At 48.8% G+C, this 1,153,433-nt stretch overlaps 6 protein-coding genes and 1 long non-coding RNA gene across 8 annotated transcripts; 3 read left to right on the top strand and 4 right to left on the bottom strand.

Moving 5' to 3' along the window:
- Window positions 1-163,262: 163,262 nt before the first annotated feature.
- LOC137373272 (mediator of DNA damage checkpoint protein 1-like) lies at window positions 163,263-166,436 on the bottom strand. Its single transcript, XM_068038122.1, has 3 exons — window positions 165,659-166,436; window positions 164,361-164,542; window positions 163,263-163,817 (listed from the first exon to the last, which is right to left on the bottom strand). Exons 1-3 carry the CDS (start codon window positions 166,434-166,436, stop codon window positions 163,263-163,265), a joined length of 1,515 nt encoding a protein of 504 aa, XP_067894223.1.
- Window positions 166,437-174,194: 7,758 nt separating this feature from the next.
- On the bottom strand, window positions 174,195-176,600 carry LOC137373271 (mediator of DNA damage checkpoint protein 1-like). The gene is made up of 3 exons (XM_068038121.1): window positions 176,198-176,600; window positions 175,242-176,060; window positions 174,195-175,066 (listed from the first exon to the last, which is right to left on the bottom strand). The coding sequence occupies exons 1-3, from the start codon at window positions 176,598-176,600 to the stop codon at window positions 174,195-174,197; spliced, it is 2,094 nt and encodes a 697-aa protein (XP_067894222.1).
- A 492-nt stretch (window positions 176,601-177,092) lies between these two features.
- LOC137373270 (mediator of DNA damage checkpoint protein 1-like) lies at window positions 177,093-179,003 on the bottom strand. The gene has a single exon (XM_068038120.1). The coding sequence runs from the start codon at window positions 179,001-179,003 to the stop codon at window positions 177,093-177,095; it is 1,911 nt and encodes a 636-aa protein (XP_067894221.1).
- Window positions 179,004-197,635: 18,632 nt separating this feature from the next.
- tnr (tenascin R (restrictin, janusin)) lies at window positions 197,636-727,911 on the top strand. Its single transcript, XM_068038005.1, has 21 exons — window positions 197,636-198,098; window positions 225,232-225,526; window positions 225,620-225,708; window positions 285,628-285,743; window positions 286,679-286,829; window positions 374,866-375,135; window positions 388,337-388,522; window positions 397,081-397,170; window positions 561,115-561,378; window positions 580,120-580,386; window positions 580,484-580,612; window positions 619,639-619,782; window positions 624,155-624,274; window positions 624,652-624,813; window positions 666,929-667,059; window positions 680,707-680,839; window positions 707,806-707,957; window positions 716,155-716,251; window positions 723,024-723,185; window positions 725,376-725,539; window positions 727,759-727,911. The coding sequence occupies exons 1-21, from the start codon at window positions 197,636-197,638 to the stop codon at window positions 727,876-727,878; spliced, it is 3,705 nt and encodes a 1,234-aa protein (XP_067894106.1). The 3' UTR covers window positions 727,879-727,911.
- Window positions 727,912-965,114: 237,203 nt separating this feature from the next.
- On the top strand, window positions 965,115-1,082,710 carry LOC137373148 (uncharacterized protein KIAA0040 homolog). Of its 2 annotated transcripts, XM_068038004.1 has the most exons (4): window positions 965,115-965,195; window positions 988,352-988,477; window positions 989,039-989,194; window positions 1,080,464-1,082,710. In XM_068038004.1, exon 4 carries the CDS (start codon window positions 1,080,893-1,080,895, stop codon window positions 1,081,181-1,081,183), a length of 291 nt encoding a protein of 96 aa, XP_067894105.1. In that variant the 5' UTR covers window positions 965,115-965,195; window positions 988,352-988,477; window positions 989,039-989,194; window positions 1,080,464-1,080,892; the 3' UTR covers window positions 1,081,184-1,082,710. The 2 variants fall into 2 exon arrangements, with proteins under 2 accessions (XP_067894105.1, XP_067894104.1); XM_068038003.1 differs by lacking the exons at window positions 965,115-965,195; window positions 988,352-988,477; window positions 989,039-989,194 and adding an exon at window positions 1,069,130-1,069,429.
- Window positions 1,045,766-1,068,914, bottom strand: LOC137372608 (uncharacterized). The gene is made up of 3 exons (XR_010975462.1): window positions 1,068,829-1,068,914; window positions 1,047,449-1,047,509; window positions 1,045,766-1,045,985 (listed from the first exon to the last, which is right to left on the bottom strand). It is a non-coding gene; the product is annotated as an uncharacterized lncRNA (long non-coding RNA).
- Window positions 1,082,711-1,086,395: 3,685 nt separating the features above from the next.
- On the top strand, window positions 1,086,396-1,094,195 carry abt1 (activator of basal transcription 1). The gene is made up of 3 exons (XM_068038002.1): window positions 1,086,396-1,086,665; window positions 1,087,411-1,087,586; window positions 1,093,374-1,094,195. The coding sequence occupies exons 1-3, from the start codon at window positions 1,086,422-1,086,424 to the stop codon at window positions 1,093,734-1,093,736; spliced, it is 783 nt and encodes a 260-aa protein (XP_067894103.1). The 5' UTR covers window positions 1,086,396-1,086,421; the 3' UTR covers window positions 1,093,737-1,094,195.
- The last annotated feature ends 59,238 nt before the right edge of the window (window positions 1,094,196-1,153,433 follow it).

Below are 1,153,433 nucleotides of genomic sequence, written 5' to 3'. Positions count from 1 at the left end.
GGTGTATTTGAATTTTCAGAAGGCTTTTGATAAGGTCCCACACAGGAGGTTAGTAAACAAAATTAGAGCACATGGGATTGGGGGTAATATACTAATATGGATTGAGAATTGGTGAACAGACAAAACAGAGAGTTGGAATAAACAGGTCATTCTCAGGATGGCTGGCTGTTACTATGGGGTACTGCAAGGATCAGTGCTGGCGCCCCAGCGCTTCACAATCTAGATCAATGATTTGGATGTGGGGACCAAATGTAATATTTCTAAATTTGCTGATGACACAAAACTAGGTGGAAATGGAAGTTGTGAGGAAGATGCAATGAGGCTTCAAGGGACTTGAACAGGCTAAGTGAATCTGCAAGAACATGGCAGATGTGTGAATAAGTGTGAAGTGATCCACTTTGGTAGAAGTAACAGAAAGACAGAGTATTTCTTAAATGGTGAGAGGTTGGGAAGTGTTGATGTCCAAAGGGATCTGGATGTCCTTGTTCACGAGTGACTAAAAGTTAGCATGTAGGTACAACAAGCAATTCGGAAGGTAAGTGGTATGTTAGCCTTCATTGCAATGGAATTTGAGTACAGGAGTAAAGACGTCTTTCTGCAATTGTATAGAGCCTTGGTGAGACTGCAACTGAAGTATTGTGTACAGTTTTAGGCTCCCTATCTAAGGAAGGATACACTTGCCATGGAGGAAGTGCATTAGAATTTCACCAGACTAATCCCTGGGATGGTAGGATTGTCTTATGAGGAGAGATTGAGGAAACTGGGCCTGTATTAAAAGAACAAAGAACAAAGAACAGTACAGCACAGGAACAGACCATTCGGCCCTCCAAGCCTGCGCCGATCTTGATGCCTGTCTAAACTAAAACCTTCCGCACTTCCGGAGTCCGTATCCCTCTATTCCCATCCTATTCATGTATTTGCCAAGATGCCTCTCAAACGTCACTATCGCACCTGCTTCCACCACCTCCCCCAGCAGCAAGTTCCAGGCACTCACCACCCTCTGTGTAAAAAAACTTGCCTCGCACATCCCCTCTAAACTTTGCCCCTCGCACCTTAAACCTATGTCCCCTAGTAACTGACTCTTCCACCCTGGCAAAAAGCTTCTGACTATCCACTCTGTCCATGCCACTCATAACTTTGTAAACCTCTATCATGTCACCCCTCCACCTCCGTGGTCCCAGTGAAAACAATCCGAGTTTATCCAACCTCTCCTCATAGCTAATGCCCTCCAGACCAGGCAACATCCTGGTAAACCTCTTCTGTACCCTCTCCAAAGCCTCCACGTCCTTCTGGTACAGCTGCAGCATGACTTGCCAATTTTTATACTCTGTGCCCCGACCGATGAAGGCAAGCATGCCGTATGCCTTCTTGACTACCTTATCCATCTGCGTTGCCACTTTCAGTGACCTGTACGCCCAGATCTCTCTGCCTGTCAATACTCCTAAGGGTTCTGCCATTTACTGTATACTTCCCACCTATATTAGACCTTCCAAAATGCATTACCTCACATTTGTCCGGGTTAAACTCCATCTGCCATTTCTCCGCCCAAGTCTCCAACCGATCTATATCCTGCTGTATCCTCTGACAATCCTCATCACTATCCGCAACTCCACCAACCTTTGTGTCGTCCGCAAACTTGCTAATCAGACCAGCTACATTTTCCTCCAAATCATTTATATTAAATACAAACAGCAAAGACCCAGCACTGATCCCTGCGGAACACCACTAGTCACAGCCCTCCATTCAGAAAAGCACCCTTCCACTGCTACCCTCTGTCTTCTATGACTGAGCCAGTTCTGTATCCATCTTGCCAGCTCCCCTCTGATCCCGTGTGACTTCATCTTTTGCACCAGTCTGCCATGAGGGACCTTGTCAAAGCCTTTACTGAAGTCCATATAGACAACATCCACTGTCCTTCCTTCATCAATCATCTTCGTCACTTCCTCAAAAAACTCAATCAAGTTAGTGAGACACGACCTCCCCTTCACAAAACCATGCTGCCTCTCGCTAATAAGTCCATTTGTTTCCATTTTATTCTCTAGAGTGTAGAAGAATGAGAGGTGATCTCATTGAAACTTACAAAATTCTTCCAGGATGTGACAGGGTGGATGTAGATAGGATGTTTCCCCTGGCTGTTGAGTGTAGATCCAAGGGACAAAGTCTCAGAATAAGGGTTGGGCCATTTAAGACTGAGGTGAGGAGGAATTTCTTCACTCAGAGGGTGGAGCTCGCTACCCCAGATGGCTGTGGAAGCTCAATCACTGAGCTTATTCAAGACAGAAATCAAAAGATTTCTGGATACTAATAACATCAAGGGATATGGGGATAATGTGGGAAAGTGATGTTGAGGTAGATGATCAGCCATGATCTGTTTGAATGGTGGAGCAGGCTCAATGGGCCAAATTCCTGCTCCCATTTCCTGTGAGCCTACGATCCGATGAAAGCAACATACTGCAGTCCCAAACAAGAATCTTAAACGTAACAAAGTCAATTACATAGGCATGAGGGGAGATCTGGCTAAGACTGATTGCGTAAATAGACAAAAAGTTATGGTGGTAAATAAACAGTGAGAAACAATTCAAAATGTTCAACAAAAATACATTCCAATAAAAAACAAAAACTCAGCATCAGAGATCTATCCGCCATTCACTAGGGAAGTTAAGGATAGTATTAGGTTAAGAAAACGAGGCATATAATGTTGCAAAGATTATTCGTAAGCCTGAGGATTGGGAGTGTTCTCGAAACCAATAAAGGGAGACTAAAAAGTTGATAAAAAGGGAAAAGGAATATGAGCGTGAACTAGCCAGGAATACAAAAATATATTGTAAGAGCTTTTATAAGTTTTGTTTTATTCGTTCATGGGATGTGGGTGTCACTGGCCAGGCCAGCATTTATTGCCCATCCCTAATTGCCCTTGAGAAGTTGGTGGTGAGCTGCCTTCTTGAACCGCTGCAGTCCATGTGGGGTAGGTACACCCACAGTGCTGTTAGGAAGAGAGTTCCAGGATTTTGATCCAGCGACAGTGAAGGAATGGCGATATAGTTCCAAGTCAGGATGGTGTGTGACTTGGAGGGGAACTTGCAGGTGGTGGTGTTCCCATGTATTTGCTGCCCTTGTCCTTCTGGTTGGTAGAGATCACGGTTTTGGAAGGTGCTGTCTAAGGAGCCTTGGTGCGTTGCTGCAGTGCATCTTGTGGATGGTACACACTGCTGCCATTATGCGTCGGTGGTGGAGGGAGTGAATGTTTGTAGATGGGGTGCCAATCAAGTGGGCTGCTTTGTCCTGGATGGTGTCGAGCTTCTTGAGTGTTGTTGGAGCTGCACCCATCCAGGCACGTGGAGAGTATTCCATCACACTCCTGACTTGTGCCTTGTAGATGGTGGACAGGCTTTGGGGAGTCAGGTGGTGAGTTACTCGTCCCAGAATTCCTAGCCTCTGACCTGCTCTTGTAGCCACAATATTTATGTGGTTGGTTCAGTTCAGTTTCTGGTCAATGGTAGCTCCTAGGATGTTGATAGTGGGGGATTCAGCGATGGTAATGCCATTGAACATCTAGGGGAGATGGTTAGATTATCCCTTGTTGGAGATGGTCATTGCCTGCCACTTGCATGATGCCAATGTTACTTGCCAAAAATCAGCCCAAGCCTGGATATTGTCCAGGTCTTGCTACATTTCTACACGGACTGCTTCAGTATCTGAGGAGTCACGAATGGTGCTGAACATTGTGCAATCATCAGCGAACATCCCCACTTCTGACCTTATGATTGAAGGAAGGTTATTGATGGAGTAGTTGAAGATGGTTGGACATAGGACACTACCCTGAGGAACTCTGCTATTCACAAAAGGAAGGAGAGAGAAAACAGGGAACAATAAGTCAGTTAGCCTGACATCAGTCGTCAGGAAAGTACTGAAATCTATTATTAAGGAAGGCTTAACAATGCACTTAGAAAATCATACTCCGCTCAGACAAAGTCAACATAGATTTACAAAAGGAAAATTGCGTTTGACAAATTTATTAGACTTTTTTGAGGATGTAGCTAGTAGGGTAGATAAAGGGGAACTTTATCTGTAGTAAGATGTAGTATACTTGGAAAGGGATCGAAGGATATGGGGGAAAAGCGGGAACAGGTTACTGAGTTGGGCGATCAGCCATGATCATAATCAATGGCGGAGCAGGCTCGAAGAGCCGAATGGCCTACTGCTGCTCCTATTTTCTATGTTTCTATGATAAGGTGTCACACAAAAAGTTAATGCGTAGGTTAAGGGCTCATGGAGTTGGGGGCAAAGGGAGTTCTAATTGTTGTAATGAAAGACAAAGCATTCGTCTGGAGAGAGTGTTAATGGCAGAATAATGAACAGCTCTGTCCAAAAACACAAACATGGAAAAGCAAGTTTAAAACAGACACACATGTGCACACACTGGACTAATGCTTTGTCTTTCACCACAACTATTAGCACTCCGTTTGCCTTTGTTCTGTGACATCTTTGTCATTTAATCTCTCCTCCCCTGTGCCCTATCACACACCTTCCTTTCTGTTCTCCTTCACACCACTGCACTGCACTTGGCTCAAAACCTATTACATTTCTAACCTTTGCTAGTTCTGATGAAAGGTCACTGACCTGACACGTTAACTCTGCTTCTCTCTCCACAGATGCTGCCAGACCTGCTGAGTGTTTCCACCATTTCTTGTTTTTATTTCAGATTTCCTGCAACTGCAGTATTTTGCTTTTAATACAGAAAGTTAGCTTATAAGTACAGCAAGCAATTCGGAAGGCGAAAACCAGGTTGGCCTTGATTACAAGGGGATTGGAGTACAAGAATAAGGAAGTCTTGTTACAATTGTACAAGGTTTTGGTGAGATTGCACCTGGAGTACAGTGTGCAGTTTTGGACTCCACATTTAAGGAAGGATATACTTGCATAAGAGGGGATACAGCAAAGGTTCACTAGATTGGTTCCTGGGATGAGAGGATTGTCCTATGATGAGGGGCTGAATAAATTGGACCTGTATTCTCTGGAGTTTAGAAGAATGAGGGGTGATCTCATTGGAAGATTCTGAAGGGGCTGGATAGAGGAGACACAGAGATTGTTTCCGCTGGTCGGGGAATCTAAAACACGGGGACACAGTCTCAGGATAAAAAGCCAATCATTTAAGACTGAGATGAGGAGAAATTACTTCACTCAAAGGCTTGTGAATCTTTGGAATTTTCTACCCCAGAGGGTTGTGGCTGCTCCATCGTTGAGTATATTTAAGGCTGGGATAGACAGATTTTTAATTTCCCAGGGAATCAAGGGTTATGGGGAGCAGGAGGGAAATGGAGTTAAGACAGATGATCAGACATGATCATATTGGATGGTCAAACAGGCTCAAGGGCCGATTGGTCTACTCCTGCTCCTATTTCTTATGTTCTTAAACTCCCCAACCCATATTCACAGCCACCCCGTTGACTTTGCAACCTCACATGGTCTTGCTACTCCTATCGTATCAATTACAGAGAAGGCCATCTCTGATCACTTCCTTGTATCGCTCTCCACCCACATCTCCCTTCCACACCCTAACCCTATGTCCTTCTGTAACTGCCCCAGGGGAAAAAAAACTATCTCCAATTCACTTACAACGACACCTTTACAATTCCAACTCTCTAGCCTCTGGCCCTCCATTCACCATGACATTTTTGCAGCTACCGCTTTGCTCAATCACACCCTCACCTCCACATCTGACGTCCTAGTCCCCAATAAAAGCATTACTCCCTCTCACCTTGGCCGTTCCCCCAATACACACACATACACACACACACACACGCACTGTCTCCCGAAACACACACACACACACACACACATTCCCTCAAAATACACAGACCCTCCCCTGAAATAGACACAAAAGAAAGAACAAAGAACAGTACAACACAGGAACAGGCCATTCGGCCCTCCAAGCCTGTGCCGATCTTGATGCCTGTCTAAACTAAAACCTTCTGCACTTCTGGGGTCCGTATCCCTCGATTCCCATCCTATTCATGTATTTGTCAAGATGCCTCTTAAACGTCTCTATGGTACCTGCTTCCACCACCTCCCCAGGCAACGAGTTCCAGGCACTCACCGCCCTCTGTGTAAAGAACTTGCCTCGCACATCCCCTCTAAACTTTGCCCCTCTCACCTTAAACCTATGTCCCCTAGCAACTGACTCTTCCACCCTGGGAAAAAGCTTCTGACTATTCACTCTGTCCATGCCGCTTATAACTTTGTAAACCTCTATCATGTCGCCCCTCCACCTCCGTCATTCCAGTGAAAACAATCCGAGTTTATCCAACCTCTCATAGAACATAGAACAGTACAGCACAGTACAGGCCCTTCGGCCCACGATGTTGTGCCGAACCTTTAACCTACTCTAAGATCAAACTAACTACCTACCCTTCATTCTACTATCATCCATGTACCTATCCAAGAGTCGCTTAAATGCCCCTAATCTACCTGCTTCTACTACCATCGCTGGCAGCGCATTCCACGCACCCACCACTCTCTGTGTAAAGAACCTACCTCTGACATCTCCCCGAAACCTTCCTCCAATCACCTTAAAATTATGCCCCCTGGTGATAGCCCTTTCCACCCTGGGAAAAAGTCTCTGACTATCCACTCTATCTATGCCTCTCATCATCTTGTACCTCTCTATCAAGTCACCTCTCATGCTTCTTCGCTCCAATGAGAAAAGCCCTAGCTCCCTCAATCTTTCTTCGTAGGACATGCCCTCCAGTCCAGGCAGCATCCTGGTAAATCTCCTCTGCACCCTCTCTAAAGCTTCCACATGCTTCCTATAATGAGGCGACCGGAACTGAACACAATATTCCAAATGTGGTCGAACCAGGGCCTTATAGAGCTGCAGCATAACCTCGCGGCTCTTAGCTAATACCTTCCAGACCAGACAACATCCTGGTAAACCTCTTCTGTACCCTCTCCAAAGCCTCCACATCCTTCTGGTAGTGTGGCGACCAGAATTGCACGCAATATTCTAAGTGTGGCCTAACTAAAGTTCTGTACAGCTGTAGCATGACTTGCCAATTTTTATACTCTATGCCCGACCGATGAAGGCAAGCATGCCATATGCCTTCTTGACTACCTTATCCACCTGCGTTGCCACTTTCAGTGACCTGTGGACCTGTACGCCCAGATCTCTCTGCCTGTCAATACTCCGAAGGGTTCTGCCATTTACTGTATACCTCCCACCTGTATTCGACCTTCCAAAATGCATTACCTCACATTTGTCCGGATTAAACTCCATCTGCCATTTCTCCGCCCAAGTCTCCAACCGATCTATATCCTGCTGTATCCTCTGACAATCCTCATCACTGTCCGCAGCTCCATCACTTACACACTGTTGTAATGTTGCTTTAATTGTTTTAATACCGATTAACATACTACTGAATATGTCAATAATTAATTATATATCATCACAGGAAATGATGCAAGTTAACATGTGATACAGTAGTTGGAGCAGTGTTAGTCAGCAGGTAGCACCTATAAGAGCTCTCCTCGAATCCTGTCATTCTTCAATAAAGAACCGTTCATTTACTTTATCAATTATTGTTATAGTGTTTGGTACGTTTGTGTTAAAGAGCCAATAACACAATATGGTGGCAGCGATGCAGCTGTACACAAAGTGTTAGCTGCGATGTTCAACATAGTGACAACGATCATGTGTGTGACATCGTGGAGAATGAGAGAAGCCATAAAAACCTGGGACAACACTCAGAACAGCTGGAAGAAGAAGCAGCGGAGAGAGATTTAGGAGCGGATTCGAAAATCACCCTTGAGAATTGGTACTCTGAGAGAGTGAGTAATTGAAAGGGGAATTTTTATCGTTTTGGCAGTCAACCAGGAAGACAATGTTCTGACGGAATCGGCCACGGAAAAAAAGTCGACCCGAATGGGGGCTGCGAGACTGCAGTGCCATCAGGTCACGTGAGCTTTTCCACAGAAAAGAGCTCTGTTGGTGGAGTCTCCTTGTGCAGACGCTGAAAGCCTGCACCACAGCCATAGAGCTCAGGCTGTGGCAGGGGTCCAGTGCTGTAGATGCAGCTCTCCTGAAGTGCTTTTCCTCAAAGAAAAGCCACTAAAGGAAAAATAGTTTAAGGGGAAAGCCCCGGCAAAAACAATTCTTGTGAAGCAAGAAATTTTGACGCCATGACAACAACATATCCAGCTATTAATTGAAAGGTTCCAGTCATCCTTCATGAATTCCAACTATTTTGACAGCGCATGGAGTTATATTTTTTAGATCTTGCAGTTGCAGAACCCAACAAACAAACAATAGAAATAAAGATAGTGATTGGCAATGAAAGTCTCCATCGTATCAACACTTCAGGACTGTCAGTAGCAGAACCGAAAGAACCATCGAAACTCTGGACAACACTGGAGGATCAGTTTAGAGTCAAGGTCAATTTCAGAATCCATCAACTTGAACTGATGACTGATAGAAAACAGCTCAATGAAACTATTAACCAGTTCATGTCGAGAAAAAGGCAAAGAATGCGGTTTCTCAGACGTAGACCTCTCCGAGGGAATATTGGAGCTGGTAAATGCATCGACTCCAATGGAGGCATTTCAAAAGGATCTGCTTAATAAGGAAAAAGGATATGACATCAACAGCCTCCTCAAAGATGGCACAAAATACGAAGCATAGCTGTGAGCAGACAAGTGCTTGGAACAGCGACAGCCATAGGTGAGGTAGCCAAGGCACCATGACAGGACAAGACTTGTGACAAATATCCACTGGAATTTAGAAGAGTAAGAGGCGACTTGATTGAAACATATAACATCCTGAGGGGTCTTGACAGGGTGGATGTTGGAAGGATGTTTCCCCTTTGTGAGAGAATCTCGAACTAGAGGTCACTGTTTAAAAATAAGGGGTCGTCCATTCAAGACAAAGATGTAGAGAAATTTTTTCTCTCAGAGGGTCGTGAGTCTTTGGAATTCTCTTCCTCAAATGGCAGTGGAAGCAGAGTTGCGCTGGGAGTCCTCAACATCGACTCCAGACCCCATGAAGTCTCATGGCATCAGGACAAACATGGGCAAGGAAACCTCCTGCTGATTACCACCTACCGCCCACCTTAAGCTGATGAATCAGTGCTTCTCCATGTTGAACACCACTTGGAAAAAGCATTGGGGGTAGCATGAGCACAGAATGTAATATGGGTGGGGCCTTCAATGGCCATTACCAAAAGTGGATCAGTAACAGCACTACCTGCTGAGTCCTGAAGAACATATCTGCCAGACTGGGCGTGTGGCAGGTGGTGAGGGAACCAACAAGAGGGAGAAATCTACTTGACCTCATCCTCACCAATCTACCTGGTGCCGATGCATCTGTCCATGACAGTATTGGTAGTAGTGACCACCGCACTTGTGGAGGCGAAGTCCCATCTTCACATGCAGGATACCCTTCATTGTGTTGTGTGGCGCTACCATCATGCTAAATGGGATAGATTCAGAACAGATTAAAACTGGGAATCATGAGGCACCATGGTTCATCAGCAACAGCAGAATTGTGTTCAGCCACAACCTGCAACCTCATGGCTCGGTATATCCTCAATCTACCATTACCATCAAGTGATGGAATCAACCCTGGTTCAACGAAGAGTGTAGGAGAGCATGCCAGCAGCAGCACCAGGCATATCTCAAAATGAGGAACCAACCTGGTGAAGCTACAAAACTGGACTACATGCATGTTAAACAGCGGAAGCAGCATGCTACAGACAGAGCAAAACTATCCCACAGCCAATGGATCAGATCAAAGTTCTGCAGGCCTTGTGCATCCAATCATAAATGACAGTGGACAGTTAAACAAACAGGAGGTGGAGGCTCTGTGAACATCTCCATCCTCAGTCAGTGCAAAAGACAAAGCTGAAACATTTGCAACCATTTTCAGACAGAAGTGCCGAGTGGATAATCCCTCTCGGCCTCCTCCTGAGGTCCCCAGCACTAGAGATGCTAGTCTTCAGCCAATTCGATTCACTCCACATGATATCAAGAATTGGCTAAAGGCACTGGATACTGCAAAGGCTATAGGCTCTGACAACATTGCTCCTGTTTGTTTAACTGGCTGAAGACTAGCATCTGTAGTGCTGGGGACCTCAGGAGGAGGCCGAGAGGGGTCATTCACTCGGCACTTCTGTCTGAAAATGGTTGCAAATATTGCAGCTTTATCTTTTGCACTGACTGAGGATGGAGATGTTCACAGAGCCTCCACCTCCTGTTTGTTTAACCGGCAATAGTACTGAAGACTTGTGCTCCAGAACTAGCCACATCCCTAGCCAAGCTGTTCCAGTACAGCTTCTTCTTCTTCTTAGGCAATCCCTCGGGAATGAGGATGACTTTTTTCCACTCTAGGGTTGTGGATCCTCAGGTGACTGAATAGTTCAATTCTGGATCCGCACACCCTGCCACAGATGGGGCAGGTGGTGTTTGGTGAGGCGAATGAACGGGAAGCTCGAAATTCCAAATGCTCCTTCTGCTGTTTGCACTTGGTCGCTGTCTGGGCATGTCGATGTTGTTTGAACTGGCTGGCACCTTCGTGGGTGCTTCTCCTCCATTTTGGGCGGTCTCAAGCAAGAGATTCCTATGAATCGGTGGAGATGCCACATTTTTTCAGGGAGGCTTTATGGACATCCTTGTAGCTTTTCCTCTGACCTCCTGGTAGCCTCTTGCCGTGAAGGAGCTCGGAGTAGAAAGCTTGTTTTGGGAGTCTTGTGTCAGGCATGCGGACCATGTGGCCCACCCAGTGTAACTGACTAGCCATGAGCAGTGTCTCAAGACTGGGAATGTTGGTCTGAGAGAGGACACTGATATTGGAGTGCCTGTCCTGCCACTGAATTTACAGGATCTTGCAGAGGCACCGCTGGTGATATCTCTCCAGGGCTTTGAGATGTCTGCTGTACAGTGTCCATGTTTCCAACACATACAGGAGGGCAGGTAACACTGTGGCCCTGTAGACCATGAGCTTAGTGCCAGGTTTGAGGTCTTTGTTGTCAAACACTCTTTTCTTCAGATGACCGAAGGCTGTGCTGACACACTGGAGGCGATGTTGAGTTTCATCGTCGATGTCTGCCCTTGCTGAGAGGAGGCTCCCAAGGTATGAGAAGTGGTCCACATTGTCCAGTGGTTTGCCGTGGATCTTGATAGTCGAGGGACAGTGTTGCACTGCAGGAGCAGGTGGTAGAGGAGCTTTGTCTTCTGGATGTTTAGCTTAAAGCCCATTCTTTCATAAGCCTCCATGAATGCATTGGCGAGGGTTTGAAGGCTCGGCCTCTGAGTGTGCACATACGCAAACATCATCAGCATACTGCAGCTCAATGACAGAGATTGGAGTGGCCTTGGTTCTGGACTGGAGCCGACGCAGGTTAAATAGTTTTCTGCTCGTCCTGTAAAGTAGATCTACTCCGGCAGGGAGCTTCAAGGAAATGAGGTGGAGTGTTGTGGCGAAGAAGATGGAAAAGGATATTGGTGCGATGACACAGCCTCACTTGACCCCAGTTTGCACTCGGATTGGGTCAGTGGTAAGGATTACAGCTTGCATGTTGTCGTGCAGCAGGTAGAGGACATCGATGACATCAATGGCCCAGTGGTAGCAGGCCTACCAGCATGCAGAGAACCCGGGATCGTCACCATTCACAAGATCAGTAAAGTGCTGATACTAGATAGTGAAGGCAAGCGTGACCCCATTGAGACTATTCAAGATCTGAAACTGAAATGCCTGGCTAGTTTTGACATCATGGGCAGTTTTATAGGAGACACCAGGCTTCACCTGAAAGATGGTGCAGCTCCCTCCTTACATCCACCACAGAGCTGCAGTGTGCACATAAAGAACAAGCTAAAGACTGAACTAAAAACAAGAAATGCTGGAAATACTCAGCAGGTCTGGCAGCATCTGTGGAGAAAGCAGCAGAGTTAACGTTTCAGGTCAGTGACCCTTCTTCAGAACTGGTAAATATTAGAAATGTGAAAGGTTATAAGCAATAAAGCGGGGGTGGGGCAAGAGATAACAAAGGAGAAGGTGTAGATAGGACAAGGCCAAAGAACAGCTGATCAGAAGGTCGTGGAGCAAAGGCAAACAATATGTTAATGGTGTGTTAGAAAGGCAAAGCATTAGTACAGATAGGGTGTTAACGGACTGAAAATTGAACAGCCGCAAGTACAAACATGAAAAATAAACAGTGGGTAAGCAAACTGAACAAACTAAAATAAAATAAATACAAAAAAAAGGAAAAAGAAAAAAATAATTAGAAATGAAAGTAAAGTTGGGGTCCATCATGCTCCGAAATGATTGAACACAATGTTCAGTCCGGCAGGCTGTAGTGTGCCTAATCGGTAGATGAGATGCTGTTCCTCGAGCTTGCGTTGATGTTCACTGGAACACTGCAGCAATCCCAGGACAGAGCTGTGAGCATGAGAGCAGGGGGGAGTGTTGAAATGGACAGCAACCGGAAGCTCGGGGTCCTGCTTGCGGACTGAGCGGAGGTGTTCAGCAAAGCGGTCACCCAGTCTGCGTTTGGTCTCCCCAACGTAGAGGAGACCACACTGTGAGCAGCGAATACAGTATACTACATTGAAAGAAGTACAAGTAAATCGCTGCTTCACCTGAAAGGAGTGTTTGGGGCCTGGGATAGTGAGGAGAGAGGAGGTAAATGGGCAGGTATTACACCTCCTGCGATTGCAGGGGAAGGCGCCCTGGGACGGGGACGAGGCAGTGGGGGTAATGGAGGAGTGGAACAGGGTGTCACGGAGGGAACGATCCCTTCGGAATGCTGACAGGGGAAGGGAGGGGAAGATGCATTTGGTAGTGGCATCACGCTGGAGGTGGCGGAAATGGCGGAGGATGATCCTTTGCATATGAAGGCTGAAGGGGTGGAAAGTGAGGACAAGGGGAACCCTGTCACAATTCTAGGAGGAAGCTAAAGAGTGAGCTTGACATGACAAGGCACCATCGGGAATGCCTGCTGTGGGGGAGATGGGGAGAGAGAGGCCAAGGGGAGAGCAGGAAGCAGGCCAGCACACAGCCAGAAGTACAAGGCTGAGCGGAGCTGTTGGAGCACAGAGAGAGAGTTCGACAGCTCTTTAAACCAACACCGGCCTGGGGAACAGAGATAGAGACACACACAGAGGGGAAGAGAGAGAGGGATACAGAGGGGGAGGGATAGAGTGGAGAAAGAGAGAGGGGTGAGAGAGACACACAGTGGCGCAATGGTTAGCACCGCAGCCTCACAGCTCCAGCTACCCGGGTTCAATTCTGGGTACTGCCTGTGTGGAGTTTGCAAGTTCTCCCTGTGTCTGCGTGGGTTTCCTCTGGGTGCTCCGGTTTCCTCCCACAGCCAAAAGACTTGCAGGTTGATAGGTAAATTGGCCGCTATAAATTGCCCCTAGTATAGGTCGGTGGTAGGGGAATTGTGGGGATGTGGTAGGAATATGGGATTAATGTTGGATTAGTATAAATGGGTGGTTGATGGTCAGCACAGACTCAGTGGGCCAAAGGGCCTGTTTCAGTGCTGTATCTCTCAAAAATAAATAAAGTGGGAGACAGAAAGGGGAGAGAGAGAGAGAGAGATGGGGGAGAGAGACACACAGAGCAAGGGGGAGAGAGAGGGATACAGAGCAGGAGAGAGAGACACACACAAGAGTGGGGAGAGAGGGACACAGAGAGGATGAGATAGGGGAGAGAGGGGGGAGAGAGAGAAAGAGACACAGAGGGGAGAGAGAAAGAGACACAGAGGGGGGAGAGAGAAAGAGACACAGAGGGGAGAGAGAAAGAGACACAGAGGGGGGAGAGAAAGAGACACAGAGGGGGGAGAGAGAGACACATGGAGGGGAGAGAGAAACAGACACAGAGTGGGACATAGGGGGGGAGCGAGACACAGAGCTGGGGGAGGGGGGAGAGAGACACAAGGGGTGGGAGAGAGGGGTGAAGCTAGACACGGAGAGGGATGGAGGGAGAGAAAGAGATCAAAATGACACCTGACAGTGGGTTCTATCTGGATTTTCCACTATGCTACATCAAGTGCGTGTGCAGTCATTGGCTACTTGTGCAAGCAAAAACAATGCTAGGTATAAATAGGGAGAGATGGGTTTTAAATTGGACTGTGTTTTGATGGCATTCGGTTGGCTATCCACTTTATATATAGATTCATCGCCCCATGTCTGTGGCTGAGTCAATAATTTTGTCAAATGTTTGTGGTGCAACATATTGGTGCCTATCACACACTCCCCCAAACGCACTCACACTGTCCCCCAAATTCACAGACATACTGTCTCCTGAAGATGCTGCCTGGTGTTCAGTGTTACATCCCCCCGGTCCAATTTCCACTGCAGGTCCCAGTCTGTGCAACGCAGGGAGCAGTGAACCTAACCTGGTCTCAGTGTCTCCGTAACACACTGTCAGTGAGAGAGACTTAGACACTGGGGGCTGCTGCACACTTTGCAGCTGGTTGCGCTGATCTGTTCCGCTTCAAGAGGTTTATGGATTCTGCAGCCTGGCTGTTGGTAGAATATGCAGCGAGATGTAATGTAAGTAGATTCTTGGAACTGGCTGCGTGTCGTTTGGCTCCTGCACTGCCACACATGCTTTCCATTACAAAACAGTCAGTAAATTAACTTCCAGAATCAATGTTTCATCCTGTGCATTGTTGAGTTATATTTGAACAATGCACAGTGTCTGTGATATTTCACCATCAATAGGTTAATGATCTGCTGCTAAATTAGCACTGGATCCATGGTGATTAGATTGCAGTCAATATCTTCCCATATATAAACCAATCATCCACACAAGCCTGAACTACACAGCGGGTGGAATGATCGCCAGCCTCCTGGGTCTGCTTGTTTAAAACTGAACCCTGACAAGATGCTGGAGCGATGTGCGGAGGCTAGACTACCAGCAGATCACTGAAGGTGCGATCGATTGTGTGAGCTCAGGCGACTGACAGGTAACATTACAGTAGCATTGATTAATATTATATACTGTAGATGCTGGAGACCTCAAATAAAAACAGAAAGTGCTGGAAATACTCTGCAGGTCAGGCAGCATCTGTGGAGAGAGAAACAGAGTTAACATTTCAGCTCTGTGACCTTTCATCAGAACTTGGAAACGTTAGAAATATAACAGGTTTCAAGCAGGTACAAATGCAGGAAAAGGGGAAAGAAAGAAGAACTAAAGGGAAGCTCTGTGATAGGGTGGACAAAATCAATTTGGTGAGAGGTAAGAAACAATAAAGGTACCATTACACTACTAGGTGTACTCGATAGGCCACCAAAAATGCAGGGGTCAGCAACATTTTTTTTTTAACTGAAAAGCCTTTTTAAAAATTGCTGAAAATAAAAACTATTGGGAGCCACAAGATTAAATTTCAGCATTTCTAAACCAAATACTTGGCAAATTGCTGATTGCTGATCGCAGATAGTGTTTTGTTAAAAATGGTGTGTTAGTCCCTGAGTGTTTTTAGGGTCAAATAAACAGACAAATGACAGGTTTTATCATGGGTTAAAAAAAAGATAACTATTTATTTTTAAACAATTCCTGAAATGGTTGCAACCTCACCCACACGTGTTCATACACACATGCACCCACAGGAATAGATAGAGAGAAAAGGGTAGGATGCAATTAAAGTCCAAATTACTACGTGAGTTCCATTGTTTGAAAAAACGTTCAGAGTTCCTTTCAGGAGGAAATTTTATAATGGTGTTGCAGGCCTGAATGCTCCTTGTCTTGGAGTTGCTGAAGTGTTGTGGACTGTGTTGCACAGCCGCTGGCTGGAACTGGCTTTCCGTGGTCTTTGGTTGATCTCCCCTCTCTCTCTAGAGAGCTACCTTTTAAGGTAAAAATCTATCACATTTGAGTCTCTTTCAGGTGATAAAGGGCCCTCTGCCCTACTGTGACCACACATTGGTCCAGGATATGGAAACGATTGCTATCTGTTGGCAAGTGGTTGGGGACCATTCTGTTACAATGGTGGTACCTCATACCTATTCATCTTGGTTTGGGCTGTGGAGTCCATCTGTCTACAGAACATTTGTTAGTTCTTTCCTGTAGATATAAGTCATCAATATGTTATGGGTTTCTTTCAATTTTAGTCGTGTTACAGCCAGATGAGGAGGGGGTCACAGTCGCCCCTTGTGCCCTTCTCTTATTTGACCGCAACAGGGTTTATTTCTTGTCTAAACGGTGGCTGTACTTACCACCTCAGTGAGTGTTTTACCTTTTACCTTTGATGTGATCGTGAAAGAACCAATCGAACAGGTTTTCTTGAATTTAATCAACAATCTAAACCCAATTTAAAAATAATAAAAAATACGCTACACATTCACGCACTCATTCATATGAGAATCACACACACACAAATAGATTACAGAGTGGAAAGTAAGTTTGATGGTTGGATTAGAAAAAATGAAACTTAAATACACAGTCTGTGAGCTTAGATGATTGGGTAGTCTTCCAGATGAAGTTGTATTCTTGAGGTTTTGGCTGGCACTTTGTGGATGGCTCGCTTGGCTCAGGGTTTTCTGGGAGGCAGACCTGCAGGTGGCTTGCTTCCCCTGGTTTCTGGCTGTTGCAGTCTGTAGGCTTGGAGGGTCCACAGTTGCAGACGGTTTTCAAACTTGATGTTTTCTGGTGAGAGAGAGAGAGAGAGAGGGAGGCACACAGCCTTCTCTGCTGCTGCAGTCTCAGTTACTGCTTGTCTCTTAGTGTGTAACAAAACTCCCAGTTTTACACAGCCTGGGGAGACAGTCACATGGTTCTCTCAATCCCCTTTGTTTTTAATGAGGTCTAAACCCAAAAACTCTCTCAGGTAGGGTTTTCAGTGTTTACCCCCTGGAGGGACATCTTCACTCATGAATGCCTTGAGATGGCTTTGAATGTCCAACTGACAAAGGCTATCTGCATAATCTACTTCATTAATCTGGCTGGGCTTCTTGTTAGACCTGTGTCTCCAATTCGATCTCCTTGTATTTCAGATGTAAATTGCGGTGGCTATCTTGGTTGTCAGTTTGTTTTTAAGTTAACTGGAGGATTTTTTTCTGTTAAAAATTGAATGTAAGTTTCCAGCCAATGAATGAACATTTCTCTTTTGGCAGATCGTGTTTTCTTGACAAAGGGATCCCCCCAGAGCTATTTCAGAGGTTAATGAGTTTCATTCTCAACAGACAGATGTGTTTTTTGACAGTAAGGAGGTGTCATGTGACCTTCACTCCATTTTGCCTGTGATCCAAATTTTCCGATTTTCTTGTGATTCAGTTCATCAGTTGACTTTTGCTCATAATTCCTGCAGTTTATCACGACTGCTTCTGAGAATGATAAGATGATAAATAAAATACATGTATTAAATTTATGCTTATCAATAGAAAAAAAATTAAAATTGGAATAACCCTAACCCTGAATTATCACATTTTTTGACTTTTTTTAACCATAATTTTATAAGTAAAGTCATCTTTAAAACAAACTATAACTTAAGATGTGTAGAAGGAAGACAATTTTTTTGGCTATTGATTCTTGTGATTAAAAAATAGCTTATTTAACAGAATAATTTATCGTTTCATTCGAAACAACAATAGTTGTAACTATGATCTCTGTTCCTCGGCCACAGGCATTATCTACACCCATGGTGTAGCTAAACCACTCCAACAGGTTTATTTAGAGCACAATGATGTTTTTTTGCTAAAATAATCATGTGAAACTGTAAAGTGCAGCATAGTGATTAGTTTTTTATCTCCACAATAAAACACAGCTCTTACTTTTCTTCACTTCATTTTTTATTAGGCTTTTTCAGGTCAATGTGATCCAACTGGAAAAGGCGGGGAGCTTCAAATGAGATGTTACAGAGTCACACGTGGCTCGGGAGCCGCAGGTTGCTGACCTTTGACCTAGTGGGAAAGATATAAAGCTGAATTTAGCTCCCTCTCAGGCGTCGGGGTCTGTGGCCAGGGGGTAGGGGGTGGCGGCCTGAAGATCTCTCCGGATGAGGCCTGCCGTCAACCCTGACTCCATGAGGCCTGGCCCATTCCTTACGGAGGTGGGGAGGCCTCGTGGTGGCAAACCAGCTGCATGGTGATGGGCCCTCTATTTAAATGTGGAAATAACTTTACACACCTGCGGTGTTGGTAATTACACCGCCGCCTTCTGTCCCGGTACGATCTTCGTGCCGCTGGCCGGCACTCCTGTGCCTTCGGATCCTCGACCGGGAAAACGAGGCACCACACTGGTTGGGAGGGGGGAGCCGGTAATTTTTCAATATACCGGAAGAGCTCAATGTCCTTTAAAAATGGTGTCAGCACCTGCGCACACACGACTGATGCCATTACCGGGGATGGACGGGCCGCCCCCTCTGCCTGATCGTGGGGCAGGTCACCCCGTCCATTCAAATGAGCCGCCGCACAGAACAGTGTGGCGGCTCTTTGACATGCGGCTGGCGCAAGCCGGGTACCACTTCCTTCGCCCGCCACTGACCTCGATGGCGGCAGAAGAAGATTCCAGTCATAGGGAGCAAATTTGCAAGGAAATTACAGAGAGGTGCAAGAACTATAGAGTAGTGATAATGGGGGACTTTAATGATCCAAATATGGATTGGGATCGTAATAATGTAAAGGGTGGAAGGATAAACCCAGCAACTGAGTTTAACCTCAGCTGTCGGAAAGATGTTCGAAACAATAATCAGGATAAAATTAAGAGTCACTAGGACAAATGTGGATTAATGAAGGAAAGCCAGTGTGGATTAGTTAAAGGCAAATTGCGTTTAACTAATTTGATTGAGTTTTTTGATGAGTGAAACAGAGAGGGTTGTTGAGGGTAATGCGGTTGATGTGATTTAAATGGACTTCCAAAAAGCTTTTGATAAAGTGCCACGAAAGATACTTGTCAGCAAAGTGAAAGCCCATGGAATAAAAGGGACAGGAGCAGCATGGATATGAAATTGGCTGAGTGACAGAAACAGAGAGTAGTGGTGAACGGTTGTTTTTTGGACTGGAGGAAAGTTAATAGTGGTGTTCTGCAGGGATCAGTGCTGGGACCTTTGCTGTTTGTAGTATATATAAATGATTTGGAGGAAAATGTAGCTGGTCTGATTAGTAAGTTTGCGGACGACACAAAGGTTGGTGGAGTTGCAGACAGTGATGAGGATTGTCAGAGGATACAGCAGGATATAGATCGGTTGGAGACTTGGGCGGAGAAATGGCAGATGGAGTTTAATCCGGACAAATGTGAGGTAATACATTTTGGAAGGTCTAATGCAGGTGGGAGGTATACAGTAAATGGCAGAACCCTTAGGAGTATTGACGGGCAGAGAGATTTGGGCGTACAGGTCCACAGGTCACTGAAAGTGGCAACGCAGGTGGATAAGGTAGTCAAGAAGGCATACGGCATGCTTGCCTTCATCGGTCGGGGCATAGAGTATAAAAATTGGCAAGTCATGCTGCAGCTGTACAGAACTTTAGTTAGGCCACACTTAGAATATTGCCTGCAATTCTGGTCGCCACACTACCAGAAGGACGTGGAGGCTTTGGAGAGGGTACAAAAGAGGTTTACCAGGATGTTGCCTGGTCTGGAGGGCATTAGCTATGAGGAGAGGTTGGATAAACTCAGATTGTTTTCACTGGAACGACGGAGGTGGAGGGGCGACATGATAGAGGTTTACAAAGTTATGAGCGGCATGGACAGAGTGGATAGTCAGAAGCTTTTTCCCAGGGTGGAAGAGTCAGTTACTAGGGGACATAGGTTTAAGGTGAGAGGGGCAAAGTTTAGAGGGGATGTGCGAGGCAAGTTCTTTACACAGAGGGTGGTGAGTGCCTGGAACTTGTTGCCGGGGGAAGTGGTGGAAGCAGGTACCATCGAGACGTTTAAGAGGCATCTTGACAAATACATGAATAGGATGGGAATAGAGGGATACGGACCCCGGAAGTGCAGAAGGTTTTAGTTTAGGCAGGCATCAAGATCAGCACAGGCTTGGAGGGCCGAATGGCCTGTTCCTGTGCTGTACTGTTCTTTGATCTTTGGTTGGAATCTTACCTAGTGCAAAGGAAGGAGGAATGGGAAGAGGCAATTGAAAATAAAGGGTACAATTTGAAAGGGGGTGCAGGAGCAGAGGCACCTGGGGGTGTATGTGAACAAATCATTGAAGGTGACAGGGCAGGTTGAGAAAGCAGTTAATAAAGCATATGGAATCCTGGGCTTTATAAATAAGCATTGAGTAGGGGCACCATACTTGAGGAAGGATGTGAAGGTTCTAGAAATGGTGCAAATTAGATTTATAAGAATGGTTCCAGAGATGAGGAACATCAGTTACATTGATAGATTGGAGAAGCTGGGCCTATTCTCCTTAGGGAAGAGAAAATTAAGAGGAGATTTGACAGAGTTTTCAAAATCATGAGGGGTCTGGACAGCATAGATAGGGAGAAACTGTTCCCATTGGCTGAAGGATCTAGAACCAGAGGACAACGATTTAAGGCGACAGGCAAAAGAATCAAAGGCGAATTGAGGAAACAATTTTTACATAGCAAGTGTTAGGATCTGGAATGCACAGCCTGGTAGTGTGGGGGAGGGAGATTTAATTGGGGCTTTCAAAAGGGAATTGGATAATTATCTGAAGAGAAAAAATTTGCAGGGCTACTGGGAAAAGGCAGGGGAATGGGACAAGGTGAGTAGTTCTTATGGAGAGCAGGCATGGACACGATGGGCCGAAAGGCCTCCATTCTATAATTCCATGAAGGGCAGGTGAGATGAATTGACAAAAAGGGCGATGGTGGAAGTCATGAGAGTGCTGCACTGTCAGAGGAAGTAATGAGGGAATGTTATACTATTGAAGAGACAACACTGAGACAGTGATATCGAGAGAGATATTATGGCACTTAAAGAGACCATTCGGCCCATCGAATTGGGCATTATTGAGGGAATGCTCCACTGTCAGCGGTTCAGTACTGAGGGAATGTTGCGCTGCCAGAGGGTCAGTACTGGGGGAGTGCCGCACTGTCAGAGGGTCAGTACTGAGGGAGTGCCGCACTGTCATAGGGTCAGTACTGAGTGAGTGCCGCACTGTCTGAGGGTCAGTACTGAGGGAGTGCCGCACTGTCATAGGGTCAGTACTGAGGGAGTGCCGCACTGTCTGAGGGTCAGTACTGAGGGAGTGCCGCACTGTCATAGGGTCAGTACTGAGGGAGTGCCGCACTGTCTGAGGGTCAGTACTGAGGGAGTGCCGCACTGTCAGAGGGTCAGTACTGAGGGAGTGCCGCACTGTCATAGGGTCAGTACTGAGGGAGTGCCGCACTGTCTGAGGGTCAGTACTGAGGGAGTGCCGCACTGTCAGAGGGTCAGTACTGAGGGTTTGCCCCACTGTCATAGGGTCAGTACTGAGGGAGTGCCGCACTGTCTGAGGGTCAGTACTGGGGGAGTGCCGCACTGTCAGAGGGTCAGTACTGAGGGAGTGCCGCACTGTCATAGGGTCAGTACTGAGGGAGTGCCGCACTGTCTGAGGGTCAGTACTGAGGGAGTGCCGCACTGACAGAGGGTCAGCGCTGAGAGAGTGCCGCACTGTCTGAGGGTCAGTACTGAGGGAGTGCCGCACTGTCAGAGGGTCAGCACTGAGGGAGTGCCGCACTGTCAGAGGGTCAGCACTGAGAGAGTGCCGCACTGTCAGAGGGTCAGCACTGAGGGAGTGCCGCACTGTCAGAGGGTCAGCACTGAGAGAGTGCCGCACTGTCAGAGGGTCAGCACTGAGAGAGTGCCGCACTGACAGAGGGTCAGCACTGAGGGAGTGCCGCACTGTCAGAGGGTCAGCACTGAGAGAGTGCCGCACTGTCAGAGGGTCAGTACTGAGGGAGTGCTGCACTGTCAGAGGGTCAGTACTGAGGGAATGCTGCACTGTCAGAGGGTCAGTACTGAGGGAGTCACACATACTGAGGGACTGGATCACAGAGTCACACACACTGAGGGACTGGGACAGAGACCCAGACAAACGGAGGGACTGGGACACAGACTAACACACACTGAGGGATAGGGACACAAATGCACACACACAAAGGTATTGGGACACAGACCCACACACACTGAGGGACTGGGACACAGAGTCACACACACTTTGAGGGCCTGGGACATATCCCTCACACACTGAGAGACTGGGGCACAGAGTCACATACACTGAGGGACTTGGACAGAGACCCCCACACACTGAGGGACTGGGTCACAGACCCAAACACAGTGTGGGAGTGGGACACAGAACCCCACACTCTGAGGGACTGGGACACAGAGTCACACACACTTTGAGGGCCTGGGACATATCCCTCACACACTGAGAGACTGGGGCACAGAGTCACATACACTGAGGGACTGGGTCACAGACCCAAACACAGTGTGGGAGTGGGACACAGAACCCCACACTCTGAGGGACTGGGACACAGAGTCACACACACTTTGAGGGCCTGGGACATATCCCTCACACACTGAGAGACTGGGGCACAGAGTCACATACACTGAGGGACTTGGACAGAGACCCCCACACTCTGAGGGACTGAGTTACAGACCCAAACACACTGAGGGATAGGGACACAAATGCACACACACAAAGGTATTGGGACACAGACCCACACAAACTGAGGGACTGGGACACAGACCCACACACACTGAGAGACACTGACAAAGACCAACACACTCAGAGGGATTGGGACACAGTGTTACACTCACTGAGGGACTGGGACACAGAGTCACACACACTGAGGGCCTGGGACACAGACCCACACACACTGAGAGACACTGACAAAGACCAACACACTCGGAGGGATTGGGACACAGTGTTACACTCACTGAGGGACTGACAGAAGAGTCACACAAACTCAGGGAATGGGACACAGACGCACAAAGACTGAGGGACTGGGACAGGAACCCATACACACAGAGAAACTGGGACATACACCAAAACACAGTGAGGGACTCGGACACAGACGCACACACACTGAGGGACTGGGACACAGACGCACAAAGACGGAGGGAATGGGACAGAGACACACACACACAGAGGGACGGGGACATAGACCAAAACACAATGAGGGACTGGGACACAGACGCACACACATTGAGGGACTAGGACACAGAGTAACAAACACTGAGGAACTGGGATATAGAGTCAACACACCGAGTGACTGGGACACAGATCCACACACACTGAGGGACTGGGACACAGACTAACAAGCACTGAGGGACTGGGACGCAGACGCACACACACTAAGGGATCGGGGCACAGACCCACATGTGCTGAGGGACTGGGACACAGACCCAAAAACACTGAGCGACTGGGACACAGACTCACACAGACTGAGGGACCAGGACACAGACCCACACACACTGAGGGACTGGGACACAGACTAACAAGCACTGAGGGACTGGGACGCAGACGCACACACACTAAGGGATCGGGGCACAGACCCACATGTGCTGAGGGACTGGGACACAGACCCAAAAACACTGAGCGACTGGGACACAGACTCACACAGACTGAGGGACCAGGACACAGACCCACACACACTGAGGGACAAGGACAGAGAGCCACACTAACTGATGGACTGGGACATAGAGTCACACGCACTGAGGGACTGGGACACAGACCAACAATCACTGAGGGACTGGGACACAGAGTCACACACACTGAGGGACTGGGACACAGACGCACACACACTGAGGGATTGGGACACAGACCCACACACACTGAGATACTGAGACACAGAACCACAGACACTGAGGGACTGGGACAAAGAACTACACACACACTGAGGGACTGGGAAACAGACCCACACACACTGAGGGACTGGGACACAGAGTGACACACACTTTGAGGGCCTGGGACACAGACCCACAAAGACTGAGGGACTGGGACACAGCCACAAACACACTGAGGGACTGGGACACAGACACACACACACTGAGGGACTGGGACACAGAGTGACACACACTTTGAGGGCCTGGGACACAGACCCACAAAGACTGAGGGACTGGGACACAGCCACAAACACACTGAGGGACTGGGACACAGACACACACACACTGAGGGACTGGGACAAAGACCCCCACACACTGAAAGGACGAGGACGGAGACCCACACAAACTGAGGGACTGGGACACAGACCCAGACACACTGAGGGACTGGGACAGAAAGTCACACACACTGAGGGACTGGGACACAGAGTCACACACATTTTGAGGGCCTGGGACATATCACTCACACACTGAGGGACTGGGACACAGAGTGACACACACTTTGAGGGCCTGGGACATATCCCTCACACACTGAGAGACTGGGGCACAGAGTCACATACACTGAGGGACTTGGACAGAGACCCCCACACACTGAGGGACTGGGTCACAGACCCAAACACAGTGAGGGAGTGGGACACAGAACCCCACACTCTGAGGGACTGAGTTACAGACCCAAACACACTGAGGGACTGGGACATAGACCCACACACACTGAGGGACTGGGACACAGACCCAAACACACTGAGGGACTGGGACACAGACCCCCACACACTGAGGGACTGGGACACAGAGTGACACACACTTTGAGGGCCTGGGACATATCCCTCAGACACTGAGGAACTGGGACACAGAGTGACACCAACTTTGAGGGCCTGGGACCTATCCCTCACACACTGAGAGACTGGGGCACAGAGTCACATACACTGAGGGACTGGGACAGAGACCCCCACACACTGAGGGACTGGGACACAGACCCATACACACTGCGGGACTGGGACACAGACCCACACACACTGAGATACTGAGATACAGAACCACACACACTGAGAGACTGGGGCACTGACTAAAACCAACTGGGGGAATGGGACACAGACGCACACACACTGAGGACTGGGACACAGATCAACACAACTGATGGAAAGGGACACAGACCCACACACACTGAGGGACTGGGACACAGACCCACACACATTGAGGGACTGGGACACAGGCGCACACACACTGAGGGACAGGGACACAGAGTCACACACACTGAGATACTGAGATACAGAACCACACACACTGAGAGACTGGGACACAGAGTCACACACACTGAGATACTGGGACATAGAGTCACACAGACGCAGGGACTGGGACAAAGACCTACACACACGCTGAGGGCCTGGGAGACAGAACCACACACACTGAGAGACTGGGGCACTGACTAAAACCAACTGGGGGAATGAGACAGAGACGCACACAGACTGAGGGACAGGGACACAGAGTCGCACAGACTGAGGGACTGGGACACAGACCAACACACACTGAGGGATTGGGACACAGACCAACACACACTGAGGGACTGGGACACAGACCAACACACACTGAGGGATTGGGACACAGACCAACACACACTGAGGGACTGGGACACAGACCAACACACACTGAGGGATTGGGACACAGTCACACACACTGAGATACTGGGACATAGAGTCACACAGACGCAGGGACTGGGACACAGAGACACACACTCTGAGGGACTGGGACACAGACCCACACTGACTGTGAAACTGGGACAGAGACCCACACACAGACGAACTGGGACAGAGTCCCACACAGACTGAGATACTGGGACACAGACCCACACACACTGAGGGACTGGGACACAGAACTACAAACACTGGGCGACTGGGACGCAGACGCACACACACTAAGGGATTTGGGCACAGACCCACATGTGCTGAGGGACTGGGACACAGACCCACATACACTGAGCGACTGGGACACAGACCCACTCACACTGAGCGACTGGGACACAGACCCACTCACACTGAGGGACAGGGACAAAGAGTCACACAGACAGAGGGACTGGGACACAGACCCACTCACACTGAGGGACAGGGACACAGATCAACACAACTGAGGGACTGGGACACAGACCAATACACACTGAGGGACTGGGACACAGATCAACACAACTGAGGGACTGGGACACAGACCCACTCACACTGAGGGACAGGGACAAAGATCAACACAACTGAGGGACTGGGACACAGACCCACTCACACTGAGGGACTGGGACACAGATCAACACAACTGAGGGACTGGGACACAGACCAATACACACTGAGGGACTGGGACACAGATCAACACAACTGAGGGACTGGGACACAGACCCACTCACACTGAGGGACAGGGACAAAGATCAACACAACTGAGGGACTGGGACACAGACCCACTCACACTGAGGGACAGGGACACAGACCAATACACACTGAGGGACTGGGACACAGACCAATACACACTGAGGGACTGGGACAAAGATCAACACAACTGAGGGACTGGGACACAGACCCACTCACACTGAGGGACAGGGACACAGACCAATACACACTGAGGGACTGGGACACAGACCAATACACACTGAGGGACTGGGACACAGATCAACACAACTGAGGGACTGGGACACAGACCAATACACACTGAGGGACTGGGACACAGACCCACTCACACTGAGGGACAGGGACACAGACCAATACACACTGAGGGACAGGGACACAGACCAATACACACTGAGGGACTGGGACACAGACCAATACACACTGAGGGACAGGGACACAGATCAACACAACTGAGGGACTGGGACACAGACCCACTCACACTGAGGGACAGGGACAAAGATCAACACAACTGAGGGACTGGGACACAGACCAATACACACTGAGGGACTGGGACACAGATCAACACAACTGAGGGACTGGGACACAGACCAATACACACTGAGGGACTGGGACAAAGATCAACACAACTGAGGGACTGGGACACAGACCCACTCACACTGAGGGACAGGGACAAAGAGTCACACAGACAGAGGGACTGGGACACAGACCCACTCACACTGAGGGACAGGGACACAGATCAACACAACTGAGGGACTGGGACACAGACCCACTCACACTGAGGGACTGGGACACAGATCAACACAACTGAGGGACTGGGACACAGACCAATACACACTGAGGGACTGGGACACAGATCAACACAACTGAGGGACTGGGACACAGACCCACTCACACTGAGGGACTGGGACACAGACCAATACACACTGAGGGACTGGGACACAGATCAACACAACTGAGGGACTGGGACACAGACCAATACACACTGAGGGACTGGGACACAGATCAACACAACTGAGGGACTGGGACACAGACCCACTCACACTGAGGGACTGGGACACAGATCAACACAACTGAGGGACTGGGACACAGACCCACTCACACTGAGGGACAGGGACAAAGAGTCACACAGACAGAGGGACTGGGACACAGACCCACTCACACTGAGGGACAGGGACACAGATCAACACAACTGAGGGACTGGGACACAGACCCACTCACACTGAGGGACAGGGACAAAGAGTCACACAGACAGAGGGACTGGGACACAGACCCACTCACACTGAGGGACAGGGACAAAGATCAACACAACAGAGGGACTGGGACACAGACCAATACACACTGAGGGACTGGGACACAGATCAACACAACTGAGGGACTGGGACACAGACCAACACAACTGAGGGACTGGGACACAGACCAATACACACTGAGGGACTGGGACACAGACCAATACACACTGAGGGACTGGGACACAGATCAACACAACTGAGGGACTGGGACACAGACCCACTCACACTGAGGGACTGGGACACAGATCAACACAACTGAGGGACTGGGACACAGATCAACACAACTGAGGGACTGGGACACAGACCCACTCACACTGAGGGACAGGGACAAAGAGTCACACAGACAGAGGGACTGGGACACAGACCCACACACACTGAGGGACAAGGACAGAGAGCCACACTAACCGATGGACTGGGACATAGAGTCACACGCACTGAGGGACTGGGACACGGACCCACACGCACTGAGGGATTGGGACACAGACCCACACACACTGAGGGACTGGGACAAAGACCTACACACATTGAGAGACTGGGGCACAGACTAAAACAAACTGGGGAAATGCGATACAGACGCACACACACTGAGGGACTGGGACACAGACCCACTCACACTGAGGGACAGGGATCAAAGAGTCACACAGACAGAGGGACTGGGACACAGACCAACACACACTGAGGGACTGGGACACAGAGTCACACAAACTCAGGGAATGGGACACAGACCAACAAAAACTGAGTGACTCCGACACAGACCCACACACACTGAGATACTGGGACAGAGAGTCACAGACATTGAGGGACTGGGACTCAGACCCACAAAGACTGAGGGACTGGGACACAGACACACACACACTGAGGGACTGGGATACAGAGTCACACACACTGAGGGACTGGGATACAGAGTCACACACACTGAGATACTGGGACATAGAGACACACAAACTCAGGGAATGGGACACCGATGCACAAAGACTGAGGGACTGGGACAGAGGCCCACACACACTGAGGGACTGGGACACAGAGTCACACACACTGAGAGACAGGGACACAGAGTCACACACACTGAGAGACAGGGACACAGAGTCACACACACTGAGGGAATGTTACACAGACTAACAAACACTGAGAGACTGGCACACAGAGTCAGACACAGTGAGGGACAGGGACACAGACTGACAAACACTGAGGGACTGGCACACAGGTCACACACAGTGAGGGACTGGCACACAGACTAACAAACTCTGAGGGACTGGCACACAGAACAACATACAGTGAGGGACTGTTACACAGACTAACAAACACTGATAGACTGGCACACAGAGTCACACACAATGAGGGACTGGCACACAGACTAACAAACTCTGAGGGACTGGCACACAGAACAACATACAGTGAGGGACTGTTACACAGACTAACAAACACTGAGGGACTGGTACACCGACTAAAACACACTGAGGGACTGGTACACAGACTAACAAAAACTGAGGGACTGGTACACAGACTAACAAATACTGAGAGACTGGCACACAGGGTCACTCTCACTGAGGGACAGGTATACAGACTAAAAAACACTGAGGGACTGGTACACAGACTAACAAACACTGAGGGACTGGCACACAGAGTCACACACAGTGAGGGACTGGTACACAGACTAACAAACACTGAGGGACTGGTACACAGACTAACAAACACTGAGGGACTGGCAGACAGAGTCCCACACAATGAGGGACAGGTACACAGACTAACAAACACTGAGGGACTGGCAGACAGAGTCCCACACAATGAGGGACAGGTACACGGACAAAAAAATGCTGAGGGACTGGTACACAGACCACAAACACAGAGGGACTGGTACACAGACTAACACACACTCAGAGACTGGCACACAGAGTCACACAGAGTGAGGGACTGGTATACAGACTAACAAACACTGAGGGACTGGGACACAGAGTCAAGCACAGTGAGGGACTGGGACAAAACTATAAAACACTGAGGGACTGGCACACAGTGTCACACACACTGAGGGACTGGGACACAGGGTCACGCACAGTGAGGGACTGAGACAAGACTAACAAACACTGAGGGACTGGTACACAGACTAACAAACACTGAGGGACTGGGACACAGGGTCACGCACAGTGAGGGACTGGCACACAGAGTCACGCACAGTGAGGCACTCGGACAAGACTAACAAACACTGAGGGACTGGTACACAGACCAACAAACACTGAGAGACTGGTACACAGACGAACATACACTGAGGGACTGGCACAGAGAGTCACACACAGTGAGTGACTGGTACACAGAGTCACACACAGTGAGTGACTGGGACACAGAGTCAGACACAGTGAGGGACTGGTACACAGACTAACAAACACTGAGAGACTGGCACACAGTGTCACACACAATGAGGGACTGGTACACAGTCTAACAAACACTGAGGGGCTGGTACACAGACTAACAAACACTGAGGGACTTGTACACAAACCCACACACACTGAGGGAATGGTACACAGACTAACAAATACTGAGAGACTGGTACACAGACTAACAAACACTGAGGGACTGGCACACAGAGTCACACACAATGAGGGACTGGTACACAGACTAACAAACACTGAGGGACTGGCAGACAGTGTCCCACACAATGAGGGACAGGTACACGGACAAAGAAACGCTGATCGACTGGTACACAGTCCAAAAACACTGAGGGACTGGAACACAGAGTAAAAAACACTGAGGGACTGGGACACAGACTAACAAACACTGAGGGACTGGCACACAGAGTCACACACAGTGAGGGACTGGTACACAGACTAACAAACACTGAGGGACTGGGACACAGACTAACAAACACTCAGAGACTGGGACACAGAGTCACACACAATGAGGGACTGGTATACAGACTAACAAACACTGAGGGACTGGGACACAGACTAACAAACACTGAGGGACTGGGACACAGAGTCACGCACAGTGAGGGACTGGTACATAGACTAACAAACACTGAGGGACTGGTGGACAGACTAACAAACACTGAGGGACTGGGACACAGAGTAACACACAGTGTGTGACTGGTACATAGACTAACAACCACTGAGGGACTGGCACACAGAGTTACACACACTGAGGGACTGGGACACTGACTAACAAACACTGAGGGACTGGGACACAGAGTCACGCTCAGTGAGGGAATGGGACAAGACTAACAAACACTCAGAGACTGGTACAGAGAGTTACACAGACTGAGGATCCGGTACACAGACTAACAAACACTGAGGGACAGCCACAAAGAGTCACACACAGTGAGGGACTGGTACACGGACTAACAAACACTGAGGGACTTGTACACAGACCCACACACACTGAGGGACTGATACACAGACTAACAAACACTGAGGGACTGGTACACAGACTAACAAACACTGAGGGATTCTCACACAGATTAACAAATACTGAGAGACTGGCACACAGAGGCACACACAATGAGGGACTGGGACACAGAGTCACGCACAATGAGGGACTGGAACACAGACTAACAAACATTGAGGGACTGGCACACAGAGGCACACACAATGAGGGACTGGTACACAGACTAACAAACACTGAGGGACGGGCACATAGAGTCACACACAGTGAGGGACTGGTACACGGACTAAAAAACACTGAGGGACTGGCACACAGAGTCACACACAATGAGGGACTGGGACACAGAGTCACGCACAATGAGGGACTGGCACACAGACGAACAAACACTGATAGACTGGCACACAGTGTCACACACAGTGAGGGACTGGTACACAGTCTAACAAACACTGAGGGACTGGCACACAGAGTCACACACAATGAGGGACTGGTACACAGAGTAAAAAACACTGAGGGACTGGTACACAAACTAACAAACACTGAGTGACTGGCACACAGAGTCACACACAATGAGGGACGGGTACACAGACTAACAAACACTGTGGGACTTGTACACAGACCCAAACACACTGAGGGACTGGGACACAAACTAACAAACACTGAGTGACTGGCACACAGAGTCACACACACTGAGGGACTGGTACACAGTCTAACAAACACTGAGGGACTGGCACACAGGGTCACACACACTGAGGGACTGGAACACAGACTTACAAACACTGAGGGACTGGTACACAGACACACACACAGTGAGGGACTGTTACACAAACTAACAAACACTGAGTGACTGGCACACAGAGTCAAACACAATGAGGGACTGGTACACAGACTAACAAACACTGTGGGACTTGTACACAGACCCAAACACACTGAGGGACTGGCACACAGGGTCACACACACTGAGGGACTGGAACACAGACTAACAAACACTGAGGGACTGGTACACAGACACACACACAGTGAGGGACTGTTACACAAACTAACAAACACTGAGTGACTGGCACACAGAGTCACACACAGTGAGGGACTGGTACACAGACTAACAAACACTGAGGGACTGGCACACAGAGTCACACACAGTGAGGGACTGGTACACAGACTAACAAACACTGAGGGACTGGCACACAGAGTCACACACAGTGAGGGACTGGTACACAGACTAACAAACAGTGAGGGACTGGCACACAGAGTCACACACAATGAGGGACTGGTACACAGACTAAAAAACACTGAGGGACTGGTACACAGACTAACAAACACTGAGGGACTGGTCCACAGACTAACAAACTCTGAGGGACTGGCACACAGTGTTACACACTCTGAGGGACTGGCACACAGACTAACAAACACTGAGCGACTTGCACACAGGGTCACTCTCACTGAGGGACTGTTAAACAGAATAAAAACACTGAGAGACTGGGACACAGACTAACAAACACTCAGAGACTGGCACACAGAGTCACGCACAGTGAGGGACTAGTATACAGACTAACAAATACTGAGGGACTGGCACACAGGGTTACACACACTGAGGGACTGGCACACAGAGTTACACACACTGAGGGACTGGTACAGAGACTAACAAACACTGAGGGACTGGTACAGAGACTAACAAACACTGAGGGACTGGTACACAGAGTCACACACACTCAGAGACTGGCACACAGAGTCACACACAGTGAGGGACTGGTATACAGACTAACAAATACTGAGGGACTGGCACACAGAGTCACACACAATGAGGGACTGGTACACCGACTAAAAAACGCTGAGGGACTGGCACACAGACTAACAAACACTTAGGGACTGGCACACAGAGTCACACACAATGAGGGACTGGTACACGGACTAAAAAACGCAGAGGGACTGGTACACAGACCACACACACTGAGGGACTGGTACACAGACTAACAAACACTCAGAGACTGGCACACAGTGTCACACACAGTGAGGGAGGAAGCAGACTAACAAATACTGAGGGACTGGCACACAGGGTTACACACACTGAGGGATTGGCACACAGAGTTACACACACTGAGGGACTGGTACACAGACTAACAAACATTGAGGGACTGGCACTCAGTGTCACACACATTGAGGGACTGGTACACAGTCTAACAAGCACTGAGGGACTGGCACACAGGGTTACACACACTGAGGGACTGGAACACAGAGTAAAAAACACTGAGGGACTGATACACAGACTAACAAACATTGAGGGACTGGCACTCAGTGTCACACACATTGAGGGACTGGTACACAGTCTAACAAGCACTGAGGGACTGGCACACAGGGTTACACACACTGAGGGACGGGAACACAGAGTAAAAAACACTGAGGGACAGGCACACAGACTAACAAACACTGAGGGACTGCCACAAAGGGTCACACACAGTGAGGGACTGGTACACAGACTAACAAACACTGAGGGACTGGTACACAGACTAACAAACATTGAGGGACTGGCACAAAGGGTCACACACAGTGAGGGACTGGTACACAGACTAACAAACACTGAGGGACTTGTACACAGACTAACAAACACTCAGAGACTGGCACACAGAGTCACACACAGTGAGGGACTTGTACACAGACTAACAAACACTCAGAGACTGGCACACAGAGTTACACACACTGAGGGACTGGTACACAGACTAACAAACACTCAGAGACTGGCACACAGAGTCACACACAGTGAGGGACTGGTATACAGACTAACAAATACTGAGGGACTGGCACACAGAGTTACACACAATGAGGGACTGGTACACAGACTAACAAACACCGAGGGACTGGTACACAGACTAACAAACACCGAGGGACTGGCACACAGAGTCACACACAGTGAGGGACTGGTATACAGACTAACAAACACTGAGGGACTGGCACACAGAGTTACACACACTGAGGGACGGGTACATAGACTAACAAACACAGAGGGACTGGTACACAGAGTCACGCACAGTGAGGGACTGGGACAAGACTAACAAACACTGAGGGACTGGTACAGAGAGTTACACACACTGAGGATCTGGTACACAGACTAACCATCACTGAGGGACTGGGACACAGAGTCACGCGCAGTGAGGGACTCGGACAAGACTAACAAACAATGAGGGACAGGTACACAGACTAAGAAACACTGAGGGACTTGTACACATACTAACAAACACTGTGGGACTGGCACACAGAGTCACACACAATGAGGGACTGGTACACAGACTAACAAACACTGAGGGACTGGTACACAGACTAACAAACACTGAGGGAATGGCAGACAGAGTCCCACACAATGAGGGACTGTTACACGGACTAAAAAACGCTGAGGGACTGGTACACAGACTAACAAACACTCAGAGACTGGAACACAGAGTCACACAATTGGAGGAACTGGGACACTGACTAACAAACACTGAGCGACTGGCACACAGGGTCACACACAATGAGGGACAGGTACACAGACTAACAAACACTGAGGGACTGGCACACAGAGTCCCACAGAATGAGGGACTGGTACACAGACTAACAAACACTGAGGGACTGGGACACAGAGTCACGCACAGTGAGGGACTGGGACAAGACTAACAAACACTGAGAGACTGGTACACAGACTAACAAACACTGAGGGACTGGCACACAGAGTCACACACAATGAGGGACTGGTACACAGACTAACAAACACTGAGGGACTGGGACACAGAGTCACGCACAGTGAGGGACTGGGACAAGACTAACAAACACTGAGAGACTGGTACACAGACTAACATACACTGAGGGACTGGGACACAGACTAACAAACACTGAGGGACTGGCACAGAGTGTCACACACAGTGAGGGACTGGTACACAGAATAACAAACACTGAGGGACTGATACGAAGATCCACATACAGTGAGGGACTTGTACACAGACTAAGAAACACTGAGAAATTGGGACACAGACTAACAAGCACTGAGTGACTGTTACACAGACCCACACACACTGAGGGACTGTTACTCAAACTAACAAACACTGAGTGACTGGCACTCAGAGTCACACACAATGAGGGACTGGTACACAGACTAACAAATACTGAAGGACTTGTACACAGACCCACACACACTGAGGGACTGGTACACAGACTAACAAATACTGAGTGACTGGCACAAAGGGTCACTCTCACTGAGGGACTGGTACACAGACTAAAAAACACTGAGGGACTGGTACACAGACTAACAAATACTGAGGGACTGGCACACAGAGTCACACACAGTGAGGGACTGGTACACAGACTAACAAACACTGAGGGACTGGCAGACAGTGTCCCACACAATGAGGGACAGGGACACGGACTAAAAAACACTCAGAGACTGGCACACAGAGTCACACACAGTGAGGGACTGGTATACAGACTAACAAATACTGAGGGACTGGCACACAGGGTTACACACACTGAGGGACTGGCACACAGAGTCACACAGACTTAGGGACTGTTACACAGACTAACAAACACTCAGAGACTGGCACACAGAGTCACACACAGTGAGGGACTGGTATACAGACTAACAAATACTGAGGGACTGGCACACAGGGTTACACACACTGAGGGACTGGCACACAGAGTTACTCACAATGTGGGACTTGTACACAGACTAACAAACACCGAGGGACTGGTACAAGGACTAACAAACACTGAGGGACTGGGACTCAGAATCACGCACAGTGAGGGACTGGTACACAGACTAAGAAACACTGAGGGACTGGCACACAGAGTTACACACACTGAGGGACGGGTACATAGACTAACAAACACTGAGGGACTGGTACACAGACTAACAAACACTGAGGGACTGGGACACAGAGTCACACACACTGAGGGACTGGTACACAGACGAACAAACACTGAGGGACTGGCACACAGAGTCACACACAGTGAGGGACTGGTACACAGACTAACAAACACTGAGGGACTGGCACACAGAGTCACACACAATGAGGGACTGGTACACAGACGAACAAACACTGAGGGACTGGCACACAGAGTCACACACAGTGAGGGACTGGTACACAGACTAACAAACACTGAGGGACTGGTACAGAGAGTCACACACAATGAGGGACTGGTACACAGACGAACAAACACTGAGGGACTGGCACACAGAGTCACACACAGTGAGGGACTGGTACACAGACTAACAAACACTGAGGGACTGGCAGACAGAGTCCCACATAATGAGGGACTGGGACACGGACTAAAAAACGCTGAGGGACTGATACACAGACCACAAACACTGAGGGACTGGTACACAGACTAACAAACACTCAGAGACTGGCACACAGAGTCACACACACTGAGAGATTGGGACAAAGACGAACAAACACTGAGAGACTGGCACACAGAGTCACACACAGTGAGGGACTTGTACACAGTCTAACAATCACTGAGGGAATGGCACACAGGGTCACACACACTGAGGGACTGGTACACTGACTAAAAAACACTGAGGGAATGGTACACAGACTAACACACACTGAGAGATTGGGACAAAGACGAACAAACACTGAGAGACTGGCACACAGAGTCAGACAAAGTGAGGGACTGGTACACAGACTAACAAACACTGAGGGACTGGGACACAGAGTAACACACTGTGTGTGACTGGTACATAGACTAACAAACACTGAGGGACTGGGACACAGAGTTACATCGACTGAGGGACTGGTACATAGACTAACAAACACTGAGGGACTGGTACACAGACTTACAAACACTGAGGGACTGGGACACAGTGTCACGCACAGTGTGGGACTGGGACAAGACTAACAAACACTGAGGGACTGGTACAGAGAGTTACACACACTGAGGATCTGGTACACAGACTATCAAACACTGAGGGACTGGGACTCAGAGTCAGACAAAGTGAGGGACTGGTATACAGACGAACAAACACTGAGGGACTGGCACACAGAGTCACACACAATGAGGGACTGGCAGACAGAGTTACACACACTGAGGGACGGGTACATAGACTAACAAACACTGAGGGACTGGGACACAGGGTCACGCACAGTGAGGGACTCGGACAAGACTAACAAACACCGCGGGACTGGTACACAGACTAACAAACACTGAGAGACTGGTACACAGACTAACAAACACTGAGAGACTGGTACACAGACTAACATACACTGAGGGACTGGTACACAGACTTACAAACACTGAGGGACGGGTACATAGACTAACAAACACTGAGGGACTGGTACATAGACTAACAAACACTGAGGGACTGGGACACAGACTAAAAAAAACTGAGGGACAAGGACACAGGAACACACACATACTACGGGATTGGGACACAGACCCACATGTACTGAGAGACTGGGACACAGACCACACACACTGAGAGACTGGCACACAGAGTCACACACAGTGAGGGACTGGTACACAGACTAACAAACACTGAGGGACTGGCACACAGAGTCACACACAGTGAGGGACTGGTACACAGACTAACAAACACCGAGGGACTGGCAGACAGAGTCCCACACAATGAGGGGCTGGTACACGGACTAAAAAATGCTGAGGGACTTGGACACAGGCCACTCACACTGAGGGACTGGTACACCGACTGACAAACACTGAGATACTGGCACACAGAGTCAAACACAGTGAGGGACTGATACACAGACTAACAAACACTGAGGGACTGGCACACAGACTAAGAAACACTGAGGGACTGGCACACAGACTAAGAAACACTGAGAGATTGGGACACAGACGAACAAGCACTGAGTGAATGTTACACTGACCCACACACACTGAGGGAATGTTACACAGACTAACAAACACTGAGGGACTGGGACACAGACTAAAAAAAACTGTGGGACTGGGACACAGGAACACACACATACGACGGGATTGGGACACAGACCCACATGTACTGAGAGACTGGGACACAGACCACACACACTGAGGTGCTGGGACACAGAATAACAAACACTGAGAGAGTGGCACACAGAGTCCCACACAATGAGGGGCTGGTACACAGACTAACAAACACTGAGGGACTGGCAGACAGAGTCCCACACAATGAGGGGCTGGTACACGGACTAAAAAACGCTGAGGGACTTGGACACAGGCCACTCACACTGAGGGACTGGTACACCGACTGACAAACACTGAGAAACTGGCACACAGAGTCAAACACAGTGAGGGACTGGTACACAGACTAACAAAAACTGAGGGACTGGCACACAGACTAAGAAACACTGAGAGATTGGGACACAGACGAACAAGCACTGAGTGAATGTTACACAGACCCACACACACTGAGGGACTGTTACACAGACTAACAAACACTGAGAGACTGGCACACAGAGTCAGACAAAGTGAGGGACTGGTACACAGACGAACAAACACTGAGGGACTGGCACACAGAGTCACACACAGTGAGGGACTTGTACACAGTCTAACAAACACTGAGGGACTGGCACACAGAGTCACACACAGTGAGGGACTGGTACACAGACTAACAAACACTGAGGGACTGGCACACAGACTAAGAAACACTGAGAGATTGGGACACAGACGAACAAGCACTGAGTGAATGTTACACAGACCCACACACACTGAGGGACTGTTACACAGACTAACAAACACTCAGAGACTGGCACACAGAGTCAGACAAAGTGAGGGACTGGCACACAGAGTCACACACAGTGAGGGACTTGTGCACAGTCTAACAAACACTGAGGGACTGGTACACAGAGTCACACACAGTGAGGGACTCGGACAAGACTAACAAACACCGCGGGACTGGTACACAGACTAACAAACACTGAGAGACTGGTACACAGACTAACATACACTGAGGGACTGGCACAGAGAGCCAGACAAAGTGAGGGACTGGTACACAGACTAACAAACACTGAGAGACTGGTACACAGACTAACAAACACTGAGGGACTGGCACACAGAGTCACACACAGTGAGGGACTTGTACACAGTCTAACAAACACTGAGGGACTGGCACACAGAGTCACACACAGTGAGGGACTGGTACACAGACTAACAAACACTGAGGGACTGGCAGACAGAGTCCCACACAATGAGGGACTGGTACACAGACTAACAAACACTGAGGGACTGGGACACAGAGTAACACACACTGAGGGACGGGTACACAGAGTTACACACACTGAGGGACGGGTACACAGACTAACAAACACTGAGGGACTGGGACACAGTGTCACACACACTGAGGGACTGGTACAGAGAGTTACACACACTGAGGATCTGGTACACACACTAACAAACACTGAGGCACTGGGACACAGAGTCACGCACAGTGAGGGACTCGGACAAGACTAACAAACACTGAGGGACTGGCTAACAGAGTCACACACAGTGAGGGACTGGTACACAGAATAACAAACACTGAGAGACAGGCACACAGAGTCAGACACAGTGAGGGACTGGTACACAGACTAACAAACACTGAGAGATTGGGACACAGACTAACAAGCACTGAGTGACTGTTACACAGACCCACACACACTGAGGGACTGTTACACAGACGAACAAACACTGAGAGACTGGCCCACAGAGTCAGACACAGTGAGGGACTGGTACACAGACTAAGAAACACTGAGAGATTGGGACACAGACTAACAAGCACTGAGTGACTGTTACACAGACCCACACACACTGAGGGACTGTTACACAGACGAACAAACACTGAGAGACTGGCACACAGAGTCAGACAAAGTGAGGGAATGGTACACAGACTAACAAGCACTGAGGGACTGGCACACAGAGTCACACACAGTGAGGGACTGGTACACAGACTAACAAACACTGAGGGACTGGTACGATGACACACATACAGTGAGGGACTGGTGCACAGACTATCAAACAGTGATTGACTGGCACACAGAGTCACACACACTGAGGGACTGGTACACAAACTAACAAACACTGAGGGACTGTCACACAGAATCACACACACATGAGGGACTGGTACACAGACGAACAAACACTGAGGGACTGGGACACGGACTAAAAAACACTGAGGGATTGGTACACTGAAGAAAACACACTGAGGGACTAGGACACAGGAACACACACACTAAGGGATTGGGACACAGACCCACATGTACTGAGAGACTGGGACACAGACCACACACACTGAGGTGCTGGGACACGACTAACAAACACTGAGAGACTGGCACACAGAGTCACACAAAGTGAGGGACTTGTACACAGACTGACAAACACTGAGAGACTGGCACACAGGGTCACACACACTGAGGGACTTGTACACAGACTAACAAACACTGAGGGACTGGTACACAGACTAACAAACACTGAGGGACTGGCACACAGAGTCACACAAAGTGAGGGACTTGTACACAGACTAACAAACACTGAGGGACTGGCACACAGAGTCACACAAAGTGAGGGACTTGTACACAGACTAACAAACACTGAGGGACTTGTACATAGACTAACAAACACTGAGGGACTGGTACACAGACTAACAAACACTGAGGGACTGGGACACAGAGTCACACATAGTGAGGGACTGGTACACAGACTAACAAACACTGAAGGACTGGCACACAGAGTCGCACAAAGTGAGGGACTTGTACAGAGACTAACAAACACTGAGGGACTGGCACACAGAGTCACACAAAGTGAGGGAATTGTACACAGACTGACAAACACTGAGAGACTGGCAGACAGGGTCACACACACTGAGGGACTGGTACACAGACTAACAAACACTGAGGGACTGGCACACAGAGTCGCACAAAGTGAGGGACTTGTACAGAGACTAACAAACACTGAGGGACTTGTACACAGACTAACAAACACGGAGGGACTGGTACACAGCGTCACAAACACTGAGGGACTGTGACACAGAGTCACTCACAGTGAGGGACTTGTACACAGACTAACAAACACTGAGGGACTGGTACACAGACTAACAAACACTGAGGGACTGGTACACAGACTAACAAACACTGAGGGACTGGCACACAGAGTCGCACAAAGTGAGGGACTTGTACAGAGACTAACAAACACTGAGGGACTTGTACACAGACTAACAAACACGGAGGGACTGGTACACAGCGTCACAAACACTGAGGGACTGTGACACAGAATCACTCACAGTGAGGGACTGGGACAAGACTAACAAACACTGAGGAACTGGTACACAGACGAACACACAGAGAGGGACTGGTACACAGACTAACAAAATCTGAGTGACTGGCACACAGAGTCACACACAATGAGGGACTGGTACACAGACTTACAAACACTGAGGGACTTGTACACAGACCAACAGACACTGAGGGACTGTTACACAGACTAACAAACACTGAGGGACTGGCAGACAGAGTCCCACACAATGAGGGGCTGGTACACGGACTAAAAAGCGCTGAGGGACTTGGACACAGGCCACTCACACTGAGGGACTGGTACACCGACTGACAAACACTCAGAGACTGGCACACAGATTCACACACAGTGAGGGACTGGTATACAGACTAACAAATACTGAGGGACTGGGACACAGACTAACAAACACTAAGGGACTGGTACACAGAGACACACACACTGAGGGACTGGTACACAGACTAACAAAAACTGAGGGACTGGCACACAGGGTTACACACACTGAGGGACTGGTAAACTGACTAACAAACACTGAGGGACTGGTACACAGACTAACAAACACTGAGGGACAGGGACAGCGAGTCACGCACAGTGAGGGACTGGGACAAGACTAGCAAACACTGAGGGACTGGCATACAGTGTCACACACACTGAGTGACTGGCACACGGAGTTACACACACTGAGGGACTGGTACACAGACTAACAATCACTGAGGGACTGGTAAACAGACGAACAAACACTGAGGGACTGGGACACAGAGTCACGCACAGTGAGGGACTCGGACAAGACTAACAAACACCGAGGGACTGGTACACAGACTAACAAACACTGAGAGACTGGTACACAGACTAACATACACTGAGGGACTGGCACAGAGAGTCAGACAAAGTGAGGGACTGGTACACAGACTAACAAACACTGAGAGACTGTTACACAGACTAACAAACACTGAGGGACTGACACACAGAGTCACACACAGTGAGGGACTTGTACACAGTCTAACAAACACTGAGGGACTGGCACACAGAGTCACACACAGTGAGGGACTGGTACACAGACTAACAAACACTGAGGGACTGGCAGACAGAGTCCCACACAATGAGGGACTGGTACACAGACTAACAAACACTGAGGGACTGGGACACAGAGTAACACACACTGAGGGACGGGTACACAGAGTTACACACACTGAGGGACGGGTACACAGACTAACAAACACTGAGGGACTGGGACACAGTGTCACACACACTGAGGGACTGGTACAGAGAGTTACACACACTGAGGATCTGGTACACACACTAACAAACACTGAGGCACTGGGACACAGAGTCACGCACAGTGAGGGACTCGGACAAGACTAACAAACACTGAGGGAATGGCAAACAGAGTCACACACAGTGAGGGACTGTTACACAGAATAACAAACACTGAGAGACAGGCACACAGAGTCAGACACAGTGAGGGACTGGTACACAGACTAAGAAACACTGAGAGATTGGGACACAGACTAACAAGCACTGAGTGACTGTTACACAGACCCACACACACTGAGGGACTGTTACACAGACGAACAAACACTGAGAGACTGGCACACAGAGTCAGACACAGTGAGGGACTGGTACACAGACTAAGAAACACTGAGAGATTGGGACACAGACTAACAAGCACTGAGTGACTGTTACACAGACCCACACACACTGAGGGACTGTTACACAGACGAACAAACATTGAGAGACTGGCACACAGAGTCAGACAAAGTGAGGGACTGGTACACAGACTAACAAGCACTGAGGGACTGGCACACAGAGTCACACACAGTGAGGGACTGGTACACAGACTAACAAACACTGAGGGACTGGTACGATGACACACATACAGTGAGGGACTGGTACACAGACTATCAAACAGTGATTGACTGGCACACAGAGTCACACACACTGAGGGACTGGTACACAAACTAACAAACACTGAGGGACTGTCACACAGAATCACACACACATGAGGGACTGGTACACAGACGAACAAACACTGAGGGACTGGGACACGGACTAAAAAACACTGAGGGATTGGTACACTGAAGAAAACACACTGAGGGACTAGGACACAGGAACACATACACTAAGGGATTGGGACACAGACCCACATGTACTGAGAGACTGGGACACAGACCACACACACTGAGGTGCTGGGACACGACTAACAAACACTGAGAGACTGGCACACAGAGTCACACAAAGCGAGGGACTTGTACACAGACTGACAAACACTGAGAGACTGGCACACAGGGTCACACACACTGAGGGACTTGTACACAGACTAACAAACACTGAGGGACTGGTACACAGACTAACAAACACTGAGGGACTGGCACACAGAGTCACACAAAGTGAGGGACTTGTACACAGACTAACAAACAGTGAGGGACTGGCACACAGAGTCACACAAAGTGAGGGACTTGTACACAGACTAACAAACACTGAGGGACTTGTACATAGACTAACAAACACTGAGGGACTGGTACACAGACTAACAAACACTGAGGGACTGGGACACAGAGTCACACACAGTGAGGGACTGGTACACAGACTAACAAACACTGAAGGACTGGCACACAGAGTCGCACAAAGTGAGGGACTTGTACAGAGACTAACAAACACTGAGGGACTGGCACACAGAGTCACACAAAGTGAGGGACTTTTACACAGACTGACAAACACTGAGAGACTGGCAGACAGGGTCACACACACTGAGGGACTTGTACACAGACTAACAAACACTGAGGGACTGGTACACAGACTAACAAACACTGAGGGACTGGCACACAGAGTCGCACAAAGTGAGGGACTTGTACAGAGACTAACAAACACTGAGGGGGACTGGTACACAGACTAACAAACACGGAGGGACTGGTACACAGCGTCACAAACACTGAGGGACTGTGACACAGAGTCACTCAAAGTGAGGGACTTGTACACAGACTAACAAACACTGAGGGACTGGTACACAGACTAACAAACACTGAGGGACTGGCACACAGAGTCGCACAAAGTGAGGGACTTGTACAGAGACTAACAAACACTGAGGGACTTGTACACAGACTAACAAAAACTGAGGGACTGGCACACAGGGTTACACACACTGAGGGACTGGTAAACTGACTAACAAACACTGAGGGACTTGTACACAGACTAACAAACACTGAGGGACTGGTACACAGACTAACAAACACTGAGGGACAGGGACAGCGAGTCACGCACAGTGAGGGACTGGGACAAGACTAGCAAACACTGAGGGACTGGCATACAGTGTCACACACACTGAGTGACTGGCACACGGAGTTACACACACTGAGGGACTGGTACACAGACTAACAATCACTGAGGGACTGGTAAACAGACGAACAAACACTGAGGGACTGGGACACAGAGTCACGCACAGTGAGGGACTCGGACAAGACTAACAAACACCGAGGGACTGGTACACAGACTAACAAACACTGAGAGACTGGTACACAGACTAACATACACTGAGGGACTGGCACAGAGAGTCAGACAAAGTGAGGGACTGGTACACAGACTAACAAACACTGAGAGACTGGTACACAGACTAACAAACACTGAGGGACTGGCACACAGAGTCACACACAGTGAGGGACTTGTACACAGTCTAACAAACACTGAGGGACTGGCACACAGAGTCACACACAGTGAGGGACTGGTACACAGACTAACAAACACTGAGGGACTGGCAGACAGAGTCCCACACAATGAGGGACTGGTACACAGACTAACAAACACTGAGGGACTGGGACACAGAGTAACACACACTGAGGGACGGGTACACAGAGTTACACACACTGAGGGACGGGTACACAGACTAACAAACACTGAGGGACTGGGACACAGTGTCACACACACTGAGGGACTGGTACAGAGAGTTACACACACTGAGGATCTGGTACACACACTAACAAACACTGAGGCACTGGGACACAGAGTCACGCACAGTGAGGGACTCGGACAAGACTAACAAACACTGAGGGACTGGCAAACAGAGTCAGACACAGTGAGGGACTGGTACACAGACTAAGAAACACTGAGAGATTGGGACACAGACTAACAAGCACTGAGTGACTGTTACACAGACCCACACACACTGAGGGACTGTTACACAGACGAACAAACACTGAGAGACTGGCACACAGAGTCAGACACAGTGAGGGACTGGTACACAGACTAAGAAACACTGAGAGATTGGGACACAGACTAACAAGCACTGAGTGACTGTTACACAGACCCACACACACTGAGGGACTGTTACACAGACGAACAAACACTGAGAGACTGGCACACAGAGTCAGACAAAGTGAGGGACTGGTACACAGACTAACAAGCACTGAGGGACTGGCACACAGAGTCACACACAGTGAGGGACTGGTACACAGACTAACAAGCACTGAGGGACTGGCACACAGAGTCACACACAGTGAGGGACTGGTACACAGACTAACAAACACTGAGGGACTGGTACGATGACACACATACAGTGAGGGATTGGTACACAGACTATCAAACAGTGATTGACTGGCACACAGAGTCACACACACTGAGGGACTGGTACACAAACTAACAAACACTGAGGGACTGTCACACAGAATCACACACACATGAGGGACTGGTACACAGACGAACAAACAGTGAGGGACTGGGACACGGACTAAAAAACACTGAGGGATTGGTACACTGAAGAAAACACACTGAGGGACTAGGACACAGGAACACACACACTAAGGGATTGGGACACAGACCCACATGTACTGAGAGACTGGGACACAGACCACACACACTGAGGTGCTGGGACACGACTAACAAACACTGAGAGACTGGCACACAGAGTCACACAAAGTGAGGGACTTGTACACAGACTGACAAACACTGAGAGACTGGCACACAGGGTCACACACACTGAGGGACTTGTACACAGACTAACAAACACTGAGGGACTGGTACACAGACTAACAAACACTGAGAGACTGGCACACAGAGTCACACAAAGTGAGGGACTTGTACACAGACTAACAAACACTGAGGGACTGGCACACAGAGTCACACAAAGTGAGGGACTTGTACACAGACTAACAAACACTGAGGGACTTGTACATAGACTAACAAACACTGAGGGACTGGTACACAGACTAACAAACACTGAGGGACTGGGACACAGAGTCACACACAGTGAGGGACTGGGACAAGACTAACAAACACTGAGGGACTGGTACACAGACGAACACACAGTGAGGGACTGGTACACAGACTAACAAACACTGAAGGACTGGCACACAGAGTCGCACAAAGTGAGGGACTTGTACAGAGACTAACAAACACTGAGGGACTGGCACACAGAGTCACACAAAGTGAGGGACTTGTACACAGACTGACAAACACTGAGAGACTGGCAGACAGGGTCACACACACTGAGGGACTTGTACACAGACTAACAAACACTGAGGGACTGGTACACAGACTAACAAACACTGAGGGACTGGCACACAGAGTCGCACAAAGTGAGGGACTTGTACAGAGACTAACAAACACTGAGGGACTTGTACACAGACTAACAAACACGGAGGGACTGGTACACAGCGTCACAAACACTGAGGGACTGTGACACAGAGTCACTCACAGTGAGGGACTTGTACACAGACTAACAAACACTGAGGGACTGGTACACAGACTAACAAACACTGAGGGACTGGCACACAGAGTCGCACAAAGTGAGGGACTTGTACAGAGACTAACAAACACTGAGGGACTTGTACACAGACTAACAAACACGGAGGGACTGGTACACAGCGTCACAAACACTGAGGGACTGTGACACAGAATCACTCACAGTGAGGGACTGGGACAAGACTAACAAACACTGAGGAACTGGTACACAGACTAACACACAGAGAGGGACTGGTACACAGACTAACAAACACTGAGGGACTGGTACACAGACCCACGCACAGTGAGGGACTGTTACACAAACTAACAAAATCTGAGTGACTGGCACACAGAGTCACACACAATGAGGGACTGGTACACAGACTAACAAACACTGAGGGACTTGTACACAGACCAACAGACACTGAGGGACTGTTACACAGACTAACAAACACTGAGGGACTGGCAGACAGAGTCCCACACAATGAGGGGCTGGTACACGGACTAAAAAGCGCTGAGGGACTTGGACACAGGCCACTCACACTGAGGGACTGGTACACCGACTGACAAACACTCAGAGACTGGCACACAGATTCACACACAGTGAGGGACTGGTATACAGACTAACAAATACTGAGGGACTGGGACACAGACTAACAAACACTAAGGGACTGGTACACAGAGACACACACACTGAGGGATTGGTACACAGACTAACAAAAACTGAGGGACTGGCACACAGGGTTACACACACTGAGGGACTGGTAAACAGACTAACAAACACTGAGGGACTGGTACACAGACTAACAAACACTGAGGGACAGGGACAGCGAGTCACGCACAGTGAGGGACTGGGACAAGACTAGCAAACACTGAGGGACTGGCATACAGTGTCACACACACTGAGTGACTGGCACACGGAGTTACACACACTGAGGGACTGGTACACAGACTAACAATCACTGAGGGACTGGTAAACAGACGAACAAACACTGAGGGACTCGTACACAGAGTCACGCACAGTGAGGGACTCGGACAAGACTAACAAACACCGAGGGACTGGTACACAGACTAATAAACACTGAGAGACTGGTACACAGACTAACATACACTGAGGGACTGGCACAGAGAGTCAGACAAAGTGAGGGACTGGTACACAGACTAACAAACACTGAGAGACTGGTACACAGACTAACAAACACTGAGGGACTGGTACACAGACTAACAAACACTGATAGACTGGTACACAGACTAACAAACACTGAGGGACTGGTACACAGACTAACAAACACTGAGGGACTGGTACACAGACTAACAAACACTGATAGACTGGCACACAGAGGCACACACAATGAGGGACTGGTACACAGACTAACAAACACTGATAGACTGGCACACAGAGGCACACACAATGAGGGACTGGTACACAGACTAACAAACACTGAGGGACTGGCACACAGAGACACACGCAGTGAGGGACTGGTATACAGATTCAAAAACACTGAGGGACTGGAACACAGAGTCACACACACTGAGGGAGTGGTACACCGACGAACAAACACTGAGGGACTGGGACACAGACTAAGAAACACTGAGGGACTGGCACACAGAGTCACACACACTGAGGGACTGGTACACAGACTAACAAACACTGAGCGTCTGGCACACAGGATCACACACACTGAGGGACTGGTACACAGAGTCAAAAACACTGAGGGACTGGCACACAGAGTCACACACACTGAGGGACTGGCACACAGACTAAGAAACACTGAGGGACTGGCACACAGAGTCACACACACTGAGGGACTGGCACACAGACTAAGAAACACTGAGGGACTGGCACACAGACGAAGACACACTGAGGGACTGGCACACAGAGTCACACACACTGAGGGACTGGTACACAGACTAAGAAACACTGAGGGACTGGCACACAGAGTCACACACAATGAGGGACTGGTACACAGACTAAGAAACACTGAGGGACTGGCACACAGAGTCACACACACTGAGGGACTGGTACACAGACTAACAAACACTGAGGGACTGGCACACAGAGTCACACACACTGAGGGACTGGTACACAGACTAAGAAACACTGAGGGACTGGCACACAGAGTCACACACACTGAGGGACTGGTACACAGACTAAGAAACACTGAGGGACTGGCACACAGACTAACAAACACTGAGGGACTGGCACACAGAGTCACACACACTGAGGGACTGGTACACAGACTAAGAAACACTGAGGGACTGGCACACAGAGTCACACACAATGAGGGACTGGTACACAGACTAACAAACACTGAGGGACTGGCACACAGAGTCACACACACTGAGGGACTGGTACACAGACTAAGAAACACTGAGGGACTGGCACACAGAGTCACACACAATGAGGGACTGGTACACAGACTAAGAAACACTGAGGGACTGGCACACAGAGTCACACACACTGAGGGAGTGGTACACAGACTAAGAAACACTGAGGGACTGGCACACAGAGTCACACACACTGAGGGAGTGGTACACCGACGAACAAACACTGAGGGACTGGGACACAGACTAACAAACACTGAGGGACTAGGACAAAGAGTCACACACACAGAGTGATTGGGACAAAGACCAACACACACACTGAGAGACTGGTACACAGACTAACAAACACTGAGCGTCTGGCACACAGGATCACACACACTGAGGGACTGGTACACAGAGTCAAAAACACTGAGGGACTGGCACACAGAGTCACACACACTGAGGGACTGGCACACAGACTAAGAAACACTGAGGGACTGGCACACAGAGTCACACACACTGAGGGACTGGCACACAGACTAAGAAACACTGAGGGACTGGCACACAGACTAACAAACACTGAGGGACTGGCACACAGAGTCACACACACTGAGGGACTGGCACACAGACTAAGAAACACTGAGGGACTGGCACACAGAGTCACACACACTGAGGGACCGGTACACAGACGAACAAACACTGAGCGTCTGGCACACAGGATCACACACACTGAGGGACTGGTACACAGAGTCAAAAACACTGAGGGACTGGCACACAGAGTCACACACACTGAGGGACTGGCACACAGACTAAGAAACACTGAGGGACTGGCACACAGAGTCACACACACTGAGGGACTGGTACACAGACTAAGAAACACTGAGGGACTGGCACACAGAGTCACACACAATGAGGGACTGGTACACAGACTAAGAAACACTGAGGGACTGGCACACAGAGTCACACACACTGAGGGACTGGTACACAGACTAACAAACACTGAGGGACTGGCACACAGAGTCACACACACTGAGGGACTGGTACACAGACTAAGAAACACTGAGGGACTGGCACACAGAGTCACACACACTGAGGGACTGGTACACAGACTAAGAAACACTGAGGGACTGGCACACAGACTAACAAACACTGAGGGACTGGCACACAGAGTCACACACACTGAGGGACTGGTACACAGACTAAGAAACACTGAGGGACTGGCACACAGACGAAGACACACTGAGGGACTGGCACACAGAGTCACACACACTGAGGGACTGGTACACAGACTAAGAAACACTGAGGGACTGGCACACAGAGTCACACACAATGAGGGACTGGTACACAGACTAAGAAACACTGAGGGACTGGCACACAGAGTCACACACACTGAGGGACTGGTACACAGACTAACAAACACTGAGGGACTGGCACACAGAGTCACACACACTGAGGGACTGGTACACAGACTAAGAAACACTGAGGGACTGGCACACAGAGTCACACACACTGAGGGACTGGTACACAGACTAAGAAACACTGAGGGACTGGCACACAGACTAACAAACACTGAGGGACTGGCACACAGAGTCACACACACTGAGGGACTGGTACACAGACTAAGAAACACTGAGGGACTGGCACACAGCGTCACACACAATGAGGGACTGGTACACAGACTAACAAACACTGAGGGACTGGCACACAGAGTCACACACACTGAGGGACTGGTACACAGACTAAGAAACACTGAGGGACTGGCACACAGAGTCACACACAATGAGGGACTGGTACACAGACTAAGAAACACTGAGGGACTGGCACACAGAGTCACACACACTGAGGGAGTGGTACACAGACTAAGAAACACTGAGGGACTGGCACACAGAGTCACACACACTGAGGGAGTGGTACACCGACGAACAAACACTGAGGGACTGGGACACAGACTAACAAACACTGAGGGACTAGGACAAAGAGTCACACACACAGAGTGATTGGGACAAAGACCAACACACACACTGAGAGACTGGTACACAGACTAACAAACACTGAGCGTCTGGCACACAGGATCACACACACTGAGGGACTGGTACACAGAGTCAAAAACACTGAGGGACTGGCACACAGAGTCACACACACTGAGGGACTGGCACACAGACTAAGAAACACTGAGGGACTGGCACACAGAGTCACACACACTGAGGGACTGGCACACAGACTAAGAAACACTGAGGGACTGGCACACAGACTAACAAACACTGAGGGACTGGCACACAGAGTCACACACACTGAGGGACTGGCACACAGACTAAGAAACACTGAGGGACTGGCACACAGAGTCACACACACTGAGGGACCGGTACACAGACGAACAAACACTGAGCGTCTGGCACACAGGATCACACACACTGAGGGACTGGTACACAGAGTCAAAAACACTGAGGGACTGGCACACAGAGTCACACACACTGAGGGACTGGCACACAGACTAAGAAACACTGAGGGACTGGCACACAGACTAACAAACACTGAGCGTCTGGCACACAGGATCACACACACTGAGGGACTGGTACACAGAGTCAAAAACACTGAGGGACTGGCACACTGAGTCACACACACTGAGGGACTGGCACACAGACTAAGAAACACTGAGGGACTGGCACACAGAGTCACACACACTGAGGGACTGGTACACAGACTAACAAACACTGAGGGACTGGCACACAGAGTCACACACACTGAGGGACTGGTACACAGACTAACAAACACTGAGGGACTGGCACACAGAGTCACACTCACTGAGGGAGTGGTACACAGACTAACAAACACTGAGGGACTAGGACAAAGAGTCACACACACTGAGGGACTTAGACACAGACCCACAAACAATGAGATACTGGGACATAGAGTCACACACACAGAGTGATTGGGACAAAGACCAACACACACACTGAGAGACTGGTACACAGACTAAAAAACAGTGAGGGACTGGTACACAGCGTCACACACACTGAGGGACTGGTACACAGACGGACACACACTGGGGGACTGGGACACAGACCCACACACAGTGGGGGACTGGGACACAGACCCACACACACTGGGGGACTGGGACACATAACCAAACCCAGTGAGGGATTGGAGCACAGACACACAAACAATGCGATACTGGGACACAGAGTCACAAACACTGAGGGACTGGGACACAGACGCACACACACTGAGGGACTGGGACAAAGACACACACACACTGAAGGACAAGGACAGAGGGTCACACAAACTGAGGGACTGGAAAACAGACCCACTCACACTGAGGGTCTGGGACATAGACCAACAAACACTGAGGGACTGGCACACAGATTCACACACAGTGAGGGACTGGTACACAGAAAAACAAACACTGAGGGACTGGGACACAGAGTCACACACAGTGAGGGACTGGTACACAGACTAACAAACACTGAGGGACTGGCACACAGAGTCACACACAGTGAGGGACTGTTACACAGACTAACAAACACTGAGGGACTGGTACACAGACTAACAAACACTGAGGGACTGGCATACAGAGTCACACACATTGAGGGACTGTTACACAGACTAACAAACACTGAGGAACTGGGACACAGACTAACAAACACTGAGGGACTGGCACACAGAGTCACACACTCTGAGGGACTGGTACACAAACTAACAAACACTGAGGGACTGGGACACAGACCCACACATTCTGAGGGACTGGTATACAGACATACAAACACTGAGGGACTGGGACACAGACCCACACACACTGAGGGACTGGGAAACAGAGTCACAAACACTGAGAGATTGGGACACAGACGAACAAACTCTGAGAGACTGGCACACAGAGTCACACACAGTGAGGGACTGGTACACAGACTAACAAACACTGAGGGACAGGCACACAGAGTCACACACAGTGAGGGACTGGTACACAGACTAACAAACACTGAGGGACTTGCACACAGAGTCACACACAGTGAGGGACTGGTACACAGACTAACAAACACTGAGGGACTGGCACACAGAGTCACACACAGTGAGGGAATGGTACACAGAGCAACAAACACTGAGGGACTTGCACACAGAGTCACACACACTGAGAGACTGGTACACAGACCAACAAAGACTGAGGGACTGGTACACAGAGTCACACACACTGAGGGACTGGGACACAGAAACAAACCCAGTGAGGGATTGGAGCACAGTGTCACAAACACTGAGGGACTGAGACACAGACCCACACACACTGAGATACTGGGACACAGAGTCACACACACTGAGTGATTGGGACAAAGACCAAAACACACACTGAGAGACTGGGTCAAAGACTAACACACACTGGGTAAATGTGACACAGACGCACACACACTGAGGGATTGGGAAACACAGTCACAAACACTGAGGGACTGGGAACAGACTAACAAACACTGAGGGACTGGTACATAGACTAAAAAACAGTGAGGGACTGGTACACGGACCCACACACACTGAGGGACTGGCACACAGCGTCACACACACTGAGGGACTGGTACACAGACTAACAAACACTGAGGGGCTGGCACACAGAGCAACACACAGTGAGGGACTGGTACACCGTCTAACAAACACTGAGGGACTGGCACACAGAGTCACACACACTGAGGGACTGGTACACAGACGAACAAACACTGAGCGACTAGTACACAGATTAACGCACACTGGGGGAGTGGGACACAGAACCAAACCCAGTGAGGGACTGGAGCACAGAGTCACAAACACTGAGGGACTGAGACACAGACCCACAAACAATGAGATACTGGGACACAGAGTCACACACACTGAGGGTCTGGGACAAAGACAGAAATGCAATGAGGGACAGGGACTCAGACGCACACACACTGAGGGACTGGCACACAGAATCACACAGTGTGAGGGACTGCTACACAGACTAACAAACACTGAGGGACTGGCACACAGAGTCGCACACACTGAGGGACTGGGACAAAGACAGAAATGCAATGAGGGACTGGGACTCAGACGCACACACACTGAGGGACTGGGACAAAGACACACACACACTGAGGGACTGGCACACAGAGTCACACACACTGAGGGACTGGTACACAGACTAACAAACACTGAGGGACTGGTACACAGAGTCCCACATAATGAGGGACTGGTACACAGACTAACAAACACTGAGGGACTGGCACACAGTCACACACACTGAGGGACTGGTACACAGACTAACAAACACTGAGGGACTGGCACACAGAGTCACACACACTGAGGGACTGGTACACAGACTAACAAACACTGAGGGACTGGCACACAGTCACACACACTGAGGGACTGGTACACAGACTAACAAACACTGAGGGACTGGCACACAGAGTCACACACAGTGAGGGAGTGTTACACAGACTAACAAACACTGAGGGACTGGCACACAGCGTCACACACACTGAGGGACTGGTACACAGACGAACAAACACCGAGAGACTGGCACACAGAGTCACACACAGTGAGGGACTGGTACACAGACTAACAAACACTGAGGGACTGGCACACAGAGTCACACACACTGAGGGACTGGTACACAGACTAACAAACACTGAGGGACTGGCACACAGAGTCACTCACACTGAGGGACTGGTACACAGACTAATAATCTCTGAGGGACTGGCACACAGACTAACAAACGCTGAGGGACTGGGACACAGACCCACACACACTGAGGGACTGGTACACAGACTAAAAATCTCTGAGAGACTGGGACACAGACGAACAAACACTGAGGGACTAGGACAAAGAGTCACACACATTGAGGGATTGGAGCACAGAGTCACAAACACTGAGGTACTGAGACACAGACCCACAAACAATGAGATACTGGGACACAGATTCACACACACTGAGGGACAGGGGCACAGACCCACACACACTGAGGGACCGGGACACAGAGTCACACACACTGAGGGACAGGGGCACAGACCCACACACACTGAGGGACCGGGACACAGAGTCACACACACTGAGGGTCTGGGACAAAGACAGAAATACAATGAGGGACTGGGACTCAGACGCACACACACTGTGGGACTGGGACAAAGACACACACACACTGAAGGACAAGGACAGAGGGTCACGCAAACTGAGAGACTGGGAAACAGACCCACACAAACTGAGGGACTGGGACATCGACCAACAAACACTGAGGGACTGGCACACAGAGTCACACACAGTGAGGGACTTGCACACAGACTAAAAAACACTGAGGTACCAGTACACAGACTAACAAACACTGAGGGACAGGCACACAGAGTCACACACACTGAGGGACTGGTGGACAGACTAACAAACACTGAGGGACTGGCACACAGAGTCACACACACTGAGAGACTGGTACACAGACTAACGAACACTGAGAGACTGGTACACAGACTAAAAAACACGGAGGGACTGGGACACAGACTAAAAAACACTGAGGGACTGGTACACAGACTAACACACACTGAGGGACTGGCACACAGAGTCACACACACTGAGAGACTGGTACACAGACTAAAAAACACGGAGGGACTGGGACACAGACTAAAAAACACTGAGGGACTGGTACACAGACTAACACAAACTGAGGGACTAGGACACAGGTAAACACACACTAAGGGATTGGGACACAGACCCACACACACTGAGATACTGGGACACAGAGTCACAGACACTGATTGATTGGGACAAAGACCAAAACACACACTGAGAGACTTGTTCAAAGACTAACACACACTGAGGGAATGGGAAACACAGTCACAAGCACTGAGGGACTGGGAAACAGACTAACACACACTGAGAGACTGGTACAACGAGTAAAAAACAGTGAGGGACTTGTAAACAGACTAACAAACACTGAGGGACTGGCACATAGAGTCACAAATACTGAGGGACTGGGACACAGACTAACAAATACTGAGGGACTGGGACACAGACTAACACACACTGAGAGACTGGTACAACGAGTAAAAAACAGTGAGGGACTTGTAAACAGACTAACAAACACTGAGGGACTGGCACATAGAGTCACACACACTGAGGGACTGGGACACAGACGAACAAGTACTGAGGGACTGGCACACAGAGTCACACACACTGAGGGACTGGTACACAGACTAAAACACACTGAGGGACTTGTAAACAGACTAACAAACACTGAGGGACTGGCACACAGAGTCACACACAGTGAGGGACTTGTAAACAGACTAACAAACACTGAGGGACTAGGACAAAGAGTCACACACACTGCGGGACTGGTACACAGACTAACAAACACTGAGGGACTGGCACACAGAGTCACACACACTGAGGGACTGGTACAAAGACGGACAAACACTGAGGGACTGGGACACAGAGTCACACACACTGAGGGACTGGAACACGGACTAAAAAACACTGAGGGACTTGTAAACAGACTAACAAACACTGAGGGGCTGGCACACAGAGTCACACACAGTGAGGGACTGATACACAGACTAACAAACACTGAGGGACTGGGACTCAGAGTCACACACACTGAGGGACTGGTACACGGACTAAAAAACACTGAGGGACTGGCACACAGAGTCATACACACTGAGGGACTGGTACAAAGACGGACAAACACTGAGGGACTGGGACTCAGAGTCACACACACTGAGGGACTGGTACACGGACTAACAAACACTGAGGGGCTGGCACACAGAGTCACACACACTGAGGGACTGGTACAAAGACGGACAAACACTGAGGGACTGGGACTCAGAGTCACACACACTGAGGGACTGGTACACGGACTAAAAAACACTGAGGGACTGGCACACAGAGTCATACACACTGTGAGGGACTGGTACACAGATGAACAAACACTGAGGGACTGGGACACAGAGTCTCACACAGTGAGGGACTGGTACACAGACTAACAAACACTGAGGGGCTGGCACACAGAGTCACACACACTGAGGGACTGGTACAAAGACGGACAAACACTGAGGGACTGGGACTCAGAGTCACACACACTGAGGGACTGGTACACGGACTAAAAAACACTGAGGGACTGGCACACAGAGTCATACACACTGTGAGGGACTGGTACACAGATGAACAAACACTGAGGGACTGGGACACAGAGTCTCACACAGTGAGGGACTGGTACACAGACTAACAAACACTGAGGGACTTGCACACAGAGTCACACACAGTGAGGGACTGGTACACAGACTAACAAACACTGAGGGACTGGCACACAGAGTCACACACAGTGAGGGAATGGTACACAGAGCAACAAAGACTGAGGGACTTGCACACAGAGTCACACACACTGAGGGACTGGGACACAGAAACAAACCCAGTGAGGGATTGGAGCACAGTGTCACAAACACTGAGGGACTGAGACACAGACCCACACACACTGAGATACTGGGACACAGAGTCACACACACTGAGTGATTGGGACAAAGACCAAAACACACACTGAGAGACTGGGTCAAAGACTAACACACACTGGGTAAATGTGACACAGACGCACACACACTGAGGGATTGGGAAACACAGTCACAAACACTGAGGGACTGGGAACAGACTAACAAACACTGAGGGACTGGTACATAGACTAAAAAACAGTGAGGGACTGGTACACGGACCCACACACACTGAGGGACTGGCACACAGCGTCACACACACTGAGGGACTGGTACACAGACTAACAAACACTGAGGGGCTGGCACACAGAGCAACACACAGTGAGGGACTGGTACACCGTCTAACAAACACTGAGGGACTGGCACACAGAGTCACACACACTGAGGGACTGGTACACAGACGAACAAACACTGAGCGACTAGTACACAGATTAACACACACTGGGGGAGTGGGACACAGAACCAAACCCAGTGAGGGATTGGAGCACAGAGTCACAAACACTGAGGGACTGAGACACAGACCCACAAACAATGAGATACTGGGACACAGAGTCACACACACTGAGGGTCTGGGACAAAGACAGAAATGCAATGAGGGACAGGGACTCAGACGCACACACACTGAGGGACTGGCACACAGAATCACACAGTGTGAGGGACTGCTACACAGACTAACAAACACTGAGGGACTGGCACACAGAGTCGCACACACTGAGGGACTGGGACAAAGACAGAAATGCAATGAGGGACTGGGACTCAGACGCACACACACTGAGGGACTGGGACAAAGACACACACACACTGAGGGACTGGCACACAGAGTCACACACAATTAGGGACTGGTACACAGACTAACAAACACTGAGGGACTGGGACACAGAGTCACACACACTGAGGGACTGGTACACAGACTAACAAACACTGAGGGACTGGCACACAGAGTCACACACACTGAGGGACTGGTACACAGACTAACAAACACTGAGGGACTGGCACACAGAGTCACACACAGTGAGGGAGTGTTACACAGACTAACAAACACTGAGGGACTGGCACACAGCGTCACACACACTGAGGGACTGGTACACAGACGAACAAACACCGAGAGACTGGCACACAGAGTCACACACAGTGAGGGACTGGTACACAGACTAACAAACACTGAGGGACTGGCACACAGAGTCACACACACTGAGGGACTGGTACACAGACTAACAAACACTGAGGGACTGGCACACAGAGTCACTCACACTGAGGGACTGGTACACAGACTAAAAATCTCTGAGGGACTGGCACACAGACTAACAAACGCTGAGGGACTGGGACACAGACCCACACACACTGAGGGACTGGCACACAGACTAAAAATCTCTGAGAGACTGGGACACAGACGAACAAACACTGAGGGACTAGGACAAAGAGTCACACACATTGAGGGATTGGAGCACAGAGTCACAAACACTGAGGGACTGAGACACGGACCCACAAACAATGAGATACTGGGACACAGATTCACACACACTGAGGGACAGGGGCACAGACCCACACACACTGAGGGACCGGGACACAGAGTCACACACACTGAGGGACAGGGGCACAGACCCACACACACTGAGGGACCGGGACACAGAGTCACACACACTGAGGGTCTGGGACAAAGACAGAAATACAATGAGGGACTGGGACTCAGACGCACACACACTGTGGGACTGGGACAAAGACACACACACACTGAAGGACAAGGACAGAGGGTCACGCAAACTGAGAGACTGGGAAACAGACCCACACAAACTGAGGGACTGGTACACAGACTAACAAACACTGAGCGTCTGGCACACAGGATCACACACACTGAGGGACTGGTACACAGAGTCAAAAACACTGAGGGACTGGCACACAGAGTCACACACAGTGAGGGACTTGCACACAGACTAAAAAACACTGAGGTACCAGTACATAGACTAACAAACACTGAGGGACTGGCACACAGAGTCACACACACTGAGGGAATGGTACACAGAGTCACAAACACTGAGGGACCTGCACACAGAGTCACACACACTGAGAGACTGGTACACAGACTAACGAACACTGAGGGACTGGGACACAGACTAAAAAACACGGAGGGACTGGGACACAGACTAAAAAACACTGAGGGACTGGTACACAGACTAACACACACTGAGGGACCTGCACACAGAGTCACACACACTGAGAGACTGGTACACAGACTAACGAACACTGAGGGACTGGTACACAGACTAACACACACTGAGGGACTGGCACACAGAGTCACACACACTGAGGGACCTGCACACAGAGTCACACACACTGAGAGACTGGTACACAGACTAAAAAACACGGAGGGACTGGGACACAGACTAAAAAACACTGAGGGACTGGGACACAGGTAAACACACACTAAGGGATTGGGACACAGACCCACACACACTGAGATACTGGGACACAGAGTCACAGACACTGATTGATTGGGACAAAGACCAAAACACACACTGAGAGACTTGTTCAAAGACTAACACACACTGAGGGAATGGGAAACACAGTCACAAGCACTGAGGGACTGGGAAACAGACTAACAAATACTGAGGGACTGGGACACAGACTAACACACACTGAGAGACTGGTACAACGAGTAAAAAACAGTGAGGGACTTGTAAACAGACTAACAAACACTGAGGGACTGGCACATAGAGTCACACACACTGAGGGACTGGGACACAGACGAACAAACATTGAGGGACTGGGACACAAACTAACAAGTACTGAGGGACTGGCACACAGAGTCACACACACTGAGGGACTGGTACAGAGACTAAAACACACTGAGGGACTTGTAAACAGACTAACAAACACTGAGGGACTGGCACACAGAGTCACACACACTGAGGGACTGGTACACAGACTAAAACACACTGAGGGACTTGTAAACAGACTAACAAACACTGAGGGACTGGCACACAGAGTCACACACACTGAGGGACTGGTACACAGACTAAAACACACTGAGGGACTTGTAAACAGACTAACAAACACTGAGGGACTGGCACACAGAGTCACACACACTGAGGGACTGGTACACAGACTAAAACACACTGAGGGACTTGTAAACAGACTAACAAACACTGAGGGACTGGCACACAGAGTCACACACAGTGAGGGACTGGTACACAGACTAACAAACACTGAGGGACTGGCACACAGAGTCACACACAGTGAGGGACTTGTAAACAGACTAACAAACACTGAGGGACTGGGACAAAGAGTCACACACACTGAGGGACTGGTACAAAGACGGACAAACACTGAGGGACTGGGACACAGACTAACAAACACTGAGGGACTGGGACAAAGAGTCACACACACTGAGGGACTGGTACACAGACGGACAAACACTGAGGGACTGGGACACAGAGTCACACACACTGAGGGACTGGAACACGGACTAAAAAACACTGAGGGACTTGTAAACAGACTAACAAACACTGAGGGGCTGGCACACAGAGTCACACACACTGAGGGACTGGTACAAAGACGGACAAACACTGAGGGACTGGGACTCAGAGTCTCACACAGTGAGGGACAGGTGCACAGAATAACAAGCACTGAGGGACTGGGACACAGACCTGCACACACTGGGGGACTGGGACACAGAACCAAACCCAGTGAGGGATTGGAGCACAGAGTCACACACACTGGGGGACTAGGTCACAGACCCACAAACACTGAGGAACTGAGACACAGACCCACAAACAATGAGATACTGGGACACCGAGTCACACACACTGAGGCTCTGGGACAAAGAGAGAAATGCAATGAGGGACTGGGACTCAGACGCACACACACTGAGGGACTGGGACAAAGACACACACACACTGAAGGACAAGGACAGAGGGTCACACAAACTGAGGGACTGGGAAACAGACCCACACCCACTGAGGGACTGGGACATAGACCAACAAACACTGAGGGACTGGCACACAGAGTCACACACAGTGAGGGACAGGTGCACAGAATAACAAGCACTGAGGGGCTGGCACACAGAGTCACACACAGACAGGGTGAGGTTACCCTGTTGGGAGTCTTTTATTGACCTCCGAATAGTTCCAGAGATGTAGAGGAAAGGATAGCGAAGACGATTCTCAACAGGGGCGAGAGTAACAGGGTAGTTGTTATGGGGGACTTTAACTTTCCAAATATCGACTGGAAATACTATAGTTCGAGTACTTTAGATGGGTCAGTTTTTGTCCAGTGTGTGCAGGAGGGTTTTTTGACACAGTATGTAGACAGGCCAACCAGGGGCGATGCCACATTGGATTTGGTACTGGGTAATGAACCCGGCCAGGTGTTAGATTTAGATGTAGGTGAGCACTTTGGTGATAGTGACCACAATTCGGTTAGGTTTACCTTAGCGATGGGCAGGGACAGGTATATACCGCAGGGCAAGAATTATAGCTGGGGGAAAGGAAATTATGATGCGATTAGGCAAGATTTAGGATGCGGAGGATGGGGAAGGAAACTGCAGGGGATGGGCACAATCGAAATGTGGAGCTTATTCAAGGAGCAGCTACTGCGTGTCCTTGATAAGTATGTACCTGTAAGGCAGGGAGGAAGTTGTCGAGCGAGGGAGCCGTGGTTTACTAAAGAAGTTGAAGCGCTTGTCAAGAGGAAGAAGAAGGCTTATGTTAGGATGAGACGTGAAGGCTCAGTTAGGGCGCTTGAGAGCTACAAGCTAGCCAGGAAGGATCTAAAGAGAGAGCTAAGAAGAGCAAGGAGAGGACACGAGAAGTCATTGGTGGATAGGATCAGGGAAAACCCTAAGGCTTTCTATAGGTATATCAGGAATAAAAGAATGACTAGAGTTAGATTAGGGCCAATCAAGGATAGTAGTGGGAAGTTGTGTGTGGAATCAGAGGAGATAGGGGAAGTGTTAAATGAAAATTTTGCGTCAATATTTACAGTAGAGAAAGAAAATGTTGTAGAGAATACTGAGATACAGACTACTAGGCTAGATGGGATTGAGGTTCACAAGGAGGAGGTGTTATCAATTTTGGAAAGTGTGAAAATAGATAAGTCCCCTGGGCCAGATGGGATTTATCCTAGGATTCTCTGGGAAGCTAGGGAGGAGATTGCAGAGCCTTTGTCCTTGATCTTTATATCGTCATTGTCGACAGGAATAGTGCCGGAAGACTGGAGGATAGCAAATGTTGTCCCCTTGTTCAAGAAGGGGAGTAGAGACAGCCCTGGTAATTATAGACCTGTGAGCCTTACTTCGGTTGTGGGTAAAATGTTGGAAAGGGTTATAAGAGACAGGATTTATAATCATCTTGAAAAGAATAAGTTCATTAGAGATAGTCAGCACGGTTTTGTGACGGGTAGGTCGTGCCTCACAAACCTTATTGAATTTTTCGAGAAGATGACCAAACAGGTGGATGAGGGTAAAGCAGTGGATGTGGTGTATATGGATTTCAGTAAGGCGTTTGATAAGGTTCCCCACGTTAGGCTATTGCAGAAAATATGGAAGTATGGGGTTGAAGGTGATTTAGAGCTTTGGATCAGAAATTGGCTCGCTGAAAGAAGACAGAGGGTGGTGGTTGATGGCAAATGTTCATCCTGGAGTTTAGTTACTAGTGGTGTACCGCAAGGATCTTTTTTGGGGCCACTGCTGTTTGTCATTTTTATAAATGACCTGGAAGAGGGTGTAGAAGGGTGGGTTAGTAAATTTGCAGATGACACTAAGGTCGGTGGAGTTGTGGATAGTGCCGAAGGATGTTGTAGGGTGCAGAGGGACATAGATAGGCTGCAGAGCTGGGCTGAGAGATGGCAAATGGAGTTTAATGCGGAAAAGTGTGAGGTGATTCACTTTGGAAGGAGTAACAGGAATGCAGAGTACTGGGCTAATGGTAAGATTCTTGGTAGTGTAGATGAACAGAGAGATCTTGGTGTCCAGGTGCATAAATCCCTGAAAGTTGCTACCCAGGTTAATAGGGCTGTTAAGAAGGCATATGGTGTGTTAGCTTTTATTAGTAGGGGGTTCGAGTTTCGGAGCCACGATGTCATGCTGCAGCTGTACAAAACTCTGGTGAGACCGCACCTGGAGTATTGCGTGCAGTTCTGGTCACCGCATTATAGGAAGGATGTGGAAGCTATGGAAAGGGTGCAGAGGAGATTTACAAGGATGTTGCCTGGTATGGAGGGAAGGTCTTACGAGGAAAGGCTGAGGGACTTGAGGTTGTTTTCGTTGGAGAGAAGGAGGAGGAGAGGTGACTTAATAGAGACATATAAGATAATCAGAGGGTTAGATAGGGTGGATAGTGAGAGTCTTTTTCCTCGGATGGTGATGGCAAACACGAGGGGACATAGCTTTAAGTTGAGGGGTGATAGATATAGGACAGATGTCAGAGGTAGTTTCTTTACTCAGAGAGTAGGAGGGGCGTGGAACGCCCTGCCTGCAACAGTAGTAGACTCGCTAACTTTAACTGCATTTAAGTGGTCATTGGATAGACACATGGATGAAAATGGAATAGTGTAGGTCAGATGGTTTCACAGGTCGGCGCAACATCGAGGGCTGAAGGGCCTGTACTGCGCTGTAATGTACTAATTCTACAAAAAAACACAGTGAGGGACTGGTACACAGAGTCACACACACTGAGGGACTGGTACACAAACTAACAAACACTGACGGACTGGGACACAGACCCACACACTCTGAGGGACTGGTACACAAACTAACAAACACTGACGGACTGGGACACAGACCCACACACTCTGAGGGACTGGTACACAAACTAACAAATCCTGCGGGACAGGGACACAGACGCACACACACTGAGGGACTGTGAAAAAGAGTCACAAACACTGAGAGACTGGGACACAGACTAACAAACACTGAGAGACTGGCATACAGAGTCACACACCGTGAGGGACTGGTACACAGAGTCACACACACTGAGGGACTGGTACACAGACTAAAAAACACTGAGGGACTAGGACAAAGAATCACACACACTGAGGGACTGGTACACAGACTAAAAAACACTGAGGGACTTGTAAACAGACTAACAAACACTGAGGGACTGGTACACAGAGTCACACACACTGGGGGACTGGGACACAGAACCAAACCCAGTGAGGGATTGGAGCACAGAGTCACAAACACTGAGGGACTGGGACATAGACCCACAAACAATGAGATACTGGGACACAGAGTTACACACACTGAGGGACTGGGACAAAGACAGAAATGCAATAAGGGACTAGGACTCAGACGCACACACACTGAGGGACTGGGACAAAGATACACACACACTGAAGGACAAGGACAGAGGGTCACACAAACTGAGGGACTGGGAAACAGACCCACACAAACTGAGGGACTGGGACATAGACCCACAAACACTGAGGGACTGGCACACAGAGACACACACAGTGAGGGACTGGTACACAGACGAACAAACACTGAGGGACTGGCACACAGAGACACACACACTGAGGGACTGGTACACAGACGAACAAACACTGAGGGACTGGCACACAGAGTCACAAACACTGAGAGACTGGGACACAGACTAACAAACACTGAGAGACTGGCACACAGAGTCACACACACTGAGGGACTAGGACAAAGAATCACACACACTGAGGGACTGGTACACAGACTAAAAAACACTGAGGGACTGGCACACAAAGTCACACACACTGAGGGACTGGTACACAGACGAACAAACACTGAGGGACTTGTAAACAGACGAACAAAAACTGAGGGACTGGCACACAGACTAAATAACACTGAGAGATTGGGACACAGACCCACATGGACTGAGCGACTGGAACATAGACTGATACAGACTGAGCGACTGGGACACAGACCAACACACTCTGAGGGACTGGTACACAAACTAACAAACCCTGAGGGACTGGGACACAGACCCACACACTCTGAGGGACTGGTACACAGAGTCACAAACACTGAGGGACTGGCACACAGACTAAAAAACACTGAGGGACTTGTAAACAGACTAACAAACACTGAGGGACTGGCACACAGAGTCACACACAGTGAGGGACTGGTACACAGACTAGAAAACACTGAGGGACTGGGACACAGAGTCACACACAGTGAGGGACTGGTACACAGACTAAAAAACACGGAGGGACTGGTAAACAGACTAACAAACACTGAGGGACTGGCACACAGAGTCACACACAGTGAGGGACTGGTACACAGACTAGAAAACACTGAGGGACTGGGACACAGAGTCACACACAGTGAGGGACTGGTACACAGACTAAAAAACACGGAGGGACTGGTAAACAGACTAACAAACACTGAGGGACTGGCACACAGAGTCACACACAGTGAGGGACTGGTACACAGACTAAAAAACACGGAGGGACTGGTAAACAGACTAACAAACATTGAGGGACTGGCACACAGAGTCACACACAGGGAGGGACTGGGACACAGACTAACAAACACTGAGGGACTGTTACACAGAGTCACACACACTGGGGGACTGGGACACAGAACCAAACCCAGTGAGGGATTGGAGCACAGAGTCACAAACACTGAGGGACTGGGACATAGACCCACAAACAATGAGATACTGGGACACAGAATTACACACACTGAGGGTCTGGGACAAAGACAGAAATGCAATAAGGGACTGGGACTCAGACGCACACACACTGAGGGACTGGGACAAAGATACACACACACTGAAGGACAAGGACAGAGGGTCACACAAACTGAGGGACTGGGAAACAAACCCACACACACTGAGGGACTGGTACACAGACTAAAAAACACTGAGGGACTGGCACACAGAGTCACACACAGTGAGGGACTGGGACACAGACTAACAAACACTCAGAGACTAGGACAAAGAGTCACACACACTGAGGGACTGGGATAAAGACTAAAAAACAATGAGGGACTGGTAAACAGACTAACAGACACTGAGGGACTGGGACACAGAACCAAACCCAGTGAGGGATTGGAGCACAGAGTCACAAACACTGAGGGACTGGGACAAAGACCCACAAACAATGAGATACTGGGACACAGAGTTACACACACTGAGGGACTGGGACAAAGACAGAAATGCAATAAGGGACTGGGACTCAGACGCACACACACTGAGGGACTGGGACAAAGACACACACACACTGAAGGACAAGGACAGAATGTCACACAAACTGAGGGACTGGTACACAGACTAACAAACACTGAGGGACTGGCACACAGAGTCACACACAGTGAGGGACTGGGAAACAGACCCATACAAACTGAGGGACTGGGAAACAGACCCACACACACTGAGGGACTGGTACATAGACCAACAAACACTGAGGGAATGGCACACAGAGTCGGACACAGTGAGGGACTGGTACACAGACGAACAAACACTGAGGGACTAGCACACAAAGTCACACACACTAAGGGACTGGTACACAGACGAACAAACACTGAGGGACTTGTAAACAGACTAACAAAAACTGAGGGACTGGCACACAGACTAACAAACACTGAGAGACTGGGACACAGACCCACATGGACTGAGCGACTGGAACATAGACTCATACAGACTGAGCGACTGGGACACAGACCAACACACTTTGAGGGACTGGGACACAGACCCACACACTCTGAGGGACTGGTACACAAACTAACAAACCCTGAGGGACTGGGACACAGACCCACACACTCTGAGGGACTGGTACACAAACTAACAAACCCCGAGGGACTGGTACACAGACCCACACACACTGAGGGACTGGCACACAGACTAAAAAACACTGAGGGACTTGTAAACAGACTAACAAACACTGAGGGACTGGCACACAGAGTCACACACAGTGAGGGACTGATACACAGACGAACAAGCACTGAGGGACTGGCACACAGAGTCACACACACTGAGGGACTGGTACACAGACTAAAAAACACTGAGGGACAGGCACACAGAGTCACACACAGTGAGGGACTGATAAACAGACAAACAAACACTGAGGATCTGGGACACCGACGCACATACACTGAGGGACTGGCAAACACAGTCACAAATACTGAGTGACTGGGAAACAGACTAACAAACACTGTGGGACTGGCACACAGAGTCACACACAGTGAGGGACTGGTACACAGACTAAAAAACACGGAGGGACTGGTAAACAGACTAACAAACACTGAGGGACTGGCACACAGAGTCACACACAGTGAGGGACTGGTACACAGACTAGAAAACACTGAGGGACTGGTAAACAGACTAACAAACACTGAGAGACTGGGACACAGACCCACATGGACTGAGCGACTGGAACATAGACTCATACAGACTGAGCGACTGGGACACAGACCAACACACTTTGAGGGACTGGGACACAGACCCACACACTCTGAGGGACTGGTACACAAACTAACAAACACTGACGGACTGGGACACAGACCCACACACTCTGAGGGACTGGTACACAAACTAACAAATCCTGAGGGACAGGGACACAGACCCACACACTCTGAGGGACTGGGATACAGACCAACAGAAACTGAGGGACTGGCACACAGAGTCGGACACAGTGAGGGACTGGTACACAGACGAACAAACACTGAGGGACTAGCACACAAAGTCACACACAGTGAGGGACTGGTACACAGACGAACAAACACTGAGGGACTTGTAAACAGACTAACAAAAACTGAGGGACTGGCACACAGACTAACAAACACTGAGAGACTGGGACACAGACCCACATGGACTGAGCGACTGGAACATAGACTCATACAGACTGAGCGACTGGGACACAGACCAACACACTTTGAAGGACTGGGACACAGACCCACACACTCTGAGGGACTGGTACACAAACTAACAAACCCTGAGGCACTGGGACACAGACCCACACACTCTGAGGGACTGGGATACAGACCAACAAACACTGAGGGACTGGGACACAGACCCACACACTCTGAGGGACTGGGACACAGACTAACAAACACTGAGAGACTGGGACACAGACCCACATGGACTGAGCGACTGGAACATAGACTCATACAGACTGAGCGACTGGGACACAGACCAACACACTTTGAGGGACTGGGACACAGACCCACACACTCTGAGGGACTGGTACACAAACTAACAAACCCTGAGGGACTGGGACACAGACCCACACACTCTGAGAGACTGGGATACAGACCAACAAACACTGAGGGACTGGGACACAGACTAACAAACACTGAGAGACTGGGACACAGACCCACATGGACTGAGCGACTGGAACATAGACTCATACAGACTGAGCGACTGGGACACAGACCAACACACTTTGAGGGACTGGGACACAGACCCACACACTCTGAGGGACTGGTACACAGACCAACAAACACTGAGGGACTGGGATGCAGACTAAAAAACACTGAGGGACTTGTAAACAGACTAACAAACACTGAGGGACTGGCACACAGAGTCACACACAGTGAGGGACTGATACACAGACGAACAAGCACTGAGGGACTGGCACACAGAGTCACACACACTGAGGGACTGGTACACAGACTAAAAAACACTGAGGGACAGGCACACAGAGTCACACACAGTGAGGGACTGATAAACAGACAAACAAACACTGAGGATCTGGGACACCGACGCACATACACTGAGGGACTGGCAAACACAGTCACAAATACTGAGTGACTGGGAAACAGACTAACAAACACTGTGGGACTGGCACACAGAGTCACACACAGTGAGGGACTGGTACACAGACTAAAAAACACGGAGGGACTGGTAAACAGACTAACAAACACTGAGGGACTGGCACACAGAGTCACACACAGTGAGGGACTGGTACACAGACTAGAAAACACTGAGGGACTGGTACACAGACTAACAAACACTGAGGGACTGGCACACAGAGTCACACACAGTGAGGGACTGGTACACAGACTAACAAACATTGAGGGACTGGCACACAGAGTCACACACAGTGAGGGACTGGGACACAGACTAACAAACACTGAGGGACTGGTACACAGAGTCACACACACTGGGGGACTGGGACACAGAACCAAACCCAGTGAGGGATTGGAGCACAGAGTCACAAACACTGAGGGACTGGGACATAGACCCACAAACAATGAGATACTGGGACACAGAGTTACACACACTGAGGGTCTGGGACAAAGACAGAAATGCAATGAGGGACAGGGACTCAGACGCACACACACTGAGGGACTGGGACAAAGATACACACACACTGAAGGACAAGGACAGAGGGTCACACAAACTGAGGGACTGGGACATAGACCCACAAACACTGAGGGACTGGCACACAGAGACACACACAGTGAGGATCTGGGACACAGACGCACATACAGTGAGGTACTGGGAAACACAGTCACAAACACTGAGTGACTCGGAAACAGACTAACAAACACTGAGGGACTGGGTCACAGACTAACAAACACTGAGGGACTGGCACACAGAGTCACACACAGTGAGGGACTGGGACACAGACTAACAAACACTGAGGGACTGGGTCACAGACTAACAAACACTGAGGGACTGGCACACAGAGTCACACACAGTGAGGGACTGGGACACAGACTAACAAACACTGAGAGACGAGGACAAAGAGTCACACACACTGAGGGACTGGGATAAAGACTAAAAAACAATGAGGGACTGGTAAACAGACTAACAAACACTGAGGGACTGGGACACAGACCCACACACACTGGGGTACTGGGACACAGAACCAAACCCAGTGAGGGATTGGAGCACAGAGTCACAAACACTGAGGGACTGGGACATAGACCCACAAACAATGAGAGACTGGGACACAGAGTTACACACACTGAGGGTCTGGGACAAAGACAGAAATGCAATAAGGGACTGGGACTCAGACGCACACACACTGAGGGACTGGGACAAAGACACACACACTGAAGGACAAGGACAGAATGTCACACAAACTGAGGGACTGGGAAACAGACCCACACACACTGAGGGACTGGGACACAGACCAACAAACACTGAGGGACTGGCACACAGAGGCACACACAGTGAGGGACTGGTGCACAGACTAACAAACACTGAGGGACTGGCACTCAGAGTCACACACAGTGAGGGACTGGTACACAGACTAACAAACGCTGAGGGACTGGGACACAGACTAACAAACACTGAGGGACTGGCACACAGAGTCACACACACTGAGGGACTGGGACACAGACTCACACAGACTGAGGGACTGGGACCTAGAGACACACACACTGAGGGACTGGGACACAGAGTCACACACACTGAGGGACTGGGGCACAGACCAACAATCACTGAGGGACTGGGACACAGACCACACACACTGAGGGACTGGGACGCAGAGTCACACACACTGAGGGACTGGGGCACAGACCAACAATCACTGAGGGACTGGGACACAGAGTCACACTGAGGGAGTGGGATACAGAGTTACACACACTGAGGGACTGGGACACAGACCAATACACTCACTGAGATATTGGGGCACAGAATAACACACACGAAGGGCTGGGACACAGAGCAATAAGTTCTGAGGGACTGGGAAAGTCACACACACTGAGGGCCTGAGGCACAGGTGCTCACACTGAGGGACTGGGGCATAGCGTCACACACACTGAGGGACCGTGACAGTGACCAAGGCACACTGTCGGACTGGGAGACAGACCAACATTCACTGAGGGACTGGGACACAGAGTGACACACACTGAGGGACTGGGACCTAGAGACACACACACTGAGGGACTGGGACACAGACCCACACACACTAAGGGACTGGGACACAGACCCACACACACTGCGTGACTGGGAGACAGAGTCACACACACTGAGGGACTGGGACACAGACCCACACACACTGAGGGACTGGGACACAGATCCACACACACTGAGGGACTGGGACACAGACCCACACACACTGAGGGACTGGGACACAGACCCACACACACTGCGTGACTGGGAGACAGAGTCACACACACTGAGGGACTGGGACACAGACCCACACACACTGAGTGACTGGGACACAGCTTCACAGACACTGATGGACTGGGGCACAGACCCACACACACTGAGGGACTGGGACACAGATCCACACACACTGAGTGACTGGGACACAGCTTCACAGACACTGACGGACTGGGGCACAGACCCACACACACTGAGTGACTGGGACACCGACCCACTCACTCTGCGTGACTGGGACACAGCTTCACAGACACTGATGGACTGGGGCACAGACCCACACACACTGAGGGACTGGGACACAGACCCACACACACTGAGGGACTGGGACACAGATCCACACACACTGAGTGACTGGGACACAGCTTCACAGACACTGATGGACTGGGGCACAGACCCACACACACTGAGGGACTGGGACACAGATCCACACACACTGAGTGACTGGGACACAGCTTCACAGACACTGACGGACTGGGGCACAGACCCACACACACTGAGTGACTGGGACACCGACCCACTCACTCTGCGTGACTGGGACACAGCTTCACAGACACTGATGGACTGGGGCACAGACCAACATTCACTGAGGGACTGGGACACAGAGTGACACACACTGAGGGACTGGGACCGAGAGACACACACACTGAGGGACTGGGACACAGACCCACACACACTGAGGGACTGGGACACAGACCCACACACACTGCGTGACTGGGAGACAGAGTCACACACACTGAGGGACTGGGACACAGACCCACACACACTGAGGGACTGGGACACAGATCCACACACACTGAGTGACTGGGACACAGCTTCACAGACACTGACGGACTGGGGCACAGACCCACACACACTGAGTGACTGGGACACCGACCCACTCACTCTGCATGACTGGGACACAGCTTCACAGACACTGACGGACTGGGGCACAGACCCACACACACTGAGTGACTGGGACACCGACCCACTCACTCTGCGTGACTGGGACACAGCTTCACAGACACTGATGGACTGGGGCACAGACCAACATTCACTGAGGGACTGGGACACAGAGTGACACACACTGAGGGACTGGGACCGAGAGACACACACACTGAGGGACTGGGACACAGACCCACAAACACTGCGTGACTGGGAGACAGAGTCACACACACTGAGGGACTGGGACACAGACCCACACACACTGAGGGACTGGGACACAGACCGACACACACAGAGGGACTGGGGCAAACTGTCACACACACAGAGGGACTGGGACACAGACCCACACATTCTGAGGGACTGGTACACAGACTAACAAACACTGAGCGACTGGTACGCAGAGACACACACAGTGAGGGACTGGTACACAGACTAACAAACACTGAGGGACTTGTAAACAGACTAACAAACACTGAGGGACTGGCACACAGAGTCACACACAGTGAGGGACTGGTACACAGTCTATAAAACACTGAGGGACTTGTAAACAGACTAACAAACACTGAGGGACTGGCACACAGAGTCACACACAGTGAGGGACTGGTACACAGACTAAAAAACACTGAGGGACTTGTAAACAGACTAACAAACACTGAGGGACTGGCACACAGAGTCACACACAGTGAGGGACTGGTACACAGACTAAAAAACACTGAGGGACTTGTAAACAGACTAACAAACACTGAGGGACTGGCACACAGAGTCACACACAGTGAGGGACTGGTACACAGACAAACAAGCACTGAGGGACTTGTAAACAGACTAACAAACACTGAGGGACTGGCACACAGAGTCACACACAGTGAGGGACTGGTACACAGACAAACAAGCACTGAGGGACTGGCACACAGAGTCACACACAGTGAGGGACTGGTACACAGACTAAAAAACACTGAGGGACTGGCACACAGAGTCACACACAGTGAGGGAGTGGTACACAGTCGAACAAACACTGAGTGACTGGGACACAGACTAACAAACACTGAGGGACTAGGACAAAGAGTCACTCACACTGAGGATCTGGGACACAGACGCACATACAGTGAGGTACTGGGAAACACAGTCACAAACACTGAGTGACTGGGAAACAGACTAACAAACACTGAGGGACTGGGTCACAGACTAACAAACACTGAGGGACTGGCACACAGAGTCACACACAGTGAGGGACTTGGACACAGACTAACAAACACTGAGAGACGAGGACAAAGAGTCACACACACTGAGGGACTGGGATAAAGACTAAAAAACAATGAGGGACTGGTAAACAGACTAACAGACACTGAGGGACTGGGACACAGACCCACACACACTGGGGGACTGGGACACAGAACCAAACCCAGTGAGGGATTGGAGCACAGAGTCACAAACACTGAGGGACTGGGACATAGACCCACAAACAATGAGATACTGGGACACAGAGTTACACACACTGAGGGTCTGGGACAAAGACAGAAATGCAATAAGGGACTGGGACTCAGACGCACACACACTGAGGGACTGGGACAAAGACACACACACACTGAAGGACAAGGACAGAATGTCACACAAACTGAGGGACTGGGAAACAGACGCACACACACTGAGGGACTGGGACAAAGACACACACACACTGAAGGACAAGGACAGAATGTCACACAAACTGAGGGACTGGGAAACAGACGCACACACACTGAGGGACTGGGACAAAGACACACACACACTGAAGGACAAGGACAGAATGTCACACAAACTGAGGGACTGGGAAACAGACCCACACACACTGAGGGACTGGGACATAGACCAACAAACACTGAGGGACTGGCACACAGAGGCACACACAGTGAGGGACTGGTACACAGACTAACAAACACTGAGGGACTGGCACTCAGAGTCACACACAGTGAGGGACTGGTACACAGACTAACAAACACTGAGGGACTGGTACACAGACGAACAAACACTGAGGGACTGGCACACAGAGTCACACACACTGAGGGACTGGCACACAGACGAACAAACACTGAGGGACTGGGACACAGACTAACAAACACTGAGGGACAGGTACACAGAATAACACACACTGAGGGACTGGCACAAAGACACACACACACTGAAGGACAAGGACGGAGGGTCACACAAACTGAGGGACTGGGAAACAGACCCATACAAACTGAGGGACTGGGAAACAGACCCACACACACTGAGGGACTGGTACATAGACCAACAAACACTGAGGGACTGGCACACAAAGTCACACACACTGAGGGACTGGTACACAGACGAACAAACACTGAGGGACTTGTAAACAGACTAACAAAAACTGAGGGACTGGCACACAGACTAACAAACACTGAGGCACTGGGACACAGACCCACACACTCTGAGGGACTGGGATACAGACCAACAAACACTGAGGGACTGGGACACAGACCCACACACACTGAGGGACTGGTACACAGAGTCACAAACACTGAGGGACTGGTACACAGACTAAAAAACACTGAGGGACAGGCACACAGAGTCACACACAGTGAGGGACTGATAAACAGACAAACAAACACTGAGGATCTGGGACACAGACGCACATACACTGAGGGACTGGCAAACACAGTCACAAATACTGAGTGACTGGGAAAAAGACTAACAAACACTGAGGGACTGGCACACAGAGTCACACACAGTGAGGGACTGGTACACAGACTAAAAAACACGGAGGGACTGGTAAACAGACTAACAAACACTGAGGGACTGGCACACAGAGTCACACACAGTGAGGGACTGGTACACAGACTAGAAAACACTGAGGGACTGGTAAACAGACTAACAAACACTGAGGGACTGGCACACAGAGTCACACACAGTGAGGGACTGGTACACAGACTAACAAACATTGAGGGACTGGCACACAGAGTCACACACAGTGAGGGACTGGGACACAGACTAACAAACACTGAGGGACTGGTACACAGAGTCACACACACTGGGGGGACTGGGACACAGAACCAAACCCAGTGAGGGATTGGAGCACAGAGTCACAAACACTGAGGGACTGGGACATAGACCCACAAACAATGAGATACTGGGACACAGAGTTACACACACTGAGGGACTGGGACAAAGACAGAAATGCAATAAGGGACTAGGACTCAGACGCACACACACTGAGGGACTGGGACAAAGATACACACACACTGAAGGACAAGGACAGAGGGTCACACAAACTGAGGGACTGGGAAACAGACCCACACAAACTGAGGGACTGGGACATAGACCCACAAACACTGAGGGACTGGCACACAGAGACACAAACAGTGAGGGACTGGTACACAGACTAACAAACACTGAGGGACTTGTAAACAGACTAACAAACACTGAGGGACTGGCACACAGAGTCACACACAGTGAGGGACTGGTACACAGACTAAAAAACACTGAGGGACTTGTAAACAGACTAACAAACACTGAGGGACTGGCACACAGAGTCACACACAGTGAGGGACTGGTACACAGACGAACAAGCACTGAGGGACTGGTACACAGACGAACACACAGAGAGGGACTGGTACACAGACTACAAACACTGAGGGACTGGTACACAGACCCACACACAGTGAGGGACTGGTACACAGACTAAAAAACACTGAGGGACTGGCACACAGAGTCACACACAGTGAGGGAGTGGTACACAGTCGAACAAACACTGAGTGACTGGGACACAGACTAACAAACACTGAGGGACTAGGACAAAGAGTCACTCACACTGAGGATCTGGGACACAGACGCACATACAGTGAGGTACTGGGAAACACAGTCACAAACACTGAGTGACTGGGAAACAGACTAACAAACACTGAGGGACTGGGTCACAGACTAACAAACACTGAGGGACTGGCACACAGAGTCACACACAGTGAGGGACTGGGACACAGACTAACAAACACTGAGAGACTAGGACAAAGAGTCACACACACTGAGGGACTGGGATAAAGACTAAAAAACAATGAGGGACTGGTAAACAGACTAACAAACACTGAGGGACTGGGACACAGACCCACACACACTGGGGTACTGGGACACAGAACCAAACCCAGTGAGGGATTGGAGCACAGAGTCACAAACACTGAGGGACTGGGACATAGACCCACAAACAATGAGATACTGGGACACAGAGTTACACACACTGAGGGTCTGGGACAAAGACAGAAATGCAATAAGGGACTGGGACTCAGACGCACACACACTGAGGGACTGGGACAAAGACACACACACACTGAGGGACTGGGACACAGACCAACAAACACTGAGGGACTGGCACACAGAGGCACACACAGTGAGGGACTGGTGCACAGACTAACAAACACTGAGGGACTGGCACTCAGAGTCACACACAGTGAGGGACTGGTACACAGACTAACAAACACTGAGCAACTGGGACACAGACTAACAAACACTGAGGGACTGGCACACAGAGTCACACACACTGAGGGACTGGGACACAGACTCACACAGACTGAGGGACTGGGGCCTAGAGACACACACACTGAGGGACTGGGACACAGAGTCACACACACTGAGGGACTGGAGCACAGACCAACAATCACTGAGGGACTGGGACACAGACCACACACACTGAGGGACTGGGACGCAGAGTCACACACACTGAGGGACTGGGGCACAGACCAACAATCACTGAGGGACTGGGACACAGAGTCACACACACTGAGGGAGTGGGATACAGAGTTACACACACTGAGGGACTGGGACACAGACCAATACACTCACTGAGATATTGGGGCACAGAATAACACACACGAAGGGCTGGGACACAGAGCAATAAGTTCTGAGGGACTGGGAAAGTCACACACACTGAGGGCCTGAGGCACAGGTGCTCACACTGAGGGACTGGGGCATAGTGTCACACACACTGAGGGACCGTGACAGTGACCAAGGCACACTGTCGGACTGGGAGACAGACCAACATTCACTGAGGGACTGGGACACAGAGTGACACACACTGAGGGACTGGGACCTAGAGACACACACACTGAGGGACTGGGACACAGACCCACACACACTGCGTGACTGGGAGACAGAGTCACACACACTGCGTGACTGGGAGACAGAGTCACACACACTGAGGGACTGGGACACAGACCCACACACACTGAGGGACTGGGACACAGATCCACACACACTGAGTGACTGGGACACAGCTTCACAGACACTGAGGGACTGGGACACAGACCCACACACACTGAGGGACTGGGACACAGATCCACACACACTGAGTGACTGGGACACAGCTTCACAGACACTGACGGACTGGGGCACAGACCCACACACACTGAGTGACTGGGACACAGCTTCACAGAAACTGACGGACTGGGGCACAGACCCACACACACTGACTGGGACACCGACCCACTCACTCTGCGTGACTGGGACACAGCTTCACAGACACTGATGGACTGGGGCACAGACCCACACACACTGAGGGACTGGGACACCGACCCACTCACACTGAGTGACTGGGACACCGACCCACACACACTGCGTGACTGGGACACAGCTTCACAGACACTGATGGACTGGGACACAGACCCACACACACTGAGTGACTGGGACACCGACCCACACACACTGAGTGACTGGGACACAGACCCACACACACTGAGGGACTGGGACACAGATCCACACACACTGAGTGACTGGGACACAGCTTCACAGACACTGATGGACTGGGGCACAGACCCACACACACTGAGTGACTGGGACACCGACCCACTCACTCTGCGTGACTGGGACACAGCTTCACAGACACTGATGGACTGGGACACCGACCCACACACACTGAGTGACTGGGACACCGACCCACACACACTGCGTGACTGGGACACAGCTTCACAGACACTGATGGACTGGGGCACAGACCCACACACCCTGAGGTACTGGGACACCGACCCACATACACTGAGTGACTGGGACACTGACCCACACACACTGAGGGACTGGGACACCGACCCACACACACTGAGTGACTGGGACACCGACCCACACACACTGAGTGACTGGGACACAGACCCACTCACACTGAGTGACTGGGACACAGATCCACACAAACTGAGGGAATGGGTAACAGACCCACATGCACTGAGCTCCTGAGACACAGACCAACACACACTAAGGGATTGGGACACACCCGCACACACAGAGGGACTGGGGCAAACTGTCACACACATTGAGGGACTGGGACAAACTGTCACGCACATTGAGGGACTGGGACACAGACCCACACACACAGAGGGACTGGGGCAAACTGTTACGCACATTGAGGGACTGGGACACAGACCCACACACACAGAGGGACTGGGGCAAACTGTTACGCACATTGAGGGACTGGGACACAGACCCACACACACAGAGGGACTGGGGCAAACTGTCACACACACAGAGGGACTGGGACACAGACCGACACACACAGAGGGACTGGGGCAAACTGTCACACACACAGAGGGACTGGGACACAGACCGACACACACAGAGGGACTGGGACACAGACCCACACATTCTGAGGGACTGGTACACAGACTAACAAACACTGAGCGACTGGTACGCAGATCACACACACTGAGGGACTGGGATGCAGAGTAACAAACACTGGGGAAATGGGAGACAGACGCACACACACTGAGGGACTGGGAAACAGAGTCACAAACACTGAGGGACTGGAACACAGACCAACATGTTCTGAGGGACTGGCACACAGAGTCACACACACTGAGGGACTGGGACACAGACTCACACAGACTGAGGGACTGGGACCTAGAGACACACACACTGAGGGACTGGGACACAGAGTCACACACACTGAGGGACTGGGGCACAGACCAACAATCACTGAGGGACTGGGACACAGACCACACACACTGAGGGACTGGGACGCAGTCACACACACTGAGGGACTGGGGCACAGACCAACAATCACTGAGGGACTGGGACACAGAGTCACACACACTGAGGGAGTGGGATACAGAGTTACACACACTGAGGGACTGGGACACAGACCAATACACTCACTGAGATATTGGGGCACAGACCAACAATCACTGAGGGACTGGGAAAGTCACACACACTGAGGGCCTGAGGCACAGGTGCACACACTGAGGGACTGGGGCATAGTGTCACACACACTGAGGGACCGTGACAGTGACCAAGACACACTGTCGGTTTGGGAGACAGACCAACATTCACTGAGGGACTGGGACACAGAGTGACACACACTGAGGGACTGGGACCTAGAGACACACACACTGAGGGACTGAGAGACAGAGTCACACACACTGAGGGACTGGGACACAGACCCACACACACTGAGGGACTGGGACACAGATCCACACACACTGAGTGACTGGGACACAGCTTCACAGACACTGACGGACTGGGGCACAGACCCACACACACTGAGTGACTGGGACAGCGACCCACTCACTCTGCGTGACTGGGACACAGCTTCACAGACACTGATGGACTGGGGCACAGACTCACACACACTGAGGGACTGGGACACCGACCCACACACACTGCGTGACTGGGACACAGACCCACTCACACTGAGTGACTGGGACACCGACCCACACACACTGAGTGACTGGGACACAGACCCACTCACACTGAGTGACTGGGACACAGACCCACTCACACTGAGTGACTGGGACACCGACCCACACACACTGCGTGACTGGGACACAGACCCACTCACACTGAGTGACTGGGACACCGACCCACACACACTGAGTGACTGGTACACAGACCCACTCACACTGAGTGACTGGGACACAGATCCACACAAACTGAGGGAATGGGAAACAGACCCACACACACTGCGTGACTGGGACACAGACCCACTCACACTGAGTGACTGGGACACCGACCCACACACACTGAGTGACTGGTACACAGACCCACTCACACTGAGCTCCTGAGACACAGACACACACACACTAAGGGATTGGGACACGCCCGCACACACAGAGGGACTGGGGCAAACTGTCACACACACTGAGGGACTGGGACACAGACCCACACACACAGAGGGACTGGGGCAAACTGTCACACATACAGAGGGACTGGGGCAAACTGTCACACACACTGAGGGACTGGGACAGAGACTCATACAGTCTGAGGGACTGGAACACAGACCCACACACACTGAGGTACTGGGACACAGTGTCACTCACACTGAGGGACTGGGACACAGTGCCACACAAACTGAGGGACTTGGACACAGAGTCACACACACTGAGGGCCTTAGACACAGAGTCACACGCACTGGTGGACTGGGACACAGACCCACTCACACTGAGGGACTGTGACACAGTGTCACACACACTGAGGTACTGGGACACAGAGCCACACACACTGAGTGACTTGGACACAGAATCACACACACTGCATGACTGGGACACAGCTTCACAGACACTGATGGACTGGGACACAGTCTCACTCACACTGAGTGACTGGGACACCGACCCACACACACTGAGGTACTGGGACACCGACCCACACACACTGAGTGACTGGGACACCGACCCACACACACTGAGTGACTGGGACACCGACCCACACACACTGCGTGACTGGGACACAGCTTCACAGACACTGATGGACTGGGGCACAGACCCACACACACTGAGTGACTGGGACACAGACTCACTCACACTGAGTGACTGGGACACCGACCCACACACCCTGAGGTACTGGGACACCGACCCACACACACTGAGTGACTGGGACACCGACCCACACACACTGCGTGACTGGGAGACAGAGTCACACACACTGAGGGACTGGGACACAGACCCACTCACACTGAGTGACTGGGACACCGACCCACACACACTGCGTGACTGGGAGACAGAGTCACACACACTGAGGGACTGGGACACAGACCCACTCACACTGAGTGACTGGGACACCGACCCACACACACTGCGTGACTGGGACACAGCTTCACAGACACTGATGGACTGGGACACAGACCCACACACACTGAGTGACTGGGACACCGACCCACACACACTGAGTGACTGGGACACAGACCCACACACACTGAGGGACTGGGACACAGATCCACACACACTGAGTGACTGGGACACAGCTTCACAGACACTGATGGACTGGGGCACAGACCCACACACACTGAGTGACTGGGACACCGACCCACTCACTCTGCGTGACTGGGACACAGCTTCACAGACACTGATGGACTGGGACACCGACCCACACACACTGAGTGACTGGGACACCGACCCACACACACTGCGTGACTGGGACACAGCTTCACAGACACTGATGGACTGGGGCACAGACCCACACACCCTGAGGTACTGGGACACCGACCTACATACACTGAGTGACTGGGACACAGACCCACACACACTGAGGGACTGGGACACCGACCCACTCACACTGAGTGACTGGGACACAGACCCACTCACACTGAGGGACTGGGACACCGACCCACACACACTGAGTGACTGGGACACAGACCCACTCACACTGAGGGACTGGGACACAGACCCACACACACTGAGGGACTGGGACACCGACCCACACACACTGAGGGACTGGGACACCGACCCACTCACACTGAGTGACTGGGACACCGACCCACTCACACTGAGTGACTGGGACACCGACCCACACACACTGAGTGACTGGGACACAGACCCACTCACACTGAGGGACTGGGACACCGACCCACACACACTGAGTGACTGGGACACCGACCCACTCACACTGAGTGACTGGGACACAGACCCACTCACACTGAGTGACTGGGACACAGATCCACACAAACTCAGGGAATGGGAAACAGACCCACATGCACTGAGCTCCTGAGACACAGACCAACACACACTAAGGGATTGGGACACACCCGCACACACAGAGGGACTGGGGCAAACTGTCACACACATTGAGGGACTGGGACAAACTGTCACGCACATTGAGGGACTGGGACACAGACCCACACACACAGAGGGACTGGGGCAAACTGTCACACACACAGAGGGACTGGGACACAGACCGACACACACAGAGGGACTGGGGCAAACTGTCACACACACTGAGGGACTGGGACACAGACCCACACACACAGAGGGACTGGGGCAAACTGTCACACACACAGAGCGACTGGTACGCAGACCCACACATTCTGAGGGACTGGTACACAGACTAACACACACTGAGGGACTGGGAAACAGAGTCACAAACACTGAGGGACTGGGACACAGACCAACATGTTCTGAGGGACTGGCACACAGAGTCACACACACTGAGGGACTGGGACACAGACTCACACAGACTGAGGGACTGGGACCTAGAGACACACACACTGAGGGACTGGGACACAGAGTCACACACACTGAGGGACTGGGGCACAGACCAACAATCACTGAGGGACTGGGACACAGACCACACACACTGAGGGACTGGGACGCAGAGTCACACACACTGAGGGACTGGGGCACAGACCAACAATCACTGAGGGACTGGGACACAGAGTCACACACACTGAGGGAGTGGGATACAGAGTTACACACACTGAGGGACTGGGACACAGACCAATACACTCACTGAGATATTGGGGCACAGAATAACACACACGAAGGGCTGGGACACAGAGCAATAAGTTCTGAGGGACTGGGAAAGTCACACACACTGAGGGCCTGAGGCACAGGTGCACACACTGAGGGACTGGGGCATTGTGTCACACACACTGAGGGACCGTGACAGTGACCAAGACACACTGTCGGACTGGGAGACAGACCAACATTCACTGAGGGACTGGGACACAGAATGACACACACTGAGGGACTGGGACCTAGAGACACACACACTGAGGGACTGAGAGACAGAGTCACACACACTGAGGGACTGGGACACAGACCCACACACACTGAGGGACTGGGACACAGATCCACACACACTGAGTGACTGGGACACAGCTTCACAGACACTGACGGACTGGGGCACAGACCCACACACACTGAGTGACTGGGACACCGACCCACTCACTCTGCGTGACTGGGACACAGCTTCACAGACACTGATGGACTGGGGCACAGACCCACACACACTGAGGGACTGGGACACCGACCCACACACACTGAGTGACTGGGACACCGACCCACACACACTGCGTGACTGGGACACAGACCCACTCACACTGAGTGACTGGGACACCGACCCACACACACTGAGTGACTGGTACACAGACCCACTCAAACTGAGTGACTGGGACACAGACCCACTCACACTGAGTGACTGGGACAGCGACCCACACACACTGCATGACTGGGAGACAGACCCACTCACACTGAGTGACTGGGACACCGACCCACACACATTGAGTGACTGGTACACAGACCCACTCACACTGAGTGACTGGGACACAGATCCACACAAACTGAGGGAATGGGAAACAGACCCACATGCACTGAGCTCCTGAGACACAGACCCACACACACTAAGGGATTGGGACACACCCGCACACACAGAGGGACTGGGGCAAACTGTCACACACACTGAGGGACTGGGACACAGACCCACACACACAGAGGGACTGGGGCAAACTGTCACACATACAGAGGGACTGGGGCAAACTGTCACACACACTGAGGGACTAGGACAGAGACTCATACAGTCTGAGGGACTGGAACACAGACCCACACACACTGAGGTACTGGACACAGACCCACACACACTGAGGGACTGGGACACAGACCAATAATCACTGAGGGATTGGGACAAAAACGCACACGCACGGCGTGACTGGGACACAGTGTCACTCACACTGAGGGACTGGGACACAGTGCCACACAAACTGAGGGACTTGGACACAGAGTCACACACACTGAGGGCCTTAGACACAGAGTCACACGCACTGGTGGACTGGGACACAGACCCACTCACACTGAGTGACTGGGACACAGATCCACACAAAGTGAGGGAATGGGAAACAGACCCACATGCACTGAGCTCCTGAGACAGAGACCAACACATACTGAGGGACTGGGACACAGATCCACACACACTGAGTGACTGGGACACAGCTTCACAGACACTGACGGACTGGGACACAGACTCACTCACACTGAGTGACTGGGACACAGATCCACACAAAGTGAGGGAATGGGAAACAGACCCACATGCACTGAGCTCCTGAGACAGAGACCAACACATACTGAGGGACTGGGACACAGATCCACACACACTGAGTGACTGGGACACAGCTTCACAGACACTGACGGACTGGGGCACAGACCCACACACACTGAGTGACTGGGACAGCGACCCACTCACTCTGCGTGACTGGGACACAGCTTCACAGACACTGATGGACTGGGGCACAGACCCACACACACTGAGGGACTGGGACACCGACCCACACACACTGAGTGACTGGGACACCGACCCACACACACTGCGTGACTGGGACACAGACCCACTCACACTGAGTGACTGGGACACCGACCCACACACACTGAGTGACTGGTACACAGACCCACTCACACTGAGTGACTGGGACACAGACCCACTCACACTGAGTGACTGGGACAGCGACCCACACACACTGCGTGACTGGGACACAGACCCACTCACACTGAGTGACTGGGACACCGACCCACACACACTGAGTGACTGGTACACAGACCCACTCACACTGAGTGACTGGGACACAGATCCACACAAACCGAGGGAATGGGAAACAGACCCACATGCACTGAGCTCCTGAGACACAGACCCACACACACTAAGGGATTGGGACACACCCGCACACACAGAGGGACTGGGGCAAACTGTCACACACACTGAGGGACTGGGACACAGACCCACACACACAGAGGGACTGGGGCAAACTGTCACACATACAGAGGGACTGGGGCAAACTGTCACACACACTGAGGGACTGGGACAGAGACTCATACAGTCTGAGGGACTGGAACACAGACCCACACACACTGAGGTACTGGGACACAGACCCACACACACTGAGGGACTGGGACACAGACCAATAATCACTGAGGGATTGGGACAAAAACGCACACGCACGGCGTGACTGGGACACAGTGTCACTCACACTGAGGGACTGGGACACAGTGCCACACAAACTGAGGGACTTGGACACAGAGTCACACACACTGAGGGCCTTAGACACAGAGTCACATGCACTGGTGGACTGGGACACAGACCCACTCACACTGAGGGACTGTGACACAGTGTCACACACACTGAGGTACTGGGACACAGAGCCACACACACTGAGTGACTTGGACACAGAATCACACACACTGCATGACTGGGACACAGCTTCACAGACACTGATGGACTGGGACACAGTCTCACTCACACTGAGTGACTGGGACACAGATCCACACAAAGTGAGGGAATGGGAAACAGACCCACATGCACTGAGCTCCTGAGACAGAGACCAACACATACTGAGGGACTGGGACTCAGACCAATAATCACTGAGGGATTGGGACAAAGACGCACATGCACGGCGTGACTGGGACACAGCGTCACTCACACTGAGGGACTGGGACACAGAGCCACACAAACTGACGGACTTGGACACAGAGTCACACACACTGAGGGCCCTAGACACAGAGTCACACGCACTGGTGGTTTGGGACACAGACCCACTCACACTGAGGGACTGTGACACAGTGTCACGCACACTGACAGGCCTGGACACAGACCCTGACACACACTGAGCGACTGGGACAATGACCCAAATACAATGAGAGACTGGGATATAGATTCACGCACAGGGAGAGACTGGGATACAGCCACACACACACTGAGGGACTGCGACACAGAGCCAGACACACTGAGGGACTGGGTTACAGACCAAAGAACACTGAGGGACCGGGACACAGACCCACACACACTGAGTGACTGGGACAGACCCACACACACTGAGGGACTGGGACTCTGACGTACACACACTGAGATAGTGGGACACAGACCAAAACACACTGAGGAACTGGGACACAGAGTCACACACACTGAGGGACTGGGACTCTGACGTACACACACTGAGATAGTGGGACACAGACCAAAACACACAGTGAGGGACTGGGACACAGAGTCACACACACTGAGGGACTAGTTCACATTGTCACACACACACTGAGGGACCGGGACACAGACACACACACACTGAGTGACTGGGACAGACCCACACACACTGAGGGACTGGGACTCTGACGTACACACACTGAGATAGTGGGACACAGACCAAAACACACTGAGGAACTGGGACACAGAGTCACACACACTGAGGGACTAGTGCACATTGTCACACACACAGTGAGGGACTGGGACACAGACCAACACACAGTGAGATACTGAGACGCAGAGTCACAGACACTGAGGGACTGGGACACAGACCAACACACACTGAGGGATTGGGACACAGATCCACATATCCTGAGGGACTGGGACACAGACCAACAATCACTGAGAGACTTGGAAACAGACACACACACAGTGAGGGACTGGGACACAGACCCACACACTCTGAGGAACTGGAAGACAGACCCATTCACTCTGATCGACTGGGACACTGAGTTACACACACTGAGAGTCTGGGACACAGACCCATACACACTGAGGGACTCTAACTGATGTCCTAATGACCCTTTTTCAACACTGTTCGCCTGCTGCGGTGAGATGTGAGTCAGAACTCCATTTCAAATACTAAATCAATGCACAAGAATGCCTTTAACTGCTGGAGATCAGTGAGTTCCTGTCACTGAGGTGTTGAGCTCTGATGCCCAACATTAATCTCATCTCTTGTCCATGTATTGAAATGTATCATTGCGATCTGATGGGGAATTGCTGTGGAGACTCTACAGCTTGTGGAGCAGAGGGTTTGTGAGCATTGCAGGTACAGGGCTGTGTTTGAATAGATCTATCGCAGGAGGCTGTGCAAGTGGAGTCAGAATTCTCGCTCCAAGCAGCTCTGTGTGCTTTTCCTCTTGGTTATGTAAGGACAGTGCTGGCAGCTGTGGGGAGAGCAAAGGGAAACGGAGGTGAAATCTGCACCAGTATTTACTCCGGAGCTGTCCCACTCAGTGGGTATCAGCTTCTGAATAAGGTAAGCATGTCGAGCTCTCTTCAGTCAGTCAGTGTGAGGCTGTGTGTTTCAACTGTGACTGACTAATCTCAGCAGGCCCTGTCTCTCTCTATCCTGCAGTCTGCACAAGCTGCTGACATTCTGTGTTATTCTGTGTACATTCCTCAGTTAAAGCAATGGATTTGTATTTAATCTGTCCAAGGGAAGCCCTCTCTGTGCATGTAAGATATATTCTCAATCCTTCATATTCTTCTCCCTCTCTCTTGGTTGATCTCTCTCTCTCTCTCTCCTTCTCTCATCTCCTCTCTCTCCCGTTTCTCCCACCCTTCCCCTTCTTCCATCCCTCTTCCTGCCACATCTCTACCCTCTCCACTCCTCCTTTCACCTCTCTCCCTCTCTCTCATTCCCTCTGAACTCCTGCCCCTTTTCCCTCACTCCCCTTTTACTCTGGGCTCCTCTGTCCCTTTCTACCTCTTCCTCACCCTCCTGCCTCTGCCCCTCTCTCTGGGCTCCTCTGTAAATTAAAATGGGTGGGCAGGTCTGAAGGGTCGGATGTGATAAATTTGTAAAAGTGTAGTTGCAGTAATTGTGGGGCAGATTAATGCCCAAAAGCAAGATCTTCTTGTAGAGGTCATGGCTGAGTTGCTCAGTGACTACTTTGCATCTGTCTTCACTAAAGGGAATGCTGCCAATGTCACAGTAAAGGAAGAGGTAGTAGCAATATTGGATAGGATAAAAATAGACAAAGCAGAGGTACTTAAAAGGTTGGCAGTGCACAAGGTAGAAAAGTTACTCCTGCTGGATGGGATAGATCCTAGGTTACTGAGGGAAGCAAGGATGGAAATTGCAGAGGCTCTGGTCACAATCTTCAGCTTCTTATTAGATATGGAAATGGTGCCAGAGGACTGGAGAATTGTAAATATTACACCCCTGTTTAAAAATGGGGACAGGTATAAACCCGGTCACTGCATGCATGTCAGCCTGACATTGGTGGTAGAATAACCTTTTAGAGACAAGAGTCTGGGACAGATTAATTTTCACAGATTTGTGAAAGGCAAATTGTATGTGGCAAACTTAATTTGAGTTCTTTGATGAAGTCACAGAGAGGGTTGATGAGGGTAGTGTGATTGATGTGTCTATGGACTTTCAAAAAGCATTTGACAAAGTACCAAATGATAGACTTGTTAGCAAAATTAAAGCCCATGGGCTTTAGAGGGACACGGCTGCATGGATACAAAACGGGCTAAGAGACAGAAAGCAGCGAGCAGTGGTTAGCGGCTGTTCACAGACTGAAGTGAAGCGTACAGTGGTATTCCCTAAGCGTCAGTGTTAAGAGCATTGCTCATTTTGAGATAGAGTAAAGACCTGTTCTTGGGTATCCAGGACATAATTTCACAGCTTGCAGATGAAGCAAAACTGGGAAATGTGGTAAACAATGAGGAGAATAGTAACAGACTTCAGGAGGATATAGACAAACTGATGAGACAGGCAGACAGGTGGCAGATGAAACTTAATGCAGAGAAAGTGTGAAGTGACTCATTTTGGAAGGAAGAATAGGGTGAGGCAATATAAAATAAAGAGTAAAATTCTAAAGCGAGTGCAGGAACAGGGAATCCTGAGGGTATATATATACAAGTCTTTGAAGGTAGTAGGGCAGGTTGAGAAGGCTTTTAAAAAACATACACTATGCTTGGGTTTATAAAAAAAGATATAAGGCTAAAAATTGGTCTGCACCCATTTTTGGGTGTGGAGATTGCGATTTGTGATCCTCCCACACCAGATCCTGTTGAGACAGACAGTACTCAAACTTTGTGCTGTCTCCTCATTTTCCAGATTATAGTGTGCAGCCGAGCAGGACCTGTACTGCTGGCTGGCTACATTCTCAATAGGGGATCTAACAGCATACAAAGCTAGCATGTCTTCCTGCTAGCCTTCAGCTTTTAAAGGCAGTCTGTCCATTACAAGGAAGCTGCCGCTGAGTGCTAGTGCTGCAATTAGAAACAAAATAAATGGAGTGCCTGGACAGAACGAGGACCCAAATTCATGGATGTGAAGCTTTTGTCATGAGGTCAACAGGAGGAGAGAAGCCATGTTTCTATTGGGGGGGGGTGGGGTGGGAATCAAGGTGCCATCAAGGAACACCTTCTGAAGGAAATGGGAGCAAGTGGTCAGGGAGGTGAATGCCTGGAGCCTGGCCCTGAGGACCTGACAGCAGTGCCAGAAGAAGTTCAATGACCTTGCACAGGTGGTCAAGGTCAGTGAATGCATCTTCACAGGAATTCTCCCACCCACTGCAGCACCAACCTCTCACACTGCTCAAAGCATCACATGCCCATCACTCACTCAGCACCAGTCTCTGACACTCAGGACTCGCGTATAACATTCAGGTACTTCACCTCACCCTCATACACCTTCCAATGGTGCCAGCTTCATGCCCACCCCTCGCTGCTTCCACATAGGTCCAGCTATTCAGCTGTGGCAGGCAGATCACTCAAAGACAGTGCAACACAATCACTGACTCTCTCTTGCAGGACAAGGTTGCCCATAACCACAGGGAGCAGAGCAGAGCTGGAGGGAGACAGGGGCACCTGCATCTCCTGAGCCCCATGGAGGAGATGGTGCTGTGCATCATGGGGTTGCTGTGACAGACCCTGTCACATCCGCTGTGAGTGACAGCATTCATCCTGCAAGGCCGTCTGCAGTCTCCCCCAGTGAACACCAGCAATGCTGCAGCCACTGGGGTAGCACTGTATAGGAGCACGAGGGCAGGCAAAGACACCCACAAAATAGGCACAAAGACAATGCACAGGGGTGAACAGTTCAGTTTTGATGTATGAGTGGATGATTTTTTTTGTAGATAAAGATATAATGGTAAGGTTATTGTTGATGGCTTTTGCTTGAGGATTGTGGCCAAGGGGACACTGTGAGGGATGTCCCAGAAGGATGGTAAGGCAGGGAATGGTGAAGCCATGATGTGATGCAGAGTCTGACCAGCGGTTGTCGGGCGGTCCGCCTGGAGTGAAGGTGTCCCTAATGCATCCTCCCTGCCTCCTCCTCCTGAGGTGGCCTCTGGATTCCTGGTGGCAATGACTGCCTCCTCATGATGTCGATGTTGTGAGGACACAGCAGGCCACCATGACCATGGAGGCGGGCTCCGGCGTGTAGTGGAGGCTCCCCCTGAGTGATCCAGATAGCGGGAAACACTGCTCCAGGACATTAATGGTCTGCTGCACAATGTTCCTGCTGACTCCATGGCTCTCATTCTATGCCTGGTGTCTTCACGTGGCTGGGTGGCAGAGTGGGAGTGATCATCAGCCATGTGTACAGGGGGTATCCCATGTCTCTAAGCTGCTACCATCTGATTCTTCTTGGAGGCCTGAAGACAGTGGGAACAGCAGACTGCCTCGTGATGAAGGCATTGTGGGTGCTTTCAGGATAGCGGACATTTACCAGCGTGATGCTCAGTCCATTGTTGCACATTAACTGGACATCAATGCAATGGTAGCCCTTGTGGTTCCTGTACTTCTGCCCATTAACACTGAGGTTTCTCTGTAGAGCCATGTGTATGCAGTCATTTGCAATTCTGCTATCCTGGCAACTCGACATGTCCTCTCCACCTGCTTCCACCTGCTGAGAGACAAAATGGTGCACTCATCTCTCCTGACATTGATGGTCTGTGTCAGCTCCCAGGGGCACTGGGAAATGTTGGATATGTCGCCTGATCCGGTCGTGTAGAAGCTCAGCCTCGGTGACCTTTACGGCCACTGACGGCACCGTCCTCACCCTGGTGCCAGGCTGTAGGTCAAACTGAAGGAGATGGTACAGTTGAGTCACCTCCTCCTTGCTCAGGTTGCCTCAGCTATCACTGAGGCTGAGGTGGAGGTAGGAGAAGTTCCCCCCAAATACGCGTGGAGGGTAGGACCTTCTGTGGAGAGCCCTCCTCCTCCTCGCCCTCCCTCTGTGCAGAGTTTCCACTCCCTGCAGCCTCTGCTTCATTTGTCAGTCATGTTGCAGACCCAGGGCCCTGCAATGACAGCCCCCCAGACCTCGTGCAGTGCGAGGTGACCAGATCCTCTGGCCTCCCTGAATGGATGCACCAGCTCACTAACAGACCTTCAAAACTATGTCACAGCACTTCTACAAAACTTAACCACAGCAGAAGTATGCCAAAAATACCTGCCCTGCAAGTTGGACAGCTGGCCCTTTAAAGATCACGGGTAGTGGGGGTGGGGTGGGGTCCCTGTGCAACTGAATGCATGTTCAGCTGTGAGTGATTAGCATGGTCCAAGTTTGAACGATGTGCATCAATTCAGTAGGAATGACTGACTGACATCACGATCTGACCACTCCTGATGCTACCAGTGCATGCACGGCCACTGGGAGCCATGGATTACCACGCAGGTTATACTGGAAAAGACCAGTAGTGTGGCCCTTGTGGGAATGACTGGATTGCTCTACAGAGAGCCAGCATTGACTCGATGGCCTGAATCGCCTCATTCTGTGTCCTCATGACTCTCTGACTCTTTGATTGTGTGAACAAAGAACAAAGAACAGTACAGCACAGGAAAAGGCCATTCGGCCCTCCAAGCCTGCGCCGATCTTGATGCCTGCCTAAACTAACACCTTCTGCACTTCCGGGGTCCGTATCCCTCTATTCCCTTCCTATTCATGTATTTGTCAAGATGCCTCTTAAACGTCTCTATCGTATCTGCTTCCACCACCTCCCCTGGCAGCAAGTTCCAGGCACTCACCACCCTCTGTGTAAAGAACTTGCCTCGCACATCCCCTCTAAACTTTGCCCCTCTCACCTTAAACCTATGTCCCCTAGTAACTGACTCTTCCACCCTGGGAAAAAGCTTCTGACTATCCACTCTGTCCATGCCACTCATAACTTTGTAAACCTCTATCATGTCGCCCCTCCACCTCCGTCGTTCCAGTGAAAACAATCCAAGTTTATCCAACCTCTCCTCATAGCTAATACCCTCCAAACCAGGCAACATCCTGGTAAACCTCTTCTGTACCCTCTCCAAAGCCTCCACGTCCTTCTGGTTGTGTGGTGACCAGAATTACACGCAATATTGTAATTGTGGCCTAACTAAAGTTCTGTACAGCTGCAGCATGACTTGCCAATTTTTATACTCTATGCCCCGACCGATGAAGGCAAGCATGCCATTTGCCTTCTTGACTACCTTATCCACCTGCGTTGCCACTTTCAGTGATCTGTGGACCTGTACGCCCAGATCTCTCTGCCTGTCAATACTCCTAAGGGTTCTGCCATTTACTTCCCACCTGCATTAGACCTTCCAAAATGCATTACCTCACATTTGTCCAGATTAAACTCCATCTGCCATTTCTCCGCCCAAGTCTCCAACCGATCTGTATCCTGCTGTATCCTCTGACAATCCTCATCATTATCCGCAACTCCACCAACCTTTGTGTCGTCCGCAAACTTACTAATCAGACCAGCTACAATTTCCTCCGAATTATTTATATATACTACAAACAGCAAAGGTCCCAGCACTGATACCTGCGGAACACCACTAGTCACAGCCCTCCATTCATAAAAGCACCCTTCCACTGCTACCCTCTGTCTTCTATGACTGAGCCAGTTCTGTATCCAACTTGCCAGCTCACCTCTGATCCCGTGTGACTTCACCTTTTGTACCAGTCTGCCATGAGGGACCTTGTCAAAGGCTTTACTCAAGTCCATATAGATAACATCCACTGCCCTTCCTTCATCAATCATCTTTGTCACTTCCTCAAAAAACTCAATCAAATTAGTGAGACACGACCTCCCCTTTACAAAATCATGCTGCCTCTCGCTAATAAGTTTGTTTGTTTCCAAATGGGAGTAAATCCTGTCCCGAAGAATCCTCTCTAATAGTTTCCCTACCACTGACGTAAGGCTCACCGGCCTATAATTTCCTGGATTATCCTTGCTACCGTTCTTAAACAAAGGAACAACATTGGCTATTCTCCAGTCCTCTGGGACCTCACCTGTAGCCAATGAGGGTGCAAAGATTTCTGTCAAGGCCCCAGCAATTTCTTCCCTTGCCTCCCTCAGTATTCTGGGGTAGATCCCATCAGGCCCTGGGGACTTATCTACCTTAATGTTTTGCATGACACTCAACACCTCCTCCTTTTTGATAATGAGATGACTGAGACTATCTACACTCCCTTCCCTAGGCTCATCATCCACCAAGTCCTTCTCTTTGGTGAATACTGATGCAAAGTATTCATTTAGTACCTCACCCATTTCCTCTAGCTCCACACATAGATTCCCTTCTCTGTCCTTGAGTGGGCCAACCCTTTCCCGAGTTACCCTCTTGCTCTTTATATATGTATAAAAAGCCTTGGGATTTTCCTTAATCCTGTTTGCCAATGACTTTTCATGACCCCTTTTCACCCTCCTGACTCCTTGCTTAAGTTCCTTCCTACTTTCTTTATATTCCTCAAGGGATTCGTCTGTTCCCAGCCTTCCAGCCCTTATGAATGCTTCCTTTTTCTTTTTGACTCGGCTCACAATATCCCGCGTTATCCAAAGTTCCCGAAACTTGCCAAACTTATCCTTCTTCCTCACAGGAACATGCTGGTCCTGGATTCTAATCAACTGACGTTTGAAAGACTCCCACATGTCAGATGTTGATTTACCCTCAAACAGCCGCCCCCAATCTAAATTCTTCAGTTCCTGCCTAATATTGTTATAATTAGCCTTCCCCCAATTTAGCACCTTCACCCGAGGACTACTCTTATCCTTACCCACAAGTACTTTAAAACTTTATTCTCTGATAGTCTGTAAGTGGCTGAGCAGAGTGGAGGAAGGTGGGATCTGGGTACAAACATACAGAAACATTTCAAAGTGGCAGGAATGGTGAAAAGAAATTCATTGTGATGTGATCAGGAAGTTTAGGGTTTATGTCGATAGGCACTAAAGATAAAAGTTAAAAGATTGTGATGACTGTAAAATGTAATGGTCTGACCAGATGTGGAATGCTGGGTGCTGTTTCGCTTCATACTATAGGAGAGATTGAATCGGTTATTTGTTAACAGACAGTGGGTATTGCTCATGCGGTGTTGTGATGTGAAGGTGCGAGCCTTCCTCTTGAACAGCTTGTGGAGATTTGATGACAATGAGTGGCTTGCAGTTAAGAAGCGATCACATCTGTGTTATATATAGGCCCAGACTGGGAAAGGACGGCAGCTTTCTTTCCCTTAAGGACATTAGGGAACCAGTTGTGTTTTTAACAACGTTCTAACATGGTCACTTTTCCTGATCCTAACTATTTAATTTCTGATTTCTTTAAACAGACTTCATCTTTCAATTGGTCAGATTTGAACTCAGGTTCATTTAATCCATGTCTCTGGATTACTTATCCAGTAATGTAATGATTACAAGGAGTGTATTCATTCAAGCAGGAGGTGGTTGGTGGGGAGGTGAGGTGGTGAGGTGGTGGGGGTGGGGTGGAGGGAGGTGGGGAGCGAGGGGTGGGGTGGTGGGGGGTGGGAGGTGGTGGGGGGTGGGAAGTGGGAGGTGGGGGGTGGGGGTAGGGTGGGGAGGTGGGGGTGGGGTGGTGGGAGGTGGGGGTCGAGGGGTGGGGTGGTGAGGTGGTGGGGGAGTGGGAGGTGGGAAGTGGGAAGTGGGAGGTGGGGGTTGGGGTGGTGGGGGGTGAGAAGTGGGAGGTGGGGGGGTGGGGTTTAGTGTGGGGGTGGGAGGTGAGGGTAGGGTGGGGGGGGTTTAGTGTGGGGGGGTGGGGTTTAGTGTGGGGGGGTTTAGTGTGGGGGGGTTTAGCGTGGGGGGTGGGCTGGTGCACCAGATTCAGGGGGTTTGAAAAAGGTGATGGGAATCATCACCAGAATAGAGAAAATAAAACATTTACACTGGAAGGTGGATCATGACAAGAGGCCAAAATCCTGGGACGTGAAGGTGACGCAAAGGGTTGACACAAAGTTTGTGGGATACAAAATCCTTTGGCACAAGTGCTGATGGATGGCAAAACGAAGAGAGTGGTCATAAACGTGCAGGGTCATGACTTTAACAGGAGTAGAAATGATTCTGCAAAGCAGGCAAGAGAAGGAACCTGTGTGAGAGGGCAAATTCAGTGCAGGCCTGCGTCAAAATACTTCTGTTTAAATGGAGCTCTTATTGTCTTCTTGCTTTGTGTGATTTACCCTCCGAGGCCAGAACTAGGACAGTGACAGCTGAGAAGTGTATCTCCCGTGAAATCACCCTGGATACACCGGTCTACAAATAGCAGCAGTGCTCAGCTGGGACCTGGGATGAATAAATGTGGCTCTGAGCAACTCATCGAAAGTGAGAAATTGACAGTAAAGGATATTAAGTTAGAAAAAAACAATTTAACAGCCCTAGCCTTCAATTCCCCTGCCTCTGAATATCCTGCATACACACCCCCTCATCATATCCCCCTTCCCCATCCCCTCATCATTAATCCGATCCCCACCCCCTCACCATATTCCCCTTCACCACCCCCTCATCATATTCCCCATCCTCACCCCCTCCTCATTAACCCCATCCTACAGCTACAACACTGGCATCTACTCGGCAATTAGAAAATTGCCCAGGTATGATCTGTACACAAAAATCAGGACAAATCCAACCCGGCCAAATAACGGCCTATCAGTCCACTCCCGATCATCAGTAAAGTGATGGAAGGTGTCATTGACAGCGCTATCAAGTGGCACTTGCTCAGTAATAACCTGCTCAGTGACACTCAGTCTGCGTTCCGCCAGGGCCACTCAGCTCCTGACCTCATTACAGCCTTGGGTCAAAAATGAACAAAAGAGCTGAACTCAAGAGATGAGGTGAGAGTGACTGCCCTTGACATCAAGGCATCATTTGACCGAGTATGGCATCAAGGAGCCCGAGCAAAACTGAGGTCAATGGGAATCAGTGGGAAAACTTTTCTGAATGGAGGGATGTGACTAGTGGTGTTCCGCAGAGATCAGTGCTGGGACCTTTGCTGTTTGTAGTATATATAAATGATTTGGAGGAAAATGTAGCTGGTCTGATTAGTAAGTTTGCGGACGACACAAAGGTTGGTGGAGTTGCGGATAGTGATGAGGATTGTCAGAGGATACAGCAGGATGTAGATCGTTTGGAGACTTGGGCGGAGAAATGGCAGATGGAGTTTAATCCGGACAAATGTGAGATAATGCATTTTGGAATACAGGTGGGAGGTATACAGTAAATGGCAAAACCCTTAGGAGTATTGACAGGCAGAGAGATCCAGAGGCGTACAGGTCCACAGATCACTGAAAGTGGCAACGCAGGTGGATAAGGTAGTCAAGAAGGCATACGGCATGCTTGCCTTCATTGGTCGGGGCACAGAGTTTAAAATTGGCAAGTCATGCTGTAGCTGAACAGAACCTTAGTTAGGCCACACTTAGAATATTGCGTACAATTCTGGTCGCCACACTACCAGAAGGACGTGGAGGCTTTGGAGAGGGTACAGAAGAGGTTTACCAGGATGTTGCCTGGTCTGGAGGGTATTCGCTATGAGGAGAGGTTGGATAAACTCGGATTGTTTTCACTAGAACGACGGAGGTGGAGGGGTGACATGATCGAGGTTTACAAAGTTATGAGTGGCATGGACAGAGTGGATAGTCAGAAGCGTTTTCTCAGGGTGTAAGAGTCAGTTACTCGGAGACATAGGTTTAAGGTGCAAGGGGCAAAGTTTACAGGGGATGTGCGAGGCAAGTTCTTTACACAGAGGGTGCTGAGTGTCTGGAACTTGCTGTCAGGGGAAGTGGTGGAAGCAGGTACAATAGTGACGTTTAAGAGGCATCTTGACAAATACATGAATAGGATGGGAAAAGCGGGATACGGACCCCAGAAGTGCAGAAGGTGTTAGTTTAGACAGGCATCAAGATCGGCGCAGGCTTGGATGGCCGAATGGCCTGTTCCTGTGCTGTACTGTTCTTTGTTCTTTGGTTGGAGTCTTACCTAGTGCAAAGGAAGATGGTTGTGGTTGTTGGAGGTCAATTATCTCAGTTCCAGGACATCACTGCAGGAGTTCCTCAGGGTAGTGTCCTCAGCCCAACCATCTTCAGCTGCTTCATCAATGACCTTCCCTCCATCATAAGGTCAGAAGTGGGGATATTCGCTGATGTTTGCACAATGTTCAGCACCATTCGTGACTCCTCAGATACTGAAGCAGCAGAAATGCAGCAAGACCTGGACAACATCCAGGCTTGGGCTGATAAGTGGCAAGTAACATTCATGCCACACAAGTGCCAGGCAAGGACCATTTCAAACAAAGGAGAAACTAACCATTTCCCCTTGACGTTTCATGGCATTACCATCGCTGAATCCCCCACTATCAACATCCTAGGGGCTACCATTGATCAGAAACTGAACTGGAGTAGCCACATAAATGCTTGGCTACAAGAGCAGGTCAGAGGCTAGGAATCCTGCAGTGAGTAACTCACCTCCTGACTCCCCAAAGCCTGTCCACCATCTACAAGGCACAAGTCAGGAGTGTGATGGAATACTCTCCACTTGCCCGGATGGGTGCAGCTCCAACAACAGACAAGAGGCTCGACACCATCCAGGACAAAGCAGCCCGCTTGATTGGCCCACCATCCTTCGCCTTCAACATTCATTCCCTCCACCGCCTACACACAGTAGCAGCAGTGTGTACCATCTACAAGATGCACAGCAGTAATGCACCAAGGCTCCTTCGACAGCACCTTTCAAACCCGCGACCTCTACCACCTAGAGGACAAGGGCAGCAAATGCATGGTAGCACCACCACCTGCATGTTCCCCTCCAAGTCACACACCATCCTGACTTGGAACTATATCGCCATTCCTTCACTGTCGCTGGGCCAAAATCCTGGAACTCCCGAACAGCACTGTGGGTGTACCTACCTCACATGGACTGCAGCAGTTCAAGAAGGCAGCTCACCAGCACTTTCTCAAGGGCAATTAGGGATGAGCAATAAATGTTGGCATAGCCAGCAACGCCCACATCCCATGAATCAATTTAAAAAATCATCATATCCCCATCCCCACATAGAAACAGAAAAAATAGGAGCAGGAGTAGGCCATTCGGCCCTGCAAGCCTGCTCCGCCATTCATTATGATCATGGCTGATCATCCAACTCTGTTCCAGCTTTCGCCCCATACCCTTTGATCCCTTTGGACCCAAGAACTATATCTAACTCCTTTTTGAAAACATACAATATTTTGGCCTCAACTGCTTTCTGTGGTAGCGAATTCCATAGGCTCTGGGTGAAGAAATTTCTCCTCATCTCAGTCCTGAAAGGTTTACCCCGTATCCTTAGACTATGACCCCTGGTTCTGGACTCCCCCACCATCGGGAACATCCTTCCTGCATCTACCCTGTCAAGTCCTGTTAGAATTTTAGAGGTTTCTATGAGATTCCCCCCCCTCACTCTTCTGAACTCCAGCAAATATAATTCTAACTGGGGAAGGTGGGACCTGTACAAGCGGGACGGTCTACATCTGAACCGGAGGGGGACTAACATCCTTGCTGGTGGGTTTGCTAGTGATGTTGGGAGGAGTTTAAACTAATTTGGCAGGGGGAGGGGACGTAGACTCCTAGCAGAATAGGGACACAGCTATACACAGGAAAGCAAATAAGTCAGAAGTAAGTTTCAAGGCAGTAAGAACAGGATGGAAGGCCTCCACTTTAATGCCAGGAGTATTACAGCTAAAACGGATGAGTTAAGGGCGAGGATTGACACATGGAATTGTAATATAGTAGCCATCACGGAGACATGGTTGACGGAGGGGCAGGATTGGCAGCTCAGTATCCCGGGATATAGAATATTCAGGCGAGACAGAGGAGAGGGTAAAAGAGGAGGGGGCATTGCAATATTAGTCAAGGAGTCAGTTACTGCAGTAAGGAGAGATGATTTCTTGGAGGGGGCATCAAATAAAGCTTTATGGGTAGAGTTTAGGAATAAAAAAGGGACAGCCACATTGCTAGGTGTTTATTATAGACCCCCAGATAGTCAGTGGGAAATTGAGGAACAAATATGTGCTCAATTCGCAGAGGTGTGTAAAAATAATAGGGTAATTATATTAGGTGATTTCAACTTTCCCAACATTAATTGGGATAGTTATCGTGTTAAGGGCTTAGATGGAGTGGAGTTCTTAAAGTGTACAGGAGAACTTTTTAGCTCAATATGTAGGGGATCCAACCAGGGAGGGTGCAGTGCTGAACCTAATTCTGGGGAATGAAGCCGGACAGGTGGTTGATGTGTTGGTGGGGGATCATTTTGGTGATAGCGACCACAACATGGTACAATTTAAGCTTGTTATGGAGAAAGAAATAGACAAGTTGCAAAAAAAGGTTTTGGATTGGGGGAGAACGAATTTTACTAAAATAAGGCAGGATCTGGCCAAGGTAGACTGGAAAGAGTTACTTGTCGGGAAATCTACAGTAGAGCAGTGGGGGGCATTCAAAAAGGAAATGGGGAGGGTACAGGACCAACATGTGCCCTCTAGGGTAATAGGGAGGAGCAACAAGCCCAGAGAACCATGGATGACCAGAAACATTCAGGGTATGATGAGAAGGAAAAGAGAGGCTTTTAGCAAATACAAGGAGAGCAAATCAATGGAAGCATTAGTGGAATACAGAAAGTGTAGGAAAGAGCTTAAGAAAGCAATTAGGAGAGCAAAGAGGGGATATGAGAAAGCTCTGGCTGGTAAAAGTAGAGAAAATCCCAAGATATTCTATAAGTATATCAATGGGAAGAGGATAACCAGGGAAAGAGTAGGACTGATTAGGGACCAAGGGGGAAATTTGTGGGTGGAGCCAGAGGACATTGGTAGGGTGTTGAACGAATACTTCACATCTGTCTTCACCCAAGAGAATGAGGATGTAGATACGGAACTCAGAGAGAGAGATTGTGAGGCTCTTGAGCAAATTGTCATAGGGAGTGACAAGGTATTTATTTAGAATTTATTTATTTATTTAGAGATACAGCACTGAAACAGGCCCTTCAGCCCACTGAGTCTGTGCCGACCAACAACCACCCATTTATACTAACCTTACAGTAATCCCATATTCCCTACCACCTACCTACACTAGGGGCAATTTACAATGGCCAATTTACCTATCAACCTGCAAGTCTGTTTGGCTGTGGGAGGAAACCGGGCCACCCAGCGAAAACCCAAGCGGTCACAGGGAGAACTTGCAAACTCCGCACAGGCAGTACCCAGAATCGAGCCTGGGTCCCTGGAGCTGTGAGGCTGCGGTGCTAACCACTGTGCCACTGTGCCGCCCACTATTGGAGGTTTCGGCAGGCTTATAAGTGGACAAATCTCCAGGTCCGGACGATTTGTGTCCCAGGATGCTGTGGGAAGTGAGGGTGGAGATTGCAGGGGCTCTGACCCAAATTTTTAATTCCTTTCTGGCCACGGGGGAGGTGCCAGAGGACTGGAGAACAGCTAATGTGGTCCTACTATTTAAGAAAGGTTGTAGAGATAAGCCAGGGAACTACAGACCAGTGAGTCTCACGTCAGTGGTAGGGAAACTATTGGAGAAAATTATGAAGGAGAGAATCTATCTCCACTTGGAGAGGCAAAATTTGATTAGGAATAGTCAGCATGGCTTTGTCAGAGGGAGGTCATGCCGAACAAATTTGATTGAATTTTTTGAGCATGTGACCAGGTGTGTAGATGAGGGTTGTGCAGTTGATGTCGTTTACATGGATTTCAGCAAAATCTTTGACAAGGTCCCACATGGGAGACTTATCAAGAAAGCAAATGCACATGGGATACAAGGTAACTTGATAAGGTGGATTCAAAATTAGCTTAGCTGTAGGAGACAGAGAGTGATGACAGACAGTTGTTTTAGTGACTGGAAGCCAATGTCCAGTGGCGTACCACAAGGATCTGTGCTGGGTCCCCTATTGTTTGTCATTTATATAAACGACATAGATGACTATGTGGGGGGTAGGATCAGTAAGTTTGTGGATGACACAAAGATTGGCCGAGTGGTTAACAGTGAGGTTGAGTGTCTTGGGTTACAGGAAGATATAGACGGGATGGTCAAATGGGCAGAAAATTGGCAGATGGAATTTAACCCTGAAAAGTGTGAGGTGATACACTTTGGAAGGAGTAATGTGACACGGGAGTATTCAATGAATGGCCTGACACTGGGAAGTTCCGAGGAACAAAGGGACCTTGGCGTGTTTGTCCATCGATCTCTGAAGGCAGAAGGGCAGGTTAATAGGGTGGTGAAAAAGGCATATGGGACACTTGCCTTTATCAATCGAGGCATCGATTACAAAAGCAGGGAGGTCATGTTGGAGTTGTATAGAACTTTGGTAAGGCCACAGCTGGAGTACTGTGTGCAATCTGGTCGCCATATTATCGCAAGGATGTGATTGCATTGGAGGGGGTGCAGAGACGATTCACCAGGATGTTGCCTGGGATGGAACATTTAAGCTATGAAGAGAGGTTGGATAGGCTTGGGTTGTTTTCGCTGGAGCAGAGAAGACTGAGAGGTGACCTGATCGAGGTGTACAAGATTATGAGGGGCATGGACAGGGTGGATAGGGAGCAGCTGTTTCACTTAGTTACTAGGGGTCACAAGTTTAAGGTGAGGGGCAGGAGGTTTAAGGGGGATTTGAGGAAGAACTTTTTTACCCAGAGGGTGGTGACGGTCTGGAATGCACTGTCTGGGAGGGTGGTAGAGGCAGGTTGCCTCACATCCTTTAATAAGTACCTGGATGAGCACTTGGCACGTCATAACATTCAAGGCTAAGGGCCAAGTGCTGGCAAATGGGATTAGGTAGACAGGTCAGGTGTCTTTAATGTATCGGTGCAGACTCGATGGGCTGAAGGGCCTCTTCTGCACTGTATTATTCTGTGATTTTGTGACTCAATCTCTCCTCATACGTCAGTCCCGCCATCCCAGGAATCAGTCTGGTAAATCTTCGCTGCACTCCCTCTACAGCAAGAACATCCTTCCTCAGATAAGGAGACCAAAACTGCACACAATATTCCAGGTGTGGCCTCACCAAGGCCTTGTATAATTGCAGCAAGACATCCTTGCTCCTGTACTCGAATCCTCTCGCTATGAAGGCCAACATACCATTTGCCTTTTTTATTGCCTGTTGCACCTGCATGCTTACCTTCAGTGACTCGTGTATGAGAACACCCAGGTCTCGTTGCATATTCCCCTCTCTCAGTTTATAGTCGCTCAGATAATAATTTGCCTTCCTGTTTTTGCTACCATAGTGGATAACCTCACATTTATCCACATTATACTGCATCTGCCATGCATTTTCCCACTCAATCAACCTGTCCAAATCACCCTGAAGCCTCTCTGCATCCTCCTCACAACTCACCCTCCCACCCAGTTTTGTGTCATCTGCAAATTTGGAGATATTACATTTAGTTCCCTCATCTAAATTATTAATGTATATTATGAATAGCTGGGGTCCTAGCACTGATCCCTGTGGTACCCCACTAGTCACTTCCTGCCATTCAGAAAAAGACCCATTTATCCCTACTCTTTGTTTCCTGTCTGCCAACCAATTTTCTATCCATCGCAATACACTACCCCCAATCCCATGCGCTTTAATTTTACACGCTAATCTCTTATGTGGGACTTTGTCAAAAGCCTTCTGAAAGTCCTGATAAACCCCCTCATCAACTCTACTAGTTACATCCTTGAAGAATTTTAGTAGATTTGTCAAGCATGATTTCCCTTTCGTAAATCCATACTGACTCTGCCCGACTCTACCAATGTTCTCTAAATGCTCTGCTATAAAATCTTTGATAATGGACTCCAGAATTTTCTCCACTACCGACGTCACGCTGACTGGTCTATAATTCCCTGCTTTCTCTCTGTCTCCCTTTTTAAATAGTGGGGTTACATTAGCTACCCTCCAATCTGTAAGAACTGTTCCAGAGTCTATAGAATCTTGGAAGATGACCACCAATGCATCCACTATTTCTAGGGCCACTTCCTTAAATATTCTGGGATGCATACCATCAGGCCCTGGGGATTTATCGGCTTTCAATCCCATCAATTTCCCCAACACCATTCTCGACTAATACTGATTTCTTTCAGTTCCTCTCTCTCACTAAGCCCTGTGTTCCCCAACATTTCTGGTATGATATTTGTGTCCTCCTTTGTGAAGACAGGACTAAAGTATGCATTTAGTTGGTCAGCCATTTCTTTGTTCCCTATAATAAATTCCCCTGTTTCTGACTGTAAGGGACCTACATTTGTCTTCAATCTTTTTCTCATTCCATACCTATAGAAACTTTTACAGTCAGTTTTTATGTTCCCCACAAGTTTGCTCTCGTACTCTATTTTCCCCTTCTTAATCAATCCCTTGGTCCTCCTTTGCTGAATTCTAAACTGCTCCCAATCCTCAGGTCTGTTGTTTTTTCTGGCACTTTATATGCCTCTTCCTTGGATCTAATGTTATCTCTAATTTCCCTTGTAAGCCATAGATTTGGCTACCTTTCCCGTTTTACTTTTGCACCAGACAGGGATAAACAATTGTTGCAGTTCATCCATGCACTCTTTAAATGTTTGCCATTGCCTATCCACCGTCATCCCTTTTAATTAACGTTTCCCAATCCATCATAACCAACTCGCGCCTCATACCTTCGTAGTTTCCGTTACTAAGATTCAGGATGCTTGTCTCAGAATCAACTACGTCACTCTCCAGCTTGATTAAGAATTCTATCATATTATGGTCGCTCATCCCCAAGGGGTCTCGCACAACTATATTGTCAATTATTCCTCTCTCATTACACAATACCCAGTCTAGGATGGCCTTTTCTCTAGTTGGTTCCTCAGCGTATTGGACCAGAAAACCAGCCCGTATACACTCCAAGAATTCCTCCTCTACAGTATTGTGACTAATTTGATTTGCCCAATCTATATGCAGATTAATGTCACCCATAATTACAGATCTTCCTTTATCGCATGCATCTCTAATTTCCTGTTTAATGCCATTCCTGACATCACCACTGCAGTTTGGAGGTCTATATACAACCCCCACTACCATTTTCTGCCCCTTAGTGTCTCTCAGCTCTACCCATACAGATTCCACATTGTCAGAGCTAATATCCTTCCTCACTATTGCATTAATTTCCTCTTTAACCAGCAATGCAACTCCACCACCTTTTGCTTTTTGTTGTCCTTCCTAAATACTGAATATCCCTGGATGTTTATTTCCCATCCCTGGTCACCTTGCAGCCATGTCTCCGTAATCCCGACTATATCATACCCATTTACATCTATTTGGGCGATTAATTCATCCACTTTATTGTGAATGCACCGCGCGTTAAGGCACAAAGCCTTATCTTTTTAACATTACTTGTCCTCTTCCCACTATTTTTCACTGTGGCCCTGTTTGATTCTGGCTCTTGATTTCTCTGCCTATCACTTTTCTTATTCCCCTTACTGTCTTTTGTTCTTGTCTTTGATCCCCCCTCCTCTGACTCCTTGCAAAGGTTCCCATCCCATCCCCACTCATCATATCCCCATCCCCATCCCCTCATCATATCCCCCATCCCCTCATCATATCCCCATCCCCACCCGCTCATCATATCCCCCATCCCCTCATCATATCCCCCATCCCCACCCTTCATCCTATTCCCAATCCCCACCCCCTCAGCATAAACCCCATCTCCACCGTGTCCGAATATCCCTTCTGCCCACACTTTCATCATAATCCACCTATCCTACATCTCATCATATCTGGCCTGCCCACCCTCTCATCATATCCCACATCCCCATCCACTCACCTCGTCACATTATCCCTCGCTCCACCATTTTCCTACCATACTGATCAAAACCACCTTGTCATCAAATCCCTCAACCCCACCTAACATTTCATCAGCATCACTCTAAACCCTTCATCCCCCCAGTTCCCTCAATCCTACTCCATGAACTTCTCCCCATATCCCTCAACCCCACCCCTCATATTGCAGAGCTCTGAGATGCAGAGGGATCTGGGTGTCCTAGTGCATGAATTGCAAAAGGTTAGTATGCAGGGACAGCATGTAATTAGGAAAGCTAATAGAATGTTATTGTTTATCACGAGGGGAACTGAATACAAAAGTAGGGAGGTTATGCTTCAGCTATACAGGGCATTGGTGAGACCATATCTGGAGTACTGTGTACAGTATTGGTCTCCTTGTTTAAGGAAGGATGTAAATTCGTTGGAGGCAATACAGAGAAGGTTTACTAGACTAATACCTGGAGTGGGTTGTCTTATGAGGAAAGATTTGACAGGCTAAGCTTGTATCTGTTATATCTCTTACTCAGGAGGTGACTTGATTGAAACAAAATCCTGAGGGGTTTTGACAGGGCGGATGTGGAAAGGATGTTTCCCCTTGTGGGAGAATCTCGGACTAGGGGTCACTGTTTAAAAATAAGGGGTCGCCCATTTAAGGTAGAGATGAGGAGAATTTTTTTTTTCTCAGAGGGTCGTGAGTCTTTGGAATTCTCTTCCTCAAAAGGCAGTGGAAGCAGAGTCTTTGAATATTTTTAAGACAGAGGTAGATAGATTCTTGATAAGCAAGGGGGTGGAAGGTTATCGGGAGTAGGCGGGAATGTGGATTCGAGGTTACAATCAGATCGGCCATGATCTTATTGAGTGACGGAGCAGACGTGAGGGGCCAAGTGGCCTACTCTGCTCCTAATCTGCGTATGTATGTATGTATGTACCTACCCACCTTTTCCCCATATCCCTCAACTCCACATACCCACCTTCTCTCACATTCACTCATCCCCACCTGCCCACCTTCTTCCTATATCCCTCAATCCCACCCAACTGCATTTTCACGATATCCTTAAATCCCATTTACCCAGTTCCTTACTGAATTCCTGAATGCCATCTTTCCACCATGTTGGTCAGGCTCAAATTCTCACCATATCCCTCAATTAAACCTACCCTTCTGCTCAACCTGTCTTTCAATCACACCTTTCCCGCATATCCTGAACTGCACCTACTCACATGCTTACCAAATCCATCAACATTGATTTGTGATCCACATTGTGATTATGTTACTAGACTAGTAATCCAGGGGCCTGGACTAATGATCCAGAGATATGGGTTCAAATCCCAGATGGGGATTTGGAAAATATGAATATTGTAGCAATGCACACAGCAGCAGAAAGTCCTTTCAGTGATGGGGTTTGTGAGAGAAATCATACCGTGATTGACGAAATGTTCCTAAAAGTTTTAGCAGACCAGTGTGGGCAGTTCATGCGAAAAACACACTTCAAATGGTTGGGGGCTACAGCCCATGTCAATTAGTTTATGGCAGGAATCCGACAATACCTTCAGGAATGTGGGATCATCCTCCAGCTTTAGAGGGGATTACAATTAGTTCAATTTTTGTGGAACATTTGAATGCTATGCAGGTAGGGAGAAGAACATTTATTAAGACGAGGGTTTCAAAAAAAAATCAGGAGAGCTTTGAGATATCGAATCAGGCCATCAGAAAAGAATTTTAATACTGGGGATATGGTGTATTACAAAAGAGAAGGGCAGAAAGAATGGAGAGGCCCAGGAAAAGTTATAGGCACTGATGGCAAAACGATGATTTTGCAACATGGCAACCAAACCGTTCGAGTACCTTCCCTGCGGCTTATTGGCATTGATTATACATTGACAGAATCTGAACAAATGATGGACACTAATGATACACCATGTACTTCGCATGTACATATGTCGGATCTTTACAAGCAACAGATTGTGGCAGATAATGGGCTGACTGAGAGTGGGCCAAGTGATAGAGAAGATCCAGATAAGGCCATTTATCCCAAAGGTCAACTACTGAAAGTTGAGACTGGAGTGACATATAAGCCAGAAGGGACTAGTGAATGGAGGGAAGCCACCATTACAGGAAGGGCAAGAAAGGCCACAGGGAAATACAGACATTGGCTGAATGAGCAAGACAAGGGACAGGATATCAGACCTATAGATAGACAGAAGCAAGTGAAAATGTGGAAGGTCAGAAAACGGTGTATAAGTTCAGACAGTAGGACTGAAGATGATCATAGTCCAAGGAAAAGGTCACAAACTTGTAAAAGGAAGTCTGGTTGTGGGAGGGACAGGTCGAATAGTAGTAATCCAGAAAGGGAGAGGAACTCTAGCATGGGATGTGGTTTCACTAGAGCAAGGACCAGAGAGCAGGTGCAGGGTGCCACAAGATGTAGGAGCCTTTATGGTAGAGAAGCTCTAGTGGCTACTAACAAGTTGGATGGTAAATTAATAAAAGATGCCAAGCAAAAAGAGCTTGACAGTTGGAGAGAGTTTGGTGTATACAGGGAGGTGCCGAATAGAGGACAACCTGCATTGTCCCGTAAATGGATCTGTAAGGAGAAAGTACTTCCCAATGCTACGTAGCTCGGGGATTTGAGGAATGACTAGGCAACCAGGAAGTTAGAGTGGATTCCCCAACAGCAGGAAAAGTGAGTTTGAGGATTTTCCTAGCCCTTTTAGCGACACTCCTGGGAATGTAAGTCCATTGACACCAAAGCAGCATTTTTCCAAGGGGAGAAAGTGGAAAGGGAAGTATTTTTAAAACCACCAAAAGAAGCTGGAGATATAGAGAGGAAATTATGGAAGCCTAAACAAGTGTGTTAATGGACTAAATGATGCAGCTGGGATGTGGTATTTTTCAGTTTGGTCTGTCCTACTAAAAGCTGGTTGTATTTAACGAAAGGTGAATTTGGCAGTGTTTTATTGGTACTAACAGGTGGTTTCTTGATGCACGTGGACGATTTTCTGTGAGGAGGATCTGAGGCATTTGATAAATTTGTGGTAGATAAAGTTCTGTCGGAATTTAAAATTGAAAGTCAGGCTTCCAGAGCTTTTAAATATATTGGGTTGAATATTAGGCAGACTAAGTTGGGAGTGACCCTAAATCAACAGTCTCATCTAGAGAATGTTAATAGGATCCCAATAAATCAGGCCAGATCCTCACAAAATGAAGACTCTGTAACCAAGGAAGAAGTAGACCAGTTAAGCAGCTTTTTGGGGCAGGTGAACTAGTTGTATACACAAACTCAGACGGATGCTTGCTATAATGTATTAGAATTGAGCTCCATGCTGAAACATGCTGCTGTTGGAGAAGTGCTGAAAGCAAATAAAACATTGAAGAAATTGAGATTAGATAAATGTACACAAGTTTCCAGTATTGGGTGACCCAGAAGAGAAGAAATTGGTCATTTTTAATGAAACCTCACACACTAATCTTCCCGATGGCTATTCAAGTGCAGCAGGGTTCATTATATTTTTGGTGGGAAGAAATGATAAATGTTGTCCATTAGCCTGGGAATTGAAGACAATAAAGAGGATAGTTAAAAGCACCTTAGCTGCTGAGACACTTGCACTGATAGAAGTGATAGATATGGGTATGTATTTCTTGAGTCATAGAGTTGTATAGCATAGAAACAGGCCCTTCGGCCCACCGCGTCCATGCCGACCATAATGCGTATCTATACTAATCCCACCTGCCTGCATGAATTCCATATCCCTCTATGCCCTTCTCATTCAAGTACCTGTCCAGATGCCTCTTAAATGTTGCTACTGTTCCTGCCTCCACCACCTTCTCAGGCAGCTCGTTCCAGATACCCACTATTCTTTGTGTGAAAAATTTACCCCTTTGATCCCCTTTAAACCTCCTCAGTCTCACCTTAAATCTATGCCTGCTAGTTTTTCTTCATAACACCAATAAAAAAAAACGAGTATTTTAAAGGAACTCTTGTATAAGGGGCAATCGGAGAGGAGTTTTCCTATAGAATGCTACATAGATAACCATTCTCTCTGGGACAATGTCCATTCAACAAAAGGTGTCACTGAAAAGAGGTTGAGGATTGATCTCGCAAGTACAAAAGAAATGTTGGAAAGAAAAGATATCTCTTTTTATATACAAATGCATTTAATTTTTATTATTTAGAGATACAGCACTGAAACAGGCCCTTCGGCCCACTGAGTCTGTGCCAACCATCAACCACCCATTTATACTAAACCTACATTAATCCCTTATTCCTACCACATACCTACACTGGGGGCAACTTAAAATGACCAATTTACCTATCAACCTATCACAGTCTTTGGCTGTGGGAGGAAACCAGAGCACCCGGCAGAAACCCACAATGTCACAGGGAGAACTTGCAAAATCTGTGGGATGTGACTAGTGGTGTTCCGCAGGAATCAGTGCTGGGACCTTTGCTGTTTGTAGTATATATAAATGATTTGGAGGAAAATGTAGCTGGTCTGATTAGTAAGTTTGCGGACGACACAAAGGTTGGTGGAGTTGTGGATAATGATGAGGATTGTCAGAGGATACAGCAGGATATAGATTGGTTGGAGACTTGGGCGGAGAAATGGCAGATGGAGTTTAATCCGGACAAATGTGAAGTAATGCATTTTGGAAGGTCTAATGCAGGTGGGAAGCCACGGCATGCGGTAAGTCCATTGAGGTGAAGAAGGAGCTGCGGGACCCGAGAGAAGTCCTGTGAAAAGGTGCCCCGAACACCCAAAACATCCACGAACGGCCCCCCCGGCCGCAACTTCAAAGCGCCCGCGGGAGATGGCTCGGAGAGCATCTGCAGCGCACTGTCGGCAATGCTGCATGCCTTTATTTAAACCACTGCAGAAAAAAAACCCTTAGCAAATGTAATCACCTCTAAGTCTGCCAAATGATGCTTCACCTCCCGAAGGACGTGGATGAGCTTTCCGGACGTCGATGGTGGGCACTGAGGAAATGGCTTATTACCTGCACCAGATTCCACCCCCCCTCCCCCCCCTTTACCCCCCTTCCACCCCCCCCCCCACCCCCGTCCCCTTCCCTGCTCCACCCTCTCAGCTCACCCCCTCACAACCCCGTCCCAGCCCGCCCCCCCCCTCGCACCATCTTCACCCCGCACCCCCTTCCCCTGCACACCCCCCCCACCCCCTCCCTCTACCCCTCCCCCTTGCATCCCCTCCTCCCACTGGCACCATCCTACACCTGTGTAGGGGCCCCAACAACCCCACTGCCTTGTGGGCGTCTCGGGAGAGACCAAGGCTAAGGGAGTAAACCCTAACAGAAAATCCGGAGCGGAACCCCGTAGGCGGTCATGTGTCACCTTTGGCATGTTTCCGGCAGTTCCTGCAGCCATACTGGTGCCAAACGTCGTGTCCTGCACTCCTTTGGAGCCCACCAGAAAGGCCGAGAGGGGGGTTTTGACGACTGGGCAACTCTCAACCTCCATAAATTTGCCCAGGCATGCGCCATGGAGAGGTCACTCCATAGTTGCCTCACAGCGACTAAAACACCACTGACCACCTCCAGGCGCGTATCCATTGTCTCTCGAGATAAGGAGGCCCAAAAGAAAAAAAGAAAGAAAAAGAAATGCAGGTGGGAGGTATACAGTAAATGGCAGAACCCTTAGGAGTATTGACAGGCAGAGAGATCTGGGCGTACAGGTCCACAGGTCACCGAAAGTGGCAACGCAGGTGGATAAGGCAGTCAAGAAGGCATACGGCATGCTTGCCTTCATCGGTCGGGGCATAGAGTATAAAAATTGGCAAGTCATGTTGCAGCTGTACAGAACCTTAGTTAGGCCACACTTAGAATATTGCGTGCAATTCTGGTCGCCACACTACCAGAAGGACGTGGAGGCTTTGGAGAGGGTACAGAGGAGGTTTTCTAGGATGTTGCCTCGTCTGGAGGGTATTAGCTATGAGGAGAGGTTGGATAAACTCGGATTGTTTTCACTGGAATGACGGAGGTGGAGGGGTGACATGATAGAGGTTTACAAAGTTATGAGCGGCATGGACAGAGTGGATAGTCAGAAGCTTTTTCCCAGGGTGGAAGAGTCAGTTACTAGGGGACATAGGTTTAAGGTGAGAGGGGCAAAGTTTAGAGGGGATGTGCGAGGCAAGTTTTTTACACAGAGGGTGGTGAGTGCCTGGAACTTGATGCCAGGGGAGGTGGTGGAAGCAGATACGATAGCGACGTTTAAGAGACATCTTGACAAATATATGAATAGGAAGGGAATAGGGGGATACGGACCCCGGAAGTGCAGAAGGTGTTAGTTTCGGCAGGCATCAAGATCGGCGCAGGCTTGGATGGCCGAATGGCCTGTTCCTGTGCTGTACTGTTCTTTCTTCTTTGTTCTGCACAGGCAGTACCCAGAATCGAACCGGGTCGCTGGAGCTGTGAGGCTGCGGTGCTAACCACTGCGCCACCCTCCACTTATTTATAATTTAGAAAAGAGGGGAATCTGTTAGTGTCTAAGTTCTGTTCATGGATGTTAAATACCTAATAGTTGAAGGTAATAGGATGAACAGGTCTTCGGTGTTTGATTAATTGTACCCAGATGTACATAGAAAGAAGAGCCAGCCAACACTGGCTGGGTGTTAGGAGTGGAGAAATAAGCTCTGTGACAAGCAGTAAACAGTCTCCACCAAAGCATCCTAGTCTCAGTGTCTGCTTCACAAACAGGCTTGGAGGTTTTTCTAACATGTCAGCTCTGACCCTCCGACAGTGCAGTGCTCCCTCAGTATCGGGGGGAAAAGGGAATTGGTGGGAGGGTGGAGAAAACTCTCTGCTGATTGGAGTCATACCTAGCACAAAAGAAGATGGTTGTGGTTGTTGGAGGTCAATCATCTCAGTCCCAGGACATCACTACAGGAGTTCCTCAGGGTAGTGTCCTCAGCCCAACTATCTTCAGTCACTTCATCAATGACCTTCCTTCAATCATAAGGTCAGAAGTGGGGATGTTCACTGATGATTGCACAATGTTCAGCACCATTTGCGACTCCTCAGATACTGAAGCAGTCCATGTCCATATGCAGCAAGACATGGACAACATCCAGGCTTGGGCTGATAAGTGGCAAGTAACATTGGCACCACACAAGTGCCAGGCAATGACCATCTGCAACAAGAGAGAATCTAACCATCTCCCCTTGATGTTCAATGGCATTACCATCGCTGAATCCCCCACTATCAACATTCTGGGGGTCACCATTGACCAGAAACTGAGCTGGAGTAGCCATATAAAAACCGTGGCTACAAGAACAGGTCAGAGGCTAGCAATCCTGCAGTGAGCAACTCACTTCCTGTCTCCCCAAAGCCTGTCCACAAGGCACAAGTCAGGAATACTCTCCTGGATGGGTGCAGCTCCAACAACACTCAAGAGGCTCGACACCATCCAGGACAAAGCAGATGGCTTAATTGACACTCAATGAAGAGAGGTTGAGTAGATTAGGATTATTTTCATTAGAAAGACGGAGGTTGAGGGGGGACCTGATTGAGGTGTACAAATTCATGAGAGGTATAGACAGGGTGGATAGCAAGAAGCTTTTTCCCAGAGTGGGGGATTCAATTACTAGGGGTCACGAGTTCAAAGTGAGAGGGGAAAAGTTTAGGGGGGATATGCGTGGAAAGTTCTTTACGCAGAGGGTGGTGGGTGCCTGGAACGCGTTGCCAGCGGATGTGGTAGACGCGGGCATGATAGCGTCTTTTAAGATGTATCTAGACAGATACATGAATGGGCAGGAAGCAAAGAGATACAGACCCTTAGAAAATAGGCGACATGTTTAGATAGAGGATCTGGATCGGCGCAGGCTTGGAGGGCCGAAGGGCCTGTTCCTGTGCTGTAATTTTCTTTGTTCTTTGTTCTTTGTTAAATCTACCACCTTAAACATTCAATCCCTCCACCACCGATGCATGCACAGTGGCAGCAGTGTGTACCATCTACATGATGCACTGCAGCTACTCACCAAGGCTCCCTCGGCAGCACCTTCCAAACCCACAGCCTTTACCACCTGGAAGGACAAGGGCAGCAGTTGCATGTGAACACCACCACCTGCAAGTTCCTCTCCAAGTCACCCACCATCCTGACTTGGGACTATATCGCCATTCCTTCACTGTTGCTGGGTCAAAATCCTGGAACTTCCTTCCCAACAGCACCTATACCCCAAGGATGGCAGTGGTTCAAGAAGGCAGCTTCTCAAGGGCAATTAGGGATGGGCAATAACTGCTGGCGTAGCCAGCGACACCTACGTCCCATGACTGAATAAAACAAAAAATCCCTCAGTACTGCCCCTGGTTATCTTCCAAAATTCTATAGATTCTGGAAGACTAGAAAGTAGCAAATGCAACCTCATTATTTAAGGACGGAGTGAGAGAGAAAGCAGAGAGTTACAGACCTGCAAGCTTGACATCAGTAGTAGGGAAATCATTAGAATCTATTATAATGGATGAGATAACTAGACACTTGGAAATAATATGATTGGGCAGAGTTAACATGGATTTGTGAAATGAAATCATGTTTGACAAACCTGTTGGAGTTTTTTGAGGATGTTACTTGTAGCATAGATAAAGGAGAACCAGTGGATGTGGTGTATTTGGATTTTCAGAAGTCTTTTGATAAGGTCCCACACAGGAGGTTAGTAAACAAAATTAACACATGGGATTGGGGGTAATGTACTGGTATGGATTGAGAATTGGTTAACAGACAGAAAGCAGAGAGTAGGAATAAACAGGTCATTCTCAGGATGGCAGGCTGTTACTAGTGGGGTATTGCAAAGATCAGTGCTGGGGCCCCAGCGATTCACAATCTATGTCAATGATTTGGATATGGGGACCAAATATAATATTTCCAAATTTGCTGATGACACAAAACTAGGTGGAAATGTAAGTTGTGAGGAAGATGCAATGAGGCTTCAGGGGACTTGAACAGGCTAAGTGAATGGGCAAGAGCATGGCAGATGGAATATAATGTGAATAAGTGTGAAGTGATCCACTTGAAAAAACAGAAAGGCAGAGCATTTCTTAAATGGTGAGAGGTTGGGAAGTGTTGATGCCCAAAGGGACCTGGGTGTCCTTGTTCATGAATCACTAAAAGCTAGTATGCAGATGCAGCGAGTAATTAGCAAGGCAAATGGTATGTTGGCCTTCATTGCAAGGGGATTTGAGTACAGGAGTAAAGATGTCTTGTTGCAATTGTGTACAGTCTTGGTGAGACTGCACCTGGAGCATTGTGTACAGTCTTGGTGAGACTGCACCTGGAGCATTGTGTACAGTTTTGGTTTTGTTATGAAAGTGCTTCCTTTTTTTTATATTTTATTTTTTTGAGGACTTGTGTTAAAACTGAAAAGATGCGATGGATGTGTTTTATTTAACCAAGTTCACTGAACGGACCCTTGAGATGTTGTTTGAAAAACCACCTGTGCTGGAAGTTGTATGATTTGGGCTCAATAAACAACAGACCCCTTGGTGATCTGGGGGAAAATGGTTACAGAGAAGCCACATGTCTAGGTTTACGGAGGTCAGGAGCTTGACGCTTTGTTTGTTGTGAACTGTTTGAAGACATTTGGTGCTTTTCCTGCCAAGGAAAAAGAAACCACCAGCTCACCTCCTTTGCTACCTCTTTGAAGAAATCCTGCAAAGATCCAGTGTGCGAGAGCTAAAATCCCTGGTGCTGCATAGCTCCTGAGAAGCAGGAAAATATCCTACGATTCAAGTGTGTGCTGCTGGAAAACCATGATGTCACATTTTCCTAGGAAGCCTTCTAGAATAATTCTCGACATCTCCAGAACGGACCGCTACTGAAACGATCGCAGTGACCAATCTCCGTATACCCGTATACCAGACCAAAAAAAGGGACAACTGACATCCTTCAATACCTTTTTTTCCGTCAAGCATTAGCACATATTTGGCCAAAGTAGTCTTTCTTTGTCTTTTTTTTTTGTAACAGACTTCTGCAGAGAGAACATCTGTATTTTTTTTCATCTGTGTGTGTGTCTGTGTGTGTGGGTGTGTGGCCTGAATTTTACGCTGATTGTGGTACTTTGAAGATGGCTGCTCGCCCGTCCTGGAGCCCCCGTGGGGGGGGGGGAGGGGCAGAACGGCGGCCCCTGATGATATTGAGGGGGCGGTCACTCCGTCCCTGGCAATGGCGTCCAGCGGCACCGCACAGTCGCCGGCTGCATTTTTAAAAGGCTTCGAGCCTTTACTGTCAGTTAAATTTTTAATGGGCAAATTTCTTTACTCAGAGGGTGGTGAATCTGTGGAATTCTCTACCCCAGAGGGCTGTGGAAGCTCAATCATTGAGCATGTTCAAAACAGAAATTGACAGATATCTGGATACTAATGACATTTGTGGGCAAATTAAAATGTAAAAATTTGTTAACAGTTTGAGGCCTCTCTCCCACCCACAAAGGCCATTTAATATTATTTACACACCGGAAAACCTCTTCTTCCTAATCATCAACCTTGCGCCCCGAACTTTGTAACTTTACTCTTCAACCCTCCCCACCAGCCCCTCAGCCAATGGAAGTACCTTTCCCGGCTCCCATCCCCCTCTCCCCCACAATGTGTCGCCTTGGATCTCTGAACAGCGATCCGAAGGCACGGGACTGCCGGCCACTGGTCGGAATATCGGCATGGGACAGCCATCGGTGCAAGGTAAGTTTATTTGCATGAGTTGTAATTAATTTCAATATTGAAATGAAGATGATATTAGACTGAAGAAAATGCACCAAGTCCTCTCCACCGCCGGTAAAATGCGGCGGGGCCTTCGGGACGTTGGGGGCCGTGGCGGGCTTCTCCCGGAAGAATTTTCCCGGCCCCCCTCCCCCCCCCCACCCCCCGCCATGACCCCTGACGTCAGAGGGCTGGTAAAATTCAGCCGTGTGTGTGTGTGTGTGTGTGTGTAATTGGGGAATTTAAAAAGGGAACTTTCATATTTCAATCTGTGTGTTAATACTTTGGTTTGTGACTGGTTAAGTCTTGTTTTATAATAAACTGATGATTTTGTTGTTTATTAAAGGTTGGTGTATTTTATTCAGGGATAAAACATAGTCTATGATTGACTGCACCAGTAACTGGGTAAACATTTAAATATATGTTGTGACCTGTGGCGAAGTGGAACTAGAAAAGACAGTGCAGTCCTCCTGTCTCAGTCGTAACTGTCTCCTGATCTAAAAAAGGAGACACGTGCAATAGAGGGAGTGCAAAGGAGGGTCACCAAACTAATCCCTGGGTGGTGGGATTGTCTTCTGAGGAGAGATTGAGGAAACTAGGCCTGTATTCTCTAGCGTTTTGAAGAATGAGAGGTGATCCCATTGAAACTTACAAAATTCTTACAGGGTGCGACAGGGGTAGGATGTTTCCCCTGGCTGATGAGTCCCTCAGTACTGACCCTCTGACTGTGCAGCACTCCCTCAGTACTGACCCTCTGACTGTGCAGTGCTCCCTCAGGACCGACCCTCTGACTGTGCAGCACTCCCTCAGTATTGACCCTCTGACTGTGCAGTGCTCCCTCAGGACCGACCCTCTGACTGTGCAGCACTCCCTCAGTATTGACCCTCTGACTGCGCAGCGCTCCCTCAGGACCGACCCTCTGACTGTGCAGCACTCCCTCAGTATTGACCCTCTGACTGTGCAGCACTCCCTCAGTACTGACAATCTGACTGTGCAGCACTCCCTCAGTACTGACCCTCTGACTGTGCAGCACTCCCTCAGTACTGAACCTCTGACTGTGCAGCGCTCCCTCAGGACCGACCCTCTGACTGTGCAGCACTCCCTCAGTATTGACCCTCTGACTGTGCAGCACTCCCTCAGTACTGACCCTCTGACTGTGCAGCACTCCCTCAATACTGACCCTCTGACTGTGCAGTGCTCCCTCAGGACCGACCCTCTGACTGTGCAGCACTCCCTCAGTATTGACCCTCTGACTGTGCAGCGCTCCCTCAGGACCGAACCTCTGACTGTGCAGCACTCCCTCAGTACTGACCCTCTGACTGTGCAGCACTCCCTCAGTACTGACAATCTGACTGTGCAGCACTCCCTCAGTACTGACCCTCTGACTGTGCAGCACTCCCTCAGTACTGACCCTCTGACTGTGCAGCATTCCCTCAGTACTGACAATCTGACTGTGCAGCACTCCCTCAGTATTGATCCTCTGACTGTGCAGCACTCCCTCAGGACCGACCCTCTGACTGTGCAGCACTCCCTCAGTGCTGACCCTCTGATTGTGCAGCACACCCTCAGTACTGACCCTCTGACTGTGCAGCGCTCCCTCAGTACTGACCCTCTGACTGAGCAGCACTCCCTCAGTACTGACCCTCTGACTGTGCAGCGCTCCCTCAGTACTGACCCTCTGACTGTGCAGCGCTCCCTCAGTACTGACCCTCTGACTGTGCAGCGCTCCTCAAGACCGACCCTCTGACTGTGCAGCACTCCCTCAGTATTGACCCGCTGACAGTGCAGCGCTCCCTCAGGACCAAGCCTCCGACTGTGCAGCACTCCCTCAGTACTGACCCACTGACTGTGCAGCGCTCCCTCAGGACCGACCCTCTGACTGTGCAGCACTCCCTCAGTATTGACCATCTGACTGTGCAGCGTTCCCTCAGTATTGACCCTCTGACTGTGCAGCACTCCCTCAGGACCGACCCTCTGACTGTGCAGCACTCCCTCAGTATTGACCCTCTGACTGTGCAGCGCTCCCTCAGGACCGACCCTCTGACTGTGCAGCACTCCCTCAGTACTGACCCTCTGACTGTGCAGCACTCCCTCAGTACTGACCCTCAGACTGTGCGCACTCCCTCAGTACTGACCCTCTGACTGTGCAGCGCTCCCTCAGTACTGACCCTCTGACAGTGCAGCACTCCCTCAGTACTGACCCTCTGATTGTGCAGCACTCCCTCAGTACTGACAATCTGACTGTGCAGCACTCCCTCAGTACTGACCCTCTGACTGTGCAGCACTCCCTCAGTACTGACCCTCTGACGGTGCAGCACTCCCTCAGTACTGACAATCTGACTGTGCAGCACTCCCTCAGTACTGACTCTCTAACTGTGCAGCACTCCCTCAGTACTGACCCACTGACTGTGCAGCACACCCTCAGTATTGAACCTCTGACTGTGCAGCACTCCCTCAGTACTGACCCTCTGACTGTGCAGCGCTCCCTCAGGACCGACCCTCTGACTGTGCAGCACTCCCTCAGTATTGACCCTCTGACAGTGCAGCGCTCCCTCAGGACCAAGCCTCTGACTGTGCAGCACTCCCTCAGTCCTGACCCACTGACTGTGCAGCGCTCCCTCAGGACCGACCCTCTGACTGTGCAGCACTCCCTCAGTATTGACCCTCTGACTGTGCAGCGTTCCCTCAGTATTGACCCTCTGACTGTGCAGCACTCCATCAGGACCGATCCTCTGACTGTGCAGCACTCCCTCAGTATTGACCCTCTGACTGTGCAGCACTCCCTCAGTACTGACCCTCTGACTGTGCAGCACTCCCTCAGTATTGACCCTCTGACTGTGCAGCACTCCCTCAGTACTGACCCTCTGACTGTGCAGCGCTCCCTCAGTATTGATCCTCTGACTGTGCAGCACTCCCTCAGGACCAATCCTCTGACTGTGCAGCGTTCTCTCAGTATTTATCCTCTGACTGTGCAGCACTCCCTCAGTACTGACCCTCTGACTGTGCAGCGCTCCCTCAGTACTGACCCTCTGACTGTGCAGCGCTCCTCAAGACCGACCCTCTGACTGTGCAGCACTCCCTCAGTATTGACCCTCTGACAGTGCAGCGCTCCCTCAGGACCAAGCCTCTGACTGTGCAGCACTCCCTCAGTACTGACCCACTGACTGTGCAGCGCTCCCTCAGGACCGACCCTCTGACTGTGCAGCACTCCCTCAGTATTGACCCTCTGACTGTGCAGCGTTCCCTCAGTATTGACCCTCTGACTGTGCAGCACTCCCTCAGGACCGACCCTCTGACTGTGCAGCACTCCCTCAGTATTGACCCTCTGACTGTGCAGCGCTCCCTCAGGACCGACCCTCTGACTGTGCAGCACTCCCTCAGTACTGACCCTCTGACTGTGCAGCACTCCCTCAGTACTGACCTCTGACTGTGCGCACTCCCTCAGTACTGACCCTCTGACTGTGCAGCACTCCCTCAGTATTGACCCTCTGACTGTGCAGCACTCCCTCAGTACTGACCCTCTGACTGTGCAGCGCTCCCTCAGTATTGATCCTCTGACTGTGCAGCACTCCCTCATGGACCGACCCTCTGACTGTGCAGCACTCCCTCAGTGCTGACCCTCTGATTGTGCAGCACTCCCTCAGTACTGACCCTCTGACTGTGCAGCGCTCCCTCAGTACTGACCCTCTGACTGAGCAGCACTCCCTCAGTACTGACCCTCTGACTGTGCAGCGCTCCCTCAGTACTGACCCTCTGACTGTGCAGCGCTCCCTCAGTACTGAACCTCTGACTGTTCAGCGCTCCTCAGGACCGACCCTCTGACTGTGCAGCACTCCCTCAGTACTGACCCTCTGACTGTGCAGCACTCCCTCAGTACTGACCCTCTGACTGTGCAGCGTTCTCTCAGTATTTATCCTCTGACTGTGCAGCACTCCCTCAGTACTGACCCTCTGACTGTGCAGCGCTCCCTCAGTACTGACCCTCTGACTGTGCAGCGCTCCTCAAGACCGACCCTCTGACTGTGCAGCACTCCCTCAGTATTGACCCTCTGACAGTGCAGCGCTCCCTCAGGACCAAGCCTCTGACTGTGCAGCACTCCCTCAGTCCTGACCCACTGACTGTGCAGCGCTCCCTCAGGACCGACCCTCTGACTGTGCAGCACTCCCTCAGTATTGACCCTCTGACTGTGCAGCGTTCCCTCAGTATTGACCCTCTGACTGTGCAGCACTCCATCAGGACCGATCCTCTGACTGTGCAGCACTCCCTCAGTATTGACCCTCTGACTGTGCAGCACTCCCTCAGTACTGACCCTCTGACTGTGCAGCACTCCCTCAGTATTGACCCTCTGACTGTGCAGCACTCCCTCAGTACTGACCCTCTGACTGTGCAGCGCTCCCTCAGTATTGATCCTCTGACTGTGCAGCACTCCCTCAGGACCGATCCTCTGACTGTGCAGCGTTCTCTCAGTATTTATCCTCTGACTGTGCAGCACTCCCTCAGTACTGACCCTCTGACTGTGCAGCGCTCCCTCAGTACTGACCCTCTGACTGTGCAGCGCTCCTCAAGACCGACCCTCTGACTGTGCAGCACTCCCTCAGTATTGACCCTCTGACAGTGCAGCGCTCCCTCAGGACCAAGCCTCTGACTGTGCAGCACTCCCTCAGTACTGACCCACTGACTGTGCAGCGCTCCCTCAGGACCGACCCTCTGACTGTGCAGCACTCCCTCAGTATTGACCCTCTGACTGTGCAGCGTTCCCTCAGTATTGACCCTCTGACTGTGCAGCACTCCCTCAGGACCGACCCTCTGACTGTGCAGCACTCCCTCAGTATTGACCCTCTGACTGTGCAGCGCTCCCTCAGGACCGACCCTCTGACTGTGCAGCACTCCCTCAGTACTGACCCTCTGACTGTGCAGCACTCCCTCAGTACTGACCCTCTGACTGTGCGCACTCCCTCAGTACTGACCCTCTGACTGTGCAGCACTCCCTCAGTATTGACCCTCTGACTGTGCAGCACTCCCTCAGTACTGACCCTCTGACTGTGCAGCGCTCCCTCAGTATTGATCCTCTGACTGTGCAGCACTCCCTCATGGACCGACCCTCTGACTGTGCAGCACTCCCTCAGTGCTGACCCTCTGATTGTGCAGCACTCCCTCAGTACTGACCCTCTGACTGTGCAGCGCTCCCTCAGTACTGACCCTCTGACTGAGCAGCACTCCCTCAGTACTGACCCTCTGACTGTGCAGCGCTCCCTCAGTACTGACCCTCTGACTGTGCAGCGCTCCCTCAGTACAGAACCTCTGACTGTTCAGCGCTCCTCAGGACCGACCCTCTGACTGTGCAGCACTCCCTCAATACTGACCCTCAGACTGTGCAGTGCTCCCTCAGGACCGACCCTCTGACTGTGCAGCACTCCCTCAGTATTGACCCTCTGACTGTGCAGCACTCCCTCAGGACCGAACCTCTGACTGTGCAGCACTCCCTCAGTACTGACCCTCTGACTGTGCAGCACTCCCTCAGTACTGACAATCTGACTGTGCAGCACTCCCTCAGTACTGACCCTCTGACTGTGCAGCACTCCCTCAGTACTGACCCTCTGACGGTGCAGCACTCCCTCAGTACTGACAATCTGACTGTGCAGCACTCCCTCAGTACTGACTCTCTAACTGTGCAGCACTCCCTCAGTACTGACCCACTGACTGTGCAGCACACCCTCAGTATTGACCCTCTGACTGTGCAGCACTCCCTCAGTACTGACCCTCTGACTGTGCAGCGCTCCCTCAGGACCGACCCTCTGACTGTGCAGCACTCCCTCAGTATTGACCCTCTGACTGTGCAGCACTCCCTCAGTACTGACCCTCTGACTGTGCAGCACTCCCTCAATACTGACCCTCTGACTGTGCAGCGCTCCCTCAGGACCGACCCTCTGCCTGTGCAGCACTCCCTCAGTATTGACCCTCTGACTGTGCAGCGCTCCCTCAGGACTGACCCTCTGACTGTGCAGCACTCCCTCAGTATTGACACTCTGACTGTGCAGCACTCCCTCAGTACCGACCCTCTGACTGTGCAGCACTCCCTCAATACTGACCCTCTGACTGTGCAGCACTCCCTCAGTACTGACCCTCTGACTGTGCAGCACTCCCTCAGTACTGACCCTCTGACTGTGCAGCGTTCTCTCAGTATTTATCCTCTGACTGTGCAGCACTCCCTCAGTACTGACCCTCTGACTGTGCAGCGCTCCCTCAGTACTGACCCTCTGACTGTGCAGCGCTCCTCAAGACCGACCCTCTGACTGTGCAGCACTCCCTCAGTATTGACCCTCTGACAGTGCAGCGCTCCCTCAGGACCAAGCCTCTGACTGTGCAGCACTCCCTCAGTCCTGACCCACTGACTGTGCAGCGCTCCCTCAGGACCGACCCTCTGACTGTGCAGCACTCCCTCAGTATTGACCCTCTGACTGTGCAGCGTTCCCTCAGTATTGACCCTCTGACTGTGCAGCACTCCATCAGGACCGACCCTCTGACTGTGCAGCACTCCCTCAGTATTGACCCTCTGACTGTGCAGCACTCCCTCAGTACTGACCCTCTGACTGTGCGCACTCCCTCAGTACTGACCCTCTGACTGTGCAGCACTCCCTCAGTATTGACCCTCTGACTGTGCAGCACTCCCTCAGTACTGACCCTCTGACTGTGCAGCGCTCCCTCAGTATTGATCCTCTGACTGTGCAGCACTCCCTCAGGACCGAACCTCTGACTGTGCAGCACTCCCTCAGTGCTGACCCTCTGATTGTGCAGCACTCCCTCAGTACTGACCCTCTGACTGTGCAGCGCTCCCTCAGTACTGACCCTCTGACTGAGCAGCACTCCCTCAGTACTGACCCTCTGACTGTGCAGCGCTCCCTCAGTACTGACCCTCTGACTGTGCAGCGCTCCCTCAGTACTGACCCTCTGACTGTTCAGCGCTCCTCAGGACCGACCCTCTGACTGTGCAGCACTCCCTCAGTACCGACCCTCTGACTGTGCAGCACTCCCTCAATACTGACCCTCTGACTGTGCAGCACTCCCTCAGTACTGACCCTCTGACTGTGCAGCACTCCCTCAGTACTGACCCTCTGACTGTGCAGCGTTCTCTCAGTATTGATCCTCTGACTGTGCAGCACTCCCACAGTACTGACCCTCTGACTGTGCAGCGCTCCCTCAGTACTGACCCTCTGACTGTGCAGCGCTCCTCAAGACCGACCCTCTGACTGTGCAGCACTCCCTCAGTATTGACCCTCTGACAGTGCAGCGCTCCCTCAGGACCAAGCCTCTGACTGTGCAGCACTCCCTCAGTACTGACCCACTGACTGTGCAGCGCTCTCTCAGGACCGACCCTCTGACTGTGCAGCACTCCCTCAGTATTGACCCTCTGACTGTGCAGCGTTCCCTCAGTATTGACCCTCTGACTGTGCAGCACTCCCTCAGGACCGACCCTCTGACTGTGCAGCACTCCCTCAGTATTGACCCTCTGACTGTGCAGCGCTCCCTCAGGACCGACCCTCTGACTGTGCAGCACTCCCTCAGTACTGACCCTCTGATTGTGCAGCACTCCCTCAGTACTGACCCTCTGACTGTGCAGCGCTCCCTCAGTACTGACCCTCTGACTGAGCAGCACTCCCTCAGTACTGACCCTCTGACTGTGCAGCGCTCCCTCAGTACTGACCCTCTGACTGTGCAGCGCTCCCTCAGTACTGACCCTCTGACTGTTCAGCGCTCCTCAGGACCGACCCTCTGACTGTGCAGCACTCCCTCAATACTGACCCTCTGACTGTGCAGTGCTCCCTCAGGACCGACACCTCTGACTGTGCAGCACTCCCTCAGTATTGACCCTCTGACTGTGCAGCGCTCCCTCAGGACCGAACCTCTGACTGTGCAGCACTCCCTCAGTACTGACCCTCTGACTGTGCAGCACTCCCTCAGTATTGACAATCTGACTGTGCAGCACTCCCTCAGTACTGACCCTCTGACTGTGCAGCACTCCCTCAGAACTGACCCTCTGACGGTGCAGCACTCCCTCAGTACTGACAATCTGACTGTGCAGCACTCCCTCAGTACTGACTCTCTAACTGTGCAGCACTCCCTCAGTACTGACCCACTGACTGTGCAGCGCTCCCTCAGGACCGACCCTCTGACTGTGCAGCACTCCCTCAGTATTGACCCTCTGACTGTGCAGCGTTCCCTCAGTATTGACCCTCTGACTGTGCAGCACTCCCTCAGGACCGACCCTCTGACTGTGCAGCACTCCCTCAGTATTGACCCTCTGACTGTGCAGCGCTCCCTCAGGACCGACCCTCTGACTGTGCAGCACTCCCTCAGTACTGACCCTCTGACTGTGCAGCACTCCCTCAGTACTGACCTCTGACTGTGCGCACTCCCTCAGTACTGACCCTCTGACTGTGCAGCACTCCCTCAGTATTGACCCTCTGACTGTGCAGCACTCCCTCAGTACTGACCCTCTGACTGTGCAGCGCTCCCTCAGTATTGATCCTCTGACTGTGCAGCACTCCCTCATGGACCGACCCTCTGACTGTGCAGCACTCCCTCAGTGCTGACCCTCTGATTGTGCAGCACTCCCTCAGTACTGACCCTCTGACTGTGCAGCGCTCCCTCAGTACTGACCCTCTGACTGAGCAGCACTCCCTCAGTACTGACCCTCTGACTGTGCAGCGCTCCCTCAGTACTGACCCTCTGACTGTGCAGCGCTCCCTCAGTACTGAACCTCTGACTGTTCAGCGCTCCTCAGGACCGACCCTCTGACTGTGCAGCACTCCCTCAGTGCTGACCCTCTGACTGTGCAGCACTCCCTCAGTACTGACCCTCTGACTGTGCAGCGCTCCCTCAGTACTGACCCTCTGACTGTGCAGCGCTCCTCAAGACCGACCCTCTGACTGTGCAGCACTCCCTCAGTATTGACCCTCTGACAGTGCAGCGCTCCCTCAGGACCAAGCCTCTGACTGTGCAGCACTCCCTCAGTCCTGACCCACTGACTGTGCAGCGCTCCCTCAGGACCGACCCTCTGACTGTGCAGCACTCCCTCAGTATTGACCCTCTGACTGTGCAGCGTTCCCTCAGTATTGACCCTCTGACTGTGCAGCACTCCATCAGGACCGATCCTCTGACTGTGCAGCACTCCCTCAGTATTGACCCTCTGACTGTGCAGCACTCCCTCAGTACTGACCCTCTGACTGTGCAGCACTCCCTCAGTATTGACCCTCTGACTGTGCAGCACTCCCTCAGTACTGACCCTCTGACTGTGCAGCGCTCCCTCAGTATTGATCCTCTGACTGTGCAGCACTCCCTCAGGACCGATCCTCTGACTGTGCAGCGTTCTCTCAGTATTTATCCTCTGACTGTGCAGCACTCCCTCAGTACTGACCCTCTGACTGTGCAGCGCTCCCTCAGTACTGACCCTCTGACTGTGCAGCGCTCCTCAAGACCGACCCTCTGACTGTGCAGCACTCCCTCAGTATTGACCCTCTGACAGTGCAGCGCTCCCTCAGGACCAAGCCTCTGACTGTGCAGCACTCCCTCAGTACTGACCCACTGACTGTGCAGCGCTCCCTCAGGACCGACCCTCTGACTGTGCAGCACTCCCTCAGTATTGACCCTCTGACTGTGCAGCGTTCCCTCAGTATTGACCCTCTGACTGTGCAGCACTCCCTCAGGACCGACCCTCTGACTGTGCAGCACTCCCTCAGTATTGACCCTCTGACTGTGCAGCGCTCCCTCAGGACCGACCCTCTGACTGTGCAGCACTCCCTCAGTACTGACCCTCTGACTGTGCAGCACTCCCTCAGTACTGACCCTCTGACTGTGCGCACTCCCTCAGTACTGACCCTCTGACTGTGCAGCACTCCCTCAGTATTGACCCTCTGACTGTGCAGCACTCCCTCAGTACTGACCCTCTGACTGTGCAGCGCTCCCTCAGTATTGATCCTCTGACTGTGCAGCACTCCCTCATGGACCGACCCTCTGACTGTGCAGCACTCCCTCAGTGCTGACCCTCTGATTGTGCAGCACTCCCTCAGTACTGACCCTCTGACTGTGCAGCGCTCCCTCAGTACTGACCCTCTGACTGAGCAGCACTCCCTCAGTACTGACCCTCTGACTGTGCAGCGCTCCCTCAGTACTGACCCTCTGACTGTGCAGCGCTCCCTCAGTACAGAACCTCTGACTGTTCAGCGCTCCTCAGGACCGACCCTCTGACTGTGCAGCACTCCCTCAATACTGACCCTCAGACTGTGCAGTGCTCCCTCAGGACCGACCCTCTGACTGTGCAGCACTCCCTCAGTATTGACCCTCTGACTGTGCAGCACTCCCTCAGGACCGAACCTCTGACTGTGCAGCACTCCCTCAGTACTGACCCTCTGACTGTGCAGCACTCCCTCAGTACTGACAATCTGACTGTGCAGCACTCCCTCAGTACTGACCCTCTGACTGTGCAGCACTCCCTCAGTACTGACCCTCTGACGGTGCAGCACTCCCTCAGTACTGACAATCTGACTGTGCAGCACTCCCTCAGTACTGACTCTCTAACTGTGCAGCACTCCCTCAGTACTGACCCACTGACTGTGCAGCACACCCTCAGTATTGACCCTCTGACTGTGCAGCACTCCCTCAGTACTGACCCTCTGACTGTGCAGCGCTCCCTCAGGACCGACCCTCTGACTGTGCAGCACTCCCTCAGTATTGACCCTCTGACTGTGCAGCACTCCCTCAGTACTGACCCTCTGACTGTGCAGCACTCCCTCAATACTGACCCTCTGACTGTGCAGCGCTCCCTCAGGACCGACCCTCTGCCTGTGCAGCACTCCCTCAGTATTGACCCTCTGACTGTGCAGCGCTCCCTCAGGACTGACCCTCTGACTGTGCAGCACTCCCTCAGTATTGACACTCTGACTGTGCAGCACTCCCTCAGTACCGACCCTCTGACTGTGCAGCACTCCCTCAATACTGACCCTCTGACTGTGCAGCACTCCCTCAGTACTGACCCTCTGACTGTGCAGCACTCCCTCAGTACTGACCCTCTGACTGTGCAGCGTTCTCTCAGTATTTATCCTCTGACTGTGCAGCACTCCCTCAGTACTGACCCTCTGACTGTGCAGCGCTCCCTCAGTACTGACCCTCTGACTGTGCAGCGCTCCTCAAGACCGACCCTCTGACTGTGCAGCACTCCCTCAGTATTGACCCTCTGACAGTGCAGCGCTCCCTCAGGACCAAGCCTCTGACTGTGCAGCACTCCCTCAGTCCTGACCCACTGACTGTGCAGCGCTCCCTCAGGACCGACCCTCTGACTGTGCAGCACTCCCTCAGTATTGACCCTCTGACTGTGCAGCGTTCCCTCAGTATTGACCCTCTGACTGTGCAGCACTCCATCAGGACCGACCCTCTGACTGTGCAGCACTCCCTCAGTATTGACCCTCTGACTGTGCAGCACTCCCTCAGTACTGACCCTCTGACTGTGCGCACTCCCTCAGTACTGACCCTCTGACTGTGCAGCACTCCCTCAGTATTGACCCTCTGACTGTGCAGCACTCCCTCAGTACTGACCCTCTGACTGTGCAGCGCTCCCTCAGTATTGATCCTCTGACTGTGCAGCACTCCCTCAGGACCGAACCTCTGACTGTGCAGCACTCCCTCAGTGCTGACCCTCTGATTGTGCAGCACTCCCTCAGTACTGACCCTCTGACTGTGCAGCGCTCCCTCAGTACTGACCCTCTGACTGAGCAGCACTCCCTCAGTACTGACCCTCTGACTGTGCAGCGCTCCCTCAGTACTGACCCTCTGACTGTGCAGCGCTCCCTCAGTACTGACCCTCTGACTGTTCAGCGCTCCTCAGGACCGACCCTCTGACTGTGCAGCACTCCCTCAGTACCGACCCTCTGACTGTGCAGCACTCCCTCAATACTGACCCTCTGACTGTGCAGCACTCCCTCAGTACTGACCCTCTGACTGTGCAGCACTCCCTCAGTACTGACCCTCTGACTGTGCAGCGTTCTCTCAGTATTGATCCTCTGACTGTGCAGCACTCCCACAGTACTGACCCTCTGACTGTGCAGCGCTCCCTCAGTACTGACCCTCTGACTGTGCAGCGCTCCTCAAGACCGACCCTCTGACTGTGCAGCACTCCCTCAGTATTGACCCTCTGACAGTGCAGCGCTCCCTCAGGACCAAGCCTCTGACTGTGCAGCACTCCCTCAGTACTGACCCACTGACTGTGCAGCGCTCTCTCAGGACCGACCCTCTGACTGTGCAGCACTCCCTCAGTATTGACCCTCTGACTGTGCAGCGTTCCCTCAGTATTGACCCTCTGACTGTGCAGCACTCCCTCAGGACCGACCCTCTGACTGTGCAGCACTCCCTCAGTATTGACCCTCTGACTGTGCAGCGCTCCCTCAGGACCGACCCTCTGACTGTGCAGCACTCCCTCAGTACTGACCCTCTGATTGTGCAGCACTCCCTCAGTACTGACCCTCTGACTGTGCAGCGCTCCCTCAGTACTGACCCTCTGACTGAGCAGCACTCCCTCAGTACTGACCCTCTGACTGTGCAGCGCTCCCTCAGTACTGACCCTCTGACTGTGCAGCGCTCCCTCAGTACTGACCCTCTGACTGTTCAGCGCTCCTCAGGACCGACCCTCTGACTGTGCAGCACTCCCTCAATACTGACCCTCTGACTGTGCAGTGCTCCCTCAGGACCGACACCTCTGACTGTGCAGCACTCCCTCAGTATTGACCCTCTGACTGTGCAGCGCTCCCTCAGGACCGAACCTCTGACTGTGCAGCACTCCCTCAGTACTGACCCTCTGACTGTGCAGCACTCCCTCAGTATTGACAATCTGACTGTGCAGCACTCCCTCAGTACTGACCCTCTGACTGTGCAGCACTCCCTCAGAACTGACCCTCTGACGGTGCAGCACTCCCTCAGTACTGACAATCTGACTGTGCAGCACTCCCTCAGTACTGACTCTCTAACTGTGCAGCACTCCCTCAGTACTGACCCACTGACTGTGCAGCACACCCTCAGTATTGACCCTCTGACTGTGCAGTGCTCCCTCAGTATTGACCCTCTGACTGTGCAGCACTCCCTCAGTACTGACCCTCTGACTGTGCAGCGCTCCCTCAGGACCGACCCTCTGACTGTGTAGCACTCCCTCAGTATTGACCCTCTGACTGTGCAGCACTCCCTCAGTACTGACCCTCTGACTGTGCAGCACTCCCTCAGTACTGACCCTCTGACTGTGCAGCGCTCCCTCAGGACCGACCCTCTGACTGTGCAGCACTCCCTCAGTATTGACCCTCTGACTGTGCAACGCTCCCTCAGGACTGACCCTCTGACTGTGCAGCACTCCCTCAGTATTGACCCTCTGACTGTGCAGCACTCCCTCTGTACCGACCATCTGACTGTGCAGCACTCCCTCAATACTGACCCTCTGACTGTGCAGCACTCCCTCAGTACTGACCCTCTGACTGTGCAGCACTCCCTCAGTACTGACCCTCTGACTGTGCAGCGTTCTCTCAGTATTTATCCTCTGACTGTGCAGCACTCCCTCAGTACTGACCCTCTGACTGTGCAGCGCTCCCTCAGTACTGACCCTCTGACTGTGCAGCGCTCCTCAAGACCGACCCTCTGACTGTGCAGCACTCCCTCAGTATTGACCCTCTGACAGTGCAGCGCTCCCTCAGGACCAAGCCTCTGACTGTGCAGCACTCCCTCAGTCCTGACCCACTGACTGTGCAGCGCTCCCTCAGGACCGACCCTCTGACTGTGCAGCACTCCCTCAGTATTGACCCTCTGACTGTGCAGCGTTCCCTCAGTATTGACCCTCTGACTGTGCAGCACTCCCTCAGGACCGACCCTCTGACTGTGCAGCACTCCCTCAGTATTGACCCTCTGACTGTGCAGCGCTCCCTCAGGACCGACCCTCTGACTGTGCAGCACTCCCTCAGTACTGACCCTCTGACTGTGCGCACTCCCTCAGTACTGACCCTCTGACGGTGCAGCACTCCCTCAGTATTGACCCTCTGACTGTGCAGCACTCCCTCAGTACTGACCCTCTGACTGTGCAGCGCTCCCTCAGTATTGATCCTCTGTCTGTGCAGCACTCCTTCAGGACCGATCCTCTGACTGTGCAGCACTCCCTCAGTGCTGACCCTCTGATTGTGCAGCACTCCCTCAGTACTGACCATCTGACTGTGCAAAGCTCCCTCAGTACTGACCCTCTGACTGAGCAGCACTCCCTCAGTACTGACCCTCTGACTGTGCAGCGCTCCCTCATACTGACCCTCTGACTGTGCAGCGCTCCCTCAGTACTGACCCTCTGACTGATCAGCGCTCCTCAGGACCGACCCTCTGACTGTGCAGCACTCCCTCAGTACCGACCCTCTGACTGTGCAGCACTCCCTCAATACTGACCCTCTGACTGTGCAACACTCCCTCAGTACTGACCCTCTGACTGTGCAGCACTCCCTCAGTACTGACCCTCTGACTGTGCAGCGTTCTCTTAGTATTGATCCTCTGACTGTGCAGCACTCCCTCAGTACTGACCCTCTGACTGTGCAGCGATCCCTCAGTACTGACCCTCTGACTGTGCAGCGCTCCTCAAGACCGACCCTCTGACTGTGCAGCACTCCCTCAGTATTGACCCTCTGACAGTGCAGCGCTCCCTCAGGACCAAGCCTCTGACTGTGCAGCACTCCCTCAGTACTGACCCACTGACTGTGCAGCGCTCCCTCAGGACCGACCCTCTGACTGTGCAGCACTCCCTCAGTATTGACCCTCTGACTGTGCAGCGTTCCCTCAGTATTGACCCTCTGACTGTGCAGCACTCCCTCAGGACCGACCCTCTGACTGTGCAGCACTCCCTCAGTATTGACCCTCTGACTGTGCAGCGCTCCCTCAGGACCGACCCTCTGACTGTGCAGCACTCCCTCAGTACTGACCCTCTGACTGTGCAGCACTCCCTCAGTACTGACCCTCAGACTGTGCGCACTCCGTCAGTACTGACCCTCTGACTGTGCAGCGCTCCCTCAGTACTGACCCTCTGACAGTGCAGCACTCCCTCAGTACTGACCCTCTGATTGTGCAGCACTCCCTCAGTACTGACCCTCTGACTGTGCAGCGCTCCCTCAGTATTGATCCTCTGACTGTGCAGCACTCCCTCAGGACCGAACCTCTGACTGTGCAGCACTCCCTCAGTGCTGACCCTCTGACTGTGCAGCACTCCCTCAGTACTGACCCTCTGACTGTGCAGCGCTCCCTCAGTACTGACCCTCTGACTGTGCAGCGCTCCTCAAGACCGACCCTCTGACTGTGCAGCACTCCCTCAGTATTGACCCTCTGACAGTGCAGCGCTCCCTCAGGACCAAGCCTCTGACTGTGCAGCACTCCCTCAGTACTGACCCACTGACTGTGCAGCGCTCCCTCAGGACCGACCCTCTGACTGTGCAGCACTCCCTCAGTATTGACCCTCTGACTGTGCAGCGTTCCCTCAGTATTGACCCTCTGACTGTGCAGCACTCCCTCAGGACCGACCCTCTGACTGTGCAGCACTCCCTCAGTACTGACCCTCTGACTGTGCAGCACTCCCTCAGTACTGACCCTCTGACTGTGCGCACTCCCTCAGTACTGACCCTCTGACTGTGCAGCACTCCCTCAGTACTGACCCTCTGACTGTGCAGCACTCCCTCAGTTCTGACCCTCTGACTGTGCAGCGCTCCCTCAGTATTGATCCTCTGACTGTGCAGCACTCCCTCAATACTGACCCTCTGAGTGTGCAGCACTCCCTCAGTACTGACCCTCTGACTGTGCAGCACTCCCTCAGTACTGACCCTCTGACTGTGCAGCGTTCTCTCAGTATTTATCCTCTGACTGTGCAGCACTCCCTCAGTACTGACCCTCTGACTGTGCAGCGCTCCCTCATTACTGACCCTTGGACAGTGCAGCACTCCCTCAGTATTGACCCTCTGACAGTGCAGCGCTCCCTCAGGACCAAGTCTCTGACTGTGCAGCACTCCCTCAGTACTGACCCACTGACTGTGCAGCGCTCCCTCAGGACCGACCCTCTGACTGTGCTGCACTCCCTCAGTATTGACCCTCTGACTGTGCAGCGTTCCCTCAGTATTGACCCTCTGACTGTGCAGCACTCCCTCAGGACCGACCCTCTGACTGTGCAGCACTCCCTCAGTATTGACCCTCTGACTGTGCAGCGCTCCCTCAGTATTGATCCTCTGACTGTGCAGCACTCCCTCAATACTGACCCTCTGACTGTGCAGCACTCCCTCAGTACTGACCCTCTGACTGTGCAGCACTCCCTCAGTACTGACCCTCTGACTGTGCAGCGTTCTCTCAGTATTTATCCTCTGACTGTGCAGCACTCCCTCAGTACTGACCCTCTGACTGTGCATCGCTCCCTCAGTACTGACCCTCTGACTGTGCAGCGCTCCTCAAGACCGACCCTCTGACTGTGTAGCACTCCCTCAGTATTGACCCTCTGACAGTGCAGCGCTCCCTCAGGACCAAGCCTCTGACTGTGCAGCACTCCCTCTGTACTGACCCACTGACTGTGCAGCGCTCCCTCAGGACCGACCATCTGACTGTGCAGCACTCCCTCAGTATTGACCCTCTGACTGTGCAGCGTTCCCTCAGGACCGACCCTCTGACTGTGCAGCACTCCCTCAGTACTGACCCTCTGACTGTGCAGCACTCCCTCAGTACTGACCCTCTGACTGTGCAGCGCTCCCTCAGTATTGATCCTCTGACTGTGCAGCACTCCCTCAGGACCGACCCTCTGACTGTGCAGCACTCCCTCAGTGCTGACCCTCTAATTGTGCAGCACTCCCTCAGTACTGACCCTCTGTCTGTGCAGCGCTCCCTCAGTACTGACCCTCTGACTGAGCAGCACTCCCTCAGTACTGACCCTCTGACTGTGCAGCGCTCCCTCAGTACTGACCCTCTGACTGTGCAGCGCTCCCTCAGTACTGACCCTCTGACTGTTCAGCGCTCCTCAGGACCGACCCTCTGACTGTGCAGCACTCCCTCAGTACCGACCCTCTGACTGTGCAGCACTCCCTCAATACTGACCCTCTGACTGTGCAGCACTCCCTCAGTACTGACCCTCTGACTGTGCAGCACTCCCTCAGTACTGACCCTCTGACTGTGCAGCGTTCTCTCAGTATTGATCCTCTGACTGTGCAGCACTCCCTCAGTACTGACCCTCTGACTGTGCAGCGCTCCCTCAGTACTGACCCTCTGACTGTGCAGCACTCCCTCAGTATTGACCCTCTGACTGTGCAGCGCTCCCTCAGGACCGACCCTCTGACTGTGCAGCACTCCCTCAGTACTGACCCTGTGACAGTGCAGCGCTCCCTCAGGACCAAGCCTCTGACTGTGCAGCACTCCCTCAGTACTGACCCACTGACTGTGCAGCGCTCCCTCAGGACCGACCCTCTGACTGTGCAGCACTCCCTCAGTACTGACCCTCTGACTGTGCAGCGTTCTCTCAGTATTTATCCTCTGACTGTGCAGCACTCCCTCAGTACTGACCCTCTGACTGTGCATCGCTCCCTCAGTACTGACCCTCTGACTGTGCAGCGCTCCTCAAGACCGACCCTCTGACTGTGTAGCACTCCCTCAGTATTGACCCTCTGACAGTGCAGCGCTCCCTCAGGACCAAGCCTCTGACTGTGCAGCACTCCCTCTGTACTGACCCACTGACTGTGCAGCGCTCCCTCAGGACCGACCATCTGACTGTGCAGCACTCCCTCAGTATTGACCCTCTGACTGTGCAGCGTTCCCTCAGGACCGACCCTCTGACTGTGCAGCACTCCCTCAGTACTGACCCTCTGACTGTGCAGCACTCCCTCAGTACTGACCCTCTGACTGTGCAGCGCTCCCTCAGTATTGATCCTCTGACTGTGCAGCACTCCCTCAGGACCGACCCTCTGACTGTGCAGCACTCCCTCAGTGCTGACCCTCTAATTGTGCAGCACTCCCTCAGTACTGACCCTCTGTCTGTGCAGCGCTCCCTCAGTACTGACCCTCTGACTGAGCAGCACTCCCTCAGTACTGACCCTCTGACTGTGCAGCGCTCCCTCAGTACTGACCCTCTGACTGTGCAGCGCTCCCTCAGTACTGACCCTCTGACTGTTCAGCGCTCCTCAGGACCGACCCTCTGACTGTGCAGCACTCCCTCAGTACCGACCCTCTGACTGTGCAGCACTCCCTCAATACTGACCCTCTGACTGTGCAGCACTCCCTCAGTACTGACCCTCTGACTGTGCAGCACTCCCTCAGTACTGACCCTCTGACTGTGCAGCGTTCTCTCAGTATTGATCCTCTGACTGTGCAGCACTCCCTCAGTACTGACCCTCTGACTGTGCAGCGCTCCCTCAGTACTGACCCTCTGACTGTGCAGCACTCCCTCAGTATTGACCCTCTGACTGTGCAGCGCTCCCTCAGGACCGACCCTCTGACTGTGCAGCACTCCCTCAGTACTGACCCTGTGACAGTGCAGCGCTCCCTCAGGACCAAGCCTCTGACTGTGCAGCACTCCCTCAGTACTGACCCACTGACTGTGCAGCGCTCCCTCAGGACCGACCCTCTGACTGTGCAGCACTCCCTCAGTATTGACCCTCTGACTGTGCAGCGTTCCCTCAGTATTGACCCTCTGACTGTGCAGCACTCCCTCAGGACCGACCCTCTGACTGTGCAGCACTCCCTCAGTATTGACCCTCTGACTGTGCAGCGCTCCCTCAGGACCGACCCTCTGACTGTGCAGCACTCCCTCAGTACTGACCCTCTGACTGTGCAGCACTCCCTCAGTACTGACCCTCAGACTGTGCGCACTCCCTCAGTACTGACCCTCTGACTGTGCAGCACTCCCTCAGTATTGACCCTCTGACTGTGCAGCACTCCCTCAGTTCTGACCCTCTGACTGTGCAGCGCTCCCTCAGTATTGATCCTCTGACTGTGCAGCACTCCCTCAGGACCGACCCTCTGACTGTGCAGCACTCCCTCAGTGCTGACCCTCTGACTGTGCAGCACTCCCTCAGTACTGACCCTCTGACTGTGCAGCGCTCCCTCAGTACTGACCCTCTGACAGTGCAGCACTCCCTCAGTACTGACCCACTAATTGTGCAGCACTTCCTCAGTACTGACCCTCTGACTGTGCAGCGCTCCCTCAGTATTGATCCTCTGACTGTGCAGCACTCCCTCAGGACCGACCCTCTGACTGTGCAGCACTCCCTCAGTGCTGACCCTCTGACTGTGCATCGCTCCCTCAGTACTGACCCTCTGACTGTGCAGCGCTCCTCAAGACCGACCCTCTGACTGTGTAGCACTCCCTCAGTATTGACCCTCTGACAGTGCAGCGCTCCCTCAGGACCAAGCCTCTGACTGTGCAGCACTCCCTCTGTACTGACCCACTGACTGTGCAGCGCTCCCTCAGGACCGACCATCTGACTGTGCAGCACTCCCTCAGTATTGACCCTCTGACTGTGCAGCGTTCCCTCAGGACCGACCCTCTGACTGTGCAGCACTCCCTCAGTACTGACCCTCTGACTGTGCAGCACTCCCTCAGTACTGACCCTCTGACTGTGCAGCGCTCCCTCAGTATTGATCCTCTGACTGTGCAGCACTCCCTCAGGACCGACCCTCTGACTGTGCAGCACTCCCTCAGTGCTGACCCTCTAATTGTGCAGCACTCCCTCAGTACTGACCCTCTGTCTGTGCAGCGCTCCCTCAGTACTGACCCTCTGACTGAGCAGCACTCCCTCAGTACTGACCCTCTGACTGTGCAGCGCTCCCTCAGTACTGACCCTCTGACTGTGCAGCGCTCCCTCAGTACTGACCCTCTGACTGTTCAGCGCTCCTCAGGACCGACCCTCTGACTGTGCAGCACTCCCTCAGTACCGACCCTCTGACTGTGCAGCACTCCCTCAATACTGACCCTCTGACTGTGCAGCACTCCCTCAGTACTGACCCTCTGACTGTGCAGCACTCCCTCAGTACTGACCCTCTGACTGTGCAGCGTTCTCTCAGTATTGATCCTCTGACTGTGCAGCACTCCCTCAGTACTGACCCTCTGACTGTGCAGCGCTCCCTCAGTACTGACCCTCTGACTGTGCAGCACTCCCTCAGTATTGACCCTCTGACTGTGCAGCGCTCCCTCAGGACCGACCCTCTGACTGTGCAGCACTCCCTCAGTACTGACCCTGTGACAGTGCAGCGCTCCCTCAGGACCAAGCCTCTGACTGTGCAGCACTCCCTCAGTACTGACCCACTGACTGTGCAGCGCTCCCTCAGGACCGACCCTCTGACTGTGCAGCACTCCCTCAGTATTGACCCTCTGACTGTGCAGCGTTCCCTCAGTATTGACCCTCTGACTGTGCAGCACTCCCTCAGGACCGACCCTCTGACTGTGCAGCACTCCCTCAGTATTGACCCTCTGACTGTGCAGCGCTCCCTCAGGACCGACCCTCTGACTGTGCAGCACTCCCTCAGTACTGACCCTCTGACTGTGCAGCACTCCCTCAGTACTGACCCTCAGACTGTGCGCACTCCCTCAGTACTGACCCTCTGACTGTGCAGCACTCCCTCAGTATTGACCCTCTGACTGTGCAGCACTCCCTCAGTTCTGACCCTCTGACTGTGCAGCGCTCCCTCAGTATTGATCCTCTGACTGTGCAGCACTCCCTCAGGACCGACCCTCTGACTGTGCAGCACTCCCTCAGTGCTGACCCTCTGACTGTGCAGCACTCCCTCAGTACTGACCCTCTGACTGTGCAGCGCTCCCTCAGTACTGACCCTCTGACAGTGCAGCACTCCCTCAGTACTGACCCACTAATTGTGCAGCACTTCCTCAGTACTGACCCTCTGACTGTGCAGCGCTCCCTCAGTATTGATCCTCTGACTGTGCAGCACTCCCTCAGGACCGACCCTCTGACTGTGCAGCACTCCCTCAGTGCTGACCCTCTGACTGTGCAGCACTCCCTCAGTACTGACCCTCTGACTGTGCAGCGCTCCCTCAGTACTGACCCTCTGACTGTGCAGCGCTCCTCAAGACCGACCCTCTGACTGTGCAGCACTCCCTCAGTATTGACCCTCTGACAGTGCAGCGCTCCCTCAGGACCAAGCCTCTGACTGTGCAGCACTCCCTCAGTACTGACCCACTGACTGTGCAGCGCTCCCTCAGGACCGACCCTCTGACTGTGCAGCACTCCCTCAGTATTGACCCTCTGACTGTGCAGCGTTCCCTCAGTATTGACCCTCTGACTGTGCAGCACTCCCTCAGGACCGACCCTCTGACTGTGCAGCACTCCCTCAGTATTGACCCTCTGACTGTGCAGCGCTCCCTCAGGACCGACCCTCTGACTGTGCAGCACTCCCTCAGTACTGACCCTCTGACTGTGCAGCACTCCCTCAGTACTGACCCTCTGACTGTGCGCACTCCCTCAGTACTGACCCTCTGACTGTGCAGCACTCCCTCAGTATTGACCCTCTGACTGTGCAGCACTCCCTCAGTTCTGACCCTCTGACTGTGCAGCGCTCCCTCAGTATTGATCCTCTGACTGTGCAGCACTCCCTCAGGACCGACCCTCTGACTGTGCAGCACTCCCTCAGTGCTGACCCTCTGACTGTGCAGCACTCCCTCAGTACTGACCCTCAGACTGTGCGCGCTCCCTCAGTACTGACCCTCTGACAGTGCAGCACTCCCTCAGTACTGACCCTCTGAGTGTGCAGCACTCCCTCAGTACTGACCCTCTGACTGTGCAGCGCTCCCTCAGTATTGATCCTCTGACTGTGCAGCACTCCCTCAGGACCGACCCTCTGACTGTGCAGCACTCCCTCAGTGCTGACCCTCTGACTGTGCAGCACTCCCTCAGTACTGACCCTCTGACTGTGCAGCACTCCCTCAGTACTGACCCTCTGACTGTGCAGCACTCCCTCAGTACTGACCCTCTGACTGTGCGCACTCCCTCAGTACTGACCCTCTGACTGTGCAGCACTCCCTCAGTACTGACCCTCTGACTGTGCAGCACTCCCTCAGTTCTGACCCTCTGACTGTGCACCGCTCCCTCAGTATTGATCCTCTGACTGTGCAGCACTCCCTCAATACTGACCCTCTGAGTGTGCAGCACTCCCTCAGTACTGACCCTCTGACTGTGCAGCACTCCCTCAGTACTGACCCTCTGACTGTGCAGCGTTCTCTCAGTATTTATCCTCTGACTGTGCAGCACTCCCTCAGTACTGACCCTCTGACTGTGCAGCGCTCCCTTATTACTGACCCTTGGACAGTGCAGCACTCCCTCAGTATTGACCCTCTGACAGTGCAGCGCTCCCTCAGGACCAAGTCTCTGACTGTGCAGCACTCCCTCAGTACTGACCCACTGACTGTGCAGCGCTCCCTCAGGACCGACCCTCTGACTGTGCTGCACTCCCTCAGTATTGACCCTCTGACTGTGCAGCGTTCCCTCAGTATTGACCCTCTGACTGTGCAGCACTCCCTCAGGACCGACCCTCTGACTGTGCAGCACTCCCTCAGTATTGACCCTCTGACTGTGCAGCGCTCCCTCAGTATTGATCCTCTGACTGTGCAGCACTCCCTCAATACTGACCCTCTGACTGTGCAGCACTCCCTCAGTACTGACCCTCTGACTGTGCAGCACTCCCTCAGTACTGACCCTCTGACTGTGCAGCGTTCTCTCAGTATTTATCCTCTGACTGTGCAGCACTCCCTCAGTACTGACCCTCTGACTGTGCATCGCTCCCTCAGTACTGACCCTCTGACTGTGCAGCGCTCCTCAAGACCGACCCTCTGACTGTGTAGCACTCCCTCAGTATTGACCCTCTGACAGTGCAGCGCTCCCTCAGGACCAAGCCTCTGACTGTGCAGCACTCCCTCTGTACTGACCCACTGACTGTGCAGCGCTCCCTCAGGACCGACCCTCTGACTGTGCAGCACTCCCTCAGTATTGACCCTCTGACTGTGCAGCGTTCCCTCAGGACCGACCCTCTGACTGTGCAGCACTCCCTCAGTACTGACCCTCTGACTGTGCAGCACTCCCTCAGTACTGACCCTCTGACTGTGCAGCGCTCCCTCAGTATTGATCCTCTGACTGTGCAGCACTCCCTCAGGACCGACCCTCTGACTGTGCAGCACTCCCTCAGTGCTGACCCTCTAATTGTGCAGCACTCCCTCAGTACTGACCCTCTGTCTGTGCAGCGCTCCCTCAGTACTGACCCTCTGACTGAGCAGCACTCCCTCAGTACTGACCCTCTGACTGTGCAGCGCTCCCTCAGTACTGACCCTCTGACTGTGCAGCGCTCCCTCAGTACTGACCCTCTGACTGTTCAGCGCTCCTCAGGACCGACCCTCTGACTGTGCAGCACTCCCTCAGTACCGACCCTCTGACTGTGCAGCACTCCCTCAATACTGACCCTCTGACTGTGCAGCACTCCCTCAGTACTGACCCTCTGACTGTGCAGCACTCCCTCAGTACTGACCCTCTGACTGTGCAGCGTTCTCTCAGTATTGATCCTCTGACTGTGCAGCACTCCCTCAGTACTGACCCTCTGACTGTGCAGCGCTCCCTCAGTACTGACCCTCTGACTGTGCAGCACTCCCTCAGTATTGACCCTCTGACTGTGCAGCGCTCCCTCAGGACCGACCCTCTGACTGTGCAGCACTCCCTCAGTACTGACCCTGTGACAGTGCAGCGCTCCCTCAGGACCAAGCCTCTGACTGTGCAGCACTCCCTCAGTACTGACCCACTGACTGTGCAGCGCTCCCTCAGGACCGACCCTCTGACTGTGCAGCACTCCCTCAGTATTGACCCTCTGACTGTGCAGCGTTCCCTCAGTATTGACCCTCTGACTGTGCAGCACTCCCTCAGGACCGACCCTCTGACTGTGCAGCACTCCCTCAGTATTGACCCTCTGACTGTGCAGCGCTCCCTCAGGACCGACCCTCTGACTGTGCAGCACTCCCTCAGTACTGACCCTCTGACTGTGCAGCACTCCCTCAGTACTGACCCTCAGACTGTGCGCACTCCCTCAGTACTGACCCTCTGACTGTGCAGCACTCCCTCAGTATTGACCCTCTGACTGTGCAGCACTCCCTCAGTTCTGACCCTCTGACTGTGCAGCGCTCCCTCAGTATTGATCCTCTGACTGTGCAGCACTCCCTCAGGACCGACCCTCTGACTGTGCAGCACTCCCTCAGTGCTGACCCTCTGACTGTGCAGCACTCCCTCAGTACTGACCCTCTGACTGTGCAGCGCTCCCTCAGTACTGACCCTCTGACAGTGCAGCACTCCCTCAGTACTGACCCACTGAGTGTGCAGCACTTCCTCAGTACTGACCCTCTGACTGTGCAGCGCTCCCTCAGTATTGATCCTCTGACTGTGCAGCACTCCCTCAGGACCGACCCTCTGACTGTGCAGCACTCCCTCAGTGCTGACCCTCTGACTGTGCAGCACTCCCTCAGTACTGACCCTCTGACTGTGCAGCGCTCCCTCAGTACTGACCCTCTGACTGTGCAGCGCTCCTCAAGACCGACCCTCTGACTGTGCAGCACTCCCTCAGTATTGACCCTCTGACAGTGCAGCGCTCCCTCAGGACCAAGCCTCTGACTGTGCAGCACTCCCTCAGTACTGACCCACTGACTGTGCAGCGCTCCCTCAGGACCGACCCTCTGACTGTGCAGCACTCCCTCAGTATTGACCCTCTGACTGTGCAGCGTTCCCTCAGTATTGACCCTCTGACTGTGCAGCACTCCCTCAGGACCGACCCTCTGACTGTGCAGCACTCCCTCAGTATTGACCCTCTGACTGTGCAGCGCTCCCTCAGGACCGACCCTCTGACTGTGCAGCACTCCCTCAGTACTGACCCTCTGACTGTGCAGCACTCCCTCAGTACTGACCCTCTGACTGTGCGCACTCCCTCAGTACTGACCCTCTGACTGTGCAGCACTCCCTCAGTATTGACCCTCTGACTGTGCAGCACTCCCTCAGTTCTGACCCTCTGACTGTGCAGCGCTCCCTCAGTATTGATCCTCTGACTGTGCAGCACTCCCTCAGGACCGACCCTCTGACTGTGCAGCACTCCCTCAGTGCTGACCCTCTGACTGTGCAGCACTCCCTCAGTACTGACCCTCAGACTGTGCGCGCTCCCTCAGTACTGACCCTCTGACAGTGCAGCACTCCCTCAGTACTGACCCTCTGAGTGTGCAGCACTCCCTCAGTACTGACCCTCTGACTGTGCAGCGCTCCCTCAGTATTGATCCTCTGACTGTGCAGCACTCCCTCAGGACCGACCCTCTGACTGTGCAGCACTCCCTCAGTGCTGACCCTCTGACTGTGCAGCACTCCCTCAGTACTGACCCTCTGACTGTGCAGCACTCCCTCAGTACTGACCCTCTGACTGTGCAGCGCTCCCTCAGTATTGATCCTCTGACTGTGCAGCACTCCCTCAGGACCGACCCTCTGACTGTGCAGCACTCCCTCAGTGCTGACCCTCTGACTGTGCAGCACTCCCTCAGTGCTGACCCTCTGACTGTGCAGCACTCCCTCAGTACTGACCCTCTGACTGTTCAGCGCTCCTCAGGACCGACCCTCTGACTGTGCAGCACTCCCTCAGTATTGACCCTCTGACAGTGCAGCGCTCCCTCAAGACCGAGCCTCTGACAGTGCAGCACTCCCTCAGTACTGACCCTCTGACTGTGCAGCGCTCCCTCAGGACCGACCCTCTGACAGTGCAGCACTCCCTCAGTACTGACCCTCTGACTGTGCAGCACTCCCTCAGTACTGACCCTCTGACAGTGCAGCACTCCCTCAGTACTGACCCTCTGACTGTGCAGCACTCCCTCAGTATTGACCCTCTGACTCTGCAGCACTCCCTCAGGACCGACCCTCTGACTGTGCAGCGCTCCCTCAGGACCGACCCTCTGACTGTGCAGCACTCCCTCAGTACTGACCCTGTGACAGTGCAGCGCTCCCTCAGGACCAAGCCTCTGACTGTGCAGCACTCCCTCAGTACTGACCCACTGACTGTGCAGCGCTCCCTCAGGACCGACCCTCTGACTGTGCAGCACTCCCTCAGTATTGACCCTCTGACTGTGCAGCGTTCCCTCAGTATTGACCCTCTGACTGTGCAGCACTCCCTCAGGACCGACCCTCTGACTGTGCAGCACTCCCTCAGTATTGACCCTCTGACTGTGCAGCGCTCCCTCAGGACCGACCCTCTGACTGTGCAGCACTCCATCAGTACTGACCCTCTGACTGTGCAGCACTCCCTCAGTACTGACCCTCAGACTGTGCGCACTCCCTCAGTACTGACCCTCTGACTGTGCAGCACTCCCTCAGTATTGACCCTCTGACTGTGCAGCACTCCCTCAGTTCTGACCCTCTGACTGTGCAGCGCTCCCTCAGTATTGATCCTCTGACTGTGCAGCACTCCCTCAGGACCGACCCTCTGACTGTGCAGCACTCCCTCAGTGCTGACCCTCTGACTGTGCAGCACTCCCTCAGTACCGACCCTCTGACTGTGCAGCGCTCCCTCAGTACTGACCCTCTGACAGTGCAGCACTCCCTCAGTACTGACCCTCTGAGTGTGCAGCACTTCCTCAGTACTGACCCTCTGACTGTGCAGCGCTCCCTCAGTATTGATCCTCTGACTGTGCAGCACTCCCTCAGGACCGACCCTCTGACTGTGCAGCACTCCCTCAGTACTGACCCTCTGACTGTGCAGCACTCCCTCAGTATTGACCCTCTGACTGTGCAGCACTCCCTCATTTCTGACCCTCTGACTGTGCCGCGCTCCCTCAGTATTGATCCTCTGACTGTGCAGCACTCCCTCAGGACCGACCCTCTGACTGTGCAGCACTCCCTCAGTGCTGACCCTCTGACTGTGCAGCACTCCCTCAGTACTGACCCTCTGACTGTGCAGCGCTCCCTCAGTACTGACCCTCTGACAGTGCAGCACTCCCTCAGTACTGACCCTCTGAGTGTGCAGCACTTCCTCAGTACTGACCCTCTGACTGTGCAGCGCTCCCTCAGTATTGATCCTCTGACTGTGCAGCACTCCCTCAGGACCGACCCTCTGACTGTGCAGCACTCCCTCAGTGCTGACCCTCTGACTGTGCAGCACTCCCTCAGTACTGACCCTCTGACTGTGCAGCGCTCCCTCAGTACTGACCCTCTGACTGTGCAGCGCTCCTCAAGACCGACCCTCTGACTGTGCAGCACTCCCTCAGTATTGACCCTCTGACAGTGCAGCGCTCCCTCAGGACCAAGCCTCTGACTGTGCAGCACTCCCTCAGTACTGACCCACTGACTGTGCAGCGCTCCCTCAGGACCGACCCTCTGACTGTGCAGCACTCCCTCAGTATTGACCCTCTGACTGTGCAGCGTTCCCTCAGTATTGACCCTCTGACTGTGCAGCACTCCCTCAGGACCGACCCTCTGACTGTGCAGCACTCCCTCAGTATTGACCCTCTGACTGTGCAGCGCTCCCTCAGGACCGACCCTCTGACTGTGCAGCACTCCCTCAGTACTGACCCTCTGACTGTGCAGCACTCCCTCAGTACTGACCCTCTGACTGTGCGCTCTCCCTCAGTACTGACCCTCTGACTGTGCAGCACTCCCTCAGTATTGACCCTCTGACTGTGCAGCACTCCCTCAGTTCTGACCCTCTGACTGTGCAGCGCTCCCTCAGTATTGATCCTCTGACTGTGCAGCACTCCCTCAGGACCGACCCTCTGACTGTGCAGCACTCCCTCAGTGCTGACCCTCTGACTGTGCAGCACTCCCTCAGTACTGACCCTCTGACTGTGCAGCGCTCCCTCAGTACTGACCCTCTGACAGTGCAGCACTCCCTCAGTACTGACCCTCTGAGTGTGCAGCACTCCCTCAGTACTGACCCTCTGACTGTGCAGCGCTCCCTCAGTATTGATCCTCTGACTGTGCAGCACTCCCTCAGGACCGACCCTCTGACTGTGCAGCACTCCCTCAGTGCTGACCCTCTGACTGTGCAGCACTCCCTCAGTACTGACCCTCTGACTGTGCAGCACTCCCTCAGTACTGACCCTCTGACTGTGCAGCGCTCCCTCAGTATTGATCCTCTGACTGTGCAGCACTCCCTCAGGACCGACCCTCTGACTGTGCAGCACTCCCTCAGTGCTGACCCTCTGACTGTGCAGCACTCCCTCAGTGCTGACCCTCTGACTGTGCAGCACTCCCTCAGTACTGACCCTCTGACTGTTCAGCGCTCCTCAGGACCGACCCTCTGACTGTGCAGCACTCCCTCAGTATTGACCCTCTGACAGTGCAGCGCTCCCTCAAGACCGAGCCTCTGACAGTGCAGCACTCCCTCAGTACTGACCCTCTGACTGTGCAGCGCTCCCTCAGGACCGACCCTCTGACAGTGCAGCACTCCCTCAGTACTGACCCTCTGACTGTGCAGCACTCCCTCAGTACTGACCCTCTGACAGTGCAGCACTCCCTCAGTACTGACCCTCTGACTGTGCAGCACTCCCTCAGTATTGACCCTCTGACTCTGCAGCACTCCCTCAGGACCGACCCTCTGACTGTGCAGCGCTCCCTCAGGACCGACCCTCTGACTGTGCAGCACTCCCTCAGTACTGACCCTGTGACAGTGCAGCGCTCCCTCAGGACCAAGCCTCTGACTGTGCAGCACTCCCTCAGTACTGACCCACTGACTGTGCAGCGCTCCCTCAGGACCGACCCTCTGACTGTGCAGCACTCCCTCAGTATTGACCCTCTGACTGTGCAGCGTTCCCTCAGTATTGACCCTCTGACTGTGCAGCACTCCCTCAGGACCGACCCTCTGACTGTGCAGCACTCCCTCAGTATTGACCCTCTGACTGTGCAGCGCTCCCTCAGGACCGACCCTCTGACTGTGCAGCACTCCCTCAGTACTGACCCTCTGACTGTGCAGCACTCCCTCAGTACTGACCCTCAGACTGTGCGCACTCCCTCAGTACTGACCCTCTGACTGTGCAGCACTCCCTCAGTATTGACCCTCTGACTGTGCAGCACTCCCTCAGTTCTGACCCTCTGACTGTGCAGCGCTCCCTCAGTATTGATCCTCTGACTGTGCAGCACTCCCTCAGGACCGACCCTCTGACTGTGCAGCACTCCCTCAGTGCTGACCCTCTGACTGTGCAGCACTCCCTCAGTACTGACCCTCTGACTGTGCAGCGCTCCCTCAGTACTGACCCTCTGACAGTGCAGCACTCCCTCAGTACTGACCCTCTGAGTGTGCAGCACTTCCTCAGTACTGACCCTCTGACTGTGCAGCGCTCCCTCAGTATTGATCCTCTGACTGTGCAGCACTCCCTCAGGACCGACCCTCTGACTGTGCAGCACTCCCTCAGTGCTGACCCTCTGACTGTGCAGCACTCCCTCAGTACTGACCCTCTGACTGTGCAGCGCTCCCTCAGTACTGACCCTCTGACTGTGCAGCGCTCCTCAAGACCGACCCTCTGACTGTGCAGCACTCCCTCAGTATTGACCCTCTGACAGTGCAGCGCTCCCTCAGGACCAAGCCTCTGACTGTGCAGCACTCCCTCAGTACTGACCCACTGACTGTGCAGCGCTCCCTCAGGACCGACCCTCTGACTGTGCAGCACTCCCTCAGTATTGACCCTCTGACTGTGCAGCGTTCCCTCAGTATTGACCCTCTGACTGTGCAGCACTCCCTCAGGACCGACCCTCTGACTGTGCAGCACTCCCTCAGTATTGACCCTCTGACTGTGCAGCGCTGCCTCAGGACCGACCCTCTGACTGTGCAGCACTCCCTCAGTACTGACCCTCTGACTGTGCAGCACTCCCTCAGTACTGACCCTCTGACTGTGCGCACTCCCTCAGTACTGACCCTCTGACTGTGCAGCACTCCCTCAGTATTGACCCTCTGACTGTGCAGCACTCCCTCAGTTCTGACCCTCTGACTGTGCAGCGCTCCCTCAGTATTGATCCTCTGACTGTGCAGCACTCCCTCAGGACCGACCCTCTGACTGTGCAGCACTCCCTCAGTGCTGACCCTCTGACTGTGCAGCACTCCCTCAGTACTGACCCTCTGACTGTGCAGCGCTCCCTCAGTACTGACCCTCTGACAGTGCAGCACTCCCTCAGTACTGACCCTCTGAGTGTGCAGCACTCCCTCAGTACTGACCCTCTGACTGTGCAGCGCTCCCTCAGTATTGATCCTCTGACTGTGCAGCACTCCCTCAGGACCGACCCTCTGACTGTGCAGCACTCCCTCAGTGCTGACCCTCTGACTGTGCAGCACTCCCTCAGTGCTGACCCTCTGACTGTGCAGCACTCCCTCAGTACTGACCCTCTGACTGTGCAGCGCTCCCTCAGTACTGACCCTCTGACAGTGCAGCACTCCCTCAGTACTGACCCTCTGAGTGTGCAGCACTCCCTCAGTACTGACCCTCTGACTGTGCAGCGCTCCCTCAGTATTGATCCTCTGACTGTGCAGCACTCCCTCAGGACCGACCCTCTGACTGTGCAGCACTCCCTCAGTGCTGACCCTCTGACTGTGCAGCACTCCCTCAGTGCTGACCCTCTGACTGTGCAGCACTCCCTCAGTACTGACCCTCTGACTGTTCAGCGCTCCTCAGGACCGACCCTCTGACTGTGCAGCACTCCCTCAGTATTGACCCTCTGACAGTGCAGCGCTCCCTCAAGACCGAGCCTCTGACAGTGCAGCACTCCCTCAGTACTGACCCTCTGACTGTGCAGCGCTCCCTCAGGACCGACCCTCTGACAGTGCAGCACTCCCTCAGTACTGACCCTCTGACTGTGCAGCACTCCCTCAGTACTGACCCTCTGACAGTGCAGCACTCCCTCAGTACTGACCCTCTGACTGTGCAGCACTCCCTCAGTATTGCCCCTCTGACTGTGCAGCACTCCCTCAGGACCGACCCTCTGACTGTGCAGCGCTCCCTCAGGACCAACCCTCTGACTGTGCAGCGCTCCCTCAGTATTGACCCTCTGACTGTGCAGCACTCCCTCAGTACTGACCCTCTGACAGTGCAGCACTCCCTCAGTACTGACCCTCTGACAGTGCAGCACTCCCTCAGTACTGACCCTCTGACTGTGCAGCACTCCCTCAGTACTGCACTGGCATTATCTGTGGAGTGGGATTTGAACCCCTGACCTTACGACTTGGAGGCGAGATTGCTATCGCTGAAGCACAGTTGACACCAGGAGAGTCCTTCCATTCTCCTTCATCTCATTGCTATTTGTGGGACCTTGTTGTGCACAGTCTGGACCTGCTTTAGTTTTGGTATGAACGGATTAATTCTGCTTCACATTGATTTAATTGTCCTGCATTTAATTGACTGAACTTCTCTTTGCTATTGTTCTCATTTATCACAACCGTGTGCCTATAGTCCCCTGAAGTGACTGTAATGAATTTCCACTCTGTCATGAATGACAAGTGGTGTTCAGTGGAGAATCGGTACACACTTGCTGATGTGTTAACCTTTGCAGCTTACTCGGCACACACTCAGTAGGCTGATGACATCCACTTCACACACAAAACCCTCATTGATTGTTATAATAAAGGCCGTGCTGTGTTGGCCAATTTCTCTGATTAAACATTTTGCACGGATCTGATGGTTATAGATCAAACTGGTGTCATTGATCAGTAACTGGCCTGTGTCCAGTACAGCTGAATCTCCCAGGATATGCCATGAGAGCATCAGATTAAGGCTGAGGAGATCTATCATTTACTTCTGCAACTAGGAGTTTAATAGCATCTGAGCGAAGACTGTGAGCTGTATACGTACAGGATGGGCTGTATACGTACATGATGGACTGTATATGTACAGGATGGGCTGTATATGTACAGGATGGGCTGTATACGTACATGATGGGCTGTATATGTACCAGATGGACTGTGAGCTGTATATGAACAGTATGGGCTGCATATGTACAGGATGGACTGTGGGCTGTATATGTACATGATGGACTGTATATGTACAGGATGGGCTGTATATGTACCAGATGGACTATGAGCTGCATCTGAACAGGATGGATTGTATACATACAGGATGGACTGTATACATACAGGATGGGCTGTATACGTACATGATGGGCTGTATATGTACCAGATGGACTGTGAGCTGTATATGAACAGGATGGGCTGTATATGTACAGGATGGACTGTGGGTTGTATACGTACAGGATGGGCTGTATGTGTACAGGATGGACTGTGGGCTTATACATACAGGATGGGCTGTATATGTACAGGATGGACTGTGAGCTGTATATGAACAGGATGGACTGTGGGCTGTATATGTACAGGATGGACTGTATATGTCCAGGATGGACTGTGGGTTGTATACGTACAGGATGGGCTGTATATGTACATGATGGGCTGTATATGTACCAAATGGACTGTGAGCTGTATGTGAACAGGATGGGCTGTGGGCTGCATACATATATGACGGACTGTGGGCTGTATATGAACAGGATGGGCTGTATATGCACAGGATGGACTGTGAACTGTATATGAACAGGATGAACTGTGGGATGTATATGTACAGGATGGACTGTGGGATGTTTAGTTTAGTTTAGAGATACAGCACTGAAACAGGCCCTTCGGCCCACTGAGTCTCTGCCGACCATCAACCACCCATTTATACTAATCCTGCACTAATCCCATATTCCTACCACATCCCCACCTGTCCCTATATTTCCCTACCACCTACCTATACTAGGGGCAATTTATAATGGTCAATTAACCTATCAACCTGCAAGTCTTTGGCATGTGGGAGGAAACCGGAGCACCCGGAGGAAACCCAAGCAGACACAGGGAGAACTTGCAAACTCCACACAGGCAATACCCGGAATCGAACCCGGGTCACTGGAGCTGTGAGGCTGCGGTGCTAACCACTGCGCCACTGTGCCACTGTGTATGTACAGGATGGACTGTGAACTGTATATGTACAGGATGGACTGTGAACTGTATATGAACAGGATGAACTGTGGGATGTATATGTACAGGATGGACTGTGAACTGTATATGAACAGGATGAACTGTGGGATGTATATGTACAGGATGGACTGTGAACTGTATATGAACAGGATGAACTGTGGGATGTATATGTACAGGATGGACTGTGAACTGTATATGAACAGGATGAACTGTGGGATGTATATGTACAGGATGGACTGTGGGATGTATATGTACAGAAAGGACTGTGAACTGTATATGAACAGGATGAACTGTGAACTGTATATGAACAGGATGAACTGTGGGATGTATATGTACAGGATGGACTGTGGGATGTATATGTACAGGATGGGCTGTATATGTACAAGATGGACTGTGAGTTGTATACGTACAGGATGGGCTGTGGTCTGTATACAAACAGAATGGGCTGTATACATACAGGATGGGCTGCATATGTACAGGATGGGCTGTATATGTACAAGATGGACTGTGAGTTGTATACGTACAGGATGGGCTGTGGTCTGTCTACAAACAGAATGGGCTGTATACATACAGGATGGGCTGTGGGCTGCATACATACATGTCAGACTGTGAGCTGTATATGTACAGGATGGACTGTGGGCTGCACAAAAACAGGATGGGCTGTGGGCTGTATATGTACAGGATGGGGTGTTGGCTTTATAAGTACAGGACAGGCTGTGGGTGGTATATGTACAGGACAGGCTGTGAACTGTATATCTACAGGATGGACTGTGGGCTGTATATGTACAGGAGGAGCTGTGAATGGTATATGTACAGGACAGGCCGTGATCTAGATATGTACAGGATGGATTGTGGTCTGTATATGTACAGGATGGACTGTAGGCTGTATATGTACCAGATTGACGTGGGCTGTATATGTACAGGATGGACTGTGGGCTGCACAAAAACAGGATGGGCTGTGGGCTGTATATGTACAGAATGGGGTGTTGGCTTTATAAGTACAGGACAGGCTGTGGGTGGTATATGTACAGGACAGGCTGTGAACTGTATATCTACAGGATGGACTGTGGGCTGTATATGTACAGGAGGAGCTGTGAATGGTATATGTACAGGACAGGCCGTGATCTGGATATGTACAGGATGGATTGTGGGCTGTATATGTACAGGATGGACTGGAGGCTGCATATGTACCAGACTGACGTGGGCTGTATATGTACAGGATGGACTGTGGGCTGTATATGTACAGGATTGACTTTGAGCTGTATATGTACAGGATGGACTGTGAGCTGTATATGCACAGGATTGACTGTGAGCTGTATATGTACAGGATGGACTGTGAACTGTATATGAACAGGATGAACTGTGGGATGTATATGTACAGGATGGACTGTGAACTGTATATGAACAGGATGAACTGTGGGATGTATATGTACAGGATGGACTGTGGGATGTATATGTACAGAAAGGACTGTGAACTGTATATGAACAGGATGAACTGTGAACTGTATATGAACAGGATGAACTGTGGGATGTATATGTACAGGATGGACTGTGGGATGTATATGTACAGGATGGGCTGTATATGTACAAGATGGACTGTGAGTTGTATACGTACAGGATGGGCTGTGGTCTGTATACAAACAGAATGGGCTGTATACATACAGGATGGGCTGCATATGTACAGGATGGGCTGTATATGTACAAGATGGACTGTGAGTTGTATACGTACAGGATGGGCTGTGGTCTGTCTACAAACAGAATGGGCTGTATACATACAGGATGGGCTGTATATGTACAGGATGGGCTGTGGGCTGCATACATACATGTCAGACTGTGAGCTGTATATGTACAGGATGGACTGTGGGCTGCACAAAAACAGGATGGGCTGTGGGCTGTATATGTACAGGATGGGGTGTTGGCTTTATAAGTACAGGACAGGCTGTGGGTGGTATATGTACAGGACAGGCTGTGAACTGTATATCTACAGGATGGACTGTGGGCTGTATATGTACAGGAGGAGCTGTGAATGGTATATGTACAGGACAGGCCGTGATCTAGATATGTACAGGATGGATTGTGGTCTGTATATGTACAGGATGGACTGTAGGCTGTATATGTACCAGATTGACGTGGGCTGTATATGTACAGGATGGACTGTGGGCTGCACAAAAACAGGATGGGCTGTGGGCTGTATATGTACAGAATGGGGTGTTGGCTTTATAAGTACAGGACAGGCTGTGGGTGGTATATGTACAGGACAGGCTGTGAACTGTATATCTACAGGATGGACTGTGGGCTGTATATGTACAGGAGGAGCTGTGAATGGTATATGTACAGGACAGGCCGTGATCTGGATATGTACAGGATGGATTGTGGGCTGTATATGTACAGGATGGACTGGAGGCTGCATATGTACCAGACTGACATGGGCTGTATATGTACAGGATGGACTGTGGGCTGTATATGTACAGGATTGACTTTGAGCTGTATATGTACAGGATGGACTGTGAGCTGTATATGCACAGGATTGACTGTGAGCTGTATATGTACAGGATGGACTGTGAACTGTATATGAACAGGATGAACTGTGGGATGTATATGTACAGGATGGACTGTGAACTGTATATGAACAGGATGAACTGTGGGATGTATATGTACAGGATGGACTGTGGGATGTATATGTACAGAAAGGACTGTGAACTGTATATGAACAGGATGAACTGTGAACTGTATATGAACAGGATGAACTGTGGGATGTATGTGTACAGGATGGACTGTGGGATGTATATGTACAGGATGGGCTGTATATGTACAAGATGGACTGTGAGTTGTATACGTACAGGATGGGCTGTGGTCTGTATACAAACAGAATGGGCTGTATACATACAGGATGGGCTGCATATGTACAGGATGGGCTGTATATGTACAAGATGGACTGTGAGTTGTATACGTACAGGATGGGCTGTGGTCTGTCTACAAACAGAATGGGCTGTATACATACAGGATGGGCTGTATATGTACAGGATGGGCTGTGGGCTGCATACATACATGTCAGACTGTGAGCTGTATATGTACAGGATGGACTGTGGGCTGCACAAAAACAGGATGGGCTGTGGGCTGCATATGTACAGGATGGGGTGTTGGCTTTATAAGTACAGGACAGGCTGTGGGTGGTATATGTACAGGACAGGCTGTGAACTGTATATCTACAGGATGGACTGTGGGCTGTATATGTACAGGAGGAGCTGTGAATGGTATATGTACAGGACAGGCCGTGATCTAGATATGTACAGGATGGATTGTGGTCTGTATATGTACAGGATGGACTGTAGGCTGTATATGTACCAGATTGACGTGGGCTGTATATGTACAGGATGGACTGTGGGCTGCACAAAAACAGGATGGGCTGTGGGCTGTATATGTACAGAATGGGGTGTTGGCTTTATAAGTACAGGACAGGCTGTGGGTGGTATATGTACAGGACAGGCTGTGAACTGTATATCTACAGGATGGACTGTGGGCTGTATATGTACAGGAGGAGCTGTGAATGGTATATGTACAGGACAGGCCGTGATCTGGATATGTACAGGATGGATTGTGGGCTGTATATGTACAGGATGGACTGGAGGCTGCATATGTACCAGACTGACGTGGGCTGTATATGTACAGGATGGACTTTGAGCTGTATATGTACAGGATGGACTGTGAGCTGTATATGCACAGGATTGACTGTGAGCTGTATATGTACAGGATGGACTGTGGGCTGTATATGTACAGGATGGACCCTGTACATATACAGCCGACAGTCAATCCAGTACAGATACAGCCCACAGTCAATCTGGTACATATACAGCCCACAGTCAATCTGGTACATATACACCCCACAGCCCATCCTGTACATATACAGCCCACAGTCAATCCTGTACATATACAGCTCACAGTCAATCTGGTACATATACAGCCCACAGTCAATCTGGTACATATACACCCCACAGTCAATCCTGTACATACACAGCCTACAGTCAATCCGGTACATTTAGAGTCCGCAGTCAATCCTGTACATATACAGCCCACAGTCAATCCTGTACATATACACCCCATGGTACATCCTGTACATATACAGCCCACAGTCAATCTGGTACATATACACCCCACAGTACATCCTGTACATATACAGCCCACAGTCAATCCTGTACATATACAGCCCACAGTCAATCTGGTACATATACACCCCACAGCCCATCCTGTACATATACAGCCCACAGTCAATCCTGTACATATACAGCTCACAGTCAATCTGGTACATATACAGCCCACAGTCAATCTGGTACATATACACCCCACAGTCAATCCTGTACATATACAGCCGACAGTCAATCCGGTACATTTAGAGTCCGCAGTCAATCCTGTACATATACAGCACACAGTCAATCCTGTACATATACACCCCATGGTACATCCTGTACATATACAGCCAACAGTCAATCTGGTACATATACACCCCACAGTACATCCTGTACATATACAGCCCACAGTCAATCCTGTACATATACAGCCCACAGTCAATCTGGTACATATACACCCCACAGCCCATCCTGTACATATACAGCCCACAGTCAATCTGGTACATATACACCCCACAGTACATCCTGTACATATACAGCCCACAGTGAATCCTGTACATTTAGAGCCCACAGTCAATCCTGTACATATTCAGCCCACAGTCAATCTGGTACATTTAGAGCCCACAGTCAATCCTGTACATATACAGCCCACAGTCAATCCGGTACATTTAGAGCCCACAGTCAAGCCGGTACATTTAGAGCCCACAGTCAATCCGGTACATTTAGAGCCCACAGTCAATCCTGTACATATACAGCCCACAGTCAATCCGGTACATTTAGAGCCCACAGTCAATCCGGTACATTTAGAGCCCACAGTCAATCCTGTACATATACAGCCCACAGGAAATCCGGTACATTTAGAGCCCGCAGTCAATCCTGTACATATACAGCCCACAGTACATCTTGTACATAGACAGCCCACAGTCAATCCGGTACATTTAGAGCCCACAGTCAAACCGGTACATTTAAAGCCCACAGTCAATTCGGTACATTTAGAGCCCACAGTCAATCTGGTACATTTAGAGCCCACAGTCAATCCTGCACATATACAGCCCACAGTACATCTTGTACATAGACAGCCCACAGTCAATCCGGTACATTTAGAGCCCACAGTCAATCCGGTACATTTAGAGCCCACAGTCAATCCGGTACATTTAAAGCCCACAGTCAATCCGGTACATTTAGAGCCCACAGTCAATCCTGTACATATACAGCCCACAGTAAATCCGGTACATTTAGAGCCCACAGTCAATCCTGTACATATACAGCCCACAGTCAATCCGGTACATTTAGAGCCCACAGTCAAACCTGTACATATACAGCCCACAGTCAATCCGGTACATTTAGAGCCCACAGTCAATCCTGTACATATACAGCCCACAGTCAACCCGGTACATTTAGAGCCCACAGTCAATCCTGTACATATACAGCCCACAGTCAACCCGGTACATTTAGAGCCCACAGTCAATCCGGTACATTTAGAGCCCACAGTCAATCCTGTACATATACAGCCCACAGTAAATCCGGTACATTTAGAGCCCACAGTCAATCCGGTACATTTAGAGCCCACAGTCAATCCTGTACATATACAGCCCACAGTAAATCCGGTACATTTAGAGCCCACAGTCAATCCGGTACATATACAGCCCACAGTACATCTTGTACATATACAGCCCACAGTCAATCCGGTACATTGAGAGCCCACAGTCCATCCGGTACATTTAGAGCCCACAGTCAACCCGGTACATTTAGAGCCCACAGTAAATCCGGTACATTTAGAGCCCACAGTCAATCCGGTACATTTAGAGCCCACAGTCAATCCGGTACATTTAGAGCCCACAGTCAATCCGGTACATTTAGAGCCCACAGTCAATCCGGTACATTTAGAGCCCACAGTAAATCCGGTACATTTAGAGCCCACAGTCAATCCGGTACATTTAGAGCCCACAGTCAATCTGGTACATTTAGAGCCCACAGTCAATCCGGTACATTTAGAGCCCACAGTCAATCCGGTACATTTAAAGCCCACAGTCAATCCGGTACATTTAGAGCCCACAGTCAATCCGGTACATTTAGAGCCCACAGTCAATCCGGTACATTTAGAGCCCACAGTCAATCCGGTATATTTAGAGCCCACAGTCAATCCGGTACATTTAGAGCCCACAGTACATCCTGTACATAGAATGCTGTCTAATGTAGGTGTAGGATTCTACAGCAGGACACCTGCCTTCTGACCTGCTGGAAAACAAGCAGCTGGATGTTGTTTGTCTCTGTGTCGCTGGCTTTAGGCTTCAGGTGAGTGCACAATGGCCCAGGATGTAGCTACTTCACATGTTCTTTGTTTCTGAAGGCCTTCAAATCTGGAATGTTTTAGCATGGGTGTAATTGACACCTCCTACCTTTGAAGATTTGTTCTTTGTCTTTGTCAGACAGTTTGCATACACAAAGAGCAATCACTGTCCTTTAGTCATTTTGGACCATTGCTCACTTTTTAAAATAAAGGTTCAATTTTTAAAAGACCAGTTCAGTTTTTGATAACTCCTCACAGTTAATGGATGATTGCTATCATTGCAATTCTGGTGTGTGTGACAATATCTACAGGATGGACTGTGGGCTATATCTGTACAGGATGGGACGTGGGCTGTATATTTACATGAGGAGTGTGGGCTGCATATATACAGGAGCTGACACTGACATATGGGGCTGAATTTAGTGAGGCCGTTTGGAGTGGGATTGGAGGTGGAGGATAGGCCGGAGAATTGCGGCACACAAGTCCTCCCAGAAATCTGCGTCATGACGGCGGTTCTGGATTTAGTCAGTGGGGGAAAAATACCAAGGTTGTCTCAAAGCCCCAAAACAATGTGAGTGTAATTTAACTTGTATAACAGGTAGTTTTAAAGTACGTGCATGGAATTGTCAGTGATTCAATGGGGAAGAGGGGCTGGGGATGGGTGTTGGGATCAAGTGGATGATGGCGTCCCTCATGTGCCTTCAGAATCCCTGCCATTGAAATCTGACGGCACTACGTCAAGGCGTCTGTGCCATGATGGGTAGGCAACCATGATCAGCAGTGCATAGGGGTGGAGGGGAGAGTGGAGGCCATTGTCGTGCTGCAGTGCTGTACACTTGGCACAGGTGAGCAGGGTTTCGGGTGTCAGTATTGGATCGGCAGGGTCTCGGGTGCCAGTACTGGGTGAGCTGGGTCTTGGGTTCCATTACTGGGTGAGCTGGGTCTTGGGTTCCATTAATGGGTGAGCTGGGTCTCGGGTGCCAGTACCGAGTGAGCTGGGTCTCGGGTTCCAGTACCGGGTGAGCTGGGTCTCGGGTGCCAGTACCGGGTGAGCTGGGTCACGGGTTCCAGTACCGAGTGGGCTGGATCTCGGGTGCCAGTACTGGGTGAGCTGGGTCTTGGGTTCCAGTACCGAGTGGGCTGGGTCTTGGGTGCCAGTACTGGGAGAGCTGGTTCTCGGGTGCCAGTATTGGGTGAGCTGGGTCTTGGATGCCAGTACTGGGTGAGCTGGTTCTTGGGTTCCAGAACCGAGTGGGCTGGATCTCGAGTGTCTGTACTGGGTGAGCTGGGTCTTGGGTGCCAGTACTGGATGAGCTGGGTCTCGGGTTCCATTACTTGTTGAGCTGGGTCTCGGGTGCCAGTACTGGGTGAGCTGGGTTTGGGTGCCAGTACTGGGTGAGCTGGGCCTTGGGTTCCAGTACCGGGTGAGCTGGGTCTTGGATGCCAGTACTGTGTGAGCTGGGTCTTGGGTTCCAGTATCGAGTGGGCTGTATCTCGAGTGCCAGTACAGGGTGAGCTGGGTCTTGGGTTCCAGTACCGAGTGGGCTGGGTCTTGGGTGCCAGTACCAAGTGAGGTGGGGTTTGGGTGCCAGTACTGGGTGAGCTGGGCCTCGGGTGCCAGTACCGGGTGAGCTGGGGTTTGGGTGCCAGTACTGGGTGAGCTGGGTCTTGGGCGCCAGTACTTGGTGAGCTGGGTCTCGGGTTCCAGTACTGGGTGAGCTGGGGTTTGGGTGCCAGTACTGGGTGAGCTGGGTTTCGGGTGCCAGTACTGGGTGAGCTGGTTCTCGGGTTCCAGTACTGGGTGAGCTGGGGTTTGGGTGCCAGTACTGGTTGAGCTGGGTCTTGGGTGCCAGTACTGGGTGAGCTGGGTCTCAGGTTCCAGTACCAGGTGAGCTGGGTCTCGGGTGCCAGTGCCGTGTCAGCTGGGTCTCGGGTGCCAGTACCGTGTGAGCTGCGTCTCGGGTGCCAGTACTGGGTGAGCTGTGTCTCGGATGCCAGTACTGGGTGACCTGGGTCTTGGGTGCCAGTTCTGGGTGAGCTGGGTCTCGGGTGCCAGTACCGAGTGAGCTGGGTCTCGGGTTCCAGTGCTGGGTGAGCTGGGTCTCGGGTTCCAGTACCGAGTGAGCTGGGTCTCGGGTTCCAGTACCGAGTGAGCTGGGTCTCGGGTTCCAGTATTGGGTGAGCTGGGTCTTGGGTTCCAGTACCGAGTGAGCTGGGTCTCGGGTTCCAGTACCGAGTGACCTGGGTCACGGGTTCCAGTACCGAGTGGGCTGGATCTCGGGTGCCAGTACTGGGTGAGCTGGGTCTTGGGTTCCAGTACCGAGTGGGCTGGGTCTTGGGTGCCAGTACCGAGTGAGGTGGGTCTCAGGTGGCAGTACTGGGTGAGATGGGTCTTGGGTGCCAGTACTGGGTGAGCTGGGTCTCGGATTCCAGTACTGGGTGAGATGGGTCTCGGGTGGCAGTACTGGGTGAGATGGGTCTTGGGTGCCAGTACCGAGTGAAGTGGGTCTCGGGTGCCAGCACCGGGTGAGCTGGGGTTTGTGTGCCAGTACTGGATGAGCTGGGTCTTGGGTGCCAGTACTGGGTGAGCTGGGTCTCGGGTGCCAGTACCGAGTGAGGTGGGTCTCCGGTGCCTGTACCGGTTGAGCTGGGGTCTGGGTGCCAGTATTGGGTGAACTGGGTCTCGGGTGCCAGTACCGAGTGAGGTGGGCCTCGGATGCCAGTACCGGGTGAGCTGGGGTTTAGGTGCCAGTGCTGGGTGAGGTGCGTTTTGGGTGCCAGTACTGGGTGAGCTGTGTCTTGGGTGCCAGTACTGGGTGATCTGGGGTTTGGGTGCCAGTACTGGGTGAGCTGGGTCTTGGGTTCCACTACTGGGTGAGCTGGCGTTTGTGTGCCAGTACTGGGTGAGCTGTGTCTCGGGTTCCAGTACGGGGTGAGCTGGGGTTTGGGTGCCAGTAGTGGGTGAGCTGCGGTTTGCCTGCCAGTACTGGGTGAACTGGGGATTGGGTGCCAGTACCGAGTGAACTGGGTCTCGGGTTCCTGTACCGCGTGAGCTGGGGTTTGGGTGCCAGTACTGGGTGAGCTGGGGTTTGGGTGCCAGTACTGGGCGAGCAGAGGTTTGGGTGCCAGTACTGGGTGAGCTGGGTTTGGTGCCAGTGCTGGGTGAGCTGGGGTTTGGGTGCCAGTACCGGGTGTGCTGGGTCTCGAGTTCCAGTACTGGGTGAGCTGGGTCTCGGGTGCCAGTACCGGGTGAGCTGGGTATCGGGTGCCAGTACTGGGTGAGCTGGGTCGCGGCTGCCAGTACTGTTTCATTCAGGGTCGCGGGTTCCAGTACCGGGTGAAAAGGGTCTCGGGTGCCTGTACCGAGTGAGCTGGGACTCGGGTGCCAGTTCCGGGTGAGCTGCGTCTCGCGTGACAGTACTGGGTGAGCTGGGTCTCGGGTGCCAGTACTGGGTGAGCTGGGTCTCGGGTGCCAGTACTGGGTGAGCTGGGTCTTGGGTGCCAATACTGGGTGAGTTGGGTCTTGGGTGCCAGTACTGCATGAGCTGGGTCTTGGGTTCCATTACTGGTTGAGCTGGGTCTCGGGTGCCAGTACTGGATGAGCTGGGTTTGGGTGCCAGTGCTGGGTGAGCTGTGCCTCGGGTTCCAGTACCGGGTGAGCTGGGTCTTGGATGCCAGTACTGGGTGAGCTGGGTCTTGGGTTCCAGTACCGAGTGGGCTGTATCTCGAGTGCCAGTACTGGGTGAGCTGGGTCTTGGGTTCCAATACCGAGTGGGCTGGGTCTCGGGTGCCAGTACCGAGTGAGGTGTGGTTTGGGTGCCAGTACTGGGTGAGCTGGGTCTCGGGTTCCAGTACTGGGTGAGCTGGGGTTTGGGTGCCAGTACTGGGTGAGCTGGGTCTCGGGTGCCAGTACTGGGTGAGCTGGTTCTCGGGTTCCAGTACTGGGTGAGCTGGGGTTTGGGTGCCAGTACTGTTTGAGCTGGGTCTTGGGTGCCAGTACAGGGTGAGCTGGGTCTCAGGTTCCAGTACCGGGTGAGCTGGGTCTCGGGTGCCAGTACCGAGTCAGCAGGGTCTCGGGTGCCAGTACCGGGTGAGCTGGGTCTTGGGTGCCCGTACTGGGTGAGCTGGGTCTCGGATGCCAGTACTGGGTGAGCTGGGTCTCGGGTTCCAGTACTGTGTGAACTGGGGTTTGCGTGCCAGTAATGGGTGAGCTGGGTCTCGGGTGCCAGTACTGGGTGAGGTGGGTCTCGGGTTCCAGTACTGGGTGAGCTGGGGTTTGGGTGCCAGTACTGGGTGAGCTGGGGTTTGGGTGCCAGTACTGGGTGAGCTGGGTCTCGGGTTCCAGTACTGGGTGAGCTGGGGTTTGGGTGCCAGTACTGGGTGAGCTGGGGTTTGGGTTCCATTACCGGGTGAGCCAGGGTTTGGGTGCCTGTACTGGGAGAGCTAGGTCTCGGGTGCCAGCACTGGGTGAGCTGGGTCTCAGGTTCCAGTACCGGGTGAGCTGGGTCTCGGGTGCCAGTACCGAGTGAGGTGGGTCTCGGGTGCCAGTACCGGGTGAGGTGGGTCTCGGATGCCAGTACCGGGTGAGCTAGGGTTTAGGTGCCAGTGCTGGGTGAGGTGAGTTTTGGGTGCCAGTACTGGGTGAGCTGGGTCTCGGGTTCCAGTACTGGGTGAGCTGCGGTTTGGGTGCCAATGCTGGGTGCGCTGGGGTTTGGGTGCCAGTACTGGATGAGCTGCGGTTTGGGTGCCAGTACTTTTTTTTTATTCCTTCATGGGATGTGGGCATCGCAGGCCAGGCCAGCATTTATTGCCCATCCCTAATTGCCCATGAACTGAATGGCTTGCTAGGCCATTTCGAGGGCATGTAAGAGTCGACCACATTGCAGTGGATCTTGAGTCACATGTAGGCCAGACCAGGTAAGGACAGCAGATTTCCTTCCCTGAAGGACATTAGATGAGTTGGGGTTTGGGTGCCAGTACTGGGTGAGCTGGGGCTTGTGTGCCAGCACTGGATGAGCTGGGTTTGGGTGCCAGTACTGGGTGAGCTGGGTTCTGGGTGCCAGTTCTGGGTCAGCTGGGGTTTAGGTTCCAGTACTGGGTGAGCTGGGGTTTCGGTGCCAGTACTGGGTGAGCTGGGTCGCGGGTACCAGTACTGGGTGAGCTGGGGTTTGGGTGCCAGTACTGGGTGAGCTGGCTCTCGGGTTCCAGTACTGGGTGAGCTGGGGTTTGGGTGCCAATACTGGGTGAGCTGGGGTTTGGGTGCCAGTACCGAGTGAGCTGGGTCTCGGGTTCTAGTACTGGGTGAGCTGGCTCTCGGGTTCCAGTACTGGGTGAGCTGGGGTTTGGGTGCCAGGACTGGGTGAACTGGGGTTTGGGTGCCAATACTGGGTGAGCTGAGGTTTGGGTGCCAGTACTGGGTGAGCTGGGGTTTGGGTGCCAGTACTGGGTTAGTTGGGTCTCGCGTTCCAGTACTGGGTGAGCTGGGGTTTGGGTGCCAGTACTGGGTGAGCTGGGTCTCGGGTGCCAGTACTGGGTGAGCTGGGATTTCTGTGCCAGTAGTGGGTTAGCTGGGGTTTGGGTGCCATTACCTGGTGAGCTGGGGTTTGGGTGCCAGCACTGGGTGAGCTGTGGTTTGGGTGCCAGTACTGGGTGAGCTGGGGTTTGGGTGCCAGTACTGGGTGAGCTGGGGATTGGCTGCCAGTACCGAGTGAGCTGGGTCTCGGGTTCCAGTACTGGGTGAGCTCGGGTTTGGGTGCCAGTACCGGGTGAGCTGGGGTTTGGGTGCCAGTACTGGGTGAGCTGGGGTTTGGGTGCCAGTACTGGGTGAGCTGGGGTTTGGGTGCCATTGCTGGGTGAGCTGGGGATTGGCTGTCAGTACTGGGTGAGCTGGGTCTCGGGTGCCAGTACTGGGTGAGCTGGGTCTCGGGTGCCAGTACTGGGTGAGCTGGGTTAGGGTGCCAGTACTGTGTGAGCTGGGCCTTGGGTTCCAGTACCGGGTGAGCTGGGTCTTGGATGCCTGTACTGGGTGAGCTGGGTCTTGGGTTCCAGTACTGAGTGGGCTGGATCTCGGGTCCCAGTCCTGGGTGAGCTGGGTCTTGGGTTCCAGTACCGAGTGAGCTGGTTCTTGAGTCCCAGTACCGAGTGAGTTTGAGTTTGGGTGCCAGTACTGGGTGAGCTGGGGTTTGGGTGCCAGTACTGGGTGAGCTGAGGTTTGGGTTCCAGTACCGGGTGAAATGGGTCTCGGGTGCCTGTACCGAATGAGCTGGGTCTCGGGTGCCAGTTCCGGGTGAGCTGCTTCTCGAGTGCCAGTAGTGGGTGAGCTGGGTCTCGGGTGCCAGTACTGGGTGAGCTGGGTCTCGGGTGCCAGTACTGGGTGAGCTGGGTCTCGGGTGCCAGTACTGGGTGAGCTGGGTCTTGGGTGCCAATACTGGGTGAGTGGGTCTTGGGTGCCAGTACTGGATGAGCTGGGTCTCGGGTTCCATTACTGGTTGAGCTGGGTCTCGGGTGCCAGTTCTGGGTGAGCTGGGTTTGGGTGCCAGTGCTGGGTGAGCTGTGCCTCGGGTTCCAGTACCGGGTGAGCTGGGTCTTGGATGCCAGTACTGGGTGAGCTGGGTCTTGGGTTCCAGTACCGAGTGGGCTGTATCTCGAGTGCCAGTACTGGGTGAGCTGGGTCTTGGGTTCCAGTACCGAGTGGGCTGGGTCTCGGGTGCCAGTACCGAGTGAGGTGGGGTTTGGGTGCCAGTACTGGGTGAGCTGGGTCTCGGGTGCCAGTACCGGGTGAGCTGGGGTTTGGGTTCCAGTACCGAGTGGGCTGGGTCTTGGGTGCCAGTACCGAGTGAGGTGGGTCTCAGGTGGCAGTACTGGGTGAGATGGGTCTTGGGTGCCAGTACTGGGTGAGCTGGGTCTCGGATTCCAGTACTGGGTGAGATGGGTCTCGGGTGGCAGTACTGGGTGAGATGGGTCTCGGGTGCCAGCACCGGGTGAGCTGGGGTTTGTGTGCCAGTACTGGATGAGCTGGGTCTTGGGTGCCAGTACTGGGTGAGCTGGGTCTCGGGTGCCAGTACCGAGTGAGGTGGGTCTCCGGTGCCTGTACCGGTTGAGCTGGGGTCTGGGTGCCAGTATTGGGTGAACTGGGTCTCGGGTGCCAGTACCGAGTGAGGTGGGCCTCGGATGCCAGTACCGGGTGAGCTGGGGTTTAGGTGCCAGTGCTGGGTGAGGTGCGTTTTGGGTGCCAGTACTGGGTGAGCTGTGTCTTGGGTGCCAGTACTGGGTGATCTGGGGTTTGGGTGCCAGTACTGGGTGAGCTGGGTCTTGGGTTCCACTACTGGGTGAGCTGGCGTTTGTGTGCCAGTACTGGGTGAGCTGTGTCTCGGGTTCCAGTACGGGGTGAGCTGGGGTTTGGGTGCCAGTAGTGGGTGAGCTGCGGTTTGCCTGCCAGTACTGGGTGAACTGGGGATTGGGTGCCAGTACCGAGTGAACTGGGTCTCGGGTTCCTGTACCGCGTGAGCTGGGGTTTGGGTGCCAGTACTGGGTGAGCTGGGGTTTGGGTGCCAGTACTGGGCGAGCAGAGGTTTGGGTGCCAGTACTGGGTGAGCTGGGTTTGGTGCCAGTGCTGGGTGAGCTGGGGTTTGGGTGCCAGTACCGGGTGTGCTGGGTCTCGAGTTCCAGTACTGGGTGAGCTGGGTCTCGGGTGCCAGTACCGGGTGAGCTGGGTATCGGGTGCCAGTACTGGGTGAGCTGGGTCGCGGCTGCCAGTACTGTTTCATTCAGGGTCGCGGGTTCCAGTACCGGGTGAAAAGGGTCTCGGGTGCCTGTACCGAGTGAGCTGGGACTCGGGTGCCAGTTCCGGGTGAGCTGCGTCTCGCGTGACAGTACTGGGTGAGCTGGGTCTCGGGTGCCAGTACTGGGTGAGCTGGGTCTCGGGTGCCAGTACTGGGTGAGCTGGGTCTTGGGTGCCAATACTGGGTGAGTTGGGTCTTGGGTGCCAGTACTGCATGAGCTGGGTCTTGGGTTCCATTACTGGTTGAGCTGGGTCTCGGGTGCCAGTACTGGATGAGCTGGGTTTGGGTGCCAGTGCTGGGTGAGCTGTGCCTCGGGTTCCAGTACCGGGTGAGCTGGGTCTTGGATGCCAGTACTGGGTGAGCTGGGTCTTGGGTTCCAGTACCGAGTGGGCTGTATCTCGAGTGCCAGTACTGGGTGAGCTGGGTCTTGGGTTCCAATACCGAGTGGGCTGGGTCTCGGGTGCCAGTACCGAGTGAGGTGTGGTTTGGGTGCCAGTACTGGGTGAGCTGGGTCTCGGGTTCCAGTACTGGGTGAGCTGGGGTTTGGGTGCCAGTACTGGGTGAGCTGGGTCTCGGGTGCCAGTACTGGGTGAGCTGGTTCTCGGGTTCCAGTACTGGGTGAGCTGGGGTTTGGGTGCCAGTACTGTTTGAGCTGGGTCTTGGGTGCCAGTACAGGGTGAGCTGGGTCTCAGGTTCCAGTACCGGGTGAGCTGGGTCTCGGGTGCCAGTACCGAGTCAGCAGGGTCTCGGGTGCCAGTACCGGGTGAGCTGGGTCTTGGGTGCCCGTACTGGGTGAGCTGGGTCTCGGATGCCAGTACTGGGTGAGCTGGGTCTCGGGTTCCAGTACTGTGTGAACTGGGGTTTGCGTGCCAGTAATGGGTGAGCTGGGTCTCGGGTGCCAGTACTGGGTGAGGTGGGTCTCGGGTTCCAGTACTGGGTGAGCTGGGGTTTGGGTGCCAGTACTGGGTGAGCTGGGGTTTGGGTGCCAGTACTGGGTGAGCTGGGTCTCGGGTTCCAGTACTGGGTGAGCTGGGGTTTGGGTGCCAGTACTGGGTGAGCTGGGGTTTGGGTTCCATTACCGGGTGAGCCAGGGTTTGGGTGCCTGTACTGGGAGAGCTAGGTCTCGGGTGCCAGCACTGGGTGAGCTGGGTCTCAGGTTCCAGTACCGGGTGAGCTGGGTCTCGGGTGCCAGTACCGAGTGAGGTGGGTCTCGGGTGCCAGTACCGGGTGAGGTGGGTCTCGGATGCCAGTACCGGGTGAGCTAGGGTTTAGGTGCCAGTGCTGGGTGAGGTGAGTTTTGGGTGCCAGTACTGGGTGAGCTGGGTCTCGGGTTCCAGTACTGGGTGAGCTGCGGTTTGGGTGCCAATGCTGGGTGCGCTGGGGTTTGGGTGCCAGTACTGGATGAGCTGCGGTTTGGGTGCCAGTACTTTTTTTTTATTCCTTCATGGGATGTGGGCATCGCAGGCCAGGCCAGCATTTATTGCCCATCCCTAATTGCCCATGAACTGAATGGCTTGCTAGGCCATTTCGAGGGCATGTAAGAGTCGACCACATTGCAGTGGATCTTGAGTCACATGTAGGCCAGACCAGGTAAGGACAGCAGATTTCCTTCCCTGAAGGACATTAGATGAGTTGGGGTTTGGGTGCCAGTACTGGGTGAGCTGGGGCTTGTGTGCCAGCACTGGATGAGCTGGGTTTGGGTGCCAGTACTGGGTGAGCTGGGTTCTGGGTGCCAGTTCTGGGTCAGCTGGGGTTTAGGTTCCAGTACTGGGTGAGCTGGGGTTTCGGTGCCAGTACTGGGTGAGCTGGGTCGCGGGTACCAGTACTGGGTGAGCTGGGGTTTGGGTGCCAGTACTGGGTGAGCTGGCTCTCGGGTTCCAGTACTGGGTGAGCTGGGGTTTGGGTGCCAATACTGGGTGAGCTGGGGTTTGGGTGCCAGTACCGAGTGAGCTGGGTCTCGGGTTCTAGTACTGGGTGAGCTGGCTCTCGGGTTCCAGTACTGGGTGAGCTGGGGTTTGGGTGCCAGGACTGGGTGAACTGGGGTTTGGGTGCCAATACTGGGTGAGCTGAGGTTTGGGTGCCAGTACTGGGTGAGCTGGGGTTTGGGTGCCAGTACTGGGTTAGTTGGGTCTCGCGTTCCAGTACTGGGTGAGCTGGGGTTTGGGTGCCAGTACTGGGTGAGCTGGGTCTCGGGTGCCAGTACTGGGTGAGCTGGGATTTCTGTGCCAGTAGTGGGTTAGCTGGGGTTTGGGTGCCATTACCTGGTGAGCTGGGGTTTGGGTGCCAGCACTGGGTGAGCTGTGGTTTGGGTGCCAGTACTGGGTGAGCTGGGGTTTGGGTGCCAGTACTGGGTGAGCTGGGGATTGGCTGCCAGTACCGAGTGAGCTGGGTCTCGGGTTCCAGTACTGGGTGAGCTCGGGTTTGGGTGCCAGTACCGGGTGAGCTGGGGTTTGGGTGCCAGTACTGGGTGAGCTGGGGTTTGGGTGCCAGTACTGGGTGAGCTGGGGTTTGGGTGCCATTGCTGGGTGAGCTGGGGATTGGCTGTCAGTACTGGGTGAGCTGGGTCTCGGGTGCCAGTACTGGATGAGCTGGGTCTCGGGTGCCAGTACTGGGTGAGCTGGGTTAGGGTGCCAGTACTGTGTGAGCTGGGCCTTGGGTTCCAGTACCGGGTGAGCTGGGTCTTGGATGCCTGTACTGGGTGAGCTGGGTCTTGGGTTCCAGTACTGAGTGGGCTGGATCTCGGGTCCCAGTCCTGGGTGAGCTGGGTCTTGGGTTCCAGTACCGAGTGAGCTGGTTCTTGAGTCCCAGTACCGAGTGAGTTTGAGTTTGGGTGCCAGTACTGGGTGAGCTGGGGTTTGGGTGCCAGTACTGGGTGAGCTGAGGTTTGGGTTCCAGTACCGGGTGAAATGGGTCTCGGGTGCCTGTACCGAATGAGCTGGGTCTCGGGTGCCAGTTCCGGGTGAGCTGCTTCTCGAGTGCCAGTAGTGGGTGAGCTGGGTCTCGGGTGCCAGTACTGGGTGAGCTGGGTCTCGGGTGCCAGTACTGGGTGAGCTGGGTCTCGGGTGCCAGTACTGGGTGAGCTGGGTCTTGGGTGCCAATACTGGGTGAGTGGGTCTTGGGTGCCAGTACTGGATGAGCTGGGTCTCGGGTTCCATTACTGGTTGAGCTGGGTCTCGGGTGCCAGTTCTGGGTGAGCTGGGTTTGGGTGCCAGTGCTGGGTGAGCTGTGCCTCGGGTTCCAGTACCGGGTGAGCTGGGTCTTGGATGCCAGTACTGGGTGAGCTGGGTCTTGGGTTCCAGTACCGAGTGGGCTGTATCTCGAGTGCCAGTACTGGGTGAGCTGGGTCTTGGGTTCCAGTACCGAGTGGGCTGGGTCTCGGGTGCCAGTACCGAGTGAGGTGGGGTTTGGGTGCCAGTACTGGGTGAGCTGGGTCTCGGGTGCCAGTACCGGGTGAGCTGGGGTTTGGGTGCCAGTACTGAGTGAGCTGGCTCTCGGGTTCCAGTACTGGGTGAGCTGGTGTTTGAGTGCCAATACTGGGTGAGCTGGGGTTTGGGTGCCAGTACCGAGTGAGCTGGGTCTCGGGTTCTAGTACTGGGTGAGCTGGGGTTTGGGTGCCAGGACTGGGTGAACTGGGGTTTGGGTGCCAGTACTGGGTGAGCTGAGGTTTGGGTGCCAGTACTGGGTGAGCTGGGGTTTGGGTGCCAGTACTGGGTTAGTTGGGTCTCGCGTTCCAGTACTGGGTGAGCTGGGCCTTGGGTTCCAGTACCGGGTGAGCTGGGTCTTGGATGCCTGTACTGGGTGAGCTGGGTCTTGGGTTCCAGTTACGAGTGAGCTGGGTCTTGGGTCCCAGTACCGAGTGAGTTTGAGTTTGGGTGCCAGTACTGGGTGAGCTGGGGTTTGGGTGCCAGTACGGGGTGAGCTGAGGTTTGGGTGCCAGTACTGGGTGAACAGGGTCGCGGGTTCCAGTACCGGGTGAAATGGGTCTCGGGTGCCTGTACCGAGTGAGCTGGGTCTCGGTTGCCAGTTCCGGGTGAGCTGCGTCTCGAGTGCCAGTACTGGGTGAGCTGGGTCTCGCGTGCCAGTACTGGGTGAGCTGGGTCTTGGGTGCCAATACTGGGTGAGTGGGTCTTGGGTGCCAGTACTGGATGAGCTGGGTCTTGGGTTCCATTACTGGTTGAGCTGGGTCTCGGGTGCCAGTACTGGGTGAGCTGGGTTTGGGTGCCAGTGCTGGGTGAGCTGTGCCTCGGGTTCCAGTACCGGGTGAGCTGGGTCTTGGATGCCAGTACTGGGTGAGCTGGGTCTTGGGTTCCAGTACCGAGTGGGCTGTATCTCGAGTGCCAGTACTGGGTGAGCTGGGTCTTGGGTTCCAGTACCGAGTGGGCTGGGTCTCGGGTGCCAGTACCGAGTGAGGTGGGTTTTGGGTGCCAGTACTGGGTGAGCTGGGTCTCGGGTGCCAGTACTGGGTGAGCTGGTTGTCGGGTTCCAGTGCTGGGTGAGCTGGGGTTTGGGTGCCAGTACTGGTTGAGCTGGGTCTTGGGTGGCAGTACTGGGTGAGCTGGGTCTCGGGTTCCAGTACCGAGTGGGCTGGGTCTTGGGTGCCATTACCGCGTGAGGTGGGTCTCGGGTGCCAGTACCGGGTGCGCTGGGGTTTGTGTGCCAGTACTGGATGAGCTGGGTCTTGGGTGCCAGTACTGGGTGAGTTGGGTCTTGGGTGCCAGTACCGAGTGAGGTGGGTCTCGGGTGCCAGTACCGAATGAGGTGGGTCTCGGATGCCAGTACCGGGTGAGCTGGGGTTTAGGTGCCAGTGCTGGGTGAGGTGAGTTTTGGGTGCCAGTACTGGGTTAGCTGGGTCTCGGGTTCCAGTACTGCGTGAGCTGCGGTTTGGGTGCCAATACTGGGTGCGCTGGGGTTTGGGTGCCAGTACTGGATGAACTGCGGTTTGGGTGCCAGTACTTTTTTTTTATTCCTTCATGGGATGTGGGCATCGCAGGCCAGGCCAGCATTTATTGCCCCTCCCTAATTGCCCATGAACTGAATGGCTTGCTAGGCCATTTCGAGGGCATGTAAGAGTCGACCACATTGCAGTGGATCTTGAGTCACATGTAGGCCAGACCAGGTAAGGACAGCAGATTTCCTTCCCTGAAGGACTTTAGATGAGTTGGCGTTTGGGTGCCAGTACTGGGTGAGCTGGGGCTTGTGTGCCAGCACTGGATGAGCTGGGTTTGGGTGCCAGTACTGGGTGAGCTGGGTTTTGGGTGCCAGTTCTGGGTGAGCTCTGGTTTAGGTTCCAGTACTGGGTGAGCTGGGGTTTCGGTGCCAGTACTGGGTGAGCTGGGTCGCGGGTACCAGTACTGGGTGAGCTGGTGTTTGGGTGCCAATACTGGGTGAGCTGGGGTTTGGGTGCCAGTACCGAGTGAGCTGGGTCTCGGGTTCTAGTACCGGGTGAGCTGGGGTTTGGGTGCCAGGACTGGGTGAACTGGGGTTTGGGTGCCAGTACTGGGTGAGCTGAGGTTTGGGTGCCAGTACTGGGTGAGCTGGGGTTTGGGTGCCAGTACTGGGTGAGCTGGGTCTCGGGTGCCAGTACTGGATGAGCTGGGATTTCTGTGCCAGTAGTGGGTTAGCTGGGGTTTGGGTGCCATTACCTGGTGAGCTGGGGTTTGGCTGCCAGCACTGGGTGAGCTGCGGTTTGGGTGCCAGTACTGGGTGAGCTGGGGTTTGGGTGCCAGTACTGGGTGAGCTGGGGATTGGCTGCCAGTACCGAGTGAGCTGGGTCTCGGGTTCCAGTACTGGGTGAGCTGGGGTTTGGCTGCCAGCACTGGGTGAGCTGGGGTTTGGGTGCCAGTACTGGGTGAGCTGGGGTTTGGGTGCCAGTACTGGGTGAGCTGGGGATTGGCTGTCAGTACTGGGTGAGCTGGGTCTCCGGTGCCAGTACTGGGTGAGCTGGGTCTCGGGTGCCAGTACTGGGTGAGCTGGGTTTGGGTGCCAGTACTGGGTGAGCTGGGTCTTGGATGCCTGTACTGGGTGAGCTGGGTCTTGGGTTCCAGTTACGAGTGAGCTGGGTCTTGGGTCCCAGTACCGAGTGAGTTTGAGTTTGGGTGCCAGTACTGGGTGAGCTGGGGTTTGGGTGCCAGTACGGGGTGAGCTGAGGTTTGGGTGCCAGTACTGGGTGAACAGGGTCGCGGGTTCCAGTACCGGGTGAAATGGGTCTCGGGTGCCTGTACCGAGTGAGCTGGGTCTCGGGTGCCAGTTCCGGGTGAGCTGCGTCTCGAGTGCCAGTACTGGGTGAGCTGCGTCTCGGGTGCTGGTACTGGGTGAGCTGGGTCTCGGGTGCCAGTACTGGGTGAGCTGGATCTTGGGTGCCAATACTGGGTGAGTGGGTCTTGGGTGCCAGTTCTGGATGAGCTGGGTCTCGGGTTCCATTACTGATTGTGCTGGGTCTCGGGTGCCAGTACTGGGTGAGCTGGGTTTGGGTGCCAGTGCTGGGTGAGCTGTGCCTCGGGTTCCAGTACCGGATGAGCTGGGTCTTGGATGCCAGTACTGGGTGAGCTGGGTCTTGGGTTCCAGTACCGAGTGGGCTGTATCTCGAGTGCCAGTACTGGGTGAGCTGGGTCTTGGGTTCCAGTACCGAGTGGGCTGGGTCTCGGGTGCCAGTACCGAGTGTGGTGGGGTTTGGGTGCCAGTACTGGGTGAGCTTGGTCTCGGGTGCCAGTACCGGGTGAGCTGGGGTTTGGGTGCCAGTACTGGGTGAGCTGGGTCTTGGGCGGCAGTACTTGGTGAGCTGGGTCTCGGGTTCCAGTACTGGGTGAGCTGGGGTTTGGGTGCCAGTACTGGGTGAGCTGGGTCTCGGGTGCCAGTACTGGGTGAGCTGGTTCTCGGGTTCCAGTACTGGGTGAGCTGGGGTTTGGGTGCCAGTACTGGTTGAGCTGGGTCTTGGGTGCCAGTACTGGGTGAGCTGGGTCTCAGGTTCCAGTACCGGGTGAGCTGGGTCTCGGGTGCCAGTACCGAGTCAGCAGGGTCTCGGGTGCCAGTACCGGGTGTGCTGCGTCTCGGGTGCCAGTACTGGGTGAGCTGGGTCTTGAATGCCAGTACTGGGTGAGCTGGGTCTTGGGTGCCAGTACTGGGTGAGCTGGGTCTCGGATGCCAGTACTGGGTGAGCTGGGTCTCGGGTTCCAGTACTGGGTGAGCTGGGATTTGCGTGCCAGTACTGGGTGAGCTGGGTCTCGGGTGCCAGTACTGGGTGAGGTGGGTCTCGGGTTCCAGTACTGGGTGAGCTGGGGTTTGGGTGCCAGTACTGGGTGTGCTGGGTCTCGGGTGCCAGTACTGGGTGAGCTGGGTCTCGGGTTCCAGTACTGGGTGAGCTGGGGTTTGGGTGCCAGTACTGGGTGAGCTGGGGTTTGGGTTCCATTACTGGGTGAGCCAGGGTTTGGGTGCCTGTACTGGGAGAGCTGGGTCTCGGGTGCCAGCACTGCGTGAGCTGGGGTTTGGGTTCCATTACCGAGTGCGCCAGGGTTTGGGTGCCAGTACTGGGAGAGCTGGTTCTCGGGTGCCAGTACTGGGAGATCTGGGTCTCGGGTGCCATTACTGGGTGAGCTGGGTCTCGGGTTCCAGTCCTGGGTGAGCTGGGTCTCGGGTGCCAGTACCGAGTGAGCTGGGTCTCGGGTGCAAGTACTGGGTGAGCTGGGTCTCTGGTGCCAGTACTGGGTGAGCTGGGTCTAGGGTGCCAGTACCGGGTGAGCTGGATCTCTGGTGCCAGTACTGGGTGAGCTGGGTCTCGGGTGCCAGTAATGGGTGAGCTGGGTGTCAGGTTCCAGTACCGGGTGAGCTGGGACTCGGGTGCCAGTACCGAGTGAGCTGGGTCTCGGGTGCCAGTACCAGGTGAGCTGGATCTTGGGTTCCAGTACCGAGTGAGGAGCGTCTCGGGTGCCAGCATTGGGTGAGCTGGGTCTCGGGTGCAAGTACTGGGTGAGCTGGGTCTCGGGTGCCAATACTGGGTGAGCTGTGTCTTGGGTGCCAGTACTGGGTGAGTTGGTTCTTGGGTGCAAGAACTGGATGAGCTGGGTCTCGGGGTCCATTACTGGGTGAGCTGGGTCTCGGGTGCCAGTACTGGGTGAGCTGGGCCTCGGATTCCAGTACCGGGAGAGCTGGGTCTTGGATGCCAGTACTGGGTGAGCTGGTTCTTGGGTTCCAGTACCGAGTGGGCTGTATCTCGAGTGCCAGTACTGGGTGAGCTGGGTCTTGGGTTCCAGTACCGAGTGGGCTGGGTCTCGGGTGCCAGTACCGAGTGAGGTGGGGTTTGGGTGCCAGTACTGGGTGAGCTGGGTCTCGGGTGCCAGTACCGGGTGAGCTGGGGTTTGGGTGCCAGTACTGGGTGAGCTGGGTCTTGGGCGGCAGTACTTGGTGAGCTGGGTCTCGGGTTCCAGTACTGGGTGAGCTGGGGTTTGGGTGCCAGTACTGGGTGAGCTGGGTCTCGGGTGCCAGTACTGGGTGAGCTGGTTCTCGGGTTCCAGTACTGGGTGAGCTGGGGTTTGGGTGCCAGTACTGGTTGAGCTGGGTCTTGGGTGCCAGTACTGGGTGAGCTGGGTCTCAGGTTCCAGTACCGGGTGCGCTGGGTCTCGGGTGCCAGTACCGAGTCAGCAGGGTCTCGGGTGCCAGTACCGGGTGTGCTGCGTCTCGGGTGCCAGTACTGGGTGAGCTGGGTCTTGAATGCCAGTACTGGGTGAGCTGGGTCTTGGGTGCCAGTACTGGGTGAGCTGGGTCTCGGATGCCAGTACTGGGTGAGCTGGGTCTCGGGTTCCAGTACTGGGTGAGCTGGGATTTGCGTGCCAGTACTGGGTGAGCTGGGTCTCGGGTGCCAGTACTGGGTGAGGTGGGTCTCGGGTTCCAGTACTGGGTGAGCTGGGGTTTGGGTGCCAGTACTGGGTGTGCTGGGTCTCGGGTGCCAGTACTGGGTGAGCTGGGTCTTGGGTTCCAGTACTGGGTGAGCTGGGGTTTGGGTGCCAGTACTGGGTGAGCTGGGGTTTGGGTTCCATTACTGGGTGAGCCAGGGTTTGGGTGCCTGTACTGGGAGAGCTGGGTCTCGGGTGCCAGCACTGCGTGAGCTGGGGTTTGGGTTCCATTACCGAGTGCGCCAGGGTTTGGGTGCCAGTACTGGGAGAGCTGGTTCTCGGGTGCCAGTACTGGGAGATCTGGGTCTCGGGTGCCATTACTGGGTGAGCTGGGTCTCGGGTTCCAGTCCTGGGTGAGCTGGGTCTCGGGTGCCAGTACCGAGTGAGCTGGGTCTCGGGTGCAAGTACTGGGTGAGCTGGGTCTCTGGTGCCAGTACTGGGTGAGCTGGGTCTAGGGTGCCAGTACCGGGTGAGCTGGATCTCTGGTGCCAGTACTGGGTGAGCTGGGTCTCGGGTGCCAGTAATGGGTGAGCTGGGTGTCAGGTTCCAGTACCGGGTGAGCTGGGACTCGGGTGCCAGTACCGAGTGAGCTGGGTCTCGGGTGCCAGTACCAGGTGAGCTGGATCTTGGGTTCCAGTACCGAGTGAGGAGCGTCTCGGGTGCCAGCATTGGGTGAGCTGGGTCTCGGGTGCAAGTACTGGGTGAGCTGGGTCTCGGGTGCCAATACTGGGTGAGCTGTGTCTTGGGTGCCAGTACTGGGTGAGTTGGTTCTTGGGTGCAAGAACTGGATGAGCTGGGTCTCGGGGTCCATTACTGGGTGAGCTGGGTCTCGGGTGCCAGTACTGGGTGAGCTGGGCCTCGGATTCCAGTACCGGGAGAGCTGGGTCTTGGATGCCAGTACTGGGTGAGCTGGTTCTTGGGTTCCAGTACCGAGTGGGCTGTATCTCGAGTGCCAGTACTGGGTGAGCTGGGTCTTGGGTTCCAGTACCGAGTGGGCTGGGTCTCGAGTGCCAGTACTGGGTGAGCTGGGTCTTGGGTTCCAGTACCGAGTGGGCTGGGTCTTGGGTGCCAGTACCGAGTGAGGTGGGGTTTGGGTGCCAGTACTGGGTGAGCTGGGTCTCGGGTGCCAGTACCGGGTGAGCTGGGGTTTGGGTGCCAGTACTGGGTGAGCTGGGTCTTGGGCGCCAGTACTTGGTGAGCTGGGTCTCGGGTTCCAGTACTGGGTGAGCTGGGGTTTGGGTGCCAGTACTGGGTGAGCTGGGTCTCGGGTGCCAGTACTGGGTGAGCTGAGTCTCGTGTTCCAGTACTGGGTGAGCTGGGGTTTGGGTGCCAGTACTGGGTGAGCTGGGGTTTGGGTTCCATTACCGGGTGAGCCAGGGTTTGGGTGCCTGTACTGGGAGAGCTGGGTCTCGGGTGCCAGCACTGCGTGAGCTGGGGTTTGGGTTCCATTACCGAATGCGCCAGGGTTTGGGTGCCAGTACTGGGAGAGCTGGTTCTCGGGTGCCAGTACTGGGAGATCTGGGTCTCGGGTGCCATTACTGGGTGAGCTGGGTCTCGGGTTCCAGTCCTGGGTGAGCTGGGTCTCGGGTGCCAGTACCGAGTGAGCTGGGTCTCGGGTGCCAGTACTGGGTGAGCTGGGTCTCTGGTGCTAGTACTGGGTGAGCTGGGTCTAGGGTGCCAGTACCGGGTGAGCTGGATATCTGGTGCCAGTACTGGGTGAGCTGGGTCTCGGGTGCCAGTAATGGGTGAGCTGGGTGTCAGGTTCCAGTACCGGGTGAGCTGGGACTCGGGTGCCAGTACCGAGTGAGCTGGGTCTCGGGTGCCAGTACCAGGTGAGCTGGATCTTGGGTTCCAGTACCGAGTGAGGAGCGTGTCGGGTGCCAGCATTGGGTGAGCTGGGTCTCGGGTGCAAGTACTGGGTGAGCTGGGTCTCGGGTGCCAATACTGGGTGAGCTGTGTCTTGGGTGCCAGTACTGGGTGAGTTGGTTCTTGGGTGCAAGAACTGGATGAGCTGGGTCTCGGGGTCCATTACTGGGTGAGCTGGGTCTCGGGTGCCAGTACTGGGTGAGCTGGGCCTCGGATTCCAGTACCGGGAGAGCTGGGTCTTGGATGCCAGTACTGGGTGAGCTGGTTCTTGGGTTCCAGAACAGAGTGGGCTGGATCTCGAGTGTCAGTACTGGGTGAGCTGGGTCTTGTGTGCCAGTACTGGATGAGCTGGGTCTCGGGTTCCATTACTGGTTGAGCTGGGTCTCGGGTGCCAGTACTGGGTGAGCTGGGTTTGGGTGCCAGTACTGGGTGAGCTGGGCCTCGGGTTCCAGTACCGGGTGAGCTGGATCTTGGATGCCAGTACTGTGAGAGCTGGGTCTTGGGTTCCAGTACCGAGTGGGCTGTATCTCGAGTGCCAGTACTGGGTGAGCTGGGTCTTGGGTTCCAGTACCGAGTGGGCTGGGTCTTGGGTGCCAGTACCGAGTGAGGTGGGGTTTGGGTGCCAGTACTGGGTGAGCTGGGTCTCGGGTGCCAGTACCGGGTGAGCTGGGGATTGGGTGCCGGTACTGGGTGAGCTGGGTCTTGGGCGCCAATACTTGGTGAGCTGGGTCTCGGGTTCCAGTACTGGGTGAGCTGGGGTTTGGGTGCCAGTACTGGGTGAGCTGGGTCTCGGGTGCCAGTACTGGGTGAGCTGGTTCTCGGGTTCCAGTACTGGTTGAGCTGGGTCTTGGGTGCCAGTATTGGGTGAGCTGGGTCTCGGGTGCCAGTACTGGGTGATCTGCGTCTCGGGTGCCAGTAATGGGTGAGCTGGGTCTCGGATGCCAGTACTGGGTGAACTTGGTCTTGGGTGCCAGTACTGGGTGAGCTGGGTCTCGGGTTCCAGTACTGTGTGAGCTGGGGTTTGCGTGCCAGTACTGGGTGAGATGGGTCTCGGGTGCCAGTACTGGGTGAGGTGGGTCTCGGGTTCCAGTACTGGGTGAGCTGGGGTTTGGGTAACAGTACTGGGTGAGCTGGGTCTCGGGTTCCAGTACTGTGTGAGCTGGGGTTTGGGTGCCAGTACTGGGTGAGCTGTGGTTTGGGTTCCATTACCGGGTGAGCCAGGGTTTGGGTGCCAGTACTGGGAGAGCTGGGTCTCGGGCGCCAGCACTGGGTGAGCTGGGGTTTGGGTTCCATTACCGAGTGAGCCAGGGTTTGGGTGCCAGTACTGGGAGAGCTGGGTCTCGGGTGCCAGTATTGGGTGAGCTGGGTCTCGGGTGCAAGTACTGTGTGAGCTGGGTCTCGGGTGCCAATACTGGGTGAGCTGGTTCTTGGGTGCCAGTACTGGGTGAGTTGGTTCTTGGGTGCAAGAACTGGATGAGCTGGGTCTCGGGGTCCATTGCTGGTTGGGCTGGGTCTCGGGTGCCAGTATTGGGTGAGCTGGGTCTTGGATGCCAGTACTGTGTGAGCTGGGTCTTGGGTTCCAGTACCGAGTGGGCTGTATCTCGAGTGCCAGTACTGGGTGAGCTGGGTCTTGGGTTCCAGTACCGAGTGGGCTGGGTCTTGGATGCCAGTGCCGAGTGAGGTGGGGTTTGGGTGCCAGTACTGGGTGAGCTGGGTCTCGGGTGCCAGTACCGGGTGAGCTGGGGTTTGGGTGCCAGTACTGGGCGAGCTGGTTCTTGGGTTCCAGAACCGAGTGGGCTGGATCTCGAGTGTCAGTACTGGGTGAGCTGGGTCTTGTGTGCCAGTACTGGATGAGCTGGGTCTCGGGTTCCATTACTGGTTGAGCTGGGTCTCGGGTGCCAGTACTGGGTGAGCTGGGTTTGGGTGCCAGTACTGGGTGAGCTGGGCCTCGGGTTCCAGTACCGGGTGAGCTGGATCTTGGATGCAAGTACTGTGAGAGCTGGGTCTTGGGTTCCAGTACCGAGTGGGCTGTATCTCGAGTGCCAGTACTGGGTGAGCTGGGTCTTGGGTTCCAGTACCGAGTGGGCTGGGTCTTGGGTGCCAGTACCGAGTGAGGTGGGGTTTGGGTGCCAGTACTGGGTGAGCTGGGTCTCGGGTGCCAGTACCGAGTGAGCTGGGGTTTGGGTGCCAGTACTGGGTGAGCTGGGTCTTGGGCGCCAGTACTTGGTGAGCTGGGTCTCGGGTTCCAGTACTGGGTGAGCTGGGGTTTGGGTGCCAGTACTGGGTGAGCTGGGTCTCGGGTGCCAGTACTGGGTGAGCTGGGTCTCGTGTTCCAGTATTGGGTGAGCTGGGGTTTGGGTGCCAGTACTGGGTGAGCTGGGGTTTGGGTTCCATTACCGGGTGAGCCAGGGTTTGGGTGCCTGTACTGGGAGAGCTGGGTCTCGGGTGCCAGCACTGCGTGAGCTGGGGTTTGGGTTCCATTACCGAGTGCGCCAGGGTTTGGGTGCCAGTACTGGGAGAGCTGGTTCTCGGGTGCCAGTACTGGGAGATCTGGGTCTCGGGTGCCATTACTGGGTGAGCTGGGTCTCGGGTTCCAGTCCTGGGTGAGCTGGGTCTCGGGTGCCAGTACCGAGTGAGCTGGGTCTCGGGTGCAAGTACTGGGTGAGCTGGGTCTCTGGTGCCAGTACTGGGTGAGCTGGGTCTAGGGTGCCAGTACCGGGTGAGCTGGATCTCTGGTGCCAGTACTGGGTGAGCTGGGTCTCGGGTGCCAGTAATGGGTGAGCTGGGTGTCAGGTTCCAGTACCGGGTGAGCTGGGACTCGGGTGCCAGTACCGAGTGAGCTGTGTCTCGGGTGCCAGTACCAGGTGAGCTGGATCTTGGGTTCCAGTACCGAGTGAGGAGCGTCTCGGGTGCCAGCATTGGGTGAGCTGGGTCTCGGGTGAAAGTACTGGGTGAGCTGGGTCTCGGGTGCCAATACTGGGTGAGCTGTGTCTTGGGTGCCAGTACTGGGTGAGTTGGTTCTTGGGTGCAAGAACTGGATGAGCTGGGTCTCGGGGTCCATTACTGGGTGAGCTGGGTCTCGGGTGCCAGTACTGGGTGAGCTGGGCCTCGGATTCCAGTACCGGGAGAGCTGGGTCTTGGATGCCAGTACTGGGTGAGCTGGTTCTTGGGTTCCAGAACCGAGTGGGCTGGATCTCGAGTGTCAGTACTGGGTGAGCTGGGTCTTGTGTGCCAGTACTGGATGAGCTGGGTCTCGGGTTCCATTACTGGTTGAGCTGGGTCTCGGGTGCCAGTACTGGGTGAGCTGGGTTTGGGTGCCAGTACTGGGTGAGCTGGGCCTCGGGTTCCAGTACCGGGTGAGCTGGATCTTGGATGCCAGTACTGTGAGAGCTGGGTCTTGGGTTCCAGTACCGAGTGGGCTGTATCTCGAGTGCCAGTACTGGGTGAGCTGGGTCTTGGGTTCCAGTACCGAGTGGGCTGTATCTCGAGTGCCAGTACTGGGTGAGCTGGGTCTTGGGTTCCAGTACCGAGTGGGCTGGGTCTTGGGTGCCAGTACCGAGTGAGGTGGGGTTTGGGTGCCAGTACTGGGTGAGTTGGTTCTTGGGTGCAAGAACTGGATGAGCTGGGTCTCGGGGTCCATTGCTGGTTGGGCTGGGTCTCGGGTGCCAGTACTGGGTGAGCTGGGTTTGGGTGCCAGTACTGGGTGAGCTGGGTCTCGGATTCCAGTACCGGGTGAGCTGGGTCTTGGATGCCAGTACTGGGTGAGCTGGGTCTTGGGCGCCAGTACTTGGTGAGCTGGGTCTCGGGTTCCAGTACTGGGTGAGCTGGGGTTTGGGTGCCAGTACTGGGTGAGCTGGGTCTCGGGTGCCAGTACTGGGTGAGCTGGTTCTCGGGTTCCAGTACTGGTTGAGCTGGGTCTTGGGTGCCAGTATTGGGTGAGCTGGGTCTCAGGTGCCAGTACCGGGTGAGCTGCGTCTCGGGTGCCAGTAATGGGTGAGCTGGGTCTCGGATGCCAGTACTGGGTGAGCTTGGTCTTGGGTGCCAGTACTGGGTGAGCTGGGTCTCGGGTTCCAGTACTGTGTGAGCTGGGGTTTGCGTGCCAGTACTGGGTGAGATGGGTCTCGGGTGCCAGTACTGGGTGAGGTGGGTCTCGGGTTCCAGTACTGGGTGAGCAGGGGTTTGGGTGACAGTACTGGGTGAGCTGGGTCTCGGGTTCCAGTACTGTGTGAGCTGGGGTTTGGGTGCCAGTACTGGGTGAGCTGTGGTTTGGGTTCCATTACCGGGTGAGCCAGGGTTTGGGTGCCAGTACTGGGAGAGCTGGGTCTCGGGCGCCAGCACTGGGTGAGCTGGGGTTTGGGTTCCATTACCGAGTGAGCCAGGGTTTGGGTGCCAGTACTGGGAGAGCTGGGTCTCGGGTGCCAGTATTGGGTGAGCTGGGTCTCGGGTGCAAGTACTGTGTGAGCTGGGTCTCGGGTGCCAATACTGGGTGAGCTGGTTCTTGGGTGCCAGTACTGGGTGAGTTGGTTCTTGGGTGCAAGAACTGGATGAGCTGGGTCTCGGGGTCCATTGCTGGTTGAGCTGGGTCTCGGGTGCCGGTACTGGGTGAGCTGGGTTTGGGTGCCAGTACTGGGTGAGCTGGGTCTCGGATTCCAGTACCGGGTGAGCTGGGTCTTGGATGCCAGTACTGGGTGAGCTGGTTCTTGGGTGCAAGAACTGGATGAGCTGGGTCTCGGGGTCCATTGCTGGTTGGGCTGGGTCTCGGGTGCCAGTACTGGGTGAGCTGGGTTTGGGTGCCAGTACTGGGTGAGCTGGGTCTCGGATTCCAGTACCGGGTGAGCTGGGTCTTGGATGCCAGTACTGGGTGAGCTGGTTCTTGGGTTCCAGAACCGATTGGGCTGGATCTCGAGTGTCAGTACTGGATGAGCTGGGTCTTGGGTGCCAGTACTGGATGAGCTGGGTCTCGGGTTCCATTACTGGTTGAGCTGGGTCTCGGGTTCCAGTACCGGGTGAGCTGGGTCTTGGATGCCAGTACTGTGTGAGCTGGGTCTTGGGTTCCAGTACCGAGTGGGCTGTATCTCGAGTGCCAGTACTGGGTGAGCTGGGTCTTGGGTTCCAGTACCGAGTGGGCTGGGTCTTGGATGCCAGTGCCGAGTGAGGTGGGGTTTGGGTGCCAGTACTGGGTGAGCTGGGTCTCGGGTGCCAGTACCGGGTGAGCTGGGGTTTGGGTGCCAGTACTGGGCGAGCTGGGTCTTGGGCGCCAGCACTTGGTGAGCTGGGTCTCGGGTTCCATTACTGGGTGAGCTGGGGTTTGGGTGCCAGTACTGGGTGAGCTGGGTCTCGGGTGCCAGTACTGGGTGAGCTGGTTCTCGGGTTCCAGTACTGGGTGAGCTGGGGTTTGGGTGCCAGTACTGGTTGAGCTGGGTCTTGGGTGCCAGTACTGGGTGATCTGGGTCTCGGGTTCCAGTACCGAGTGGGCTGGGTCTTGGGTGCCATTACCGAGTGAGGTCGGTCTCGGGTGCCAGTACCGGGTGCGCTGGGGTTTGTGTGCCAGTACTGGATGAGCTGGGTCTTGGGTGCCAGTACTGGGTGAGCTGGGTCTCGGGTGCCAGTACCGAGAGAGGTGGGTCTCGGGTGCCTGTACCGGTTGAGCTGGGGTCTGGGAGCCACTACTGGGTGAGCTAGGTCTCGGGTGCCAGTACCGAGTGAGGTGGGTCTCGGATGCCAGTACCGGGTGAGCTGGGGTTTAGGTGCCAGTGCTGGGTGAGGTGAGTTTTGGGTGCCAGTACTGGGTGAGCTGGGTCTCGGGATCCAGTACTGGGTGAGCTGCGGTTTGGGTGCCAATACTGGGTGAGCTGGGGTTTGGGTGCCAGTACTGGATGAGCTGCGGTTTGGGTGCCAGTACTTTTTTTTTATTCCTTCATGGGATCTGGGCATCGCAGGCCAGGCCAGCATTTATTGCCCATCCCTAATTGCCCATGAACTGAATGGATTGCTAGGCCATTTCGAGGGCATGTAAGAGTCGACCACATTGCAGTGGATCTCGAGTCACATGTCGGCCAGACCAGGTAAGGACAGCAGATTTCCTTCCCTGAAGGACATTAGATGAGTTGGGGTTTGGGTGCCAGTACTGGGTGAGCTGGGGCTTGTGTGCCAGCACTGGATGAGCTGGGTTTGGGTGCCAGTACTGGGTGAGCTAGGGTTTAGGTTCCAGTACTGGGTGAGCTGGGGTTTCGGTGCCAGTACTGGGTGAGCTGGGTCGCGGGTTCCAGTACTGGGTGAGCTGGGGTTTTGGTGCCAATACTGGGTGAGCTCGGGTTTGGGTGCCAGTACCGAGTGAGCTGGGTCTCGGGTTCTAGTACCGGGTGAGCTGGGGTTTGGGTGCCAGGACTGGGTGAACTGGGGTTTGGGTGCCAATACTGGGTGAGCTGAAGTTTGGGTGCCAGTACTGGGTAAGCTGGGGTTTGGGTGCCAGTACTGGGTTAGTTGGGTCTCGCGTTCCAGTACTGGGTGAGCTGGGGTTTGGGTGCCAGTACTGGGTGAGCTGGGTCTCGGGTGCCAGTACTGGGTGAGCTGGGATTTGGGTGCCAGTAGTGGGTGAGCTGGGGTTTGGGTGCCAGTACTGGGTGAGCTGGGGTTTGGGTGCCATTACCTGGTGAGTTGGGGTTTGGGTGCCAGTACTGGGTGAGCTGCGGTTTGGGTGCCAGTACTGGGTGAGCTGGGGTTTGGGTGCCAGTACTGGGTGAGCTGGGGATTGGCTGCCAGTACCGAGTGAGCTGGGTCTCGGGTTCCAGTACTGGGTGAGCTGGGGTTTGGGTGCCAGTACCGGGTGAGCTGGGGTTTGGGTGCCAGTAGTGGGTGAGCTGGGGTTTGGGTGCCATTACCTGGTGAGTTGGGGTTTGGGTGCCAGTACTGGGTGTGCTGCGGTTTGGGTGCCAGTACTGGGTGAGCTGCGGTTTGGGTGCCAGTACTGGGTGAGCTGGGGTTTGGGTGCCAGTACTGGGTGAGCTGGGGATTGGCTGTCAGTACTGGGTGAGCTGGGTCTCGGGTGCCAGTACTGGGTGAGCTGGGTCTCGGGTGCCAGTACTGGGTGAGCTGGATTTCGGTGCCAGTACTGGGTGAGCTGGGCCTTGGGTTCCAGTACCGTGTGAGCTGGGTCTTGGATGCCTGTACTGGGTGAGCTGGGTCTTGGGTTCCAGTACTGAGTGGGCTGGATCTCGGGTGCCAGTACTGGGTGAGCTGGGTCTTGGGTTCCAGTACCGAGTGGGCTGGGTCTTGGGTCCCAGTACCGAGTGAGTTTGAGTTTGGGTTCCAGTACTGGGTGAGCTGAGGTTTGGGTGCCAGTACTGGGTGAAATGGGGTTTGGGTGCCAGTACTGGGTGAGCTGGGTCTCGCATTCCAGTACTGGGTGAGCTGGGTCTCGGGAGCCAGTCCTGGGTCAGCTGGGTCTCGGGTGCCAGTACCGAGTGAGTTGGGCCTCGGGTGCCAGTACTGGGTGAACTCGGTCTCGGGTGCCAGTACTGGGTGAGCTGGGTCTCGGGGGCCAGTACTGGGTGAGCTGGGCCTCAGGTACCAGTACCGGGTGAGCTGGGTCTCGGGAGCCAGTACCGAGTCAGCTGGGTGTCGGGTGTCAGTACTGGGTGAGCTGGGTGTTGGGTGCCAGTCCTGGGTGAGCTGGGTCTCGGGTTCCAGTACCGAGTGGGCTGGGTTTGGGTGCCAGTACTGGGTGAGCTGAGTCTTAGGTGCCAGTACTGGGTGAGCTGGGTCTCGGGAGCCAGTCCTGGGTCAGCTGGGTCTCCGGTGCCAGTACCGAGTGAGTTGGGCCTCGGGTGCCAGTACTGGGTGAACTGGGTCTCGGGTGCCAGTACTGGGTGAGCTGGGTTTCGGGGGCCTGTACTGGGTTAGCTGGGTCTCAGGTACCAGTACCGGGTGAGCTGGGTCTCGGGAGCCAGTACCGAGTCAGCTGGGTCTCGGGTGCCAGTACTGGGTGAGCTGGGTGTTGGGTGCCAGTACTGGGTGAGCTGGGTCTCGGGTTCCAGTACCGAGTGGGCTGGGTTTGGGTGCCAGTACTGGGTGAGCTGAGTTTTAGGTGCCAGTACTGGGTGAGCTGGGTCTCGGGTTCCAGTACTGGGTGAGCTGGGTCTCGGATGCCAGTACAGGGTGAGCTGGGTCTTGGGTGCCAGTACTGGGTGAGCTGGGTCTCGGGTGCCAGTACTGGGTGAGCTGTATCTTGGGTGGCAGTACTGGGTGAGCTGGGTCTTGGGTGCCAGTACTGGGTGAGCTGGGTCTCGGGTTCCAGTACCGAGTGGGCTGGGTCTTGGGTGCCAGTACCGGGTGAGCTGGGGTTTGTGTGCCAGTACTGGATGAGCTGGGTCTTGGGTGCCAGTACTGGGTGAGCTGGGTCTCGGGTGCCAGTACCGAGTGAAGTGGGTCTCGGGTGCCTGCACCGGTTGAGCTGGGGTCTGGGTGCCAGTACTGGGTGAGCTGGGTCTCGGGTGCCAGTACCGAGTGAGGTGGGTCTCGGATGCCAGTACCGGGTGAGCTGGGGTTTAGGTGCCAGTGCTGGTTGAGGTGAGTTTTGGGTGCCAGTACTGGGTGAGCTGGGTCTCGGGTTCCAGTACTGGGTGAGCTGCGGTTTGGGTGCCAATACTGAGTGAGCTGGGGTTTGGGTGCCTGTACTGGATGAGCTGGGGTTTGGGTGCCAGTACTTTTTTTTTATTCCTTCATGGGATGTGGGCATCGCAGGCCAGGCCAGCATTTATTGCCCATCCCTAATTGCCCATGAACTGAGTGGCTTGCTAGGCCATTTCGAGGGCATGTAAGAGTCGACCACATTGCAGTGGATCTCGAGTCACATGTAGGCCAGACCAGGTAAGGACAGCAGATTTCCTTCCCTAAAGGACATTAGGTGAGTTGGTGTTTGGGTGACAGTACTGGGTGAGCTGGGGCTTGTGTGCCAGCACTGGATGAGCTGGGTTTGGGTGCCAGTACTGGGTGAGCTGGGTTTTGGGTGCCAGTACTGGGTGAGCTGGGGTTTGGGTTCCAGTACTGGGTGAGCTGGGGTTTCGGTGCCAGTACTGGGTGAGCTGGGTCGCGGGTTCCAGTACTGGGTGAGCTGGGGTTTGGGTACCAGTACTGGGTGAGCTGGCTCTCGGGTTCCAGTACTGGGTGAGCTGGGGTTTGGGTGCCAGTACTGGGTGAGCTGGGGTTTGGGTGCCAGTACAGAGTGAGCTGGGTCTCGGGTTCTAGTGCCGGGTGAGCTGGGGTTTGGGTGCCAGTACTGGGTGAACTGGGTCTCGGGTGCCAGTACTGGGTGAGCTGGGATTTGGGTGCCATGAGTGGGTGAGCTCTGGTTTGGGTGCCATTACCGGGTGGGCTGGGGTTTGGGTGCCAGTACTGGGTGAGCTGAGGTTTGGGTGCCAGTACTGGGTGAGCTGGGGTTTGGGTGCCAGTACCGGGTGAGCTGGGTCTCGGGTGCCAGTACCGGGTGAGCTGGGTTTGGGTGCCAGTACTGGGTGAGCTGGGCCTTGGGTTCCAGTACCGGGTGAGCTGGGTCTTGGATGCCAGTACTGGGTGAGCTGGGTCTTGGGTTCCAGTGCTGAGTGGGCTGGGTCTCGGGTGCCAGTACTGGGTGAGCTGGGTCTTGGGTTCCAGTACCGAGTGGGCTGTGTCTTGGGTCCCAGTACCGAGTGAGGTTGGGTTTGGGTGCCAGTCCTGGGAGAGCTGGGGTTTGGGTTCCAGTACTGGGTGAGCTGGGGTTTGGTTGCCAGTACCGGGTGAGCTGGGGTTTGGGTGCCAGTACTGGGTGAGCTGGGGTTTGGGTGCCAGTACTGGTTGAGCTGGGGTTTGGGTGCCAGTACTGGGTGAGCTGGGGATTGGCTGTCAGTACTGGGTGAGCTGGGTTTGGGTGCCAGTACTGGGTGAGCTGGGTCTCGGGTGCCAGTACTGGGTGAGCTGGGGTTTGGGTGCCAGTACTGGTTGAGCTGGGGTTTGGGTGCCAGTACTGGGTGAGCTGGGGATTGGCTGTCAGTACTGGGTGAGCTGGGTCTCGGGTGCCAGTACTGGGTGAGCTGGGTCTCGGGTGCCAGTACTGGGTGAGCTGGGTTTGGGTTCCAGTACTGAGTGGGCTGGATCTCGGGTGCCAGTACTGGGTGAGCTGGGCCTTGGGTTCCAGTACCGGGTGAGCTGGGTCTTGGATGCCTGTACTGGGTGAGCTGGTTCTTGGGTTCCAGTACTGAGTGGGCTGGATCTCGGGTGCCAGTACTGGGTGAGCTGGGGTTTGGGTGCCAGTACTGGGTGAGCTGAGGTTTGGGTGCCAGTACTGGGTGAACTGGGGTTTGGGTGCCAGTACTGGGTGAGCTGAGGTCTGGGTGCCAGTACTGGGTGAACTGGGGTCTGGGTGCCAGTACTGGGTGAGCTGTGTCTCGCGTTCCAGCACTGGGTGAGCTGGGTCTCGGGAGCCAGTCCTGGGTCAGCTGGGTCTCAGGTGCCAGTACCGAGTGAGTTGGGCCTCGTGTGCCAGTACTGGGTGAACTGGGTCTCGGGTGCCAGTACTGGGTGAGCTGGGTCTCGGGGGCCAGTACTGGGTGAGCTGGGTCTCGGGTTCCAGTACCGAGTGGGCTGGGTTTGGGTGCCAGTACTGGGTGAGCTGAGTCTTAGGTGCCAGTACTGGGTGAGCTGGGGTTTGGGTGCCAGTACTGGGTGAGCTGAGTCTTAGGTGCCAGTACTGGGTGAGCTGAGTCTTAGGTGCCAGTACTGGGTGAGCTGGGTCTCGGGTTCCAGTACTGGGTGAGCTGGGGTTTTGTTGCCAGTACTGGGTGAGCTGGGTCTCGGGTTCCAGTACTGTGTGAGCTGGGGTTTGGGTTCCAGTACCGAGTGAGCTGGGTCTCGGGTTCCAGTACCGAGTGAGCTGGGTCTCGGGTTCCAGTACTGTGTGAGCTGGGGTTTGGGTTCCAGTACCGAGTGAGCTGGGTCTCGGGTTCCAGTACCGAGTGAGTTGGGCCTCGTGTGCCAGTACTGGGTGAACTGGGTCTCGGGTGCCAGTACTGGGTGAGCTGGGTCTCGGGGGCCAGTACTAGGTGAGCTGGGTCTCAGGTACCAGTACCGGGTGAGCTGGGTCTCGGGTGCCAGTACTGGGTGAGCTGGGTGTTGGGTGCCAGTACTGGGTGAGCTGGGTCTCGGGTTCCAGTACCGAGTGGGCTGGGTTTGGGTGCCAGTACTGGGTGAGCTGAGTCTTAGGTGCCAGTACTGGGTGAGCTGGGGTTTGGGTGCCAGTACTGGGTGAGCTGAGTCTTAGGTGCCAGTACTGGGTGAGCTGGGTCTCGGGTTCCAGTACTGGGTGAGCTGGGGTTTTGTTGCCAGTACTGGGTGAGCTGGGTCTCGGGTTCCAGTACTGTGTGAGCTGGGGTTTGGGTTCCAGTACCGAGTGAGCTGGGTCTCGGGTTCCAGTACCGAGTGAGCTGGGTCTCGGGTTCCAGTACCGAGTGGGCTGGGTTTCTTGCTCTGGGGTCACCTGATAATCATGCTGGGGTGGCCTCCCATGTGATTAATGGGAATGTGCCCATTTCAGAGCCCACTCATTAAATTCAGCCCATGGGATGTCCAGTTCCAGGCAGCATTAAATCATTCCCTTTACCCACTGTATACTGTACATGTACAGGAGCTGACACTGAGACACACGGGTCCTGACAGTACAACAATAACAATTACAACAACTTATATTTATGTAGTGTCTTTAACACAGTAAAATGTCCCAAGTCAGGACATAGAAGTATTATGAAGTAAAATTTGAAACAAGTCACATAAGGCAATATTAGGGCAGATGGCCAAAACTGCTTTAGCCCAGAAAGCTAATTGGAGCCAGACTTTACACACTTTTATCGGCATTTATTTACAGAGTTACTGATTACAAGCAAGCACCTCCGAACCCAACAATGACAGCTTCAGGCATAAGTGAATCCCTAGTTAATGTGCACCACCTTTCTTCTTTGGCCTCCTTATCTCGAGAGACAATGGGTAAGCTCCTGGAGGTGGTCAGTGGTGTGTGGAGTAGCGCCTGGAGTGGCTATAAAGGCCAATTCTAGAGTGACAGGCTCTTCCGCAGGTGCTGCAGAAAAATTTGTTTGTCGGGGCTGTTGCACAGTTGGCTCTCCCCTTGCGCTTCTCTCTTTTTTCCTGCCAACTGCTAAGTCTTTTCGATTCGCCACACTTTAGCCCCGTCTTTATGGCTGCCCACCAGCTCTGGCGAACGCTGGCAACTGACTCCCACGACTTGTGATCAATGTCACAGGATTTCATGTCGCGTTTGCAGACGTCTTTAAAGCGGAGACATGGACGGCCGATGGGTCTGATGCCAGTGGCGAGCTCGCTGTACAATGTGTCTTTGGGGATCCCGCCATCTTCCATGCGGCTCACATGGCCAAGCCATCTCAAGCGCCGCTGACTCAGTAGTGTGCATAAGCTGGGGATGTTGGCCGCCTCGAGGACTTCTGTGTTGGAGATACGGTCCTGCCACCTGATGCCAAGTATTCTCCGGAGGCAGCGAAGATGGAATGAATTAAGACGTCGCTCTTGGCTGACATACGTTGTCCAGGCCTCACTGCCATAGAGCAAGGTACTGAGGACACAGGCTTGATACACTCGGACTTTTGTGTTCCGTGTCAGTGCGCCATTTTCCCACACTCTCTTGGCCAGTCTGGACATAGCAGTGGAAGCCTTTCCCATGCGCTTGTTGATTTCTGCATCCAGAGACAGGTTACTGGTGATAGTTGAGCCTCGGTAGGTGAACTCTTGAACCACTTCCAGAGCGTGGTCGCCAATATTGATGGATGGAGCATTTCTGACGTCCTGCCCCATGATGTTCGTTTTCTTGAGGCTGATGGTTAGGCCAAATTCATTGCAGGCAGCCGCAAACTTGTTGATGAGACTCTGCAGGCACTCTTCAGTGTGAGATGTTAAAGCAGCATCGTCAGCAAAGAGGAGTTCCCTGATGAGGACTTTCCCTACTTTGGACTTCGCTCTTAGACGGGCAAGATTGAACAACCTGCCCCCTGATCTTGTGTGGAGGAAAATTCCTTCTTCCGAGGACTTGAACGCATGTGAAAGCAGCAGGGAGAAGAAAATCCCAAAAAGTGTTTGTGCGAGAACACAGCCCTGTTTCACGCCACTCATGATAGGAAAGGGGTCTGTTGAGGAGCCACCATGTTGAATTGTGCCTTTCATATTGTCATGGAATGAGGTGATGATACTTAGTAGCTTTGGTGGACATCCAATCTTTTCTAGTAGTCTGAAGAGACCACATCTGCTGACGAGGTCAAAGGCTTTGGTGAGATCAATGAAAGCAATGTAGAGGGGCATCTGTTGTTCACGGCATTTCTCCTGTATCTGACGAAGGGAGAACAGCATGTCAACGGTCGATCTCTCTGCACGAAAGCCACACTGTGCCTCAGGGTAGATGTGCTCGGTCAGCTTCTGGAGCCTGTTTAGAGCGACTTGAGCAAAGACTTTCCCCACTATGCTGAGCAGGGAGATTCCACGGTAGTGGTTGCAGTCACCACGGTCACCTTTGTTTTTATAGAGGGTGATGATATTGGCATCGCGCAGGTGCTGAGGTACTGTTCCCTCGTCCCAGCACAGGCATAGCAGTTCATGTAGTGCTGAGAGTATAGCAGGCTTGGCACTCTTGATTATTTCAGGGGTAATGCTGTCCTTCCCAGGGGTTTTTCCGCTGGCTAGAGAATCAATGGCATCATTGAGTTCCGATTTGGTTGGCTGTATGTCCAGCTCATCCATGACTGGTAGAGGCTGGGCTGCATTGAGGGCAGTCTCAGTGACAACATTCTCCCTGGAGTACAGTTCTAGGTAGTGCTCAACCCAGCGGTCCATCTGTTTGCGTTGGTCAGTGATTATGTCCCCTGATTTAGATTTGAGGGGGGCGATCTTCTTGATGGTTGGCCCAAGAGCTCTCTTAATGCCATCATCCATTCCTCTGATGTTTCCGGTGTCTGAGGCCAGCTGAATATGACTGCATAGGTGTTGCCAGTAGTCGTTTGCGCAGCGCCTGGCTGTTCTTTGTGCAGTGCTTCTGGCTGCTTTAAGTGCTACGGATGTTAACTCGCTGGGGGCTTTCTTGTAGTTCAACAGTGCAATGCGCTTAGCGGCTATGACAGGTTCCAGCTCTTCATTATGAGATTGAAACCAGTCTGCATTTCTCCTCGCACTTTTGCCATAGGTGGTCAAAGCTGACTCATAGATGGCGTCTCTGATGTGGGCCCGCTTGGTCTCAGCATCCCCTGTGGGAGTGTTTTGAAGGGCTGACACAAGTGAATTTAGAAATTTTTGTAACAGCTGTGGGTGAGAAATTCTGCTCGTGTTGATGCGCGGGTGGCCCTTCTGCTTGGAATGATGCAACTTCTTTGGTCTGAGTCTAACCTTGCTGCACACCAGGGAGTGGTCATTGTTGCAGTCCGCACTGTGGAAGCTGCGTGTGATTTGAACACTGTTTAAGGCGGCTCGCCTTGTGACAATGAGGTCTAGCTGGTGCCAACGACGCGATCTTGGGTGCCTCCATGAAACCTGGTGACAGGGTTTAGTGTGAAAGAACGAGTTGGTGATGCAGAGGTTATGATAGGGACACAACTCAAGCAGTCTCTGCCCGTTCTCATTCATCCTTCCAACGCCATAGCGCCCAAGGCAGGAGGGCCATGAGTCATGGTCGGCCCCAACCCTGGCATTAAAGTCCCCCAGCAGGAATAGGTGTTCGGTGTTGGGGATGCTGCTAATGATGTTATGGAGTTGTTCATAGAACTGGTCTTTAGCTTCAGGTGGGGAGCAGAGTGTTGGAGCATAGATGCTGAGTAGGTGTACTGGACCAGAGGTGGTGAGCAGTCGGATGGACAGTATGCGTTCCGAGCCATTTGAGGGAGGCTCTATCATGCTGAGCAAGGAGTTTCTGATGGCGAAGCCCACTCCATGCTGTCTTGGTTCTTCAGGATCCCTGCCCTGCCAGAAGAAGGTGTAATCTTGCTCTGCTAGTGATCCACTCGCGGGGAGGCGTGTCTCCTGAAGTGCTGCAATGTCTACATTGAGTCTACTGAGCTCGTTGTTAATGATGGCGGTCTTCCGAGAATCGTGTAAGGTCTTCTGACAGGCCAGGACACATAGTTCTGACGTTCCAGCTTGCAAAGCGAAGGGCTGGTACCTTCTTTCCTTTTTTCGTGTTGTTTGGTGCGGTGTTTCAGTCCACCTTTCGGGCAATGACCCATAAGTGAATCCCTAGTTAATGTGCACCACCAGCCTACAATTAAACACAATTAATATACAGTTCACAGATTCACTTCTCTCTTTTTAAATAAAAATTAGAGTTTACATGTACAACCAAAATTTGAAAAACAAATTAAATCAATACCTCCATATTCTGTACAAAGCATTACATTACGAGACACCCCTCCTCTCGGACCCCGAACAATTTCTTCATTCATACATTTTGTAAAACTATCCAACATTCACTCCTGTTAATTTGAGAGATTTCCTTTCTCTCCAGCATTTGTTTCAATCCATAACCTTTTCTCACTCATACTTTTCCTAGAGTTTACATTATCCCACTATGAATGATTATCTACATAACATTCAATGGGTTTACTATCTTACTTAAAATATTTGACAAATAGAACCCCATATCCACTGCCTCCATAAGAGCCAGTAACCAGAATTTTATGGCAGCCAGATGCGAGCCATCCACCGACTGAAAAGTCAGTAGCGATCCCGCCTTCAGCAGGCCTGGGGACCCATACCGCATTTTACAGTCCCCAGGCCCTTAATTGGTCTTGGGCGGGACCTCTACCTAATTCAGGCAGGACCTCCCACAGAATGGAGTTGCCGGCCAATCAGCGGGCCGGCAGCTCATAGTCCCAGCAGCGCTACCAGGAGCGGTGGCCACTGCTGGGACTGCAATCCAGCTGAAGAAGGAACATGTCAGGGAGCCCTGGAGATCGGGTAGGTTTTGGGGCTTAGCCGGGGGCGATCGGTCGGTCTTTGGCAAGGCAAGGTGGGTCGATTGGGTGTTGGGGGGCGTTTTAGGCATTGGGGGCACTTGGGGCATCAGGGATGGCCTTCCGCCAGGCACAGGGTGCCCGATCAGGAGGCTCCTCCCCAACCCCCCCCCCCCAGTCACTCAGAAGGCTGCCTACTTTTATAAAGTGACTTTTCTGAGGCATCAGCTGCCCACCTGCCAACCGTAAAATCGCCCAATTTGAGGGCGAGAAGCTAGAGTCCACACGAGCATTCTAGAGTTAAACAAAGGTAATTATATAGGCATGAGGACAGATTTGGCTCTCATGGACTGGGCAGAAAGACTACCAGGTAGGACAGTTGACGAGCAGTGAACAAAGAACAAAGAACAGTACAGCACAGGAACAGGCCATTCGGCCCTCCAAGCCTGCGCCGATCTTGATGCCTGTCTAAAATAAAACCTTCTGCACTTCCGGGGCCCATCTCCCTCTATTCCCTTCCTATTCATAAAATTGTCAAGATGTCAAGTGGCAGATGTTTAAGGAGATATTCAATTTATTCCAACTAAAATATATTCCAGAGAGGAAGAAAGATTCCAGGAGGGTGAAAAATGGCTAAGCAAGGAAGTTAAGGATAACTAGGGTTTTAAAGGAAGTGGCAGTAGAGATCGTGGATCCATTGGTTATAATATTCCAAAATTGCCTGGATGCGGGAAAGGTTCCAGTGGATTGGAAAAAAGTTAATATAGCACCCTTATTCAAAAAGGGAGGGAGGCAGAAAGTAGGAAACTATAGACCAGTTCGTTTAACATCTGTCGTTGGGACATTGTAAAGACAAAACACAATCCAGCGGAGTCAGCATGGTTTTATGAAGGGTAAATCATGTTTGACTAATTTGCTAGAGTTCTTTGAAGCTGTAACAAGTAAAGTGGATAATGGGGATCCTGTAGATGTCGTATATCTGCACTTCCAGAAGGCATTTGATAAGGTGCCGCACAAAAGGTTAATACACGAGGTAAGTTCACATGGGATTAGGGACAAATTATTAGCTTGGATAGAGGATTGGCTAACCAACAGAAAACAGAGAGTCGGGATAAATGGGTCTTTTTCTGGTTGGCAGGATGTAACTAGTGGGGTGCCACATGGTTCAGTCCTCAGGCCCCAAATATTTACAATGGGTGGCACAGTGGTGCAGTGGTTAGCACCGCAGCCTCACAGCTCCAGCGACCTGAGTTTGATTCCGGGTACTGCCTGTGTGGAGTTTGCAAGTTCTCCCTGTGACCGCGTGGGTTTCCTCCGGGTGCTCTGGTTTCCTCCCACAGCCAAAGACTTGCAGGTTGATAGGTAAATTGGTCATTGTAAATTGCCCATTGTAAATTGCCCCTCGTATAGGTAGGTGGTAGGAGAATTGTGGGGATGTGGTAGGAATATGGGATTAATGTAGGATTAGTATAAATGGGTGGTTGATGGTGGGCCGACGGGCCTGTTTTAGTGCTGTATCTCTAAAAAAAAACTTCAGAGTGCTTCGGTGCAGAGGGATCTGGGTGTCCTTGTGCGTGAATCGCAGAATACTAGTTTGTAGGTACAGCAGGTGATAAGGAAGGCAAATGGAATTTTGCCATTTATTGCTCAAGGATAGAATATAAAAGTGTTGCTGCAACTATACAAGGCATTGGTGAGACCGCACCTAGAATATTGTGTACAGTTTTGGTCCCCTCACTTGAGGAGGGATGTAGTTGCATTGGAGGCAGTTCAGAGGAGGTTCACTAGATTGATTCCAGAGATGAGGGATTTGTCTTATGAAGAGAGATTGAGCAGTTTCGGTCTTTACTCTCTAGGATTTAGAAGAATGAGAGGAGATCTAATTGAGGTATAAAAGATGATTAAGGGGATTGACAAAGTAGACGTAGAGAGGATGTTTCCTCTGGTGGGGCAATCTAGAATGAGAGGTTATAGTTTTAGGAAAAGGAAAAGATTTAAAACAGAGATGAGGAGAAATCACTTCTCTCAAAGGATTGTGAATCTTTACAATTCACTACCCCAGAGTGTGGTGGATGCCGGGACTTTCGGTAAATTTAAGGAGGAGATAGACAGATTTTTAACTAGAAATGGGTTGAAGGGTTATAGAGAATGGGCAGGAAAGTGGAGTTGAGGCCGAGATGAGATCAGCCATGATCATATTGAATGGCGGAGCAGGCTCGATGGGCTGAATTGCCTACTCCTGCTCTTAGTTCTTATGTTCTTATGTGATCGTGGGTGGAGGCCCTTAAGTGGCCGTTAATTGGCCACTTAAGGGCCTTGATTGGCCTGGGGGTGGGCTGTTTCCCCTTGCCGCTGTACCACGTAAAATGGTGGTGGAGGCGTGAGAAGGTCGGGAATGCACCCCAAGCCTCCCACTCCATTATGCCCCCCTCCCTGCCACCAGCCTGCTCTTTGGGGGGGGAGGGGGTAAAATTCCAGCCAATGTTTCAGCACCCAAAGTACTTTTAACAATCCTATTTATTTTCTTAGCTTCCCAATGTAAAGGACAGCATCTCCCATTTTCACCCAGCAGAAGTATTGTGAAACCCGTTGCACTGGAATGCCCATCAGGAAGGTTAGCATGTGAAGCATTGTTAAAAATGACTAGTTTCATGTTCTTTGGGTCACCTAAGGATGGGATTTTAAGTATGTATTTCTCCAGGTTTCATTTTTTATTCACCCTTATAACATTCTCAACTTTGGGATGTTTCCTTAACTCCAACACATTAAAGCTGGTATCTGGTCTCGTCTGAGTGCCCAACCAGTTCAACTGACCAATCAAGTTTCACAATTGCTCTGTCGCATCTTTAGATATAACATCATCTTTCTATGATGACCTAGTTTGATCAACCAAATAAGGTTGTTGATTTAAAAGATATTCCAGAGAGGTGGGGAGCAGTTGGGCAATGTTAGGGAGGTGTAAATAGTCGGTCTTAGTGATAGCATGGGTAAAGGTTAGAAACTCATCTCAGGGTCACATATGACAGCAGGATTTTGATCAGTTTGGTTCAGCCTCAGACAGTTAGCAGGGAGAGGGATAGAGTCAGTTACTAGGGAATGAAGTTTGGAGTGGGTCTGAAGACAATGGCTTCAGTGTTTCTAAAATTTAATTAGAGGGAATTCCTGCTCATCCGGTACTGGATGTCAGATAAGCAGTCTGATAATTGAGACAGTAAAGGTGGTGGTGAGATAGAGCTGGGTGTCATCAGTGTACATGTGAAAACTAACACTGTGCTTTCAGATGATGTCGCTGAGGGGCAGTATGTAGATGAGAAATGGGAGAGGCCGAGGATAGATTCTTGGGGGACACCAGGGGTAACGGTGCGGGAGCAGGAAGAGAAATCATTGCAGGCAATTATTTTTTGACTACAATTAGATAGATAAGAATGAACCAGGTGAGAGCAGTTCCACCCAGCTGGACGACAGTGGAGAGGGGTTGGAGAAGGATGGTGTAGTCAACCGTGTCAAAGGCTGCAGACAGGACGAGGAGGACGAGGAGGGAGCGTTTACCTTGGTCACAGTCACTTAGGATGCATTTGTGACTTTGATAAGAGCTGTTTCATTAACGTTGCAAGGACGGAAACCAGATTGGAGGGATTCAATCATGGAATTCTGGGAAAGATGGGAACGGATCTGGGAGGCGACAACACGTTCAAGGACTTTGGAGAGGAAAGGGAGATTGGAGATGGGACAGTAGTTTGTAAGGATAGTGGGGCTCACAGGTTGTTTATTTGAGGAGAGGGGTGATGACGGCAGATTTAAAGGAGAGGGGGACAGCACCTGAAGAGAAAGAACCATTTACAACATCAACGAACATGGGGACCAGGAGGGGATGTTGAGTGATCTGCAGTTTACTGGCAATAGGATCGAGGGAGCAGGAGGTGGGTCTTATGGGCAAGATGAGCTCAGAGAGGGTATAAGGGGAAATAAGAGAGAAATTAGAGAAAGATGTAAGTTCAGGGCTAAGGCGGGGGGATCTCTAGAGGTAGTTTAGCCTGATAGACTAGTGGAAGGGAGGGTTGCGGCAGAGGCAGCTGATCAGATGGTCTCAATCTTAGCGATAAAGAAATCCATGAGCTCCTCACACTTATTATTGGAGGTAAGAGTGAAGGAGTGGGGTTTAAGACGATGCTTTGCAGTAGAGAAAAGAAGTCGGAGGTTATCTTTGCATCCCAGGATGATCCTGGAATAGTGAGCAGTTTTAGCAGACGAGAACAGGACCCGATGGTGCTTTATGTGGTCCAGTCAGATCGAGCGGTGGATGGTTAAACCAGTTGCCCACCATATCCTTTCAAATCTGCGTCCCTTAGACTTGAGGGAGCAGAGATGAGGGCCATACCGGGGAAATGGCCAGGGTGAGAGAGAGTAATGGTTTTATTGTGGACAAGGGCAAAGATGGTGAGGATACAGTTGAGCAAACCAGTAGCTGCAGTAACGCTGTGGTAAACGGAGAGCCAAAGGCTGGACAATGGAGATTTTGAAAGTGCAGTTGTAGGTGAACTGGGGGATATTTTATTACCTGGGGAGGATACAGAAGGAGGTAAGGTTGGGTGTGGAAGGGAGAAGTGGATGGAGAGCGATACAAGGAAGTATCTTATCTGTAATTGACAAGATGGGAGTAGAAAGACCATGTGAGGTAGCAAGGCCAATGGAGTTGGGGAGTTTATATGGAGGGAGAGATTTAGAGAGGATAAAAGGGCAGTGAACTCAGAGGAGAGAGAACATGATGAGTGGAGATGGAGGTTGGAATCACTGAGGATGAGAAGTCGCTCAGTGCAGAGGCTGAGAGAGGAAAGCAGTGAAGGTATCTTTGTTTGGCGATATCATACTGGAGTGAATCATTCCCTTTCACCCACTGTACTTGTACAGGAGATGAGACTGAGACACGAGCTGTAGAGCAGCAGACAGGAGTGAATTGTTGATATAAGAACAAAGTACTGCGGGTGCTGGAAATCTGAAATAAAAACAGAAAATGCTGGAAATACTCAGCAGGCCTGACAGCATCTATGGAATGTGCCAGATGAGGTGAAGGACATGGCACTGAGACACACGCGGGCCGTACTGTACTAGACAGGAGTGAATCATTCCCTTTTACCCACTGTGTACTGTACATATACAGGAGCTGACACTGAGACACACGCGGGCCGTACTGTACCGGGCATGAGTGAATCATTCCCATTTATCCGCTGTGTCCTGTACATGTACAGGAGCTGACACTGAGACACACACGGGCCGTACTGTACCAGGCAGGAGTGAATCATTTAGAGATACAGCACTGAAACGGGCCCTTCGGCCCACCGAGTCTGTGCAGACCATCAACCTCCCATTTATACTAATCCTACACTAATCCCATAGTCCTACCACATTCCCACCTGTCCCTATATTCCCCTACCACCTACCTATATTAGGGGCAATTTATAATGGCCAATTAACCTATCAACCTGCAAGTCTTTTGGTGGTGGGAGGAAACCGGAGTACCCGGCGAAAACCCATGCAGACACAGGGAGAACTTGCAAACTCCACACAGGCAGCACCCAGAATTGAACCCGGACCCAGAATTGAACCCGGGTCGCTGGAGCTGTGAGGCTGCGGTGCTAACCACTGCGCCACTGTGCCGCCCGCTGTGTACTGTACATGTACAAGAGCTGACACTGAGACACACGCGGGCAGTACTGTACCGGACAGGAGTGAATCATTCCCTTTTACCCGCTGTGTACTGTACATGTACAGGAGCTGACACTGAGACACACGCGGGCCGTACTGTACCGGACAGGAGTGACTCATTCCCTTTTACCCGTTGTGTACTGTACATGTACAGGAGCAGACACTGAGACACACATGAGCCGTACTGTACCGGACAGGAGTTAATCATTCCCTTTTACCCGTTGTGTACTGTACATGTACAGGAGCTGACACTGAGACACACATGAGCCGTACTGTACCGGACAGGAGTGAATCATTCCCTTTTACCCGCTGTGTACTGTACATGTACAGGAGCTGACACTGAGACACACACGAGCCGTACTGTATCGGACAGGAGTGAATCATTCCCTTTTACCCACTGTGTACTGTACTTGTACAGGAGCTGACACTGAGACACACACGAGCCGTACTGTACCGGACAGGAGCGAATCATTCCCTTTTACCTGCTATGTACTGTACATGTACAGGAGCTGACACTGAGACACACACTCTTGCCTCCATTTCCTTTTTTCTCATATCATTCTCGTTCCAGTTATCATGCTGTTAATACAGGAAAGTTTCTCAGAAAGGCTGTTTTCTCAGTATCTGACCTATATTGATTTGATTGATTGACTCCCTGGAGTTGCCTAGGCCATGACATTGGAACAGATCTGAGCTGCGAGTGTGAGGTGAAAGTGTGGGTCTGATTTGTTGGTAATTTAAGTGCCAGGGCCCTGATAGAACTAGTCCAGAATTGGACACAGTAGCCAGCAGCCTTCCAGTCACAGCAGATGCGAGAGGCTGAAGCAGGCAGGAATCCAACTGCTGATGTCCCGAGGTTAGTGTCTCCATCCAGCATTAACCCGGTGATTTTCTGCTCATCCTCTCTCTCTCTCTCTCCCTCCAGTTTCGAGAATATGTTTGATTCTGTTACTGTTTTGTGCTGCAGCAATGCCTGGCAACATTTCCTGAGGGGGTTTTAGTAAACTCTTCCCTCTGGTTGTGCCAAGAGTGGAACAGAGGAACTGCAAGTTCGAGGAGCATGGATCATGGTTTGAATTTGTTCTCAGAAGGGATGCTTTCAGAAAATTGCTAATAAGTTGGATGCTGATGTTACTGAGCTTGTCTCCATCAGTCTCAATGGGCTGTCTCAGTGACATCATGTTGCAATATAAACTCTGGCTGCCGCCTGCAGTTTCAGAGAGAAGAGGAGCTGTCTCATTATCATTTCGAGTCTCTGCTTTCTCACCATCAACAAGAACTTGTGTTTGAATAGTCCTTTTAACATATTCCAAAGGCATTTCACAGGAGTGTTATCAAACAAAACTTTACACTGAGCCACATAAGGAGATATCAGCAAAGGTGAGCCAAGGATTGTACATCGAGGCATGTTTTAAGGAGAGTGTTGAAGGAGGAGAGTGAGGTAGTAGAGGTGAAGAGGTGTATGGAGGGAATTCCAGAGCTTTAGGGCCTCAGCAGCTGAAGGCATGGCCACCAAGAGCCCAGAATTAGATGAGCCCAGAGGTCTCGGAGGTCTGTGGGGCTGGAGGATATTACAGAGATGAGGCCTTGGAGGGATTTGAAAACAAGGATGAGAATTTTAAAATTGAGGCGTTGCTTGACTAGGAGCTAGTATAGGTCAGTGAGCACAGCAGCAGTAGTGGAATGACACTTATTGGTGTTAGGATACGGAGAGCAGAGTTTTGGATGAGATGTAGTTTACAGAGGGGTAAGGTGGGAGACCAGCCAGGAGAGCACAGGATTGAGAATTCAGCAGGAGACTGGCTTCTGGCTTGAATCTTTGAATGCTTGCTTTGTTTTACAGCACCTGGTTCTGGACTCGTGTTCATCCTTAGGTCTGGGAGATCCCTCACTCCAAGGGAGCTGTAAGGTGAGATGTTGATGATGCTGCTCGCTGTCCTGGCAGTTTGCCTCAGCACTCTCCTGGACCCGGCTGTGTGCCAGCTGCTGGACAGCGCTTACCGGCGGAAGTACAATGAAGCCTCGGCCAGAGGTCACCACATTAACCACACGGTACCAGTTAAGCAGCAGTCAATTGTCTTTAACCACGTCTATAACATCAACGTGCCTCTGGATTCCCTGTGCTCGGTGAGAATGGAGAGCTCCTCAGAACAGACTGAGTCTTCACAGGGTGTGTACACCACTCAGAACACACAAGAAAACCTGGACAGTCAGGTAGCCTTCACCCATAACATCAACATCCCTAAACAGGCCTGTGACTGCCCAAACACCCCCATGCTGCAGAACATCATCAACCGGCTGAAACTGCTCGAGAGAGAGCTCTCCATACTCCGACAACAGTGTACGACCGGCTGCTCGGGAGAGAGATCAGCCTCAGGTAGGACACTCTACTCCCCACTCAGAACCACTCCTCAACCAGGGAGGCCCCATCCCCCAGGACTCCCTGTCCGCAGGATACCCTTCCTAAAAGCCTTGGGATCCCTTTCCCCACCATTCCTCCCCATTCACAGAGGGGCAGACCAAGATGCCCAGAATTGTACACAATACTCCAGCTAAGGCCTAACAGGTGACTTCCTTGTTTATGCAATCAATGTCCTATTTACAAAGCCATCTATCCCATTAGCTTTCTTAACCACCTTATCAACTTGTCCTGTCACCTCCAAAGATTTGGGAATCCCCACCCCAGGCTCCTCCGCTTTTTTCATTCATTCATGGGATGTGGGTGTCGCTGGCCAGGCCAGCATTTATTTTCCATCCCTAATTGCCCTTGAGAAGGTGGTGGTGAGCTGCCTTCTTGAACCACTGCAGTCCATGTGGGGTAGGTCCATCAACAGTGCTGTTAAGTAGGCAGTTCCAGGACTTTGGCCCAGCAACAGTGAAGGAACGGGGTGATATATTTCCAGGTGATGATGGTGTGTGGCTTTGGAGGGGAACTTGCAGGTGGTGGTGTTCCCATGCATCTGCTGCCCTTGTCCATCTAGTTGGTAGAGGTCGTGGGTTTGGAAGGTGCTGTCTAAGGAGCCTTGGTACGTTGCTACAGTGCATCTTGTAGATGGTACACACTGCTGCCACTGTGCGTCGGTGGTGGAGGGAGTGAATGTTTGTGGATGGGGTGCCTATCAATCAGGTTGCTTTGTCCTGGATGGTGTCGAGCTTCTTGAGTGTTGTTGGAGCTGCACCCATCCAGACAAGTGGAGAGTATTCCATCACATTTCTGACTTGTGCCTTGTAGATGGTGGACAGGCTTTGGGGAGTCAGGAGGTGAGTTACTCACTGCAGGATTCCTAGCCTCTGACCTGCTGTTGTAGCCACAGTATTTATATGGCTACTCCAGTTCAGTTTCTGGTCAATGGTAGCCCTAGGATGTTGATAGTGGGGGATTCAGTGATGGTAATACTGTTGGATGTCAAAGGTTAGATCCTCTCTTGTTGGGATGGCCATTACCCGACACTGTGCGGCGTGAATGTTATTTGCATCCTGTCCAAAGAGATACCATTTTGATTATATCGCAAATCCCAAAGTGCATCAGTTCACACTTCTCCACATTAAATTGCGACTGCTGTTTCACCAGTCTGTCTGTCCTCCTGAAGTCTGTTACTATTCTACTCACTATTTACTATATTGGCAAGTTTCATATCATCTGCAAACTTCAAAATTGTACTCCCTATACCTGAGTCCAGATCATTTAAATATAACAAGAAAAACATATTCCTAATACAGACCCCTGGGGATCTCACTGCAGTCAGAGCAGCTTTCACCATAACTGTCTGCCTCCTCTTTCTCTAATACCATCTGTGCCTTCTTTTCTGAATAAGTCTGTTATGTGGTTCTTTATCAAACGCCTTTTGAAAGTCTCTATCTACATCTGATGCATTACCGTCATCAACCCACTGTTACTTCATCAAAGAACTTATTCAGGTTAACAAATTCCTGCTGGCTGTCCCTTATTAACCCATGCTTCTCCAAGTAAGGATTCATTTTGTTCTTAACAATGGTGCCTAGTAGTTTGATGAGCACTGACGTTTGACTGATTGGCCTGCAGTTATCAAGTTTATTCCTCTGTCCATTTTTGAACAGGGTGTAACATTGACATCCTCCAGTTCTCTGGCACGACTGTGATATCTGGGGAGGACTGAAAGATTGTGCTTGGAGCTTCTCCTATCTCCACCTTAGCTTCCCTCAGCAACCGAGGCTGCATCCCATCTGCACCAGCTGACTTGTTAACTTGTAGTGATGCCAATCTATTTCGCAGCTCCTTTTGATCTATTTCATCCATTCAGGCACCTCTGCTCGCCTTTGCCTCAGCTGCTGCCGACACTCACACCTTGTTTAAACCTGCCAATCTGCTTCTCACGATATGCCCTGCTTGTGGGCATGGGCAGAATCTCTGAGCTAGAGGGCATTGGAGGGGAGGAGGTGGGTGTGGAAGAGCAGGGGATTTCGGAGAGTGGGGGCATTGGAGGGGAGGAGGTGGGTGTGGAAGAGCAGTGGGTATAGGAGAGTGGGGGCATTGGCGAGAAGGAGGTGGGTATGGAAGAGCAGGGGTATCGGAGAGCAGGGGTGGGGCATTGGAGAGCAGGAGGTGGGTATGGAAGAGCAGGGATATCGGAGAGCGGGGGTGGGGCATTGGAGAGCAGGAGGTGAGTATGGAAGAGCAGAGGTATCGGAGAGCGGGGGTGGGGCATTGGAGAGCAGGAGGTGGGTTTGGAAGAGCAGGGGTATCGGAGAGCAGGGGGGGGCATTGGAGAGCAGGAGGTGGGTATGGAAGAGCAGGGGTATCGGAGAGCGGGGGGGGCATTGGAGAGCAGGATGTGGGTATGGAAGAGCAGGGGTATCGGAGAGCGGGTGGGGGCATTGGAGAGCAGGAGGTGGGTATGGAAGAGCAGGGGTATCGGAGAGCAGGTGGGGGCATTGGCGAGCAGGAGCTGGGTGTGGAAGAGCAGAGGTATCGGAGAGCGGGGGTGGGGCATTGGAGAGCAGGAGGTGGGTGTGGAAGAGCAGGGGTATCGGAGAGCGGGGGTGGGGCATTGGAGAGCAGGAGGTGGGTATGGAAGAGCAGGGGTATCGGAGAGCAAGGGGGGTCATTGGAGAGCAGGAGGTGGGTGTGGAAGAGCATGGGTATCGGAGAGCATGGGGGACTGTTATCACAGATTGGGGGGTGTTGGAGAGTTGGGGTATTGGAGTAGTTTGGGGGATGGGAGTGGGGGGAGTCTATAGGAAATTGGGAGGGTATGGAAGGGTGGGGGTATTGGCGAGTGGGGGGTATGGGAAAGCTGATGGGTGTGGGAGAGCGGGGATGAGGGGTGAGATGTATGGTATCAGAAATCGGGTCGGCTCTAGGAGAGTGGGTGGGAGTAAGGCAGAGTGGGGGGGGTGGGAATCGGAGAGTGGTGGGGGGGTGATTGGAGTGGGGGTATGGGATAGCGGGGCAATCAGAGAGTGGGGGTATGGGATAGCGGGGAGGTATTGGAGAGCACGGGGGCAGTATCGGAGAGCTGAGGTATCAGAGTGGGGGAGGTGGGTGCAGTGGTACCGCAGAGTGAATGGCCCTGTTTAATTTCTCTCTTGCTGGCTAGCTATCTCTCAGTTTAAAGTGAAGGTTTTGTAATTGTTGCCTGAGCATTGACTGTGAAATCCTTGCTGTGAGCAGCGTCATTTTCACACAACACAGCCCATTGTCCTCCTGACACAGCCAGGACTCCCTACGTGTGGTGACGTGGTTTTTGTGGCTGTAGCCCTTGTCCCTGTCCCCGCTGTCCCCACAGCTGGGGTTGTTAAATGGACAGTAAACGTTCCCTTGATTGGCATTCTATTCTGGAGTTACGAGGAGGCCACTGGATCAGCACGGCAGTGCGGAGAGAGAGCAGGAGCCCCTTGGATTCTGCTCCAATTAAACTACATAGAAACTGACAGTACGGGGATGTTGGGAACAGAGTGCAGTCTCTCCATGACATATTTGTTTTTCAGATTAAAGGATAGTAGATAGTGATGTTCCCCAACTCGAAGGTCTTGCAGACAGTCAGGATGATGCAAATCGATTGCAACAGCACATAGATAGGCTAGCAGAATGGGCAGAGAGGCGGCAGATGGAATTTAATACAGAGAAGTGTGAGGTGTCGCATTTTGGTAGAAGAGACAGGGTGAGACAATATAAAATTAATGGCACAATTCTAAAGAGTGTGCAACGACAGAGGGACCTGGGGGTTCATGTGAATCGAGCTTTGAGGTGGCTGGACATATTGAGAGAGTAGTTAGCAAAGCATAATGCGATCTGGGGCTTCATAAATAGAGGCAAAGAGTACAAAAGCAGGGAAGTTATGCTGGACCTTTATAAAGCTCTGGTTAGGCCCCAACTAGAGTATTACATCCAGTTCTGGTTACCACACTTCAGGAAGGATTTGAATGTCCTTGAGAGTGTACAGAGGAGATTTACCAGAATGGTTCCTGAGATGAGGGATTTTAGCTACAAGGTTAGTTTGGAGAAACTGGGGTTGTTCTCCTTGGAGCACAGGAGATTGAGGGGAGATCTGACAGAGCTGTCCAAGATTAAGACAGATTTAGATAAAGTAGCCAAAGTAAAACTGTTCCCATTAGCAGATGGTACAAAGACTGGGGCACACAGATTTAAGATTTTGGGCAAGAGATGCAGGGGGATTGCGAGGAAGAACATTTTTACACAGTGAGAGGTAATGACCTGGATCTTGCTGCCTGCAAGGGTAGTGGAAGCAGAAGCAATGAATGATTTCAAAAGAAAATTGGATAGACACTTGCGGGAAATAAACTTGCAGGGCTACGGGGATAGAGCAGGATAATGGAACAGAAAGCCGGCACAGAATCAGTGGGCTGAATGGTCTCCTTCTGTGCCGCAGTGACACGATGTTCTGTTATCAAAGCTGCCCATCATTACTGTATATCACAAAAGAATGCCTCATCAGTATAATATATCCATCAGTGCCATATACTCTCAGTACCATAGATGCCTCAGTACCATATATCGCTCAGTATCATATGTCCCTCAGTACCATATGTTCCTCAGTGCCATATATCCTTCAGTACCATATATCCCTCAGTACCATTTATCCCTCAGTGCCATATATCCTTCAGTACCATATATCCCTCAGTGCCATATATCTCTCAGTACTGTATATCCCTGAGTGCCACATATCCCTCAGTACAATATGTCACTCAGTACCATATAACCCTCAGTGACATAAGTCCCACAGTACCATATATCCCTCAGAGTCAAATGTCCCTCAGTACCATATATCCCTCAGTACCACTTATCTCTCAGTGCCATATATTCCTCAGTGCCATATATTCCTCAGTGCCATATATCCCTCAGTGCCACATGTCCCTCAGTACCATATGACACTCAGCACCATATATACTCAGTGCCATATATCCCTCAGTACCGTATAGCCTTCAGTACCATATATCCCTCAGTAGCATATTTCCCTCAGTAGCATAGATCCCGCTGTATGATATATCCCCTTGTGCCATATATTCCTTAGAGCCATATATTCTTCAGTGACATTTATCCCTCAGTGCCATTTATCCCTCAGTGCCATATATCCCTCAGTGCCATATAATCCTCACTACCATATATCCCACAGGGCCATATATCTCTCAGTGCCATATGCCCCTCAGTACCATATGTCCCTCAGTACCATATATCCCACAGTGCCATTGGTCCCTCAGTACCATATGCCCATCAGTACCATCTATCCCTCAGTAGCATTGATCCCTCAGTGCCTTATGTCCCTCAGTGCCATATATCCCTCAGTGACATATTTCCCTCAGTACCAAATATCCTTCAGTGCCATATAATCCTCACTACCAGATATACTTCAGAGACATATATCCCCCTCAGTGCCATAAGTCCCTCAGTGCCACATGTCCCTCAGTACCATATATCCCTCAGTCCCAAACATCCTTCAGAACCATGTATCTCTCAGAAACATAGGTCCCTCGGTGCCATAGGTCCCTCAGTAATATATGTCACTCAGTACCATATATTCCACAGTACCATATATCCCTCAGTACCACATATCCCTCATTCCCATATGTACCTCCATGCCATATGACCCTCAGTACCATATGTCCCTCTGTACCATATATCCCACAGAGCCATATATTCCTCAGTGTCAAATGTCCCTCACTATGTCCCACAGTGCCATATGTCCCTCAGTACCATATGTCCCGCCATACCATATATCCCTCAGAGGTATATATCCCTCTGTACCATATATTCCTCAGTGCCATATGTCCCTCAGTACCATAAGTCCCTCAGTACCATATATCCCTCAGTGCCATATATCCCTCAGTGCCATATGTCAATCAGTACAATATAGCCCACAGAGCCATATATTTTTCAGTACCCTATATCCCCCCATACCATATATCCCATTGTACCATATAGACCCTCAGTACCATATATTGCTCAGAGCCATATATTCCTAAGTACCACATATCCCCTGGTATCTTATTTTGCTCAGTACCATATATCCTTCAGAACCATATATCCCTTAGTGCATATTTCCCTCAGTGCCATATGTCCCTCAGTGCCATATGTCCCTCAGTGGCATATGTCCCTCAGTATCATATATACCACAGTGACATATATCCCTCAGAAGCATATATCCTTCAGTGCCATATATCCCTCAGTGCCATATTTCCCTCAGTGCCATATGTCCTTCAGTACCATATATCCATCAGTACCATCTTACCTTCAGTATCGTATATCCCTCAGTGCCATATGTCAATCAGTACAATATAGCCCACAGAGCCATATATTCTTCAGTACCATATATCACTCCATACCATATATCCCTCAGTGCCATAGGTCCCTCTGTAACATATGTCCCTCAGTACTATATATCCCTCAGTGCCATAAATTCTTCGTGGCAATATATCCCTCAGTACCATATATCCCTCAGTGCCATTAACCCTCAGTACCATAAATCCCTCAGTCTCATATGTCCCTTAGTACCATGTGTCCCTCAGTACCATATACTCCACAGAGCCATATATTCCTCAGTATCACATGTCGCTCAGTACCATATATCCCACAGAACCACATATCCCTCAGTACCATGTCTCCCACAGTGCCATATGTCTCTCAGTACCATATATCCTCCAGTGCCATATGTGCCTCACTACCATATATGCCTATGTGCCATATATCCCACAGTATCATATATCCCTCAGGGCCATATGACCCTCAGTGCCAAATATCCCTCAGTGCCATATATCCCTCAGTGTCATATACCCCTCAGAACCATATGTCCCTCAGGACCATATGTCCTTCAGTACCATATGTCCCACTGTACCATATATCCCCCAGTACCTTATGCTGCTCAGTACCATATATCTGCTAGTTCCATATGTCTAATAGTAGCATATATCCCTTACTGCCATATATTCTTTCGTGCCATATATCCCTCAGTGACATATGCCCCTCAGTACCATATTCCCTCACTAGCAAATATCCCTGAATGCCATATATCCCTCAGTACCGTTTATCACTCAGTGCCATATATCCTTCAGTGCCATATACCCCTCAGTGCCATATGCCCTTCAGTGCCATATGTCCCTCAGTATCATATATACCACAGTGACATATATCCCTCAGAACCATATATCCCTCAGTGCCATATATCCCTCAGTGCCATATATTCTTCAGTACCATATGTCCCTCGGTACCATATATCCCTCAGTACCATATATCCCTCAGTGCCATATATCCCTCAGTACCATATGTCCCTCAGTACCGTACATCCATCAGTACCATATATCCGTCAGTGCCATATATCCCTCAGTACCATATGTCCCTCAGTACCGTACATCCATCAGTACCATATATCCGTCAGTGCCATATGTCCCTCAGTGCCATAAGACCCTCAGTGCCATATGTCTCTCAGTACCATTTATCGCTCCGTGCTGTAGATCCCTCAGTACAATATATACCTCAGTGCCATGTATGGCTCTGTGCCATATGCCCCTCAGTACCATATATCCCTCAGTGCCACATGTCCCTTGGTGCCATATTTCCTCAGTGCCATATATTCCTCAGTACCAATTATTGTTCACGACCATATATCCCTCAGTAGCATATATCCCTCAGTATCATATGTCCCACAAGAGCATATATACCTCAGTACCTTATATAGCTCAGATCCATATGTCCCTCACTGCCATATGTCCCTCAGTACCATATGTCCCTCAGTACCATACATCCCGCAGAGCCATATATTCCTCAGTACCATATGTCACTCAGAACCAAATGTCCTGCAGTACTACATATCTTTCAGTGCCATATATCCCTCAGTGCCATATGTCCTTCAGTACCATATGTCCCACTGTACCATATATCACTTAGTGCAATATGTCGCCCAGTACCATCTGTCCCTCAGTACAACTTATGCCTCAGGACCATATATCCCTCAGAGCCATATATTCCTCAGTACCATATATCCCCCAGTACCTTATACTGCTCAGTATCATATGTCTGCCAGTTCCATATGTCTATTAGTAGCATATATCCCTTACTGCCATATATTCCTTAGTGCCATATATCCCTCAGTGACATATGCCCGTCAGTACCATATTCCCTCACTAGCAAATATCCCTGAATGCCATATATCCCTCAGTACCGTTTATCACTCAGTGCCATATATCCTTCAGTGCCATATACCCCTCAGTGCCATATGTCCCTCAGTATCATATATACCACAGTGACATAAATCCCTCAGAACCATATATCCCTCAGAGCCATATATCCCTCAGTGCCATATGTCCCTCACTACCATATGTCCCTCAGTAGCAAATGTCCCACAGTACCATATATCCATCAGTACCATCTTACCTTCAGTATCGTATATCCCTCAGTGCCATATGTCAATCAGTACAATATAGCCCACAGAGCCATATATTCTTCAGTACCATATATCACTCCATACCATATATCGCTCAGTGACATATGCCCCTCAGTACCATATTCCCTCACTAGCAAATATCCCTGAATGCCATATATCCCTCAGTACCGTTTATCACTCAGTGCCATATATCCTTCAGTGCCATATACCCCTCAGTGCCATATGTCACTCAGTACCAATTATCCCTCAGTACCATATATCTCTCAGTACCACATATACCTTAGTGCCATATATCCCTCAGTGCATTATGTCCCTCAGTACCCTATATCCCAAGTGCTAGATATCCCTCTGTGCCATATATCACTCAGTACCATATATCAATCAGTATCATATATCACTCAGTTCCATATGTCCCTCAGTATCCTATATCCCTCAGTACCATATATCCCTCAGTACCATCTTTCCCTCAGAACCATATCTTTCTCAGTACCATATATCCCTTAAAACCATATATTCTTCTGGACCATATATCCCTGAGTGCCATATATTCATCAGAGCTATATATCCCTCAGTGCCATATATCCTTCAGTGCCATATATCCCTCAGTGCCATATATCCCTCAGTGCCATACATCATTGAGTGCCATATATCATTCAGTGCCATATATCCCTCAGTGCCATATATTCTTCAGTGCCATATATTCTTCAGTGCCATATATCATGCAGTGCCATATATCCCTCAGTGCCTTATATTCTTCAGTGCCATATATCATTCAAAGAACAAAGAACAGTACAGCAAGTTCCAGGCACTCACCACCCTCTGTGTAAAGAACTTGCCTCGCACATCCCCTCTAAACTTTGCCCCTCGCACCTTAAACCTATGTCCCCAAGTAACTGACTCTTCCACCCTGGGAAAAAGCTTCTGACTATCCACTCTGTCCATGCCGCTCATAACTTTGTAAACCTCTATCATGTCACCCCTCCACCTCCGTCGTTCCAGTGAAAACAATCCAAGTTTATCCAACCTCTCCTCATAGCTAATGCCCTCCAGACCAGGCAACATCCTGGTAAACCTCTTCTGTACCCTCTCCAAAGCCTCCACGTACTTCTGGTAGTGTGGCGACCAGAATTGCACGCAATATTCTAAGTGTGGCCAAACTAAACGTCCCTCAGTAAGATATATCAATTAGTGTCATATATCCCTCAGTGCCATATATCATTGAGTGCCATATATCCCTCAGTGCCATATATCCCTCAGTGCCATATATCCATCAGTGCCATATATCCCTCAGAGCCATATATCATTCAGTGCCATATATCCCTCAGTGCTATATATCCCTCAGTGCCATATATCCCTCAGAGCCATATATCATTGAGTGCCATATATCATTGAGTGCCATATATCCCTCAGTGCCATATATCCCTCAGTGCCATATATTCTTCAGTGCCATATATCATTCAGTGCCATATATCATTCAGTGCCATATATCATTCGGTGTCATATATTCCTCAGTGACATATATCCCTCAGTGCTATATATCCTTCAGTGCCATATACCCCTCAGTGCCATATGTCACTCAGTACCAATTATCCCTCAGTATCATATATCTCTTTGTGCCATAGTCCCTCAGTGCCATATGTCCCTCAGTACCATATGTCTCTCAGTACCACATATACCTTAGTGCCATATATCCCTCAGTGCATTATGTCCCTCAGTACCCTATATCCCAAGTGCCAGATATCCCTCTGTGTCATATATCACTCAGTACCATATATCAATCAGTATCATATATCCCTCAGTTCCATATGTCCCTCAGTATCCTATATCCCTCAGTACCATATATCCCTCAGTACCATATGTCCCTCAGATCCATATCTTTCTCAGTACCATATATCCCTTAATACCATATATTCTTCTGTACCATATATCCCTGAGTGCCATATATTCATCAGAGCTATATATTCCTCAGTACCATATATCCCTCAGTGCCATATATCATTGAGTGCCATATATCATTCAGTGCCATATATCCCTCAGTGCCATATATCATTCAGTGCCATATATTCCTCTGTAGCATACATCCCTCAGTAGCATACACCCCTCAGTGTCATATGTCCCTCAGTGCCATATATCCCTCAGTGCCATATATCATTCAGTGCCATATATCCCTCAGTGCTATATATCCCTCAGTGTCATGTATGCCTCAGTGCCATATATCCCTCAGTGCCATATATCATTCGGTGTCATATATCCCTCAGTGCCATATATCATTCAGTGCCATATATCATTCGGCGCCATATATCCTTCAGTGCCATCTATTCCTCTGTAGCAAACATCCCTCAGTGCCATATATCCCGCAGTGACATATATCCCTCAGTACCATAGTTCCCTAGGTAGCATACATCCCTCAGTAGCATACATCTCTCAGTGACATATATCCCTCTGTGCCATGTGTCCCTCAGTGCCATATAGACAGTGTGGAGTTTGCAAGTTCTCCCTGTGTCTGCGTGGGTTTCCTCCGGGTGCTCCGGTTTCCTCCCACAGCCAAAGACTTGCAGGTTGATAGGTAAATTGGCCATTACCAATTGCCCCTGGTGTAGGTAGGTGGTAGGGAAATATAGGGACAGGTGGGGATGTGGTAGGAATATGGAATTAGTGTAGGATTAGTATAAATGGGTGGTTGATAGTCGGCACAGACTCGGTGGGCCGAAGGGCCTGTTTCAGTGCTGTATCTCTAAAACTAAAACTAAAACTAAAAAAACTAAATATCCCTCAGTGCCATATATCATTCAGTGCCATATATCCCTCAGTGCCATATATCCCTCAGTGCCATATATTCTTCAGTGCCATATATCCCTCAGTGCCATATATCCCTCAGTGCCATATATCCCTCAGTGCCATATATTCTTCAGTGCCATATATCATTCGGTGCCATATATCATTCGGTGTCATATATCCCTCAGTGCCATATATCATTCAGTGCCATATATTCTCAGTGCCATATATCATTCAGTGCCATATATCATTCAGTACCATATATCATTTGGTGCCATATATCCCTCAGTGCCATATATCATTCAGTGCCATATATCCCTCAGTGCCATATATCATTCGGTGTCATATATCCCTCAGTGCCATATATTCTTCAGTGCCATATATCATTCGGTGTCATATATCCCTCAGTGCCATATATCCCTCAGTGCCATATATCATTTGGTGCCATATATCCCTCAGTGCCATATATTCTTCAGTGCCATATATCATTCAGTGCCATATATCATTCGGTGCCATATATCCCTCAGTGCCATATATCATTTGGTGCCATATATCCCTCAGTGCCATATATTCTTCAGTGCCATATTTCATTCAGTGCCATATATCATTCAGTGCCATATATCATTCGGTGCCATATATCCCTCAGTGCCATATATCCCTCAGTGCCATATATTCTTCAGTGCCATATATCATTCAGTGCCATATATCCCTCAGTGCCATATATCCCTCAGTGCCATATATCATTCAGTGCCATATATCATTCGTTGCCATATATCCCTCAGTGCCATATATCCCTCAGTGCCATATATTCTTCAGTGCCATATATCATTCAGTGCCATATATCCCTCAGTGCCATATATCCCTCAGTGCCATATATCATTCAGTGCCATATATCATTCGGTGCCATATATCCCTCAGTGCCATATATCCCTCAGTGCCATATATTCTTCAGTGCCATATATCATTCAGTGCCATATATATGATTCATTGCCATATATCCTTCAGTGCTATATATCCCTCAGTGCCATATATTCTTCAGTGCCATATATCATTCAGTGCCATATATCATTCGTTGCCATATATCCCTCAGTGCCATATATTCTTCAGTGCCATATATCATTCGGTGCCATATATCCCTCAGTGCCATATATCCCTCAGTGCCATATATTCTTCAGTGCCATATATCATTCAGTGCCATATATCATTCGTTGCCATATATCCCTCAGTGCCATATATTCTTCAGTGCCATATATCATTCAGTGCCATATATCCCTCAGTGCCATATATCATTCAGTGCCATATATTTTTCAGTGCCATATATCATTCGGTGCCATATATCCCTCAGTGCCATATATTCTTCAGTGCCATATATCATTCAGTGCCATATATTCTTCAGTGCCATATATCATTCGGTGCCATATATCCCTCAGTGCCATATTTCATTCAGTGTCATATATTCTTCAGTGCCATATATCATTCGGTGCCATATATTCTTCAGTGCCATATATCATTCGGTGCCATATATCCCTCAGTGCCATATATCATTCAGTGCCATATATTCTTCAGTGCCATATATCATTCGGTGCCATATATCCCTCAGTGACATATATCCCTCAGTACCATGTATCTCTCATCCTCTGGATATAAAGGCCAGAATTCCATTAGCCTTTTTGATTATTTTCTGTAACTATTTATGACATTTTAATGATCTATGTACCTGGACCTGCAAGTCTCTTTGGACCTCCACTATTTCTAACTTTTCACCATTTAGAAAGTACCCTGTTCTATCCTGTTTAGGTCCAAAGTTGATGACCTCAAATTTGCCTACATTGAAATCCATTATGTCACAATTTGTCCATTCACTTAATCTATCAAAATCTCTTTGTAATTTCACTCTTCTATCGAACACAGTTTACAATGCTGTCTATCTTAGTATCATTGGCAAATTTGGATATGTGGCTTTCTATCCCAGCATCTAAGCTGTTAATAAATATGGTGAATAGTTGAGGCCTCAACACTGATCATTGAGGGACACAACTAGTCACATCTGCCAATGAGAGTATCTGCCCATTACCCCTACTCTCTGTCTTCTGCTGGTCAGCTAATTTCCTAACCAAGTCAATAATTTGGCCTCAATTCCATGAGCTCCTGTATGAGGGACGTTATCAAATGCCTTCTGGAAGTCCATATAAATCACATCCATAGACATTCCCCTCTTCATACCTTAGTCATATCTTCAAAAGATCCAATCAGGTTCATTTGGCATGACCTACCCATATAAATCCATGCTGGCTCTCTCTGATTAGCTGAAAACTTTCAAGGTGTTCTTTCACCTTGCACCATTCCACTATAATGTTCCCATCTGTACTGTATATTCCTCAGTACCCTATATCGCTGCTCTATACAGTCTTTATGAGTACTGTAGATCCCTTAATAAGGTTCCCATTAGTACCATATCTCCCTTTATAAGGTTCCCACGAATGAATTAAAAAAATATATCCCACCGTAACATCCTATCAATACCTTGATAATTTTTTTTTTCGTTCTTGGCGTATAAGCATTGCTGACAAGCCCATCCCTAATTGTCCACGAGAAGGTGGTGGTGAGCTGCCTTCTTGAACTGCTGCAGTTCATGTGAGGTAGGCACACCCACAGTGCTAATAGGAAGGGAGTTCCTGGAATTTGACCCATTGACAGTGAAGGAAAGGCGATATAGTCCCATTACTTTGCTGATGATTGTGAGTAGACTGATGGGATGGTAATTGGCCAGATTGGATTTAGAGTCATAGAGTCATAGAGTTATACAGCACAGAAACAGGCCCTTCGGTCCATCGTGTCTGTGCCGGCCATCAAGCACCTAACTATTCTAATCCCATTTTCCAGCACCTGGACCGTAGCCTTGTATGCTATGGCATTTCAAGTGCTCATCTAAATACTTCATAAATGTTGTGAGGGTTCCTGCCTCTATCACCCCTTCAGGCAGTGTGTTCCAGATTCCAACCACCCTCTGGTGAAAATTTTTTTCCTCAAATCCACTCTAAACTTCCTGCCCCTTCCCTTAAATCTATGCCCCCTAAATATTGACCCCTCTGCTAAGGGAAAACGTTTTGTCCTATTTAACCTATCAATGCCCCTCATAATTTCTTATACTTCAATCATATCTCCCCTCAGCTTTCCCTGCTCCAGGGAAAACAACCCTAGCCTTTACAGCCTCTCTTCATAGCTGAAATGCTCCAGCCCAGGCAACATCCTGGTGAATATCCTCTGCACCCTCTCCAGTCCAATCACATCCTTCCTATAGTGTGGTGACCAGAACTGGACACAGTACTCCAGCTGTGGCCTAACTAGCGTTTTATACAGCTCAAACATAACCTCCCTGCTCTTATATTCTATGCCTCGGCTAGTAAAGGCAAGTATCCCATATGCCTTCCTAACCACCTTATCTACCTTTGCTGCTGCCTTCAGTGATCTATGGACAAGTACACCAAGGTCCCTCTGACCCTCTGTACTTCCTCAGGTCCTACCATCCATTGTATATTCCCTTGCCTTGTTAGTCCTCCCAAAATGCATCACCTCACACTTCTCAGGATTAAATTCCATTTGCCACTGCTCTGCCCATCTTACCAGCCCATCTATATCGTCCTGTAATCTAAAGCTTTCCTCCTACTATTTACGACACCACCAACTTTCGTGTCATCTGCGAACTTACTGATCATACCTCCTATATTCACGTCCAGTTTTTTGTGTACAGGACATACTTGGGCAATTTTCCACATTGCCTGGTAGCTGTACTGGAACAGATTGGCTCGGGTCACGGCAAGTTCTGGAGCACAGATCTTCCTGGACCTGAGAAAAGTTTCAAATAGTTTGCTTGAAAGTGACTGTTTGACTCTGGCTTTTTGACTTCATTGACCTTTTTGATCAGATGTAAGTCTATGCACACTATCCTGCTTAACAGGGAAAATTTTTGGTTTTTCAAATGTATAGGGTTTCCATAATTTGTCTCCCTCTATACTGGAGAGTTACTTGAAGCTTACCCTTCACTTTCAGTTGGGTCCCACCTGGACCATGCAACTGTGTGTCCGTTGGTTGTAAGCAATATCGCATCAACTGTGGCTCTTGGCCCAACAGAACTGTCACACTGGCACCTGTGTCCAATTTGAGATTCATTCGATGCAATTTTGAGTGAAGAGGTCTTGCTCTAGCACATTTTTCCATAATGCTCTGTCCTTTTACAATTGAAACATTCCGCTTTACCAGCAGGACACTGATCCCATCTGTGGGTCTTCCTGGCTCCACAGCGCTGGCGCTGTTTCCAGATGTCATGCACCTTCTCACCTGTGTGTGTCGTCTTCTCTATAAATTGCCTTTCCGCCTTTAGCTTCAAGAACTGTGCTGTCATTTGATTTCTTCTAATCCAAGGCTTCTCTTCAGCCCACAGAATGGCTGTACTTTGTCTTTGGACATCTGCCTGTCCTACGATCTGAATCACCTTCTCGGGTGTGAGGTCGTCTTTTGACTGTTAGAGATTTGATAAAGATTCGTCAGCTATTCCAACAACTATTCGGTCCCTTATCAGCTCCGACTTCAAATTCTCCATACTGAAATCCTTCAGCCAATCTGTATCGACCATTTATGAAAGCATCTATGGAGCTGCCTATCTTCTGGATGCTCTTATTAAACTTTGCTCTTTCCAGAATTTTGTTACTCCCAAAATTGAAATATTTGTCAAAGGCTTGACACTCATCATCAAACTTGTCTGAAGTCTTGTTCATCATTACAGTCTATCCCACTGTACAGTCCCATCATTACAGTCTATCCCACTGTACAGTCCCATCATTACAGTATATCCCACTGTACAGTCCCATCATTACAGTCTATCCCACTGTACAGTCCCATCATTACAGTCTATCCCTCTGTACAGTCCCATCATTACAGTATATCCCTCTATGGTCCCTGTTAAATGTATCACCTCAAGGCTGCAGCTACCCAGTTATTCTTTGGAGTATGGTCCGGGTGAATGCAGTGTCGACCTGCTTGGCCGAATGCCACACTCATCCGGGGAACTGGAGGTCCTAATGCCCTCTGTGTGATTACTCTCAGTCAGACCTGTAGGCACTGACCATTTCTAATTCCCCCCTGCCCCCTCTATCTCTCCCTCTATCTCTTGATGACTGCCCTTGGTTAGAGCTGTGGGCACTGACCATTTCTAATCCTCTCTCTCTCTATCTCTCGGTGATTGCTTTCGGACAGAGCTGTGTGCACTAGGCCTTTCTAATCCCCCTCTCTCTCTCTCTCTTGGTGATTGCTGTTGGTCAGAGCTGTGTGCACTGGCCCTTTCTAATCCCCCCCTCTCTCTCTCTCTCTTGGTGATTGCTGTTGGTCAGAGCTGTGTGCACTAGGCCTTTCCAATCCCCCTCTCTCTCTCTCTTGGTGATTGTTGGTCAGAGCTGTGTGCACTAGGCCTTTCTAATCCCCCCCTCTCTCTCTCTCTCTCTTGGTGATTGCTGTTGGTCAGAGCTGTGTGCACTAGGCCTTTCTAATCCCCCTCTCTCTCTCTCTCTTGGTGATTGTTGGTCAGAGCTGTGTGCACTAGGCCTTTCTAATCCCCCTCTCTCTCTCTTGGTGACTGCCCTTGGTCAGAGCTGTGTGCACTAGGCCTTTCTAATCCCCCCCTCTCTCTCTCTTGGTGATTGCTGTTGGTCAGAGCTGTGTGCACGAGGCCTTTCTAATCCCCCTCTCTCTCTCTCTTGGTGATTGTTGGTCAGAGCTGTGTGCACTAGGCCTTTCTAATCCCCCTCTCTCTCTCTCTCGGTGATTGTTGGTCAGAGCTGTGTGCACTAGGCCTTTCTAATCCCCCTCTCTCTCTCTCTTGGTGATTGCTGTTGGTCAGAGCTGTGTGCACTAGGCCTTTCTAATCCCCCTCTCTCTCTCTCGGTGATTGCTGTTGGTCAGAGCTGTGTGCACTAGGCCTTTCTAATCCCCCCCTCTCTCTCTCTCTCTTGGTTATTGCTGTTGGTCAGAGCTGTGTGCACTAGGCCTTTCTAATCCCCCTCTCTCTCTCTTTTGGTGATTGCTGTTGGTCAGAGCTGTGTGCACTAGGCCTTTCTAATCCCCCTCTCTCTCTCTTTTGGTGATTGCTGTTGGTCAGAGCTGTGTGCACTAGGCCTTTCTAATCCCCCTCTCTCTCTCTTGGTGATTGCTGTTGGTCAGAGCTGTGTGCACTAGGCCTTTCTAATCCCCCCCTCTCTCTCTCTCGGTGATTGCTGTTGGTCAGAGCTGTGTGCACTAGGCCTTTCTAATCCCCCACTCTCTCTCTCTCTCTTGGTGATTGGTGCTGGTCAGAGCTGTGTGCACTAGGCCTTTCTAATCCCCCCCTCTCTCTCTCGGTGATTGCTGTTGGTCAGAGCTGTGTGCACTAGGCCTTTCTAATCCCCCCCTCTCTCTCTCTCTCTTGGTGATTGCTGTTGGTCAGAGCTGTGTGCACTGGCCCTTTCTAATCCCCCCCTCTCTCTCTCTCTTGGTGATTGCTGTTGGTCAGAGCTGTGTGCACTAGGCCTTTCTAATCCCCCTCTCTCTCTCTCGGTGATTGCTGTTGGTCAGAGCTGTGTGCACTAGGCCTTTCTAATCCCCCTCTCTCTCTCTCTCGGTGATTGTTGGTCAGAGCTGTGTGCACTGGCCCTTTCTAATCCCCCTCTCTCTCTCTCTCTCTTGGTGATTGCTGTTGGTCAGAGCTGTGTGCACTAGGCCTTTCTAATCCCCCTCTCTCTCTCTCTCTTGGTGATTGCTGTTGGTCAGAGCTGTGTGCACTAGGCCTTTCTAATCCCCCCCTCTCTCTCTCGGTGATTGCTGTTGGTCAGAGCTGTGTGCACTAGGCCTTTCTAATCCCCCTCTCTCTCTCTCTCTCTTGGTGATTGCTGTTGGTCAGAGCTGTGTGCACTAGGCCTTTCTAATCCCCCCCTCTCTCTCTCTCTCTTGGTGATTGCTGTTGGTCAGAGCTGTGTGCACTGGCCCTTTCTAATCCCCCCCTCTCTCTCTCTCTTGGTGATTGCTGTTGGTCAGAGCTGTGTGCACTAGGCCTTTCTAATCCCCCTCTCTCTCTCTCTCTCTCTCGGTGATTGCTGTTGGTCAGAGCTGTGTGCACTAGGCCTTTCTAATCCCCCTCTCTCTCTCTCTCTCTTGGTGATTGCTGTTGGTCAGAGCTGTGTGCACTAGGCCTTTCTAATCCCCCTCTCTCTCTCTCTCTCTTGGTGATTGGTGTTGGTCAGAGCTGTGTGCACTAGGCCTTTCTAATCCCCCTCTCTCTCTCTCTCTCTTGGTGATTGCTGTTGGTCAGAGCTGTGTGCACTAGGCCTTTCTAATCCCCCTCTCTCTCTCTCTCTCTTGGTGATTGCTGTTGGTCAGAGCTGTGTGCACTAGGCCTTTCTAATCCCCCTCTCTCTCTCTCGGTGATTGTTGGTCAGAGCTGTGTGCACTAGGCCTTTCTAATCCCCCTCTCTCTCTCTCTCTTGGTGATTGCTGTTGGTCAGAGCTGTGTGCACTAGGCCTTTCTAATCCCCCTCTCTCTCTCTCTCTTGGTGATTGTTGTTGGTCAGAGCTGTGTGCACTAGGCCTTTCTAATCCCCCTCTCTCTCTCTCTCTCTTGGTGATTGCTGTTGGTCAGAGCTGTGTGCACTAGGCCTTTCTAATCCCCCTCTCTCTCTCTCTCTTGGTGATTGCTGTTGGTCAGAGCTGTGTGCACTAGGCCTTTCTAATCCCCCTCTCTCTCTCTCTTGGTGATTGCTGTTGGTCAGAGCTGTGTGCACTAGGCCTTTCTAATCCCCCTCTCTCTCTCTCTTGGTGATTGCTGTTGGTCAGAGCTGTGTGCACTAGGCCTTTCTAATCCCCCCCTCTCTCTCTCTCTTGGTGATTGCTGTTGGTCAGAGCTGTGTGCACTAGGCCTTTCTAATCCCCCCCTCTCTCTCTCTCTTGGTGATTGCTGTTGGTCAGAGCTGTGTGCACTAGGCCTTTCTAATCCCCCTCTCTCTCTCTCTCTTGGTGATTGCTGTTGGTCAGAGCTGTGTGCACTAGGCCTTTCTAATCCCTCTCTCTCTCTCTCTTGGTGATTGCTGTTGGTCAGAGCTGTGTGCACTAGGCCTTTCTAATCCCCTCTCTCTCTCTCTTGGTGATTGCTGTTGGTCAGAGCTGTGTGCACTAGGCCTTTCTAATCCCCCCCTCTCTCTCTCTCTTGGTGATTGCTGTTGGTCAGAGCTGTGTGCACTAGGCCTTTCTAATCCCCCTCTCTCTCTCTCTTGGTGATTGCTGTTGGTCAGAGCTGTGTGCACTAGGCCTTTCTAATCCCCCTCTCTCTCTCTCTCTCTCTCTTGGTGATTGCTGTTGGTCAGAGCTGTGTGCACTAGGCCTTTCTAATCCCCCTCTCTCTCTCTCTCTTGGTGATTGCTGTTGGTCAGAGCTGTGTGCACTAGGCCTTTCTAATCCCCCTCTCTCTCTCTCTCTTGGTGATTGTTGTTGGTCAGAGCTGTGTGCACTAGGCCTTTCTAATCCCCCTCTCTCTCTCTCTCTCTTGGTGATTGCTGTTGGTCAGAGCTGTGTGCACTAGGCCTTTCTAATCCCCCTCTCTCTCTCTCTCTTGGTGATTGCTGTTGGTCAGAGCTGTGTGCACTAGGCCTTTCTAATCCCCCTCTCTCTCTCTCTTGGTGATTGCTGTTGGTCAGAGCTGTGTGCACTAGGCCTTTCTAATCCCCCTCTCTCTCTCTCTTGGTGATTGCTGTTGGTCAGAGCTGTGTGCACTAGGCCTTTCTAATCCCCCTCTCTCTCTCTCTCTTGGTGATTGTTGGTCAGAGCTGTGTGCACTAGGCCTTTCTAATCCCCCTCTCTCTCTCTTGGTGACTGCCCTTGGTCAGAGCTGTGTGCACTAGGCCTTTCTAATCCCCCCCTCTCTCTCTCTTGGTGATTGCTGTTGGTCAGAGCTGTGTGCACGAGGCCTTTCTAATCCCCCTCTCTCTCTCTCTTGGTGATTGTTGGTCAGAGCTGTGTGCACTAGGCCTTTCTAATCCCCCTCTCTCTCTCTCTCGGTGATTGTTGGTCAGAGCTGTGTGCACTAGGCCTTTCTAATCCCCCTCTCTCTCTCTCTTGGTGATTGCTGTTGGTCAGAGCTGTGTGCACTAGGCCTTTCTAATCCCCCTCTCTCTCTCTCGGTGATTGCTGTTGGTCAGAGCTGTGTGCACTAGGCCTTTCTAATCCCCCCCTCTCTCTCTCTCTCTTGGTTATTGCTGTTGGTCAGAGCTGTGTGCACTAGGCCTTTCTAATCCCCCTCTCTCTCTCTTTTGGTGATTGCTGTTGGTCAGAGCTGTGTGCACTAGGCCTTTCTAATCCCCCTCTCTCTCTCTTTTGGTGATTGCTGTTGGTCAGAGCTGTGTGCACTAGGCCTTTCTAATCCCCCTCTCTCTCTCTTGGTGATTGCTGTTGGTCAGAGCTGTGTGCACTAGGCCTTTCTAATCCCCCCCTCTCTCTCTCTCGGTGATTGCTGTTGGTCAGAGCTGTGTGCACTAGGCCTTTCTAATCCCCCACTCTCTCTCTCTCTCTTGGTGATTGGTGCTGGTCAGAGCTGTGTGCACTAGGCCTTTCTAATCCCCCCCTCTCTCTCTCGGTGATTGCTGTTGGTCAGAGCTGTGTGCACTAGGCCTTTCTAATCCCCCCCTCTCTCTCTCTCTCTTGGTGATTGCTGTTGGTCAGAGCTGTGTGCACTGGCCCTTTCTAATCCCCCCCTCTCTCTCTCTCTTGGTGATTGCTGTTGGTCAGAGCTGTGTGCACTAGGCCTTTCTAATCCCCCTCTCTCTCTCTCGGTGATTGCTGTTGGTCAGAGCTGTGTGCACTAGGCCTTTCTAATCCCCCTCTCTCTCTCTCTCGGTGATTGTTGGTCAGAGCTGTGTGCACTGGCCCTTTCTAATCCCCCTCTCTCTCTCTCTCTCTTGGTGATTGCTGTTGGTCAGAGCTGTGTGCACTAGGCCTTTCTAATCCCCCTCTCTCTCTCTCTCTTGGTGATTGCTGTTGGTCAGAGCTGTGTGCACTAGGCCTTTCTAATCCCCCCCTCTCTCTCTCGGTGATTGCTGTTGGTCAGAGCTGTGTGCACTAGGCCTTTCTAATCCCCCTCTCTCTCTCTCTCTCTTGGTGATTGCTGTTGGTCAGAGCTGTGTGCACTAGGCCTTTCTAATCCCCCCCTCTCTCTCTCTCTCTTGGTGATTGCTGTTGGTCAGAGCTGTGTGCACTGGCCCTTTCTAATCCCCCCCTCTCTCTCTCTCTTGGTGATTGCTGTTGGTCAGAGCTGTGTGCACTAGGCCTTTCTAATCCCCCTCTCTCTCTCTCTCTCTCTCGGTGATTGCTGTTGGTCAGAGCTGTGTGCACTAGGCCTTTCTAATCCCCCTCTCTCTCTCTCTCTCTTGGTGATTGCTGTTGGTCAGAGCTGTGTGCACTAGGCCTTTCTAATCCCCCTCTCTCTCTCTCTCTCTTGGTGATTGGTGTTGGTCAGAGCTGTGTGCACTAGGCCTTTCTAATCCCCCTCTCTCTCTCTCTCTCTTGGTGATTGCTGTTGGTCAGAGCTGTGTGCACTAGGCCTTTCTAATCCCCCTCTCTCTCTCTCTCTCTTGGTGATTGCTGTTGGTCAGAGCTGTGTGCACTAGGCCTTTCTAATCCCCCTCTCTCTCTCTCGGTGATTGTTGGTCAGAGCTGTGTGCACTAGGCCTTTCTAATCCCCCTCTCTCTCTCTCTCTTGGTGATTGCTGTTGGTCAGAGCTGTGTGCACTAGGCCTTTCTAATCCCCCTCTCTCTCTCTCTCTTGGTGATTGTTGTTGGTCAGAGCTGTGTGCACTAGGCCTTTCTAATCCCCCTCTCTCTCTCTCTCTCTTGGTGATTGCTGTTGGTCAGAGCTGTGTGCACTAGGCCTTTCTAATCCCCCTCTCTCTCTCTCTCTTGGTGATTGCTGTTGGTCAGAGCTGTGTGCACTAGGCCTTTCTAATCCCCCTCTCTCTCTCTCTTGGTGATTGCTGTTGGTCAGAGCTGTGTGCACTAGGCCTTTCTAATCCCCCTCTCTCTCTCTCTTGGTGATTGCTGTTGGTCAGAGCTGTGTGCACTAGGCCTTTCTAATCCCCCCCTCTCTCTCTCTCTTGGTGATTGCTGTTGGTCAGAGCTGTGTGCACTAGGCCTTTCTAATCCCCCCCTCTCTCTCTCTCTTGGTGATTGCTGTTGGTCAGAGCTGTGTGCACTAGGCCTTTCTAATCCCCCTCTCTCTCTCTCTCTTGGTGATTGCTGTTGGTCAGAGCTGTGTGCACTAGGCCTTTCTAATCCCTCTCTCTCTCTCTCTTGGTGATTGCTGTTGGTCAGAGCTGTGTGCACTAGGCCTTTCTAATCCCCTCTCTCTCTCTCTTGGTGATTGCTGTTGGTCAGAGCTGTGTGCACCAGGCCTTTCTAATCCCCCCCTCTCTCTCTCTCTTGGTGATTGCTGTTGGTCAGAGCTGTGTGCACTAGGCCTTTCTAATCCCCCTCTCTCTCTCTCTTGGTGATTGCTGTTGGTCAGAGCTGTGTGCACTAGGCCTTTCTAATCCCCCACTCTCTCTCTCTCTCTCTCTTGGTGATTGCTGTTGGTCAGAGCTGTGTGCACTAGGCCTTTCTAATCCCCCTCTCTCTCTCTCGGTGATTGTTGGTCAGAGCTGTGTGCACTAGGCCTTTCTAATCCCCTCTCTCTCTCTCTTGGTGATTGCTGTTGGTCAGAGCTGTGTGCACTAGGCCTTTCTAATCCCCCCCTCTCTCTCTCTCTTGGTGATTGCTGTTGGTCAGAGCTGTGTGCACTAGGCCTTTCTAATCCCCCCCTCTCTCTCTTGGTGATTGCTGTTGGTCAGAGCTGTGTGCGCTAGGCCTTTCTAATCCCCCTCTCTCTCTCTCTCTTGGTGATTGCTGTTGGTCAGAGCTGTGTGCACTAGGCCTTTCTAATCCCCCTCTCTCTCTCTTGGTGATTGCTGTTGGTCAGAGCTGTGTGCACTAGGCCTTTCTAATCCCCCCCTCTCTCTCTCTCTCTTGGTGATTGCTGTTGGTCAGAGCTGTGTGCACTAGGCCTTTCTAATCTCCCCCTCTCTCTCTCGGTGATTGCTGTTGGTCAGAGCTGTGTGCACTAGGCCTTTCTAATCCCCCTCTCTCTCTCTCTCTCTTGGTGATTGCTGTTGGTCAGAGCTGTGTGCACTAGGCCTTTCTAATCCCCCCCTCTCTCTCTCTCTCTTGGTGATTGCTGTTGGTCAGAGCTGTGTGCACTAGGCCTTTCTAATCCCTCTCTCTCTCTCTCTCTCTTGGTGATTGCTGTTGGTCAGAGCTGTGTGCACTAGGCCTTTCTAATCCCCCTCTCTCTCTCTCGGTGATTGTTGGTCAGAGCTGTGTGCACTAGGCCTTTCTAATCCCCCTCTCTCTCTCTCTCTTGGTGATTGCTGTTGGTCAGAGCTGTGTGCACTAGGCCTTTCTAATCCCCCTCTCTCTCTCTCTCTCTCTTGGTGATTATTGTTGGTCAGAGCTGTGTGCACTAGGCCTTTCTAATCCCCCTCTCTCTCTCTCTCTTGGTGATTGCTGTTGGTCAGAGCTGTGTGCACTAGGCCTTTCTAATCCCCCTCTCTCTCTCTCTCTTGGTGATTGCTGTTGGTCAGAGCTGTGTGCACTAGGCCTTTCTAATCCCCCTCTCTCTCTCTCTTGGTGATTGCTGTTGGTCAGAGCTGTGTGCACTAGGCCTTTCTAATCCCCCTCTCTCTCTCTCTTGGTGATTGCTGTTGGTCAGAGCTGTGTGCACTAGGCCTTTCTAATCCCCCCCTCTCTCTCTCTCTTGGTGATTGCTGTTGGTCAGAGCTGTGTGCACTAGGCCTTTCTAATCCCTCTCTCTCTCTCTTGGTGATTGCTGTTGGTCAGAGCTGTGTGCACTAGGGTTTCTAATCCCCTCTCTCTCTCTCTTGGTGATTGCTGTTGGTCAGAGCTGTGTGCACTAGGCCTTTCTAATCCCCCCCTCTCTCTCTCTCTTGGTGATTGCTGTTGGTCAGAGCTGTGTGCACTAGGCCTTTCTAATCCCCCTCTCTCTCTCTCTTGGTGATTGCTGTTGGTCAGAGCTGTGTGCACTAGGCCTTTCTAATCCCCCTCTCTCTCTCTCTCTCTCTTGGTGATTGCTGTTGGTCAGAGCTGTGTGCACTAGGCCTTTCTAATCCCCCTCTCTCTCTCTCGGTGATTGTTGGTCAGAGCTGTGTGCACTAGGCCTTTCTAATCCCCTCTCTCTCTCTCTTGGTGATTGCTGTTGGTCAGAGCTGTGTGCACTAGGCCTTTCTAATCCCCCCCTCTCTCTCTCTCTTGGTGATTGCTGTTGGTCAGAGCTGTGTGCACTAGGCCTTTCTCATCCCCCCCTCTCTCTCTTGGTGATTGCTGTTGGTCAGAGCTGTGTGCACTAGGCCTTTCTAATCCCCCCCTCTCTCTCTCGGTGATTGCTGTTGGTCAGAGCTGTGTGCACTAGGCCTTTCTAATCCCCCTCTCTCTCTCTCTCTCTTGGTGATTGCTGTTGGTCAGAGCTGTGTGCACCAGGCCTTTCTAATCCCCCTCTCTCTCTCTCGGTGATTGCTGTTGGTCAGAGCTGTGTGCACTAGGCCTTTCTAATCCCCCTCTCTCTCTCTCTCTCTCTCGGTGATTGTTGGTCAGAGCTGTGTGCACTAGGCCTTTCTAATCCCCCCCTCTCTCTCTCTCTTGGTGATTGCTGTTGGTCAGAGCTGTGTGCACTAGGCCTTTCTAATCTCCCTCTCTCTCTCTCTTGGTGATTGCTGTTGGTCAGAGCTGTGTGCACTAGGCCTTTCTAATCCCCCCCTCTCTCTCTCTCTCTCGGTGATTGCTGTTGGTCAGAGCTGTGTGCACTAGGCCTTTCTAATCCCTCTCTCTCTCTCTCTCTCTTGGTGATTGCTGTTGGTCAGAGCTGTGTGCACTAGGCCTTTCTAATCCCCCCCTCTCTCTCTCTTGGTGATTGCTGTTGGTCAGAGCTGTGTGCACTAGGCCTTTCTAATCCCCCCCTCTCTCTCTCTCTCTCGGTGATTGCTGTTGGTCAGAGCTGTGTGCACTAGGCCTTTCTAATCCCTCTCTCTCTCTCTCTCTCTTGGTGATTGCTGTTGGTCAGAGCTGTGTGCACTAGGCCTTTCTAATCCCCCCCTCTCTCTCTCTTGGTGATTGCTGTTGGTCAGAGCTGTGTGCACTAGGCCTTTCTAATCCCCCCCTCTCTCTCTCTCTCTCGGTGATTGCTGTTGGTCAGAGCTGTGTGCACTAGGCCTTTCTAATCCCCCTCTCTCTCTCTCTCTTGGTGATTGCTGTTGGTCAGAGCTGTGTGCACTAGGCCTTTCTAATCCCCCTCTCTCTCTCTCTCTCTTGGTGATTGGTGTTGGTCAGAGCTGTGTGCACTAGGCCTTTCTAATCCCCCCCTCTCTCTCTCTCTCTTGGTGATTGCTGTTGGTCAGAGCTGTGTGCACTAGGCCTTTCTCATCCCCCTCTCTCTCTCTCTCGGTGATTGCTGTTGGTCAGAGCTGTGTGCACTAGGCCTTTCTAATCCCCCTCTCTCTCTCTCTCTTGGTGATTGCTGTTGGTCAGAGCTGTGTGCACTAGGCCTTTCTAATCCCCCCCTCTCTCTCTCTCTCTTGGTGATTGCTGTTGGTCAGAGCTGTGTGCACTAGGCCTTTCTAATCCCCCTCTCTCTCTCTCTCTCGGTGATTGCTGTTGGTCAGAGCTGTGTGCACTAGGCCTTTCTAATCCCCCTCTCTCTCTCTCTTGGTGATTGCTGTTGGTCAGAGCTGTGTGCACTAGGCCTTTCTAATCCCCCTCTCTCTCTCTCTCTCGGTGATTGCTGTTGGTCAGAGCTGTGTGCACTAGGCCTTTCTAATCCCCCCCTCTCTCTCTCTTGGTGATTGCTGTTGGTCAGAGCTGTGTGCACTAGGCCTTTCTAATCCCCCCCTCTCTCTCTCTTGGTGATTGCTGTTGGTCAGAGCTGTGTGCACTAGGCCTTTCTAATCCCCCCTCTCTCTCTCTCTCTCTTGGTGATTGCTGTTGGTCAGAGCTGTGTGCACTAGGCCTTTCTAATCCCCCTCTCTCTCTCTCTCTCGGTGATTGCTGTTGGTCAGAGCTGTGTGCACTAGGCCTTTCTAATCCCCCTCTCTCTCTCTCTCGGTGATTGTTGGTCAGAGCTGTGTGCACTAGGCCTTTCTAATCCCCCTCTCTCTCTCTCTCTCGGTGATTGTTGGTCAGAGCTGTGTGCACTAGGCCTTTCTAATCCCCCCTCTCTCTCTCTTGGTGATTGCTGTTGGTCAGAGCTGTGTGCACTAGGCCTTTCTAATCCCCCTCTCTCTCTCTCTCTCTCTCGGTGATTGTTGGTCAGAGCTGTGTGCACTAGGCCTTTCTAATCCCCCTCTCTCTCTCTCTCGGTGATTGTTGGTCAGAGCTGTGTGCACTAGGCCTTTCTAATCCCCCTCTCTCTCTCTCTCTCGGTGATTGTTGGTCAGAGCTGTGTGCACTAGGCCTTTCTAATCCCCCCTCTCTCTCTCTCGGTGATTGCTGTTGGTCAGAGCTGTGTGCACTAGGCCTTTCTAATCCCCCTCTCTCTCTCTCTCTCTCTTGGTGATTGCTGTTGGTCAGAGCTGTGTGCACTAGGCCTTTCTAATCCCCCTCTCTCTCTCTCTCTCTCTCGGTGATTGTTGGTCAGAGCTGTGTGCACTAGGCCTTTCTAATCCCCCTCTCTCTCTCTCTCTCTCGGTGATTGCTGTTGGTCAGAGCTGTGTGCACTAGGCCTTTCTAATCCCCCTCTCTCTCTCTCTCTAGGTCGAATTGACTATGCTCCTATGTGCAATGGGCATGGAAACTTCAGCTTGGAGACATGTGACTGTAACTGTGAGTTTGGCTGGACAGGTAAGGGCTGCTTGGTGCCGTGCTGCCTGTCCAACTGCTCTGGGCACGGGATGTGTGTCGATGGACAGTGTCTCTGTGACCGAGGGTACACAGGGCAGGACTGCGGTGACCTGAGATGTCCCGGGGACTGCAATGGGCACGGCCTGTGTGTGGATGCAGTGTGTGTCTGTGAGGAACCCTACAAAGGTGAGGACTGCGGGGAGCTGAAGTGCCCCAGTAACTGCTCAGGACGTGGGCAGTGTGTTAATGACTCCTGCCTGTGCTATGAGGCCTACACTGGAGAGGATTGCAACCAGCTGAGGTGCTTGAATGATTGCAACTACAAGGGGCTATGCAACCATGGTGTGTGCTCCTGTCAGGACGGCTACACGGGAGAGGATTGTGGAGCAGGTAAGGCTTCTGACTTTGAAGTGCCAGTGTGTTGTGGTGGCAGTGCAAGGTAAGTGGTGAGTGAGGGATGGGGGCAAGGGATTGGGATTTGAGACGCTGGCCTTTGCTCAAGCGCGATTGATTAACTATCAAGTGGAAAACTCGCCATTTGCCACTGAGAGCTTATTTGAGCCACTGCAGTTCGTCAAAAGTAAAATGGTGTAGGATGTAAAAGAGTCGGTCAATCCCACCACATCAGACGGGTTTATTAAAATGGACCCATTCACACCAGCCTTCCCACCCTACAGAAAAACCATAGAGTGTGGATTACAAAGCAGGAATGTTGAGAAAATTCACTGGACTGGACAGAGCCAGAGTTGGACCCACAGAATCCTGGTGAAGATACACTTTCCTGGAGGGTCTTGCTGATCTTCACAGCCATGTGATGTGAAATGTTATGTAGGGGAAGTGAAGATCAGCACATTGGATCTCTCCACATATTACAGCAGATTCAAGATCGCCATTCCTTACACTTAAATACCAGATGTTTCAGGTTTATATGAACAGAGGAACAGGAGGAGACCATTCATAGATACAGGCCTCTCTGTAATATAGTTTATCTGTAATATATATGCACGTTTATCTGTAATATAGATACAGGTTTATCTGTAATATATATACACGTTTATCTGTAATATAGATACAGGTTTATCTGTAATATATATACACGTTTATCTGTAATAGAGATACATGTTTATTTGTAATAGAGATACAGGTTTATCTGTAATATAGATACATGTTTATCTGTAATAGAGATACAGGTTTATCTGTAATAGAGATACAGGTTTATCTGTAATAGAGATACAGGTTTATCTGTAATAGAGATACATGTTTACCTGTAATATAGATACAGGTTTATCTGTAATAGAGATACAGGTTTATCTGTAATATATATACAGGTTTATCTGTAATAGAGATACATGTTTACCTGTAATATAGATACAGGTTTATCTGTAATATATATACAGGTTTATCTGTAATATATATACACGTTTACCTGTAATATAGATACAGGTTTATCTGTAATGTATATACACGTTTATCTGTAATATATATACAGGTTTATCTGTAATAGAGATACATGTTTACCTGTAATATAGATACAGGTTTATCTGTAATATATATACACGTTTACCTGTAATATAGATACAGGTTTATCTGTAATATATATACACGTTTACCTGTAATATAGATACAGGTTTATCTGTAATATAGATACAGGTTTATCTGTAATATATATACACATTTACCTGTAATATAGATACAGGTTTATCTGTAATATATATACACGTTTATCTGTAATATAGATACAGGTGTATCTGTAATATAGATACATGTTTATCTGTAATATAGATACAGGTTTATCTGTAATATATATACACATTTACCTGTAATATAGATACAGGTTTATCTGTAATATATATACACGTTTACCTGTAATATAGATACAGGTTTATCTGTAATATATATACACGTTTACCTGTAATATAGATACAGGTTTATCTGTAATATATATACACGTTTACCTGTAATATAGATACAGGTTTATCTGTAATATAGATACAGGTTTATCTGTAATATATATACACGTTTACCTGTAATATAGATACAGGTTTATCTGTAATATATATACACGTTTATCTGTAATATAGATACAGGTGTATCTGTAATATAGATACATGTTTATCTGTAATATAGATACAGGTTTATCTGTAATATATATACACATTTACCTGTAATATAGATACAGGTTTATCTGTAATATATATACACGTTTATCTGTAATATAGATACAGGTTTATCTGTAATAGAGATACAGGTTTATCTGTAATATAGATACATGTTTACCTGTAATATAGATACAGGTTTATCTGTAATATAGATACAGGTTAATGTGCTATATAGGTACATGTCGCTCTGTGCTATAGATATGCATCTCTCTGTAATATAGGTACATGTCTCTCTATAATACAGATACACAGCTCTCTGTAATATAGGTACAGATTTCCCTCTAATATGGATGAATATTTCCCTGTAAGATCGATGCACATCTTCCCATAATATGGTTGCACATCTCTCTGTAATATAGATACACGTTTCTCAGTTAGACAGATACACTTCTCTCTATTAAATAGAAACATGTCTCTCTGTAATATAAATACATGACTCTCTGTAATATTGAAACTCATCACTCTGTAATATAGATACACATCTCTCTTTGTAATATAGATAGACATCTATATTTCGAACACATGGGATCCATGGTGAGCTAGCCAATTGGATATAACATTGGCTTGGTGATAGGAGGCAGAGGTGGTAGTGGAGGGTTGTTTTTCAGATTGGAGGTCGGTGACCAGTGGTGTGCCGCAGGGATCGGTGCTGGGCCCTCTGTTGTTTGTCATATATATTAATGACTTGGATGTGAATGTAGGGGGCATGATTAATAAGTTTGCAGATGACACCAAAATTGGTGGTATAGTGGACAGTGAAGAAGGTTGTCTCAGGTTACAACAGGGTAGAGATAAACTGGACAAGTGGGCAAGGGATTGGCAAATGGAATTTAACGCAGACAAGTGAAAAGTGATGCATTTTGGGAAGTTAAACCAGGGCAGGACATATACAGTGAATGGTAGGGCTCTGGGGAGTGTTGTTGAGCAGAGAGACCTTGGGGTGCAAGTACAATATTCCCTGAAAGTGGCAACACAGGTAGACAGGGTGGTGAAGAAGGCATATGGCATGCTTGCCTTCATCGGCCGAGGCACTGAGTACAAGAGTTGGGACGTCATGTTACAGTTGTACATAAGGTTGGTTAGGCCGCATTTGGAGTACTGTGTGCAGTTCTGGTCGCTGCACTACAGGAAAGATGTGATTAAGCTAGAGAGGGTGCAGAAAAGATTCACAAGGATGTTGCTTGGTTTGGAGGGCTTGAGTTATAAAGAGACATTGGATAGACTAGGTCTGTTTTCCCTGGAGCGAAGGAGGCTGAGAGGGGACATGATTGTGAGATTCCACACATGCCTCCTGATGAAGCTATGAAGGAGCCTGGTGCATAGACGTTCAGAGCGACTGTGACCTGTAGAGCCACCGGCATTGGATGGCCACCCACGCAGTTGGAAGTGACCTCCAATGCCAGCATCTCACACAGAGATGTGACAATCTCTGGGGACAGGCACAGTCTTCTACAGCACTGATGCTCTGACATCTGCAGAAAACTCAACTGCAGACGGTAGACCCCGCCTACTGGGAAAACTCATCTCCTCATAGGTGGTTGCTCCCAGCGCACTCTGTGGCCTCCCCCATTACCAGGCTGCACTTGGCCGGCAGGTCACTGATTTCCCTGGTCATTTGTCCTCCTGTCCATCCTCGTGGTATAGTCTTCCTCAGTAGATGAGCCAACTCTAGAGTGAACCATTCACATGGCTGCAGTGTCCCAGAGATGTTATGAGGACAGGTATTTGCAACATGCTGCTGCGACAGGCACTCACAACCTCCTCTCCCCGACACAGAATAAATCAGTGCTGCTATGGCCCTATCAGGAGTTTCACTCACTCAGGTGAACCTTGGTGAACCAGCAAAAACTGCTGCAACCTTGCAAACAATGCACAAATCTTTCAGAGAGTAATGAAAACTCCAGTACCTCCAACTCCTTCACAGATACACTGGTTGCCTCTCCTTAAAAGCTGCCGGGTTCCCGACTCCCTTTTCGACTCGTTTGCTAGACATAAAATGCGACAGCTGATGTAAAATGGCTGTCAGTTGGATTGTAGACTACCTCAATTGGCCCTTAATTGCTGCAAAGTGGACGGCGAATGGCTCCTTGATCTCACCCACCGTCTACATTATGGTATGTTCCTCCGTAGGGGAAAAGTATGGCAAATAAATCCAGAGCTCCCTGGTTAACAAAAGAGGTACAGATTAAGAAAAAGTGTGCATATGACAGATGCCAGGTAGAAAATACTATTGAGAACCAGGCTGAATATAGAAGATCCAGAGGGGAAGTGAAAAAGCAAATAAGAGAAGCAAAGAGAAAGCATGAAAAGAGACTGGCAGCGAGCATTAAAGGCAATCCCAAAGTTTTCTATAGGCACATAAATAGAAACAAGGTGGTAAAAGGAGGAGTGGGGCCGATTAGTGACCAGAAAGGGGATTTACACATGGAGGCAGAGGGCGTAGCTGAGGTATTAAATGAATACTTTGCATCTGTCTTTACCAAGGAAGAAGATGCAACCCAGGTAATGTTGAAAGAGGAGGTAAGTCAGACACTGGAGGGGTTTAAAATTGATAAAAAGGAAGTATTGGATAGGCTGTCTGTACTTAAATGGATAAAGCACCAGAAACAAATGAGATGCACCCAAGGATACTGAGGGAAGTAAGGGTGGAAATCGCAGAGGCACTGGCCATAATTTTTCAGTCTTCCTTCGACTCGAGGTTGTGCCAGAGGATTGGAGAATTGCAAACGTTTATACCCTTGTTCAAAAAAGATAAGCCCAGCAACTACAGATGAGTCAGTTTAACTTCGGTGGTACGATAACTTCTAGAAAAAATAATTCGGGACAAAATTAATAGTCACATGGACAAATGTGAGTTAATTAAGGAAAGCTAGCACGGATTTCTTAAGGTAAAGTCATGTTTAACTAACTTGCTTGAGTTTTTTGAGGAAGTAAGAGAGAGGGTTGATGAGGGCAATGTTGTTGATGTAGTGTACATGGACTTTGAAAAGGCATTTGGTACAGTGCCACACTTGTGAGCAAAGTTATAGTTCATGGAATAAAAGGGACAGTAGCAACATGGATACAAAATTGACTGAGTGACAGGAAACAATGAATAGTGGTTAATGGATTTTTCTGGCTGGAGGAAGGTTTGTAGTGGAGTTTCTCAGGGGTCAGTGTTGGGACCCTTGATTTTCCTGATATATGTTAATGACCTAGCCTTGGTGTACAGGGCACAATTTCAAAGTTTTCAAATGATACAAAGCTTGGAAGCATTGTGAACCGTGAGGAGGATAGTGTAAAAGGTCATAGACAAGTTGGTGGAATGGGCAGACAGGTGGCAGATGAAGTTCAATGCAGAGAAATGTGAAGTGATTCATTTTGGTAGGAAGAACATGGAAAGACAATTTAAAATAAAGAGTACAATTCTAAAGGGGTTGCAGGAGCAGAGGGACCTAGGTGTATACGTGCACAAGTCACTGAAGGTGGCAGGGCAGGTTGAGAGAGTGGTTAATAAAGCATACAGTATCCTGGGGTCCTGGGCTTTATCAATAGGGGAATAGAGTACAAGAGCAAGGAAGTTATGTTGAACTTGTATAAAACACTAGTTTGGTCTCAGCTGGAGTATTGTGTCCAGTTCTGGGTGCCGCAATTTAGGAAAGATGTGAGGGCATTGGAGAGAATACAGAAAAGATTCACGAGAACGGTTCCAGGAATGTGGAACTTCAGTTATGAAGATAGATTGGAGAAGTTAGGACTGTTTTCCTTGGAGAAGAGAAGGCTGAGAGGTGATTTGATAGAGGTATTCAAAATCATGAGGGGTCTGGACAGAGTAGATAGAGAGAAACTGTTCCCACCCGTGAAAGGATCAAGAACGAGAGGGCACAGATTGAAAGTATTTGGGAAGAGAAGTAAAAGCGACATGAGGAAAAACATTTTCACGCAGCAAGTGGTTAAGGTCTGGAATGCTCTGCCTGAGAACGTGGTGGAGGCAGGTTCAATTGAAGGATTCAAAAGGGAATTAGACAGTTATATGAAAAGGAAGAATGTGCAGGGTTATGTGGAAAAGGCGGGAATGGAACTCAGGGCTGGATTTTAAGCAGCCGGAACCATGGCGGGGCGGGATGGGGGTAGGGGCCTGAAGACGGCCCTAGATGAGACCCACCACAGACCTGGATGCCAACAGGGCCTGGCCCGATCCTCCCAGTGGCAGCGAGACACCGTGGCAGCCACCCCACCGCTGGGTGACAGGACCATAATTTGAATATTTAAATCAATTAAAATAATGAATTTATAATGAAATAACCTTACGTCACCTCCTCATGTCCCGCTGTAATCTTTGGCCCAGTGGCTGGCACTCCTGTGCCTTTGGATTGCCGTCTGGGGAAACAAGATGAAACACTGGTGGGGAGGGGGGAGGAGGTATGTTTGTCAGTGTGGGAGGGGGAGAGGACAGGGTCAAATTAATGTAATGGTTGTAGGCAATGGTGGGAAGAGTTGTAGTTTAAAGTTCATGCAGTTTGCGAAGGGGAAAGGGTTAGATGGTAAAGGTAAGTGTTTTGTAGGGAAAGAGGGCAAATAATTAATTGAATTGTTATTGGAGATGGGAGAGGGAGAAAAGAGACATATTTGTTTAATTTCAGGTGTTTGGGGGTGGCGGGGGGGGGGAGGGGTGGGGCGGTGGGCAGTCTGCCCCTGGCTATTTAAATGAACCACCGGGCTTGCAATCACGGTGGCTCTTTGGTGTGTGGCCCACCATTTTTGTCACCTACATATAAACTTAAGCCCACATTCTCTCTGCTATTTTGATACATGACTCTGTTGAATATGGATACACATCACTGTGTAATATAGATACACGTCTCTCTTAAATGTAGATACATTTTTCTCTGTAATATAGATACACATCTCTCTGTAATATAGATACATGACTCTCTGTAATATAGATACACATCTCTCTGTAATATAGATACACATCTCTCTGTAATATAGATACATGACTCTCTGTAATATAGATACACATCTCTCTGTAATATAGATACACGTCTCTCTTAAATGTAGATACATTTTTCTCTGTAATATAGATACACATCACTCTGTAATATAGATACATGACTCTCTGTAATATAGATACACATCTCTCTGTAATATAGATACATGACTCTCTGTAATATAGATACACATCTCTCTGTAATATAGATACATGACTCTCTGTAATATAGATACACATCTCTCTGTAATATAGATACATGACTCTCTGTAATACAGATACACATCTCTCTGTAATATAGATACATGACTCTCTGTAATATAGATACACATCTCTCTGTAATATAGATACACATCTCTCTGTAATATAGATACATGACTCTCTGTAATATAGATACACATCTCTCTGTAATATAGATACACATCTCTCTGTAATATAGATACACATCTCTCTGTAATATAGATACATGACTCTGTAATATAGATACACATCTCTCTGTAATATAGATACACATCACTGTGTAATATAGATACACGTCTCTCTTAAATGTAGATACATTTTTCTCTGTAATCTAGATACACATCTCTCTGTAATATAGATACATGACTCTCTGTAATATAGATACACATCTCTCTGTAATATAGATACACATCTCTCTGTAATATAGATACATGACTCTCTGTAATATAGATACACATATCTCTGTAATATAGATACACATCTCTCTGTAATATAGATACATGACTCTCTGTAATATAGATACACATCTCTCTGTAATATAGATACATGACTCTCTGTAATATAGATACACATCTCTCTGTAATATAGATACATGACTCTCTGTAATATAGATACACATCTCTCTGTAATATAGATACATGACTCTCTGTAATATAGATACACATCTCTCTGTAATATAGATACACATCTCTCTGTAATATAGATGCACATCACTGTGTAATATAGATACACATCTCTCTGTAATATAGATACACATCACTGTGTAATATAGATACATGACTCTCTGTAATATAGATACACATCTCTCTGTAATATAGATACACATCACTGTGTAATATAGATACACATCTCTCTGTAATATAGATACACATCTCTCTGTAATATAGATACACATCTCTCTGTAATATAGATACACATCACTGTGTAATATAGATACACATCTCTCTGTAATATAGATACACATCACTGTGTTAAATAGATACACGTCTCTCTTAAATGTAGATACATTTTTCTCTGTAATATAGATACACATCTCCCTGTAATATAGATACACATCACTGTGTAATATAGATACACATCACTGTGTAATATAGATACACGTCTCTCTTAAATGTAGATACATTTTTCTCTGTAATATAGATACACATCTCTCTGTAATATAGATACATGACTGTAATATAGATACACATCTCTCTGTAATATAGATACATGACTCTCTGTAATATAGATACACATCTCTCTGTGATATAGATACATGACTCTCTGTAATATAGATACACATCTCTCTGTAATATAGATACACGACTCTCTGTAATATAGATATACATCTCTCTGTAATATAGATACATGATTGTAATATAGATACACATCTCTCTGTAATATAGATACATGACTCTCTGTAATATAGATACACATCTCTCTGTAATATAGATACATGACTCTCTGTAATATAGATACACATCTCTCTGTAATATAGATACACATCACTGTGTAATATAGATACACGTCTCTCTTAAATGTAGATACATTTTTCTCTGTAATATAGATACACATCTCTCTGTAATATAGATACATGACTCTCTGTAATATAGATACACATCTCTCTGTAATATAGATACATGACTCTCTGTAATATAGATACACATCTCTCTGTAATATAGATACATGACTCTCTGTAATATAGATACACATCTCTCTGTAATATAGATACATGACTCTCTGTAATATAGATACACATCTCTCTGTAATATAGATACATGACTCTCTGTAATATAGATACACATCTCTCTGTAATATAGATACACATCTCTCTGTAATATAGATACATGACTCTCTGTAATATAGATACACATCTCTCTGTAATATAGATACACATCTCTCTGTAATATAGATACATGACTCTCTGTAATATAGATACACATCTCTCTGTAATATAGATACATGACTCTCTGTAATATAGATACACATCTCTCTGTAATATAGATACATGACTCTCTGTAATATAGATACACATCTCTCTGTAATATAGATACACATCTCTCTGTAATATAGATACACATCACTGTGTAATATAGATACACGTCTCTCTTAAATGTAGATACATGACTCTCTGTAATATAGATACACATCTCTCTGTAATATAGACACTGGTATCTCTCTAATATAGATACACATCTCTCTATAATATAGATACACATCTCTCTGTAATATAGATACACATCTCTCTGTAATATAGACACTGGTATCTCTCTAATATAGATACAAGTTTCTCTGCAATATAGATACACATTTCTCTCTTATATAGATACATGTCACTCTGTAATATAGCTACACGTCTCACTTTAATATCGAAACACATCTTTATAATATAGATATACATCTCTCTGTAGTATAGATACAGGCATCTCTTTAATATAGATACAGGTTTCGCTGCAATATATATATACATTTCTCTGTTATATGGATACATGTCTCTCTAATATTAAATACATGACTGTGTAATGTAAATACACATCTCTCTGTAGTATAGGTACAGGCTTCTCTATTATAGATACAAGCTTCTAAGCAATATAGATACACATGTCTCGGTAATATGGATACACGTCTCTGTGGTATAGCTACATGTTTCTCTGGGAAATCCCTCCTCATCTCAGTCCTAAATGGCTTACCCCTTATCCTTAGACTGTGACCCGTGGTCCTGGACTCCCTCACCATCGGGAACATCCTTCCTACATCTAGTCTGTCCAGACCTGTTTAGAAGTTTGTAGGTTTCTATGAGATCCCCTCTCATTCTTCTAAACTCTAGTGAATACAAGCCTAATCGACCCAATCTCTCTTCATACGTCCGTCCTGCCATCCCAGGAATCAGTCTGGTGAACCTTTGCTGCACTCCCTCCATAGCAAGAACATCTCTCTTACAGATACAGAGAGATGTGTATCAATATTACAGAGAGATGTGTATCAATATTACAGAGAAACGAGTATTTATATTACAGAGAAATTTGTATCTTTGTTTTGGAGAAATGTGTATATATATATTACAAAGAAGCGTCTATCTAAATTTTGGCGTGATGTGTATCTATATTGGAGAGAGATGTGTATTTATATTACAGAGACATTTAAATATATTACAGAGGAACATATATTTATATTTCAAAGATATGTATATGTATATTACAGAGATGTTTATATATATTACTGAAAGTCATGTATCTATATTTCAGAGAGGTGGCGTGTATCTCTGTGACAGAGAAATGTGTATCTGTATTGCAGAAAACATGTATCTATATTTTGGAGCGATTTGTGTCTAAATAACAGAGAGATTGCATCCATATTACAGAGAGATGTTTAAATATTACAGGGAAAGGTGTATCTATATTACAGAGAGACCTGTATGAATATTTCAGAGAGATGTGTATCAGTATTACAGAGGAATGTGTATCTATATTACAAAGAGACATTTACCTATATTACAAAGGAACGGGCATCTATACTTCAGGGAGATATGTATCTATATTACAAAGTCATGTTTATCTATATTACCGAGAGACATATATCTATATTTCAGAGAAACATGTATCTATATTGTGGAAAATGTGTATCTATATTACAGAGAAACATGAATCTATATGACAGAGAGATGTGTATCTATATTTTGGAGAGATTTGTGTCTAAATAACAGAGAGATCCATATTACAGAGAGATGTCTAAATATTGCAGGGAAAGGTGTATCTATATTATAGAGAAATGTGCATCTATAATTCAGAGAGATGCATTTCCATATTAGGTAGAACCGTGTATCTATATTACAGAGAAATGTATCTGTATTACAGTGAAGCACCCTGACCCTAACCTTAACCCTACTGTATCTATATTACAGAAAATGTGTATCTAAATTACAGAGATACATGAATCGATATGACAGAGAGACATATAACTATATTTTGGCAAGATGGGTATCTATATTACGGAAAAAGGTGCATCCCAATTACAGAAAATCATGTATCTATATTACAGAGAAACATGAATCAATATTGTGGAAAATGTGTATCTATATTACAGAGAAACATGAATCAATTTCACAGAGAGATGTGCATCTGTATTTGGGAGAAGTTTGTGTCTATATAACAGAAAGGGTGAATCTACATTACACAGAGATGTCTATATATATTACGAGGAAAGGTGTATCTATATTACAGAGATACCTATATCAATATTTCAGAGAGATGTGTATCTATATTTTGGAGACATGTGTTTCTATATTACAAAGAGGCGTGTTTATTTATTGAAGAGAGATGTGTATCTATGTTACAGAGAAATGGGTATCTATAGAACAGAGAGACCTGTATGAATATTTCAGTAAGGTGTGTCTCACTATTACAGAGGAATGTGTATCTATATTACAAAGAGACATTTATCTAAATTACCGAGAGACATTTATCTATAATTTTAGAGAGATGTGTATCTATATTACAGATATGTGTAACATCTTTCTGTAATATAGATACTCATCTCTTTGTAATATAGATACATGTTTCTCTGTTATATAGATACATATTCCTCTATAATAGTTACACATTTCCCTGTAATATAGAGACACATCTCTCTGAAATATAGATGCACATCTCTCTGAAATGTAGATACGCGTTTCTCTCTCATTATCAGTTTGAGAGGATACATTTCAACTGCATTTCAGTGCAGAGAGTGTAATGCTTGTACTGATTCTGAGCAGCTTGGAGGAAGATAGCATGCCTTAGTAGGGCATAGATTAGATCAGGAAGGGAGTGCAGGACAAAAGGATATTGATGTGTGTAGTTTGTATGTTTGCTTTCACCATTGGCTGAATTCCTTGGTGTTTGGCTCTCTCAGTGTCTCCACCTGAAGACCTCCGAGTGACTGGTGTCACCGATCGCACCATTGACCTGGAGTGGGAAGGGCCTATGATAATTACTGAGTATCTCATCAGCTACACTCCCATCGTCCCTGATGGGTTGCAGTTGGAGCTGCGTGTCCCAGGGGACTGGACTGCTGCCACCATCACAGGACTGGAGCCTGGCATTGAATACAACATTAATGTCTATGCTGTGCTGAATAGCAAGATGAGTGTTCCCATCAACTCACGGCTCACCACTCGTAAGTACCACTGCACACTGACACATGCTTCCACTGTATGCTCTGGCACATTTGTATGACAACACTCTCCTTTATGTTTGTATGTCATATGACTGCACTTTCCCACACATTTGCATGTTACATGACTGCACTCTCCTGTATAAACTCCTGTAAGTTTTGTGACTGCATTATACCACACATTTGTATGTTGTATGACTGCACTTTCCCACACATTTGCATGTTATATGACTGCACTCTCCTGTATGTTTGTACATTTAATGACTGCACTATCCCATATGTTTGCATGCTAGGAACATAGGATCGCAGGAAATAGGAGGAGGAGTAGGCTATTCAGCCCCTCAAACCTGCTCTGCCATTCAATAAGATCATGGCTGATCTTCTATGTCAATGCCATTTTCCTGCACTATCCCCATATCTCTGGATATATGTAATATATAGAAATCTATCAAACTCTGTCTTGAATAGACTCAATAACTGAGCTTCCACAGTCCTCTGAGGTAGAGAATTTCAAAGATTCACCACCCTCTGAGTGAAGAAATTCCTCTTCATTTCAGTCCTAAATGACTTGGCCCTTATTCTGAGACTGTGTCCCCTGGTTCAAGAACCGCCGAGCCGAGGAAACATCCTTCCTGCATCTACCCTGTCAAGCCCTGTAAGAATTTTGTAAGCTTCAATGAGATTACTTCACATTCTTCAAAACTTCAGAGAATATAGGCCCAGTCGCCTCAATTTCCTCATAGGACAATCCCGTCATTCCAGGGATCAGTCTAGTGAATCTCTGTTGTACTCCCTGTTTGGCAAGTTTATCCTTCCTTAGGTAAGCAGACCAAAACTGTTCACAATACTCCAGGTGCGGTCTCACCAAGACTCTATACAATTGCAGCGAGACCTCTTTACTCCTGTACTCAAATCTTCTTGCAATAAAGACCAACATACCATTTGCCTTGCACATTGCTTGCTGCACTTGCATGCTAGCCTTTCAGTGACTTATGAACAAAGACACCCAGGTCCCGTTGGACATCAATACTTCACAATCTCTCACCATTTAAGAAATACTCTGCATTTCTGTTTCTCCTACCAAGGAGGATGGCTGTAATTTTATGGTGGGTAGACGGGAGCCGGACTCCGACGTGAAAATCAGTGGTGAACCCGCTTCCACCTAGCCCAGGAATCCATCCCGTATTTTACAGGTCCCCAGGCTTAAATTGTCCTGAGGCAGGACTTCCACCCACTTGAGGGAGGAGGTCCCGCCTCAGTGAGCTGCCGGCCAATCAGGCAGCCATGCCCCCCTCCCCACTGGGAGTGGTGGCCACTGCTGGGACTACAGCCCAGCTGAAGCAATGGATTGAGGAGAGAAGATAAGTAGGGGCATGCATCACCAGGGGGATAGGTCCTTCCCTGGTGAGGCTGGAGTGGCCGTTTGGGGGGAGGGGGGTGTCTTGGGTCCCGGAGGTGGCCCTCAATTAGGCACTCTGTGCACCGACTGCCATGCCCCCCTCCCCACCAGGACGCAGAAAGGCTGGCAGCTATCATTGGGCGGCCTTTCACATCCCCAGCACGCCCGCTTGCCATGGGTAAAATATCTGTGGCGCCAGGCGAGGGTCCTTAAGTGGCTGTTAAGTGGCCACTTAAGGGCCTTGATTGGCCTCGGGTGGGTGGGCGGGCCGTTTTCCACCCCCCACCTGATGCCGTAAACTTGTCTGGAGGCGGGGTGGGTAGGCTTCCCAGAGCCTGACGCTCAATTTTATGCTGCCCTCACGCCACCATCTGACCAGCTGGGGCGGCGTAAAATTCCAGCCGATAACTTCACATTTCTCCACATTATTTTACACCTGTCATGTTCTTGTCCACTCACTTAGCCTGGATAAATCCGATTGAAGCCTCTTTGCATCCTCTTCACAACTCACATTCCCACTTAGTTACTTGTCATCAGCAAACTTTGAAATATAACATTTAGTCCCCACATCCAAATCATTGATATAGATTGTGAACAGCTGGGGCCCAAGCATTGATCCTACGGTACCCCACTAGTCACAGCCCGTCAACCTGAGAATGACCTGTTTATTCTGACTCTCCATTTACCGTCCGTTAACCAATTCTCAATCCAGTACATTACCCCCAATCCCATGTGCTCTAATTTTGTTTACTAACCTCCTGTGTGGGACCTTATCGAAAGCCTTCTAAACATCTAAATACACTAAATCCAACTGGCTCTCCCTTATCTACTCTGCAGGTAAAAACTCCAACAGGTTTGTCAAACATGATTTCCCTTTCATAAATCCATGTTGGCTCTGCCCAATCAAGCCATTATTTCCTCAGTGTTCAGTTATCACATCCTTTATAATATACTCTAGCATTTTCCCTACTACTGATGTCAGGCTAACATGCCTGTAGTTCCCCGTTTTCTTTCTCCCTCCTTTCTTAAATAGAGGGGTCACATTTGCTACCTTCCAGTCTCAGTAACTGCTCCAGAATCTATAGAATTTTGGAAGATAATCACCAATGCATCCACTATCTCTACAGCCACCTCTTTCAACACTCTGGGATGTAGATCACCAGGACCAGGGGACCAGGGCGGCACAGTGGCGCAGTGGTTAGCACTGCAGCCTCACAGCTCCAGGGACCCGGGTTCGATTCTGGGCACTGCCTGTGTGGAGTTTGCAAGTTCTCCCTGTGTCTGCGTGGGTTTTATCTGGGTGCTCCGGTTTCCTCCCACAAGCCAAAAGACTTGCAGGTTGGTAGGTAAATTGGCCATTATAAATTGTCACCAGTATAGGTAGGTGGTAGGGAAATATAGGGACAGATGGGGATGTTTGGTAGGAATATGGGATTAGTGTAGGATTAGTATAAATGGGTGGTTGATGGTCGGCACAGACTCGGTGGGCGGAAGGGCCTGTTTCAGTGCTGGATCTCTAATCTAAAAAAATTAACTTTCAGTCCCATTAATTTCTCCGGTGCTACTTTTTTACTAATACTAATTTCTTTCTGTTCCTCACTTTCACTAGTCCCTTCGATCTTTAATCGTTCTGGGAGGTGTTTTGCATCTTCCTCGGTGAAGGCAGACACTAAGGATTTGTTTAGTTCTGTGCCATTTCCTTATTCCCCATTATAACTTCCCCTACCTCTGCCTGTAATGGGACCACATTTGCATTTGCTAATCTTTTCCATTTTACATACCTATAGAAGCTTTTACAGTCCGTTTTTATGTTTCTTGCTAGTTTACTTTCATATTCTATTTTCTCTTTCTTTATAAGTTTCTTGGTCCTCATTTAGGAACAGGCCGAAGGGCCTGTTTCTGTACTGTATAACTCTATGATTCTATTTGTTGAATTCTAAAATTCTCCCAATCCTCAGGCTTACTACTTTTTTGGCAACTTTATAAACCTCTTCCTTTGATCTAATAGAATCTTTAACCTGTCTTGTTAACCTTGGTTGGATTACCTTTCCTATTGGGATTTTGTACCTCAAAGGAATGTAAATTTGTTATAAACCATGTATTAATTCTTTAAATGCTAGCCATTGCCTGTCTACTGTTATATCTTTTAATGCAGTTTCCCAATCTACCACAGCCAACTTGCCCCTCATATCTTCATATTTTCCTTTTTATTTTATTTATTTTTTTATTTAGAGATACAGCACTGAAACAGGCCCTTCGGCCCACCGAGTCTGTGCCGACCAACAACCACCCATTTATACTAATCCTACAGTAATCCCATATTCCCTACCACCTACCTACACAGTGGCACAGTGGTTAGCACCACAGCCTCACAGCTCCAGGGACTCGGTTCAATTCTGGGTACTGCCTGTGTGGAGTTTGCAAGTTCTCCCTGTGTCTGCGTGGGTTTCTTCCGGGTGCTCCGGTTTCCTCCCACATGCCAAAGACTTGCAGGTTGATAGGTTAATTGGCCATTATAAATTGCCCCTAGTATAGGTTGGTGGTAGGGAAATATATAGGGACAGGTGGGGATGTGGTAGGAATATGGGATTAGTGTAGGATTAGTATAAATGGGTGGTTGATGGTCGGCACAGACTCGGTGGGCCGAAGGGCCTGTTTCAGTGCTGTATCTCTAAACATAAACATAAACACTAGGGGCAATTTACAACAGCCAATTTACCTATCACCTGCAGGTCTTTGGCTGTGGGAGGAAACCGGATCACCCGTCGAAAACCAACGCGGTCACAGGGAGAACTTGCAAACTTCGCACAGGCAGTACCCAGAATCGAACCCGGGTCCCTGGAGCTGTGAGGCTGCGGTGCTAACCACTGCGCCACTGTGCCGCCCCCTTTGTTTCGATTTAAGACCCTAGTTTCAGATTGAACTACATCACTTTCAAACTTAAAGTAAAATTCTACCATATATGTTCACTCTTCCCTAGAGGCTCCTTTACAACAAGATTGTTAATTAGCCATTTCTCATTGCACAATACTAGATCTAAAATAGTTCATTTTCGAGTTGGTTCGTCAACATACTGTTCGAGAAAACCATCTCATATACATTCCAGGAATTCGTCCTCTACAGGATTAGTGCTAATTAGGTTTACCCAAATATGTGGATTGAAGTCACCCATGGTTACTGTATTACCCTTGTTACATGTACCTCTAACTTCTTGATTTATACCATGCCCTACATTACCACTACTGTTTGGTGCTCTATAAACAACTCCTACCAATGTTTGCTGCCCCTTGCTGTTTCTTAGCTCCACCCAAACTGATTCTACATCTTGATCTACTATCTAAGATCCTCTCTCACTAATGTACTGATTGCATTTTCCTGTATGCTTTTATGTTTTTTGTCTGCACTCTCCGATATATTTGTATGACCGCACTCTGCCATGTTTGCACATTGCATGACTGCATTGCCCCACATGTTTGCATGTAGTATGATGGCACTCTCTTTTATATTTTCATGTGCTATGACTGCACACCCCGATATGTTAATATGTAATAAGACATCAATCTGCCATTTCTTTGCACAACGTATAACTGTATTGTCGCACGTATTTGCATGTTATAAGCCTGCACTCTCTCGTATGTTTGTATGTTGTGTGACTGCACTCTCTTGTATGTTTGTATGTTGTATGACTGTACTCCCCTGCATGTTTGCACATTGTATGACTGCACTCTCCCATATATTTGTACATTTTATAACTGCACTCTCCTATATGTTTGTAAGTTGTATGACTAAACTCTCCTATATGTTTATATCTTGCATGACTGAACTCTCTCCCATGTTAGTATGTTTTATGACTGCACTCTTCTAAACATTTGTATGTTGTCTGGCTGCACTGTTCCAGATTTTATAAAAATGCTTGAGAAGTCTGCATGTTCTATGACAGCACTCTCCTGTATATTTAATGATGTATGACTGCACTCTCCTGTATAATTAATGTTCTATGACTGCACTCTCCTGTTTATTTAGCGTTGCTTGACTGCACCCTCCTGTATGAGGTCGTGGATAGCACCTTTAGTGAATTGGTTACACCGCAGATTAGGATTGCTGAGGGAGAAAGGGAATGGGTGACCAAAAGGCAGAGAAAGAGTAGGAAGGCAGCGCAGGTGTCCCCTGCGGTCATCTCCCTCCACAACAGGTATACCGTTTTGGATACTGTTGAGGGAGATGGCTCACCAGGGGAAGGCAGCAGTAGCCAGGTTCATGGCACCGTGGCTGGCTCTGCTGTCAGAAGGGCAGCAAAAGAGTGGAAGGGCTATAGTCATAGGGGATTCGATTGTAAGGGGAGTAGATAGGCGGTTCTGTGGTGGAAAACGAGACTCCCGAATGGTATGCTGCCTCCCAGGTGCACGGGTCAGGGATGTCTCAGATCGGCTGCAGAACATTCTGAAGGGGGAGGGTGAACAGCCAGTTGTTGTTGTGCACATAGGCACCAATGATATAGGTAAAAAACGGGATGACGTCCGACAAGCAGAATTTAGAAAGTTAGGAGCCAAGTTAAAAAGTAGGACCTCAAAGGTAGTAATCTCAGGATTGCCACCAGTGCCACGTGAGAGTCAGAGTAGAAATGAAAGAATAGTCAGGATGAATGCGTGGCTTGAGAGATGGTGCAGGAAGGAGGGGTTCAGATTTTTGGGACATTGGGACCGATTCTGGGGGAGGTGGGACAATTACAAATTGGACGGTCTACACCTGGGCCGGACTGGAACCAATGTCCTTGGGGGTGCTTTTGCTAACGTTGTTGGGGAGGGTTTAAACTAATGTGGCAGGGGGTTGGGAACCAAATGAGGAGGTCAGTGGACAGTAAGGAGGGTGTAACTAAAGCCTGTAAGGAACTAGATAATGAAGTCAGCGTGACTAAGGGAAAGAATAGGCACGGAGCAGATGATGAAAGCAAAGGGACTGGTGGTCTGAGGTGCATTTGTTTTAATGCAAGAAGTGTAGTAGGTAAGGCAGATGAACTTAGGGCTTGGATTAGTACCTGGGAGTATGATGTTATTGCTATGACTGAGACTTGGTTAAGGGAAGGGCATGATTGGCAACTAAATATCCCAGGATATCGATGCTTCAGGCGGGATAGAGAGGGATGTAAAAGGGGTGGAGGAGTTGCATTACTGGTCAAAGAGGATATCACAGCTGTGCTGAAGGAAGGCACTATGGAGGACTCGAGCAGTGCGGCAATATGGGCAGAACTCAGAAATAGGAAGGGTGCGGTTCTATGACTGCACTCTCCTGTATATTTGTGTGTTTGATGACTGCACTCTCTTGTATATTTAATGTTGGCTGACTGCTCTCTCCGGTTTGTTTGTGTGTTCTATGACTGCACTCTCTTGTATATTTAATGTTGTATGACATCAGTCTCCTGTATATTTAATGTTTTATGACTGCCCTCTCCTCTATGTTTTTGTGTTCTCTGACTGCACTCTCTTGTATATTTAATGTTTTATGACTGCACTCTCCTGTGTGTTTGTGTGATCTGTGACTGCTCTCTCCTCTATGTTTGTGTGTTCTCTGACTGCACTCTCTTGTATATATAATGTTGTATGACTGCAGTCTCCTGTATATTTAATGTTTTATGACTGCACTCTCCTGTATGTTTGTGTCTTCTATGACTGCACTCTCCTGTACATTTAATGTTGTATGACTGCACCCTCCTGTATATTTGTGTGTTCCATGACTGCACTCTCCTTTAAATTTAATGTTGTATGACTGCACTCTCCTGTATATTTAATGTTGTATGACTGCACTCTCCTGTATGTTTGTGTGTTCTGTGACTGCACTCTCCTGTCTGTTTGTGTGTTCTGTGACTGCACTCTCCTGTCTGTTTGTGTGTTCTGTGACTGCACTCTCCTGTCTGTTTGTGTGTTCTGTGACTGCACTCTCCTGTCTGTTTGTGTGTTCTGTGACTGCACTCTCCTGTCTGTTTGTGTGTTCTGTGACTGCACTCTCCTGTCTGTTTGTGTGTTGTGTGAATGCATTCTCCTGTCTGTTTGTGTGTTCTACGACTGCACTCTCCTGTCTGTTTGTGTGTTCTGTGACTGCACTCTCCTGTCTGTTTGTGTGTTCTGTGACTGCACTCTCCTGTCTGTTTGTGTGTTCTGTGACTGCACTCTCCTGTCTGTTTGTGTGTTCTGTGACTGCACTCTCCTGTCTGTTTGTGTGTTCTGTGACTGCACTCTCCTGTCTGTTTGTGTGTTGTGTGAATGCATTCTCCTGTCTGTTTGTGTGTTCTACGACTGCACTCTCCTGTATATTTAATGTTGTATGACTGCACTCTCTTGTATGTTTGTGATTTCTATGACTGCACTCTCCTGTCTGTTTGTGTGTTCTATGACTGCACTCTCCTGTATATTTAATGTTGTATGACTGCACTCTCTTGTATGTTTGTGATTTCTATGACTGCACTCTCCTGTCTGTTTGTGTGTTCTATGACTGCACTCTCCTGTATATTTAATGTTGTATGACTGCACTCTCTTGTATGTTTGTGATTTCTATGACTGCACTCTCCTGTACATTTAATGTTGTATGACTGCACTTTCCTGTCTGTTTGTGTGTTCTTCGACTGCACTCTCCTGTATGTTTGTGTGTTCTATGACTGCACTCTCCTGTACATTTAATGTTGTATGACTGCACTTTCCTGTATGTTTGTGTGTTCTATGACTGCACTCTCCTGTACATTTAATGTTGTATGACTGCACTTTCCTGTATGTTTGTGTGTTCTGCGACTGCACTCTCCTGTATGGTTTTGTGTTCAATGACTGCACTCTCCTGTATATTTAATGTTGTATGACTGCACTCTCTTGTATGTTTGATGTTGCATGACTGCACTCTCCTGTATGTTTGATGTGATCTATGACTGCACTCTCCTGTATATTTATTGTTCTATGACTGCACTCTCCTATATGTTTGTCTGTTTTATGACTGCACTCTCCTGCATGTTTGATGTTGTATGACTGCACTCTCCTGTATGTTTGTGTCTTCTATGACTGCAGTCTCCTGTATGTTTGATGTTGCATGACTGCACTCTCCTGTATGTTTGATGTTCTATGACTGCACTCTCCTATATGTTTGTCTGTTTTATGACTGCAGTCTCCTGCATGTTTGATGTTGTATGACTGCACTCTCCTGTATATTTGTGTGTTCTATGACTGCAGTCTCCTGTATGTTTGATGTTGCATGACTGCACTCTCCTGTAAGTTTGATGTTGTATGACTGCACTCTCCTGTATATTTGTGTGTTCTATGACTGCAGTCTCCTGTATGTTTGATGTTGCATGACTGCACTCTCCTGTAAGTTTGATGTTGTATGACTGCACTCTCCTGTATGTTTGTCTGTTTTATGACTGCAGTCTCCTGCATGTTTGATGTTGTATGACTGCACTCTCCTGTATGTTTGTGTGTTCTATGACTGCAGTCTCCTGTATGTTTGATGTTGTATGACTGCACTCTCCTGTCAGCTTGATGTTGTATGACTGCACTCTCCTGTATGTTTGATGTTGTATGACTGCACTCTCCTGTATGTTTGTGTGTTCTATGACTGCACCCTCCTGTATATTTAATGTTGCATGACTGCACTCTCCTGTATGTTTGATGTTGTATGACTGCACTCTCCTGTATGTTTGATGTTGTATGACGGCACTCTCCTGTATGTTTGTGTGTTCTATGACTGCACTCTCCTGTATGTTTGATGTTGTATGACTGCACTCTCCTGTATGTTTGTGTGTTCTATGACTGCACTCTCCTGTATGTTTGATGTTGTATGACTGCACTCTCCTGTATGTTTGATGTTGTATGACTGCACTGTCCTGTATGTTTGTGCGTTCTATGACTGCACTATCCTGTAAATTTAATGTTGTAGGACTGCACACTCCTGTATGTTTGTCTGTTTTATGACTGCACTCTCCTGTATATTTAATATTCTATGACTGCACTCTCCTATCTGTTTGTGTGTTCTATGACCTCACTCTGCTGTATGTTTGCGTGTTCTATGACTGCACTCTCCGGTACATTTATTGTTGTATGACTGCACTCTCCTGTATGTTTGTGTGTTCTATGACCTCACTCTGCTGTATGTTTGTGTGTTCTATGACTGCACTCTCCTGTATATTTAATGTTGTATGAATGCACTCTCCTGTATGTTTGTGTATTCTCTGACAGCACTCTGCAGTATGCTTGTCTGTTCTATGACTTCACTGTCTTGTTTCTTTAATGTTGTATGACATCAGTCTCCTGTATATTTAATGATTTATGACTGCCCTCTCCTCTATGTTTTTGTGTTCTCTGACTGCACTCTCTTGTATATTTAATGATGTATGACTGCACTCTCTTGTATGTTTGATTTTGTATGACTGCACTCTCCTGTATGTTTGTGTGTTCTATGACTGCACTCTCCTGTATATTTAATGTTGCATGACTGCACTCTCCTGTATATTTGTGTGTTCTATGACTGCAGTCTCCTGCATGTTTGATGTTGTATCACTGCACTCTCCTGTCTGTTTGATCTGGTAGGACTGCACTCTCCTGTATGTTTGTGTGATCTATGACTGCACTCTCCTGAATATTTATTGTTCTATGTCTGCACTCTCCTATATGTTTGTCTATTTTATGACTGCACTCTCCTGTATGTTTGTGTGTTCTATGACTGCACTCTCCTGTATATTTAATGTTGCATGACTGCACTCTCCTGTATATTTGTGTGTTCTATGACTGCAGTCTACTGTATGTTTGATGTTGTATGACTGCAATCTCCTGTATGTTTGTGTGTTCTATGACTGCGCTCTCTTGTATGTTTGTTTGTTCTATGACTGCACTCTCCTGTACATTTAATGTTGCATGACTGCACTCTCCTGTATATTTGTGTGTTCTATGACTGCACTCTCCTGTATATTTGTGTGTTCTATGACTGCAGTCTCCTGTATGTTTGATGTTGTATGACTGCACTCTCTTGTATGTTTGTGTGTTCTATGACTGTGCTCTCTTGTATGTTTGTGTGATCTATGACTGCACTCTCCTGTATATTTAATGTTGCATGACTGCACTCTCCTGTATATTTGTGTGTTCTATGACTGCACTGTCCTGTATGTTTGATGTTGTATGACTGCACTCTCTTGTATGTTTGTGTGTTCTATGACTGCACTCTCTTGTATATTTAATGATGTATGACTGCACTCTCTTGTATGTTTGATTTTGTATGACTGCACTCTCCTGTATGTTTGTGTGTTCTATGACTGCACTCTCCTGTATATTTAATGTTGCATGACTGCACTCTCCTGTATATTTGTGTGTTCTATGACTGCAGTCTCCTGCATGTTTGATGTTGTATCACTGCACTCTCCTGTCTGTTTGATCTGGTAGGACTGCACTCTCCTGTATGTTTGTGTGATCTATGACTGCACTCTCCTGAATATTTATTGTTCTATGTCTGCACTCTCCTATATGTTTGTCTATTTTATGACTGCACTCTCCTGTATGTTTGTGTGTTCTATGACTGCACTCTCCTGTATATTTAATGTTGCATGACTGCACTCTCCTGTATATTTGTGTGTTCTATGACTGCAGTCTACTGTATGTTTGATGTTGTATGACTGCAATCTCCTGTATGTTTGTGTGTTCTATGACTGCGCTCTCTTGTATGTTTGTTTGTTCTATGACTGCACTCTCCTGTACATTTAATGTTGCATGACTGCACTCTCCTGTATATTTGTGTGTTCTATGACTGCACTCTCCTGTATATTTGTGTGTTCTATGACTGCAGTCTCCTGTATGTTTGATGTTGTATGACTGCACTCTCTTGTATGTTTGTGTGTTCTATGACTGTGCTCTCTTGTATGTTTGTGTGATCTATGACTGCACTCTCCTGTATATTTAATGTTGCATGACTGCACTCTCCTGTATATTTGTGTGTTCTATGACTGCACTGTCCTGTATGTTTGATGTTGTATGACTGCACTCTCTTGTATGTTTGTGTGTTCTATGACTGCGCTCTCTTGTATGTTTGTGTGATCTATGACTGCACTCTCCTGTATATTTAATGTTGCATGACTGCACTCTCCTGTATATTTGTGTGTTCTATGACTGCACTCTCCTGTATGTTTGATGTTCTATGACTGCACTTTCCTGTATGTTTGTGTGTTCTATGACTGCAGTCTCCTGTATGTTTGATGTTGTATGACTGCACTCTCCTGTATGTTTGATGTTCTATGACTGCACTCTCCTATATGTTTGTCTGTTTTATGACTGCAGTCTCCTGCATGTTTGATGTTGTATGACTGCACTCTCCTGTATATTTGTGTGTTCTATGACTGCAGTCTCCTGTATGTTTGATGTTGCATGACTGCACTCTCCTGTAAGTTTGATGTTGTATGACTGCACTCTCCTGTATATTTGTGTGTTCTATGACTGCAGTCTCCTGTATGTTTGATGTTGCATGACTGCACTCTCCTGTAAGTTTGATGTTGTATGACTGCACTCTCCTGTATGTTTGTCTGTTTTATGACTGCAGTCTCCTGCATGTTTGATGTTGTATGACTGCACCCTCCTGTATATTTGTGTGTTCTATGACTGCAGTCTCCTGTATGTTTGATGTTGTATGACTGCACTCTCCTGTCAGCTTGATGTTGTATGACTGCACTCTCCTGTATGTTTGATGTTGTATGACTGCACTCTCCTGTATGTTTGTGTGTTCTATGACTGCACCCTCCTGTATATTTAATGTTGCATGACTGCACTCTCCTGTATGTTTGATGTTGTATGACTGCACTCTCCTGTATGTTTGATGTTGTATGACGGCACTCTCCTGTATGTTTGTGTGTTCTATGACTGCACTCTCCTGTATGTTTGATGTTGTATGACTGCACTCTCCTGTATGTTTGTGTGTTCTATGACTGCACTCTCCTGTATGTTTGATGTTGTATGACTGCACTCTCCTGTATGTTTGATGTTGTATGACTGCACTGTCCTGTATGTTTGTGCGTTCTATGACTGCACTATCCTGTAAATTTAATGTTGTAGGACTGCACACTCCTGTATGTTTGTCTGTTTTATGACTGCACTCTCCTGTATATTTAATATTCTATGACTGCACTCTCCTATCTGTTTGTGTGTTCTATGACCTCACTCTGCTGTATGTTTGCGTGTTCTATGACTGCACTCTCCGGTACATTTATTGTTGTATGACTGCACTCTCCTGTATGTTTGTGTGTTCTATGACCTCACTCTGCTGTATGTTTGTGTGTTCTATGACTGCACTCTCCTGTATATTTAATGTTGTATGAATGCACTCTCCTGTATGTTTGTGTATTCTCTGACAGCACTCTGCAGTATGCTTGTCTGTTCTATGACTTCACTGTCTTGTTTCTTTAATGTTGTATGACATCAGTCTCCTGTATATTTAATGATTTATGACTGCCCTCTCCTCTATGTTTTTGTGTTCTCTGACTGCACTCTCTTGTATATTTAATGATGTATGACTGCACTCTCTTGTATGTTTGATTTTGTATGACTGCACTCTCCTGTATGTTTGTGTGTTCTATGACTGCACTCTCCTGTATATTTAATGTTGCATGACTGCACTCTCCTGTATATTTGTGTGTTCTATGACTGCAGTCTCCTGCATGTTTGATGTTGTATCACTGCACTCTCCTGTCTGTTTGATCTGGTAGGACTGCACTCTCCTGTATGTTTGTGTGATCTATGACTGCACTCTCCTGAATATTTATTGTTCTATGTCTGCACTCTCCTATATGTTTGTCTATTTTATGACTGCACTCTCCTGTATGTTTGTGTGTTCTATGACTGCACTCTCCTGTATATTTAATGTTGCATGACTGCACTCTCCTGTATATTTGTGTGTTCTATGACTGCAGTCTACTGTATGTTTGATGTTGTATGACTGCAATCTCCTGTATGTTTGTGTGTTCTATGACTGCGCTCTCTTGTATGTTTGTTTGTTCTATGACTGCACTCTCCTGTACATTTAATGTTGCATGACTGCACTCTCCTGTATATTTGTGTGTTCTATGACTGCACTCTCCTGTATATTTGTGTGTTCTATGACTGCAGTCTCCTGTATGTTTGATGTTGTATGACTGCACTCTCTTGTATGTTTGTGTGTTCTATGACTGTGCTCTCTTGTATGTTTGTGTGATCTATGACTGCACTCTCCTGTATATTTAATGTTGCATGACTGCACTCTCCTGTATATTTGTGTGTTCTATGACTGCACTGTCCTGTATGTTTGATGTTGTATGACTGCACTCTCTTGTATGTTTGTGTGTTCTATGACTGCGCTCTCTTGTATGTTTGTGTGATCTATGACTGCACTCTCCTGTATATTTAATGTTGCATGACTGCACTCTCCTGTATATTTGTGTGTTCTATGACTGCACTCTCCTGTATGTTTGATGTTCTATGACTGCACTTTCCTGTATGTTTGTGTGTTCTATGACTGCAGTCTCCTGTATGTTTGATGTTGTATGACTGCACTCTCCTGTATGTTTGATGTTCTATGACTGCACTCTCCTATATGTTTGTCTGTTTTATGACTGCAGTCTCCTGCATGTTTGATGTTGTATGACTGCACTCTCCTGTATATTTGTGTGTTCTATGACTGCAGTCTCCTGTATGTTTGATGTTGCATGACTGCACTCTCCTGTAAGTTTGATGTTGTATGACTGCACTCTCCTGTATATTTGTGTGTTCTATGACTGCAGTCTCCTGTATGTTTGATGTTGCATGACTGCACTCTCCTGTAAGTTTGATGTTGTATGACTGCACTCTCCTGTATGTTTGTCTGTTTTATGACTGCAGTCTCCTGCATGTTTGATGTTGTATGACTGCACCCTCCTGTATATTTGTGTGTTCTATGACTGCAGTCTCCTGTATGTTTGATGTTGTATGACTGCACTCTCCTGTCAGCTTGATGTTGTATGACTGCACTCTCCTGTATGTTTGATGTTGTATGACTGCACTCTCCTGTATGTTTGTGTGTTCTATGACTGCACCCTCCTGTATATTTAATGTTGCATGACTGCACTCTCCTGTATGTTTGATGTTGTATGACTGCACTCTCCTGTATGTTTGATGTTGTATGACGGCACTCTCCTGTATGTTTGTGTGTTCTATGACTGCACTCTCCTGTATGTTTGATGTTGTATGACTGCACTCTCCTGTATGTTTGTGTGTTCTATGACTGCACTCTCCTGTATGTTTGATGTTGTATGACTGCACTCTCCTGTATGTTTGATGTTGTATGACTGCACTGTCCTGTATGTTTGTGCGTTCTATGACTGCACTATCCTGTAAATTTAATGTTGTAGGACTGCACACTCCTGTATGTTTGTCTGTTTTATGACTGCACTCTCCTGTATATTTAATATTCTATGACTGCACTCTCCTATCTGTTTGTGTGTTCTATGACCTCACTCTGCTGTATGTTTGCGTGTTCTATGACTGCACTCTCCGGTACATTTATTGTTGTATGACTGCACTCTCCTGTATGTTTGTGTGTTCTATGACCTCACTCTGCTGTATGTTTGTGTGTTCTATGACTGCACTCTCCTGTATATTTAATGTTGTATGAATGCACTCTCCTGTATGTTTGTGTATTCTCTGACAGCACTCTGCAGTATGCTTGTCTGTTCTATGACTTCACTGTCTTGTTTATTTAATGTTGTATGACATCAGTCTCCTGTATATTTAATGATTTATGACTGCCCTCTCCTCTATGTTTTTGTGTTCTCTGACTGCACTCTCTTGTATATTTAATGATGTATGACTGCACTCTCTTGTATGTTTGATTTTGTATGACTGCACTCTCCTGTATGTTTGTGTGTTCTATGACTGCACTCTCCTGTATATTTAATGTTGCATGACTGCACTCTCCTGTATATTTGTGTGTTCTATGACTGCAGTCTCCTGCATGTTTGATGTTGTATCACTGCACTCTCCTGTCTGTTTGATCTGGTAGGACTGCACTCTCCTGTATGTTTGTGTGATCTATGACTGCACTCTCCTGAATATTTATTGTTCTATGTCTGCACTCTCCTATATGTTTGTCTATTTTATGACTGCACTCTCCTGTATGTTTGTGTGTTCTATGACTGCACTCTCCTGTATATTTAATGTTGCATGACTGCACTCTCCTGTATATTTGTGTGTTCTATGACTGCAGTCTACTGTATGTTTGATGTTGTATGACTGCAATCTCCTGTATGTTTGTGTGTTCTATGACTGCGCTCTCTTGTATGTTGGTTTGTTCTATGACTGCACTCTCCTGTACATTTAATGTTGCATGACTGCACTCTCCTGTATATTTGTGTGTTCTATGACTGCACTCTCCTGTATATTTGTGTGTTCTATGACTGCAGTCTCCTGTATGTTTGATGTTGTATGACTGCACTCTCTTGTATGTTTGTGTGTTCTATGACTGTGCTCTCTTGTATGTTTGTGTGATCTATGACTGCACTCTCCTGTATATTTAATGTTGCATGACTGCACTCTCCTGTATATTTGTGTGTTCTATGACTGCACTCTCCTGTATGTTTGATGTTGTATGACTGCACTCTCTTGTATGTTTGTGTGTTCTATGACTGCGCTCTCTTGTATGTTTGTGTGATCTATGACTGCACTCTCCTGTATATTTAATGTTGCATGACTGCACTCTCCTGTATATTTGTGTGTTCTATGACTGCACTCTCCTGTATGTTTGATGTTCTATGACTGCACTTTCCTGTATGTTTGTGTGTTCTATGACTGCAGTCTCCTGTATGTTTGATGTTGTATGACTGCACTCTCTTGTATGTTTGTGTGTTCTATGACTGCGCTCTCTTGTATGTTTGTGTGATCTATGACTGCACTCTCCTGTATATTTGATGTTGCATGACTGCACTCTCCTGTATGTTTGTGTGATCTATGACTGCACTCTCCTCTATATTTAATTTTGTATGACTGCACTCTCCTGTATGTTTGTGTGTTCTATGATTGCACTCTCCTCTTTATTTAATGATGTATGACTGCACTCTCCTGTATGTTTGTGTGTTCTATGACTGCACTCTCTTGTATATTTATTATTCTATGACTGCACTCTCCTGTATGTTTGTCTGTTCTATGACTGCACTCTCCTGTATATTTAATGTTCTATGACTGCACTCTCCTGTCTGTTTGTGTGTTCTATGACTGCACTCTCCTGTATATTTAATGTTTTATGACTTCATTCTCCGGTTTGTTTGTGTGTTCGATGACTGCACTCTCCTGTATATTTAATGTTGGATGACATCAGTCTCCTGTGTATTTAATGTTTATGACTGCACTCTCCTCGATGTTTTTGTGTTCTCTGACTGCACTCTCTTGTATATTTAATGTTGTATGACTGCTCTCTCCTCTATGTTTGTGTGTTCTCTGACTGCACTCTCTTGTATATTTAATGTTTTATGACTGCACTCTCCTGTATATTTGTGTGTTCTATGACTGCACTCTCCTGTACATTTAATGTTGTATGACTGCACTCTCCTGTATATTTAATGTTGTATGACTGCACTCTCCTGCATGTTTGTGTGTTCTGTGACTGCACTCCCCTGTACATTTAATGTTGTAAGACTGCACTCTCCTGCATGTTTGTGTGTTCTGTGACTGCACTCTCCTGTCTGTTTGTGTGTTCTGTGACTGCATTCTCCTGTCTGTTTGTGTGTTCTGTGACTGCACTCTCCTGTATGTTTTTGTGTTCTATGACTATACTCTCCTGTACATTTAATGTTGTATGACTGCACTCTCCTTTCTGTTTGTGTGTTCTGTGACTGCATTCTCCTGTCTGTTTGTGTGTTGTGTGACTGCACTCTCCTGTCTTTTTGTGTGTTCTGTGACAGCACTCTCTTGTATGTTTGTGATTTCTATGACTGCACTCTCCTGTATATTTAATGTTGTATGACTGCACTCTCCTGTATGTTTGATGTTGTATGACTGCACTCTCCTGTATGTTTGATGTTGTATGACTGCACTCTCCTGGATGTTTGTGTGTTCGATGACTGCACTCTCCTGTATATTTAATTTTCTATGACTCCACTCTCCTGTACATTTGTGTGTTTGATGACTGAACTCTCTTGGATATTTAATGCTTTTTTGCAGCAATCTCCTGTCTGTTTGTGTGTTCTATGACTGCACTCTCCTGTATATTTAATGTTCTATGACTGCACTCTCCTGTCTGTTTGTGTGTTGTATGACTGCACTCTCCTGTACATTTAATGTTGTATGACTGCACTCTCCTGTCTGTTTGTGTGTTCTGTGACTGCACTCTCCTGTCTGTTTGTGTGTTGTGTGACTGCACTCTCCTGTATGTTTGTGTCTTCTCTGACTGCTCTCTCCTGTATATTTAATGTTCGATGACTGCACTCTCCTGTCTGTTTGTGTGTTCTGTGACTGCACTCTCCTGTATGTTTGTGTGTTCTACGACTGCACTCTCTTGTATGTTTTTGTGTTCTATGACTATACTCTCCTGTATATTTAATGTTGTATGACTGCACTCTGTTGTATGTTTGTGATTTCTATGACTGCACTCTCCTGTATGTTTGTGTGTTCTATCACCTCACTCTGCTGTATGTTTGTGTGTTCTATGACTGCACTCTCCTGTACATTTACTGTTGTATGACTGCACTTTCCTGTATGTTTGTGTGTTCTGCGACTGCACTCTCCTGTATGTTTTTGTGTTCTATGACTATACTCTCCTGTATATTTAATGTTGTATGACTGCACTCTCTTGTATGTGTGTGATTTCTATGACTGCACTCTCCTGTATGGTTGTGTGTTCTGTGACCTCACTCTACTGTATATTTGTGTGTTTGATGACTGCACTCTCTTGTATATTTAATGTTGTATGACTGCTCTCTCCGTTTTGTTTGTGTGATCTGTGACTGCACTCACCTCTATGTTTGTGTGTTCTCTGACTGCGCTCTCTTGTATATTTAATGTTTTATGACTGCACTCTCCTCTATGTTTTTGTGTTCTCTGACTGCACTCTCTTGTATATTTAATGTTTTATGACTGCACTCTCCTGTGTGTTTGTGTGATCTGTGACTGCACTCTCCTCTATGTTTGTGTGTTCTGTGACTGCACTCTCCTGTCTGTTTGTGTGTTGTGTGACTGCACTCTCCTGTATGTTTGTGTCTTCTATGACTGCACTCTCCTGTATGTTTGTGATTTCTATGACTGCACTCTCCTGTATGTTTGTGATTTCTATGACTGCACTCTCCTGTATGTTTGTGTGTTCTATGACCTCACTCTGCTGTATGTTTGTGTGTTCTATGACTGCACTCTCCAGTACATTTAATGTTGTATGACTACACTCTCCTGTATATTTATTGTTCTATGACTGCACTCTCCTATATGTTTGTCTGTTTTATGACTGCAGTCTCCTGCATGTTTGATGTTGTATGACTACACTCTCCTGTATGTTTGTGTGTTCTATGACTGCAGTCTCCTGAATGTTTGATGTTGTATGACTGCACTCTCCTGTATGTTTGATGTTGTATGACTACACTCTCCTGTATGTTTGTGTGTTCTATGACTGCACTCTCCTGTATGTTTGATGTTGTGTGACTGCACTCTCCTGAATATTTGTTTGTTCTATGACTGCAGTCTCCTGTATACTTAATGTTGCATGACTGCACTCTCCTATATGTTTGTCTGTTTTATGACTGCAGTCTCCTGCATGTTTGATGTTGCATGACTGCACTCTCCTATATATTTGTGTGTTCTACGACTGCACTCTCTTGTATATTTAATGTTGTATAACTGCACTCTCCTGTATATTTAATGATTTATGACTGCCCTCTCCTCTATGTTTGTGTGTTCTCTGACTGCACTCTCTTGTATATTTAATGTTGTATGACTGCTCTCTCCGGTTTGTTTGTGTGTTCTCTGACTGCACTCTCTTGTATATTTAATGTTGTATGACATCAGTCTCCTGTATATTTAATGTTTTATGACTGCACTCTCCTGTATATTTAATGTTGTTTGACTGAACTCTGCTGTATGTTTGTCTGTTCTACGATTGCGTTCTCCTCTTTATTTAATGATGTATGACTGCACTCTCCTGTCTGTTTGTGTGTTCTGTGACTGCACTCTCCTGTCTGATTGTGTGTTCTGTGACTGCATTCTCCTGTCTGTTTGTGTGTTGTGTGACTGCACTCTCCTGTATGTTTGTGTGTTCTGTGACAGCACTCTCTTGTATGTTTGTGATTTCTATGACTGCACTCTCCTGTATATTTAATGTTGTATGAATGCACTCTCCTGTATGTTTGATGTTGTATGACTGCACTCTCCTGTATGTTTGTGTGTTCTATGACTGCACTCTCCTGTATATTTAATTTTCTATGACTCCACTCTCCTGTACATTTGTGTGTTTGATGACTGAACTCTCTTGGATATTTAATGCTTTTTTGCAGCAATCTCCTGTCTGTTTGTGTGTTCTATGACTGCACTCTCCTTAATATTTAATGTTCTATGACTGCACTCTCCTGTCTGTTTGTGTGTTGTATGACTGCACTCTCCTGTACATTTAATGTTTTTTGACTGCACTGTCCTGTCTGATTGTGTGTTCTGTGACTGCACTCTCCTGTCTGTTTGTGTGTTGTATGACTGCACTCTCCTGTACATTTAATGTTTTTTGACTGCACTCTCCTGTCTGATTGTGTGTTCTGTGACTGCACTCTCCTGTATGTTTGTGTGTTGTGTGAATGCACTCTCCTGTATGTTTGTGTCTTCTCTGACTGCTCTCTCATGTATATTTAATGTTCGATGACTGCACTCTCCTGTCTGTTTGTGTGTTGTGTGAATGCACTCTCCTGTATGTTTGTGTCTTCTCTGACTGCTCTCTCATGTATATTTAATGTTCGATGACTGCACTCTCCTGTCTGTTTGTGTGTTCTGTGACTGCACTCTCCTGTATGTTTGTGTGTTCTACGACTGCACTCTCTTGTATGTTTTTGTGTTCTATCACCTCACTCTGCTGTATGTTTGTGTGTTCTATGACTGCACTCTCCTGTACATTTACTGTTGTATGACTGCACTTTCCTGTATGTTTGTGTGTTCTGCGACTGCACTCTCCTGTCTGATTGTGTGTTCTGTGACTGCACTCTCCTGTATGTTTGTGTGTTCTACGACTGCACTCTCTTGTATGTTTTTGTGTTCTATGACTATACTCTCCTGTATATTTAATGTTGTATGACTGCACTCTGTTGTATGTTTGTGATTTCTATGACTGCACTCTCCTGTATGTTTGTGTGTTCTATCACCTCACTCTGCTGTATGTTTGTGTGTTCTATGACTGCACTCTCCTGTACATTTACTGTTGTATGACTGCACTTTCCTGTATGTTTGTGTGTTCTACGACTGCACTCTCCTGTATGTTTTTGTGTTCTATGACTATACTCTCCTGTATATTTAATGTTGTATGACGGCACTCTCTTGTATGTGTGTGATTTCTATGACTGCACTCTCCTGTATGGTTGTGTGTTCTGTGACCTCACTCTACTGTATATTTGTGTGTTTGATGACTGCACTCTCTTGTATATTTAATGTTGTATGACTGCTCTCTCCGTTTTGTTTGTGTGATCTGTGACTGCACTCACCTCTATGTTTGTGTGTTCTCTGACTGCGCTCTCTTGTATATTTAATGTTTTATGACTGCACTCTCCTCTATGTTTTTGTCTTCTCTGACTGCACTCTCTTGTATATTTAATGTTTTATGACTGCACTCTCCTGTGTGTTTGTGTAATCTGTGACTGCACTCTCCTCTATGTTTGTGTGTTCTGTGACTGCACTCTCCTGTCTGTTTGTGTGTTGTGTGACTGCACTCTCCTGTATGTTTGTGATTTCTATGACTGCACTCTCCTGTATGTTTGTGTCTTCTATGACTGCACTCTCCTGTATGTTTGTGATTTCTATGACTGCACTCTCCTGTATGTTTGTGATTTCTATGACTGCACTCTCCTGTATGTTTGTGTGTTCTATGACCTCACTCTGCTGTATGTTTGTGTGTTCTATGACTGCACTCTCCGGTACATTTAATGTTGTATGACTGCACTCTCCTGCATATTTGTGTGATCTATGACTACACTCTCTTGTCTATTTATTGTTCTATGACTGCACTCTCCTATATGCTTGTCTGTTTTATGACTGCAGTCTCCTGCATGTTTGATGTTGTATGATTACACTCTCCTGTATGTTTGTGTGTTCTATGACTGCACTCTCCTGTATGTTTGATGTTGTATGACTGCACTCTCCTGTATGTTTGATGTTGTATGACTGCACTCTCCTGTATGTTTGATGTTGTATGACTACACTCTCCTGTATGTTTGTGTGTTCTATGACTGCACTCTCCTGAATGTTTGATGTTGTATGACTGCACTCTCCTGTATGTTTGATGTTGTATGACTACACTCTCCTGTATGTTTGTGTGTTCTATGACTGCACTCTCCTGAATGTTTGATGTTGTATGACTGCACTCTCCTGTATGTTTGATGTTGTATGACTACACTCTCCTGTATGTTTGTGTGTTCTATGACTGCACTCTCCTGTATGTTTGTTGGTTCTATGACTGCACTCTCCTGTATGTTTGATGTTGTATGACTGCACTCTCCTGTATGTTTGATGTTGTATGACTACACTCTCCTGTATGTTTGTGTGTTCTATGACTGCACTCTCCTGTATGTTTGATGTTGTATGACTGCACTCTCCTGTATGTTTGTGTGTTCTATGACTGCACTCTCCTGTATATTTAATGTTGCATGACTGCACTCTCCTGTATGTTTGATGTTGTATGACTGCACTCTCCTGTATATTTGTGTGTTCTATGACTGCACTCTCCTGTATATTTATTGTTCTATGACTGCACTCTCCTGTATATTTAATGTTGCATGACTGCACTCTCCTGTATGTTTGATGTTGTATGACTGCACTCTCCTGTATATTTGTGTGTTCTATGACTGCACTCTCCTGTATATTTATTGTTCTATGACTGCACTCTCCTGTATATTTGTGTGTTCTATGACTGCACTCTCCTGTATATTTATTGTTCTATGACTGCACTCTCCTGTATATTTGTGTGTTCTATGACTGCACTCTCCTGTATATTTATTGTTCTCTGACTGCTCTCTCCTGTATATTTAATGTTCTATGACTGCACTCTCCTGTCTTTTTGTGTGTTCTGTGACAGCACTCTCTTGTATGTTTGTGATTTCTATGACTGCACTCTCCTGTATATTTAATGTTGTATGAATGCACTCTCCTGTATGTTTGTCTATTCTCTGACAGCACTCTGCAGTATGCTTGTCTGTTGCATGACTGCACTCTCCTGTATGTTTGATGTTGTATGACTGCACTCTCCTGTATGTTTGATGTTGTATGACTGCACTCTCCTGTATGTTTGTGTGTTCTATGACTGCACTCTCCTGTATATTTAATTTTCTATGACTCCACTCTCCTGTACATTTGTGTGTTTGATGACTGAACTCTCTTGGATATTTAATGCTTTTTTGCAGCAATCTCCTGTCTGTTTGTGTGTTCTATGACTGCACTCTCCTTAATATTTAATGTTCTATGACTGCACTCTCCTGTCTGTTTGTGTGTTGTATGACTGCACTCTCCTGTACATTTAATGTTTTTTGACTGCACTGTCCTGTCTGATTGTGTGTTCTGTGACTGCACTCTCCTGTCTGTTTGTGTGTTGTATGACTGCACTCTCCTGTACATTTAATGTTTTTTGACTGCACTCTCCTGTCTGATTGTGTGTTCTGTGACTGCACTCTCCTGTCTGTTTGTGTGTTCTGTGACTGCATTCTCCTGTCTGTTTGTGTGTTCTGTGACTGCACTCTCCTGTATGTTTTTGTGTTCTATGACTATACTCTCCTGTACATTTAATGTTGTATGACTGCACTCTCCTTTCTGTTTGTGTGTTCTGTGACTGCATTCTCCTGTCTGTTTGTGTGTTGTGTGACTGCACTCTCCTGTCTTTTTGTGTGTTCTGTGACAGCACTCTCTTGTATGTTTGTGATTTCTATGACTGCACTCTCCTGTATATTTAATGTTGTATGACTGCACTCTCCTGTATGTTTGATGTTGTATGACTGCACTCTCCTGTATGTTTGATGTTGTATGACTGCACTCTCCTGTATGTTTGATGTTGTATGACTGCACTCTCCTGGATGTTTGTGTGTTCGATGACTGCACTCTCCTGTATATTTAATTTTCTATGACTCCACTCTCCTGTACATTTGTGTGTTTGATGACTGAACTCTCTTGGATATTTAATGCTTTTTTGCAGCAATCTCCTGTCTGTTTGTGTGTTCTATGACTGCACTCTCCTGTATATTTAATGTTCTATGACTGCACTCTCCTGTCTGTTTGTGTGTTGTATGACTGCACTCTCCTGTACATTTAATGTTGTATGACTGCACTCTCCTGTCTGTTTGTGTGTTCTGTGACTGCACTCTCCTGTCTGTTTGTGTGTTGTGTGACTGCACTCTCCTGTATGTTTGTGTCTTCTCTGACTGCTCTCTCCTGTATATTTAATGTTCGATGACTGCACTCTCCTGTCTGTTTGTGTGTTCTGTGACTGCACTCTCCTGTATGTTTGTGTGTTCTACGACTGCACTCTCTTGTATGTTTTTGTGTTCTATGACTATACTCTCCTGTATATTTAATGTTGTATGACTGCACTCTGTTGTATGTTTGTGATTTCTATGACTGCACTCTCCTGTATGTTTGTGTGTTCTATCACCTCACTCTGCTGTATGTTTGTGTGTTCTATGACTGCACTCTCCTGTACATTTACTGTTGTATGACTGCACTTTCCTGTATGTTTGTGTGTTCTGCGACTGCACTCTCCTGTATGTTTTTGTGTTCTATGACTATACTCTCCTGTATATTTAATGTTGTATGACTGCACTCTCTTGTATGTGTGTGATTTCTATGACTGCACTCTCCTGTATGGTTGTGTGTTCTGTGACCTCACTCTACTGTATATTTGTGTGTTTGATGACTGCACTCTCTTGTATATTTAATGTTGTATGACTGCTCTCTCCGTTTTGTTTGTGTGATCTGTGACTGCACTCACCTCTATGTTTGTGTGTTCTCTGACTGCGCTCTCTTGTATATTTAATGTTTTATGACTGCACTCTCCTCTATGTTTTTGTGTTCTCTGACTGCACTCTCTTGTATATTTAATGTTTTATGACTGCACTCTCCTGTGTGTTTGTGTGATCTGTGACTGCACTCTCCTCTATGTTTGTGTGTTCTGTGACTGCACTCTCCTGTCTGTTTGTGTGTTGTGTGACTGCACTCTCCTGTATGTTTGTGTCTTCTATGACTGCACTCTCCTGTATGTTTGTGATTTCTATGACTGCACTCTCCTGTATGTTTGTGATTTCTATGACTGCACTCTCCTGTATGTTTGTGTGTTCTATGACCTCACTCTGCTGTATGTTTGTGTGTTCTATGACTGCACTCTCCAGTACATTTAATGTTGTATGACTACACTCTCCTGTATATTTATTGTTCTATGACTGCACTCTCCTATATGTTTGTCTGTTTTATGACTGCAGTCTCCTGCATGTTTGATGTTGTATGACTACACTCTCCTGTATGTTTGTGTGTTCTATGACTGCAGTCTCCTGAATGTTTGATGTTGTATGACTGCACTCTCCTGTATGTTTGATGTTGTATGACTACACTCTCCTGTATGTTTGTGTGTTCTATGACTGCACTCTCCTGTATGTTTGATGTTGTGTGACTGCACTCTCCTGAATATTTGTTTGTTCTATGACTGCAGTCTCCTGTATACTTAATGTTGCATGACTGCACTCTCCTATATGTTTGTCTGTTTTATGACTGCAGTCTCCTGCATGTTTGATGTTGCATGACTGCACTCTCCTATATATTTGTGTGTTCTACGACTGCACTCTCTTGTATATTTAATGTTGTATAACTGCACTCTCCTGTATATTTAATGATTTATGACTGCCCTCTCCTCTATGTTTGTGTGTTCTCTGACTGCACTCTCTTGTATATTTAATGTTGTATGACTGCTCTCTCCGGTTTGTTTGTGTGTTCTCTGACTGCACTCTCTTGTATATTTAATGTTGTATGACATCAGTCTCCTGTATATTTAATGTTTTATGACTGCACTCTCCTGTATATTTAATGTTGTTTGACTGAACTCTGCTGTATGTTTGTCTGTTCTACGATTGCGTTCTCCTCTTTATTTAATGATGTATGACTGCACTCTCCTGTCTGTTTGTGTGTTCTGTGACTGCACTCTCCTGTCTGATTGTGTGTTCTGTGACTGCATTCTCCTGTCTGTTTGTGTGTTGTGTGACTGCACTCTCCTGTATGTTTGTGTGTTCTGTGACAGCACTCTCTTGTATGTTTGTGATTTCTATGACTGCACTCTCCTGTATATTTAATGTTGTATGAATGCACTCTCCTGTATGTTTGTCTATTCTCTGACAGCACTCTGCAGTATGCTTGTCTGTTGCATGACTGCACTCTCCTGTATGTTTGATGTTGTATGACTGCACTCTCCTGTATGTTTGATGTTGTATGACTGCACTCTCCTGTATGTTTGTGTGTTCTATGACTGCACTCTCCTGTATATTTAATTTTCTATGACTCCACTCTCCTGTACATTTGTGTGTTTGATGACTGAACTCTCTTGGATATTTAATGCTTTTTTGCAGCAATCTCCTGTCTGTTTGTGTGTTCTATGACTGCACTCTCCTTAATATTTAATGTTCTATGACTGCACTCTCCTGTCTGTTTGTGTGTTGTATGACTGCACTCTCCTGTACATTTAATGTTTTTTGACTGCACTGTCCTGTCTGATTGTGTGTTCTGTGACTGCACTCTCCTGTCTGTTTGTGTGTTGTATGACTGCACTCTCCTGTACATTTAATGTTTTTTGACTGCACTCTCCTGTCTGATTGTGTGTTCTGTGACTGCACTCTCCTGTATGTTTGTGTGTTGTGTGAATGCACTCTCCTGTATGTTTGTGTCTTCTCTGACTGCTCTCTCATGTATATTTAATGTTCGATGACTGCACTCTCCTGTCTGTTTGTGTGTTGTGTGAATGCACTCTCCTGTATGTTTGTGTCTTCTCTGACTGCTCTCTCATGTATATTTAATGTTCGATGACTGCACTCTCCTGTCTGTTTGTGTGTTCTGTGACTGCACTCTCCTGTATGTTTGTGTGTTCTACGACTGCACTCTCTTGTATGTTTTTGTGTTCTATCACCTCACTCTGCTGTATGTTTGTGTGTTCTATGACTGCACTCTCCTGTACATTTACTGTTGTATGACTGCACTTTCCTGTATGTTTGTGTGTTCTGCGACTGCACTCTCCTGTCTGATTGTGTGTTCTGTGACTGCACTCTCCTGTATGTTTGTGTGTTCTACGACTGCACTCTCTTGTATGTTTTTGTGTTCTATGACTATACTCTCCTGTATATTTAATGTTGTATGACTGCACTCTGTTGTATGTTTGTGATTTCTATGACTGCACTCTCCTGTATGTTTGTGTGTTCTATCACCTCACTCTGCTGTATGTTTGTGTGTTCTATGACTGCACTCTCCTGTACATTTACTGTTGTATGACTGCACTTTCCTGTATGTTTGTGTGTTCTACGACTGCACTCTCCTGTATGTTTTTGTGTTCTATGACTATACTCTCCTGTATATTTAATGTTGTATGACGGCACTCTCTTGTATGTGTGTGATTTCTATGACTGCACTCTCCTGTATGGTTGTGTGTTCTGTGACCTCACTCTACTGTATATTTGTGTGTTTGATGACTGCACTCTCTTGTATATTTAATGTTGTATGACTGCTCTCTCCGTTTTGTTTGTGTGATCTGTGACTGCACTCACCTCTATGTTTGTGTGTTCTCTGACTGCGCTCTCTTGTATATTTAATGTTTTATGACTGCACTCTCCTCTATGTTTTTGTCTTCTCTGACTGCACTCTCTTGTATATTTAATGTTTTATGACTGCACTCTCCTGTGTGTTTGTGTAATCTGTGACTGCACTCTCCTCTATGTTTGTGTGTTCTGTGACTGCACTCTCCTGTCTGTTTGTGTGTTGTGTGACTGCACTCTCCTGTATGTTTGTGATTTCTATGACTGCACTCTCCTGTATGTTTGTGTCTTCTATGACTGCACTCTCCTGTATGTTTGTGATTTCTATGACTGCACTCTCCTGTATGTTTGTGATTTCTATGACTGCACTCTCCTGTATGTTTGTGTGTTCTATGACCTCACTCTGCTGTATGTTTGTGTGTTCTATGACTGCACTCTCCGGTACATTTAATGTTGTATGACTGCACTCTCCTGCATATTTGTGTGATCTATGACTACACTCTCTTGTCTATTTATTGTTCTATGACTGCACTCTCCTATATGCTTGTCTGTTTTATGACTGCAGTCTCCTGCATGTTTGATGTTGTATGACTACACTCTCCTGTATGTTTGTGTGTTCTATGACTGCACTCTCCTGTATGTTTGATGTTGTATGACTGCACTCTCCTGTATGTTTGATGTTGTATGACTGCACTCTCCTGTATGTTTGATGTTGTATGACTACACTCTCCTGTATGTTTGTGTGTTCTATGACTGCACTCTCCTGAATGTTTGATGTTGTATGACTGCACTCTCCTGTATGTTTGATGTTGTATGACTACACTCTCCTGTATGTTTGTGTGTTCTATGACTGCACTCTCCTGAATGTTTGATGTTGTATGACTGCACTCTCCTGTATGTTTGATGTTGTATGATTACACTCTCCTGTATGTTTGTGTGTTCTATGACTGCACTCTCCTGTATGTTTGTTGGTTCTATGACTGCACTCTCCTGTATGTTTGATGTTGTATGACTGCACTCTCCTGTATGTTTGATGTTGTATGACTACACTCTCCTGTATGTTTGTGTGTTCTATGACTGCACTCTCCTGTATGTTTGATGTTGTATGACTGCACTCTCCTGTATGTTTGTGTGTTCTATGACTGCACTCTCCTGTATATTTAATGTTGCATGACTGCACTCTCCTGTATGTTTGATGTTGTATGACTGCACTCTCCTGTATATTTGTGTGTTCTATGACTGCACTCTCCTGTATATTTATTGTTCTATGACTGCACTCTCCTGTATATTTAATGTTGCATGACTGCACTCTCCTGTATGTTTGATGTTGTATGACTGCACTCTCCTGTATATTTGTGTGTTCTATGACTGCACTCTCCTGTATATTTATTGTTCTATGACTGCACTCTCCTGTATATTTGTGTGTTCTATGACTGCACTCTCCTGTATATTTATTGTTCTATGACTGCACTCTCCTGTATATTTGTGTGTTCTATGACTGCACTCTCCTGTATATTTATTGTTCTCTGACTGCTCTCTCCTGTATATTTAATGTTCTATGACTGCACTCTCCTGTCTTTTTGTGTGTTCTGTGACAGCACTCTCTTGTATGTTTGTGATTTCTATGACTGCACTCTCCTGTATATTTAATGTTGTATGAATGCACTCTCCTGTATGTTTGTCTATTCTCTGACAGCACTCTGCAGTATGCTTGTCTGTTGCATGACTGCACTCTCCTGTATGTTTGATGTTGTATGACTGCACTCTCCTGTATGTTTGATGTTGTATGACTGCACTCTCCTGTATGTTTGTGTGTTCTATGACTGCACTCTCCTGTATATTTAATTTTCTATGACTCCACTCTCCTGTACATTTGTGTGTTTGATGACTGAACTCTCTTGGATATTTAATGCTTTTTTGCAGCAATCTCCTGTCTGTTTGTGTGTTCTATGACTGCACTCTCCTTAATATTTAATGTTCTATGACTGCACTCTCCTGTCTGTTTGTGTGTTGTATGACTGCACTCTCCTGTACATTTAATGTTTTTTGACTGCACTGTCCTGTCTGATTGTGTGTTCTGTGACTGCACTCTCCTGTCTGTTTGTGTGTTGTATGACTGCACTCTCATGTACATTTAATGTTTTTTGACTGCACTCTCCTGTCTGATTGTGTGTTCTGTGACTGCACTCTCCTGTATGTTTGTGTGTTGTGTGAATGCACTCTCCTGTATGTTTGTGTCTTCTCTGACTGCTCTCTCATGTATATTTAATGTTCGATGACTGCACTCTCCTGTCTGTTTGTGTGTTGTGTGAATGCACTCTCCTGTATGTTTGTGTCTTCTCTGACTGCTCTCTCATGTATATTTAATGTTCGATGACTGCACTCTCCTGTCTGTTTGTGTGTTCTGTGACTGCACTCTCCTGTATGTTTGTGTGTTCTACGACTGCACTCTCTTGTATGTTTTTGTGTTCTATCACCTCACTCTGCTGTATGTTTGTGTGTTCTATGACTGCACTCTCCTGTACATTTACTGTTGTATGACTGCACTTTCCTGTATGTTTGTGTGTTCTGCGACTGCACTCTCCTGTCTGATTGTGTGTTCTGTGACTGCACTCTCCTGTATGTTTGTGTGTTCTACGACTGCACTCTCTTGTATGTTTTTGTGTTCTATGACTATACTCTCCTGTATATTTAATGTTGTATGACTGCACTCTGTTGTATGTTTGTGATTTCTATGACTGCACTCTCCTGTATGTTTGTGTGTTCTATCACCTCACTCTGCTGTATGTTTGTGTGTTCTATGACTGCACTCTCCTGTACATTTACTGTTGTATGACTGCACTTTCCTGTATGTTTGTGTGTTCTACGACTGCACTCTCCTGTATGTTTTTGTGTTCTATGACTATACTCTCCTGTATATTTAATGTTGTATGACGGCACTCTCTTGTATGTGTGTGATTTCTATGACTGCACTCTCCTGTATGGTTGTGTGTTCTGTGACCTCACTCTACTGTATATTTGTGTGTTTGATGACTGCACTCTCTTGTATATTTAATGTTGTATGACTGCTCTCTCCGTTTTGTTTGTGTGATCTGTGACTGCACTCACCTCTATGTTTGTGTGTTCTCTGACTGCGCTCTCTTGTATATTTAATGTTTTATGACTGCACTCTCCTCTATGTTTTTGTCTTCTCTGACTGCACTCTCTTGTATATTTAATGTTTTATGACTGCACTCTCCTGTGTGTTTGTGTAATCTGTGACTGCACTCTCCTCTATGTTTGTGTGTTCTGTGACTGCACTCTCCTGTCTGTTTGTGTGTTGTGTGACTGCACTCTCCTGTATGTTTGTGATTTCTATGACTGCACTCTCCTGTATGTTTGTGTCTTCTATGACTGCACTCTCCTGTATGTTTGTGATTTCTATGACTGCACTCTCCTGTATGTTTGTGATTTCTATGACTGCACTCTCCTGTATGTTTGTGTGTTCTATGACCTCACTCTGCTGTATGTTTGTGTGTTCTATGACTGCACTCTCCGGTACATTTAATGTTGTATGACTGCACTCTCCTGCATATTTGTGTGATCTATGACTACACTCTCTTGTCTATTTATTGTTCTATGACTGCACTCTCCTATATGCTTGTCTGTTTTATGACTGCAGTCTCCTGCATGTTTGATGTTGTATGACTACACTCTCCTGTACATTTGTGTGTTTGATGACTGAACTCTCTTGGATATTTAATGCTTTTTTGCAGCAATCTCCTGTCTGTTTGTGTGTTCTATGACTGCACTCTCCTTAATATTTAATGTTCTATGACTGCACTCTCCTGTCTGTTTGTGTGTTGTATGACTGCACTCTCCTGTACATTTAATGTTTTTTGACTGCACTGTCCTGTCTGATTGTGTGTTCTGTGACTGCACTCTCCTGTCTGTTTGTGTGTTGTATGACTGCACTCTCCTGTACATTTAATGTTTTTTGACTGCACTCTCCTGTCTGATTGTGTGTTCTGTGACTGCACTCTCCTGTATGTTTGTGTGTTGTGTGAATGCACTCTCCTGTATGTTTGTGTCTTCTCTGACTGCTCTCTCATGTATATTTAATGTTCGATGACTGCACTCTCCTGTCTGTTTGTGTGTTGTGTGAATGCACTCTCCTGTATGTTTGTGTCTTCTCTGACTGCTCTCTCATGTATATTTAATGTTCGATGACTGCACTCTCCTGTCTGTTTGTGTGTTCTGTGACTGCACTCTCCTGTATGTTTGTGTGTTCTACGACTGCACTCTCTTGTATGTTTTTGTGTTCTATCACCTCACTCTGCTGTATGTTTGTGTGTTCTATGACTGCACTCTCCTGTACATTTACTGTTGTATGACTGCACTTTCCTGTATGTTTGTGTGTTCTGCGACTGCACTCTCCTGTCTGATTGTGTGTTCTGTGACTGCACTCTCCTGTATGTTTGTGTGTTCTACGACTGCACTCTCTTGTATGTTTTTGTGTTCTATGACTATACTCTCCTGTATATTTAATGTTGTATGACTGCACTCTGTTGTATGTTTGTGATTTCTATGACTGCACTCTCCTGTATGTTTGTGTGTTCTATCACCTCACTCTGCTGTATGTTTGTGTGTTCTATGACTGCACTCTCCTGTACATTTACTGTTGTATGACTGCACTTTCCTGTATGTTTGTGTGTTCTACGACTGCACTCTCCTGTATGTTTTTGTGTTCTATGACTATACTCTCCTGTATATTTAATGTTGTATGACGGCACTCTCTTGTATGTGTGTGATTTCTATGACTGCACTCTCCTGTATGGTTGTGTGTTCTGTGACCTCACTCTACTGTATATTTGTGTGTTTGATGACTGCACTCTCTTGTCTTTTTAATGTTGTATGACTGCTCTCTCCGTTTTGTTTGTGTGATCTGTGACTGCACTCACCTCTATGTTTGTGTGTTCTCTGACTGCGCTCTCTTGTATATTTAATGTTTTATGACTGCACTCTCCTCTATGTTTTTGTCTTCTCTGACTGCACTCTCTTGTATATTTAATGTTTTATGACTGCACTCTCCTGTGTGTTTGTGTAATCTGTGACTGCACTCTCCTCTATGTTTGTGTGTTCTGTGACTGCACTCTCCTGTCTGTTTGTGTGTTGTGTGACTGCACTCTCCTGTATGTTTGTGATTTCTATGACTGCACTCTCCTGTATGTTTGTGTCTTCTATGACTGCACTCTCCTGTATGTTTGTGATTTCTATGACTGCACTCTCCTGTATGTTTGTAATTTCTATGACTGCACTCTCCTGTATGTTTGTGTGTTCTATGACCTCACTCTGCTGTATGTTTGTGTGTTCTATGACTGCACTCTCCGGTACATTTAATGTTGTATGACTGCACTCTCCTGCATATTTGTGTGATCTATGACTACACTCTCTTGTCTATTTATTGTTCTATGACTGCACTCTCCTATATGCTTGTCTGTTTTATGACTGCAGTCTCCTGCATGTTTGATGTTGTATGACTACACTCTCCTGTACATTTGTGTGTTTGATGACTGAACTCTCTTGGATATTTAATGCTTTTTTGCAGCAATCTCCTGTCTGTTTGTGTGTTCTATGACTGCACTCTCCTTAATATTTAATGTTCTATGACTGCACTCTCCTGTCTGTTTGTGTGTTGTATGACTGCACTCTCCTGTACATTTAATGTTTTTTGACTGCACTCTCCTGTCTGATTGTGTGTTCTGTGACTGCACTCTCCTGTCTGTTTGTGTGTTGTATGACTGCACTCTCCTGTACATTTAATGTTTTTTGACTGCACTCTCCTGTCTGATTGTGTGTTCTGTGACTGCACTCTCCTGTATGTTTGTGTGTTGTGTGAATGCACTCTCCTGTATGTTTGTGTCTTCTCTGACTGCTCTCTCATGTATATTTAATGTTCGATGACTGCACTCTCCTGTCTGTTTGTGTGTTGTGTGAATGCACTCTCCTGTATGTTTGTGTCTTCTCTGACTGCTCTCTCATGTATATTTAATGTTCGATGACTGCACTCTCCTGTCTGTTTGTGTGTTCTGTGACTGCACTCTCCTGTATGTTTGTGTGTTCTACGACTGCACTCTCTTGTATGTTTTTGTGTTCTATCACCTCACTCTGCTGTATGTTTGTGTGTTCTATGACTGCACTCTCCTGTACATTTACTGTTGTATGACTGCACTTTCCTGTATGTTTGTGTGTTCTGCGACTGCACTCTCCTGTCTGATTGTGTGTTCTGTGACTGCACTCTCCTGTATGTTTGTGTGTTCTACGACTGCACTCTCCTGTATGTTTTTGTGTTCTATGACTATACTCTCCTGTATATTTAATGTTGTATGACTGCACTCTGTTGTATGTTTGTGATTTCTATGACTGCACTCTCCTGTATGTTTGTGTGTTCTATCACCTCACTCTGCTGTATGTTTGTGTGTTCTATGACTGCACTCTCCTGTACATTTACTGTTGTATGACTGCACTTTCCTGTATGTTTGTGTGTTCTACGACTGCACTCTCCTGTATGTTTTTGTGTTCTATGACTATACTCTCCTGTATATTTAATGTTGTATGACGGCACTCTCTTGTATGTGTGTGATTTCTATGACTGCACTCTCCTGTATGGTTGTGTGTTCTGTGACCTCACTCTACTGTATATTTGTGTGTTTGATGACTGCACTCTCTTGTATATTTAATGTTGTATGACTGCTCTCTCCGTTTTGTTTGTGTGATCTGTGACTGCACTCACCTCTATGTTTGTGTGTTCTCTGACTGCGCTCTCTTGTATATTTAATGTTTTATGACTGCACTCTCCTCTATGTTTTTGTCTTCTCTGACTGCACTCTCTTGTATATTTAATGTTTTATGACTGCACTCTCCTGTGTGTTTGTGTAATCTGTGACTGCACTCTCCTCTATGTTTGTGTGTTCTGTGACTGCACTCTCCTGTCTGTTTGTGTGTTGTGTGACTGCACTCTCCTGTATGTTTGTGATTTCTATGACTGCACTCTCCTGTATGTTTGTGTCTTCTATGACTGCACTCTCCTGTATGTTTGTGATTTCTATGACTGCACTCTCCTGTATGTTTGTGATTTCTATGACTGCACTCTCCTGTATGTTTGTGTGTTCTATGACCTCACTCTGCTGTATGTTTGTGTGTTCTATGACTGCACTCTCCGGTACATTTAATGTTGTATGACTGCACTCTCCTGCATATTTGTGTGATCTATGACTACACTCTCTTGTCTATTTATTGTTCTATGACTGCACTCTCCTATATGCTTGTCTGTTTTATGACTGCAGTCTCCTGCATGTTTGATGTTGTATGACTACACTCTCCTGTATGTTTGTGTGTTCTATGACTGCACTCTCCTGTATGTTTGATGTTGTATGACTGCACTCTCCTGTATGTTTGATGTTGTATGACTGCACTCTCCTGTATGTTTGATGTTGTATGACTACACTCTCCTGTATGTTTGTGTGTTCTATGACTGCACTCTCCTGAATGTTTGATGTTGTATGACTGCACTCTCCTGTATGTTTGATGTTGTATGACTACACTCTCCTGTATGTTTGTGTGTTCTATGACTGCACTCTCCTGAATGTTTGATGTTGTATGACTGCACTCTCCTGTATGTTTGATGTTGTATGACTACACTCTCCTGTATGTTTGTGTGTTCTATGACTGCACTCTCCTGTATGTTTGTTGGTTCTATGACTGCACTCTCCTGTATGTTTGATGTTGTATGACTGCACTCTCCTGTATGTTTGATGTTGTATGACTACACTCTCCTGTATGTTTGTGTGTTCTATGACTGCACTCTCCTGAATGTTTGATGTTGTATGACTGCACTCTCCTGTATGTTTGATGTTGTATGACTACACTCTCCTGTATGTTTGTGTGTTCTATGACTGCACTCTCCTGAATGTTTGATGTTGTATGACTGCACTCTCCTGTATGTTTGATGTTGTATGACTACACTCTCCTGTATGTTTGTGTGTTCTATGACTGCACTCTCCTGTATGTTTGTTGGTTCTATGACTGCACTCTCCTGTATGTTTGTGTGTTCTATGACTACACTCTCCTGAATGTTTGATGTTGTATGACTGCACTCTCCTGTATGTTTGATGTTGTATGACTACACTCTCCTGTATGTTTGTGTGTTCTATGACTGCACTCTCCTGAATGTTTGATGTTGTATGACTGCACTCTCCTGTATGTTTGATGTTGTATGACTACACTCTCCTGTATGTTTGTGTGTTCTATGACTGCACTCTCCTGTATGTTTGATGTTGTGTGACTGCACTTTCCTGCATATTTGTTTGTTCTATGACTGCAGTCTCCTGTATACTTAATGTTGCATGACTGCACTCTCCTATATGTTTGTCTGTTTTATGACTGCAGTCTCCTGTATACTTAATGTTGCATGACTGCACTCTCCTATATATTTGTGTGTTCTACGACTGCACTCTCTTGTATATTTAATGTTGTATAACTGCAGTCTCCTGTATATTTAATGATTTATGACTGCCCTCTCCTCTATGTTTTTGTGTTCTCTGACTGCACTCTCTTGTATATTTAATGATTTATGACTGCACTCTCCTGTATATTTGTGTGTTCTATGACTGCACTCTCCTGTACATTTAATGTTGTAGGAATGCACTCTCCTGTATATTTGATGTTGTATGACTGCACTCTCCTGTATGTTTGTGTGTTCTATGACTGCTGTCTCCTGTATGTTTGCGTGTTCTATTACTGCACTCTCCTGTATATTTAATGTTGCATGACGGCACTTTCCTGTATGTTTTTGTGTTCTATGAATGCACTCTCCTGTATGTTTCTGTATTCTCTGACAGCACTCTGCAATATGTTTGTCTGTTGCATGACTTCACTCTCCTGTATATTTAATGTTCTATGACTGCACATCTCCTGTATATTTGTGTGTTCTACAATTGCGCTCTCCTCTTTATTTAATGATGCATGACTGCACTCTCCTGTATATTTGTGTGTTCTATGACTGCACTCTCCTGTATATTTATTGTTCTATGACTGCACTTTCCTATATGTTTGTGTGTTCTATGACTATACTTTCCTGTGTATTTAATGTTGTATGACTGCACTCTCTTGTATGTTTGTGTGTTCTGTGACTGCATTCTCCTGTGTTTTTGTGTGTTCTATGACTGCACTCTCCTGTGTATTTAATGTTGTATGACTGCACTCTCTTGTATGTTTGTGTGTTCTGTGACTGCATTCCCCTGTGTTTTTGTGTGTTCTGTGACCTCACTCTGTTGTCTGTTTGTGTGTTCTATGACTGCACTCTCCTGTTTATTTAATGTTGTATGACTGCACTCTACTGTATGTTTCTGTATTCTATGATTGCAGTCTCCTGTATGTTTGTGTGTTCTATGACTGCACTATCCTGTATGTTTGATGTTGTTTGACTGCACTCTCCTGTATGTTTGTGTGTTCTATGACTGCACTCTCCTGCATGTTTGATGTTGTATGACTGCACTCTCCTGTATGCTTGTGTGTTCTATGACTGCAGTCTCCTGCATGTTTGATGTTGTATGACTGCACTCTCCTGTACATTTAATGTTGTATGACTGCACCCTCCTGCATGTTTGTGTGTTCTATGACTGCACCCTCCTGTATGTTTGTGTGTTCTATGACTGCACCCTCCTGTATGTTTGTGTGTTCTGTGACTGCACTCTCCTCTTTATTTAATGATTTATGACTGCACTTTCCTGTATGTTTGTGTGTTCTATGACTGCGCTCTTCTGTATGTTTGTGTGATCTATGACTGCACTCTCCTGTATATTTAATGTTGTATGACTGCAGTCTCCTATATGTTTGTCTGTTTTATGACTGCACCCTTCTGTATGTTTAATGTTGTAGGAGTGCACGATCCTGTATGTTTGTGTGTTCTATGACTGCGCTCTTCTGTATGTTTGTGTGATCTATGACTGCACTCTCCTGTATATTTAATGTTGCATGACTACACTCTCCTGTATATTTGCGTGTTCTGTGCTGCAGTCTCCTGCATATTTGATGTTGTATGACTGCACTCTCCTGTATATTTATTGTTCTATGACTGCACTCTCCTGTATATTTATTGTTCTATGACTGCACTCTCCTGTATATTTAATGTTGCATGACTGCACTCTCCTGTATGTTTGATGTTGTATGACTGCACTCTCCTGTATATTTGTGTGTTCTATGACTGCACTCTCCTGTATGTTTGATGTTGTATGACTGCACTCTCCTGTATGTTTGTGTGTTCTATGACTGCACTCTCCTGTACATTTAATGTTGTATGACTGCTCTCTCCGGTTTGTTTGTGTGTTCTCTGACTGCACTCTCCTGTATATTTAATGTTGCATGACTGCACTCTCCTGTATATTTGTGTGTTCTATGACTGCATTCTCCTGCATGTTTGATGTTGTATGACTGCACTCTCCTGTATGTTTGATGTTGTATGACTGCACTCTCCTGTATATTTGTGTGTTCTATGACTGCAGTCTCCTGTATGTTTGATGTTGTATGACTGCACTCTCCTGTATGTTTGTGTGTTCTATGACTGCACTCTCCTGTATATTTAATGTTGCATGACTGCACTCTCCTGTATATTTGTGTGTTCTATGACTGCACCCTCCTGTATATTTATTGTTCTATGACTGCACTCTCCTGTCTGTTTGTGTGTTCTATGACTGCACTCTCCTGTATATTTAATGTTGCATGACTGCACTCTCCTGTATATTTGTGTGTTCTATGACTGCACCCTCCTGTATATTTATTGTTCTATGACTGCACTCTCCTGTATATTTAATGTTGCATGACTGCACTCTCCTGTATATTTGTGTGTTCTATGACTGCAGTCTCCTGCATGTTTGATGTTGTATGACTGCACTCTCCTGTATGTTTGATGTTGTATGACTGCACTCTCCTGTATGTTTGTGTGTTCTATGACTGCACTCTCCTGTATATTTAATGTTGCATGACTGCACTCTCCTGTATGTTTGATGTTGTATGACTGCACTCTCCTGTATATTTGTGTGTTCTATGACTGCACTCTCCTGTATATTTATTGTTCTATGACTGCACTCTCCTGTATATTTAATGTTGCATGACTGCACTCTCCTGTATGTTTGATGTTGTATGACTGCACTCTCCTGTATATTTGTGTGTTCTATGACTGCACTCTCCTGTATATTTATTGTTCTATGACTGCACTCTCCTGTATATTTGTGTGTTCTATGACTGCACTCTCCTGTATATTTATTGTTCTATGACTGCACTCTCCTGTATATTTAATGTTGCATGACTGCACTCTCCTGTATGTTTGATGTTGTATGACTGCACTCTCCTGTATATTTGTGTGTTCTATGACTGCACCCTCCTGTATATTTATTGTTCTATGACTGCATTCTCCTGTATGTTTTTATGTTCTATGACTGCACTTTCCTGTGTATTTAATGTTGTATGACTGCACTCTCCTGTATGTTTGTGTGATCTGTGACTGCATTCTCCTGTGTTTTTGTGTGTTCTATGACCTCACTCTGTTGTATGTTTGTGTGTTCTATGACTGCACTCTCCTGCATGTTTGATGTTGTATGACTGCACTCTCCTGTACATTTAATGTTGTATGACTGCACCCTCCTGTATGTTTGTGTGTTCTATGACTGCACCCTCCTGTATGTTTGTGTGTTCTTTGACTGCACTCTCCTGTATATTTAATGTTGTATGACTGCTCTCGCCTCCATGTTTGTGTCTTCACTGACTGCACTCTCCTGTATATTTAATGTTCTCTGACTGCACTCTCCCGAATGTTTGTGTGTTCTATGACTGCACTCTCCTGTATATCTAATATGGTATGACTGCTCTCTCCTCTAAGTTTTTGTGTTCTATGACTGCACCCTCCTGTATGTTTAATGTTGTATGACTGCTCTCTCCTCTACATTTTTGTGTTCTGTGACTGCACTCTCCTTTACATTTGTGTGTTTGATGACTGCACTCTCCTTTATATTTTATGTTGTATGACTGCACTCTGCTGTCTGTTTGTGTGTTCTGTGACTGCACTCTCCTCTTTATTTAATGATTTATGACTGCACTCTCCTGTATGTTTGTGTGTTCTATGACTGCGCTCTTCTGTATGTTTGTGTGATCTATGACTGCACTCTCCTGTATATTTATTGTTCCATGACTGCACTCTCCTGTATATTTATTGTTCTATGACTGCACTCTTCTGTATGTTTGTGTGATCTATGACTGCACTCTTCAGTAGGTTTGTGTGTTCTATGACTGCACTCTCCTGTATATTTAATGTTGTATGACTGCAGTCTCCTATATGTTTGTCTGTTTTATGACTGCACCCTTCTGTATGTTTAATGTTGTAGGAGTGCACGATCCTGTATGTTTGTGTGTTCTATGACTACACTCTCCTGTATATTTGCGTGTTCTGTGCTGCAGTCTCCTGCATATTTGATGTTGTATGACTGCACTCTCCTGTATGTTTGATGTTGTATGACTGCACTCTCCTGTATGTTTGATGTTGTATGATTGCACTCTCCTGTATGTTTGTGTGTTCTATGACTGCACTCTCCTGTACATTTAATGTTGTATGACTGCACTCTCCTGTATATTTAATTTTCGGTGACTGCACTTTCCGATATGTTTGCGTGTTCTATGACTGCTCTCTCCTGTATATTTATTTTTCTATGACTGCACTATCCTGTATGTTTGTGTGTTCTATGACCGCAGTCTCCTGTATGTTTAATGTTGTCTGACTGCACTCTCCTGCATATTTAATATTGCATGACTGCACTCTCCTGTATATTTCAGTGTTCTATGACTGTACTCTCCTGTATATTTAATGTTGTATGACTGCTCTCTCCTGTATGTTTGTGTGTTCTATGACTGCACTCTCCTGTATATTTAATGTTCTATGACTTCACTCTCCTGTATGTTTGAATTTGTTTGACTGCACTCTCCTGTATGTTTGTGTCTTCTATGACTGCACTCTCCTGTATATTTAATGTTCTATGACTTCACACTCCTGTATGTTTGATTTTGTATGACTGCACTCTCCTGTATATTTAATGTACTATGACTGCGCTCTCCTGTATATTTGATGTTGGATGACTGCACTCTCCTGTATGTTTGTGTGTTCTATTAATGCACTCTCCTGTATATTTAATGTTCTATGACTGCACTCTCCTGTATGTTTGTGTGTTCTGTGACTGCACTCCCCTGTATGTTTGATGTTGTGTGACTGCACTCTCCTGTATGTTTGTGTGTTCTATGATTGCACTCTCCTGTATGTTTGATGTTGTATGACTGTACTCTCCTGTATGTTTGATGTTAGTTTTTAGTTTTATGTTTTTTTAGTTTTAGAGATACTGTACTGAAACAGACCCTTCGGCCCACCGAGTCTGTGCCGACCATCAACAACCCATATTATACTAATCCTACACTAATTCCATATTCCTACCACATCCCCACCTGTCCCTATATTTCCTTACCACCTACCTATACTAGGGGCAATTTATAATGGCCAATTAACCTATCAACCAGCAAATCATTGGCATGTCGGAGGAAACCGGAGCACCCGGAAGAAACCCACGCAGACACAGGGAGAACTTGCAAACTCCACGCAGGCAGTACCCGGAATTGAACCCGGGTCGCTGGAGGTGTGAAGCTGCGGTGCTAACCATAGTGCCACTGTGCCGCCCACAGTGTTGTATGACTGCACTCTCCTGTATGTTTGTGTGTTCTATGACTGCACTCTCCTGTATGTTTGATGTTGTATGACTGCACTCTCCTGTATGTTTGATGTTGTATGACTGCACTCTCCTGTATGTTTGCTGTTGTATGACTGCACTCTCCTGTATGTTTGATGTTGTATGACTGCACTCTCCTGTATGTTTGATGTTGTATGACTGTACTCTCCTGTATGTTTGATGTTGCATGACTGCACTCTCCTGTATGTTTGATGTTGTATGACTGCACTCTCCTGTATATTTGTGTGTTCTATGACTGCAGTCTTCTGTATGTTTGATGTTGTATGACTGCACTCTCCTGTATGTTTGATGTTGTATGACTGCACTCTCCTGTATGTTTGATGTTGTATGACTGCATTCTCCTGTATGTTTGATGTTGTGTGACTGCACTCTCCTGTATATTTGTGTGTTCTATGACTGCAGTCTCCTGTATGTTTGATGTTGTATGACTGTACTCTCCTGTATGTTTAATGTTGTATGACTGCACTCTCCTGTATGTTTGATGTTGTATGACTGCACTCTCCTGTATATTTGTGTGTTCTATGACTGCAGTCTCCTGTATGTTTGATGTTGTATGACTGCACTCTCCTGTATGTTTGATGTTGTATGACTGCACTCTCCTGTATGTTTGATGTTGTATGACTGCACTCTCCTGTATGTTTGATGTTGTATGACTGTACTCTCCTGTCTGTTTGATGTTGTATGACTGCACTCTCCTGTATGTTTGATGTTGTATGACTGCACTCTCCTGTATGTTTCATGTTGTATGACTGCACTCTCCTGTATGTTTGCTGTTGTATGACTGCACTCTCCTGTATGTTTGATGTTGTATGACTGCACTCTCCTGTATGTTTGATGTTGTATGACTGTACTCTCCTGTATGTTTGATGTTGCATGACTGCACTCTCCTGTATGTTTGATGTTGTATGACTGCACTCTCCTGTATGTTTGTGTGTTCTATGACTGCACTCTCCTGTATGTTTGATGTTGTATGACTGCACTCTCCTGTATGTTTGATGTTGTATGACTGCACTCTCCTGTATGTTTGTGTGTTCTATGACTGCACTCTCCTGTATGTTTGATGTTGTATGACTGCACTCTCCTGTATGTTTGATGTTGTATGACTGCACTCTCCTGTATGTTTGCTGTTGTATGACTGCACTCTCCTGTATGTTTGATGTTGTATGACTGCACTCTCCTGTATGTTTGATGTTGTATGACTGTACTCTCCTGTATGTTTGATGTTGCATGACTGCACTCTCCTGTATGTTTGATGTTGTATGACTGCACTCTCCTGTATATTTGTGTGTTCTATGACTGCAGTCTCCTGTATGTTTGATGTTGTATGACTGCACTCTCCTGTATGTTTGATGTTGTATGACTGCACTCTCCTGTATGTTTGATGTTGTATGACTGCATTCTCCTGTATGTTTGATGTTGTGTGACTGCACTCTCCTGTATATTTGTGTGTTCTATGACTGCAGTCTCCTGTATGTTTGATGTTGTATGACTGTACTCTCCTGTATGTTTAATGTTGTATGACTGCACTCTCCTGTATGTTTGATGTTGTATGACTGCACTCTCCTGTATATTTGTGTGTTCTATGACTGCAGTCTCCTGTATGTTTGATGTTGTATGACTGCACTCTCCTGTATGTTTGATGTTGTATGACTGCACTCTCCTGTATGTTTGATGTTGTATGACTGCACTCTCCTGTATGTTTGATGTTGTATGACTGCACTCTCCTGTATGTTTGATGTTGTATGACTGCACTCTCCTGTATGTTTGATGTTGTATGACTGCACTCTCCTGTATGTTTCATGTTGTATGACTGCACTCTCCTGTATGTTTGATGTTGTATGACTGCATTCTCCTGTATGTTTGATGTTGTGTGACTGCACTCTCCTGTATATTTGTGTGTTCTATGACTGCAGTCTCCTGTATGTTTGATGTTGTATGACTGCACTCTCCTGTATGTTTGATGTTGTATGACTGCACTCTCCTGTATGTTTGATGTTGTATGACTGCACTCTCCTGTATGTTTGATGTTGTATGACTGCACTCTCCTGTATGTTTGATGTTGTATGACTGCACTCTCCTGTATATTTGTGTGTTTGATGACTGCACTCTCCTGTATGTTTGATGTTGTATGACTGTACTCTCTTGTATGTTTGATATTGTATGACTGTACTCTCCTGTATGTTTGATGTCGTATGACTGCACTCTCCTGTATATTTGTGTGTTTGATGACTGCACTCTCCTGTAAGTTTGATGTTGTATGACTGTACTCTCCTGTATGTTTGATGTTGTATGACTGTACTCTCCTGTATGTTTGATGTTGTATGACTGCACTCTCCTGTATATTTGTGTGTTTGATGACTGCACTCTCCTGTATGTTTGATGTTGTATGACTGCACTCTCCTGTATGTTTGATGTTGTATGACTGCACTGTCCTCAGTGTTTCTGTGTTCTCTGACTGCTCTCTCCTGTATTTTTGTATGATCTATGACTACACTCTTCCAAATGTTTGTATGTTTATTCATTTGCAATCTTCCATGTGATTGCCCGAATGCCTGATTTTGCGCAACTGTACTTCCTGACTTTCATTGGTTTCCAGTCAAGCAATACCTTGATTTTCAATTTCTCACCCTTGTTTTCAATTCATTGTCTGGCCTGGTCCCTCACTATCTCTGTATCTCCTCCAGCCCCATATACCTCTGAGATCCCTGCACTCTTGAGCATCCCCGATTTTAGTTGCTCTCCTATTGGTTGCTATGTCTTCTGCTGTCTTTTTCTATTTTTTCATGGGATGTGAGTGTTGCTGGCAGCATTTGTTTCCCATCCCGAATTGCCTGGACAACTGAGTGGCCTCCTCGGTCATTTCAGAGGGCAGTTAAAAGTCAACCACTTTGCTGTGGGTCTGGAGTCAGGTAAGGACAGCAGATTTCCTTCCCTAAAGGACATTAGTGAACCAGATGGGTTTTTAAGACAATTGATAGTTTCTTGGCACCATTACTGAGACTAGCTTTCAATTCTAGATTTTTATTTGTTAAATTTCACCTGCTGCCATGGTGGGATTTGAACCCAGGTCTCCAAGGAATTAGGCTGGGCCTCTAGATTAGTAATTCAGCAACATTACCACTATACCACCATCTCTTCTAGGCCTTAAGCTCTGCAATTCCCTCCCTGCACCTCTCTGCCTCTCTTCCTCTCTCCTCCCTTTAGACTTCCCCTTAAAATTTGCCTCTTTGACCAAGCGTTTGTTTATTGGCCCTAATATCCCCTTAAATTTCTTGGTGTTAAATTGTGTTTGAATATGCTTCTGTGAAGTATCTTGAGACATTTTACTGCCTTGAACATACTGTAGATATGCAAGTTGTTGTTGTGTTTGTGTTTGTTTTTGTTGCTGAAACATGACAGTTTTAAACAAAATCACATTTCCGTTATGATTAGGAGATTTATGATTTCTTTGTCATGTAAACGGAGAATAATGGAGCCTTGGGAAATCCTTGTTTGACACAGAATTCCATTCATGGTTTTCAGTCCCATGGGATCCAACCAGGGCCTAGAATTTCCTCTCAGTTTGCACCTGGAAAATGGTGCAGTTGTGGCTCAATACCAGCTTCAGGTGCAACATTCGAATGCTACCAACAACTTTGGTTTTCTCTGACTGAATGTTAGGAAGACTGAAGTCATTGTCTTGTTTCCACCACAAACTCCATTCCCTAACTACCAACTCCATCCCTCTCCCAGGCAGCACTCTGAGGCTGAACCAGATTCTTCTCAATCTCTGTCTCACATATAAGCTTCTGACTACAGATCTGCTTCATTACTAAGACCACTTCCATGACATCACCCAACTGTGCCTCTTCCATAAGAACATAAGAAATAGGAGCAGGAGTAGGCCATTCGGCCCCTCAAGCCTGCCCCGCCATTCAATAAGATCATGGCTGATCTGCCCCAGACCTCAACTCCTCTTTCGTGCCAGCTCCTCATAGCCCTCACCTCCCCGATATTTCAAAAATCTATCTACCTCCTCTTTAAATACGTTCAGTGATCTAGCCTCCACAACTCTGAGGTAGAGAATTCCAGACATTCACTACCCTGTGAGAGAAGAAATTCCTTCGCATCTCAGTTTTAAATGAGTGTCCCCATATTCTGTAACTATGTCCCCTAGTTCAAGATTCCCCCACTAGTGGAAACATCTTCTCAACCCTGTCAAGTCCCCTCAGAATCTTGTACATTTCAATAAGGTCACCCCTCATTCTTCTAAACTCGAATGAATAAAGGCCTAACCTGTTTAGCCGTTATTGATAAGTCAACCCCTTCATCCCAGGAATCAGCCTAGTGAATCTCTTTTGAACTGCCTCCAATGTCAGTATATCCTTTCTTAGATACGTGGTCCAAAACTGTACACAGTACTCCAGATGCGGCCTTACCAACACCCTGTACAGTTGTAACAGGACTTCCCTATTTTTAAACTCCAACCCCGTAGCAATAAAGGCCAAAATTCCATTTGCCTTATTAATTACTTGCTGCACCTGCATGCTAACTTTGTGTTTCATGTGCAAGAACACCCAGATCCCTCTGTGCTGCACTTTTTTGGAGTCTCTCTCCATTTAAATAATAGTCTGCCTTTTGATTCTTCTACCAAAGTGCATGACCTCACACTTTCCTACATTAAACTCCATCTGCCAAGTTTTTGCCCATTCACTCAACCTATCTATATCCCCTTGTGAATTCCTTATGTCCTCATCACAACATGCCCTCCCACCTATTTTTATATCATCAGCAAATTTGGATATATTACACTCTGCCCCCTCCTCCAAGTCATTAATATACATCGTAAATAATTGAGGCCCTAGGACTGATCCTTGTGCCACTCCACTAGTTACGTCTTTCCAACCTGAAAAAGGCCCATTAATCCCGACTGTGTCTTCTGTGAGTTAACCAATCCTCAATCCATCCCAATACATTACCCCAAATACCGTGAGCTCCTATTTTGTGCAATAATCTTTTATGTGGCACCTTATCGAATGCCTTCTGGAAATCCAAATACACTGCATCTACCGGTTCCTCTTTATCCACTCTGCTTGTTATATCCTCAAAGAACTCTAGCAAATTTATCAAACATGATTTCCCTTTTACAAAATCATGTTGACTCTGTTTGATTACGTTAAGCTTTTCTAAATGTCCTGCTATTTCTTCCTTCATAATGGACTGTAGCATTTTCCCAACGACCGATGTTAGGCTGACTGGCCTATAGTTTCCTGCTTTTTGTCTCCCTCCCTTCTTGAACAGGGGCGACACATTAGTGATTTTCCAATCCACTGGGACCCTCCCAGAATCCAGTGAGTTCTAGAATATTTCGACCAATACCTCCGCTATCTCAATTAAAAGCAAAATACAGCAGATGCTGGAAATCTGAAATAAAAACAAGAAATGCTAGAAATACTCAGCAGATCTGGCAGCATCTGTGGAGAGAGAAGCAGAGTTAACGTTTCAGATTAGTTCTGATGAAGGGTCACTGACCTGAAACGTTAACTCTGCTTCTCTCTCCACAGATGCTGCCTGACCTGCTGAGTATTTCCAGCATTTCCTGATTTTATGCCTCCACTGTCTCTGCAGCCACTTCCTTTCAAACCCTGTGGTGTAGGCCATCAGGTCCTGGTGACTTGTCTGCCTTTAGTTTGTTTTATACTTTGTCCTTTGTGATGGAGACTGTTGTTACAAGATCTTTCCTCCCAGTAGCTCCTTGCTTATCTGATATCTGTGGGATATTTATAGTGTCCTCCAACTTGAAGACCGATACAAAATATTGGTTTAAATTATCTGCCATTTCCCTGTTCCCAGTTATCAATTCTCCTGTTGCATCTCCAAGGGTTCCACGCTCACTTTAGCTACTCTCTTTTTATATACCTGGAGAAGCTCTTGCTGTTTGTTTGTATATTTCTTGCCAATTTACTTACATAATCAATTTTCTCCCTCAGTACTGACCCTCCGATGGTGCAGCACTCCCTCAGTACTGACCCTCCGATGATGCAGCACTCCCTCAGTGCTGACCCTCCGATGATGCAGCACTCCCTCAGTACTGACCCTCCGATGATGCAGCACTCCCTCAGTGCTGACCCTCCGATGGTGCAGCACTCCCTCAGTGCTGACCCTCCGATGGTGCAGCACTCCCTCAGTGCTGACCCTCCGATGATGCAGCACTCCCTCAGTACTGACCCTCCGATGGTGCTGCTCTCCCTCAATGCTGACCCTCCAATGGTGCTGCACTCCTTCAGTACTGACCCACTGACAGTGCAGCACTCCCTCAGTACTGACTCTCCGATGGTGCAGCACTCCCTGAGCAACATCAAAATATGTCAACAAAAAATAGGTCAATGTCTAATTGCTGTTGGTGGGGTCTTGCTGTGCCGAAGTTCCTGCTGCATTTACTTCATTGCAGTAATGATTACATTACCAAGTTACCTCAGTGACTGTGAAGCACTTTGGGACATCCTCAGGTGATGAATGGTTCTGTAGAAATGCTCACCTTTTCTTTGGAGCAGTCACAATGGTTAATATCCATGAATGGTTTGAACAAGAGCTGCGTGCTGGAAATTCCAAAGGTCCATCTTCTCGGCTGGCCGTCACTAACTCGGGCCATCTCTCCACAGATCTGTCCACCCCTGAAGGCCTTCACTTCAAATCCAAATCTGAGACAGCAGTTGAGGTGCAGTGGGAACCATTCCACTTCCTGTTTGATGGCTGGGAGATCAGTTTCATTGCACAGGTAAGCCCCCAATACGCACACCCTCGCAGCTCAGTATCATTAGGCTCAGGCCCATCAGACTACTCCATTACTTAGCCCACCTACCACTACTACTACACTGGGTGCAGAGCACCCAATTTAAACCCACCATCCTTTTGCCTCAACATGCTATCATGAGCCAGAAGACTCTGCATGTATACCGATTGAACGGGCTGGGGCGAGAAAATAGAAGGCTGAGTGGCTGCCTGAGAGAAATATCTTTAAACTGCTTAATAGCATAGACTTAGAGAAGATGTTTCCACTTGTTTGGGAGTATAAAACTGGTGGCCATCATTATAAAGTACTCATTGATGATTCCAAACTCTCTCACCATCTCTCCCTCTCTCAATCTCTCTGACTTTCTCTCTTCCCTCTCTCCATCTCTGTCTTTGTCCCCTCTTTCCCTTCTCTCTCTCCCTTTCCCTGCACTCCCTCTCCTTTCTCTTCCCACTTTCTCTCTGTATCTCTGCTTTTCCCCTCTCTCTTGCCTCTCTACGCTCACTCACTCGCTCTTTCTAGCCCCTCTCTCTCCACTCTCCTTTTCTATCGCCCCTCTCTAATCTCTCTGTCTCCCTCTCTCCTCTCTCTCTGTCTATCTGTCTCTCTTTCTCCCTTATTCTTGCTTCATTCTATCACTGCCCTCTCTCTCTCTCTCCCTTCTCTCTCTCCTCTCCCTATATTCCCTCCCCTCTCTCTGCTCTCCTCCACACTTGCCCTGCCCTCCCCCCTCAGATCTCCCCCTTCCGATCTCTCATGCTTTCATTCAAATCCCAGCCCTGCCTTCTGCCCCCTCCCACCACTTTCCCCCATCTGCAACTCCCCTCTCTCCCTCTGCAATCCCCTCCACTGTCTCTCCTCCCTCAATTCCTGAACATTCTCTCTGACCCTGTGTAATGTGATTGCTGTCTGTGTTTCAGAGCAATGAAGGAGGGACGATAGTGCAACTTCCCAGTGCTGTCACATCTTTTAACCAGTCAGACTTGAGGCCTGGTGAGAATTACACAGTGAACTTGGTTGCACTCAAAGAGCAGAGCAGGAGCTCACCAGCAACAGCAACTGTATCAACCTGTGAGTTCAAGCATCATTATTACATTGATTCATTCATCAAGGGATGAGGACAGCAAAAGCATCGACTCTCATTGGAGTACAGATCCACACACTGACTCTCACTGGGATACAGATCCACACACTGACTCTCACTGGGATACAGATCCACACACTGACTCTCACTGGGATACAGATCCACACACACTGACTCTCACTGGGATCCAGTTCCACACACACTGACTCTCACTGGGATACAGATCCACACACTGACTCTCACTGGGATCCAGTTCCACACACTGACTCTCACTGGGATACAGATCCACACACACTGACACTCACTGGGATCCAGTTCCACACACTGACTCTCACTGGGATCCAGTTCCACACACTGACTCTCACTGGGATACAGAGCCACACACACTGACTCTCACTGGGATCCAGTTCCACACACTGACTCTCACTGGGATACAGATCCACACACTGACTCTCACTGGGATACAGATCGACACACACTGACTCTCACTGGGATACAGATCCACACACTGACTCTCACTGGGATCCAGTTCCACACACTGACTCTCACTGGGATACAGATCCACACACTGACTCTCACTGGGATCCAGTTCCACACACTGACTCTCACTCAGATACAGATCCACACACTGACTCTCACTGGGATACAGATCCACACACACTGACCCTCACTGGGATCCAGTTCCACACACTGACTCTCACTGGGATCCAGTTCCACACACACTGACTCTCACTGGGATACAGATCCACACACTGACTCTCTCTGGGATACAGATCCACACACACTGACTCTCACTGGGATCCAGATCCACACACACTGACTCTCACTGGGATCCAGTTCCACACACACTGACTCTCACTGGGATACAGATCCACACACTGACTCTCTCTGGGATACAGATCCACACACACTGACTCTCACTGGGATCCAGATCCACACACACTGACTCTCACTGGGATCCAATTCCACACACACTGACTCTCACTGGGATCCAGTTCCACACACACTGACTCTCACTGGGATACAGATCCACACACTGACTCTCACTGGGATCCAGATACACACACACACTGACTCTCACTGGGATCCAGTTCCACACACACTGACTCTCACTGGGATCCAGTTCCACATACACTAACTCTCACTGGGATACAGTTCCACACACTGACCCTCACTGGGATACAGATCCACACACACTGACCCTCACTGGGATCCAGTTCCACACACTGACTCTCACTGGGATCCAGTTCCACACACGCTGACTCTCACTGGGATCCAGTTCCACACACTGACTCTCACTGGGATACAGATCCACACACTGACTCTCACTGGGATACAGATCGACACACACTGACTCTCACTGGGATACAGATCCACACACTGACTCTCACTGGGATCCAGTTCCACACACTGACTCTCACTGGGATACAGATCCACACACTGACTCTCACTGGGATCCAGTTCCACACACTGACTCTCACTCAGATACAGATCCACACACTGACTCTCACTGGGATACAGATCCACACACACTGACTCTCACTGGGATCCAGTTCCACACACACTGACTCTCACTGGGATACAGATCCACACACTGACTCTCACTGGGATACAGATCCACACACACTGACTCTCACTGGGATCCAGTTCCACACACACTGACCCTCACTGGGATCCAGTTCCACACACACTGACTCTCACTGGGATACAGATCCACACACTGACTCTCACTGGGATCAAGATCCACACACACTGACTCTCACTGGGATCCAGTTCCACACACACTGACTCTCACTGGGATCCAGTTCCACACACACTGACTCTCACTGGGATCCAGTTCCACACACACTGACTCTCACTGGGATGCAGATCCACACACTGACTCTCACTGGGATCCAGATCCACACACACTGACTCTCACTGGGATCCAGTTCCACACACACTGACTCTCACTGGGATCCAGTTCCACACACACTGACTCTCACTGGGGTACAGATCGACACACACTGACTCTCACTGGGATCCAGTTCCACACACACTGACTCTCACTGGGATACAGATCCACACACACTGACTCTCACTGGGGTACAGATCGACACACACTGACTCTCACTGGGATCCAGATCCACACACACTGACTCTCACTGGGATCCAGTTCCACGCACACTGACCCTCACTGGGATACAGATCCACACACTGACTCTCACTGGGATCCAGTTCCACACACTGACTCTCACTGGGATCCAGTTCCACACACAGTGACTCTCACTGGGATACAGATCCACACACTGACTCTCACTGGGATCCAGTTCCACACACACTGACTCTCACTGGGATCCAGTTCCACACACACTGACTCTCACTGGGATCCAGTTCCACACACACTGACTCTCACTGGGATACAGAACCACACACTGACTCTCACTGGGATCCAGATCCACACACACTGACTCTCACTGGGATCCAGTTCCACACACACTTGTCTCACTGGGATCCAGTTCCACACACACTAACTCTCACTGGGATACAGATCCACACACACTGACTCTCACTGGGGTACAGATCGACACACACTGACTCTCACTGGGATCCAGTTCCACACACTGACTCTCACTGGGATACAGATCGACACACACTGACTCTCACTGGGATACAGATCCACACACTGACTCTCACTGGGATCCAGTTCCACATACTGACTCTCACTGGGATACAGATCCACACACTGACTCTCACTGGGATCCAGTTCCACACACTGACTCTCACTGGGATACAGATCCACACACACTGACTCTCACTGGGATATAGATCCACACACTGACTCTCACTGGGATACAGATCCAGACACTGACTCTCACTGGGATACAGATCCACACACTGACTCTCACTGGGATACAGATCTACACACTGACTCTCACTGGGATACAGATCCAGACACTGACTCTCACTGGGATACAGATCCACACACTGACTCTCACTGGGATACAGATCTACACACTGACTCTCACTGGGATACAGATCCAGACACTGACTCTCACTGGGATACAGATCCACACACTGACTCTCACTGGGATCCAGTTCCACACACTGACACTCACTGGGATACAGATCCACACACACTGACTCTCACTGGGATATAGATCCACACACTGACTCTCACTGGGATCCAGTTCCACACACTGACTCTCACTGGGATACAGATCCAAACACTGACTCTCACTGGGATACAGATCCACACACTGACTCTCACTGGGATCCAGTTCCACACACTGACTCTCACTGGGATACAGATCCACACACTGACTCTCACTGGGATCCAGTTCCACACACTGACTCTCACTGGGATACAGATCCAGACACTGACTCTCACTGGGATACAGATCCACACACTGACTCTCACTGGGATCCAGTTCCACACACTGACACTCACTGGGATACAGATCCACACACACTGACTCTCACTGGGATCCAGTTCCACACACTGACTCTCACTGGGATCCAGTTCCACACACTGACTCTCACTGGGATACAGATCCACACACTGACTCTCACTGGGATACAGATCCACACACTGACTCTCACTGGCATATAGTTCCACACACTGACACTCACTGGGATACAGATCCACACACAGACTCTCACTGGGATACAGTTCCACACACTGACCCTCATTGGGATACAGATCCACACACACTGACCCTCACTGGGATCCAGTTCCACACACACTGACTCTCACTGGGATACAGATCCACACACTGACTCTCACTGGGATCCAGATCCACACACACTGACTCTCACTGGGATCCAGTTCCACACACACTGACTCTCACAGGGATACAGATCCACACACTGACTCTCACTGGGATCCAGTTCCACACACACTGACTCTCACTGGGGTACAGATCGACACACACTGACTCTCACTGGGATCCAGTTCCACACACACTGACTCTCACTGGGATACAGATCCAAACACACTGAATCTCACTGGGGTACAGATCGAAACACACTGACTCTCACTGGGATCCAGATCCACACACACTGACTCTCACTGGGATCCAGTTCCACACACACTGACCCTCACTGGGATACTGATCCACACACTGACTCTCACTGGGATCCAGATCCACACACACTGACTCTCACTGGGATCCAGTTCCACACACACTGACCCTCACTGGGATACTGATCCACACACTGACTCTCACTGGGATACAGTTCCACACACTGACCCTCCCTGGGATACAGATCCACACACACTGACCCTCACTGGGATCCAGTTCGACACACTCACTCTCACTGGGATCCAGTTCCACACACACTGACTCTCACTGGGATCCAGTTCCACACACTGACTCTCACTGGGATACAGATCCACACACTGACTCTCACTGGGATCCAGTTCCACACACTGACTCTCACTGGGATCCAGTTCCACACACTGACTCTCACTGGGATACAGATCCACACACTGAATCTCACTGGGATACAGATCGACACACACTGACTCTCACTGGGATACAGATCCACACACTGACTCTCACTGGGTTCCAGTTCCACACACTGACTCTCACTGGGATACAGATCCACACACTCACTCTCACTGGGATCCAGTTCCACACACTGACTCTCACTGGGATCCAGATCCACACACACTGACTCTCACTGGGATCCAGTTCCACACACACTGACTCTCACTGGGATACAGATCCACACACTGACTCTCACTCAGATACAGATCCACACACTGACTCTCACTGGGATACAGATCCACACACACTGACTCTCACTGGGATCCAGTTCCACACACACTGACTCTCACTGGGATACAGATCCACACACTGACTCTCACTGGGATCCAGATCCACACACACTGACTCTCACTGGGATCCAGTTCCACACACACTGACTCTCACAGGGATACAGATCCACACACTGACTCTCACTGGGATCCAGTTCCACACACACTGACTCTCACTGGGGTACAGATCGACACACACTGACTCTCACTGGGATCCAGTTCCACACACACTGACTCTCACTGGGATACAGATCCAAACACACTGAATCTCACTGGGGTACAGATCGAAACACACTGACTCTCACTGGGATCCAGATCCACACACACTGACTCTCACTGGGATCCAGTTCCACACACACTGACCCTCACTGGGATACTGATCCACACACTGACTCTCACTGGGATCCAGATCCACACACACTGACTCTCACTGGGATCCAGTTCCACACACACTGACCCTCACTGGGATACTGATCCACACACTGACTCTCACTGGGATACAGTTCCACACACTGACCCTCCCTGGGATACAGATCCACACACACTGACCCTCACTGGGATCCAGTTCGACACACTCACTCTCACTGGGATCCAGTTCCACACACACTGACTCTCACTGGGATCCAGTTCCACACACTGACTCTCACTGGGATACAGATCCACACACTGACTCTCACTGGGATACAGATCCACACACTGACTCTCACTGGGATCCAGTTCCACACACTGACTCTCACTGGGATCCAGTTCCACACACTGACTCTCACTGGGATACAGATCCACACACTGAATCTCACTGGGATACAGATCGACACACACTGACTCTCACTGGGATACAGATCCACACACTGACTCTCACTGGGTTCCAGTTCCACACACTGACTCTCACTGGGATACAGATCCACACACTCACTCTCACTGGGATCCAGTTCCACACACTGACTCTCACTGGGATCCAGATCCACACACACTGACTCTCACTGGGATCCAGTTCCACACACACTGACTCTCACTGGGATACAGATCCACACACTGACTCTCACTCAGATACAGATCCACACACTGACTCTCACTGGGATACAGATCCACACACACTGACTCTCACTGGGATCCAGTTCCACACACACTGACCCTCACTGGGATCCAGTTCCACACACACTGACTCTCACTGGGATACAGATCCACACACTGACTCTCACTGGGATCCAGATCCACACACACTGACTCTCACTGGGGTACAGATCCACACACTGACTCTCACTGGGATACAGATCCACACACTGACTCTCACTGGGATCCAGTTCCACACACACTGACTCTCACTGGGATGCAGATCCACACACTGACTCTCACTGGGATCCAGATCCACACACACTGACTCTCACTGGGATCCAGTTCCACACACACTGACTCTCACTGGGATCCAGTTCCACATACACTAACTCTCACTGGGATACAGATCCACACACACTGACTCTCACTGGGGTACAGATCGACACACACTGACTCTCACTGGGATCCAGTTCCACACACTGACTCTCACTGGGATACAGATCCACACACTGACTCTCACTGGGATCCAGTTCCACACACTGACTCTCACTGGGATCCAGATCCACACACACTGACTCTCACTGGGATCCAGTTCCACACACACTGACTCTCACTGGGATACAGATCCACACACTGACTCTCACTCAGATACAGATCCACACACTGACTCTCACTGGGATACAGATCCACACACACTGACTCTCACTGGGATCCAGTTCCACACACACTGACCCTCACTGGGATCCAGTTCCACACACACTGACTCTCACTGGGATACAGATCCACACACTGACTCTCACTGGGATCCAGATCCACACACACTGACTCTCACTGGGATACAGATCCACACACTGACTCTCACTGGGATACAGATCCACACACTGACTCTCACTGGGATCCAGTTCCACACACACTGACTCTCACTGGGATGCAGATCCACACACTGACTCTCACTGGGATCCAGATCCACACACACTGACTCTCACTGGGATCCAGTTCCACACACACTGACTCTCACTGGGATCCAGTTCCACATACACTAACTCTCACTGGGATACAGATCCACACACACTGACTCTCACTGGGGAACAGATCGACACACACTGACTCTCACTGGTATCCAGTTCCACACACACTGACTCTCACTGGGATACAGATCCACACACACTGACTCTCACTGGGATCCAGATCCACACACACTGACTCTCACTGGGATCCAGTTCCACACACACTGACTCTCACTGGGATACAGATCCACACACTGACTCTCACTGGGATCCAGTTCCACACACTGACTCTCACTGGGATCCAGTTCCACACACACTGACTCTCACTGGGATACAGATCCACACACTGACTCTCACTGGGATACAGATCCACACACTGACTCTCACTGGGATCCAGTTCCACACACACTGACTCTCACTGGGATCCAGTTCCACACACACTGACTCTCACTGGGATCCAGTTCCACACACACTGACTCTCACTGGGATACAGATCCACACACTGACTCTCACTGGGATCCAGATCCACACACACTGACTCTCACTGGGATCCAGTTCCACACACACTTGTCTCACTGGGATCCAGTTCCACACACACTGACTCTCACTGGGATCCAGTTCCACACACACTGACTCTCACTGGGATCCAGTTCCACACACACTGACTCTCACTGGGATACAGATCCACACACTGACTCTCACTGGGATACAGATCCACACACACTGACTCTCACTGGGGTACAGATCGACACACACTGACTCTCACTGGGATCCAGTTCCACACACTGACTCTCACTGGGATACAGATCCACACACTGACTCTCACTGGGATACAGATCGACACACACTGACTGTCACTGGGATACAGATCCACACACTGACTCTCACTGGGATCCAGTTCCACATACTGACTCTCACTGGGATACAGATCCACACACTGACTCTCACTGGGATCCAGTTCCACACACTGACTCTCACTCAGATAAAGATCCACACACTGACTCTCACTGGGATACAGATCGAAACACTGACTCACACTGGGATCCAGTTCCACACACTGACTCTCACTGGGATACAGATCCAGACACTGACTCTCACTGGGATACAGATCCACACACTGACTCTCACTGGGATCCAGTTCCACACACTGACACTCACTGGGATACAGATCCACACACACTGACTCTCACTGGGATATAGATCCACACACTGACTCTCACTGGGATCCAGTTCCACACACTGACTCTCACTGGGATACAGATCCACACACTGACTCTCACTGGGATATAGATCCACACACTGACTCTCACTGGGATCCAGTTCCACACACTGACTCTCACTGGGATACAGATCCACACACTGACTCTCACTGGGATCCAGTTCCACACACTGACTCTCACTGGGATACAGATCCAGACACTGACTCTCACTGGGATACAGATCCACACACTGACTCTCACTGGGATCCAGTTCCACACACTGACACTCACTGGGATACAGATCCACACACACTGAATCTCACTGGGATCCAGTTCCACACACTGACTCTCACTAGGATCCAGTTCCACACACTGACTCTCACTGGGATCCAGTTCCACACACTGACTCTCACTGGGATACAGATCCACACACTGACTCTCACTGGGATACAGATCCACACACTGACTCTCACTGGCATATAGTTCCACACACTGACACTCACTGGGATACAGATCCACACACAGACTCTCACTGGGATACAGTTCCACACACTGACCCTCATTGGGATACAGATCCACACACACTGACCCTCACTGGGATCCAGTTCCACACACACTGACTCTCACTGGGATACAGATCCACACACTGACTCTCACTGGGATCCAGATCCACACACACTGACTCTCACTGGGATCCAGTTCCACACACACTGACTCTCACTGGGATACAGATCCACACACTGACTCTCACTGGGATCCAGTTCCACACACACTGACTCTCACTGGGATCCAGTTCCACACACACTGACTCTCACTGGGATCCAGTTCCACACACACTGACTCTCACTGGGATCCAGTTCCACATACACTAACTCTCACTGGGATACAGATCGACACACACACTGACTCTCACTGGGGTACAGATCGACACACACTGACTCTCACTGGGATCCAGTTCCACACACACTGACTCTCACTGGGATACAGATCCACACACACTGAATCTCACTGGGGGACAGATCGAAACACACTGACTCTCACTACTATCCAGTTCCACACACACTGACTCTCACTGGGATACAGATCCACACACACTGACTCTCACTGGGATCCAGTTCCACACATACTGACCCTCACTGGGATACTGATCCACACACTGACTCTCACTGGGATACAGATCCACACACTGACCCTCACTGGGATACAGATCCACACACACTGACCCTCACTGGGATCCAGTTCGACACACTCACTCTCACTGGGATCCAGTTCCACACACACTGACTCTCACTGGGATCCAGTTCCACACACTGACTCTCACTGGGATCCAGTTCCACACACTGACTCTCACTGGGATCCAGTTCCACACACTGACTCTCACTGGGATACAGATCCAGACACTGACTCTCACTGGGATACAGATCCACACACTGACTCTCACTGGGATCCAGTTCCACACACTGACACTCACTGGGATACAGATCCACACACACTGACTCTCACTGGGATCCAGTTCCACACACTGACTCTCACTGGGATACAGATCCACACACTGACTCTCACTGGGATCCAGTTCCACAAACTGACTCTCACTGGGATACAGATCCACACACTGACTCTCACTGGGATACAGATCCACACACTGACTCTCACTGGCATATAGTTCCACACACTGACACTCACTGGGATACAGATCCACACACAGACTCTCACTGGGATCCAGTTCCACACACTGACCCTCATTGGGATACAGATCCACACACACTGCCCCTCACTGGGATCCAGTTCCACACACACTGACTCTCACTGGGGTATAGATCGACACACACTGACTCTCACTGGGATCCAGTTCCACACACACTGAATCTCACTGGGGTACAGATCGAAACACACTGACTCTCACTGGTATCCAGTTCCACACACACTGACTCTCACTGGGATACAGATCGACACACACTGACTCTCACTGGGATCCAGTTCCACACACACTGACTCTCACTGGGATCCAGATCCACACACACTGACTCTCACTGGGAACCAGTTCCACACACACTGACCCTCACTGGGATACTGATCCACACACTGACTCTCACTGGGATACAGTTCCACACACTGACCCTCACTGGGATACAGATCCACACACACTGACCCTCACTGGGATCCAGTTCGACACACTCACTCTCACTGGGATCCAGTTCCACACACACTGACTCTCACTGGGATCCAGTTCCACACACTGACTCTCACTGGGATACAGATCGAAACACACTGACTCTCACTGGGATACAGATCCACACACTGACTCTCACTGGGATCCAGTTCCACACACTGACTCTCACTGGGATACAGATCCACACACTGACTCTCACTGGGATACAGATCCACACACTGACTCTCACTGGGATCCAGTTCCACACACTGACACTCACTGGGATACAGATCCACACACACTGACTTTCACTGGGATCCAGTTCCACACACTGACTCTCACTGGGATACAGATCCACACACTGACTCTCACTGGGATCCAGTTCCACACACTGACTCTCACTGGGATACAGATCCACACACTGACTCTCAGTGGGATCCAGTTCCACACATTGACTCTCACTGGGGTACAGATCCACAAACTGACTCTCACTGGGATCCAGTTCCACACACTGACTCTCACTGGGATACAGATCCACACACTAACTCTCACTGGGATACAGTTCCACACACTGACTCTCACTGGGATACAGTTCCACACACTGACACTCACTGGGATACAGATCCACACACTGACTCTCACCGGGATACAGTTCCACACACTGACCCTCACTGGGATACAGATCCACACACACTGACCCTCACTGGGATCCAGTTCCACAAACACTGACTCTCACTGGGATCCAGCTCCACACACACTGACTCTCACTGGGATCCAGATCCACACACACTGAGTCTCACTGGGATCCAGTTCCACACACACTGACTCTCACTGGGATCCAGTTCCACACACACTGACTCTCACTGGGATCCAGTTCCACACACACTGACTCTCACTGGGATACAGATCCACACACACTGACTCTCACTGGGATCCAGTTCCACACACACTGACTCTCACTGGGATACAGATCGACACACACTGACTCTCACTGGGATCCAGTTCCACTCACACTGACTCTCACTGGGATACAGATCCGCAAACACTGACTCTCCCTGGGATACAGTTCCAAACACACTGACCCTCACTGGGGTACAGCTCCACACACACTGACCCTTACTGGGTACAGATCCGCATACACTGACTCTCACTGGGATCCAGTTCCACTCACACTGACTCTCACTGGGATGCAGATCCACACACACTGACTCTCACTGGGGTATAGATCGACACACACTGACTCTCACTGGGATCCAGAACCACACACATTGACTCTCACTGGGATACAGTTCCACACACACCGACCCTCACGGGGTACAGATCCACACACACTGACTGTCACTGGGATACAGTTCCACACACACCGACCCTCACTGGGGTACAGATCCACTCACACTAACTCTCACTGGGGTACATCTCCACATACACTGACTCTCAGTGGGATACAGTTCCAAACACACTGACTGTCACTGGGAGACAGATCTACACACACTCACTCTCAGTGGGATACAGATCTGCACACACTGACTCTCCCTGGGTACAGATCCACACACACTGACCCTGTTTGGGGTATAGTTCCAAACACACTGATTCTCACTGGGGTACAGATCCGCAAACACTGACTCTCCCTGGGATACAGTTCCAAACACACTGACCCTCACTGGGGTACAGCTCCACACACACTGACCCTCACTGGGTACAGATCCACATACACTGACTCTCACTGGGGTACAGATCCGCAGACACTGACTCTCACTGTATACAGATCCACACACACCGAACCTCACTGGGTACAGATCCACATACACTGACTCTCACTGGGGTACAGATCCGCAGACACTGACCCTCACTGTTTACAGATCCACACACACCGAACCTCACTGGGTACAGATCCACACACACTGTCTCTCACTGGGGTACAGATCAACACACACTGACTGTCACTGGGATACAGTTCCACACACACCGACCCTCACTGGGTACAGATCCACACACACTGACTGTCACTGGGATACAGTTCCACACACACCGACCCTCACTGGGGTACAGTTCCAAACACACTGACTCTCACTGGTGTACAGTTCAACACACACTGACCCTCTTTGGGGTACAGTTCCAAACACACTGACTCTCACTTGGGTACAGGTTCCACACACACTGACACTTACTGTGCTATGTGTTCCACAGACACTGACTCTCACTGGGGTACAGGTTCCACAGTCGTTGACTCTCACAAGGGTACGGGTTCCACTGACACTGCATCTCACTGGGGTACGGGTTCCACACATACTGACTCTCACTGGGGTACGGGTTCCACAGACACTGACTCTCACTGGGGTACAGTTCCACACACACTGACTCGCACTGGGATACAAATCCAAACACTGACTCTCACTGGGATACAGATCCACACACTGACTTTCACTGGGGTACAGTTCAACAGACACTGACCCTCACTGAGGTACAATTCCACAGACACTGACACTCACTGGGGTACAGTTCCACACATACTGACTCTCAGTGGGGTTCAGATCCACACACATTGAATCTCACTAAGGATCAATTCCACACACACTGACACTCAATGGGGTAGAGTTTCACACACATTGACACTCACTGGGGTACAGTTCCACACACATTGAATCTCACTGGGGTACAGTTCCACAGACACTGACCCTCACTGAGGTACAATTCCACACACACTGACACTCACTGGGGTGCAGTTCCACACACACTGGCCCTCACTGGGGTACAGCTCCACAAACACTGACCCACACTGTGGTACAGATCCACACACACTGACCCTGTTTGGGGTATAATTCCAAACACACTGATTCTCACTGGGGTACAGATCCGCAAACACTGACTCTCACTGGGATACAGTTCCAAACACACTGACTGTCACTGGGAGACAGATCTACACACACTCACTCTCAGTGGGATACAGATCCGCAAAAACTGACTCTCACTGGGGTACAGATCCGCAAACACTGACCCTCACTGTTTACAGATCCACACACACCGAACCTCACTGGGTACAGATCCACACACACTGTCTCTCACTGGGGTACAGATCAACACACACTGACTGTCACTGGGATACAGTTCCACACTCACCGACCCTCACTGGGTACAGATCCACAGACACTGACTCTCACTGGGGTAGAGCACCACACACTCTGGCTCTCAGTGGGGAACAGATCGACACACACTGACTGTCACTGGGATACAGTTCCACACACACTGACTGTCACTGGGATCCAGTTCCACACACTGACCCTCACTGGGATACAGATCCACACACACTGACTGTCACTGGGATCCAGTTCCACACACTGACCCTCACTGGGATACAGATCGACACACACTGAGTCTCACTGGGATACAGTTCCACACACTGACCCCCACTGGGATCCAGTTCCACACACTGACTCTCACTGGGATACAGATCCACACATTTACTCTCACTGGGATACAGATCTACACACACTGACTCTCACTGGGATACAGTTCCACACACTGACCCTTACTGGGATCCAGTTCCACACACACTGATTCTCACTGGGATACAGTTCCACACACTGACCCTCACTGGGATGCAGTTCCACACACTGAACCTCACTGGGATCCAGTTCCACACAAACTGACTCTCACTGGGATACAGATCCACACACTGACCCTCACTGGGATCCAGTTCCACACACACTGACCCTCACTGGGATCCAGTTCCACACACACTGACTCTCACTGGGATACAGTTCCACACACTGACCCTCAGTGGGATCCAGTTCCACACACACTGACCCTCACTGGGATCCAGTTCCACACACACTGACTCTCAATGGGATACAGATCCACACACACTGACTCTCACTGGGATACAGATCTACACACACTGACCCTCACTGGGATCCAGTTCCACACACTGTCCCTCACTGGGATCCAGTTCCACACACACTGACTCTCACTGAGATACAGATCCACACACTGACTCTCACTGCGATACAGATCCAAACACTGACTCTCACTGGGGTACAGTTCCACACACACTGACACTCACTGGGGTACAGATCTACATACACTGACACTCATTGGGGTTCAGTTCCACACACACTGACTTTCACTGGGATCCAGTTCCACACACTGACCCTAACTGGGATCCAAGTCCACACACACTGACTCTCACTGCGATACAGATCCACACACTGACTCTCAGTGGGATACAGTTCCACACACACTGACTCTCACTGGGGTACAGATCGACACACACTGACTCTCACTGGGGTACAGATCGACACACACTGACTCTCACTGGGGTACAGATCGACACACACTGACTCTCACTGGGGTACAGATCCACACACACTGACTCTCACTGGGGTAGAGCTCCACACACTCTGGCTCTCACTGGGGAACAGATCGACACACACTGACTGTCACTGGGATACAGTTCCACACACACCGACCCTCGCTGGGATACAGATCCACACACACTGACTCTCACTGGGATAAAGATCTACACAAACTGCCTCTCACTGGGATACAGATCCACACACTGACTCTCACTGGGCTACGGTTCCACACACACTGACACTCACTGAGATACAGATCTACACACACTGAGCCTCACTGGGATACAGATCCACACACTGACTCTCATTGGGGGACAGCTCCACACACTCTGAAACTCACTGGGGTACAGATCTACACACACTGACTCTCACTGGGATACAGATCCACACACTGACACTCACTGGGATACAGATCCACACAGAATGACTGTCACTGGGGTACAAATCCACACACACTGACTCTCACTTGGGTACAGGTTCCACACACACTGACACTCACTGTGCTATGTGTTCCACAGACACTGACTCTCACTGGGGTACAGGTTCCACAGTCGTTGACTCTCACAAGGGTACGGGTTCCACTGACACTGCATCTCACTGGGGTACGGGTTCCACACATACTGACTCTCACTGGGGTACAGGTTCCACACACACTGAGCCTCACTGGGATACGGGTTCCACACACACTGATCCTCACTGGGGTACAGTTCCACACACACTGACTCGCTCTGGGATACAAATCCAACACTGACTCTCACTGGGATACAGATCCACACACTGACTTTCATTGGGGTAAAGTTCCACACACACTGACTCTCACTGGGGTACAGTTCAACAGACACTGACCCTCACTGAGGTACAATTCCACAGACACTGACACTCACTGGGGTACAGTTCCACACATACTGACTCTCAGTGGGGTTCAGATCCACACACATTGAATCTCACTAAGGATCAATTCCACACACACTGACACTCAATGGGGTAGAGTTTCACACACATTGACACTCACTGGGGTACAGTTCCACACACATTGAATCTCACTGGGGTACAATTCCACAGACACTGACCCTCACTGAGGTACAATTCCACACACACTGACCCTCACTGGGATACAGATCCACACACACTGACTGTCACTGGTATCCAGTTCCACACACTGACCCTCACTGGGATACAGATCTACACACACTGAGTCTCACTGGGATACAGTTCCACACACTGACCCCCACTGGGATCCAGTTCCACACAATGACTCTCACTGGGATACAGATCCACACATTGACTCTCACTGGGATACAGATCTACACACACTGACTCTCTCTGGGATACAGTTCCACACACTGACCCTTATTGGGATGCAGTTCCACACACTGAACCTCACTGGGATCCAGTTCCACACAAACTGACTCTCACTGGGATACAGATCCACACACTGACCCTCACTGGGATCCAGTTCCACACACACTGACCCTCACTGGGATCCAGTTCCACTCACACTGACTCTCACTGGGATACAGTTCCACACACTGACCCTCAGTGGGATCCAGTTCCACACACTGACCCTCACTGGCATCCAGTTCCACACACACTGACTCTCACTGGGATACAGATCCACACACTGACTCTCACTGGGATACAGATCCACACACTGACTCTCACTGGGATACAGATCTACACACACTGACCCTCACTGGGATCCAGTTCCACACACTGTCCCTCACTGGGATCCAGTTCCACACACACTGACTCTCACTGAGATACAGATCCACACACTGACTCTCACTGCGATACAGATCCAAACACTGACTCTCACTGGGGTACAGTTCCACACACACTGACACTCACTGGGGTACAGATCTACACATACTGACTCTCACTGGTATACAGATCTACATACACTGACACTCATTGGGGTTCAGTTCCACACACACTGACTTTCACTGGGATCCAGTTCCACACACTGACCCTAACTGGGATCCAAGTCCACACACACTGACTCTCACTGCGATACAGATCCACACACTGACTCTCAGTGGGATACAGTTCCACACACACTGACACTCACTGGGGTACAGATCGACACACACTGACTGTCTCTGGGATACAGTTCCACACACACCGACCCTCACTGGGTACAGATCCACACACACTGACTGTCACTGGGATACAGTTCCACACACACCGACCCTCACTGGGATACAGATCCACACACTGACTCTCACTGGGATACAGATCTACACACACTGACTCTCACTGGGATAAAGATCTACACAAACTGACTCTCATTGGGATACAGGTCTACACACTGACTCTCACTGGGATACAGATCCACACACTGACTCTCACTGGGATACAGATCCACAAACTGACTCTCACTGGGATACAGATCCACACACTGACACTCACTGGGATACAGGTCTACACACTGACTCTCACTGGGATACAGATCCACACACTGACTGTCACTGGGATACAGATCCACACAGAATGACTGTCACTGGGATACAGTTCCACACACACTGACTCTCACTGGGGTACAGTTCCAAACACACTGACTCTCACTGGGGTACAGTTCCACACTCACTGACTCTCACTGGGGTACTGTTCCACTGACACTGACCCTCACTGAGATACAATTCCAAACACACTGACACTCACTGGTGTACAGTTCAACACACACTGACCCTCTTTGGGGTACAGTTCCAAACACACTGACTCTCACTGGGGTACAAATCCACACACACTGACTCTCACTTGGGTACAGGTTCCACACACACTGACACTCACTGTGCTATGTGTTCCACAGACACTGACTCTCACTGGAACAGGTTCCACAGTCGTTGACTCTCACAAGGGTACGGGTTCCACTGACACTGCATCTCACTGGGGTACGGGTTCCACACATACTGACTCTCACTGGGGTACGGGTTCCACACACACTGACTCTCACTGGGGTACAGTTCCACACACACTGACTCTCACTGGGATACAAATCCAAACACTGACTCTCACTGGGATACAGATCCACACACTGACTCTCACTGGGGTACAGTTCAACAGACACTGACCCTCACTGAGATACAATTCCACAGACACTGACACTCACTGGGGTACAGTTCAACAGACACTGACCCTCACTGAGGTACAATTCCACAGACACTGACACTCACTGGGGTACAGTTCCACACATACTGACTCTCAGTGGGGTTCAGATCCACACACATTGAATCTCACTAAGGATCAATTCCACACACACTGACACTCAATGGGGTAGAGTTTCACACACATTGACACTCACTGGGATACAGTTCCACACACATTGAATCTCACTGGGGGACAATTCCACACACACTGACACTCACTGGGGTGCAGTTCCACACACACTGGCCCTCACTGGGGTACAGCTCCACAAACACTGACCCACACTGTGGTACAGATCCACACACACTGACCCTCTTTGGGGTACAGTTCCAAACACACTGACTCTCACAGAGGTACAGTTCCACACACACTGACTCTCACTGGGGTACAGTTCCACACAAAATGACTCTCACTGGGGTACATTTCCATACACACCGACTCTCACTGGGATACAGATCCACACACTTTGACTCTCACTGGGGTACATCTCCACACACACTGACTCCCACTGGGGTACAGATCCACTCACACTAACTCTCACTGGGGTACATCTCCACATACACTGACTCTCAGTGGGATACAGTTCCAAACACACTGACTGTCACTGGGAGACAGATCTACACACACTCACTCTCAGTGGGATACAGATCTGCACACACTGACTCTCCCTGGGTACAGATCCACACACACTGACCCTGTTTGGGGTATAGTTCCAAACACACTGATTCTCACTGGGGTACAGATCCGCAAACACTGACTCTCACTGGGATACAGTTCCAAACACACTGACCCTCACTGGGGTACAGCTCCACACACACTGACCCTTACCTGGTACAGATCCACATGCACTGACTCTCACTGGGGTACAGATCCGCAGACACTGACTCTCACTGTTTACAGATCCACACACACCGAACCTCACTGGGTACAGATCCACATACACTGACTCTCACTGGGGTACAGATCCGCAGACACTGACTCTCACTGTTTACAGATCCACACACACCGAACCTCACTGGGTACAGATCCACATACACTGACTCTCACTGGGGTACAGATCCGCAGACACTGACTCTCACTGTTTACAGATCCACACACACCGAACCTCACTGGGTACAGATCCGCAAACACTGACCCTCACTGTTTACAGATCCACACACACCGAACCTCACTGGGTACAGATCCACACACACTGTCTCTCACTGGGGTACAGATCAACACACACTGACTGTCACTGGGATACAGTTCCACACTCACCGACCCTCACTGGGTACAGATCCACAGACACTGACTGTCACTGGGATACAGTTCCACACACTGACACTCACTGGGATACAGATCCACACACACTGTCTCTCACTGGGATACAGATCTACACACTGACTCTCACTGGGATACAGATCCACACACACTGTCTCTCACTGGGATACAGATCTACACACTGACTCTCACTGGGATACAGTTCCACACACACTGACTCTCACTGGGGTACCGTTCCACACTCACTGACTCTCACTGGGGTACTGTTCCAGTGACACTGACCCTCACTGAGATACAATTCCAAACACACTGACTCTCACTGGGGTACAGTTCCACACACACTGGCCCTCACTGGTGTACAGCTCCACAGACATTGACCCACACTGTGGTACAGATCCACACACACTGACCCTCTTTGGGGTACAGTTCCAAACACACTGACTCTCACAGAGGTACAGTTCCACACAAACTGACTCTCACTGGGGTACATTTCCACACACACTGACTCTCACTGGGATACAGATCCACACACTTTGACTCTCACTGGGGTACAGATCCACTCACACTAACTCTCACTGGGGTACATCTCCACATACACTGACTCTCACTGGGGTAGAGATCCACACACACTGACTCTCACTGGGATTCAGATCCACACACACTGACTCGCACTGGGATACAAATCCAAACACTGACTCTCACTGGGATACAGATCCACACACTGACTTTCATTGGGGTAAAGTTCCACACACACTGACTCTCACTGGGATACAGATCTACACACACTGACTCTCACTGGGATAGAGTTCCACAAACTGACCGTCACTGGGATCCATTTCCACACACAATGATTCTCACTGGGATACAGTTCCACACACTGACCCTCACTGGGATCCAGTTCCACACACACTGACTCTCACTGGGATCCAGTTCCACACACACTGACTCTCACTGGGATACAGATCCACACACTGACTCTCACTGGGATCCAGTTCCACACACACTGACCCTCACTGGGATCCAGTTCCACACACACTGACTCTCACTGGGATACAGATCCACACACACTGACTCTCACTGGGGTACAGATCTACACACACTGACTCTCACTGGGATACAGATCTGCACACACTGATTCTCACTGGGATACAGATCTACACACACTGACCCTCACTGGGATACAGATCCTCGCACTGACTCTCACTGGGATACAGATCCACACACTGACTCTCACTGGGATACAGTTCCACACACACTGACCCTCACTGGGATACAGATCCTCGCACTGACTCTCACTGGGATACAGATCTATACACACTGACCCTGACTGGGATACAGATACACACACACTGACTCTCACTGGGATACAGTTCCAAACACACTGACTCTCACTGGGAGACAGATCTACACACACTGACTCTCACTGGGATACAGATCTGCACACACTGACTGTCCCTGGGTACAGATCCACACACACGGACCCTTTTTGGGGTACAGTTCCAAACACACTGATTCTCACTGGGGTACAGATCCGCAAACACTGACTCTCACTGGGATACAGTTCCAAACACACTGACCCTCACTGGGGTACAGCTCCACACACACTGACCCTCACTGTGTACAGATCCACGTACACTGACTCTCACTGGGGTACAGATCCGCAAACAGTGACCCTCACTGGGTACAGATCCACACACACGGACCCTCACTGGGTACAGATCCACACACACCGACCATCAATGGGGTACAAATCCATACACACTGACTCTCACTAGGATACAAATCCATACACACTGACTCTCACTGGGATACAGATCCACACACTGACTCTCATTGGGGTACAGCTCCACACACTCTGAAACTCACTGGGGTACAGATCTACACACACTGACTCTCACTGGGTACAGATCCACACACACTGACACTCACTGGGGTACACATCCATACACACTGACTCTCACTGGGATACAGATCCACACACTGACTCTCATTGGGGTACAGCTCCACACACTCTGAAACTCACTGGGGTACAGATCTACACACACTGACTCTCACTGTGATACAGATCGACACAAACTGACTCTCACTGGGATACAGATCCACACACTGACACTCACTGGGATACAGGTCTACACACTGACTCTCACTGGGATACAGATCCACACACTGACTCTCACTGGGATACAGATCCACACAGAATGACTGTCACTGGGATACAGTTCCACACACACTGACTCTCACTGGGATACAGTTCCACACTCACTGACTGTCACTGGGGTACTGTTCCACTGACACTGACCCTCACTGAGATACAATTCCAAACACACTGACACTCACTGGTGTACAGTTCAACACACACTGACCCTCTTTGGGGTACAGTTCCAAACACACTGACTCTCACTGGGGTACAAATCCACACACACTGACTCTCACTTGGGTACAGGTTCCACACACACTGACACTCACTGGGGTACAGGTTCCACAGTCGTTGACTCTCACAAGGGTACGGGTTCCACACACAGGGAGTCTCATTGGGATACGGGTTCCACTGACACTGCATCTCACTGGGGTACGGGTTCCACACATACTGACTCTCACTGGGGTACGGGTTCCACACACACTGACTCGCACTGGGATACAAATCCAAACACTGACTCTCACTGGGATACAGATCCACACACTGACTTTCATTGGGGTAAAGTTCCACACACACTGACTCTCACTGGGGTACAGTTCAACAGACACTGACCCTCACTGAGATACAATTCCACAGACACTGACACTCACTGTGGTACAGTTCAACAGACACTGACCCTCACTGAGGTACAATTCCACAGACACTGACACTCACTGGGGTACAGTTCCACACATACTGACTCTCAGTGGGGTTCAGATCCACACACATTGAATCTCACTAAGGATCAATTCCACACACACTGACACTCAATGGGGTAGAGTTCCACACACATTGAATCTCACTGGGGTACAGTTCCACAGACACTGACCCTCACTGAGGTACAATTCCACACACACTGACACTCACTGGGGTGCAGTTCCACACACACTGGCCCTCACTGGGGTACAGCTCCACAAACACTGACCCACACTGTGGTACAGATCCACACACACTGACCCTCTTTGGGGTACAGTTCCAAACACACTGACTCTCACTGGGGTACAGATCCACACACACTGACTCTCACTGGGGTACAGTTCCACACAAAATGACTCTCACTGGGGTACATTTCCACACACACCGACTCTCACTGGGATACAGATCCACACACTTTGACTCTCACTGGGGTACATCTCCACACACACTGACTCCCACTGGGGTACAGATCCACACACACTGACTCTCACAGAGGTACAGTTCCACACACACTGACTCTCACTGGGGTACAGTTCCACACAAAATGACACTCACTGGGGTACATTTCCACACACACCGACTCTCACTGGGATACAGATCCACACACTTTGACTCTCACTGGGGTACATCTCCACACACACTGACTCCCACTGGGGTACAGATCCACTCACACTAACTCTCACTGGGGTACATCTCCACATACACTGACTCTCAGTGGGATACAGTTCCAAACACACTGACTGTCACTGGGAGACAGATCTACACACACTCACTCTCAGTGGGATACAGATCTGCACACACTGACTCTCCCTGGGTACAGATCCACACACACTGACCCTGTTTGGGGTATAGTTCCAAACACACTGATTCTCACTGGGGTACAGATCCGCAAACACTGACTCTCACTGGGATACAGTTCCAAACACACTGACTCTCACTGGGATACAGTTCCACATACACTGACTCTCACTGGGGTACAGATCCGCAGACACTGACTCTCACTGTTTACAGATCCACACACACCGAACCTCACTGGGTACAGATCCACATACACTGACTCTCACTGGGGTACAGATCCGCAAACACTGACCCTCACTGTTTACAGATCCACACACACCGAACCTCACTGGGTACAGATCCACACACACTGTCTCTCACTGGGGTACAGATCCACACACACTGTCTCGCACTGGGGTACAGATCAACACACACTGACTGTCACTGGGATACAGTTCCACACACACCGACCCTCACTGGGTACAGATCCACAGACACTGACTGTCACTGGGATACAGTTCCACACACACCGACCCTCACTGGGTACAGATCCACACACACTGACTCTCACTGGGGTAGAGCACCACACACTCTGGCTCTCACTGGGGAACAGATCGACACACACTGACTGTCACTGGGATACAGTTCCACACACACCGACCCTCACTGGGATACAGATCCACACACACTGACACTCACTGGTGTACAGTTCAACACACACTGACCCTCTTTGGGGTACAGTTCCAAACTCACTGACTCTCACTGGGATACAGATCCACACAGAATGACTGTCACTGGGATACAGTTCCACACACACTGACTCTCACTGGGGTACAGTTCCACACTCACTGACTCTCACTGGGGTACTGTTCCACTGACACTGACCCTCACTGAGATACAATTCCAAACACACTGACACTCACTGGTGTACAGTTCAACACACACTGACCCTCTTTGGGGTACAGTTCCAAACACACTGACTCTCACTGGGGTACAGTTCCACACTCACTGACTCTCACTGGGTACAGGTTCCACACACACTGACACTCACTGTGCTATGGGTTCCACAGACACTGACTCTCACTGGGGTACAGGTTCCACAGTCGTTGACTCTCACAAGGGTACGGGTTCCACTGACACTGCATCTCACTGGGGTACGGGTTCCACACATACTGACTCTCACTGGGGTACGGGTTCCACACACACTGACTCTCACTGGGGTACGGGTTCCACACATACTGACTCTCACTGGGGTACGGGTTCCACAGACACTGACTCTCACTGGGGTACAGTTCCACACACACTGACTCGCACTGGGATACAAATCCAAACACTGACTCTCACTGGGATACAGATCCACACACTGACTTTCATTGGGGTAAAGTTCCACACACACTGACTCTCACTGGGGTACAGTTCAACAGACACTGACCCTCACTGAGGTACAATTCCACAGACACTGACACTCACTGGGGTACAGTTCCACACATACTGACTCTCAGTGGGGTTCAGATCCACACACATTGAATCTCACTAAGGATCAATTCCACACACACTGACACTCAATGGGGTAGAGTTTCACACACATTGACACTCACTGGGGTACAGTTCCACACACATTGAATCTCACTGGGGTACAGTTCCACAGACACTGACCCTCACTGAGGTACAATTCCACACTCACTGGGGTGCAGTTCCACACACACTGGCCCTCACTGGGGTACAGCTCCACAAACACTGACCCACACTGTGGTACAGATCCACACACACTGACCCTCTTTGGGGTACAGTTCCAAACACACTGACTCTCACTGGGGTACAGATCCACACACACTGACTCTCACTGGGGTACAGTTCCACACAAAATGACTCTCACTGGGGTACATTTCCACACACACCGACTCTCACTGGGATACAGATCCACACACTTTGACTCTCACTGGGGTACATCTCCACACACACTGACTCCCACTGGGGTACAGATCCACTCACACTAACTCTCACTGGGGTACATCTCCACATACACTGACTCTCAGTGGGATACAGTTCCAAACACACTGACTGTCACTGGGAGACAGATCTACACACACTCACTCTCACTGGGATACAGATCTGCACACACTGACTCTCCCTGGGTTCAGATCCACACACACTGACCCTGTTTGGGGTATAGTTCCAAACACACTGATTCTCACTGGGGTACAGATCCGCAAACACTGACTCTCACTGGGATACAGTTCCAAACACACTGACCCTCACTGGGGTACAGCTCCACACACACTGACCCTTACTGGGTACAGATCCACATACACTGACTCTCACTGGGGTACAGATCCGCAGACACTGACCCTCACTGTATACAGATCCACACACACCAAACCTCACTGGGTACAGATCCACATACACTGACTCTCACTGGGGTACAGATCCGCAAACACTGACCCTCACTGTTTACAGATCCACACACTGACTTTCGCTGGGATACAGTTCGACACACACTGACTCTCACTGGGATACAGATCCTCGCACTGACTCTTACTGGGATACAGATCTACACACACTGACCCTCACTGGGATACAGATCCTCGCACTGACTCTCACTGGGATACAGATCTACACACACTGACCCTCACTGGGATACAGATCCTCGCACTGACTCTTACTGGGATACAGTTCCAAACACACTGACTCTCACTGGGATACAGATCTGCACACACTGACTCTCCCTGGGTACAGATCCACACACACTGACCCTGTTTGGGGTACAGTTCCAAACACACTGATTCTCACTGGGGTACAGATCCGCAAACACTGACTCTCACTGGGATACAGTTCCAAACACACTGACCCTCACTGGGGTACAGCTCCACACACACTGACCCTTACTGGGTACAGATCCACATACACTGACTCTCACTGTGGTACAGATCCGCAGACACTGACCCTCACTGTATACAGATCCACACACACCAAACCTCACTGGGTACAGATCCACATACACTGACTCTCACTGGGTACAGATCCACATACACTGACTCTCACTGGGGTACAGCTCCACACACACTGACCCTCACTGGGTACAGATCCACATACACTGACTCTCACTGGGGTACAGATCCGCAGACACTGACCCTCACTGTATACAGATCCACACACACCGAACCTCACTGGGTACAGATCCACAAACACTGACCCACACTGTGGTACAGATCCACACACACTGACCCTCTTTGGGGTACAGTTCCAAACACACTGACTCTCACTGGGGTACAGTTCCACACACACTGACTCTCACTGGGGTACAGTTCCACACAAAATGACTCTCACTGGGGTACATTTCTACACACACCGACTCTCACTGGGATACAGATCCACACACTTTGACTCTCACTGGGGTACATCTCCACACACACTGACTCCCACTGGGGTACAGATCCACTCACACTAACTCTCACTGGGGTACATCTCCACATGCACTGACTCTCAGTGGGATACAGTTCCAAACACACTGACTGTCACTGGGAGACAGATCTACACACACTCACTCTCAGTGGGATACAGATCTGCACACACTGACTCTCCCTGGGTACAGATCCACACACACTGACCCTGTTTGGGGTACAGTTCCAAACACACTGATTCTCACTGGGGTACAGATCCGCAAACACTGACTCTCACTGGGATACAGCTCCACACACACTGACCCTCACTGGGGTACAGCTCCACACACACTGACCCTCACTGGGTACAGATCCACATACACTGACTCTCACTGGGGTACAGATCCGCAGACACTGACTCTCACTGTTTACAGATCCACACACACCGAACCTCACTGGGTACAGATCCTCGCACTGACTCTTACTGGGATACAGATCGACACACACTGACTCTCACTGGGATACAGATCCTCGCACTGACTCTTACTGGGATACAGATCGACACACACTGACTCTCACTGGGATACAGATCCTCGCACTGACTCTTACTGGGATACAGATCGACACACACTGACCCTCACTGGGATACAGATACACACACACTGACTCTCACTGGGATACAGTTCCAAACACACTGACTCTCACTGGGAGACAGATCTGCACACACTGACTCTCCCTGGGTACAGATCCACACACACTGACCCTGTTTGGGGTACAGTTCCAAACACACTGATTCTCACTGGGGTACAGATCCGCAAACACTGACTCTCACTGGGATACAGTTCCAAACACACTGACCCTCACTGGGGTACAGCTCCACACACACTGACCCTCACTGGGTACAGATCCACATACACTGACTCTCACTGGGGTACAGATCCGCAGACACTGACTCTCACTGTATACAGATCCACACACACCGAACCTCACTGGGTACAGATCCACATACACTGACTCTCACTGGGGTACAGATCCGCACACACTGATCCTGACTGGGTACAGATCCATACACACTGACACTCACTGGGATTCAGATCTACACACTGACTCTCACTGGGTACAGATCCACACTCACTGTCTCTCACTGGGATACAGATCTACACACTGACTCTCACTGGGATACAGATCCACACACACTGACTGTCACTGGGATACAGTTCCACACACACCGACCCTCACTGGGGTACAAATCTACACACACTGACTCTCACTGGGGTACAGATCCACACACACTGACTCTCACTGCGGTACAGCTCCACACACACTGACTCTCACTGGGGTACAGATCAACACACACTGACTGTCACTGGGATACAGTTCCACACACACTGACCCTCACTGAGGTACAGATCCACACACACTGACTGTCACTGGGATACAGTTCCACACACACCGACCCTCACTGGGTACAGATCCACACACACTGTCTCTCACTCGGGTAGAGCTCCACACTCTCTGGCTCTCACTGGGGAACAGATCGACACACACTGACTGTCACTGGGATGCAGTTCCACACACACCGACCCTCACTGGGATACAGATCCACACACACTGACTGTCACTGGGATACAGTTCCACACACACCGACCCTCACTGGGATACAGATCCACACACTGACTCTCACTGGGATACAGTTACACACACAGACCCCCACTGGGATCCAGTTCCACACACTGACTCTCACTGGGATACAGATCCACACATTGACTCTCACTGGGATCCAGTCCCACACACACTGACTCTCTCTGGGATACAGTTCCACACACTGACCCTTACTGGGATCCAGTTCCACACACTGATTCTCACTGGGATAAAGTTCCACACACTGACCCTCACTGGGATGCAGTTCCACACACTGAACCTCACTGGGGTCCAGTTCCACACAAACTGACTCTCACTGGGATACAGATCCACACACTGACCCTCACTGGGATCCAGTTCCACACACACTGACCCTCACTGGGATCCAGTTCCACACACACTGTCTCTCACTGGGATCCAGTTCCACACACTGACCCTCACTGGCATCCAGTTCCACACACTGACTCTCACTGGGATACAGATCTACACACACTGACCCTCACTGGGATCCAGTTCCACACACACTGACCCTCACTGGGATACAGTTCCACACACTGACCCTCACTGGGTCCAGTTCCACACACACACTGACTCTCACTGGGATCCAGTTCCACTCACTGTCCCTCACTGGGATCCAGTTCCACACACACTGACTCTCACTGAGATACAGATCCACACACTGACTCTCACTGCGATACAGATCCACACACTGACTCTCACTGGGGTACAGTTCCACACACACTGACACTCAGTGGGGTACAGATCTACATACACTGAACCTCATTGGGGTTCAGTTCCACACACACTGACTTTCACTGGGATCCAGTTCCACACACTGACCCTAACTGGGATCCAAGTCCACACACACTGACTCTCACTGCGATACAGATCCACACACTGACTCTCAGTGGGATACATTTCCACACACACTGACACTCACTGGGGTACAGATCTACACACAATGACTCTCACTGGGGTACAGGTCCACACACACTGACTCTCACTGGGGTACAGATCAACACACACTGACTCTCACTCGGGTAGAGCTCCACACACTCTGGCTCTCACTGGGGAACAGATCGACACACACCGACCCTCACTGGGATACAGTTCCACACACACCGACCCTCACTGGGATACAGATCCACACACACTGACTGTCACTGGGATACAGTTCCACACACACCGACCCTCACTGGGATACAGTTCCACACACACCGACCCTCACTGGGATACAGATCCACACACACTGACTGTCACTGGGATACAGTTCCACACACACCGACCCTCACTGGGATACAGATCCACACACTGACTCTCACTGGGATACAGATCTACACACACTGACTCTTTCTGGGATACAGTTCCACACACTGACCCTTACTGGGATCCAGTTCCACACACACTGATTCTCACTGGGATACAGTTCCACACACTGACCCTCACTGGGATGCAGTTCCACACACACACTGACTCTCACTGGGATCCAGTTCCACACACTGTCCCTCACTGGTATCCAGTTCCACACACACTGACTCTCACTGAGATACAGATCCACACACTGACACTCACTGGGATACAGATCCACACACTGACTCTCACTGCGATACAGATCCACACACTGACTCTCACTGGGGTACAGTTCCACACACACTGACACTCACTGGGGTACAGATCTACACATACTGACTCTCACTGGTATACAGATCTACATACACTGACACTCATTGGGGTTCAGTTCCACACACACTGACTTTCACTGGGATCCAGTTCCACACAATGTCCCGAACTGGGATCCAAGTCCACACACACTGACTCTCACTGCGATACAGATCCACACACTGACTCTCAGTGGGATACAGTTCCACACACACTGACACTCACTGGGGTACAGATCTACACACACTGACTCTCACTGGGGTACAGATCCACACACACTGACTCTCACTGGGGTACAGCTCCACACACACTGACTCTCAATAGGGTACATATCGACACACACTGACTGTCTCTGGGATACAGTTCCACACACACCGACCCTCACTGGGTCCAGATCCACACACTGACTCTAACTGGGATACAGATCTACACAGACTGACTGTCACTGGGATAAAGATCTACACAAACTGACTCTCACTGGGATACAGATCCACACACTGACTCTCACTGGGCTACGGTCCCACACACACTGACACTCACTGAGATACAGATCTACACACACTGACCCTCACTGGGGTACAGATCCGCAAACACTGACTCTCACTGGGATACAGTTCCAAACACACTGACCCTCACTGGGGTACAGCTCCACACACACTGACCCTCACTGGGTACAGATCCACACACACTGACTCTCACTGTGGTACAGATCCGCAGACACTGACCCTCACTGTATACAGATCCACACACACCAAACCTCACTGGGTACAGATACACATACACTGACTCTCACTGGGGTACAGATCCGCAAACACTGACCCTCACTGTATACAGATCCACACACACTGACACTCACTGGGATTCAGATCCACACACTGACCCTGACTGGGTACAGATCCACACACACTGACACTCACTGGGATTCAGATCCACACACTGACTCTCACTGGGTACAGATCCACACACACTGTCTCTCACTGGGATACAGATCTACACACTGACTCTCACTGGGATACAGATCCACACACTGACTCTCACTGGGTACAGATCCACACACACTGTCTCTCACTGGGATACAGATCGACACACTGACTCTCACTGGGATACAGATCCACACACACTGACTGTCACTGGGATACAGTTCCACACACACCGACCCTCACTGGGATACAGATCCACACACACTGACTGTCACTGGGATACAGTTCCGCACACACCGACCCTCACTGGGATACAGATGCACACACTGACTCTCACTGGGCTACGGTTCCACACACACTGACACTCACTGAGATACAGATCTACACACACTGACCCTCACTGGGATACAGATCCACACACTGACTCTCACTGGGATACAGTTCCACACACACTGACCCTCACTGGGATACAGATCCTCGCACTGACCCTCACTGGGATACAGATACACACACACTGACTCTCACTGGGATACAGTTCCAAACACACTGACTGTCACTGGGAGACAGATCTACACACACTCACTCTCAGTGGGATACAGATCTGCACACATTGACTCTCCCTGGGTACAGATCCACACACACTGACCCTGTTTGGGGTATAGTTCCAAACACACTGATTCTCACTGGGGTACAGATCCGCAAACACTGACTCTCACTGGGATACAGTTCCAAACACACTGACCCTCACTGGGGTACAGCTCCACACACACTGACCCTCACTGGGTACAGATCCACATACACTGACTCTCACTGGGATACAGATCCGCAAACACTGACCCTCACTGTATACAGATCCACACACACCGAACCTCACTGGGTACAGATCCACATACACTGACTCTCACTGGGGTACAGATCCACACACACTGACACTCACTGGGGTACAGATCCATACACACTGACACTCACTGGGATTCAGATCTACACACTGACTCTCACTGGGTACAGATCCACACACACTGACACTCACTGGGATACAGATCTACACACACTGACTGTCACTGGGATACAGTTCCACACACACCGACCCTCACTGGGATACAGATCCACACACTGACTCTCACTGGGATACAGATCTACACACACTGACTCTCACTGGGATCCAGTTCCACACACACTGACTCTCACTGGGGTACAGTTCCACACACACTGACTCTCACTGGGGTACAGTTCCACACAAACTGACTCTCACTGGGGTACATTTCCACACACACTGACTCTCACTGGGATACAGATCCACACACTTTGACTCTCACTGGGGTACAGATCCACTCACACTGACTCTCACTGGGGTACATCTCCACACACACTGACTCTCACTGGGGTACAGATCCATTCACACTGACTCTCACTGGGATACATCTCCACATACACTGACTCTCACTGGGATTCAGATCCACACACACTGACTCTCACTGGGGTACAGATCCACTCACACTAACTCTCACTGGGGTACATCTCCACATACACTGACTCTCACTGGGATACAGATCCTCGCACTGAATCTCACTGGGATACAGATCTACACACATTGACTCTCACTGGGATACAGTTCCAAACACACTGTCACTGGGAGACAGATCTACACACACTCACTCTCAGTGGGATACAGATCTGCACACACTGACTCTCCCTGGGTACAGATCCACACACACTGACCCTGTTTGCGGTACAGTTCCAAACACACTGATTCTCACTGGGGTACAGATCCGCAACACTGACTCTCACTGGGATACAGTTCCAAACACACTGACCCTCACTGGGGTACAGCTCCACACACACTGACCCTCACTGGGTACAGATCCACATACACTGACCCTCACTGGGGTACAGCTCCACACACACTGACCCTCACTGGGTACAGATCCACACACACTGACTGTCACTGGGATACAGTTCCACACACACCGACCCTCACTGGGATACAGATCCACACACGCTGACTATCACTGGGATACAGTTCCACACACACCGACCCTCACTGGGATACAGATCCACACACTGACTCTCACTGGGATACAGATCTACACACACTGACTGTCACTGGGATACAGTTCCACACACACCGACCCTCACTGGGATACAGATCCACACACTGACTCTCACTGGGATACAGATCTACACACACTGACTCTCACTGGGATACAGTTCCACACACTGACCCCCACTGGGATCCAGTTCCACACACTGACTCTCACTGGGATACAGATCCACACATTGACTCTCACTGGGATACAGATCTACACACACTGACTCTCTCTGGGATCCAGTTCCACACACACTGATTCTCACTGGGATACAGTTCCACACACTGACCCTCACTGGGATGCAGTTCCACACACTGAACCTCACTGGGATCCAGTTCCACACAAACTGACTCTCACTGGGATACAGATCCACACACTGACCCTCACTGGGATCCAGTTCCACACACACTGACCCTCACTGGGTACAGATCAACACACACAGACACTCACTGGGGTACAGATCCACACACACCGACCATCAATGGGTACAGATCCACATACACTGACTCTCACTCGGGTACAGATCCACACACACTTACCCTCACTGGGTACAGATCCACACACACTGACACTCACTGGGGTACAGATCCATACACACTGACTCTCACTGGGATACAGATCCACACACTGACTCTCATTGGGGTGCAGCTCCACACACTCTGAAACTCACTGGGGTACAGATCTACACACACTGACTCTCACTGGGATACAGATCGACACAAACTGACTCTCACTGGGATACAGATCCACACACTGACACTCACTGGGATACAGATCTACACACTGACTCTCACTGGGATACAGATCCACACACACTGTCTCACACTGGGATGCAGATCTACACACTGACTCTCACTGGGATACAGATCCACACAGAATGACTGTCACTGGGATACAGTTCCACACACACTGACTCTCACTGGGGTACTGTTCCACTGACACTGACCCTCACTGAGATACAATTCCAAACACACTGACACTCACTGGTGTACAGTTCAACACACACTGACCCTCTTTGGGGTACAGTTCCAAACACACTGACTCTCACTGGGGTACAGTTCCACACTCACTGACTCTCACTGGGGTACTGTTCCACTGACACTGACCCTCACTGAGATACAATTCCAAACACACTGACACTCACTGGTGTACAGTTCAACACACACTGACTCTCACTTGGGTACAGGTTCCACACACACTGACACTCACTGGGGTACAGGTTCCACAGTCGTTGACTCTCACAAGGGTACGGGTTCCACTGACACTGCATCTCACTGGGGTACGGGTTCCACACATACTGACTCTCACTGGGGTACGGGTTCCACAGACACTGACTCTCACTGGGGTACAGGTTCCACAGTCGTTGATTCTCACAAGGGTACGGGTTCCACTGACACTGCATCTCACTGCGGTACAGTTCCACACACACTGACTCGCACTGGGATACAAATCCAAACACTGACTCTCACTGGGATACAGATCCACACACTGACTTTCATTGGGGTAAAGTTCCACACACACTGACTCTCACTGGGGTACAGTTCAACAGACACTGACCCTCACTGAGGTACAATTCCACAGACACTGACACTCACTGGGGTACAGTTCCACACATACTGACTCTCAGTGGGGTTCAGATCCACACACATTGAATCTCACTAAGGATCAATTCCACACACACTGACACTCAATGGGGTAGAGTTTCACACACATTGACACTCACTGGGGTACAGTTCCACACACATTGAATCTCACTGGGGTACAGTTCCACAGACACATTGACACTCACTGGTGTACAGTTCCACACACATTGAATCTCACTGGGGTACAGTTCCACAGACACTGACCCTCACTGAGGTACAATTCCACACACACTGACACTCAATGGGGTACAGTTCCAGACACATTGACACTCACTGGTGTACAGTTCCACACACATTGAATCTCACTGGGGTACAGTTCCACAGACACTGACCCTCACTGAGGTACAATTCCACACACACTGACACTCACTGGGGTACAGTTCCACACACACTGGCCCTCACTGGGGTACAGCTCCACAAACACTGACCCACACTGTGGTACAGATCCACAGACACTGACCCTCTTTGGGGTACAGTTCCAAACACACTGACTCTCACAGAGGTACAGTTCCACACACACTGACTCTGACTGGGGTACATTTCCACACACATTGACTCTCACTGGGATACAGTTCCACACACACCGACCCTCACTGGGTACAGATCCACACACACTGTCTCTCACTCGGGTAGAGCTCCACACTCTCTGGCTCTCACTGGGGAACAGATCGACACACACTGACTGTCACTGGGATGCAGTTCCACACACACCGACCCTCACTGGGATACAGATCCACACACACTGACTGTCACTGGGATACAGTTCCACACACACCGACCCTCACTGGGATACAGATCCACACACTGACTCTCACTGGGATACAGATCTACACACACTGACTCTCACTGGGATACAGTTCCACACACTGACCCCCACTGGGATCCAGTTCCACACACTGACTCTCACTGGGATACAGATCCACACATTGACTCTCACTGGGATCCAGTCCCACACACAGTGACTCTCTCTGGGATACAGTTCCACACACTGACCCTTACTGGGTTCCAGTTCCACACACACTGATTCTCACTGGGATACAGTTCCACACACACTGACTCTCTCTGGGATACAGATCCACACACTGACCCTCACTGGGATGCAGTTCCACACACTGAACCTCACTGGGGTCCAGTTCCACACAAACTGACTCTCACTGGGATACAGATCCACACACTGACCCTCACTGGGATCCAGTTCCACACACACTGACCCTCACTGGGATCCAGTTCCACACACACTGTCTCTCACTGGGATCCAGTTCCACACACTGACCCTAACTGGGATCCAGGTCCACACACACTGACTCTCACTGCGATACAGATCCACACACTGACTCTCAGTGGGATACATTTCCACACACACTGACACTCACTGGGGTACAGATCTACACACAATGACTCTCACTGGGGTACAGGTCCACACACACTGACTCTCACTGGGGTACAGCTCCACACACACTGACTCTCACTGGGGTACAGATCAACACACACTGACTCTCACTCGGGTAGAGCTCCACACACTCTGGCTCTCACTGGGGAACAGATCGACACACACCGACCCTCACTGGGATACAGTTCCACACACACTGACCCTCACTGGGATACAGATCCACACACACTGACTGTCACTGGGATACAGTTCCACACACACCGACCCTCACTGGGATACAGATCCACACACTGACTCTCACTGGGATACAGATCTACACACACTGACTCTCACTGGGATACAGTTCCACACACTGACCCCCACTGGGATCCAGTTCCACACACTGACTCTCACTGGGATACAGATCCACACACTGACACTCACTGGGGTACAGATCTACACATACTGACTCTCACTGGTATACAGATCTACATACACTGACACTCATTGGGGTTCAGTTCCACACACACTGACTTTCACTGGGATCCAGTTCCACACACTGTCCCTAACTGGGATCCAAGTCTTCACACACTGACTGTCTCTGGGATACAGTTCCACACACACCGACCCTCACTGGGTACAGATCCACAGACACTGACCCTCACTGAGGTACAATTCCACACACACTGACACTCACTGGGGTACAGTTCCACACACACTGGCCCTCACTGGGGTACAGCTCCACAAACACTGACCCACACTGTGGTACAGATCCACAGACACTGACCCTCTTTGGGGTACAGTTCCAAACACACTGACTCTCACAGAGGTACAGTTCCACACACACTGACTCTGACTGGGGTACATTTCCACACACATTGACTCTCACTGGGATACAGTTCCACACACACCGACCCTCACTGGGTACAGATCCACACACACTGTCTCTCACTCGGGTAGAGCTCCACACTCTCTGGCTCTCACTGGGGAACAGATCGACACACACTGACTGTCACTGGGATGCAGTTCCACACACACCGACCCTCACTGGGATACAGATCCACACACACTGACTGTCACTGGGATACAGTTCCACACACACCGACCCTCACTGGGATACAGATCCACACACTGACTCTCACTGGGATACAGATCTACACACACTGACTCTCACTGGGATACAGTTCCACACACTGACCCCCACTGGGATCCAGTTCCACACACTGACTCTCACTGGGATACAGATCCACACATTGACTCTCACTGGGATCCAGTCCCACACACAGTGACTCTCTCTGGGATACAGTTCCACACACTGACCCTTACTGGGATCCAGTTCCACACACACTGATTCTCACTGGGATACAGTTCCACACACACTGACTCTCTCTGGGATACAGATCCACACACTGACCCTCACTGGGATGCAGTTCCACACACTGAACCTCACTGGGGTCCAGTTCCACACAAACTGACTCTCACTGGGATACAGATCCACACACTGACCCTCACTGGGATCCAGTTCCACACACACTGACCCTCACTGGGATCCAGTTCCACACACACTGTCTCTCACTGGGATCCAGTTCCACACACTGACCCTAACTGGGATCCAGGTCCACACACACTGACTCTCACTGCGATACAGATCCACACACTGACTCTCAGTGGGATACATTTCCACACACACTGACACTCACTGGGGTACAGATCTACACACAATGACTCTCACTGGGGTACAGGTCCACACACACTGACTCTCACTGGGGTACAGCTCCACACACACTGACTCTCACTGGGGAACAGATCGACACACACCGACCCTCACTGGGATACAGTTCCACACACACTGACCCTCACTGGGATACAGATCCACACACACTGACTGTCACTGGGATACAGTTCCACACACACCGACCCTCACTGGGATACAGATCCACACACTGACTCTCACTGGGATACAGATCTACACACACTGACTCTCACTGGGATACAGTTCCACACACTGACCCCCACTGGGATCCAGTTCCACACACTGACTCTCACTGGGATACAGATCCACACACTGACACTCACTGGGGTACAGATCTACACATACTGACTCTCACTGGTATACAGATCTACATACACTGACACTCATTGGGGTTCAGTTCCACACACACTGACTTTCACTGGGATCCAGTTCCACACACTGTCCCTAACTGGGATCCAAGTCTTCACACACTGACTGTCTCTGGGATACAGTTCCACACACACCGACCCTCACTGGGTACAGATCCACACAGACTGACTGTCACTGGGATAAAGATCTACACAAACTGACTCTCACTGGGATACAGATCCACACACTGACTCTCACTGGGCTACGGTCCCACACACACTGACACTCACTGAGATACAGATCTACACACACTGACCCTCACTGGGATACAGATCCACTCACACTAACTCTCACTGGGGTACATCTCCACATACACTGACTCTCACTGGAATACAGATCCACACACTGACTCTCACTGGGCTACGGTCCCACACACACTGACACTCACTGAGATACAGATCTACACACACTGACTCTCACTGGGGTACAGATCCACTCACACTAACTCTCACTGGGGTACATCTCCACATACACTGACTCTCACTGGGATACAGATCTACACACACTGACCCTCACTGGGATACAGATACACACACACTGACTCTCACTGGGATTCAGTTCCAAACACAGTGACTGTCACTGGGAGACAGATCTACACACACTCACTCTCAGTGGGATACAGATCTGCACACACTGACTCTCCCTGGGTACAGATCCACACACACTGACCCTGTTTGGGGTACAGTTCCAAACACACTGATTCTCACTGGGGTACAGATCCGCAAACACTGACTCTCACTGGGATACAGTTCCAAACACACTGACCCTCACTGGGGTACAGCTCCACACACACTGACCCTCACTGGGTACAGATCCACATACACTGACTCTCACTGTGGTACAGATCCGCAGACACTGACCCTCACTGTATACAGATCCACACACACCAAACCTCACTGGGTACAGATCCACATACACTGACTCTCACTGGGGTACAGATCCGCACACACTGACCCTGACTGGGTACAGATCCACACACACTGACACTCACTGGGATTCAGATCCACACACTGACTCTCACTGGGTACAGATCCACACACACTGTCTCTCACTGGGATACAGATCTACACACTGACTCTCACTGGGATACAGATCCACACACTAACTCTCACTGGGTACAGATCCACACACACTGTCTCTCACTGGGATACAGATCGACACACTGACTCTCACTGGGATACAGATCCACACACACTGACTGTCACTGGGATACAGTTCCACACACACCGACCCTCACTGGGATACAGATCCACACACACTGACTGTCACTGGGATACAGTTCCGCACACACCGACCCTCACTGGGATACAGATCCACACACTGACTCTCACTGGGATACAGATCGACACACACTGACTCTCACTGGGATAAAGATCTACACAAACTGACTCTCACTGGGATACAGATGCACACACTGACTCTCACTGGGCTACGGTTCCACACACACTGACACTCACTGAGATACAGATCTACACACACTGACCCTCACTGGGATACAGATCCACACACTGACTCTCACTGGGATACAGTTCCACACACACTGACCCTCACTGGGATACAGATCCTCGCACTGACCCTCACTGGGATACAGATACACACACACTGACTCTCACTGGGATACAGTTCCAAACACACTGACTGTCACTGGGAGACAGATCTACACACACTCACTCTCAGTGGGATACAGATCTGCACACATTGACTCTCCCTGGGTACAGATCCACACACACTGACCCTGTTTGGGGTACTGTTCCAAACACACTGATTCTCACTGGGGTACAGATCCGCAAACACTGACTCTCACTGGGATACAGTTCCAAACACACTGACCCTCACTGGGGTACAGCTCCACACACACTGACCCTCACTGGGTACAGATCCACATACACTGACTCTCACTGGGGTACAGATCCGCAAACACTGACCCTCACTGTATACAGATCCACACACACCGAACCTCACTGGGTACAGATCCACATACACTGACTCTCACTGGGGTACAGATCCGCACACACTGACCCTGACTGGGTACAGATCCACACACACTGACACTCACTGGGGTACAGATCCATACACACTGACACTCACTGGGATTCAGATCTACACACTGACTCTCACTGGGTACAGATCCACACACACTGACACTCACTGGGATACAGATCTACACACACTGACTGTCACTGGGATACAGTTCCACACACACCGACCCTCACTGGGATACAGATCCACACACTGACTCTCACTGGGATACAGATCTACACACACTGACTCTCACTGGGATCCAGTTCCACACACACTGACTCTCACTGGGGTACAGATCCATACACACTGACACTCACTGGGATTCAGATCTACACACTGACTCTCACTGGGTACAGATCCACACACACTGACACTCACTGGGATACAGATCTACACACACTGACTGTCACTGGGATACAGTTCCACACACACCGACCCTCACTGGGATACAGATCCACACACTGACTCTCACTGGGATACAGATCTACACACACTGACTCTCACTGGGATCCAGTTCCACACACACTGACTCTCACTGGGGTACATTTCCACACACACTGACTCTCACTGGGATACAGATCCACACACTTTGACTCTCACTGGGGTACAGATCCACTCACACTGACTCTCACTGGGGTACATCTCCACACACACTGACTCTCACTGGGGTACAGATCCATTCACACTGACTCTCACTGGGATACATCTCCACATACACTGACTCTCACTGGGATTCAGATCCACACACACTGACTCTCACTGGGGTACAGATCCACTCACACTAACTCTCACTGGGGTACATCTCCACATACACTGACTCTCACTGGGATACAGATCCTCGCACTGAATCTCACTGGGATACAGATCTACACACATTGACTCTCACTGGGATACAGTTCCAAACACACTGTCACTGGGAGACAGATCTACACACACTCACTCTCAGTGGGATACAGATCTGCACACACTGACTCTCCCTGGGTACAGATCCACACACACTGACCCTGTTTGCGGTACAGTTCCAAACACACTGATTCTCACTGGGGTACAGATCCGCAACACTGACTCTCACTGGGATACAGTTCCAAACACACTGACCCTCACTGGGGTACAGCTCCACACACACTGACCCTCACTGGGTACAGATCCACATACACTGACCCTCACTGGGGTACAGCTCCACACACACTGACCCTCACTGGGTACAGATCCACACACACTGACTGTCACTGGGATACAGTTCCACACACACCGACCCTCACTGGGATACAGATCCACACACGCTGACTATCACTGGGATACAGTTCCACACACACCGACCCTCACTGGGATACAGATCCACACACTGACTCTCACTGGGATACAGATCTACACACACTGACTCTCACTGGGATCTAGTTCCACACACTGACTCTCACTGGGATACAGATCCACACATTGACTCTCACTGGGATACAGATCTACACACACTGACTCTCACTGGGATCCAGTTCCACACAAACTGACTCTCACTGGGATACAGATCCACACACTGACCCTCACTGGGATCCAGTTCCACACACACTGACCCTCACTGGGTACAGATCAACACACACAGACACTCACTGGGGTACAGATCCACACACACCGACCATCAATGGGTACAGATCCACATACACTGACTCTCACTCGGGTACAGATCCACACACACTTACCCTCACTGGGTACAGATCCACACACACTGACACTCACTGGGGTACAGATCCATACACACTGACTCTCACTGGGATACAGATCCACACACTGACTCTCACTGGGGTACATTTCCACACACTCTGAAACTCACTGGGGTACAGATCTACACACACTGACTCTCACTGGGATACAGATCTACACAAACTGACTCTCACTGGGATACAGATCCACACACTGACACTCACTGGGATACAGATCTACACACTGACTCTCACTGGGATACAGATCCACACACACTGTCTCTCACTGGGATACAGATCTACACACTGACTCTCACTGGGATACAGATCCACACAGAATGACTGTCACTGGGATACAGTTCCACACACACTGACTCTCACTGGGGAACTGTTCCACTGACACTGACCCTCACTGAGATACAATTCCAAACACACTGACACTCACTGGTGTACAGTTCAACACACAAAGACCCTCTTTGGGGTACAGTTCCAAACACACTGACTCTCACTGGGGTACAGTTCAACACACACTGACTCTCACTGGGGTCCGGGTTCCACAGACACTGACTCTCACTGGGGTACGGGTTCCACAGACACTGACTCTCACTGGGGTACAGGTTCCACACACACTAACTCTCACTGGGGTATGGGTTCCACACTCACTGACTCTCACTGGGGAACAGGTTCCACACACACTGACTCTCACTGGAGTATGGGTTCCACTCACACTGACTCTCACTGGGGTACCGTTCCACACACACTGACCCTCACTGGGGTACAGTTCCACACACACAATCTCTCACTGGGGTACGGGTTCCACACACACTGACTTTCACAGGGGTACGGGTTCCACACACACTGACACTCACTCGGGTGCGGGTTCCGCAGACACTGACCCTCACTGGGGTACGGGATCCACAGACACTGGCTCTCACTGGGATACGGGTTCCATACACACTGACTCTCACTGGGGTACAGTTCCACACATACTGACCCTCACTGGGATACAGATACACACACACTGACTCTCACTGGGATACAGTTCCAAACACGCTGACTCTCACTGGGAGACAGATCTACACACACTGACTCTCACTGGGTACAGATCCACACACACTGACCCTCTTTGGGGTACAGTTCCAAACACACTGATTCTCACTGGGGTACAGATCCGCAAACACTGACTCTCACAGGGGTACAGTTCCAAACACACTGACCCTCACTGGGGTATGGGTTCCACACACACTGAGCCTCACTGGGGTACGGGTTCCACACACACTGACTCTGAATGGGGTACAGTTCCACACACACTGACTCTCACTGGGGTACGGGTTCCACGCACACTGACTCTCACTGGGGTACGGGTTCCATACACACTGACTCTCACTGGAATACGGGTTCCACACACATTGACTCTCACTGGGTTACGGGTTCCACAGACACTGACTCTCACTGGGGTACAGATCCACACACACTGACTCTCACTGGGATTCAGATCCACACACATTGACTCTCACTGGGGTACAGATCCACACACACTGACCCTCACTTGGGTACAGCTCCACTCACACTGACCCTCACTGGGTACAGATCCACACACACTGACTGTCACTGGGATACAGTTCCACACACAACGACCCTCACTGGGTACAGATCCACACTCACAGACCCTCACTGGGTAGAGATCGATACACGCTGACTCTCACTGGGTTACAGCTCCAGCCACACTGACTCTCACTGGGGTACAGATCCACACACACTGACTCTCACTGGGGTACAGCTCCACACACACTGACTCTCACTGGGGTACAGATCCACACACACTGACTCTCACTGGGATACAGTTCCACACACACCGACCCTCACTGGGTACAGATCCACACACACTGACTGTCACTGGGATACAGTTCCACACACACCGACCCTCACTGGGTACAGATCCACACACACTGACTCTCACTGGGATCCAGTTCCACACACACTGACTCTCACTGGGATCCACTTCCACACACACTGACTCTCACTGGGATACAGATCCACACACTGACCCTCACTGGGATCCAGTTCCACACACACTGACACTCACTGGGATCCAGTTCCACACACACTGACTCTCAATGGGATACAGTTCCACACACTGACCCTCACTGGGATCCAGTTCCACACACTGACCCTCACTGGGATCCAGTTCCACACACACCCTGACTCTCACTGGGATCCAGTTCCGCACACTGACCCTCACTGGGATCCAGTCCCACACACACTGACTCTCACTACGATACAGATCCACTCACTGACTCTCACTGGGGTACAGTTCCACACACACTGACACTCATTGGGATACAGATCTACACAAACTGACTCTCACTGGGATACAGTTCCACACACACTGACTCTCACTGGGATAAAGATCTACACAAACTGACTCTCACTGGGATACAGATCCACACACTGACTCTCGCTGGGATACAGTTCGACACACACTGACTCTCACTGGGATAAAGATCTACACAAACTGACTCTCACTGGGAGACAGATCCTCGCACTGACTCTCACTGGGATACAGATCTACACAAACTGACTCTCACTGGGATACAGTTCCACACACACCGACCCTCACTGGGATACGGGTTCCACACACACTAACTCTCACTGGGGTATGGGTTCCACACTCACTGACTCTCACTGGGGAACAGGTTCCACACACACTGACTCTCACTGGAGTATGGGTTCCACTCACACTGACTCTCACTGGGGTAACGTTCCACACACACTGACCCTCACTGGGGTACAGTTCCACACACACAATCTCTCACTGGGGAACAGGTTCCACACACACTGACTCTCACTGAGATATGGGTTCCACACACACTGACTCTCACAGGGGTACGGGTTCCACACACACTGACACTCACTCGGGTACGGGTTCCGCAGACACTGACTCTCACTGGGGTACGGGTTCCATACACAATGACTCTCACTGGGGTACAGTTCCACACACACTGACTCTCACTGGGGTATGGGTTCCACACACACTGAGCCTCACTGGGGTACGGGTTCCACACACACTGACTCTGAATGGGGTACAGTTCCACACACACTGACTCTCACTGGGGTACAGTACCACACACACTGACTCTCACTGGGGTACGGGTTCCACAGACACTGACTCTCACTGGGGTACAGGTTCCACACACACTGACTCTCACTGGGGTACGGGTTCCACACACACTGGCTCTCACTGGGATACGGGTTCCACACACACTGATCCTCACTGGGGTACAGTTCCACACACATAGTCTCTCACTGGGGAACAGGTTCCACACACACTAACTCTCACTGGGGTATGGGTTCCACACTCACTGACTCTCACTGGGGAACAGGTTCCACACACACTGACTCTCACTGGGGTATGGGTTCCACTCACACTGACTCTCACTGGGGTACCGTTCCACACACACTGACCCTCACTGGGGTACAGTTCCACACACACAATCTCTCACTGGGGAACAGGTTCCACACACACTGACTCTCACTGAGGTATGGGTTCCACACACACTGACTCTCACTGGGGTACGGGTTCCATACACACTGACTCTCACTGGGGTACAGTTCCACACACACTGACTCTCACTGGGGTATGGGTTCCACACACACTGAGCCTCACTGGGGTACGGGTTCCACACACACTGACTCTGAATGGGGTACAGTTCCACACACACTGACTCTCACTGGGGTACGGGTTCCACAGACACTGACTCTCACTGGGGTACAGGTTCCACACACACTGACTCTCACTGGGGTTCCCCACGGTAGGCTATTGCAGAAAATACGCAAGTATGGGGTTGAAGGTGATTTAGAGCTTAGGATCAGAAATTGGCTAGCTGAAAGAAGACAGAGGGTGGTGGTTGATGGCAAATGTTCATCCTGGAGTTTAGTTACTAGTGGTGTACCGCAAGGTTCTGTTTTGGGGCCACTGCTGTTTGTCATTTTTATAAACGACCTGGATGAGGGTGTAGAAGGGTGGGTTAGTAAATTTGCGGATGACACGAAGGTCGGTGGAGTTGTGGATAGTGTCGAAGGGTGTTGTAGGGTACAGAGGGACATAGATAGGCTGCAGAGCTGGGCTGTGAGATGGCAAATGGAATTTAATGCGGAGAAGTGTGAGGTGATTCACTTTGGAAGGAGTAACAGCAATGCAGAGTACTGGGCTAATGGGAAGATTCTTGGTAGTGTAGATGAGCAGAGAGATCTTGGTATCCAGGTACATAAATCCCTGAAAGTTGCTACCCAGGTTAATAGGGCTGTTAAGAAGGCATATGGTGTGTTAGCCTTTATTAGTAGGGGGATCGAGTTTCAGAGCCACGGGGTCATGATGCAGCTGTACAAAACTCTGGTGAGGCCGCACCTGGAGTATTGCGTGCAGTTCTGGTCACCGCATTATAGGAAGGATGTCGAAGCTTTGGAAAGGGTGCAGAGGAGATTTACTAGGATGTTGCCTGGTATGGAAGGAAGGTCTTACGAGGAAAGGCTGAGGGACTTGGGGTTGTTTTCGTTAGAGAGAAGGAGGAGGAGAGGTGACTTAATAGAGACATACAAGATAATCAGAGGGTTAGATAGGGTGGATAGTGAGAGTCTTTTTCCTCGGATGAGGATGGCAAACACGAGGGGACATAGCTTTAAGTTGAGGGGTGAAAGATATAGGACAGATGTCAGAGGTAGTTTCTTTACGCAGAGAGTAGTAGGGGCGTGGAACGCCCTGCCTGCAACAGTAGTAGACTCGCCAACTTTAAGGGCATTTAAGTGGTCATTGGATAGACATATGGATGTAAATGGAATAGTGTAGGTCAGATGATCGGCGCAACATCGAGGGCCGAAGGGCCTGTACTGCACTGTAATATTCTAATTCTAATTCTAAAAAAAACATACTGACCCTCACTGGGGTATAGTTCCACACACACTGACTGTCACTGGGGAACTGGTTCCACACACACTGACTCTCACTGGGGTACAGTTCCACTCACACAGACTCTCACTGGGGAACAGGTTCCACACACACTGAGTCTCACTGGGGTATGGGTTCCACACACACTGACTCTCACTGGGGTATGGGTTCCACACACACTGAGCCTCACTGGGGTACAGGTTCCACACACACTGAGCCTCACTGGGGTACAGGTTCCACACACACTGACTCTGACTGGGGTACAGTTCCACACACACTGATTCTCACTGGGGTACGGGTTCCGCACACACTGACATCACTAGGGTACGGGTTCCACATACACTGACTCTCACTGGGGTACAGGTTCCACTGACACTGACTCTCACTGGGGTACGGGTTCCACATACACTGACTCTCACTGGGGTACAGGTTCCACACACACTGATTCTCACTGGGGTACGGGTTCCGCACACACTGACTCTCACTGGGGTACGGGTTCCACACACACTGACATCACTAGGGTACGGGTTCCACATACACTGACTCTCACTGGGGTACAGGTTCCACACACACTGACTCTCACTGGGGTACGGGTTCCACACACACTGACTATCACTGGGGTACGGGTACCACACACACTGACCCTCACTAGGGTACGGGTTCCACAGACACTGACTCTCACTGGGGTACGGGTTCCACACACACTGACCCTCACTAGGGTACGGGTTCCACAGACACTGACTCTCACTGGGGTACGGGTTCCACACGCACTGACTCTCACTGGGATACGGGTTCCACACACACTGACTGTGACTGGGGTACAGTTCCACACACACTGATTCTCACTGGGGTACGGGTTCCAGACACACTGACTCTCACTGGGATACGGGTTCCACTCACACTGTGACTGTCACTGGGATACAGTTCCTCACACACCGACCCTCACTGGGTACAGATCCACACACACTGACTCTCACTGGGGTAGAGCTCCACACACACTGGCTCTCACTGGGGAACAGATCGACACACACTGACTGTCACTGGGATACAGTTCCACACATACCGACCCTCACTGGGATACAGATCCACACAGTGACTCTCACTGGGATACAGATCTATACACACTGACTCTCACTGGGATACAGTTCCACACTCTGACCCTCACTGGGATCCACTTCCACACACACTGACTCTCACTGGGGTACGGGTTCCACACACACTGACTCTCACAGGGGTACGGGTTCCACACACACTGACACTCACTCGGGTACGGGTTCCACAGACACTGACCCTCACTGGGGTACGGGATCCACAGACACTGGCTCTCACTGGGATACGGGTTCCATACACACTGACTCTCACTGGGGTATAGTTCCACACACACTGACTGTCACTGGGGAACTGGTTGCACACACACTGACTCTCACTGGGGTACAGTTCCACTCACACAGACTCTCACTGGGGAACAGGTTCCACACACACTGAGTCTCACTGGGGTATGGGTTCCACACACACTGACTCTCACTGGGGTATGGGTTCCACACACACTGAGCCTCACTGGGGTACAGGTTCCACACACACTGACTCTGACTGGGGTACAGTTCCACACACACTGATTCTCACTGGGGTACGGGTTTCGCACACACTGACTCTCACTGGGGTACGGGTTCCACACACACTGACATCACTAGGGTACGGGTTCCACATACACTGACTCTCACTGGGGTACAGGTTCCACACACACTGACTCTCACTGGGGTATGGGTTCCACACACACTGACTCTCACTGGGGTACGGGTTCCACACACACTGACCCTCACTAGGGTACGGGTTCCACAGACACTGACTCTCACTGGGGTACAGGTTCCACACACACTGACTCTCACTGGGGTACGGGTTCCACACACACTGACTCTCACTGGGATACGGGTTCCACACACACTGAGCCTCACTGGGGTACAGGTTCCACACACACTGACTGTGACTGGGGTACAGTTCCACACACACTGATTCTCACTGGGGTACGGGTTCCGCACACACTGACTCTCACTGGGGTACGGGTTCCACACACACTGACTCTCACTGGGATACGGGTTCCACTCACACTGTGACTGTCACTGGGATACAGTTCCTCACACACCGACCCTCACTGGGTACAGATCCACACACACTGACTCTCACTGGGGTAGAGCTCCACACACACTGGCTCTCACTGGGGAACAGATCGACACACACTGACTGTCACTGGGATACAGTTCCACACATACCGACCCTCACTGGGATACAGATCCACACACTCACTCTCACTGGGATACAGATCTACACACACTGACTCTCACTGGGATACAGTTCCACACTCTGACCCTCACTGGGATCCAGTTCCACACACACTGACTCTCACTGGGATCCACTTCCACACACACTGACTCTCACTGGGATACAGATCCACACACACTGACTCTCACTGGGGAACAGGTTCCACACACACTGAGTCTCACTGGGGTACAGGTTCCACACACACTGACTCTGACTGGGGTACAGTTCCACACACACTGATTCTCACTGGGGTACGGGTTCCGCACACACTGACTCTCACTGGGGTACGGGTTCCACACACACTGACTCTCACTGGGGATACGGGTTCCACAGACACTGACTCTCACTGGGGTACAGGTTCCACACACACTGACTCTCACTGGGGTACGGGTTCCACACACACTGACACTCACTGGGGATACGGGTTCCACAGACACTGACTCTCACTGGGGTACAGGTTCCACACACACTGACTCTCACTGGGGTACGGGTTCCACACACACTGACTCTCACTGGGGTACGGGTTCCACACACACTGACTCTCACTGGGGTACGGGTACCACACACACTGAACCTCACTAGGGTACGGGTTCCACAGACACTGACTCTCACTGGGGTACAGGTTCCACACACACTGTATCTCACTGGGGTACGGGTTCCACCCACACTGACTCTAACTGGGATACGGGTTCCACACACACTGACTCTCACTGGGGTACGGGTTCCACACACACTTACCCTCACTAGGGTTGAGGTTCCACAGACACTGACTCTCACTGGGGTACAGGTTCCACACACACTGACTCTCACTGGGGAACGGGTTCCACACACACTGACTCTCACTGGGGTAGGGGTTCCACACACACTGACTCTCACTGGGGTACAGGTTGCACACACACTGAGCCTCACTGGGGTATGGGTTCCACACACACTGAGCCTCACTGGGGTACAGGTTCCACACACACTGACTCTGACTGGGGTACAGTTCCACACACACTGATTCTCACTGGGGAACGGGTTCCACACACACTGACTCTCACTGGGATACGGGTTCCACACACACTGACTCTCACTGGGGTACGGGATCCACACACACTGACTCTCACTGGGATACGGGTTCCACACACACTGACTCTCACTGGGATACGGGTTCCACACACACTGACTCTCACTGGGGTACGGGATCCACACACACTGACCCTCACTGGGGTACGGGATCCACAGACACTGGCTCTCACTGGGATACGGGTTCCATACACACTGACTCTCTCTGGGGTACAGTTCCACACATACTGCCACTCACTGGAGTACGGGTTCCACACACACTTACCCTCACTAGGGTAAGGGTTCCACAGACACTGACTCTCACTGTGGTACAGGTTCCACACACACTGACTCTCACTGGGGTACGGGTTCCACACACACTGACTCTCACTGGGGTACAGGTTCCACACACACTGACTCTCACTTGGGTCCGGGTTCCACACACACTGACTCTCACTGGGGTATGGGTTCCACACACACTGACTCTCACTGGGGTACAGGTTCCACACACACTGACGCTCACTGGGGTACGGTTTCCACACACACTGACTCTCACTGGGGTACAGGTTCCACACACACTGAGCCTCACTGGGATACAGGTTCCACGCACACTGACTCTCACTGGGGTACAGGTTCCACACACACTAACTCTCACTGGGGTACAGGTTCCACACACATAGTCTCTCACTGGGGAACAGGTTCCACACACACTAACTCTCACTGGGGTACAGGTTCCACACACACTGACTCTCACTGGGGTATGGGATCCTCTCACACTGACTCTCACTGGGGTACCGTTCCACACACACTGACCCTCACTGGCGTACAGTTCCACACACACAGTCTCTCACTGGGGAACAGGTTCCACACACATTGATTCTCACTGAGGTATGGGTTCCACACACACTGACTCTCACAGGGGTACGGGTTCCACACACACTGACACTCACTCGGGTACGGGTTCCACAGACACTGACCCTCACTGGGGTACGGGATCCACAGACACTGGCTCTCACTGGGATACGGGTTCCATACACACTGACTCTCTCTGGGGTACAGTTCCACACATACTGACCCTCACTGGGGTATGGGTTCCACACACACTGACTGTCACTGGGGAACTGGTTCCACACACACTGACTCTCACTGGGGTACAGTTCCACTCACACAGACTCTCACTGGGGAACAGGTTCCACACACACTGAGTCTCACTGGGGTATGTGTTCCACACACACTGACTCTCACTGGGGTATGGGTTCCACACACACTGAGCCTCACTGGGGTACAGGTTCCACACACACTGACTCTGACTGGGGTACGGGTTCCGCACACACTGATTCTCACTGGGGTACGGGTTCCACACACACTGACTCTGACTGGGGTACAGTTCCACACACACTGACTCTCACTGGGGTACGGGTTCCACACACACTGACTCTGACTGGGGTACAGTTCCACACACACTGACTCTCACTGGGGTACGGGTTCCACACACACTGACTCTGACTGGGGTACAGTTCCACACACACTGACTCTCACTCGGGTACGGGTTCCACACACACTGACTCTCACTGGGATACGGGTTCCACACACACTGACTCTCACTAGTGTACGGGTTCAACAGACACTGACTCTCACTGGGGTACAGGTTCCACACACACTGACTCTCACTGGCGTACGGGTTCCACACACACTGAGCCTCACTGGGATACGGGTTCCACACACACTGATCCTCACTGGGGTACAGTTCCACACACATAGTCTCTCACTGGGGAACAGGTTCCACACACACTAACTCTCACTGGGGTATGGGTTCCACACTCACTGACTCTCACTGGGGTACAGGTTCCACACACACTGACTCTCACTGGGGTATGGGTTCCACTCACACTGACTCTCACTGGGGTATGGGTTCCACACACACTGACTCTCACAGGGGTACGGGTTCCACACACACTGACACTCACTGGGGTACAGTTCCACACACACAGTCTCTCACTGGGGAACAGGTTCCACACACACTGACTCTCACTGAGGTATGGGTTCCACACACACTGACTCTCACAGGGGTACGGGTTCCACACACACTGACACTCACTCGGGTACGGGTTCCACAGACACTGACCCTCACTGGGGTACGGGGTCCACAGACACTGGCTCTCACTGGGATACGGGTTCCACACACACTGAGCCTCACTGGGGTACAGGTTCCACACACACTGACTCTCACTGAGGTATGGGTTCCACACACACTGACTCTCACAGGGGTACGGGTTCCACACACACTGACACTCACTCGGGTACGGGTTCCACAGACACTGACCCTCACTGGGGTACGGGGTCCACACACACTGACTCTCTCTGGGGGACAGTTCCACACATACTGCCCCTCACTGGGGTATAGTTCCACACACACTGACTCTCACTGGGGTACGGGTTCCACACACACTGACTCTCACTGAGGTATGGGTTCCACACACACTGAGCCTCACTGGGGTACAGGTTCCACACACACTGAATCTCACAGGGGTACGGGTTCCGCATACACTGACTCTCACTGGGCTACGGGTTCCACACACTTTGACTCTCACTGGGATACGGGTTCCACACACACTGACTCTCACTGGGGTATGCGTACCACAGATTCTGACTCTCACTGTGACACAGTTCCACACACACTAACTCTCACTGGGGTACGGGTTCCACACACACTGACTCTCACTGGGATACGTGTTCCACACACACTGACTCTGACTGGGGTATGGGTTTCACACACACTGACTCTCACTAGGGTACGGGTTCCACAGACACTGACTCTCACTGGGGTACAGGTTCCACACACACTGCCTCTCACTCGGGTACGGGTTCCACACACACTGAGTCTCATTGGGATACGGGTTCCACACACACTGACTCTCACTGGGGGACGGGTTCCACACACACTGACGCTCACTAGGGTACGGGTTCCACAGACACTGACTCTCACTGGGGTACAGGTTCCACACACACTGACTCTCACTTGGTTACGGGTTCCACACACACTGACTCTCACTGGGGTACGGTTTCCACACACACTGACTCTCACTGGCGTACGGGTTCCACACACACTGACTCTCACTGGGGTACAGGTTCCACACACACTGACCCTCACTGGGGTACAGTTCCACACACACAGTCTCTCACTGGGGAACAGGTTCCACACACACTGACTCTCACTGAGGTATGGGTTCCACACACACTGACTCTCACAGGGGTACGGGTTCCACACACACTGACACTCACTCGGGTACGGGTTCCACAGACACTGACCCTCACTGGGGTACGGGATCCACAGACACTGGCTCTCACTGGGATACGGGTTCCATACACACTGACTCTCTCTGGGGGACAGTTCCACACATACTGCCCCTCACTGGGGTATAGTTCCACACACACTGACTCTCACTGGGGTACGGGTTCCACACACACTTACCCTCACTAGGGTACGGGTTCCACAGACACTGACTCTCACTGGGGTACAGGTTCCACACACACTGACTCTCACTGGGGTACGGGTTCCACACACACTGACTCTCACTGGGGTACAGGTTCCACACACACTGACTCTCAGTGGGGTACGGGTTCCACACACACTGAGCCTCACTGGGGTATGGTTTCCACACACACTGACTCTCACTGGGGTATGGGTTCCACACACACTGAGCCTCACTGGGGTACAGGTTCCACACACACTGACTCTGACTGGGGTACAGTTCCACACACACTGATTCTCACTGGGGTACGGGTTCCGCACACACTGACTCTCACTGGGGTATGGGTTCCACAGACACTGACTCTCACTGTGACACAGTTCCACACACACTAACTCTCACTGGGGTACGGGTTCCACACACACTGAGTCTCATTGGGGTATAGGTTCCACAGACACTGACTCTCACTGTGACACAGTTCCACACACACTAACTCTCACTGGGGTACGGGTTCCACACACACTGACTCTCACTGGGATACGTGTTCCACACACACTGACCCTCACTAGGGTACGGGTTCCACAGACACTGACTCTCACTGGGGTACGGGTTCCACACACACTGACCCTCACTAGGGTACGGGTTCCACAGACACTGACTCTCACTGGGGACCAGGTTCCACACACACTGACTCTCACTGGGGTACGGGTTCCACACATACTGACTCTCACTGGGATACGGGTTCCACACACACTGACTCTCACTGGGGTACAGGTTCCACACACACTGACTCTCACTTGGGTACGGGTTCCACACACAGTGACTCTCACTGGGGTACAGGTTCCACACACACTGACGCTCACTGGGGTACGGTTTCCACACACACTGACTCTCACTGGGGTACGGGTTCCACACACACTGACTCTCACTGGGGTACAGTTCCACACACATAGTCTCTCACTGGGGAAGAGGTTCCACACACACTAACTCTCACTGGGGTACGGTTTCCACACACACTGACTCTCACTGGGGTACGGGTTCCACACACACTGACTCTCACTGGGGTACGGTTTCCACACATACTGACTCTCACTGGGATACGGGTTCCACACACACTGACTCTCACTGGGGTATGGGTTCCACACACACTGACTCTCACTGGCGTACGGGTTCCACACACACTGACTCTCACTGGGGTACAGGTTCCACACACACTGAGCCTCACTTGGATACGGGTTCCACACACACTGATCCTCACTGGGGTACAGTTCCACACACATAGTCTCTCACTGGGGTACGGGTTCCACACACACTGACACTCACTCGGGTACGGGTTCCATACACACTGACTCTCTCTGGGGGACAGTTCCACACATACTGACTCTCACTGGCGTACAGTTCCACTCACACAGTCTCTCACTGGGGAACAGGTTCCACACACACTGAGTCTCACTGGGGTGTGGGTTCCACACACACTGAGCCTCACTGGGGTACAGGTTCCACACACACTGACTCTCACTGGGGTATAGGTTCCACACACACTGACGCTCACTGGGGTACGGTTTCCACACACACTGACTCTCACTGGGGTACGGGTTCCACACACACTGACTCTCACTGGGGTACAGGTTCCACACACACTGAGCCTCACTGGGATACGGGTTCCACACACACTGATCCTCGCTGGGGTACAGTTCCACACACATAGTCTCTCACTGGGGAACAGGTTCCACACACACTGACTCTCACTGGGGAACAGGTTCCACACACACTGACTCTCACTGGGGTATGGGATCCTCTCACACTGACTCTCACTGGGGTACCGTTCCACACACACTGACCCTCACTGGGGTACAGTTCCACACACACAGTCTCTCACTGGGGAACAGGTTCCACACACACTGATTCTCACTGAGGTATGGGTTCCACACACACTGACACTCACTCGGGTACGGGTTCCATACACACTGACTCTCTCTGGGGTACGGGTTCCACACATACTGACCCTCACTGGGGTATGGGTTCCACACACACTGACTGTCACTGGGGAACTGGTTCCACACACACTGACTCTCACTGGGGTACAGTTCCACTCACACAGACTCTCACTGGGAACAGGTCCCACACACACTGAGTCTCACTGGGGTATGGGTTCCACACACACTGACTCTCACTGGGGTATGGGTTCCACACACACTGAGCCTCACTGGGGTACAGGTTCCACACACACTGACTCTGACTGGGGTACAGTTCCACACACACTGATTCTCACTGGGGTACGGGTTCCGCACACACTGACTCTCACTGGGGTACGGGTTCCACACACACTGACTCTCACTTGGGTACAGGTTCCACACACACTGACTCTCACTGGGGTACGGGTTCCACACACACTGACTCTCACTGGGATACAGGTTCCACACACACTGACTCTCACTGGGGTACGGGTTCCACACACACTGACTCTCACTGGGGTACGGGTTCCACACACACTGACTCTCACTGCGGTACAGGTTGCACACACACTGACTCTGACTGGGGTACAGTTCCACACACACTGATTCTCACAGGGGTACGGGTTCCGCACACACTGACTCTCACTGGGCTACGGGTTCCACACACTTTGACTCTCACTGGGGTATGGGTTCCACAGACACTGACTCTCACTGTGACACAGTTCCACACACACTAACTCTCACTGGGGTACGGGTTCCACACACACTGATTCTCACTGGGATACGTGTTCCACACACACTGACTCTGATTGGGGTATGGGTTCCACACACACTGACTCTCACAGGGGTACGGATTCCACACACGCTGACCCTCACTAGGGTACGGGTTCCACAGACACTGACTCTCACTGGGGTACAGGTTGACACACACTGCCTCTCACTCGGGTACGGGTTCCACACACACTGATTCTCATTGGGATACGGGTTCCACACACACTGACTCTCACTGGGGTACGGGTTCCACACACACTGACGCTCACTAGGGTACGGGTTCCACAGACACTGACTCTCACTGGGTTACAGGTTCCACACACACTGACACTCACTGGGGTACGGGTTCCACACACACTGACTCTCACTGGGATACGGGTTCCACACACACTGACTCTCACTAGGGTACGGGTTCCACAGACACTGACTCTCACTGGGTTACAGGTTCCACACACACTGACACTCACTGGGGTACGGGTTCCACACACACTGACTCTCACTGGGATACGGGTCCCACACACACTGACTCTCACTTGGGTACGGGTTCCACACACACTGACTCTCACTGGGATACTGGTTCCACACACACTGACTCTCACTAGTGTACGGGTTCCACAGACACTGACTCTCACTGGGGTACAGGTTCCACACACACTGATGCTCACTGGGGTACGGTTTCCACACACACTGACTCTCACTGGCGTACGGGTTCCACACACACTGACTCTCACTGGGGTACAGGTTCCACACACACTGACCCTCACTGGGGTACAGTTCCACACACACAGTCTCTCACTGGGGAACAGGTTCCACACACACTGACTCTCACTGAGGTATGGGTTCCACACACACTGACTCTCACAGGGGTACGGGTTCCACACACACTGACACTCACTCGGGTACGGGTTCCACAGACACTGACCCTCACTGGGGTACGGGATCCACAGACACTGGCTCTCACTGGGATACGGGTTCCATACACACTGACGGTCACTAGGGTACGGGTTCCACAGACACTGACTCTCACTGGGTTACAGGTTCCACACACACTGACTCTCACTTGGGTACGGGTTCCACACACACTGACTCTCACTGGGGTACAGGTTCCACACACACTGACTCTCACTAGTGTACGGGTTCCACAGACACTGACTCTCACTGGGGTACAGGTTCCACACACACTGACGCTCACTGGGGTACGGTTTCCACACACACTGACTCTCACTGGCGTACGGGTTCCACACACACTGACTCTCACTGGGGTACAGGTTCCACACACACTGAGCCTCACTGGGATACGGGTTCCACACACACTGATCCTCACTGGGGTACAGTTCCACACACATAGTCTCTCACTGGGGAACAGGTTCCACACACACTAACTCTCACTGGGGTATGGGTTCCACAGTCACTGACTCTCACAGGGGTACGGGTTCCACACACACTGACACTCACTCGGGTACGGGTTCCACACACACTGACTCTCACTGGGGAACAGGTTCCACACACACAGACTCTCACTGGGGTATGGGTTCCACTCACACTGACTCTCACTGGGGTTCCGTTCCACACACACTGACCCTCACTGGGGTATGGGTTCCACTCACACTGACTCTCACTGGGGTTCCGTTCCACACACACAGACCCTCACTTTGGTACAGTTCCACACACACTGACTCTCACTGGGGTATGGGTTCCACTCACACTGACTCTCACTGGGGTTCCGTTCCACACACACTGACCCTCACTGGGGTACAGTTCCACACACACAGTCTCTCACTGGGGAACAGGTTCCACACACACTGACTCTCACTGAGGTATGGGTTCCACACACACTGACTCTCACAGGGGTACGGGTTCCACACACACTGACACTCACTCGGGTACGGGTTCCACAGACACTGACCCTCACTGGGGTACGGGATCCACAGACACTGGCTCTCACTGGGATACGGGTTCCATACATACTGACTCTCTCTGGGGTACAGTTTCACACATACTGCCCCTCACTGGGGTATAGTTCCACACACACTGACTCTCACTGGGGTACGGGTTCCACACACACTGACTCTCACTTTGGTACAGGTTCCACACACACTGACTCTCACTGGGGTACGGGTTCCACACACACTGAGCCTCACTGGGGTATGGTTTCCACACAGACTGACTCTCACTGGGGTATGGGTTCCACACACACTGAGCCTCACTGGGGTACAGGTTCCACACACACTGACTCTGACTGGGGTACAGTTCCACACACACTGATTCTCACTGGGGTACGGGTTCCACACACACTGACTCTCACTGGGGTACGGGTTCCACACACACTGACTCTCACTGGGGTACGGGTTCCACACACGCTGACCCTCACTAGGGTACGGGTTCCACACACACTGACTCTCAATGGGATACGGGTTCCACACACACTGACTCTCACTGGGGTATGGGTTCCACAGACAATGTCTCTCACTGTGACACAGTTCCACACTCACTAACTCTCTCTGGGGTACGGGTTCCACACACACTGACTCTCACTGGGATACGTGTTCCACACACACTGACCCTCACTAGGGTACGGGTTCCACAGACACTGACTCTCACTGGGGTACGGGTTCCACACACACTGACCCTCACTAGGGTACGGGTTCCACAGACACTGACTCTCACTGGGGTACGGGTTCCACACACACTGACTCTCACTGGGATACGGGTTCCACACACACTGACTCTCACTGGGGTATGGGTTCCACACACACTCACTCTCACTGGGATACGGGTTCCACACACACTGACTCTCACTGGGGTATGGGTTCCACACACACTGACTCTCACTGGGGTACGGGTTCCACACACACTGACCCTCACTAGGGTACGGGTTCCACTGACACTGACTCTCACTGGGGTACAGGTTCCACACACACTGACTCTCACTCGGGTACGGGTTCCACACACACTGACTCTCACTGGGGTACGGGTTCCACACACACTGACTCTCACTGGGGTACGGGTTCCACACACACTGACTCTCACTGGGGTACAGGTTCCACACACACTGACTCTCACTGGGGTACGGGTTCCACACACACTGACCCTCACTGGGGTGCGGGTTCCACTGACACTGACTCTCACTGGGGTACAGGTTCCACACACACTGACTCTCACTCGGGTACGGGTTCCACACATACTGAGTCTCATTGGGATACGGGTTCCACACACACTGACTCTCACTGGGGTACGGGTTCCACACACACTGACTCTCACTGGGGTATGGGATCCTCTCACACTGACTCTCACTGGGGTACCGTTCCACACACACTGACCCTCACTGGGGTACAGTTCCACACACACAGTCTCTCACTGGGGAACAGGTTCCACACACACTGACACTCACTCGGGTACGGGTTCCATACACACTGACCCTCTCTGGGGTACGGGTTCCACACATACTGCCCCTCACTGGGATACGGGTTCCATACACACTGACTCTCTCTGGGGTACAGTTCCACACATACTGAGCCTCACTGGGGTACAGGTTCCACACACACTGACTCTGACTGGGGTACAGTTCCACACACACTGATTCTCACTGGGGTACGGGTTCCACACACACTGACTCTCACTGGGGTACGGGTTCCACACACACTGACTCTCACTGGGGTACGGGTTCCACACACGCTGACCCTCACTAGGGTACGGGTTCCACACACACTGACTCTCAATGGGATACGGGTTCCACACACACTGACTCTCACTGGGGTATGGGTTCCACAGACAATGTCTCTCACTGTGACACAGTTCCACACACACTAACTCTCTCTGGGGTACGGGTTCCACACACACTGACTCTCACTGGGATACGTGTTCCACACACACTGACCCTCACTAGGGTACGGGTTCCACAGACACTGACTCTCACTGGGGTACGGGTTCCACACACACTGACCCTCACTAGGGTACGGGTTCCACAGACACTGACTCTCACTGGGGTACGGGTTCCACACACACTGACTCTCACTGGGATACGGGTTCCACACACACTGACTCTCACTGGGGTATGGGTTCCACACACACTGACTCTCACTGGGATACGGGTTCCACACACACTGACTCTCACTGGGGTATGGGTTCCACACACACTGACTCTCACTGGGGTACGGGTTCCACACACACTGACCCTCACTAGGGTACGGGTTCCACTGACACTGACTCTCACTGGGGTACAGGTTCCACACACACTGACTCTCACTCGGGTACGGGTTCCACACACACTGACTCTCACTGGGGTACGGGTTCCACACACACTGACTCTCACTGGGGTACGGGTTCCACACACACTGACTCTCACTGGGGTACAGGTTCCACACACACTGACTCTCACTGGGGTACGGGTTCCACACACACTGACCCTCACTGGGGTGCGGGTTCCACTGACACTGACTCTCACTGGGGTACAGGTTCCACACACACTGACTCTCACTCGGGTACGGGTTCCACACATACTGAGTCTCATTGGGATACGGGTTCCACACACACTGACTCTCACTGGGGTACGGGTTCCACACACACTGACTCTCACTGGGGTATGGGATCCTCTCACACTGACTCTCACTGGGGTACCGTTCCACACACACTGACCCTCACTGGGGTACAGTTCCACACACACAGTCTCTCACTGGGGAACAGGTTCCACACACACTGACACTCACTCGGGTACGGGTTCCATACACACTGACCCTCTCTGGGGTACGGGTTCCACACATACTGCCCCTCACTGGGATACGGGTTCCATACACACTGACTCTCTCTGGGGTACAGTTCCACACATACTGACCCTCACTGGGGAACTGGTTCCACACACACTGACTCTCACTGGGGTACAGTTCCACTCACACAGACTCTCACTGGGGTACAGGTTCCACACACACTGACTCTGACTGGGGTACAGTTCCACACACACTGATTTTCAATGGGGTACGGGTTCCGCACACACTGACTCTCACTGGGGTACGGGTTCCACACACACTGACTCTCACTGGGGATACGGGTTCCACAGACACTGACTCTCACTGGGGTACAGGTTCCACACACACTGACTCTCACTGGGGTACAGGTTCCACACACACTGACTCTCACTGGGGTACGGGTTCCACACACACTGACTCTCACTGGGGTACGGGTTCCACACACGCTGAGCCTCACTGGTGTACAGGTTCCACACACACTGACTCTGACTGGGGTACAGTTCCACACACACTGATTCTCACAGGGGTACGGGTTCCGCACACACTGACTCTCACTGGGCTACGGGTTCCACACACTTTGACTCTCACTGGGATACGGGTTCCACACACACTGACTCTCACTGGGGTATGGGTTCCACAGACACCGACTCTCACTGTGACACAGTTCCACACACACTAACTCTCACTGGGGTACGGGTTCCACACACACTGAGTCTCATTGGGATACGGGTTCCACACACACTGACCCTCACTGGGGTGCGGGTTCCACTGACACTGACTCTCACTGGGGTACAGGTTCCACACACACTGACTCTCACTCGGGTACGGGTTCCACACACACTGAGTCTCACTGGGGTGCGGGTTCCACACACACTGACTCTCACTGGGATACGGGTTCCACACACACTGACTCTCACTTGGGTACGGGTTCCACACACAATGACTCTCACTGGGATACGGGTTCCACACACACTGACTCTCACTAGGGTACGGGTTCCACAGACACTGACTCTCACTGGGGTACAGGTTCCACACACACTGACTCTCACTGGGGTACAGGTTCCACACACACTGACTCTCACTTGGGTACGGGTTCCACACACAATGACTCTCACTGGGATACGGGTTCCACACACACTGACTCTCACTAGGGTACGGGTTCCACAGACACTGACTCTCACTGGGGTACAGGTTCCACACACACTGACTCTCACTGGGGTATGGGATCCTCTCACACTGACTCTCACTGGGGTACCGTTCCACACACACTGACCCTCACTGAGGTACGGGTTCCACACACACATTCTCTCACTGGGGAACAGGTTCCACACACACTGACACTCACTCGGGTACGGGTTCCATACACACTGACCCTCTCTGGGGTACGGGTTCCACACATACTGCCCCTCACTGGGATACGGGTTCCATACACACTGACTCTCTCTGGGGTACAGTTCCACACATACTGACCCTCACTGGGGTATAGTTCCACACACACTGACTCTCACTGGGGTACGGGTTCCACACACACTTACCCTCACTAGGGTACGGGTTCCACAGACACTGACTCTCACTGTGGTACAGGTTCCACACACACTGACTCTCACTGGGGTACGGGTTCCACAGACACTGATTTTCAATGGGGTATGGGTTCCGCACACACTGACTCTCACTGGGGATACGGGTTCCACAGACACTGACTCTCACTGGGGTACAGGTTCCACACACACTGACTCTCTCTGGGGTACAGTTCCACACATACTGCCCCTCACTGGGGTATAGTTCCACACACACTGACTCTCACTGGGGTACGGGTTCCACACACACTGAGCCTCACTGGGGTATGGTTTCCACACACACTGACTCTCACTGTGGTATGGTTTCCACACACACTGACTCTCACTGGGGTACGGGTTCCACACACACTGAGCCTCACTGGGGTATGGTTTCCACACACACTGACTCTCACTGGGGTATGGTTTCCACACACACTGACTCTCACTGGGGTATGGGTTCCACACACACTGAGCCTCACTGTGGTACAGGTTCCACACACACTGACTCTGACTGGGGTACAGTTCCGCACACACTGACTCTCACTGGGGTACGGGTTCCACACACACTGACTCTCACTGGGATACGGGTTCCACACACACTGACTCTCACTGGGGTATGGGTTCCACAGACAATGTCTCTCACTGTGACACAGTTCCACACACACTAACTCTCACTGGGGTACGGGTTCCACACACACTGACCCTCACTAGGGTACGGGTTCCACAGACACTGACTCTCACTGGGGTACAGGTTCCACACACACTGACTCTCACTGGGGTACGGGTTCCACACACACTGACTCTCACTGGGATACGGGTTCCACACACACTGACTCTCACTGGGGTATGGGTTCCACACACACTGACTCTCACTGGGGTATGGGTTCCACACACACTGACCCTCACTAGGGTACGGGTTCCACTGACACTGACTCTCACTGGGGTACAGGTTCCACACACACTGCCTCTCACTCGGGTACGGGTTCCACACACACTGAGTCTCATTGGGATACGGGTTCCACACACACTGACGCTCACTAGGGTACGGGTTCCACAGACACTGACTCTCACTGGGGTATGGGTTCCACACACACTGACTCTCACTGGGGTACGGGTTCCACACACACTGACCCTCACTAGGGTATGGGTTCCACAGACACTGACTCTCACTGTGACACAGTTCCACACACACTAACTCTCACTGGGGTACGGGTTCCACACACACTGACTCTGACTGGGGTATGGGTTCCACACACGCTGACCCTCACTCGGGTACGGGTTCCACAGACACTGACTCTCACTGGGGTACAGGTTCCACACACACTGCCTCTCACTCGGGTACGGGTTCCACACACACTGAGTCTCATTGGGATACGGGTTCCACACACACTGACGCTCACTAGGGTACGGGTTCCACAGACACTGACTCTCACTGGGGTACAGGTTCCACACACACTGACTCTCACTGGCGTACAGTTCCACACAGACTGACTCTCACTGGGGTACGGGTTCCACACACACTGACTCTCACTGGGGTACAGGTTCCACACACACTGACTCTCACTCGGGTACGGGTTCCACAGACACTGACTCTCACTTGGTTACGGGTTCCACACACACTGACTCTCACTGGGGTACGGTTTCCACACACACTGACTCTCACTGGCGTACGGGTTCCACACACACTGACTCTCACTGGGGTACAGGTTCCACACACACTGACTCTCACTGGGATACGGGTTCCACACACACTGATCCTCACTGGGGTACAGTTCCACACACATCGTCTCTCACTGGGGAACAGGTTCCACACACACTAACTCTCACTGGGGTATGGGTTCCACACACACTGACTCTCACTGGGGAACAGGTTCCACACACACTGACTCTCACTGGGGTATGGGTTCCACTCACACTGACTCTCACTGGGGTACCGTTCCACACACACTGACCCTCACTGGGGTACAGTTCCACACACACAGTCTCTCACTGGGGAACAGGTTCCACACACACTGACTCTCACTGAGGTATGGGTTCCACACACACTGACTCTCACTGGGGTACGGGTTCCACACACACTGACACTCACTCGGGTACGGGTTCCACAGACACTGACCCTCACTGGGGTACGGGATCCACAGACACTGGCTCTCACTGGGATACGGGTTCCATACACACTGACTCTCTCTGGGGGACAGTTCCACACATACTGCCCCTCACTGGGGTATAGTTCCACACACACTGACTCTCACTGGGGTACGGGTTCCACACACACTTACCCTCACTAGGGTACGGGTTCCACAGACACTGACTCTCACTGGGGTACCGGTTCCACACACACTGACTCTCACTGGGGTACGGGTTCCACACAGACTGACTCTCACTGGGGTATGGGTTCCACACACACTGAGCCTCACTGGGGTATGGTTTCCACACACACTGACTCTCACTGGGGTATGGGTTCCACACACACTGAGCCTCACTGGGGTACAGGTTCCACACACACTGACTCTCACTGGGGTACGGGTTCCACACACACTGACTCTCACTGGGATACGGGTTCCACACACACTGACTCTCACTGGGGTATGGGTTCCACAGACACTGACTCTCACTGTGACACAGTTCCACACACACTAACTCTCACTGGGGTACGGGTTCCACACACACTGACTCTCAATGGGATACGTGTTCCACACACACTGACCCTCACTAGGGTACGGGTTCCACAGACACTGACTCTCACTGGGGACCAGGTTCCACACACACTGACTCTCACTGGGGTACGGGTTCCACACATACTGACTCTCACTGGGATACGGGTTCCACACACACTGACTCTCACTGGGGTATGGGTTCCACACACACTGACTCTCACTGGGGTACGGGTTCCACACACACTGACTCTCACTGGGGTACGGGTTCCACACACACTGACGCTCACTAGGGTACGGGTTCCACAGACACTGACTCTCACTGGGGTACAGGTTCCACACACACTGACTCTCACTTGGGTACGGGTTCCACACACACTGACGCTCACTAGGGTACGGGTTCCACAGACACTGACTCTCACTGGGGTACGGGTTCCACACACACTGACTCTTACTGGGGTACAGGTTCCACACACACTGAGCCTCACTGGGATACGGGTTCCACACACACTGATCCTCACTGGGGTACAGTTCCACACACATAGTCTCTCACTGGGGAACAGGTTCCACACACACTGACTCTCACTGGGGTATGGGTTCCACACACACTGACTCTCACTGGGGAACTGGTTCCACACACACTGACTCTCACTGGGGTATGGCATCCTCTCACACTGACTCTCACTGGGGTACCGTTCCACACACACTGACCCTCACTGGGGTACAGTTCCACACACACAGTCTCTCACTGGGGAACAGGTTCCACACACACTGATTCTCACTGAGGTATGGGTTCCACACACACTGACTCTCACTGGGATACGGGTTCCATACACACTGACTCTCTCTGGGGTACAGTTCCACACATACTGACCCTCACTGGGGTATGGGTTCCACACATACTGACTGTCACTGAGGAACTGGTTCCACACACACTGACTCTCACTGGCGTACAGTTCCACTCACACAGACTCTCACTGGGGAACAGGTTCCACACACACTGAGTCTCACTGGGGTATGGGTTCCACACACACTGACTCTCACTGGGGTATGGGTTCCACACACACTGAGCCTCACTGGGGTACAGGTTCCACACACACTGACTCTCACTGGGGTATAGGTTCCACACACACTGACGCTCACTGGGGTACGGTTTCCACACACACTGACTCTCACTGGGGTACGGGTTCCACACACACTGACTCTCACTGGGGTACAGGTTCCACACACATAGTCTCTCACTGGGGAACAGGTTCCACACACACTAGCTCTCACTGGGGTATGGGTTCCACACTCGCTGACTCTCACTGGGGAACAGGTTCCACACACACTGACTCTCACTGGGGTATGGGATCCTCTCACACTGACTCTCACTGGGGTACCGTTCCACACACACTGACCCTCACTGGGGTACAGTTCCACACACACAGTCTCTCACTGGGGAACAGGTTCCACACACACTGACTCTCACAGGGGTACGGGTTCCACACACACTGACACTCACTCGGGTACGGGTTCCATACACACTGACTCTCTCTGGGGTACGGGTTCCACACATACTGACCCTCACTGGGGTATGGGTTCCACACACACTGACTGTCACTGGGGAACTGGTTCCACACACACTGACTCTCACTGGGGTACAGTTCCACTCACACAGACTCTCACTGGGAACAGGTTCCACACACACTGAGTCTCACTGGGGTATGGGTTCCACACACACTGACTCTCACTGGGGTATGGGTTCCACACACACTGAGCCTCACTGGGGTACAGGTTCCACACACACTGACTCTGACTGGGGTACAGTTCCACACACACTGACTCTCATTGGGGTACGGGTTCCACACACACTGACTCTCACTGGGGTACGGGTTCCACAGACACTGACTCTCACTGGGGTATGGGTTCCCACACACTGACTCTCACTGGGGTACGGGTTCCGCACACACTGACTCTCACTGGGGTACGGGTTCCACACACACTGACTCTCACTGGGATACAGGTTCCACACACACTGACTCTGACTGGGGTACAGTTCCACAGACACTGACTCTCACTTGGGTACAGGTTCCACACACACTGACTCTCACTGGGGTACGGGTTCCACACACACTGACTCTCACTGGGATACAGGTTCCACACACACTGACTCTCACTGGGGTACGGGTTCCACACACACTGACTCTCACTGGGGTACGGGTTCCACACACACTGACTCTCACTGCGGTACAGATTGCACACACACTGAGCCTCACTGGGGTACAGGTTCCACACACACTGACTCTGACTGGGGTACAGTTCCACACACACTGATTCTCACAGGGGTACGGGTTCCGCACACACTGACTCTCACTGGGCTACGGGTTCCACACACTTTGACTCTCACTGGGGTATGGGTTCCACAGACACTGACTCTCACTGTGACACAGTTCCACACACACTGACTCTCACTGGGATACGTGTTCCACACACACTAACTCTCACTGGGGTATGGGTTCCACACACACTGACTCTCACAGGGGTACGGATTCCACACACGCTGACCCTCACTGGGGTACGGGTTCCACAGACACTGACTCTCACTGGGGTACAGGTTCCACACACACTGCCTCTCACTCGGGTACGGGTTCCACACACACTGAGTCTCACTGGGGTACGGGTTCCACACACACTGACGCTCACTAGGGTACAGGTTCCACAGACACTGACTCTCACTGGGTTACAGGTTCCACACACACTGACTCTCACTTGGGTACGGGTTCCACACACACTGACTCTCACTGGGGTACAGGTTCCACAGACACTGACTCTCACTGGGTTACAGGTTCCACACACACTGACTCTCACTAGTGTACGGGTTCCACAGACACTGACTCTCACTGGGGTACAGGTTCCACACACACTGACGCTCACTGGGGTACGGTTTCCACACACACTGACTCTCAGTGGCGTACGGGTTCCACACACACTGACACTCACTGGGGTACAGGTTCCACACACACTGAGCCTCACTGGGGTACGGGTTCCACACACACTGACTCTCACTGGGGTATGGGTTCCACACCCACTAACTCTCACTGGGGTACAGGTTCCACACACACTGAGTCTCATTGGGGTACGGGTTCCACACACACTGACTCTCACTGGGGTACGGGTTCCACACACACTGACTCTCACTGGGGTACGGGTTCCACACACACTGACTCTCACTGGGGTATGGGTTCCACACCCACTAACTCTCACTAGGGTACGGGTTCCACACACACTGACTCTCACTGGGGTACGGGTTCCACACACACTGACTCTCACTGGGGTATGGGTTCCACACCCACTAACTCTCACTAGGGTACGGGTTCCACACACACTGACTCTCACTGGGGTACGGGTTCCACACAAACTGACTCTCACTGGGGTACGGGTTCCACACACACTGACTCTCACTGGGGTACGGGTTCCACACACACTGACTCTCACTGGGCTACGGGTTCCACACACACTGACACTCACTCGGATATGGTTTCCACACACACTGACTCTGACTGGGGTACAGTTCCACACACACTGATTCTCACTGGGGTACGGGTTCCACACACACTGACATCACTAGGGTACGGGTTCCACAGAGACTGACTCTCACTGGGGTACGGGTTCCACAGACACTGACTCTCACTGGGGTACGGGTTCCACACACACTGACATCACTAGGGTACGGGTTCCACAGAAACTGACTCTCACTGGGGCACAGGTTCCACACACACTGACTCTCACTGGGGTACGGGTTCCACAGACACTGACTCTCACTGGGGTACAGGTTCCACACACACTGACTCTCACTGGGGTACGGGTTCCACACACACTGACTCTCACTGGGGTACAGGTTCCACACACACTGAGCCTCACTGGGGTATGGTTTCCACACTCACTGACTCTCACTGGGGTATGGGTTCCACACACACTGTGCCTCACTGGGGTACAGGTTCCACACACACTGACTCTGACTGGGGTACAGTTCCACACACACTGATTCTCACTGGGGTACGGGTTCAGTACACACTGACTCTCACTGGGGTACGGGTTCCACACACACTGACTCTCACTGGGATACGGGTTCCTCACACACTGACTCTCACTGGGGTATGGGTTCCACAGACACTGACTCTCACTGTGACACAGTTCCACACACACTAACTCTCACTGGGGTACGGGTTCCACACACACTGACTCTGACTGGGGTATGGTTCCACTCACACTGACTCTCACAGGGGTACGGGTTCCACAGACACTGACTCTCACTGGGGTACGGGTTCCACACACACTGACTCTCACTGGGGTATGGGTTCCACACCCACTAACTCTCACTAGGGTACGGGTTCCACACACACTGACTCTCACTGGGGTACGGGTTCCACACACACTGACTCTCACTGGGGTACGGGTTCCACACACACTGACTCTCACTGGGGTACGGGTTCCACACACACTGACTCTCACTGGGGTACGGGTTCCACACACACTGACTCTCACTGGGCTACGGGTTCCACACACACTGACACTCACTCGGATATGGTTTCCACACACACTGACTCTGACTGGGGTACAGTTCCACACACACTGATTCTCACTGGGGTACGGGTTCCACACACACTGACTCTCACTGGGGTACGGGTCGCACACACACTGACTCTCACTGGGGTACGGGTTCCACAGACACTGACTCTCACTGGGGTACAGGTTCCACACACACTGACTCTCACTGGGGTACGGGTTCCACACACACTGACTCTCACTGGGGTACAGGTTCCACACACACTGAGCCTCACTGGGGTATGGTTTCCACACACACTGACTCTCACTGGGGTATGGGTTCCACACACACTGAGCCTCACTGGGGTACAGGTTCCACACACACTGACTCTGACTGGGGTACAGTTCCACACACACTGACTCTCACTGGGGTACGGGTTCCACACACACTGACTCTCACTCGGATATGGTTTCCACACACACTGACTCTCACTGGGGTACGGGTTCCACACACACTGACTCTCACTGGGATACGGGTTCCTCACACACTGACTCTCACTGGGGTATGGGTTCCACAGACACTGACTCTCACTGTGACACAGTTCCACACACACTAACTCTCACTGGGGTACGGATTCCACACACGCTGACCCTCACTCGGGTACGGGTTCCACAGACACTGACTCTCACTGGGGTATGGGTTCCACACCCACTAACTCTCACTAGGGTACGGGTTCCACACACACTGACTCTCACTGGGGTACGGGTTCCACACACACTGACTCTCACTGGGGTACGGGTTCCACACACACTGACTCTCACTGGGCTACGGGTTCCACACACACTGACTCTCACTCGGATATGGTTTCCACACACACTGACTCTCACTGGGGTACGGGTTCCACACACACTGACTCTCACTGTGATACAGTTCCACACACACTGACTCTCACTGGGGTACGGGTTCCACACACACTGCCTCTCACTAGGATACGGGTTCCACACACACTGACTCTCACTGGGGTACGGGTTCCACACACACTGACTCTCACTGGGATACAGTTCCACACACACTGACTCTCACTGTGATACAGTTGCACACACACTGACTCTCACTGGGGTACGGGTTCCACACACACTGCCTCTCACTAGGATACGGGTTCCACACACACTGACTCTCACTGGGGTACGCGTTCCACACACACTGACTCTCACTGGGGTACGGGTTCCACACACACTGACTCTCACTGTGATACAGTTCCAAACACACTGACTCTCACTGGGGTACAGTTCCACACACACTGATTCTCACTGGGGTACGGGTTCCACACACACTGACATCACTAGGGTACGGGTTCCACAGACACTGACTCTCACTGTGATACAGTTCCACACACACTGACTCTCACTGGGGTACAGTTCCACACACACAGTCTCTCACTGGGGAACAGGTTCCACACACACTGATTCTCACTGAGGTATGCGTTCCACACACACTGACTCTCACAGGGGTACGGGTTCCACACACACTGACACTCACTCGGGTACGGGTTCCATACACACTGACCCTCTCTGGGGTACGGGTTCCACACATACTGCCCCTCACTGGGATACGGGTTCCATACACACTGACTCTCTCTGGGGTACAGTTCCACACATACTGACCCTCACTGGGGTATGGGTTCCACACACACTGACTGTCACTGGGGAACTGGTTCCACACACACTGACTCTCACTGGGGTACAGTTCCACTCACACAGACTCTCACTGGGGTACAGGTTCCACACACACTGACTCTCACTGGGGTACAGTTCCACACACACTGATTTTCACTGGGGTACGGGTTCCGCACACACTGACTCTCACTGGGGTACAGTTCCACACACACTGATTTTCACTGGGGTACGGGTTCCACACACACTGACTCTCACTGGGGTACAGGTTCCACACACACTGACTCTCACTGGGGTACAGGTTCCACACACACTGACTCTCACTGGGGTACGGGTTCCACACACACTGACTCTCACTGGGGTACGGGTTCCACACACACTGACCCTCACTGTGACACAGTTCCACACACACTAACTCTCACTGGGGAACGGGTTCCACACACACTGTCTCTCACTGGGATACGTGTTCCACACACGCTGACCCTCACTAGGGTACGGGTTCCACAGACACTGACTCTCACTGGGGTACGGGTGCCACACACACTGACCCTCTCTAGGGTACGGGTTCCACAGACACTGACTCTCACTGGGGTACAGGTTCCACACACACTGACTCTCACTGGGGTACGGGTTCCACACACACTGACTCTCACTGGGATACGGGTTCCACACACACTGACTCTCACTGGGGTATGGGTTCCACACACACTGACTCTCACTGGGGTACGGGTTCCACACACACTGTCCCTCACTAGGGTACGGGTTCCACTGACACTGACTCTCACTGGGGTACAGGTTCCACACACACTGACTCTCACTCGGGTACGGGTTCCACACACACTGAGTCTCATTGGGATACGGGTTCCACACACACTGACTCTCACTGGGGTACTGTTTCCACACACACTGACGCTCACTAGGGTACGGGTTCCACAGACACTGACTCTCACTGGGGTACCGGTTCCACACACACTGACCCTCACAGGGATACGGGTTCCACACACACTGACTCTCACTTGGGTACGGGTTCCACACACACTGACTCTCACTGGGATACGGGTTCCACACACACTGACTCTCACTAGTGTACGGGTTCCACAGACACTGACTCTCACTGGGGTACAGGTTCCACACACACTGACGCTCACTGGGGTACGGTTTCCACACACACTGACTCTCACTGGCGTACGGGTTCCACACACACTGACTCTCACTGGGGTACAGGTTCCACACACACTGAGCCTCACTGGGATACGGGTTCCACACACACTGATCCTCACTGGGGTACAGTTCCACACACATAGTCTCTCACTGGGGAACAGGTTCCACACACACTAACTCTCACTGGGGTATGGGTTCCACACTCACTGACTCTCACTGGGGTACGGGTTCCACAGACACTGACTCTCACTGGGGTACAGGTTCCACACACACTGACTCTGACTGGGGTACGGGTTCCACACACACTGACTCTCACTGGGATACGGGTTCCACACACACTGACTCTCACTGGGGTATGGGTTCCACACACACTGAGCCTCACTGGGGTACAGGTTCCACACACACTGACTCTCACTGGGGTACGGGTTCCACACACACTGACTCTCACTGGGGTACGGATCCCACACATACTGCCCCTCACTGGGATACGGGTTCCATACACACTGACTCTCTCTGGGGTACAGTTCCACACATACTGACCCTCACTGGGGTATGGGTTCCACACACACTGACTGTCACTGGGGAACTGGTTCCACACACACTGACTCTCACTGGGGTACAGTTCCACTCACACAGACTCTCACTGGGGAACAGGTTCCACACACACTGAGTCTCACTGGGGTATGGGTTCCACACACACTGACTCTGACTGGGGTATGGGTTCCACACACACTGAGCCTCACTGGGGTACAGGTTCCACACACACTGACTCTCACTGGGGTACAGTTCCACACACACTGATTTTCACTGGGGTACGGGTTCCGCACACACTGACTCTCACTGGGGTACGGGTTCCACACACACTGACTCTCACTGGGGATACGGGTTCCACAGACACTGACTCTCACTGGGGTACAGGTTCCACACACACTGACTCTCACTGGGGTACAGGTTCCACACACACTGACTCTCACTGGGGTACGGGTTCCACACACACTGACTCTCACTGGGGTACGGGTTCCACACACACTGACCCTCACTAGGGTACGGGTTCCACACACACTGACTCTCACTGGGGTACGGGTTCCACACACACTGACTCTCACTGGGGTACGGGTTCCACACACACTGACTCTCACTGGGGTACGGGTTCCACACACACTGAGCCTCACTGGGGTATGGTTTCCACACACACTGACTCTCACTGGGGTATGGGTTCCACACACACTGACTCTGACTGGGGTACAGTTCCACACAAACTGATTCTCACAGGGGTACGGGTTCCGCACACACTGACTCTCACTGGGCTACGGGTTCCACACACTTTGACTCTCACTGGGATACGGGTTCCACACACACTGACTCTCACTGGGGTATGGGTTCCACAGACACCGACTCTCACTGTGACACAGTTCCACACACACTAACTCTCACTGGGGTACGGGTTCCACACACACTGAGTCTCATTGGGATACGGGTTCCACACACACTGACCCTCACTGGGGTGCGGGTTCCACTGACACTGACTCTCACTGGGGTACGGGTTCCACACACACTGACTCTCACAGGGGTACGGGTTCCACACACACTGACTCTCACTCGGGTACGGGTTCCACACACACTGACTCTCACTCGGGTACGGGTTCCACACACACTGACTCTCACAGGGGTACGGGTTCCACACACACTGACACTCACTCGGGTACGGGTTCCACAGACACTGACCCTCACTGGGCTACGGGATCCACAGACACTGGCTCTCACTGGGATACGGGTTCCATACACACTGACTCTCACTGGGGTACAGTTCCACTCACACAGTCTCACACTGGGGAACAGGTTCCACACACACTGACTCTCACTGGGGTACGGGTTCCACACACACTGACTCTCACTGGGGTACGGGTTCCACACACACTGACTCTGACTGGGGTACAGTTCCACACACACTGATTCTCACTGGGGTACAGGTTCCACACAAACTGAGCCTCACTGGGATACGGGTTCCACACACACTGATCCTCACTGGGGTACAGTTCCACACACATAGTCTCTCACTGGGGAACAGGTTCTACACACACTAACTCTCACTGGGGTATGGGTTCCACACTCACTGACTCTCACTGGGGAACAGGTTCCACACACACTGACTCTCACTGGGGTATGGGTTCCACTCACACTGACTCTCACTGGGGTACCGTTCCACACACACTGACCCTCACTGGGGTACAGTTCCACACACACAGTCTCTCACTGGGGAACAGGTTCCACACACACTGACTCTCACTGAGGTATGGGTTCCACACACACTGACTCTCACAGGGGTACGGGTTCCACAGACACTGACCCTCACTGGGCTACGGGATCCACAGACACTGGCTCTCACTGGGATACGGGTTCCATACACACTGACTCTCACTGGGGTACAGTTCCACACATACTGACCCTCACTGGGGTATAGTTCCACACACACTGACTGTCACTGGGGAACTGGTTCCACACACACTGACTCTCACTGGGGTACAGTTCCACTCACACAGTCTCACACTGGGGAACAGGTTCCACACACACTGACTCTCACTGGGGTACGGGTTCCACACACACTGACTCTCACTGGGGTACGGGTTCCACACACACTGAGCCTCACTGGGGTATGGGTTCCACACACACTGAGCCTCACTGGGGTACAGGTTCCACACACACTGACTCTGACTGGGGTACAGTTCCACCCACACTGATTCTCACTGGGGTACGGGTTCCGCACACACTGAGTCTCACTGGGGTACGGGTTCCACACACACTGACATCACTAGGGTACGGGTTCCACAGACACTGACTCTCACTGGGGTACAGGTTCCACACACACTGACTCTCACTGGGGTACGGGTTCCACACACACTGACTCTCACTGGGGTACAGGTTCCACACACACTGAGCCTCACTGGGGTATGGTTTCCACACACACTGACTCTCACTGAGGTATGGGTTCCACACACACTGAGCCTCACTGGGGTACAGGTTCCACACACACTGCCTCTGACTGGGGTACAGTTCCACACGCACTGATTCTCACTGGGGTACGGGTTCCGTACACACTGACTCTCACTGGGGTACGGGTTCCACACACACTGACTCTCACATGGATACAGGTTCCTCACACACTGACTCTCACTGGGGTACCGTTCCACACACACTGACCCTCACTGGGGTACAGGTTCCACACACACTGACTGTCACTGGGGTACGGGTTCCACACACACTGACTCTCACTGGGGTATGGGTTCCACACACACTGACTCTCACTGGGGTACAGGTTCCACACACACTGAGCCTCACTGGGGTATGGTTTCCACACACACTGACTCTCACTGGGGTATGGGTTCCACACACACTGAGCCTCACTGGGGTACTGGTTCCACACACACTGATTCTCACTGGGGTACGGGTTCCGCACAAACTGACTCTCACTGGGGTACGGGTTCCACACACACTGACTCTCACTGGGATACGGGTTCCACACACACTGACTCTCACTGGGGTATGGGTTCCACAGACACTGACTCTCACTGTGACACAGTTCCACACACACTAACTCTCACTGGGGTACGTGTTCCACACACACAGACTCTGACTGGGGTATGGGTTCCACACACACTGACTCTCACAGGGGTACGGATTCCACACATGCTGACCCTCACTAGGGTACGGGTTCCACAGACACTGACTCTCACTGGGGTACGGGTTCCACACACACTGACCCTCACTTGGGTACGGGTTCCACAGACACTGACTCTCACTGGGGTACAGGTTCCACACACACTGACTCTCACTGGGGTACGGGTTCCACACACACTGACTCTCACTGGGATACGGGTTCCACACACACTGACTCTCACTGGGGTACAGGTTTTACACACACTGACGCTCACTGGGGTACGGGTTCCACAGACACTGACTCTCACTGGGGTACGGGTTCCACACACACTGACTCTCACTGGGGTACAGTTCCACACACACTGACTCTCACTGGGGTACGGGTTCCACACACACTGACTCTCACTGGGGAACAGGTTCTACACACACTAACTCTCACTGGGGAACAGGTTCTACACACACTAACTCTCACTGGGGTATGGGTTCCACACTCACTGACTCTCACTGGGGAACAGGTTCCACACACACTGAGCCTCACTGGGGTATGGTTTCCACACACACTGACTCTCACTGGGGTATGGGTTCCACACACACTGAGCCTCACAGGGGTATGGGTTCCACACACACTGACTCTCACTGGGGTATGGGTTCCACACACACTGACTCTCACTGGGGTACAGGTTCCACACACACTGAGCCTCACTGGGGTATGGTTTCCACACACACTGACACTCACTCGGGTACGGGTTCCACTGACACTGACCCTCACTGGGCTACGGGATCCACAGACACTGGCTCTCACTGGGATACGGGTTCCATACACACTGACTCTCACTGGGGTACAGTTCCACACATACTGACCCTCACTGGGGTATAGTTCCACACACACTGACTGTCACTGGGGAACTGGTTCCACACACACTGACTCTCACTGGGGTACAGTTCCACTCACACAGACTCTCACTGGGGAACAGGTTCCACACACATTGAGTCTCACTGGGGTATGGGTTCCACACACACTGACTCTCACTGGGGTATGGGTTCCACACACACTGAGCCTCACTGGGGTACAGGTTCCACACACACTGACTCTGACTGTGGTACAGTTCCACACACACTGATTCTCACTGGGGTACGGGTTCCGCACACACTGACTCTCACTGGGGTACGGGTTCCACACACACTGACATCACTAGGGTACGGGTTCCACAGACACTGACCCTCACTAGGGTACAGGTTCCACACACACTGACTCTCACTGGGGTACGGGTTCCACAGACACTGACTCTCACTGGGGCACAGGTTCCACACACACTGACTCTCACTGGGGTACGGGTTCCACACACACTGACTCTCACTGGGGTACAGGTTCCACACACACTGAGCCTCACTGGGGTATGGTTTCCACACTCACTGACTCTCACTGGGGTACAGTTCCACACACACTGATTCTCACTGGGGTACGGGTTCAGTACACACTGACTCTCACTGGGGTACGGGTTCCACACACACTGACTCTCACTGGGGTACAGGTTCCACACACACTGACTCTCACTGGGGTATGGGTTCCACAGACACTGACTCTCACTGTGACACAGTTCCACACACACTAACTCTCACTGGGGTACGGGTTCCATACACACTGACTCTCACTGGGGTACAGTTCCACTCACACAGTCTCACACTGGGGAACAGGTTCCACACACACTGACTCTCACTGGGGTACGGGTTCCACACACACTGACTCTCACTGGGGTACGGGTTCCACACACACTGACTCTGACTGGGGTACAGTTCCACACACACTGATTCTCACTGGGGTACAGGTTCCACACAAACTGAGCCTCACTGGGATACGGGTTCCACACACACTGATCCTCACTGGGGTACAGTTCCACACACATAGTCTCTCACTGGGGAACAGGTTCTACACACACTAACTCTCACTGGGGTATGGGTTCCACACTCACTGACTCTCACTGGGGAACAGGTTCCACACACACTGACTCTCACTGGGGTATGGGTTCCACTCACACTGACTCTCACTGGGGTACCGTTCCACACACACTGACCCTCACTGGGGTACAGTTCCACACACACAGTCTCTCACTGGGGAACAGGTTCCACACACACTGACTCTCACTGAGGTATGGGTTCCACACACACTGACTCTCACAGGGGTACGGGTTCCACAGACACTGACCCTCACTGGGCTACGGGATCCACAGACACTGGCTCTCACTGGGATACGGGTTCCATACACACTGACTCTCACTGGGGTACAGTTCCACACATACTGACCCTCACTGGGGTATAGTTCCACACACACTGACTGTCACTGGGGAACTGGTTCCACACACACTGACTCTCACTGGGGTACAGTTCCACTCACACAGTCTCACACTGGGGAACAGGTTCCACACACACTGACTCTCACTGGGGTACGGGTTCCACACACACTGACTCTCACTGGGGTACGGGTTCCACACACACTGAGCCTCACTGGGGTATGGGTTCCACACACACTGAGCCTCACTGGGGTACAGGTTCCACACACACTGACTCTGACTGGGGTACAGTTCCACCCACACTGATTCTCACTGGGGTACGGGTTCCGCACACACTGAGTCTCACTGGGGTACGGGTTCCACACACACTGACATCACTAGGGTACGGGTTCCACAGACACTGACTCTCACTGGGGTACAGGTTCCACACACACTGACTCTCACTGGGGTACGGGTTCCACACACACTGACTCTCACTGGGGTACAGGTTCCACACACACTGAGCCTCACTGGGGTATGGTTTCCACACACACTGACTCTCACTGAGGTATGGGTTCCACACACACTGAGCCTCACTGGGGTACAGGTTCCACACACACTGCCTCTGACTGGGGTACAGTTCCACACGCACTGATTCTCACTGGGGTACGGGTTCCGTACACACTGACTCTCACTGGGGTACAGGTTCCACACACACTGAGCCTCACTGGGGTATGGTTTCCACACTCACTGACTCTCACTGGGGTACAGTTCCACACACACTGATTCTCACTGGGGTACGGGTTCAGTACACACTGACTCTCACTGGGGTACGGGTTCCACACACACTGACTCTCACTGGGGTACAGGTTCCACACACACTGACTCTCACTGGGGTATGGGTTCCACAGACACTGACTCTCACTGTGACACAGTTCCACACACACTAACTCTCACTGGGGTACGGGTTCCATACACACTGACTCTCACTGGGGTACAGTTCCACTCACACAGTCTCACACTGGGGAACAGGTTCCACACACACTGACTCTCACTGGGGTACGGGTTCCACACACACTGACTCTCACTGGGGTACGGGTTCCACACACACTGACTCTGACTGGGGTACAGTTCCACACACACTGATTCTCACTGGGGTACAGGTTCCACACAAACTGAGCCTCACTGGGATACGGGTTCCACACACACTGATCCTCACTGGGGTACAGTTCCACACACATAGTCTCTCACTGGGGAACAGGTTCTACACACACTAACTCTCACTGGGGTATGGGTTCCACACTCACTGACTCTCACTGGGGAACAGGTTCCACACACACTGACTCTCACTGGGGTATGGGTTCCACTCACACTGACTCTCACTGGGGTACCGTTCCACACACACTGACCCTCACTGGGGTACAGTTCCACACACACAGTCTCTCACTGGGGAACAGGTTCCACACACACTGACTCTCACTGAGGTATGGGTTCCACACACACTGACTCTCACAGGGGTACGGGTTCCACAGACACTGACCCTCACTGGGCTACGGGATCCACAGACACTGGCTCTCACTGGGATACGGGTTCCATACACACTGACTCTCACTGGGGTACAGTTCCACACATACTGACCCTCACTGGGGTATAGTTCCACACACACTGACTGTCACTGGGGAACTGGTTCCACACACACTGACTCTCACTGGGGTACAGTTCCACTCACACAGTCTCACACTGGGGAACAGGTTCCACACACACTGACTCTCACTGGGGTACGGGTTCCACACACACTGACTCTCACTGGGGTACGGGTTCCACACACACTGAGCCTCACTGGGGTATGGGTTCCACACACACTGAGCCTCACTGGGGTACAGGTTCCACACACACTGACTCTGACTGGGGTACAGTTCCACCCACACTGATTCTCACTGGGGTACGGGTTCCGCACACACTGAGTCTCACTGGGGTACGGGTTCCACACACACTGACATCACTAGGGTACGGGTTCCACAGACACTGACTCTCACTGGGGTACAGGTTCCACACACACTGACTCTCACTGGGGTACGGGTTCCACACACACTGACTCTCACTGGGGTACAGGTTCCACACACACTGAGCCTCACTGGGGTATGGTTTCCACACACACTGACTCTCACTGAGGTATGGGTTCCACACACACTGAGCCTCACTGGGGTACAGGTTCCACACACACTGCCTCTGACTGGGGTACAGTTCCACACGCACTGATTCTCACTGGGGTACGGGTTCCGTACACACTGACTCTCACTGGGGTACGGGTTCCACACACACTGACTCTCACATGGATACAGGTTCCTCACACACTGACTCTCACTGGGGTACCGTTCCACACACACTGACCCTCACTGGGGTACAGGTTCCACACACACTGACTGTCACTGGGGTACGGGTTCCACACACACTGACTCTCACTGGGGTATGGGTTCCACACACACTGACTCTCACTGGGGTACAGGTTCCACACACACTGAGCCTCACTGGGGTATGGTTTCCACACACACTGACTCTCACTGGGGTATGGGTTCCACACACACTGAGCCTCACTGGGGTACTGGTTCCACACACACTGATTCTCACTGGGGTACGGGTTCCGCACAAACTGACTCTCACTGGGGTACGGGTTCCACACACACTGACTCTCACTGGGATACGGGTTCCACACACACTGACTCTCACTGGGGTATGGGTTCCACAGACACTGACTCTCACTGTGACACAGTTCCACACACACTAACTCTCACTGGGGTACGTGTTCCACACACACAGACTCTGACTGGGGTATGGGTTCCACACACACTGACTCTCACAGGGGTACGGATTCCACACACGCTGACCCTCACTAGGGTACGGGTTCCACAGACACTGACTCTCACTGGGGTACGGGTTCCACACACACTGACCCTCACTTGGGTACGGGTTCCACAGACACTGACTCTCACTGGGGTACAGGTTCCACACACACTGACTCTCACTGGGGTACGGGTTCCACACACACTGACTCTCACTGGGATACGGGTTCCACACACACTGACTCTCACTGGGGTACAGGTTTTACACACACTGACGCTCACTGGGGTACGGGTTCCACAGACACTGACTCTCACTGGGGTACGGGTTCCACACACACTGACTCTCACTGGGGTACGGTTTCCACACACACTGACTCTCACTGGGGTACGGGTTCCACACACACTGACTCTCACTGGGGAACAGGTTCTACACACACTAACTCTCACTGGGGAACAGGTTCTACACACACTAACTCTCACTGGGGTATGGGTTCCACACTCACTGACTCTCACTGGGGAACAGGTTCCACACACACTGAGCCTCACTGGGGTATGGTTTCCACACACACTGACTCTCACTGGGGTATGGGTTCCACACACACTGAGCCTCACAGGGGTATGGGTTCCACACACACTGACTCTCACTGGGGTATGGGTTCCACACACACTGACTCTCACTGGGGTACAGGTTCCACACACACTGAGCCTCACTGGGGTATGGTTTCCACACACACTGACACTCACTCGGGTACGGGTTCCACTGACACTGACCCTCACTGGGCTACGGGATCCACAGACACTGGCTCTCACTGGGATACGGGTTCCATACACACTGACTCTCACTGGGGTACAGTTCCACACATACTGACCCTCACTGGGGTATAGTTCCACACACACTGACTGTCACTGGGGAACTGGTTCCACACACACTGACTCTCACTGGGGTACAGTTCCACTCACACAGACTCTCACTGGGGAACAGGTTCCACACACATTGAGTCTCACTGGGGTATGGGTTCCACACACACTGACTCTCACTGGGGTATGGGTTCCACACACACTGAGCCTCACTGGGGTACAGGTTCCACACACACTGACTCTGACTGTGGTACAGTTCCACACACACTGATTCTCACTGGGGTACGGGTTCCGCACACACTGACTCTCACTGGGGTACGGGTTCCACACACACTGACATCACTAGGGTACGGGTTCCACAGACACTGACCCTCACTAGGGTACAGGTTCCACACACACTGACTCTCACTGGGGTACGGGTTCCACAGACACTGACTCTCACTGGGGTACAGGTTCCACACACACTGACTCTCACTGGGGTACGGGTTCCACACACACTGACTCTCACTGGGGTACAGGTTCCACACACACTGAGCCTCACTGGGGTATGGTTTCCACACTCACTGACTCTCACTGGGGTACAGTTCCACACACACTGATTCTCACTGGGGTACGGGTTCAGTACACACTGACTCTCACTGGGGTACGGGTTCCACACACACTGACTCTCACTGGGGTACAGGTTCCACACACACTGACTCTCACTGGGGTATGGGTTCCACAGACACTGACTCTCACTGTGACACAGTTCCACACACACTAACTCTCACTGGGGTACGGGTTCCACACACACTGACTCTGACTGGGGTATGGTTCCACTCACACTGACTCTCACAGGGGTACGGATTCCACACACGCTGACCCTCACTGGGGTATGGGTTCCACACCCACTAACTCTCACTAGGGTATGGGTTCCACAGACACTGACTTTCACTGGGGTACGGGTTCCACACACACTAACTCTCACTGGGGTATGGGTTCCACACCCACTAACTCTCACTAGGGTACGGGTTCCACACACACTGACTCTCACTGGGGTACGGGTTCCACACACACTGACTCTCACTGGGGTACGGGTTCCACACACACTGACTCTCACTGGGGTACGGGTTCCACACACACTGACTCTCACTGGGCTACGGGTTCCACACACACTGACACTCACTCGGATATGGTTTCCACACACACTGACTCTCACTGTGATACAGTTCCACACACACTGACTCTCACTGGGGTACAGTTCCACACACACTGATTCTCACTGGGGTACGGGTTCCACACACACTGACATCACTAGGGTACGGGTTCCACAGAAACTGACTCTCACTGGGGTACAGGTTCCACACACACTGACTCTGACTGGGGTATGGTTCCACTCACACTGACTCTCACAGGGGTACGGATTCCACACACGCTGACCCTCACTAGGGTACGGGTTCCACAGACACTGACTCTCACTGGGGTACGGGTTCCACACACACTGACTCTCACTGGGGTACGGGTTCCACAGACACTGACTCTCACTGGGGTACAGGTTCCACACACACTGACTCTCACTGGGGTACGGGTTCCACACACACTGACTCTCACTGGGGTACAGGTTCCACACACACTGAGCCTCACTGGGGTATGGTTTCCACACTCACTGACTCTCACTGGGGTATGGGTTCCACACACACTGAGCCTCACTGGGGTACAGGTTCCACACACACTGACTCTGACTGGGGTACAGTTCCACACACACTGATTCTCACTGGGGTACGGGTTCAGTACACACTGACTCTCACTGGGGTACGGGTTCCACACACACTGACTCTCACTGGGATACGGGTTCCTCACACACTGACTCTCACTGGGGTATGGGTTCCACAGACAATGACTCTCACTGTGACACAGTTCCACACACACTAACTCTCACTGGGGTACGGGTTCCACACACACTGACTCTGACTGGGGTATGGTTCCACTCACACTGACTCTCACAGGGGTACGGATTCCACACACGCTGACCCTCACTAGGGTACGGGTTCCACAGACACTGACTCTCACTGGGGTACGGGTTCCACACACACTGACTCTCACTGGGGTATGGGTTCCACACCCACTAACTCTCACTAGGGTACGGGTTCCACACACACTGACTCTCACTGGGGTACGGGTTCCACACACACTGACTCTCACTGGGCTACGGGTTCCACACACACTGACACTCACTCGGATATGGTTTCCACACACACTGACTCTGACTGGGGTACAGTTCCACACACACTGATTCTCACTGGGGTACGGGTTCCACACACACTGACATCACTAGGGTACGGGTTCCACAGATACTGACTCTCACTGGGGTACAGGTTCCACACACACTGACTCTCACTGGGGTACGGGTCGCACACACACTGACTCTCACTGGGGTACGGGTTCCACAGACACTGACTCTCACTGGGGTACAGGTTCCACACACACTGACTCTCACTGGGGTACGGGTTCCACACACACTGACTCTCACTGGGGTACAGGTTCCACACACACTGAGCCTCACTGGGGTATGGTTTCCACACACACTGACTCTCACTGGGGTATGGGTTCCACACACACTGAGCCTCACTGGGGTACAGGTTCCACACACACTGACTCTGACTGGGGTACTGTTCCACACACACTGATTCTCACTGGGGTACGGGTTCAGTACACACTGACTCTCACTGGGGTACGGGTTCCACACACACTGACTCTCACTGGGATACGGGTTCCTCACACACTGACTCTCACTGGGGTATGGGTTCCACAGACACTGACTCTCACTGTGACACAGTTCCACACACACTAACTCTCACTGGGGTACGGATTCCACACACGCTGACCCTCACTAGGGTACGGGTTCCACAGACACTGACTCTCACTGGGGTATGGGTTCCACACCCACTAACTCTCACTAGGGTACGGGTTCCACACACACTGACTCTCACTGGGGTACGGGTTCCACACACACTGACTCTCACTGGGGTACGGGTTCCACACACACTGACTCTCACTGGGGTACGGGTTCCACACACACTGACTCTCACTGGGCTACGGGTTCCACACACACTGACTCTCACTGGGGTACGGGTTCCACACACACTGACTCTCACTCGGATATGGTTTCCACACACACTGACTCTCACTGGGGTACGGGTTCCACACACACTGACTCTCACTCGGATATGGTTTCCACACACACTGACTCTCACTGGGGTACGGGTTCCACACACACTGACTCTCACTGTGATACAGTTCCACACACACTGACTCTCACTGGGGTACGGGTTCCACACACACTGCCTCTCACTAGGATACGGGTTCCACACACACTGACTCTCACTGGGGTACGGGTTCCACACACACTGACTCTCACTGGGATACAGTTCCACACACACTGACTCTCACTGTGATACAGTTCCACACACACTGACTCTCACTGGGGTACGGGTTCCACACACACTGCCTCTCACTAGGATACGGGTTCCACACACACTGACTCTCACTGGGGTACGCGTTCCACACACACTGACTCTCACTGGGGTACGGGTTCCACACACACTGACTCTCACTGTGATACAGTTCCACACACACTGACTCTCACTGGGGTACAGTTCCACACACACTGATTCTCACTGGGGTACGGGTTCCACACACACTGACATCACTAGGGTACGGGTTCCACAGACACTGACTCTCACTGGGGTACGGGTTCCACACACACTGACATCATTAGGGTACGGGTTCCACAGAAACTGACTCTCACTGGGGTACAGGTTCCACACACACTGACTCTCACTGGGGTACGGGTTCCACAGACACTGACTCTCACTGGGGTACAGGTTCCACACACACTGACACTCACTGGGGTACGGGTTCCACACACACTGACTCTCACTGGGGTACAGGTTCCACACACACTGACACTCACTGGGGTACGGGTTCCACACACACTGACTCTCACTGGGGTACAGTTCCACACACACTGACTCTCACTGGGGTACGGGTTCAGTACACACTGACTCTCACTGGGGTACGGGTTCCACACACACTGACTCTCACTGGGATACGGGTTCCTCACACACTGACTCTCACTGGGGTATGGGTTCCACAGACACTGACTCTCACTGTGACACAGTTCCACACACACTAACTCTCACTGGGGTACGGGTTCCACACACACTGACTCTGACTGGGGTATAGTTCCACTCACACTGACTCTCACAGGGGTACGGATTCCACACACGCTGACCCTCACTAGGGTACGGGTTCCACACACACTGACTCTCACTGGGGTATGGGTTCCACACCCACTAACTCTCACTAGGGTACGGGTTCCACACACACTGACTCTCACTGGGGTACGGGTTCCACACACACTGACTCTCACTGGGGTACGGGTTCCACACACACTGACTCTCACTGGGGTACGGGTTCCACACACACTGACTCTCACTGGGCTACGGGTTCCACACACACTGACTCTCACTGGGGTACGGGTTCCACACACACTGACTCTCACTGGGCTACGGGTTCCACACACACTGACTCTCACTGGGGTACGGGTTCCACACACACTGACTCTCACTGGGGTACAGGTTCCACACACACTGACTCTGACTGGGGTACAGTTCCACACACACTGATTCTCACTGGGGTACGGGTTCCACACACACTGACATCACTAGGGTACGGGTTCCACAGATACTGACTCTCACTGGGGTACAGGTTCCACACACACTGACTCTCACTGGGGTACGGGTCGCACACACACTGACTCTGACTGGGGTACGGGTTCCACCCACATTGACTCTCACTGGGATACGGGTTCCACAGACACTGACTCTCACTGGGGTACAGTTCCACACACACTGACTCTCACTAGGATACGGGTTCCACACACACTGCCTCTCACTAGGATACGGGTTCCACAGACACTGACTCTCACTGGGATACGGGTTCCACAGACACTGACTCTCACTGGGGTACAGTTCCACACACACTGACCCTCACTGGGGTACGGGTTCCCCAGACTGAGTCTTGTGTAAATTAATGTGATACTGTTCGGATGATGTATTTGGAAGATGTTGGCTCTGAGACCAATATTGCGCATGACATGGGTGAATCCCTTGCTCTTCCTCCGTTAGTGCTGTGGGATCTTTCACATCCTCCTGCGAGGGCAGACTGGCCTGGTTTTAATGTTTCTTTCCCATGTCTGAAATACTGCAGGGAGGTTTCAGCCTGAATTATGTGCTCAAGTGTGTGGAGCTTAACGTTATCATGAACCAGAGGAGTGTCTTCCGTCGTTTGGTGAGACTGCAGAAGCTGGGCTTGTTTTCCTTCGGGAAATGATCTTTATGGGGATATTTAATGAAGATGTTGAAAAGTATGAGGGAATTTGGAGAACAATTAGGGAGAAATGGTTTTCACTGCCAGGCAGTTCAATAACCAGTGATCATTGATTTAAAATAGTTGACAAAAGTATCAGATGCAATTTGAGTCGACTGTTTTTAACACAGTGAGTTGTTGTGATCTGGACTGGACTGTGCTGCCTGAAAGGGCGGTGGAAGCAGATTCAATTGTAACTTTCAAAAGGGAATTGGATAAAGCCTGCAAAATGAAGCTTCTCTGGGGCTATGGAAAAAGAACAGGGGTGTGGCAGTGATTGGATAGTTCTGTCAATGAGATGGCACAGATAGGATGGGCCAAATGGCCTCTTTCTGTGCGGTTAGATTCTATAATTCATGTTTTTCTCATTGAGTGAACATTCTCATGTTCTCACATCATAAGATGATGTTTTGGATGATAATTTGATTAAATTCAGCACATTCACAGGGTTTGGTTGTTTCGTGGTTTAGTTACTGGTCTAATAACCCAGAGAAGGTGAATCCAAATCTGACTGTGAGCAGTTTGAAAATTTGCCTTCGATTTGAAAAATCTGGAGTTAAGAATCTGGTAACAGTAAGAATGAGTGTGAAGCTGCTGGGTTGTCAAAAAAAAAACCTGATTGGTTCTCTGCTGCCCTTTAAGGGAGGAAACTGGATGTGCTTAACTGGTCTGATCTATATGTGATTCCAGTCCCACAACAACATGGTGGAGTCTGAAGTAGTTACTCAGTTGTATCAATGGTTCAAGAAGAGGGCCCAGCAGCTTCTCAGTGCAATTAGAAACACGCAAGGAATGCTGGCCTTGCCAGTGATGTCCACAAGATGAGAATGAACAGAGAACATGAAGCAGTCTCTGTCTGGAACTAGTTTCAGACCGAGTTTGCTCCATTTCTCAATGTCTCCCAGTGGCTTTGGCCCTCGGTGCTTGTGGGTTCCATGTGTGTATCGAGTAGAGCATTAGATACAGCTCCCCATTTCTTTCTGTGTTCAGTGATTGATGGACCGAATCAGATCACCATCAGGGAGGTGGCTGATACGTTCGCCTTTGTGGAATGGACACCTCCAAGAGCCCATGTCGACCATGTCCTGCTGTCGTATGGATTAGCCAGTGGGACGAGTGTGAAGACCATGCTGAGGCTCCAGCCCACACTGAGCCAGTACTCCCTGCAGAATCTGAGACCCGCCTCACAGTACCAGGTGTCAGTCACTGGCATTCATGAGCATGGGCAGAGCCAGTCTGTGACTGCAGCCTTTACCACAGGTAAAGGCGTCTGTGTACATGTGTGTGTGTGTGTGTGTGTACACATGTGTGTGTATACAAGTGTGTATGCATGCGTGTCTGTGTACACGTGTGTGTGTCTGTGTACGTGTGTGCGTGTGTGTGTGTGTATGTGTGTGTATGTCTGTATACATGTGTGTGTGAGTGTGTGCACGTTGGTGTGCAAAGTGCGAGAACTTCTTGCACCTCTGAGTGACTGAGTGCTGGATTCCCACCTATCACTGCAGGCACTCTCATGGATAGCTATGGATGTCTCCCAGATAATCACAGTTCATATCTCTAAGTGTCTGCCTAGACCAACATGTAAAATTCTGTGTGCATTCCTGTGTGTCTGAAACATCATGTATCAAAGTGTGAGTATTTACGTGTGCTTGCTTTGCCAACCTTAGTCCTTTGCATGAATTTATGTGTTTTTCTGTGTTTTATCAGGCACTGATCCACATTCAACCGAAGCACAATCATTGAAGGATGTCCCAATTCAAAACAAATTCACCAATCAATTTGCTTTTTCATGGGCTGAAGTGAGCTTCACTCGGTATCTAACCCATGCTGTTGCTGCCCTGGGAGTGTTTGATCAAACAGTGGACAGGGAGCTTTACTCTTATCATAGAGTCAGAACAGCACAGAAGGAGGCCTTTCAGCCCATCGAGTGCATGCAGGCTCTCTGTAGAGCAATCCAGCCGGTCCCATTCCCCGGCTGTATTCCCGTAGTTTATTTCCCTCAAGTGTTCATCATCTCTGCTTCCACCACACTCGCAAACAGTGAATCCAGATTATTACCACTCACTATGTAAAAAGAATTCTTGTCCCCCTGCATCTCTTACCCAAACTCTGTGTCCCCCAGTTCTTGTACCATCAGCTAATGAGAACAGATTTCCTTTGTCTACCTTATCTAAACCTGTCATAATCTTGTACACCTCTATCAAATCTCCCCCCCCCCCCCCCCCCAAACTCCTTTTCTCCAATTCTTAAAGTGCATACAGGAGAGCTTTTTGACCCAGCACGTAGAAAGTCCTACAAGAGAAGGGGCAGTACTGGACCTGATCCTAGGGAATGAAGCCGGACAAGTGGTAGAAGTGTCAGTGGGGGAACATTTCGGGGATAGTGACCTGCAAGATTTAAGGTAGTTATGGAAAAGGATAAAGATGGACTGGAAATAAAGGTACTGAATTGGGGGAAGGCTAAATTCAATATGATAAAACAGGATCTGGCCAAAGTGGACTGGGAGCAGCTACTTGTAGGAAAGTCTACATCAGACCAGTGGGAGTCAAAGAGAAAATAGTGAGAGTTCAGGTCCATCATGTTTCCGTAAAGGTGAAGTGTAGGAGCAACAAGTCCAGGGAAGCCTGGATGTCAAGGGATATAGAGGATTGGATAAGGAAAAAAAAAGGAGTCTTATGGCAGGTTTGGAGCGCTGAAAACAGTGGAGGCACTAGAGAAGTATAGAAAGTGTAGGGGGGTACTTAAAAAATTAATTAGGAGAGCGAAGAGGGGACATGGAAAAACACTGGCGGGCAAGATAAAGGAAAATTCTAAGGCATTTTATAAGTATATTAAGGGCAAGAGGATAACCAGGGAAAGAGTAGGGCCCATTAGGGATCAAAGTGGCAATCTGTGTGTGGAGCCGGAGGACATAGGTGAGGTTTTAAATGATTACTTTTCATTTGTGTTCACTATGAAGAAGGACGATGTAGGTGCAGAGATCAGAGATGGGAATTGTGATATACTTGAACATATTAGTACTGAAAGAGAGGAAGTATTAGTTGTTTTAGCGGGCTTAAAAGTGGATAAATCCCCAGGCCCAGATGAGATGTATCCCAGGCTGTTATGTGAGGCAAGGGAGGTGATAGCAGGGGCTCTGACACAAATTTTTAAATCCTCTCTGGCCACAGGAGAGGTACCAGAGGACTGGAGGACAGCGAATGTGGTACCATTATTCAAGAAGGGTAGTAGGAATAAACCAGGTAATTACAGGCTGGTGAGTCTAACATCAGTGGTAGGGAAACTATTGGAAAAAATTCTGAGGGACAGGATTAATCTCCACTTGGAGAGGCAGGGATTAATCAAGAATAGTCAGCATGGCTTTGTCAGGGGGAGATCATGTCTAACAAACTTGACTGAATTTTTCGAGGAGGTGACTAGATGTGTAGATGAGGGTAAAGCAGTTGATGTAGTCTACATGGAAATCAGTAAGGCTTTTGATAAGGTCCCACATGGGAGATTGGTTAAGAAGGTAAGAGCCCATGGGATCCAGGGCAATTTGATAAATTGGATCCAAAATTGACTTAGTGGCAGGAGGCAGAGGGTGATGGTCGAGGGTTGTGTCTGCAATTGGAAACCCGTTGACCAGTGGTGTACCGCAGGGATTGGTGCTGGGACACTTGCTGTTTGTAGTGTACATTAATGATTTAGACGTGAATATAGGAGGTATGAACAGTAAGTTCGCAGATGACACGAAAACTGGTGATGTCGTAGATAGTGAGGAGGAAAGCCTTAGATAGTCCAATAGTCAGAGGGAAGTGGAGGAGCATATATGTAGGGAAATCACAGATAAGGTGTAGGAATTATAGGGTTGTAATAGTAGGTGATTTTAACTTCCCTAATATTGACTGGGACTGCCTTAGTGCCAAGGGATCAAATGGGGAAGAATTTGTTAAGTGTGTCTGAAGCAGTATGTGGATAGCCCTACTAGAGAAGGGGCTACACTCGACATCCTCTTAGGAAATGAGGTAAGATGGGCGGAGCAGTGGCAAATGGAATTTAATCCTGAGACGTGTGAAGTGATGCATTTTGGGAGGACTAATAAGGCAAGGGAATATACAATGGATGGTAGGACCCCAGGAAGTACAGAAAGTCAGCAGGACCTTGGTGTACTTGTCCATAGACCACTGAAGGCAGCAGCAAAGGTAGATAAGGTGGTTGGGAAGGCATATGGGATACTTGCCTTTATTAGCCAAGGCATAGAATATAAGAGCAGAGAGGTTATGATGGTAGGAATAGGAGGATTAGGCAAATGAATGCGTGGCTGAAGAGCTGGTGTAGGCGGGAGGGCTTCAGCTACTTGGATCGTTGGGATCTCTTCTGGTGCAGAGGTGACCTGTACAAGAAGGACGGGTTGCATCTAAACTGGAGGGGTCCAATATCCTTGCAGGGAGGTTTGCTAGTACTATGCGGGAGTGTTTAAATTAGTCTTGCAGTGGGGTGGGATCCAAAGTAGTAGTCTCTCAGATGAGATAGTTGAGACAAATGTAGAGGTTAAAGCAAGCAAGTCCAGTAGGCAGGCCGGGCAGGGGCAGGACAGGGAGTGTGGAAGGTCCGGTAGGCTAAACTGCATTTACTTTAATGCAAGAAGCCTTACAGGTAAGGCAGATGAACTCAGAGCATGGATTGTGATATTATAACTATTACGGAAACGTGGTTGAGGGATGGGCAGGACTGGCAGCTCAATGTTCCGGGGTACCGATCTTTCCAGCGTGACAGAGGTGGAGGTAAGAGAGGAGGGGGAGTTGCACTATTGATTAGGGAGGACATCACAGCAGTACTTAGAGAGGATATCCCGGGGGGAATGTCCAGCGAGGCCATATGGGAATGAAGGGTAGGTAGTTAGTTTGATTATCTTAGAGTAGGTTAAAGGTTCGGCACAACATCGTGGGCCGAAGGGCCTGTACTGTGCTGTACTGTTCTATGTTCTATGTTCTAATACTTCTCGTCCGTATTTACCATGAAGAAGGTCATGGAAGCTAATGAGTTCAAGGGAGGGAACACCGATATCCTGGAGCATATTAACATTACAAAGGAGAAGGTGTTGGAGGTTTTGAAGCTCATTAAGGAGGATAAATCCCCAGGGCCTGACCAGGTGTATCTGAGGATGCTTTGGGAAGCAAGGGAGGAGATTGCTGGGGCCCTGGCAGAGATTTTTGTATCATCGTTAGCCACGGGTGAGGTACCGGAAGACTGGAGGATAGCTAATGTTGTGCCTTTATTTAACAAGGGCAGCAGGGATAATCCAGGGAACTACAGGCCGGTGAGCTTTACATCAGTGGTGGGAAAGTTATTGGAAGGGATTCTGTGAGACAGGATTTATATGCATTTGGAAAGGCAAGCTCTGATTAGGGATAGTCAGCATGGCTTTGTGTGTGGGAAATCATGTCTCACGAATTTGATAGAGTTTTTCGAGGAGGTGACCAAGAGGATTGACGAGGGCAGGGCGATGGGCGTTGTCTACATGGACTTTAGCAAGGCCTTTGATAAGGTCCTGCATGGTAGGCTGGTCCGGAAGGTTCGAACACATGGGATCCAGGGTGAGCTAGCCAATTGGATACAAAATTGGCTTGGTGATAGGAGGCAGAGGGTGGTGGTGGAGCGTTGTTTTTCAGATTGGAGGCCGGTGACCAGTGGTGTGCTGCAGGGATCGGTGCTGGGCCCTCTGTTGTTTCTCATATATATTAATTAATTGGATGTGAATGTAAGGGGCATGATTAGTACGTTTGCAGGTGACACCAAAATTGGTGGTATGGTGGACAGTGAAAAAGGTTGACTAAGGTTACAACAGGATATAAATAAACTGGGAAAGTGGGCAAGGGAATGGCAAATGGAATTTAATGCCGACAAGTGTGAAGTGATGCATTTTGGGAAGTTAAACCAGGGCAGGACATATACAGTGAATGGCAGGGCCCTGGGGTGTGTGTTCAGCAGAGAGACCTTGGGCTGCAAGTTCATAGTTCCCTGAAAGCGGCAACACAGGTAGACAGAGTGGTGAAGAAGGCGTATGGCATGCTTGCCTTCATTGGCCGAGGCATTGAGTCCAAGAGTTGGGACGTCATGTTACAGTTGTACATGATGTTGGTTAGGCCGCATTTGGAGTACTGTGCGCAGTTCTGGTTGCTGCATTACAGGAAAGATGTGATTAAGCTAGAGAGGGTGCAGAAAAGATTCACAAGGATGTTGCCTGGTTTGGAGGGCTTGAGTTTTAAAGAGAGATTGGATAGGCTGGGTCTGTTTTCCCTGGAGCGAAGGAGGCTGAGAGGGGACATGATAGGGGTATATAAAATTATGAGAGGCATAGATAGGGTAGATAGTCAGAGTCTGTTTCCCATGGTAGGGGTGACTAAAACTAGAGGGAATAGATTTAAGGTGAAACGGAGGAGGTTTAAAGGGGATAAAAGGGGTAAATTTTTCACACAAAGAATAGTGGGTATCTGGAATGAGCTGCCTGAGGAGGTGGTGGAGGCAGGAAGAGTAGCGACATTTAATAGCCATCTGGACAGGTACTTGAATGAGCAAGGCATAGAGGGATATGGAATTAATGCAGGCAGGTGGGATTAGTATAGATAGGCATTATGGTCGGCATGGACGTCGTGGGCCGAAGGGCCTGTTTCTATGCTGTCCGACTCTATGACTCTATGAGCTGTCTAAAACACTAGTTAGGTCACAGCTGGAGTACTGTGTACAGTTCTGGTCACCGCACAATAGGAAGGATGTGATTGCACTGGAGAGGGTACAGAGGAGATTCACCAGGATGTTGCCTGGGCTGGAGCATTTCAGCTATGAAGAGAGACTGAAAAGGCTAGGGTTGTTTTCCTTAGAGCAGAGAAGGCTGAGGGAGACATGATTGAGGTGTACAAAATTATGAGGGGCATTGATCGGGTAGATAGGAAGAAACTTTTTCCCTTAGCGGAGGTGTCAATTACCAGGGGGCATAGATTTAAGGTAAGGAGCAAAAGGTTTAGAGGGTATCTGAGGAAACATTTTTTCACCCAGAGGGTGGTTGGAATCTGGAACGCATTGCCTGAAGGGGTGATAGAGGCAGGAACCCTCACAACATTTAAGAAGTATTTAGAGGAGCACTTGAAATACCATAGCATACAAGGCTACGGGCCAAGTGCAGGAAAATGGGATTAGGATAAATACGTGCTTGATGGCTGGCACGGACACAATGGGCCGAAGGGCCTGTTTCTGTGCTGTATAACTCGATGACACTAATGGAAAACAACCCCAGCTTTTCCAACATAATCTTGTAACTAAAATCCGTCATCCCTGGAAACATTCTGGTAAATCTCCTCTGTACCCTCTTAAGTACCATCACATCCTTCCTCAAGTGTCGTGGCCAGAACTGGACACAATACTCTAGTTGATGGCTAACCAGAGCTTTATAAAGTTTCAGCATAACTTCCCTGCTTTTGTACTCACTGCCTCTATTTATGAAGCCCAAGATCCCATATGCTTTGCTAACCACTCTCTCAATATGTCCTGCCACCTTCAAAGATTGATGCACATAAACCCCCAGGTCCCTCTGTTCCTGCACACTCTTTAGAACTGTACCGATCTATATTGCCTCACTCTATCCCTTTTGCCAAAATGCATCACCTCACATTTCTCTGTATTAAATTCCATCTGCCACTTGTCTGCCCATTCTGCTAGTTGATCTATGTCCTGTTGCCGTCAATTGGTATCATCCTCACTGACTGCTCCACCTGCAAGTTTCATATCATCTGCAAATTTTGAAATTTTTCTCTGCATTCCAGTATCCAAATCACTAATATACATCAAAAAGCAGTGGTCCTCGCACTGATCCTTGGGAACACCACTGTCTACCATCCTCCAGTCTGAAAAACAACCAGTTACCATGACTTGCTATTTTCTGTCCTTGAGCCAATTTTTTATCCAAGCTGACACTGACCCTCCTATTTCATGAGCCTCAGTTTTGTTAACCAGCATTTATGTGCTACTTTGTCAAATGCTTTCTTAAAATCCCATATAGACAGCATCCACCGCATTCCCTTCATCAACCTTCTTGATGATTTCATCAAAAATTCAACTAGATTAGTTAAGCATGATCAGCCTTTTACAAATCCATGCAGACTTTCCCTAATTAACTTAAACCTCTCCAAGTGTCTGCTGATTTTATTTTTAACCCTGGTTATAGTTTCTAAAATGTTACCTACCACTAATGTGAAATTGCTGAACCTGTAATTACTAGGAACGTCCTTACAACCTTTCTTGAATAAAGGTGTCACATTTTCCACTCTCCAATCCTCTGGCACCTCCTCCATATCTATGGAAGATTGGAAGATTATGGAAAGCCTTTCCATTATCTCCATCCCCACTTCCTTTAGCAACCTGGGATGTAAGCCATCTGGACCAGGTGACTTATCCATTCTAAACAGAACTGGTGTTTCCAGTAGATCCTGTTAATTAATTTTCACTTCATCCATTATCTTTACCATCAGGCCCTGGGGACTTATCTACCTTAATGTTTTTCAAGAGGCCCAACACCTCCTTTTTGATATCAACATGACCCAGACTATCTACACTCCCTTCCCTAGACTCATCATCCACCAAGTCCTTCTCTTTGGTGAATACTGATGCAAAGTACTCATTTAGTACCTCGCCCATTTCCTCTGGCTCCATGCATAGATTCCCTCCACTGACCTTGAGTGGGCCAACCCTTTCCCTGGTTACCCTCTTGCTCTTTATATACATATAAAAAGCTTTGGGATTCTCCATAATCCTGTTTGCCAATGACTTTTCATGATCTCTTTTAGCCGTCCTGACTCCTTGATATGTGGGAGGCTTTTAAAGAGAGGTTGATTAGCGTGCAGGAGAGACATGTTCCTGTGAAAATGAGGGATAGAAATGGCAAGATTAGGGAACCATGGATGACAGGTGAAATTGTGAAACTAGCTAAGAGGAAAAAGGAAGCATACATAAGGTCTAGGCGGCTGAAGAAAGACGAAGCTTTGGAAGAATATCTGGAATGTAGGACCAATCTGAAACGAGGAATTAAGAGGGCTAAAAGGGGTCATGAAATATCTTTAGCAAACAGGGTGAAGAAAAATCCCAAAGCCTTTTATTCATACATAAGGAGCAAGAGGGTAATTAGAGAGAGGATTTGCCCACTCAAGGACAAAGGAGGAAAGTTATGCGTGGAGTCAGAGAAAATGGGTGAGATTCTAAACGAGTACTTTGCATCGGTATTCACCGAGGAGAGGGACATGACGGATGTTGAGGTTAGGGACAGATGTTTGATTACTCTAGGTCAAGTCGGCATAAGGAGGGAGGAAGTGTTGGGTATTCTAAAAGGCATTAAGGTGGACAAGTCCCCAGGTCCGGATGGGATCTATCCCAGGTTTCTGAGGGAAGCGAGAGAGGAAATAGCTGGGGCCTTAACAGATATCTTTGCAGCATCCTTAAACACGGGTGAGGTCCCGGAGGACTGGAGAATTGCCAATGTTGTCCCCTTGTTTAAGAAGGGTAGCAGGGATAATCCAGGTAATTATAGACCGGTGAGCCTGACGTCAGTGGTGGGGAAGCTGCTGGAGAAGATACTGAGGGATAGGATCTATTCCCATTTGGAAGAAAATGGGCTTATCAGTGATAGGCAACATGGTTTTGTGCAGGGAAGGTCATGTCTTACCAACTTAATAGAATTCTTTGAGGAAGTGACAAAGTTGATTGATGAGGGAAAGGCTGTAGATGTCATATACATGGACTTCAGTAAGGCGTTTGATAAGGTTCCCCATGGTAGGTTGATGGAGAAAGTAAAGTCGCATGGGGTCCAGGGTGTACTAGCTAGATGGATAAAGAACTGGCTGGGCAACAGGAGACAGAGAGTAGCAGTGGAAGGGAGTTTCTCAAAATGGAGACGTGTGACCAGTGGTGTTCCACAGGGATCCGTGCTGGGACCACTGTTGTTTGTGATATACATAAATGATTTGGAGGAAAGTATAGGTGGTCTGATTAGCAAGTTTGCAGACGACACTAAGATTGGTGGAGTAGCAGATAGTGAAGGGGACTGTCAGAGAATACAGCAGAATATAGATAGATTGGAGAGTTGGGCAGAGAAATGGCAGATGGAGTTCAATCAGGGCAAATGCGAGGTGATGCATTTTGGAAGATCCAATTCAAGAGTGAACTATACAATAAATGGAAAAGTCCTGGGGAAAATTGATGTACAGAGAGATTTGGGTGTTCAGGTCCATTGTTCCCTGAAGGTGGCAACGCAGGTCAATAGAGTGGTCAAGAAGGCATACGGCATGCTTTCCTTCATCGGACGGGGTATTGAGTACAAGAGTTGGCAGGTCATGTTACAGTTGTATAGGACTTTGGTTCGGCCACATTTGGAATACTGCGTGCAGTTCTGGTCGCCACATTACCAAAAGGATGTAGATGCTTTGGAAAGGGTGCAGAGGAGGTTCACCAGGATGTTGCCTGGTATGGAGGGCGCTAGCTATGAAGAGAGGTTGAGTAGATTAGGATTATTTTCATTAGAAAGACGGAGGTTGAGGGGGGACCTGATTGAGGTGTACAAAATCATGAGAGGTATAGACAGGGTGGATAGCAAGAGGCTTTTTCCCTGAGTGGGGGATTCAATTACTAGGGGTCACGAGTTCAAAGTGAGGGGGGAAAAGTTTAGGGGGGATATGCGTGGAAAGGTCTTTACGCAGAGGGTGGTGGGTGCCTGGAACGCGTTGCCAGCGGAGGTGGTAGACGCGGGCACGATAGCGTCTTTTAAGATGTATCTAGACAGATACATGAATGGGCAGGAAGCAAAGAGATACAGAACCTTAGAAAATAGGCGACAGGTTTAGATAGAGGATCTGGATCGGGCGCAGGCTTGGAGGGCCGAAGGGCCTGTTCCTGTGCTGTAATTTTCTTTGTTCTTTGTTCTTTGTACTTTCTTTATATTCCTCAAGGGCTTTGTCTGTTACCAGCCTTCTAGCCCTTACGAATGCTTCCTTTTTCTTTTTGACTAGGCTCTCAATATCCCTTGTTATCCAAGGTTCCCAAAACTTGCCCTTCATCCTCACAGGAACATGCTGGTCCTGGATTCAAATCAACTGACATTTGAAAGACTCCCACATTTTTTACTTTTCTTTTATTTATTTTTATTTCGAGATACAACACTGAAACAGGCCCTTCGGCCCACTGAGTCTGTACTGACCATCAACCACCCATTTTATACTAATCCTGCATTAATCCCATATCCCCTACCACATCCCCACAATTCTCCTACCACCTACCTACACTAGGGGTAATTTACAATGGCCAATTTACCTATCAACCTGCAAGTCTTTGGCTGTGGGAGGAAACCAGAGCACCCAACGGAAACCCACACAGTCACAGGGAGAACTTGCAAACTCCACACAGGCAGTACCCAGAATCGAACCTGAGTTGCTGGAGCTGTGAGGTTGCGGTGCTAGCCACTGCACCACTGTGCCGCCCCAATGTCAGATGTTGATTTACCCTCAAACAGCCACCACTATATTGCCACTATATCATATTCCTACATGGCTATCTGTGCTTGTAGCTCACCAATTTTATTTGCCACACTTTGTGCATTTACATACATGCATTGTAAACCTTCCAATATATTCCTCACAGCCCTTCTTAGTCTCTCCCATCTCATATGGTACTGCTCCCTTCTCTAGTACTATCTAACACTCTCACTCCTTTATACACCTTATTCCTCTTTTCTACTTCTATATGCTGGTGCCCATCCCCCTGTTAATTCAGTTTAAACCCTCCCCAACCACACTAGTGAACCTCTCCGCGAGGACTTTGGTCCCAGTCCTGTTGAGGTGCAACCCGTCCCTTTTGAATAGGTGCCTCCTGCACCAGAACCGGTCCCAATGCCCCAATAATCCGAAGCCGTCCCTCCTACACCATGCTTTAAGTCATGCATTGATCCTCCCGATCTTCCTATTTCTACTCTCGCCAGCACCTAGCACTGGGGGTAATCCAGAAATTACTACCTTTGAGGTCCTACTCTTTAACTTCCTCCCTAGCTCCTGAAAGTCTGACTGTTGGACATCAATACCTGCTCTCTCTGTGTCTTTGGTACTGACGTGCACCACAACTTCTGGCTCACTCCCTTCCCCCTGCAGAATATTCTGCACCCTCTCCGTGATGTTCTTACCCTGGCACCAAGGAGTCAACACAGCATGTGGGACTCACGATGACGGTTACAGAAATGCACGTCTGTCTCCCTGACTGTGGAATCTCCTATAGCAACTGTATTTCTGCACTTTGCTGCTCCCTCCTGTATAATCCCTTGCCAATTGGTGCCATGGTCTGGACTGCACTCCTTCAAGGTGTTGTCACTCTCAGCAGTCCTGTTTGAGAGTGGCACACACACTGAAGACTCCTGCACCTCCTGTGTCTTCCCACTCTTCCAGATGGCCACCCACCTACTATCCCGAAATAACAGAAGAACATAAGAAATAGGAGCAGGAGTAGGCCACTCAGCCGCTCGAGCCTGCTCTGCCATTCAGTAAGATTATGGCTGATATAATTGTGCCCTGAACTCAACTTTCCTCCCTACCCCTGTACCATTTGACTCCCTTGTAGATCAAAAATCTGTCTAACTCAGCCTTGAATATATTCAATGCCCCAACCTCCATTGCTCTCTAGGGAAGAGAATTCCAAAGATTAATGACCCTCTGAATGAAGAAATTCCTCCTCATCTCCAGCTTTAATGCGAGACCCCCTTATTCTGAATCTGTGCCCCCTTGTTCTGGATTCCCCCACAAGGGGAGACATCCTCTCAGCATCTCCCCTGTCAAACCCCCTTAGAATTTTAGATGTTTCAATAAGATCACTTCTCATTCTACTAAACTTCATTGAGTATCAGCCCAACCTGCTCAACCTTTCCTCATAAGACAACCCCTTCATCCAGGAATCAGCCTAGTGAACCTTCTCTGAACTGCTTCCAATGCAAGTTTATTCCTCCTTAAATAAGGAGAGCAAAACTGTACACAGGACTTTAGGTGTGGTCTCACCAATGCCCTGTACAGTTGTGGCAAGACTTCCCCAGTTTTATATTCCATCCTCCTACTATAAAGGCCAACATTCCATTTGTCTTCATAATTACTTGCTGTACCTGCATGCTAACTTATTGTGATTCATGTACAAGGACACCCAGATCCCTCTGTACTGCGGCATTCTGCAGTCTCTCTCCATTTAAATAATACTTTGCTTTTCTATTCTTCCTACCAAATTGAACAACCTCACATTTTCCCACATTATACTCCCTCTGTCAAATTGTTAGCCACTCAATTGACCCATCTATATCCCTTTACTTTGTGTCCTCCTCACAACTTGCTTTCCCACCTATCTTTGTATCGTCAGCAAATTTGAACTCGCACTGCCCATGGGATGACCACCCCCTGGAAAGGACGATCCAGGAAACTCTCTTGCTCCCTGATGCTCCGCAGTGACTCCAGCTGCCCCTCAATCTCGGGAATCCTGAACTCGAGCTGAAGTAGCTGGAGACACTTCCTACACACATGTGGTCTCCCAAGATGTGTGAAATGTTCTGGAGTTCCCACATTGCACAGGAATTGGAGGCAACAGGTCTCAGCTGCTCATCCACAGTCTAAAAAAAATCTGTCTTCCCTCTTTTATAATCTAGTTAGCACCTTCTTTAATTTTATTTTTTTAATAAATATTAATTGTAATTAAAAAAACAACTCTAGATCTGCTCTCTGCTAATACTCTTATTAATTCAGTTACTGTTTTACTTACCCCAATTGGAATGACTACCCTGGATCAGAGAGGAAGAAAATGTGTAAAAATTCATCAACCAATCTTCTACCCGCTCTGCTCTGATATCATTCCTTGCTTTTTCTGGACAATGTGGTGCTAGGTCCACTCTTTCTCCGCTCCGATTTATCAGCTGCTGCTGTACACCAGCTCTGCTGCTTGCTGCTGCTGCCAGGTCTCACTGTCTCCCACTCCCTCACTCAGACCGCTCCTTGTTTTCTAAAAGACCAGAACATCACCTCTTCCCTCACTGTTCCGAATTCCCTCACTGTCCAAATTCCCCAGCTTTTGTATTCTGTCACAGTAGTACTCTGTCGAGCTGGACTTCATGCTATTTATCTGATCCAGAATTCCCCACATTCCATGCACACTGCAATTCCCACACAGTATATGCACTTCAGAATTCCTATGCAGCCCATACACTCCGGAATTTCTCACGCATGATGGATCATTCCTGATGGATCTCTCAGAGTGCCAGTTTGGAAAACCCAAAGGTAACAACACAACCTCAAGCCGATGCAAACACGTCGACTGTCTCAAACCTGGATATGGGGACAGGAGGGTGAAAGGGGTGAATGCTGGCCTCTTGTCCACTTTACTCCTTTCTGTAAACTTTCACACTCCATGCTTTATTCCACAGATATTGATGCTCCCAAAAACCTACGTGTAGTGACCCCAGGGGACAGCAGGCTGGGGCTGGAATGGGACAACAGTCAAGCTGATGTAGACAAGTACAGGGTGGTCTACAGCACACTGGCAGGTGGCCAATATCATGAGCTGATTGTGCCTGAAAACACAGGGCCAACAAGCAAGGTGACTTTGACTGGTGAGTAGCAGAGCTTCCAACACACATTGTGGCGTCAGCATTTACCCATTGATGGGTGACTGGAATGTGGATCTATTACATTTGGGTTACACTCCACACCTCAAGGCCACTGATAATGATACAGATTGTGCTGCTGATATTGTTGGTCATAATATTGGTAGTAATGTTGTTGATGCATCGAGGGCCGAAGGGCCTGTACTGCGCTGTAATGTTCTAATTCTAATTCTAATGCTGCTGCTGCTGATTGTACTGAAGATACTAATGATGATGACAGTGGCGTTAATGTTGCTGCTGATGATATTAATGGGGCTGATGATGAAAATGGTGTAAATGATGGTACATACAATTAGGAGGAGAAGTAGGCCATTCGACCCCTCGAGCCTGTTCTGCCATTCTGTTTGTGTCTCGATCTGTTTGAATCCCACATTCCTATCTACCCCGATAACCTTTGATTCCCTTTGATTGCCTAACAAGAATCTATCCACCTCCGACTTAAAAATAATCAATGACTCCACGTCCACCACCTTCTGAGGCAGAGAGTTCCAAAGTCGCAGAGAGACAAATTTCTCCTCATCTCTGTCCTAAAAGGGCGACCCCTAATTTTAAAACAGTGTCCTCCAGTTCTGGACTCACCCACAAGAGGAAACATCCTCTCCACATCCACCTTGTCAAGACCATTCAGGATCTTATATGCTTCAATCAAGTCTCCCCTCACTCTTCTAAACTCCAGTGAAAACAAGCCCAGTCTGTCCAACCTTTCCTCATAAGACAACCCGCTCATTCCAGGTATCAATCTAGTAAACCTCCTCTGAACCGCCTCCAATGCATTTACATTCTCCCTTAAATAAGGAGACCAAAACTGCACACGGTATTCGAGATGTGGTCTCACCAATGCTCTGTATAACTGAAGCATAACATCCTTACTTTTATTTTTAATTCCTCTCTTTATGGCTTGCTTTACCTGCATACTAACGTTTTGTGATTCAAGCACTAGAACACCGAGATCCCTCTGCACCTCGGAATTCTGCATTTGTTCTCCATTTAAGTAACCTCGTAGTATTAAAGCTGCTCATAGGAACATAGGAAATATGAGCAGGGGTAGGCCATTCAGCCCATCGAGCCTGCTCCACCATTCAATAATATCAAGGCTGATCATCCACTTCAATGCCTTTTTCCCACACTATCCCCATATCCCCATGATGATATTAATGCAGATTATAACCACTGCTACCATTTGTTTGGGACAGCAGCAGCTGATGAGGATTCTGCTGTGGCCATTTGCACCTCCTCTAGATCCATCTTTCACTTCTTTATGTGTCCCATTACCACCCCCTTTGCCTTGCACTTGCACAACATCCTTTTTCTCATTTCATCTCTCCAGCCCTCCACCCGATCACAGATGTTCCCTTTTGTTTATTCCCTCCTGTCATGCTAGGCCCCCACCTGCCAAGAATGAGACACATTAATTTTGTCATGAACATTGATTTTTAAACTGTTACTGGAGTGAAGAAAGGACTAGTTAGGAGACATTTGCTTATTAACAGAGGGTGATTGGAAGGACAAAGGACCATTCCCTGACACATTCAACCCAAAATGGACCTTGATCACCAGGTATTGTGTGTAAAAGGAGCATTCCAGAGACTGCTAAGGTGGTACAATCCAAGATGTAGTCAGAGCAGTTAGTCACATGACTAATCTGCTGGGCAACCTGGGTTTTTCTGAATTGTACAAACAGACTTTTTGCTCCTGTACTGAACAAAGAACAAAGAACAGTACAGCACAGGAACAGGCCATTCGGCCCTCCAAGCCTGCGCCGATCTTGATGCCTGCCTAAACTAAAACCTTCTGCACTTCCGGGTCCGTATCCCTCTATTCCCATCCTATTCATGTATTTGTCAAGATGTCTCTTAAATGTCGCTATCGTACCTGCTTCCACCACCTCCCCCGGCAGCAAGTTCCAGGCACTCACCACCCTCTGTGTAAAGAACTTGCCTCGCACATCCCCTCTAAACTTTGCCCCTCGCACCTTAAACCTATGTCCCCTAGTAACTGACTCTTCCACCCTGGGAAAAAGCTTCTGACTATCCACTCTGTCCATGCCACTCATAACTTTGTAAACCTCTATCATGTCGCCCTTCCACCTCTGTCGTTCCAGTGAAAACAATCCGAGTTTATTCAACCTCTCCTCATAGCTAATGCCCTCCAGACCAGGCAACATCCTAGTAAACCTCTTCTGTACCCTCTCCAAAGCCTCCACATCCTTCTGGTAGTGTGGCGACCAGAATTGCACGCAATATTCTAAGTGTGGCCTAACTAAAGTTCTGTACAGCTGTAGCATGACTTGCCAATTTTTATACTCTATGCCCCGACCGATGAAGGCAAGCATGCCGTATGCCTTCTTGACTACCTTATCCACCTGTGTTGCCACTTTCAGTGACCTGTGGACCTGTACGCCCAGATCTCTCTGCCTGTCAATACTCCTAAGGGTTCTGCCATTTACTGTATACTTCCCACCTGCATTAGACCTTCCAAAATGCATTACCTCATATTTGTCTGGATTAAACTCCATCTGCCATTTCTCCACCCAAGTCTCCAACCGATCTATATCCTGCTGTATCCTCTGACAATCCTCATCACTATCCTCAACTCCACCAACCTTTGTGTCGTCCACAAACTTACTAATTAGACCAGTTACATTTTCCCCCAAATCATTTATATATAATACAAACAGCAAAGGTCCCAGCACTGATCCCTGCAGAACACCACTAGTCACATCCCTCCATTCAGAAAAACACCCATCCACTGATACCCTCTGTCTTCTATGACTGAGCCAGTTCTGTATCCATCTTGCCAGCTCACCTCTGATCCCGTGTGACTTCACCTTTTGTACCAGTGTGCCATGAGGGACCTTGTCAAAGGCTTTATTGAAGTCCATATAGACAACATTCACTGCCCTTCCTTCATCAATCATCTTTGTCACTTCCTCAAAAAACTTAATCAAGTTAGTGAGACACGACCTCCCCTTCACAAAACCATGCTGCCTCTCGCTAATAAGTCCATTTGTTTCCAAATGGGAGTAAATCCTGTCCCGAAGAATCCTCTCAAATAATTTCCCTACCACTGACGTAAGGCTCACCGGCCTATAATTTCCTGGATTATCCTTGCTACCCTTCTTAAACAAAGGAACAACACTGGCTATTCTCCAGTCCTCTGGGACCTCACCTGTAGCCAATGAGGATACAAAGATTTCTGTCAAGGCCCCAGCAATTTCTTCCCTTGCCTCCCTCAGTATTCTGGGGTAGATCCCATCAGACCCTGGGGACTTATCTACCTTAATGCTTTGCAAGAAGCCCAACACCTCCTCCTTTTTGATAACGACATGACCGAGACTATCTACACTCCCTTCCCTGGACTCATCATCCACCAAGTCCTTCTCTTTGGTGAATACTGATGCAAAGTACTCATTTAGTACCTCACCCATTTCCTCTGGCTCCACACATAGATTCCCTCCTCTGTCCTTGAGTGGGCCAACCCTTTCCCTGGTTACCCTCTTGCTCTTTATATACGTATAAAAAGCCTTGGGATTTTCCTTAATCTTGCTTTGCCAATGACGTTTCATGACCCCTTTTAGTCCTCCTAACTCCTTGCTTAAGTTCCTTCCTACTGTCTTTATATTCCTCAAGGGCTTCGGCTGTTCCCAGCCTTCCAGCCCTTACAAATGCTTTCTTTTTCTTTTTGACTGGGCTTACAATATCCCGTGTTATCCAAGGTTGCCCAAACCTGCCAAACCTATCCTTCTTCCTCACAGGAACATGATGTTCCTGGATTCTAATCAACTGACGTTTGAAAGACTCCAACATGTCAGATGTTGATTTACCCTCAAACAGCCGCCCCCAATCTAAATTCTTCAGTTCCTGCCTAATATTGTTATAATTAGCCTTCCCCCAATTTAGCACCTTCACCCGAGGTCTACTCTTATCCTGATCCACAAGTACTTTAAAACTTAAGAAATTATGGTCAATGTTCCCGAATTGCTCCCCTACTGAAAATTCAAGAAGATCTCTCCTGTCTGCTCCCATCTACTTCTTGCCTCTGAATCCACTGAAGACACATGAACCTCAAGAGAGAAAAGTCTCCTACAATGAACATGGTTTAAGAAGAATACTGGGCCCCAACGTAAAGCAAGATCTATCTGCAATCAAGAATTCTACAGTGAGCTCGAAGAACCGTAACAAAAACTCTTCAGATATTGCCTCAAACTTTTCTTCTGTTCTTTTCTGTCTCTATTTTCATGTGTGCATCGCATGCTAGCATGGGTGCGTCGTTAACCGAATTAGAGTTTAAGTTTAAAAAAAATTCAATCTTTCTTCCTTAAACCTAAGAACACCTGTTTGTACTGGTTTCTTTGCCTTACAATTGGAAAATGATGAACAAGGATTCACCAAGGGGGAGCTAAAAACACAGTGTGTTTAAAATTAAACCCTGTTGCAGTAAGACCAGGTGAAGGCTGAGAGAGAACCCCTGGACACTTTTCTCACCTGGTTGTAACACTCCCCTCCCCTTTCCCTGCCTCTACCTGCTTAAAACCTGTAACATCTCTAACTTTTCCCAGTTCTGATGAAAGGTCACAGACCTGAAAAGTTAACTCTGTTTCTCTCTGCACAGATGCTGCCAGATCTGCTGAGTATTTCTGGCACTCTCTGTTTTCATTTTAGATTTTTAGGATCCGCAGTATTTTGATCTTAGAACATAGAACATAGAACATAGAAAAATACAGCACAGAACAGGCCCTTCGGCCCACGATGTTGTGCCGATCCTTTGTCCTCTGTCAAGGACAATTTAATCTATACCCCATCATTCTCCTTTATCCATATACCTATCTAAAAGCCGTTTGAAAGTCCCTAAAGTTTCTGACTCAACAACTTCCCCAGGCAAGGCATTCCATGCCCCGACCACTCTCTGGGTAAAGAACCTTCCCCTGACATCCCCCTTATATCTCCCACCCTTCACCTTAAATTTATGACCCCTTGTAACGCTTTGCTCCACCCGGGGAAAAAGTTTCTGACTGTCTACCCTATCTATTCCCCTGATCATCTTATAAACCTCTATCATGTCACCCCTCATCCTTCTCCGTTCTAATGAGAAGAGGCCTAGAATGTTCAGCCTTTCCTCGTAAGACTTATTCTCCATTCCAGGCAACATCCTGGTAAATCTCCTCTGCACCCTCTCCAAGGCTTCCACATCCTTCCTAAAATGAGGCGACCAGAACTGCACACAGTACTCCAAATGAGGCCTTACCAAGGTCCTGTACAGCTTCATCATCACCTCACGGCTCTTAAATTCAATCCCTCTGCTAATGAACGCTAACACCCCATATGCCTTCTTCACAGCCCTATCCACTTGAGTTGCAACTTTCAACGATCTATGCACATAGACCCCAAGGTCTCTCTGCTCCTCCACATGCCCAAGAACCCTACCGTTAACCCAGTATTTTGCATTCGTGTTTGTCCTTCCAAAATGGACGACCTCACACTTTTCAGGGTTAAACTCCATCTGCCACTTTTCAGCCCAGCACTGCAACCTATCCAAGTCCCTTTGCAGACGACAATAGCCCTCCTCGGTATCCACAACTCCACCAACCTTTGTATCATCTGCAAATTTACTGACCCACCCTTCGACTTCCTCATCCAAGTCGTTAATAAAAATCACAAACAGGAGAGGACCCAGAACTGATCCCTGTGGCACGCCACTGGTAACTGGGCTCCAGGCTGAGTATTTACCATCTAAGACCACTCTCTGCCTTCTATCAGTTAGCCAATTCTTAATCCAACTGGCCACATTCCCCACTATCCCATGCCTCCTGACTTTCTCCATAAGTCTACCATGGGGGACCTTATCAAATGCCTTACTAAAATCCATGTACACCACATCCACTGGTTTACCCTCATCCACTTGCTTGGTCACCTGCTCAAAGAATTCAATCAGGCTTGTGAGGCAAGACCTACCCCTCACAAAACCGTGCTGACTGTCCCGAATCAAGCAGTGTCTTTCCAGATGCTCAGAAATCCTATCCCTCAGCACCTTTTCCATCAACTTGCCTACCACCGAAGTAAGACTAACTGGCCTGTAATTCCCAGGGTTGTTCCTATTTCCTTTCTTGAACAGGGGCACAACATTTGCCACCCTCCAATCACCTGGTACCACCCCCGTCAACAGAGAAGATGAAAAGATCATTGCCAGCGGCTCTGCAATTTCATCCCTTGCTTCCCATAACATCCTTGGATATACCCCGTCAGGCCCGGGAGACTTGTCTATCTTCAAGTTATTCAAAAACCCCAACACATCTTCCCTCCTAACGAGCACTTCCTCGAGCTTACCAGTCTGTTTCACACCGTCCTCTTCAGTAATACACCCCTTCTCATTCGTAAATACCGAAGAGAAGTACTCATTCAAAACCTCACTTATCTCTTCCGGCTCAACACACAGTCTCCCGCTATTGTCCTTGACCGGACCTACGGTCCCCCTAGTCATCCTCATATTTCTGACATACGCGTAAAAGGCCTTGGGGTTTTCTTTTATCCTACCCGCCAAGCATTTTTCATGCCCTCTCTTAGCTCTCCTAATCCCTTTCTTCAGATCCTTCCTGGCCATCTTGTATCCCTCCAGAGCTATGCCTGTGCCCTTTTTCCTCAACCTTATATACGCATCCTTCTTCTTCCTAACAAGACTCTCAACCTCTCTTGTCAACCACGGTTCCCTCACATGACCATCCCTTCCCTGTCTGACAGGGACATGCTTATCAATGGCCCCTACTATCTGCTCCTTGAAAAAGTTCCACATTTCGACCGTGCCCTTCCCTGCCAGCATATGCTCCCAACTTATGCTCCTCAGTTCCTGCCTGACAGCATCATATCTACCCTTCCCCCAATTGTAAACCTTGCCCTGTTGCACATACCTATCCCTCTCCATTACCACAGTGAATGCTACAGAATTGTGATCACTATCTCCAAAGTGCTCGCCCACCAACAGCTCTATCACTTGCCCTGGTTCATTACCTAGTACCAAATCCAATATTGCCTCCCCTCTGGTCGGGCAGTCTACATACTGAGTCAGAAAAGCTTCCTGGACATACTGCACAAACACTACCCCATCCAAACTATTCGATCTAAAGAGTTGCCAATCAATATTTGGGAAGTTGAAATCCCCCATAATTACTACCCTGTGACTTCTGCTCCTTTCCAAAATCTGTTTCCCAATCTGCTCTTCCACCTCCCTGCTGCTATTGGGGGGCCGATAGAAAACTCCCATCAAGGTGACTGCTCCTTTCCTGTTCCTGACCTCAACCCACAGTGCCTCAGTTGGCAGATCCTCCTCGAAAATTCTTTCAGCAGTTGTTACACTATTTCTAACTAACAATGCCACCCCCCCACCTCTTTTACCACCATTCCTAATCTTATGAAAACATCTATAACCAGGTACCTCCAAGAACCATTCCTCCCCCTCACCTATCCACGTTTCAGTGATGGCCACAACATCGTAGTCCCAAGTGCCCATCCACGCCTTCAATTCACTCACCTTATTCCTGATGCTTCTTGCGTTGAAGTATACGCACTTTAACCCTTCTCCGTGCCCATCTGTCCTCTGCGACAGTGCTACCTTCCCCAATACCTCACTACACTCTTTGTCTTTCTGAGTGGACCCACTGGTCCCTGGACTACAAGTCCGGTTCCCATCCCCCTCCCAAACTAGTTTAAACCCTCCCGAACAGTACTAGCAAACCTCCCTCCCAGGATATTGGTGCCCCTCTGGTTCAGATGCAGCCCGTCCTGTTTGAACAGGTCCCATCTTCCCCAGAATGCAGTCCAATTATCCAAGAACTGGAAGCCCTCCCTCCTACACCATTCCTGCAGCCACGTGTTCAGCTGTGCTCTCTCCCTATTCCTAGCCTCACTATCACGTGGCGCCGGCAACAAACCAGAGATAACAACTCTGTCCGTCCGAGCTTTCAGCTTCCAGCCTAACTCCCTAAACTCACTTCTAACATCTGTGCCACCCTTCCTTACTACGTCGTTGGTGCCAATGTGCACCACGACCTCTGGCTGCTCCCCCTCCCCTTTAAGGATCCTGAAGACGCGATCACAAACATCACGGACCCTGGCACCAGGGAGGCAACAAACCATCCGTGCGTCTCGCCTGCGCCCACAGAACCGCCTGTCGGTACTCCTCACCATCGAGTCCCCGATGACTAGTGCTCTCCCGTTCTCCCTCCTTCCCTTCTGAGCCACAGTGCAGGACCCTGTGCCAGAGGCCCGTTCACTGCAGCCTGCCCCCGATAGGCCGTCCCCCCCAACAGTATCTAAAACTGTATACTTGTTGCCGAGGGGAACGACCACAGGAGATCCCTGCACTGACCTCTTCCCACCTCTAACTGTTACCCAGCTGCCTTTGTTTAATATTAATAATGGTGATGGTGATGATGATTGCACTAACAGTGATGATGAGGATGATAATTTTAGTTGTCATTGTCTGATTACCTGCTCTCTTTATTTTTTCTGCAGATTTATTGTCTGGTACAGAGTATGGTATAGGGATATCAGCCATTAAGGAGACCAAGCAAAGTGCTCCTGCCACCATGAATGCAAGGACTGGTATCGTATTGTAGTCAATTCATTTACTTTTCACATTTAACCAAGTTTATTCAACTAATCAATTGCTTTCAGGTAGGCAGTTCGAACTGTTAGTAATGGGTCGGCAGTTCCCAGAGATGCTACAGGTCACTTACACTTGGGGACGGGATCGGTGGACAGTAATCATGCAATCATACTTTACCTGGTGGTGACATCTGTTCCTGTGGCAGAGATGGTACAATTGCACAATGTCAAGGGCTGGTACAGTTAGGTGGCTCCTCGGGATGGAGCAGGCCATGTCCAGGGGTGATGCAGATAACTGGCCATCAGGATTGATGCAGACTATAGCTACAGAGAGGAGGGGTGCAGAAATGGTGCAAATACACAGTACCTGGCAATGGTACAGGTAGGTAACAGCTCGAGTTGGGATGTGTACCCATGTATAGTACCCAGCTCTCGTCGCTGAGTTAAAAGGATGGGTTTCAAGTCCCACTCCAGAGAATTGAGCACAAAAATCCAGACAGACACTCCATTGCAGTACTGAGGCAGTGCAGCACTGTCTGAAGTGCTGTCATTTAAATGAGACATTAAACAATTCATATAATCTCGAAGGTGGATATAAAGGATTCCATGACACTATTTTGAAGAGGAGCAGGGAAGGTAGCCCTGGTAGCCTGGCCAATAATTATCCCTCAAATAACATCACAAAAACAGATAATCTAGTTATCATCACATTGCTGCTTGTGGGATCTTGCTGTGTGCAAATTGGCTATCACAATTCCTACCTTACAACATTCCAAATTCCAAAGTAATTAATAGGCAGTAAAGTGTCGTTGGATTATCATGAAAATCGCTAAAAAAACCCTCTTTTTTGGGGTCATGTCAGTGGATTGTATTTGGGAATGGTGGGTAATACTCGGGGATGGTGGGTAGTACTCAGGGATCGTGTCAGTGGGTAGTATTCAGGGATGGTGGGTAGTACTCAGGGATGGTGTCAGTGGGTAGTATTCGGGGATGGTGGGTAGTACTCAGGGATGGTGTCAGTGGGTAGTATTCGGGGATGGTGGGTAGTACTCAGGGATGGTGTCAGTGGGTAGTATTCGGGGATGGTGGGTAGTACTCAGGGATGGTGTCAGTGGGTAGTATTCGGGGATGGTGGGTAGTACTCAGGGATGGTGTCAGTGGGTAGTATTCGGGGATGGTGGGTAGTACTCAGGGATGGTGTCAGTGGGTAGTATTCGGGGATGGTGGGTAGTACTCAGGGATCGTGTCAGTGGGTAGTATTCGGGGATGGTGGGTAGTACTCAGGGATCGTGTCAGTGGGTAGTATTCAGGGATGGTGGGTAGTACTCAGGGATGGTGTCAGTGGGTAGTATTCGGGGATAGTGTCATGGATAGCACTCAGGGATGTGTGGGTGGTTAGTACTCATGGATGGTGGGAATTATTCGGGGATTGTGGGTAGTACTTGAGGATATGTCGGGTAGTACTCGGGGATGGTATGAGTGGGTAGTACTCGGGGATGGTGGGTAGTACTTGGGGATGTGTCAGTGGGTAGTACTCAAGGATGGTGGATAGTACTCGTGGATGGTGTCAGTGAGTAGTACTTGGGGATGATGAATAGTACTCTGAGATGATGTTGGAGGGTAGTACCCAGGGATAGATGATAGTACTCGAGGATGGTGTTGGTGGGTAGTATTCGACGAGGGTGTATGAGATGGTTTTCTGGAGTAGTACGTTGAAGAACCAACTAGGGATCGATCTATTTTTGATTTAGTATTTTGTAATGAGAAAGGGCTAATTAAGAACCTTGCTGTAAAGGAGCCTTTGGGAAATAGTGACCATAATATTAAAAATGTTTACATTAAGTTTGCAAGTGATATAGTTCATTCGAAAACTAGGGTCTTAAATCTGAACAAAGGAAACTACAAGTTGGCTATGGTGGTTGGGAAAATATACGAAAAGATTTGACAGTAGACAGGCAATGGCTAGTATAAAAAAGGTATTACATGGTCTACCACAAATATACATTCCTCTAAGATACAAAAACCCAACAGGAAAGATGAAACAACCGTGGCTAACAAAAAAAGTTAAAGATTGCATTAGATCGAAGGAAGTGGCTTCTAAGGTTGCCAGAAAAAGTGGTAAGCCTGAGGATTGGGAGCAATTTAGAATCCAGCAAAGGAAGACCAGGAAACATGATAAAGAAAGGGAAAAGAGAATATGAATAAAAGCCAGCGAGAAACATAAATGTGAACTGTAAGAGCTTCTTTAGGTATGTGAAAAGGAAAAGATTAGCGAGGACAAATGTGGGTCCATTACAGGTGGAGACAGGAGAATTTATAATGGAGAATAGGGAACTGGCGGAGAAATGAAACAATTACTTCGTGTCTGTCTTCACAGAGAAAGATACGGAAAATCTCCCAGAAATAACAGGGAACCAAGGGACTTGTGAAAATGAGGAACTGAAAGAATTAGTATTCATAAAGAGTTAGTACTTGAAAAATTAACTGGATTGAAGGTTGACAAATCCCCTGCACCAGATGAGCTGCATCCCAGAGTGTTGAAGGAGGTGGCTGTAGAGATAATGGATGCATTGGTGGTTATCCTTCAAAATTCTATAGATTCTGGAAAGGTTCCTACAGACTGGAAAGCAGCAAATGTAGCCCCACTATTTAAGAAAGGAGGGAGAAAAAAACAGGGATCTACAGACCTGTTTGCTTGATACAGTAGTAGGGAAAATGGTAGAATCTATCACAAAGGATGTGATAACTAGACACTTAGAAAATAATGATATGATTGGACAGAGTCAACATGGATTTATAAAAGGGAAATCATGTTTGGAGTTTTTTGAGGATGTGACTTGTAGCATAGATAAAGAAGAACCAGTGGATGTGGTGTATTTGAATTTTCAGAAAGCTTTTGAGTAGGTTCCACACAAGAGGTTAGTAAATAAAATTAGAGCACTTGGAATTGAGGGTAATATACTGGTATGGACTGAGAATTGGTTAACAGACAGAAAACGGAGAGTAGGAATAAACAGGTCATTCTCAGGATGGCAGGCTGTTACGAGTCAGATACCGCAAGGATCAGTACTGGGGCCCCAGCGATTCACAATCTATGTCAATGATTTGGATGTGGGGATCAAATGTAATATTTCCAGATTTGCTGATGACACAACATTAGTTGGGAATGTGAGTTGTGAGGAAGATGCAAAGTGGCTTCAAGAGGATTTGGACAGTCTAAATGAGTGGACAAGAATATGGCAGATGGAATATAATGTGAAAAAATGTGAAGTTATCCACTTTGGTAGAAAAAACAGAAAGACAGAGCATTTCTTAAATGGTGAAATGTTGAGAGTGTTGATGTCCAAAGGGACCTGGGTTTCCTTGTTCATGAGTGACTAAAAGTTAGCATGCAGGTGCAGCAAGCAATTCGGAAGGCAAATGGTATGTTGGCCTTCATTGCAAGGGGTTTTGAGTACAGGAGTACAGATGTCTTGCTGCAACTGGGTGGCACAGTGGTTAGCACTGTAGCCTCACAGCTCCAGCAACCTGGGTTCGGTTCTGGGTGCTGGCTGTGTGGAGTTTGCAAGTTCTCCCTGTGACCGTGTGGGTTTCTGCCAGGTGCTCCGGTTTCCTCCCACAGGCGAGGACTTGCAGGTTGATAGGTAAATTGCCCCTAGTGTAGGTAGGTGGTAGGAGAATTGAAGGGATGTGGTGGGGAGTATGGGATTAATGTAGGATTAGTATAAATGGGCGGTTGATGGTCAGCACAGACTCGAAGGGCCTGTTTCAGTGCTGTATCTCTCTATAACTGTATGAAGCCTTGGTAAGACCGTACCTGGAGTATTGTGTACAGTTTTGGTCTCCTTATCTAAGGAAGGATATACTTGCCGTAGAGGGAGTGCAACAGAGGTTCACCGGACTAATCCCTGAGATCAGGATTGTTTTATAGAACATAGAACAGCACAGCACAGTACAGTACAGGCCCTTCGGCCCACGATGTTGTGCCGAACCATTAACCTACTCTAAGATCAAACTAACTACCTACCCTTAATTCTACTATCATCCATGTACCTATCCAAGAGTCGCTTAAATGCCCCTAATGTATCTGCTTCTACTACCACCGCTGGCAGCGCATTCCACGCACCCACCACTCTCTGTGTAACGAACCTACCTCTGACATCTCCCCGAAACCTTCCTCCATTATACCCCCTGGTGATAGCCCTTTCCACCCTGGGAAAAAGTCTCTGGCTATCCACTCTATCTATGCCTCTCATCATCTTGTACCCCTCTATCAAGTTACCTCTCATCCTTCTTCGCTCCAATGAGAAAAGCCCTAGCTCCCTCAGTCTTTCTTCATAGGACATGCCCTCCAGTCCAGGCAGCATCCTGGTAAATCTCCTCTGCACCCTCTCTAAAGCTTCCATATCCTTCCTATAATGAGGCGACCAGAACTGAACACAATATTCCAAGTGTGGTCGAACCAGGGCCTTATAGAGCTGCAGCATAACCTCACGGCTCTTAAACTCAATCCCCCTGTTAATGAAAGTCAACACACCATACGCCTTCTTAACAACCCTATCAACTTGGGTGGCAACTTTGAGCGATCTATGGACATGGACCCCAAGATCCCTCTGTTCCTCCACATGACCAAGAATCCTGTCTTTCAGCCTGTATTCCGCATTCAAATTCGACCTTGCAAAATGAATCACTTCACACTTTTCCAGGTTGAACTCCATCTGCCACTTCTCAGCCCAGCTCTGCATCCTGTCAATGTCCCGTTGCAACCTACAACAGCCTTCCACACTATCCACAACTCCAGCAACCTTCGTGTCATCGGCAAACTTGCTAACCCAGCCTTCCACTTCCTCATCCAAGTTATTTATAAAAATCACAAAGAGCAGAGGTCCCAGAACAGATCCTTGTGGAACACCACTGGTCACCGAACTCCAGGCTGAATTCTTTCCATCTACTACCACCCTCTGACTTCTATGGGCCAGCCAATTTTGTATCCAGACAGCCAACTTTCCCTGAATCCCATGCCTCCTTACTTTCTGAATGAGCCTACCATGGGGAACCTTAGCCTTGCTAAAGTCCATATACACCACATCCACTGCTCTTCCTTCATCAATGTGTTTTGTCACACCTTCAAAGAATTCAATAGGCTTGTGAGGCATGATCTGGCCCTCACAAAGCCATGCTGACTGTCTCTAATCAAACCATGCTTTTCCAAATAATCATAAATCCTGTCTCTCAGAATCCTCTCCAATAATTTGCCCACTACCGACGTAAGACTGACTGGTTTATAATTCCCAAGTTTATCCCTATTCCCTTTCTTGAAGAGAGATTGCAGAAACTAGGCCTGTATTTTTTAGAGTTTCGAAGAATGAGAGGTGATCTCATTGAAACTTACAAAATCCTTACAAGGGGTGACAGGGTGGATGTAGATAGGATGTTTCCCCTGGCTGGTGAGCCTGGAACCAGGGGACATAATCTCAGAATAAGGGGTAGGACATTTAAGACTGAGATGAGGAGGAATTTCTTCACTCTGAGGGTGGTGAATCTGTAGAATTCTCTACCCCAGAGGGCTGTGGAAGCTCAATCATTGAGCATGTTCAAGACAGAAATTGACAGATATCTGGATACTATTGACATCAAGGGATATGGGGTTAGTGCGGGAAAGTGGCGTTGAGGTAGATGATCAGCCTTGATCTAATTGAATGGTGGAGCAGGCTCAATGTACTGAATGGCCTACTTCTGCTCCGATGTCCATATGTCCTATGACGCTGGTTAGTACATGGAAATGTGTCAGTGGGTAGTACTTGGGGATGGTGTCGGTGACTCGCAGTTAGGGAGTGGGAGTGGGTAGTACTCGGGGATGGTGTCGGTGGCGAGCACTCAGGGATGGTGGGTATTACTCGGAAATGGTGGGTAGTACACCCACGTATGGTGTCAGTGGGTAGTACTCAGGGATGGTATTCGTGGATGTCACTTAGGGATGTGTCGGTGGGTAGTACACAGTGATGATGTCAGTGGACAGTACTCGGTGATGGTATTGGTGGATGTTACTCAGGATGGTGTCAGTGGCTAGTACTCGGGGATGGTGGGTAGTACTCAGGGATGATGGGGAGTACTCGGGGATCGTATCTGTGGGTAGTCCTTGGGGATGGTGGGTAGTACTCGGGGATGGTGGGTAGTACTCGGGGATGGTGGGTAGTACACCCAGGCATGGTGTCAGTGGGTAGTACTCAGGGATGGTATTAGTGGATGTCACTCAGGGATGTGTCGGTGGGTAGTACTCAGCGATCGTATTAGTGGATGTTACTCAGGATGTGTCGGTGGGTAGTACTCAGGGATGATGTCAGTGGACAGTACTCGGTGATGGTATTGGTGGATGTTACTCAGGATGTGTCAGTGGCTAGTACTCGGGGATGGTGTCAGTGTGTAGTACTCGGGGATCGTGTCTCTGGGTAGTACTCAGGGATGGTGGGTAGTGCTCGGGGATGGTGGGTAGTACTCGGGGATGGTGGGTAGTACTCAGGGATGGTGGGTAGTACTCGGGGATGGTGGGTCGTATACCCAGGCATGGTGTCAGTGGGTAGTACTCGGGGATCATGTCTGTGGGTAGTACTCATGGATGATGGGTAGTATTCGGGGATCGTATCTGTGGGTAGTCCTCAGGGATGGTGGGTAGTACTCGGGGATGGTGGGTAGTACTCAGGGATGATGGGTAGTATTCGGGGTTAGTATCTGTGGGTAGTACTCGGGGATGGTGTCAGTGGGTAGTACTCGGGGATGGTGTCAGTGGGTAGTACTCGGGATGGTGGGTAGTACTCGAGGATAGTGGGTAGTACTCGGGGATGGTGGGTAGTACTCGGGGATGGTGGGTCGTATACCCAGGCATGGTGTCAGTGGGTAGTACTCGGGGATCATGTCTGTGGGTAGTACTCATGGATGATGGGTAGTATTCGGGGATCGTATCTGTGGGTAGTCCTCAGGGATGGTGGGTAGTACTCGGGGATGGTGGGTAGTACTCAGGGATGATGGGTAGTATTCGGGGATCGTATCTGTGGGTAGTCCTCGGGGATGGTGGGTAGTACTCAGGGATGATGGGTAGTATTCGGGGATCGTATCTGTGGGTAGTCCTCAGGGATGGTGGGTAGTACTCGGGGATGGTGGGTAGTACTCAGGAATGATGGGTAGTATTCGGGGATAGTATCTGGGGGTAGTACACGGGGATGGTGTCAGTGGGTAGTACTCGGGGATGGTGGGTAGTACTCGAATATAGTGGGTAGTACTCGGGTATGGTGGGTAGTACTCAGGGATGATGGGTAGTACTCAGGGATGGTGGGTAGTTCTCGGGGATGGTGGGTAGTACTCGGGGATGGTGGGTAGTATTCGGGGATAGTATCTGTGGGTGGTACTCCGGGATGGTGTCAGTGGGTGGTACTCGGGGATGGTGGGTAGTACTCGGGGATGGTGGGTAGTATTCGGGAATAGTATCTGTGGGTGGTACTCCGGGATGGTGTCAGTGGGTAGTACTTGGGGATGGTGGGTAGCACTCGAGGATAGTGGGTAGTACTCGGGGATGGTGGGTAGTACTCAGGGATGGTGGGTAGTACTCGGGGATGGTGGGTCGTATACCCAGGTATGGTGTCAGTGGGTAGCACTCGGGGATCATGTCTGTGGGTAGTACTCAGGGATGATGGGTAGTATTCGGGGATTGTATCTGTGGGTAGTCCTCAGGGATGGTGGGTAGTACTCGGGGATGGTGGGCAGTACTCAGGCATGATGGGTAGTATTTGGGGATCATATCTGTGGGTAGTACTCAGGGATGATGGGTAGTATTCGGGGTTAGTATCTGTGGGGAGTACTCAGGGATGGTGTCAGTGGGTAATACTCGGGGATGGTGGGTAGTACTCGAGGATAGTGGGTAGTACTCGGGGATGGTGGGTAGTATGCAGGGATGGTGGGTAGTACTCAGGGATGGTGGGTAGTTCTCGGGGATGGTGGGTAGTACTCAGGGATGGTGGGTAGTACTCAGGGATGATGGGTAGTATTCGGGGATAGTATCTGTGGGTAGTACTCGGGGATGGTGTCAGTGGGTAGTACTCGGGGATGGTGGGTAGTACTCGGGGATGGTGGGTAGTTCTCGGGGATGGTGGGTAGTACTCGGGGATGGTGGGTAGTACTCAGGGATGATGCGTAGTACGGGGATGGTGGGTACTACTCGGGGATGGTGGGTAGTCCTCATGGATGATGGGTAGCACTCGGGGATGGTGGGTAGAACTCAGGGATGATGGGTAGTATTCGGGGATCGTATCTGTGGGCAGTCCTCGGGGATGGTGGGTAGTACTTGAGGATGGTGGGTAGTAGTTGGGGATGGTGGGTAGTACTCGGGGATGGTGGGTAGTACTCACGGGTGATGGGTAGTACTCGGGGATGATGGGTAGTACTCGGGGATGATGGGTAGTCCTCGGGGATGGTGGGTAGTACTCGGGGATGATGAGTAGTATTCGGGGATGGTGGGTAGTCCTCGGGGATGGTGGGTAGTACTCGGTGATGATGGGTAGTCCTCGGGGATGGTGGGTGGTACTCGGGGATGATGGGTAGTACTCGGGGATGGTGGGTAGTCCTCGGGGATGGTGGGTAGTACTCGGGGATGGTGGGTAGTACTCGGGGATGATGGGTAGTCCTTGGGGATGGTGGGTAGTACTCAGGGATGATGAGTAGTCCTCGGGGATGGTGGGTAGTACTCGGGGATAATGAGCAGTATTCAGGGATCGTATCTGTGGGTAGTACTCGGGGATGGTGGGTAGTCCTCGGGGATGGTGGGTAGTACTCAGGGATGATGGGTACTACTCGCGGATCGTATCTGTGGGTAGTACTAGGGGATGGTGGGTAGTACACGGGGATGGTGGGTAGTAATCGGGGATGGTGGGTAGTCCTCGGGGATGGTGGGTAGTACTTGGGGATGGTGGGTAGTAATCGGGGATGGTGGGTAGTACTCGCGGATCGTATCTGTGGGTAGTACTCGGGGATGGTGGGTAGTACTAGGGGATGGTGGGTAGTACTCAGGGATGATGGGTAGTACTCAAGAATGGTGGGTAGTTCTCGCCGATGGCGGGTAGTTCTCGCCGATGGTGGGTAGTACTCGGGGATCGTATCTGTGGGTAGTACTCGGGGATAGTGGGTAGTACTCAGGGATGGTGGGTAGTACTCAGGGATGATGGGTAGGACGGGGATGGTGGGTACTACTCGGGGATGGTGGGTAGTCCTCATGGATGATGGGTAGCACTCGGGGATGGTGGGTAGAACTCAGGGATGATGGGTAGTATTCGGGGATTGTATCTGTGGGTAGTCCTCGGGGATGGTGGGTAGTACTCGAGGATGGTGGGTAGTACTTGGGGATTGTGGGTAGTACTCGGGGATGGTGGGTAGTACTCACGGATGATGGGTAGTACTCGGGGATGGTGGGTAGTCCTCGGGGATGGTGGGTAGTACTCGGGGATGATGGGTAGTCCTCGGGGATGGTGGGTAGTCCTCGGGGATGGTGGGTAGTCCTCGTGGATGGTGGGTAGTACTCAGGGATGATGGGTACTACTCGCGGATCGTATCTGTGGGTAGTACTAGCGGATGGTGGGTAGTACACGGGGATGGTGGGTAGTATTCGGGGATGGTGGGTAGTACTCGGGGATGGTGGGTAGTACTCGGGGATGATGAGTAGTATTCGGGGATCGTATCTGTGGGTAGTACTCGGGGATGGTGGGTAGTCCTCGGGGATGGTGGGTAGTACTCAAGGATGGTGAGTATTACTCGGGAATGTGGGATGTACTCGGAGATGGTGTCATTGGGTTGTACTTGGGCATGGTGGGTGGTACTCGGGATAATGTCAGTGGGTAGTACTTGGGGATGGTGTCATTGGGTTATACTCGGGCATGGTGGGTAGTAATAAGGGATGGTGATGGTGGGTAGTACTCGGCGGTGTCAGTGGGTAGTATGTGGGGATGTGTCAGTGGTTTGTACTTCGGGATGTGTCAGTAGGTAGTAATCGGAGATGGTGTCGGTGATTTATACTCGGTGATTTGTCGATGGGTAGTACTCGCGGATGGTGGGTACTACTCGGAAATGTGTCTGTGGATAGTACTCAGGGAGTATTTGGGATTGCGTCGGTGGGTAGTATTTGGGATTGCGTTGGTGGGTAGTATTTGAGATTGTGTCGGTGGGTAGTATTTGAGATTGTGTCGGTGGGTAGTATTTGGGATTGTGTCGGTGGGTAGTATTTGGGATTGTGTCGGTGGGTAGTATTTGAGATTGTGTCGGTGGGTAGTATTTGAGATTGTGTCAGTGGGTAGTATTTGGGATTGTGTCGGTGGGTAGTATTTGAGATTGTGTCAGTGGGTAGTATTTGGGATTGTGTCGGTGGGTAGTATTTGAGATTGTGTCAGTGGGTAGTATTTGGGATTGTGTCGGTGGGTAGTATTTGAGATTGTGTCAGTGGGTAGTATTTGGGATTGTGTCTGTGGGTAGTATTTGGGATTGTGTCGGTGGGTAGTATTTGGGATTGTGTCGGTGGGTAGTATTTGGGATTGTGTCAGTGGGTAGTATTTGGGATTGTGTCGGTGGGTAGTATTTGGGATTGTGTCGGTGGGTAGTATTTGAGATTGTGTCAGTGGGTAGTATTTGAGATTGTGTCAGTGGGTAGTATTTGGGATTGTGTCTGTGGGTAGTATTTGGGATTGTGTCGGTGGGTAGTATTTGAGATTGTGTCAGTGGGTAGTATTTGAGATTGTGTCGGTGGGTAGTATTTGGGATTGTGTCAGTGGGTAGTATTTGAGTTTGTGTCAGTGGGTAGTATTTGGGATTGTGTCGGTGGGTAGTATTTGGGATAGTGTCAGTGGGTAGTATTTGGGATTGTCTCAGTGGGTAGTATTTGGGATTGTGTCGGTGGGTAGTATTTGGGATTGTGTCAGTGGGTAGTATTTGAGATTGTGTCAGTGGGTAGTATTTGGGATTGTGTCGGTGGGTAGTATTTGGGATTGTGTCGGTGGGTAGTATTTGAGATTGTGTCGGTGGGTAGTATTTGGAATTGTGTCGGTGGGTAGTATTTGAGATTGTGTCAGTGGGTAGTATTTGAGATTGTGTCAGTGGGTAGTATTTGGGATTGTGTCGGTGGGTAGTATTTGGGATTGTGTCAGTGGGTAGTATTTGGGATTGTGTAGGTGGGTAGTATTTGGAATTGTGTCGGTGGGTAGTATTTGAGATTGTGTCGGTGGGTAGTATTTGAGATTGTGTCAGTGGGTAGTATTTGGGATTGTGTCGGTGGGTAGTATTTGGGATTGTGTCGGTGGGCAGTATTTGGAATTGTGTCGGTGGGTAGTATTTGAGATTGTGTCAGTGGGTAGTATTTGAGATTGTGTCAGTGGGTAGTATTTGGGATTGTGTCGGTGGGTAGTATTTGGGATTGTGTCGGTGGGCAGTATTTGGGATTGTGTCGGTGGGTAGTATTTGGGATTGTGTCGGTGGGTAGTATTTGAGATTGTGTCGGTGGGTAGTATTTGGGATTGTGTCGGTGGGTAGTATTTGGGATTGTGTCGGTGGGTAGTATTTGAGATTGTGTCGGTGGGTAGTATTTGGGATTGTGTCGGTGGGTAGTATTTGAGATTGTGTCGGTGGGTAGTATTTGGGATTTTGTCGGTGGGTAGTATTTGAGATTGTGTCAGTGGGTAGTATTTGAGATTGTGTCGGTGGGTAGTATTTGAGATTGTGTCGGTGGGTAGTATTTGGGATTGTGTCGGTGGGTAGTATTTGGGATTGTGTCGGTGGGTAGTATTTGAGATTGTGTCGGTGGGTAGTATTTGGGATTTTGTCGGTGGGTAGTATTTGAGATTGTGTCGGTGGGTAGTATTTGGGATTGTGTCGGTGGGTAGTATTTGGGATTGTGTCGGTGGGTAGTATTTGGGATTGTGTCAGTGGGTAGTATTTGGGATTGTGTCGGTGGGTAGTATTTGGGATTGTGTCGGTGGGTAGTATTCATAATGTTAGGTTATTCTAAGTGGCGTGTGGGGAAATCATTCTCTAGGATGTTTCGGAAGGTTGTATGTTGTGCAGGTTATACTCTGCTAAGGTGTGTGGAAAAAGAAAGTCTTGCATTTATATCGAGTCTTTCCTGACCACAGGACATTCCAAATCTGTTTGCAGCCAATGCAGCCCTTTTGAAGTGTAGTCAATGTTGTAATGTAGGAATCGTCGAAGCCATTTTGTGCACAACAATCTTCCACAAACAGCTATGCGATAATGGACTGGTAATCTATTTTCTTGTGATGTTTATTGAGGGATATTTATTGACCAGGACACTGAGTATAAACTCTATTGCTCCTCTTTGAGCTAATGTCATAGGATCTTTTATGTCCACCTGAGGGAGCTGATGGAGCATTGTAACACGTGAACTGTTATGAAGATTCAGACTGGAACAGGATAAATAATGACACTGGCAAATGTATAGGATCACAAGATTCTCCAACAAACATTATCGAACTTTGCTTCAAAATCACAAGGGATATGAATAGCACACTGATAGCTGACGAACAAGTTAATTACACCACACATGACTATTAACAAAACTCACAAACTAACCTCTTTCAATTCAGTTGTGTCATTATTTTATAAATATCCCACAGAATCTAAATCTTCCCAATCCACAGAACAACTGGCCTGACTTACTTTAAACTATGAGATCAAAGGTTTACACATCTGGTTATCTGGATGATATTCACAAAGCTGAATCTATCACAGTCCCCAGCCTTGCCCTTCAATCTGTTTAACTCCACCACAGAAAACTGGCATTTCCCCTCCAGCTCTCCACTTTAACTCAACCAGGAGACTAAAGGGTTACACGTTCCCTGAATGATACTCACAGGCTTTTCTCTTACCCAGCCCAGCTGGTCCCCTCTGGTCTCTATTCATACCTGGAGCGCTGATCAGACACCCAGGGGAAAAGATGTAACTTCTGACACATTGGCCAATGGTCTGGCTGTACAGTGAAGAACAAAGGAAGGTACGCCTTTTCTATACCCCTCTGTACATGTGTTCAGAACCTGTGGTGATCAGGGATCGGTTACTCCCTGCATGGTCAGTTCTGTGAGTCTTCAAGTGTGATGTTGCTTCTCATGCAGAGTGGTCCTAGAAGATGCTAGTGATAAGGGCAAGTAGCCATGCTGTGAATGCCTGTCCCTTTTTCAATCACCCAGGTGTTTTCCTTCACACTGTTTCAAGGTTCCTCGCTCCCCTGACTATAATGATGACCATGGAACCAGAAGAAGTTACAAGATTCCCTTAATGAGGTCCACCCTGCCAGTCTTTAGATTATCATAGGTATTTGTATCATTGGAATGTTTGCAATAAGAACAGATCCCATACCTTATTTCTTATCATTACAGGCTTGTGGTCATTTTATTGCCTCTATCCTGCACTCCCTCAGTAGTGCACTGGATTTTCAGCTTTCACTCGGAGAGGGACTGAAACCCACAATCTTCTGACTCTGAGAGGAGAGTAGAATGATAGAATCATAGAAAGTTTAAGGCACAGAAAGAAACCACTTGGCCCATCTGTGTCTGTGTTGGCCGAAAAACGATCCACCGACCAACTGAGCTACTGTTGACACTTTATAGGGAGAACTGGGGATTGATAGGCATGTAGTATTTGAGGATCTCCCCTCAGTCTCCTGTGCTCCAAGGAGAACAAGCCCAGCTTCTCCAACCTAACCTTGTAGCTAAAATCCTTCATCTCAGGAACCATTCTGGTAAATCTCCTCTGCACCCTCTCAAGGACCCTCACATCCTTCCCTCCAGACTGGAGGATGTTAGACAGTGGTTTTCCTTAAGTGTCAATACTAGGATTATTTTTATTTATATATATATATATATATATATATATAAATATATTGACTTGCATATTACAATACAGAGTGGAAATGTTTTTTTTAAATTCCATATAGACAACATCCAGTGCATTCTCTTCATCAACCTTCTCTGGTCCTTCATCAAAAAATTGAATTAGATTAGTCAAATACAATCTGCCTTTATTAACTCAAACCTCTCAAGTTTTTCAACCTTATTAACTCAAACCTCTCAAGTACCTGTTGACTTTTTTCACTCATTGTTTCTTAAACTCTTACCAACAGCTGATGTTAAACTGATGCACCTGTAGTTACTAGGACTGTCCTTACACCCTTTCTTGGGTTAGGGTGTCACATTTGCCACTCTTCAATCCTCTGGCATTTCCCTCACATCTAGGGAAGATTGGAAGATTATGGCAACCCCCACATCCTTCAGCAACCTGGGATGCAAGCCACCTGGACCAGGCATATATCCACTCCAAACAGAGCCAGCCTTTCCAGTGCATCCTGCCTATCATTTTTCATCCTACCCATTATCTTTTTTTGTAATTTGTTCTTCAGAGATTTTTTTTAATTTTTTTTATTTCTAAAATATACTTTATTCATAAAAATCTGTAAAAATTACATTGCCAAACAGTTTCCAAACAGCACCAAAAAATACAAACTTTGCAAGGGAGATCAATTTCCTTCAATACTGTCATGAGTTTCTTCCCAACCCTTCCGTTTCACAATTGTCATGTCAATTACAGTTTTACATTTACAGCAATTGAGAATATTAACGATACAGTTCGAGGGGTTTCCCATGGATCCAGCCCCTCAGTCAAGCTTGGTGGGGGAACCTTACTCTGCGGTCTTTCCCCATTGAGCCTTTGCTGCGGCTGCCCCAAGCTTTAGTGCGTCCCTCAGCACGTAGTCCTGGACCTTGGAATGTGCCAGTCTGCAACATTCGGTGGTGGACAACTCTTTGCGCTGGAAGACCAGCAGGTTTCGGGCAGACCAAAGGGCGTCTTTCACCGAATTGATAGTCCTCCAGCAGCAGTTGATGTTTGTCTCGGTGTGCGTCCCTGGGAACAGCCCGCAGAGCACAGACTCCTGTGTTACAGAGCTGCTTGGGATGAACCTTGACAAAAATCACTGCATCTCTTTCCACACCTGCTTTGCAAAGACACATTCCAGGAGGAGGTGGGCGACCGTCTCTTCCCCACCACAGCCAACGCGGGGGCACTGTGTGGAGGGGGAGAGACTTCGGGTGTGCATGAAGGATCTGACGGGGAGGGCCCTTCTCACCACCAGCCAAGCTACGTCTTGGTGCTTGTTTGAAAGTTCTGGTGATGAGGCATTCCGCCAAATGACTTTGACGGTCTGCTCGGGGAACCATCCGACAGGATCCACCATTTCCTTTTCCCGTAAGGCCTTGAGAACATTCCGTGCAGACTACTGCCTGATGGACCGGTGGTCAAAGGTGTTTTCCCGCAGAAACTGCTCCACGAAGGATAGGTGGTACGGCGCCGCCCAACTGCATGGAGCGTTCCGCGGCAATGTGACCAGGCCCATCCTTCGCAACACCGGGGACAGATAGAACCTCAGCACGTAGTGACACTTGGAATTTGCGTACTGGGGATCTACACACAGCTTGATGCAGCCGCACACAAAGGTGGTCATCAGGATGAGGGCCACGTTGGGTACATTTTTCCCGCCCTTGTCCAGAGATTTGAACATCGTGTCCCTCCGGACCCGGTCCATTTTAGATCCCCAGACAAAGCGGAAAATGGCTCGGGTGACTGCCACGGCGCAGGAGTGGGGTATGGGCCAGACCTGCGCCACGTAGAGCAACAACGTGAGCGCCTCGCACCTGATGAATTTGTTCTTCAGAGATGAGTGTCACTGGCAAAGCCAGCATTTATTGTCCACCCCTGAGTGGCTTTCTCGGCCGTTTCAAGGGGCAGCTTAGACTCAATTATCTTTGTTCTTTTGTTCTTTGTTCTTTTATTACAGTGAGTCTGGAGTCACATGTAGGCCAGACCGGGTAAGGACGGCAGATTTCCTTCCATAAAGAACCTTAGTGAAGCAGATGGGTTTTTACGACAATCCACTAGTTTCATGGTCATTATTAATAAGAATAGCTTTTTAATTCCAGATTTATTAATGAATTACATTTAAATTCCCTCCTGCTGCTGTGGTGGGATTTGAACCCATGTATCAAGAGCATTTGTCCAAGCCTCAATCATCACTGCTTCTACCAACATTCTATCAGCATCCTCTTCTTTAGTGAACACTGATACAAAGTACCCATTAAGTATTCTAGCCTTGCCCTGCACCTCTAAGCATATATCACCCTCTTTGTCTCTAATTGTCCCCACCCTACCTTTGGTGTATCGCTTATTATTTATCTGCTGGTAGAAGATTTTTGGGTTCCCTCATGTGTTTGGTGCCATTCTATTATCATATTCTCTCTTTGCCAGTCTTATTTTCCACTTCACTTCCCCTCTCAACTTATTGTACTTGGTCTGGTTCTCGCTTGAAGGATTCGCTTGATATGCATCACACTCCCAATTTTTTGTTTCATCATATTTGCTATCTCCCTCATCATCCAACGAGCCCTGGCTTAGTTCTCCTACCTTTCCCTCTTGTTGGAATGTACCCTCTGTATCTTGTCCATGAGACCAACATCCTGCTCCCTTGATCCTATTCCCACTAAACTGCTGATCACCCTTCTTCCCCTCCTGGTCCCCATGTTAGCCAATATTGTTAACAATTCTCTCTCTTCAGGTGTTGTCCCTTTGCTTTAAATCTGATAACACCCAGCTCTACCTCACCATCGCCTTTCTTGACTACTGTTGCGAAACTATCAAACTGCTTACCTGATATCCAGTACTGGGATGAGCAAAAATTTCCTCCAATTAAATATTGAGAAGACAGAAGCCATTGTTTTCAATCCCCACTCCAAACTCCGTTCTGTAGCGACTGAATCCACCACTCTCCCGGGCAAAAATCTGAGATTAGGCCAGTCTGTTTGCAACCTTGTTGTCACATTTGACCTCATATTTGCACCATAAGACTGCTTATATCAACCTCCATAACATCATCTGACTTCTCTGTTGTCTCGGTTGATCTGCTGCTGAAAGCCTCTGTTGTGTTTTTCTCAGATTGAGATTACATGCTCACTCACAGCAAGCAACCATTATTGAACAAACTTTAGTAATCCCTCCCAAACAGAGAGAGCAATATAACAAAATGCTCAGCTATTACAATACACTACACTCCATCCCCACTTAAAAAAAACTAACTTATGCATTAAAATATAAAATGGTACATGTACATAATTTCCCAGAATACAATAACAATACTTGAAATTTAATAGGTTAGGATGCATGCTTGTTACTGTAATCACAACTGAAACCAATAGTTTCAGAGTAATTTACATAGAAAGAAAAGTTTTTCCTTAACGTCTTTAACAAAAATATCATCATTGACAAGAAGTAATAAAAAGAACAACTTATTTCTTCTGCCTTCCTACATACTTTCAATTAATCTATCTGGCTTCTTTTTCTTTCTGTCTGGGTATCTTCTTCCATTTCCATTCGCTTGACTCTAATTTTTGCTAGTCTTTTCACGACAAGTCCAAACACATACTTCTCCTGATCACATCGGTGGCTTTTCACCATGACCTTCTGACCAGCACTGAACTCTCTAAGTTTCATAACTCGAATATCTGACTCATCTTCATTCTGTTTTGCTTTTCTTTCACTTTGCTATTGACATCAGGCTTAAGCAAACTAAACCTTGTCCAAGGAGCATGTTTAAATGCTAACTCATAAGGTGAGTAATCTGTTATAGGCTGTGGGGTTATTCTGTAAGAGAACAGAAAATTGTCTAGCTTGTGTCAAAGAGAAACATGGAAATTACTGCCCAGGCTTGTTACCTAGCAAATACCTCTGCAAAGACCTTTTCACAATTTGTACATGTCTTTCTGCCACACCATTCAATGCGGGGTGATATGGTGGTATTAGAGGTTGACTCCATTTTTGGAAATATTTCAGACTCTTCTGATGTAAACTGTGGACCATTATCTGACACCAACACTGCTCTGGCAACCCATAAATTGCAAACCGATTTCTCAAAACCTCAATAGTTTTGGTACTTGTAGTATTGGGCACAGATACAACATTTATCCAATTGCTATAGCTATCAACCAAAATCAAGTACTCTTTCCCCTCCACTTCAAAGAAATTGACTGTACTCATTCCCATGGTTTTCTTGTGTTTAACTATGTTTTTTAAATTCATTTCATGGGATCTGGGCATCTCTGGCCAGGCCAGCACTTATGGCTCATCCCTAATTGACCTTAAGAAGGTGGTGGTGAGCTGCATTCTTGAACCGCTGCAGTCCATGTGGGGTAGGTATACCCACAGTGCTGTTAGGAAGGGAGTTCCAGGGTTTAGTCTCAGTGACAGTGAAGGAACAGCAATATAGTTCCAAGTCAGGATGGTATGTGGCTTGTAGGGAGTCGGGGAACTTGCAGGTGATGGTGTTCCCATGAATCTGCTGCCCTTGTCCTTCTAGGTGGCAGAGGTTGCGGGTTTGGAAGGTGCTGCCTGAGTAGCCTTGGTGTATTGCTGCAGTGCATCTTGTAGATGGTACACACTGCTGCCACTGTGCATCGGTGGTGGAGGGAGTGAATGTTTGTGGATGGGGTGCCAATCAAGCGGGCTGCTTTGTCCTGGATGGTGTCGAGCTGCATGAGTGTTGTTGGAGCTGCACCCATCCAGGCAAGTGGAGAGTATTCCATCACACTCCTGACTTGTGCCTTGTAGATGGTGGACAGGCTTTGGGGAGTCAGGCGATGAGTTACTCGCCTCAGGATTCCTAGCCTCTGACCTGCTCTTGTAGCCACGGTATTTATATGGCTACTCCAGTTCAGTTTCTGGTCAATGGTAGCCCCTAGGATGTTGATAGTGGGGGATTCAGCGATGGTAATGCCGTTGAATGTCAAGGTGAGATGGTTAGATTCTCTCTTGTTGGAGATGGTCATTGCCTGGCACTTGTGTGGTGCGAATGTTACTTGCCACTTATCAACCCAAGCCTAGATATTGTTCAGGTCTTGTTGCATTTCTACACGGACTGCTTCAGTATCTGAGGAGTCACGAATGGTGCTGAACATTGTGCAATTATCGGTGAACATCCCCACTTTTGACCTTATGATTGAAGGATGGTCATTGATTAAGCAGCTGAAGATGGTTGGGCCTTGGACACTACCCTGAGGAACTCCTGCAGTGATGTTCTGGAGCTGAGATGATTGACCTCTATCATGCAGACCCCCACCTGCCAAGAATGAGACACATATTTTGCCACATGAACATTAAAATTTAAAATCGTTGCTGGGAAGAAAAGAGAGCCTATCACAAAGAATTGCCAGGCCTCTCGCCAGAAAGACCTTTTTTGCATACTAGCAGACAGTGTTAGAAAAAAGGGACTAGTCCCTGCTTCCCCAATACGCAGAAGACGTGGTCAGATCAGTTTAGTCACATGACTAACTAGCTATTCGAATTTTTTGAATTTGAACTTGTCAAAGAGTTTTAAAACTCAGAAAGCTGTTTGCTCCTGGACTGAAAAGACCTCTATCCTGTCTGCTCGCATCTCGCTCTCAACAGCTTTGGAAACCATTGAAGAAATATGAACCCCAAGAGAGAAAAGTCTCCTACAGTGAACAAAGTTTAAGAGGAATACTGGGCCCCAGTGAAAAGCAAGATCTACCTACAATTAAGGACTCTACAGTGAGCACGAAGCACAGTAAAAAACCCCTCTTCAGAGATTGCCTCAAACCTCTCCACTATTTTTTCACTGCTCATTTCTGTCTCTATTTGCATGTGCGTATCATGTATGCATGCTGGTGTGAGTGCGTCATGTATCCGTAGGCATTAACTAGATTAGAGTTTAAGTTTAAGTTTACTAAATTTCACTTTTCTTCTTTAAACCTAAGAAGGCCTGTTTGTGCTCATTTCTTTGCCTTATGATCGGAAAGCAGTGAACAAGGATTCACCAAGGGGAGCACAAAACACAGTGTGTTTAAAAATAAAACCCTATTACAATAAGACCAGGTGAAGGTTGAGAAAGACCCCGAGACACCTTTCTTACCTGGTCGTAACAGAAATCTGGGTGCTAGCATCCGGAATTTTACCGACAAACAAGAGAAATTGGAAATAGGAAGCCACATTATTTGCAATCAAAAATAGCAAGTTTAATTCAGGTTTTCTCGTGGTTGTGTGTGATTGAATACTAACATTTTAGCAAGGCGTTTGATAAGGTTCCCCATGGTAGGCTCATTCAGAAAGTAAGGAGGCATGGGATTCAGGGAAAGTTGGCTGTCTGGATACAAAATTGGCTGGCCCATAGAAGTCAGAGGGTGGTAGTAGATGGAAAGTATTCAGCATGGAGCTCGGTGACCAGTGGTATTCCACAAGGATCTGTTCTGGGACCTCTGCTCTTTGTGATTTTTATAAATGACTTGGATGAGGAAGTGGAAGGCTGGGTTAGTAAGTTTGCCGATGACACAAAGGTTGCTGGAGTTGTGGATAGTGTGGAAGGCTGTTGTAGGTTGCAATGGGACATTGACAGGATGCAGAGCTGGGCTGAGAAGTGGCAGATGGAGTTCAACCTGGAAAAGTGTGAAGTGATTCATTTTGGAAGGTTGAATTTGAATGCGGAATACAGGCTTAAAGACAGGATTCTTGGTAGTGTGGAGGAACAGAGGGATCTTGGGGTCCATGTCCATAGATCGCTCAAAGTTGCCACCCAAGTTGATAGTGTTGTTAAGAAGGCGTATGGTGTGTTGACTTTCATTAACAGGGGGATTGAGTTTAAGAGCTGTGAGGTTATGCTGCAGCTCTATAAGGCACTGGTTCGACCACACTTGGAATATTGTGTTCAGTTCTGGTCGCCTCATTATAGGAAGGATGTGGAAGCTTTAGAGAGGGTGCAGAGGAGATTTACCAGGATGCTGCCTGGACTGGAGGGCATGTCCTACGAAGAAAGATTGAGGGAGCTAGGGCTTTTCTCATTGGAGCGAAGAAGGATGAGAGGTGACTTGATAGAGGGGTACAAGATGATGAGAGGCATAATTAGAGTGGATAGTCAGAGACTTTTTCCCAGGGTGGAAAGGGCTATCACCAGGGGGCATAATTTTAAGGTGATTGGAGGAAGGTTTCGGGGAGATGTCAGAGGTAGGTTCTTTACACAGAGAGTGGTGGGTGCGTGGAATGCACTGCCAGCAGTGGTAGTAGAAGCAGATACATTAGGGGCATTTAAGTGACTCTTGGATAGGTACATGGATGATAGTAGAATGAAGTTACTTAGATCTTAGAGTAGGTTAAAGGTTCGGCACAACATCGTGGGCCAAAGGGCCTGTACTGTGCTGTACTGTTCTATGTTCTATGTTCTATATGTCTGCAACTGAAGCGAGTAGCTCTCCAAGCCAGGGTGAAGTAACTTGGGATAAGTTGAAAGCACTGTCTATGGAAGAGTTGAGCAGTGTGGGATCACTGTATGTGGCAAGGCTAGGAAGTCTGAACTGCTAAGGCTAGTGGCCAACCATTTTTCCCTTGAATCTGAGGAAGCAGAAACAGGGTTCGAAGTAGACCCAGACAGGGTACTGCTGGCAAAGATACAATTGGAACAGAAGAAACTTGAATTCGAAGACAGGGAAAGAGAAAGAGAGAGAGAGAGGCAGGAAAGGGAGAGAGAGAGAGAGAGGCAGGAAAGGGAGAAAGAGAGAGCCTTCCAGAAAGAATGTAAAGAAAAAGAAAGACAGGAGATTGAAAGAGAGAGACAGAGAGAGAAAGAATATTCCAAAAAGAATGTGAAGAAAGAGAGCTATGGTGGCTTGGGTAAACCAGGGGGTGACAGAGTAACCCCAGTAAAAGCATGGCCAATATGGCGGAGCACAATTCAGAGCTGGGTACAAAACTCGCTCAATTAATTCCAAAATTCATTGAGGAAGATGTGGAAGTTGTTTTTGCATCTTTTGAGAAACTGGCAAGGCAGATTAAATGGCCAGCTGAAACCTGGTCTCCCTTATTGCAAAGCAAACTAACTGGAAAAGCCCATGAGGTTTAATTCCTGTTGCCAAATGATAGTTCATCAAATTATGAACTGACCAAAAATGCTATCCTCGGGGCATATGAATTAGTAGCCGAAGCCTACTGCCAAATGTGTAGAACCCTCAAAAAACTAGCTAATCAAACTTATCTGGAGTTTGAAAGAAGTAAGCAGCCGGCTTTTGACCAGTGGCTGAGGGCTGTTAAAATTCAGCTCAGTTATGAGAATCTCAGAGAAGTAATTCTGTTAGAGGAATTTAAACACTCTCTCCCATAAAGTGTAGAGGAGCAGCAGGTTCAGGGAGCCCTGCAAACGGCTGTTCTGGCCGATGAGTTTGCTTTAATTTATAAGTCGGTTTCCCAGGGGAGAACCTTTCCTAATCACACCCACAAATCCGAAAAGGACAAAGGGTGGGAAGGTGATCTCCGCCAGGCAGTCCTGGGAGAGCAGGAGACACAGGGGGCCCTCCTCCAGCTAAAACGGAAGGTGCTGTGAGCAAGAGTGAGACTTGGAGACCTGTGTGCTTCCATTGTAATAAAGCAAGGCACTTAAAAGCTGACTACTGGAAACTAAAGGGGTTAATCAGGGCACACCCACACAGTGAAGACAGGGACCTGATGCAAAGCACAGCAGAACAAGCTGTGGCTTTAACTGTATTAAGAGTGCAACCCAGGAAGCTTACTATGACCAGTGCAGGAAAAATTAATCAGATTCCTGAAGGCTATCGGGATTTTGTGTTTGAAGGGAAAGTAACCCCATACCTCTCGAGTGGGGCCAGCAAGCCCATAGTAATTCTCAGGGACACAGGAGCCACTAGATCCCTTTTACTGTGAAAAGGCCTGACCTTTCCCCCAGAGATTGCAGTGAACACCAGAATGGTGGTGAATGGTATTGGAGGGCAGTGTATGTCTGTACCTGTACACCGGGTGCACCTGGAGTGCAACCTGGTTTTGGGACCGGTGACTGTAGGGATTGTCCTTAGTTTGCCTGTGGACGGGGTTAACCTGCTCCTAGGTAAAGATCTGGTGGTGGTTAAGGTGGTAGCCCCTTAGTAGTGAAAGAAAGACCGCAGGAGGTCAGAGAGACAGGGCAGTGGCAGGGGACGGTCCCCTGCAGAGTCCCTGAGTGTGTAGTGGATCAGGCCATGATCAAAACAGCTCCCCCAGAGGAGACGGAATTGGCACTGCAGACAGATGACCATGAGGCAACACGTGTTTAGTGTGTTGACCATGAGGTCTGTCTGTCTGAGACTTTCTTTGGAAAGTTAAAAGACCCAGGGAATGAAATAAATGGATTTTCCCTAGCTGAGGCTCAGCGAACCGACCCAGTATTGTGAGAGTTAGCACAAGCTGCCCAGTCTGAAAGTGAAGCAGAGGGTGTCCCTGATTGCTGCTATTTAAAGAATGAGGTACTGATGAGGAAGTGGAGTTCTCCTCACAGATCTGAGAGCAAGGAGTGGACAGTAGTTCACCAGTTAGTGGTGCCGCAGAGGTACTGGGGAGAAATATTAAGAAGACTACAGTGGCTGTACATGCTGGTATATGAAAGACCAAAGCCTGCATAAGACAGCGGTTTGACTGGCCAAAACTCCACATAGATCTGGTGGAGTACTGCAGGAGTTGCCACATGTGCCAGATTGAGGAGAACCCAACCTACAGTGAAACCTGCACCCCTAAGTCCTGTACTGGTGTTAGGAGGACCCTCCAGCAGAGGGCTGGTGAACTGTAAGGAATACCCGCCGAGAACAGAAGGGGACAGGCAGGCATAAGGCTGGCAAAAGTTTAGAAAGAGAAGGGGAAAAAGTGACCAAGCGGGCAGGTTAAAGGAAGTCCGGGAGGAATCCCGGATGAAAACCCATACTATCCGGTCAGCCAACCCCAAAAAATGTGAAAAGTTAGACCCAATATCCTCCTATGTAAATGCAAACTCTAGAAGCACCCCACCAGAGTTGCTAACAGCATTTACAGGAACCTTCAGAGACAAAGAGAGACCTCTAGCGGGCAGAGAAACAGTGAGGGTGATGCCTCATCTTGTGGAAGTGCCACAGGAGAGCGCAGTCAAGTCTGCACACATAGCTTCAGACAGGAATATCCCAGAGAACAAAGGGAAGATTAACAAAGAATCCTCTCCACAGTCAGAGGAAAAGGGAACCACCCATCCACTGAAGGCAAAAGTCTTTGCATGACTTAGCAAAACACCGAAAGCGAATTCAGGATAGACCCGCCCACTATTAACTCTGCTGAAAAATAAATTACCTCAACAGGAACTAAACCCTAGGCAGTCATGGCAATGGGCAAACTGAAGAAAAACTTTCCCAAAGAACCACATGGTTACTGGGATGCCAGAAAAGGGGAAATTAAAGCAGCACTTGCATCTGGAAAAGACTATTCTAATAGGCTTTAAGATTGATGAATGAATGGAAATGAATGAGAGAAATGCATGGTTTTTCTTTCTGTATCTTCTATTTCTCTCACACCTTTTAATGAAATGCGCTATTTTTTTTCAAATCGCATTTCATTCCCCTGGGTGTGGAGGTGTCATGCAGGCCCCCACCTGCCAAGAATGAGGCACATATTTCGCCACATGAACATTAAAACTTAAAATTGTTGCTAGGAAGAAAAGAGGGCCTATCACAAGGAATTGCCAGGGCCCTCGCCTCGCCGTAAAGACCTTTTTTGCATACTAGCAGACAGTGTTGGAACAAAGGAACCAGTCCCTGCTTCCATAATACACAGAAGACGTGGTCAGATCAGTTTAGTCACATGACTAACAGCCTGTTGGAGTTTTTTGAATTTGAACTTGCCACAGAGTTTTAAAACTCAGAAAGCTGTTTGCTCCTGGACTGAAAAGACCTCTCTCCTGCCTGCTCTCATCTCGCTCACACCAACTTCGAGAACCATTGAAAAAATATGAACCCCAAGAGAGAAAAGTCTCCTACAGTGAACAAAGTTTAAGAGGAATACTGGGCCCCAGTGAAAAGCAAAATCAACCTACAATCAAGGACTCTACATTAAGCTCGAAGCACAGTAAAAAATCCCTCTTCAGAGATTGCCTCAAACCTCTCCACTATTTTTCTTCTGCTCATTTCTGTCTCTATTTGCATGTGTGTATTGCTAATGTGGGGTGCGGCGTGTATCTGTAGGCATTAACTGAATTGGAATTTAAGATTAAGCTTTAATAAATTTCACTTTTCTTCTTTAAACCTAAGAAGGCCTGTTTGTGCTCATTTCTTTGCCTTATAATTGGAAAGCTGTGAACAAGGATTCACCAAGCGGGAGCTCAAAACACAGTGTGTTTAAAAATAAAACCCTATTACAATAAGACCAAGTGAAGGCTGAGTAAGACCCCTAGAGGTTGGAGGTTGTAACACCTCCAACAACCACAACCATCTTCCTTTGTGCTAAGTACGATTCCAACTAGCGGAGAGTTTACCCCCTGATTCCCATTGACTCCAGTTTTGCTCGGGCTTCTTGATGCCATACTCAGTCAAATGCTGCCTTGATGTCAAGGGCAGTCACTCTCACCTCACCTCTTGAGTTCAACTCTTTTGTCCATGTTTGAACCAAGGCTGTAATGAGGTCAGGAGCTGAGTGGCCCTGGTGGAACCCAAACTGAGTGTCACTGAGCAGGTTATTGCTGAGCAAGTGCCGTTTGATGGCACTGTCAATGACACCTTCCATCACTTTACTGATGATCAGGAGCGGACTGATAGGGCGGTAATTGGCCGGGTTGCATTTGTCCTGAATTTTGTGTACAGGACATACCTGGGCAACCTTCCACATTGCAGGATAGATGCCAGTGTTGTAGCTGTACTGGAACAGCTTGGCTAGGGGTGCGGCAGGTTCTGGAGCACAGGTGTTCAGTCCTATTGCTGGAATGTTGTCAGGGACCATAGCCTTTGCAGTATCCAGTGCCATGTAATAAATGGAGTCTTGGATCATTTCTCATTCTGAGACACACTTCACAACTTTTCACCAACTCTTCAATGTCTCTATTTACTTTTGGATACCAAAAATAGCTTTTTGCTACTGCTTTCATACAGACTATCCCAGTGTGCTCTTGATGAAGTTCCTCTAACAATCTCTCAACACCTGGGCAAAATAATGACTCTTAAACCCCATAGGAGAAATCCTCGATCCACACTCAGTTCATTTCTGCATGTGAAAAAACTCCTGCAATGTCTCATCATCACTCTCTTTAGGCCAGCTATTCATAACATAATTGAATACTTTACTGAGCACCATCCTTACGAGTTTCTTCACTAATTTCTCTGGCAGACACTGACATGTCATTTATAGATGTAAAGTAGTCCATTGGCTAAAAATAAATCAATCTTCACGGGAAATCTCGAAAGAACATCCACATTTGTATTAGCTGCTGACTTACAACATTTATGATCGTACTGCTGGGCAATCAATATCAATGCCCATCTCTGAAGCCGTGCTGCCACTAGAGATGGTACTCCCTTCTCTGAACCAAATATGATCGCAAGGGCTTGGTAGTCAGTTAACAAAGTGAACTTCTGACTGTACAGTATATATGGAACTTTGTAACACCACATATGCTTGCTACTGCCTCTTTCTCAACTTGTGAGTAATTTTGCTCTGACTTTGTTAAAGTACGCGAAGCACATGCTACAGGCTTCTCCACATAGTCTTCCGTTATGTGAGATAACACCACACCTAATCACTGTGGTGAGGCACTGCATGCTAAAACCAATTGTTTCTTGGAATCACAGTGGGTCAAAATAGCATCACTAGTCAGTACATAGGAACAGAGGACTTAGGAGCAGGAGTAGGCCATTCAGCCTGTTGAGCCTGCTCTGCTATTCAATAAGATCATGACTGATCTGGTCATGGCCTCAACTCCACTTTCCAGTCTGCTCCCCATAACCCTTGACTCCCTTGTCTATCAAAGATCTATCTAACTCAGCCTTGAGTAAATTCAATGACCCAACATCCACCGCTTTCTGGGGAAGAGAATTCCACAGCTTAACGACCATCTGAGAAAAAAAATCTTCTTATCTTCATCTTAAAAGGCAGACCTCTTATTCTTAAATTGTGTTCCCTAGTTGTAGTCTCCCCCACAAGAGGAAATATCCTCCCAGTATCCACTCTAGCAAGTCCCCTCTGGATCTTGTATGTTTCAAAAAGATCACCTCTCATTCTTCGAAACTCCAATGGGTGTAGTCCCAAACTGTTCAACCTTTCTTCATAAGATAAGTCCTTCATCTCAGAAAATAGTTGAGTGAACCTTCTCTGAACTGCTTCTAATGCAATTATATCCTTTTTTCAAATAAGGAGACCAAATTTGTACACAGTGCTCCAGATGTGGTCTCCCCAAGGTCCTGTACAGCTGCAGTAAAACTTCCCTGCTTTTATATTCCATTCCCCTTGCAATAAATGCCAACATTCTCGTTGCCTTCCTGATCACTTGTTGTACCTGCATGCTAACCTTTTGTGATTCATGTACCAGGACACCCAGATCCCTCTGTACCATCAACCTCTGCAATCTCTCTCATTTAAATAATATTCTGCTTTTCTATTCTTCCTGCTAAAGTGGACAAGTTCACATGATCCCACATTATACTCCATCTGCCAGATTTTTGCCAACTCACTTAACCTATCTATATCCCTTTGTAGACTTTTTACCTCCTCTTGATTACTTTCCTTCCTATCTTTGTGTCATCGGCAAATTTAAATACCATACATTCGGTCTCTTCATCCAAGTCATTGATATAGATTGCAAATATTTGAGGCCCCATCACTGATCCCTGTGGCACTCCATTAGTTACAGCTTGCCAACCATTTATCCTTACTCTCTGCTTCCTGTTCGCTAACCAACCCTTTATCCATGCTAATATGTTACCCTCTAAACCATGTGCTCTTATCTTGTGTAGTAATCTTTGATGTGGGACATTAACAAATGCCTTTTGGAAATCCATGTACACCACATCTAAAGGTTCCCCTTTATCCACCTTGCTTGTTACTTCCTGGAATCTCGAAATAAATTAGTTAAACGCAATTTACCTTTCATAAAACCATGTTGACTCTGTCTGATCCCATGATGATTTTCTAAGTATCCTGCTCTAACCTCCTTAATAATGGATTCTAGTAATTTCCCCGTGACAGATGTTAGGCTAACTGGCCTATAATTTCTTGCTTTCTGTCTGTCTCCTTTCTTGAATAAAGGTGTTACATTTGCTATTTTCCAATTCACTGATACCCTTCCAGAATGTAAGGAATTTTGGAAGATTATAATCAAAGCCTCTATGATCTCTGCAGCCACTTTTTTGTTAAGACCCCAGGATGCAGGCCATCTGGTCCTGGGGACTTGTTAGCCTTTAGATCCAGTAGTTTTCCCAGCACCTTTTTCCTGGTGATGGTGATTGTTTTCTGTTCCTCCCTCCCTTCCACCTCTTGATTTTCAAATATCTTTGGGATGTTTTCTAAGTCTTCTATAGTGAAAAAAAGACACAAAATACTTGTTCAATACCTCTGCCATTTCCTTGATTTCCAATATCATTCCTCAGACTCACTCTCTAGAAGACCAACTCTAGCTTTAGTTACTCTTTTCCTATTTAAATACTTGCATAAACTCTTACCATCTGTTTTTATATTACTAGCTAGATTTCTCTCACAGTCTATTTCTCCCTCTTTTTTTCTAGTCATTCTTTGCTGGTTCTTAAAATCTGTCCAATCTTCTGATCTACCACTAACCTTTACAGATTTCTACAGTGTTTCTTTCAATTTGATACTATCCTTAGCTTCCTTATTTAGCCATGGATGATGCAACCTTCTTAAAGAATCTTTCTTTCTCACTGGGATAAATCTTTGCTGAGAGTTGTTAAATATCTCCTTAAAAGTCTGACACTGCATCTCCACTGTCCTACCTTTTAACTGAGTTTCCCAGTTCACTTTAGCCAGCTCTGTCTGCAATTGGCTTTATTTAGGTGTAAAACACTAGGTTTAGACCCACACTTCTCCCCTTCAAACTGAACATGAAATTCTATCATGTTATGATCGCTGTCGCCTAGAGACTGTTTTACCATGAGGTTATTGATTAATCCTGTCTCATTGCACATTACCAGGTCTAGAATAGCCTGCTCCCTAGTTGGCTCTATAACATACTGCTCTAAGAAACTGTCCCGAATACACTTTATGGACTTATTTTCCAGGCTACCTTTGCCAATCTGATTCACCCAGTCTACGTGTAGATTAAAATCATTTCTTCAAATGCTATCTGACACTCCATAGACCATTCCCAATCCATTCCATCTTTGAGCAGTTGATACAATAGAGCAAATGTATTAGCTAAGTTGGGGATGAACTTTAGAATAATACACAACAATTCCTATGAATATTCTAAATTCTTCTTTGTTCTCTGCTCTCTTTGCTTTCAAAGTCCCCTAATCCTCTCTTGTGTTGGGTGGATACCTTCACCATCTATTTGGTGACCTATGCTATAGATATTTAACAAAGAAAAGAGTTAACAAAGTGAGCGTTGGTCCAATAAAAATTAAGTATGGCGAATTAATGAGGGAAAGTAAGGAGATGGCAGATGAATAGAATAGATATTTTGCATTGGTCTTCACAATCAAAGATACAAGTAACATCCCAGAAATAGCTGTAAATCAGGAAATGGAAGGGAGGGAGGATCTCAAGAAAATTACAACCACCGGGGAAGCGGTACGGGGAAAATTGATGGAGCTGCAGGCTGACAAATCCTCGGGTCCTGATAGACTTCATCCTAGGGTCATAAAAGAAGTGGCTAGTGAGGTGGTCGATGTATTGGTTTTAATTTTCCAGAATTCCCTAGATTCTGGGAAGGTTCCAATAGATTGGAAAATAGAAAATGAAAGCTCATGGTGTAGGGGGTAACATATTGGCATGCACAGAAGATTGGCTAGCTAACAGGAAACAGAGAGTAGGCATATATGGGTCATTTTCTGGTTGGCAAGATGTAATGAGTGGTGTGCCACAGGGGTCAGTGCTGGGGCCTCAACGTTTTACAATTTATATAAATGACTTAGATGAAGGGATGGAAGGTATGGTTGATAAATCTGTAGATGACACAAAGGTAGGGAGGAAAGTAGGTTGTGAAGAGGATATAAGTGGGTTTCCTCCGGGTGCTCTTGTTTCCTCCCACATGCCAAAGACTTGCAGGTTGATAGGTAAATTGGCCATTATAAATTGCCCCTAGTATAGGTAGGTGGTAGGGAAATATAGAGACAGGTGGGGATGTGGTAGGAATATGGAATTAGTGTAGGATTAGTATAAATGGGTGGTTGATGGTCGGCACAGACTCGGTGGGCCTAAGGGCCTGTTTCAGTGCTGTATCTCTAAATAAAAAATAAGAAGGCTACAAGGGGATGTAAACATAGAAACATAGAAAATAGGAGCAGGAGTAGGCCATTCAGCCTATGTAGATAGGTTAAGTGAATGGGAAAAGTTCTGGCAAATGGAGTATAATGTGGTAAATTGTGAAATTGTCCATTTTGGCAGGAAGAATAAAAAAGAAGCCTGTTATCTAAATGGTAAGAGATTGCAGAGCTCTGAGATGCAGAGTGATCTGGGTGCCCTAGTGCATGAATCGCAAAAGGTTAATATGCAGGTTCAGCAAGTAATTAGGAAAGCTAATAGAATGTTGAATATTGCTGACAATAGAGACATGTTGTTGAAGCTTTTTGTCTTGCACTCATCAGGACAATCCACAAGAGTACCAATGTAAGGGAAAACAACAACCTTATTCTGTATGAGAAGAGAGTGCTAATTGGTTGGCAAGTGAACTCTGAATGGTAAAGGCATTGCCATGGAGAATGCACCAGTTTATGGTGACTGACAGTTAACTGCCAAGCTTTGTTAGAAATTTAAACCAGGCAGCTTGACTCTGATTGGTCAAGGCATTACCCTGAGGAATGAACCAGCGAATGGCTGTCACTTATTTTGTTTAGCTGAAACAGGCGCAATGTGTGTACATGTTCTTTCTGCTCAGCTGCAGCTGTATCAATGATGAAAGTAAGTTGTGAATCTTCAAGTTTCATTTTTAGTGGGCGCTGGAATTATATCTTCAGCCCTTTTACTCTCCTCTTCCATGTGCTGTTTTTCTTGGTCTCTGACTTCTTGCTCAATAACATCAACTTCTGTTTCCATATTTATAATATGCATATTCGAGGTTTCCAGGCTCCAGAACTGGCTTTAGGTTAACCATGACCTCGACGTGGTGTATTGCTGTGACCTGGAGCATTACTCTTTCTTCTATTCCTGCATGCTGTACGGATATGACCGACTTTCCCACAGACATAGTACCTTGACTGGAAATGGGAGCATGTAGATGGCTGGTGGCTACCATGGCAATGGCTGCATTTACATTTCTGACTCTGAGTCTGTGAACTTGACTGCCATGGCCTGATTCCCACTGAAATCCAGTGAACCTCTCCTGCAGGCTCAGGAAAAGAACTTCCTTGCAATCTGCAGCTATCTCTTCCTGACATTTCCATGGCTGTGGCCTCATCGCAGGCCTCCTTCCACATCAGCTTATTGCCTTTACACAAAAGCTTGGCCTGGATTTTACTGTTCTTTAGACCTCTAACAAATGTGTCTCTAAGGTTGAATTCTAAGTTTGTTCTGTACCCACAAGAGAGTTGCTTTAATTCGAGAATATAGTTTCACTTTGCAACTGCTTCCATTCATGGAATGCAATTTGTAATGCAATTTCATTCTTAGTTGCAATTTCATTCTAGTTGCAATTTCATTCCAGTTGCAATTTCATTCTTAGTTGTGCCATAATGTGAGTCCAAAATCTCATTCATTTCAGAATAGTCCATAGTACTGGGGTCTTGCAGGCAACATTGGTTAGACCCCACCCCAAAACCATCTGACCCGATCATGGTGAGGAAAACATTCACTTGATCCTCATTGCCTATCTTATTGGCTTGCAGCCAAATGTGTAACCTTCATTCGTAATTACCCCAGTCCTCTTTGTTAGGGTTGAATTCCCCCATTGTCCCAAAATATGTCTTCGGTGCCATTTTTGTTTCAAATATGTACCATGCTGACTCACTGAGTTGTATCTGAACACGGTGTGCACGTGCACTGAGCAATCTTTTAAATTGGCCATACTTCCTCAAAGTCAACTTTAAGAGATCCAAAAATTGTGTTACAATGTTCTTCAGACTGGAATTTCTCAAATGAAATCTAAAAAAGAATTCAATCCCATCTTATCGTCATCTTTCTGTTGTGTATTTCACTGATTGAGAAGATGGGCTGCATGTAATGCAGGAGGCGGGGCTCCCGGTGCTGGGCCAAAACCCTGCCTCAGCATTTTTTCTGACCCCTTGAGCGATCCTCTGGTCCTTTGCGGTCAAAGTTGAAGGAGGCAGGATCCCTGTCCCTTTAAACACTTAATAAGGATGGGGATCCCGCCCCCAAGAGCTGCTGGCCAATCACAGGGCTTACAGCTCAGCAGTATTGGCAGTGCCACCAGACCCAGGTGCAGCGCTGGAACCCCGGGCCTCAGGTAAGTGAGGCGGGGTTGCCAGGACCAGTCCCGAAGGTCCCGGTGAGGGTGGGTGTGAATTTGGTCCAGGGGAAGGGGGGGGGTACATTTGTTCCTGGTGCGGGTCCTTTGTGGCTCACAAATTGCCCACAAAGGAGGCCTCCCCCCCCATGCCTGCAGGGAGGGCACCTCATTTTCTGATGCATCCTCCCCGCGCGGTGGAGGCTCCCGCACCACTAGTAAGATCCCAGCGGCTACAGAAAGAAGCCCTTATTTGGCTTCTGGGTGGGTAGGCTGTCATCGGCCTATCCTGCCCCCAAGAGAATTGCAACCAGAATTCCTGGCATTGGATTCCGTAGTGGCCATTGCTGCTCTGATTCTCCAGCACTCCCGTCACGAAATCCGCCGTCAGGAGGAGAACAAGATCCAGCCCTACATGTACACTCACAGCAAGCAGCCATTATTGAACCAACGTTAGTAACACCTCCCCAAACAGAGAGGGCAGTATAACAAAATGCTCAGCTATATAATATACTTTCGTTAATGCCTTTGTTACCTCTAGGCTTGACTATTTCAACGCATTCCTGGCTTGTTTCCCACATTTTACTTTCTGTCACCTTGAGGATGAGAATTTTTAAATCAAGATGTTGCTTGACCTGGAGCCAATGTAGGTCAGCGAGTATAGGGGTGATCGAGGAACGGGACTTGGTGTGTGTTAATGTAGATCAGCGAGTACAGGGGTGAGAGAGGAATGGGTCCTGCTGTGTATTAAGACATGGGCAGCCGAATTTTGGATGATGGGCTCACCTCCCTCTCTCTGTAATCTCCTCCAGCCCCACAACCCTCTCTAACTGTGGCCTCTTGAACATTCCCGATTTAAATTTCTCCTCCTTTGGCAGTCGCCCCTTCAGTTGCCTCGGCCCCAAAGTCTGGACTATCCTCCCTAAACCTCTCCACCTCTCTTCCTCACTTTCCTTCTTTAAGACACTCCTTAATACCTTGGACCAAGCTTTTGGTCATCTGACCTAATATCTTCTTTGGTGGCTCAGAGTCATATTATGTTTTAGAATGCTCCTGTGAACCTCCTTGGGATGTTTTCTTATATTAAAGGTGTGATAAATATAAGCTGTGTTGTGTATCTGAAGCATCTCCTCCTTGAATTGTTCCTTTACAGTTTTTCCTGCCAGTCTTTGGTTCCATTTTACCCTGGCTAGATCCCCTCTCATCCCATCGAAGTTAGCCCTCTTCCAATGTAGTTCTACTTTAGATTTTTCCTTGCTCTTCTCCATTACTAATCGAAACATATGATATGATGATCACTCTTACCCCAGTGTTCTCCTACAGACACTTGGTCCACTTGGCCCACCTCATTCCCCAGCACCAGATCCAGCAATGCCGCCTTCCTAGTTGGACCACGAACCAACTGGTCACGGAAGTTCTCCTGAGCACATTTTAGAAATTCCTCCTGTCATGCTAGGCCGCCACCTGCCAAGAATGTGGTATATCAATTTTGTCATGAACATTGATTTTTAACTGTTGTTGGAGTGAGGAAATGATTTGTTAAACAGATCAGCCGTGGCTGGAAAAAAAACATTTACATATCAACAGATATTGAAGGTGAGGACGCGCATTCCAGGGCCTGCTAATGAGGATACAATCCACAAAGGCCAGGACTGGTTAGACCAGCTGGTCACATGACTAAACTGGCTGTTCCAGGGTTTTCCTTTGAACTGGCCACAGAGAGTTTGAACTCAGAAAGTCTGTTTGCTCCTGGACTGAGAAGATCTCTCCTGTCTGCTCCCATCTATTTCTCACAAGCCTTTGAATCCACTGAAGACACATGAACCCCAAGAGAGAAAAGTTTCCGACAGCGAACAAGGTTTAAGAAGAATGCTGGACTCCAACGAAAAGCAAGATCTACCTCCAATCAAGGACTCCACAGTGGGCTCGAAGAACTGTAACAAAAACTCTTCAGATATTGCCTCAAACCTTTCCAATTTATTTCTTCCGCTCTTTTCTGTCTCTATTTGCATGTGTGTATCGCATATGTATGCTAGTGTGGGCATGTCGTGTAAGCGTCAACCGAATTAAAGTTTAAGTTTAATAAATTTCAACTTTTTTTCTTTAAACCTAAGAGAACCTGTTTGTGCTGGTTTCTTTGCCTTATAATTGGAAAGCAGTGAACAAAGATTCACCAAGAGGGAGCTAAAATCACAGTGTGTTTAAAGTTGAACCCTGCTATCGTCAGACCAGGTGAAGGCTGAAAGGGAATCCAAGACCCCTTTCTCATCTAGTTGTAACTTACCCTTTACCCTAACATTATCCCAATCGATATTTGGGAAATTAAAATCTCCCAATATCATCACTCGATGGTTTTTGCACATCTCTGTCATTTCCCAGCAGATTTGATCCTCCCTTGCCATTTAGAGGCCTATGCAATAGCCCTCTCTCTACACCATGGCTTAAGCCATGCATTGATCCTCCCTATCTTCCTGTTTCTACTCTGGCTGGCAGGTGGCATTGGGAGTAATCCAGAGATTATTACCTTCGAGGTCCTACTCTATAACCTCCTCCCTAGCTCTGGAAAATCTGACCGTAGGACCTCAATACCTGTCTTGTTATGTTGTTGGTATTGACTTTGTCAGCACTCTATGAACTGCTTTGCCTGTGCTGGGATGAGGGAGCAGTACCACAGGACATGCGCGATGCCAATATCATCACCCTCTATAAAAACAAAGGTGACCGCGGTGACTGCAACAACTACCGTGGAATCTCCCTGCTCAGCATAGTGGGGAAAGTCTTCACTCGAGGCGCTTTAAACAGGCTCCAGAAGCTGGCCGAGCGCATCTACCCTGAGGCACAGTGTGGCTTTCGTGCAGAGAGATCGACCATTGACATGCTGTTCTCCCTTCGTCAGATACAGGAGAAATGCCGCGAACAACAGATGCCCCTCTACATTGCTTTCATTGATCTCACCAAAGCCTTTGACCTCGTCAGCAGACGTGGTCTCTTCAGACTACTAGAAAAGATCGGATGTCCACCAAAGCTACTAAGTATCATCACCTCATTCCATGACAATATGAAAGGCACAATTCAACATGGTGGCTCCTCATCAGAACTCTTTCCTATCCTGAGTGGCGTGAAACAGGGCTGTGTTCTCACACCTACACTGTTTGGGATTTTCTTCTCCCTGCTGCTCTCACATGCGTTCAAATCTTCAGAAGAAGGAATTTTCCTCCACACAAGATCTGGGGGCAGATTGTTTTACTTTGCCCATCTAAGAGCGAAGAGCAAAGTACGGAAAGTTCATCAGGGAACTCCTCTTTGCTGACGTTGCTGCTTTAACATCTCACACTGAAGAGTGCCTGCAGAGTCTCATCGACAGGTTTGCGGCTGCCTGCAATGAATTTGGCCTAACCATCAGCCTCAAGAAAACGAACAACATGGGACAGGACGTCAGAAATGCTCCATCCATCAATATCGGCAACCACGCTCTGGAAGTGGTTCAAGAGTTCACTTACCTAGGCTCAACTATTGCCAGTAACCTGTCTCTCGATGCAGAAATTAGCAAGCACATGGGAAAGGCTTCCACTGCTATGTCCAGACTGGCCAAGAGAGTGTGGGAAAATGGCGCACTGACACGGAACACAAAAGTCCGAGTGTATCAAGCCTGTGTCCTCAGTACCTTGCTCTACGGCAGCGAGGCCTGGACAACGTATGTCAGCCAAGAGCGACGTCTCAATTCATTCCATCTTCGCTGCCTCCAGAGAATCCTTGGCATCAGGTGGCAGGACCATATCTCCAACACAGAAGTCCTCGAGGCGGCCAACATCTCCAGCTTATACACACTACTGAGTCAGCGGCGCTTGAGATGGCTTGGCCATGTGAGTCGCATGGAAGATGGCAGGATCCCCAAGGAAACATTGTACGAGCTCACCACTGGTATCAGGCCCACCGGCCGTCCATGTCTCCGCTTTAAAGACGTCTGAAAATGTGACATGAGGTCCTGTGACATTGATCACAAGTCGTGGGAGTCAGTTGCCAGTGATCGCCGGAGCTGGCGGGCAGCCATAAAGGCGGGGCTAAAGTGTGGCAAGTCGAAGAGACTTAGCAGTTGGCAGGAAAAAAGACAGAAGCGCAAGGGGAGAGCCAACTGTGTAACAACCCTGACAACCAATTCTATCTGCAGCACCTGTGGAAGAGTCTGTCACTCTAGAATTGGCCTTTATAGCCACTCCAGGCGCTGCTCCACAAACCATTGACCACCTCCAGGCACTTACCCATTGTCTCTCGAGACAAGGAGGCCAAAGAAGAGAAGAAGAAGAAGATTGACTGACCTTCTGGAGGTGGAGTGGAGAGGAGCGGATGGGGCGGGGAGAACGCTGAGAGAGGAGCCGATAAATGCAGCCGAGGATCGTGGCCTAGTCACTTACCTTCTCGGAGCGGAGAGGACCGGACCTGAGGGGAGAACGCCAAGAAATACAGCCCGAGTATTGCGGCCTGGACACTTTCCTTCCAGGAGCAGAATCCAGGCGCGCCGGAGTTTTGAAAAAAGACATGAACAGTGACATCACAGGAAAGCTGCCAGGTGATTGGTTGGTGAGTAACAGCTGTTCGTGTTTGGAAACAGAAAAATCAGGGAAAAGTTCTTTTTTTTTTAAAAAACCTTAAAACCTACCTTATAAGTGATAAGGTTCGTACTCCTAAAGTGTTTTTTTTTCATTAGTGTAATTTATTAAGGACTTTAGATTGTAGGGGTAGTGTTTGGAGTAGAACAAGGCCCCTCGCGTAATTAGTATTTTTTAATTAAAGGGAGTAACAAGGTAATCTAAGTAAGTCATACAAGAGAGCTCGCACCCGTGATCTGCTCCTCCTGTGCAATGTGGGAAATCAGGGACGCTTCCAGTGTCCCTGACAACCATGTGTGCAGGAAGTGTATCCATCTGCAGCTACTGACTACCTGCATTACGGAGCTGGAGCTGCGGGTGGATTCACTGTGGAGCATCTGCGATGCTGAGATTGTCATGGATAGCACGTTTAACGAGGTGGTCACGCTGCAGTCAAATGCTGCAAAGGCAGGAAGGGAATGGGTGACCACCAGGCAGAGAAGAGGAAGGCAGATAGTGCAGGAGTTCCCTGTGGCCATCCCCCTCTCTAACAGATATACCGCTTTGGATACTGTTGGGGGAGATGGCTCAGGGAAAAGCAGCAAGTGTGGCTCTGCAGCACAGGAGGGAAGGAAGAAGAGTGGCAGAGCTTTAGTGATAGAGGATTCAATCATAAGGGGAACAGATAGGCATTTATGCAGTCACAAACATGACTCCAGGATGGTATTTTGCCTGCCTGGTGCTCGGGTCAACGATGTCACGAAGCGGCTGCAGGACATACTGAAGGAGGAGGGTGAACAGTCATGCGACCAGACCAGAGGTCGTGGTACAAATTGGTACCAATGACATATGTAGAAAGATGGATGAGGTCCTGCAACAAAACTTTAGGGAGCTAGGTAGCAGATTAAAAAGCAGGACCTCAAAGGTTGTAATCTCTGGATTACTCCCAGTGCCACATGCTAGTGAGTTTCGGAATAGGAGGATAGAGCAGATGAATGTGTGGCTGAAGACATGGTGCAGGAGGGAGGGCTTTAGTTTCCTGGATCACTGGGTCTGTTTCTGGTGAAGGTGGGACCTGTACAAGTTGGACGGGTTGCACATGAACTGGAACGGGACCAATATCCTTGCTGGGAGGTTTGCTAGTGCTGTTGGGGGGGTGTTGAAACTAAATTGGCAGGGGGTTGGGATACAGAGTGGAGGTACAGTAAGGGATGAGGCAGAGCCAAATATAGAAGAGAAACTGAGTCAGTCTGGAAGGCCGAGCAAATAAAGACCTGTTAAGGCACAAAGGAAAAATGCAAGGCTGGATTGCATCTATTTTAATGCAAGGTGTCTTACTAGTAAGACAGATAAATTGAGGGCATTGATTAGCACATGGGATTATGATATTATTGCTATCACAGAAACATGGCTGAGGGAGGGGCAGGACTGGCAGCTCAATATTCCAGGGTATAGAATCTTCAGACATGACAGGGGAGGGGGTAAAAGAGGAGGTGGCATTGCACTGTTGTCAATTACTGCAGTAAGGAGGGATGATATCTTAGAAGGTTCCTCAAATGAGGTCATATGGGTCGAACTTAAAAACAAAATGGGGGCAATCATTTGGCTGGGAGTGTACTACAGGCTTCCAAACAGTCAGGGAGAGATAGAGGAGCAGATATGTAGGCAAATCTCAGAGAGGTGTAAAAATAATAGGGTAATAATAGTAGGGGATTTCAACTCCCCCAATATCAACTGGGATAGTCTTAGTGCAAAAGGCTTAAAGGGGGTGGAATTCTTAAAATGCAAAAAGGAGAGATTTTTGAGCCGGTACGTAGAAAGTCCGACAATAGAAGGGGCGGTCCTGGATCTAATCCAAGGGAATGAAGCCGGACAAGGGGTAGAAGTGTCAGTGGGAGGATAGTGATGAAAACTCTGTCAGATTTAAGGTAGTTATGGAAAAGGACGAAGAGGGACTGGAAATAAAGGTACTGAATTGGGGGAAGGCCGATTTCAATGTGATAAAACAGGATCTGGCCAAAGTAGTCTGGGAGCAGCTACGTGTAGGAAAGTCTACATCAGACCAGTGGGAGTCATTCAAAAAGGAAATAGTGAGAGTTCAGGGCCAACATGTTCCCGTAAAGGTGAAAGGTAGGATCAACAAGTCCAGGAACCCTGGATGTCAAGGGATATAGAGGATTGGATAATGGAAAAAAGGATGATTATGGCAGATTTAGTGTGCTAAAGGCACTAGAGGAGTATAGAAAGTGTTGGGGGGGTACTTAAAAAAAGTAATTAGGAGAGCGAAGAGGTGATATGAAAACTAACTAGCGGGCAAGATAAAGGAAAATCCCAACGTGTTTTATAAGTATATTAAGGGCAAGAGGATAACCAGGGAAAGAGTAGAGCATCAAGGGCCGAAGGGCCTGTACTGCGCTGTAATGTTCTATGTTCTAGCACATTAGGGACCAGAGTGGCAGTCTGTATGTGGAGCCGGAGGTCATTGGTGAGGTTTTAAATGATTACTTTTCATCTGTGTTCACTATGAAGAAGGATGATGTAGGTGTAGAAATCAAGAAGGGGGATTGTGATTTACTTGAACATATTAGCATTGAAAGGGAGTAAGTATTAGCTGTTTTAGCAGGCTTAAAAGTGGATAAATCCCCAGGCCCAGATGAGATGTATCCCAGGCTGTTATGTGAGGCAAGGGAGGAGATAGCAGGGGCTCTGACACAAATTTTCAAATCTTCTCTGGATTGGAGGACAGCGAATGTGGTACCATTATTCAAGAAGGGTAGCAGGGATAAACAAGGTAATTACAGGCCAGTGAGTCTAACATCAGTGGTTGGGAAACTAATGGAAAAAAATTCTGAGGGACAGGATTAATCTCCACTTGGAGAGGCAGGGATTAATCAGGGATAGTCAGCATGGCTTTGACAGGGGGAGATCGTGTCTAACAAACTTGATTCAATTTTTTGAGGCGGTGACTAGATGTGTAGATGAGGGTAAAGCAGTTGCTGTAGTTTACATGGACTTCAGTAAGGCTTTTGATAAGGTCCCGCATGGAACATTGGTTAAAAAGGTAAGAGCCCATGGGATCCAGGGCAATTTGGCAAACTGGATCTAAAATTGGCTTAATGGCAGGAGGCAGAAGGTGATGGTTGAGGGTTGTTTTTGCGAATGGAGGCCTGTGACCAGTTGTGTACCACAGGGATCGGTGCTGGGACCCTTGCTGTTTGTAGTGTACATTAATGATTTAGACGTGAATATAGGAGGTATGATCAGTAAGTTCACAGATGACATGAAAATTGGTGGCGTTATAAATAGTGAGGAGGAAAGCCTTAGATTACAGGATGATATAGATGGGCTGGTAAGATGGGCGGAGCAGTGGCAGATGGAATTTAATCCTGAGAAGTGTGAGGTGATGCATTTTGGGAGGACTAACAAGGCAAAGGAATATACAATGGATGGTAGGACTCTAGGAAGTACAGAGGGTCAGCGGGATCTTGGTGTACTTGTCCATAGATCACTGAAGGCAGGTAGATAAGGTGGTTAGGAAGGCATATGGGATACTTGCCTTTATTAGCCGAGGCATAGAATATAAGAGCAGGAAGGTTATGATGGAGCTGTATAAAACGCTAGTTAGGCCACAGCTGGAGTACTGTGTACAGTTCTGGTCACCACACGATAGGAAGGATGTGATTGCACTGGAGAGGATGCAGAGGAGATTTACCAGGATGTTGCCTGGGCTGGAGCAATTCAGTTATGAAAAGAAACTGGATCGGCTAGGGTTGTTTTCCTTAGAACAGAGAAGGCTGAGGGGGGACCTGATTGAGGTATACAAAATTATGAGGGGCATTGATAGGATAGATAGGAAGAAACTTTTTCCCTTAGTGGAGGTGTCAATAACCAGGAGGCATAGATTTAAGGTAAGGGGCAGGAGGTTTCGAGGGGATTTCAGGAAAAAAACTTTTCACTCAGAGGTTGGGTGGAATCAGGAACGCACTGCCTGAAGGGGTGGTAGAGGCAGGAACCCTCACAACATTTAAGACGTATTTAGATGTGCACTTGAAACGCCATAGCATACAAGGCTATGGGCCAAGTGCAGGAATATGGGATTAGAATAGATAGGTGCTTGATGGCCAGCACAGACATGATGGGCCGAAGGGCCTGTTTCTGTGCTGTATAACTCTATGACTTTATGACATGTACCACCAATTCTGGCACACTCCCTGCAGGATATTCTGCACCCTCTCTGTGATGCCCTGGCACCAGGGAGGCAACACACCATGTGGGACTCATGATAACGGTTAGAGGGCCTGTCCGCCTGACTATGGAAACTCCCATAATGACTTCGTTTCTACTCTTTGCTGTTCCAGTTTTGCCCATCAGTGCCATGCTCTGGACTGCACTCCTTCAAGATGTCATCACACCCAGCAGTCTCCAATACTGAGTACCGGTTTGAGAGCGGCACACACCCCAAAGTACATCCTGTACTTCCTGCCTCTTCCTACTCTTCTTGATGGCCAACCATTGAATATCCTGAACACTCACTGCTTGCAGGGTGGCCACTTCCTGGAAGATACAATCCAGGAAACTCTCATCCTCCCTGATGTGCTGCAGCGACTCCAGCTGCCCTTGAAGCTCGGAAATCCTGAGCTCAAGCAAAAGCCGCTGGAGACACTTCCTACATACGTGGTCCCCCAAGATGCATGAATTGTCTTGATGTTCCAACATGGCGCAGAAATTGCAAGCAACAGGTCTGAGATGCATAACAAAAATATCTCTCTTCCCTCTTTTCGAATCTAGTTAGCTCGTTGTTTAAGCTATTAATTTTAATTAATGCCTCGAGACCTCATCTTGCATGTTTTGCTGCCTCCCACTCACTCTCTTGGACCAGTCCTTGCTTTTTTTATAAAATGCTGGAACAGCCCCTCTTCCCTCAGTGAACGCTTAAAATTTACTCATTCACCAAATTCGCTGAGTTTCGTGGTCTGTGGAAGGAGTACTCCATTGAACTGTACCATCTGCATTAGCAAAAGCTTCTTGCATTCAGACGAGCAAAAATTCCAAAGACCTGGTCAGTTCCTGCCAACAGTAATTAGCAGTTCGAATTAGCCACCTAATTAATGAACTGAAACTGCTTGTAGAAGGCAGCTTGTTTACATTCAATAACACTGTGAAAGAAACTGCAGTTAAGATTCAAGTTAAGTTAAATGCAAAGTCAAAAGCAAAACAATGAAATTTTAGAAGTATAATACTCAGTGATGTGTAAGGATGTGCTTTTAGCCAATGAGTAGGTAATTAGTACTCAGAGATATGTGGGTAGCGAGTATTGAGGACTGGTATAGGTAGGTAGTACTTGGGAGGTGCATGTAGTTAATACTCAGGGATGTGTATGTAGCTAGTACTCAGGGATGTGTATATAGCTGGTACTCAGTGATGTGAATGTAGCTAGTACTCAAGGATGTGTATGTAGCTAGTACTCAGGGATGAGTATGTAGCTAGTACTCAGGGATGTGTATGTAGCTAGTACTCAGGGATGTGTATGTGGCTAGTACTCAGAGATGTTTATCGAGCTAGTGCTCAGAGATGTTTATGTAGCTAGTACTCAGGGATGTGTATGTAGCTAGTACTCAGGGATGTGTATATAGCTAGTACTCAGGGCTGAGTATGTAGCTAGTACTCAGGGATGTTTATGTAGCTAGTACTCAGAGATTTTTATCGAGCTAGTGCTCAGAGATGTTCATGTAGCTAGTACTCAGGGATGTTTATGTAGCTAGTACTCAGGGATATGTATATAGATAGTACTCAGGGATGAGTATGTAGCTGGTACTCAGGGATGTGTATGTAGCTCGTACTCAGGGATGTGTATGTAGGTAGTACTCAGAGATGTTTATGTAGCTAGTACTCAGAGATTTTTATCGAGCTAGTGCTCAGAGATGTTATTGTAGCTAGTACTCAGGGATGTGTATATAGCTAGTACTCAGGGATGTGTATGTAGCTAGTACTCAGGGATGTGTATGTAGCTAGTACTCAGGGATGCGTATGTAGCTAGTACTCAGAGATGTGTATGTAGCCAGTACTCAGAGATGTGTATGTAGCCAGTACTCAGAGATGTGCATGTAGCGAGTACTCAGAGATGTGTATGTAGCTAGTACTCAGGGATGCGTATGTAGCTAGTTCTCAGGGATGTGTATGTAGCTGGTACTCAGGGACGTGTATGGAGCTAGTACTCAGGGATGTTTATGTAGCTAGTACTCAGGGATGTGTATGTAGCCAGTACTCAGAGATGTGCATGTAGCGAGTACTCAGAGATGTGCATGTAGCGAGTACTCAGAGATGTGCATGTAGCGAGTGCTCAGAGATGTGTATGTAGCCAGTTCTCAGAGATGTGCATGTAGCGAGTACTCAGAGATGTTTATGTAGCTAGTGCTCAGAGATGTTTATGTAGCTAGTACTCAGGGATGTGTATGTAGCTAGTACTCAGGGATGCGTATGCAGCTAGTACTCAGGGATGTGTATGTAGCTAGTACTCAGGGATGTTTATGTAGCTAGTACTCAGGGATGTGTATGTAGCCCGTACGCAGGGATGTGTATGTAGCTGGTACTCAGGGACGTGTATATAGCGAGTGCTCAGAGATGTTTATGTAGCTAGTGCTCAGAGATGTTTATGTAGCTCGTACGCAGGGATGTGTATGTAGCTGGTACTCAGGGACGTGTATATAGCGAGTGCTCAGAGATGTTTATGTAGCTAGTACTCAGGGATGTGTATGTAGCTCGTACGCAGGGATGTGTATATAGCTAGTGCTCAGAGATGTTTATGTAGCTAGTACTCAGGGATGTGTATGGAGCTAGTGCTCAGAGATGTTTATGTAGCTAGTACTCAGGGATGTGTATGTAGCTCCTACGCAGGGATGTGTATGTAGCTGGTACTCAGAGATGTGTATATAGCGAGTGCTCAGAGATGTTTATGTAGCTAGTACTCAGGGATGTGTATGTAGCTAGTACTCAGGGATGTGTATGTAGCTAGTACTCAGGGATGTGTATGTAGCTAGTGCTCAGAGATGTTTATGTAGCTAGTACTCAGGGATGTGTATGTAGCTAGTACTCAGGGATGTGTATATAGCGAGTGCTCAGAGATGTTTATGTAGCTAGTACTCAGGGATGTGTATGTAGCTAGTACTCAGGGATGTGTATGTAGCTAATACACAGGGATGTGTATATAGCTAGTGCTCAGAGATGTTTATGTAGCTAGTACTCAGAGATTTTTATCGAGCTAGTGCGCAGAGAGGTTTATGTAGCTAGTACTCAGGGATGTGTATGTAGCTAGTACTCAGGGATGTGTATGTAGCTTGTACTGAGGTATGTGTATATAGCTAGTACTCAGGGATGTGTATGTAGCTAGTACTCAGGGATGTGTATGTCGCTAGTAGACAGGGATGAGTATGTAGCTGGCACTCAGGGATGTGTATGTAGCTAGTACACAGGGATGTGTATGTAGCTAGTACTCAGGGATGTGTATGTAGCTAGTACACAGGGATGTGTATATAGCTAGTGCTCAGAGATGTTTATGTAGCTAGTACTCAGGGATGTGTATGTAGCTAGTACTCAGGGATGTGTATGTAGCTAGTACTCAGGGATGTGTATGTAGCTAGTACTCAGGGATGTGTATGTAGCTAGTACTCAGGGATGTGTATGTAGCTAGTACTCAGGGATGTGTATGTAGCTAGTACACAGGGATGTGTATATAGCGAGTGCTCAGAGATGTTTATGTAGCTGGTACTCAGGGATGTGTATGTAGCTAGTACTCAGGGATGTGTATATAGCGAGTGCTCAGAGATGTTTATGTAGCTAGTACTCAGGGATGTATATGTAGCTAGTACTCAGGGATGTGTATGTAGCTAGTACTCAGGGATGTGTATGTAGCTAGTACACAGGGATGTGTATATAGCTAGTGCTCAGAGATGTTTATGTAGCTAGTACTCAGGGATGTGTATGTAGCCAGTACTCAGGGATATGCATGTAGCTTGTACTGAGGTATGTGTATATAGCTAGTACTCAGGGATGTGTATGTAGCTAGTACTCAGGGATGTGTATGTAGCTAGTACACAGGGATGTGTATATAGCTAGTGCTCAGAGATGTTTATGTAGCTAGTACTCAGGGATGTGTATGTAGCTAGTACTCAGGGATGTGTATGTAGCTAGAACTCAGGGATGTGTATGTAGCTAGTACACAGGGATGTGTATATAGCTAGTGCTCAGAGATGTTTATGTAGCTAGTACTCAGGGATGTGTATGTAGCTAGTACTCAGGGATGTGTATGTAGCTAGTACTCAGGGATGAGTATGTAGCTGGTACTCAGAGATGTGTATGTAGCTAGTACTCAGGGATGAGTATGTAGCTGGTACTCAGAGATGTGTATGTAGCTAGTACTCAGGGATGAGTATGTAGCTGGTACTCAGAGATGTGTATATAGCGAGTGCTCAGAGATGTTTTTGTAGCTAGTACTCAGAGATTTTTATCGAGCTAGTGCTCAGAGATGTTTATGTAGCTAGTACTCAGGGATGTGTATGTAGCTTGTACTGATGGATGTGTATATAGCTGGTACTCAGAGATGTGTATATAGCTAGTACTCAGTGATGAGTATGTAGCTGGTACTCAGGGATGTGTATGTCACTCGTACTCAGGGATGTGTATGTAGCTAGTACTCAGAGATGTTTATGTAGCTAGTACTCAGGGATGTGTATGTAGCTTGTACTGAGGTATGTGTATATAGCTGGCACTCAGGGATGTGTATGTCGCTAGTACACAGGGATGAGTATGTAGCTGGTACTCAGAGATGTGTATATAGCTAGTACTCAGCGATGTTTATGTAGCTGGTACTCAGGGATGTGTATATAGCTTGTACTCAGGGATGTGTATGTAGCTAGTACACAGGGATGTGTATATAGCTAGTACTCAGGGATGTGTATGTAGCTAGTACTCAGGGATGTGTATGTAGCTAGTACTGAGGGTTGTGTATGTAGCTAGTACTCAGGGATGTGTATGTAGCTAGTGCTCAGGGATGCGTATGTAGCTAGTACTCAGGGACGTGTATGTAGCCAGTACTCAGGGATGTGTATGTAGCTTGTACTCAGGGATGTGTATGTAGTTAGTACTCAGGGATGTGTATGTAGCTAGTGCTCAGAGATGTTTATGTAGCTAGTACTCAGGGGTGTGTATGTAGCTAGTACTCAGGGGTGTGTATGTAGCTAGTACTCAGGGATGTGTATGTAGCTAATACTCAGGGATGTGTATGTAGTTAGTACTCAGGGATGTGTATATAGCTAGTGCTCAGAGATGTTTATGTAGCTAGTACTCAGGGATGTGTATGTAGCTAGTACTCAGGCATGTGTATGTAACTCGTACACAGGGATGTGTATGTAGCCGGTACTCATGGATGTGTATATAGCTAGTGCTCAGAGATGTTTATGTAGCTAGTACTCAGGAATGTGTATGTACCTCGTACGCAGGGATGTGTATGTAGCTAGTGCTCAGAGATGTTTATGTAGCTAGTACTCAGGAATGTGTATGTAGCTAGTACTCAGGGATGTGTAGACAGCTAGTGCTCAGAGATGTTTATGTAGCTAGTACTCAGGAATATGTATGTAGCTAGTACTCAGGGCTGTGTATGTTGCTAGTACTCAGGGATGTTTATGTAGCTCGTACTCAGGGATTTGTATATAGCTAGTGCTCAGAGATGTTTATGTAGCTAGTACTCAGGGATGTGAATGTAGCTAGTACTCAGGGATGTGTATGTAACTAGTACTCAGGGATGTGTATGCAGCTAGTACTCAGGGATGTGTATGTAGCTAGTATGCAGGGATGTGTATGTAGCTCGGACGCAGGGATGTGTACATAGCTAGTGCTCAGAGATGTTTATGTAGCTAGTACTCAGGGATGTGTATGTAGCTAGTACTCAGGGATGTGTATGCAGCTAGTGCTCAGGGATGCGTATGTAACTAGTACTCAGGGATGTGTATGTAGCTAGTACTCAGGGATGTGTATGTAGCTGGTACTCAGGGATGTGTATGTAGCTGGTACTCAGAGATTTGTATGTAGCTAGAACTCAGGGATGTGTATGTAGCTAGTACTCAGGGATGTGTATATAGCAAGTGCTCAGAGATGTTTATGTAGCTAGTACTCAGGGATGTGTATATAGCTAGTGCTCAGAGATGTTTATGTAGCTAGCACTCAGGGATGTGGATATAGCTAGTACTCAGAGATGTGTATGTAGCCAGTACTCAGGGATGTGTATGTAGCTAGTACTCAGGGATGTGTATGTAGCTAGTACTCAGGGATGCGTATGTAGCAAGTAATCAGTGATGTGTATGTAGCTAGTACTCAGGGATGCGTATGTAGCAAGTACTCAGAGATGTGTATGTAGCCAGTACTCAGGGATGTGTATGTAGCTAGTACTCAGGGATGTGTATGTAGCTAGTACTCAGGGATGCGTATGTAGCAAGTACTCAGGGATGTGTATGTAGCATGTACTCAGAGATGTGCATGTAGCGAGTACTCAGAGATGTGTATGTAGCTAGTACTCAGGGATGTGTATGTAGCTAGTACTCAGGGATGCGTTTGTAGCAAGTACTCAGGGATGTGTATGTAGCTAGTACTCAGGGATGTCTATGTAGCTGGTACTCAGGGATGTGTTTATAGCTAGTGCTCAGAGATGTTTATGTAGCAAGTACTCAGGGATGTGTATGTAGCTCGTATGCAGGGATGTGTATGTAGCTGGTACTCAGGGATGTGTATATAGCGAGTGCTCAGAGATGTGTATGTAGCTAGTACTCAGGGATGTGTATGTAGCTAGTACTCAGGGATGTGTATGGAGCTAGTGCTCAGAGATGTGTATGTAGCTCCTACGCAGGGATGTGTATGGAGCTAGTGCTCAGAGATGTGTATGTAGCTCCTACGCAGGGATGTGTATGTAGCTAGTACTCAGGGATGTGTATATAGCTAGTGCACAGAGATGTTTATGTAGCTAGTACTCAGGGATGTGTATGTAGCTAGTACTCAGGGATGTGTATGTCGCTAGTAGACAGGGATGAGTATGTAGCTGGTACTCAGGGATGTGTATATAGCTAGTACTCAGTGATGAGTATGTAGCTGGCACTCAGGGATGTGTATGTAGCTAGTACACAGGGATGAGTATGTAGCTGGTACTCAGGGATGTGTATGTAGCTGGTACTCAGGGATGTGTATATAGCGAGTGCTCAGAGATGTTTATGTAGCTGGTACTCAGAGATTTTTATCGAGCTAGTGCTCAGAGATGTTTATGTAGCTAGTACTAAGGGATGTGTATGTAGCTTGTTATGAGGGATGTGTATATAGCTGGCACTCAGGGATGTGTATGTAGCTAGTACACAGGGATGAGTTTGTAGCTGGCACTCAGGGAGCTGTATGTAGCTAGTACTCAGGGATGAGTATGTAGCTGGTACTCAGGGATGTGTATGTCGCTCGTACTCAGGGATGTGTATGTAGCTGGTACTCAGAGATGTTTATGTAGCTAGTACTCAGAGATTTTTATCGAGCTCATGCTCAGAGATGTTTATATAGCTGGTATTCAGGGATGTGTATATAGCTTGTACTCAGGGATGTGTATGTAGCTAGTACTCAGGGTTGTGTATGTAGCTAGTACTCAGGGATGTGTATGTAGCTAGTGCTCAGGGATGCGTATGTAGCTAGTACTCAGGGACGTGTATGTAGCCAGTGCTCAGGGATGTGTATGTAGCTTGTACTCAGGGATGTGTATGTAGCGAGTTCTCAGGGATGTGTATGTAGCTAGTACTCAAGGATGTGTATGTAGCTAGTACTCAGGGATGTGTATGTAGCTAGTACTCAGGGATGTGCATGTAGTTAGTACTCAGGGATGTCTATGTAGCCAGTGCTCAGAGATGTTTATGTAGCGAGTACTCAGGGATGTGTATGTAGCTAATATTCAGGGATGTGTATGTAGTTAGTACTCAGGGATGCGTATATAGCTAGTGCTCAGAGATGTTTATGTAGCTAGTACTCAGGGATGTGTATGTAGCTAGTACTCAGAGATGTTTAGGTAGCTAGTACTCAGGGATGTGTATGTAGCCAGTACTCAGGGATGTGTATGTAGCTTGTACTCAGGGATGACTATGTAGCGAGTTCTCAGGGATGTCTATGTAGCTAGTACTCAGGGATGTGTATGTAGCTAGTACTCAGGGATGTGTATGTAGCTAGTACTCAGGGATGTGCATGTAGTTAGTACTCAGGGATGTGCATGTAGCTAGTGCTTAGAGATGTTTAAGTAGCTAGTACTCAAGGGTGTGTGTGTAGCTAGTACTCAGGGATGTGTATGTAGTTAGTACTCAGGGATGTGTATATAGGTAGTGGTCAGTGATGTTTATGTAGCTAGTACTCAGGGATGTGTATGTAGCTAGTACTCAGGGATGTGTATGTAACACGTACACAGGGATGTGTATGTAGCCCGTACTCAGGGATGTGTATATAGCTAGTGCTCAGAGATGTTTATGTACCTAGTACTCAGGAATGTGTATGTAGCTAGTACACAGGGATGTGTATGTAGCTAGTAATCAGGGATGTGTATGTAGCTCGTACGCAGGGATGTTTATGTAGCTAGTGCTCAGAGATGTTTATGTAGCTAGTACTCAGGAATGTGTATGTAGCTAGTACTCAGGGATGTGTATATAGCTAGTGCTCAGAGATGTTTATGTAGCTAGTACTCAGGAATATGTATGTAGCTAGTACTCAGGGCTGTGTATGTAGCTAGTACTCAGGGATGTTTATGTAGCTCGTACTCAGGGATGTGTATATAGCTAGTGCTCAGAGATGTTTATGCAGCTAGTACTCAGGGATGTGTATGTAGCTAGTACTCAGGGATGTGTATGTAGCTAGTACTCAGGGATGCGTATGTAACTAGTACTCAGGGATGTGTATGCAGCTTGTACTCAGGGATGTGTATGTAGCTAGTACGCAGGGATGTGTATGTAGCTAGTGCTCAGAGATGTTTATGTAGCTAGTACTCAGGGATGTGTATGTAGCTAGTACTCAGGGATGTGTATGCAGCTAGTGCTCAGGGATGCGTATGTAACTAGTACTCAGGGATGTGTCTGTAGCTAGTACTCAGGGATGTGTATGTAGCTAGTACTCAGGGATGTGTATGTAGCTGGTACTCAGAGATGTGTATGTAGCTGGAACTCAGGGATGTGTATGTAGCTAGTACGCAGGGATGTGTATATAGCTAGTGCTCAGAGATGTTTATGTAGCTAGTACTCAGGGATGTGTATGTAGCTAGTACTCAGGGATGTGTATATAGCTCGTGCTCAGAGATGTTTATGTAGCTAGTACTCAGGAATATGTATGTAGCTAGTACTCAGGGCTGTGTATGTAGCTAGTACTCAGGGATGTGTATATAGCTAGTGCTCAGAGATGTTTATGTAGCTAGTACTCAGGAATATTTATGTAGCTAGTACTCAGGGCTGTGTATGTAGCTAGTACTCAGAGATGTTTATGTAGCTAGTACTCAGGGATGTGTATGTAGCTAGTACTCAGGGATGTGTATGTAGCTAGTACTCAGGGATGTGTATGTAGCTAGTACTCAGGGATGTGCATGTAGTTAGTACTCAGGGATGTGCATGTAGCTAGTGTTTAGAGATGTTTAAGTAGCTAGCACTCAAGGGTGTGTATGTAGCTAGCACTCAGGGATGTGTATGTAGTTAGTACTCAGGGATGTGTATATAGGTAGTGCTCAGAGATGTTTATGTAGCTAGTACTCAGGGATGTGTATGTAGCTAGTACTCAGGGATGTGTATGTAACACGTACACAGGGATGTGTATGTAGCCCGTACTCAGGGATGTGTATATAGCTAGTGCTCAGAGATGTTTATGTAGCTAGTACTCAGGAATGTGTATGTAGCTAGTTTTCAGGGATGTGTATGTAGCTAGTAATCAGGGATGTGTATGTAGCTCGTACGCAGGGATGTTTATGTAGCTAGTGCTCAGAGTTGTTTATGTAGCTAGTACTCAGGAATGTGTATGTAGCTAGTACTCAGAGATGTGTATATAGCTAGTGCTCAGAGATGTTTATGTAGCTAGTACTCAGGAATATGTATGTAGCTAGTACTCAGGGCTGTGTATGTAGCTAGTACTCAGGGATGTTTATGTAGCTCGTACTCGGATGTGTATATAGCTAGTGCTCAGAGATGTTTATGCAGCTAGTACTCAGGGATGTGTATGTAGCTAGTACTCAGGGATGTGTATGTAGCTAGTACTCAGGGATGCGTATGTAACTAGTACTCAGGGATGTGTATGTAGCTAGTACTCAGGGATGTGTATGTAGCTAGTACTCAGGGATGTGTATGCAGCTAGTGCTCAGGGATGCGTATGTAACTAGTACTCAGGGATGTGTCTGTAGCTAGTGCTCAGAGATGTTTATGTAGCTAGTACTCAGGGATGTGTATGTAGCTAGTACTCAGGGATGTGTATGCAGCTAGTGCTCAGGGATGCGTATGTAACTAGTACTCAGGGATGTGTCTGTAGCTAGTACTCAGGGATGTGTATGTAGCTAGTACTCAGGGATGTGCATGTAGCTGGTACTCAGAGATGTGTATGTAGCTGGAACTCAGGGATGTGTATGTAGCTAGTACTCAGGGATGTGTATATAGCAAGTGCTCAGAGATGTTTATGTAGCTAGTACTCAGGGATGTGTATGTAGCTAGTACTCAGGGATGTGTATGTAGCTAGTGCTCAGGGATGGTAAGTAGCTAGTACTCAGGGATGTGCATTAGCTCGTTCTCAGGGATGTGTATGTAGCTAGTACTCAGGGATGTTTATGTAGCTAGTACTCAGGGATGTGTATGTAGCTAGTACTCAGGGATGTGCATTAGCTAGTTCTCAGGGATGTTTATGTAGCTAGTACTCAGGGATGTGTATGTAGCTCGTACGCAGGGATGTTTATGTAGCTAGTGCTCAGAGATGTTTATGTAGCTAGTACTCAGGAATGTGTATGTAGCTAGTACTCAGGGATGTGTATATAGCTCGTGCTCAGAGATGTTTATGTAGCTAGTACTCAGGAATATGTATGTAGCTAGTACTCAGGGCTGTGTATGTAGCTAGTACTCAGAGATGTTTATATAGCTAGTACTCAGGGATGTGTATGTAGCTAGTACTCAGGGATGCGTATGTAACTAGTACTCAGGGATGTGTATGCAGCTAGTACTCAGGGATGTGTATGTAGCTAGTACGCAGGGATGTGTATGTAGCTCGTACGCAGGGATGTGTATATAGCTAGTGCTCAGAGATGTTTATGTAGCTAGTACTCAGGGATGTGTATGCAGCTAGTGCTCAGGGATGCTTATGTAACTAGTACTCAGGGATGTGTCTGCAGCTAGTACTCAGGGATGTGTATGTAGCTAGTACTCAGGGATGTGCATGTAGCTGGTACTCAGAGATGTGTATGTAGCTGGAACTCAGGTATGTGTATGTAGCTAGTACTCAGGGATGTGTATATAGCAAGTGCTCAGAGATGTTTATGTAGCTAGTACTCAGGGATGTGCATGTAGTTAGTACTCAGGGATGTGTATATAGCTAGTTCTCAGAGATGTTTATGCAGCTAGTACTCAGGGATGTGTATGTAACTAGTACTCAGAGATGCGTATTAGCTAGTTCTCAGGGATGTGTATGCAGCTGGTACTCAGGGATGTGTATATAGCCAGTTCTCAGAGATGTTTATGCAGCTAGTACTCAGGGATGTGTGTGTAGCTAGTACTCAGGGATGTGCATGTAGTTAGTACTCAGGGATGTGTATATAGCTAGTGCTCAGAGATGTTTATGTAGCTAGTACTCAGGAATGTGTATGTAGCTAGTACTCAGGGATGTGTATGTAGCTAGTAATCAGGGATGTGTATGTAGCTCGTACGCAGGGATGTTTATGTAGCTAGTGCTCAGAGATGTTTATGTAGCTAGTACTCAGGAATGTGTATGTAGCTAGTACTCAGAGATGTGTATATAGCTAGTGCTCAGAGATGTTTATGTAGCTAGTACTCAGGAATATGTATGTAGCTAGTACTCAGGGCTGTGTATGTAGCTAGTACTCAGGGATGTTTATGCAGCTCGTACTCAGGGATGTGTATATAGCTAGTGCTCAGAGATGTTTATGCAGCTAGTACTCAGGGATGTGTATGTAGCTGGTACTCAGGGATGAGTATGTAACTAGTACTCAGGGATGTGTATGCAGCTTGTACTCAGGGATGTGTATGTAGCTAGTACGCAGGGATGTGTATGTAGCTAGTGCTCAGAGATGTTTATGTAGCTAGTACTCAGGGATGTGTATGTAGCTAGTACTCAGGGATGTGTATGCAGCTAGTGCTCAGGGATGCGTATGTAACTAGTACTCAGGGATGTGTCTGTAGCTAGTACTCAGGGATGTGTATGTAGCTAGTACTCAGGGATGTGTATGTAGCTGGTACTCAGAGATGTGTATGTAGCTGGAACTCAGGGATGTGTATGTAGCTAGTACGCAGGGATGTGTATATAGCTAGTGCTCAGAGATGTTTATGTAGCTAGTACTCAGGGATGTGTATGTAGCTAGTACTCAGGGATGTGTATGTAGCTAGTACTCAGGGATGTGTATGCAGCTAGTGCTCCGGGATGCGTATGTAACTAGTACTCAGGGATGTGTATGTAGCTGGAACTCAGGGATGTGTATGTAGCTAGTACTCAGGGATGTGTATATAGCAAGTGCTCAGAGATGTTTATGTAGCTAGTACTCAGGGATGTGTATGTAGCTAGTACTCAGGGATGTGTATGTAGCTAGTGCTCAGGGATGGTAAGTAGCTAGTACTCAGGGATGTGCATTAGCTCGTTCTCAGGGATGTGTATGTAGCTAGTACTCAGGGATGTGTATGTAGCTAGTACTCAGGGATGTGTATGTAGCTAGTGCTCAGGGATGCGTAAGTAGCTAGTACTCAGGGATGTGCATTAGCTAGTTCTCAGGGATGTTTATGTAGCTAGTACTCAGGGATGTGTATGTAGCTCGTACGCAGGGATGTTTATGTAGCTAGTGCTCAGAGATGTTTATGTAGCTAGTACTCAGGAATGTGTATGTAGCTAGTACTCAGGGATGTGTATATAGCTCGTGCTCAGAGATGTTTATGTAGCTAGTACTCAGGAATATGTATGTAGCTAGTACTCAGGGCTGTGTATGTAGCTAGTACTCAGGGATGTGTATATAGCTAGTGCTCAGAGATGTTTATGTAGCTAGTACTCAGGAATATGTATGTAGCTAGTACTCAGGGCTGTGTATGTAGCTAGTACTCAGAGATGTTTATGTAGCTAGTACTCAGGGATGTGTATGTAGCTAGTACTCAGGGATGCGTATGTAACTAGTACTCAGGGATGTGTATGCAGCTAGTACTCAGGGATGTGTATGTAGCTAGTACGCAGGGATGTGTATGTAGCTCGTACGCAGGGATGTGTATATAGTTATTGCTCAGAAATGTTTATGTAGCTAGTACTCAGGGATGTGTATGTAAATAGTACTCAGGGATGTGTATGCAGCTAGTGCTCAGGGATGCTTATGTAACTAGTACTCAGGGATGTGTCTGCAGCTAGTACTCAGGGATGTGTATGTAGCTAGTACTCAGGGATGTGTATGTAGCTGGTACTCAGAGATGTGTATGTAGCTGGAACTCAGGGATGTGCATGTAGCTAGTACTCAGGGATGTGTATATAGCAAGTGCTCAGAGATGTTTATGTAGCTAGTACTCAGGGATGTGCATGTAGTTAGTACTCAGGGATGTGTATATAGCTAGTTCTCAGAGATGTTTATGCAGCTAGTACTCAGGGATGTGTATGTAACTAGTACTCAGAGATGCGTATTAGCTAGTTCTCAGGGATGTGTATGCAGCTGGTACTCAGGGATGTGTATATAGCCAGTTCTCAGAGATGTTTATGCAGCTAGTACTCAGGGATGTGTGTGTAGCTAGTACGCAGGGATGTGTATGTAGCTAGTACTCAGGGATGTGTATATAGGTAGTGCTCAGAGATGTTTATGTCGCTAGTTCTCTGGGATGTTTATGTAGCTAGTACTCAGAGATGTTTATCGAGCTAGTACTCAGAGATGTTTATGTAGCTAGTACTCAAGGATGTGTATGTAGCTAGTACGCAGGGATGTGTATGTAGCTAGTACTCAGGGATGTGTATATAGCTAGTTCTCAGAGATGTTTATGTAGCTAGTACCAGGTATGTGTATGTCGCTAGTACTCAGGGATGCGTATGTAGCTAGTACTCAGGGATGTGTATGTAGCTGGTACTCAGGGATGTGTATGTAGCTCATACTCAGGGATGTGAACGCAGCTGGTACTCAGAGATGTGTATGTAGCGAGTACTCAGGGATGTGTATATAGCTGGTGCTGAGAGATGTTTATGTAGCTAGTACTCAGGGATGTGTATGTAGCTAGTACTCAGGGATATGTATGTAGCTAATACTCAGGGATGTGTATTTAGCTAGTACTCAGGGATGTGTATGTAGCTGGTACTCAGAGATGTGTATGTAGCTGGTACTCAGAGATGTTTAGCTAGTACTCAGAGATGTATATGTAGCTAGTACTCAGGGATGTGTATGTCGCACGTACACAGTGATGTGCATGTAGCTGGTACTCTGAGTTGATCATATAGCTAGTACTCAGGGATGTGCATGTAGCTACTTCTCAGGGATGTGTATGTAGCTCGTACCCAGGGATGTGTACGTAGCTAGTACTCAGGGATGTGTACGTAGCTGGTACTCAGAGATGTGTATGTAGATAGTACTCAGGAATGTGTATGTAGCTATTACTTAGGGATGTTTATACAGATAGTACTCAGGGATGTGTATGTAGCTAGTACTCAGGGAAGTGTATATAGCTAGTGCTCAGAGTTGTTTTTGCAGCTGGTACTCGGGGATGCGTATGTAGCTAGTACTCAGGGATGTGTATGTAGCTGGTACTCAGGGATGTGTATGTAGCTAGTACTCAGGGATGTGTATGTAGCTAGTACTCAGGGATGTGTATGTAGCTAGTACTCAGGGATGAGTATGTAGCTCGTACTCAGGGATGTGTATATAGCTAGTTCTCAGAGATGTTTATGTAGCTAGTACTCAGGGAAGTGTATGTAGTTAGTATTCAGGGATGTGTATGTAGCTAGTACTCAGGGATGTGTATATAGCTAGTGCTCAGAGATGTTTCTGTAGCTAGTACTCAGGTATGTGTATGTCGCTAGTTCTCAGGGATGTGTCAGTAGCTAGTACTCACAGACGTTTATGGAGCTAGTACTCAGGGATGTGTATGTAGCTGTTACTCAGGGAAGTGTATGCAGCTAGTACTCAGGGATGTGTATGTAGCTAGTACACAGGGATGTGTATATAGCTGGTGCTCAGAGATGTTTATGTAGCTAGTGCTCAGAGATGTGTGTGTCGCTAGTACTCAGGGATGTGTATATAGCTAGTACTCAGAGATGATTTTGCAGCTGGTTCTCAGGGATGTGTATGTAGCTAGTACTCAGGAATGTGTATGTAGCTAGTACTCAGGGATGTGTATATAGCTAGTGCTCAGAGATGTTTTTGTCGCTGGTACTCAGGGATGTGTATGTAGCTAGTACTCAGAGATGTGTATGTATCTCGTACTCAGGGATGTGTATGTACCTAGTACTCAGGGATGCGTATGTAGCTAGTACTCAGGGATGTGTATGTAGCTAGTACTCAGGGATGTGTATATAGCTAGTGCTCAGAGATGTTTTTGTCGCTGGTACTCAGGGATGTGTATGTAGCTAGTACTCAGGGATGTGTATGTATCTCGTACTCAGGGATGTGTATGTACCTAGTACTCAGGGATGCGTATGTAGCTAGTACTCAGGGATGTGTATGTAGCTGGTACTCAGAGATGTTTAGCTAGTACTCAGGGAAGTGTATGTAGCTGGTACTCAGAGATGTGTATGTAGCTGGTACTCAGAGATGTTTAGCTAGTACTCAGAGATGTGTCTGTAGCTAGTTCTCAGGGATGTGTATGTCGCACGTACACAGTGATGTGCATGTAGCTGGTACTCTGAGTTGATCATATAGCTAGTACTCAGGGATGTGCATGTAGCTACTTCTCAGGGATGTGTATGTGGCTCGTACCCAGGGATGTGTACGCAGCTAGTACTCAGGGATGTGTACGTAGCTATTACTTAGGGATGTTTATACAGATAGTACTCAGGGATGTGTATGTAGCTAGTACTCAGGGAAGTGTATATAGCTAGTGCTCAGAGTTGTTTTTGCAGCTGGTACTCGGGGATGCGTATGTAGCTAGTACTCAGGGATGTGTATGTAGCTGGTACTCAGGGATGTGTATGTAGCTAGTACTCAGGGATGTGTATGTAGCTAGTACTCAGGGATGTGTATGTAGCTAGTACTCAGGGATGAGTATGTAGCTCGTACTCAGGGATGTGTATATAGCTAGTTCTCAGAGATGTTTATGTAGCTAGTACTCAGGGATGTGTATGTAGTTAGTACTCAGGGAAGTGTATGTAGTTAGTATTCAGGGATGTGTATATAGGTAGTGCTCAGAGATGTTTACGTAGCTAGTACTCAGGGATGTGTATGTAGCTAGTACTCAGGGATGTGTATATCGCTAGTGCTCAGAGATGTTTATGTAGCTGGTACTCAGGGCTGTGTATGTAGCTAGTACTCAGGGATGTGTATGTAGCTAGTACTCAGGGATGTGTATATAGCTAGTGCTCAGAGATGTTTACGTAGCTAGTACTCAGGGATGTGTATGTAGCTAGTACTCAGGGATGCGTATGTAACTAGTACTCAGGGATGTGTATGTAGCTAGTACTCAGGGATGTGTATGTAGCTAGTACGCAGGGATGTGTATGTAGCTCGTACGCAGGGATGTGTATATAGCTAGTGCTCAGAGATGTTTATGTAGCTAGTACTCAGGGATGTGGATGCAGCTAGTGCTCAGGGATGCGTATGTAACTAGTACTCAGGGATGTGTCTGTAGCTAGTACTCAGGGATGTGTATGTAGCTGGTACTCAGAGATGTGTATCTAGCTGGAACTCAGGGATGTGTATGTAGATAGTACTCAGGGATGTGTATATAGCAAGTGCTCAGAGATGTTTATGTAGCTAGTGCTCAGGGATGCGTAAGTAGCTAGTACTCAGGGATGTGCATGTAGTTAGTACTCAGGGATATGTATATAGCTAGTTCTAACTGATGTTTATGTAGCTAGTACTCAGGAATGTGTATGCAGCTAGTATTCAGGGATGTGTATATAGCTAGTGCTCAGAGATGTTTATGTAGCTAGTACTCAGGAATATGTTTGTAGCTAGTACTCAGGGCTGTGTATGTAGCTAGTACTCAGAGATGTTTATGTAGCTAGTACTCAGAGATGTTTATCGAGCTAGTGCTCAGAGATGTTTATGTAGCTAGTACTCATGGATGTGTATGTAGCTAGTACTCATAGATGTGTATGTAGCTAGTACTCAGGGATGTGTATGTAGCTAGTACTCAGAGATGTGTATGTAGCTAGTACTCAGGGATGTGTATGTAGCTCGTACTCAGGGATGTGTATGCAGCTGGTACTCAGAGATGTGTATGTAGCTCGTACGCAGGGATTTGTGTGTAGCTAGTACTCAGGGATGTGTATATAGCTAGTACTCAGGGATGTGTATGTAGCTGGTACTCAGGGATGTGTATGTAGCTAGTACTCAGGGTTGTGTATGTAGCTAGTACTCAGGGATGTGTATGTAGCTGGTACTCAGGGATGTGTATGTAGCTAGTACTCAGGGATGTGTATGTAGCTAGTACTCAGGGATGTGTATGTAGCTCATACGCAGGGATGTGGATGTAGCTCGTATGCAGGGATGTGTATATAGCTATTGCTCAGAGATGTTTATGTAGCTAGTACTCAGGGATGTGTATGTAGCTAGTACTCAGTGATGTGTATGTAGCTCGTACGCAGGGATGTGTATATAGCTAGTGCTCAGAGATGTTTATGTAGCTAGTACTCAGAGATGTTTTTGCAGCTGGTTCTCAGGGATGTGTATGTAGCTAGTACTCAGGGATGTGTATATAGCTAGTGCTGAGAGACGTTTTTGCAGCTGGTACTCAGGGATGCGTATATAGCTAGTACTCAGGGATGTGTATGTAGCTAGTACACAGGGATGCGTATGTAGCTAGTACTCGGATGTGTACGTAGCGTGTACTCAGAGATGTGTATGTAGCTAGTACTCAGGGATGTGTAAGTAACTATTACTCAGAGATGTTTATGTAGCTGGTACTCAGAGATGTTTAGCTAGTACTAAGGGATGTGTATATAGCTGGTACTCAGAGATGTGTATGTAGCTGGTACTCAGAGATGTTTAGCTAGCACTCAGAGATCTGTATGTAGCTGGTACTCAGAGATGTTTGGCTAGTACTCAGAGATGTGTATGTAGCTAGTACTCAGGGATGTGTATGTCGCACGTACACAGTGATGTGCATGTAGCTGGTACTCTGAGTTGATTATATAGCTAGTACTCAGGGATGTGCATGTAGCTGGTACTCAGAGTGTTTAGGTAGCTAGTACTCAGGGATGTGTATGTAGCTACTTCTCAGGGATGTGTATGTGGCTCGTACCCAGGGATGTGTACGTAGCTAGTACTCAGGGATGTGTACGTAGCTGGGACTCAGAGATGTGTATGTAGATAGTACTCAGGAATGTGTATGTATCTATTACTTAGGGATGTTTATACAGATAGTACTCAGGGATGTGTATGTAGCTAGTACTCAGGGATGTGTATATAGCTAGTGCTCAGAGATGTTTTTGCAGCTGGTACTCGGGGATGCGTATGAAGCTAGCACTCAGGGTTGTGTATGTAGCCAGTACTCAGGGATGTGTATGTAGCTGGTACTCAGGGATGTGTATGTAGCTAGTACTCAGGGATGTGTATGTAGCTAGTACTCAGGGATGAGTATGTAGCTCGTACTCAGGGATGTGTATGTAGCGAGTACTCAGAGATGTGTATGTATCTCGTTCTCAGGGATGTGTATGTCGCTAGTACTCAGGGATGCGTATGTAGCTAGTACTCAGGGATGTGTATGCAGCCAGTACTCAGGGATGTGTATGTAGCCAGTACTCAGGGATGTGTATGTAGCCAGTACTCAGGGATGTGTATGTAGCTAGTACTCAGGGATGTGTATGTAGCTGGTTCTCAGGAATGTGTTTGTCGAAAGTACTCAGGAATGTGTCTGTATCTGGTACTCAGAGATGTGTATGTAGCTAGTACTCAGAGATGTGTATGTAGCTGGTACTCAGAGATGTGTATATAGATAGTACTCAGGAATGTGTCTGTGGCTAGTACTCAGGGATGTGTATATAGCTAGTTCTCAGAGATGTTTTTGCAGCTGGTACTCAGGGATGTGTACGTAGCTGGTTCTCAGGAATGTGTTTGTAGATACTACTCAGAAATGTGTCTGTATCTGGTACTCAGATATGTGTATGTAGCTAGTACTCAGGGATGTGTATGTAGCTGGTACTCAGAGATGTGTATGTAGATCGTACTCAGGAATGTGTCTGTAGCTGGTCCGCAAGGATGTGTGTGTAGCTCGTCCTCAGGGATGTGTGTGTAGCTAGTACTCAGGGATGTGTATGTAGCTGGTACTCAGGGATGTGTATGTCGCTAGTACTCAGGGTTGTGTATGTAGCTAGTACTCAGGGATGTGTATGTAGCTGGTACTCAGGGATGTGTATGTAGCTAGTACTCAGGGATGAGTATGTAGCTAGTACTCAGGGATGTGTATGTAGCTCGTATGCAGGGATGTGTATATAGCTCGTGCTCAGAGATGTTTATGTGACTGGTACTCAGAGATTTTTATCAAGCTAGTGCTCAGAGATGTTTATGTAGCTAGTAGTCAGGGATGTGTATGTAGCTTGTACTGAGGGATGTGTATATAGCTGGCACTCAGGGATGTGTATGTCGCTAGTACTCAGTGATGAGTATGTAGCTGGCACTCAGGGATGTGTGTGTAGCTAGTACACAGGGATCAGTTTGTAGCTGGCACTCAGGGATCTGTATGTAGCGAGTACTCAGGGATGAGTATGTAGCTGGTACTCAGGGATGTGTCTGTCGCTCGTACTCAGGGATGTGTATGTAGCTAGTACTCAGAGATGTTTATGTAGCTACTGCTCAGAGATTTTTATCGAGCTCGTGCTCAGAGATGTTTATGTAGCTGGTACTCAGAGATGTTTAGCTGGTACTCAGGGATGTGTACGTAGCTGGTACTCAGAGATGTGTATGTAGATAGTACTCAGGAATGTGTATGTAGCTATTACGTAGGGATGTTTATACAGATAGTACTCAGGGATGTGTATGCAGCTAGTACTCAGGGATGTGCATATAGCTAGTGCTCAGAGATGTTTTTGCAGCTGGTACTCGGGGATGCGTATGAAGCTAGTACTCAGGGTTGTGTATGTAGCTAGTACTCAGGGATGTGTATGTAGCTGGTACTCAGGGATGTGTATGTAGCTAGTACTCAGGGATGTGTATGTAGCTAGTACTCAGGGATGAGTATGTAGCTCGTACTCAGGGATGTGTATGTAGCGAGTACTCAGAGATGTGTATGTATCTCGTTCTCAGGGATGTGTATGTAGCTAGTACTCAGGGATGCGTATGTAGCTAGTACTCAGGGATGTGTATGTAGCGTCTACTCAGGGATGTGTATGCAGCTATACTCAAAGATGTGTATGTAGCTAGTACTCAGGGATGTGTATGTAGCCAGTACTCAGGGATGTGTATGTAGCTAGTGCTCAGGGATGTGTATGTAGCTAGTACTCAGGGATGTGTATGTAGCTCGTATGCAGGGATGTTTATATAGCTAGTGCTCAGAGTTGTTTATGTTGCTAGTACTCAGGGATGTGTATGTAGCCAGTACTCAGGGATGTGTATGTAGTGAGTACTCAGGGATGTGTATGTAGCTGGTTCTCAGGAATGTGTTTGTCGATAGTACTCAGGAATGTGTCTGTATCTGGTCCTCAGAGATGTGTATGTAGCTGGTACTCAGAGATGTGTATGTAGATCGTACTCAGGAATGTGTCTGTAGCTGGTCCGCAGGGATGTTTGTGTAGCTAGTACTCAGGGATGTGTGTGTAGCTAGTACTCAGGGATGTGTATGTAGCTGGTACTCAGGGATGTGTATGTCGCTAGTACTCAGGGTTGTGTATGTAGCTAGTACTCAGGGATGTGTATGTAGCTCGTATGCAGGGATGTGTATATAGCTAGTGCTCAGAGATGTTTATGTAGCTAGTACTCAGGGATGTGTAAAAGGCTAGTGCTCAGAGATGTTTATGTAACTAGTACTCAGAGATTTTTATCAAGCTAGTGCTCAGAGATGTTTATGTAGCTAGTACTTAGCGATGTGTATGTAGCTTGTACTGAGGGATGTGTATATAGCTAGTGCTCAGAGATGTTTATGTAGCTAGTACTCAGGAAAATGTATGTAGCTAGTACTCAGGGCTGTGTATGTAGCTAGTACTCAGGGATGTTTATGTAGATCCTACTCAGGTGATGTGTATGTAGTTACTTCCTGAGGCTGTTTATGTAGCTGGTACATCAATGATGTGTATGTAGTTACTTCCTGAGGCTGTTTATGTAGCTGGTACATCAATGATGTGTATGTAGTTACTTCCTGTGGCTGTTTATGTAGCTGGTACATCAATGATGTGTATGTAGTTACTTCCTGAGGCTGTTTATATAGCTGGTACATCAATGATGTGTATGTAGTTACTTCCTGTGGCTGTTTATGTAGCTGGTACATCAATGATGTGTTTGTAGTTGCTTCCTGAGGCTGTTTATGTAGCTGGTACATCAATGATGTGTATGTAGTTACTTCCTGTGGCTGTTTATGTAGCTGGTACATCAATGATGTGTATGTAGTTACTTCCTGTGGCTGTTTATGTAGCTGGTACATCAATGATGTGTATGTAGTTACTTCCTGAGGCTGTTTATATAGCTGGTACATCAATGATGTGTATGTAGTTACTTCATGTGGCTGTTTATGTAGCTGGTACATCAATGATGTGTTTGTAGTTGCTTCCTGAGGCTGTTTATGTAGCTGGTACATCAATGATGTGTATGTAGTTACTTCCTGTGGCTGTTTATGTAGCTGGTACATCAATGATGTGTTTGTAGTTACTTCCTGAGGCTGTTTATGGAGCTGGTACATCAATGATGTGTATGTAGTTACTTCCTGAGGCTGTTTATGTAGCTGGTACATCAATGATGTGTTTGTAGTTACTTCCTGAGGCTGTTTATGTAGCTGGTACATCAATGATGTGTATGTAGTTACTTCCCGAGACTGTTTATGTAGCTGGTACATCAATGATGTGTATGTAGTTACTTCCTGAGGCTGTTTATGTAGCTGGTACATCAATGATGTGTATGCAGTTACTTCCTGAGGCTGTTTATGTAGCTGGTACATCAATGATGTGTATGTAGTTACTTCCTGAGGCTGTTTATGTAGCTGGTACATCAATGATGTGTATGTAGTTACTTCCTGAGGCTGTGTTTGTAGCTGGTACATCAATGATGTGTATGTAGTTACTTCCTGAGGCTGTTTATGTAGCTGGTACATCAATGATGTGTTTGTAGTTACTTCCTGAGGCTGTGTTTGTAGCTGGTACATCAATGATGTGTATGTAGTTACTTCCTGAGGCTGTTTATGTAGCTGGTACATCAATGATGTGTATGTAGTTACTTCCTGAGGCTGTTTATGTAGCTGGTACATCAATGATGTGTATGTAGTTACTTCCTGAGGCTGTTTATGTAGCTGGTACATCAATGATGTGTATGTAGTTACTTCCTGAGGCTGTTTATGTAGCTGGTACATCAATGATGTGTTTGTAGTTACTTCCTGAGGCTGTTTATATAGCTGGTACATCAATGATGTGTTTGTAGTTACTTCCTGAGGCTGTTTATGTAGCTGGTACATCAATGATGTGTATGTAGTTACTTCCTGAGGCTGTGTTTGTAGCTGGTACATCAATGATGTGTATGTAGTTACTTCCTGAGGCTGTTTATATAGCTGGTACATCAATGATGTGTATGTAGTTACTTCCTGAGGCTGTTTATGTAGCTGGTACATCAATGATGTGTATGTAGTTACTTCCTGAGGCTGTGTTTGTAGCTGGTACATCAATGATGTGTATGTAGTTACTTCCTGAGGCTGTTTATATAGCTGGTACATCAATGATGTGTATGTAGTTACTTCCTGAGGCTGTTTACTTGGCTGGTACATCAATGATGTGTATGTAGTTACTTCCTGAGACTGTTTATGTAGCTGGTACATCAATGATGTGTATGCAGTTACTTCCTGAGGCTGTTTATGTAGCTGGTACATTAATGATGTGTATGTAGTTACTTCCTGAGACTGTTTATGTAGCTGGTACATCAATGATGTGTATGCAGTTACTTCCTGAGGCTGTTTATGTAGCTGGTACATCAATGATGTGTATGTAGTTACTTCCTGAGGCTGTTTATGTAGCTGGTACATCAATGATGTGTATGTAGTTACTTTCTGAGGCTGTTTATGTAGCTGGTACATCAATGATGTGTATGTAGTTACTTCCTGTGGCTGTTTATGTAGCTGGTACATCAATGATGTGTATGTAGTTACTTCCTGAGGCTGTGTTTGTAGCTGGTACATCAATGATGTGTATGTCGTTACTTCCTGAGGCTGTTTATATAGCTGGTACATCAATGATGTGTATGTAGTTACTTCCTGAGGCTGTGTTTGTAGCTGGTACATCAATGATGTGTATGTAGTTACTTCCTGAGGCTGCGTTTGTAGCTGGTACATCAATGATGTGTATGTAGTTACTTCCTGAGGCCGTTTATGTAGCTGGTACATCAATGATGTGTATGTAGTTACTTCCTGAGGCCGTTTATGTAGCTGGTACATCAATGATGTGTATGTAGTTACTTCCTGAGGCTGTGTTTGTAGCTGGTACATCAATGATGTGTATGTAGTTACTTCCTGAGGCTGCGTTTGTAGCTGGTACATCAATGATGTGTATGTAGTTACTTCCTGAGGCCGTTTATGTAGCTGGTACATCAATGATGTGTATGTAGTTACTTCCTGAGGCTGCGTTTGTAGCTGGTACATCAATGATGTGTATGTAGTTACTTCCTGAGGCTGTGTTTGTAGCTGGTACATCAATGATGTGTATGTAGTTACTTCCTGAGGCTGTTTATGCAGCTGGTACATCAATGATGTGTATGTAGTTACTTCCTGAGGCTGCGTTTGTAGCTGGTACATCAATGATTTGTATGTAGTTACTTCCTGAGGCTGTGTTTGTAGCTGGTACATCAATGATGTGTATGTATTTACTTCCTGAGGCTGTGTTTGTAGCTGGTACATCAATGATGTGTATGTAGTTACTTCCTGAGGCTGTTTATGTAGCTGGTACATCAATGATGTGTATGTAGTTACTTCCTGAGGCTGTGTTTGTAGCTGGTACATCAATGATGTGTATGTAGTTACTTCCTGAGGCTGTTTATGTAGCTGGTACATCAATGATGTGTTTGTAGTTACTTGCTGAGGCTGTTTATGTAGCTGGTACATCAATGATGTGTTTGTAGTTACTTCCTGAGGCTGTTTATGTCGCTGGTACATCAATGATGTGTATGTAGTTACTTCCTGAGGCTGTGTTTGTAGCTGGTACATCAATGATGTGTATGTAGTTACTTCCTGAGGCTGTTTATATAGCTGGTACATCAATGATGTGTATGCAGTTACTTCCTGAGGCTTTTTATGTAGCTGGTACATCAATGATGTGTATGTAGTTACTTCCTGAGGCTGTGTTTGTAGCTGGTACATCAATGATGTGTATGTAGTTACTTCCTGAGACTGTTCATGTAGCTGGTACATCAATGATGTGTATGCAGTTACTTCCTGAGGCTGTTTATGTAGCTGGTACATTAATGATGTGTATGTAGTTACTTCCTGAGGCTGTTTATGTTCTGGTACATCAATGATGTGTATGTAGTTACTTTCTGAGGCTGTTTATGTAGCTGGTACATCAATGATGTGTATGTAGTTACTTCCTGTGGCTGCTTATGTAGCTGGTACATCAATGATGTATATGTAGTTACTTCCTGAGGCTATGTTTGTAGCTGGTACATCAATGATGTGTATGTCGTTACTTCCTGAGGCTGTTTATATAGCTGGTACATCAATGATGTGTATGTAGTTACTTCCTGAGGCTGTGTTTGTAGCTGGTACATCAATGATGTGTATGTAGTTACTTCCTGAGGCTGCGTTTGTAGCTGGTACATCAATGATGTGTATGTAGTTACTTCCTGAGGCTGTTTATGAAGCTGGTACATCAATGATGTGTATGTAGTTACTTCCTGAGGCTGTGTTTGTAGCTGGTACATCAATGATGTGTATGTAGTTACTTCCTGAGGCTGTGTTTGTAGCTGGTACATCAATGATGTGTATGTAGTTACTTCCTGAGGCTGTTTATGTAGCTGGTACATCAATGATGTGTATGTAGTTACTTCCTGAGGCTGTGTTTGTAGCTGGTACATCAATGATGTGTATGTAGTTACTTCCTGAGGCTGTGTTTGTAGCTCGTACATCAATGATGTGTATGTAGTTACTTCCTGAGGCTGTGTTTGTAGCTGGTACATCAATGATGTGTATGTAGTTACTTCCTGAGGCTGTGTTTGTAGCATGTAGATCAATGATGTGTATGTAGTTACTTCCTGAGACTGTTTATGTAGCTGGTACATCAATGATGTGTATGTAGTTACTTCCTGAGGCTGTTTATGTAGCTGGTACATCAATGATGTGTATGTAGTTACTTCCTGAGGCTGTGTTTGTAGCTGGTACATCAATGATGTGTATGTAGTTACTTCCTGAGGCAGTTTATGTTGCTGGTACATCAATGATGTGTATGTAGTTACTTCCTGAGGCTGCGTTTGTAGCAGGTACATCAATGATGTGTATGTAGTTACTTCCTGAGGCTGTTTATGTAGCTGGTACATCAATGATGTGTATGTAGTTACTTCCTGAGGCTGTGTTTGTAGCTGGTACATCAATGATGTGTATGTAGTTACTTCCTGAGGCTGTTTATGTAGCTGGTACATCAATGATGTGTATGTAGTTACTTCCTGAGGCTGTTTATGTAGCTGGTACATCAATGATGTGTATGTAGTTACTTCCTGAGGCTGTTTATGTAGCTGGTACATCAATGATGTGTATGTAGTTACTTCCTGAGGCTGTTTATGTAGCTGGTACATCAATGATGTGTATGTAGTTACTTCCTGAGGCCGTTTATGTAGCTGGTACATCAATGATGTGTATGTAGTTACTTCCTGAGGCTGTGTTTGTAGCTGGTACATCAATGATGTGTATGTAGTTACTTCCTGAGGCTGCGTTTGTAGCTGGTACATCAATGATGTGTATGTAGTTACTTCCTGAGGCCGTTTATGTAGCTGGTACATCAATGATGTGTATGTAGTTACTTCCTGAGGCTGCGTTTGTAGCTGGTACATCAATGATGTGTATGTAGTTACTTCCTGAGGCTGTGTTTGTAGCTGGTACATCAATGATGTGTATGTAGTTACTTCCTGAGGCTGTTTATGCAGCTGGTACATCAATGATGTGTATGTAGTTACTTCCTGAGGCTGCGTTTGTAGCTGGTACATCAATGATTTGTATGTAGTTACTTCCTGAGGCTGTGTTTGTAGCTGGTACATCAATGATGTGTATGTATTTACTTCCTGAGGCTGTGTTTGTAGCTGGTACATCAATGATGTGTATGTAGTTACTTCCTGAGGCTGTTTATGTAGCTGGTACATCAATGATGTGTATGTAGTTACTTCCTGAGGCTGTGTTTGTAGCTGGTACATCAATGATGTGTATGTAGTTACTTCCTGAGGCTGTTTATGTAGCTGGTACATCAATGATGTGTTTGTAGTTACTTGCTGAGGCTGTTTATGTAGCTGGTACATCAATGATGTGTTTGTAGTTACTTCCTGAGGCTGTTTATGTCGCTGGTACATCAATGATGTGTATGTAGTTACTTCCTGAGGCTGTGTTTGTAGCTGGTACATCAATGATGTGTATGTAGTTACTTCCTGAGGCTGTTTATATAGCTGGTACATCAATGATGTGTATGCAGTTACTTCCTGAGGCTTTTTATGTAGCTGGTACATCAATGATGTGTATGTAGTTACTTCCTGAGGCTGTGTTTGTAGCTGGTACATCAATGATGTGTATGTAGTTACTTCCTGAGACTGTTCATGTAGCTGGTACATCAATGATGTGTATGCAGTTACTTCCTGAGGCTGTTTATGTAGCTGGTACATTAATGATGTGTATGTAGTTACTTCCTGAGGCTGTTTATGTTCTGGTACATCAATGATGTGTATGTAGTTACTTTCTGAGGCTGTTTATGTAGCTGGTACATCAATGATGTGTATGTAGTTACTTCCTGTGGCTGCTTATGTAGCTGGTACATCAATGATGTATATGTAGTTACTTCCTGAGGCTATGTTTGTAGCTGGTACATCAATGATGTGTATGTCGTTACTTCCTGAGGCTGTTTATATAGCTGGTACATCAATGATGTGTATGTAGTTACTTCCTGAGGCTGTGTTTGTAGCTGGTACATCAATGATGTGTATGTAGTTACTTCCTGAGGCTGCGTTTGTAGCTGGTACATCAATGATGTGTATGTAGTTACTTCCTGAGGCTGTTTATGAAGCTGGTACATCAATGATGTGTATGTAGTTACTTCCTGAGGCTGTGTTTGTAGCTGGTACATCAATGATGTGTATGTAGTTACTTCCTGAGGCTGTGTTTGTAGCTGGTACATCAATGATGTGTATGTAGTTACTTCCTGAGGCTGTTTATGTAGCTGGTACATCAATGATGTGTATGTAGTTACTTCCTGAGGCTGTGTTTGTAGCTGGTACATCAATGATGTGTATGTAGTTACTTCCTGAGGCTGTGTTTGTAGCTCGTACATCAATGATGTGTATGTAGTTACTTCCTGAGGCTGTGTTTGTAGCTGGTACATCAATGATGTGTATGTAGTTACTTCCTGAGGCTGTGTTTGTAGCATGTAGATCAATGATGTGTATGTAGTTACTTCCTGAGACTGTTTATGTAGCTGGTACATCAATGATGTGTATGTAGTTACTTCCTGAGGCTGTTTATGTAGCTGGTACATCAATGATGTGTATGTAGTTACTTCCTGAGGCTGTGTTTGTAGCTGGTACATCAATGATGTGTATGTAGTTACTTCCTGAGGCAGTTTATGTTGCTGGTACATCAATGATGTGTATGTAGTTACTTCCTGAGGCTGCGTTTGTAGCAGGTACATCAATGATGTGTATGTAGTTACTTCCTGAGGCTGTTTATGTAGCTGGTACATCAATGATGTGTATGTAGTTACTTCCTGAGGCTGTGTTTGTAGCTGGTACATCAATGATGTGTATGTAGTTACTTCCTGAGGCTGTTTATGTAGCTGGTACATCAATGATGTGTATGTAGTTACTTCCTGAGGCTGTTTATGTAGCTGGTACATCAATGATGTGTATGTAGTTACTTCCTGAGGCTGTTTATGTAGCTGGTACATCAATGATGTGTATGTAGTTACTTCCTGAGGCTGTTTATGTAGCTGGTACATCAATGATGTGTTTGTAGTTACTTCCTGAGGCTGTTTATATAGCTGGTACATCAATGATGTGTATGTAGTTACTTCCTGAGGCTGTTTATGTACCTGGTACATCAATGATGTGTTTGTAGTTACTTCCTGAGGCTGTTTATGTAGCTGGTACATCAATGATGTGTATGTAGTTACTTCCTGAGGCTGTGTTTGTAGCTGGTACATCAATGATGTGTATGTAGTTACTTCCTGAGGCTGTTTATATAGCTGGTACATAAATGATGTGTATGTAGTTACTTCCTGAGACTGTTTATGTAGCTGGTACATCAAAGATGTGTATGCAGTTACTTCCTGAGGCTGTTTATGTAGCTGGTACATTAATGATGTGTATGTAGTTACTTCCTGAGGCTGTTTATGTAGCTGGTACATCAATGATGTGTATGTAGTTACTTCCTGAGGCTGTTTATGTAGCTGGTACATCAATGATGTGTATGTAGTTACTTTCTGAGGCTGTTTATGTAGCTGGTACATCAATGATGTGTATGGAGTTACTTCCTGAGGCTGCGGTTGTAGCTGGTACATCAATGATGTGTATGTCGTTACTTCCTGAGGCTGTTTATATAGCTGGTACATCAATGATGTGTATGTAGTTACTTCCTGAGGCTGTGTTTGTAGCTGGTACATCAATGATGTGTATGTAGTTACTTCCTGTGGCTGTTTATGTAGCTGGTACATCAATGATGTGTATGGAGTTACTTCCTGAGGCTGTGTTTGTAGCTGGTACATCAATGATGTGTATGTCGTTACTTCCTGAGGATGTTTATATAGCTGGTACATCAATGATGTGTATGTAGTTACTTCCTGAGGCTGTGTTTGTAGCTGGTACATCAATGATGTGTATGTAGTTGCTTCCTGAGGCTGCGTTTGTAGCTGGTACATCAATGATGTGTATGTAGTTACTTCCTGAGACTGTTTATGTAGCTGGTACATCAATGATGTGTATGTAGTTACTTCCTGAGACTGTTTATGTAGCTGGTACATCAATGATGTGTATGTAGTTACTTCCTGAGGCTGTTTATGTAGCTGGTACATCAATGATGTGTATGTAGTTACTTCCTGAGGTTGTTTATGTAGCTGGTACATCAATGATGTGTATGTAGTTACTTCCTGAGGCTGTGTTTGTAGCTGGTACATCAATGATGTGTATGTAGTTACTTCCTGAGGCTGTGTTTGTAGCTGGTACATCAATTATGTGTATGTAGTTACTTCCTGAGGCTGTTTATATAGCTGGTACATCAATGATGTGTATGTAGTTACTTCCTGAGGCTGTGTTTGTAGCTGGTACATCAATGATGTGTATGTAGTTACTTCCTGAGGCTGTGTTTGTAGCTGGTACATCAATGATGTGTATGTCGTTACTTCCTGAGGCTGTGTTTGTAGCTGGTACATCAATGATGTGTATGTCGTTACTTCCTGAGGCTGTTTATGTAGCTGGTACATCAATGATGTGTATGTAGTTACTTCCTGAGGCTGTTTATGTAGCTGGTACATCAATGATGTGTACGTTGTTACTTCCTGAGGCTGCGTTTGTAGCTGGTACATCAATGATGTGTATGTAGTTACTTCCTGAGGCCGTTTATGTAGCTGGTACATCAATGATGTGTATGTAGTTACTTCCTGAGGCTGTTTATGTCGCTGGTACATCAATGATGTGTATGTAGTTACTTCCTGAGGCTGTGTTTGTAGCTGGTACATCAATGATGTGTATGTATTTACTTCCTGAGGCTGTGTTTGTAGCTGGTACATCAATGATGTGTATGTAGTTACTTCCTGAGGCTGTTTATGTAGCTGGTACATCAATGATGTGTATGTAGTTACTTCCTGAGGCTGTGTTTGTAGCTGGTACATCAATGATGTGTATGTAGTTACTTCCTGTGGCTGTTTATGTAGCTGGTACATCAATGATGTGTGTGTAGTTACTTCCTGAGGCTGCGTTTGTAGCTGGTACATCAATGATGTGTATGTAGTTACTTCCTGAGGCTGTTTATGTAGCTGGTACATCAATGATGTGTATGTAGTTACTTCCTGAGGCTGTTTATGTAGCTGGTACATCAATGATGTGTATGTAGTTACTTCCTGAGGCTGTTTATGTAGCTGGTACATCAATGATGTGTATGTAGTTACTTCCTGAGGCTGTTTATGTAGCTGGTACATCAATGATGTGTATGTAGTTACTTCCTGAGGCTGTTTATGTAGCTGGTACATCAATGATGTGTTTGTAGTTACTTTCTGAGGCTGTTTATATAGCTGGTACATCAATGATGTGTATGTCGTTACTCCCTGTGGCTGTTTATGTAGCTGGTACATCAATGATGTGTTTGTAGTTACTTGCTGAGGCTGTTTATGTAGCTGGTACATCAATGATGTGTTTGTAGTTACTTCCTGAGGCTGTTTATGTAGCTGGTACATCAATGATGTGTATGTAGTTACTTCCTGAGGCTGTGTTTGTAGCTGGTACATCAATGATGTGTATGTAGTTACTTCCTGAGGCTGTTTATATAGCTGGTACATAAATGATGTGTATGTAGTTACTTCCTGAGGCTGTTTATGTAGCTGGTACATCAATGATGTGTATGTAGTTACTTCCTGAGGCTGTGTTTGTAGCTGGTACATCAATGATGTGTATGTAGTTACTTCCTGAGAGTGTTCATGTAGCTGGTACATCAATGATGTGTATGCAGTTACTTCCTGAGGCTGTTTATGTAGCTGGTACATTAATGATGTGTATGTAGTTACTTCCTGAGGCTGTTTATGTTCTGGTACATCAATGATGTGTATGTAGTTACTTTCTGAGGCTTTTTATGTAGCTGGTACATCAATGATGTGTATGTAGTTACTTCCTGTGGCTGTTTATGTAGCTGGTACATCAATGATGTGTATGTAGTTACTTCCTGAGGCTGTGTTTGTAGCTGGTACATCAATGATGTGTATGTCGTTACTTCCTGAGGCTGTTTATATAGCTGGTACATCAATGATGTGTATGTAGTTACTTCCTGAGGCTGTGTTTGTAGCTGGTACATCAATGATGTGTATGTAGTTACTTCCTGAGGCTGCGTTTGTAGCTGGTACATCAATGATGTGTATGTAGTTACTTCCTGAGGCTGTTTATGTAGCTGGTACATCAATGATGTGTATGTAGTTACTTCCTGAGGCTGTGTTTGTAGCTGGTACATCAATGATGTGTATGTAGTTACTTCCTGAGGCTGTGTTTGTAGCTGGTACATCAATGATGTGTATGTAGTTACTTCCTGAGGCTGTTTATGTAGCTGGTACATCAATGATGTGTATGTAGTTACTTCCTGAGGCTGTGTTTGTAGCTGGTACATCAATGATGTGTATGTAGTTACTTCCTGAGGCTGTGTTTGTAGCTCGTACATCAATGATGTGTATGTAGTTACTTCCTGAGGCTGTGTTTGTAGCTGGTACATCAATGATGTGTATGTAGTTACTTCCTGAGGCTGTGTTTGTAGCTGGTAGATCAATGATGTGTATGTAGTTACTTCCTGAGACTGTTTATGTAGCTGGTACATCAATGATGTGTATGTAGTTACTTCCTGAGGCTGTTTATGTAGCTGTTACATCAATGATGTGTATGTAGTTACTTCCTGAGGCTGTGTTTGTAGCTGGTACATCAATGATGTGTATGTAGTTACTTCCTGAGGCTGTTTATGTAGCTGGTACATCAATGATGTGTATGTAGTTACTTCCTGAGGCTGCGTTTGTAGCAGGTACATCAAAGATGTGTATGTAGTTACTTCCTGAGGCTGTTTATGTAGCTGGTACATCAATGATGTGTATGTAGTTACTTCCTGAGGCTGTGTTTGTAGCTGGTACATCAATGATGTGTATGTAGTTACTTCCTGAGACTGTTTATGTAGCTGGTACATCAATGATGTGTATGTAGTTACTTCCTGAGGCTGTTTATGTAGCTGGTACATCAATGATGTGTATGTAGTTACTTCCTGAGGCTGTTTATGTAGCTGGTACATCAATGATGTGTATGTAGTTACTTCCTGAGGCTGTTTATGTAGCTGGTACATCAATGATGTGTTTGTAGTTACTTCCTGAGGCTGTTTATATAGCTGGTACATCAATGATGTGTATGTAGTTACTTCCTGAGGCTTTTTATGTAGCTGGTAGATCAATGATGTGTTTGTAGTTACTTCCTGAGGATGTTTATGTAGCTGGTACATCAATGATGTGTATGTAGTTACTTCCTGAGGCTGTGTTTGTAGCTGGTACATCAATGATGTGTATGTAGTTACTTCCTGAGGCTGTTTATATAGCTGGTACATAAATGATGTGTATGTAGTTACTTCCTGAGACTGTTTATGTAGCTGGTACATCAATGATGTGTATGCAGTTACTTCCTGAGGCTGTTTATGTAGCTGGTACATTAATGATGTGTATGTAGTTACTTCCTGAGGCTGTTTATGTAGCTGGTACATCAATGATGTGTATGTAGTTACTTCCTGAGGCTGTTTATGTAGCTGGTACATCAATGATGTGTATGTAGTTACTTTCTGAGGCTGTTTATGTAGCTGGTACATCAATGATGTGTATGGAGTTACTTCCTGAGGCTGTGTTTGTAGCTGGTACATCAATGATGTGTATGTCGTTACTTCCTGAGGCTGTTTATATAGCTGGTACATCAATGATGTGTATGGAGTTACTTCCTGAGGCTGTGTTTGTAGCTGGTACATCAATGATGTGTATGTCGTTACTTCCTGAGGCTGTTTATATAGCTGGTACATCAATGATGTGTATGTAGTTACTTCCTGAGGCTGTGTTTGTAGCTGGTACAACAATGATGTGTATGTATTTACTTCCTGAGGCTGCGTTTGTAGCTGGTACATCAATGATGTGTATGTAGTTACTTCCTGAGACTGTTTATGTAGCTGGTACATCAATGATGTGTATGTAGTTACTTCCTGAGACTGTTTATCCAGCTGGTACATCAATGATGTGTATGTAGTTACTTCCTGAGGCTGTTTATGTAGCTGGTACATCAATGATGTGTATGTAGTTACTTCCTGAGGCTGTTTATGTAGCTGGTACATCAATGATGTGTATGTAGTTACTTCCTGAGGCTGTGTTTGTAGCTGGTACATCAATGATGTGTATGTAGTTACTTCCTGAGGCTGTGTTTGTAGCTGGTACATCAATGATGTGTATGTAGTTATTTCCTGAGGCTGTTTATATAGCTGGTACATCAATGATGTGTATGTAGTTACTTCCTGAGGCTGTGTTTGTAGCTGGTACATCAATGATGTGTATGTAGTTACTTCCTGAGGCTGTGTTTGTAGCTGGTACATCAATGATGTGTATGTCGTTACTTCCTGAGGCTGTGTTTGTAGCTGGTACATCAATGATGTGTATGTCGTTACTTCCTGAGGCTGTTTATGTAGCTGGTACATCAATGATGTGTATGTAGTTACTTCCTGAGGCTGCGTTTGTAGCTGGTACATCAATGATGTGTATGTAGTTACTTCCTGAGGCTGTTTATGTAGCTGGTACATCAATGATGTGTATGTAGTTACTTCCTGAGGCTGTTTATGTAGCTGGTACATCAATGATGTGTATGTAGTTACTTCCTGAGGCTGTTTATGTAGCTGGTACATCAATGATGTGTATGTAGTTACTTCCTGAGGCTGTTTATGTAGCTGGTACATCAATGATGTGTATGTAGTTACTTCCTGAGGCTGTTTATGTAGCTGGTACATCAATGATGTGTTTGTAGTTACTTCCTGAGGCTGTTTATATAGCTGGTACATCAATGATGTGTATGTAGTTACTTCCTGAGGCTGTTTATGTAGCTGGTACATCAATGATGTGTTTGTAGTTACTTCCTGAGGCTGTTTATGTAGCTGGTACATCAATGATGTGTATGTAGTTACTTCCTGAGGCTGTTTATGTAGCTGGTACATCAATGATGTGTATGTAGTTACTTCCTGAGGCTGTGTTTGTAGCTGGTACATCAATGATGTGTATGCAGTTACTTCCTGAGGCTGTGTTTGTAGCTGGTACATCAATGATGTGTATGCGGTTACATCCTGAGGCTGTTTATGTAGCTGGTACATTAATGATGTGTATGTAGTTACTTCCTGAGGCTGTTTATGTAGCTGGTACATCAATGATGTGTATGTAGTTACTTTCTGAGGCTGTTTATGTAGCTGGTACATCAATGATGTGTATGTAGTTACTTCCTGTGGCTGTTTATGTAGCTGGTACATCAATGATGTGTATGTAGTTACTTCCTGAGGCTGTGTTTGTAGCTGGTACATCAATGATGAGTATGTCGTTACTTCCTGAGACTGTTTATGTAGCTGGTACATCAATGATGTGTATGTAGTTACTTCCTGAGGCTGTGTTTGTAGCTGGTACATCAATGATGTGTATGTAGTTACTTCCTGAGGCTGCGTTTGTAGCTGGTACATCAATGATGTGTATGTAGTTACTTCCTGAGGCTGTTTATGTAGCTGGTACATCAATGATGTGTATGTAGTTACTTCCTGAGGCTGTGTTTGTAGCTGGTACATCAATGATGTGTATGTAGTTACTTCCTGAGGCTGTGTTTGTAGCTGCTACATCAATGATGTGTATGTAGTTACTTCCTGAGGCTGTTTATGTAGCTGGTACATCAATGATGTGTATGTAGTTACTTCCTGAGGCTGTGTTTGTAGCTGGTACATCAATGATGTGTATGTAGTTACTTCCTGAGGCTGTGTTTGTTGCTCGTACATCAATGATGTGTATGTAGTTACTTCCTGAGGCTGTGTTTGTAGCTGGTACATCAATGATGTGTATGTAGTTACTTCCTGAGGCTGTGTTTGTAGCTGGTAGATCAATGATGTGTATGTAGTTACTTCCTGAGACAGTTTATGTAGCTGGTAAATCAATGATGTGTATGTAGTTACTTCCTGAGGCTGTTTATGTAGCTGGTACATCAATGATGTGTATGTAGTTACTTCCTGAGGCTGTTTATGTAGCTGGTACATCAATGATGTGTATGTAGTTAATTCCTGAGGCTGTTTATGTAGCTGGTACATCAATGATGTGTATGTAGTTACTTCCTGAGGCTGTTTATGTAGCTGGTACATCAATGATGTGTATGTAGTTACTTCCTGAGACTGTTTATGTCGCTGGTACATCAATGATGTGTATGTAGTTACTTCCTGAGGCTGTGTTTGTAGCTGGTACATCAATGATGTGTTTGTAGTTACTTCCTGAGGCTGTTTATGTAGCTGGTACATCAATGATGTGTATGTAGTTACTTCCTGAGGCTGTTTATATAGCTGGTACATCAATGATGTGTATGTAGTTACTTCCTGAGGCTGTGTTTGTAGCTGGTACATCAATGATGTGTTTGTAGTTACTTCCTGAGGCTGTTTATGTAGCTGGTACATCAATGATGTGTATGCAGTTACTTCCTGTGGCTGTTTATGTAGCTGGTACATAAATGATGTGTATGTAGTTACTTCCTGAGGCTGTTTATGTCGCTGGTACATAAATGATGTGTATGTAGTTACTTCCTGAGGCTGTTTATGTAGCTGGTACATAAATGATGTGTATGTAGTTACTTCCTGAGGCTGTTTATGTAGCTGGTACATAAATGATGTGTATGTAGTTACTTCCTGAGGCTGTTTATATAGCTGGTACATCAATGATGTGTATGTAGTTACTTCCTGAGGCTGTGTTTGTAGCTGGTACATCAATGATGTGTATGTAGTTACTTCCTGAGGCTGTTTATATAGCTGGTACATCAATGATGTGTATGTAGTTACTTCCTGAGGCTGTTTATGTCGCTGGTACATCAATGATGTGTATGTAGTTACTTCCTGAGGCTGTTTATGTAGCTGGTACATAAATGATGTGTATGTAGTTACTTCCTGAGGCTGTTTATGTCGCTGGTACATAAATGATGTGTATGTAGTTACTTCCTGAGGCTGTTTATGTAGCTGGTACATAAATGATGTGTATGTAGTTACTTCCTGAGGCTGTTTATGTCGCTGGTACATAAATGATGTGTATGTAGTTACTTCCTGAGGCTGTTTATGTAGCTGGTACATAAATGATGTGTATGTAGTTACTTCCTGAGGCTGTTTATATAGCTGGTACATCAATGATGTGTATGTAGTTACTTCCTGAGGCTGTGTTTGTAGCTGGTACATCAATGATGTGTATGTAGTTACTTCCTGAGGCTGTTTATATAGCTGGTACATCAATGATGTGTATGTAGTTACTTCCTGAGGCTGTTTATGTCGCTGGTACATCAATGATGTGTATGTAGTTACTTCCTGAGGCTGTGTTTGTAGCTGGTACATCAATGATGTGTATGTAGTTACTTCCTGAGACTGTTTATGTAGCTGGTACATTAATGATGTGTATGTAGTTACTTCCTGAGGCTGTTTATGTAGCTGGTACATCAATGATGTGTATGTAGTTACTTCCTGAGGCTGTTTATGTAGCTGGTACATTAATGATGTGTATGTAGTTACTTCCTGAGGCTGTTTATGTAGCTGGTACATCAATGATGTGTATGTAGTTACTTCCTGAGGCTGTTTATATAGCTGGTACATCAATGATGTGTATGTAGTTACTTCCTGAGGCTGTGTTTGGAGCTGGTACATCAATGATGTGTATGTAGTTACTTCCTGAGGCTGTGTTTGTAGCTGGTACATCAATGATGTGTATGTAGTTACTTCCTGAGGCTGTTTATGTAGCTGGTACATCAATGATGTGTATGTAGTTACTTCCTGAGACTGTTTATATAGCTGGTACATCAATGATGTGTATGTAGTTACTTCCTGAGGCTGTTTATGTAGCTGGTACATTAATGATGTGTATGTAGTTACTTCCTGAGGCTGTTTATGTAGCTGGTACATCAATGATGTGTATGTAGTTACTTCCTGAGGCTGTTTATGTAGCTGGTACATTAATGATGTGTATGTAGTTACTTCCTGAGGCTGTTTATGTAGCTGGTACATCAATGATGTGTGTGTAGTAACTTCCTGAGGCTGTTTATGTAGCTGGTACATTAATGATGTGTATGTAGTTACTTCCTGAAGCTGTTTATGTAGCTGGTACATCAATGATGTGTATGTAGTTACTTCCTGAGGCTGTGTTTGTAGCTGGTACATCAATGATGTGTATGTAGTTACTTCCTGAGGCTGTTTATGTAGCTGGTACATCAATGATGTGTATGTAGTTACTTCCTGAGGCTGTTTATGTAGCTGGTACATCAATGATGTGTATGTAGTTACTTCCTGAGGCTGTTTATGTAGCTGGTACATCAATGATGTGTATGTAGTTACTTCCTGAGGCTGTTTATGTAGCTGGTACATCAATGATGTGTATGTAGTTACTTCCTGAGGCTGTTTATATAGCTGGTACATCAATGATGTGTATGTAGTTACTTCCTGAGGCTGTGTTTGTAGCTGGTACATCAATGATGTGTATGTAGTTACTTCCTGAGGCTGTTTATATAGCTGGTACATCAATGATGTGTATGTAGTTACTTCCTGAGGCTGTGTTTGTAGCTGGTACATCAATGATGTGTATGTCGTTACTTCCTGAGGCTGTGTTTGTAGCTGGTACATCAATGATGTGTATGTAGTTACTTCCTGAGGCTGTTTATGTAGCTGGTACATCAATGATGTGTATGTAGTTACTTCCTGTGGCTGTTTATGTAGCTGGTACATCAATGATGTGTATGTAGTTACTTCCTGAGGCTGTTTATGTAGCTGGTACATCAATGATGTGTATGTAGTTACTTCCTGAGGCTGTTTATGTAGCTGGTACATCAATGATGTGTTTGTAGTTACTTCCTGAGGCTGTTTATGTAGCTGGTACATCAATGATGTGTATGTAGTTACTTCCTGAGGCTGTTTATGTAGCTGGTACATCAATGATGTGTATGTAGTTACTTCCTGAGGCTGTTTATATTGCTGGTACATCAATGATGTGTATGTAGTTACTTCCTGAGACTGTTTATGTAGCTGGTACATCAATGATGTGTATGTAGTTACTTCCTGAGGCTGTGTTTGTAGCTGGTACATCAATGATGTGTATGTCGTTACTTCCTGAGGCTGTGTTTGTAGCTGGTACATCAATGATGTGTATGTAGTTACTTCCTGAGGCTGTTTATGTAGCTGGTACATCAATGATGTGTATGTAGTTACTTCCTGTGGCTGTTTATGTAGCTGGTACATCAATGATGTGTATGTAGTTACTTCCTGAGGCTGTGTTTGTAGCTGGTACATCAATGATGTGTATGTAGTTACTTCCTGAGGCTGTGTTTGTAGCTCGTACATCAATGATGTGTATGTAGTTACTTCCTGAGGCTGTGTTTGTAGCTGGTACATCAATGATGTGTATGTAGTTACTTCCTGAGGCTGTGTTTGTAGCTGGTAGATCAATGATGTGTATGTAGTTACTTCCTGAGACTGTTTATGTAGCTGGTACATCAATGATGTGTATGTAGTTACTTCCTGAGGCTGTTTATGTAGCTGGTACATCAATGATGTGTATGTAGTTACTTCCTGAGGCTGTGTTTGTAGCTGGTACATCAATGATGTGTATGTAGTTACTTCCTGAGGCTGTTTATGTAGCTGGTACATCAATGATGTGTATGTAGTTACTTCCTGAGGCTGCGTTTGTAGCAGGTACATCAATGATGTGTATGTAGTTACTTCCTGAGGCTGTTTATGTAGCTGGTACATCAATGATGTGTATGTAGTTACTTCCTGAGGCTGTTTATGTAGCTGGTACATCAATGATGTGTATGTAGTTACTTCCTGAGGCTGTTTATGTAGCTGGTACATCAATGATGTGTATGTAGTTACTTCCTGAGGCTGTTTATATAGCTGGTACATCAATGATGTGTATGTAGTTACTTCCTGAGGCCGTGTTTGTAGCTGGTACATCAATGATGTGTATGTAGTTACTTCCTGAGGCTGTTTATATAGCTGGTACATCAATGATGTGTATGTAGTTACTTCCTGAGGCTGTGTTTGTAGCTGGTACATCAATGATGTGTATGTCGTTACTTCCTGAGGCTGTGTTTGTAGCTGGTACATCAATGATGTGTATGTAGTTACTTCCTGAGGCTGTTTATGTAGCTGGTACATCAATGATGTGTATGTAGTTACTTCCTGTGGCTGTTTATGTAGCTGGTACATCAATGATGTGTATGTAGTTACTTCCTGAGGCTGTTTATGTAGCTGGTACATCAATGATGTGTATGTAGTTACTTCCTGAGGCTGTTTATGTAGCTGGTACATCAATGATGTGTATGTAGTTACTTCCTGAGGCTGTTTATGTAGCTGGTACATCAATGATGTGTATGTAGTTACTTCCTGAGGCTGTTTATGTAGCTGGTACATCAATGATGTGTATGTAGTTACTTCCTGAGGCTGTTTATATTGCTGGTACATCAATGATGTGTATGTAGTTACTTCCTGAGACTGTTTATGTAGCTGGTACATCAATGATGTGTATGTAGCTACTTCCTGAGGCTGTGTTTGTAGCTGGTACATCAATGATGTGTATGTCGTTACTTCCTGAGGCTGTGTTTGTAGCTGGTACATCAATGATGTGTATGTAGTTACTTCCTGAGGCTGTTTATGTAGCTGGTACATCAATGATGTGTATGTAGTTACTTCCTGTGGCTGTTTATGTAGCTGGTACATCAATGATGTGTATGTAGTTACTTCCTGAGGCTGTGTTTGTAGCTGGTACATCAATGATGTGTATGTAGTTACTTCCTGAGGCTGTGTTTGTAGCTCGTACATCAATGATGTGTATGTAGTTACTTCCTGAGGCTGTGTTTGTAGCTGGTACATCAATGATGTGTATGTAGTTACTTCCTGAGGCTGTGTTTGTAGCTGGTAGATCAATGATGTGTATGTAGTTACTTCCTGAGACTGTTTATGTAGCTGGTACATCAATGATGTGTATGTAGTTACTTCCTGAGGCTGTTTATGTAGCTGGTACATCAATGATGTGTATGTAGTTACTTCCTGAGGCTGTGTTTGTAGCTGGTACATCAATGATGTGTATGTAGTTACTTCCTGAGGCTGTTTATGTAGCTGGTACATCAATGATGTGTATGTAGTTACTTCCTGAGGCTGCGTTTGTAGCAGGTACATCAATGATGTGTATGTAGTTACTTCCTGAGGCTGTTTATGTAGCTGGTACATCAATGATGTGTATGTAGTTACTTCCTGAGGCTGTGTTTGTAGCTGGTACATCAATGATGTGTATGTAGTTACTTCCTGAGACTGTTTATGTAGCTGGTACATCAATGATGTGTATGTAGTTACTTCCTGAGGCTGTTTATGTAGCTGGTACATCAATGATGTGTATGTAGTTACTTCCTGAGGCTGTTTATGTAGCTGGTACATCAATGATGTGTATGTAGTTACTTCCTGAGGCTGTTTATGTAGCTGGTACATCAATGATGTGTTTGTAGTTACTTCCTGAGGCTGTTTATATAGCTGGTACATCAATGATGTGTATGTAGTTACTTCCTGAGGCTGTTTATGTAGCTGGTACATCAATGATGTGTTTGTAGTTACTTCCTGAGGCTGTTTATGTAGCTGGTACATCAATGATGTGTATGTAGTTACTTCCTGAGGCTGTGTTTGTAGCTGGTACATCAATGATGTGTATGTAGTTACTTCCTGAGGCTGTTTATATAGCTGGTACATAAATGATGTGTATGTAGTTACTTCCTGAGACTGTTTATGTAGCTGGTACATCAATGATGTGTATGCAGTTACTTCCAGAGGCTGTTTATGTAGCTGGTACATTAATGATGTGTATGTAGTTACTTCCTGAGGCTGTTTATGTAGCTGGTACATCAATGATGTGTATGGAGTTACTTCCTGAGGCTGTGTTTGTAGCTGGTACATCAATGATGTGTATGTCGTTACTTCCTGAGGCTGTTTATATAGCTGGTACATCAATGATGTGTATGTAGTTACTTCCTGAGGCTGTGTTTGTAGCTGGTACATCAATGATGTGTATGTAGTTACTTCCTGTGGCTGTTTATGTAGCTGGTACATCAATGATGTGTATGGAGTTACTTCCTGAGGCTGTGTTTGTAGCTGGTACATCAATGATGTGTATGTCGTTACTTCCTGAGGCTGTTTATATAGCTGGTACATCAATGATGTGTATGTAGTTACTTCCTGAGGCTGTGTTTGTAGCTGGTACATCAATGATGTGTATGTAGTTACTTCCTGAGGCTGCGTTTGTAGCTGGTACATCAATGATGTGTATGTAGTTACTTCCTGAGACTGTTTATGTCGCTGGTACATCAATGATGTGTATGTAGTTACTTCCTGAGACTGTTTATGTAGCTGGTACATCAATGATGTGTATGTAGTTACTTCCTGAGGCTGTTTATGTAGCTGGTACATCAATGATGTGTATGTAGTTACTTCCTGAGGCTGTTTATGTAGCTGGTACATCAATGATGTGTATGTAGTTACTTCCTGAGGCTGTGTTTGTAGCTGGTACATCAATGATGTGTATGTAGTTACTTCCTGAGGCTGTGTTTGTAGCTGGTACATCAATGATGTGTATGTAGTTACTTCCTGAGGCTGTTTATATAGCTGGTACATCAATGATGTGTATGTAGTTACTTCCTGAGGCTGTGTTTGTAGCTGGTACATCAATGATGTGTATGTAGTTACTTCCTGAGGCTGTGTTTGTAGCTGGTACATCAATGATGTGTATGTCGTTACTTCCTGAGGCTGTGTTTGTAGCTGGTACATCAATGATGTGTATGTCGTTACTTCCTGAGGCTGTTTATGTAGCTGGTACATCAATGATGTGTATGTAGTTACTTCCTGAGGCTGTTTATGTAGCTGGTACATCAATGATGTGTATGTAGTTACTTCCTGAGGCTGCGTTTGTAGCTGGTACATCAATGATGTGTATGTAGTTACTTCCTGAGGCTGTTTATGTAGCTGGTACATCAATGATGTGTATGTAGTTACTTCCTGAGGCTGTTTATGTAGTTGGTACATCAATGATGTGTATGTAGTTACTTCCTGAGGCTGTTTATGTAGCTGGTACATCAATGATGTGTATGTAGTTACTTCCTGAGTCTGTTTATGTAGCTGGTACATCAATGATGTGTATGTAGTTACTTCCTGAGGCTGTTTATGTAGCTGGTACATCAATGATGTGTTTGTAGTTACTTCCTGAGGCTGTTTATATAGCTGGTACATCAATGATGTGTATGTAGTTACTTCCTGAGGCTGTTTATGTAGCTGGTACATCAATGATGTGTTTGTAGTTACTTCCTGAGGCTGTTTATGTAGCTGGTACATCAATGATGTGTATGTAGTTACTTCCTGAGGCTGTGTTTGTAGCTGGTACATCAATGATGTGTATGTAGTTACTTCCTGAGGCTGTTTATATAGCTGGTACATCAATGATGTGTATGTAGTTACTTCCTGAGGCTATTTATGTAGCTGGTACATCAATGATGTGTATGTAGTTACTTCCTGAGGCTGTTTATATAGCTGGTACATCAATGATGTGTATATAGTTACTTCCTGAGGCTGTGTTTGTAGCTGGTACATCAATGATGTGTATGTAGTTACTTCCTGAGGCTGTTTATGTAGCTGGTACATCAATGATGTGTATGTAGTTACTTCCTGAGACTGTTTATATAGCTGGTACATCAATGATGTGTATGTAGTTACTTCCTGAGGCTGTTTATGTAGCTGGTACATTAATGATGTGTATGTAGTTACTTCCTGAGGCTGTTTATGTAGCTGGTACATCAATGATGTGTATGTAGTTACTTCCTGAGGCTGTTTATGTAGCTGGTACATTAATGATGTGTATGTAGTTACTTCCTGAGGCTGTTTATGTAGCTGGTACATCAATGATGTGTATGTAGTTACTTCCTGAGGCTGTTTATGTAGCTGGTACATTAATGATGTGTATGTAGTTACTTCCTGAGGCTGTTTATGTAGCTGGTACATCAATGATGTGTATGTAGTTACTTCCTGAGGCTGTGTTTGTAGCTGGTACATCAATGATGTGTATGTAGTTACTTCCTGAGGCTGTTTATGTAGCTGGTACATCAATGATGTGTATGTAGTTACTTCCTGAGGCTGTTTATGTAGCTGGTACATCAATGATGTGTATGTAGTTACTTCCTGAGGCTGTTTATGTAGCTGGTACATCAATGATGTGTATGTAGTTACTTCCTGAGGCTGTTTATGTAGCTGGTACATCAATGATGTGTATGTAGTTACTTCCTGAGGCTGTTTATATAGCTGGTACATCAATGATGTGTATGTAGTTATTTCCTGAGGCTGTGTTTGTAGCTGGTACATCAATGATGTGTATGTAGTTACTTCCTGAGGCTGTTTATATAGCTGGTACATCAATGATGTGTATGTAGTTACTTCCTGAGGCTGTGTTTGTAGCTGGTACATCAATGATGTGTATGTCGTTACTTCCTGAGGCTGTGTTTGTAGCTGGTACATCAATGATGTGTATGTAGTTACTTCCTGAGGCTGTTTATGTAGCTGGTACATCAATGATGTGTATGTAGTTACTTCCTGTGGCTGTTTATGTAGCTGGTACATCAATGATGTGTATGTAGTTACTTCCTGAGGCTGTTTATGTAGCTGGTACATCAATGATGTGTATGTAGTTACTTCCTGAGGCTGTTTATGTAGCTGGTACATCAATGATGTGTATGTAGTTACTTCCTGAGGCTGTTTATGTAGCTGGTACATCAATGATGTGTATGTAGTTACTTCCTGAGGCTGTTTATGTAGCTGGTACATCAATGATGTGTATGTAGTTACTTCCTGAGGCTGTTTATATTGCTGGTACATCAATGATGTGTATGTAGTTACTTCCTGAGGCTGTTTATGTAGCTGGTACATCAATGATGTGTATGTAGTTACTTCCTGAGGCTGTGTTTGTAGCTGGTACATCAATGATGTGTATGTCGTTACTTCCTGAGGCTGTGTTTGTAGCTGGTACATCAATGATGTGTATGTAGTTACTTCCTGAGGCTGTTTATGTAGCTGGTACATCAATGATGTGTATGTAGTTACTTCCTGTGGCTGTTTATGTAGCTGGTACATCAATGATGTGTATGTAGTTACTTCCTGAGGCTGTGTTTGTAGCTGGTACATCAATGATGTGTATGTAGTTACTTCCTGAGGCTGTGTTTGTAGCTCGTACATCAATGATGTGTATGTAGTTACTTCCTGAGGCTGTGTTTGTAGCTGGTACATCAATGATGTGTATGTAGTTACTTCCTGAGGCTGTGTTTGTAGCTGGTAGATCAATGATGTGTATGTAGTTACTTCCTGAGACTGTTTATGTAGCTGGTACATCAATGATGTGTATGTAGTTACTTCCTGAGGCTGTTTATGTAGCTGGTACATCAATGATGTGTATGTAGTTACTTCCTGAGGCTGTGTTTGTAGCTGGTACATCAATGATGTGTATGTAGTTACTTCCTGAGGCTGTTTATGTAGCTGGTACATCAATGATGTGTATGTAGTTACTTCCTGAGGCTGCGTTTGTAGCAGGTACATCAATGATGTGTATGTAGTTACTTCCTGAGGCTGTTTATGTAGCTGGTACATCAATGATGTGTATGTAGTTACTTCCTGAGGCTGTGTTTGTAGCTGGTACATCAATGATGTGTATGTAGTTACTTCCTGAGACTGTTTATGTAGCTGGTACATCAATGATGTGTATGTAGTTACTTCCTGAGGCTGTTTATGTAGCTGGTACATCAATGATGTGTATGTAGTTACTTCCTGAGGCTGTTTATGTAGCTGGTACATCAATGATGTGTATGTAGTTACTTCCTGAGGCTGTTTATGTAGCTGGTACATCAATGATGTGTTTGTAGTTACTTCCTGAGGCTGTTTATATAGCTGGTACATCAATGATGTGTATGTAGTTACTTCCTGAGGCTGTTTATGTAGCTGGTACATCAATGATGTGTTTGTAGTTACTTCCTGAGGCTGTTTATGTAGCTGGTACATCAATGATGTGTATGTAGTTACTTCCTGAGGCTGTGTTTGTAGCTGGTACATCAATGATGTGTATGTAGTTACTTCCTGAGGCTGTTTATATAGCTGGTACATAAATGATGTGTATGTAGTTACTTCCTGAGTCTGTTTATGTAGCTGGTACATCAATGATGTGTATGCAGTTACTTCTTGAGGCTGTTTATGTAGCTGGTACATTAATGATGTGTATGTAGTTACTTCCTGAGGCTGTTTATGTAGCTGGTACATCAATGATGTGTATGTAGTTACTTCCTGAGGCTGTTTATGTAGCTGGTACATCAATGATGTGTATGTAGTTACTTTCTGAGGCTGTTTATGTAGCTGGTACATCAATGATGTGTATGGAGTTACTTCCTGAGGCTGTGTTTGTAGCTGGTACATCAATGATGTGTATGTCGTTACTTCCTGAGGCTGTTTATATAGCTGGTACATCAATGATGTGTATGTAGTTACTTCCTGAGGCTGTGTTTGTAGCTGGTACATCAATGATGTGTATGTAGTTACTTCCTGTGGCTGTTTATGTAGCTGGTACATCAATGATGTGTATGGAGTTACTTCCTGAGGCTGTGTTTGTAGCTGGTACATCAATGATGTGTATGTCGTTACTTCCTGAGGCTGTTTATATAGCTGGTACATCAATGATGTGTATGTAGTTACTTCCTGAGGCTGTGTTTGTAGCTGGTACATCAATGATGTGTATGTAGTTACTTCCTGAGGCTGCGTTTGTAGCTGGTACATCAATGATGTGTATGTAGTTACTTCCTGAGACTGTTTATGTAGCTGGTACATCAATGATGTGTATGTAGTTACTTCCTGAGACTGTTTATGTAGCTGGTACATCAATGATGTGTATGTAGTTACTTCCTGAGACTGTTTATGTAGCTGGTACATCAATGATGTGTATGTAGTTACTTCCTGAGGCTGTTTATGTAGCTGGTACATCAATGATGTGTATGTAGTTACTTCCTGAGGCTGTTTATGTAGCTGGTACATCAATGATGTGTATGTAGTTACTTCCTGAGGCTGTGTTTGTAGCTGGTACATCAATGATGTGTATGTAGTTACTTCCTGAGGCTGTGTTTGTAGCTGGTACATCAATGATGTGTATGTAGTTACTTCCTGAGGCTGTTTATATAGCTGGTACATCAATGATGTGTATGTAGTTACTTCCTGAGGCTGTGTTTGTAGCTGGTACATCAATGATGTGTATGTAGTTACTTCCTGAGGCTGTGTTTGTTGCTGGTACATCAATGATGTGTATGTCGTTACTTCCTGAGGCTGTGTTTGTAGCTGGTACATCAATGATGTGTATGTCGTTACTTCCTGAGGCTGTTTATGTAGCTGGTACATCAATGATGTGTATGTAGTTACTTCCTGAGGCTGTTTATGTAGCTGGTACATCAATGATGTGTATGTAGTTACTTCCTGAGGCTGCGTTTGTAGCTGGTACATCAATGATGTGTATGTAGTTACTTCCTGAGGCTGTTTATGTAGCTGGTACATCAATGATGTGTATGTAGTTACTTCCTGAGGCTGTTTATGTAGTTGGTACATCAATGATGTGTATGTAGTTACTTCCTGAGGCTGTTTATGTAGCTGGTACATCAATGATGTGTATGTAGTTACTTCCTGAGGCTGTTTATGTAGCTGGTACATCAATGATGTGTATGTAGTTACTTCCTGAGGCTGTTTATGTAGCTGGTACATCAATGATGTGTTTGTAGTTACTTCCTGAGGCTGTTTATATAGCTGGTACATCAATGATGTGTATGTAGTTACTTCCTGAGGCTGTTTATGTAGCTGGTACATCAATGATGTGTTTGTAGTTACTTCCTGAGGCTGTTTATGTAGCTGGTACATCAATGATGTGTATGTAGTTACTTCCTGAGGCTGTGTTTGTAGCTGGTACATCAATGATGTGTATGTAGTTACTTCCTGAGGCTGTTTATATAGCTGGTACATCAATGATGTGTATGTAGTTACTTCCTGAGGCTGTTTATGTAGCTGGTACATCAATGATGTGTATGTAGTTACTTCCTGAGGCTGTGTTTGTAGCTGGTACATCAATGATGTGTATGCAGTTACTTCCTGAGGCTGTGTTTGTAGCTGGTACATCAATGATGTGTATGCAGTTACATCCTGAGGCTGTTTATGTAGCTGGTACATTAATGATGTGTATGTAGTTACTTCCTGAGGCTGTTTATGTAGCTGGTACATCAATGATGTGTATGTAGTTACTTTCTGAGGCTGTTTATGTAGCTGGTACATCAATGATGTGTATGTAGTTACTTCCTGTGGCTGTTTATGTAGCTGGTACATCAATGATGTGTATGTAGTTACTTCCTGAGGCTGTGTTTGTAGCTGGTACATCAATGATGTGTATGTCGTTACTTCCTGAGACTGTTTATGTAGCTGGTACATCAATGATGTGTATGTAGTTACTTCCTGAGGCTGTGTTTGTAGCTGGTACATCAATGATGTGTATGTAGTTACTTCCTGAGGCTGCGTTTGTAGCTGGTACATCAATGATGTGTATGTAGTTACTTCCTGAGGCTGTTTATGTAGCTGGTACATCAATGATGTGTATGTAGTTACTTCCTGAGGCTGTGTTTGTAGCTGGTACATCAATGATGTGTATGTAGTTACTTCCTGAGGCTGTGTTTGTAGCTGGTACATCAATGATGTGTATGTAGTTACTTCCTGAGGCTGTGTTTGTTGCTCGTACATCAATGATGTGTATGTAGTTACTTCCTGAGGCTGTGTTTGTAGCTGGTACATCAATGATGTGTATGTAGTTACTTCCTGAGGCTGTGTTTGTAGCTGGTAGATCAATGATGTGTATGTAGTTACTTCCTGAGACAGTTTATGTAGCTGGTACATCAATGATGTGTATGTAGTTACTTCCTGAGGCTGTTTATGTAGCTGGTACATCAATGATGTGTATGTAGTTACTTCCTGAGGCTGTGTTTGTAGCTGGTACATCAATGATGTGTATGTAGTTACTTCCTGAGGCTGCGTTTGTAGCAGGTACATCAATGATGTGTATGTAGTTACTTCCTGAGGCTGTTTATGTAGCTGGTACATCAATGATGTGTATGTAGTTACTTCCTGAGGCTGTGTTTGGAGCTGGTACATCAATGATGTGTATGTAGTTACTTCCTGAGGCTGTGTTTGTAGCTGGTACATCAATGATGTGTATGTAGTTACTTCCTGAGGCTTTTTATGTAGCTGGTACATCAATGATGTGTATGTAGTTACTTCCTGAGGCTGTTTATATAGCTGGTACATCAATGATGTGTATGTAGTTACTTCCTGAGGCTGTTTATGTAGCTGGTACATTAATGATGTGTATGTAGTTACTTCCTGAGGCTGTTTATGTAGCTGGTACATCAATGATGTGTATGTAGTTACTTCCTGAGGCTGTTTATGTAGCTGGTACATTAATGATGTGTATGTAGTTACTTCCTGAGGCTGTTTATGTAGCTGGTACATCAATGATGTGTATGTAGTTACTTCCTGAGGCTGTTTATGTAGCTGGTACATTAATGATGTGTATGTAGTTACTTCCTGAGGCTGTTTATGTAGCTGGTACATCAATGATGTGTATGTAGTTACTTCCTGAGGCTGTGTTTGTAGCTGGTACATCCATGATGTGTATGTAGTTACTTCCTGAGGCTGTTTATGTAGCTGGTACATCAATGATGTGTATGTAGTTACTTCCTGAGGCTGTTTATGTAGCTGGTACATCAATGATGTGTATGTAGTTACTTCCTGAGGCTGTTTATGTAGCTGGTACATCAATGATGTGTATGTAGTTACTTCCTGAGGCTGTTTATGTAGCTGGTACATCAATGATGTGTATGTAGTTACTTCCTGAGGCTGTGTATATAGCTGGTACATCAATGATGTGTATGTAGTTACTTCCTGAGGCTGTGTTTGTAGCTGGTACATCAATGATGTGTATGTAGTTACTTCCTGAGGCTGTTTATATAGCTGGTACATCAATGATGTGTATGTAGTTACTTCCTGAGGCTGTGTTTGTAGCTGGTACATCAATGATGTGTATGTCGTTACTTCCTGAGGCTGTGTTTGTAGCTGGTACATCAATGATGTGTATGTAGTTACTTCCTGAGGCTGTTTATGTAGCTGGTACATCAATGATGTGTATGTAGTTACTTCCTGTGGCTGTTTATGTAGCTGGTACATCAATGATGTGTATGTAGTTACTTCCTGAGGCTGTTTATGTAGCTGGTACATCAATGATGTGTATGTAGTTACTTCCTGAGGCTGTTTATGTAGCTGGTACATCAATGATGTGTATGTAGTTACTTCCTGAGGCTGTTTATGTAGCTGGTACATCAATGATGTGTATGTAGTTACTTCCTGAGGCTGTTTATGTAGCTGGTACATCAATGATGTGTATGTAGTTACTTCCTGAGGCTGTTTATATTGCTGGTACATCAATGATGTGTATGTAGTTACTTCCTGAGACTGTTTATGTAGCTGGTACATCAATGATGTGTATGTAGTTACTTCCTGAGGCTGTGTTTGTAGCTGGTACATCAATGATGTGTATGTCGTTACTTCCTGAGGCTGTGTTTGTAGCTGGTACATCAATGATGTGTATGTAGTTACTTCCTGAGGCTGTTTATGTAGCTGGTACATCAATGATGTGTATGTAGTTACTTCCTGAGGCTGTGTTTGTAGCTGGTACATCAATGATGTGTATGTAGTTACTTCCTGAGGCTGTTTATGTCGCTGGTACATCAATGATGTGTATGTAGTTACTTCCTGAGGCTGTTTATGTAGCTGGTACATCAATGATGTGTATGTAGTTACTTCCTGAGGCTGTTTATGTAGCTGGTACATCAATGATGTGTATGTAGTTACTTCCTGAGGCTGTTTATATAGCTGGTACATCAATGATGTGTATGTAGTTACTTCCTGAGGCTGCGTTTGTAGCAGGTACATCAATGATGTGTATGTAGTTACTTCCTGAGGCTGTTTATGTAGCTGGTACATCAATGATGTGTATGTAGTTACTTCCTGAGGCTGTGTTTGTAGCTGGTACATCAATGATGTGTATGTAGTTACTTCCTGAGGCTGTTTATGTAGCTGGTACATCAATGATGTGTATGTAGTTACTTCCTGAGGCTGTTTATGTAGCTGGTACATCAATGATGTGTATGTAGTTACTTCCTGAGGCTGTTTATGTAGCTGGTACATCAATGATGTGTATGTAGTTACTTCCTGAGGCTGTTTATATAGCTGGTACATCAATGATGTGTATGTAGTTACTTCCTGAGGCTGTTTATGTAGCTGGTACATCAATGATGTGTTTGTAGTTACTTCCTGAGGCTGTTTATATAGCTGGTACATCAATGATGTGTTTGTAGTTACTTCCTGAGGCTGTTTATGTAGCTGGTACATCAATGATGTGTATGTAGTTACTTCCTGAGGCTGTGATTGTAGCTGGTACATCAATGATGTGTATGTAGTTACTTCCTGAGGCTGTTTATATAGCTGGTACATAAATGATGTGTATGTAGTTACTTCCTGAGACTGTTTATGTAGCTGGTACATCAATGATGTGTATGCAGTTACTTCCTGAGGCTGTTTATGTAGCTGGTACATTAATGATGTGTATGTAGTTAATTCCTGAGGCTGTTTATGTAGCTGGTACATCAATGATGTGTATGTAGTTACTTCCTGAGGCTGTTTATGTAGCTGGTACATCAATGATGTGTATGTACTTACTTTCTGAGGCTGTTTATGTAGCTGGTACATCAATGATGTGTATGCAGTTACTTCCTGAGGCTGTGTTTGTAGCTGGTACATCAATGATGTGAATGTAGTTACTTCCTGAGGCTGTTTATATAGCTGGTACATCAATGATGTGTATGTAGTTACTTCCTGAGGCTGTGTTTGTCGCTGGTACATCAATGATGTGTTTGTAGTTACTTCCTGAGGCTGTTTATGTAGCTGGTACATCAATGATGTGTATGCAGTTACTTCCTGTGGCTGTTTATGTAGCTGGTACATCAATGATGTGTTTGTAGTTACTTCCTGAGGCTGTTTATGTCGCTGGTACATAAATGATGTGTATGTAGTTCCTTCCTGAGGCTGTTTATGTAGCTGGTACATAAATGATGTGTATGTAGTTACTTCCTGAGGCTGTTTATATAGCTGGTACATCAATGATGTGTATGTAGTTACTTCCTGAGGCTGTGTTTGTAGCTGGTACATCAATGATGTGTATGTAGTTACTTCCTGAGGCTGTTTATATAGCTGGTACATCAATGATGTGTATGTAGTTACTTCCTGAGGCTGTGTTTGTAGCTGGTACATCAATGATGTGTATGTAGTTACTTCCTGAGACTGTTTATGTAGCTGGTACATTAATGATGTGTATGTAGTTACTTCCTGAGGCTGTTTATGTAGCTGGTACATCAATGATGTGTATGTAGTTACTTCCTGAGGCTGTTTATGTAGCTGGTACATTAATGATGTGTATGTAGTTACTTCCTGAGGCTGTTTATGTAGCTGGTACATCAATGATGTGTATGTAGTTACTTCCTGAGGCTGTTTATATAGCTGGTACATCAATGATGTGTATGTAGTTACTTCCTGAGGCTGTGTTTGGAGCTGGTACATCAATGATGTGTATGTAGTTACTTCCTGAGGCTGTGTTTGTAGCTGGTACATCAATGATGTGTATGTAGTTACTTCCTGAGGCTGTTTATGTAGCTGGTACATCAATGATGTGTATGTAGTTACTTCCTGAGGCTGTTTATATAGCTGGTACATCAATGATGTGTATGTAGTTACTTCCTGAGGCTGTTTATGTAGCTGGTACATTAATGATGTGTATGTAGTTACTTCCTGAGGCTGTTTATGTAGCTGGTACATCAATGATGTGTATGTAGTTACTTCCTGAGGCTGTTTTTGTAGCTGGTACATTAATGATGTGTATGTAGTTACTTCCTGAGGCTGTTTATGTAGCTGGTACATCAATGATGTGTATGTAGTTACGTCCTGAGGCTGTTTATGTAGCTGGTACATTAATGATGTGTATGTAGTTACTTCCTGAGGCTGTTTATGTAGCTGGTACATCAATGATGTGTATGTAGTACTTCCTGAGGCTGTGTTTGTAGCTGGTACATCAATGATGTGTATGTAGTTACTTCCTGAGGCTGTTTATATAGCTGGTACATCAATGATGTGTATGTAGTTACTTCCTGAGGCTGTTTATGTAGCTGGTACATCAATGATGTGTATGTAGTTACTTCCTGAGGCTGTTTATGTAGCTGGTACATCAATGATGTGTATGTAGTTACTTCCTGAGGCTGTTTATGTAGCTGGTACATCAATGATGTGTATGTAGTTACTTCCTGAGGCTGTGTATATAGCTGGTACATCAATGATGTGTATGTAGTTACTTCCTGAGGCTGTGTTTGTAGCTGGTACATCAATGATGTGTATGTAGTTACTTCCTGAGGCTGTTTATATAGCTGGTACATCAATGATGTGTATGTAGTTACTTCCTGAGGCTGTGTTTGTAGCTGGTACATCAATGAAGTGTATGTCGTTACTTCCTGAGGCTGTGTTTGTAGCTGGTACATCAATGATGTGTATGTAGTTACTTCCTGAGGCTGTTTATGTAGCTGGTACATCAATGATGTGTATGTAGTTACTTCCTGTGGCTGTTTATGTAGCTGGTACATCAATGATGTGTATGTAGTTACTTCCTGAGGCTGTTTATGTAGCTGGTACATCAATGATGTGTATGTAGTTACTTCCTGAGGCTGTTTATGTAGCTGGTACATCAATGATGTGTATGTAGTTACTTCCTGAGGCTGTTTATGTAGCTGGTACATCAATGATGTGTATGTAGTTACTTCCTGAGGCTGTTTATATTGCTGGTACATCAATGATGTGTATGTAGTTACTTCCTGAGACTGTTTATGTAGCTGGTACATCAATGATGTGTATGTAGTTACTTCCTGAGGCTGTGTTTGTAGCTGGTACATCAATGATGTGTATGTCGTTACTTCCTGAGGCTGTGTTTGTAGCTGGTACATCAATGATGTGTATGTAGTTACTTCCTGAGGCTGTTTATGTAGCTGGTACATCAATGATGTGTATGTAGTTACTTCCTGAGGCTGTGTTTGTAGCTGGTACATCAATGATGTGTATGTAGTTACTTCCTGAGGCTGTTTATGTAGCTGGTACATCAATGATGTGTATGTAGTTACTTCCTGTGGCTGTTTATGTAGCTGGTACATCAATGATGTGTATGTAGTTACTTCCTGAGGCTGTTTATGTAGCTGGTACATCAATGATGTGTATGTAGTTACTTCCTGAGGCTGTTTATGTAGCTGGTACATCAATGATGTGTATGTAGTTACTTCCTGAGGCTGTTTATGTAGCTGGTACATCAATGATGTGTATGTAGTTACTTCCTGAGGCTGTTTATATTGCTGGTACATCAATGATGTGTATGTAGTTACTTCCTGAGACTGTTTATGTAGCTGGTACATCAATGATGTGTATGTAGTTACTTCCTGAGGCTGTGTTTGTAGCTGGTACATCAATGATGTGTATGTCGTTACTTCCTGAGGCTGTGTTTGTAGCTGGTACATCAATGATGTGTTTGTAGTTACTTCCTGAGGCTGTTTATGTAGCTGGTACATCAATGATGTGTATGTAGTTACTTCCTGAGGCTGTGTTTGTAGCTGGTACATCAATGATGTGTATGTAGTTACTTCCTGAGGCTGTTTATGTAGCTGGTACATCAATGATGTGTATGTAGTTACTTCCTGAGGCTGTTTATGTAGCTGGTACATCAATGATGTGTATGTAGTTACTTCCTGAGGCTGTTTATGTAGCTGGTACATCAATGATGTGTATGTAGTTACTTCCTGAGGCTGTTTATATAGCTGGTACATCAATGATGTGTATGTAGTTACTTCCTGAGGCTGTTTATGTAGCTGGTACATCAATGATGTGTTTGTAGTTACTTCCTGAGGCTGTTTATATAGCTGGTACATCAATGATGTGTTTGTAGTTACTTCCTGAGGCTGTTTATGTAGCTGGTACATCAATGATGTGTATGTAGTTACTTCCTGAGGCTGTGTTTGTAGCTGGTACATCAATGATGTGTATGTAGTTACTTCCTGAGGCTGTTTATATAGCTGGTACATAAATGATGTGTATGTAGTTACTTCCTGAGACTGTTTATGTAGCTGGTACATCAATGATGTGTATGCAGTTACTTCCTGAGGCTGTTTATGTAGCTGGTACATTAATGATGTGTATGTAGTTAATTCCTGAGGCTGTTTATGTAGCTGGTACATCAATGATGTGTATGTAGTTACTTCCTGAGGCTGTTTATGTAGCTGGTACATCAATGATGTGTATGTAGTTACTTTCTGAGGCTGTTTATGTAGCTGGTACATCAATGATGTGTATGCAGTTACTTCCTGAGGCTGTGTTTGTAGCTGGTACATCAATGATGTGAATGTAGTTACTTCCTGAGGCTGTTTATATAGCTGGTACATCAATGATGTGTATGTAGTTACTTCCTGAGGCTGTGTTTGTCGCTGGTACATCAATGATGTGTTTGTAGTTACTTCCTGAGGCTGTTTATGTAGCTGGTACATCAATGATGTGTATGCAGTTACTTCCTGTGGCTGTTTATGTAGCTGGTACATCAATGATGTGTTTGTAGTTACTTCCTGAGGCTGTTTATGTCGCTGGTACATAAATGATGTGTATGTAGTTCCTTCCTGAGGCTGTTTATGTAGCTGGTACATAAATGATGTGTATGTAGTTACTTCCTGAGGCTGTTTATATAGCTGGTACATCAATGATGTGTATGTAGTTACTTCCTGAGGCTGTGTTTGTAGCTGGTACATCAATGATGTGTATGTAGTTACTTCCTGAGGCTGTTTATATAGCTGGTACATCAATGATGTGTATGTAGTTACTTCCTGAGGCTGTGTTTGTAGCTGGTACATCAATGATGTGTATGTAGTTACTTCCTGAGACTGTTTATGTAGCTGGTACATTAATGATGTGTATGTAGTTACTTCCTGAGGCTGTTTATGTAGCTGGTACATCAATGATGTGTATGTAGTTACTTCCAGAGGCTGTTTATGTAGCTGGTACATTAATGATGTGTATGTAGTTACTTCCTGAGGCTGTTTATGTAGCTGGTACATCAATGATGTGTATGTAGTTACTTCCTGAGGCTGTTTATATAGCTGGTACATCAATGATGTGTATGTAGTTACTTCCTGAGGCTGTGTTTGGAGCTGGTACATCAATGATGTGTATGTAGTTACTTCCTGAGGCTGTGTTTGTAGCTGGTACATCAATGATGTGTATGTAGTTACTTCCTGAGGCTGTTTATGTAGCTGGTACATCAATGATGTGTATGTAGTTACTTCCTGAGGCTGTTTATATAGCTGGTACATCAATGATGTGTATGTAGTTACTTCCTGAGGCTGTTTATGTAGCTGGTACATTAATGATGTGTATGTAGTTACTTCCTGAGGCTGTTGATGTAGCTGGTACATCAATGATGTGTATGTAGTTACTTCCTGAGGCTGTTTATGTAGCTGGTACATTAATGATGTGTATGTAGTTACTTCCTGAGGCTGTTTATGTAGCTGGTACATCAATGATGTGTATGTAGTTACTTCCTGAGGCTGTTTATGTAGCTGGTACATCAATGATGTGTATGTAGTTACTTCCTGAGGCTGTTTATGTAGCTGGTACATCAATGATGTGTATGTAGTTACTTCCTGAGGCTGTTTATGTAGCTGGTACATCAATGATGTGTATGTAGTTACTTCCTGAGGCTGTTTATATTGCTGGTACATCAATGATGTGTATGTAGTTACTTCCTGAGACTGTTTATGTAGCTGGTACATCAATGATGTGTATGTAGTTACTTCCTGAGGCTGTGTTTGTAGCTGGTACATCAATGATGTGTATGTCGTTACTTCCTGAGGCTGTGTTTGTAGCTGGTACATCAATGATGTGTATGTAGTTACTTCCTGAGGCTGTTTATGTAGCTGGTACATCAATGATGTGTATGTAGTTACTTCCTGAGGCTGTGTTTGTAGCTGGTACATCAATGATGTGTATGTAGTTACTTCCTGAGGCTGTTTATGTAGCTGGTACATCAATGATGTGTATGTAGTTACTTCCTGTGGCTGTTTATGTAGCTGGTACATCAATGATGTGTATGTAGTTACTTCCTGAGGCTGTTTATTTAGCTGGTACATCAATGATGTGTATGTAGTTACTTCCTGAGGCTGTTTATGTAGCTGGTACATCAATGATGTGTATGTAGTTACTTCCTGAGGCTGTTTATGTAGCTGGTACATCAATGATGTGTATGTAGTTACTTCCTGAGGCTGTTTATATTGCTGGTACATCAATGATGTGTATGTAGTTACTTCCTGAGACTGTTTATGTAGCTGGTACATCAATGATGTGTATGTAGTTACTTCCTGAGGCTGTGTTTGTAGCTGGTACATCAATGATGTGTATGTCGTTACTTCCTGAGGCTGTGTTTGTAGCTGGTACATCAATGATGTGTTTGTAGTTACTTCCTGAGGCTTTTTATGTAGCTGGTACATCAATGATGTGTATGTAGTTACTTCCTGAGGCTGTGTTTGTAGCTGGTACATCAATGATGTGTATGTAGTTACTTCCTGAGGCTGTTTATGTAGCTGGTACATCAATGATGTGTATGTAGTTACTTCCTGAGGCTGTTTATGTAGCTGGTACATCAATGATGTGTATGTAGTTACTTCCTGAGGCTGTTTATGTAGCTGGTACATCAATGATGTGTATGTAGTTACTTCCTGAGGCTGTTTATATAGCTGGTACATCAATGATGTGTATGTAGTTACTTCCTGAGGCTGTTTATATAGCTGGTACATCAATGATGTGTTTGTAGTTACTTCCTGAGGCTGTTTATATAGCTGGTACATCAATGATGTGTTTGTAGTTACTTCCTGAGGCTGTTTATGTAGCTGGTACATCAATGATGTGTATGTAGTTACTTCCTGAGGCTGTGTTTGTAGCTGGTACATCAATGATGTGTATGTAGTTACTTCCTGAGGCTGTTTATATAGCTGGTACATAAATGATGTGTATGTAGTTACTTCCTGAGACTGTTTATGTAGCTGGTACATCAATGATGTGTATGCAGTTACTTCCTGAGGCTGTTTATGTAGCTGGTACATTAATGATGTGTATGTAGTTAATTCCTGAGGCTGTTTATGTAGCTGGTACATCAATGATGTGTATGTAGTTACTTCCTGAGGCTGTTTATGTAGCTGGTACATCAATGATGTGTATGTAGTTACTTTCTGAGGCTGTTTATGTAGCTGGTACATCAATGATGTGTATGCAGTTACTTCCTGAGGCTGTGTTTGTAGCTGGTACATCAATGATGTGAATGTAGTTACTTCCTGAGGCTGTTTATATAGCTGGTACATCAATGATGTGTATGTAGTTACTTCCTGAGGCTGTGTTTGTCGCTGGTACATCAATGATGTGTTTGTAGTTACTTCCTGAGGCTGTTTATGTAGCTGGTACATCAATGATGTGTATGCAGTTACTTCCTGTGGCTGTTTATGTAGCTGGTACATCAATGATGTGTTTGTAGTTACTTCCTGAGGCTGTTTATGTCGCTGGTACATAAATGATGTGTATGTAGTTCCTTCCTGAGGCTGTTTATGTAGCTGGTACATAAATGATGTGTATGTAGTTACTTCCTGAGGCTGTTTATATAGCTGGTACATCAATGATGTGTATGTAGTTACTTCCTGAGGCTGTGTTTGTAGCTGGTACATCAATGATGTGTATGTAGTTACTTCCTGAGGCTGTTTATATAGCTGGTACATCAATGATGTGTATGTAGTTACTTCCTGAGGCTGTGTTTGTAGCTGGTACATCAATGATGTGTATGTAGTTACTTCCTGAGACTGTTTATGTAGCTGGTACATTAATGATGTGTATGTAGTTACTTCCTGAGGCTGTTTATGTAGCTGGTACATCAATGATGTGTATGTAGTTACTTCCAGAGGCTGTTTATGTAGCTGGTACATTAATGATGTGTATGTAGTTACTTCCTGAGGCTGTTTATGTAGCTGGTACATCAATGATGTGTATGTAGTTACTTCCTGAGGCTGTTTATATAGCTGGTACATCAATGATGTGTATGTAGTTACTTCCTGAGGCTGTGTTTGGAGCTGGTACATCAATGATGTGTATGTAGTTACTTCCTGAGGCTGTGTTTGTAGCTGGTACATCAATGATGTGTATGTAGTTACTTCCTGAGGCTGTTTATGTAGCTGGTACATCAATGATGTGTATGTAGTTACTTCCTGAGGCTGTTTATATAGCTGGTACATCAATGATGTGTATGTAGTTACTTCCTGAGGCTGTTTATGTAGCTGGTACATTAATGATGTGTATGTAGTTACTTCCTGAGGCTGTTGATGTAGCTGGTACATCAATGATGTGTATGTAGTTACTTCCTGAGGCTGTTTATGTAGCTGGTACATTAATGATGTGTATGTAGTTACTTCCTGAGGCTGTTTATGTAGCTGGTACATCAATGATGTGTATGTAGTTACTTCCTGAGTCTGTTTATGTAGCTGGTACATTAATGATGTGTATGTAGTTACTTCCTGAGGCTGTTTATGTAGCTGGTACATCAATGATGTGTATGTAGTTACTTCCTGAGGCTGTGTTTGTAGCTGGTACATCAATGATGTGTATGTAGTTACTTCCTGAGGCTGTTTATGTAGCCGGTACATCAATGATGTGTATGTAGTTACTTTCTGAGGCTGTTTATGTAGCTGGTACATCAATGATGTGTATGTAGTTACTTCCTGAGGCTGTTTATGTAGCTGGTACATCAATGATGTGTATGTAGTTACTTCCTGAGGCTGTTTATGTAGCTGGTACATCAATGATGTGTATGTAGTTACTTCCTGAGGCTGTTTATATAGCTGGTACATCAATGATGTGTATGTAGTTACTTCCTGAGGCTGTGTTTGTAGCTGGTACATCAATGATGTGTATGTAGTTACTTCCTGAGGCTGTTTATATAGCTGGTACATCAATGATGTGTATGTAGTTACTTCCTGAGGCTGTGTTTGTAGCTGGTACATCAATGATGTGTATGTCGTTACTTCCTGAGGCTGTGTTTGTAGCTGGTACATCAATGATGTGTATGTAGTTACTTCCTGAGGCTCTTTATGTAGCTGGTACATCAATGATGTGTATGTAGTTACTTCCTGTGGCTGTTTATGTAGCTGGTACATCAATGATGTGTATGTAGTTACTTCCTGAGGCTGTTTATGTAGCTGGTACATCAATGATGTGTATGTAGTTACTTCCTGAGGCTGTTTATGTAGCTGGTACATCAATGATGTGTATGTAGTTACTTCCTGAGGCTGTTTATGTAGCTGGTACATCAATGATGTGTATGTAGTTACTTCCTGAGGCTGTTTATGTTGCTGGTACATCAATGATGTGTATGTAGTTACTTCCTGAGGCTGTTTATATTGCTGGTACATCAATGATGTGTATGTAGTTACTTCCTGAGACTGTTTATGTAGCTGGTACATCAATGATGTGTATGTAGTTACTTCCTGAGGCTGTGTTTGTAGCTGGTACATCAATGATGTGTATGTCGTTACTTCCTGAGGCTGTGTTTGTAGCTGGTACATCAATGATGTGTATGTAGTTACTTCCTGAGGCTGTTTATGTAGCTGGTACATCAATGATGTGTATGTAGTTACTTCCTGTGGCTGTTTATGTAGCTGGTACATCAATGATGTGTATGTAGTTACTTCCTGAGGCTGTTTATGTAGCTGGTACATCAATGATGTGTATGTAGTTACTTCCTGAGGCTGTTTATGTAGCTGGTACATCAATGATGTGTATGTAGTTACTTCCTGAGGCTGTTTATGTAGCTGGTACATCAATGATGTGTATGTAGTTACTTCCTGAGGCTGTTTATGTAGCTGGTACATCAATGATGTGTATGTAGTTACTTCCTGAGGCTGTTTATATAGCTGGTACATCAATGATGTGTATGTAGTTACTTCCTGAGGCTGTGTTTGTAGCTGGTACATCAATGATGTGTATGTAGTTACTTCCTGAGACTGTTTATGTAGCTGGTACATCAATGATGTGTATGTAGTTACTTCCTGAGGCTGTTTATATAGCTGGTACATCAATGATGTGTATGTAGTTAATTCCTGAGGCTGTTTATGTCTCTGGTACATCAATGATGTGTATGTAGTTACTTCCTGAGGCTGTTTATATAGCTGGTACATCAATGATGTGTATGTAGTTACTTCCTGAGGCTGTTTATGTCTCTGGTACATCAATGATGTGTATGTAGTTACTTCCTGAGGCTGTTTATATAGCTGGTACATCAATGATGTGTATGTAGTTACTTCCTGAGGCTGTTTATGTCTCTGGTACATCAATGATGTGTATGTAGTTACTTCCTGAGGCTGTGTTTGTAGCTGGTACATCAATGATGTGTATGTAGTTACTTCCTGAGGCTGTTTATGTAGCTGGTACATCAATGATGTGTATGTAGTTACTTCCTGAGGCTGTTTATGTAGCTGGTACATCAATGATGTGTATGTAGTTACTTTCTGAGGCTGTTTATGTAGCTGGTACATCAATGATGTGTATGTAGTTACTTCCTGAGGCTGTGTTTGTAGCTGGTACATCAATGATGTGTATGTAGTTACTTCCTGAGGCTGTTTATGTAGCTGGTACATCAATGATGTGTATGTAGTTACTTCCTGAGACTGTTTATGCAGCTGGTACATCAATGATGTGTATGTAGTTACTTCCTGAGGCTGTTTATGTAGCTGGTACATCAATGATGTGTATGTAGTTACTTCCTGAGGCTGTGTTTGTAGCTGGTACATCAATGATGTGTTTGTAGTTACTTCCTGAGGCTGTTTATGTAGCTGGTACATCAATGATGTGTTTGTAGTTACTTCCTGAGGCTGTTTATGTAGCTGGTACATCAATGATGTGTATGTAGTTACTTCCTGTGGCTGTTTATGTAGCTGGTACATCAATGATGTGTATGTAGTTACTTCCTGAGGCTGTTTATGTAGCTGGTACATCAATGATGTGTATGTAGTTACTTCCTGAGGCTGTGTTTGTAGCTGGTACATTAATGATGTGTATGTAGTTACTTCCTGAGGCTGTTTATGTAGCTGGTACATCAATGATGTGTATGTAGTTACTTCCTGAGGCTGTTTATATAGCTGGTACATCAATGATGTGTATGTAGTTACTTCCTGAGGCTGTTTATGTAGCTGGTACATCAATGATGTGTATGTAGTTACTTCCTGAGGCTGTTTATGTAGCTGGTACATCAATGATGTGTTTGTAGTTACTTCCTGAGGCTGTTTATGTAGCTGGTACATCAATGATGTGTATGTAGTTACTTCCTGAGGCTGTTTATATAGCTGGTACATCAATGATGTGTATGTAGTTACTTCCTGAGACTGTTTATGTAGCTGGTACATCAATGATGTGTATGTAGTTACTTCCTGAGGCTGTTTATGTAGCTGGTACATTAATGATGTGTATGTAGTTACTTCCTGAGGCTGTTTATGTAGCTGGTACATCAATGATGTGTATGTAGTTACTTCCTGAGGCTGTTTATGTAGCTGGTACATCAATGATGTGTATGTAGTTACTTCCTGAGGCTGTTTATGTAGCTGGTACATCAATGATGTGTATGTAGTTACTTCCTGAGGCTGTTTATGTAGCTGGTACATCAATGATGTGTATGTAGTTACTTCCTGAGGCTGTTTAAGTAGCTGGTACATCAATGATGTGTATGTAGTTACTTCCTGAGGCTGTTTATGTAGCTGGTACATCAATGATGTGTATGTAGTTACTTCCTGAGGCTGTTTATGTAGCTGGTACATCAATGATGTGTATGTAGTTACTTCCTGAGGCTGTTTATATAGCTGGTACATTAATGATGTGTATGTAGTTACTTCCTGAGGCTGTGTTTGTAGCTGGTACATCAATGATGTGTATGTAGTTACTTCCTGAGACTGTTTATGTAGCTGGTACATCAATGATGTGTATGTAGTTACTTCCTGAGGCTGTGTTTGTAGCTGGTACATCAATGATGTGTATGTAGTTACTTCCTGAGGCTGTTTATGTAGCTGGTACATCAATGATGTGTATGTAGTTACTTCCTGAGGCTGTTTATGTAGCTGGTACATCAATGATGTGTATGTAGTGACTTCCTGAGGCTGTTTATGTAGCTGGTACATCAATGATGTGTATGTAGTTACTTCCTGAGGCTGTTTATGTAGCTGGTACATCAATGATGTGTATGTAGTTACTTCCTGAGACTGTTTATGCAGCTGGTACATCAATGATGTGTATGTAGTTACTTCCTGTGGCTGTTTATGTAGCTGGTACATCAATGATGTGTATGTAGTTACTTACTGAGGCTGTGTTTGTAGCTGGTACATCAATGATGTGTATGTAGTTACTTCCTGAGGCTGTTTATGTCGCTGGTACATCAATGATGTGTATGTAGTTACTTCCTGAGGCTGTGTTTGTAGCTGGTACATCAATGATGTGTTTGTAGTTACTTCCTGAGGCTGTTTATGTAGCTGGTACATCAATGATGTGTTTGTAGTTACTTCCTGAGGCTGTTTATGCAGCTGGTACATCAATGATGTGTATGTAGTTACTTCGTGAGGCTGTTTATGTAGCTGGTACATCAATGATGTGTTTGTAGTTACTTCCTGAGGCTGTGTTTGTAGCTGGTACATCAATGATGTGTATGTAGTTACTTCCTGAGACTGTTTATGCAGCTGGTACATCAATGATGTGTTTGTAGTTACTTCCTGAGGCTGTGTTTGTAGCTGGTACATCAATGATGTGTATGTCGTTACTTCCTGAGACTGTTTATGCAGCTGGTACATCAATGATGTGTATGTAGTTACTTCCTGAGGCTGTTTATGTCGCTGGTACATCAATGATGTGTTTGTAGTTACTTCCTGAGGCTGTGTTTGTAGCTGGTACATCAATGATGTGTTTGTAGTTACTTCCTGAGGCTGTGTTTGTAGCTGGTACATCAATGATGTGTTTGTAGTTACTTCCTGAGGCTGTTTATGTAGCTGGTACATCAATGATGTGTATGTAGTTACTTCCTGAGGCTGTTTATGTAGCTGGTACATCAATGATGTGTATGTAGTTACTTCCTGAGGCTGTTTATGTAGCTGGTACATCAATGATGTGTATGTAGTTACTTCCTGAGGCTGTTTATGTAGCTGGTACATCAATGATGTGTATGTAGTTACTTCCTGAGGCTGTTTATGTAGCTGGTACATCAATGATGTGTATGTAGTTACTTCCTGAGGCTGTTTATGTAGCTGGTACATCAATGATGTGTATGTAGTTACTTCCTGAGGCTGTTTATGTAGCTGGTACATCAATGATGTGTATGTAGTTACTTCCTGAGGCTGTTTATGTAGCTGGTACATCAATGATGTGTATGTAGTTACTTCCTGAGGCTGTTTATATAGCTGGTACATTAATGATGTGTATGTAGTTACTTCCTGAGGCTGTGTTTGTAGCTGGTACATCAATGATGTGTATGTAGTTACTTCCTGAGACTGTTTATGTAGCTGGTACATCAATGATGTGTATGTAGTTACTTCCTGAGACTGTGTTTGTAGCTGGTACATCAATGATGTGTATGTAGTTACTTCCTGAGGCTGTTTATGTAGCTGGTACATCAATGATGTGTATGTAGTTACTTCCTGAGGCTGTTTATGTAGCTGGTACATCAATGATGTGTATGTAGTGACTTCCTGAGGCTGTTTATGTAGCTGGTACATCAATGATGTGTATGTAGTTACTTCCTGAGGCTGTTTATGTAGCTGGTACATCAATGATGTGTATGTAGTTACTTCCTGAGACTGTTTATGCAGCTGGTACATCAATGATGTGTATGTAGTTACTTCCTGTGGCTGTTTATGTAGCTGGTACATCAATGATGTGTATGTAGTTACTTACTGAGGCTGTGTTTGTAGCTGGTACATCAATGATGTGTATGTAGTTACTTCCTGAGGCTGTTTATGTCGCTGGTTCATCAATGATGTGTATGTAGTTACTTCCTGAGGCTGTGTTTGTAGCTGGTACATCAATGATGTGTTTGTAGTTACTTCCTGAGGCTGTTTATGTAGCTGGTACATCAATGATGTGTTTGTAGTTACTTCCTGAGGCTGTTTATGCAGCTGGTACATCAATGATGTGTATGTAGTTACTTCCTGAGGCTGTTTATGTAGCTGGTACATCAATGATGTGTATGTAGTTACTTCCTGAGACTGTTTATGCAGCTGGTACATCAATGATGTGTTTGTAGTTACTTCCTGAGGCTGTGTTTGTAGCTGGTACATCAATGATGTGTATGTAGTTAATTCCTGAGACTGTTGATGCAGCTGGTACATCAATGATGTGTATGTAGTTACTTCCTGAGGCTGTTTATGTCGCTGGTACATCAATGATGTGTTTGTAGTTACTTCCTGAGGCTGTGTTTGTAGCTGGTACATCAATGATGTGTTTGTAGTTACTTCCTGAGGCTGTGTTTGTAGCTGGTACATCAATGATGTGTTTGTAGTTACTTCCTGAGGCTGTTTATGTAGCTGGTACATCAATGATGTGTTTGTAGTTACTTCCTGAGGCTGTTTATGTAGCTGGTACATCAATGATGTGTATGTAGTTACTTCCTGTGGCTGTTTATGTAGCTGGTACATCAATGATGTGTATGTAGTTACTTCCTGAGGCTGTGTTTGTAGCTGGTACATCAATGATGTGTTTGTAGTTACTTCCTGAGGCTGTTTATGTAGCTGGTACATCAATGATGTGTTTGTAGTTACTTCCTGAGGCTGTTTATATAGCTGGTACATCAATGATGTGTATGTAGTTACTTCCTGAGGCTGTTTATGTAGCTGGTACATCAATGATGTGTATGTAGTTACTTCCTGAGGCTGTTTATGTAGCTGGTACATCAATGATGTGTTTGTAGTTACTTCCTGAGGCTGTTTATGTCGCTGGTACATCAATGATGTGTTTGTAGTTACTTCCTGAGGCTGTGTTTGTAGCTGGTACATCAATGATGTGTTTGTAGTTACTTCCTGAGGCTGTGTTTGTAGCTGGTACATCAATGATGTGTTTGTAGTTACTTCCTGAGGCTGTTTATGTAGCTGGTACATCAATGATGTGTTTGTAGTTACTTCCTGAGGCTGTTTATGTAGCTGGTACATCAATGATGTGTATGTAGTTACTTCCTGTGGCTGTTTATGTAGCTGGTACATCAATGATGTGTATGTAGTTACTTCCTGAGGCTGTGTTTGTAGCTGGTACATCAATGATGTGTTTGTAGTTACTTCCTGAGGCTGTTTATGTAGCTGGTACATCAATGATGTGTATGTAGTTACTTCCTGAGGCTGTTTATATAGCTGGTACATCAATGATGTGTATGTAGTTACTTCCTGAGGCTGTTTATGTAGCTGGTACATCAATGATGTGTATGTAGTTACTTCCTGAGGCTGTTTATGTAGCTGGTACATCAATGATGTGTTTGTAGTTACTTCCTGAGGCTGTTTATGTAGCTGGTACATCAATGATGTGTATGTAGTTACTTCCTGAGGCTGTTTATATAGCTGGTACATCAATGATGTGTATGTAGTTACTTCCTGAGGCTGTGTTTGTAGCTGGTACATCAATGATGTGTTTGTAGTTACTTCCTGAGGTTGTTTATGTAGCTGGTACATCAATGATGTGTATGTAGTTACTTCCTGAGGCTGTTTATATAGCTGGTACATCAATGATGTGTATGTAGTTACTTCCTGAGACTGTTTATGTAGCTGGTACATCAATGATGTGTATGTAGTTACTTCCTGAGGCTGTTTATGTAGCTGGTACATTAATGATGTGTATGTAGTTACTTCCTGAGGCTGTTTATGTAGCTGGTACATCAATGATGTGTATGTAGTTACTTCCTGAGGCTGTTTATATAGCTGGTACATCAATGATGTGTATGTAGTTACTTCCTGAGGCTGTTTATGTAGCTGGTACATCAATGATGTGTATGTAGTTACTTCCTGAGGCTGTTTATGTCGCTGGTACATCAATGATGTGTATGTAGTTACTTCCTGAGGCTGTTTATGTAGCTGGTACATCAATGATGTGTATGTAGTTACTTCCTGAGGCTGTTTATGTAGCTGGTACATCAATGATGTGTATGTAGTTACTTCCTGAGGCTGTTTATGTAGCTGGTACATCAATGATGTGTATGTAGTTACTTCCTGAGGCTGTTTATGTAGCTGGTACATCAATGATGTGTATGTAGTTACTTCCTGAGGCTGTTTATATAACTGGTACATTAATGATGTGTATGTAGTTACTTCCTGAGGCTGTGTTTGTAGCTGGTACATCAATGATGTGTATGTAGTTACTTCCTGAGACTGTTTATGTAGCTGGTACATCAATGATGTGTATGTAGTTACTTCCTGAGGCTGTTTATGTAGCTGGTACATCAATGATGTGTATGTAGTTACTTCCTGAGGCTGTTTATGTAGCTGGTACATCAATGATGTGTATGTAGTTACTTCCTGAGGCTGTTTATATAGCAGGTACATCAATGATGTGTATGTAGTTACTTCCTGAGGCTGTGTTTGTAGCTGGTACATCAATGATGTGTATGTAGTTACTTCCTGAGGCTGTTTATGTAGCTGGTACATCAATGATGTGTATGTAGTTACTTCCTGAGGCTGTTTATAGAACATAGAACATAGAAAAATACAGCACAGAACAGGCCCTTCGGCCCACGATGTTGTGCCGATCCTTTGTCCTCTGTCAAGGACAATTTAATCTATACCCCATCATTCTCCTTTATCCATATACCTATCTAAAAGCCGTTTGAAAGTCCCTAAAGTTTCTGACTCAACAACTTCCCCAGGCAAGGCATTCCATGCCCCGACCACTCTCTGGGTAAAGAACCTTCCCCTGACATCCCCCTTATATCTCCCACCCTTCACCTTAAATTTATGACCCCTTGTAACGCTTTGCTCCACCCGGGGAAAAAGCTTCTGACTGTCTACCCTATCTATTCCCCTGATCATCTTATAAACCTCTATCATGTCACCCCTCATCCTTCTCCGTTCTAATGAGAAGAGGCCTAGAATGTTCAGCCTTTCCTCGTAAGACTTATTCTCCATTCCAGGCAACATCCTGGTAAATCTCCTCTGCACCCTCTCCAAGGCTTCCACATCCTTCCTAAAATGAGGCGACCAGAACTGCACACAGTACTCCAAATGAGGCCTTACCAAGGTCCTGTACAGCTGCATCATCACCTCACGGCTCTTAAATTCAATCCCTCTGCTAATGAACGCTAACACCCCATATGCCTTCTTCACAGCCCTATCCACTTGAGTTGCAACTTTCAACGATCTATGCACATAGACCCCAAGGTCTCTCTGCTCCTCCACATGCCCAAGAACCCTACCGTTAACCCAGTATTTTGCATTCGTGTTTGTCCTTCCAAAATGGACGACCTCACACTTTTCAGGGTTAAACTCCATCTGCCACTTTTCAGCCCAGCACTGCAACCTATCCAAGTCCCTTTGCAGACGACAATAGCCCTCCTCGGTATCCACAACTCCACCAACCTTTGTATCATCTGCAAATTTACTGACCCACCCTTCGACTTCCTCATCCAAGTCGTTAATAAAAATCACAAACAGGAGAGGACCCAGAACTGATCCCTGTGGCACGCCACTGGTAACTGGGCTCCAGGCTGAGTATTTACCATCTAAGACCACTCTCTGCCTTCTATCAGTTAGCCAATTCTTAATCCAACTGGCCACATTCCCCACTATCCCATGCCTCCTGACTTTCTCCATAAGTCTACCATGGGGGACCTTATCAAATGCCTTACTAAAATCCATGTACACCACATCCACTGGTTTACCCTCATCCACTTGCTTGGTCACCTGCTCAAAGAATTCAATCAGGCTTGTGAGGCAAGACCTACCCCTCACAAAACCGTGCTGACTGTCCCGAATCAAGCAGTGTCTTTCCAGATGCTCAGAAATCCTATCCCTCAGCACCTTTTCCATCAACTTGCCTACCACCGAAGTAAGACTAACTGGCCTGTAATTCCCAGGGTTGTTCCTATTCCCTTTCTTGAACAGGGGCACAACATTTGCCACCCTCCAATCACCTGGTACCACCCCCGTCAACAGAGAAGATGAAAAGATCATTGCCAGCGGCTCTGCAATTTCATCCCTTGCTTCCCATAACATCCTTGGATATACCCCGTCAGGCCCGGGAGACTTGTCTATCTTCAAGTTATTCAAAAACCCCAACACATCTTCCCTCCTAACGAGCACTTCCTCGAGCTTACCAGTCTGTTTCACACCGTCCTCTTCAGTAATACACCCCTTCTCATTCGTAAATACCGAAGAAAAGTACTCATTCAAAACCTCACTTATCTCTTCCGGCTCAACACACAGTCTCCCGCTATTGTCCTTGACCGGACCTACGGTCCCCCTAGTCATCCTCATATTTCTGACATACGCGTAAAAGGCCTTGGGGTTTTCTTTTATCCTACCCGCCAAGCATTTTTCATGCCCTCTCTTAGCTCTCCTAATCCCTTTCTTCAGATCCTTCCTGGCCATCTTGTATCCCTCCAGAGCTATGCCTGTGCCCTTTTTCCTCAACCTTATATACGCATCCTTCTTCTTCCTAACAAGACTCTCAACCTCTCTTGTCAACCACGGTTCCCTCACATGACCATCCCTTCCCTGTCTGACAGGGACATGCTTATCAATGGCCCCTACTATCTGCTCCTTGAAAAAGTTCCACATTTCGACCGTGCCCTTCCCTGCCAGCATATGCTCCCAACTTATGCTCCTCAGTTCCTGCCTGACAGCATCATATCTACCCTTCCCCCAATTGTAAACCTTGCCCTGTTGCACATACCTATCCCTCTCCATTACCACAGTGAATGCTACAGAATTGTGATCACTATCTCCAAAGTGCTCGCCCACCAACAGCTCTATCACTTGCCCTGGTTCATTACCTAGTACCAAATCCAATATTGCCTCCCCTCTGGTCGGGCAGTCTACATACTGAGTCAGAAAAGCTTCCTGGACATACTGCACAAACACTACCCCATCCAAACTATTCGATCTAAAGAGTTGCCAATCAATATTTGGGAAGTTGAAATCCCCCATAATTACTACCCTGTGACTTCTGCTCCTTTCCAAAATCTGTTTCCCAATCTGCTCTTCCACCTCCCTGCTGCTATTGGGGGGCCGATAGAAAACTCCCATCAAGGTGACTGCTCCTTTCCTGTTCCTGACCTCAACCCACAGTGCCTCAGTCGGCAGATCCTCCTCGAAAATTCTTTCAGCAGTTGTTACACTATTTCTAACTAACAATGCCACCCCCCACCTCTTTTACCACCATTCCTAATCTTATGAAAACATCTATAACCAGGTACCTCCAAGAACCATTCCTCCCCCTCACCTATCCACGTTTCAGTGATGGCCACAACATCGTAGTCCCAAGTGCCCATCCACGCCTTCAATTCACTCACCTTATTCCTGATGCTTCTTGCGTTGAAGTATACGCACTTTAACCCTTCTCCATGCCCATCTGTCCTCTGCGACAGTGCTACCTTCCCCAATACCTCACTACACTCTTTGTCTTTGTCTTTGATGTTTATGTAGCTGGTACATCAATGATGTGTATGTAGTTACTTACTGAGGCTGTGTTTGTAGCTGGTACATCAATGATGTGTATGTAGTTACTTCCTGAGACTGTTTATGCAGCTGGTACATCAATGATGTGTATGTAGTTACTTCCTGAGGCTGTTTATTTCGCTGGTAAATCAATGATGTGTATGTAGTTACTTCCTGAGGCTGTGTTTGTAGCTGGTACATCAATGATGTGTATGTAGTTACTTCCTGTGGCTGTTTATGTAGCTGGTACATCAATGATGTGTTTGTAGTTACTTCCTGAGGCTGTTTATATAGCTGGTACATCAATGATGTGTATGTAGTTACTTCCTGAGGCTGTTTATGTAGCTGGTACATCAATGATGTGTATGTAGTTACTTCCTGAGGCTGTTTATGTAGCTGGTACATCAATGATGTGCATGTAGTTACTTCCTGAGGCTGTTTATGTAGCTGGTACATCAATGATGTGTATGTAGTTACTTCCTGAGGCTGTGTTTGTAGCTGGTACATCAATGATGTGTATGTAGTTACTTCCTGAGGCTGTTTATATAGCTGGTACATCAATGATGTGTATGTAGTTACTTCCTGAGGCTGTGTTTGCTGCTGGTACATCAATGATGTGTATGTAGTTACTTCCTGAGGCTGTGTTTGCTGCTGGTACATCAATGATGTGTATGTAGTTACTTCCTGAGGCTGTTTATGTAGCTGGTACATCAATGATGTGTATGTAGTTACTTCCTGAGGCTGTTTATGTAGCTGGTACATCAATGATGTGTATGTCGTTACTTCCTGATGCTGTTTATGTAGCTGGTACATCAATGATGTGTATGTAGTTACTTCCTGAGGCTGTTTATGTAGCTGGTACATCAATGATGTGTATGTAGTTACTTCCTGAGGCTGTTTATATAGCTGGTACATCAATGATGTGTATGTAGTTACTTCCTGAGGCTGTGTTTGTAGCTGGTACATCAATGATGTGTATGTAGTTACTTCCTGAGGCTGTGTTTGTAGCTCGTACATCAATGATGTGTATGTAGTTACTTCCTGAGGCTGTTTATTAGAATTAGAATTAGAATTAGAATATTACAGCGCAGTACAGGCCCTTCGGCCCTCGATGTTGCGCCGATCATCTGACCTACACTATTCCATTTACATCCATATGTCTATCCAATGACCACTTAAATGCCCTTAAAGTTGGCGAGTCTACTACTGTTGCAGGCAGGGCGTTCCACGCCCCTACTACTCTCTGCGTAAAGAAACTACCTCTGACATCTGTCCTATATCTTTCACCCCTCAACTTAAAGCTATGTCCCCTCGTGTTTGCCATCCTCATCCGAGGAAAAAGACTCTCACTATTCACCCTATCTAACCCTCTGATTATCTTGTATGTCTCTATTAAGTCACCTCTCCTCCTCCTTCTCTCTAACGAAAACAACCCCAAGTCCCTCAGCCTTTCCTCGTAAGACCTTCCTTCCATACCAGGCAACATCCTAGTAAATCTCCTCTGCACCCTTTCCAAAGCTTCGACATCCTTCCTATAATGCGGTGACCAGAACTGCACGCAATACTCCAGGTGCGGCCTCACCAGAGTTTTGTACAGCTGCATCATGACCCCGTGGCTCTGAAACTCGATCCCCCTACTAATAAAGGCTAACACACCATATGCCTTCTTAACAGCCCTATTAACCTGGGTAGCAACTTTCAGGGATTTATGTACCTGGATACCAAGATCTCTCTGCTCATCTACACTACCAAGAATCTTCCCATTAGCCCAGTACTCTGCATTGCTGTTACTCCTTCCAAAGTGAATCACCTCACACTTCTCCGCATTAAACTCCATTTGCCATCTCTCAGCCCAGCTCTGCAGCCTATCTATGTCCCTCTGTACCCTACAACACCCTTCGACACTATCCACAACTCCACCGACCTTCGTGTCATCCGCAAATTTACTAACCCACCCTTCTACACCCTCATCCAGGTCGTTTATAAAAATGACAAACAGCAGTGGCCCCAAAACAGAACCTTGCGGTACACCACTAGTAACTAAACTCCAGGATGAACATTTGCCATCAACCACCACCCTCTGTCTTCTTTCAGCTAGCCAATTTCTGATCCAAAGCTCTAAATCACCTTCAACCCCATACTTGCGTATTTTCTGCAATAGCCTACCGTGGGGAACCTTATCAAACGCCTTACTGAAATCCATATACACCACATCCACGGCTTTACCCTCATCCACCTGTTTGGTCACCTTCTCGAAAAACTCAATAAGGTTTGTGAGGCACGACCTACCTTTCACAAAACCGTGCTGACTATCGCAAATGAACTTATTCTTTTCAAGATGATTATAAATCCTGTCTCTTATAACCTTTTCCAACATTTTACCCACAACCGAAGTAAGGCTCACAGGTCTATCATTACCAGGGCTGTCTCTACTCCCCTTCTTGAACAAGGGGACAACATTTGCTATCCTCCAGTCCTCCGGCACTACTCCTGTCGACAATGACGACTTGAAATTCAACAACAACGGCTCTGCAATCTCCTCCCTGGCTTCCCAGAGAATCCTAGGATAAATCCCATCTGGCCCAGGGGACTTATCTATTTTCACTCTTTCCAAAATTGCTAACACCTCCTCCTTGTGAATCTCAATCCCATCTAGCCTAGTAGCCTGAATCTCAGTATTCTCCTCGGCAACATTTTCTTTCTCTACTGTAAATACTGACGAAAAATATTCATTTAACGCTTCCCCTATCTCCTCTGATTCCGCACACAACTTCCCACTACTATCCTTGATTGGCCCTGTTCTAACTCTTATCATTCGTTTATTCCTGATATACCTATAGAAAGCCTTAGGGTTTTCTTTGATCCTATCCGCCAATGACTTCTCGTGTCCTCTCCTTGCTCTTCTTAGCCCTCCCTTTAGATCCTTCCTGGCTAGCTTGTAACTCTCAAGCGCCCTAACTGAGCCTTCACGTCTCATCCTAACATAAGCCGCCCTCTTCCTCTTGACAAGCGCTTCAACTTCTTGAGTAAACCACGGCTCCCTTGCTCGACAACTTCCTCCCTGCCTGACAGGTACATACTTATCAAGGACACGCATTAGCTGCTCCTTGAATAAGCTCCACATTTTGTTTGTGCCCATCCCCTGCAGTTTCCTTCCCCATCCTACACATCCTAAATCTTGCCTAATCGCGTCATAATTTCCTTTCCCCCAGCTATAATTCTTGCCCTGCGGTATATACCTGTCCCTGCCCATCGCTAAGGTAAACCTAACCGAATTGTGATCACTATCGCCAAAGTGCTCACCTACATCTAAATCGAACACCTGGCCGGGTTCATTACCCAGTACCAAATCCAATGTGGCATCGCCCCTGGTTGGCCTGTCCACATACTGTGGCAGAAAACCCTCCTGCACACACTGGACAAAAACAGACCCATCTAAAGTACTCGAACGAAAGTATTTCCAGTCAATATTTGGAAAGTTAAAGTTTATGTCGCTGGTACATCAATGATGTGTATGTAGTTACTTCCTGAGGCTGTGTTTGTAGCTGGTACATCAATGATGTGTATGTAGTTACTTCCTGAGGCTGTTTATGCAGCTGGTACATCAATGATGTGTATGTAGTTACTTCCTGAGGCTGTTTATGTATCTGGTACATCAATGATGTGTATGTAGTTACTTCCTGAGGCTGTGTTTTTAGCTGGTACATCAATGATGTGTATGTAGTTACTTCCTGAGGCTGCTTATGTAGCTGGTACATCAATGATGTGTATGTAGTTACTTCCTGAGGCTGCTTATGTAGCTGGTACATCAATGATGTGTATGTAGTTACTTCCTGAGGCTGCTTAAGTAGCTGGTACATCAATGATGTGTATGTAGTTACTTCCTGAGACTGTTTATGTATCTGGTACATCAATGATGTGTATGTAGTTACTTCCTGAGGCTGTGTTTTTAGCTGGTACATCAATGATGTGTATGTAGTTACTTCCTGAGGCTGCTTATGTAGCTGGTACATCAATGATGTGTATGTAGTTACTTCCTGAGGCTGTTTATGTAGCTGGTACATCAATGATGTGTATGTAGTTACTTCCTGAGGCTGTTTATGCAGCTGGTACATCAATGATGTGTTTGTAGTTACTTCCTGAGACTGTTTATGTAGCTGGTACATCAATGATGTGTATGTAGTTACTTCCTGAGGCTGTTTATGTAGCTGGTACATCAATGATGTGTATGTAGTTACTTCCTGTGGCTGTTTATGTAGCTGGTACATCAATGATGTGTATGTAGTTACTTCCTGAGGCTGTTTATGTAGCTGGTATATCAATGATGTGTATGTAGTTACTTCCTGAGGCTGTGTTTGTAGCTGGTACATCAATGATGTGTATGTAGTTACTTCCTGAGGCTGTTTATGTCGCTGGTACATCAATGATGTGTATGTAGTTACTTCCTGAGGCTGTTTATGTAGCTGGTACATCAATGATGTGTATGTAGTTAATTCCTGTGGCTGTTTATGTAGCTGGTACATCAATGATGTGTATGTAGTTACTTCCTGAGGCTGTGTTTGTAGCTGGTACATCAATGATGTGTATGTAGTTACTTCCTGAGGCTGTTTATGTAGCTGGTACATCAATGATGTGTATGTAGTTACTTCCTGAGGCTGTTTATGTAGCTGGTACATCAATGATGTGTATGTAGTTACTTCCTGAGGCTGTTTATGTAGCTGGTACATCAATGATGTGTATGTAGTTACTTCCTGAGGCTGTGTTTGTAGCTGGTACATCAATGATGTGTATGTAGTTACTTCCTGAGGCTGTTTATGTAGCTAGTACATCAATGATGTGTTTGTAGTTACTTCCTGAGGCTGTTTATGTAGCTGGTACATCAATGATGTGGATGTAGTTACTTCCTGAGGCTGTTTATGTCGCTGGTACATCAATGATGTGTTTGTAGTTACTTCCTGAGGCCGTTTATATAGCTGGTACATTAATGATGTGTATGTTGTTACTTCCTGAGGCTGTGTTTGTAGCTGGTACATTAATGATGTGTATGTAGTTACTTCCTGAGGCTGTGTTTGTAGCTGGTACATCAATGATGTGTATGTAGTTACTTCCTGAGGCTGTTTATGTAGCTAGTACATTAATGATGTGTATGTAGTTACTTCCTGAGGCTGTTTATGTAGCTGGTACATCAATGATGTGTATGTTGTTACTTCCTGAGGCTGTGTTTGTAGCTGGTACATTAATGATGTGTATGTAGTTACTTCCTGAGGCTGTGTTTGTAGCTGGTACATCAATGATGTGTATGTAGTTACTTCCTGAGGCTGTTTATGTAGCTAGTACATCAATGATGTGTATGTAGTTACTTCCTGAGGCTGTGTTTGTAGCTGGTACATCAATGATGTGTTTGTAGTTACTTCCTGAGGCTGTTTATGTAGCTGGTACATCAATGATGTGTATGTAGTTACTTCCTGAGGCTGTGTTTGTAGCCGGTACATCAATGATGTGTTTGTAGTTACTTCCTGAGGCTGTTTATGTAGCTGGTACAACAATGATGTGTTTCTAGTTACTTCCTGAGGCTGTTTATGTAGCTGGTATATCAATGATGTGTTTGTAGTTACTTCCTGATGCTGTTTATGTTGCTGGTACATCAATGATGTGTTTGTAGTTACTTCCTGAGGCTGTTTATGTAGCTGGTACATCAATGATGTGTATGTAGTTACTTCCTGAGACTGTTTATGTAGCTGGTACATCAATGATGTGTATGTAGTTACTTCCTGAGGCTGTGTTTGTAGCTGTTACATCAATGATGTGTATGTAGTTACTTCCTGAGGCTGTGTTTGTAGCTGGTACATCAATGATGTGTATGTAGTTACTTGCTGTGGCTGTTTATATAGCTGGTACATCAATGATGTGTATGTAGTTACTTCCTGAGGCTGTTTATGTAGCTGGTACATCAATGATGTGTATGAAGTTACTTCCTGAGGCTGTTTATGTAGCTGGTACATCAATGATGTGTATGTAGTTACTTCCTGAGGCTGTTTATGTAGCTGGTACATCAATGATGTGTATGTAGTTACTTCCTGAGGCTGTTTATGTAGCTGGTACATCAATGATTTGTTTGTAGTTACTTCCTGAGGCTGTTTATGTAGCTGGTACATCAATGATGTGTATGTAGTTACTTCCTGTGGCTGTTTATGTAGCTGGTACATCAATGATGTGTATGTAGTTATTTCCTGAGGCTGTTTATGTAGCTGGTACATCAATGATGTGTATGTAGTTACTTCCTGAGGCTGTTTATGTAGCTGGTACATCAATGATGTGTTTGTAGTTACTTCCTGAGGCTGTTTATGTAGCTGGTACATCAATGATGTGTATGTAGTTACTTCCTGTGGCTGTTTATGTAGCTGGTACATCAATGATGTGTTTGTAGTTACTTCCTGAGGCTGTTTATGTAGCTGGTACATCAATGATGTGTATGTAGTTACTTCCTGAGGCTGTTTATGTAGCTGGTACATCAATGATGTGTATGTAGTTACTTCCTGAGGCTGTTTATGTAGCTGGTACATCAATGATGTGTATGTAGTTACTTCCTGAGGCTGTTTATGTAGCTGGTACATCAATGATGTGTATGTAGTTACTTCCTGAGGCTGTTTATGTAGCTGGTACATCAATGATGTGTTTGTAGTTACTTCCTGAGGCTGTTTATGTAGCTGGTACATCAATGATGTGTATGTAGTTACTTCCTGAGGCTGTTTATGTAGCTGGTACATCAATGATGTGTATGTAGTTACTTCCTGTGGCTGTTTATGTAGCTGGTACATCAATGATGTGTATGTAGTTACTTCCTGTGGCTGTTTATGTAGCTGGTACATCAATGATGTGTATGTAGTTACTTCCTGAGGCTGTTTATGTAGCTGGTACATCAATGATGTGTTTGTAGTTACTTCCTGAGGCTGTTTATGTAGCTGGTACATCAATGATGTGTATGTAGTTACTTCCTGAGGCTGTTTATGTAGCTGGTACATCAATGATGTGTATGTAGTTACTTCCTGAGGCTGTTTATGTAGCTGGTACATCAATGATGTGTATGTAGTTACTTCCTGAGGCTGTTTATGTAGCTGGTACATTAATGATGTGTATGTAGTTACTTCCTGAGGCTGTTTATGTAGCTGGTACATCAATGATGTGTTTGTAGTTACTTCCTGAGGCTGTTTATGTAGCTGGTACATTAATGATGTGTATGTAGTTACTTCCTGAGGATGTTTATGTAGCTGGTACATTAATGATGTGTATGTAGTTACTTCCTGAGGCTGTTTATGTCGCTGGTACATTAATGATGTGTATGTAGTTACTTCCTGAGGCTGTGTTTGTAGCTGGTACATCAATGATGTGTATGTAGTTACTTCCTGAGGCTGTTTATGTAGCTGGTACATCAATGATGTGTTTGTAGTTACTTCCTGAGGCTGTTTATGTAGCTGGTACATCAATGATGTGTATGTAGTTACTTCCTGAGGCTGTTTATGTAGCTGGTACATCAATGATGTGTTTGTAGTTACTTCCTGAGGCTGTTTATGTAGCTGGTACATCAATGATGTGTATGTAGTTACTTCCTGAGGCTGTTTATGTAGCTGGTACATCAATGATGTGTTTGTAGTTACTTCCTGAGGCTGTTTATGTAGCTGGTACATCAATGATGTGTTGGTAGTTACTTCCTGAGGCTGTGTTTGTAGCTGGTACATCAATGATGTGTATGTAGTTACTTCCTGAGGCTGTGTTTGTAGCTGGTACATCAATGATGTGTTTGTAGTTACTTCCTGAGGCTGTGTTTGTAGCTGGTACATCAATGATGTGTTTGTAGTTACTTCCTGAGGCTGTTTATGTAGCTGGTACATCAATGATGTGTTTGTAGTTACTTCCTGAGGCTGTTTATGTAACTGGTACATCAATGATGTGTTTGTAGTTACTTCCTGAGGCTGTTTATGTAGCTGGTCCATCAATGATGTGTATGTAGTTACTTCCTGAGGCTGTTTATGTAGCTGGTACATCAATGATGTGTTTGTAGTTACTTCCTGAGGCTGTTTATGTAGCTGGTACATCAATGATGTGTATGTAGTTACTTCCTGAGGCTGTGTTTGTAGCTGGTACATCAATGATGTGTTTGTAGTTACTTTCTGAGGCTGTTTATGTAGCTGGTACATCAATGATGTGTATGTAGTTACTTCCTGAGACTGTTTATGTAGCTGGTACATCAATGATGTGTATGTAGTTACTTCCTGAGGCTGTTTATGTAGCTGGTACATCAATGATGTGTATGTAGTTACTTCTTGAGGCTGTGTTTGTAGCTGGTACATCAATGATATGTATGTAGTTACTTCCTGTGGCTGTTTATGTAGCTGGTACATCAATGATGTGTTTGTAGTTACTTCCTGAGGCTGTTTATGTAGCTGGTACATCAATGATGTGTATGTAGTTACTTCTTGAGGCTGTGTTTGTAGCTGGTACATCAATGATATGTATGTAGTTACTTCCTGTGGCTGTTTATGCAGCTGGTACATCAATGTTGTGTTTGTAGTTACTTCCTGAGGCTGTTTATGTAGCTGGTACATCAATGATATGTATGTAGTTACTTCCTGTGGCTGTTTATGTAGCTGGTACATCAATGATGTGTATGTAGTTACTTCCTGAGGCTGTTTATGTAGCTGGTACATCAATGATGTGTATGTAGTTACTTCCTGAGGCTGTTTATGTAGCTGGTACATCAATGATGTGTATGTAGTTACTTCCTGAGGCTGTTTATGTCGCTGGTACATCAATGATGTGTATGTAGTTACTTCCTGAGGCTGTTTATGTAGCTGGTACATCAATGATGTGTATGTAGTTACTTCCTGAGGCTGTTTATATAGCTGGTACATCAATGATGTGTATGTAGTTACTTCCTGAGGCTGTGTTTGTTGCTGGTACATCAATGATGTCTATGTAGTTACTTCCTGTGGCTGTTTATGTAGCTGGTACATCAATGATGTGTTTGTAGTTACTTCCTGAGGCTGTTTATGTAGCTGGTACATCAATGATGTGTATGTAGTTACTTCCTGTGGCTGTTTATGTAGCTGGTACATCAATGATGTGTATGTAGTTACTTCCTGAGGCTGTTTATGTCGCTGGTACATCAATGATGTGTATGGAGTTACTTCCTGAGGCTGTTTATGTAGCTGGTACATCAATGATGTGTATGTAGTTACTTCCTGTGGCTGTTTATGTAGCTGGTACATCAATGATGTGTATGTAGTTACTTCCTGAGGCTGTTTATGTAGCTGGTACATCAATGATGTGTATGGAGTTAATTCCTGAGGCTGTTTATGTAGCTGGTACATCAATGATGTGTATGTAGTTACTTCCTGAGACTGTTTATGTAGCTGGTACATCAATGATGTGTATGTAGTTACTTCCTGAGGCTGTTTATGTAGCTGGTACATCAATGATGTGTATGTAGTTACTTCTTGAGGCTGTGTTTGCAGCTGGTACATAAATGATATGTATGTAGTTACTTCCTGTGGCTGTTTATGTAGCTGGTACATCAATGATGTGTTTGTAGTTACTTCCTGTGGCTGTTTATGTAGCTGGTACATCAATGATGTGTATGTAGTTACTTCTTGAGGCTGTGTTTGTAGCTGGTACATCAATGATATGTATGTAGTTACTTCCTGTGGCTGTTTATGTAGCTGGTACATCAATGATGTGTTTGTAGTTACTTCCTGAGGCTGTTTATGTAGCTGGTACATCAATGATATGTATGTAGTTACTTCCTGTGGCTGTTTATGTAGCTGGGACATCAATGATGTGTATGTAGTTACTTCCTGAGGCTGTTTATGTAGCTGGTACATCAATGATGTGTATGTAGTTACTTCCTGAGGCTGTTTATGTAGCTGGTACATCAATGATGTGTATGTAGTTACTTCCTGAGGCTGTTTATGTCGCTGGTACATCAATGATGTGTATGTAGTTACTTCCTGAGGCTGTTTATGTAGCTGGTACATCAATGATATGTTTGTCGTTACTTCCTGAGGCTGTTTATGTAGCTGGTCCATCAATGATGTGTATGTAGTTACTTCCTGAGGCTGTTTATGTAGCTGGTACATCAATGATGTGTTTGTAGTTACTTCCTGAGGCTGTTTATGTAGCTGGTACATCAATGATGTGTATGTAGTTACTTCCTGAGGCTGTGTTTGTAGCTGGTACATCAATGATGTGTTTGTAGTTACTTCCTGAGGCTGTTTATGTAGCTGGTACATCAATGATGTGTATGTAGTTACTTCCTGAGACTGTTTATGTAGCTGGTACATCAATGATGTGTATGTAGTTACTTCCTGAGGCTGTTTATGTAGCTGGTACATCAATGATGTGTATGTAGTTACTTCTTGAGGCTGTGTTTGTAGCTGGTACATCAATGATATGTATGTAGTTACTTCCTGTGGCTGTTTATGTAGCTGGTACATCAATGATGTGTTTGTAGTTACTTCCTGAGGCTGTTTATGTAGCTGGTACATCAATGATGTGTATGTAGTTACTTCTTGAGGCTGTGTTTGTAGCTGGTACATCAATGATATGTATGTAGTTACTTCCTGTGGCTGTTTATGCAGCTGGTACATCAATGTTGTGTTTGTAGTTACTTCCTGAGGCTGTTTATGTAGCTGGTACATCAATGATATGTATGTAGTTACTTCCTGTGGCTGTTTATGTAGCTGGTACATCAATGATGTGTATGTAGTTACTTCCTGAGGCTGTTTATGTAGCTGGTACATCAATGATGTGTATGTAGTTACTTCCTGAGGCTGTTTATGTAGCTGGTACATCAATGATGTGTATGTAGTTACTTCCCGAGGCTGTTTATGTCGCTGGTACATCAATGATGTGTATGTAGTTACTTCCTGTGGCTGTTTATGTAGCTGGTACATCAATGATGTGTATGTAGTTACTTCCTGAGGCTGTTTATGTAGCTGGTACATCAATGATGTGTATGTAGTTACTTCCTGAGGCTGTTTATGTAGCTGGTACATCAATGATGTGTATGTAGTTACTTCCTGAGGCTGTTTATGTAGCTGGTACATCAATGATGTGTATGTAGTTACTTCCTGAGGCTGTTTATATAGCTGGTACATCAATGATGTGTATGTAGTTACTTCCTGAGGCTCTGTTTGTTGCTGGTACATCAATGATGTCTATGTAGTTACTTCCTGTGGCTGTTTATGTAGCTGGTACATCAATGATGTGTTTGTAGTTACTTCCTGAGGCTGTTTATGTAGCTGGTACATCAATGATGTGTATGTAGTTACTTCCTGTGGCTGTTTATGTAGCTGGTACATCAATGATGTGTATGTAGTTACTTCCTGAGGCTGTTTATGTCGCTGGTACATCAATGATGTGTATGTAGTTACTTCCTGAGGCTGTTTATGTAGCTGGTACATCAATGATGTGTATGTAGTTACTTCCTGTGGCTGTTTATGTAGCTGGTACATCAATGATGTGTATGTAGTTACTTCCTGAGGCTGTTTATGTAGCTGGTACATCAATGATGTGTATGGAGTTACTTCCTGAGGCTGTTTATGTAGCTGGTACATCAATGATGTGTATGTAGTTACTTCCTGAGACTGTTTATGTAGCTGGTACATCAATGATGTGTATGTAGTTACTTCCTGAGGCTGTTTATGTAGCTGGTACATCAATGATGTGTATGTAGTTACTTCTTGAGGCTGTGTTTGCAGCTGGTACATAAATGATATGTATGTAGTTACTTCCTGTGGCTGTTTATGTAGCTGGTACATCAATGATGTGTTTGTAGTTACTTCCTGAGGCTGTTTATGTAGCTGGTACATCAATGATATGTATGTAGTTACTTCCTGTGGCTGTTTATGTAGCTGGTACATCAATGATGTGTTTGTAGTTACTTCCTGAGGCTGTTTATGTAGCTGGTACATCAATGATATGTAAGTAGTTACTTCCTGTGGCTGTTTATGTAGCTGGTACATCAATGATGTGCATGTAGTTACTTCCTGAGGCTGTTTATGTAGCTGGTACATCAATGATGTGTATGTAGTTACTTCCTGAGGCTGTTTATGTAGCTGGTACATCAATGATGTGTATGTAGTTACTTCCTGAGGCTATTTATGTCGCTGGTACATCAATGATGTGTATGTAGTTACTTCCTGAGGCTGTTTATGTAGCTGGTACATCAATGATGTGTATGTAGTTACTTCCTGAGGCTGTTTATATAGCTGGTACATCAATGATGTGTATGTAGTTACTTCCTGAGGCTGTGTTTGTTGCTGGTACATCAATGATGTCTATGTAGTTACTTCCTGTGGCTGTTTATGTAGCTGGTACATCAATGATGTGTATGTAGTTATTTCCTGAGGCTGTTTATGTAGCTGGTACATCAATGATGTGTATGTAGTTACTTCCTGAGACTGTTTATGTATCTGGTACATCAATGATGTGTATGTAGTTACTTCCTGAGGCTGTGTTTTTAGCTGGTACATCAATGATGTGTATGTAGTTACTTCCTGAGGCTGTTTATGTTGCTGGTACATCAATGATGTGTATGTAGTTACTTCCTGAGGCTGTTTATGTAGCTGGTACATCAATGATGTGTATGTAGTTACTTCCTGAGACTGTTTATGTAGCTGGTACATCAATGATGTGTATGTAGTTACTTCCTGAGGCTGTTTATGTAGCTGGTACATCAATGATGTGTATGTAGTTACTTCCTGTGGCTGTTTATGTAGCTGGTACATCAATGATGTGTATGTAGTTACTTCCTGAGGCTGTTTATGTAGCTGGTATATCAATGATGTGTATGTAGTTACTTCCTGAGGCTGTGTTTGTAGCTGGTACATCAATGATGTGTATGTAGTTACTTCCTGAGGCTGTTTATGTAGCTGGTACATCAATGATGTGTATGTAGTTACTTCCTGAGGCTGTTTATGTAGCTGGTACATCAATGATGTGTATGTAGTTACTTCCTGTGGCTGTTTATGTAGCTGGTACATCAATGATGTGTATGTAGTTACTTCCTGAGGCTGTGTTTGTAGCTGGTACATCAATGATGTGTATGTAGTTACTTCCTGAGGCTGTTTATGTAGCTGGTACATCAATGATGTGTATGTAGTTACTTCCTGAGGCTGTTTATGTAGCTGGTACATCAATGATGTGTATGTAGTTACTTCCTGAGGCTGTTTATGTCGCTGGTACATCAATGATGTGTTTGTAGTTACTTCCTGAGGCCGTTTATATAGCTGGTACATTAATGATGTGTATGTTGTTACTTCCTGAGGCTGTGTTTGTAGCTGGTACATTAATGATGTGTATGTAGTTACTTCCTAAGGCTGTGTTTGTAGCTGGTACATCAATGATGTGTATGTAGTTACTTCCTGAGGCTGTTTATGTAGCTAGTACATTAATGATGTGTTTGTAGTTACTTCCTGAGGCTGTTTATGTAGCTGGTACATCAATGATGTGTATGTAGTTACTTCCTGAGGCTGTGTTTGTAGCCGGTACATCAATGATGTGTTTGTAGTTACTTCCTGAGGCTGTTTATGTAGCTGGTACAACAATGATGTGTTTCTAGTTACTTCCTGAGTCTGTTTATGTAGCTGGTACATCAATGATGTGTTTGTAGTTACTTCCTGATGCTGTTTATGTAGCTGGTACATCAATGATGTGTTTGTAGTTACTTCCTGAGGCTGTTTATGTAGCTGGTACATCAATGATGTGTATGTAGTTACTTCCTGAGACTGTTTATGTAGCTGGTACATCAATGATGTGTATGTAGTTACTTCCTGAGGCTGTGTTTGTAGCTGTTACATCAATGATGTGTATGTAGTTACTTCCTGAGGCTGTGTTTGTAGCTGGTACATCAATGATGTGTATGTAGTTACTTGCTGTGGCTGTTTATATAGCTGGTACATCAATGATGTGTATGTAGTTACTTCCTGAGGCTGTTTATGTAGCTGGTACATCAATGATGTGTATGAAGTTACTTCCTGAGGCTGTTTATGTAGCTGGTACATCAATGATGTGTATGTAGTTACTTCCTGAGGCTGTTTATGTAGCTGGTACATCAATGATGTGTATGTAGTTACTTCCTGAGGCTGTTTATGTAGCTGGTACATCAATGATGTGTATGTAGTTACTTCCTGAGGCTGTTTATGTAGCTGGTACATCAATGATGTGTATGTAGTTACTTCCTGAGGCTGTTTATGTAGCTGGTACATCAATGATGTGTATGTAGTTACTTCCTGAGGCTGTTTATGTAGCTGGTACATCAATGATGTGTTTGTAGTTTCTTCCTGAGGCTGTTTATGTAGCTGGTACATCAATGATGTGTATGTAGTTACTTCCTGTGGCTGTTTATGTAGCTGGTACATCAATGATGTGTTTGTAGTTACTTCCTGAGGCTTTTTATGTAGCTGGTACATCAATGATGTGTATGTAGTTACTTCCTGAGGCTGTTTATGTAGCTGGTACATCAATGATGTGTATGTAGTTACTTCCTAAGGCTGTTTATATAGCTGGTACATCAATGATGTGTATGTAGTTACTTCCTGAGGCTGTGTTTGTCGCTGGTATATCAATGATGTGTATGTAGTTACTTCCTGAGGCTGTTTATGTAGCTGGTACATCAATGATGTGTATGTAGTTACTTCCTGTGGCTGCTTATGTAGCTGGTACATCAATGATGTGTATGTAGTTACTTCCTGAGGCTGTTTATGTAGCTGGTACATCAATGATGTGTATGTAGTTACTTCCTGTGGCTGTTTATGTTGCTGGTACATCAATGATGTCTATGTAGTTACTTCCTGAGGCTGTTTATGTAGCTGGTACATCAATGATGTGTCTGTAGTTACTTCCTGAGGCTGTTTATATAGCTGGTACATCAATGATGTGTATGTAGTTACTTCCTGAGGCTGTGTTTGTAACTGGTACATCAATGATGTGTACGTTGTTACTTCCTGAGTCTGTTTCTGTAGCTGGGACATCAATGATGTGTATGTAGTTACTTCCTGAGGCTGTTTATGTAGCTGGTACATCAATGATGTGTATGTAGTTACTTCCTGAGGCTGTGTTTGTAGCTGGTACATCAATGATGTGTATGTAGTTACTTCCTGTGGCTGTTTATGTAGCTGGTACATCAATGATGTGTATGTAGTTACTTCCTGAGGCTGTGTTTGTAGCTGGTACATCAATGATGTGTATGTAGTTACTTCCTGAGGCTGTTTATGTCGCGGGTACATCAATGATGTGTATGTAGTTACTTCCTGAGGCTGTTTATGTAGCTGGTACATCAATGATGTGTATGTAGTTACTTCCTGAGGCTGTTTATGTCGCGGGTACATCAATGATGTGTATGTAGTTACTTCCTGAGGCTGTTTATGTAGCTGGTACATCAATGATGTGTATGTAGTTACTTCCTGAGGCTGTTTATGTCGCGGGTACATCAATGATGTGTATGTAGTTACTTCCTGAGGCTGTTTATGCAGCTGGTACATCAATGATGTGTATGTAGTTACTTCCTGAGGCTGTTTATGTCGCGGGTACATCAATGATGTGTATGTAGTTACTTCCTGAGGCTGTTTATGTAGCTGGTACATCAATGATGTGTATGTAGTTACTTCCTGAGGCTGTTTATGTCGCGGGTACATCAATGATGTGTATGTAGTTACTTCCTGAGGCTGTTTATGTAGCTGGTACATCAATGATGTGTATGTAGTTACTTCGTGTGGCTGTTTATGTAGCTGGTACATCAATGATGTGTATGTAGTTACTTCCTGAGACTGTTTATGTAGCTGGTACATCAATGATGTGTATGTAGTTACTTCCTGAGGCTGTTTATGTAGCTGGTACATTAATGATGTGTATGTAGTTACTTCCTGAGGCTGTGTTTGTAGCTGGTACATCAATGATGTGTATGTAGTTACTTCCTGAGGCTGTGTTTGTAGCTGGTACATCAATGATGTGTATGTAGTTACTTCCTGAGGCTGTTTATGTAGCTGGTACATCAATGATGTGTATGTAGTTACTTCCTGAGGCTGTTTATGTAGCTGGTACATCAATGATGTGTCTGTAGTTACTTCCTGAGGCTGTTTATGTAGCTGGTACATCAATGATGTGTATGTAGTTACTTCCTGTGGCTGTTTATGTAGCTGGTACATCAATGATGTGTATGTAGTTACTTCCTGAGGCTGTTTATGTAGCTGGTACATCGATGATGTGTATGTAGTTACTTCCTGAGGCTGTTTATGCAGCTGGTACATTAATGATGTGTATGTAGTTACTTCCTGAGGCTGTGTTTGTAGCTGGTACATCAATGATGTGTATGTAGTTACTTCCTGAGGCCGTTTATGTAGCGGGTACATTAATGATGTGTATGTAGTTACTTCCTGAGGCTGTTTATGTAGCTGGTACATTAATGATGTGTATGTAGTTACTTCCTGAGGCTGTGTTTGTAGCTGGTACATCAATGATGTGTATGTAGTTACTTCCTGAGGCTGTTTCTGTAGCTGGTACATCAATGATGTGTATGTAGTTACTTCCTGAGGCTGTGTTTGTAGCTTGTACATCAATGATGTGTATGTAGTTACTTCCTGAGGCTGTGTTTGTAGCTGGTACATCAATGATGTGTATGTAGTTACTTCCTGAGGCTGTTTATGTAGCTGGTACATCAATGATGTGTATGTAGTTACTTCCTGAGGCTGTGTTTGTAGCTGGTACATCAATGATGTGTTTGTAGTTACTTCCTGAGGCTGTGTTTGTAGCTGGTACATCAATGATGTGTATGTAGTTACTTCCTGAGGCTGTTTATGTAGCTGGTACATCAATGATGTGTATGTAGTTACTTCCTGAGGCTGTGTTTGTAGCTGGTACATCAATGATGTGTTTGTAGTTACTTCCTGAGGCTGTGTTTGTATCTGGTACATCAATGATGTGTATGTAGTTACTTCCTGAGGCTGTTTATGTAGCTGGTACATCAATGATGTGTATGTAGTTACTTCCTGAGGCTGTGTTTGTAGCTGGTACATCAATGATGTGTATGTAGTTACTTCCTGAGGCTGTGTTTGTAGCTGGTACATCAATGATGTGTTTGTAGTTACTTCCTGAGGCTGTTTATGTAGCTGGTACATTAATGATGTGTATGTAGTTACTTCCTGAGGCTGTTTATGTAGCTGGTACATTAATGATGTGTATGTAGTTACTTCCTGAGGCTGTTTATGTAGCTGGTACATTAATGATGTGTATGTAGTTACTTCCGGAGGCTGTGTTTGTAGCTGGTACATCAATGATGTGTATGTAGTTACTTCCTGAGGCTGTTTATGTAGCTGGTACATCAATGATGTGTATGTAGTTACTTCCTGTGGCTGTTTATGTAGCTGGTACATCAATGATGTGTATGTAGTTACTTCCTGAGGCTGTTTATGTAGCTGGTACATCAATGATGTGTATGTAGTTACTTCCTGTGGCTGTTTATGTAGCTGGTACATCAATGATGTCTATGTAGTTACTTCCTGAGGCTCTTTATGTAGCTGGTACATCAATGATGTGTCTGTAGTTACTTCCTGAGGCTGTTTATATAGCTGGTACATCAATGATGTGTATGTAGTTACTTCCTGAGGCTGTGTTTGTAACTGGTACATCAATGATGTGTACGTAGTTACTTCCTGAGTCTGTTTATGTAGCTGGGACATCAATGATGTGTATGTAGTTACTTCCTGAGGCTGTTTATGTAGCTGGTACATCAATGATGTGTATGTAGTTACTTCCTGAGGCTGTGTTTGTAGCTGGTACATCAATGATGTGTATGTAGTTACTTCCTGTGGCTGTTTATGTAGCTGGTACATCAATGATGTGTATGTAGTTACTTCCTGAGGCTGTGTTTGTAGCTGGTACATCAATGATGTGTATGTAGTTACTTCCTGAGGCTGTTTATGTCGCGGGTACATCAATGATGTGTATGTAGTTACTTCCTGAGGCTGTTTATGTAGCTGGTACATCAATGATGTGTATGTAGTTACTTCCTGAGGCTGTTTATGTCGCGGGTACATCAATGATGTGTATGTAGTTACTTCCTGAGGCTGTTTATGTAGCTGGTACATCAATGATGTGTATGTAGTTACTTCCTGAGGCTGTTTATGTCGCGGGTACATCAATGATGTGTAGGTAGTTACTTCCTGAGGCTGTTTATGCAGCTGGTACATCAATGATGTGTATGTAGTTACTTCCTGAGGCTGTTTATGTCGCGGGTACATCAATGATGTGTATGTAGTTACTTCCTGAGGCTGTTTATGTAGCTGGTACATCAATGATGTGTATGTAGTTACTTCCTCAGGCTGTTTATGTCGCGGGTACATCAATGATGTGTATGTAGTTACTTCCTGAGGCTGTTTATGTAGCTGGTACATCAATGATGTGTATGTAGTTACTTCGTGTGGCTGTTTATGTAGCTGGTACATCAATGATGTGTATGTAGTTACTTCCTGAGACTGTTTATGTAGCTGGTACATCAATGATGTGTATGTAGTTACTTCCTGAGGCTGTTTATGTAGCTGGTACATTAATGATGTGTATGTAGTTACTTCCTGAGGCTGTGTTTGTAGCTGGTACATCAATGATGTGTATGTAGTTACTTCCTGAGGCTGTGTTTGTAGCTGGTACATAATGATGTGTATGTAGTTACTTCCTGAGGCTGTTTATGTAGCTGGTACATCAATGATGTGTATGTAGTTACTTCCTGAGGCTGTTTATGTAGCTGGTACATCAATGATGTGTATGTAGTTACTTCCTGAGGCTGTTTATGTAGCTGGTACATCAATGATGTGTATGTAGTTACTTCCTGTGGCTGTTTATGTAGCTGGTACATCAATGATGTGTATGTAGTTAATTCCTGAGGCTGTTTATGTAGCTGGTACATCAATGATGTGTATGTAGTTACTTCCTGAGGCTGTTTATGCAGCTGGTACATTAATGATGTGTATGTAGTTACTTCCTGAGGCTGTGTTTGTAGCTGGTACATCAATGATGTGTATGTAGTTACTTCCTGAGGCCGTTTATGTAGCGGGTACATTAATGATGTGTATGTAGTTACTTCCTGAGGCTGTTTATGTAGCTGGTACATTAATGATGTGTATGTAGTTACTTCCTGAGGCTGTGTTTGTAGCTGGTACATCAATGATGTGTATGTAGTTACTTCCTGAGGCTGTTTCTGTAGCTGGTACATCAATGATGTGTATGTAGTTACTTCCTGAGGCTATGTTTGTAGCTTGTACATCAATGATGTGTATGTAGTTACTTCCTGAGGCTGTGTTTGTAGCTGGTACATCAATGATGTGTATGTAGTTACTTCCTGAGGCTGTTTATGTAGCTGGTACATCAATGATGTGTATGTAGTTACTTCCTGAGGCTGTGTTTGTAGCTGGTACATCAATGATGTGTTTGTAATTACTTCCTGAGGCTGTGTTTGTAGCTGGTACATCAATGATGTGTATGTAGTTACTTCCTGAGGCTGTTTATGTAGCTGGTACATCAATGATGTGTATGTAGTTCCTTCCTGAGGCTGTGTTTGTAGCTGGTACATCAATGATGTGTTTGTAGTTACTTCCTGAGGCTGTGTTTGTATCTGGTACATCAATGATGTGTATGTAGTTACTTCCTGAGGCTGTTTATGTAGCTGGTACATCAATGATGTGTATGTAGTTACTTCCTGAGGCTGTGTTTGTAGCTGGTACATCAATGATGTGTATGTAGTTACTTCCTGAGGCTGTGTTTGTAGCTGGTACATCAATGATGTGTTTGTAGTTACTTCCTGAGGCTGTTTATGTAGCTGGTACATTAATGATGTGTATGTAGTTACTTCCTGAGGCTGTTTATGTAGCTGGTACATTAATGATGTGTATGTAGTTACTTCCTGAGGCTGTTTATGTAGCTGGTACATTAATGATGTGTATGTAGTTACTTCCTGAGGCTGTGTTTGTAGCTGGTACATCAATGATGTGTATGTAGTTACTTCCTGAGGCTGTTTCTGTAGCTGGTACATCAATGATGTGTATGTAGTTACTTCCTGAGGCTGTGTTTGTAGCTTGTACATCAATGATGTGTATGTAGTTACTTCCTGAGGCTGTGTTTGTAGCTGGTACATCAATGATGTGTATGTAGTTACTTCCTGAGGCTGTTTATGTAGCTGGTACATCAATGATGTGTATGTAGTTACTTCCTGAGGCTGTGTTTGTAGCTGGTACATCAATGATGTGTTTGTAGTTACTTCCTGAGGCTGTGTTTGTAGCTGGTACATCAATGATGTGTTTGTAGTTACTTCCTGAGGCTGTTTATGTAGCTGGTACATCAATGATGTGTATGTAGTTACTTCCTGAGGCTGTTTATGTAGCTGGTACATCAATGATGTGTATGTAGTTACTTCCTGTGGCTGTTTATGTAGCTGGTACATCAATGATGTGTATGTAGTTACTTCCTGAGGCTGTTTATGTAGCTGGTACATCAATGATGTGTATGTAGTTACTTCCTGAGGCTGTTTATGCAGCTGGTACATTAATGATGTGTATGTAGTTACTTCCTGAGGCTGTGTTTGTAGCTGGTACATCAATGATGTGTATGTAGTTACTTCCTGAGGCCGTTTATGTAGCGGGTACATTAATGATGTGTATGTAGTTACTTCCTGAGGCTGTTTATGTAGCTGGTACATTAATGATGTGTATGTAGTTACTTCCTGAGGCTGTGTTTGTCGCTGGTACATCAATGATGTGTATGTAGTTACTTCCTGAGGCTGTTTCTGTAGCTGGTACATCAATGATGTGTATGTAGTTACTTCCTGAGGCTGTGTTTGTAGCTTGTACATCAATGATGTGTATGTAGTTACTTCCTGAGGCTGTGTTTGTAGCTGGTACATCAATGATGTGTATGTAGTTACTTCCTGAGGCTGTTTATGTAGCTGGTAAATCAATGATGTGTATGTAGTTACTTCCTGAGGCTGTGTTTGTAGCTGGTACATCAATGATGTGTTTGTAGTTACTTCCTGAGGCTGTGTTTGTAGCTGGAACATCAATGATATGTATGTAGTTACTTCCTGAGGCTGTTTATGTAGCTGGTACATCAATGATGTGTATGTAGTTACTTCCTGAGGCTGTGTTTGTAGCTGGTACATCAATGATGTGTTTGTAGTTACTTCCTGAGGCTGTGTTTGTATCTGGTACATCAATGATGTGTATGTAGTTACTTCCTGAGGCTGTTTATGTAGCTGGTACATCAATGATGTGTATGTAGTTACTTCCTGAGGCTGTGTTTGTAGCTGGTACATCAATGATGTCTATGTAGTTACTTCCTGATGCTGTGTTTGTAGCTGGTACATCAATGATGTGTTTGTAGTTACTTCCTGAGGCTGTTTATGTAGCTGGTACATTAATGATGTGTATGTAGTTACTTCCTGAGGCCGTTTATGTAGCTGGTACATTAATGATGTGTATGTAGTTACTTCCTGAGGCTGTTTATGTAGCTGGTACATTAATGATGTGTATGTAGTTACTTCCTGAGGCTATGTTTGTAGCTGGTACATCAATGATGTGTATGTAGTTACTTCCTGAGGCTGTTTCTGTAGCTGGTACATCAATGATGTGTATGTAGTTACTTCCTGAGGCTGTGTTTGTAGCTTGTACATCAATGATGTGTATGTAGTTACTTCCTGAGGCTGTGTTTGTAGCTGGTACATCAATGATGTGTATGTAGTTACTTCCTGAGGCTGTTTATGTAGCTGGTACATCAATGATGTGTATGTAGTTACTTCCTGAGGCTGTGTTTGTAGCTGGTACATCAATGATGTGTTTGTAGTTACTTCCTGAGGCTGTGTTTGTAGCTGGTACATCAATGATGTGTATGTAGTTACTTCCTGAGGCTGTTTATGTAGCTGGTACATCAATGATGTGTATGTAGTTACTTCCTGAGGCTGTGTTTGTAGCTGGTACATCAATGATGTGTTTGTAGTTACTTCCTGAGGCTGTGTTTGTATCTGGTACATCAATGATGTGTATGTAGTTACTTCCTGAGGCTGTTTATGTAGCTGGTACATCAATGATGTGTATGTAGTTACTTCCTGAGGCTGTGTTTGTAGATGGTACATCAATGATGTGTATGTAGTTACTTCCTGAGGCTGTGTTTGTAGCTGGTACATCAATGATGTGTTTGTAGTTACTTCCTGAGGCTGTTTATGTAGCTGGTACATTAATGATGTGTATGTAGTTACTTCCTGAGGCTGTTTATGTAGCTGGTACATTAATGATGTGTATGTAGTTACTTCCTGAGGCTGTGTTTGTAGCTGGTACATTAATGATGTGTATGTAGTTACTTCCTGAGGCTGTTTATGTAGCTGGTACATTAATGATGTGTATGTAGTTACTTCCTGAGGCTGTTTATGTAGCTGGTACATTAATGATGTGTATGTAGTTACTTCCTGAGGCTGTGTTTGTAGCTGGTACATCAATGATGTGTATGTAGTTACTTCCTGAGACTGTTTATGTAGCTGGTACATCGATGATGTGTATGTAGTTACTTCCTGAGGCTGTTTATGTAGCTGGTACATCAATGATGTGTTTGTAGTTACTTCCTGAGGCTGTTTATGTAGCTGGTACATCAATGATGTGTATGTAGTTACTTCCTGAGGCTGTTTATGTAGCTGGTACATCAATGATGTGTTTGTAGTTACTTCCTGAGGCTGTTTATGTAGCTGGTACATCAATGATGTGTTTGTAGTTACTTCCTGAGGCTGTTTATGTCGCTGGTACATCAATGATGTGTATGTAGTTACTTCCTGAGGCTGTGTTTGTAGCTGGTACATCAATGATGTGTTTGTAGTTACTTCCTGAGACTGTTTATGTAGCTGGTACATCAATGATGTGTTTGTAGTTACTTCCTGAGGCTGTTTATGTAGCTGGTACATTAATGATGTGTATGTAGTTACTTCCTGAGGATGTTTATGTAGCTGGTACATTAATGATGTGTATGTAGTTACTTCCTGAGGCTGTTTATGTAGCTGGTACATTAATGATGTGTATGTAGTTACTTCCTGAGGCTGTGTTTGTAGCTGGTACATCAATGATGTGTATGTAGTTACTTCCTGAGGCTGTTTATGTAGCTGGTACATTAATGATGTGTATGTAGTTACTTCCTGAGGCTGTTTATGTAGCTGGTACATCAATGATGTGTTTGTAGTTACTTCCTGAGGCTGTATATGTAGCTGGTACATTAATGATGTGTATGTAGTTACTTCCTGAGGATGTTTATGTAGCTGGTACATTAATGATGTGTATGTAGTTACTTCCTGAGGATGTTTATGTAGCTGGTACATCAATGATGTGTTTGTAGTTACTTCCTGAGGCTGTTTATGTAGCTGGTACATCAATGATGTGTTTGTAGTTACTTCCTGAGGCTGTTTATGTCGCTGGTACATCAATGATGTGTATGTAGTTACTTCCTGAGGCTGTGTTTGTAGCTGGTACATCAATGATGTGTTTGTAGTTACTTCCTGAGACTGTTTATGTAGCTGGTACATCAATGATGTGTTTGTAGTTACTTCCTGAGGCTGTTTATGTAGCTGGTACATTAATGATGTGTATGTAGTTACTTCCTGAGGATGTTTATGTAGCTGGTACATTAATGATGTGTATGTAGTTACTTCCTGAGGCTGTTTATGTAGCTGGTACATTAATGATGTGTATGTAGTTACTTCCTGAGGCTGTGTTTGTAGCTGGTACATCAATGATGTGTATGTAGTTACTTCCTGAGGCTGTTTATGTAGCTGGTACATTAATGATGTGTATGTAGTTACTTCCTGAGGCTGTTTATGTAGCTGGTACATCAATGATGTGTTTGTAGTTACTTCCTGAGGCTGTTTATGTAGCTGGTACATTAATGATGTGTATGTAGTTACTTCCTGAGGATGTTTATGTAGCTGGTACATTAATGATGTGTATGTAGTTACTTCCTGAGGATGTTTATGTAGCTGGTACATCAATGATGTGTTTGTAGTTACTTCCTGAGGCTGTTTATGTAGCTGGTACATCAATGATGTGTATGTAGTTACTTCCTGAGGCTGTTTATGTAGCTGGTACATCAATGATGTGTTTGTAGTTACTTCCTGAGGCTGTTTATGTAGCTGGTACATCAATGATGTGTATGTAGTTACTTCCTGTGGCTGTTTATGTAGCTGGTACATCAATGATGTGTATGTAGTTACTTCCCGAGGCTGTTTATGTCGCTGGTACATCAATGATGTGTATGTAGTTACTTCCTGAGGCTGTTTATGTAGCTGGTACATCAATGATGTGTATGTAGTTACTTCCTGTGGCTGTTTATGTAGCTGGTACATCAATGATGTGTATGTAGTTACTTCCTGAGGCTGTTTATGTAGCTGGTACATCAATGATGTGTATGGAGTTACTTCCTGAGGCTGTTTATGTAGCTGGTACATCAATGATGTGTATGTAGCTACTTCCTGAGACTGTTTATGTAGCTGGTACATCAATGATGTGTATGTAGTTACTTCCTGAGGCTGTGTTTGTAGCTGGTACATCAATGATGTGTATGGAGTTACTTCCTGTGGCTGTTTATGTAGCTGGTACATCAATAATGTGTATGTAGTTACTTCCTGAGGCTGTTTATGTAGCTGGTACATCAATGATGTGTATGTAGTTACTTCCTGAGACTGTTTATGTAGCTGGTACATCAATGATGTGTATGTAGTTACTTCCTGAGGCTGTGTTTGTTGCTGGTACATCAATGATGTGTATGTAGTTACTTCCTGTGGCTGTTTATGTAGCTGGTACATCAATGATGTGTTTGTAGTTACTTCCTGAGGCTGTTTATGTAGCTGGTACATCAATGATGTGTATGTAGTTACTTCCTGTGGCTGTTTATGTAGCTGGTACATCAATGATGTGTATGTAGTTACTTCCTGAGGCTGTTTATGTAGCTGGTACATCAATGATGTGTATGTAGTTACTTCCTGAGGCTGTTTATGTAGCTGGTACATCAATGATGTGTATGTAGTTACTTCCTGTGGCTGTTTATGTAGCTGGTACATCAATGATGTGTATGTAGTTACTTCCTGAGGCTGTTTATGTAGCTGGTACATCAATGATGTGTATGTAGTTACTTCCTGAGACTGTTTATGTAGCTGGTACATCAATGATGTGTATGTAGTTACTTCCTGAGGCTGTGTTTGTAGCTGGTACATCAATGATGTGTATGTAGTTACTTCCTGAGGCTGTTTATATAGCTGGTACATCAATGATGTGTATGTAGTTACTTCCTGTGGCTGTTTATATAGCTGGTACATCAATGATGTGTATGTAGTTACTTCCTGAGGCTGTTTATGTCGCTGGTACATCAATGATGTGTATGTAGTTACTTCCTGAGGCTGTGTTTGTAGCTGGTACATCAATGATGTGTATGTAGTTACTTCCTGAGGCTGTTTATATAGCTGGTACATCAATGATGTGTATGTAGTTACTTCCTGTGGCTGTTTATGTAGCTGGTACATCAATGATGTGTATGTAGTTACTTCCTGAGGCTGTTTATGTCGCTGGTACATCAATGATGTGTATGTAGTTACTTCCTGAGGCTGTTTATGTAGCTGGTACATCAATGATGTGTATGTAGTTACTTCCTGTGGCTGTTTATGTAGCTGGTACATCAATGATGTGTATGTAGTTACTTCCTGAGGCTGTTTATGTAGCTGGTACATCAATGATGTGTATGGAGTTACTTCCTGAGGCTGTTTATGTAGCTGGTACATCAATGATGTGTATGTAGTTACTTCCTGAGACTGTTTATGTAGCTGGTACATCAATGATGTGTATGTAGTTACTTCCTGAGGCTGTGTTTGTAGCTGGTACATCAATGATGTGTATGGAGTTACTTCCTGTGGCTGTTTATGTAGCTGGTACATCAATAATGTGTATGTAGTTACTTCCTGAGGCTGTTTATGTAGCTGGTACATCAATGATGTGTATGTAGTTACTTCCTGAGGCTGTGTTTGTAGCTGGTACATCAATGATGTGTATGTAGTTACTTCCTGAGACTGTTTATGTAGCTGGTACATCAATGATGTGTATGTAGTTACTTCCTGAGGCTGTGTTTGTAGCTGGTACATCAATGATGTGTATGTAGTTACTTCCTGAGACTGTTTATGTAGCTGGTACATCAATGATGTGTATGTAGTTACTTCCTGAGGCTGTGTTTGTTGCTGGTACATCAATGATGTGTATGTAGTTACTTCCTGTGGCTGTTTATGTAGCTGGTACATCAATGATGTGTTTGTAGTTACTTCCTGAGGCTGTTTATGTAGCTGGTACATTAATGATGTGTATGTAGTTACTTCCTGAGGCTGTTTATGTAGCTGGTACATTAATGATGTGTATGTAGTTACTTCCTGAGGCTGTGTTTGTAGCTGGTACATTAATGATGTGTATGTAGTTACTTCCTGAGGCTGTTTATGTAGCTGGTACATTAATGATGTGTATGTAGTTACTTCCTGAGGCTGTTTATGTAGCTGGTACATTAATGATGTGTATGTAGTTACTTCCTGAGGCTGTGTTTGTAGCTGGTACATCAATGATGTGTATGTAGTTACTTCCTGAGACTGTTTATGTAGCTGGTACATCGATGATGTGTATGTAGTTACTTCCTGAGGCTGTTTATGTAGCTGGTACATCAATGATGTGTTTGTAGTTACTTCCTGAGGCTGTTTATGTAGCTGGTACATCAATGATGTGTATGTAGTTACTTCCTGAGGCTGTTTATGTAGCTGGTACATCAATGATGTGTTTGTAGTTACTTCCTGAGGCTGTTTATGTAGCTGGTACATCAATGATGTGTTTGTAGTTACTTCCTGAGGCTGTTTATGTCGCTGGTACATCAATGATGTGTATGTAGTTACTTCCTGAGGCTGTGTTTGTAGCTGGTACATCAATGATGTGTTTGTAGTTACTTCCTGAGACTGTTTATGTAGCTGGTACATCAATGATGTGTTTGTAGTTACTTCCTGAGGCTGTTTATGTAGCTGGTACATTAATGATGTGTATGTAGTTACTTCCTGAGGATGTTTATGTAGCTGGTACATTAATGATGTGTATGTAGTTACTTCCTGAGGCTGTTTATGTAGCTGGTACATTAATGATGTGTATGTAGTTACTTCCTGAGGCTGTGTTTGTAGCTGGTACATCAATGATGTGTATGTAGTTACTTCCTGAGGCTGTTTATGTAGCTGGTACATTAATGATGTGTATGTAGTTACTTCCTGAGGCTGTTTATGTAGCTGGTACATCAATGATGTGTTTGTAGTTACTTCCTGAGGCTGTATATGTAGCTGGTACATTAATGATGTGTATGTAGTTACTTCCTGAGGATGTTTATGTAGCTGGTACATTAATGATGTGTATGTAGTTACTTCCTGAGGATGTTTATGTAGCTGGTACATCAATGATGTGTTTGTAGTTACTTCCTGAGGCTGTTTATGTAGCTGGTACATCAATGATGTGTTTGTAGTTACTTCCTGAGGCTGTTTATGTCGCTGGTACATCAATGATGTGTATGTAGTTACTTCCTGAGGCTGTGTTTGTAGCTGGTACATCAATGATGTGTTTGTAGTTACTTCCTGAGACTGTTTATGTAGCTGGTACATCAATGATGTGTTTGTAGTTACTTCCTGAGGCTGTTTATGTAGCTGGTACATTAATGATGTGTATGTAGTTACTTCCTGAGGATGTTTATGTAGCTGGTACATTAATGATGTGTATGTAGTTACTTCCTGAGGCTGTTTATGTAGCTGGTACATTAATGATGTGTATGTAGTTACTTCCTGAGGCTGTGTTTGTAGCTGGTACATCAATGATGTGTATGTAGTTACTTCCTGAGGCTGTTTATGTAGCTGGTACATTAATGATGTGTATGTAGTTACTTCCTGAGGCTGTTTATGTAGCTGGTACATCAATGATGTGTTTGTAGTTACTTCCTGAGGCTGTTTATGTAGCTGGTACATTAATGATGTGTATGTAGTTACTTCCTGAGGATGTTTATGTAGCTGGTACATTAATGATGTGTATGTAGTTACTTCCTGAGGATGTTTATGTAGCTGGTACATCAATGATGTGTTTGTAGTTACTTCCTGAGGCTGTTTATGTAGCTGGTACATCAATGATGTGTATGTAGTTACTTCCTGAGGCTGTTTATGTAGCTGGTACATCAATGATGTGTTTGTAGTTACTTCCTGAGGCTGTTTATGTAGCTGGTACATCAATGATGTGTATGTAGTTACTTCCTGTGGCTGTTTATGTAGCTGGTACATCAATGATGTGTATGTAGTTACTTCCCGAGGCTGTTTATGTCGCTGGTACATCAATGATGTGTATGTAGTTACTTCCTGAGGCTGTTTATGTAGCTGGTACATCAATGATGTGTATGTAGTTACTTCCTGTGGCTGTTTATGTAGCTGGTACATCAATGATGTGTATGTAGTTACTTCCTGAGGCTGTTTATGTAGCTGGTACATCAATGATGTGTATGGAGTTACTTCCTGAGGCTGTTTATGTAGCTGGTACATCAATGATGTGTATGTAGCTACTTCCTGAGACTGTTTATGTAGCTGGTACATCAATGATGTGTATGTAGTTACTTCCTGAGGCTGTGTTTGTAGCTGGTACATCAATGATGTGTATGGAGTTACTTCCTGTGGCTGTTTATGTAGCTGGTACATCAATAATGTGTATGTAGTTACTTCCTGAGGCTGTTTATGTAGCTGGTACATCAATGATGTGTATGTAGTTACTTCCTGAGACTGTTTATGTAGCTGGTACATCAATGATGTGTATGTAGTTACTTCCTGAGGCTGTGTTTGTTGCTGGTACATCAATGATGTGTATGTAGTTACTTCCTGTGGCTGTTTATGTAGCTGGTACATCAATGATGTGTTTGTAGTTACTTCCTGAGGCTGTTTATGTAGCTGGTACATCAATGATGTGTATGTAGTTACTTCCTGTGGCTGTTTATGTAGCTGGTACATCAATGATGTGTATGTAGTTACTTCCTGAGGCTGTTTATGTAGCTGGTACATCAATGATGTGTATGTAGTTACTTCCTGAGGCTGTTTATGTAGCTGGTACATCAATGATGTGTATGTAGTTACTTCCTGTGGCTGTTTATGTAGCTGGTACATCAATGATGTGTATGTAGTTACTTCCTGAGGCTGTTTATGTAGCTGGTACATCAATGATGTGTATGTAGTTACTTCCTGAGACTGTTTATGTAGCTGGTACATCAATGATGTGTATGTAGTTACTTCCTGAGGCTGTGTTTGTAGCTGGTACATCAATGATGTGTATGTAGTTACTTCCTGAGGCTGTTTATATAGCTGGTACATCAATGATGTGTATGTAGTTACTTCCTGTGGCTGTTTATATAGCTGGTACATCAATGATGTGTATGTAGTTACTTCCTGAGGCTGTTTATGTCGCTGGTACATCAATGATGTGTATGTAGTTACTTCCTGAGGCTGTGTTTGTAGCTGGTACATCAATGATGTGTATGTAGTTACTTCCTGAGGCTGTTTATATAGCTGGTACATCAATGATGTGTATGTAGTTACTTCCTGTGGCTGTTTATGTAGCTGGTACATCAATGATGTGTATGTAGTTACTTCCTGAGGCTGTTTATGTCGCTGGTACATCAATGATGTGTATGTAGTTACTTCCTGAGGCTGTTTATGTAGCTGGTACATCAATGATGTGTATGTAGTTACTTCCTGTGGCTGTTTATGTAGCTGGTACATCAATGATGTGTATGTAGTTACTTCCTGAGGCTGTTTATGTAGCTGGTACATCAATGATGTGTATGGAGTTACTTCCTGAGGCTGTTTATGTAGCTGGTACATCAATGATGTGTATGTAGTTACTTCCTGAGACTGTTTATGTAGCTGGTACATCAATGATGTGTATGTAGTTACTTCCTGAGGCTGTGTTTGTAGCTGGTACATCAATGATGTGTATGGAGTTACTTCCTGTGGCTGTTTATGTAGCTGGTACATCAATAATGTGTATGTAGTTACTTCCTGAGGCTGTTTATGTAGCTGGTACATCAATGATGTGTATGTAGTTACTTCCTGAGGCTGTGTTTGTAGCTGGTACATCAATGATGTGTATGTAGTTACTTCCTGAGACTGTTTATGTAGCTGGTACATCAATGATGTGTATGTAGTTACTTCCTGAGGCTGTGTTTGTAGCTGGTACATCAATGATGTGTATGTAGTTTCTTCCTGAGACTGTTTATGTAGCTGGTACATCAATGATGTGTATGTAGTTACTTCCTGAGGCTGTGTTTGTTGCTGGTACATCAATGATGTGTATGTAGTTACTTCCTGTGGCTGTTTATGTAGCTGGTACATCAATGATGTGTTTGTAGTTACTTCCTGAGGCTGTTTATGGAGCTGGTACATCAATGATGTGTATGTAGTTACTTCCTGTGGCTGTTTATGTAGCTGGTACATCAATGATGTGTATGTAGTTACTTCCTGAGGCTGTTTATGTAGCTGGTACATCAATGATGTGTATGTAGTTACTTCCTGAGGCTGTTTATGTAGCTGGTACATCAATGATGTGTATGTAGTTACTTCCTGAGGCTGTTTATGTAGCTGGTACATCAATGATGTGTATGTAGTTACTTCCTGAGGCTGTTTATGTAGCTGGTACATCAATGATGTGTATGTAGTTACTTCCTGAGGCTGTTTATGTAGCTGGTACATCAATGATGTGTATGTAGTTACTTCCTGTGGCTGTTTATGTAGCTGGTACATCAATGATGTGTATGTAGTTACTTCCTGAGGCTGTTTATGTAGCTGGTACATCAATGATGTGTATGTAGTTACTTCCTGAGACTGTTTATGTAGCTGGTACATCAATGATGTGTATGTAGTTACTTCCTGAGGCTGTGTTTGTAGCTGGTACATCAATGATGTGTATGTAGTTACTTCCTGAGGCTGTTTATATAGCTGGTACATCAATGATGTGTATGTAGTTACTTCCTGTGACTGTTTATATAGCTGGTACATCAATGATGTGTTTGTAGTTACTTCCTGTGGCTGTTTATGTAGCTGGTACATCAATGATGTGTATGGAGTTACTTCCTGAGGCTGTTTATGTAGCTGGTACATCAATGATGTGTACGTAGTTACTTCCTGTGGCTGTTTATATAGCTGGTACATCAATGATGTGTTTGTAGTTACTTCCTGAGGCTTTTTTTTAGCTGGTACATCAATGATGTGTATGGAGTTACTTCCTGAGGCTGTTTATGTAGCTGGTACATCAATGATGTGTATGTAGTTACTTCCTGAAGCTTTTTATGTAGCTGGTACATCAATGATGTGTATGTAGTTACTTCCTGAGGCTGTTTATGTAGCTGGTACATCAATGATGTGTATGGAGTTACTTCCTGAGGCTGTTTATGTAGCTGGTACATCAATGATGTGTATGTAGTTACTTCCTGAGGCTGTTTATATAGCTGGTATATCAATGATGTGTATGTAGTTACTTCCTGTGGCTGTTTATGTAGCTGGTACATCAATGATGTGTCTGTAGTTACTTCCTGAGGCTGTTTATGTAGCTGGTACATCAATGATGTGTATGGAGTTACTTCCTGAGGCTGTTTATGTAGCTGGTACATCAATGATGTGTATGTAGTTACTTCCTGAGACTGTTTATGTAGCTGGTACATCAATGATGTGTTTGTAGTTACTTCCTGAGACTGTTTATGTAGCTGGTACATCAATGATGTGTTTGTAGTTACTTCCTGAGGCTGTTTATGTAGCTGGTACATTAATGATGTGTATGTAGTTACTTCCTGAGGATGTTTATGTAGCTGGTACATTAATGATGTGTATGTAGTTACTTCCTGAGGCTGTTTATGTAGCTGGTACATTAATGATGTGTATGTAGTTACTTCCTGAGGCTGTGTTTGTAGCTGGTACATCAATGATGTGTATGTAGTTACTTCCTGAGGCTGTTTATGTAGCTGGTACATTAATGATGTGTATGTAGTTACTTCCTGAGGCTGTTTATGTAGCTGGTACATCAATGATGTGTTTGTAGTTACTTCCTGAGGCTGTTTATGTAGCTGGTACATTAATGATGTGTATGTAGTTACTTCCTGAGGATGTTTATGTAGCTGGTACATTAATGATGTGTATGTAGTTACTTCCTGAGGATGTTTATGTAGCTGGTACATCAATGATGTGTTTGTAGTTACTTCCTGAGGCTGTTTATGTAGCTGGTACATCAATGATGTGTATGTAGTTACTTCCTGAGGCTGTTTATGTAGCTGGTACATCAATGATGTGTTTGTAGTTACTTCCTGAGGCTGTTTATGTAGCTGGTACATCAATGATGTGTATGTAGTTACTTCCTGTGGCTGTTTATGTAGCTGGTACATCAATGATGTGTATGTAGTTACTTCCCGAGGCTGTTTATGTCGCTGGTACATCAATGATGTGTATGTAGTTACTTCCTGAGGCTGTTTATGTAGCTGGTACATCAATGATGTGTATGTAGTTACTTCCTGTGGCTGTTTATGTAGCTGGTACATCAATGATGTGTATGTAGTTACTTCCTGAGGCTGTTTATGTAGCTGGTACATCAATGATGTGTATGGAGTTACTTCCTGAGGCTGTTTATGTAGCTGGTACATCAATGATGTGTATGTAGCTTCTTCCTGAGACTGTTTATGTAGCTGGTACATCAATGATGTGTATGTAGTTACTTCCTGAGGCTGTGTTTGTAGCTGGTACATCAATGATGTGTATGGAGTTACTTCCTGTGGCTGTTTATGTAGCTGGTACATCAATAATGTGTATGTAGTTACTTCCTGAGGCTGTTTATGTAGCTGGTACATCAATGATGTGTATGTAGTTACTTCCTGAGACTGTTTATGTAGCTGGTACATCAATGATGTGTATGTAGTTACTTCCTGAGGCTGTGTTTGTTGCTGGTACATCAATGATGTGTATGTAGTTACTTCCTGTGGCTGTTTATGTAGCTGGTACATCAATGATGTGTTTGTAGTTACTTCCTGAGGCTGTTTATGTAGCTGGTACATCAATGATGTGTATGTAGTTACTTCCTGTGGCTGTTTATGTAGCTGGTACATCAATGATGTGTATGTAGTTACTTCCTGAGGCTGTTTATGTAGCTGGTACATCAATGATGTGTATGTAGTTACTTCCTGAGGCTGTTTATGTAGCTGGTACATCAATGATGTGTATGTAGTTACTTCCTGTGGCTGTTTATGTAGCTGGTACATCAATGATGTGTATGTAGTTACTTCCTGAGGCTGTTTATGTAGCTGGTACATCAATGATGTGTATGTAGTTACTTCCTGAGACTGTTTATGTAGCTGGTACATCAATGATGTGTATGTAGTTACTTCCTGAGGCTGTGTTTGTAGCTGGTACATCAATGATGTGTATGTAGTTACTTCCTGAGGCTGTTTATATAGCTGGTACATCAATGATGTGTATGTAGTTACTTCCTGTGGCTGTTTATATAGCTGGTACATCAATGATGTGTATGTAGTTACTTCCTGAGGCTGTTTATGTCGCTGGTACATCAATGATGTGTATGTAGTTACTTCCTGAGGCTGTGTTTGTAGCTGGTACATCAATGATGTGTATGGAGTTACTTCCTGAGGCTGTTTATGTAGCTGGTACATCAATGATGTGTATGTAGCTTCTTCCTGAGACTGTTTATGTAGCTGGTACATCAATGATGTGTATGTAGTTACTTCCTGAGGCTGTGTTTGTAGCTGGTACATCAATGATGTGTATGGAGTTACTTCCTGTGGCTGTTTATGTAGCTGGTACATCAATAATGTGTATGTAGTTACTTCCTGAGGCTGTTTATGTAGCTGGTACATCAATGATGTGTATGTAGTTACTTCCTGAGACTGTTTATGTAGCTGGTACATCAATGATGTGTATGTAGTTACTTCCTGAGGCTGTGTTTGTTGCTGGTACATCAATGATGTGTATGTAGTTACTTCCTGTGGCTGTTTATGTAGCTGGTACATCAATGATGTGTTTGTAGTTACTTCCTGAGGCTGTTTATGTAGCTGGTACATCAATGATGTGTATGTAGTTACTTCCTGTGGCTGTTTATGTAGCTGGTACATCAATGATGTGTATGTAGTTACTTCCTGAGGCTGTTTATGTAGCTGGTACATCAATGATGTGTATGTAGTTACTTCCTGAGGCTGTTTATGTAGCTGGTACATCAATGATGTGTATGTAGTTACTTCCTGTGGCTGTTTATGTAGCTGGTACATCAATGATGTGTATGTAGTTACTTCCTGAGGCTGTTTATGTAGCTGGTACATCAATGATGTGTATGTAGTTACTTCCTGAGACTGTTTATGTAGCTGGTACATCAATGATGTGTATGTAGTTACTTCCTGAGGCTGTGTTTGTAGCTGGTACATCAATGATGTGTATGTAGTTACTTCCTGAGGCTGTTTATATAGCTGGTACATCAATGATGTGTATGTAGTTACTTCCTGTGGCTGTTTATATAGCTGGTACATCAATGATGTGTATGTAGTTACTTCCTGAGGCTGTTTATGTCGCTGGTACATCAATGATGTGTATGTAGTTACTTCCTGAGGCTGTGTTTGTAGCTGGTACATCAATGATGTGTATGTAGTTACTTCCTGAGGCTGTTTATATAGCTGGTACATCAATGATGTGTATGTAGTTACTTCCTGTGGCTGTTTATGTAGCTGGTACATCAATGATGTGTATGTAGTTACTTCCTGAGGCTGTTTATGTCGCTGGTACATCAATGATGTGTATGTAGTTACTTCCTGAGGCTGTTTATGTAGCTGGTACATCAATGATGTGTATGTAGTTACTTCCTGTGGCTGTTTATGTAGCTGGTACATCAATGATGTGTATGTAGTTACTTCCTGAGGCTGTTTATGTAGCTGGTACATCAATGATGTGTATGGAGTTACTTCCTGAGGCTGTTTATGTAGCTGGTACATCAATGATGTGTATGTAGTTACTTCCTGAGACTGTTTATGTAGCTGGTACATCAATGATGTGTATGTAGTTACTTCCTGAGGCTGTGTTTGTAGCTGGTACATCAATGATGTGTATGGAGTTACTTCCTGTGGCTGTTTATGTAGCTGTTACATCAATAATGTGTATGTAGTTACTTCCTGAGGCTGTTTATGTAGCTGGTACATCAATGATGTGTATGTAGTTACTTCCTGAGACTGTTTATGTAGCTGGTACATCAATGATGTGTATGTAGTTACTTCCTGAGGCTGTGTTTGTTGCTGGTACATCAATGATGTGTATGTAGTTACTTCCTGTGGCTGTTTATGTAGCTGGTACATCAATGATGTGTTTGTAGTTACTTCCTGAGGCTGTTTATGTAGCTGGTACATCAATGATGTGTATGTAGTTACTTCCTGAGGCTGTTTATGTAGCTGGTACATCAATGATGTGTATGTAGTTACTTCCTGAGGCTGTTTATGTAGCTGGTACATCAATGATGTGTATGTAGTTACTTCCTGTGGCTGTTTATGTAGCTGGTACATCAATGATGTGTATGTAGTTACTTCCTGAGGCTGTTTATGTAGCTGGTACATCAATGATGTGTATGTAGTTACTTCCTGAGACTGTTTATGTAGCTGGTACATCAATGATGTGTATGTAGTTACTTCCTGAGGCTGTGTTTGTCGCTGGTACATCAATGATGTGTATGTAGTTACTTCCTGAGGCTGTTTATATAGCTGGTACATCAATGATGTGTATGTAGTTACTTCCTGTGACTGTTTATATAGCTGGTACATCAATGATGTGTTTGTAGTTACTTCCTGTGGCTGTTTATGTAGCTGGTACATCAATGATGTGTATGGAGTTACTTCCTGAGGCTGTTTATGTAGCTGGTACATCAATGATGTGTACGTAGTTACTTCCTGTGGCTGTTTATATAGCTGGTACATCAATGATGTGTTTGTAGTTACTTCCTGAGGCTGTTTTTTAGCTGGTACATCAATGATGTGTATGGAGTTACTTCCTGAGGCTGTTTATGTAGCTGGTACATCAATGATGTGTATGTAGTTACTTCCTGAAGCTTTTTATGTAGCTGGTACATCAATGATGTGTATGTAGTTACTTCCTGAGGCTGTTTATGTAGCTGGTACATCAATGATGTGTATGGAGTTACTTCCTGAGGCTGTTTATGTAGCTGGTACATCAATGATGTGTATGTAGTTACTTCCTGAGGCTGTTTATATAGCTGGTATATCAATGATGTGTATGTAGTTACTTCCTGTGGCTGTTTATGTAGCTGGTACATCAATGATGTGTCTGTAGTTACTTCCTGAGGCTTTCTATGTAGCTGGTACATCAATGATGTGTATGGAGTTACTTCCTGAGGCTGTTTATGTAGCTGGTACATCAATGATGTGTATGTAGTTACTTCCTGAGACTGTTTATGTAGCTGGTACATCAATGATGTGTATGTAGTTACTTCCTGAGGCTGTGTTTGTAGCTGGTACATCAATGATGTGTATGTAGTTACTTCCTGAGGCTGTTTATATAGCTGGTACATCAATGATGTGTATGTAGTTACTTCCTGTGGCTGTTTATATAGCTGGTACATCAATGATGTGTTTGTAGTTACTTCCTGTGGCTGTTTATGTAGCTGGTACATCAATGATGTGTATGGAGTTACTTCCTGAGGCTGTTTATGTAGCTGGTACATCAATGATGTGTACATAGTTACTTCCTGTGGCTGTTTATATAGCTGGTACATCAATGATGTGTTTGTAGTTACTTCCTGAGGCTGTTTTTTAGCTGGTACATCAATGATGTGTATGGAGTTACTTCCTGAGGCTGTTTATGTAGCTGGTACATCAATGATGTGTATGTAGTTACTTCCTGTAGCTTTTTATGTTGCTGGTACATCAATGATGTGTATGTAGTTACTTCCTGAGGCTGTTTATGTAGCTGGTACATCAATGATGTGTATGGAGTTACTTCCTGAGGCTGTTTATGTAGCTGGTACATCAATGATGTGTATGTAGTTACTTCCTGAGGCTGTTTATATAGCTGGTATATCAATGATGTGTATGTAGTTACTTCCTGTGGCTGTTTATGTAGCTGGTACATCAATGATGTGTATGTAGTTACTTCCTGAGGCTGTTTATGTAGCTGGTACATCAATGATGTGTATGGAGTTACTTCCTGAGGCTGTTTATATAGCTGGTACATCAATGATGTGTATGTAGTTACTTCCTGTGGCTGTTTATGTAGCTGGTACATCAATGATGTGTATGTAGTTACTTCCTGAGGCTGTTTATGTAGCTGGTACATCAATGATGTGTATGGAGTTACTTCCTGAGGCTGTTTATGTAGCTGGTACATCAATGATGTGTATGTAGTTACTTCCTGTGGCTGTTTATGTAGCTGGTACATCAATGATGTGTATGTAGTTACTTCCTGAGGCTGTTTATGTAGCTGGTACATCAATGATGTGTATGTAGTTACTTCCTGAGGCTGTTTATGTAGCTGGTACATCAATGATGTGTATGGAGTTACTTCCTGAGGCTGTTTATATAGCTGGTACATCAATGATGTGTATGTAGTTACTTCCTGTGGCTGTTTATGTAGCTGGTACATCAATGATGTGTATGTAGTTACTTCCTGAGGCTGTTTATGTAGCTGGTACATCAATGATGTGTATGGAGTTACTTCCTGAGGCTGTTTATGTAGCTGGTACATCAATGATGTGTATGTAGTTACTTCCTGAGGCTGTTTATGTAGCTGGTACATCAATGATGTGTATGTAGTTACTTCCTGAGGCTGTTTATGTAGCTGGTACATCAATGATGTGTATGTAGTTACTTCCTGAGGCTGTTTATATAGCTGGTACATCAATGATGTGTATGTAGTTACTTCCTGAGGCTGTTTATATAGCTGGTACATCAATGATGTGTTTGTAGTTACTTCCTGAGGCTGTTTATGTAGCTGGTACATCAATGATGTGTATGTAGTTACTTCCTGAGGCTGTTTATGTAGCTGGTACATCAATGATGTGTTTGTAGTTACTTCCTGAGGCTGTTTATGCAGCTGGTACATCAATGATGTACCAGCTGCAATGATAACCTCTGCATCACCAACTCGTTCTTTCACACTAAACCCTGTCACCAGGTTTCATGGAGGCACCCAAGATCACGTCGTTGGCACCAGCTAGACCTCATTGTCACAAGGCGAGCCGCCTTAAACAGTGTTCAAATCACACGCAGCTTCCACAGTGCGGACTGCGACACCGACCACTCCCTGGTGTGCAGCAAGGTTAGACTCAGAACAAAGAAGTTGCATCATTCCAAGCAGAAGGGCCACCCACGCATCAACACGAACAGAATTTCTCACCCACAGCTGTTACAAAAATTTCTAAATTCACTTGTAACAGCCCTTCAAAACACTCCCACAGGGGATGCTGAGACCAAGTGGGCCCACATCAGAGACGCCATCTATGAGTCAGCTTTGACCACCTACGGCAAAAGTGCGAAGAGAAATGCAGACTGGTTTCAATCTCATAATGAAGAGCTGGAACCTGTCATAGCCGCTAAGCGCATTGCACTTTTGAACTACAAGAAAGCCCCCAGCGATTTAACATCCGCAGCACTTAAAGCAGCCAGAAGTACTGCACAAAGAACAGCTAGGCGTTGCGCAAACGACTACTGGCAACACCTATGCAGTCATATTCAGCTGGCCTCAGACACCGGAAACATCAGAGGAATGTATGATGGCATGAAGAGAGCTCTTGGGCCAACCATCAAGAAGATCACCCCCCTCAAATCTAAATCGGGGGACATAATCACTGACCAACGCAAACAGATGGACCACTGGGTTGAGCACTACCTAGAACTGTACTCCAGGGAGAATGCTGTCACTGAGACTGCCCTCAATGCAGCCCAGCCTCTACCAGTCATGGATGAGCTGGACATACAGCCAACCAAATCGGAACTCAGTGATGCCATTGATTCCCTAGCCAGCGGAAAAGCCCCTGGGAAGGACAGCATTACCCCTGAAATAATCAAGAGTGCCAAGCCTGCTATACTCTCAGCACTACATGAACTGCTATGCCTGTGCTGGGACGAGGGAGCAGTACCCCAGGACATGCGCGATGCCAACATCATCACCCTCTATAAAAACAAAGGTGACCGCGGTGACTGCAACAACTACCGTGGAATCTCCCTGCTCAGCATAGTGGGGAAAGTCTTTGCTCGAGTCGCTCTGAACAGGCTCCAGAAGCTGGCCGAGAGCGTCTACCCTGAGGCACAGTGTGGCTTTCGTGCAGAGAGATCGACTATTGACATGCTGTTCTCCCTTCGTCAGATACAGGAGAAATGCCGTGAACAACAGATGCCCCTCTACATTGCTTTCATTGATCTCACCAAAGCCTTTGACCTCGTCAGCAGACGTGGTCTCTTCAGACTACTAGAAAAGATCGGATGTCCACCAAAGCTACTAAGTATCATCACCTCATTCCATGACAATATGAAAGGCACAATTCAACATGGTGGCTCCTCATCAGAGCCCTTTCCTATCCTGAGTGGTGTGAAACAGGGCTGTGTTCTCGCACCCACACTTTTTGGGATTTTCTTCTCCCTGCTGCTTTCACATGCGTTCAAATCCTCTGAAGAAGGAATTTTCCTCCACACAAGATCAGGGGGCAGGTTGTTCAACCTTGCCCGTCTAAGAGCGAAGTCCAAAGTACGGAAAGTCCTCATCAGAGAACTCCTCTTTGCTGACGATGCTGCTTTAACATCTCACACTGAAGAATGCCTGCAGAGTCTCATCGACAGGTTTGCGTCTGCCTGCAATGAATTTGGCCTAACCATCAGCCTCAAGAAAACGAACATCATGGGGCAGGATGTCAGAAATGCTCCATCCATCAATATTGGCGACCACGCTCTGGAAGTGGTTCAAGAGTTCACCTACCTAGGCTCAACTATCACCAGTAACCTGTCTCTAGATGCAGAAATCAACAAGCGCATGGGCAAGGCTTCCACTGCTATGTTCAGACTGGCCAAGAGAGTGTGGGAAAATGGCGCACTGACACGGAACACAAAAGTCCGAGTGTATCAGGCCTGTGTCCTCAGCACCTTGCTCTACGGCAGCGAGGCCTGGACAACGTATGCCAGCCAAGAGCGACGTCTCAATTCATTCCATCTTCGCTGCCTTCGGAGAATACTTGGCATCAGGTGGCAGGACTATATCTCCAACACAGAAGTCCTTGAAGCGGCCAACATCCCCAGCTTATACACACTACTGAGTCAGCGGCGCTTGAGATGGCTTGGCCATGTGAGCCGCATGGAAGATGGCAGGATCCCCAAAGACACATTGTACAGCGAGCTCGCCACTGGTATCAGACCCACCGGCCGTCCATGTCTCCGTTATAAAGACGTCTGCAAACGCGACATGAAATCGTGTGACATTGATCACAAGTCGTGGGAGTCAGTTGCCAGCATTCGCCAGAGCTGGCGGGCAGCCATAAAGACAGGGCTAAATTGTGGCGAGTCGAAGAGACTTAGTAGTTGGCAGGAAAAAAGACAGAGGCGCAAGGGGAGAGCCAACTGTGCAACAGCCCCAACAAACAAATTTCTCTGCAGCACCTGTGGAAGAGCCTGTTACTCCAGAATTGGCCTTTATCGCCACTCCAGGCGCTGCTTCACAAACCACTGACCACCTCCAGGCGCGTATCCATTGTCTCTCGAGATAAGGAGGCCCAAAAGAAAGAAGAAGAAGAACATCAATGATGTGTTTGTAGTTACTTCCTGAGGATGGTTATGTAGCTGGTACATCAATGATGTGTATGAAGTTACTTCCTGAGGCTGTTTATTTCGCTGGTACATCAATGATGTGTTTGTAGTTACTTCCTGAGGCTGTTTATGTAGCTGGTACATCAATGATGTGTTTGTAGTTACTTCCTGAGGCTGTTTATGTAGCTAGTACATCAATGATGTGTATGAGGTTACTTCCTGAGGCTGTTTATATAGCTGGTACATCAATGATGTGTTTGTAGTTACTTCCTGAGGCTGTTTATGTAGCTGGTACATCAATGATGTGTATGTAGTTACTTCCTGAGGCTGTTTATGTAGCTGGTATATCAATGATGTGTATGAAGTTACTCCCTGAGGCTGTTTATATAGCTGGTACATCAATGATGTGTATGTAGTTACTTCCTGAGGCTGTTTATGTAGCTGGTACATCAATGATGTGTATGAAGTTACTTCCTGAGGCTGTTTATGTAGCTGGTACATCAATGATGTGTATGTAGTTACTTCCTGAGGCTGTTTATATAGCTGGTACATCAATGATGTGTTTGTAGTTACTTCCTGAGGCTGTTTATGTAGCTTGGACATCAATGATGTGTTTGTAGTTACTTCCTGAGGCTGTTTATATAGCTGGTACATCAATGATGTGTATGAGGTTACTTCCTGAGGCTGTTTATGTAGCTGGTACATCAATGATGTGTATGTCGTTTCTTCCTGAGGCTGTTTATGTAGCTGGTACATCAATGATGTGTATGTAGTTACTTCCTGAGGCTGTGTTTGTAGCTGGTACATCAATGATGTGTATGTAGTTACTTCCTGAGGCTGTTTATGTAGCTGGTACATCAATGATGTGTATGAAGTTACTTCCTGAGGCTGTTTATGTAGCTGGTACATCAATGATGTGTATGTAGTTACTTCCTGAGGCTGTTTATATAGCTGGTACATCAATGATGTGTTTGTAGTTACTTCCTGAGGCTGTTTATGTAGCTGGTACATCAATGATGTGTTTGTAGTTACTTCCTGAGGCTGTTTATGTAGCTGGTACATCAATGATGTGTATGAAGTTACTTCCTGAGGCTGTTTATATAGCTGGTACATCAATGATGTGTTTGTAGTTACTTCCTGAGGCTGTTTATGTAGCTGGTACATCAATGATGTGTATGTAGTTACTTCCTGAGGTTGTTTATATAGCTGGTACATCAATGATGTGTATGTAGTTAGTTCCTGAGGCTATTTATGTAGCTGGTACATCAATGATGTGTTTGTCGTTACTTCCTGAGGCTGTTTATGTAGCTGGTACATCAATGATGTGTATGTAGTTACTTCCTGAGGCTGTTTATGTAGCTGGTACATCAATGATGTGTATGAAGTTACTTCCTGAGGCTGTTTATATAGCTGGTACATCAATGATGTGTTTGTAGCTACTTCCTGTGTCTGTTTATGTAGCTGGTACATCAATGATGTGTATGAAGTTACTTCCTGAGTCTGTTTATATAGCTGGTACATCAATGATGTGTATGAAGTTACTTCCTGAGGCTGTTTATATAGCTGGTACATCAATGATGTGTTTGTAGTTACTTCCTGAGGCTGTGTTTGTAGCTGGTACATCAATGATGTGTATGTAGTTACTTCCTGAGGCTGTGTTTGTAGCTGGTACATCAATGATGTGTTTGTAGTTACTTCCTGTGGCTGTTTATGTAGCTGGTACATCAATGATGTGTTTGTAGTTACTTCCTGAGACTGTTTATGTAGCTGGTACATCAATGATGTGTATGTAGTTACTTCCTGAGGCTGTGTTTGTAGCTGGTACATCAATGATGTGTATGTAGTTACTTCCTGTGGCTGTTTATGTAGCTGGTACATCAATGATGTGTTTGTAGTTACTTCCTGAGGCTGTTTATGTAGCTGGTACATCAATGATGTGTATGTAGTTACTTCCTGAGGCTGTTTATGTAGCTGGTACATCAATGATGTGTATGTAGTTACTTCCTGAGACTGTTTATGTAGCTGGTACATCAATGATGTGTATGTAGTTACTTCCTGAGGCTGTTTATATAGCTGGTACATCAATGATGTGTATGTAGTTACTTCCTGAGGCTGTGTTTGTTGCTGGTACATCAATGATGTGTATGTAGTTACTTCCTGTGGCTGTTTATGTAGCTGGTACATCAATGATGTGTTTGTAGTTACTTCCTGAGGCTGTTTATGTAGCTGGTACATCAATGATGTGTATGTAGTTACTTCCTGTGGCTGTTTATGTAGCTGGTACATCAATGATGTGTATGTAGTTACTTCCTGAGGCTGTTTGTGTAGCTGGTACATCAATGATGTGTATGTAGTTACTTCCTGAGGCTGCTTATGTAGCTGGTACATCAATGATGTGTATGTAGTTACTTCCTGTGGCTGTTTATGTAGCTGGTACATCAATGATGTGTATGTAGTTACTTCCTGAGGCTGTGTTTGTTGCTGGTACATCAATGATGTGTATGTAGTTACTTCCTGTGGCTGTTTATGTAGCTGGTACATCAATGATGTGTTTGTAGTTACTTCCTGAGGCTGTTTATGTAGCTGGTACATCAATGATGTGTATGTAGTTACTTCCTGTGGCTGTTTATGTAGCTGGTACATCAATGATGTGTATGTAGTTACTTCCTGAGGCTGTTTGTGTAGCTGGTACATCAATGATGTGTATGTAGTTACTTCCTGAGGCTGCTTATGTAGCTGGTACATCAATGATGTGTATGTAGTTACTTCCTGTGGCTGTTTATGTAGCTGGTACATCAATGATGTGTATGTAGTTACTTCCTGAGGCTGCTTATGTAGCTGGTACATCAATGATGTGTATGTAGTTACTTCCTGAGGCTGCTTATGTAGCTGGTACATCAATGATGTGTATGTAGTTACTTCCTGTGGCTGTTTATGTAGCTGGTACATCAATGATGTGTATGTAGTTACTTCCTGAGGCTGTTTATGTAGCTGGTACATCAATGATGTGTATGGAGTTACTTCCTGAGGCTGTTTATGTAGCTGGTACATCAATGATGTGTATGTAGTTACTTCCTGAGACTGTTTATGTAGCTGGTACATCAATGATGTGTATGGAGTTACTTCCTGTGGCTGTTTATGTAGCTGGGACATCAATAATGTGTATGTAGTTACTTCCTGAGGCTGTTTATGTAGCTGGTACATCAATGATGTGTATGTAGTTACTTCCTGAGACTGTTTCTGTAGCGGGTACATCAATGATGTGTATGTAGTTACTTCCTGAGGCTGTTTATATAGCTGGTACATCAATGATGTGTATGTAGTTACTTCCTGAGGCTGTGTTTGTTGCTGGTACATCAATGATGTGTATGTAGTTACTTCCTGTGGCTGTTTATGTAGCTGGTACATCAATGATGTGTTTGTAGTTACTTCCTGAGGCTGTTTATGTAGCTGGTACATCAATGATGTGTATGTAGTTACTTCCTGTGGCTGTTTATGTAGCTGGTACATCAATGATGTGTATGTAGTTACTTCCTGAGGCTGTTTATGTAGCTGGTACATCAATGATGTGTATGTAGTTACTTCCTGAGGCTGTGTTTGTAGCTGGTACATCAATGATGTGTATGTAGTTACTTCCTGAGGCTGTTTATGTAGCTGGTACATCAATGATGTGTATGTAGTTACTTCCTGAGACTGTTTATGTAGCTGGTACATCAATGATGTGTATGTAGTTACTTCCTGAGGCTGTGTTTGTAGCTGGTACATCAATGATGTGTATGTAGTTACTTCCTGTGGCTGTTTATATAGCTGGTACATCAATGATGTGTTTGTAGTTACTTCCTGTGGCTGTTTATGTAGCTGGTACATCAATGATGTGTATGGAGTTACTTCCTGAGGCTGTTTATGTAGCTGGTACATCAATGATGTGTACGTAGTTACTTCCTGTGGCTGTTTATATAGCTGGTACATCAATGATGTGTTTGTAGTTACTTCCTGAGGCTGTTTTTTAGCTGGTACATCAATGATGTGTATGGAGTTACTTCCTGAGGCTGTTTATGTAGCTGGTACATCAATGATGTGTATGTAGTTACTTCCTGAGGCTTTTTATGTAGCTGGTACATCAATGATGTGTATGTAGTTACTTCCTGAGGCTGTTTATGTAGCTGGTACATCAATGATGTGTATGGAGTTACTTCCTGAGGCTGTTTATGTAGCTGGTACATCAATGATGTGTATGTAGTTACTTCCTGAGGCTGTTTATATAGCTGGTATATCAATGATGTGTATGTAGTTACTTCCTGTGGCTGTTTATGTAGCTGGTACATCAATGATGTGTATGTAGTTACTTCCTGAGGCTGTTTATGTAGCTGGTACATCAATGATGTGTATGGAGTTACTTCCTGAGACTGTTTATGTAGCTGGTACATCAATGATGTGTATGTAGTTACTTCCTGAGGCTGTTTATATAGCTGGTACATCAATGATGTGTATGTAGTTACTTCCTGTGGCTGTTTATGTAGCTGGTACATCAATGATGTGTATGTAGTTATTTCCTGAGGCTGTTTATGTAGCTGGTACATCAATGATGTGTATGTAGTTACTTCCTGAGGCTGTTTATATAGCTGGTACATCAATGATGTGTATGTAGTTACTTCCTGAGGCTGTTTATGTAGCTGGTACATCAATGATGTGTATGTAGTTACTTCCTGAGGCTGTTTATATAGCTGGTACATCAATGATGTGTATGTAGTTACTTCCTGAGGCTGTTTATATAGCTGGTACATCAATGATGTGTATGTAGTTACTTCCTGAGGCTGTTTATGTAGCTGGTACATCAATGATGTGTATGTAGTTACTTCCTGAGGCTGTTTATGTAGCTGGTACATCAATGATGTGTATGTAGTTACTTCCTGAGGCTGTTTATGTAGCTGGTACATCAATGATGTGTTTGTAGTTACTTCCTGAGGCTGTTTATGTAGCTGCTACATCAATGATGTGTTTGTAGTTACTTCCTGAGGATGTTTATGTAGCTGGTACATCAATGATGTGTATGTAGTTACTTCCTGAGGCTGTTTATTTCGCTGGTACATCAATGATGTGTTTGTAGTTACTTCCTGAGGCTGTTTATATAGCTGGTACATCAATGATGTGTATGTAGTTACTTCCTGAGGCTGTGTTTGTTGCTGGTACATCAATGATGTGTATGTAGTTACTTCCTGTGGCTGTTTATGTAGCTGGTACATCAATGATGTGTTTGTAGTTACTTCCTGAGGCTGTTTATGTAGCTGGTACATCAATGATGTGTATGTAGTTACTTCCTGTGGCTGTTTATGTAGCTGGTACATCAATGATGTGTATGTAGTTACTTCCTGAGGCTGTTTATATAGCTGGTACATCAATGATGTGTATGTAGTTACTTCCTGAGGCTGTTTATGTAGCTGGTACATCAATGATGTGTATGTAGTTACTTCCTGAGACTGTTTATGTAGCTGGTACATCAATGATGTGTATGTAGTTACTTCCTGAGGCTGTGTTTGTAGCTGGTACATCAATGATGTGTATGTAGTTACTTCCTGAGGCTGTTTATGTAGCTGGTACATCAATGATGTGTATGTCGTTACTTCCTGAGACTGTTTATGTAGCTGGTACATCAATGATGTGTATGTAGTTACTTCCTGAGGCTGTGTTTGTAGCTGGTACATCAATGATGTGTATGTAGTTACTTCCTGTGGCTGTTTATATAGCTGGTACATCAATGATGTGTTTGTAGTTACTTCCTGTGGCTGTTTATGTAGCTGGTACATCAATGATGTGTATGGAGTTACTTCCTGAGGCTGTTTATGTAGCTGGTACATCAATGATGTGTACGTAGTTACTTCCTGTGGCTGTTTATATAGCTGGTACATCAATGATGTGTTTGTAGTTACTTCCTGAGGCTGTTTTTTAGCTGGTACATCAATGATGTGTATGGAGTTACTTCCTGAGGCTGTTTATGTAGCTGGTACATCAATGATGTGTATGTAGTTACTTCCTGAGGCTTTTTATGTAGCTGGTACATCAATGATGTGTATGTAGTTACTTCCTGAGGCTGTTTATGTAGCTGGTACATCAATGATGTGTATGGAGTTACTTCCTGAGGCTGTTTATGTAGCTGGTACATCAATGATGTGTATGTAGTTACTTCCTGAGGCTGTTTATATAGCTGGTATATCAATGATGTGTATGTAGTTACTTCCTGTGGCTGTTTATGTAGCTGGTACATCAATGATGTGTATGTAGTTACTTCCTGAGGCTGTTTATGTAGCTGGTACATCAATGATGTGTATGGAGTTACTTCCTGAGACTGTTTATGTAGCTGGTACATCAATGATGTGTATGTAGTTACTTCCTGAGGCTGTTTATATAGCTGGTACATCAATGATGTGTATGTAGTTACTTCCTGTGGCTGTTTATGTAGCTGGTACATCAATGATGTGTATGTAGTTATTTCCTGAGGCTGTTTATGTAGCTGGTACATCAATGATGTGTATGTAGTTACTTCCTGAGGCTGTTTATATAGCTGGTACATCAATGATGTGTATGTAGTTACTTCCTGAGGCTGTTTATGTAGCTGGTACATCAATGATGTGTATGTAGTTACTTCCTGAGGCTGTTTATATAGCTGGTACATCAATGATGTGTATGTAGTTACTTTCTGAGGCTGTTTATATAGCTGGTACATCAATGATGTGTATGTAGTTACTTCCTGAGGCTGTGTTTGTAGCTGGTACATCAATGATGTGTATGTAGTTACTTCCTGAGGCTGTTTATGTAGCTGGTACATCAATGATGTGTATGTAGTTACTTCCTGAGGCTGTTTATGTAGCTGGTACATCAATGATGTGTTTGTAGTTACTTCCTGAGGCTGTTTATGTAGCTGGTACATCAATGATGTGTTTGTAGTTACTTCCTGAGGATGTTTATGTAGCTGGTACATCAATGATGTGTATGTAGTTACTTCCTGAGGCTGTTTATTTCGCTGGTACATCAATGATGTGTTTGTAGTTACTTCCTGAGGCTGTTTATGTAGCTGGTACATCAATGATGTGTATGTAGTTACTTCCTGAGGCTGTTTATGTAGCTGGTACATCAATGATGTGTTTGTAGTTACTTCCTGAGGCTGTTTATGTAGCTGGTACATCAATGATGTGTATGTAGTTACTTCCTGAGGTTGTTTATATAGCTGGTACATCAATGATGTGTATGTAGTTACTTCCTGAGGCTGTTTATGTAGCTGGTACATCAATGATGTGTTTGTAGTTACTTCCTGAGGCTGTTTATGTAGCTGGTACATCAATGATGTGTATGTAGTTACTTCATGAGGCTGTTTATGTAGCTGGTACATCAATGATGTGTTTGTAGTTACTTCCTGAGGCTGTTTATGTAGCTGGTACATCAATGATGTGTATGTAGTTACTTCCTGAGGTTGTTTATATAGCTGGTACATCAATGATGTGTATGTAGTTACTTCCTGTGGCTGTTTATGTAGCTGGTACATCAATGATGTGTTTGTAGTTACTTCCTGAGGCTGTTTATGTAGCTGGTACATCAATGATGTGTATGGAGTTACTTCCTGAGACTGTTTATGTAGCTGGTACATCAATGATGTGTATGTAGTTACTTCCTGTGGCTGTTTATGTAGCTGGTACATCAATGATGTGTATGTAGTTACTTCCTGTGGCTGTTTATGTAGCTGGTACATCAATGATGTGTATGTAGTTACTTCTTGAGGCTGTTTCTGTCGCTGGTACATCAATGATGTGTATGTAGTTACTTCCTGTGGCTGTTTATGTAGCTGGTACATCAATGATGTGTTTGTAGTTACTTCCTGAGACTGTTTATGTAGCTGGTACATCAATGATGTGTATGTAGTTACTTCCTGAGGCTGTTTATGTAGCTGGTACATCAATGATGTGTATGTAGTTACTTCCTGAGGCTGTTTATGTAGCTGGTACATCAATGATGTGTATGTAGTTACTTCCTGAGGCTGTTTATGTAGCTGGTACATCAATAATGTGTATGTAGTTACTTCCTGAGGCTGTTTATGTAGCTGGTACATCAATGATGTGTATGTAGTTACTTCCTGAGGCTGTTTATGTAGCTGGTACATCAATGATGTGTATGTAGTTACTTCCTGAGGCTGTTTATGTAGCTGGTACATCAATGATGTGTATGTAGTTACTTCCTGTGGCTGTTTATGTAGCTGGTACATCAATGATGTGTATGTAGTTACTTCCTGAGGCTCTTTATGTAGCTGGTACATCAATGATGTGTATGTTGTTACTTCCTGAGGCTGTTTATATAGCTGGTACATCAATGATGTGTATGTAGTTACTTCCTGAGGCTGTTTATGTAGCTGGTACATCAATGATGTGTATGTAGTTACTTCCTGTGGCTGTTTATGTAGCTGGTACATCAATGATGTGTATGTAGTTACTTCCTGAGGCTGTTTATGTAGCTGGTACATCAATGATGTGTATGTAGTTACTTCCTGTGGCTGTTTATATAGCTGGTACATCAATGATGTGTATGTAGTTACTTCCTGAGGCTGTTTATGTAGCTGGTACAGCAATGATGTGTATGTAGTTACTTCCTGAGGCTGTTTATGTAGCTGGTACATCAATGATGTGTATGTAGTTACTTCCTGTGGCTGTTTATATAGCTGGTACATCAATGATGTGTATGTAGTTACTTCCTGAGGCTGTTTATGTAGCTGGTACATCAATGATGTGTATGTAGTTACTTCCTGTGGCTGTTTATGTAGCTGGTACATCAATGATGTGTATGTAGTTACTTCCTGAGGCTGTTTAAGTAGCTGGCACTCAGGAATGTGTAGTTAAACATTTAGGAATTGATAGGTATTGCTCAGGGATGTTGTAGGTAGGTTTAGTTTTTTGTTTAGTGATACAGCACAGAAACAGGCCCTTCGGCCCACCGAGTCAGTGCTGACCATTAACCACCCATTTATACTAATCCTGCACTAATTCTATATTCCTACCACATCCCCACCTATCGCGATATTTCCCTTCCACCTACCTACACTAGGGGCAATTTATAATGGCCAATTAACCTATCAACCTGGAAGTCTTTGGCATGTGGGAGGAAACCGGAGCACCCGGAGAAAACCCACGCAGACACAGGGAGAACTTGCAAACTCCACACAGGCAGTACCCAGAATTGTACCCGGGTCACTAAAGCTGTGAGGCTGCAGTGCTAACCACTGTGCCGCCCTTGAGGATCTCTATTTAGCTGCTCTTTGAGATTGGTGTCACTGGTGGTACACAGGATTTGTGTATGTAGGTAATAGACAAAGAAGTGTATGCATATAAATAGGTATTTATTAGTAGGTGATGGTGTAGATAGGTAGTAATTGGGGATGGTGTTTACAGGCATGGTACAAGAGCTAAGCCACTTGGGGATAAGTGGTCATCCCTGGTGTTGTGTGATAATTCCCGGGGTTGAGTGATCATTCCCATGCTTGAGTGATCATTCCCGAGGTTGAGTGATAATTCCCGAGGTTTAGTGATCATTCCTGAGGTTGAGCGGTGATCCTTGGGGTTGTGTGATAATTCCCGGGGTTGAGTGATCATTCCCATGCTTGAGTGATCATTCCCGAGGTTGAGTGATAATTCCCGAGGTTTAGTGATCATTCCTGAGGTTGAGCGGTGATCCTTGGGGTTGTGTGATAATTCCCGGGGTTGAGTGATCATTCCCATGCTTGAGTGATCATTCCCGAGGTTGAGTGATAATTCCCGAGGTTTAGTGATCATTCCTGAGGTTGAGCGGTGATCCTTGGGGTTGAGTGATAATTCCCGGGGTTGAGTGATCATTCCCATGGTTTAGTGATAATTCCCGAGGTTGAGCAGTGATCCTTGGGGTTGAGTGATCATTCCCATGGTTTGGTGATCATTCCCGAGGTTGAGCAGTGATCCTTGGGGTTGAGTGATCATTCCCATGGTTTAGTGATCATTCCCGAGGTTGAGCAGTGATCCTTGGGGTTGAGTGATCATTCCCATGGTTTAGTGATAATTCCCGAGGTTGAGCGGTGATCCTTGGGGCTGAGTGATCATTCCCATGCTTGAGTGATAATTCCCGGGGTTGAGTGATCATTCCCATGGTTTAGTGATCATTCCCGAGGTTGAGCAGTGATCCTTGGGGTTGAGTGATCATTCCCATGGTTTAGTGATAATTCCCGAGGTTGAGCGGTGATCCTTGGGGCTGAGTGATCATTCCCATGCTTGAGTGATAATTCCCGGGGTTGAGTGATCATTCCCATGGTTTAGTGATCATTCCCGGGGTTGAGCGGTGATCCTTGGGGTTGAGTGATAATTCCCGGGGTTGAGCGGTGATCCTTGGGGTTGAGTGATAATTCCCGGGGTTGAGCGGTGATCCTTGGGGTTGAGTGATAATTCCCGGGGTTGAGCGGTGATCCTTGGGGTTGAGTGATAATTCCCGGGGTTGAGCGGTGATCCTTGGGGTTGAGTGATAATTCCCGGGGTTGAGCGGTGATCCTTGGGGTTGAGTGATAATTCCCGGGGTTGAGCGGTGATCCTTGGGGTTGAGTGATAATTCCCGGGGTTGAGTGATCATTCCCATGGTTTAGTGATAATTCCCGGGGTTGAGCGGTGATCCTTGGGGTTGAGTGATAACCACAGGGGTTGAACGTTGATCCCCGGTGTTGAGTGTTTCTTCCCGGTTTTAAGTGATGATCCCTGGGGTTAAGTGCTAATTGGGGAGACGGTGGCGTAGTGGTAATGTTACCGGACTAGTGATCAGAGACCTGGGCTACTGCACTGGAGACACGGGTTCAAATCCCACCTCGGCAGCTGGTGGAATTTAAATTCAATGAATTAAAATCTGGAATTGAAAGCTCGTCTCAGTAATGGTGCCATGAAACTATCATCGATTTCCTAAAAACCCATCTGGTTCACTAATGTCCTTTGGGGAAGGAAATCTGCCATCCTTACCTGGTCTGCATGTGACTCCAGATCCACAGCAATGTGGTTGACTCTTAACTGCCCTCTGAAATGGCCTAGTAAGCCACTCAGTTGTTCAGGATAATTAGGGATGGGCAACAAATGCTGGCCTGGCCAGCAATTATCACATTGCAAAAAAGAATAAAACAAAATAATAATAATTCCTGGGGTAGAGTGATAACCTCTAAGGTTGAGTCCTTAGGGTTGAGGCTGTAGTTCATCAGTTACCTCTTGTTATCCCATCCCCTGTAGATTTGGATCGCCCTCTCGGCCTTACTGCATCAGCCGCTTCAGACACCAGCATCTCCCTTGTGTGGACTGAGATCCGAGGGCCTGTTGATCGCTACCGAGTCACCTACACCACAGCTGCAGGATTGAGTTCGGAGGTGACGATTCCAAGGGGCAGTCACTCGGTGACCCTCAATGACCTGGAGCCACGCACAAAGTACAACTTCTCTCTTGTAGCAGAACGTGGCTGGCAGCAGAGCTATCCATCGGTCATCCAGGGCATGACAGGTAGGTCTGAGTAGGAGAGTGACCTTCGGTCATCAAGGGCTGACAGGTGAATCAGAACAGAAGAGTAGCACCCGTCATTTAGAGAGCGATGGCGGGGGGTGGGGGGGGTGCGGCGGGATCAGAGCACATTGACCTTCGATCATCGAGCCCACGATTGGTGGCTCAGGATAGAATGACCCTCAATCTGATAGTTTTTTTTTAATTCATGGGATGTGGGCGTCGCTGGCAAGTCGAGCATTTATTGCCCATCTCCAATTGCCCTTGAGAAGGTGGTGGTGAGCTGCCTTCTTGAACTGCTGCAGTCCATTTGGGGTAGGTACACCCACAGTGCTGTTCGGGAGGGAGTTCCAGGATTTTGACCCAGTGACAGTGAAGGAACGGCGATATAGTTCCAAGTCAGGATGGTGTGTGGTTTGGAGGGGAACTTGCAGGTGGTGGTGTTCCCATGCATCTGCTGCCCTTGTCCTTTTAGATGGTAGAACACGGGTTTGGAACGTGCTGTCGAAGGAGCCTTGGTGCATTGCTGCAATGCATCTTGTAGATGGTACACACTGCTGCCATTGTGCATTGGTGGTGAAGGGAGTGAATGTTTGTAGATGGGGTGCCAATCAAGCGGGCTGCTTTGTCTTAGATGGTGTCGAGTTTCTTGAGTGTTGTTGGAGCTGCACTCATCCAGGCAAGTGGAGAGTATTCCATCACACTCCTGACTTGTGCCTTGTAGATGGTGGACAGGCTTTGGGGAGTCAGGAGATGAGTTACTCGCTACAGGATTCCTAGCCTCTGACCTGCTCTTGTAGCCACGGTATTTATATGGCTACTCCTGTTCAGTTTCTGGTCAATGGTAACCCCTGGAATGTTGATAGTTGGGGATTCAGTGATGGTAATGCCATTGAATGTCAAGGGAAGATGGTTAGATACTCACTTGTTTGAGATGGTCATGGCCTGGCACATGTGTGGCACAAATGTTACTTGCCACTTATCAGCCCAAGCCTGGATATTATCTAGGTCTTGCTGCATATGGACATGGACTGCTTCAGTATCTGAGGAGTTGTGAATGGTGCTGAACATTATGCCATCATCAGCGAACATCCCCACTTCTGAGGCGTCTTGACAAATTCCTGAATAGGATGGGAATAGAGGGATATGGACCCCGGAAGTGCAGAAGGTTTTAGTTTAGACAGGCATCATGATCGGTGCAGGCTTGGAGGGCCGAATGGCCTGTTCCTGTGCTGTACTGTTCTTTGTTCTTATGATGGAGGGAAGTTCATTGATGAAGCAGCTGAGGATGGTTGGGCCTAGGACACTACCCTGAGGAACTCCTGCAGTGACATCCTGGAACTGAGATGATTGACCTCAAAAAACCGCAACCATCTTCCTTTGCATTAGGTATGACTCCAACCAGCAGAGAGTTGTCCCCCCAGTTTCCATTGACTTCAATTTTACTAGGGATCCTTGATGCCAAACAAGGTCAAATGCTGCCTTGATGTCAAGGGCAGTCACTCTCACTTCATCTCTGGAATTCAGCTCTTTTGTCCATGTTTGAACCAAGGCTGTAATGAGGTCAGGAGCTGAGTGGTCCTGGTGGAATCCAAATTGAGCATCAGTGAGCAGGTTGTTGCTAAGCAAGTGTCGCTTGATAGCACGGTCGACGACACCTTCCATCACTTAGCTGATGATCGGGAGTAGACTGATAGAGCGGTAATTGGCTGGATTGAATTTGTCCTGCTTTTTATGGCCAGGACATACCTGAGCAATTTTCACATTGTCAGGTAGATTCTAGATTCCAGTGTTGTAGCTGTACTGGAACAGCTTGGCCAGAGACATGACTAGTTCTGGAGCACAAGAACATAAGCACATAAGAAATAGGAGCAGGAGTGGCCTGCTCCACCATTCAATATGATCATGGCTGATCTAATTGTGTCCTTAATGCCACCTTCCTGCCTGTCCCCCATAACCCTCGACTCCTTTGCTGATCAAGATCTGTCTATCTCAGCCTTGTATATATTCAATGTCCCAGCCTCCACTGCTCTGGGGAAGAGAATTCCAAAGATTAACAACCCTCTGAGAGAAGAAATTCCTCTTCATCTGTCTTAAAAGGGAAACCCCTTATTTTGAAACTGTGTCCCCTAGTTCTAGGTTCCCCACGAGGGGAAACATCCTCTCAGCATCCACCCTCTCCAGCCCATTCAGAATGCTATATGTTTCAAAAAGATCACCTCTCATTCTTTAAACTCCATTGAGTTTAGGGCCAATCCTCCTAACCCTTTCATCTCAGGAATCAGCCTAGTGAACCTTTTCTGAACTGCTTTCAATGCAAGTACAGCCCTCCTTAAATAAGGAGATCAAAACTGTACGCAATACCTTAGTCGCGGTCTCACCAATTGTACATTTGTAGGAAGACTTCCCTGGTTTTATACTCCATCCCCTTACATTAAATGCCAACATTCCATTTTCCATCCTAATTACTTGCTGTACTTGCGTGCTAACTTTTTGTGATTCGGGACGACAGCTGGGCTGTTGTCAGGGCCCAAAGCCTTTGCTGTATGCTGTGCCTTCAGTCGTTTATTGAGATCACGTGGAGAGAATCAAATTGCCTGAAGACTGGCATCTGTGATGCTGAGCACTGCAGGAGGAGACCAAGATGGATCATCCACTTGGCACTTCTGGCTGAAGTTGGATGCAAATGCTTTAGCTTTGTCTTTTGCACTGATGTGCTGGGCTCCTTCATCATTGAGGCTCTGGATATTTGCAGAGCCTCCTCCCTTTAGTTGTTTCATTGTCCACCATTGTTCATGACTTCAAGTCATATAAGTTAAAATGCCTTGTTAAACAGACAGCTGCCATGCTCCCTGTCCATCAGCTGAAAGTAGTTGGTTCAGTAGGTGTTAATTACTGGAGCAGGAAGCTAAATTAAGCTAGTTAGTGACTCATCAGAGGCTGTATAAAAGCAGTCAGGATTCCAAACTGCATGGAGTGGAGGTATAGTCAGAGTGTAAAGGTAGGAATTGATGTTCCAGCAGAGAAGGGAAGTTGGTGAACATTTTCCCTTATCTAAATTATGGAATTTCAATCAGTGTAACATGAATTGGAGTAATAAGAATCTTCTGATACTCAGTTGTAAGGTTTGCCAGCAGTACTAAAGCTTACTAGTAGTTGGGGTTTATTAATTTTAAATTAACTTTTTTCTTCTGCCATGATAATGATGGTAGGGCAGGTGATGTGTTGCTGCTGCAATGTTTAGAAGCTGCTGGACACCAGCCAACATATCTGCAGTAGATGTCTGTGGCTTGAGTAGCTTTATTCCAGTGAACTGGAGGCTGAGCTGCAGACATTACAATGCATTAGGGAGGGGGTAAGTTACCTGGACACTTTGTTCCAGAAGGCAGTCACACCCCTTTGGATGGGGTCATCCTGATTGGGTCAAGGAGAGGAAGGTATGTTTGAGAAGGCAGATGAAACATAAATATAAACAAGAGCAGAGTAGGCTGTTTAGCCTGTTCTGCTATTCATTATGATCATGGCTGATCATTTAACTTGGTAACCTTTTCCTACTTTTGTCCCATATCCTTTTAATCTCTTTAAACCAGGAGCTATATCTAACTCCTTTTTGATATGTTTTGGCCTCTACTGCTTTTTGTGGTAGAGAATTCCATGGGCTCTCCACTCTTTTCCCCCACCCCCTGCCAAGAAAAAACCACACCATTGGGAACATCCTTCTGGCATCTACCCTGTCAAGTCCTGTTAGAATTTTATAGGTTTGAGATCTCCTCCTTTTTCTTCCACCCACCCCCCCTCACTGTTCTGCACTCCAGTGGATATAATTCTAACTGACTCAACCTCTCCTCATATGTCAGTCCTGCCATCCCTGGAATCAGTCTGGTCAACTTTTGCTGCTCTCTCTAGCAAGAATGTCCTTCCTCAGATAAGGAGACAAACTACACAATATTCCAGGTGTGGCCTTAGCAAGGCCCTGTATAATTGCATCAAGACATCTCTGTTCCTGTACTCAAATCCTCTCTATGAAGGCCAACATACCCCCATTTTGCCTTTTTAACATCTGTTGCAACTGCATGCTTACCTTCAGTGACTTGTGTATGAGAACACCCAGGTCTCTCTGCATAATCCCCTCTGTTTATAGTTCAGATCATCTGCTTTCCTGTTTTTGCGACCAAAGTGGATAACTTCACTTTGGAGCCTTAGCCTTTCAATTGTCCAACAGCTTTGAGGCTCTTTCTACTTGGATGAGAGTGAGGGCTGCAGGGTGGATGAGCAAACTGACCATAGCACTGTGGTACAGGAAGCCATTCAAGCAAGTGGAGTAAATGGGAATGTTGTGGTGGTAGGGGACAGTACAGTCAGGGGATACACATCTGTCCAAGAGTGAGTCCAGAAGGCTGTTGCCTGCCAGGTGCCAGGGTTTGGGACATCTGTTTAAGACTGGAGAGAACTTTCAGGGGGGGTGGAATCCAGTTGTTTTGTGGACCAATAACCTAGACAGGACTAGGAAAGTGGCTCTGCATGGAGTATGAGTAGCTAGGGCTAAATTAAAAAGCAGGACCTCAAAGGTAGTAATCTTTGGATTTTTATCTGAGCCAGCAGCAAATTGGTGTAGGGCAAATAAGATTAAAGTGGGGCGGCGCAGTGGTTAGCAATGCAGCCTCACAGCTCCAGGGACCCGGGTTCGATTCTGGGCACTGCCTGTGTGGAGTTTGCAAGTTCTCCCTGTGTCTGCGTGGGTTTTCTCCGGGTGCTCCGGTTTCCTCCCACAAGCCAAAAGACTTGCAGGTTGGTAGGTAAATTGGCCATTATAAATTGTCACTAGTATAGGTAGGTGGTAGGGAAATATAGGGACAGATGGGGATGTTTGGTAGGAATATGGGATTAGTGTAGGATTAGTATAAATGGGTGGTTGATGGTCGGCACAGACTCGGTGGGCCGAAGGGCCTGTTTCAGTGCTGTATCTCTAATCTAAATCTAAATCTAATCTAAAGTGTGGCTCAGTGGTGTGGGAGGAATGGGTTTTGATTCATGGAGAACTGGCCTCCATGTTGGGGAAAGTGGGAGCTGTACCATTGGGACAGTTTTCACTTGAACTGTACTGGAACCAGTGTTCTGGTGAATGGTGTAACTAGGGTGGTAGAGGTCTTTAAACCAAATAGTGGAGGTGAGGGAAGATGTGGTAATTTAGAGAGAAGGGAATTGATGATCTGAATGAACATGTGAATTGGGAGTAGGCCACTTGACTTCTCTTGCCTGCTCTGCCATTCAACAAGATCATGGCTGATCTGATTGTAACCTCAACTCCATGTTCCTGCCTATTTCCATTCCTGAAGATTGGAGAGAAGCAAAACTGGTAACGGAGTAGAAAAGTAGTAGTCTAAATTAGAAGACTAAGCACAGGCAAGCATAACTTAGGATCAGAATGTAGAATAATAACGACAAAATTAAAGGCATTCTATCTGTACACAGCATTTGCAACAAGATAAATGATTTGAAGGAACAAATAGAGGTAAATAGGTATGATTTAGTTGCCATTACAGGTGACCAGGACTAGGAACTGAATATTCAATGATCCTTTCCATTTTGGGAAAGGGTTTGGGGGAGGGGTTTAGCCTTTTTAAGAAGGGATGCAATCCGAACATGGTAGACGCGGGCACGATAGCGTCTTTTAAGATGTATCTAGACAGATACATGAATGGGCAGGAAGCAAAGAGATACAGACCCTTAGAAAATAGGCAACATGTTTAGATAGAGGATCTGGATCGGTGTAGGCTTGGAGGGCTGAAGGGCCTGTTCCTGTGCTGTAATTTTCTTTTTTTTTGTATTAGTGAGAGGACCTTGGATTGAAGGAGCAAGTAGAATCCATTTGGTGGAGCTAAAACAGGAAGGGGTAGCAAACATGGAGTTGTTAATAGGCAACCAACAGTAGTGGTAATGTTGGACATTGGCTAAATCAGGCAATTAGAGGTGTATGTAACATGGGTAATACATTAATAATGGGCAACTTCAATTTACATAGACTGGGTTAAACTAATCAGCACTCCATCTATGGAGGATGAATTCCTGGAGTGTACAAGATGGGTTTCTAAAGCAGTACATTGAACCAACTAGGGAGTGGGCATTTTAGATTTAGTAGTATGTGATGTAATAACATGGCTGTAAAGGAGCCTTTGGGGAAATAGTGACCATAATATGATCGAATTTTGCATGAAGTTCCAAAGTTATATAGTTAATTCTGAAACTAGGGTTGTAAACCTGAATAAAAGTGAGGGGCAAGTTGGCAATGGTGGATTGGGAAAATAGACCAAGATTTGATAGTCCTCTGCAGTCCTGCCACATCCAGTTGTGATGTTGGTGGACAATTAAACAACTGACAGGAGGGGATGGCTCCACAAACATCCCCATCAATGATGGAGCCCAGCACATAAAAGAAAAGTGTGAAGCATTTGTATCCATCTTCAGCCAGAAGTACTTGAATGGATGATCCATCTTGGCCTCCTCCTGAGGTCCCCAGCATCACAGGTGCCAGTCTTCATGCAATTTGATGCTCTTCACATAAATGGTTGAAGGTATTGGATACTAAGGCTAAGGGGCCCAAACAACCTTCTGGCAATATTGCTGAAGACTTGTGCTCCAGAACTAGCTGCCTCCTAGCTGAACTGTTGCCAGGTAGATACCATCTCTCCTGCAATGTGGAAAATTACCCTGTGCACAAAAAGCAGGACAAATCTAACCTGGCTAATTACTGTCCTATCAGTCTATTTCCAATCATCAGCAAAGTGATGGAAGGGGGTCATCAACATTGCTATCGAGCAGCACTTTCTGAGCAATAACCTGATCAGTGATGCTCAGTTTAGATTCTGCCAGGGCCACTCGGCTCCTGACCTCATTACAGCCTTGCTTCAAACATGAGCAAAAGAGCTGAACTCAAGAGGTGAGGTGAGAGTGACTGCCCTTGACATCAAGGCAGCATTTGACTGAGTATGGCATCAAGGAGCCCGAGCAAAACTGAGGTCAATGAGAATTGGGGCAAACTCTCCTAATTGGAGTCATACCTCTTGCAAAGGAAGGTGGTTATGGTGGTTGGAAGCCAATCATCTCAGCTCCAGGACATCTGCAGGAGTTCTTCAGGGTAGTGTCCTAGGTCCAACTAGCTTCAGCAATGACCTTCCTACATCAGGTCAGAAGTGAGGATGTTTACTGAGTGCACAATGTTCAGTGCCATTCACTTCTCATAGAGAAGCAGTCTATGTCCATATGCAGCATGACTTGAACAACATTCAGGCATGGGCTTAAAAAGTGGCAAGTAACATTCATGCCACAGGTGCCAGGCAATGACTATTTTCAAGAGAAAATCTGACCATTTTCCCTGACATCCAATGGCATTACCATTGCTGAATCCCCATCAACATCTAGTGGGGGTGGCCACCATTGACCAGAAACTGAATTGGACCAGCCACATTGGGGTGGTGCAGTGGTTAGCACCACAGCCTCACAGCTCCAGCGACCCGGGTTCAATTCTGGGTACTGCCTGTGTGGAGTTTGCAAGTTCTCCCTGTGTCTGTGTGGGTTTCCTCCGGGTGCTCCGGTTTCCTCCCACATGCCAAAGACTTGCAGGTTGGTAGGTTAATTGGCCATTATAAATTGCCCCTAGTATAGGTAGGCAGTAGGGAAATATAGGGACAGGTGGGGATGTGGTAGGAATATGGAATTAGTGTAGGATTAGTATAAATGGGTGGTTGATGGTCGGCACAGACTCTGTGGGCGGAAGGGCCTGTTTCAGTGCTGTATCTCTAAATCTAAAAAAAATCACAAATGCTGTCTCTACAAGAGCAGGTCAGATTCTACACCTTAACTTTTTTGCTCTCCATGTTCTTACCAAAATGAATCACTTCACATTTCTCTGCATTAGACTTCATCTGCCACCTGTCTGCCCATTCCACCAACCTGTATGTCCTTTTGAAGTTCTACACCATCTTCCTTGTAGTTCACAATGCTTCCAACTTTTGCATCATCTGCAAACTTTGAAATTGAGCCCTGTACACAGGTCTAGGTCACTAATATATATCAGGAAATGCAAAGGTCCCAAAACTGATCCCTAGGGAATTTGATGACCAACCTACCTCCAACCAAAAAACATCCATTAACTATTTTTTTTTCTGTCAAATTTGTATCCATCTTGCTACTGTCCCTTTTATTCCATGAACTACAAGTTTGCTCATGTCTGTTGCTTGGCACTGTATCAAATACCATTTGGAAATTCATCTATGCCTCATCAACCCTCTGTTACCACCTCAAACTCCCAGCGAGTTAAACATGATTTTTTTTTCCCTCGGACATGCTGGCTTTCTGTAACTTGCATTTATCCATATGACTATTGGTTTTTAGTCCTGAATTATTTTTTCTAGAAGTTTTCCGACTACTGTTAAACTGACTGGCCTGTAGTTGCTGGGCTTGTCTTTACACCCTGTTTTGAACAAGGGTAATGTTTACAATTCTCCAATCCTCTGGCACCGCCCCTGAGTTTAAGGAAAATTGAAAAATTATGTCCAGTGCCTCTGCAATTTCCACTCTTCCCTTTAGTATCCTTGGATGCATCTCATCTGGTCCTGGTGTTTAGAACATAGAACATAGCAGTACAGGCCCTTCGGCCCTCGATGTTGCGCCGACCTGTGAAACCATCTGACCTAAACTATTCCATTTTCATCCATATGTCTATCCAATGACTACTTAAATGCCCTTAAAGTTGGCGAATCTACTACTGTTGCAGGCAGGGCGTTACACGACCCTACTACTGAGTAAAGAAACTACCTCTGACATCTGTCCTATATCTATCACCCCTCAACTTAAAGCTATGTCCCCTCGTGTTTGCCATCACAATTGCAGAAAATACAGAAGTATGGGGTTGAAGGTGATTCAGAGCTTTGGATCAGAAATTGGCTAGCTGAAAGAAGACAGAGGGTGGTGGTTGATGGCAAATGTTCATCCTGGAGTATAGTTACTAGTGGTGTACTGCAAGGATCTGTTTTGGGGCCACTGCTGTTTGTCATTTTTATAAATAGAACAAAGAACAAAGATAATTACAGCACAGGAACAGGCCCTTCGGCCCTCCAAGCCTGCGCCGATCCAGATCCTCTATCTAAACATGTCGCCTATTTTCTAAGGGTCTGTATCTCTTTTCTTCCTGCCCATTCATGTATCTGTCTAGATACATCTTAAAAGACACCATCGTGCCCGCATCTACCACCTCCGCTGGCAACGCGTTCCAGGCACCCACCACCCTCTGCGTAAAGAACTTTCCACGCATATCCCCCCTAAACTTTTCTCCTTTCACTTTGAACTCGTGTCCTCTAGTAATTGAATCCCCCACTCTGGGGAAAAAGCCTCTTGCTATCCACCCTGTCTATACCTCATGATTTTGTACACCTCAATCAGGTCCCCCCTCAACCTCCGTCTTTCTAATGAAAATAATCCTAATCTACTCAACCTCTCTTCATAGCTAGCGCCCTCCATACCAGGCAACATCCTGGTGAACCTCCTCTGCACCCTCTCCAAAGCATCCACATCCTTTTGGTAATGTGGCGACCAGAACTGCACGCAGTATTCCAAATGTGGCCGAACCAAAGTCCTATACAACTGTAACATGACCTGCCAACTCTTGTACTCAATACCCCGTCCGATGAAGGAAAGCATGCCGTATGCCTTCTTGACCACTCTATTTACCTGCGTTGCCACCTTCAGGGAACAGTGGACCTGAACACCCAAATCTCTCTGTACATCAATTTTCCCCAGGACTTTTCCATTTACTGTATAGTTCACTCTTGAATTGGATCTTCCAAAATGCATCACCTCGCATTTGCCCTGATTGAACTCCATCTGCCATTTCTCTGCCCAACTCTCCAATCTATCGATATTCTGCTGTATTCTCTGACAGTCCCCTTCACTATCTGCTACTCCACCAATCTTAGTGTCGTCTGCAAACTTGCTAATCAGTCCACCTATACCTTCCTCCAAATCATTAATGTATATCACAAACAACAGTGGTCCCAGCACGGATCCCTGTGGAACACCACTGGTCACCCGTCTCCATTTTGAGAAACTCCCTTCTACTGCTACTCTCTGTCTCCTGTTGCCCAGCCAGTTCTTTATCCATCTAGCTAGTACACCTTGGACCCCATGTGCCTTCACTTTCTCCATCAGCCTACCATGGGGAACCTTATCAAACGCCTTACTGAAGTCCATGTATATGACATCGACAGCCCTTCCCTCATCAATCAACTTTGTCACTTCCTCAAAGAATTCTATTAAGTTGGTAAGACATGACCTTCCCTGCACAAAACCATGTTGCCTATCACTGATAAGCCCATTTTCTTCCAAATGGGAATAGATCCTATCCCTCAGTATCTTCACCTGGAAGAGGGTGTAGAAGGGTGGGTTAGTAAATTTGCAGATGACACGAAGGTCGGTGGAGTTGTGGATAGTGCCGAAGGATGTTGTAGGTTACAGAGGGACATAGATAGGCTGCAGAGCTGGGCTGAGAGATGGCAAATGGAGTTTAATGCGGAAAAGTGTGAGGTGATTCACTTTGGAAGGAGTAACAGGAATGCAGAGTACTGGGCTAATGGGAAGATTCTTGGTAGTGTAGATGAACAGAGAGATCTTGGTGTCCAGGTACATAAATCCCTGAAAGTTGCTACCCAGGTTAATAGGGCTGTTAAGAAGGCATATGGTGTGTTAGCTTTTATTAGTAGGGGGATCGAGTTTCGGAGCCACGAGGTCATGCTGCAGCTGTACAAAACTCTGGTGAGACCGCACCTGGAGTATTGCGTGCAGTTCTGGTCACCGCATTATAGGAAGGATGTGGAAGCTATGGAAAGGGTGCAGAGCAGATTTACTAGGATGTTGCCTGGTATGGAGGGAAGGTCTTACGAGGAAAGGCTGAGGGACTTGAGGTTGTTTTCGTTGGAGAGAAGGAGGAGGAGAGGTGACTTAATAGAGACATATAAGATAATCAGAGGGTTAGATAGGGTGGATAGTGAGAGTCTTTTTCCTCGGATGGTGATGGCAAACACTAGGGGACATAGCTTTAAGTTGAGGGGTGATAGATATAGGACAGATGTTAGAGGTAGTTTCTTTACTCAGAGTAGTAGGGGCGTGGAACGCCCTGCCTGCAACAGTAGTAGACTCGCCAACTTTAAGGGCATTTAAGTGGTCATTGGATAGACATATGGATGAAAATGGAATAATGTAGGTCAGATGGTTTCACAGGTCGGCGCAACATCGAGGGCCGAAGGGCCTGTACTGTGCTGTAATGTTCAAATGCTTAAAACCACCATCTGAGGAAAAAGACTCTCACTATCCACCCTATCTAACCCTCTGATTATCTTGTGTCTCTATTAAGTCACCTCCTCCTCCTTCTCTCCAACGAAAACAACCTCAAGTCCCTCAGCCTTTCCTCGTAAGACCTTCCCTCCATACCAGGCAACATCCTAGTAAATCTCCTCTGCACCCTTTCCAAAGCTTCCACGTCCTTCCTATAATGCGGTGACCAGAACTGCACGCAATACTCCAGGTGCGGTCTCACCAGAGTTTTGTACAGCTGCAGCATGACCTCGTGGCTCCGAAACTCGATCCCCCTACTAATAAAAGCTAACACACCCTATATGCCTTAACAGCCCTATTAACCTGGGTGGCAACTTTCAGGGATTTATGTACCTGGGCACCAAGATCTCTCTGCTTACCTACACTACCAAGAATCTTCCCATTAGCCCAGTACTCTGCATTCCTGTTACTCCTTCCAAAGTGAATCACCTCACACTTTTCCGCATTAAACTCCATTTGCCATCTCTCAGCCCAGCTCTGCAGCCTATCTATGTCCCTCTGTAACCTACAACATCCTTCGGCACTATCCACAACTCCACCGACCTTCGTGTCATCCGCAAATTTACTAACCCATCCTTCTACACCCTCATCCACGTCATTTATAAAAATGACAAACAGCAGTGGCTCCAAAACAGATCCTTGCGGTACACCACTAGTAACTAAACTCCAGGGTGAACATTTGCCATCAACCACCACCCTCTGTCTTTCAGCTAGACAATTTCTGATCCAAAGCGCTAATTCACCTTCAACCCCATACTTCTGTTATTTCTGCAATAGCCTACCATGGGGAACCTTAGCAAACGCCTTACTGAAATCCATATACACCACATCCACGGCTTTCCCCTCATCTACCTGTTTGGTCACCTTCTCAAAAAACTCAATAAGGTTTGTGAGGCACGACCTACCCTTCACAAAACTGTGCTGAATATCGCTAATGGACTTATTCTTTTCAAGATGATTATAAATCCTATCTCTTACAACCTTTTCCAACATTTTACCCACAACCGAAGTAAGGCTCGCAGGTCTATAATTACCAGGGCTGTCTCTACTCCCCTTGAAAAAGGGGACAACATTTGCTATCCTCCAGTCTTCCGGCACTATTCCTGTCGACAATGACGACATAAAGATCAAGGACACAGGCTCTGCAATCTCCTCCCTGGCTTCCGAGAGAATCCTAGGATAAATCCCATCTGGCCCAGGGGACTTATCTATTTTCACACTTTCCAAAATTGCTAATACCACCTTGTGAACTTCAATCCCATCTAGCCTAGTAGTCTGTATCTCAGTATTCTCCTCGACAACATTTTCTTTCTCTATTGTAAATACTGACGAAAAATATTCATTTAACGCTTCCCCTATCTCCTCTGATTCCACACACAACTTCCCACTACTATCTTTGGCCCTAATCTAACTCTAGTCATTCTTTTATTCCTGATATACCTATAGAAAGCCTTAGGGTTTTCCCTGATCCTATCCGCCAATGACTTCTCGTGTCCTCTCCTTGCTCTTCTTAGCCCTCCCTTTAGACCCTTCCTGGCTAGCTTGTAACTCTCAAGCGCCCTAACTGAGCCTTCACGTCTCATCCTAACATAAGCCGCCGCCTTCCTCTTGACAAGCGCTTCAACTTCTTTCGTAAACCACGGCTCCCTCGCTCGACAACTTCCTCCCTGCCTGACAGGTACATACTTGTCAAGGACACGCAGTAGCTGCTCCTTGAATAAGCTCCACATTTCGATTGTGCCCATCCCCTGCAGTTTCCTTCCCCATCCTACGCATCCTAAATCTTGCCTAATCGCATCATAATTTCCTTTCCCCCAGCTATAATTCTTGCCCTGCGGTATATACCTGTCCCTGCCCATCCCTAATGTAAACCTAACCGAATTGTGATCACCATCACCAAAGTGCTCACCTACATCTAAATCTAACACCTGGCCGGGTTCATTACCCAGTACCAAATCCAATGTGACATCGCCCCTGGTTGGCCTGTCTACATACTGTCAGAAAACCCTCCTGCACACACTGGACAAAAACTGACCCATCTAAAGTACTCGAACTATAGTGTTTCCAGTCAATATTTGGAAAGTTAAAGTCCCCCATAACAACTACCCTGTTACACTCGCCCCTGTCGAGAATCATCTTCGCTATCCTTTCCTCTACATCTCTGGAACTATTCGGAGGTCTATAGAAGACTCCCAACAGGGTGACCTCTCCTCTCCTCGGCCCATACTACCTCAGTAAACGAGTCCTCAAACGTCCTTTCTGCCGCTGTAATACTCTCCTTGATTAACAATGCCACAACCCCCCCTCTTTTACCATCTTCTCTGTTCTTACTGAAACATCTACATCCCGGAACCTGCAACATCCATTCCTGTCCCTGCTCTACCCATGTCTCCGAAATGGCCACAACATCGAGATCCCTGGTACCAACCCATGCTGCAAGCTCACCCACCTTATTCCGGATGCTCCTGGCATTGAAGTAGACACACTTTAAACCAAGTTCTTGCTTGCCAGTGCCCTCTTGCGTCCTTGTAACCTTATCCCTGACCTCACTACTCTCAACATCCTGTACACTGGAACTACAATTTAGGTTCCCATTCCCCTGCTGAATTAGTTTAAACCCCCCAGAAGAGCACTAGCAAATCCCCCCACACCCCCCCCCCTCCCCCCAGGATATTGGTACCCCTCTGGTCCAGGTGAAGACCATCCTGTTTGTAGAGGTCCCACCTACCCCAGAAAGAGACCCAATTATCCGGGAAACCAAAACCCTCCCTCGTACACCATCCCTGCAGCCACGTGTTCAACTCCTCTCTCTCTCTCTTCCTCGCTTTGCTAGCACGTTGCACGGGCAACAACCCAGAGATAACAACTGTTTGTTCTCGCTCTAAGTTTCCACCCTTGCTCCCTGAATTTCTGCCTTAAATCCCCATCTCTCTTCCTACCTATGTCGTTGGTGCCTATGTGGACCACGACTTGGGGCTGCTCCCCCTCCCTCTGAAGGATCCCAAAAACACGATCCGAGACATCACGAACCCTGGCACCTGGGAGGCAACACACCAACCGTGAGTCTCTCTCGTTCCCACAGAACCTCCTATCTGTTCCCCTAACTATGGAGTCCCCAATGACTAATGCTCTGTTCCTCTTCCCCCTTCCCTTCTGAGCAACAGGGACAGACTCTGTGCCAGAGACCTGTACCCCATTGCTTACCCCTGGTAAGTCGTCTCTTTCCCCCCCCAACAGTATCCAAAACGGTATACCTGTTGAGGGAAACGGTCACAGGGGATCCCTGCACTGCCTGCTGGTTCCCTCTCCTTCCCCTGACGGTAACCCATCTACCTACTTCTTTTACCTGAGGTGTGACTACCTCCCTATAACTCCTCTCAATAACCTCCTCCGCCTCCCGAATGATCCGAAGTTCATCCAGCTCCAGTTCTCTAATGCGGTTCTCGAGGAGCTGGAGTTGGGTGCACTTCCTGCAGATGCAGTCAGCAGGGACACTCTTGGCGACCCTTACCTCCCACATTCTGCAGGAGGAACATACAACTGCCTTAACCTCCATTCCCACTATTCTAGATTCCCAACAAATCTACTGAAAACCAAAAAAAAAAGTCAAATCTTGTTAGCTTAGCAATCCGACGGACAGAACTTTTTTTTTTGGTTAGAGGAGGAGGATGGGTGGGAGACACTATCCAAGTAGTGTTTCGGGTAAAGCAACCGCCCGAATATGTAACCTCACTTACCCAGCAGTCCCGCGTGCGCTCCGCCTATACACGAGAAATCGTGTTTAATCCACTTTAAATACAGACAGCCTATCTAATATTTCCTCTATCAATTTTAAACCCCTCTAGTGTCTGATTTATTGCCTCTTTCAACATTGCATCCATCTTTACCAAAGATGATGCGGAGTATTCATTTACTACCTCAGCTATGCCCTGTTAAGTCCTGGGATGGGTGACTAGTGTATATAGTTTTCCTCATCAATGACAGTTCTGATTATTGTCCTTTGAGTGAAGGTGTAGTCCATTGCCATATACATGAGGTTTATTTGATGATTTACAGCAATGTGATTTAAAAAAAAAAAATTCTTGAGTCCCTGGCAAGGCTGGTACTTGTGGCCCACTCCTTGTCCTTAAAGAAGAGACTTGCATTTCTGTTGGGCCTTTCATGACTTCATGGCCCAAAGCATATTCCAACCAACTTTTGAAATGTAGTCACTACTGTAGTGTACGAGACACAGCAGGCAATTTTTCCAACAAGCTCCCACAAACAATTTGATAACCAGATCATCTATTAGGTATTGGATGAGGGATAAATATTGGCTGGACACCAAACAGAACTCTGCTATGCTTTGAAAGAGAATCTTTTATATCCACCTGGGAGAGCAAATGGAGCTTGGGTTTAATCATTCATCCAAAAGACAGCACCTCTAATACTGTAGCACTCCCTCAGTGCTGCACTATAGTGACAGCCTGGATTATCATGACATGTGCCTTGAAGGAATGTATAGTTGCTGTAAACTATCTAGTATTTCTTAAGACTATCTATTGCTTATGTACTGTCATCCCTTAATATATTTTCCCAATCCACCTCAGCCAATTTGCCCCTCATGCCTTCATTTCCTTTGTTCAAATTTAACACCCTGGCTCCTGATTGAACCACCTTACTTTCAAACATAATGTAAAATTACATCATATGGTCACTCATCCCTAAAGGTTCTTTGACAACAAGATTATTTATTAGTGCTCTCATTACATACTAGATTGAAAATAGCCTGTACTCTAGTCAGTTCCCTAACATACTGCTCTAGAAAACAATTGCTAACACTCTAAACTTGTCCTCCTCAGCATTTGTGCTCATTAGGTATACCCAGTCCATATGTAGATTGAAGTCACCCATGATTACTGTATTACCCATGTTATATATTTCTCATCTCCTGATTAATGCCATGCCCACACTACTGTTTGGCCTATAAACCACTCCTACCAATGTATGCTGTCCCTTGCTATTTCTTAGCTCCACCCAAACAGATTTCCACATTGTTCTTCTGATCTGAGATCCTCCCCTATTACTGTACTGATCCCATCCCTTATTGCTTATCCTTCCTAAATGTTGAATATCCTTGAATATTCAGTTCCTAGTCTTGGTCAGCCTCCAGCAACATTTCTTTTCTGATGATTGGATCATACTTAATTACCTCTATTTGGGCCTTTAAATTATCTACCTTGTTGCAAATGCTGCTTACATTCAGGTAGTGCCCTTAATCTTGTCTTGACATTTATTCTGCATTCTAAGCCTAGTTGCTCACCTTTTGTTTTGCCTGCCTTCTAATGTCACTTGCTACTTTTTCTACCTCTTGTTACCAGCTTTATTTCATTCCAATTTGAGTTACCCCTCAGGTTCCCATCCCCAACAAGCTAGTTTAAACCCTCCCCAACATCCCTAGCAAATCTCCCTGTGAGGATGTTTGTCCAGTTCTGTTAAGGTGTAGCCTGACCATCTTGTACAGGTCCCACCTGCCCCAGAGCTGGTCCCAATGTCTTAAATCTGATGCCTTCCCTCCTATGCCAATTCTCCAGCCATGTGTTCAGTCAATCAATCCTCCTATTCCTATGCTCACTAGCACATGGCACTAGGAGTAATCCTGAGATTCCTGCTCTTGAGGTCTTGCTTTTTAATTTCCTTCCTAACTCCCTCATCATCTTTTTGGACCTCATCCCTCTTCTGATTGTTATTGAACCATGACCTCTGGCTGTCCATCCTCCACCAGAAGGATGTCCTACAGCCTCTCCATGACATCCTTGACCCTGGCACCAGGGAGGCAATGCACCATCCTGGAGTTCCATTTACTGCTGCAGAAATGCCTGTCTGATCCCCTGAATATCTAATCCCTAATCACTACTGCTCTTCTACTCTCCTTTCTCCCCTCCTATGCAGCTGAGCCACCTATGGTGCCACTGGCTTTGCTCTGGCTGCAGTCCTAAGGAACCATCACTCACTAGTATCCAAAATGTGAAACTGATTTCTTTTTTTTAAGCAAGTAAGATACTCTGGGAACTCCTGCATTTCCTGGCAATCACCCATTCCCACTCTGCTTGCATGCTCCATTGAGACCACCTCCATAAATGTGCTGTCATTGCAGATGCACAAGTGACTCCAGCAACCACTCGAGTTCCAAAACTCAGCTTGAGCTTCTGCAGTTGTTCAAACTTTGTGTTTGTTTAGGACATGTGGTGTCAATGACTTCCCACATACTGCAGGACATATATTCCATTTGGCTAAGCTGACCTGCCATACTGTAACTTTTTTATTACAACTAAGTAAATTAACTTACCAGTTGCACAGCAAAGAGGCAGCTATTGGAAGCTGGAAAAAGAGCCCCTCACTCACTGAACTCCACTTTACACACTGCACTCATTTATTTCTTTTCCAGTGTCCTTGCTGAACTCTCTTCACACTACCCTCCAGCAACAGTCAATGCAAACAAGCAACACTGAGATTTCTGTAAACTCTGAAAACAATGTCAACTCTACTAAAGCTCAGATACCAGTTTCAGATAGCTGCTGAATTAACTAGCTTCAGCTACTCTTGGTATACCCCTGTTTAAAACTGCAAGGGCGGCGCAGTGGTTAGCTCCGCAGCCTCACAGTTCCAGCTACCCGGGTTAAAATCTGGGTACTGCCTGTGTGGAGTTTGCAAGTTCTCCCTGTGTCTGCGTGGGTTTCCTCCGGGTGCTCCGGTTTCCTCCCACATGCCAAAGACTTGCAGGGTGATAGGTTAATTGGCCATTATAAATTGCCCCTAGTATAGGTAGGTGGTAGGGAAATATAGGAACAAGTGGGGATGTGGTAGGAATATGGAATTAGAGTAGGATTAGTATAAGTGGGTGGTTGATGGTCGGCACAGACTCGGTGGGCCGAAGGGCCTGTTTCAGTGCTGTATCTCTAATAAAAAAAAACTTGACCCTTAAACAGGAATTTGAATTAATTGCTAGATGTAAACAAAACCTAGTCTTGAATTAATCCTTAAAATTCACTCACATATCAAACTCCCTCCTGAATACTCAGTTGCTGGAGTGGGGCTTGAGGCTACAAAATTTTGGTTGAGGGTCAGAGGAGCAAGCCCTGGCTGGAGGTGAGTGGGACAGGTAGTCTGTGGTACCAGCCCTGGGTTGGGGCTAAGTGAGCCACCTTGGGCTGGTGTTCAGTGAGGTGCTGGTCCAGGGTTGAAGGTCAGGAGTCAGAGGTGCTAATCCTGGGTCAGAGGTTGAAGGTCAGTCCTGGGGTTTGAGGGTTGGGGTGGAGGGGGGAGGTTGTTGGTAAGGTGCTAGTCCTAAGTTACTGATTGTCACCTCTCTGACAGCAGGATTCCAACCAATAGAGGAACTGGTGTTCTCTGATATTAGCATGAGCAGTGCCAATGTGTCCTGGAATCAGCCAATACCTGCTCCTGATATCTTTATCCTAAATTACAATCCCCGGACATATGGGGAAACATTGCAGTTGACTGTGAATGGCACCAAGACGCACACAACCCTGTCCAAACTAGAACCTGGTGTTGAGTACATTGTGACGCTGGTGGCTATCCAGGGTACTATCACCTCCGAACCAGTTGTGGGAACCTTCACCACAGGTAAGGAAATTTAATGCTGGAAGTCTGTCTCTCATCCCCCTCACTTATATGTGGGACCTGATGTCAGCACAATTTATTCTTCCCCTTTATTTTCCAGCCTTGGATCCACCTTGGGACATTTCCTTTGTCAGAATCTCTGAGGACTCGGTGACAGTGACCTGGAGAAAGCCTGCAGCTGCATTCGACCACTACCAGATGTTGTACCAGCCTGCAGGAGTCCGGAGGGGTATGCTGTGGGGATTTCAATCCCTTATCCTCAAACTGTCAGTGGGCTGAGGGCCACAGCAAGAGATTGCTCCTAATACTGTCTTAGCCATTCAGGCTAGCCAAGAGGGCAAAGGTGGAATATGATTCATCTCTCGATAATAAGGACAATCCTTTGAGGTTCAGAGGATATTGGAGGAAGCTTTGATCAGTATCTAACCTGTGCTGTATCTGTCCTGAGTGTTTGATGGGGAGAGTGCTGCAGAGGGAGCTTTACTCTGTATCTAACCTCTGTTTTTTTTAATAAGGTGGCCTTTATACCCTAGGCCCCTTTTATATATTTCATGTCGAGGGGGCCTTTATCCCTCTGGCCCCCTTTATATACATATTTTTTAAATAACTTGTTTAAAAACAGATATAAACAAAACTCAAATTAAAAGGCCATTCTCAGCATTGACAATGCACTCCAGTCCCTGTGGTGCCCACCAATCGCAGAAGGCCTCCAGCGTACTGGCAGACACCGAATGCTCCTTCTCCAGGGACACCTGGGTGTGAACGTAACTGCCTGCCCCTCTTCTGCAATCAGGGAGGACGGATCCCCTGATTGCCCGCAGACTGGACCTGTGAATTGCCACCTTGACCAGGTCCAGGAACAGACCAATGAGGAGATGTCCCTCTGCACCAGGTGCGCAAAGATGAGTAGCGTGGGACTGAAGTGCAGCCAGAACTTAAGGAGCAGTCCCTTCAAATATTCAAAGGGGCTGCAACCTCACACTCCAAATATACGTGGAACACTGACTCGTTCAGGCCACAAAGTACAGGCAGCCTGGGAGTCCATGAACCTACTTAAAAGTCTGTTGCACGGGACTGTCCTGTGCAACACCCTCCACTCCAGGTCCCTGATGTAAAGGAGGAGTACTCCCACATAGAGAGACCTCCTTCCCCTCGCAGCCATACAGCAACATGGACCACCAGGGTGTGTCCAGCCAGCTGATGAGGGCGAGAAGTGGAGTATGCAGGAGTAGCCTGTACAAGAAACCCCTCCACACCGATTGGAATGGCATGGAGGGCATTTCCAAGAGGTGGCTCAAGTTGTGTGGGACTGGCTCCCAAGAAGGGTTTCGGGGCCTGGGTCCAATGCTCAGTTCCAGCTGAGCAGGGGTCAGCTTGGCCAGGAGCGCTCTACTTTTTTTTTTTTTCCCCCCTGAGGATGATGCACTCGCCACTATTAATGGAGTTCAAGAGAGGACACTTCAAAAAAGCGCACTTGCAACGCGCTGGGCCTGGGTGCGTACACATTCACAAGGTGGAGTGGCACACTACCCAGGCAAACTGTGAGGTGGAGCAAGCAGCCTGGCACTAGCTCCTTGACCCCCATGATCTCCAGCTGAAAGGTCAGCCAACAAGATGGCCATCCCACGGGAAATGGGGAGGGGGGGGTAAGGTGACTCCTGTAGACCCCATCCTGCCACTCCAGGAGCCAAGTGGCTTTGTCTCCCAGAATGGTGTGGGTTTCCTGCAGAAGTTTCACCGCATATCTCCCTTCCCTGAGGACTGAGATTGTGAAATCTGCAGTGAGACCCGCTGCTGCTGTTGATGAGGCTGGCTATGGTTATCTTCATGTCAAAGGTACTTAAAACTCATCACCAACACGTCAGGAGAGAGCAGAAGTACACCTGGCCTTCCACTCCCCCAGCAACCCATTGAGGAATGCATTGAAACAGTACCTTTCAACCAATTTCACACCTCACTGGCAATGGAATCAAGGTCATCCTCCATGCCCAACAGTCCCCATCCTCCTCCAGGTTGTCGCGGCCGACACACCCACCATACACTGGGGGGATGTCCCAGCTGGTCCTGCCTTTGTCTCGATCCCAGACCCAGGATCGATGGTGGAGGAGTCCTCTCTGGGTTCCAAGATGGAACTGGAGCCTGTGGGCACCAGCGGTTCAGGACCCCCCTCCACCTCTATCCCCAGGTCAGTGATTGGTCCAGGGGAGACTGATGTTCCCGACTCCAGAAATCTAGCCGGTGCCTAGAGCGGAGGTCATCTCCTGCACCGCTAGCACCCACAGGCCCAGCAGATGGGGCAGCATTCAGTTATAACCAGGTCTGGTGTCTCCTGGTTGTCAGTGGATTTTGACTGGGAAGGCCAACCAACCCTTTGGGGATCTCCCTCCCCTCCATTCAGGGCACCTGACCCAGGGGCAGAATGGGAGGCTTCTCAAAGTGTCCCCAGACTCCCCCACCACAAGTAGGGCTTCACTTGCTCCCACAGGAGGGGCTGCATGTAGAGGGGCCTCCCCTCCATCCTGAGGAGTAGGGAGATCCTGCCCAGACTTTGCAGCCTTGGTGGTGGTAGGGGGAACCTGGGGACCCAGAACAGGGGACAGCAGCTCCCCTTCAACAGATGGGGCCCTGCACCTCAGGGCCCTTTGTTACCTCTGTGGAGGGGTGCCTTCTCTTTTTCCTGCTGGGGCGCAGAGGCTCAGACCTCCATGTCATCCGAGGCCTCTGCCTCCACACTTTTTTTTTGTAGTTAGTCTGGGCCTGAGCCCAGCCCTGGGACAGGTGGATTCCCTGGAAGCTGGCTGTGGGCTGAGCCCAGGCTCGGGTTGTGTCATGGCGTCCAGGGGATGAGCGCCTCTCTTTACTTTTCCTCTGTGCCTTTCTTCAACTTGGACAGGCACTCCCCTCCCCGCCAGTGGCTGTGAAAACCACAGCCTCCAGAACTGTCTGTAGGATATGTGGGAGGAGATGCAGTGGCGCTACCCTGGGCCGCTAAGGTGGAACTGGCAGCCGGGAGGTTGGGGCAGTTCTTACAAACATGCCCCACTCCCTTGCAGACGTGGCACCATGCCCCATCCAAGGTCCAAAAGACACAGTAGGCTGTCCCCTGTAACTCCACACTGAAGTGGCCCTCAAAGACCTCCTCCTGTGCCAGCTGCATAAATAGCTGGCAGCGGAAGGAGTAGACATGTCGGAGGCTGTGCTCCTGAAGACTGAGTGGGACTGGGGTGATCCCTGACCTCACCCCCCCCAGATGGTGCAGGTGGGAGAGGAGGAGCTCACTGGGAATAAAGGGCAGGATGTTTGATAAGTTTATCTGCTGCACAGTGGCCCCTAGAGGTCCACCAGCAGGAAAGTCCCACACAGTGAACCCTTTATTCAGGGTCAGGGACACTGCCCGCTCAGTGTTCAGGAAGAACACTGCCTTCCTGTACACTTTTGAGGCTGCCACAATGGCTGAGGGGCTGACAACCTCAACCATTGCCTTTACACAGGCCTCTATAGACATTTTGGGGTGGGGATAACTCTTTACCCCATGGCTCAAAGTAATTAATTTAAAAGGCCCCCCACCCCTTGTTCCGGCCTCTTCCACCTCCCACAACAGTCCAAATTAAATACAAGTCTGGTGCTCGACACCCACCTTGAAATACAGCCTTATTGCCAAAGTCTTTCCTCCTCTGCAGCAAAAGTTGTTCAAGGTTTTGCAGTCTGTCCTCAGCTCTCTCTTCTCCAACAGCACCTCCAGCATCCTTAAACACGGGTGAGGTCCCGGAGGACTGGACAATTGCTAATGTTGTCCCCTTGTTTAAGAAGGGTAGCAGGGATAATCCAGGTAATTATAGACCGGTGAGCCTGACGTCAGTGGTAGGGAAGCGGCTGGAGAAGATACTGAGGGATAGGATCTATTCCCATTTGGAAGAAAATGAGCTTATCAATGATGGGCAACATGGTTTTGTACAGGGAAGGTCATGTCTTACCAACTTAATAGAATTCTTTGAGGAAGTGACAAAGTTGATTGAGGGAAGGGCTGTAGATGTCATATACATGGACTTCAGTAAGGCATTTGATAAGGTTCCCCATGGTAGGTTGATGGAGAAAGTGAAATCGCATGGGGTCCAAGGTGTACTAGCTAGATGGATAAAGAACTGGCTGGGCAACAGGAGACAGAGGAGCAGTGGAAGGGAGTTTCTCAAAATGGAGATGTGTGACCAGTGGTGTTCCACAGGGATCTGTGCTAGGACCACTGTTTGTGATATACATAAATGATTTGGAGGAAAGTATAGGTGGTCTGATTAGCAAGTTTGTAGACGACACTAAGATTGGTGCAGTAGCAGATAGTGAAGGGGACTGTCAGAATACAGCAGAATATAGATAGATTGGAGAGTTGGGCAGAGAAATGGCAGATGGAGTTCAATCAGGGCAAATGCGAGGTGATGCATTTTGGAAGATCCAATTCAAGAGTGAACTATACAGTAAATGGAAAAGTCCTGGGGAAAATTGATGTACAGAGAGATTTGGGTGTTCAGGTCCATTGTTCCCTGAAGGTGGCAACGCAGGTCAATAGTGGTCAAGAAGGCTTACGTCATGCTTTCCTTCATCGGACGGGGTATTGAGTACAAGAGTTGGCAGATCATGTTACAGTTGTATAAGACTTTGGTTTGGCCACATTTGGAGTACTGTGTGCAGTTCTGGTCACCACATTACCAAAAGGATGTGGATGCTTTGGAGAGGGTGCAGAGGAGGTTCACCAGGATGTTGCCTGGTATGGAGGGCGCTAGCTATGAAGAGGTTGAGTAGATTAGGATTATTTTCATTAGAAAGACGGAGGTTGAGGGGAGACCTGATTGAGGTGTACAAAATCATGAGAGGTATAGACAGGGTGGATAGCAAGACGCTTTTTCCCAGAGTGGGGGATTCAATTACTAGGGGTCACGAGTTCAGAGTGAGAGGGGAAAAGTTTAGGGGGGATATGCGTAGAAAGTTCTTTACGCAGAGGGTGGTGGGTGCCTGGAACGCGTTGCCAGCGGAGGTGGTAGACGTGGGCATGATAGCGTCTTTTAAGATGTATCTAGACAGATACATGAATGGGCAGGAAGCAAAGAGATACATACCCTTAGAAAAATAGACGACAGGTCTAGATAGAGGATCTGGATCAGCACAGGCTTGGAGGGCCGAAGGGCCTGTTCCTGTGCTGTAATTTTCTTTTGTTCTTTATTCTTTGTTCAACTGACTGCAGCACTATCAGCTGCACTTCCTTCAAGCACTCAGGATTTCCAATCACAGCAGCCAGTCCTGTTTTGTTTGTTTTTGTCAAGGGGGGCCTTTATTCCTCAGGCCCCCTTTATATACATATTTACATTTTTAAAGTAACTTTATTTAAAAACGGATAGTAAACCAAAAACTCAAATTAAAATGCCATTCTCTGCATCATCTATGCTCTCCAGTCCCTGCGGTGCCTACCGGCCCGCAACCTGGTCTTGTGAATTGCCACCTTGGCCAGGCCCAGGAGCAGACCGACAAGGAGATCCTCCTCCTGGCCCACACCCCTCCACACCAGGTGCCCAAAGATCAGGAGTGTGGGACTGAAGTGCAGCCAGAACTTGAGGAGCAGCCCCTTCAAATGTTCAAAGGGGCTGCAACCTCGCACACTCTGTATATACGTGGAACAATGACTCGTCCAGGCCACAGAAATTACAGGTGGCCAGGGAGTCCGTGAACCTATTTAAAAGTCTATTGCATGGGACTGCCCTGTGCAACACCCTCCACCCCAGGTCCCCGATGTAAAGGGGGAAGACTCCCGCGTAGAGACCTCCATCGGGGTTTCCCCTTGCCGCCAGAGAGAAATGCGGGCCGCCAGGGCGTGTCCGGCCAGCTGACTAGGGCGAGGAAGTGGAGAGGAGCAGCCCGTACAGGAAACCCCTCTGCACCGATTGGAATGGCATGGAGGTCATTTCCGATAAGCGGCTCGGATTGTGCGGGACTGGCATCCGAGGAGGGTTTCAGGGCTTGGGTCCGATGAGCAGTTCCTGCTGAGCGGAGGTCAGCTCAGCTGGGAGTGCTCCGTGCTCCTGAGCCCCCTTGCCACCTGCAGTGAGGGGCGTCCCAGGGGCTTCGGCTACTCCTCCGCCGGTCCGTCCCCGGAGTTGGCCACCCGGACAGCCAAGGCCCTCACTTCATCCAGTGAGGGAGCGCCCTGACTGGAGGTGACCATGTTCCAGACTCAATAGGTCCTGGTAAAAGACAGGCAATTCCCTCAGAGGCACGGCTAACAGTCTGCCGGGAGCTGCGTGTCGTCTTGAAGGCAGTGACACTGGCGGAAAAAATACATCGCCAGCGCACCATCTAGGAGGACGCTCGATGTACAGGTAGCTCTGCAGGGTCCGAAGGTGGAGAGTCGCAGCCTGGGTGTAGATGCACATCAGCGACTGGCCGCCCTCCTCGATCGGGAGACTCAGGACCGCGGCACAGACCCAGTGTTTCCTCCTGTCCCAGAAGAAATCGAGTTTCTTCTGGATTTTGGTGCCGAATGTAGGGGGTGGGGCCAAAGTGACCAACTGGTACCACAGCATGGAGGCCACCAGTTGGTTTATGGCCAGTGCTCGGCCCCTGTAGGATAGCACTTGGAGCAGTCCTGTCCAGTGCCCCAGCCGAGTGGTGACTATCGCCTCCAACTCCTGCCAGTTTGCCTGCCAGGCTTCCTCAGCGGGGCTAAGGTGGACTCCCAGGTAGAGGAGGTGCATGATGCTCCACGCAAAAGGTGTCATCTCTTCTGGCAGGGAATCCATCCGCCGCTGATCCATCAGGAGCCCGGAACATTCTCCCAATTCGTCCTCGGAGGTCGCGGCAGACAAGGTCTGCTGGCAGTCGCGCATCCTCCGCAAGTCAACGGGATCTGTGACCACGAGGAGCACGTTGGCGTAAGCCGAGAGGGCGACCCGCATGGCTGGCTCGTGCAGAGCCAATCCCGTCAACCTCCTGCGAAGCAGGCACAGGAAGGGCTCCACGCAGATGGTGTACAATTGGTCGGACATGGGGCATCCCTGACGCACTCCTCTCCCAAAGCGAAGGGATGCATCAAGGACCCGTTAACCTTGACTAGACACTCCGCGGCGGCGTATAAAAGTCAGACCCAGGCTATGAAATGCTGCCAGAGTCCGAAAGCATGCAGAGTCCCAAAATGTTATTCGTGATCCACCCTGTCGAATGCCTTCTCCTGATCGAGGGAGAGAAAGGCGACCGACTGACCAGTCCTCTGGGAAAGATGGATCAGGTCCCAGACCAGGTGGATGTTGTCCTGGATGGACCAGCCCGGGACCATGTAGGACTGGTCGGGGTGGATCATGTGGGCCAGCACGGAGCCCAGGCGAGCAGACATAGCCCGGGCAGAGATCTTATAATACGTGCTGAGGAGGGAGACTGGACGCCAGTATTTAAGCAGGCAGAGATCACCCCTCTTCGGCAGCAGGACGATGACCGCCCTGCGCCCCGAGAGGGGCATCTCGGTCGCCAGGCTTTCCCCCAGGACCCGCACGTAATCGTCCCCCAGGATGTCCTAGAATGCCCTGAGGAACTCCACGGTCAACCCGTCCAGCCCTGGGGATTTGCCCCTCGAGAGCTGGTGGAGGGCGCCGGTCAGCTCTGCCAACATGAGCGGAGCCTCCAAACCTTCGGCACCCTCCGGGCTGTCCTGTGGCAGGTCCTCCCACAAAACTCTGCGCGCATCCTCGCTGGACGGATCCGGAGAGAACAACGCACTGTAATAAGTATGGACCAGGAGGCCCATTCCCTCTGGATCCGTGATGGAGGATCTGTCAGCCAGCAGCTTAACGAGCTGCTTAAGACCCCCACCATTTTTCCAGCGAGTAGAAGGGTGAGGCACGGTCCAAATCTTCCAGGATATGGATCCGCGACCTCCCGTACACGCCTCGAGACCTATGAGTTGCAGATCCCTCAGCGCGCCCTTCTCTTTGTACGCCTGCCACAGGGCTGGGTCCGTGACTGCATGACCGAGGCGGGACTCCCTCTCTAGGCGCCCGATCTCGGCTTTCCGCCTCTTGGTTGACCCCTTCGCATGCTCCTGACAGAAGACACGGATGTGAGTCTTGCCCACATCCCACCATAGCCTCAAGGAGGAGAAGCCACCCTGCTACCTTCTCCAGTCGACCCATAATCAACAGAAGTCATCCAGAAATCGCTCATCCTCCAGCAGCTGGTTGTTAAAGTGCCAGTACGCGGACCCCGCCCACGTGCAGAGCGGTAGGCCATCCCCTGGAACTCCACACTGAAGTGGCCCTCCAAGACCTCCGCCCGCGCCAACTGCATGAATAGCTGGTGGCGCAAGGAGTAGACATGTCGGAGGCTGTGCTCCCGAAGACCGAGCGGGACTGGGGTGATCCCTGGCCTCACCTCCCCCAGATGGTGCAGGTGGGGGAGGAGGAGCTCATTAGGAATGAAGGGTGGGATGTTTGACAACATTATCTGCTGCGCAGTGGCCCCCAGAGGGTCCACTGGCAGGAAAGTCCCACCCACTGAGTCCAATACTTGGGGTGAGGGGCATCGCCCGCTCAGTCTTCAGGAAAAACATAGCCTTCCCGTACATCTTTGAGACTGCCACAATGGCTGAGAGGCCGACAACCTCAGCCATTGCCTTAACGCAAGCCTCAATAGTCATGGTAGGGTGGGTGTAACTCTTCATCCCATGCTTTAAGATTTTTAATGGTGACGGGGCCACTGGAGCAGCTGCTGCAGCATTGGAGGGCCCTGCCACCGGAGAGGACTGAAGTCATGGGGTAGAAGAGTTATACGCACTGTTGAGAGCAAAGAAAAGAGCAAACACAATAAATCAAAAATGCAAACACTTAAAGGATTGTAGCACAGGGGAAGAGGCTGAGTGAGAGGAAGGCCAAGAGGAATCAGTCTTTGGTATTTGCACAAGTCTTTTAGCAGGTCTTCTAGTTGGGAGAGTGGGGTGATGTCTTCACCTGGGTCAGCTGTAAGCTGCCCAGGCACATGCCTCCTTCGATGTTGAGATAATTTATTTCACCTGGGCAGCTTGGTAGTTGGGGTGGGGAGGGAGCTCCCTATCCAAAGATATTAAACACAAGAGCTCCCTATTGAACCCAAGGTCTTCAGGTCTCTTCTTTTCCCACCCCAACAATCAATGAAAAAGACTTCAGTATAAAACAAACTCTCAAGAGCTTCCAGGTCTCTGTCTTCCTTCCTTTGACAATGTGGAAAAACCTTTGTTTCAGTCTCCGTCTCTCCCTCTTGCAGCAGTCACACAGCCTCCAACCTCTGCACGCAGCCACAGTCATTGATGCACTCAGCACTCAGGTTTCCAAATCAGAGAGCAGCCAATCCCAGTGCTGTACCTGTCCTGGGAGTGTTTGGGACAGTGTAGAGGGAGCTTGATTCTATATCTGACCCTCTTTTTTTTTCAAAAGATGGGAGTTTTATTTAGTGACAATTTTACCAAACTTTACTCAGGAACGTTTTAAAGCTCAATTCTGTTACATTTTATATTTCAAATTTGAGTTTGGACACAGGCATAACTCAACATTCGAATTATTGAATGAAAGTTTTTGCTGTCTTTTGTTAAAGGGACAATGTAATGGGAGGAAGCTTTATTCTGTTTAGAGATACAGCACTGAAACAGGCCCTTCGGCCCACCGAGTCTGTGCCGACCATCAACCACCCATTTATACTAATCCTACACTAATCCCATATTCCTATCACATCCCCACCTGTCCCGATATTTCCCTACCACCAACCTATACTAGGGGCAATTTATAATGGCCAATTAACCTATCAACCTGCAAGTCTTTGGCATGTGGGAGGAAACCGGAGCACCCGGAGGAAACCCACGCAGACACAGGGAGAACTTGCAAACTCCGCACAGGCAGTACCTGTGTATTTAACCCTGTGCTTTAACTATCCTGGGAGTGTTTGGGGGCAGTGTATTGAGAGCTTTATTCCATATCTAACTTGTTTTATTTGTCTGGTTTTTTAAAAAAAATTAAAATGTCATTCTCAGCATCAATGATGCACTCCAGTCCCTGCAGTGCCCATTGGTCAAGGCAAGCCTGAAGCATAGAGTAAAAGCAAAATACTGTGGATGCTGGAAATATAAAATTAAAAATAAGAAATGCTAGAAATACTCATCAGGTCTGGCAGTATCTGTGGAGAGAGAGAGAAGCAGAGTTAATGTTTCAGGTCAGTGACCCTTCTTTGGACCTCAGTTCTGATGAAGGGTCACTGACCCAAAACATTAACCCTGCTTCTCTCTCCACAGCTGCTGCCAGACCTGAGTATTTTCAGCATTTCTTGTTTTTAATATTATACAGCCCTGAAGCATACTGGTGGACACTGCATGCTCCTTCTCCAAGGACACCTGTGTGCAAACGTAACTGCAGAAGAGGGGCAGGCAATCTGGGTGGACAGACCCCCAATGGCTCACAGTCTGGACCTGTGAATTGCCACTTTGCCCAGGCCCAGGAGAAGGCCAGAGAGGAGATCCTCCTCCTGGCCCAAACCCCTCCACACCAGGTGCTCACTATCAGGAGCATGGGGCTGAAATGCAGCCAAAACTTGAGCAGCCCCTTTTTCAAATAAGCAAATGGGCTGCAACCTCACACGCTCCACATGGAACACTGACTCGTCTAGGTTGCAGAAATTGCAGGTAGCCTGGGTGTCTGAGCCTGTGTAAAAGCCTATTGCATGGGACAGCCCTGTGCAGCACCCTCCACTCCAGGGCCCTGATCTAAAGGGGAGGACTCTCCCTTTAGAGACCTCTACCAGGGTTTCCCCTCGCAGCCAGATGGCAACATGGACCACCAGGGCATATCTGGCTAGCTGACTAGGGCAAGGAAGTGGAGTGTGTAGGAGAAGCCTGTACAGGAAACCCCTCTGCACCATTTGGAATGGCAGAGGGCATTTCCGAGAGGCAGCTTGGGTTGTGAGACCAGCTCCCAAGGAGGGTTTTGGGGCCTGAGTCTGATGAGCAGTTCCAGCCAAGAAGGGGTCAGCTTGGCTGGGACTGCTCTACTCTCCCAAGCCCCCCTCATCACCTGCAGTGAGGGGCATCCTGTGGGCTTCAACTACTCCTGTCCCCAGAGCTGGCCACCCAGACAGTGAGGCACTCTTCGCTGCCAGTGAGGATCCACACAATTGCTTCCCAGAACACTGAGGCACTCCATGGTAAGCCCATCCAGTCCTGGGGATTTGCCCCTTGAGCTGGTGGAGGGTGCTAGTCCACTCTGCCAATGAGTGGGACCTCCAATCCTTCAGCGCCCTCTGGGTTGATCTTTGACGGGTCCTCCCACAAAACTCTGCGCATCCTCACTGGACAGATCCAGAGAGAAGAATGGATTAATAGGTACGGACCAGGAGGCCCATTCCCTCCGGATCTGTAATGGAGGATCTGTCATCAGCCAGCAGCTCAACAAGCTGCTGAAGGACACCCTGCCATTTTTTTCCTGTGAGTAGAAGGGTGAGGGGTAGTCCAAATCTTCCAGGATCTGGATCCATGACCTCATATGCCTCGGGACCCATGAGCTGCAGGTCCCTCAGCTTGCCCTTCTTTGTATGCCTGCCACAGGGCTGGGTCCATGACTGAGGTGGGACTCCCAGTCAAACACCTCCTTCGAGGCACCTGATTTCTGCTTCCCACTTCTTGGTTGACCCCCTTCGTGTACTCCTGACAGAAGACACAGATTTTTTTATTTTTTTATTTTTTAGAGATACAGCACTGAAACAGGCCCTTTGGCCCACTGAGTCTGTGCTGACTAAGAACCACCCATTTATACTAACCCTACACTAATCCCATATTCCCTATCACCTACCTACACTAGGGACAATTTATAATAGCCAATTTACCTATCAACTGCAAGTCTTTGGCTGTGGAAGGAAACCGGAGCACCCGGAGAAAACCCACGCAGTCACAGGGAGAACTTGCAAACTCCGCAGAGGCAGTACCCAGAATTGAACCCAGGTCCCTAGAGCTGTGAGGCTGCGGTGCTAACCACTGCGCCGCCCATTCCATGTGAGTCTTGCCCACATTGCACCATAGCCTCAAGGAGGGGAAGCCCCTTGTTTCTTCTAGTTAGCCCAGAATTGAGAGTTCCAGAATCTCTCATCGTCCAGCAGCTGGTTGTTAAAGGTCCAGTACACAGACCCTGCCTGCATAGTGAAGTGAATTCCACCCACCAGGTGGTCAGAGCACAGCACCAGCTGCCTGGAGGCCACCAAGACATGGAGACAAAAGTCTGCAAAATTCCAAGGCAGTCGATTTCCGGACCCCCCTCCAGACCTCCATGTGATGTCCACCAGATTGAGGGAGCTGATCAGTCCTCAACTTCTCCACTGATGCTTAGCTGCACTAGAGACCAGAGTGTGTTTTTTTTCCCCCACCTTGAGGGTGCAGTTAAAACCCACTGCCCCCCCCACCCCCCTCCAAGGATGATGCACTTGTCACTTTTGATGGAGCTCGAGCAGACGCTTCAAAGAAACGTGCTTGCAACAGTCCAGGGGCCTGGGAGCATACACGTTCACAAAGTGGAGTGGCACTGTTCCCAGGTGAACAGTGAGGTGGAGCAAATGGCCCAGCACAAGCTCCTTAACCACCCCCCACTCTTCCACCCCCCGACTACGCCCCCCAAAAGATCTCTGGCTGAGATGTTGGGGCCAACAAGATAGCCAGAGGGGTGAGGTGACTCATGTGGACCCCACTCTGCCACTCCAGGAGCCAGGTGGCTGTGTCTCAGAACAGTGTGGGTTTCCTGTAGAAAGCTAGCTCCTTCCTTAGGGAAGGGAGATATGCAGAGATTGTGGAATCTGCAGTGAGACCCTCTGCTGCTGTTGATATTGAGGCTGGCTATGGTTATCTTGTCCCAAGTACTTAGAAACCCATCACTAACACCTCACTGAGGAGGGAGCAGAAGTGCCCCTGGCCTTCCACTCCTCCGAGGAACACATTAAAACTGTGCCTCTCAACCAGCTTCATGCCCATGCCCTTCCCCCATTTGAGGGCAGCACAGACAGATCTACCAGATTCAACTAACGGCAGAGTCCCATAGTTCCACAATGGGGATGAGAGGAGACTTTGTGGAAGGCACAAGGGACTCCACCATCTTACTGGTGATGGAATCAAGGTTCTCCTCCATGCCCCACAGTCCCCATCCTCCAGGTTGTCACTGCCAGCACTGATACCATCACACTGGGGTGGATGCCCTAGCTGCACCAGCTGGTCCCATCTCTATCTCAATCCCACCCCCAGGATCCATGGCAGAGGAGGCCTCTCTCTTGGTTCTCCTGTGGAACTAGAGCTTATGGGCACCTATGGTTCAGGACCGCCCCCACCCACCCCCCCCCCCCCCTCCCCCCCAACCTCCATCCCCAGGCCAATGAGTAGTCCGGGGAGACAGAATTTCCAAACTTCAGAAATCCAGCCAGAGTAGAGACTATAGGTGGAGAGAGGAGGCCATCTCCCACCCCACCAGCGCCCACAGACCCAGCAGATAGGGCAGCATTTTCAATTATATCTGGGTCAGGTATTTCCTGGTTAGGAGTGGATTTTAGCCAGGAGCGCTGACCCTTTGGGGCCTTGCCCTCCTCTCCACTCAGGTCACCTTACCCAGTGGCAGAATGGGAGGCTTCTCCATAAATATCCCCAGGCTCCCCAACAACAAGCGGGGCTCCAGTTGCTCTTTCAGAAGGGGTTGCATGTACAGGGGCCTTCACCACCACCACCCCCTGCCCCCCCCAGTCCTGAGGGCTAGGGAGCTCCTGACTAGGCTTTAGCACCTTGGTGGTGGCAGGGGGAACCTGGGGATCCAAACCAGGAGATAGCTCCTCTCCAACAGATGGGGCCCTATGTTGCCTCTGGAGGGGTGCCTTCTCTTTTTCCTACTTGGGTGCAGAGGCTCAGACCTGCATGTCATCAGGACTCTGCCTCTGCACTTTTTTGTTACCCTGGGCCTGAGCCCAGCCCTGGGGGAGATCGGTCCGCAGTTGTTGCAAATGAGCCCTGTCCCCTTGCAGACATGGCAGCGCACCCTGTCCAAGGTCCAGAAGACTCAGTAGGCCATCCCCTGGAACTCCACACTGAAGTGGCCCTCCAAGACCACCTCCCGTGCCAGCCGCATAAATAGCTGGCAGTGGAAGGAGTAGACATGTCGGAGGTTGTTTTGCCAAAGACTGAGCAGGACTAGTGATCCCTGACCTCACCTCCCCCAAATGGTGGAGGAGGAGGAGCTCACTAGGAATGAAGGGCAGGATGTTTGACAGCATTATCTGCTGTCCAGTGACCCCCAGAGGGTCCACCAGCAGGAAGGTCCCCCCACAGTGAGCTCCTTACTCGGGGCCAAGGGCACCGCCCACTTGGTCTTCAGGAGGAACATAGCCTTCCCATATATCTTTGAGGCTGCCACAATGACCAAGGGGCTGACCACCTCAGCCGTTGCCTTTACGCAAGCCTCTAGACCTATTGGGGTGGCTATCTAGCCCCATGGCTAGATGTAATTCATTTAAAGGGTGACAGTGTCACATGGGTGACTGCAGCCTCAGGTATGAGGATCCTGCCACTGGTGATGGGCTTGCTGTGGGTGCATGAGCCAAACCCACCTTGAATTGTAAGCTTGCAAAAAAAAAAAAAACGAGTGTACAAGAAATAACATCTAAACTAGTAGGTTTGGGGAGGTTGGCTATACAGCAAAGGGGAAAGACAGGCTGCAAGTGATGACATTGCTTTAAGGGTGGTACATAGAGCACTCAATAGTTCTGAGTAACACTCCTGGTCTTCTGGTTACGGGAGAGGTCTTCACCTGGGTCAGCCAAAAGCTGCCCAGGCATTCGCTATATCCTTCTGTCTCTTTAGCCAGGTATCTTCAGCTGACCTAGGATGGGGAGGGAGCTTTCTTGTGTATTCAATACAATTATACAGCTCCCTGTAGAATTATACAGCCCCACCCCCTGTTCCAGCCTCTTCCACCTCCCACAAAAGTCCAAATCAAAGAAAGGTCTGGTGTTTGACCATTCACCTCCACATACAGCCTTATTTCTCAAGTCTTTTCCTCCATTGCAGCAAATGTTGAAGTGTTGCAGCTCTCACCTCAGCACTTCCCCTCTAGCAGCAATTGACTGCAACACTGTCAACTGTACCTCCTTGATGCACTCAGCTATTCCAATTAGGCAGCAGCCAAACCCAATTTTTTTTTTTGCACTGAAACCAACAAAATGAGCAGGAGAGACAAGTAAACAGGGCAATTGAGACAGTGGAAAGGGAGCTTTACTCTATATATAACTTTTTTTTTGATTAAATAAACCAACTCCAATCAAAGTGCCATTTTCCATCAATGATGCACTCCAGTCCCTGCAGTGCTCATTGGGCACGGAAGGCCTCAAGCATACCAGCAGACACTGCATGCTCCTTCTCCAGGGACACCCAGGCATGAACGTAACTGCAGAAGAGGGGCAGACAGATCTCCGACTGCCTGCAGCCTGGACCTGTAAATTGCCACCTTGGCCAGGCCCAGGAGCAGACCAACTAGGAGATCCTCCTCTCAGCCTATGTCCCTCTGCACCAGTTGCCCAAAGATCAGGAGCATAGAGCTGAAGTGCAGCCAAAACGTGAGCAGCCCCTTTAAATATTTAAATGACCTCATCCAGGTTACAGAAATTACAGGCAGCCTGGGAGTCTGTGAACCTACTTAAAAGTCTTTTGCATGGGACTGCCCTGTACAGCACCCTACACCCCAGGTACCCAATGTAAAGGGGAGGAGTCCAGTGTAAAGACTTTCTGTGGTTTCCCCTCGTGGCCAGATGGCAACATGGACAGCTAGGGCATGTCTGGCCAGCTGACAAGGGCGAGAAGTGGACAGTGTGCAGGAGCAGCCCATACAGGAAACCCCTCTGCGCCAATTGGAATGGCATGGAGGGCATTTCCGGGAGGCAGCTCGGGTTGTGTGGGACTGGCTCCCGAGGAGGGTTTTGGAGCCTGGGTCCAATGAGCAGTTCCAGCCCAGCGGGTATCAGCCCTGCTGGGAGCACTCCACACCCCTGAGCCCCCTCACCACTTGCAGTGAGGGGTGTCCCGGGGGCTTCAGTTACTCCGCCCGCCTGGACAGCCGAGGTGCCCTCCTCCGCTGGTGGGGGAGCGTCCTGACTAGAGGTGACCATGTTCCAGACTCTGAATAGATCCCAGTAAAAGATAGGCAACTCCCTCAGAGGCGCGGCTGACAGTCTCCACCAGGAGCTGCGTGTCGTCTTGAAGGCAGTGACACTGGTGGAGGGGGTGGAAAATGTCACCAGCGCACACCATCTGGGAGGACGCTCGACATATAGGTATTTCTGCAGGGTCCAAAGGCAGAGAGTCACAGCCTGGGTGCAGACACACACCAGCGACTGGCCGCTCTCCTCTATCGGGAGACTCAGAACTGTGGCAGAGACCCAGTGTTTCCTCTTGCCCCAGAAGAAATCGAGCTTCTTCTGAATCTTGGTGGCAAATGCAAGGGCGGGACCAAAGTGACCAACTGGTACCACAGCAACGAGGCCATTTGTTTATGATCAGTGCTTGAACCCTGTAGGAAAGTACTCGGAGCAGTCTTGTCCAGCGTCCCAGCCGAGTAGTGACTTTCACGTCCAAATCCTGCCAGTTTGCTGGCCAGGCTTCCTCAGCAAGGCTAAGGTGGACTCCCAGATAGAGGAGGTGCGTGGTGCTCCACGCAAAAGGTGTTAACTCCTCTGGTAGGGAGTCCATCTGCCACTGACCCACCAGGAGCCTGGAACATTTCTCCCAATTGATCCTTGCGGAGGACGCAGCAGAAAAGGTCTGCTGGCAGTCACGCATCCTCCGTGTCAGCGGGATCTGTGACCGTGAGGAGCGTGTCATCGGCGTAAGCTGAGAGGACAACCCGCATGGCCAGCCCGCACTGCCAATCCCGTCAACTTCCTGCGAAACAGGCACAGGAACGGCTCCACACAGTATACAATTGGCCGGATGTGGGGCATCCCAGACGCACTCCTGTCCCGAATCGAAGGGGTGCCGTCAAGATCCCATTTACTTTAACCAGAGACTCTGCAACAGCATATAAAAGTCAGACCCAGGCCACAAAATGCCTCCCGAGTCCGAATGAGCAGAGTCCCGAAAAGGTATTCGTGATCCACTCGGTCGATCACCTTCTGATTGAGGGAGAGAAAGGCGACTGACAGACTTTTCTTCTGGGAAAGATAGATCCAGTCCCGGACCAGGAGGATGTTTTCCTGGATGGACCAGCCCGGGACAATGTAGGACGAGTCGGGGTGGATCACGTGGGCCAGCACAGAGCCCAGGCAGGTGGTAGACGTAGCCCGGGCAAAGACCTTATAATCTGTGCTGAGGGAGACTGGACGCCAGTTTTTGAGCAAGCGGAGATTGCCCCTCTTCAGAATGATGACAGCCCAGCACCACGAGAGGGGCATCTCCCCACTTGCTGGGTTTTCCCCAAGGACCCACATGTAATTGTCCCCAGGATGGGCGACACAGTGGCGCAGTGGTTAGCACCGCAGCCTCACAGCTCCAGTGACCCGGGTTCAATTCTGGGTACTGCCTGTGTGGAGTTTGCAAGTTCTCCCTGTGTCTGCATGGGTTTCCTCCGGGTGCTCCGGTTTCCTCCCACAAGCCAAAAAAGACTTGCAGGTTGGTAGGTAAATTGGCCATTATAAATTGCCCCTAGTATAGGTAGGAGGTACGGGAATATAGGGAAGGTGGGGATGTGGTAGGAATATGGGATTAGTGTAGGATTAGTATAAATGGGTGGTTGGTGGTCGGCATGGACTCGGTGGGCTGAAGGGCCTGTTTCAGTGCTGTATCTCTAAATAAATAAATGTCCCAGAACACCCTGAGAAACTCCATGGTCAGCCCATCCAGCCCCGAGGATTTGCCTCTCGAGAGCTGGTGGAGGGTGCCGGTCAGCTCCACCAACATGAGCGGAGCCTCTAATCATTTCACATCCTCTAGGCTGACCTTCGGCAGGTCCTCCCACAAAACTCTGTGTGCATCCTCACTGGATGGATCCGGAGAGAACAATGCACCGGAATAGGTATGGACCAGGAGGCCCATTCCTTCCGGATCTGTGATGGGGAATGCATCGTTGGCCAGCAGCTCAACAAGCTGAATACAGACCCCCACCATTTTTCCAGCAAGCAGAAGGGTGAGACGCAGGCCAAATCCTTCAGGATCTGGATCCGTGACCTCACGTACACACCTCAGGACACTGAGCTGCAGGTCCCTTTGTATGCCTGCCACAAGTCCAACGGCATGACCGAGGCAGGACTCCAAGTCAAGCACCTCCCTCTAGCCACCCGATCTTGGCTTCCTGTCTCTTGGTCGAACCCTTCGTGTACTCCTGACAAAAGACACAGATGTGAGTCTTGCCCACATCCCACCATAGCAGCCTCCAGGAGGAGAAGCCCCCTGCTTCCTTCTCCAGTCAGCCCAGAATCGTCCTCCAGCAGCCAGAAGTTAAAGTGCCAGTATGTGGATCCTGCCTGCGGGTGGAGCAGAGTGAGCTCCTCCCACACCAGGCGGTGGTCCGAGCACTGCACCAGCTGTGTGGAGGCCACTGAGACGCAGGAGACATACGCTTGCGAAAAGTAGAGGCGGCCGATTGAGGACCCTCCTCCTCCAGACCACTATGTGAAGGTGCAGGAATTGGGATGGAGATTCCGCCAGACATACTCCAAGTTGAAGGAGCTGATCAGTTCCCTCAACTTCTCCACTGACGCTTGGCTGCGCTGGGACTAGAGCCAATTTTTTTTTCTCCCCTACCTTCAGGGTACAGTTAACCCCCCCCCCCCCCCCTCCCCACCCACCCCTGGCGGTTGATGTACTCGCCGCTATCGATAGAGCTCGAGAGCAGACACTTCAAAGAAGTGCACTTGCATGCGCCAGGCCTGGGCGCACACACTTTCATAAAGTGGAGTGGTACGCTACCAGGTGAACGGCGAGGTGGAGCAAGCGGCCCAGCACAAGCTCCTTGACCCTCAAGATCTCTGGCTGAAAAGTCGGCGCCAACAAAGTATTCACCCCACTGCCACTTGGGCGGCACGGTGGCGCAGTGGTTAGCACCGCAGCCTCACAGCTCTAGCGACCCGGGTTCAATTCCGGGTACTGCCTGTGTGGAGTTTGCAAGTTCTCCCTGTGTCTGCGTGGGTTTTCTCCGGGTGCTCCGGTTTCCTCCCACAAGCCAAAAGACTTGCAGGTTGTTAGGTAAATTGGCCATTATAAATTGCCACTAGTATAGGTAGGTGGTAGGGAAATATAGAGACAGGTGGGGATGTGATAGGAATGTAGCATTAGTATAAATGGGTGGTTGGTCGGCACAGACTCGGTGGGCCGAAGGGCCTGTTTCAGTGCTGTATCTCTAAACTAAACTAAATAGGGGTGAGGTGATTCATGTAGACCCCACCCTGCCACTCCAGGAGCCAGGTGGCTTTGTCTCCCGGAACGGTGTGGGATTCCTGCGGAAAGTTTACCACGTATCTCCCTTCTCTGAGGACTGAGAGATTGTGAAATCTGCGGTGAGACCCCCAGCTGCCGTTGAGGCTGGCTATGATTATCTTGTCAAAAGTACTCTGAAACCTGTCACCAACACCTCCACTGAGGAGGGAGTGGAAGTGCACCTGGCCTTTCACTCCTCCAGTAACGCATTGAGGAACGCACTAAACCGGCACCTCTCAACCAGTGTCATGCCCACCCCCTTCCCAGCTTTCTTGCGGACGGCATGGACAGACCGGATGATCAGTGCCAGATTCGACCAATGGCCAAGTCCCAGCTGAACTTTATTGCAGCAACCCCTGCATGCCCCAAAGAAATCCTGGAGTTCAACTGTGGGGATGAGAGGAGACTTTGTGGGAGGCACGAGGGACCACCTCACTGGCGGTAGAATCAAGATCGTCCTCCATGCCTCAGAGTCCCCATCCACTTGCGGGTCATCACCACCAGCAGCTGTGGGGTGGACATCCTGGCCACGCCAGCTGGTCCCGCCTCCGTCACAATCCGACCCCCAGGATCGATGGAGGAGTCCTCTCTGGGGTCTCCTGTGGAACTGGAGCCTATGGGTGTCTGCGTTTCAGGGCCCCTTCCACCTCCATGCCCGGGCCGATGAGCAGTCCCGGGGAGACGGATGTTCGTGACTCCAGAAATCCAGCCGGAGCTGAGACTGGAGGCGGTGAGAGGAGGCCATCTCCTGCTCCATCAGCACCCACAGACCCAGCAGATGGGACAGCATTTTCAATTATAACCGGGTCGGGTGTCTCGTGATTGGGGGTGGATTTTAGCCAGGAGGGCCGACCCTTTGGGACCTTGCCCTCCCCTCCACTCGGCAGCCGACCCAGTGACATAATGGGAGGCTTCTCCAGGAACATCCCCAGGCTCCCCCACCACAAGCAGGTCGCCACTTGTTCCTTTGGGAGGTATGTACAGGGCCTCCCCCCTCCCCTCCATCCTGAGGACTAGGGAGCTCCTGCCCAGGCTTTGCAGACTTGGTGGTAGTGGCAGGGGGAACCTGGGGATCTGAACCAGGAGACAGCTCCTTTCCAACAGATGGACCCTGCACCACATGGCCCTGGGGTGCCTTCTCTTTTTCCCACTAGGGCGCGGAGGCTCCGAGACCTCCATGTCTTCAGGGGCCACTGCCTCCACACCCTCCTTACCCTCCTTATGCTTGGTCACCCTGGGCCTGAGCCCAGCCTTGGGGCCCAGGAGTGGGCCTTGGGCTGAACTCAGACTCTGGTTGCTTCTTTGCATTTAATTTTCCTCCGCGCCTTCCTTCCACTCGGACAGGCACCCCCTTCCCCACCGGAAGCCGTGAAAACCACAGCCTCCGACACCGATTGAACCGTGTCTGTGAAAGTATAGGGGGAGTGGGAGGAGGTGCAGCAGTGCCACCCTGGGCTGCTGAAGTGGAGTTGGGAGGTTCGGGCAGTTCTTAGGAGCATGCCCCACCTGCTTGCAGACATGGCACCGCACCCTGTCCAAGGTCCAGAAGACGCCGTAGGCCATCCCCTGGAACTCCACATTGAAATAGCCATCTGTGACCACCTCCCGCGCCAGCTGCATGAATAATTGGCGGCGGAAGGAGTACACATGCTGGAGGTTCTTCTCCTGAAGACAGGGCGGGACTGGGGTGAGCCCTGTCTTTACTGCCCCCCACCACCAGCCAGATGGTGCAGGTGGGGAAGGAGGAGCTCACCAGGAATGAGGGGCAGGATATTTGACAGAATGACCTGTTGTGCAGTGCCCTCTAGGGGGTCCGCTGGCAAAAAGGTCCTGCCCACAGTGAGCCCCTTGCTCAGGGCCCGGGACACCACCCGCTCAGTCTTCAGGAAAAATACTGCCTTCCCATACATTTTTAGAGGCAGCAACAATGGCCGAAGGGCTGACAACCTTGACCATTACATTCGCACATGCCTCTATCCACATACTGGGGTAGACATCGCTCTTGATCCCATACTTTGGTGTTACCAGCACAAACGGTGATGGGGCAACAGGTGCGGCTGCAGCAGCGTACTTGCGAAAAGGCCCTGCCACTGGCGAAGAGGGGCTTGCCATGGGGTCAAAGAGCCACGCACAACAGTTTTCTTTTAAACTTGAGCAATATGATGGGGGAGGTGGTGGATAGGAGTAGAGGAGGATAGGGCTGAAAAGGACAAGGAGAGGATAGGTGGCCGAGTGTTAGAAGGGAGAGAAGGGCTGTGAGGATGTTGGTTGAAGCACCTTGCTGCAGAGTCTACAGTCCAGTCTTCTAGTCAGGGGAGGGTTCTTCACCCAGGTCGGCCAGAGACGCCCGGTTCTCCTTTTCCTGCTGTTCTATAAAGACTGTCTTCAGCCGGGCAGCACCAGCCATCCTGAGCCATGCAGTTTGGATGGGGAGGGAGTCCCCTTTGTGCAGGATGGAAGATAAACACAAGAGCAAGTACAGGATCTACCCCTGGATCTCCCAGCACCTCCTCCCTCCCCCAACAGTCTAGACAAAAGATAGTTCTCTGGTGCTCCGACGCCCATCTTTCCAATGACTTGCAGGTCTCCTTTGTCCTTGAATAAAGTACAACAGTTGCACAGTTGAAGTTGTAAATTGCAGCTCTCTCCACTCTGCGCTCTCCTCTCCAGTTCCAGCTCCCACAGCCTGCTCAGCTGCAGCTGGTTTGCCTAATTGCACACAGGAAGTGCTCCAAATGCCAGCCAATCCTATGCTGTACCTGACCTGGGTATGTTTGATGGGAGATTGCAGAGGGAGCTTTACTCTGTATCTAACCCCGTGCTGTACCTGACCTGGGTATGTTTGATGGGAGATTGCAGAGGGAGCTTTACTCTGTATCTAACCCCGTGCTGTACCTGTCCTGGGAGTGTTTGATGGGACAGTGCAGAGGGAGCTTTGCTCTTTCTCACCCCATTTTTTTTTTTTTTTTTTTTTTTTTTTTTTTTTTTTTCTTTTTTTTTTTTTTTTTTTTTTTTTTTTTTTTTTTTTTTTTTTTTTTTTTTTTTTTTTTTTTTTTTTTTTTTTTTTTTTGTAGAGGGAGCTTTACTCTATATCTAACCCCGTGCTGTACCTGTCTTGGGAGTGTTTGATGGGGACAGTGTAGAGGGAGCTTTACTCTATATCTAACCCCGTTTTTTTTTTTTTTTTTTTTTTTTTTTTTCTTTTTTTTTATGGGGGACAGTGTAGAGGGAGCTTTACTCTGTATCTAACTCCGTTTTTTTTTTTTTTTACAAGGTGACCTTTATACCCCAGGCCCCTTTTATATTTTTCACATCGAGGGGGCCTTTATCCCTCAGGCCCCCTTTATGTACATATTTACAGTTTTAAAATAACTTTATTAAAACAGATAAATAAACAAAAAACTCAAATTAAAATGCCATTCTCGGCGTCGACGATGCACTCCAGTCCCTGCGGTGCCCACCGGTCGCGGAAGGCCTCAAGCGTACCGGCGGACACCGCATGCTCCTTTTCCAGGGACACCCGGGCGCGAACGTAACCGCGGAAGAGGGGCAGGCAATCAGGGAGGACGGAACCCCCGACGGCCCGCAACCTGGACCTGTGAATTGCCACCTTGGCCAGGCCCAGGAGCAGACCGACGAGGAGATCCTCCTCCCGGCCCAAGCCCCTCCGCACCGGGTGCCCAAAGATCAGGAGCGTGGGACTGAAGTGCAGCCAGAATTTGAGGAGCAGCCCCTTCAGATACTCAAATAGGGGCTGCAACCTCGCACACTCCGTATAAATGTGGAACACGGACTCGTCCAGGCCGCAGAAAGTACAGGTGGCCTGGGAGTCCGTGAACCTACTTAAAAGCCTATTGCACGGGACTGCTCTGTGCAGCACCCTCCACCCCAGGTCCCCGATGTAAAGGGGGAAGACTCCCGCGTAGAGAGACCTCCATCGGGGTTTCCCCTCGCCGCCAGATGGCAACGCGGACCGCCAGGGCGTGTCCGGCCGGCTGACGAGGGCGAGGAAGTGGAAAGTGTGCAGGAGCAGCCCGTACAGGAAACCCCTCCGCGCCGATTGGAATGGCACGGAGGGCATTCCCGAGAGGCAGCTCGGGTTGTGCGGGACCGGCTCCCGAGGAGGGTTTCGGGGCCTGGGTCCGATGAGCAGTTCCGGCCCAGCGGGGGTCAGCTCGGCCGGGATCGCTCCGCACTCCCGAGCCCCCTCGCCACCCACAGTGAGGGGCGTCCCGGGGGTTTCAGCTACTCCTCCGCCCGCCGGACCGTCCCCGGAGTCGGCCGCCCGGACAGCCGAGGCGCTCTCCTCCGCCGGCGGGGGAGCACCCTGACTGGAGGCGACCATGTTCCAGACTCGGAAAAGATCCCGGTAAAAGACAGGCAACTCCCTCAGAGAGGCGCGGCTAACGGACTCCACCGGGAGCTGCGTGTCGTCTTGAAGGCAGTGACACTGGCGGAAAAAATACGTTGCCAGCGCACACCATCTGGGAGGACGCTCGACGTACAGGTATCTCTGCAGGGTCCGAAGGCGGAGAGTCGCAGCCTGGGTGCGGACGCACACCAGCGACTGACCGCCCTCCTCGATCGGGAGACGCAGGACCGCGGCAGAGACCCAGTGTTTCCTCTTGCCCCAGAAGAAATCGACGAGTTTCTTCTGGATCTTGGTGGCAAATACAGGGGGCGGGGCCAAAGTGACCAACCGGTACCACAGCATGGAGGCCACCAGTTGGTTTATGACCAACGCTCGGCCCCTGTAGGAAAGCACTCGGAGCAGTCCTGTCCAGCGCCCCAGCCGAGCGGTGACTTTCGCCTCCAACTCCTGCCAGTTTGCCGGCCAGGCTTCCTCAGCGGGGCTAAGGTGGACTCCCAGATAGAGGAGGTGCGTGGTGCTCCACGCAAAAGGTGTCATCTCCTCCGGCAGGGAATCCACCCGCCACTGACCAACCAGGAGTCCGGAACATTTCTCCCAATTGATCCTCGCGGAGGACGCGGCAGAAAAGGTCTGCTGGCAGTCGCGCATCCTCCGCGAGTCAACGGGATCTGTGATTGCGAGGAGCACGTCGTCGGCGTAAGCCGAGAGGACGACCCGCATGGCCGGCTCGCGCAGAGCCAATCCCGTCAACCTCCTGCGAAGCAGGCACAGGAAGGGCTCCACGCAGATGGTATACAATTGGCCGGACATGGGGCACCCCTGACGCACTCCTCTCCCAAATCGAAGGGGCGCCGTCAAGGACCCGTTAACTTTGACTAGACACTCTGCGGCGGCGTATAAAAGTCGGACCCGGGCCACGAAATGCGGCCCGAGTCCGAAAGCGCGCAGAGTCCCGAAAAGGTAATCGTGATCCACCCTGTCGAACGCCTTCTCCTGATCGAGGGAGAGAAAGGCGACCGACTGACCAGTCCTCTGGGAAAGATGGATCAGGTCCCGGACCAGGTGGATGTTGTCCTGGATGGACCGGCCCGGGACCGTGTAGGACTGGTCGGGGTGGATCATGTGGGCCAGCACGGAGCCCAGGCGGGTAGACATAGCCCGGGCAAAGATCTTATAATCCGTGCTGAGGAGGGAGACCGGACGCCAGTTTTTAAACAGGCGGAGATCGCCCCTCTTCGGCAGCAGGACGATGACCGCCCTGCGCCACGAGAGGGGCATCTCCCCGGTCGCCAGGCTTTCCCCCAGGACCCGCGCGTAATCGTCCCCCAGGACGTCCCAGAACGCCCTGAGGAACTCCACGGTCAACCCATCCAGCCCTGGGGATTTGCCCCTCGAGAGCTGGTGGAGGGCGCCAGTCAGCTCCGCCAACGTGAGCGGAGCCTCCAATCCTTCGGCGCCCTCCGGGCTGACCTGCGGCAGGTCCTCCCACAAAACTCTGCGCGCATCCTCGCTGGACGGATCCGGAGAGAACAACGCACTGTAATACGTCCGGACCAGGAGGCCCATTCCCTCCGGATCCGTGATGGAGGATCCGTCGTCGGCCAGCAGCTCGACAAGCTGCTTACGGACCCCCCGCCATTTTTCCATCGAGTAGAAGAAGGGTGAGGCGCGGTCCAAATCTTCCAGGATCTGGATCCGCGACCTCACGTACGCGCCTCGGGACCCTATGAGCTGCAGGTTCCTCAGCGCGCCCTTCTTCTCTTTGTACGCCTGCCACAGGGCCGGGTCCGCGACGGCATGACCGAGGCGGGATTCCAAGTCGAGCACCTCCCTCTCAAGGCGCCCGACCTCGGCTTCCCGCCTCTTGGTCGACCCCTTCGCGTACTCCTGACAGAAGACGCGGATGTGAGTCTTGCCCACATCCCACCATAGCCTCAAGGAGGGGAAGCCCCCCTGCTTCCTTCTCCAGTCGGCCCAGAATCGACAGAACGAGTCCCGAAATCGCACGTCCTCCAGCAGCCGGTTGTTAAAGTGCCAGTACGCGGACCCCGCCCGCGTGCGGAGCGGAGTGAACTCCGCCCACACCAGGCGGTGGTCCGAGCACGGCACCAGCCGCATGGAGGCCGCCGAAACGCGGGAGACGTACGCCTGCGAAATGTAGAGGCGGTCGATTCGCGACCCCCCTCCTCCAGACCTCCACGTGAAGGCGCTGGAGTCGGGATGGAGATTCCGCCAGACGTCCACCAAGTTAAGGGAGCTGATCAGTCCCCTCAACTTCTCCACCGACGCTTGGCCGCGCTGGGGACCGGAGCGATCCCCCACCTCGAGGGTGCAGTTAAAATCCCCCCCGAGGATGATGCACTCGCCGCTGTCGATGGAGCTCAAGAGAGCGGACACTTCTTCAAAGAAGCGCGCTTGCAAAGCGCCGGGCCTGGGCGCGTACACGTTCACAAAGTGGAGCGGCACGCTACCCAGGCGAACGGCGAGGTGGAGCAAGCGGCCCGGCACTAGCTCCTTGACCCCCAAGATCTCCGGCTGAAAAGTCGGGGCCAACAAGATAGCCACCCCACTAGAAATAGGGGTGAGGTGACTCATGTAGACCCCACCCTGCCACTCCAGGAGCCAGGTGGCTTCGTCTCCCGGAACGGTGTGGGTTTCCTGCAGAAAGCTCACCGCGTATCTCCCTTCCCTAAGGACTGAGAGATTGTGAAATCTGCGGTGAGCCCCTCTGCTGCCGTTGATGTTGAGGCTGGCTATGGTTATCTTCATGTCAAAGGTACGTAAAACCCGTCACCAACAGCTCACTGTGAGGAGGGAGTGGAAGTGCACCTGGCCCTCCACTCCCCCAGCAACCCATTGAGGAACACATTAAAACGGCGCCTCTCAACCAGTTTCACGTCTGCGCGCTTGCCCGCTATCTTAAGGGCGGCACGGACGGACTGGATGATCAGCGCCAGATTCGACCAACGGTCGAGGGCCAGCTGAACTTTATTGCGGCAACCTCTGCAAGCCGCGAGGAAATCCCGGAGTTCCGCCGTGGGGATGAGAGGAGATTCGGTGGGAGGCACGAGGGACTCCACCACCTCACTGGCGATGGAATCAAGATCATCCTCCGTGCCCCGCACCGAATCCCCATCCTCCTCCGGGTCGTCACCGCCAGCGGCCGACACATCCACCACACACTGTGGGGCGGACGTCCCGGCCGCGCCAGCTGGTCCCGCCTCCGTCACGATCCCACCCCCAGGATCGATGGCGGAGGAGTCCTCTCTGGGTTCTATTGTGAAACTGGAGCCTGTAGGCACCAGCGGTTCAGGACCCCCCTCCACCTCCATCCCCAGGCCAATGACTGGTCCAGGGGAGACAGAAGTTCCGGACTCCGGGAAACCAGCCGGAGCCGAGACTGGAGGCGGCGAGAGGAGGCCATCTCCCGCTCCGCCAGCACCCACAGGCCCAGCAGATGGGGCAGCATTCTCAGTTATAACTGGGTCGGGTGTCTCCTGGTTGGTGGTGGACTCCGGCTGGGAGGCCCGACCCTCTGGGGCCTCGCCCTCCCCTTCATTCAGAACACCCGACCCAGTAGCAGTGGCGGAATGGGCGGTTTCCCCAGGCTCCCCCACCACAAGCAGGGCCCCACTTACTCCTTCAGGAGGGGCCTCACGTACCGGGGCCATCCCCTCCCCTCCATCCTGAGGAATAGAGTGCACCTGCCCGGACTTTGCAGCCTTGGTGGTGGCGGTAGGGGGCACCTGAGGACCAGAAACAGGAGGCAGCTCCCCTCCAACAGATGGGCCCTGCACCTCAGGGCCCTGTGTTATTTCTGTGGAGGGGTGCCTTCTCCTCTTTTTCGCACTTGGGCGCGGAGACTCAGAGACCTCCATGTCATCAGAGGCCTCCGCCTCCGCACCCTTTTTTCCTTTTTTAGTCACCCTGGGCCTGAGCCCAGCCCTGGGACAGGTGGATTCCATGGGAATGGGCTTTGGGCTGAGCTCAGGCTCGGGTTGAGTCAAAGTGTCCAGGGGACGCGCCTCACGATGTTTCTTTTTTCCCCGCGTCTTCCTTCCGCTCGGACGGACGCTCCCCTCCCCGCCAGAGGCTGTGAAAACCACAGCCTCCGGAACCGACTGAGCGGTGTCTGTTGGATGTGCAGGGGGAGTGGGAGGAGGTGCTGTGGAACCACTCTGGGCCGCCGAGGTGGAGCTGGCGGCCGGGAGGTTGGGGCAGTTCTTCCGAACATGCCCCACCCCCTTGCAGACGTGGCACCGCGCCCCGTCCGAGGTCCAAAAGACGCGGTAGGCCGTCCCCTGGAACTCCACATTAAATTGGCCCTCCGTGTCCTCCTCCCGCGCCAGCTGCATAAATAACTGGCGGCGGAAGGAGTAGACATGTTGGAGGCTGTGCTCCCGAAGACCAAGCCGGACTGGGGTGATCCCCGACCTCACCTCCCCCAGATGGTGTAGGTGGGGGAGGAGGAGCTCACTGGGAATGAAGGGTGGGACGTTGGACAACATTATCCGATGCGCAGTGGCCCCCAGAGGGTCCACTGGCAGGAAGGTCCCCCCCACAGTGAGCCCTTTACTCAGGGCCAGGGACACCGCCCGCTCGGTCTTCAAAAAGAACACAGCCTTCCCATACATTTTTGAGGCCGCAACAATGGCCGAGGGGCCGACAACCACGGCCATTGCCTTAACGCAGGCCTCAATAGACATGTTGGGGTGGGGATAGCTCTTCACCCCATGGCTGCATGTCAATAATTTAAAGGGTGACGGGGCCACGTGGGCAGCCACAGAAGCTGCAGCTGCGTAGGTAGTAGAGGGCCCCGCCACCGGTGATGAAGGGCTTGCCATGGGTCCAAGAGCTAAACCCACCCCAAATTGTGGACTTGCACACTAAATAACAGATTCACAGAAAAATTTGAAAAGACAAACAAACAAACAACAGGTTAGTGGAGAGGCTGAGGTAAGAGAGGAGAGGCAAAGGCAGGCTGGAAGGGATGACTTGCTTTCTGGAGGTGGTGCTCACAGTACACTTAAAACAAACAGTCTTTGAAGTTGGTCTTCCGGTCTTCTGGTTGGGGGAGTCGTCTTCACCTGGGTCAGCTGAAGCTGCCCAGGCACTATCTATCCCCTTCCGTCTGTTTAGCTGGGCAGCTTCAGCTGACCCAGGCTTGGCAATTGGGGTGGGGAGGGAGCTTCCCTGTGTGCTTTTGCAGCAGCACAGATTCCTGCTGAATTGGCAGCCCCACCCCTTGTTGTTCCAGCCACTTGTTCCTCCCCCAACAGTCCAAAGTAAATTACTGGTGTTCAGCACCCACCTCCAGACAAAGCCTTGTTTCCACAAAATGTCCCTTTCTTCTCTTTAATGGAGACTGTTGTTGGAGTTTTCCTCTGCTTGTTTGTAGCTGCTCTCCCTTGAACAGTGCAGCTCCTCTCTCCACCTCTGCAACCTCCAACTGCCACCAGCACTCTCAGCTGCACCTCGTTGAGGCTCTCAACACTCAGGCTCCCAAATCAGAGAGCAGCCAATCCCAGTGCTGTACCTGTCCTGGGAGTGTTTGATGGGGACAGTGTAGAGGGAGCTTTACTCTGTATCTAACCCCGTGCTGTACCTGTCCTGGGAGTGTTTGATGGGACAGTGCAGAGGGAGCTTTGCTCTTTCTCACCCCATGCTGTACCTGTCCTGGGTGTGTTTGATGGGAGATTGCAGAGGGTGCTTTACTCTGTATCTAACCCCGTGCTGTACCTGTCCTGGGAGTGTTTGATGGGACAGTGCAGAGGGAGCTTTGCTCTTTCTAACCCCATGCTGTACCTGACCTGGGAGTGTTTGAGATAGTTCAGAGAGGTTTGTGTACAGAGTGGTGTTTGTATGTACATGGCAACGTTGTACGAGGATAATGATTTACATACGCTGCTAGTAAGTTCAAAAGTACAGGGCAGGGCTTGTTATTTCAGACTGAATATAGGGGTTCTGTCTAGAAGGTTGGGGTTGTGTATATACAAGGTGGAATTTGCTTGTTTGGGGTGATGTTTAACTGTATGGGGTGTTTGTGTACACTGGATTGAATGTGTTCATGAAAATCATTGGTTACAGCACAGAAGGAGGCCATTCAGCCCATCATGTCTTAGCTGGCTTTTTGCAAGGGCAACTTGCCTCGTCCTGCTCCTTTGCCTTTTCCCCATAACCCTGTAAAGATTTTCTCTTCAAATAACAATCCAATGCTCTCTTGAATGCCTCAATTGAATCTGCTTTCACCACGCTTATTTCAGATCCTAACCACTTGCTGCATGAAAAGGTTTTTCCTCATGTCACCTCTCATTCTTTTGCCAATCACCTTAAATCAGTGTCCTCCTGGTTCTGGATTCTTCAGTAAATGGGAACAGTTTCTCTCGATCTACTCTGTCCAGACCCCTCATGGTTTTGAACACCTCCATCAAATCTCCCTTTAATTTATTTCTCCAAGGAAAACAGCCCCAGCTTCTCCAACCTATCTGCATAACTGAAGTTCCTCATCCCTGGGGAGAATAGGAGAGCGATAGTGATAGGAGATTCAATGGTTAGAGGAACAGACAGGCGATTCTGTGGTTGCGAACGAGACTCCCGGATGGTATGTTGCCTCCCGGGTGCCAGGGTCAGGGATGTCTCTGATCGAGTCTACAGGATTCTTAAGGGGGAGGGGGAGTAGCCAGAGGTCGTGGTACACATCGGTACCAATGACATAGCTAGGAAAAGGGATGAGGACCTGAAAAGCGAATATAGTTGGTTAGGTTGGAAGCTAAAAGGCAGGACGAACAGAGTAGTAATCTCAGGATTGATACCGGTGCCACGTGCTAGTGAGGCTAGAAACAGAGAGCGAGTGCAGCTGAACATGTGGCTACAGAGCTGGTGTAGGAGGGAGGGATTCAGATATGTGGATCATTGGGATACCTTCTGGGGAAGGTGGGACCTGTACAAGAAGGACGGGTTACGTCTGAACTGGAGGGGCACCAATATCCTGTTTCCTGTCGCTCAGCCTGGACTGTGTCTCAGTGACACGAGTGCTAGAGAAATCCCATCAGCTATGCTTCTGCTGCATCCTCCACATTCAATGGGAGGACTGTCAAATTAACACTAGTGAACACCTTGAAGTCAGCTCCACATTAATTCCATAAAAACTCCTGGAAAACCAACATCAATGGACTGGACACTGTCTAAATGGCCAAAAACCATCTACCCGGCCAGGTCCTGTTTTCTCAACTCTCTCATTGCCAGCATTCCAGGGGAGGACTAGAACCATTACCGACACTCTGCAGATCTCTTTGAAGCGTGGCAGCATTGACATTGATGACTGCTGACAAGCTCCTGTCAATCATTCAAAATGGTGTCAACTTGTCAATCAAGCTGCATCATGTTTTGAGTCCAAATGTCTGAACGATAAGAAAAGGAAGCAAATCCTGCACTCGCCACAAAGTCCACACACCAGCCACGGAGTAAATAGGTCTGGCTGCAGTACAGGAGTGTGGTGATGAGAACTCCTCTGCACCTTTGTCAAACACTCACTGCCATAGTTTGTAGAAGGCTGAGCTGATGCAGCTGATCTGGCGTTGGATCTCTTTGTCAATGGTCACCTGACCAGTGGCTGCCAAGGTATGGGAAGTGCTCAACATAGAAACTTAGAAAACAGGAGAAGGCCTTTGGGCCTGCTCTCTCATTCAAAAGAGATCATGGCTGATCATCTAATTCAGTACTAAAATAAAAGCAAAATACTGCAGATGCTGGAAATCTGAAATCAAAACAAGAAATGCTGGAAATACTCAGCAGGTTTGGCAGCATCTGTGGAGAGAAGCCGAGTTAACGTTTCAGGTATGTGACCCTTGTTCAGAACTGGCAGATATTAGAAATGTAATAGGTTTTTAAGCAAGTAAAGTGGGGGTGGAGCAAGAGATAACAAAAGTGTTGATCGGACAAGGTCACAGAGAATAATTGACCAGAAGGTCATGGAGAAAAGGCAAACGGTAATGGTGCATTAGTATAGAGAAAGTGTTAATTGATAGAAAACTGAACAGCTTGGCCCCAAGCACAAACATGAGAAAAACAGTGGATAGGCACAGTAGAAACAAACTAAACAAAATAAACACAAAGTAGAAAGAAAACATAACTAAAAATAAAAAGGGGACCAGTCATGCACTGAAATTATTGAACTCCATGTTCGGTCTGCAAGGCTATAGAGTGCCTAATCGAAAGATCAGGTGCTGCTCCTCGAGCTTGTGTTGATGTTCACTAGAGCAATCTCAGGACAGATGTGAGTATGAGACGGACCATGTGAAGGTGAGAGAAGGGTGGAAATTGGAAGCAAAGTTGCTAAAGTTTTTCAGTTCTGGGCAGAAGCAGGAAATCTTTGCACTCCCTCCATGGCAAGAACATCCTTCCTCAGATAAGGAGACCAAAACTGCACACAATACTCCAGATGTGGTCTTACCAAGGCCCTGTATAACTGCAGTAGACCTCCTTGCTCCTGTACTCAAATCCTCTTGCAATGAAGGCCAACATACCATTCGCCTTCCTAATTGCTTGCTGCACCTGAATGCTTGCTTTCAGTGACCGGTGTACAAGGACACCCAGGTCTCGTTGCACTTCCCCCTTTCCCAGTCTATCACCATTCAGATAATCTGCCTTTCTGTTTTTACAGCCAAAGTGGATAACCTCATATTTATCCACATTAAACTGCACATGCCATGTATTTGCCCACTCACCCAACTTGTCCAAATCACACGAGCTTCTCTTCATCCTCCTCACAGCTCACTCTTCACACCACCCCCAGCTTTGTGTCATCTGCAAACTTAGAAATGTCACATTTAGTTCCCTCACCCAAGTCATTAAGATAGATTGTGAACAGCTGGGGCCCAAGTACTGATCCCTGTGGTACTCCACTAGTCACTGCCTGCCACCCAGAAAAAGACCCGTTTATTCCTACTCTGTTTCCTGTCTGTCAAACAATTCTCATTCCATGCCAGTAGATTACCCCCAATCCCATGTGCTTTAATTTTGCACACTAACCTCTTATGTGGGATGTTATCAAAAGCCTTCTGAAAATATTCCAAAGTTTCTCCTTCAACATATAGGATGTGGAATATTTGGCTGACCAGATGTGGATTAATGAGTTTTGTTTTGGTAACATTAAAGGATAGGCCAAGTCACTTGTTTGCAGAATTGAAGAGGTGTACAGCAGCTTGCAAACCTGGTGCAGAGTGGACAATCATCCACAAACTATAGATCATGTATGTCAGTTTAGTTTTGGCACGGAGGCAACTGAGGTTAATGTTTTCCATCTAAGTGGCATTTAATGCTCAGCAGAGGGCAGCTAATCTTTCACGAGGTAAATAGCCACTGTCATAGAATTAGAGAATCATAGAAAGTTTAAGGCAGAGAAAGAGGCTGCTTGGCGTATTGTCTGTGCCAGCCAAAAAATGATCCACCCATTCTAATCTTCAGCTGCTTCATCAATGACCTTCCTTCAATCATAAGGTCAGAAGTGGGGATGTTCGCTGAAGATTGCACAATGTTCAGCACCATTCGCCACTCCTCAGATACTGAAGCAGTCCATGTAGAAATGCAGCAAAACCTGGACAATATCCAGGCTTGGGCTGATAAGTGGCAAGTAATATTCGCACCACACAAGTGCCAGTTAATGACCATCTCCAACAAGAGAGAATCTAACTAACTACGCTTGATATTCAACGACATTACCATCGCTGAATTCCCCCACTATCAACATCCTAGAGGCTACAATTGACCAGAAACTGAACTGAACTGAAACTGAGTAGCTATATAAATACTGTGGCTACAAGAGCAGGTCAGAAGCTAGGAATCCTGAGGCGAGTAACTCACCTTCTGACTCCCCAAAGCCTGTCCACCATCTACAAGCCACATGTCAGGAGTGTGATGGAATACTCTCCACTTGTCTGGATGGGTTCAGCTCCAACAACACTCAAGAAGCTCAACACCATCCAGGACAAAGCAGCCCGCTTGATTGGCACCCCATCTACAAACATTCACTCCCTCCACCACCGACGCACAGTGGCACCAGTGTGTACCATCTACAAGCTGCACTGCAGCAATGCACCAAGGCTCCTTAGACAGCACCTTCCAAAACCGCGACCTTTACCATCTAAAAGGGCAAGAGCAGCAGATGCAAGGGAACGCCACCATCTGCAAGTTCCCCTCCAAGTCACACACCATCCTGACTTGGAACTATATCGCCATTCCTTCACAGTCGCTGGGTCAAAATCTAGGAACTCCTTTCCTAACAGCACTGTGGGTGTACCTACCCCACATGGACTGCAGCAGTTCAAGAAGGCAGCTCACCGCCACCTTCTCAAGGGCAATTAGAGATGGACAATAAATGCTGGCCTGGCCAGTGACACCCACATCCCATGAATGAATGAAAAACAATCCCATCTTCCAGCATTTGGTCCGTAGCCCTGTAGATTACAGCACTTGAGGTGCATATCCAGAATCCTTTTGAATGAGTTGAGGGTCTCTGCCTCAAATACCCTTTCAGGCAGTGAGTTCCAGACCCCCACCACCCTCTGGGTGAGAAAGCTTTTTCTCATCTCCCCTCTAATGTGTTTTTACCAATCACTTTACATATATGCCCCTTCGTCACTGACCGCTCTGCGAAGGTGAATTGACCCTTCACCTCCACTCTCTCCAGGGTCCTCAAAATTTTGTACATTTCGATCAGATCTCCCCTCAGCCTTCTCTGTTCCAAGGAGAACAACCCCAGCCTTTCCAATCTTTCCTCATAGCTGCATTTTTCCAGTCCTGGCAACATCCTCGTAAATCTCCTCTGTACCCTCTCTAGTGCAATTACATCCTTTCTGTAATGAGGTGACCAGAACGGCACACAGTACTCAAGTTGTGGCCTAACCAATGAGTTATTCAGTTCCAGCATAGCCTCCCTGCTCTTATATTCTATACCTCAGCTAATAAAGGAAAGGATTGCATATGCCTTCTAAACCACCTTATCGACCTGTCCTGCTACCTTCAGGGATCTGTGGACATTCACTCCAAGGTCCCTCACTTCCTCTACACATCTTAATATTTTCCCATTAGTCATGTATTCCTTTGCCTTGTTTGACCTCCCCAAATGCATCACCTCACACTTCTCCAAGTTGAATTCCATTTGCCATTTTTCTGGCCATCTGACCAGAGCATCAATATCTTCCTGCAGACTACAGCTATCCTCCTCGCTATATACCACACGGCCAATCATTGTTGGCTGCAAACTTCTTGATCATGCCCCCTGCATTTACGTCCAAATTTACGTCCAATATCATCACCCTCTATAAGAACAAAGGTGACCGCGGTGACTGCAACAACTACTGTGGAATCTCCCTGCTCAGCATAGTGGGGAAAATCTTCGCTCGAGTCGCTTTAAACAGGCTCCAGAAGCTGGCCGTGCGTGTCTACCCTGAGGCACAGTGTGGCTTTCATGCAGAGAGATCGACCATTGACATGCTGTTCTCCCTTCGTCAGATACAGGAGAAATGCCATGAACAACAGATGCCCCTCTACATTGCTTTCATTGATCTCACCAAAGCCTTTGACCTCGTCAGCAGACGTGGTCTCTTCAGACTACTAGAAAAGATCGGATGTCCACCAAAGCTACTAAGTATCATCACCTCATTCCATGACAATATGAAAGGCACAATTCAGCATAGCGGTGCCTCATCAGACCCCTTTCCTATCCTGAGTGCGTGAAACAGGGCTGTGTTCTCGCACCCACACTGTTTGGGATTTTCTTCTCCCTGCTGCTCTCACATGCGTTCAGGTCTTCAGAAGAAGGAATTTTCCTCCACACAAGATCTGGGGGCAGGTTGTTCAATCTTGCCCGTCTAAGAGTGAAGACCAAAGTACGGAAAGTCCTCATCAGGGAACTCCTCTTTGCTGGCGATGCTGTTTTAACATCTCACACTGAAGAGTGTCTGCAGAGTCCCATCGACAGGTTTGTGGCTGCCTGCAATGAATTTGGCCTAAGCATCAGCCTCAAGAAAATGAACATCATGGGACAGGACGTCAGAAATGCTCCATCCATCAATATCGGCGACCACGCTCTGGAAGTGGTTCAAGAGTTCACCTACCTAGGCTCAACTATCACCAGTAACCTGTCTCTAGATGCAGAAATCAACAAGCACATGGGAAAGGCTTCCACTGCTGTGTTCAGACTGACCAAGAGAGTGTGGGAAAATGGCGCACTGACATGGAACACAAAAGTCCGAGTGTATCAAGCCTGTGTCCTCAGTACCTTGCTCTATGGCAGCAAGGCCTGGACAACGTATGTCAGCCAAGAGCGACGTCTCAATTCATTCCATCTTCGCTGCCTCCGGAGAATACTTGGCATCAGGTGGTAGGACCGTATCTCCAACACAGAAGTCTTTGAGGCGGCCAACATCCCCAGCTTATACAAACTACTGAGTCAGCGGCGCTTGAGATGGCTTGGCCATGTGAGCCACATGGAAGATGGCAGGATCCCCAAAGACACATTGTACAGCGAGCTCGCCACTGGTATCAGACCCACCGGCCGTCCATGTCTCCATTTTAAAGACGTCTGCAAACGCGACATGAAGTCCTGTGACATTGATCACAAGTCGTGGGAGTCAGTTGCCAGCGATCGCCAGAGCTGGCGGGCAGCCATAAAGGTGGGGCTAAAGTGTGGCGAGTCGAAGAGACTTAGCAGTTGGCAGGAAAAAAGACAGAAGCGCAAGGGGAGAGCCAACTGTGTAACAGCCCCGACAAACAAATTTTTCTGCAGCACCTGTGGAAGAGTCTGTCACTCTAGAATTGGCCTTTATAGCCACTCCAGGCACTGCTCCACACACCACTGACCACCTCCAGGCACTTACCCATTGTCTCTCGAGACAAGGAGGCCAAAGAGAATATACCACACGGCCAATCATTGTTGTCTGCAAACTTCTAGATCATGCCCCCTGCATTTACGTCCAAATTGTTAATATACACAACAAAAAGCAGGGGACCCAGTACTGAGCCCTCTGGAACCCCACTGGAAACAGCCCTCCAGTCGCTAAAACACCCGTCAACAATTACTCTTTGTTTCCTGTCACTGAATCCAATTTTGTATTCAGCTTGCTGCTTTCCCCTGGATCCCATGGGATTTTTTTTTCACCAGTCTGCCATGTGGGACCTTGTCAAAAGTCTTGCTGAAATCCTTGTAAGCTGTCAGGTAGACTGTAAATAGTATGGGGGCTCTCACACTGCCTGGCTTAACCCCAATCTGGATTTTGAAGGCATCTGTTTCAAATCTCCCTCTCAAGACATTTGTATTCATATCATGGAGCAATTGCAGGATTGTGATGAAGTTTCTGGGACATCCAAATCTTTGGAGCACAATCCACAGAGCCTTATGATTTCCTGAGTTAAATGCTTTGGTTAGGTCAGTGAATGCGATGAAGATTTCCTGGAGATGTTCTCGACATTTCTCCTGGAAATGTCAGAGGTTCCTCTGGAAGGTCTAAAGCCACACTGTCTCTGGAAGGATTTCCTCAGCTACAGGAAGTAGCTGATTCAGGAGAATGCGTGTCCAGATTTTCCCTGCTATGAACAAGAGGGAAATACCTTGATAGTTCCCATAGCATGATTTATCTCCCTTCTTCATGATAGTGACAGTGAGGACACCCATGGTGGTAAGGTTGGGAGGAACCGCCAGACAAAGTGCAATCCAAAAAGTCCTCAAAGGTAGAAAGGCAAAGGAACATTGTGGGGTGTGTACTCTGTAGGGTGTGTACTCTGTAGGGTGTGTACACTGTGGGGTGTGTACTCTGTAGGGTGTGGACACTGGTATTAACTTGTACTGGACAGGGCATTTATGTGCATGTTGTTGGTTTGCAAGTACAGTGCAAGTGTTTGCATCTGCAGGGTGGGCTTCTCATTGTTTGGGTGGTGCTTGCAAATTCAGGGTAATCAATTGTTTGTACCAGGTTATTAGGGGTGGTTGTGTGTACAGGCTGGAGGAATGAGCATGTGTTAGATGTGGTTTTGCATGTACAGGGCAGGGTCAGTCTTTTTAGGGTGTTTTTCCATGCACATGGTTCTGATTGATTTGTCCAAATGGATGGCCATTGTTGCACGTGTAAAACAGGGTTTGCATGTTGTCACAATACGTTTTATTTTTGTCCTAAAATCTGTTTTTAAAAAATAACCTGCAAAAAAAGATGTTGTTCAGTGAAAGACATCTGCAAAAATAGTTGGAATTCTGGCAATGTTTCGTCAGAAGTTCAGAACAAAGTTGAACTTTATGGGTGTTTTTGAAAGGAAAAGGTCAGGAAGGTCAGCAGTTTGAAGGAAATCACAGGGGTTTGACCTGTCTTCAGAGTAGTTTTTGAAGTGGGGGTGGGGTGTGGAAGACAATGTGTCTGGACATGTGACCATGTTCAGGAAGGTTCTTTTTTCACTTTGAACCCTTTAAAAGCCTGTGAATTGGACAAAGAGCAGGCATTTGAAATCTTTGCTTGGCCTGCCTGGAGCCAGAGAGACAAGACCCAGAAAGGTGTTACCTCTCTCTGTCAAGGAGACTTGCATCTCTTGAAAAGGAATCCTGCATTTGAAAGGTGGCAGATTCCTGTTGCCTCCGGTCTCTGAAGCATTTCTGCAATCCAGTGAGATTCCTGCAGCCTCCTGTGTTCGAAGAAAATCCTGAAATCTGAAGAATTCGTCTACCGCTAGATTGCTGCTTCAAAGCCCAAGCAGACATGTTGCTACATCCCTGATGCAGTTAAATTGCCGTGAACACTTACCCATCAAACTGTTCATCAACCTTGCCTATTCGACTCTGGGGCACCTCACTGTACCGAAAGCATGACCGTGAACCACAATTTTTTAATTACAACTGTTTTAGGAATAGAAGGAATAATGTAAAACACCCTTTTGAAACCGGTTAATTTCTTTTTGAATGTATATGTGTGAAGAAAACTGGTTTGGTGTCCTTTATTCTGGGGGAAAAGTATGATGTTTAATTTGGCTAATCTTCAGTAGGGAAACTTAATTTGATATGCTGTGGAGTAGTGGCACTGAATTAACAGTGCATTACTCCTGCCTTGGTTGTAACAATGTACTATGTTTGCATGTAACGGGCCATGGTTGTGTGCACAGGGCAGGGATACAGACTGGTGATTTGCATGTACAATGTGGGAGCTTATGTATACAGGGTGGGGGTTTATGTGTGTAGTGCAGGGATTTGCCTGTGCAGGGCAGGGAGTTGCATATGCCAAGTGGGAGAGTTGTATCTACAGGGTGGAGGTGGTTGCATGTGCTGTTTGGGAGGGTTGTGTTCAGGATAAAGTGCTGGAAGTTTGCATGTTGAGAATGTTGATTCTCTCTTACTGAATGCTCCCTGTTGACTCTTTGTTTCTCTGGATTTCAGGTCCAGTGGAGAGTGTGACCATTGAATCATATCTAACTGAGTATACGCTGACTGACCTAGAGCCAGCAACTGAATATGAGGTGAACCTAAACACCATGCGTGGCCTGGCTGAGAGTCCGCTCATCTCAAACATTGTGCAGACAGGTTAGTTACCCAATGCTGTGAAGAAAGCAGATATAGTCACCTCATTTCAAACACCATCAGGTCAATTACCCAGTAGAGTAATCAGACCCAGTTTCAGGGTTCAATCAGCTCACCTAGTCATGCAGCATCCAACAGTCTGTGCTCCATACTTGTTACAGTATTGGATATGTTATAGTGAGGTTCATGAATCCTCTGTATCTCCAACCCCACACAGGCTTCATGGAAGAGTCTGAGGTGGTCACTTCAGATAGACAATGAGCTTGAAATTGTGGTGAGGTTTAAATTTGTTCCTGTGCCGATATTGATGGTGCCAAGAGTTAGTCAGAGGACAGAATGCAGCGTACTATTACTGAAGGGCCAGTGCCCAGTGTGTATTTCATGATTGGTCAATGCCCCAGTGTAGTTCGTGATCGGTCAGTGCCCAGTATATATTAGTGATGGGTCAGTGCCCAGTGTGTCATTCGTGAGGGGTCAGTTTCTCTGCCCCCTCCCCCACTGCCCCCTGTGTATTTAGTGAGGGGAAAGTGTCCAATTAGTCAGGGGTCAGTGACCCCCCCCCCCAACCCCATGTATATAGTGAGGGGTCAGTGTCCCATATGTGGTTTGGGGAGAGGTCAGTGCCCAGTGTGTAGAGAGGGTTGATGACGGCAATGCTGTTGGTGTGGTGTACATGGTGGTCTAAAAGGCATTTGATGCAGTGCCGCACAACAGAGTTCTGAACAAAGTTATAGCTCATGGAATAAACAGGACAATAGCAACATGGATGCCAAATTGACTGAGTGACAGGGAAAGAGGAGTGGTTAAAGGATGTTTTTCAGGTTGGAGGAAGGTTTGTAGTGGAGTTTCCCCAGGGGTCAGTGTTGGGATCTTTGTTTTTCCTGATATATATTAATGATCTAGACCTTGCTGTACAGGGCACAATTTCAAAATTTGCAGATGATACGAAACTTGGAAGCATTGTGAACTGTGAGGAGGATAGTGTAGAACTTCAAAAGGACATAGACAAGTTGGTGGAATGGGCAGACAGGTGGAAGATGATATTCAATGCAGAGAAATGAAGTGAGTCAGTTTGGTAGGAAGAACATGGAGAGAAAATATTAAAAATAAAGGGTACAATTCTAAAGGGGGTGCAGGAACAGTGGGACCTGGGTGCATAAGTCATTAAAGGTGGCAGGACAGGTGAATTTATTTATTTAGAGATACAGCACTGAAACAGGCCCTTCGGCCCACCGAGTCTGTGCCGACCAACAACCACCTCTCTAAACTAAACACCCATTTATACTAATCCTACACTAATCCCATATTCCTACCACATCCCCAACTTCCCTCAATTCCCCTACCACCTACCTATACTAGGGGCAATTTATAATGGCCAATTTACCTATCAACCTGCAAGTCTTTGGCTGTGGGAGGAAACCGGAGCACCCGGAGAAAACCCACACAGTCACAGGGAGAACTTGCAAACTCTGCACAGGCAGTACCCAGAATTGAACCCGGGTCGCTGGAGCTGTGAGGCTGCGGTGCTAACCACTGCGCCATTGTGCCGCCCTTGAGAGAGCGGTTAATAAAGCATACAGTATCCTGGGCTTTATTAATAGGGGCATAGAGTACAAGAGCAAGGAGGTTATGTTGAACCTGTATAAGACGCTAGTTCGACCTCAGCTGGAGTATTGCGTCCAGTTCTGGGCGCCGCGTTTTAGGAAAGATGTGAAAGCATTCAACAGGGTGCAGAAAAGATTCATGAGAATGGTTCCAGGGATGAGGAATTACAGTTCTGAAAGTAGTCCCAACTTCTCCAATCTCTCTTCCTTGGAGAAGAGAAGGCTGAGAGGTGATTTGATAGAAGTATTCAAAATCATGAGGGGTTTGGACAGAGTAGATAGAGAGAAACTGTTCCCACTCATGAAAGGATTGAGAACGAGAGGGGACAGATTTAAAGTATTTGGTAAAAGAAGCAGAAGTAACATGAGGAAAAACTTTTTCACGCAGCGAATGGTTATGGTCTGGAATGTGCTGCCTGAGAACGTGGTGGAGGCAGTTAACTGAAAAGGAAGAATGTACAGGGTTATGGGGAGAAGGCGAGGGAATGGGACTAAGTGAAATGCTCATTCGGAGAGCTGATGCAGGCACGATGGGCCAAATGGCCTCCCTCTCCCATGTAACAATACTGTGATTGAGTTAGTGAGGATCAGTGCCCAGTGTCAAGATAGTGATGTGTGTGACAATAAAGATAGTGATGTTGATGAAGATGATGGTGACAATTATGGTGATGGTCTCGATGAAGATCAAGGTGGTGATGGTGACTATGGTTTTTCTTCATTCATAGGATGTGGGCGTCACTGGTCAGGCCAGCATTTATTGCCCATCCCTAATTGCCCTTGAGAAGGTGGTGGTGAGCTGCCTTCTTGAACCGCTGCAGTCCAGGAGAACAAACATAGCTGTTCCAACCAAACCTTGTAACTAAATTCCTCCATCCCTGGATCCATTCTGGTAACTCCTCTGCATCCTCTCAAGGTCCCTCACATCCTTCCTTCCTGAAATGTGACTAGAACTGGGCACAATACTCCAGTTGGGGTCTAACCAGAGCTTTATTATGGTTCAGCATAACTTCCCTACTTTTGTACTCAGTACCTCTATTTATGAAGCCCAAGATCCCATATGCTTTACTAACCACTCTCAATGTCCTTCAAGGATTGATGCACATGCACCCCCAGGTCCCTCTGTTCCTGCACACTCTTTAGAATTGTGCCATTACATATATATATTGCCTCTTCCTATTTTATCTGCCAAAATGCATTATCTCACACTTGTCAGTATTAAATTCCATCTGCCACCTCTCTGCCCATTCTGTTAGCCCACCTTTGTCCTGTTGCAGGTGGTTCATATCCTCACTGTTTACCACACCTCCAGTCTGAATAGCAAAAATTTACTGCGACTCACTGTTTTCCGATCGTAAGCCAATTTTTGTTATCCAATTGAACACTGTCCCTTCTATTCCATGAGCCTCAGTTTTGTTAACCAGCCTTTTATGTGGTACTTTATCAAATGATTTCTTAAAATCCATATAAACAACAAAAATTGCATTCCCTTCATCAACCTTCAGTGTGACTTCATCAAAAAATTCAGTTAGATTAATGAAGCATGATCTGCCTTTTACAAATGCGTGCTGGCTATCCTTTATTAACTTGAACCTCTTGAAGTGTCCAATGATATTTTCCCTGATTCTTGTTTCTAAAACCTTTCCCACTATTGATGTTAAACTAACTGGCCTGTAGTTACTAAGAATGTCCTTGCACCCTTTCTTGAATAAGTTTGTCACATTTGCCACTCTCCAGTCCTCTGGCACCTCCCCCATATTCAGGGAAGATCGGGAGATTATGGCAAGCCCTTCTGTTATCTCCACCCCCCCATTTCCTTTAGCACTTGGCATGGTGGTGATGGTGTTGGTGATGTTAGTGATGTGGTTGATATGATAGTGGTGATGGTGTTGGTGATTATGGTGATGGTAATGCCGATTGTTTTTTTTTATTCTTTCATGGGATATGGGCAATCCCTAATTGCCCTTGACAACTGAGTGGCTTGTTAGGCCATTTCAGAGGGCATTTAAGAGTCAACCACATTGCTGTGGGTCTGGAGTCACGTGTAGGCCAGACCAGGTAAAGACAGCAGATTTCCTTCCCTAAAGGATATTAATGAAAAAGATGGGTTTTTTATGACAATCGATGATAGTTTCATGGCACCATTAATGAGACTGACTTTCAATTCCGGGAGTTTTTTATTAATTAATTGAACTAATTAATAGAATTTAAATTCCACCAGCTGCCATGGTGGGATTTGAACCCGTGCCCCGAGTGCATTAGCCAGGGCCTCTGGATTATTGGCTTGGTGACATTACCACTACACCTATTTAGGGGCGGCACAGTGGCGCAGTGGTTAGCACCGCAGCCTCACAGCTCCAGGGACCCGGGTTCAATTCTGGGTGCTGCCTGTGTGGAGTTTGCAAGTTCTCCCTGTGTCTGCGTGGGTTTCCTCCGGGTGCTCCGGTTTCCTCCCACATGCCAAAGACTTGCAGGTTGATAGGTTAATTGGCCATTATAAATTGTCCCTAGTATAGGTAGGTGGTAGGGAAATATAGGGACAGGTGGGGATGTGGTAGGAATATGGGATTAGTGTAGGATTAGTATAAATGGGTGGTTGATGGTCGGCACAGACTCGGTGGGCCGAAGGGCCTGTTTCAGTGCTGTATCTCTAAACTAAATACTGTCTTGTGGTGGTGATTAAGATGATGAGGAGGAGGAATGTGTGGTGCTGTTAGACAGCACATTTTTATTTTTACCTTGTCACCAATCTTTTTCTCCCCCATATATTTCAGCTATGGACCGCCCTCTTGCTGTGCGTGTTGTTAATGTGACTGCCACGGAGGCTGTGCTAGAGTGGATTGCTCCTCGGGCGATGGTGGAGAACTATGTTATTGTAGTAATGCTCAACCAGGGTAGGTGCTGTATTCTGGAGCTCTGATTGTATTTCTCTGCCCTCTCTCTCTATGTACTTTCTCTGTAATGTTTATTTAAATTGTCCCTGTGCTCTGTTTGTACGTACTCTCCCTGTAATGTCTCTGTACTCTTCCTGAATTATCTCTTTAGCCTTTTTGTACTCTGTATGCTGAGCACACAGTACACAGTCAGTGTATTCTCAGTATTCCCAATGTATTCTCTGTGAACACTCCCTGTACACATGCTGTACATACCCAATAATCTCTGCAATCTCGCTGTACCTCATGATCCTCTGGGACTCTACCCACCCTGTACTCCACTGTGCTGTTCGTGTATGTTCTGTGTAACTTCAGTGCTCGATGCCTGCTGATTCAAGCTCTCCTTCCTCTTCCAGTTGTTGCTGATACTGTCCTTGCTGATGGAGCGACGACACTGTATCATCTGACCAAACTCCGCCCGCTCACAGGTTACTCCGTTACTGTCTACGCTGTCAGAGGGTCCATGACCAGTGCTTCTGTCTTCATAAACTTCCTCACACGTATGTAGTCCCTTTGGTAATCTATTTGATGGATAGTTCAGTAGCAGAGCATGATGGGGGAGAGGGGTTACTGAGTGACAGTGTGAGGGAGCTGTATTAACATCAGTCGAGGTACAGTCATCGAATCACAGAATTATAAAATGGTTACAGCACAGAATGAGGCCATTTGGCTCATTGTGACCCTTCCAGCACTCTGCACGTGCAATTCAGCTTAGCCCACTCCCCACCCTTTCCCTTTCACATCCTTCCGAAAGTGTGATGTCCAAAATTGGACACAATTCTCCAGTTGAGGCTGAACCTGTGTTTTGTAAAAGTTCATCATAATTCCTTGTTGTTGTACCTAATGCCGCTATTTATAAAGCCCGGGATCTTATATGCTTTATTCAGCATTTTCTCAACTTACCCTGCCTTCTTCAATGATTTGTGTACCCAGGTCCCTTTGTTCCGGCACCCACTTTAGAATTGTACCCTTTTTTATATTGCCTCATTCCTTCCTACCAAACATAACTCTTCTCTATTAAATTTCATCTGCCACTTGTCCGCCCATTCCATCAGCCTGTCTATGACCTCTTGAAATTTATCACTATCCTCCTCAGTTTGCAATGTTTACAAGTTTTGTGCCATCTGCAGGTTTTGAAATTTTCCCTCTACGCCCCAGACAAGGCCATTAATATAGATCAATAAAAGCAGTGGTCCTAGGACCAATCCCTGGGCAACCCCACTATTTACACTCCTCCAGTCGGAAAAACAACTGCTCAACATTACTATAATACAAGAAAAATACTGTAGCTGCTGGAAACTGTGTCCGGCTCATTTCCCGCACATCTACCCTCACCCCTTCCCCTCCCTCCCAGAACCATTACAGGGTTCCCCTTGTCCTCACTTTCCACCCCACCAGCCTCCATATCCAAAGGATCATCCTCCACCATTTCCGTCACCTCCAGCGTGATGCCACTACCAAATGCATCTTCCCCTCCCTTCCCCTGTCAGCATTCCGAAGGGATCGTTCCCTCCGTGACACCCTGTTCCACTCCTCCATTACCCCCACTGCCTCATCCCTTCCCACAGCACCTTCCCCTGCAATCGCAGTAGGTGTAATACCTGCCCTTTTACCTCCTCTCTCCTCACTATCCAAGGCCCCAAACACTCCTTTCAGGTGAAGCAGCGATTTACTTGTACTTCTTTCAATGTAGTATACTGTATTCGCTGCTCACAATGTGGTCTCCTCTACACTGGGGAGACCAAACGCAGACTGGGTGACCGCTTTGCGGAACATCTCCGCTCAGTCCGCAAGCAGGACCCTGAGCTTCCGGTTGCTTGCCATTTCAACACTGCCCCCTGCTCTCATGCTCACATCTCTGTCCTGAGCTTGCTGCAGTGTTCCAGTAAACATCAACACAAGCTCGAGGAACAGCATCTCATTTACCGATTAGGCACACTACAGCCTGCCGGACTGAACATTAAGTTCAATAATTTCAGAACATGACGGGCCCCCACTTTTTATTTTGAGTTTTTTTCTTTTTTTTAATTTTAGTTTGTTTCATCACTCTTTTTAACCATGTGCCTGCCCGCTGTTTTTTTCATGTTTGTGCTTTGGGCTAGGGCTGTTCATTTTTCTGTCAATTAACACCCTCTCTGCACTAACTCTGTGTCTTTCAACACACCATTAACACATTGCCTGCCTTGCTCCATGACCTTCTGGTCAGTTATACTGTGGCCCTGTCCTATCAACCCCTTCCCTTTTGCTATCTTTTGCCCCACCCCTGCTTTATTTGCTTAAAACCTATTATATTTCTAACCTTTGCCAGTTCTGATGAAAGGTCACTGACCTGAAATGTTAACTCTGCTCCCCCCTCCACAGATGCTGCCAGACCTGCTGAATATTTCCAGCATTTCTTGTTTTTATTTCAGATTTTCAACATCTGCAGTATTTTGCTTTTATTTTAGTACTTGATCTGTCTTTAACAAATCCATCCTGACTTTCTTTAATTAATCCACAATTGTCCAAGTAACTGTTAGTTTTGTTCCGGATTATCATTTTTGAAACCATTCCCACCACATAGGTTAAACTCTGCCTGGCCTGTAGTTGCTGGGCTTGTCTTTACACCCTTTTTGAACAAGGTGTAACATTGGCAACTCTCCAGTGTGGTGGCACCACCCCTGTATCTAAGAAGGATTGGAAGATTACGGCCAGTGCCTCTGCAATTTCCATCCTTACTTCCCTCTATATCCTCAGATGCATCTGATCCAGCCCTGGTGAGTTATCCACTTTAAGTACTTCTGATACCTCCAGTTTATCAATTATTTCCCATCCATTATCTCTACTGCCTCCTCTTTCACCATGACTTAGGCAGCATCTTCCTTGATAAACACAGATGCAAAGTACTCATTTAGTGCCTTAATCCTGTCCCCTGCCTCCGTGGATAAATCCCTTTTTGGTTCCTAATTGGCCTCACCCCTCCTTTTACTGCCCTTTCACTATTTATATGCCTACTGAAGACTTGTGGAATACCTTTTATGTTAACCGTCAATCTCTTTTCATACTCTCTCCTTGCTCCTCATGTCCTTTCTCACGTCTCCCAGTAAATAGTAAAGTAAGTAAAATAGAGTCCATTTCTAAGGATTATTACTTCTACAGAGTATTAAATTTGGGGAATTTAGTGAATGAGGGAATTTGGTGCAGTGAGGGAAGAAGTGTTCTTCTGGTATTTTAAACAAAAAAAGAGTGGTCCATAAGAGGGAGCAGGAGACAGCGAGAGCTGAGATCTAGGGGCATTAATTAAAATTAATAGTTTTAACAAGGTACAAACTAGATACTAAAAGTGAGAATAGAGATTTTTTTTCTTTTTCTTACATCATGCATGGCATGGCCAGCTGAGACCTGCTGCTTGTTACTCCTGCACCATGTGGGAAATTCAGGACACTTCGAGTCATAGAATCATTTATGGCATAGAAGGAGGCCATTTGGCCCATCAAGTTTGTGCCAGTTCTCCGAGCAGCAATATAGTCAATCCAACTCCCCGCTCGATCCCTGTAGTTCTGCAATTTTATTTCCATCAAGTGTCTATCCAATTTCCTTTTGAAATCATTGATCATCTTCACTTCTACCACCCTTGTGGTCAGTGAGTTCCAGGTCACTACCACTCACGAGTAAAAAATTGCTTCCTTATATTCCCCCTGCATCTCTTGCCCAAAACTTTCAATCTGTGTCCCCTGGTCCTTGCACCATTAGTTAATGGGAACAGTTTTCCTTGTCTACCCTATCCAAACCTGTCATAATCTTGTACACTTCTATTAAATCTCCCCTCAATCTCCTTTGCTCCAAGGAGAACAAACCCAGCTTATCCAACCTAACCTTGTAACTAAAATTCTCCATCCCTGGATCCATTCTGGTGAATCTCCTCTGCATCCTCTCTAGGACCCTCACATCCTTCCTAAAGTGTGTTGACCAGAACTGGACACAATTCTCCAGTTGTGGCCAAACCAGAGCTTTATGAAGGTTCAGTCTAACTTCCCTGATTTTGCACTCAATGCCTCTATTTATGAAGCCCAAGATCCCATATGCTTTGCTAACCACTCTCTCAATATGTCCTGCCACCTTCAATGATCAAAGCACATGAACCCTCAGGTCCTTCTGTTCCTGCACACTCTTTCGAACTATGCCATTAAGTATGTATTGCCTCTCATTATTTCTGCCAAAACGCATTATCTCACACTTGTCAGTATTAAATTCCATCAGCCACCTCTCTATCCATTCTGTTAGCCTATCTATGTCCTGTTGCAGGTGGTTTATATCATCCTGACTGTTTGCCATTCCACCAAGTTTGCTGTCGTCCGCAAATTTTGAAATTCTATTCTGTATTCCAAGATCCAAGTCATTTATAATATCGCAAAAAAAGCAGTGGTCCCAACACTGACCCTTGGGGAACACCCAGTCTGAAAAACAACCATTTACTGCGACTTACTGCGTTTCCTGTCCTTAAGCCAATTTTTTATCCAATTGGAAGTGGACCTTCCTATCCCATGAGCCTCAATTTTGTTAACCAGCCTTTTTATGTGGTACTTTATCAAAAGCTTTCTTAAAATCCCATAAACAACATCCACCACATTCCCTTCATCAACCTTCTCTGTTATCTCATCAAAAAATACAATTCGATTAGTCAAGAATGATCTCCCAATTACAAATCCATGCTGGCTCTCCTTAATTAACTCAAACCTCTGAGTGTCTGTTTTTCTTCCCCCCCTGATTATTGTTTCTAAAACCTTACCCACCACTGATGTTAACCTAATTGGCCTGTAGTTGCTATGACAGCCCTTGTAACCTTTCTTGAATAAGGGTGTCACATTTAGCACTCTTCAATCCTCTGGTACCTCCCCCATATCCAGGGAAGATTACGGGAAACCCTTCCACTATCTCCATCCAACTAGGAATGTAAGCCATTTGGACCAGGTAACTTAACTGCCCTAAGTGTAGCAATCTTTTTTAGTAACTTCCCATCTCAATATTTATCCTATCCATTGCCTTTACTCTCTCCGATTCGACTGATATTTTGTCAGATTCCTCTTCCTTAGTGAAGTATATTAGCCTTGCCCTGTGCCTCTAAGAACTTTTTTGTATCTAATACTCTTTGTCTCTAATAGGCCCTACTCCACCTCCTATTACCCACTTACTATTTACATGCCTGTAGCAGATTTATGGGATCCCTTTTATGTTGACTGCCATTCTATTTTCATATTCCCTCTTTGCCAGTTGTCTTTTCCTCTTCACCTCCCCTCTCAACTTAATGTATTTGACCCTGGTTCTCACTTGCCGAGTTCACCTGACATGCATCACTCTTTTTGTTTGTTTCATCGTATTTTCTATCTCCCAAGGTGTCCTGTTTGTGCTTTCCCTATACATTTTGCCCTTGTTGGAATGTATCTAGCTTGTACCTGAAGCACCTCTTTCTTAAAGATAACCCATTGTTCCGATACAACTTTTCCTGTCAGTCTAGCTAGATTCCTTCTCATCACACTGAAATTAGCCCTCTTGCAATCAAGACATTCTACCTTATTTTGTTCCTTGCTTTTCTGCTTTACTAGTCTAATCCTTGTAATACAATGATCACTCTTACCCAAGTGCCCCCCAGCAGACACTTGGTCCACCTCATTTCCCAGCACCAGATCCAGCAATGTCTGTTTTTATCTAGTTGGGCTGAGAACATACTGATCAAGGAAGTTTTCCTGAATACATTTCAGAAATTCCTTCCCCTCCGTTCTCTTTACCCTAACTTTATCCCAATTGATATTTGGGTAATTAAAGTCTCCCAATATCACCACTCTATAGTCTTGCACATCGCTGTGATTTCCCTGCAGATTTGCTCCTCTATCTCCCACTATTTGGAGGCCTCCAGAATACCTCCAGTAATGTGATCATACCCTTTTAGTTTCTCGACTCTAACCAATTGGATTCTGTGCTTGGCCGCTCAAGGACAAACTCCCTTTCCAACACTCCAGTGTCTTCTGTAATCAGTACTGCTGCTCCACCTTCCTATTTTCCTTCTCTATCTTTTCCTGAACATTTTGTATCCTTATATAAGTGCCCAGTTCTCACCATTTTTAAGCCATATTTCTGTTATTCCCACCATATCCTATTCCCATACTGCTGTGTGTGTTTCTAGCTCACCAACCTTATTCACCACTTGTGTGCTTATACATATGCATTGTAATCCTGTCTTTGCATTCCTTGAAGTCCTCCTCAGTCTGCTGCTATCTAATATGGAACTATTCCCTTCTCTACTACGGTCTAATACATTATGCACCTTATTCCTCCTTTCCACTTGTATATGCTGGTGCCCATCCCCCTGCCAATTTAATTTAAACCCTCCCCCACTGCCCGAGTGACATTGGTCACAGTCCCATTGAGGTGCAACCCGTCCCTTTTGAATAGGTGCCTCCTGCCCCAGAACTGGTCCCAACGCCCCAAGAATCTGAAGCTCTCCATCCTGCACCATGTCTCAAGCCATGCATTGATCCTCCAAATCTTCCTATTTCTACTCTCGCTAGCATGTGGCACTGGGAGTAATCCAGAGATTACTACCTTCGAGGTCCTATTCTTTAACATCCTCCCTAACTCCTGAAAATCTGACTGTAGGACCTCAATACCTACCCTTGTTGTGTCGTTGGTACTGATGTGTACCACAACTTCTGGTTCACTCCTTTCCCACTGTGGAATATCCTGCATCCTCTCCGTGATGTTCTTTACTCTGGCACCAGGGAGGCAACACACCATGCGGGACTCGCAATAATGTTTACATAAATGCCTTTCTGTCCCCTTGACTATGGAATCTCCTGCAACAACTGCATTTCTGCACTTTGCTGCTCCCTCCTGCACAGTCCCATGCCCATTGGTGCCATGGTCTGGACTGCACTCCTTCAGGGTATCATCACTCCCAGCAGTCTCCAAAGCTAAGTATCAGTTTGAGAGTGGCACACACCCCGAAGACTCCTGCCTCTTGCTACTCTTCCAGGTGGCGACTGGCCTACAATCCTGAATTCCTACTGCCTGTGGGGTGACCACCTCCTGGAACGTACGTCCAGGAAATTCCTCTGCTCCCTGATACTCCTCAGTGACTCCAGCTGCCCCTCAAGCTCGGAAATCCTGAGCTCGTGCTGAAGTAGCTGGAGACACTTCTACACACGTGGTCGTCCAAGACACATGACATGTCCTGAAGTTCCCACATGATGCAGGAATTGCAAACAACAGGTCTCAGCTGCCCATTCATGATCGAACAAAAACCCTCTATTCCCTTTTTAAACAATCAATTTTAACTAATAGATCTAGACCTGCTCTGTTCTTATATTCTTATGACGCCATTTACTGTTAAACTAACCCCAATAGAATATTTTTAATTTCCCAGCTCCTAAATTGAAACACTGCCTAGATTGGAATCGAGAAAAATACTCACCAATCACCTACCACCTTCCCTGTGAATCGCTCTGATTTGCTTTAGAAAGCAGGCAGTTGGCACCTCACCCTCACCCAGCTCCTTTACACTGCTGCCAGTCTCTCTGTGCTCTCTCTCTCTCCCCGCTCCTTTACACTGCTGCCAGTCTCTCTGTGCTCTCTCTCTCTCTTCCCGCTCCTTTACACTGCTGCCAGTCTCTCTGTGCTCTCTCTCTCTCCCTGCTCCTTTACACTGTCACCGGTCTGACTGTGCTCACTCACTACTCACTCCTTTACACTGCTCCCAATTTGACTGTGCTCACCCATTACCCGCTCCTTTACACTGTCACCGGTCTGACTGTTCTCACCCATTACCCGCTCCTTACACTGCCCCCAGTCTCTCTGTGCTCACCCATTACCCGCTCCTTTACACTGTCCCCGGTCTGACTGTGCTCACCCACTACCCGCTCCTTTACACTGTCCCCGGTCTGACTGTGCTCACCCATTACCCGCTCCTTTACACTGCCCCCAGTCTCTCTGTGCTCACCCATTACCCGCTCCTTTACACTGCCCCCGGTCTCTCTGTGCTCACTCACTACCCACTCCGTTACACTGCCCCCGGTCTCTCTGTGCTCACTCACTACCCACTCGGTTACACTGCCCCCAGTCTCTCTGTGCTCACCCATTACCCGCTCCTTTACACTGCCCCCAGTCTCTCTGTGCTCACCCATTACCCGCTCCTTACACTGCCCCCGGTCTCTCTGTGCTCACCTACTACCCGCTCCTTTACACTGCCCCCGATCTGACTGTGCTCACTCACTACCCGCTCCTTACACTGCCCCCGGTCTCTCTGTGCTCACCCACTACCCGCTCCTTTACACTGTCACCGGTCTGACTGTGCTCACCCATTACCCGCTCCTTACACTGCCCCCGGTCTCTCTGTGCTCACCTACTACCCGCTCCTTTACACTGCCCCCGATCTGACTGTGCTCACCCATTACCCGCTCCTTTACACTGCCCCTGGTCTCTCTGTGCTCACCCATTACCCGCTCCTTACACTGCCCCCGGTCTCTCTGTGCTCACCTACTACCCGCTCCTTTACACTGTCACCGGTCTGACTGTGCTCACCCATTACCCGCTCCTTTACACTGCCCCCGGTCTCTCTGTGCTCACCCATTACCCGCTCCTTTACACTGCCCCCGGTCTCTCTGTGCTCACTCACGACCCGCTCCTTTACACTGCCCCCAGTCTCTCTGTGCTCACTCACGACCCGCTCCTTTACACTGCCCCCGGTCTCTCTGTGCTCACTCACTACCCGCTCCTTTACACTGCCCCCGGTCTCTCTGTGCTCACCCACTACCCGCTCCTTTACACTGCCCCCGGTCTCTCTGTGCTCACCCATTACCCGCTCCTTTGCACTGCCCCCAGTCTCTCTGTGCTCACTCACTACCCGCTCCTTTACACTGCCCCCAGTCTCTCTGTGCTCACTCACTACCCACTCCTTTACACTGCCCCCGGTCTCTCTGTGCTCACCCATTACCCGCTCCTTTGCACTGCCCCCAGTCTCTCTGTGCTCACCCACTACCCGCTCCTTTACACTGCCCCCGATCTGACTGTGCTCACCCATTACCCGCTCCTTTACACTGCCCCCAGTCTCTCTGTGCTCACTCACGACCCGCTCCTTTACACTGCCCCCGGTCTCTCTGTGCTCACTCACTACCCGCTCCTTTACACTGCCCCCGGTCTCTCTCTGCTCACTCACGACCCGCTCCTTTACACTGCCCCCAGTCTCTCTGTGCTCACTCACGACCCGCTCCTTTACACTGCCCCCAGTCTCTCTGTGCTCACTCACGACCCGCTCCTTTACACTGCCCCCGGTCTCTCTGTGCTCACTCACGACCCGCTCCTTTACATTGCCCCCAGTCTCTCTGTGCTCACTCACTACCCGCTCCTTTACACTGCCCCCGGTCTCTCTGTGCTCACTCACTACCCACTCCTTTACACTGCCCCCGGTCTCTCTGTGCTCACTCACTACCCACTCCTTTACACTGCCCCCGGTCTCTCTGTGCTCACCCATTACCCGCTCCTTTGCACTGCCCCCAGTCTCTCTGTGCTCACTCACTACCCGCTCCTTTACACTGCCCCCGGTCTCTCTGTGCTCACCCATTACCCACTCCTTTACACTGCCCCCAGTCTCTCTGTGCTCACCCATTACCCGCTCCTTTACACTGCCCCCGATCTCTCTGTGCTCACCCACTACCCGCTCCTTTACACTGTCACCGGTCTGACTGTGCTCACCCATTACCCGCTCCTTTACACTGCCCCCAGTCTCTCTGTGCTCACTCACTACCCGCTCCTTTACACTGCCCCCGGTCTCTCTGTGCTCACTCACGACCCGCTCCTTTACACTGCCCCCGGTCTCTCTCTGCTCACCCATTACCCGCTCCTTTACACTGCCCCCAGTCTCTCTGTGCTCACTCACTACCCGCTCCTTTACACTGCCCCCGGTCTCTCTGTGCTCACTCACGACCCGCTCCTTTACACTGCCCCCGGTCTCTCTGTGCTCACTCACTACCCGCTCCTTTACACTGCCCTCGGTCTCTCTGTGCTCACTCACTACCCACTCCGTTACACTGCCCCCGGTCTCTCTGTGCTCACTCACTACCCGCTCCTTTACACTGCCCCCGGTCTCTCTGTGCTCACTCACGACCCGCTCCTTTACACTGCCCCCGGTCTCTCTGTGCTCACTCACTACCCGCTCCTTTACACTGCCCCCAGTCTCTCTGTGCTCACTCACGACCCGCTCCTTTACACTGCCCCCGGTCTCTCTGTGCTCACCCATTACCCGCTCCTTTGCACTGCCCCCAGTCTCTCTGTGCTCACCCACTACCCGCTCCTTTACACTGCCCCCAGTCTCTCTGTGCTCACTCACGACCTGCTCCTTTACACTGCCCCCGGTCTCTCTGTGCTCACCCATTACCCGCTCCTTTGCACTGCCCCCAGTCTCTCTGTGCTCACCCATTACCCGCTCCTTTACACTGCCCCCAGTCTCTCTGTGCTCACCCATTACCCGCTCCTTTACACTGCCCCCGGTCTCTCTGTGCTCACTCACTACCCGCTCCTTTACACTGCCCCCGGTCTCTCTGTGCTCACCCATTACCCGCTCCTTTACACTGCCCCCAGTCTCTCTGTGCTCACTCACTACCCACTCCTTTACACTGCCCCCGGTCTCTCTGTGCTCACCCATTACCCGCTCCTTTGCACTGCCCCCAGTCTCTCTGTGCTCACTCACTACCCACTCCTTTACACTGCCCCCGGTCTCTCTGTGCTCACCCATTACCCGCTCCTTTGCACTGCCCCCAGTCTCTCTGTGCTCACTCACTACCCGCTCCTTTACACTGCCCCCGGTCTCTCTGTGCTCACTCACTACCCGCTCCTTTACACTGCCCCCAGTCTCTCTGTGCTCACTCACTACCCGCTCCTTTACACTGCCCCCAGTCTCTCTGTGCTCACCCACTACCCGCTCCTTTACACTGCCCCCGGTCTCTCTGTGCTCACCCATTACCCGCTCCTTTACACTGCCCCCAGTCTCTCTGTGCTCACTCACTACCCACTCCTTTACACTGCCCCCGGTCTCTCTGTGCTCACCCATTACCCGCTCCTTTGCACTGCCCCCAGTCTCTCTGTGCTCACTCACTACCCACTCCTTTACACTGCCCCCGGTCTCTCTGTGCTCACCCATTACCCGCTCCTTTACACTGCCCCCAGTCTCTCTGTGCTCTCCCATTACCCGCTCCTTTACACTGCCCCCAGTCTCTCTGTGCTCACTCACTACCCGCTCCTTTACACTGCCCCCGGTCTCTCTGTGCTCACTCACTACCCGCTCCTTTACACTGCCCCCAGTCTCTCTGTGCTCACTCACTACCCGCTCCTTTACACTGCCCCCAGTCTCTCTGTGCTCACCTACTACCCGCTCCTTTACACTGCCCCCAGTCTCTCTGTGCTCACTCACGACCCGCTCCTTTACACTGCCCCCGGTCTCTCTGTGCTCACTCACTACCCGCTCCTTTACACTGCCCCCGGTCTCTCTCTGCTCACTCACGACCCGCTCCTTTACACTGCCCCCAGTCTCTCTGTGCTCACTCACGACCCGCTCCTTTACACTGCCCCCAGTCTCTCTGTGCTCACTCACGACCCGCTCCTTTACACTGCCCCCGGTCTCTCTCTGCTCACTCACTACCCGCTCCTTTACACTGCCCCCAGTCTCTCTGTGCTCACTCACTACCCGCTCCTTTACACTGCCCCCAGTCTCTCTGTGCTCACTCACGACCCGCTCCTTTACACTGCCCCCGGTCTCTCTGTGCTCACCCATTACCCGCTCCTTTGCACTGCCCCCAGTCTCTCTGTGCTCACTCACTACCCACTCCTTTACACTGCCCCCGGTCTCTCTGTGCTCACCCATTACCCGCTCCTTTGCACTGCCCCCAGTCTCTCTGTGCTCACTCACTACCCGCTCCTTTACACTGCCCCCGGTCTCTCTGTGCTCACTCACTACCCGCTCCTTTACACTGCCCCCAGTCTCTCTGTGCTCACTCACTACCCGCACCTTTACACTGCCCCCAGTCTCTCTATGCTCACCCACTACCCGCTCCTTTACACTGCCCCCGGTCTCTCTGTGCTCACCCATTACCCGCTCCTTTACACTGCCCCCAGTCTCTCTGTGCTCACTCACTACCCACTCCTTTACACTGCCCCCGGTCTCTCTGTGCTCACCCATTACCCGCTCCTTTGCACTGCCCCCAGTCTCTCTGTGCTCACTCACTACCCACTCCTTTACACTGCCCCCGGTCTCTCTGTGCTCACCCATTACCCGCTCCTTTACACTGCCCCCAGTCTCTCTGTGCTCACCCATTACCCGCTCCTTTACACTGCCCCCAGTCTCTCTGTGCTCACTCACTACCCGCTCCTTTACACTGCCCCCGGTCTCTCTGTGCTCACTCACTACCCGCTCCTTTACACTGCCCCCAGTCTCTCTGTGCTCACTCACTACCCGCTCCTTTACACTGCCCCCAGTCTCTCTGTGCTCACTCACTACCCGCTCCTTTACACTGCCCCCAGTCTCTCTGTGCTCACCTACTACCCGCTCCTTTACACTGCCCCCAGTCTCTCTGTGCTCACTCACGACCCGCTCCTTTACACTGCCCCCGGTCTCTCTGTGCTCACTCACTACCCGCTCCTTTACACTGCCCCCGGTCTCTCTCTGCTCACTCACGACCCGCTCCTTTACACTGCCCCCAGTCTCTCTGTGCTCACTCACTTCCCGCTCCTTTACACTGCCCCCAGTCTCTCTGTGCTCACTCACTACCCGCTCCTTTACACTGCCCCCGGTCTCTCTGTGCTCACTCACTACCCGCTCCTTTACACTGCCCCCAGTCTCTCTGTGCTCACTCACTACCCGCTCCTTTACACTGCCCCCAGTCTCTCTGTGCTCACTCACTACCCGCTCCTTTACACTGCCCCCAGTCTCTCTGTGCTCACTCACTACCCGCTCCTTTACACTGCCCCCAGTCTCTCTGTGCTCACTCACTACCCGCTCCTTTACACTGCCCCCAGTCTCTCTGTGCTCACTCACTACCCGCTCCTTTACACTGCTGCCGGTCTCTCCGTGGTTTCCTTTGCTCCACTCCTTTATACTTCCGCCAGTCTCTCTGTGCTCCCCTAGGTCCGTTCCATTATTCTACTGCCAGTCTCTCTGTGCTCTCCCCTTTGGCCTGCTCCTTCATGTGTCTTGGGAGACCACTTGTGTAGGAGGTGTCGCCAGTTGCTTCAGCTCGAGCTTAGTTTTTCCGACTTTGAGGATCAGCTGGAGTCAGTGCGGAACATCAGGGGGCAGAAGAGTTTCCTGGATCATATGTTTCAGTCGGTGGTTGCCCTACAGGCAGTAGGAGTTCAGGAGAGTAGGTGAGTGGTCACCTGGACAAGTCGGAAGAGGCAGGAAGTACAGGACTCTTTGGGATGTGTGCCACTCTGAAACTGGTACTCAGCTTTGGATACTGCTGGGAGTGATGACATCTTAAAGGATTGCAGTCCAGACCATTGTCAAGGGACTGCAGGGGATGGAACAATAAATTGTAGAAAGGCAGTCATTACTGGACTCTCCATAGTCAGGGTAGACATTTCTGTAACAGTCATCATGAGTCCCGCATGGTGTGATGCCTCCCTGGTGTCAGGGTAAAGAACATTAAGAGAGTGCAGGATATTCTGCAGAGGGAAGGGAGTGAGCTAGAAGTTGTCGTGCATGTTGTTACCAATGACATAGAGAGAGCAGGTATTGAGATCCTAAGCTCAGATTTTCAGGAGCTAGGGAGGAAGTTAGAGTAGGACTTTGAAGCTCTGGATTACTCCTAGTGCCATGCACTGGTGAGGGTAGAAACAGGAAGATAGGGAGGATCAATGTGTGACTTGAAGCATGGTGAAGGAGGGAGGGCTTCAGATTCTTTGGGCAGTGGGACCAGTTTTGGGGCAGGAGGCCCTATTCAAAAGGGATGGGTTAAAGCTGACCAGGACTGGGACCAATGTCCTTGCGGGGGTGCTTCACTCGTGTGGTTGGGGTGGGTTTAAACTCAGTTGGCAGGGGGGTGGGCACCAGCATATAGAAGTGTTAAGACCAGGTGAGAAAGGTGTCTAGGGATCCCTGTCGGCCTTCACCTGCTCTTACCGTAACAGAGTTTAATTTGAAACACACCGTGCTTTTAGCTCTCCCTTGGTGAATCCTTGTTCACCGCTTTCCAATTATAAGGCAAAGAAACCAGCACAAACAGGTTTTCTTAGGTTTAAAGAAGAAAAGTTGAAATTTATTAAACTTAAAGTCTAATTCGGTTGATGCCTACGGATACACGACACGCCCATGCTAGCATGCATACGCGATACACACATGCAGATAGAGACAGAAAAGAGCAGAAGAAATATAAAGTGGAAAAGTTTGAGGCAATATCTGAAGAATTTTTGTTAAGTTTCTTCGAGCTCAATGTAGAGTCCTTGATTGTAGGTAGATCTTGCTTTTCGTTGGGGCCCAGTATTCATCTTAAACCTTGTTCGCTGTCGGAGACTTTTCTCTCAAGTGGTTCAGTGTCTTCAGTGGATTCATAGGCTTGTGAGAAAGAGATGGGAGCAGACAGACAGGAGAGGCTGTGGTGAGCCGGCCAGGACCAATCTTCAGCCCAGGAGCATTCTGCTTTCTACCCAAACTGTTTGTACAAATTCAAAAAACTCAGGTTGCCCAGCAGGTTAGTCATGTGACTAGCTGGTTTGAACATGTCCGTTCGTGTATTCGGTCATCTTAGCAGTCAACCTGAAATGCAAGCTCCCCCACATTCAACGTCTGGTGATCAAAAGTCCATTGTAGGTTGAATGTGTCGGGGAATGGTCCTTTGTCCTTTCCAAGCACTGTCTGTTAATATGAGAATGTCTTTCCAGCCAAGGTCTGGCAATTTATTAAAGTAAGTCCTTTCTTCACTCCAGTAACAGTTTAAAATCAATGTTCATGACAAAATTAATGTGCTTCATTCTTGGCAGGTGGGGGCCTAGCATGACAGAAGTAAAAAGAGGAATAAAGTGCATAAAGGAGTGAGTGTTAGATAATACTAGAGAAGGAAGTAGCACCATATTAGATAGCAAAAGACTAAGAATGACTGAGAAATACAGGACAGATTTACAATCATGTATGTAAATGTACAAAGTGTGGTGACCAAGCTACAAGCGCTAATAGCCATGTGGGAATATGATTTCATGGCAATAACAGAAACATGGTGCTTTAAAATGGTGAGGACTGGGTACTTTATATTCAAGGATACAAAGTATTCAGAAAAGTAGGGAAGTAAGAGGAAGTGGGGTGGCAGTACTGATTAAGGAAGACATTGTGGTGTTGGAAAGGAAGGATGTCCTTGAGGAGGCAAGGACAGAATCCATTCGCGTAGAGTTGAGAAGCAAAAAGGTATGATCGCACTACTAGAGTCAGCCATTTATGGCACAGAAGGAGGCCATTCTGCCCATCAAGTCCATGCCAGCTCTCCATGAAGCTTGGCAGTCAGTCCCACTCCCCGGCTCGATCCCTGTAGCGCTACAAGTCAATTTCTCTCAGGTGGCCGTTCAACTTCCCCTTTAAGGCATTGTTGGAGGGGTATTCTACAGGCCTCCAAATAGTAAGGGAGAGATAGAGGAGCAAATCTGCAAGGAACAGATATACAAGCACTATATAGTCATGATACTGGGGGACTTTAATCACCCAAATATCCATTGTGAAAATGTTAGAATATTGGAGGGGAAGGAATGTTTGAAATGTGCTCAGGAGAACGTCCTTGACCAGTATGTTCTCAGTCCAACTAGGAAGGGGGCATGGCTCAGTCTGGTGCTGGGGAATGAGATGGAGGGAGAGAGAGAGAGAGAGAGAGAGAGAGCGAGAGAGAGAGACAGACAGAGACCAGATGCTGCATTGTATCTGTTTGATTGTGTGTAAAGAATGGCTAGAATTGGTTTGAACTGGCAGACCAGCGACGCGTGCTCTCAAAGGAAGGATTTGTGTGTCTCAGCAGAAAATCGACATTGGTCTACAGGCGGTTTCACCTAAAGAGGAAAAGGCCCCTGGCAAGAAATATTTGCATTATTAGAGGTCGCAAATTCCTTTTTACTCCCATCACTAAGAAGCCTCTGCCTCAGGAGTGACTTTCTGTTGCCTTTCATGTTTCTGGGAGTTCTAGAAATTCAGCACATTTCTACTGATAGACTGCTAATTCAAAACCTAATAGACCTGTTGTTGCACTCCTTTTGTTGAAAGATCTGTGATGCCTACTGCGGCTGAAGTACCGTGAATGCCTATCCATTACAGATTGTTCATCAAACGCGCATCGTGACTGAGTGGCATCTGACTATTTGACTCTGGGGCACCTCACCAAACTGGAAACATAACCTGCCAAGACTTACAACCCAGTTGTTTTTATTATTCCTAAGAAACAGCTCTAATTTAAAAACATCATCTTAGAACCAGTTAACTGTTTGTTTTTGTATGTATGTGTGTGTGTATGAGGGTTAGGAGGAATAAGAAGATATAAAGTCTTTTCAGACTCAGTATTGTTTAAGATTTAGTTTATTAATAAATAGTTAATTTGTTGTTTAAAGATACCTGGTTTAGTTTGTTTTATTCTGGGGGTTAATAAAGTGTTTAATTTGGCTAATTTCTAGTAGATGGGAAATTTTAATATGCTGTGACCTGTGGAATAATGGGACTGCATTGACAGTGCATTACTCCTGCCTCAGTTGCAACACAGGAAATACTGTAACCGAACAATAGGTGATCTCTAAGGTGGAGATGTTTCAGGTAGCTTCCAACAAGGGTGAAAGGTAAGAGAACCAAAGCCAGGGCTCCTTGGATGATGAGGGAGATAGAATATGATGAAACAAAAAAAAAAGGTGCATGATAAATGTCAGGTGAATTCTTCAAGCGAGAACCAGGCCAAATACAATATGTTGTGAGGGGAAGTGAAGAGGAAAAGAGTGAATGAGAAGAGAATGTGTTACGACCCAGGTGGGAGTAATGCACTGTTAATTCAGTCCCACTACTCCACATGTCACAGCTTATTAGTAAAGTTTCCCACCTACTGGAAAAATAGCCCAATTAATCACTATTTATCCCCAGAATAAACCATGCCAAACCAGGTTTCTTTCAACAACAACAAAATTATTTATTAATAATCCAAGTTTTAAATGATATTGAGCTTAATCTAAGGTGTTAGAAAATCTTTTCATACATAATCTTCCCAACCCTCATGCAAACACATTCAATTACCAATGATTAACCAGGGAAAAATGGTTATATTGTTTTTATAACCGTTTCTTGGGCAATAAAATAAGTTGAGTTGAGTCTTGCAGTATTTTCCTGGATCAGTGAGGTGTCCTAGAGTTGAATAGTCAGATGCCACTCTGTCTCTGCAGGTGAAACTCATGAACAGTCTATGGTTGGTAGGCATTCAAGGTAGTTTGTCTGCAGTAGGCATCACACAGTTCTTTCAGCAACAGGTTGTAGCAACCAGTCTATTTAAATTTTAAAGTAGCAGTCTAACAGTAGAAACTTTGAGTCCAGGAACTTCCAAAAATACAAAGGTCAACAGGACTTGCTCTCAGCAACGGAGCCTTCTCCAGATCACAACATCTACAGAACTCACTCTCAAGGCAGGGACTCTTGACTGGAGACAACAGCAACTCACCACACCGAAAACACAGGCTTCCTTTCTCCAGAGTATAACAATTCCTCTTTTCTCTGGGTCTCTTCCTCTCTCTTCAGGCAGATCAAAACCTCACCCCAAATGTAGCACTCTTTCCCTTGAAATGCAGAGCTTATTTTCAGAGAGAATAGACCTTTTCCTCTGGTCTATCAGCAAAACACAGCTCCAGCCATTGCTAGCTGTTCTGTTTCCCCCTGTAGAACTGAAAACTAAAGCCTTTTTTTTTTGCAAACAATAAGAGTCACAAGACAATCGTAAAACCATCAGGTTGCTTGTATAAACATTGCCCTGCGGCCTGGACTTCAAATACCACAAGTCCCTGCAGTCACTGTTCACAGAAAGCAGCAACTGATCTTAAAGGCACACCGACCTCCCAGTTTTTTAAAAACAAAACTCTTATGACAAATGGCAGTCAACATGAAAGGGACCCCAAAAGTCTTCTGCCAGCATGTAATTACTGAGCTGGTAGTAAGAGGTGAGGTGGGGCCCATTAGAGATAAAGAGGGTGATATATGCTTAGAGGTGCAGGGCAAGGGTATTTTATATTAGTGTTCACTAAGGAAGAGGATGCTGGCAAAATATTATCATTTATGAAGGATGTAATCTGGTTGTTCCATCTGTCATTAAGTCCACTTATTTGATCGAGCATTTAACTTCCATAGATGGAGCAAGTGATAGCCTTAGATATATTCTTTTCGGCTTCCCCCTTCTCTTTCTTTGTCTCTTTGTTTTTGCCATACTTTCTTTAGCTGGCCTTTCCTTCTCGTGCCACTTATCCTGTGCCTGATTCTTTGCTAGGAAATCCCTCACTGTTTTTGCCCTCAGCTGATTACAGTATGCTTGGTACTCTATTGGACATAACCCTTGAGGGAGGGCAATGTTCCCAAAGTGCAGTATTCTAGGTACTATTTCATACCTCGTGTTCTTGTACTGTCGTTTGTGAATTCAGGTGACTACCAATCCATTTGCTGTCCCTTTGTCCAATTGCGGACTCCCCTCTGTTCTGGTGTCATTCCTTCCCTGATTGCTCTGGCTTCCCTTTTCCTGTATCTCAGTTTGTTGGATTACACTGTCCCTTACACCAGGATCTGCGTTTAAACATCCCATCATCCCTCAGTGCCTTTTGTCAGTTTTGGCCACTTTAGGGTATCTTGATTTTGTTCTAAGTATGGGACCCAACGCCCTTTGGAGTGATCTTGATCGAGTCCCAAAAGACGAACCCAGGGTCTTCCAATTTGCCTCAACTGAGTTGGAATTTTGGCTTTACCCCAATACCATTCTTTGCACGTTGGCACGCAACCTTTAATCCCTCCCCCTCTTGTACCCATACCACTGGCGTCTTGTCAATGTTGGGTCTTTCCCACCCACAGTAATCACAATGGATAGTCACGTCATACCCATTCCCCTAGTCTATGCCCCATGGGTTCTTTTGATGCTCCTGGCTATCCTGTGTGGTTGAATCTGTGTACTGTAGAGTCGATCCTTGTTTCATGATGACAACGTTCATTGTATGGATGGAACTGGTAAGTATTATCAGTCCTGTCATAAGCCTGAATAGGGGCACCTTTCTGTCAATCTGTAAGCAGAAATTGTGATTAATATACTACCAGTTAGACCTCTTTTATCCGGATCTGAACCAAATACATAACAGGGCTAGCTCTATCCACTATTGGTAGGGTCCCATCCACTTGGGTTCAGAGCATGCTCTTTCCTTAAATGGTTGGGGTCTATCACCATATCTCCCATTTGGGATTCAAATGGTCAGACATTTTTGTCAAAATAGTTCTTTATTTGTTGTGACTTTTTCTGGTGTACCAGACCACAAACTCATTCAGCTTTTGAATGTGTTCTACTATAGATTCTCGCCATTTCTGGTTGACTGTCTCCTGTAGGAGTAGGGTGAGATGGTGTGAGTAGGTGGGCAGGGGTCCTCATCAGCTGGCCCGTCATAGTTTGGTCGGGTGAGGTACCCATGGTGCTATGTGGGGTTGTTCTTGTGCCCATCAGGCATGTGGGTAGCATGTTAACCCATTGAGCTGGATCTTGTTGCCCCCCCTGGCGTCAGGTTCCGGGGAGGGGGCGAGGTGGGGGCGGGGAGTGCCTGAAGATGGGTCTGGATGAGGCTGCCATTTACCTCGACACCGGCAGGGCACGACCTGATCCTCTCTGTGGTGGCGACAATCCGTGGCAGCAGCTCCCCCCCCCACCCCCCCAATGCTGGGTGACAGGACCTCAATTAAAATATTCAAATGAGTAAAATGAATAAATTAACTTAGACTTGCCTGCAATATTGAGGGCCTGCCGTGATCTTCAGCCTAGTGGCTGTCACTCCCAGGCAGGTTTTTAAAATCCAGCCCATTGTGTGGACGGTGTGCACAGAGCTTTTCTAGCATCATTTTGAGGGTTCAGTTGCTCTTTTTATTTTACCACCGCCAATGATTGTGAGTGGTGTGCAACATACAGCTGATGATTGATTTTCGTAAGGTGCTGAAGTTCCAAAGAAGCCTTTCCCGGAGCCGTGTGAGCCCTGGTCGCTGTGACCTGATTGGTAATTCTCACCTGCAGACAACCTCACACAGCGGTAGTTTCACTGCCGTAAGGGCTGTATTCATCTTTTACAGGGAAAGGCTGGCCTTGATCCATTTGCTGAATTTGTTTATCAGGAGCAGACAGTACCTGTAGTCTGAGGGCACCATGGTGAGAGGGCCTATGAAACCTGTCTGGGATGAGTGTCCAGGATCTCCTCCCTGATTGGGAACAGGGGAGTAACTTGTCCCAGGGCATTGTCTTCCTGTTATAAATGCCCAACGCGCTATGGACTAATAACTGGTGGCCATTCAGAAAGAGGCTCTTGAAGCTCGGGGAGTCAAAATGGCGACCCTTATCACCCCTCGTGCAGCTAGAGGTCAACCCCTATTTCCCCGAGCAAGCCTTTGATCAAAATAACTTGGCTCATTTCTCGTCTTAACTCCAGGTAGCATTCAGCTAGGAGGACCTGTTTAAGGCCATCCTTCTCGAACCCCGGGTGTGAGATTTAAATAATTTCCTATTTGAGTGAAAGAGTAGAGGGGGGGTGGTCAGTGTTCATTTCACTGTCACTCCCAACTCCTGTTTCAGAGCCTGAACCTTGTTGGGAGAAAGGGCCCTGTGCATGGTCATGGTGGTGACTTCTTCCCTGACCTTACTGGACGAGGATGGTTCATCACAGTCGCCTGTCCCTTCAGTTTGGCCTTCGCCTGTCCTGTGGCCCTGCCTGCCTCGGGTGACCACACACACACACCGGTATTCCCTCATTGCATGGAAAAGGCGGAGCAGAGCGGATAACATTCTCAATGACATGGTCCCAACAAGGGCTGGGGTCACCTGCTCTGTTTTTGGAGACAGCAGCCATTGCTTCCCAATGTTGGTCAATTTGTTGCCTGGACTTATAGATTTTAGCCAACCACAGGGCATGTTCTGCTTCAGGGGAAGCGACAGTTTGTTGACAAACTAACTCCCTCAAAGCCCCTGTTGCATCTTCTAACTCCTCACTTAGTCTGGTATTTTCTGCCTGTAATTCAATATTTTGTTCCAGTATTTGCTCTAGTTCCTTTCTTGCATGATGCACTCTCTCATGTGCTTCCTGTTTCTAGCAGGACAGAAATATTCTCTTACCAAACATTGCTTTCTTTCTGTAACCTATCAACCCGTTCCCTTAACTCCTCGTACTTTCTTTTCAGCTGTAGGCCACACACGTGTGCCCCATAGGCCAACTTGTTCCGGACCTCCTTCAACTTAGTTTCTGAACCTCTTTAGAAAACCAATCGAGGATACACTCGTAATCCCCGTCACGCTCTTTTTAGATTCACAGGATATCTTCCACCCGGGGTGTACCTGTCTTCTCTATCAGCTATGCCAATACCATTGTACTTCTGGCTTTGTTTAGGAACTCCTCCTTAACAATGTCTTAATTACAACAAACTCAAGCCTATGATTGTGACCACTGTGAATCCGACTCCTGACACTAATGTAAGTCACAGATTACCCAAAAAAGGGGATTGAAGTCATAGGTGGTTTTAAAGTAGCTTACTAAATATTCAGACTAGCAGACTAAATATGATGAGGCGTAAGCTAAATAGACAGAAAAGACATACGACCCGTAACCAGTTGAATGGATTACCAATCCCAGATCATGTGGGGAGGGAGCAGGGGTGCAGAACTGTGTTGCCAGTCTCTCTGACAGATGAGGCAGGCAAGGTGTTGGTGGTCTCTTTGGTACTTGGGGTCCCCAATCTGGAGCTAACCAAAGTGTTAGTGTGAAACCAGCATCGACTTCACTTCGGGAAGCTCTGCTTCTCTCCTTCCGTCCAAAGAGGATTTCCCTTTCAAACACCTGTTTATATATTTTATTTCTAGAGGCTGATGAGTGTCCCAGGTCGATCACCTGTCTGATCGAATTTGCCCAATCACTGAGAGACAGGTACTCAAAGTAAATCCTTCCCTTGCCCATCACTGCCCACGAAGTCACCTTCTACCTTATCTTGTGCTTGGTATCATTTGTAAATTTTTTGCCAGACACTTGTCTAGAGAGGATGTAAGGCTCCATCTTATCAACTCAGGAATGTCTACATGGAGACCTATAACAGGAGGAGTTGAGGGGACCTCTATATGACCATCTGGAGAACAACATTCTCCTTGGCTTTTGTCACTATCCCTGACGGCTGAGTATTTGTTTTCGGAGAGAGAGGGAGAAAATGCAAAAACCTTCTGCTAGGAGACCACAATTGCAGCATTTCTTCTGTGCCTGCTAATTCGAGAAGATTTTCAAAACTACCCTTTCTTACACTATTTCCAGTTTAAAGGACATCATGGAGAAGGTACAGAATATCCTGCAAGGGGAAGGGAGTAAGCCAGATGTTGTGGTAAACGTTCGTACTAATGACATAAAGAGAGCAGGTATTGAGGTCCTCTGGTCAGCTTTTCAGGAGCTAGGGAGGAGGTTCGAGTCGGATCTCAAAGGTTGTGATCTCTGGATTAATCCCAGTCAATAAGTCACTGAAAGCTAACATGCAGGTGCAACAAGCAATTAAGAAGGCTAATGGTATGTTAGCCTTTATCACAAGAGGATTTGAGTACGGGAGTAGTGAAGTCTTGCTTCAATTGTATAGAACCTTGGTTAGACCGCACCTGGAGTACAGTGTGCAGTTTTTGTCTCCTTACCGTAGGAAGGATATTATTGCCATAGAGGGAGTGCGACGAAGGTTCACCAGACTTGTTCCCGGGATGGCGGGACTGTCCTATGAAGAGAGATTGGGAAACCTGGGCCTGTATTCTCTAGAGTTTTGAAGAATGAGAGGTGATCTCATTGAAACCTACAAAATACTTAGAGATAGACAGGGTAGATACAGGTAAGCTGTTTCCCCTGGCTGGGGAGTCTAGAACCAGGGGGCACAATTTCAAAATAAGGGGGAAGCCACTTAGGACTGAGATGAGGAGAAATTTCTTTACTCAGATGGTTGCGAATCTTTGGAATTCTCTACCCCAGAGGGCTGTGGAATCTCAGTCATTGAGTATGTTTAAAGCAGAGATTGACAGATTTCTAAATACCAATGACATAAAGGGTTATGAGGATAGTGTGGGAAAAAGGCATTGAAGTGGATGATCAGCCATGATCGTATTGAATGGCGGTGCAGACTCGATGGGCTGAATGGCCTACTCCTGCTCCTATGTTCCTAGTATCACATGCTAGCAAGAGTAGAAATAGGAAGACAGGAAATCTCAGTGTGTGGTTTGAAGTATGATGCAGGAGGGAGGGCTTCTGGTTCCAGGGCATTGGGACCAGTTCTAGAGCAGGAGGCACCTATTCAAAAGAGTTGGACCTCAACAGGACTGGGACCAATATCCTCGTGAGGAGGTTCACTAGTGTGGTTGGGGAGAGTTTAAACTAGATTTGCAGTGAAATGGACTCCAGCATATAGAATTATGCTGGATTATAGAAGAGGAATAAGGTGCATAAAGTGAGAGTATAGGGGAGTAGTTCCACATTAGATAGGAGCAGACTGAGAAGGAATGCAAAGACACAATTACAATGAATGTATGTAAACACTCAAAGTGTAGTGAATAAGGTTGGTGACCAACAAGCCCAAATAGCAGTATGGGAATATGATGTTGCGGCTATTATTATTATTGGCTATCCCTCGCAGGCGAGGATGATTGTCTTCTATAAGTCTGAAGATGTCTGATGAGGCTGATTCTGGATCTACAGACTTTATGGCACGGAGGGCATTTGTTGTCATGTGGGATATCTGGTCGTGTATGATTAATTCGGGTCATGGCTTGTTCTTACTGCTGCTCTCACGTTTCCTCTTCATTTTGTCATTGTTGGGTCTCAAAATGCTGGAGTCCTTCCCACAGTCTCTGCCTCCGTCTGGTTCAGTCCAGGGTGATGGTCTCCCAGGAGTTGATGTCAATGTTGCATTTCTTCATGTTGACTTTCAGTACATTCTTGAAGCGTTTCTTCTGTCCTCCTCTGGTGTGCCTGCCCTTACTGAGCTGGGAGAAGAAGTCCTGCTTTGGGAGCTTGGTATCTGACATCAGGACTATATGATAAACCCAATGAAGCTGATGGCAGATAATCGTAGCCTCAATGCTTTTGGTGCCGGCTTGTGAGAGGACACTGATGTTGGTGCGCCTGTCGTCCCACTAGATATGCAGGATCTTCCACAGGCAGGTTTGATGAAATGACTCCGGTGCTTTGAGGTGCCTCCTATACATGGTCCATGTTTCAGCCCCATACTGTAAGGTAGGGATCACAAACGCAAGGTAGACCATGAGCTTTTTTTCAGTTTTGATGTCGCGACCTTCACTCACATCCTCAGGTTTCAGGTGATGCTGGATTTTTTCGTCATTGGATGAATTGGCAAATAATGGAAATGTGCCTTACACATGGTGAGCACTGGGTGCTTATTGCTCAAGGATACAAAGGGAAGGCAGTACTGATTCGTGTAATGTTGGAAAGGAAGGATGTCCTTGAGGAGGCAAGGACGGAATCCATTTGGTTAGAGTTGAGAAGCACAAAAGGTACGATCACACTACTGGGGTTATTCTATAGGCCTCCAAATAGTGAGAGAGGAGAAAACCTGCAGGGAAATCACAGCGATATGCAAGAACTATAGAATGGTGATATTAGGGGACTTTAATTACCCAAATATCAAATGGGATAATGTTAGAGTAAAGTGAAAGGAGGAGGAGGAATTTCTGAAATGTGTTCGAGAACTTCCTTGACCAGTATGTTTTCAGTCTAACTAGGAAGGAGTCATTGCTGGATCTGGTGCTAGGAAATGAGGTGGGCCAAGTGGCTGTGGGGAGCACTTGGGTAAGAGTGATCATTGTATCAGAAGGTTTAGATTAGCAATGGAGAAGAGAAAGCAACAATCTAAAGTGGAATTTCTAAATTGGAAGAGGGCTAACTTCAATTGGATTAGAGGGGATCTAGCCAGGGTAAAATGGAAACGAAGACTGACAGGAAAAACTGTAACAGAACAATGGGTGAGCTTTAAGGAGATGTTTCTGCTACAGGTTAGGAACATTCCAACAAGGGCAAAAGGTAGGGGAACCAAAGCCAGGGCTCCTTGGATGATGACGGAGATAGAGACTATGATGAAACAGAAGAGAGTATGTGATGAATGTCAGGTGAATTCTTCAAGCAAGAACCAAGCCAAATACAATAATTTGTGGGAGGGGAGGTGAAGAGGAAAATAAGACTGGCAAAGAGAGAATGAGAATAAAATGGTAGTTACCATAAAAGGGAAGCCAAAAATCTTCTACTGGCATGTAAATAGTAAGCAGGCATTAAGAGGTGGGGTGGGTCTGATTGGGGACTAAGAGGTGGGATAGGTCTTACTGGGGACTAAGAGATGGGGTGTGTCCTTTTTTTTATTCATTCATGGGATGTAGGCGTCACTGGCCAGGCCAGCATTTATTGCCCATCCCTGATTGCCCTTGAGGAGGTGGTGGTGAGCTGCCTTCTTGAACCGCTGCAGTCCATGTGGGGTAGGTACACCCACAGTGCTGTTAGGAAGGGAGTTCCAGGATTTTGATCCAGCGACAGTGAAGGAACGGTGATATAGTTCCAAGTCAGGATGGTGTGTGACTTGGAGGGGAACTTGCAGGTGGTGGCGTTCCCATGTATTTGCTGCCCTTGTCCGTCTAGTTGGTAGAGGTCGCGGGTTTGGAAGGTGCTGTCTAAGGAGCCTTGGTGCATTGTTGCAGTGCAGCTTGTAGATGGTACACACTGCTGCCACTGTGCGTCGGTGGTGGAGGGAGTGAATGTTTGTAGATGGGGTGCCAATCAAGCGGGCTGCTTTGTCCTGGATGGTGTCAAGCTTCTTGAGTGTGATTGGAGCTGCACGCATCCAGGCAAGTGGAGAGTATTCCATCAAGCTCCTGACTTGTGCCTTGTAGATGGTGGACAGCTACTCGCCTCAGGATTCCTAGTCTCTGACCTGCTCTTGTAGCCACGGTATTTATATGGCTACTTTAGTTCAGTTTCTGGTCATTGGAACCCCTAGGATGTTGATAGTGGGGGATTCAGCGATGGTAATGCTGTTGAATCTCAAGGGGAGATGGTTAGATTCTCTCTTTTTGGAGATGGTCATTGCCTGGCACTTGTGTGGCGCAAATGTTACTTGCCATTTATCAGCCCAAGCCTGAATATTGTCCAGATCTTGCTGCATTTCTACACTGACTGCTCCAGTATCTGAGGAGTCACGAATGGTGCTGAACTTTGTGCAATCATCAGCGAACATCCCCACTTCTGACCTTATGATTGAAGGAAGGTCATTGATGAAGCAGCTGAAGATGGTTGGGCCTAGGACACTAGCCTGAGGAACTCCTGCAGTGATGTTCTGGAGCTCAGATGATTGACCTCCAACAACCACAACCATCGTCCTTTGTGCTAGGTATGACTCCAGCCAGAGGAGGGTTTCCCCCCTGATTCCCATTGACATCAGTTTTGATAGGGCTCCTTGATGCCATACTCGGTCAAATGCTGCCTTGACGTCAAAGGCAGTCACTCTCACCGCACCTCTTGAGTTCAGCTCTTTTGTCCATGTTTGAACCAAGGCTGTAATGAGGTCAGGAGCTGAGTGGCCCTGGCGGAACCCAAACTGAGCGTCACTGAGCAGGTTGTTGCTAAGCAAGTACCGCTTGATGGCACTGTTGATGACACCTTCCATCACTTTACTGATGATTGAGAGTAGACTGATGGGGCGGTAATTGGCCGGGTTGGACTTGTCCTGCTTTTTGGACTAAGAGGTGGGGCTGTGTCCTATTGGGGCCCAAGAGGTGGGGCTGTGTCCTATTGGGGCCCAAGAGGTGGGGCTGTGTCCTATTGGGGCCCAAGAGGTGGGGCTGTGTCCTATTGGGGCCCAAGAGGTGGGGCTGTGTCCTATTGGGGCCCAAGAGGTGGGGCTGTGTCCTATTGGGGCCCAAGAGGTGGGGCTGTGTCCTATTGGGGCCCAAGAGGTGGGGCTGTGTCCTATTGGGGCCCAAGAGGTGGGGCTGTGTCCTATTGGGGCCCAAGAGGTGGGGAGGGTCCTTTTGGGTATTGTGTGGGGTGGGTCCTATTGGGGACTAAGAGGTGGGGAGGGTTCTTTTGGGTATTGGGTGGGGTGGATCCGATTGGGTATTGGGTGGGGTGGATCCGATTGGGTATTGGGTGGGGTGGATCCGATTGGGTATTAAGAGGTGGGGTGGGTCCTATTGGGGTCAGAGAGGGTAATATTTGCTTAAAGATGCAGGGCAAGGCTAGAATACTTTTTTTAAAAATCTATTTAGAGATACAGCACTGAAACAGGCCCTTCGGCCAACCGGGTCTGTGCCGACCAACAACCACCCATTTATACTAACCCTACAGTAATCCCATATTCCCTACCACCTACAAGGGGCAATTTACAATGGCCAATTTATCTATCACCTGCAAGTCTTTGGATGTGGGAGGAAACTGGAGCACCCGGCGAAAACCCACGCAGACGCAGGGAGAACTTGCAAACTCCACACAGGCAGTACCCAGAATTGAACCCAGGTCCCTGGAGCTGTGAGGCTGCAGTGCTAACCACTGTGCCGCCCATAATATTGCCGCCCAATACTTAATGAATAATTTGTATCGGTGTTTACTAAGGAAGAGAATGCTGACCAGATATCAGTAGATGTGGAGGTTATCGAGGTAATAAATGAGCAATGGACAATAAATGCTGCCGAGCAGCAACACTCACATCCCATGAACGAATTTTTAAAAAATGGATTTGGTGAAAATTGATCGGCAGGATGTAGTTGAAAGGCTGGCTCTGCTTCGAGTGGATAAGTTGCCTGGTTTGGATGGCTTGCTCCCAGGTTACTGAAGGAAGTGGGGATGGAGATCATGGAAGGGCTTGTTGTAGTCTTCCAATTTTCCCTGGATACGGGAGAGGTGCCAGAGGATTGCAGAGTGGCAAATGTGAAACCCTTATTCAAGAAAAGATGTAATTACATTTCTCGTTGGTCAGTTTAACATCAGTGGTCGGTAAGGTTTTAGAAATAATAGTCGGGAAAAAAAATCAGCAGGCACTTGGAGAGAGCCAGCACGGATCTGTAAAAGGCAGATCATGCTTAACTAATCTAATTGAATTTTTTGATGAAGGAAATGTCATGGATGTTGTATGCATGTATTTTAAAGTGTTTGACAACAGACCACATAAAAGATTGGTTAACAAAATTGAGGCTTACAGGCGACAAGGATCAGTGTCAGCTTCTCCTTGGACCAAAGGAGATTGAGGGGAGATCTGATATAAGTGTACAAGATTAAGACAGATTTAGATAAGCTAGACAAAGAAAAGCTGTTCCCATTAACTGATGGTACAAGGACTAGGGGACACGGATTTAAGGTTTTGGGCAAGAGGTGCAGGGGGATGTAGTGAGTGGTAATGACCTGGAACTAACTGCCTTCTAGGATGGTGGAAGCAGAGGGAATGAATGCTTTCAAAAGTAAACTGGATGGACACTTGAGAGAAATAAACTTGCAGGGCTACAGGGATAGTGTGGGGGAGTGGGACTGACTGGATTGCTGTACAGAGAGCCAGAATGGACTTGATGGGCAGAATGGCCTCCTTCTCTGCTGTAATGACTCTACAAATCTATAACTCTTTGTAATTTCTATATTCAGCCTGGTTCCTACTTGTATTATCAACCAGAATCTGTCGTACATACTATCTTTCTGTCAATAACACGGGATGCTGGGGGGAGAGGGATTACTGAGTGACTGTGTGAGGGAACTGGATTAACATCAGCAGAGGTACAGTCAGTAACAGGGTGCCAAGGTAAAGGTTATCAGAGTGATCGTTGTTAAGAAAGTGCTTCCATTATTTAAAATTTTTATTTTTTTGAGGACCAGTGTTAAAATGGAAAAGATTCCGTGCATTTTTTTTAACCAAGTTCACTGAACGGACCCTTGAGATGTTGTTTGAAAAACCACCTGTGCTGGAAGTTGTATGATTTGGGCTCAATAAACAACAGACCCTTTGGTGATCTGGGGGAAAATGGTTACAGAGAAGCCACATGTCTAGGTTTACGGAGGTCAGGAGCTCGACGCTTTGTTTGTCGAGAACTGTTTGAAGACATTTGGTGCTTTTCCTGCCAAGGAAAAAGAAACCACCAGCTCACCTCCTTTGCTACCTCTTTGAAGAAATCCTGCAAAGATCCAGTGTGCGAGAGCTAAAATCCCTGGTGCTGCATAGCTCCTGAGAAGCAGGAAAATATCCTACGATTCAAGTGTGTGCTGCTGGAAAACCATGATGTCACATTTTCCTAGGAAGCCTTCTAGAATAATTCTCGACATCTCCAGAACGGACCGCAACTGAAACGATCCCAGTGACCAATCTCTGTATACCAAGACATTAGACCAAAAAAAGGGACAACCGACATCCTTCCATATATTCTCTTTTTTTCATCAAGAATTAGCAGGTATTTTGCCAAAGTAGACTTTTTTATCTTTTTTTTTGCAACAGACCTTTGCTGTCAGAATTTATGTATTTTTTCCAGTGTGTAACCAATAACTCAGACAGAGGGAGTGTGTACTCAGTCAGTACAGACTGCTCACTCTGACACAGGGAGTGTGTACTCAGTCAGTACAGACTGCTCACTCTGACACAGGGAGTGTGTATTCAGTCAGTACAGACTGCTCACTCTGACACGGGGAGTGTGTATTCAGTCAGTACAGACTGCTCACTCTGACACTGAGTGTGTATTCAGTCAGTGCGGACTGCTCACTCTGACACGGGGAGTGTGTATTCAGTCAGTACGGACTGCTCACTGTGACACAGGGAGTGTGTATTCAGTCAGTACAGACTGCTCACTCTGACACGGAGTGTGTATTCAGTCAGTACAGACTGCTCACTGTGACACGGGGAGTGTGTATTCAGTCAGTACGGACTGCTCACTCTGACACAGCGATTGTGTATTCAGTCATTGCAGACTGATCACTCTGACAGAGGGAGTGTGTATTCAGTCAGTACAGACTGCTCACTCTGACACGGGAGTCTGTATTCAGTCAGTACAGACTGCTCACTCTGACACGGGAGTGTGTATTCAGTCAGTACAGACTGCTCACTCTGACACAGGGAGTGTGTATTCAGTCAGTACAGACTGCTCACTCTGACACGGGGTGTGTGTATTCAGTCAGTACAGACTGCTCACTGACATGGGGAGTGTGTATTCAGTCAGTACAGACTGTTGACTCTGACACAGGGAGTGTGTATTCAGTCAGTACAGACTGCTCACTCTGACACGGGGAGTGTGTATTCAGTCAGTACAGACTGCTCACTCTGACACAGGGAGCGTGTATTCAGTCAGTACAGACTGCTCACTCTGACACAGGGAGCGTGTATTCAGTCAGTACAGACTGCTCACTGACACAGGGAGTGTGTATTCAGTCAGTACAGACTGCTCACTCTAACACGGGGAGTGTGTATTCAGTCAGTACAGACTGCTCACTGACATGGGGAGTGTGTATTCAGTCAGTACAGACTGCTCACTCTGACACGGGAGTGTGTATTCAGTCAGTGCAGACTGCTCACTCTGGCACGGGAGTGTGTATTCAGTCAGTACAGACTGCTCACTCTGACACAGGGAATGTGTATTCAGTCAGTACAGACTGCTCACTCTGACACAGGGAGTGTGTATTCAGTCAGTACAGACTGTTCACTCTGACACGGGGAGGGTGTAGATTCAGTCAGTACAGAATGCTCACTCTGACACAGGGAGTGTGTATTCAGTCAGTACAGACTACTCACTCTGACACATCGACTGTGTATTCAGTCAGTACAGACTGCTCACTCTGACACAGGGAGTGTGTATTCAGTCAGTACAGACTGTTCACTCTGACACAGGGAGTGTGTATTCAGTCAGTACAGAATGCTCACTCTGACACAGGGAGTGGAGCTGCCAATACTGGGTCATTTGTTAAAATCACCTTCAACTTTTCGAACACTAGCTGGCACCATTCTGAGCACATCACCTTTATACCTTTCTTCAACCAATCAGTTAAAGGTGTAGTGAGGGTTCTGAAATTTGGAACAAGTTTTAGTTAAAATCCACACATTACCAGAAAATGCATTATTTCCCTCTTTGTTTTGGGAATGGGGAGATCTACCAGGGCTTGCACATTTACTGCCCTTGGCAACACCCGACCTTAGCTTACAATATGGCCTCAATAGGTTGCTTTAGCCTTAGCGAATTCGCTCTTTGCTAACTTGGACACCAGATGAGATGTCTGTGAACCTTTAAAGAGTTCCCTTGAATGGTTCAGGTGGTCTTCCCAGGTATCTCTGTAAACTAACAGGCCATCCAGGTGGACAATACAGTTGTTTAAACCAACTACCAGCTGGTTGATCAGTCTTTGGAAAGTTGCTGGGGTGACAAATGCTGAAATTCCTTTTGCTTGGATGGTCATGGGGACTTGTCAGTATCCTTTCACTAAATTGAAGTTTCCTACTCGGTCGGTGCAGTCCTCAATACAGGGAATTGGATAGGAATCTGTTCTTGTTACTGCATTGACTTTGTGGTAGTCAATGCAAAGTCTGGTTGATCCATTGGGTTTGGGAACCAGTACAATAGGGTAGCTGCAGCTGCTTTGGCTGAGTGCAATTAAATCATTGTCCAGGATGTATTGGATTTCCTTGTGAACCTGAGCCAATTTATCAGGGCTCAGTCTGTATGGGTATTTTATTGGTGGGGTCTCCGACATATATGCCATGTATTGTTAAGTTACTGGGATGCTGAAGAACCAAGACAGCATGGAGTGGGCTTCGCCATCAGAAACTCCTTGCTCAGCATGATAGAGCCTCCCTCAAATGGCTCGGAACGCATACTGTCCATCCGACTGCTCACCACCTCTGGTCCAGTACACCTACTCAGCATCTATGCTCCAACACTCTGCTCTCCACCTGAAGCTAAAGACCAGTTCTACGAGGAACTCCATACATCATTAGCAGCATTCCCAACACCGAACACCTATTCCTGCTGGGGGACTTTAATGCCAGGGTTGGGGCCGACCATGACTCATGGCCCTCCTGCCTTGGGCGCTATGGCGTTGGAAGGATGAATGAGAACGGGCAGAGACTGCTTGAGTTGTGTACCTATCATAACCTCTGCATCACCAACTCGTTCTTTCACACTAAACCCTGTCACCAGGTTTCATGGAGGCACCCAAGATCACGTCGTTGGCACCAGCTAGACCTCATTGTCACAAGGCGAGCCGCCTTAAACAGTGTTCAAATCACACGCAGCTTCCACAGTGCGGACTGCGACACCGACCACTCCCTGGTGTGCAGCAAGGTTAGACTCAGACCAAAGAAGTTGCATCATTCCAAGCAGAAGGGCCACCCGCGCATCAACACGAGCAGAATTTCTCACCCACAGCTGTTACAAAAATTTTTAAATTCACTTGTAACAGCCCTTCAAAACACTCCCACAGGGGATGCTGAGACTAAGTGGGCCCACATCAGAGACACCATCTATGAGTCAGCTTTGACCACCTATGGCAAAAGTGCGAGGAGAAATGCAGACTGGTTTCAATCTCATAATGAAGAGCTGGAACCTGTCATAGCCGCTAAGCGCATTGCACTGTTGAACTACAAGAAAGCCCCCAGCGAGTTAACATCCGTAGCACTTAAAGCAGCCAGAAGCACTGCACAAAGAACAGCCAGGCATTGCGCAAACGACTACTGGCAACACCTATGCAGTCATATTCAGCTGGCCTCCAACACCGGAAACATCAGAGTAATGTATGATGGCATTAAGAGAGCTTTTGGGCCAACCATCAAGAAGATCGCCCCCCTCAAATCTAAATCAGGGGACATAATCACTGACCAACGCAAGCAAATGAACCGCTGTGTTGAGCACTACCTAGAACTGTACTCCAGGGAGAATGTTGTCACTGAGACTGCCCTCAACGCAGCCCAGCCTCTACCAGTCATGGATGAGCTGGACATACAGCCAACAAAATCGGAACTCAGTGATGCCATTGATTCTCTAGCCAGCGGAAAAGCCCCTGGGAAGGACAGCATTACCCCTGAAATAATCAAGAGTGCCAAGCCTGATATACGCTCAGCACTACATGAACTGCTTTGCCTGTGCTGGGACGAGGGAGCAGTACCCCAGGACATGCGCGATGCCAATATCATCACCCTCTATAAAAACAAAGGTGACCGCGGTGACTGCAACAACTACCGTGGAATCTCCCTGCTCAGCATAGTGTGGAAAGTCTTCGCTCGAGTCGCTTTAAACAGGCTCCAGAAGCTGGCCGAGCGCATCTACCCTGAGGCACAGTGTGGCTTTCGTGCAGAGAGATCGACCATTGACATGCTGTTCTCCCTTCGTCAGATACAGGAGAAATGCCGTGAACAGCAGATGCCCCTCTACATTGTTTTCATTAATCTCACCAAAGCCTTTGACCTCGTCAGCAGACGTGGTCTCTTCAGACTACTAGAAAAGATTGGATGTCCACCAAAGCTACTAAGTATCATCACCTCATTCCATGACAATATGAAAGGCACAATTCAACATGGTGGCTCCTCATCAGAGCCCTTTCCAATCCTGAGTGGCGTGAAACAGGGCTGTGTTCTCGCACTCTCACTTTTTGGGATTTTCTTCTCCCTGCTGCTTTCACATGCATTCAAGTCCTTTGAAGAAGGAATTTTCCTCCACACAAGATCAGGGGGCAGGTTGTTCAACCTTGCCCGTCTAAGAGCGAAGTCCAAAGTACGGAAAGTCCTCATCAGGGAACTCCTCTTTGCTGATGATGCTGCTTTAACATCTCACACTGAAGAGTGCCTGCAGAGTCTCAGCGACAGGTTTGCGGCTGCCTGCAATGAATTTGGCCTAACCATCAACCTCAAGAAAACGAACATCATGGGGCAGGACGTCAGAAATGCTCCATCCATCAATATTGGCGACCACACTCTGGAAGTGGTTCAAGAGTTCACCTACCTAGACTCAACTATCACCAGTAACCTGTCTCTAGATGCAGAAATCAACAAGCACGTGGGAAAGGCTTCTACTGCTATGTCCAAACTGGCCAAGAGAGTGTGGGAAAATGGCGCACTGACACGGAACACAAAAGTCCGAGTGTATCAGGCCTGTGTCCTCAGTACCTTGCTCTATGGCAGCGAGGCCTGGACAACGTATGTCAGCCAAGAGCAACGTCTCAATTCATTCCATCTTCGCTGCCTCCGGAGAATACTTGGCATCAGGTGGCAGGACCGTATCTCCAACACAGAAGTCCTCGAGGCAGCCAACGTGCCCAGCTATACACACTACTGAGTCAGCGGCGCTTGAGATGGCTTGGCCATGTGAGCCGCATGGAAGATGGCAGGATCCCCAAAGACACATTGTACAGCGAGCTCGCCACTGGTATCAGACCCACCGGCCGTCCATGTCTCCATTTTAAAGACGTCTGCAAACGCGACATGATGTCCTGTGACATTGATCACAAGTCGTGGGAGTCAGTTGCCAGCGTTCGCCAGAGCTGGCGGGCAGCCATAAAGGTGGGGCTAAAGTGTGGCGACTCGAAGAGACTTAGCATTTGGCAGGAAAAAAGACAGAGGCACAAGGAGTGAGCCAACTGTGTAACAGCCCCGACAAACAAATTTTTCTGCAGCACCTGTGGAAGAGTCTGTCACTCTAGTATTGGCCTTTATAGCCACTCCAGGCGCTGCTTCACAAACCACTGACCACCTCCAGGCGCGTATCCATTGTCTCTCGAGACAAGGAGGCCAAAGAAGATTGTTAAGAATATATGACCTAGTTTGTCCCTGTGAACTTCTTTGAATTCCTTTCGCTAGGTCCAGTCTCTGCTGGTCAGAGACACAGTTGAATATGGTCTCAATATTTCTGTATTTTCCAATTTTATGGCGGGGGTTCAATTTGAGAATTTTCTAGGTTCTCATCCTCTCTTATTTCTTCACTAGGGCTGTCTTCCTTGACTGCGCTTGTACAGTTTGGCATACACCAGTGAGCGTTCTGTACTGACTGAATACACACTCCCTGTGTCAGAGTGTGTCACTATTGATGATCCAGCTTCCTCACACAGTGTTATGACTGAGGTGGGAGGAGTGCACTGTCTTTTCCAGTTCCACCGGTGTCTGGTTCCTAGCTGTATTATTTCACCATATTGATGTGGCACAGTCTTTTCTTTTTCCTCCGGTCTGGGGTAATAATCAAGTAATTCACATCATTCACCCTTTTTCCCTCTACTGTATGGGCCACGAAATCTGGATTTTCGAGGTTCGTCTTGCAATGGGAACAGCACCAAAACCTGCCCCCTGGTTTAAATTCTCCGGCTGCAGCCTTTTAGCCTTTTCATGTTTGTCGTGCTGCTTTCAGGTGTTCTTTTGCTACAGCACAGGCTTTAAAAAGTGTCTCACGAAAAGTGAATAAGTAATTTAGCAGTGAGATTTGCTCCCTCTGATCCAGGAATTTTTCAGTGGAGCAGGTTTGATTGTAGGTTGTGGTTTCCCAACAACCTGGAAAGCAACATATTATTTAAATGGAGAGAGATTGCCGAACTCTGGGATGCAGAGGGATCTGGGTGTCCTCGTACGCTCAACACTAAAAGTTAGTATGCAGGTACAGCAAGTGATTAAGAAGGCAATTGCAATGTTATCATTGATTGCAAGGGGAATGGGGGAATATCAAAGTAGAAATGTTTTGCTACAGTTGTACAGGGCATTTTTGAGACCACATCTAGAGTATTGTGTACAGTTTTGGTCTCCTTACTTAAATAATATAATTGCATTGGAAGCAGTTCAGAGAAGGTTTGTTCAACTGATTCCTGGGATGAGAGGGTTATATTATGAGGAAAGGTTGGACAGGTTGGGTCTGTATTCATTGGACTTTTGAAGAATGAGAGGTGATCTTATTGAAACATATAAGATCCTGAGGGGACTTGACAGGGTGGATGTGGAAAGGATGTTTTCCCTTGTGGGAGAGACTAAAACTAGGGGGCACAGTTTAAAAATAAGTGGTCTCCCATTTAAGACCGAGATGTGCAGTCATTTTTTCTGATGGCTGTGAGTCCAGGGAACTCTCTTCCCCAGAGAGGGGTGAAGGCAGGGTCATTGAATGTTTTTAAGGCAGAGTAGACAGATTCTTGACAAACAAGGGAGTCAAAGGGTATCAGGGGTGGGGGAGGCTGGGGGGGGTAGGCGGAAAAGTACAGTTGAGTAAAGGCCTGCTACCCAACCCGAACCCGATGGGACCTGACCACAAGTGTCGGGTGCAGGTCAGGTTGGGTCACAGTTCCCGATCTGGCATTCGGGCTTGGGTCGGGTCAGGCTGGATCAGACCCGCTCTATCACCACCTCAGGTATGTGATTTTAAAGGTGATTTTGCTACAGTTATTTTCAGCTTGTGCAAGTGAAGAACAAAGTGAAAAATGGAAGGTAGGTTAACTGATACTCGTGTCGGGCACGGGAAAAAATGGAAGGACTCGGGTCTGGAGTCGGGCTCTGGATCGGTTGGGTTTCTGTCTGGCTCGGCTCGGGTCTCCTTTGCAGACCCGAGCAGGCCTTTAAAGTTGAGTCCACAAACAGATCAGCCATGATCTTTATTGAATGGTGGAGCAGGCTGAAGTAGGCTGAATGGCCTACTGCTGTTCCTAGTTCATATGTATGTTCTTATATATTGGGTCTTGCAAAAGTTAACCACATCTTTTATGGATTAAAGTGTCAGCTTATCCTGGTCTGGATCTTTCTGATACCCACATGCCCAGTCATAGGGCAATCCTCAATCTCCCTACGTTATTTTGGGGGAACTACAATTTAGTGAACGATGGACCACTCCTCCTCTGTGGGTCACTGTGGGGCTCTCCATCATCTCATTAGGATTTCATTTTTAAAATAGTAGCTGTCAGGCAGTTTCTGTGTCTCAGTATAGGCTGTCTGTGCTATCCTTTTTAAATCAGGGTCTGTCTGCTGGGCTTCAATTAGCGAGGGTCTGTTGTATACTTCCCTAAATCTCCCAAAAAAAAAAGTGTTTCAGCCAGCCAGACCTCAGGGTCTGGATTACTGGCTCGCCTTGCTTAGTCATGGATTGGGTTACTACACAGGCAGGAAAGATTCCAGGAACTTCCTCCTGTATTTGTTCTGTCTTCCTGGTCTCATTTGGCTGGTCTAATACCACAAGAGCTGATACCACTTTACCTCCAACCAAATCATTGTCTGGCAGCAAGTCTATTCCAGCCAGGGGCAGACTCTGAACAATCCCTACTGTAACTGGTCCAGATACCAGGTCACACCGCAGATGGACCCATTTACAAGGGCACTGACATGTATCCTCCTTCAATGCCTCTTATCAGAACCGTTGCCTCGAGCGGGTTCTCTGGCAGAAAGATCATACCTTTATCCAGCATTAAGGATTGAATGGGCCCCGGATCTCGGATTTGCCTGTTTCATTAGAGGAGTGTGGGATACCTTTCCCTTTGAAACAAAATCCTGATAACCTTCATGAATGTTTACCTCTACCACATCTAAGGCAGTATTCGTTGAGGGGTCTGCCTTGTTGCCTTGGGCACCTTTATTAGGCAAGCCTTGTGAGCACCTATAACATTTTATGGGTTTCCCTTTTAACTTCTAGCAGTCAGCTTTCACGTGCCCTGTTTTGCTGCAATGGGAACACACTGGTCTGTGGAAAATATTCCTCTGAAATTTCTATCTTTACTGGTGGAGGGCTTCTTGCATTCTCACTTTTGATCCCCAGAGGGGAATGAAGGGTGTGGATGTACACGGGGGAATGACGGGGGGCAGGATGTACACGGGGGAATGAAGAGGGTTAGATGTACACGAGGGAATGACGGGGGGCAGGATGTACATGGGGAATGAAGGGGGCTGGATGTACACGGGGAATGAAGGGGGCTGGATGTACACGGGGAATGAAGGGGGGCAGGATGTACACGGGGAATGAAGGGGGGGTAGATGTACACGGGTGAATGACGGGGGTCGGGGTGGTGGATGTACACGGGGAATGAAGGCGGGGTAGATGTACACGGGGGAATGACGGGGGTCGGGGTGGTGGATGTACATGGGGGAATGACGGGGGAGTTGATGTACACGGGGGAATGACTGGGGGAGTGGACGTACACGGGGGAATAACGGGATCGGTGTGGTGGACATACACGGGGGAATGACGGGATCGGTGTGGTGGATGTACATGGGGGAATGACGGGGGGAGTTGATGTACACGGGGGAATGACTGGGGGAATGACTGGGGGAGTGGACGTACACGAGGGAATGACGGGGGTCGGTGTGGTGGATGTACATGGGGGAATAGCGGGGGAATGAAGGCGGGGTAGATGTACACGGGGGAATGACGGGGGTCGGGGTGGTGGATGTACATGGGGGAATGACGGGGGGAGTTGATGTACACGGGGGAATGACTGGGGGAGTGGACGTACACGAGGGAATGACGGGGGTCGGTGTGGTGGATGAACGTGGGGGAATAGCGGGGGAATGAATGGGGGAGTGGACGTACATGGGGGAATGACGGGGGTCAGTATGGTGGATGTACATGGGGGAATAGCGGGGGAATGACTGGGGGAGTGGACGTACACGGGGGAATGACGGGGGTTGGTGTGGTGGATGTACAGGGGTGATGACGAGGGTGGGGTGGATGTACACGGGGGTATGAAGGGGGGGTTGATGTACACGGGGGAATGACGGGGGGGTTGATGTACACGGGGGAATGACGGGGGGGTTGATGTACACGGGGGAATGACGGGGGGGTTGATGTACACGGGGGAATGACGGGGGAGTTGATGTACACGGGGGAATGACTGGGGGGTTGATGTACACGGGGGAATGACGGGGGGGTTGATGTACACGGGGGAATGACGAGGGTCGGTGTGGTGGATATACAGGGGTGATGACTAGGGTGGGGTGGATGTACACGGGGGTATGAAGGGGGGGTTGATGTACACGGGGGAATGCCGCGGGGGGTTGATGTACACGGGGGAATGCCGCGAAGGGGTGGATGTACGCGGGGAAATGAAGGGGTGGGGTGGATGTACACGGGGGAATGACGGGGCGGTTGATGTACACGGGGGAATGACGGGGCGGTTGATGTACACGGGGGAATGACGGGGGGGTTGATGTACACGGGGGAATGACGGGGGGGTTGATGTACACGGGGGAATGACGGGGGGGTTGATGTACACGGGGGAATGACGGGGCGGTTGATGTACACGGGGGAATGACGGGGCGGTTGATGTACACGGGGGAATGACGGGGGGGGTTGATGTACACGGGGGAATGACGGGGGGGTTGATGTACACGGGGGAATGACGGGGGGGTTGATGTACACGGGGGAATGACGGGGGGGTGCATGTACGCGAGGAATGACGGGGGTGGATGGACATGGGGAAATGAAGGCGAGGTGGGTGTACACGGGGGAATGAAGGCGAGGTGGGTGTACACGGGGGAATGAAGGCGGAGTGTATGTACGCGGGGAATGACATAGGGAGTGGATGCAAAGGGGGGAATGATGGGAGGAATGGATGTACATGGGAACAAAGAACGAAGAAAATTACAGCACAGGAACAGGCCCTTCGGCCCTCCAAGCCTGCGCCGATCCAGATCCTCTATCTAAACATGTCGCCTATTTTCTAAGGGTCTGTATCTCTTTACTTCCTGCCCATTCATGTATCTGTCTAGATACATCTTAAAAGACGCTATCGTGCCCGCGTCTACCACCTCCGCTGGCAACGCGTTCCAGGCACCCACCACCCTCTGCGTAAAGAACTTTCTACGCATATCCCCCCCTAAACTTTTCCCCTCTCACTTTGAACTCATGACCCCTAGTAATTGAATCCCCCACTCTGGGAAAAAGCTTCTTGCTAGCCACCCTGTCTATACCTCTCATGATTTTGTACACCTCAATCAGGTCCCCCCTCAACCTCCGTCTTTCTAATGAAAATAATCCTAATCTGCTCAACCTCTCTTCATAGCTAGCGCCCTCCATACCAGGCAACATCCTGGTGAACCTCCTCTGCACCCTCTCCAAAGCATCCACATCCTTTTGGTAATGTGGCGACCAGAACTGCACGCAGTATTCCAAATGTGGCCGAACCAAAGTCCTATACAACTGTAACATGACCTGCCGACTCTTGTACTCAATACCCCGTCCGATGAAGGAAAGCATGCCGTATGCCTTCTTGACCACTCTATTGACCTGCGTTGCCACCTTCAGGGAACAATGGACCTGAACACCCAAATCTCTCTGTACATCAATTTTCCCCAGGACTTTTCCATTTACTGTATAATTCACTCTTGAATTGGATCTTCCAAAATGCATCACCTCGCATTTGCCCTGATTGAACTCCATCTGCCATTTCTCTGCCCAACTCTCCAATCTATCTATATTCTGCTGTATTCTCTGACAGTCCCCTTCAGTATCTGCTACTCCACCAATCTTAGTGTCGTCTGCAAACTTGCTAATCAGACCACCTATACTTTCCTCCAAATCATTTATGTATATCACAAACAACAGTGGTCCCAGCACGGATCCCTGTGGAACACCACTGGTCACACGTCTCCATTTTGAGAAACATGAAGGGAGAATGACGGGAGGTGGATGTACGCAGGGGAATGACGGGGGGGTGGTTGTACACGGGGGAATGACGGGGGTTGGATGTACGCAGGGGAATGACGGGGGGTGGATGTACACGGGGGAATGACGGGGGGTGGTTGTACACGGGGGAATGACGGGGGGTGGTTGTACACGGGGGAATGACGGGGGGTGGTTGTACATGAGGGAATGACGGGGGCAGGTGGATGTACATGAGGGAATGACGGGGGCGGGTGGATGTACACGGGGGAATGACCGGGGGGGTGGGTCTACACGGGGGAATGACCGGGGGGGTGGGTCTACATGGGGGAATGACGGGGGCGGGTGGATGTACACGGGGGAATGACCGGGGGGGTGGGTCTACACGGGGGAATGACCGGGGGGGTGGGTCTACACGGGGGAATGACGGGGGCGGGTGGATGTACACGGGGGAATGACGGGGGCGGGGGAATGACGGGGGGGGTGTGGATGTACACGAGGGAATGACGGGGGGTGGATGTACGCGGGGGAATGACGGGGGGGCGGATATACACATGGGAATGACGGGGGGGCTGATGTACACAGGGGAATGACGGGGGGGTGGGTGTTGATGTACACAGGGGAATGACGGGGGTGGGTGTTGATGTACACGAGGGAATGACGGGGGCGGGTGGATGTACACGGGGGAATGACGGGGGGGGGTGGGTGTACACGGGGGAATGACGGGGGCAGGTGGATGTACACGAGGGAATGACGGGGGGTGGATGTACGCGGGGGAATGACGGGGGGTGGATGTACACGAGGGAATGACGGGGGGTGGATGTACGCGGGGGAATGACGGGGGGGCGGATATACACAGGGGAATGACGGGGGGGCTGATGTACACAGGGGAATGACGGGGGGGTGGGTGTTGATGTACACAGGGGAATGACGGGGGGGTGGGTGTTGATGTACACGAGGGAATGACGGGGGCGGGTGGATGTACACGAGGGAATGACGGGGGCGGGTGGATGTACACGAGGGAATGACGGGGGCGGGTGGATGTACACGGGGGAATGACGGGGGCGGGTGGATGTACACGAGGGAATGACGGGGGCGGGTGGATGTACACGGGGGAATGACGGGGGCGGGTGGATGTACACGAGGGAATGACGGGGGCGGGTGGATGTACACGGGGGAATGACGGGGGGGGTGGGTGTACACGAGGGAATGACGGGGGCGGGTGGATGTACACGGGGGAATGACGGGGGGGGTGGGTGTACACGGGGGAATGACGGGGGCAGGTGGATGTACACGGGGGAATGACGGGGGCGGGTGGATGTACACGGGGGAATGACGGGGGCAGGTGGATGTACACGGGGGAATGACGGGGGCGGGTGGATGTACACGGGGGAATGACGGGGGCGGGTGGATGTACACGAGGGAATGACGGGGGGGGGTGGATGTACACGGGGGAATGACGGGGGGTGGTGGATGTACACGAGGGAATGACGGGGGCGGGTGGATGTACACGAGGGAATGACGGGGGCGGGTGGATGTACACGAGGGAATGACTGGGGGGGGGTGGATGTACACGAGGGAATGACGGGGGGGGTGGATGTACACGGGGGAATGACGGGGGGGGGTGGGTGTACACGGGGGAATGACGGGGGCAGGTGGATGTACACGGGGGAATGATGGGAGGGTGGGGGTTGATGGTGGGGAGATAGACTTACAGTCCTTGTTTTCCTGGCAGTCTCAGCCTGTGTTATGTGCTTTCTCATCTGTGCTGCCTCTTCCTAATGTGCCACTGTCTCTGTTGCAGCTCTCGATCCTCCGCAGAACCTGACAGTGAGTGAGGTGAGCAGGAGGAGTGCACTGATCTCCTGGCAGCCGCCTCTGGCCGACATCGAGAATTACGTGCTGGTGTACAAAGATAGCAGTGGACAGCGGAAGGTAGGGCCAGGCAGTGCGAATGGTCAAGCGGATTATTGTTGCCATATCTACAGTACAGGCAGGGGGAGGACTGACTAATGTGTGATCAGCTGAGACTGACAAATGCTCCAACTGCTCATATGTATGTGTGTGTATGTTTGTGTATGTGTGTGTGACTGTATGTTTGTGTGTTTCTCCCATCCTGGCTCTGTTCCAAGCAGGACCATCTAACTTTCACTGTCCCAAGGCAGGCCAATCAAGAGGCTGCAGCTACAGTCACTTGTGGCCAAGTGAAGAGTCATGTCATTCACTGACCATCATGGGAGTTCCCACATTGCTGGCTGCCTAGCCACTCATCTGAGGCTGGAGGCCACAGCTGACAGAGGTTACCATTAAAAATGGGCTCCATATCAACCAGGAGGAACAGAAGCTTTATCCCGAGGCCCTTCAATGGATCTTGGGGCCTTCTCCAGCCATAGCTACTATAGCCTCAGCAAAACCGCATGATCGCCATTCTCCTGCTCAACCCTCCCTCCACTGATGGCTGGGGACTGTCCCCACAGGCCTGTGGTTCAACTACTGCAACAGTGGCATAGTGGTAATGTCACTGGACTACTAATCCAGAGCCTAAGCTAATGCTCCGGGGACATGGGTTCGAATCTCACCACAGCAGATGCTGAAACTTGAATTCAATTAATAAAAAATCTGGAATTAGAAGTTAGTCTAATGTCCATCACCAATGTCCTTTAGGGAAGCAAATCTGCTGACCTTACCTGGTCTGGCCTACATGTGACTCCAGACCCACAGCAATGTGGTTAACTCTTAAATGCCCTCTGAAATAGCCTAACAAACGACTCAGTTCAAGGGCAATTAGGGATGGACAATAAGTGGTGGCCACATCTCACAAATGAAAATAAAATACCCATTCCCATCCCCTGGTCAGGCATTCAAACTGGAAGGAGAGTTGTTTAAACCAGGCCCTGCCAGTAAAATCAGCAGTGCCCCCATACCCCAATCTTGCTGGGTTCATCACCTACTACAGAGGTCCACGCACCGTCTCAACTCCCTCTTAAGAGCACAGACGAGAGACAGAAAAACAGAGATAGAGAGATACAGATTGACGCAGGCAGTGAGATTAATCAACTTCAATCTAAAACCAGATTAATACGAGAGCATGTAACTAAGGTCAATTTGACAATTTATAATCAGTGTTCAATTAATTAATCAAATCTAGGGGATAAAGTTAAAATTAAATCACAAGGGATAGGACAACTAAAGGGTTCTGAATTTTTCAGTAAATTAAAATCTAAGATCTTTTGATCAGAGTTAAGTAAAAACATTCGATTTAACCTAATAAGTGATGTCAGCATAACAGAAGCAGCTGATTGGTGAGTAGCTGGTGAGTGTTTGTTTATTTAAGTCATAAGTTTAATCGTCTAGTAGGGGCATGACAGAGCAGCTCGGTCCCGTGGAGAGTGCATCCTGTTCCTTGTGGGAACTCCAGGATGCTTCTCATGTCCTGGGCAAACACGTGTGCAGGAAGTGTTGTCAGCTAGAGCAGCTTGAGCTCCGGGTTTCAGAGCTCGAGCAGCAGCTGGCATTACTGCGGTCAATCCATGAGGCAGAGTTTCATGGATAGCATGTTTATAGATGTGGTCACTCTGCAACTTAAGAGTATACAGGCAGAGAGGGATTGTATGAGCACCAGGCAGTCAAGAGGAAACAGGCAGGTTGTGCAGGAGTCCCCTGAGTGCATCTCACTCACCAACTAGTATTACATTGTGAATACTGAGGAAAGGGATGGTTCCTCTGGGGAGTGCAGGGGGAAGATTGGAAAAGCAATAGTGACAGGGCATTCGATAGTTAGCAGCTGCAGACATGAATCCAGGATGGTATGCTGCCTTCCTGGTGCCCTTCAATGAGAAAGAAAAATTCGAAGGTGGGACCCGCCATCTGTGGTTAACTAAACAGTTAAAGATAGTATCAAACTTAAAGAAAAAGCATATAATTGTGCAAAGATGGGAGGCAGGTCAGAAGATTGGATAGAATATAAAAAAACAGCAAAGAATGACTAAAAGATTGATAAGGAAGGTAAAATTACAGTACAAGAGAAAGCTAGCTAGAAATATAAAGACAGATAGAAAGAGTTGCTATAGATCTTTAAAAAAGACGAGTTAACAAAGTGAGCGTTGGTCCTATAGAAAGTGAGTCTGGGGAATAAATAATCGATAATAAGGAGATTGCAGATGAATTGAAGAGGTATTTTACATCGATCTTCACTATTGAGGATACAAGTATCATCCCAGAATTAGCTGTAAGTCAGGAAATGGAAGGGAGGGAGGAACTCAAGAAATTTACAATCACCAGGGAAGTGGTACTGAACAAATTGTCGGAGCTGCGGGCTGACAAGTCCCCGGGTCCTGATGGACTTCATTCTAGGGTCTTAAAAGAAGTGGCTAGTGAGATAGTTGGTGCATAAGTTTTAATTTCCAAAATTCCCTTGATTCGGGGAAGGTTCCGTTAGATTGGAAAATAGCGAATGTAACTCCTTTATTCAAAAAGGGAGGGAAACAGAAGGCAGGAAACCACAGACCAGTTAGCTTAACATCTGTCTCAGGGAAAATGTTAGAAGCTATTATTAAAGACGGTATAGCAGGGCATTTAGAAAAATTCAAGGTAATCAGGCAGAGTTTTGTGAAAGGGAAATCATGTTTAAGCAATTTATTGAAGTTCTTTGAGGGAGTTACATGTGCTGTGGATGAAGGGGAACCAGTGGATGTATTGTACTTATATTTCCAGAAGGCATTTGATAAGGTGCCACATCAAAGGTTATTGCAGAAAATAAAAGCTCATGGTGTAGTGGGTAACATATTGGCATGGATAGAAGATTGGCTAGATAACAGGAAGCAGAGAGTAGCATAAATGGGTCATTTTCTGGTTGGCAAGATGTTAATGAGTGGTGTACCACAGGGATCTGTGCTGGGGCCTCAACTTCTTACAACTTGTATAAATGACTTAGATGAAAGGAACGAAGGTATGGTTGCTAAATTTGCTGATGACACAAAGATAGGTAGGAAAGTAACTTGTGAAGAGGACATAAAGGGGCTACAAAGGGATATAGATAGGCTAAGTGAGTGGGCAAAGACCTGGCAAATGGAGTATAATGTGGGAAAGTGTGAAATTGTCCACTTTGACAGGAAGAATAAAAAAGAAGCATATTATCTCAATGGTGAGAGATTACAGAGCTCTGAGATACAGAGGGATCTGGGTCTCCTAGTGCATGAATCGCAGGTTTAGCACGTAATTGGGAAAACTAATAGAATGTTATCATTTATTGCGAGGGGAATTGAATACAAGAGTAGGGAGGTTATGCTTGAGCTATATAGGGTATTGGTGAGACCACATCTGGAGTACTGTGTACAGTACTTGTGTCTTATTTGAGGAAGGATCTAAATGCATTGGAGGTAGTACAGAGAAGGTTTACTAGACTAATACCTGGAATGGGCGGGCTGTCTTAACGATGAAAGATTGGACAGACGAGGCTTGTATCTGCTGGAATTTAGAAGAATAAGAGGTGACTTGATTGAAACATATAAGATCCTGAGGGGTTTTGACAGGGTGGATGTGGAAAGAATGTTTCCTCTTGTTGGAGAATCTAGGACTAGGAGTCACTGTTTAAAAATAAGGGGTCACCCATTTAAGACAGAGATGAGGAGCAATTTTTTTCTATCAGAGGGTTGTGAGTCTTTGGAATTCTCTTCCTCGAAAGGCGGTGGAAGCAGAGTCTTTGAATATTTTTAAGGAAGAGTTAGATAGATTCTTGATAAGCAAGGGGGTGGAAGGTTATTGGGGGGTAGGTGGAAATGTGGAGTAATCAGTTCAGCCGTGAACTTATTGAATGGCGGAGCAGGCTCGCACGGCCAAGTGGCCTACTCCTGCTCCATATTTGTATGTTCGAATGTGCCAGGGTCAAGGATGTCACGGAGCAGCTTCAGAACAATCTGAAGCAGGAGCGTGAGCAGCCAGTTGTCATGGTCCATATCAGTACCAATGACATAGATTGAAAGAGGGATGTGGTCCTGCATGCAGAGTATAGAGAGCTAGGAATTAAGCTAGCAAATAGGACCTCAAAGATAGTAATCTCCGAATTACTCCCAGTACGCACAAGTGAATATAGAAATAGGAGGGTAGAGCAGATGAATGTGAGGCTGGAGAGATGATGCAGGAGGGAGGGCTTTGGATTCTTGGTACATTGGGACTGGTTCTGGGGGAAGTGGGACCTGTACAGGCTGGACAGGTTGCAACCGAACAGAGCTGGGATCAATGGCCTCACTGGGCTTTTGCTAGTGCTATCAGGGAGAGTTTAAACTAACCTGACATGGGTGTGGGAACCAGGAGATGATAATTAGAGAGGAAAACCAAGGTGCACAGAGAACCGGGAGAGATCGATAACACCAGAGCACGAAATAATAAGGCATTTGGTGGGATCAGTGTAAGATGGAATGTAATAAGGTCTAAATTAGGTTTACTATGTATTGATATGAATGTGTGGAGTTTGGTAAATGAGGTTGGTGAGCTGCAGGCGCAGTTAGTCATTTGGAAATATGATGTTGTGGTGATAACGGAGACTTGAGTCAAAAAATATTCCTGGATACAAAGTGTTCAGGAAAGATGAAGGAAGGAAAGGAAGGGTAGCTGTATATTATTTTCCATAGATAACCCAAACCTTATGATGCTATGGTTACTGATCCCTAAATGTTCCCCTATTGTCACTTCATCCACTTGACCTCATTCTCCAGAACCAGATCCAGCAATGCCTTCTTCCTCATTGAACTGGAAAATCAAAAAGTCGAAAATTCTCCTGAACATACTGTAGAAACACTTGCCCCTCTCTGCCCTTTACATTACTACTATCCCAGTCTATACTCGGATAATTAAAGTCCCTCATTATAAATGCTGTATAATTCTTGCACCGCTCTGTAATTTCCTTGCAAATTTGCATCTGTCTTTACCAAGGAAGAAGATGCTGCCCAAGTCATAGTGTAAGAGGAAGTAGTTGAGACGCTGGATGGGCTAAAAATTGATGAGGAGGATGTATCAGATAGACTTCTCCACTTAAGTGGATAAGTCACCAGGACTTGATGAGATGCCTCCAATCATATTAAGGGAAGTAAGGGTGGAAATTGTGGAGGCACTGACCATAATCTTCCAATCCTCCTTAGATACAGGGGTTGTGCCAGAGGACTGGAGAATTGGAAATGTTGTACCCTTAGTTAAAAAGGATGTTAGGATAAGCCCAGCATCTACAGGCCAGCCAGTTTAACCTTGGTATTGGAGAAGCTTTTAGAAATGATAATTCGGGACAAAATTAACAGTTACTTGGGCAAATGTCAATTAGTTAAGGAAAACCAGCATGAATTTGTTAAAGGCAAATCTTGTTTAACTAACTTTCTCTAGTTTGTTGATGAAGTAAGAGAGGGTTGATGAGGGTAATGTGGTTGATATGGTGTATCTGGACTTTCATAAAGTATTTGATAAAATTCCACACAACAGGCTTGTGAGCAAAGTTAGAGCTCATGGAATAAAAGGGACAGGAATGGCATAGATACGAAATTGGATGAGTGACAGGAAACAGAGAGTAATGGTGAACAGTTGTTTTTCTGACCGGAGGAAGGTATGTTGTGAGGTTCCCCAGGGATTTGTGTTGGGACCACTGCTTTTCTTGATATATGAATGACCTACACTCGGGTGTACAGGGCATAATTTCAAAATTTGCGGATGACGCTAGTTATACCACAGCTGTGTTAACCATCAGCCTCAAGAAAACGAACATCATGGGGCAGGACATCAGAAATGCTCCATCCATCAATATTGGCGACCACGCTCTGGAAGTGGTTCAAGAGTTCACCTACCTAGGCTCAACTATCACCAGTAACCTGTCTCTAGATGCAGAAATCAACAAGCGCATCGGAAAGGCTTCCACTGCTATGTCCAGACTGACCAAGAGAGTGTGGGAAAATGGCGCACTGACACGGAACACAAAAGTCCGAATGTATCAGGCCTGTGTCCTCAGTACCTTGCTCTATGGCAGCGAGGCCTGGACAACGTATGTCAGCCAAGAGCGACGTCTCAATTCATTCCATCTTCACTGCCTCCGGAGAATACTTGGCATCAGGTGGCAGGACCGTATCTCCGACACAGAAGTCCTCGAGGCGGCCAACATCCCCAGCTTATACACACTACTGAGTCAGCGGTGCTTGAGATGGCTTGGCCATGTGAGCCGCATGGAAGATGGCAGGATCCCCAAAGACACATTGTACAGCGAGCTCGCCACTGGTATCAGACCCACCGGCCGTCCATGTCTCCGCTTTAAAGACGTCTGCAAACGCGACATGAAGTCCTGTGACATTGATCACAAGTTGTGGGAGTCAGTTGCCAGCGTTCGCCAGAGCTGGCGGGCAGCCATAAAGACGGGGCTAAAGTGTGGCGAGTCGAAGAGACTTAGTAGTTGGCAGGAAAAAAGACAGAGGCGCAAGGGGAGAGCCAACTGTGTAACAGCCCCGACAAACAAATTTCTCTGCAGCACCTGTGGAAGAGTCTGTCACTCCAGAATTGGCCTTTATAGCCACTCCAGGCGCTGCTTCACAAACCACTGACCACCTCCAGGCGCTTATCCATTGTCTCTCGAGATAAGGAGGCCCAAAGAAGTACTGTGTACATAGAAAGATAGAAGCATGGAAAATAAGAGCAGGATTCCGAGAGAAAGCTTGCGGGGAACATAAAAACTGATTGTAAAAGTTTCTGTAGGTATGTGAAGAGAAAAAGATTGGTGAAGACAAATGTAAGTCCCTTACAATCAGAAACGGGGGAATTTATTATGGGGAATAAAGAAATGGCTGACCAACTAAATGCATACTTTGGTTCTGTCTTCACAAAGGAGGACACAAATATCATACCAGAAAATGTTGGGGAACACAGGGTTTAGTGAGAGGGAGAAACTGAAGGAAATCAGTATTCGTTGAGAAATGCTTTTGGGGAAATTGATAGGATTGAAGGCTGATAAATCCCCAGGGCCTGATGGCATGCATTCTAGAGTAATTAAGGAAGTGGCCCTAGAAATAGTGGATGCATTGGTGGCCATCTTCCAAGATTCTACAGACTCTGGAACAGTTCCTACTGATTGGAGGGCAGCTAATGTAACCCCACAATTTAAAAAGGGAAATAGAGAGAAAGCAGGGAATTACAGACCAGTCAGCGTGACGTCGGTAGTCCATTATAAAAGATTTTAGAGCAGAGCGCTTGGCGAACAGTGGTAGAATCAGGAAGAGTCAGCATGGATTTACAAAAGGGAAATCATGCTTGACAAATCTACTGGAATTCTTCGAGGATGTAACTAGTAGAGTTGATGAGGGGGAGCCAGTGGATGTGGTTTATTTGGACTTTCGGAAGGCTTTCAACAAAGTCCCACATAAGAGATTAGCGTGTAAAATTAATTAGGGCGACACAGTGGCGCAGTGATTAGCACCGCAGCGTCACAGGTCCAGTGACCTGGGTTCAGGTCTGGGTACTGCCTGTGCGGAGTTTGCAAGTTCTCCCTGTGACCGTGTGGATTTCCACCGGGTGCTCCAGTTTCCTCCCACAGCCAAAGACTTGCAGGTTGATAGGTAAATTGGCCATTGTAAATTGCCCCTAGTGTAGGTAGGTGGTAGGAGAATTGAGGGAAGGAGGGGATGTGGTAGGGAATATGGGATTAATGTTGGATTAGTGTAAAGGGGTGGTTGATGGTCGGCACAGACTCGGTGGGCCGAAGGGCCTGTTTCAGTGTTGTATCTCTCTATGACTCTAAAGCGCATCGGATTGGGGGTAGTGTATTGCGATGGATCGAAAATTGGTTGGCAGACAGGAAACAAAGAGTTGCAATAAATGGGTCTTTTTCTGAATGGCAGGCAGTGATTCGTGGGGTAACACGGGGATCGGTGCTAGGACCCCAGCTATTCATAATATATATTAATGATTTAGATGAGGGAACTAAATGTAATATCTCCAAATTTGCAGATGAGACAAAACTGGGTGGGAGGGTGAGTTGTGAGGAGGATGCAGAGAGGCTTCAGTGTGATTTGGACAAGTTGAGTAAGTGGGCTAATGCATGGCAGATGCAGTATAATCTGGATAAATGTGCGGTTATCCACTTTGGTCGCAAAAACAGGAAGGCAGATTATTATCTGAATGGCTATAAACTGAGAGAGGGGAATATGCAGCGAGACCTGGGTGTTCTTGTACACCAGTCGCTGAAGGTAAGCATGCAGGTGCAACAGGCGATAAAAAAGACAAATGGTATGTTGGCCTTCATAGCGAGAGGATTCGAGTACAGGAGCAGGGCTGTCTTGCTGCAATTATACAGGGCCTTGGTGAGGCCACACCTGGAATATTGTATGCAGTTTTGGTCTCCTTATCTGAGGAAGGATGTTCTTGCTATAGAGGGAGGGCAGCGAAGGTTCACCAGACTGATTCCTGGGATGGCGGGACTGACGTATGAGGAGAGATTGAGTCGGTTGGGATTATATTCGCTGGAGTTCAGAAGATTGAGGGGGGATCTCATAGTAACCTATAAAATTCTAACAGAAATTGACAGGGTAGATGCAGGAAGGATGTTCACGATGGTGGGGGAGTCCAGAACCAGGGTCATAGTCGAATGATACGGGGTAAATCTTTCAGGACTGAGATGAGGAGAAATTTCTTCACCCAGTGAGTGGTGAGCCTGTGGAATTCACTACCACAGAAAGCAGTTGAGGCCAAAACATTGTATGTTTTCAAGAAAGAGTTAGATATAGCTCTTGGGTCTAAAGGGATCAAAGGATATGGGGCGAAAGCGGGAACAGGTTACTGAGTTGGATGATCAGCCATGATCATATTGAATGGCGGGGCAGGCTCAAAGGGCTGAATGGCCTACTCCTGCTCCTATTTTCTATGTTTCTATGTTCTAGGAGTAGGCCATTTGGCCCTTCGAGCCTGCACCGCCATTCAATATGATCGTGGCTGATCGTCCAAACTCAGTACCCCGTTCCCGCTTTCTCCCCGTATCCCTTGATCTCTTTAGCCCTAATAACTATATCTAACTCTTTCTTGAATATATTTAATGACTTGGCCTCAACTTCTTTTTGTGGTCGAGAATTCCACAGGTTCACCACTCTCTGGGTGAAGAATTCCCTCCTCATCTCAGACCTAAATGGCTTACCCCTTATCCTTAGACTGTGACCCCTGGTCCTGGACTCCCCCGCCATCGGGAACATCCTTCCTGCATCTAGTCTGTCCAGTCCTGTTAGAATTTTGTAGGTACAGTTCTGGGCACCACACTACAGGAAGGATGTGATTGCACTGGAGAGGGTGCAGAGGAGATTCACCAGGATGTTGCCTGGGCTGGAGCATTTCAGCTATGAAGAGAGACTGGATAGGCTGGGGTTGTTTTCCTTAGAACAGAGAAGGCTGAGGGGGGACCTGATTGAGGTATACAAAATTATGACGGGTATCGATCGGGTAGATAGGAAGAAACTTTTTCCCTTAGCGGAGAGGTGAATAACCAGGGGGCATAGATTTAAGGTAAGGGGCAAGAGGTTTAGAGGGGATTTGAGGAAAAAATATTTCACCCAGAGGGTGGTTGGAATCTGGAACGCACTGCCTGAAGGGGTGATAGAGGCAGGAAACCTCACAACATTTAAGAAATATTTAGATGAGCACTTGAAACGCCATAGCATACAAGGCTACGGGCCAAGTGCTGGAAAATGGGATTAGAATAGATTGGTGCTTGATGGCCAGCATGGACACGGTGGGCTGAAGGGCCTGTTTCTGTGCTGTATAACTCTGACACAAAACTTGGAAATATTGTGAACTGTGAGGAGGATAATGATAAACTTCAAGAGGACATGAACAGGCTGATGGAATGGGGAGACCTTTGGCAGATGATATTTAATTTGGTTAAAAGAATGAGAAAGAGTACAATTTTAAAGTGGGTGCAGGAGAGGGACATGAATATATATGTGCAAAAATCATTGAAGGTGGCAGGGCAGATTGAGAGAGTGGTTTATAAAGCATACAGGATCCTGGGCTTTATAAATAGGGGCATAGAGTACAAAAGCAAGTAAGTTATGATAAACCTGTATAAGACACTGGTTCGGCCTCAGCTGGAGTATTGTGTCCAGTTCTGGACATCACACTTTAGGAAGGATGAGAAGGCATTGGAGAGAGTTCAGAGAAGATTCACGAGAATCATACCAGGGATCAGGAACGTCAGTTACATGGATAAATTGGCAAAGCTGGGATTGTTTTCTTTGGAGAAGAAAATATTCAAAGGAAATTTGATAGAGGTGTTCAAAATCAGTAGATAGGGAGAAACTATTCCTATTGGCCGAAGGATCCAAAACCACAGGACACCAATTTAAGGTGCCTGGCAAACGAAACAACATCACATGAGGAAAAACGTTTTTACACAGTGAGTGGTTCAGATCTGGAATGCACTGCCTGAGAGTGTTGGTGCAGGCCGATTCAATCGAGGTCTTCAAAACGGAATTGGATAGTTATCCAAAGGCAAAAAAAAAATCGCAGAGCTATGGGGAAAAGGCAGGGGAGTAGGACCAGATGAGTTGCTCCTGCAGAGAGCCAGCACAGACACAATGGGCTGAATGGCCTCCTTCTGTGCTGTAACCATTCTATGATTATATGAGAGAGATAGAAATGGAGGGAAAGATGGAGAAAGACAGGCAGTGAGAGAGACAGAAAGAGAAACACACAGATAGATAAAGAGAAAGAGAAACAGAGGGGGAGAGGAAGATAAAGAAAGAGACAGCCAATGAGAGAGATAGAAAGAATGAGAAACTGACAAACTGAGAGAGAAACACAGGGACAGAGACAGAGACACACATGGAGAAGGAAAGAGAGAGAGACAGAGAAACAGTAAGAGGGAAAGACAGAGAATGAGAGAGAGACAGAAACAGAGTGTGTGAGAGAGAGAAAGAAAACAGTGAGAGACAGAGAGAAGTAGAGATAAAGCGAGAGAAAATTATACAGAGATAGAGATGTACAGAGAGATAGAGGAACAGAGAGAGAGCGACAGACAGAGAAAAAGACACAGTGAGAGATAGAAAGAGGAACAGAGACAAATAGTGAGTGAGACAGAGAAAGAGAAGGACAGAAAGAAACACAGTGCGACAGACCGAGACAGCGAGACAGACCGAGAGAGTGGGACTGAGACAGTGAGAGAGCGACAGAGACACAGAGAGAGTGATTTGTTCTTGTGGAACTGATATTTGGAGCCCAGCCTTGGTGAATATTTCTGGAATATGGGGCCTCATGGTTTTGGGAAAGCTCTAATAACCCACAGGTGGTGAATTTAAATTCCAATCTGACTGATTGTGAGAATTGAAGATGATATCTGAATGAACATTGGAGCTGATTGTTGTAGAAATGTAACTGGGCCAAGGATGTGATGCAGGAAGTGCAGCCTCTCAGCCTGGCCTCCTTGCCTAGTCCCACCTCCAGAATCAGCCAAGTGTAGTGTTATGCTCTTTAAGCAGTGCAGCCTGAGGATTTGTGGGTGACCTCTGACCTTTCTCTCCATTATTGTATTCCACAGACGTCCCAAGTGGTGATCAGCTGAGTTTTACTGGAAACTTTTAATAATTACCTCTTGTAGCTGGCGCGCTGAGGGCCAGATGTCCTGCAGGTGTTGCTCAGTGATATGATGTAAAGTCAAACTGCAGCCTACAGGAACCAGAACACAGCGCTCCTCAATCCCCAGAGACTACAGGATAGGCCAGCTCAATCCAACACAGCACTGGGTGTGTCACAACGCGATGGGCCACAATCCACTCACACCTACACACCACCATGTGCCTGAGCCCTGGTTTCTGATACACTGGAGGCTCACTGCTCACTGCGCAGCTGGCTCACCTCTGACACAGGTCATGGATTCAAGCACCACTCCAGAGACAGCAGCAGATAATCAGGGATGACACAACCAGTTCAGACCTGAGGGATTACTACACTGTCAGAGGGGTCAGTGCTGAGGAAGAGCTGTACTGTCGGGGGGGGTCAGTACTGAGGGAGTGCTGCACTGTCAGAGGGTCAGTACTGAGAGAGTGCTGCACTGTTGGGGGTCAGTACTGAGGGAGTGCTGCACTGTCAGGGGGTCAGTACTGAGGGAGTGCTGCACTGTCGGGGGGTCAGTACTGAGGGAGTTCTGCACTGTCGGGGGGGGTTAGTACTGAGGGAGCACTGGGCTGTCGGAGGGTCAGTACTGAGGGAGTGCTGCACTGTCCAGGGTCAGTACTGAGGGAGTGCTGCACTATCGGTGGGTCAGTACTGAGGGAGTGCTGCACTATCGGTGGGTCAGTACTGAGGGAGTGCTGCACTATCGGTGGGTCAGTACTGAGGGAGTGCTGCACTCTCGGGGGAGTCAGTACTGAGGGAGTGCTGCACTGTCGGGGGGGGGGGTGGGTGTCAGGACTGAGGGAGTGCTGCACTGTCGGGGGGACAGTACTGAAGGAGTGCTGCACTGTCGGGGGGACAGTACTGAAGGAGTGCTGCACTGTCGGGGGGACAGTACTGAAGGAGTGCTGCACTGTCGGGGGGACAATACTGAGGGAGTGCTGCACTGTCGGGGGGGGGGGGTGACAGGACTGAGGGAGTTCTGCACTGTCGGGGGGACAGTACTGAAGGAGTGCTGCACTGTCGGGGGGACAGTACTGAAGGAGTGCTGCACTGTCGGGGGGACAGTACTGAAGGAGTGCTGCACTGTCGGGGGGACAGTACTGAGGGAGTGCTGCACTGTCGGAGGGACAGTACTGAGGGAGTGCTGCACTGTCGGAAGGACAGTACTGAGGGAGTACTGCACTGTCGGAGGGTCAGTACTGAGGGAGTGCTGCACTTTCAGGAGGTCAGTACTGAGGGGGTGCTGCACTGTCGGAGGGACAGTACTGAAGGAGTGCTGCACTGTCGGAGGGCCAGTACTGAGGGTGTGTTGCACTTTCAGGGGGTCAGTACTGAGGAGGTGCTGCACTGTCGGGGGGACAGTACTGAGGGAGTTCTGCACTGTCGGAGGGTTAGTACTGAGGGAGTGCTGCACTGTCAGAGGGTCAGTAATGAGGGAAGGGAGCCCTGCACTGAGGGTCAGCAGTGAAGGAGTGCTGCACTGTCCGAGAGGCAGTAATGAGGGAGTGCTGCACTGTCGGAGGGTGGGTACTGAGGGAGCGCTGCACTGTCGGAAGGGTCAGTGCTGAGGAAGAGCTACACTGTCGAAGGGGTCAGTAGAGAGGGAAGGGAGTGCTGCACTGTCGGAGGGTCAGTACTGAGGGAGAGATGCACTGTCGGGGGGGGGGGGTCAGTACTGAGGGAGTGCTGCACTGTCGGAGGTTCAGTACTAAGGGAGTGCTGTACTGTCGGAGGGTCAGTAGTGAGGTAAGGGAGTCCTGCACTGTCGGGTTCGGTACTGAGGGAGTGCTGTACTGTCGGAGGGGTCAGTACTGAGGGAGAGATGCACTGTCGGAGGGTCAGTAGTGAGTGATTGTTTTTTTTTTAGAGATACAGCACTGAGCAGTGCAGGGTTGGATATGGAGGGAGTTGAGGAGGTGTTAAATGGCTGGGCTGATGTGACGTTTCTATCTCACTGCCTTGCAGGAGCTGATCCTGGATGCAGAAGATACCTGGATTCGACTCGAGGGCCTGTCAGAAACTACTGAGTACACACTGAGACTGCAGTCCGCACATGGCACCAACAGAAGTACATCAGAACTCGCCTCGTTCACTACAGGTAAGAGAGGATTGAGTGTACAAGTGGGTGAATGCTACTCTCCAATCTAACTTATATCATAGGGATCCATCTAACACATAGATGTATCGAACACAACTCTATTAAACAACAACTTCCTCGCTTAAGCCCTAAGCTCTGGAACTCCTTTCCTAAACCTCTCTGTCTCTCCATCTCTCTCCCCTCTTTTAAAACATTCCTAAAAACCTAGCTCTCTGACCACGCTTGATACAAGTTATTGTTATGGTTGATCTATCTAAGACTGACCTTTTTGACTTCAGTGACCAGTTATTTAAATCCAAGGAGCTTATTCAGAGAGATTTAAATAAATTGCTTTGTTTAAATTCAGAAGATTTGATTTGGATCCTACCAGAGTTCAGGAAAACCAGTTGAACTCGAAGAAGGTGGTAAGGAATTTAAGAAAAGAAAATTTGTGTATTTAAAGTGTTAATTCAAAAGGAAGTAAACATAAAAACACATCAGGATTATCCCAATAAAAAGTCAAGCAGACCTCAGTATCATCTATTTTAAATTATACTAACACTAAAGGCGGGGCTAAAGTGTGGCGAGTCGAAGAAACTTAGCATTTGGCAGGAAAAAAGACAGAAGCGCAAGGAGAGAGCCAACTGTGTAACAGCCCCGACAACCAATTTTATCTGCAGCGCCTGTGGAAGAGTCTGTCACTCTAGAATTGGCCATTATAGCCACTCCAGGCGCTGCTTCACAAACCAGTGACCAGCTCCAGGCACTTACCCATTGTCTCTCGAGACAAGGAGGCCAAAGAAGAAGAAGAAACCCTAATGTTACACCACACCAGACTGCAGTGAAACTCAATGTTATTTATACATTAATTGTGTTTAATTGTGTGCAGGTTGTGGGCATTAACTGGAGATTCACTTGAGCCCTCTAAATACAGACTAAAACTATGGTTGTTGGATTAGGAGGTGTATGCTTGTAATGTGTAACTCTGTAAATAAATGTAAAACTGTGTAAAGATTGGCTCCAGGTTAAGTGGCATTCTGGAACAGAACACTCTAAACCATCTGATCTAAAGCCATAGCAAACACCAATGTTACGGCAGCATAAAATCTAATGAACCCTAATATTATCTCATTGCGAATTCCAATATCTGCATTGCAAACTATTACAAGCTCTAGTATCACTCACCACACCCCCTGATCAACTGCACTATTAGCACTTGCCAAACTGTGGTGCATCTTCATATCATCCAATTCCAAATGCCATTGAATTGCAATTCCAACTCATTAGAGACTACGAGCAAGAGGAGGCCATTCTGCCCTTCAAGCCCATTCCAGCATTCAATGAGATCACAGCTGATCTGTGTGCTAACTATATCCACTTACCTTGACTCCATATATCCCTTTACACCCGTGTCTAGCAAAAATCTATTGCTCTCAGATTTAAAGTGATTAATTGAGCGAGCATCTACTGCTTTATGTGTGAGACAGTTCCACACGTCTCTTGTTTCTAACGACCATCCTGTGACCAAGCCCTCCTCTTCCCCCACCCCACCACCACCCCCCCCCCCCCCCCCCCCACCCCAATCCCAGTTTGATGTTACGTGAGGATAGGATTGGGTTCAGATGTGGTGCAATCGTGATCAACTCGCTTGCAACCATTACTGCCACCACGCACAGGTGTAAATATTGGCCACTTGGGTGAGGTACCAGAAAGCCCCTGACAGCACTGAGATCATACCCAGGAAAAGAGCCATTGCCTTCAGGAGAGGAGGGCAGAAAGTTGTTGAGGAAATGTGTGCTTATAAATATTATACAGTGGTAGATTTGCCATGGCAATGCTTACAGTGAGTTGGTGGTTGGGCTGTTTTACAACAATTGGGATGTTTATGCAATGCAGTGGAAAACCTCAGGATCATTGGTTTACAGTGACTGAAGAAGACAAATTCTTGAATTGCTGAAAATAGAGACATGTTGTTGAAGCTTTTTGTCTTGCACTCATCAGAACACCACGCAAGAATAGTCAATGTAAGGCAAAGCAAGAGTAACCAATGTTGTTTGATACATGTCCCTTCCGCTGTTCACAACGGGCAATGTACAGGCCGTACCCAAACAGCCCGTACTTGCAAAACTCAAAACAAAGTGTCCAACATTAGATGTAATTCTGCGATTGGACGACATTTGCTAAATAATCCGTAATGTGCTAAAACTAATGCTGACAGCCAATTTAAGATTGCCAGTTGGGTTCGCAGTGTAGCGCATTTGCGCGTACTGGAAGCTACATATATGAATACACAGGACCCTGTTCGTTGCAGACAGACGGAAAGAACATGTACACACATTGTGCCTGTTTCAACTGAACAAAATAAGTGACAACCATTCATTGGTTCATTCCTCAGGGCAATGCCATGACCAATCAGAATCAAGCTGCCTGGTTTAAACAAAGCTTGGCAGTTAACTATCAGTCGCCACTAACTGGTGGATTCTCCATAGCAACGCCTCTACCAATCAGAGTTCACTTGCCAACAAAGTTATGAGCGGCATGGACAGAGTGGATAGTCAGAAGCTTTATCCAAGGGTGGAAAAGTCAGTTACTAGGGGACACAGGTTTAAGGTGAGAGGGGCAAAGTTTAGAGGGGATGTGCGAGGCAAGTTCTTTACACAGAGGGTGGTGAGTGCCTGGAACTTGCTGCCGGGGGAGATGGTGGAAGCAGGTACGATAGTGACGTTTAAGAGGCATCTTGACAAATACATGAATAGGATGGGAATAGAGGGATACGGTCCACGGAAGTGCAGAAGGTTTTAGTTTAGACAGGCATCAAGATTGGTGCAGGCTTGGAGGGCCGAATGGCCTGTTCCTGTGCTGTACTGTTCTTTGTTCTTTGATCAGCACTGTCATTTCGTGCAGTATAAAGTTGTTGTTTTCCCTTACATTGGTTATTCTTGTGATTGTCCTGATGAGTGCAAGATGGAAACCTTTGACAACATGTCTTTATTTTCAGCAATTCTCAAGTTCTGTACTACCAAATGACTATTTGTATACCTAAGACAAATTCTGTTTTCATAACATGGTTCTCTGGGATTTTTACCAGGCTTCAATAATCGTATTCTCTAACTCTTGACTATCATTCCATGAAAACCTAAAACAGTGATGTTTACATATATTTCTTTACCTCTATTTATTTATCACTTACTGTTTTCAATGGTGCAAATATATAAGACAATGTAATGCAAGAGGTTGAAATTGGAGACAGCTATCTGATATTTAGAGAGGTGTTAGAGAGGCAGGCTGAGGTGAGAAATGTTTGTTAACTTCTCTCCTGAATGGCCTGGTTTATGTGCCCTTGTCCCACCAACAGAAAAAAATCCATCAGCCTGAAACGTTATCTCTGCTTCTCTCCCCACAGTTGCTGCGAGACCTGCTGAGTTTTCCCAGCACTTTCTGTTTATTTCTAACATTTCATTATCCCTTCTGATTACTTTTTGTACCTGACTACTACATGTTAGTGATCTGTGGACATGGATACCTAAATCTCTTTGGACCTCCACTGTTGCGAGCTTTTAATGATTTAAAAAGTACTTAGATTCATCATTTACTTGTCCCAAAAGGATGCTCTTACCTGCAATGAAGTCCATCTGCCACAGCTTTGCACATTCACTTAATATATCAAGGTCTCTTTTGAAGTGTTATGCTCCCATCTGTACTAACAATGCCACCAAGGAGCTAGGGAGGAAGCTAAAGAGTAGGACCTCGAAGGTAGTAATCTCTAGATTACTCCCATGTGCTGGCGAGAGTAGAAATACGAAGCTCAGGAGGATCAATGTGTGGCTTGAGACATGGTGCAGGAGGGGCGGCTTCAGATTCTTGGGGCATTGGGACCAGTTCTGGGGCAGGAGGCACCTATTCAAAAGGGCTGGGACCAATGCCCTCACAGACAGGTTTACTAGTGTGGCAGGGGAGAGTTTAAACTAAATTGACGGGGGAATGGGCAACAGCATATAGAAATAGAAAAGAGGATTAAGGCGCATAAAGGAGTAAGAGTGTTGAATAGTTCTTGAGAAGGGAGTAGTACATATTAGATAGGAGCAGACCAAGAAGGACTACCAAGAAAGTGAAGACAAGCTTACAATGCATGTATATTAAACACACAGTGTGGTGAATAAGGTTGGTGAGCTATAAGTACAAATAGTCCTGTGGGAATATGATGTAGTGGCAATAATAGAAATGTGGCTTAAAAATGGTGAGGACTGGGTGTTTAATATTCAAGGATACAAAGTGTTCAGAAAAGATAGGGAAGTTAAAAAATGGGGGTGGGATGGCACTACTGATTGGGGAAGACATTGTAGTGTTGTAAAGAGCGGATGTTCTTTGATGGCAAGGGGAGAATCCATTTGATTAGAGTTGAGAAGAAAAAAGGGTATGATCACAATAATGGGGCTATTCTATAGGCCTCCTAATAGTGAGGGAGAGAGGAGAAAATCTGCACGGAAATCAGATGTTCAAGAGATATAGAGTGGTGATATTGGGGGACTTTAATTACCCAAATATCCATTGGGATAATGTCAGAGTATAGGGTAAGGAGGAGGAGGAATTTCTGAAATGTTTTCAGGAGAACTTCCTTGACCAGTTTGTTTTCAATCCAACTAGAAAAGAGGCATTGCTGGATCTAGTGCTGGGGGATGAGGTGGGCCAAGTGGACCAAGTGTCTGTTGGGGAGCACTTGGGTAAGAGTGATCATCGTATCATAAGGTTTAGATTAGTAATGGAGAAGAGCAAGGAAAAATCTGAAGTAGATCTTCTAAATTGGAAGAGGGTTAACTTCAATGGGATAAGAAGGGATCTAGCCAGGGAAATATGGAACCAAAGATTGATAGGAAAAACGATGTCACAACAATGGGTGATCCTTCAGGAGGAGATATTTCAGGTATAGGCTAGGGACATTCCAACAAGAGCAAAATGGAAGGGAACCAAAGCCAGTGCTCCTTGGATGATGAGAGAGATAGAGAATATGATGAAACAAAAAAAGAGGGTGTGTGATACATGTCAGGTGAATTCCTCAAGTGAGAACCAGGCCAAATACAATAAATTGAGAGAAAAGCAAAGAGGAAAGTAAGACTGGCAAAGAAAGAATATAAGCATAGAATGGCAGTTAACATAAAAGGGAACCCAACAAACATCATCTGGCATGTAAGTAGTATGAGGATAATAAGAGGTGGTGTGTGGCCTAATGGGGACAAAGGTAATATATGCTTAGAGGCGCAGAGCAAGGCTAGAATATTTAATGAGTACTTTGTTTCAATATTTACTAAGGAAGAGCATGCTGACAAAATATTGAATTGAATTTTTTGATCAAGTAACTGACCCTTGGTGAACACCACTGACTACCATCCTCCAGTCTGAAAAGCAACCATTTACTATGTCTCACTGTTTTCTGTCTTTAATGCAATGTTTTTATCCAATTGGACACTGACCTTCCTATTCCATGAGCCTCAATTTTTTTAACCAGCCTTTTATTTGGTACCTTATAAAATGCTTTCTTAAAATCCATATAAATAACATCCACCGCATTCTCTTCATCAACCTTCTCTGTTACTTGATCAAAAATTCAATTAGTCAAGTATGATCTGCCTTTTACAAATACATGTTGACTATCCTTAATTAACTTGAAGCCTCTAAGCGTCCATTGATATTTTCCCTTATTACTGTTTCTAAAACCTTACCCACCATTGATGTTAAACTAACTGGCCTGTAGTTGCTGGGACTGTCCTTACACCCTTTCTTGAATAAGGCTGTCACATTTGCCGCTCTCCAGTCCTCTGGCACCTCTCCTATATCCAGGAAATTGGAAGATTATGGAATGCCCTTCCGCTATCTCCATCCCCACTTCCTTTAGCAACCTGGGATGCAAGCCATCTGGACCAGGTGACTTATCTGCCCTAAGCATAACCTTTTTAGTACCTCCCCCCTCAATTTTTATCCTACAATGCCTGCATCTGCTCCCCCCTCCTTTTGTAAAGACAGATGCAAAGTATTCACTAAGAACCATACCCACATCTTCCACCCTTACACATAGGTTACCTTTTTGGGCTTTTATGGGCCCTACTCTCTCCTTAGTTATCCTCTTACTTTTAATGTATTGATAGAATATATTTGGGTTCTCCTTGATTTTAGTATCCAATATTCTTTCATGCCCTCTCTTTGCTTTCCTATTTTCCTTTTTGATTTCACCCCTGCACTTTCTATACTCCATGAGTACTTTCGTAGTATTGAGTTCTCGGTGTCAGATCTAAGCTTTCCTTTCTTGCCTTATCTTACCCTTGAAGCTCCTTAACATCCAGGGACTTTAGATCTGACCATCCAACCCTTTTTTCTTTGTGGCAATATGTTTACTCTGAAACTCCTGAATCTCCCCTTTGAATGCCTCCAACTGCTCTGACACTGATTTACCTTCAAGTAGCTTTTCCAGTCCATGCGAGCAGATGAACATGTGAATTAGGAGCAACAGTACACCATTCAACCTCTTGCGCCTGCTCCGCCGTTCTACAAGATCATTGTCGATCTGTTTGTGAACTCAACTCCACTTTTCTGCCTACCCCCAAAAACCTTTGACTCCCTTGTTTGTCAAGAATCTGTCTAACTCTGCTTTAAAAACATTCAGTGACCCTGCCTCCACTGCTCTCCTGGGAAGAGAGTTCCACAGACTCACAACACACAGAGAAAAAATTTACGAACATATGAATTAGGAGCAGGAGTAGGCCACTCGGCCCTTCGATCCTGGTCTGCCAGTCAATAAGTTCATGGCAGAACTGATTACTCCACATTTCCACCTACCCCCGATAACCTTCCACCCCTTTGTTTATCAAGAATCTATCAACCTCTGCCTTAAAAATATTCAGAGACTCTGCTTCCACTGCCTTTTGGGGAAGAGAATTCCAAAGACTCACAACCCTCTGAGAGAAAAAGATTGCTCCTCATCTCGCTCTTAAATGGGCGACCCCTTATTTTTAAACACTGACCTCTAGTTCTAGATTCTCTCACAAGGGGAAAAATCCTTTCCACATCCACCCTGTCAGGTCCCCTCAGGATCTTATGTTTCAATCAAGTCACCTCTTATTCTTCTAAACTCCAGTGGATACAAGCCTAGCCTGTCCAATCTATCCACATAATACAACCCGCCCATTCCAGGTATTAGTCCAGTAAACCTTCACTGAACTGCCTCTAATGCATTTACAACCTTCCTTAAGTAAGGAGACCAGTATTATACACAGTACTCCAGATATGGTCTCACCAATGCCCTGTATAGCTGAAGCATAACCTCCCTACTTTTGTATTCAATTCCCCTCACGATAAATGATGACATTCTGTTAGCTTTCCTAATTACGTGCTGTACCTGCATACTAACCTTTTGTGATTCATGCACTAGGACACCCAGATCCCTCTGCATCTCACAGCTCTGTAATCTCTCACCATTTAGATAAAATGCTCCTTTTTAATTCTTCCTGCCAAAATGATCAATTTCACATTTTCCCACATTATACTCCACTTGCCAGGTCTTTGCTGACTCACTTAACCTATCTCTATCCCGTTGTAGCCTCATGATATTCTCTTCACAAGTTACTTTCCTACCTATCTTTGTGTCATCAGCAAATTTAGCAATCATACCTTCAGTCCGTTCAAAGAAAGAACAAAGAACAGGACAGCACAGGAACAGACCATTCGGCCCTCCAAGCCTGTGCCGATCATGATGCCTGTCTAAACTAAAACCTTCTGCACTTCTGGGGTCCGTATCCCTCTATTCCCATCCTATTCATGTATTTGTCAAGATGCCTCTTAAACGTCGCTATCATACCTGCTTCCACCATCTTCCCCGGCAGAAAGTTCCAGGCACTCACCACCCTCTGTGTAAACAAAAAAACTTGCCTCGCACATCCCCTCTAAAATTTGCCCCTCGCACCTTAAACCTATATCCTCTAGTAACTGACTCTTCCACCCTTGGAAAAAGCTTGACTATCCACTCTGTTCATGCCACTCATCTAAGTCATTTATATAAATGGTATAAAGTTGAGGTCCCAGCACTGATCCCTGTGGTACACCACTCATTAAATCTTGCCAACCAGAAAATGACCCATTTATGCCTGATCTCTGTTTCCTGTTAGCTAGCCAATCTTGTATCCATGCCAATATGTTACCCACTACACCATGAGCTTTTATTTTCTGCAATAACCTTTTATATGGCATCTTATCAAATGCCTTCTGGAAATCTAAGTACAATACATCCACTGGTTCCCCTTCATCCACAGCACATGTAACTCCCTCAAAGAACTTCAATAAATTGCTTAAACATGATTTCCCTTTCACTCTGCCTGATTACCTTGAATTTTTCTAAGTGCCCTGCTATAACATTTTTAATAAGAGCTTGCTTCTAACATTTTCCCTAAGACAGATGTCAAGTTAACTAGCCTGTAGTTTCCTGCTTTCTGTCTCCCTCCATTTTTGAATAAAGGAGTTACATTCGCTATTTTCCAATCTAACGGAACCTTCCCCGAATCAAGGGAATTTTGGAAATTAAAACTTATGCACCAACTATCTCACTAGCCACTTCTTTTAAGACCCTAGAATGAAGTCCATCAGGACCCAGGGACTTGTCAGCCCGCAGCTCCAACAATTTGTTCAGTACCACTTCCCTGGTGATTGTAATTTTCTTGAGTTCCTCCCTCCCATCCATTTCCTGACTTACAGCTGAGACTGTGATGTTACTTGTATCCTCAATAGTCATAGAGAGATACAGCATTGAAACAGGCCCTTCAGCCCACCGAGTCTGTGCTGACCAACAACCATCCACTTATACTAATCGTACATTAATCCCATATTTCCTACCACATCCCCACCATTCTCCTACCACCTACCTACATTAGGGACAATTTACAATGGCCAATTTACCTACCAACCTGCAAGTCTTGGGCTGTGGGGAAAAAAACGGAGCACCCGGCAGAAACCCACACAGTCACAGGGAGAACTTGAAAACTCCGCACAGGCAGTACCCAGAACTGAACCCGGGTCGCTGGAGCTGTGAGGCTACTGTGCCGCCCAAAGTGAAGACCGATGCAAAATATCTGTTATCCATTATTAATTCCCCAGACTCACTTTCTATAGGACCAATACTCACTTTGTTAACTCTTTTCTTTTTAAAATATCTATAGAAACTCTTACTATCTGTCTTTATATTTCTAGCTAGCTTTCTCTCCTACTCTAATTTTACCTTCCTTGTCAATCTTTCAGTCATTCTTTGCTGTTTTTTATATTCTATCCAATCTTCTGACCTGCCTCCCATCTTTGTGCAATTATAGGCTTTTTCTTTAAGTTTGATACTATCTTTAACTGTTTAGTTAACCACAGATAGTGGGTCTCCCCCTTGGAATTTTTCTTCCACATCTCCGTCTGAAATGGGGGACCCCTTATTTTTAAATTATTCCCCCTAGTTTCAGTCTCCCCCAAAAGGGGAAACATCCTTTCAACATCCACCATGTCAAGTTCCCTCAGGATCTTATAAGATTCAATAAGATCACATCTTGGGACTTGGATAGGTTGCAGTGCTGGGCTGAAAAGTGGCAGATGGAGTTTAACCCTGAAAAGTGTGAGGTCGTCCATTTTGGAAGGACAAACACGAATGCAAAATACTGGGTTAACGGTAGGGTTCTTGGGCATGTGGAGGAGCAGAGAGACCTTGGGGTCTATGTGCATAGATCGTTGAAAGTTGCAACTCAAGTGGATAGGGCTGTGAAGAAGGCATATGGGGTGTTAGCGTTCATTAGCAGAGGGATTGAATTTAAGAGCCGTGAGGTGATGATGCAGCTGTACAGGACCTTGGTAAGGCCTCATTTGGAGTACTGTGTGCAGTTCTGGTCGCCTCATTTTAGGAAGGATGTGGAAGCCTTGGAGAGGGTGCAGAGGAGATTTACCAGGATGTTGCCTGGAATGGAGAATAAGTCTTACGAGGAAAGGCTGAACATTCTAGGCCTCTTCTCATTAGAACGGAGAAGGATGAGGGGTGACATGATAGAGGTTTATAAGATGATCAGGGGAATAGATAGGGTAGACAGTCAGAAACTTTTTCCCCGGGTGGAGCAAAGCGTTACAAGGGGTCATAAATTTAAGGTGAAGGGTGGGAGATATAAGGGGGATGTCAGGGGAAGGTTCTTTACCCAGAGAGTGGTCGGGGCATGGAATGCCTTGCCTGGGGAAGTTGTTGAGTCAGAAACTTTAGGGACTTTCAAACGGCTTTTAGATAGGTATATGGATAAAGGAGAATGATGGGGTATAGATTAAATTGTCCTTGACAGAGGACAAAGGATCGGCACAACATCGTGGGCCGAAGGGCCTGTTCTGTGCTGTATTTTTCTATGTTCTATGTTCTATCTCATCCACTTTTGCTCTTCAGCTTAGCCAAATTGGCCTTACCCCAATTTAGAACTTCAACTCCTGTTCTATCGTTGTCCTTTTCCATAATTTTGTTAAAACTGACTGAATTATGATCGCTACTACCAAAATGCTCTCCCACTGCCACTCCTTCCACCTGTCACTTCATTTCCGAAAACCAAGTCCAGAACCATGCCCTCTCTTGTTGGACTTGCTACATACTGGCCAAAAATTCTCCCCTGAATACACTTCAAGAATTCTGTTCCCACCATTCCTTTCACACTAAAACTATCCCAGTTAATATTGGGGTAGTTAAAATCCCCCTATTATTACTGCCCTGTTGTTTTTACCCTTCTCAGAGATTATTTTTAATTCATTCATGGGATGTGAGTGTCGCTGGCTAGGCCACCAACCATTGCCCATCCCTAATTGCCCTTGAGAAGGTGGTGGTGAGCTGCCTTCTTGAACCGCTGCAGTCCATTTGGGGTAGGTACACCCACAGTGCTGTTAGCAAGAGAGTTCCAGGATTTCGACCCAGCGACAGTGAAGGAATGGCGATATAGTTCCAAGTCAGGATGGTGTATGGGTTGGAGGGGAACTTGCAGGTGGTGGTGTTCCCATGCAACAACTGCACTTGTCCTTCTAGGTGGTAGAGGTTATGGTTTGGAAGGTGCTGTCAAAGGAGCCTTGGTGCGTTGTTGCAGAGCATCTAGTAGATGGTACACACTGCTGCCACTATGCGTCGGTGGTGGAGGGAGTGAATATTTGTGGATGGTGTGACAATCAAGCGGGCTGCTTTGTCCTGGTTGGTGTTGAGCTTCTTCAGTGTTGTTGGAGCTGCACCCATCCAGGCAAGTGGCGAGTATTCCATCACACTCCTGACTTGTGCCTTTTAGATGGTGGACAGGCCTTGGGGAGTCAGGAGGTGAGTTACTCGCCACAGGATTCCTAGCCTCTGACCTGCTCTTGTAGCCACGGTATTTATATGGCTACTCCAGTTCAGTTTCTGGTCAATGGTAGCCCCTAGGATGTTGATAGTGGGGGATTCAGCGATTGTAACGCCATTGAATGTCAAGGGGAGATGGTTAGATTCTCTCTTGTTGGAGATGGTCGTTGCCTGGCACTTTTGTAGCAGAAATGTTACTTGCCACTTATCAGCCCAAGCCTGGATGTTGTCCAAGTCTTGCTGCATTTGAACACAGACTGCTTCAGTATCTGAGGAGTGGCGAATGGTGCTGAACATTGTGCAATCATCAACGAACATCCCCACTTCTGACCTTATGATTGAAGGAAGGTCATTGATGAAGCAGCTGAAGATAGTTGGGCCCAGGACACTACCCTGAGGAACTCCTGCAGTGATGTCCTGGAGCTGTGATGATTGACCTCCAACAACCACAACCATCTTCCTTTGCGCTAGGTATGACTCCAACCAGCAGAGAGTTTTCCCCCTGATTTCAGTGACTTCAATTTTGCTAGGGCTCCTTGATGCCATACTCAGTCAAATGCTGCCTTGATATCAAGGGCAGTCACTCTCACCTCACCTCTCGAGTTCAGCTCTTTTGTCCATGTTTGAACCAAGGCTGTAATGAGGTCAAGAGCTGCGTAGCCCTGGCGGAACCCAAACTGAGCGTCACTGAGCAGGTTATTGCTGAGCAAGTGCTGCTTGATAGCACTGTTGATGACACCTTCCATCACTTTCCTGATGATTGAGAGTAGACTGATGGGGCGGTAATTGGCCCCGTTGGACTTGTCCTGCTTTTTGTGTACAGGACATGCCTGGGCAATTTCCCACATTGCCGGGTAGATGCCAGTGTTGCAGCTGTACTGGAACAGCTTGGCTAGGGGCGCGGCAAGTTCTGGAGCACTGGTCTTCAGTACTATTGCTGGAGTATTGTCAGGGCCCATAGCTTTTGCAGTATCCAGTGCCTTCAGTCATTTCTTGATATCACACAGAGTGAATCAAAGTGGCAGAAGACTGGCATCTGTGATGCTGGGGTCTTCAGGAGGAGGTCAAGATTGAGCATCCACTCGGCACTTCTGGCTGAAGATTGTTGCAAATGCTTCTGCCTTATCTTTCGCACTGATGTGCTGGGCTCCCCCATCATTGAGGATGGGGATATTTGTGGAGCCACCTCCTCCAGTTAGTTGTTTAATTGTCCACCACCATTCACGGCTGGATGTGGCAGGACTGCAGAGCTTAGATCTGATCTGTTGGTTATGGGATCGCTTAGCTCTGTCTATCGCATGCTGCTTACGCAGTTTGGCAGGCAAGGAGCCCTGTGTTGCAGCTTCACCAGGTTGGCACCTCATTTTGAGGTATGCCGGTGCTGATCCTGGCATGCCCTCCTGCACTCTTCATTGAACGAGGATTGGTCTCCTGGCTTGATGGTAATGGTAGAGTGGGGAATATGCTGGGCTATGAAGTTATATTGTGGTTGAGTACAATTCTGCTGCTACTGACAGCTCATGGATGCCCAGTTTTGCATTGCTAGATCTGTTCAAAATCTATCCCATTTAGCACGTTGGTAGTGCCACACAACACGATGGAGGGTATCCTCAATTTGAAGGCGGGATTTTGTCTCCACAAGGACTGTGCGATGGTCCCTCCTACCAATACTGTTATGGACAGATGCATCTGTGGCAGGCAGATTGGTGAGGACAAGGTCAAGTATGTTTTTCCCTCTTGTTGGTTCCCTCACCACCTGCCGCATACCCAGTCTAGCAGCTATGTCCTTTCGGACTCTGCCAGCTCAGTCAGTAGTGGTGCTACCGAGCCACTCTTGGTGATGGACATTGAAGCCCCCCCACCTAGAGTACATTCTGTTCCCTTGCCACCCTCAGCGCTTCCTCCAAGTAGTGTTCAACATGGAGGAGTACTGACTCATCAGCTGAGGGAGGGCAGTAGGTGGTAATCCGCAGGAGGTTTCCTTGACTCTGTTTGACCTGATGCCATGAGACTTCATGGGTTCCGGAGTCAATGTTGAGGACTCCCAGAGCAACTCCCTCCTAACTGTATACCACTGTGCCACCACCTCTGCTGGGTCTGTCCTACCGGTGGGACAGGACATACCCGGGATGGTACATTCCTATTATCCCTGTTCTCTGTCTTATACCTCTTAACCAATCTCCTGACCAGGTCAATAATTTAGCTTCAGTTTCATGAGCTTTAATTGGAGCTATCCATCGCTTCTTGAAACCTTATCAAATGCCTTCTGGAAGTCCATATACTCTACATACTATTATATAGTATTTACAGCACAGTAACATCCATTCATTTCAACTGGTCTATATTGGTCTTTATACTGCACACAAGCCTTCTCCCCCCTCCTGCATCTAACCACATAAACATAGCCTTCTATTCCTTTCCCCCTCATATGTTTATCTAACACCCCCTTAAATGTATCTGTACTATTTGTCCTTTAGGCCGAGTGGTTAACAGTGAGGTTCAGTGTCTTGGGTTCCAGGAAGATATAGACGGGATTGTCAAATGGGCAGAAAAGTGGCAGATGGAATTTAACGCTGAAAAGTGTGAGGTGATACACTTTGGAAGGAGTAATGTGACACGGAAGTATTCAATGAATGGCCTGACACTGGGAAGTTCCGAGGAACAAAGGGACCTTGGCGTGTTTGTCCATAGATCTCTGAAGGCAGAAGGGCAGGATAATAGGGTGGTTAAAAAGGCATTTGGGACACTTGCCTTTATCAATCGAGGCATCGATTACAAAAGCAGGGAGATCATGTTTGAGTTGTATAGAAATTTGGTAAGGCCACAGCTGGAGTACTGTGTACAATTCTGGTCACCACATTACAGGAAGGATGTGATTGTATTGGAGGGGGTGCAGAGGCGATTCACCAGGATGTTGCCTGGGATGGAACATTTAAGCTATGAAGAGAGGTTGGATAGGCTTGGGTTGTTTTCGCTGGAGCAGAGAAGACTGAGGGGTGACCTGATCGAGGTGTACAAGATTATGAGGGGCATGGACAGGGTGGATAGGGAGCAGCTGTTCCTCTTAGTTTAAGGGTCAGTTATGAGGGGTCACAAGTTTAAGGTGAGGGGCAGGAGGTTTAAGGGGGATTTGAGGAAGAACTTTTTTACCCAGAGGGTGGTGACGGTCTGGAATGCACTGCCTGGGAGGGTGGTAGAGGCGGGTTGCCTCACATCCTTTAAAATGTACCTGGATGAGCACTTGGCACGTCATAACATTCAAGGTTATGGGCCAAGTGCTGGCAAATGGGATTAGGTAGGCAGGTCAGGTGTCTTTATGCATCAGTGCAGACTCGAGGGGCTGAAGGGCCTCTTCTGCACTGTATTATTCTGTGATTTGTCTCAACTGCTCCTTATGATCATGGGCTCCACATTCCTAAAAGAATAGAATGGTTAAGTGAATAAAATTATTTGGCAAAATCATTATTCATTTAACAGTTTTCCTCTGTACTGTTTGCAAATTTAAGGCTGCAAGTTATAGAATCTTATAGCGCAGAAGGAGACCATTCAGCCCATCATGTCTGTGCCAGCCATTTCAGAGAGCTACCAATTAGTCCCATGAACCCATTCTTTCCCATTGCCCTCTAGATTTTTAATTTTCAACCACATATCCAATTCTCTTTGAAAGTTATTGAATCTGCTTCCACCATCCTTTCAGGCAGCGCATTCCTGATCACAACAACTTACTGTGTGAAAAACATTCCCATTTTTCCTCTGGTTCTTTATCTTGAACCTGTGTGTTCTGGTTACTGACTCTCCTACCAGTGGCAACAGTATCTCTTTATTTACTCTACAAAAGCCCTTCTTGATTTTGCACCCTTCTGTCAAATCTCCCCTTAATCCTTTCTGCTCTAAGGAGAACAACCGCAGCTTCTCCAATCTCTCCATATAACTGAGGTCCCTCATCCTTGTTACTATTCAGGTAAACCTCCTCTGCACCTCCTCTAAGACCTTAACATCCCTCCGAAAGTGTGGTGGCCAGAAATGAACACAATACTCCAGCTGAGGTGTAACCAGCCATTTATAAAGGTTTAGCACAACTTCCTTGCTTTAGTTCTTTATGCCTCTATTTATAAAGTCCAGGATCCCGCATGATTTTTTTAAATGGCTTTATTGATGGCTGTTCTACCACCTTCAAACATAAGAGCATAAGAAGCAAGAGCAGGAGTAAAGTGGCAACACATGTGGATAAGGTAGTCAAGAAGGCATACGGCATGCTTGCCTTCATCGGTCGGGGCATAGAGTATAAAAATTGGCAAGTCATGCTGCAGCTGTACAGAACCACACTTGGAATATTGCGTACCATAAGGATGTGGAGGCTTTGGAGAGGGTACAGAAGAGGTTTACCAGGATGTTGCCTGGTCTGGAGGGCATTAGCTATGAGGAGAGGTTGGATAAACTCGGATTGTTTTCACTGGAACGATGGAGGTGGAGGGGCGACATGATAGAGGTTTACAAAGTTATGAGCGGCATGGACAGAGTGGATAGTCAGAAGCTTTTTCCCAGGGTGGAAGAGTCAGTTACTAGGAGACATAGGTTTAAGGTGCGGGGGGAAAAGTTTAGAGGGGATGTGCGAGGCAGGTTCTTTACACAGAGGGTGGTGAGTGCCTGGAACTTGCTGCCAGGGGAGGTGGTGGAAGCAGATACGATAGCGACGTTTAAGAGGCATCTTGACAAATACATGAATAGGATGGGAATAGAGGGATACAGACCCCGGAAGTGCAGAAGGTTTTAGTTTAGACAGGCATCAAGATCGGCACAGGCTTAGAGGGCCGAATGGCCTGTTCCTGTGCTGTACTGTTCTTTGTTCTTTGAATAGACCATTCAGCCCCTCGAACCTGCTCCACCATTCAATACGATCATGGCCGATCTTCTGCCTCAACTCTACTTTCCCGCCCATTCCCCATATCCCTTGATACCTGAGAGATGAAAAATCTGTCTATCCCGGTCTTGAATATACTCACTGATGGAGCATCCGCAACTCCCTGGGTTAGAGAATTCCAAAGATTCATAAAGATTTGTGTATGTGAATCCCCAGGTCGCTCTATTTCTGAACCCACTCTAAGATATCTTATATCGCCTGTCCTTATTCTTCCTTTCAAAATGCATCAATGTGTGTGATTTGCATCTTACAAACTGACTTCTAGAATAGAATCATAGAATAGCACAACACAGAAGTAGGCCAGAAATAAAAACAAAATGCTGGAAATACTCGGCAGGTCTGGCAGCATCTGTGGAGAGAGAAACCAAGTTACCGTTTCAGGTCAGTGACCTTTCATCAGAACTGGCAAAGGTTAGAAATGTAACAGGTGTTGAGCAAGTAAATAGTGGGGGGAGGAGGGAAGAAGAATAAAAGGAAAGGTGTGTGAAAGGGCAGAGGGCAGGAGTGATTATAGGACAAAGATGTCATGGAACAGACAAAGGGAGTGCTAATAGTTTTTGAAAAGACTAAGCAATAGGCCGGAGAGAGTGTTAATGGCAGAATAATGAACAGCTCTTTCCAAAAACAGCAACCTGAAAAACAAGTTGGAGATTGGCCCATGGTAAAAAATGGAATAAAATAAAATAAAACAAACTAAAATAAAACCAAATCAAAAAGGCAGTCATGCTTTGAAATTGTTGAACTCAATGTTGAGTCTCGAAAGCTGTAGAGCACCTGATCAGAAGACGAGGTGCTGCTCCTCGAGCTTGCATTGAAGTTCACTGGAACACTGCAGCAGGCCGAGGACAGACATGTTGGTGTGGGAGTCAGGTGGTGAATTAAAATGGCAAGCAACCATTGGGGTCTTCCTTGCAGACTGAGTGGAGGTGTTCCACAAAACAGTCACCCAATCTGGTCTCCCCAAATTGGGTGGCAGTTAAACTGATCAGACTTTTTTTTAAAAGCCCACTGGAAAACCCTGAGTCTGTTGTGAAATGGCTGCTCCTGATGTCCACAGCTGTGAAACTGACAGTGCGATCTTTTTTAAAAAGAACAGACCAGCCATCTGTTGAGCATTCCATTCTCTATAATTATGTGTGAGAGAGAAGGGGGGGGGGCGAATAGAGAGTGAGAGCGAGAGAGAGAAAGCAGGGGGCAGCAGGACAGAGAGGGGGGCAGAGAGAGAGCAAAAGAGGGAGAGGAAGAGAGAGCGAGAGGGGAGGACAGAGAGACGGGGCACAGAGAGAGTGGGGAACACTGGAGACACGAGGGGTGGGGGGGGAGAAGAAAACAGAGAGGGGAGGAGAGAGAGACACACACAGACAGGGGTGAGAGTCATTTAAATGCCTTTTATCTTTCGAAATTTGCTCATACCCCCCCCCCCCCCCAGGCAGAGCAAAAATCGTTATATGGCCCTCCCCTTGAAAAGGCTGGACAACTGCTCTACAGGGATCTATGGCATTTGTGAACAGGGCAAGAAAAAGTGCGGCTCTTTAACCAATCAGGTTGAAGAGACACACAGAGTCCAAACCAGGAAGTAAAAAGTCAAAAATATAAATTAGATTTAAATAATGTACAGAAAGTAAAATAAAGATTGGGAAATACAGATGGGACAGAGATTAAAAAAAAAAAGACAGAACAACTAAATAACTTCCAAGATTAATTTTCTTCTGAGGAAATGAGATTCCATGCTTATAAAATCAATTTTTTAGGGCCAGAGAGGTTGTTCAGCATTAATTATCACTTGTGTTAAAAACTCACTCCTGAATGCACCAGCCCTAACTCTTCATGCTATCTCTAGTGGGCAAGTATCCTAAGTTAATTCCATTGCAGTGATTTCAATGCTGAATCTATTGGTGAGGACTGTAACAGCACCTCCCCGCAGAGCAGCACTGAGAGCAATTTATGGATTTTCTGGTTTAACTGCACATGTGCATAATCCAGAGGTTGCTGTCAGATTTCTTCCATTAGAACAGTGTTCTCTGGCAGCCTCACTGTTTCTTGTCATCAAACATTCTGACCAATGGGTTTTACCGCAGAAGCTGCAGCTTATTTTCCACATTCTGAGGGGGGGAAAAGTTAAGGTCTGAATATTGTTGTAACTCTGCTCCTTGCATTTGCCACTGTTTAACTACCTACTTACTGTTGTTAATCTATTGGGTAGTTTGTAACCTAAGCCAGGGTCTGACAGAGACTTTATTCTATCACTTTCCAAAATCGAAATCAAAGCAATCATGTGGGATCATTTGGTACATATTTTAAGCCAGATATAGCAACAAGGACCAGTTGGTTCAAACAGAAATCTGTTCCATTGTCTTTGGCTGAAACAACATGTCATGTGTCTGCACATGATATATCTAAACATTGAGGAGGTGAAGGAACACTTCAGTTTCTAGACAGTGAATGCTCACGGGATTGGGTCTTGGCAATGAGCACAGTGAAAGTATATAAGGAAGGAGTCCAAAGACATAACAGCGGCAGCAGCAAAAAGTTAGGATTGGAATACCACTTACACACCAAAGGGTGATCCAGATTTTTCAATTTAAATTCATTGAGCTGTAGCTGTACTTGGAAATGTCTGAAAGAGTTCAGTTAAATGTGAACAGGGAACTGGAATTAACTCAAATTGTTCCAGATGAAAGGAAAAGCCTGCGTATCAGTTAGAAATGCTGAAACTGGAGTGGGAGAGGAAAAGGAGCACTGATATGCACTTGATCTGGTGTAGATAGAAATATTGGCAGTGGGTTTGCTAGGTGGGGGTCAGGCTGATCTGAGAGTGCAAACCCACTTGCAGCAATAAAAAGTGAACAGTTGATGAAGATATTGTTTTTGCAGCAAAGAGAAAGAAACTGCAACAGGGGATTGATATCAGGGAAGAGCCCTACAGAATCAAGTGACACCTGAGCACTGTCACGTGTTAGGTTACTAACAGCCACCTATAATGACATCAAGTCAAGCCTGTGTAAAGGTGTATTGTAAAAGCAGCTTTTGACAGATCTAGAAAGTGCTGGACATTCTCAGCAGGTCAGGCAGCATCTATGGAGAGAGAAACAAAGTTAATGATTCAGGTCGATAGACTTCCATCAGAACTCTCATTGTCTCTCTTTAATCAGCTCAAATTTCTCCAACTGCTCAGTCACTCTGTTCTTAGTCTAACTTTTATTGCGAGGAAGTTAATTAACAGTTCGATAATGTCCTGGTTTCTCTCTCTAACGTTTCTTAAATAATGGAGTTTTGTTTGCAATTTTCCAATCTAAAGGGACAATTCCTGAATGGAGAGAGCTTTGGAAGGTCATGGCTGAAGTATCTGCAATTTCCTCACCCAGTTCCTTTTAAAACTCTGGGGAGTGATGGGGGTGGGTAAGCTATCACGTCTTGGGGATTTTACAAACTATAATGAACCCCCACAATAACAATAAACTCAAATATTACCCACCACAATTGATAACGGCCCCCCAGTATTTCTACTTTTATAATAACCCTCTTTATCAACCCCTTACAAAACCTCAGGAACATTTAATGGACACTCTAATAAGCTCCAAAACACTATTGTAAAAGAGGGGATAGTAGCATAAAGCTTGCCAGGAGCAGCACCAGGCATACCTCAAAATCAGGTGCCAACCGGGTGAAGCTACAACCCAGGACTATGTGCAAGCTCAACAGCAGTAGCAGCATGTGATAGACAGAGTTATCGATCCCAAAACCAACGGATCAGATCTAAGCTCTCCAGTCCTGCCACATCCAGTTGTGAATGGTGGTGGACAATTAAACAACTAACAGGAGGAGGAGGCTCCACAAATATCCCCATCCTCAATGATTGGGGAGCCCAGCACATCAGTGCAAAGGACAACATCCCTCTTCAGCCGGAATTGCCGAGTGGATGATCCAGCTCGGCCTCCTCCTGATGTCCCCAGCATCACAGATGCCAGTCTTCAGGCAATGCGATTCTCTCCATGTGATATCAAGAAATGATTGAAGATACTAGATACTGCAAAGGCTATATTTCCTGACAACATCCCAGCTGTAGTACTGAAGACCTGTGCTCCAGAACTTGCCGTGCCCTTAGCTAAGCTGTTCCAGCACAGTTACAAAACTGGCATCTACCCAACAATGTGGAAAATTGCCCAGGTATGTCCTGTCCACAAAAAGCAGGACAAATCCAACCCGGTCAGTTACCACCCCATCAGTCCACTCTCAATCATCAACAAAGTGACGTATGGTGTCGTAGACAGCCCAATCAAACCCGTGACCTTTACCACCTAGAAGGGCAGCAGATGCATAGGAACACCACCACCTGCCAGTTCCCCTCCAAGTCAAACACCATCACTGGGTCAAAATCCTGGAACTCCCTCCCTAACAGCAATGTGGGTGTACCTAACCCACATGGACTGCAGCGGTTCAAGAAGGCAGCTCACCACCACCTTCTCAAGGGCAATTAGGGATGGGCAATAAATGCTGGACTTGCCACATTTCAAGAACAAATAAATAAAAAATGAATCCCAAAATGACTTTGATGCATATGCCAATGCAGTCCAATATCATTCAGTTAAAAACTTTACTAAACCCCAAATTATTCAATTATAAAGACAAATGGACCAGAATATCATTATTGCAACAGAAAGTTGAGAAATCCTGTATCGCCCATCTATGTCCTGTTATAGCAAGGTATCTGTTGCAAAATCGAACCAGCTCCAATGTCACACCTATATCAAATCGAAATAATTCAAATAATACCTGATCAAATCCAATAAATTAATTACCACCTCAATGTGAAATGCAATGAAACTCATATCGGCAATTATAAAACCCCGGGGAAAGACTCTTTGTCTCCAGAGAGTGAACGGGTGAAAACAGGAGCAATGTTTGAGAATCAGATTGTTAAATGAATATGGATGAGTTGTTAGCAGGCTTGGTTTTGCCACTGAACTATTAATTCATCCCTTGTTTGGTTCAACTAACATTTGAGTTGGGGTTCTTGAACATGTAACTTTGAGGATCTCAAAGCATCATAACAGAAGGAGGCCATTCAGCCCATTGAGTCCATGCCAGCCCTCTGTAGTGCAATCCAATAAGTCTTGTTCGCCCGCTCTATCCCTGTGGCCCTGCAAGTTTATTTCCCTCAAGTGCCCGTCTAATTTCCTTTTGAAATCATTCATCATCTCTGCTTCCATCTCCCTCATAAGCATTCACACTCACTGTGGTACTTTATCAGATGCTTTCTTAAAACCCATTCTGATAACATCCATTTCTTTCCCTTCATCAATGTTCTCTGTTACTTCATCAAAAAATTCAATTAGATTAGTCAAGCACGATCTGCCTTTTACAAATCCTCAAAATCCTCAAACCTCTCCAAGTGCCTGTTGATTTTTTTTCCTTGATTATTGTTTCTAAAACCTTACCCGCTACTGACATTAGCTGACAGCTTGAAGCTGCGAGGACTGTCCTTACACCCTTTCTTGAATAAAGTTGTCACATTTGCCACTCTCCAATCCTCTGGCGTCTCCCCTGTATCTATGGAAGATTGGAAGATTATGGAAAGCCCTTCTGCTATTTCCACCCCCACTTCCTTTAGCAACCTGGGATTCAAGCCATCCCGACCAGGTGACTGAACCACTCTAAAGATAGCCAGCCTTTCTAGTATATTTTTCCTATTAATTTTTGCTCCATTCATTACCTCAACCATCTCTGCTGCTACCGATATTTGTCAGCATCCTCTTCCTTAGTGAACACTAATACAAGGTACTCAACAAAGAACAAAGAGCAATACAGTACAGGAACAGGCCATTCGGCCCTCCAAGCCTGCGCCGATCTTTATGCCTGCCTAAACTAAAACCTTCTGCACCTCCGGGGACAATATCCCTCTATTCCCATCTGAATCATGTATTTGTCAAGATGCCTCTTAAACGTCGCTATCGTACCTGCTTCCACCACCTCCCCCGGCAGCAAGTTCCAGGCACTCACCACCCTCTGTATAAAGAACTTGCCTCGCACATCCCCTCTAAACTTTGCCCCTCTCACCTTAAACCTATGTCCCCTAGTAATTGACTCTTCCACCCTGGGAAAAAGCTTCTGACTATCCACTCTGTCCATGCCACTCATAACTTTGTAAACCTCTATCATGTCGTCCCTCCACCTCCGTCGTTCCAGTGAAAACAATCCGAGTTTATCCAACCTCTCCTCATAGCTAATACCCTCCAGACCAGGCAACATCCTGGTAAACCTCTTCTGTACCCTCTCCAAAGCCTCCACGTCCTTCTGGTAGTGTGGTGACCAGAATTGCACGCAATATTCTAAGTGTGGCCTAACTAAGGTTCTGTACAGCTGCAGCATGACTTGCCAATTTTTATACTCTATGCCCTGACCGATGAAGGCAAGCATGCTGTACGCCTTCTTGACTACCTTATCCACCTGCGTTGCCACTTTCAGTGACCTGTGGACCTGTACGCCCAGATCTCTCTGCCTGTCAATACTGCTAAGGTTTCTGCCATTTACTGTATACTACCCACCTATATTAGATCTTCCAAAATACATTACCTCACATTTGTCCGGATTAAACTCCATCTTCCATTTCTCCGCCCAAGTCTCCAACTGATCTATATCCTGCTGTATCCTCTGACAATCCTCATCACTATCCGCAACTCCACCAACCTTTGTGTCGTCCACAAACTTACTAATCAGACCAGCTACATTTTCCTCCAAATCATTTATATATACTACAAACAGCAAAGGTCCCTGCACTGATCCCTGCGGAACACCACTAGTCACAGCTCTCCATTCAGAAAAGCACCCTTCCACTGTTACCCTCTGTCTTATATGACCGAGCCAGTTCTGTATCCATCTTGCCAGCTCACCTCTGATCCTGTTTGACTTCAGCTTTTGTAGTAGTCTGCCATGAGGGACCTTGTCAAAGGCTTTACTGAAGTCCATATAGACAACATCCACTTCCCTTCCTTCGTCAATCATCTTCGTCACTTCCTCAAAAAACTCAATCAAGTTAGTGAGACACGACTTCCCCTTCACAAAACCATGCTGCCTCTCGCTAATAAGTTCATTTGTTTCCAAATGGGAGTAAATCCTGTCCCGAAGAATTCTCTCTAATAGTTTCCCTACCACTGACCTAAGGCTCACCGGCCTATAATTTCCTGGATTATCCTTGCTACCCTTCTTAAACAAAGGAACAACACTGGCTATTCTCCAGTCCTCTGGGACCTCACCTGTAGCTAATGAGGATACAAAGATTTCTGTCAAGGCCCCAGCAATTTTTTCCCTTGCCTCCCTCAGTATTCTGGGGTAGATCCCATCAGGCCCTGGGGACTTATCTACCTTAATGCTTTGCAAGACGCCCAACACCTCCTCCTTTTTGATAACGACATGACCGAGACTATCTACACTCCCTTCCCTCGACTCATTATCCACCAAGTCCTTCTCTTTGGTGAATACTGATGCAAAGGACTCATTTAGTACATCGCCCATTAAGTATTCTAGCCTTGCCCTTCGCCTTTAAGCATATATAACTCACTTTGTCACCAGTAGGCCCCACCCCACCTCTTACTACCCACTTACTATTTACATGCTGGTCGGTGATGTTTGGTTTGCCTTTTATGTTAACTGCCATTCTATTCTCATATTCTCTATTTGCCAGTCTCCCTTTCCTCTTCACTTCCCGTCTCAGCTTATCGTATTTGGCTTGGTTCTCGCTTAAAGAATTCAGCTGCATAATACACCCTCTTTTTTATTTTGTTTCATCATATTCTGTATCATTCTCATCATCCAAGGAGCTTTGGCTTTGGTTCCCCTACCTTTTGCTCTTGTTGGAATGTACCGAGCCTGTAGCAGAAACATCTCCTTACAGATCACTCATTGTTCGGTTACAGATTATTCTGCTACACTTTGGTTCCATTTTAGCCTGGCTAGATCCCCTCTCATCCTATTGAAGCTAGCCCTCTTCCAATTTTGACATTCTACTTTAGATTGTTCCTTGCCCATCTCCATTACTAATCTAAACCTTATGATACGATGATCACTCTTACCCAAGTGCACCCCAACAGACACTTGGTCCACTTGGCCCAGCTCATACCCCAGCACCAGATCCAAGAATGCGTCCTCCCTAGTTGGACTGAGAACATACTGGTCAAGGACATTCTTCTGAACACATTTCAGAAATTCCTCCCGCTCATTTCTCTTTACTCTAACTTTATCCAGATTGATATTTGGGTAATTAAAGTCCCCCAATATCACCACTTTATAGATCTTGTATAACTCTGCAAATTTGCTCATCTATATCTCTTTCACTATTTGGAGGCCTGTGGAATATCCCCATTAGTGTGATCATGCCCTTTTTGCTTCTCAACTCTAACCAAATAGATTCTGTCCTTGCCCCTGAGGGACATCCTCTCTTTCCAACACTACAATGTCTTCCCGAATCAGTATTGCCACCCCACCTCCCTCTTTTCCTTCCCTATTTTTGCTCACCACTTTGTATCCTTGAATATTAAACACCTAGTCCTCAACATTTTTTAAGCCACGTTTCCATTATTTCTACATCATAAACCCACAGGCCTATTTGTGCTTGTAGATCACCAACCTTATTCACCACACTGTGTGCATTTACATACATGCATTGTAAATCAATCTTTGTATTCTATGAAGTCCTTATTAGTCTGCTCCTATCTAACATGGTCCTACTTTCGTCTAGTACTATCCAATACTCCCACTCCATTATTCCTTTTTTCTACTTCTATATGCTGGTGCCCATCCCCCTGCCAATTTAGTTTAAACCCTCCCCAACCACACTAATGAACCTCTCTGCAAGGACATTGTTCCCAGTCCTATTGAGGTGCAACCCGTCCCTTTTCAATAGGTGCCTCCTGCCCCAGAACTGATCCCAATGTCCCAAGAATCTGAAGCCCTCCCTCCTGCACCATGCTTCAAGCCATGCATTGAGCTTCCCAATCTTCCTATTTCTACTCTCGCCAGCACATAGCGCTGAGAGTAATCCAGAGATTACTACCTTCGAGGTCCTACTCTTCAACTTCCTCCCTAGCTCCTGAAAATCTGACCATTGGATCTCAATACCTGCCCTTGCTGTGTCGTTGATACTGACGTGTACCACAACTTCTGGCTCACTCCCTTCCCCCTGCGGAATATCCTGCACCCTCTCCTTGATCTTTCCTCTGGCACTAGGGAGGCAACACACCATGCAGGACTCACAATGATGGTTACAGAAATGCCTGTCTGTCCCCCTGACTATGGAAACTCCTATTATTGCATTTTTATGTTTTGCTGTTCCCTCCTCTGCAGTCCCTTGACCATGGTCTGGACTGCACTCCTTTAAGGCGTCATCACTCCCAGCGGTTTCCAAAGCTGAGTATCAGTTTGAGTGTGGCGCACACCCTTAAGACTCCTGTACCTCCTGCCTCATCTTTATCTTCCGGATGGCCACCCATCAACTATCCCGAGTTCTTATTGCCCGTGGGATGACCACCTCCTGGAATGTACGATCCAGCAAACTCTCCTGCTCCCTGATGCTCCGCAGTGACTCCAGCTGCCCCTCAAGCTCGGAAATCCTGAGCTCGTGCTGGATCAGCTGGAGACACCTCCTAAACATGTGGTCTCCCAAGATGTGTGAAGTGTTCTGGAGTTCCCACATGGCACAGGAATTGGGGGCAACAGGTTCAGCTGCTCATCCATAACCTAAGAGAAACCCCTTTATTCCCTCCTTTAGAATCTAGTTAGTATTTTGTATAAACGATCGATTTTAATTAATATCTCTAGATCTGCTTTGTGCCAATGCTCTTAATATGAATTCCTTTACTGTTCTACCTATCCAGATTAAAATTTTATTCATTAGTTTAACTAGTTAAGCTATAAATTTAATACAGTACTTTGAGTCGCCCGGTCCTAGTATAAAACCATGCTGGAACTGTATAACTCATTGGTTAGGCCACAACTTGAGTACTGTGTGCAGTTCTGGTCACCTCATTACAGAAAGGATGTAATTATACGAGAGAGGTTAAGAGGAGATTTACGAGGATGTTGCTAGGACTGGGGAAATGCAGCTATGAGGAAAGATTGGATAGGCTGGGGTTGTTCTCCTTGGAACAGAGAAGGCGGAGGGGAGATCTGATTGAAATGTACAAAACTTTGAGGGGCCTGGAGGGAGTGGAGGTGAAGGGTCTATTCACCTTAGCAGAGCGGTCAGTGACGAGGGGACATAGATTTAAAGTGATTAGTAGAAAAATTAGAGGGAAGATGAGGAAAAACATTTTCACCCAGAGGATGGTGATGGTCTGGAACTCACTGCCTGAAAGGGTAGTTGAGGCAGAGACCCTCAACTCATTCAAAAGGAGTCTGGATATGCACCTCAAGTGCTGTAATCTGCAGGACTACAGACCAAATGCTGGAAGGTGGGATTAGAATAGATGGATTGTTTTTCAGCCAGCACAGACACGATGGACCAAGTGGCCTCTTTCTGTGCCATAAACTAACTAAGATTGTATGATTTCTCCCGTGCCGCTGCTGAGGGTGTCCCTGATCAGGTCCACACTGCTGCTATTGGTATACCCGGAGGTTGAGGAGCTGTGTGAGTGTGGATTAGTATGTTCACTGTCATGCTGCCTCATCTCCTCCAGTCCTGAATGTCCTGATCCATTGATTTTTTGACTGTAGCGGGCCGTCTCTACCCATACCCGTGGGACTGCACTCAGCACCTACTCAACGGAGACACCATCAGTGGCATCTACACCATCTACATCAATGGAGAGCCACAACAAAGCATGCAAGTCTTCTGTGACATGACTACTGATGGTGGAGGCTGGGCTGTGAGTAACACTTCACTCTCTCTTCCTGTGCTAATTGTGCAATGATATTGTGATGGGACCTAAAACATTTTTTAAAAATTTGTTCATGGGATGTGGGCGTCGCTGGCAAGTCCAGCATTTATTGCCCATCCCTAATTGCCCTTGAGAAGGTGGTGGTGAGCTGCCTTCTTGAACCGCTGCAGTCCATGTAGGGTAGGTACACCCACAGTGCTGTTAGGAAGGGAGTTCCAGGATTTTGACCCAGCGACAGTGAAGGAACGGCGATATAGTTCCAAGTCAGGATGGTGTGTGACTTGGAGGGGAACTTGCAGGTGGTGTTGTTCCCATGCATTTGCTGCCCTTGTCCTTCTAGTTGGTAGAGGTCACGGGTTTGGAAGGTGCTGTCGAAGGAGCCTTGGTGCATTGCTGCAGTGCATCTTGTAGATGGTACACACTGCTGCCATTATGCGTCGGTGGTGGAGGGAGTGAATGTTTGTATGGGGGGTGCCAATCAAGCGGGCTGCTTTGTCTTGGATGGTGTTGAGCTTTTTGAGTGTTGTTGGAGCTGCACCCATCCAGACAAGTGGAGAGTATTCCATCACACTCCTGACTTGTGCCTTGTAGATGGTGGACAGGCTTTGGGGAGTCAGGAGGTGAGTTACTCACTGCAGGATTCCTAGCCTCTAACCTGCTCCTGTCGCCACAGTATATATATATATGGCTACTGCAGTTCAGTTTCTGGTCAATGGATGTTGATAGTGGGGGATTCAGTGATTGTGATGCTATTGAATGTCAAGGGGAAATGGTTAAATTCTCTCTTGTTGGAGATGGTCATTGCCTGGCGCTTGTGTGGCATGAATGTTACTTGCCACTTATCAACCCAAGCCTGGATATTGTCCAGGTCTTGCTGCATTTCTGCACCGACTGCTTCAGTATTTGAGGAGTCGCGAATGGTGCTGAACATTGTGTAATCATCAGCGAACATCCCCACTTCTGACCTTACGATTGAAGGAAGGTCATTGATGAAGCAGCTGAAGATGGTTGAGCCTAGGACGCTGTATATCTCACAATCTCCTTTGCAAGATCCTCACTTTCATTTGATGAAGACTTGTGTTGAGATGTTAAGTTCTTGCTGCTTCCTCAATCTCCTGCAATGAAATTCCTGTTTGTGGTATTTCCTACTTGGCTGAACAGCTGTAGCACAGCATGCTGCCCCTCATGGGAGGGGTCGTGTGGAAAGACACAATCAACACCAGGAATTATAGGTCTGTAGATTGAAGGTGAAAGGTGAGGATTCCCACTGTGCCAAGAATCTGGCAAAGGAAGTGCAAGAACAGGATTCATGATCCCTGGACCCAGATTCACAGGTTAGAACATGGGAAACTGTTACCGTGAGGTTAATTTTCTATCAGGTGAGGGAATGCTTTACTTTGCATAGAACTGGTTCTTATTTTAGACACATAGTGCAGGAATCCAACCCAGCAAGGGCAGGTGCAGCACAAAAAAAAAAACGGGTTAGATACAGAGTAAAGCTGCCTCGACACTGTCCCCATCAAACACTCCCAGGGCAGATACAGCACAAGCTTAGATACAGAGTAAAGCTCCCCCTACAAAAAGAAAAATAAAGGGGTTAGATACTGAGTAAAGCTCTCTTTTAAAAACAAAAACGGGTTTGATGCAGAGTAAAGTTCTCTCAACACTGTCCCATTAAACATTCTGTGGGCCTAATGCAAAGTATATCTGTTACCAATCTGGCTGAACAAACCCATTTCAGTGAGATATCTTGAACCTTGAAGAGTCAGAGCGCTGACACTCTGGGAACCCTGTCTTATCTCAGGGATTGGTGCTGGGACCTTTGCTGTTTGTAGTGTACATTAATGATTTAGACGTGAATATAGGAGGTATTTAGTTTAGTTTAGAGATACAGCACTGAAACAGTCCCTTCGGTCCACCGAGTCTGTGCCGACCATCAACCACCCATTTATACTAATCCTACACTAATCCCATATTCCTACCACATCCCCACCTGTCCCTATATTTCCCTACCACCTACCTATACTAGGGGCAATTGCTAATGGCCAATTTACCAATCAACCTGCAAGTCTTTAGCATGTGGGAGGAAACCGGAGCACCCGGAGGAAACCCACGCAGACACAGGGAGAACTTGCAAACTCCACACAGGCATGTGTGATCAGTAAGTTCGCAGATGACACAAAAATTGGTGGTGTCGTAAATAATGAGGAGGAAAACCTTAGATTACAGGACGATATAGATGGGCTGGTAAGATGGGCAGAGCAGTGGCAAATGGAATTTAATCCTGAGAAGTGTGAGGTGATGCATTTTGGGAGGACTAACAAGGCAAGGGAATATACAATGGATGGTAGGTCCCTCGGAAGTACAGAGGGTCAGAGGGACCTTGGTGTACTTGTCCATAGATCACTGAAGGCAGCAGCACAGGTAGATAAGGTGGTTAGGAAGGCATATGGGATACTTGCCTTTATTAGCCGAGGCATAGAATATAAGAGCAGGGAGATTATGATGGAGCTATATAAAACACTAGTTAGGCCACAGCTGGAGTACTGTGTACAGTTCTGGTCACCACACAACAGGAAGGATGTGATTGCACTGGAGAGGGTGCAGAGGAGATTCCCCAGGATGTTGCCTGGGCTGGAGCATTTCAGCTATGAAGAGAGACTGAAAAGGCTTGGGTTGTTTTCCTTAGAGCGGAGAAGGCTGAGGGGGGACATGATTAAAGTATACAAAATTATGAGGGGCATTGATAGGTTAGATAGGAAGAAACTTTTTCCCTTAGCGGAGGGGTCAATAACCAGGGGCATAGAGTTAAGGTAAGGGGCAGGAGATTTAGAGGGGATTTGAGGAAACATTTTTTCACCTAGAGGGTGATTGGAATCTGGAACGCACTGCCTGAAGGGGTGGTAGAGGCAGGAACCCTCACAACATTTAAGAAGTATTTAGATGAGCATTTGACAAGCCATAGCATACAAGGCTATGGGCCAAGTTCTGGAAAATGGGATGAGAATAGTTAGGTGTTTGGCTGGCATGGACACAGTGGGCCAAAGGGCCTGTTTCTGTGCTGTATAACTCTATGACTATCTCAGTCCCTTCCTGAATGTAGAAAAAGGGAAAAAAAGGTTACATATAGATTAAAGCTCCCTCTACACTGTCCCATTACACACTACCAGGGCAGGTAAAGCAAGGGAATTCTGCAGCCAGTAACTCCCTCCTGACTCCCCAAAGCCTGTCCAGTATCTAAGGCTGTAGATAGGGCTTTAAGCTAAATAGCGGGGGTGGTGGAGGTGGAGGGTTCAGTTGCATGGAAAAACAGGAAGTTAAAGGAGAAGGCAGGAGTGCAGATTGAGGTGAGGCTGATTGTTACCAAACTGCAAGAAGTATACTGGTTAAACCAGAAGAGAGAAATAATAAACAGGCGAATAAAACATCAGTGCTGAAGGGCAGGTTAGGGGGTATAGCCCAAATAAGAGTTCTGTATACAAATGCACGGAGTGTAAGGAATAAACTAGATGAGCTGCAGGTACAAATTCAAATGGAAGATTATGATGTGGTGGCCATTGCGGAGACGTGGCTGCAGGATGGTCAGGACTGGGAACTAAATATACCTGGTTATAAAGTTTACAGGAGGGACAGGGAAAATGGCAGAGGGGGTGGAGTAGCTTTACTGATTAGAAATAATATCACCTCATTGGTGAGGGAGGATATAATGAGGGGAAAGCATCCAGTGGAGACCTTATGGGTGGAATTGAGAAACAGAAAAGGATCTAAAACTGTAATAGGTGTTATGTAAAGACCCCCTGGTAGCAGTTCTGTGGTGTTAGATTGTATAAATGCACAAATTAGACAAGTGTGTAACAAAGGCTGAGTAGTATTAATGGGGGATTTTAACTTACACATAGATTGGGAGAGGCAGACTAGCACCTGTCAGAAAGGTAGTGAATTTTTGGAATGTGTCTGGGATAGTCTCCTACAGTAATATGTCATAGAGTCACAGAGTCGTACACCATAGAAACAGGCCCTTCGGCCCACCGTGTCCATGCCGACCATAATGCCTATCTATACTAATCCCACCTGCCTGCATTAATTCCATATCCCTCTATGCCTTGCTCATTCAAGTACCTGTCCAGATGCCTCTTAAATGTCACTACTGTTTGTGCCTCCACCACCTCCTCCGGCAGCTCATTCCAGATACCCACTATTCTTTGTGTGAAAAATTCACCCCTTTGATCCCCTTTAAACCTCTCACCTTAAATCTATGCCCTCTAGTTTTAGTCACCCCTACCATGGAAAACAGACTCTGGCTTTCTACCCTATCTATGCCTCTCATAATTTTATATACCTCTCTCATGTCCCCTCTCAGCCTCCTTCGCTCCAGGGAAAACAGACCCAGCCTATCCAATCTCTCTTTATAACTTGAGCCCTCCAAACCAAGCAACATCCTTGTGAATCTTTTCTGCACCCTCTTTAGCTTAATCACATCCTTCCTGTAGTACGGCGATCAGAACTGCGCACAGTACTCCAAATGCGGCCTAATTAATGTTATGTACAACTGTAACATTACGTACCAACTCTTGTACTCAGTGCCTCAGCCGATGAAGGCAAGCATGCCATATGCCTTCTTCACCACCCTGTCTACCTGTGTTGCCACTTTCAGGGAACTACTTACTTGCACCTCAAGTTCTCTCTGCTCAACAACACTCCCCAGGGCCCTGCCATTCACTGTATATGTCCTGCCCTGGTTTAACTTCCCAAAATGCATCACTTCACACTTGTCTGCGTTAAATTCCATTTGCCATTCCCTTGCCCACTTTCCCAGTTGATCTTTATCCTGTTGCAACCTTCGACAATCTTCTTCACTGTCCACTATACCACCAATTTTGGTGTCATCTGCAAACTTACTAATCATGCCCCTTACATTCACATCCAAGTCATTAATATATATGACAAACAACAGAGGGCCCAGCACCGATCCCTGCAGCACACCACTGGTCACCGGCCTCCAATCTGGAAAACAACCCTCCACTACCACCCTCTGCCTCCTATCACCAAGCCAATTTTGTATCCAATTGGCTAGCTCACCCTGGATCCCATGTGTTCGAACCTTCTGGACCAGCCTACCATGCGGGACCTTGTCAAAGGCCTTGCTAAAGTTCATGTAGACAACGTCCATCGCCCTAGATGTACCAAGGGGACAGGCAATATTAGATTTAGTTATGAGTAATGAGCCAAATTTAATTAGTAGCCTAACTGTGCGTGAACATTTATCAAATAGCGATCACAACATGATCGAATTCAAGTGAAAAGCATGAATCAACTGCTAGAATTTTAGACTCGGGTAAGGCTGACTTTACTGGGATGAGACAGAGACTGTCCACGGTAAACTGGGTAGATCTGTTAATGGGTCAAATGACTGAAGAACAGTGGAGAATATTTAAAGAAACATTTAACGAAATACAGAGCGAGTATATACCCCTGAGAGGAAAAAGCTCCACTTCACAGAAAAAACAGCCATGGACAACTAAAGAGATTAGGGATAGCATAAAACAAAAAGAAAGGGCTTACAAAAATGCAAAACGCAGCACAGATCCGGCCGAATGGGATCGATACAAATACCAGGAAAGGGTAACAAAGCAGCTTATAAGAGCTACTAAAAGAGATTATGAAAGGAAACTTACAAGGGGCATCAAAATCAGTAAGAAGAAATGTTATAGTTACATAAAGGAAAAGTGGGTGGTCAAGAGCAATGTCGGCCCACTAAAAGCTGAAACTGGAAATATTGTCATTGATAATGGGGAAATGGTAGACATGTTGAACAATTACTTTGCCTCAGTATTTACAGTTGAAAAGGAGGATAACTTGCTAGAAGTCCTGAAAAAATTAATAGTCGATAGGGGACAGGGACTTAATACAATTAAAGTAAGTAAAACATCAGTAACAAGGAAATTAATGGAACTAAAGAGTGAGAAATCCCCAGGACCTGACGGTTTCCATCCGAGGGTGTTAAAGGAAGTAGGGGAGCACATTGTAGATGCCCTAACTATAGTCTTTCAGAGTTCCCTAGATTCAGGAGTGATCCCTCTGGATTGGAAAGTTGCACATGTCACTCCACTTTTTAAGAAGGGTGAAAGCGGGAACCAAGGAAATTAAAGACCAGTTAGCCTGACATCTGTGGTGGGCAAGTTGCTGGAGTCTATAATCAAGGATAGGGTGACTGAACACATAGAAAATGTTCAGTTAATCAGAGACAGCCAGCATAGATTCATGTCGGGAAGGTCATGTCTGAAATATCTCACTGAATTTTTTGAAGAGGTGACTAAGGTAGTGGACAGGGGAATGTCCATGGATGTTATTTATATGGACTTCCAGAAGGCATTTGATAAAGTCCCACATAAGAGACTGTTAACTCAGGTAGAAGTCCATGGAGTTGAGGGCAAATTATTGACATGGTTAGAAAGTTGGTTGAGTGGTCGGCAACAGAGAGTGAGGATAATGGGTAAGTACTCCAATTGGCAGGATGTGACTAGTGGTGTCCCGCAGGGATCTGTGTTGGGGCCTCAATTATTCACATTATTCATTAGCGACTTGGATGATGGCATAGTAAGTCATATATCCAAATTTGCTGATGATACAAAGTTAGGCAGCATTGTAGACAGTCTAGATGATAGCATAAAATTGCAAAGAGATATTGACAGACTAGGTGAGTGGGCAAAACTGTGTCAGATGGATTTCAATGCGGTAAGTGTGAGGTTATCCATTTTGGACCAAAAAAGGATAGAGCAGGGTACTTTCTAAATGGGAAGAGGTTAAGTACAGTGGATGTCCAAAGTGACTGGGGGGTTCAGGTGCATAGAATTAGAATTAGAATTAGAACATTACAGCGCAGTATATTCCGAGGATTGGAGTATAAAGACACAGAGGTTATGCTGCAGTTGTACAAAACCCTGCTTAGACCCCACTTGGAGTACTGTGAGCAGTTCTGGGCACCGTAGGAAGGATATATTGGCCTTAGAGGGAGTGCAACGTAGGTTTACAAGAATGATACCTGGACTACAGGGATTAAGTTATGAGGAGAGATTACACAAATTAGGACTGTTTTTGCTAGAATTTAGAAGGTTAAGGGGTGATCTGATCGAATTCTTCAAGATATTAACAGGAAAAGACAGGCTAGATAAAGATAAACTATTTCCACTGGTTGGAGATTCTCAAACTAGGGGGCATAGTCTAAAAACTAGGACCAGACTGTTCAGGAGAGATGTTAGGAAGCACTTCTGCACGCAAAGGGTGGTAGAGGTTTGGAATTCGCTCCCACAAACAGCAGTTGAAGCTAGAACAGTTGTTAATTTTAAATCTGAGATAGATTTTTGTTAAGCAAAGATATTAAGGGATATGGGCCAAAGGCAGGTATATGGAGTTAGGCCGTGGATCAGCCATGATCTCATTGAATGGCGGGACAGGCTCGAGGGGCTGAATGGCCTACTCCTGTTCCTGTCTTCCTATGTTTCTATCTACAAGGCACAAGTCAGGAGTGTGATGGAATACTCTCCACTTGCCTGGATGGGTGCAGCTCCAACAACACTCAAAAAGCTCAACACCATCCAGAAAAAACAGCCCCCTGGTTTGGACCCCACTCACTACCTTCAACATTCACTCCCTCCACCACCGACACACAGTGGCAGCAGTGTGTACCATCTACAAGATGCACTGCAGTAACTCACCGAGCCTCCTTTGACAGCACCTTCCAAACATGCAACCTCTACCACTTCGAAGGACAAGGGCAGCAGATGCATAGGAACACCACCACCTGCAAGTTCCTTCCAAGTCACACACCATCCTAACTTGCAACTATATCACTGTTCCTTCACTGTCTCTGGGTCAAAATCCTGGAACTCTCTTCCTAACAGCACTGTGGGTATACCTACCCCACATGGGCTGCAGTGGTTCAAGAAGGCAGCTCACCACCACCACCTCAAGGGCAATTAGGGATGGGCAATAAATGCTGGCCTAGCCAGCGATGCCCACATCCCAAAAAAGAATTTAAAAAAGCATTCCTGGTGATGAGTTTGTGTACATTCAGTTGGTTCACTTTATTCAGGTACCCTGTAGTCTTCTCAAATTTGGGAATATAAGTAGACTGTTAGAGGTGATGAAAGTAACTTGCTGAATTACAGTCTCTTCCCTGATGCAGGTGTTCCAGAGACGGCAGAATGGACTGACAGACTTTGCACGGAAGTGGGCTGATTACCGAGTGGGCTTTGGAAACCTGGAGGATGAATTCTGGCTGGGTAAATAAAACAAGATCATGTTCCAAATCTTTGGAAAGGGGCAGTGTCCTGTCCTCAGCTCTGTGATTTAAAATAAACAATTTAATTGACGGTAGTTCTGACTTTAGTGAGGTAGCTTCCTGCCTCCAACTTCCCCAACCATCACACCCACCATTGCTCGGTCGACGTAACAATTGTTCAGTAATGGTGTCTTCCCTGCCCACAATCCTTTGCACAGTGGAAGCTGCTCTATCAATTGATATCCATCCTGCAGTTTGATATCAGTCCAACCAGAATGAAATGAGCAGGAAATGTTCCTGTCATTTTACTCCTGGATTTTACCTGCAGGAGTAGCAGGTAGATTCATCTTTAATTCTGGGAGACTCGGGTTAATCCGGGAGAGTTAGCATCCCAAGGTTCATCTGACAGTTCGCAGTTCTGTCCACTTGAGAAGCTGATTGTATCAGGAATTCAGAATCTCCTGTTGGATTAGAGAAGGCTCCAACACAGCCCCTCCATTTTCAAAGGGCAAGTCGCCAGAACCCAGGCACATGCTGTGACCTTACTCTGTGTCACACTCACTCTCCAAGAACATAAGAAATAAGAGCAGGAGTAGACCATTCGGCCCCTCGAGCCTGCTCCGCCATTCAATACAATCATTACTGATCTTCTCAATCAACTCTACTTCCCTGCCAAGTCCCCATATTCCTTGATTCCCCAAGAAACCAAACATCTATCTATCCCAGCCTTAAATGTATTGATTGATGGAGCAGCTACAACCCTCTGGGGGAGAGAATTCCAAAGATTCGCAACCCTTTGGTTGTAGTAATTTCTCCTCATCTAAATGATTTCCCCTTATTCTGAGACTGCCCCCATGTTTTAGATTCCCTGACCACCAGAAACAATCTCTGTGTCTATTTTTAAATTTTTAAAGAAATGGGTGAGGTACTAAATGAGTACTTTGCATCAGTATTCACCCAAGAGAAGGACTTGGTGGATGATGAGTCTAGGGAACGGAATGTAGATAGTCTCAGTCATTTCATTATCAAAAAGAAGGAGGTGTTGGGTGTCTTGCAAAGCATTAAGGTAGATAAGTCCCCAGGGCCTGATGGGATCTACCCCAGAATACTGAGGGAGGCAAGGGAGGAAATTGTTGGGGCCCGGACAGAAATCTTTGTTATTGGCTACAGGTGAGGTCCCAGAGGATTGGAGAATAGGCAATGTTGTTCCTTTGTTTAAGAAGGGTAGCAAGGATAATCCAGGAAATTACAGGCAGGTGAGCCTTACGTCAGTGGTAGGGAAATTATTGGAGAGACTTCTTCGGGAAAGGATTTACTCCCATTTGGAAACAAATGGACTTATTAGCAAGAGGCAGCATGGTTTTGTGAAGGGGAGGTCGTGTCTCACTAACATGATCAAGTTTTTTGAGGAAGTGACGAAGATGATTGATGAAGGAAGGGCACTGGATGTTGGCTACATGGACTTCAGTAAAGCCTTTGACCAGGTCCCTCATGGCAGACTGGTACAAAAGGTGAAGTCACACGGGATCAGAGGTGAGCTGGCAAGATGGATACAGAACTGGCTCAGTCATATAAGACAGAGGGTAGCAGTGGAAGGGTGCTTTTCTGAATGGAGAGCTGTGACTAGTGGTCTGCAGGGATTAGTGCTGGGACCTTTGCTCTTTGTAGTATATATAAATGATTTGGAGGAAAATGTAGCTGGTCTGATTAGTAAGTTTGTGGACGACACAAAGGCTGGTGGAGTTTCGGATAGTGATGAGGATTTTCAGAGGATCGGTTGGAGACTTGGGCGGAGAAATGGCAGATGGAGTTTCGTTTAGTTTAGAGATGCAGCACTGAAACAGGCCCTTCGCCCCACCGAGTCTGTGCCGACCATCAACCACCCATTTATACTAATCCTACACTAATCCCATATTCCTACCACATTCCCACCTGTCCCTATATTTCCCTACCACCTACCTATACTAGGGGCAATTTATAATGGCCAATTTACCTACCAACCTCCAAGTCTTTTGGATTGTGGGAGGAAACCGGAGCACCCGGAGAAAACCCACGCAGACACAGGGAGAACTTGCAAACTCCACACAGGCAGTACCCAGATTTGAACCCGGGTCGCTGGAGCTGTGAGGCTGTGAGGTAATGCATTTTGGAAGGTCTAATGCAGGTGGGAAGTATACAGTAAATGGTAGAACCCTTAGGAGTATTGACAGGCAGAGAAATCTGGGCGTACAGGTCCACAGATCACTGAAAGTGGCAATGCAGTTGGATAAGTTAGTCAAGAAGGCATACGGCATGCTTGCCTTCATCGGTCGGGGCATAGAGTATAAAAATTGGCAAGTCATGCTGCAGCTTTACAGAACCTTGGTTAGGCCACACTTGGAATATTGCGTACAATTCTGGTCGCCACACTACCAGAAGGATGTGGAGGCTTTGGAGAGGGTACAGAAGGGGTTTACCAGGATGTTGTCTGGTCTGGAGGGAATTAGCTATGAGGAGAGGTTGGATAAAGTCGCATTGTTTTCACTGCAACGACGGAGGTGGAGGGGCGACATGATAGAGGTTTACAAAGTTATGAGCGGCATGGACAGAGTGGATAGTCAGAAGCTTTTTCCCAGGGTGGAAGAGTCAGTTACTAGGAGACATAGGTTTAAGTTGTGAGGCGCAAAGTTTGGAGGGGATGTGCGAGGCAAGTTTTTTACACAGAGGGTGGTGAGTGCCTGGAACTTGCTGCCGGGGGAGGTGGTGGAAGCAGGTACGATAGCGACGTTTAAGAGGCATCTTGACAAATACATGAATAGGATGGGAATAGAGGGATACGGTCCCCGGAAGTGCAGAAGGTTTTAGTTTAGGCAGGCATCATGATCGGCGCAGGCTTGGAGGCCCGAATGGCCTGTTCCTGTGTTGTTTTGTTCTTTGTTCTTTGTCTACCCTATCCGGCCCCCTCAGAATCGTGTATGTTTCAATGAGATCGCCTCTCATTCTTCTAAACTCCAGAGAATATGAACCCAATTTACTCAGCCTCTCATCATAGGACAACCCCATCATCCCAGGTACCAATTTAATGAACATTCTCTTGAAATCTGTTGTCACACTACCCTTCAAATCTGTTATGTTCATCCTTCTCCTAAAAAAAAATCTTGACCCCTTGGTGTCCTTGCAAACTGCCATCCCATCTGCAGCATCCCTTTCCTCTCCTAAGTCCTTGAATGTGTTGTCACCTCTCAAATCCATGCCCATCGTTCACTAAACTCCATATTTGGATCCCACCTATCAGGTTTTGGCCCTTGCCACAGTACCATAATAGACATCTTTTGTGACTTTGGCAAAGATAGGTTGATAGGTAAATTGGCCATTATAAATTGCCCCTAGTATAGGTAGGTGGTAGGGAAATATAGGGACAGGTGGGAATGTGGTAGGAATATGGGATTAGTGTAGGATTAGTATGAATGGGTGGTTGATGTTCGGCACAGACTCGGTGGGCCGAAGGGCCTGTTTCAGTGCTGTATCTCTAATCTAATCTACCCTTCCTTGTCCTCCTCGTCCTGTCTGCAGCCTTTGACACGGTTGACTACACCATCCTTCTCCAACCCCTCTCCACTGTCGTCCAGCTGGGTGGAACTGCTCTCACCTGGTTCATTCTTATCTATCTAATTGTAGTCAAAAAATAATTGCCTGCAATGATTTCTCTTCTTGCTCCCGCACCGTTACCCCTGGTGTCCCCCAAAAATCTGTCCTCGGCCTCTCCCATTTCTCATCTATGGCCACTGATCTTTTGTGGCTCCCGTTCCAGAAATGCCTCAATTTTAACATTCTCATGCCTCTTGGTGACATTATCTGAAAGCAGTGTTCGTTTTTACATGGACACTGACGACACCCAGTTCTACCTCACCACCACCTCTCTCGACTCCTCCACTGTCTCTAAACTATCAGATTGCTGGTCGGACATCCAGTACTGGGTGGGCAGAAATTTCCTCCAATTAAATACTGGGAAGACTGAAGCCATTGTCTTCAGTCCCCTTCACAAACTCTGCTCCCTCACCACCAACTCCATCCCTCTCCCTGGCAACTGTCTGAGGCTCAACCAGCCTGTTCGCAATCTTGCTGTTGTATTTGACCCCGAGATGAACTTCTGACCACATAGCCGTGCCATTGCGAAGACCACCTATTTCACCTCTGTAACATTGCCTGACTCCATCCCTACCTCAGCTTGTCTGCAGCTGAAACCCTCATCCATGCTTTCGCTACTTCTAGATTTAGCTATTCTAATACTCTGCTGGCTGGCCTCCCATCTTCTACTCTTCAAAACCTCGAACTCATCGTAACTCTGCTGCCGTGTTTTAACTTGCACCAAGTCCCATTCACCCTTCACTCCTTGCTCGCAGATCTTTAGTGGCTCCCCTTCCGGCAATGCCTCAATTTTAACATTCTCCATCCTTGTTTTCAAATCCTACCATAATCTTGCCCCTCCCTATCTCTGTAATCTCCTCCAGTCCCACAACCCTGCGATATCTGTACTCCTCTAAGTCTGGCCTCTTTTTATTTTTTTTATTTAGAGATACAGCACTGAAACAGGCCCTTCGGCCCACCGAGTCTGTGCCGACCAACAACCACCCATTTATACTAACCCTACAGTAATCCCATATTCCCTATCACCTCCCTACACTAGGGGCAATTTACAACGGCCAATTGACCTATCACCTGCAAGTCTTTGGCTGTGGGAGGAAACCGGAGCACCCGGCGAAAACCCACGCAGACACAGGGGGAACTTGCAAACTCCGCACAGGCAGTACCCAGAATTGAACCTGTGTCACTGAAGCTGTGAGGCTGCGGTGCTAACCACTGCGCCACTGTGTCACTCTTAAACATCCCAATTTCCATTCCTCCACCATTGGTCGCTGTGCCTTCAGTTGCCTAGGCCCTAAGCTCTGGAATTCCCTCCCTAAACCTCTCCGTCCCTCCTTCTTCCTTTTAAAATGCTCCCTAAAGTTAACATCTTTGACCAAGCTTTAGAACATGAGACCCAATACCTCCCTCTGTAGTTCAGTGTCACATCTTTTACTAAAGACACTCTATAAATGCAAGGTGATGCTATTTTTACTCTCTCACATCACTCTCCAAACACTGTTACTCTGTCTCACACTCACTCTCCAAACGCACTGTCACTCTGTCTCACACTCACTCTCCAAACACACTGTTACTCTGTCTCACACACACTCTCCAAACGCACTGTTACTCTGTCTCACACTCACTCTGCAAACACAGTTACTCTGTCTCGCACTCACTCTCCAAACACGCTGTTACTCTGTCTCACACTCACTCTCCAAACACACTGTCACTCTGTCTCACACTCACTCTCCAAACACACTGTTGCTCTGTCTCACACTCGCTCTCCAAACACACTGTTGCTCTGTCTCACACTCGCTCTCCAAACACGCTGTTGCTCTGTCTCACACTCGCTCTCCAAACACGCTGTTACTCTGTCTCACACTCACTCTCCAAACACACTGTTACTCTGTCTCACACTCACTCTCCAAATACACTGTTACTCTGTCTCACACTCACTCTCCAAATACACTGTTACTCTGTCTCACACTCACTCTCCAAACACACTGTTACTCTGTCTCTCACACACTCTCCAAGCGCACTGTTACTCTGTCTCACACTCACTCTCCAAACGCACTGTTACTCTGTCTCACACTCACTCTCCAAACGCACTGTTACTCTGTCTCACACTCACTCTCCAAATGCACTGTTACTCTGTCTCACACTCACTCTCCAAATGCACTGTTACTCTGTCTCACACTCACTCTCCAAATGCACTGTTACTCTGTCTCACACTCACTCTCCAAATACACTGTTACTCTGTCTCACACTCACTCTCCAAATACACTGTTGCTCTGTCTCACACTCACTCTCCAAACGCACTGTTACTCTGTCTCACACTCACTCTCCAAACATTGGATCTTGTCCCCTGGCGTTGGGGTCCGTTGCGGGGAGCCTGAATATGGCTCCGGATGAGGCCCGGCCCTAACCTTGAAGCCAGCAGGACCCGGTACGGTCCTCCTGGCGGCAGTGAGACTCCATGGTGGACCCCCCCGCTGCTGGGCGATGGGACCACAATTAAAATATTCAAATGAATAAAATGAATGAATCAACATTCACTTACTTTCAATCTTGAGGGTGTGCCACGATCTTTGGCATGGCGGCCGGCATTCCCGTGCCTTCAAATCCCCGTCCGGGGGCAGCACCACACTAGTGGGGAGGGTGGTGGAGTTAGGGTTTTCAGTGGTGGGGGGGGGAACAGGGTCAAATAAGCGTGATGGTGGGGAGGGTGAATTGTAAGCTTTGTGCAGTTGGTGGGGTAAAGGTCAGATGTTAAAGGTAAGTGTTTTGGGGCAAGGCAAATAGTTATTGTAATTGTTATGGGGGGTGGGGAAGGGGCATTAGAAATTTAATTATGGGGGGGTAGGACTTTATGAATTTAAATTGGGCGGCAGGGTTGGCTGCTCTTTAAAAATGGCACCAGCGCCTGTGCACAGGCAGCCCATCGCCTCCACGTGATCGGGGGGGGATGGGCGGCACTGGCTATTCAAATGTGTCACCAAGCTTCAGATCGTGGCGGCTCTTTGGCGGGTCGCCATTTTGTGAGCAGCGGTCGAGATCAGCAGTGAACTGATAAAATCCAGCCCTAAGTTACTGTGTCTCACTATCTCCACAGTGCTACTCTTTGTATAGCAGTCTAACTCTCAGATGATATTTTGTTGTGGATTTAGGGTTGGACAATATCCACAGGATCTCTGCTCAAACCAGATATGAGCTCCGAATTGACATGCGTGATGGCCGAGAATCAGTCTACGCAGCCTATGATCGATTTTACCTCAGCGACTCCAGGAACCTGTACAAACTGCGGATCGGAGATTACAATGGGACAGCCGGTGAGTTTCACTTACACTGTGCTGCAGAGGGGAAATTTTTTTTTTGAATTCATTCATGGGATGTGGGCGTCGCTGGCCAGGCCAGCATTCATTGCACATCCCTAATTGCCCTTGAGAAGGTGGTGGTGAGCTGCCTTCTTGAACCGCTGCAGTCCTTGTGGGGTAGGTACACCCACAGTGCTGTTCGGAAGGGAGTTTTTCATTCCTTTGAATTCATTCCTATTGGGTGAAGTTAGAAAATTAAAAAGGAAGTCTCCAAACTTGTCCAATGTAATGGATCCCAAGTGAAATAGTGCTATACAGCCAAAGTTAACAGACATCAAAAGACCATTGGGTCTCTCCCATGAACTCTCACACACCCACCAACACTTGTAATCCCCGAGGAGAATTCAGCAACACTGGATTCTTCGAAATCTCTCTCCCAATCTTATTTCATAAAGTCAGACAGCACTGAAACAGGCCCTCCGGCCCACCGAGTCTGTGCCGACCATCGACCACCCATTTATACTAATCCTACATTAACCACACATTTCCCACCACATTCCCCACAATTCTCCTACCTACACTAGGGGCAATTTATAATGGCCAATTTACCTATCAACCTGCAAGTCTTTGGCTGTGGGAGGAAACCGGAGCACCCGGTGAAAACCCACGCAGACACAGGGAGAAATTGCAAACTCCGCACAGGCAGTAACCAGAACTGAACCTGGGTCGCTGGAGCTGTGAGGCTGTGAGCTAACCACTGCGCCACTGTGTCGCCCTTGACTGGAATTGAATCACAAATCACTGATCACACTAATTCTCACGCTCAGTGTGACACAGACTGGTGCCGATCTTCAGTGTGACTTTCACTTGGATACAGTTCCATGGGCCGCACTCCCCTCCTCTCCTGAAGATCCTTACTCTGGGGGACATATCTCAGAAAGTTCCAATATGGAAAATAAAAGGTTGAGCAGCTTATTTGTTCAAACTGTTAGAAACCACAACTCATCATGAGAAAGTTTGCTTTCTGTTCATGTGAAGCAATATTGGGGCAAAGCAACACCTGTTTGATTTAAAGAACTTTTACTTCCAAGCTTCAACTGATCTGTTTGAATTATGTCAATAACTATCAATCTGTCATTTTTCTTTTGAAAAGTTGACTTCCGTGTTGGACACTAAGGTCCAGAATTTATCCTAACTCATCCAGGTCAGTACTGAGGGAGTGCTGCAATGTCAGAGGGTCAGTACTGAGGGAGCGCTGCAATGTCAGAGGGTCAGTACTGAGGGAGCGCTGCAATGTCAGAGGGTCAGTACTGAGGGAGCGCTGCACTGTCAGAGGGTCAGTACTGAGGGAGCGCTGCACTGTCAGAGGGTCAGTACTGAGGGAGTGCTGCACTGTCCAAGGGTCAGTACTGAGGGAGTGCTGCACTGTCAGAGGGTCAGTACTGAGGGAGTGCTGCACTGTCAGAGGGTCAGTACTGAGGGAGTGCTGCACTGTCAGAGGGTCAGTACTGAGGGAGTGCTGCACTGTCAGAGGGTCAGTACTGAGGGAGCGCTGCACTGTCAGAGGGTCAGTACTGAGGGAGCGCTGCACTGTCCAAGGGTCAGTACTGAGGGAATGCTGCACTGTCGGAGGGTCAGGACTGAGGGAGCGCTGCAATGTCAGAGGGTCAGTACTGAGGGAGTGCTGCACTGTTAGAGGGTCAGTACTGAGCGAGTGCTGCACTGTCTGTGGTGCCATCTTTTGGATATAATGTTAAATTGATGCCCTGTCTACCCTCTTGGGTGGATGTGCACGATATAATACTATTCAAGGAAGAGCTTTGGCGTTTTCTCTCGTGTCCTGACCAATATTTGTCCATCAAGCTATAAGCAAATGATCTGCTAATTGTCATGATGTTTATGGGATCGTTCTGTGTACAAATTAGCCATTGCGTTTCTTATATTGCAACAGTCACTACATTGAAAAGCAAATCATTGGCTGTAAGATTTGAAAGGTGGTGTGGAAGCTTAAGACCTTTCGATCTATCGGTGGCCTCTCGTCCTTCCATACACTCACTGAGTGTGCTGTCTTCAGTGTCCGGGAGTACCTTTTAAAATGGACTCAGAAACTCTGAGATCCAAATAATTTGGATGCACTGTCAGTGAATCAGTCAGCTGAGATCTCTCCCTGAACTCATGGTGCCCTTTTGTGTTTGCTATCTGCAGGGGATTCCCTCTCCTATCATCAAGGGCGTCCCTTCTCCACAAAGGACCGAGACAATGATGTGGCTATCACAAACTGTGCCATGTCTTATAAGGGAGCCTGGTGGTACAAGAACTGTCACCGTGCCAACCTCAATGGGAAGTATGGAGAGAATCGACACAGCCAGGTAAGGAATGAACACCGTGCAGCCAATCAGACAGGTTAGAAAAACAAGAAATGCTGGAACCACTCAGCAGGTCTGGCAGCATCTGTGAAAAGAGAAGCAGAGTTAACGTTTTGGGTCAGTGACCCTTCATCGGAACTGGTTGGTGGGAGCGTGTGCAATGTTCCAACCTCAGAGCGGCCAGCTCACACCGGTCTGTCTCTTCAAATCAGGGGCAACAGGAGAGCTCGGCAGCTGGTGCCGAACCTGACGTTTTCCACGGGGCATTTGTCAGTGACTTTTTAAGGCAGCTGCTGCATTAGATTTGACATCCGAGATTCTCAACCAATTAGTGTGAGCAGACGTAATGAGACTATTTCAGCTGAAGTATTTAAAAGGACCCTGCAAGGAAGGACAGTGCAGCATTCTCGACCCCTTTGAAAACAGGAAGAAACTGCAGCAATGGTTTGCCGACATGGCAATGCTGCACCCCAGAGCTCACCTGTGGGAATGGGAAGCCGTGTTCCAATCACAGTCAGACTGGGAATGGGAAACAGTGTTCCAATCAGTCAGACTGGGAATGGGAAACCGTGTTCCAATCACAGTCAGACTGGGAATGGGAAACCGTGTTCCAATCACAGTCAGACTGGGAATGGGAAACCGTGTTCCAATCACAGTCAGACTGGGAAAGGGAAACCGTGTTCCAATCACAGTCAGACTGGGAAACCGTGTTCCAATCACAGTCAGACTGGGAATGGGAAACCGTGTTCCAATCACAGTCAGACTGGGAATGGGAAACCGTGTTCCAATCACAGTCAGACTGGGAATGGGAAACCGTGTTCCAATCACAGTCAGACTGGGAATGGGAAACCGTGTTCCAATCACAGTCAGACTGGGAAACAGTGTTCCAATCATAGTCAGAATGGGAAAGTGTTCCAATCACAGTCAGACTGGGACTGGGAATGGGAAACAGTGTTCCAATCACAGTCAGAATGGGAAAGTGTTCCAATCACAGTCAGAATGGGAAAGTGTTCCAATCACAGTCAGAATGGGAATGGGAAACCGTGTTCCAATCACAGTCAGACTGGGAATGGGAATGGGAAACAGTGTTCCAATCACAGTCAGACTGGGACTGGGAAACCGTGTTCCAATCACAGTCAGACTGGGAATGGGAAACAGTGTTCCAATCACAGTCAGAATGGGAAACAGTGTTCCAATCACAGTCAGAATGGGAAACAGTGTTCCAATCACAGTCAGACTGGGAATGGGAAACCGTGTTCCAATCACAGTCAGACTGGGAATGGGAAACCGTGTTCCAATCACAGTCAGACTGGGAATGGGAAACCGTGTTCCAATCACAGTCAGACTGGGAATGGGAAACCGTGTTCCAATCACAGTCAGACTGGGAATGGGAAACCGTGTTCCAATCACAGTCAGACTGGGAATGGGAAACCGTGTTCCAATCACAGTCAGACTGGGAATGGGAAACCGTGTTCCAATCACAGTCAGACTGGGAATGGGAATAGGAAACAGTGTTCCAATCACAGTCAGACTGGGAATGGGAAACAGTGTCCCAATCACAGTCAGACTGAGAATGGGAAACAGTGTTCCAATCACAGTCAGACTGGGAATGGGATACAGTGTTCCAATCACAGTCAGACTGGGAATGGGATACAGTGTCCCAATCACAGTCAGACTGGGAATGGGAAACAGTGTCCCAATCACAGTCAGACTGGGAATGGGAAACAGTGTTCCATTCACAGTCAGACTGGGAATGGGAAACAGTGTTCCAATCACAGTCAGACTGGGAATGGGAATGGAAACAGTGTCCCAATCACAGTCAGACTGGGAATGGGAATCGGAAACAGTGTTCCAATCACAGTCAGACTGGGAATGGGAAACAGTGTCCCAATCACAATCAGACTGGGACTGGGAATAGGAAACAGTGTCACAATCACAGTCAGACTGGGACTAGGAAACAGTGTTACAATCACAGTCAGACTGGGACTGGGAAACAGTGTCCCAATCAGAGTCAGACTGGGAATGGGAAACAGTGTTCCAAATGCAGACACACTGGGTTGTTTGATCTCTTTGATATTTGGGTTGATATCTAATATTTGGGTTGATTGATCTCTTTGATATTTGGGTTGATTGATACCGTGTTTGGCAGAGGCATTTCAATATTTTCTCAGAATATTGATATGTTTTATTACCCAGTCTGATTTTCCCTCTTCACTTTACAGGGTATAAACTGGTATCGCTGGAAAGGCCATGAAATCTCCATTCCATTCGTTGAGATGAAGATCCGACCCTATAATTTTGGAGCAATGGTTCGGAGAAGCAGGCGTTCCCTGTTTCTATAACATGTTCGCTTCGATCCCGACTGTTATCTGTACAGGAGTTTGTACTGCTGAGTTATTAGAAAACCATCAATTGCAGTTAGAGTTGCTTTTCATCTGAAGACTGCCAGACATTAAAACCCGCCCCTTTTCATTTTCAGTGGTACCAGACCAAAGATTTGCTGACTAATTGCCATCATATTGAGCTGAACGAGTACTGGTGGCGACTCTTTTCTGAGGTGTTAGTTTATGTTCTGGGTGGAATATTCCTTCATGACTGATGCCTTTTGATTTTTGGATTCCTCTTGTGATCGTCTTTCTTTTGGTCTACGCAGTGCACCACCATACAGGTTCAAAGACAAGCCTCCACTGTGCCTGTATAAACAGACATTTGTTTGAAGTTTTCTTTTAGTTTCTGATTCATTTCACCTCAAAAGCATCAACAAGATCAATGGCAGCTGGTGGATGGAGCAGTGTTGAGGTTTGGAGGCACTCCTTTTAATGTCAAAGCACTACATTCTTCCCATTGATTTGGCTTCCATGACTTGCTTTTGGAAACAGCTGTGAGAACTTGCACCGTGGTGGTGCCAGATGCAGATGGCACAGGACAGATGATGGGCACTGGGGGAACTGGCAGCGATGCCAGTTATTAAAGGATTGTGTTTCATTCAAGAGAAAGAAGAAGCTGGGACAAAGAGATGGAAAGGATGGAGTTTCCTAGTTAACAAGCTAAAGCAAACTGGGTAGAAGAATCCAGCATGTGGAATGGGAAGATAGAAAAAAAATCAAGAGCAAAATCCAAGGAACCGGAACATAAAAGGGTTCAAGAAACCACGTCGGGAACATCTGGAATGAAATAGGGTGTGGTGGGGTGAGGGATATGCTGTGAAGATGGATAGGTTGGACTGAGGGGTATGGTGAGATCTGTATAGCTCCCTGTATATAACACACTTCAGTACACACAGCTCTCCCTGTGTAACACACTCCTCAGTACACACAGCTCTCCCTGTGTAACACACTCCTCAGTACACACAGCTCTCCCTGTGTAACACACTCCTCAGTACACACAGCTCTCCCTGTGTAACACACTCCTCAGTGTACACAGCTCTCTCTGGGTAACACACTCCTCAGTACACACAGCTCTCTCTGGGTAACACACTCCTCAGTACACACAGCTCTCCCTGTGTAACACACTCCTCAGTGTACACAGCTCTCTCTGGGTAACACACACTTCAGTACACACAGCTCTCCCTGTGTAACACACTCCTCAGTACACACAGCTCTCTCTGGGTAACACACTCCTCAGTACACACAGCTCTCCCTGTGTAACACGCTCCTCAGTACACACAGCTCTCCCCGTGTAACACGCTCCTCAGTACACACAGCTCTCCCTGTGTAACACACTCCTCAGTACACACAGCTCTCTCTGGGTAACACACTCCTCAGTACACACAGCTCTCTCTGGGTAACACACTCCTCAGTACACACAGCTCTCCCTGTGTAACACACTCCTCAGTACACACAGCTCTCCCTGTGTAACACACTGTTCAGTACACACAGCTCTCTCTGGGTAACACACTCCTCAGTACACACAGCTCTCCCTGTGTAACACACTCCTCAGTACACATAGCTCTCCCTGTGTAACACACTGTTCAGTACACACAGCTCTCCCTGTGTGACACACTCCTCAGTACACACAGCTCTCCCTGTGTAACACACTCCTCAGTACACACAGCTCTCCCTGTGTAACACACTGTTCAGTACACACAGCTCTCCCTGTGTAACACACTGTTCAGTACACACAGCTCTCCCTGTGTAACACACTCCTCAGTACACACAGCTCTCCCTGTGTAACACACACTTCAGTACACACAGCTCTCTCTGGGTAACACACTCCTCAGTACACACAGCTCTCCCTATGTAACACACTCCTCAGTACACACAGCTCTCCCTGTGTAACACACTGTTCAGTACACACAGCTCTCCCTGTGTAACACACTCCTCTGTACACAGCTCTCCCTGTGTAACACACTCCTCAGTACACACAGCTCTCCCTGTGTAACACACTCCTCAGTACACACAGCTCTCCCTGTGTAACACGCTCCTCAGTACACACAGCTCTCCCTGTGTAACACGCTCCTCAGTACACACAGCTCTCCCTGTGTAACACGCTCCTCAGTACACACAGCTCTCCCTGTGTAACACGCTCCTCAGTACACACAGCTCTCTCTGGGTAACACACTCCTCAGTACACACAGCTCTCCCTGTGTAACACACTCCTCAGTACACACAGCTCTCCCTGTGTAACACACTCCTCAGTACACACAGCTCTCCCTGTGTAGCACACTGTTCAGTACACACAGCTCTCCCTGTGTAACACACTCCTCAGTACACACAGCTTGATTAGATTAGAGATACAGCACTGAAACAGGCCCTTCGGCCCACCGAGTCTGTGCCGACCATCAACCACCCATCTACACTAATCCTACACTAATCCCATATTCCTACCAAACATCCCCACCTGCCCCTGTATTTCCCTACCACCTACCTATACTAGTGACAATTTATAATGGCCAATTTACCTACCAACCTGCAAGTCTTTTTTGGCTTGTGGGAGGAAACCGGAGCACCCGTAGAAAACCCAGGCAGACACAGGGAGAACTTGCAAACTCCACACAGGCAGTACCCAGAATCGAACCCGGGTCCCTGGAGCTGTGAGGCTGCGGTGCTAACCACTGCGCCACTGTGCCGCTCTCCCTGTGTAACACACTGTTCAGTACACACAGCTCTCCCTGTGTAACACACTCCTCTGTACACGGCTCTCCCTGTTTAACACACACTTCAGTAAACACAGCTCTCCCTGTGTAACACACTCCTCAGTACACACAGCTCTCCCTGTGTAACACACTCCTCAGTACACACAGCTCTCCCTGTGTAACACACTCCTCAGTACACACAGCTCTCCCTGTGTAACACACTCCTCAGTACACACAGCTCTCCCTGTGTAACACACTCCTCAGTACACACACCTGTCCGTGTAACACGTTGTTCAGAACATACAGCTCTCCCTGTTTAACACACACTTCAGTACACACAACTCTCTCTGGGTAACACACACTTCAGTACACACAGCTCTCCCTGTGTAACACACTCCTCAGTACACACACCTGTCTGTGTAACACGTTCAGTACATACAGCTCTCCCTGTGTAAAACACTGTTCAGTACACACAGCTCTGTCTGTGTAACACGCTGTTTAATACACACGGTTCTCTGTGTAACACGTTGTTCAGTACACACTGCTCTCCCTGTTAATTCACTGTCCAGTAACCACAACTACTGTTTAACATATTTATCAATGACCTGGTGTTGAAATGTAATCACTGAGGAAAGGTTTCTGAGTTACAGCCTCCTATCATCCTTATCAGTCCAGCTATCTGTTCACATTGGAATGATGTATTTTAATTCTGGGCATCATCTCATGATCGGCTGGTCCATAATCACTGTTGCTATCATCTCATTCTGTCCATCACTGTGCAGTCTGAACTCAGAGAGCTCCTAAAGTGGGAATTATATTAGATAATATACTGTTGCTCAGTCTGTCACTACATGTACTAACCTGTTAACCTGCTGCAGCTCCATCCTTTCTGGACTCTGTTGTAGGTTTGATTTGAAATTTTAAAAAGCATCAATATTTGCTGCAATTTAACCCTATCCCTGCTGTAAAACCTTGTAAATGCACGTGCATCTCCCCATCATTCAAAACTTGAATTTCCTCAGCAATGGTGTATAACCTTTCCTTTAGAAGCAGCTTCGGAATTCTCTTCCATTTTGTATTGTTTGAATTGAAATGTAATATAAACCAATGCCTCTGTCATCCCTGCCTTCTACATGTTATTATATATCACCAACAGCAGTTCATAACTCAGTGCATTTCCAGACACACACAGGTCTGCTTTAAGCGTGATTTATCCACTTAGTTTAACATTCAAAGCAGCTCTCAGCAGATCTGATTCAAAATTCAGAATATAGTCTGATGAAGGAAATGGTCAAACAACACAACTTCTGAATTAAGCAACAATCTTATAAGTTTGGGATTCAGATTCCTGGGGTAGTGCAGATTGAGCTTTTTGCTGCACTTAACACCTGTCCTGGGTGTGTTTGATGGGACAGTGTAGAGGGAGCTCTATTCTGTGTCTAACCCCTTTTTTTTTGTGCAGAGGGAGTTTTACTCTGTATCTAACCCCTTTTTTTTCAAAGTAGTCTTTATACCCCAGGCCCTTTCATATATTGTATGTCAAGGGGGCCTTTATTCCTCAGGCCCCCTTTCTATACATTTTATAAAAATAACTTTATGAAAACAAAGATAAATAAAACAAACACAAATTAAAATGCCATTCTCGGCATCAATGATGCACTCCAGTCCCTGCGGTGCCCGCCAGCCACGGAAAGCCTCAAGCGTACCACATGCTCAAAACATCCACATCCACGACACTGGGACCGGCTCCCGAGGAGGGTTTCGGGGCCTGGATCCGATGAGCAGTTCCGGCCGAGCAGGGGTCAGCTTGGCCGGAAACGCTCCGCGCTCCCGAGCCCCCTCATAACCCGCAGTGGGGGGTGTCCCGGGGGCTTCGGCTACTCCTCCGCCCGTTGGTCCATCCCGGAACTGGCCACCCAGATAGCCAAGACGCTTTCGCTCCGGGGAAGTACCCTGACTGAAGGCGACCATGTTCCAGACTCTTTTTTTATTTAGAGATACAGCACTGAAACAGGCCCTTCGGCCCACCGAGTCTGCGCCGACCATCAACCACCAACCACCAACATTTTATACTAATCCAACACTAATTCCATATTCCTACCACATCCCCACCTGTCCCTATATTTCCCTACCACCTATCTATACTAGGGGCAATTTATAAAGGCCAATTTACCTATCAACCTGCAAGTCTTTGGCATGTGGGAGGAAACCGGAGCACCCGGAGGAAACCCACGCAGACACAGGGAGAACTTGTAAACTCCACACAGGCAGGACCCGGAATTGAACCCGGGTCGCTGGAGCTGTGAGGCCTCAGTGCTAACCACTGTACCGCCCATAATCTGAATAGATCCCGGTAAAAGACAGCCAACTCCCTCAGAGAGGCGAGGCTAACGGACTCCGCCGGGAGCTGCGTGTCGTCTTGAAGGCAGTGAAGCACAGTGGCGCAGTGGTTAGCACCGCAGCCTCACAGCTCCAGCGACCCGAGTTCGCTTCTGAGTACTGCCTGTGCGGAGTTTGCAAGTTCTCCCCGTGACCGTGTGGGTTTCCTCCGGGTGCTCTGGTTTCCTCCCACAGCCAAAGGCTTTTTTTTATTCATTCATGGGATGTGGGTGTCGCTGGCCAGGCCAGCATTTATTGCCCATCCCTAATTACCCTTGAGAAGGTGGTGGTGAGCTGCCTTCTTGAACCACTGCAGTCCATTTGGGGTAGGTACACCCACAGTGCTGTTAGGAAGGGAGTTCCAGGATTTTCACTCAGCGACAGTGAAGGAACGGTGATATAGTTCCAAGTCAGGATGGGAACTTGCAGGTGGTGGTGTTCCCATGCATTTGCTGCCCTTGTCCTTCTAGTTGGTAGAGGTCGCGGGTTTGGAAGGTGCTGTCGAAGGAGCCTTGGTGCGTTGCTGCAGTGCATCTTGTAGATGGTACACACTGCTGCCATTGTGCATCGGTGGTGGAGGGAGTGAATGTTTGTAGATAGGGTGCCAATCAAATGGGCTGCTTTGTCCTGGATGGTGTCGAGCTTCTTGAGTGTTGTTGCAGATGCACCCATCCAGACAAGTGGAGAGTATTCCATCACACTCCTGACTTGTGCCTTGTAGATGGAGGACAGGCTTTGGGGAGTCAGGAGGTGAGTTACTCGCCGCAGGATTCCTAGCCTCTGACCTGCTCTTGTAGCCACGGTATTTATATGGCTACTCCAGTTCAGTTTCTGGTCAATGGTAACCCCTAGGATGTTGATAGTGGGGGATTCAGCATTGGTAATGCTGTTGAATGTCAAGGGGAGATGGTTAGATTCTCTCTTGTTGGAGATGGTCATTGCCCAGGTCTTGCTGCATTTCTACATGGACTGCTTCAGTATCTGAGGAGTCACGAATGGTGCTGAACATTGTACAATCATCAGCGAACTTCTGACCTTATGATTGAAGGAAGGTCATTGATGAAGCAGCTGAAGATGGTTGGGCCTAGGACACTACCCTGAGGAACTCCTGCAGTGATGTTCTGGAGCTCAGATGATTGACCTCCAACAACCATAACCATCTTCCTTTGCGCTAGGTATGACTCCAGCCAGCGGAGGGTTTCCCCCTGATTCCCATTGACCTCAGTTTTGCTAGGGCTCCTTGATGCCATACTCAGTCAAATGCTGCCTTGATGTCAAGGGCAGTCATTCTCACCTCACCTCTTGAGTTCAGCCCTTTTGTCCATGTTTGAATCAAGGCTGTAATGAGGTCAGGAGCTGAGAGGCCCTGGCGGAACCCAAACTGAGCGTCACTGAGCAGGTTATTGCTAAGCAAGTGCCACTTGATGGCACTGTTGCTGACACCTTCCATCACTTTACTGATGATTGAGAGTAGGCTGATGGGGTGGTAATGGGCCGGGTTGGATTTGTCCTGCTTTTTGTGAACAGGACATACCTGGGCAATTTTCCACATTGCAGGGTAGATGCCAGTGTCGTTACTGTACTGGAACAGCTTGGCTCGGGGCACGGCAAGTTCTGGAGCACAGGTCTTCAGTACTATTGCCGGAATATTGTCAGGACCCATAGCTTTTGCAGTGTCCAGTGCCTTCAGTCATTTCTTGATATCATGCGGAGTGAATCGAATTGGCTGAAGTCTGGCATCTGTGATGCTGGGGACTTCAGGAGGAAGCTGAGATGGATCATCAACTCAGCACTTCTGGCTGAAGATTGTTGCAAATGCTTCAGCCTTATCTTTCGTACTGATGTGATGGGCTCCCCCATCATTGAGGATGGGGATATTTGTGGAGCAACCTCCTCCAGTTAGTTGTTTAATTGTCCACCACCATTCACGGCTGGATGTGGCAGGACTGCAGAGCTTAGGTCTGATCCATTGGTTATGGGATCGCTTAGCTCTGTCTATCGCACATGCTGCTTACGCAGTTTAGCACACAGATAATCCTGTGTTGTAGCTTCACCAGGTTGACACCTCATTTTGAGGTATGCCTGGTGCTGCTCCTGGCATGCCCACCTGCACTCTTCATTGAACCAGGGTTGGTCTCCTGGCTTGATGGTCATGGTAGAGTGGGGGATATGCTGGGCCATGAGGTTACAGATTGTGGTTGAGTACAATTCTGCTGCTGCTGATGGTCCACAGCGCCTCATGGATGCCCAGTTTTGCAATGCGAGATCTGTTCGAAATCTATCCCATTTAGCACAGTGATATTGCCATACAACACAATGGAGGGTATCCTCAATGTGAAGATGGGACTTCATCTCCACAAGGACTGTGCGGTGGTCACTCCTACCAGTACTGTCATGGACAGAAGCATCTGCGGCAGGCAGATTGGTGAGGACGAGGTTGATAGGTAAATTGGCCATTGTAAATTGTCCCTAGTGTAGGTCGGTGGTAGGAGTGTGGTAGGTAATATGGGATTAATGTAGGATTAGTATAAATGGGTGGTTGTTGGTCAACACAGACTCGGTGGGCTGAAGGGCCTGTTTCAGTGCTGTATCTCTCTGACTCTATGACACTGGTGTAAAAAATACGTCGCCAGCGCACACCATCTGGGAGGACACTCGACCTACAGGTATCTTTGCAGGGTCCGAAGGCAGAGAGACGCAGCCTGGGTGTGGATGCATGCCAGCGACTGGCCGCCCTCCTCGATCAGGAGACTCTGGACTGCGGCACAAACCCAGTGTTTCCTCTTGCCCCAGAAGAAATCAACGAGTTTCTTCTGGATTTTGCTGGCAAATGCAGGGGGCGGGGCCGAAATGACCAACCAGTACCACAGCATCGAGGCCACCAGTTGGTTTATGACCAGCGATCGGCCCCTGTAGGAAAGCACTTGGAGCAGTCCTGTCCAGCGCCCAAACCGAATGGTGACTTTCGCCTCCAACTCCTGCCAGTTTGCTGGCCAGGCTTCCTCAGCGGGGCTAAGGTGGACTCTCAGATAGAGGAGGTGCATGGTGCTACACGCAAAAGGTGTCAACTCCTCCGGCAGAGAGTCCACCCGCTACTATATCACAGAATATCACAGCTGTACTGCGGGAGGACACATCAGAGGGGTCATGCAGCGAAGCAATATGGGTGGAGCTCAGGAATAGGAATGGTGCAGTCATGATGTTGGGGGTTTATTACAGGCCTCCCAATAGTCAACGGGAGGTAGAGGAGCAGATACGTAGACAGATTTTGGAAAGATGTAAAGGTAACAGGGTTGTAGTGGTGGGTGATTTTAACTTCCCCTATATTGACTGGGACTCACTTAGTGCTAGGGGCTTGGATGGGGCAGAATTTGTGAGGAGCATCCAGGAGGGCTTCTTGATACAGTATGGAGATAGTCCAACTAGGGATGGGGCCGTACTGGACTTGGTATTGGGGAATAAGCCCGGCCAGGTGGTCGAAGTTTCATTGGGGGAGCATTTCGGGAACAGTGACCATAATTCCATAAGTTTTAAGGTACTTGTGGATAAGGATAAGAGTAGTCCTCGGGTGAAGGTGCTAAATTGGGGGAAGATTAATTATAACAATATTAGGCAGGAACTGAAGAATTAAGATTGGGGGCGGCTGTTTGAGGGTAAATCAACATCTGACATGTTTAGTTTAGTTTAGATATACAGCACTGAAACAGGCCCTTCGGCCCACCGAGTCTGTGCCGACCATCAACCACCCATTTATACTAATCCCTACTATATTCCTACCACATCCCCACCTGTCCCTATATTTCCCTACCACCTACCTACACTAGGGGCAATTTATATTTGCCAATTTACCTACCAACCTGCAAGTCTTTTGGCTTGTGGGAGGAAACCGGAGCACCCGGAGAAAACCCACGCAGACACAGGGAGAACTTGCAAACTCCACACAGGCAGTACCCAGAATTGAACCCGGGTCGCTGGAGCTGTGAGGCTGCGGTGCTAACCACTGCGCCAATGTGCCGCCCATGTGGGAGTCTTTCAAACGTCAGCTGATTGGAATCCAGGACCAGCATGTTCCTGTGAGGAAGAAAGACAAGTTTGGCAAGTTTCGAGAAGCTTGGATAACACGGGATATTGTGAGCCTAGTCAAAAAGAAAAAGGAAGCATTTGTAAGGCTGGAAGGCTAGGAACAGACGAAGCACTTGAGGAATATAAAGACAGTAGGAAGGAACTTAAGCAAGGAGGGCTAAAAGGGGTCATGAAAAATCATTGGCAAACAGGATTAAGGAAAATCCCAAGGCTTTATATATGTATATAAAGAGCAAGAGGGTAACCAGGGAAAGGGTTGGCCCACTCAAGGACAGAGAAGGGAATTTATGTGTGGAGCCAGAGGAAATGGGCGAGGTACTAAATGAGTACTTTGCATCAGTATTCACCAAAGAGAAGGACTTGGTGGATGATGAGCCTAGGGAAGGGAGTGCAGACAGTCTCAGTCATCTCATTATCAAAAAGGAGGAGGTGTTCGGTGTCTTGCAAAGCATTAAGGTAGATAAGTCCCCAGGGCCTGATGGGATCTACCCCAGAATACTGAGGGAGGCAAGGGAAGAAATTGCTGGGGCCTTGACAGAAATCTTTGCATCCTCATTGGCTACAGGTGAGGTCCCAGAGGACTGGAGAATAGCCAATGTTGTTCCTTTGTTTAAGAAGGGTGGCAAGGATAATCCAGGAAATTACAGGCCGGTGAGCGTTATGTCAGTGGTAGGGAAACTATTAGAGAGGATTATTCGGGACAGGATTTACTCCCATTTGGGAACGAACAAACTTATTAGCGAGAGACAGCATGGTTTTGTAAAGGGGAGGTCGTGTCTTACTAATTTGATTGAGATTTTGAGGAAGTGACGAACATGATTGATGAAGGAAGGGCAGTGGATGTTGTCTATATGGACTTTAGTAAAGCCTTTGACATGGCAGACTGGTACAAAAGGTGAAGTCACTCGGGATCAGAGGTGAGCTGGCAAGATGGATACAGAACTGGCTCTGTCATAGAAGACAGAAGGTATCAGTGGATGGGTGTCTTTCTGAATGGAGAGATGTGACTAGTGGTGTTCCGCAGGGCTCAGTGCTGGGACCTTTGCTCTTTGTAGTATATATAAATGATTTGGAGGAAAATGTAGATGGTCTGATTAGTGAGTTTGCGGACGACACAAAGGTTGGTGGAGTTGCAGATAATGATGAGGATTGTCAGAGGATACAGCAGGATATAGATCGGTTGGAGACTTGGGCGGAGAAATGGCAGATGGAGTTTAATCCGGACAAATGTGAGGTAATGCATTTTGGAAGGTCTAATGCAGGTGGGAGGTATACAGTAAATGGCAGAACCCTTAGGAGTATTGACAGGCAGAGAGATCTGGGCGTACAGGTCCACAGGTCACTGAAAGTGGCAACGCAGGTGGATAAGGTAGTCAAGAAGGCATACGGCATGCTTGTCTTCATCGGTCGAGGCATAGAGTATAAAAATTGGCAAGTCATGTTGCAGCTTTACAGAGCCTTAGTTAGGCCACACTTGGAATATTGCATGCAATTCTGGTCGCCACACTACCAGAAGCACGTGGAGGCTTTGGAGAGGGGACAGAGGAGGTTTACTAGGATGTTGCCTCGTCTGGAGGGTATTAGCTATGAGGAGAGGTTGGAAAAACCCGGATTGTTTTCACTGGAATGACGGAGGTGGAGGGGCGACATGATAGAGGTTTACAAAGTTATAAGCAGCATGGACAGAGTGGATAGTCAGAAGCTTTTTCCCAGGGTGGAAGAGTCAGTTACTAGGGGACATAGGTTTAATGTGAGAGGGGCAAAGTTTAGAGGGGATGTGCGAGGCAAGTTCTTTACACAGAGGGTGGTGAGTGCCTGGAACTTGCTGCCGGGGGAGGTGGTGGAAGCAGGTAAGACAGCGACGTTTAAGAGACATCTTGACAAATATATGAATAGGAAGGGAATAGAGGGATACGGACCCCGGAAGTGCAGAAGGTGTTAGTTTCAGCAGGCTTGGAGGGCCGAATGGCCTGTTCCTGTGTTGTACTGTTCTTTGCTGTTTGTTCTTTGAGTCTTGCCGACATTCCACCATAGCCTCAAGGAGGGGAAGCCCGCCACTTCCTTCTCCAGTTGTCCCAAAATCGACAGAACGAGTCCTGGAATCGGTCGTCCTCCCGCAGCAGGTTGTTAAAGTGCCAGTACGCGGACCCCGCCCGAGTGTGGAGCGGAGTGAATTCTGCCCACACCAGGTCTTGGTCCGAGCACGGCACAAGCCACATGGATGGCACCAAGTCGCGGGAGACGTACGCCTGCGAAAAGTAGAGGTGGTCGATTCGGGACCCTCTTCCTTCAGACCTCCACGTGAAGACGCAGGAGTCGGGATGGAGATTCCACCAGATGTCCACCAAGTTGAGGGAGCTGATCAGTCCGCTCAACTTCTCCACCAATGCTTGGCCACACTGGGGACCGGAGCGATCTCCCACCTCGAAGGTACGGTTAAAATCCCCACCTGAGGATGATGAACTCGCCGCTAACGATAGAGCTCAAGAGAGTGGACACTTCTTCAAAGAAGCGCGCTTGCAACGCGCCGGGCCTGGGCACGTACACGTTCACAAAGTGGAGCGGCACACTACCCAGGCGAAGGGCGAGGTGGTGCAAGCAGCCCGGCATGAGCTCCTTGACCCCCAGGATCTCCGGCTAAAAGGTTGAGGCCAACAAGATAGGCACCCCACTAGAAATAGGGTTGAAGTGATTCATGTAGACCCCACCCTGCCACTCCAGGAGCCAGGTGGCTTCATCTCCCGGAACGGTGTGGGTTTCCTGCAGAAAGCTCACCGCATATCTCCCTTCCCTGAGGACTGAGAGATTGTGAAATCTGCAGTGAGATGATCCCCTGCTACGGTTGATGTTGAGGCTGACAATGGTTATCTTCATGTCAAAGGTACTTAAAACCCGTCACCAACACCTCACTGTGAAGAGGGAGTGGAAGTGCCTTCCACTCCCCCAGTAACCCATTGAGGAACGCATTAAACTGGCGCCTCTCAACCTGTTTCATGCCCGCACCCTTGCCCGCTTTCTTGAGGGTGGCACAGACGGACTGGATGATCAGCGCCAGATTCGACCAACAGCCGAGGGCCAGCTGAACCTTATTGCAGCAACACCTGCTTGCCGCTAGGAAGTCCCAGAGTTCCACCGTGGGGATGAGAGGAGATTCGGTGGGAGGCACGAGGGACTCCACCACCTCACTGGCGATGGAATCAAGATCATCCTCCGTGCCCCACATCGAGTTCCCATCCTCCTCTGGGTTGTCGCCGCCAGCGGCCGACACACCCACCACACACTGTGGGGCGGACGTCCTGGCCGCGCCAGCTGGTCCTGCCTCCATCATGATCCCACCCCCAGGATCGATGGCGGAGGAGTCCTCTCTGGGTTCTACTGTGGAACTGGAGCCCATGGGTGCCAACGGTTCAGGACCCCCCTCCACCTCGATCCCCAGGCCACTTAGCGGTCCAGGGGAGACAGTAGTCCCCGACTCCGGAAGTCCAGCTGGAGCCGAGACTGGAGGCAGAGAGAGGAGGCCATCTCCCGCTCTGCCAGTGCCCACAGATCCAGCAGACAGGGGTGCCTTCTCTTTTTCCCACTTGGGCGCGGAGGCTCAAAGACCTCCAAGTCATCAGAGGCCTCCACCTCCACGCCCTCTTTTTTTTTAGTTACCCTGGGCCTGAGCCAGCCCTGGGGCAGGTGAGTTCCCCGGGAGCGGGCCTTGGACTGAGCTCGGGCAAATTATTATCTAAATGGAGAGAAACTTCAGAGTACTTCGGTGCAGAGGGATCTGGGTGTCCTCGTGCATGAATCGCAGAAAACTAGTATGCAGGTACAGCAGGTGATATGGAAGACAAATGGAATTTTGGCATTTATTACTAAAGGAATAGAATATAAAAGTAGGGAAGTGTTGCTGCAACTGTACAAGGCATTAGTGAGACTGCACCTGAAGTACTGTGTACAGTTTTGGTCCCCTTACTTGAGGAGGGATGTAGTTGCATTGGAGGCAGTTCAGAGGAGGTTCACTAGATTGATTTCAGAGATGAGGGGTTTGTCTTATGAAGAGAGATAGAGCAGTTTAGGCCTTTACTCTCTGGAGTTTAGAAGAATGAGAGGCGATCTAATTGAGGTATACAAGATGATTACAGGGATTGACAAAGTAGACGTAGAGAGGATGTTTCCTCTGGTGGGGCAATCTAGAACGAGAGGTTATAGTTTTAGGATAAGGGGTAGCTGATTTCAAACAGAGATGAGGAGAAATTACTTCTCTCAAAGGGTTGTGAATCTGTGGAATTCACTACCCCAGAGTGCGGTGGATGCCGGGACTTTCTGTAAATTTAAGGAGGAGATAGACAGATTTTTAATTAGTAAAGGGTTGAAGGGTTATGGAGAATGGCTGGAAAGTGGAGTTGATGCCGAGATGAGATCAGTCATGATCGTATTGAGTGGCGGAGCAGGCTCGAGGGGCTGAATTGCCTACTCCTGCTCCTAGTTCTTATGTTCTTATGCAATAAATAACAGTCTAACTGAAATAGGATGACTGCAGTTCCACCCATGTCCTGTTCACCATGCAAGAAGCAAAGCTGGAGCCTTGATGTGTAACACCTACTGGCTCTCCCATATTAGACTGTCACTGTGTTCACAGTCAGTCGAGAACAGATACTGAAGTGACTGGCGTTGATAGTGGGACTGATTCCCAGTTTCCAACTGCTGCCCCAAGGTCTGACTGAAGACCAAAGAATTTTCTTGGTGGAAAAGCTCCATGCTAGACTGTGAAGGACACTCATCGTTTGGACCTGGATCCATGACACATGGTCAAGAACAGGAATAGCTGTAATTGGAGAAGCAAATCAATGCAACCTGCTGGGTCTAGAGATCCTGAAATCCATTCCATTGATTACATATTGAGACCAACACCCACAATGAGGCTAGAGGGAGAGCGTGCAGGGGATAGAGGGAGAGTCCAGGGGTCCAGAACATAGTGAGAAGACAGGGGAACTTGCAGGTGCATCTGCTGCCCTTGTCCTTCTACAGGTTGCAGGTTTGGAAGGTGCTATCGAAGGAGCCTTGGTGCATTGCTGCAGTGTATCTTGTAGATGGTACACACTACTGCCACTGTGTGCCGGTGATGAAGGGAGTGAATGTTGAAGGTGAGTGTTGGATGGTGTGCCAATAAAGTGGCTGCTTTGTCCTGGATGGTGTTGAGCTTCTTGAATGGGTCTGCACCCATCCAGGCAAGTGGGTCTAGAGATGCTGGAATCCATTCCATTGATTACATATCGAGTCCAACACCCACAACAAAGATAGAGAGAGAGTGCAGGGGATAGAGGGAGAGTCCAGAGCATAGTGACTTGTGCCTTGCAGGTGGTGGACAGGCTTTGGGGAGTCAGGAGGTCCATTACTCACCGCAGGATTCCCAACATCTGACATCCTCTTTAGCCACTGTATTTATGTAGCTGGTCTAGTTTAGTTTCTGGTCAATGGTAACCCCCAGGATGTTGATAGTGGGGGATTCAGCGATGTTAATGCTATTGAGCGTCAAGGGGAGATGATTAGATTTTGTCTTCTTTGAGATGGTCATTGCCTGGCACTTGTGTGGCACGAATGTTATAGTTTAGCGATACAGCACTGAAACAGGCCCTTCGGCCCACCGAGTCTGTGCCGACCATCAACCACCCATTTATACTAATCCTACACTAATTCAATATTCCTACCACATCCCCACCTGTCCCTCTATTTCCCTACCACCAATTGGCCAATTTACCTATCAATCTGCAAGTCTTTGGCACTTGCCACTTATCAGCCTAAACCTGGATGTTGTCTAAGTCTTGCTGCATATGGACACGGACTGCTTCATTATCTGAGGAGATGTGAATGGAACTGAACATTATGCAATCATCAGCGAACATCCCCACTTCTGACCTTATGATGGAGGGAAGATCATTGATGAAGCAGCTGAAGATGGTTGGGCCCAGGACACTACCCTGAGGAACCCGTGCAGTGATGTCCTGGAGCTCAGATGTTTGACCTTCAGCAACCACAACCATTTTCCTTTGTGCTGGGTATGACTCCAACCAGTGGAGGGTTTTCCCCCTGATTCCCATTGATTTCAATTTTCCTCAGAGTCCTTGACACCGCATTCCGTCAGATGTGCTGTACTGCTAAGTACAGGGGACACTCCCACCTCAAATGCAATAGAGAGAGAGAGAGAGAGAGAGTCCCGGGGATAGAGAGAGAGAGAGAGAGAGAGAGAGAGAGAGTGAATGGCCAGGCGATAGAGAGAGAGAGAGACAGAGACAGAGAGAAAACGTGTCCAGGGAATAGAGAAAAAGAGAGTAAACCAGGGGATAGTGAGAGTGAGAGAGTGTGTGTCCAGGGGACAGAGGTACAAGGGATAGAGAGAGACAGGGGATAGAGTATAGGTGATCAAGAGAGAGAGTATAGGGGATACAGTGAGATACAGGGGAGTGAGAGACAAAGAGTACAGGGGAGTGAGAGACGGAGAGCACAGGGGAGTGAGAGACGGAGAGTACAGGGGAGTGAGAGACGGAGAGCACAGGGGAGTGAGAGACGGAGAGCACAGGGGAGTGAGAGATGGAGAGTACAGGGGAGTGAGAGACAAAGAGTACAGGGGAGTGAGAGACGGATAGCACAGGGTAGTGAGAGACGGAGAGTACAGAGGAGTGAGAGACGGAGAGCACAGGGGAGTGAGAGACGGAGAGCACAGGGGAGTGAGAGACGGAGAGCACAGGGGAGTGAGAGACGGAGAGTATAGGCGACTGAGAGACGGAGAGTACAGGGGAGTGAGAGACGGAGAGTATAGGCGACTGAGAGACGGAGAGTATAGGCGACTGAGAGACGGAGAGTACAGGGGAGTGAGAGACGGAGAGCACAGGGGAGTGAGAGACGGAGAGCACAGGGGAGTGAGAGACGGAGAGTACAGGGGAGTGAGAGACGGAGAGTACAGGGGAGTGAGAGACGGAGAGTATAGGCGACTGAGAGACGGAGAGTACAGGGGACTGAGAGACGGAGAGTACAGGCGAGTGAGAGACGGAGAGTATAGGGGACTGAGAGACGGAGAGTACAGGGGACTGAGAGACGGAGAGTACAGGGGAGTGAGAGATGGAGAGTATAGGGGAGTGAGAGACGGAGAGTACAGGGGAGTGAGAGACGGAGAGTATAGGGGAGTGAGAGACGGAGAGTACAGGGGAGTGAGAGACGGAGAGTATAAGGGACTGAGAGACGGAGAGTACAGGGGACTGAGAGACGGAGAGTACAGGGGAGTGAGAGATGGAGAGTATAGGGGACTGAGAGACGGAGAGTACAGGGGAGTGAGAGACGGAGAGTACAGGGGAGTGAGAGATGGAGAGTATAGGGGAGTGAGAGACGGAGAGTACAGGGGTGTGAGAGACGGAGAGTATAGGGGACTGAGAGACGGAGAGTACAGGGGAGTGAGAGACGGAGAGTATAGGGGAGTGAGAGACGGAGAGTACAGGGGAGTGAGAGACGGAGAGTACAGGGGAGTGAGAGACGGAGAGTACAGGGGAGTGAGAGACGGAGAGTATAGGGGAGTGAGAGACGGAGAGTATAGGGGACTGAGAGACGGAGAGTACAGGGGACTGAGAGATGGAGAGTACAGGGGAGTGAGAGACGGAGAGTACAGGGGAGTGAGAGACGGAGAGCACAGGGGAGTGAGAGACGGAGAGTACAGGGGAGTGAGAGACGGAGAGTATAGGCGAGTGAGAGACGGAGAGTATAGGGGAGTGAGAGACGGAGAGTACAGGAGATAGGAAGAGTACCTGATATAGAGAGATGTACAAGGTTAAGAGGATAGAGTACAGAGGAACATAGTAGCAGGAGGAGGCCATTTAGCCGCTCAAGCCTGTCATGACATTCAATGAGATGATGTCTGATCTGCAATCTAACTCCATATACCTGCCTTTGTCCTCTATCCCTTCATGCCTTTGGTTAACAAAAATGTATCAATCTCTGTTTTAAAGTAAACAATTGATCTAGCATTAATTGCCATTTATGGAAGAGAGCTTCAAATTTCTACCATCCATTGTGTGTAGAAGTGTTTCCTAATTTCACTACTCTAAGGTCTGGCTTTAATTTTTAGACTATGCCCCCCTAGTCCGAGACTCCCCGACCAGCAGAACTACTTTCTCTATATTTAGTTTACCGGTTCTTAACATCTTGAAATCTTTGATCAAATTACCCCTTAACCTTCGAAATTCCAGGGAATACAGTCCTAATTTGTGCAATCTCTTATAATTTAACCCTTGGAGTCCAGGTATCATTCTGGTAAATCTACACTGCACTCCTTCCAAGGCCAATATATCCTTCCTAAGGTGTTGGTGCCCAAAACTGCTCCCAGTAACTCTAGGTGTGGTCTGACCAGGGCTTTGTATAGCTGAAGTATGACTTCTATCCCCTTGTAACTTAATTCTCTCGATACAAAGGCCAGCATTCCATTAGGTTTTTAGATTATTTTCTGCACCTGATCAATACACTCCAATAATCTACGTACCTGGACCAATCACCTTAAATCAGTGTCCTTTGGTTCTCGACCCTTCCACCAATGGGAACAGTTTCTTTCTACCTACTCTGTCTCGACCCTTCATGATTCCAAACTACTCTATTAAATCTCCTCTCAACCTTCTCTTCTCCAAGGAGAACAACTGCAGCTTCACCAACCTATCCACATAACTGAAGTGCCTCATCCTTGGAACCATTCTTGTAAATCTATTCTGCACCCTTGGTATAACCTTCACATCATCCCTTGAGTGAGGTGCCCAGAATTGGACACAGTACTCTCACTGAGGCTGAACCAGTGTGTTAAATAAGTCATCATAACCTCTTTGCTTCTGTGCTCTCTGCCCCTACTTATAAAGCCTAGAAGCCCCTATGGTTTATGAACCACTTTCCCAACCTGCATTTCCACCTTCAATGATTTTAGCACACATAACCCCAGGTTTCCGCACCCCCTTTAGAACTGTATCCTTTATTTTACATTGCCTCTCCTCATTCTTCCTACTAAAATATTGCTTAATTAACACTTCTCGGCATTAAATTTCATCTGCCATGTGTGCACTCATTCCACCAGCCTATCACTATCCTCCTCACAGTTCACAATACTTCCAAGTTTTGTGTCACCTGTGCCCTGTACATCCAAGTCTAGGTCATTAATATATATCAAGAAAAGCAGTGGTCCTAACACCGACCCTCCAGTACAAAAAAAGAACTGTTCACCACTACTCTCTGTTTGCTGTCCTTTAGCCAATTTTGTATCCATACTGTCACTGTCCCCGTTATTCCATGGGCTTCAACTTTGCTGACAAGCCTTTTATGTGACACTTTGTCAAAAGCCTTTTGGAAGTTCATATACGCCACATCAACAGCATTACCCTCATAAACCCTCTCTGTTATCTCATCAAAAAATTCAAGTTAGTTAAACATGATTTTCTTTTAACAAATGAGTGCTGGTTTCCCTTAATTAATCCACATTTGTCCAACTGACTATTCATTCTGTCCTTGATTATCATTTTTAAAAGCTTTCCTACCACCAAGGTTAAACTGACTGGTCTATAGTTGTTGGGTTTATCCTTGCACCCTTTTTATGAAAAAGGGAGTGACATTTCCAATTCTCCAGTCCTCTGGCACCACCCCTGTATCTAAGGAGGATTGAAAGATTATGGACAGTGCCTCCACAGTTTCCACCCTTACTTCCCTGCGTATCCTCAGATGCATCTCATCCAGTCCTGGTGACTTATCCACTTTAAGTGGATTTACATTTTTAAGTATCTGATACCTCCTCTTTATCAATTTTTAGCCCATCCAGTATCTCAACTACCTCCTCTTACACTATGACTTGGGCAGCATCTTCTTCCCTGGTAAAGACAGATGCAAAGAGCTGATTTCGTACCTCAGCCATGCCCTCTTCTGTCCATGTGTATGTCTCCTTTTTGGTCCTGAATCAGCCCCACCCTTCCTCTTACTACCCTTTTACTATGAAAAGAAAAGAATTTTGGATTCCCTTTTATGTTAGCTGCCAGTCTCTTCTCATCCTCCCTCTTTGCTTGTCTTAATTGTTTCTTCATTTCCCCTCTGAACTTTCTATATTTAGCCCGATTCTCAATTATATTATCAACCTGATATCTGTCATATGCACCCCTTTTTCTGCTTCATCTTACACTCTATCTCCTTTGTCATCCAGGGAGCTCTGGCTTTCTTTCTCCTCCCTACCCCCCTCATAGGAATGCACCCAAACTATTTCTTCTTTAAAGGCAATTACAGTTTTGCCTGTCAGTCTTTGATTCCAATTTACCCAGGACAGGTTTGTTCTCGTCCCATTGAAGTTGGCCCTCCTGCAATTGCATATTTTAGCCTAGATTACTTCTTGTTCTTCTCCATAGCTGACCTAAACCTTATGATGCAATGATCACTGTTCCCTAAATGTTCCCCAATGACACTTGATCGACCTAATACCCCACAGCCAGATCCAGCAATACTTCCTTCCTCATCGGGTTGTAAACATACTGATCTAGGAAGTTCTCCTGAACAGACTTCAGAAAATTCTTCTCCTCTCTCTGCCCGATACACTACTACTATCCCAGTTTATATTAAGATAATAAAGTCCCTCATTAGCACTACTCTTATAGTTCCTGCACCTCTCTGTATTTTCCTTGAAAAGTTGTTCTTCGACAGCTTTCCCACTAGTTGGTGGCTGATGGAATACATACAGTAGTGTAATAGCATTACTGTTAATAACATTACTGTCTCGTTAATAAATACTGCCATCCCTCCTCCTTTCTTTCCTCCCCTATCTTTCATGAACAGCCTGTATCCAAGGATATTTAGTCCCTAGTCATGCTCCATTTTGAGCCAGGTCTCCATTATCACAATATCATAATTGCATGTGGCTATTTGCAACTGCAGCTCACTGACTTTATTTATCACATTTTGTGCATTTATGTACATGTATTGTAAACCTGAATTAGATCTTACTGTAATTCCTCTTAGTCTGACCCTCACCCTCTCTGCCCACTTCTCTCTGACCCTCACCCTCTTTGACCGCTCCACTCTGACCCTCACCCTCTCTGACCACTCCTTTCTGACCCTCACCCTCTCTGACCAGTCCGCTCTGACTATCACCCTCTCTGCCCACTCCTCTCTGACCCTTACCCTCTCTGCCTACTTCTCTCTGACCCTCACCCTCTCTGACCACTCCTTTCTGACCCTCACCCTCTATGACCACTCCTCTCTGACCCTCACCCTCTATGACCACTCCTATCTGACCCTCACTCTCTCCGACCAGTCCGCTCTGACCATCACCCTCTCTGCCCACTCCTCTCTGACCCTCACCCTCTCTGCCTACTTCTCTCTGACCCTCACCCTCTCTGACCACTCCTTTCTGACCCTCACCCTCTATGACCACACCTCTCTGACCCTCACTCTCTCTGACCACTCCTTTCTGACCCTCACCCTCTATGCCCACTCCTCTCTGACCCTCACCCTCTCTGACCACTCCTCTCTGACCCTCACCCTCTCTGACCACTCCTTTCTGACCCTCACCCTCTATGACCACTCCGCTCAGACCCTCACCCTCTCTGAGCACTCCACTCTGACCCTCACCCTCTCTGACTAGTCCGCTCTGTCCTTCACCCTCTTTGACCACTCCGCACTGACCCTCGCCCTTTCTGACCACTCTTCTATGACCCTCACCCTCTCTGACTGCTTCATTCTGTCCCTCAACCACTCTGACTGCTCCACTCTGTCCCTCACCCTCTCTGACCACTCCCCTCTGACCCTCGCCCTCGCTGACCACTCTGCACTGACCCTCGCCCTCTCTGACCACTCTTCTATGACCCTCACCCTCTCTGACTGCTCCACTCTGTCCCTCAACCACTCTGACTGCTCCACTCTGTCCCTCACCCTCTCTGACTGCTCCACTGTGTCCTTCACCCTCTCTGACCGCTCCACTCTGACCCTCACCCTTTCTGACCGCTCCAATCTGACCCTCATCCCCTCTTTCTGCTCCACTCTGACCCTCATCCCCTCTGACTGCTCTGCGCTGACCCTCACCCTCTCTGACCACTCCTCCCTGACCCTCACCCCTTCTGACCACTCTGCTCTGCCTCTCACCCTCTCTGACCAATCAACTCTGACCCTCACCCTCTCTGACCACTCTGCTCTGACCCTAGCCCTCTCTGGCCACTGCGCACTGACCCTCGCGCTCCGGGACCCATCCGCGAGGACACTCACCTTCTCTGACCAATCTGCTCTGACCCACGCCTGCACTGACCACTCCATGCTGACCACTCCACTCTGACCACTCCACTCTGACCACTCTCTTCTGACTCTCACCCTCTCTGACCAGTCCTCTCTGACCCTCGCCCCCTCTGACCACTCTGTACTGACCCTCGCCCTCCCTGACCACTCCGCTCTGACCATCACCCTCTCTAACTGCTTTGCTATGACCCTCGCCCTCTCTGACCGCTCTGCTCTGAGGCTCACCCTATCTGACCAGTCCGCTCTGACCCTCACGCCTCTGACCACTTTGCTCTGACCCTCGCCCTCTCTGACCATTCCGCTCTGATCATCGCCCTCTCTAATTAGTCCACACTGACCCTCATCCCCTTTGACAAGTCCGCTCTGACCCTCACCCTTGCTGACTGATTTGCTCTGACCCTCATGCTCTCTGACCAATCCACACTGACCATCGCTCTCTCTGACCAGTCCACTCTGACCCTCGTCCTCTCTGACAACTTTGTTCTGACCCTCGCCCTCTCTGATCACTCCGCTCTGACCCTCATCCTCTCTGACCAGTCCACTCTGACTCTCTCCCTCTCTGCCCACTTTGCCTGACCCTCAACTCTCTAACCACTCCGCTCTGACCCTCATCCTCTCTGACAATCCGCTCTGACCCTCTTCCTCTGTGACCACTCCGCTCTGACCCTCATCCTCTCTGACTAGTCCACTCTGACCCTCTTCCTCTCTGACTAGTCCACTCTGACCCTCGCCCTCTCTGACCACATTGCCTGACCCTCACCTCTCTGACCACTCCGCTCTGACCATCGCCCTCTCTGACCAGTAAACACTGACCCACACCTTCTCTGACCACTTTGGTCTGACGTTCACCCTCTCTGACCAGTCCACTCTGACCCTCGTTCTCTCTGACCACTTTGCTCTGACCCTCGCCCTCTCTGTCCACTCCGCTCTGACCCTCATCCTCTCTGACCGCTCCACTCTGTCCCTCAACCACTCTGACTGCTCCACCCTGTCCCTCAACCACTCTGACTGCTCCACTCTGTGCCTCACCCTCTCTGACCGATCCAGTCTGCCCTCACCCTCTCTGACCGATCCAGTCTGCCCTCACCCTCTCTGACCGCTCCACTCTGTCCCTCAACCACTCTGACTGCTCCACTCTGTCCCTCACCCTCTCTGACTGCTCCACTCTGTCCCTCACCCTCTCTGACCGCTCCACTCTATCCCTCACCATCTCTGACCGATCCAGTCTGACCCTCACCCTCTCTGACCGCTCCATTCTGTCCCTCACCCTCTCTGACCGCTCCACTCTGACCCTCATCCCCTCTGACCGCTCTGCTCTGACCCTCACCCTCTCTGACCGCTCCACTCTGACACTCACCCTCTCTGATCGCTCCACTCTGACCCTCATCCCCTCTGACCGCTCTGCTCTGACCCTCACCCTCTCTGACCACTATGCTCAGACCCTCAACCTCTGTAACTAGTCCACACTGACCCTCATTCTCTCTGACCAATCCTCTCTGACCCTCACCCTCTCTGACCACTATGCTCAGACCCTCAACATCTCTGACCCGTCCGCTCTGACTCTCGCTCTCTCTGACAAGTCCACTCTGACCGTCGCCCTGTCTGACCACTCCGCTCTGACCTTCACCCTCTCTGACCGTCCACTCTGACCCTCGCCGTCTCTGACCATTTTGCTCAGACTCTCGCCCTCTCTGACCAGTCGACTCTGACCCTCACACTCTCTGACCACTCCGCTCTGACCCTCGCCCTCTCTAACTAGTCCACACTGACCCTCATCCTCTCTGACCAGTTCACACTGCTCCTAGATCGCTCTGTCCAGTCCGCTCTGACCCTCGCCCTCTCTAACTAGTCCACACTGACCCTCATCCTCTCTGACCAATCCTCTCTGACCCTCACCCTCTCTGACCACTTTGCTCAGACCCTCAACCTCTCTGACCCGTCCGCTCTGACTCTCGCTCTCTCTGACAAGTCCACTCTGACCGTCGCCCTGTCTGACCACTCCGCTCTGACCCTCACCCTCTCTGACCGTCCACTCTGACCCTCGCCCTCTCTGACAACTTTGCTCTGACCCTCACCCTCTCTGACCACTCCGCTCTGAACCTCGCCCTTCGAACCAGTCCACACTGACCCTCACTCTCTCTGACCACTCCGCTCTGACCCTCACCATCTCTGACCACTCTGCTCTGAACCTCGCCTGCTCTGACCAGTCCGCAATAACCCTCATCCTCTCTTACCACTCCACTCTGGACCCTCATACTCTCTGATCACTCCGCACTGACCCTCGCCCTCTCGAACTAGTCCATACTGACTCTCATCCTCTCTGACCTGTCCACTCTGAACCTCACCCTCTCTGACCACTTTGCTCAGACCCTCAACCTCTCTGACCGTCCTCTCTGACTCTCGCCCTCTCTGACCATTTTGCTCAGACTCTCGCCCTCTCTGACCAGTCCGCTCTGACCCTCGCCCTCTCTGACCATTCCACTCTGATCCTCGCCCTCTCTGACCAGACTGCTCTGACCCTCATCCTCTCAGACCAGTCCGCTCAGACCCTCACCCTCTCTGACCACTCTGCTCTGACCCTCACCCTCTCTGACCACTTTGCAATGACCTTCATCCTCTCTGACCAGTCCACTCTGACCGTCGCTCTCTCTGACCACTTTGCTCTGACCCTCACCCTCTCTGACTACTTTGCTCTGACCCTCGCCCTCTTTCACTACTCCGCTGTGACCCTCATCCACTCTGACCAGTCCACTCTGACCCTCGCCCTCTCTGACCAGTCTGCTATGACCCTCACCTCTTTGACAAGTCCACTCTGACTCTCGCACTCTCTGACCACTCCGCTCGGACCTTCGCCCTCTCTAACCAGGCCACACTTACCCTCACCCTCTCTGACCAGTCTGCTCTGACCCTCACCCTCTCTGACCAGTCCACTCTGACCCTCACCCTCTCTGATCACTCCGCTCTGACCCTCGCCCTCTCTAACTAGTCCACACTGACGCTCACCCTCTCTGACCAATCCTCTCTGACCCTCACCCTCTCTGACCACTTTGCTCAGACCCTCAACCTCTCTGACCCGTCCGCTCTGACTCTCGCTCTCTCTGACAAGTCCACTCTGACCGTCGCCCTGTCTGACCACTCCGCTCTGACCCTCGCCCTCTCTGACCAGTCCGCAATAACCCTCATCCTCTCTGACCACTCCGCTCTGACCCTCGCCCTCTCTAACTAGTCCACACTGACCCTCATCCTCTCTGACCAGTTCACACTGCTCCTTGATCGCTCTGTCCAGTCCGCTCTGACCCTCGCCCTCTCTAACTAGTCCACACTGACCCTCATCCTCTCTGACCAATCATCTCTGACCCTCACCCTCTCTGACCACTTTGCTCAGACCCTCAACCTCTCTGACCCGTCCGCTCTGACTCTCGCTCTCTCTGACAAGTCCACTCTGACCGTCGCCCTGTCTGACCACTCCACTCTGACCCTCACCCTCTCTAACCAATCCACTCTGACCCTCGCCTTCTCTGACCATTTTGCTCAGACTCTCGCCCTCTCTGACCACTCCGCTCTGAACCTCGCCCTTCGAACCAGTCCACACTGACCCTCACTCTCTCTGACCACTCTGCTCTGACCCTCACCCTCTCTGACCACTCTGCTCTGAATCTCACCCTCTCTGACCAGTCCGCAATAACCCTCATCCTCTCTTACCACTCCACTCTGGACCCTCATACTCTCTGATCACTCCGCTCTGACCCTCGCCCTCTCGAACTAGTCCATACTGACCCTCATCCTCTCTGACCTGTCCACTCTGAACCTCACCCTCTCTGACCAATCCTCTCTGACCCTCACCCTCTCTGACCCGTCCGCTCTGACTCTCGCCCTCTCTGACCATTTTGCTCAGACTCTCGCCCTCTCTGACCAGTCCGCTCTGACCCTCGCCCTCTCTGACCAGTCCAATCTGACCCTCATCCTCTCTGACCTGTCCACTCTGAACCTCACCCTCTCTGACCAATCCCCTCTGACCCTCACTCTCTATGACCATTTTGCTCAGACTCTCGCGCTCTCTGACAAGTCCACTCTGACCCTCACCCTCTCTGACCGTCCACGCTGACCCTCGCCCTCTCTGACCATTTTGCTCAGACTCTCGCCCTCTCTGACCAGTCCACTCTGACCCTCGCACTCTCTGACCCTCGCCCTTTCTAACCAGTCCACACTGACCCTCACCCTCTCTGACCAGACTGCTCTGACCCTCATCCTCTCTGACCAGTCCGCTCTGACCCTTGCCCTCTCTGACCACTCCGCTCTGACCCTCATTCTCTCTGACCTGTCCGCACTGACCCTCATCCTCTCTGAACACTCCACTCTGACCTTCATCCTCTCTGACCACTCCGCTCTGACCCTCGCCCATTCTAAGTAGTCCACACTGACCCTCATCCTCTCTGACCAGTCCGCTCTGACCCTCGCCCTCTCTAACCAATCCACACTGACCCTCGCCCTCTCTGAGTATTCCAATCTGACCCTCGCCCTCTTTGACCAATTTGATCTGAACCTTGCCCTGTTTGACCACTCCGCTCTGACCCTCATCCTCTCTGACCAGTCCACTCTGACCCTCACCATCTCTGACCACTCCGCTCTGACCCTCATCCTCTCTGACCAGTCCACTCTGACCCTCACCATCTCTGACCACTCCGCTCTGACCCTCATCCTCTCTGACCAGTCCACTCTGACCCTCACCATCTCTGACCACTCCACTCTGACTCTCACCCTCTCTGACCACTCTGCTCTGACTCTTGCCTTTTCTGACTGCTTTGCTCTGACCCTCATCCTCTCTGACCAATCCACTCTGACCCGCGCCTACTCTAACTAGTCCACACTGACCCTCATCCTCACTAACCAGTCCGCTGTGACCCTCGCCCTCTCTAACCAATCCACACTGACCCTCACCCTCTCTAACCAGTCCACTCTGACCCTCGCCCTCTCTGACCAGTCAACTCTGACCCTCACCCTCTCTGACCGTCCACTCTGACCCTTGCCCTCTCTGACCAGTCCACTCTGACCATCGCACTCTCTGACCACTCTGCTCTGAACTTCGCCCTCTCTAACCAGTCCACACTGACCCTCACCCTCTCTGACCAGTCTGCTCTGACCCTCATCCTCTCTGACCAGTCCACACTGACCCTCACTCTCTCTGACCAGTCAGCTCTGACCCTCGCCCTCTCTGATCACTTTGCTCTGACCCTCACCCTCTCTGACCACTTTGCACAGACCCTCAGCTCTCTGACCAGTCCGCACTGACCCTCGCACACTCTGACCACTCCGCTCTGACCCTCGCCCACTCTCTCCAGTCCACACTGACCCTCACCCTCTCTGACCAGTCTGCTCTAACCCTCGCCATCTCTGACCACTCTGCTCTGACCTTCATCTTCTCTGACCAATCCTCTCTGACCCTCACTCTCTCTGACCACTCCGCTCTGACCCTCGCCCACTCTCTCCAGTCCACACTGACCCTCACCCTCTCTGACCAGTCTGCTCTGACCCTCGTCCTCTCTGACCAGTCCACTCTGACCCTCGCCATCTCTGACCAGTCCACTCTGACCATCGCACTCTCTGACCACTCCGCTCTGAACCTCGCCCTCTCTAACCAGTCCACACTGACCCTCACTCTCTCTGACCAGTCAGCTCTGACCCTCATCCTCTCTGACCAGTCCACTCTGACTCTCGCCTTCTCTGACTGCTTTGCTCTGACCCTCATCCTCTCTGACCACTCCGCTCTGACCCTCGCCCTCTCTAACTAGTCCACTCTGACCCTCATCCTCTCTGACCACTCCGCTCTGACCCTCGCACTCTCTAACTAGTCCACACTGACCCTCATCCTCTCTGACCAGTCCGCTCTGACTCTCGCCTTCTCTGACCACTTTGCTCAGACCCTCAGCTCTCTGACCAGTCCGCACTGACCCTCATCCTGTCTGACCAGTCCACTCTGACCCTCGCCCTCTCTGACCAGTCCACTCTGACCCTCGCCCCCTCTGACCACTTTGCTCTGACCCTTGCCCTCTCTGACCACTCCGCTCTGACCCTCATCCTCTCTGACCAGTCCACTATGACCCTCGCCCACTCTCTCCAGTCCACACTGACCCTCACCCTCTCTGACCAGTCTGCTCTGACCCTCATCCTCGCTGACCATTCCACTCTGACCCTCGCCGTCTCTGACCACTCCACTCTGACCCTCATCCTCTCTGACCACTCCGCTCTGACCCTCATCCTCTCTGACCAGTCCACTCTGACTCTCGCCTTCTCTGACTGCTTTGCTCTGACCCTCATCCTCTCTGACCTCTCCGCTCTGACCCTCGCACTCTCTAACTAGTCCACACTGACCCTCATCCTCTCTGACCGGTCCACTCTGACCCTCGCCGTCTCTGACCACTCCGCCCTGACCCTCATCCTCTCTGACCACTCCGCTCTGACCCTCATCCTCTCTGACCAGTCCACTCCGACTCTCGCCTTCTCTGACCACTTTCCTCTGACCCTCGCCCTCTCTGACTACTTTGCTCTGACCCTCACCCTCTCTGACCACTTTGCTCTGACCCTCGCCCTCTCTGACCACTCCGCTCTGACCCTCATCCTCTCTGACCAGTCCACTATGACCCTCGCCCACTCTCTCCAGTCCACACTGACCCTCACCCTCTCTGACCAGTCTGCTCTGACCCTCATCCTCGCTGACCATTCCACTCTGACCCTCGCCGTCTCTGACCACTCCACTCTGACCCTCATCCTCTCTGACCACTCCGCTCTGACCCTCATCCTCTCTGACCAGTCCACTCTGACTCTCGCCTTCTCTGACTGCTTTGCTCTGACCCTCATCCTCTCTGACCTCTCCGCTCTGACCCTCGCACTCTCTAACTAGTCCACACTGACCCTCATCCTCTCTGACCGGTCCACTCTGACCCTCGCCGTCTCTGACCACTCCGCCCTGACCCTCATCCTCTCTGATCACTCCGCTCTGACCCTCATCCGCTCTGACCAGTCCACTCCGACTCTCGCCTTCTCTGACCACTTTCCTCTGACCCTCGCCCTCTCTGACCGTCCACGCTGACCCTCGCCCTCTCTGACCACTTTGCTCTGACCCTCGCCCTCTCTGACCAGTCCACTCTGACCCTCGCACCCTCTGACCCTCGCCCTTTCTAACCAGTCCACACTGACCCTCACCCTCTCTGACCAGACTGCTCTGACCCTCATCCTCTCTGACCAGTCCGCTCTGACCCTTGCCCTCTCTGACCACTCCGCTCTGACCCTCATTCTCTCTGACCTGTCCGCACTGACCCTCATCCTCTCTGAACACTCCACTCTGACCTTCATCCTCTTTGACCACTCCGCTCTGACCCTCGCCCATTCTAAGTAGTCCACACTGACCCTCATCCTCTCTGACCAGTCCGCTCTGACCCTCGCCCTCTCTAACCAATCCACACTGACCCTCGTCCTCTCTGAGTATTCCAATCTGACCCTCGCCCTCTTTGACCAATTTGATCTGAACCTTGCCCTGTTTGACCACTCCGCTCTGACCCTCATCCTCTCTGACCAGTCCACTCTGACCCTCACCATCTCTGACCACTCCGCTCTGACCCTCATCCTCTCTGACCAGTCCACTCTGACCCTCACCATCTCTGACCACTCCACTCTGACTCTCACCCTCTCTGACCACTCTGCTCTGACTCTTGCCTTTTCTGACTGCTTTGCTCTGACCCTCATCCTCTCTGACCAATCCACTCTGACCCGCGCCTACTCTAACTAGTCCACACTGACCCTCATCCTCACTAACCAGTCCGCTGTGACCCTCGCCCTCTCTAACCAATCCACACTGACCCTCACCCTCTCTAACCAGTCCACTCTGACCCTCGCCCTCTCTGACCAGTCAACTCTGACCCTCACCCTCTCTGACCGTCCACTCTGACCCTTGCCCTCTCTGACCAGTCCACTCTGACCATCGCACTCTCTGACCACTCCGCTCTGAACTTCGCCCTCTCTAACCAGTCCACACTGACCCTCACCCTCTCTGACCAGTCTGCTCTGACCCTCATCCTCTCTGACCAGTCCACACTGACCCTCACTCTCTCTGACCAGTCAGCTCTGACCTTCGCCCTCTCTGATCACTTTGCTCTGACCCTCACCCTCTCTGACCACTTTGCACAGACCCTCAGCTCTCTGACCAGTCCGCACTGACCCTCGCACACTCTGACCACTCCGCTCTGACCCTCGCCCACTCTCTCCAGTCCACACTGACCCTCACCCTCTCTGACCAGTCTGCTCTAACCCTCGCCATCTCTGACCACTCTGCTCTGACCTTCATCTTCTCTGACCAATCCTCTCTGACCCTCACTCTCTCTGACCACTCCGCTCTGACCATCGCCCACTCTCTCCAGTCCACACTGACCCTCACCCTCTCTGACCAGTCTGCTCTGACCCTCGTCCTCTCTGACCAGTCCACTCTGACCCTCGCCCTCTCTGACCAGTCCACTCTGACCATCGCACTCTCTGACCACTCCGCTCTGAACCTCGCCCTCTCTAACCAGTCCACACTGACCCTCACTCTCTCTGACCAGTCAGCTCTGACCCTCATCCTCTCTGACCAGTCTGCTCTGACCCTCATCCTCTCTGACCAGTCCACTCTGACACTCGCCTTCTCTGACTGCTTTGCTCTGACCCTCATCCTCTCTGACCACTCCGCTCTGACCCTCGCCCTCTCTAACTAGTCCACTCTGACCCTCATCCTCTCTGACCACTCCGCTCTGACCCTCGCACTCTCTAACTAGTCCACACTGACCCTCATCCTCTCTGACCAGTCCGCTCTGACTCTCGCCTTCTCTGACCACTTTGCTCAGACCCTCAGCTCTCTGACCAGTCCGCACTGACCCTCATCCTGTCTGACCAGTCCACTCTGACCCTCGCCCTCTCTGACCAGTCCACTCTGACCCTCGCCCCCTCTGACCACTTTGCTCTGACCATTGCCGTCTCTGACCACTCCGCTCTGACCCTCATCCTCTCTGACCAGTCCACTCTGACCATCGCCCACTCTCTCCAGTCCACACTGACCCTCACCCTCTCTGACCAGTCTGCTCTGACCCTCATCCTCGCTGACCATTCCACTCTGACCCTCGCCGTTTCTGACCACTCCACTCTGACCCTCATCCTCTCTGACCACTCCGCTCTGACCCTCATCCTCTCTGACCAGTCCACTCTGACTCTCGCCTTCTCTGACTGCTTTGCTCTGACCCTCATCCTCTCTGACCTCTCCGCTCTGACCCTCGCACTCTCTAACTAGTCCACACTGACCCTCATCCTCTCTGACCGGTCCACTCTGACCCTCGCCGTCTCTGACCACTCCGCCCTGACCCTCATCCTCTCTGACCACTCCGCTCTGTCCCTCATCCTCTCTGACCAGTCCACTCCGACTCTCGCCTTCTCTGACCACTTTCCTCTGACCCTCGCCCTCTCTGACTACTTTGCTCTGACCCTCACCCTCTCTGACCACTTTGCTCTGACCCTCGCCCTCTCTGACCACCGCTCTGACCCTCATCCTCTCTGACCAATCCACTCTGACCCGCGCCTACTCTAACTAGTCCACACTGACCCTCATCCTCACTAACCAGTCCGCTGTGACCCTCGCCCTCTCTAACCAATCCACACTGACCCTCACCCTCTCTAACCAGTCCACTCTGACCCTCGCCCTCTCTGACCAGTCAACTCTGACCCTCACCCTCTCTGACCGTCCACTCTGACCCTTGCCCTCTCTGACCAGTCCACTCTGACCATCGCACTCTCTGACCACTCTGCTCTGAACTTCGCCCTCTCTAACCAGTCCACATTGACGCTCACCCTCTCTGACCAGTCTGCTCTGACCCTCATCCTCTCTGACCAGTCCACACTGACCCTCACTCTCTCTGACCAGTCAGCTCTGACCCTCGCCCTCTCTGATCACTTTGCTCTGACCCTCACCCTCTCTGACCACTTTGCACAGACCCTCAGCTCTCTGACCAGTCCGCACTGACCCTCGCACACTCTGACCACTCCGCTCTGACCCTCGCCCACTCTCTCCAGTCCACACTGACCCTCACCCTCTCTGACCAGTCTGCTCTAACCCTCGCCATCTCTGACCACTCTGCTCTGACCTTCATCTTCTCTGACCAATCCTCTCTGACCCTCACTCTCTCTGACCACTCCGCTCTGACCCTCGCCCACTCTCTCCAGTCCACACTGACCCTCACCCTCTCTGACCAGTCTGCTCTGACCCTCGTCCTCTCTGACCAGTCCACTCTGACCCTCGCCATCTCTGACCAGTCCACTCTGACCATCGCACTCTCTGACCACTCCGCTCTGAACCTCGCCCTCTCTAACCAGTCCACACTGACCCTCACTCTCTCTGACCAGTCAGCTCTGACCCTCATCCTCTCTGACCAGTCTACTCTGACCCTCATCCTCTCTGACCAGTCCACTCTGACTCTCGCCTTCTCTGACTGCTTTGCTCTGACCCTCATCCTCTCTGACCACTCCGCTCTGACCCTCGCCCTCTCTAACTAGTCCACTCTGACCCTCATCCTCTCTGACCACTCCGCTCTGACCCTCGCATTCTCTAACTAGTCCACACTGACCCTCATCCTCTCTGACCAGTCCGCTCTGACTCTCGCCTTCTCTGACCACTTTGCTCAGACCCTCAGCTCTCTGACCAGTCCGCACTGACCCTCATCCTGTCTGACCAGTCCACTCTGACCCTCGCCCTCTCTGACCAGTCCACTCTGACCCTCGCCCCCTCTGACCACTTTGCTCTGACCCTTGCCCTCTCTGACCACTCCGCTCTGACCCTCATCCTCTCTGACCAGTCCACTCCGACTCTCGCCTTCTCTGACCACTTTCCTCTGACCCTCGCCCTCTCTGACTACTTTGCTCTGACCCTCACCCTCTCTGACCACTTTGCTCTGACCCTCGCCCTCTCTGACCACTCCGCTCTGACCCTCATCCTCTCTGACCAGTCCGCTCTGACCCTCGCCCTCTCTAACCAATCCACACTGACCCTCGCCCTCTCTGAGTATTCCAATCTGACCCTCGCCCTCTTTGACCAATTTGATCTGAACCTTGCCCTGTTTGACCACTCCGCTCTGACCCTCATCCTCTCTGACCAGTCCACTCTGACCCTCACCATCTCTGACCACTCCGCTCTGACCCTCATCCTCTCTGACCAGTCCACTCTGACCCTCACCATCTCTGACCACTCCGCTCTGACCCTCATCCTCTCTGACCAGTCCACTCTGACCCTCACCATCTCTGACCACTCCACTCTGACTCTCACCCTCTCTGACCACTCTGCTCTGACTCTTGCCTTTTCTGACTGCTTTGCTCTGACCCTCATCCTCTCTGACCATTCCACTCTGACCCGCGCCTACTCTAACTAGTCCACACTGACCCTCATCCTCACTAACCAGTCCGCTGTGACCCTCGCCCTCTCTAACCAATCCACACTGACCCTCACCCTCTCTAACCAGTCCACTCTGACCCTCGCCCTCTCTGACCAGTCAACTCTGACCCTCACCCTCTCTGACCATCCACTCTGACCCTTGCCCTCTCTGACCAGTCCACTCTGACCATCGCACTCTCTGACCACTTTGCTCTGACCCTCGCCCTCTCTGACCACTCCGCTCTGACCCTCATCCTCTCTGACCAGTCCACTCTGACCCTCGCCCACTCTCTCCAGTCCACACTGACCCTCACCCTCTCTGACCAGTCTGCTCTGACCCTCATCCTCGCTGACCATTCCACTCTGACCCTCGCCGTCTCTGACCACTCCACTCTGACCCTCATCCTCTCTGACCACTCCGCTCTGACCCTCATCCTCTCTGACCAGTCCACTCTGACTCTCGCCTTCTCTGACTGCTTTGCTCTGACCCTCATCCTCTCTGACCACTCCGCTCTGACCCTCGCACTCTCTAACTAGTCCACACTGACCCTCATCCTCTCTGACCGGTCCACTCTGACCCTCGCCGTCTCTGACTACTCCGCCCTGACCCTCATCCTCTCTGATCACTCCGCTCTGACCCTCATCCGCTCTGACCAGTCTACTCCGACTCTCGCCTTCTCTGACCACTTTCCTCTGACCCTCGCCCTCTCTGACCGTCCACGCTGACCCTCGCCCTCTCTGACCACTTTGCTCTGACCCTCGCCCTCTCTGACCATTCCACTCTGACCCTCGCACTCTCTGACCCTCGCCCTTTCTAACCAGTCCACACTGACCCTCACCCTCTCTGACCAGACTGCTCTGACCCTCATCCTCTCTGACCAGTCCGCTCTGACCCTTGCCCTCTCTGACCATTCCGCTCTGACCCTCATTCTCTCTGACCTGTCCGCACTGACCCTCATCCTCTCTGAACACTCCACTCTGACCTTCATCCTCTTTGACCACTCCGCTCTGACCCTCGCCCATTCTAAGTAGTCCACACTGACCCTCATCCTCTCTGACCAGTCCGCTCTGACCCTTGCCCTCTCTAACCAATCCACACTGACCCTCGCCCTCTCTGAGTATTCCAATCTGACCCTCGCCCTCTTTGACCAATTTGATCTGAACCTTGCCCTGTTTGACCACTCCGCTCTGACCCTCATCCTCTCTGACCAGTCCACTCTGACCCTCACCATCTCTGACCACTCCGCTCTGACCCTCATCCTCTCTGACCAGTCCACACTGACCCTCACCATCTCTGACCACTCCGCTCTGACCCTCATCCTCTCTGACCAGTCCACTCTGACCCTCACCATCTCTGACCAGTCCACTCTGACCCTCACCATCTCTGACCACTCCGCTCTGACCCTCATCCTCTCTGACCAGTCCACTCTGACCCTCACCATCTCTGACCACTCCGCTCTGACCCTCATCCTCTCTGACCAGTCCACTCTGACCCTCACCATCTCTGACCACTCCACTCTGACTCTCACCCTCTCTGACCACTCTGCTCTGACTCTTGCCTTTTCTGACTGCTTTGCTCTGACCCTCATCCTCTCTGACCAATCCACTCTGACCCGCGCCTACTCTAACTAGTCCACACTGACCCTCATCCTCACTAACCAGTCCGCTGTGACCCTCGCCCTCTCTAACCAATCCACACTGACCCTCACCCTCTCTAACCAGTCCACTCTGACCCTCGCCCTCTCTGACCAGTCAACTCTGACCCTCACCCTCTCTGACCGTCCACTCTGACCCTTGCCCTCTCTGACCAGTCCACTCTGACCATCGCACTCTCTGACCACTCCGCTCTGAACTTCGCCCTCTCTAACCAGTCCACACTGACCCTCACCCTCTCTGACCAGTCTGCTCTGACCCTCATCCTCTCTGACCAGTCCACACTGACCCTCACTCTCTCTGACCAGTCAGCTCTGACCCTCGCCCTCTCTGATCACTTTGCTCTGACCCTCACCCTCTCTGACCACTTTGCACAGACCCTCAGCTCTCTGACCAGTCCGCACTGACCCTCGCACACTCTGACCACTCCGCGCTGACCCTCGCCCACTCTCTTCAGTCCACACTGACCCTCACCCTCTCTGACCAGTCTGCTCTAACCCTCGCCATCTCTGACCACTCTGCTCTGACCTTCATCTTCTCTGACCAATCCTCTCTGACCCTCACTCTCTCTGACCACTCCGCTCTGACCCTCGCCCACTCTCTCCAGTCCACACTGACCCTCACCCTCTCTGACCAGTCTGCTCTGACCCTCGTCCTCTCTGACCAGTCCACTCTGACCCTCGCCCTCTCTGACCAGTCCACTCTGACCATCGCACTCTCTGACCACTCCGCTCTGAACCTCGCCCTCTCTAACCAGTCCACACTGACCCTCACTCTCTCTGACCAGTCAGCTCTGACCCTCATCCTCTCTGACCAGTCTGCTCTGACCCTCATCCTCTCTGACCAGTCTGCTCTGACCCTCATCCTCTCTGACCAGTCCACTCTGACTCTCGCCTTCTCTGACTGCTTTGCTCTGATGCTCATCCTCTCTGACCACTCCGCTCTGACCCTCGCCCTCTCTAACTAGTCCACTCTGACCCTCATCCTCTCTGACCACTCCGCTCTGACCCTCGCACTCTCTAACTAGTCCACACTGACCCTCATCCTCTCTGACCAGTCCGCTCTGACTCTCGCCTTCTCTGACCACTTTGCTCAGACCCTCAGCTCTCTGACCAGTCCGCACTGACCCTCATCCTGTCTGACCAGTCCACTCTGACCCTCGCCCTCTCTGACCAGTCCACTCTGACCCTCGCCCCCTCTGACCACTTTGCTCTGACCCTTGCCCTCTCTGACCACTCCGCTCTGACCCTCATCCTCTCTGACCAGTCCACTCTGACCCTCGCCCACTCTCTCCAGTCCACACTGACCCTCACCCTCTCTGACCAGTCTGCTCTGACCCTCATCCTCGCTGACCATTCCACTCTGATCCTCGCCGTCTCTGACCATTCCACTCTGACCCTCATCCTCTCTGACCACTCCGCTCTGACCCTCATCCTCTCTGACCAGTCCACTCTGACTCTCGCCTTCTCTGACTGCTTTGCTCTGACCCTCATCCTCTCTGACCTCTCCGCTCTGATCCTCGCACTCTCTAACTAGTCCACACTGACCCTCATCCTCTCTGACCGGTCCACTCTGACCCTCGCCGTCTCTGACCACTCCGCCCTGACCCTCATCCTCTCTGACCACTCCGCTCTGACCCTCATCCTCTCTGACCAGTCCACTCCGACTCTCGCCTTCTCTGACCACTTTCCTCTGACCCTCGCCCTCTCTGACTACTTTGCTCTGACCCTCACCCTCTCTGACCACTTTGCTCTGACCCTCGCCCTCTCTGACCACCGCTCTGACCCTCATCCTCTCTGACCAGTCCACTCTGACCCTCGCCCACTCTCTCCAGTCCACACTGACCCTCACCCTCTCTGACCAGTCTGCTCTGACCCTCATCCTCGCTGACCATTCCACTCTGACCCTCGCCGTCTCTGACCACTCCACTCTGACCCTCATCCTCTCTGACCACTCCGCTCTGACCCTCATCCTCTCTGACCAGTCCACTCTGACTCTCGCCTTCTCTGACTGCTTTGCTCTGACCCTCATCCTCTCTGACCTCTCCGCTCTGACCCTCGCACTCTCTAACTAGTCCACACTGACCCTCATCCTCTCTGACCGGTCCACTCTGACCCTCGCCGTCTCTGACCACTCCGCCCTGACCCTCATCCTCTCTGATCACTCCGCTCTGACCCTCATCCTCTCTGACCAGTCCACTCCGACTCTCGCCTTCTCTGACCACTTTCCTCTGACCCTCGCCCTCTCTGACTACTTTGCTCTGACCCTCACCCTCTCTGACCACTTTGCTCTGACCCTCGCCCTCTCTGACCACTCCGCTCTGACCCTCATCCTCTCTGACCAGTCCACTCTGACCCTCGCCCACTCTCTCCAGTCCACACTGACCCTCACCCTCTCTGACCAGTCCACACTGACCCTCACCCTCTCTGACCAGTCTGCTCTAACCCTCGCCATCTCTGACCACTCTGCACTGACCTTCATCTTCTCTGACCAATCCTCTCTGACCCTCACTCTCTCTGACCACTCCGCTCTGACCCTCGCCCACTCTCTCCAGTCCACACTGACCCTCACCCTCTCTGACCAGTCTGCTCTGACCCTCATCCTCTCTGACCAGTCCACACTGACCCTCACTCTCTCTGACCAGTCAGCTCTGACCCTCGCCCTCTCTGATCACTTTGCTCTGACCCTCACCCTCTCTGACCACTTTGCACAGACCCTCAGCTCTCTGACCAGTCCGCACTGACCCTCGCACACTCTGACCACTCCGCTCTGACCCTCGCCCACTCTCTCCAGTCCACACTGACCCTCACCCTCTCTGACCAGTCTGCTCTAACCCTCGCCATCTCTGACCACTCTGCTCTGACCTTCATCTTCTCTGACCAATCCTCTCTGACCCTCACTCTCTCTGACCACTCCGCTCTGACCCTCGCCCACTCTCTCCAGTCCACACTGACCCTCACCCTCTCTGACCAGTCTGCTCTGACCCTCGTCCTCTCTGACCAGTCCACTCTGACCCTCGCCATCTCTGACCAGTCCACTCTGACCATCGCACTCTCTGACCACTCCGCTCTGAACCTCGCCCTCTCTAACCAGTCCACACTGACCCTCACTCTCTCTGACCAGTCAGCTCTGACCCTCATCCTCTCTGACCAGTCTGCTCTGACCCTCACTCTCTCTGACCAGTCTGCTCTGACCCTCATCCTCTCTGACCAGTCCACTCTGACTCTCGCCTTCTCTGACTGCTTTGCTCTGACCCTCATCCTCTCTGACCACTCCGCTCTGACCCTCGCCCTCTCTAACTAGTCCACTCTGACCCTCATCCTCTCTGACCACTCCGCTCTGACCCTCGCACTCTCTAACTAGTCCACACTGACCCTCATCCTCTCTGACCAGTCCGCTCTGACTCTCGCCTTCTCTGACCACTTTGCTCAGACCCTCAGCTCTCTGACCAGTCCGCACTGACCCTCATCCTGTCTGACCAGTCCACTCTGACCCTCGCCCTCTCTGACCAGTCCACTCTGACCCTCGCCCCCTCTGACCACTTTGCTCTGACCCTTGCCCTCTCTGACCACTCCGCTCTGACCCTCATCCTCTCTGACCAGTCCACTCTGACCCTCGCCCACTCTCTCCAGTCCACACTGACCCTCACCCTCTCTGACCAGTCTGCTCTGACCCTCATCCTCGCTGACCATTCCACTCTGACCCTCGCCGTCTCTGACCACTCCACTCTGACCCTCATCCTCTCTGACCACTCCGCTCTGACCCTCATCCTCTCTGACCAGTCCACTCTGACTCTCGCCTTCTCTGACTGCTTTGCTCTGACCCTCATCCTCTCTGACCTCTCCGCTCTGACCCTCGCACTCTCTAACTAGTCCACACTGACCCTCATCCTCTCTGACCGGTCCACTCTGACCCTCGCCGTCTCTGACCACTCCGCCCTGACCCTCATCCTCTCTGACCACCCCGCTCTGACCCTCATCCTCTCTGACCAGTCCACTCCGACTCTCGCCTTCTCTGACCACTTTCCTCTGACCCTCGCCCTCTCTGACTACTTTGCTCTGACCCTCACCCTCTCTGACCACTTTGCTCTGACCCTCGCCCTCTCTGACCACTCCGCTCTGACCCTCATCCTCTCTGACCAGTCCACTCTGACCCTCGCCCACTCTCTCCAGTCCACACTGACCCTCACCCTCTCTGACCAGTCTGCTCTGACCCTCATCCTCGCTGACCATTCCACTCTGACCCTCGCCGTCTCTGACCACTCCACTCTGACCCTCATCCTCTCTGACCACTCCGCTCTGACCCTCATCCTCTCTGACCAGTCCACTCTGACTCTCGCCTTCTCTGACTGCTTTGCTCTGACCCTCATCCTCTCTGACCTCTCCGCTCTGACCCTCGCACTCTCTAACTAGTCCACACTGACCCTCATCCTCTCTGACCGGTCCACTCTGACCCTCGCCGTCTCTGACCACTCCGCCCTGACCCTCATCCTCTCTGATCACTCCGCTCTGACCCTCATCCTCTCTGACCAGTCCACTCCGACTCTCGCCTTCTCTGACCACTTTCCTCTGACCCTCGCCCTCTCTGACCGTCCACGCTGACCCTCGCCCTCTCTGACCACTTTGCTCTGACCCTCGCCCTCTCTGACCAGTCCACTCTGACCCTCGCACTCTCTGACCCTCGCCCTTTCTAACCAGTCCACACTGACCCTCACCCTCTCTGACCAGACTGCTCTGACCCTCATCCTCTCTGACCAGTCCGCTCTGACCCTTGCCCTCTCTGACCACTCCGCTCTGACCCTCATTCTCTCTGACCTGTCCGCACTGACCCTCATCCTCTCTGAACACTCCACTCTGACCTTCATCCTCTTTGACCACTCCGCTCTGACCCTCGCCCATTCTAAGTAGTCCACACTGACCCTCATCCTCTCTGACCAGTCCGCTCTGACCCTCGCCCTCTCTAACCAATCCACACTGACCCTCGCCCTCTCTGAGTATTCCAATCTGACCCTCGCCCTCTTTGACCAATTTGATCTGAACCTTGCCCTGTTTGACCACTCCGCTCTGACCCTCATCCTCTCTGACCAGTCCACTCTGACCCTCACCATCTCTGACCACTCCGCTCTGACCCTCATCCTCTCTGACCAGTCCACTCTGACCCTCACCATCTCTGACCACTTCACTCTGACTCTCACCCTCTCTGACCACTCTGCTCTGACTCTTGCCTTTTCTGACTGCTTTGCTCTGACCCTCATCCTCTCTGACCAATCCACTCTGACCCGCGCCTACTCTAACTAGTCCACACTGACCCTCATCCTCACTAACCAGTCCGCTGTGACCCTCGCCCTCTCTAACCAATCCACACTGACCCTCACCCTCTCTAACCAGTCCACTCTGACCCTCGCCCTCTCTGACCAGTCAACTCTGACCCTCACCCTCTCTGACCGTCCACTCTGACCCTTGCCCTCTCTGACCAGTCCACTCTGAGCATCGCACTCTCTGACCACTCCGCTCTAAAATCGCCCTCTCTAACCAGTCCACACTGACCCTCACCCTCTCTGACCAGTCTGCTCTGACCCTCATCCTCTCTGACCAGTCCACACTGACCCTCACTCTCTCTGACCAGTCAGCTCTGACCCTCGCCCTCTCTGATCACTTTGCTCTGACCCTCACCCTCTCTGACCACTTTGCACAGACCCTCAGCTCTCTGACCAGTCCGCACTGACCCTCGCACACTCTGACCACTCCGCTCTGACCCTCGCCCACTCTCTCCAGTCCACACTGACCCTCACCCTCTCTGACCAGTCTGCTCTAACCCTCGCCATCTCTGACCACTCTGCTCTGACCTTCATCTTCTCTGACCAATCCTCTCTGACCCTCACTCTCTCTGACCACTCCGCTCTGACCCTCGCCCACTCTCTCCAGTCCACACTGACCCTCACCCTCTCTGACCAGTCTGCTCTGACCCTCGTCCTCTCTGACCAGTCCACTCTGACCCTCGCCCTCTCTGACCAGTCCACTCTGACCATCGCACTCTCTGACCACTCCGCTCTGAACCTCGCCCTCTCTAACCAGTCCACACTGACCCTCACTCTCTCTGACCAGTCAGCTCTGACCCTCATCCTCTCTGACCAGTCTGCTCTGACCCTCATCCTCTCTGACCAGTCCACTCTGACTCTCGCCTTCTCTGACTGCTTTGCTCTGACCCTCATCCTCTCTGACCACTCCGCTCTGACCCTCGCACTCTCTAACTAGTCCACACTGACCCTCATCCTCTCTGACCAGTCCGCTCTGACTCTCGCCTTCTCTGACCACTTTGCTCAGACCCTCAGCTCTCTGACCAGTCCGCACTGACCCTCATCCTGTCTGACCAGTCCACTCTGACCCTCGCCCTCTCTGACCAGTCCACTCTGACCCTCGCCCCCTCTGACCACTTTGCTCTGACCCTTGCCCTCTCTGACCACTCCGCTCTGACCCTCATCCTCTCTGACCAGTCCACTCTGACCCTCGCCCACTCTCTCCAGTCCACACTGACCCTCACCCTCTCTGACCAGTCTGCTCTGACCCTCGTCCTCTCTGACCAGTCCACTCTGACCCTCGCCCTCTCTGACCAGTCCACTCTGACCATCGCACTCTCTGACCACTCCGCTCTGAACCTCGCCCTCTCTAACCAGTCCACACTGACCCTCACTCTCTCTGACCAGTCAGCTCTGACCCTCACTCTCTCTGACCAGTCCACTCTGACTCTCGCCTTCTCTGACTGCTTTGCTCTGACCCTCATCCTCTCTGACCACTCCGCTCTGACCCTCGCCCTCTCTAACTAGTCCACTCTGACCCTCATCCTCTCTGACCACTCCGCTCTGACCCTCGCCCTCTCTAACTAGTCCACTCTGACCCTCATCCTCTCTGACCACTCCGCTCTGACCCTCGCACTCTCTAACTAGTCCACACTGACCCTCATCCTCTCTGACCAGTCCGCTCTGACTCTCGCCTTCTCTGACCACTTTGCTCAGACCCTCAGCTCTCTGACCAGTCCGCACTGACCCTCATCCTGTCTGACCAGTCCACTCTGACCCTCGCCCTCTCTGACCAGTCCACTCTGACCCTCGCCCCCTCTGACCACTTTGCTCTGACCCTTGCCCTCTCTGACCACTCCGCTCTGACCCTCATCCTCTCTGACCAGTCCACTCTGACCCTCGCCCACTCTCTCCAGTCCACACTGACCCTCACCCTCTCTGACCAGTCTGCTCTGACCCTCATCCTCGCTGACCATTCCACTCTGACCCTCGCCGTCTCTGACCACTCCACTCTGACCCTCATCCTCTCTGACCACTCCGCTCTGACCCTCATCCTCTCTGACCAGTCCACTCTGACTCTCGCCTTCTCTGACTGCTTTGCTCTGACCCTCATCCTCTCTGACCTCTACGCTCTGACCCTCGCACTCTCTAACTAGTCCACACTGACCCTCATCCTCTCTGACCGGTCCACTCTGACCCTCGCCGTCTCTGACCACTCCGCCCTGACCCTCATCCTCTCTGACCACTCCGCTCTGACCCTCATCCTCTCTGACCAGTCCACTCCGACTCTCGCCTTCTCTGACCACTTTCCTCTGACCCTCGCCCTCTCTGACTACTTTGCTCTGACCCTCACCCTCTCTGACCACTTTGCTCTGACCCTTGCCCTCTCTGACCACTCCGCTCTGACCCTCATCCTCTCTGACCAGTCCACTATGACCCTCGCCCACTCTCTCCAGTCCACACTGACCCTCACCCTCTCTGACCAGTCTGCTCTGACCCTCATCCTCGCTGACCATTCCACTCTGACCCTCGCCGTCTCTGACCACTCCACTCTGACCCTCATCCTCTCTGACCACTCCGCTCTGACCCTCATCCTCTCTGACCAGTCCACTCTGACTCTCGCCTTCTCTGACTGCTTTGCTCTGACCCTCATCCTCTCTGACCTCTCCGCTCTGACCCTCGCACTCTCTAACTAGTCCACACTGACCCTCATCCTCTCTGACCGGTCCACTCTGACCCTCGCCGTCTCTGACCACTCCGCCCTGACCCTCATCCTCTCTGACCACTCCGCTCTGACCCTCATCCTCTCTGACCAGTCCACTCCGACTCTCGCCTTCTCTGACTGCTTTGCTCTGACCCTCATCCTCTCTGACCAGTCCACTCCGACTCTCGCCTTCTCTGACCACTTTCCTCTGACCCTCGCCCTCTCTGACTACTTTGCTCTGACCCTCACCCTCTCTGACCACTTTGCTCTGACCCTCGCCCTCTCTGACCACTCCGCTCTGACCCTCATCCTCTCTGACCAGTCCACTCTGACCCTCGCCCACTCTCTCCAGTCCACACTGACCCTCACCCTCTCTGACCAGTCTGCTCTGACCCTCATCCTCTCTGACCATTCCACTCTGACCCTCGCCGTCTCTGACCACTCCGCTCTGACCCTCATCCTCTGTGACCAGTCCACTCTGACTCTCGCCTTCTCTGACTGCTTTGCTCTGACCCTCATCCTCTCTGACCACTCCGCTCTGACCCTCGCACTCTCTAACTAGTCCACACTGACCCTCATCCTCTCTGACCGGTCCACTCTGACCCTCGCCGTCTCTGACCACTCCGCTCTGACCCTCATCCTCTCTGACCAGTCCACTCCGACTCTCGCCTTCTCTGACCACTTTCCTCTGACCCTCGCCCTCTCTGACCACTCTGCTCTTACTCTCATCCTCTCTGACCACTCTGCTCTGACCCTCACCCTCTCTGACCACTTTACTCTGACCCTCACCCTCTCTGACCAGTCCACACTGACCCTCATCCTCTCTGACCACTCCTCTCTGACCCTCGCCCTCTCTAACTAGTCCACACTGACCCTCACCCTCTCTGACCAGTCCACACTGACCCTCATCCTCTCTGACCACTCCTCTCTGACCATCGCTCTCTCTGACCAGTCCATTCTGACCCTCACCCTCTCTGACCACTTTGCTCTGACCCTTACCTCTGTGACCAGTCCGCTCTGACTCTCGCTTTCTCTGACCAGTCCACTCTAACCCTCACCATCTACAAGCCTGTCCACCAAATACAAGGCACAAGTCATGAGTGTGATGGAATACTCTCCACTTGCCTGGATGGGTGCAGCTCCAACAACACTCAAGAAGCTCAACACCATCCAGGACAAAGCAGCCCGCTGGACTGGCATCCCGACCACCACCTGCAACATTCACTCCCTCCACCACTGATGCACATCACATGAACGAATAAAAAAAGAAATCTGTCCTCGGACCAGCAGAGGGCAGGCTACATTAGATTCAATCAAGCAATGAGCCAGATTGAGTTGATAGCAATGCTATGTGAACAGTTATCTAATAATAGTCAGTATATGATTGAATTCAATGTAGTGTTTGAAAGGGAGAAACGTGAAACAGCTGCTATGCTTCTAGATTTCGATAAAGGCTGACTTCAATGTGATGAGACAGAGACTGTCCACAGTAAACCGAGCAAATCTGTTAATGGGTAAAAAGACAGACCAGAGGAAGGTGTTCAAAAACAGAATTTAAAAAGAAAAAACGAGACAAGAGTTCTCCATACCAATGAAACAGGCACAACTAAAGAGGAAAGAGAAATGCAAAATGAAAAACAGCACATTCCTGGCGATTGGGAGAGGTGGGGATGTAGTAGGAATGTGGGATTAGTGTAGGATTAGTATGAATGGGTGGTTGATGGTCGGCACGGACTCGGTGGGCCGAAGGGCCTGTTTCAGTGCTGTATCTCCAAAAAAAAATGGTGCTAAAAAGATTGTAAGAGACACCAGAAGGGAAATCAAAATCAACACAAATGATTTCACAAGTAGATTAGGAAAAAGAGAGTAGTCAGGAGCACTGTGGGTCCCTTGAACGCTGATAATGGTGATATTGCCAATGAAAATAAGGAAATATTTACTTTGCATCAGTATTTAAGGTAGAGGAAGAGCCCAGCAGGGGACTTGAGCAGCAGCTGGTGTCACTGCGATGCATCTGTGAGGTTCAGAGCTTTGTGGATAGGATGTTTATAGATGTAATCACCCCACAGTTTAGGTGTATGTAGGCAGAGAGGGAATGGGTAACCACCAGACAGTCAAAAAGAAACAGGCAGGTAGTGCAGGAGACCCCTGAGTGCATCTCACACTCCAACAGGTATTCAGTTCTGATTGCTGAGGAAAGTGATGGTTCATCTGGGGAGTGCAGCCACAGCGAAGGCCATGGCACCATGGGTGGTTCAGCTGCACAGTGAAACATGAAGAATACTGGAAGAGTGATAGTGATAGGAGATTCAATAGTCAGGGGAACAGACAGGCATTTCTGTGGCCGCAGAGGTGAATCCAGGATGTTGTGTTGCTTCCCTGGTGCCAGGGTCAAGGATGTCACTGAGCAGCTGCACAGCATCCTGAGGGGAAAGGGTGAACTGCTGCAGTCGTGGTGCACAATGATATAGGTGGGAAGAGGGATGTGGTCCTGCAGAAAGAGTTTAGTGAGCTAGGTAAGAAATTAGCAAGCAGTACCTCAAAAGTAGTAATCTCCAGATTACTCCCAGTACCATGTACAAGTGAGTATGGAAATAGGGGATAAATAACAAAGAACAAAGAACAGTACAGCACAGGAACAGGCCATTCGGCCCTCCAAGCCTGTGCCGATCTTGATGCCTGTCTGAACTAAAATTTTCTGCACTTCTGGGGCCCGTATCCTTCTATTCCCTTCCTATTCATATATTTGTCAAGATGCCTCTTGAACGTCGCTATCGTGCCTGCTTCCACCACCTCCCCCAGCAGCAAGTTCCAGGCACTCACCACATTCTGTGTAAAAAAACTTGCCTCGCACATCCCCTCTAAACTTTGCCCCTCGCACCTTAAACCTATGTCCCCGAGTAACTGACTCTTCCACCCTGGGAAAAAGCTTCTGACTATCCACTCTGTCCATGCCACTCATAACTTTGTAAACCTCTATCATGTCACCCCTCCACCTCCATTATTCCAGTGAAAACAATCCGAGTTTATGCAACCTCTCCTCATAGCTAATGCCCTCCAGACCAGGCAACATCCTGGTAAACCTCTTCTGTACCCTCTCCAAAGCCTCCACGTGCTTCTGGTAGTGTGGCGACCAGAATTGCACGCAATATTCCAAGTGTGGCCTAACTAAGGTTCTGTACAGCTGCAGCATGACTTGCCAATTTTTATACTCTATGCCCCGACCGATGAAGGCAAGCATGCCGTATGCCTTCTTGACTGCCTTATCCACCTGCGTTGCCACTTTCAGTGACCTGTGGACCTGTACGCCCAGATCTCTCTGCCTGTCAATACTCCTAAGGGTTCTGCCATTTACTGTATACCTCCCACCTGTATTAGACCTTCCAAAATGCATTACCTCACATTTGTCCGGATTAAACTCCATCTGCCATTTCTCCGCCCAAGTCTCCAACTGATCTATATCCTGCTGTATCCTCTGACAATCCTCATCATTATCCGCAACTCCACCAACCTTTGTGTCGTCCGCAAACTTACTAATCAGACCAGCTACATTTTCCTCCAATTCATTTATATATACTACAAACAGCAAAGGTCCCAGCACTGATCCCTGCGGAACACCACTAGTCACATCCCTCCATTCAGAAAAGCACCCTTCCACTGCTACCCTCTGTCTTCTGTGACTGAGCCAGTTCTGTATCCATCTTGCCAGCTCCCCTCTGATCCCGTGTGACTTCACCTTTTGTACCAGTCTGCCATGCGGGACCTTGTCAAAGGCTTTACTGAAGTCCATATAGATAACATCCACTGCCCTTCCCACATCAATCATCTTCGTCACTTCCTCAAAAAACTCAATCAAATTAGGAAGACACGACCTCCCCTTCACAAAACCATGCTGTCTCTCGCTAATAAGTTCATTTGTTTCCAAATGGGAGTAAGTTCTGTCCCGAAGAATCCTCTCTAATAATGTCCAATAATAGTGCAGATGAATGCAGGATGGTGCAGGAGGGAGGGCTTTAGATTCCCGGGACACTGGGACCAGTTCTGGAGAAGGTGGGACATGTACACTCCTGACGGGTTGCACCTAAACAGAGCTGGGGCAAATTTCCTTGCGGGGTAATTTGCAAGTGCTAGTGGGCAGGTTTTAAACTAACTTGGCAGGGGTGTGGGAACCATGAGGAATTTTCAGAGAGGAATACCAAGATGCACAGAATACTGGGAGAGATAGAATAGAACAGAAAGTTTTATGCACAGAAAGAGGCCACTTGGCCCATCCTGTTTGTGCCAGCCAAAAAACGAACCACCTATTGTAATCCCACCTTCCAGCATTTGGTCTGCAGCCCAGCAGATTACGGCACTTGAGGTGTATATCCAGACTCCTTTTGAATGAGTTGAGGGTCTCTGCCTCAACTACCCTTTCAGGCAGTGAGTTCCAGACCATCACCACCCTCTGGGTGAAAAAACCTTTCCTCACCTCCCCTCTAATTTTTCTACCAGTTACTTTAAATCTATGCCCCCTCGTCACTGACCTCTCTGCTAAGGTGAATAGACCCTTCACCTCCACTCTATCCAGGCCCCTCAAAATGTTATACATTTCAATTAGATCTCCCCTTAGCCTTCTCTGTTCCAAGGAGAACAACCCCAGCCTATCCAATCATTCCTCATAGCTACATTTTTCCAGTCCTGGTAACGTCCTTGTAAATCTCCTCTGTACCCTCTCTTGTACAATTATATCCTTTCTGTAATGAGGTGACTGGAACTGCACACAGTACTCAAGCTGTGGCCTAACCAATGAGTTATACAGTTCCAGCATAACCCCCCTGCTCTTGTATTGTATACCTTGGCTATTATAGGAAAGGATTCCATATGCCTTCTTAACCACCTTATCAACCTGTCCTGCTACCTTCAGGGATCTGTGGATAGAGATAGATAGAACTAGAGTAGGGAATAGCTTTATTTATCTGTTCATGGGATGTGGGCGTCACTGGCTATGCCAGCATTTATTGCTCATCCCCAATTGCCCTTGAGAAGGTGGTGGTGAGCTGCCTTCTTGAACCATTGCAGTCCATGTGGGGTAGGTACACCCACAGTGCTGTTAGGAAGGGAGTTTCATGATTTTGACCCAGCAACTGTGAAGGAACGGCGATATAGTTCCAAGTCAGGATGGTGTGTTACTTGGAGGGGAACTTGCAGATGGTGATGTACCCATGCATATGCTGCCCTTGCCCTTCGAGATGGTAGAGGTCGCGGGTTTGGGAGGTGCTGTCTAAGGAGCCTTGGTGCATTGCTGCAGTGCATCTTGTAGATGGTACACACTGCTGCCACTGTACGTTGGTGGAGGGAGCGAATGTTTGTTGATGGGGTGCCAATCAAGTGGGCTGCTTTGTCCTTGACGGTGTCGAGCTTCTTGTGTGTTGTTGGAGCTGCACCCATCCAGGCAAGTGGAGATTATTCCATCACACTCCAGACTTGTGCCTTGTAGGTGGTGGACAGGCAGATGATGGAGATTACGGGATAGAGAGAGTACAAGGGATAGAGAGAGCGTACAGGGGATAGAGAGAGTGTACAGGGGATAGGAAGAGTACAGGATATAGAGAGAGACATGGGATAGCGAGATAAGGGTGATGGAGAAAATAGTAAAAAGAGGGAGACACAGGGGATAGGGAGAGTACAGGGCGTAGAGAAAGAACGATATGGGGATAGAGAGGGATAAAGAGGATAGAGAGACAGCACAGGGGATAGGAAGAGTGCAGGATATAGAGAGATACAGTGTATAGATACAGGAGATAGAGAGAGAGAGAGAGATACGGGGGATAGAGAGAGCGGATACGGGGTATAGGAAGAGTACAGGATATAGAGAGAGATGCAGGGGATAGAGAGAGTTCAGTGAATAGAGAGAGATACGGGGATAGAGAGAGTACAGAGAGAGATGGGGATGGAGAAAAATAATGGGGATAGGGTGAGTACAGGGGATAGCCAGAGAGTATCGGGAATAGAGAGAGATACAGTGGATAGAGAGCACAGGGGATAGAGAGCGTACAGGGCTAGTAACATAACACTTACCTTCCGGGAGAGCAGTGGAGAGTAGCGGATCTGCGGGAAGAACAGAGAGCGAGGACTGAATAAATACAGCCCGAGGATTATGGACTGGAGCACTTACCTTCCAGGAGAGCAGCGGAGAGGAGTCCAGGCACGCCGGAGTTTGAAAACAAAGTGAGCAGTGACATCAAAGGAAAGCTGCAAGATGATTGGTTGGTGATTAACTGCTATTAAGGATTAACTCTAAATAGCTGGGCTAGTACACTACTGTTAGGGTGTGTGTAAATAGCTTAATAAGGAACAAGTGAGAAACTGGTATTTTCTTTTGAGTAAGGTTTATTTTAACCAGTGAACTGTATTGATTTTTTGTAGGATTTATTAGTACTAGTAAGGTTTTATTAATAATTCTAAGCTATTGTAGTATTGATAAGATTTTTCTTAGCAGTAGCAATGGGTCAACAAATAAATAAAGGAATGGCAGGGGTACTTCGACCTCTAGAGTGCACCTCCTGTGCTATGTGGGAGCTCCAGGATGTTTCCCGTATCCTGGAGAACCATTTGTGCAGGAAGTGTTGTCAATTGCAGTTGCGGGTTTTGGAACTTGATCGACAGTTGGCAACACTGGCATTCATGAGGATGAGAGCTATGTGGATAACACGTTTATAGATGTGGTCACCCCACAGCTTAAGAGTATACAGGGAGAGAGGGAATGGGTGACCACCAGGCAGTCAAAAAGAATCAGGCAGGTAGTGCAAGAGACCCCTGAGTGCATCTCACTCTCCAACAGGTATTCAATTCTGAGTACTAAGGAAAGTAATGCTTCACCTGGGGAGTGCAGCCAGAGCCAAGTCCATGGCGCCACGAGTGGCTCAGCTACACAGTGGGGTACAGGGAAGACTGGAAGAGCCATAGTGATAGGTGATTCAATAGTCAGGGAAACAGACAGGTGTTACTCCGGCCGCAGACATGAATCCAGGATGGTGTGATGCCTCCCTGGTGCCAGGGTCAAGTTGTCACTGAGTGGCTGCAGAGCATCCTGAAGTGGGAGGGTGAACAGTCAGCAGTCGTGTTCCACATTGGACCCAACAACGTAGGTAAAAAGAGGGATGTGGTCTTGTAGTCAGAATTTAGGAAGCTAGGTAAGAAATTAGCAAGCAGGACTTCAAACGCAGTAATCTCCAGATTACTCCCAGTGCCACACACAACTGAGTATAGAAAGAGAAGGATAAGACAGATGAATGCGTGGCTGGAAAGATGGTGCAGGAGGGAGAGCTTCAGATTCCTGGGACATTGGGATCAGTTCTGCGGGAGATGGGACCTGTACAGGCCGGACAGGTCGCACCTGAACAGAGCCGGGACTGAGTTCCTTACGGGACATTTTGCTAGCATTGTTGGGGAGGGTTCAAACTAGTTTGGCAAGGAGATGGGGACCTGAGGGTAGACTTAGCTGGGACAAAATCAGAAATTAAAATGGAAGGCGGAAAATTAATGGATGAGTCTGGAAGACGAACATACGAATTAGGAGCAGGAGTAGGCCACTCGACCCTTCGAGCCTGCTCTGCCATTCAATAGATTCATGGTTGGACAGATTACTCCACATTTCCACCTACCCCCGTTAATCTTCCACCTCCTTGTTTATCAAGAATCTATCTAACTCTGCCCTAAAAATATTCAAAGACTCTGCTTCCACCGCCTTTCGAGGAAGAGAATTCCAAAGACTCACGACCCTCTGAGAGAAAAAAATTGCTCCTCATCTCTGTCTTGAATGGGCGACCCCTTATTTTTAAACAGTGACGCCTAGTTCTAGATTCTCCAACAAGGGGAAACATCCTTTCCACATCCACCCTGTCAAAACCCCTCAGGATTTTATATGTTTCAATCAAGTCACCTCTTACTCTTCTAAATTTCCTCATAAGACAGCCCACCCATTCCAGGTATTAGTCTAGTAAACCTTCTCTGTACTGCCTCAAATGCATTTACATCTTTCCTTAAATAAGGATACCAGTACTGTACACAGTACTCCAGAAATGGTCTCACCAATGCCCTGTATAGCTGAAGCATAACCTCCCTACTTTTGTGTTCAATTCCCCTTGCGATAAACGATAACATCCTATTAGTTTTCCTAATTACGTGCTGTACCTGCATTCTAACCTTTTGCGATTCATGCACTAGGAGACCCAGATCCCTCTGTATCTCAGAGTTCTGCAATCTCTCACCATTGAGATAATATGCTTCTTTTTTATTCTTCCTGCCAAAGTGGACAATTTCACACTTCCCCGCATTATACTCCATTTGCCAGGTCTTTGCACACTCACTTAACCTATCTATATCCCTTTGTAGCCTCCTTATGTCCTCTTCACAAGTTACTTTCCTACCTATCTTTTGTCATCAGCAAATTTAGCAACCATACCGTCAGTCCCTTCATCTAAGTCATTTATATAAATTGTAAGAAGTTGAGGCCCCAACACAGATCCCTGTGGCACACCACTCGTTGCATCTTGCCAACCAAAAAATGACCCATTTATGCCGACTCTCTGTTTCCTGTTAGCTAACCAATCTTCTATCCATGCCAATATGTTATCCTCTTCACCATGAGCTTTTATTTTCTGCAATAACCTTTGATGTGGCACCTTATCAAATGCTTTCTGGAAATCTAAGTACAATACATCCACCAGTTCCCCTTTATCCACAGCACATGTAACTTCCTCAAAGAACTCCAATAAATTGCTTGAACATGATTTCCATTTCACAAAACCATGTTGACTCTGCCTGATTACCTTGAATTTTTCTAATTGCCCTGCTATAACATCTTTAATAATAGCTTCCAACATTTTCCCTACGACAAATGCTAAGCTAACTGGCCTGTAGTGGGTTAGACAATTAAAAAAAGGAGTTTGGCAGTGCTCAAGGGTATCTATTTCAATGCAAGGAGTATAGCAAATAAAGCAGATGAGCTGAGGGCACAGATAGACACGTGGCAGTATGATATCATAGCTATTACAGAAACATGGCTTAAGGAGGGACAAGAATGGCAGCTCAACGTTTCTGGTTACAGGGTTTTCAGACGCGATAGGGAGCGGGATAAGAAAGGAGGGGGAGTGGCAGTTTTGGTCAAGGAAACTATTATAGCTGTGAGGATGGATGATACATTGGAAGGTTCATCAAATGGCCATATGGATTGAGTTAAGGAACAAAAAAGGGACAATCTCACTGCTGGGAGTGTACTATAGACTCCCAAACAGTCAGAGGGAGGAAGAAGAGCAAATGTGTAGGAAAATCTCTGAGCGGTGCAAGAACAATAGGGCAGGAATATTAGGGGATTTTAACTACCCCAACATTAACTGGGATAGTTTTACTGTGAAAGGAATTGAAGGAGCAGAATTCTTGAGGTGCATTCAGGAGAACTTTTTTGTCCAGTATGTAGCAAGTCCAACAAGAGATGATACAAAGTTAGGCGGCATTGTAGACAGTCTAGATGATAGCATAAAATTGCAAAGAGATATTGACAGACTAGGTGAGTGGGCAAAACTGTGTCAGATGGATTTCATTGCTGGCAAATGTGAGATTATCCATTTTGGACCAAAAAAGGATAGAGCAGGGTACTTTCTAAATGGGAAGAGGTTAAGTACAGTGGATGTCCAAAGAGACTGGGGGGTTCAGGTGCATAGATCTTTAAAATTCCAGGAGCAAGTGCAGAAAATAATCAAAAAGGCTAATGGAATGCTAGCCTTTATATCTTGAGGATTGGAGTATAAAGACACAGAGGTTATGCTGCAGTTGTACAAAACCCTGGTTAGACCCCACTTGGAGTACTGTGAGCAGTTCTGGGCACCTTAGGAAGGATATATTGGCCTTAGAGGGAGTGCAATGTAGGTTTACAAGAATGATACCTGGATTACAGGGGTTAAGTTACGAGGGGAGATTACACAAATTAGGCCTGTTTTCACTAGAATTTAGAAGGTTAAGGGGTGATCTGATCGAATTCTTCAAGATATCAACAGGAAAGGACAGGCTACATAAAGATAAACTATTTCCACTGGTTGGAGATTCTCAAACTAGGGGGCATAGTCTAAAAACTAGGACCAGACTGTTCAGGAGAGATGTTAGGAAGCACTTCTGCACGCAAAGGGTGGTAGAGGTTTGGAATTCGCTCCCACAAACAGCAGTTGAAGCTAGAACAGTTAATTTTAAATCTGAGATAGATTTTTGTTAAGCAAAGATATTAAGAGATATGGGCCAAAGGCAGGTTTATGGAGTTAGGCCGTGGATCAGCCATGATCTCAAAGAACAAAGAACAGTACAGCACAGGAACAGGCCATTCGGCCCTCCAAGCCTGCGCCGATCTTGATGCCTGTCTAAACTAAAAAGTTCTGCACTTCCGGGGACCATATCCCTCTATTCCCATCCTATTCATGTATTTGTCAAGATGCCTCTTAAACGTCGCTATCGTACCTGCTTCCACCACCTCCTACGGCAGCAAGTTCCAGACACTCACCACCCTCTGTGCAAAGAACTTGCCTCGCACATCCCCTCTAAACTTTGCTCCTCGCACCTTAAACCTATGTCCCCTAGTAACTGACTCTTCCACCCTGGGAAAAAGCTTCTGACTATCCACTCTGTCCATGCCACTCAGAACTTTGTAAACCTCTATCATGTCACCCCTCCACCTCTGTCGTTCCAGTGAAAACAATCCGAGTTTATCCAACCTCTCCTCATAGCGAATACCCTCATTGAATTATGGGACAGGCTCGAAGGGCTGAATGGCCTACTCCTGTTCCTATCTTCCTTTGTTCCTATGTAAGAGAGGGCGTTGTTTTAGACTTTGTTTTAGGAAGTGCAGATGGGCAGGTGGAAGGAGTGGCAGTGGAAGAGCATTTTTGTGATAGTGATCATAATTCAGTCAGTTTTAACATAATTATGGAAAAGGACAGAGATATCAAAACACTCCCACAGGGGATGCTGAGACCAAGCGGGCCCACATCAGAGACGCCATCTATGAGTCAGCTTTGACCACCTACGGCAAAAGTGCAAAGAGAAATGCAGACTGGTTTCAATCTCATAATGAAGAGCTGGAACCTGTCATAGCCGCTAAGCGCATTGCACTGTTGAACTACAAGAAAGCCCCCAGCGAGTTAACATCCGCAGCACTTAAAGCAGCCAGAAGTACTGCACAAAGAACAGCTAGGCGTTGCGCAAACGACTACTGTCAACACCTATGCAGTCATATTCAGCTGGCCTCAGACACCGGAAACATCAGAGGAATGTATGATGGCATGAAGAGAGCTCTTGGGCCAACCATCAAGAAGATCGCCCCCCTCAAATGTAAATCAGGGGACATAATCACTGACCAACGCAAGCAAATGGACCGCTGGGTGGAGCACTACCTAGAACTGTACTCCAGGGAGAATGTTGTCACTGAGACTGCCCTCAACGCAGCCCAGCCTCTACCAGTCATGGATGAGCTGGACATACAGCCAACCAAATCGGAACTCAGTGATGCCATTGATTGTCTAGCCAGCGGAAAAGCCCCTGGGGAGGACAGCATTACCCCTGAAATAATCAAGAGTGCCAAGCCTGCTATACTGTCAGCACTACATGAACTGCTATGCCTGTGCTGGGACGAGGGAGCAGTACCCCAGGACATGCGCGATGCCAATATCATCACCCTCTATAAAAACAAAGGTGACCGCGGTGACTGCAACAACTACCGTGGACTCTCCCTGCTCAGCATAGTGGGGAAAGTCTTTGCTCGAGTCGCTCTGAACAGGCTCCAGAAGCTGACCGAGCACATCTACCCTGAGGCACAGTGTGGCTTTCGTGCAGAGAGATCGACCGTTGACATGCTGTTCTCCCTTCGTCAGATACAGGAGAAATGCCGTGAACAACAGATGCCCCTCTACATTGCTTTCATTGATCTCACCAAAGCCTTTGACCTCGTCGGCAGACGTGGTCTCTTCAGACGACTAGAAAAGATCGGATGTCCACCAAAGCTACTAAGTATCATCACCTCATTCCATGACAATATGAAAGGCACAATTCAACATGGTGGCTCCTCCTCAGAGCCCTTTCCTATCCTGAGTGGCGTGAAACAGGGCTGTGTTCTCGCACAAACACTTTTTGGGATTTTCTTCTCCCTGCTGCTTTCACATGCGTTCAAGTCCTCTGAAGAAGGAATTTTCCTCCACACAAGATCAGGGGGCAGGTTGTTCAACCTTGCCCGTCTAAGAGCGAAGTCCAAAGTACGGAAAGTCCTCATCAGAGAACTCCTCTTTGCTGACGATGCTGCTTTAACATCTCACACTGAAGAGTGCCTGCAGAGTCTCATCGACAGGTTTGCGGCTGCCTGCAATGAATTTGGCCTAACCATCAGCCTCAAGAAAACAAACATCATGGGGCAGGATGTCAGAAATGCTCCATCCATCAATATTGGCGACTATGCTCTGGAAGTGGTTCAAGAGTTCACCTACCTGGGCTCAACTATCACCAGTAACCTGTCTCTAGATGTAGAAATCAACAAGCGCATGGGAAAGGCTTCCACTGCTATGTCCAGACTGGCCAAGAGAGTGTGGGAAAATGGCGCACTGACACGGAACACAAAAGTCCGAGTGTATCAAGCCTGTGTCCTCAGTACCTTGCTCTATGGCAGCGAGGCCTGGACAACGTATGTCAGCCAAGAGCGACGTCTCAATTCATTCCATCTTCGCTGCCTCCGGAGAATACTTGGCATCAGGTGGCAGGACTATATCTCCAACACAGAAGTCCTCGAGGCGGCCAACATCCCCAGCTTGTACACCCTACTGAGTCAGCGGCGCTTGAGATGGCTTGGCCATGTGAGCCGCATGGAAGATGGCAGGATCCCCAAAGACACATTGTACAGCGAGCTCGCCACTGGTATCAGACCCACCGGCCGTCCATGTCTCCGCTATAAAGACGTCTGCAAACGCGACATGAAATCCTGTGACATTGATCACAAGTCGTGGGAGTCAGTTGCCAGCGTTCGCCAGAGCTGGCGGGCAGCCATAAAGACGGGGCTAAAATGTGGTGAGTCGAAGAGACTTAGTAGTTGGCAGGAAAAAAGACAGAGGCGCAAGGGGAGAGCCAACTGTGCAACAGCCCCGACAAACAAATTTCTCTGCAGCACCTGTGGAAGAGTCTGTCACTCTAGAATTGGCCTTTATAGCCACTCCAGGCGCTGCTTCACAAACCACTGACCACCTCCAGGCGCTTACCCATTGTCTCTCGAGATAAGGAGGCCCAAAAGAAAAAGAAAGAAGAATGGAAAAGGACAGAGATAGAACAGGAGTTAGAGTTCTCAATTGGGGCAAGGCCAATTTTACTAAAGTGAGGAGTGATTTAGTGAAAGTGGACTGGAAAGAGCTATTTGAAGGTAAATCAGTGTCAGAACAGTGGGAGGCGTGTGGTATATAGCGAGGAGGATAGCTGTAGGCTGCAGGAAGATATTGATGGTCTGGTCAGATGGGCAGAAAAGTGGCAAATGGAATTCAACTTGGAGAAGTGTGAGGTGATGCATTTGGGGAGGTCAAACAAGGCAAAGGAATACATGATTAATGGGAAATACTGAGAAGTGTAGAGGAAGTGAGGGACCTTGGAGTGAATGTCCACAGATCCCTGAAGGTAGCAGGACAGGTCAATAAGGTGGTTAAGAAGGTATGTGGAAGCCTTTCCTTTATTAGCTGAGGTTTCGAATACAAGAGCAGAGAGGTTATGCTGGAACTGTATAACTCATTGGTTAAGCCACCACTTGAGTACTGTGTGCAGTTCTGGTCACCTCATTACAGAAAGGATGTAATTGCACTAGGGAGGGTATAGAGGAGATTTACGAGGATGTTACCAGGACTGGAAAAATGTAGCTATGAGGAAAGATTGGATAGGCTGGGGTTGTTCTCCTTGGAACAGAGAAGGCTGAGGGGGGATCTGATTGAAATGTACTGTAGCACCAGCTTTTTGGCCATTTTTATGAATCATATTTTCGATCCAAAACCCCAATAAAGAACTGTACTGTTTGGCAAGCTTGTGGGAGTAGTTTAGGGAATAGGATTGACTGGCAGGAGTTTCGAGCCAGGCTAACCTGACTAAGGTGCATTCATATGCAAACGGCCATTTCACACTGACAGGTTGAGTGGAAGGGAACCCAGGCCGAGTCACGTCATCATCATCCAACATGATTACTGGGAACAATACCCCGAGAGGTAACTCAATGAAGCACAGTCACGACTCAGTCCCAACCGAAACTGGTGGAAGGCAGGAGACGGCTGGGCCATTGTCTCCCAGGAGATAAGCCAGTTATACAAGATCGGTTTGAGATTGAAACCCATTACCTGCTAATGGGGGCCGTCAACTCAGGAAATGACAGACATCCAGTAATCAGAACTCATTGTCTCTCCAGGTGCCAGGCCTGGGAGTGGGAAAACAAAATATCATTTATCACAAAGATTTCGAAGGTTGTGAGTCACTCCAGGTCACGGGGGGGGGGGGGGGGGGGGGGGGTGCGGGGGGGGGTTTGGGTGGAGGGCGTCCAGACAGATCACCTGAGTCAATACATGGATCAGTATTGGCTGGAGAAAAGGTGCTGGGTTTTGGATATATATGGAGCCGGTGCTGGGTCTTCTCTCTTCTCTTCGGCATCAATCTACAGTGAGTCTCCCGTTTGCAGCTCGGCTCGATTCCAGGGAACACCGCCAGGAGCTGAGCACTGCTCTTCATCCCTCATCAACGAACCTCAACTCAAACTGGAACTTGGATACTGGTTCAGCGATACGGAACCAGGAGAGAGACGTACAGGAAGAAGCTGCAAGCAAGACAACGGGCAATCAGGGTGAACATATTGCCTGTGCCCACACATCCACAAGACCACTTAGCTGTGTGAGGGGGTGATTGTAAATCCCAACCAAACCTTAGCGGGGTTTAGTGCTGGGGGTCCTGTATTAGCTTATTTCACAGGAGGGTTCTTTTATTAGGCCGTGGTAATTTAGCACGGTAGGGCTTGTTGGACAAGCCAGGGTTGTACTGTTTTGTATTGTTTACAAGGGTTATTGTTAATATTATTAAACACAATACGGTTGAGCCTGAAAAAGGTAGGTCCGAGTCTGATATGTCCATATAATCCCGATTGTCCAGAACTTGTCGTAAGAGGTGTGTTTTCAGTACGCTAGAGAAATTTTGTACAAAATTTTGAGGGGCCTGGATAGAGTGGAGGTGAAGGGTCTATTCACCTTAGCAGAGAGGTCAGTGATGAGGGGGCATAAATTTAAAATGATTGGTAGAAAAATTAGAGGGGAGATGAGGAAAATATCTTTTACCCAGAGGGTGGTGGGGGTCTGGAACTCACTGCCTGAAAGGGTAGTTGAGGCACAGACCCTCAACTCATTCAAAAGAAGTCTGGATATGCACCTCAAGTGCCTTACGCTGTAGGGCTACGGACCAAATGCTGGAAGGTGGGATTAGACACATAGAAACATAGAAAAATAGAAGCAGGAGTAGGCCATTTGGCCCTTCAAGCCTGCTCCGCCATTCAATATGATCAAGGCTGATCATCCAAACTCAGTACCCCGTTTCCGCTTTCTCCCCGTATCCCTTGATTCCTTTCGCCCTAAGAACTTGAATATATTTAATGATTTGGCCTCAGCTGCTTTCTGTGGTAGAGAATTCCACAAGTTCGCCACTCTCTGGGTGAAGAAATCCCTCCTCATCTCAGTTCTAAATGGCTTGCCCCTTATCATTAGACTGTGACCCCTGGTCCTGGACACCCCCGCCATCGGGAACATCCTTCCTGTATCTAGTCTGTCCAGTCCTGTTAGAATTTTTTAATGTTTCTATGAGATCCCCTCTCATTTTTCTAAACTCCAGCGAATACTGGCTTCATCGACCCAATCTCTCTTCATACGTCAGTCCTGCCATCCCAGGAATCAGTCTGGTGAATCTTCGCTGCACTCCCTCCATGGCAAGAACATCCTTCCTCAGATAAGGAGACCAAAACTGCACACAGTACACAAGGTGTGGTCTCACCAAGGCCCTGTATAATTGCAGCATGACATCCCTGCTCCTGTACTCAAATCCTCTCGCTATGAAGGCCAACATACCATTTGCCTTCTTAACTGCCTGCTGCACCTGCATGCTTACTTTCAGCGACTGGTGCACAAGGACACCCAGGTCTCACTGCACCTCCCCTTTCCCAATCTATCACCATTAACATAATCCTCCTTTCTGTTTTTGCCATCAAAGTGGATAAGCTCACATTTATCCACATTATACTACATCTGCCATGTATTTGCCCACTCATTCAACCTGTCTAAATCACACTGGAGCTTCTCTCCATCCTCCTCACAGATCACACTCTCACCCAGCTTTGTGTCGTCTGCAAACTTGGATATATTACATTTAATTCCCTCATCTATATCATTCATTTATATTGTGAATAGCTGGGGTCCTAGCATTGATCCCTGCAGTACCCCACTAGTCACTGCCTGCCACTCAGAAAAAGACCCGTTTATTCCTACTCTTTTGTTTCCTGTCTGCCAACTCCGATTGGAGGTAAGGTACTAACATGCTAGAGAACTACGAATGTGTCTGCCACCCCCAATCCCATGTGCTTCAATTTTACACGCTAATCTCTTATGTGGGAACTTATCAGAAGCCTTCTGAAAGTCCAAATACACCACATCCACATCCACATCCACTGGTTCTCCCTTATCTATTCTACTAGTTAAAACCTCAAAAAATTCCAGTAGATTTGTCAAGCATGATTTCCCTTTCATAAATCCATGTTGACTTTGTCCGATCCTGTCACTGTTTTCCAAGTGCTCTGCTATTCTTCTTTGGCCTCCTTGTCTCGAGAGACAATGAGTAAGCGCCTAGAGGTGATCAGTGGTTTGTGAAGCAGCGCCTGGAGTGGCTATAAAGGCAAATTCTAGAGTGACAGGCTCTTCCACAGGTGCTGCAGATAAAATTGGTTGTCAGGGCTGTTACACAGTTGGCTCTCCCCTTGTGCTTCTGTCTTTTTTCCTGCCAACTGCTAAGTCTCTTCGACTCGCCACACTTTAGCCCCGCCTTTATGGCTGCCCGCCAGCTCTGGCGATCGCTGGCAACTGGCTCCCACGACTTGTGGTCAATATCACAGGACTTCATGTCGCGTTTACAGACGTCTTTAAAGCGGAGACATGGACTCTAGAATTGGCCTTTATAGCCACTCCAGGCGCTGCTCCACAAACCACTGACCACCTCTAGGCACTCGATACCAGTGACGAGTTCGCTGTACAATACATTCTTGGGGATCCTGCAATCTTCCGTGCGGCTCACATGGCCAAGCTATCTCAAGCGCTGCTGGCTCAGCAGGGCATACATGCTTGGGATGTTAGCCGCCTTGAGGATGTTGGAGATACGATCCTGCCTCCTGATGCCAACGATTCTCTGGAGACAGCGAAGATGGAATGAGTTGGGATGCCGCTCTTGGCCGACATACGTTGTCCAGGTCTCGCTGCCATAGATCAAGGTATTGAGGACACAGGCTTGATACACTGGGGACTTTTGTGTTCAGTATCAGTGCGCCATTTTCCTACACCCTCTTGTCCTGTCTAGACATAGCAGCAGACGCCTTTTCCATGCGCTTGTTGATTTCTGCATCGAGAGACAGGTTGCTGGTGATAGTTGAGCCTCGGTAGGTGAACTCTTGAACCACTTCCAGAGCGTGGTCACCGATATTGATGGATGGAGCATTTCTGACGTCTTGTCCCATGATGTTGGTTTTCTTTAGGCTGATGGTTAGGCCAAATTCATTGTAGGCAGCCGCAAACCTGTCGCTGAGTCTCTACAGACACTCTTCCGTGTGGGATGTTAATGCAGCATCGTCAGCAAAGAGGAGCTCCCTGATGAGGACTTTCTGTACTTTGGTCTTCGCTCTAAGATGGGCAAGGTTGAACAATCTGCCATCTGATCTTGTGTAGAGGAAAATTCCTTCTTCTGAAGACTTAAATGCATGTGAGAGCAGCAGGGAGAAGAAGATCCCAAACAGTGTAGGTGTGAGAACACAGCCCTGTTTCACGCCACTCAGGATAGGAAAGGGGTCTGATGAGGCGCCGCTATGCTGAATTGTGCCTTTCATATTGTCATGGAATGAGGTGATGATACTTAGTAGCTTTGGTGGACATCCGATCTTTTCTAGTAGTCTGAAGAGACCACGTCTGCTGACGAGGTCAAAGGCTTTGGTGAGATCAATGAAAGCAACGTAGAGGGGCATCTGTTGTTCACGGCTATTACATCTTTTATAATGCACTCTGGCATTTTCCCCACTACTGATTTCAGGCTAACTGGTCTATAATTCCCTGTTTTCTCTCTACCTCCTTTTTTAAATAGTGGGGTTACATTCAGTCTTGTCAATTTCCCTAACACGATTTCTGTTGGAGAAATCCAGATTATGCCAAATTGTTGAACAAATTCTCTGGACTCAGACTTTGAGAATAAACACTTTATTGCATGATATCATGGGGTGCACACCTTCCCTAAAGGCGGTCCAGTGCTACTCCACAGAACAAAGGAAAATCCACAACGGATATACAGTTACTCAGCCCATCCCGGCTGGACACAATCCAATCAGAACGGTTATTGATTACATACATTACACATATTACCAATTAGATTACTGATTAGGCATCAAGTAGCAACGTGATCAGCTCATGCCAGCCCTGATCACCAATTGATGAGCTCAGGCCCTATCAATTATCCTGGAGTCTTCCAACTGTCACTTTAATTGGGCCTGCATTCCTGAAGGTGCCGTGCAGTCTGCAGTTACTCTGATAAGAGGGGCCCCCTCTCGTTATCTGTGTCATACTGCACCAAGCTCCAACTGTGAACTAACTAATCTGTCCCACAATGCCTCGGTCAAAACCTCCATTTTGTACCAATATGTAGCTATACTTTCAACTCATATATGAAAGAATATATGTATACGTATTCACGAGATTATATTAATCTACTTACTCAAACAACAGTTATAGAAGCAAAAGCTCAGCAAAACTGCTCCCACAATTTTCCTGCCAATACTGATTTCATACAGTTCCTCCTTCTCACTAGACCTTATGTTCCCCAACATTTCTGAGAGGTTATTTGTGTCCTCCTTTGTGAAGACAGAACCAAAGTATGTGTTTAATTGGTCTTCCATTTCTTTGTTCCCCATTATAAATTGCCCCGTTTCTGACTGTAAGGGACCCACATTTGACTTCACTAATCTTCTTTGTCTTCTCAAGCATGATGGGCCAAGTGGCCTCTTTCTGTGCCTTAAACTTTCTATGATTCTGTAGGAACATAGGACCACAGGAGCCGTAGGCCATACATCCGATCGAGCCTGCTCTGCAATTTAATTAGAACATGGCTGATCATCTACCATAACGCCACTTCCCCATGCTGTCCCCATAGTTCTTGATCTCATTAGTATCCAGATATCTATTGATTTCTATCTTGAACATGCTCAATGATTGAGCTTCCACAGCCCTCTGGGGTAGAGAATTCTAAAGATTCACCACTATCTGAGTGAAGATATTCCTCCTCATCTCAGTCCTAAATGGCCTGCCCTTTATTCTGAGATTATATCCCCTGGTTCTAGACTCACCAAAGAACAAAGAACAAAGAACAGTACAGCACAGGAACAGGCCATTCGGCCCTCCAAGCCTGCGCCGATCTTGATGCCTGCCTAAACTAAAACCTTCTGCACTTCCGGGGACCATATCCCTCTATTCCCTTCCTATTCATATATTTGTCAAAATTCCTCTTAAACGTCGCTATCGTATCTGCTTCCACCACCTCCCCCGGCAGCAAGTTCCAGGCACTCACCACCCTCTGTGTAAAGAACTTGCCTCGCACATCCCCTCTAAATTTTGCTCCTCTCACCTTAAACCTATGTCCCCTAGTAACTGGCTCTTCCACCCTGGGAAAAAGCTTCTGACTATCCACTCTGTCCATGCCGCTCATAACTTTGTAAACCTCTATCATGTCACCCCTCCACCTCTGTCGTTCCAGTGAAAACAATCCGAGTTTATCCAACCTCTCCTCATTGCTAATGCCGTCCAGACAAGGCAACATCCTGGTAAACCTCTTCTGTACCCTCTCCAAAGCCTCCATGTCCTTCTGGTAGTGTGGCGACCAGAATTGCACGCAATATTCGAAGTGTGGTCTAACTAAAGTTCTGTACAACTGCAAGGGAAAACATCCTATCGACGTTTGCCCTGTCACGCCCTGTAAGAATTTTGTAGGTTTCAATGAGATCACCTCTTATTCTTCAAAACTCTAGCGAATGCAGGCCCAGTTTCCCCAATCTCTCTTCATAGGACAGTCGCACCATCCCGGGAACAAGTCTGGTGAACCTTCACTGCACTCCCTCAATGGCAATAATATCCCTCCAAAGGGAAGGGGACCAAAATTGCACACAGTACTCCAGGTGTGGTCCAGCCAAGGTTCTATACAATTGAAGCAAGATTTCACTACTCCTGCACTCAAACCCTCTTGTAATAAAGGTTAACATACCATTAGCCTTCTTAATTGCTTGCTGCACCTGCATGTTAACGTTCAGTGACTTATTGACAAGGACACCCAGGTCCCTTTGCACATCTACACTTTCTAATCTCTTACCATTTAAGAAATACTCTGCACATCTATTCCTCCTACCAAAGTGGATAACCTCACATTTTTCCACATTATATTCCATCTGCCACGTTCTTGCCCACTCACTAAGTCTGTCCAAATCCCCTTGAAGTTGCTTTTCATCTTTCTCACAACACACATTCCTGCCTAATTTTGTGTCATCTGCGAACTTGGAAATATTACATTTGGTCCCCACATCCAAATCATTGATATATATTGTGAACAGCTGGGGCCCAAGCACTGATCCTTGCCGTACCCCACTAGTCACAGCCTGCCAATGCAAGAATGACCCGTTTATTCCTACTTTCTGCTTTCTGCCTGTTAACCAATCCTTAATCCATGCCGGTATATTACCTCCTATCCCATGTGCTTTAACTTTGCTAACCAACCTCCTGTGGGGGCCTTTATCAAAGGCCTTTTGAAAATCCAAGTATACCACATCCACTGACTTGCCTTTATCAATTCTGTTAGTAACATCCTCAAAAAACTCCAACAGGTTCGTCAAACATGATTTCCCATTCATAAATCCATGTTGACTATGCACAATCAGATCATTATTATCCAAGTGTCCATTTATCACATCCTTTAGAATAGATTCTAGCATTTTCCCAATGACTGATGTAAGGCTAACAGATCTGTAATTCCCTGTTTTCTCTCTCCCTCTCTTCTTAAATAGTGGGGTGACATTTGCGACCTTTCAATCTACAGGAACCACTCTAGAATCTATAGAATTTTGGAAGATAATCACCAATGCATCCACTATCTCCAGAGCTACCTCTTTCAACACACTTGGATGTAGAATATCAGATCCTGGGGACTGATCAACCTTCAGCCCCATTAATTTCTACAATAAAACCTTCTTACTAATACTAATTTCCTTCAATTCCTCATTCCCCCTAATCCCTTGGATCTTTAATTCTGGGAGATTTCTTGTATCTTCCTCAGTGAAGACAGACACAAAGTAATCATTTAGCTTCTCTGCCATTTCTCTATTACCCATTCTAAATTCTCCGGACTTTGCCTGAAATGGACCCACATTTGTCTTAGCCAAATGTTTCCTTTTTACATACCTGTAGAAGCTTTTACAGTCAGTTTTTATATTTTTTGCTAGCTTGCATTCATATTATATTTTCCCTTTCTTTATCTGTTTCTTCATCCTTCCTTGCTGTATTTTAAAATCCTCCCAATCCTCAGGTTTATTACTATATCTGGCAACTTTATAGGCTTTTTCTTTTTCTGGCTTCAGATTGAACTACCTCACTTTCAAACAGAATGTAAAATTCTATCCTATTATGGTCACTCATCCCTAAAGGTTCTTTTGTAACAAGATTATTAATTAGCCCTTTCTCATTACATAATATTAGATTTAAAATAGCCTGTTGTCCAGTCAGTTCCTCAACGTACTGCTCTAGAAAACCATCCCTAACACACTCCAGAAACTTGTCCTCCACAGCATTAATGCTCATTTGGTTTACCCAGTCCATATGCAGATTGAATTCGCCCATGATTACTGTATTACCCATGCTACATGCTTCTCTAATCTCTTGATTAATGCCATGCCCACACTGGTACTACTGTTTAGTGGCCTATAAACAATTCCTACACATGTTTGCTGCCCCTTGCTGTTTCTTAGCTCCACCCAAACAGGTTCCACATTTTGTTCCTCTGATCTGAGATGCTCCCTTATTATCAGCACAACACCACCTCCTTTTCAATTTTGCCTGTCCTTCCTAAATGAAGAATATCCTTGAATCTTCAGTTCCCAGTCTTGGTCACCCTGTAGCCATGTTTCTGCTCTGGTAATTAGATCATAACCATTTATCTCTATTTACCTTTAAATCATCTACCTTGTTGCGAATGCTGAGTGCATTCGGGTAGCGTTCCCTTAACCTTGTCTTCTTGACATTCTGCATTCTAAGCCTAGTTGATGCTCGCCTTTGTTTTGCCAGCCTTCTAATGTCATAGAGTCATAGAGTTATACAGCATAGAAACAGGCCCTTTGGCCCATTGTGTTTGTGCCAGCCATACAGCACCCAACTATTCTAATCCCATATTCCTGCACTTGGCCCATAGCCTTGTATGCTATGGCATTTCAAGTGCTCATGTAAATACTTCTTAAATGTTGTGAGGGTTCCTGCCTCTACCACCTCTTCAGGCAGTTACGTTCCAGATTCCAACCACCCTCTGGGTGAAAAAATGCTTCCTCAAATCTCCCCTAAACCTCCTGCCCCTTACCCTAAATCTATGCCCCTTGGTTCTTGACCCCTCTACGAAGGGAAAAAGTTTCCTCCTATCTAACCTATCAATGCCCCTCATAATCTTGAACACCTCAATCATGTCCCCCCTCAACCTTCTCTGCTCCAAGGAAAACAACCCTAGCCTATCCTGTCTCTCTTCATAGCTGAAATAATCCAGCCCAGGCAACATCCTGGTGAATCTCCTCTGCACCCTCTCCAGTGCAATCACATCCTTCCTATAATGTGGTGCCCAGAACTGTACACAGTACTCCAGCTGTGGCCTAACTCGTGTTTTATATCGTTCCATCATAACCTCCCTGCTCTTATATTCTATGCCTCGGCTAATAAAGGCAAGTATCCCGTATGCCTTCCTAACCACCTTATCTACCTCTGCTGCATGCCTTCAGTGATCTATGGACAAGCACCCCAAGGTCCCTCTGACCCTCTGTACTTCCTAGGGTCCTACCATCCATTGTATATTCCCTTGCCTTGTTAATCCTCCCAAAATGCATCACCTCACACTTTTCAGGATTAAATTCCATCTGCCACTGCTCCACCCATCTTACCAGCCCATCTATATCGTCCTGTAATCTAAGGTTTTCCTCCTCACTATTTACGACACCACCAATTTTCGTGTCATCTGCGAACTTACTGATCATACCTCCTATATTCACGTCTAAATCATTAATGTACACTACAAACAGCAAGGGTCCCAGCACCAATCCCTGTGGTATACCACTGGTCACAGGCTTCCAATCGCAAAAACAACCCTCGACCATCACCCTCTGCCTCCTGCCACTAAGCCAATTTTGGATCCAATTTGCCAAATTGCCCTGGATCCCATGGGCTCTTACTATCTTAACCAACCTCCCATGCGGGACCTTATCTAAAGTCTTACTGAAGTCCATATAGACTACATCAGCTGCTTTACCCTCATCTACATATCTAGTCACCTCCTTGAAAAATTCAATCAAGTTAGTTAGACATGATCTGCCCCTGACAAAGCCATGCTGACTATCCCTGATTAATCCCTGCCTCTCCAAGTGGAGATTAATCCTGTCCCTCAGAACTTTTTCCAATATTTTCCCTACCACTGATGTTAGACTCTACAGATCTGTAATAACCTGGTTTATTCCTACTACCCTTCTTGAATAATGGTACCACATTCGCTGTCCTCCAATCCTCTGGTACTCTCCTGTGGCCAGAGAGGATTTGAAAATTTGTGTCAAAGCCCCTGCTATCTCCTCCCTTGCCTCACATAACAGCCTGGGATACATCTTATCTGGGCCTGAGGAGCTAATACTTCCTCCCTTTCAATGCTAATTTGTTGGAGTATATCACAACCCCCCTCCCTGATCTCTGCACCTACCTCGTCCTTCTCCATAGTGAACACAGATGAAAAGTAATCATTTAAAACCTCACCTGTGTCCTCCGGCTCCACACACAGATTGCCATGTTGGTCCCTAATGGGCCCTACTCTTTCCACGGTTATCCTCTTACCCTTAATATATTTATAAAACTCCTTGGGATTTTCCTTTATCTTGCCCGCCAGTGTTTTTTCATGCCCCCTCTTCGTTCTCCTAATTACTTTTTTAAGTGCACCCCTACACTGTCTATACTCCTCTAGTGCCTCCGCTGTTTTCAGCTCTTGGGATCTGCCGTAAGCCTCCTTTTTTTTCCTTATCCAATCCTCTATATCCCTTGACATCTAGGGTTCCCTGGGCCTGTTAGTCCTACCCTTCACCTTAACGGGTGCATGTTGGGTCTGAACTTTCACTGTTTCCTCTTTGAATGACTCCCACTGGTCTGATGTAGACTTTCCTACAAGTAGCTGCTCCCAGTCCACTTTGGCCAGATCCTGTTTTATCATATTGAAATCGGCCTTCCCCCAATTCAGTACCTTTATTTCCGGCCTGTCTTTGTCCTTTTCCATAACTACCTTAAATCTTAGAGTTATGGTCACTATCCCCAAATGTCATTTGCTACTTTTCTACCTCCTGTTACCAGCTTTACTTCCTTCCAATTTGAGCTACCCCTCAGGTTCCCATCCCCCTGACAAGCTAGTTTAAACACTCCCCGACAGCACTAGCAAATCTCCCTGTGAGGCTGTTATTTCCGGTCTGTTCAGGTGTAGCCCATCCATCTTATACAGGTCCCACCTGCCCCAGAACCAGTCACAATGCCTCAGAAATCTGATGCCCTCCCTCCGACACCAATTCTCCAGCCATGTGTTCAATCGATCAATCCTCCTATCCCTATGCTCACTAGCACGTGGCACTGGGAATAATCCTGAGATTACTGCTCAAGGTCCTGCTTTTTAATTATAATAAATAAAAACAAGAAATGCTGGAACCACTCAGCAGGTCTGGCAGCATCTGTGGAAAGAGAAGCAGAGTTAACGTTTCGGATCAGTGAGCCTTCTGCGAACCCTTTTTCGTCTCATCCGACGCATTAACAAAAAACTTTTTTTCTTCCTTTCAGGTGTTAAGGAACGCAAGCTCCAGCAGCTGATGGGGACGAATGCTCCTCCAGATCCTCCTTCTGCTTCACTTCCCTCTGACCCCACCCCTTCTGATCTGACCCCTTGCCGTGTATTTACTATACCCTCTGACCTCCCCCTCTCTGATGCTGAACGTTCTGTACTCAGCAAAGGACTCAGTTTTACCCTCTTACGCCCCCACCTCAATGAATTTCGCGCTCGGCATGACGTTGAGCTCTTCTTCCGTCGCCTCCGCCTCCAGGCTCACTTCTTTGACCAGGAGTCCTCCCCCCGCCCAGCAGACCCATTCACTCGCCTCCAGCATTCTCCCTCTACCTGGACCCCTCCCCCTGGCCACTTACCCGTTCTTGATATCTTCGTTGAAAACTGTCGGTGAGACATTGGTCATCTCAGTTTCTCTGCCCCCCTCATTCACTCTAACCTGTCCCCCTCTGAACTTGAGGCACTCCGTTCTCTCAGGTCTAACCTCGACATGGTCATCAAACCTGCAGACAAGGGTGGTGCTGTTGTTGTCTGGCGTACCGACCTCTACCTTGCAGAAGCTCAACGCCAACTCACAGACACTTCTTCCTACCTCCCTCTGGACCATGACCCCACAACCGAACATCAAGCCACTGTCCAAAGGACTGTCACTGACATCATCTCCTCTGGAGATCTTCCCTCTACAACTTCCAACCTCATAGTCCCACAACCCCGGACAGCCCGCTTCTACTTTAGGTACTCTCATCTGTTTTTTAATTTCCTTCCTAACTCCGTAAAATCTGCTTTCAGGACCTCATCTCTCTTCCTACCTATGCCATCGGTACCAATGTGGTCCACGACCTCTGGCTGTTCACCCTCCCCCAGAAGGATGTCCTGCAGCCACTCCATGGCATCCTTGACCCTGCCACCAGGGAGGCAACACACCATCCTGGAGTCACATTTACTGCAGCAGAAATGCCTGCCTGATCCCCTGACTATAGAATCCCCTATCACTGTTGCTCTTCCACTCTTCTTCCTCCCCTCCTGTACAGCTGAGCCACCCATGGTGCCAAGGACTTTGCTCTGGCTGCACTCCCCTGAGGAACCATCGCCCTCACCAGTATCCAAAATGGAAAACGGATTAGCAAGCAAGATAGACTCAGGGGACTCCTGCAGTGCCTGCCTGGTTCTCTTAGACTGCCTGGCAGTCACCCATTCTCTCTCTGTCTGCACGCTTCTAACCTGGGGATCCCTAAACGTGCTAGTCACTTAGTCCTCTGCCTCGCGGATGCAGAATAGTGACTCCAGCTGCCTTTCGAGTTCTGAAACCTGGAGCTCAAGCTTCTGCAGCCGATGACAGTTCCTGCAGATGTATTCATCTAGGACCCTTGGTACGTCCCACATACCGCAGGACGTACATTCCACTTGGCCAGGCTGACCTGCCATAATGTAACTTTAAAAACTTTTTATTACAATGAAAAGTAAATTAATGTACCAGTTACTCACTAATCAACTTCTTCCCCTGTGCAGTCAAATTCATTTTCGCTCAATTTTAACCATTTAATTGACACTCCAGACCACAGAAAAAAAAAAGGCTGTGCCACATTAATACGTTAAAGCAGTATCACAGCGGGAAGGGGACAAACAAGCCCAGGTCTGTCAGGCAGTCAGGAAGAGGAATTTAAAGAAATCTGCAGGGACACACCAGGGTACACAACTCTAAACCTACGCAATGTGGATACAGGAGAGACCTCTCCAATATTGTAACAATCGTCTAGATCCCAGGAAACTGACCCAGGTTCAGGAGAAATTTCAGTATCTGCTGGAACACAAGCTGATTGAGCCCAACCAGAGCTGCTGGAGTCCCACTAAAGCAGAGCATAGCTATGATAGCGTGTGATTGAGAAATAAGTATCTCAGGATGAATATGCATGTACAGTTTTCTTTTTTACCTACAACCTTATAATGAAGTGCTCCTGTCATCACATTTAAATCCGCGTGGATGTGGAGGTGTCATGAACATGTGCTATGCTGAATGATTTTTTAAAATTCATTTGTTGGAAACTTAAATTAAACTTTTGAAAAAAAAAGCAGTTAAAGGCCACCACAATTTGCATTGAAATACTTCATTTTCCCTGGTATCGAGGTGGAGATGAATGTCTGGATTAATCTCCCACCAGAACAATGGTTTGTGAATTTTTGAATGAGCTACCTGCCTCACCTTCATTAACAAGACATTCAAAGCCATATTGGAACATTAACACTGGTGGAGATGAAACTCAAAGGATAAACAATGTAACAATGGGACCTGAGAGAGAAATTGGAATTCTTAAGACTAATTAAGATGCAAAAGAGAGAATACACTGGACAATCATATGACAGTTTCTCCATTTGTGTGAAAACTTGTTTATTTTAGCTACAGCAAACAAGCACCTGCTTTTGACCAATACAGGACCCAAGTGGATGTCAGTCTCTCTCTCTCTCTATCTGAATTACCAAACTCCACAGACTGTATATTCTTTTGTTTGTTTTGGATTCTCATCCAACCAAACTATTCTTCTTCACTCTGTAATCTATTTTTGTGCGTGTGTGTGTGCGCGCGTAAGTTGGAGCTTAGTGTATTATTTGACTTAGATTGGGTTTTGATTTTAAGTACAATAAATTAACCTCTTTCTTGTTTAAACTCAAGAAAACCTGTCTGGTTCTTGTATGATCATAGCACATAAAAGGGTTAAACACTCACTCACTTGGTCAGCACATCCACTGTTTAAAAGAAATAAACCCTGTTGAGTTCAAACAAGGAGGAAAAAGAGGGGAGCTTTCGACCCCTCCACGTCTGATCGTAACAATATGTAAATGACCTGAATATTGAAAGAGAGAGTGGCATGTCAAAACTTGCTGATGATATCGAACTTGGAAGAGCTGACAAACAGTGAGGATGATAAAAATTGACTGCAACAGGCCATAGATAGGCTAGTGGAATGGACAAACTGGTGGGAGATGGAATTTAATACTGAGAAGTGTGAGGTGATGCATTTAGGCAGAAGGAATAAGCAATATATGATTAATGGCACAGTTCTAAAGAGTGTACAGGGACAGAGAGACCTGGGGGTTCATGTGCATCGATCTTTGAAGGTGGCAGGACATATTGAGAGAGCGGTTAGTAAAGCATATGGGATCTTGGACTTCATAATTAGAGGCATTGAGTACAAAAGCAGGGGAGTTATGCTGAATTTTTATAAAGCTCTGGTTAGGCCTCAACTGAAGTATTGCATCCAGTTCTGGTCACCACACTTTAGGAAGGATGTAAGGCTGCAGAGGAGATTAACCAGAATGGTTCCAGGGATGGAGGATTTTAGCTACAAGGTTAGTTTGGAGAAGCTGGGGTTGTTCTCCTTGGAGCAAAGGAGATTGAGGGGAGATCTGACAGAGCTGTACAAGATTATGACAGGCTTAGATAAAGTAGACAAAGAAAAACAGTTCCCATTAGCTGATTATACCAGGACTAGGGGACACAGATTTAAGGTTTGGGCAAGAGATGCAGGGGGAATGTGAGGAAGAACTTTTTACACAACGAGTGGTAATGACTTGGAACTCACTGCCTACGAGGATGGTGGAAGCAGAGACGATGAATGATACCAAAAAAAATTGGCTGCGCACATGAGGAAAATAGAGTTGCAGGGCAAAGAGAACATGGTGCAGGAATGGGTCTGACTGGGATGATCTAAAGAGAGACAGCATGGAACTGATTGGCCAAATAGCCTCCTTCTGTGCAGTAAATGACTTATTTGAGTCAGTGACTCTCTAAGTACAGTGTCGAGGGTACATGTTGTAGCGAACACTGTGGAGGTACAGTGTAGAGGGGCACAGTGTGGTACAGGACACAGTGTAGGTACAGTATCGAGGGGTACATGGTATACAGGGCACTGTGTAGGTACAGTGTCGAGGAGTACATGCTTAGAGAACACTGAGTAGGTACAGTGTAGAGGGGCACAGTGTGGTACAGGCCACTGTGTAGGTACAGTGCCGAGGGGTACATGGTGTACAGGACACTGTGTAGGTACAGTGTCGAGGGGTACATGGTGTACAGGGCACTGTGTAGGTACAGTGTCGAGGGGTACATGGTGTACAGGGCACTGCGTAGGTACAGTGTTAACGATACATGGTGTACAGGACACTGTGTAGGTACAGTGTCGAGGGGTACATGGTGTACAGGGCACTGTGTAGGTACAGTGTCGAGGGGTACATGGTGTACAGGACACTGTGTAGGTACAGTGTCGAGGGGTACATGGTGTACAGGGCACTGTGTAGGTACAGTGTCGAGGGGTACATGGTGTACAGGGCACTGCGTAGGTACAGTGTTAACGATACATGGTGTACAGGACACTGTGTAGGTACAGTGTCGAGGGGTACATGGTGTACAGGGCACTGTGTAGGTACAGTGTCGAGGGGTACATGGTGTACAGGACACTGTGTAGGTACAGTGTCGAGGGGTACATGGTGTACAGGGCACTGTGTAGGTACAGTGTCGAGGAGTACATGTTGTAGAGAACACTGAGTAGGTACAGTGTAGATGGGCACAGTGTGGTACAGGACACTGTGTAGGTACAGTGTCGAGGGTACATGGTGTACAGGACACTGTGTAGGTACAGTGTCGAGGGATACATGGTGTACAGGGCACTGTGTAGGTACAGTGTCGAGGAGTACATGTTGTAGAGAACACTGAGTAGGTACAGTGTAGATGGGCACAGTGTGGTACAGGACACTGTGTAGGAACGGCACTTGGGGCGGCACAGTGGCGCAGTGGTTAGCACTGCAGCCTCACAGCTCCAGGGACCCGGGTGCGATTCCGGGTACTGCCTGTGTGGAGTTTGCAAGTTCTCCCTGTGTCTGCGTGGGTTTTCTCCGGGTGCTCCGGTTTCCTCCCACAAGCCAAAAGACTTGCAGGTTGACAGGTAAATTGGCCATTATAAATTGTCACTAGTATAGGTAGGTGGTAGGGAAATATAGGGACAGGTGGGGATGTTTGGTAGGAATATAGGATTAGTATAAATGGGTGGTTGATGTTCGGCACAGACTCGGTGGGCCGAAGGGCCTGTTTCAGTGCTGTATCTCTAATCTAATCCAATCTAAAAAAAACAGTGTAGAGGGGCACAGTGTGCTACAGGCTACTGTGTAGATACAGTGCCGAGGGGTACATGGTGTACAGGACACTGTGTAGGTACAGTGTCGAGGGGTACATGGTGTACAGGGCACTGTGTAGGTAAAGTGTCGAGGGGTACATGGTGTACAGGGAACTGTGTAGGTACAGTGTCGAGGGTACATGGTGTACAGGGCACTGTGTAGGAACAGTGTAGAGGGGCACAGTGTGCTACAGGCCACTGTGTAGATACAGTGCCGAGGGGTACATGGTGTACAGGACACTGTGTAGGTACAGTGTCGAGGGGTACATGGTGTACAGGGCACTGTGTCGGTACAGTGTCGAGGAGTACATGTTGTAGAGAACACTGAGTAAGTACAGTGTAGAGGAGTACATGTTGTAGAGAACACTGTGTAGGTACAGTGTCGAGGGTACATGGTGTACAGGACACTGTGTAGGTACAGTGTCGAGGGTACATGGTGAACAGGGCACTGTGTAGGTACAGTGTCGAGGGTACATGGTGAACAGGGCACTGTGTAGGTACAGTGTCGAGGGTACATGGTGTACAGGACACTGTGTAGGTACAGTGTCGAGGGTACATGGTGAACAGGGCACTGTGTCGGTACAGTGTTGACGGTACATGGTGAACAGGGCAATGTGTAGGTACAGTGTTGACGATACATGGTGAACAGGGCAATGTGTAGGTACAGTGTTGACGATACATGGTGAACAGGGCAATGTGTAGGTACAGTGTTGACGATACATGGTGTACAGGGCAATGTGTAGGTACAGTGTTGACGATACATGGTGAACAGGGCACTGTGTAGGTACAGTGTTAACGATACATGGTGTACTGGGCACTGTGTTGGTACAGTGTCGAGGGTACATGGTGTACAGGGCACTGTGTAGGTACAGTGTTGAAGGTACATGGTGTACAGGGCACTGTGTAGGTACAGTGTTGACGATACGTGGTGAACAGGGCACTGTGTAGGTACAGTGTTGAGGGTACATGGTGTATAGGACACTGTGTAGATACAGTGTTGACGATACATGGTGAACAGGGCACTGTGTAGGTACAGTGTTGAGGGTACATGGTGTACAGGGCACTGTGTAGGTACAGCGTTGAGGGTACATGGTGTACGGGGAACTGTGTAGATATAGTGTTGACGATACATGGTGTACTGGGCACTGTGTTGGTGTAGTGTCGAGGGTACATGGTGTACAGGGCACTGTGTAGGTACAGTGTTGAGGGTACATGGTGTACAGGACACTGTGTAGGTACAGTGTTGAGGGTACATGGTGTACAGGACACTGTGTAGATACAGTGTTGACGATACATGGTGAACAGGGCACTGTGTAGGTACAGTGTCGAGGGTACATGGTGTGCAGGGCACTGTGTAGGTACAGTGTCGAGGGTACATGGTATACAGGGCACTGTGTAGATACAGTGTTGACGATACATGGTGTACTGGGCACTGTGTTGGTGTAGTGTCGAGGATACATGGTGTACAGGGCACTGTGTAGGTACAGTGTCGAGGGTACATGGTGTACAGGGCACTGTGTAGGTACACTGTTGAGGGTACATGTTGTACAGGACACTGTGTAGGTACAGTGTTGAGGGTACATGGTGTACGGGGAACTGTGTAGATATAGTGCCGAGGGGTACATGGTGTACAGGGCACTGTGTAGGTACAGTGTCGAGGGTACATGGTGTACAGGGCACTGTGTAGGTACAGTGTCGAGGGTACATGGTGTACAGGGCACTGTGTAGGTACAGTGTCGAGGGTATATAGTGTACAGGGCACTGTGTAGGTACAGTGTCGAGGGTACATGATGAACAGGGCACTGTGTAGGTACAGTGTCGAGGGTACATGGTGAACAGGGCACTGTGTAGGTACAGTGTCGAGGGTATATAGTGTACAGGGCACTGTGTAGATACAGTGTCGAGGGTACATGGTGTACAGGGCACTGTGTAGGTATAGTGTCGAGCGTACATGGTGTACAGGGCACTGTGTAGGTACAGTGTTGACGATACATGGTGAACAGGGCATTGTGTAGGTACAGTGTTGACGATACATGGTGAACAGGGCACTGTGTAGGTACAGTGCCGAGGGGTACATGGTGTACAGGGCACTGTGTAGGTACAGTGTCGAGGGTACATGATGTACAGGGCACTGTGCAGGTACAGTGTTGACGATACATGGTGAACAGGGCACTGTGTTGGTGCAGTGTCGAGGGTACATGGTGTACAGGGCACTGTGTAGGTACAGTGTTGACGATACATGGTGTACTGGGCACTGTGTAGGTACAGTGTCGAGGGTACATGGTGTGCAGGGCACTGTGTAGGTACAGTGTTGACGATACATGGTGTACTGGGCACTGTGTAGGTACAGTGTCGAAGGGTACATGGTGTACAGGGCACTGTGTAGGTACAGTGTTGAGGGTACATGGTGTACAGGACACTGTGTAGGTACAGTGTTGAGGGTACATGGTGTGCGGGGAACTTTGTAGATATAGTGCCGAGGGGTACATGGTGTACAGGGCACTGTGTAGGTACAGTGTCGAAGGGTACATGGTGTACAGGGCACTGTGTAGGTACAGTGTCGAGGGTACATGGTGTACAGGGCAATGTGTAGTTACAGTGTTGACGATACATGGTGAACAGGGCACTGTGCAGGTACAGTGTTGACGATACATGGTGAACAGGGCACTGTGTAGGTACAGTGTTGAGGGTACATGGTGTACAGGACACTGTGTAGGTACAGTGTTGAGGGTACATGGTGTACAGGACACTGTGTAGGTACAGTGTCGAGGAGTACATGTTGTAGAGAACACTGAGTAGGTACAGTGTAGAGGAGTACATGTTGTAGAGAACACTGTGTAGGTACAGTGTCGAGGGTACATGGTGTACAGGACACTGTGTAGGTACAGTGTCGAGTTGACATGGTGAACAGGGCACTGTGTAGGTACAGTGTTGAGGGTACATGGTGTACAGGGCACTGTGTAGGTACAGTGTCGAGGGTACATGCTGTACTGGGCACTGTGTAGGTACTGTGTCGAGGGTATATGGTGAACAGGGCACTGTGTAGGTACAGTGATGAGGGTACATGGTGTACAGGACACTGTGTAGGTACAGTGTTGAGGGTACATGGTGTACAGGGCACTGTGTAGGTACAGTGTCGAGGGTACATGGTGTACAGGGCACTGTGTAGGTACAGTGTCGAGGGTATATGGTGAACAGGGCACTGTGTAGATACAGTGTTGAGGGTACATGGTGTACAGAGCACTGTGAAGGTACAGCGTTGAGGGTACATGGTGTACAGAGCACTGTGTAGGTACAGTGTCGAGGATACATGGTGAACAGGGCACTGTGTAGGTACAGTGTCGAGGGTACATGGTGAACAGGGCACTGTGTAGGTACAGTGTCGAGGGTACATGGTGAACAGTCCACTATGTAGTTACAGTGTCGAGGGTACATGGTGAACAGTCCACTATGTAGTTACAGTGTCGAGGGTACATGGTGAACAGGGCACTGTGTAGGCACAGTGTCGAGGGTACATGGTGAACAGTCCACTATGTAGTTACAGTGTCGAGGGTACATGGTGAACAGTCCACTATGTAGTTACAGTGTCGAGGGTACATGGTGAACAGGGCACTGTGTAGGTACAATGTCAAGGGTACATGGTGAACAGTCCACTATGTAGGTACAGTGTCGAGGGTACATGGTGAACAGGGCACTGTGTAGATTCAATGTCGAGGTGTACATGATGAACAGAGAACTGTGTAGGTACAGTGTTGAGGGGTACATGGTGTACGGGGCCCAGTGTAGGTGTAGTGTCGAGGGGTACGTCGTGTAGGGGCCCCTGTGTAGCTGCAGTGTCGAGAGGTACATGGTGTGCGGTGCACGTTGTAGGTAGAGTGGCGATGGGTACATGATGTAGGACAAGAGTATCAAAGTGTTAATCTTGATAGAATGTAATGATTACCACCCACCAGGATGAGCTAAGAGATCATGTGGGAGAGACTCGAGAACAGTTGCAGCATTGCTTTTGAAGGAGACACATAGGCATGTGTGGGTGTATATAGTTACTATACAATAAAGATACATTTTTAAACACTACCTCTCAGTCTAGACTCTGTATGGTGGCAGCATAAAGAACCCAATGTGTAACATGGTGAACAGTGCTGGGATCGAAGTTCTATACCCAGAAGAGAAAATTTGAAGCAACAATAATCCTACAGCTAGAAGAGAAGAAACTTCAAAACAAGTCACTGAAGAGAAAAAAACAGACTACCAACCTGAGAAGGCGGAGAAAAGCTGTATAGAATTGAAGTGTAGCTGAAAAGCAAGCAATCGGATGAGTCATTGTGCCGACAATCGAGAAACCTTGGTTTAAATAAAAGCCTTTGAAGAGCTAAAAAGAAATTTCTAAAGGCTCCATGTGAGAGAGAGAAAAAAGGGGAAAACCGTGAAAAGTGTGCAAACTGAAAAAAAGGTCCGATCGTGAAGATAAAAAGCGGGGAATCCCCAAATACAGCATAGTCTCGATTAATGCAGCTCAGGCTGGGAAAAAAATCATTAAAGCAGTCAAGCTTGAACAAACTAAATAATCTGTAGCTCAAAAAGAAGCAAAGGGGTAAACCCTGGAACAGTTTATCGAACAGCTCTGTCATTCCATTAGGCAGCTTGTAAACATTTCAGTGAACTGCTGAAAGAATGGGGAAGTCCTGACCGGAAGCTATTGAAAAAAAACAAACATGGAACACTGTCAAGCACCTGCTACAGTCCATCAAAGCAAACAAGCCTGAAAAAATGAGTTTCTTAAAGGGGAACACTCTCTAAAAAGGCTAATAAAAATGGATCAAAATTTGGGAGTGCCAGAGAGTTTCAAAAGTCAGGCTCAAAACTGGGAACTATGGAGGAAAAGGTTGCTCAGATATAGAATTACATCGAAATTGAACAGCAGGTCTGAAACAGAGCGTGAATACATTATTATATTTAGTTAGTGCTGTAGCTGATGAAATAATAGCAAGGCAAGGTATTGATGAAACATCAGTCAAATTTGCTGAAATCTTAAAAGCTTGTGATTCCTACTTCAATCTGCATAGTAATAAGATTCTTGAAAGAGCTGAATTCAATAAAAGCTTCCAGAAACCGGGTGAAATGGTCAATACTTTTATCAATGACCTTTACAGACTCGCAGAGGGATATGAGTATGGAGACCTTAAAGACGAATTGGTAAGAGATTGTCATGTTGTTGGTGTTGCAGATGATTCCATATCAGACCTTTTACAGCCTAAAAAAGACCTCACCCTAGAAACAGCCATTCAGCTGGTGAGGCAAGCGAGGAAAGAGAGAATAACAGACCAATTCTGCTAGGTGAGGAAAGACTTTGGTACAGGAAACCTCCTGTAACAGTTCAGTTCCTTCACCAGAGGGTTGAACAACAGACGCCAGAAGAAATGTACACAATGGGGCGGGGGGGGGGGGGGGGGTGGGGGGGTGGGAGCCGAAAGATGCCTCTAAACTCTCCCCAGCGATGTGGTGAAAAAATTTTCCACAGGTGTGAATAATGTGAATAATTTCCCACAGGTGTGCAGAATGCTTTTATTGCAGAAAAATAGGGCATTTCAGTAAGATGTGCCGAAATAAAATCTCGACTATCTCAGTGCTCTCAAGGAAAAGCAGTCAAGGTAAATGAAGTTACACAGCTTCCTGCAGCCAACCAATCAAAATATTTTCTGGGTCAGAGCAATGATCCAAAACTCGCGTTTTGGTCAGCAGATGTATATGTCAATGGACATATCAGTAATTTTAAACTCGACACATGAGTAAGTGTGCCAGTCCTGTCAGATAAAGAGCCATGGCTTTCAACACATGTTCTGCAACCAACAGGAACTCAGTTACTGGCCCAGGAGGTGTTGTACTAGAAGTAAAGGGAAAGTTACAAGCAAAGCTTCAGTACAAGGGAAAGCAAATATTAGAAACACTGCATGTCCTAAACAATCAGGAGGTCTCACTCTTAAGTAGAAGAGATTGTATTGAGAAAGTTGAAGATATTAAACAGCAAGAATCCAGCAGTCACTTTCAAGTGGAATTCCTGAAATTGTTCACAGGTCTAGGGAGACTGAAGACTGAATATAGTGTCAGGTTGCCAAAAGACGCTAAACCACTATGTCTCTCCACGCCAAGGAAGATTCTGCTCCCACTAATGACGCAAGTCCAACTAGAAGGCATGACCAGGATGGGAGTCATTTCTCTTTTTACTGAGCTCACAGATTGGTGTTCAGGAATGGTCCCAGTTCCTAAACAAAAGGGGGGTCTTCGCATGAGAAATTCATCCCATGTCCTCAGTGGACAACAGCTTGGCAAAGTTATCCAGAAGCACGGTCTTCGCAAAACTTCAGATGAATAGTGGCTTTTGGCAAGTTCCATTTGATCAGAAGTCAAGGTTATTGACGACTGCTCCCTTTGAAAGATTTTGCTTTAACCGTCTTCCATTTGGTATCATGTCAGCACCAGAAATTTTCCACAGAACTATGTCAAGTATTCTACAGGGCCTGGAAAGTGTAATCTGCCATATGGATGATATCCTAATTCACGGAGAGTCCATAGAAGAACATAACTGAAGGGTTAGAGCCGTTTTGAATTGTCTGCAGGACGAAGGCCTATCACTCAATCAGAAGTGTGAGTTTTCTAAGACGTCCATTCATTTTTTTGGGACATATTGTCAGTAGTAGCAGCATAATGGAAGACCCGGAAAAGAAAAAAGTCATTAGGGGATTTCCAAGTCCTGTTTTGACCCTTGATCTTCAAGGGTTTCTTGGTATGGTCTATCAATTGGCAAAATTCCTAACTAACGTAGCCCAAATTGCCAAGCCTTTGCAGCAACTACTGAGAATGGTGCTGAGATGCACATCAGAAACAAGCATTCCAACAGACCAAGGAGATGGTGATTTTGCTGGATGTTTTAGCTGATTATAACCCTTCCTTTACAACTACGATCGTGGCTGACACTTCATCCGCAGGGATAGGGGATGTCCTTTTCCAGGAACAGTCTGATAGAAGTCAGAGACCTGTTTATTACACGTCACAAGCACTATCTGACATGGAGACGAGATACGTCGTGATATAAAAGGAAGCTCTCGCAGTCGCTTGGGCTTCTGAGAAATTTTCAAACGACATTATTGGCTTAAAGGTTATCATTGAGACAGACCACAAACCATTCCTTAGTCGTTGCCGCAAAAGCTCGGCAATTTGGGCTGTTAGGTAGGAATTGTGCCAACTGATGGGCCATACCAAGAAACTGTTGAAGATCAAGGGTCAAAGTTGCCTTAACTTCATGAAAAGGAACTTGCTTGGATGCCTGTTTGGATCTCAAGATTCCAGTTGAGGCAAATGAGGTTCACCTATAAAACAGTAACAAATGATGTATTGGCTCAAGCGACGGTCAACCAACCTGCTCAACAGGATGGTAATTTTATTAACAAAACGAGTCATTTTCGCAGGTCACTGCATCACAATGGCCAGCAAGTTCAAATAAACTCCAACAAATTCATCAGGCACAGAGGTAAGATGAGGAATACATATATATATATATATACATATATATATTCTCTGAACACAGAAGACAATTTACCATAGTGGATGATATATTGGTATATGATGAAAGACTGGTGATTCCAGAGTCACTCAGAGTAGAGATCTGGGATAAAATACACCAGGGTCATATGGGCATAACTAAAGGTAGAGCACGGGCTCTGCACGAGAAGTCATTGGCGGATAGGATCAGGGAAAACCCTAAGGCTTTCTATAGGTATATCAGGAACAAAAGAATGACTAGAGTTAGATTAGGGCCAATCAAGGATAGTAGTGGGAAGTTGTGTGTGGAATCAGAGGAGATAGGGGAAGTGTTAAATGAATATTTTGCGTCAGTAGTTACAGTAGAGAAAGAAATTGTTGTCGAGGAGAATACTGAGATTCAGGCTACTAGGCTAGATGGGATTGAGGTTCACAAGGAGGAGGTGTTATCAATTTTGGAAAGTGTGAAAATAGATAAGTCCCCTGGGCCAGATGGGATTTATCCTAGGATTCTCTGGGAAGCTAGGGAGGAGATTGCAGAGCCTTTGTCCTAGATCTTTATGTCGTCATCATCGACAGGAATAGTGCCGGAAGACTGGAGGATAGCAAATGTTGTCCCCTTGTTCAAGAAGGGGAGTAGAGACAGCCCTGGTAATTATAGACCTGTGAGCCTTACTTCGGTTGTGGGTAAAATGTTGGAAAAGGTTATAAGAGACAGGATGTATAATCATCTTGAAAAGAATAAGTTCATTAGCGATAGTCAGCCCGGTTTTGTGACGGGTAGGTCGTGCCTCACAAACCTTATTGAGTTTTTCGAGAAGGTGACCAAACAGGTGGATGAGGGTAAAGCAGTGGATGTGGTGTATATGGATTTCAGTAAGGCGTTTGATAAGGTTCCCCATGGTAGGCTATTGCAGAAAATACGGAAGTATGGGGTTGAAGGTGATTTAGAGCTTTGGATCAGAAATTGGCTCGCTGAAAGAAGACAGAGGGTGGTGGTTGATGGCAAATGTTCATCCTGGAGTTTAGTTACTAGTGGTGTACCGCAAGGATCTGTTTTGGGGCCACTGCTGTTTGTCATTTTTATAAATGACCTGGAAGAGGGTGTAGAAGGGTGGGTTAGTAAATTTGCGGATGACACTAAGGTCGGTGGAGTTGTGGATAGTGCCAAAGGATGTTGTAGGTTACAGAGGGACATAGATAGGCTGCAGAGCTGGGCTGAGAGATGGCAAATGGAGTTTATTGCGGAAAGGTGCGAGGTGATTCACTTTGGAAGGAGTAACAGGAATGCAGAGTACTGGGCTAATGGGAAGATTCTTGGTAGTGTAGATGAACAGAGAGATCTTGGTGTCCAGGTGCATAAATCCCTGAAGGTTGCTACCCAGGTTAATAGGGCTGTTAAGAAGGCATATGATGTGTTAGCTTTTATTAGTAGGGGGATCGAGTTTCGGAGCCACGAGGTCATGCTGCAGCTGTACAAAACTCTGGTGTGGCCGCACCTGGAGTATTGCGTGCAGTTCTGGTCACCGCATTATAGGAAGGATGTGGAAGCTATGGAAAGGGTGCAGAGGAGATTTACTAGGATGTTGCCTGGTATGGAGGGAAGGTCTTACGAGGAAAGGCTGAGGGACTTGAGGTTGTTTTCATTGGAGAGAAGGAGGAGGAGAGATGACTTAATAGAGACATATAAGATAATCAGAGGGTTAGATAGGGTGGATAGTGAGAGTCTTTTTCCTCGGATGGTAATGGCAAACACGAGGGGACATAGCTTTAAGTTGAGGGGTGATAGATATAGGACAGATGTCAGAGGTAGCTTCTTTACTCAGAGAGTAGTAGGGGCATGGAACGCCCTGCCTGCTACAGAAGTAGACTCGCCAACTTTAAGGGCATTTAAGTGGTCATTGGATAGACATATGGATGAAAATGGAATAGTGTAGGTCAGATGGTTTCACAGGTTGGCGCAACATCGAGGGCCGAAGGGCCTGTACTGTGCTGTAATGTTCTAATTCTAAAAAAAAAAGGTGTCCGTGTGGTGACCCAGGCATCTCAAAGGATATTGAAGACCTGATTTTGAATTGTGACGTACGTGCAGTTCACAGACAAGATCAGAGAACCTCTAGTTTCAACCCAATTCCTAACTAGACCCTGGGAACAGTTGGCGATGGAGTTATTCTTCTCGGAGGAACGATCCTCTCTAATTATAGTTGATTACTTCTCAAGATGGGTCAAAGTCAAACAAAGTACACAACAACAACTGAAACAGTCATCAGAGTTTTACACAAAGTTTTTGCAACACATGGTATATCTGATCAGATAGTATCTGATAATAGACCAACATTTGCAAATGATTATTTCATGCATTTTGTGGAAGAATGCGCATTTGTTCACCTAACAAAGTCTTCTAAGTATCCACAATCATTTGGAGAAGCTGACCAAGCAGTCAGAACCATTAAAACTATGTTGATGAAAAGTGAAGATTTCCAATTAGCACTACTGACATCCAGAACTACTCCATTATCGTGCAGTGCCATCAGAACGCCTAATGGGAAGAAAACTTCAAACGCAACTTCCAATTCTACCCAAGAAATTACTTCCAGGATTGCAAAGCAAGGATTATCAGAAAGTACAAGACAAAGGAAAGTCATATCGAAACAAACAGAGCCATAATTATAACAGAAGATCTTCTTTGGCCTCCTTGTCGCGAAGACAGTGGGTAAGTGCCTGGAGGTGGTCAGTGGTTTGTGAAGCAGCGCCTGGAGTGGCTATAAAGGCCAATTCTAGAGTGACAGACTCTTCCACAGGTGCTGCAGATAAAGCTGGTTGTTGCGGCTGTTGTACAGTTGGCTCTCTCCTTGCGCCTGTCTTTTTTCCTGCCAACTGCTAAGTCTCTTCGACTTGCTACACTTGAGCCCCGCCTTCATGGCTGCCCGCCAGCTCTGGCGAACGCTGGCAACTGACCCCCATGACTTGTCATCAATGTCACAGGACTTCATGTCGCATTTGCAGACCTCTTTAAAGCGGAGACATGGACGACCGGTGAGTCTGATACCAGTGACGAGCTCGCTGTACAATGTGTCCATAGGGATCCTGCCATCTTCCATGTGGCTCACATGGCCAAGCCATCTCAAGCGCCGCTGGCTCAGTAGGGTGTATATGCTGGGGATATTGGCTGCTTCGAGGACTTCTGCGTTGGAGATATGATCCTGCCACCTGATGTCAAGGATTCTCCGGAGGTAGCAAAGATGGAATGAATTGAGACGTCGCACTTGGCTGACATACGTTGTTTAGGCCTCGCTGCCGTAGAGCAAGGTAGTGAGGACACAGGCCTGATACACTTGGACTTTTGTATTCTTTTGTAACAGAAGATACCGTACAAGAAACCTACCAAGTTGTCAAAAGGGCAAAAGATATGGGTACGAGACCAAAATAGAGAAAGGGCAATTCTCCAGAAAGATCAGAATCTACAGTGATCTTATCTAGTATGATCTCAGGAATGTTCTGAATGGAGAAGACATCAAAGACATCAATTAGTCATAGATTTAAATGACTCAGATGATGAACTGAAAATTCAAAAAGCACTGTATGCTACAAACCTCAACGAAGACCATCCAAGTCAATAAACAAGGGATCAGAGAAAGACTACCAATTTTCGACATCCAACAAGAAGATCAGGGAAAGATGTGAAGCCTCCTGATAGGTTAATCTATGAAGTCAGAGACTTGGGGGAAGATAGGGCAGCGTGTAAATCAAAAAGTGAATGTATGTCAATATATATTAAGATAAAGACTTGGGGTGAGATGTAGTATAAAGGGATCAAAGGGTTAGTCTTGAGAGAATGTAAAGATTACCGCCCATCAGGATGAGGTAAGAGATTATTAGAATTAGAATTAGAACATTACAGCGCAGTACAGGCCCTTCGGCCCTCGATGTTGCGCCGACCTGTGAAACCATCTGACCTACACTATTCCATTTTCATCCATATTTATGCCCCTGCCTCCATGAATAAATCCCCCTTTAGGTCCCTAATCAGCCCTACTCCTCCTTTTACCACTCTTTTGCTATTTATATGTCTATAGAAGACTTTTAAGTTCCCTTTTATGATAGCTGCTAGTCTCCTCTCATACTGCCTCTTTGCTTTTCTTATTTGCTTTTTCACTTCCCGTCTGACCCTTCTATATTCACACTGGTTCTCAACTGTATTATCCACCTGACATCTCATATGCACCCTTTTTCTGCTTCATCTTACTCTCTATCTCTTTCGTCATCCAGGGAGCTCCGTATCTGTTCGTCATAAGAGTCATTTATGGCACTGTTTGCCTTATCTTTTCCCTTGCGAGAATGTACTTTGACTGAACCTGAACTATCTCCTCTTGAAAGGCAGCCCATTGTTCAGTTACAGTTTTGCCTGCCAATCTTTGATTCCAATTTATTTGGGCCAGATCCGTCTCACCCCACTGAAGTTGGGCCTCCCTCAATTAATTATTTTTACTCCGGATTGCTTGTCCTTTTCCATAGCCAACCCAAATCTTATGATGCAATGAGCACTGTCCCCTAAATGCTCCCTTACTGCCACTTGATTCATTTGATCTAGCTCATTCCCCTGAACCAGATCTAGCAATGCCTTCTTCCTTGTTGGACTGGAAGCATACTGATGTAGAAAAATCTCCTGAACACACTTTATAAACTCTTGCCCCTCTCTGCCCTTGACACTATTTATATCCCAGTCTATATTAGAATAAAGTCCCCTATTTTAACTGCTCTGTAATTCTTGCACCTCTCTAATTTCCTTGCAAATCTGTTCCTCTATGTCTTTCCCATTAGTTGGTGGCCTATAGAATACACCCAGCAATGTAATGGTACTACTTTTGTTTCTTAGCTCTAACCTGATGGATTCTGTCCTTGACCCCTCTGACATCCTCTCTCTCCAGCACTGTAATGTTCTCCTTAATCAAAACCCCTATCCTCCTCCTGTCCTTTGTTATGACCAGGTGAGAAAGAGGTCTAGGGTTCCCTTTCTGCCTTCACCTGGTCTTACCATAACAGGGTTTAATTTTAAACACACTATTTTTAGCTCCCCCTTGGTGAATCCCTATTCACCGCTTTCCAATTATAAGGCAAAGAAACCAGCACAAACAGGTTTTCTTAGGTTTAAAGATGAAAAGTTGAAATTTATAAACTTAATCTCTAATTCGGTTGACGCCTACTGATACACAAAGCACTCATGCTAGCATTCATATGCGATACACGCATGCAAATAGAGACAGAAAAGAGAAGAAAAATAAAGTAGTTAAAGTTTGAGGCAATATCTGAAGAGTTTATGTTACGGTTCTTCGAGCTCACTGTAGAGTCCTTGATTGTAGGTAGATCTTGCTTTTCATTGGGGACCAATATTCTTCTTAAACCTGTTGTCGCTGTAGGAGGCTTTTCTCTCTTGGAGTTCATGTGTCTTCAGTGGATTCAGAGGCTTGTGAGAAAGAGATGAGAGCAGACAGGAGAGATCTTCTCAGTCCAGGAGCAAACAGGCACACTCAGTTCAAACTGTTGGTACAATTCAGAAAACCACTGGTTGCTTAGCAGGTTAGTGATGTGACTGATTAGTCAGACCATGCCTTGCATTGTATCACCTTAGCAGTCTCTGGAATGCTCCTCTTACACACAATACCTGGTGATCAAGGTCCATTGCGGGTTGAACGCGTCAGGGAATGGTCCTTTGTCCTTCCAAGCACCATCTGTTAATATGCAAATGTCTTTTCCAGCCAGTGCTGATCTGTTTAACAAGTCCTTTCTTCACTCCAGTAACAGTTTTAAATCAATGTTCATGACAAAATTACGTGCCTCATTCTTGGCAGGTGGGGGCCTAGCATGACACCTTCCTTCCATATTTTTCCTGAACACCTTGTATCCAGGAACATTTAGTATTCAGTACTGCCCAGGTCTGTTATTGTTACATCATACTTCCACATGCCTGTCTGCATCTGCAGCTCAACAACCTTATTTACCACACACCATGTAGTCATATACATGTATATTAAACTTAATTTAGACCTTATTACATTCCCTCTTACTCTGATCCCAGCTAATACCTTACTCTTTTCTACTCTAGTGCTATCTGTCTCTCCCAATTCTCTGTGCATCTGTGTTTTACTCTTTAATATTGTCTTCTGGTTCCTACACTTCTGACAAGTTAGTTAGTTTAAACCCTCCCCAATGGCACTAGCAAACTGCCCCACGAGGATATTGTTCCCGGCTCTGTTGAGTTCCCTCACATGGGAAAGAATAGTAGGGCCACCTGTAATAATAATTATTTAAAGCAATTATTTTTAGAAATGGATACAGATGACAACCAAAAAACTCATGCTTTTACATGCATATGATTATATTTTCCACATTGAAAATAAACAAACAATCTGAGGCAAGCACTTTTAAAGTTATACTACAAATAATGGGTTGCATTCTCCTCTCTGGGCAGAGTTCCAGCAATATAGGACTCTTTTTACTCTGCTCTTGCCCCCACCACCCAGTTCTTTGCATTGGGGGCCATTTTGTATGTGCAGCAGGCTCCCCGCTGTCAAGAGGGAGCTTTCCAGTGCTTGGTGGCAAAATCCCAGTGGTGATTCAATGGGACCACTACTGCAACAGCACAATAGGCAGTCAGGCATTTAAAAGGGCAGAAGAACCCAGAAGATTAAAAAAGTGGCAGCCCAGTAGAGATCGAGCTCTACAGCAAGATGTGAGAGCCAGACTGAAGGGAGAAGAGCTCAGTACAAAGCCCACTGTCTTTGTTAGGCAACCTCAGGGCCATTATTGCTGCTTTTCTGAGGCCCATTGCTACCTATCACATAGTGCCCTCGGGAAGTAGCAGTAGGAAAATCTGCCAGGGAAGGGACAGCCAGTAATGGTCAAGGCAGGAAGGTGCTGATAGGGTGCACTGGTGCAATTCTCTACCACTAACCTGCCCAATTTCTCATCTAGGAGAATCTAGCCCAGAGGGGACCTTGAGATTATGCCCTATTTCAAATGGAACTTTATGCATGAGGAGAGATGTTTAAAGATGGTTTAAAATTTTCTTAACTATATTTGTGTTATTGAGCTTTGACAAGCAGTAATTTCACTCACCCCTCTTATACTTTGCAGGCAGTAGCAATTGGAGAACTCATATGTCCTTTCCAAAGTTAAATGACTTTCCCGAGTAAAATACAAAGTTTGTGGATGCTCTTACCACTTGAGACACGTGGGTTTCTTGCAGATAATACTTTGGCACCTGTAGATGGCTTTGTATCTTCCTGAGCTTGAGCGTTTAACCTAGAGACTCGAGAACAGTTACAACGTGGCTTTTGAAGGAGACACAGACTAATGTGGAGTGTGTATAGTTACCATGCAAAAAAGATTATTGTTGAAACAGTACAGCCTAAGTACTGGCTAAACTCGATATGGTGGCAGCATAAAGAACTAAATATATAACAGAGGGCACGACATACGAACATACGAATTAGGAGCAGGAGTAGGCCACTCGGTCCATTGAGCCTGCTCCGCCATTCAACAAGATCATGGTTGCACTGATTGTAACCTCAACTCCACATTCGTGCCTACCTCTGATAATCTTTGTCCCCCTTGTTTATCAAGAATCTATCCACCACTGCCTTAAAAATATTCAAAGACTCTGCTTCCACCACCTTTTGAGGAAGAGAATTCCAAAGACTCACAACCCTCTGACAGAAAAGAATTTCACCTCAACTCTGTCCTAAATGGGCGACCCCTTATTTTTAAATTGTGAGCCCTTGTTCTGGAAGGGGAAACATCCTTTCCATATCCACCCTGTCAAGATCCCTCAGGATCTTATATGTTTCAATCAAGTCGCCTCTGACTATTCAAAACTCCAGTGAATACAAGCCTAGCCTGTCCAGCTTTCCTCATAAGACAACCCACCCATTCCAGATATTAGTCTAGTAAACCCTTTCTGAACCACTTCCAATGCATTTACACCCTTCCTTAAATAAGGAGGCCAGTACTGTACACAGTACTCCAGATACACCAATGCTCTGTATAACTGAAGCATAGAAACGTAGAAATAGAAAATAGGAGCAGGAGTAGGCCATTTGGCCCTTCGAGCCTGCCCTGCCATTCATTATGATCATGGCTGATCATCCAACTCAGTAACCTGTTTCTGCTTTCTCCCCATATCCTTTCACCTCAAGATCTATACCTAACTCCTTCTTGAAAACATACAATGTTTTGGCCTCAATTGCTTTCTGTGGTAGCGAATTCCACAGGCTCACCACTCTCTGGGTGAAGAAATTTCTCCTCATCTCAGTCCTGAAAGGTTTACCCCATATCCTTAGACTATGTCCCCTAGTTCTGGACTCCCCCACCATCGGGAACATCCTTCCTGCATCTACCCTGTCAATTCCTGTTAGAATTTTATATTTCTATGAGATCCCCCCTCACTCTTCTGAACTCCAGCGAATATAATCCTAACAGACTCAATCTCTCCTCATACGTCAGTCCTGCCATCCCAGGAATCAGTCTGGTAAACCTTCGCTGCACTCCCTCTATAGCAAGAACATCCTTCCTCAGATAAGGAGACCAAAACTGCACACAATATTCCAAGTGTGGTCTTCCCAAGGCCCTATATAATTGCAGCAAGACATCCTTGCTCCTGTACTCGAATCCTCTCACTATGAAGGCCAACAAACCATTTGCCTTTTTTACCGCCTGGGATCCGATGGCGCGGAAGTGCCAGCCTCCGCGCTGAAAATCACAGCTGGCCTTTAAGATCTGAGGTAGGTATATATAACTGCACAAATTTTATTAATTTGAATTAGTAATTGTGGTCCCATCGCTCAGCTGCGGGGGGCCGCCACACTGCCTCGCTGCCGTCGGGAGGATCGAGTTGGGCCCTGCTGGCCTCAAGGTCTGTGATGGGCTTCATCCGGAGCCATCTTCAGGCATCCCCCTCCCCCACCCCCGCCACAGATCCCGACGTCGAGGGCTCCTTAAAATCCAGCCCAATATCTTTAACTTTTTTAGTTAACTACAGATGGTGGGACCCCCCCTTGGAATTTTTCTTTCATATTGGAATGTATCTATTCTGTGTATTCTGAAATATCCCCTTAAATGTCTGCCACTGCATCTCTATTGATCTATCCCTTAACCTAATTTGTCAGTTCACTTGAGTTAGCTCTCAATGCCCTTATTTAAGTTTAAAATACGAGGCTTAGACCCACTCTTCTCTCCCTCAAACTGAAAGTAAACTTCAATCCTATTATGATCGTTGCTACCTAGGGTCGTCTTCACTATGAGGTCATTAATTAATCCTATCTCGTCGCACTGTGTAGGTACAGTGTTGAGGGGCACAGTGGTGTACAGGGCCCTGAGAAGGTCGTGTCAGGGGACAAAGTGGTTATGGGGCACTGTGTAGGTAGAAGAAAAAAGGAAAGACATGTAATCCTAAAGCTCTTTCACAACCTCCGAAGCTATGGGTCCTGACAACATTCTGGCAATAGTACTGAAGACTTGTGCTCCAGAACTTGCCGCGCCCCCAGCCAAGTTGTTCCAGTACAATAACAACATTGGCATCTACCCGTCAATGTGGAAAATTGCCGAGGTATGTCCTGTACACAAAAATCAGGACCAATCCAAACCAGCCAATACTGCCCAATCAGTCCACTCCTGATCAACAAAGTGATGGAAGAGGTTGTTGACAGTGCTATCAAGTGGTACTTGCTCAGCAATAATCTGCTCACTGCCGCTCAGTTTGGCTTCCACCAGCGTCACCCAGCTCCTGACCTCATTACAGCCTTGGTCCTTTTATTTTATTAGTTTGTGGGATGTGGGCATCGCTGGCTAGGACAGTATTTTTACCCATCCCTAACTGCAGGTCAGAAGTTGGGAATTTTGCAGTGAGTAACTCACCTCCTGTCTCTCCGGTGTCCGTCCACCATCTACAAGTTACAAGTCAGGGCTGTGATGGAATACTCTCCACTTTCATGGATAAGTGCAGCTCCAACAACACTCAAGAAGCTCGACACCATCCAGGACAAAGCAGCCTGCTTGATTGGCACCCCATCCACCACATTCAACATTCACTTCCTCTTCCACCTACACACATTGGCAGCAGTGTGTACTATCTACAAGATGCACTGCAGCAACGCACCAAGGCTCCTTAGACAGCACCTTCCAAACCCATGACCTCTACCACCTAGAAGGACAAGGGCAGCAGATGCATGGGAACATCACTACCTGCAAGTTCCCCCCCAAGTCACACACCATCCTGACTTGGAACTATATTGCAGTTCCTTCACTGTCGCTGGGTCAAAATCCTGGAACTCCCTTCCTAACAGCACTGTGGGTGGACCTACTCCTCATGGTCTGCAGTGGTTCAAGAAGGCAGCTCACCACCACCTTCTCAAGGCCAAATAGGGATGGGCAATAAATTCTGGCCTAGCCAGCGATGCCCACATCCTATGCACAAATTAAAAAAGATGCAGTCACTGTTGTAATGTAGAAAACACAATAGCCAAGTTGCACACAGCAGAATCCCATAAAGAGCAATGTGATAATGACCAGGTAATCCGTTTTAGTGATGTCGATAGAGTGATAAATATTGGCCAGGACACCGGGGAGAACTCACCTGCTCTTTGAAATAGTGTCATAGGATCTTTTACATACACCTGGCAGGACAAACAGGGCATCGGTTTAATGTGACACCTAAAAGACAGCATCTCCAACAGTGCAGCACTCCCTCCATACTGCAGTCGAGCATTGATTTTTGTGCTCAAAATCTGGACTGGGGCTTGAACCTTCGAACTCAGAGGGGAGAATGGTACCCACTGAACCATGGCTGACAGAAGGTTCAGCATCAATGGGAGCATTGTTGTACAGGGCACTGTGTAGGCCCAGTGTTGAGGGGCACAGTATTGTACAGGGCACTGTGTAAGTACAGTATGGAGGAGCACAGTAGTGTTGATGGCACTGTCTTGGTACACCATTGAGGGGTACATGGTATAAAGGGCACTGTGTAGGTCCAGTGTCGAAAGGCACAGTGGTGTTGATGGCACTGTCTTGGTACACAATTGAGAGGTACATGGTATAAAGGGCACTGTGAAGGTCCAGTGTCGAGAGGCACAGTGGTGTTGATGGCACTGTCTTGGTACACAATTGAGGGGTACATGGTATAAAGGGCACTGTGTAGGTCCAGTGTCGAAAGGCACAGTGGTGTTGATGGCACTGTCTTGGTACACAATTGAGGGGTACATGGTGTAAAGGGGACTGTGTAGGTCCAGTGTCGAAAGGCACAGTGGTGTTGATGGCACTGTCTTGGTACACCATTGAGGGGTACATGGTGTAAAGGAGACTGTGTAGGTCCTGTGTCGAGGGGCACAGTGGTGTTGATGGCACTGTCTTGGTACACCATTGAGGGGTACATGGTGTAAAGGGGACTGTGTAGGTCCTGTGTCGAGGGGCACAGTGGTGTTGATGGCACTGTCTTGGTACACCATTGAGGGGTACATGGTGTAAAGGGGACTGTGTAGGTCCTGTGTCGAGGGGCACAGTGGTGTTGATGGCACTGTCTTGGTACACAATTGAGAGGTACATGGTATAAAGGGCACTGTGAAGGTCCAGTGTCGAGAGGCACAGTGGTGTTGATGGCACTGTCTTGGTACACAATTGAGGGGTACATGGTGTAAAGGGGACTGTGTAGGTCCAGTGTCGAAAGGCACAGTGGTGTTGATGGCACTGTCTTGGTACACAATTGAGGGGTACATGGTGTAAAGGGGACTGTGTAGGTCCAGTGTCGAAAGGCACAGTGGTGTTGATGGCACTGTCTTGGTACACCATTGAGGGGTACATGGTGTAAAGGGGACTGTGTAGGTCCTGTGTCGAGGGGCACAGTGGTGTTGATGGCACTGTCTTGGTACACAATTGAGGGGTACATGGTGTAAAGGGGACTGTGTAGGTCCAGTGTCGAAAGGCACAGTGGTGTTGATGGCACTGTCTTGGTACACAATTGAGGGGTACATGGTGTAAAGGGGACTGTGTAGGTCCAGTGTCGAAAGGCACAGTGGTGTTGATGGCACTGTCTTGGTACACCATTGAGGGGTACATGGTGTAAAGGGGACTGTGTAGGTCCTGTGTCGAGGGGCACAGTGGTGTTTAAGGCACTGTCTTGGTACACCATTGAGGGGTACATGGTGTAAAGGGGACTGTGTAGGTCCTGTGTCGAGGGGCACAGTGGTGTTGATGGCACTGTCTTGGTACACAATTGAGGGGTACATGGTATAAAGGGCACTGTGAAGGTCCAGTGTCGAGAGGCACAGTGGTGTTGATGGCACTGTCTTGGTACACCATTGAGGGGTACATGGTATAAAGGGCACTGTGAAGGTCCAGTGTCGAGAGGCACAGTGGTGTTGATGGCACTGTCTTGGTACACAATTGAGAGGTACATGGTATAAAGGGCACTGTGAAGGTCCAGTGTCGAGGGGCACAGTGGTGTTGATGGCACTGTCTTGGTACACAATTGAGGGGTACATGGTGTAAAGGGGACTGTGTAGGTCCAGTGTCGAAAGGCACAGTGGTGTTGATGGCACTGTCTTGGTACACAATTGAGGGGTACATGGTGTAAAGGGCACTGTGAAGGTCCAGTGTCGAGAGGCACAGTGGTGTTGATGGCACTGTCTTGGTACACAATTGAGAGGTACATGGTATAAAGGGCACTGTGAAGGTCCAGTGTCGAGAGGCACAGTGGTGTTGATGGCACTGTCTTGGTACACAATTGAGGGGTACATGGTGTAAAGGGGACTGTGTAGGTCCAGTGTCGAAAGGCACAGTGGTGTTGATGGCACTGTCTTGGTACACCATTGAGGGGTACATGGTGTAAAGGGGACTGTGTAGGTCCTGTGTCGAGGGGCACAGTGGTGTTGATGGCACTGTCTTGGTACACCATTGAGAGGTATATGGTGTAAAGGGCACTGTGTAGGTCCTGTGTCGAGGGGCACAGTGGTGTTGATGGCACTGTCTTGGTACACCATTGAGGGGTACATGGTGTAAAGGGCACTGTGTAGGTCCTGTGTCGAGGGCTCCATCATAGGTTATCATCGAGTTGAAACGCTGACTCTGTTTCTCTCTCTGCGTGTACTGCCTGACCTGCTGAGTGTTTCCAGCATTTTCTGTTTTTCTTCCTCACATACTGAAGCAGTTCATGCCCACATTTTTTTTTTATTTGTTCATGGGATGTTGGCTTCACTGACAAGGCCAGCATTTGTTGCCCATCTCTAATTGCCCTTGAACTGAGTGCCTTGCTAGGTCAGTTCAGAGGGCATTTAAGAGTTAACTACATTGCTGTGGGTCTGGAGTCACATGAAGAAAGACCAAGGACTGACACAAGTTAGAAGGTAGGCAAAGGGTAATGGGCATACAGGACACAGGTGGTACTGAGGGTACAGGAGTGGTACAGGTACATGGCAGGAATAAGGGGTACAGAAGGGAATGCATGGCACAGGGTACAGTGAGCATAGCGTACAGGCATTCAGGATGGAGGTGATTCAGCATAAGTACAGGGTAAGGGTTACAGAGGAATTATGCAGTTCAGTCTAGATATACATGGTACATGGTATGTACAAGGTATAAGGCTTCACATGGAGTACAAGGTAGAGAGAGGTACAGGGTACAAGGAGGGTATAGGGAGAGTACAGGGTTTTTTTATTCGTTCATACAATTTGGTGTCACTGGCCAGGCCAGCATTTATTGCTCATTCCTAATTACCCTTGGGAAGGTGGTGATGAGCTGCCTTCTTGAACCGCTGCAGTCCATGTGGGGGAGGTACACCCACAGTGCTGTTCGGAAAGGGGTTCCAGGTTTTTTATCCAGCGATGATCAAGGAACGGCGATGTAGTTCCAAGTCAGGATGGTATGTGACTTGGAAGGGAACTTGCAGGTGGTGGTGTTCCCATGCATCTGCTGCCCTTGTCCTTCTAGGTGGTTGAGGTCATGGGTTTGGAAGGTGCTGTCGAAGGAGCCTTGGTGCGTTGCTGCAGTGCATCTTGTAGATGGTACACACTGTGTACCAGTGGTGGAGGGAGTGAATATTTAAGCTGGTAGACGGGGTGCCAATCAAGCGGGCTGCTGGATGGTGTCAAGCTGCTTGAGTGTTGTTGGAGCTGCACTCTTCCAGGGAAGTGGAGAGTATTCCATCACACTCCTGATTTGTGCCTTGTAGATGGTGGACAGGCTTTGGGGAGACAGGAGGTGAGTTACCCGCCACAGAATTCCCAGCCTCTGACCTGCTCTTGTAGCCAAGCATTTATGTGACTACTCCAGTTCAGTTTCTGGTCAATGGTAGCCCTTAGGATGTTAATGGTGGGGGATTCAGCAATGGTAATGCCATTGACTGTCAAGGGAGATGGTTAGATTCTCTCTTGTTGAAGATGGTCATTTGCCTGGCACTTGTGTGATGTGAATATTACTTGTCACTTATTAGCCCAAGTCTGGATATAGTCCAGGTCTTGTGGGCATGGACTACTTCAGCATCTGACGAGTTGCGAATGGTACTGAACAATGTGCAATCAACAGAGAACACCCCCACTTCTAACCTTGCATTGGAGGTAAAGATGAAGCACTAGTTGAAGGCATGCCTAGCACAAAGGAAGAGGTTGTGGCTGTTGGAGGCCAAACATCTCAGCCCCAGGGCAGGATTTCCTCAGGGTTGTGTCCTAGGCCTAACCATCGTCAGCTGCTGTACAGGTTTCAGGGGTGCAGGGTAGTTGCAGGCTACGGTGCACATGGTTGCAGGGGTGCAGAGCACGGTGTCATAGAGTCATTATGGTACAAGAGGCCATTCAGCCTATCAAGTCCATGCCGGCTCGCTGGAGAGCAATCCAGTCAGTCCCAACCCCGCTCTGTAACCATAGTCCTGCAAGTTTATTTCCCTCAAGGGCCAATCCAATTTCCTTTTGAAATCATTGATTGACTCTGCTCCCACCACCCTCATAAGCAGAGTGGTCCAGGCATTACCACTCTCTGCTTAAAAAAGTTCTTCTCCACATCCCCATCCTGCCCAAAACCTTAAACCTTTGATGTTAAACTGACTGGCCTGTAGTTACTAGGAATGTCTTTAAACAGTTTCTTGAATAAGGGTGTCACATTTTCCACTCTCCAAATCTCGGGCACTTTATGGAGTATTATGGAAAGCCCTTCCGCTACCTGCACTCCCATCCAGGACAAAGCAGTCTGCTTGATTGGCACACCATCCACAAACATTCACTCTCTCCATCAGCGACGCACAGTGGCAGCAGTGTGTACCATCTACAAGATGCACTGCAGCAATGCACCAAGGCCCCTTAGACAGCACCTTCCAAACCCCCGACCTCTACCACCTCGAAGGACAAGAGCAGCAGATGCATGGGAACACCACCTCCAAGTCACACACCATCCTGACTTGGAACTATATCGCCGTTGATTCACTGTCGCTGGGTCAAAATCCTGGAACTCCCTTCCTAACAGCACTGTGGGTATACTTACCCCACATGGAATTGAAGAGGTTCAAGAAGACAGCTCACCATCATCTTCTCAAGGGCAATTAGGGATGGGCAATAAATGCTGGCATAGCCAACGATGCCCACATCCCATGAATGAATTTTTAAAAATTTCCTTTAGCAACCTCGGATATTCGTGCAAGAGTATGGAAATTTGATAATAGAACAAGCTTAAAGGCTATGTATTTGAATGCACGAAGCATTCAGAATAAAATAATGAGATAACAGTGCAAATAGAGACAAATGGGTATGATTTAGTGGTAATTACTGAGACATGGTTGCAGGGAAACCAGGTTTGGGAATTGATTATCCAAGGGTACTCAGCATTTCGGAAGGATAGGCAGGAAGGAAAAGGAGATGGTGTAGCTTTGTTAGTAAAGGAAGAGATCAATGCTGTAGTGAGAAATGATATAGGCACTGGACATCAAGACATAAAATCAGTCTGGGTAGAAATAAGAAATAGCAAGGGAAAGAAGTCCCTGGTGGGAGTAATCTGTAGGTCCCCAAACAGTAGTTCCGCAGTGGGGCACAGTATAAACCAGGAAATACTGGGAGCTTGTAAGAAAGGTACGGCAATATTCATGGGTGATTTTAATATGCATATAGACTGGATTAATCAAATTGGCAAGGGTAGCCATAAGGGAGAGTTCACTTAATGTATACAAGATTGTTTTTGGAGCAATATGTTGTGGAACCAACCAGGGAGCTGGCTATTCTAGATTTGGTATTATGTAATGAGGTGGGATTAATTAATTTTCTCATAGTTCAGGATCCTCTAGGGAAGAGTGATCATAGCATGCTAGAATTTCAAATTCAGTTTGAGGGTGAGAAACTGGAGTCCCACGCTAGCGTTCTGGAGTTAAACAAAGGTAATTACATAAGCATGAGGACAGATTTGGCTCTCGTGGAAAGGGCAGGAAGACTACAAGGTAGGACAGTTGATGAGCAGTGGCAGATGTTTAAGCAGATATTCAATTCATTTCAACTAAAATATATTCCAGAGAGGAAGAAAGATTGGAAGAGGGGGAAAAAACATCCATGGCTAAGCGAGGAAGTTAAAGGTAATATAAAGACAAAAACTAAGATATACCATATTGCAAAGGTCAGTGGCAGGCTGGAAGATTGGGAAACCTTTAAAGGTGAACAAGGGGTTACTAAAAATAAAAAGAGCAAAGGTAAATTATGAAAGAAAACTAGCGTAAAATATAAAAACAGATAGCATAAGTTTCTGTAAGTATATAAAAGGGAAGAAAGAACAAAGAACAAAGAACAGTACAGCACAGGAACAGGCCAATCGGCCCTCCAATCTTGATGCCTGTCTAAACTAAAACCTTCTGCACTTCCGGGGTCCGTATCCCTCTATTCCCATCCTATTCATGTATTTGTCAAGATGCCTCTTAAACGTCGCTATCGTACCTGCTTCCACCACCTCCCCCGGCAGCAAGTTCCAGGCACTCACCACCCTCTGTGTAAAAAACTTGCCTCGCACATCCCCTCTAAACTTTGCCCCTCTCACCTTAAACCTATGTCCCCTAGTAACTGACTCTTCCACCCTGGGAAAAAGCTTCTGACTATCCACACTGTCCATGCCGCTTATAACTTTGTAAACCTCTATCATGTCACCCCTCCACCTCCGTCGTTCCAGTGAAAACAATCAGAGTTTATCCAACCTCTCCTCATAGCTAATGCCCTCCAGACCAGGCAATATCCTGGTAAACCTCTTCTGTACCCTCTCCAAAGCCTCCACGTCCTTCTGGTAGTGTGGCGACCAGAATTGTATGTAATATTTTAAGTGTGGCCTGACTAAAGTTCTGTACAGCTAAAGAGAGTAGGTAAAGTGAATGTTGGCCCCTTGGAGGGTGTCACTGGGGAGTTAATGGTGGGAACACAGAAATGGCAGAGACATTAAATTTGTATTTTGTCTCAGTTTTCATGGTGGAGGTCACTTGTACCATCACTATAGTAACAGATATTGCAGAGGTTATAGAAAGGGAGGAACTTAGAACAATCATCATCATCAGGGAAGACGTAAAAGCATAGAAACATAGAAAATAGGAGCAGGAGTAGGCTATTTGGCCCTTCGAGGCTGCTCCGCCGTTCATTATGATCATGGCTGATCATCCAACTCAGTAGCCTGTTCCCACCTTCGCCCCATACCCTTTGATCCCTTTAGACCCAGGAGCTATATCTAACTCCTTCTTGAAAACATACAATGTTTTGGTCTCAACTGCTTTCTGTGGTAGTGAATTCCACAGGCTCACCACTCTCTGGGTGAAGAAATTTCTCCTCATCTCAATCCTGAAAGGTTTACCCCATATCCTTAGACTATGACATCTGGTTCTGAACTCCCCCACCATTGGGAACATCCTTCCTGCATCTACCCTGTCAAGTCCTGTTAGAATTTTATAGGTTTCTATGAGATCCCCCTTCACTCTTCTGAACTCCAGCCAATAAAATCCTAACAGACTCAATCTCTCCTCATATGTCAGTCCTGCCATCCCAGGAATCAGTCTGGTAAACCTTCGCTGCACTCCCTCTATAGCAAGAACATCCTTCCTCAGATAAGGAGACCAAAACTGCACACAATATCCCAGATGTGGCCTCACCAAGGCCCTGTATAATTGCAGCAAGACATCCCTGCTCCTGTACTCGAATCCTCTCGCTATGAAGGCCAACATACCATTTGCCTTTTTTACCGCCTGTTGCACCAGCATGCTTACTTTCAGCCACTGGTGTACGAGAACACCCAGGTCTCGTTGCATATTCCCCTCTCTCAGTTTATATCCATTGAGATAATAACCTGCCTTCCTGTTTTTGCTACCAAAGTGGATAACCTCACATTTATCCACATTATACTGCATCTGCCATGCATCAGCCCACTTACTCAACTTGTCCAAATCACCCTGAAGCCTCTCTGCATCCTCCTCACAACTCACCCTCCCACCCAGTTTTGTGTCATCTGCAAATTTGGAGATATTACATTTAGTTCCCTCATCTAAATCATTAATGTATATTGTGAATCGCTGGGGTCCTAGCACCGGTCCCTGTGGTACCCCACTAGTCACTGCCTGCCATTCGGAAAAAGACGCATTTATCCTTACTCCTTAATAAAAGCAAAATACTGCGGATGCTGGAAATCTGAAATAAAAACAAGAAATGCTGGAACCACTCAGCAGGTCTGGCAGCATCTGCGAAAAGAGAAGCAGAGTTAACGTTTCAGGTCAGTGACCCTTCATCGGAACTGACAAATATTAGAAAAGTCACAGGTTGTAAGCAAGTGAGGTGGGGGTGGGGCAAGAGATAACAAAGGAGGTCTAGATTGGACCAGGCCACATAGCTGACCAAAAGGTCACGGAGCAAAGGCAAACAATATGTTAATGGTGTGTTGAAAGACAAAGCATTACTACAGATTAGGTGTTAATACACTGAATATTGAACAGCAGCAAGTGCAAACCTGAAAAAAAACAGTGGGTAAGCAAACTGAACAAACTAAGATGAAATGAAATAAATGCAAAAAAAAAGATTGTAAAAAATGTAAAAAAAGAATGTAAAAAAAAAGGAAGAAAAAATAACTAAAAATGAAAGTAAAATGGGGGGCTGTCATGCTCTGAAATTATTGAACTCAATGTTCAGTCCAGCAGGCTGTAGTGTGCCTAATCGGTAGATGAGATGCTGTTCCTCGAGCTTGCGTTGATGTTCACTGGAACACTGCAGCAATCCCAGGACAGAGATGTGAGCATGAGAGCAGTGGGGAGTGTTGAAATGGCAAGCAACCGGAAGCTCAGGGTCCTGCTTGCGGACTGAGCGGAGATGTTCCGCAAAGCGGTCACCCAGTCTGCGCTTGGTCTCCCCAATGTAGAGGAGACCACACTGTGAGCAGCGAATACACTATACTACATTGAAAGAAGTACAAGTAAATCGCTGCTTCACCTGAAAGGAGTGTTTGGGTCCTTACTCCTTGTTTCCTGTCCGCCAACCAACTTTCTATCCATCGCAATACACTACCCCAATCCCATGCACTTTAATTTTACACGCTAACCTCTTATGTGGGACTTTGTCAAAAGCCTTCTGAAAGTCCAAATAAACCGCATCCACTGGCTCCCCCTCATCAACTCTACTAGTTACATCCTTGAAGAATTCTAATAGATTTGTCAAGCATGCTTTCCCTTTCTTAAATCCATGCTGAATCTGCCTGATTCTACCACTGTTCTCCAAGTGCTCTGCTATAAAATCTTTGATAATGGACTTTAGAACTTTCCCCACTACTGACGTCAGGCTGACTAGTCTATAATTCCCTGCTTTCTCGCTCCCTCCCTTTTTAAATAGTGGGGTTACATTAGCTACCCTTCAATCTGTAGGAACTGTTCCAGAGTCTATCGAATCATGACCACCAATGCATCCACTATTTCTAGGGCCACTTCCTTAAGTACTCTGGGATGCATCCCATCAGGCCCTGGGGATTTATTGGCCTTCAATCCCATCAATTTCCCCAACACCATTCTCTACTAATACTGATTTCCTTCAGTTCCTCTCTCTCACTAAGCCCTGTGTTCCCCAACATTTCTGGTATAATATTTGTGTCCTCCTTTGTGAAGACAGAACCAAAGTATGCATTTAGTTGGTCAGCCATTTCTTTATTCCCCATAATAAATTCCCCTGTTTCTGATTGTAAGGGACCTACATTTGTCTTCACCAATCTTTTTTTCTTCACATACTTATAGAAACTTTTACAGTCAGTTTTTATGTTCCCTGCAAGCTTGCTCTCGTACTCTATTTTCCCCTTCTTAATCAATCCCTTGGGCCTCCTTTACTGAATTCTAAACTGCTCCCAATCCTTAGGTCTGTTGTTTTTCCTGGCAAATTTATATGCCTCTTCCTTGGATCTAATGCTATCTCTAATTTCCCTTGTAAGGTCATGGTTTGGCTACCTTTCCCGTTTTACTTTTGCGCCAGGCAGGAATAAACAATTGTTGCAGTTCATCCATGCACTCTTTAAATGTTTGCCATTGCCTATCCACCATCATCCCTTTAAGTAACATTTCCCAATCCGTCATGGCCAACTTGCGCCTCATACCTTCGTAGTTTCCGTTACTAAGATTCAGGAACCTTGTCTCAGAATCAACTACGTCACTCTCCATCTTGATGAAGAATTCTATCATATTATGGTCGCTCGCCCCCAAGGGGTCTCGCACAACTAGATTGTCAATTATTCCTCTCTCCTTACACAATACCCAGTCTAGGATGGCCTGTTCTCTAGTTGGTTCCTCAACGTATTGGTCCAGAAAACCAGCCCGTATACACTCCAAGAATTCCTCCTCTACGGTATTGTGACTACTTTCATTTGCCCAATCTATATGCAGATTAATGTCACCCATAATTACAGATGTCCCTTTATCACATGCATCTCTAATTTCCAGTTTAATGCCATTCCCAACATCACCACTGCAGTTTGGGGGTCTATATACAACCCCCACTCACGTTTTTTGCCCCTTAGTATTTCTCAGCTCTACCCATACAGATTCCACATCGTCAGAGCTAATATCCTTCCTCACTATTGCGCAATTTCCTCTTGAAACAAGCAATGCAACTCCACCGCCTTTTGCTTTTTGTTGTCCTTCCTAAATACTGAATACCCCTGGATGTTCATTTCCCATCCCTGGTCACCTTGCAGCCATGTCTCCGTAATCCCGACTATATCATACCCGTTTACATCTATTTGCGCGATTAATTCATCCACTTTATTGTGAATGCTCCACACGTTAAGGCACAAAGCCTTATCTTTTTAACATTACTTGTCTCCTTCCCACTATTTTTCACTGTGGCCCTGTTTGATTGTGGCCTTTGATTTCTCTGCCTATCACTTTTCTTATTCCCCTTACTGTCTTTTGTTCTTGTCTTTGATCCCCCCTCCTCTGATTCCTTGCAAAGGTTCCCATCCCCCTGCCATTTTAGTTTAAACCCTCCCCAAGCACTCTAGCAAATACTCCCCCTAGGACATCAATCCCGGTCCTGCCCAGGGGTAACCCGTCCAGTTTGTACTGGTCCCATCTCTCCCAGAACCGGTCCCAATGCCCCAGGAATCTAAAACCCTCCCCCTCACACCATCTCTTCAGCCACGTATTCAACCGATATATCCTGCTATTTCTACTCTGACTAGCACGTGGCACTGGTGGTAATCCTGAGATCACTACCTTTGAAGTCCTACTTTTCAACTTACTTCCTATCTCCCTATATTCTGCTTTTAGGACCTCATCCTTTTTTTTACCTATGTCGTTTGTACCAATGTGTACCACAACCACTGGCTGTTCACCCTCCCCCTTCAGAATGTCCTGTAACCGCTCTGAGACATCCTTGACCCTCACACCAGGGAGGCAACATACCATCCTGGAGTCTCTTTTGCAGCCACAGAAACGCCTATCTATTCCCCCTACAATTGAATCCCCTATAACTATTGCCATTCCCACATTTTTTACTCCTCCCCTGTGCAGCAGAGCCAACCGTGGTGCAACGAATTGGGCTACTGCTGCTTTCCCCTGAGAGGCCATTCCCCCCAACAGTATCCAAAGCAGTATATCTGTTTTGCAGGGGAATAGCCACAGGAGATTCCTGCACTGCCTGCCTAGTCCTCTTGCTCTGCCTGCTGGTCACCCATTCCCCTCCTGCCTGTGGAGACTGAGCCTGTGGTGTGACCACCTCTCTATATGTGCTATCCACGATACTCTCCGCCTCGTGGATGCTCCACAGTGTCCCCAGCTGCTGCTCCAGCTCCGAAACCCGGGCTTCCAGGAGCTGCAGCTGGATACATTTCTTGCACACATGCTGGTCCTGGGCACTGGAATTGTTCTCGGCTTCTGACATGGAGCACGAGGAGCACACCACGGCTTTGGGCTCTCCTGCCATGACTTATCCCTTTAAATTAAATTAAACCTTTTGGAAGATCTTAATATCCAATAATATCAGTTACTCTAGGGCCCTTCTTCCCTGGTCCCCGTTACTACAGAACTCCCTAAAAAAAAAAAATTACTTACTATATTTGAAAGAAACTTTAAACTTTTCTTACCTGAGATACTTACCCAGCTATTTAGAGTTATTCCCTAACAGCAGTGACTCACCAACCAATCACCTTGCAGCTCTCCTGTGATGTCATAGTTGGCTTTTTTTTTCAAAACTCAGGAGTGCTGGAAGAGGTCCGACTCCTCTCCTCTCCGCTCCCAGAAGGTAAGAGACTGGGCCTCAAACTTCGGGTTTGCTTTATAGGTTCCACTCTTGGCATTCTCCCCACAGGTCCGCTCCGCTCCTCTCCTCTCTGCTCCCGGAAGGTAAGAGACTGGGCCTCGACCCTCAGGTTCGATTTAGAGATTTTGTTCTTGGCATTCTCCCCACAGGTCCGCTCCACTCCGCTCCCGGAAGCTAAGATTACTGAGCAAACTATTGGGATTGAAGGCAGACAAATCCCCAGGGCCTGATGGCCAACATCCTAGGGTCTTAAAGCAAGTGCCAGCGGAGATAGTGGATCCATTGGTTATAATATTCCAAAATTCCCTGGATGCAGGAAAGGTTCCAGTGGATTGGAAAAATGCTAATATAACACCCTTATTCAAAAAGGGAGGAAGGCAGAAAGTAGGAAACTATAGTTAGTTTAACATCTGTCATTGGGAAATTGTTAGAATCCATTATTAAGGAAGTAATAACAGGACATTTAGAAAGTCAAAATGCAATCCACCAGAGTCAGTATGGTTTTATGAAGGGTAAATCGTATTTGACTAATTTGCTAGAGTTCTTCGAAGATGTAACAAGTAAAGTGGATGATGGGGATCCTGTAGATGCAGTATATCTGGACTTCCAGAAGGCATTTGATAAGGTGCCACACAAAAGGTGAATACAGAAGGTAAGATCACATGGGATTAGGGGCAATTTATTAGCTTGGATAGAGGATTGGCTAACCAACAGAAAACAGGGAGTTGGGATACATGGGTCCTTTTCTGGTTGGCAGGATGTAACTAGTGGGGTGCCACAGGGTTCAGTCCTCAGGTCCCAACTATTTACACCCTATATTAGTGACTTGGATGCAGGGATAGAAGGTACTATAGCTAACTTTGCAGATGACACTAAAATAGGTGTGACAGTAAGTTGCAATAAAGAAATAGGAAATTTACAAATGGATATGGATAGGTTAGGTAAATGGGCCAAAATCAGGCAGATGGAGTTTAACATGGATAAGTGTGAGGTTATCCATTTTGGTCAGAAGAATAGAAAGGTAAATTATCTAAATGAAGAGAAACTTCAGAGTGCTTCGGTGCAGAGGGATCTGGGTGTCCTCGTGCATGAATCTCAGAAAACTAGTATGCAGGTGAAGCAGGTAATAAGGAAGGCAAATAGAATTTTGCCATTTATTGCTCAAGGAATAGAGTGTAAAAGTGTTGCTGCAACTGTACAAGGCATTAGTGAGACCGCACCTGGAGTATTGTGTACAGTTTTGGTCCCCTTATTTGAGGAGGGATGTAGTTGCATTGGAGGCAGTTCAGAGGAGGTTCACTAGATTGATTTCAGAGATGAGGGGTTTGTCTTATGCAGAGAGATAGAGCAGTTTCGGTCTTTACTCTCTAGGATTTAGAAGAATGAGAGGCGATCTTATTGAGGTATATAAGATGATTAAGGGGATTGACAAAGTAGACGTAGAGAGGATGTTTCCTCTGGTGGGGCAATCTAGAACGAGAGGTTATAGTTTTAGGAAAAGGAAAAGATTTAAAACAGAGATGAGGAGAAATCACTTCTCTCAAAGGATTGTGAATCTTTTCAGTTCACTACCCCAGAGTGCGGTGGATGCCGGGACTTTCGGTAAATTTAAGGAGGAGATAGACAGATTTTTAACTAGAAATGGGTTGAAGGGTTATGGAGAACGGGCAGGAAAGTGGAGTTGAGGCCAAGATGAGATCAGCCATGATCATATCGAATGGCGGAGCAGGCTCGATGGGCTGAATTGCCTACTCCTGCTCTTAGTTCTTATGTTCTTATGCAAACCATCCAGACCAGGCGACTTATCCATTGTAAACATAACACGCCTTACAAATACATCCTTCCGATCAATTTACACCCCTTCCATTACCTTGACCATCTCCACTTCTACTGATACTTTATCAGCATCCTATTCCGTAGTAAACACTGATACAAAGTACTCATTAAGTATTCTAGCCTTGCCCTGTGCCTCTCAGCATTAGCATTCTCTTTTACTCGACTCAGCCCCACCCCATCTCTAAATAGCCACTTAATATTAACATGCCAGTAGAAAATTTTTGAATTCCCTTTTATGTTAACTACCATTCTATTCTCAGATTCTCTCTTTGCTAGTCTTATTTTCCTCTTCACCTCCCCACTCAACCTATAGTATTGGGCCTGGTTCACATTTGAAGAATTCACCGATATACATCATACTCTCTTTTTCTGTTTTATCATATTCACTATCTGCCTCATTCTCCAAGGAACCATAGTGTCATAAGGTCATTATGGCACAGAAGAAGGCCATTCAGCCCATTAAGTCCATGCTGGCTCTCTGTAGAGCAATCCAATTCGTTGCATTCCCCAACTCTATCTCCATTGCCCTGTAAGTTTATTTCCTTCACACGCCCATCCAATTTCCTTTTGAAATAATTCCATTGTCTCCGCTTCCACCACCCTCGTAGGCAACGAGGTCCAGATCATTACCACTCGCTGCATAAAAAAGTTCTTCCTCACATTCCCCCTCCATCTCTTTTCCAAAACCTTAAATTTGTGCCCCCCTAGTCCTTGTACCATCTGCGAATAGGAAGATCTTTTCTTTGTCTACTTTATCTAAACCTGTCATAATCTTGTACAGCTCTGTCAGATCTCCCCTCAATCTCATTTGCTCCAAGGAGAACAACCCCAGTTTCTCCAAACTAACCATGCAGCTAAAATCCTCCATCCCTGGAACCATTCTGATAAATCTCCTCTGCACCCTCTCAAGGATGCTCACATCCTTCCTAAAGTGTGGTGCCCAGAACTGGATGCAATACTCTAGTTGCGGCCTAACCAGAGCTTTATAAATGTTCAGCATAACTTCCCTGACTTTGGACTCCATACCATGATTTATGAAGCCCAAGATTCCATATGCTTGGTTCACTACTCTCTCATTATGTTCTGCCATCTTCAAAGATCTATACACATGAACATCCAGGTCACTCTGTCTCTGTACGCTCTTTAGAACTATGGCATTTAGTCTATATTGCTTCTCCCTTTTGCCAAAATGTATCATCTCACATTTCTCTTTATTAAATTCTATCTGCCACTTGACTGCACATTCCGCTAGCGGATCTATGTCCTGTTGCAGTTTATTGGTACCATCTTCACTGTTTGCCATATCTCCCAAGTTTTGTATCATCGGCAAATTTTGAGATTCTACCCTGTAGAATATGCCAATATCCAAGTAATTTTTGACAGCAAAAAAAGCCAGGGCCCCAGCACTGACCCTTGGGGAACACCACTGTTCACTATCCTCCAGTCTGAAAAACAACCATTTACCATGACCCACTTCTCCCTCCTTCCCAAAATCCACAAACAGGACTGTCCCGGCACACCCATTGTTTCAACCTGTTCCTGCCCCACTGAGCTTATTTCTTCCTATCCTGACTCTATCTTTTCTCCCCTGGTCTAGTCTCTTCCCACCTACATCCGTGACTCTTCTACGCCATGGCGTAGTGGTATTATCACTGGACTAGTAACCCAGAGACCCAGGGTATTTCTCTGGGGACATGGGTTCGAATCCCACCACAGCAGAAGGTGCAATTTGAATTCAATTAATAAATCTGGAATTAAAACCTAGTCCAATGATGGCCATGAAACCATTGTCGATTGTTGTAAAAACCCATCTGATTCACTAATGTCCTTTAGGGAAGGAAATCTGCTGTCCTTACCTGGCCTGGCCTACATGTGACTCCAGACCCACAGCAATGTGGTTAACTCTTACATGCCCTCTGAAATGGCCTAGCAAGCCACTCAGTTGTACCTAACCCTACGAAGTCAATAAAAAGGAATGAAACCGGACGGACCACCCGGCATCGACCTAGGCACCGGAAAAGACAACGGCAAACCCAGCCCTGTCGACCCTGCAAAGTCCTCCTTACTAACATCTGGGGGCTTGTGTCAAAGTTGGGAGAGCTGTCCCACAGACTAGTCAAGCAACAGCCTGACATAGTCATACTCACGGAATCCTACCTACAGCCAATGTCCCAGACACTGCCATCACCATCCCCGGGTACGTCCTGTCCCACCGGCAAGGCAGACCCAGCAGAGGTGGGGAGACAGTGGTATACAGTAGGGAGGGAGTTTCCCTGGGAGTCCTCAACATCGACTCCGGACCTCATGAAGTCTCATGGCATCAGGTTAAACTTGGACAAGGTAACCTCCTACTGATTACCACCTACCGCCCTCCCTCAGCTGATGAGTAAGTACTCCTCCATGTTGAACAGCACTTGGAGGAAGCACTGAGGGTGGCAAGGGCACAAAATGTACTCTGGGTGGGGGACTTCAATGTCCATCACCAAGAGTGGCTCGGTAGCACCACTACTGACCGAGCTGGCCGAGTCCGAAAGGACATAGCTGCTAGACTGGGTCTGCGGCAGGTGGTGAGGGAACCAACACGAGGGAAAAACATACTTGACCTTGTCCTCACCAATCTGCCAGCCGCAGATGCTTCTGTTCATGACTGTATTGGTAGGAGTGACCACCGCACAGTCCTTGTGGAGATGAAGTCCCGCCTGCACATTGAGGATACCGTCCATCGTGTTGTGTGGCACTATCACCGTGCTAAATGGGATAGATTTCGAACAGATCTAGCAATGCAAAACTGGGCATCCAGGAGGCGCTGTGGGCCATCAGCAGCAGCAGAATTGTACTCAACCACAATCTGTAACCTCATGGCCCAGCATATCCCCCACTCTACCATTACCATCAAGCCAGGAGACCAACCCTGGTTCAATGAAGAGTGCAGGAGGGCATGCCAGGAGCAGCACCAGGCATACCTCAAAATGAGGTGTCAACCTGGTGAAGCTACAACCCAGGACTACTTGCATTCCAAACTGCATAAGCAGCATGCGATAGACAGAGCTAAGCGATCCCATAACCAATGGATCAGACCTAAGCTCTGCAGTCCTGCCACATCCAGCCGTGAATGGTGGTGGACAATTAAACAACTAACTGAAGGAGGTGGCTCCACAAATATCCCCATCCTCAATGATGGGGGAGCCCAGCACTTCAGTACGAAAGATAAGGCTGAAGCATTTGCAACAATCTTCAGCCAGAAGTGCCGAGTTGATGATCCATCTCGGCCTCCTCCTGAAGTCCCCAGCATCACAGATGCCAGACTTCAGCCAATTCGATTCACTCCGCGTGATATCAAGAAACAACTGAAGGCACTGGATACTGCAAAAGCTATGGGTCCTGACAATATTCCGGCAATCGCACTGAAGACCTGTGCTCCAGAACTTGCTGCGCCCCTAGCCAAGCTGTTCCAGTTCAGCTACAACACTGGCATCTACCCAGCAATGTGGAAAATTGCTCAGGTATGTCCTGTACACAAAAAGCAGGACAAGTCCAAACCGGCCAATAATCACCCCATCAGTCTACTCTCAATCATCAGTAAAGTGATGGAAGGTGTCATCAACAGTGCCATCAAGTGGCACTTGCTCAGCAATAAGCTGCTCAGTGACGCTCAGTTTGGGTTCCGCCAGGGCCACTTAGCTCCTGACCTCATTACAGCCTTGGTTCAAACATGGACAAAAGAGCTGAACTCAAGAGGTGAGGTGAGAGTGACTGCCCTTGACATCAAGGCAGCATTTGACCGAGTATGGCATCAAGGAGCCCTAGCAAAACTGAGGTCAATGGGAATCAGGGAGAAAACTCTCTGCTGGCTGGAGTCATACCTAGCGCAAAGGAAGATGGTTGTGGTTGTAGGAGGTCAATCATCTGAACTCCAGGACATCACTGCAGGAGTTTCTCAGGGTTTTGTCCTAGGCCCAACCATCTTCAGCTGCTTCATCAATGACCTTCCTTCAATCATAAGGTCAGAAGTGGTGATGTTCGCTGATGATTGCACAATGTTCAGCAACATTCGTGACTCCTCAGATACTGAAGCAGTCTGTGTTCAAATGCAGCAAGACCTGAACAATATCCAGGCTTGGGCTGATAAGTGGCAAGTAATATTCGCGCCACACAAGTGCCAGGCAATGACCATCTCCAACAAGAGAGAATCTAACCATCTCCCCTTGACATTCAATGGCATTACCATCGCTGAATCCCCCACTATCAACATCCTAGGGGCTACCATTGACCAGAAACTGAACTGGAGTAGCCATATTAATACCATGGCTACAAGAGCAGGTCAGAGGCTAGGAATCCTGAGGCGAGTAACTCACCTCCTGACTCCCCAAAGTCTGTCCACCATCTACAAGGCACAAGTCAGGAGTGTGATGGAATACTCTCCACTTGCCTGGATGGGTGCAACTCCAACAACACTGAAGAAGCTCGACACCATCCAAGACAAAGCGGCCCCTTGATTGGCACCCCATCCACAAACATTCACTCCCTGCACCACCGACGCACAGTGGCAGCAGTGTGTACCATCTACAAGACGCACTGCAGCAATGCACCAAGGCTCCTTAGAGAGCACCTTCCAAACCCGCGACCGACTAGAAGGACAAGGGCAGCAAATACATGGGAACACCACCACCTGCAAGTTCCCCTCCAAGTCACACACCACCCTGACTTGGAACTATATCACCGTTCCTTCACTGTCGCTGGGTCAAAATGCTGGAACTCCCTTCCTAACAGCACTGTCGGTGTACCTACCTCACATGGACTGCAGCAGTTCAAGAAGGCAGCTCACCACCACCTTCTCAAGAGCAATTAGGGATGGGCAATAAATGCTGGCCTGACCAGCGACACCCACATCCCATGAATGAATTTTTTTTTAAACCCTATATCATTTTGACAATTTCCAGTTTCCTGGCCCCAACCGCCTCCTGTTCACTATGGACGTCCAATCTCTCTACACCTCCGTCCCCCACCAGGACGGTTTGAGGGTTCTCCGCTTCTTCCTTGAACAGAGGCCCAACCAGTCCCCATCCACAACCACCCTCCTCCGCCTGGCTGAACTTGTTCTCATATTGAACAACATCTCCTTCAACTCCACTCACTTTCTTCAAGTGCCGCATGGGTCCTGGTTATGCCTGTCTTTTTGTGGGATATGTCAAACATTCCTTGTTCCAGTCCTACTCAGGCCCCCTCCTCCAACTCTTTTTCGGGTATATTGATGACTGTATCCGTGCTGTTTCCTGCTCCCACCCCGAACTGGAAAACTTTATCAACTTTGTTTCCAATTTCCACCCTTCTCTCACCTTTACATGATCCATCTCCAACACTTCCCTTCCCTTCCTCGACTTCTCTGTCTCCAACTCTGCGGATAGGCTGTCTACTAATATCCATTATAAGCCCACCTATTCCTACAGCTACCTCGACTAAACTTCTTCACACCCTGCCTCCTGTAAGAACTCCATTCCATTCTCCCAGTTTCTCCGTCTGCGACATATCTGCTCTGATGATGCACCTTCCATGACAGCGCTTCTGATATGTCTTCCTTTTTCCTCAATCGAGGATTTCCCCCACTATGGTTGACAGGGCCCTCAACTGTGTCCGGCCCATTTCCAACACCTCTACCCTCACCCCTTCCCATCCCTCCCAGAATCGCAACAGGGTTCCCTTTGTCCTCACTTTCCACCCCACCAGCCTCCACATCCAAAGGATCATCCTTCACCACTTCTGCCACCTCCAGCATGATGCCACTACCAAATGCATCTTCCCCTCCCTTCCCCTGTCAGCATTCCGAAGGGATCGTTGCCTCCGCGACACCCTGGTCCACTCCTCCATTACCCCCACCGCCTCGTCCCCTTCCCATGGCACCTTCCCCTGCAATCGCAAGAGGTTTAATACCTGCCCCTTTACCTCCTCTCTCCTCACTATCCCAAGCCTCAAACACTCTTCCAGGTGAAGCAGTGATTTACTTGTACTTCTTTCAATTTAGTATACTGTATTCGCTGCTCACAGTGTGGTCTCCTCTACATTGGGGAGACCAAACGCAGATTGGGTCGCCTCTTTGCAGAACACCTCCGCTCAGTCCAAAAGCAGGACTCCGAGCTTCCAGTTGCTTGCCGTTTCAACACTCCCCCCCTGCTCTCATGCTCACATCTCTGTCCTGGGATTGCTGCAATGTTCCAATGAACATCAATGCAAGCTCGAGGAACAGCATCTCATTTACCTGCATTGAGTTCAATAATTTCAGAGAATGATGGGCCCCCCATTTAACTTTTATTTTTAGTTATTTTTGCTTATTTATTTATTTATTTTTATTTGTTTATTTTATTTCAGTTTATTTAGTTTGTTTCTACAGTGCCTACCCACTGTTTTTTTCCCCATGTTTGTGCTTGGGACCAGGCTGCTCATTTTTCTGTCAATTAACACCCTCTCTGCACTAATGCACTATTAACATAGCATTTACCTTTGCTCCATGACCTTCTGGTCAGTTATTCTCTGTGACCTTGCCCTTTGTTATCTCTTGCCCCACTCCCGCTTTACTTGCTTAAAACCTTTCATATTTATAATATTTGTCAGTTCTGACTAAGGGTCACTGACAAAGAACAAAGAACAGTACAGCACAGGAACAGGCCATTCGGCCCTAAAAGCCTGCGCCGATCTTGATGCCTGCCTAAACTAAAACCTTCTGCACTTCCGGGATCCTCTATTCCCATCCTATTCATGTATTTGTCAAGATGCCTCTTAAACGTCTCTATGGTACCTGCTTCCACCACCTCCGCCGGCAACAAGTTCCAGGCACTCACCACCCTCTGTGTGAAAAACTTGCCTCGCACATCCCCTCTAAACTTTGCCCCTCGCACCTTAAACCTATGTCCCCTAGTAACTGACTCTTCCACCCTGGGAAAAAGCTTCTGACTATCCACACTGTCCATGCCGCTTATAACTTTGTAAACCTTTAACATGTCGCCCCTCCACCTCCGTCGTTCCAGTGAAAACAATCCGAGTTTATCCAACCTCTCCTCATAGCTAATGCCCTCCAGACCAGGCAATATCCTGGTAAATCTCTTCTGTACCCTCTCCAAAGCCTCCACGTCCTTCTGGTAGTGTGGCGACCAGAATTGCATGCAATATTCTCAGTGTGGCCTAACTAAAGTTCTGTACAGCTGCAGCATGACTTGCCTATTTTTATACTCTATGCCCCGACCAATGAAGGCATGCATGCCGTATGCCTTCTTGACTACCTTATCCACCTGCGTTGCCACTTTCAGTGACCTGTGGACCTGTACGCCCATTTCTCTCTGCCTGTCAATACTCCTAAAGGTTCTGCCATTTACTGCATACTTCCCACCTGCATTAGACCTTCCAAAATGCATTACCTCACATTTGTCCGGATTAAACTCCATCTGCCATTTCTCCGTCCAAGTCTCCAACCGATCTATATCCTGCTGTATCCTCTGACAATCCTCATCACTATCCGCAACTCCACCAACCTTTGTGTCGTCCTCAAACTTACTAATCAGACCAGTAACATTTTCCTCCAAATCATTTATATATACTACAAAGAGCAAAGGTCCCAGCACTGATCCCTGCGGAACACCACTAGTCACAGCCCTCCATTCAGAAAAGCACCCTTCCACTGTTACCCTCTGTCTTATATGACCGAGCCAGTTCTGATCTGAAACGTTAACTCTGCTTCTCTCTGCACAGATGCTGCCAGACCTGCTGAGTATTTCCAGCATTTCTTGTTTTTATTTCATTTACCATGACTAGCCGTTATTGCGCAAAGTAGAAGCTCATGGTGTAGGGGTAACATATTAGCATGGATAGAAGATTGGCTGGCTGGCAGGAAACAGAGAGTACGCCTAAATGTGTCATTCTCTGATTGGCAGGAAGTGATGAATGGAGTCCCGCAGGGGTCTGTTCTAGGTCCTCAACTTTTTACAATTTATATCAATGACTTAGATAAGGGGAGCGATGGCATGGTAGCTAAATTTGCAGATGATACAAAGGTAGGTAGGAAAGTATGTTGTGAAGAGGACATAAGGAGCTTGCAGACTGATATAGATAGATTGAGTGAGTCGGCAAAAATCTGGCAGATGGAGTATAATGTGGGAAAATTTGGCAGGAAGAATAAAAAAGCAGAGTATTACTTAAACAGAGAACAACTGCAAAATTCTGAGGTGCAGAGGGATCTAGGTGTTCTAGTGCAGGAGTCACAAATAGTTAGTATACAGGTTCAGCAAGTAATACAGAAGGTTAATGGAATGCTATCCTTTATTATGAGAGGAATTGAAAATAAAAGTAAGGATGTTATACTTCAGTTATACAGGGCATTGGTGAGACCACATCTTGAATACTGTGTGCTGTTTCAGTCTCTTTATTTAAGGCAGGATGTAAATGCATTGGAGGCGGTTCAGAGAAGGTTTACTAGATTGATACCTGGAATGAGCGGGTTATCTTATGAGGAAAGGTTGGACAGACTGGGCTTGTTTTCACTGGAGTTTTGAAGAGTGAGGGGAGACTTGATTGAAGTATATAAGATCCTGAATGGTCTGGACAAGGTGGATGTGGAGAGGAGTCCAGAACTAGGGGGCACTGTTTTAAAATTAGGAGTCGCCCTTTTAAGACAGAGGTGAGGAGAAATCCTTTTTCAGATGGTTGTATGACTTTGGAACTCTCTGCCTCAGAAGGTGGTGGCGGCAGGGGTCATTGAATATTTTTAGGGTGGAGGTAGATAGATTCTTGTCGGGCAAGGAAATCAAAGGTTATCGGGGGTAGATGGGAATGTGGAATTCAAAACACAAACATATCAGCCATGACCTTATTGCAGGCTCGAGGGACCGAATGGCCTACTTCTGCTCCTAGTTCGTATGTTTTCCTGTCTCTTTTTGTTTGTAGCTCACCAACCTTATTCACCACACTTTGTGCATTTACATACACGCATTGTAAACCTATCTTTGAATTCCTCATCGTCCTTCTGGTTACACGGTAAAGGAGTACAGGATTCTGAGGGAATTTAGGTTACAAGGTAGGATATGATACAAAGGGTACAGGGTGCAGGCTGCAAGCAACAAGCTACCGATATAGAAGGTAAAGGGAACAGGCATACAGGGGTGACGGCATAGAGGGTACAGGATATAGTGGGTCAGGGTAGAGGGGCCGCAGTATAAAGGGTTCAAAGGGTAAAGGGAGCAAGGGGTATAGAGTAGGTTTAGGGCACAAGCTAAAGTTTACACAGTCCAGCAGGGTACAGGGAAAAGAGGTGCATGGTACAGGGTTATAGGCAATGGGGGTAAAGGGTATGGGGGGACAGTTAACAGAGTACAGGGTGGGTTAAGGCACAGTGCAAAGAGAGATATAGGGTTATAGGGTACATGGCACAAGGGTAAAGGCTAAAGGGGTACAGTATACGATGGGTAGCAGGACACAAAGTAGATGCTTTGCACCTATGGGTACAGGTAGGCACTGAATACAGAGTAGGTACAGGGTAACTTGACGGTAGAGGGATACAGAGTTACAGGGCACTGGGAACAACGTATGGGTTAAAGGGTATGGTAAAGAACATGGGGTGCATTGGGCACAGGGAAAGTTCAGGGTAGAGGCTTAAGTAGGTACAGGCCTGATGGTAGGCACAGGATAGTGGGACAAACATTCTACAGGTTCGGTAGATGCTGCAGGGTTGCAGGGGTTATAGGGTACATGGTGTTACAGGATACACGGTGTTACAGGGTACAGGGTGTTACAGGGTACACAGTGTTACAGGATACACGGTGTTACAGGGTACAGGGTGTTACAGGGTACACAGTGTTACAGGGTATAGGGGTCTACAGGGTACAGGGTGTTACAGGGTACAGGGTGTTACAGGGTACACAGTGTTACAGGGTATAGGGGTCTACAGGGTACAGGGTGTTACAGGGTACAGGGTGTTACAGGGTATAGGGGATTATAGGGTACAGGAAATTACAGCGTATAGGGAGGTACAGGATGTTACAGGGTACACTGTGTTACAGGGTACAGGAGATTACAGGGTATAGGGGTCCACAGGGTACAGGGTGTTACAGGGTACAGGGTGTTACAGGGTACAGGAGATTATAGCATATCGGGGGCTACAGGGTGTTACAGGGCATGGGGATTACAGGGTACAGGAGATTCCAGCATATAGGGGCTTAAGGGTACAGGGTGTTACAGGTTACAGGGGATTACAGGTTATAAGGGATTACAGGGCACAGGGGACTACAGGGTACAGGATGTTACAGGGTATAGGGGTCTAAAGGGTACAGGGTATTACAGGGGGCTACAGGGTACAGGATGTTACAGGGTATAGGGGTCTACAGGGTACAGTGTATTACAGGGGGGTACAGGAGATTATAGGGTATAGGGGGCTACAGGGTATTACAGGTTACAGGGGACGAGAGGGTACAGGAGGTCACAGTGTATGGGGATGTTGGGTAAAGGGGTTACAGGATAATGGAGTGTAGGTTAGAGGGCGTTACAGAGTACAGGCTCACAGGGTATGCGGTGTTACGTGGTACAGGTGGTCATAGAGTACAGGAGGTCACAGAGAACGGGGTTATAATGCACATCTGGTGTAGGGTACAGGTGTTACGGAGTACAGAAGGTTACGGGATACATGGGGTTACAGGATATCGGTTGTTTTAATATTCATTTACAGGATGTGAGTATCACTGGCCAGGCCAGCGTATATTGCCCATCCCTAATTGCCCTTGAGAAGGTGGTGGTGAGCTGCCTTCTTGAACCGCTGCAGTCCATGTGGGGTAGGTAGACCCACAGTGCTGTTTGGAAGGGAGTTCCAGGATTTTGAGGGAATATAGGTTACAAGGTACAAAGGTTACAGGTTGCAGGCAGCAAGCAATAAGCTACCGATACAGAAGGTAAAGGGAACAGGCGTACAGGGGTGACAGGGCATAGAGGGTACAGGAGGTAGAGGATATAGTGGGTCAGGATAGAGAGGCCACAGCATAAAGGATTCAAAGGGTAAAGGAAGCAAGGAGTTACAGGGCATTGGGAACAACGTATGGGTTAAAGGGGGTGTATGGCATAGGGGGTTACAATCACAGGGGGTGTATGGTATTGGGGGTTACAATCACAGTGGGTGTATGGTATAGGGGGTTACAATCACAGTGGGTGTACAGAATAGGGGGTTACAAGCACAGTGGGTGTACAGAATAGGGGGTTACAATCACAGTGGGTGTACAGAATAGGGGTTAAAAGCAGAGTGGGTGTACAGAATAGGGGGTTACAATCAAAGTGGGTCTATGGCAAAGGGGATAACAATCACAGTGGGTGAACAGAATAGGGGGTTACAATCACAGAGGGTGTACAGAATCGGGGGTTACAATTACAGGGGGTACACAGAATAGGAGGTTACAATCACAGTTGGTGTATGGTATAGGGGGTTACAATCACAGTGGGTGTACAGAATAGGGGGTTACAAGCACAGTGGGTGTATGGTGTAGGGGGTTACAATCACAGTGGGTGTACAGAATACGGGGTTACAAGCACAGTGGGTGTACAGAATAGGGGGTTACAATCACAGTGGGTGTATGGTATAGGGGGTTACAATCACAGTGGTTGGACAGAATAGGGGGTTACAATTACAGTGGGTGTATGGTATAGGGGGTTACAATCACAGTGGTTGTACAGAATAGGGGGTTACAAGCACAGTGGATGTATGGTATAGGGGGTTACAATCACAGTGGTTGTACAGAATAGGGGTTACAATTACAGTGGGTGTATGGTATAGGGGGTTACAGTCACAGTGGGTGTACAGAATACGGGGTTACAATCACAGGGGGTGTATGGTATAGGGGTTAAAAGCACCGTGGGTGTACAGAATAGGGGGTTACAATCAAAGTGGGGCTATGGCATAGGGGATAACAATCACAGTGGGTGTACAGAATAGGGGGTTACAAGCACAGTGGGTGTACAGAATAGGGGGTTACAATCACAGTGGGTGTACAGAATAGGGGTTAAAAGCAGAGTGGGTCTATGGCAAAGGGGATAACAATCACAGTGGGTGCACAGAATAGGGGGTTACAAGCACAGTGGGTGTACAGAATAGGGGGTTACAATCACAGAGGGTGTACAGAATCGGGGGTTACAATCACAGGGGGTACACAGAATAGGAGGTTACAATCACAGTTGGTGTATGGTATAGGGGGTTACAATCACAGGGGGTGTACAGAATAGGGGGTTACAAGCACAGTGGGTGTATGGTGTAGGGGGTTACAATCACAGTGGGTGTACAGAATAGGGGGTTACAATCACAGTGGGTGTATGGTATAGGGGGTTACAATCACAGTGGTTGGACAGAATAGGGGGTTACAATTACAGTGGGTGTATGGTATAGGGGGTTACAATCACAGTGGTTGTACAGAATACGGGGTTACAAGCACAGTGGGTGTACAGAATAGGGGGTTACAATCACAGTGGGTGTATGGTATAGGGGGTTACAATCACAGTGGTTGGACAGAATAGGGGGTTACAATTACAGTGGGTGTATGGTATAGGGGGTTACAATCACAGTGGTTGTACAGAATACGGGGTTACAAGCACAGTGGGTGTACAGAATAGGGGGTTACAATCACAGTGGGTGTATGGTATAGGGGGTTACAATCACAGTGGTTGGACAGAATAGGGGGTTACAATTACAGTGGGTGTATGGTATAGGGGGTTACAATCACAGTGGTTGTACAGAATAGGGGGTTACAAGCACAGTGGGTGTACAGAATAGGGGTTACAATTACAGTGGGTGTATGGTATAGGGGGTTACAATCACAGTGGGTGTACAGAATAGGGGTTACAATCACAGTGGGTGTATGGTATAGGGGGTTACAATCACAGTGGGTGTACAGAATAGGGGGTTACAATCACAGTGGGTGTATGGTATAGGGGGTTACAATCACAGTGGGTGTACAGAATAGGGGGTTACAATCACAGAGGGTGTATGGTATAGGGGGTTACAATCACAGTGGTTGTACAGAATACGGGGTTACAATCACAGTGGGTGTATGGTATAGGGGGTTACAATCACAGTGGGTGTACAGAATAGGGGGTTACAATCACAGTGGGTGTATGGTATAGGGGGTTACAATCACAGTGGGTGTACAGAATAGGGGGTTACAATCATAGAGGGTGTATGGTATAGGGGGTTACAATCACAGGGGGTGTACAGAATAGGGGGTTACAATCACAGGGGGTGTATGGTATAGGGGGTTACTATCACAGGGGGTGTACAGAATAGGGGGTTACTATCACAGTGGGTGTATGGTATAGGGGGTTACAAGCCCAGTGGGTGTACAGAATAGGGGGTTACAATCACAGGGGGTGTACAGAATAGGGGGTTACAATCACAGAGGGTGTATGGTATAGGGGGTTACAATCACAGTGGGTATATGGAATAGGGGGTTACAATCACAGGGGGTGTATGGTATAGGGGGTTACAAGCACAGTGTGTGTAAAGAATAGGGGGTTACAATCACAGGGGGTGTATGGTATAGGGGTTTACAATCACAGGGAGTGTATGGTATAGGGGGTTACAATCACAGTGGGTGTATGGTATAGGGGTTTCCAATCACAGGGGGTGGACAGAATAGGGGGTTACAAACACAGGGGGTGTACAGAATAGGGGGTTACAATCACAGGGGGTGTACAGAATAGGGGGTTACAATCACAGGGGGTGTACAGAATAGGGGGTTACAATCACAGGGTGTGTATGGTATAGGGGGTTACAATCACAGGGGGTGTACAGAATAGGGGGTTACAATCGCAGGGGGTGTACAGAATAGGGGGTTACAATCACAGGGGGTGTATGGTATAGGGGGTTACTATCACAGTGGGTGTATGGTTTAGGGGGTTACAAGCACAGTGGGTGTACAGAATAGGGGGTGACAATCACAGGGGGTGTACAGAAAAGGGGGTTACAATCACAGAGGGTTTATGGTATGGGGGTTACAATCACAGGGGGTGTATGGTATAGGGGGTTACAATCACAGTGGGTGTACAGAATAGGGCGTTACAATCACAGGGGGTGTACAGAATAGGGGGTTACAATCACAGTGGGTGTATGGTATTGGGGGTTGCAATCACAGTGGGTGTATGGTATAGGGGGTTACAATCACAGGGGGTGTACAGAATAGGGGGTGACAAGCACAGTGGGTGTACAGAATAGGGGGTGACAATCAGAATGGGTGTATGGTATAGGGGGTTACAATCACAGTGGGTGTACAGAATAGGGGGTGACAAGCACAGTGGGTGTATGGTATAGGGGGTTACAATCACAGTGGGTGTACAGAATAGGGGGTGACAAGCACAGTGGGTGTATGGTATAGGGGGTTACAATCACAGTGGGTGTACAGAATAGGGCGTTTCAAGCACAGTGGGTGTACAGAATAGGGGGTGACAATCACAATGGGTGTATGGTATAGGGGGTTACAATCACAGTGGGTGTACAGAATAGGGGGTTTCAAGCACAGTGGGTGTACAGAATAGGGGGTGACAATCACAATGGGTGTATGGTATAGGGGGTTACAATCACAGTGGGTGTACAGAATAGGGGGTGACAAGCACAGTGGGTGTATGGTATAGGGGGATACAATCACAGTGGGTGTACAGAATAGGGGGTTTCAAGCACAGTGGGTGTAAAGAATAGGGGGTTACAATCACAGGGGGTGTACAGAATAGGGGTTAAAAGCACAGTGGGTGTACAGAATAGGGGGTTACAATCACAGTGGGTGTACAGAATAGGGGGTTACAAGCACAGTGGGTGTATGGCATAGGGGGTTACAATCACAGTGGGTGTACAGAATAGGGGGTTACAAGCACAGTGGGTGTATGGCATAGGGGGTTACAATCACAGTGGGTGTACAGAATAGGGGGTTACAAGCACAGTGGGTGTATGGTATAGGGGGTTACAATCACAGTGGTTGTACAGAATAGGGGGTTACAATTACAGTGGGTATATGGTATAGGGGGTTACAATCACAGTGGGTGCACAGAATAGCGGGTTACAATCACAGTGGGTGTATGGTATATGGGGTTACAATCACAGTGGGTGTACAGAATAGGGGGTTACAATCACCGGGGGTGTACAGAATACGGGGTTACAATCACAGTGGGTGTATGGTATAGGGGGTTACAATCACAGGGGGTGTATGGTATAGGGGTTTACAATCACAGGGGGTGTATGGTATAGGGGGTTACAATCACAGTGGGTGTATGGTATAGGGGTTTCCAATCACAGGGGGTGGACAGAATAGGGGGTTACAATCACAGGGGGTGTACAGAATAGGGGGTTACAATCACAGGGGGTGCACAGAATAGGGGGTTACAATCACAGGGGGTGTACAGAATAGGGAGTTACAATCACAGGGGGTGTACAGAATAGGGGGTTACAATCACAGGGTTTGTATGGTATAGGGGGTTACAATCACAGGGGGTGTACAGGATAGGGGGTTACAATCACAGGGGGTGTATAGAATAGGGGGTTACAATCACAGGGGATGTATGGTATAGGGGGTTACTATCAAAGTGGGTGTATGGTATAGGGGGTTACAAGCACAGTGGGTGCACAGAATCGGGGGTTACAATCACAGGGGATGTATGGTATAGGGGGTTACTATCAAAGTGGTTGTACAGAATAGGGGGTTACAAGCACAGTGGGTGTACAGAATAGGCGGTTACAATCACAGTGGGTGTACAGAATAGGGGGTTACAATCACAGTGGGTGTATGGTATAGGGGGTTACAATCACAGTGGGTATATGGTATAGGGGGTTACAATCACAGGGGCTGTATGGTATAGGGGGTTACAATCACAGTGGGTGTATGGTATAGGGGGTTACAATTACAGGGGGTGTATGGTATAGGGGGTTACAAGCACAGTGTGTGTACAGATAGGGGGTTACAATCACAGTGGCTGTACAGAATGGGGGGTTACAATCACAGGGGGTGTGCAGAATAGGGGGTTACAATCACAGTGGGTGTATGGTATAGGGGTTTCCAATCACAGGGGGTGGACAGAATAGGGGGTTACAATCACAGGGGGTGTTCAGAATAGGGGGTTACAATCACAGGGGGTGTACAGAATAGGGGGTTACAATCACAGGGGGTGTACAGAATAGGGGGTTACAATCACAGGGGGTGTACAGAATAGGGGGTTACAATCACAGTGGGTGTATGGTATTGGGGGTTACAAACAAAGTGGGTGTATGGTATAGGGGGTTAAAATCACAGGGGGTGTACAGAATAGGGGGTTACAAGCACAGTGGGTGTACAGAATAGGGGGTTACAAGCACAGTGGGTGTATGGTATAGGGGGTTACAATCACAGTGGGTGCACAGAATAGGGGGTTACAATCACAGTGGCTGTATGGTATAGGGGGTTACAATCACAGTGGGTGTACAGAATAGGGGGTTACAAGCACAGTGGGTGTATGGTATAGGGGGTTACAATCACAGTGGGTGTACAGAATAGGGGGTTACAAGCACAGTGGGTGTACAGAATAGGGGGTTACAATCACAGGGGGTGTACAGAATAGGGGTTAAAAGCACAGTTGGTGTACAGAATAGGGGGTGACAATCAAAGTGGGTCTATGGCATAGGGGATAACAATCACAGTGGGTGTACAGAATAGGGGGTTACAAGCACAGTGGGTGTATGGTATAGGGGGTTACAATCACAGTGAGTGCACAGAATAGCGGGTTACAATCACAGTGGGTGTATGGTATAGGGGGTTGCAATCACAGGGGGTGTATGGTATAGGGGTTTACAATCACAGGGGGTGTATGGTATAGGGGTTTCCAATCACAGGGGGTGGACAGAATAGGGGGTTACAATCACAGGGGGTGTACAGAATAGGGGGTTACATTCACAGGGGGTGCACAGAATAGGGAGTTACAATCACAGGGGGTGTACAGAATAGGGGGTTACAATCACAGGGTGTGTATGGTATAGGGGGTTACAATCACAGGGGGTGTACAGAATAGGGGGTTACAATCACAGGGGGTGTACGGAATAAGGGGTTACAATCACAGGGGGTGTATGGTATAGGGGGTTACAAGCACAGTGGGTGCACAGAATCGGGGGTTACAATCACAGTGGGTGTACAGAATAGGGGGTGACAATCACAGGGAGTGTACAGAATAGGGGGTTACAAGCACAGTGGGTGTACAGAATAGGCGGTTACAATCACAGTGGGTGTACAGAATAGGGGGTGACAATCACAGTGGGTGTACAGAATAGGGGGTTACAATCACAGTGGGTGTATGGTATAGGGGGTTACAATCACAGTGGGTATATGGTATAGGGGGTTACAATCACAGGGGGTGTATGGTATAGGGGGTTACAATCACAGTGGGTGTATGGTATAGGGGGTTACAATCACAGGGGGTGTATGGTATAGGGGGTTACAAGCACAGTGTGTGTACAGATAGGGGGTTACAATCACAGTGGCTGTACAGAATAGGGGGTTACAATCACAGGGGGTGTGCAGAATAGGGGGTTACAATCACAGTTGGTGTATGGTATAGGGGTTTCCAATCACAGGGGGTGGACAGAATAGGGGGTTACAATCACAGGGGGTGTACAGAATAGGGGGTTACAATCACAGGGTGTGTATGGGATAGGGGGTTACAATCACAGGGGGTGTACTGAATAGGGGGTTACAAACACAGGGGGTGTACAGAATAGGGGGTTACAATCACAGGGGGTGTATGGTATAGGGGGTTACTATCACAGTGGGTGTATTGTATAGGGGGTTACAAGCACAGTGGGTGTACAGAATAGGGGGTTACAATCACAGTGGGTGTACAGAATAGGGGGTGACAATCACAGTGGGTATATGGTATAGGGGGTTACAATCACAGTGGGTGTATGGTAGATGGGGTTACAATCACAGGGGGTGTATGGTATAGGGGGTTACAAGCACAGTGTGTGTAAAGAATAGTGGGTTACAATCACAGTGGGTGTACAGAATAGGGGGTTACAATCACAGGGTTTGTATGGTATAGGGGGTTACAATCACAGGGGGTGTACAGGATAGGGGGTTACAATCACAGGGGGTGTATAGAATAGGGGGTTACAATCACAGGGGATGTATGGTATAGGGGGTTACTATCAAAGTGGGTGTATGGTATAGGGGGTTACAAGCACAGTGGGTGCACAGAATCGGGGGTTACAATCACAGGGGATGTATGGTATAGGGGGTTACTATCAAAGTGGGTGTATGGTATAGGGGGTTACAAGCACAGTGGGTGTACAGAATAGGCGGTTACAATCACAGTGGGTGTACAGAATAGGGGGTTACAATCACAGTGGGTGTATGGTATAGGGGGTTACAATCACAGTGGGTATATGGTATAGGGGGTTACAATCACAGGGGGTGTATGGTATAGGGGGTTACAATCACAGTGGGTGTATGGTATAGGGGGTTACAATTACAGGGGGTGTATGGTATAGGGGGTTACAAGCACAGTGTGTGTACAGATAGGGGGTTACAATCACAGTGGCTGTACAGAATGGGGGGTTACAATCACAGGGGGTGTTCAGAATAGGGGGTTACAATCACAGGGGGTGTACAGAATAGGGGGTTACAATCACAGGGGGTGTACAGAATAGGGGGTTACAATCACAGGGGGTGGACAGAATAGGGGGTTACAATAACAGGGGGTGTTCAGAATAGGGGGTTACAATCACAGGGGGTGTACAGAATAGGGGGTTACAATCACAGGGGGTGTACAGAATAGGGGTTTCCAATCACAGGGGGTGGACAGAATAGGGGGTTACAATCACAGGGGGTGTTCAGAATAGGGGGTTACAATCACAGGGGGTGTACAGAATAGGGGGTTACAATCACAGGGGGTGTACAGAATAGGGGGTTACAATCACAGTGGGTGTATGGTATTGGGGGTTACAAACAAAGTGGGTGTATGGTATAGGGGGTTAAAATCACAGGGGGTGTACAGAATAGGGGGTTACAAGCACAGTGGGTGTACAGAATAGGGGGTTACAAGCACAGTGGGTGTATGGTATAGGGGGTTACAATCACAGTGGGTGCACAGAATAGGGGGTTACAATCACAGTGGCTGTATGGTATAGGGGGTTACAATCACAGTGGGTGTACAGAATAGGGGGTTACAAGCACAGTGGGTGTATGGTATAGGGGGTTACAATCACAGTGGGTGTACAGAATAGGGGGTTACAAGCACAGTGGGTGTACAGAATAGGGGGTTACAATCACAGGGGGTGTACAGAATAGGGGTTAAAAGCACCGTGGGTGTACAGAATAGGGGGTGACAATCAAAGTGGGTCTATGGCATAGGGGATAACAATCACAGTGGGTGTACAGAATAGGGGGTTACAAGCACAGTGGGTGTATGGTATAGGGGGTTGCAATCACAGGGGGTGTATGGTATAGGGGTTTACAATCACAGGGGGTGTATGGTATAGGGGTTTCCAATCACAGGGGGTGGACAGAATAGGGGGTTACAATCACAGGGGGTGTACAGAATAGGGGGTTACATTCACAGGGGGTGTACAGAATAGGGAGTTACAATCACAGGGGGTGTACAGAATAGGGGGTTACAATCACAGGGTGTGTATGGTATAGGGGGTTACAATCACAGGGGGTGTACAGAATAGGGGGTTACAATCACAGGGGGTGTACGGAATAGGGGGTTACAATCACAGGGGGTGTATGGTATAGGGGGTTACAAGCACAGTGGGTGCACAGAATCGGGGGTTACAATCACAGTGGGTGTACAGAATAGGGGGTGACAATCACAGGGAGTGTACAGAATAGGGGGTTACAAGCACAGTGGGTGTACAGAATAGGCGGTTACAATCACAGTGGGTGTACAGAATAGGGGGTGACAATCACAGTGGGTGTACAGAATAGGGGGTTACAATCACAGTGGGTGTATGGTATAGGGGGTTACAATCACAGTGGGTATATGGTATAGGGGGTTACAATCACAGGGGGTGTATGGTATAGGGGGTTACAATCACAGTGGGTGTATGGTATAGGGCGTTACAATCACAGGGGGTGTATGGTATAGGGGGTTACAAGCACAGTGTGTGTACAGATAGGGGGTTACAATCACAGTGGCTGTACAGAATAGGGGGTTACAATCACAGGGGGTGTGCAGAATAGGGGGTTACAATCACAGTGGGTGTATGGTATAGGGGTTTCCAATCACAGGGGGTGGACAGAATAGGGGGTTACAATCACAGGGGGTGTACAGAATAGGGGGTTACAATCACAGGGGGTGTACAGAATAGGGGGTTACAATCACAGGGTGTGTATGGGATAGGGGGTTACAATCACAGGGGGTGTACTGAATAGGGGGTTACAAACACAGGGGGTGTACAGAATAGGGGGTTACAATCACAGGGGGTGTATGGTATAGCGGGTTACTATCACAGTGGGTGTATTGTATAGGGGGTTACAAGCACAGTGGGTGTACAGAATAGGGGGTTACAATCACAGTGGGTGTACAGAATAGGGGGTGACAATCACAGTGGGTATATGGTATAGGGGGTTACAATCACAGTGGGTGTATGGTAGATGGGGTTACAATCACAGGGGGTGTATGGTATAGGGGGTTACAAGCACAGTGTGTGTAAAGAATAGTGGGTTACAATCACAGTGGGTGTACAGAATAGGGGGTTACAATCACAGGGGGTGTGCAGAATAGGGGGTTACAATCACAGGGGGTGTATGGTATAGGGGGTTACAATCACAGTGGGTGTACAGAATAGGGGGTTACATACACAGGGGGTGTGCAGAATAGGGGCTTACAATCACAGTGGGTGTATGGTATAGGGGGTTAAAATCACAGGGGGTGTACAGAATAGGGGGTTACAAGCACAGTGGGTGGACAGAATAGGGGGTTACAATCACAGTGGGTGTATGGTATAGGGGGTTACAATCACAGTGGGTGCACAGAATAGGGGGTTACAAGCACAGTGGGTGTATGGTATAGGGGGTTACAATCACAGTGGGTGTACAGAATAGGGGGTTACAAGCACAGTGGGTGTACAGAATAGGGGGTTACAATCACAGGGGGTGTACAGAATAGGGGTTAAAAGCACCGTGGGTGTACAGAATAGGGGGTGACAATCAAAGTGGGTGTACAGAATAGGGGGTTACAAGCACAGTGGGTGTATGGTATAGGGGGTTACAATCACAGTGGGTGTACAGAATAGGGGGTTACAAGCACAGTGGGTGTATGGTATAGGGGGTTACAATCACAGTGGGTGTACAGAATAGGGGGTTACAAGCACAGTGGGTGTATGGTATAGGGGGTTACAATCACAGTGGGTGTACAGAATAGCGGGTTACAATCACAGTGGGTGTATGGTATAGGGGGTTGCAATCACAGGGGGTGTATGGTATAGGGGTTTCCAATCACAGGGGGTGGACAGAATAGGGGGTTACAATCACAGGGGGTGTACAGAATAGGGGGTTACATTCACAGGGGGTGTACAGAATAGGGAGTTACAATCACAGGGGGTGTACAGAATAGGGGGTTACAATCACAGGGTGTGTATGGTATAGGGGGTTACAATCACAGGGGGTGTACAGAATAGGGGGTTACAATCACAGGGGGTGTACGGAATAGGGGGTTACAATCACAGGGGGTGTATGGTATAGGGGGTTACAATCACAGGGGGTGTATGGTATAGGGGGTGACTATCAAAGTGGGTGTATGGTATGGGGGTTACAATCACAGTAGGTATGTGGTATAGGGGGTTACAATCACAGTGGGTGTATGGTATAGGGGGTTACAAGCACAGTGGGTGTACAGAATCGGGGGTTACAATCACAGGGAGTGTACAGAATAGGGGGTTACAAGCACAGTGGGTGTACAGAATAGGGGGTTACAATCACAGGGGGTGTACAGAATAGGGGGTTACAATCACAGTGGGTGTATGGTATAGGGGGTTACAATCACAGTAGGTATGTGGTATAGGGGGTTACAATCACAGTGGGTGTATGGTATAGGGGGTTACAATCACAGTGGGTGTATGGTATGGGGGGTTACAAGCACAGTGTGTGTACAGATAGGGGTTTCCAATCACAGGGGGTGGACAGAATAGGGGGTTATAATCACATGGGGTGTACAGAATAGGGGGTTACAATCACAGGGGGTGTATGGTATAGGGGGTTACTATCACAGTGGGTGTATGGTATAGGGGGTTACAAGCACAGTGGGTGTACAGAATAGGGGGTGACAATCACAGTGGGTATATGGTATAGGGGGTTACAATCACAGGGGGTGTATGGTATATGGGGTTACAATCACAGGGGGTGTATGGTATAGGGTGTTACAAGCACAGTGTGTGTATGATATTGGGGGTTGCAATCACAGTGGGTGTATGGTATAGGGGGTTACAATCACAGGGGGTGTACAGAATAGGGAGTTACAAGCACAGTGGGTGTACAGAATAGGGGGTTACAATCACAGTGGGTGTATGGATTAGGGGGTTACAATCACAGTGGGTGCACAGAATAGGGGGTTACAATCACAGTGGGTGTATGGTATAGGGGGTTACAATCACAGTGGGTGTACAGAATAGGGGGTTACAAGCACAGTGGGTGTATGGTATAGGGGGTTACAATCACAGTGGGTGTGCAGAATAGGGGGTTACAATCACAGGGGGTGTACAGAATAGGGGTTAAAAGCACAGTGGGTGTACAGAATAGGGGGTTACAATCAAAGTGGGTATATGGTATGGGGGGTTACAATCACAGGGGGGTGTATGGTATAGGGGGTTACAATCACAGTGGGTGTATGGTATAGGGGGTTACAATCACAGTGGGTGCTCAGAATAGGGGGTTACAATCACAGTGGGTATATGGTATGGGGGGTTACAATCACAGTGGGGTGTATGGTATAGGGGGTTACAATCACAGTGGGTGTATGGTATAGGGGGTTACAATCACAGTGGGTGCACAGAATAGGGGGTTACAATCACAGTGGGTGTATGGTACAGGGGGTTACAATCACAGTGGGTATATGGTATGGGGGGTTACAATCACAGGGGGGTGTATGGTAAAGGGGGTTACAATCACAGTGGGTGTATGGTATAGGGGGTTACAATCACAGGGGGTGTATGGTATTGGGGGTTACAAGCACAGTGTGTGTACAGATAGGGGGTTACAATCACAGTGGCTGTACAGAATAGGGGGTTACAATCACAGGGGGTGTGCAGAATAGGGGGTTACAATCACAGGGGGTGTATGGTATAGGGGTTTACAATCACAGTGGGTGTGCAGAATAGCGGGTCACAATCACAGGGGGTGTACAGAATAGGGGGTTACAAGCACCGTGGGTGTATGGTATAGGGGGTTACAATCACAGTGGGTGTACAGAATAGGGGGTTACAATCACAGGGGGTGTACAGAATAGGGGGTTACAATCACAGTGTGTGTACAGAATAGGTGGTTACAATCACAGGGGGTGTACAGAATAGGGGGTTACAAGCACAGTGGGTGTATGGTATAGGGGGTTACAATCACAGTGGTTGCACAGAATAGGTGGTTACAATCACAGGGGGTGTACAGAATAGGGGGTTACAATCACAGGGGGTGTACAGAATAGGGGGTTACAATCACATTGTGTGTACAGAATTGGTGGTTACAATCACAGGGGGTGTACAGAATAGGGGGTTACAATCAAAGTGGGTCTATGGCATCGGGGATAACAATCACAGTGGGTGAACAGAATAGGGGGTTACAAGCACAGTGGGTGTATGGTATAGGGGGTTACAATCACAGTGGGTGTACAGAATAGGGGGTTACAATCACAGGGGGTGTACAGAATACGGGGTTACAATCACAGTGGGTGTATGGTATAGGGGGTTACAATCACAGGGGGTGTATGGTCTAGGGGTTTATAATCACAGGGGGTGTATGGTATAGGGGGTTACAATCACAGTGGGTGTATGGTATAGGGGTTTCCAATCACAGGGGGTGGACAGAATAGGGGGTTACAATCACAGGGGGTGTACAGAATAGGGGGTTACAATCACAGGGGGTGTACAGAATAGGGGGTTACAATCACAGGGGGCGTACAGAATAGGGAGTTACAATCACAGGGGGTGTACAGAATAGGGGGTTACAATCACAGGGTGTGTATGGTATAGGGGGTTACAATCACAGAGGGTGTACAGAATAGGGGGTTACAATCACAGGGGGTGTACAGAATAGGGGGTTACAATCACAGGGGGTGTATGGTATAGGGGGTTACTATCAAAGTGGGTGTATGGTATAGGGGGTTACAACCACAGTGGGTGTACAGAATCGGGGGTTACAATCACAGGGGGTGTACAGAATAGAGGGTTACAAGCACAGTGGGTGTACAGAATAGGGGGTTACAATCACAGTGGTTGTACAGAATAGGGGGTGACAATCACAGGGGGTGTATGGTATAGGGGGTTACAATCACAGTGGGTATATGGTATGGGGGGTTACAATCACAGGGGGTGTATGGTATAGGGGGTTACAAGCACAGTGTGTGTACAGATAGGGGGTTACAATCACAGTGGCTGTAGAGAATAGGGGGTTACAATCACAGGGGGTGTGCAGAATAGGGGGTTACAATCACAGGGGGTGTATGGTATAGGGGGTTACAATCACAGTGGGTGTGCAGAATAGCGGGTTACAATCACAGTGGGTGTATGGTATACGGGGTTACAATCACAGGGGGTGTACAGAATAGGGGGTTACAAGCACAGTGGGTGTATGGTATACGGGGTTACAATCACAGTGGGTGTACAGAATAGGGGGTTACAATCACAGGGGGTGTGCAGAATAGGGGGTTACAATCACAGTGGGTGTACAGAATAGGTGGTTACAATCACAGGGGGTGTACAGAATCGGGGGTTACAATCACAGGGGGTGTACAGAATAGGGGGTTACAAGCACAGTGGGTGTACAGAATAGGGGGTTACAATCACAGTGGGTGTACAGAATAAGGGGTTACAATCACAGGGGGTGTATAGAATAGGGGGTTACAATCACAGGGGGTGTATGGTCTCGGGGGTTACAATCACAGGGGGTGTCTGGTATAGGGGGTTACAATCATCGGGGATGTATGTATAGGGGGTTACAAGCACAGTGGGTGGACAGAATAGGGGGTTACAAGCACAGTGGGTGTTTGGTATAGGGGGTTACAATCACAGTGGGTGTACAGAATAGGGGGTTACAAGCACAGGGGGTGTCCAGAATAGGGGGTTACAATCACAGGGGGTGTATGGTATGGGGGGTTACAATCACAGGGGGTGTACAGAATAGGGGGTTACAATCACAGTGGGTGTACAGAATAGGGGGTTACAATCACAGGGGGTGTTCAGAATAGGGGGTTACAATCACAGGGGGTGTATGGTATAGGGGGTTACCAGCACAGTGGGTGTATGGTCTGGGGGGGTTACAATCACAGTGGGTGTACAGAATAGGGGGTTACAATCACAGGGGGTGTATGGTCTAGGGGGTTACAATCACAGTGGGTGTAAGGTATAGGGGGTTACAAGCACAGTGGGTGTGTGGTATAGGGGGTTACAAGCACAGTGGGTTTATGGTATAGAGGGTTACAAGCACAGGGGGTGTACAGAATAGGGGGTTACAAGCACAGGGGGTGTATGGTATAGGGGGTTACAGGGCACAGGAGGTGTATGGAATAGGGAGTTATAGGCACAGGGGATGTACAGTACAGAACGTTACAGGGCACAGGGTGTGTATGGAATAGGGGGTTACAGGCACAGGGGATGTATGGTATGGGGGTTACAGGTACAGTGGATGTGCAGTATAGGGGGTTACAGGTGCAGTGCGTGTATGGTATAGGGGGTTACAGGCACAGTGCGTGTATGGTCTAGGGGATTACAGGGCACACGGGGTTTATGGTAGACAGGGTTACAGGGCACAGGGGGTATAAGTATCAGGGTTTACAGAATACAGGGGTGAATAGTATCAGAGGTTCCAGAGTACAGGGGATGTATGTGATAGGGGGTTATAGGGTTCAGGGGATGTAAAGTATAGCACATTTTTTATTCATTGATGGGATGTGGGTGTCACTGTCTTGGACATCATTTATTGCCCATAACTAATTGTTAATTGCCCGTGAGAAGGTGGTGGTGAGCTGCCTTCTTGAACCGCTGCAGTCCTTGGGGTGTACGTACACCCACAGTTCTGTTAGGAAGGGAGTTTCATGATACCCGGCAATACTGAAGGAACGGCGATATAGTTCCAAGTCAGGACGGTGTGTGACTTGGAGGGGAACTTCAAGTGGCGGTATTCCCATGCATCTGCTGCCCTTGTTCTTCTAGGTAGAGGTCACGGGTTTGGAAGGTGCTCTCGAAGGAGCCTTGGTGCATTGCTGCAGTGCATCTTGTAGATGGTACACACTGCTGTCATTGTGCGTCGATGGTGGAAGGAGAGAATGTTTGTAGATAGGGTGCCAATCAAGCAGGCTGTTTTGTCCTGGATGGTGTCGAGCTTCTTGAGTGTTGTTGGAGCTGCACCCATCCAGGCAAGTGGCGAGTATTCCACCACACACCTGACTTGTGCCTTGTAGATTGCGGACAGGCTTTGGGGAGTCAGGAGGTGAGTTACTCGCCTCAGGATTCCTAGCCTCTGACCTGTTCTTGTAGCCACGGTATTTATATGGCTACTCCAGTTCAGTTTCTGGTGAATAGTAATGCCCTAGGATGTTGATAGTGGGGGATTCAGCGATGGTAGTGCCATTGAATGTCAAGGGGAGAAGGTTAGATTTTCTCTTGTTTGAGATGGTCAATGCCTGGCACATGTGTGGCAGGAATGTTAATTGCCATTTATCAGCCCAAGCCTGGATATTGTCCATGTCTTGCTGCATTTTTACACGGACTGCTTCAGTATCTGAAGAGGCACAAATGGTGCTGAACATTGTGCAATCATCAGCGAACATCCCCACTTCTGACCTTATGATGGAGGGAAGGTCATTGATGAAGCAGCTGAAGATGGTTAGGCCGAGGACACTGGAACAGTTCCTACAGATTGGAGGGTAGCTAATGTAACCCCACTACTTAAAAAGGGAGGTAGAGAGAAAACAGGGAATAAGAGACCAGTCAGCCTGATCTCGGTAGTGGGAAAATTCTAGAGTCCATTATAAAAGATTTCATAGCAGAGCACTTGGAGAACAGTGGTAGAATCGGACAGAGTCAGCATGGAGTTATGAAAGGGAAATCATGCTTGACAAATCTACTAGAATTCTTCGAGGATGTAACTAGTAGAGTTGATGAGGGGGAGCCAGTGGATGTGGTTTATTTGGACTTTCAGAAGGCTTTTGACAAAGTCCCACATAAGAGATTAGCGTGTAAAATTAAAGCACATGGGACTGGGGGTAGTCTATTGCGATGGATAGAAAATTGGTTGGCAAACAGGAAACAAAGAATAGGAATAAACAGGTCTTTTTCCGAATGGCAGGCAGTGACTAGTGGGGTACCACAGGGATCAGTGCTAGGACCCCAGCTATTCATAATATATATTAATGATTTAGATGAGGGAACGAAATGTAATATCTCCAAATTTGCAGATGACACAAAACTGGGTGGGAGGGTGAGTTGTGAGGAGGATGCAGAGAGGCTTCAGGGTGATTTGGACAAGTTAAGTGAGTGGACTAATGCATGGCAGATGCAGTATAATCTGGATAAATGTGCGGTTATCCACTTTGGTAGCAAAAACAGGAAGGCAGATTATTATCTGAATGGCTATAAACTGAGAGAGGGGAATATACAACGAGACCTGGGTGTTCTCGTACACCAGTCGCTGAAGGTAAGCATGCAGGTGCAACAGGCGATAAAAAAGGCAAATGGTATCTTGGCCTTCATAGTGAGAGGATTTGAGTACAGGAGCAGAGATGTCTTGCTGCAATTATACAGGGCATTGGTGAGGCCACACCTGGAGTATTGTGTGCTGTTTAGTCTCCTTATCTGAAGAAGGATGTTCTTGCTATAGAGGGAGTGCAGCGAAGGTTTACCAGACTGATTCCTGGGATGGCAGGACTGACATATGAGGAGAGATTGAGTCGGTTAGGATTATATTCGCTGGAGTTCAGAAGAATGAGGGGGGATCTCATAGAAACCTATAAAATTCTAACTGGACTTGACAGGGTAGATGCAGGAAGGATGTTCCCGATGGTGGGGGAGTCCAGAACCAGGGACATAGTCTAAGGATACGGGGTAAAACTTTCAGGAATGAGATGAGGAGAAATTTCTTCACCCGGAGAGTGGTGACAACAAAGAACAAAGAACAGTACAGCACAGGAACAGGCCATTCGGCCCTCAAAGCCTGCGCCGATCTTGATGCCTGCCTAAACTAAAACCTTCTGCACTTCTGGGGACCGTATCCCTCTATTCCCATCCTATTCATGTATTTGTCAAGATGCCTCTTAAACGTCGCTATCGTACCTGCTTCCACCACCTTCCCCAGCAGCAAGTTCCAGCCTCACCACCCTCTGTGTAAAGAACTTGCCTCGCACATCCCCTCTAAACTTTGCCCCTCTCACCTCAAACCTATGTCCCCTAGTAACTGACTCTTCCACCATGGGCCTGTGGAAGTCGCTACCACAGAAAGCACTTGAGGCCAAAACATTGTATATTTTCAAGAAGGAGTTAAATATAGCTCGAGGGCGGCACAGTGGTGCAGTGGTTAGAACCGCAGCCTCACAGCTCCAGCGACCCGAGTTCAGTTCTGGGTTCTGCCTGTGTGGAGTTTGCAAGTTCTCCCTTGTGACTGCGTGGGTTTCTGCCAGGTGCTCTGGTTTCCTCCCACAGCCAAAGACTTGCAGGTTGCTAGGTAAATTGACCATTGTAAATTGCCCCTGGTGTAGGTCGGTGGTAGGAGAATTGTGGGGATGTGGTAGGGAATATGGAGTTAATGTAGGATTAGTATTAAAAAAATGGGTGGGCTGAAGGCCCTGTTTCAGTACTGTATCTCTCTATGCCTCCAGTGGCAAAAGGGATCAAAGGATATGGGGAGAAAGGAAAAACAGCTTACTGATTTGGATGATCAGCCATGACCATAATGAATGGCAGAGTGGGGCCAAATGGCCTACTCCTGCTCCTATTTTCTGTGTTAATCCCGAGAAATTCCTGCAGTGATGTCCTGGAGCTCAAATGATTGATCGGCAACAACTACAACCATCTTCCTTTGTGCTAGGTATGACTCCAAACAGCAGAGAGTTTTCCCCCTGATTCCCATTGACTCCAGTTTTGCGAGGGCTCCTTGATGCCATACTCGGTCAAATGTTGCCTTGATGTCAAGGGCAGTCACTCTCATCTCACCTCTTGAGTTCAGCTCTTTTGTCCATGTTGGAACCAAGACTGTAATGAGGTCAGGAGCTGAGTGGCCCTGGCGGAACCCAAACTGAGTGTTGCTGAGCAGATTATTGCTAAGCAAGTACTGCTTGATAGCACTGTCGACGACACCTTCCAACACTTTACTGACGATCGAGAGTAGACTAATGGGGCGATAATTGGCCGGGTTGGACTTGTCGTGATTTTGTGTACAGGACATACCTGGGCAATTTTCCACATTTCCGTGTAGATGCCAGTGTTGTAGCTATACTGGAACAGCTTGGCTAGGGGGACAGCAAGTTCTAAAGCACAGGTCTTCAGTACTATTGCTGTAACGTTGTCAGGACCCATAGCCTTTGCAGTCTCCAGTGCCTTCAGTCGTTTCTTGATATCATATGGAGTGAATCAAATTAGCAAGAAAACTGGCCTCTGTGATGCTGGGGTCTTCAGGAGGAGGCCGAGATAGATCATCCACTCAACCTACTGCCCTCCCCTCAGCTAATGAATCAGTACTCCTCCATGTTGAACACCACTTGGAGGAAGCACTGAGGGTGGCGAGGGTGAAGAATGTACTCTGGATGGGGGACTTCAATGTCCATCACCGAGTAGCTGGGTAGTACCGGTAGAGTGGGGAATATGCCGGGCTATGAGGTTACAGATTGTAGTTGAGTAAAATTCTGCTGCTGCTGATGGCCCACAGTGCCTTATGGATGCCCAGTTTTGCATTGCTAGATCTGTTCGAAATCTATCCCATTTACCAAGGTGGTAGTGCCACACAACACGATGGAGGGTATCCTCAATGTAAAGATGGGACTTTGGCTCCACAATGACTGTGTGGTGGTCACTCCTACCAGTACTGTCATGGGCAGAAGCATCTACGACAGGCAGTTTGGTGAGGATGAGGTCAAGTATATTTTTCCCTCTTGTTGGTTCCCTCACCACCTGCCACAGATCCATTCCAGCAGCTATGTCCTTTAGGACTCGGTCAGCAGTGGTGCTACCCAGCTACTCGGTGATGGACATTGAAGTCCCCCATTCAGAGTACATTCTTCACCCTCGCCACCCTCAGTGCTTCCTCCAAGTGGTGTTCAACATGGAGGAGTACTGATTCATCAGCTGAGGGAGGGCGGTAGGTGGTAATCAGCAAGAGGTTTCCTTGCCCCTGTTTGACCTGATGCCATGAGGCTTCATGGGGTCCAGAGTCGATGTTGAGGCATTCAGGGCAACTCCCTCCTGACTGATCTGCCCAGATTCTATGAGTATGACTATGTCAGGCTGTTGCTTGACTAGTCTGTGGGACAGCTCTCCCAACTTTGGGACAAGCCCCCAGATGTTAGTAAGGAGGACTTTTCAGGGTCTGAGAGGGTTGGGTTTACCTAGATCGATGCCAGGTTGTCTGTCCAGTTTCATTCCTTATTGACTTTATAGTGGTTTGATACAATTCAGTGGCTTGCTAGGCAATTTCGGAGGGCATTAAGAGTTAACCACATTGCTGTAGATCTGGATTCACAAGCAGGCCAGACCAGGTAAGGACAGCAGATTTCCTTCCCTGAAGAACCCTAGTGAACCAGATGGGATTTTACGATGATTGACAATGATTTCATGGCAACAGAAAAGCCATTTTGAATTCCAGCAACGCTAAGAGAAAGAGAGAGATCAGTTCCAGCCAACACAGTTGAACCCCGCTGAGACAAGTTGGAAGCCAGCTACAAGATAGTCAAGAAAGTGCCTTTGCAAAAACAATTCTACCTGTCTTCGACCCAAAGTGAACCACCAGGAGACTGCAACAGCCCAACGAATACCAGACAACCAGCAAACAGGCCTGTAACTTTAAAAATTCACTTTCTGAGGGGATCTCACAGGTTATTCCTGAAACAACAGACCTTTACAACCTGAACTGTGTACATCTCTTACCCTGTACTTTTCGATCTATTTCCACTTGAAAGTGACTATGAGAGTGAATGTGTGCATGAGTGGTGTTGCGTACATTTTGGGGAATGAGTATTGTGTAATACTTAATTTGCTGCTTTAAACCTACAAGAAAACTGGTCACTGTCTGTGTATTTGGCAAATAAAACACAAGGGGTTAAAACACTAGTAATAAAAACACTTGCTGTGGTCAGTTGGGAGGTGAACCTTAGAAACTAGCCATACTATCACCCACCTGGCTGTAACAATAGGTATACATTTCAGGGAGTTAAAGGATACAGGGTACAGGGCAGGTACAAAGCATGTATAGGGTAGGTACAGAGTCCAGGGCAGGTACCGAGTGATACGCGACACAGATTGAGAACAGGTAAAGGTACAGAGTCCAAGGGGTTACATGGTATATGTCATGAGGGCATACATGGTATGGGGGTCCATGGCACAGGGGTATAGGTACCGGTAAAATAGAAACATAGAAAACAGCAGCAGGAGTAGGCCATTCGGCCCTTCGGGCCTGCTCTACCATTCAAAAACGATCGTGGCTGATCGTCTAATTCGGTACCCTGTTCCCGCTTTCTCCCCATATCCCTTGATATGTTTGGCATTAAGAAATATATCTATCGCCTTCTTGAATATATTTAATGACTTGGCCTCCACTGCCTTCTGCGGTAGAGAATTCCACAGGTTCACCACCCTCTGAGTGAAGAAATTTCTCCTCATCTCGGTTCTAAATGCCATACCCCGTATCCTGAGGCCGTGACCCCTGGTTCTGGACTCCCCAGCCATCGGGAACATCCTCCCTGTCTAGTCCTGTTAGAATTTTATAGGTTTCTGTGAGATCCCCTCTCATTCTTCTAAACTCTAGTGAATATAGGCCAAGTCGACCCAATCTCTCCTCATACATCAATCCTGCCATCTCAGGAATCAGCCGAGTAAATCTTCTTTGCACTCCCTCCATGGCAAGAACATCCTTCCTCAGGTAGGGAGACCAAAACTGCACACAATACGCCAGATGTGGTCTCACCAAGGCCCTGTATAACTGCAGTAAGACATCCTTGCTCCTGTACTCAAATCCTCTTGCAATGAAGGCCAACATACCATTCGCCTTCCTAACTGCTTGCTGCACCTGAATGCTTGCTTTCAGCGACTGGTGTGCAAGGACACGCAGGTCTCGTTGCACCTCCCCCTTTCCCTATCTATCACCATTCAGATAATCTGCCTTTCTGTTTTTACAACCAACTTGGAAATGTTACATTTAGTTCCCTCACCCAAGTCATTAAGATAGATTGTGAACAGCTGGGGTCCAAGCACTGATCCCTGTGGTACTCCACTAGTCACTGCCTGCCACCCGGAAAAAGAACCATTTATTCCTACTCTCTGTTTCCTGTCTGTCAAACAATTCTCAATCCATGCCAGTATATTACCCCCAATCCCATGTGCTTTAACTTTGCACACTAACCTCTTATGTGGGACCTTATCAAAAGCTTGCTGAAAATCCAAATACACCACATCCACTGGTTCTCCCTTATCTATTCTACTAGTTACATCCTCAAAAAATTCCAGTAGATTTGTTAAGCATGATCTCCCTTTCGTAAACCCATGCTGACTTTGTCCAATCCCATTTATTCTTTCCAGGTGCTCTGCTATCACGTCCTTTATAATATACTCTAGCATTTTCCCCACTACTGATGAAAGGCTAACTGGTCTGTAATTCCCTGTTTATTCTCTCCTTCCTTTTTTAAATAGTGGGGTTACATTTACCATCTCATTTAGGGTGGCACAGTGGCGCAGTGGTTGGCACCACAGCCTCACAGCTCCAGCGACCTGGGTTTGGTTCTGTGGTACTGCCTGTGCGGAGCTTGCAAGTTCTCCCTGTGACTGTGTGGGTTTCTGCCGGGTGCTCTGGTTTCCTCCCACAGCCAAAGACTTGCAGGTAAATTGGCCATTGTAAATTGTCCCTAGTGTAGGTAGGTGGTAGGAGAATGGTGGGGATGTGGTAGGGAATATGGATTTAATGTAGGATTAGTATAAATGGGTGGTTGTTGGTTGACACAGACTTGGGGGGCTGAAGGGCCTGTTTCAGTGCTGTATCACTCTATGACCCTCCAGTCTGTAGAAACTGCTCCAGAGTCTATAGAAGTTTGGAAGATGACCACCAATGCATCCACTATTTCCAGGGCTATTTCTTTTAGTACTCTGGGATGTAGATTATCAGGCCCTGGGGATTTGTCAGCCTTTAACCCCATTAATTTCCCGAGCACTATTTTTTTTTACTAATACTGATTTCCTTCAGTTCCTCCCTCTCATTGGACCCTTGGTTCCATAACATTTCTTAAGCTAATTTGTGTCCTCCTTTATGAAGACAGAACCAAAGTATGTGTTCAATTGTTCTGCCATTTCTTTGTTCCCCATTATAATTTCTCCTGTTTCTGACTGTAAGGGACCTACATTTGTCTTCATTAATATTTTTCTCTTCACATATTTATAGAAGCTTTTACAGTCAGTTTTTATGTTCCCCGCAAGGTTACTCTCATACTTTATTTTCCCCCTTAATCAATCTCTTTGTCCTCCTTTGCTGAATTCTAAACTGCTCCGAATCCTCAGACTTGCTGCTTTTTCTGGCAATTTTATATGCCTCCTCTTTGTATCTAATACTATTTCTAATTTCTTTTGTAAGCCACGGTTGAGCCACCTTTCCGGTTTTATTTTTGCGGCAGACAGGAATGAATAATGGTTGTAATTCATGCACACGTTCTTTAAATATTTTCCATTGCCTATCCATCATCAACCCTTTTAGTAAAGTTCTACAATCTATCATAGCCAACTCGTGCCTCATACCTCGTAGTTTCCTTTATTTAGATTCAGGACCCTAATTTCGGATTCCACTACTTCACTCTCCATCTTAACGAAGAATGCTATCGTGTTATGGTCGCTCCTCCCCAAGGGACCCAGCACAACAAGATTGTTAATTAATCCTTTCTCGATGAGCAATACTAGTCTAGGATAGCCTGTTCTCTAGTTGGTTCTTCAACGTATTGGTCTAAAAAACCGTCACGTACTCTCTCCAGGAAATCTTCCTCCATAGTATTATTGCTAATTTGGTTTGACCAATCTATATGTAGATTAAAGTCACCCATGATTACAATTGTACCCCTATTGCATGCGTCTCTCATTTCCTGTTTAATGCCATCCCTTACATCTCCACTACTGTTTGGGGCCCATAGACAACCCCCACCAACGTTTTCTGCCCCTTGGTGTTTCTTAGCTCCACCCATACAGATTGCACATCATGATTTTCTGAGCCAATATCCTTCCTCACTATTGCATTGGTTTCCTCCTTTACTAACAACGCTACCCCACCTCCTTTCCCTTTTTGCCTGTCCTTCCTAAATATTGAATACCCCCGGATAGTTCCCATCCTTGGTCACCCTGCAGCCATGTCTCTGTAATTGCAACTATATTATAACTATTTATATATATTTGCGCTGTTAATTCATCTCCCTTATTGAGAATGCTCCACGCATAAGACACAATGCCTTTAAACTTGTTTTTTTAACATTGTTAGTCATCTTAGCTTTATTTTGCACTATGGCCCCATTTGTTTCTCACCCTTGTTTTCTCTCCCTTCCACTTTTGCTTCTTACCTTTCTGTCTTTCATTTCTATCCTTGTTTCCCCCTCCTCTGTCTCCCTGCTCAGATTCCCATCCCCCTGCCATTCTCGTTTAAACCCTCCGCGACAGCACCAGCAAACACCCCACCAAGGAAATTGGTCCCAGTCCTGCCCAGATGCAACCCTCCAGCTTGTACTGGTCCCACCTTCCCCAGAACCGGTCTCAATGTCACAGGGATCTGAATCCCTCCCCCCCCCCAACACCATTTCTCCAGCCACGTATTCATGTGATATATCCTGCTATTTCTGCTCTTGCTTGCATGTGGCACTGGTAGTAATCCTGAGATTACTCCTTTGAGGTCCTACTTTTTAAGGGCGGCACAGTGGCGCAGTGGTTAGCACCGCAGCCTCACAGCTCCAGGGACCCGGGTTCGATTCCGGGTACTGCCTGTGTGGAGTTTGCAAGTTCTCCCTGTGTCTGCGTGGGTTTTCTCCGGGTGCTCCGGTTTCCTCCCACAAGCCAAAAGACTTGCAGGTTGATAGGTAAATTGGCCATTATAAATTGTCACTAGTATAGGTAGGTGGTAGGGAAATATAGGGACAGGTGGGGATGTTTGGTAGGAATATGGGATTAGTGTAGGATTAGTATAAATGGGTGGTTGATGTTCGGCACAGACTCGGTGGGCCGAAGGGCCTGTTTCAGTGCTGTATCTCTAATCTAAAAAAAAAACTCCCTATATTCAGCATGTAGGACCTCATCTCTTTTTTTACCTATGTCGTTGGTACCAATATGTACCACGACAACTGGCTGGTCACCCTCCCCCCTCAGAATTCCCTGCAGCCACTCAGAGACATCCTTGACCTTAGCACCAGGGAGGCAACATACCATCCTGGAGTCTCTTTTGCAGGGTTGAAACGCCTATCCGTTCCCCTTACAATTGAATCCCCTATCACTATAGCCCTGCCACTTTTCTTCCTGCCCTCCTGTGCAGCAGAGCCACCCATGGTGCCATGAACTTGACTCTTGCTGCTTTCCCCTGAGCCATCTCCCCCAACAATATCCAAAGGGGTATATCTGTTAGAGAAGGGGATGACCACAGGGGACTCCTGCACTACCTGCCTTTCTTTACTCTGCCTGGTGGTCACCTATTCCCTTTCTGCCTTTGCAGCATTTGTCTGCGGTGAGACCACCTCACTAAGTGTGCTATCCATGATGATCTCAGCATTGCAGATGCTCCACAGTGAATCCACCCTCAGCTCCAGCTCTGTGATGCGGGTAGTCAGTAGCTGCAGATGGATACACTTCCTGCACACATGGTCACCAGGGACACTGGAAGCGTCCCTGATTTCCCACATAGCGCAGGAGGAGCATATCACGGGTGCGAGCTCTCCTGCATGACTTACCTTTACATTACTTTGTTACTCCCTTTAATTAAAAAATACTAATTACGCTAGGGGCCTTGTTCTACTCCAAACACTACCCCTATAATCTAAAGTCCTTACCTTTACTTTTGAAACTACTGATAAATCCTACTAAAAATCAATACAGTTCACTAGTCAAAATAAACCTTATTCAAAAAAAAGTTACTCACTTGTTCCTTATTATTAAGCTATTGACATACACACCCTAACACTGATGTACTAACTCAGCTATTTAGAGTTATTCCCTAACAGCAGTGTCTCACCAACCAATCACCTTGCAGCTTTCCTGTGACATCACGGCTCACTCTGTTTTCAAACTCTGGCGCTCCTGGACTCCTCTCCGCTGCTCTCCGGGAAGGTGATATACTAGACTTGGGGTTAGAGGGTATGGGGGGATCCATGGTCCAGGGAATGTAAGCTATAGGGATACCATGTACAGTGGGTGAATGGTACAGGGGATACAGGTTACATAAGAACATAAGAAGTGGGAGTAGGAGTAGACCATTTAGCCCATCGAGCCTGCTCTGCCATTGAATATGATCATGGCTGATCTTTGGCTTCAACTCCACTTTCTTGCCTGCTCGCCATATTCCTTGATTTCGTGAGTGATCAAAAATCTATCTATCTCAGCCTTAAATATATTCAACTATGGAACATCCACAGCCCTCTGGGGTAGAGAATTCCAAAGATTCACAACCCTTTGAGTAAATAAATTTCTCCTCATCTCAGGCCTGAATCTTCATCCTGAGACTATGCTCCCATGTTTTAGATTTCCCAACCAGCAGAAAAACCCTCTCAGTGCCTGGTGCAGGAGATACAAGGGGCAGAGGACAGAGGGCTGCAGTGTACAGGTACAGGTGGATATAGGGTACAAGGGGTGTAGTGTACAGGGGATACAGGAGAGTAGGGTACAGGGGATCAGGATACAGTGGGAGTACAGGAAACAGAAGGTACATGGTATAGGGGTACTGTGAATCCAAACTTAGTTAGCTCAGTAATTGGTCCAGTAGTGGTTATGTCATACAAAGAACAAAGAAAATTATAGCACTGAAACAGGCCCTTAGGCCCACCGAGTCGGTGTCAGCCATCAACCACCCATTTGTACTAATCCTCCATTAGTCCCATTTTTACCTCGCACATCCCCACCTTCCCTCAATTCTCCTACCACCTACCTACACAAGGGACAATTTTTACAATGGCCAATTTACCTATCAACCTGCAAGTCTTTGGCATGTGGGAAGAAACCAGAGCACCCGGAGGAAACCCACGCGGTCACAGGGAGAACATGCAAACTTCGCACAGGCAGTACCCAGAACTGAACCCAAGTCACTGGAGCTGTGAGGCTGCGGTGCTACCTGGGACAGTTAACACATGAAGGGGAGAGGCTGAGTGTTCTTGCCCTGGGACAGGTTACACACAGAGGGGAGGGGTTGGCTGTTTTTGCCCTGGGACAGGTAACACAAGGCCGGAAGAGGCTGGCAGTTTTTGTCCTGGGACAAGTAACACACGTAGGGAGAGGCTGGCTGTTCTTGCCCTGGGACAGGTAACACACAGAGGGGGGAGGTTGGCTGTTCTTGCCCTGGGACAGGTAACACATGGAGGGGAGAGACTGGCTGTTCTTGCCCTGGGACAGGTAACACATGAAGGGGAGAGGCTGAGTGTTTTTGTCCTGGGAGAGGTAACACATGGAGGGGGAAAGGCTGACTGTTTTTGCCCTGGGACAGGTAACACAAGGAGGGGAGAGGCTGACTGTTCCTGCCCTGGGACAGGTAACACATGGAGGGGAGAGACTGGGTGTTCCTGCCCTGGGACAGGTAACACATGGAGGTGAGAGGCTGGCAATTTATGTCCTGGGACAGGTAACACATGGAGGGGAGAGGCTGAATGTTTATGTCCTGGGAGAGGTAATACAAGGAGGGGAGAAGCTGGCTATTTATGTCCTGGGACAGGTAACAAACGGAGGGGAGAGGCTGAATGTTGTTGCCCAGGGACAGGTAACACATGGAGGGGAGAGGCTGACTGTTGTTGCCCAGGGACAGGTAACACATGGAGGGGAGAGGCTGACTGTTTTTGCCCTGGGACTGGTAACACATGGAGGGGAAAGGCTTACTGTTTTAGCCCTGGGACAGGTAACACAAGGAGGGGAGAGGCTGACTGTTGTTGCCCTGGTACAGGTAACACACAGAGGGGAGAGGCTGCCTGTTGTTGCCCAGGGAGAGATAACACACGGAGGGGAGAGGCTTACTGTTTTTGCCCTGGGACAGGTAACACATGGAGGGGAAAGGCTGACTGTTTTTGCCCTGGGACAGGTAACACATGGCGGGGCAAAGGCTGACTGTTTTTGCCCTGGGACAGGTAACACAAGGAGGGGAGAGGCTGAATGTTTTAGCCCAGGGACAGGTAACACATGGAGGGGAGAGGCTGACTGTTTTTGCCCTGGGACTGGTAACACATGGAGGGGAAAGGCTTACTGTTTTAGCCCTGGGACAGGTAACACAAGGAGGGGAGAGGCTGACTGTTGTTGCCCTGGTACAGGTAACACACAGAGGGGAGAGGCTGCCTGTTGTTGCCCAGGGAGAGATAACACACGGAGGGGAGAGGCTAACTGTTTTTGCCCTGGGACAGGTAACACACAGAGGGGAGAGGCTGGCTGTTCCTGCCCTGGGACAGGTAACACACAGAGGGGAGAGGCTGACTGCTATTGCCCTGGGACAGGTAACACATGGAGGGTGAGGCTGACTGTTGTTGCCCTGGGACAGGTAACAAACGGAGGGGAGAGGCTGACTGTTGTTGCCCTGGGAGAGGTAACACATAGAGGGGAGAGGCTGACTGTTTTTGCCCTGGGACAAGTAACACATGGAGGGGAGAGGCTGACTAATTTTGTCCTTGGTCAGGTAACACACGGAGAGGAGAGGATGACAGTTGTTGCCCTGGGACAGGTAACACACGGCGCGGAGACGCTGACAGTGTCGCCCTGGGATAGGTAACACACGGAGGGGAGAGACTGACTGTTTTGCCCTGGGACAGGTAACACACGGAGGGGAGAGGCTGTCTGTTCTTGCCCTGGTACAGGTAACACACGGAGGGGAGAGGCTGACTGTTGTTGCACTGGGACAGGTAACACATGGAGAGGAAAGGCTGACTTGTTGCCCCGGGACAGGTAGCACAAGGAGGGGTGAGGCAGACTGTTTTTGTCCTGGGAGAGGTAACACATGGAGTGGACAGGCTGACTGTAGTTGCCCTGGCACAGGTAACACACGGAGGGCGGAGGCTGACAGTTTTTGTCCTTGGAGAGGAAACACACGGAGGGGAGAGGCTGACTGTATTTTCCCTGGGACAGGTAACACACAGAGGGGAGAGGCTGACAGTTTTTGACCTTGGAGAGGAAACACACGGAGGGGAGAGGCTGACTGTATTTTCCCTGGGACAGGTAACACACAGAGGGGAGAGGCTGACAGTTTTTGACCTTGGAGAGGAAACACACGGAGGGGAGAGGTGGACTGTTGTTGCAATGGGACAGGAAATACATTGAGGGGAGAGGCTGACTGTTGTTGCAATGGGACAGGTAACACACGGAGGGGAGAGGCTGACTGTTGCTGCCCTGGGACAGGTAACACATTGAGGGGAGAGGTGGACTGTTGTTGCAATGGGACAGGAAATACATTGAGGGGAGAGGCTGACTGTTGTTGCAATGGGACAGGTAACACACGGAGGGGAGAGGCTGACTGTTGCTGCCCTGGGACAGGTAACACACGGAGGGGAGAGGCTGACTGTTGCTGCCCTGGGACAGGTAACACATGGAGGGGAGAGGCTGATTGTTTTTACCATGTAACAGGTAACACGTAGATGGGGAAAGGATGACAGTTTTTGCCCTGGACATGTAACACATGGAGGGGGAAAGGCTGACTGTTTTTGCCCTGGGACAGGTAACACATGGAGGGGAAAGGCTGACTGTTGTTGCCCTGGTACAGGTAACACATGGAGGGGTGAGGCTAAATGTTGTTGCCCTGGGACAGGTAGCACATGGAGGGGAGAGGCTGACTGTTTTTGCCCTAGGACAGGTAACACATGGAGGGGAGAGGCTGACTGATTTTCTCCTGGGTCAGGTAACACATGGAGGGGAGAGGATGACTGTTGTTGCCCTGGGACAGGTAACACACGGAGGGGAGATGCTGACTGTTGTTGCCATGGGACAGGTAACGCATGGAGGGGAGAGACTAACTGTTTTTGTCCTTTGAGAGGAAACACAGGAAGCGGAGAGGCTGTCTGTTGTTTCCTTGGGACAGGTAACAGACGGAGGGGAGAGGCTGACTGTTGTTGCCCTGTGACAGGTAACACACGGAGGGGAGAGGCTGACTGTTGTTGCCCTGGGACAGGTAACAAATGGAGGGGAGAGGCTGACTGTTGTTGCCCTGGGAGAGGTAACACTGGGAGTGGAAAGGCTGACTGTTTTTGCCCTGGGACAGGTAACACATGGAGGGGAGAGACTGTCTGATTTTTTCCTAGGTCAGGTAACACACGGAGTGGAGAGGATGACTGTTGTTGCCCTGGGACAGGTAACACACGGAGGGGACAGACTGACTGTTTTTGCCCTGGGACAGGTAACACACGGAGGGGAGAGGCTGTCTGTTCTTGCCCTGGTACAGGTGGTAACACATGGAGGGGAGAGGCAGACTGTTGTTGCACTGGGACAGGTAACACATGGAGAGGAAAGGCTGACTTGGTGCCCTGGGACAGGTAACTCACAGAGGGGAGAGGCTGACTGTTCTTACCCTGGGACAGGTAACAAACGGAGGGGAGAGGATGGCTGTTCTTACCCTGGGACAGGTAACAAACGGAGGGGAGAGGCTGACTTTTGTTGCTCTGGGACAGGTAACACATGGAGGGGAGAGGCTGACTGATTTTGTCCTGGGTCAGGTAACACACGGAGAGGAGAAGATGACTGTTGTTGCCCTGGGACAGGTAACACACGGAGGGGAGATGATGAATGTTGTTGCCCTGGGACATGTGACACACGGAGGGGAGAGACTGACTGTTTTTGTCCTTGGAGAGGAAACACATGGAGGGGGGAGGCTAACTTTTGTTGCCCTGGGACAGGTAACAGACGGAGGGGAGAGGCTGACTGTTCCTGCCCTGGGACAGGTAACACATGGAAGGGGAAAGGCTGACTGTTTTTGCCCTGAGACAGGGAACACAAGGAGGGGAGATGCTGACTGTTTTGCCCAGGGACAGGTAACACATGGAGGGGAAAGGCTGACTGTTTTTGCCCTGGGACAGGTAACACACAAAGGGGAGAGGCTGGCTGTTCTTACCCTGGGACAGGTAACACACAGAGGGGAGAGGCTGGCTGTTGTTGCCCTGGGACAGGTAACACATGGAGGGGTGAGGCTGAATGTTGTTGCCCTGGGACAGGTAACACACGGAGGGGAGAGGATGGCTGTTGTTGCCCTGGGACAGGTAACACATGGAGGGGAGAGGCTTACTGTTTTTGCCCTGGGACAGGTAACACACAGAGGGGAGAGGCTGGCTGTTGTTGCCCCGGGACAGGTAACACTTGGAGGGGTGAGGCTGACTGTTGTTGCCCGGGTACAGGTAACACATGGAGGGGAGAGGTTGATTGTTGTTGCCATGTGACAGGTAACACACGGAGGGGAGAGGCTGTCTGTTGTTGCCCTGGGACAGGTAACAAATGGAGGGGAGAGGCTGACTGTTTTTGCCCTGGGACAGGTAACACATGGAGGGGAAAGGCTGACTGATTTTGCCCAGGGACAGGTAACACATGGAGGAGAGAGGCTGACTGTTTTTGCCCTGGGACTGGTAACACATAGAGGGGAAAGGCTGACTGTTTTAGCCCTGGGACAGGTAACACAAGGAGGGGAGAGGCTGACTGTTGTTGCCCTGGTACAGGTAATACACGGAGGGGAGAGGCTGACTGTTGTTGCCCTGGGAGAGATAACACACGGAGGGGAGAGGCTTACTGTTTTAGCCTTGGGACAGGTGACACACAGAGGGGAGAGGCTGGCTGTTCTTGCCCTGGGACAGGTAACTCGCAGAGGGGAGAGGCTGACTGTTGTTGCCCTGGGACAGGTAACAAACGGAGGGGAGAGGCTGACTGTTGTTGCCCTGGGAGAGGTAACACATGGAGGGGAGAGGCTGTCTGACTTTTTCCTGGGTCAGGTAACACACAGAGAGGAGAGGATGACTGTTGTTGCCCTGGGACAGGTAACACACGGAGGGGACAGACTGACTGTTTTTGCCCTGGGACAGGTTACACACGGAGGGGAGAGGTTGATTGTTGTTGCCATGTGACAGGTAACACACGGAGGGGAGAGGCTGTCTGTTGTTGCCCTGGGACAGGTAACAAATGGAGGGGAGAGGCTGACTGTTGTTGCCCTGGGACAGGTAACACTGGGAGTGGAAAGGCTGACTGTTTTTGCCCAGGGACAGGTAACACATGGAGGGGAAAGGCTGACTGATTTTGCCCAGGGACAGGTAACACATGGAGGAGAGAGGCTGACTGTTTTTGCCCTGGGACTGGTAACACATGGAGGGGAAAGGCTGACTGTTTTAGCCCTGGGACAGGTAACACAAGGAGGGGAGAGGCTGACTGTTGTTGCCCTGGTACAGGTAATACACGGAGGGGAGAGGCTGACTGTTGTTGCCCTGGGAGAGATAACACACGGAGGGGAGAGGCTTACTGTTTTAGCCTTGGGACAGGTGACACACAGAGGGGAGAGGCTGGCTGTTCTTGCCCTGGGACAGGTAACTCGCAGAGGGGAGAGGCTGACTGTTGTTGCCCTGGGACAGGTAACAAACGGAGGGGAGAGGCTGACTGTTGTTGCCCTGGGAGAGGTAACACATGGAGGGGAGAGGCTGTCTGACTTTTTCCTGGGTCAGGTAACACACAGAGAGGAGAGGATGACTGTTGTTGCCCTGGGACAGGTAACACACGGAGGGGACAGACTGACTGTTTTTGCCCTGGGACAGGTAACACACGGAGGGGAGAGGCTGTCTGTTGTTGCCCTGGGACAGGTAACAAATGGAGGGGAGAGGCTGACTGTTGTTGCCCTGGAAGAGGTAACACTGGGAGTGGAAAGGCTGACTGTTTTTGCCCTGGGACAGGTAACACATGGAGGGGAAAGGCTGACTGATTTTGCCCTGGGACAGGTAACACATGGAGGGGGAAATGCTGACTGTTTTTGCCCAGGGACAGGTAACACATGGAGGAGAGAGGCTGACTGTTTTTGCCCTGGGACTGGTAACACATGGAGGGGAAAGGCTGACTGTTTTAGCCCTGGGACAGGTAACACACAAGGAGGGGAGAGGCTGACTGTTGTTGCCCTGGGACAGGTAACACATGGAGGGGAGAGGCTGTCTGATTTTGCCCTGGGACAGGTAACACATGGAGGGGAGAGGCTGTCTGATTTTTTCCTTGGTCAGGGAACACACGGAGAGGAGAGGATGACTGTTGTTGCCCTGGGACAGGTAACACACGGAGGGGAGAGACTGACTGTTTTTGCCCTGGGACAGGTAACACACGGAGGGGAGAGGCTGTCTGTTCTTGCCCTGGTACAGGTGTTAACACATGGAGGGGAGAGGCAGACTGTTGTTGCACTGGGACAGGTAACACATGGAGAGGAAAGGCTGAATTGTTGCCCTGGGACAGGTAACACTGGGAGTGGAAAGGCTGACTGTTTTTGCCCAGGGACAGGTAACACATGGAGGGGAAAGGCTGACTGATTTTGCCCAGGGACAGGTAACACATGGAGGAGAGAGGCTGACTGTTTTTGCCCTGGGACTGGTAACACATGGAGGGGAAAGGCTGACTGTTTTAGCCCTGGGACAGGTAACACAAGGAGGGGAGAGGCTGACTGTTGTTGCCCTGGTACAGGTAATACACGGAGGGGAGAGGCTGACTGTTGTTGCCCTGGGAGAGATAACACACGGAGGGGAGAGGCTTACTGTTTTAGCCTTGGGACAGGTGACACACAGAGGGGAGAGGCTGGCTGTTCTTGCCCTGGGACAGGTAACTCGCAGAGGGGAGAGGCTGACTGTTGTTGCCCTGGGACAGGTAACAAACGGAGGGGAGAGGCTGACTGTGGTTGCCCTGGGAGAGGTAACACATGGAGGGGAGAGGCTGTCTGACTTTTTCCTGGGTCAGGTAACACACAGAGAGGAGAGGATGACTGTTGTTGCCCTGGGACAGGTAACACACGGAGGGGACAGACTGACTGTTTTTGCCCTGGGACAGGTAACACACGGAGGGGAGAGGCTGTCTGTTGTTGCCCTGGGACAGGTAACAAATGGAGGGGAGAGGCTGACTGTTGTTGCCCTGGAAGAGGTAACACTGGGAGTGGAAAGGCTGACTGTTTTTGCCCTGGGACAGGTAACACATGGAGGGGAAAGGCTGACTGATTTTGCCCTGGGACAGGTAACACATGGAGGGGGAAATGCTGACTGTTTTTGCCCAGGGACAGGTAACACATGGAGGAGAGAGGCTGACTGTTTTTGCCCTGGGACTGGTAACACATGGAGGGGAAAGGCTGACTGTTTTAGCCCTGGGACAGGTAACACACAAGGAGGGGAGAGGCTGACTGTTGTTGCCCTGGGACAGGTAACACATGGAGGGGAGAGGCTGTCTGATTTTGCCCTGGGACAGGTAACACATGGAGGGGAGAGGCTGTCTGATTTTTTCCTTGGTCAGGGAACACACGGAGAGGAGAGGATGACTGTTGTTGCCCTGGGACAGGTAACACACGGAGGGGAGAGACTGACTGTTTTTGCCCTGGGACAGGTAACACACGGAGGGGAGAGGCTGTCTGTTCTTGCCCTGGTACAGGTGTTAACACATGGAGGGGAGAGGCAGACTGTTGTTGCACTGGGACAGGTAACACATGGAGAGGAAAGGCTGAATTGTTGCCCTGGGACAGGTAACACACAGAGGGGAGAGGCTGACTGTTCTTACCCTGGGACAGGTAACACACGGAGGGGAGAGGATGGCTGTTCTTACCCTGGGACAGGTAACAAACGGAGGGGAGAGGCTGACTGTTTTTGCCCTGGGACAGGTAACACATGGAGGGGAGAGGCTGACTGATTTTGTCCTGGGTCAGGTAACACACGGAGAGGAGAAGATGACTGTTGTTGCCCTGTGACAGGTAACACACGGAGGGGAGATGATGAATGTTGTTGCCCTGGGACATGTGACACACGGAGGGGAGAGACTGACTGTTTTTGTCCTTGGAGAGGAAACACATGGAGGGGGGAGGCTGACTTATGATGCCCTGGGACATGTAACACTGTGAGGGGAGAGGCTGACTGTTCCTGCCCTGGGACAGGTAACACATGGAGGGGAGAGGCTGACTGTAGTTGCCCTGAGACAGGTAACACACGGAGTGGAGGCGTTGACTGTTTTTGCCCTGGGACAGGTAACACATGGAGGGGAGAGGCTGACTGTTTTTGCCCTGGGACAGGTAACACACGGAGAGAAGAGGCTGACTATTTTTGAACTGGGACAGGGAACACGCGGAGGAGAGGGGCTGACAGTTGTTGCCCTGGGACACGTAATACACGGAGGGGAGAGGCTGACTGTTGCTGCCCTGGGACAGATAACACATGGAGGGGAGAGGCTGACTGTTTTTGCCATGTGACAGGTAACACATGGAGGGGAGAGGCTGACTGTTATTGCCCTGAGACAGGTAACACATGGAGGGGGAAAGGCTGACTGTTTCTGCCCTGGGACAGGTAACACAAGGATGGGAGAGGCTGATTTTTTTTGCCCTGGGACAGGTAACACACAGAGGGGAGATGCTACCTGTTCTTGCCCTGCGACAGGTAACACACAGAGGGGAGAGGCTGTCTGTTGTTGCCCCGGGACAGGTAACACTTGGAGGGGTGAGGCTGACTGTTGTTGCCCGGTGACAGGTAACACATGGAGGGGAGAGGTTGATTGTTTTTGCCCTGGGACAGGTAACATATGGAGGGGAGAGGCTGACTGTTTTTGCCCAGGGACAGGTAACACATGGAGGGGAAAGGCTGACAATTTTTGCCCTGGGACAGGTAACACCTGGAGGGAGAAAGGCTGACTGTTTTTTCCCTGGGACAGGTAACACAAGGAGGGGAGAGGCTGACTGTTGTTGCCCTGGTACAGGTAACACACAGAGGGCAGAGGCTGACTGTTGTTGCCCTGGTGGAGGGAACACACGGAGGGGAGAGGCTGACTGTTTTTGCCCTGGGACAGGTAACACACAGAGGGGAGAGGCTGGCTGTTGTTGCCCTGGAACAGGTAACACATGGAGGGGAGAGGCTGACTGTTTTTGCCCTAGGACAGGTAACACACGGAGGGGAGAGGCTGATTGTTGTTGCCCTGGGACAGGTAACACACAGAGGGGAGAGGCTGGCTGTTGTTGCCCTGGAACAGGTAACACATGGAGGGGAGAGGCTGACTGTTTTTGCCTTGGGACAGGTAACACACGGAGGGGAGAGGCTGACTGTTGTTGCCCTGGGACAGGTAACTCATGGAGGGGAGAGGCTGACTGTTTTTACCCTGGGACAGGTAACACATGGAGGGGAGAGGCTGACTATTGTTGCCCAGGGAGAGATAACACACGGAATGGAGAGGCTGACTGTTTTTGCCCTGGGACAGGTAACACACAGAGGGGAGAGGCTGGCTGTTGTTGCCCTGGACAGGTAACACATGGAGGGGAAAGGCTGACTGTTTTTGCCCATGGACAGGTTACACATTGAGGGGTGAGGCTGACTGTTTTTGCCCAGGGACAGGTAACACATGGAGGGGAAAGGCTGACTGTTTTTGCCCTGGGACAGTAACACATGGAGGGGGAAAGGCTGACTGTTTTTGCCCTGGGACAGGTAACACATGGAGGGGAGAGGCTGGCTGTTTTTGCCCTGGGACAGGTAACACACGGAGGGGAAAGGCTGACTGTTTTTGCCCTGGGACAGGTAACACAAGGAGGGGAGAGGTTGACTGTTGTTGCCCTGGTACAGGTAACACACAGAGGGCAGAGGCTGACTGTTGTTGCCCTGGTAGAGGGAACACACGGAGGGGAGAGGCTGACTGTTTTTGCCCTGGGACAGGTAACACACAGAGGGGAGAGGCTGGCTGTTGCTGCCCTGGGACAGGTAACACATGGAGGGGAGAGGCTGATTGTTGTTGCCCTGGGACAGGTAACACACAGAGGGGAGAGGCTGACTGCTGTTGCCCTGGGACAGGTAACAAACGGAGGGGAGAAGCTGACTGTTGCTGCCCTGGGACAGGTAACACATGGAGGGGAGAGGCTGACTGTTTTTGCCATGTCACAGGTGACACATAGCGGGGGAAAGGCTTACTGTTTTAACCCTGGAACAGGTAACACATGGAGGGGGAAAGGCTGACAGTTGTTGCCTTGGGATAGGTAACACACAGAGGGGAGAGGCTGACTGTTTTTACCCTGGGACAGATAACACATGGAGGGGAGAGGCTGAATATTGTTGCCCAGGGAGAGATAACACATGGAGGGGAGAGGCTGACTGTTTTTGCCCAGGGAGAGATAACACACGGAATGGAGAGGCTGACTGTTTTTGCCCTGGGACAGGTAACACACAGAGGGGAGAGGCTGGCTGTTGTTGCCCAGGGAGAGATAACAAATGGAGGCGAGAGGCTGGCAATTATTGCCCTTGGACATGTAACGCATGGAGGGGAGAGGCTGACTGTTATTGCCCTGGGACAGGTAACACACAGAGGGGAGAGGCTGGCTGTTGTTGCCCTGGGACAGGTAACACATGGAGTGGAGAGGCTGATTGTTGTTGCCCTGGGACAGGTAACACACAGAGGGGAGAGGCTGACTGTTGTTGCCCTGGAACAGGTAACACATGGAGGGGAGAGGCTGACTGTTTTTGCCCTGGGACAGGTAACACACGGAGGGGAGAGGCTGACTGCTGTTGCCCTGGGACAGGTAACACATGGAGGGGAGAGGCTGACTGTTGCTGCCCTGGGACAGGTAACACATGGAGGGGAGAGGCTGACTGTTTTTGCCATGTCACAGGTGACACATAGGGGGGGAAAGGCTGACTGTTTTAGCCCTGGGACAGGTAACACATGGACGGGAGAGGCTGACAGTTGTTGCCTTGGGACAGGTAACACACAGAGGGGAGAGGCTGACTGTTGTTTCCCTGGGACAGGTAACTCATGGAGGGGAGAGGCTGACTGTTTTTACCCTGGGACAGGTAACACATGGAGGGGAGAGGCTGACTGTTGTTGCCCAGGGAGAGATAACACACGGAGGGGAGAGGCTGACTGTTTTTGCCCTAGGACAGGTAACACACGGAGGGGAGAGGCTGATTGTTGTTGCCCTGGGACAGGTAACACACAGAGGGGAGAGACTGGCTGTTGTTGCCCTGGAACAGGTAACACATGGAGGGGAGAGGCTGACTGTTTTTGCCCTGGGACAGGTAACACACGGAGGGAAGAGGCTGACTATTTTTGAACTGGGACAGGGAACACGCGGAGGAGAGGGGCTGACAGTTGTTGCCCTGGTACAGGTAACACACAGAGGGCAGAGGCTGACTGTTGTTGCCCTGGTAGAGGGAACACACGGAGGGAGAGGCTGACTGTTTTTGCCCTGGGACAGGTAACACACAGAGGGGAGAGGCTGGCTGTTGCTGCCCTGGGACAGGTAACACATGGAGGGGAGAGGCTGATTGTTGTTGCCCTGGGACAGGTAACACACAGAGGGGAGAGGCTGACTGCTGTTGCCCTGGGACAGGTAACAGACGGAGGGGAGAAGCTGACTGTTGCTGCCCTGGGACAGGTAACACATGGAGGGGAGAGGCTGACTGTTTTTGCCATGTGACAGGTGACACATAGCGGGGGAAAGGCTTACTGTTTTAACCCTGGAACAGGTAACACACAGAGGGGAGAGGCTGACTGTTTTTACCCTGGGATAGATAACACATGGAGGGGAGAGGCTGACTATTGTTGCCCAGGGAGAGATAACACACGGAGGGGAGAGGCTGACTGTTTTTGCCCTGGGACAGGTAACACACAGAGGGGAGAGGCTGGCTGTTGTTGCCCAGGGAGAGATAACAAATGGAGGCGAGAGGCTGGCAATTATTGCCCTTGGGCATGTAACGCATGGAGGGGAGAGGCTGACTGTTATTGCCCTGGGACAGGTAACACACAGAGGGGAGAGGCTGGCTGTTGTTGCCCTGGGACAGGTAACACATGGAGTGGAGAGGCTGATTGTTGTTGCCCTGGGACAGGTAACACACAGAGGGGAGAGGCTGACTGTTGTTGCCCTGGAACAGGTAACACATGGAGGGGAGAGGCTGACTGTTTTTGCCCTGGGACAGGTAACACACGGAGGGGAGGGGCTGACTGCTGTTGCCCTGGGACAGGTAACACATGGAGGGGAGAGGCTGACTGTTGCTGCCCTGGGACAGGTAACACATGGAGGGGAGAGGCTGACTGTTTTTGCCATGTCACAGGTGACACATAGGCGGGGAAAGGCTGACTGTTTTAGCCCTGGAACAGGTAACACATGGAGGGGGAAAGGCTGACAGTTGTTGCCTTGGGATAGGTAACACACAGAGGGGAGAGGCTGACTGTTTTTACCCTGGGACAGGTAACACATGGACGGGAGAGGCTGACAGTTGTTGCCTTGGGACAGGTAACACACAGAGGGGAGAGGCTGACTGTTGTTTCCCTGGGACAGGTAACTCATGGAGGGGAGAGGCTGACTGTTTTTACCCTGGGACAGGTAACACATGGAGGGGAGAGGCTGACTGTTGTTGCCCAGGGAGAGATAACACACGGAGGGGAGAGGCTGACTGTTTTTGCCCTAGGACAGGTAACACACGGAGGGGAGAGGCTGATTGTTGTTGCCCTGGGACAGGTAACACACAGAGGGGAGAGACTGGCTGTTGTTGCCCTGGAACAGGTAACACATGGAGGGGAGAGGCTGACTGTTTGTGCCCTGGGACAGGTAACACAGGGAGGGAAGAGGCTGACTATTTTTGAACTGGGACAGGGAACACCCGGAGGAGAGGGGCTGACAGTTGTTGCCCTGGTACAGGTAACACACAGAGGGCAGAGGCTGACTGTTGTTGCCCTGGTAGAGGGAACACACGGAGGGGAGAGGCTGACTGTTTTTGCCCTGGGACAGGTAACACACAGAGGGGAGAGGCTGGCTGTTGCTGCCCTGGGACAGGTAACACATGGAGGGGAGAGGCTGATTGTTGTTGCCCTGGGACAGGTAACACACAGAGGGGAGAGGCTGACTGCTGTTGCCCTGGGACAGGTAACACACAGAGGGGAGAGGCTGGCTGTTGTTGCCCAGGGAGAGATAACAAATGGAGGCGAGAGGCTGGCAATTATTGCCCTTGGGCATGTAACGCATGGAGGGGAGAGGCTGACTGTTATTGCCCTGGGACAGGTAACACACAGAGGGGAGAGGCTGGCTGTTGTTGCCCTGGGACAGGTAACACATGGAGTGGAGAGGCTGATTGTTGTTGCCCTGGGACAGGTAACACACAGAGGGGAGAGGCTGACTGTTGTTGCCCTGGAACAGGTAACACATGGAGGGGAGAGGCTGACTGTTTTTGCCCTGGGACAGGTAACACACGGAGGGGAGGGGCTGACTGCTGTTGCCCTGGGACAGGTAACACATGGAGGGGAGAGGCTGACTGTTGCTGCCCTGGGACAGGTAACACATGGAGGGGAGAGGCTGACTGTTTTTGCCATGTCACAGGTGACACATAGGCGGGGAAAGGCTGACTGTTTTAGCCCTGGAACAGGTAACACATGGAGGGGGAAAGGCTGACAGTTGTTGCCTTGGGATAGGTAACACACAGAGGGGAGAGGCTGACTGTTTTTACCCTGGGACAGGTAACACATGGACGGGAGAGGCTGACAGTTGTTGCCTTGGGACAGGTAACACACAGAGGGGAGAGGCTGACTGTTGTTTCCCTGGGACAGGTAACTCATGGAGGGGAGAGGCTGACTGTTTTTACCCTGGGACAGGTAACACATGGAGGGGAGAGGCTGACTGTTGTTGCCCAGGGAGAGATAACACACGGAGGGGAGAGGCTGACTGTTTTTGCCCTAGGACAGGTAACACACGGAGGGGAGAGGCTGATTGTTGTTGCCCTGGGACAGGTAACACACAGAGGGGAGAGACTGGGTGTTGTTGCCCTGGAACAGGTAACACATGGAGGGGAGAGGCTGACTGTTTGTGCCCTGGGACAGGTAACACAGGGAGGGAAGAGGCTGACTATTTTTGAACTGGGACAGGGAACACCCGGAGGAGAGGGGCTGACAGTTGTTGCCCTGGTACAGGTAACACACAGAGGGCAGAGGCTGACTGTTGTTGCCCTGGTAGAGGGAACACACGGAGGGGAGAGGCTGACTGTTTTTGCCCTGGGACAGGTAACACACAGAGGGGAGAGGCTGGCTGTTGCTGCCCTGGGACAGGTAACACATGGAGGGGAGAGGCTGATTGTTGTTGCCCTGGGACAGGTAACACACAGAGGGGAGAGGCTGACTGCTGTTGCCCTGGGACAGGTAACAGACGGAGGGGAGAAGCTGACTGTTGCTGCCCTGGGACAGGTAACACATGGAGGGGAGAGGCTGACTGTTTTTGCCATGTGACAGGTGACACATAGCGGGGGAAAGGCTTACTGTTTTAACCCTGGAACAGGTAACACACAGAGGGGAGAGGCTGACTGTTTTTACCCTGGGATAGATAACACATGGAGGGGAGAGGCTGACTATTGTTGCCCAGGGAGAGATAACACACGGAGGGGAGAGGCTGACTGTTTTTGCCCTGGGACAGGTAACACACAGAGGGGAGAGGCTGGCTGTTGTTGCCCAGGGAGAGATAACAAATGGAGGCGAGAGGCTGGCAATTATTGCCCTTGGACATGTAACGCATGGAGGGGAGAGGCTGACTGTTATTGCCCTGGGACAGGTAACACACAGAGGGGAGAGGCTGGCTGTTGTTGCCCTGGGACAGGTAACACATGGAGTGGAGAGGCTGATTGTTGTTGCCCTGGGACAGGTAACACACAGAGGGGAGAGGCTGACTGTTGTTGCCCTGGAACAGGTAACACATGGAGGGGAGAGGCTGACTGTTTTTGCCCTGGGACAGGTAACACACGGAGGGGAGGGGCTGACTGCTGTTGCCCTGGGACAGGTAACACATGGAGGGGAGAGGCTGACTGTTGCTGCCCTGGGACAGGTAACACATGGAGGGGAGAGGCTGACTGTTTTTGCCATGTCACAGGTGACACATAGGGGGGGAAAGGCTGACTGTTTTAGCCCTGGAACAGGTAACACATGGAGGGGGAAAGGCTGACAGTTGTTGCCTTGGGATAGGTAACACACAGAGGGGAGAGGCTGACTGTTTTTACCCTGGGACAGATAACACATGGAGGGGAGAGGCTGACTATTGTTGCCCAGGGAGAGATAACACACGGAGGGGAGAGGCTGACTGTTTTTGCCCAGGGAGAGATAACACACGGAATGGAGAGGCTGACTGTTTTTGCCCTGGGACAGGTAACACACAGAGGGGAGAGGCTGGCTGTTGTTGCCCAGGGAGAGATAACAAATGGAGGGGAGAGGCTGGCAATTATTGCCCTTGGACATGTAACGCATGGAGGGGAGAGGCTGACTGTTATTGCCCTGGGACAGGTAACACACAGAGGGGAGAGGCTGGCTGTTGTTGCCCTGGGACAGGTAACACATGGAGTGGAGAGGCTGATTGTTGTTGCCCTGGGACAGGTAACACACAGAGGGGAGAGGCTGACTGTTGTTGCCCTGGAACAGGTAACACATGGAGGGGAGAGGCTGACTGTTTTTGCCCTGGGACAGGTAACACACGGAGGGGAGGGGCTGACTGCTGTTGCCCTGGGACAGGTAACACATGGAGGGGAGAGGCTGACTGTTGCTGCCCTGGGACAGGTAACACATGGAGGGGAGAGGCTGACTGTTTTTGCCATGTCACAGGTGACACATAGGGGGGGAAAGGCTGACTGTTTTAGCTCTGGGACAGGTAACACATGGAGGGGAGAGGCTGACAGTTGTTGCCTTGGGACAGGTAACACACAGAGGGGAGAGGCTGACTGTTGTTTCCCTGGGACAGGTAACTCATGGAGGGGAGAGGCTGACTGTTTTTACCCTGGGACAGGTAACACATGGAGGGGAGAGGCTGACTGTTGTTGCCCAGGGAGAGATAACACACGGAGGGGAGAGGCTGACTGTTTTTGCCCTAGGACAGGTAACACACGGAGGGGAGAGGCTGATTGTTGTTGCCCTGGGACAGGTAACACACAGAGTGGAGAGACTGGCTGTTGTTGCCCTGGAACAGGTAACACATGGAGGGGAGAGGCTGACTGTTTTTGCCCTGGGACAGGTAACACACGGAGGGAAGAGGCTGACTATTTTTGAACTGGGACAGGGAACACGCGGAGGAGAGGGGCTGACAGTTGTTGCCCTGGGACACGTAATACACGGAGGGGAGAGGCTGACTGTTGTTGCCCTGGGACAGGTAACACACAGAGGGGAGAGGCTGACTGCTGTTGCCCTGGGACAGGTAACAGACGGAGGGGAGAGGCTGACTGTTGCTGCCCTGGGACAGGTAACACATGGAGGGGAGAGGCTGACTGTTTTTGCCATGTGACAGGTGACACATAGCGGGGGAAAGGCTGACTGTTTTAACCCTGGGACAGGTAACACATGGAGGGGGAAAGGCTGACAGTTGTTGCCTTGGGATAGGTAACACACAGAGGGGAGAGGCTGACTGTTTTTACCCTGGGACAGGTAACACATGGAGGGGAGAGGCTGACTATTGTTGCCCAGGGAGAGATAACACACGGAGGGGAGAGGCTGACTGTTTTTGCCCAGGGAGAGATAACACACGGAATGGAGAGGCTGACTGTTTTTGCCCTGGGACAGGTAACACACAGAGGGGAGAGGCTGGCTGTTGTTGCCCAGGGAGAGATAACAAATGGAGGGGAGAGGCTGGCAATTATTGCCCTTGGACATGTAACGCACGGAGGGGAGAGGCTGACTGTTATTGCCCTGGGACAGTTAACACTCAGAGGGGAGAGGCTGGCTGTTGTTGCCCTGGGACAGGTAACACATGGAGTGGAGAGGCTGATTGTTGTTGCCCTGGGACAGGTAACACACAGAGGGGAGAGGCTGACTGGTTTTGCCCTGGAACAGGTAACACATGGAGGGGAGAGGCTGACTGTTTTTGCCCTGGGACAGGTAACACACGGAGGGGAGAGGCTGACTGCTGTTGCCCTGGGACAGGTAACACATGGAGGGGAGAGGCTGACTGTTGCTGCCCTGGGACAGGTAACACATGGAGGGGAGAGGCTGACTGTTTTTGCCATGTCACAGGTGACACATAGGGGGGGAAAGGCTGACTGTTTTAGCCCTGGGACAGGTAACACATGGAGGGGAGAGGCTGACAGTTGTTGCCTTGGGACAGGTAACACACAGAGGGGAGAGGCTGACTGTTGTTTCCCTGGGACAGGTAACTCATGGAGGGGAGAGGCTGACTGTTTTTACCCTGGGACAGGTAACACATGGAGGGGAGAGGCTGACTGTTGTTGCCCAGGGAGAGATAACACACGGAGGGGAGAGGCTGACTGTTTTTGCTCAGGGAGAGATAACACACGGACTGGAGAGGCTGACTGTTTTTGCCCTGGGACAGGTAACACACAGAGGGGAGAGGCTGGCTGTTGTTGCCCAGGGAGAGATAACACATGGAGGGGAGAGGCTGGCAATTATTGCCCTGGGACAGGTAACGCACGGAAGGGAGAGGCTGACTGTTATTGGCCTGGGACAGGTAACACATGGAGGGGAGAGGCTGACAGTTGTTGCCCTGGTACAGGTAACACATGGAGGGGAAAGGCTGGCTGTTGTTGCCCTGGACAGGTAACACATGGAGGGGAGAGGCTGACTGTTTTTGCCCTGGGAGAGGTAACACACGGAGGGGAGAGGCTGGCTGTTGTTGCCCAGGGAGAGATAACACATGGAGGGTTGAGGCTGGCAATTATTGCCCTGGGACAGGTAACGCACGGAGGGGAGAGGCTGACTGTTATTGGCCTGGGACAGGTAACACACGGAGGGGAGAGGCTGACAGTTGTTGCCCTGGTACAGGTAACACATGGAGGGGAAAGGCTGGCTGTTGTTGCCCTGGACAGGTAACACATGGAGGGGAGAGGCTGACTGTTTTTGCCCTGGGAGAGGTAACACACGGAGGGGAGAGGCTGACTGTTTTTGCCCTGGGAGAGGTAACACAAGGAGGGGAGGGGCTTACTGTTTTTGCCCTGGGACAGGTAACACACGGAGGGTAGAGGCTGGTTGTTCTTACCCTGGGACAGGAAACAGGTGGAGGGGAGAGGCTGACTGTTGTTGCCCTGGGACAGGTAACACACGGAGGGGAGAGGCTGACTGTTTTTGTCCTGGGAGAGGTAACACATGGAGGGGAAAGGCTGGCTGTTCTTACCCTGGGACAGGTAACACACAGAGGGGAGAGGCTGGCTGTTGTTGCCCAGGGAGAGATAACAAATGGAGGGGAGAGGCTGGCAATTATTGCCCTTGGACATGTAACGCATGGAGGGGAGAGGCTGACTGTTATTGCCCTGGGACAGGTAACACACAGAGGGGAGAGGCTGGCTGTTGTTGCCCTGGGACAGGTAACACATGGAGTGGAGAGGCTGATTGTTGTTGCCCTGGGACAGGTAACACACAGAGGGGAGAGGCTGACTGTTGTTGCCCTGGAACAGGTAACACATGGAGGGGAGAGGCTGACTGTTTTTGCCCTGGGACAGGTAACACACGGAGGGGAGGGGCTGACTGCTGTTGCCCTGGGACAGGTAACACATGGAGGGGAGAGGCTGACTGTTGCTGCCCTGGGACAGGTAACACATGGAGGGGAGAGGCTGACTGTTTTTGCCATGTCACAGGTGACACATAGGCGGGGAAAGGCTGACTGTTTTAGCTCTGGGACAGGTAACACATGGAGGGGAGAGGCTGACAGTTGTTGCCTTGGGACAGGTAACACACAGAGGGGAGAGGCTGACTGTTGTTTCCCTGGGACAGGTAACTCATGGAGGGGAGAGGCTGACTGTTTTTACCCTGGGACAGGTAACACATGGAGGGGAGAGGCTGACTGTTGTTGCCCAGGGAGAGATAACACACGGAGGGGAGAGGCTGACTGTTTTTGCCCTAGGACAGGTAACACACGGAGGGGAGAGGCTGATTGTTGTTGCCCTGGGACAGGTAACACACAGAGTGGAGAGACTGGCTGTTGTTGCCCTGGAACAGGTAACACATGGAGGGGAGAGGCTGACTGTTTTTGCCCTGGGACAGGTAACACACGGAGGGAAGAGGCTGACTATTTTTGAACTGGGACAGGGAACACGCGGAGGAGAGGGGCTGACAGTTGTTGCCCTGGGACACGTAATACACGGAGGGGAGAGGCTGACTGTTGTTGCCCTGGGACAGGTAACACACAGAGGGGAGAGGCTGACTGCTGTTGCCCTGGGACAGGTAACAGACGGAGGGGAGAGGCTGACTGTTGCTGCCCTGGGACAGGTAACACATGGAGGGGAGAGGCTGACTGTTTTTGCCATGTGACAGGTGACACATAGCGTGGGAAAGGCTGACTGTTTTAACCCTGGGACAGGTAACACATGGAGGGGGAAAGGCTGACAGTTGTTGCCTTGGGATAGGTAACACACAGAGGGGAGAGGCTGACTGTTTTTACCCTGGGACAGGTAACACATGGAGGGGAGAGGCTGACTATTGTTGCCCAGGGAGAGATAACACACGGTGGGGAGAGGCTGACTGTTTTTGCCCAGGGAGAGATAACACACGGAATGGAGAGGCTGACTGTTTTTGCCCTGGGACAGGTAACACACAGAGGGGAGAGGCTGGCTGTTGTTGCCCAGGGAGAGATAACAAATGGAGGGGAGAGGCTGGCAATTATTGCCCTTGGACATGTAACGCACGGAGGGGAGAGGCTGACTGTTATTGCCCTGGGACAGGTAACACTCAGAGGGGAGAGGCTGGCTGTTCTTGCCCTGGGACAGGTAACACATGGAGTGGAGAGGCTGATTGTTGTTGCCCTGGGACAGGTAACACACAGAGGGGAGAGGCTGACTGGTTTTGCCCTGGAACAGGTAACACATGGAGGGGAGAGGCTGACTGTTTTTGCCCTGGGACAGGTAACACACGGAGGGGAGAGGCTGACTGCTGTTGCCCTGGGACAGGTAACACATGGAGGGGAGAGGCTGACTGTTGCTGCCCTGGGACAGGTAACACATGGAGGGGAGAGGCTGACTGTTTTTGCCATGTCACAGGTGACACATAGGGGGGGAAAGTCTGACTGTTTTAGCCCTGGGACAGGTAACACATGGAGGGGAGAGGCTGACAGTTGTTGCCTTGGGACAGGTAACACACAGAGGGGAGAGGCTGACTGTTGTTTCCCTGGGACAGGTAACTCATGGAGGGGAGAGGCTGACTGTTTTTACCCTGGGACAGGTAACACATGGAGGGGAGAGGCTGACTGTTGTTGCCCAGGGAGAGATAACACACGGAGGGGAGAGGCTGACTGTTTTTGCTCAGGGAGAGATAACACACGGAATGGAGAGGCTGACTGTTTTTGCCCTGGGACAGGTAACACACAGAGGGGAGAGGCTGGCTGTTGTTGCCCAGGGAGAGATAACACATGGAGGGGAGAGGCTGGCAATTATTGCCCTGGGACAGGTAACGCACGGAGGGGAGAGGCTGACTGTTATTGGCCTGGGACAGGTAACACATGGAGGTGAGAGGCTGACAGTTGTTGCCCTGGTACAGGTAACACATGGAGGGGAAAGGCTGGCTGTTGTTGCCCTGGACAGGTAACACATGGAGGGGAGAGGCTGACTGTTTTTGCCCTGGGAGAGGTAACACACGGAGGGGAGAGGCTGACTATTGTTGCCCAGGGAGAGATAACACATGGAGGGTTGAGGCTGGCAATTATTGCCCTGGGACAGGTAACGCACGGAGGGGAGAGGCTGACTGTTATTGGCCTGGGACAGGTAACACACGGAGGGGAGAGGCTGACAGTTGTTGCCCTGGTACAGGTAACACATGGAGGGGAAAGGCTGGCTGTTGTTGCCCTGGACAGGTAACACATGGAGGGGAGAGGCTGACTGTTTTTGCCCTGGGAGAGGTAACACACGGAGGGGAGAGGCTGACTGTTTTTGCCCTGGGAGAGGTAACACAAGGAGGGGAGGGGCTTACTGTTTTTGCCCTGGGAGAGGTAACACACGGAGGGGAGAGGCTGACTGTTTTTGCCCTGGGACAGGTAACACACGGAGGGTAGAGGCTGGTTGTTCTTACCCTGGGACAGGAAACAGGTGGAGGGGAGAGGCTGACTGTTGTTGCCCTGGGACAGGTAACACACGGAGGGGAGAGGCTGACTGTTTTTGTCCTGGGTCAGATAACACACGGAGGGGAGAGGATGACTGTTTTTTCCCTGGTACAGGTAACACATGGAGGGGAGAGGCTGACTGTTGTTGCCCTGGGACAGGTAACACACGGAGGGGAGAGGCTGACTGTTTTTGCCCAGGGAGAGATAACACACGGAATGGAGAGGCTGACTGTTTTTGCCCTGGGACAGGTAACACACAGAGGGGAGAGGCTGGCTGTTGTTGCCCAGGGAGAGATAACAAATGGAGGGGAGAGGCTGGCAATTATTGCCCTTGGACATGTAACGCACGGAGGGGAGAGGCTGGCTGTTGTTGCCCTGGGACAGGTAACACATGGAGTGGAGAGGCTGATTGTTGTTGCCCTGGGACAGGTAACACACAGAGGGGAGAGGCTGACTGTTGTTGCCCTGGAACAGGTAACACATGGAGGGGAGAGGCTGACTGTTTTTGCCCTGGGACAGGTAACACACGGAGGGGAGAGGCTGACTGCTGTTGCCCTGGGACAGGTAACACATGGAGGGGAGAGGCTGACTGTTGCTGCCCTGGGACAGGTAACACATGGAGGGGAGAGGCTGACTCTTTTTGCCATGTCACAGGTGACACATAGGGGGGGAAAGGCTGACTGTTTTAGCCCTGGGACAGGTAACACATGGAGGGGAGAGGCTGACAGTTGTTGCCTTGGGACAGGTAACACACAGAGGTGAGAGGCTGACTGTTGTTTCCCTGGGACAGGTAACTCATGGAGGGGAGAGGCTGACTGTTTTTACCCTGGGACAGGTAACACATGGAGGGGAGAGGCTGACTGTTGTTGCCCAGGGAGAGATAACACACGGAGGGGAGAGGCTGACTGTTTTTGCCCAGGGAGAGATAACACACGGAATGGAGAGGCTGACTGTTTTTGCCCTGGGACAGGTAACACACAGAGGGGAGAGGCTGGCTGTTGTTGCCCAGGGACAGATAACACATGGAGGGGAGAGGCTGGCAATTATTGCCCTGGGACAGGTAACGCACGGAGGGGAGAGGCTGACTGTTATTGGCCTGGGACAGGTAACACATGGAGGGGAGAGGCTGACAGTTGTTGCCCTGGTACAGGTAACACATGGAGGGGAAAGGCTGGCTGTTGTTGCCCTGGACAGGTAACACATGGAGGGGAGAGGCTGACTGTTTTTGCCCTGGGAGAGGTAACACACGGAGGGGAAAGGCTGGCTGTTGTTGCCCAGGGAGAGATAACACATGGAGGGGAAAGGCTGGCAATTATTGCCCTGGGACAGGTAACGCACGGAGGGGAGAGGCTGACTGTTATTGGCCTGGGACAGGTAACACACGGAGGGGAGAGGCTGACAGTTGTTGCCCTGGTACAGGTAACACATGGAGGGGAAAGGCTGGCTGTTGTTGCCCTGGACAGGTAACACATGGAGGGGAGAGGCTGACTGTTTTTGCCCTGGGAGAGGTAACACACGGAGGGGAGAGGCTGACTGTTTTTGCCCTGGGAGAGGTAACACAAGGAGGGGCTTACTGTTTTTGCCCTGGGACAGCTAACACACAGAGGGGAGAGGCTGGCTGTTCTTACCCTGGGACAGGTAACACATGGAGGGGAAAGGCTGACTGTTTTTGCCCATGGACAGGTTACACATTGAGGGGAGAGGCTGATTGTTTTTGCCCTGGGACAGGTAACACATGGAGGGGGAAAGGCTGACTGTTTTTGCCCTGGGACAGGTAACACAAGGAGGGGAGAGGCTGACTGTGTTTGCCCAGGGACAGGTAACACATGGAGGGGAAAGGCTGACTGTTTTTGCCCTGGGACAGGTAACACATGGAGGGGGAAAGGCTGACTGTTTTTGCCCTGGGACAGGCAACACAAGGAGGGGAGGTGCTGATGGTTTTTGCCCAGGGACAGGTAACACATGGAGGGAAGAGACTGACTGTTTTTGTCCTTGGAGAGGAAACACATGGAGTGGAGAGGCTGACTGTTTTTGTTTTGGGACATGTAACACACAGAGGGGAAAGGCTGGCTGTTCTTGCCCTGGGACAGGTAACACACAGAGGGGAGAGGCTGGCTGTTGTTGCCCTGGGACAGGTAACACATGGAGGGGAGAGGCTGACTGTTTTTGCCTGGGACAGGTAACACATGGAGGGGAGAGGTTGACTGATTTTGTCCTGGGTCAGGTAACACACGGAGGGGAGAGGATGACTGTTGTTACCCTGGGACAGGTAACACACGGAGGGGAGAGACTGACTGTTTTTGTCCTTGGAGAGGAAACTCATGGAGGGGAGAGGCTGACTGTTGTTGCACTGGGACAGGTAACAGATGGAGGGGAGAGGCTGCCTGTTCCTGCCCTGGGACAGGTTACACAAGGAGGGGAGAGGCTGACTGCTTTTGCCATGGGACAGGTAACACATAGAGGGGGAAAGGCTGACTGTTGTTGCCCTGGGACAGGTAACACACAGAGGGGAGAGGCTGGCTGTCGTTGCCCTGGGTCAGGTAACACACGGAGGGGAGAGGCTGGTTGTTCTTACCCTGGGACAGGAAACAGGTGGAGGGGAGAGGCTGACTGTTGTTGCCCTGGGACAGGTAACACACGGAGGGGAGAGGCTGACTGTTTTTGTCCTGGGAGAGGTAACACATGGAGGGGAAAGGCTGGCTGTTCTTACCCTGGGACAGGTAACACACAGAGGGGAGAGGCTGGCTGTTGTTGCCCTGGGACAGGTAACACATGGAGGGGAGAGGCTGACTGTTTTTGTCCTGGGTCAGGTAACACACGGAGGGAAGAGGATGACTGTTTTTTCCCTGGTACAGGTAACACATGGAGGGGAGAGGCTGACTGTTGTTGCCCTGGGACAGGTAACACATGGAGGAGAGAGGCTGACTGTTTTCTCCCTGGGAGAGGTAACACATGGAGAGGAAAGGCTGACTGTTGTTGCCCTGGGACAGGTAACACGTGGAGGAGAGAGGCTGACTGTTTTGTCCCTGGCAGAGGTAACACATGGATCAGGAAGGCTGGCTGTTGTTGCCCTGGGACAGATAACACATGGAGGGGAAAGGCTGGCTGTTGTTGCCCTGGGACAGGTAACACATGGAGGGGAAAGGCTGGCTGTTTTTGACCTGGGACAGGTAACACACGGAGGGGAGAGGCTGACTGTTGTTGCCCTGGGACAGGTAACACGTGGAAGGGAAAGGTTGACTGTTGTTGCCCTGGAACAGGTAACACATGGAGGGGAGAGGCTGACTGTTTTTTCCTGGGTCAGGTAACACACGGAGGGGAGAGGATGACTGTTGTTGCCCTGGGACTGATAACACATGGAGGGGAGAGGCTGACTGTTTTTGCCCTGGTACAGGTAACACATGGAGGGGAGAGGCTGACTGTTGTTGCCCTGGGACAGGTAACACATGGAGAGGAAAGGCTGGCTGTTGTTGCCCTGGGACAGGTAACACATGGAGGGGAAAGGCTGGCTGTTGTTGCCCTGGGAAGGTAACACATGGAGGGAAGTGGCTGACTGTTTTTGACCTGGGACAGATAATAAACGGAGGGGAGAGGCTGACTGTTGTTGCCCTGGGACAGGTAACACATGGAGGGGAGAGGCTGACTTTTTTTGCCCTGGGACAGGTAACACGTGGAGGGAAGAGGCTGACTGTTTTTGCCCTGGGACAGGTAACCCACGGAGGGAAGAGGCTGACTGTTTTTGCCCTGGGACAGGTAACTCATGGAAGGGAAAGGTTGACTGTTGTTGCCCTGGGACAGGTAACACACGGAAGGGCGAGGCTGACTGTTGTTGCCCTGGGACAGGTAACACACGGAGGGGCAAGGCTGACTGTTGTTGCCCTGCGACAGCTAACACACGGAGGGGAGCGGCTGACTGTTGTTGCCCTGGGACAGGTAACACACGGAGGGGAAAGGCTGGCTGTTTTTGCCCTGGGACAGTGAACGCACGGAGGGGAGAGGATGACTGTTTTTGCCCTGGGACAGGTAACACATGGGGGGGAGAGGCTGACTGTTTTTGTCCTGGTAGATGTAACACATGGAGGGGAGAGGCTGACTGTTTTTGTCCTGGTAGATGTAACACATGGAGGGGAGAGGCTGGCTGTTGTTGCCCTGGGACAGGTAGCACATGAAAGGCTGAGAATGAAATTGCAAGTTACAGCATGCTGACATCAAATAGGGAAGTATTGAGCTGGCTCGTTTATCTTTTACTCAACACACACCCTTTCCAAGGGAAGTGAAACAAGCAGAAACCAAGCAGCTGCCTCTTATTATGTAGAGTGTGAGAAATGATTACCTCACCACAATCAGCAAGAGGCCCAATGTGAGTGTACAAGAAATCCCCAACATCTGACCCTCAGGGATCAGGGACAGTGTGTCAGGGACAATCCCCAATTCCTGACCCTGAGCTGAACTGGTCCGACAATCCAGCATCAAATAGGCAGCAGAAATGGCAAAGCAAACTCAGCCCTGTCAACCCTGCAAACTCTTCCTTCCTAACAACTGGGGGCTTGTGGCAAAATTGGGAGAGTTGTCCCACGGACTAGTCAAGCCACAGCCTGAAGTGGGCTTACTCATGGAATCATACCTTACAGACAGTGTCCCAGACACTGCCGTCACCATCCCCGGGTATGTCCTGTCGCACTGGTAGGACAGACCCAGCAGAGGTAGTGGCACAGTGGTATACTGTTGGGAGGGGGTCGCGCTGGCAGTCCTCAACATTGACTCTGGCCCCCATGAAGTCTCAGGGCATCAGGCCAAATATGGGCAAAGAAACCTCCTGCTGATTACTACTGACAGTCCCACTAACCGCACCCCCAACCCCGAACAAGCTGATGAATCAGTACTCCTCCATATTGAACACTACTTAGAGGAAATACTGAGGGTGGCAAGGGTGCAGAATGTACTCCGGGTGGGGGATTTCAATTACCGTCACCAAGAGTGGCTTGGTAACACCACTACTGACCGAGCTGACCGAGTCATAAAGGACATAGGTGAGGGAACCAACAAGAGGGAACAACATACTTGACCTCGTCCTCCTCTGTCACAGCTGCATCTGTCCATGACAGTATTGGTAGCAGTGACCACCGCACAGTCCTTATGGAGACGAAATCCCATCTTCACTTTGAGGGTACCCTCCTTTGTGTTGTGTGGCCACTGTGCTAATTGTGATAGATTTCAAACAGATCTAGCAATCCATGAGGTGCTGTGGGCCATCAGCAGCAGCAGAATTATATTCAACCACAATCTGTAACCTCGTGGCCCGGCATGTCCCCCACTCTCCCATTAACATCAAGCCGGGCGATCAACTTTGGCTCAATGAAGAATGCAGGAGGGCATGTCATGAGCAGCACCAGGCATACCTTAAAATGAGGTGTCAACCTGGTGAAGCTACAACCCAGGACTATCTGCGTGCCAAACAGCATAAGCAGCATGCGATAGACAGAGCTAAGCGATCCCATGAACAACGGATTCAAATCTAAGCTCTGCAGTCCTGCCACATCCAGCCATGAATAGTGGTGGACAATTAAACCACTAACAGGAGGAGGACGCTCCACAAATATCCCCATCTTCAATAAAAGCAAAATACTGCGGATGCTGGAAATCTGAAATAAAAACAAGAAATGCTGGAACCACTCAGCAGGTCTGGCAGCATCTGTGAAAAGAGAAGCAGAGTTAACGTTTCGGGTCAGTGACCCCTCTTCGGAACTGACAAATATTAGAAAAGTCACAGATTATAAGCAAGTGAGGTGGGGGTGGGGCAATAGATAACAAAGGAGGTCTAGATTGGACCAGGCTACATAGCTGACCAAAAGGTCACGGAGCAAAGGCAAACAATATGTTAATGGTGTGTTGAAAGACAAAGCATTAGTACAGATTAGGTGTTAATAAACTGAATATTGAACAGCAGCAAGTGCAAACCTGGAAAAAACAGTGGGTAAGCAAACTGAACAGACTAAGACGAAATGAAATAAATGCAAAAAAAAAAATTGTAAAAAATGTAAAAAAAGAATGTAAAAAAAGGAAGAAAAAATGACTAAAAATGAAAGCAAAATGGGGGGCTGTCATGCTCTGAAATTATTGAACTCAATGTTCAGTCCGGCAGGCTGTAGTGTGCAAGCAGGACCCTGAGCTTCCGGTTGCTTGCCATTTCAACACTCCCCCCTGCTCTGATGCTCACATCTCTATCCTGGGATTGCTGCAGTGTTCCAGTGAACATCAACGCAAGCTCGAGGAACAGCACCTCATTTACCGATTAGGCACACTACAGCCTGCCGGACTAAACATTGAGTTCAATAATTTCAGAGCATGACAGACCCCCATTTTGCTTTCATTTTTAGTCATTTTTTCTTCCTTTTTTTACATTCTTTTTTACATTTTTTACAATTTTATTTTTTGCATTTATTTCATTTCATCTTAGTTTGTTCAGTTTGCTTACCCACTGTTTTTTTTTCAGGTTTGCACTTGCTGCTGTTCAATATTTGTCAGTTCCGATGAAGGGTCACTGACCCGAAACGTTAATTCTGCTTCTCTTTTCACAGATGCTGCCAGAGAGCCCAGCACATCAGTGCAAAAGATAAGGCTGAAGCATTTACTACAATCTTCAGCCAGAAGTGCCGAATGGATGATCCATCTCAGCCTCCTCCTGAGCTCCCAAGCATCACAGAGGCTAGTCTTCATTCAATTCCATTCACTCCACATGATATCAAGAAATGACTGAAGGCACTTTCTACTGCAAAGGCTCTGAGCCCTGGCAATATTTCGGCAATACAACTGAAGACCTGTGCTCCAGAACTAGCCGTGCCCCTAGCCAAGCTGTTCCAGTACAGCTACAACACTGGTATCTACCCAGCAATGTGGAAAATTGCCCAGGTATGTCCTGTAAACAAATAGCAGGACAAATGCAACACGGCCAATTACCGCCCCATCAGTCTACTCTTGATCATCAGTAAAGTGATGGAAGGTGTCATTGACTATCAAGCAGCACTTGTTTAGCAATAACCTGCTCAGTGATGCTCAGTTTGAGTTCCACCAGGGCCACTCAGCTCCTGACCTCATTACAACCTTGGTCCAAATATGGATAAAGGAGCTGAACTCAAGAGGTGAGGTGAGAGTAACATTAGGGCAGCATTTGACTGAGTTCCGAAGAAGGGTCACTGACCCGAAACGTTAACTCTGCTTCTCTTTCCACAGATGCTGCCAGACCTGCTGAGTGAATCCAGCATTTCTTGTTTTTGTTTCAGATTTCCAGCATCCGCAGTATTTTGCTTTTATTTGACTGAGGGGTGATCACTTTGATGGGATTATACTACAGGCCCCTCAATAGTCAGAGGGAAATGGAGGAGCATATATGTAGGGAAATCACAGATAGATGTAGGAATTATAGGGGTGTAATTGTAGGTGGTTTTAACTTCCCTAATATTGACTGGGACTGACTTAGTACTAAGGGATCAGCTGGGGAAGAATTTGTTAAGTGTGTCCAGGACAGTTTTCTGAAGCAGTATGTGGATGGCCCTACTAGAGAAGGGGCTACAATTGACCTCCTCTTAGGAAATGAGGATGGGCAGGTGATTGATGTGTCAGTGGGGGAGCACTTTGGGACCAGTGACCATAATTCTATTAGCTTCAAGATAATTATGGAAAAGGATAGGACTGGTCCTCAGGTTGAAGTCCTAAATTAGAGGAAGGCTAATTTCGATGGCATCAGACAGGAACTCTCAAAAGTTGTTTGGGAGTGGTTGTTTACAGGTAAAGGGACGTCTGGCAAGTGGGAGGCTTTTAAAAATGAGAGTTCAGGGCCAGCATGTTCCTGTTAGATGGAAGGGCAAGGCTGGCAAGTTTAGGGAACCTTGGTTGACATGGGATATTGAGGGTCTGGTCAGGACAAAGAAGGAGGCATATGTCAGTTATAGGCAGCTGGGATCAAGCGAGTCCTTCGAGGAGTAGAGGGGATGTAGCACTACATTTAAGAAGGAAATTAGGCGGGCGAAAAGGGGCCATGAGATTTCCCCGGCAGATAAGATAAAGGAGAATCCTAAAAGATTCTATAAGTATATAGGTATTCGGGCGGCACAGTGGTGCAGTGGTTAGCACCACAGCCTCACAGCTCCAGCGACCCGGGTTCAATTCTGGGTACTGCCTGTGTGGAGTTTGCAAGTTCTCCCTATGTCTGCGTGGGTTTCCTCCCACAGCTCGTAAGACTTGCAGGTTGATAGGTAAATTGGCCATTATAAATTGCTCCTAGTATAGGTAGGTGGTAGGGGAATATAGGGACAGGTGAGGATGTGGTAGGAATATGGGATTAGTGTAGGATTAGTATAAATGGGTGGTCAATGGTTGGCACAGACTCGGTGGGCCGAAGGGCCTGTTTCAGTGCTGCATCTCTAATCTAAAAAATCTAAAAATCTATATTAAGAGTAAAAGAGTAGCTGGGGAGAGAATAGGTCCCCTTAAGGATCAGTGTGGTAATCTACGCGTAGAGCCACAGGAAATGGGCGAGGTCTTAAATGAACATTTCTCGTCCGTATTTACCATGGAGAAGGTCATGGAAGCTAGTGAGTTCAAGGGAGGGAACAGCGATATCCTGGAGCATATCAACATTACAAAGGAGAAGGTGTTGGAGGTTTTGAAGCTCATTAAGGAGGATAAATCCCCAAGGCCTGACCAGGTGTATCCTAGGATGCTATGGGAAGCAAGGGAGGAGATTGCTGGGGCCCTGGCAGAGATTTTTGTATCATCGTTAGCCACGGGTGAGGTACCGGAAGACTGGAGGATAGCTAATGTTGTGCCTTTATTTAAGAAGGGCAGCAGGGATAATCCAGGGAACTACTGGCCGGTGAGCTTTACATCAGTGGTGGGAAAGTTATTGGAAGGGATTCTGAGAGACAGGATTTATATGCATTTGGAAAGGCATGGTCTGATTAGGGATAGTCAGCATGGCTTTGTGCGTGGGAAATCATGTCTCACGAATTTGATTGAGTTTTTCGAGGAGGTGACCAAGAGGATTGACAAGGGCAGGGCGATGGGCGTTGTCTACATGGACTTTAGCAAGGCCTTTGACAAGGTCCCACGTGGTAGGCTGGTCCAGAAGGTTCAAACACATGGGATCCAGGGTGAGCTAGCCAATTGGATACAAAATTGACTTGGTGATAGGAGGCAGAGGGTGGTAGTGGAGGGTTGTTTTTCAGATTGGAGGCCGGTGACTAGTGGTGTGCCGCAGGGATCGGTGCTGGGCCCTCTGTTGTTTGTCATATATATCAATGACTTGGATGTGAATGTAGGGGGCATGATTAGTAAGTTTGCAGATGACACCAAAATTGGTGGTATAGTGGACAGTGAAGAAGGTTGTCTAAGGTTACAACAGGATATAGATCAACTGGGAAAGTGGGCAAGGGATTGGCAAATGGAATTTAACGCAGACAAGTGTGAAGTGATGCATTTTGGGAAGTTAAACCAGGGCGGGACATATACAGTGAATGGCAGGGTCCTGTGGAGTGTTCTTGAGCAGAGGGGTGCAAGTACATAGCTCCCTGAAAGTGACAGCACAGGTAGACAGGGTGGTGAAGAAGGCATGCTTGCCTTCATCGGCCGAGGCATTGAGTACAAGAGTTGGGACGTCATGTTACAATTGTACATGATGTTGGTTAGGCCGCATTTGGAGTACTCTGTGCAGTTCTGGTCGCTGCACTACAGGAAAGATGTGATTAAGCTAGAGAGGGTGCAGAAAAGATTCACAAGGATGTTGCCTAGTTTGGAGGGCTTGAGTTATAAAGAGAGATTGGATAGGCTGGGTCTGTTTTCCCTGGAGCGAAGGAGGCTGAGAGGGAACATGATAGAGGTATATAAAATTATGAGAGGCATAGATAGGGTAGATAGCCAGAGTCTGTTTCCCATGGTAGGGGTGACTAAAACTAGAGGGCATAGATTTAAGGTGAGAGGGAGGAGGTTTAAAGGGGATCAAAGGGGTAAATTTTTCACACAAAGAATAGTGGGTATTTTTTTTTTAGAATTAGAACATTACAGCGCAGTACAGGCCCTTCGGCCCTCGATGTTGCGCCGACCTGTGAAACCATCTGACCTACACTATTCCATTTTCATCCATATATCTATCCAATGACCACTTAAATGCCCTTAAAGTTGGAGAGTCTACTACTGTTGCAGGCAAGGCGTTCCACGCCCCTACTACTCTCTGAATAAAGATGTACCACAGTAAAGTAGAACATTTACCCAGTCTGGATGGGAATTATGAGAGTTACTGAGGGAAGGAATGGTGGAAATGATAGAGGCACTGGACAGACTCTTTCAGTCCTCCTTGGATATGGGAGTTATAAAGAACAAAGAACAAAGAAAATTACAGCACAGGAACAGGCCCTTCGGCCCTCCAAGCCTACGCCGATCCAAATCCTCTATCTAAACCTGTCGCCTATTTTCGAAGGGTCTGTATCTCTTTACTTCCTGCCCATTCATGTATCTGTCTAGATACATCTTAAAAGACGCTATCGTGCCCGCGTCTACCACCTCCGTTGGTAATGCGTTCCATGCACCCACCACCCTCTGCGTAAAGAACTTTCCACGCATATCCCCCCTAAACTTTTCCCCTTTCACTTTGAACTCGTGTCCCCTTGCAATTGAATCCCCCACTCTGGGAAAAAGCTTCTTGCTGTCCACCCTGTCTGTACCTCTCATGATTTTGTACACCTCAATCAGGTCCCCCCTCAACCTCCGTCTTTCTAATGAAAATAATCCTAATCTACTCAACCTCTCTTCATAGCTAGCGCCCTCCATACCAGGCAACATCCTGGTGAACCTCCTCTGCACCCTCTCCAAAGCATCCACATCCTTTTGGTAATGTGGCGACCAGAACTGCACGCAGTATTCCAAATGTGGCCGAACCAAAGTCCTATACAACTGTAACATGACCTGCCAACTCTTGTACTCAATACCCCGTCCGATGAAGGAAAGCATGCCGTATGCCTTCTTGACCACTCTATTGACCTGCGTTGCCACCTTCAGGGAACAATGGACCTGAACACCCAAATCTCTCTGGACATTAACTTTCCCCACGACTTTTCCATTTACTGTATAGTTCACTCTTGAATTGGATCTTCCAAAATGCATCACCTCGCATTTGCCCTGATTGAACTCCATCTGCCATTTCTCTGCCCAACTCTCCAATCTATCTATATTCTGCTGTATTCTCTGACAGTCCCCTTCACTATCTGCTACTCCACCAATCTTAGTGTCAACTGCAAACTTGCTAATCAGACCACCTATACTTTCCTCCAAATCATTAATGTATATCACAAACAACTGGAATGAGCTGCCTGAGGAGGTGGTGGAGGCAGGAACAGCAGCAACATTTAATAGGCATCTGGACAGGTACTTTAATGAGCAAGGCATAGAGGGATATGGAATTAATGCAGGCAGGTAGGATTAATATAGATAGGCATTATGGTTGGCATGGACGTGGTGGGCCGAAGGGCCTGTTTCTATGCTGTATGACTCTATGACTCTCTGACACTGCTGCAGAATTGTGAAGCCGCAACACTGCTGCAGGATTATGTAAGACACAGCACTGATGCAGGATTATGCAGGATTTTGCACTACTGCAGGAATGTGTAACACACAGCACTGATGCAGGATTGTTCAGCATGTTGCACTGCTGCAGGGTTGTGTAACACACAGCACAGGGACAGAATTGTGCAGCCTGTTGCACTGCTGCAGGACTGCGTAACACACAGCACTGCTGCAGGATTATATAATATGCAGCACTGATGCAGGATTGTGCAGCCTGTTGCACTGCTGCAGGATGGTGTAACACACAGCACTGCTGCTGGATTGTGCAACACACAGCACTGCTGCAGAATTGTGAAGCTGCTGCACTGCTGCAGGATTGTGTAACACAGTTCTGCTGCAGGATTGTGTAACACACAGCACTGCTGCAGAATTGTGAAGCTGCTGCACTGCTGCAGGATTGTGTAACACAGTTCTGCTGCAGGATTGTGTAACACACAGAACTGCTGCAGGAATATATAACATGCAGCACTGATGCAGGATTGTGTAACGCACAGCACTGCTGCAGGATTCTGCAGCCTGTTGCACTGCTGCAGGATTGTGTAACACAGTTCTGCTGCAGGAATATATAACATGCAGCACTGATGCAGGATTGTGCAGCTTGTTGTAATGCTGTAGGATTAGATTAGATTAGAGATACAGCACTGAAACAGGCCCTTCGGCCCACCGAGTCTGTGCCGAACATCAACCACCCATTTATACTAATCCTACACTAATCCCATATTCCTACCAAACATCCCCACCTGTCCCTATATTTCCCTACCACCTACCTATACTAGTGACAATTTATAATGGCCAATTTACCTATCAACCTGCAAGTCTTTTGGCTTGTGGGAGGAAACCGGAGCACCCGGAGAAAACCCACGCAGACACAGGGAGATCTTGCAAACTCCACACAGGCAGTACTCGGAATCGAACCCGGGTCCCTGGAGCTGTGAGGCTGCGGTGCTAACCACTGCGCCACTGTGCCGCCCCAACATTATATATACATTATTATACAGCTCTGCTGCAGGATTGTGTCACACACACCACTGCTGCAGGATTGTGTCACACACACCACTGCTGCAGGATTGTGTCACACACACTACTGCTGCAGGATTGTGTAACACACAGCACTGCTGCAGAATTCTGCAACACACAGCACGGCTGCAGGATTGTGTAACACAGTTCTGCTGCAGGATTTTGCAACACACAGCACTGCTGCAGGATTCTGCAGCCTGTTGCACTGCTGCAGGATTGTGTAACACACAGAACTGCTGCAGGATTATATAACATGCAGCACTGATGCAGGATTGTGCAGCCTGTTGTAATGCTGCAGGATTGTGTAACACACAGCACTGGGGCAGAATTTTACAGTCACAGCACTGCTGAAGGTTTCTATAAGACACAGTGCTGTTGCAGGATTGTCCAGTCTGTTGCACTGCAGCAGGATTGTCTAAAACTGCTGCAGGAATGTGTAACACACAGCACTGCTGCAAGATTCTGTACCACACAGCACGACTGCAGAATTGTGCAGCTTGTTGCACTGCTGCAGGATTGTCTAACACTGCTGCAGGATTGTGCAACACACAGCACAGGGGCAGGATTATGCAGTCACAGCACTGCTGCAGAATTCTGAAACACACACCACTGCTGCAGAATTCTGTAACACACACCACTGCTGCAGGGTTGTGTAACACACACCACTGCTGCAGGATTGTGTATCACATACAGCTCTGCTGCAGGATTGTGTCACACACACCACTGCTGCAGGATTGTGTCACACACACCACTGCTGCAGGATTGTGTCACACACACTACTGCTGCAGGATTGTGTAACACACACCACTGCTGCAGGATTGTGTATCACATACAGCTCTGCTGCAGGATTGTGTAACACACAGCACTGCTGCTGGATTGTGCAACACACAGCACTGCTGCAGAATTGTGAAGCTGCTGCACTGCTGCAGGATTGTGTAACACAGTTCTGCTGCAGGATTGTGTAACACACAGAACTGCTGCAGGAATATATAACATGCAGCACTGATGCAGGATTGTGTAACGCACAGCACTGCTGCAGGATTCTGCAGCCTGTTGCACTGCTGCAGGATTGTGTAACACAGTTCTGCTGCAGGAATATATAACATGCAGCACTGATGCAGGATTGTGCAGCTTGTTGTAATGCTGTAGGATTGTGTAACACACAGCACTGCTGCAGAATTCTGCAACACACAGCACGGCTGCAGGATTGTGTAACACAGTTCTGCTGCAGGATTTTGCAACACACAGCACTGCTGCAGGATTCTGCAGCCTGTTGGACTGCTGCAGGATTGTGTAACACACAGAACTGCTGCAGGATTATATAACATGCAGCACTGATGCAGGATTGTGCAGCCTGTTGTAATGCTGCAGGATTGTGTATCACATACAGCTCTGCTGCAGGATTGTGTCACACACACCACTGCTGCAGGATTGTGTATCACATACAGCTCTGCTGCAGGATTGTGTCACACACACCACTGCTGCAGGATTGTGTCACACACACCACTGCTGCAGGATTGTGTCACACACACTACTGCTGCAGGATTGTGTCACACACACCACTGCTGCAGGATTGTGTAACACACACCACTGCTGCAGGATTGTGTCACACACACCACTGCTGCAGGATTCTGTCACACACACCACTGCTGCAGGATTGTGCAACACACACCACTGCTGCAGGATTGTGTCACACACACCACTGCTGCAGGATTGTGTAACACACACTACTGCTGCAGGATTGTGTAACACACACCACTGCTGCAGGATTGTGTCACACACACCACTGCTGCAGGATTGTGTAACACACACCACTGCTGCAGGATTGTGTCACACACACCAATGCTGCAGGATTGTGTAACACACACCACTGCTGCAGGATTGTGTAACACACAGCTCGGCTGCAGGATTGTGTAACACACACCACTGCAGCAGGATTGTGTAACACACACCACTGCTGCAGGATTGTGTAACACACACCACTGCTGCAGGATTGTGTCACACACACTACTGCTGCAGGTTTGTGTCACACACACCACTGCTGCAGGATTGTGTAACACACACCACTGCTGCAGGAATGTGCAACACACAGCACTGCTGCAGGATTGTGTAACACACACCACTGCTGCAGGATTGTGTCACACACACCACTGCTGCAGGTTTGTGTCACACACACCACTGCTGCAGGATTGTGTCACACACACCACTGCTGCAGGTTTGTGTCACACACACCACTGCTGCAGGATTGTGTAACACACACCAATGCTGCAGGATTGTGTAACACACACCACTGCTGCAGGATTGTGTAACACACACCACTGCTGCAGGATTGTGTAACACACAGCTCTGCTGCAGGATTGTGTAACACACACCAATGCTGCAGGATTGTGTAACACACACCACTGCTGCAGGATTGTGTAACACACAGCTCTGCTGCAGGATTGTGTAACACACACCAATGCTGCAGGATTGTGTAACACACACCACTGCTGCAGGATTGTGTAACACACACCACTGCTGCAGGATTGTGTAACACACAGCTCTGCTGCAGGATTGTGTAACACACACCAATGCTGCAGGATTGTGTAACACACACCACTGCTGCAGGATTGTGTAACACACAGCTCTGCTGCAGGATTGTGTAACACACACCAATGCTGCAGGATTGTGTAACACACACCACTGCTGCAGGATTGTGTAACACACAGCTCTGCTGCAGGATTGTGTAACACACACCAATGCTGCAGGATTGTGTAACACACACCACTGCTGCAGGATTGTGTAACACACAGCTCTGCTGCAGGATTGTGTCACACACACCACTGCTGCAGGATTGTGTAACACACAGCTCTGCTGCAGGATTGTGTAACACACACCACTGCTGCAGGATTGTGTCACACACACCACTGCTGCAGGATTGTGTCACACAAACCACTGCTGCAGGATTGTGTCACACACTCCAATGCTGCAGGATTGTGTCACACACACCACTGCTGCAGGATTGTGTAACACACACCACTGCTGCAGGATTGTGTCACACACACCACTGCTGCAGGATTGTGTCACACACACCACTGCTGCAGGATTGTGTCACACACACCACTGCTGCAGGATTGTGTAACACACACTACTGCTGCAGGATTGTGTCACACACACCACAGCTGCAGGATTGTGTCACACACACCACTGCTGCAGGATTGTGTCACACACACCACTGCTGCAGGATTGTGTCACACACACCACTGCTGCAGGATTGTGTCACACACAGCATTGCTGAAGGATTGTGTCACACACACCACTGCTGCTGGATTGTGTAACACACACTACTGTTGCAGGATTGTGTCACACACACCACAGCTGCAGGATTGTGTCACACACACCAATGCTGCAGGATTGTGTAACACACACCACTGCTGCAGGATTGTGTCACACACAGCTCTGCTGCAGGATTGTGTAATACACACACCACTGCTGCAGGATTGTGTAACACACACCAATGCTGCAGGACTGTGTAACACACTCCAATGCTGCAGGATTGTGTCACACACACCACTGCTGCAGGATTGTGTAACACACACCACTGCTGCAGGATTGTGTCACACACACCACTGCTGCAGGATTGTGTCACACACACCACTGCTGCAGGATTGTGTCACACACACCACTGCTGCAGGATTGTGTAACACACACTACTGCTGCAGGATTGTGTCACACACACCACAGCTGCAGGATTGTGTCACACACACCACTGCTGCAGGATTGTGTCACACACACCACTGCTGCAGGATTGTGTCACACACACCACTGCTGCAGGATTGTGTCACACACACCACTGCTGCAGGATTGTGTCACACACAGCATTGCTGAAGGATTGTGTCACACACACCACTGCTGCAGGATTGTGTCACACACACCACTGCTGCAGGATTGTGTCACACACAGCATTGCTGAAGGATTGTGTCACACACACCACTGCTGCAGGATTGTGTCACACACAGCATTGCTGCAGGATTGTGTCACACACACCACTGCTGCAGGATTGTGTCACACACAGCACTGCTGCAGGATTGTGTCACACACACCACTGCTGCAGGATTGTGTCACACACAGCATTGCTGAAGGATTGTGTCACACACACCACTGCTGCAGGATTGTGTCATACACACCACTGCTGCAGGATTGTGTCACACACACCACTGCTGCAGGATTGTGTCACACGCAGCATTGCTGCAGGATTGTGTCACACAAACCACTGCTGCAGGATTGTGTATCACACACCACTGCTGCAGGATTGTGTCACACACACCACTGCTGCAGGATTGTGTCACACACACCACTGCTGCAGGATTGTGTCACACACACCACTGCTGCAGGATTGTGTATCACACAGCACTGCTGCAGGATTGTGTAACACACACCACTGCTGCAGGATTGTGTCACACACAGCATTGCTGAAGGATTGTGTCACACATAGCATTGCTGAAGGATTGTGTCACACACACCACTGCTGCAGGATTGTGTCACACGCAGCATTGCTGCAGGATTGTGTCACACAAACCACTGCTGCAGGATTGTGTATCACACACCACTGCTGCAGGATTGTGTCACACACACCACTGCTGCAGGATTGTGTCACACACACCACTGCTGCAGGATTGTGTCACACACACCACTGCTGCAGGATTGTGTCACACACACCACTGCTGCAGGATTGTGTCACACGCAGCATTGCTGCAGGATTGTGTCACACAAACCACAGCTGCAGGATTGTGTATCACACACCACTGCTGCAGGATTGTGTCACACACACCACTGCTGCAGGATTGTGTCACACACACCACTGCTGCAGGATTGTGTCACACACACCACTGCTGCAGGATTGTGTATCACACAGCACTGCTGCAGGATTGTGTAACACACACCACTGCTGCAGGATTGTGTCACACACAGCATTGCTGAAGGATTGTGTCACACACAGCATTGCTGCAGGATTGTGTCACACACACCACTGCTGCAGGATTGTGTCATACACACCACTGCTGCAGGATTGTGTATCACACACCACTGCTGCAGGATTGTGTCACACACAGCACTGCTGCAGGATTGTGTCACACACAGCATTGCTGCAGGATTGTGTCACACACACCACTGCTGCAGGATTGTGTCACACACAGCATTGCTGAAGGACTGTGTCACACACACCACTGCTGCAGGATTGTGTCACACACAGCATTGCTGAAGGATTGTGTCACACACACCACTGCTGCAGGATTGTGTCACACACACCACTGCTGCAGGATTGTGTCACACACAGCATTGCTGAAGGATTGTGTCACACACACCACTGCTGCAGGATTGTCTCACACACACCACTGCTGCAGGATTGTGTCACACACACCACTGCTGCAGGATTGTGTCACACACAGCATTGCTGCAGGATTGTGTCACACACACCACTGCTGCAGGATTGTGTCACACACAGCATTGCTGAAGGATTGTGTCACACACACCACTGCTGCAGGATTGTGTCACACACAGCACTGCTGCAGGATTGTGTCACACACACCACTGCTGCAGGATTGTGTCACACACAGCATTGCTGAAGGATTGTGTCACACACACCACTGCTGCAGGATTGTGTCATACACACCACTGCTGCAGGATTGTGTCACACACACCACTGCTGCAGGATTGTGTCACACGAAGCATTGCTGCAGGATTGTGTCACACACACCACTGCTGCAGGATTGTGTATCACACACCACTGCTGCAGGATTGTGTCACACACACCACTGCTGCAGGATTGTGTCACACACACCACTGCTGCAGGATTGTGTCACACACACCACTGCTGCAGGATTGTGTATCACACAGCACTGCTGCAGGATTGTGTAACACACACCTCTGCTGCAGGATTGTGTCACACACAGCATTGCTGAAGGATTGTGTCACACATAGCATTGCTGAAGGATTGTGTCACACACACCACTGCTGCAGGATTGTGTCACACACACCACTGCTGCAGGATTGTGTATCACACAGCACTGCTGCAGGATTGTGTAACACACACCACTGCTGCAGGATTGTGTCACACACAGCATTGCTGCAGGATTGTTTCACACACAGCATTGCTGAAGGATTGTGTCACACACAGCATTGCTGCAGGATTGTGTCACACACACCACTGCTGCAGGATTGTGTCATACACACCACTGCTGCAGGATTGTGTATCACACACCACTGCTGCAGGATTGTGTCACACACAGCACTGCTGCAGGATTGTGTCACACACAGCATTGCTGCAGGATTGTGTCACACACACCACTGCTGCAGGATTGTGTCACACACAGCATTGCTGAAGGACTGTGTCACACACACCACTGCTGCAGGATTGTGTCACACACAGCATTGCTGAAGGATTGTGTCACACACACCACTGCTGCAGGATTGTGTCACACACACCACTGCTGCAGGATTGTGTCACACACAGCATTGCTGAAGGATTGTGTCACACACACCACTGCTGCAGGATTGTCTCACACACACCACTGCTGCAGGATTGTGTCACACACACCACTGCTGCAGGATTGTGTCACACACAGCATTGCTGAAGGATTGTGTCACACACACCACTGCTGCAGGATTGTCTCACACACAGCATTGCTGCAGGATTGTGTCACACACAGCATTGCTGCAGGATTGTGTCACACACACCACTGCTGCAGGATTGTCTCACACACTGCATTGCTGCAGGATTGTGTCACACACAGCATTGCTGCAGGATTGTGTCACACACACCACTGCTGCAGGATTGTCTCACACACTGCATTGCTGCAGGATTGTGTCACACACAGCATTGCTGCAGGATTGTGTCACACACACCACTGCTGCAGGATTGTGTCACACACACCACTGCTGCAGGATTGTGTCACACACAGCATTGCTGAAGGATTGTGTCACACACACCACTGCTGCAGGATTGTGTCACACACAGCATTGCTGCAGGATTGTGTCACACACACCACTGCTGCAGGATTGTGTCACACACACCACTGCTGCAGGATTGTGTCACACACAGCATTGCTGAAGGATTGTGTCACACACACCACTGCTGCAGGATTGTGTCACACACAGCATTGCTGCAGGATTGTGTCACACACACCACTGCTGCAGGATTGTGTCACACACAGCATTGCTGAAGGATTGTGTCACACACACCACTGCTGCAGGATTGTCTCACACACACCACTGCTGCAGGATTGTGTCACACACACCACTCCTTCAGGATTGTGTCACACACACCACTGCTGCAGGATTGTGTCACACACACCACTGCTGCATGATTGTGTATCACACCCCACTGCTGCAGGATTGTGTCACACACAGCACTGCTGCAGGATTGTGTCACACACACCACTCCTTCAGGATTGTGTCACACACACCACTGGTGCAGGATTGTGTCACACACACCACTGCTGCAGGATTGTGTATCACACACCACTGCTGCAGGATTGTGTCACACACACCACTGCTGCAGGATTGTGTCACACACAGCATTGCTGAAGGATTGTGTCACACACACCACTGCTGCAGGATTGTGTCACACACACCACTCCTTCAGGATTGTGTCACACACACCACTGCTGCAGGATTGTGTCACACACACCACTGCTGCAGGATTGTGTCATACACACCACTGCTGCAGGATTGTGTCACACACACCACTGCTGCAGGATTGTGTCACACACACCACTGCTGCAGGATTGTCTCACACACAGCATTGAATTAGAATTAGAATTAGAATTAGAATATTACAGCGCTGTACAGGCCCTTCGGCCCTCGATGTTGCGCCGATCATCTGACCTACACTATTCCATTTACATCCATATGTCTTTCCAATGACCACTTAAATGCCCTTAAAGTTGGCGAGTCTACTACTGTTGCAGGCAGGGCGTTCCACGCCCCTACTACTCTCTGCGTAAAGAAACTACCTCTGACATCTGTCCAATATCTATCACCCCTCAACTTAAAGCTATGTCCCCTCGTGTTTGCCATCCTCATCCGAGGAAAAAGACTCTCACTATCCACCCTATCTAACCCTCTGATTATCTTGTATGTCTCTATTAAGTCACCTCTCCTCCTCCTTCTCTCCAATGAAAACAACCCCAAGTCCCTCAGCCTTTCCTCGTAAGACCTTCCCTCCATACCAGGCAACATCCTAGTAAATCTCCTCTGCACCCTTTCCAAAGCTTCCACATCCTTCCTATAATGCGGTGACCAGAACTGCACGCAATACTCAAGGTGCGGCCTCACCAGAGTTTTGTACAGCTGCAGCATGACCTCGTGGCTCCGAAACTTGATCCCCCTACTAATAAAAGCTAACACACCATATGCCTTCTTAACAGCCCTATTAACCTGGGCGGCAACTTTCAGGGATTTATGTACCTGGATACCAAGATCTCTCTGCTCATCTACACTACCAAGAATCTTCCCATTAGCCCAGTACTCTGCATTGCTGTTACTCCTTCCAAAGTGAATCACCTCACACTTCTCCGCATTAAACTCCATTTGCCATCTCTCAGCCCAGCTCTGCAGCCTATCTATGTCCCTCTGTACCCTACAACACCCTTCGACACTATCCACAACTCCACCGACCTTCGTGTCATCCGCAAATTTACTAACCCACCCTTCTACACCCTCATCCAGGTCGTTTATAAAAATGACAAACAGCAGTGGCCCCAAAACAGAACCTTGCGGTACACCACTCGTAACTAAACTCCAGGATGAACATTTGCCATCAACCACCACCCTCTGTCTTCTTTCAGCGAGCCAATTTCTGATCCAAAGCTCTAAATCACCTTCAACCCCATACTTCCGTATTTTCTGCAATAGCCTACCGTGGGGAACCTTATCAAACGCCTTACTGAAATCCATATACACCACATCCACGGCTTTACCCTCATCCACCTGTTTGGTCACCTTCTCGAAAAACTCAATAAGGTTTGTGAGGCACGACCTACCTTTCACAAAACCGTGCTGACTATCGCAAATGAACTTATTCTTTTCAAGATGATTATAAATCCTGTCTCTTATAACCTTTTCCAACATTTTACCCACAACCGAAGTAAGGCTCACAGGTCTATAATTACCAGGGCTGTCTCTACTCCCCTTCTTGAACAAGGGGACAACATTTGCTATCCTCCAGTCTTCCGGCACTATTCCTGTCGACAATGACGACATAAAGATCAAGGACAAAGGCTCTGCAATCTCCTCCCTGGCTTCCCAGAGAATCCTAGGATAAATCCCATCTGGCCCGGGGGACTTATCTATTTTCACTCTTTCCAAAATTGCTAACACCTCCTCCTTGTGAATCTCAATCCCATCTAGCCTAGTAGGCTGTATCTCAGTAATCTCCTCGGCAACATTTTCTTTTTCTACTGTAAATACTGACGAAAAATATTCATTTAACGCTTCTCCTATCTCCTCTGATTCCGCACACAACTTCCCACTACTATCCTTGATTGGCCCTGTTCTAACTCTTATCATTCGTTTATTCCTGATATACCTATAGAAAGCCTTAGGGTTTTCTTTGATCCTATCCGCCAATGACTTCTCGTGTCCTCTCCTTGCTCTTCTTAGCCCTCCCTTTAGATCCTTCCTGGCTAGCTTGTAACTCTCAAGCGCCCTAACTGAGCCTTCACGTCTCATCCTAACATAAGCCGCCCTCTTCCTCTTGACAAGCGCTTCAACTTCTTGAGTAAACCACGGCTCCCTCGTTCGACAACTTCCTCCCTGCCTGACAGGTACATACTTATCAAGGACACGCATTAGCTGCTCCTTGAATAAGCTCCACATTTCGTTTGTGCCCATCCCCTGCAGTTTCCTTCCCCATCCTACACATCCTAAATCTTGCCTAATCGCGTCATAATTTCCTTTCCCCCAGCTATAATTCTTGCCCTGCGGTATATACCTGTCCCTGCCCATCGCTAAGGTAAACCTAACCGAATTGTGATCACTATCGCCAAAGTGCTCACCTACATCTAAATCGAACACCTGGCCGGGTTCATTACCCAGTACCAAATCCAATGTGGCATCGCCCCTGGTTGGCCTGTCCACATACTGTGTCAGAAAACCCTCCTGCACACACTGGACAAAAACAGACCCATCTAAAGTACTCGAACTATAGTATTTCCAGTCAATATTTGGAAAGTTAAAGTCCCCCATAACCACTACCCTGTTACTCTCGCTCCTGTCGAGAATCATCTTCGCTATCCTTTCCTCTACATCTCTGGAACTATTCGGAGGTCTATAGAAAACTCCCAACAGGGTGACCTCTCCTCTCCTGTTTCTAACCTCGGCCCATACTACCTCAGTAGACGAGTCCTCAAACGTCCTTTCTGCCGCTGTAATACTTTCCTTGATTAACAATGCTACACCCCCCCCTCTTTTACCCTCTTCTCTGTTCTTTCTGAAACATCTAAATCCCGGAACCTGCAACATCCATTCCTGCCCCTGCTCTACCCATGTCTCTGAAATGGCCACAACATCAGGATCCCAGGTACCAACCCATGCTGCAAGCTCACCCACCTTATTCCGGATGCTCCTGGCGTTGAAGTAGACACACTTTAAACCAAGTTCTTGCTTGCCAGTGCCCTCTTGCGTCCCTGTAACCTTATCCCCTACCTCACTACTCTCAACAGCCTGTACACTGGCACTACAATTTAGGTTCCCATTCCCCTGCTGATTTAGTTTAAACCCCCCCGAAGAGCACTAACAAATCTCCCCCCCAGGATATTGGTACCCCTCTGGTTCAGGTGAAGACCATCCTGTTTGTAGAGGTCCCACCTACCCCAGAAAGAGCCCCAATTATCCAGGAAACCAAAACCCTCCCTCCTACACCATCCCTACAGCCACGTGTTCAACTCCTCTCTCTCCCTATTCCTCTCTTCGCTAGCACGTGGCACAGGCAACAACCCAGAGATAACAACTCTGGTTGTTCTCGCTCTAAGCTTCCACCATAGCTCCCTGAATTTCTGCCTTAAATCCCCATCTCCCTTCCTACCTATGTCGTTGGTGCCTATGTGGACCACGACTTGGGGGTGCTCCCCCTCCCCCTTAAGGATCCCAAAAACACGATCGGAGACATCACGTACCCTGGCACCTGGGAGGCAACACACCAACTGTGAGTCTCTCTCGTTCCCACAGAACCTCCTATCTGTTCCCCTAACTATGGAGTCCCCAATGACTAATGCTCTGCTCCTCTTCCCTTTTCCCTTCTGAGCAACAGGGACAGACTCTGTGCCACACAGAAGGATTGTGTCACACACAGCATTGCTGAAGGATTGTGTCACACACACCACTGCTGCAGGATTGTGTCACACACACCAATGCTGCAGGATTGTGTCACACACACCACTGCTGAAGGATTGTGTCACACACAGAATTGCTGAAGGATTGTGTCACACACACCACTGCTGCAGGATTGTGTCACACACAGCATTGCTGCAGGATTCTGTCACACACAGCATTGCTGAAGGATTGTGTCACACACACCACTGCTGCAGGATTGTGTCACACACAGCATTGCTGAAGGATTGTGTCATACACACCACTGCTGCAGGATTGTGTATCACACAGCACTGCTGCAGGATTGTGTCACACACACCACTGCTGCAGGATTGTGTATCACACACACCACTGCTGCAGGATTGTGTCACACACAGCATTGCTGAAGGATTGTGTCACACACACCACTGCTGCAGGATTGTGTCACACACACCACTGCTGCAGGATTGTGTCACACACAGCATTGCTGAAGGATTGTGTCACACACACCACTGCTGCAGGATTGTGTCACACACAGCATTGCTGAAGGATTGTGTCACACACACCACTGCTGCAGGATTGTGTCACAAACACCACTGCTGCAGGATTGTGTCACACACAGCTCTGCTGCAGGATTGTCTCACACACACCACTGCTGCAGGATTGTGTCACACACAGCATTGCTGAAGGATTGTGTCACACACACCACTGCTGCAGGATTGTGTCACACACACCACTGCTGCAGGATTGTCTCACACACAGCATTGCTGCAGGATTGTGTCACACACAGCATTGCTGCAGGATTGTGTCACACACACCACTGCTGCAGGATTGTCTCACACACAGCATTGCTGCAGGATTGTGTCACAAACAGCATTGCTGCAGGATTGTGTCACACACACCACTGCTGCAGGATTGTGTCACACACAGCATTGCTGCAGGATTGTGTCACACACACCACTGCTGCAGGATTGTGTCACACACAGCATTGCTGCAGGAATGTGTCACACATACCACTGCTGCAGGATTGTGTCACACACACCACTGCTGCAGGATTGTGTCACACACAGCATTGCTGAAGGATGGTGTCACACACCACTGCTGCAGCATTGTGTCACACACACCACTGCTGCAGGATCGTGTCACACACACAACTGCTGCAGGATTGTGTCACACACACCACTGCTGCAGGATTGTGTCACACACACCACTGCTGCAGGATTGTGTAACACACACCACTGCTGCAGGATTGTGTCACACACAGCATTGCTGAAGGATTGTGTCACACACAGCATTGCTGAAGGATTGTGTCACACACACCACTGCTGCAGGATTGTGTCACACACACCAATGCTGCAGGATTGTGTCACACACACCACTGCTGAAGGATTGTGTCACACACACCACTGCTGCAGGATTGTGTCACACACAGCATTGCTGAAGGATTGTGTCACACACACCACTGCTGCAGGATTGTGTCACACACAGCATTGCTGATGGATTGTGTCGCACACACCACTGCTGCAGGATTGTGTCACACACAGCATTGCTGAAGGATTGTGTCACACACACCACTGCTGCAGGATTGTGTCACACACACCACTGCTGCAGGATTGTGTCATACACACCACTGCTGCAGGATTGTGTATCACACAGCACTGCTGCAGGATTGTGTCACACACACCACTGCTGCAGGATTGTCTCACACACACCACTGCTGCAGGATTGTGTCACACACAGCATTGCTGAAGGATTGTGTCACACACACCACTGCTGCAGGATTGTGTCACACACACCACTGCTGCAGGATTGTCTCACACACAGCATTGCTGCAGGATTGTGTCACACACAGCATTGCTGCAGGATTGTGTCACACACACCACTGCTGCAGGATTGTCTCACACACAGCATTGCTGCAGGATTGTGTCACAAACAGCATTGCTGCAGGATTGTGTCACACACACCACTGCTGCAGGATTGTGTCACACACAGCATTGCTGCAGGATTGTGTCACACACACCACTGCTGCAGGATTGTGTCACACACAGCATTGCTGCAGGAATGTGTCACACATACCACTGCTGCAGGATTGTGTCACACACACCACTGCTGCAGGATTGTGTCACACACAGCATTGCTGAAGGATAGTGTCACACACCACTGCTGCAGCATTGTGTCACACACACCACTGCTGCAGGATCGTGTCACACACACAACTGCTGCAGGATTGTGTCACACACACCACTGCTGCAGGATTGTGTCACACACACCACTGCTGCAGCATTGTGTAACACACACCACTGCTGCAGGATTGTGTCACACACAGCATTGCTGAAGGATTGTGTCACACACAGCATTGCTGAAGGATTGTGTCACACACACCACTGCTGCAGGATTGTGTCACACACACCAATGCTGCAGGATTGTGTCACACACACCACTGCTGAAGGATTGTGTCACACACAGCATTGCTGAAGGATTGTGTCACACACACCACTGCTGCAGGATTGTGTCACACACAGCATTGCTGAAGGATTGTGTCGCACACACCACTGCTGCAGGATTGTGTCACACACAGCATTGCTGAAGGATTGTGTCACACACACCACTGCTGCAGGATTGTGTCACACAAACCACTGCTGCAGGATTGTGTCATACACACCACTGCTGCAGGATTGTGTATCACACAGCACTGCTGCAGGATTGTGTCACACACACCACTGCTGCAGGATTGTGTCACACACACCACTGCTGCAGGATTGTGTCATACACACCACTGCTGCAGGATTGTGTATCACACAGCACTGCTGCAGGATTGTGTCACACACAGCATTGCTGAAGGATTGTGTCACACACACCACTGCTGCAGGATTGTCTCACACACACCACTGCTGCAGGATTGTGTCACACACACCACTGCTGCAGGATTGTGTCACACACAGCATTGCTGAAGGATTGTGTCACACACACCACTGCTGCAGGATTGTCTCACACACAGCATTGCTGCAGGATTGTGTCACACACAGCATTGCTGCAGGATTGTGTCACACACACCACTGCTGCAGGATTGTCTCACACACAGCATTGCTGCAGGATTGTGTCACACACAGCATTGCTGCAGGATTGTGTCACACACACCACTGCTGCAGGATTGTATCACACACAGCATTGCTGAAGGATTGTGTCACACACACCACTGCTGCAGGATTGTGTCACACACAGCATTGCTGCAGGATTGTGTCACACACACCACTGCTGCAGGATTGTGTCACACACAGCACTGCTGCAGGATTGTGTCACACACACCACTGCTGCAGGATTGTGTCACACACAGCATTGCTGAAGGATTGTGTCACACACACCACTGCTGCAGGATTGTGTCACCACAGCATTGCTGCAGGATTGTGTCACACACAGCATTGCTGAAGGATTGTGTCACACACACCATTGCTGCAGGACTGTGTCACACACACCACTGCTGCAGGATTGTGTCATACACACCACTGCTGCAGGATTGTGTATCACACAGCACTGCTGCAGGATTGTGTCACACACACCACTGCTGAAGGATTGTGTCACACACACCACTGCTGCAGGATTGTCTCAAACACACTACTGCTGCAGGATTGTGTCACACACACCACTGCTGCAGGATTGTGTCACACACAGCATTGCTGAAGGATTGTGTCACACACACCACTGTTGCAGGATTGTCTCACACACAGCATTGCTGCAGGATTGTGTCACACACAGCATTGCTGCAGGATTGTGTCACACACACCACTGCTGCAGGATTGTCTCACACAGAGCATTGCTGCAGGATTGTGTCACACACAGCATTGCTGCAGGATTGTGGCACACACACCACTGCTGCAGGATTGTGTCACACACAGCATTGCTGAAGGATTGTGTCACACACACCACTGCTGCAGGATTGTGTCACACACAGCATTGCTGCAGGGTTGTGTCACACACACCACTGCTGCAGGATTGTGTATCACACACCACTGCTGCAGGATTGTGTCACACACACCACTGCTGCAGGATTGTGTCACACACACCACTGCTGCAGGATTGTGTCACACACACCACTGCTGCAGGATTGTGTCACACACACCACTGCTGCAGGATTGTGTATCACACAGCACTGCTGCAGGATTGTGTAACACACACCACTGCTGCAATATTGTCTCACACACACCACTGCTGCAGGATTGTGTCACACACACCACTGCTGCAGGATTGTGTATCAAACACACCACTGCTGCAGGATTGTGTCACACACAGCTCTGCTGCAGGATTGTGTCACACACACCACTGCTGCAGGATTGTCTCACACACACCACTGCTGCAGGATTGTGTCACACACAGCATTGCTGCAGGATTGTGTCACACACACCACTGCTGCAGGATTGTCTCACACACAGCATTGCTGCAGGATTGTGTCACACACAGCATTGCTGCAGTATTGTGTCACACACAGCACTGCTGCAGGATTGTGTCACACACACCACTGCTGCAGTATTGTCTCACACAAACCACTGCTGCAGGATTGTGTATCACACACACCACTGCTGCAGGATTGTCTCACACACACCACTGCTGCAGGATTGTGTATCACACACACCACTGATGCAGGATTGTGTATCACACACACCACTGCTGCAGGATTGTGTATCACACACACCACTGCTGCAGGATTGTGTATCACACACACTACTGCTGCAGGATTGTGTCATACACACCACTGCTGCAGGATTGTGTATCACACACACCACTGTAGCAGGATTGTGTCATACACACCACTGCTGCAGGATTGTGTAACACACAGCACTGCTGCAGGATTGTGTCACACACACCACTGCTGCAGGATTGTGTCACACACACCACTGCTGCAGGATTGTGTCACACACCGCTCTGCTGCAGGATTGAGTCACACACACCACTGCTGCAGGATTGTGTATCACACACAGCACTGCTGCAGGATTGTGTATCACACACAGCACTGCTGCAGGATTGTGTATCACACACAGCACTGCTGCAGGGTTGTGTATCACACACAGCACTGCTGCAAGATTGTGTCACACACACCACTGCTGCAGGATTGTGTCACACACACCACTGCTGCAGGATTGTGTCACACACAGCTCTGCTGCAGGATTGTGTCACACACACCACTGCTGCAGGATTGTGTCACACACACCACTGCTGCAGGATTGTGTCACACACACAGCTCTGCTGCAGGATTGTGTCACACACACCACTGCTGCAGGATTGTGTCACACACAGCTCTGCTGCAGGATTGTGTCACACACACCACTGCTGCAGGATTGTGTCACACACACCACTGCTGCAGGATTGTGTCACACACACAGCTCTGCTGCAGGATTGTGTAACACACACCACTGCTGCAGGATTGTGTCACACACACCACTGCTGCAGGATTGTGTACTACACACCACTGCTGCAGGATTGTGTCACACACAGCTCTGCTGCAGGATTGTGTAACAGACAGCTCTGCTGCAGGATTGTGTCACACACAGCACTGCTGCAGGATTGTGTATCACGCAGCTCTGCTGCAGGATTGTGTAACACACAGCTCTGCTGCAGGATTGTGTAACAAACAGCTCTGCTGCAGGATTGTGTCACACACACCACTGCTGCAGGATTGTGTATCACACACAGCTCTGCTGCAGGATTGTGTCACACACACCACTGCTGCAGGATTGTGTCACACACACCACTGCTGCAGGATTGTGTCACACACACCACTGCTGCAGGATTGTGTATCACACACCACTGCTGCAGGATTGTGTCACACACACCACTGCTGCAGGATTGTGTATCACACAGCACTGCTGCAGGATTGTGTCACACACACCACTGCTGCAGCATTGTGTCACACACAGCTCTGCTGCAGGATTGTGTCACACACAGCATTGCTGCAGGGTTGTGTCACACACACCACTGCTGCAGGATTGTGTATCACACACCACTGCTGCAGGATTGTGTCACACACACCACTGCTGCAGGATTGTGTCACACACACCACTGCTGCAGGATTGTGTCACACACACCACTGCTGCAGGATTGTGTCACACACACCACTGCTGCAGGATTGTGTATCACACAGCACTGCTGCAGGATTGTGTAACACACACCACTGCTGCAATATTGTCTCACACACACCACTGCTGCAGGATTGTGTCACACACACCACTGCTGCAGGATTGTGTATCACACACACCACTGCTGCAGGATTGTGTCACACACAGCTCTGCTGCAGGATTGTGTCACACACACCACTGCTGCAGGATTGTCTCACACACACCACTGCTGCAGGATTGTGTCACACACAGCATTGCTGCAGGATTGTGTCACACACACCACTGCTGCAGGATTGTCTCACACACAGCATTGCTGCAGGATTGTGTCACACACAGCATTGCTGCAGTATTGTGTCACACACAGCACTGCTGCAGGATTGTGTCACACACACCACTGCTGCAGTATTGTCTCACACAAACCACTGCTGCAGGATTGTGTATCACACACACCACTGCTGCAGGATTGTCTCACACACACCACTGCTGCAGGATTGTGTATCACACACACCACTGATGCAGGATTGTGTATCACACACACCACTGCTGCAGGATTGTGTATCACACACACCACTGCTGCAGGATTGTGTATCACACACACTACTGCTGCAGGATTGTGTCATACACACCACTGCTGCAGGATTGTGTATCACACACACCACTGTAGCAGGATTGTGTCATACACACCACTGCTGCAGGATTGTGTAACACACAGCACTGCTGCAGTATTGTGTCACACACACCACTGCTGCAGGATTGTGTCACACACACCACTGCTGCAGGATTGTGTCACACACCGCTCTGCTGCAGGATTGAGTCACACACACCACTGCTGCAGGATTGTGTATCACACACAGCACTGCTGCAGGATTGTGTATCACACACAGCACTGCTGCAGGATTGTGTATCACACACAGCACTGCTGCAGGGTTGTGTATCACACACAGCACTGCTGCAAGATTGTGTCACACACACCACTGTTGCAGGATTGTGTCACACACACCACTGCTGCAGGATTGTGTCACACACAGCTCTGCTGCAGGATTGTGTCACACACACCACTGCTGCAGGATTGTGTCACACACACCACTGCTGCAGGATTGTGTCACACACACAGCTCTGCTGCAGGATTGTGTCACACACACCACTGCTGCAGGATTGTGTCACACACAGCTCTGCTGCAGGATTGTGTCACACACACCACTGCTGCAGGATTGTGTCACACACACCACTGCTGCAGGATTGTGTCACACACACAGCTCTGCTGCAGGATTGTGTAACACACACCACTGCTGCAGGATTGTGTCACACACACCACTGCTGCAGGATTGTGTACTACACACCACTGCTGCAGGATTGTGTCACACACAGCTCTGCTGCAGGATTGTGTAACAGACAGCTCTGCTGCAGGATTGTGTCACACACACCACTGCTGCAGGATTGTGTATCACGCAGCTCTGCTGCAGGATTGTGTAACACACAGCTCTGCTGCAGGATTGTGTAACAAACAGCTCTGCTGCAGGATTGTGTCACACACACCACTGCTGCAGGATTGTGTATCACACACAGCTCTGCTGCAGGATTGTGTCACACACACCACTGCTGCAGGATTGTGTCACACACACCACTGCTGCAGGATTGTGTCACACACACCACTGCTGCAGGATTGTGTATCACACACCACTGCTGCAGGATTGTGTCACACACACCACTGCTGCAGGATTGTGTATCACACAGCACTGCTGCAGGATTGTGTCACACACACCACTGCTGCAGCATTGTGTCACACACAGCTCTGCTGCAGGATTGTGTCACACACACCACTGCTGCAGGATTGTGTCACACACACCACTGCTGCAGGATTGTGTCACACACACCACTGCTGCAGGATTGTGTCACACACACCACTGCTGCAGGATTGTGTAATACACACAGCTCTGCTGCAGGATTGTGTAACAAACAGCTCTGCTGCAGGATTGTGTCACACACACCACTGCTGCAGGATTGTGTATCACACACAGCTCTGCTGCAGGATTGTGTCACACACACCACTGCTGCAGGATTGTGTCACACACACCACTGCTGCAGGATTGTGTCACACACCACTGCTGCAGGATTGTGTATCACACACAGCTCTGCTGCAGGATTGTGTCACACACACCACTGCTGCAGGATTGTGTAGCACACACCACTGCTGCAGGATTCTGTCACACACACCACTGCTGCAGGATTGTGTATCACACACAGCTCTGCTGCAGGATTGTGTAACACACACCACTGCTGCAGGATTGTGTATCACACACAGCTCTGCTGCTGGATTGTGTCACACACACCACTGCTGCAGGATTGTGTCACACACACCACTGCTGCAGGATTGTGTATCACACACAGCTCTGCTGCAGGATTGTGTCACACACACAGCTCTGCTGCAGGATTGTGTCACACACAGCTCTGCTGCAGGATTGTGTAACACACACCACTGCTGCAGGATTGTGTATCACACACAGCTCTGCTGCAGGATTGTGTAACAAACAGCTCTACTGCAGGATTGTGTCACACACACCACTGCTGCAGGATTGTGTAACACACACCACTGCTGCAGGATTGTGTATCACACACAGCTCTGCTGCAGGATTGTGTCACACACACCACTGCTGCAGGATTGTGTCACACACACCACTGCTGCAGGATTGTGTCACACACAGCTCTGCTGCAGGATTGTGTCACACACACCACTGCTGCAGGATTGTCTCACACACAACACTGCTGCAGGATTGTGTATCACACACACCACTGCTGCAGGATTGTGTCACACACAGCATTGCTGAAGGATTGTGTCACACACACCACTGCTGCAGGATTGTGTCACACACACCACTGCTGCAGGATTGTGTCACACACAGCATTGCTGAAGGATTGTGTCACACACACCACTGCTGCAGGATTGTGTCACACACACCACTGCTGCAGGATTGTCTCACACACAGCATTGCTGCAGGATTGTGTCACACACAGCATTGCTGCAGGATTGTGTCACACACACCACTGCTGCAGGATTGTGTCACACACACCACTGCTGCAGGATTGTGTCACACACACCACTGCTGCAGGATTGTGTCACACACACCACTGCTGCAGGATTGTGTCACACACACCACTGCTGCAGGATTGTGTATCACACACACCACTGCTGCAGGATTGTGTCACACACAGCTCTGCTGCAGGATTGTGTCACACACACGACTGCTGCAGGATTGTCTCACACACAGCATTGCTGCAGGATTGTGTCACACACACCACTGCTGCAGGATTGTCTCACACACAGCATTGCTGCAGGATTGTGTCACACAGCATTGCTGCAGGATTGTGTCACACACACCACTGCTGCAGGACTGTGTCACACACACCACTGCTGCAGGATTGTGTCACACACACCACTGCTGCAGGATTCTCTCACACACACCACTGCTGCAGGATTGTGTCACACACACCACTGCTGCAGGATTGTCTCACACACAGCATTGCTGCAGGATTGTGTCACACACACCACTGCTGCAGGACTGTCTCACACACAGCATTGCTGCAGGATTGTGTCACACACAGCACTGCTGCAGGATTGTGTCACACACACCACTGCTGCAGGATTGTGTCACACACACCACTGCTGCAGGATTGTGTCACACACACCACTGCTGCAGGATTGTGTCACACACACCACTGCTGCTGGATTGTGTATCACACACACCACTGCTGCAGGATTGTGTATCATACACACCAATGCTGCAGGATTGTGTATCACACACACCACTGCTGCAGGATTGTGTCATACACACCACTACTGCAGGATTGTGTATCACACACACCACTGCTGCAGGATTGTGTCATACACACCACTGCTGCAGGATTGTGTAACACACAGCACTGCTGCAGGATTGTGTCACACACACCACTGCTGCAGGATTGTGTCACACACACCACTGCTGCAGGATTGTGTCACACACAGCTCTGCTGCAGGATTGTGTCACACGCACCACTGCTGCAGGATTGTGTCACACACACCACTGCTGCAGGATTGTGTAACACACAGCACTGCTGCAGGATTGTGTATCACACACAGCACTGCTGCAGGATTGTGTATCACACACAGAACTGCTGCAGGATTGTGTATCACACACAGCACTGCTGCAGGATTGTGTATCACACACAGCACTGCTGCAGGATTGTGTCACACACACCACTGCTGCAGGATTGTGTCACACACACCACTGCTGCAGGATTGTGTCACACACAGCTCTGCTGCATGATTGTGTCACACACACCACTGCTGCAGGATTGTGTCACACACACCACTGCTGCAGGATTGTGTCACACACACAGCTCTGCTGCAGGATTGTGTCACACACACCACTGCTGCAGGATTGTGTCACACACAGCTCTGCTGCAGGATTGTGTCACACACACCACTGCTGCAGGATTGTGTCACACACCCCACTGCTGCAGGATTGTGTCACACACACAGCTCTGCTGCAGGATTGTGTAACACACACCACTGCTGCAGGATTGTGTCACACACACCACTGCTGCAGGATTGTGTAATACACACCACTGCTGCAGGATTGTGTCACACACAGCTCTGCTGCAGGATTGTGTAACAAACAGCTCTGCTGCAGGATTGTGTCACACACACCACTGCTGCAGGATTGTGTCACACACACCACTGCTGCAGGATTGTGAATCACACACAGCTCTGCTGCAGGATTGTGTCACACACAGCACTGCTGCAGGATTGTGCATCACACAGCACTGCTGCAGGATTGTGTCACACACACCACTGCTGCAGGATTGTGTATCACACAGTTCTGCTGCAGGATTGTGTAACACACACCACTGCTGCAGGATTGTGTCAAACACACCACTGCTGCAGGATTGTGTAATACCCACAGCTCTGCTGTAGGATTGTGTAACAAACAGCTCTGCTGCAGGATTGTGTAACACACACCACTGCTGCAGGATTGTGTCACACACACCACTGCTGCAGGATTGTGTAATACACACAGCTCTGCTGCAGGATTGTGTATCACACACAGCTCTGCTGCAGGATTGTGTAACACACACCACTGCTGCAGGATTGTGTAACACACACCACTGCTGCAGGATTGTGTCACACACACCACTGCTGCAGGATTGTGTATCAAACACAGCTCTGCTGCAGGATTGTGTCACACACACCACTGCTGCAGGATTGTGTAACACACACCACTGCTGCAGGATTGTGTCACACACACCACTGCTGCAGGATTGTGTAACACACACCACTGCTGCAGGATTGTGTCACACACACCACTGCTGCAGGATTGTGTATCACACACAGCTCTGCTGCAGGATTGTGTCACACACACCACTGCTGCAGGATTGTGTATCACACACAGCTCTGCTGCAGGATTGTGTCACACACACCACTGCTGCAGGATTGTGTAACACACACCACTGCTGCAGGATTGTGTCACACACACCACTGCTGCAGAATAATGTATCACACACAGCTCTGCTGCAGGATTGTGTCACACACACCACTGCTGCAGGATTGTGTAACACACACCACTGCTGCAGGATTGTGTCACACACACCACTGCTGCAGGATTGTGTATCACACACAGCTGTGCTGCAGGATTGTGTCCCACACAGCTCTGCTGCAGGATTGTGTAACACACACCACTGCTGCAGGATTGTGTATCACACACAGCTCTGCTGCAGGATTTTGTCACACACACCACTGCTGCAGGATTTTGTCAGACACACCACTGCTGCAGGATTGTGTCACACACACAGCTCTGCTGCAGGATTGTGTCACAGACAGCTCTGCTGCAGGATTGTGTAACACACACCACAGCTGCAGGATTGTGTATCACACACAGCTCTGCTGCAGGATTGTGTAACAAACAGCTCTGCTGCAGGATTGTGTCACACACAGCTCTGCTGCAGGATTGTGTAACACACACAACTGCTGCAGGATTGTGTATCACACACAGCTCTGCTGCAGGATTGTGTCACACACACCACTGCTGCAGGATTGTGTCACACACACCACTGCTGCAGGATTGTGTCACACACAGCTCTGCTGCAGGATTGTGTCACACACACCACTGCTGCAGGATTGTGTCACACACACCACTGCAGCAGGATTGTGTCACACACACCACTGCTGCAGGATTGTGTCACACACACCACTGCTGCAGGATTGTGTATCACACACAGCTCCGCTGCAGGATTGTGTCACACACACCACTGCTGCAGGATTGTGTATCACACACAGTTCTGCTGCAGGTTTGTGTAACACACACCAATGCTGCAGGATTGTGTCACACACAGCTCTGCTGCAGGATTGTGTAATGCACACACCACTGCTGCAGGATTGTGTAACACACACACCACTGCTGCAGGATTGTGTCACACACACCACTGCTGCAGGATTGTGTAATACACACAGCTCTGCTGTAGGATTGTGTAACAAACAGCTCTGCTGCAGGATTGTGTAACACACACCACTGCTGCAGGATTGTGTAATACACACAGCTCTGCTGCAGGATTGTGTATCACACACAGCTCTGCTGCAGGATTGTGTAACACACACCACTGCTGCAGGATTGTGTCACACACACCACTGCTGCAGGATTGTGTCACACACACCACTGCTGCAGGATTGTGTATCACACACAGCTCTGCTGCAGGATTGTGTCACACACACCACTGCTGCAGGATTGTGTAACACACACCACTGCTGCAGGATTGTGTCACACACACCACTGCTGCAGGATAATGTATCACACACAGCTCTGCTGCAGGATTGTGTCCCACGCAGCTCTGCTGCAGGATTGTGTAACACACACCACTGCTGCAGGATTGTGTATCACACACAGCTCTGCTGCAGGATTTTGTCAGACACACCACTGCTGCAGGATTGTGTCACACACACAGCTCTGCAGCAGGATTGTGTCACACACAGCTCTGCTGCAGGATTGTGTAACACACACCACTGCTGCAGGATTGTGTATCACACACAGCTCTGCTGCAGGATTGTGTAACAAACATCTCTGCTGCAGGATTGTGTCACACACAGCTCTGCTGCAGGATTGTGCAACACACAGCTCTGCTGCAGGATTGTGTCACACACAGCTCTGCTGCAGGATTGTGTCACACACACCACTGCTGCAGGATTGTGTCACACACAGCTCTGCTGCAGGATTGTGTCACACACACCACTGCTGCAGGACTGTGTCACACACACCACTGCTGCAGGATTGTGTCACACACACCACTGCTGCAGGATTGTGTCACACACACCACTGCTGCAGGATTGTGTATCACACACAGCTCTGCTGCAGGATTGTGTCACACACACCACTGCTGCAGGATTGTGTATCACACACAGGTCTGCTGCAGGATTGTGTAACACACACCACTGCTGCAGGTTTGTGTAACACACACCAATGCTGCAGGATTGTGTATCACCCACACCACTGCTGCAGGATTGTGTATCACCCACACCACTGCTGCAGGATTGTGTCACACACACCACTGCTGCAGGATTGTGTATCACACACACCACTGCTGCAGGATTGTGTAATACACACCACTGCTGCAGGATTGTGTCACACACACCACTGCTGCAGGATTGTGTCACACACACCACTGCTGCAGGATTGTGTCACACACACCACTGCTGCAGGATTGTGTATCACACACAGCACTGCTGCAGGATTGTGTCACACACAGCACTGCTGCAGGATTGTGTCACACACACCACTGCTGCAGGATTGTGTCACACACACCACTGCTGCAGGATTGTGTCACACACAGCTCTGCTGCAGGATTGTGTCACACACACCACTGCTGCAGGATTGTGTCACACACACCACTGCTGCAGGATTGTGTCACACACACAGCTCTGCTGCAGGATTGTGTCACACACACCACTGCTGCAGGATTGTGTCACCCACAGCTCTGCTGCAGGATTGTGTCACATGCACCACTGCTGCAGGATTGTGTCACACACACCACTGCTGCAGGATTGTGTCACACACACCACTGCTGCAGGATTGTGTAATACACACCACTGCTGCAGGATTGTGTCACACACACCACTGCTGCAGGATTGTGTCACACACACCACTGCTGCAGGATTGTGTAACACACACCACTGCTACAGGATTGTGTCACACACAAAGCTCTGCTGCAGGATTGTGTAACACACACCACTGCTGCAGGATTGTGTCACACACACCACTGCTGCAGGATTGTGTAATACACACCACTGCTGCAGGATTGTGTCACACACACCACTGCTGCAGGATTGTGTAACAAACAGCTCTGCTGCAGGATTGTGTCACACACACCACTGCTGCAGGATTGTGCCACACACACCACTGCTGCAGGATTGTGTCACACACAGCACTGCTGCAGGATTGTGCATCACACACAGCACTGCTGCAGGATTGTGTAACACACACCAATGCTGCAGGATTGTGTCACACCCAGCTCTGCTGCAGGATTGTGTAATACACACACAACTGCTGCAGGATTGTGTAACACACACCAATGCTGCAGGATTGTGTCACACACAGCTCTGCTGCAGGATTGTGTAATACACACACCACTGCTGCAGGATTGTGTAACACACACCAATGCTGCAGGATTGTGTCACACACAGCTCTGCTGCAGGATTGTGTAATACACACACCACTGCTGCAGGATTGTGTAACACACACCACTGCTGCAGGATTGTGTCACACACACCACTGCTGCAGGATTGTGTCACACACACCACTGCTGCAGGATTGTGTCACACTCACCATTGCTGCAGGATTGTGTCACAAACACCACTGCTGCAGGATTGTGTCACACACACCACTGCTGCAGGATTCTGTCACACACACCACTGCTGCAGGATTGTGTATCACACACAGCTCTGCTGCAGGATTGTGTCACACACACCACTGCTGCAGGATTGTGTATCACACACAGCTCTGCTGCAGGATTGTGTCACACACACTACTGCTGCAGGATTGTGTCGCACACACAGCTCTGCTGCAGGATTGTGTCACACACAGCTGTGCTGCAGGATTGTGTAACGCACACCACTGCTGCAGGATTGTGTATCACACACAGCTCTGCTGCAGGATTGTGTAACAAACAGCTCTGCTGCAGGATTGTGTCACACACAGCTCTGCTGCAGGATTGTGTAACACACACCACTGCTGCAGGATTATGTCACACACACCACTGCTGCAGGATTGTCTCACACACACCACTGCTGCAGGATTGTGTCACACACACCACTGCTGCAGGATTGTGTATCACACACACCACTGCTGCAGGATTGTGTCACACACACCACTGCTGCAGGATTGTGTAATACACACAGCTCTGCTGTAGGATTGTGACACAAACAGCTCTGCTGCAGGATTGTGTAACACACACCACTGCCTCAGGATTGTGTCACACACACCACTGCTGCAGGATTGTGTAATACACACAGCTCTGCTGCAGGATTGTGTATCACACACAGCTCTGCTGCAGGATTGTGTAACACACACCACTGCTGCAGGATTGTGTCACACACACCACTGCTGCAGGATTGTGTCACACACACCACTGCTGCAGGATTGTGTATCACACACAGCTCTGCTGCAGGATTGTGTCACACACACCACTGCTGCAGGATTGTGTAACACACACCACTGCTGCAGGATTGTGTCACACACACCACTGCTGCAGGATAATGTATCACACACAGCTCTGCTGCAGGATTGTGTCCCACACAGCTCTGCTGCAGGATTGTGTAACACACACCACTGCTGCAGGATTGTGTATCACACACAGCTCTGCTGCAGGATTTTGTCAGACACACCACTGCTGCAGGATTGTGTCACACACACAGCTCTGCTGCAGGATTGTGTCACACACAGCTCTGCTGCAGGATTGTGTAACACACACCACTGCTGCAGGATTGTGTATCACACACAGCTCTGCTGCAGGATTGTGTAACAAACATCTCTGCTGCAGGATTGTGTCACACACAGCTCTGCTGCAGGATTGTGCAACACACAGCTCTGCTGCAGGATTGTGTCACACACAGCTCTGCTGCAGGATTGTGTCACACACACCACTGCTGCAGGATTGTGTCACACACAGCTCTGCTGGAGGATTGTGTCACACACACCACTGCTGCAGGATTGTGTCACACACACCACTGCTGCAGGATTGTGTCACACACACCACTGCTGCAGGATTGTGTCACACACACCACTGCTGCAGGATTGTGTATCACACACAGCTCTGCTGCAGGATTGTGTCACACACACCACTGCTGCAGGATTGTGTATCACACACAGGTCTGCTGCAGGATTGTGTAACACACACCACTGCTGCAGGTTTGTGTAACACACACCAATGCTGCAGGATTGTGTATCACCCACACCACTGCTGCAGGATTGTGTATCACCCACACCACTGCTGCAGGATTGTGTCACACACACCACTGCTGCAGGATTGTGTATCACACACACCACTGCTGCAGGATTGTGTAATACACACCACTGCTGCAGGATTGTGTCACACACACCACTGCTGCAGGATTGTGTCACACACACCACTGCTGCAGGATTGTGTCACACACACCACTGCTGCAGGATTGTATATCACACACAGCACTGCTGCAGGATTGTGTCACACACAGCACTGCTGCAGGATTGTGTCACACACACCACTGCTGCAGGATTGTGTCACACACACCACTGCTGCAGGATTGTGTCACACACAGCTCTGCTGCAGGATTGTGTCACACACACCACTGCTGCAGGATTGTGTCACACACACCACTGCTGCAGGATTGTGTCACACACACAGCTCAGCTGCAGGATTGTGTCACACACACCACTGCTGCAGGATTGTGTCACCCACAGCTCTGCTGCAGGATTGTGTCACACACACCACTGCTGCAGGATTGTGTCACACACACCACTGCTGCAGGATTGTGTCACACACACCACTGCTGCAGGATTGTGTAATACACAGCACTGCTGCAGGATTGTGTCACACACACCACTGCTGCAGGATTGTGTCACACACACCACTGCTGCAGGATTGTGTAACACACACCACTGCTGCAGGATTGTGTCACACACAAAGCTCTGCTGCAGGATTGTGTAACACACACCACTGCTGCAGGATTGTGTCACACACACCACTGCTGCAGGATTGTGTAATACACACCACTGCTGCAGGATTGTGTCACACACACCACTGCTGCAGGATTGTGTAACAGACAGCTCTGCTGCAGGATTGTGTCACACACACCACTGCTGCAGGATTGTGCCACACACACCACTGCTGCAGGATTGTGTCACACACAGCACTGCTGCAGGATTGTGCATCACACACAGCACTGCTGCAGGATTGTGTAACACACACCAATGCTGCAGGATTGTGTCACACCCAGCTCTGCTGCAGGATTGTGTAATACACACACAACAGCTGCAGGATTGTGTAACACACACCAATGCTGCAGGATTGTGTCACACACAGCTCTGCTGCAGGATTGTGTAATACACACACCACTGCTGCAAGATTGTTTAACACACACCAATGCTGCAGGATTGTGTCACACACAGCTCTGCTGCAGGATTGTGTAATACACACACCACTGCTGCAGGATTGTGTAACACACACCACTGCTGCAGGATTGTGTCACACACACCACTGCTGCAGGATTGTGTCACACACACCACTGCTGCAGGATTGTGTCACACTCACCATTGCTGCAGGATTGTGTCACAAACACCACTGCTGCAGGATTGTGTCACACACACCACTGCTGCAGGATTCTGTCACACACACCACTGCTGCAGGATTGTGTATCACACACAGCTCTGCTGCAGGATTGTGTCACACACACCACTGCTGCAGGATTGTGTATCACACACAGCTCTGCTGCAGGATTGTGTCACACACACCACTGCTGCAGGATTGTGTCGCACACACAGCTCTGCTGCAGGATTGTGTCACACACAGCTGTGCTGCAGGATTGTGTAACGCACACCACTGCTGCAGGATTGTGTATCACACACAGCTCTGCTGCAGGATTGTGTAACAAACAGCTCTGCTGCAGGATTGTGTCACACACAGCTCTGCTGCAGGATTGTGTAACACACACCACTGCTGCAGGATTGTGTCACACACACCACTGCTGCAGGATTGTCTCACACACACCACTGCTGCAGGATTGTGTCACACACACCACTGCTGCAGGATTGTGTATCACACACACCACTGCTGCAGGATTGTGTCACACACAACTCTGCTGCAGGATTGTGTCACACACACCACTGCTGCAGGATTGTCTAACATAGCATTGCTGCAGGATTGTGTCACACACACCACTGCTGCAGGATTGTCTCACACACAGCATTGCTGCAGGATTGTGTCACACACAGCATTGCTGCAGGATTGTGTCACACACACCACTGCTGCAGGATTGTGTCACACACACCACTGCTGCAGGATTGTGTCACACACACCACTGCTGCAGAATTGTCTCACACACACCACTGCTGAAGGATTGTGTCACACACACCACTGCTGTAGGATTGTCTCACACACAGCATTGCTGCAGGATTGTGTCACACACACCACTGCTGCAGGATTGTCTCAAACACAGCATTGCTGCAGGATTGTGTCACACACAGCATTGCTGCAGGATTGTGTCACACACACCACTGCTGCAGGATTGTGTCACACACACCACTGCTGCAGGATTGTGTCACACACACCACTGCTGCAGGATTGTGTCACACTCACCATTGCTGCAGGATTGTGTCACAAACACCACTGCTGCAGGATTGTGTCACACACACCACTGCTGCAGGATTCTGTCACACACACCACTGCTGCAGGATTGTGTATCACACACAGCTCTGCTGCAGGATTGTGTCACACACACCACTGCTGCAGGATTGTGTATCACACACAGCTCTGCTGCAGGATTGTGTCACACACACCACTGCTGCAGGATTGTGTCGCACACACAGCTCTGCTGCAGGATTGTGTCACACACAGCTGTGCTGCAGGATTGTGTAACGCACACCACTGCTGCAGGATTGTGTATCACACACAGCTCTGCTGCAGGATTGTGTAACAAACAGCTCTGCTGCAGGATTGTGTCACACACAGCTCTGCTGCAGGATTGTGTAACACACACCACTGCTGCAGGATTGTGTCACACACACCACTGCTGCAGGATTGTCTCACACACACCACTGCTGCAGGATTGTGTCACACACACCACTGCTGCAGGATTGTGTATCACACACACCACTGCTGCAGGATTGTGTCACACACAACTCTGCTGCAGGATTGTGTCACACACACCACTGCTGCAGGATTGTCTCACACACAGCATTGCTGCAGGATTGTGTCACACACACCACTGCTGCAGGATTGTCTCACACACAGCATTGCTGCAGGATTGTGTCACACACAGCATTGCTGCAGGATTGTGTCACACACACCACTGCTGCAGGATTGTGTCACACACACCACTGCTGCAGGATTGTGTCACACACACCACTGCTGCAGAATTGTCTCACACACACCACTGCTGAAGGATTGTGTCACACACACCACTGCTGTAGGATTGTCTCACACACAGCATTGCTGCAGGATTGTGTCACACACACCACTGCTGCAGGATTGTCTCAAACACAGCATTGCTGCAGGATTGTGTCACACACAGCATTGCTGCAGGATTGTGTCACACACACCACTGCTGCAGGATTGTGTCACACACACCACTGCTGCAGGATTGTGTCACACACACCACTGCTGCAGGATTGTCTCACACACACACCACTGCTGCAGGATTGTGTCACACACACCACTGCTGCAGGATTGAGTATCACACACACCACTGCTGCAGGATTGTGTATCACACACACCACTGCTGCAGGATTGTGTATCACACACACCACTGCTGCAGGATTGTGTCATACACACCACTGCTGCAGGATTGTGTATCACACACACCACTGCTGCAGGATTGTGTCATACACACCACTGCTGCAGGATTGTGTCACACACAGCACTGCTGCAGGATTGTGTCACACACAGCTCTGCTGCAGGATTGTGTCACACACACCACTGCTGCAGGATTGTGTCACACACACCACTGCTGCAGGATTGTGTAACACACAGCACTGCTGCAGGATTGTGTATCACACACAGCACTGCTGCAGGATTGTGTCACACACACCACTGCTGCAGGATTGTGTCACACACACCACTGCTGCAGGATTGTGTCACACACAGTTCTGCTGCAGGATTGTGTCACACACACCACTGCTGCAGGATTGTGTCACACACGCCACTGCTGCAGGATTGTGTAACACACAGCACTGCTGCAGGATTGTGTATCACACACAGCACTGCTGCAGGATTGTGTATCACACACAGCACTGCTGCAGGATTGTGTATCACACACAGCACTGCTGCAGGATTGTGTCACACACACCACTGCTGCAGGATTGTGTCACACACACCACTGCTGCAGGATTGTGTCACACACAGCTCTGCTGCATGATTGTGTCACACACACCACTGCTGCAGGATTGTGTCACACACACCACTGCTGCAGGATTGTGTCACACACAGAGCTCTGCTCCAGGATTGTGTCACACACACCACTGCTGCAGGATTGTGTCACACACAGCTCTGCTGCAGGATTGTGTCACACACACCACTGCTGCAGGATTGTGTCACACACACCACTGCTGCAGGATTGTGTCACACACACAGCTCTGCTGCAGGATTGTGTAATACACACCACTGCTGCAGGATTGTGTCACACACAGCTCTGCTGCAGGATTGTGTAACAAACAGCTCTGCTGCAGGATTGTGTCACACACACCACCGCTGCAGGATTGTGTCACACACACCACTGCTGCAGGATTGTGTCACACACACCACTGCTGCAGGATTGTGAATCACACACAGCTCTGCTGCAGGATTGTGTCACACACAGCTCTGCTGCAGGATTGTGTATCACACAGCACTGCTGCAGGATTGTGTCACACACACCACTGCTGCAGGATTGTGTATCACACAACTCTGCTGCAGGATTGTGTAACACACACCACTGCTGCAGGATTGTGTCACACACACCACTGCTGCAGGATTGTGTAATAAACACAGCTCTGCTGTAGGATTGCGTAACAAACAGCTCTGCTGCAGGATTGTGTCACACACTCCACTGCTGCAGGATTGTGTGACACACACCACTGCTGCAGGATTGTGTAATACACACAGCTCTGCTGCAGGATTGTGTATCACACACAGCTCTGCTGCAGGATTGTGTAACACACACCACTGCTGCAGGATTGTGTCACACACACCACTGCTGCAGGATTGTGTATCACACACAGCTCTGCTGCAGGATTGTGTCACACACACCACTGCTGCAGGATTGTGTAACACACACCACTGCTGCAGGATTGTGTCACACACACCACTGCTGCAGGATAATGTATCACACACAGCTCTGCTGCAGGATTGTGCCACACACACCACTGCTGCAGGATTGTGTAACACACACCACTTCTGCAGGATTGTGTCACACACACAACTTCTGCAGGATTGTGTCACACACACCACTGCTGCAGGATTGTGTATCACACACAGCTCTGCTGCAGGATTGTGTCCCACACAGCTCTGCTGCAGGATTGTGTAACACACACCACTGCTGCAGGATTGTGTATCACACACAGCTCTGCTGCAGGATTTTGTCACACACACCACTGCTGCAGGATTGTGTCACACACACAGCTCTGCTGCAGGATTGTGTCACACACACCACTGCTGCAGGATTGTGTATCACACACAGCTCTGCTGCAGGATTGTGTCCCACACAGCTCTGCTGCAGGATTGTGTAACACACACCACTGCTGCAGGACTGTGTATCACACACAACACTGCTGCAGGATTTTGTCACACACACCACTGCTGCAGGATTGTGTCACACACACAGCTCTGCTGCAGGATTGTGTCACACACAGCTCTGCTGCAGGATTGTGTAACACACACCACTGCTGCAGGATTGTGTCACACACACCACTGCTGCAGGATTGTGTCACACACACCACTGCTGCAGGATTGTGTCACACACACCACTGCTGCAGGATTGTGTAATACACACCACTGCTGCAGGTTTGTGTCACACACACCACTGCTGCAGGATTGTGTCACACACACCACTGCTGCAGGATTGTGTAACACACACCACTGCTGCAGGATTGTGTCACACACACAGCTCTGCTGCAAGATTGTGTAACACACACCACTGCTGCAGGATTGTGTCACACACACCAATGCTGCAGGATTGTGTCACACACAGCTCTGCTGCAGGATTGTGTAATACACACACCACTGCTGCAAGATTGTTTAACACACACCAATGCTGCAGGATTGTGTCACACACAGCTCTGCTGCAGGATTGTGTAATACACACACCACTGCTGCAGGATTGTGTAACACACACCACTGCTGCAGGATTGTGTCACACACACCACTGCTGCAGGATTGTGTCACACACACCACTGCTGCAGGATTGTGTCACACTCACCATTGCTGCAGGATTGTGTCACAAACACCACTGCTGCAGGATTGTGTCACACACACCACTGCTGCAGGATTCTGTCACACACACCACTGCTGCAGGATTGTGTATCACACACAGCTCTGCTGCAGGATTGTGTCACACACACCACTGCTGCAGGATTGTGTATCACACACAGCTCTGCTGCAGGATTGTGTCACACACACCACTGCTGCAGGATTGTGTCGCACACACAGCTCTGCTGCAGGATTGTGTCACACACAGCTGTGCTGCAGGATTGTGTAACGCACACCACTGCTGCAGGATTGTGTATCACACACAGCTCTGCTGCAGGATTGTGTAACAAACAGCTCTGCTGCAGGATTGTGTCACACACAGCTCTGCTGCAGGATTGTGTAACACACACCACTGCTGCAGGATTGTGTCACACACACCACTGCTGCAGGATTGTCTCACACACACCACTGCTGCAGGATTGTGTCACACACACCACTGCTGCAGGATTGTGTATCACACACACCACTGCTGCAGGATTGTGTCACACACAACTCTGCTGCAGGATTGTGTCACACACACCACTGCTGCAGGATTGTCTCACACACAGCATTGCTGCAGGATTGTGTCACACACACCACTGCTGCAGGATTGTCTCACACACAGCATTGCTGCAGGATTGTGTCACACACAGCATTGCTGCAGGATTGTGTCACACACACCACTGCTGCAGGATTGTGTCACACACACCACTGCTGCAGGATTGTGTCACACACACCACTGCTGCAGAATTGTCTCACACACACCACTGCTGAAGGATTGTGTCACACACACCACTGCTGTAGGATTGTCTCACACACAGCATTGCTGCAGGATTGTGTCACACACACCACTGCTGCAGGATTGTCTCAAACACAGCATTGCTGCAGGATTGTGTCACACACAGCATTGCTGCAGGATTGTGTCACACACACCACTGCTGCAGGATTGTGTCACACACACCACTGCTGCAGGATTGTGTCACACACACCACTGCTGCAGGATTGTGTCACACACACCACTGCTGCAGGATTGTGTCACACACACCACTGCTGCAGGATTGTGTTACACACACCACTGCTGCAGGTTTGTGTAACACACACCAATGCTGCAGGATTGTGTCACACACAGCTTTGCTGTAGGATTGTGTAATGCACACACCACTGCTGCAGGATTGTGTATCACACACACCACTGCTGCAGGATTGTGTCACACACACCACTGCTGCAGGATTGTGTCACACACACCATTGCTGCAGGATTGTGTCACACACACCACTGCTGCAGGATTGTGTCACACACAGCTCTGCTGCAGGATTGTGTCAAACACACAACACTGCTGCAGGATTGTGTCACACACACAACTGCTGCAGGATTGTGTCACACACACAGCTTTGCTGCAGGATTGTGTCACACACACCACTGCTGCAGGATTGTGGCACACACAGCTCTGCTGCAGGATTGTGTCACACACACCACTGCTGCAGGATTGTGTCACACACACCACTGCTGCAGGATTGTGTCACACACACCACTGCTGCAGGATTGTGTAATACACACCACTGCTGCAGGTTTGTGTCACACACACCACTGCTGCAGGATTGTGTCACACACACCACTGCTGCAGGATTGTGTAACACACACCACTGCTGCAGGATTGTGTCACACACACAGCTCTGCTGCAAGATTGTGTAACACACACCACTGCTGCAGGATTGTGTCACACACACCAATGCTGCAGGATTGTGTCACACACAGCTCTGCTGCAGGATTGTGTAATACACACACCACTGCTGCAAGATTGTTTAACACACACCAATGCTGCAGGATTGTGTCACACACAGCTCTGCTGCAGGATTGTGTAATACACACACCACTGCTGCAGGATTGTGTAACACACACCACTGCTGCAGGATTGTGTCACACACACCACTGCTGCAGGATTGTGTCACACACACCACTGCTGCAGGATTGTGTCACACTCACCATTGCTGCAGGATTGTGTCACAAACACCACTGCTGCAGGATTGTGTCACACACACCACTGCTGCAGGATTCTGTCACACACACCACTGCTGCAGGATTGTGTATCACACACAGCTCTGCTGCAGGATTGTGTCACACACACCACTGCTGCAGGATTGTGTATCACACACAGCTCTGCTGCAGGATTGTGTCACACACACCACTGCTGCAGGATTGTGTCGCACACACAGCTCTGCTGCAGGATTGTGTCACACACAGCTGTGCTGCAGGATTGTGTAACGCACACCACTGCTGCAGGATTGTGTATCACACACAGCTCTGCTGCAGGATTGTGTAACAAACAGCTCTGCTGCAGGATTGTGTCACACACAGCTCTGCTGCAGGATTGTGTAACACACACCACTGCTGCAGGATTGTGTCACACACACCACTGCTGCAGGATTGTCTCACACACACCACTGCTGCAGGATTGTGTCACACACACCACTGCTGCAGGATTGTGTATCACACACACCACTGCTGCAGGATTGTGTCACACACAACTCTGCTGCAGGATTGTGTCACACACACCACTGCTGCAGGATTGTCTCACACACAGCATTGCTGCAGGATTGTGTCACACACACCACTGCTGCAGGATTGTCTCACACACAGCATTGCTGCAGGATTGTGTCACACACAGCATTGCTGCAGGATTGTGTCACACACACCACTGCAGCAGGATTGTGTCACACACACCACTGCTGCAGGATTGTGTCACACACACCACTGCTGCAGAATTGTCTCACACACACCACTGCTGAAGGATTGTGTCACACACACCACTGCTGTAGGATTGTCTCACACACAGCATTGCTGCAGGATTGTGTCACACACACCACTGCTGCAGGATTGTCTCAAACACAGCATTGCTGCAGGATTGTGTCACACACAGCATTGCTGCAGGATTGTGTCACACACACCACTGCTGCAGGATTGTGTCACACACACCACTGCTGCAGGATTGTGTCACACACACCACTGCTGCAGGATTGTGTCACACTCACCATTGCTGCAGGATTGTGTCACAAACACCACTGCTGCAGGATTGTGTCACACACACCACTGCTGCAGGATTCTGTCACACACACCACTGCTGCAGGATTGTGTATCACACACAGCTCTGCTGCAGGATTGTGTCACACACACCACTGCTGCAGGATTGTGTCGCACACACAGCTCTGCTGCAGGATTGTGTCACACACAGCTGTGCTGCAGGATTGTGTAACGCACACCACTGCTGCAGGATTGTGTATCACACACAGCTCTGCTGCAGGATTGTGTAACAAACACCACTGCTGCAGGATTGTGTCACACACACCACTGCTGCAGGATTGTGTCGCACACACAGCTCTGCTGCAGGATTGTGTCACACACAGCTGTGCTGCAGGATTGTGTAACGCACACCACTGCTGCAGGATTGTGTCACACACAGCTCTGCTGCAGGATTGTGTAACACACACCACTGCTGCAGGATTGTGTCACACACACCACTGCTGCAGGATTGTCTCACACACACCACTGCTGCAGGATTGTGTCACACACACCACTGCTGCAGGATTGTGTATCACACACACCACTGCTGCAGGATTGTGTCACACACAACTCTGCTGCAGGATTGTGTCACACACACCACTGCTGCAGGATTGTCTCACACACAGCATTGCTGCAGGATTGTGTCACACACACCACTGCTGCAGGATTGTCTCACACACAGCATTGCTGCAGGATTGTGTCACACACAGCATTGCTGCAGGATTGTGTCACACACACCACTGCTGCAGGATTGTGTCACACACACCACTGCTGCAGGATTGTGTCACACACACCACTGCTGCAGAATTGTCTCACACACACCACTGCTGAAGGATTGTGTCACACACACCACTGCTGTAGGATTGTCTCACACACAGCATTGCTGCAGGATTGTGTCACACACACCACTGCTGCAGGATTGTCTCAAACACAGCATTGCTGCAGGATTGTGTCACACACAGCATTGCTGCAGGATTGTGTCACACACACCACTGCTGCAGGATTGTGTCACACACACCACTGCTGCAGGATTGTGTCACACACACCACTGCTGCAGGATTGTCTCACACACACACCACTGCTGCAGGATTGTGTCACACACACCACTGCTGCAGGATTGAGTATCACACACACCACTGCTGCAGGATTGTGTATCACACACACCACTGCTGCAGGATTGTGTATCACACACACCACTGCTGCAGGATTGTGTCATACACACCACTGCTGCAGGATTGTGTATCACACACACCACTGCTGCAGGATTGTGTCATACACACCACTGCTGCAGGATTGTGTCACACACAGCACTGCTGCAGGATTGTGTCACACACAGCTCTGCTGCAGGATTGTGTCACACACACCACTGCTGCAGGATTGTGTCACACACACCACTGCTGCAGGATTGTGTAACACACAGCACTGCTGCAGGATTGTGTATCACACACAGCACTGCTGCAGGATTGTGTCACACACACCACTGCTGCAGGATTGTGTCACACACACCACTGCTGCAGGATTGTGTCACACACAGTTCTGCTGCAGGATTGTGTCACACACACCACTGCTGCAGGATTGTGTCACACACACCACTGCTGCAGGATTGTGTAACACACAGCACTGCTGCAGGATTGTGTATCACACACAGCACTGCTGCAGGATTGTGTATCACACACAGCACTGCTGCAGGATTGTGTATCACACACAGCACTGCTGCAGGATTGTGTCACACACACCACTGCTGCAGGATTGTGTCACACACACCACTGCTGCAGGATTGTGTCACACACAGCTCTGCTGCATGATTGTGTCACACACACCACTGCTGCAGGATTGTGTCACACACACCACTGCTGCAGGATTGTGTCACACACAGAGCTCTGCTCCAGGATTGTGTCACACACACCACTGCTGCAGGATTGTGTCACACACAGCTCTGCTGCAGGATTGTGTCACACACACCACTGCTGCAGGATTGTGTCACACACACCACTGCTGCAGGATTGTGTCACACACACAGCTCTGCTGCAGGATTGTGTAATACACACCACTGCTGCAGGATTGTGTCACACACAGCTCTGCTGCAGGATTGTGTAACAAACAGCTCTGCTGCAGGATTGTGTCACACACACCACCGCTGCAGGATTGTGTCACACACACCACTGCTGCAGGATTGTGTCACACACACCACTGCTGCAGGATTGTGAATCACACACAGCTCTGCTGCAGGATTGTGTCACACACAGCTCTGCTGCAGGATTGTGTATCACACAGCACTGCTGCAGGATTGTGTCACACACACCACTGCTGCAGGATTGTGTATCACACAACTCTGCTGCAGGATTGTGTAACACACACCACTGCTGCAGGATTGTGTCACACACACCACTGCTGCAGGATTGTGTAATAAACACAGCTCTGCTGTAGGATTGCGTAACAAACAGCTCTGCTGCAGGATTGTGTCACACACTCCACTGCTGCAGGATTGTGTGACACACACCACTGCTGCAGGATTGTGTAATACACACAGCTCTGCTGCAGGATTGTGTATCACACACAGCTCTGCTGCAGGATTGTGTAACACACACCACTGCTGCAGGATTGTGTCACACACACCACTGCTGCAGGATTGTGTATCACACACAGCTCTGCTGCAGGATTGTGTCACACACACCACTGCTGCAGGATTGTGTAACACACACCACTGCTGCAGGATTGTGTCACACACACCACTGCTGCAGGATAATGTATCACACACAGCTCTGCTGCAGGATTGTGCCACACACACCACTGCTGCAGGATTGTGTAACACACACCACTTCTGCAGGATTGTGTCACACACACAACTTCTGCAGGATTGTGTCACACACACCACTGCTGCAGGATTGTGTATCACACACAGCTCTGCTGCAGGATTGTGTCCCACACAGCTCTGCTGCAGGATTGTGTAACACACACCACTGCTGCAGGATTGTGTATCACACACAGCTCTGCTGCAGGATTTTGTCACACACACCACTGCTGCAGGATTGTGTCACACACACAGCTCTGCTGCAGGATTGTGTCACACACACCACTGCTGCAGGATTGTGTCACACACACAACTTCTGCAGGATTGTGTCACCCACAACACTGCTGCAGGATTGTGTCACACACACCACTGCTGCAGGATTGTGTCACACACACAACTTCTGCAGGATTGTGTCACATACACAACTTCTGCAGGATTGTGTCACACACAGCTCTGCTGCAGGATTGTGTCACACACACCATTGCTGCAGGATTGTGTCACACACACCACTGCTGCAGGATTGTGTCACACACAGCACTGCTGCAGGACTGTGTCACACACACAACTTGTGCAGGATTGTGTCACACACACCACTGCTGCAGGATTGTGTCACACACACCACTGCTGCAGGATTGTGTCACACACACCACTGCTGCAGGATTGTGTCACACACACCACTGCTGCAAGATTGTGTCACACACAGCTCTGCTGCAGGATTGTGTCACACACACCACTGCTGCAGGATTGTGTCACACACACAACTTCTGCAGGATTGTGTCACACACACCACTGCTGCAGGATTGTGTCACACACACCACTGCTGCACGATTGTGTCACACACAGCTCTGCTGCAGGATTGTGTCACACACACCACTGCTGCAGGGTTGTGTCACACACACCACTGCTGCAGGATTGTGTCACACACACAACTTCTGCAGGATTGTGCACACACACCACTGCTGCAGGATTGTGTCACACACACCATTGCTGCAGGATTGTGTCACACACACCATTGCTGCAGGATTGTGTCACACACACCACTGCTGCAGGATTGTGTCACACACACCACTGCTGCAGGATTGTGTCACACACACCACTGCTGCAGGATTGTGTCACACACACCACTGCTGCAGGACTGTGTCACACACACCACTGCTGCAGGATTGTGTCACACACACCTCTGCTGCAGGATTGTGTCACACACACCACTGCTGCAGGATTGTGTCACACACACCACTGCTGCAGGATTGTGTCACACACACCACTGCTGCAGGATTGTGTCACACACACCACTGCTGCAGGATTGTGTAACACACACCACTGCTGCAGGATTGTGTAACACACACCACTGCTGCAGGATTGTGTCACACACACCACTGCTGCAGGATTGTGTAACACACACCACTGCTGCAGGATTGTGTCACACACACCACTGCTGCAGGATTGTGTATCACACACAGCTCTGCTGCAGGATTGTGTCCCACACAGCTCTGCTGCAGGATTGTGTAACACACACCACTGCTGCAGGATTGTGTATCACACACAGCTCTGCTGCAGGATTGTGTCCCACACAGCTCTGCTGCAGGATTGTGTAACACACACCACTGCTGCAGGATTGTGTCACACACACCACTGCTGCAGGATTGTGTATCACACACAGCTCTGCTGCAGGATTGTGTCCCACACAGCTCTGCTGCAGGATTGTGTAACACACACCACTGCTGCAGGATTGTGTCACACACACCACTGCTGCAGGATTGTGTATCACACACAGCTCTGCTGCAGGATTGTGTCCCACACACCACTGCTGCAGGATTGTGTATCACACACAGCTCTGCTGCAGGATTTTGTCACACACACCACTGCTGCAGGATTGTGTCACACACACAGCTCTGCTGCAGGATTGTGTCACACACAGCTCTGCTGCAGGATTGTGTAACACACACCACTGCTGCAGGATTGTGTATCACACACAGCTCTGCTGCAGGATTTTGTCACACACACCACTGCTGCAGGATTGTGTCACACACACCACTGCTGCAGGATTGTGTATCACACACAGCTCTGCTGCAGGATTGTGTATCACACACAGCTCTGCTGCAGGATTGTGTCACACACACCACTGCTGCAGGATTGTGTCACACACAGCTCTGCTGCAGGATTGTGTCACACACACCACTGCTGCAGGATTGTGTCACACACACCACTGCTGCAGGATTGTGTCGCACACAGCACTGCTGCAGGATTGTGTCACACACACCACTGCTGCAGGATTGTGTATCACACACAGCTCTGCAGCAGGATTGTGTCACACACACCACTGCTGCAGGATTGTGTATCACACACAGTTCTGCTGCAGGATTGTGTAACACACACCACTGCTGCAGGTTTGTTTCACACACACCAATGCTGCAGGATTGGGTCACACACAGCTCTGCTGTAGGATTGTGTAATGCACACACCACTGCTGCAGGATTGTGTCACACACACCACTGCTGCAGGATTGTGTATCACACACAGCACTGCTGCAGGATTGTGTATCACACACAGCACTGCTGCAGGATTGTGTCACACACAGAACTGCTGCAGGATTGTGTCACACACACCACTGCTGCAGGATTGTGTCACACACAGCTCTGCTGCAGGATTGTGTCAAACACACAACACTGCTGCAGGATTGTGTCACACACACAACTGCTGCAGAATTGTGTCACACACACAGCTCTGCTGCAGGATTGTGTCACACACACCACTGCTGCAGGATTGTGTCACACACAGCTCTGCTGCAGGATTGTGTCACACACACCACTGCTGCAGGATTGTGTCACACACACCACTGCAGCAGGATTGTGTCACACACACCACTGCTGCAGGATTGTGTAATACACACCACTGCTGCAGGATTGTGTCACACACACCACTGCTGCAGGATTGTGTCACACACACCACTGCTGCAGGATTGTGTAACACACACCACTGCTGCAGGATTGTGTCACACACACAGCTCTGCTGCAAGATTGTGTAACACACACCACTGCTGCAGGATTGTGTCACACACACCACTGCTGCAGGATTGTGTCACACACACCACTGCTGCAGGATTGTGTCACACACACCACTGCTGCAGGATTGTGTAATACACACCACTGCTGCAGGATTGTGTCACACACACCACTGCTGCAGGATTGTGTAACAAACAGCTCTGCTGCAGGATTGTGTCACACACACCACTGCTGCAGGATTGTGCCACACACACCACTGCTGCAGGATTGTGTCACACACAGCACTGCTGCAGGATTGTGTATCACACACAGCACTGCTGCAGGATTGTGTAACACACACCAATGCTGCAGGATTGTGTCACACCCAGCTCTGCTGCAGGATTGTGTAATACACAAACCACTGCTGCAGGATTGTGTAACACGCACCAATGCTGCAGGATTGTGTCACACACAGCTATGCTGCAGGATTGTGTAATACACACACCACTGCTGCAGGATTGTGTAACACACACCAATGCTGCAGGATTGTGTCACACACAGCTCTGCTGCAGGATTGTGTAATACACACACCACTGCTGCAGGATTGTGTAACACACACCACTGCTGCAGGATTGTGTCACACACACCACTGCTGCAGGATTGTGTCACACACACCACTGCTGCAGGATTGTGTCACACACACCATTGCTGCAGGATTGTGTCAAACACAACTCTGCTGCAGGATTGTGTCACACACACCACTGCTGCAGGATTGTGTCACACACACCACTGCTGCAGGATTGTGTCACACACACCACTGCTGCAGGACTGTGTCACACACACCTCTGCTGCAGGATTGTGTCACACACACCACTGCTACAGGATTGTGTCACACACACCACTGCTGCAGGATTGTGTAACACACACCACTGCTGCAGGATTGTGTCACACACACCACTGCTGCAGGATTGTGTCACACACACCACTGCTGCAGGATTGTGTCACACACACCACTGCTGCAGGATTGTGTCACACACACAACTTCTGCAGGATTGTGTCACACACACCACTGCTGCAGGATTGTGTCACACACACAACTTCTGCAGGATTGTGTCACCCACAACACTGCTGCAGGATTGTGTCACACACACCACTGCTGCAGGATTGTGTCACACACACAACTTCTGCAGGATTGTGTCACACACACAACTTCTGCAGGATTGTGTCACACACAGCTCTGCTGCAGGATTGTGTCACACACACCACTGCTGCAGGATTGTGTCACACACACCACTGCTGCAGGATTGTGTCACACACACCACTGCTGCAAGATTGTGTCACACAAAGCTCTGCTGCAGGATTGTGTCACACACACCACTGCTGCAGGATTGTGTCACACACACAACTTCTGCAGGATTGTGTCACACACACCACTGCTGCAGGATTGTGTCACACACACCACTGCTGCACGATTGTGTCACACACAGCTCTGCTGCAGGATTGTGTCACACACACCACTGCTGCAGGGTTGTGTCACACACACCACTGCTGCAGGATTGTGTCACACACACAAATTCTGCAGGATTGTGTCACACACACCACTGCTGCAGGATTGTGTCACACACACAACTTCTGCAGGATTGTGTCACACACACAACTTCTGCAGGATTGTGTCACACACACCACTGCTGCAGGATTGTGTCACACACAGCTCTGCTGCAGGATTGTGTCACACACACCACTGCTGCAGGATTGTGTCACACACACCACTGCTGCAGGATTGTGTCACACACAGCTCTGCTGCAGGATTGTGTCAAACACACAACACTGCTGCAGGATTGTGTCACACACACAACTGCTGCAGGATTGTGTCACACACACAGCTCTGCTGCAGGATTGTGTCACACACACCACTGCTGCAGGATTGTGTCACACACAGCTCTGCTGCAGGATTGTGTCACACACACCACTGCTGCAGGATTGTGTCACACACACCACTGCTGCAGGATTGTGTCACACACACCACTGCTGCAGGATTGTGTAATACACACCACTGCTGCAGGATTGTGTCACACACACCACTGCTGCAGGATTGTGTCACACACACCACTGCTGCAGGATTGTGTAACACACACCACTGCTGCAGGATTGTGTCACACACACAGCTCAGCTGCAAGATTGTGTAACACACACCACTGCTGCAGGATTGTGTCACACACAGCACTGCTGCAGGATTGTGTATCACACACAGCACTGCTGTAGGATTGTGTAACACACACCAATGCTGCAGGATTGTGTCACACCCAGCTCTGCTGCAGGATTGTGTAATACACACACCACTGCTGCAGGATTGTGTAACACACACCAATGCTGCAAGATTGTGTCACACACAGCTCTGCTGCAGGATTGTGTAATACACACACCACTGCTGCAGGATTGTGTAACACACACCAATGCTGCAGGATTGTGTCACACCCAGCTCTGCTGCAGGATTGTGTAATACACACACCACTGCTGCAGGATTGTGTAACACACACCACTGCTGCAGGATTGTGTCACACACACAACTTCTGCAGGATTGTGTCACACACACCACTGCTGCAGGATTGTGTCACACACACCACTGCTGCACGATTGTGTCACACACAGCTCTGCTGCAGGATTGTGTCACACACACCACTGCTGCAGGGTTGTGTCACACACACCACTGCTGCAGGATTGTGTCACACACACAACTTCTGCAGGATTGTGTCACACACACCACTGCTGCAGGATTGTGTCACACACACAACTTCTGCAGGATTGTGTCACACACACAACTTCTGCAGGATTGTGTCACACACACCACTGCTGCAGGATTGTGTCACACACACCATTGCTGCAGGATTGTGTCACACACACCACTGCTGCAGGATTGTGTCACACACAGCTCTGCTGCAGGATTGTGTCAAACACACAACACTGCTGCAGGATTGTGTCACACACACAACTGCTGCAGGATTGTGTCACACACACAGCTCTGCTGCAGGATTGTGTCACACACACCACTGCTGCAGGATTGTGTCACACAGCTCTGCTGCAGGATTGTGTCACACACACCACTGCTGCAGGATTGTGTCACACACACCACTGCTGCAGGATTGTGTCACACACACCACTGCTGCAGGATTGTGTAATACACACCACTGCTGCAGGATTGTGTCACACACACCACTGCTGCAGGATTGTGTCACACACACCACTGCTGCAGGATTGTGTAACACACACCACTGCTGCAGGATTGTGTCACACACACAGCTCTGCTGCAAGATTGTGTAACACACACCACTGCTGCAGGATTGTGTCACACACACCACTGCTGCAGGATTGTGTAATACACAACACTGCTGCAGGATTGTGTCACACACACCACTGCTGCAGGATTGTGTCACACACACCACTGCTGCAGGATTGTGTAATACACACCACTGCTGCAGGATTGTGTCACACGCACCACTGCTGCAGGATTGTGTAACAAACAGCTCTGCTGCAGGATTGTGTCACACACACCACTGCTGCAGGATTGTGCCACACACACCACTGCTGCAGGATTGTGTCACACACAGCACTGCTGCAGGATTGTGTATCACACACAGCACTGCTGCAGGATTGTGTAACACACACCAATGCTGCAGGATTGTGTCACACCCAGCTCTGCTGCAGGATTGTGTAATACACACACCACTGCTGCAGGATTGTGTAACACACACCAATGCTGCAGGATTGTGTCACACACAGCTCTGCTGCAGGATTGTGTAATACACACACCACTGCTGCAGGATTGTGTAACACACACCAATGCTGCAGGATTGTGTCACACACAGCTCTGCTGCAGGATTGTGTAATACACACACCACTGCTGCAGGATTGTGTAACACACACCACTGCTGCAGGATTGTGTCACACACACCACTGCTGCAGGATTGTGTCACACACACCACTGCTGCAGGATTGTGTCACACACACCATTGCTGCAGGATTGTGTCACACACACCACTGCTGCAGGATTGTGTCACACACACCACTGCTGCAGGATTGTGTCACACACACCACTGCTGCAGGATTGTGTCACACACACCACTGCTGCAGGACTGTGTCACACACACCACTGCTACAGGATTGTGTCACACACACCACTGCTGCAGGATTGTGTAACACACACCACTGCTGCAGGATTGTGTCACACACACCACTGCTGCAGGATTGTGTCACACACACCACTGCTGCAGGATTGTGTCACACACACCACTGCTGCAGGATTGTGTCACACACACAACTTCTGCAGGATTGTGTCACACACACCACTGCTGCAGGATTGTGTCACACACACAACTTCTACAGGATTGTGTCACACACACCACTGCTGCAGGATTGTGTAACACACACCACTGCTGCAGGATTGTGTCACACACACCACTGCTGCAGGATTGTGTCACACACACCACTGCTGCAGGATTGTGTAACACACACCACTGCTGCAGGATTGTGTCACACACACCACTGCTGCAGGATTGTGTCACACACACCACTGCTGCAGGATTGTGTCACACACACCACTGCTGCAGGATTGTGTCACACACACCACTGCTGCAGGATTGTGTCACACACACAACTTCTGCAGGATTGTGTCACACACACCACTGCTGCAGGATTGTGTCACACACACAACTTCTGCAGGATTGTGTCACCCACAACACTGCTGCAGGATTGTGCCACACACACAACTTCTGCAGGATTGTGTCACACACACAACTTCTGCAGGATTGTGTCACACACAGCTCTGCTGCAGGATTGTGTCACACACACCACTGCTGCAGGATTGTGTCACACACACCACTGCTGCAGGATTGTGTCACACACACCACTGCTGCAAGATTGTGTCACACACAGCTCTGCTGCAGGATTGTGTCACACACACCACTGCTGCAGGATTGTGTCACACACACAACTTCTGCAGGATTGTGTCACACACACCACTGCTGCAGGATTGTGTCACACACACCACTGCTGCACGATTGTGTCACACACACCAGTGCTGCAGGATTGTGTCACACACACCACTGCTGCACGATTGTGTCACACACAGCTCTGCTGCAGGATTGTGTCACACACACCACTGCTGCAGGGTTGTGTCACACACACCACTGCTGCAGGATTGTGTCACACACACAACTTCTGCAGGATTGTGTCACACACACCACTGCTGCAGGATTGTGTCACACACACAACTTCTGCAGGATTGTGTCACACACACAACTTCTGCAGGATTGTGTCACACACACCACTGCTGCAGGATTGTGTCACACACAGCTCTGCTGCAGGATTGTGTCACACACACCACTGCTGCAGGATTGTGTCACACACACCACTGCTGCAGGATTGTGTCACACACACCACTGCTGCAGGATTGTGTCACACACAGCTCTGCTGCAGGATTGTGTCACACACACAACTTCTGCAGGATTGTGTCACACACACAACTTCTGCAGGATTGTGTCACACACAGCACTGCTGCAGGATTGTGTCACACACAACACTGCTGCAGGATTGTGTCACACACACCACTGCTGCAGGATTGTGTCACACACAGCTCTGCTGCAGGATTGTGTCACACACACCACTGCTGCAGGATTGTGTCACACACAGCTCTGCTGCAGGATTGTGTCACACACACCACTGCTGCAGGATTGTGTCACACACACAACTTCTGCAGGATTGTGTCACACACACCACTGCTGCAGGATTGTGTCACACACACAACTTCTGCAGGATTGTGTCACCCACAACACTGCTGCAGGATTGTGTCACACACACCACTGCTGCAGGATTGTGTCACACACACAACTTCTGCAGGATTGTGTCACACACACCACTGCTGCAGGATTGTGTAACACACACCACTGCTGCAGGATTGTGTCACACACACAGCTCTGCTGCAGGATTGTGTAACACACACCACTGCTGCAGGATTGTGTCACACACACCACTGCTGCAGGATTGTGTAATACACAACACTGCTGCAGGATTGTGTCACACACACCACTGCTGCAGGATTGTGTCACACACACACCACTGCTGCAGGATTGTGTAATACACACCACTGCTGCAGGATTGTGTCACACACACCACTGCTGCAGGATTGTGTAACAAACAGCTCTGCTGCAGGATTGTGTCACACACACCACTGCTGCAGGATTGTGTCACACACACCACTGCTGCAGGATTGTGTCACACACAGCACTGCTGCAGGATTGTGTATCACACACAGCACTGCTGCAGGATTGTGTAACACACACCAATGCTGCAGGATTGTGTCACACCCAGCTCTGCTGCAGGATTGTGTAATACACACACCACTGCTGCAGGATTGTGTAACACACACGAATGCTGCAGGATTGTGTCACACACAGCTCTGCTGCAGGATTGTGTAATACACACACCACTGCTGCAGGATTGTGTAACACACACCAATGCTGCAGGATTGTGTCACACACAGCTCTGCTGCAGGATTGTGTAATACACACACCACTGCTGCAGGATTGTGTAACACACACCACTGCTGCAGGATTGTGTCACACACACCACAGCTGCAAGATTGTGTCACACACACCACTGCTGCAGGATTGTGTCACACACAGCATTGCTGCAGGATTGTGTCAAATACACCACTGCTGCAGGATTGTGTCACACACACCACTGCTGCAGGATTGTATCACACACACCACTGCTGCAGGATTGTGTCACACACACCACTGCTGCAGGAATGTGTCACACACACCACTGCTGCAGGACTGTGTCACACACACCACTGCTGCAGGATTGTGTCACACACACCACTGCTACAGGATTGTGTCACACACACCACTGCTGCAGGATTGTGTAACACACACCACTGCTGCAGGATTGTGTAACACACACCACTGCTGCAGGATTTTGTCACACACACCACTGCTGCAGGATTGTGTCACACACACCACTGCTGCAGGATTGTGTCACACACACCACTGCTGCAGGATTGTGTCACACGCACAACTTCTGCAGGATTGTGTCACACACACCACTGCTGCAGGATTGTGTCACACACACAACTTCTACAGGATTGTGTCACACACACCACTGCTGCAGGATTGTGTAACACACACCACTGCTGCAGGATTGTGTCACACACACCACTGCTGCAGGATTGTGTCACACACACCACTGCTACAGGATTGTGTCACACACACCACTGCTGCAGGATTGTGTAACACACGCCACTGCTGCAGGATTGTGTAACACACACCACTGCTGCAGGATTGTGTCACACACACCACTGCTGCAGGATTGTGTCACACACACCACTGCTGCAGGATTGTGTCACACACACCACTGCTGCAGGATTGTGTCACACGCACAACTTCTGCAGGATTGTGTCACACACACCACTGCTGCAGGATTGTGTCACACACACAACTTCTACAGGATTGTGTCACACACACCACTGCTGCAGGATTGTGTAACACACACCACTGCTGCAGGATTGTGTCACACACACCACTGCTGCAGGATTGTGTCACACACACCACTGCTGCAGGATTGTGTAACACACACCACTGCTGCAGGATTGTGTCACACACACCACTGCTGCAGGATTGTGTCACACACACCACTGCTGCAGGATTGTGTCACACACACCACTGCTGCAGGATTGTGTAACACACACCACTGCTGCAGGATTGTGTCACACACACCACTGCTGCAGGATTGTGTAATACACACAACTTCTGCAGGATTGTGTCACACACACAACTTCTGCAGGCTTGTGTCACACACAGCTCTGCTGCAGGATTGTGTCACACACACCACTGCTGCAGGATTGTGTCACACACACCACTGCTGCAGGATTGTGTCACACACAGCTCTGCTGCAGGATTGTGTCACACACACCACTGCTGCAGGATTGTGTCACACACAGCTCTGCTGCAGGATTGTGTCACACACACCACTGCTGCAGGATTGTGTCACACACACAACTTCTGCAGGATTGTGTCACACACACCACTGCTGCAGGATTGTGTCACACACACAACTTCTGCAGGATTGTGTCACCCACAACACTGCTGCAGGATTGTGTCACACACACCACTGCTGCAGGATTGTGTCACACACTGCTCTGCTGCAGGATTGTGTCACACACACCACTGCTGCAGGATTGTGTAACACACACCACTGCTGCAGGATTGTGTCACACACACAGCTCTGCTGCAGGATTGTGTAACACACACCACTGCTGCAGGATTGTTTCACACACACCACTGCTGCAGGATTGTGTAATACACAACACTGCTGCAGGATTGTGTCACACACACCACTGCTGCAGGATTGTGTCACACACACCACTGCTGCAGGATTGTGTAATACACACCACTGCTGCAGGATTGTGTCACACACACCACTGCTGCAGGATTGTGTAACAAACAGCTCTGCTGCAGGATTGTGTCACACACACCACTGCTGCAGGATTGTGCCACACACACCACTGCTGCAGGATTGTGTCACACACAGCTCTGCTGCAGGATTGTGTAATACACACACCACTGCTGCAGGATTGTGTAACACACACCAATGCTGCAGGATTGTGTCACACACAGCTCTGCTGCAGGATTGTGTAATACACACACCACTGCTGCAGGATTGTGTAACACACACCAATGCTGCAGGATTGTGTCACACCCAGCTCTGCTGCAGGATTGTGTAATACACACACCACTGCTGCAGGATTGTGTAACTCACACCAATGCTGCAGGATTGTGTCACACACAGCTCTGCTGCAGGATTGTGTAATACACACACCACTGCTGCAGGATTGTGTAACACACACCAATGCTACAGGATTGTGTCACACACAGCTCTGCTGCAGGATTGTGTAATACACACACCACTGCTGCAGGATTGTGTAACACACACCACTGCTGCAGGATTGTGTCACACACACCACTGCTGCAGGATTGTGTCACACACACAACTTCTGCAGGGTTGTGTCACACACAGCACTGCTGCAGGATTGTGTCACACACACCACTGCTGCAGGATTGTGTCACACACACCACTGCTGCAGGATTGTGTCACACACACAACTTCTGCAGGATTGTGTCACACACACAACTCTGCTGCAGGATTGTGTCACACACAGCTCTGCTGCAGGATTGTGTAACACACACCACTGCTGCAGGATTGTGTCATACACACCACTGCTGCAGGATTGTGTCACACACACCACTGCTGCAGGATTGTGTCACACACACCACTGCTGCAGGATTGTGTCACACACACCACTGCTGCAGGATTGTGTCACACACACCACTGCTGCAGGATTGTGTCATACACACCACTGCTGCAGGATTGTGTCACACACACCACTGCTGCAGGATTGTGTAACACACACCACTGCTGCAGGATTGTGTAACACACACCACTGCTGCAGGATTGTGTCACACACACCACTGCTGCAGAATTGTGTCACACACACCACTGCTGCAGGATTGTGTCACACACACCACTGCTGCAGGATTGTGTCACACACATCTCTGCTGCAGGATTGTGTCACACACACCACTGCTGCAGGATTGTGTCACACACAGCTCTGCTGCAGAATTGTGTCACACACACCACTGCTGCAGGATTGTGTCACACACACAACTTCTGCAGGATTGTGTCACACACACCACTGCTGCAGGATTGTGTCACACACACAACTTCTGCAGGATTGTGTCACCCACAACACTGCTGCAGGATTGTGTCACACACACCACTGCTGCAGGATTGTGTCACACACTGCTCTGCTGCAGGATTGTGTCACACACACCACTGCTGCAGGATTGTGTAACACACACGACTGCCGCAGGATTGTGTCACACACACCACTGCTGCAGGATTGTGTCACACACACAACTTCTGCAGGATTGTGTCACACACAGCTCTGCTGCAGGATTGTGTCACACACACCACTGCTGCAGGATTGTGTCACACACAACTTCTGCAGGATTGTGTCACACACACCACTGCTGCAGGATTGTGTCACACACACCACTGCTGCAGGATTGTGTCACACACAGCTCTGCTGCAGGATTGTGTCACACACACAACTTCTGCAGGATTGTGTCACACACACCAATGCTGCAGGATTGTGTCACACACACCACTGCTGCAGGATTGTGTCACACACACAACTTCTGCAGGATTGTGTCACACACACCACTGCTGCAGGATTGTGTCACACACACCACTGCTGCAGGATTGTGTAACACACACCACTGCTGCAGGATTCTGTCACACACACCACTGCTGCAGGATTGTGTCACACACACAACTTCTGCAGGATTGTGTCACACACAGCACTGCTGCAGGATTGTGTCACACACACCACTGCTGCAGGATTGTGTCACACACACCACTGCTGCAGGATTGTGTCACACACACAACTTCTGCAGGATTGTGTCACACACACCACTGCTGCAGGATTGTGTCACACACACAACTTCTGCAGGATTGTGTCACACACAGCACTGCTGCAGGATTGTGTAACACACACCACTGCTGCAGGATTGTGTCACACACACAACTTCTGCAGGATTGTGTCACACACAGCACTGCTTCAGGATTGTGTCACACACACCACTGCTGCAGGATTGTGTCACACACACACCACTGCTGCAGGATTGTGTCACACACACAACTTCTGCAGGGTTGTGTCACACACAGCACTGCTGCAGGATTGTGTCACACTCACCACTGCTGCAGGATTGTGTCACACACACCACTGCTGCAGGATTGTGTCACACACACAACTTCTGCAGGATTGTGTCACACACACAACTCTGCTGCAGGATTGTGTCACACACAGCTCTGCTGCAGGATTGTGTAACACACACCACTGCTGCAGGATTGTGTCATACACACCACTGCTGCAGGATTGTGTCACACACACCACTGCTGCAGGATTGTGTCACACACACCACTGCTGCAGGATTGTGTCACACACACCACTGCTGCAGGATTGTGTCACACACACCACTGCTGCAGGATTGTGTCATACACACCACTGCTGCAGGATTGTGTCACACACACCACTGCTGCAGGATTGTGTAACACACACCACTGCTGCAGGATTGTGTAACACACACCACTGCTGCAGGATTGTGTCACACACACCACTGCTGCAGAATTGTGTCACACACACCACTGCTGCAGGATTGTGTCACACACACCACTGCTGCAGGATTGTGTCACACACACCACTGCTGCAGGATTGTGTAACACACACCACTGCTGCAGGATTGTGTAACACACACCACTGCTGCAGGATTGTGTCACACACACCACTGCTGCAGGATTGTGTCACACACACCACTGCTGCAGGATTGTGTAATACACACCACTGCTGCAGGATTGTGTAACACACACCACTGCTGCAGGATTGTGTAATACACACCACTGCTGCAGGATTGTGTAACACACACCACTGCTGCAGGATTGTGTAATACACACCACTGCTGCAGGATTGTGTCACACACACCACTGCTGCAGGATTGTGTAACACGGCACTGACGCAGGATTGTGCAGCCTATTGCACTGCTTCTGCCTGAGTGTGTAACACACAGCACTGATGCAGGATTCTGTCACACACAGCACGGCTGCAGGATTTTGTAACACCAGCAATGCTGCACGATTTTGTAACACCAGCACTGCGGCAGGATTGTGTAACAGCTCTGATGCCAGATTGCGCATCCTGTTGCACTGATGCAGGTTTGTGTAACACACAGCACTGCTGCAGTATTGTGAAGCCGCAGCACTGCTGCAGGAGTGTGTAACACACAGCACTGCTGCACGATTTTTTAACACCAGCACTGCGGCAGGAATGTGCAGCCTGTTGCACTGATGCAAGATTGTGTAACACACAGCACTGTTGCTGAATTGTGCAGCCACAGCACTGCTGCAGGATTGTGTACCACTCAACACTGGGGCAGAATTGTGCAGTGACAGCACTCCCTCAGTACTGACCCTTCAACAATGCAGCACTCCTTCAATACTGACCCTTCGACAGTGCAGCACTCCCTCAGTACTGACCCTTCAACAATGCAGCACTCCCTCAGTACTGACCCTTCGACAGTGCAGCACTCCCTCAGCACTGACCCTTCGACAGTGCAGCACTCCCTCAGTACTGACCCGATGACAGTGCATCACTCCCTCAGTACTGACCCTCTGACAGTGCAGCACTCCCTCAGTACTGACCCTCCGACAGTGCAGCACTCCCTCAGTACTGACCCTCTGACAGTGCAGCACTCCCTCTGTACTGACCCTCCGACAGTGCAGCACTCCCTCAGTACTGACCCTCTGACAGTGCAGCACTCCCTCAGTACTGACCCTCTGACAGTGCAGCTCTCCCTCAGTACTGACCCTCTGACAGTGCAGCACTCCCTCAGTACTGACCCTCCGACAGTGCAGCACTCCCTCAGTACTGACCCTCCGACAGTGCAGCACTCCCTCAGTACTGACCCTCCGACAGTGCAGCACTCCCTCAGTACTGACCCTCTGACAGTGCAGCAATCCCTCAGTACTGGTCCCTGTATTCTGCCACTGTGTCATGGCTGACACTTTGTCCTCAGGCTTGTTCATCAGCCAGTGCTGTCCTGATGTGTATTTTCAGCAGTTTGTGTTCACCATGGCTGCAAGAAGGAATCAAATAAATAATTGATCATGGGTTGCAGTGATTAGATGTTCAATATTGTGCATAATGCAGCTGATGAGGATCCAACCAGTGTCCTTATACCTTGTGTTCTGTTGTACATAGTGTTGTGTTGTACATTGTGTTGTGTTGTACATTGTGTTGTGTTGTACATTGTGTTGTGTTGCAAATTGTGTTCTGTTGTACATAGTGTTGTGTTGTACATTGTGTTATGTTGTACATTGTGTTGTGTTGTACATAGTGTTGTGATGTACATTGCGTTGTGTTGTACATTGTGTTGTGTTGTACATTGTGTTGTACATTGTGTTGTGTTGTACATTGTGTTGTGTTGTACATTGTGTTGTACATTGTGTTGTGTTGTACATTGTGTTGTGTTGTACATTGTGTTGTGATGTACATTGTGTTGTGATGTACATTGTGTTGTGTTGTACATTGTGTTGTGTTGTACATTGTGTTGTGTTGTACATTGTGTTGTGATGTACATTGTGTTGTGATGTACATTGTGTTGTGTTGTACATTGTGTTGTACATTGTGTTGTGTTGTACATTGTGTTGTGTTGTACATTGTGTTGTGATGTACATTGTGTTGTGTTGTACATTGTGTTGTACATTGTGTTGTGTTGTACATTGTGTTGTGATGTACATTGTGTTGTGTTGTACATTGTGTTGTGTTGTACATTGTGTTGTGTTGTACATTGTGTTGTCCATTGTGTTGTGTTGTACATTGTGTTGTGTTGTACATTGTGTTGTGATGTACATTGTGTTGTGTTGTACATTGTGTTGTGTTGTACATTGTGTTGTACATTGTGTTGTGTTGTACATTGTGTTGTGTTGTACATTGTGTTGTGATGTACATTGTGTTGTGATGTACATTGTGTTGTACATTGTGTTGTGTTGTACATTGTGTTGTGTTGTACATTGTGTTGTGATGTACATTGTGTTGTGTTGTACATTGTGTTGTACATTGTGTTGTGTTGTACATTGTGTTGTGATGTACATTGTGTTGTGTTGTACATTATGTTGTGTTGTACATTGTGTTGTACATTGTGTTGTGTTGTACATTGTGTTGTGTTGTACATTGTGTTGTGATGTACATTGTGTTGTGATGTACATTGTGTTGTACATTGTGTTGTGTTGTACATTGTTTTGTGTTGTACATTGTGTTGTGTTGTACATTGTGTTGTACATTGTGTTGTGTTGTACATTGTGTTGTGTTGTACATTGTGTTGTGATGTACATTGTGTTGTGATGTACATTGTGTTGTGTTGTACATTGTGTTGTGTTGTACATTGTGTTGTACATTGTGTTGTGTTGTACATTGTGTTGTACATTGTGTTGTGTTGTACATTGTGTTGTGTTGTACATTGTGTTGTGATGTACATTGTGTTGTGTTGTACATTGTGTTGTACATTGTGTTGTGTTGTACATTGTGTTGTGATGTACATTGTGTTGTGTTGTACATTGTGTTGTGTTGTACATTGTGTTGTGTTGTACATTGTGTTGTGATGTACATTGTGTTGTGTTGTACATTGTGTTGTGTTGTACATTGTGTTGTACATTGTGTTGTGTTGTACATTGTGTTGTGATGTACATTGTGTTGTGTTGTACATTGTGTTGTACATTGTGTTGTGTTGTACATTGTGTTGTGATGTGCATTGTGTTGTGTTGTACATTGTGTTGTGTTGTACATTGTGTTGTACATTGTGTTGTGTTGTACATTGTGTTGTGATGTACATTGTGTTGTGTTGTACATTGTGTTGTGATGTACATTGTGTTGTGTTGTACATTGTGTTGTGTTGTACATTGTGTTGTACATTGTGTTGTGTTGTACATTGTGTTGTGTTGTACATTGTGTTGTACATTGTGTTGTGTTGTACATTGTGTTGTGTTGTAGTCGGTTGTGATGTACATTGTGTTGTGTTGTACATTGTGTTGTGTTGTACATTGTGTTGTACATTGTGTTGTGTTGTACATTGTGTTGTGTTGTAGTCGGTTGTGTTGTACATTGTGTTGTACATTGTGTTGTGTTGTACATTGTGTTGTGATGTACATTGTGTTGTGTTGTACATTGTGTTGTACATTGTGTTGTGTTGTACATTGTGTTGCCGGTGAGTGGTAGTGCATGACAGTGCATCACTCCCTCAGTACTGACCCTCTGACAGTGCAGCACTCCCTCAGTACTGACCCTCCGACAGTGCAGCACTCCCTCAGTACTGACCCTCTGACAGTGCAGCACTCCCTCAGTACTGACCCTCCGACAGTGCAGCACTCCCTCAGTACTGACCCTCCGACAGTGCAGCACTCCCTCGTACTGACCCTCTGACAGTGCAGCACTCCCTCAGTACTGACCCTCTGACAGTGCAGCTCTCCCTCAGTACTGACCCTCTGACAGTGCAGCACTCCCTCAGTACTGACCCTCCGACAGTGCAGCACTCCCTCAGTACTGACCCTCCGACAGTGCAGCACTCCCTCAGTACTGACCCTCTGACAGTGCAGCACTCCCTCAGTACTGGTCCCTGTATTCTGCCACTGTGTCATGGCTGACACTTTGTCCTCAGGCTTGTTCATCAGCCAGTGCTGTCCTGATGTGTATTTTCAGCAGTTTGTGTTCACCATGGCTGCAAGAAGGAATCAAATAAATAATTGATCATGGGTTGCAGTGATTAGATGTTCAATATTGTGCATAATGCAGCTGATGAGGATCCAACCAGTGTCCTTATACCTTGTGTTCTGTTGTACATAGTGTTGTGTTGTACATTGTGTTGTGTTGTACATTGTGTTGTACATTGTGTTGTGTTGTACATTGTGTTGTACATTGTGTTGTGTTGTACATTGTGTTGTGTTGTAGTCGGTTGTGTTGTACATTGTGTTGTGTTGTACATTGTGTTGTGATGTACATTGTGTTGTGTTGTACATTGTGTTGTACATTGTGTTGTGTTGTACATTGTGTTGTGTTGTACATTGTGTTGCCGGTGAGTGGTAGGGAAATTATTGGAGAGGATTCTTTGGGACAGGATTTGCTCCCATTTGGAAATAAATGGACCTATTAGTGAGAGGCAGCATGGTTTTGTGAAGGGGAGGTCGTGTCTCACTAACGTGATCGAGTTTTTTGAGGAAGTTGTCTACATGGACTTCAATAAACCTTTGACAAGACCCCTCATGGCAGACTGGTACAAAAGGTAAAGTCACACGGGATCAGAGGTGAGCTGGCAAGATGGATACAGAACTGGCTCAGTCATAGAAGGCAGAGGGTATCAGTGGATGGGTGTTTTTCTGAATGGAGGGATGTGACTAGTGGTGTTCCGCAGGGATCAGTGCTGGGCCTTTGCTGTTTGTAGTATATATAAATGATTTGGAGGAAAATGTAGCTGGTCTGATTAGTAAGTTTGCGGATGACACAAAGGTTGGTGGAGTTGCGGATAGTAATGAGGATTGTCAGAGGATACAGCAGGATATAGATCGGTTGGAGACTTGGGCGGAGAAATGGCAGATGGAGTTTAATCCGAACAAATGTGAGGTAATGCATTTTGGAAGGTCTAATACAGGTGGGAAGTATACAGTAAATGGCAGAACCCTTAGGAGTATTGACAGGCAGAGAGATCTGGGCATACAGGTCCACAGATCACTGAAAGTGGCAACGCAGGTGGATAAGGTAGTCAAGAAGACATATGGCATGCTTGCCTTCATCGGTCGGGGCATAGAGTATAAAAATGGGCAAGTCATGTTGCAGTTGTACAGAACCTTAGTTAGGTCACACTTGGAATATTGTGTGCAATTCTGGTCACCACACTACCAGAAGGACGTGGAGGTTTTGGAGAGGGTACAGAAGAGGTTTACCAGGATGTTGCCTGGTCTGGAGGGTATTAGCTATGAGGAGAGGTTGGATAAACTCGGATTGTTTTCACTGGAACGACGGAGGTGGAGGGGCGACATGATAGAGGTTTACAAAGTTATGAGCGGCATGGACAGAGTGGATAGTCAGAAGCTTTTTCCCAGGGTGGAAGAGTCAGTTACTAGGGGACATAGGTTTAAGGTGAGAGGGGCAAAGTTTAGAGGGGATGTGCGAGGCAAGTTCTTTACACAGAGGGTGGTGAGTGCCTGGAACTTGCTGCCGGGGGAGGTGGTGGAAGCAGGTACGATAGCGACATTTAAGAGGCAGCTTGACAAATACATGAATAGGATGGGAATAGTGGGATACGGACCCCAGAAGTTCTGAAGGTTTTAGTTTAGACAGGCATCAAGATCGGCGCAGGCTTGGAGGGCCAAATGGCCTGTTCCTGTGCTGTACTGTTCTTTGTTCTTTGAGTGTGAATGTCACCCACCCCCACACAACCCCGAACACTGACCCTCTAACCCCTGTGGAAATGTAACATGCTCCAGTCAGGTCATGGCCAGGCACCAGGCGATGCCTGTAAAGCCAAATATCCTGTTGCCTCTCACGGAATAGCCTGTGGAATAAGAGAGAGACCCTGGGGCCCACATCCCCATAGAGGGACTGATTCAGAGTTATCAGTCCTGTTGGGAAAGAAGGAGGGAGAGTGGAAAGAGGTGAGGAGGGGTGAATTGAAGGGAGGTATAGTTTGATGGAATTACTGATTCAGCAGCCAAGCTCTGCAACTCTGTGTATATTTAACAGCATGCCCTGTTAGATTTCAGTCACACACCATTTGTTCACAGGCATGCAAATGATTTCTGCATGGGGGAAGTTTGTTTAAACATTACAAATGATTCAACTCTGTTTTAAACTTCTTGGCTGATGAATTATTAGCTGGCAGGCCACTCAGGACCGTGTATCATTGGTCAACCTGTTCAGGGTCTGCAGGAGATTTGGCGAAGGGAGGCATCAGCATGTCCCGCTCTTAACCTCACCAGAGACACACAGACCGGCAGGGAAGAGTGCACAGCAATCAGGAGTCATGGAAACATTCCCAACAGCGGAGCGAGGGTAGGTGGCACTGCAAAAGGAGGCACTGAAGAGCAGGCAGGAAAAAGGGAATTGCTAATAAACAAAAACAGCACACAACATGAGGGGTATCGAGTATTAGAGAGAGGACAAGGATATATCACAGTTACAGTGGGGAGGAGGGGTATATCACAGTGATACAGTGAGGGGAGAGAGTGGTATATGACAGTGATACAGTGAACGAGAGGGGTATATCACAGTAACAGGGAGGGGAGAGGGGTAAATCACAATGACACAGAGATGGGAGAGAGTAGTATATCACAGTGACACAGAGAGGGGAGAGTGTGATATATGACAGTGATACAGTGATCGGAGAGTGGCATATCACAGTGAAACAGAGAGGAGAGAGGTGTACATCACAGTGAAACAGAGAGGGGAGAGAGTGGTATATCACAGTGACACAGGGAGGCGAGAGAGGCGTATATCAAAGTGACACAGAGAGGGGAGAGAGTGGTATATCACAGTATCACAGTGATGGGAGAGGGGTATATTACAGGGAGGGGAGAGAGTGATATATCACAGTGAAACAGAGAGGGGAGAGAGTGTTATATCACAGTGACACAGAGAGGGGAGAGAGTGGTATATCACAGTGACACAGAGAGGGGAGAGAGTGATATATCACAGTGAAACAGAGAGGGAGGAGAGTGTTATATCACAGTGACACAGAGAGGGGAGACAGTGATATATCACAGTGAAACAGAGAGGGAGGAGAGTGTTATATCACAGTGACACAGAGAGGAGAGACAGTGATATATCACAGTGAAACAGAGAGGGAGGAGAGTGTTATATCAAAGTGACACAGAGAGGGGAGAGAGTGGTATATCACAGTATCACAGTGATGGGAGAGGGGTATATTACAGGGAGGGGAGAGAGTGATATATCACAGTGAAACAGAGAGGGGAGAGAGTGTTATATCACAGTGACACAGAGAGGGGAGACAGTGGCATATCACAGTGACACAGAGAGGGGAGAGAGTGGTATATCACAGTGACACAGAGAGGGGAGAGAGTGGTATATCACAGTGACACAGAGAGGGGAGAGAGTGGTATATCACAGTGACACAGAGAGGGGAGACAGTGGCATATCACAGTGACACAGAGAGGGGAGAGAGTGTTATATCACAGTGACACAGAGAGGGGAGAGAGTGGTATATCACAGTGACACAGAGAGGGGAGAGAGTGGTATATCACAGTGACACAGAGAGGGGAGAGAGTAATATATCACAGTGACACAGAGAGGGGAGAGAGTGGTATATCACAGTGACACAGAGAGGGGAGAGAGTGGTATATTACAGGGAGGGGATAGAATGGTATATCTCAGTGTCACTGCGAGGGGAGAGAGTGGTATATCACAATGACACTGCGAGGGGAGAGAGTGGTATATCACAGTGACACAGAGAGGGGACAGAGTGGCATATCACAGTGACACAGAGAGGGGAGAGAGTGGTATATTTCAGGGAGGGGAGAGAATGGTATATCTCAGTGACACTGCGAGGGGAGAGATTGTTATATCACAGTGAAACAGAGAGGGGTGAGAGTGGTATATCACAGTGACACAGAGAAGGGAGAGAGTGGTATATTACGGGGAGTGGATAGAATGGTATATCACAATGACACTGCGAGGGGAGAGAGTGTTATATCACAGTGACACAGAGAGGGGACAGAGTGGCATATCACAGTGACACAGAGAGAGGAGAGAGTGGTATATCACAGTGACACAGAGAGCGGAGAGAGTGGTATATTTCAGGGAGGGGAGAGAATGGTATATCACAGTGACACTGCGAGGGGAGAGAGTGTTATATCACAGTGAAACAGAAAGGGGTGAGAGTGGTATTTCACAGTGATTGAGAGAGGGGAGAGAGTGGTATATCACAGTGACACAGTGATCGGAGAGGGCTATATCACAGTGACACATGTCGGAGAGGGGTATATCACAGTGACACAGTCATCGGAGAGGTGTATATCACAGTGACACAGTGATCAGAGAGGGGTATATCACAGTGGCACAGAGAGGGGAGAGAGGGGTATATCACAGTGACACAGTGATCAGAGAGGGGTATATCACAGTGACACAGTGATCAGAGGGGGGTATATCACAGTGGCACAGAGAGGGGAGAGAGTGGTATATCATAGTGACACAGTGGTCTTTCACAGTGACACAGAGAGGGGAGAGAGGGGAGAGAGTGGTATATCACAGTGACACAGAGAGGGGAGAGAGGGGAGAGAGTGGTATATCACAGTGACACAGAGAGGGGAGAGAGGGGAGAGAGTGGTCTTTCACAGTGACACAGAGAGGGGAGAGAGGGGAGAGAGTGGTATATCACAGTGACACAGAGAGGGGAGAGAGGGGAGAGAGTGGTATATCACAGTGACACAGAGAGGGGAGAGAGGGGAGAGAGTGGTCTTTCACAGTGACACAGAGAGAGGAGAGAGTGGTATATCACAGTGACACAGAGAGGGGAGAGAGTGGTATATTACATGGAGGGGAGAGAATGGTATATCACAGTGACACAGTAATCGGAGACGGGTATATGACAGTGACACAGAGAGGGGAGAGAGTGGTATATCACAGTGACAGAGAGAGGCGAGAGAGTGGCATATCACAGTGACACAGAGAGGCGAGAGTGAGGTATATCACAGTGACACATAGAGGGGAGAGAGGCGTATATCACAGTGACACAGGGAGGCGAGAGAGTGGTATATCACAATGAAACAGAGAGTGGAGAGTGTGGTATATCACAGTATCACAGTGATGGGAGAGGGGTATATTACAGGGAGGGGAGAGAGTGATATATCACAGTGACACAGTGATCTGAGAGGGGTATATTACAGGGAGGTGAGGGAGTGGTATATCACAGTGACACAGAGAAGGGAGAGAGGGGTATATCACAGTGACACAGAGAGAGGAGAGAGGGCTATATCACAGTGATACCGTGATCTGAGAGTTGTATATCACAGTGACACAGAAAGGGGAGAGGCTTATATCACAGTGACACAGAGTTCGGAGAGGCGTATATCACAGTGACACAGAGTTCGGAGAGGCGTATATCACAGTGACACAGAGTTTGGAGAGGGGTATATCACAGTGACACAGTGAGGGGAGAGGGGTATATCACGGTGAGAGAGTGAGGGGAGAGGGATATATCACAGTGAGAGAGCGAGGGGAGAGGGGTATATCACAGTGACACCGTGAGGGGAGAGGGGTATATCACAGTGAGAGAGTGAGGGGAGAGGGGTATATCACAATGAGAGAGTGAGGGGAGAGGGGTATATCACAGTGAGAGCGCGAGGGGAGAAGGGTATATCACAATGAGAGAGTGAGGGGAGAGGAGTATATCACAGTGACACCGTGAGGGGAGAGGGGTATATCACAGTGACACCGTGAGGGGAGAGTGGTATATCACAGTGAGAGAGTGAGGGGAGAGGGGTATAATCACAGTGAGAGAGTGAGGGGAGAGGGGTACATCACAGTAACACCGTGAGGGGAGAGGGGTATATCACAATGAGAGAGTGAGGGGAGAGGGGTATATCACACTAACACCGTGAGGGGAGACGGGTATATCACAGTGACACAGTGACAGGAGAGAGTGGTATATCAACGTGAGAGAGTGAGGGGAGAGGGGTATATCACAGTGATAGAGTGAGGGGAGAGGGGTATATCACAGTGAGAGAGCGAGGGGAGAGGGGTATATCACAATGAGAGAGTGAGGGGAGAGGGGTATATCACAGTGACACCGTGAGGGGAGAGGGGTATATCACAGTGACACCGTGAGGGGAGAGTGGTATATCACAGTGAGCGAGTGAGGGGAGAGGGGTATATCACAATGAGACAGTGAGGGGAGAGGGGTATATCACAGTGACACCGTGAGGGGAGAGTGGTATATCACAGTGAGAGAGTGAGAGGAGAGGGGTATAACACAATGAAAGAGTGAGGGGAGAGGGGTATATCACAGTGACACCGTGAGGGGAGAGGGGTATATCACAGTGACACAGTGACGGGAGAGGGGTATATCACAGTGACACCATGAGGGGAGAGGGGTATATCACAGTGACACTGTGAGGGGAGAGGGGTATATCACAGTGACACCGTGAGGGGAGAGGGGTATATCACAGTGACACTGTGAGGGGAGAGGGGTATATCACAGTGACACCGTGAGGGGAGAGGGGTATATCACAGTGACACTGTGAGGGGAGAGGGGTATATCACAGTGACACCGTGAGGGGAGAGGGGTATATCACAATGACACTGTGAGGGGAGAGGGGTATATCACAGTGACACTGTGAGGGGAGAGGGGTATATCACAGTGACACTGTGAGGGGAGAGGGGTTTATCACAATGACACTGTGAGGGGAGAGGGGTATATCACAGTGACACTGTGAGGGGAGAGGGGTATATCACAGTGACACCGTGAGGGGAGAGGGGTATATCACAGTGACACCGTGAGGGGAGAGGGGTATATCACAGTGACACTGTGAGGGGAGAGGGGTATATTAGTCTATCAGAGTGAAGATTGCATCCTTTTTATGGCTCGAAGTATTTACTCTTTTTTCAGAGTAGTGATGTGCTGTCTTCCTATCAGAGCAGGGTGTTTGTCAGCCAGATGCATGGGCTGAGGGATGTAGATCACACCTGATTCCTGTGAACTATTCATTATGAGGTGATGAAAAAACCACAGGGCTGCTAAACTCTGCTTGCAGCTTGTTTACAGGAAGTTCTTAAGCCTCGAAACTCTCTTTGCTCTCCAAATCCAGCTGCACCAGATTGCGAACAACTCAGTGTCATTTACTCCTTCTCCAGTGTCTGCTCAGTTTCAAAGCTCACAATTTTTGTTTGGTTAAATACCCCAGTGATATCCTACTCTGGACTGTCAGTGCTGGCAGTGGGTTAAACAACGAAGTGATATCCTTCTTCTGGCAGGGCAGGGATCCTGAAGAACCAAGACAGCACGGAGTGGGCTTCGCCATCAGAAACTCCTTGCTCAGCATGATAGAGCCTCCCTCAAATGGCTCGGAACGCATACTGTCCATCCGACTGCTCACCACCTCTGGTCCAGTGCACCTACTCAGCATCTATGCTCCAACACTCTGCTCCCCACCTGAAGCTAAAGACCAGTTCTACGAGGAATTCTATAACATCATTAGCAGCATCCCCAACACCGAACACCTATTCCTGCTGAGGGGCTTTAATGCCAGGGTTGGGGCCGACCATGACTCATGGCCCTCCTGCCTTGGGCGCTATGGCGTTGGAAGGATGAATGAGAATGGGCAGAGACTGCTTGAGTTGTGTACCTATCATAACCTCTGCATCACCAACTCATTCTTTCACACTAAACCCTGTCACCAGGTTTCATGGAGGCACCCAAGATCGCGTCGTTGGCACCAGCTGGACCTCATCGTCACAAGGCGAGCCGCCTTAAACAGTGTTCAAATCACACGCAGCTTCCACAGTGCGGACTGCGACACCGACCACTCCCTGGTGTGCAGCAAGGTTAGACTCAGACCAAAGAAGTTGCATCATTCCAAGCAGAAGGGCCACCCGCGCATCAACACGAGCAGAATTTCTCATCCACAGCTGTTACAAAAATTTCTAAATTCACTTGTAACAGCCCTTCAAAACACTCCCACAGGGGATGCTGAGACCAAGTGGGCCCACATCAGAGACGCCATCTATGAGTCAGCTTTGACCACCTATGGCAAAAGTGCGAGGAGAAATGCAGACTGGTTTCAATCTCACAATGAAGAGCTGGAACCTGTCATAGCCGCTAAGCGCATTGCACTGTTGAACTACAAGAAAGCCCCCAGCACTTAAAGCAGCCAGAAGCACTGCACAAAGAACAGCCAGGCGCTACGCAAACGACTACTGGCAACACCTATGCAGTCATATTCAGCTGGCCTCAGACACCGGAAACATCAGAGGAATGTATGATGGCATGAAGAGAGCTCTTGGGCCAACCATCAGGAAGATCGCCCCCCTCAAATCTAAATCAGGGGACATAATCACTGACCAACACAAACAAATGGACCGCTGTGTTGAGCACTACCTAGAACTGTACTCCAGGGAGAATGTTGTCACTGAGACTGCCCTCAATGCAGCCCAGCCTCTACCAGTTATGGATGAGCTGGACATACAGCCAACCAAATCGGAACTCAATGATGCCATTGATTCTCTAGCCAGCGGAAAAACCCCTGGGAAGGACAGCATTACCCCTGAAATAATCAAGAGTGCCAAGCCTGCTATACTCTCAGCACTACATGAACTGCTATGCCTGTGCTGGGACGAGGGAACAGTACCTCAGCACCTGCGCGATGCCAATATCATCACCCTCTATAAAAACAAAGGTGACCGCGGTGACTGCAACAACTACCGTGGAATCTCCCTGCTCAGTATAGTGGGGAAGGTCTTTGCTCGAGTCGCTTTAAACAGGCTCCAGAAGCTGGCCGAGCGCATCTACCCTGAGGCACAGTGTGGCTTTCGTGCAGAGAGATCGACCGTTGACATGCTGTTCTCCCTTCGTCAGATACAGGAGAAATGCCGTGAACAACAGATGCCCCTCTACATTGCTTTCATTGATCTCACCAAAGCCTTTGACCTCGTCAGCAGACGTGGTCTCTTCAGACTACTAGAAAAGATTGGATGTCCACCAAAGCTACTAAGTATCATCACCTCATTCCATGACAATATGAAAGGCACAATTCAACATGGTGGCTCCTCCTCAGAGCCCTTTCCTATCCTGAGTGGCGTGAAACAGGGCTGTGTTCTCGCACCCACACTTTTTGGGATTTTCTTCTCCCTGCTGCTTTCACATGCGTTCAAGTCTTCTAAAGAAGGAATTTTCCTCCACACAAGATCAGGGGGCAGGTTGTTCAACCTTGCCCGTCTAAGACCGAAGTCCAAAGTAGGGAAAGTCCTCATCAGGGAACTCCTCTTTGCTGACGATGCTGCTTTAACATCTCACACTGAAGAGTGCCTGCAGAGTCTCATCGACAGGTTTGCGGCTGCCTGCAATGAATTTGGTCTAACCATCAGCCTCAAGAAAACGAACATCATGGGGCAGGACGTCAGAAATGCTCCATCCATCAATATTGGCGGCCACGCTCTGGAAGTGGTTCAAGAATTCACCTACCTAGACTCAACTATCACCAGTAACCTGTCGCTAGATGCAGAAATCAACAAGTGCATGGGAAAGGCTTCCACTGCTATGTCCAGACTGGCCAAGAGAGTGTGGGAAGATGGCGCACTGACACGGAACACAAAAGTCCGAGTGTATCAAGCCTGTGTCCTCAGTACCTTGCTCAACGGCAGAGAGGCCTGGACAACGTATGTCAGCCAAGAGCGACGTCTCAATTCATTCCATCTTCGCTGCCTCCGGAGAATATTTGGCATCAGGTGGTAGGACCGTATCTCCAACACAGAAGTCCTCGAGGCGGCCAACATCTCCAGCTTATACACACTACTGAGTCAGCGGCGCTTGAGATGGCTTGGCCATGTGAGCCACATGGAAGATGGCAGGATCCCCAAAGACACATTGTACAGCGAGCTCGCCACTGGTATCAGACCCACCGGCCGTCCATGTCTCCGCTTTAAAGACGTCTGCAAACGCGACATGAAGTCCTGTGACATTGATCACAAGTCGTGGGAGTCAGTTACCAGCGTTCGCCAGAGCTGGCGGGCAGCCATAAAGGTGGGGCTAAAGTGTGGCGAGTCGAAGAGACTTAGCAGTTGGCAGGAAAAAAGACAGAAGCGCAAGGAGAGAGCCAACTGTGTAACAGCCCCGACAAACAAATTTTTCTGCAGCACCTGTGGAAGAGTCTGTCACTCCAGAATTGGCCTTTATAGCCACTCCAGGCGCTGCTTCACAAACCACTGACCACCTCCAGGCGCTTACCCATTGTCTCTCGAGACAAGGAGGCCAAAGATGATATCCTACACTGGACTGTCAGTGTTTGCCGTCATTTAAATACCCCAGTGATATCCTGCGCTGGACTGCCAGTGTTGGCAGTGGGTTAAATATCCAGTGATATCCTACACTGGACTGCCAGTATATATATCCCAGTGATATCCGACATTGGACTGTCAGTTTATATATCCCAGTGATATCCGACATTGGACTGTCAGTTTATATATCCCAGTGATCTCCTACACTGGACTGTCAGTTTATATATCCCAGTGATATCCGACATTGGACTGTCAGTTTATATATCCCAGTGATATCCGACATTGGACTGTCAGTTTATATATCCCAGTGATATCCTACCACTGGACTGTCAGTGTTTGCAGTGGTTTAAATGCCCCAGAGATATCCCACACTGGACTGTCAATGTTGGCAGTGGGTTAAATACCCCAGTGATATCCTACACTGGACTGGCAGTTTAAATACCCAGTGAAATCCTACCACTGGACTGTCAGTGTTAGCAGTGGTTTAAATACCCCAGAGATTTCCCACACTGGACTGTCAGTGTTGGCAGTGGTTTAAATACCCCAGAGATATCTGACACTGGACTGTCAGTTTATATATTCCAGTGATATCCTGCACTGGACTGTCAGTTTATATATCCCAGTGATATTCTACACTGGACTGTCAGTTTATATATCCCAGTGATATCCGACATTGGACTGTCAGTTTATATATCCCAGTGATATCCGACATTGGACTGTCAGTTTATATATCCCAGTGATATCCTACCACTGGACTGTCAGTGTTTGCAGTGGTTTAAATGGCCCAGAGATATCCCACACTGGACTGTCAGTGTTGGCAGTGGGTTAAATACCCCAGTGATATCCTACACTGGACTGGCAGTTTAAATACCCAGTGAAATCCTACCACTGGACTGTCAGTGTTAGCAGTGGTTTAAATACCCCAGACATTTCCCACACTGGACTGTCAGTGTTAGCAGTGGTTTAAATACCCCAGAGATATCTGACACTGGACTGTCAGTTTATATATCCCAGTGATATTCTACACTGGACTGTCAGTTTATATATCCCAGTGATCTCCTGCACTGGACTGTCAGTTTATATATCCCAGTGATATTCTACACTGGACTGTCAGTTTAAATACCCCAGTGATATCCTGCATTGGACTGTCAGTGTTGGTGGTGGGTTTAATACCCCAGTGATATTTTGCACGTGTACCAAACTCCTTCATCCCTCACTTTTTTGAGTTCAATTAGCGTTATAACATAACGCCAAATGTTATATTCATTCTTTTCCCAACTACTTCCTCCCCTCCCCAATATGCCCTGTATTGCAGTGGATTATTCCTTCACAGGGAGGGGCTATCCTCTGCTACCTCAGCAAATGCCTTACCTGAGGAGGATATTCCACCTCGGTAGAAAGTGCAGCCGAGTCTAAAACCTGACCTCATCTGTCTTCATGCCAGCACTTTCCAGCAGGAGTGACTACAGAATGATCCAGAAGGTGAGTTTTCCTGCCGTCAGCCTCACCTCTGCCTGCCTGGCTGAGATCAGCTGGCTCGGTTATCTTCCAAGTCAAGCTGCACGGATCTCTCGCCACGAATTGCCCGACACAATCCCCTGACATTAGGCTCACAAAAGCTCAGCTCACTGACTGCTGCTCCCTGGATAGAAGCCACATAGGACTGGCTCTTGATTGAACAATAAATACTGCCATCCCATTCAGTAGGCCACCAGCACTGCGATAACACAGGCCATGCAAAACGTATGGCCACACCTGCACCCAGAGCACCCAGAGGTCAGTGTCCAGCAGTGACCCACAGATATCAGGCCATTGATCTCCTCACTTCCCCTGTGAGTGTTCCTTCACTCACGGTCCTGCATGAAGTCAAGCAGTAAAGGCCGATGCCTACTTCAGCCCATTTGCTGCTGGAACCCTCATCCCTGCCTTTGTCACCTCCAGAGTTGACTCTTACAATGCTCTCCCAGCCGGCCTCTCATCTTCTGCCCTCCATAGACCTGAGATCGTCCAAAACTCTGCTACCGGTATCGTAACTCACAACCTGTCCCGTTCACCCACCAGCCCTGTGCTTGCTGACCTACACTGGCTCCTAGTCCAGCAATGCCTCAGATTTATATTATCAGATTCCTTCATGACCTCACTGCTCCCTATGTCTGCAACCTCCTCTGGCCCTATAACCCTCTGAGATATCTGTGCTAATCTAATCCTGGCCTCTTGAGACTTCCAGCACCCACCCTACACAGTGCAATCCCATATTGTTTGTTTGCCCCCCTGACACTTGGAGGGTCACAAGGCAGGAGCTGAAACTGGCCAGCTCAGAGAGGCGGAGATTCCCCGGATCCTATATCAGTCTAAGAGTCTGATTTTCCACTCAGACTGGAAAGTGCTCACAATGTTCGATCAGAAGTGGCTACCTGACAATGGAAACCAAACTGAGCTCACTTGACTGCTCCTGTGTATCTGCATAAGTTCTCTCAACTGTTCAGTAGGGACTTTCTGTCTTATTTGCAGGGTGCGATCCAACCACCAGCTGAATATGCCTCAGTGACACATATGGTGAATGTAGGAAGTTAAGATCAAACAGACTCTGAGAAAACAAACTTGAAATTGAAAATAGTTCAAGGGCATGGCTGAAAACGCCAGGCATTCAGCTGTAACACTACTAATAGGAAGGGTGGGGTAGAGTCTCTGTAAGTGTGAGACGCTGCTCAGTAATGCCTTCAGAATCTTTAGACAGTATTAATGTACGAGTCAGGATCTGAACCCCATTCAGTGGGTCCTCACAGATCTCAGCACTGACTGCTACTGGTACACTTGACCATCTAGCCTGCTTCCCTGATTCTAGAATGGGAGTTCTTTCCATTGCCCTTAGCAAGAAGAACCTTGGAAGAGGAGAAGGCCATTCATTTAGATCATGGCTGATCTGTACCTCATTTTACCTGCCTTAGCTCCATTTCCCTTGATACCCTTGCCTAACTTTAGCTTAAATTCTAAGGTTGTGCCCTTTTGTTCCAGTTGGGGTTTAATCAGAGCTCTTTACAGCTGGAGCATAACTTCCATCCCTCTGTATTCCAGACCTGGAGATAAAGGCCAACATTCCATTAGCTCTTTCTGTTAATACATTCCAGCAATATCCTCCACTGGACTTGTAGTGTTGGTATTGAGTTATTTGTTGCAGTGCTGTCCTGTACCAAGCTAGCTGTCAGTTTTATTTTTTATACCTGGCCACGAGGAGAGAGAAACTGAGTTAATGTTTTAGGTCAATGACCCTTCATGAAGCGTCAACTTAGTTTCTCTCTCCACACATGCTGCCAGCCCTGCTGAGTATTTCTAGAACTTTCTATTTCTATTTCAGATTTCCAGCATCTGCAGTATTTTGCTTTTATATTAGCTTTTAGTGAATGGTCTACGTGGGCTCCCAAATCCTCTTGCTGCTCCCCGGGCCCCAGACTCTCACCATTCAGAAAATAGTCCAATCTATCTCTCTCGCATCCAAAGTAGGTGACCTCACATTTCCCCACTTTGAACTCCATCTATCCTACCATCCAACCCTAACCCTACCAGTTTTACCTACTTGCTTAATCTGTCTGCATCTCTGTGTAACTTCCTCTTCCCATCGACACAATTAACGTGCCTCCTAACTTAGTGTCACCTGCAAACTTGAACATATGTCTCTCTATTCCTTCATCTAAGTGATTTATAAATATAGTGGAAAGCTGAGGCTCCAGTACAGAGGACCTACCCATTACCCCAACTCTCCGTCTCCAACTTTGAACCAATTCGCGACCTATCTCAAGGTTCCCTCCAATTCTCAATTTTATTAACAGCTTCTTGTGTAGAACCTTATTAAGTATCTTGTGGAAGTCTATCTAAATAGCATCCTCTACACTGCCTTATCTACCACGTCCTTCCCAAAAAGCTCCTCAAAAAATTCAGCTGGAGTGGTTAGATATAACTTACCCTTTACAAATCCATGCCGGCTTTCTCTGATCAGCTCCAACTTGTTTAAGTGCTCGGTCATTCTGCCCCTAAAGGCAGATTCCAGTTAATTCACCACAATTGATGCTGACAAAATATTGGTAGAAGTGGAGATGGTAGAGGTAAAGGATGGGGTGAAAATTGACAGGCAGGATGTACTGGAAAGGCTGGCTATGCTTAGAGTGGATAAGTCACCTGGTTCGGATGGCTTGCATCCCAGGTTTCGAAAGGAAATGGGGATGGAGATAGCGGAAGGGCTTGGAATAATGTTCTAATCTTCCCTGGATACAGGGAGTAGTGCCAGAGGATTGGAGAGTGGTAAATTTGACACTCTTATTCAAGAAAGGGTGTAAGGACAGTCCTCATCAGTTTAACATCTGTGATGGGCATGGTTTCAGAAACAATAATCAGGGAAAAAAATCAACAAGCAACTCATTGTAGAGTTTTGAGTTAAATAAAGAGAGCCAGCATGGATTTGTAAAAGGCAGGTCATGCTTGATTACTCCAGTTGAATCTTTTGATGAAGTAACCAAGAAGGTTGATGAAGGGAGTGGCAGCAGAATTGTATTCAATCACAATCTGTAACCTCATAGCCCAGCATATCCCTCACTCTACCAGTACCATCAAGCCAAGTGATCAACCCTGGTTCAATGAAGAGTGTAGGAGGGCATGCCAGGAGCAACACCAGACATACCTAAAAATGAGGTGTCAACCTGGTGAAGCTACAACACAGGACCACTTGTGTGCAAAACAGCGTAAGCAACATGGAATAGACAGAGCTAAGCGATCCCATAACCAACGGATCCGATCTAAGCTCTGCAGTCCTGCCACATCCAGCCGTGAATGGTAGCAATCAATTAAATAACTAACCAGAGGAAGAGGCTCCACAAATATCCCCATCCTCATTAATGGGGGGGACCAACATGTCAGTGCAAAAGAAAAGGCCGAAGCATTTGCGACCATCTTCAGCCAGAAGTGCTGAATGGATGATCTATCTCAGCTTCCTCCTGAAGTCTCCAGCATCACAGATCCCAGACTTCAACCAATTCCATTCACTCCACGTGATATCAAGAAATGAACTACAGGATTAGAACAGTTTTGGATAAGGTAGACAAAGAAAAGCTGTTCCCATTAGCTGATGTTACAAGGAGTAGAGGACACAGATTGATGGTTTTGGTCCTTAGCTGGTCTGGCCTACATGTGACTCCAGACCCACAGCAATGTGGTTGACTCTTACATGCCCTCAGAAATGGCCTAGCAAGTCACTCAGTTGTATCTAACCACCACGGAGTCAATAAAAAAGAATGGAACCGGACGGACCATCCGGCATCGACCTAGTCCACCGGAAACAACAACGGCAAACCCAGCCCTGTTGACCCTGCAAAGTCCTCCTGACTAACATCTGGGGGCTTGTGCCAAAGTTGGGAGAGCTGTCCCACAGGCTGGTAAAACAGCAGCCTGACACGGTCATACTCACGGAATCATACCCGACAATGTCCCAGACGCTGTCCCACCGGCAGAACAGACCCAGCAGAGGTGGTGGCACAGTGGTATACAGTCGGGAGGGAATTGCCCTGGGAGTCCTCAACATCGACTCCGGACCCCATGACCTCATGGCATCAGGTCAAACATGGACAAGGAAACCACCTGCTTATTACCACCTACTGCCCTCCCTCAGCTGATGACTCAGTACTCCTCCATGTTGAACACCACTTGGAGGAGGAATGAGGGCGACAAGGGCACAGAATGTACTCTGGGTGGGGGACGTCAATGTCCATCACCAAGAGTGGCTCGGTAGCACCACTACTGGCCGAGACCTAAAGGACATAGCTGCTAGACTGGGTATGCGGCAGGTGGTGAGGGAACCAACAAGAGGGAAAAACATACTTGACCTTGCCCTCACCAAACTGCCTGCTACAGATGCTTCTGTCCATGACTGTATTGGTAGGAGTGACCACCGCACAGTCCTTGTGGAGACAACGTCCCACCTTCACATTGAGGATACCCTCCATCGTGTTGTGTGGCACTATCACCGTGCTAAATGGGATAGATTTCGAACAGATCTAGCAATGCAAAACTGGGCATCCATGAGGCGCTGTGGACCATCAGCAGCAGAATTGTACTCAACCACTCCACGTGATATCAAGAAACGACTGAAGGCACTGGATGCTGCAAAGGCTATGGTCCCTGACAACATTCCGGCAATAGTACTGAAGACCTGTGCTCCAGAACCTGCCGCACCCCTAGCCAAGCTGTTCCAGTACAACTACAACATTGGCATCTATCCTGCAATGTGGAAAGTTGCCCAGGTATGTCCTCTACACAAAAGGCAGGACAAGTCCAACCTGGCCAATAACCACCCCATCAGCCCACTCTCAATCATCAGTAAAGTGATGGAAGGTGTCATCAACAGTGCCATCAAGTGATACTTGCTTAGCAATAACCTGCTCAGTGATGCTCAGTTTGGGTTCCGCCAGGGCCAGTCAGCTCCTGACCTCATTACAGCCTTGGTTCAAACATGGACAAAAGAGCTGAACTCAAGAGGTGAGGTGAGAGTGACTGCACTTGACATCAAGGCAGCATTTGATGGAGTATGGCATCAAGGAGCCCGAGCAAAACTGGAGTCAATAGGAATCAGGGGGAAAACTCTCCGCTGGTTGGAGTCATACCTAGCGCAAAGGAAGATGGTAGCTGGAGGTCAATCATCTGAGCTCCAGGACAGCACCGCATGAGTTCCTCGGTGTAGTGTCCTCGGCCCAACCATCTTCAGCTGCTTCATCAATGACCTTCCTTCAATCATAAGGTCAGAAGTGGGGATGTTCGCTGATGATTGCACAATGTTCAGCACTATTCGCGACTCCTTTTCCTTTTTCTTTGTTCTTTGTTCTTTGTTCCTCAGATACTGAAGCAGTCCGTGTAGAAATGCAGCATGACCTGGAAAATATCTAGGCTTGGGCTGATAAGTGTCAAGTAACATTCACGCCACACAAGTGCCAGGCAATGACCATCTCCAATAAGAGAGGATCTAACCATCTCCCCTTGACATTCAACAGCATTACCATCGCTGAATCCCCCACGATCAACATCCTGGGGATGACCAGAAACGGAACTGGAGTAGCCATATAAATACCGTGGCTACAAGAGCAGGTCAGAGGCAAGGAATCCTGTGGCGAGTAACTCACCTCCTGTCTCCCCAAAGCCATCTACAAGGCACAAGTCAGGAGTGTGATGGAATATTCTCCACTTGCCTGGATGGGTGCAGCTCCAAAGAACAAAGAACAAAGAAAATTACAGCACAGGAACAGGCCCTTCGGCCCTCCAAGCCTGCGTCGATCCAGATCCTCTACCTAAACATGTCGCCTATTTTCTAAGGGTCTGTATCTCTTTGCTTCCTGCCCATTCATGTATCTGTCTAGATACATCTTAAAAGACGCTATCGTGTTCGCATCTACCACCTCAGCTGGCAACGCGTTCCAGGCACCCACCACCCTCTGCGTAAAGAACTTTCCATGCATATCCCCCCTAAACTTTTCCCCTCTCACTTTGAACTCGTGACCCCTAGAATTTGAATCCCCCACTCTGGGAAAAAGCTTCTTGCTATCCACCCTGTCTACACCTCTTATGATTTTGTACACCTCAATCAGGTCCCCCCTCAACCTCCGTCTTTCTAATGAAAATAATCCTAATCTACTCAACCTCTCTTCATAGCTAGCACCCTCCATACCAGGCAACATCCTAGTGAACCTCCTCTGCACCCTCTCCAAAGCATCCACATCCTTTTGGTAATGTGGCGACCAGAACTGCATGCAGTATTCCAAATGTGGCCGAACCAAAGTCCTATACAACTGTAACATGACCTGCCAACTCGTGTACTCAATACCCCGTCCGATGAAGGAAAGCATGCCGTATGCCTTCTTGACCACTCTATTGACCTGCGTTGCCACCTTCAGGGAACAATGGACCTGAACACCCAAATCGCTCTGTACATCAATTTTCCCCAGGACTTTTCCATTTACTGTATAGTTCACTCTTGAATTGGATCTTCCAAAATGCATCACCTCGCATTTGCCCTGATTGAACTCCATCTGCCATTTCTCTGCCCAACTCTCCAATCTATCTATATTCTGCTGTATTCTCTGACAGTCCCCTTCACTATCTGCTACTCCACCAATCTTAGTGTCGTCTGCAAACTTGCTAATCAGACCACCTATACTTTCCTCCAAATCATTTATGTATATCACAAACAACAGTGGTCCCAGCACAGATCCCTGTGGAACACCACTGGTCACACGTCTCCATTTTGAGAAACTCCCTTCCACTGCTACTCTCTGTCTCCTGTTGCCCAGCCAGTTCTTTATCCATCTAGCTAGTACACCCTGGATCCCATGCGACTTCACTTTCTCCATCAGCCTACCATGGGAACCTTATCAAACGCCTTACTGAAGTCCGTGTATATGACATCTACAGCCCTTCCCTCATCAATCAACTTTGTCACTTCCTCAAAGAATTCTATTAAGTTGGTAAGGCATGACCTTCCCTGCAAAACCATGTTGCCTATTACTGATAAGCCCATTTTCTTCCAAATGGGAATAGATCCTATCCCTCAGCATCATCTCCAGCAGCTTCCCTACCACTGACGTCAGGCTCACCGGTCTATAATTACCTGGATTATCCCTGCTACCCTTCTTAAACAAGGGGACAACATTAGCAATTCTCCAGTCCTCCGGGACCTCACCCGTGTTTAAGGATGCTGCAAAGATATCTGTTAAGGCCCCAGATATTTCCTCTCTCGCTTCCCTCAGTAACCTGGGATAGATCCCATCCGGACCTGGGGACTTGTCCACCTTAATGCCTTTTAGAATACCCAACACTTCCTCCCTCCTTATGCCGACTTGACCTAGAGTAATCAAACATCTGTCCCTAACCTCAACATCCGTCATGTCCCTCTCCTCGGTGAATACCGATGCAAAGTACTCGTTTAGAATCTTACCCATTTTCTCTGACTCCACGCATAACTTTCCTCCTTTGTCCTTGAGTGAGCCAATCCTTTCTCTAGTTACCCTCTTGCTCCTTATATATGAATAAAAGGCTTTGGGATTTTCCTTAACCCTGTTTGCTAAAGATATTTCATGACCCCTTTTAGCCCTCTTAATTCCTCGTTTCAGATTGGTCCTACATTCCCGATATTCTTCCAAAGCTTCGTCTTTCTTCAGCCACCTGGACCTTATGTATGCTTCCTTTTAGCTAGTCTCACAATTTCACCTGTCATCCATGGTTCCCTAATCTTGCCATTTCTATCCCTCATTTTCACAGGAACATGTCTCTCCTGCACGCTAATCAACCTCTCTTTAAAAGCCTCCCACATATCAAATGTGGATTTACCTTCAAACAGCTGCTCCCAATCTACATTCCCCAGCTCCTGCCGAATTTTGGTATAGTTGGCCTTCCCCCAATTTAGCACTCTTCCTTTAGGACCACTCTCGTCTTTGTCCATGAGTATTCTAAATCTTACGGAATTGTGATCACTACTCCCAAAGTAGTCCCCTACTGAAACTTCAACCACCTGGCAGGGCTCATTCCCCAACACCAGGTCCAGTATGGCCCCTTCCCGAGTTGGACTATTTACATACTGCTCTAGAAAACCCTCCTGAATGCTCCTTACAAATTCTGCTCCATCTAGACCTCTAACACTAAGTGAATCCCAGTCAATGTTGGGAAAATTAAAATCTCCTATCACCACCACCCTGTTGCTCCTACATCTTTCCATAATCTGTTTTACATATTTGTACCTCTATCTCACGCTCGCTGTTGGGAGGCCTGTAGTACAGCCCCAACATTGTTACCGCACCCTTCCTATTTCTGAGTTCTGCCCATATTGCCTCACTGCTCGAGTCCTCCATAGTGCCCTCCTTCAGCACAGCTGTGATATCCTCTTTGACCAGTAATGCAACTCCTCCACCCCTTTTACCTCCCTCTCTATCCCGCCTGAAGCATCGATATCCTGGGATATTTAGTTGCCAATCATGCCCTTCCCTCAACCAAGTCTCAGTAATAGCAATAACATCATACTCCCAGGTACTAATCCAAGCCCTAAGTTCATCTGCCTTACCTACTACACTTCTTGCATTAAAACAAATGCACATCAGACCACCAGTCCCTTTGCTTTCATCATCTGCTCCCTGCCTACTCTTTCCCTTAGTCACGCTGACTTCATTATCTAGTTCCTTACAGGCTTTAGTTACTACCTCCTTACTGTCCACTGACCTCCTCATTTGGTACCCAACCCCCTGCGACATTAGTTTAAACCCTCCCCAACAGCGTTAGCAAAAGCACCCCCAAGGACATTGGTTCCAGTCCGGCCCAGGTGTAGACCGTCCAATTTGTAATTGTCCCACCTCCCCCAGAATCGGTCCCAATGTCCCAAAAATCTGAACCCCTCCTTCCTGCACCATCTCTCAAGCCACGCATTCATCCTGACTATTCTTTCATTTCTACTCTGACTCTCACGTGGCACTGGTAGCAATCCTGAGATTACTACCTTTGAGGTCCTACTTTTTAACTTGGCTCCTAACTTTCTAAATTCTGCTTGTCGGACGTCATCCCGTTTTTTACCTATATCATTGGTGCCTATGTGCACAACGACAACTGGCTGTTCACCCTCCCCCTTCAGAATGTTCTGCAGCCGATCTGAGACATCCCTGACCCGTGCACCTGGGAGGCAACATACCATTCGGGAGTCTCGTTTTCGACCACAGAACCGCCTATCTACTCCCCTTACAATCGAATCCCCTATGACTATAGCCCTTCCACTCTTTTTGCCGCCCTTCTGAACAGCAGAGCCAGCCACGGTGCCATGAACCTGGCTACTGCTGCCTTCCCCTGGTGAGCCATTTCCCTCAACAGTATCCAAAACGGTATACCTGTTGTGGAGGGAGATGACCGTAGGGGACTCCTGCGCTGCCTTCCTGCTCTTTCTCTGCCTTTTGGTCACCCATTCCCTTTCTCCCTCAGCAATCCTAATCTGCGGTGTGACCAATTCGCTAAATGTGCTATCCACGACCTCCTCAGCATCGCGGATGCTCCAAAGTGAGTCCATCCGCAGCTCGAGAGCCGTCATGCGGTCTAACAAGAGCTGTAGCTGGACACACTTCCTGCACGTGAAGGAGTCAGGGACATCAGCCGTGTCCCTGAGCTCCCACATTGAGCAAGAGGAGCATAACACGGGTCTGAGATCTCCTGCCATTTTTAATCTTAAGCTTAACTTAGTCTGAAACTTAGAAAAAATTAAAAAGGAACGAAAAGTTTTTACCAATCACACGATAAAAAAAAGTAGAAAAAGCCTTACCTTATCTACTCACCACCGAGTCATAGAACATAGAACATAGAACATAGAACATACAGCACAGAACAGGCCCTTCGGCCCACAATGTTGTGCCGATCCTTTGTCCTCTGTCAAGGACAATTTAATCTATACCCCATCATTCTCCTTTATCCATATACCTATCCAAAAGCCTTTTGAAAGTCCCTAAAGTTTCTGACTCAACAACTTCCCCGGGCAAGGCATTCCATGCCTCGACCACTCTCTGGGTAAAGAACCTTCCCCTGACATCCCCCTTATATCTCCCACCCTTCACCTTAAATTTATGACCCCTTGTAACGCTTTGCTCCACCCGGGGAAAAAGTTTCTGACTGTCTACCCTATCTATTCCCCTGATCATCTTATAAACCTCTATCATGTCACCCCTCATCCTTCTCCTTTCTAATGAGAAGAGGCCTAGAATGTTCAGCCTTTCCTCGTAAGACTTATTCTCCATTCCAGGCAACATCCTGGTAAATCTCCTCTGCACCCTCTCCAAGGCTTCCACATCCTTCCTAAAATGAGGCGACCAGAACTGCACACAGTACTCCAAATGAGGCCTTACCAAGGTCCTGTACAGCTGCATCATCACCTCACGGCTCTTAAATTCAATCCCTCTGCTAATGAACGCTAACACCCCATATGCCTTCTTCACAGCCCTATCCACTTGAGTTGCAACTTTCAATGATCTATGCACATAGACCCCAAGGTCTCTCTGCTCCTCCACATGCCCAAGAACCCTACCGTTAACCCAGTATTTTGCATTCATGTTTGTCCTTCCAAAATGGACGACCTCACACTTTTCAGGGTTAAACTCCATCTGCCACTTTTCAGCCCAGCACTGCAACCTATCCAAGTCCCTTTGCAGACGACAATAGCCCTCCTCGGTATCCACAACTCCACCAACCTTTGTATCATCTGCAAATTTACTGACCCACCCTTCGACTTCCTCATCCAAGTCGTTAATAAAAATCACAAACAGGAGAGGACCCAGAACTGATCCCTGCGGCACGCCACTGGTAACTGGGCTCCAGGCTGAGTATTTACCATCTAAGACCACTCTCTGCCTTCTATCAGTTAGCCAATTCTTAATCCAACTGGCCACATTCCCCACTATCCCATGCCTCCTGACTTTCTCCATAAGTCTACCATGGGGGACCTTATCAAATGCCTTACTAAAATCCATGTACACCACATCCACTGGTTTACCCTCATCCACTTGCTTGGTCACCTGCTCAAAGAATTCAATCAGGCTTGTGAGGCAAGACCTACCCCTCACAAAACCGTGCTGACTGTCCCGAATCAAGCAGTGTCTTTCCAGATGCTCAGAAATCCTATCCCTCAGCACCTTTTCCATCAACTTGCCTACCTTGGTTAGAGGAGGGCGGCGGGTGGGAGACACTACCCGTGTAGTTTCTCGGGTTCAGAAAAGGCCCAAATATATTGGGTTTTACTTACCCAGCAGCCCCTTGGTCCGCCGAAAACAAAAGGAAATTAAGTTTAAGCTGAAACTGACCTTCCCAGCTGCTCACTCGCTCGCACTCTCTGCTCCCGAATAAGCTGCTGCAATGAAAAAAAGCTTAAGAAGCTCAACACCATCCAGGACAAAGCAGCTTGCTGGACTGGCATCCCATCTACAAACATTCACTCCCTCCACCACCGATGCACAGTGGCAGCAGTGTGTACCATCTACAAGATGCTCTGCAGCAATGCACCAAGACTCCTTCGACAGCACCTTTCAAACCCGCGACCTCCACTACTTAGGACAGTGCAGCTGTTGCATGGGAACACCACCACCTGCAAGTTACCCTCCAAGTCACACACCGTCCTGACTTGGAACTATATCGCCATTCCTTCACTGTCGCTGGGTCAAAATCCTGGAGCTCCCTTCCTAACTGCACTGTGGGTGTACCTACTCTACATGGGCTGCAGTGGTTCAAGAAGGCAACTCACCACCATCTTCTCCCTGGACAATAAATTCTGTCCTAGCCAGCGACACCCACATCCCATGATGAATTAAAAAAAAAACATTTTCAGTTTTTTTTTCAGGTTTCCAGCATCTGCATTATTTTGCTTTTTTATTTGAGGGCCCACTTCCCAGAGACAATGGAGGAGGAGAAGGTTTGGGATTTGCCACTTTGGGCTGGAAGAAGTACATCAACATTTCTAGATGAAAAGAGGGTGAAGGCTGTGCCCAGGTTTAATGAGGCATCCCTGGATGTCCTTCTGGGCGCTGTGATGGCAAGGAAACTGAAACTGACAGCTGCTACAAAGAAGGCATTGTTGGAGATGTACAAGATGTCAGCAGCAGAAGCACCAACATGAGGACCCAGTGCAGGAAGCAGTTTAACCACATCAGTAAGATGAGCAAAGTTGCAGCTTTATCTACACTCCCTCACCCTATCTTGTGAAACATACTCTATCACATCCTCCTCACGCCCACTTCACTTTTAGCAGCCGCATTGTTCCCTTTCAATGCACTTCCTCCCTCCGTCCACTCACTCAATTCTTATGCAATGTGATTCCACTGCAGTCAGCTAACCCGATTCTCAGAGCGGAGATCTGATAGAGCTGTACAAGATAATGACAGCTTTCGATAAGGTAGACAATGAAAAACTGTTCCCATTAGCTGATGGTACAAGGACTGGGGGACACAAATTTCAGGTTTTGACATGAGATGCAGGGGAAATGCGAGGAAGACCTTTTTTTACACAGTGAGTGGTAATGAGCTGGAACTTATTGCCTATGAAGGTGGTGGAAGTGGAGACGATGAATGATTTCAAAAGGAAATTGGATGGGAACTTGAGGGAAATGAACTCACAGGGCTACAGGGATAGAAGGGGGGAATGGGACTGATTAGATTGCTGTACAGAGAACCAGGCTAAATGGCCTCCTTCACTGCCGTAAATTCATCTATGACTGTGAACGGCCTAATCAGGGACCTTACAAAGTATAAAAGCCAACATGTCTACACAGGCTGGCAGAGAGATTAGACATGGCCTTCCAAGGTATCAATGATCTCAGCCCAGCTGCTCTCCCATAGAGAGGCAGCAGTGATGTGCCATTGGCCGAGCACAGGGAGAATCATGAAAGTGCAAACTCCACTCAAAGCCTTTCCACTTCTCACCCGTTGCAACCTCCCCAACCTCAGTAGGTACCCTACATGCTGCCTTGTCTCCCAAGGGCCGAGTCTGCCCTTGCACAGGGGAAGGTGGGGCAGTCTTTGCCGGGACCCACACAGGCTCCAAAACCCAAAGAATGTTGATCAAGAAGATCTGAGCAGTGGGAGCAGGGATCTGAGCAGCCTGTCTCTCTCTCTCTCTGCTGAAGCCACAGGGATGGTACCCAATAGGAAAATAAAGATTAAAGCTTTTGTAGTTCAGCATGGAAGTTTTTGAACTTTTTAAAATTCATTCATGGGATGTGGGTATCACTGGCTAGGCCAGCATTTATTGCCCATCCCTTATTGCCCTTGAGAAGGTGGTGGTGAGCTGCCTTCTTGAACCACTGCAGTCCATGTGGGGTAGGTATACCCACAGTGCTGTTAGGGAGGCAGTTCCAGGATTTTGACCCAGCGACAGTGAAGGAACGGCGATATAGTCCCAAGTCAGGATGGTGTGTGACCTGGAGGGGAACTTGCAGATGCTGACTGGCGATGTCCTGCAAGGGCGAACTTCAGAGTAGCTGAGGTTGGTAAGGGTCTGAGAAACAATGTTCGGTGATAGGTTTATGGTCCAGGGAAGGTAGGAGGAAGTTTGTGTTTGGCCTTTGCTAGTAGAGGTTGGTTCACCAAATAACAACAGAGCCACCCTTCAGGGGATGAAGCTGAAGTCTTTGCTGAGGTCTGATTTTACTGTTTATCTTTCAGTTTCCAGCACCTGCAGGATTTTGCCTCTGCTTTTCATTTCTTTGGCACTAGATGTGAAGACATGAATTGATTGAGACCAGCTGGCGCATGTGAAATGAGTGGATGATAGGCTACGGGATGCCTTGTGTAAGTGTGAGGGAATATGATCATTACTTTGGTCCATTTTGAGTGACTAGAGTGATAGAGTCACAACCAAACCATTCAACTATTCAGAAATTGGTGCCTTCTGAGCAGCATCATGAGGAGCTGGTGTGACGTTGGTGATTCCATCCCACATCCTCCTCCCACTTACCATTGGAATCCTCTTCAGATGAAGAGTGCTGAAAGGCTTGTTCCACCTCTCGTCCTTGCTGCTGCCCTATGTTAAAGAGCGCAGCACACCATGATTATCCTGAAGACCCTGGCTGGTGAGGACTGAAAGGCACCTCCAGGCCTGTTCATTTAACTGAAGTGGATCTTCAGCAGGCCGATGGTTTGCTCAATGACACATTTGGTTGTCATGTAGATCACGTAGTAGCATTCTTGGTGTTCATTGGTGAGGTTCCTCAGAGATATCATCAGCCAGGTTTAAAGGGAGTCTTCCTTGTTACCTAACACCCACCCCTTAAGTCTGCTTGCCGGTCGGAAGAGGTTTGGGAATCTGGTGCACAGCCACAGAAACATTTACTTGTATCTGGCTTTCCACAGGTGCCAGCTGAAGTGAAAACCCTTGGCAATGATTAATTCTCCTGGCTGTTGCGAGTGTGGGAGTTTCCATGAGTGTGCAGTCAATGAAGGCCTGTACCTATGGAAAGTCGGAGAAAAAACCTGAGCGCTCAGCCATTCTGATTGGCACCATCACAGGCAAGTTTACACACTTCTGCCCAGCTGAGGCAAACAATACTATCTTATGCATATGTGAGCAGCTGATTGGGACAACCTGGATCTCAATCCGGCAGAACCCTGGAAGGATCCTGAACTAAAATAGTTGATGGTAGTGGTGACTTTGAGATCCACTGGTAAGGCATGGCTACCAGGTCCAGCAGGGAACAGGTCTTGTCCCAGTATGCTGTGTCTATCACACAGCAATGAGACTATTTCAGACTGCTGAAACATTGCTCTTCCAATAAATCAAAGAAACTCAGCACCTGCCTGCACAGCAATCATTGGTACTGCTTCCAGAAAGCTCAACACTTTAGCAATGCTCCCTCTCTCCTGCTCCCTCTCTCCTGCTCCCTCTCTCCTGCTCCCTCTCTCCTGCTCCCTCTCTCCTGGTCCATTCTCTCCTGGTCCATTCTCTCCTGCTCCCTATCTCCTGCTCCCTCTCTCCTGGTCCATTCTCTCATGCCCACTCTCTCCTGGTCCATTCTCTCCTGGTCCATTCTCTCCTGCTCCCTCTCTCCAGCTCCCTCTCTCCTGCTCCCTCTCTCCTGGTCCCCGCTCTCCTGTTCCATTCTCTCCTGCACCCTCTCTCCTGCTCCCTCTCTCCTGGTCCATTCTCTCCTGGTCCATTCTCTCCTGCTCCCTCTCTCCTGCTCCCTCTCTCCTGGTCCATTCTCTCCTGCCCACTATCTCCTGTTCCCCTCTCTCCTGTTCCATTCTCTCCTGCTCCCTCTCTCCAGCTCCCTCTCTCCTGCTCCCTCTCTCCTGTTCCCCGCTCTCCTGTTCCATTCTCTCCTGCACCCTCTCTCCTGCTCCCTCTCTCCAGCTCCCTCTCTCCAGCTCCCTCTCTCCTGCTCCCTCTCTCCTGTTCCATTCTCTCCTGCTCCCTCTCTCCTGCTCCCTCTCTCCTGCTCCCTCTCTCCTGGTCCATTCTCTCCTGGTCCATTCTCTCCTGCTCCCTCTCTCCTGCTCCCTCTCTCCTGGTCCATTCTCTCCTGCCCACTCTCTCCTGTTCCCCTCTCTCCTGTTCCATTCTCTCCTGCTCCCTCTCTCCAGCTCCCTCTCTCCTGCTCCCTCTCTCCTGTTCCCCGCTCTCCTGTTCCATTCTCTCCTGCACCCTCTCTCCTGCTCCCTCTCTCCAGCTCCCTCTCTCCAGCTCCCTCTCTCCTGCTCCCTCTCTCCTGTTCCATTCTCTCCTGCTCCCTCTCTCCTGCTCCCTCTCTCCAGCTCCCTCTCTCCTGCTCCCTCTCTCCTGTTCCGTTCTCTCCTGCTCACTCTCTCCTGTTCCCCTCTCTCCTGTTCCATTCTCTCCTGCTCCCTCTCTCCTGCTCCCTCTCTCCAGCTCCCTCTCTCCTGCTCCCTCTCTCCTGTTCCATTCTCTCCTGCTCACTCTCTCCTGTTCCCCTCTCTCCTGTTCCATTCTCTCCTGCTCCCTCTCTCCTGCTCCCTCTCTCCTGCTCCCTCTCTCCAGCTCCCTCTCTCCTGCTCCCTCTCTCCTGTTCCATTCTCTCCTGCTCCCTCTCTCCAGCTCCCTCTCTCCAGCTCCCTCTCTCCTGCTCCCTCTCTCCTGTTCCATTCTCTCCTGCTCCCTCTCTCCTGCTCCCTCTCTCCTGTTCCCCTCTCTCCTGTTCCATTCTCTCCTGCTCCCTCTCTCCTGCTCCCTCTCTCCTGTTCGCCTCTTCCCTGCTCCCTCTCTCCTGTTCCCCTCTCTCCTGTACCCCTCATGCTCCCTCTCTACTGCTCACCTGCGTCCTGCTAACCTCCCTCCTGCTCCCACCCTCCTGCTCCCTCTCTTCTGCACCCTCTCTCTTATTCCCCTCTCCTGCTCCCTCTCACCTGCTCCCTCTCTCCTGCTCCCTCTCTCTTCTTCCCCTCTCCTGCTTCCTCCTCTCATGCTCCCTCTCTCCTGGTCCCCTCTCACCTTCTCCCTCTCTCCTGCTCCCTCTCTGCTATTCCCCTCTCGTGCTCGCTCTCTCCTGCTGCCTCTCCCCAGCGCCCCTCTCTCCTGCTCCCTCGGTCTTGTTCCCCTCGCTCCTGCTCCCTCTTCCCTGCTCCCTATCTCCTGCTCCTTCTCTGCTATTCCCTCTCGTGCTCCCTCTCTCCTGCTCCCTCGGTCTTGTTCCCTCTCTCCTGCCCCCTCTCTCCTGTTCCCCTCTCTCTTGCTCCATCCCTCCTGCTCCCTCTCTCCTGCTCCCTCTCTCCTGCTGCCTCTCTCCGGTTCCGCTCTCTCGTGATCCCTCTGCCCTCCTCCCTCTCTCCTGTTCCCTTCTCTCCTACTCGCTTTCTCTTGTTCCCAGCTCTACTGCTCCCTCTCACCTGCTCCTTATCTCCTGCTCTCTCTGTCCTGCTCCCGTCTCTCCTGCTCACCTCTCTCCTGCTCACTCTCTCCTGCTCCCTCTCTCCTGCTCACCTCTCTCCTGCTCCCTCTCTCCTGCTCCCCTCTCTCCTGCTCCCTCTCTCCAGCTCCCCTCTCTCCTCCTCCCTCTCTCCTGCTCACCTCTCTCCTGCTCCCCTCTCTCCTGCTCCCCTCTCTCCTGCTCCATCTCTCCTGCTCCCGTCTCTCCTGCTCCCTCTCTCCAGCTCCCCTCTCTCCTGCTCACCTCTCTCCTGCTCCCCTCTCTCCAGCTCCCCTCTCTCCTGCTCCCTCTCTTCAGCTCCCTCTCTCCTGCTCACCTCTCTCCTGCTCCCCTCTCTCCTGCTCCCTCTCTCCTACTCCCTCTCTCCTGTTCCCTCTCTCCTGCTCACCTCTCTCCTGCTCCCTCTCTCCTGTTCCCTCTCTCCTGCTCCCTCTCTCCTACTCCATCTCTCCTGCTCCCTCTCTCCTACTCGCTCTCTCCTGTTCCCTCTCTCCTGCTCCCCTCTCTCCTGCTCTGCTCTCTCCTGCTCCCCTCCCTCCTGCTCCATCTCTCCTGCTCCCCTCTCCTGCTCCCTCTCTCCAGCTCCGCTCTCTCCTGCTCACCTCTCTCCTGCTCCCCTCTCTCCAGCTCCCCTCTCTCCTGCTCCCTCTCTCCAGCTCCCTCGCTCCTGCTCACCTCGCTCCTGCATAGCCTCTCTCCTGCTCCCTCTCTCCTACTCCCTCTCTCCTGTTCCCTCTCTCTTGCTCACCTCTCTCCTGCTCCCTCTCTCCTGTTCCCTCTCTCCTTCTCCCTCTCTCCTACTCCCTCTCTCCTGCTCCCTCTCTCCTGCTCACCTCTCTCCTGCTCCCTCTCTCCTGCTCCCCTCTCTTCTGCTCCCTCTCTCCAGCTCCCCTCCCTCCTGCTCCCTCTCTCCTGCTCACCTCTCTCCTGCTCCCCTCTCTCCTGCTCCCCTCTCTCCTGTACCCCTCATGCTCCCTCTCTACTGCTCACCTGCGTCCTGCTAACCTCCCTCCTGCTCCCACTCTCGAGCTCCATCTCTCCTGTTCCACTCTCTCCTGCTCCCTCTCTCCAGCTACCTCTCTCCTGCTCCCTCTCTCGTGTTCCCCTTTCTACGGTTCCATTCTCTCCTGCTCCCTCTCTCCAGCTCCCTCTCTCCTGTTCCCCTCTCTCCTGTTCCCCTCTCTCCTGTACCCCTCCTGCTCCCTCTCTCCTGCTCACCTGCGTCCTGCTAACCTCCCTCCTGCTCCCACCCTCCTGCTCCCTCTCTTCTGCACCCTCTCTCTTATTCCCCTCTCCTGCTCCCTCTCACCTGCTCCCTCTCTCCTGCTCCCTCTCTCTTCTTCCCCTCTCCTGCTTCCTCCTCTCATGCTCCCTCTCTCCTGGTCCCCTCTCACCTTCTCCCTCTCTCCTGCTCCCTCTCTGCTATTCCCCTCTCGTGCTCGCTCTCTCCTGCTGCCTCTCCCCAGCGCCCCTCTCTCCTGCTCCCTCGGTCTTGTTCCCCTCGCTCCTGCTCCCTCTTCCCTGCTCCCTATCTCCTGCTCCTTCTCTGCTATTCCCTCTCGTGCTCCCTCTCTCCTGCTCCCTCGGTCTTGTTCCCTCTCTCCTGCCCCCTCTCTCCTGTTCCCCTCTCTTTTGCTCCATCCCTCCTGCTCCCTCTCTCCTGCTCCCTCTCTCCTGCTGCCTCTCTCCGGTTCTGCTCTCTCGTGATCCCTCTGCCCTCCTCCCTCTCTCCTGTTCCCTTCTCTCCTACTCGCTTTCACTTGTTCCCAGCTCTACTGCTCCCTCTCACCTGCTCCTTATCTCCTGCTCTCTCTGCCCTGCTCCCGTCTCTCCTGCTCACCTCTCTCCTGCTCACTCTCTCCTGCTCCCTCTCTCCTGCTCACCTCTCTCCTGCTCCCTCTCTCCTGCTCCGCTCTCTCCTGCTCTCTCTCTCCAGCTCCCCTCTCTCCTGCTCCCTCTCTCCTGCTCACCTCTCTCCTGCTCCCCTCTCTCCTGCTCCCCTCTCTCCTGCTCCATCTCTCCTGCTCCCGTCTCTCCTGCTCCCTCTCTCCAGCTCCCCTCTCTCCTGCTCACCTCTCTCCTGCTCCCCTCTCTCCAGCTCCCCTCTCTCCTGCTCCCTCTCTTCAGCTCCCTCTCTCCTGCTCACCTCTCTCCTGCTCCCCTCTCTCCTGCTCCCTCTCTCCTACTCCCTCTCTCCTGTTCCCTCTCTCCTGCTCACCTCTCTCCTGCTCCCTCTCTCCTGTTCCCTCTCTCCTGCTCCCTCTCTCCTTCTCCATCTCTCCTGCTCCCTCTCTCCTACTCGCTCTCTCCTGTTCCCTCTCTCCTGCTCCCCTCTCTCCTGCTCTGCTCTCTCCTGCTCCCCTCCCTCCTGCTCCATCTCTCCTGCTCCCCTCTCCTGCTCCCTCTCTCCTGCTCCCCTCTCTCCTGCTCACCTCTCTCCTGCTCCCCTCTCTCCAGCTCCCCTCTCTCCTGCTCCCTCTCTCCAGCTCCCTCGCTCCTGCTCACCTCGCTCCTGCATACCCTCTCTCCTGCTCCCTCTCTCCTACTCCCTCTCTCCTGTCCCCTCTCTCCTGCTCACCTCTCTCCTGCTCCCTCTCTCCTGTTCCCTCTCTCCTGCTCCCTCTCTCCTACTCCCTCTCTCCTGCTCCCTCTCTCCTGTTCCCCTCTCTCCTGTACCCCTCATGCTCCCTCTCTACTGCTCACCTGCGTCCTGCTAACCTCCCTCCTGCTCCCACCCTCCTGCTCCCTCTCTTCTGCACCCTCTCTCTTATTCCCCTCTCCTGCTCCCTCTCACCTGCTCCCTCTCTCCTGCTCCCTCTCTCTTCTTCCCCTCTCCTGCTTCCTCCTCTCATGCTCCCTCTCTCCTGGTCCCCTCTCACCTTCTCCCTCTCTCCTGCTCCCTCTCTGCTATTCCCCTCTCGTGCTCGCTCTCTCCTGCTGCCTCTCCCCAGCGCCCCTCTCTCCTGCTCCCTCGGTCTTGTTCCCCTCGCTCCTGCTCCCTCTTCCCTGCTCCCTATCTCCTGCTCCTTCTCTGCTATTCCCTCTCGTGCTCCCTCTCTCCTGCTCCCTCGGTCTTGTTCCCTCTCTCCTGCCCCCTCTCTCCTGTTCCCCTCTCTCTTGCTCCATCCCTCCTGCTCCCTCTCTCCTGCTCCCTCTCTCCTGCTGCCTCTCTCCGGTTCCGCTCTCTCGTGATCCCTCTGCCCTCCTCCCTCTCTCCTGTTCCCTTCTCTCCTACTCGCTTTCTCTTGTTCCCAGCTCTACTGCTCCCTCTCACCTGCTCCTTATCTCCTGCTCTCTCTGTCCTGCTCCCGTCTCTCCTGCTCACCTCTCTCCTGCTCACTCTCTCCTGCTCCCTCTCTCCTGCTCACCTCTCTCCTGCTCCCTCTCTCCTGCTCCCCTCTCTCCTGCTCCCTCTCTCCAGCTCCCCTCTCTCCTCCTCCCTCTCTCCTGCTCACCTCTCTCCTGCTCCCCTCTCTCCTGCTCCCCTCTCTCCTGCTCCATCTCTCCTGCTCCCGTCTCTCCTGCTCCCTCTCTCCAGCTCCCCTCTCTCCTGCTCACCTCTCTCCTGCTCCCCTCTCTCCAGCTCCCCTCTCTCCTGCTCCCTCTCTTCAGCTCCCTCTCTCCTGCTCACCTCTCTCCTGCTCCCCTCTCTCCTGCTCCCTCTCTCCTACTCCCTCTCTCCTGTTCCCTCTCTCCTGCTCACCTCTCTCCTGCTCCCTCTCTCCTGTTCCCTCTCTCCTGCTCCCTCTCTCCTACTCCATCTCTCCTGCTCCCTCTCTCCTACTCGCTCTCTCCTGTTCCCTCTCTCCTGCTCCCCTCTCTCCTGCTCTGCTCTCTCCTGCTCCCCTCCCTCCTGCTCCATCTCTCCTGCTCCCCTCTCCTGCTCCCTCTCTCCAGCTCCGCTCTCTCCTGCTCACCTCTCTCCTGCTCCCCTCTCTCCAGCTCCCCTCTCTCCTGCTCCCTCTCTCCAGCTCCCTCGCTCCTGCTCACCTCGCTCCTGCATAGCCTCTCTCCTGCTCCCTCTCTCCTACTCCCTCTCTCCTGTTCCCTCTCTCTTGCTCACCTCTCTCCTGCTCCCTCTCTCCTGTTCCCTCTCTCCTTCTCCCTCTCTCCTACTCCCTCTCTCCTGCTCCCTCTCTCCTGCTCACCTCTCTCCTGCTCCCTCTCTCCTGCTCCCCTCTCTTCTGCTCCCTCTCTCCAGCTCCCCTCCCTCCTGCTCCCTCTCTCCTGCTCACCTCTCTCCTGCTCCCCTCTCTCCTGCTCCCCTCTCTCCTGTACCCCTCATGCTCCCTCTCTACTGCTCACCTGCGTCCTGCTAACCTCCCTCCTGCTCCCACTCTCGAGCTCCATCTCTCCTGTTCCACTCTCTCCTGCTCCCTCTCTCCAGCTACCTCTCTCCTGCTCCCTCTCTCGTGTTCCCCTTTCTACGGTTCCATTCTCTCCTGCTCCCTCTCTCCAGCTCCCTCTCTCCTGTTCCCCTCTCTCCTGTTCCCCTCTCTCCTGTACCCCTCCTGCTCCCTCTCTCCTGCTCACCTGCGTCCTGCTAACCTCCCTCCTGCTCCCACCCTCCTGCTCCCTCTCTTCTGCACCCTCTCTCTTATTCCCCTCTCCTGCTCCCTCTCACCTGCTCCCTCTCTCCTGCTCCCTCTCTCTTCTTCCCCTCTCCTGCTTCCTCCTCTCATGCTCCCTCTCTCCTGGTCCCCTCTCACCTTCTCCCTCTCTCCTGCTCCCTCTCTGCTATTCCCCTCTCGTGCTCGCTCTCTCCTGCTGCCTCTCCCCAGCGCCCCTCTCTCCTGCTCCCTCGGTCTTGTTCCCCTCGCTCCTGCTCCCTCTTCCCTGCTCCCTATCTCCTGCTCCTTCTCTGCTATTCCCTCTCGTGCTCCCTCTCTCCGGCTCCCTCGGTCTTGTTCCCTCTCTCCTGCCCCCTCTCTCCTGTTCCCCTCTCTTTTGCTCCATCCCTCCTGCTCCCTCTCTCCTGCTCCCTCTCTCCTGCTGCCTCTCTCCGGTTCTGCTCTCTCGTGATCCCTCTGCCCTCCTCCCTCTCTCCTGTTCCCTTCTCTCCTACTCGCTTTCACTTGTTCCCAGCTCTACTGCTCCCTCTCACCTGCTCCTTATCTCCTGCTCTCTCTGCCCTGCTCCCGTCTCTCCTGCTCACCTCTCTCCTGCTCACTCTCTCCTGCTCCCTCTCTCCTGCTCACCTCTCTCCTGCTCCCTCTCTCCTGCTCCGCTCTCTCCTGCTCTCTCTCTCCAGCTCCCCTCTCTCCTGCTCCCTCTCTCCTGCTCACCTCTCTCCTGCTCCCCTCTCTCCTGCTCCCCTCTCTCCTGCTCCATCTCTCCTGCTCCCGTCTCTCCTGCTCCCTCTCTCCAGCTCCCCTCTCTCCTGCTCACCTCTCTCCTGCTCCCCTCTCTCCAGCTCCCCTCTCTCCTGCTCCCTCTCTTCAGCTCCCTCTCTCCTGCTCACCTCTCTCCTGCTCCCCTCTCTCCTGCTCCCTCTCTCCTACTCCCTCTCTCCTGTTCCCTCTCTCCTGCTCACCTCTCTCCTGCTCCCTCTCTCCTGTTCCCTCTCTCCTGCTCCCTCTCTCCTTCTCCATCTCTCCTGCTCCCTCTCTCCTACTCGCTCTCTCCTGTTCCCTCTCTCCTGCTCCCCTCTCTCCTGCTCTGCTCTCTCCTGCTCCCCTCCCTCCTGCTCCATCTCTCCTGCTCCCCTCTCCTGCTCCCTCTCTCCAGCTCCCCTCTCTCCTGCTCACCTCTCTCCTGCTCCCCTCTCTCCAGCTCCCCTCTCTCCTGCTCCCTCTCTCCAGCTCCCTCGCTCCTGCTCACCTCGCTCCTGCATACCCTCTCTCCTGCTCCCTCTCTCCTACTCCCTCTCTCCTGTCCCCTCTCTCCTGCTCACCTCTCTCCTGCTCCCTCTCTCCTGTTCCCTCTCTCCTGCTCCCTCTCTCCTACTCCCTCTCTCCTGCTCCCTCTCTCCTGTTCCCTCTCTCCTGCTCCCTGCCTCCTACTCCCTCTCTCCTGTTCCCTCTCTCCTTCTCCCCTCTCTCCTGCTCCCTCTCTCCTGCTCCCTCTCTCCTGCTCCCTCTATCCTGCTCGCCTCTCTCCTGTTCCCCTCTCTCCTGCTCACCTCTCTCCTGCGCCCTCTCTCCTACTCGCTCTCTCATGTTCCCTCTCTCCTGCTCACCTCTCTCCTGATCCCCTCTCTCCTACTCCCTCTCTCCTGTTCCCTCTCTCCTGTTCCCCTCTCTCCTGATCCCCTCTCTCCTGCTCCCTCTCTCCTGCTCTCTCTGTCCTGCTCCCCTGTCTCCTGTTCCCCTTTCTCCAGTTCCCCTCTCTTCTTTTCCCTGCTCTCCTGCTCCCGCACTCCTGCTCACTTTCTCTAACTCCCTCTTTCCTACTCCCTCTCTCCTGCTCCCTCTCCTCAGCTCCCTCTCTCCTGCTCCTTATCTCCTGCTCACTCTTTCCTGTTTCCCTCTCTCCTGATCCCTCTCTCCTGTTCCCCTCTCTCCTGTTCCCCTCTCTCCTGCTACCGCTCTCCTGTTTCCTCTCTCCTGTTCCCCTCTCTCCTGCTCCCCTCTCTCCTGCTCCCTCTCTCCTGCTCCCTCTCTCCTACTCCCTCTCTCCTACTCCCTCTCTCCTGTTCTCTCTCTCCAGCTCCTCTTTCTCCGGCTCACCTCTCTCCTGCTCTCCTCCCTCCTGTTCCCCTCTCTCCTGATCCCTCTCTCCTGTTCTCCTCTCTCCTGCTCCCCTCTCTCCTGCTCCCTCTCTCCTGCTCACCTCTCTCCTGCTCCCCTCTCTCCTGCTCCCCTCTCTCCTGCTGCCCTCTCTCCTGCTCCATCTCTCCTGCTCCACTCTCTCCTGCTCCCTCTCTGCAGCTCCCCTCTCTCCTGCTCACCTCTCTCCTGCTCCCCTCTCTCCAGCTCCCCTCTCTCCTGCTCCCTCTCTCCAGCTCCCTCTCTCCTGCTCACCTCTCTCCAGCTCCCCTCTCTCCTGCTCCCTCTCTCATACTCCCTCTCTCCTGTTCCCTCTCTCCTGCTCACCTCTCTCCTGCTCCCTCTCTCCTGTTCCCTCTCTCCTGCTCCCTCTCTCCTACTCCCTCTCTCCTGCTCCCTCTCTCCTGCTCACCTCTCTCCTGCTCCCTCTCTCCTGTTCCCTCTCTCCTGTTCCCCTCTCTCCTGATCCCCTCTCTCCTGCTCCCTCTCTCCTCTTCCCTCTCTCCTTTTCCCTCTCTCCTGATCCCCTCTCTCCTACTCCGTCTCTCCTGCTCCCTCTCCTCAGCTCCATCTCTCCTGCTCCTTTTCTCCTGCTCACTCTTTCCTGTTTTCCTCTCTCCTGATCCCTCTCTCCTGTTCCCCTCTCTCCTGTTCCCCTCAATCCTTCTCCCTCTCTCCTGCTCCCGTCTCTCCTGCTCCCTCTCTCCAGCTCCCCTCTCTCCTGCTCACCTCTCTCCTGCTCCCCTCTCTCCAGCTCCCCTCTCTCCTGCTCCCTCTCTTCAGCTCCCTCTCTCCTACTCACCTCTCTCCTGCTCCCCTCTCTCCTGCTCCCTATCTCCTACTCGCTCTCTCCTGTTCCCTCTCTCCTGCTCACCTCTCTCCTGCTCCCTCTCTCCTGTTCCCTCTCTCCTGCTCCCTCTCTCCTACTCCATCTCTCCTGCTCCCTCTCTCCTACTCGCTCTCTCCTGTTCCCCTCTCTCCTGTACCCCTCATGCTCCCTCTCTACTGCTCACCTGCGTCCTGCGAACCTCCCTCCTGCTCCCACTCTCGAGCTCCATCTCTCCTGTTCCACTCTCTCCTGCTCCCTCTCTCCAGCTACCTCTCTCCTGCTCCCTCTCTCGTGTTCCCCTTTCTACGGTTCCATTCTCTCCTGCTCCCTCTCTCCAGCTCCCTCTCTCCTGTTCCCCTCTCTCCTGTTCCCCTCTCTCCTGTACCCCTCCTGCTCCCTCTCTCCTGCTCACCTGCGTCCTGCTAACCTCCCTCCTGCTCCCACCCTCCTGCTCCCTCTCTTCTGCACCCTCTCTCTTATTCCCCTCTCCTGCTCCCTCTCACCTGCTCCCTCTCTCCTGCTCCCTCTCTCTTCTTCCCCTCTCCTGCTTCCTCCTCTCATGCTCCCTCTCTCCTGGTCCCCTCTCACCTTCACCCTCTCTCCTGCTCCCTCTCTGCTATTCCCCTCTCATGCTCGCTCTCTCATGCTGCCTCTCCCCAGCGCCCCTCTCTCCTGCTCCCTCGGTCTTGTTCCCCTCGCTCCTGCTCCCTCTTCCCTGCTCCCTATCTCCTGCTCCTTCTCTGCTATTCCCTCTCGTGCTCCCTCTCTCCTGCTCCCTCGGTCTTGTTCCCTCTCTCCTGCCCCCTCTCTCCTGTTCCCCTCTCTCTTGCTCCATCCCTCCTGCTCCCTCTCTCCTGCTCCCTCTCTCCTGCTGCCTCGCTCCGGTTCCGCTCTCTCGTGATCCCTCTGCCCTCCTCCCTCTCTCCCGTTCCCTTCTCTCCTACTCGCGTTCTCTTGTTCCTAGCTCTACTGCTCCCTCTCACCTGCTCCTTATCTCCTGCTCTCTCTGTCCTGCTCCCGTCTCTCCTGCTCACCTCTCTCCTGCGCCCTCTCTCCTACTCCCTCTCTCATGTTCCCTCTCTCCTGCTCACCTCTCTCCTGATCCCCTCTCTCCTACTCCCTCTCTCCTGTTCCCTCTCTCCTGTTCCCCTCCCTCCTGATCCCCTCTCTCCTGCTCCCTCTCTCCTGCTCTCTCTGTCCTGCTCCCCTGTCTCCAGTTCCCCTTTCTCCAATTCCCCTCTCTTCTGTTCCCTGCTCTCCTGCTCCCGCACTCCTGCTCACTTTCTCTAACTCCATCTCTCCTACACCCTCTCTCCTGCTCCCTCTCCTCAGCTCCCTCTCTCCTGCTCCTTATCTCCTGCTCACTCTTTCCTGTTTCCCTCTCTCCTGATCCCTCTCTCCTGTTCCCCTCTCTCCTGTTCCCCTCTCTCCTGCTACCGCTCTCCTGTTTCCTCTCTCCTGTTCCCCTCTCTCCTGCTCCCCTCTCTCCTGCTCCCCTCTCTCCTGCTCCCTCTCTCCTGCTCCCTCTCTCCTACTCCCTCTCTCCTGCTCCCCTCTCTCCTGCTCACTTCTCTCCTGCTCCCGCTCTCCTACTCCCTCTCTCCTGTTCTCTCTCTCCAGCTCCTCTTTCTCCGGCTCACCTCTCTCCTGCTCTCCTCCCTCCTGTTCCCCTCTCTCCTGATCCCTCTCTCCTGTTCTCCTCTCTCCTGCTCCCCTCTCTCCTGCTCCCTCTCTCCTGCTCACCTCTCTCCTGCTCCCCTCTCTCCTGCTCCCCTCTCTCCTTCTGCCCTCTCTCCTGCTCCATCTCTCCTGCTCCACTCTCTCCTGCTCCCTCTCTGCAGCACCCCTCTCTCCTGCTCACCTCTCTCCTGCTCCCCTCTCTCCAGCTCCCCTCTCTCCTACTCCCTCTCTCCAGCTCCCTCTCTCCTGCTCACTTCTCTCCAGCTCCCCTCTCTCCTGTTCCCTCTCTCATACTCCCACTCTCCTGTTCCCTCTCTCCTGCTCACCTCTCTCCTGCTCCCTCTCTCCTGTTCCCTCTCTCCAGCTCCCCTCTCTCCTACTCCCTCTCTCCAGCTCCCTCTCTCCTGCTCACTTCTCTCCAGCTCCCCTCTCTCCTGTTCCCTCTCTCATACTGCCACTCTCCTGTTCCCTCTCTCCTGCTCCCTCTCTCCTACTCCCTCTCTCCTACTCCCTCTCTCCTGTTCTCTCTCTCCAGCTCCTCTTTCTCCGGCTCACCTCTCTCCTGCTCTCCTCCCTCCTGTTCCCCTCTCTCCTGATCCCTCTCTCCTGTTCTCCTCTCTCCTGCTCCCCTCTCTCCTGCTCCCTCTCTCCTGCTCACCTCTCTCCTGCTCCCCTCTCTCCTGCTCCCCTCTCTCCTTCTGCCCTCTCTCCTGCTCCATCTCTCCTGCTCCACTCTCTCCTGCTCCCTCTCTGCAGCACCCCTCTCTCCTGCTCACCTCTCTCCTGCTCCCCTCTCTCCAGCTCCCCTCTCTCCTACTCCCTCTCTCCAGCTCCCTCTCTCCTGCTCACTTCTCTCCAGCTCCCCTCTCTCCTGCTCCCTCTCTCATACTCCCTCTCTCCTGTTCCCTCTCTCCTGCTCACCTCTCTCCTGCTCACTCTTTCCTGTTTTCCTCTCTCCTGATCCCTCTCTCCTGTTCCCCTCTCTCCTGTTCCCCTCAATCCTTCTCCCTCTCTCCTGCTCCCGTCTCTCCTGCTCCCTCTCTCCTGCTCCCTCTATCCTGCTCGCCTCTCTCCTGTTCCCCTCTCTCCTGCTCACCTCTCTCCTGCGCCCTCTCTCCTACTCCCTCTCTCATGTTCCCTCTCTCCTGCTCACCTCTCTCCTGATCCCCTCTCTCCTACTCCCTCTCTCCTGTTCCCTCTCTCCTGTTCCCCTCTCTCCTGATCCCCTCTCTCCTGCTCCCTCTCTCCTGCTCTCTCTGTCCTGCTCCCCTGTCTCCAGTTCCCCTTTCTCCAGTTCCCCTCTCTTCTGTTCCCTGCTCTCCTGCTCCCGCACTTCTGCTCACTTTCTCTAACTCCCTCTCTCCTACTCCCTCTCTCCTGCTCCCTCTCCTCAGCTCCCTCTCTCCTGCTCCTTATCTCCTGCTCACTCTTTCCTGTTTCCCTCTCTCCTGATCCCTCTCTCCTGTTCCCCTCTCTCCTGTTCCCCTTTCTCCTGCTACCGCTCTCCTGTTTCCTCTCTCCTGTTCCCCTCTCTCCTGCTCCCCTCTCTCCTGCTCCCTCTCTCCTGCTCCCTCTCTCCTACTCCCTCTCTCCTGCTCCCCTCTCTCCTGCTCACTTCTCTCCTGCTCCCTCTCTCCTACTCCCTCTCTCCTGTTCTCTCTCTCCAGCTCCTCTTTCTCCGGCTCACCTCTCTCCTGCTCTCCTCCCTCCTGTTCCTCTCTCTCCTGATCCCTCTCTCCTGTTCTCCTCTCTCCTGCTCCCCTCTCTCCTGCTCCCTCTCTCCTGCTCACCACTCTCCTGCTCCCCTCTCTCCTGCTCCCCTCTCTCCTGCTGCCCTCTCTCCTGCTCCATCTCTCCTGCTCCACTCTCTCCTGCTCCCTCTCTGCAGCTCCCCTCTCTCCTGCTCACCTCTCTCCTGCTCCCCTCTCTCCAGCTCCCCTCTCTCCTGCTCCCTCTCTCCAGCTCCCTCTCTCCTGCTCACCTCTCTCCAGCTCCCCTCTCTCCTGCTCCCTCTCTCATACTCCCTCTCTCCTGTTCCCTCTCTCCTGCTCACCTCTCTCCTGCTCCCTCTCTCCTGTTCCCTCTCTCCTGCTCCCTCTCTCCTACTCCCTCTCTCCTGCTCCCTCTCTCCTGCTCACCTCTCTCCTGCTCCCTCTCTCCTGTTCCCTCTCTCCTGTTCCCCTCTCTCCTGATCCCCTCTCTCCTGCTCCCTCTCTCCTGTTCCCTCTCTCCTTTTCCCTCTCTCCTGATCACCTCTCTCCTACTCCGTCTCTCCTGCTCCCTCTCCTCAGCTCCCTCTCTCCTGCTCCTTTTCTCCTGCTCACTCTTTCCTGTTTTCCTCTCTCCTGATCCCTCTCTCCTGTTCCCCTCTCTCCTGTTCCCCTCAATCCTTCTCCCTCTCTCCTGCTCCCGTCTCTCCTGCTCCCTCTCTCCAGCTCCCCTCTCTCCTGCTCACCTCTCTCCTGCTCCCCTCTCTCCAGCTCCCCTCTCTCCTGCTCCCTCTCTTCAGCTCCCTCTCTCCTACTCCCTCTCTCCTGCTCCCCTCTCTCCTGCTCCCTATCTCCTACTCGCTCTCTCCTGTTCCCTCTCTCCTGCTCACCTCTCTCCTGCTCCCTCTCTCCTGTTCCCTCTCTCCTGCTCCCTCTCTCCTACTCCATCTCTCCTGCTCCCTCTCTCCTACTCGCTCTCTCCTGTTCCCCTCTCTCCTGTACCCCTCATGCTCCCTCTCTACTGCTCACCTGCGTCCTGCTAACCTCCCTCCTGCTCCCACTCTCGAGCTCCATCTCTCCTGTTCCACTCTCTCCTGCTCCCTCTCTCCAGCTACCCCTCTCCTGCTCCCTCTCTCGTGTTCCCCTTTCTACGGTTCTATTCTCTCCTGCTCCCTCTCTCCAGCTCGCTCTCTCCTGTTCCCCTCTCTCCTGTTCCCCTCTCTCCTGTACCCCTCCTGCTCCCTCTCTCCTGCTCACCTGCGTCCTGCTAACCTCCCTCCTGCTCCCACCCTCCTGCTCCCTCTCTTCTGCACCCTCTCTCTTATTCCCCTCTCCTGCTCCCTCTCACCTGCTCCCTCTCTCCTGCTCCCTCTCTCTTCTTCCCCTCTCCTGCTTCCTCCTCTCATGCTCCCTCTCTCCTGGTCCCCTCTCACCTTCTCCCTCTCTCCTGCTCCCTCTCTGCTATTCCCCTCTCGTGCTCGCTCTCTCCTGCTGCCTCTCCCCAGCGCCCCTCTCTCCTGCTCCCTCTCTCCTGCTCCCCTCTCTCCTGCTCCCTCTCTCCTGCTCCCCTCTCTCCTGCTCCCCTCTCTCCTACTCCCTCTCTCCTGCTCCCTCTCTCCTGCTCACCTCTCTCCTGCTCCCTCTCTCCTGCTCCCCTCTCTCCTGCTCCCTCTCTCCAGCTCCCCTCTCTCCTGCTCCCTCTCTCCTGCTCACCTCTCTCCTGCTCCCCTCTCTCCTGCTCCCCTCTTTCCTGCTCCCCTCTCTCCTCCTCCATCTCTCCTGCTCCCCTCTCTCCTGCTCCCACTCTCCAGCTCCCTTTCTCCTGCTCACCTCTCTCCTGCACCCCTCTCTCCTGCTCCCTCTCTCCTACTCCCTCTCTCCTGTTCCCTCTCTCCTGCTCACCTCTCTCCTGCTCCCTCTCTCCTGCTCCCCTCTCTCCTGCTCCCTCTCTCCAGCTCCCCTCTCTCCTGCTCACCTCTCTCCTGCTCCCTCTCTCCTGCTCCCCTCTCTCCTGCTCCCTCTCTCCAGCTCCCCTCTCTCCTGCTCCCTCTCTCCTGCTCACCTCTCTCCTGCTCCCCTCTCTCCTGCTCCCCTCTTTCCTGCTCCCCTCTCTCCTCCTCCATCTCTCCTGCTCCCCTCTCTCCTGCTCCCACTCTCCAGCTCCCTTTCTCCTGCTCACCTCTCTCCTGCTCCCTCTCTCCTACTCCCTCTCTCCTGCTCCCTCTCTCCTGCTCACCTCTCTCCTGCTCCCTCTCTCCTGCTCGCTCTCTCCTACTCACCTCTCTCCTGCTCCCTCTCTCCTGTTCCCTCTCTCCTGCTCCCTGCCTCCTACTCCCTCTCTCCTGCTCCCCTCTCTCCTTCTCCCCTCACTCCTGCTCCCTCTCTCCTGCTCCCTCTCTCCTGCTCCCTCTATCCTGCTCGCCTCTCTCCTGTTCCCCTCTCTCCTGCTCACCTCTCTCCTGCGCCCTCTCTCCTACTCCCTCTCTCATGTTCCCTCTCTCCTGCTCACCTCTCTCCTGATCCCCTCTCTCCTGTTCCCTCTCTCCTGTTCCCTCTCTCCTGTTCCCCTCTCTCCTGATCCTCTCTCTCCTGCTCCCTCTATCCTGCTCTCTCTGTCCTGCTCCCCTGTCTCCAGTTCCCGTTTCTCCAGTTCCCCTCTGTTCTGTTCCCTGCTCTCCTGCTCCCGCACTCCTGCTCACTTTCTCTAACTCCCTCTCTCCTACTCCCTCTCTCCTGCTCCCTCTCCTCAGCTCCCTCTCTCCTGCTCCTTATCTCCTGCTCACTCTTTCCTGTTTCCCTCTCTCCTGATCCCTCTCTCCTGTTCCCCTCTCTCCTGTTCCCCTCTCTCCTGCTACCGCTCTCCTGTTTCCTCTCTCCTGTTCCCCTCTCTTCTGCTCCCCTCTCTCCTGCTCCCTCTCTCCTGCTCCCTCTCTCCTACTCCCTCTCTCCTGCTCCCTCTCTCCTGCTCCCTCTCTCCTACTCCCTCTCTCCTGCTCCCTCTCTCCTGCTCCCCTCTCTCCTGCTCACTTCTCTCCTGCTCCCTCTCTCCTACTCCCTCTCTCCTGTTCCCTCTCTCCAGCTCCTCTTTCTCCGGCTCACCTCTCTCCTGCTCCCCTCCCTCCTGTTCCCCTCTCTCCTGATCCCTCTCTCCTGTTCTCCTCTCTCCTGCTCCCCTCTCTCCTGCTCCCTCTCTCCTGCTCACCTCTCTCCTGCTCCCCTCTCTCCTGCTCCCCTCTCTCCTGCTGCCCTCTCTCCTGCTCCATCTCTCCTGCTCCACTCTCTCCTGCTCCCTCTCTGCAGCTCCCCTCTCTCCTGCTCACCTCTCTCCTGCTCCCCTCTCTCCAGCTCCCCTCTCTCCTGCTCCTTCTCTCCAGCTCCCTCTCTCCTGCTCACCTCTCTCCAGCTCCCCTCTCTCCTGCTCCCTCTCTCATACTCCCTCTCTCTTGTTCCCTCTCTCCTGCTCACCTCTCTCCTGCTCCCTCTCTCCTGTTCCCTCTCTCCTGCTCCCTCTCTCCTACTCCCTCTCTCCTGCTCCCTCTCTCCTGCTCACCTCTCTCCTGCTCCCTCTCTCCTGTTCCCTCTCTCCTGTTCCCCTCTCTCCTGATCCCCTCTCTCCTGCTCCCTCCCTCCTGTTCCCTCTCTCCTGTTCCCTCTCTCCTGCTCCCTCTCTCCTACTCCCTCTCTCCTGCTCCCTCTCTCCTGCTCACCTCTCTCCTGCTCCCTCTCTCCTGTTCCCTCTCTCCTGTTCCCCTCTCTCCTGATCCCCTCTCTCCTGCTCCCTCCCTCCTGTTCCCTCTCTCCTTTTCCCTCTCTCCTGATCCCCTCTCTCCTACTCCGTCTCTCCTGCTCCCTCTCCTCAGCTCCCTCTCTCCTGCTCCTTTTCTCCTGCTCACTCTTTCCTGTTCCCCTCTCTCCTGCTCCCTCTCTGCTGCTCCCTCTTTCCTGCTCACCTCTCTCCTGCTCCCCTCTCTCCTGCTCCCACTCTCCAGCTCCCCTCTCTCCTGCTCACCTCTCTCCTGCTCCCTCTCTCCAGCTCCCTTTCTCCTTCTCACCTCTCTCCTGCACCCCTCTCTCCTGCTCCCTCTCTCCGACACCCTCTCTCCTGTTCCCTCTCTCCTGCTCACCTCTCTCCTGCTCCCTCTCTCCTGTTCCCTCTCTCCTGCTCCGTCTCTCCTACTCCCTCTCTCCTGCTCCCTCTCTCCTGCTCACCTCTCTCCTGCTCCCTCTCTCCTGCTCCCTCTCTCCTACTCACCTCTCTCCTGCTCCCTCTCTCGTGTTCCCTCTCTCCTGCTCCCTCTCTCCTACCCCCTCTCTCCTGCTCCCCTCTCTCCAGCTCCCCTCTCTCCTACTCCCTCTCTCCAGCTCCCTCTCTCCTGCTCACCTCTCTCCAGCTCCCCTCTCTCCTGCTCCCTCTCTAATACTCCCTCTCTCCTGTTCCCTCTCTCCTGCTCACCTCTCTCCTGCTCCCTCTCTCCTGTTCCCTCTCTCCTGCTCCCTCTCTCCTACTCCCTCTCTCCTGCTCCCTCTCTCCTGCTCACCTCTCTCCTGCTCCCTCTCTCCTGTTCCCTCTCTCCTGTTCCCTTCTCTCCTGATCCCCTCTCTCCTGCTCCCTCTCTCCTGTTCCCTCTCTCCTTTTACCTCTCTCCTGATCCCCTCTCTCCTACTCCGTCTCTCCTGCTCCCTCTCCTCAGCTCCCTCTCTCCTGCTCCTTTTCTCCTGCTCACTCTTTCCTGTTTTCCTCTCTCCTGATCCCTCTCTCCAGTTCCCCTCTCTCCTGTTCCCCTCAATCCTTCTCCCTCTCTCCTGCTCCCGTCTCTCCTGCTCCCTCTCTCCAGCTCCCCTCTCTCCTGCTCACCTCTCTCCTGCTCCCCTCTCTCCAGCTCCCCTCTCTCCTGCTCCCTCTCTTCAGCTCCCTCTCTCCTACTCCCTCTCTCCAGCTCCCTCTCTCCTGCTCACCTCTCTCCAGCTCCCCTCTCTCCTGCTCCCTCTCTCATACTCCCTCTCTCTTGTTCCCTCTCTCCTGCTCACCTCTCTCCTGCTCCCTCTCTCCTGTTCCCTCTCTCCTGCTCCCTCTCTCCTACTCCCTCTCTCCTGCTCCCTCTCTCCTGCTCACCTCTCTCCTGCTCCCTCTCTCCTGTTCCCTCTCTCCTGTTCCCCTCTCTCCTGCTCCCTCTCTCCTGCTCCCCTCTCTCCTGCTCCCTCTCTCCTGCTCCCCTCTCTCCTACTCCCTCTCTCCTGCTCCCTCTCTCCTGCTCACCTCTCTCCTGCTCCCTCTCTCCTGCTCCCCTCTCTCCTGCTCCCTCTCTCCAGCTCCCCTCTCTCCTGCTCCCTCTCTCCTGCTCACCTCTCTCCTGCTCCCCTCTCTCCTGCACCCCTCTTTCCTGCTCCCCTCTCTCCTCCTCCATCTCTCCTGCTCCCCTCTCTCCTGCTCCCACTCTCCAGCTCCCTTTCTCCTGCTCACCTCTCTCCTGCACCCCTCTCTCCTGCTCCCTCTCTCCTACTCCCTCTCTCCTGTTCCCTCTCTCCTGCTCACCTCTCTCCTGCTCCCTCTCTCCTACTCCCTCTCTCCTGCTCCCTCTCTCCTGCTCACCTCTCTCCTGCTCCCTCTCTCCTGCTCGCTCTCTCCTACTCACCTCTCTCCTACTCACCTCTCTCCTGATCCCCTCTCTCCTGTTCCCTCTCTCCTGTTCCCCTCTCTCCTGATCCCCTCTCTCCTGCTCCCTCTCTCCTGCTCTCTCTGTCCTGCTCCCCTGTCTGCAGTTCCCGTTTCTCCAGTTCCCCTCTGTTCTGTTCCCTGCTCTCCTGCTCCCGCACTCCTGCTCACTTTCTCTAACTCCCTCTCTCCTACTCCCTCTCTCCTGCTCCCTCTCCTCAGCTCCCTCTCTCCTGCTCCTTATCTCCTGCTCACTCTTTCCTGTTTCCCTCTCTCCTGATCCCTCTCTCCTGTTCCCCTCTCTCCTGTTCCCCTCTCTCCTGCTACCGCTCTCCTGTTTCCTCTCTCCTGTTCCCCTCTCTTCTGCTCCCCTCTCTCCTGCTCCCTCTCTCCTGCTCCCTCTCTCCTACTCCCTCTCTCCTGCTCCCTCTCTCCTGCTCCCTCTCTCCTACTCCCTCTCTCCTGCTCCCTCTCTCCTGCTCCCCTCTCTCCTGCTCACTTCTCTCCTGCTCCCTCTCTCCTACTCCCTCTCTCCTGTTCCCTCTCTCCAGCTCCTCTTTCTCCGGCTCACCTCTCTCCTGCTCCCCTCCCTCCTGTTCCCCTCTCTCCTGATCCCTCTCTCCTGTTCTCCTCTCTCCTGCTCCCCTCTCTCCTGCTCCCTCTCTCCTGCTCACCTCTCTCCTGCTCCCCTCTCTCCTGCTCCCCTCTCTCCTGCTGCCCTCTCTCCTGCTCCATCTCTCCTGCTCCACTCTCTCCTGCTCCCTCTCTGCAGCTCCCCTCTCTCCTGCTCACCTCTCTCCTGCTCCCCTCTCTCCAGCTCCCCTCTCTCCTGCTCCTTCTCTCCAGCTCCCTCTCTCCTGCTCACCTCTCTCCAGCTCCCCTCTCTCCTGCTCCCTCTCTCATACTCCCTCTCTCTTGTTCCCTCTCTCCTGCTCACCTCTCTCCTGCTCCCTCTCTCCTGTTCCCTCTCTCCTGCTCCCTCTCTCCTACTCCCTCTCTCCTGCTCCCTCTCTCCTGCTCACCTCTCTCCTGCTCCCTCTCTCCTGTTCCCTCTCTCCTGTTCCCCTCTCTCCTGATCCCCTCTCTCCTGCTCCCTCCCTCCTGTTCCCTCTCTCCTGTTCCCTCTCTCCTGCTCCCTCTCTCCTACTCCCTCTCTCCTGCTCCCTCTCTCCTGCTCACCTCTCTCCTGCTCCCTCTCTCCTGTTCCCTCTCTCCTGTTCCCCTCTCTCCTGATCCCCTCTCTCCTGCTCCCTCCCTCCTGTTCCCTCTCTCCTTTTCCCTCTCTCCTGATCCCCTCTCTCCTACTCCGTCTCTCCTGCTCCCTCTCCTCAGCTCCCTCTCTCCTGCTCCTTTTCTCCTGCTCACTCTTTCCTGTTCCCCTCTCTCCTGCTCCCTCTCTGCTGCTCCCTCTTTCCTGCTCACCTCTCTCCTGCTCCCCTCTCTCCTGCTCCCACTCTCCAGCTCCCCTCTCTCCTGCTCACCTCTCTCCTGCTCCCTCTCTCCAGCTCCCTTTCTCCTTCTCACCTCTCTCCTGCACCCCTCTCTCCTGCTCCCTCTCTCCGACACCCTCTCTCCTGTTCCCTCTCTCCTGCTCACCTCTCTCCTGCTCCCTCTCTCCTGTTCCCTCTCTCCTGCTCCGTCTCTCCTACTCCCTCTCTCCTGCTCCCTCTCTCCTGCTCACCTCTCTCCTGCTCCCTCTCTCCTGCTCCCTCTCTCCTACTCACCTCTCTCCTGCTCCCTCTCTCGTGTTCCCTCTCTCCTGCTCCCTCTCTCCTACCCCCTCTCTCCTGCTCCCCTCTCTCCAGCTCCCCTCTCTCCTACTCCCTCTCTCCAGCTCCCTCTCTCCTGCTCACCTCTCTCCAGCTCCCCTCTCTCCTGCTCCCTCTCTAATACTCCCTCTCTCCTGTTCCCTCTCTCCTGCTCACCTCTCTCCTGCTCCCTCTCTCCTGTTCCCTCTCTCCTGCTCCCTCTCTCCTACTCCCTCTCTCCTGCTCCCTCTCTCCTGCTCACCTCTCTCCTGCTCCCTCTCTCCTGTTCCCTCTCTCCTGTTCCCTTCTCTCCTGATCCCCTCTCTCCTGCTCCCTCTCTCCTGTTCCCTCTCTCCTTTTACCTCTCTCCTGATCCCCTCTCTCCTACTCCGTCTCTCCTGCTCCCTCTCCTCAGCTCCCTCTCTCCTGCTCCTTTTCTCCTGCTCACTCTTTCCTGTTTTCCTCTCTCCTGATCCCTCTCTCCAGTTCCCCTCTCTCCTGTTCCCCTCAATCCTTCTCCCTCTCTCCTGCTCCCGTCTCTCCTGCTCCCTCTCTCCAGCTCCCCTCTCTCCTGCTCACCTCTCTCCTGCTCCCCTCTCTCCAGCTCCCCTCTCTCCTGCTCCCTCTCTTCAGCTCCCTCTCTCCTACTCCCTCTCTCCAGCTCCCTCTCTCCTGCTCACCTCTCTCCAGCTCCCCTCTCTCCTGCTCCCTCTCTCATACTCCCTCTCTCTTGTTCCCTCTCTCCTGCTCACCTCTCTCCTGCTCCCTCTCTCCTGTTCCCTCTCTCCTGCTCCCTCTCTCCTACTCCCTCTCTCCTGCTCCCTCTCTCCTGCTCACCTCTCTCCTGCTCCCTCTCTCCTGTTCCCTCTCTCCTGTTCCCCTCTCTCCTGATCCCCTCTCTCCTGCTCCCTCCCTCCTGTTCCCTCTCTCCTGTTCCCTCTCTCCTGCTCCCTCTCTCCTACTCCCTCTCTCCTGCTCCCTCTCTCCTGCTCACCTCTCTCCTGCTCCCTCTCTCCTGTTCCCTCTCTCCTGTTCCCCTCTCTCCTGATCCCCTCTCTCCTGCTCCCTCCCTCCTGTTCCCTCTCTCCTTTTCCCTCTCTCCTGATCCCCTCTCTCCTACTCCGTCTCTCCTGCTCCCTCTCCTCAGCTCCCTCTCTCCTGCTCCTTTTCTCCTGCTCACTCTTTCCTGTTCCCCTCTCTCCTGCTCCCTCTCTGCTGCTCCCTCTTTCCTGCTCACCTCTCTCCTGCTCCCCTCTCTCCTGCTCCCACTCTCCAGCTCCCCTCTCTCCTGCTCACCTCTCTCCTGCTCCCTCTCTCCAGCTCCCTTTCTCCTTCTCACCTCTCTCCTGCACCCCTCTCTCCTGCTCCCTCTCTCCGACACCCTCTCTCCTGTTCCCTCTCTCCTGCTCACCTCTCTCCTGCTCCCTCTCTCCTGTTCCCTCTCTCCTGCTCCGTCTCTCCTACTCCCTCTCTCCTGCTCCCTCTCTCCTGCTCACCTCTCTCCTGCTCCCTCTCTCCTGCTCCCTCTCTCCTACTCACCTCTCTCCTGCTCCCTCTCTCGTGTTCCCTCTCTCCTGCTCCCTCTCTCCTACCCCCTCTCTCCTGCTCCCCTCTCTCCAGCTCCCCTCTCTCCTACTCCCTCTCTCCAGCTCCCTCTCTCCTGCTCACCTCTCTCCAGCTCCCCTCTCTCCTGCTCCCTCTCTAATACTCCCTCTCTCCTGTTCCCTCTCTCCTGCTCACCTCTCTCCTGCTCCCTCTCTCCTGTTCCCTCTCTCCTGCTCCCTCTCTCCTACTCCCTCTCTCCTGCTCCCTCTCTCCTGCTCACCTCTCTCCTGCTCCCTCTCTCCTGTTCCCTCTCTCCTGTTCCCTTCTCTCCTGATCCCCTCTCTCCTGCTCCCTCTCTCCTGTTCCCTCTCTCCTTTTACCTCTCTCCTGATCCCCTCTCTCCTACTCCGTCTCTCCTGCTCCCTCTCCTCAGCTCCCTCTCTCCTGCTCCTTTTCTCCTGCTCACTCTTTCCTGTTTTCCTCTCTCCTGATCCCTCTCTCCAGTTCCCCTCTCTCCTGTTCCCCTCAATCCTTCTCCCTCTCTCCTGCTCCCGTCTCTCCTGCTCCCTCTCTCCAGCTCCCCTCTCTCCTGCTCACCTCTCTCCTGCTCCCCTCTCTCCAGCTCCCCTCTCTCCTGCTCCCTCTCTTCAGCTCCCTCTCTCCTACTCCCTCTCTCCTGCTCCCCTCTCTCCTGCTCCCTATCTCCTACTCGCTCTCTCCTGTTCCCTCTCTCCTGCTCACCTCTCTCCTGCTCCCTCTCTCCTGTTCCCTCTCTCCTGCTCCCTCTCTCCTACTCCATCTCTCCTGCTCCCTCTCTCCTACTCGCTCTCTCCTGTTCCCCTCTCTCCTGTACCCCTCATGCTCCCTCTCTACTGCTCACCTGCGTCCTGCTAACCTCCCTCCTGCTCCCACTCTCGAGCTCCATCTCTCCTGTTCCACTCTCTCCTGCTCCCTCTCTCCAGCTACCTCTCTCCTGCTCCCTCTCTCGTGTTCCCCTTTCTACGGTTCTATTCTCTCCTGCTCCCTCTCTCCAGCTCCCTCTCTCCTGTTCCCCTCTCTCCTGTTCCCCTCTCTCCTGTACCCCTCCTGCTCCCTCTCTCCTGCTCACCTGCGTCCTGCTAACCTCCCTCCTGCTCCCACCCTCCTGCTCCCTCTCTTCTGCACCCTCTCTCTTATTCCCCTCTCCTGCTCCCTCTCACCTGCTCCCTCTCTCCTGCTCCCTCTCTCTTCTTCCCCTCTCCTGCTTCCTCCTCTCATGCTCCCTCTCTCCTGGTCCCCTCTCACCTTCTCCCTCTCTCCTGCTCCCTCTCTGCTATTCCCCTCTCGTGCTCGCTCTCTCCTGCTGCCTCTCCCCAGCGCCCCTCTCTCCTGCTCCCTCTCTCCTGCTCCCCTCTCTCCTGCTCCCTCTCTCCTGCTCCCCTCTCTCCTACTCCCTCTCTCCTGCTCCCTCTCTCCTGCTCACCTCTCTCCTGCTCCCTCTCTCCTGCTCCCCTCTCTCCTGCTCCCTCTCTCCAGCTCCCCTCTCTCCTGCTCCCTCTCTCCTGCTCACCTCTCTCCTGCTCCCCTCTCTCCTGCACCCCTCTTTCCTGCTCCCCTCTCTCCTCCTCCATCTCTCCTGCTCCCCTCTCTCCTGCTCCCACTCTCCAGCTCCCTTTCTCCTGCTCACCTCTCTCCTGCACCCCTCTCTCCTGCTCCCTCTCTCCTACTCCCTCTCTCCTGTTCCCTCTCTCCTGCTCACCTCTCTCCTGCTCCCTCTCTCCTACTCCCTCTCTCCTGCTCCCTCTCTCCTGCTCACCTCTCTCCTGCTCCCTCTCTCCTGCTCGCTCTCTCCTACTCACCTCTCTCCTACTCACCTCTCTCCTGATCCCCTCTCTCCTGTTCCCTCTCTCCTGTTCCCCTCTCTCCTGATCCCCTCTCTCCTGCTCCCTCTCTCCTGCTCTCTCTGTCCTGCTCCCCTGTCTGCAGTTCCCGTTTCTCCAGTTCCCCTCTGTTCTGTTCCCTGCTCTCCTGCTCCCGCACTCCTGCTCACTTTCTCTAACTCCCTCTCTCCTACTCCCTCTCTCCTGCTCCCTCTCCTCAGCTCCCTCTCTCCTGCTCCTTATCTCCTGCTCACTCTTTCCTGTTTCCCTCTCTCCTGATCCCTCTCTCCTGTTCCCCTCTCTCCTGTTCCCCTCTCTCCTGCTACCGCTCTCCTGTTTCCTCTCTCCTGTTCCCCTCTCTTCTGCTCCCCTCTCTCCTGCTCCCTCTCTCCTGCTCCCTCTCTCCTACTCCCTCTCTCCTGCTCCCTCTCTCCTGCTCCCTCTCTCCTACTCCCTCTCTCCTGCTCCCTCTCTCCTGCTCCCCTCTCTCCTGCTCACTTCTCTCCTGCTCCCTCTCTCCTACTCCCTCTCTCCTGTTCCCTCTCTCCAGCTCCTCTTTCTCCGGCTCACCTCTCTCCTGCTCCCCTCCCTCCTGTTCCCCTCTCTCCTGATCCCTCTCTCCTGTTCTCCTCTCTCCTGCTCCCCTCTCTCCTGCTCCCTCTCTCCTGCTCACCTCTCTCCTGCTCCCCTCTCTCCTGCTCCCCTCTCTCCTGCTGCCCTCTCTCCTGCTCCATCTCTCCTGCTCCACTCTCTCCTGCTCCCTCTCTGCAGCTCCCCTCTCTCCTGCTCACCTCTCTCCTGCTCCCCTCTCTCCAGCTCCCCTCTCTCCTGCTCCCTCTCTCCAGCTCCCTCTCTCCTGCTCACCTCTCTCCAGCTCCCCTCTCTCCTGCTCCCTCTTTCATACTCCCTCTCTCTTGTTCCCTCTCTCCTGCTCACCTCTCTCCTGCTCCCTCTCTCCTGTTCCCTCTCTCCTGCTCCCTCTCTCCTACTCCCTCTCTCCTGCTCCCTCTCTCCTGCTCACCTCTCTCCTGCTCCCTCTCTCCTGTTCCCTCTCTCCTGTTCCCCTCTCTCCTGATCCCCTCTCTCCTGCTCCCTCCCTCCTGTTCCCTCTCTCCTTTTCCCTCTCTCCTGATCCCCTCTCTCCTACTCCGTCTCTCCTGCTCCCTCTCCTCAGCTCCCTCTCTCCTGCTCCTTTTCTCCTGCTCACTCTTTCCTGTTCCCCTCTCTCCTGCTCCCTCTCTGCTGCTCCCTCTTTCCTGCTCACCTCTCTCCTGCTCCCCTCTCTCCTGCTCCCACTCTCCAGCTCCCCTCTCTCCTGCTCACCTCTCTCCTGCTCCCCTCTCTCCAGCTCAACTCTCTCCTGCTCCCTCTCTCCAGCTCCCTTTCTCCTGCTCACCTCTCTCCTGCACCCCTCTCTCCTGCTCCCTCTCTCCGACACCCTCTCTCCTGTTCCCTCTCTCCTGCTCACCTCTCTCCTGCTCCCTCTCTCCTGTTCCCTCTCTCCTGCTCCGTCTCTCCTACTCCCTCTCTCCTGCTCCCTCTCTCCTGCTCACCTCTCTCCTGCTCCCTCTCTCCTGCTCCCTCTCTCCTACTCACCTCTCTCCTGCTCCCTCTCTCGTGTTCCCTCTCTCCTGCTCCCTCTCTCCTACCCCCTCTCTCCTGCTCCCCTCTCTCCTTCTCCCCTCTCTCCTGCTCCCTCTCTCCTGCTCCCTCTCTCCTGCTCCCCTCTCTCCTGTTCCCCTCTCTCCTGCTCCCGCTCTCCTGTTTCCTCTCTCCTGTTCCCCTCTCTCCTGCTCCCCTCTCTCCTGCTCCCTCTCACCTGCTCCATCTCTCCTACTCCCTCTCTCCTGCTCCCTCTCTTCTGCTCCCTCTCTCCTACTCCCTCTCTCCTGCTCCCTCTCTCCTGCTCCCCTCTCTCCTGCTCACTTCTCTCCTGCTCCCTCTCTCCTACTCCCTCTCTATTGTTCCCTTTCTACAGCTCCCTTTCTCCGACTCACCTCTCTCCTGCTCACCTCTCTCCTGCTCCCCTCTCTCCTGCTCCCCTCTCTCCTGCTCCCCTCTCTCCTGCTCCATCTCTCCTGCTCCCTCTCTCCAGCTCCCCTCTCTCCTGCTCCCTCTTTCATACTCCCTCTCTCTTGTTCCCTCTCTCCTGCTCACCTCTCTCCTGCTCCCTCTCTCCTGTTCCCTCTCTCCTGCTCCCTCTCTCCTACTCCCTCTCTCCTGCTCCCTCTCTCCTGCTCACCTCTCTCCTGCTCCCTCTCTCCTGTTCCCTCTCTCCTGCTCCGTCTCTCCTACTCCCTCTCTCCTGCTCCCTCTCTCCTGCTCACCTCTCTCCTGCTCCCTCTCTCCTGCTCCCTCTCTCCTACTCACCTCTCTCCTGCTCCCTCTCTCGTGTTCCCTCTCTCCTGTTCCCTCTCTCCTACCCCCTCTCTCCTGCTCCCCTCTCTCCTTCTCCCCTCTCTCCTGCTCCCTCTCTCCTGCTCCCTCTCTCCTGCTCCCCTCTCTCCTGTTCCCCTCTCTCCTGCTCCCGCTCTCCTGTTTCCTCTCTCCTGTTCCCCTCTCTCCTGCTCCCCTCTCTCCTGCTCCCTCTCACCTGCTCCATCTCTCCTACTCCCTCTCTCCTGCTCCCTCTCTTCTGCTCCCTCTCTCCTACTCCCTCTCTCCTGCTCCCTCTCTCCTGCTCCCCTCTCTCCTGCTCACTTCTCTCCTGCTCCCTCTCTCCTACTCCCTCTCTATTGTTCCCTTTCTACAGCTCCCTTTCTCCGACTCACCTCTCTCCTGCTCACCTCTCTCCTGCTCCCCTCTCTCCTGCTCCCCTCTCTCCTGCTCCCCTCTCTCCTGCTCCATCTCTCCTGCTCCCTCTCTCCAGCTCCCCTCTCTCCTGCTCCCTCTTTCATACTCCCTCTCTCTTGTTCCCTCTCTCCTGCTCACCTCTCTCCTGCTCCCTCTCTCCTGTTCCCTCTCTCCTGCTCCCTCTCTCCTACTCCCTCTCTCCTGCTCCCTCTCTCCTGCTCACCTCTCTCCTGCTCCCTCTCTCCTGTTCCCTCTCTCCTGTTCCCCTCTCTCCTGATCCCCTCTCTCCTGCTCCCTCCCTCCTGTTCCCTCTCTCCTTTTCCCTCTCTCCTGATCCCCTCTCTCCTACTCCGTCTCTCCTGCTCCCTCTCCTCAGCTCCCTCTCTCCTGCTCCTTTTCTCCTGCTCACTCTTTCCTGTTCCCCTCTCTCCTGCTCCCTCTCTGCTGCTCCCTCTTTCCTGCTCACCTCTCTCCTGCTCCCCTCTCTCCTGCTCCCACTCTCCAGTTCCCCTCTCTCCTGCTCACCTCTCTCCTGCTCCCCTCTCTCCAGCTCAACTCTCTCCTGCTCCCTCTCTCCAGCTCCCTTTCTCCTGCTCACCTCTCTCCTGCACCCCTCTCTCCTGCTCCCTCTCTCCGACACCCTCTCTCCTGTTCCCTCTCTCCTGCTCACCTCTCTCCTGCTCCCTCTCTCCTGTTCCCTCTCTCCTGCTCCGTCTCTCCTACTCCCTCTCTCCTGCTCCCTCTCTCCTGCTCACCTCTCTCCTGCTCCCTCTCTCCTGCTCCCTCTCTCCTACTCACCTCTCTCCTGCTCCCTCTCTCGTGTTCCCTCTCTCCTGCTCCCTCTCTCCTACCCCCTCTCTCCTGCTCCCCTCTCTCCTTCTCCCCTCTCTCCTGCTCCCTCTCTCCTGCTCCCTCTCTCCTGCTCCCCTCTCTCCTGTTCCCCTCTCTTCTGCTCCCGCTCTCCTGTTTCCTCTCTCCTGTTCCCCTCTCTCCTGCTCCCCTCTCTCCTGCTCCCTCTCACCTGCTCCATCTCTCCTGCTCCCTCTCTCCTGCTCCCTCTCTTCTGCTCCCTCTCTCCTACTCCCTCTCTCCTGCTCCCTCTCTCCTGCTCCCCTCTCTCCTGCTCACTTCTCTCCTGCTCCCTCTCTCCTACTCCCTCTCTATTGTTCCCTTTCTACAGCTCCCTTTCTCCGACTCACCTCTCTCCTGCTCCCCTCCCTCCTGTGCCCCTCTCTCCTGATCCCTCTCTCCTGTTCTCCTCTCTCCTGCTCCCCTCTCTCCTGCTCCCTCTCTCCTGCTCACCTCTCTCCTGCTCCCCTCTCTCCTGCTCCCCTCTCTCCTGCTCCCCTCTCTCCTGCTCCATCTCTCCTGCTCCCTCTCTCCAGCTCCCCTCTCTCCTGCTCACCTCTCTCCTGCTCCCCTCTGTCCAGCTCCCCTCTCTCCTGCTCCCCTCTCTCCTGCTCCCCTCTCTCCTGCTCACCTCCCTCCTGCTCCCTCTCTTCTACACTGTCTCTCCGGCTCCCTCTCTCGTACACCCTCTCTTCTGCTCCCTCTCTCTTATTCTCCTCTCCTGCTCCCCTCTCTCCTGATCCCCTCTCTCCTTTTCGCCTCTCTCCTGCTCCCCTCTCTCCTGCTCCCTCTCTCCTGCTCTCTCTGTCCTGCTCCCCTGTCTCCAGTTCCCCTTTCTCCAGTTCCCCTCTCTTCTGTTCCCTGCTCTCCTGCTCCCGCACTCCTGCTCACTTTCTCTAACTCCCTCTCTCCTACTCCCTCTCTCCTGCTCCCTCTCTTCAGCTCCCTCTCTCCTGTTCCCTCTCTCCTACACCCTCTCTCCTGTTCCCTCTCTCCTGCTCACCTCTCTCCAGCTCCCCTCCCTCCTGCTCCCTCTCTCCTGCTCCCCTCTCTCCTGCTCCCTCTCTCCTGCTCCCTCTCTCCTGCTCCCCTCTCTCCTGCTCCCTCTTTCCTGCTCCCCTCTCTCCTGCTCCCTCTCTCCTGCTCCCTCTCTCCTGCTCCCCTCTCTCCTGCTCCCTCTCTCCTGCTCCCAATCTCCTGCTCCCTCTCTCTTCTTCCCCTCTCCAGCTCCCTCTCTCCTGGACCCCTCTCTCCTGGTTCCCTCTCTCCTGGTCCCCTCTCTCCTGTTCCCTCTCTCCTGCTCCCTCTCTCGTGATCCCTCTCTCCTGCTGCCGCTCCCCTGCGCCCCTCTCTCCCGCTCCCTCGGTCTTGTTTCCCTTGCTCCTGCTCCCTCTCCCCTGCTCCCTCTCTCCTGCTCCCTCTCTGCTATTCCCCTCTTGTGCTCCCTCTGTCCTGCTTCCTCTCCCCTGCACCCCTCGCTCCTGCTCCCTCGGTCTTGTTCCCCTCTCTCCTGCTCTCTCTCCTCTGCCCCCTCTCTCCTGCTCCCTCTCTGCTATTCCCCTCTCGTGCTCCCTCTCTCCTGCTCCCTCGGTCTTCTTCCCCTCTCTCCTGTTCCCTCTCTCCTGTTCCCTTCTCTTCTGCTCCCTTTCTCTTGTTCCCAGCTCTACTGCTCCCTCTATCCTGCTCCCTATCTCCTGCCCCCTATCTCCAGCTCTTTCTCTCCTACTTCCCACTCTTCAGTTCCCCTCTCTCCTGTTCCCCTCTCTACTGCTCATCTCCCTCCTGCTCCCATTCTCCTGCTCCCTCTCTCCTGCTCACCTCCCTCCTGCTCCCTCTCTTCTGCACTGTCTCTCCGGCTCCCTCTCTCGTACACCCTCTCTTCTGCTCCCTCTCTCTTATTCTCCTCTCCTGCTCCCTCTCACCTGTTCCCCTCTCTCCTGTTCCCATCTCTCCTGATCCCCTCTCTCCTTTTCACCTCTCTCCTGCTCCCCTCTCTCCTGCTCCCTCTCTCCTGCTCTCTCTGTCCTGCTCCCCTGTCTCCAGTTCCCCTTTCTCCAGTTCCCCTCTCTTCTGTTCCCTGCTCTCCTGCTCCCGCACTCCTGCTCACTTTCTCTAACTCCCTCTCTCCTACTCCCTCTCTCCTGCTCCCTCTCTTCAGCTCCCTCTCTCCTGCTCCTTATCTCCTGCTCACTCTTTCCTGTTTCCCTCTCTCCTGATCCCTCTCTCCTGTTCCCCTCTCTCCTGTTCCCCTCTCTCCTGCTCCCTCTCTCCTGTTTCCTCTCTCCTGTTCCCCTCTTTCCTGCTCCCCTCTCTCCTACAGCCTCTCTCCTGTTCCCTCTCTCCTGCTCACCTCTCTCCAGCTCCCCTCCCTCCTGCTCCCCTCTCTCCTGCTCCCTCTCTCCTGCTCCCTCTCTCCAGCTCCCTCTCTCCTGTTCCCTCTCTCCGACACCCTCTCTCCTGTTCTCTCTCTCCTGCTCACCTCTCTCCAGCTCCCCTCCCTCCTGCTCCCTCTCTCCTGCTCCCCTCTCTCCTGCTCCCTCTCTCCTGCTCCCTCTCTCCTGCTCCCCTCTCTCCTGCTCCCTCTCTCCTGCTCCCCTCTCTCCTGCTCCCTCTCTCCTGCTCCCTCCCTCCTGCTCCCCTCTCTCCTGCTCCCTCTCTCCTGATCCCCTCTCTCCTGCTCCCTCTCTCCTGCTCCCCTCTCTCCTGTTCCCCTCTCTCCTGCTCGCCTCTCTCCTGCTCACCTCTCTCCTGCTCCCTCTCTCCTACTCTCTCTCTCCTGTTCCCTCTCTCCTGCTCACCTCTCTCCTGCTCACCTCTCTCCTGCTCCCCTTTCTCCGGCTCTCCTCTCTCCTGATCCCTCTCTCCTGTTCCCCTCTCTCCTGCTAACTTCCCTCCTGCTCCCACTCTCCTGCTCCCTCCCTCCTGCTCACCTCCCTCCTGCTCACCTCTCTCCTGTTCCCCTCTCTCCTGCTCCCTCTCTCCTGATCCCTCTCTCCTGTTCCCCTCTCTCCTGTTCCCCTCTCTCCTGCTCCCTCTCTCCTGTTTCCTCTCTCCTGTTCCCCTCTCTCCTGCTCCCTTCTCTCCTACACCCTCTCTCCTGTTCCCTCTCTCCTGCTCACCTCTCTGCAGCTCCCCTCCCTCCTGCTCCCCTCTCTCCTGCTCCCTCTCTCCTGCTCCCTCTCTCCAGCTCCCTCTCTCCTGTTCCCTCTCTCCTGCTCACCTCTCTCCAGCTCCCCTCCCTCCTGCTCCCTCTCTCCAGCTCCCTCTCTCCTGCTCCCCTCTCTCCTGCTCCCTCTCTCCTGCTCCCTCTCTCCTGCTCCCTCTCTCCTGATCCCTCTCTCCTGCTCCCTCCCTCCTGCTCCCCTCTCTCCTGCTCCCTCTCTCCTGATCCCCTCTCTCCTGCTCCCTCTCTCCTGCTCCCCTCTCTCCTGTTCCCCTCTCTCCTGCTCGCCTCTCTCCTGCTCACCTCTCTCCTGCTCCCTCTCTCCTACTCCCTCTCTCCTGATCCCCTCTCTCCTGCTCCCTCTCTCCTGCTCCCCTCCCTCCTGCTCACCTCCCTCCTGCTCACCTCTCTCCTGTTCCCCTCTCTCCTGCTCCCTCTCTCCTGCTTCCTCGCTCCTGCTCACCTCCCTCCTGTTCCACTCTCTCCTGCTCCCTCTCTCCTGCTCACCTCCCTCCTGTTCCCCTCTCTCCTGCTCCCTCTCTCCTGCTCACCTCCCTCCTGTTCCCCTCTCTCCTGCTCCCTCGCTCCTGCTCACCTCCTCCTGTTCCCCTCTCTCCTGTTCCATTCTCTCCTGCTCCCTCTCTCCTGCTCACCTCCCTCCTGTTCCCCTCTCTCCTGCTCCCTCTCTCCTGCTCCACCTCCCTCCTGTTCCCCTCTCTCCTGCTCCCTCTCTCCTGCTCACCTCCCTCCTGTTCCCCTCTCTCCTGTTTCACTCTCTGCTGCTCCCTCTCTCCTGCTCACCTCCCTCCTGTTCCACTCGCTCCTGTTTCACTCTCTCCTGCTCCCTCTCTCCTGCTCACCTCCCTCCTGTACCCCTCTCTCCTGTTCCACTCTCTCCTGCTCCCTCTCTACTGCTCACCTCCCTGCTGCTAACCTCCCACTTGCTCCCCTCCTTCCTACAGCCTCTCTCCTGTTCCCTCTCTCCTGCTCACCTCTCTCCAGCTCCCCTCCCTCCTGCTCCCCTCTCTCCTGCTCCCTCTCTCCTGCTCCCTCTCTCCAGCTCCCTCTCTCCTGTTCCCTCTCTCCGACACCCTCTCTCCTGTTCTCTCTCTCCTGCTCACCTCTCTCCAGCTCCCCTCCCTCCTGCTCCCTCTCTCCTGCTCCCCTCTCTCCTGCTCCCTCTCTCCTGCTCCCTCTCTCCTGCTCCCCTCTCTCCTGCTCCCTCTCTCCTGCTCCCCTCTCTGCTGCTCCCTCTCTCCTGCTCCCTCCCTCCTGCTCCCCTCTCTCCTGCTCCCTCTCTCCTGATCCCCTCTCTCCTGCTCCCTCTCTCCTGCTCCCCTCTCTCCTGTTCCCCTCTCTCCTGCTCGCCTCTCTCCTGCTCACCTCTCTCCTGCTCCCTCTCTCCTACTCTCTCTCTCCTGTTCCCTCTCTCCTGCTCACCTCTCTCCTGCTCACCTCTCTCCTGCTCCCCTTTCTCCGGCTCTCCTCTCTCCTGATCCCTCTCTCCTGTTCCCCTCTCTCCTGCTAACTTCCCTCCTGCTCCCACTCTCCTGCTCCCTCCCTCCTGCTCACCTCCCTCCTGCTCACCTCTCTCCTGTTCCCCTCTCTCCTGCTCCCTCTCTCCTGATCCCTCTCTCCTGTTCCCCTCTCTCCTGTTCCCCTCTCTCCTGCTCCCTCTCTCCTGTTTCCTCTCTCCTGTTCCCCTCTCTCCTGCTCCCTTCTCTCCTACACCCTCTCTCCTGTTCCCTCTCTCCTGCTCACCTCTCTGCAGCTCCCCTCCCTCCTGCTCCCCTCTCTCCTGCTCCCTCTCTCCTGCTCCCTCTCTCCAGCTCCCTCTCTCCTGTTCCCTCTCTCCTGCTCACCTCTCTCCAGCTCCCCTCCCTCCTGCTCCCTCTCTCCAGCTCCCTCTCTCCTGCTCCCCTCTCTCCTGCTCCCTCTCTCCTGCTCCCTCTCTCCTGATCCCTCTCTCCTGCTCCCTCCCTCCTGCTCCCCTCTCTCCTGCTCCCTCTCTCCTGATCCCCTCTCTCCTGCTCCCTCTCTCCTGCTCCCCTCTCTCCTGTTCCCCTCTCTCCTGCTCGCCTCTCTCCTGCTCACCTCTCTCCTGCTCCCTCTCTCCTACTCCCTCTCTCCTGATCCCCTCTCTCCTGCTCCCTCTCTCCTGCTCCCCTCCCTCCTGCTCACCTCCCTCCTGCTCACCTCCCTCCTGCTCACCTCTCTCCTGTTCCCCTCTCTCCTGCTCCCTCTCTCCTGCTTCCTCGCTCCTGCTCACCTCCCTCCTGTTCCACTCTCTCCTGCTCCCTCTCTCCTGCTCACCTCCCTCCTGTTCCCCTCTCTCCTGCTCCCTCTCTCCTGCTCACCTCCCTCCTGTTCCCCTCTCTCCTGCTCCCTCGCTCCTGCTCACCTCCTCCTGTTCCCCTCTCTCCTGTTCCATTCTCTCCTGCTCCCTCTCTCCTGCTCACCTCCCTCCTGTTCCCCTCTCTCCTGCTCCCTCTCTCCTGCTCCACCTCCCTCCTGTTCCCCTCTCTCCTGCTCCCTCTCTCCTGCTCACCTCCCTCCTGTTCCCCTCTCTCCTGTTTCACTCTCTGCTGCTCCCTCTCTCCTGCTCACCTCCCTCCTGTTCCACTCGCTCCTGTTTCACTCTCTCCTGCTCCCTCTCTCCTGCTCACCTCCCTCCTGTACCCCTCTCTCCTGTTCCACTCTCTCCTGCTCCCTCTCTACTGCTCACCTCCCTGCTGCTAACCTCCCACTTGCTCCCTCTCTTCTGCACCCTTTCTCCGGCTCCCTCTCTCCTGCACCCTCTCTTCTGCTACCTCTCTCTTATTCCGCCCTCCTGCTCCCTCTCACCTGCTCCCAATCTCCTGCTCCCTCTCTCTTCTTCCCCTCTCCTGCTCCCTCTCTCCTGGACCCCTCTCTCCTGGTTCCCTCTGTCCTGGTCCCCTCTCTCCTGCTCCCTCTCTCGTGATCCCTCTCTCCTGCTGCCGCTCCCCTGCGTCCCTCTCTCCTGCTCCCTCGGTCTTGTTTCCCTTGCTCCTGCTCCCTCTCCTCTGCCCCCTCTCTCCTGCTCCCTCTCTGCTATTCCCCGCTCGTGCTCCCTCTCTCCTGCTCCCTCGGTCTTCTTCCCCTCTCTCCTGTTCCCTCTCTCCTGTTCCCTTCTCTTCCGCTCCCTTTCTCTTGTTCCCAGCTCTATTGCTCCCTCTATCCTGCTCCCTATCTCCTGCCCCCTATCTCCAGCTCTTTCTCTCCTACTTCCCTCTCTTCAGTTCCCCTCTCTCCTGTTCTCCTCTCTCCTGCTTCCTCACTCTTGTTCCCAGCTCGACTGCTCCCTCTCTCCTGCTCCTTATCTCCTGCTTTCTCTCTCCTGCTAACCTCTCTCCTGCACCCCTCTATCCTGCTCCCTCTCTCCTGCTCCCTTGTCTCCATTTCCCCTCTCTCCAGTTCCCCTCTCTCCAGTTCCCCTCTCTCCTGTTCCCCTCTCTCCTGTTCCCTGCTCTCCTGCTCCCTCACTCCTGCTCACTTTCTCCTACTCCCTCTCTCCTGCTCCCACCTCCTGTTCCCACTCTCGTCTTTCCCACACTGCTCTTCCCCACTCTCCTCTTCCCCTCTCTCCTGCTCCCTCTCTCAAAGAACAAAGAACAAAGAACAGTACAGCACAGGAACAGGCCATTCGGCCCTCCAAGCCTGCGCCGATCTTGATGCCTGCCGAAACGAAAACCTTCTGCACTTCCGGGGCCCATATCCCTCTATTCCCATCCTATTCATGTATTTGTCAAGATGCCTCTTAAACGTCGCTATCGAACCTGCTTCCACCACCTCCCCTGCAGCAAGTTCCAGGCACTCACCGCCCTCTGTGTAAAGAACTTGCCTCGCACATCCCCTCTAAACTTTGCCCCTCTCACCTTAAACCTATGTCCCCTAGTAACTGACTCTTCCACCCTGGGAAAAAGCTTCTGACTATCCACTCTGTCCATGTCGCTCATAACTTTGTAAACGTCTATCATGTCACCCCTCCACCTCCGTTATTCCAGTGAAAACAATCCGAGTTTATCCAACCTCTCCTCATAGCTAATACCCTCCAGACCAGGCAACATCCTGGTAAACCTCTTCTGTACCCTCTCCAAAGCCCCCACGTCCTTCTGGTAGTGTGGCGACCAGAATTGCACGCAATATTCCAAGTGTGGACTGACTAAAGGTCTGTACAGCAGCAACATGACTTGCCAATTTTTATACTCTATGCCCCAACCGATGAAGGCAAGCATGCCGTATGCCTTCTTGACTACCTTATCCACCTGCGTTGCCACTTTCAGTGACCTGTGGACCTGTACGCCCAGATCTCTCTGACTGTCAATACTCCTAAGGGTTCTGCCATTTACTGTTTACCTCCCACCTGCATTAGACCTTCCAAAATGCATTACCTCACATTTGTCCGGATTAAACTCCATCTTCCATTTCTCCGCCCAAGTCTCCAACCGATCTATATCCTGCTGTATCCTCTGACAATCCTCATCACTATCCGCAACTCCACCAACCTTTGTGTCATCCGCAAACTTACTAATCAGACCAGCTACATTTTCCTCCAAATCATTTATATATACTACAAACAGCAAAGGTCCCAGCACTGATCCCTACAGAACACCACTAGTCACAGCCCTCCATTCAGAAAAGCACCCTTCCACTGATACCCTCTGTCTTCTATGACCGAGCCAGTTCTGTATCCATCTTGTCAGCTCCCCTCTGATCCCGAGTGACTTCACCTTTTGTACCAGTCTGCCATGAGGGACCTTGTCAAAGGCTTTACTAAAGTCCAAATAGACAACATCCACCACCCTTCCCTCATCAATCATCTTTGTCACTTCCTCAAAAAACTCAATCAAATTAGTAAGACACGACCTCCCCTTCACAAAACCATGCTGTCTCTCGCTAATAAGTTTGTTTCCAAATGGGAGTAAATCCTGTCCCGAAGAATCCTCTCTAATAATTTCCCTACCACTGATGTAAGGCTCACCGTCCTATAATTTCCTGGATTATCCTTGCTACCCTTCTTAAACAAAGGAACAACATTGGCTATTCTCCAGTCCTCTGGGACCTCACCTGTAACCAATGAGGATGCAAAGATTTCTGTCAAGGCCCCAGCAATTTCTTCCCTTGCCTCCCTCAGTATTCTAGGGTAGATCCCATCAGGCCCTGGGGACTTATCTACCTTAATGCTTTGCAAGACACCCAACACCTCCTCCTTTTTGATAATGAGATGACTGAGACTATCTACACTCCCTTCCCTAGACTCATCATCCACCAAGTCCTTCTCTTTGGTGAATACTGATGCAAAGTACTCATTTAGTACCTCACCCATTTCCTCTGGCTCCACACATAGATTCCCTTCTCTGTCCTTGAGCGGGCCAACCCTTTCCCTCGTTACCCTCTTGCTCTTTATATATGTTTAAAAAACCTTGGGATTAACCCTAATCCTGTTTGCCAATGACATTTCATGACCCCTTTTCACCCTCCTGACTCCTTGCTTAAGTTCCTTTCTACTGTCTTTATATTTCTCAAGGGATTCGTCTGTTCCTAGCCTTCCAGCCCTTTCGAATGCTTCCTTTTTCTTTTTGACTAGGCTCACAATATCCCGCGTTATCCAAGGTTCCCGAAACTTGCCAAACTTATCCTTCTTCCTCACAGGAACATGCTGGTCCTGGATTCTAATCAACTGACATTTGAAAGACTCCCACATGTCAGATGTTGATTTACCCTCAAACAGCCGCCCCCAATCTAAATTCTTCAGTTCCTGCTTAATATTGTTATAATTAGCCTTCCCCCAATTTAGCACCTTCACCCGAGGACTACTCTTATCCTTATCCACAAGTACCTTAAAACTTATGGAATTATGGTCACTGTTCCCGAAATGCTCCCCTACTGAAACTTCGACCACCTGGCCGGGCTCATTCCCCAATACCAGGTCCAGTACGGCCCCATCCCTAGTTGGACTATCTACATACTGTTTCAAGAAGCCCTCCTGGATGCTCCTTACAAATTCTGCCCCATCCAAGCCCCGAGCACTAAGTGAGTCCCAGTCAATATTGGGGAAGTTAAAATCACCCACCACCACCACCCTGTTACCTTTACATCTTTCCAAAATCTGTCTACATATCTGCTCCTCTACCTCCCGCTGGCTGTTGGGAGGCCTGTCGTAAACCCCCAACATCGTGACTGCACCCTTCCTATTCCTGAGCTCCACCCATATTGCCTCACTGCATGACCTCTTTGAGGTGTCCTCCCGCAGTACAGCTGTGATATTCTCCTTAACCAGTAATGCAACTCCCCCACCACTTTTACATCTACCTCTATCCCACCTGAAGCTTCTAAATCCTGGAACATTTAGCTGCCAAACCTGTCCTTCCCTCAACCAAGTCTCTGCAATAGCAACAACATCATATTTCCAAGTACTAATCCAAGCTCTAAGTTCATCTGCCTTACCTGTTAAACTTCTCGCATTGAAACAAATGCACTTCAGACCACCAGTCCCGCTGTGCTCAGCAACATCTCCCTGCCTGCTCTTCCTCTTAGTCTTACTGGCATTATTTACTAGTTTCCCCTCATTTATTTCACTTGCTGTCCTACTGCTCTGGTTCCCACCCCCCTGCCACACTAGTTTAAACCCTCCCGAGTGACCCTCCTGCTCCTCTCTATTGTTCCACTCTCTCCTGTTCCCCTCTCGCCTGTTCCCCACTCGCCTGTTCCCCTCTCACCTGTTCCCCTCTGGCCTGTTCCCCTCTCTCCTGCTCCCTCTCTTCCGCTCCCTCTCTCCTGCTCCCTCTCTCTTGTTGCCCTCTCTCCTGCTCCCCCTCTCCTGCTCCCTCTCTCCTGCTCCCTTTCCCCTGCTCCCTCTCTCCTGCTCCTTATCTCTTTCTCCCTCTCTCCTGCTCCCTTTCTCCTGCTCCCTCTCTCCTGCTCCCTCTCTCCCACCCCCCCCTCTCCTGCTCCCTCTCTCTTGTTCCCCTCTCTCCTGCTCCTTATCTCTTTCTCCCTCTCCCCTGCTCCCTCTCTCCTACTCCCTCTCTCCTGCTCCCTTTCTCCTGCTCCCTCTCTCCTGCTCCTTATCTCTTTCTCCCTCTCACCTGCTCCCTTTCTCCTGCTCCCTCTCTCCTACCCCCCCCCCCTCTCCTGCTCCCTCTCTCTTGTTCCCCCATCTCCTGCTCCGCTTTCTCCTGCTCCGTTTTCTCCTGCTCAGCTCTCTCCTGCTCCCCTAACTCCTGTTCCTCTCTCCTGCTCCGTTCTCTGCTGCTCCGCTCTCTCCTGTTCCCCTCTCTCCTGCTCCGCTCTCTCCTGCTCACTCTCTCTGGCACCACTCTCACCTCCTGCCTCTCACCTGCTCACCTCCCTCCTGCTCCCTCTGCTGCTCCGCGCTCTCCTGTTCCCTTCTCCTGTTCCCCCCTCTCCGGCTCCGCTCTGTCCTACTGACTCTCTCCTGCTCACCTCCCTCCTGCTCCCTCTCCCCTACTGTCTCTCTCCTGTTCCCCTCTCTCCTGCCTGCTCTCTCCTGCTCCCTCTCTCCTGCTCTCCCTCTCCTGCTCTCCCTCTCTCCTCCTCCATCTCTCCTGCTCCCTCTCGCTGATTCCCTTCTCTCCTATTCCTCTCTCCTGTTCCCTCTCTCCTGTTCCCTCTCTCCTTTTCCCCTCTCTCCTGCTCCTTCTCTCCTGCTCCGACTCTCCTGTTCCCCTCTCTCCTGTTCCCCTCTCTCCTGCTCCCTTTCTCCTGCTCCCACTCTCCTGCTCCCTCTCTCTGCTCTCCTGCTCCCTCTCTCCTATTCCCCTCTCCTACTCCCTCTCTCCTAGCCCGCACTCCTGCTCCCTCTCTCCTGTTCCTCTCTCTCTTGCTCCCTCTTTTCTGCTCCCTCTCTCCTACTCTCTCTCTCCTGCTCCATTCTCTCGTGTTTTTCTCTCTCTCCTGTTCCCCTCTCCCCGTTCCCTCTTTCCTATTCCCGTCTCTCCAGTTCCCTTCTCTCCAGCTGCCTCTCTCCTGCTCGCTCTCTCCTGCTCCCTCACTCCTGTTTTACTCTCTCCTGCTCCCTCTTGCCTGTTACCTTCTCTCCTGCTGCCTCTCTCCTGCTCCACCTCTCTGCTCCCTCCCTCCTGCTCCCTGTCTTGTGCACCCCTCTCTCCTGCTCCCTCTCTCTTGTTCCCCTCTCTCCTTCTCCCTCTCTCCTTCTCCCTCTCTCCTGCTCCCCTCAGTCCTGCTCCCCTCTCTCCTGCTCCCATTTCTCCTGCTCCCTCTCTCCTGTTCCGCTCTCTCCTGCTCCCTCTCTCCTGCTCCCTCTCTCCTGCTCCCTCTCTCTTCTTCCCCTCTCTACTGCTCCCTCTCTCCTGCTCTCTCTCTCCTGTTCCCTCTCTCTTCTTCCCCTCTCTACTGCCCCCTCTCTACTGCTCCCTCTCTCCTGTTCCCTCTCTCTTCTTCCCCACTCTCCAGTTCCCTCTCTCTTGTTCCCCTCTCTACTAATCCCTCTCTCCTGTTCTGCTGTCTCCTATTCCCCTCTCTCCTGCTCCCTCTCTCTTCTTCCCCTCGCTCCAGTTCCCTCTCTCTTGTTCCCCTCTCTACTAATCCTTCTCTCCTGTTCTGCTGTCTCCTATACCCCTCTCTCCTGTTCCCTCTCTCTTCTTCCCCTCTCTCCAGTTCACTCTCTCTTGTTCCCCTCTCTACTAATCCCTCTGTCCTGCTTCCGCTCCCCTATTCCCCTATCCTGCTCCCTCTCTCCTGCTCCTTCTCTCTTGTTTTCCTCTCTCCTCCTCCCTCTCTCCCACTCCCTCTCTCTGGCTCACCTCACTCCTGTTCCTCTCTCCTGTTCCACTCTCTCCTTTTCTGCTCTCTTCTGCTCACCTCCCTCCTGCTCCGCCACTCCTGCTCCCTCTCTCCTGCTCCCTCTCTCCAGCTCACCTCCCTCCTGCTCACCTCCCTTCTGCTCCCTCTCTTCTGCTCCCTCTCTCCTGCTCCCTCTCTCATGTTCCCTTCTGTCCTGCTCCCTCTCTCCGACCCCCTCTCTCCTGCCCCCTCCCTCATATTCCCCTCTCTCCTGCTCCACTTTCTCCTGCTCCATTTTCTCCTGCTCATCTCTCTCCTGCTCCCCTAACTCCTGTTCCTCTCTCCTGCTCCCTCTGCTGCTCCACGCTCTCCTGTTCCCTTCTCCTGCTCCCGCCTCTCCGGCTCCGCTCTGTCCTATTGACTCTCTCCTGCTCACCTCCCTCCTGCTCCCTCTCCCCTACTGCCTCTCTCCTGCTCCCTCTCTCCTGCTCTCCCTCTCCTGCTCTCCCTCTCCTGCTCCCTCTCTCCTCCTCCATCTCACCGATTCCCTTCTCTCCTATTCCCTCTCCTGCTCCCTCTCTCCTGCTCCCTCTCCATTTTCCCCTCTCTCCTGCTCCCTCTCTCCTGCTCCGTCTCTCCTGTTCCCCTCTCTCCTGCTCCTTTTCTCCTGCTCCCAATCTCCTGCTCCCTCTTTCTGCTTCCTCTCTCCTGCTCCCTCTCTTCTGCTCCCTCTCTCCTACTCCCTCTCCCCTGTTCCCCTCTCCTATTCCCGTCTCTCCAGTTCCCTTCTCTCCAGCTGCCTCACTCCTGCTCGCTCTCTCCTGCTCCCGCTCTCACGTTTTACTCTCTCCTGCTCCCTGTCTCATGCACCCCTCTCTCCTGCTTCCTTTCTCTTGTTCCCCTCTCTCTCCTTCTCCCCTCACTCCTGTTCCCCTCTCTCCTGCTCCCTCTCTCCTTCTCCCCTCACTCCTGTTCCCCGGTCTCCTGCTCCCTTTCTCTCCTGTTCCCCTCTCTCCTGCTCCCTCTCTCCTGCTCCCTCGCTCCTATTCCCCTCTCCTGCTCCCTCTCTCCTGCTTTCTCTCTCCTTCTCCCACTCTCCTGCTCCCTCTCCTTCTCCCTCTAATCTGCTCCCCTCTCTCCTATTACCTCTCTCCTGCTCCGCTCACCCCTGCTCCACTGTCTCCTGCCCCGCTCGCTCCTGCTCCGCTTTCTCCTGCTCCCCTCTCTCTTCCTCCCTCTCTCCTGCTCCCTCTCTCTTGTTCCCTCTCTTCTGTTCCCCTCTCTCCTCTTCCCCTCTCTCCTCTTCCCCTCTCTCCTGCTCAACTCACACCTGCTCATGTCCCTCCTGCTCCCTCTCTTCTGCTTCCAAGTCCTGCTCCCTCTCTTCTGCTCCCTCTCTCCTGCTCCCTCTCTCATGTTCCCTTCTCTCCTGCTCCCTCTCTCCTACTCCTCTCTCCTGCTCCCTCTCTCTTGTCCCCCTCTCTCCTGCTCCAATTTCTCCTGCTCCGTTTTCTCCTGCTCATCTCTCTCCTGCTCCCCTAATGCCTGCTCCTCTCTCCTGCTCCACTCTCTGCTGCTCCGCTCTCTCCTGTTCCCCTCTATCCTGCTCCCTCTCTCCCTGCCTCCCTCCTGCTCTCCTCCCTCCTGCTCCCTCTCTGCTGTTCCCCTCTCTCCTGTTCCCCTCTCTCCGGCTCTCCTGATGCCTCTCTCCTGCTCATCTCCCTCCTGCTCCCTCTCTCCGACTGCCTCTCTCCTGCTCACCTATCTCCTTCTCCCTCTCTCCTGTTCCCTCTCTCTTGTTCTCTTCTCTACTGCTCCCTCTCTTCTGCTCCCTCTCTCCTACTCCCTTTCTCCTGCTGCCTCTCTCGTGCTCCCTCTGTCTGCTTCCTCTCTCCTATTCCCCTCTCTTCTGCTCCCTCTATCCTGCTCCCTCTCTCTTGCTCCCTTTCTCCTGCTCTGCTCTCTACTCCTCCCTCTCCAGTCACCCACTCTCCTATTCCCCTCTCCTGCTCCCTCTCTCCTGCTCCCTCTCTCCTGTTCCCCTCTCTTCTGTTCCCACTCTCCAGCTCCTTCTCTCCTATTCCCCTCTCCTGCTCCCTCTCTGCTATCAATCTCTTCTGCTCCCTCTCTCCAGCTCCCTGTCTCCTGCTCCCTCTCTCCTGCTCCATTCTCTCGTGTATCTCTCTCTCCTGTTCCCCTCTCCCCTGTTCCCTCTCTCCTATTCCCGTCTCTCTGGTTCCCTTCTCTCCAGCTGCCTCTCTCCTGCTCCCTTCCTCTTGTTCCTCTCTCTCCTGCTCCCTCTCTCCTGCTCTCCCTCTCCTGCTCTCCCTCTCCTGCTCCCTCTCTCCTCCTCCATCTCACCGATTCCCTTCTCTCCTATTCCCTCTCCTGCTCCCTCTCTCCTGCTCCCTCTCCATTTTCCCCTCTCTCCTGCTCCCTCTCTCCTGCTCCGTCTCTCCTGTTCCCCTCTCTCCTGCTCCTTTTCTCCTGCTCCCAATCTCCTGCTCCCTCTTTCTGCTTCCTCTCTCCTGCTCCCTCTCTTCTGCTCCCTCTCTCCTACTCCCTCTCCCCTGTTCCCCTCTCCTATTCCCGTCTCTCCAGTTCCCTTCTCTCCAGCTGCCTCACTCCTGCTCGCTCTCTCCTGCTCCCGCTCTCACGTTTTACTCTCTCCTGCTCCCTGTCTCATGCACCCCTCTCTCCTGCTTCCTTTCTCTTGTTCCCCTCTCTCTCCTTCTCCCCTCACTCCTGTTCCCCTCTCTCCTGCTCCCTCTCTCCTTCTCCCCTCACTCCTGTTTCCCGGTCTCCTGCTCCCTTTCTCTCCTGTTCCCCTCTCTCCTGCTCCCTCTCTCCTGCTCCCTCGCTCCTATTCCCCTCTCCTGCTCCCTCTCTCCTGCTTTCTCTCTCCTTCTCCCACTCTCCTGCTCCCTCTCCTTCTCCCTCTAATCTGCTCCCCTCTCTCCTATTACCTCTCTCCTGCTCCGCTCACCCCTGCTCCACTGTCTCCTGCCCCGCTCGCTCCTGCTCCGCTTTCTCCTGCTCCCCTCTCTCTTCCTCCCTCTCTCCTGCTCCCTCTCTCTTGTTCCCTCTCTTCTGTTCCCCTCTCTCCTCTTCCCCTCTCTCCTCTTCCCCTCTCTCCTGCTCAACTCACACCTGCTCATGTCCCTCCTGCTCCCTCTCTTCTGCTTCCAAGTCCTGCTCCCTCTCTTCTGCTCCCTCTCTCCTGCTCCCTCTCTCATGTTCCCTTCTCTCCTGCTCCCTCTCTCCTACTCCTCTCTCCTGCTCCCTCTCTCTTGTCCCCCTCTCTCCTGCTCCAATTTCTCCTGCTCCGTTTTCTCCTGCTCATCTCTCTCCTGCTCCCCTAATGCCTGCTCCTCTCTCCTGCTCCACTCTCTGCTGCTCCGCTCTCTCCTGTTCCCCTCTGTCCTGCTCCCTCTCTCCCTGCCTCCCTCCTGCTCTCCTCCCTCCTGCTCCCTCTCTGCTGTTCCCCTCTCTCCTGTTCCCCTCTCCTGTTCCCCTCTCTCCGGCTCTCCTGATGCCTCTCTCCTGCTCATCTCCCTCCTGCTCCCTCTCTCCAACTGCCTCTCTCCTGCTCACCTATCTCCTTCTCCCTCTCTCCTGTTCCCTCTCTCTTGTTCTCTTCTCTACTGCTCCCTCTCTTCTGCTCCCTCTCTCCTACTCCCTTTCTCCTGCTGCCTCTCTCGTGCTCCCTCTGTCTGCTTCCTCTCTCCTATTCCCCTCTCTTCTGCTCCCTCTATCCTGCTCCCTCTCTCTTGCTCCCTTTCTCCTGCTCTGCTCTCTACTCCTCCCTCTCCAGTCACCCACTCTCCTATTCCCCTCTCCTGCTCCCTCTCTCCTGCTCCCTCTCTCCTGTTCCCCTCTCTTCTGCTCCCACTCTCCAGCTCCTTCTCTCCTATTCCCCTCTCCTGCTCCCTCTCTGCTATCAATCTCTTCTGCTCCCTCTCTCCAGCTCCCTGTCTCCTGCTCCCTCTCTCCTGCTCCATTCTCTCGTGTATCTCTCTCTCCTGTTCCCCTCTCCCCTGTTCCCTCTCTCCTATTCCCGTCTCTCTGGTTCCCTTCTCTCCAGCTGCCTCTCTCCTGCTCCCTTCCTCTTGTTCCTCTCTCTCCTGCTCCCTCTCTCGTTTTTCCCTCTCTCCTGTTACCTTCTCTTCTTTTCCCTCTCTGCTACTCCCCTGTCTCCTTTTCCCCTCTCTGAGTATATTGGGCCTCTATTCTCTGGTGTTTAGAAGAATGAGGGTTGATCTCATTGAAACATACAAGATCCTGAAGGGGCTAGATAGGGTCGACACAGAGATTGTTTCTGCTGGGTGGGGACTCTAAAACAGAGGACACAGTCTCAGGCTAAGGGGCCGATCATTTAGAACTGAGATGAGGAGAAATTTCTTCACTCAAAGGGTTGTGGATCTGCGGAATGATCTCCCCCAGGGGGTTGTGAATGCTCCATCATGATGTTCTCTGTGTGAACATGTCCAATCTGTACAGATCTGTCTCTCTCAATCTGTCTTCTCACCAAACTGTTTCCTCAGGTTCCTGGGAAAGCAGCTCAGAGCACTGAGTCTTCAACTATCTCCCGATTCCTGACCTTGAACCATCTCAGGCCCTGTTTCACTCACTAGTTTCCTACATTCCATGCAGGAAATGTGAATTTCAAATCAGGTACTCAATCAATTTATAGAAGCTGGTTTTGCATATGCTAATGAGGAACCTGCTTTTCCAGGGTGGTACACTCCGGTATTCACCACTGTTTAACAACGCCCCCCACCCCCACCCCCCCCACAATTCCATGACTCTGTTTCACCTGTCACTTATATCAATGCCACTGGTACAGAAAACCATCCTGAATATATTCCAGAAATTCATTCTCTTTTGCTACTTGAGCTATTCTGCTTCTCCTAGGCTGTGTGAAAGTTCAAATCTCCCATGATAACCACACCGTTTCTGCTACCTGTTTCTCTGATCTCTGTATTTATACACCTCCTCATTACATTGGAACTGTCATATACCCTGTACATCTCCCTTGAAGGTCTATCTCACACTCTTTTCATTGCTGTTGCTCTGTACATTGTTATACCAGCACCTTAATGTGCTTTTTATTTTCCATCACTCCTGCTTTATTGATACCAGATATTTTATTCTTATTTCCTATCAGCTTTTCTGTTCCCAGAGTTTCTCTAATATCTTAGGAACATAGCAACATAAGAGCAGTAGGCCATTCAGCCCATCGAGCTTGCTCTGCTATTCAATGTGATCATGGCTGATCTTCCACTTCAATGCCTTTTTCCCACACTATCCCCATATCCCTTTATGTCATTGGTATTTAGAAATCAATCAATCTCTGCTTTAAACATACTCAATGACTGAGATTCCACAGCCCTCTGGGGTAGAGAATTCCAAAGATTCACAACCCTCTGAGTAAAGAAATTTCTCCTCATCTCTGTCCGAAGTGGCTTCCCTCTTATTTTGAAATTGTGTCCCCTGGTTCTAGACTCCCCAACCAGGGGAAACATCTTACCTGCATCTACCCTGTCTATCCCTTTAAATATTTTGTAGGTTTCAATGGGATCACCACTCATTCTTCAAACCTCTGGAGAATACAGGCCCAGGTTTCCCCAATCTCTCTTCATAGGACAGTCCCACCATTCCCGTAACAAGTCTGGTGAACCTGCGTTGCACTCCCTCTATGGCAATAATATCCTTCCTAAGGTAAGGGGACCAAAACGACATACAGTACTCCCGGTGTGGTCTAACCAAGGTGCTGTACAATTGAAGCAAGACTTCACTACTCCTGTACTCAAATCCTCTTGTAATAAAGGTTTACATACCATTCGCCTTCTTAATTGTTTGCTGCACCTGCATGTTAACGTTCAGTGACTTATTGACAAGGACACCCAGGTCCCTTTGTACATCGACACTTTCTAATCTCTTACCATTTAAGAAATACTCTGCACATCTATTCCTCCTACCAAAGTGGATAACCTCACATTTTTACACATTATATTCCATCTGCCACGTTCTTGCCTACTCACTAAATCTGTCCAAATCCCCTTGAAGCCGCTTTGCATCTTCCTCACAACACACATTCCTGCCTAATTTTGTGTCATCGGTGAACTTGGAAATATTACATTTGGTCCCCACATCCAAATCATTGATATATATTGTGAACAGCTGGGGCCCAAGCACTGATCCTTGCCGTACCCCACTAGTCACAGCCTGCCAATGTGAAAATGACCTGTTTATTCCTGCTCTCTGCTTTCTACCTGTTAACCAATCCTTAATCTATGCCAGTATATTACCTCCTATCCCGTGTGCTTTAATTTTGCTAACCAACCTCCTGTGGGGGACTTTATCAAAAGCCTTCTGAAAATCCAAGTATACCACATCCACCGACTCCCCTTTATCAATTCTGTTAGTAACATCATCAAAAAACAACAACAGGTTTGTCAAACATGATTTCCCATTCATAAATCAATGTTGACTATGCCCAATCAGATCATAATTATTCAAGTGTCCATTTATCACATCCTTTAGAATAAATCCGAGCATTTTCCCAATGACTGATGTAAGGCTAACAGGTTTGTAATTCCCTGTTTTCTCTCGCCCTCCCTTCTTAAATAGTGGGGTGACATTTGCCCCCTTCCAATCTGCAGGAACTGTTCCAGAATGTGTAACGTTTTGGAAGATGATCACCAATGCATCCACTATCTCCAGAGCTACCTCTTTCAACACTCTTGGATGTAGAATATCAGGTCCTGGGGACTTATCAACCTTCAGCCCCATTAATTTCTCCAATACAACCTTCTTACTAATACTAATTTCCTTCAATTCCTCATACTCCCTAATCCCCTGGATCTCTAATCCTGGCAGAATTCTCCTGATTCTGCCTGTAATGGACCCACATTTGTCTTAGCCAAATGTTTCCTTTTTACATACCGCGAGAAGCTCTTACAGTCCATTTTAATATTTTTTGCTAGCTTACATTATATTCTATTCTCCCTTTCTTTATCAGTTTCTTTGTCCCCCTTTGCTGTATTCTAAAATCCTCCAAATCCTCAGGTTTACTACTATTTCTGGCAACTTTATCGGCTTTTTCTTTTAATTTTATACAGTCCTTAACTTGCTTTGTTATCCACAGTTGACTGCCTTTACTTTTGGGGTTTTTGTGCCTTGAAGGAATGTATAGTTGCTGTAAACTCTGTAATAATGCTTTAAAGACTATCCATTGTCTATGTACTGTCACACTTTATAATGTATTTTCCCAATCCACCTCAGCCAATTTGCCCCTCATACCTTCATAGAAACATAGAAAAATAGGAGCAGGAGTAGGCCATTCGACCCTTCGAGCCTGCACCGCCATTAAATATGATCATGGCTGATCATCCAAACTCAGTACCCTGTTCCCGCTTTCTCCCTGTCTCCCTTGATCCCTTTAGCCCTAAGAACTATATCTAACTCTTCCTTGAATATAATAATTCATAATTTCCTTTGTTCAAATTTAACACCCTAGCTTCAGATTGAACTACATCACTTTCAAACATAATGTAAAATTCGATCATGTTATGGTCACTCATCCCTGAAGGTTCTTTTACAAGAAGATTATTAATTAGCCCTTTCTCATTACATAATACTAGATCGAAAATAGCCTGTTGTGTAGTCAGTTCCTCAACATACTGCACTAGAAAACCATCCCTAACACACTCCAGAAACTCTTCCTCACAGCATTTGTGCTCATTTGGTTTACCCAGTCTATGCACAGATTGAAGTCACCCATGATTACTGTATTACCCATGCTACATGCTTCTGTCATATGCTGATTAATACCATGCACCACACTACTATTACTGTTTAGTTGCCTATAAACAACTCCTACACATGTTTGCTGCTCCTTGCTGTTTCTTAGCTCCACCCAGACAGATTCCACATTTTGTTCTTCTGATCTGAGATCCTCCCTTACTAAAGTACTGATCCGATCCCTTATCAGCGCAACACCACCTCCTTTCCCTTTTTGTCTGTCCTTCCTAAATGTCGAGTATGCTTGAATATTCAGTTCCCAGTCTTGGTCACCCTGTAGCCAAGTTTCCGTTATGGCAGTTAGATCATATCCATTTACCTCTATTTGGGCCTTTAAATTATCTACCTTGTTGTGAATGCTGTGTGCATTCAGGTAGAGTGCCCTTAACCTTGTCTTCTTGACATTATTCTGCATTCTAAGTCTAGTTGATGCTCGCCTTTGTTTCGCCTGCCTTCTAAAGTCATTTGTTACTTTTCTACCTCCTGTTACCAGCTTTACTTCCTTCCAATTTGAGTTACCCCTCAGGTTCCCATCAGCTGACAAGCTAGTTTAAACTAGCACTAGCAAATCTCCCTTGTACAGGTCCCACCTGCCCCAGAACCGACCTCAATGCCTCAAAAATCTGATGCCCTCCCTCCTACACCAATTCTCCAGCCTTGTGTTCAATCAATCAATCCTCCTATTCCTATGCTCACTAGCACGTGGCACTGGGAGTAATCCTGAGATTACTGCTCTTGAGGTACTGCTTTTTAATTTCCATCCTAACTCCCTAAAATCTGCTTTCAGGAGCTCATCCCTCTTCCTACCTATGTCATTGGTACTGATGTGGACCGCGACCTCTGTCTGTTCACCCTCCCCCAGAAGGATGTCCTGCAGCCACTCCGTGACATCCTTGACCCTGGCACCAGGGAGGTAACGCACCATCCTAGAGTCACATTTACTGCTGCAGAAATGCCCCTGACTATTGAATCCCCTATCACTGTTGCTCTTCCACTCTTCTTCCTCCTCTCCTGTGCAGCTGAGCCACTCATGGTGCCACAGACTTTGCTCTGGCTGCACTCCCTTGAGGAACCATCGCCCTCACCAGTATCCAAAATGGAAAACGGATTAGCAAGCAAAATAGTCTCAGGGGACTCCTGCATCGCCTGCCTGGTTCTCTTAGACTGCCTGACGGTCACCCATTCGCTCTCTGCCTGCATGCTCCTAACCTATGGTGTGACCACCTCCCTTCATCACCTTTTGCACTCTGACCTTTATCTTATCCCCCCTTTTAATTATATTTAGGTTATTGTTTTCCCACCTGGACCCTCTCCCTTTATTAGACCCTGCCTTTTATTAAATTAAAGTCCTTGTGACCGCCCTATTTATCCTTTCCACTAAGACCCTGGTTCCTGCCCGATTCAGGTGGAGCCCGTCCCAAAGGTACAGTTCCTTCCTGTCCCAACAACAGTGTTCCATGAAATGGAAGCCCTCCTTCCCACACCACTCTCTCAGTCATGTGTTCATCTCCCTAATCTGCTTGTCCCTCTGCCAGTTAGCACGTGGCTTGGGTCGAGCCCCAGCTTTACCCCTGGTGAGACCCTGCTTTTTAATTTAGCTCCTAACTCCTGACATTCCCTTAGCAGAACCTCTTCCCTTTTCTTACCTATATCCTTGGTCCCAATGTGGATCACGACAGCTGGATCTTCCCCTTCCCTTTCCAAATTGTTTTCCAGCCCATTATGATGTTCCTCACTCTGGCACCATGTGAGCAGCACACTCTTCAGAACTCTCAATCATGACTTCAGAGGTCTCTATCTATCACCCTAATTATCAGATCCCCTAGAGCGCTGTTCCCCTCCCGCTTTACACAGTCTCCTGCTCCATACACAGAGGTGCTCAAACGCTGTTGTATCCCATGTCACGTAGCCAGCTTCAGGCCTCTGGGTAAGATTGTGAGGTGTGGCAGCAGATTTAATTGCCTGACAGTTTAACACTGTTGGAGTTTCTGGCCTGTGACCCATTGCTGTGAGTCACAAAGGAACTCGACTCACAACAGGGGGATTCCTGCATTTCAACAGAAATCACTTGTAGGATGCATCGTGGAAGCCACAGATGTGACAAAAAGAAGCTATTGAGGGGGTTTAGATTAGATTAGATTAGATTAGAGATACAGCACTGAAACAGGCCCTTCAGCCCACCGAGTCTGTGCCGAACATCAACCACCCATTTATACTAATCCTACACTAATCCCATATTCCCAACAAACATCCCCACCTGTCCCTATATTTCCCTACCACCTACCTATACTAGTGACAATTTATAATGGCCAATTTACCTATCAACCTGCAAGTCTTTTGGCTTGTGGGAGGAAACCGGAGCACCCGGAGAAAACCCACGCAGACACAGGGAGAACTTGCAAACTCCACACAGGCAGTACCCGGAATCGAACCCGGGTCCCTGGAGCTGTGAGGCTGCGGTGCTCACCACTGCTCCACCGTGCTGGAAGATATTTCTACTTTCGATGAGTTGACATTTACAATCATTAGCAAAAGAATGAGAGGAGTGGTTAGAATAGTTTATATTGTATTATCTCCTTCTAGACTAATACAATCAAAGCTGAAGGGCAGGCATAAAGTTTTGAATGCAGAGCTTTAATGGAGACATATTGTTGATTTAGCCTACAGGTGCTCAGTGACTTCAAAAGAACTGAATCATGTGGTATTGCATCACTCCCTGTGATGACATGCACGTTAGCATAAACATATATTTAAATGATTATATTTAAAATACTAACAAATACACTATCACAATAGACAGTTGCTGGGATACGGAATGTCCGACCAGAAATAGTCGGGAAACTAGAATTACTTTTAAGGTGGTTAATATCTGAAGAAAAATTTGAAGGACGGGAAAATGGGACAACAACTTATATTTTATATAGCACCTTTAATGTAGTGAATTGTCCCAAGGTGCTTCACAGGAGGGTTATCAAACAAAATTTGACACCGAGCCACATGAGGAGATTTTAGGACAGGTGACCAAAAACTTGGTCAGAGGTAGGTTTTTGGGAGTGTCTTAAAGGAGAAAACAGAGATCGGGAGGTGGAGAGGTTTAGGGAGACAATCCCAGAGTTTAGGGCTTAGGCAACTGAAGGTGCAGGCACCAATGGCGGAGTGAGTAAAATTGGGATGTGCAAGAGATCAGAATTAGAGGAGTGCAGATATCTGAGGGTTGTGGGGCTGGAGGAGATTACAGAGATAGGGAGGGGCGAGGGGCTGGAGGAGATTACAGAGATAGGGAGGGGCGAGGGGCTGGAGGAGATTACAGAGATAGGGTGGGGTGAGGGGCTGGAGGAGATTACAGAGATAGGGTGGGGCGAGGGGCTGGAGGAGATTACAGAGATAGGGTGGGGCGAGGGGCTGGAGGAGATTACAGAGATAGGGTGGGGCGAGGGGCTGGAGGAGATTACAGAGATAGGGAGGGGCGAGGGGCTGGAAGAGATTACAAAGATAGGGAGGGGCGAGGGGCTGGAGGAGATTACAGAGATAGGGAGGGGCGAGGGGCTGGAAGAGATTACAGAGATAGGGTGGGGCGAGGGGCTGGAGGAGATTACAGAGATAGGGAGGGGCGAGGGGCTGGAGGAGATTACAGCGATAGGGAGTGGCTGGAGGAGATTACAGAGATAGGGTGGGGCGAGGGGCTGGAGGAGATTACAGAGATAGGGAGGGGCGAGGGGCTGGAGGAGATTACAGAGATAGGGAGGGGCGAGGGGCTGGAGGAGAAGACAGAGATAGAGAGGGGCGAGGGGCTGGAGGAGATTACAGAGATAGGGAGGGGCGAGGGGCTGGAGGAGATTACAGAGATAGGGAGGGGCGAGGGGCTGGAGGAGATTACAGAGATAGGGAGGGGCAAGGGGCTGGAGGAGATTACAGAGATAGGGAGGGGCGAGGGGCTGGAGGAGATTACAGAGATAGGGAGGGGCGAGGGGCTGGAGGAGATTACAGAGATAGGGAGGGGCGAGGGGCTGGAGGAGATTACAGCGATAGGGAGGGGTGAGGGGCTGGAGGAGATTACAGAGATAGGGAGGGGCGAGGGGCTGGAGGAGATTACAGAGATAGGGAGGGGCGAGGGGCTGGAGGAGATTACAGAGATAGGGAGTGGCGAGGGGCTGGAGGAGATTACAGAGATAGGGAGGGGCGAGGGGCTGGAGGAGATTACAGAGATAGGGAGGGGCGAGGGGCTGGAGGAGATTACAGAGACAGGGAGGGGCGAGGGGCTGGAGGAGATTACAGAGATAGGGAGGGGCGAGGGGCTGGAGGAGATTACAGAGATAGGGAGGGGCGAGGGGCTGGAGGAGATTACAGAGATAGGGTGGGGCGAGGGGCTGGAGGAGATTACAGAGATAGAGAGGGGTGAGGGGCTGGAGGAGATTACAGAGATAGGGAGGGGCGAGGGGCTGGAGGAGATTACAGAGATAGGGAGGGGCGAGGGGCTGGAGGAGATTACAGAGATAGGGAGGGGCGAGGGGCTGGAAGAGATTACAAAGATAGGGAGGGGCGAGGGGCTGGAGGAGATTACAGAGATAGGGAGGGGCGAGGGGCTGGAAGAGATTACAGAGATAGGGTGGGGCGAGGGGCTGGAGGAGATTACAGAGATAGGGAGGGGCGAGGGGCTGGAGGAGATTACAGCGATAGGGAGTGGCTGGAGGAGATTACAGAGATAGGGTGGGGCGAGGGGCTGGAGGAGATTACAGAGATAGGGAGGGGCGAGGGGCTGGAGGAGATTACAGAGATAGGGAGGGGCGAGGGGCTGGAGGAGAAGACAGAGATAGAGAGGGGCGAGGGGCTGGAGGAGATTACAGAGATAGGGAGGGGCGAGGGGCTGGAGGAGATTACAGAGATAGGGAGGGGCGAGGGGCTGGAGGAGATTACAGAGATAGGGAGGGGCAAGGGGCTGGAGGAGATTACAGAGATAGGGAGGGGCGAGGGGCTGGAGGAGATTACAGAGATAGGGAGGGGCGAGGGGCTGGAGGAGATTACAGAGATAGGGAGGGGCGAGGGGCTGGAGGAGATTACAGCGATAGGGAGGGGTGAGGGGCTGGAGGAGATTACAGAGATAGGGAGGGGCGAGGGGCTGGAGGAGATTACAGAGATAGGGAGGGGCGAGGGGCTGGAGGAGATTACAGAGATAGGGAGTGGCGAGGGGCTGGAGGAGATTACAGAGATAGGGAGGGGCGAGGGGCTGGAGGAGATTACAGAGATAGGGAGGGGCGAGGGGCTGGAGGAGATTACAGAGACAGGGAGGGGCGAGGGGCTGGAGGAGATTACAGAGATAGGGAGGGGCGAGGGGCTGGAGGAGATTACAGAGATAGGGAGGGGCGAGGGGCTGGAGGAGATTACAGAGATAGGGTGGGGCGAGGGGCTGGAGGAGATTACAGAGATAGAGAGGGGTGAGGGGCTGGAGGAGATTACAGAGATAGGGAGGGGCGAGGGGCTGGAGGAGATTACAGAGATAGGGAGGGGCGAGGGGCTGGAGGAGATTACAGAGATAGGGAGGGGCGAGGGGCTGGAGGAGATTACAGAGATAGGGAGGGGCGAGGGGCTGGAGGAGATTACAGAGATAGGGAGGGGCGAGGGGCTGGAGGAGATTACAGAGATAGGGAGGGGTGAGGGGCTGGAGGAGATTACAGAGATAGGGAGGGGCGAGGAGCTGGAGGAGATTCCAGAGATAGGGAGGGGCGAGGGGCTGGAGGAGATTACAAAGATAGGGAGGGGCGAGGGGCTGGAGGAGATTACAGAGATAGGGAGGGGCCAGGGGCTGCAGGAGATTGCAGAGATAGGGAGGGGCGTGGGGCTGGAGGAGATTACAGAGATAGGGAGGGGCGAGGGGCTGGAGGAGATTACAGAGATAGGGAGGGGCGAGGGGCTGGAGGAGATTACAGAGATAGGGAGGGGCGAGGGGCTGGAGGAGATTACAGAGATAGGGAGGGGCGAGGGGCTGGAGGAGATTACAGAGATAGGGTGGGGCGAGGGGCTGGAGGAGATTACAGAGATAGGGAGGGGCGAGGGGCTGGAGGAGATTACAGAGATAGGGAGGGGCGAGGGGCTGGAGGAGATTACAGAGATAGGGAGGGGCGAGGGGCTGGAGGAGATTACAGAGATAGGGAGGGGCGAGGGGCTGGAGGAGATTACAGAGATAGGGAGGGGCGAGGGGCTGGAGGAGATTACAGAGATAGGGTGGGGCGAGGGGCTGGAGGAGATTACAGAGATAGGGAGGGGCGAGGGGCTGGAGGAGATTACAGAGATAGGGAGGGGCGAGGGGCTGGAGGAGATTACAGAGATAGGGAGGGGTGAGGGGCTGGAGGAGATTACAGAGATAGGGAGGGGCGAGGGGCTGGAGGAGATTACAGAGATAGGGAGGGGCGAGGGGCTGGAGGAGATTACAGAGATAGGGAGGGGCGAGGGGCGGGAGGAGATTACAGAGATAGGGAGGGGCGAGGGGCTGGAGGAGATTACAGAGATAGGGAGGGGCGAGGGGCTGGAGGAGATTACAGAGATAGGGAGGGGCGAAGGGCTGGAGGAGATTACAGAGATAGGGAGGGGCGAGGGGCTGGAGGAGATTACAGAGATAGGGAGGGGGAAAGGCTGGAGGAGATTACAGAGATAGGGAGGGGCGAAGGGCTGGAGGAGATTACAGAGATAGGGAGGGGCGAGGGGCTGGAGGAGATTACAGAGATAGGGAGGGGCGAGGGGCTGGAGGAGATTACAGAGATAGGGAGGGGCGAGGGGCTGGAGGAGATTACAGAGATAGGGAGGGGCGAAGGGCTGGAGGAGATTACAGAGATAGGGAGGGGCGAGGGGCTGGAGGAGATTACAGAGATAGGGAGGGGCGAGGGGCTGGAGGAGATTACAGAGATAGGGAGGGGGAAAGGCTGGAGGAGATTACAGAGATAGGGAGGGGCGAGGGGCTGGAGGAGATTACAGAGATAGGGAGGGGCGAGGGGCTGGAGGAGATTACAGAGATAGGGAGGGGCGAGGGGCTGGAGGAGATTACAGAGATAGGGAGGGGGAAAGGCTGGAGGAGATTACAGAGATAGGGAGGGGCGAGGGGCTGGAGGAGATTACAGAGATAGGGAGGGGGAAAGGCTGGAGGAGATTACAGAGATAGGGAGGGGGAAAGGCATTCAAACACAATGATGAGAATTTGAAATAAGCAGCAACAGAAACGTGTCCTCAATACAGTAAAAATATGCAACCATACATTACAGGGGCGTGAATCAGACAATAAATGACACTGAACCACATCAGAAGGCAATACGAAGGGTGGAAAATGTTCGATTTTAAGGAGGGATATGGTGAGAATTGTTTAATGGCCTTAAAGGAGGAGAGAATGTTAAAGAGGTTCAGAGAGACCCAGATTGGAGAGGTTAAACCATGTTGCAGGAAAGATGGGCACGGATTCAGGAGGTGGGCAACATGGTCAAGGGCATTGGAGGGGAATGGGAATTAGGTGATGGGCAGTAGTTTGCACGGAGAGAGGGAGCAGCGTTGGTTTTTGAGAGGGGTGACGACAGCAGACAGTACCCGAGGAAAGGAACTGTTAACAATATGCTCATTTGGAGGCCAGGAAGAGAAGAAGGATGATTGATTTAGTGGGAATAGTGTTGAGGGAGCAGGAAGTGGATCTCAAGGACAAGATGAGCTCAGAGTAACCTGGTCCCTGGAGGTGGGGTCAGAGCTCATTTTTTCTTTACTTCTTCTTTAGGATATGGGCATCGTTGGCAAGGCCAGCATTTGTTGTCCATCTCGAAATGCTCTTGACTACTGAGTGGCTTGCTCAGCCATTTCAGAGGGCCCATTAAAAATCAAACACATTGCAGGAGTCACATATAGACCAGACCAGGTAAGGATGACAGATTTCCTTCCCTAAAGGGAATTAGTGAACCAGATGGGTTTTTACAGCAATCAATGATAGTTGCATGGTTTCTTACTGAGACTAGCTTTCAATTCCAGATTTTAATTAATTGAATTTAAATTCCACCACCTGCCGAGGTGGGATTTGAACCCATGTCCTCAGGGCATTAGCTTGGGCCTCTGGATTATTAGTCCAGTGACGTTTCCACTATGCCACCATCTCCCCTTGGAAAACTGCATGCAGTTGCGGGCTCCACATTATCGGAAGGAAGGTGAGGTTATAGAGAGTCCAGCACAGATTCACCCAACACTGCCTGGGATGAAGACATTTTGGAAAACTGATTTCATTAAGACAGAGACGATTTTGGAATGATTTGATAGAAGTGTTTAAAATTATGAACGGTTGAGTTCAGAGCAATTTCTGACTGTTTTCAGTGTCATTGGGTCTGCATCAAGGGGACATAGATAGAAAATGAAATGAAAGAGATTGGGACAGACCGAAGGAGACACCTATTTACACAGAGGGATGTGAGACTGGAGAATGTAACGTTGGGGTTGGTGATTGAAGCAGAGACTGTGCCATCATTGAAGAATAGGTTAGGTAGGTGGTTGTAGGAAAAGGGATTAAAAGGAATATCTGGTGTCGAGGATGAATTGTCAACATGGACTGGATGGGCTGAATGGCCTGTTTCTTCACTGTTTTTGAAGTATTTGAAACAGGAGGCAGGAAACAGGAACTGGGTTTGTTTTCAGGTCAGGAACCCGCCTCCAGTGGGAAACTGATTAAAGTACAGATTTTCATTGGGATGAGCCCTTAATTGATATGGAGATCTGTTCCCTGTCCAATTAGAGCCAGTGGGAGTGGGAATGGAGGCAGGTCAGGTGAAGTGTGGGGCTGGTCTAGACTCCCCACGGCAGCCATCACGGAGGCTGCTGGCTGTCCTGACTGAGGGATCTGTGGTTTGTGCCAAAACACCATAGGGAAGTGAGATGACACAGGGGAGCCGGAGGCCTGACACCCGGGGTAGGGAAGACCCTCGCTTCATAAATGTCAACCCGGATCTAATGTTGGAGGCTGTGATGTCTCTCGGACTTGAGTGAGGTTTAGCCAAGTTAAGTAGGATATGAGGCAAAAACAGAGAGACAGAGATTGCAGGCTTCTTCTTTATTCTGTTTTACTTTCACTTTCCCTTTGCAAATATGTGTGTTCTACAGCAGCCTCTAGAGTACATAATGCACAATGCAATTTCAAAACACTAGCTCAAAACACTACAACACTACAGAGGCCCTGAACGAGAGGAGGGAGGTCCTCTTCCCAGAGGATGGCAGGAGGAGGCCACCAGCTGAAACTGATGAGGCCTGGGGGCAGATTGCGGCCATCAGTGGCAGAAGCTAAATGAGAAAAACCTGGATTTAGAGACGGAAAAGGTTCAATGACTGCATACATTCTGGCAAGGGAACTGCGACCTCCGACCCCGACCGCAAACCCCGACCCCCAACCCCCAACTCCCAACCCCCGACCCCCAACCCCCAAGCCTCAGGACAGGTCTCAGGGTTTGGACCCTCCAGCAGACACAGCCCCTGAGAAGCCTCGGGCACAGCCTGTTCCTGAACATGGGAGCGGTGTGTGTCCAGGGCACTTACTGACCTCTCAGAATGGCTCACAGCCAGAGAGCTGCTGAGAACCTGGCACCATTGAGACATGCAGATCCGAATGGAAAGGAGCAGATGACATTGGACACAGAGGCCTTACCTCACTCTCTTCTCTCCTTGCAGGAGAAAGAGGTGCACAATGTCCAGGAGAGGGCCCAGATGGGAGGAGGGGTGCTGGCTGTCTACTTAATAACCCCAATAGAGCAGACAGCAGTGGAGAGAGCCAGGATAGTGGGAGAGGAGGCAGTCAGCCTGGCGAAATGGGAGCTTGTGGTGGACTTGGTGATTACAGAGGGCAATGTGGTTATTAAAGGATGTGCAGTGTACCCCATCCTGTTCGATAGCGTGTTGTGCCCTCAGTAACATTGCACTGCAGAGCCTTCTCCTCTGCTAGGCTAGCTTGCATCATCTCTTATATAATATATAGTCAGGCAAACCCCCAACCTGCCAAGACAGGCACACATGATTTCGCCACATGAACATTAAAACTTAAAATTGCAAGCTCCGGAGTGGCATAGTGGCCGATAGTGTTGGAACAATAGGGACCTAGTCGTTGCTTCCCCAATACACAGAAGAAGTGGTCAGACCAGTTTTGGTCACATGACTGACTGACTGTTGGAGGTTTTGAATTTGAACTTCCAACAGAGGTTTTGAACTGAGAAAGCCACGTGCTTCCGGTTGGAACAGAACCTCCTCTCCAGTCCTGCCTGCCTCCATCTATTTCCCACGGAACTGAATCTTGTGAAAACACATGAAACTCAAAAAGAGAAAAGTCTCCTAAGTGAACAAGGTTTAAGAAGAACACTGGACCTCGACGAACAGCAAAACTAGCTACAATCAAGTGAGCTTGAAGCACAGTAAACAAGAAACTCTTCTGATATTGCCTCAAACCCCTCTCTACTATATTTTACTCTCTTCTTTTCTGTCCCTATTTGCATGTGTGTATCGCGTGTGCATGCTGGCGTGGCACCATCATATATCTGTAGGTGTTAACCGTATTAGAGTTTAAGTTTTAATAAAATGTTATCTTTCTTCTTTAAACCTCAGAAAACCTGTGTGAATTGGTTTCTTTGTCTTATAATTGGAAAGCTGTGAACAAGGATTCACAAAGGGGGAGCTCAAAACACAGTGTGTTTAAAATTAAACTCTGTTACAATAAGACCAGATAAAGATAGTAACAGACCCCTAGACACCTTTCTCACCTGGTCGTAACATATAATAAAAACAGAAAGTCCTGGAACTATTCAGCAGGTCTGATAGCATCTGTGGAGAGAGAAGCAGAGTTAATGTTTCAGGTCTGTGATCTTTCATCAGATTTGCCTTATCTCTTCTTGTGTCTCCCACAGGTGCAGATGTCCAACCCATAGCAGCCTCTCCCCCTTCCTCCGCGGGCCCAGAGCAGCACAAAGAAGATGACGAAGCTCCGTCACACCTTATGAGTGCATCGTCCAGCAGTGCAGATACTCTCACCTTGGTGGGTCCTCCGTGTGTGCAGATAGGGTGGCACTGAGTGATGATCACAGCACTAGTGTACAGGATGAAGTGCCAGAGGCAGAGGGAGCTGTGGTCCACTCTCATTGGAGGAGGGAGGACTGATACAGCTCTGCTCAGCTGGGCACAGTGCAGGGCGTCAGGAGTCACTGGACAGGAGGCTCTCCCTAGATCAGCAGTGGGAGATGCACTTCCACATGTTGGCGTTCCTGAGGTAGTGCAGGGTCTTGGGCAGAGGCTGGAGGTGTCCATTCAGCTCACGTGCAACTGCAATGTCTCAGGGCTCTGAACACATGAGCTCTTTCATAGACAGAGTGGCCAACCTGCTGGAGTGCCATATGCAGCATCACTTCAAGTGCCTGCAGGAACTGGTGTTGGTGGCAGAGAACGTTGGAGGGGATGCCAGCTGTGCCCAAGCTGATGTGCTCTGCCAGGCATCTGGAGTGCCCAGCAAGGGTTGAGGATGTCCCAGAGGATGATGAGGGTGGCACCCCTCACACGGTGCCCTCATCATCCTCCGTCTCCTTGGCTCCTCTGACTGAGGGACCATCTGTGCAGCAGCGCCAAGTGACAGAGGCTGTCTCATCTATGATACAGGTGCGGCAGCCTCTAGGGATGCCCCCACGGGCACCTCCACAGCAAGATGACCGTCCCATGCATCTCAGCCGTAAGCCGAGATGAGTGAGCAAGCTGCCGCCACCTCCTCTGAGACCACAAGGGGAGCACAGTGTAGGAATGGCCGAGTGCAGAGGCCACTGCATTGCACAGAGCACTGAGTGGGTCACTGGAGTGTGTTCTTACTGTCTCTGTGCACTGTTTTCCTCTCTTTGCACTGTATAAATAATGACACTTCAGGCATCTGAGACTCCTTTAATTGCTGCCGTGACAGGAAACCTGGTGTGAGGTGGTGAAAGAGATAACAGGATCCTCCATGGTGAGAGCAAAGCCTGTGCTTTGTGCTTCCTTCACTGGCGGTCAGTGATTGGATGTTCCAGGTTGTGTTTTCCATGCTTGTGTTAGCACAGGTATCTCAAACTCCCTTCCATCCCACTCCCCTTAACCTGGGTCCGAGGGGCTCTGTCGAAGCGTTCCTGAATCAGGAGATCCCTCACATTCATGGTATCCTAACAAGCCCTTCACACCCTGAGCCGTGCCCGGCCACCTCATTGTGCAGCCGTTAGGCACCTCTCTGTCCAGTATCATCTCCCTTCACCTCCATTTCCTCCTCCTCCTGCTTTTCCCCTGATGGGTTGTCTCCTTCTAGGGCCTCACCATCCTCAAGGAGGGCCATGTTATGGAGAACACAGCAAATCACCAAGGCCTTTGCAGGAGGGTATTGGAGGGCTCCACCCAACTGGTCCGGAATCGCATCTTCAGAAGCACGATGGCTTGCTCAATGGCTGTCCCAGTGAGCAAGTGACATTGGTTATAGCATCTGTGCCTCTGTCTGGGGCTCCCGTAGACAGGTGAGTAGCCATGTCTTCAAGGGATATCCCTTGTTCCCTAGGATCCATCCATGCATTATGGGAGTTGGAGTGAAGATCTGAGGCAGCCTGGACTGGTGGAGGATGACGCTGCCAGGAAAGTGAGTGTACACATGGAGAAAGCTCTTGTTGTGGTCACATTCCAGCTGAGCATTCAGGAAGTGGAGGCCCTTCTATTGATGAATCTAATTGGATGTCCACTGGGTGCCTTGATGGCCACATGGATGCAATCGATGATGCCTTGCACCTGGAGGAATCCAGCGATGGCTGCGAAACTCAATGCCCATGTCCTTGCGAGGCTGCACCTCTCGTGAAATGAATGCACTGTCCAAGTCTGGCAAAGAGGGCATCAGTGACCTGCGAGATGTCACTAAGGTCCACAGCTGATCCTTGGAAGGAGGCGGAAATGAAGATATTCATGGCCACAGTGACTATGACGGCTACTGGAGCATGGTGAACAGTGCTGTGAGGTGTGACCTCTTTTGTGACGAGGGCACAGATTTCTGTGACCATCTGCCTGGAGAGTCGCAGTCTCCTGCGGCACTGGGTCTCGGTCATCTCCTGGTAGCTTTGTCTTTGATCCTGTGTCCTTTAGTCATAGAGAGATACAGCACCAAAATAGGCCCTTCGGCCCAACGAGTCCTCGCCGACCATCAACCACCCATTTATACTAATCCTACATTAATCCCATTTTTCCTCTCACGCACCCACCTTCCCTCAATTCTCCTACAACCCACCTACACTAGGTGCAATTTTTACAATGGCCAATTTACCTATCAACCCGCAAGTCTTTGGCATGTGGGAGGAAACCAGAGCACCCGGAGAAAACCCATGCGGTCACAGGGAGAACTTGCAAACTCCGCACAGGTAATACCCAGAACCGAACCTGGGTTGCTGGAGCTGTGAGGCTGCGGTGCTAGCCACTGCGCCACTCCTTTCAGCCCTCCTTTCCTCTTCCATGCCCTCCTGATGCCTGGCATTCTGCCCTTCCTATCGAGGGTGCTGCTCCTCATCATCACTGAGCCCAAAATCTGATAGTTTTGCCCCCATTGCCAGCTGGAGCCTTCCTTCTGGGCAGGTTGCTGCCCAATTGTCCATGGTAGCCTTGCCATGATGCCAAGGGAGTGCTGATCCCGTTTAATGCCCAAGTGCTGACTGCCTCCTCTCCCCACCACCCGCGCAGTGCCAAAGACACATCCTTACCAAATGCCGAATCCCCCGTTGTGCCGCTAACTCTCTTCTGGGCCTGCGCTAATTCCTTGGGGCAGCCATGACTGGCTCTCCACTCTGGACCTGCCATCTTTCAGCTGGTCAGCAACTGACAGTGCATGTAACCTGTGCATTCCCTTTAAAATTCCAGCCTCCACCTCTAACAAGCTCTTAACAAGCTGTTTCATTGACCTCAATTAGGAGGCAGATGGGCTTGCTGTCCTGCACTCTCCCTCACCCTGGTGAACATTGCTGGCACAGGAACAGCGTCTCAAAGCCTACACACTAACCAGTGCCAGTATTTATGGGGCTTTCCCCACCTTTGTTCCTGATCTCGGGGGTGGGGGGGGGGGGGGGCGGGGGGTTGAAAATTCAGCCCAGGGGTCTATTTGAGGCAGGTCCAGTCTCTGAATTTAACAGAATGGGCACCCAAAGCTGTCCCTTTGGTTCTCATCATCACCATCCCTGTTACTAGGTTGGAGCTGAGGATATTGCTCCCTATCTCTTACCAATTTCCTGTGTTCCCTCCTTTCATCCTTCTTCCTTCAGTCAATGCAATGGCCCAGTCCTTTCACTGCCCCTGTGTCTCATCCCCAGCTGTGAGAACCAATGAACAGCCAGTCCATTGGCTGTCATCCATGGCTCAGTGAGTAGCACTGACATCCCTCAGTCGCAAGGTTCAGGGGTCAAGCCCCCACTCCAGACACTTAAGCACATAATCCAAGCTGATACTTCAATGCAGTACTGAGGGAGTGCTGCACTGTTGGAGGTGCCATCTTTTCAATGAAATGTTAAACTGAGGCCCTGTCTGCCTTCTCAGGTGGATGTAAAAGGTCCCTAGACACCATTTCCAAGAAGAGTCGGGGAGTGTCCAGTGTCCTGGCCAATATTTATTTCTCAGCAATATCACAAAACAGATGATCTGGTCATTATCACAGTGCTGTCTGTGGGATTGTGTAAAATGGCTGCTGCATTTCCCTACATTATAACAGTGACTACACCTCAAAAAGTTCTTCATTGGCTGTAAAGCTCTTTGGGATGTGAAAGGTGCTATAGAAATGTAAGTCTTTCTTTTGATCAGATGAATTGGCCTACTTTCCTTTCCTGGACACGAATTGGGAAGGAGCTGATTTGGAAAGTTTCAGAACTGACAAGGTACATGTCACTACATCCTTCTGGATAGGGCCCACCTGGAGGAACTGATTTTTAGATTTTTTTTAAGATTTAGAGATACAGCACTGAAACAGGCCCTTCGGCCCACCGAGTCTGTGCTGACCATTAACCACTCTTTTATACTAATCCTACACTAATCCCATATTCAGCAATCCCATATTCCTACCACATCCTCACTCCCTATATTCCCCTACCACTTACCTATACTAGGGGCAATTTATAATGGCCAATTTACCTATCAACCTGCAAGTCTTTTTGGCTGTGGGAGGAAACCGGAGCACCCGGAGGAAACCCACACAGACACAGGGAGAACTTGCAAACTCCACACAGGCAGTACCCAGAATTGAACCCGGGTCACTGGAGCTGTGAGGCTGCGGTGCTAACCACTGCGCCACTGTGTTCAGTTCTGGGCCCCGCACCTCAGCAAGGAGACATTGGCCTTGGAGAGGGTACAGCATGGATTCACCAGAATGATACCGGGGCTGAAAGGGTTAAATTATCAGGATAGGCTGATGAAAGGTCACAGACCTGAAAGGTTAACTCTATTTCTGTCCGCACAGATGCTGCCTGACCTGCTGAGTATTTCCAGCACGCGCTGTTTTCATTGATAGACTAAGTTTGTATTTCCTTGAGTTTAGCAGATTAAGGGGTGATCTGATCCAGGTGTTTAAAATAATAAAGGAGTTGATAGGGTCGATAGAGAGAAACTATTTCCAGTGCAGAGTCCAGAACAAGGGGACAAAACATTAAAATTAAAGCCAGGCCATTCAGGTGTGATGTCGGGAAGCAGGTCTTCACACAAAAGGGAATGGAAATCTGGAAAACTCTCCCACAAAAAGCTGGGCGTGTTGGTGGAGGGATGGATTGGAGCTTTCAGAGCTGAGATCACTGGAATTTGGTTGGATAAAGGGTATCAAGGGATAAGAACGAAGATGGGGAAATGAAGTTGAAGTACAGATCAGCCATGATCTAACTGAATGAAGGAACAGGATGGAAGGGCTGAATAGCCTCATCCTGTTCCTATGCTGCAGCCCATTCACCATTAGAAACTGCCCAGAGGGAGACTGGTGGCTCACAACAGCAGGAACTGTGCACGTAGAAGCTGTAGATTTAACAGCCAACATGTCTAACCCAGGCTGATAGGATTTGAAGCAGAAGAGTTAAGTATAGGGAAGACCCTGAACAAATGTACAGGGCAGCCCCTTCCTGGAGAACTAGGTTAAGATCCACTCACGGAGAAACTAGTGACATTCAAGGTGAGGGAGAGCAAGAGAGCGTGTGTGAGGGAGAGTGGGAAGATGTGTGAGGAAGAGTGGGAAGGTGTGTGAGGACGAGTGGGAAGGTGTGTGAGGACGAGTGGGAAGGTGTGAGAGGGAGAGTGGGATGGTGTGAGAGGGAGAGTGGGAAGGTGTGACAGGAAGAGTGGGAAGGTGTGTGAGGGAGTGTGGGAACGTGTGTGTGAGGGAGAGTGGGAAGGTGTGTGTGAGGGAGAGTGGGAAGGTGTGTGAGAAAGAGTGGGAAGATGTGTGAGGGAGAGTGGGAAGATGTGTGAGGGAGAGTGGAAAGGTGTGTGAGGGAGAGTGGAAAGGTATGTGTGAGGGAGAGTGGAAAGGTGTGTGGGAAGGTGTGTGTGAGGGAGAGTGGGAAGATGTGTGAGGAAGAGTGGGAAGGTGTGTGAGGACGAGTGGGAAGGTGTGAGAGGGAGAGTGGGATGGTGTGAGAGGGAGAGTGGGAAGGTGTGAAAGGAAGAGTGGGAAGGTGTGTGAGGGAGTGTGGGAAGGTGTGTGTGAGGGAGAGTGGGAAGGTGTGTGTGAGGGAGAGTGGGAAGGTGTGTGTGAGGGAGAGTGGGAAGGTGTGTGAGAAAGAGTGGGAAGATGTGTGAGGGAGAGTGGGAAGATGTGTGAGGGAGAGTGGAAAGGTGTGTGAGGGAGAGTGGAAAGTTATGTGAGAAAGAGTGGGAAGGTGTGTGAGGGAGAGTGGGAAGGTATGTATGAGGGAGAGTGGGAAGGTGTGTGAGGGAGAGTGGGAAGGTGTGTGAGGGAGAGTGGAAAGGTGTGTGGGAAGGTGTGTGTGAGGGAGAGTGGGAAGATGTGTGAGGAAGAGTGGGAAGGTGTGTGAGGACGAGTGGGAAGGTGTGAGAGGGAGAGTGGGATGGTGTGAGAGGGAGAGTGGGAAGGTGTGAAAGGAAGAGTGGGAAGGTGTGTGAGGGAGTGTGGGAAGGTGTGTGTGAGGGAGAGTGGGAAGGTGTGTGTGAGGGAGAGTGGGAAGGTGTGTGAGAAAGAGTGGGAAGATGTGTGAGGGAGAGTGGGAAGATGTGTGAGGGAGAGTGGAAAGGTGTGTGAGGGAGAGTGGAAAGGTGTGTGAGAAAGAGTGGGAAGGTGTGTGAGGGAGAGTGGGAAGGTATGTATGAGGGAGAGTGGGAAGGTGTGTGAGGGAGAGTGGAAAGGTGTGTGGGAAGGTGTGTGTGAGGGAGAGTGGGAAGGTATGTGAGGGAGAGTGGAAAGGTGTGTGAGGGAGTGTGGGAAGGTGTTTGAGGGAGAGTGGGAAGGTGTGAAAGGAAGAGTGGGAAGGTGTGTGAGGGAGTGTGGGAAGGTGTGTGTGAGGGAGAGTGGGAAGGTGTGTGTGAGGGAGAGTGGGAAGGTGTGTGAGAAAGAGTGGGAAGATGTGTGAGGGAGAGTGGGAAGGTGTGTGAGGGAGAGTGGGAAGGTGTGTGAGGGAGAGTGGGAAGGTGTGTGTGAGGGAGAGTGGGAAGGTGTGTGAGGGAGAGTGGGAAGGTGTGTGTGAGGGAGAGTGGAAAGGTGTGTGAGGGAGAGTGGGAAGGTATGTGTGAGGGAGAGTGGGAAGGTGTGTGAGGGAGAGTGGGAAGGTATGTGTGAGGGAGAGTGGGAAGGTGTGTGAGGGAGAGTGGAAAGGTGTGTGGGAAGGTGTGTGTGAGGGAGAGTGGGAAGGTATGTGAGGGAGAGTGGGAAGGTATGTGAGGGAGAGTGGAAAGGTGTGTGAGGGAGTGTGGGAAGGTGTGTGAGGGAGAGTGGGAAGGTGTGTGAGGGAGAGTGGGAAGGTATGTGTGAGGGAGAGTGGGAAGGTATGTGTGAGGGAGAGTGGGAAGGTGTGTGAGGGAGAGTGGAAAGGTGTGTGGGAAGGTGTGTGTGAGGGAGAGTGGGAAGGTATGTGAGGGAGAGTGGAAAGGTGTGTGAGGGAGTGTGGGAAGGTGTGTGAGGGAGAGTGGGAAGGTGTGTGAGGGAGAGTGGGAAGGTGTGTGTGAGGGAGAGTGGGAAGGTGTGTGTGAGGGAGAGTGGGAAGGTGTGTGGGAAGGTGTGTGTGAGGGAGAGTGGGAAGGTGTGTGTGAGGGAGAGTGGGAAGGTGTGAAAGGAAGAGTGGGAAGGTGTGTGAGGGAGTGTGGGAAGGTGTGTGTGAGGGAGAGTGGGAAGGTGTGTGTGAGGGAGAGTGGGAAGGTGTGTGAGAAAGAGTGGGAAGATGTGTGAGGGAGAGTGGGAAGGTGTGTGAGGGAGAGTGGAAAGGTGTGTGAGGGAGAGTGGAAAGGTGTGTGAGGGAGAGTGGGAAGGTATGTGTGAGGGAGAGTGGGAAGGTGTGTGAGGGAGAGTGGAAAGGTGTGAAAGGGAGAGTGGGAACGTGTGAGAGGGAGAGTGGGAAGGTGTGTGTGAGGGAGAGTGGGAAGGTGTGTGAGAAAGAGTGGGAAGATGTGTGAGGGAGAGTGGGAAGGTGTGTGAGGGAGAGTGGGAAGGTGTGTGAGGGAGAGTGGGAAGGTGTGTGTGAGGGAGAGTGGGAAGGTGTGTGAGAAAGAGTGGGAAGATGTGTGAGGGAGAGTGGGAAGGTGTGTGAGGAAGAGTGGGAAGGTGTGTGAGGACGAGTGGGAAGGTGTGTGAGGACGAGTGGGAAGGTGTGAGAGGGAGAGTGGGATGGTGTGAGAGGGAGAGTGGGAAGGTGTGTGAGGGAGTGTGGGAAGGTGTGTGTGAGGGAGAGTGGGAAGGTGTGTGTGAGGGAGAGTGGGAAGGTGTGTGAGAAAGAGTGGGAAGATGTGTGAGGGAGAGTGGGAAGATGTGTGAGGGAGAGTGGAAAGGTGTGTGAGGGAGAGTGGAAAGGTGTGTGAGGGAGTGTGGGAAGGTGTGTGTGAGGGAGAGTGGGAAGGTGTGTGTGAGGGAGAGTGGGAAGGTGTGTGAGAAAGAGTGGGAAGATGTGTGAGGGAGAGTGGGAAGATGTGTGAGGGAGAGTGGAAAGGTGTGTGAGGGAGAGTGGGAAGGTGTGTGAGGGAGAGTGGAAAGGTGTGTGAGAAAGAGTGGGAAGGTGTGTGAGGGAGAGTGGGAAGATGTGTGAGGGAGAGTGGGAAGGTGTGTGAGGGAGAGTGGAAAGGTATGTATGAGGGAGAGTGGGAAGGTGTGTGAGGGAGAGTGGAAAGGTGTGTGAGAAAGAGTGGGAAGGTGTGTGAGGGAGAGTGGGAAGGTATGTATGAGGGAGAGTGGGAAGGTGTGTGAGGGAGAGTGGAAAGGTGTGTGGGAAGGTGTGTGTGAGGGAGAGTGGGAAGGTATGTGAGGGAGAGTGGAAAGGTGTGTGAGGGAGTGTGGGAAGGTGTTTGAGGGAGAGTGGGAAGGTGTGAAAGGAAGAGTGGGAAGGTGTGTGAGGGAGTGTGGGAAGGTGTGTGTGAGGGAGAGTGGGAAGGTGTGTGTGAGGGAGAGTGGGAAGGTGTGTGTGAGGGAGAGTGGGAAGGTGTGTGAGAAAGAGTGGGAAGATGTGTGAGGGAGAGTGGGAAGGTGTGTGAGGGAGAGTGGGAACGTGTGAGAGGGAGAGTGGGAAGGTGTGTGTGAGGGAGAGTGGGAAGGTGTGTGAGAAAGAGTGGGAAGATGTGTGAGGGAGAGTGGGAAGGTGTGTGAGGGAGAGTGGAAAGGTGTGTGAGGGAGAGTGGAAAGGTGTGTGAGGGAGAGTGGGAAGGTATGTGTGAGGGAGAGTGGGAAGGTGTGTGAGGGAGAGTGGAAAGGTGTGAAAGGGAGAGTGGGAACGTGTGAGAGGGAGAGTGGGAAGGTGTGTGTGAGGGAGAGTGGGAAGGTGTGTGAGAAAGAGTGGGAAGATGTGTGAGGGAGAGTGGGAAGGTGTGTGAGGGAGAGTGGGAAGGTGTGTGAGGGAGAGTGGGAAGGTGTGTGTGAGGGAGAGTGGGAAGGTGTGTGAGAAAGAGTGGGAAGATGTGTGAGGGAGAGTGGGAAGGTGTGTGAGGAAGAGTGGGAAGGTGTGTGAGGACGAGTGGGAAGGTGTGTGAGGACGAGTGGGAAGGTGTGAGAGGGAGAGTGGGATGGTGTGAGAGGGAGAGTGGGAAGGTGTGTGAGGGAGTGTGGGAAGGTGTGTGTGAGGGAGAGTGGGAAGGTGTGTGTGAGGGAGAGTGGGAAGGTGTGTGAGAAAGAGTGGGAAGATGTGTGAGGGAGAGTGGGAAGATGTGTGAGGGAGAGTGGAAAGGTGTGTGAGGGAGAGTGGAAAGGTGTGTGAGGGAGTGTGGGAAGGTGTGTGTGAGGGAGAGTGGGAAGGTGTGTGTGAGGGAGAGTGGGAAGGTGTGTGAGAAAGAGTGGGAAGATGTGTGAGGGAGAGTGGGAAGATGTGTGAGGGAGAGTGGAAAGGTGTGTGAGGGAGAGTGGGAAGGTGTGTGAGGGAGAGTGGAAAGGTGTGTGAGAAAGAGTGGGAAGGTGTGTGAGGGAGAGTGGGAAGATGTGTGAGGGAGAGTGGGAAGGTGTGTGAGGGAGAGTGGAAAGGTATGTATGAGGGAGAGTGGGAAGGTGTGTGAGGGAGAGTGGAAAGGTGTGTGAGAAAGAGTGGGAAGGTGTGTGAGGGAGAGTGGGAAGGTATGTATGAGGGAGAGTGGGAAGGTGTGTGAGGGAGAGTGGAAAGGTGTGTGGGAAGGTGTGTGTGAGGGAGAGTGGGAAGGTATGTGAGGGAGAGTGGAAAGGTGTGTGAGGGAGTGTGGGAAGGTGTTTGAGGGAGAGTGGGAAGGTGTGAAAGGAAGAGTGGGAAGGTGTGTGAGGGAGTGTGGGAAGGTGTGTGTGAGGGAGAGTGGGAAGGTGTGTGTGAGGGAGAGTGGGAAGGTGTGTGTGAGGGAGAGTGGGAAGGTGTGTGAGAAAGAGTGGGAAGATGTGTGAGGGAGAGTGGGAAGGTGTGTGAGGGAGAGTGGGAACGTGTGAGAGGGAGAGTGGGAAGGTGTGTGTGAGGGAAAGTGGGAAGGTGTGTGAGAAAGAGTGGGAAGATGTGTGAGGGAGAGTGGGAAGGTGTGTGAGGGAGAGTGGGAAGGTGTGTGAGGGAGAGTGGGAAGGTGTGTGTGAGGGAGAGTGGGAAGGTGTGTGAGAAAGAGTGGGAAGATGTGTGAGGGAGAGTGGGAAGGTGTGTGAGGGAGAGTGGAAAGGTGTGTGAGGGAGAGTGGAAAGGTGTGTGGGAAGGTGTGTGTGAGGGAGAGTGGGAAGGTGTGTGAGGAAGAGTGGGAAGGTGTTTGAGGGAGAGTGGGAAGGTGTGAAAGGAAGAGTGGGAAGGTGTGTGAGGGAGAGTGGGAAGGTGTGTGTGAGGGAGAGTGGGAAGGTGTGTGAGAAAGAGTGGGAAGATGTGTGAGGGAGTGTGGGAAGGTTTGTGAGGGAGTGTGGGAAGGTGTGTGAGGGAGAGTGGAAAGGTGTGTGAGGGAGAGTGGAAAGGTGTGTGGGAAGGTGTGTGTGAGGGAGAGTGGGAAGGTATGTGAGGGAGAGTGGAAAGGTATGTGAGGGAGTGTGGGAAGGTTTGTGAGGGAGTGTGGGAAGGTGTGTGAAGGAGAGTGGAAAGGTGTGTGAGGAAGTGTGGGAAGGTTTGTGAGGGAGTGTGGGAAGGTGTGTGAGGGAGAGTGGAAAGGTGTGTGAGGAAGTGTGAGAAGGTGTGTGTGAGGGAGAGTGGGAACGTGTGTGAGGGAGAGTGGAAAGGTGTGTGAGGGAGTGGTCCTAAAGGAAGAGTGCTAAATTGGGGGAAGGCCAACTATACCAAAATTCGGCAGGAGCTGGGGAATGTAGATTGGGAGCAGCTCTTTGAAGGTAAATCCACATTTGATATGTGGGAGGCTTTTAACGAGAGGTTGATTAGCGTGCAGGAGAGACATGTTCCTGTGAAAATGAGGGATAGAAATGGCAAGATTAGGGAACCATGGATGACAGGTGAAATTGTGAGACTAGCTAAGAGGAAAAAGGAAGCATACATAAGGTCTAGGCGGCTGAAGAAAGACGAAGCTTTGGAAGAATATCGGGAATGTAGGACCAATCTGAAACGAGGAATTAAGAGGGCTAAAAGGGGTTATGAAATATCTTTAGCAAACAGGGTGAAGGAAAATTCATTTAAAAAGAGCAAGAGGGTAACTAGAGAAAGGATTGGCCCACTCAAGGACAAAGGAGGAAAGTTATGCGTGGAGTCAGAGAAAATGGGTGAGATTTTAAAGGAGTGCTTTGCATCGGTATTCACCGAGGAGAGGGACATGACGGATGTTGAGGTTTGGGACAGATGTTTGATTACTCTCGGTCAAGTCGGCATAAGGAGGGAGGAAGTGTTGAGTATTCTAAAAGGCATTAAGGTGGACAAGTCCCCAGGTCCGGATGGGATCTATCCCAGGTTCCTGAGGGAAGCGAGAGAGGAAATAGCTGGGGCCTTAACAGATATCTTTGCAGCATCCTTAAACACGGGTGAGGTCCCGGAGGACTGGAGAATTGCTAATGTTGTCCCCTTGTTTAAGAAGGGTAGCAGGGATAATCCAGGTAATTATAGACCGGTGAGCCTGACGTCAGTGGTAGGGAAGCTGCTGGAGAAGATACTGAGGGATAGGATCTATTCCCATTTGGAAGAAAATGAGCTTATCAGTGATAGGCAACATGGTTTTGAGCAGGGAAGGTCATGTTTTACCAACTTAATAGAATTCTTTGAGGAAGTGACAAAGTTGATTGATGAGGGAAGGGCTGTAGATGTCATATACATGGACTTCAGTAAGGCGTTTGATAAGGTTCCCCATGGTAGGCTGATGGAGAAAGTGAAGTCACATGGGATCCAGGGTGTACTAGCTAGATGGATAAAGAACTGGCTGGGCAACAGGAGACAGAGAGTAGTAGTGGAAGGGAGTTTCTCAAAATGGAGACATGTGACCAGTGGTGTTCCACAGGGATTCCGTGCTGGGACCACTGTTGTTTGTGATATACATAAATGATTTGGAGGAAAGTATAGGTGGTCTGATTAGCAAGTTTGCAGACGACACTAAGATTGGTGGAGTAGCAGATAGTGAAGGGGACTGTCAGAGAATACAGCAGAATATAGATAGATTGGAGAGTTGGGCAGAGAAATGGCAGATGGAGTTCAATCAGGGTAAATGCGAGGTGATGCATTTTGGAAGATCCAATTCAAGAGTGAACTATACAGTAAATGGAAAAGTCCTGGGGAAAATTGATGTACAGAGAGATTTGGGTGTTCAGGTCCATTGTTCCCTGAAGGTGGCAACGCAGGTCAATAGAGTGGTCAAGAAGGCATACGGCATGCTTTCCTTCATCGGACGGGGTATCGAGTACAAGAGTTGGCAGGTCATGTGACAGTTGTATAAGACTTTGGTTTGGCCACATTTGGAATACTGCGTGCAGTTCTGGTCGCCACATTACCAAAACGATGTGGAGAGGGTGCAGAGGAGGTTCACCAGGATGTTGCCTGGTATGGAGGGCGCGAGCTCTGAAGAGAGGTTGAGTAGATTAGGATTATTTTCATTAGAAAGACGGAGGTTGAGGGGGGACCTGATTGAGGTGTACAAAATCATGAGAGGTATAGACAGGGTGGATAGCAAGAAGCTTTTTCCCAGAGTGGGGGATTCAATTACGAGGGGTCACGAGTTCAAAGTGAGAGGGGAAAAGTTTAGGGGGGATATGCGTGGAAAGTTCTTTACGCAGAGGGTGGTGGGTGCCTGGAATGCGTTGCCAGCGGAGGTGGCAGACGCGGGCACGATAGTGTCTTTTAAGATGTATCTAGACAGATACATGAATGGGCAGGAAGCAAAGGGATACAGACCCTTAGAAAATAGGCGACATGTTTAGCTAGAGGATCTGGATCGACGCAGGCTTGGAGGGCCGAAGGGCCTGTTCCTGTGCTGTAATTTTCTTTGTTCTTTGAGTGTGGGAAGGTTTGTGAGGGAGTGTGGGAAGGTGTATGTGAGGGAGAGTGGGTGAGTGTGTGACAGAAGCAGACAGGTTTGGAATAGTGCACTTGGTGAGGCTCTGGTCGGCCTGTATCCTGACAGACAGGCTCGGGGTTAGGGAGTCAGGGGTGAGGGTCTGGTTGGCCGGTACCCTGACAGACAGGCTCGGGGTTAGGGAGTCAGGGGTGAGGGTCTGGTAGGCCTGTATCTGACAGACAGGCTCGGGGTGAGGGAGTCAGAGGTGAGGGTCTGGTTGGCCTGTACCCTGACAGACAGGCTCAGGGTTAGGGAGTCAGGGGTGAGGGTCTGGTTGGCCTGTACCCTGACAGACAGGCTCGGGGTTAGGGAATCAGGGGTGAGGGTCTGGTAGGCCTGTATCCTGACAGACAGGCTCGGGGTTAGGGAGTCAGAGGTGAGGGTCTGGTAGGCCTGTATCCTGACAGACAGGCTCGGGGTGAGGGTCTGGTCGACCTGTATCTGACAGACAGGCTCGGGGTGAGGGAGTCAGAGGTGAGGGTCTGGTTGGCCTGTACCCTGACAGACAGGCTCAGGGTTAGGGAGTCAGGGGTGAGGGTCTGGTTGGCCTGTACCCTGACAGACAGGCTCGGGGTGAGGGTCTGGTCGACCTGTATCTGACAGACAGGCTCGGGGTGAGGGAGTCAGAGGTGAGGGTCTGGTAGGCCTGTATCCTGACAGACTGGCTCAGGATGTTCTGGGGTAGTGTGCAGAACAGGGATCGGGGTTCGAGTAAAGGTCTGTCTGTGGCTGTGATAGTTTCTGTTCTTTGCCATATTTGTAGAATTTGTTCGGCACATTCCTCAGCTCTGACTCCCTGCTGCTGTTCTCCAAAACAAATACTTGTGCTGAATGGCGAAACCTGTCTGATTGCTCTCACTGATGTCTACAAACCCTCCAATGACAGCTCGCTGCCTAATTTGAGAAACATCAAGAAGTTGAGTCAAGCAGACTGTTTCTTTACACCAGTTGTGGAGAGAAGGGGCCGGAATTACTCAACCAGCTTTTCATAATCAGCACAGACACATAGAGGGACAGAGCGAGAGAGAGAGAGAAAGACAGAGAGAGAGAGGTAGAAAGAAAGAGGCAGAGAGAGACATACAGACAGCGAGAGAAAGAGAAACAGAGATAGAGAGAGAGAGAGAGAGAGACAGAGAGAGAGACAGAGGGAGAGTCAGAGAAAGAGAGAGAGAACATGAGAGACAGAAACAGAGAGAAAGACAGACAGAAACTGAGAGACAGAGACAAACAGAGACACAGATAGAGTGACAGTGAGAGAGGAAGAGACAAAGAGAATGACAGAGGGAGGGAGACAGACAGTAAGACAGAGAGAGCGACAGAGGGAGAGTCAGATAAAGAGACAGAAACAGAGAGAGACAGAGACACAGATAGAGTGACAGAGCGAGAGAGGGAGAGACAAAGATAGCGACAGAGGGAGGGAGACAGACAGTAAGAGAGAGAGACAGACAGGAAGAAACAGAGAGAGAGAGACAGAGAGAGAGATAGAAAGACAGAGAGGGAGAGAGAGACATAGAGAGACAAACAGAGAGAGACACTGAGAGAAAGACAGAAAAGATAGAGAATGGAAGACAGAGTGAGAGACACAGAGAGACAGACAGACAGACAGAGATAGACAAATGGAGAGAGAGGTGGAAAGACAAATGGACAGACAAAAACAATGAGACACGGGGAGAGACAGAGAGACAGACACATAAAGAGAGAACTGTGATAAATGGAACGAGTTTTAAAGCTCAGTTTGGGTTCCGCCAGGGCCACTCAGCTCCAGACCTAATTAGAGCCTTGGTTCAAACAGGGACAAAAGAGCTGAACTCCAGAGGTGAGGTGAGAGTGACTGCCCTTGACATCAAGGCAGCATTTGATCGAGTATGGCATCAAGGAGCCCGAGAAAAACGGAGGTCAATGGGAATTGGGGGTGGGGGGGTGGGTGGGGGGGGACAGGAATCTCTGCTGGTTGGAGTCATACCTCGCACAAAGGAAGATGGTTGTGGTTGTTGGAAGTCAATCATCTCAGTCCCAGGACATCACTGCAGGAGTTCCTCAGGAGTTCCAACCATCTTCAGCTGCTTCATCAATGACCTTCCTTCAATCATAAGGTCAGAAGTGGGATATTCACTGATGATTGCACAATGTTAAGCTCCTCAGATACTGAAGCAATCCGTGTCCATATACAGCAAGACTTGGACAACATCCAGCCTTGGGCTGATAAGTGGCAAGTAACAAGTGCCAGCCAATAACCATTTCAACAAGAGAGAATCCAACTATCTCCCCTTCACATCCAATGGCATTACGATTGCTGAAACCCCTCTATCAACATCCTGGGGGTTACCATTGACCGGAAACTGAACAGGACCAGCCACATAAATACTGTGGCTACAAGAGCAGGTCAGAGACTGGGAATTCTTCAGCAAGTAACTCACCTCCTGACTCCCAAAGCCTGTCCACCATCTCCAAGGCACAAGTCAGGAATGTGATGGAATACTATATATAAATAACTTGGATCTTGGAATACAGAGTACAATCTCAAAATTTGTGGATGACACCAAACTTCGAGTAATGGCAAACAGTGCGGATGATATGAACTGCCTGATGGAATTTAATACTGACAAGTATGAAGTGATACATTTTGGCAGAAGGAATAGGGCGAGGCAATATATACTTAGTAGTACAGTTCTAAAGAGTGTGCAGGGATAGAGGGACCTGGGGGTTCATGTGCTTCGATCTTAGAAGGCAGCAGGACATATTGAGAGAGTGGTTAGTAAAGCAGATAGGATCTTGGGCTTCATAAATAGAGGCATTGAGTACAAAATTTGAGAAGTTATGCTTTACATCCAGTTCTGGTCACCACACTTTAAGTAGGATGTGAGGGTCCTTGAGGGGGTGCAGAGGAGATTTACCAGAATGGTTCCAGGGATGGTGGATTTTATCTACAAAGCTATGTTGGAAAAGGTGGGTTTGTTCTCCTTAGAACAAAGGAGATTGAGGGGAGATTTAATAGACGTGTACAAGATTATGACAGGCTTAGATAAGTTAGACAGGGAAAAACTTTTCTCATTAACTAATAGTACTCAGACTAGGGGACACTGATTGAAAGTTTTGGGCAAAAGATGCAGGAGGAATATGAGGAAGCAATTTTTCACACAGCAGGTGGTAATGACCTGGAACTCGCTGCCTTCAAGGCTGGTGGAAGTGGAGATGATCGTTGACTGAAAGAGGAAGTTAGATGGTCACCTGAGAGAAAGAGACTTGCAGGGATACTGGAATCAAGCCAGCATGTGGGATTGAATACATCCCTCCGTGGAGAGTCGGCATGGACTCAATGGGCTGAATGGCCTCCTTCTATGTCCTAAATGACCCTATGATTCTTAAATTGCCTGGATGGGTGCAGCTCCAACAACACTGAAGAAGCTCAACACCATCCAGGACAAAGCAGCTCACCTCATTGGCACCCCATCCACAAACATTCACTCCATCCACCACTGACACACCGTGGCAGCAGTGTGTACCACTGCAGCACCTTCCAAACCCGCGACCTCTACCGCCTAGAAGGACAAGGGCAGCAGATGCATGGGAACACCACCACCTGCAAGTTCCCCTCCAAGTCACACACCATCCTGACTTGGAACTATATCGCCGTTCCTTCACTGTCGCTGGATCAAAATCCTGGAACTCCCTTCCTAACAGCACTGTGCGTGTACCTACCCCACATGGACTGCAGCGGTTCAAGAAAGCAACTCACCACCACCTTCTCAAGGGCAATTAGCAATGGGCAATAAATGCTGGCCTGGCCAGCACCATCCACATCCCATGAACGAATAAAAGAAAACAATGGGACTCTGAGACAGATGGGGAGAGAGAGGGTAACAAACAGACAGAGGTACAGAGAGAGAGAGTCAGACAGAGAGAGAGGGTAACAGACAGAGAGTGAGAGAGACAGACAGGGAGAGAGAGAGTGACAGAACAAGAGACAGACAGAGATGGGGAGAGAGACAGACAGAGAGAGGGACAGACAGAGTGGCGAGGGATGGGGGGAGAGACAGACAGATCCTGTTCCAGGCCTCCTCCTTACCTGAGGGGAAACCTGTGCTGGATGTTTGCCATGTTTTCTAATTCTGCTGCTCTGCCAGTTGCACTTGAAGCTACAGGAATTGGTCATGATTGTCTAAACATTAACTCTTTGCAGTTGACGTTCCCAATTCCTGGAGTGAATATATATACTAACATGGGACTGAGTCCCAGTGATGAAGCCGGGCAATCTTGCTGAGTCCAGGTTCATACCCCAGCCCTGGTCTCGACACACTTTCACTACCCTCACCATGAGCCTGTAAGAAACGCTCAGTGATGGAATCCCCTCGAACCCAATAGCCTGACTCGCAGAGCCTGACTGGACTGGACTGGACTGGACTGGACTGGAGTGGGCCATGCCGGGGTGAGGGCTGTTTGATACCAAGGATGAAGCTATCTGAAGCCCATAAAATTTGTCCCCATTGGTTAATGGGGAGTGGATTGTGGGCAGACCTTGTAATGATGCTCTCCATTGTCCTGACCACATTTACCCCCCCCTTTAACATTGGTGTCCTTCATTGTCCTGACCACATTTACTACCCCTTTAACATTGGTGCTCTTCATTGTCCTGACCACGTTTACCCCCCACTTTAACACTGGTGCTCTCCATTGCCCTGACCACGTTTACCCCCCCTTTAACATTGATACCCTCCATTGTCCTGACCACATTTTTTACCCCCCCTTTAACATTGGTGCTCTCCATTTTCCTGACCACATTTACCAGATCCCCCCCCTCCCCCCTCCCCACCCCCCACCTTGACCCTATAAGAGGGGCAACAGGTTTCAGTGATAATCTACTGCACTGGTTGAGAAAGGGCTGGAAGGCAGTAGAGAGGAAGTAGTCCTGGATAGGTGTTTCACAGGTATCAGTGTTGGGTCATTGCTCTTCACTATTTTTGTTAAGGATCTAGATGTTGGCAACATGTTCTGCCAGTTTGCAGATGATACTAAGGTTCGTGTGAGTATCAGGACTGTAAAGGATGCTTGAATACTCCAAACTGATGCAGATGTGTTGGGAGATTGGGCCTGTGACTGGCAAATGCTGTTGACCTTGAAAAGATGCAGTGTTATGCATGCGGGCAGTGTGAATGTGGTATATACATACACCTTTCAGGAAAAAGCACGAAAGCAGGTGGAAAGACCCGGGGTGATCTAGTGCATAGATCTCTAAAGATTCATGTACAGTGAAGCAATAGCTGCAGCAATTAGCAAGTTAGGGCCCAATTGACTATAACACAAAGCATATCACTTTCTACAAAGTCTCAGTCAGAATACTGCAGCCAGTTTTGGTCCTGTCACAGGGTGGGTGATACTTAGCCTTTGGAAAGTGGATGGAGGAGGGCCAATAGATTAATTCCCAGCTTGAAGCATCTTAGTTACCCAGATAGACTCAAGGAGTCGCTCTACCCCTTACAGAAGTGTATACTTAGTGGTGATCTGATCGATGTTATTCAGGTAATGAAGGAAGTCGATTGTATTGCTGAAAATAAGAACAAAGAACAGTACAGCACAGGAACAGGCCATTCGGCCCTCCAAGCCTGCGTCGATCCTGATGCCTGTCTAAACTAAAACCTTCTGCACTTCCGGGGACCGTATCCCTCTATTCCCATCCTATTCATGTATTTGTCAAGATGCCTCTTAAATGTCGCTATCGTACCTGCTTCCACCACCTCCCCCAGCAGCAAGTTCCAGGCACTCACCACCCTCTGTGTAAAGAACCTGCCTCGCACATCCCCTTTAAACTTTGCCCCTCGCACCTTAAACCTATGTCCCCTAGTAACTGACTCTTCCACCCTGGGAAAAAGCTTCTGACTATCCACTCTGTCCATGCCACTCATAACTTTGTAAACCTCTATCATGTCGCCCCTCTACCTCCGTTGTTCCAGTGTAAACAATCTGAGTTTATCCAACCTCTCCTCATAGCTAATACCCTCCAGACCAGGCAACATCCTGGTAAACCTCTTCTGTACCCTCTCCAAAGCCTCCACATCCTTCTGGTAGTGTGGCGACCAGAATTGCACGCAATATTCTAAGTGTGGCCTAACTAAGGTTCTGTGCAGCTGCAGCATGACTTGCCAATTTTGCCAAATAGAGACATGTTCTCGAAGCTTTTTGTCTTGCACTCATCAGGACAACCCGCAAGAATACCAATGTGAGGGAAAACAATAACTTTATACTGGAAAAGCAGAGAGTGCTGATTGGTTGGCAAGTCAACTCTGATTGGTAGAGGCATTGCCATGGAAAATCCACCAGTTTATGCTGACTGGCAGTTAACTGCCAAGCTTTGTTTGAAATTTAAACCAGGCAGCTTGACTCTGATTCATCAAGTAATTGCCCTGAAGAATGAACCAGCAAATGGCTGTCACTTATTTTGTTTAGTTGAAACAGGTGCAATGTGCGTACATGTTCTTTCTGTCTGCAAAGAACAGGGTCCTGTGTATTAATATATGTAGCTTCCAGTATGTGCAAATATGTCACACTGCAAGCTCTACTGACAATCTTAAATTGGTTGTCAACATAATTCTTACACACTGAGCATTATTTAGCAAATGTTGGCCGATCATGAAATCACATCTAATGTTGAACACTGTGTTTTGAGTTTTGCAAGCACAGGCTGGTTGGGTACGGCCTGTACCTTGCCCATTGTGAACAGTGGAAGGGACATGTTGTTTGATATGGTCCACCAGTCTTTGGGATGTACGGCCTATATACCTAGCATTACACTGGCATTGAAATTCATATATCACATTACTCATTTGTGTGATAGGCAGCACGTCTTTTTGGCATTTGCGCGTACTGGAAGCTACATATATTAATAGACAGGGCCCTGTCTCTCTCTCCTGTATCACTCTGCCCTTCCTCTGTGCTGTCTCTTCTCCCTCTCTCTCTCTCTCTGCTATCTCTCCCTGTCTCGCTGTCTTTGCTCTCTCTCTGCTGCCTGTCTTGCTCTCTGCTCTCTCTGTTTCTCTCCTGTCTCTTCCTCTCTCTCTCTCTTTGCTGTCGGTCTGTCTGTCTGTCTCTCTCTGCTCTCTCTCTCTCTGTTTCTCTCTTGTCTCTCTCGCTCTCTTTGCTGTCAGTCTGTCTGTCTGTCTCTCTGCTGCTTGTCTCTCTCTCTCTTTGCTGTCGGTCTGTCTGTCTGTCTCTCTCTGCTGCTAGTCTCTCTCTCTCTGCTGTCTCTCTGTTTCTCTGCTGTCTCTTCCTCTCTCTCTCTCTTTGCTGTCGGTCTGTCTGTCTGTCTCTCTCTGCTGCTAGTCTCTCTCTCTCTGCTGTCTCTCTGTTTCTCTGCTGTCTCTTCTTCTCTCTCTCTCTTTGCTGTCGGTCTGTCTGTCTCTCTCTGCTGTCTCTCCGTTTCTCTGCTCTCTATCTCTCTCTTTGCTGTCGGTCTGTCTCTCTCTCTCTGCTGCTTGTCTCTGCTGTCTCTCTCTCTCTGCTGTCTCTTCCTCTCTCTCTTTGCTGTCGGTCTGTCTGTCTCTCTCTCTGCTGCTTATCTCTCTCTCTCTGCTGTCTCTCTCGCTCTCTGCTGTCTGTTCCTCTCTCTCTCTCTTTGCTGTCGGTCTGTCTGTCTCTCTCTCTCTGCTTGTCTCTCTCTGCTGTCTGTCTGTCTCTCTCTCTCTCTCTCTCTCTGCTGTCTCTCTCTCTCTCTCTTTGCTGTCGGTCTGTCTGTCTCTCTCTCTGCTGCTTGTCTCTCTCTCTCTGCTGTCTCTCTCGCTCTCTCTGCTGTCTCTCTGTTTCTCTGCTGTCTCTCTATTTGCTGTTTCTGTCCCTCTTGTTACTCTTTCTAGCTCACTCTCTCCTCCTGCCAGAATTTTCTCCGAGGTGTAGCAGGCTGCAACATTGGACCTCCCCTTATCCATGCTCCACGCCCCCAACTTGCACCTCAAACCTTGAACAAGCTGTGAAAGAGGGGGATTGTTCAATTTACTTGGATGATTGGCCACATATTGAACAAGTGTGTGATACTCACTCAGAAGCTTTCATTTCCACACAGACCCTGAGCCCTGTCCTGCCAGGAGCTGAATTCCAGAACACTGCAGTCATTTCAGCAGCTTGAGCATTCTGGTTCATATTAAAAATACGGAAAGTCTCTTGAGAGTGTTTTGTGAGCAAGAGTCAGGTCACTTAGAATCTAAAGTTAGCACAGGCCAGCTAAATATAGCCCATAATAGTCAGAAATTGCAACTGAAGTGTGAGCTGCTTTCTCACTGGGGTGGGGTTGGGGTGCGGAGGGAGGTAAATAAAGTTTCTCTCTGAACAGCTCTCAGTTCTGTGTGCAAATGGTGAAATGAACAGGAAGTTTTAGTCAGTCTGTGAGCTTTGACGTCAGATGTAAAAGCATCAAACTTACTGACCACAGGCTGCCAGAGCGGGGAACACAGGGTGAGCTCAGATACACGCAGCAAGAGGCAGCGAGAGAGAGAGCTGTCACCTCCCCTCCCACAGCCACTGCTCAATGACACCACCTGTGAGGCTGGGGCTGACCCTCTGAGTGGTGAAAAGGCAGACCCAGCAGCAAGACAAAGCTTTGAAAAGTGTCGTCGGGCTGCCTCACAAAGTGCAGCGGTGAGGTGAGTCTCAGTTAAGCAGCAAGGAGTTGGTGCCGAGTATTGCAACAAGTTCAGACTGCGGCCTGCCCAGGTGGGTCCAGGCCTGTTCGGGTAAGGGCGGGGTGACAGAACACTGATCTGTATCACAGTCTCTGAAGTTTAACTCAATCATGGACATGTCGCTTTATCTTAAAGGCATACAAAACATTCGCTTAACATTTTACATCTTACTTGTCACTGTATTTATTAAATCGGGATGATTTAATAAATCCTATCTGATACTATATGCCCGTGCGTATCTCAGTGTTAGTTCATGTACATGTACAGTACACAGCGTGTAAAAGGGAACGATTCACTCCTGTCTGGTACTGGACGGCCTGTGTGTGTCTCAGTGTGAGTGAGAAGGTGGGTAGGTGGGATTGAGGGATAGAGGAGTGGAAGATTATCGGGGGTAGATGGAAATGTGAAGTAATCGGTTCAGCCATGAATTTGTTGAATGACGGAGCAGGATCGAGGGCCGAGTGGCCTACTCCTCCTAATTCGTATGTTTGTATGTTCGTATGGGGAGAAGGTGGGTAGGTGGGATTGAGGGATACGGGGAGAAGGTGGGTAGGTGGGATTGAGGGATATGGGGAGAAGGTGGGTAGGTGGGAATGAGGGAAATAGGGAGAAGGTGGGTAGGTGGGATTGACGGATATGAGGAGAAGGTGGGCAGGTGGGATTGAGGGATACGGGGAGAAGGTGGGCAGGTGGGATTGAGGGATATGGGGAGAAGGTGGGCAGGTGGGCTTGAGGGATACGGGGAGAAGGTGGGTAGGTGGGATTGAGGGATACGGGGAGAATGTGGGGAGGTGGGATTGAGGGATACGGGGAGAAGGTGGGTAGGTGGGATTGAGGGATACGGGGAGAAGGTGGGTAGGTGGGATTGAGGGATACGGGGAGAAGGTGGGTAGGTGGGATTGAGGGATACGGGGAGAAGGTGGGTAGGTGGGATTGAGGGATACGGGGAGAAGGTGGGCAGGTGGGATTGAGGGATATGGGGGGAAGGTGGGTAGGTGGGATTGAGGGGTATGGGGAGAAGGTGGGTAGGTGGGATTGAGGGATACGGGGAGAAGGTGGGTAGGTGGGATTGAGGGATACGGGGAGAAGGTGGGTAGGTGGGATTGAGGGATACGGGGAGAAGGTGGGCAGGTGGGATTGAGGGATATGGGGGGAAGGTGGGTAGGTGGGATTGAGGGGTATGGGGAGAAGGTGGGTAGGTGGGATTGAGGGATACGGGGAGAAGGTGGGTAGGTGGGATTGAGGGATACGGGGAGAAGGTGGGTAGGTGGGATTGAGGGATACGGGGAGAAGGTGGGTAGGTGGGATTGAGGGATACGGGGAGAAGGTGGGTAGGTGGGATTGAGGGATACGGGGAGAAGGTGGGTAGGTGGGATTGAGGGATACGGGGAGAAGGTGGGTAGGTGGGATTGAGGGATACGGGGAGAAGGTGGGTAGGTGGGATTGACGGATATGAGGAGAAGGTGGGCAGGTGGGATTGAGGGATATGGGGAGAAGGTGGGTAGGTGGGGATGAGGGAAATGGGGAGAAGGTGGGTAGGTGGGATTGACGGATAGGAGGAGAAGGTAGGCAGGTGGGATTGAGGGATATGGGGAGAAGGTGGGTAGGTGGGGATGAGGGAAATGGGGAGAAGGTGGGTAGGTGGGATTGACGGATAGGAGGAGAAGGTGGGCAGGTGGGATTGAGGGATACGGGGAGAAGGTGGGCAGGTGGGATTGAGGGATATGGGGAGAAGGTGGGCAGGTGGGATTGAGGGATATGGGGAGAAGGTGGGTAGGTGGGATTGAGGGATACGGGGAGAAGGTGGGCAGGTGGGATTGAGGGGTATGGGGAGAAGGTGGGCAGGTGGGACTGAGGGATATGGGGAGAAGGTGGGCAGGTAGGATTGAGGGATATGGGGAGAAGGTGGGTAGGTAGGATTGAGGGATATGGGGAGAAGGTGGGTAGGTGGGATTGAGGGATATGGGGAGAAGGTGGGCAGGTGGGATTGAGGGATATGGGGAGGAGGTGAGTAGGTGGGATTGAGGGATATGGGGAGAAGGTGGGTAGGTGGGTTTGAGGAATACGGGGAGAAGGTGAGCAGGTGGGATTGAGGGACACAGGGAGAAGGTGGGTAGGTGGGATTGAGGGACAAGGGGAGAAGCTGGGTAGGTGGGATTGAGGGACACGGGGAGAAGCTGGGTAGGTGGGATTGAGGGTCATGGGGAAAAGGTGGGCCGGTGGGATTGAGGGACACGGGGAGAAGGTGGGCCGGTGGGATTGAGGGTCATGGGGAGAAGCTGGGTAGGTGGGATTGAGGGACACTGGGAGAAGCTGGGTAGGTGGGATTGAGGGACACGGGGAGAAGCTGGGTAGGTGGGATTGAGGGACACGGGGAGAAGCTGGGTAGGTGGGATTGAGGGACACGGGGAGAAGCTGGGTAGGTGGGATTGAGGGACACGGGGAGAAGCTGGGTAGGTGGGATTGAGGGACACGGGGAGAAGCTGGGTAGGTGGGATTGAGGGTCATGGGGAAAAGGTGGGCCGGTGGGATTAAGGGACACGGGGAGAAGGTGGGCCGGTGGGATTGAGGGTCATGGGGAGAAGCTGGGTAGGTGGGATTGAGGGACACGGGGAGAAGGTGGGCCGGTGGGATTGAGGGTCATGGGGAGAAGCTGGGTAGGTGGGATTGAGGGACACGGGGAGAAGGTGGGCCGGTGGGATTGAGGGTCATGGGGAGAAGGTGAGCCGGTGGGATTGAGTGTCATGGGGAGAAGGTGGGCCGGTGTGATTGAGGGTCATGGGGAGAAGGTGGGCCGGTAGGATTGAGGGTCATGGGGAGAAGGTGGGCCGGTGGGATTGAGGGTCATGGGGAGAAAGTGGGCCGGTGGGATTGAGGGTCATGGGGAGAAAGTGGGCCGGTGGGATTGAGGGACACGGGGAGAAGGTGGGCCGGTGGGATTGAGGGACACGGGGAGAAGGTGGGCCGGTGGGATTGAGGGTCATGGGGAGAAGCTGGGTAGGTGGGATTGAGGGACACGCGGAGAAGGTGGGCCAGTGGGATTGAGGGTCATGGGGAGAAGGTGGGCCGGTGGGATTGAGGGTCATGGGGAGAAGGTGAGCCGGTGGGATTGAGGGTCATGGGGAGAAGGTGGGCCGGTGGGATTGAGGGGTATGGGGAGAAGGTGGGCAGGTGGGATTGAGGGATATGGGGAGAAGGTGAGTAGGTGGGAATGAGGGATATGGGGAGAAGGTGGGCAGGTGGGATTGAGGGATATGGGGAGAAGGTGGGTAGGTAGGATTGAGGGATATGGGGAGAAGGTGGGTAGGTGGGATTGAGGGATATGGGGAGAAGGTGAGTAGGTGGGAATGAGGGATATGGGGAGAAGGTGGGCAGGTGGGATTGAGGGATATGGGGAGAAGGTGGGTAGGTGGGGATGAGGGAAATAGGGAGAAGGTGGGCAGGTGGGATTGAGGGACACGGGGAGAAGGTGGGCAGGTGGGTTTGAGGAATACGGGGAGAAGGTGAGCAGGTGGGATTGAGGGACACAGGGAGAAGGTGGGTAGGTGGGATTGAGGGACACGGGGAGAAGGTGGGCAGGTGGGATTGAGGGACAAGGGGAGAAGCTGGGCAGGTGGGATTGAGGGTCATGGGGAGAAGGTGGGCCGGTGGGATTGAGGGAAACGGGGAGAAGGTGGGCCGGTAGGATTGAGGGACACGGGGAGAAGCTGGGTAGGTGGGATTGAGGGACACGGGGAGAAGCTGGGTAGGTGGGATTGAGGGACACGGGGAGAAGCTGGGTAGGTGGGATTGAGGGTCATGGGGAGAAGGTGGGCCGGTGGGATTGAGGGTCATGGGGAGAAGGTGGGCCGGTGGAATTGAGGGACACGGGGAGAAGGTGGGCCGGTGGGATTGAGGGACACGGGGAGAAGGTGGGCCGGTGGGATTGAGGGTCATGGGGAGAAGGTGAGCCGGTGGGATTGAGGGTCATGGGGAGAAGGTGGGCCGGTGGGATTGAGGGTCATGGGGAGAAAGTGGGCCGGTGGGATTGAGGGACACGGGGAGAAGGTGGGCCGGTGGGATTGAGGGACACGGGGAGAAGGTGGGCCGGTGGGATTGAGGGTCATGGGGAGAAGCTGGGTAGGTGGGATTGAGGGACACGCGGAGAAGGTGGGCCAGTGGGATTGAGGGTCATGGGGAGAAGGTGGGCCGGTGGGATTGTGGGACACGGGCAGAAGCTGGGTAGGTGGGATTGAGGGACACGGGCAGAAGCTGGGTAGGTGGGATTGAGGGTCATGGGGAGAAGGTGGGCCGGTGGGATTGAGGGACACGGGCAGAAGATGGGTAGGTGGGATTGAGGGACACGGGCAGAAGCTGGGTAGGTGGGATTGAGGGACACGGGCAGAAGCTGGGTAGGTGGGATTGAGGGTCATGGGCAGAAGATGGGTAGGTGGGATTGAGGGACACGGGCAGAAGCTGGGTAGGTGGGATTGAGGGACACGGGCAGAAGATGGGTAGGTGGGATTGAGGGACACGGGCAGAAGCTGGGTAGGTGGGATTGAGGGACACGGGCAGAAGCTGGGTAGGTGGGATTGAGGGTCATGGGCAGAAGGTGGGCCGGTGGGATTGAAGGTCATGGGGAGAAGGTGGGCCGGTGGGATTGAGGGACATGGGGAGAAGGTGGGTAGGTGGGATTGAGGGACACGGGGAGAAGCTGGGTAGGTGGGATTGAGGGACACGGGGAGAAGGTGGGTAGGTGGGATTGAGGGACATGGGGAGAAGCTGGGTAGGTGTGATTGAGGGTCAGGGGGAGAAGGTGGGCCGGTGGGATTGAGGGTCAGGGGGGGAAGGTGGGCCGGTGGGATTGAGGGACACGGGGAGAAGGTGGGTAGGTGGGATTGAGGGACACGGGAAGAAGGTGGGTAGGTGGGATTGAGGGACAAGGGGAGAAGCTGGGTAGGTGGGATTGAGGGACACGGGGAGAAGGTGGGCCGGTGGGATTGAGGGACACGGGGAGATAGCTGTTCCACTATTCACTGAGATCTTGGCTGATCTAAGTGCGAACGCCATCCAACTGCCATGTCTCTAAATCCCTTGTCTAGCAATAATCTATCGATTTAAGATTTAAAGTTATTAATTGAACTAGCAGGTATCACTTTTTGTGGGGGTGAGTATCATACTTCTCGCACCCTTTACTTGATAAAGTGTTTCCAAACTTTACTCCTCAATCGGCTATTTCTAATTTTAAGGTTATGACCCCCTTGTCCTGGACTCCCCCACCAATGGAAAAAGTTTTGTTCTCTCTACCCTATCAATTCCTTTCAAAATTCTAAGATCCTTAATCAACTCACCCTTAGATTCTATATTCCAGAGGACACAAATCTAGTTTACGTAATCTCTCCTCATAATTTAACCCCTTGAGTCCAGGTAAATCCTGGTGAATCTACACTGAGCTCAAGTCAATGTATCATTTCTAAGGTGTGATGTCCAGAACTGCTCCCAGTGCTCCAGATGTGGTCTAATCAGAGCTTTGTACAGCTGTAGCAATACTTCCGCTTTGTATTCTAGTCCTCCAGTTATCAAGGCTGACATTCCAATAACCTTTTTGATTATTTTGTACTCAACAACTCGTGATCTGTGTGTGTGTCATTTTGGGCTTTCATGGTTCCTGGTTGACATCCTTCCATCTACGAAAGATGATGGACATGCAGCAAACAATCCATTTCAGTGGAGTGTCTTCTCTTTGTGCACCTTTGCTGAGGGCTGTGAAGGTCAATCCTTGAGAGGCAGATTCTGCCACAAGTGCCACACATGAAGCTGCCAAGTGATGCTCTGAGTTGCTGTTTTTGACGTTGGCTCCTGTTGCGAGGCTGCTGTAGCAACTGGTCATCGTGGTATTGCACACCAGTCCACAGGATGTGTCACCATTTCCCTCTTTCGCCAGATAGTGACTCCCAGGTGTGATAGTCAACATTCAGGGTCTTCATGTCACGCTTGCAAACATCTTTGAAGTGGAGCTTTGGACTCCCCACTGGTCGTCTGGCCCCGGCTACCTCACCATACAGAAAGTCCTTGGGTATGCGATCATCTTCCATCCTGCGGATGTGTCTGATCCACCGAAGCCGCCTCTGTTTGATTAGTAACAACACACTTGGGAGCTCTGCCTTTGAGAGGACTACCACATTTGTGATTTTGTCCTGCCAGGATATACCCATAATGCACCACAGACAGCGAAGGTGGAAATTATTGAGCTTCTTTTCCTGGTATCTGTAAGTTGCCCATGTTTCACAGCCATACAGCAAGGTGCTGAGAACACAGGCCTTATAAACCATCAGCTTGGTCCTCAGGGTCAGCTTGGTGTTATCCCATGAGTGTTTCACAAGACGGCCAAATGTGGTAGCTGCTATGTGTGTATCGAGCTGTGCATCAAGGGACAGATTGTCTGTCACCGTGGACCCAAGGTAGCAGAATTTACTAACCACTTCCAGTGGGATGTTATTTAGTGTGATCAGGGGTGGAGATGCAACAATGCAGGGGTGGCACAGTGGCGCAGTGGTTAGCACCGCAGCCTCACAGCTCCAGTGACCCGGATTCAATTCTGGGTACTGCCTGTGCGGAGTTTGCAAGTTCTCCCTGTGTCTGCGTGGGTTTCCTCCGGGTGCTCCGGTTTCCTCCCACAAGCCAAAAGACTTGCAGGTTGATAGGTAAATTGGCCATTATAAATTGCCCCTGGTGTAGGTAGGGGGTAGCAGAATGGTGGGGTGTGGTCGGGAATATGGGATTAATGTAGGATTAGTATAAATGGGTGGTTGTTGGTCGGCACAGACTCGGTGGGCCGAAGGGCCTGTTTCAGTGCTGTAACAATAAAAAAAAATAAAACTTGTCCCATGACCACCTTTTTCCTGATGCTTATAGTCAAGGAGAACAAGTTATATGGTTCCTAGCTTTTGACCATTTCAAAGATATTAGGATCTTTACCTTTTTGGCTCAAAATTGGTGACCTCACAATTAACTGTATTTAAATCCATCTGCCAGTTTGGCCCACTCACTTAACCGATAAGTGTCTCGTTGTAATTTTACAATTGTATATCTGGCTCTCTATTGTGTCATCCAGCACAGATCCTTATGGGACAGCACTAATCATTTCCTTCCAATTTGAGTACATTCCCATTATCCCTGCTCTCTGTCTTATATCTCCTAACCAACCTCCTAACCAACCTCCTAACCAGGTCAATAATTTAGCTTCAGTTCCATAAGCTTTAATTTGAGCTGATGGTCTCCTATACGGAACTTTATAAATGTCTCCTGGAAATCCAGATAATCTACATTCATACATTCTTCTGTCTACTAGTCATAGAATCGTTACAGCACAGAAGGCGGCCATTTGACCCATTGAGTCCATGCTGGCTCCCATAGCCCTGTAAGTTTATTTCCCTCAAGTGCCTGTCCAATTTCCTTTTGAAATCATTCATTGTCTTCGCTTCCACCGCCCTCAAAGGCAGAGGGTTCCAGGTTATTACAACTGGATGCATAAAAAAAAAGTCTTCCCCCTATTCCGCCTGCAATTCTTGCCCAAAACCTTAAATCTGGTTTATCCAAAGTCCTAGTCCTTGTACCATCAGCTAATGGGAACAGCTTTTCTTTGTCATAATCTTGTACAGCTCTGTCAGATCTCCCCTCAATCTCCTTTGCTCCAAGGAGAACAACCCCAGCTTCTCCAAACTAACCTTGTAGCTAAAATCCCTCATCCCTGGAACCATTCTGGTAAATCTCCTCTCAAGGACCCTCACATCCTTCCTAAAGTGTGGAGAACAGAATTGGGCACAATACTCTAGTTGTGGCCTAACCAGAGCTTTATAAAGGTTCAACATGTTAGTCCTGCTTTTGTACTCAATACTTCTGTTTATGAAACCCAAGCTTCCATATGTGTGCCAGTTATGCCTCAGTTGATTGCACTTTTGCCTCCGAATCAGAAAGTTCCAGGTTCATGCCCTGCTTCAGTGCAGTACTGAGGGAGCATCAAGATCGGCGCAGGCTTGGAGGGCCGAATGGCCTGTTCCTGTGCTGTACTGTTCTTTGTTGTTCTTTGAGTGCTGCACTGTCAGAGGTGCTGTCTTTGGATGAGACATTACACCAAGGCTCTTTCTGCCTGTTCCAGTGGATGTAAAAGATCCTATGAAACAATTCTGAAGAAGAGCAGGGTGTTATCCCTGGTCAGGCCAATATTTATCCCTTAATCAACAGCACAAAAGCACATTGACTCATCATTATCACATTTCTGTTTATGGAAGTTTGCCGTGCACAAATTGGCTGACGCATTTCTTGCATTTCAACAATGACTACACTTCAAAAAGTACTTCATTGGCTGTAAAGCGTTTCGAGATATCTAGTGGTTGTGAAAAGTGCTATAGAAATGCAGTATTTTTTATATGCTTTGTTAACTATTCTCTCAAGATGTCCTGCCACCTCCAAAGATACTTTAGTTACTTCCTCAAAAAATTCAATTAAGTTCGTTAGATGTGATCTACCCTTTACAAATCTGTGTTGGCTCTCTCCAATCAATTCAAATTTCTCTAAGTGCTCACTCACTCTGTCTTTAATTATAGATTCCAATAACTTCCCCACAAAAGATGTTGGCCAAACAGGTCAATAATTTCTTGGTTTCTTTCATACCTTCCTTAAATAATTTGCAATTTTCCAAACTAAAGGGACAGTTCCTGAATCAAGAATGTTACGGAAGGTTATTGTTAAAGTATCTGCAATTTCCTCACCCACTTCCTTTAGAAGCCTGGGGTGGAAACAATCAGGTCCTGGGGATTTGTCAGTCTTCAGTACCAGTCATTTTTTCTAATGCTATTCTCTATCTTATGTTAACTTGTGTGAGTTCCAGTCCTTGATCCACTATTAGTTTCCCTGGAGAGTGAGGTATATTATCTTCCTTTACAATGAAGATTAACAAAGAAATTAGTCAATAAGTTTGCCATCTTATTTTCATTTGCATATTACCCTCGTCCGTTTATTAAGGATCCACATTATCCTTGACTATCCTTTTTCTTCTAATATAATTGTAAACCTGTGTTAATGTGTTAATCTTGAGATCCCTCCAGTTTATTTTGGTATTCTCTTCATGTAGCTCTTGCGATCCTCTTTGTCTTCCTTTGATATTTTCTGTATATTTCGCAGTCCTCTGGATTGACATGGTGCTTCGCATTTCCAAATGCTCTTTCCTTTAGTTTTAGGTTATCTCTCACTTCTTTACTTGTGGCTCTTTTATTTGATGCATAGAGCTTTTTTCACCTGGAGGTATATAACACTACTGTATTAGACTAAATATGCTGAGAAGATGGGTAGGTGTCATTGAGGGACATGGGGAGAAGGTGGGATTGAGGGATATGGGGAGAAGGTGGGTAGGTGGGATTGAGGGATATTGGGAGATGGTGGGATTGAGGGATATGGGGAGAAGGTGGGTAGGTGGGATTGAGGGATATTGGGAGATGGTGGGATTGAGGGACATGGGGAGAAGGTGGGTAGGTGGGATTGAGGGATATTGGGAGAAGGTGGGAAGGTAGGATTGAGGGAGATGGGGAGAAGGTGGGATTGTGGGATATGGTGTGATAGCGGGGAGGTGGGATTGAGGGAGATGGGGAGAAGGTGGGTGGGTGGGAATGAGGGATGTGGGAAGAAGGCGGGTGGGTGGGATTGAGAGAGATGGGGAGACGGTGGGTAGGTGGGATTGAGGGAGATGGGTAGAAAGTGGGTAGGTGGGATTGAGGGAGATGGGGAGAAAGTGGGTAGGTGGGATTGAGGGAGATGGGGAGAAGGTGAGAAGGTAGGATTGAGGGAGATGGGGAGAAGATGGGAAGGTAGGATTGAGGGAGATGGGGAGAAGGTGGGTAGGTGGGATTGAGGGATGTGGGAAGAAGGTGGGTGGGTAGGATTGAGGGAGATGGGGAGAAGGTGGGTAGGTGGGATTGAGGGATGTGGGAAGAAGGTGGGTGGGTAGGATTGAGGGAGATGGGGAGAAGGTGGGAAGGTAGGATTGAGGGAGATGGGGAGAAGGTGGGAAGGTAGGATTGAGGGAGATGGGGAGAAGGTGGGATTGTGGGATATGGTGTGATAGCGGGGAGGTGGGATTGAGGGATATGGGGAGAAGGTGGGTGGGTGGGATTGAGAGAGATGGGGAGACGGTGGGTGGGTGGGATTGAGAGAGATGGGGAGACGGTGGGTGAGTGGGATTGAGAGAGATGGGGAGACGGTGGGTAGGTGGGATTGAGGGAGATGGGTAGAAAGTGGGTCGGTGGGATTGAGGGATATGGTGGGATTGTTTAGATGCTTCGAGGTGAGCTTGTTCAGGAGTTAACAACATCTTATCATTGTCATGTTGCAGCTGTACAGAACCTTAGTTAGGCCACACTTAGAATATTGCGTGCAATTCTGGTCGCCACACTACCAGAAGGACGTGGAGGCTTTGGAGAGGGTACAGAGGAGGTTTACCAGGATGTTGCCTTGTCTGGAGGGCAATAGCTATGAGGAGGAAAAACTCGGATTGTTTTCACTGGAACGACGGAGGTGGAGGGGCGACATGATAGAGGTTTACAAAATTATGAGTGGCATGGACAGAGTGGATAGTCAGAAGCTTTTTCCCAGGGTGGAAGAAATAGTTACTAGGGGACATAGGTTTAAGGTGCGAGGGGCAAGGTTTAGAGGGGATGTGCAAGGCAAGTTTTTTTACACAGAGGGTGGTGAGTGCCTGGAACTTGCTGCCAGGGGAGGTGGTGGAAGCAGGTACGATAGCGACGTTTAAGAGACATCTTGACAAATATATGAATAGGAAGGGAATAGAGGGATATGGGCCCCGGAAGTGCAGAAGGTGTTAGTTTAGGCAGGCATCAAGATCGGCGCAGGCTTGGAGGGCCGAATGGCCTGTTCCTGTGCTGTACTGTTCTTTGTTCTTTATTGTCAGTGAGGCCAGTTCAGCTTTGATTACCAACTGATTGTTTTGCTTCCTTCCCGCAGGAACCACGTGGGATAGGGCGTGAGGTGAAAGACAGACATTTAACTCTTCCAGCTGAGGCTCCTGACACTCTCTGTGCAACCCAGGCTGAATCAAGTGGCCTGTGTCGACACCTCATGAACAGAAAGTGTGTGTGCGAGTGTTAACAGGGTCACAGTCTGTACCCTGTGTGTGCGAGTGTCAGCAGGGTCACAGTCTGTGCCCTGTGTGTGTGCGAGTGTTAACAGGGTCACAGTCTGTGCCCTGTGTGTGTGCGAGTGTCAGCAGGGTCACAATCTGTGCCCTGTGTGTGTGCGAGTGTTAACAGGGTCACAGTCTGTACCCTGTGTGTGTGCGCGAGTGTCAGCAGGGTCACAGTCTGTGCCCTGTGTGTGTGCGAGTGTTAGCGGTATCCCAGCCTGCTCCGTGGAAAGAGCAGGCACAGTGTAACAATGCTGGAACATGTGTACTCATTCATTGATTCAATGTGGGACTTGATCATCACCAAACACTCCGAGGGGGTGTATAACTCTGTCTGCCTGGCAATCCTGTTGATTCTGCCCCTGTTGCTGCTGATTCTTGCTGTATGCCTCTGCTGCCAGGTGTGTTGCTGTAGCCAGGAGTCCTGCTGCAAGTGTTGTCATCGGCGACAAGAGACAAGTAGGAAGAAAAAATTGGATGACCTTTGGATTCCAAGCCAGCCACAGCCCATCATGATGGAGAGCCTCTCAGTGCCAGTGTAACACTGCATCCCGGCACTCTGTGTCACCTGACAGTCCACATGTGGCCCCTCTACCCCATTGGAAAACAGAACTTCAGACCAAGTGAGGAGGTTGTCAACACTGCAGGATCTGGAGAGACCACCTCACACCTTGGCTGCTAGCCCCCTTGGGGACATTTACAAGTTATTGACTTCTATTGTGCTGATTGCTGTGGGATGAAGCCAGTCAGTGGGTTTCAGGTATTGCAACCTCAGCACCAGTCTCTCACCCTTGCACTGGGAATTATGTCACAGAAGTGGCTGAGTGAATCGCTTCTCATGAGAATCCAGACTCTGCACGCCAGCTCAAATGTTCCAAATCTCAGCTTAATCATTCTTCAACTCTCTACCGTCTCTGTCTGAACACATCCCTTCACTTAAAATCTAGGTTCTGTGCTTCAGTCCTCCTTATGTGTACTGTTTACAATTACACATGGGATGTCAGTTATACTGTGGCTGCAGTGTGTACTGTTATATATGTATGTCTGTTACAGTGTTGTTTACAATGTGACTGTACATTACAGTGTGACTACACGGTACAGTGTGACTGGTGTGTACAATGTGACTGTTGTCAAGTGTAAAATGTAAAGTGTGACTGTAGTGTTTCACAGTGCCAGTGGTGCAGGCAAGGAGGAGGATTCAGACATCCCCACAATTTCTGACTTTTTAAATCAGAACACTCCTTCATGCCTTCGATCATTTGCTAGCTCGCAGAAACAACGAATATTGTTCCATAGCTGGGTAGCTCCTCAAGTCGACCAGTGAAAACCCATTCACTGAGCGTGTACTTGTAAATGTTCACCTGGATATTACAGTGAATCGCAGCAGAGTTACTAACAATCTGGCAACACAGAACCAGCCGTCAGACTTTGTGCTTTAGAGTTTCAGTTCACCAATCCTGTTATCTCTTTAAATGTTTTTTATTGGAATGGTTAAATTTATGAAAGTATTAATGTTTCTATTTGAAGCTTATTGTGGAACGCCTAAGTGAAAAATAGATCTTTTGAAGTCATTTTGTTAGTTACATGCAAAGACACTGACCCCACCCCCCCCACCCCCCCCCAAAAAACATGTGCTGCCTATGACACTGCCCAGTGTCCGTCAGTCAGGAGCCCATCAATAATCAGACTGTTACAGATGACCCGTCCTCTTGCCTTTAACATGCAGCCAGTGCTAATACATAGCATGGGACAAGCTATTCGAGTTCAGTAAAGCTTCCTGGGTGATGGGTTTCAAGCTGAATTGTGAATCGCTCTCTCACCCACATAGTATGTGCCTGCAATTGAACACTGGTTCGTACCGGGAACATTTACTGCTATCAAGGGCAGTGTTATCCGTGTTCAGATTTTATAAAGTATCTTCTAGTTCCTTGAGATCAAGACTGAATGTCACGAGAAAGTAAATATTTTGAAGAAAAGGATAAAAAAGTTGCATCTATTGAGTTCTAGCTCAGCATGTGAAAAGCCATTTATACAGAAATACTATATTTAATAAACTCCTTATGGATCAACCTTGTATGATCTGGCATATCTGTCACTCATCGATCTGTCCCGTGAAAACCCATCATGCATCAATGAAACATGTCACACAACGCATCTCACAATACATCACATATCAAAGCAGCAGACAACAGAGGGTCATACATTAATGTACCACACTGATAGAGGGGCTAGGGTTCCATATACAAGAGGATAGGAATGAATATATACGGTCCGGGGTTCTGTATGCATACAGGGGGCTCGGGATGCGTACACCCAATCCAGGATCCACATGTGTACAAGGGGCAAGGGATCTGTATACACGGTCCAGGATTCTATATACAAGGACTAGGGATCTGAATATATGGTCCAGGGTACTTTATGCAGAAGCTAGGGTTCCATTCAAATGGTCTGGGATTTGTAAACATGATCAGGCATTCTGTGTACAAGGACTGGGTTCCATATACAGGGTCTGGGGTTCTCTATACAGCTTCTGTAAAGAGGGGCCAGGGATTTCTATACACAATTGTCAAATTTCCATATACAGAGACTTTAGAAGATGGTGGTAATGTCTCAGAAGGTGTAATTCCCCAGGCTAATTCCCTGGGGACACAGGTTCAAATCCCACCAGCGCAACTGGTGGAATTTAAACTCAATTCATTACTAAAAATCTAGAATTGAAATCTAATCTCAACAATGGTGCCATGAAACTATAATTGATTGTCATAAAAATCCATCTGGTTCACCTACTGTCCTTTAGGGAAGGAAATCTGCTGTCCTTACCTGGTCTAGACTACATGTCTGGGCGGCACAGTGGCGCAGTGGTTAGCACCGCAGCCTCACAGCTCCAGGGACCCGGGTTCAATACTGGGTACTGCCTGTGTGGAGTTTGCAAATTCTCCCTGTGTCTGCGTGGGTTTTCGCCGGGTGCGTCCCTAGTGAAGGTGGGGATGTGGTAGGAATATGGGATTAGTGTAGGATTAGTATAAATGGGTGGTTGATGGTCAGCACAGACTTGGTGGGCCAAAGGGCCTGTTTCAGTGCCGTATCTCTAAAACAAAATATGAATCCAGACCCAGAGCAATGTGGTTGAGTGTGAAATGGCCTAGCAAGACACTCAGTTGTTAACGGCAATTGGGGGATAGACAACAAATTCTGGCCTTGCCAGTGACACCCACATCCCATGAAAAGAATAAAAACAGTTTCCAGGGATACCTTGGCTGTATATTCAGGATGTGGACTTCTGTTTATCCAGGGTACTGTATAATGCAGAGTCCGGGGTTCCCTAAATCCCAGAGCCGGGGGCTTTGTATATTCATGGTCCGGGGTTCCCGAGAGTCCTGAGCTAATATTCTCCATATTCACTGTCCCGAGTCCTGTATATCCAGGCTCGGGGATTTTGTCCATCAAGGATCCTTTATATTCACTCACTCTCCAGGGTTCTCTATATTAGTGCTCTCTGTATTCCGCGTCCAGACCTCAATATATTCAGGGTCCGGGGCGGGGATTATTCAGGGTCCGGGGTTCTCTATAATTAGTGCTCTCTGTATTCCGTGTCCAGACCTCAATATATTCAGGGTCCGGGGTTCTCTATATTCAAGGTCCGGGGCGGGGATTATTCAGGGTCCGGGGTCCTCTATATTCGGGGTCCAGGGTTCTCTATATTCAGGGTTCGGGGCGGGGATTACTCAGGGTTCGGGGTCCTCTATATTCAGGGTCCGGGGTCCTCTATATTCAGGGTCCGGGGCGGGGATTATTCAGGGTCCGGTGTTCTCTATATTCAGGGTCCGGGGTTCTCTATATTCAGGGTCCGGGGCGGGGATTATTCAGGGTCCGGTGTTCTCTATATTCAGGGTCCGGGGTTCTCTATATTCAGGGTCCGGGGCGGGGATTATTCAGGGTCCGGGGTTCTCTATATTCAGGGTCCGGGGCGGGGATTATTCAGGGTCCGGGGTTCTCTATATTCAGGGTCCGGGGTCCTCTATATTCAGGGTCCGGGGTTCTCTATATTCAGGGTCCGGGGCGGGGATTATTCAGGGTCCGGGGTTCTCTATATTCAGGGTCCGGGGCGGGGATTATTCAGGGTCCGGGGTTCTCTATATTCAGGGTCCGGGGTTCTCTATATTCAGGGTCCGGGGCGGGGATTATTCAGGGTCCGGTGTTCTCTATATTCAGGGTCCGGGGTTCTCTATATTCAGGGTCCGGGGCGGGGATTATTCAGGGTCCGGGGTTCTCTATATTCAGGGTCCGGGGCGGGGATTATTCAGGGTCCGGTGTTCTCTATATTCAGGGTCCGGGGTTCTCTATATTCAGGGTCCGGGGTCCTCTATATTCAGGGTCCGGGGTTCTCTATATTCAGGGTCCGGGGCGGGGATTATTCAGGGTCCGGGGTTCTCTATATTCAGGGTCCGGGGCGGGGATTATTCAGGGTCCGGGGTTCTCTATATTCAGGGTCCGGGGTCCTCTATATTCAGGGTCCGGGGTTCTCTATATTCAGGGTCCGGGGCGGGGATTATTCAGGGTCCGGTGTTCTCTATATTCAGGGTCCGGGGTTCTCTATATTCAGGGTCCGGGGCGGGGATTATTCAGGGTCCGGGGTTCTCTATATTCAGGGTCCGGGGCGGGGATTATTCAGGGTCCGGTGTTCTCTATATTCAGGGTCCGGGGTTCTTTATATTCAGGGTCCGGGGTTCTCTATATTCAGGGTCCGGGGTCCTCTATATTCAGGGTCCGGGGCGGGGATTATTCAGGGTCCGGTGTTCTCTATATTCAGGGTCCGGGGTTCTCTATATTCAGGGTCCGGGGCGGGGATTATTCAGGGTCCGGGGTTCTCTATATTCAGGGTCCGGGGTTCTCTATATTCAGGGTTCGGGGCGGGGATTATTCAGGGTCCGGGGTTCTCTATATTCAGGGTCCGGGGTTCTCTATATTCAGGGTCCGGGGCGGGGATTATTCAGGGTCCGGGGTTCTCTATATTCAGGGTCCGGGGTTCTCTATATTCAGGGTCCGGGGCGGGGATTATTCAGGGTCCGGGGTTCTCTATATTCAGGGTCCGGGGTTCTCTATATTCAGGGTCCGGGGCGGGGATTATTCAGGGTCCGGGGTTCTCTATATTCAGGGTCCGGGGCGGGGATTATTCAGGGTCCGGGGTTCTCTATAATTAGTGCTCTCTGTATTCCGTGTCCAGACCTCAATATATTCAGGGTCCGGGGTTCTCTATATTCAAGGTCCGGGGCGGGGATTATTCAGGGTCCGGGGTCCTCTATATTCGGGGTCCAGGGTTCTCTATATTCAGGGTTCGGGGCGGGGATTACTCAGGGTTCGGGGTCCTCTATATTCAGGGTCCGGGGTCCTCTATATTCAGGGTCCGGGGCGGGGATTATTCAGGGTCCGGTGTTCTCTATATTCAGGGTCCGGGGTTCTCTATATTCAGGGTCCGGGGCGGGGATTATTCAGGGTCCGGGGTTCTCTATATTCAGGGTCCGGGGTCCTCTATATTCAGGGTCCGGGGCGGGGATTATTCAGGGTCCGGGGTTCTCTATATTCAGGGTCCGGGGCGGGGATTATTCAGGGTCCGGGGTTCTCTATATTCAGGGTCCGGGGTTCTCTATATTCAGGGTCCGGGGTTCTCTATATTCAGGGTCCGGGGCGGGGATTATTCAGGGTCCGGGGTTCTCTATATTCAGGGTCCGGGGTTCTCTATATTCAGGGTCCGGGGTTCTCTCTCTCTCTCTCTCTCTCTGATGGAGGCCGCGGGCGGAGCGGAGCCCGGGTCCGGGAATCCGCTGGAGGCTGAGACGCCAGGGCCTAGTCATCCCGTGATCCCCGGAATGGGACTTGATGCCGCCCCGGCCCGGGTCCCGATCCCCGGCGTTCTCTACCTCGGTCACATCCCCCCCCGATTGCGGCCCAGACAGGTCCGGAGAATGATGTCGGCCTACGGGGAGGTCGGGAGAGTGTTCCTGCAACAAGAAGACCAAAAACACGGTGAGAGAGAGACTGGGTGGGAGGGCAGAGTGAGAGGGGGAGGGGGAGGGGGTATGGGGGAGAGGGAGTTTGACTGGGAAGGACAGTGTGGTGGTGGGGGAGAGAGAGGGTGCATTAGTGGTTGGGTACAAACTGTTCCACCCATTGTGCCGTGCTAGTCTAGATTCTCTCTTTCCCCACAGCCCTGTGATTGTTTCCCCTTCAAGTTCCAAACCTCTCCCCAAGTAGTTTCTATCTTTGGCTCTCAACAGCATCATTAGTTCTCCAGCGCTGTGATGGTTGATTTGATCAATACTGCCACCCCCCCTCCTGCTTTTCCCTTGACCCTCTTTCTTGTATACTTTGTAGTCAGTAATATTAAGTTTCCAATCCTTCCCTTCTTTGAGTCAGATCACTGGTCATATCATTATATCATAATGCCATGTGGCGATTTGTCTCTGCCGCTCACCAACCCTCTTCTACACTGCGTGTATTTACACACATGCACTAAAAGCCCATCTTAGTCTGTCTGGTATAAAAACAAGAAATGCTGGAACCACTCAGCAGGTCTGGCAGCATCTGTGGAAAGAGAAGCAGAGTTAACGTTTCGGGTCAGTGACCCTTCTTCGGGCCCTTAGTCTGTTTGGTATTTGCCCTGTCTGATTCTTCCTATTTCTGAACTGCTCTTTATCGGGGCCGGGAGAAGCCAAGGACTGGGCCGTCTCCAGGCACAGTATCAAGTAATGGACTTTCTTCCCTTGTTCAGGTGGACGCGTGTCCCAAAGGAAGAGAAGGGCCGCGAGTCGAGGGAAGAACTTTACTGAGGGCTGGGTGGAGTTCCAGGACAAGGCCGTAGCCAAAAGGGTGGCCAGGAGTCTCCACAACACGCCGATTGGGACCCGCAAACGCAGCCGCTTCCATGACGACTTGTGGAACGTAAAGGTGAGCTGGGGTTGGGGATTTCTGGTCGGGATATCAGGCAGAGTTTCTCAGCAGGGTATGGGGTGATGTCTGGGTGGGGTGATCTGTTATATTGGCAGTGGGGGGGGGGGTGCGGGGGCAAGATTTTTGAAAAGGGAGATGTATTGGGAACTGCTATGGGTGGGCAGGTTATCCTTCGAATAAGGCACACCATCCAGCACCACTGTCTGTACCCTCCGACAGTACTGTCCGACAGTAAAACCCATCAGAACCTTGTTGCAGGCAACATGGTGCTGTATTCCAGCACCAGCACTATCCTCCGCAGGTCACTGTGGGTGCGGAACCTGACTGCACGCCCAACACAGCATATTCCTCGCATACACCCGCATTGAGAAAGTAAGCATACAGGTGCAGCAGGCAGTTAAGAAGGTATGTTGGCCTCCATAGCGAGAGAACCTTAGTTAGGTCACACTTGGAATATTGCGTGCAATTCTGGTCGCCACACTACCAGAAGGATGTGGAGGCTTTGCAGAGGGTACAGAAGAGGTTTACCAGGATGTTGCCTGGTCTGGAGGGCATTATCTATGAGGAGAGGTTGGATAAACTCGGATTGTTTTCACTGGAACGACGGAGGTGGAGGGGCGATAGAGGTTTACAAAGTTATGAGCGGCATGGACAGAGTGGATAGTCAAAAGCTTTTTCCCAGGGTGGTAGAGTCATTTACTAGGGGACATAGGTTTAAGGTGCGAGGGGCAAGGTTTAGAGGGGATGTGCGAGGCAAGTTTTTTTTTTACACAGGTTGGTGCATGCCTGGAACTTGCTGCTGGGGGAGGTGGTGGAAGCAGGTACGATAGCGACATTTAAGAGGCATCTTGACAAATACATGAATAGGATGGGAATAGAGGGATACGGACCCCGGAAGTGCAGAAGGTTTTAGTTTAGTGAGGCATCAAGATCGGCGCAGGCTTGGAGGGCCGAATGGCATGTTCCTGTGCTGTACTGTTCTTTGTTCTTTGATGTCTTGCTGCAATTATACAAGGCCTTGGTGAAACCACATCTGGAGTATTGTGTGCAGTTTTGTTTGCCTTATCTGAGGAAGGATGTTATTGCTGTGGAGGGAGTGCAGTGAAGGTTTACCAGACTGATTCCTGGGATGGCAGGACTGACATATGAAGAGAGATTGGGTCGATTAGGCTTGTATTCGCTAAAGTTTAGAAGAATGAGAGGGGATCTCATAGAAACCTAACAGGACTGGACAGACTAGATACAGGAAGGATGTTCCCGATGGCGGGGGAGTCCAGGACCAGGGTCACAATCTAAGGATAAGGGGTAAGCCATTTAGAACTGAGATGAGGAGGGATTTCTTCATACAGAGAGTGGTGAACCTGTAAAATTCTCTACCATAGAAAGCAGATGAGGCCAAATCATGAAATATATTCAAGAAAGAGTTAGTATAAATGGGTGGTTGTTGGTCGGCACAGACTCGGTGGGCCAAAGGGCCTGTTTCAGTGTTGTATCTCTCTATGACTCTCTGTAGTTCTTGGGGCTAAAGGGATCAAAGAATACGGGGAGAAAGCAGGAACAGGGTACTGAGTTTGGATGATCAGCCATGATCGTAATTAATGGCGGTGCAGGCTCGAAGGACCGAATGACCTACTCCTGCTCCTATTTTTCTATGTTTCTATGAGAGTGGGGTGGGGGAGGAGAGACAGTCTGAAAGCAGGGTCAGAGAGGGAGTGCGACACAGGAGGTTCAGGGAGTGTCATCCAATGTCGTGGCAGAGGGGCAGGTGGGGTGGTGATGCAGGCCAGCTCTGGAGGTGGCAGAGATTTTGTTGATATCTGGGGTAGTGAGAGGCGGGGGCCAAGGCGCAGGCCGAGTTCTGGTATGGGGGTTGGGTTGTCAACAAGACGGGCTGTTGTAGACCTCAGTGATGACCCAGATATTCAGGTGGCTCAAAGCAGATTGTGTGTCTGGTACGATCACCTTTTACTGCCTCATCCCAGGTTTTATTGGGTTATACAGGTTAAATCCTGCACAATGTAACTTCCCACGTGGCCTTCCCACTGTTTCCTCATTTCTGGAAGACTGATGAATAAACTTTGAGAGTGAGATGAGACCAGTGAGAAACCAAAACATTTTTCATTTCATACATCTTTATTACCTTTGGACTTTACTCTTCCAGTGCTCTCTTGACCAGCCTCCCATCTTGCGCCCTCCATAAGCTTGATCACATTCCAGACTCTGCTACCTGTATCCTAACTTCCAAGTACTGTTCACCCATCGCCCCACGTACTCACTTGCCCACCTTTCTCTTGGTCCGGCAATGCCTCGATTTATTTTCAGTTCCCTCCATGCCCTTGCCCCTCCCTATCTCTCTAACCTCTCCAGCCCGACAACCAAGCAAGATCTCTGTGCTCCTCCAATTCTGGCCTCTTAGGCTTCCACCTTGCATTTACTGCCTTGGCTCTGAGCTCTGGAATTCTCTTTCCGTCTTCACCTCGCCTCCTTTAAAATGTTCCTTAACATCTGACTCTGACCAAGAATTTGATCACCTATCCTGATATCTATTTACGTGGCCTTGGTGTCACATAATTCTGTGAAACGTCTTGGGATGCTTTACTACGTTAAAGATGCTATATAAATTGGAGTTGTTTGAAGTCTTTCTCAATTCATTCTTGGGATGTGAGCATCACGTTATTGCCCAACTCTAATTACCCTTGAGAAGGTGGTGGTGAGCTGCTGCCTTGAACTGCTGCAGCCCATGTGAGGTAGGTACAGCCACAGTGCTGTTATGAAGGGAGTTCCAGGATTTTGACCCAGCAACAGTGAAGGAACAGCGATTATAGTTCCAGGTCAGGACGGTGTGCAGCTTGGAGTGGAAGTTATAGATGGTGATGTTCCCATGCATCTGCTGCCCTTGTCCTTCTAGGTGGTAGAGGTCGCAGGTTTGGAAGGTGCTGTCTAAGAAGCCTTGGTGCGTTGCTGTAGTGCATCTTGTAAATAATACACACTGCTGCCACTGTGCATCGGTGGTGGATGGATTGAATGTTGAAGGTGGTGGATGGCATGCCGATCAAATGGGCTGCTTTGTCTTGGATGGTGTTAGGGTTCTTGAGTATTGTTGGAGCCATATACATCCAAGCAAGTGGAGAGTATTCCATCATACTCCTGACGTGCCTTGTGTCAGGCTTTGGGGAGTCAGGAGGTGAGTTACTCACCGCAGACTTCCCAGCCTTTGACCTGCTCTTGTCGTCGCTGTGTTTATATTTTTTTATTTTTTTTATTTATTTAGAGATACAGCACTGAAACAGGCCCTTCGGCCCACCGAGTCTGTGCCGACCATCAACCACCCATTTATACTAATCCTACACTAATTCCATATTCCTACCACATCGCCACCTGTCCCTATATTTCCCTACTGCCTACCTATACTAGGGGCAATTTATAATGGCCAATTTACCTATCAACCTGCAAGTCTTTGGCATGTGGGAGGAAACCGGAGCACCCGGAGGAAACCCACGCAGACACAGGGAGAACTTGCAAACTCCACACAGGCAGTACCCAGAATTGAACCCGGGTCAATGGAGCTGTGAGGCTGCGGTGCTAGCCACTGTGCCGCCCAGCCACTACGCCACTGTGCCGCCCAGCCACTATGCCACTGGTTGCTCCAGTTCAGTTTCTGGTCAGTGGTAACTCCCAGGATGGTGGGGGATTCAGCGATAGGAATGTTGTTGAATGTCAAGGGGAGATGGTGGGTTTCTCTCTTGTTTGAGATGGTCATTGCCTGGCACTTGCATGGCATGAATGTTACTTGACACTTATCAGCTCAAGCTTGGATATTGTCCAGGTCATGTTGCAATTGGACACGGACTGCTTCAGTATCTGAGGAGTCACGAATAGTGCTGAACATTGTGCAATCATCCGCGAACATCCCCACTTCTGACCTTATGATTGAAGGAAGGTCATTGATGAAGCAGCTGAAGATGGTTGGGTCTGGGACACTACCCTGAGGAACTCCTGCAGTGATGTCCTGGAGCTCAGATGATTGACCTCCAACAACTACAACCATCTTCCTTTGCGCTAGGTATGACTCCAACCAGCTGAGAGTTTTCCCCCTGATTCCTATTGAATTCCTCACACCCTATTTCCTATAAGGACTCCATTCCATTCTTCCAGTTTCTCTGTCTCTGACGCATCTGTTATGATGCAACCTTCCACACCAGCGCATCTGACGTGTCTTCCCTTTTCATTAACCGAGGATTGGATTCCTTCCCACTGTGGTTGACAGGGCCCTCAACCATATCCGACCTATTTCCCTCACTTCTGCCCTCACCCCTTCCCCTCCCAGAACCATGACAGGGTTCCCTTTGACCTCACTTTCCACCCCACCAGTCTCTAGATCCAGAGGATCATCCTCCGCCATTTCCGCCACCTCTGGCGTGATGCCACCACCAAACACATCTTCACTTCCCCTCCCCTGTCAGCATTCTGAAAGGATCATTCCCTCTGCGACACCCTTGTCCACTGCTCCATTACCCTTGACATCTCGTCCCCTTCCCACGGCACCTTCTCATGCAATTGCAGGAGGTGTAATACCTGCCTTTCTACCTCCTGCTCACCATCTAAGGCCCCAAACACTCTTCCAGGTAAAGTAGCGATTTACTTGTACTTCTTTCAATGTAGTATACTGTATTCGTTGCTCATAATGTGGTCTCCTCTACATTGGGGAGACCAAACACAGATTGGGTAACTGCTTTGCAGAACACCTCCGCTCAGTCTGAAAGCATGACCCTGACCTTCCGGTTGCTTACCATTTCAACACCCCCCTGCTCTCATGCTCGCATTTCTGTCTTTGGCCTGCACCAGTGTTCCAGTGAACATCAACACAAGCTCCAGGAGCAGCACCTGATCTTTCGATGAGGCACTCTACAGCCTTGTGGACCCAACATTGAGTTCAATAATTTCAGAGCATGACTGGCTTTTTTTTTGTTACATTTTTATGTTTTAAATTTTTTTTAAACCATGTGCCTGTTTTTCATGTAGAATGAGCGGCTCATTACTCTGCCATTGACACTCTCTCTGGACTAATGCTTTGTCTTTCACCACAAGCATTAACACACGCTTTGCCTTTGTCCCAGGACAGCTTTGTTATTTAATCTTTCTTGCCTCTGCCCTATCAAACACCTTCCCCTTTGTTCTCTCCCTCACTCCCCTCCCCTTGCTTAAAACCCAATTCTTTTCTAACCTTTGCCAATTCTGATGAAAGGTCACTGACCTGAAACGTTAACTCTGCTTCTCTCTGCACATTTGCTGCCAGACCTGCTGAGTATTTCCAGCACTTTGTTTTTATCCCATTGCCTTCAATTTGCTAGGGCTCCTTGATGCCACACTTGGGCAAATGCTACCTTGATGTCAAGGGAAGTCACTCTGACCCCACCTTATGGAGCTGGCCAGCGCCTTCTCCTGCATGAAGTGTGGCTAAGGGCAAGATGCTGTTTGTGTGAAGCAAACAGTGAAGTGGCCGATATCAACTAACAGGTTCTAGAGATTTACAACTCCCAGTGTATCTCTTCCTCCCCTGAATTTGTTTGCTGATTTGCATATTAATAACACATGCTTTGTTAACACTTATTTATCCAGCAGGATCCAGCCCAGTATTTCTTCATATCAGTTCCAGGAGAAAATGCCATTCAAATCTCTCAACCCAGTATTGAGTTAATATGTTTTTTTGGGTTGGATGTCGACATCTGGCTCCCACTCTTCCTTATTGAGTGTGTATGTGTGTTTTTTTTCTGTTCCCAATAGTACCTGCACCGCTTCAAGTGGATTCACCTCAGTGAACGTCTGGCCTATGAGAAGTTGATTGGTCGACAGAGGATGCGGGCAGAGGTCTCCCAGGCCAAGCGCGAGACCAGCTTCTTCCTCCAGAATGTGGAGAAGAGCAAGGGCCTGGAGAAGCTCCAGGAGATGAAAAGGAGGAAAGGACAGGAGTGGCAAGAGAAGAGCTGGCACTTCCAGCAACGGGCCACCGAGGCAGAGATCCAGGCCAGCAAAGCTGGCCTGAGCAAGGGCAGGGAGCTCGAGAAGGCAGCTGAGCTCCACAGGAAATCCCAGTCCAATGTCGCGCTCCTTGCCAAGATCTTCAACCCCACCACAGGACAGGAGTAGGCCCTTCCCAGGGGCCAGGGATGGACACTGGCTCGAAGTGGGACGTGTCCTGCACCCTCTGGGGCTGGGGGGATCCACAGCACTGGTACCGAGAGGACACCTCATTGGCAGTGAATGCTTCCTGTTACAGGTGGCTGTGATCATGTGCTCATGAGCACAAAGGGCGAGTCCCTGAGCACAGGAATCTTGGGGAGTGATCATGCTGGGGCCAAGGGCTAGTGCTGGGATTCAGTTCACTGCTTGATGTGTGATAATTTCCAGCACTCCAGTCATGGTTTGAATCGTTGCAGCCATGGGCTGTGTCTGGAACAGCGCCAGAACAGATTACTGGATTAGGGAGGGGGCAGTGTGTGGCCAGGATTGGGAAGGGGTTAGCAGGAAGCGATATATTTAGCTGACACTATTTAGCAGAAGTTGTATTTTGTACATTTGTGCTCAGCAATAAACCTGATGTTCAAACTCTGCTGCCCATTGTCATTCGCAGTTTCTCTTCACCATCTGGTGCAAGATGATCATCAAAAAATACAGCATTTCCTCTGCTTCACTACATTTGCCCCACCGTCTACAACTTTGCAGCTCAATGCTGGAGCAATCCCAAACTAATCCCACTGCCCCAGTGTCTCCCAATAGCCCTGTATCAATCCCAATCTAATCCCAATGCCCCAATCTCTCCCCATAGCCCTGTATCAATCCCAATCTAATCCCAATGCCCCAATCTCTCCCCATAGCCCTGTATCAATCCCAATCTAATCCCAATGCCCCAATCTCTCCCCATAGCCCTGTATCAATCCCAGTCCAATCCCAATGCTCCACTCTCCGTACATAGCCCTGTATCAATCCCAATCTAATCCCACTGCCCCAATCTCTCCCAATAGACCTGTATCAATCCCAATCTAATCCCACTGCCCCAATCTCTCCCCATAGCCCTGTATCAATCCCAGTCTAATCCCAATGCCCCACTCTCCGTGCATAGCCCTGTATCAATCCCAAACTAATCCCACTGCCCCAATCTCTCCCAATAGCCCTGTATCACTCCCAATCTAATCCCAATGCTCCACTCTCCGTGCATAGCCCTGTATCAATCCCAATCTAATCCCAATGCCCCACTCTCCATGCATAGCCCTGTATCAATCCCAATCTAATCCCACTGCCCCAATCTCTCCCCACAGCCCTGTATCCCAAACTAATCCCACTGCCCCAATCTCTCCCAATAGCCCTGTATCAATCCCAATCTAATCCCATAGCCCTGTATTATTCTCAAACTAATCCCACTGCCCCAATCTCTCCCCACAGCCCTGTATCAATCCCAATCTAATCCCACTGCCACTTTCTCTCCCGATAGCCCTGCATCAATCCCAGTCTAATCCCAATGCCCCACTCTCCGTGCATAGCCCTGTATCAATCCCAATCTAACCCCACTGCCCTGTATCAATCCCAATCTAATCCCATAGCCCTGTATTATTCTCAAACTAATTCCACTGCCCCAATCTCTCTCCATAGCCCTGTATCAATCCCAATCTAATCCCAATGCCCCAATCTCTCTCCATAGCCCTGTATCAATCCCAATCTAATCCCAATGCCCCAATCTCTCTCCATAGCCCTGTATCAATCCCAATCTAATCCCATAGCCCTGTATTATTCTCAAACTAATTCCACTGCCCCAATCTCTCCCAATAGCCCTGTATCAATCCCAATCTAATCCCATAGCCCTGTATTATTCTCAAACTAATTCCACTGCCCCAATCTCTCTCCATAGCCCTGTATCAATCCCAATCTAATCCCAATGCCCCAATCTCTCTCCATAGCCCTGTATCAATCCCAATCTAATCCCAATGCCCCAATCTCTCTCCATAGCCCTGTATCAATCCCAATCTAATCCCATTGCCCCAATCTCTCTCCATAGCCCTGTATCAATCCCAATCTAATCCCAATGCCCCAATCTCTCTCCATAGCCCTGTATCAATCCCAATCTAATCCCACTGCCCCAATCTCTCTCCATAGCCCTGTATCAATCCCAATCTAATCCCAATGCCCCAATCTCCGTGCATAGCCCTGTATCAATCCCAATGCTCCACTCTCCGTGCACAGCCCTGCATCAATCCCAATCTAATCCCACAGCCCTGTATTTTTCTCAAACTAATTCCACTGCCCCAATCTCTCCCAATAGCCCTGCATCAATCCCAACCTAATCCCAATGCTCCACTCTCCGTGCATAGCCCTGTATCAATCCCAATCTAATCCCACTGCCCCACTCTCTCCCAATAGCCCTGTATCAATCCCAATCTAATCCCACTGCCCCTTTCTCTCCCGATAGCCCTGCATCAATCACAGTCTAATACCAATGCCCCACTCTCCGTGCATAGCCCTGCATCAATCCCAATCTAATCCCAATGCCCCATTCTCTCCCCATAGCCCTGTATCAATCCCAATCTAATCCCAATGCCCCACTCTCCGTGCATAGCCCTGCATCAATCCCAATCTAATCCCACTGCCCCAATCTCTCCCCATAGCCCTGTATCAATCCCAATCTAATCCCAATGCCCCACTCTCCGTGCATAGCCCTGTATCAATCCCAATCTAATCCCACTGCCCCTTTCTCTCCCGATAGCCCTGCATCAATCACAGTCTAATACCAATGCCCCACTCTCCGTGCATAGCCCTGCATCAATCCCAATCTAATCCCAATGCCCCATTCTCTCCCCATAGCCCTGTATCAATCCCAATCTAATCCCAATGCCCCACTCTCCGTGCATAGCCCTGTATCAATCCCAATCTAATCCCACTGCCCCTTTCTCTCCCGATAGCCCTGCATCAATCACAGTCTAATACCAATGCCCCACTCTCCGTGCATAGCCCTGCATCAATCCCAATCTAATCCCAATGCCCCATTCTCTCCCCATAGCCCTGTATCAATCCCAATCTAATCCCACTGCCCCACTCTCCGTGCATAGCCCTGCATCAATCCCAATCTAATCCCAATGCCCCACTCTCCGTGCATAGCCCTGCATCAATCCCAATCTAATCCCAATGCCCCATTCTCTCCCCATAGCCCTGTATCAATCCCAATCTAATCCCAATGCCCCACTCTCCGTGCATAGCCCTGCATCAATCCTAATCTAATCCCACTGCCCCAATCTCTCCCCATAGCCCTGCACCAATCCCAATCTAATCCCAATGCCCCACTCTCCGTGCATAGCCCTGTATCAATCCCAATCTAATCCCACTGTCCCATTCTCTCCCCATAGCCCTGTATCAATCCCAATCTAATCCCAATGCCCCAATCTCTCCCCATAGCCCTGTATCAATCCCAATCTAATCCCACTGCCCCATTCTCTCCCCATAGCCCTGTATCAATCCCAATCTAATCCCACTGCCCCATTCTCTCCCCATAGCCCTGTATCAATCCCAATCTAATCCCAATGCCCCAATCTCTCCCCATAGCCTAGTATCAATCCCAATATAATCCCAATGCCCCACTCTCTGTGCATAGCCCTGTATCAATCCCAATCTAATCCCACTGCCCCAATCTCTCCCAATAGACCTGTATCAATCCCAATCTAATCCCACAGCCCTGTATTATTCTCAAACTAATTCCACTGCCCCAATCTCTCCCAATAGCCCTGTATCAATCCCATTCTAATCCCAATGCCCCTTTCTCTCCCAATAGCCCTGCATCAATCCCAGTCTAATCCCAATGCCCCACTCTCCATGCATAGCGCTGTATCAATCCCAATCTAATCCCAATGCCCCACTCTCCGTGCATAGCCCTGTATCAATCCCAATCTAATCCCACTGCCCCTTTCTCTCCCGATAGCCCTGAATCAATCCCAGTCTAATCCCAATGCCCCACTCTCCGTGCATAGCGCTGTATCAATCCCAAACTAATCCCAATGCCCCACTCTCCGTGCATCGCCCTGTATCAATCCCAAACTAGTCCCACTGCCCCAATCTCTCCCAATAGCCCTGCATCAATCCCAATCTAATCCCACTGCCCCAATCTCTCCCCACAGCCCTGTATCCCAAACTAATCCCACTGCCCCATTCTCTCCCCACAGCCCTGTATCCCAAACTAATCCCACTGCCCCAATCACTCCCAATAGCCCTGTATCAATCCCAATCTAATCCCATAGCCCTGTATTATTCTCAAACTAATCCCACTGCCCCAATCTCTCCCCATAGCCCTGTATCAATCCCAATCTAATCCCACTGCCACTTTCTCTCCCGATAGCCCTGCATCAATCCCAGTCTAATCCCAATGCCCCACTCTCCATGCATAGCCCTGTATCAATCCCAAACTAATCCCAATGCTCCACTCTCCGTGCATAGCCCTGTATCAATCCCAAACTAATCCCAATGCCCCACTCTCCGTGCATCGCCCTGTATCAATCCCAAACTAGTCCCACTGCCCCAATCTCTCCCAATAGCCCTGCATCAATCCCAATCTAATCCCACTGCCCCAATCTCTCCCCACAGCCCTGTATCCCAAACTAATCCCACTGCCCCATTCTCTCCCCACAGCCCTGTATCCCAAACTAATCCCACTGCCCCAATCACTCCCAATAGCCCTGTATCAATCCCAATCTAATCCCATAGCCCTGTATTATTCTCAAACTAATCCCACTGCCCCAATCTCTCCCCATAGCCCTGTATCAATCCCAATCTAATCCCACTGCCACTTTCTCTCCCGATAGCCCTGCATCAATCCCAGTCTAATCCCAATGCCCCACTCTCCATGCATAGCCCTGTATCAATCCCAAACTAATCCCAATGCTCCACTCTCCGTGCATAGCCCTGTATCAATCCCAAACTAATCCCACTGCCCCACTCTCTCCCAATAGCCCTGTATCAATCCCAATCTAATCCCAATGCCCCACTCTCCGTGCATAGCCCTGTATCAATCCCAATCTAATCCCACTGCCCCAATCTCTCCCAATAGCCCTGTATCAATCCCAATCTAATCCCAATGCCCCACTCTCCATGCATAGCCCTGTATCAATCCCAATCTAATCCCACTGCCCCAATCTCTCCCAATAGCCCTGTTTCAATCCCAATCTAATCTCACAGCCCTGTATCCCAAACTGATCCCACTGCCCCATTCTCTCCCCACAGCCCTGTATCAATCCCAATCTAATCCCATAGCCCTGTATTCTCAAACTAATTCCACTGACCCCATCTCTCCCCATAGCCCTGTATCAATCCCAATCTAATCCCACTGCCCCATTCTCTCCCCATAGCCCTGTATCAATCCCAATCTAATCCCAATGCCCCACTCTCCGTGCATAGCCCTGTATCAATCCCAATCTAATCCCACTGCCCCATTCTCTCCCCACAGCCCTGTATCCCAAACTAATCCCACTGCCCCAATCTCTCCCAATAGCCCTGTATCAATCCCAATCTAATCCCACTGCCCCATTCTCTCCCCACAGCCCTGTATCCCAAACTAATCCCACTGCCCCATTCTCTCCCCACAGCCCTGTATCCCAAACTAATCCCACTGCCCCAATCTCTCCCAATAGCCCTGTATCAATCCCAATCTAATCCCACTGCCCCATTCTCTCCCCACAGCCCTGTATCCCAAACTAATCCCACTGCCCCAATCTCTCCCAATAGACCTGTATCAATCCCAGTCTAATCCCAATGCCCCACTCTCCGTGCATAGCCCTGTATCAATCCCAATCTAATCCCACTGCCCCAATCTCTCCCAATAGCCCTGTATCAATCCCAATCTAATCCCATAGCCCTGTATTATTCTCAAACTAATTCCACTGCCCCAATCTCTCCCCACAGCCCTGTATCAACCCCAAACTAATCCCACTGCCCCATTCTTTCCTGATAGCCCTGTATCAACCCCAAACTAATCCCACTCCCCCATTCTTTCCTGATAGCCCTGTATCAATCCCAATCTAATCCCAATGCCCCATTCTTTCCTGATAGCCCTGTTTCAATCCCAATCTAATCCCATAGCCCTGTATTAATCCCAAACTAATCCCACCGCCCCATTCTCTCCTGATAGCCCTATATCAATCCCAAAATTGTGTGTTTAATGTGTATTCCTGCAAGTTTTAAATAAGACACTGACAGACTAGGGAAAGTGTAGTGTCTGCTTTGCTGTTTCTCATTATGCAGCAACAAGTGGCATGGATTGAATAAAGTGAAGCCAATAATAACTTTTTGTTGGTGGAGTGAGGCAAGCTTGTCCACTGCCTGTTTTGTTCAATGTGAGGTGTTGGACAGTAAGTAGAGGTCTCCGTGTCTGTTGTTAAAATGTAAACCATTTCACCAATGATACTGTCTTGTTCCCAGCATGTGTTTCTTAAAGGTTCATGGCCAGTCTGGAGACATTACAGCAAAGGTGAGCAGTGCACTGTGTTGATCTGATTTGAAACTAAGAGCACAGCAGTGTCCTTGTACAAAGTGCTCATCAGGCCAAGACTAGAACACAGGGTCTCATTCTGGTGCCCTCACATGGTGGTAGATAGCGAGGCACTGAATCCATTGTTCAAAAACTCTGACGTCTTAGTAGGCTGAGAGAGGTGGGTCGTGGAATGGGGGAGCTGTCGAAGAGGCAGTAACAAGGGAGCTCTGCACCAGCGGAGGGGCACGACTGAGTGAGTGCTGCACTGTGGAGGGTCGATACCAAGGGAGTACTGCACTGTCAGAGGGGGAGTGCTGTTAATCCAATGCCCAGTCTGCCCTCTCAGGTTAAAGGTTACATGACACTAATTGAAAAAGAGCAGGGGAGTTGTCCCCAGTGTCGGATGTCAATATTTATCTTTCTATCAATGTCCCCAGAACAGATTATCTGTTCATTATCACAATGCTGTTTGCTGGAACTGGCTGAGCTCTAAAAACCCCTCGATAAGATTCCAGTCTGTAACTCACTCCCGGGTATCCGTTATTCTATATATAAACCACCCCCTGAACCCCTCAATTAGATACCAGTCTGTAACTCACTCCTGGGTATCTGTTATTCTATATATAAACCACCCAAACCCCTCGATTAGATTCAGTCTGTAATTCACTCCCGGGTATCTGTTATTCTATATAAAAACCACCCAAACCCCTCGATTAGATTCAGTCTGTAATTCACTCCCAGGTATCTGTTATTCCATATATAAACCACCCAAACCCCTCGATTAGATTCAGTCTGTAATTCACTCCCAGGTATCTGTTATTCTATATAAAAACCACCCAAACCCCTCGATTAGATTCCAGTCTGTAATTCACTCCCAGGTATCTGTTATTCTACATAAAAACCACCCAAACCCCTCGATTAGATTCAGTCTGTAATTCACTCCCAGGTATCTGTTATTCTATATATAAACCACCCAAACCCCTCGATTAGATTCAGTCTGTAACTCACTCCCGGGTATCTGTTATTCTATATATAAACCACCCAAACCCCTCGATTAGATTCCAGTCTGTAACTCACTCCCAGGTATCTGTTATTCTATATAAAAACCACCCAAACCCCTCGATTAGATTCAGTCTGTAATTCACTCCCAGGTATCTGTTATTCTATATAAAAACCACCCAAACCCCTCGATTAGATTCCAGTCTGTAATTCACTCCCAGGTATCTGTTATTCTATATATAAACCCCCCAAACTCCTCAATTAGATTCCAGTCTGTAACTCACTCCCAGGTATCTGTTATTCTATATAAAAACCACCCAAACCCCTCGATTAGATTCAGTCTGTAATTCACTCCCAGGTATCTGTTATTCTATATAAAAACCACCCAAACCCCTCGATTAGATTCCAGTCTGTAACTCACTCCCAGGTATCTGTTATTCTATATAAAAACCACCCAAACCCCTCAATTAGATTCCAGTCTGTAATTCACTCCCAGGTATCTGTTATTCTATATATAAACCCCCCAAACTCCTCAATTTGATTCCAGTCTGTAACTCATTCCCAGGTAGCTGTAATTCTATATATAACCCCGCCCAAACCTCTCGAATATATTCCCATCTGTATTTCATTCCTGCACATCAGTTATTCCATAGATAAACCTGACAAACTCCACAATTAGATCCCAGCCTGTAACTCGTTCTGAGGTACCTGTTATTCGAAATAGTGTTCAGTGTGTGATTGGTCCCAGTGTTCATTGTGATTGGTCCCAGTGTTGAGTTTGATTGGTTCCGGTGTTCTATATGTGACTGCTCCCAGGGTTGTGTGTGACTCCATTTCAGTGATGACATGTTCACTAGGTGAGGAATCTTTATACCGAAATCTTTTATCTCTGGTTTGTAAGGTGGCGTCAGATGAATTAAGATATCCACTGGCACCATTTCCCTTTGTCTTGTATTTCAGAGTGAAATCTTAACTCTGAAACCTCAAGAGTAACCTCTGTAGTCTTTTATTTATTTATTTTTTATTTAGAGATACAGCACTGAAACAGGCCCTTCGGCTCACCGAGTCTGTGCCGACCAACAACCACCCATTTATACTAACACTGCAATAATCCCAGATTCCCTACCACCTACCTACACTAGGGGAAATTCATAATGGCCAATTTACCTATTAACCTGCAAGTCTTTGGATGTGGGAGGAAACCGGAGCACCCAGCGAAAACCCACGCAGTCACAGAGAGAACTTGCAAACTCTGCACAGGCAGTACCCAGAGTCGAACCCGGGTCCCTGGAGCTGTGCGGCTGCGGTGCTAGCCACTGTGCCGCCCCACTGTGGTCTTGCTGGTGCTCTCCACAGATTTTTATTGTAGATCTGCACCAGTGGACGATCATCTCTCTCCACTATGAATCTTCTTCCTTGGAGATATGTATGGAACTCTCATATCCATACATCACTGCCAAAAGCTCTCTTTTTATGTTGGCATATCTGATCTCTGCTAATGTTAGAACTTTAGATGCGAATGTTATCGGATTTCCTTCTTTCAGCAGCGCCGCTCCCAATCCTTTCGTAGAAGCATCTACTTTCAGTGTGGCAGGTTTCACTCTGTTGTAGTATGTCTGACTTGCCTCCTTGTATATTGCTTCTTTGAGTTTACTGAAACTCCTCTCATGTGACTCTGTGCACTGGTACTCAACATCTTCTCATCAGCTCTCGTAGGTTTGCTTTGTGCTCTGACATGTGAGGTATGGAGGAGCTCATGTACTGGATCAAGCCACGAAAACTTCTCCGCTCGCTCTTATCTCTCGGAGCTTCCATCTTAGAGACAGGTGTGACTTTTTCAGGATTCATCTTAACTCCATCGGTGGTGTACACCATTCCAAAGAACTCGCATTCTGTCACCTTTACAATGCAATTGAATGCCTTTAGCTTGATCCCAGCTTTTCTGGTTCTCCCCATTGTGTCACATAGATTTGAATTGTAGACTTTCTCATCTATACCGTAGATCTGGATATCATCAGCTATGCCGACTGCTCCTTTGCCTCCCCTATATGTTTTGTCTGTTTTTTTTGCTGGAACACATGCTGGCTTGTTTTAAGGAGAAAAGGTAGATGCAGGAATTTGTACCATCCAAGGGTTGTGTTAATGCTGTCAACAATGAAGATTCCTCGTCAAACTTCATGATCCAGTAGCTGTTTATGGCATCAACTTGCTGAAAATTTTTGCTCCTGTCAGTGCTGCTGTGATCTCTTTCAGTGTTGGAATAGGGTAGTGATCCCTCTTTATTGCTTGATTAAGTTCTTTGGGAACTAGGCAAATTCTGAGCTGTCCATTTGGCTTCTCTCTCACCACAATGGAATTTACCCAATCTGTAGGCTCTGTGAGTCTGGGAATCACTTTATTTTCTTCAATCTCTACTTTTTTCAAGCTTTCCTTTTAGCTCTATTGGAACTTTACGTGGGGGGATGAACCACTCCTTTCTTCTTTGGGTTAATGGTGATGTGATACTCAAAATCTTCAAAGCCATCTTATCATTTGGACCGAATCTTCCTTGTTTCTGATTGAAGGGCACTTTTCAATGGGCGTGCTACCTTCAGCCTTCATTGATGCCTCCTATATCTCATGGTTGACCGAGCCCGGCTGTAGCTCTTCACAACTTCTCAACCCCAGGATAGCTGGACCATCTTTTCCTTTGTGCGTCCCTCTGATTTGGGTCATTCCCAGCTGTCAGCATGATGTTGCTCGGTTTCAGAGCATCTTATTTTGGGTAAACCATTCTCTTTCAAATTTTCAGGAAAGATCTTCCGATATAGTCTGAGCGAGATGATGTAACTCTGTGCTCCAGTTTTAAGTTTCAGCTTCAGATTGGTGGTTGTGGGCTTACCTTTCACCACCTTCCTGATCTATATGGTTGTGTAAATTTCTTTGGGAATTTTTGCACACAGACGTTCCATGTACGTCTATGGTTCCTATGTCTCTCTGCATTCTCAAAATTCCCTGTCATTTTCCAGGGTATGAATGTTTTGGTCTCTTTTATTTCTCATTTTCCCTGTTGCTCTGTCTCTGGTAATTCCTTTACCTCTACTTTCTTTGTTCTGCACATCTTCTCCCAGTGTTTGGGCTTTCTGCAAGCTCTGCAGTCTGATCCGTATGCCAGACATTTCTTTCTGTCTGTGCACACGTCATCATCTACATCTCTTGCGCATCTCTCTAATGTGCATTCCTTTGTTGCTGTTTCACTGTATCAACCCTGTTCCCTTTCCCTTGACTTAACTAAGGGCTAGCCGTTTGAGTAATCATCTTCATTTGTTTATTCATGGCTTCATGTGCTCTGGCAGTGTCTACAGCCTGTGATATTGTAAGCTTGTCTGGTACAAAGGGTGAAGTCACACGGGATCAGAGGTGAGCTGGTAAGATGGATACATCATAGAAGACAGAGGGTATCAGTGGAAGGGTGCTTTTCTGAATGGAGGGCTGTGACTAGTGGTGTTCTGTAGGGATCAGTGCTGGGACCTTTGCTGTTTGTAGTATATATAAATGATTTGGAGGAAAATGTAGCTGGTCTAATTAGTAAGTTTGCGGATGACACAAAGGTTGGTGGAGTTGCGGATAGTGATGAGGATTGTCAGAGGATAAAGCAGGATATAGATCGGTTGGAGACTTGGGCGGAGAAATGGCAGATGGAGTTTAATCCGGACAAATGTGAGGTAATGCATTTTGGAAGGTCGAATGCAGGTGGGAGGTATACAGTAAATGGCAGAACCCTTAGGAGTATTGACAGGCAGAGAGATCTGGGCGTACAGGTCCACAGGTCACTGAAAGTGGCAACGCAGGTGGATAAGTTAGTCAAGAAGGCATACGGCATGCTTGCCTTCATCGATCAGGGCATAGAGTATAAAAATTGGCAAGTCATGCTGCAGCTGTACCGAACTTTAGTTAGGCCACACTTGGAATATTGTGTGCAATTCTGGTCGCCACACTACCAGAAGGACGTGGAGGCTCTGGAGAGGGTACAGAAGAGGTTTACCAGGATGTTGCCTGGTCTGGAGGGCATTAGCAATGAGGAGAGGTTGGATAAAGTCGGGCAACATGAGAGAGGTTTACAAAGTTATGAGCGGCATGGACAGAGTGGATAGTCAGAAGCTTTTTCCCCGGATGGAAGAGTCAGTTACTAGGGGACATAGGTTTAAGGTGCGAGGGGCAAAGTTTCGAGGGGATGTGCGAGGCAAGTTCTTTACACAGAGGGTGGTGAGTGCCTGGAACTTGCTGCCGGGGGAGGTGTTGGAAGCAGGTACGATAGCGACGTTTAAGAGGCATCTTGACAAATACATGAATAGGATGGGAATAGAGGGATACGATCCCCAGAAGTGCAGAAGGATTTAATTTAGGCAGGCATCAAGATCGGCGCAGGCTTGGAGGGCCGAATGGCCTGTTCCTGTGCTGTACTGTTCTTTGTTGTCCTTTCCAATTAAAGCTTTTTGGACATCAGGATGTGCAGAACCCCAAACGAGGTGATCTACCAGCCTTTCATCCATGTGCATGAATTTACACTCGCTATTGTTTCTCAATCTCTTTGAGAAATTGTCAATAGACTCATCTTGTTCCTGTCTCACGCTCTGAAATTCATAACTGTGGATCCGATGGTTTGACTTAGAGTGAAGAACGTGTGCTGAATTTCTCAAAAATCTTGTCTGGGTTTTTATTATCGTCGCCACTTATTTCCCAGCTATTGAAAAGATCTAATCCTTTCTCTCCTGTTCCCAAAAGGAGATGGCTGACCTTTTCCTCTTCACCCGTGTCTTTCAGAAAACTATTAAATGTCAATTTGGACTTCTGCTTAAATTTTTCGAATGCCTCCACACGTCATCGGCCTCCCAATTCATCGCGGGCTGGATCTGCGCATTCATTGCAGCATTGGCAGCCATCTTGTTTTTCTTTCCCGCCATTTATAGAGTGTTCTTTTCTGGCACTAATTCGGTTTATTTTCTTCACAATCAAATTCTGCATTTACATCGCTCATAGGGTTTGAATTCTACTCACAAACACCTTACAGCCACTATGTTATCTCTTGTGGTTCCCAGAACTTCTTCAATAATCACACTTTAGACACAGATACTGGAGCTTGCATCATATTTTCACACAACTCTCCATGTGTGCTGGAATGAGACAAAGTGTGTCATTTAAACAGGTTGTAGTGCAATAGTGAGTGATGTGGCATCGTGGAGATACATTCACATATGCTTGTACAATGTAGTTCCTAAATCATTTTGGATAATACAACAATGTAACAGTACCCATGTTGAATGTGATTGCTCCCTGTGTAATTGTGATTGGTCCCAGTCTTGTCTGTGTGATTGGTCTCAGTGTTGCGTGTTATTGGCTCCAGTATTTGGTGGGTGATTGGCCCCAGTGGAAAGTTTGATTGGTTCCAGTGTTGTGTGCATTTGATTGGTGCCGGTGTTATGTATGTGTGATTGGTCCCAGAGTTGTGAGTGAGTGATTGGTCCCAGTGTTGAGTGAGTGATTGGTCCCAGTGTTGCGAGTGAGTGATTGGTCCCAGTGTTGCGAGTGAGTGATTGGTCCCAGTGTTGAGTGAGTGATTGGTCCCAGTGTTGCGAGTGTGTGATTGGTCCCAGTGTTGCGAGTGAGTGATTGGTCCCAGTGTTGCGAGTGAGTGATTGGTCCCAGTGTTGCGAGTGAGTGATTGGTCCCAGTGTTGCGAGTGTGTGATTGGTCCCAGTGTTGCGAGTGTGTCATTGGTCCCAGTGTTGTGAGTGTGTCATTGGTCCCAGTGCTGTGAGTGTGTCATTGGTCCCAGTGTTGTGAGTGTGTCATTGGTCCCAGAGCTTTGAGTGTGTCATTGGTCCCAGTGTTGTGAGTGTGTTATTGGTCCCAGTGTTGTGAGCGTGTCATTGGTCCCAGTGTTGTGAGTGTGTCATTGGTCCCAGTGTTGTGAGTGTGTGTTTGGTCCCAGTGTTGTGAGTGAGTGATTGGTCCCAGTGTTGTGAGTGAGTGATTGGTCCCAGTGTTGCGAGTGAGTGATTGGTCCCAGTGTTGCGAGTGAGTGATGGGTCCCAGTGTTGCGAGTGAGTGATTGGTCCCAGTGTTGCGAGTGAGTGATTGGTCCCAGTGTTGAGTGAGTGATTGGTCCCAGTGTTGCGAGTGTGTGATTGGTCCCAGTGTTGTGAGTGAGTGATTGGTCCCAGTGTTGCGAGTGAGTGATTGGTCCCAGTGTTGCGAGTGAGTGATTGGTCCCAGTGTTGCGAGTGTGTGATTGGTCCCAGTGTTGCGAGTGTGTGATTGGTCCCAGTGTTGCGAGTGTGTGATTGGTCCCAGTGTTGCGAGTGTGTCATTGGTCCCAGTGTTGTGAGTGTGTCATTGGTCCCAGTGCTGTGAGTGTGTCATTGGTCCCAGTGTTGTGAGTGTGTCATTGGTCCCAGAGCTTTGAGTGTGTCATTGGTCCCAGTGTTGTGAGTGTGTTATTGGTCCCAGTGTTGTGAGCGTGTCATTGGTCCCAGTGTTGTGAGTGTGTCATTGGTCCCAGTGTTGTGAGTGTGTGTTTGGTCCCAGTGCAGTGAGTATTCGATTGGTCCCAGTGTTGTGAGTGAGTGATTGGTCCCAGTGTTGCGAGTGAGTTATTGTTCCTAATGTTGTGAGTGAGTGATTGGTCCCAGTGTTGTGAGTGAGTGATTGGTCCTAATGTTGTGAGTGAGTGATTGGTCCCAGTGTTGTGAGTGAGTGATTGGTCCCAGTGTTGTGAGTGAGTGATTGGTCCCAGTGTTGCGAGTGAGTGATTGGTCCCAGTGTTGCGAGTGAGTGATGGGTCCCAGTGTTGCGAGTGAGTGATTGGTCCCAGTGTTGCGAGTGAGTGATTGGTCCCAGTGTTGCGAGTGAGTGATTGGTCCCAGTGTTGTGAATATTTGATCCCAGTGTCGTATTCGAGTGGTCCCAATGTTGCGAGTGAGTGATTGGTCCCAGTGTTGCGAGTGAGTGTGTTGCGAGTGAGTGAGTGATTGGTCCCAGTGTTCAGTGAGTGAGTGAGTGATTGGTCCCAGTGTTGTGAGTGAGTGATTAGTCCCAGTGTTGTGAGTGTTGTGATTGGTCCCAGTGTTGTGAGTGTTGTGATTGGTCCCAGTGTTGAGTGAGTGATTGGTCCCAGTGTTGAGTGAGTGATTAGTCCCAGTGTTGTGAGTGTTGTGATTGGTCCCAGTGTTGCGAGTGAGTGATTGGTCCCAGTGTTGTGAGTATTTGATCCCAGTGTCGTATTCGATTGGTCCCAGTGTTGCGAGTGAGTGAGTGATTGGTCCCAGTGTTGAGTGTGTGAGTGATTGGTCCCAGTGTTGAGTGAGTGAGTGATTGGTCCCAGTGTTGTGAGTGAGTGATTGGTCCCAGTGTTGCGAGTGAGTGATTGGTCCCAGTGTTGTGAGTGTGTGATTGGTCCCATTGTTGCGAGTGAGTGATTGGTCCCAGTGTTGCGAGTGAGTGAGTGATTGGTCCCAGTGTTGCGAGTGAGTGAGTGATTGGTCCCTGTGTTGCGAGTGAGTGAGTGATTGGTCCCAGTGTTGAGTGAGTGAGTGATTGGTCCCAGTGTTGTGAGTGAGTGATTGGTCCCAGTGTTGTGAGTATTGTGATTGGTCCCAGTGTTGTGAGTGAGTGATTTGTCCCAGTGTTGTGAGTGTGTGATTGGCCCCAGTGTTGTGAGTGAGTGATTGGTCCCAGTGTTGTGAGTGTGTGATTGGCCCCAGTGTTGTGAGTGAGTGATTGGTCCCAGTGTTGTGAGTGAGTGATTGGTCCCAGTGTTGTGAGTGAGTGATTGGCCCCAGTGTTGTGAGTGAGTGATTGGTCCCAGTGTTGCGAGTGAGTGAGTGATTGGTCCCAGTGTTGAGTGAGTGAGTGATTGGTCCCAGTGTTGAGTGAGTGAGTGAGTGATTGGTCCCAGTGTTGTGAGTGAGTGATTGGTCCCAGTGTTGTGAGTATTGTGATTGGTCCCAGTGTTGTGAGTGAGTGATTTGTCCCAGTGTTGTGAGTGAGTGATTGGTCCCAGTGTTGTGAGTGAGTGATTGGCCCCAGTGTTGTGAGTGAGTGATTGGCCCCAGTGTTGTGAGTGTGTGATTGGCCCCAGTGTTGTGAGTGAGTGATTGGCCCCAGTGTTGTGAGTGAGTGATTGGCTCCAGTGTTGTGAGTGAGTGATTGGTCCCAGTGTTGTGAGTGAGTGATTGGTCCCAGTGTTGTGAGTGAGTGATTTGTCCCAGTGTTGTGAGTGTGTGATTGGTCCCAGTGTTGTGAGTATTGTGATTGGCCCCAGTGTTGTGAGTGAGTGATTTGTCCCAGTGTTGTGAGTGAGTGATTGGCCCCAGTGTTGTGAGTGAGTGATTGGCCCCAGTGTTGTGAGTGTGTGATTGGCCCCAGTGTTGTGAGTGAGTGATTGGCCCCAGTGTTGTGAGTGAGTGATTGGCCCCAGTGTTGTGAGTGAGTGATTGGTCCCAGTGTTGTGAGTGAGTGATTGGTCCCAGTGTTGTGAGTGAGTGATTGGTCCCAGTGTTGTGAGTGAGTGATTTGTCCCAGTGTTGTGAGTATTGTGATTGGCCCCAGTGTTGTGAGTGAGTGATTGGTCCCAGTGTTGTGAGTGTGTGATTGGTCCCAGTGTTGTGAGTATTGTGATTGGCCCCAGTGTTGTGAGTGAGTGATTGGTCCCAGTGTTGTGTGAGTGATTGGCCCCAGTGTTGTGAGTGAGTGATTGGTCCCAGTGTTGTGAGTGTGTGATTGGTCCCAGTGTTGTGAGTATTGTGATTGGCCCCAGTGTTGTGAGTGAGTGATTGGTCCCAGTGTTGTGTGAGTGATTGGCCCCAGTGTTGTGAGTGTGTGATTGGCCCCAGTGTTGTGAGTGAGTGATTGGCCCCAGTGTTGTGAGTGAGTGATTGGCCCCAGTGTTGTGAGTGAGTGATTGGCCCCAGTGTTGTGAGTGAGTGATTGGTCCCAGTGTTGTGAGTGAGTGATTGGCCCCAGTGTTGTGAGTGTGTGATTGGCCCCAGTGTTGTGAGTGAGTGATTTGTCCCAGTGTTGTGAGTGTGTGATTGGCCCCAGTGTTGTGAGTGAGTGATTGGTCCCAGTGTTGTGAGTGAGTGATTGGCCCCAGTGTTGTGAGTGTGTGATTGGCCCCAGTGTTGTGAGTGAGTGATTGGCCCCAGTGTTGTGAGTGTGTGATTGGCCCCAGTGTTGTGAGTGAGTGATTGGCCCCAGTGTTGTGAGTGAGTGATTGGTCCCAGTGTTAAAGTCATAGAGTCATGGAGTCGTACAGCATAGAAACAGGCCCTTCGGCCCACCGTGTCCATGCTGACCATAATGCCTATCTATACTAATTCCACCTGCCTGCATTAATTCCATATCTCTCTGTGCCTTGCTCATTCAAGTACCTGTCCAGATGCCTCTTAAATGTTGCTACTCTTCTTGCCTTCGTCACCTCCTCTGGCAGCTCATTCCAGATACCCACTATTCTTTGTGTGAAAGATTTACCCCTTTTATCCCCTTTAAACCTCCTCCCTCTCACTTTAAATCTATGCCCTCTAGATTTAGTCACCCCTACCATGGAAAACAGACTCTGGCTTCTACCCTATCTATGCCTCTCATAATTTTATATACCTCTCTCATGTCCCCTCTCAGCCTCCTTCGCTCCAGGGAAAACAGACCCAGCCGATCCAATCTCTCTTTATAACTCAAGCCCTCTAAACCAGGCAACATCCTTGTGAATCTTTTCTGCACCCTCTCTAGCTTAATCACATCTTTCCTGTCGTGCGGTGACCAGAACTGCACACAGTACTCCAAATGCCGCCTAACCAACGCTATGTACAACTGCAACATGATGTCCCAACTCCTGTACTCAGTGCCTCGGCCGATGAAGGCAAGCATGCCATATGCCTTCTTCACCACCCTGTGTTGCCACTTTCAGGGAACTATGTACTTGCACCCCAAGATCTGTCTGCTCAAGAACACTCCCCAGAGCCCTGCCATTCACTGTATATTTCCCGCCCTGGTTTAACTTCCCAAAATGCATCACTTTTCACTTGTCTGCGTTAAATTCATTTGCTAATCCCTTGCCCACTTTCCCAGTTGATCTATATCCTGTTGTAACCTTAGACAGCCTTCTTCACTGTCCACTATACCACCAATTTTGGTGTCATAAGAAAAGAAGAACAAAGAACAGTACAGCACAGGAACAGGCCATTCAGCCCTCCAAGCCAGCGCCGATCTTGATGCCTGCCGAAACTAACACCTTCTACACTTCCGCGGCCCATATCCCTATATTCCCTTCCTATTCATATATTTGTCAAGATGTCTCTTAAACGTCGCTATCGTATCTGCTTCCACCACCTCCCCTGGCAGCAAGTTCCAGGCACTCACCACCATCTGTGTAAAAAAACTTGCCTCGCACATCCCCTCTCAACATTGCCCCTCGCACCTTAAACCTATGTCCCCTAGTAACTGACTCTTCCACTCTTACATCCTCAAACTTACTAATCATGGCCCCTCCGTTCGCATCCAAGTCATTGATATATATGAGAAACAACAGAGGGCCCAGCACCAATCCCTGTGGCACGCCACTGGTCACCAGCTTCCAATATGAAAAACAACCCTCCACTACCACCCTCTGCCTCCTATCACCAAGCCAATTTTGTATCCAATTTGCTAGCTCACCCTGGATCCCATATGTTCAAACCTTCCGGGCCAACCTACCATGAGGGACCTTGTCAAAGGCCTTGCTAAAGTCCATGTAGACAATGTCCATCACCCTGCCCTCGTCAATCCTCTTGGTCACCTTCTCAAAAAACTCAATCAAATGCATGAGACATGATTTCCCACGAACAAAGCATGCTGACTATCCCTAATCAGACCTTGCCTTTCCAAATGCATATAAATCCTGTCTCTCAAAATCCCTTCCAATAACTTTCCCACCACTGATGTAAGGCTCACCGGCCTGTAGTTCCCTGGATTATCCCTGCTGCCCTTCTTAAATAAAGGCACAACATTAGCTATCCTCCAGTCTTCCGGTACCTCACCCATGCCGAACAATGATACAAAAATCTCTGCCAGGGCCCCAGCAATCTCCTCCCTTGCTTCCCATAGCATCCAAGGATACACCTGGTCAGGCCTTGGGGATTTATCCACCTTAATGTGCTTCAAAACCTCCAACAGCACCTCCTTTGTAATGTTGATATGCTCCAGGATATTGCTGTTCCCTCCCTTGAACTCACTAGCTTCCATGACCTTCTCCACATTAAATGCAGATGAGAAGTATTCATTTAAGACCTCGCCCATTTCCCGTGGCTCCACACATAGATTACCACACTGATCCTTAAGGGGACCTACTCTCTTCCTAGCTACCCTTTTACTCTTAATTTACTTATAGAATCTTTTCGGATTCTCTTTTATCTTGTCTGCCAGGGAAATCTCATGGCCCATTTTCGCCCTCCTAATTTCCTTCTTAAGTGTACTCCTACATCCCTTTTACTCCTCGAGGGACTCGCTCGATCCCAGCTGCCTATTCCTGACATATGCCTCCTTCTTTGTCCTGACCCAGACCCTCAATATCCCATGTCAACCAAGGTTCCCTAAACTTGACAGCCTTGCCCTTCAATCTAACAGGAACTCTTCCTATCTCACTTTTAAAAGCCTCCCACTTGCCAGACGTCCCTTTACCTGTAAACAGCCTCTCCCATTCAACTGTTGAGAGTTCCTGTCTGATGCCATTGAAATTCGCCTTCCTCCCATTTAGGACTTCAACCTGATGACCAGTCCTATCCTTTTCCACAACTATCTTGAAGCTAATAGAGTTATGATCACTGGTCCCAAAGTGCTCCCCCACTGACACATCAATCACCTGCCCAGCCTCATTTCCTAAGAGGAGGTCGAGTGTAGCCCCTTCTCTAGTAGGGCCATCCACATACTGCTTCAGAAAACTATCCTGGACACACTTAACAAATTCCTCCCCATCTGATCCCTTAGCACTAAGGTAGTCCCAGTCAATATTAGGGAAGTTAAAATCACCTACTATTGCAACCCTATAATTCCTACACCTATCTGTGATTTCCCTACATATATGCTCCTCCACTTCCCTCTGACTATTAGGGGGCCTATAGTATAATCCCATCAAAGTGATCACCCCTTTCTTATTTCTAAGTTCTACCCATATGGCCTCGCTGGACATTCCCCCCAGGATATCCTCTCTCGGTACTGCCGTGATGTCCTCCCTAATCAATAGTGCAACTCCCCCTCCTCTCTTACCTCCACCTCTGTCACGCCGGAAGCATTGGTACCCCGGAACATTGAGCTGCCAGTCCTGCCCATCCCTCAACCATGTTTCCGTAATAGCTATAATATCACAATCCCATGTACCAATCCATGCTCTGAGTTCACCTGCCTTACCTATAAGGCTTCTTGCAGTTTAGCCGACCAGACCTTCCACACTCCCTGTCCTGCCCCTGCCTGACCTGCCTACTAAACTTGCTTGCTTTAACCTCAACTATCTCATCGCAGAGACTACTACTTTGGGCCCCACCCCCCGACCAGATGAGTTTAAACCCTCCCGGGTAGTGCTAGCAAACCTCCCCGCAAGGATATTGGTCCCCTTCCTCTTCAGATGCAACCCGTCCTTCTTGTACAGGTCACCTCTGCACAAGAAGAGATCCCAATGATCCAAGTAGCTGAAGCCCTCCCGTCTACACCAGCTCTTCAGCCACACATTCATTGACCTTATCCTCCTATTCCTATCCTCACTAGCACATGGCACAGGGAGTAATCCTGAGATTACAACCCTAGAGGTCCTGCTTTTTAACCTTCTGCCTAACTCCCTATATTCACTTTGCAGGACCTCATCTCTCTTCCTGCCTATGTCGTTGGTACCAATATGGACCACGACCTCTGGCTGCTCACCCTCCCCTTTCAGAATGTCCTGCAGCCGCTCCGAGACATCCTGGACCCTAGCACCAGAGAGGCACCATACCATCCTGGAGCCTCGTTTGCGGCCACAGAAACACCTATCTGTACCTCTTATGACAGAATCCCCTATCACTATAGCTCTTCCAACCCTTTTCCTCTCCTGCTGTGCAGCAGAGCCCTCCATGGTGCCACAAACTTGGCTGTCGCTGCTTTCCCCTGAGAGGTCAACCCCCCCAACAGTATCCAAAGCGGTATATCTGTTTGAGAGGGGATGGCCACAGGGGACTCCTGCACTACCTACCTGCGCCTACTACTCCGTCTGGTGGTCACCCATCCCTTTTCTGCCTGTGCAGCCATTACCTGCGGTGTGACCACCTCACTAAACGTGCTATCCACGACGTCCTCAGCATCGTGGATGCTCCACAGTGAATCCACCCTCAGCTCCAGCTCTGTGATGTGGGTAGTCAGTAGCTGCAGATGGATACACTTCCTGCACACATGGTCACCAGGGACACTGGAAGCGTCCCTGATTTCCCACATAGCACAGGAGGAGCATATCAAGGGGCTGAGCTTTCCTGCCATGACTTACCCTTAGGTTAATTAGTTACTGCCTTAATTAAAAAATACTAATTATACTAGGGGCTTTGCTCTACCCACACCAATCTAAAGTCCTTAATAAGCTAAACTGAATTTTAAAAACCTCTTTAGTAGTACTCACCTTATCAGCAGAGGTTTTTTTTTCAACAAAAAAAAACTTTGCCCTTATTTTTTTTAAGATATTAAAATACACAAACAGCAGTGACTCACCAACCAATCACCTTGCAGTTCTTCTCTGATGTCACTGTTGGCTTTTTTTTTCAAAACTCCGGCGCGCTGGAAGAGCCCCTCTCCGCTCCTGGAAGGGAAGAGACTGGGCCTCGATCCTCGGGCTCGATTTATAGGCTCCGCTCTCGGCGTTCTCCCAGCAGGTCCGCTCCGCCCCTCTCCGCTCCGCTCCTGGAAGGGAAGAGACTGGGCCTCGATCCTCGGGCTCGATTTATAGGCTCCGCTCTCGGCGTTCTCCCAGCAGGTCCGCTCCGCCCCTCTCCGCTCCGCTCCTGGAAGGGAAGAGACTGGGCCTCGATCCTCGGGCTCGATTTATAGGCTCCGCTCTCGGCGTTCTCCCAGCAGGTCCGCTCCGCCCTCTCCGCTCCGCTCCTGGAAGGGAAGAGACTGGGCCTCGATCCTCGGGCTCGATTTATAGGCTCCGCTCTCGGCGTTCTCCCAGCAGGTCCGCTCCGCCCCTCACCGCTCTGCTCCTGGAAGGGAAGAGACTGGGCCTCGATCCTCGGGCTCGATTTATAGGCTCCGCTCTCGGCGTTCTCCCAGCAGGTCCGCTCCGCCCCTCTCCGCTCCGCTCCTGAAAGGGAAGAGACTGGGCCTCGATCCTCGGGCTCGATTTATAGGCTCCGCTCTCGGCGTTCTCCCAGCAGGTCCGCTCCGCCCCTCTCCGCTCCGCTCCTGGAAGGGAAGAGACTGGGCCTCGATCCTCAGGCTCGATTTATAGGCTCCGCTCTCGGCGTTCTCCCAGCAGGTCCGCTCCGCCCTCGCCGCTCCGCTCCGGGAAGAGAAGAGACTGGGCCTCGATCCTCGGGCTCGATTTATAGGCTCCGCTCTCGCCGTTCTCCCAGCAGGTCCGCTCCGCCCCTCTCCGCTCCGCTCCTGGAAGGGAAGAGACTGGGCCTCGATCCTCAGGTTCGATTTATAGGCTCCGCTCTTGGCGTTCTCCCAGCAGGTCCGCTCCGCTCCGCTCCTGGAAGGGAAGAGACTGGGCCTCGATCCTCGGGCTCGATTTATAGGCTCCGCTCTCGGCGTTCTCCCAGCAGGTCCGCTCCGCTCCGCTCCTGGAAGGGAAGAGACTGGGCCTCGATCCTCGGGCTCGATTTATAGGCTCCGCTCTCGGCGTTCTCCCAGCAGGTCCGCTCCGCCCCTCTCCGCTCCGCTCCTGGAAGGGAAGAGACTGGGCCTCGATCCTCAGGTTCGATTTATAGGCTCCGCTCTTGGCGTTCTCCCAGCAGGTCCGCTCCGCTCCGCTCCTGGAAGGGAAGAGACTGGGCCTCGATCCTCGGGCTCGATTTATAGGCTCCGCTCTCGGCGTTCTCCCAGCAGGTCCGCTCCGCCCCTCTCCGCTCCGCTCTCGGCGTTCTCCCAGCAGGTCCGCTCCGCCCTCTCCGCTCCGCTCCTGGAAGGGAAGAGACTGGGCCTCGATCCTCAGGCTCGATTTATAGGCTCCGCTCTCGGCGTTCTCCCAGCAGGTCCGCTCCGCCCTCTCCGCTCCGCTCCTGGAAGGGAAGAGACTGGGCCTCGATCCTCGGGCTCGATTTATAGGCTCCGCTCTCGGCGTTCTCCCAGCAGGTCCGCTCCGCCCCTCTCCGCTCCGCTCCTGGAAGGGAAGAGACTGGGCCTCGATCCTCAGGCTCGATTTATAGGCTCCGCTCTCGGCGTTCTCCCAGCAGGTCCGCTCCGCCCCTCTCCGCTCTGCTCCGGGAAGGGAAGAGACTGGGCCTCGATCCTCGGGCTCGATTTATAGGCTCCGCTCTCGGCGTTCTCCCAGCAGGTCCGCTCCGCCCCTCTCCGCTCTGCTCCTGGAAGGGAAGAGACTGGGCCTCGATCCTCGGGCTCGATTCATAGGCTCCGCTCTCGCCGTTCTCCCCACAGGTTCGCTCCGCCCCTCTCCGCTCCGCTCCTGGAAGGTAAGGGACTGGATCTCGATCCTCAGGCTCGATTTACAGGCTCCGCTCTCGGCGTTCTCCCAGCAGGTCTGCTCCGCTCCTGGAAGGGAAGGGACTGGGCCTCGATCCTCGGGCTCGATTTACAGGCTCCGCCCTCGGCCTCTTCCCCGCAGGTCAGCTCCGCTCCGCTCCTGGAAGGTTTCATCTGGGCTTTCTCTTTAACCGGTGCGCCGGCATCTAATTTGGAAATGTGTGTGTCCAAACCTCACTTTGGTATTTAAACCTGTAGCTAAACTTACCTTTCAATTAGGTTGTGCTACATTGTCTACATTGTAAACTGTGGTTCCCCTTTTAAACCAGGTCCCTGTGCAGGTGAGAGTGCTCTCGGAGTTCGTCCATTGTTGTACCCAGCATGCTTGTCTTCAACCAGAATGAGGAAAAATGTTGTTTATTGTATCTGTCTCCTTTGGGTATAACAGAAGTGGCAACACTTCAGAAACTAGTTAGCACTTTGGGATGTTCCCAGATGTGCCTTTGAAACACTCATTACTGTTGAACTGTTCTGGACTTAGGTAATTTTTACATATACCAATCCATGTTATGGTTTTTCAAAGTAGGGTCATTGCAGTACTGAACCCTGAGAAACTGAATCATGTGTCCGCTGAATCTGGTATTTATACTATCCTGCAAATCGATCAGCTCAAAAAATAACTTGCATTTGGAAAGAGCAATGGACAATTCAGAGCATAATACTTTAGCTATCCTCATATTTAATTTGGTAGATATTTGAGTGGATAATTTTCAGCGATTCTGTGGGCAATTCAGTGGAGAATTCTTTGTATATTTCAGTATTTTGTTCAGTAGATAATTAAGTGGATAATTGAGTTGAGAATACAATGGATAAGTCAGTGCTTAATTCAGGGGATAATTCAGTTAATAATTATTTTGATAATTGATTTAATAACCTTTTTCGTGTTTCAACATTTAACTCAATAGATGCTTTAGTGTATTTTTCTGAGGATAATTCTTTGGATATTTCATTGTTTGGCAAAAGAAATGAGTTCATAATTCAGTCAGTAATTTATAGGATAATTATGTGTCTAAGTGCATAGAATCAAATGTGCTCAGGTTTTTTGGGGGATACCAATGGAAATTTTTGGAGACGAAGGGAATCAAGGGATATGGGGATAGGGTGGGAAAGTGGTTGTGAGGTTTAAGATCAACCATGATCTTAATGAATTGCGAAGCAGGCTTGAGGGGCTGAATGGCCTAATCTTGCTCCTATTTCTTCTGTTCTTTAGATGAACCTCAGTCATTCTTCATTTGTTGAGGTGAAGGTAGAAGGGGGTAGAAGGAATTCAGACAGACAGAGCAGTGGGGGAGGGGGGGGGGGTGGTGGAGGGTGAGGGGGCGCACCTCACCCACGCTGCAACCAGTGGCTGCCCAGTAGAAGTGTCCTTTCTGCCCAATATCTGCTCCTAACCTCCCTTGAGGAGTTGCATTTCTGGCCTCTGGCTCCATCCTATCTCTGATTGACACCTCAATCACAGCTTGGTCTGTTTCCCTACTCCTCTGGTAACATCTTCTTGCTGCATCCCTCATGTCTGTGTTTTAAAATCCTTGTTCTGTTCCACCCACTTAATGCCATTCCAAATTTCTTACAGATATTCTGTCTGAATTCCTCCCTCCACCTCTGCACCAAGTGACTTCTCAACTTCAGTCATTGTAATTTCCATCTCAACTCTTCTGCTTCTCTCGCCTCTCAGTTTATTGCGCCCCTTTCCTCCCCAAATCTCTCCCTTAATATAAACTATCCTAGCCACACAAATATTCACCCCCTCACCGCCCTATCATTAACATCACCAATCATTTCCTTGTATCACTCTCTACCCATATGCCCCATTTCTTTCTCTGTTCACCTTTGGAACAATCTCTCCCTCAAGTCACTTACCACTGCACTTTCAAATTCTCAACTATCTAACCTTTGGCCTACAATTTATCAAGCTGTTTCTGCAGCTACCAGTTTACAATATCATACGCTCTCCACCATCTTTGATGTCCTTGTTCCCACTAAAACTATTACACTCTCTCACCCGAGTCATTCCCCTCGGCGTGCATCCAATCTATCTTTGCTCCCTTATGTCTAAGGGATGCAAATTTGAATGTCTTTCCGACTGGATCACAAAGCATGATCAGCTTCTGCTCTCCACCACTAACTGGACAATTGTACAAGAAAGCAAGAAAACACGCGGCTTCTCTCCACCACCATGAACCACCTTTTTAAACCCCTCTTCCCCCCCCCACCATGTTCCACCTTTTTAAACCCCTCTTCCCCCCCCTCACCATGAATCACCTTTTTAAACCCCTCTTCCCCCCCCACCATGAATCACCTTTTTAAACCCCTCTTCCCCCCCCACCATGAATCACCTTTTTAAACACCTCTTCTCTCCCCCCCCCACCATGTTCCACCTTTTTAAACCCCTCTTCCCCCCCCCCTCACCATGAATCACCTTTTTAAACCCCTCTTCCCCCCCCCACCATGTTCCACCTTTTTAAACCCCTCTTCCCCCCCCTCACCATGAATAACCTTTTTAAACCCCTCTTCCCCCCCCCCACACCATGAACCACCTTTTTAAACCCCTCTTCCCCCCCCCCCCTCACCATGAACCACCTTTTTAAACACCTCTTCTCTCCCCCCCCCCACCATGTTCCACCTTTTTAAACCCCTCTTCCCCCCCTCACCATGTTCCACCTTTTTAAACCCCTCCCCCCGCCACCATGAACCACCTTTTTAAACCCCTCTTCCCCCCCCCCCTCACCATGAACCACCTTTTTAAACACCTCTTCTCTCCCCCCCCCCACCATGTTCCACCTTTTTAAACCCCTCTTCCCCCACCCCACCATGAACCACCTTTTTAAACCCCTCTTCCCCCCCACCCCACCATGAACCACCTTTTTAAACCCCTCTTCCCCCCCCCCTCACCATGAACCACCTTTTTAAACACCTCTTCTCTCCCCCCCCCCACCATGTTCCACCTTTTTAAACCCCTCTTCCCCCACCCCACCATGAACCACCTTTTTAAACCCCTCTTCCCCCCCACCCCACCATGGACCACCTTTTTAAACCCCTCCCCCCGCCACCATGAACCACCTTTTTAAACCCCTCTCCCCCCCCCCCCAACATGAACCAACTTTTTAAACCCCTCTTCCCCCCCCCCCCACCATTAACCACCTTTTTAAACCCCTCTCCCCCCCCCCAACATGAACCAACTTTTTAAACCCCTCTCCCCCCCCCCCCCCAACATGAACCAACTTTTTAAACCCCTCTTCCCCCCCCCTCACCATGAACCACCTTTTTAAACCCCTCTTCCCCCCCACCCCACCATGGACCACCTTTTTAAACCCCTCCCCCCGCCACCATGAACCACCTTTTTAAACCCCTCTCCCCCCCCCCCCAACATGAACCAACTTTTTAAACCCCTCTTCCCCCCCCCCACCATTAACCACCTTTTTAAACCCCTCTCCCCCCCCCCCAACATGAACCAACTTTTTAAACCCCTCTCCCCCCCCCCCCCAACATGAACCAACTTTTTAAACCCCTCTTCCCCCCCCCACCATTAACCACCTTTTTAAACCCCTCTCCCCCCCCCCCCGCCACCATGAACCAACTTTTTAAACCCCTCTTCCCCCCCCACCATGAACCACCTTTTTAAACCCCTCTTCCCCCCCCCACCGTGAACCACCTTTTTAAACCCCTCTTCCCCCCCCCCACCGTGAACCACCTTTTTAAACCCCTCTCCCCCCCCACCGTGAACCACCTTTTTAAATCCCTCTTTCCCCCCCACCCCCCCCGCCACCTCGAACCACCTTTTTAATCCCCTATTCCCCCACCTTCACTTCCGACAATAAGTGCAAGAGCTCATGGAATTTTTGGTTACATAGATCGAGACATCTGATCAGCTTCCTCTGTTCCTTCTGTCCCTTCCCTTAGTCCACCAGGCTGAACTTCTCAAAAGATCCTCACTGCCCTACCCTGAATTTGCATCTTTCTGTAGTTTCTCTCGTCATAACCTCTCTGAGATATCTTCACAAGATCATAAGAAATACGAGCAGGGATAGGCCATTCGACCCCTCGAACCCGCTCCGTCATTCAATAAGATCATGGAGAATCTGATTGTGGCCTCAACTCCACTTTCCTGCCTGTTCCCCATAACCTTGACTCCCTTGTCGATCAAAAATCTGTCTAACTCAGCCTTAAATATATTCAATGACCCCACTTCCACTGCTATCTGGACAAGAGAATTCCAAAGATTAACGACCTCTGAGAGAAGAAGTTCCTCCTCATCAGTCTTAAATGGGAGACCCCTTATTTTGAAACTGTGTCCCCTAGTTCTAGATTCCCCCATGAGGAGAATCACGCTCTCAGCATCGACCCTGTCAAGTCTGCTCAGAATCTTGTGTTTCAATAAGGTCACTTCTCAGTCTTCCAAACTCCAATAGATACAGGCACAACCTGATCAACCTTTCTTCATAAGACAACCTCTTCATCCCAGGAATCAATCTAGTGAACCTTCTCGGAATTGCCTCCAATGCAATTATATTCCTCCTTAAATAAGGAATACTCTAGGTGCAGTCTCACCAATGCCTTGTACAGTTGTAGCAAGATTTCCCTATTTTTATACTCCATCTCTCTTGCAATAAAGGCCAACATTCCACTTGCCTTCCTAATTACTTCCTGTATTTGCTTGCTAACTTTTTGTGATTTCATGTACAAGGACACCCAGGTCCCTCTGTACCACAGCATTCTGCAGTCTCTCTCCATTTAGATATTCTGCTTTTCTATTCTTCCTGTCAAAGTGGACAACCTCACATTTTCCCACATTATACTCCATCTGCCACATTTTTGCCCATTCACTTAACCTACCTATATCCCTTTGCAGACTCTCTGGGTGTAATTTTATGCCCTCCCCCACGGCGGGTTTGGAGGCGGGGAGAGCATAAAATTGGGTTGGATGGTGGTGGCGGGAGGAAGGGGTGGCCTCCGCTGAAATTTAGTCTGGGGAAGACTAAACCACCTTAAAGGTTACTACACAAAATAAGAGTTCATGGTGTCGGAGGTAATATATTAACATGGATAGAAGATTGGTTAGCTAACAGGAAGCAGAGTCAAGGATAAATGGGGCATTTTTGGGTTGGCAAGATGTAACTACTAGAGTGCCACAGGGATCAGTGCTCGGGCCTCAACTATTTACCATCTATATCAATGATTTGGATGAAGAGACCAAATGTATGTCAGCTAAATTTGCTGATGACACAAAGATTGGTAGGAAGATAATTTGTCACGAGGACATAAACAGTCTACAATGGGAGATAAATAAATTAAGTGAGTCGGCAATAATTTGGCAAATGTTGCAAAAGCAGAGAAGCTCCAGTGTGATTTGGACAGGTTGAGTGAGTGGGCAAATACATGGCAGATGCAGTATAATGTGGATACCTGGGAGGTTATCCACTTTGGTGGCAAAAGCAGAAGGGCAGATTATTATCTGAATGGCGATAGATTGGGAAAGTGGGTGGTGCAGCGAGACCTGGGTGTCCTTGTGCACTAGTCGCTGAAAGTAAGCATGCAGGTGCAGCAGGCTGTTAAGGCAAATGGTATGTTGGCTTTCATAGTGAGAGGATTCGAGTACAGGAGCAGGGATGTCTTGCTGCAATTATACAAGGCCTTGGTGAGACCACATCTGGAGTATTGTCTGCAGTTTTGGTCTCCTTATTAGATTAGATTAGAGATACAGCACTGAAACAGGCCCTTCGGCCCACCGAGTCTGTGCCGACCATCAACCCCCCATTTATACTAATCCTACACTAATCCCATATTCCTACCAAACATCCCCACCTGTCCCTATATTTCCCTACCACCTACCTATACTAGTGACAATTTATAATGGCCAATTTACCTACGAACCTGCAAGTCTTTTGGCTTGTGGGAGGAAACCGGAGCACCCGGAGAAAACCCACGCAGACACAGGGAGAACTTGCAAACTCCACACAGGCAGTACCCGGAATCGAACCCGGGTCCCTGGAGCTGTGAGGCTGCAGTGCTAACCACTGCGCCACCGTGCCGCCCTGAGGAAGGATGTTCTTGCTCAGCGAAGGTTCAACAGACTGATTCCTGGGATGGCAGGACTGATGTATGAAGAGAGATTGGGTCGATTAGGCTTGTATTCGCTAAAGTTTATAAGAATGAGAGGGGATCTCATAGAAACCTACAAAATTCTAACAGGACTGGACAGACTAGATACAGGAAGGATGTTCCCGATGGTGGGGGAGTCCAGGACCAGGGGTCACAATCTAATGATAAGGGATAAGCCATTTAGGACTGAGATGAGGAGGGATTTCTTCACCCAGAGAGTGGTGAACCTGTGGCATTCTCTACCACAGAAAGCAGTTGAGGCCAAATTATTAAATATATTCAAGAAAGAATTAGATATAGTTCTAAGGGCTAATGGGATCAAGGGATACGGGGAGAAAGCAGGAACAGGGTACTGAGTTTGGATGATCAGCCATGATCATATTGAATGACTGTGCAGGCTCGAAGGGCTGAATGGCCTACTCCTGCTCCTATTTTCTATGTTTCTAAAACGAAGTCCCGTCTTCACATTGAGGGTATCCCCCATCGTGTTGTGTGGCACAACCACCGTGCTAAATGGGTATATTTTGAACAGATCTGGCAGCTCAAAACTGGGCATCCATGAGGTGCTGTGGGCCATCAGCAGCAGAATTGTATTCAAACACAGTCTGTAACCTCATGGCCCAGCATATCCCTCAGAGATTGATTTCACTCGTCAGGGAATCTAAAACACGGGGACACAGTCTCAGGATATGGGGCCGATCATTTAGGACTGAGATGAGGAGAAATTACTTCACTCAACGGGTTGATAACCTTGGAATTCTCTACCCAGAGCATTGTGGATGCTCTACCATTACCATCAAGTCAGGGAATCAACCCTGGTTCAATGAAGAGTGCAGGAGGGCATGCCAGGAGCAGCACCAGGCACCTCAAAATGAGGTGTCAACCTGGTGAAAGTACAACTCTGGACTATTTGCGTGCTAAACAGTGTAAGCAGCATGCTATAGACGGAGCTAAGCGATCCCACAACAACCAGTGGATCTGATCTAAGCTCTGCAATCCTGGCACATCCAGTCATGAATGGTGATGGACAATTAAACAATTAACAGGGGAGGAGGTTCCAAAAATATCCCCATCCTCAATGATGGGGGAGCCCAGCACAAACAAGAACACAAGGAATAGGATCAGGAGTAGACCATATGGCCCATCGAGCCTGCTCCGCCATTCAATATGATTATGGCTGATTTTAGGCTTCACCTCCACTTTACCACCTGCTTGTCATATCCCTTGGTTCCCTGAGAGACCAAAAACTTGTCTATCCCAGCCTTAAATATATATAACGATGGAGCATCCACAATGCTCTGGGGTAGAGAATTCACAACCCTTTGAGTGAAGTAATTTCTCCTCATCTCAGTCCTAAATGATCGGCCCCTTATCCTGAGACTGTGTCCCCGCGTTTTAGATTCCCCGACCAGCGGAAACAATCTCTCAGTGTCTACCCTATCCAGCCCCTTTTGAAACTTGCATGTTTCAATGAGATTGCCTCTCATTCTTCTAAACTCCAGAGTATATAGGCCCAATTTACTCAGCCTCTCATCATAGGACAACCCCCTCATCCCAGGGAGCAATTCAGTGAACTTTAACTGCACTGCCTCCAATGCAAGTATAGCCTTTCTTAAATGTGGAGACCAAAACTGCACACAGTATTCCAGATGTGGCCTCACCAAAACCCTGTACAATTCTAGCAAGACGTCTTTATTCCTGTACTCCAATCCCCTTGCAATAAAGGCAAACATGCCATTTGCCTTCCTAATTGCTTGTTGCACCTGCATGCTAATTTTCTGCGATTCTTGTACAAGTACACCCAAGTCTGTTTGAAAATCAACACTTACAAGTTGCACACTTTTTAAGAAATATTTTGTGTTTCTATTCTTACGACCAAAGTGAATAACTTCAAACTTCCCTACGTTATACTCCATCTGCCATCTTGTTGCCCACTCACTTAACCTGCATGTATCTCTTTGCAGCCCGTGTCCTCCCCACAGCTTATCTTTCGACCTACTTTGGTATCATCATGCAAATTTAAATACATTACTCTCTGTCTCTTCATCTAAATCATTAATATAGACTGTAAATAGCTGAGGCCGCAGCACTGATCCTTGCAGCACTCCCACTATTCACTGTCTGCCAACTTGAAAATTCCAGTTTATTCCCACTGTTTGCTTCCTATCTGTTAACCAATCCTCTCTCCATGCTAGTATATTACCCCCAACTCCATGAGCCCTTATTTTGCCTATTAACCTTTAGTATGGCACCTTATCGAGTGCCTTTTGGAAATCCAGATATACTACATCTACTGGTCTACCCTAGTCTACCCTACTAGTCGATCCTCAATAACCTCTAATAAATTTGTCAAATAAGATTTCCTTTTAGTAAAACCATGTTGACTCGTTCTAATCATATTGTGCTTTTTCTATGTGCATTCTTAACACTTCCTTAATAATAACCATCCCCAAATCCAAGGAATTTTGGAGAATTATAGCTAACACATCCACTATCTCTGCAGCTATCTCTTTTAGAACCCTCCGGTGTAGGCCATCAGGTCTGGGGTCTAATGAGCAGCTGCCACCAGTTCTTTTTATGTTGTCTGATGCAACATAAATGAGATGTGTGGAGTTCAGTTGGTTGAAGATCTGAAACTTACAGCTAAACTATTATACAGAGTACAGAGCTAACTATGTACAGAACCTGCCCCTCGGTGTTACAGTCACAGAGTGACTCTGGCTATGAGTCACATGACTGTGTCCTGCTACTTAGCTTATTGGCAGACTAAGATCTTAAAAGGACATCACTCTTAAAGGCAATCACACAACATCCCCTTTTTTTTTTACAAAGATAAGTCTTGTGTATTAAAAGTAAATATACATAAAATTAGATAACATAAAAATTATTTACACCTGGATAGAGATTGTGAAATTTGCAACTTAAGAGTCCATATATCATTTCGGTGGTTTGCCAACTCTTCCAGATCTGGGGATATGGATTTCACCCTTGGCTCTCCTGGGTTTGCCGGCATGTTGTCAATTCATTGGCTGCCGTCCTGTTGATCTGTCGCACCCCACCGTCGGAACGTGCTCGCTTGAGTCTGCTGTGCACAATTGGAGTATTGCATAACTCTCAGTTGGCTTCAGTGTCTCCTCAACACCACTCCGCTAGATGTTGTAATCTCGTAGGACGTGGGCTACAGGAAATACTCCGGACACCTCTGCAGCCAACCATGTTTTCATTGTGGGTTGTATAACTCTGACCTTTTGTCCTACATGTAGCTGAGGTAGTTCCACCCCTGCGTGTCGGTCATGCACCATCTTTATTCTCCCCTGTTTTTCGAGCAGTGTCTCCTGCATCTCGGAGAATTTGGACAGATGATGGCTTGGTGAATCGTCCGCACTTGTCTGCCAAACATGATCTCTGCTAGTGACAGGAAGCCCATATCCATAGGTGTAGCTCTGAGGTAGAGCATGGTAACACGAAGATCCTGTTTCATGCTCCTACACTTTAGGGTAAGTGCTTTGACTGTGTGGACCATTCACTCAGCGAGACCATTAGACCGAGGGTAATGCAGTGAAGCCATCAGGTGGTTTAAACCCCATTTGGCGCATGTATCCTTGAAAGGTTTGCCCGTATACTGTGGGCCATTGTCAGAAATGATTTCTTCAGGTGCACCAAATAGACTGAATGTGGCACTCGATGTGTCTGAACAACCGTGCTTGAAGTATCTTTTACCTGTCTGATAATTACAAATTCGGAGAAATAATCAGTGACTAATATAAAGTCTTCTCCATTAACAGAAAATAGGCCAGTGGTGATTTTGGAATCTCGTGAGGGTATAGAGGTTCTTTGTGTTGTTGTGCCTGGTGGCTCTGGCAGGCCCCACACATCCTCACGAACCTTTCAATGTCATTATTGATCCCTGACCAATAAACAGTGTCTCGTGCCTGTCGTCTTGTTCGCTCTTTGCCTATATGGCCTGGTGTAACAAGACGTCCTCTCGGAGAGCTTTCTGCACAATCACTTGTTTTCCTTTGAAGGTGACGCTTATCGAGATACTGAGTCCATTTCTGTAAAGCCAGAAGCATCTCAGGGTTTCTGGCACCTCTTTTACTGTGTCAGGCCAACCATCTATGATGACTCTCCACAGGGCCTTCAGTTGTGAGTCATTTGCTGTTTCTTATTGTAATCGGTCACATTTGTGCTGACCAAATGTGATAAGTTGATTTTGAGCACATTTTCCACCTCAATGTCGATGCCGTCTACTTGTAGATCCAGTGGAACGTCTTCATTCTTACTCGGATTTGGCAATCTGCTCAGCGTATCTGAGGTGACCAACTTGGTACCCGGTTTGTAGCAGATGTTGAAGTCGTACCCCTGGACCTTCACTAAGAGCTGCTGTAGTCGAGCTGGTGCACTTGTCAATGGTTTACACCAGATCATCTCCAGTGGTTTGTGGTCGGTTTCCAATGTGAACTGCTTATTGAACAGTTAGGTGTGGAACCTTGTGATCACAAAGACCAGAGCAAGTGTTTCATGCTGTATGTTTGAGTAGTTGGATTGTGCTGGGGATAAACATTTGGACCCAAATGCAATTGGTTTGTCATCCTGCAGGATGCACGCTCCTGGCCCTTTCTGTAAGGTTTCGACTTCCAGGGTGGTTTTTTTCCTTGGATCATAGTACTGCAGGGTCCAGGTTTCTGCTGACAATGCTTGTTTGAGCAGCTCAAACATATGCTGATGGTCCTCCTGCCGTAGAAATGGTAAGTCTTTTTTTAAGAGCCCTCTCAGCGATGATGCTTTGTCAGAAAAATTTGGAATGTATGGTGCCAAAAAGTTGAAAAATCCAAGCCATCTCTGTAGATCCTCCTTGTCTTGTGGAGTAGGCACATGCCTTATATCTTTGACTTTGCCTGGGTCAGGATGGATTCCGCAACCCGAATAGATGGAGCCAAAGAAATTGATTTGACTTACATTCACCTGGCACTTCTTGCTGTTCAAAACAAACCCTTCGTGATGAGCTACTGCCATCAGTGAATGAAGATTTCCATCATGCTCTGCTTTGGTTTTGCCCATTACCCCAATATCATTGGTAATGCATATACATCCAGGCATGATTTCTATAATTCTATCCATATGTTGCTAAAACAGATCTTGACTGACAGATAATCTGAAGGGTAGTCTCTGGAAGTAATATCTTCCAAATGGTGTCCTGAAGGTGGGAACTTATTGAGATTCCTTAGCTAGGTGTACCGACCAATATCCATGTTTAGCATCCAACTTGGAGAAGAACTTGGGGTTCAATTCCTCTAATGTCAGAATCTTGTGGGGGCATCTCTTTAGGGAGAGGTTTAGATTCCTCGGACCTAGACATTCCCTGATTGCTCCATCCTTCTTCAACACGTATGTGATTGATCTGCACCAATCTGTGTGACGATGCACATGACGGATGATGCCATTGAATTCCATGTCAATAAACTCACACTTAAGCTTTTCTTGTATGTGCACGCTGCACTTTCTGGGAGGGTTAATTGATGGAACTGCATCCTCTCTGAGATGCAGTACGGCATCACCTTTGAAATCTCCGATGGCGTCGAACCTGTCCGGGTATATTTGTTGTAGGTCCTGGACTGACTCAATGCGGGTACCCTTGGTCTCTTCTGCTGTAATGGGTACTCATGGATGGTCACAATGCTGAGGTCCTTACACACTGGTCATCCTGCCACTGCTGATCCGTTTGTGTCTACCAGGTAAAATATTTGTGGTTTCCATGCCGACTTGCCATATCTGCATTGCATTGTTAATGTGTCACTGTAAAGGATGGGTGACCCGTTGTATGTAGTTAACTTTGCAGTTGTCGGTTGAGTCATTGAGTGCCAACAACTCTGGTGCATATCTTTCAGGATTCGGAATGGTAGGATATTTGCACTCGCACTGGTGTCAGTCTTAACCCTGAGTGTATGTTTGCCAGCATTCTTTGAGCACATAATGTTAATAGTGGCGAAAGCTTCCAGTTGTTTGACTTCCTCACCATGGTGTGTCAGGTTCGTCTCTGTCTGCGAACTGCTTCTCTGCGTCTTGTCTCAGGTCAGTTACGCCGTGGGCTTTGTGTAGCAGCTTGCAGTCTCTGGAGCTCTCCTTGCTGCTGTTGCCCTGTTTCTGTACCTGTTGTCTGTTTGTCTGCACTCTACTGTGACTTCTGGCTGTGTCTTCAGAGCCAGATTTCTTGCATAGGCGGGTCCAGTGTCCACTTGCACTGCAAGCCTTGCACAGGTCTTAAAATGCAGGACAACGTCATGGTGAGTGGGATCAACCACACTTATACTACAGCTTGCTTGTTCTTTCAACCTGGTTATGGTGCTGATACTGTTGGCTGCACCTAGTGCTTTCAGGTGCTGTTGTCCAGCTACAATGGCTTCATATTTCCTGGCATCTTCCAGCAGTACATAGATGCTGTGACCTTTCTTTTCCCCAAAGAGGTCTTTCTGAAACGCTTCGATGCGTGTTGATACAATTACCAGCTCCATTAGTTGCCCTTATTGCGGCATCTACTGATGAACTGGTCTATTGATTCCTTGTGACTCTTGTCTGTAGGACATCAATTCCAGGCAGTGAATTCTAAAATTCACTCTTAAAATGAGCTGATCTTTTAGCACTTTTTAAAATCTTTGTAGGATCTTCCTGATCCTCTTCAGATAAGCCTAAGGTACTGATTCTGAGTGATCCCTCATTTCCAACTGCTATTAGTATTTTTACAGCCTGCTTCTTTGGTTCTACAATTACTTGGTCTGTAAAGCATAACTGCATTCTTTGTTTGAAAAGTTGGAATTCAGATAGGATATCCATGGCCTTCCAGTTCATACAGGGAAATTTGATATCCATCTTCTTGCTGTCCTTTTGCTTTGAAGCTTGCTTTTTTCTATGAATCTGAACTGTTTTCATTGTAAAAAGAAACTCTCTTGGCTGCTTTGGTTGACAGGAGCAGATGTTTAAGTAGTTTTTAAATAAAAGCAAAATACTGCAGATACTGGAAATCTGAAATAAAAGCAAAAGTGCTGGAAATACTCAGCAGGTCTGGCAGCATCTGTGGAGAGAGAAGCAGAGTTAACGTTTCAGGTCTGTGACCTTTCATCAGAACTGGCCAAGGTTAGAAATGGGAAACGTTTTAAGCAAGTGAAGGGGAGGGGAGTGAGGGAGAGAACAAAGGGGAAGGTGTTTGATAGGGCAGAGGGGAGGAGAGATTAAATAACAAAGCTTTCCTGGGACAAAGGCAAAGCGTGTGTTAAATGCTTGTGGTGTAAGACAAAATTCGTCCAGAGAGAGTGTTAATAGCAGAACAATGAGCAGCTTTGACTACATAAAAACAGGTATATGGTGAAAAAATAAAATGCTCTGAAATTATTGAACTCAATGTTCAGTCTGCAAAGCTGGAGAATGCCTAATTGAAAGATCAGGTGCTGCTCCTTGAGCTTGCGTTAATGTTCACTGGAGCAGGCCAAAGACAGAAATATTGGCATGAGAGCAGGGGGGTGTGTTGAAATGGCAAGCAACCAGAAGCTCAGGGTCATGCTTTCAGACTGAGAGGAGGTGTTCCACAAAACAGTCACCCAATCTGCATTTGGTCTCCCCAGTGTAGAGGAGACTACATTGTGAGCAGTGAATACAGTATACTACATTGAAAGAAGTGCAAGTAAATCGCTGCTTCACCTGGAAGGAGTGTTTGGGGCCTTGGATAGTGAGGAGAGAGGAGGTAAAGGGCAGGTATTACACCTCCTGCGATTGTATGGGAAGGTGCCGTGGGAAGGGGACGAGGTGTCGGGGGTAATGGAGGAGTGGACCAGGGTGTTGTGGAGGGAATGATCCCTTCAGAATGCTGATACAGGAGGGGAGGGGAAGATGCTTTTGGTAGTGGCATCATGCTGGAGGTGGCAGAAATGATCCTTTGGGGTGTGGAGGCCGGTGGGGTGGAAAGTGAGGACAAGGGGAACCCTGTCACGGTTCTGAGAGGGAGGGGAAGGGGTGACTAACACAAAAGGATCAATATAATAAAATCAAAATACTGTGGAAGCTGGAAATCTGAAATAAAAACAGTAAGTGCTAGAAATACTCAGCAGGCCAGGCAGCATGGAGAGAAAAGCAGAGTTAACATTTCAGGTCAGTGACCTTTCATCAGAACAAAAGGATCAATGATCACTGCTAAGCGCAGATCACAGATCATCACACTAAATGTGTTATTCTTCAAAGCACTGAAAACACCACTTGTAAGCAATGAATCCGATTCTGACATTGACATCTCAGAAGAACATGAGTCAAATAAGACTAAAGCTGATGTCAGACAATATCCTGCTAGTGAGAGAAAAAGTCCACCATACTTAAATGATTATGTTACGACTTGGACTATTTTAAGTTTATTGTTTACATTTTGGAAACAAACCATTGAAATATGCTAAGTCTCTGATTTACTAAGAAGGGGAGGGATGTAGTGTTTTGAAAATTGCATTGTGAATTTTATTGACTTGAGGCTACTACACACACCCATATGCCTACAGAGGGACTGGAAAGTAAAAGTAAAAGAATAAAGAAGAATTCATTGTTTTCAACAGCATGCAGTCTCCTAACTTTTACTAATTTTAATTGAATCTTTTTCCAGTCCCGAGAACACAACAGCAGCAGACAGGAAGGTGGAGTTGAGGCCACATTCAGAGTAGTCATGATCTTATCAAATGGCGGGGTGGGCTAGAGGGGCCGAATGGCCAACTCCTGTTCCTAGTTCATATGTTCGTATGCACGTATGTAACCTGAAAATGCCCCATTTATCTAAACTCTGTCTCCTGTTAGTCAATCCTCTATCCATGCTAATATATTACCCCCAACACCATGAGCTCTCATCTTGTGTAGTAACCTTTTATGTGGCAGCTTACTGAATGCCTTTTGGAAATCTAAATACACTACATCTACTAGTTCCCCTTTATCCACCATCTTGTTACATCCTCAAAAGAACTCAAATACATTTTTCAAACACGATTTCCCTTTCATAAAGCCATGTTGACTCTGCCTGATTGTGTTAAAATTTTCTAAATGTCCTGATACTTTCCTAATAATGGATTCCAGCATTTCCCAATGACAGATGTTAGGCTAACTGGCCTATAGTTTCATGCTTTCTGTCTCCCTTCTTTCTTGAGTAGAAGTGTTACATTTGTGTTTTCCAATCTGCTGGGACCTTTCCAGGATCTAGGTAATTTTGGAAGATCACAACCAATGAATCCACTATCTCTACAGCCACTTCTTTTAAGACCCTAGGATTCAGGCCATCAAGTCCAGGGGACTTGTCAGCTTTTTGTCCCACTGGTTTTCCTAGTATTTTTTCTCTAGTGATAGCGATTGTTTAAAGTTCCTCCCTCCCTTTTCTACTGTTCGTAGGATTCATTTTGTGGTTTCTTCCATGAAGACAGATGCAAAATACTTATTCAACGTCTCTGCCAAGTCTTATCCATTAGACCCACCTTTTGCTCTCTAGACCCTGCTCCTACTAAACTGCTGACCACCAAACTTTCCCTCCTGGTTCCCATGATAGCCAATATTGTTAATGGTTCTCTATCTTCGGGTGTTGTCACTCTCTCCTTCAAATCTCCCATCATCACCCCTCTCCTCAAAACACCAACACTTGACCCCACCATCCTTGCAAACTACCACCCATCTCCAACTTCCCTTTCCTCTCCAAAGCCCTTGAACATGTTGTCACCTCCCAAATCTGTGCTCCTCTTTCACAGAACTCCATATTTGCATCCCTCCAATCAGGTTTCTGCCCCTGCCACAGTACCAAAATTTCTCTTATTAAAGTCACAAATGACATCTTATCTGACTGTGACAAAGGTAAACTATCAGTCCTTGTCCTTTTTGATCTTTCTGCAGCCTTTGACATGGTTGACCACAGCATCCTCTTCCAGCACCTCTTCACCCTTGTCAAGCTGGGTGGGACTGCCTTCGCCTGGATCCATTCATACTTATTCAGTCATAGTCAGATTATCACTTGCATTCCCACCTCTGTAACATCAGCCAACCCTGTCCTTGCCTCAGCTCATCGGCTGCTGAAACCCTCATCCACACTTTTGATACCTCTAGACTTTATTATTCCAATGCACTCACTAGTTCTACTTAAATTTGAGGTCATTCAAAATTCTGCTGCCCACTCCTAGCTCACTCCAAGGACGGCATTTTATTCTCTCCCCCGCAGCAGGTTTGGAGTCGGGGAGAGCAGAAAATCTGGTGGGATGGTGATGAGGGGTGTTTACGCCACCATCCTTCCTCCGTCAAAATTTATTCCGGGGAGGGAAGGCTTGTGAACAGCCGTCCCGCCCCACTGCCAATTGAGGCCATTACTTGGGCAATTAACCCCAATTAATGGCCTCTTCCCACCGCAGCCCGAGTTGTGTGATTGGTCTGGATACCCCACCCCTGTCGCCAAATGGGAAGCACGACATAAAAAACCTTGTGGGCTGCATCCGGGGTGGGGGGGGGGGGGTCCCTCATTAAAAGGTATTTAGTGCCTGAACAAGGGACCCAGCATTGGGAAGTGGGGAGGGTCTGCTGAGAGCCAGCCCCCTGCCTTTGCTGCTGACTCTCCTACACCTCCCACTCTGCGAGACCTCTCCCTGACCGACCTGCAGCCTGGGTCCAGCGACGGTCCTCTCTTCCGGTAGGTGCTCATCCAGTAGCAGCCACTGCCTCCACGGTGGCGCTGCAGCTGCCGGCCTCTGATTGGATGGCAGCTATACAAGGGCGGGACTTCTGGCGACAGGGTCCTTGCTCCTGTGGAAGGCCTGCCACTGACCATTTAAGTACCTGATTGGCTCTAGATTTGGCAGGCTTTCCAGGGAAGAGGCGATGCAGTGATCTCAGAGAGATGGGTAGGAAATAGTAAGGAATTAGGTGGGGTCAGAGTAACAGGGAATGTGGTAAGGTCTAAATTAGGTTTACTGTGCATGCATGTGAATAGGCAGAGTGCGACAAATAAGGTTGTTGAGCTGCAGGTGCAGATAGCCATGTGGAAATATGAAGTTGTGGCGGTAACTGAGACTTGGTTCAAAAAAGGGCAGGACTGGATACTAAATATTCCTCGATACAAGGTGTTCAGGAAAGATAGGGAAGGAAAGAAAGGAAGGGTAGCAGTATTGATTAAAGAGAACATTACAGTGCTGGAGAGAGGGGAAAGCTTTTAAAAATGACCCCTAAAGGGGTCAAGGACAGAATCTAATTGGTTAGAGGTAACAAACAATAGAGGTATCATTACATCGCTGGGTGTAATAGAGGTATCATTACATCGCTGAGTGTAATAGAGGTATCATTACATCGCTGGGTGTAATAGAGGTATCATTACATCGCTGGGTGTAATAGAGGTATCATTACATCGCTGGGTGCAGTAGAGGTATCATCACATTACTGGGTGTAATAGAGGTATCATTACATCACTGGGTGTAATAGAGGTATCATTACATCACTGGGTGTAATAGAGGTATCATTACATCGCTGGGTGTAATAGAGGTATCATTACATCTCTGGGTGCAGTAGAGGTATCATTACATCGCTGGGTGTAATAGAGGTATCATTACATCGCTAGGTGTAATAGAGGTATCATTACATCGCTGGGTGTAATAGAGGTATCATTACATCGCTGGGTGTAATAGAGGTATCTTTACATCGCTGGGTGTAATAGAGGTATCATTCCATCGCTGGGTGTAATAGAGGTATCATTACATCGCTGGGTGTAATAGAGGTATCATTACATCGCTGGGTGTAATAGAGGTATCATTACATCGCTGGGTGTAATAGAGGTATCATTCCATCGCTGGGTGTAATAGAGGTATCATTCCATCGCTGGGTGTAATAGAGGTATCATTACATCGCTGGGTGTAATAGAGGTATCATTACATCGCTGGGTGTAATAGAGGTATCATTACATCGCTGGGTGTCATAGAGATATCATTACATCGCTGGGTGTAATAGAGATATCATTACATCGCTGGGTGTAATAGAGATATCATTACATCGCTGGGTGTAATAGAGGTATCATTACATCGCTGGGTGTAATAGAGGTATCATTACATCGCTGGGTGTAATAGAGATATCATTACATCGCTGGGTGTAATAGAGGTATCATTACATTTGCTGGGTGTACTAGAGGTATCATTACATTGCTGGTTGTAATAGAGGTATCATTACATCGCTGGGTGTAATAGAGATATCATTACATCGCTGGGTGTAATAGAGGTATCATTACATCGCTGGGTGTAATAGAGGTATCATTACATCGCTGGGTGTAATAGAGGTATCATTACATCGCTGGGTGTAATAGAGATATCATTACATTGCTGGGTGTAACAGAGGTATCATTACATCGCTGGGTGTAATAGAGGTATCATTACATCGCTGGGTGTAATAGAGATATCATTACATTGCTGGGTGTAATAGAGGTATCATTACATCGCTGGGTGTAATAGAGGTATCATTACATCGCTGAGTGTAATAGAGGTATCATTACATGGCTGGGTGTAATAGAGGTATCATTACATTGCTGGGTGTAATAGAGGTATCATTACATCGCTGGGTGTAATAGAGGTATCATTACATCGCTGGGTGCAGTAGAGGTATCATCACATTACTGGGTGTAATAGAGGTATCATTACATCACTGGGTGTAATAGAGGTATCATTACATCACTGGGTGTAATAGAGGTATCATTACATCGCTGGGTGTAATAGAGGTATCATTACATCGCTGGGTGTAATAGAGGTATCATTACATCGCTAGGTGTAATAGAGGTATCATTACATCACTGGGTGTAATAGAGGTATCATTACATCGCTGGGTGTAATAGAGGTATCATTACATCGCTGGGTGTAATAGAGGTATCTTTACATCGCTGGGTGTAATAGAGGTATCATTACATCGCTGGGTGTAATAGAGGTATCATTACATCACTGGGTGTAATAGAGGTATCATTACATCGCTGGGTGGAATAGAGGTATCATTACATCGCTGGGTGTAATAGAGGTATCATTACATCGCTGGGTGTAATAGAGGTATCATTCCATCGCTGGGTGTAATAGAGGTATCATTACATCGCTGGGTGTAATAGAGGTATCATTACATCGCTGGGTGTCATAGAGATATCATTACATCGCTGGGTGTAATAGAGATATCATTACATCGCTGGGTGTAATAGAGGTATCATTACATCGCTGGGTGTAATAGAGGTATCATTACATCGCTGGGTGTAATAGAGATATCATTACATCGCTGGGTGTAATAGAGGTATCATTACATTTGCTGGGTGTACTAGAGGTATCATTACATTGCTGGTTGTAATAGAGGTATCATTACATCGCTGGGTGTAATAGAGATATCATTACATCGCTGGGTGTAATAGAGGTATCATTACATCGCTGGGTGTAATAGAGGTATCATTACATCGCTGGGTGTAATAGAGGTATCATTACATCGCTGGGTGTAATAGAGATATCATTACATCGCTGGGTGTAATAGAGGTATCATTACATCGCTGGGTGTAATAGAGGTATCATTACATCGCTGGGTGTAATAGAGATATCATTACATCGCTGGGTGTAATAGAGGTATCATTACATCGCTGGGTGTAATAGAGGTATCATTACATCGCTGGGTGTAATAGAGGTATCATTACATCGCTGGGTGTAATAGTGGTATCATTCCATCGCTGGGTGTATTCTTTGGCCACCAAGGAGTGGGAAACATATAAAGGAACAAATTTGCAAGGAAGTTACAGAGAGGTGCAAGAATTAGTAGTTATAATGGGTGACTTTAATTATCCTAATATAGACTGGGATAGTAGTAGTGTAAAGGACAGAGAGAGCAAGAGTTTCAAGTGTGTTCAGGAGAATTTTCTACATCAGTATGTTTCTGGCCCGAAGTGGAAGGAGACATTGCTTTCTCAGTTTCTGGAGAATGAGGTGGGTCAAGTAGATCAAGTGTCAGTGGTGGAACATTTCGGGGACAATGGCCATAGCATCATAATGTTTAGGTTAGCAATAGAAAAAGACAAGGACTAAGCTGGAGTAAAATTAATTAATTGTGGCAGGGCCAAATTCAATGTGGTGAGAAAGGATCTGGCCCAGGTAAATTGGAATCAAAGATTGGCAGGCAAAACTATAACAGAACAGTGGGCTGCCTATAAAGAGAAGATTTGGGTACAGTCGAGGTACATTCCCACGTGGGGAAAAGGTAGGACAATGAAAGCCAGATCTCCCTAGATGATGAAAGAGATAGAGAGTAAGATGAAGCAGAAAAAGAGTGTATGACACTTGCCAGTTTGATATAAGTGAGAACCAGGCTGAATATAGAAAGCTCAGAGGGGAAGTGAAAAAAAGAAATAAGAGCAGTAAAGAGAGAGTATGAGAAGAGACTGACAGCTAACATCAAAGGAAATCCAAAGGTCTTCTAAAGGTATATAAATAATAAAAGGATGAATGGGGTTGATTAGGTTTCAAAAAGGGGAGGCAGAGGGCATGGCTGAGGTACTAAATGAGTACTTTGCATGTCTCATTATCAAGGAAGATGCTGTCCAAGTCATAATGAAAGAGGAGGTAGTTGAAACACTGAATGAGCTAAAAATTGATAAATAGGAGGTACTAAATAGGCTGGCTGTAATTAAAGTTGATAAGTCACCAGGACCGGATGAAATGCATCCGAGGATACTGAGGGTGGAAATTGTGGAGGCACTGGCCATAATCTTCCAATCCTGCGTAGATACAGGGGTGGTGCCAGAGGACTGGAGAATTGGAAATGTTATACCCTTGTTCAAAATAAAGAGTGTAAAGGTAAACCCAACAACGACATGACAGTCAGTTTAACCTTGGTGGTGCGAAAGCGTTTAAAAATGATAATTTGGGACAAAATTAACAGTCAGTTGGAGAAATATAAATTAAGAAAAGCCAGCACAGATTTGTTAAGGGCAACTCCTGTTTAAATAACTTGATTTTTTGATGAAGTAACAGAGAGGATTGATGATGGTAATGTAATTGATGTGGTGTACATGGACTTCCAAAAAGGCGTTTGGTAAAATGCCACATAACGGGCTTGTCAGCAAAGTTGAAGCCCGTGGAATAAAAAGGACAATCACAACATGGATATGAAACAGTGTGGTGGTGAACAGTTGCTTTTCAGACCAGAGGAAGTTATATAGTGGAGTTCCCCAGGGATCGGTGTTAGGACCACTGCTTTTCTTGATCTATTAATATGACCTCGACTTTGGTGTACGGGACACAATTTCAAAACTTTGAAGTATTGTGCAATGTGAGGAGGATAGTGATAGACTTCAAGAGAACATAGACAGACTGATGGAATGGGCAGACAAGCGGCAGATGACATTTAATGCAGAGAAGTGTGAATTGGTGGGAAGAATGCAGAGAGTAAATATAAATTAAAGGATACAATTCTAAAGGGAGTGCAGGAGCAAAGAGACCTGGAGGTATATGTGCACAAACCGTTGAATTTAAGGTGGTAAGGCATGTTGAGAAAGCAGTTAATAAGGCATACAGAATCCAGGGCTTTATAAATAGCGGCATAGAATACAAAAGCAAGGAAGTGGTGATAAACCTGTATAAAACACTGGTTCGGTCTCAACTGGAGTATTGTGTCCATTTCTGGGCACCACACTTTAGGAAAGATGAGGGTGCAGAAAAGATTTATAAGAATGGTTCTGAGGATGAGGAGCTTCAGTTACGTGGATAGGTTGGAGAAACTCAGGGTGTTCTCGTTGGGAAAGAGAAGGTTGAGATGAGACTTGATGACGTCGTTTCAAATCATGAAGGGACTGGACAGAGTAGATAGAGAGAAACTGTTCCCCAGAAGATTTGTGATTGGCAAAAGATCCAAAGCGGACATGGGGAACAACTTTTTTTACGTAGCAAGTGGTTAGGATCGTCAATGCACTGCCTGTGGGGAAGGCAAATTCAATCGTGGCTTTCAAGAGAGAATTGGATAATTATCTACTGAGAAAATAAAAATTACAGGGTTACGTGGAATATAAACACTGGCATAGAGCTGGTGAACTGAATGGCCCATTTCTGTGTTGTAAGGTTATTTGTAATCCCATTCCATATAATGGGAACTCGGCGGTATGAAGGTGCATTGGGCAGAGTGAAATTGCAATGGTGAGGGTGAAAGTGCAAGGGTGATTGAACGGGGTGAGGGCAAAGTTTGAACAGGGGAGTGGGACTAGGCGAGTTTCTCTTGCAGAGAGCTGGCATGGACACAATGGGCTGAATGGCCTCCTTCTGTGCTGTAACCATTCGATGATTCTGTGTTTTAACGTGTTTGATAATTCTTGCAAAGCGCCTGGGACAATCTATTACATGAAATGCAAGTTGTTGTTGTTTTTGTTGTTGATTGGGGCCCCGTTGAACCAGATCATGATAATGCCCCACTTTCTACAACTCACCCCTTCTTTCTCATTTCACTACTACACAGTAAACTCAATTTCACACCAGTGGAATCACATGTTCAAACTTTGCCCTCACCCTGTTCAATCGCTCTTGCACTTTCACCCTCACCATTGCAATTTCATTCTACCCAATACACCTTCATCCCACCGATTTCCCATTATATGGAATGGAATTACAAATAACCTTATAACACAGAAACAGGACTTCAGCTCACCAGCTCTATGCCAGTGTTTATATTCCACTCGAGTCTTGTTCCAACTTACTTCATTTCACTTGATCATATCTTTCTGTTCTTTTTCCATCATGTCTTTATCTAACTGCCGCTTAAATGCATCTACGCTGATCGTCTCAGAAACTCCACGAGCGAGTGAGTTCCAGCGTCTAATCATTCTGTGAGTCTACAAGTTTTCCTGACTTCTTTATTGGATTTCTTGGTGACTACCTGATATTTGGACAAAAACAAAATACTGTGGACGTGATATATCGGAAATAAAAACTGAAAATGCTGGAAATACTCGGGTCAGACAGCAGAGGTGGAATTTAGTGAGGCCGTTTTGAGTGGGAATGGAGGCGGGGGTCCGGAGAATAGTGATGGACATGTCTTCCCGGAAATCCGATGTCGTGATATTGGTTCCGGATTTAGCCAGTGATGGGAGAGCACCAATGTGGCGTCACTGCCCTGATGCGACGGGTCTGCCATTTGAATTGTAGAACAGTTAGTTTTAATCTATTTGCATGCACTTAATCATGCCTCAATGGGGGGGGGGGGGGGGGGGCGGGGATTAAGTGCATGACGGGTATCCCCCACGTGACTTCAGATCTCCGGTGGTTGAAAGATGGTGGCACCAAGGAGAGGCCTCAGTGCTGCAATGGGTAGGCAGTCATAAACAGTACTGGATAGAGGAAGAGTGGGGAGCAAAGGCCATTGTCGGGCTACAGTACTGTGGGCTCTGCATGGGTGGGCTTGGTCCTGGATGGTTGGCATGGGTGGCTAAACAGCTGGGTGAGAGGGTCGGGTGGCCGTACTGCTGGGTGAGAGGGTCAGCTATCAGCAAGGGTGGGCACTGAGGGCGATCAGTGAAAGCTGAAAGAAGTAGCAATTGCAAAGATGCAAGGACAGTGCTCTGGCGGACTACTGATCAGCTGGCACATGTCTCACGCACCCTGTCTTTGTGGATCCCTGTGACATGATGAAGTGCCACCAAGAGGGTGAAGTCAGTATCTCACAATTAAAGCAGGAAGGAATAATTATTTTCCACAATGAATGTTAACTTCAAAAGAAAATAAACTTTATAGCAGGAAACAAATGGCAAATTTCGAGCACCTGTGAAACTCCAAGTGCATCGAGGTGTTTTTTTAAAAATATGTTTGGGTGCTTCTATGTGTTGTGACCCCTGTGCCAGCAACTGGCCTGGAGTCAGGCTGCTGATCAGGCTGCCTCTTGGCCTGGGATGAATTCGATGGCTGTCCTCTGGCTGCCTGAGGCCTGGAGGGCCCCGGCTGAATGAGGGGATCCCACATAGGTGCAGGACTCTGGTGTCGACTCTGGTGTCCCCCTGTCAGAGGCCTCGGCTGTCTCAGCCAGCTGCTCGGGCACATATACGGTGCTCTTACCAGCTTGTCACCCTGAATCTAAAGCCGACGGGATACCCACCGGGGTGAAAGTATCTGCGCTGGCGGAAGGTGCGGGAAAGTCATGGGACTGCTTATCTTCTGACTGCTCGTCCTCAGGGGTTGACTAATGTCCCCTTTGGATTGAGTCTGCTGCAGACACCAACCTGCATGAGAGAATACAAATGTGTAATGGGTTAGGCATTGCAGAGCTTGTCATGATATTCATGCTTGATGTAGGTGTCCAGAGGTGTGCTGGATGTCAATCGAAGACAATCCTCACTCTCTTGTACGGAGACTCCAGTCTCACCATCCGCTATTGAGCAGCCGCCCTGGGTCCCCACTAACCCCAGTGCTTCTCTCAGCTGCTGAGAGAGGCTGGATATCTGCAATTCCTCTCCCAGTCCGTGAGGTCTCCCTGTTATTATGGACCTGCTTGTTCTGCCAGTGGAAAGAGAGAAATAGTCATACTTCACAGAAAGAGCTACAGGACAGCTGTGCTAGTGGCACTCGCTCGTCCCCTGTTGGGGTTTCCTCTCTGGCTCATCCCCACGCCAGTTCTCAGGGGAGGTAACGGTGATGAGCTTCATATAATGGCCTGTGGCGAGATGCAACAATGCAGCATGCAGGATGTGGTGATGTCTAACCCCCTTTGCTGTTTCCTTTGTGGTGCCTCTCTCCCCATGTCGTGCACCTTTCCACGTAGCCACATGCAAACCCCAAAAAGGAGAGAGGTATGGAGCACTCACCTCAGCAGACTGAAGGAGCTCATTGACTTCCTGCACTGGAGCCATGTTCAGGGGGTGACCCCATGGCTGCTGACCTCCTCTGCGATCCCCATCCAGGCTTGCTCGGTTAGGCGGGAGGACCTCTAACCATTTCACTGGAACAGGACCTGCGGCCTTTCCCTTGCAGCCTGGCGGAGGATTTCCAGGGAGGCATCACTAAACCGTGGGTCTTGGCTCTGTCACACTGTGGTTTCCCGGTTGTGGGGGGGGGTTGTGGGGGGTGGTTAAGGACTCACTCCAGCACCAGTCTCAGCAGTGAACAGTAAATGATTCAAAGACGGCAGTGAGAACAGAGCTGGCAGGGCTTTAAATATGGCACCTGCTCCTGAGTCACCCGCAACCACATTCCACACCTCGAATCCCACCTCTGTCATATAATTGGCCAGGTCGCACGCCTCCGTTATTATAACTGGCCGCCCACCACTTAATTGCAATGGGCCGACCACACACGTGACGGACAGCGACATTGCCCACTTCCAGGTCTGCCACCAGAAACGGCATTGGGAACTCTAAATCCAGCCCCATCTGTGCAGAGAGAAACAGAGCAAACGTGTCAAGTCTGTGACCTTTCATCAGAACTGGGAAAAGTTAGAAATGTAATAGGTTTTAGGCAAGCGAAGGGGGGATGGGCAGTGGGAAGAAGAATGAAAGGGAAGGTCTGTGATAGGGCAGAAGAGATTAAATGACAAAAGGTTTCATGGTACTTGGCCAAAGGGACAAATAAAGAAACAACAGATGTGATTAGAAGAGGTGTGAATGACTGGATCCTGAATAGCTGCTGTCCGAATGCAAAGCAAAGGGAATAAGAGAAACGAGAGAAAGAAATCAAACCAACAAAGAAAAATGAAACAACAGAGCACAGATTTTGATCTAAAATTATGAATTTCGATGTTGTGTCCGGAAGGCTGTGAAGTGCCTGATTGACAGATGAGATGCTCCTCCAGGTTGTGTTCAGTTACATTTGGAACATGAACAGGTCAAGGACAGAGAGGGAGAAAGGTGGAGAATTAAAATGACAGGTGATTGGAAGCTTTGGGTCGCTCTTGTGAACTGAAAGGAGATGTTCCCCAAAGTGTTCACGCAGACTGCACTTAATCGGCCTAATGTAGAGGAGACAGCATCATCATCAGCGGCGAATGCGGGATAGTAAACTGAAAAATTTCTGCCCAATTCCACTCCCCATTCCCCCCGACCTCTCCCCGCTCCCCTGCCCACTCCCCACTCCACTTTCCCCTGCCCTCTCCCCCTGCCCACTCCACATTCCCCCTGCCCACTCCACATTCCCCCTGCCCACTCCACATTCCCCTGCCCACTCCCCCTGCCCACTCACCACTCCACATTCCCCTGCCCATTCCCCCTGCCCACTCCCCACTCCACATTTCCCCTGCCCACTCCCCACTCCACATTCCACTGCCCTCTCCCCCTGCCCACTCCACATTCCCCCTGCCCACTCCCCACTCCACATTCCACTGCCCTCTCCCCCTGCCCACTCCACATTCCCCCTGCCCACTCCCCACTCCACTTTCCCCTGCCCTCTCCCCCTGCCCACTCCACTTTCCCCCTGCCCACTCCACATTCCCCCTCTCCACTCCACATTCCCCCTGCCCAATCCCCACTCCACTTTCCCCTGCCCACTCCACATTCCCCTGCCCACTCCCCACTCCACTTCCCTCTGCCCACTCCCCACTCCACTTTCCCTCTGCCCACTCCCCACTCCACATTCCCCCTGCCCACTCCCCACTCCACATTCCCCCTGCCCACTCCCCACTCCACAATCCCCCTGCCCACTCCCTACTCCCCCTGCCCTCTCCCCCTGCCCACTCCTCACTCCACATTCCCCTGACCACTCCCCACTCCACATTCCGCTGCCCACTCCCCACTCCCTGCCCACTCCCCACTCCACGTTCCCCTCACCACTCCCCACTCCACATTCCGCTGCCCACTCCCCACTCCCTGCCCACTCCCCACTCCACACTCCACCTTTCCCTGCCCACTCCCCACTCCACATACCCCTGCCCACTCCCCACTCCACATTTCCCCCTGCCCACTCCCCACTGCACATTTCCCCCTGCCCACTCCCCACTCCACATTCCCCCTGCCCACATTCCCCTGCCCACTCCCCCGCCCACTCCCCACTCCACATTCCCCTGCCCACTCCCCACTCCACATTCCCCCTGCCCACTCCCCACTCCACATTCCCCCAACCCTCTCCCCCTGCCCACTCCCCACTCCACATTCCCCCTGCCCACTCCCCACTCCACATTCCCCTGCCCACTCCCCACTCCACATTCCCCCTGCCCACTCACCACTCCATATTCCTCTGCCCACAACCCCTACCCACTCCACATTCCTCTGCCCACTTCCCCTGCCCACTCCCCACTCCACATTCCCCTGCCCACTCCCCACTCCACATTCCCCCTGCCCACTCCACATTCCCCTGCCCATTGCCCACTCCACATTCCCCTGCCCACTCCCCACTCCACATTCCCCCTGCCCACTCCACATTCCCCTGCCCACTTCCCACTCCACAATCCCCTGCCCACTGCCCACTCCACATTCCCCCTGCCCACTCCACAATCCCCTGCCCACTGCCCACTCCACATTCCCCCTGCCCACTCCACATTCCCCTGCCCACTGCCCACTCCACATTCCCCTGCCCACTCCCCACTCCACATTCTCCTGCCCACTGCCCACTCCCCACTCCACATTCCCCCTGCCCACTCCCCACTCCACCTTCCCCCAGCCCACTCCCCACTCCACATTCCCCGTGCCCTCTCCCCTGCCCACTCACCCTGCCCACTCCCCACTTCACATTCCCCCTGCCCACTCCCCACTCCACATTCCCCCTGCCCACTCCCCACTCCCCTGCCCACTCCCCACTCCCCACTCCACATTCCCCTTCCCACTCCCCATACCCCCTGCCCACTCCCCATACCCCCTGCCCACTCCCCACTCCACCTTCCCCCTGCCCACTCCCCACTCCACATTCCCCCTGCCCGCTCCACATTCCCCCTGTCCACTCCCCACTCCACATTCCCCCTGCCCACGCCACATTCCCCCTGCCCACTCCCCACTCCACATTCCCCCTGCCCACTCCCCACTCCACATTCCCCCTGCCCACGCCCCACTCCACATTCCCCCTGCCCACTCCACATTCCCCCTGCCCACTCCCCACTCCACATTCCCCCTGCCCACTCCCCATACCCCCTGCCCACTCCCCACTCCACATTCCCCCTGCCCACACCCCACTCCACATTCCCCCTGCCCACTCCACATTCCCCCTGCCCACTCCCCACTCCACATTCCCCCTGCCCACTCCCCGCTGCACATTCCCCCTGCCCACTCCCAGCTGCTCATTCCCCCTGCCCACTCCCCGCTGCTCATTCCCCCTGCCCACTCCCCGCTCCACATTCCCCCTGCCCACTCCCCGCTCCACATTCCCCCTCCCACTCCCCGCTCCACATTCCCCCTGCCCACTCCCCGCTCCACATTCCCCCTGCCCACTCCCCGCTCCACATTCCCCCTGCCCACTCCCCGCTCCACATTCCCCCTGCCCACTCCCCGCTCCACATTCCCCCTGCCCACACCCCACTCCACATTCCCCTTGCCCACTCCACATTCCCCCTGCCCACTCCCCACTCCACATTCCCCCTGCCCTATCCCCCTGCCCACTCCCCACTCCACAATCCACCTGCCCACTCCCCACTCCCCTGCCCACTCCCCACTCCACATTCCCCCTGCCCACTCACCACTCCATATTCCTCTGCCCACAACCCCTGCCCACTCCCCACTCCACATTCCGCTGCCCACTCCCCCGCCCACTCCCCACTCTACATTCCCCTGCCCACTCCCCACTCCCCTGCCCACTCCCCACTCCACATTCCCCCTGCCCACTCACCACTCCATATTCCTCTGCCCACAACCCCTGCCCACTCCCCACTCCACATTCCGCTGCCCACTCCCCCGCCCACTCCCCACTCCACATTCCCCTTGCCCACTCCACATTCCGCTGCCCACTGCCCACTCCACATTCCCCTGCCCACTCCCCACTCCACATTCCCCCTGCCCACTCCACATTCACCTGCCCACTGCCCACTCCACATTCCCCTGCCCACTGCCCACTCCACATTCCCCCTGCCCACTCCACATTCCACTGCTCACTCCACATTCCCCTGCCCACTGCCCACTCCACATTCCCCTGCCCCCTGCCCACTCCACATTCCCCGTGCCCTCTCCCCCTGCCCACACCCCACTCCACACTCCCCTGCCCACGCCCCACTCCACATTCCCTCTGCCCACTCCCCACTCCACCTTCCCCCTGCACACTCCCCACTTCACATTCCCCGTGCCCTCTCCCCTGCCCATTCCCCCTGCCCACACCCCACTCCACATTCCCCCTGCCCACTCCCCACTCCCCTGCCCACTCCCCACTCCCCTGCCCACTCCTCACTCTACATTCCCCTGCCCACTCCCCATACCCCCTGCCCACTCCCCACTCCACCTTTCCCCTGCCCACTCCCCACTCCACATTCCCCCTCCGCACTCCACATTCCCCCTGCCCACTCCACATTCCCCCTGCCCACGCCACATGCCCCCTGCCCACTCCCCACTTCACATTCCCCCTGCACTCTCCCCACTCCACATTCCCCCTGCCCACTCCCCAATCCCCTGCCCACTCCCCACTCCCCTGCCCACTCCCCACTCCACATTCCCCTTCCCACTCCCCATACCCCCTGCCCACTCCCCATACCCCCTGCCCACTCCCCACTCCACCTTCCCCCTGCCCACTCCCCACTCCACATTCCCCCTGCCCACTCCACATTCCCCCTGCCCACTCCCCACTCCACATTCCCCCTGCCCTCTCCCCCTGCCCACTCCCCACTCCACAATCCCCCTGCCCACTCCCCACTCCCCTGCCCACTCCCCACTCCACATTCCCCCTGCCCACTCACCACTCCATATTCCTCTGCCCACAACCCCTGCCCACTCCCCACTCCACATTCCGCTGCCCACTCCCCCGCCCACTCCCCACTCTACATTCCCCTGCCCACTCCCCACTCCACATTCCCCTTGCCCACTCCACATTCCGCTGCCCACTGCCCACTCCACATTCCCCTGCCCACTCCCCACTCCACATTCCCCCTGCCCACTCCACATTCACCTGCCCACTGCCCACTCCACATTCCCCTGCCCACTGCCCACTCCACATTCCCCCTGCCCACTCCACATTCCACTGCCCACTCCACATTCCCCTGCCCACTGCCCACTCCACATTCCCCTGCCCCCTGCCCACTCCACATTCCCCGTGCCCTCTCCCCCTGCCCACACCCCACTCCACACTCCCCTGCCCACGCCCCACTCCACATTCCCTCTGCCCACTCCCCACTCCACCTTCCCCCTGCACACTCCCCACTTCACATTCCCCGTGCCCTCTCCCCTGCCCATTCCCCCTGCCCACACCCCACTCCACATTCCCCCTGCCCACTCCCCACTCCCCTGCCCACTCCCCACTCCCCTGCCCACTCCTCACTCTACATTCCCCTGCCCACTCCCCATACCCCCTGCCCACTCCCCACTCCACCTTTCCCCTGCCCACTCCCCACTCCACATTCCCCCTGCCCACTCCACATTCCCCCTGCCCACGCCCCACTCCACATTCCCCCTGCCCACTCCACATTCCCCCTGCCCATGCCACATGCCCCCTGCCCACTCCCCACTTCACATTCCCCCTGCACACTCCCCACTCCACATTCCCCCTGCCCACTCCCCAATCCCCTGCCCACTCCCCACGCCCCTGCCCACTCCCCACTCCACATTCCCCTTCCCACTCCCCATACCCCCTGCCCACTCCCCATACCCCCTGCCCACTCCCCACTCCACCTTCCCCCTGCCCACTCCCCACTCCACATTCCCCCTGCCCACTCCACATTCCCCCTGCCCACTCCCCACTCCACCTTCCCCCTGCCCACTCCCCACTCCACATTCCCCCTGCCCACTCCCCACTCCACATTCCCCCTGCCCACTCCCCACTCCACATTCCCCCTGCCCACTCCACATTCCCCCTGCCCACTCCACATTCCCCGTGCCCTCTCCCCTGCCCACTCCCCACTCCACATTCCCCCTGCCCACTCCACATTCCCCGTGCCCTCTCCCCTGCCCACTCCCCACTCCACATTCCCCCTGCCCACTCCCCACTCCACATTCCCCCTGCCCACTCCCCACTCCCCTGCCCACTCCCCTCTCCACATTCCCCTGCCCACTCCCCATACCCCCTGCCCACTCCCCACTCCACATTCCCCCTGCCCACTCCACATTCCCCCTGCCCACTCCCCACTCCACATTCCCCCTGCCCACTCCCCGCTGCACATTCCCCCTGCCCACTCCCCGCTGCTCATTCCCCCTGCCCACTCCCCGCTCCACATTCCCCCTCCCACTCCCCGCTCCACATTCCCCCTGCCCACTCCCCGCACCACATTCCCCCTGCCCACTCCCCGCTCCACATTCCCCCTGCCCACACCACACTCCACATTCCCCCTGCCCACTCCCCGCTCCAGATTCCCCGTGCCCACTCCCCGCTCCACTTTCCCCCACTCCACATTCCCCCTGCCCTCTCCCCCTGCCCACTCCCCACTCCACAATCCCCCTGCCCACTCCCCACTCCACATTCCCCCTGCCCACTCCCCACTCCACATTCCCACTCCACATTCCCCCTGCCCACTCACCACTCCATATTCCTCTGCCCACAACCCCTGCCCACTCCCCACTCCGCTGCCCACTCCCCACTCCACATTCCGCTGCCCACTCCCCCGCCCACTCCCCACTCTACATTCCCCTGCCCACTCCCCACTGCACATTCCCCTTGCCCACTCCACATTCCCCTGCCCACTGCCCACTCCACATTCCCCTGCCCACTCCCCACTCCACATTCCCCCTGCCCACTCCACATTCACCTGCCCACTGCCCACTCCACATTCCCCCTGCCCACTCCACATTCCACTGCCCACTCCACATTCCCCTGCCCACTGCCCACTCCACATTCCCCTGCCCCCTGCCCACTCCACATTCCCTGTGCCCTCTCCCCCTGCCCACGCCCCACTCCACATTCCCTCTGCCCACTCCCCACTCCACCTTCCCCCTGCCCACACCCCACTCCCCACTCCCCTGCCCACTCCCCACTCTACATTCCCCTGCCCACTCCCCATACCCCCTGCCCACTCCCCACTCCACATTCCCACTGCCCACTCCCCGCTGCACATTCCTCCTGCCCACTTCACATTCCCCCTGCCCACTCCCCACTCCACATTCCCCATGCCCACTCCCCACTCTCCTGCCCACTCCCCACTCCCCTGCCCACTCCCCACTCCACATTCCCCTTCCCACTCCCCATGCCCCCTGCCCACTCCCCACACCCCCTGCCCACCCCCCACTCCACATTCCCCCTGCCCACTCCCCACTCCACATTCCCCCTGCCCACTCCACATTCCCCCTGCCCACTCCCCACTCCACATTCCCCCTGCCCACGCCACATTCCCCCTGCCCACTCCCCACTCCACATTCCCCCTGCCCACTCCCCACTCCACATTCCCCCTGCCCACGCCCCACTCCACATTCCCCGTGCGCTCTCCCCAGCCCACTCCCCACTCCACATTCCCCCTGCCCACTCCCCACTCCACATTCCCCTGCCCACTCCCCATACCCCCTGCCCACTCCCCACTCCACATTCCCCCTGCCCACGTCACATTCCCCCTGCCCACTCCCCACTCCACATTCCCCCTGCCCACTCCCCACTCCACATTCCCCCTGCCCACGCCCCACTCCACATTCCCCCTGCCCACTCCACATTCCCCGTGCCCTCTCCCCAGCCCACTCCCCACTCCACATTCCCCCTGCCCACTCCCCACTCCACATTCCCCTGCCCACTCCCCATACCCCCTGCCCACTCCCCAGTCCACATTCCCCCTGCCCACTCCCCGCTCCACATTCCCCCTGCCCACTCCCCATACCCCCTGCCCACTCCCCAGTCCACATTCCCCCTGCCCACTCCCCGCTCCACATTCCCCCTGCCCACTCCACATTCCCCCTGCCCACTCCACATTCCCCCTGCCCACTCCCCACTCCACATTCCCCCTGCCCACTCCCCACTCCACATTCCCCCTGCCCACTCCCCGCTGCACATTCCCCCTGCCCACTCCCCGCTGCTCATTCCCCCTGCCCAATCCCCGCTCCACCTTCCCCCTCCCCACTCCCCGCTCCACCTTCCCCCTGCCCACTCCCCGCTCCACCTTCCCCCTGCCCACTCCCCGCTCCACATTCCCCCTGCCCACTCCCCGCTCCAGATTCCCCGTGCCCACTCCCCGCTCCACTTTCCCACTGCTCACATTCCCCTGCCCACTCCCCCGCCCACTCCCCACTCCACATTCCCCTGCCACTCCCCACTCCACATTCCCCCTGCCCACTCCACATTCCCCCTGCCCACTCCCCACTCCACATTCCCCCTGCCCACGTCACATTCCCCCTGCCCACTCCCCACTCCACATTCCCCCTGCCCACGTCACATTCCCCCTGCCCACTCCCCACTCCACATTCCCCCTGCCCACTCCCCACTCCACATTCCCCCTGCCCACGCCCCACTCCACATTCCCCCTGCCCACTCCACATTCCCCGTGCCCTCTCCCCTGCCCACTCCCCACTCCACATTCCCCCTGCCCACTCCCCACTCCACATTCCCCCTGCCCACGCCCCACTCCACATTCCCCCTGCCCACTCCACATTCCCCGTGCCCTCTCCCCTGCCCACTCCCCACTCCACATTCCCCCTGCCCACTCCCCACTCCACATTCCCCCTGCCCACTCCCCACTCCACATTCCCCCTGCCCACTCCCCACTCCACATTCCCCCTGCCCACTCCACATTCCCCCTGCCCACTCCCCACTCCACATTCCCCCTGCCCACGTCACATTCCCCCTGCCCACTCCCCACTCCACATTCCCCCTGCCCACGCCCCACTCCACATTCCCCCTGCCCACTCCACATTCCCCGTGCCCTCTCCCCTGCCCACTCCCCACTCCACATTCCCCCTGCCCACTCCCCGCTGCACATTCCCCCTGCCCACTCCCCGCTGCTCATTCCCCCTGCCCACTCCCCGCTGCTCATTCCCCCTGCCCACTCCCCGCTCCACATTCCCCCTCCCACTCCCCGCTCCACATTCCCCCTGCCCACTCCCCGCTCCACATTCCCCCTGCCCACTCCCCGCTCCACATTCCCCCTGCCCACACCACACTCCACATTCCCCCTGCCCACTCCCCGCTCCAGATTCCCCGTGCCCACTCCCCGCTCCACTTTCCCCCTGCTCACATTCCCCTGCCCACTCCCCCGCCCACTCCCCACTCCACATTCCCCTGCCCACTCCCCACTCCACATTCCCCCTGCCCACTCCCCACTCCACATTCCCCCTGCCCTCTCCCCCTGCCCACTCCCCACTCCACAATCCCCCTGCCCACTCCCCACTCCCCTGCCCACTCCCCACTCCACATTCCCTCTCCACATTCCCCCTGCCCACTCACCACTCCATATTCCTCTGCCCACAACCCCTGCCCACTCCCCACTCCACATTCCGCTGCCCACTCCCCCGCCCACTCCCCACTCTACATTCCCCTGCCCACTCCCCACTCCACATTCCCCTTGCCCACTCCACATTCCCCTGCCCACTCCCCACTCCAGATTCCCCCTGCCCACTCCACATCCACCTACCCACTGCCCACTCCACATTCCCCTGCCCACTGCCCACTCCACATTCCCCCTGCCCACTCCACATTCCACTGCCCACTCCACATTCCCCTGCCCACTCCACATTCCCCGTGCCCTCTCCCCCTGCCCACTCCACATTCCCCGTGCCCTCTCCCCCTGCCCACACCCCACTCCACACTTCCCTGCCCACGCCCCACTCCACATTCCCTCTGCCCACCCCCCACTCCACCTTCCCCCTGCACACTCCCCACTTCACATTCCCCGTGCCCTCTCCCCTGCCCATTCCCCCTGCCCACACCCCACTCCACATTCCCCCTGCCCACTCCCCACTCCCCTGCCCACTCCCCACTCCCCTGCCCACTCCTCACTCTACATTCCCCTGCCCACTCCCCATACCCCCTGCCCACTCCCCACTCCACCTTTCCCCTGCCCACTCCCCACTCCACATTCCCCCTGCCCACTCCACATTCCCCCTGCCCACTCCCCACTCCACCTTCCCCCTGCCCACTCCACACTCCCCCTGCCCACGCCACATGCCCCCTGCCCACTCCCCACTTCACATTCCCCCTGCCCACTCCCCACTCCACATTCCCCCTGCCCACTCCCCACTCCCCTGCCCACTCCCCACTCCCCTGCCCACTCCCCACTCCACATTCCCCTACCCACTCCCCATACCCCCTGCCCACTCCCCATACCCCCTGCCCACTCCCCACTCCACCTTCCCCCTGCCCACACCCCACTCCACATTCCCCCTGCCCACTCCACATTCCGCCTGCCCACTCCCCACTCCACATTCCCCCTGCCCACGCCACATTCCCCCTGCCCACTCCCCACTCCATATTCCCCCTGCCCACTCCCCACTCCATATTCCCCCTGCCCACTCCCCACTCCACATTCCCCCTGTCCACGCCCCACTCCACATTCCCCCTGCCCACTCCACATTCCCCGTGCCCTCTCCCCTGCCCACTCCCCACTCCACATACCCCTGCCCACTCCCCACTCCACATTCCCCCTGCCCACTCCCCACTCCCCTGCCCACTCCCCACTCCACATTCCCCTGCCCACTCCCCATACCCCCTGCCCACTCCCCGCTGCTCATTCCCCCTGCCCACTCCCCGCTCCACATTCCCCCTCCCACTCCCCGCTCCACATTCCCCCTCCCACTCCCCGCTCCACATTCCCCCTGCCCACTCCCCGCTCCACATTCCCCCTGCCCACTCCCCACTCCACATTCCACCTGCCCACTCCCCGCTCCAGATTTCCCGTGCCCACTCCCCGCTCCACTTTCCCCCACTCCACATTCCCCCTGCCCACTCCCCACTCCACATTCCCACTCCACATTCCCCCTGCCCACTCACCACTCCATATTCCTCTGCCCACAACCCCTGCCCACTCCCCACTCCGCTGCCCACTCCCCCGCCCACTCCCCACTCTACATTCCCCTGCCCACTCCCCACTCCACATTCCCCTTGCCCACTCCACATTCCCCTGCCCACTGCCCACTCCACATTCCCCTGCCCACTCCCCACTCCACATTCCCCCTGCCCACTCCACATTCACCTGCCCACTTCCCACTCCACATTCCCCTGCCCACTTCCCACTCCACATTCCCCTGCCCACTGCCCACTCCACATTCCCCCTGCCCACTCCACATTCCACTGCCCACTCCACATTCCCCTGCCCACTGCCCACTCCATGTTCCCCTGCCCACTCCACATTCCCCGTGCCCTCTCCCCCTGCCCACACCCCACTCCACACTCCCCTGCCCACGCCCCACTCCACATTCCCTCTGCCCACTCCCCACTCCACCTTCCCCCTGCACACTCCCCACTTCACATTCCCTGTGCCCTCTCCCCTGCCCATTCCACCTGCCCACTCGCCACTCCCCTGCCCACTCCCCACTC

This window comes from Heterodontus francisci, chromosome 8 (genome assembly GCF_036365525.1).
Source record: "Heterodontus francisci isolate sHetFra1 chromosome 8, sHetFra1.hap1, whole genome shotgun sequence".
Taxonomy (NCBI): Eukaryota; Metazoa; Chordata; class Chondrichthyes; order Heterodontiformes; family Heterodontidae; genus Heterodontus; species Heterodontus francisci.
This window is presented reverse-complemented; position numbering and strand designations above follow the sequence as displayed.

What these genes read in the sequence shown, in the direction of transcription:
- LOC137373271 (XM_068038121.1), bottom strand. Translation starts at nt 176,600, where the DNA reads ATGGCACCCGAGACCCAGATCTCCCAGTACTGGCACCCGAGAACCAGC. An exon ending in CCCAAACCCCAGCTCACTCG is followed by an intron (nt 176,061 to 176,197) that starts GTACTGGCACCC and finishes CTCGAGATACAG; the next exon opens with CCCACTCGGTACTGGAACCC. An exon ending in CCCAAACCCTGGCTCACCCG is followed by an intron (nt 175,067 to 175,241) that starts GTAATGGAACCC and finishes CATCTCACCCAG; the next exon opens with TACTGGCACGCAAACCCCAG.
- LOC137373148 (XM_068038004.1), top strand. Translation starts at nt 1,080,893, where the DNA reads ATGCTGGAACATGTGTACTCATTCATTGATTCAATGTGGGACTTGATC.
- tnr (XM_068038005.1), top strand. Translation starts at nt 197,636, where the DNA reads ATGTTGATGATGCTGCTCGCTGTCCTGGCAGTTTGCCTCAGCACTCTC. An exon ending in AACAGCAACTGTATCAACCT is followed by an intron (nt 286,830 to 374,865) that starts GTGAGTTCAAGC and finishes TTCTGTGTTCAG; the next exon opens with TGATTGATGGACCGAATCAG. An exon ending in GAGAGAATCGACACAGCCAG is followed by an intron (nt 725,540 to 727,758) that starts GTAAGGAATGAA and finishes TTCACTTTACAG; the next exon opens with GGTATAAACTGGTATCGCTG.
- LOC137373272 (XM_068038122.1), bottom strand. Translation starts at nt 166,436, where the DNA reads ATGGAACCCGAGACCCAGCTCATCCAGTACTGGCACCCAAGACCCACT. An exon ending in CCCGAGACCCAGCTCACTCG is followed by an intron (nt 164,543 to 165,658) that starts GTACTGGCAGCC and finishes CCTAAACCCTAG; the next exon opens with CTCACCCGGTACTGGCATCC. An exon ending in CCCAAACCCTGGCTCACCCG is followed by an intron (nt 163,818 to 164,360) that starts GTAATGGAACCC and finishes CCCAAACCCCAG; the next exon opens with CTCACCCAGTACTGGAACCC.
- abt1 (XM_068038002.1), top strand. Translation starts at nt 1,086,422, where the DNA reads ATGGAGGCCGCGGGCGGAGCGGAGCCCGGGTCCGGGAATCCGCTGGAG. An exon ending in ACAAGAAGACCAAAAACACG is followed by an intron (nt 1,086,666 to 1,087,410) that starts GTGAGAGAGAGA and finishes TCCCTTGTTCAG; the next exon opens with GTGGACGCGTGTCCCAAAGG. An exon ending in ACGACTTGTGGAACGTAAAG is followed by an intron (nt 1,087,587 to 1,093,373) that starts GTGAGCTGGGGT and finishes TGTTCCCAATAG; the next exon opens with TACCTGCACCGCTTCAAGTG.
- LOC137373270 (XM_068038120.1), bottom strand. Translation starts at nt 179,003, where the DNA reads ATGGAACCCGAGACCCAGCTCATCCAGTACTGGCACCCAAGACCCAGC.